The sequence below is a fragment of the Coturnix japonica genome, chromosome 2, assembly GCF_054131305.1.
Source record: "Coturnix japonica strain WE chromosome 2, WE-NBRP24, whole genome shotgun sequence".
NCBI lineage: Eukaryota > Metazoa > Chordata > Aves > Galliformes > Phasianidae > Coturnix > Coturnix japonica.
Genome location: NC_140664.1, coordinates 132520684 through 133674116, shown reverse-complemented (window position 1 = coordinate 133674116; position 1153433 = coordinate 132520684). Strand labels below are relative to the sequence as shown.

Here is a 1153433-nt window from a genome sequence, read left to right as displayed (position 1 = left end):
AGAGTGAGGCTGCTTAAGTCTTGTTACCCTCTGCCTGCAGACACTGGGACAAATGCAAAGGTTAAGTGTTAACATCCTTTGCTGTAAGCATATTTCCTTAATCAGGGTGACTTGGAGATTTGGGAACAATTACAGTTTTAAAAGGTAATGTTGAAATAAGCCATCACTAAAAGTTCTTTATGTAGTTTATATGTCTATTCTGAGAAATGTTGTCAACAACTCATAGCTTGAGGATGTTTGAACTTAGCAGCACACGGTGCCAAATTATATGTTCTCAGGAGGATCACGCCTACATGCAAACAGGCAAGTTGCTATTTGCTCCTGCCATTTTCCCAGAGGAAACGATGGTGCCAGACAAGTGTGAGCAGACCAACCTCATATAGGATGTCTGGCTTTGTGGTTTGAAATTCTGGAAGTAGAAATGACAAGTGTTTCTGCTACACTTTGTGTTATTTCGCAGGGATGCAGAACAGTGACTCTAATGCAGGGGAGTGGGAGATCCCCTTCCCAACTAAATCTCCAGGCACAGATACATGAGAACTTTCTAAATCTGAATCAAGGTTTCAGTGAAATTCCTCATTGTTCCTCATTGCCCTGGATTCCTCAAGCATTTGTACTCAGTCTAAATGTACACGTAGATTTAGCACAGAGCTGAAGAATGGAGGTTGTAACTGATAGGAGGTTGATGATGAAGAGATAAATACTGGAGCTCACAACCATCACTTGGAGACATAAGTAAACTGAAAGAATACAGAAGCTATATATATATATATATATATATATATATATATATATATATATATTCAAGTTGGGATTCTTGCCATCAAAATCATGACAATGAAATCTTTAAAATTGCCTCGAGTTAAACACAGAAAATTCCACCTACTTGCTAAAACCAGGAAATCTGTTGTTATAGCCACTGTTGAGGATCCATTTTAAGCCACATCTCTGAAATCAAGTACTACTGTGCCTCTGTGTTCTGTAACAGCCTTTGTCTTTCTTTCTATTTGTTGTCTGATGGACCAAGATTTCCTGACTTTGAATATCAGCTTTTCTTAATACAAGTTGGTTGCTGAGCAAGAAAACCATCAATTTTAGTTCTTCGTTTATCTTTGTTATACACAATGCAAGAATTTCCTAAATCCTTTCTTCAACCTCTAAGCACAGATCACATGAAACAAAACCTGTAGCTCAATCAAAACTTGCACTTCCTGCTGGATGAATTATCTTACCCTGTCACATAAGTAGATGAAATGGACTCATTTAATGAGCCTGGATAAGAGAGGGATCAAAAGGAAAGAAGAAAAAAGTAAACCCAAACCTCCCAATAACTGAAATACATCAGCTAGGCTGTTATGGTCTTTCTGTAGGAGCTAAGATACAAGAAGTGGACATTGAAAAGGCAGCTGATAACCTGGAGATAAGTGTTATCCAGTCTAAAGTTAAATCAGCAATATAGATTATAATATACAGAGAAAACCAGCTCTATGTGTACAAGCCTGAATGTGTTAAACAGCCTGAACCTGACAGTACAGAGCTCTGAACAAGTTAATTAAACTTCTTTCATGACAGTGTGAAAACACAGCCTGAGACGGTAAAGAAACTAAACACCTCATCATTCAGAGCACCATGAATTTAAAGACCATAAAGCTCTAACCATAAAAATTAGCAGGCTGAATAGCTGCCCTGTTCCTGACATGCAGGTCTCCCACAGGCTGACGTGACAGTTGGGTGCTGCACCAGGCAGGAATCAGATTCAGACTCTGACTGGGGGAGTGTCAAAAAGGGCTCAAGACCTACATGTCTACCTTATATGCTACCCACCACTGGGTTACACTGGCTTTCTAATAGGACACTGAAATATTGCTACTTTCTCACCTTTTTTCCCCCTCAGTTTTCTCATGACCTTGGAAAGGAGAAATATATGTGATATTGCTGACCAACCAGCTGTGAATCACCCTTTGAAAGGTAAAACGATTGCAAAGCTTGATGTGACAATACATAAATTGCTATAAGGCAAAACCACATTTGTTTTAAACCTCGGCTGAAACTGGTTGAGTCAGAACAGAATATTCCTAGGAAGATCCCCAGACCCAAACCCTTTATGACAACCACCCAGCATTCACACAGTTTTTCAAATCACTAAATTGATCATAAAAAATGCAGCGAACTTCTGCCAGACAATAACAAGGGGGGTGGGAGGAGGGCAATAAAACTCACCGGGAGATGCATTTCCCCAGACTTGTTCAGGCTATTCAACACACGGCCGACCCAGTGTACTGTTGTGGGGACCCATCTAGTGAAAGCATGAGGAATTACACCAGATCAGAAAAGGAAAGAAAGGGAATTCGGAGCCAAGGAAGAAAATAATTGAACAATATAATTTAAGTGATGAAACATGTGGCTAGATGAGAGAGGCCACAGATTCCAGCCAACCTACAATCACAATCTGGCATTACTTTGCAACTGTCAAATAATTTGGTTCCATAACGTGGTAGAGCAGAAGGTCACATTTAAGAGAAGGGATAATGTATTTTGTTTTAACTCAAGCTGGTGCGGTGCCGTAAGACATATTTGGGATGTATGCTCAGTATTACTAGCCTGAGTGCTGACAAAAGCAGGAGTTGGTCTTTGTAAAAGCAGAAAGGCTTTATTAAAAATCACTATATGATATTTCACTTTCTCCTTTTTTCCCCCTTTTTAATTTAACACTCATAGTATAAGCCATCATTCCATGTATGTGTCACTTTTCACTTATTCCTCAGCCTACAAGGGCTGGAGGCATTCAGTACAATGAAAGCTGTATCCTCATCTTACAGTCACTTGCTTTTGCTTCTGTTCTTGTGTAGACATTTTAAGTTTCACACAGTTTGTGGGAATTTTCAGAAGGATCCTTGAAAACTGACCCCACGGCACCCCTTGTTAGCATCCAGAATGGTTGGTAAAGAGCCATGCCAGTTCAGAGGCAAGAATGGGATTCTAGTTTATCTCATACTAACATTCTCTCTTCCTTGACAACCCTACAGCAAGAAAATCCAGACATTTAAAATCCCCCTCATGCATAACCTCAGGGCCTGAAAATATTTTCTTTCCATTTTTTCTTGTCTCAGTTACCAGGATACTACTGGGTAATCGATTGTATTTCTCTAACGTGGAATACTTTTGCCGCTCTGCTTAAATGTCTGCAAATTTATCTGAATTTTAAAAAGTTCTGCCTGAAAAGCAGGGCTTTCATATGAGAGTGTCCTCGTGTTCAAAGCACCACTATGTGGTGAACGGAGACTCTCTTAGTGATTCTGGACTATGTAGAAACATAAAGTCACACAGGCTGTACATGCACAGCCACTACTGCCTCCAAAAGAAAGGGAAGTAGCCTTAGTAGTAGTATTAGAACCGGAACACTGGTCCTTAGGAACAGTGATTTTTGAGCCCAGAAACAGGAACAGAAAGCATTGCTCCTTAAGGCCTTCCTCTTCAGCTTGGCACCTTCTCTTTCTCCCTTTTTCTTTGCTGAAATATCCCTTTCTCTTAGAATCATAGAATCACAGAATGGCCTGGGCTGGAAAGGACCTCAAAGATCATCTGGTTTCAACCCCCCTGTGGTGGGCAGGATTGCCAACCACCAGACCAGGCTGCCCAGAGCCACATCCAGCCTGGCCTTGAATGCCTCCAGAGATGGGGCATCCACAGCCTCTCTTGCCCCCTCCCTGCATCTCTTTCTGCTCCTCAGCAGCCCCAGGTACGTAGAAATTGTTGTAGGAAGAAAACAGGATTTATTGCTGCCTGTGGCAACTGGAGTTGAGACATGACTGGAAGAGTAGGTCTGAGGGTCCTGTTACCCTTATGGTGGTGTATCAGAGACATCCAGATGAAGAGGGAGTCACCTCTCCAAGGGGCTCTCCTCTCTTCTATCTGCAGCCTCCACAAAACACTGCTGATCCCTTCCAAACCAGGATCCCCATGATGGATCCCCATCACCACCCCATCTGTCACTCCTCTTTGCACTTCACCCAGCATCTCCTAATTCCTGCTACTCAAAACTGAGATTCCCAGAGACTATTTTGCTTACTGTACATAGCAGTTAGATCCTAAATGGCACTGTCACCAATCCCCTTTTCTACCTTTACAGCTTTCTGTGGCTTCCATTTATTATTCTCACTTCCTTACCCTCTCTGTCCTCAGGTGTTTTATTCCCTGCTGACCACGGGTCTCAACAGAAACAGCAGAGCTTTGTAACACCAGGGGGCATCTCAGAACGTGCACGGGATGTTACATTATTCCCTCATGCACTCCAATGTCTGTTCCGGACAGATTTTGGCAATTATTTACCTTCCATTTTCTTTTTATTTTCCTTAGACTGCATACTTCTTTCAGAGTTTGGTATTTTCAGGCAGTGCAATAACGTCTTCCTCCAGTTACTTGTTCAATTGCCTACTAATAACCCTTCCTCAAATCATTAACACAACAGTCACGCTGTTTGCATCAGCTTTTTAATAGTCCCCAAAATTATTTTAAGATTTTTAATCAAGTAGAATTTCTTTTCCTCTGATAAAATGAATAAATCTACAAGTAACTGCATGGCACTTTGTTGCTGCATAGACCAATTAAGATATTTGTTTTCTAATTTGCTTTCAGGCTTAAGGCATTTACAGAACTTACATTTGAGAAGCATTGCTTTTGATATCCTCTCATAGCAGATGTCTCTGGAAAACCACAAGCCAGAACTGCCTCTAGTAGGTTAGAAATCGGAGTAAATCTGTATAAATGAAGAGAAAAACAGAGCTACAGTGAAGTTATGAATCAGATCCAATAACAACCCATTGCTTTTACGCATCCTTCCTTTTTATACTTTTCTCAATGTAAGGAAAGTAAAAGCCCCCACCCCGAGACCATAGAAAATCAAACATCAGTACTAAAAAAGAAAAGGCTCAGCATGCTGTTGTACAAAATGTATGAGGGTCAAAGCTAAAGTATCTATGGATGAAAGATAGCAGAAGATTATACCAGCAACGAGGCAGTCACCTAAAGACAGAAGCACAGACCAGGCCATATCAGCACTGTCTGAACTCTATCCAGCCCCTGTATCTGTGATATAGGTAAAGGCTTTGTTTCTAATCTTCAGGAGAACTGAACCTTTCTCACATACTCACCTATGAAAACTAAATTTCAGACATTTTCATCAAAATAGGAAGACAGCATGATGCAACAGAGTGAGAACTGAAGGACTCCATTCTGTTTTTCTCCTTGTTCCTGCTCTTTTGGATGACTTGGAACAGCCTCATCTTTCTGTGCTTTAACTTCCACATCTGCAAAAAGAAGATAAGATTGATCTCCTCTGCAAATAAAGCTTTTTCCTCTTCTTATCAGGGTAAAAAAACACAGGTGGAGAGGGATAAATCTAAAATACTTCATTGGGAAGATGCCAATTCAGTTATGAGATTTCGGGGTTATATGTGATTGTTTTCATTCTTACAACTTCGCCAAACAGTCAAAAGTGGAACAGAAATCAGCCAGATTGGCCCAGATGCTGAGCCTGGGAAGGGATGTGAGCAGAGTTGAGCAATGCTGGACAGAACGTTTAGCCAGTTGCCTCCTTCTACAGACTGCAAGGAATGTTTCACATCAGTAAAATGAAATGACAGAGAATTTAACATTGCTCCCAGCTCTAAACAGGAGAAATTCTGAATACCAAAAACAGATGGAATTCTGTCAGCAACTCTTAAAAGCTAAAGCACAACTTTTCCACAGTACATGAGAGACTCTACTGAAAGTATCAGAGGAGGAGTGTAAGAGGTATGGGAAAATAACACAGATAAGGCTGAAAATTGGCATTAGGAAGTTGAATGGACTCAAACAGCACAGCAATGCTACAGTTCTGCAAACTCTCAGTAATGTAATTCCTTGCTGAGCCAAATCAGGACGAGATCCTTAGGTCTGTGAATTCTGCCACACACAGTCACTGTGTGGCTCACGTCACTGCCTTCCTACAGATATTAGGGCCACATCACAGAGAGTCCATTCCACAACTTCCTCCTTCTTTCATTAGCATGGGTTAATGTTGCTGCATTCAGCTGGTTATTAGAACTTGTGTCTCAGGTATGAGACACAAGGGTCTGCAGTTGGATCGTGGAAGGGTTTTTTTTCATCTGTCTCATCTTGAAAAGCAGGGCATTTGGGATACATATGGTCTCTTAACAGCAGTGATGCTGAGAAGGAATCTTGGTTATTTATTGTACTGTTAAGACATTCTATCAATAAACATCAAACAGGAACGCTGCCGTAGTTGCACAGTTACCAATTTAGTTTTAAAAGCACAGATGCTCCATCATAGCTAGTTTAAAGAAATTCCCCAAAGTCTGAGTACGTTGACTTACTTGTTTCATTACAGTTTTCATCAAGAGGAGCCCTGGGCAGCTTGATCTAGTGCTTGGCAACCAGCCCACAGCAGGTGGTTGGAGCTCCATGATCTTTCAGGTCCTTTCCAACCTCAGCCATTCCATGATTCTATGACAACACAGCAAGTTTCACCTTTCTAACTAGAAAACATGAATAATTTTAAGTGCAAGAGACCGAGAAGGACATAGATTCCAAAAGTCTAATTATCATTTCTTCTTACTGTTCTTTCTACTTTAAGCTCGAACGTTAGCCAAAATTCTCTTTAGGCAAGTTCTGCTACTCTAACAAGATGCAACTGGTCTGGTTCACAGAAGGGTGTGAAGCCTGTCATCAACCAAATTTGTTTTCATATACCTTTGTGGAAAAAAAAAACCAAAAACACACAACAAAACTGCTTGCATTTACAGGATCTAATGGCTTAAGAATTTGTTATTCTAGTGGCTTCATCAGCAGCATCTGTGGCTGCCCCAGAACTCTCAGCCATCAGGCATCTTTTAGGCTTAGTGACTTACAAAATTGCACTCAGCATCACTACACATCGAGGCATCATTCTGCAATGCGTTGTGAATCTCAGCTTTCATGCAATCCTTATTATCAGTCACATCTGAATGCCGTAAGAAAGTTTTTCTTATGTAATATCCTGTCTTCATCCCCTAAATCAACACCAGCTAAATCATCTCAGGGGTCTGACTAGCTATGGGAACTTAAGGAATCAGCACAATGAAAGCTAAGCAACTTTACCCTCTGGTACAGTCTGGCAAAAGCTGACATCTAGCCTGAAGTGTCCCCACATAGTCTACATTAGTACTGCAGTCAATAGAGAACTACTCGCTTCAGCTAATGAAGTCAAGAGCCATCTAGCTGCCCAAAAATAGGCAGATATATCCACCTCACAGTGATCTGAATAGCTTGCTGAATCAGCTATGAGCAGGGCTCAGCTTAGTGATAGCTATGATGGTCTGAGATATCAGGCTCCCACATGAGACTGACAGATAATGGCAGTTCTGTGGGGTTTTTTTAGGAGACTTTAATGTTCATGGAACATGAGCTGGAGGCCAGGTAGGAAACCCCACAATACCTTAAATGGTATTATCTGCCTGTGTTTATGTAACTAAATCCCACAGTAGTTCTCTACTGAGCATAAAGAGATCTTAGACATCTGGTTCACACAGAGACACCTACACAGTTAAACCCAAGTTTAGGTGTCTTAATCTGCTAGCTGAATCCACCCCACTACCTGGAGATTTCTTGAGCTGGCAGCTGATTGGCATTATATTAAACATGCCTCAATGGACATTTTTTCCATTTCCATAACTAAACCATTCAGAAGCACGTTTATACTTTTGACCTCCCCGATATACTTGTAGCAGTTTGCAATAATAGCTCAACATAACTCATATTTGGCAGAGCATTACTTTGGGTTAATATTTCTAGCCAGCATTTATATACGAATTCTTGTCTCTTGCTACAAACACATAGAAAGACGAGCAATGAATTAGCATTAACGACTTATTACAGAGCATATTAAACAACTGGGATGGGCAGATTAGTAGGGATTTTAAGAAATGACAAATGTCTCAAATGGAACTAAATGGAAGTAAATGGAACTAAAAAGCAGCAGTTTATTAATGGTTAATAAAATGATAATCCAGGCAGCAAGGAAACTCTTTGCATTAAGAGCTAAAATAACTGCTTGGGTAGATTATTTGGAATTATAGGGTAGGCAAGACCTGGCCAGATTAGGACTACAGTGATAAGAAGCAGATAGCTTATGTGCTGAGGCTGCTTTTACCTGAAGCTGCTTCACACACACCTAAAATCCTCAGGCTAAATTGTGATGAATGAGGATCAAAGCATCACATTAGCCATTATGAAATAGAAATTATGAAAAGCTGGCTGATGGGGACACTAACTACAAGGTGATCTCATTGCATACATTACTTTCATCTTGATCCCTGCTGCCTCCTTGTCATCTGCCAGCTCACCCCCTCCATTCTGTCACTCTTCTCTTACTGAAGCTTCTGAGCTTTTTGGCTCCAGTATTTTAATGCTGTAATTAAAGCTTTTTTTTGGACCAATGCTGCATTTCGTTCTATTTGGACATTATAAAGCACCTTGTTATAAAGTTTGGGGCAGTAATGCACTGAAGAAGAGACCAAGTGAGTCAAGCCTGCTGAATTTCCACTAAAACAAAAAGGCTTTATTTACTAAACTAAAATCTGCCATCCTCAAAATGTCACTCAGCAGCCAGCTATCAGATGGTGCAGGCAGCTCAAGTTGCTGGGTATGCTCAGAAACGCTTCCAGTCCTGACTATGCTGTGCAAGTCATCACTTAGTTCATTCCTAAACCTCACCAGGATTTACAAATCCCAAATGTCTTTCAGTTTCACACCTCAAATGACATGTCAAGTTCTGCACATATAGGGATGAGTGGTGAAGCTATCCCACCACCCTTTCATCGTTGGTTAGATCATTTACTCTGGATCTGAAAGATCTGAGGGTTCAGCCTCTCCATCTGAAATGATACGAACTCTTGCACATTAACTGTCAAGCTGACATTATTTCAGCATAGCTGTGGTTAATTTCTCTCAGCTCTCTCACCGTTCTGCAAGTGGTAATCACTGGGTCAAAAGAACAAGTGTGATAACAAACAATTAGGGCCTGATTTCAGGTTTTTCCCTTCTAAGGAAATAACCCACAACCCCTACAAACTCATTACTTCCCATAGCTTAATTAGTATTTAATTACACATGCAGAGCAGAACAGCTCTCAGAGGAGATCCTGTGAACACACTCTGCTGGGGCACACACACTATGTGCCAGGCTGGTATTTGTATTCCCCAAGGCATGAAAGGAAGTTAATCCCACATGTACCTGACAGCTCCACAGCAAAGAAAATCGAGACATTTAGCCCAAGTGTCTCCTGTCAGCCTAACCTCCGCTTGTTTCTTTTCTCCCATTCAGAGATCTATGATAAACACATCCAGATGCCACTCAAGGACATTTGCAGCCCGTTCAATGTCCTCCTCCCTCTGTGGCACAGTCTTTCCCTCATCCCCAGCTACTCTCCCCTCACAGCTCCGTGACCAAATCAACCTACACGAACCCCCGCCATCTTCTAGGCCCTTTTAGCCCCGCCCGTCATGGCGGCCGCGCCCCAGAGCATCACATGGCAGGGGCGGCCGGGGAGGGAGAAGGAGGAGAAAAAGGAGGAGAAAAAGGAGGAGTTACGTGGAGCCGGCGCCGCTGAGGGCACGGAGTGGGTTGAGGGGCCATGCCGCCACCGCCGCGGTGAGTTGGGGGGGACGGCGGTGTTGAGCCGAGTGGGGATTCGGGCGGTGGGTTACCCGGGTAGGGAGGGGGCGGTGAGGTTAAACCCGACCGACGGGGATGAAGCTCGGGGTTGGGGGCTGCGGGCGCCGGATGGAAGGCGGTGTAGTTTTGTTGTTGTTCCTGTGCTTTTCGGTGCATACGTTGTACCATCGAGGCTCCCTTTCTAAATGCGGGCTGTGTTACGAGGCTGGGATCCAACCCTTCTAGTGAGTTCTCGTGGCATTCTTCTTGTAGCTTGTAAAGGAGGCTGCGGCTGGAGGGAGTGACAGCAAACGACCCTCTGTGGGAGGCAGAAGAAGCCTCTGTCCTTTGGTTGTGCGAGGACGGGGCTCAGCTGCTCGGGCTGTGCTGGATCCCGGCCTGGCTGTTCTCTGCTCATAGGAGCCGAGTTCAGGCTGCTGCCTCTGCCTGTACAGGTGTGCTGAGCCCGGCTGCGGGAGGCCCAGCACCACCCCAGGTGTACAGCAGCCCTGGGAGAAAAGATCTCATGACCTGGCTTTGATGCTGCCCTGTCCATAATCCGTGCTTTATCCGTAGAGTTGCTTTCTGCTTGAAGGCTTGCTGAAATCTCCTAATTCTAGTGCTGCAATTACACAGGATCATCAGCACCGCACTAATACGCTTGTTTGCTCTGGAACATGCGTTGCAGCTTAGGTCAAATCCCTCCTTTCCTTGCTTAGAAAGAGCAGTCTGTAAGTAACATGAGATATTCTAAGTACTTTCTGGTCCGGCATTTGTGGTTGTATTTTGTTTTTCTTTTAGGGATCTCATCTGAGCAGTAACCTGCTCCCAGGTATCTCTGGTTAGATTAAAGCAACCTGTGTGCTCAGGGAAGGACACTAGCAATCCCCCCAGCAGTGTCTCTGCTCTCTGCATTACCTGCAGCTGTGAGTTAGTGCAGCTGGGATCCCCAGACCTGGTTTTAGAGCAGTACAAAGGACCAGGTGTTTCCAGATAAGAGGCTTTTGATTAGCACGCGATTGGCCTCCCTTGGTAAAGCTGTCTCCGCAGCACTGCATGCCTTCTGCATAAGCTTTGAGTCATCCCCGGGTACGATAAGCTCCTGTGGAGTTTTAGGAGCTCTTCTGCAGCAGGGAAGGAAAGTAATAGCGCTGCAGCTCTCGTGAGCCCTCATCTCTCAGCTTTGCAGGGGGAAGCCAGCAGGTTGCCTGACTTGTTATTAAGAGGTTCTCAGGGCAGATCCCAGTGCTTCTGCTTTCTAATGGCTTTGTTGTGGAGGACTCAAATGGATACTTTGTTATGCAAGGAAAAGAGTTCCTGGTAGGTTACTGTGTGTCCGGAGACAGAATGAGTGGCTGTCAACACCCTCCTCCTAGTAACAGTAAATAATAGTATGATGGTATAATGGTATGGCAGTAAATAAAGGTATGATGAGTGTATTAAGCTTTCTGGAAGGATGGGAGCCCCCAAACAGCATGGAAAGGGGAATGAAGGTGAATAATGAGTATGTAGAAAGCAATTACTGTTGAAATAACAGTTTTAATGGCAGACAGTGTGTGTAGAGCAGAGCAAGCTGTGTATTAAATGGATGGGAAGACTAGGAGTATATGAGCAGATGTTTAAAGTGAGGAATTTGGATCTTCAAGTAAGAGAATAGCATACAGCAGGGGCAAAAAGAACAGAGGGCGGATCGGTCTTACTGAAGTTACCTTAGGGTTGCATGAAGGATTGCAACCTTGAAGAGTAGGAGAAGGTCGCAATTCTTTTTTGTAGCAATTCAGCTTATGGACTTGCTAAGCTGTTCCATCTCTCTGGCCAGGCAGCACTGGTATCACTAAGCTTCAGTTATGATTTAATTTGGAGAGATGCTGCTCTGTGTTTTCTGTCTATTAAAGAGCAAAAAATATGCTCGTGTGCTTCAAGTACAGAAATGCCTGTGTTTTGGTGTTTTTTTTTCCTCAAAAAAGTATTACAGAGGTAAAGTCTGTTTCAATCCTCGTTAAAATGAGAAATGCAAATACTCTCCTGATCCTTATATAAGGCTCCAAAACACATGGTGGCTTATGATGATAAATGCATCTGCTGTTGCAGCTACTGTGTTAATGTATGCTATCAGTATGAAGGCTTTGGCTCTTAAACTGGTGTTTAGCAGCATGAGAAAATGCATTTGTTTGGCTCGTGTTGTATCAAAGTTAATAGTGTTTTTCACCCGTGCTCCGGCATGTTTCTCTTGTGAGTTAGTATTGTCTAATAATTAGTGTAAATACTTTGAATGCTGTGAAAATTGCAACAAAGCATCTTCAAATTTCATACTGAAAGCTGTGTGTGAGCAAGGAATAGGTGTGCAGGCTTTAGGTGTTGCTTGCAGGTAGGTACTTGGATGCCTCTACCTGGCATGGGGCAGGTGAACTGCTGTGGTTTTATTTCTTCTGGTGGTAACTGCTGTGTAAGATTCTGCATTTCTGAGAGTGAGCCTTTGCCATGACTGATGAATGATACCTTATTGGCTCTGCTGCAGTGGTATGCGTGCTCTGATCCCTCTTGCCATTGAGCAAGCCAATGAATAGAAAGGACTTCTTTTACTGTGCAAGAGGGAAGGAGTACACACATAGAGAAATACTGCAGAGCTGCTAATGTGAGGTACCTTACCTGCAGTAAATTCTAGTGTCATTCCTATGGCTTTCACTGTGAGATGCAGCATCATTTAAGATGTCTAATTTTAAAAGGACAGGCTCAGTTAATAGACTTGCAGAGGCATGCAAGAAACAAGGTACCTCAGTAAATGATGGCTGTGTGCCATGCTGATTTAAACATAATGGATGTTAAGAGTGCATTCAGATGTCTTGTTTTTAGTTTACATGAAGTTGTTAAAGAATTATCTGGCTAAATGGCTTAGATTTGCTTCTGCAGGCAAGGATTAAATGAGATGCTGTAAACCTCAAAGTTAGCCTGGACTAAAAAAGATCCTTTTCCAGGAAGAACTGAACTCTATCCCATTTTGATATACATCCCCTTATGAATAATTCTTTGGAGGTATTTTGACTATTTTGCTGATTCTTTTAACGTAGCACCAAGAGCAGAGAACTTTACAGGCTCTGCTGATATCTCATGTATGTGTGATGCAGTTTGCTTTCTAGAACTGCATTCTTTACTTTTCTGTTTCTTGGAATACCCAAACTTTGTCGGTTGGCATCTTATCTCTTGCATCAGCAGACACTGAGACTCATTGCATGTGAAACCAGAGGAGTCTGAGTTCTGGGTTATGTGCTGAATGTTCGTGCTATCACTGTACTGGAAATTGGCTCCTAGTGAAGTGGGGAAAATGTGCTGTTGATCCTATTGCAACATCCACGATTTCAACATCAAAATCGTGAGAATGTTTTCACATTAAAATCATTGGCAATAGATAAGTAGAAGTGGCTAATGGGGGGTAGAGAAATGCTACACAACCCTTTCCTCAAAGGAGGCTCTTTGGAAGAGTAGTAAGTGTGTCTGTAAGATCACGTAGAAGGAAATGAAAGGGCAATCTATTTTTTGGCTTAATTTGTAGAATCACAGACACGGGTTGGAAGGGACCTCAAGGATCATGAAGCTCCAGCCCCCCCTGCCTGGCAGGGCCACCAAACTTGTAGAAGTTTCCTTTCCATAGAGCATGAAATCTCTTTGCTAATGATTCATCGCTCTAATCCAGTGGTTCAAGTCCACTTTTTTCTTTTCAGACATGTGCCAATACAAGTTCTGTTTGCTGATGTATTTGAAAAGCCCCTGCCCTACTGTCAAATTCAATACTTAGCATGATAACTTTTAGTTTGGAAGCATAAGTGTTTTTTCATTGATTCTGTCCATAGATACAGTTGTAGCAGCAATGGTAGATGCCTTTTCTGTTACTCTGAACTGTATTTTGTTTAGAAGAGGAAAAACAGGGTGTCTTACCTGCAAGAGTTCAGTAAAACTCATAAATTGGCTTGGAAGAGCAATTACTACTCCACTCAAAGTTTCAATTGTTATTTGTATTATTTAGAATCACCAAGGTTGGAAAAGACCTAAAAGATCATCCAGTCCAACCGTTCACCTATTACTAATTGCTCCAACTAAACCCCGTCCCTCAACACAACATCCAGTCTTTATTTCTGCTTACTGTGACCTTGAAACCTTTGATATGTTTGCCTTAATGCAGCATTCAGGTTTAAAAAGCAAGTATTGAGACAGCAAATTTGAGGATCTCATTAAAATCCATAGCTGAGCAAATATTTCAGCCAGAACATCCTGTGGTTTCATTGCATACCTTAATATATGGTTGTCTTGGCTCACTCCATAAGCTGAGGAGAGGTGCTGGTTTGTATACTTGGGCTTCCTCTCCTGTGTTGATGGCTGGAGACGTGAGTGAGAAAACAGGAGAAGTAAGGAAGAACTGGTATGTGGAGATTACTGCAAACTTCTGTTGTGAAAACAGATCCAAAACAAAAATGATGATGGGTTGTTTGGTCTTCTTGGGAAAGAATTCCCTACCGGAAAACATGAAAGTCCCTTGTTTTGCTGTTCCAGATGGCACAGCTACTGTGGATTCTGTGCTAATGCTTGAAGTAAAAACTTAAGTGACCTTTGTTTCTGGACATCAGAAATGCAAATAAATGTTGAGTTCAGTTAAACCTGTGTTTTTACTATTTCTTTCAGTTTTTCTCTTTGACTTATCAATGGCCAACCATGCAGAACTCACAATGTAATACATTAAAGGTCTTCCTAAGATTATTCCCTCTCTTAACAGCACAGAGAGCTCTAACAGAAATTAAGAAATCCTATTAGTTGAGAATGAGTTAAATATTTTCCTATTTGTCAGCTTTTGTGAGGTTTAAACCATGGTTTGTTTTAACCCTGCTCATGTAACTACTAGGTTTTGTTACAAACAGATAATGTGTATGTGTACTAATATCAGGTATTCCAGCTCCATAAAGGTGTTTGGTGCAGGGTAGAATTATGGAGCTGATTATGGAACCTTTTCCAACTCAGGTTGGGAAAGGCCTCTAAGAACACTTAGTCCTACTGTCAATGTATCCCCACCATGCCCACTAATGGGGTCCCTCAGTGCCACATCTCCAGGGACAGTGATCCCACCACCTCCATGAGAAGACCCCCAAGCTGCAGCAATAGGCACAGCCTTGAGTTGCTGTCTGGTAGCAGCTTCTGGCATATAATTGTAAGTGAATATAGTGCGTGGGGTGCGAACATAGCACTTCTGACATGTTTTTATGTAAGTTTCTGTGTATTGAAAAGGAAAGTCATCTAGGAAAAGAGAACTGAATCAGCCTTGTGTGAGTTGCGGGAAATAGACTTGGAGGTCTGTGAATGAGTCCTTGTAATCTAATGCTGGAGGGCAAGATGAAACCTAACCATTCTCATTAAGTCAGCTTCCCAGAGTTTCTAGTTTTGTAATACTAGGAAATAACTTAATTGCACCAGGCTTGCATTTAGTACAAGTTCAGGTACAGTATTTTGCAGAAATTCTGGTCTGAATTTGTAGAGGTGTTTTAATATATAATTTTTGTATGCAGCTGTTGATTTCAGTACTGAATTCCCCACAAGGGGATGTTTGCTTGGAGAGAACTGCACTGCTGGGATTTAAAGGAAGACTTGTGCAGAATGCACTGTTGAAGGTCAGTGGTTACAGGCTTAAAACTGAGCCCATCAACCCCAGTTTTCACTGCCCCACTCCAGCGTAATTCCATGAGGTCTGTTTTATTGCCAGGATTCCTACCAGCATTTCTGGTGGGAGGGCTGAACAGTTTGTGTTTGTTTCTTAGATTTGGAAAACATTGTGAATGGCTGGAGGGGGGGGAAGAAGTTGCAACCACTTCTGATTAAAAAAGATTCAAGACTCATTTGAACAGATATCGTACCTGCTAAACTTTATTAAGGATGTGGAAACCTTATACAGTTACTACTGGTTTGGATAATGAGGAGTAAAGGAGTTTTTAGAACTGAAATTTGTGTGGAAGCTTAATGATGGCTTTCTCTAGCATGACTGAGATCCAGTCCATTGGTGTTGTAATGAGAGATTCCTTGGAAAGACATTGATTATGCTTTTCTGGGTAGCAGCAGTGAAATGATTGCTGCAAAATTTGTTTTCTTGCATTTGTATTTTTATTCCTGTTCTTTTGAGCTCTGTAGGCATAATATGAAAGGAACAGGTAGGTAGATTTGAGATGCTGAGCAAAGGCACTAAGCAGCTTACTTACGCATAGCTGACCTTGTACGCTCTCTTACAGTGTAGCACTGAGGATCTTTCAACTAATATTTAGATCTTTAATAGGAGAGAGGTGCATTAAAGAAATTATCAGCGTGGTTTTTAACCCTACTTTGTTTTTAAGTTGTAAATAAGAAGGAAGAACTGCATTGCAATACACAGGCACCTTTCCTTGGAGGCAGTACTTGAACATCTGGGATTCCTTAAAAGCTGGTTTTGTAAATGAAAAGCAAGTCCCGTTATTTCAGTTAGAAGAAAGCGTCTATTAGCAAATAAAAGGGAGAAGGTATTTTCAGGGCTACATGAATGGCATGACGTATATTTATATGCCAGGTGGCTGAAAGTAACATCCAGCAGAGCAGCCCTGTAGTGCAGCATACTTGCTAGAGATTCCTTTAATCCCATGCAATTGTCCTTTGGACAATGAGGAGCTTTCCTGGGGGGGGGAAGGACATTGCAGCAGAACAAAACTAACTGTTATATGGTGCTTAGTTACTCAGTGCTGGGATTTTCATAAGCTCGTATTTCTAAGTCCAAATGTACTTGCTGACTGTAATCGCTAACTGGGCTGCTATGTTAATTTTCTTGATGCTCTGTTGTGCTACTGCTTGTAACCAGACCTGGTAGGTTGTTAATGAGAGACAGAATCTCATGAAACTACTTCATTCCAAACTCAAAGTACCGTTGTTTAGGTTTTCAGCAATTCAAGCAGCTATTCTCTCTATGCATCTTTCTTTCATTATGAAGTATAATGAACATTATTGGTATTTTAAGACTTTCTTTTCCTGCTAAGCGTTGATCAAAACTTGTATTTGTTCCAGCAGGATTTATTTTAGATGGTGTGACGTGGATTTCTATAGTTGTGCTGAAATGACTAAACTTGGATCCTAAAGCTTTTAAAGTTGCATTTAGAAGTGATTTACGGTGACTCATTAAAAATAGATCTTTGTATGTCATCTCATTAAAATGAATGTGAGCAATGATGTTATACAGGAGGACAGCTTGTGGCTTATAGCGTATTTCTCTGAGAGTTGCTGGAGCTAGATTAGTCTGGTTTTAGCTCTTCTGTTCTCCCACGCACTGTAACAAAGAGTGCAGCTCTGTTTGGGGTGTCCCTATCCCTGCAGGTAGGAGCAGGCTGCTGTCAGGTCCATGCTGGGTCCTTTCCAGCTGCCCCCAGCCAGGGAGCTTCTGTCCTGATGTCAAGCTGTTGATGCTAATGCTTTTTTGGAAGTGCAATATTGGTAGCCAATATTGGTAATCCACTCAGGTATTTATCCAAGTACTCTGTAGAAAGATGAAAATAATGTTGTTTTACTGGAATACTCCTCTAAAATATGAAGATTTTTGTAGAATTGCAGGGGTTGAAAGGGACCTCAAGAGATCATCAAGTCCATCACCCCTGCAGAAGCAGGTACCCTACAACAGATTACACAGGTAGGCATCCAGATGGGTCTTGAATATCTCTGTAGGAGACTCTACAACCTCTCTGGGCAACTTATTCCGATGCTCCATCACCCTCAGTGAAAAGGAATTCTTATGTTACTGCGGAATTTCCTATGTTCAAGTTCTAGGCCTTCCTAACCTATCAGGTGTCAGCCAATCCTTCCAGCAAGTGTGCTGAGGGTGAACTCTATTCCTTCATCCAGATTGTTAATGAAGATGTTGAAGAAGACTGGACCTGGAACTGACCCCTGGGATACACCACTAGTTACAGGCCTCCAACTAGACTCTGTGCCACTGATGCCAACCCTCTGAGCTCTGCCAGTCAGCCAGTTCTCAGCCCACCCCACCATCCACTCACCTATCCCACATAGTTCTAAGTTTCATAACAAGGATGTTGTGGGAGATGGTATCTAACACCTTGCTGAAGGCAAAGTGCACAACACCTTCTGCTGTCCCTCCCCATCTGCCCAGACACTGATTACATCACAGAAGGCTATCAGCTGGTCAAGAATGATTTCTCCTTGGTGAATTGATGTTGACTACTCCTGATAACCTTTTCTTCCAGTTGCTTGGAGATGGCATCCAGAACAAGTTGCTGGATCACATTTTTGGGGGTGGGAATGAGGCTGACTGGCCTGTACTGTATCTTTTATACATAGCATATACATAACATACAATTATACATCTCTACACTGTCTTGCAGAAGGAAATTTGGGTAGTATAAGTGCCTTTTTCTTTTTAAGTGAAGCTATTCTTGGAAAAACTTCAAGCAGAGTTGAAGGATTTCTCAAATAATTCCAACTGCTGTTTCAAAAATCTTGAGGTTAATCTGATCCTCTGTTTGACCTCTGACAAACATGAGTTTTGGCATGGCTGTGAAATATCTAGTCATACGGTGTGTTTACTAAGTTGCTGAGGTTAATCCAAGCAGATGTGGTGTCTAAGCTGTGGCTGCTCAGAGATCCTGTAGCTGCTTTCTCTCTGTTAGCCAAAATATTGTGAAATATAGTTGGCATTTTCTTCATTAAAAATATTGAAGGCTCATACACTGGGTCACTGTTAGAGCTGCACGGGTTCCTAACAGCAAACTCTTCCAGTCTGTCTAGGGGAACAGAGCGCATCAGTGTTGGGCAAATTGTTAATCAAATGTAAATGCTTGGGGTTGCATGTGTGAACTGAATTTTGTGATGGTGCTGTAAGGAACCTACATGAAGTCAGAGCAATGTGGAAAACAGTGCTGTGCAGTAATCACTGCAGCTGGAGCAATGATTACTGGCAGGTTGGCTCCTGGAGCTTTTCATCTCTGCTATTGATTGACTTTCAGGGAGTTTTACTAAGTTACTTATAACTTTTATACTTGGAGAAGAAATTAATAGTTGACTACATCTGCAAGGAAGTGAGATCTCTGCAGTGGAATCTGTCAGGATTAGAGAGGAATATTTTGCTCTTGGCATTTCTGGCATGATGTCGTGCAAACTCAGTTCTTCCTGAGGCTTTGTCAAAGGGAGAAAACTGTCTGGCAATAAATATGGCAGTCAGAATAGAGAGAGAGAGAAGGGAGGGTCTGAAAGTCAGAATATTTGGTTAGATTTCATTATTTGGGTTAGAAATGTACGGAATGCTATGGATTGCTCTATAGATATATTCTCAGTAGGTACAGGGGGCAGCTTTTAAAAGCATTTGTTTTTCTCCATCTGAGTCACCCCGGTTGCCTCCAAAATGGACCATAACTTCCTGATACAGGAGATGCTGCCACCTCAAACAATTTGTCTGGCTTATGGATTCTCTTCATCTGTTCTGAATGGATTCTGAAGTATCCCAGTGCAAGCAGCTGTAAACCCCATTTATTGCTAGGATGCTGTATGTGTTAATGAGGTCTTGTAAAATACTTCAAGATGTGATCATAGCTCTTTATTATTCCTGTGTTACTGAGGGGGAGGAACTGTCTTCTGTTCGTTGTGAAGGTTGACTCACATTTGTTTTTGGTTTTTGTTTTTTTTTGTAAAAGAATTATTTGAGATCTTCTGGAAACTCTCTTTTGGCAGCTGTGTTGCTTTTCAGTAATAGAGGGGTGAAATGCTTTAGACCCTTTGTGGGGGGAGATTGGAGACACATGTGGCAGTTGTCCCTGTGACTCTGGAGCACCTCAGAGCAGTTATTCTGGCCATGGTATTTTGAAACAAGTGAAGCTTGGTGTGTTGATGAAGGCAGGGATGTGTTGATGGGATTGTACACATAAGAGTGTATGGCTGGAGAGGGTCTCTTGGCTCCTCAGGGCAGGTCACATACAGAACCTCGTGTGTAGTGCTTGAAGAGTTGGTAGAAATGGTTGAAATCCATATGAAGCCAGTTGTGTAAATGCTCAACTACTATGAGGTAAACTACTCAACCCTGATTTTCTATTCTAGACAGTGTTTTATGTTTTCTTCCAATCTGCTTTCAAAGTTAAGTCTCTAACAGAACATTTGGAACTTAGAGGAAATAAATAATGGCTTTGTATTTTCCTGCCAAATGTATTACCAAATGTCTTGGTTGAATAGCAAGCTACTGAAAGGGCTTCGTTTCTGCATTGTGGAGGTTCTGTCACTTATTTTAAATGCAATTTTTCAACCTTTGTGTCCTTTCACAAAGCTGCAAAACGGCAATGGAGGGGAAAGCGAAGCAGTTCTGCCCTGGGAAAGAACACATGGAATAACATCATGCTCAGGTTTGTGCTTGTGTTTGCAAGAGCAATCTGGCAGGTCTCTAAGTGTGATCTTCAGGCTGGTCAGAGGGCCTTCAGGAGATGGAAGGGATGGATGATGGTGATCTTTTCACTCCAGTGATTACTCATTTATCCCTTTTCATTTGAATGTCTGATTTTGGGCACAGCAAACCTTGTGTCTGGATTTGCTTCAACAGCAGCATGAACTCTGAGCTGTAAAACAGATCAGAGAAGTTGAGGAGAAGCTTGTTTCACAATGAATTCTGCTTTGTGTCCAGTACTCCTGCTGTTATCTGTGATAGCAAGGGTGAGATCTGGTTCTCCTGTACAAACCTGAGCATGGATATAGCTTTACTTAACTTTGAAATGAAAAAGTTGTTTCTGCTGCAGGAATTATGTTTCTATGAATTGCTATCTCATTAGAACAGTTCTGTTCCACAGCACAAGTACGTGTGCCACAATGTTGGACTGCACATCTGTGTTACCATAGCAAATGGCAAAACAACTCCTGCAGGTTTTGTGGAGCAGTGTTAGACTTGGACAAGACTTGCTGCAGATGACCTGCTTGTGGCTGTGCAAGAAAAAACTGGCAAATACCCAGATCTCTGAGTGTTAATTGTCTGCAGACTGTCTGGCAAGAAGAGTAACTATAATGCAAAGATATATTTGTGCATCTAATCTTGCTTCTTTGCAACTCCAGTGCTTTTTGAGAGCCTGGATTTGCTTTATTGTGCGGTAATTGACCAGTCTTAGCGCATGCAATAAGGTATTGGAGTCTGGTGATCTGCATCTTTCTAGCTGCTAAACCCATTGTGTTAGCTAGAATTAGGGTTTTTTTGGAATCACTTATGTCCCAGAGCATTTGTTGCCTGACTAATTTCATGGCCTCCTGCTTAAGCAGTGAGATTTATGTGTGGCAGTGTTAGAGCCTGTTTCACAGTGCATGCAATTTGTCCGCATGCACGGAATCAGTGTGAGATTTAAACCCTGTTAAAGAGCTTTAAAAAAGTCTTTGGGTTTAACTGCTGCATAGAGATATATTTTGTCTTACAGAAGTGAAGGAGTTTAACTTGGTAAGAATAACAGGTAAATGGTTTTTGAGGAGGATTTTTTTGCTTCATTCTACATCGTGGAAATGTTCTTTTTCAGAACAGAGATAATGACTTGCTGCAGTCTGTGAAAATGAAGTTTGAATTTTTGGATGCAAGTCACTTTAAGACTTGGAATTATACTGCCAAAATGAGTGGGATCCAGATAGATTTCTTTGGGATCATAATGCCTTCTACCTCTGTTTAGTACTTTTCTCTATTGCAAAGGGAATATTCTGTTTGTACTCGTAACTGTAGTTGAGGTTTGTTCTTTGCCAGCATGACCTGAGGACTTCCCTTAGTTCCCAACATCTTGAGAAGCCTGAGAAATACATTAGCATAAACCCTTGATCCCTCCCCCCATCCCCAGTACTTTGTTTTCTTAATACAAATGTTTTCCTAATTAAATAGGTGGCTAAATGTTTTCTTGACATATTGCTACTATGCTAATAATTCACTGTGTTTAGGTAATGATGAGAGAAATCTAATTCTTGGAGGCTTTTTTTCTTTCTGAAATTTGGGAACCAGGCCTTGTTTAGACAGGAGAGACTCCAAACAGTTTACCTGATTCTCCAGGGCTGTAAATAAAACTTTATCACCAGTTTCACAAGCTTCATTCCAGGGCTTTGCTTACTTGAGTAATTGCCAATATACTTTGGGCAAGTGGTGTTAGTGGTGGGATACCTACAGGAAAACTCTGGTTTGCTTCCTTTCAGCTTCAGGTGGGCATCTCCTCCAGGGAGGATGGAATCTATTCCACAGTCTGCACATGTCTATAGGGAGCCAGTGAATTTCCTTGAAGGTTTTTATTCTTTTGCTATTCTATCAGTGCTTGTTTTCTTTATCAAGAGAGTCTGTAATTGTCACTGGTACTGTGTCTTAGCTAGATTGCACTCTGATTTCTGGGATGCTCGTGATGGTTGGTGTTCTTAAATTTGGAATGAAAGGGGAGTTAACTATTTTGGTTTTTGAGTCTTTGTTCTCTCATTCCATATTTCAAAGTAGGAGCTGAGAGCAAGAACCAATTCTTTGGTATGTACTTAAATAGCGATTTGTTTAAGTGAACGTAGGCAGATGAAGAACATAATGTGGTGGAAGAAAGATAATTACATAACTGCTCTGAGAGAATTAATTGCGTACCCTTAAGTGCAATGTGTCACTTGGCTGTTAGTGATTGTTTGCTTCATGTTTTAAAGCAGTTGTGGCCACATGTGTTGACCAACCGTGGTCATGCTTCTTAACTGGGAAGTGAAGAGGCATTTCATTAAGGTCTGATGTTCATGTTACAAAAATATTTAATGGAAGAGTAATGGCTCGAATGAACTTCATTAATGTATAAATTAATAGGCACTGCTCTCAAAATGTGTTTCTTATTCTCTTTCAGGTAATTGAGAATGGGTCCTCAACGATGCTGAGTGTACAATGGGAAGTGTCACGCTTCGCTATTTCTGTTATGGGTGCCTTTTCACATCAGTGACCTGGACACTTCTGCTCTTTGTTTATTTCAACTTCAGTGAAGAGAACCAGTCCTTCAAGAATGTGCCCGTCAAGGGGCTGGAACCTCAGAAGCCATTTCCAAAAAAATTCTACCCCCGTTTCACTCGGGGGCCAGTTAATGTACCTGAATTGCAACAGAAAGAGAGTAAGTTTAGAAATCCTCTTAGAAATCATGTCCAGGATCCAGTAAAGGGGGAGCGAGACTTCTCTCCTGAAATGGGTGAGTGCTTTTTGGTGTGGGTGACAAAAGAGTACAAGTAGAAAATGAACTTTGTTTGTTAGAAGGATTTCAGGGTAAAACTGAGTAATAAGGTAGTTCTGGTGTTAAATGTAGGTGGTACTAGTGGCTAGTGACAGTGGCTACCTGTCTTTCATGTCTTTCTCCTGTATTGATTAGGCTCAAATACATGAACTTTTACTAGCCACAGAGAAGCTCTGATCTTATGCAGCAATTTAAAGTAGCTTGATAGCAATACATAATGAAGATGACCATTGATGTGGGGAGTATTGTTGGAGTATGAAATTAGCCTAAAAAAAATGTGAGGGGGACAAAACTGTAATGCGAGGTTGACTGAGATGATTGTGATTATGGTCAATTCCTGCTTATTTTGTACCAGCAAAAATCTGCATGTTTCACTGGAACATATTTCATCAATGAGATTGTTTAGGTTTGTGTTCCTAACTAAAATGCTTTCTGTTTTCTGCTGTATTTGAATATGCACTGGCTATTAGCCTGTGAATTTGCTTCAAGTCTGGAGGTACATACTGAGTGTTATAATATTGGTATCTACTGCTTTGGGGGGAATTGTCATAGTACATTCCATAGTCAGGAGCTTAATAGTTAGATCCAGCCAAACTCTTTTTGTCATTACTGTATCGTCTGCTTTAAAAGTTTGGAGACCTTTAACAAGCTTGAGTGTTAGGCTTGTGTGTGTATGTGGAGAAACACCCTCCAAAACAAAAATGGTAATTTGCATTGCCTTGTGGCATTACAAATGTTTATTAATTCATTGCAAAAACCTCAAGAGCCAAGTGGGGTGAAAGCCAGTCCAGAGGTGGCCACTTCTTTCCAACTATTCAGTGCTGGCCAGGAAAGAAATTGGAGCTTTTCAACTGAGAAGTCCCTTGATCTTCAAACAGAGCGACTGGTTTAGTTGGTGAAAGCCAAGGTGATTTATAGTGCCAGGATAAGCTCTACATGAATCATGAGGAGACAGCTGGTACTCTGTTTGAATTAGATCAGTGCTGCAGGAAGGGGCTTCATGCCTCTCTGGGGTAGGGCAATGGTGAACATGCAAAGAAAAGAAAAAGAAGGAAAACCAGGACAACGGAAGGACTGGCATGTGATGGCCAAGCCAAAAACACTGTTCTGGTAGAGTAATGTGTCTTTTCTTTGCTACCTTATGAGATCCATGTAACACTGCTGAAGTCAATCCTGAGCAGGTGTTTCCATGGCAAATCTTCTTTTCCAGGGACTTATATCTACTGTTCGGACTGAAAACACCTTTCAGGTGTTTTGCATGTTGCTCTTAATGAGAATGTTTTAAAAATTATTAGCATTTCTTCTTGTCTGTATTCAGAAGATCAGAATAAAGTAGCTAGTAGTAGACTGGGAGTTGTAGGGGATTGGAATCTGGATATCTGGATGCAGACGTTCCTCTGTAAGGTGGTCTTGCTGTACCCATTAGTAGATTTTGTGTTGAAACAACTGGTAATACACAGCTCTGCTCTGAAGGCCAACCAGGGGTTGTCCTTAAGCTTGAGATTTTTCTTTGCATCTTCTTATGCTCTTTATTCTGTTTTTTTAACCCACTGCACTTTCCCTGTATTTGAGCTCAGTTTGCTTTTGCACAGCCGTCAAAAACTCAGTGTGAGGAATGAGAAGAGTCTGGGAGGTTTGATTTTATTCTGTTTTAGAGAGAAGGCAAAGGAGTGAGAGATTGCTGTCAAAAACAACTGTAGGGAAGATGCAGCAACTTGTGGTGTGCTCTTACCACTTCCTTCTGCTTTTATTATTTTGTAGAAGGATTCATTTGAAGCACCTTAATATTTTGCTTTTCTTCACCCTGGTAAGCATTTGGCTCAGTGAGAGTGGAACCCTGGCACTAAATCAAGGCAGGCACGATGGCATTCAGGATTTCACCTTGGCCTCTGGCAGTGTACTTATTTATACTAACAATTGCTGCCTCTGCTGTGCTCAGCAACAGCTGATGCTTCTGCTAAAATAATCAGCAAAGGAACAGCTCGCTTTATTGCTATTTTATTTGTTGTCAGGGTCTCAAGTGAGAAATAAGAAGTTGCCGGTTCTGTCATAGCTATTTTTATTACTGCAGGCACAAGAGAACTGTATGGAATTGGAGCTGCTACTGTGAGGGCTTTTCTCCCACTGCAGCTGTTTTTTTGGTTATTTTTTTTCCCCTCTCTCAAAAATTCCACTTCTAGACCTGGACAGGTGCTCATTCATTGTGTGAGCTGTCTTTCCTGTCTTTGATGTTGTTTGGTGGTGCTGGGAATGAGAGGCCATTTAGGAGAAGGGAATGTGTCTGTTATGGCAATAAATACAATGAAGTCATCAGTTCAGATGAAAACTTTGTGTTATAACTACACAGATTACTAAATCACTGCTTATCTGAGGGGTAACAAAATCAGTTGAGCAAAAATATGTTCCACAAAACCAGAGAGTAAAGGAATTTCTGAAGAGCATGATTGGCTTTAGGGAAAGCTAAAGTGTACTTTTCAATCCTTGATCATTTCCAGTGGATACTTCAAGTCCTTTTAACTGATCTCAGTGTGTTCCTTTTGCAGGAATGATTTTCAATGAAGAAGATCAGGAGGTACGAGACTTGGGCTATCAGAAGCATGCTTTCAATATGCTCATCAGTAACCGGCTGGGATACCACAGGGAGGTACCTGATACAAGAGATGTGAAGTACGTATGATCATTCAAACACATATCATATTCATTTATTTTATGAGCTGTTTTCGTAGCTCTGCTCTCTGTTACTTTAAGTATACTACAATACTTTTTTCTCCCAACCTTTATTTTTGATGTTACAAGTACTGTAATTATCAGAAGAGATGCTATAATTCTCTTCAGTATCATTGAAAACTGGATGTTAAATGTTCAGGTGCTCAAGTTGATGAGTGTTCTATGGGGAAGGTGCTTTCACCTTATGTAGTGCTTGACATTTGTTGGAAGCCCACAGAGGATAAGTTAGATGAATAACTGGGGAGAAGAGCTTTCTATTTCTGAATTTGTTTGGTAGCTGAGTGGCACTGCTGGATAATCTGTTTTATTATAAAACAGGATTTTTCTTTAATCCACACAGTGCATATGGAAAAAAATCATTGCAGTAACAAAATGATAAGAAAAAACAACACTGAAATGAGGGGGAGAAAAAAGCCTGCTTCTGTTTTTCTAGTGGTTGCTCTGGTGTGGGTCAAGGTACTTGATGAAATCCCTCCCAAGAGCTGAATTCACACCAAGTCAATGAATGCTTCTTTTCTATACAACTGTTTCCATTTATGGTTTTTCTTATTTTTGTTGGATTCCCTCGCACCTGGCATCTTCAAATGGCATTAATCTGTGATAATGTAGCCTACTAGAGGTTATGGATAAAATTTGGAAGTAAAATGAACTTCTGCCTTGAGTGAGATTCAGTGAGGAGTTTAAGATGTCTATATTTAGTTATCTGTGTGTTAGTCAGTTGTCTCTACTGTTATTACATTTAGCAGAGATCCAGCCAGTGTAGTTAATGGAGCATACACAGCTCTTCAGCTAACAAAATGCACTTCTCTGCTTTAGGGTGAGCTGAATGCTGTCTAGACTTCCTTGACAGCATTGACCAGATTTGAGTGTCTTAATCTACAGGCTGGATCCCAGTGTTTGGTTGTCTAAACAAGTATTTAGCACTATTGGAGATACTCTGGAATATCCAATCAGCTCTCCAGTGACTGGGCAATAGATGCATTTGTCATATATGCCATTCTTGTACATACCTGAGCCACCTTACAGTACTAAAAGTACTCTACTAGGTAGTGTTTTGATAGCTGAAATAAGCCTTTAGTATTTACTCTTGTTATGTCTTAAGGATCCGTTATTCTCCTTACCACTACAATCTATCATATTCTGCTTCCTAACAAGTAGCAGTGTTAACTGTAAGTTTGTATTTATATGGAGAGTAACTTATGCTTAACCCTACTGTAGACATTAAATATTGGATATAAACACTCTATGACATTCAAAGAGTGACATAGCCCTTTGGAGATCCCACAGTTAACAAAATAAGCACTATATTTCTGTTGGCAGGTGTAGAGAGAAATCCTACCCTTCTGATCTGCCATTTGCCAGTGTTATCATCTGTTTCTACAACGAAGCACTTTCTGCCCTGCTTCGCACGGTGCACAGTGTCCTGGATCGCACTCCTGCTCACCTTCTTCATGAAATTATTTTGGTGGATGACAACAGTGAACTGGGTGAGAACCTTTTGGAAATACTTTTGTGAGAGCTTATACTTCTCAGTTTTCCTGTATCCTCCTGTGCTTTACTGACTATCTGGCTTAATGTAGAATATTTGAAACTAGTTTTTACTGCTGTCTGTATCTGAAAAGTCCTAGCTGCTACAGATGCAAGATATTCCATTATGCTAGAATGTTATCCACTTTGACACTGGTGCCATTTTCCTGATGAGCTTTGTGTTATGTGGATTTAACCATACAAAAACTGGTTTTGAAGTTAATAATGAGTGGTGTCCAAACTACTCAAGTGCTCAGAGCAGATTATTCAACTCAGAAAATTGCTCGGGCCAATCCTGCCCATGAATGCTTCTGAAAGGTGTTGAATGCAGGGATTACATGCTGAGGACTAACAAATAAGTGGATGTGGCACTATGGAAACAATGTGTTGTTTTGGGTTTTTTTTTATACTTGCTTGGCATTACAGGATGATGGAGTGCTGGGGTCAGAACTCAGCTTTTGCTGGAAGGGCTCTGCATGGCTCTTGCACAGCCTCTTGTGGCCACCCTAGGGGTAGCTATTGCTGGTTCTCCACCGAGTCCATGCCGTGCCCCAGAGGGCACCTTGCAGAGCTGCATTGCTCTTAGAAGATTAGTACTTCAGCATTTTTCTCTTACGCGAGGCAAAAAGCAAAATTAGATGTAATCCAGAGATTTTGGCATCTCAAATGTTGTATGCCAGTTGAGGAATGCATTACTCCAGCAGGACTTGCAAGTAGGATTGTGCAAGTTGCCTGCCTCTATTGAAGTACAAACTTTTATGCATTTTCAAAATGATTTTAAGTGGTTCTTTAGTACGTAGGATCTTTATCTCATATGTTGGTTTCCAAATTAAGGTCTCAGTTGCTCTGTGAGGTTGAGATGCATCTTTTGTAGAATTAAATTCTCTTGTACAGCTGTTTTCTGTCTATGAGGTCAGATCAAATGTTAAGGTATGGAGACAAGGGATCAAATGGTGTTCCTTGCTGGAACAAGCCTTCTGGTGTGCAGAATATTTAAAAACTTCTGTCCTTTTGTTCTTTGGAAGCAATGAGAGCTCTTTGCTACAAGTCTCTAGTGTGAATTGTTATTTTCAAGTTTCATGGTCTTTATATTCATTTCTAAGCTTGCTTCAAAACCCGCTCTTTTGAATACGGTAATGCATTTGGTTAATGCCTGTATTTAGGTAATAATGCCATCACTCTTCTGACCTGTTACCTAATTCAAAGACCAAATTAGATTCAAAGCATTAAAGTTGCTGTTCTTGCCTTTCTGGCTGTGAATGAGTATGTTTTGAAGCTAAAGATGGGAGAAAATGCTATTTTTACAGAGAACTACTAGTCTCATTGGTGAAACAACCAGTATAACACCAATGCATGCAGTATGAGGAGTAAGCAAGTCGCTGAACTGCAACAAGGGGATATGTGAGTCATGGAATACCAGTCCTGTGACTGGAGTGCCATGATGGATGCTGAGCTGTGTGACCTGGTGTGGGGAACCTGCTTTGGCAGGGGGGTTATACTTGATGATCTCTGGAGGTCCCTTCCAACCCCTATGATTCTGTGCTTCTGTAGTTGTAATTCTGTTTATCTGCTGTTGAACCAGCTGAGAAGGTACAGATGATAAAAGATGTCATTGTGCTTTTCAAGTCTCAGTATTTTTTTAAATGTGTAGAATGTAATAATTTAAATCGCTTTCATTACTCTTACTGCAAGTGACACACAACATTAACAGTATAGGAAGAGAAATGTTATTTCCTCATACAGTGATCTTAAACTTATTTTTTTAGCAGTGGTAATTCCTTTTAGCACCGAATCTGTTCTTTCCCATTAACTTGAATGATACTGTAGTAAAGGCTTTGCAAAATAATAGCAATCCAGTCTTTATTCAAGAAAATGCAGCTTAATGTTTAGTCCTGATTTGAACTCTCCCGAAGCATCTGTCCTGTTGTTGATCTTGTATTCTCCTTCTAGATGACTTGAAGAAAGACTTGGTTGAATATGTTAAAACTCAGCTTCCAAAGACAACAAAACTAGTAAGAAATGAGAAGCGGGAAGGCTTGATTCGAGGAAGGATGGTTGGAGCCTCTCATGCTACAGGTATTCTTTCTTGTTTGTCCTTTCTTTGCATACTCTGACCTTATGTTAGTTGGGTGACTTTTCTCTTCCCGTGCCACAGTTTTCTCAGATGTGTTTGATGTGCAGTTGCTTTTACCCCACTGCAGAGGTGTCTGTGTTATGCCAATTTCTAAGCTGCACAACTTAAGCTGGGGAGGGAAGATTTGGTTAACACTGTTTTTAGGTGTGAAGTGTTATATGAAATTGTTCCAGTATGTCAGTGACTCTGTTAAATTACATAACAACAGCTATATGAAGTCTATTGGTTGATGGTGATTGGAAATCTTAATTAATGTTACCTTAACTAATATTAAAAGTATACATCATGATATTGACAGTGTTCTACATTAAGTCTAATGTACTTCCTCCTAGCTTTGCTGAATTACTCCTCAGCTGAGGTTTTTGTTTACTCTTTTAATGACTTAATGAGAAGGAAGTGAGAAAGATTCGTTTCTTGTTTCAATGAAACATTAAGAGTAGATGTAATAAATCCCCTGTTTTTATGGTTTGTAATTAACTTCAGGAAATTTCTGCTGTGTAAGAGAGGAATATAGTTTTCTTTCCAAATCACCCAAACAATGACTTGGCAAATCTGGAAGCAGATTTTAATATCTTTTTACTCTTGTCTAAGTATTGATTTGTGTTTTCTTTCTTCTTTCATTGTATAAACTCATTTTTCATAAGTGAGTAATAAAAAAATGAGTTGATTATTTCACTGACCCATTCTAAATGGTAAAGTAAAAACAGTGCTTGGCTACATATAGTGAGGCAGTGAATAATTTACCTTATTCTTGACTGAAAGATTGGTGTTTGAGGAGTGCCTCCCTCTGCCCTGGATACTGAGTTCTCAGAGTATCTTCAGCATGTTTCATTTGGGGATTATTGCCCCAAAATGACAATCTGCTTCCTACTACAGGAAACTCAAAGCTGCCTTCTAATTCACCATCAAACTGTAATGATTCTCAAAAGCTTTTCTGTTATTGTAGTGAGTGTTAATTAAATTAGGATGAACTGTGTCTGGTCTTTTATGTACGCTGTGCCATTTACCTTAATATATGTCCTTGTTAAACTTTTGTTGCCTGAGAAAGTATAGGCTACTTAACCAAATAATTTTGAATGGTGGATAAAATCTTTTAATTGGTGTTTACTCATTAGCTTTGTAATGGCACAATCCAGAGAGAAAATTGTGCTTACATCTTGTAAACTGTGCTTGGACCCACTTGTGTTAGTGTAATTGTAAGTCATTTTACTGCTCCTCTGAATTTCTGGAGTCTGCTTTTCCCCTCAGCCAAAAATTGCCTGTTGTTAGTAGAAACACACAAACATAACTTGTCTGAGTGGTTTTTATAAAGCTCTTTTCCAGTTCTTCCACGTTAAATTTACATAATGTTATTATATAACATTATGCAGTTAAAGTTCAGATGGTTTCTTAGACTACCTAAACCTTTTAGGAGCCAAATTGTCCTCTCTGACCATGGCAGGTAATCTGATAGGACTGAAGTGTTGGTTGCTCTGATACTGTTGGGTCTGGCTGTGCCATGTCAGGGCATTTGCTCTCCTTTTCAAATGGTCTGGATCCACAATAACTAAGGCTAATGAAATGTGGGGATTTTTTGCATTACTTTATATTCAGGAATTGAAGTGCCGTGATCTGTGTCATGAATCAGTGCAGATTAATTTGTCAGAATGGCTTGGCTTAAAACTCAGATCTTGGTTACAGTGGTAAGTACTGGAGTATGATATGAAGGAAGCTTAAGGTGATTACAGTCAATGGATAAAAGTAGTTTTGTCACGAGGATAGTCCAACTGACCTGGTAACTGTCATCTTTGTTTGTCTCTGTAGTCTCATTCATGCATGGGAGGTGCTCCTCTTCAGGATAAGTCTATCTCCAGACTCTTGAGTTCTGATGTTTCTTTTAAAGTACAGCAGTTCTGCTTGGTCTGAGTGTGATATCTAATGACTATAAAACCCGTAACTGCCCATTTAAGCGATTTATAATACGTATCAGTAGCCAGGATCTACCTTCTGCCCTTGTGACTGGGCTAATCCCAGTGCTGTCTGGCTTGTCAGCCCTTCTGAGTGCAGATGGCATTTCTCTTCTGTTACACAGAGTTGTAAGGATACTGCTGATACTCTGCAGGTACAATGTGCATGCTTGTGTATTTTGCGTTACCTCAAGTCTTTATATTTTGCGTGTTTTGGCCTCTGTAGGAAAAGTGCTGGTATTCCTGGACAGTCACTGCGAGGTGAATGAGATGTGGCTGCAACCTCTGCTGACTCCAATCAAAGAAGACCGCAGGACTGTGGTGTGCCCTGTGATTGACATCATCAGTGCTGACACACTTACCTACAGCTCTTCCCCAGTTGTGCGTGGAGGGTTTAATTGGGGCCTGCACTTTAAGTGGGATCTCGTTCCTTTGTCAGAGCTTGAAGGACCTGAGGGAGCCACTGCTCCAATCAAGTAAGGCTTTTTCTGCATGCTGTGCAGCAGACAGCTCTGTGTAATATATGGGTGATCAGGATGTTATGGAATGTATCTGTATGTGCAGCTTTGGAAGCAGATGCCTGACCTATCAACTATTTCTCTTGATTATGTTGCCCAGTAGCAGTCTTATTTTCTATTACCTATTTCAGTTTTATTTCTGGTATTGAATTGTGTGTTGTCTAAATGCAAGCCTTTTAACTAGTTCAGCAGAAATTGCTTTTCTTGTTTAAAACATTGACCAGCTTTCACTGTTCCATTTTAGATCACCCACTATGGCTGGAGGTCTGTTTGCTATGGACCGTGAGTACTTCAATGAGCTTGGACAGTATGACAGTGGCATGGACATCTGGGGAGGAGAAAATCTGGAAATATCTTTTCGGGTACTCTTACTATTTTGTGTATTGGAGCATGAATCTCAGTGTCTGGCTTCTCTTCCCTCCATACAGTGTATTTAGCACTGGTATAGTTGTTTGCATACACAAACTAGTGCTTTTATTCCTAGGAATTCATTCCTCTGGCACACTAACCTTTAGAATAACTTTCATGTCAAATTTTAATAGGAAAATTAAAAAAGAATTTTGAGCTCAGACTTGGGGTTTTTTTTCTTTGCTTGGCTAAACTTTTCATAATACTAGAAATAAATGGCTGGAGATAGTACTAGACATGCACAGAAAAGAGTGATCATACATTTATGAAAATAGCTTATGTGAACACTAAATGAACTCTGCAGGTAGACTGAAGAATACATGTGTCTGACTGCAGCACAGGTGATATGTAAACTTATATTTCTTTAGCTTGTGGTGCATTTCAAACTCCATTTTGAGGGCATGGGGATGTAAGATTTCTACTTTACTCTTAAATCTCTTATTAAAGAAGTGTCACCTTGCTTGGAAAAAATATGAAGAAAATCAAAACAAGGGATTTGAAAGTGATGCTTCATTGGGATTGCAATGTTTTCTCCTCTTCACTGTCACTACCCTGACAGAAAACAGCTTCTAGTGCTCAATGCTGTGTTCTTATTCTTTGACTAACTTATCAGAAAGCCTGGCATGTAGAGCAACACTGCTGACACTTAATTCTGTCATATTGCATGTAAACCTACTGAAGTATCTCTTAAAGGTGAGGGGGTAGTGAGCCTGGTCAGTATGTGTATGGTAAGCTGTACTCTGCTTTTCTGTGGGCAGATTTGGATGTGTGGGGGTCGACTTCTGATCATTCCCTGTTCCAGAGTAGGACACATTTTCCGTAAAAGACGTCCCTATGGTTCTCCAGGGGGACAGGACACGATGGCTCATAATTCATTAAGGCTAGCACATGTCTGGATGGATGAATATAAGGTAAGAGACATTTCTAGGACATGAAATAGTTATTAGTTGGCTTATGTGTCTGAAGGCTGTCACAATGAATCTCCTGGCCTTACTGATGGGATCTTTCTTCTGTATTCTGATTTCCTAATGTTTATTTTGGTTTGAATTCCTAAACTCTAAGCTTGTGGTTTTGCTTTTGAGTGTTGAAATTTCCCCCCTGTTGCTGCTACTGCTTGAGGGAGATTCAGTGTTATGCCTTTTTAATGAAATAAAAGACGATGTGTAGGTTTCTTGTAACCTCAGCAATTTTTTTGTCTAAATCACTAGCATGTGGGAGCTGGATGCCTTCAGGTAGTTTCTGTGTTGGTGGGATGGCAGTTTTATTGATTGTTTGCTTTTTGTTACAATTAGCAGTCTGATTCTTAGTCTGTCTAGCCCTGTAAGGCCAATCAAGATTGACTTCTAGATTCAAGGACAAGAGTGTTTCTTCCCTGTTTTCAGATCTGGCACTGATGCTTTTAAAAGTAGATCAGGTCTATCGTGTGAAGCCCGCATCTCTTCTGTACTTGAGAGCATTTTGTCTTTTGAGGGCATAGGATTTGCTTTATTGCCAGCTCCAGTGGTCCCTACAATTTCTGTAGAGGACATATTGTCTTAACTTTATATTCCTTAAAGCTTTATCTTTTAAAGCCCATCCTTCATCTTGATACTCTGTCACTTTGAAGAATCTATTAGGAGTCATTAATTTTTATCTTCATTCTCCATCTTTATAATGCATTGGTAGACTTGATCTATCACTTTCTATTTTATTGGTGTCTGGGCACAGTAGTTTGTGATTAATGATGGTTTTCTTTGCAGCTTGGAACTGATTCTTTATTTCCATCTAATACTGCTTTGTCCAAAGAGAACATATATTGCTGATTGTAGCGGTCTGTTATCACACAGTTATGTTCTAACATTTTCCAGCTGTGTGTAATCTAATTCCATAATATTTGCCAGAGACTGTCATTGTGACAGATTTATGGATGGAATGCAAGCTTGGAGATATTTTTGTCTATTGAAGTGATTGTGAGATGAATAGAACAGAGATAAGACAGGACTGTTTTGCAGATATGGACGAATACCAACATGTAATAAATAAAACTATGTAATAGAAGAAAACAACAATGTAAATTTTTGGCTTTGATTGTTGTTAAAAAGATCTGAGTTCATGTATGCAATGGAAATAAAAATATAGGAGATGTAGGATATCAAAATTTGAACTTCAACCCCAAAAGAGACAATTAGAATAGCAGAGCTACTTTTTCTTTGTAAGCAGACCAATTCCTGATAAGGTCTGGCCTATCTCCAAACTTCCTTAGAGGTGTCCAATATTCCCTTCTTTTTAATGTTTCCTTTTCCTCTACTTTTAAAAGAACAGTGATGAGTCAGTCTTGATAAAGGTGATGCAACAAAGGTCTTGATAAGGACAGTTGTGCTATCCGTTGTGAGATGAGTCTGCTGTCTCTATGCCAGAGATGGCATGAAGTAACTCAAAATGTGTTGGCAAAGTCCAGGGGTCTGGTAGAGGTTAATCCAACAGAACATTGCAGCTCAGTGCCCTGAAAGCTGATCTTTAAATCATATCTGGTGAGTTAACTGATGTGCAAATATCATTCTGCTGTGAGCTCTGTAAATCTAGCTGGAATTAAAGACTCTGAGGGAACTTTTCTTCTCCTTTTGGTCATGATATTGGTAAATGCAATTGCCAGAAACGAAACTTGGAGAGCTCTACTAGCAGGAAGAAGTTAAAAATCACTAATCTGTAATTATTCTCCTCCCCTTCCCTCAACTACAGGAGCAGTATTTTGCTTTGAGACCTGAGCTAAGGACAAGGAACTATGGAAATATAACTGATCGTGTAGAACTGAGAAAAAGATTGAACTGCAAGTCATTCAAGTGGTATTTAGATAACATCTATCCTGAGATGCAAGTATCTGGGCCCAATGCCAAAGCTCCACAGCCAGTTTTTATTAATAGAGCGCAAAAACGACCAAAAATAATCCAGCGTGGAAGGGTAAGATAAACTTTCTTAAAAATACAGAGGTTTGTTTCTAGAGAGAGATTTTCTGAAAGATTTTCTCAAATCTGTTGATGTTGAACATAGTTCTTGTTCTGCAACAAACTGCCTTGGTTTGTTCAGTTTGTTTGAATAATCTTTTACTGAATTATTTTGTCTGCATATAGGTTATGGCTAGCAGATTCCTGCCTATCTTAGTAATTGGAAGCATCAGGTAGAGATGATGGAGTGTGCTCCATGAAGTAGTGCAGACTGCAATAAGTAGGTATTGATGCTTCAGGGTTCCAGAGTAATACCCAGTACCAGCGCTGTGTGTGTGTGAGCTCTGGCTCTGATGTCTGTATGAACTAGTTCCACATGCCTACATGGAACAGAGCTATCAGCCAGTGTCACCCACTGCGTGCCATGCTCTTCAGGATATATCACTCAAAACCCCTATTTATTCTCAAAAGCTAGTAGGGCCAGAGATAAATGTTGGTTTGACAGCTGGGAAGAACTGTAATAATCACAGATCCTAATGGTTCTTAGCAGTGTTATCAAATGCTGACCATCATGGCTGGTAAAAACAAGGGGGGAAAATCGTATAAAACTCTTAAGATGGAAACTAAACCACTCCTAGAAGTTTCTGGAGTGTGAGGAAATGTAACTTAGAAGCTTTTATGTAATTTGTTTCAGATGTGTACAGGGAACAGGAGAATCATGGTGTGCTTGGGGAGGCAGTTGATGTGTCTTGGGACATCTGTTTCTTTAGAGAAGAGTATTACTTGGTCTTTGTGCTCTCTAATTGTGGTAGTGTGGTGGAGCAGTTTGTTTTTATTACTGGAAGTGTCTTGGTTTATAAACATCATTGGAATCAATACAAACACCAAGGCATCTATGTCTTCACAATGAAACACAACTTACTAATTAGCCAGCTTGGCCTCCGGTTCAGGACAGCACTTTTTATTTTTACTCTACATCCAGCTCTAGACTGGCTATAATTATTTTAGTGTGTATGGCAGATCTGTTGCTGTGCCACCTCCCATACATGCAGAGTGGGACAAAATCAGATAAAACAGTGTGTTTAAGGAGTGTTTAAACCTTTTCCTTCATACCTCATCTGTTGTTAAAATAGCAACTATGACATTTTAGTTGTGTAAATGCTCTTGAGGACCAATTTGTAAGCAAATGATGTCAGCTGTGTTTAAGACCTTCCTCCTTTCCTCAAAACCTTGGTCCTGTGCCCTCTTCATGCCTGTTCCATGAGGAGATGATGTGGGAGGGGACATTTTTGAAGCTACACTGCAGTAGGATGCAGTTTAGATTTGTTAGTTGATGGGACCATAGGCTTCTAGGGAGAGCAAGAAAGGGAAAGAATCTTGCACTGAGCCAAGTTGTGTCTATTTGCACTTGTACCACTCCAAGGGAAGAATTAATGTAATTAGAAAGCAAAATGGAACTGGAGAATACTGGCTATTTCTCTAAATCTGAAAAACAAAAAGGTATTTTAAAGGGGAGAGAGGGCTTTCTATTGCTTTTCTTTGTGAGCACACTGAGCACTTCTGAAACATTTATGTATGTTCCCCTTGGTACGTGGTGTTTGTTGTTTACCTTGTCCATCAAACTGTTTTCCTTTTGTAGCTGTATCACCTTCAAACCAACAAATGCCTGGTTGCCCAGGGTCACCCGAGTCAGAAAGGAGGCCTGGTAGTGGTTCGCGAGTGTGACTACAATGATCAAAACCAGGTATGATATTTTGAGTAGCGAACCATGTTGATAATGTTTTCCTGCTGGTAAAATGCCCTGATGAAGCATCTTATCAGCAAGCAGGCTGATTCCAGAGTATTGTTAAAAAAAGAAAAATAAAGGCTGGCAGAGGAGACTGCAGAACTTAATGCTCTACCTACTGAATGTTGAATGTTATAATCCCCTGTCTTTGTGGGGTGAATCTCCATATGTGGCTGGAGACTGTCCTCAAGTGGCACCTGAGGGATTCATAATCTGCTGATTGACACTTCAGGATTTGTAGAAGCCCTTCCAGTCAGTTCCTCATACTGAGATTCACGGCAACATTTTCCTGGCCCACTGTTTTTAATACATTCTACTACCCTCGTTCTGCTGCTGTAGTTTGGGATACATTGACAATTTGTTGCTTTTTCTAAATTACCTGGAGTTCTTTCTGTTGAGTGAGTTCTTTGGCTGCTGATGGATTGCTGATCTGGGTCTTAACTGGGAATGGATGTGAACATCCAATATAGAGGCTTCGTGTATTGATATAAAAGCTGCTGTTCCACTTCTTTCTGACAACAGAAATTCAGGACTTGAAATGAGGGGAAAATCACCAGGGTAGAGAGGCACTCATCTAATGCCTTAAAGACTGTTATCCAGCTAAGAACTATATTGAGAGCATTACAGTTTAGAAGCATATGGCACTCAGGACTAAAAACTAAATCCCATTTGAAGAGACAAGTAGTCAAAGACACAAAATAAATGGGATCATAGAACCACCAAGTTTGGAAAAGGCCTCCAAGATATCTAGTCCAACTGTCCACCTACCACCAATATTTCCCCACTGAACCGTGCCCCTCAGTACAACATATACAATAGTATCCACTGTAAGAACAGATAGGTTTCTGTTCTGTTTCCCTTCATTGCTGTGGTGTTTCCAATAGTGTACTGCCAAATAGTTTGAAGAGAAAGCCTATTGTTTTTCCTCCTTATCAAAGCCTTTGTCTGATATTTCTCTCAGAGACAGAAAACTTTGGTTAACCTTTTGATTTTTGAGAGATGAACAATCCAAGCATCAGTTTGTCTGGTTTTTGTTTATCTTGTTTAATGGTGGTAAATTAAGCAACTAATTCTCACAAGGAAAAAAAACAACTGTCTCTGCTGTTGTCTTTTGCAATGATTTTGTTCTCCAAGTATGTTAACCAACACCATGATTTTCTACTATTATACTTTACTAACAATTTGTCAGCTTGATTTCTTTCATATCTTCTGTAAGCTCTTTCTCTAGATACATAAGAACAATGTAAAGAAAGAAGGCATTGTAACAATTTATGTGTAAAACATGACAAGAAACTTGCGGAGTAATGGAAGGTTTTGGCCTTTTCCACTGATATTGCCAAAAAATGGCAAGAACTATATTGTTCTAGAAGTATCTATTCTATCTGTCCCATTTATACCTTTAGCCTTGGTAAGAAAGCCTGTGTTGGGTCTGGAATAAGTTAACTCTTTCTCTTTCCAGGCTACTTTTTACCACGTGAATAGATAGCAGTCTCAGTACTGCAGTTTCTCTACTTGGGAAGACATGTGAAGGTCTTGGAAACAACACTGTCCTTCTTGAGACTCACTGAGCGCAGTACTTTGGGCTGGAAAATGGTCTTCTGTGTATTCAGTAGTTAGAAATAGCTCAAGTAGAAGTAGTGGGAGGGTCTGGTAGAGCTGAGATAAGGGATGAGAAGCCTGAAGTAACAGAAGCTGAGAAGCAGAAATACTGAGTGTGAATTTTGCAAGCAGAAGGCTAACATGGAATTAACGTGGTGTAGTTGAGTGGTTGCATGGAGATGCCAAGGCAGCTGAAGTGAACTCTTCTGCTCAATGTCAGCAGTGTGTGACCTCTTCCCATACAAAACTGGGATGGTGAAGGAGGCCAGAAAGTATCTAAGGGCTTCGAAAGGTCAGACATCTCCATCTGTCTTTCATAATGAAATATAGAAGTAAAAAAGCAAACAAAAACAAGCAAAAAATCCAACCCTAAGTGCTGTGGGTTCTACTGAAAATGTTGTGTCCAAGGTTAATCAGATGGTGATTAGACAGCAAAGGTGCGGAAGTTCTTCGTAATAAATGCCCCAGAGGAGAAGCAGTTACTGACAAACATGTAAGAGGAGCTTCAAAGTCCAGTTATGAAGCGTAAAGGCCAACAGAAGATGTAACCAGTGGTGATGGTTGTGGTCTAGATTGGCTTTCTCATGCATCTAGTGCCTGCTTGTCTTCTGCCTGGCCTAAATGCTTCAAGTTGAGCTCCTTGTCAAAAAAAATCTTCTCATAGTCTGCTGAGTTGTGTGGTTTTTTTTCCTCTTCTCTTTGGTTTCACCTCTTCTCTGCTCATTTCCTTCATTTCAGTAACTTAAGGTTTCTTAACAGCAAACAGAGCCAGGATCAGGGACCTCAGTAACTTAACATCATATTTGGCTTTAAAGTTGTGAATGCTGCTCTTGAGGCTTGAGTTAACTGGTGGGCATCTGTGCTCAGCTGCATGGGGCTTGGGAAGTCACAAGGGCTGTTAACCTCTTGTAGCACTCCATCCATGTAAGCACATGTACTTCTGCCTCTTGAACTGTCTGTAGAAGGATTCACTTTAAGTGCTATAGGTCTTCTGTAGGGTTCTCCTCCCTAAATCTCTGCATCATGGGTCACTCCAGACAAATGTAGCAGTGTGAGCTACCTCTTCCTGCTGAGTTTTCATCAGCCCATTGAAGAACATGATCCCACAGTCCCTCTTCAAATCCTCAGCCACACACAGATATGAAACAGGACCACACATCAGCATTAGCAATACCTTCAGGAAGAGGTTTGGTCTCCTGGATAGCAGTAGCTTGAGGTAACAGTAGCAGAACCCATGCTTTGCTATTCCTGATGACTTTCACAAGTCATTTGGTGCTGCGCTGTCAGCCACTAGCAACATGAGCTGCAGGGCTGCAGGTAGCTGTAACGATACAGTCACTGGGCACAGCTCATCCTCATGCTGAGGTGGCTTCTTGGTGCTCGTCAGCTCCATTTTGTCCTCTAAAAAACTCTGGAATAACGCACTGGTGCCAATGTAAGCAACAGATGGCAGCTGCTGGGAGTGCTGGAATGCCTTTTCTGGCAGCAGAGTTCACAGCCATGATTCTGTCACACAGAAGGCTGGTCCTGTGATAGTTTTTGGCTTGCATTTATTAGAGCGAAGTTTTTCACTGCATTCCTGTAGCCCTAATGCAATTTACAGATGAAATGAACATACATCCACAAAGCTTTTCCAGTTGCCCCCTGTGCCTTTTGCTACACAACACTGCACTCTGAAAGCCGAAGTCCTCCACTTACTGGAGCTTCCTTGGTTGGTTGATTTTTCCCATATTGGCTGTGGGGTTTTGTTTTAGTACAGCTGTACTGACCCAGCCTCTAAGTCTGATATAGATAACTTCTGTAAAGGAAGTGGCTGTATGGGGCCATCTTCCTTGCCCTGTCGTCACTTTGATTCTCAGAAGACTTTCCAGGAAAACCTGAGGTACTTTTTGTCTTTGTGTCCTGCCTGGCTCATGGCACATCTCTCATGGCATGCAGCTCTTGGCCCAGCTGAGGGGATCCAACATCCTCCTCATCCTCAGGGATGGGCTTAGTGCTGGTGCAGTGGCTGAGCTTGGGGAGGGGCTGCATGCTGCTGTCACCCCAACAGGACAGGAGGAATGCATGGATGTGCTTTACTTTTAAATAGGGTCTCACATGGTCCTCTGAGCAGCTCTGCACAGGGTTGTGCTGTGTGGTGTTGGGAAGGTGGTGGAGCACCGCATCTGCTGGTAAAAACAACCCAACAGCAAAGCAGCAGCAAGTGTGCCAAGGCATATCCCTGTTATCCCGTAACTCTGCAGTTAACAACTCATCTATCTCATCTTTCAGGTGTGGGTTTACAATGAAGATCACGAGCTGATTTTAAATAACCTCCTGTGCTTGGATGTGTCAGAAACTCGCTCGTCCGACCCTCCTCGCCTCATGAAGTGCCACGGCTCCGGCGGATCACAGCAGTGGACCTTTGGGGTAAGTACACACGGCATGGTACGTTGGTTTCAGCTCCAGTTTGTCAGTAAAGCAGAGGAGAAGCTGCAGTAAAGAACTCCTGTTTATCTTCTCTAGAAAAACAACCGCCTCTACCAGGTCTCGGTGGGGCAGTGCATGAAGGTGGCAGACCCGCTCAGCCACAAGGGCTACGTGGCCATGGCCATCTGCGATGGCTCCCTTCCTCAGCAGTGGCATTTTGAGAGCTGAGGTGGTGAGCCAAGAGGAGCAAAGCCGGGCTCAGCTTCCCCCGCAGCCACCATCAGTCATCGCAGAGCGCTGCGCTGGGAGCCATTGGCTGCTGCAGCCACCATGAGCACAGGGAGGACCCTTCGGATGGATGCGGTGAGGAGCTCGGGGTGCCCATGGGCAGGAATGGCAGCAGTTCCCTGGGTTAGCCTGGATTATTGGACTGGTTTTCAGTAAGAGAAATTATTAGAGCAACGTAATTTAAATGGTGAGATTTTAAGCTTTGCGGGTGTTTTAAATGACAGGAAGGCGTTCATCTTTCAGTATTCCATGTGCAGTATCTCGGTAATTCACGTTTTTAGTATGGTTTTACTGGACGAATTATTTTACTTTACCTGGAAAGTATTTTTAATTCCCTTTTATCTTCTGGAAATCGTCATTTGTAAATATTTAAGTTCTTTTAATTTACGATTTTAGAACATTTCACGTAGCTGAAATCCATAGCTGCCATTGTCACCTCCTATTTAAAACAAAGTAACTATTACAAAGTCTATTTTGATGACTGGTGAACCTAGCTGCATATAAAATAAAGTATCTGTTTTTTATGACCCTCTCTGGCTGTGCTCCTTGTTGCCATCAGCAGGGCTGGCATTGATGTGGGCCTGCGCCCTCACAGCGTGGCTCTTCCCTCATTCCCACTCTTTTCTTCACAGCTGCATTCTTCCTTCATTCTTCCTTTCATCTCCTGCAGGGTTTGGGGGTTGTGGTGGGATTTGGTTGGTTTCATTGCTTGCTGTGCTTTTAACCCCTGCTTCAGCCCCCAGGGACCTCTTCAGTGCTGCTCTAACCTGGATGCTTCTCCCTTTGCTGTGTTCATCAACCAGAGGCAGCTCTGCCCTTTCACTGGGGTGGGGAAACACTTCCCAGCCACACATGTATCCCAGCACTGGGTTATTTCATGGTGGCAGAACAAGGTGGGAACCACAATACCACTGGAGTGACAACAGCACTCAGCCCTTCCCTGTGAGAGCAGATCACCTGTGACAGCCTGATGGGTCCTTCAGCCAAGGAGAGAGAACTGCAGTAGGATCAGTGCCCTCAGCAGGAGCTGTTTCACAAGGCAGGGTGCAGGTAAGCAGGGGTTGATCACCAACCCCAGCAATGGGCTGTAGCAGATTGATCTCCAGACAAAGCATCATGCTGTAAGTCAGGCACCAGCCACGTTCCTTCCTTCCATGACAGTCCCTGCAGCCAACCGCAGCCGTGGGGACACAGTGACAGCTGGGCCTGGCAGTGGGTCGGGCTGCAGGCTCAAGTACTGTGTTCAGTTTGGGGCACATCAGTACAGAAAGGACATTGAGGTGCTGGAGCAAGTCCAGAGAAGGGCAACAAGGCTTGTAAAGGGCTTGGAGAATATGGTGTATGAGGAGAGGCTGAAGGAACTAGGGCTGTTTAGTCTTGGGGAAAAGGAGACTGAGGGGAGACCTTATTGCTCTCTTCCAGTATCTGAAAGGGGCTTACAGTGAGAGTGGGGTTGGTCTCTTCTCACAGGTGATAGGATGAGGGGAAATGGCCTCAAGTTGCACCAGGGTAGGTTTAGATTGGATATCAGGAATAACTTCTTTACAGAAAGGGTTGTTAAGCACTGGAATGAGCTCCCCAGGAAAGTGGTTGAGTCACTATCCCTGGATGTGTTTAAAAACCATTTGGATGTGGTGCTCAGGGATGTCATTTAGCAGAGGGTTGTTAGTTAGGGTAGTATGGTTGGGTTGTGGTTGGACTGGATGATCTTTAAGGTCTTTTCCAACCTGAGCAATGCTGCAACTCTGTGAGGTGCTGGAGAGGAGTTGTGTGGGGCCAGAAAAGCAGCAACACCCCCAACAGAAACAGGAGGGAACTGATTATAGATGTAAAATATTTTTATTTGTAAATGCTGATCTTCTAAATCTGTTTCCACAAATTCCAAACCCCAGAACACTCTGAATGCTTCAAAAAAAGTCTTGGTTGGTTGGTTGGGTTGTATTTCTTTTTTTTTTTGTGACATTTTTCTTTTCTTTTTTTTTTGCCAACATTAGATACTATTATACAGAACAGGAAAAAAAAAAAAACCAAAAAAAACAAAACAACAAAAAAAACTGTAGGACAAATACTGGTAGGATGTCGGAATATTGTACAAGAGAAGAAAAATATTCAGGAAACAATTTCATACAGCTATTTATCAAGAGAAAAATATATACAATTGATTTATTCTGTAAGATAAAAATACATCATGCCATATACATTACAAGGTCAGAACTGTAGCACTGAATATACCAACAGTTTACAGTCCACTTTCATTGTGCACACAAGGAGAAAAAAAAAAAAAAAAGAAAAAAAAACGAAAAAAAAGAACTTCATTTTCTTTATATTTAGTCTGTGAAGTGTCAGTACCAGAATCCGAAGTACAAAATAAAAAGCTAAACCTGCTTCCAAACGCGGATTAAACCTCTACAAGCCAACACAAAACAGTGTTTTATTTTACTTTTTTTATTTTAAAGAAATGTAAACAAACAAAATAAAACCAATCCATACAAACACATCTTTAAATTACACTTCCCACACCCCCAACTGACAGCGTCCTGCAGCCGCACGCGCTCCGTCTCCGCTCTTTCTCCTTTTCCTGTGCATTCTACGCTGTTTTCATGCTCAGCATCCCCCTCCTCGGGCCTACTTTTGCTGAAGGAAAAACCCCAATGTTCAGCGCCTCCCTCATGATTTCGGGTGGTTTGAGCAGTTATTCACAGTTATCACCAATTTTAAGCACAAAAAACAAACAAACAAACAAAAAAAAACAACAAAAGGAAAAACCTGACTGAAGAAATAGGGATGCAACAATATAATGCAAAGCAAAGGAGTCTACGTTACCCTCAGCGTCTCCAATAGGCAGAGTTGGAACACAGGGCGCGGGCTGGAGGTTTGGATTAAGAAATCTGCAGCGACCACAGTTGGGACTGCTTGAAACGTAAAGGAAAAACCAACAGAACCCTCTGTTGAAATGGAGATTTGGGTTGTTCCGTCACCGTAAGCACATCTGTCTGGTAGCGCGGAGATCATATTGTGACATCCCTATTGATGGTTGATAATGAGCACCCGAACTGCTGCGGAGTCTGATTGATAGCATTTGGTCAATAACTATTTTTTTATACTGTAATTATTTTTTTTTTGTTTTTTTGTTTTTTACTTCCTCAAAATATTTACACTTTTGTACAAAGTAACAGAGTTTGTTAGTTCTGCAGGTAACAGCAGCAGCTTGGCTTTCTTCTAACTCTCTTTTTAAAAATAGCTTCATTCACTTATTCAATAATAAATACAAAAAGGTTCTCTTATTTTACAGAAATCAAAAAACTACAATAAACTGACTCATGGAATCAAGTATTTAAATGTATTTTAGTGCAAGTTATTTTTCCCTTAGCTCTATCCCTAAGGAAGTCGTTTCAGTACATTCCTTGTTCAGTGGTGTCTACTTTTATTTAAAACTTTTTTCTTTAATTAGAGGGCCTGCCCCTTTATCAAATAAGGCTGTGGCCAGCACTTTGGACTTCTCCCTTTCGCTGGTGATTTCAGTCTTACATTCATAAATGCCCACCTGCCCGCCGCAGGTAAGCACCCGGTTCTTTGCCCAAGTTAAACAGTTACTCCTTAGTGAGCTCAAAAACAAAAGTGCTGGACCATTCCGTTAACTCAGTTTAACCTCCGTGTGGCTGGAAAGTCAGCTTCGGATTTTGCCGGCTTGCTTCTGGTGCTTGTTTTGCTTTGTGAGATTGGTTTCTTTTCTTTTGAGATCCTGGAGATGAAATCTGGACTTCCAGAAGTGATTTCTTTATTATTATTATTATTTTTTCCTTTCCCCCTTCAAAAAAGGCAACGATTTTCTGTCGACAAAATCAGAACGTGAATCACTTCTTCCCAGGGACAAGCAACCCTCAAAAGACAGCAAGGAATGCAATTCTAGTTCATCCATTTTCGGCAGTTTACGGCTCCACAGTGACATGGAATCTTGTGCTGGTCATCTTCAAAATCAAACTTATAGTCATAGCAAAGCTGGAAGAAGATTCAGGAGAACTGTTATAAGGCAACGGGATTTTACCACATCCTTCCTTCTACCTACAGTTCAGATGGTAAAATACACCAGTGTTCCTCATAGGAACCGGCAAGAGTTAAAATGAAAATGGGAAGGGCAACATCACCTCCCCACACAGCACAGCTAGACTGCATGGTGCCAGCATCTAGAAATGAACTAGCAACAGTGGGGGAAAGCCAGATGAGATGGCCCTACCTCCTCCCCTTTCTGGATTCTCCTGCTGGAGCTAATGATAATCTTGTGTCCTCTCTCAAAAGTGACCACCTCCGCCACGCAGTTGGGGGCACACGAGTGGTTGATGTACCTGTGAACACAAACAAGGAGCATTTCAAAAAGGTGAGCTTATTGAAAATGCAGCGCTGGGGGCAAATCTGCACCTTCTCCCCAGCTACCGTGAAATGTAAGGAAGGCTGAGTAATGCTAACGAAAAAGATGAGTCCATTTCAGTGAGACAGTCTGCAACGTTCCAGACCACAGAACTCTTGTTCCAAAAGTCACCAAGAAAGCAGAAACGCATGTCCCTGACATGCAGCCCCAGCAGGGGGATGGGGAGAGCTGAGGATGGGACAGAGCTGTCCCCAGAGCCACCCACCTTGCAGGACCTCCCGTCAGGGTAGCATCAATGACGTGGTCGTTGTCAATGCGGAACATGTACACCCCACGGTTCTGAAACACACAGTTGGAAGACAGACCCGTGTAGGTTTTCAATAGTCATCAATGATAGAAACAAGCAGCACTGGGGGTTATCTCCAGAAGTTGTTCTGCCTTCACACCTACATGCTCGCTTGGGAGAGGGACTCACACACTTCATCTAACAGAGGAACGCTGACACCAACCGCACTGTTTTGTGAGGGGACGAGTGGGTCAGCCATGTCTACCTGTCCAAGTGATATTTCTCTCCCATCCAGTACTAATAGCTTGGATTTCTGTACTGCCTCACATCAGGGATATTTACATGCATTAACCATTATGAGACTGTTGAGTTACAGAAAGAAAACTGCTTTTAATTTAAGAAAAGAAGTTCTTGTTAAGAAGTGGAGGTGCTGACATCCCCCTGACAGTTCTCTCTTTGTCCTCCAGGAAACAGCATACATATCACCTGGCTGTGATGCTGTGAGATGTACTGAACATCTGAGCACACGTAACAAACCCTGCAGACATGTCTGGCTGTCCTTTTTAGCCTACTGCTCTTACAGCACTTATAGCACAGCAGCACACATAACTCTAAGGACCCGACTCCTACAGTCATCACAGCCCTGTCTGTCTCTTCCTAACCCCTGAAAGTGGCAGCATTTGTCCATTTGAAGAGCATTTGGAAGGGGAGAGAAACAACAGGGAATAAACACCCCCAGTACCTGAGATTCATAAAGCTTCTCCTTCCTGTTCGCTACCTCATTCCGGATAATCGTTCCAATGTACTCAATGACCATAGTGTGCTTTTCAATGTCTCTAGCAGCATATAAGCCCAGGCCCTACAAAAAAATAGGCTGAGTTAGAAATTCATTATAAAGTGACACTGACACTGCATTCCTCACCATGCCCCCAAAACAGTCCTGCAGAAAGTCATGAGAGAAGTCAACAACCCACAAAGAAAATTGCACAGGAAAACAGCTCATGTGGTAACAGCGCAATGAAGGATGCAGGTTTACAGTAAATACTTCAGTAAAACATACTTGGCTGCTGCCTAGGTAAGAAAGCAGGCTTCTCTTACACCTCTTACACCTTATAACTGACTGTATGAAGATTAAAGATTCACTGAAAATTAAAGTAGGCCTTCCTAGAGCAGAGAAACATATTAGTAACACAACAGCACAGTTAAGTCCAACCTAAAATAAATAATATCAATGCTCATATACAAAAATCACAGAATCATGTATAGAATCACAGAATGGCTTGGACTGGAAGGGACCTCAAGGATTGTGAAGCTCCAACCCACCCACCCCCTTCCGCATGCAGGGCTACCAACCTCCACATTTAATACCAGACCAGGCTGCCCAGAGCCCCATCCAACCTGGCTTTGAACATCTTGCAGGGACGGGGCATCCACAGCCTCTCTGGGCAGCCTGTGCCAGGGCCTCTTGTAAAGAACTTCCCCCTGACATACAACCTAAATCCTCCCTCCCTCAACTTAAAACCATTTCCCCTTGTCCTGCTGTTATCTACCCTTTGAAAGAGTTGATTCCCCTCCTGCTTATAGGCTCCCTTGATGTACTGAGGGCTGCAATGAGGTCACCTCGCAGCCTTCTTGCAGTGCAGTCTGTGGAACAAACCCAGTGACAACAATCCTAAGAACATTCTGCTTTCTGAGTGCAATGAAGTGCTGAAGCTCTCCTGATGGCCTCATTCCTCATTGCTCAGCTTGATTTGCATGTCTCATACTTTCATTGTACATTCACATAATTATTAGTTTTCATGAACCTTTTGAGAAATATAGCAAAAACACCTTGAAATAACGTAATTCATTTTTTTCGAGACAACTGCAGCAAATCATTTTTAAAGATATTTACAACAATTAATAAGATGTCTTGCTTGGGACTCTGCTGTGATTCCCCACATCCGAATCACCAGATCTTGGGAAAAGCTTTGAAGGAATTTTGCGATTGTTTCATTTCATTTCTTAACATAAAACAAATACATCCACTACACATCAACATTAGCGTGGGAAGTGCCAAGAATGAGGACTGACCTGAATGCGAGAGCGAGCCAGGTACACATTGGACTTCCACTCTGTTTTCATTTTCCGGTACTGGGAGGACTTGGAATGGACGAACTGCTTACTGTAAGGCGCGTTCAGCTCCCCTGTGACTGTGCTCTGAAATGACTTCGATGTGCTGGTGCTATTCAAGGTGTGAGGCCTGTAGAAGTTGGGCATGTAACAAGAAAAAATACAAGAAAAACTGAAGATTTCTCTGAAGACAGCCACAACAGCAATGCAAAACTCTTTGAGACATACACACACTTAAAGCCAGCTAGCAGAGACAACACAGCAACTCCTTTGATTTGGGCATGCACATACACAGCCAAGGACGACAGGGTTTGTAAGCAGCAGACGAAAGCACAAATAACCCTAAGCAGCCTATAAACCCTGGGCTGTACTATGTGAAATTAAAACAAAATACCTTAACACAAACCTCTTGACATGGGTACTCATTTTAGGCTCAGCACGGGCACAGCCCGTGGGGTTGATGGCAAGAGGAAGTTCCATTAAGGGGTTTCGGCCATAGCGGAAAGTATAGTTCTCACAGGCCTCAACCCCTGGGAGCTGCAAGAAAACACACACAAAAGAAAAGAAAATACGAGTAATTATGTGTTAATGACAAGTAACCAAATATTCATTTCTCACTTTTTCACTCCGAGGGTGGTGATGCGCTGGAACAGGTTGCCCAAGGTGGTTGTGGATGCCCCATCCCTGGAGGCATTCAAGGCCAGGCTGGATGTGGCTCTGGGCAGCCTGGGCTGGTGGCTGGTGACCCTGCACATGGCAGGGGGTTGAAACCAGATGAGGAGGACTCACCGACTCTGCGATCCTCGCCACCGCAGACACCGTCAAACCAAAGAGGTCCTCGCCCTTCAGATAGCTGGGGAACAGCTGCAGCATTTCTGACTCCTTCCTAACTGAAGCAACGGGTTCCAGGATTTTATCCCACACACCTACACAATCACATGGGAAAGAATTACGAGGATCAAAAAGAAATCTATTGTACTGGTGTTAAAACTAATGCTCAAAGATAGCTGGAACCTGGAATCGATATTGAAAAGGCATTTTGCCATTGGTTGTATAAAAGAGCAAGTCAGTGTTTCCAAAGCAAAATGGAGAATCATTTGGGATGTGCCGTTCTGGCTTGAAAAAATTCCAATCAATGTTTGTGCTGCACCTTTCTTGGGAACAGAGCTGGGAAACCTTCAATTCCATGCCAGTATTACTACACGTTTCTCTTTAGGGAACTGTGGGCTTTCTGAAGTGACAGAAGAGATTCTCCTTAGAAAACCTGCACAAGGTAGAATTAAAGAAGGGCCCTGGAAGCTCATTACAACCACTACGCTGCAATTTCTGAAGTAGATCAGTGTCTGCAAAATCTGACTGACACATTCATCAGACGTGCGGAAAGTATCACTAGTAACAAATAGCAAACCAAAAAGTCATTGCTTCAGCAGATAAAATTTACCTTTTGGCGTCGTGTCGCTAAGAACCAGATCTTCATGGCCTTGCTCCACAACCTTGATGACAAACAACGGGAGCCCATCCTTCTCCTCAATGGAACATAGATAGCGGCAGCGCCTGTTGGCATACCTCATGCTCCAGTACAGCCGGCTGGCCTCGTAGCCCACAGGGAAGAGTGCTTTGGAGGAGTGAAACGCCTGCATCTGCTGCGGGAGCAGCTGACCCACGGCGTGGAAAATCAGGCTCCCCACTCGAAAAGTGTGGTCGCGTTCTCCCCGCTGTACTATGCTGGCGATCTGCCGCACCTCGTCACGCTGCACGTAGACCCTCCTGAAGACTGCAAAGTAACTGAGTTCTTGCTCGTGAGTTCCCTTTGGTTTGTGCATGGGGCAAAGCATGGTCTTGTCTTTAAAAAACATGCATTGTGCTTTAATGGCACAGGTAAAGTGATAAATATTGGTGCACCTTAACCTGTGACAACCGCTGGTGGCACCCATTTTGTGACAGAACATGCATTTCATTTGCAAGCCTCTTCGCAGGGCTAGTTCCACGTTTATTAAGGCACCAGCTTGTGTCTCGTAGACTTCTGTAGACCAAAGAGCACAGTTCAAATGGACCCAAAGGTCTAAATCCAGGTTAAGAAGCCTTGCTGGTCCATCAGTTAACCCATCACCTTCCTCATGACAGAAGCAGCATTTTCTGTAGTCTTTAGGCACTGGGTCTGGTTTAAGGGTCGTGCCCAATTTCTTAAGAAATTCATCTATTTCTTCTTCACAAGGAGGTTTGAATGATCCTTTAGGAATCACAATCTGAATGCTCCACTTCTTCCACTTCATTCCTTTCCATTTCTTACTCGGAGGCCGGCAGTCATCAAGACTGCTGTGTATTGCTTTTAATTTGGGTTTGAGTTTCACCGTTACCTTAAGCTCATCGGGTTTCGCCTCCACCTTGGCTGCTTCAAATGCAGGGGGGAAAATGATTGGAGGTGAAGATGACGGAGACACTTTTTCCTGCAACTGAGGCAGACAGTGGACATCCAAAGTGGAGATGTTGTTGCTGTACTGATGGAATGCTTTAGGCGGCCTCTCCTTCATTGGTGACTGTGGCAAAGATGGAACCGACTCCTGGAAAACCAATAGAGAACTCTCAAGAAAAGAATCCCAAGGCAGTAAGTTGCTCTTGAAAACTTTCACATCAGAGCTGAACTGAAAGAGATACTCAGAATGCCTAAAGCTGCAGTTCAGCAACAGAGAAAGGAGTCACCTTTACCTGTTTTATCATAACTTGTGCTGGGATACAGAGCACTAAAGTCCTTCCGGTCAAGGCACCCTTCAATTCTTAACATGAAACACATAATCCTGCATACAGGCTTCAAATGTAAAACTAATCAAATGCCCTAAGCAATGGAATTGAGAGATTTCAGGTTTTTAGCTGTTCTTTGCAAGCGTAGTTATGACATAAACAACTAAAAATATGGGTCACAGAATTAATTTCAAGAATATGAAATGTGTTATTTGTTAGAAGGGAAAGCTGAGCATTAATTCTATGTATTTCCCCGAAAACAAGACAAGGGAATTCCTGCAGGGCTCTGGATTAACCATAGACCTCCAGGTCTTAACAACTCAGTTATAGCAAACAAGAATTAAACCTGCAGAGATTTGTTAATAAAAAAGAAATAAATAGGAAGGAGAAGAACAGCAGTTTGGAAGTGCTCAATGTGGTTTGTGTAATTAATCTTGAAAGAATAAATGAAAGGATTAAGAGGCTGAACATGACATTTAATTAACTTAATTAAGTATGTGGTGATGCACTTGAGCAAGCATGTGGATGTAAACACATTTATTTTCTCATCCAGTGCTTTTTTTCTTTGATTCTTCTGAACAAGTAGGAAAGATGCATTTGAAGGAAGGCTGCATATCCTACAGTGAACACATGGCCACGTGGGAAGCCATTAACTAGGTAATGCTTGGAGCACGTTACCAACTCTGTACAAGTGCAGGGAAAAATGTAGACTTGAACGACAGCAAGTAGAAACCAAGTTAGTTAAAATAAGTGGTCTTAAAACATCTCTTTTGAGCATCTACTTGAAGGCCTAACTTAGCTTATAGTGGCACCTCAACCAGAGATGTTCTGTCACTCATCTCCGTTAGGTTCTGTAAATACAAAACGTACTCTGCTCTGCTGGTTCAAAATTTCAACGTCTGAATAAAAAACAATTCATTTATAAAGCCTCAAGAACAAAGTAAAGCATCCCCTGCCCATTTCTCCTCATTTAAGGCCTGCCAGCATTTGATACTTACTTTGTTCTCTGAGTTTTTTGCTTGCACAGCTGCTGAATAGAGAACAAAGCAGTTGTTGCTACAGAATACGATGTCCTTCATTTTATCAGACCCATCTTGGGAATCCTGGGGATCAAACACAGAAGATTATCAGAAGTGCATTTTAACGCTGCTCTTCACACACTAATTGTAATGAAGCAAGAAACTGCCCACCTTTTCATTTGTAGAACATTTGTGAAATAACGAGTGCTGCTGTGATATAAATACTCATTTGACAGATCAAACATTAACACCACCTACAGCCTTGTTCTTCAGTACTTCACCACAGAAATTCACTTATCTGCCTTTAACAGAAGTTTAACAATCCAAACAGAGCTCTAATACCATGCACCCATCTGCTCCACAGGCACAGTTGCAAAATAAAAGCCCATTTTCTTTTATCTTTAAGATGAGAAAAGAATGTCTCGTTTCATTCTAGTCAAAGATTGTTTGTCAAGTTTTATCTATTGACCCATCTGCAAAGCATTACTGGGAATTCCATGTTCTTCTGACTACATGAACCCATCCATTTTATATATGAATTCTGACTGTACACCTGTGTTGCATAACCACCTCAATCTTACTCAAAAAAAGAGCTGGTCATGACATGCAAGAAACTCTACTTCCATTGCAGTACCTGTTTCAGGAAAGGCAGGTCTTTGAAGGACTTCCGCACACCACTGCCAAGGACGACTACTTTGCAATGAGAGCACCACCGAGGCCTCAGTGCTGAGCTGTCTGCAATATTCTGACTGTGATCCTTGTAGCCAGCAATACCTGCAAAATAGGTGAGTCTGTTAGATACCAGAACAGATTAAAGCAACCCTATGAGAAATCACAATGCTCTCCAGTGGCTGAGAGGAGAAGAATCCTCCCGGATGGGGAAGGGGAGCAAACTTTAAATTTGATCCTGATGTGGAGATTGTTTAAATCAGGTCAAATCACCTCCATGAACAACAAGGCAACGATAAATTCTTGTATATGAGATAATTAACTAAAACAATGTAGGAATATGTGCTTAAAAACTTGTGTCAACCAGCATGGTAGCAACCTTCTAGAACAACGTATTTAAAAGCAGACTGGAGAAAAATTAATAACACTGTGCAATACTGAAAGAAGTATCTGATGTGACACAGGAAATCAGAGATGGGCCCACGACCCTACTGTTAATATCAGGAGCAGGTTGGCACGTACTGATCACACAAGAAAACTACTGTTCAGAATGAGAATCAGCTATTTAACTTGTGACCAGGAACGTATAAGGTCGACATGGATTAATACTGACTCAATTAAAAGAATTAATGTCTACTTACCATTGCTGTTTGCAGCAAATGGTATATTGGGTTGCTTCAGTCCATAAGACCCTGCAATCCTGGCAGGACCCATGGATCCTGCCTGAGGCCCCTGGAGCAGTAAATGCTGTCGGTACTCAGCAGATGGGTTCACCCTGTGACTGCTGACTGCTGCCATGGAGGATGGGACATCTGGAGCGTTACTGACCTCGTAGCTGTTGGGAATTCGGACGTGCAGCAAATTGGAGAATGCTGCTACAACGTTGCTAATATTCTGAAAACAATAATAAAAACATACCAACCACCATTAGAAGGCTGCAATAGCTGTTTTTATTTTACTATGTAAAGAATATACTGACTTCTGCTGTACCTTATGTATTTAACACAGGTTCATTTCTTACCTCAGCAGCTGTGGGATGTAAAGTAATTGCTACAGAAATAAGGCCAGATTTAGGACCATTCTGGGGTGGTCCAAGCTGGGAGGCAAAGAAGGCAGAACCAGGTAATGCTCCTGAACCAGGTTCTGCCTTTATGTAATTCCTTTTGGCTTCTGAACCTGAAATTAAAATGCAACACACCAGGTTAATCCTACAGTTAGGAGGGAAAAAGTCTCCTTCTAATTTTATAATTGTTCACTCTGCTTCAGTCTCACCTTTCCCAGTACTGCTAGGTAGGATGGGAATGATGGGAGATGGTACAGGTTCTGGGTTCTCCTCCTTCACAACCGACAAGTCTGGATACCTGCTTATTTCCATTCCCACCACACTTTCAGGAGAGGAAGATGGAACAAAGCTGTCAGGAGTGTCCCTGTCCTCACAGTGATCTTGAACCCTGGAACAAAACCCAGAAAAGCTGTTTTGGAAATGGCCAAAAAAACCTCTGTGAACCAGTAATATGAATCTTGACAGTGACCACCGTGCTTCTTGGTACTAGTTATGGAATGTAATTTAGGTGGTAGGCTGCTAAGTCTGGCTAATACTTCAGTGCATAAGATGGGTTACTGGGAAAGATATATAGAGGAGAAGAGAGGAACTTAACAGGATACTGGGTTTAACAACAGCACTAAGTCTCCTTTGTCACTATGCTGCTCTCTCACATGGAATGCTAAGAGTGAACTGGACCGAATGATTCTGCTTTGTTCTCTGAACTGTATGGCCATGCAGAACGGATTTTGTTTCTTCACACCTTCACAGACTCATCTCCTACTGAAAGACTGCAGAATCTGTTCCACATATGTTACTTAAAGATGTCAAAGAAAACCTACCTTAACTCCTCCTGATTGTTGTGAGGTGGTGTTGGAAGGGAAGCAGGAACATCCACAGTTTTAGGGCCCTGAGCCATCGCTCTTGCTAATAAATCATCTTGTGGTCTGAAAGGTAACTGGAACTGCTTTGGTCCCAGAGCTTTGGTAACTAAAATCAGAGAAACACAACAGAACAAAACATCTGTGCAGCTCTTCTTACTGATTTTCAGAGAGCCATAGTAGTGGCTCCAGATACAACCAAGGCATCCAAGGCATTAACAGCAGATGTTAACACTGCTTTCATCCACTTGTAGCTTAGAAATCTGTGATTTATCTCATCGCTTTACAAAAAAAAAAAAAAAAAAAACAAAAAAAGACAACAAATTTGTAGTGGACATCACAAAGTGGATTCTGAACTTATTCATTTCTTAGGAGTGCTTCTAGATCCCAACGTCTTTTCAAAAGGGAAAGAATAAGCTTATCACTTGACATTACGCTGGTATAAAACAAAACTGGGTGATAGTGATTACAAGCTTAAAAAGAGCCTGGGCATAATGCCTGTATAACAGTGAACTATAGGATCCAAGAAACATCACAGTTATCCATTATGTAGTTTGCTACAAAGTTGACCCAGCTATAAGGCAAACAATATGCATTAGCCTTACCATCGTGGCCTCCCAACATACCAGCCTTGCCAGCAAGCTCTTCAGTGGTTGCAAAGCCATTTACCAACTTCTGGCAGGCCACAGGAGGTGGTGTGGGTGGAAGAGAGGCCGGTGGTGTTGGAGGATTGCTCAGATTGTTCTGCTGCAGGAGAGAGAAGAACAGCAAGTTAGCTATGAAGCACAGCGTGAAAACTTGCCATGCTCTACTAGTAGATATTGTAACCCACTCCCTTATTTTAACATCCAGAGGTACCACTGATAAACAGTGACAGTCAATTCTCAAATACGCAACTAAATATGTGGAATAACTTCCTGCTAGAAGAGACACAACATTTTCTTACTATCAAAGATACTACAGGAGAAATAAAGTTTACGCGAGAAGTAAATTTTCCTGATAGAGAAGGTAAAGCTGAATTATTTACATAAAGGCACGAAGAACATTTTTATGGACTTTTTGGGAGCCTCAATAAGTTCCTACAGTTTAAGCAAAGATCTGATCTAAAGACAGAGAGCAGTTCTAAAGGGGCTCTCCATCACAATAAAGGAGTTACACATTTTCCACTAAAAGGGAAGCTGACTCACATTAGCACAGGACAAGCTTTTGCTGAAGTAGTTACCATGGAGAACCTCACTCTGCAAGTTCACACTCATTGCTGTTTCTCATTAGCTTACTTAATTGTCCATACTTTAAACCAAAATTAAGTATAAATTTCAGTATCTTCTCTCATTGCAGTCATGCATACAAAGCTAGAAAGCATTATCCACAGCTATGGTAACATCTGCCAGGTCCCATTCTCAGCCTAGAGTAACTATTCTCAGGCTGGAATAAACACCAAGTACCAGACCTGATTCCCTGTCTGCTCTCTTGCTGCTGTCCCACCATTGCCATCCTGATCTCAGAGGCTGAGTCTTAAATTCTGTGGATTATTTGCTCATCAACAAACACCTTTTTTTTTCCCTCAGAGCTTTTAGTTCGAGCTTAGCGGACAAATGAGAAAAGCCTATTTCCCATTTGATTCACATTAAGAAATACTTAAGTGCTTTCAATGACTTTGCAAAGTACTGGGAATTCAGCCTTTTCTGCTCCATAAAACTGTAATTACAATTTTCACTCTTTAGCATCCACTCGTAAGTGGAACACTTGCACATTTTAACCCATTTACAACAGTTTCTAGAACTGATTTCAACTTTCACAACAGTGAAACAATGTCTGCTTTAACACTGATCGGCCTATCTAATTTAACAACAGAAGATGGTTCTCTTCTGCTTGCAAAGGGCACAAATCTAAACCAACTCGCAGCAATGATGTAATGAACTTTTCTCTCAAGGAGCCCACAGAGGAAATCCAGATTGAAGCTGTACCTTGTATATGAGCTGGGAGTAGTAATCTGAAGCCCCATCAAGGGTAGCGCTACCAAAACTTCCTACAAGTCGATTTCCAGCATTTAGCTGGCCACTGCCATAGGGAAGAAAGTGTGCAAAGCTCACTCCAATTATTGGTTCCATCAAAGGTAGGAGAGAAAGCTGCTACATTGAAAGTAAAGAAAAAAGGTAGAAATTAGTCTAACTATAAAATTGAATAATCACAGACACTCAGTTGTTAGTAGTTTCTACTGCTGTTTTTAAAGGGAGTTTACCCACTATCAGACAACCATCACAAACTCAGGCCCCTCTCCTTTTTCAGGCATCAAAGATTCATAGATCACTTTAGGTTGGAAATGACTTTAAGGACCATCTAGTTCTAACCCCCCAGTCAGACGGCCTTCAGCCCAGGGGAGCCACTGCTCCCAGCTCTGTGGCAGCTCAGCAACAGCAGCAGCCAAAGCAGGCAGGAATTCCATGGTTTTGAGCCTGCTGAACACATGCCACGTCAGTAGATCTTCCAAACTGAAATAAATCCAAGCCTTTACACTTTCTGCTTCTATAGAAGTTACAGCTACACCCTGTACTCAGAATTCAACACCATTATCCATTTGGTTTTCACAATAAGAAACCCATTCTTTTAAAGCATCCCCTTGATGAGCTACCCAGTGTTGTGTTGTGTACGTACTTGTTTGAGATGGATGAACGTATCAGCATTGGGGTATATGGCCTGTTTTTCTTCCTCCTCTTTTTTCCTTTTCTTGGACCGAGGAGCTGCCTTTTCTCCTGTCCTCTGAGTTCGTTTATTTCTCTGTTTCTTGGTTTCGTGTCCCACATCTGCTCTCTGAAGTTGGCTGTTACTACACCTGAATGCACCTTGCAGCTGGTTTCCTGCAGTTTGCTGGCCGTAAAAAAGGAAATGAAGCAGATTTTTTGACTATATTATAATAGACAGTCCATTCTGCACAAGCCCTGACACAAGGACGCTCACAGCTACTCCTGTCATACATTTACCTAAGTTACCTGCTGCTCACAGTTACGTTTATCAGTTTTCATTTATTTTGAATGTATTTACACCTGATTTCAAGGATGTGTTTAGAGTTGGGAGACTAATAGGACAACAGTGTAGACACTAGAGACTATAATAAAATAATTGAAGTATACTAAGTCTCAAGTGTATACTACCTCCATAGAAAGCAATTTTTCAAGTTGTTTTAAAAAGTCTTATAAATTATTAACCCATATAATGCCATTAACACAAAGAATTCATGCCTCCTTCAATTAAAAATAAGCAGAGACAAAAACCAGCCTTTGAGAGCTGGTAACCACTGCAGAACGAAAGCAGGGAGAGGCTCACCATTCCTTCGACTGGACTCTGCTTGTCCGTTAGCTTCTTCTCTCCAGCAGCCTCTTCTTCTGTTCGACAGCCACTCTCTGATTTCTGGTTCAGAAGAGATGAGGACTTTTTGTTTTTAAGCAGGTGCTTGAGCAACTCGTTCCCTGACTCCCCTTTGGCTGCTGGAACACTGGCTGGCTGTGCTGGACTCTGAGCTGAAGAGGGAGGCTGAGATGAGACTTTATCTTCTTCCACCTTAACAGTGCTTTGATTTTCTGTTTTTGGCTCAGTCTGATCTGAGCACTGATCGGATTCTGCCTTTTCTAGTTTAACTTCTTGAATGCCAGCAGGTGTGTCTGGTTTGGCCTTGTCAGTGTCTGTGCTCACATTTGGCTGTTTTGGTGGCAAGCTGCTGCTGGGGAGCTGACACTCCAGCTCTGGAGAAGCCTGGCTCTCTGCTGCATTAGATGTTGATGGACCTGTTACCTCCACTGACTCTTGCTCATCTTGATGACGAGGCAGTTCACTAGGGGTATTAACGGTGGGGGTAGAGGTAGAATCAGAAATGGTTGGAGTTGACGGTGCAGTTATATCCGAATGGGGAGTCGATGGGGCTTTTATTGATTCAGCATCATCATCCTTTTTCTTTTTTCGTGTCCTTTTCTTTTTTCCTTTCTCTTCTGGAATTATGTCAGAATACAGCTGGATGAGGGACTGGCTCGACCCAGGGAAGTTTGCTCCCTGGGGTACACTTGTGTCTGAACCACATGAGGCACCACTGCTTAGTGCTGCAGATGAAGGAACTGTAGATGAAGGTACAGCAGGAGCAAATGGAGGCCTGACCTGGTTCTGTGTAAAGGTGGCCCCAGGAAGACTCCCGTGAGTTTGTTTTACATTATGGAAATTAGAGGATCCACCTGGAACAGCAGATGCATCAGGTCCAAAAGCTGCAGGTCCCACTGGTCTCCTCTCATTGCTTTGCAAGAAATTTGTGGCAGGAGGTGAGTTCACAGGACCCTGTTGCAGCATCTGTCCCATTTGCTGCTGTTGATGCTGTGGAGATTGCTGAAGAGGCCGTGGAGTTTGTATGAAATCACAAGGCAGATCAGAATTGAAGAAAGGGATCTGAGACAAGGATGTTCTGTTATTTAATTCAGACCCCATCATGCCATGCTGTTCCAGTTCCATTCTCTGCTGTAAAGCCCTCTGTCGGTCCACCTCCTGCATAAGCTGAATACGTTGCCGTTCCTGCTGTTCCCGTAAACGCTCCTTTCTTTCCCGCTCTTGGAAACTTTCACTAAAAGGGTTATTGTCATCAAACTCCACCCTTGGTGGTGGTCCTGACTGTGCAGTTGCATTTGGACCAGGCACAGGAGCTGCTGTACCGGCAGTAATTGGCAGCGGTGTCATTGGAGGCTGCATCCTTGCTGGGTTAATGGCAATATGACCTGCAGGGGGATTTGTAGACTGCCATCCAGAAATACTGGGCATTCTGGTAGGGTTGGACTGCCCCGGGATCACCACGGGATGCTGCTGATGCTGGAGCTGTTGTGCCACCATGGGGAAGTTTTGCTGATTCATTGCTGGTGATGTTCCTGCTGGAACCATTGGTGGTTGAGTCTGGACTCCTGGCATTATGGCATGGTGTGCCATTCCACACTGCTGCTGCTGCTGCTGCTGCTTGATTCGATATTCCTCAATTAGTTCCGCGTGTTCTTTCTGTTGCTTTCGAATCTGTAAATTAAAGAAGTCATTACTCATCTTTGACATGCACTGACTGTAAAGTATCATTAAAACATGCATCTCAACAGCAGGAAATGAAGCTCATGTGAAAACAGGACTTCTGTATTGCCTTTTTTTCTCTCCCTTTCTAAGGTTATATATACCAAAATTGCACTGTGCTAGACAACACATAAACCTGAAATCAAAGAGATCCTTGTACAGATCCTATCTTCTATGTAACAATAGCTGGGGACAGGTAAAAGGAAGCTGTGATAGGTGATATTCACATGTCTTCATACATCTTTTTAAAGATACAGCTGAAAAGAAAAAGGTTGCCAGAAAACAGTGTGGCAAAACCCCATTTCCTCATAGGCAGAACCCCAAACATCACACAGCGGAGGAAAATGGCTGCTGCTTGAAAACCTTTTATGTCAGGATGAAAATGAACTGGACTTGGATGCAGGAAGTCCGGTGACTTATTTTTAAGGCAAATGAAAGGATATGATGGAGTCAGCATGATAACAGAAAGAAACCTGGAAAAGATACCTAGCTATGCTGCTCCCTAAGAAACTGAAAGGGCTTGTGATCCATAATAATTACTTGGTTAGTAATGCATGGGCTGTGGAATCTCCCTCTCTCTCTTCCTTTCTCTTTGTTAGATTATGACTTCTGCAGTTCCATTTGCTGTTTGTACTGATGTGAAAGTCCATAACATAATTCAAAATGTTTGAAAGCACTCTCCTGTATCTGGGGCAAGAGAGAAACTACAAAGCTCAGGCCAAGAGAGATACTATAGGACACAATACAGAATGCAGGACAGATGAAGCCCAAAAAGCTATTTAATAGAGTAATTTCAGGTCCAAAATGACTTACGAGTTCTAGTTTGGCACCAATACTGCCAGATAGACTGAGCTACTGCATAAAGCCACCAAGTGGATCCATCTGCACAGCCCAGGGCCCCAGGACTTTTCACTTGATACACTGCCATAACTGTGTCAGCTCTGTTTGATCAAACAAGGAGGCATCCAAACCACTATGCTTGGATATGCAGTGGTGACGAGCCCTGTGACTGTACTTGGAGGTAGATGAGACCTCGCAGGACCAGTAGCTCTGCAGACCAACCTAGTGATTCTCCCTGAGCAGTGGAGAATGATATAGAGCTTATTAGCACAGGCACAGTGCCACACCAAAGCAGTTAAGCTGCCCTTGCCATAGAAACAACACGGTTGTGTCTGCATGGCACAGTGCCTGAGCCAATAACCCCGTCAGACATAAGCTCACATTGCAGAGTCAGCTCCAGTTTCTCTGTGTCTGTGACCAGAAATTCACAGGGATTTGATAGTTTTCTCTATAGATGCATACAGTCTATCCTTTGCAAAACAAACAAAAAACAGAAGCTTGATTCCACAAAAAGAACTGATGATTTAACTGATTTTAAAGAGTGATGAATTGTTTTATGTAGAAAGTCCTTGAAAATATGCTTTAATGAAAACTTATTAAATAATTTCTATCTTGGTGCATATGAAAGTGCTGCTTTTGATCTGGATGACTGGTCTAAATCAGAGCTTTAGCCTGATTTACAAATAGCCTTAATTACAAGGTACTGAAGGGACCTGCCAGCAATACCTGCCAGCATTATCAGCCATTACTCTGACATAACCCCCTGTAAGAGCAGATTGAAGTGTAGATGATGAAGATGGCTGAAGTTAGTATTTTTGTGTTCATTCTACTTGTTCTTCATTGTAGAAGAAAAAAATAATCCTTCTCCTGCATAGGGAAAAGACAAACCAACACATACCCCATCCAACACATGCTCTGCCTTGAGGCAACACAGGAGCAAGAACTTCGGTGTCAGGTATCACTCGGTACTTCACTCCAAGCAGCCTCCTGCCAAGTTCTAACCTCATATTAATAAAAGGTAAGTCTAAAGTGTTTCAGCATTTGGCAGGACTACTTGTTCCCAACTGACAATGAAAAGATTCCCCACCTGTACAGTAAGGAAACACCACACCAGCTCATTTCTAAATGATGACTTGAAGAACACAGCTTTTTGTACCGCTGGCCAAACCATTGATATATCAAAGTAATTGCAGGCTTAACTTTAGTCCCATTTACTATAATTACAGTTACAAGATGCAGCAAGTGAAATTCCAGCTCAATGTAAAGAAAGAAAAAAGAAACCCACACAGTGAAAGTGGTTACACATTGCAACAGGGTCCCAGAGAGGCTGGGAAACCTGTGCCTTTGAAGAATCATCCAAACTTGACTGACATGGCCCTGAGCCATCTGATCTAACCATGAAGTTCTCCATCGATCAGGAGACTTAACTGGATTATCTCCAGATATCCCTTTCCCCTCTGCTATTCCAGGGTATGGTAGCAGATAATATGCTAATGATAAGTACCTAAAAATGAGACAGATGATAAAACCACGCTAACATTAAAAATGTAATGAAGAGAGATTTTTAAGGAATAACATTTAATTGGCTTATTTCCAAGGGGCGCTGATTACATAAAGACAACTGAAAAAGTCAGAGGTAAGAAAGCCAGTCCATCTCGAAACAGAGCCTGATGTGCTTAGACTTTCCTCCTTAGCAGCCTAAAGCTTACACTTCTGTTTCTCACGGCTCTAGGAACTCAGTTATAAATCATTTTGCTAAAGAAATTCTCTTCCCAAACTACAACAACAGCTTCTTGTCATAGATTTCACTGTCATGCATTCTCCTACAACTCCACTGCCATTGGTGATCCACAGTGATGCAGCTACACACAACACACACGACGTATGATACAGAGCAGCTCCTTTCACAGAACCCGCACTGTATTTCAGCATTTTCAATTCATGTCTTAGTAGACCTAAGGAGAAGAGTCACACCAGTACAACAGCTCAGTATTAAGGTGACCAGTTTGGTTTCCCGGTGATTACCTGTTCGAGTTGTTTTTGGACCATACTTTGCTGCTCTGTGACGTGCTTAAGCTGCTCTGCATCCTCTTCTGGGAACTCACGACCAGCTTTCTTGGCCGTACGCTGTTTTGCTGAGAGTGCTTTTTTTGATTTCCTGTGTGCTCCAATTTGCTCCTCCAGGTACTTCTGCTGCATTTGAAGAAGCTGTTGTGTTTCCTGCAGCCATTCCTCATATTGCTTTCTTTGCGAATCATCTAGGAGACAAGGGAAAGAGCATACGATATCACCTCATTGTACTTTTTAGAGATGAAGTTTAAAAGTCACGTCCCCCTCTCATTTTATCAAACTTTTGGTCATGTTCAGCCAAGTCTGACAGATGAGTTGAGATCTCAAGAGATATTAAGGCTCTTGGAATGATGTCTGTGAAGGAGACTTCCTTTACTGAGTAAGTAGTTTTAACTTAGTCCCTACATTTTGAGAGACACTGCCCACTATCTGGTCTGCCTGCCACAGAAAAGGGCACGTGGAAGGACTTGGGTAGAGGGAAAGAGATGAAGGAATAAGGACACAAATTTAAATGAAATATTTAGAGTTAGGGTTCTGGTTAGGCTGCTGTTGGACTTGATGATCTTCAAGGTCTTTTCCAACCTGGGTAATTCTATGATTCTATGGTCTAATTATTTCTGATGCTTGCAGAGGAGTTTGGTACACTTAGAAATAACAACAAAAACAGATTTAAGAAAAAAATAAGAACATCAAAAACGTTCACCATAAATTCAAGAAATGAAAGAAAGACGATATATAGGACTGGAAACAAAGCCAAGTATAAAGCCAAGACCTGCTTTATACTTCAAAATTAAATCCTAATCAACCACTGATTGAAGAGAGCAAGGCAACTGGAAAAGCAAAGCACTAAGGGAGAGTTACAAGTTATTTAACCTATACCAGAAAGTGCAACAAACCAATCCTCAACATCCTCATCACATCACATTCCCCACTTACAGTAACAATCATGTGAGCAAGTGCAGAAAGGCATTCTCCACTAGTAGAGAAAGGCAGGCTCCGCTACAGTGATAGAATAGCAAGTGGATGAAGCACTACTTCCTCCCAGCTGAGACCAACTCCCAGCCACTACTGATCACAGAAACTAGAGTGTGATTCCAAAAGATCACTCATTTCTAATCATAGATGGCATCAGCTTCGCTTCTTTTTAATTAGGCAGACTGATTTGTTTTTAGAAACATCTGAAGATCTGGACTGTGTCACATATATCTGACTAATCCTTTATTATAAATTATAACAGAAGAAATGAAAATACACCTACCCTACCATGAAAGTTACTGCAAGAAAACGAACCAAATAAAACCCCTAAGTTTTTAACATCTTGTTTCCATTGTAAAAACAACTCCTTTTGACCATCAGCACAGCGCCTTCAGCATCAGTGCCTTTTTCCTCCCCACAAACAACCTCGCTCTCATTTAGGCTGTAACCGTGACATTACTCATTTTCCAAATGAGAAATACTGATCTGCTCGGAGCAATCCATCGCTCTCATATATTTTTCTGGAGGCAAAACAATCATGTCCAATAACACACTTCATTGGCACTGAGCCCAGAAAGCGAGACGTAGGGTTTGGTGACAGCATCATTTGTCTTGGGATCACATTGTAGCAATGAACTGGATAATCAGGAACAAGGCATGGAATTTTCCTTTTGTGGAACGTTTGTTTTATCTCGTATGAAGAATAAAGATATCCATACAATGGTATGATTTCAATGCAACCACCTTTTCCTTGTGCTCTGATCCCTACCACATTCCCTTTTTCACAGTCGTTGCGGTAGAAACAGTCATTGAACCTAACAGCTCAACTGAATCGATTCACAGAGCTATCTACAGCCTCAAGGGGCACTAATTCTTTCAGTGATATATGCTGTGAAACTAATCATGTAACCCAAAGGGACAGCTGAGTGGAAATGATGGAGAGTAACTGCAGATGGAAAGTACTGAAATATTAACAAGGTCCAGGTAAGAATAACTACTGCTGAAATGAAGAACAGATTTTCTCAACTGCTCAGAACCGCCACCCTCAAACCTGAGCCAGGATACCGCTGAGTGCCATTTACAACCTCACCAGAAATTAACACAGAAAAAAACTACTAAAGTTTCTCATTGCGCATTTAATATTGCAGCTTCTGTTACTGGAAAAGGTGAAGGTGTCTGCTTCTGTTTCTTGGTCATAAATATCAAGTAAAGCTTTTGTAGTAGCGCTTCTTTGTATGTGGTCTTCCTCTCCCAGCACACGCTGTGTTTTAATACCTGCTAATGATTCTCCTTCTCATCACAAAGACTAGGACTTACAGCTGATCTAAGGCAAGCAGAAGTAAGGAAAGCAACACACTAGAGCTATACATGTATACTATGCAACTGTGGTTCCCAGCCAATCTTGCTTAATTAATGCTTCGAAAGCTTTTATTGGTATTTTTAAAATGACAACGATGCTGCAAAAAACTTCTTGCTTTTTAAATAAAAAATAACCTATCAATAAAGATCCTCACTGAGTTCTGAACACTAGACCTCAATAGAAAACCAGCTGCCCAGAAAGGCGGTGGATGTCCCATGGGGCACCAATGGTCAGGCTGGATGGGGCTCTGAGCACCTGATGGAGCTGTGGGTGTCCCTGTGCACTGCAGGGGAGCTGGATCAGATGGCCTTTAAGGGTCCCTTCCAACTCCAAAGATTTTATGATTCTGTGACCTGATTTTTGAGGTAGCAGCCTGCCAGCAAAACGCAATTACTACTCTCACACAAACACAAATAATACTAATTAACTGTTCCTCCTGGTTCCCCTTTCCATCATGGTGCTTCTCCGAGGACAGTTTTCTACAAAAAGAGTATAATTTATTGTGCATTCATTCATGAACTGGCACTGTAACAATGAAACAATATGATTTTAAAAGGGTTGCTTTTTTTCGTGGGAAATCAGTTTATGGATATTATATTTAGAACTAGAAGATAAAACAGTGAATTGGTTGATGTGTACTTACTGACAAAACCGGGACCGAAATTAGGAGGATTGGGTCTAGAAATCTGAGGTGTCAAACTTCCATCCTAGAAATTTCAGAGAAATATACAGATAAGGAAATTAAATGATGATTCAATTGAAACAAAATCCAGTTATCATTATTTAAGACTTGTTAATTCCGCGTCAACTTGTATTACCTGTGTAATTGCCTGCTGCATGTGATTTTGGCCTTCGCTGGCCTGAGCCCCAGGCACGGGCTGACCCATGAAAGGAAACCTATTGATACACAGACACAAAATGAATCTGAAACATTTAATACTGGTGAGTATCTTAAGGAAGAGAGCATGCTGCTCTCAGTTGAGAAGGAAACATTTTATACTGAAAGGCGACAGAGCATGGATTTAGAACACAAAAAAACCCACCCTATTTTTATGGCACTGAGAAAAATCAAAATAAACCAGTGAACATAAGCTCCCCAGTTGGTATCTGCACAGGTGGAAAACTCCGCTACTGCAGTCACCCAGGTTTGGTTACAATAACATAAAATTATGGAAGCTCCAATAAAGAACTTGGGGTAGAGAATTATCTCACTGTGTTCAAACAGAGCTTACAAACACCTTTAATAAGCCATGTTTTCCACACCTCTATGATTTCCCTCCATATTCATCAGCCCTGAAGATGGCATTCAAGCATTGCCTACCTGTTCATTACCATTGGTGGCATCCCCATGTTGCTCTGAGCCATGACTTTATTGATCCCCTTTAGAGCTACCATTTTTGCTTTCATTATAGGATCAGTAATTGCATCAAAGTCTAGAAAAGAAAGACAGGACAGATGAGTTACATAACTAAATATTGCAAGTTATTAATTGGAACTGACTTATTTATATCTTGTTCATACATAAATCATCAGCAAAACAACCCAGCTCCATCACTATTTCAAATTACTTGTCCTCTTCATTTTGAATTTCATGGCTAATATGTTGTTTCATACACCCCCTAAGGAAAGTTAATCTGGCTGTAACTGTTCTTGTTTTCAGCCATAACACACAAAGAAAAGCAGATTGGGTTGAGAAGGGCTGTAGAATAAATCTGGCCTATGAGCCAAGAGATTCATAAATCCTATTTATAGTTAAAGAATCATGAAGAGCAGTTGTTCCTCAGTTCAACTGGCCAAACCAGCACATCATCACAAACATACTCATAAAACCTCTTCAGTCACTCTGTTATTATTGGTAGGACTACAGACAGAAAAGCACGTGGCATATGCTACATTCAGCATCTGAAAAGACCCATAAGCATGTAAACCACGCTCTCTCCTGCCAACTCTCCTGTTAGTTGGCCCAGTAAAGCTGGACAAATGGGACTGACCGACAGTCCTCACTAGGGAGTATGGAACTCTTGAGGTTGCCATCTATGCATTCCAATCCTCCACCTGCTTCATTTGGTACCATATAATGTTTAACTATTTAATTTTACATAACTAACCAGAACACAGACAGATCACCACATACCAATATTGGGGAAAAACGGCTCTGAACGCTGGCGAATCATGGCTTGCATCTGCCGCTGCTGCTGCTGCTCCTGCCTTTCCTGATCCAAAAGATCCTGCAGAAGAAGTGGCTGTTCCTCTAGCAGTAATGGTCTCTCCCGATTTTGTTGCGGAGCTAATGGCTGAGGGAGCATTATCTGTTGTGGACCAGATATGCCACTTGGGCCAGGACGGCTTGTTACAGCCACAGTTTGATTAGATGCCTGTCCTGTCCCAAAGTTATGATTAGCCGACTGACCCTGAATAAATCCTGGGTTCGGTGACCCTTGAGAAAAATTATGGTTTATTCGTGGAACCATGCTCAAATTGGAATTTAAAGTGTTGTCCAAGATCTGCCCACCAGGTGTCAGTAGTGTTTGAGGAATACCCGACGCGTGGTTCAGTTGAGTTGTTGGCAAAGACTGCGAGGGAGACGCTAACGTCCTTGCCTCGGCGTTATCTGAGCTTTCATTAGCGAGCAAACTTGAGAGGACTGGTGTGGACCCAGAAATACTGCAGGAACTTACTGCCCCCTGAACAGGCACTGGAGCAGATCCCTGAGTATCTGGACTAGGCACAGTTGTTTCTTGACTGGAAACAGCAGTAGTTTTGTCAGGGAATTCTAGCGTAGCAGGCTGCACAGGAGCCTTCTCTCCATCTTTTAACTCTGTTTCAGTAGCCTGTTGAGTACTTGTTGATTCTGCATTTCCATCACTTCTCTCATTTTCATTCTTCTTTTCCTCATGAGTGTTTGGGGAAAGTATTTCTGTTTTAATTTCATTCTCTGTAGTAGATTTCTTTGGCGAAGACAGGGTCTCAGGATGAGCAACAGTTCTATCCCCTTGCTCCTCTTTTGTTTCTTCTGTCTTGCCCTGGATATCCAGCTTGACATCAATGGGGACACTAAGATCTAATTCTTCATTAAACATTCCTTTCTTATCCCCCACATCAAGGTCTGGGTCTGTGTATGCAATTATATCAAATTCCCCAGATCTCAGAAGGTCATCAAGGTGAGGATCATTGGTTTCCAAGTTATCTAAAGTGTCCAGCTCATCCCCTTTTCCATCCTCTGTGTCTAGATTCAAATTTTCAAGATCTTCATCATCCAAATCCTTGACTTCAACCCCATCAAGGTCTTTCACATCCAAATCTTTCACAGCAGGATCATCAGGATCAAGCTTTTCTTCCAATCCATCGCTTGGCTGGTTGGGAATCTGCATATTTGCTGATTCATCACTTGGTGCAGATGAAGGCAAAGATGGTCCTGGGAAAGCATCAGCTACTGGGGGATTGCCTAGAGAACGTATTACAAGTGCGGGTGGGTTGTCAGGGTTGATTTGATCCTGCTGGGGTTGTGACATATGCTCCAATCCTGCAGACATCTGCAACTGGTTAGGCATACCTTGAGAATTATGTCTCAGTGGTTCTGCCTGTCTTGGGCCTGGAAATTCCTGCCTGGGTATAAACCCTGCGTGTCGCTGATGTTGCACTGCTGGATCCATAATGTTTGGTGCAGGATTAAAAGGCAGCCTTGGCCTCCCATCAGGAGCCCTGTGACGCAACTCGATAAATGCCTGACCCAATATATTGTGCTGCTGAACCTGAATTCCCTGTGGAGGAAAATGCTGAGCGATCCCCGATGCACTGTTTATTTGTGGATTGCTCACTGGACGAGGCAAATCAATAGACAGAGATCTTCTCAATTGTGGTGGAACTCCAGCACGTTGCATTGCCTGCTGAGGACTGAGGAAACGTTCCTGGCCTGATGGTGGACCATGGCCACCTCCTGGAAACCCAAATCTAAAATAAAGCATAAAAGATAAATTACCTTTTCTTTTCAGGACAGCATAGCCTGTCATACTTGACTACACAGCTATTCACCAAAATGCTTTACACGATACAGTCATTAAAATATTTAAATAAATATTCTGCTGATTATGCTTATATTTAAATGAGCTTTATGACTACAATAAAATAATTGCTTTGATTATGTTTAATAAACAACCTGTTTTAAATTCCAGACATAATGGATAGAAAACTCTGTGACAGTGAGATCCGAGCACATAAACAACATATTAATTCAATGCAGTGTGTTCAAAAAATAATGTGCAGATTTACTGAAATAAATTCAAAATATTGAGAACATCTATTCCCAAGACTATCATATATGTCAATGTTGGTAATCATTGTAAAAACAGCACAGACAAAAGTCAATATTGAATTATATATTCATTAGAAAGCCAAGCAGAAATATTACATTTATCTATCATTAAGACAGCAAAGCTCAGATCAGACCCTTCTTTGTTAAGAAGTTGCCCTAAACCAGGTGGTGATGGGACCAGTCAGCTCACTGGAACTTCCACAAATGCTGCAGCTTCTCCTTCGTTAATTCATGATAAATTCACCATAAAATACAGCACAGAGTGGTGTTACTCATTATAAAAGACACATTCTAATATTACAAATACTTAAAACTTACTATACATAACCTCAGTACAATCACCAGCTACTGCAGCCCGTTCAGATGATTTTTCCTCTCCAAAAAAACCCAAGCCCTGTATGTAATGATTTATGTAAATTTAGAACTACCACTTTAATCGCCTGGTTGTACAGGACTGAAGACCTTACCTAAGACCGTGAGGTCTCATCCCCATGGTGCTCATATCTCCTGGAAACTGGGGTCTATTGAACTGCCCATCACCAGGAAATGGCCCACGTTGATCCTTTGAGTATACTGCAAACCTTGGCCCACCTGGAGGGACAAGAGAGGATCTAATATTCCCAGGATATGGAGGAGGAGGGCGGTTAAAAATCTGATTTAAGTTGTCTTGCTGCCAGTGCTGGAGAGGAGTTGCATGGGGAGGAGCTGCTGGATCCTGTAAGGCTTTTTCCTGACGAACTGCATTCTTCTTTTGCTGCTGCTGTTGTAGAATAATTTCACGTAATTTCTGCCGCTGTTAAAAAAAAAAATTAAAAAAAAATCACTGTGCTGGACTTTGCAGATGATGTATTTTGAAACACTGCAGTGTTAAGCTTATCCTGCTCAGGGATGTGATTTAGCAGAGGGTTGTTAGAGTTAGGGTACTATGGTTAGGCTGCGGCTGGACTTGATGATCTTCAAGGTCTTTTCCAACCTGGGTAATTCTACGATTCTATGATTATTGGAAGAAATAAATTAAAGGAAAACATTACACTGTCACAATCAAAGCTTGATTTAGGATTGGGATTACACAGTGCAAGATGATGGCAACACCATTTTTACCTCCAGATCTCTTGCTATTAGCATGAAGCTACTTTGCCAACTAACAAAGAAGCAACAAACCCTTTCCTCTATATTATTCTAAACTCGTGTGAGAAATACTGACTATTTTTTTCTGCTAAATCTACTTCCTGTTGCCCCTCCCAAACAGAAGACCAAGCAGCCTCCCACAAGCTGAATGCAATTCTATGTCTCAGAAAGAGCTGCTTGCCAAACATTCATTGTTAAAAGCCTGGAGCAACAGTTTTTGCAGGAGAGCAGTGACCAGCAGCAGAAATAACCTCAGCATGTTTGCTACCATCTGAAAAGTTTGATGTCCAGTCTAAGATCACTGCCTACACCCTCCTTAATCTGTGAACAAGTCACTGACAATCAGTTCTACAACTCATCTACTATAGATCAATTGCCTATATAGAATTAATTGTCCTCTCAAGGTGTTTCTTTCTCATATTGCAGACAAAATCTTCAGTGGCTCCAGCAATGGCCTCGCTTCCATTCTGAATCTTGTCCAAACTCCTTAATAATTACCAATGTTTTTATATTCCACATATGCATTATCCAGAGAACCAAATGAACATAAAGAGTGAACAGAGAGTTCGACATCACACACCTATGTTTAATGTAAAAAAAACCCAACTCTTCAAATATTTAGCAAAAATGGGGGGAATGCTACTTCTGAAATAGGGATGCCATTACTATCAAGTATTACTCTCACCTGTCGTAATTTCTCAGTGTCTGCTTGAGACATATTCATGGTATTCTGCGTATCTGTTACTCCTGTAGTGGGTGCTGGGCCAGCACCTTGTGAAACTTTGGGGAACTGCTGTCCTTGAGAACTCATTGGAGAATTTGCGGATGCACTGAAGTTGCCCTCAGCTCCAGGCCGTGACTGTTCAGCAGCATCGTGGGTTAGTTGACCAGTTCCAAAAGATTCTGGCTGAGGCCTTGGAGTCATCGGTGGTTGATCATAAATATCACGTGCTGGAGCAGAAGGACCGTGGTTAAATGAATCTGTTATTGCAGGTCCTGCTGGTCTGGGAGTTTGAGAACATGGGTCTGACGGCCTGACAAAAGTGCCCTGCAACCTGTTCTGTGATGTCTGCAGGAAAGGATCTCTATTTGGTATTAGTCCTGGTCTTGTCATTGCAGGTCTGTTAAAACTCTCCTGTATTCCTGGTCTTGGAGTTGCTGGTTGCTGAGAATAAGGATCATTCAGAACTGGCCTTGGTGTTCCAGGAGGCTGAGCGTATGGATCAGAATGTCTCTGATTTGTTGGAGACTGAGCAAACAAATCTGCTGGCTGTGCAGGTCTCGGTGTGGGTGGTTGCTGCATATATGGATCAACTGTGGTGGGCCGAGGAGTTCCTGGAGGTTGGGCGTAAGGATCAGCAACCGGCCGAGGAGTACCTGGAGGCTGGGAATAAGGATCCTGAGAAGCTGGCCTTGAAATGGGTCCAGACTGAGAGAAAGACTCACTCTGTTGCCGCACGATCCGGGGTGGATGGGCAAAAGATTCCTTTATTGCTGGATGGGGAGTAAGGGGAGGCTGGCTGTATGGATCATTAGGCTGATTATGGGAGAAGTTATCCACTGGCCTTGGTGTCAGTGGAGGCCTTTCATATGGATCAACAGCAACGCGCCTTGGTGTACCTGGCATTGATGCATAGGGATCTTGTGGGGACTGAGGAGGGCGCATGGGGGTTTTAAAGTGTCCAGGGCTCCCATCAACAGGAGTAGGGGTGGGAGTCAATGGTGGCCGTGCATATGCATCAGAAGAAGTTACTCTCGGTCTCTGAAATGTATCAGTTCTAGGAGCTGGCTTAGTGAACGGATCACTGCTTCCAGCTGCTAAAGGAACTTTCCCTGACTGATCCATAACCATGGGTGACCTTGGGACCCCCAAAGGTTTGGAAAACTGATCTGAGGTCATAACAGGCCTGGGTGTGTCTGGTGGCTTTGCATAGGGATCGCTGCTACTTGGAGATGAAGAACATGAATCCCTGACTGGTGAAGGCCTGCTTCCTGATGGTTCAGTTACCTGAACGGGCCTGGATATAGATGACTGTGGTGCACAGGTATCCAACGGTGCAATGCTACCTCTTCTAACAAAGTTCTGATTACTAGGTGCTGGCCTAGGTGTTCCTACCATTTTAGCATATGGATCCATTGGGGAAGGCGGTCTTGTGTTTGTGGAACCTGGAGAAAACATTTGTTGTGATGACGTTTGAGGAGTCTGAGACTGTGACAGTGAATCATGTACCGGGATGCGGGTTGGAGTAGGGGGTGGGGCTTGTGGTTTGAGGAACACATCATCGGAGGATGCTGAAGTAGGTGTAGCAGGTAGCTGCTGCTTTGCAAATAGATCCTTATGGAATGTTTGCTGTGCAGGAGACATGCTGCCACTGCCAGCCTGAGGTGTTAGGGGGCTCTGGATCCCACTGCTGGGTGTGTCTGAGCCAGACTGGTTCAGAAGCTGTTGAGAACCAAACTGCTGCTGTTGCTGCTGCTGCTGCTGTTGCTGCTGCTCATTTTTCACTTGTTCAAGCTTCTGTGTGGCTTCTATTTTGGCTTGCTGCTTACTTTTTTGACGCATTTGCTGTTTAAAAATCATAAGAAAAAAGGTTATACTTTTACATATATATATATATATGTATACATAAAATCCTTGATGAGTAAAATGAATCAGGAATTAAAACTTCTGAATACACTAAAGATCACTTATGAGTAACTGTAAATTGTAAATGCAACAGGAGCAGAGAGCACAGCTATTCGTTAAGTTCAATTACCTTGACAAGCATTTTGATTGCCTGGGAAGAAAATTTCCCAGGTTGCCTAAAGAGCAGCACGGCTTTCCAACCTTATACTCCAAAGATGTGTACCAACAGATGCAGAACTGATGGAGGTAAATAGGTTCCAAGAGACAAGCGGCCTAACTTGAAGCAGCAAGCTGCACAAGGTTACTGCTATACATGGTATATAAAATCAAACTACTCCACCAGGTAGCCATACAAAGGAAGAATAACTTATTTCCACAGTAGGTTAAGATTTAAGGGTCAAAGCTTTCCAAAATAATTTTTCAGCATTTACAAGCAGGTTCCCTTCTGATAACATCTATTTTCTTCTATAGCGCCAAAGAAAGTTTAAAATTGATTTTATTAAAACAAGATTCCAACAATGCAATAAAAGGCAGGGAGAAAAATGACAAAAAGCCTTAAATGCAACACACCTGTCTGAATTTCCACTCCTGCTCGTGTTCCGATTCCCTCTGTTTTAATGGATCTTTAAAGAGGTCGGAGTCAATACGTGAGCTGGGATCAATGCTATCCTGTTGCTGTTGCCTTTTCATGGAGTCATTTGACATCTGTACTTTATTGATGCGCAAAGCAGCTCTATTATCTCTGGCTTTTTGCTGAAAAGAAAGAAAAAAGACATAGGCAGTTAGTCTCATTTTCTTTTGCTAAGTGTGAAAACTGCATCTGTTATTCTTACAAAACCTAAAATGAAATTACTTGTAAAACTTTTTCTTTTTAAACACACACATGCTTGCGAAAACTACCTTATCATTATTACATTATTATTATTACAATGAAATCCAAGCTGAAAATACTCCATTTTCTTTAGCAATCTTACATTTAAACTGACATACAAAGAGAGAACTAAGGGGTTATTAGCAGTAGAGGTTTTCTATGAGCCTCTGTTCAGGTTCGGTGCTGTGCCAAACAAGCATGAATCTCACCAGTACACCTTTCAAACCACACACTGCGGTGGTCTGAAACCCGAAGATGTGAGTACAGCAGATGATGTCTGGATCAATAAAGACCAATAATGTGAAGAACTTCAATGACAAGAAAAATACAGTCTACTCCATTAAACAGACTCTATAGATCTCAATCTGTGTTAAGTCAGTAGTATAAACATAGGATATGGGCTTCTGCATCAGGAAAAATTGGATGAAAGAACAGCAATTCCTCTTCAATGAAGCATTTCACAGCTATCCTGACACTTTAAAACATCTAATGGAAATTTCAAAGGGTCTGTTTTACTGCCAATCTAGGATGTGACTCCTTTGCTGAATCGAATTTTCATATCTTTTCTACCTTTCTTTTTTAACCTTTTTTTTTTTCTTTCCCCCTTCGATTTTCAAGTGGTGGCTGCCTGATAGAAAAGGCTTAAACTCTTCCCCTCCAACAAAGAAACAAGAAGCGGTAACACAGATGAGAGCAACGACGCAGCAGTAATATTCGTGTCATTTCCTCTCTAAGTGTCAAGACTATGCAAGTAAGGAAAATAAAAAGCCTACAGTGAAAACGTAATAGCACATCTTAGTTTTATTTCTAAAGTAGCCTCCATCCCTCCCCAGCTGAAAGTTCCTCGGTTCAGGCACTCAAGCAGCTTCTTGTGTGCACGATGCTACATAGACCAGAAACAGCTGCAATGTAAAAGTACATGAACTGTAACATCTGTGAGGAAACAACTACTTTGTACCATGCAAATACTCATGCACATGTCTGTGCAACAGCATGTTCCCTTTCTGCAGACAGAGAGGAGATAATTTTTGTAACTACTTCTTGGGCATCCATTAGGAGAATAGGGCTGTATTTTTTCAGAGCAGTGAAGAAGGAGCATTCAGTAACAGCAACAATGGTAAACTGATAATTGCCTGGATAAAAGCCTACCCATTTATGTCAATAGTTTCTTGTAAATGCTATACGGAAGGAACTTTCAAGAAGACTGAACAAAATCTACAGAGTGAAAGTGAGAACAACCATCCAGCTTCTGTTGTGATGAAAGAAAGAAAAGAATCAGGACAGGATGGAGATTAACAGCATATTAAAGGAAAGCACGTTTGCCAACAACAGTTGTCCAGGTCAAGAACAATGTAACTAATACAGGTTTTGAGGTTTGGATGAAGAGAGGCTTTAACAAGAGGTGCCAATAAAGTACAAAGGTCACCAATTCAGTGGAAGTTCTATAGAATCAGGAATCAGCATTCAGGTACTCCAGGCAGCTGCTATAAGTATCTGAGATTGCTTGGCCAAAATGTGAAGAAAGTGAATACTTTTGGTGAGAACAGAGTAGCTTGTGTGATCCACAACATGGAAGGTATCAAAAGTTTCCATTCCAGAGGAAGATAAGAGAGGGGAACAGTAAGGGAACAGCAGAGGAATAAAAGGAAATTAGCAAAATACAGATATGAAGCTCTGCTACCTCTGGAATTTGTAGTTCAACATGGGAAAGACTTCAGCAACTCAAATGGGGCCAAAAGGAAAACACCAGTGAGAGAGGAAGATAAAGAGAGAGGAAGGTCACATAATAATTTGTTATTATCCTTATGAAGAAACTAGTGAGGTCCCGTGCAGAAAGAAACAAGAGCAAGTAAGGCTCGAGGCATGAATCAAATGTAGCAAAGAGGCCGTGAGAACAAATGTTCTCATCTCATTTAGAGCCTTTATCTTGCACAATACTACTGTGTAGTTTATTTCAAGGCTGAAAGCCAAGTGAACTTCCACAATCCATAAACTTATTTAAAAAAAAAAACAAATGAAAATCCCACAGATGAAATACACTTGCTGAAAGCGTGCAAATACAGGAGGAGGTTTTTCTTACCACATAGGGAGCTCTCTCCTGTGAGCTCGCTTTCCTCCACAACTTAGCAATCTGCTTCACTCTTGTAGCCCAATCTGCAATTTAAATAAAAGAAAATGTTAATATGCAAGGCATTAATAAGTTTATTTCATATTATTTCAAATAAAGATGTATACATTTCCACATGCTATATGGCTTTATTTGCTAACTCACCTGGGAATTCTTCCTTCAGATTAGGGAAGTTGATATTTGTATAGAGAACAGGTGCTACTGTCGCCATTTCACCCAATGCTTCTTCTTTTTCCCACTTAAGAGTGCTTCTTTGAGCATTGGACATTGTATCACCTTCACCTTCCAAAGGTGGAGCAGATGGTGCCCATGAGCTGTTTGGATCACTTACCATTGGATTATATGCTGGATTCTTATCCCTGACAAATCAAAAAGAAGTTTTACTTTGTAAAGAGATTTCTCTCAATATACAAAAACAATTAGCACAGTACTTATTCTGCTTGCTATCTAATTAGCCAGCAGACTGCAAGAACATAGTTTTTGTAGTAGTGGTCAATAAGCAATTAGTTAAATGCTAGCAGTATCACAGCACTAATAACACCACTATCATCCAAGTGGTGAATGCTAAGCAATGGTTGTTTTACACTTCCTATTTTAACGTACCTGGTATCAGGATATGGTTGTTGTGTTATTGGAGAGAAAGTGCCCAGGCCACCTCCAGGAGTCAGAGCTGTATGAGGGAGATGAGGGTTAGGGCCAATCAGGCCATTCATAAGTGGCACTCTTGGAAATGCACTCTCTCCTAGAATGAGAATTTTAAATCATTATTTTATAGCATGAATACATTGTAGAGGACAAAATATTTAGCAAAGAAGGCAAGTCTCATCAAATGAAAAACTAATTGCTTTTAAGTTCTACAGAATCACAGAATCGCCAAGGATGAAAGAACATACAATATCATCCAGTCCAACCATCCACCCATCACCAATAGCTGCCACTAAACCATGTCCCTCAACACAACATCCAAACGTTCCTTGAACACCTCCAGGGTTGGTGACTCCTCCACCTCGCTGGGCAGCCCAGTCCAGTACTGACCTTACAATTTTGGGAAGGTTTTGAGGTCAGTTTACTTTGGTTCACTGTAAGCTTGTGTACTTTTCTACCATGTGCTTTCAGTCCTGACAGAGGTTATGATTAACCACTCAAATTAAGCACCTCCTCTTCTGAGACGGCAGCATACCAAAGTAAGCTTCACTATCTATTAACTCTGGAATTTGTAACTTATGAAACAGATAAACCTACTCAAATGAACATCATTGCTGTAATTAAATGTCCAGCCGAGCGATATGAGGGCAGAATATTTTATTTACTTGATAAAAACATTAAGCAAATGTGGCACGGGCAAATTTATTCCAGCAGATGGTCTTTGCAGATGTTCCTACACAGAATGAACACTGACCTGTGAGCCCCTGTCACTAAAGTACAATCATAACCGTGCTCTGAATATTTTCCTAAAAGCACAAACTCAGAAATCAGTATACTCAGTGTTCTCCCATGCCTGAGGTCATTATCTTCTTATTCACACGTGACATAAGCTACACAGGAAAGTTTAGTTGGGATGAAAGTAACCCATCAGACAGCATTTAAGAGAATATGCTGTATCATAGCATACTGTAACTGTGAAGGCCTGGCAAGGAGGAGCCAGGCTCTAATTCAGGCAGGAAGCTGATATGCCTAAATGAGAACAGAGTGTTAATTTTATTTGAAATTGCTGAGACTAGATACAAGCTTTCCCTTTATTGAAGCATTTCTCTCATAGAAACATGTGGATCATTACACACTAACTGAACAAGTTATAAATCCAAAACTTTGTAATTGTGGCAATTCCCATAAGGAGAATGTTAAACAGTCTTACAGAGTTCAAATGCCAAAGTTAGCTCCAAGTACACAAGCAACTGGGAAACTGGTACTGATACCTACGTTATCTTTTGCTTTAAATCACCCCATTATTTGCTTTAAACTGTCTCCTTTCCTATAACTTTTGAAGTCTTCTCTTTTTATGGAAATACAACCAACGAGGAAACCAATCATTTTTCTTCTTATAATTAATTTGCAGGTGAAATCAAATTGACTATCACTTTTTGTAGTACCAGTACTACAGAATGGGCACTCCTTACATGAGCTCAAGGAAAACCTACTAATGGTGACACCTGATGAGAAGAGTGCATCTAATTATGCTCATACACACCACTAATAACCTGCTCTACTGGTAACAACAAGTCAAATTAGTGTGCCTCATGCTTTCAATACAAAAGTAGCAATATGCTGTATCAATTCATAATAATTTTAATAGTAGGAAAGAGAACAAATGGTATATTTCAAAACTTCTGAACCTCCTCTTTACTATTTGGATAGGGTTAGAATGCTAAACTGTGAAGACTCCCTAAATGAAATTAAGAATCACCAATTCACTGTCACACAGACTTTCTCATTACCCTTGAGGAGGTACTCAAAAGTAATGAAGGAGCAAACGCAGAAGAGAACACATGCTTTATTGCAGACAGTTTCAAGAACATGAAAGTGTCAGCTAAAATACAACCTCCAACACATCACACTCATCTAAAATAACTGTCCCTTTAAGTTAGCAACATTTACCTGCACATGAGTCACATGCTGCCTTCCGAGCAGTTTTAGAAAAATATTCCATAAATTATCAACATCAGCTTCCACGAGTTAAGAATAGCAGGAAGTAAGGCATGCCCTACTTTCAGGTCAGTATTTAACAGATGCACAACTCTCCTGACTAAGCTGCTGTTTTTAGAAGTAACAAATGAACATACCCTGACTGTGCAAAGACATAAGCTGTGGTGGAGGTGGAGGCTGTGGCAAAGGAGCTGTCTGTGTGGTTGCTGGACTTAGAACAGCTGTGAACAGATCTTCGACATCTTTTCCTCCCAGCTCTGCAAAAACACTGTGCGTGAGTTGGCTGGCATTGTTTACAAACTGCATCTTGTAGAAGACAGCACAGATTTAGAGCACATACCTGGGATTTTGTACAATTTGCCAAGAATAGCACCTGTGCAAATTAAAAATATGGGATGAGTAATCATTAAAAAAAATGCAATAAAATTAATTCTGCAAGCAAGAAGGTAGCAATACATGGGTAGCAATGTGAGTTCAACAACAGAAAGCGTTTTCCAGAAGACTAGATCGAGAACAACAACAAATTACCATCTGTGACCATTTTGTCTAGTTCTGGACTGAGGATTCCATCCAACTGTTCTTCACTCAGTGGCCGTGAAGTTGGGTTGACATTTGGCTGAGGCAGAGAAGAAGGATCATCAGAGATGGGACCAATATCCAATCCAGCTAAGGAGGGAAGAATATAAAGTCAGACATGCTAAAATCTACTGGTACAGAATAAAAGGCATAAAACATCTTTTCCCTAGGTGTGAGCTATCAACTAAATGAAGACTTCATTAAACATGAAAGGTAAGGAAAAAGGAAATATTCATTAGAGAAAAGTAAATAAATACCCCCAACTATTCACTTCCAGTTTACTGTATTGATTAAGGAATGTTAATTGAATGGAATGTGACTGGAAGAATGGGACAGTTTTGTTGAAATAAGACAACTGAGTTCAGGTACAGCACATTTTGAAGTGCACAGTTCTCAGTAAACAGTTCCACTCTAATTATTTTTCACATTCCATAAAACAATCATGCTAGCAGTCAATGTTTTATTGTGTACCTCAAGCTTCACTTCAAAACATTCTTACATATTATATTAAATTATCTACTGAAGTGTCCTTGAAATGTACTCAGTATCAAACTCTTCACAGTAGTTTCCATTTCAAGAACAACTACTCAATATTCTAGGTTGCAACTAATAATTTGCTAATCCAGACAAAACATAACTTCCTATATAAAATTCATAGCATCCTTAACATGCCAATGTAACTCTCAAAAGAGAAACATCTTTGAAAATAAAACACCACACTTCAGTATTTAAAATATATTTCTGTAATAAACACCAAATAAAAATAAATTTAAAATAATGAAACATGCCATTCTACTTATTGTGAAGCGTGTATTGCATAAACTGATCAACCATCAACAAGTAAAAAAAAAGATATCCGGTGGAAAAAAGATATCAATCTGACTGCTTTATTCATGCTTTAATATATTCACATTGTTAAAGTGCTTGTAATTTACTAAAGATACCACTACGATAAAAACAATACACTACGACTGTAAGTAATATTATACAGTGACAGCAAGAAAACACATGGCTTTGTATCATGAAAAACAAAAACTCAGGAAGGTTTCCAAATACTGGCAGCAAAATTTATGCAGTACTTTAATAAATGCAGCGTGCAGAGGTCACGTTAGACTCAAACAATACAGAAAGAGTGGAAAATGGAAGCATGGATTAGTGACACAGTAAAGGAACGCTAGTTTCTACACATGCAGTTCTCTCAGCTAAAACCACTAGGAAAGGCGACTACTTCTAACCATGGATCATCCATTGTTTAGTTTCTTACCAAATGGGGAGGGTGAGTTCTCAACCTGGAAAGTGCATAAATCAAGACCTACAGGACCCAAACCAGATAAAATGGATGATTATAACATGAAAACAAAAACAAAAGTAAAGAAAAAGCTTCATGCTGAAAAAGCTACGCAGGTATGACAGACAACAGCAGCTATTTTTTATTCTCTCTTAAGCAGCAAAGCAAAGAGACAGGTAAAACAAAATGTTGAAGAGGCTGTGTGATTTTTTTGATGGTGTTTTTTTGTTGTTGTTTTGGTAGAAGCCAACAAAATCATCTCAAACCAAGGTGTTTTCAAAATACGAAAACCATATCTGAAATAACCTATACCCATAGGTATAAAACAACAACCACGTCTACAATGTAGAGAAGAAAAAGAAAGCGAATACCAGAGAGACCTCATAAACCTACATACCCGAATGATCTCCAGACTTTACCAAATCATCAGAAAGGATTCCAAGAATATCATCATCAGTATTTAAGACTTCAGAAAGATCAGCTAAGGGGTCATCGGTGCTACCTGTAAAAGATACAAAATAAAATCAACCAGTTCTCAAATGAGAACTCAATATATCACATACAAAAGCCTATGAAGGCAAAAATCAACCAAAGTGTTTTGGGACAGCTCTCAGCAAGAGAACAGAGATCATAGGATGGCCTGGACTGAAAAGGTCCACAATGCTCATCTAGTTTCACCCTCGTGCTATATGCAGGGTCGCCAACCACCAGAACAGGCTGCCCAGAGCCACATCCAGCCTGGCCTTGAATGCCTGCAGGGATGGGGCATCCACAACCTGTTCCAGTGAGTCACCAGTGAGTCTCTTGGCTGGTGGGCAAAGGATTTACTTTATCTGTCTTTTAAATGAATTTCTGTCTGAAGGCAAATAAATACTAAAGAGAAAAAAGTCTTTATGCAGGAAGCTCCAAGACAGTATCAGTAGCCTTCAGTTCTTCTGCAATATTGGATGCTATGGTGTTTTTCTCCGCAGCATGAGAACTGTTCCTAATAATTCAACTTCTAATTTGAATATAAATACATTGAGTAAGTACCCAGAAAGGACTAAGTTGAAAAAATGTAACCGAACTGTTTAGCATCCATTGTTACAAACTGACTGTGAATAAATTCAGTCTGTAAGTTAAAAGGCTCCTATTAAGGCAATCAGATTCCATAATGACTTTCCAATGAGTTTAGTAGGTGGTTAAAAATCTAACTGCTATCACAACGGAGCTGGTTAAGACTATGAAAATACTAAGGGCCAGTGATAGAGGAGGCTGGACTCCATGATTCATGAGTCTCATACTATACATCTCATATAAAACCTTTTTTTTTTCTTCTTTACCAGCTTTAATTCAGTGAGCGCTAATTATCTTGGAAGCAACTAAATCCCTTTAGTCAGCTGCTTCGGATCACAATCAATAGCTGGTTGACATCTGGTGCCAAATAAATAGCTCAATACTGCTCATTAATTTGACTCTTCAGAATTGAGATGTAAACTAAGACAAGGCTAAAAGGAGAATAAGTTGCTTGTCATGCAGGATCCCTAACAGAGCACTTGGCTACTGCTGATCTCATGATCCTGACTCCTCAATGTATTTATTTTAAGTTTTAAAAGAATAAAAATGCCTGTCCCAGAGCTGCAGCTACCCTAATGTGTTTAATCAAACGCTATCTATCTAGTTGCAAAACATCCCAGAAGCACTGGAATCAGTTGTGCAGACTCCTCTCTTTTGGCCCAGGAAGAATTCCCTTAGCATTCCTTATTTCCAGAACCTTCATAGAATACATCTTGCCAAGAGGTATTTTATTTATTTATCTATTTTTAAATGAGATACAGCCAGGTAAAGAATCCCAAGAGTGACACAGGGAGTCCCCAGAGCACTCAGGATGTACAGATCATCATCTTCATAGTTACCAATGAGCCAGGCAATCTGAGAACTGGTGCTCCCAGCAAGTTAGCCTCTGCACTCTGCTCCAGTGCTTGCTTTCTAATGAATTTAAGGCTTGGTACCATGTAAAATACACCACAGTGGTGTGACATTTGTATTATGGAAGAGATGAGTCTCATAACTGAAGCCCCTTTGCCAGAAAAAAATCAGGGCTTCAAACACAGTAACCAGTAACTAGTAAAGCAGTGAAGAAAAGACTCCACAGACATTCTTCTGGCTGGCTCTGCCAACTGCCATCATGACTGGCCAAAGCTTTGGCTCCCCTTAATAAAGCTCTAAGAATAAATAGTCACAGAATGTCATTGAAATACACTGTAAATTCATTAGGAGGCTGAACACATCACTGTTAACTCCCTAGCAGCCCTGTATACATGCTGAAGTGCAAAGCAGATCCAGTAGCTTCTTCAGATGCTTGAGAGCTCTTCAGAAGATGAACTTTATATATCCCTTATTGCTGGGTTCAATCAATTGGAGTTTCCCAGACAAGAACAACTTCCTTGTGAGAAAGACCTATCCAATTCAGTATGGACTCTCACCGAGTCAGCAATCATCACAACAAACAGCACTGTAGGAAAACAGCACAGTAACAACATGCTCCTACCACCTCCTGGTGCAGTGAACAAAGCAGGTCTGTGTCAAACTGATTAAAATAGCACAGGTGCTCTTTTACTGCTCTCACCACCAGCTCCTCTGCAATGTTCGCCAGAAGGGACAATGTGACTGTTGCTAGCTCAATAATTAGCAAATTTACGAGGGTCTTCATCACTCAAATTGCATCTGGCTCCCCCAGACATGTGGATCCTGTTGTGGAAATGACTGTCTCCCACATAGTCACAGAAAAAGAGTTAAGAAAAATTGCACTGGAACCGATGAATACTGGCAGATGACTTCTCCAACTGCAACAAACAGCTTTGTCTGGACACAGTTTTGGCCTGAAATCCCAACACTGGAGATACCATTGCTGAAAACATTCCTATGGCCAAAAAATACTGTCCTTTAAGCCTCTCATATAAAATGGGAAAGACAGTAGGTCTTCACAACCTATGAACTTCAGTGGTTGCTAGTAGTTTATTTATTTTCCAATAACCACACCCTTATAATTTATTTCTATATAAAAATAAGATGAAAATATGAAGTTTTCCAACTTTGTCTTTCCCCTCTTTAATTTCCTTTTTCTTGGAAAAATGGAACATTACATAAGCATCAAGTCTGCACAGTTTTAACACCTCATACTATCATATTACATGAACATTAACAACTCTAATCAAGCAGTTTGATACGCTGACAAAGACTTCTGAATCTCTGCTGAGGTGAAAAAATGCCTACATAAATACATTTTCTTGCAGAGATGTAACCAATGAAATACAAACTTTGAAACACTTCTTTTTTGGTGGTATCCCCTTAAGGGGATTTTAACCTTGTATTCTCTATTAAACTCAATTTCCAGTGTATAACAATCAATGCTTAATTATAAATATAGCCTTTTGCTTTTCATTTAGCAGAGTTTTGCTATGTAACAATCAGAAATAAATGCTCTCTCTACAAAAGACTGCTGGGTGTTGTAAACTTTAGATGGAAAAAGATGCCAGAATGAACTGGAATAAGTGTGAGAAATTAATCCTCGTAAAGAAGAAACAGTAACAGTTAAATATACAGAATGGTAAAACACCTCCAGCACACAGGATACACTACAAGACATGCAGAAAAAAAAGTAGTGGAGAAGACAGTAAAGTTTGTAATTGTTCCTTTGCATGACACTGTCCTTTCAGTAGTACTTATAACCCACTGGCTATCTGCAGATCTCTCTTCTAAAAGTGATTCTTTAATTAGAGTAGTTTTGTATTCTCTTATAATGGATCTGTAAGTGAATGTTACTGTCAGCCACTTTCAGATTTGTATCAGGTTCCAATTACTCCATCCACTGCTCCTTCTGAAACAACTAGCAGGTTACAACAAACTAACTTCAGCTTTGCATACCTTGAGGGCCCAGTTTTGCCTGAGCTGGAGTGGAGGTTGAGCTAAGAAGAGGGTCAGATGAAGGATCCAGGAAACTGGTGGCCAAATTCGCTTTACATGAGAGTGGAAGTGATTCTTCAGGTAAATTATCAAGGCTCATCTTGTTTTGTCTACTAGTATCTAGTAGATCTTTGCCAAAGAAAGCTTCCTGCAAAGAGGACAAAATGATTCAATGTAGGAAAAACACCGTATATATTGAAAAAGTTGCACAAAGAGCAAAGTTAAAATGAAAACACCAATGGTTTTGGTCTGAGTTCCACACTCTATCCTATATGGCAGTCCTTTTTCCAGGCTAGGAGGTGCAAAAACACTGCTTACCACTTACCTAAAGTAGCTACATAACTACCTTAATTTCACACCTTCACAATTATACAGCAAAACTTCTAAGCCTTTTACATATGCACAGCACAGACACTGTAACAATACAGTGTTATTACAAGCATATAAAAGTGCACGTAGTAATGCATAATATATCTCAAAAAGGTTTTCAGCACTTGAAGTATTTTTCCTCGCACAGAAATGACAGCTGAAAAATACTACTGAACAACTTGATCACGACCAAACAAAATGTTCATGACAAACATACATCAGGAACACTGAAAGGCTGGATTTCAGTTAATACAAAATCATCCAACCAGAGATAGAGGAACAAAAGATTGAACGCTGTTAAACATACATTTCATGTTTGAAATGCTGCGTAACAGCTACCACTCACCTAAACCTCAGCACAATCTGACAACAGTCTAGCAAATTTTCAAGTCAATTTTTATATAACAACTTCTCCTGTTTCCAGGTAGCCTTTAAACTCTCGATTTAGGACATAACGGCAAGAATTAAAGCTATAGACTGATTTTTAGTATCAGTTTTATCCACACTCATAAGGATCAACAAATACTACTTCTTACCTCTTGGGACATCAAATCAGAAATGGTGGGTGGGTAAACGAGCAGGGATCATTGTGGTGAGGAGATGCAGAGCATTTAAAAACACAAATCTATAGATAATGTTTCCTCTGTAAAATCAAGTACTATAATCTGCCAAGAAAAAGTACTATCTAGAGTAAATGTCATGATCAGGCTAAGACTTCTGACATTGGAATGAAAAAACAGTAGTCGGAAAAGAAATATGATTTGTACGACCTATGAGTCAACAAACACCAAGATCTTGTTTGCAAACGTTTATACACACAAAGCACAGCGAAGGTTTTACCTGCAAATAGGCAGGAAAAGTTTCTTCAAGTTTATTCTTCTTTTTCCTGTAACGCTTTTTTATCTTCTCAGTACTCTCAGAAGCTGGAGTAGACTCCTCAACTGGAGTGTCAGGCAACTGTTCTGTCCAGCCTGTAAAAGTAACATTCAGGAACAAATAAACAAAATACTCTTTGTATTTCTCAAAAGGTACAGTGGTAGCAAATCTTGCTACCTATTTGAGGGCCTGAGTTATCTGAATTAATCTGAATATCTCTCTATGTGTCTTCTAAAGGTGACCTTCATCTAGACAGCTGTGAACCTGATCATCTGAGTTCAAGAAGTCAGAACTGTCATCTGCGATAGTAACCACATCATGATCCTATCATACTTTATCACCTGTATGTAAACCTTCAATTTTTCTGTCTCTATGCCAACCCAAAAATGTGGTCATTTGAGAGAAACTATAGGTACCATTCAACCAGCTACCTGGAATTCTACTGAAGCAGCATCTCCAAAATCCACACTGCTGAATTACATGTTGATCACCTTCCTGCTTATAAACCAATCTTTCTCGAATTAGAAGTACAAACAACTTTTTAAAACCTGAAAAATGGCTTGTAGAAATAAAGTACAGATCAATAAAAGGAATCTGTAAAGAATTCCTTCAATTAAGATTTACGCATTTATTCAGCTACCGAATACAAAGCTGCACTGCATTTTTCCCTAATGAACACAGAAGAACAGTGGGCTGATCAATCATTCAGTGCTTTAATTCAACACATCAGTGAAAACACTAGGGGAAGAACTAAACTTTTAAAGTCCTCCACTTCTCCCTTGCAAATGTTAATTACAAGGAGTTAATGATCCTGGGAAGTTATTTAAAAAACTACATCATTTAGTAAAGACTGCCACTCTTTGTACTACTGTCACCTCTTGTACCATATACAGTGAGTAGACTGAGGCTCACCAACACTGTGACCTCTGCCTTGTTCAAGAGAGAGCTTTCACAGCAAAAGGAAGTGGGACATGGCAAGAGTACCAACAGCTTTGTAAGGCTGATGAGGAAGCTCTCAGCAAGCTATGATGATTTAAAACATACGAAGATTTTCTGAGTTATTTTTCTCTTAACAAGCAACTGTGCCTGAGCAAGAAGCTTATCTGTTTAACTGAAGAACATTGCTTTTTAACAGTAAGTATTGTACTTTATTGGGAATGAGTAATTCACTTTTCTACCTTTTTCACTTTTTTAAAAAACTTAAAGGAGAAAACCCCTATGTATGAATTGAGAGTTTTTAATGCAGAATCTTTCAGCAGTACCTAAAACAATTTAGCATCTCATAGCATTCACAAAGCAGGAAAACATATCTCTAACATAACTGAAGAGAAAGCAATCCCTTTTTCTGAACTGGAAATCCAGCTATTACGTTGGGTTGCAATAATAACAGAAACATTTGCTGACTTCATAAGGTTGTTCTACAAAAGCAAAAAAAAAAAGGAAAAAATCTATTAGGTTTTAATACTGACTACAAACTGCAGTAAATGTAGGTCTTCACCGTGTTTTAAACTGAATAGCTCAGTGAACAGGAAAGAATAACAGCAGAAATTGAAGGCCAGAGTCCTCTAAGATAATCTCAGCCAACTTCCAGAAGCAGCTGCCTCTTTCTACTGATAATAGCAAGCTAAACTCTGACTCCAAACTAAATACATTCCACATCTCACCTCAATGATACCTACATGTCATCTATGCCATGTAGTGTGCAAAAACCCAGACGGACAAAATAATTAGTCTAATTACACATAGAAAGCATGAGAATAAGTCCTAGGAGTAACACCTGACTTCTTGTTTGATGCCCAATCCACTGCATATTAGAACACCAGAGGCATCAAAGTGCTCTCACAGTGAGAAAAGAGACCAAACTTAGTAGGATTCTTCAGCCCTGGAAAAGTTGACAACTGAAGAGGGGTAAATATGACACATCTAGAGCATCTTAGAGTATTACAAATTAATACTGTTTGGGTTTTTTTTAGACATAACAAAATCATGAGATTATCTTATGAAACTCTCACATATCAAGTTTTAAATGAACAAAGGCAATTACTTCTTCATACAATACAAATATTGCTGAACTCACTAGCACAGGATTCACAGAGAATAAACAGATGCATACAAAAGATCTAACATATCTGTGTAACGTGCAACATTGCTGCATATTAGAACTCACGATCCAGAAGATAACTCTAGATCCAAACGATGTCTGAAGGAAGGCTTATCATAACTTCTCTCATCCTGCCTCATTTCTCACACTTTCGTCTATCTGCTATTGGTCAAAGCTAGAGCTCTGACACAAAACAGTCCTCTCCATTCATACTGTTCAGCTCTAACAGCCTTCAATTGTTCCAGTTTCTTTGTAAACCATGGGCTCTGCCAAACCTGTATGTGCATAGGAACGAGTATTTTCTGTTCATTAAAAAAATCATCACAACAAACACTAAAACCTGCTTCCTTCACAGCACGTCTCCAGAAAGCACTACACGTTGTAAGTTGCACTAATTTTACTTTACTACGCATGAACAAAAAATTAAAAGCAAATTTCTGCTCTTACCCTCATCTCTGCCAGGCAACTGCTCAGAAACAGATCCAGAAGAATCTTTCCTTGAGAGAGATCTTTTAGTCTTCCCCTGCCCTGTACGACTTCTTTGACGTACCATAAATCCACCAATACCTAAAAAGAAAGCAAAATTTCAATATACTGATTAAAACTGTATTTCACAGCAAGAATGAGAGCCAAGATTATTCTGCAGCTGAAGGGGACAACTGCACCTAGAGATGAACAAATCCTACATACCTGAAGAGCTTTCATTTCTTAATTTTTATGTCTCAGTGGATATATATGTAATTATCAGAAAGGATCAGAATTTTAGGACTTTAATACATCTGCAAGAAGATTAAATCACCAAACCTGGTGACTTTCAGATGCTGGTTCTCTCCTCCTTTGGCAAGCTGATGAATTGCTAAAATTAGTCAATCTACTAAATGAAACCTATTAAAAAACATTAAGGGGTCATAAGAAAATTCAAATTGCTCTGGAGAGCTCACCACTCCAAATGACAGTATTAGAAGGATGTACCACATAATGAAAAGATAATTAACCAACACGATACTGGCTGAAACTCCAGAATCCTTCACTAATGATTGACTGCAGTGCTCCTGGTCCTTTACAGTTGGTCTATAGGTACATACATGCATCAAACTCAGGTTTGTTCAATTTTTCAGGGAAATTGTTGGCTGCAGAAAACTAACAGATGGCTGCTTAACAACTCATGATCCAAAATCACTCTGAGCAAATGAAGCTCTCTTCTCTCGAGGACGCGTCAGTGAAAATAAATGGCTTGTTGAGGTATATTACTTGTAGAGAAAGAGGAGATCTCTGTTAAGAGCTGTGGGTTTGCACCACCATCTCCATATGGTGCCCCCATCATGGAAGGCAAAATGCACGTGGGCCTGACCTGCTGAGACACGGCTCCTGCACAGTGCTGGGGAGGGGAAATGGTGGTAGAAAGCTCTTTAACTACTGACAGAGAAGCAAGTCAAATTGGACCGTGCTGCTTCCTTTCTCTATTCTCCTCCCCTGCTATCTTCATAATCAGAGGATACGGCCATCACAGTAAGGAGGATGGGTGTGTCTGTTGGAAAGAGTATTTGTGACTGCAATGACTACAGACTGCTTATCATCCCACAGCAGTGAGAGGCTGCATAAGCAGCATGACGACAGATACTGAGGCACACTGAGGAGTGTGATGTAGGGGCTCTTAAGAAAGGCAGCTTTTGTCTAAGGACACCTTATTATGTTGGGTTGAGAATGAGACCTAAAAGAAACAGAGCTACTTTCTACGCGGTCACTTAGGTATCTTCTGTCAAGAGACAGCTCAAGAGGTTCTGCATTCAAGACACAAGTTATTCCACAGAACAATTAACAGCTGACGGCACTGATAAATTAAAGTAAATGAATTCCATCCAATAAATGCATTTATTAAAATTAATTGCCTGAAGTTCTCCACAAATGTTTAGCATGTTACTATTATCAGCAACTTCAGAAAGTAAGAAACCAGTGGAAAGTTCTCCAAAATTCAGATACTTCAAGATGCCCATACACTCACAAACTGGCCTCCATTGATGATATAAAAGAAATACATTTTCATAATGGGTTAAGAATCAGTAACAAGTTATAAATCCGAACTACAAACCTGTAATCAACAAGATATTATTGCAGCTGTAGCGCTGTGCAGCAACCTTGGGAAAAGTACTTGGCAAAAAACGATAACATCACCAGTTAGCAAGAGAAGACTTCATAAGTTCACAGTTTTTTCCTACTCTTTTTTTTAATGATAAAGGAAAAAAAAAAGATCTAAACAAGTGACAAAATTCTGTAAATTGTGTGTCCTACCAGGTCTGTATGGTTTTCGCTTTCTTTTCTTAATCCCATCAGCTCCTTCTGCCACTTTGGTATCATCATCCACAGTTTCCCGTTCTGGGCTGGAATCAGATTTCCCATCGCAATCCATAAGATCACCCTCTGTAGAAAAGATGCAATGCTAAGTTCAGCTGGAAAGGGGGAAGGAAGCCATTTTCCCAAGATGCATACATCTCTATGTTTTCTCAGCAATTGTTGAGAATAGCAGCTTTTCCAGGAGGATGATAGATAACCATGCTCTTTCAACCCTTTGTAGAAACCCACCCGACTACGCAAAGACCCACCATATACATTAATATCCTGTGAGGTTATGTCAATGCAACACCAGAGACTAAACGCTATCGTTATTACATGTGACTCTTGAGATTTATCACTTTAGGCACCTCTTTCAATACTCTGTGCTGCATTTTCGAAGCATTTAAGCAATTTCTAACAACACACTGAGGAATATGAATACTTGCAAGATATATTTTGTTTACCTTCCACCTGAGTTATGTTTAGTTGAGTTTGTTTTCATCGAGAAGACAGACTGAAAAAATACAGCCTACAGATGGAAGATAATATATAATGACTCTTAGTTTGGAGGGTTCTTGACTTGAAGCTGTGTGACTGACTGAAAGCAGACTTATTTATGCAGAGGAGTTTGACTTATATAGCTGAAAATTCAACCCAACAGAATTACTCAGCCTTTATGACAAAGATCACAATTTTGAGTTCACATTCTACAGGACTGCAGGCCAGACAACAGATGTAAAGTATAAGAGCACTAAGAAGCTTTTGGTGTTGAGGAGAAACTTGATTAATTCCGTTTCTGGTATCCCTAAAGTGTTATTATAACCATGACCTTACATCTTCATTAAGTCATAAAGCTCTTGAAATATCTAGAGGAAACATACAATAGTCCCCGGAAAAAATATCAAAATACACATTTTCTGCTTTGTATTCATGCATACATTCATAAGAAGGAGAAATGAAGTTCAAGAAATATGCCTTGTAGTCTATTCATCCCTACTACAGGCAGAAGTGGACCATAATACCATGTCAGCTGTGATACAACTACAACTCTTGCTCTTTCAAAGGCTCAGTCACTGACCTGACTTTACAGAATCACAGAATTGTTTAATTGGAAAAGACTTCAAACATCACATATTTCCAACCCCCTGCCATGGGCAGGGAACACCGCCTCACAAGATCAGGCTGTGCAGGGCCCCATCTAACCTAGCACCACCAAGGATGGGGCAGACACTGCTTCTGCAGACAACCTGTTCCAGTGCCTCACCACCCTCATAGTGAAAAAAATCTTACTTGTATCTAATGCAAACCTAGCCTCTTTGAGTTTAAAACCACTGTCCCTTGTCCTGTCATTACTCTCCCTGATATAGTGTTCCCATCCACCTTTCCTGTAGGCCCCTTTATGTTCTTACTTGGGCTGCTCTCCATCCATTTGTCCCCCAGTCTGTACCAACGTTTTGGGATTGCCCTGACCCAAGCACCGCAGCTTGCACTTGGTCTTGTTAAAATTCATGAGGACCATGTGAGCCCACTCCTCAAGCCTGTCCTGGCCCCTCTGGATGGCCCTCCTTCCTTCTACTGAATCAACTGCACCACTCAGCTTGGCGACATCCAGACCATTTGTATTTACCTGGAATTGCTGTACCATGTTGCTTCAATCAAAGCAGCAGCATAGACTTAATCAGCTTGATGCCCACACAAAAACTTCAGCCTTTCAGAGAACAGGCATTGATCCACTCTACTCTGACTAGACATTCCAGGAAACCCAGCCAGCCTGCCATTTACATACAGTTACAGCCACACATGAACAGGCTTTGATTCTCAATACATTAAAAAAGTAATCTATGGAACATGTATATATTTTTTTGTTTGCTATGTTCCAACAAAAGAGAAGAACATAAAAATAAAACCAAAACAAAACCAACAACAAACAAAAAAAACAACACCACAGAAGAGATACAGAACTGAAATCAAAGTCTGTGGAAGTACCACCATACTCTGCTATTACATTTAAGTATCTCAGTATCAAGCTGAAGAGGGTATCTATAAAAGTTAACAAGCAGATAAGAAAGTTATAATAGTTAAATAGAATACAAGTACACCGTTGTAGAAGTAAAGATGATCAACCATTGTGAAAGAACAAGGGGAGTGGTTAATTCTCTGCCTTCAAACCAAAATTGAAAGCATTTTTCCTTTCAGCAACCCACTTGGTAGACTGTATAGACGCATGAGATGAATAAGAGTCTGAGCAATGGTATGATGATATACCAAACACTGTGAATTCCAAAGAAAACAAAAGAAAATCAACTAATTAATTGCTTTAAAGGCTATGAACATCGGGAAGTTATTACTAAAAAAAACCAAAACCTGTAGTCAGTAGCATAAGGTTAAGAATGTGCTAATCAAACAACAGGAACAATACTTATATCAACAAGTTAAGATGGAAACTATGTTGATGGTTGAACTACCCAGTTATCTCAAGCACACACTCTGTATCTAAAAAAAGGCTTCTTATGACATTTAATCTGATTAACAACAAGGCAATGTTGCATAAACAGAGCACTTTAGATTGTGGTGATGTGGGGTGCCCATGTTCCACTCGTAACAGACACCTGCATGACTAATGTAATAACTTTCACACCTGCTGTTTCAGTAAGCCTTTCCTCAGGCCATGGATTAACACCAATCCAACCAACATACTTAACAGGATATACAGCCAGACTGCTGCAAAGAGGATGGGAGAATGGTGTTGCACAACGCTGGCTGCTGTTTCTTCTGCTGAAGAGTGAAGATTTAATGTAAAAAGAAGGTTGCTTACTCCTAGGGGCTTCTTTTCCTTCCCTCAATTCCCACTTTCTGGCTGCTGTGCTCACTTTACTTTGAGGGAAGGAGATGAGACTGAGTACTGCTGGCTCCTGCAACACGAGTCTGCTCAAATATGCAGTCGAAGGAGCTCTTCCAAAGGCTTCTGTGATTTACCAAAATCCCATCCCATACACAGAATGAGGTAGTTGGATGTGTTAGTCCAGACCCCTTCATCCCTTGCAGACTGAGATGCTGTGCAAGCACTGTTATCATTCCTCTTACCTCCAATGTTAAATGGATACTCTACCCTAAAAACTGAAACCATTTGGCAGGTCTCTACGTACACTGTCATCAACCTGAACAAGAGCAACATCTCAGAACTCACTTCCAAACTTAAATTCTGTCTTAAATTCTTCTTTGGAGAAGAGGACAAACAAAAAGTATTTTTCTCCTCTCAGACTCTCAGTTTAGCCCACCACATAAAAGGAAGACTTTGAGTAAAGAGCTATTTCTCTTTCTCCTTAGTTTCAAATATAGGCCTTGCAGGAATCTACTGCTGAGCCAAGGGTACCATTTTTCAAATGGTGTCTGTGCTGTTGAGAGCCTCAAAACGCACTTGTACTCAGTAAATGCATAGTATTCCCTAAAGTAATCTGATGATCAAAGAGGTGATTCCTATTTCCAGTGTTGCCAGCCTCAGTAAAGTGTCTCAAATGGCATGGATGACAAAAACAAAACAACGGTAAGAAAATCCCTGAACTGTTCAACAACGAATCATGATTACTGTCCAAGCAATTCCCACAGATCATTCAGTACAGAACTTACAAATATGAGTGTGACAAATTCTCCTAGGGATGTATGCAATGTATACACGGAGTGCAGCACTCAACACACAAGACAGGCCAAAAGAACATTGCTACCTCTACTGTCATCCATCTCGCCATCTCTTGAGTGTTCTGACTGGGCATCTGGGGGTGTCTGAAGCACAGCCACACTGTTCTGATTTATAATCTTCAATTTAAGCTTTGGTTTCGTCCGTTTTCTTCTAGGTACTGTGACAGTTAGGCTCTGTAACTGAGACATGCCGGATTCTGTCAAGCAGACTCCATCCTGTGTGTATGTCTTCGGTGGGTCTATAAAAGTTAAATGAATCATAACAGCAATATAAAACTCTTTAATTTACAAGTCTTAGATCTTTAGGAACAGCACTTTTAAGAGTTAATAATTCACACGTATGGAACTGATTCATGAGTGAGGAAGTCAGTATAAATAAAACAGAGAGATATGATACTGTCTTACACGTTACAGTTACAGCTTTATAATTCAGACTGATGTCAAATCCAGCAACCATCCATTACAGTGCTACAGAACAACTTACATCCAGAATTCATTAAACAGAACTATTTGATTACGGAAACTGGTGCCTGTAAGGGTATTTGTGTATCCCCGACACAGTAAAATCTGTGCAAGTCTTAGTTCAGGTCCCTGCTGCTTAAGAGCCAAAGCCCTCAGCAGTACAGCTTCATGTTGTAACTCAGCATTAGTCTGGTAGAACTCTTGGTGAATTGGGCAAATCATTAACTCTCTTTTATAGGTAGACAAAAAACAAACTATATTAAGTGAATGGCTCAAGATCTATTTGTAAATGGAGTAGAACTCCAGTCTCCCAAGACCTGCAAGACTTCTACCTTCTGAAGCTGCTGCATGACAACTGAGTCTGATAAATTCTTTACATCATTCCTTAACTTCACAATGTAGGAAGACATTGCTGTCTCAGTCTGCTCTGGCAACTCCAATGGGAAGTTCGGGAACTTTCTGAGAATGTACAGTAATGAAGAGGCTGCAATGATGCTTCTGCTCTTTGATCCCAATTGCATAATGACTGGATAGCACAATTTTGGAAAACACCTGGACATTATAACTTCTGCTCTATTTTCTTATGTAACATCCTGCACCCAGCTGGTTCTGAATGCAACTCTTCATGGATGATTGTTTTCTTAAGTTGAACTAAAAAAGTGCATAAAAAACTATGTATATTTTTTTTTAAGAAATTGGAGGGGATCAGCTTCTCTCAGAACTACACTCAGCAATACCGAGCAGGATAAAATCCTGACATGATGGAAGCCATCTGAACATGATGAACGTGTTAGGGACTATGATTAAAAACGACTTGTCAGTAGGCTTGTCAAGATTGTAAATTCCTAGCATACACTTGGGCGAATACAGTAAAGTTGTGCCCTCCTACAATTTCACCCTTTATGTATTTTTAACTCAGCCAAACTGTGTTATCATTTACTGCTAATATTAAGGCAAGCAACTAAGTCTGCAGAATCAAAGCACAATCTCAGATTATTATTACAGCACGGGTATGGCAAGCAAAAAGAGAAGAAAGAAGATAGAAAAAACAATATAATGAAAAGCATGCTGTGATAATTGGAAGGTTAATGTCATGTGTTATAAAAACAAAAAGGAATTTTTGCCTGATGTAAAAGTATACCCTTACGATATGCTAAATGATCAAAGATTAAGTATTTTCATTCTTTACCTAGTTCTTTTGATTTTGAAATAATCTGAGCTCCAACTGATGAATCACAACAGTCCAAAGAAGGCACTGAAAAATATAAGGAAAATCATTTCAACTTTTAAAAAGCGTGACTTGATTTAAACTGAAGCTATCAAGTATCTGTGATTCTGTGAAGTAGTTTTCCTTCGAAACTATTCTGTTGAACTCCCTAATGAATGCTGTTGGCAACTTTCACTAACACCTTTAAAGAAAGGTTTTTTAATGTCTCAGAAGATGCAACTACAAAACAAGCCTGGCATCAGCTGAAGTTCTCCAATTCACCTGAGCCAAGAAAGGCAGTGGGGAAGCACTGAACATGATGACAAATTATCTCCGCCTACCGGACCCCAGGCAAACAGATGCACTGGATCTAGCGGATTTTAAGGTAACCCCTACACTACTCACGTTGTTCAGGTTTTGTTGAACTACATACTATTGACAGGAGGACATTATGAACAAGTATCATTTGCTGTCTTATGTCCCCAGAAGTGGTAAGTGACTCCAACAGCTTCATACACTGACTTCTAGCTGTATCTATGCTGTCAGATGTCTTATATATGAGAAACAAAGTAAGGCTGATACAGCATCTTAGAGCAGATGAGACATGACTTGCAATGGGTAATTCTTATTCAAAATTAAAATACTGACCAATGGAACACTAGAAGCTCAATTTAAAAACTGTGCCTTGTATGCTTCAGAGAACAAATGATGATCAAAATGTCCTCTGGTGCTAGCATACTACTGCTGCAGGTAGAAATGTTTTTCCCATCTGCCTTAATTACAATAACTGTAATCACGCTTCACTGACCCACAATATGTAGATTAGATTTTTAGTATTAGTAATAACTTTATAGAGATTATGTAGACAGTAAGTACAGGGAAAATTAGAAGCTTTTATCTCACACTGAGAACTAAAACAACAAAAAAAAACCAGTTAGTTTGACATGGTTAGCATTTCTATACATTCAATGTTTATTCACTTTTTTTCCCCCTAGAAATCTTAGCTAGGCTGAGTTTAATTCTTGGACAAACACCCAGTGTTTTACATTTGCATCTACTACACAAGCCCAGACCACAGAGGGAGGAAAGCATGTGGGGAAGGTTCGTGTTTCTCAGACCAGTTACACGTGTGCTTCAATCTCACACAGAAATCTGGGAGACAAAGGCAAGACTAAGAAAAGAACGAGCTTCCAAATAATGTGAACAATATGTTAAATACAAAACAAGGATGTAGTAGATACAAAATATAGAGAATGTTTTTCTGCACCTACATAAGAAATAAGTAAAGAAAGTATGTGGTCAAGAACTGTAGTCCTCTGAAAGTTTTATGGGAGGTGTAACTACAGAAAACTAAGAAATGAAAGGAGCCCGTGAGCATTACTGAAAAAAACTGATATGCAGACACAGAAGGAAAAAGCACAGAAGAAACAAAAGTGAAGATGACATTCTGAAGGAGATACTAAGCTGGAGGGAAGCAAAAAAAAAAAACACTTGGGATGAGCTGCAGGATGGAAGACACTCACAAAACTCTGAACTGGAATAGAAAAAAGCAAATTCTAAGAGACAATCAAAGGCAGAGGAGATATCACCTGATCTTTCTGTTGTTTACAAGTTGTTTTAAGTCAGAGTTAACAACTATTGAACTGGACTCTAAGGAAAGCAATAAGTTCATAAAGATCACTGTGAACAGAAATTTGGTGCCCTAACACAGAAGTCGTACAACATGGAGTCTTCATCCACATCACATTGAACAAATTTAGTGCCGAGACTGAATAGACTTGAAATAGACAAGCTGACAGCAACCCAGGTGAGGACTTCTGAGACCGGCCCAAAGAAGGTGCACAATGTTTGAAGACAGTATTGAGCAAATATCCATAAAAGGAGCTACTTAGAGTGCAGATAAAAGATTAAGTCAATAAAATGGATAATAGATAAAAAGAGTTCCTAGTCAGGCTAAGCTGGTCCAAGTGAAAAAAATACTCCTTAAAGATTGCAACAAAGCAAAGACGGTGCTTTCTGATGAACTCAGATGATGTTCAACCAAAATTATATGGTTATTTTCCAAAGGGTCTAAAACCTGCTGAATGATATGCAGCATCCAGCAGCCTCAGTTAAAAAGAAAACAACAAAACAGTGCACAAAATCCAATCCAATGAGAATAAATCACAGTTCAAAATGAAAGGTGGCTGCAATTTAAAGGCTGCAATGGAAAGGAATGATTCCATGAAAACATGAAATCAGCATAAGGGACAGTACAAAGTGGTCCATGTGGAGACACAACACCTGAGTATTATTAGATGCCTGCATAACTATGAGTGTGATGCAGGGATTTATTTGCAAATACTAAGACATACAAGAATCTGACAGCTGAAATACTATCCATGCCAAATAATTAACATTTAAAATTTTAGCTCCTAATATTATAAGTACAGGATACAGAAGCAATGTAAAGTACACACAGTAAGCCTTATATTACCAAATGAGCTTTAACTAGCTGTTATGTGCATTTGCATTCAGATCTCCTTAGCTGCTCCTACTAAAGAAAACCAGGCAGAGCTGAAGAGATGGAATTTACAGATGGGGTTTCCATAAGAGAAGCCATGATGTACAATGGTAAATGACAGGCAGAAATGATGGGTAGATTGTTTAGACGTCTGGGAGAGAGTATGACTGGGAGTGTGAGAGATGCACATCTCTATCCTGAATGTGCAGGAACTACAGCACAAAGGCAGCTACTACATTGATCAGCTGCCAGTACTTGAATCATGGTAAAGTAAAAAACAATCTTGATAACACTCAAAATTTGAATTAATAATAACTTCTTAATTCATAAGAAAAGTACCAGGAAAGGTGGAGCAGATCTTGGATGTCATTTCACAGCAAACATGGTCCTCCTTGACTAAACTAATCTCTACAATGACCTGCTTAGTAGACAAGGGAGAGGCTGTGGATGTTTCTTACCTGTATCTTAGCTATGTTTTTAGTGCTGTTTCTCATAGCATTCTCTCCCACAAAAAATTGGCTTGTGGCTTGGATAAATGTACTGTTTTGTTGGGTGAAGAACTGGAAGGTTGGAAGGTGCAAAGAGTCCTGGTGAACAGAGCTCAGTTCAATTGGCAGCTGGTCACTAGTAGTGCTCCCCAGGACTCAGTCTTGGTGCCAGTTTTGTTCTACATTTTTATCAGTAATCTAGATGAGTTAACTCTCACAAGCTCACAGATGATATCAAGTTAGGCAGGAATATCAATCCAATTGAGGGCAGGAAGGCTCTGCAGAGGATCTGGATAGGCTGTATCAATGGTCTGAGCCCAACTACATGATATTCAGCAAGGCTAAGTGCCAGGTCCAGCACTTGGGTGATAAAAACCTGATGCAGCAGGATGGCCTTGAACAAGACCAACTGGAAAGCTGCCTGGAAGAGGATGTATGTGTTGTGTTGGTCGACAGCTGGCCAAGAGTGTGCCCAAGTGGCCAAGAAGGCCAATGGCATCATGGCCAGCATCAGAACAGTGTGGCTGGTAGGACTGGAGAAATTACTGTCCCCTTGAACGGAACACTGGTGAGATCATCAAATATTGTGCTCATTTTTGAGCCCCTCACTACAATGATACTGAGTTGCTTCAGCATGTTCAGAGAAGAGCAACAGAGTTGGTGAAGGTACTAGAAAACAAGACTCATGAAGAGTGGCTATTGGAATTGAGTTGTTTAGTGTGAAGAAAAGGAGGCTGAGAGGGGACCACATTGCTCTCTACAACTACCTCAAATGAGGCTGCATTGCTTTTCTCAGGTGGTTAAATGATAACATGTCACAAAACAATCTCAAGTTGAGCCAAGGGAGGCTTGGATTGCATATCGAGGAGAATTTCTTCATGGAAAGAGCAGCCAAGCATTGGAACAGGATGCCCAGGGAAGTGGTTGAGTCCTCATCCCTGGACATATTAAAGAGATATGGGAATGTGACACTAGTGGACATGGCTTAGACATGGGAATCAGCAGATCAGGCTGATGTTCAGATCTGTTGATCCTGAAGGCCTTTTTCAATCTAGATGACTCTATGATTCTGTATTTTAATATGAGACCTTATTAAAAACAACCTGATGAAATACTGATCAAAGACATGTCCTTCAACTAATTAAGACTTACGCCATGCTACTCTGGAACAATTTTTACCATACGTTGGCTGTAGATATTTATGCATGCTCAGAAAGAAAAACTATTTATATTTAATCATATTTCATGAAGATGACTTTAAGATTATCAGATACATATCTGATATTCTTGAGATAGGCAAGAACTCTTGAAGTTCTTGTTTTCTAAAGAGAGAAAAATGGAAGCTCTTTCTCAATGCATACATTCTAGAAGGAATTTACCTACTACCAACAAATACACCTACTTTTTCATCTGCTATGTAGTGATAAGTTAGTAGATTGAGGATCATTTTCTTCTTTTGAAATAAAGTAGTAAAGAAAATTGTAATAATATTTGCAACACATCAATATCCTCTGTAGTAGATCAGATGGAAAGAGAAAGAACTACCCCAATAAAACTACCATATGGTATACTCTAAGAAACGTTACACTGTTAGCATTTGTTTCTCTCATCTTGAAACAAAAAAAAATTACACAATTTTCAAACACATTGTAGAAAAATTAACAAAACACTGAAACATTTAAAATAGAAGTACATGCAACTATTTCTAGAACATGCACCAAATGATATATTTAGACATGCAACTGTGCAAACATACACACGTTAGAGTTATTACACATACTGAGCCAAGACAAAAAAGAAAAAGCAGAGAAACTTGTCTCATAAAACAGCTGAGCAGAAATTGCAAAGAAGGGTGGGGAACTTTCTAACAGGTCTTGCAGGACTGGTTCCTATTTCTCAGAAGATGAACCTACACATCTTCATGGTGGTGTTCAGAAAGGACTACCTCAGTTAAACATCTGATACCCCCTTCTGAAGTTGTTCCACCTCCCAAATTATGAACCTTATAATCATCCAAACAGTAGTTCTGCAAGCTCGTAAGTAAAAAGTAGTATTCCTTATTTGGTTATGCATGTTTTAATTGTCCAAACATTATTACCAAAAGAAACAGAAAACTGTTACATTTACAAGTCCCTTGAGAAAACTTTTTTGTTTTGAATTTGAGAAAGTAGAGCTCACACGTGAAGCAAGTTGTAGAAATACCTAAGTATATGTAATATACTATATATATAATAAGTATATATAATACATACATACTAAGTATATATAATCCTTACTTCTAACAGAGACAATAGTGCAATACTTAGAAGCGTTCCACAACCATACACATATAGTCGATCAACTTACACAAGCAAATGTATAGCTTTCAAAAGCCACATCATTAAGTTACAATTACTGCCACACTGTTATGTGGATGGGAGGTATAAAGGAACTTCAGATCTCTGCTGAACTCTTCTCAGCAGTCCTCTCAAACACAAGCCTTGTGGCGCAGTCAACCCTATATCTCAATCTTACCCCTGGGGTTTTGTTCTTTAATTGACTGCTTGGTTCTTGTTCCCTCCTTCTACCATGTTCTCAAAACCTGATGACACTCTCAATAAAGGGTTAACACGAACACTTTACCATACTATTACTCTGAAAATGTGTAGAGGTGTCAGTGCTCTGTTAAAGCAACAGACTGAAGCAGACACTCCTGTGAACTGACACGCAGAGAAAACAGACCCACGATACTATTCTTGTAGCAAGATCATAAATCATCTAATAGGCCAATCTAATTGCTGACAAGCCACTCACTATAAAATTAACCAGTACCATCCCACAGAACCAGATGGCATAGCTGTGCTCGAAGAGAAAAACCACAGTAACCTCAGCTCCTGAAGTACCAATGCTGTGAAACTGCATACTGCAGACAAGGAAGTCGGTATGTTCCCTGAAGACATGTCCAGAGAAGATGAAAATTCATGAGAAATGTGTATTTTAACTAACAAAAACATGGAGAATCACAAACAGGGAAATATGGAGGTATAATATACATGTGATATTTTTAAATATCACACGTAGGGAACTATAGGTCTTAAATATTGGGAGAGCTGAGGGAGTGGCATTAATAAACTATAGGATTGGAGGGAAAAAATACTTATGTGCACTGTTGTTACAGCTACTGCTGCTTCAGAAGGCTTCAAAGAATTGATATATGGAATTTTTTTCTGCACAGAATTTATTTCAATATTCTTCAATTCAGATCGTTCTTCCTTCCTCCTGACAAAGTGAGATGCATTTATCCCTTTCAGTATCAGATGTTTTTAGTCCTCTGCCCAAATTATCTTCACTAAATCTGTCAAGAATTCTCCCTGATAGGTTGTCTTTGGCTGCAGAGGTGGCTTTACAGTCAATTATGAGAGGCTGAGAAAGAGCTGAGGACGCTTCCATGATGCCCTTAAAATAAAAACAAAGATCTTGCTTCTACAACAAGCCAACTCTCCATCACAGAAAAGAACCACAACCCATTCCCAAACCTATTTATTGCAGTGTGCAGTCCTGCCATTGGTTTCAATTGTCTTCTTACCGTTTGTTGGTGGTATGTATGGCCTACAAATGGTACAGTCAAAACCCATATCAGCTATGTTTTCCACTTCCTCCTCTGAGTTTAAGTTCTGACAGATTGCATGCATCCATCTAGAAATTAAGTGGGGGAAAAAATACAATTTAAAGGAAATATGTGGTGTTTTAGGAGACCTAAATATCAGTATATGGTCCAAGTAAATGTGAAATACTTGTTTAATTTAAATTCTAATAGAGAGAAAGGATGAAATAGGTTCTCCATACACAACATTATTCTATAGTGGTTTGTGTTAAATACTGCATATAGAGTATTATATTACCTATTTCCCTTCACAGGAAGGAAAATTCTATAAAGCAATGTACCAGAAGCAAATATATCTTGGTATTATAATTTCTCCCTATATTTGAAATCATTTTAACTACTCATTTGATACAAAGTAATCTAGATCTAGCCTCACCACAACAGCCTTGTGAGGTAAATTAGTTATATTTTGTTTTTACAGAGGGGGAAGATGAGGCACAATGATTAATTAATTTGCCCAAATATAATACAATCTGTAGTACAACTAGGAATGAAATAACAAAAAGACTTCTGAGATTCAGTCCAGTGTTCTTTACCACAAGACCATTCCTTTCATCTTTAAGCTTTTATACTGGGAGGGGGGGGAAAAAAATAAATAAAAAATGAAATGAGCTTTAACCACAAAAAGCCTGTAGAACAGTAGTGATCCTTACCGATCGCATTGTCTACACTGAATTATAAGCTCTTCATCCCTGTAAGTGCGATAGCAGATTGGGCAGGTAGACAGACTTGCACAGGGAGCACACTGAGTGTAATTATTTTGCCATTCGCATCTTAAACCTGGTGAAGTTGCTCCACAGTGTCTGCACCAAACACACCTGCAGAAAAGACAGAATGATGTTACCTGCAGTTCACAAGACAACTGTTTTGAGGCATTAAAGCTCTCCTAACTTAGAACTGGGTAAATACTTTAATTTCACATCACAAACTAGTTCCATGGAGGAAGCAAGCTTATTTCAGGTCAAAATATTTTATTTGAATAAAGAATTATTATTTAGATTTTGAACATTACTGTATTTTTTTGTATTTTTTAAAGCATTTATAAGTGAGAAGTCCTTTCAATCTGCAAAAACAGGCAGATGGATGTACGTAACAGTTTAACAAGGTCAAAGGAGTGCCTGCTTCCAGTTGCCATTCACCAGCAGACACTTAGCCACACAGATGTCTATTTGGTTTGTATTTCACTCAAATAACATGAATGGTTTTCAGAGGGTTTTATCTTTAGAGCAATCTGGTGTAATGCCAATTAATTGTAGCAGTGAATATAGATCAGGTTTTTTTGTCTAGAGGTTTCAGAATAAATATTGTCCACCTCTACTTATGTGTTTTGTGGTACGAAGAAAGGTTATAAAGAGAAGATAACAACAATTTCCTTAGAATCATAGAATTGCTAAGGTTGGAAAAGACCTTCAAGATCATCAAGTCCAATCACAACCTAATCTAACCATATTGAATTGATAACTGACTGAAACAAAGCAAAAAGATTTTGTTTGTTTTAATTCATTTGACTCAAAAATACAATTCAAGCAATTATTACAGTTATCATTGCAAATATAAAGTGACAAAATGGGACAAAAAAGGCCACCATTTTTGACACCAGAACCAAACACACCATTTGCACTTCCAGCCTCCTTTCGGAACAGTCTGCAGGGGTGGATCTAAGCAGTAAGTGTGGTAACTGATGTCGCAGTCATCACAGAGAAGCAGCCTTCCTGGGTCTGTAGCTTTCCCACAGGCTTCGCATACCGTGCACTCCAGGCACCTCCAGCCCTTACTAAGCACCACTTTAGTAATCTGCAAATGGCAAGGTGAAAATTATTTGAACTGTGCTCTGTGAAGTATAATCAGTGCATAAATTAAGGCCTGGCTATGCAGCACTGGGTGCTCTACCACTCACACTAACAACATCACAAGTAGCCATTTCTCAATTAGACTTTGTGGAGTCCCACTAAGTGAGAAAGGAGCAAACAGAAAGGAACTGCCTGGAGTTGCTGATACTCTTCAGGAATATAAATTCAGGACGTCAGAGAATACAAGCTGTGCTAGGTCTACATGTAGGACAGCATCACCTGACGATAGCCAATGCTGATTTTCCAGTCACCTAAAGCAAATAATTTACTGAGGTCCAGTAATGTAAAAGTAGCATGCAAATGTAAAACCAGAGTAGAGTTGCACGAAAAGTGCATATGATGCTTTGTAAAGTACATTTTAAATAACATTCTATGATGTGTTTGAAGAAATCCCTGTTTTACATACATGTACTTGCACAGTAAGTAGCATATAGCTTATATATTGGAGTAAATAGCTTATTATCTGCTTACTAAGTCAACTCATACCATTCAGATTTAATTTTCACACATTCTCTCCTAGACTAATGAAAGAAAAATGTATTAATTAACCACTCCAACTGCTGTCAATTCTGACAGCCAACAGACAAATTGAATCAACTAAACCTTATGCCCCCAGTAAATGAAGCTGCATTACATTTTTTTTTTCTTTGATTTTAATTTTGCTTGTATTTAGCTTTTAAGCTGATATCTCAAACTGTTATTTTAACCAACTGCTGGATAATCAGTACTATTTATGGTTGTGAAATTACAAAAAGGTTAATTTCTCTTGAGGCAGTGCATACTACAAAATGGCATTTAATTAAAGTCTTTCACAAGTTGCATACAAATAATGGTCACATTAGCTGAAGAATATCTAACAAGTTAATGACTCCCTTAATTACCACAAAACCAAAGGCAGCATAGTGCTATTAAAGTACAATATGAAAACAGTGTAATTAAGTAATCTCTTAAATAACAAAGCACTCACCTTAATACTGACACAGTATGGATGGTAACACTGACCACATTGAGAACAGGCAAGCAACCTGCCCTCAGCACCTTGTCCAAAACTCCCACAAACTACGCACATATCCTGAAATTACAGAAAAGTGTGGATTTTCAACATGTTAGACAGTAAATTCAGAAAATATTCAATTACATTTATTTATTTTTTTTAAATAAAGCACCGTTGAGGCCACACCTCAAGTAGAGTGTGCAGTTTTGGGCTCCTCACAACAAGAAAGATATCAAAGCCCTGAAGCACATCCTGAGAAGGTCAATGAAGCTGGTGAAGAGTCTGGAGCTCAATTCTTAAGAGCAGCAGCTGAGGGAACTGGGATTGTTCAATCTAGAGAAGAGGAGGCTCAAGGGAGACCTTAGTGCCTCTATGACTCTTTGAAAGGAGGTTGGCTCTATGGCTCTACAAAAAGAGGTGGGGGTCGGCCACTACTCCAAGGTAACAGCAATAGAATGAGAGGTGGTGGCCCCAGGTTGCACCAGAGGAGTTTCAGGTTATATATTTCGAAAATGTCATTCTCAGAAGGAGTGGTCAGGCATTGGAACAGGCTGCCCATGGAGGTGGTGAAGTCACCAAGAAAAGTGTGTTCAGTAAAAGGGTACACGTGTCACTGAGGGACATGGTAAGCATGAGGGGATGGGTTGATGGTTGGACTGGATGGTCTGCATGGTCTTTTCCAACCTTAGCGATTCTATGAAACGCAATGAAAGCTTAAGAGTCTAACCTGATGTAGAGTGAACTTGTCGCTGCTGGAGAAGAGGACAACTGTATTATGCATCGAGTTTTCTTCTTCATCTTTGTTAGAGGAAATATCCATAGTCGTAACCTACCAAAACAAACACAGTAATTAGCAAGCACATCACATTTTTTAAGACATGAGACAACATGAAACCTATAAGAATGTTGATTTTTAATGCCAGAGAACACAAAGATATCAGAATGTGCATATGGCCTTCATAGAAAGCTATCTTCATAAGAAATCATTTTACTAATTCACTGCTGGTTTGATCTCAATCTGTGAAGTCTTACTGTAGACTGCCATTCTCCTTTTGACTAAGAATATCATTATTCTCAATTGCCCTTCACTAACTCAGTGTATGCATGTGTATATAGAGCTCCTCAGGAAGAAAAAGAAGAAAAGAAGTCCTAGTGATTTTGGGAGAGTCACAAGAAAACATCAAAGAATGCTTTGTGCTCTGACTTCTATACAAATCTTGCTGTGCCGAATTTGCCACCCATGACTTTGCATTAACAGACTTAGGCTGTTACTCTCCAAGCCAGCAGTGAGTATGAAAGTTTGGGAGACAAAAGTGCAGTTCTATGAAAGGAAACAAACAAACAAACAAAAAAACCCACAACAAAAAGACAGGATAAATGCATGCCAGGGAAACGTAATTTGTTTTACCAGCTGTTCTAGTTTTATACATGTGTGTTACTTTAAAAACCCAATTCAAAACTTACACACCTAGTTCTGTTTAAATAATACTCTAAATATTTCACAAATTCAAACATCACTAGAGACAAATGCAAATACTGCTACGACAGCTACAGGAATCTTTCTGATACACTGCTGCTGAAAATCAGCATGTACTGAGAAACGGCTAAAAAGGGAATATAAGTATGCTGTTAACATGGTTTAAGTACTGTACTGCAGACAGCTCTGCAGCTGTAACTAATTAACCCAAAGAACTCCTGAAACACCTCTCAAGATGTTTAGGGAGAGTTTTTCCCATGCATGTATTTCCACAGATTCCACAAAGCTCTCAGAGTTGCTTACATGTACAAAAGAGCAGAAATGTGAAGAACTGAATTACTCCAGTTCTGATGCTAGTTTAACACTAGACACGAGCCAATGGGAGTTAACCTGTAGCCCCCTTCTCCCCCATTCCCTACATGTAATGATTTCCAAATTCATGTAGTCACTATCCCAATGAGTATGAACAAGTTTAGCAAAGGGGCTGAAAATACTTCTATTTCAACCTCTAATCTGGAAAAGGCTGATCTCTTTGTACTGGTACCTTCATCTACTTTATTCCAAGGCAGCCACATTGCTGCTGCTCTCAACTCTGAATTAGAAAAGCTGCCATTCACTTTAAAAACCACAGGTTGAAATTTCTATAGGAAACTGAGGATAGTGATGGTCACTTTTGTTACAACACTTAAACTCACTGAAGATTCTCTGATTTGTTACAGCTTTTAAGTGTTTGTTCTACAAAACCTGGCTTGTCTTGAAGTACAAAGCTGTGCATTCTAATATCAAAATAACCCACATGATTGATTCAATTTCAATAATAACATCAATTATCTCTTTTATTTTTCAATGGTGAACATCCTGACAGGGATGAGTGCTAACAGGCACATGCACAACCTGGAACATGGAGCAAGGTGACAAAATGTGCCAACAATATTGAGATATTTGGAGAAATAAAAAATGAATGACAACTATAAAGAACTGCACTAAGAACCCCATAAGACTGAGCTCTGAGATATGAAATAGAACATCAAAGCCAACTCAGGAAAACACACCAAAACAACTGAAAGGGACAGCAATTGTATGGAACAATTTTCATACAAGGAACATCAAATAATACTGGGTTTCTCCATATTAGCAGGGAAAAAGTGGAAGGAAAACAAGGATGAAATGGCAGATGCCTATAAAAATGAGTGGCAGGAAGATAATAAAATGCACTCCTCAACCACCTTTTCTCTAAGAGCTCTCAGAAGCAAGCAGCAACGTAAAGCAAGGGAGGTATGCCTGCATTCAACAGGCTCATGAGTTGTAGAACTGAAAGAGGTCAGCATGGTCACTAGCAGTTTTTACAAGTACATACACAAATTTATGCCAAAAATTCCAACAGAAGCTTTGGACAGCTTTGGCAATGACACCAGCAATGACATCACCTTCTGTTCAGCAACTCCCCAGCCCAGGCAGAACAGCAGTATCTCACTGTCTGTGGCTCTTCTGTTCTGTGCCCTTCCCTCACAGTCTGGTTTGGTCGCCAGTGTAGAACAACCTCTGGTCTCACCTGTTCTATTTGTATGAACACAACTTGGTCTCCCCTACTCTGTCGTTCAGTGAATGTTGTACTTATCTGGCATTTTTTCCACTTGAGAAGTAGAAGCCTCACGCCAAGATGCCCAGCAGTTGTCCCTTTAATTGGAAACAGCTGCATAAAATCGCTTCAGGTTTATTTTGCTTTAGTGCTGTAGTTCATAATCATACATATGTAATAATAACCAGATTTCATCATATACCTCTACTTTTTAGTGTTCTTTGGCTTTAAACAGCATTTTAATGACAGAATTATAGTTGGATTAGGTTACTTTACATTCACAGACTACAACATGACTTAAAAATAAGCGTTCTTACCCCTGGAATGACTACAGTCCCAACTCCATTTTTCAGTTTTGATCTGCCTCTGCCACCTCGTCCTGAAAGACCTGCACCGCGCGGCCTCCGCTTCCCTGGGAATCCTGATCCACGGCCCTATTCAACATGAGATAACAAGTTAAATCCAGTCTGCAGTCCTTTTGTTTTGAGGGATTCAAACTTATTCAACACATCTAGGGAAAACGTAAGTAAAACAAAACACCCTATGATTTCAAGTGCATATGGGCACCCTAGGCGACAGTCAACAAATGACTGATTATAATGAAATAACTCTAACTCCTATAATTACTTACACGAATTAATATGATCACCTTTATCACCAGTGAGAAAGCAGACAAACCCAGAAACATTTATTTTCTGTTCAAGAATAATTGGAAATACGGGATTTTTTTTCCCCATAGTTGTGAAATATGCAAAGTAAATATCCTCCATTACATGATTCATTTTTCTTTCTAAACTCTCAGCTCATGTGAATTCTGCATATGGCCTGGACCCTTGATTAGTTGCAATCACAGACACATTTCTTTCACTCTGAATAATCAAGCAAACACTGGAATTTGTTAGGACTCAATCCTACTCCCAAAGAGAAGCGGGAGTTGGCTCCACTGAACTCTTTTAATTCAGCACATACAGAGAGAGCTTTTTATATTAATTATATCAATTAAACTCAAATCAACGTTCCCCATAATAGTAGGCTTCTCCTAGAAAATATCCACTTATTTTTAGACAGCTTCTTTTCCCCTTTATATGCAGAGACATACAGTGCTTGTGTGCTCTTGGAGCATCCACAAAGTGTGTTCAATTACAATTTACTGTAGAAAAGCAAATATGTTTCTTAAATAATAATTACCTCACGCTGCTCCTGTGACTCAGTTTGAATTTCATGATTTTTTTTTTTCTTGTTATTTTCAAAATCAGCTGAATACAAACTGTAAGAGGAACTCCCTAATTGCTTCCAGAAAGAAAATGAATGTCCTGACAATGTCCCTTACCCTGTTCTGGTCAACGTGTCACATACCTTTACAGAACACGTCTATAGAGAGCAAAGGCTCTGAAACGTGACAGCAACTGCGGGATACGTCTAAGCAAACATCTTTCCTACTACAAAATAGGCAACGAGATTACTGATTGACTTTGAGTATGTGAGTAATCTCTGCTTCTAAGACAGCTCAACTCTGTCCACACATTACCTATGAAGGTTCTGTGCATGGATCCAGACATTTGCTGGAAGCTGCTTTTAATGCCAAGACAAAAGATTTACTCGATAAAACAATGCTAATTGAACATAAAGCTGCTTGGGGACAGTGTTGCCAACAGACATGAACAGCTCCTACTGACAGAGATAGGAACTCCATGGATGGAAAGCAGCATGATGGGCTCGATATTACTAACAGCACTTCTCAAATATAACAACTCCCATTGTAAAGAAGGTAATAAAAGTTTACAGTCATATTTAGAAGGACATACTGAAGATAATACTTTTGTCAATATATATCCATAAATGTAACAAGAAACTGATTTATAAGGTAACATAATGCAACACTACTTTAGAAAATGAGAGGAAGGACACTATTGATGGCAGAAGTATTCATATGCAGTAGAAGAGAAGGGATAATGTTGTCTTTACATACATGAAGTTAATACATGTGCACAGACATAACATACAAGCATCAATTTCTTTTTTTAAGACATAAACTCTTCTGACACGATTCTTATCTTTACGTTTCAGATTTCATATCAGTATTGTTATTTTCCCAGAGCTAGTAATAGGAATAAGCACACGCTTGTATCAATGTTAATGCTGAATAGTAAGCTGAAAATTAATGCTTGAAGCAGCAAAAGCTCATGTCAAAATAAAAATAGCATGAGTGTTAAAGTGAAATGAAAATAAATTACTGGTAACCTGCAACTGTTTGTTAGTGTTTCACCACTCAGGGTTGTTGGTTTGGGTTTTTATTTGTCATTAAATTTTTTAAGGTATTTTCAACAATAACTGTCACTGTGGATATGAGCTTTGGTCCATCTAATCAGGTGAGGTAGCTGGGTTTTTTTGGTTCCCCCATAAGCTAAAAAGGCTGTCACTTTGAATCTGCTCTGCAGGGTTTCTCCACAGCAACAGAGTCAAGCTCCAGCTCAGAGCTCTGCTCCTTTCGTTGCCTGGCCTACCTCGCTGCCAGACTTAAGGACATTTTCCTTCTCATGTAACTTATTTTGATGGCTATGCAAAGCTAACCACAGAAAGTGAGCACACAAGAAATAGCTAATATAGACCAGCCTTTGTTCTGTAATAGCAGGCAATGCCATCGTATTGTGCACTCTGGAAAGCACACTTTTTCTTCTAACCTGAAAGCTCCAGAGTTTTAATGGTTTCTAAACGTGTTAAGCAGTACTAGAATGGAAGATTAATTCAATTGTGATAGACAGAATTTCATCAGTAGTCTCTACAGCAGAAAGATAGCAACGGACATAGGAAAATAAATTCAAATTATTTACCACTTTGATGCTCCAAATGGCACTGCCAGGAAGCTGTCTGGATTTAAAAATGTCCCGACCTTCTGAAATGTCTGGGGACCAGGAAGGTGGGCTGACTGTATTATTGGTACTCCAAGCCCCCTAGGATATGGTAGGTGAGAAAATAGATGTATAAAACTTGGCAACAAAAAAAAAAAAAAAAAAAAAAGGAAAAAAAAAGAAAGAAAAAGCAAGCAACAAAAGAAATCTGAAAAGCAAAGCACATGCAGGCATAGGCATTTCTACATTAACTAGTAAATTAGTTCACGCGGAGCAAGAGGAAGGTGGGAGGATTTTAGGCTGTCATTGAATCTTACACTGAAACAAATACAACAAACCTCGAAGTGATGGTTAAGTGCAACAAAATGAGTTTCATAAACCAAACACAATACAAATATAAAGCAATCAATCGTAACAACAGTAAATCACAGCTCTGTGTTGTACCGCGTGAAGCCGAGGAGGCAGTACTGTAAGAGGACAGGATACCTTTTTCTTACCCTTCAAACCCCATTTTAAAGAATAGATGTTTTTATTCCTTACATGTACCTACAGATTCTTCTCAACTAATTAATTATGTTATTATCTCTACTGACACAGTTCCCACCGTGGTGTTATGTTCTGTAACACCTCCCAAGAAATATGGCCAAAAGGATGTGTGAAGGTGTACACAAAATGACGCTGAAGTTCCTCAGACAGACTGAAACCTGAGGAAGACTTTCTTGAGCTCTAAGTAAAGACTGTGGGACAGACACCTTCAGTCTGAATTTACAGCTGGGCATACTTGAAGGGTAATTCATTTCCTGAGTTCTAAGTTTGAGGAATTGATACGTGGGCCATATGAGGTGAATCTCACTCTTCAGCCCACAGCAAGCTCCACCAGACAGAAATGGGATGGCCGGACTCTGATTCTGTTCTGCCAAGAGCTCTGCAGTTTATCAATCCGCCCTATTTCTGCCAAAATGTCTCAGTCCCAGCAAGCACTGGCACACTACTCAGCATCAGCAGATCTGTGGCAATACGGAGATTAAATTTACTGTGCTAGCCTTATTAATTTGTTTCCATATTGAGGGCCTTCTTATTCTAGCAGGATAAAGCTAGAATCTTAGTTACACTTCTCCTGTATTACCCAAACTCATCTTAAGTTGAAGGAGGGGATATTTAGGTTGGATATCAGGGGGAAGTTCTTTAGCAAGATAATGGTGAGGTGCTGGAACAGCTGCCCAGAGAGGCTGTGGATGCTCCATCCCTGGAGGTGTTCAAGGCCAGGTTGGATGGGGCCCTGGGCAGCTTGGTCTAGCAGTAAACATGGAGCCTGGGGGCCCTGCATGAGGTAGGGAGGGTTGGAGCTTAACGACACTTGAGGTCCCTTTCAACCCAAACCATTCTATAATTCTATGATTACATGTAGTAAGTAATTGCTCTTCTAATGTGGCAACTCAAGTAAAATCTGCATGGCAGCACAAAGGAAACGTGTATATCATAGTAACAATGCCTACATCAGCCCCATCAACCCATAAGGGTTGCCAGCAAAGGGTCAAAACCCATCAGCTCAAACACACTGAAGACTCTTCACCGACAGCTGAAATTACCTTCTCTCATTTGGGACACACAAAATTATTTTCTCTTTTAAGAAGATACACTTCTCTAATGATTAAGTATAATGAAAAGATTAAAAAGCAAATAGAATATTAAGTCTGAATATGAAATATTCCCTCTTTCAAAAAACAATGAACTGCATATGAATCATATTGTTAAGAATTAAATTGGAAATTTAATCCAAGTTTTATTGTAGATCAGAAACATTTGAATTCTTGGTCAGATAAACTTAATTAAAAACACACACTTCCACAATACTTTGAACAAATGAATTACATCAAAGAGATTCATTAATTGTATTTTGGCTTTTAATTAATGCCCATTACCACACAACACTGAAGAAAGTCCTATTCACAGCAATAATTATGTGCTCTGACAGAAACAGGAAGTTTCATTCTCCATCATATTCCTGAGTACTCAAAACTGAACAACACAGCTGCAAGTAAATTAGAACCAAAGGAGACACAATGTCATCAAGGGTCAGGAGATCTCACTAAATTACCACTGACTGTGTTCCGCAGCTGAATCCTTCATGAAATACACTGCAAATCCACATATACGGACCTGTACTTTCATTTTAGAATCATAGAATCACCAAGGTTGGAAAAGACCTAAAAGATCATCCAGTCCAACTGTCCACCTATTACTAATAGCTCCCAACATCTGAATGTGATTCTAGGGTTGTGAACAACAGTTTATATGTTCAGAATACAGCCTCCCTCATAAAAACAAAGAAAGAAAAAACAACAGAACAACCCTACAGAAAGAACCAAACCTTCAAACAGACCCTTTCTGAGCTCTTCTGAACACCAACCATTGCAGCAACAGGCTGATGAGTACCATGGGATTGAAGACAATTGAGACAGCTCGAACAAGCAAGCCACCTAATACCTATTCAGTACTTAATACCTCATCAGTATCTTCATGATGAGAAGGAAGACCTTCATTTCATCTAATCTGTATTTCCTACTTGAATGCATTCTAAGAGAATGCATACAGTAAAACAGTCAGTTAAAGCTTATTTCCTACTCAACCTCATCTCACAGATCATTCTTAAGACTCATCTACCAGTCCTTGCTCGACTTGGTATGAATCTGAAAATCACTTATAGGCACAGGGGGGCAACCCATGTACTCCATGGGAAAATACTGCCCAGATACAGCTCTGAGGTCAGCACTGGAACAGCTCTGTGGTGCTGGAACTGCATTCAGGAGACACTGGAAAGACTATTTGTCCCATCATGGAAGAGGGTAACAAGCAGATGAGACACAGCCCATGAAATAAAAATCACAAGAAGCTGCTGAGATGCCACAGTATGTGGACAGAGGACTGTTGTTGGGCTGCTTATGTGCAGCTGGTTTTCCTTTTACTACTGATGTATTTGTAGAAGCCCCTCCTGCTGTTCCTAGCCAGATTTATACATTGCTTTGCATTTCATACTGGAATTGAATAATTATTCAAATACATTAGTGATTTTATAAATAGATTTTGAAGAAAGAGACGATCATTCACCCTAATGCACAGAGCAATAACATAAAGAAAACAAATCCAAATGAGAAACTGTTCATTTGTACAGATCCCTCTATCCCTGGTGAAGGCCAAACTTATCTTACAAAACCAAGGCAAAATACATTCCAAGAGTGCAGAGACCCTTTTCCTGTTCTTTACATGAGGTTCCATAAATCCAATGGTGATCCTTTATTCAGGACAATTTTCACTGATTTCCACAAGGTGCTGGTCTGTGCCTGAACTGAATAATCAATGGGAAGCAAGGAAGCAAACTGGGCCTTAAAACAAAATGTGCACGTGATTTTCTTACCAGAAAATTACTGTTCGCTTCACAGAACTTAAGTTCCAGCTCAATGTGTGTTTAAAGCATGAGTCAAAGATGATCAAAATCAAAGCAAACCTTTAGAGACCTCCATGTATTTTTCGAAGACAGATCATTAACTTTACAAGTAACTTGTCCAGTTCTACTACAGGTGCTGCAAAAATGTCAAGCACCTTTTTATTTTAAAATATTATCTCCAAACTGGTGAAAAAACTATATTAAGTTAGCACCACAGCTTGGACTTTGCATTACTCCTCATTCCTAAGCAGTAGCTCAGCTCACTTCTATCTGCGTTACTCACACCATATACTGAGATGTTCATGGCTATAACTATCTTCCACACAGAACATACAAACTGCTACTACTGTTAAAGCTGTTCTGTTTTCGTTTTTTCAAGATGCATGTCTAGTCTAATACAGCCATTTACAGCTGCGGATCGACCTTCATGCTTTCCTAAATGGGCCTTTTCCAGTGCTCCGTCACTCTTACAGTAAAGAAGTTTTCCTGATGTTTAGATGGGATTTCCATTGTCCCTTGTTGCGTCACTGGGCACCATGAAAGGGGTCTGTCTATACCCACCTGACTCTCATCCTTTAGATACTGATAAGGTCCCCCTCAGTCACCTGTTTGCTCACCTGTATTTCTCCAAGATCTGCCATGCTTACATAGAGAGCAATAAGTAAATAAACGACTCAGAGATACTCAGAAACCTCCCAACTTGAATGTCTTACAGTTTCCTGCCTTTATTATATTTTAGTATTTTCAGAACAAGGAACAACCAATATGACTATATTTTAGAACCCCTTGCTATTATGTGAAAGCACAAAGAAATGTGCAAAGTTAAGAAAAAATATTAAATGATCAGCCTAAAAGTTCCAAAAACTAAACTGAAGAATAGAAAGGAAACACCAATTCATCACACTGACATCCTTTTTGATTAACCATTTCTACCACAACCACACGACTAGAAGAGAGAACAGGATGTAGCAGAAAACTACAGACCTGAGCATTCTTTTCAATGATCAGATTTAATCCTAATCAAACCTACATCAGACAGTATTGGCTCATAGAAGGAAACCACTATATTATTTGCAACACCATTAAAATACTGACCATGGAAAAAAATGGAAGCATGATGAAAGCAGATGTTGCAGATTTTTCTATGCAGTTTAAGACGTTAACACACTTTAAAAGTATTAGGGAAAATATATGAATATACAAAAAAGAGTAAGGACTTAGAAGACATATTGCGTGTATCGGCATTTGTTGCATATGTGTTAAAGATATAAGAAATATTTTATTTTTCTCTAAGCGTAATCCAAAAGAAACTGTAATTCAAACTACAGACTTTTAATTAACTAACATGATATTGTTTTTCTGAAGAAATTAACTGAACACTCACTTGGGAGTATAAATGCATACTGTATTCTGAGCATTATACTGCAATTCTAACTAATATGCGCTTCATAAGTATATAATGAAACGTTCTGCAACGCTTACCTGTCTCGATCTGGGTCTCCCAGGAGAAAACTTCCTTTTGGTGATGGCTGGTTTCCCCATGCCAATTTTTGGAGTGACTGATATGTAAGTTGTTGGGAGAGCACTTCCAGCAGTGGAAGGCAGTGCTGGCGGCTGAACATGCTGTACTTCTCGTGCAGAATGCAAGTCCAGTGAGGAAGACACAGTTGCCTTGCTTATATTAACTGATGGGGGAAGTGAGGGGTAAGTCTCAGCTGGTGATTTTAAGGGTTTGTCCACAGCTGGTGAACTGCTTGAAACACCTTCGCTTACAGAAGCAGGTTCTACTTCTAGAAGAGCTGCTGTTTCTGACTTTTCAAGGGTTTCTCCTTTTTCTACCTCTTTTTGCACTTTTATTATTTCCAGTTGTTGCTCTGCGTGGATACAAACACCTCCTTTGCTTTCAGCCCCTTCTGTTTCTGGCATCACAGTTATGGCCTCAGGTACTGAAGACAGAGACCGAGAGTCTACCGTGGCTGCTTCTGATACCTCAGCACTACCTTGCAGAGGCTGTGTCTCTTCCACTTGTTTGCCTAACTCTTGCTGTGCTACTGCTTGAACACCTTCCACCACTTCCATCATTTTCTCAGTATGACTGTCACCAGATGCTGGTGTCTTCTCAGGAGCCATTTCCACTTGGGCAGAATTAACTTCATTAGAGACTTCTGTTTCCAGTTCTGTGGTCTTTTCTTCTGGTGATATGCCTGTAACTAAGTACAAGTATATTAAATGTTCAGTATGATGATGAACACCATACATAGCGTACTGGTCAACAAGCATAGCTGGTACACATCGCATACAGCCAGCAGTATCAATTTAAGTGAATTTTACATGTACCTTAAAACATATTCTATAAATATCTTTCATTGTATCTTTGTTTGAACAGCGAGAAAATACACTAAAAACATGGAATAGTACAATTTCTTTTTGTCCCCTGTAAATCATAGCAGAGTAATTCACAAATACACCGTTCTCAGGAATAAGCTCAAGCTTTCCCCTTTACATGTTTCCTACAAAAAGGTGCTGAGGCAAAACAAGATTACATTAAGGTACCAGAGGCAGCTTCTCAGCCACTAACAACATACAGAATATATTTCCAAATGCAAATACCAGGAAAGCTCCCACTGCTGTAACAAGTTGACAGATGAATAAAAGTTAGAGTAAGCAACAAGGATCATTGCTTTAAAATAAAAAGAGCATCCAGTAGACCCTAGATTAATTTCTGAGCATGAACAAACATTTCCAAGTAGTCAGCTAAAAGTGGCCCCTCCTTTTTAATTTCTGCTTATTAAAGATATATAAATATGGTATACATTTATGTACTTTAATCATCTCTCTCAACTCTTCCAAAAAGCAAACAGCTGATAAGAGAAACAGGACATATATAAATAAATACATTTCCCATTTCCCTCCTAGTGCTTTTCCAGACTTCAGGAAATCACCTGAAATAAAACCAGTTTACATGGAAATGTCCTGAATATTTCTTTCAGAAGTATTTCTCTAGCTTTCTCTGCAACCAAACTTCTTTCATTCACAACTTCCTTCATGAAGGAGTTGCACGGAGGAGTCTTGTATCCATTCCACAGAGAATCACGTTGCTTGCTCTGAATTTGGCTTCTAATATCTTCTTTTGATGAAGTTTTCATACAATATGTTACTTTCCTCTGCCCTCACGCTCCCAGATTCACACTGCTACACAAACTCCTCAGCCTCTACATTACAAAGTCTAGCATTTCATTATCAGCGCATCCTCCATGATGAAGTTTTCAGCTGTGGCCTCTGTACCTACTACAAGCTACGATACATAGAGTGGTGGCCACAGCTAAACTGGGAGATAATTCTTTCCTTTGGCTCTGCATGTTTCTTCATTTCCCTTAGAGCAATTCTCTTTAAACACTAAGCTAGGCTGGAGACACACTTGAATGTTCTTTACCACTGCAATCAATCAGTAACACATTTGGATGACTTGACCCAGAACCCATTCCATTTGTACTCCCTCTTACGGCTGATGCTCACTGAGTGATTGTAAGATCCATTTCTTCCCAGAACATAAGTGATCACCTACTGCAGCACGCCCTGTCTGGATATGCTTTATCTTTCTTACCATCTGTGACAGATCCAACAGCTGATTCTTGACCAGGGCCATTACCAATGACGAGTTGTTCCTGAAATGCCACATCCTCTCCACCACTTTCCATTTCCATTTCATTTGTACAAGCTTAAGAGTGAAAGAAAATAGTCAAAATCAATATGCTGTTTATTCCATTACTTTGGCATCGTTAGTTTCTGTCACTGCATGGCCTTCTGTCTAAACAGAATGATATTTAACCATATGATTGGAGCTAGGGCACATCAACTCAATGAGAAAGATAGGGAGGATATGCAGTACTCCTAGAAGATGAAGCCGCCTTCTCATTAACACTGAAACTGTTTAATGCATTTCAGACAGTGAAAAAGGGCTGTAAAACAGCTACATACTCCTAATACTGAAAATATAATTCAGGTATTGTCACAGAAGGTCACATTACCTGAGGAACACAAAAGGTCTTTTTATCAAATTCCACTTCCCAATATTCAACAGACCTTGTGGGATGAAGGCTTCACACTTTTTTTTTTGCAAATACTATCATGGCTCATGACAGAGACACGATGTTCCATTCACTATCAGCACACAGAACCCTGCTTTCCAAACCATTTACTGAACTCTGACTACACAATAGTAGATTCCACCACTTCAGAATAAGCACATCTATTCTGCGAGTTCTCCATATTAAAATATGAAACTGCATGGGAAAAGGCACTGGTGAGTGCTGCCTCATTTGGCAGTATTGTTAGAGGGCACAAACAGGAAGCACGTACTTTTTCCTCACATAAAAGCTTTTTCAGTGAAGGAAATGCATTAAAATGCACTAGACAAAGCAAGAGCAGGAGTAACAAAAATATAGTAAGCGCTAGCTGAAGAGGAACTGATCTTTCATGGACATTAGCATGAAAGGGGTAAATGAATACAGCTTTCTGTTCAGGAAGCCAGGAACTACTAGGTGATGCTACTTTTAGCACCTAAGAACTGTTTGGAGACTCTGCTAGCTCTAAAGTGATATTTTAACCTGAAGGAAATGATCATTTAGACTAGCTCCAAAACCCAATTTCAAAGTACAAAAGTGCTCTCCTGGGCATAAACTAAGAGATGACTGCACTGCTATAATCGCTGCAGGATTACTCCTACTACTTGAGATATCAATCCTAGTCTTCTTCTAGGGGTAGAAAAAGTATGCTTGACATTGTTCCTGTAGACCTAAAAGCCATAAAAGAAGTATTACTTAAAACTCCAGCCTTTCAACCAAACCTTTAAATTACTCTAAAGCATCTGCAGTAGAAAACTGAGAGTTTAGATACAATGCAGGCTTCCTCCTAAATCATCTACATACCATCTGAGAGTCCAACAGCTTCTAGTAACCTTTCAGAACAAAACTGATCAGAGTTTGAAGCTGCCACACAGGCTTGTACCCACAGCCCCTGCCTGGAATCATCTCTTTCATCATTTCTTCACTGGTCACCAGAGGTGTACACTTACACAAACTGGATAACATCAAGGATAACGACCTGCTTATGCAAAACTTCAGTCTGAATGCACAAAAAGCCACAGCTCATCTGTAGTCTAACACTTTACCTTTGCATTGAAAAATTACTGGGCTTTCAAAAACAGATAATTCTGCAATGGAGCTACTGATTTAACAGAAGATCAGTGCACAAGCGTTGATCTTTACACATCAGAAATGCACGTGGCAATGCAGTTCATCTGTGACATATTACCTTGCTTCCAAATTAAACTGCAATTGCACTTCTCTTAGGAAATTCAGCTTGCGTGACTAGGTGCTATCCAGCAGAGCACATGGTATGAAATAAAGGAGGGCTTTCAGTTAAGATTTCATTACACAGGTTTTGTGGATAACTCACCACCACTCAGGATCAAGTGATTCAAATTCTCTCTGTGCTTCCTTACTGTCACTGAGTACTTTCAAAAAGTACTTTATAATTTTCATCTTTCTCACCTTCTGTTTGCCTCGTCTATGTAGACAAGAAGCTCTCAGAAGGCAATCACTAATTACATACTGTTCTGAAAAAGGACCCTGATTAAAAGCTGTGCAGTTAAATGCACCCAGCCCTTCAACACATTCCAGTTCCCACTACTGCTTCCTACCTGGACATACTGAAGCAAATACTGTAGAAGACAGCTGAGTGCAGTTGACAGCAGGAGTGACACAGATAAACTGCATATCACCATGAACAACTACCAGAATCTGGCTTATGCCTGGTATATAGGAGCATCCTGAAAGACTTGTCAAATTAGGCCACTTATGAACTGTATAACATGAAAAAAAAAGCTGAAGAAGTTTACAGCTCCAAGTTGTAACAGCTGGAAACAACCATAATAAGGTGCTTGTTTGCTTGTATATCAAATATAGGATCCTGAAGCCAAAGAGCCAGAAAGCACACTGTGAAGAGACAACAGATTACTTGAGAACCCATTGCTTAGTAAGGGAAAGGATGAAGTCTACAGAATCTGAGTGCCTGGTTCACAGAAGCCTTAGTGAAACATCCACTAACGCTTTTGATGTTGGTATTTTGTAAATGTAAGATTGCATTTGATTACCTGCTATGCTGTCAGGTTCAGGAATGAGTTCAGAAGTATCCATTACATCACAAGACTGAGTCTGATCCCCTTCTCCTTGTTTACAAAGAGTACAGATGTAGTCTTTCAGCTGAGACTCCAACTCAATACCTGGAGATCTGTCACATTCTATGTGAATCCACCTGGAGAGATCAATTTAGATTGTTATTTTTGTAATAATAACATAAAATATTCCAGCACTGCTTTCCATTCCTCTGGAGAAATAAAAAATTTGAACCAATACGAGGAAGAATTTGGTAGAAATAAAAATGATTTATCAGACTGTCATATCATTTGAACAAGCACAAACATGAAGACCTACACTGCTGTTAAAGCTGCTAAGACACCACAACACATAAGGCAGTATGACAACGCTGCACAGCAAGGAACAGTGCACTGAATGTGTAATGGTCCACATTCTTAAGGTTTCTCAACAGCTTACTATTAAAATAATAAAAATCATTGCTGGTGTAGAAAAACACACAAAATGTAACAGAGCACAAATACTAGAAAAATTTTACAAGTGACTGTGACTACTAACTGTGTTTGCAAAGCCTTATGCAATGAATAGACATGCAAAAAGTAAAACACTGTGCTTATAAAAGTTAGGATGATGATCCTCCTTGTCTGTTAAAAGCAGTGTAAGTTTCTCTGCACATTCTATTATCTCTCCTTTCTTGTTAACAGCCAATTATGTCTTACTTGCTAAGACCGAAATAAGACTAATTTATCTGTTGCAATTAGGGTGGGAATATCAAGAGGTTACCTAAGATACAACTGCATTGTATCACAAAGTCTGCATCTTTCACAAAAATACATCAGTGTCATCATCTGTGATTCTGTGATTCATCCAGTTCAATACAAGCTTTAGGCATTTTAGTACAGTTTAATGAAAAATATAGGACTCTTACCTTTTGCACATGTGACAGTGTAACATATCTTTCTGGAAGTCTTGGAGGCACAGTTTGTCACAGAAAGGACAAGATAAGTTGTCTTGTTGTTGGTAACAACTGTCACATACCAAACAATTATGGTGCCACTGACAACTTGTTCGTGTTCCACACTCGGCACATACTCTACAGTTCTGAAGATCACAAGAATTTAGTTCATTACGATGTTTCACACTGTGTATTAACTGACATTTTCCTCTTCTGAATTCAATACAGTTTCTATCTTTAATAACACTAATAAATGAACTGTGATCTAATAACAAATTGTGGACACTCCTGCAACTGCAAGAAGAGTTTCCTTGCATTACTGCCTTATCTGAGAGGAATATTTCTTATCTCTGTCTTCCTATAACTACCACCAATTGACTATGAAATTACATTCATCTCGTGTACGGGGATTTACCTTGTTACTTCGAAATTATTGTTATTATTTGTACTTACTCACAAAGTCACTGACTACACAATGTCACCCTGCCCTCCCCAAACCCAAAGGAACTCTGAAGTACAGAATTGCTCGTCCCACAAGCAAGGAGTGGTCGAATATAACCAGTCTCCAAGGATAAATTACATACAATAGTTTGAACAGTTTTCAGTTTACACATAGTTTATTTTATATCATGAGAGCAGCTGTCATTAATCAGAGGTTATTCACTCCTCCTGGATCCTTCTCTTTCCCCTTTCCCTCTGGAGCTACATAACTGGGATTCCTTCAGAAACTGCAAGGTACATTACATGGTAACAGCCATCTGCAATACATCTAGTATAATGTGCATAACAAAATCCAATTCCCTGCAAAGACAATGAATTAATCTGAAACCTTTCAACTTACTTTACATTTCCAACCATTTGTTGGTACAGAGTCCATAACTGGTTGCAGACAGAAAGTGTGGTACCCTTTGTCACATGTATCGCACACCAGCATCTTGTTGTCTTCGCCAGAATGTCTAATAACAGAAATAGTGGTATTTTAAATAAACTACAGAGACAAGCAATAAGAAAAGATCTGCTTGATAAAACGTCTAAGCAGGAAGGTAGATAGCTGGAAGCATGATAGTACATGAACATCACTTACAAATGGCTCTATGAAAGCATGAATTAAGTATACCACGCTTACTGCAGAAAGCACTGAGCCTGTGCAAATAGACTGCTAGCAATGAGTCCATTTCCATTTATACACATGTAGGAAGATTTATTGGCTTTTCTGTACTGAAATCAGTTCAAAATCTAAACACTATTTCTGAAAAAAAAAACCAACCCACTATGCATTTCTATTTGTTCCTACAATCAATCTAAATACATTTTCCCCAAAAAACCCATCCCTGACTAGCAAAGCTTCTATGTCAATTCACATGGATTTTCTTCTACTTTTTCAGTAGAGAGTTTGCCAGTAAATACTGGTACAACAGTTTTAGAGATACATTTTGGAACATGCATAATCATACCTTCACTGCTGGTATTTGCTGTCAAGCTGTATGTGATTAAGGAAAAATCTTTAAAGTAAGGGAATCTGAATGCAGGCAAATAGTGTTCTACTTGTTAACAAAGCACTGCCTGACCAGGTCTATGAGGTAGTAATGGAGTGACCTTTTCCCAGGTTCCCAAATTGTTAAGGGCACTACTTTAAACAAATGTTTCATTTGGTACATTGGATAAAAAATCCTTCTATATAAAAGATGATGAAATCACATGTTTTGGTAGCTCTCAAAAACCTGCCACAATGATGAAAACTGGGAGTATGACGTGTAGGAAATGCAGCTCAGTCTTCTTTAGAAGGCAGACCCCAACACAAGGATTTGACTAGTTAAAATTCATATATCGTGATAGATCTATCAGAGCAAATAATTACATTTTTGGAAGAAAAAATAAAGAATTGGTAATAAAATAGATGTTTTAGGATCAAAGCACATAGAACTGAGAACTTCCTCCCCTCACACCCTTCAAGTCTTACTTACTTGCAGTTCTGGCACACCTTGCAATCAGGACACTGCCAACCTGCTCGTTTTAAAGGTGTAACTTGTATGTCTAGGCACATCCCATGGTAGTGCTGGCCACAGGTCGTACAAAAAAGTTGATCTAAGAGGTCTCCAGGGCTGTCACACACTGCACAATTTGCTTCTTCTTTTGCTACAAACAAATCATTTTTCCCAATTATAATTTAATTTAAAATTATTAACAATTCTATGACCCCAATGAAGCCAAGAAAACCTTTGGTAGTTCTTATGCTTACAAAAATTTGATCATTCTTATAAAATGCAAATTTAATTAATTTACTTAATAACTACTCCTTTCATTTGTTCTTCCAATATATTCAACTAAACTTCTCAGAACAAAAGTACATTCATTGTAAGCCTTAGTAAGTCTTAACAAAAGAAATAGGCTTACTCTATTTCCCCTTACGTAAAACGGGGCTTGAGGACCAATTCTTAGGTGGAATGACTACAAAATAAAACTCCCAGCAGATCTAAAACTACTGTTTATCTGAAATGCTTGCAATGCTCATGCTCTCATTTGACCTAGGGCACGTAGGCATGCCTTGTCCTTCCTGTAAGCATGTGGCCTCCACAAATATATCTCATTGACACCTGTCAAATAGGAGTATAGCAGTTCCACTGCTGGCAATTACAGCTGCATCAAGCACGCTCATCTTAAGCTCAGCTGCTAAAAACAGAGGTAGTCCACCAGAGCTATCTTGTGGAATGACTGAACGTGTCCTGTTGGAGCACTTCAGGTCACGGAGGCTATGCCTGGAAGACCACGAAGTCTCCCTCCTGTGCTCCCAATACTCCCTCTGCTGGTCTCATATACAACCAGGAGGGAAACTTGCACCTGAAGGCAATGTGAGCAGCAGAGGGTGAAGAGGTCTGGGTTAAGAATGAGAGACAAAACTACACTTACATTCCCTTCCCCTCTTCTGTTTGAATAAATAAGATTAAAAGGCAAAAAGAAAACTTCAAAAACATTTGAATGAATTGTATTTCAGAGTTGGAATGGAACAGCACCAAACAAATCTTCCCTTAGAAAGAGTACAGAAAAAGCAGCAAGAATATGGTCCAATACACCTGTGATCAGCAGAGCCAAGTGCCCTGTCTGCAGCGGAGATTCTTTAATCCCATGAAAACCTATGAAGCACAGCATAAGCTGGTTTGCAAACAAGCTTTTAGGATGTACAACAATGGTAATACAAATCATTCTTTTAACATCACCACACAATACATCCTAACAGCCTGTTTCAGGAAATATCAGACTGCCTGGAATCTTCAAAACTACACTCCTATTTCTAAGACATAACTCAAATGCACAGTAAGAATATATTTTTGCAACAAACATGTAGGAAAGCTTTTACAAATAAAATAGACTAAATTTATTTACAGAAACTCAACAAGTCTCAAACATATTACAGTCTCAGTCCTGCATGTCACTAACACTTTGATGCAATGTTAACTGCCAGCAGAGGCTATTAATAAAATCACAAGCTGAAATTAAGCTTACTCAAGCAAATTCAGGCATCTTACAGGATACCCTACTCTTTTGAAGTAGGATGTCAGTTAAGGAAAGGTACTATTGCTAAAAGATGGAATTACTAAATCTTCTGCTGAGGCTAATTGTGGCATTTGAATGAAGTGTACTTACATCTTTCGGGAGCCTGATCAATATGGTCTGGACAAAGGAGGGACAAGTTACTGAAATCCTGAAATGTGCCTGCTCCAGCAGCACAGGGGTAATGGTACATCTGGGTACATTTCTCTTCACAGCATTTGATAGTGGCTCCAAGGTGCTTACAATATGCACATCGCTGAAAAACAAATAACGATCACTCAAAGTCTATTTTTTCTTGCATATTTTTTCAGACAAATCTGTTTCTCTATAAGGACTAAGGCTGGTGGGAAGGAGTGAACATTGAGGAATCATAGAATGGCTTGGGTTGGAAGGGACCTCAAGTCTCATCAAGCTGTAGCCTTCCTGCAGCATGTAGGGCCACCAACCTTCATATCTAATACTAGACCAGGCTGCCCAGGGCCCCATCCAACCTGGCCTTGAGCACCTCATCTTCATGGCTCCTCTCTGGACCCTCTCCAACAGCTCTCTGTCTTTCTTGTATTGGGGGCCCCAGACCTGGACGTAGTACTCCAGATGGAGCATCACAAGGACAGAATAGAGAAGGACAATCGCCTCCCTGTCCCTGCTGTGCAGCCCTCCTCTGATGGAGCCCAGGAAGGCCAAATAGTGGCTGGGACAGTGTCTTCCAGTGGCATTCTCAAATCTTTCCAAGTTAAAACATTCAGCAAAACATACCCTAAATTCCCCCGATGACTCAGATTTTTCTTATCACAGATGAAAAATGCTCTTCTACCTTTAACTGACTTTAGCTCTGTATTCAGTAAGAAAGGCCTAGAGGCTTAACTGAGTAATAAAGGCAGACCAGTTAGAGGTTGTAACTAAAAAAACATATCGCTCTCTATGCTATAATGTAGAACTGTAGACACTGTAATCAGGAATGTGAATTACAATGAAATATTATGTACTATTGAAAACGTACATGACATCATACAAGTATTCCCACAGGGATGATAAGGCATTAAATAGCCCAATACTTTCCTCTCATCTCCTTATTTCAGTGCTACACAAATATCACCAACAGCCTTCAAGAAGTCATGAAGAAGTGTGATTATTACTACAGGCCATAGTCATGTCTGTAAAGAAATGACTTCTCATACAGAACTACCCAATAACCCTCCCGTTCCTTAGTCATGAGGGAACAGTGTCCATCAGCCTGCTTATAAAACATCACCCACACCTTTCAGATTCAGTTAATCAGTCTCTTTGCTTTCTTGGATTCATTAGAGTCCCCAAAGCACCGTAACAAGCTTTTGCACTTTTTCACCAAGGCAACAGTATTTGAAGACTAGAGCAGAGTGCTATAAGGTTTGAAGAAAACTTAGGAAAAAGCAGGTCAGTGGCTCACGGGAAGGCATACATAATGTAAAGCACCAGCTGAGCTCAGGGATGCTCATCTTTCATAATAAACCTACATGCCTTAATAACAGCGCTGGCATGTTTGATTGCTAGCTCAAGCATCTAGTAACATCCAAATCTGAACGTACACCAAAACAAGAAGTTACACACTGCAACTGCCTAATTCTCAGAATACAGAAAATATTTATTACCATAATTCTTCTGTGTTTCAAAGTCTAGCACGAAATTAGGCTTGAAACAGTACAATTACAAGCCCACAAATATCAAAACCAACCCACATGAAAGCACAAATCACAGAGTTGACTGTGTTAACTGCTAAGCTGACATTCTAAAACATCACATCTTTAGCAAAATATCTGCCTGCAGAACAAATCACAGGCAAGGAAAAGAAAGTACTAGTTTATGCCAGACAAATACAACTGCCGTGTAAAAAGATAAACTGTTTATAGATGAAAGTGGGTCACTAAGGATCACTTCTGCCAAGTTCTCTGTGCTACAGTGCTCAGTCTGCAGGCTTGAGTCTGCAGCTCTTCTCATCTCTACCCATCTCTCTAACACCTGGTACAAGCATGACAAAGATGCATGCTGTTATTTGAGTAGCCAAAATGCAGAGCAGAGGGCAGAGGACAAGATAAGCAACCGGCTGCATGGAGTTCTTGAAGCAGGTGAAGAAGCTAATGATAGTAATTACATTCAAAGACTGCCAGCAAAATCAGTGCAACGCAAGAAACTCATCTTAGGAAACCATACAACCACTGAACTCTCACTGAAGATGCTGTACGAGGTACATCATGGAACTCAGCTGTGAAGCCATGAAAATACAGCCCAAAGCCTTCAACTTCACAACAAAGAGTCTGTACCCCACCTTGCATTTGACATTTCTGCATCCTCTTGAGATGGCCCATGTTAAGCCAAGTCTTTATTCTTACAGGCAGGCATTTCCAAAGGTATTACTCAAGAATAAAGATTAGAAACAGGAAACCAGGAGGGGTTCATGTCCATAAAAGGTCCTCCAAGAAAGCTTTCAACAACATTCAAACAATGAACGACATTTGAAGTCTTCACTATATCCCATCATTAATTCCTTATAAATTTATCTGATGGGAGACGAAATTACAGAGAACTGCAAGCACTCAAACAATCAAATGCACTAAAAACTGGAAATAATGAAGATGGATTAAATAGCAATATTAATAACATCTTCAAATGTCACATCTGTTTTGCGCAACTACCAATCAACAATGGTACATAACAGTGTAACATCAGAGCGTGCCTTCTTCTAAATGCTGTACGACTGCATGATGAAATTATTAGAAATGAGCAAAATATAGGATTAATGCAAAGCCTCGAAAAATGTTGATGTTGATTTAAAGAATCATGAAAGATGCTGGAAGATAAATGGAAGCCCAAATTACATTTAATTGAACCCTTCAAACCCATCTGCTAAACTGCACTGGCAATGAAAAGCATTTGGCAGCTAAGTAAAACACACACTTTAAAAACAATGTGGTGTATATCATCTGAAGCAAATAAAAAAGCACAGAATATCAACATTTGCTGTATTTATAAGACATATAAAGCAGTCTGACGAAATAAATGCCCAAAGGGATTTTTTTTGGCAACAGCTGTTGATGAGAAGTTACTTTTCCAGCAATAGAAGCCAACATTTTGCTGAAAATAGGCCCCACACTATGACCCTAGGAGAGCAAGCACGCAGCCAGCTCGACTGCTTGTAAAGACAAAAGCAAGCATGTGAACAGCAAAAGTACCATAATTTGAAAAATATAAAAGCTTTGCTAAATAAAACTCAGTAACAAGTACTACTTTACTACCCTATCACTAAAATATGGTATTAAGATAGTCAGAGATGAAAGGGAGGCATAAATCCTGCTTCTGATAAAATACAGCATGAGCCTTCAATGTGCTGAGCCCAGGAAGGGAGGAAAAGCCAGCATGGAGCCTTCCACTTCACTGGTATGAGCACAAAACACAGTGCTCTGTCAAAGGGGTGGAAGCTGGATCCAAGCATTCTAAGGGCTGAAGCAAGATGGATGCTGTCTGTTCATGGATCAAATCATTTTATCCTACCCATATTCCTGCTGCCTCCTGTTTTCAGTAGCATATTCCAACATTTTGAGCAAGTTAAAATGAAGAAAAGTTGTCTGGTTTTGGCATAATGGAAGACTTGACCCATACATTAGTTTGAAGAAATTACGAGGTCATATTTTATCATTTTATTACTCCATATCATTACTGCCTCAGCAAATGGACAAGTAACAACCCTCAGGATGCAGACACTAAATAAAGGCTAAAATAGGAGCTTGGACTAAAAGCTCACTTGCAACCTGATTAGTACGATAAGGTTAAACATTAGCATTAGGTATTACAAAATGTTTTTCAGCAAAAAAACCAAAATATTTGCATTTACTACAGTTAGTTTTATAAGGGTGAGCTGACAAAACCTGTGCTAACAAGAAGTGTTTTTAATTATAATTAAAACACGTAGCATACTCAAAACTACGCACAAGCCATCTGTTCTTAATGAAACAACGTAAGGTACTACCGCTAAGAAGAAACTTCAAACTTGGCTCCCAAAGTATAAACCGAGAGCTAAGGAGAAGCGGTCATTAACAACTTGTCATTAATTTGACCTCAGCAAAATTCTCAAGCAAACAGAAATTAATAAGATATGTTTTCTGGTAGCTCCAGGCATCACCATTGATGACCATGACCCAGCAAAAAAGCAGATATTGCTTAAAGATACTAACAATCATTAGCACCTTCAGTGTCAAATGGATGAGTTTAAGTACCATCGGGCAATTAGGAGTACAATGCCACCGCAAATGGTAACAGAAATAACCACAATTTAACATTGCTATTAACAAGGAAAGGGTGCATTAAAGCATTACTATAATGCTTACTATATACCCTGACATTCTCTAGAAAAACTGTAATTGTAGAAACCAGCAAGTTTTGCTCTAAAACTGTGAAAAACCACAGACAAGGAGGGATAGCTGCAATCTGGCCAAACTTGACACAAACTGAGAGATGAAAAAAAGCAGTTTCTTAATGCACATTCTTGCTTTCTACAAGATTTAGGGTAAGGTAAATGGTTTGAGTGTGTCTAAACTTCCAGTGCCTAACAACTATTCCCTCAATTCTCATCTAATACCTCTGTGACAAAAGGGCAGGTGAGATTGTTGTTTATTTAGCATGTGAACAATGAGAAGATCAGTAACATTTAACATAGCTTAAACTGTGATAATTAGGCTCCAGCATCAGCAGCTTCAGGGTAAACAAAGCAAAAACAGAAATCCACAGTTTTGGTTAAGACTGTTTTCTGGAAGGCTTGGGAAGCGGACTATCATACCAGTCCCATTTGATTCGTGTGTGTAAGGTCTTAAGAAGTACGTGTAGAAATTTCCTTTTGCTGGAGGAGCACGGTCTGGTCTAAGCCACAAACTGTTGGAGGCTTAACAAAATATAACTGGGGGAAATATTGCGACATACTTGCTGCTTAATGATGGTCTTCTCAAGACATCTGGCACTGGTCATCATCAAAGACACTGAGCTGAAGTCAACTTCCTGCCTGACCCAACACAACTCCTGTAATCCTCAATCATATCCAGGGACATGAAGTGGCATGTGCAATCTATAGGTTATGTCTTTATTACTACAGCTAAGCTGGCATCATTCTATACGCAGAGTTATTTAATAGGAAGTTACTTAACGGCATCACAGATAATTATCTCTTGATAGAGTTGCACCGTGTTTCTGAACGATGAGATGAAGACATCTCAGTACCTAAATCTTGTGCCTATATAAGAAGTGTTTCATTTCCCATTACATTTAACACAAACATGGCAATTTTCTGGAGTACACTTCACTGCAGTTCAGCTGACCAACCAATAGGTGTCTGTTTTCAGACCCCATTGACAATACCCACTAGATCTCCAATGGCTGCAACTGGAATGGAAGCACAGCTCCCAGGAGGGCACGTCCACATAGAGGCTGAAATTCAGATGTCAGCCTTGAGCTGAAGCTTGCCTGAAACATGCTGACAAAAGCTCTCACTTGGTAACACTCGCAATCCACCCCAAGGGTTCCGTCAGCACAGCAATAAGCAATGGGCCATTCAAATCAATAGATATTCTTAATTTAAACAAATAATAAAAAAGAAAAAGTTTTCTCTTGACAAGAATGGAAAACAAGATGTAGAAAAAGTCCACATAAATCTGCTCTCTGGAAAAATACATATGCAGGTACTTCATGTGCTTGTTATAATACAAGCATCCTATGAAATGAAAAGAGTAATTCTTTCTTTTTATTATTATTTAAATAGTCTATATAGCTAAACACTAAAAAACAACAACACGAGACAATAACATCCATCTCTGGAATGAATCAGGCACTCACTGTTCTGCCTGTGATCATACAGCTAAGGTCAGCATAATCAGGCATGTACACAAAGGACATTAATTGCGTGCAGACAACCTGTCTGCTGCCGTATCCTAACTTTGTGTGTTTGATTTGGGAGTCTTAATAACATGTTCTTTTAAGATTTTGTAGATATATTAACTTGGCTTAACATTCACTGTCAGCAAATCCACTACATATACACTCAATGATCCACCTAATTTATAAGGTAAGAGCGGGGATATGGTGACAAGGAACTCTGGATTATGCTCACACACACACACAAATATACAAGAATTTCCTGCTTTTAATACCTCCCTCATTAGTGAGCACCTCCTTAGTATTCCTTCCCCACTGACTGCAATCAGTACCTCATTGTTCATAATTCCTATTTCCTTGGCTGTTTCTAAATTGCACTCTCCAAATGGCACAGAGTCATCGTAAACAAAATCCTACATCTTCAGTTCACTAATTTCTGTAAATTGAGCTCAAATAAAGCAATTAGATGGCATACTTTGAAAATACCAGCTTGAAACATTAATATAATTTCTTTTCTAATCAAAGGTTCACATGTTTCATCTGGCTTGAGCTTTTAGGGTTTTTTTTCCCAGTTTGACTAAACGACTCAATTGAACGTATTCCTCCCATCTTTCACCCCCAGACGCAGTGACCCTTTGTCATTATATATATGTATATTTTTAATTCATTAGCTACCAACAAAAAACCCCCACACAAATAAGCAACTTGCTTTCCTCATCACTCACTCCTATGACAACACCGACATTCCTTGGGCAAACATTTTGAAGCATGGATATAAAACCCTTAAGCCACAGGCCAACATTTTGCAGGTAATTCAGCTGCTGTTCTGGGGATCCAGGAGGTGGGGACAAGAAGAGGCCGCTTGTTTCATTTTGCAGCACGTTGCCTCAGTAGCTTGCAAAGAAAAAAAGCTGCCAAATTTTGTAATGAATTCCACAGAACATTAGGTCTGATGCTTAGCAGAAGCCATAACTGTTAAGCAAATGATATCCTTTTGATGAATGCCCTTATTTGAAAACAACATTGATTCTTCTAACCCTTTAGCAGTGTCCCAAAACAGATGTGCACAACTGCAAATTCTGTTTGCTTTCAGGTTTACGAAGTGTGATGACATTTTTACAATCACGCATGAGTCCTTTTACCCAGGAGTGAAATAAAACACAATAATTCTTCACCATCTGTTTGTTAATTTTGCATTCATTTAACTTTGCATTTTAAACTAATAATCATTTTCTTATAATATAGTTTGTTCCATTGGTAGAAATTACAGCTGTTCAATTAAAAAAGGAATGGTTTGTAACAGTACACGGTTTTTCTCTAAATGCTTCCATTCCTCTTAATTATAGAGATATTAGTGCCATCAAATGGAAAAAAACTGCCAAGAAATAGTGTTATGTTTTATACATCACAGATTCCCTTAGTAAATGTACATATTTACTTCTGTTTCAGTATCAATTCCCACCTGGTCTCTTCTACATTAAAATCCTTCTCCCCACTACAAGGCTCAGCGCAGCTTTTATTGCTGCTGTGCATGACAGGCTTCTTACACTCCTGAAGGAATAAGGCACAAACAATTAGATGATGTCTCCATTCCATTTGTAGCAAACAGTTACATGAAGCGCAGTCCTACATCTTCATAATGCTTTTCCTTAATCTCCAGTGACAAGCCACAGAGTTTTTGATGTTTTTATTCTTATCTGGTTACAGCTAAACTAGAACTACAACAACACCATACAAGCTTTTTCTCACATTTACAGTAAAACAGGGGAAACTCTGTTCCTTTATCAATATAAAACCACACTGAAACCACATGAATAACACATCAGAACCGGTGAAAGGAGATAACCTGGATCAATAAAAGACATGGGTCTGGAGAAAGAATGGGAGCCCATCTCAGATTCCAAGCTTCGCAATGTGGGGTTCTGCTTTTCCTGTTGCTGAGTGCAGCTGAGGCTGCCAGTTCACATCAGTTGCACTTCAGCCCCTGAACACGGCATAAATTCTCTTGTGTTGAGGTTCCTAGGCTTAGCAGTGATCGCCATCCACAAACATACTCTTCAAGAGACACAGTCTGCTTGGTGCGAGTGTTCCATTAACATCAGAGCGGCTGTTCAGATGGCTAAAAGCATACAGATTCAATCACTGTTTTCTAAAGCCAATTTTATTTGATGGCATGGAAATCTTAGCATCAGAGAATCGCTCTCGTTGTGCACAGGGCTATAACAACAACTCTGCCCCAGCACTAGGCTGAGCAGCTCACTAAAAGCACCCATACAGCAACAGAGTTCATCACTCCATGGATTCACTTTAATTAATGAAGTTCAGGGAAAGCTGAAGAACACCAAACAGGTGCACAACAAGACTAAAGAAATGAATACACAGCAAGTCCATCATGCCGGCATGAAATTAAGAGTGGGAGTACAACCATGTGGTGATGCTCAGCTTCTGGTCTTACCAGAGCTTTAACTACTCTGACCTTTCAGTTTCTCAGATGAGTGAGCACTGCTGCCAGGTCCGACCTTTACCGGAGGATTGATCCATCACAATATTTTAAGTCTGACAGAAAGCAAACATTCGGGAGGTGCCTGAGGCGCATTGGGAAGTGATGGATGCACAGCTCTAACAGTCTTCCCAGCAATTCATCATCTATTTCAAGTTATATTAAAAAAGACCTCACCTACTATGGCATTTGGAAAACCTGAAACTCTTCCCCAGTCTATGTAGCAAATCCGTTTACACTGTAGAAAATGAGTATTTTCTTTTCAAAGCTCAGAGAAACGATTGCAACTTAACTGTCTTTTTGTCTCCTTTCTTTACAAGTCTCCATTCACTTTTAAAGGCTGATGATTTGTCAACACATCTTCCTGGAAATACCACACAGATACCAGCTAATATTGCCATAACAACCTGCAGTCACTGAAAGGGAGAAAATCAACAAAGCAGCACGTGTGTGGATATCTGACAGCAACGCATGTAGATACAGATTCACTATGTACTCTGCAGAATCTGCCACTCTGCCCACTTCAACAGGAGGCAATTTAATACAGAAACTTGAATGGAAGAAAACAATATTTTACCAATTAAAAATTGAAACAGAGAAGGCTGTGTGTGTAATAAAAAGCTGCCTAGGCTGCAGACTGAATGCATGTATCCACGTTGTACATGAAGTGAGGCCACGTCACAGCAATCTATTCAAGGGGTAGCAGTTGTTTTACCAATGTTAGATGCTCTAGGAAGCAAGTCTTCGTTTATTTCATAACGGCTGTTTTTCCCCCAGCGCACTGAAGAGAAACGTGGCATCTTTAAAGGAATACATGAAGTAAAAACACACTGCAAAAACACACCTTGTGAGAAGCGCTCATTTGAATTTCATTAGTTCTTCCGATCGATACTACTGAATAGGATTATTAATATTAATTGTGACTGATGCGCGGGTCAGCTACAAGTTCATTAGTGGCAGCTGACCTACCATCACCTGCCTGCTTTTTATTCCCAGCTAAGAGCTGTGAAATGGACAATTACAGAGATGACAATGAACAGTACCGAGCCGTTCACTTACAGAGATGGCTATCAGTAGAAGCTAAGATCATTAGGAAAAAGAGCTTCACTGCAAGCAATGGCTGCACTTATCACCAAGTGTTACAGACTTGCACGTGAAGGACAGTTGGTCCACAATTGGGAACATCACAATTCATAACACGTCCCTCACGTGTGATTTTTTTCCACGTTATTAAAATGAAGAAAGAACAACAAAAAACAACACTCAAGGACACCTGCATTAACGGGACTGCCTTGTACCGCTGCCTGTAATGTACACGCTCAATCTGCAACTCTGGGACATAACTTACACTAATGGAAGTCAATAACAAAATCTTCAGGGAATTCAAAACTATTTTTTGCTAATGCTTTGGTTTTGCAAGCTGCTGAGCACACCAATCTCAGCAGCAGTTTTGAAGCTACTGCTTAAAAAGCAAACTGATGCCAACAGAGCAGGATGTATACTCCTGAGTTTTAAATTAAAACATGCCTGTGTGATTTTCTTGAGGACAGGTGGAAGCCCTAAATGAAGATCCACAGCACAAAACAATCTACAACTAGCAGGAAAAAAGCCATTACTAAGACTCTTTCGATTGGAATAACCAAATACACTTTAGAACTCTCACTTCAGTACTGAGATTGAACTTTGGCTTGTTAGAAGAAGCATGTGACCAATGTCCATGAAAAAGAAATTAAGATATATAATTGAATTATGCATTATTCATAAGGGAAACAGCTACAAAACCAGGATCAGATTCAGTTGTCTAACAGTATATTTATATGTATATATACACACATGTATATACACACATATCTGCTGAAAATATTAATGGGATAAATGGGTTACTCCATACACAGAGGCACTACATGAGGAAGTGCCCAATCTTGACTGAAGAGGATCTGCCTTCGGGGGACTTTCCTTACTCTTTGGAGATCAGGTTCTTTCCTTTTTTAACACATGATATGTAAGGCCCCAAAATAACTTGGTAGGGATAGAAGCTCCTGAAATCAAATGCCCAGCAAGAGTGCTGCCTCAACACAAACTCCAGTGTCATTGCCCCAGTGCTTGGAGTAACATTTAATAAAGGCACTGGGATGAGAGGAGGAGGAGAAGGTGAAGATTTTCTTTGGGCATATTATGGAAGGAGTGTTTTCTACTCAAGTCATGCAAAAAGGAAGAAAAGGCCTTTGTGAAACGCACTTCACCAGTTTGGAACTCACACTAAACAATTTTACTTCAGAGCTTTCAGTAAATTATTTCAGTGAATGTTACTGAATAAAGAAAACCTGCACTGGAAATTCCTTCAGGAACATAAGCCCTTTCATGTTTCGCAGCCAGGCTTTTTGGCTTTCATTTCTGTGCTACTGCTGCTTCTCTCCTGGTGCCCCCAACCCATTTTCACAGCCCTTCCCTCGCATCTGCAATACCTAATTCTGTTCAGCATCAAAACCCCCTCAGAAATTTCTGTGTGATAATCATTTCTCTCCCCTGATACAAGGACCCACATACACAAAATCCAGGGTTCAAGAGAGGTGCGTATTTCTAAGGATTCATCTTGAAAACCCCACAACAGTGAAGACTGTAAGGCTGACCCTGCTATCCTGGTTGCTACAGCAGGACCAACACCAGCACTCCACAGGGAGAACAATGGAATAAGGGAGGTGGCAAAATAAAACACTTCCTTTAGATGAAGCCGTACTGTCTTCAGGAGGATTGTGCACCCTGAGGAATAACAGGGTTTTCCCTCCTTGCTGGCTCTTACCCACCTCTCCAAAGTGACACTGTTTCTTGCTCAGACCTGGTGAACCACAGGGGGAACCAGACAACAAAGTCACAGGAATTGTATTAATGCACTGAAAAAAACCTGTTTATGGACAGGTCTCCCTTGTTCTAAATAAACTTTATTAGATAAACTAAAATGCATTTTCTTTTGCAAAGCTGGTAGGAATGAAGCTTTAGCACGTACTTGGTCTGCACCAAAGAACAAGATACCCTTCCAGTATCACCAATGAGTTATAATGTGCACCAACAATAGCACTGCCCGTGTTGATAAACTCACTATTTCTTTTCCATATATTTGGAAGCAAAAAGGTAGGGAGGAAAACACAGTTGTTACTTCACAGAAGGCACACAACAAAGTAAATCAACAGGAAGACCTCAAAAAGAAATAAAATAAAATAAAATAAAATAAAAAGCAAGAAACCAACCCAAACATGTAGTCAAAACCCAAATCTACACATCCATCTCTTCCTCTGCTTCATCTCAGGAACCAAATACTCCCCCAAATCTTGGCTGGTGAATCAATGCCTTCCCTCCTTTTGTCAACAGAATCAACTCATTAAATACTAGGTAAACATTAGCCATACCCAAATTAGTCTCACATTATCACGTTCTCCTTTTTCTTATCAACAGGACCAAACTATGATGACAAGTTATAAGCTAGAAACTACTAGAAAATGAAAAGTGACATCAACGTGCTTGTTATGATCCCAACCACTCAGCAAGGCCTGAAAGTTCTAAACATCCATCAACATATACTGAGTGTACAGTGTTTAGTTATCAAAACACTCACAACAACTACATCAAAAGCGCAAGGGAAAGAAATGAACTTTTCTGCCTCCGTAAATGGAAAAGTCAAAATGAAAATCTATTTCAGAGTCCATCCTTCAATCAGAGTCGCCTGGAGTTTGTATTACCCCATTCCTTCCCCATGCTGCTGCCTCTCAATCTGTAACCATACCCCTGGGACAGACCATTTTATGTCATAGGAGTCCCCTCCAACTTTAAATACATTGCTCAGGACTGATGCTCGAGCCTGGAGTCTCATTACATTCTGGGGTAGCCATACCTTACATGCTTAACTAATTACAAAGACACATTACAAGCATAGAAGAGTTCTTCATTCACGTTATTCAGTATCAACTATTCCTAGATTTTCTGAAGGGATATAGAAAAATGTGTTTTATTAGGTACAACAAAATGTGGTCTATAAGACAACTGAGGAAACTGACAACTGTCTTCTGAAAGCTGAGCCCAGGAGTTTGTGGATTTGAACGGAGTGTGTTCTGATAGGAAGCAAAATCCTTCACGTGTGAGAACAACACATTTTTCTTAAGTGTTACACTGCAGAAGAAAAAATGGGATGCACAGAATCCCACTGGATAACTTAACAACAATAATAAAAATCTGGCAAAAGTGACTGTAGGGACAAAACCAACTACTAGGCAAAAAGCTGGCTTTATTTTGTATCAAATATATTATACTTTTTTTTCTTGATTCCTAGAACCAGATTATAGAAGAAAACAGGAGAGGGTGATTTTTTCAATAAGTCTTATTCCTTCTTGTCTGCTTCTTCTCACTTCTTCCCCACGCCCTGCTCCTCTATTTTCATGTATGCCTTGCAAAGCAGATGCTACAGGACGGTGTCAGTCGATAAACAACAGCCTGTTCATGGCCCAGATTATTTTAATTCCAAGGGCAGAATACTTCAATCATTGCTCATGAGGCAGTATTAATGAGAACTAAGTTTTAAAATCTTGCTGAAGAGGAAAATATCTGTTCTCATCTGCAGGATCTGCAAAAAGACTGAACACATACTGGTTCCCACAGCAGCTCCTAAACCTCAACAGATTCGCCAAAGCTCTGTTGGCATCGTTTATGGTATACAAGGGTATTCCAGAAGAATTACGCATAGTAAAACAAAAACAACTATGATCATTTTAAGATGCCATGGCTGCTTTGCGGAGCTTGGAAAATACAGTTCTAAATTCATTGGCACGGCATCCCTGGTGGCATTTAACAAGCTGTGAGAACTGCCTGATTCACATTCTCCAAGACACAGATGATCTGACTTTAGGTGACCAAAATGCAAACTGTTCTGGAACAGATTAGGTCACAGAAGACAATTTACGTTACTAAAACATTAGGCACCAAAGCCGTACCTGTAGTCATTATGTCTTTCCTTGAAGTACAAGATATGCCTTTAATGGCAGGAAAATGCCTACAAATCTCTAGAGGAATTCCTGAGGTTAAGGGGTGAGGTTATATTCCAATTATGGGCAAACACTTCAAACATACAAACAAACAACAAACCAATCCAAACCTGTCTGTTTTAACTGGTTTTCAACTTTCTCCTCCATATTTTTTCTTCCTTACAGTTTAGTTTCCTAGGAGTCACGCAAGAACTGAGTCTTAAGCAAAGAACTAAAAAATACTGTAAAAATCAACTGAGAATTTAATGCATCAGCTTTGTTACATTGCTCCAAGTTGGAAGCATCCACAACCAACCTCCTGCCTCTGGTAGCATACATCAAGGGAAACTGCTCTAAATGAAAGTAAAGACTGTGTTACCAAGAGAAAAGGGCTTAAAGGAAAGAAGAGTGTCAAGACAGCAGAGTGGTTTATAGTTTGGAACAAGGCAAGATGCTATTGATTAGCTTGCCTTGATGCAAAGCAACAAGTCCTCCAGTTCTCAGCAGCGATAACGTGCCAAAGAGCCATCAGGAACTCAGCAGGAGCTGAAAACAGCTGCCTCATACACAGAGAAGTTACTGCCCTGATTAAGTAAAAAAAAAAGTAAAATGGATGGCTGGGAGAAGACTAGAGCAATTTTTCAGCTGCCTGGTTGTGAGAGCCTCAGTCCTGAAAAACCACTTGGCTACTGCTGGAAAAATGAAAGCTAAATATGCAAGGAGCGATAGAGGATCTGAGTTAAGAGAAATCTTACAAAATGGAAACAGAATAATATTGTATTTTAGGATGACTCCTTTGGACACTGCATCAGTACTACGTTACCCTTACTCAGTCTATAAGAAGACAGGAACCTCCTCAGTTTCCACCAACATTGTTTTCTTTGACTCTCCTATCCTTGGCAAGCACTCCTAAACTTGTAAACTGTTCTCTGCATCTTATCAGAAGAAAGAGCTGGCTGGGGAAGTTGACATTACCTTGCTTTCTTGTCAAGAGAAACTGTCCAAACATTATCTACTGTGTCCTCCTTAAATTCACTCCTTTAATTGGGCTACTTTCGTATTTAAAAATAAAACCAACAAAAAACCTACCTTATTACATTCTGATTTGCACAACTTCCTTAAACCATTACCACAAATCATTTTCCTCCCTAGACAAGCCATGTAACCCCGATTGCTAAAATCTGCCCGGCCCACCAGGGTCCTTCAAGGCAATTTACTCTAATTTGGTGTACACTGTTGTAGTTTAGAGTGCAAGACACTCGAGACAGAAGCAGAGCTTTCAGCAAGTAGGGGATAATGCAGAGATGTGGGACACTGCAGCATAAAGAAGGGTTATGTCTAGACAACGTAAGGCAGATGAGTAGTAAACTTTATTTTTCCTCAGCAGACTGTAAAGCAACAGCTACCTACTCAATATATGTAAAATGAACAATGAAATTATAAAGTAGTATTTAAAAAGACTTGAAAATACTTCAGAAACCACTCCCACTAAGAGCTGAGCAGACATAAGCCCTAAGGGCCTCTATTTTAAATGGCAATGCCAGTAAGCCCATCCCGTATCATTCATCCAAGCATCAAAAGCCAGAGCCATTAAGAAAATATAACACTGAAGCCAGAAACATAAAGAAAAGCAGAATCCTCTGTTTATCCACATTCTAGTACTGTTTGGTGTTTGTATTTTTTAGCAAGTCCTTTGATTTCTGTTCAGACATTTTCCTTTGCTTTATTTCACATCTCCATTTCAGTATCATCTCTGCATCTTAGAACAAATATCTGTAAGAAAAAACAGCTCTTCATAACATTGGCAGTATGACAACTTCTTTACTATGGTTGTTTTTTTTTTTAATATATTGAGAAGAGCACATATAAACTATAAGCGATGAAGTTAAGTTTTGGATCAAGCAAGTCACAGGAAGTTTTCTCCTCTATATTGTCAATCTTCTCTTTCAAAACTTGAAACAAAATGACTCCAGAGCCCCATGAAAGTGTATCGGAACAGTGGGGGAAGAAGCTGCCATGCCTGGCTGTTCAGACTCTTAACTTAAACACCATTCAAGCTCCATTCAAGGAACTTGAATGAAGGTCTGGCAGCTACACTCGCCACCTGCATCACCAGCTCTTCCTCTGGAGTATGTACGTCCACACGAGCTTTATTAATGCAATTACAAGTTCAGTGAAGCCAAATGGACATCTCAACTGGTAAACAGAGTAATAAGAAACACTGTCATATCCAGTTAGAATGGATTTGCAAACAATAGACATCCTAACAAATGAGAAACATCAATGTAACACACAACTGAAAGACATCCTCAAAGGTAAGAAAAGCAACAAATAGCTCTCTGCAGCTTGCATTACCTGAACCCAAATACTTCACTATCAAGAAAAAGGTTATTGCACGTCAAAAATTAATCTCTATGTGAAGATAGGGAAAAGAAAAAGTACTTTCCAAGCTAAAGGAAGATGTCAGTGCTACAAACCACATGAGAAACCCATGGGATGCCAGAGGGACTTACAAGAAGACAGCAATCCCCAAACAACAACAACATGAAAAGCAAATTCGGTGGTAAGTAGGAGAAATAACATACAGCCTGTTTCTATTTAAATTATTCTTCTGTAAACCCTGAGCACATTCTTGCATCTGCGCTGCCAACAGTGCTCAGAACACTCAAGCAGATACTTTGCTTTTAAAATGCAGTAACATCACACCAGAAAGAAGCTCAAAATGTTAGCGAATGCAAAACGCAAGCAGCTGTAAATGCGAAAAAGTACACTAAGTGAATTGCTATACCTCTCATTCAAACCCTTTGGAAAAGCCTTGCACAAAGAAAAGATCTTCTCTTAAAGTATTTTTTTCTTGCAGCAGAATATGATGAGCACCTTTTACTCCTTTGTGCCTTCTTTAGCTGAGTGACAAGTTACGAAGCACTGAGGACACTGAAAAATGACGACCAAGCACTACAGACACGACAACGCAGTTGCACACAACTCTATGCAGCCCCCACAGTGCTGCTCTGAACTCGGGAACAGAGAACTATAGAGGAGTTTGCAGCTTATTTCTTAAAAAGAAATAGAAGCAAAACCTTCCTTGGAGACAGTGGGATGAAGATGACCCGTTCAATCCAGCTGCTCCTCTACAATCAATCTCCCTTGTGCTCTCACTCTTGCTCTCCCCCTGGGGACTTCATCAGAAGGACAAAACAGAATGACCAAAACAACTGCTTCCTTTGTTGGCTGACTGCTGTGCTGAAGGGAAAAAAAGTTTCTCAACATATTCAGCAAGGACCGAACAGAAAAGGAAATACGTAGGGACTGAAATAATGCTATCAGGATGAAATTCAACAGAGCAAAATCCATGCTTTAACACCATGAGGAGTCTGTCATATGCCAGATAATTATTTAGAAGAAGACCATGGATAAAAATAAGTGGATCACAAAATGACTACAAACCACCACCAGAGCTATTCAAGAAAGAAGGGTAAACAAAACCTACCGTGAGATATAAAAAGGATGGATGGATGGATAGATAGATAGAAACCAAACCTGGTTCTTTCCATTCTTTTAATACATGCACACACATATGAGTGTTTTAACATCTTCAAACTCGTTTAGAACTCAGTTCTATCAGGTTCGTTCAAAGTAGTCTTCAGCATTGAAAGCAGAAGCACGGAAATCAATTATATTATTCAAAGTAAAGCATTTATTCAATACGAGTGCATGTAAAAGCAGATGGCACAAGGAAAACTGTATTATACAGCTCATATTGCAAGACTGATTTAAAACAGCTTTTGACTCCACACAATGGAGAACATTTACTGGCATCTTCCACATTGTTTTGTTATTTTAACATAATGCATCAAGAACTTTAAGAAGCAATTAAAAAATAAGCCTAAGTACGATCGCTGGGAAGACAGCAAAATTATGCAGATTTGCTGATAGTGCAACTGATTAGTAGAGAAGATAAAATTATTCAAATCATCAAAACAGGACTGGGAAAAATACAGCCACAAACGGTAAAAACAATGTGAAATAGGTCTCCTCATCACTCCAACACAGCACCAAAAGGAGACCACCCCTGTCAAAGGTGTCTGCTTCTTCACAAGTCCTTGCCATTCCAAAGTCAAATACTAAGTACCTACCTGGCCTGCTCTGAAAGTAATATCTCCTATTCCTTTCAGAGCAACATCACCATTGACAATAATAACACAGGCTTGGCAGTACACACTAGTTTTCCTGTGTCAAACTTCTAGCTTGAGAATATTTGTATTATATTTGAGTCGGAACGTTTCAGAATACAAACCAGCAAACAAAAGCCTTCCTCCACTGAGCAGGGGGTTTGCTAATTTGAACTCAGCTTTTCTTTTGTCTGTATATTGATCAGCTGTATTCTTTCTACATTCTACTTATCTTAAAAGAGGACTTGCAGTCAGAATTAATGGAATTGCATAGAATCTATCATAAAGCCTCTTTAATAAACTGCAAGAGTAGAATTTATCACAAAAGGTACGTAAAACACTATTATGAACATAAGCTCAGAGACCTTTATGTGGATATTGTTGGCAATACCTTGCGTGTCACTTGCTTCCTGCTTGTTTTTCAGCCCCACCCCACTATCTATTTCCTTACTGCTTCAAGCACTCTCATCATTTTACTCACTTCTGTGCTCCCTGAGACAACAGCTTTGTCCACGTTCACCGATAGCTGCTCTTCACTCTGGCAGACTCCCAGTGACCACTCTGCACAGCGTTGATGAGCCCAGCAATGACCTAATGCATTGGGAGAGAGCGGCTTCAGTTTTACAACTCCATAAAGCATTTCCTGTTAGCACAAAACTTAGTTCTAATAGTACACACTTGCCAGACAAACAGTCTCTCCTCCTGTTCTTGTTGCAATATTTAGTGGCCTTATTACTGTACATTAAATATACCTCAGTTACTATTAAATACTAAACGCGCTGCAACCTTTTGACACATAAACCATCTTTCACTTCATCGTGGTACAATTCCATGCATCTGTTTCTAATTTTCAGATGCCTGACCACAGAATCGTAACAGGGGGTATATACACAATGTCTGTGCGTGAGACACTCATAAGAGATAGATCAGATCCTGGGATTTACTGCAGATAACATTAACCTACATATATACTATTACCTTACGTTTCCCAATGACTGCATTCAGATCTGTACGTTTATGTAGAATGCACTCAAACGATGCTTCAGAATTCTACATTAAGCTTGTTATAGTCCATAACACACCACAGCACAGAAAACTGTGCCAGTACAGATAATAGGGCCAAATGTTTTATTGAGAACTCAGTATCTGCACAAGGGGAATGGGCAGAATTCAACGGGTATATTTTAAAAGAAGTTTCTAATTCAGTCACTAGAAAAACAGCTGCAAATAAAGAAGACTTTTGGAGGAACACTGAGACAGCTTTTTACTACATATAAAACAATGCTTTACGTTCACTGCTGAAATTCGGTATTGCAGTTGGCCAACTTAATCCTTCAGCCACAAAAACAAAACAAAGAAGTTCTGTGAGGGCCTGGGAAGATTCATGCACAGATCAGAATGACAACATAATTTAGATTGATCACCCGCCCCACCCCACCCGCTACAGTATAACAATTTAAAACAAAATATGGGTGTTTTTTTTCCTAATTAAACTTCAAATTCAGCTTCCACACTCACGAAAGGATGACATTTGTATTACTTGCACTGGGTTAAGAAGAACCGTATTTGCATTTTTGAGGTAAAATATGTGAATGGACTCCTGGCATCAAAGCACGAGGGCATAAATGCTTTCCAAAAAAGTAATTCATAACTGACTAAAAAGAGAAGCTCCATTAAAATGAAAGAACAGATGACAAAGCATAAAGGTGGTTTTTTTTTGACAGAAAATCTGCAGATACTGGAAACATGTGAGTGTGTAATACATCTGTTGTTCTTCCAGTATCTCCTCTTTTATATCTTTCCTTCCTTTATTTCAGATTATTTAAGCTCATGCTGCCATCGTGGGGGGTTAAGCTATAGAATTCAGACTTTAAGGATTATATTAAGCTGTGTCTCATTTCTTTTGTTCCTCCCCAAAATACAATCAGGACGCTGAAGGTGTTACCTACTACCTGAATAACTGAAAAGACCTTTGAGTCTGACAATCAACCTGACCAAGTCCCATCGCTAGGACTGTCTGCCTGGTACTTAAAGAGGAAACTACATAGAAATACCATGTAACACTGGCAAAAGTCAGGAAGCAAAATTAAGTATCTGACAAATGGTAGAGCGCAAAAAATCAGCTGAAAAAGCTGAAAAACTTCATTCATTATCAGTATAGCTACTGTACCCACACTGATGGATAAGAAACAAGGAGAGAAAGGCATCTCACCTGTTGGCTCAAATAAGGCTTGAACATCAATGTCATCTGGTAAGCCAACTGAACTGAGTTCATCCCAGAATTTGACAACCTGATCGTCAGAAGCGGTTTGGGTGCTGACACTCGTACATGATGTATTCAATCGAGATCTGTATCAGGGAGCAGAAGAGGAAAAAAAACAAACTTAGAGGTGACCAGAGTGATCTTTGTTCATTTAGCCAGGTACTTATATGTGATCCAAACTTCAGCAAAAATCATTTTATCGTTAGCATAATGACACGTAATCAACATCGCCTAACATCTGACTTTCTCACACATAACACAACATTTTGAGGGTTAACCAAGTCCTCACTTCCAGTTACTTTTCAATAGCCAGAAAAAGCACTTGATGACTTTCCTTCTCCTGGAGGTTGTCCCCTCCAGGGAGGGGAAAGGGGAAGGGAAGGGAAGGGAAGGGAAGGGAAGGGAAGGGAAGGGAAGGGAAGGGAAGGGAAGGGAAGGGAAGGGAAGGGAAGGGAAGGGAAGGGAAGGGAAGGGAAGGGAAGGGAAGGGAAGGGAAGGGAAGGGAAGGGAAGGGAAGGGAAGGGAAGGGAAGGGAAGGGAAGGGAAGGGAAGGGAAGGGAAGGGAACTTGTGGAGAAGAAGAAGAGTATCCCCCCCTTCCCTCTTGCACTACTACGAGTGTTTTTTTAACGTTTTTAATAACTAAATGACATCCTCATGACTCACACTGTGACAGAATCCTCCCCTTCCCCCACCAGCTCCAGCACTGAGGGGCACCAACATCAGGCTGTGCCTTGGAGCACAGGGACTGAACACATCAGCAAAAGGTTTGACCCCAAGCGATGCAGTGTTCTCAATAGTACAGAGGACAAGATCCCATCACTTAACATCCTCCTTAACTCTGCAATTACATCCAGCACAGCAACACACTCCCAGTCCAGCTGAACTTTGTGCTTAGTCTCTTTTCAGGCCACTACTTGACATGCATAAAGAGTGAGGGGGCCAGGATGGGGGGGCTGCTTCTGCGGGCCTACAGAACACCACTTTCTCCCTGCTGCCATTACACAATGCCCATTTTTACACCGTTGACATCATTATTTGACCACACCGAGCCACCTCCAGTCACAGCCGAGCCAGAACGTGAACTCAATGCTTCGGGAGGGTCATTTCTGAAGGGCTGTGACAGACCCAGCCTGAGTTCCACCTTAAGTCGGGCCCCGCCGTCCCTCAACCGGGCCCCGCGGGCTGGCGGCGGCCCCGCACCCGCAGCCAATCCTCGGCCTACAACGCGGCCCCGGCCCGAGCTGCCCCGGCCCTGGCCCCGGGGAGGGAGGGAGGCGGTGTGGGGAAAGGCCCGTGGTGAAATCCACGAGGCCATAAATACCTTAAGGTGAAACGCACTTACTTCTTCTGCCCTCTCTGTTTGCGCGGCGCTGAGTTTTGCTTTGGAGTCCTCTCGCAAGCTCCATCGGTGCTGTCGTTGGCGTCGCTCTTGTTTAAAGGCTGGTTCTTCCATGAGATGACGTACCCAGGAGTTGGGCTGAATTGTTTTAAGTCTCCTTGTCCTAACGAGCTTCGTTCACCACAGTAACAAAAGGCGCAGAGTTGTTCGCTGTGGGAGGGAAGATTGTTATTTGGGAGGGGGAAAACAGCAAAAGCTGTTCGGTCCAAAAATCAACTTCTGTGCCAGTTTAACCCTTTATATCCCAACAGCGGCTCCCGAGTGCTGCCAGAACCCAATATGACAGAAGTCTATTTCCAGCTACTTACATAAAAGAACATTTGCGCTCACGGATTCCAACAAGCAAACAAAACCCACCAGGAAATATCTAAATCATTAATATAACCTTCATGTTCAGTGTGTGACAGTTTGTTACATCCCGCCTGTAAGGGGAGGGAAGGGTGAGCACCGTATCTCATGGCACATATTAGGTAATAAAGGTGGTAGAAAACAGGGTAGAACAGAGTAGGGGAGAATAAACATAATTAAAAGCCACCCTCATTATAAGACCTCAGCATTGCCACCACAAAAAAAAAAAAGGGAAAGCCTTCTGTGCACAGTGCACATGTACCACACATGCACCTTCCTGCAAGCACATAAACAGCGTGCTTACATTGTACACTAAGAGATGAACAAACATGGAAACAACAGAATGGGAACAGTCACAGCCATGACTGCAGTCACACAGAGCACCCTATGCACAAATCCAAGAGCCCTCGCTTCACATTTAAAAACAACACCTTGAAGCTCTACTAGAGGAGATGTCTATTTACAGAGCTGTGACCATTAAGCTCTCCCTGTACCATTTGCAATTACGTTTTAGCATGCATAACATAGCAGCAGCACTGAAATGACAGCTCTGACAGCCCTCCTTGTGTCACATCATATGGAATCTTCTGAAAAATATTTCTATAATAAACATACCCACAAACTTAAAATGTGAACTTCTGCAACTAATGCAGTTTGCATTGGTTTCACGGGAGGCCATTTAACACATTTTTATGCTTAAATGAGCAATTCTGTTTTCTTCATATTTACGCCCTGAAGACCCCAAAAAGATGCCTCAGGGAATCAGGCACTTGGCTGGAGGCCTCGTTTTGACTGGATCCCATTTAAATAGATGTAAGCGCATCTGCAATCTGCAGATTTGGGTTTTGGTCTGTGTTGGCTATGTGGATGGAGAGAGGTAATGTGGGAAGAAGAGGAAATCTTAGAGCTAAGCTCGTGCATAATATTGACTGAATTTTGGAAGGAGAATATAAAGTGCCCATGAAGGCATGGGTGAAGTATGAGCTGCAACAGAAGAATACAATAAAAGAGTTCCAACTCAGCACAGAAGACACCGAGAATCCGAGAAGACCCCTCTGAGCTGATTTTGCACACTCTGAGCCAGGTCCTTTGCCCTCACCATACAACAACACTAGATAAAGAAGAAGAAAGCAAATACAAGTACATGAACTGCTATTATGGTCCCAGTAACACCAGGCAGAGTCTAATGAAGACAACAGTGTATCGTGAGTTCTAAGCCCCAGATGAGGCCCTACGCTTTCACTTACACCATGTAGGCAGCACTGCACTTTCTTTAGGGCACACATACTCCTGTGGACATGAAGCTCAGCAAGGAATATAACAGAGGTCCCATTCCTGGTACTCAAATAACAGCCTGTTATAGTAGAATCATAGAATGACCAAGGTTGGAAAAGACCTAAAAGAACATCCAGTCCAACCATTCACCTATTACCAATAGCTCCCACTAAGCCATGTCCCTCAACACAACGTCCAGTCGTTCCTCGGGAACGTATTGGAGGGGAATGTTCATCTTCGTATTGCTGACTTGAGTCACACATCTCACATGGATCCATCCAAGCTAATGGCAAACATCTGCCACTTTCTGGACATCTTTAGAAAAAGGTACCCAAAGGTAAAATCACAGAATTATCAAGGTTGGAAAAGACCTAGAAGATCATCTAGTCCAACCATTCAATGATGTAAAGAAAATGACAATAACTGTAGCCTGAGAACAGGGGAGAAATGTGTGGTTACAGCTGAAAACTAGGTACGTTTCATTTACAAGCTGGTTTTCAGGGTGGCATAGCGAGCCATAAGTGATATTTGTATGTCAGTGAGTGTAACCTATCAGATCAGCAGCAAAACCTGACCTGACCTCGCAGGCAGAGTCTGTATGAGGGTAAGCAAATCTCTCTGGGCCAGCTGAGACTGGAGAGACTTGTGAGGGGACTTAAGGGATTTAAGCAGGCGGCACAATGGCCTATAAATTACACTAGTTACAAACACAAGATTATCCACGGCGGAATAAATAATTATTCACACATCCTGTTCGGACAGACTGTCGCTACTCACTAACAGACTTGAAGGAACGAAGCTCCTGCAGATGAAGCTGTAGCAAATATGCACTGGTGTTAAGACTTAAAAACTCTTAACTTTAAAGCCGTAGTACCTTCCAAAGGCATGCAGGGGTAAAGCAGACATTTCTGGAGGCTGCCTGGATCACAGCTTTCTGCGGGCGGAGAGAAAAGCAGAGCTGGGAGATTCACAGCTCCACTGTGGAGCAGTGCGGACAGCTGTGCTGCTGTCAGGAATCAGATGGTTTGTGCTGCTGCTGCTCCAGCAAAGCTGTGGATGTGGCTGAAGGAAGCGCACCCAGCAAGGAGGGGGGCTGGGGAATCCTTTGCTAAAGGCTCATGGATGCACGAGTAAAAGAAAGGGGAAGCAGAACGTGGTCAGACAGCTGCCAAGAGGCTGAGAAAGGAGGGGGAAGAGATTATCGAAGTCACACACACACACATAATAAAGGTTCTGATGCTTTCAAGGGAGAATGAACAGAACTGCATCGAGCACCCAGAGAGAGCAGCAAACAGAGCCAGCGTGCTCCCAGCCCAGCAAAAAGCAACAGTGCTCTGCTCCTTGACTTGCCATGCTGCTGCTCTGTCATGCATTACAAAGTGGCCAGTTCCACCACGTGAGCCTTTTTAGGTGTAAGTGCTCAGTAAATATTTTAAGTTCTGTCTGTATGGGCAGAAGGTAGAGTTTTTTATTCATATCATCTGAGGATAGCAGAAAGTACTTACAAATCTACTTTCCATATGTCAATATGCAATTAGAGGATCTAAATCTGTGGTGCAAGAAGAGCTCTCATGTTGAAGATAACAAAATTGAGATACTGGCAACTCTTAAGATCAAACTTGAGATCTGTTATCATAATTAGCATATTTTCAGAACAGCCTAATTCAAAATGGGCTAACAAGCAAGAGATGCTGTGTTACATATCTTTTTATAAGCTTCTGAGGAAAAAAAGAAGCTTAAGCTCACCAGAACCGCACTGAAGACACACTGATGAAGCTCCAAAGGAAAAGTTAAATCCATCATTATCATTAACTTCAATGCAACTCTTCAATTTTCCCAGAACAGATGCTACCTTACACACATAATGTTTAAACTTGTCAGCCCCCATGACAAGAATCTCAGATGCTACAATCCCCCACAGTCCACATCCCAGCAAAAGAAAGGAAAATGCCCTACAGACAGTTAACCCTGGAGGAAAGGAGAACAGTCACCATTTACTTAAGCGATGACATATAGTCATTTAGGACTCATCCTAAAATACAAACTTTCCAGTTCAAAGGACTTTGTTTCGACACAGCGTTGGGCAACGAGTTGCACAATATTAAATTGTAACCAGAGAGGGAGAAACATCTTCTGGCTGGCTTGCAAATACCCCATTAGGGAATTAAGGTAAAACTGATGGTACCCAAAACTTTGTTACCAGCACTAAGGCTGACCATCAGACTTACCAACACTGAGTGCCACTACATCCCCAAGAGCAAGCAGAACCAGAACCGAGATCCTTCTGAGTAGGCAAATGGCACTGGGGTATCCTGTGTCAGTGAGCAGATGTGCAGACTGAATTAAGGAAACATGCCTTGTTTATAAGGTGTCCTGTATCTCACAGATCTACACTTGCATCCGCTTGAGTGTTGTTGTGCTGCAGACAGGAGTGACTTTACATTGGTCTCTGAGTTACTATGACCCCTGATGGGATAAGCAGGAAGAAAGCAAGTGGCCTGTGCTAATCACATCTATAGGTGTGGTGCTTTAAGGTACACACCGCTTCTACTACTAAATGACAAAGGAGAAGGCCTGGAGAAAATCCCTCAGCCTCCTGTTCTGCATAGAAGTGATGCTAAAGATTCCCTTCTTTCAGGGGAACCCCAAAATCCTGCAGAAATGAGCAGAAGCTGTTAACAGCAGGAGAAATATGAACTCATGAATTCAACTCAACAGATCCTCTCCTCTTACATCTCCAATTCCTCCCAGACTACAATGGAACAACAACTATCAAATAATTCTGCCGTGCATATCATCTCTTCAAACATTCTGATTATCAAAAGTAGAGGCTGTCACTGCTTTTGACACAGGAAAACCCAGGGTGTGGCAATTCTGCTATGGTTTGCTAGCCATAACCATGGCCTTCACATGATGGCCACTAACATCACCTTCACAGGTGATCACTGCTGCCATTTACTACAATGACTGCACTAAAGTTTGTCATTTAAGAACTAAAGAGAAAGCAAAGAGGGTATCATTCGATTTTTGCCAACAGTTTCCTTTTAAATGAATTATGTAATCATTTTTGAAACAGCCCAGGAATGCCTTTGGGATGCCTTTTTCACACACACCTTAGCATTTCTGAAAGGTGAAGTGAGAAGACTTATACCTACTTTGCCTGCTATGAGCAAAGTTGTTACAGATTGAAAATGCTTTAGCGTGCATTTTTCACCACTACAAACAAGCTTAACACAGTGAGATTGAATACTTGGGAGCAGAACAGAACTTATCATGGAATGGTTTGAGTTGGACTCGATGACCTTTAAAGTCCCTTCCAACTCCCCTGCAAGGAGCAGGGAGTGGAGAGCTAGAACAGAGCAACGCGTACAGTTTATCAAAGCAGACTGATGAGAACTGGCCTTGAGAATTAGTTTCCCAGCTAACCCCGTTAGTTGTTTTACCATATGCTAAAAGGCAAAATTAAACACTACGGGGGATCTACTATTTACTTAGCCGTGCCAAGTTGAGATAATGCACTCTCTGCCTTCACCCTCATTTTATGCTGTGTTGTTTACAGAGCACATTGTTTTTCTCCTTAGTGAAGACGCAGCATTGTATCACTTCTGATTCAAATCAAGACCTGTAAGCTGCATTTCAACAGAAAAGAGATTCCTGACTTCAAATGATGCCAGTGGTCTGCACCAGTGTGTGCTCTAATACGTGAGATACTCACAGAGCTAAAGTTATTACAGCACTTTGGGAAGCGTGGAATATTGCCTTTTCATCATCTCAATATCGTGTCGGCATCTGAGCTTTGATAATAAAGAAGCTTGAAGGAAAACTACCAATGCAAACTTTGGAGCAATCTCATTACAAGAGACTACATCTCATTATACCCTCATCCCAATGACTTCCCATCGATAGAGCATCGGCAACCCAACACATCGCCCTGTTGAATTAATGATATTGAGGCCTGAGAAACATGAGAAGTACCAAACAGAGATGTTGCAGAGATGCAGAATTTCTCAGATGTGAGCTATATTTAAATGTTTTACATGCAATGTTCTCCTTCCAAAAGGAAACTGAATCACAAGACAACTTGAAATTTGGAATTCATTTGACACTCTATACAGAGGCGGTTTTGAAAGCAGCATTTAACTACGCAGTACAAAAAGAAGGGTGGGGGCAGTTTGTATGAACTTCACAACTTCCACTGAAGGATTTTCAAACTTCTGAGTTTGCAATTAAACAACATTAGACAGTAATTGCTTTCCAATTTCTTCCAACTGGCACAGTTGGAGCTCTGCAGCCATATAATCTACTTAATGATACTCTTGCAATTTGAAAGGAAACATTACCCCCCTCCAGCATTACCAGCAAAACAAGGCTTTTTTTTTCCTGAGTTTTTAAGATTTAAAAAGTACAAATATGTACCACACGTGCCAGCTTCAATCTAAACAAATGCTTAAAGATCAATTAGAACTTCACATGCCATAAATACATGAGGAAGTATCAAAATGCCAGTGCTAACTTAAGTGAATGCTGCTCTGTTCCACGGCCAAAATCTTTCTTCTGTGACCAGCTGAACTGACTCTTGGTCTGGAACAAAAGGTCCCACATAGAATAGAGCTGTCAGCAGACCACAAAGGTGGTACTGCGCACTGCTTTGAGAGGTGTTTTGTGAGTGATAAACACCTCCCTCCTAAAAAAGAAGTAACGTGGTTTGTATCTTCACCGCGCCTTTGCACCCAGGATGTATTATCTGTTCAACACAGAATCCCTCTTCTGGCAGATCAATATATATCATGATGCCAGAAGTGCACTGCCCTTGGAGAGGTGGCAGCACCTTTTAGGAGGTTTCTCATAGGCAGCTTTGTATGAATGTTAAAAAACATCTTATTGCCTGAAAAATGCTGAAATTTAATACATATCAAGTTGGCTTTTTTTTTTTTTTTTTCCCAAGAAAGTGCCATCAGAATTGTTCAGTCACATGAGGGAACAGCAAAGCGTGCTGTGCTGCATAATTCAAGCCTCACATCTATGGACACTTGCTTACAGCAGACATGAAATACAGCAGTGGGGCTATTCAGTCAGAAGGGCGCTGGGTCAGGTTAAAGGTCCATCCACCCAGTATGGCTAGCATTGGAAATATGATAAGCAGATACATGGCTGGTATTAAAGAACAGAGCAAACAGCTGATACTTTCCATGTCCCCAGGTATTTTCAGTTCAGAGCTTCCTAAGTATTCAGTAATTCTCAGTTTCACTTCCGTGAACTTGCCAAGCTTGCTCTTCAGTTCACATAATTTTATTTTATTACTATTTTTTTAATCCACAACATCCTTTGGCAGGGATTTCCATGCCACCCCAGACAACTGTCTTCATCCTGTGTAAAGAATCACCTCCCTTCATCCTGTGTAACGAATCACCTCCCTTCATCCTGTGTCTGGCCCTGAGAGTTTCATTTGACAAATCCTCAGTGTCCTGTATGAAGCAGTCAATACACAGCCACCTTCTTGAGGCCACCTACCATTCCGTAAGCCTGTCCTCCTCCTCCAGTCTCTTTTACAGATGGAATGGTCCCAGCTCATTCACTTGCTTCGCATATGGAAGTTACTCCTTACATCTGATCGACCTTTTTGATGCTGTGACACTCCTCCAGTTTTCCATATTCCTTTTCGGAGGTACAGATATGCTTCCTGTAACCCTACCAAAGTTAACCCAGACTTCTATTTCTGAATGTTTCTGATCTCATCAAGTAGATCACACGTGCTCACACAAAGCTTTGGCACGTCAAAGCTACAAGCCTAGAAACTCTCAGCACTAAGCACACCCCAGTCTCACAGCATCTCTCAGACTCCAGATGCACCATCCTTTCCCCGTGTATGCATAAAGCTTCTGGCAAAGGTTAGAAATGCTCACAGGGACCGTCTCAGCCACAAAAGCTTATGGCTGCTCTGAATCCAGATTTTGTCATTCAAATTGCCTGCACTTGCATTAACCCTCTGTATGCTGCCATGAAGAGCAGCATAGATATGAAGAGGAGAAACTCAGCTGGAATGCACAGCAGCGGAGCAGGAGGGAAGAGGAAACTACGGCTTAAGACTTGAACTGGACACGAAGGGAGGCATGATGAATGAAGGGGCAGGGTGAGACTGAACACTGACTGTGAGAGGGACGTGGAAGGTGATGGGGAAATAGAACAGTCATAGAATGACGTGGGTTGGAAGAGACGTCAAGGATCATGAAGCTCACACCCCCTGCCACAGGCAGAGCTGCCAGGCTCCACGTTTAATACTAGACCAGGCTGCCCAGGGCCCCATCCAACCTGGCCTTGAACACCTCCAGGGATGGGGCATCCACAGCCTCTCTGGGCAGCCTGTGCCAGCAGCTCACCACTCTTGCCGTGAAGAAATTCCCACTGACATCCAACCTCAGTCTTTCCTCCTTCAACTTAAAAACCACTTCCCTTTGTAATAGCACAATAGCACAAATCATACAGAAGCCAAAGGAAGCAGGAAGAGAGCAAGAAAAACAAATACGAAAATGGAGGAACATGTGAGAAGAAATGTCACGTCACAAACAGAAGCGGCGGTAAGGGAAATGCAGATCGGTTGAGAAGCCAAGAAAGAATGCACTAAAGCAGACTGTACACAAACTGATGAGCATAAAGTAGGGTTAGAAATGTAAAGAGAATGGGAATACGGTGATGAATCATCATTATGAAAAGCAGTCTAACAAATAATGCTGGAGGGGAAAAAAAAAAAACAGACAAGTTGACCATTTGGAAGAAATGAGAGCAGACACCGCATGCACTGAACACTGGAACTGAACTGGATGCCAGCCTCCTACCACCATTTGTGGCCAAAATGCAGCCATGTAATCCTCAGACAAAGCAGGCATCCCATCCGCTTCTTCGCTTGGTCTGCATGAGGCTGCCTACCAGGTACTGCTGTCGGTACTTCAGCATGGTCTGACAGACTGCCAGCCATGCAATCCAGCTCACGGGATGCTGCTGTCTACCTGCCATCTCTCAGAGGGAAGAAAATCTGCCCAAGCAGTGAACAGATCTGGCCTGCCAGAGTTAGGCTGGCTGCCCACAAGCAGCAGGACAGCTGTACAGAAACAACAGGGCAGAACCAGGTGGAGAGAGGCAGCTTAGCAGCCCGGCTGAGACAGAAGAACTGCAGAGGAGCCTTTGTCTGTGAGAGGTAAATTGGGCAGAAAGAAGGGCTGCAGAAATGTGGGGAATCTGCTCACAGAGCACAGGAGGCATTTCTGAATAATGTTTCAGTGGTTAGATCATCTCTATATAGATGGACTGTGGAAAACTGTGCAACTTAAAGGCATGGTTATGCATGTCAACAAGGCAAAAGTTCCACACAACAGCATTACAAACATTAAGGCCACAATGTCAATTGTGCAACTCAAGTATGAGGCAGGATTAAAGCTACACGTGAAACCTTTCTTGGCCTCTCTTTGTGCAATGCCCACTTTGTGCTTCAGGGGGACCATTTGGAGAGAAACTGAAACAAGGAGCAGAATCAGAGCTCAGGAAAACGTGATCTACAAAGGAAATGAAAATAGGAAAGTTGGGATTTTTGCTACAACATGCTGGGTAAAAGCCTTTTGCAGAGATGAATGAAGTCGTCTATCTTTCATTATCCCTGGCAGATGGTACAAGAAGTAATGGGATAAACCCAGAAAGAAGAAAATCTGAGTTAGACCTTACAAAAATCTTTTTAACAGTAAAAACACTGGAAGAGTTTGGGGAAGAGCTGGAATGATTATTACTGGGAGAATATTTAAGAGCAATTTACATCGAGTTCTGTTTAGAATGACAGCTGTAGCTGCCTGGATTACTTCCAAAGGCCCCTTTCAGCCCCATGAATCTGAGACAGAACTGCTTTAACAACTATCAGCCCAAAAGCAAAACCTCACAATGATTTCAAGTGCGTTGACTTCAGTCGCCCTGTTTCATTCACTGGATCCACTCTCTGCACACAGAATTCTTACGGAGAAGCATTCAAGTCAAACTACAAACCATGTGAGAGCACGAGTGCACGAAGGAAAACGATTGGTGCTTCAAAATTAGTCTTAACGCTGGTATCTCCTAAAGTAAGTGCTTGACTTTGCAACTTAAACAAATCTTAAACATACTTGATATTAAATGTATTATCTACCTCCCTCCTGCCTAAAGAGATCTAGCTTCTCCTGCCATCGCTGCAGTGCTGTTCAATCTGGATTATCTAATCTTTATGCCACTCCACAATTTCTTTTTCCACTGAGTGCTGCAAGTTTTGTAATGCTCTTTCCTTGGAGATTAAAAAAGAAAGAAAAAGATAAGAAATGAAGATAACGGAGTTCACTGCTGCTTTTTCGCCAGACATTATCTTTGTTCACACAATCAACAGATGTTCATCAACCCCTTCTTTCTGATGGAAGAAAGCAACCCATCTCTCCATCTCCAGCCTCCATATCTGATCTTAGCAGCAGCAACAAAATGAAAATGCTGTGGTTTGACCAACTGCAAAGAGAAGCAGGAAAGCAGAATGGGAGATTAGCAAAATCAGGAATGCTGTATGAAAATCTCAGCTTCAGCTTGGTGATGTTAGGACTGTGCTTTCTTCGTAGTTCCAGCAAAAGGACAAGTTGATGGAAAATGAAACGAATCAGAAAGTGTTTTGTTCTCCTCTGAAACTGTGCTTCCAGGTCATTCTTGTTAGCTTTCGATGCTTGGAGGTGGCAATGTGGGAAATAGAGGAGGAAAGTAGAAGTGGGCTTTGCTGCAAGTCCCAGCCAGCTCCTGGCCGCACTCCCTCTGCTCCTGCAGGCAGAACAGGCCGGGCACTGCCTCCTTCCCAAGGGTCTGGATTGCACTCAGCTCTAAGTCCTAGGCTTCTCACAGGGCTTATGAAAAGAATACGGAACAACCCAAGGCAAAGGCTCCAAGCCCCATGGCACTCCTGATATATAAGTGTTGGCAGCACTATTTCCACCGCTGCCAGGCTCGATAGTTTATCTTCTTTTGACGCTGCTGCCCCTCCCCACTTGCAGTCAATAATTCACTCATTGCTTCTCAGTACACACACACACACACACACACCCCTCACCCTTTGCCACCTGCCCTACCCCTATGGCTCACATGCTATTTATTTCAACCACTTCAGCATGTTGCCTTCTGAGCAGCGCTCCTCAGCCCCTTGTTAAATCCCCACCCCCAGCCACAGAGAACAGCTCTCTCAGAGTCCCATGCACACACAGCCCACCCTACACAGGGCAGAAAGGTAACAAAACTGGAGGCCTTCTCCATCTCCTGTCTCTTGGATATTCTTATTTAGCCTTAGGGAGGATCAGGAGAGTGATACCACATTAGGCAAGCTTTGGGGAATTTCTCAGCTTATGAATATCCCATCCTGGTTCTGATGCATCCTACTGTCTCAAGTTCATTATTTTACTACAGCAAGTTATTTATTTCAAAGGCTTTGTTTTGTGCCACACATCCTACACTTCCCTAACACCTTTCTTTATTTTCACTATCAAAGACAAAAGAACTGTGAGGAGCTGGCACTGCAGCCCAGGGAGCTGTGGGTGCCCCATCCTGAGCCCTGAACTAGCGAGGGGCAGCTCAGCCCACAGCAGGGGGTTGGAACTGGGTGATCTTTGAGTCCCTTCCAACCCAAACCATTCTATAATGCTGTGTAGGTTTCAAGACACAGTGCCAATAAAACCCGGCGTTGTACCTTTTCCCACTGTTATGAAGATATCAACTATTTCTGCAACTAACATGACACCAATTCAGCATCCCAATCCTGACCCAACTTTGGGCAGAGAAACCTGACTCCTTGTTACTGTTGAACATCTTTTTAATACATTCCCTTCAAAAACAAAAGAGATGGGGTATGACCATTGTTAATTGTAACTTAACAGCATTTAACTTTTTAATGCTTTGATCAGCCAAAGCAATAGGTCCACAATATCCTTTCAGTACTGACTAATCAACCTCAGCACTGCCAGCTGGCAGAACAAATAGGTTGAGAACAAATAAGGGCTGGTACAAAACTATGCTGGACTTTTTTTTGTATTTGGCTGACTGCTGTCCAGCTTTTAAGACAAAGTTTATGGGTGAGGAAAGTGCTGTAATCAACTATTCACGATTAACAGCCAGAAAGCAACCTTGACAAGAACAGAAAGCGGATGAAACAGCATTCAGAACAATTTCTGCAAAGGATCCAAAACAGGATGAAATGAAGAATAGGAACAGCTGTTTAGTTCAAGTTGCTCTACTGACTGACCACAATTTAGTATTAGCTTAGGAAAATGCCAGTAAAAGCAGTGTTTTTTTGTGTATTTCCTTCAGGTACATACACCAGGCCTATGTAAGCAGAACTCTCTGTAAGGAGGGAAGTACCTGCTGGAACCTAACAAGTTTGCAGGCATGTAAAATATGAAAGTAATACGTGCAGAAAATGAATTAATTTCTTGTGCATGGGAAACGTGCTGTGTGTCTGACAAGGAGGAATTAAAATGCCTACAGTATTGTCTCCAAGTCTGTCAAAACAGAAACACAACTGTAACTGTCTGCTTACAGACTGGTAACGAACCGCAGCAGCTCTCATACACCAATACTGCTTCAACATTGATCACAGGCAGCATGGTTTAGTTTTCCCTAAATAATATCATTAATTCTAATTCTTTCATTGAATTGAGAGCAGTTTATATTCATAGAATCATAGAATGGCCTGGGTTGAAAAGAACCACAATGCTCATCTAGTTTCAACCCCCTGCTATGTGCAGGGTCGCCAACCAGCAGACCAGGCTGCCCAGAGCCACATCCAGCCTGGCCTTGAATGTCTGCAGGGATGGGGCATCCACAGCCTCCTTGGGCAACCTGTTTCAGTGCATCACCACCCTATGTGTGAAGAACTTCCTCCTCATAGCTAACCTAAACCTCCTACATTGACAAAACCTTGGGGGGAAAAAATATATCAGAAATACTGATTTTCCAGCATTACAAATTCTTAAATAAGGAAAAAAAAACAGCGGAACTGACAAGATGCATATATATAAACAACTGTTTTGTTGTTGTTGCTCCTGAAAATGCAGAAATACAACCTGAAAGTTCAGATATACTATGTGGATTTGCTTATCCACCATCTCTCAGGAGGAACGCTTCAGTAATCACAATGCATCTCAATCTCACTTATATCTGCTTGAATTCAAACAGCTAATGCTGTAATTCGAGTTTATTCATGTAATCTGAGGACAATATTTAAGAAGTGTGCTTTTCACCTCAATCTCCCTGTACGCTAATTAAGCCATTGGTCTCAGATACAGCAGCTGCCAGCACAGGCTGTTATTACTGATGCTTCAGAGCACCAGGAGTGTGCCCTGAGCCTGTGCTCCAAGCACTCTGCACCCCATTGCTCAGATCCTAGCCCTGTTCCACTCACCCACTTCACCTGGTTTCACCCACTCACCTGGTTTTAGCTTCGACACCAACGGAGGCAGTGGAGCTGGCAGACTCCTCGGACACTGAGCGCTGAAGGACTGGTGTTAGCTGCTTGGTGCTGTCCACTTCCACCTGGGCATCCTCTTCTGCAGATTGCTCTTTGACTTCTGTTGGAAAAATGCAGATCATGATTATTTATTTCGACTACTAAAACCAGACCTGCAAGCAGGCAATGCAAGTATCTGTTAATAGACAGATAGATAGAGGCCAGGGAGTGCTGCTCAGAGACAACCTTCAAGGAGGCAGCAGGTTTACATGCATTTCCAGCTGTAGAAGCTGCACTTTCCTTTTCCCTTCACCTCCTTTTCTGCCCTTTCAGCTCAGGACAAATATTGAGGTAACAATTCTAACTTGGGCTATAATATGTTTTTCTCCCAGATTAACTTTAATTTCAATCAGGTCCCCACACAAGTTCATTCCCGGTCACGCTGATTCTATGTTAGTACAGTTGTTAGACAGAAGGAAAAAAAAAGAAAAAAAAAAAAAAAAAAAAAAAAAAGCTGCTACAAGCTTTCATCTTTTAAATAAGAACAATAAAAGAGGAAAATCTTTAGAACATAAAATTGCAACTTTAGGAGAGCATATCTCAGTCTGCAATACTGAAATCATACACCCACCAGAGCAGAGCAAGAAGGGGAAATCTTTCATACAGACAGACTGAAGGAAAATTATTCCTTAACCTGGAGTGAACTCATTTAGGGAGGCGCTGCATTATGTTTAAAGCCCTCAAAGAAGGCATCTGAAAAATACTCCAGATAACCACAATACTGAGGATAAAGTATAAGATCTTCCTGTACAGGACTGGGTGTGCCAGATATCCGAGCTGGTGTAAGCTGGAATTGCTTCATTTATTTCAGTGTAGCTACCCAGTAACATACATCTGAGATGCTTCTAGACATGTGGAACACTCCAAAAGGACTGCCTGTCACAAGGCCATATGGTTCACTTGAAAAGCAGCCCACCAACCTGTCCTGAGGAAAAGGAAAAACAAGCAAAAAAGAGTTTGACAGACATCTGACGCTAAATAAATGCCCAGCTGGGGATACATTCCTTGTAATAGTAAACAGCCCCATTCACAAACATCAACAAAACAAACCAAAAACCTCTCCATCTGAACGAACAGCCCCTACAACCATTGTGTGTCCTGAAGTGCACCAATGTTCCTATAGAGTTCACGATGACCCGCAAGGTTCTGCACCGCTACAACCAAAGCCCTGCACACAGCCAGCGCCACCAAAGGTTGTGGCCTGGCTGTGTTGCCAGCACGAGCACTTCACCCATTTATTTCACATAGTTAAGATCTGAGAAAGGAACTTTGCTGTGCTTTGCACATTCAGGAAACAAAAATCATTTACTGTTCACCATCTTTCATCCCATTACACATGAACACATCGCACTGGAAAGGCAAAGTTCAAGCGTTAAGTCATTCTCAAGAACTCCAGACAGATTGTTTCCCTACTCGCTACATGTGCTCACACCCGTATGGTGCCTTCCTCCTGCTGTTTGCTGCTCCAGCAAAGAAGGGCCCTAAATTACACTAAAAGAGATGAAGAGCATCTCGAGTGCTGCCTCTGTAATAACCAACCTGTGTCTCAATACGCGCCACTTGAAGAGCGAAAATGTGGTGCTCACTGAACTGAGTGAGAATGCTTATGTTAGTTGTGTGTGCCGTACTTGATCTTTGTGAAAGTTTTCCAGTGGAAGATAAAGGATGAACAGACTTAAAAAGCATCATGAGCCAAACTCCTAGGACATGCAGGTCCAGCACTGGCATGGGAAAGGTGCTGCTGATATCCCTATCGCTACTTCGGAGATGTTCCTCCAGCATCTGGCCTGAGACATTATCTGCTTTACAGACTATTTAATGAGCACTCATCAGATTTGGCTAGAGCATCCACCTTTGAAGTTTCTGGGAATGAAGGAACCATGAATAATTAATAAATATGAATTTCATTTGCAGACTCATATAGAAAGCTTTATTTTGCATCCCATTTTCATGACTGCTTCTGTCAAACTTAAGGTCTTGCCCAAGTGCAATGAGGGGGCTGAGAGCTGAAAAAACTCATTATGCAATTCCCAACTGTTTGTAAGTTTATTTCCTCAACAATTATTTTTCATCTTCTTTCTAGAAGAAAACAGTGAATACTCAAAGACAATAACTAACAGCATATAACATTCTCAATAGATTACTAATAGTGGGGTCACCCACTTTTCTAACAAGAGCTGGTATCCTGACTTGCACTGCTTATAGGCAGTGATGCAACAGACACAGGGAAGGTTCCTGAGGCCGGTTTTTGTGAACCCACCTGTGACACTGGTTCCCTTGAAGATTATCACATGAATGCCAGTGGGAAAGAAGAGTCTGGTAATGGCTGAAATGTCATTACATGGCCACAGTTTTCTTTAGGGATGTGGTGAAGCAACAGTGATGAAGCAACACTGACCAGAGTCTAAACTGCCCCTTTTCTGTTTCCCAGTAATCACAAGATGCTATTCTTTAGGTCACTTGGGTAAATCCACAGCAAGATAAGATGTGTGTGCAGACTCTGCTATGGCAAAAGAGCAAAGATACCAGCATAGCCCAAAGTTTTGTTACTGCTGCTGTTGCTTTTGAAGGGAGAGTCTGGGTGTTTTTCACTTAGGAACTATTTTCCAAAGCAAAAACTGAAAAGAAATGCATAAGAAGTTCTGTCATCGCAACAATCTCCTTTGAAATCTTACAAGACACTCCTCAGTATGCAGTACCATGGTGGGAAAAAATAAATAAAAATAAAAGCAAAAGCAGTGGCAATAAACGTAACATAAAAACCCCACTGCTGTTCAGATGCACCGAGTCGGCTGTTCAGCCCATTTACCGGCTGGGACTCTGCTGTCAGACCTACTTCCAAATTGGCAGACAGCAAAGCAAATGGTAGGAGCTTCCAGCGCTCTCAATAAGAACAGAAAGCATTACAGGCTAGAAAGTGCCAGTACCAGCAAGTGCAGCAGGAGCATCGCGGGGGTCTCAGCTGCTGCTTACTGATGTGTCTTCTGCAAAAGGGAAGTTTTTAACTCAGCCACAGTTGTGGTTTCACACAGTTCTGCTGCTGCAGACAAAGCCCAACATGACCAAGTGTTGCATCTGGCCTTCTAGGGCTCCACAAAAATACAAGCAAGAAACAAAATGCTCCACTTCCTAGTGAGTTCCCTTTCCCAACTCACCAACAAAGCAAGTATCCATTCACCAGAGTTCGGGTCACAGAACAGAACCATTGCATCAACATCACCTTCGTAAGGCCCAGCACCTTACAGACTGTCACCTGCAGCACCCACTGAAGTGCAGCAACCTTCCATATACCCTGGCCTTTTATGCACAGGTTTTAACAGCCAAAAATGGGGAAACAAATTGACATGCTGTGGCTAACCAGCCCCACGCCCACCACCAAGACACCACAGAGCCAAACCAGGGTTATTTAAAGACACGCAGAAATGGTTGCTAATAGCTACTGCCTTTACACGTGTCACGGTTTGAACTAAAAATCCACCTGCGTCCGTGACAGGGGGCCGTGGGCCCCGGAGGGGCCCTAGGCCGAAAGGAAAAAAGTTAATTAGGAAAAGAAAACAGCGGCAACGATCTAAGGAGGCACACTTATTTACTAAATACTATATCGAAATACAGGATAACACAATATAATACAATATAATTGAAAATTGAGCTAACGAATCAAGCAAAATAGGAGAGAGAATGAGTCCCGTAACCGAGAGGCCTACTGTAAATCTAGGCGAACGGCTGAAGGCTCCCACACACTCCCCTGAACGCCAGAACTCGAAAGACGTCAGTCTGTTCTGCGACAGAGTTAATATAGAGTCCAGGTCCCGTGACCTATCGTGTTGTTCCCTGGGAGATGTAGTCTTCTTCTGTAAGTTGCAGATTCAGTAAAATTATTCATGCTTAATATGATGTTATGATGTGGAATACCGATAGCAAAAATTACAAAATTATTAAACCATGACAACACGGCCCTCAGTGAGTTTGTAGCCACACGGTTTTCCTGCTGAACACACAACTGTGGGGGAGATGGAAAAAAGCAGAAGGTCAAGTGTGACAGCAGTGACCAAATGCACAAACTCCTTTGGCATAAACAAAGTCTTCATCGTAAGTCGCCACTGCGAAGTTCCATCCCCAAAAGGAAGATTGTTTTTTGGTGTACAGCCATCCAAACCAAGGTATGTCATTATAAACAACGTATCCTGGATAACCAGCTACAAGTGATCAGACACTGCAAGCGATGGAGGTGGTGGTGTTCCATAGCATTCATCTGATTACTTCCCAGGTCTTTTTGAAGCACACCTTTATTTTCATGCCTACTGCATTCAGTAGCAATGAATTCTTTAATGTAAGTACATGCTGAGCGCAAGCACACCTACCTTTATGCTCTGACCATGACCTGATGTCCCCTTATTTTTGTGTTATAAAACAAAATGAATCATCACTCCCTGTTCATTTTCTCCCTGTCACTCATCATTCTGAAGGATCCTATTAAATTCCTCCTCAGTCATATAATTTCAGGTTGAAGTCTTTTACCTTAACTGTTCCCTGCACAGAAGCTATTTTTCCTTTATAATACTTGCTGGCCTTCCCAGTATTTTCCCAATTATAGTTTGTCCTATTAAAGAAGGGGAAGCAGAACTGCATGTAGCATTTAATATGCTGTCATGTCACAGATTTATAAAGCAATGAGAAAAAAAAAGACACCTACAACATTGCTGCTGTTTTCCCCTTATTCCTTTGTCAATAGTTCTTAAAACATGTTTCTTCAACTCACCAAAGTCCTGGCAATCTGAAAAACAACAGTATCACTTTCTCAGATAGCAAAGGATATTTGAGAGACAACTTTTGTTCCTTCAAAATACGTAAGGTTATTTTCCCTTGCACAGTGTTTTACTGACACTGTATCAGTTTTCTGTGGTCCTTCTTCAGCACTTTGCAAATGGGTATTTCTTTTTTATAGAAGAAGACCTTATGGCGGCCTTCCAGGACCTGAAGAGGCCTACGGAAAAGCTGGGGAGAGACTTTTTATAAGGGCAGGTAGCGACAGGATGAGGGGAAATGGTTTTAAAATTGAAGAGGGTGTATTTAGACTGGATATTAGGAAGACCTGAAATCTACTCCGAACAACACTGCTTCCAGTCATTCTATGAGAAGAGTGCATGGCACATAAGATCCATCCTACTCTTTCAATATATTTGACTGGTCACATCTACACCAACTGCTCTACCGTCACTGTGGTGTCTGTATTCATTGCAGGGGAGTTGGACTAGATGGCCTTCAGAGGTCCCTTCCAACTCTAAGGGTTCTATGATTGTATGACTAACAAGACAGCAGCAGTAGCACTGTGCTGCAGGCAAAGAGAAGGCTGCAAGAGCAGGGGCCTTGAAAACTTCAAAAACCTGCTGGTTATGTTTCACAAAGCGTGGCTTCATATGTAATCTGCAACTCCAGCACTGAAGAAAATCAATTTTCAAAGGCTCCATTGCAGAAAGAACCTCCACAGTGACAAACTGAGTGAGATTAGAGTCAATTTTGAAACAAAGAGACTCTACGACGGAACAGTGCCACCAACTCCTGAGGTATCAGTCAGAAGGAAAAAATACTCAAAATGTTCTAAATGGCCCATTTCAAGTGCGGATGATGATAACGTTATAATCAACAGAGACTCATGGTTTAAGGGAACATAGAAAATAACTTCCTGCTGCTTGTGATTTCCTTATTACAAGGAAACTACCAGAGTAAGAAGAGAAATAATAAGATGCTTAGAGTAACAAAGGTCCAATAAAGGCCCTTCAGTTCTGCCACTTCTTCCAGTGTCTGAGCAAGTAGCAGACAGCTACATAGGTAAGAGGGAACTACTTGTTTTTTAATGAGTACACGTATCACTAATGGCCTCCAAACACACTTATGTGTGTTTCTAAGCACAGACTTGTTCCAAATATTTATGGATAAATTCAATCTATAGGTTATGCCCTCAGTGGTGTCAGCTCTTCCCTTCATTAATTTCAGAAGCAATAAGTAGGACATTGATGAGGTCTAGGCAGCTGGATGAAAAGCATGAAGTAGATTTCACAAGGTCGTTGGCATCAACAAGTTGGAGTGTCTTCCATTAATTTACTCAAAGGAGGACTTCCTCAGGTGTCTTTTGCTTTGTCTTAGCTGAAGGCTCTAGTCAGCATGGCTTATGTGGTTACAGCAGATAGGCAAGATATTGCTTTTGGGCTGCTTCAGATTTCATGAGGTTCTGAATTTGCCCAGAGTTCTTAGGTAGCTTCTACATGTCTAACTTTCCTGCACTGAGAAATGCCTGTTTCTGATTCCTGTGTCCTTCGCCCAGGGACAAAAGGAAGCTTTATCTTCCAAAAATTCATATTAAGTCCAACAAGAAAGCAACTGTCCAGGCAACATCCCTGCAGCAGTAGATAAGGTTACTGGGGATGATAATGTAGGCATTGGCAGAATCATCCCAAATGTTTTATGTATTATCGCTTCTGAAATCTCCGAACGCCACAGGGAAGTAAGGGTTTGTTATTAAGTATAATTTATTTTCAGATTTGCTGTATGCGGTACAGATAGTAAATAGAATGCCCAATGGATTTACTATGAGTTTCCCAAGGGACTTAGCAGTTCAAACACTCATCCCACTGCACTTCTTCCTGATCAGTCTGGATCCCAATGTTTTTAAGTGACACAAAGACATGAAGAATTACAGAATCTGTGAAGAGATGGAGGCTTTATAAGTGTTCTCAAAATGGAGAGAGAATAATCAAGGAATTCAGTTCCTGTGAATTTAAATGCAGAACCAAGAAAACATCAAGCAAAGAAATTTGCTGAAACTAATGGAAGATGTCAAAAAAAACCACAAAGCCAAGCATTCATGAATATCAAAGAGCTACAAAGCCTACGGAAGACTTACCAGGACACTTCTTATTTTAGATTAGCAGTTTGTTTTTCAGGGGGCACGACAGACCTAATCACCATAAGTATAATACTGTTATGGAGAGGGGCAGAACAAGATGACATACAGTAAAACACAGTATTCTCCAAACCCACCCTCAGTCAGAACATGAGGCAATAGGCACAAGCTCATGAGTTTCCCTCAAACACAGGGAAGTGCTCTATTTACACCTAACTGTGCAGGTGACAGAGCACTGGAACAGGTTGTTCAGAGTGGCTGTGAAGTCCATCTCATTGGAGATCTTCAGAAGGCACATGGGCATGGCCCTGGGCAACCTGTTCTACGGGGTCTGCTAGAGCAGGGTTAGGATCAGATGGACCACAAGGTGCTTTCAAAACTCAACATGTTTGTGATTTCATGGCTTACAAAAGGATGGGAAGAGGGATGGGTTAGCTCAGTATTCGTTGGATAGAGAAATACCAGTGGGAAAGTCACCAGTGAAAACAATGGTAAAGAAAAATGAAGCAAGAAACAGGCAAATTAAATCTGAAACATTTGGAAAGAGAATGTGAAGCCATAAAATAAATGTCAGTAAGGTAGGAGCCAAGAAATCTACCAGAAAGATAAATCTAGTAGATAAACAAAAAGAATCTACCCTGAGCTTGACAAGAACCTGAAAGTCTAATGATTCAACTTGAGCAGTTTTTGTCTTGTTTGCTTCCTACTAGAAAAAGTTGGAGTAAGCTCCAAGTAGATCATTGGACTTGCATATGTCCTGCTGGAGCAGCAAGTCCAATGGGATGCATTTCAGGGTACTTAATAAGCTGGATGATATCATCTGAAGACCTCTCACAATTATTTTTTCAGTGTTCTGGTAATATGGAAATGTCTCAGCCAACTGGAAGTTGGCAAACATCATCATCATTTTCAAGAAGTCAAGAAAGAAGGCAAGAAAGAAGAGTCCAGTATAATCATAGGCTTGTCTGTCTCACTTTGGTGCCCAGTAAAATTGTGGAGAATGTTACTCTAGGAGTGACTCAAGAACACTTGAAAGACAATGAAGTCAATGGTAACAGCCAACACAACTTCACATGGAGAAAGTCCTTTTTAACCAACTTAGTCTCATTTTATGACAATGTTGCCCACCTGGCCAACTGGAAACCATGTGTAATCTTTCTGAGTACTGTTTCTCACAGCACCCTTACACACAGAACATCTAATGTACAGCTAGATAAAAACATAATGCATTGGGTGAACGGTTGATGGATTGGGCTGAAAGGCTTGTAGTAAATCGGATTACATCATTCTGGAGAGGCCAGCGGGGGTTCTGCAGGGCCCCATTTTAGGGCCATTTGTCTTTCATGTTTTCATGAGTGACTTGGATGCAGGACTTGAAGGTATACTAAGTCTGTGGGCAAATTGAGAGGACCTGTTGACTTCCTTCAGGGAATAGAGGCACTGTAAAGAGATCTTGACAGATAAGAGGGCTGGGCATTCACCAACCACAACTACTGGATAGCAGCTTGTTTCCTTGAATGCAGCTAAAATGGCTGTGCCTCAGAATTGCTGTAGAGTCACTTCAGGAACATTTCTGCAGTTTTTTTTTTTTCTTTTGAACAAAGATTTCTGTCAACATTATGAAAGAAAATGACAACTTCAGTGCTCGTAGTCATTCCCCCCTCCACACATACACCCCTTGAAATGATTCAATACCTAAAATACACCTTTTATTCCAGGTGCGAGTAATTTTAATGCTTTATTAAATTAATGCTTCACAAGAAAAAAAAAAGTCAAGAATGCTTCTTTCTTTTTTTTTTTTTAAACTATTATCTACACAAAAAAACAAACAATGAAAAGAAAACCAGAAATGTGGAGACTTCAAATACATCAGAAGTTGCATATTAAGAGTCTGTACATTCAAGTGATCTTATTCTGAGTTCATAGAATCACCAAGGTTGGAAAAGACCTAATAGATCATCCAGTCCAACCGTTCACCTATTACCAATAGCTCCCACTAAACCGTGACCCTCAACACAACATCCAGTCATTCCTTGAACACCCCCACGGTCAGTGACTCCACCACCTCCCTGGGCAGTCCATTCCAGTGCCTGACCACCCTTACTGATAAGTAATACTTCCTAATGTCCAGCCTGAATCTCCCTTGCCACAGCTTGAAACCATTCCCTCTGGTCCTGTCACTCATGACACTAGAGAAGAGGCCAACCCCCAGCTCAGTACAACCCCCCTTCAGGAAGTGACAGAGAGCAATGAGGTCTCCCCTGAGCCTCCTCTTCTCCAGGCTGAACATTCCCAGCTCCTTCAGCCTCTCCTCATAAGTCCTGTGCTCCAGATTCCTCACCAGCTTTGTTACCCTCATTTGAACACGTTCCAGGGCCTCAATGTCTTTCTTGCAGTAAGGGGCCCAAAACTAGATGCAGTACTCCAGTTGTGGCCTCACCAGAGCTGAGTACTGGGGGATAATCACCTCTTTGCTCCTGCTGGCAACACTGTTTCTCATGCATAATATTCCCAAAATGGAGTTCCATAATATTTCTATGTTATGTTTCAGTTTGTCAACTACTACAACAAATGGTTGGCAAGTCTACTGCTTCCAAAAAAACAGAAATAAAAGACCCTTTTTTAGCCAAAGAAGAAACTCACAAACTGGACCATGAGTACACTTCAAGTATCGCGTGGAGTAACAGCAGCCTTTTCAGTCAATGCAATTAAAACTCCATCAAACCACACTGTGTTCGACTTCTAAAATAACTGTGACTGTGCCCCTATCAAAAGGCTCGGTATCAGAACAGCATTTCAGACCTACATCATCCTGTGAGGCTTCTTTTCTCTTAATAGTTTGTAAAAAGGATCCTGAACTCAGAGCTGAAGTGGTGATGCATCACTTTCAGCAGCACACAGAAAGGAGTTGGTGGCTCTCGGGGATTTCCAGCACAGTGCTCCATTGCTAATATGAGCTGCAGCCCTCTGTGACAGCAGGGATGAGTTTGATGAAGGATAATGGAGAGATTTATCTACAGTCACTCCTGGAGACTTAGAAATAATTCTTGCCTGATTTTCAGGAGAACGTTTCTACCACGTGGGTTGGGAGGAGTTATGAATGGAATACGAACATTTAGAAGTAGCCTTTCTTTACACTGTTGTTTCTCTACAGAGAAATACCTGTTATAACTTATTCAATTTCAACTTTAGTAAGTAGTTCACTATTACAGCAGCTTATTACCAGGGGAAGAAAAACAGCAGAAGAAAATAATGAAACACTCTTGCATTCAGCTTTAATCCAGCCTCTTTCCACAAACCCTTAACAACAATTCAACAGAGGCTGTGACTAAACATTCATGATGCTCCCAAAAGCATGCGATCCTGAGTAAAAAGCTGCCTTAAACCTGATGACAACCCCTAGCAAGTAAGAAGCAAGAGACCAGCATATGCAGACAAAGCTCACTCTCCATCCATTTGACAACTTCAGTCCCCACTTTCATAGCTTTAGCCACTGCAACCATATTGCTCTATGGCCTATACGAAACCTTGCAGCAAACACCTTGCTCTTCTGAAGTCCTCTGCTTGTTCTCCCTACACATCTACACTAAGCACAGATTCTTGTCTTCAGACTTAAAGACTTCACAACTCTACCTCTTTACTTCACAAGTATAACTAACAAGTCCCCTAATTCAGCTGGCACTTCCATCCATCTGCCCTCCTGACCACCAGTTTCTTCTGTTAACGTGTCTGCGCGCTTTCTTCCACTTTGCTCATTATGCATATAGGGCTACCTAATTAAATTTATAATCCCTTATGTCTCAGTGCATTTTTAAGGCTTTTATTTCTGTCAAATCTAAAAACTTCTGCCAACTGGCCCTGGCTTAATCCTTCCTGGCAGAGTTCATCCTTCTACATATCTTCAGTTTCTGGTTAAAAACAGGCAAATGGCTACAGACACGTGCCTGGCAAAGAGATGACAGTTCTTCAGCACAGCTTTTATCTTGTGTGTTAGCTCATCTGTTTGTCTCTTTAGACTCTTAACCTGCCAGAACAGAACTCACAAACTGTTGCAACAACACTCAGTCCAGTACAATGCGATCCCTCTGGTAAATGAAACATTTGGGTACTATCATAACAAATATTTACGAAAGCAAGAATGCTCTTGTTTCCTAAGCAGCAGCAGGAGGCATTAACATGAGGTTATCCTGGCCATATCATCTGCTTAGTTAGCTGAGGATGCAAGTCAGCTAGTAACACTGTATTTCCACAGGTATCCTAAAAAGAGCAGCTTCTGCTTCAGAGGTTTTTAGTTTCATTAGCTACTACCTTAAAACAAACAAACAAAAAGAGGCACCTCCTATAATAAGGAGTGTCCTCATTAGGCTGCTTAAAAGAAATAAGTTCAAAGAGCATTAACTGAGATAGATATAAATAACATATTTCTAAATATCTGCCCGAACGCATGTGTCATACTACCAAATTAAATACTTCCTCCTTGCCAAAGTTCTGTGTAATAAAATGTATTTCCAAGGAAGAAGCAACAACCAGATAGCATCAATGCCGTACTCTCATTACCTGTTTCCACAGTGTTTTCTGTTTCTGCTGCCTCCAAACCATCCATACTGTCTTCATCCTCCACTGCAGTTTTTCCTCTACTCCGAGGCCTGCAAACATAGAAGAGAAAACTGTTTATAAACTGAAAGCACTTTTAATTGCTTTTTTATTATAAGCTTTATCCCCAGTTTAAATAATTTCATTTTGGAGGAATAATTGTCAGCATTACATTGTACGACATTAATCAGTGATTTGGCCTGTAGTTCCACACGCAATAAAATAGACACTAAACCATTCAAAGCACCAAGTACCCTTGGAAGAAATTTCTACCAAATAATACCAATGCTAAAGCAATTCAATCGAAACACGTCTTATTTTTAGTGAAATAAGTATTTTGACACTTAGAATGTTATGAGGGATGGCAGGTGCTACCATCTTAAAAAAAGACGTCAGGACAGCAAATCAAAACTAAAGATACCTGACGGATCCAGCTCCATCTCAACCAAGGTCTAACAGAAAGCAGAGAGCTTTGTGTCACAAGTTTCACCCTTTTTTCCTCCGCTTGGCTTTTCAACAGCGAGCACGGTGGGCTGCCGAGAAGCCCAAGCATCCAGATTCCCAGCTGTTCAGCAGCCCATTTGAAAGGGAGCCAAGAGCTTGGCACTTTGCCTCCCAAATTTTCAGGCTACTTGGCAACCTGCCTGGCATGCTGACAGAAAGCCTGGGAGACCCTGGGAGCTTCTGATTCCAAGTACACAAATTTTGAGCAGTGTGGGGCATCTCAGTGTTTCCAAAGTCCCGGAGCTCCAAGGCAACCATTCACCCAACCAGCCCTCCTTGGATCAGGATGTCACCCAGGCAGCTCCATGAACAGAAACCCCGCTTCGGTTCCTCTTTCACGGAGAATTCTGAAACGTTTGGGTTTAGAAGCTTTGTTGGCTTCTTTTCTTTCTTCTTCTTTTTGAAAGTGATGAAATCATTCTTAAAATCAGCATTTCCTCATTATTTCTTTTTTCCTACTGTTAAAATACCAAGATCTAGCAGTAGCACTACCTCAGAACCAGATCTGCTATATCAGCTAAAAAGCATACACTCTATCGTGCAATGCTTTGCTCTCTGATAGATCAAAGATGACCATCAGCACAGAGCTGGGACAGACCATCACCTTCTGAGCCTACATATGGTGTTCTTCAGCAAAGCAAGGAGGGCCTGCCTGGTACCACCTAACCAGATCCCATCTAAATGAGTTTGGGAGCAGTTTTGTCACTACTGCAAAGAAGGAAAGGAACAACTATAACACAGCTAAAACCACAGGCTGAGAAACCACTAATTGACAAAGGAGTGAAGGGGAAAGTGGAAAACAGGAAGAGATGAAGGATAGACGGATTTTCATCTTCTTGGCACTCATAAAAGTTGTTCGGACAAAGGTGAAAACGTGGGAGTAACCATAACCCTATGCACAGAAAAGAAAACAGCAGCCCCTCCAGTTAAGCATTGTTCTACAAGCCTCCAGTGCAGCATCTTAAAACCAAAGTGTCATATATATTTAAACCAGAACAAACTGCACAGTGCCATCTGAAGAAGTTGCCATACACTGCACCAGTTGTCCACGCCATTATGTTTCTTGTGGTTCTACAAAACATCCCCACATCATCCAGCACCAAATGGATGTGGGAATATGCAGGTAAATATGGCCAATAGCTGCAGGAATGCTCAAAGGCTTCACAGTGTTTCCCAACACATCTCTTCAGGCAAGGGTCTGTGGGCAGAGGAAACGACTGTTCTGAGTTAATCTAATAACGTACACGTGGTTTGGGGTTTTCTATCACAGCTACATTTTGTGTATTAAGCACCTAAGTAGCTCACAAGGCCCTTCCAAGCACTGTGTTTAAACAAGAGCAGTACTCACTCCCTGAACTCCCCGCTGTACTTTGGCGGCCTATTTAACGCTGAGAAAAATCAGAGGTTTTAATTAATTAAACATAATTGCTCCTTTTCAGCAGAAGATACAACCACATCTGGCGTCATCTGCCATCACCAAATCCAACCCCAGCTCCACACAGCAGCACCCAAACCCAACACTGTGTCTCACAGTGGTGTCCCAATGCTCCATGAGACGCCCTGGGCAGCCCATTCCATGCCCACCATCCTCTGTGGCACAGCCTTTCCCTCATCCCCAGCTGCCCTCCCCTCACAGCTCCGTGCCATTCCCTCAGGCCCTGTCGTTGTCCCTCTGCTCCCTGTGAGCAACACATCTCATCACCCAGCCCCCCAGTAACACCCAGCACTTCCCTACAGCAGCCCAGTTCCCAAGCAGCTCATCTCAAATGCCCCTGTAAGGGAAGCCAAATTTCAGTCGCTTTCTTGGTTGGTTGTTTTTTTTTTATTCTACCATATACTTTCTCAAACTGGAAGCAACAAACACGGCATTACTAATTCGATGGAAAAGCAAAAGCAACAGATCCAGTTCCACCTAATTTCAGTGCCGCTGACAAAGCAAGAGCAACATGAACAGGCAGAGCAAGGCCAACATAACGGCATGGAGCAGGCTGCACAACAGGCAGTGGGCTGGGGGCACAGGCCGGACTGTGGCCAAGCTGCCTGCGACCAGCTCTCTTCTTTATCTTTTCCTACAGCAGAGTTCAATTTAGAAGGGATAGAACAAAACAGTATCTTCTGGATCCACATGAAATAACTGAAGCAGCAATGAGCCATAGATGCTTGACACTCCCAGTTTCTGCTCACCCACAAGTTACAGCCAGACGAGTTTTCCTTTAAGTTGCTACCACCAAAATCAGATGGCGATTCGTTCAGACCAGCCTTAGAAGCCACCTTCCTAATCTGCTGGATCCTGCGTCAGTCTTACCACCCTGTTTTCATAGGAACCATCCCACAGCTTCCTCTTCCCTCTCAAATGCCGTAACTTTTAAAATGTTTGGGGGAGGAACTGCCCTCCTTTCCACGTGAAACGCTGAGCGCTGTGAATGTACTAAATATATAAAACGGGGCCAATAACCTTAAAAAGTGGTGTAACATCTGGGATACAGTAACATCCGAAACCAGCACAGATGTCTTGTTAAATGAACATCTGTCCACAGCCTTACCCTGGAAGACGGTAGAGCACTGATTTATAAAGCGGCTCAATTAGTGCTGCAGTCAGCGGGGCTCGCACCAAATTGATGTTCACACGACAGTTTCACAAGTGAAAGCTGTTACCGTCTCCTCGATGATCTTCTTAGCAGGTGTGCAAAAGTGCCCGCTCCTGGGATTTTCCAAAGGCAAGCTGTAATTACAGCTGTAACAGCTCAACGGGGCTCAAGTGCACACTGGAAGCACTACGGTTCAGCTATAAGCCCACGTGAAGGAAATCACAGCAAGAAAGCAAGAATCAGTTCATGGAAATACCTTTACACAAACATAGTTTCCCCCCTCTCTGAATGTTAGTTGTCAATGCAAAGTTACTACTCTTAAGAGTTGAGCAAATTCTCCACATATCTCCTGTATAAAACAAACAATATGGCTCCAGAAGCAAGGCAGTGCCAACTAGCTAGGATTTATTTCAATAGCTCCAAACACTAACAAGCCTAAAATAGGATACTTGCTATTACATCGACTCCAGCTTCAAAGTGATCTCAATTTGGAACTTATTTATGAGGATTTTTTAAACTACACAACCAACATATCAGGTGAAAATGTCTTCTCTGTTCGCTCTTTACACTGTTTTCTTTCTTGAGCTATAAAAAAGAGCTTGGTATTTAGCTTTCATCTATTTACTTCTTACATTAGAGATGCACATACAAAGGGCAGCAGGAACCTGATGTATGGACAAGAGGCGTAACAGAAACATCACAAAGGATGCAAAGGTGAGAAGGCTGAACTTTTGGAAATAGAAGAAGTGAAGGATGTTAGGAAAGAGCTTTTTATGTGACATCCATGGAAACAGACTTACTATCATCTCAATACAGAAGTTACTCAAGCTTCTGTTTAATTATTAAGCGGCCTTAAAAATATACTTGGCATTTCCTATCAGTCTCCTGGTACTATCAAAGAAGAAGTGTGTATCTTAATACTTCCAATGTTATAAAGCATACTAATATTTTCAGAAATCTCCACATGAAAGAAAACTGACACATTTAAAACCAAAGCACTGCAGCTTTGTACACACTGTACACCTCCTTTAATCAGTAACAATATTGAAGATATTCACTCACTTCACATTCCTCATTCATCCGGGCTGTTACATGTTTGGAGCTGAAACTTTTTTCACATCTCTACTTTATACAGTTCACATCTGAAATCATTACAGCCTTTGAGATCAGGGCTGCTTGAGAAAATGCATTAAAAGAGCCTGGATTCCACTGCTGATTCTTAACTAAAGGTTTCCTGTGATCCCCTCTGAAACACAAGTCTGCCAGAGATTTCCTACACAGGGAAATGCAAATAGGAGTCTGGACTGGTCAACTGAACGTTATTTTGCAGAAGGCCGGCAGAGCCAGGAGCCTGGAGTGAAACTCCATCATGTGACAAGGCTGCTCTGGTCAAAGCCAGAGAAGTATTGAACCTAGGACTACTACAGTGCACTTGAGCTTCTGCTTGCCTCTTTCTGATATCATCACACAAGAAGCAGAGTTCGATGCTGACCCATGTCTACAGCTTATCCAGATTCAGAGACGTTTGGAAGAACAGGGTGAGAAACCATGTAAGAGGCTTTCAGGTCCTTCTTTCTCATGTTCAAATTGACTGTTTAAACACCTATGAATTCTGTAACCTAAAATTACTTTTAGACAAATATCTGTCCAAATGACCCAGCAACATTCAGCATCAAGAACCGCTACACATCCTACTGCACCAAAACACGCTACAATGTCAAACACTGCCATTTCTTGACTGGCAACACACACGTTGCACTCACACCAGAACATACGATGCATTTCTCCATGACGACGGCTATGGCAAGTTTAAACTTCACCAATCTTGTGACAGATGTGATGCTGAAGATGTTTACCCACAGCAGGGCCAAGCTCTCGTCTTCACTTAGAATGAAGAACTCTGCACCTGCTTGCTGCTTCCTACGCTGCAGGGCTTTGCCTGCTGCCCCATCCTGAATGACTGTGGCAAAACAACACTATGAACTGCAGCTCCCATATTTGGCTGTTTCAAGATTTCAGGCATAAAATGCAACAGATCTGAGTCACCATGCACAACAAACAGCTGCCAAGTATTTGGAACTTCAGGGAAGTTTTGGTCTCCTCGAACAGATTTCTGTAATTTTAGCTCCATTAATTAAGAGTTGTTTTCAAAAGATTTCCTTTGGAGGCTGCAGTCCGCCTGAGTCTCACTATAAGAACACTGTGAAGGCTCTTTCAAAATGCATTTTGTCTGTTTGCGTTAAACATTCCCACTGGATCTGCAGGAAGTAGGGCTGCAGATGGCGGCTCTTCAGCCTGGAGAAGAGAAGGCTCCTGGGGGACCTTATGGCGGCCATCCAGGCACTGCAGAGGCCTATGGGAAAGCTGGGGAGGGACTTTTTATAAGGGCAGGTAGAGACAGGATGAGGGGAAATGGTTTTAAAATAGAAGAGGGTATATTTAGACTAGATATTAGAAAGAAATTCTTTACTATGATGGTGGTGAGACCCTGAACAGGTTGCCCAATGAGGCTGTGGATGTCCCCTCCCTGGAAGCATTTAAGGCCAGGCTGGATGGGGCTGTGAGCAACCTGGTCTAGTGGGAGGTGTCCTTGCCCATAGGTTGGAACCAAGTGACCTTAAAAGTCCCTTCCAACCAAAACCAGTCTATGATTCCATTACTGCACCACCATCAGTAGCATTCAGACACACACAGCGCATGCATGTAAACGAATACCCAGTACTCACACCAGACAACTATTCTGAACAGTTTTTACTCAGACTCTTATGCTATATATTTTTTTAGAGTCTGCATATAGTGGCCATGAAAAGCTCTGACCACTGCTTTCATTCACTGTTAATTTGAACAGGATACTCCAAAAATGGATACAAATATTGATCTCTCACCTATTATTTCAACCACTGTAAGAGAAACTAAATGCCCTTCGAACATCATCATTCTGAATCTATCAAACTGCATCATCCTGCTCAGAACATCTCATGTTGTTGCCCCAAATGAAGCTCAGCATCTTTTGTCTCTGACTGATTTTAACAACATTTTAAGACTGGGTGCTTCTCCCACCAACTCCTGAAGCTTCATCTGGATCACAGCACGGAAGGCCTGACAGTACCCAAAGTGATAACAGTCTGCTCTTATGCATGATGCCGACTTAAAACACATTAAGCAGAATTGTCTTAATACTATCCAAATTAATTGAGCGAATGTTTGAACAGTAGTTCTTGCATGTTAACTAGTTTGTCATTACCAATTTGAAATGGATTTAGACAGGAAAAAAAACTAACAGAAATGAATGTCATATCACCACATACTTTACCCATCTGTTAGCACCCTTAGTGCTCCTTATAAAGAAATGCATTTTTATTTCAGATAATGTCAACAAGTTATGAAATATTTCTCTTTCAGAAAGACTGCTAAGCCTAGGGAAGCCAAAGGGAAAAAGAACACGAGATCCACTCGCTAATTAAAATTCCATTAAGCCTTATTCAGAAGCCTTGGAAAACCTCAGAATATTAAAAATAAACCTAACACGAAGATGGGTAATGTAATCAGATGGGTGTCAGTGCAAATTTGTAATTCACATGAAATGCTTTAACAAAATTTGTTTTCCAACTAGAAGTAAATCCTGAAAGCCAGATCATGGAAGCTGTTTTTATCCCAGAGTAAATAAAACCCTGGAAATACCATTGTGAAAAATAAACAACAATACAAAGAGCATAGCAAGCGTGCTCCAGAGCACAACCGCTGCTAATACCAGTCCTTACAAATGTTTAAAAGGTTCTGTATAAACAGACATATCAGTCTCTGGGGGCGCAGATAAGGCAGAAACAAAACCGCCTTCTACTTTATTCCATAAATATCATTGAAAAAGATTCATCTGACCCGGAGACCCAAATTTGCCCACTGACAGTTACAGAGTAACCTCAAATAACTGCAACACAGAACTTCTAATCTTCTGTTCAGGGGGCTGCAAAATCATCACCTCACTTGGGACAGCGCTGGTGCCCTGCAATGCTCTCAGAACTTCACACCTTCACCTGTGAGGCCATAGGGACCCACATCAAGCTTTCTTGTGCTTCCCCATGCTAGTAGTCTTCTGCCAATTAAGAAAACATTCACAGTGTTCAAACCACCTACAGCATAAAGGTTATTTTCTAATTTATCTAAGGTGCTCCCTGAGAAAAACGGGGTAAAAAGGTAAAGAAATAAACGAGTGTGTTTTCCAGCACCTGGCGCTAGAGAAGGTCTGTGACCTGCCATCTCCTTCACAGTGCCCAGTATCAGGTGAGATCAGGCTGGGACAGAAGTGGTAGCACAAGAATGATCTACGGCTCTCCCTACGTCACCTGATACAGGTCAGAGTCATAAACAAAATTGTATCTGTGTCATAGGATAGCAGCATGTATCCAGCAAACATTGTTACAGCTACTACTACAATGGAAGTCATCCAAGAGGACCAACTGATATCTGCAGGTCAAGTTCCCCTGAGGCCGCCATCCAAAGGCAGGCAAGGCAAGAAGAAAGCTTGCTCCATTTACCGCACTACACGTCACACGTCCTCCAGTGCTGCAACTTATCTCCTCAGTTTAAACCAGCAAGGAAATGAGGAGCTGAGATAATACAAAATTAGTTACCAACATTTGTGCTCAGCGTGGAGAAAATGCCAAAATACCTGAGATTCGAACATGCTGACATGAAGACACAGGAATAAAAACAAGGTTTATGAACTAGCACAGGAAAACACAGCCAACTTCCACACAGATCAATTACTTCATTTCATTCATTGGAGCTTCAGGAAGCAGTGGGAGGGAAGAGCAGTGATAGGAGACGAGCCAGAGAAGGAGGAGAGGGCAACCAAGCCAATGACAGCTTCCTCTGGTCACACAGGGCAAGCTGTGCTGTCTGAAAGCAGCTGGACATCACAGTCATTCAATTCCCAACTTTTTTGCATCAGCCACCATAAAAATGACCTAAAAAAGTAACCAAAAAATCACTTGTATTTTTGATTGTTTGTATATTTATGTTATTTAATCTTTTCTGAGCACAGACCTTCTGGAATGACAGCTTCCTAGATATTTATACTCTTACTTCAACTTGCCTTTTACGTATACACATATGCTTTTAATTAGCATTTACAGCATGAAAGTTTGATTCTACTCAGCCTCAAAAACTTCCCTAAGCCCTTCAGAAGCACTCCAGATCCACAAAGTAGGCCCAGCAGCAGCTCTGCTTGCAACCACTTGGGCAGATGACATAGCCAAGGGAAGCACATGTGGCCTGGTTTAACTTACAGCACCCCATAGGCACTCGGATTTACCAAAGCACAACTCGGTGTCCTGACAGAACAGGTAGATCACAGCTTGGCCAACATAAGAATCTCAGAGTGTTAGCTCTTTATCTTCATGCACTGAAAATTTTCCTCAAAGTACATTTTGTTTAATCCAAATCCCACCTCTACCTCTCCCCTTCACCCACCCTTATTGTTCCATATACAGTTCACTAACAATATTATTTCCAGAAAGGATTCCACAAGAGGTCCCAATACAACCCAAGAGTTCGCACCTCTGAAGACTGTTCATAAAATGTATAGACGTGGCACTGAGGGACATGGTCAGTGAGTATGGGGGTACGCTGATGGTTGGGCTTCATCTTAGAGGCCTTTCCAACCTTAACAAATCTATGATCAAGATAAAACCACACAGCTGGAAGCCAGACATTCTCTACAGTTCTCCACTTTGCACAACACACCACCAAGGCACACGCTGCAGCCATCACAACACCAAGGGGCTTCCCTCTTCAGACAGTTGTGCCCTCTGGATCCTCCTTACTTCACTGCAGGATTTCACCACTGCACAGTAATCACAGAATCATAAGAATCACTCAGGTTGGAAAAGACCTTAAAGACCATGGAGTCCAACCACAACCCAACCATACTACCCTAACTAACAACCCTCTGCCAAATCACATCCCTAAGCATCACATCCAAATGGTTTTTAAACACATCCAGGGATGGTGACTCAACCACTTCCCTGGGGATCCTATTCCAGTGCTTAACAACCCTTTCTGTAAAGAAGTTTCTCCCAATATCCAGCCTAAACTTACTCTGGCACAACCTGAGGCCATTTCCCCTCATCCTGTCACCAGTGAGAAAAGACCCACCCCACGCTGCTGTAAGCACCTTTCAGGTATTGGAAGAGAGCAATAAGGTCTCCCCTTGGACCTCGTTTTCCCCAGACTGAAGAGCCCCAGTTACTTCAGACTCTCCCTGTACGGCATATTCTCCAAGCCCTTCACCAGCCTTGTTGCCCTTCTTTGGACCCGCTCAAAGGAGCGGGCACTGTGTGCTTCAATAAACTTTGTAGGATAATAAAATATTCTATTGAAAAGATGAGATCAAAACCCGATGACTTTATTGCTTCTTACAACTTTTCCACCGTAAAATTTGACACCGAGTTACTAATTGGCAGGGACAAAATTATGTAGCAATTAGGGCATGACAGCAAAAGCAAACAAGAACTGAAAATGGGTTCGACACTTCTGGTAACAAGCAGGTAATTATCACAGCAGCTTGAAAGGGGCATAATCAACCAAACTGACATCATCCCTCCCACATAATAAAACACAAAATCCCCTCACGTGCAATGTAGCTTACACAGAGCTGGTAAATGCTGCTCGTCTGGTCCCAGTGTCCACAGGGCAGCCGAGGTTACATTTGGGATAGTTTGGCAGTGGGCAGCATTTATTTATTTACTCAGACTGATGGTAGCTCTCACATTTTCACCCATTCTGGAATACTAAGATTATTAACAGAAAACAGTATTTCATGCAAATGCCTTTGTTTCTTCTCCCAGTGTAACTTTGTTTTCAGAGTTCCTAGAATACAGAGAATCTGTGCCTCAAGGTAAAGTTACCATTCCACCACTGCCTGCAAGACAGAATGGGCTGAATGGCTTTACTTCAGAAACAGAAAGTTACTGGTTGTAATTATGGTTAATTCCTACCTACCAGAACTCAGAAACAATTCATTTTTACCTTTTCTTCCCTCACTTACACTGAGGCGTGAACATGATCCGTTGTCCCCAAGCTTCATTATCTCACGGACATTTCCTCTGCCCACCCTAACACACAGCCCGGCCTCAGCACAAATGGCAGTGGTTCCTCACTATGTATTTGAGGTCATTAAACTGCAATCTGTAAAAACCCATTCATTTATCTGCTGTCCACTTTGAACACTATTTTATCACAAGATTCCCACTCTATCAGTGAAGTGTTTCAAGAAGCTGTCAGCCCTGCCTCGACAGCAGCACTGCCAGAGGATGGGGAAGACGGCTTGCTCTGCTTTTTGTGTATTTTATATATTCCCAAGATATGTTCCTTTCCATTTTCTCTCCCGGTGTGTTGACAAATCCATTTACCTCAATACTGTCTGTCAATATCATTAGCTTGCTGTTTCTGCCTCCTTCCAGCTCATTAACAGCAGTAAGGCTGAATCCAACGCTAATCCTACAGGCTGCCATTAACCATTTCCAGCCAGCTTTGCGCTGGGTTTCACTCCTTGTTCCCCGGATACAAGCGATTTCAAACACACTGCAACAGTGGCTCAATTCGCATTGATTTTTCGAGTGAGAATTCCACAAAACATTTACATTGTACCCACACCTATCACTTGGTAAACCATGATGCACGTACCGTAAGTAAAACACACACGTTATTAACATTTATGCCCTTAGCTTTAACGCTAACCAGACAACAGAGTAAGGCAAACAGAAGCTTCTTGAAGCCATTTGAACCAGTTTAAAGCTCAAACTACATACAAAGGTTAAAACTCCATCAAGTCACCTGTTAACTAAGGAAAAAAAAATGACAAACGAGTGAGTTTATCAGTTTAAAGCTACACCATGTGAGTCTACAAGGGAGGCGATGCAGTCCCAGCCCAGCTCCCCAGGCAGGAGCACTGAGAGGTGCCCTGGCAAAGGAACAGAAATGAGCAGCTGCAATAAAAGGTGACTGCTGAAGTCAATGCTGCCAGCAGGAAAGATCTCTGGCACCGTGGCCTTAAATGCCCTGTAAATCTCAAGCTTACTAGAAAATTTCCATTATTACCAACAGATAAGTAAATTGCCAGGAAACAGTTCATCGGATGTTATTTCACAATCAGAAGAAATGAGGTGGGAAACCTTCAGTAACTCAATCACCACTGTTTCTTCCCCAATTCACCTTTCTTTCGTTTGAAGCACAGATCACAGTAGAAATATTGGTCTTCTTCAAGCTTGGGAAAACTATGACAGCACAAAGGAGCCGCAGTGCTCTGAATAGCAGAGAAGGGATGTGTGAGGATGCTTTATTCCTCAGCACTCAAGAGAAGCACCTAAGGCACATAGAAATTTCAGGTGCTGATGTTCCAGCCAGCAAGTCACAAAACAAGCAGGTAAAGTCATCTCGGAGGAACAGAACCTGCCTTTCTTTGCCTGTAGATCCTAGAGTAAAGAAAATGTGGTTGGCTCAGAGCCCCTGAGGGAAACTTGCTCCACCTGAACAGCTGGGAACAGCACTGTGTTGAAGATGGTACTTTGGAGTACAGCTTTGAGAGCATCCAAGGCAAAGAGTGCTTGTGGTGTTGCTCTTCATTTCAACTGCTCTAAACACAGAGGCACACCCAACTTTTATACCTGATCCAATGGCCTCATGTGCTACTTTGCACACGTGTCATTCAACCAAGGTTTCACATCATTAGGAGAAATTAGGAGCATATAAACAGAAGGGGGAACAGCTGTTTAAGAGGGTGGACAGTGATAGGACAAGGGGGAATGGTTTTAAACGGAGACAGGGAGGTTTAGGTTAGATGTGAGGGGGAAGTTTTTCACCCAGAGGGTGGTGACGCACTGGAACAGGTTGCCCAAGGAGGCTGTGGATGCCCCATCCCTGCAGGCATTCAAGGCCAGGCTGGATGTGGCTCTGGGCAGCCTGGTCTGGTGGCTGGTGGCCCTGCACATAGCAGGGGGTTGAGATGAGCATTGTGGTTCTTTTCAACCCAGGCCATTCTATGATTCTATGAAATAATGGGCAAAATACAGTTGCGGACTGATGCATTACTTATGAACACCTTAAACACGAAGCAAAGTTTCTGCTGCTTTTTAATTTAGCAGTTGCTCTGAGGAAATATTGCAACTATGGATGTTCTTAACACAAAAATCCAGGAGTTTTTTGCTATGTGCAAGATACTGATGGCTTAGGAGACACAACAGAAAGCACCAAGTCCAATAGTACTGCAGGACAACTGGTATCTAAGGAAAACATACTCAAAACCAGTTGCCACCACAGCTTTATAACTATGATCTTAGTTCAGCACAGCAAAATGAGTTCCAGTGCTCTCCTGTAACCTTATTGTTAATAACTGCATTAAAGCAAAGGACTAATTCCTGCAGATCTAGGGAAACAGTCAAGCTCTTATTACATGCTTTTAAAAACAAATTCATAAACAAATATAAAAGAAGTACATCTGAAGTCTCAAGTATAATTTTAAAAAATTAATGGAAAAAAAACCTACTTAGAAATTGTCAACTTATTATTTAGGGAGATCTAAGAATACCAAAATATTTTTAATGCAATCATATAAAGTGAAGAATTAAGCCACATTAGAAAACCTTCCCCTACAGCCTTGAGTTGGTTCAGTACTTCTTAGCATGGTTCCATGACAAAAATGCTTTTTTGTGTAGCAGAGACACACAAAAGGGTTCTTAGGGATGCCAAACACTTTCAGAACTCTCCAGTGATGACTCATCCTGTTATGTATACAAAGCTTTCATTAAAAAAATAGCCAGTTGGCATCAGTACAGCTCCTCAGTTAGCAATCTTCAACTTACTGTTATTTCTTGCACAAAGTATTCTAAACACACTGCAACGAAGAATTCTGGTATGCTAATTCTGGGGAGGGAAACGTGCAAATTAACTTGAATGGCTTTTCTCATACAAAGAGCTTCTACTCCACTTCACAAAGTGCTCCAGGATGGAGATGGCCACTACCACCATTTCCAGCTGAACAGAAATTCTTTGTTGCTCCATGTCAGTTCTTTGCCAGCCACACTGATCAATTGGTTTGTCAGAACAAGAAAACTCCGTCTTTCAAGATAAGTCTCAGCGAGTACAACAAAAAGAATCACGTCTTAAAGAAACCCAACAGGAACAACTGCACCTCCACAGTGATGCTGACAACTCAGACAACACTTTCTTCTGGCCATTGCCTTAGAAATCTTGCTTGAATTCCCCCAACAACAAACTTCTGTACTTGGGTATTCTGCTAAACTTCCAGCAACTGCAGTAAGTTAAAAACTTCCATGTAGGTGCAAATAATTGCAAAGTCACGTTCCGGATGGCCACGCACAGCTGTCACAATGTGAAATGAATGGCACCTTGATCAGCTCATCTGCACAAATAGGCACGTGATGACCAGGGAATGATGTACAGAGCTGAATGTGCACCTCAGTGCAATGGAAACGATGGTGGCAATGTTGGAATGGTGCAAAGTTGGTGCCAGGTTGGTCCCATGCATGCTCATGCAAGAACAGAAAGAATATATTATGCAAGTTTGCTAAGACCTACTGAAGCAATACAAGGCTGAAGGTGAGACTTTCGTGGATCACATCATTATCAATGATGAGGAGCGGTGTGACCATTACAGGCCAGAGTCAAAACTGTGGTCCAGACTACAGATCTTCAGGTTAAAATAACATTTACCTGCAGATTTGTTTCACACAGGCAGCTCATTAAGAGCAACCCTCCCACACACTGGTCTTGCCAAATTCAAACGAACAAACAAGGTAAAAGCGATTCCCTTTATCCCCAACCCTTCAGCCACTCACCTCCCCAGCAATTCAGCTCCTACTGCTGATGCTTTTCTAAACATGGCCACACACGCACAAGGAACCAGCCTCAGTGCCAGCTATGCAATTTCTCTTGCCCACTGGAGACACTTCCCAGCGCCTCCAATGTTTTCAGAACAGACACCTTCCCCTGCCACTGCCACATATACAATTTATTTCTCTTTATAAACACCTCTTATCCACAGCAGTTACACGTGCCAAATAACCTGACTTCGGAGCATCAAAAGAAAAAGCAGATTTAAGAACTCGTATGGCATTTTCTACCCTTCATCTTCTTCTACAACGCGTTCATTTGGAAACAACGCTCCTCATCTGCCCAAATTCCAACACCACAAGAACTCATCAGTCTCTCTCCAGTCATTTATGCTGCCCTTAAGTCGAACCAACCCGTGCTAACAATAAGTCTATGCTTTCACAGAATCACAGAATCACAGAATCACAGAATGACCCGGGTTGGAAGGGACCTCAAGGATCATGTAGTTCCAACCCCCCTGCCTAGCAGGGCCACCAAACATACACATTTACTAGATCAGGTTGCCCAGGGCCCTGTCCAACCTGGTCTTGAACACCTCCAAGGACGGGGCATCCACAACCTCACTGGGCAGCCTGTTCCAGGACCTAACCACCCTTCTAGTAAAGAACTTTCCCCTAACATCCAACCTAAATCTTCCCTCCTTCAACTTAAAACCATTTCCCCTAGTCCTGCTATTATCAGCCCTTTCGAAGAGTTTACTCCCCTCCTGGGAGTAAGTTCCCTTCAGGTATTGAAAGGCTGCAATGAGGTCACCTCGCAACCTTCTCTTCTCCAGGCTGAACAAACCCAACTCCCTCAGCCTGTCCTCATAGGGGAGGTGCTCCAGCCCCCTGATCATCTTCCTGTCCCTCCTCTGGACCCTTTCCAAAATCTCCATATCTTTTTTGTACTGAGGGCTCCACACCTGGACACAGTACTCCAGATGGGGCCTCACAAGAGCAGAGTAGAGAGGGACGATCACCTCCCTATCCCTGCTGACCACCCCTCTCCTGATGGAGCCCAGGATCCCATTTGCTTTCCGGGCTGCCAGAGCGCACTGCTGGCTCATGTTAAGTTTCTCATCTATCAGGACCCCTAGGTCTTTTTCAGCCGAGCTGCTCTCAAGGACAACTCCTCCCAGCCTGTACAGGTGCCTGGGGTTCTTCCGGCCCAAGTGCAAAACCTTGCACTTTGCCGTGTTGAACCTCATTAGGTTCACCCGAGCCCAGCTTTCCAGCCTTCCAGCTTTCCATACTTCCTTCCAAAGCTACCTGCCTGATCCCAGATAGAAATTAAGCTTGGGGATTCACACTACCAATCTCTGAGTTTGAAGCACACTGATTTCCACCTCTTACAGAAAATAACCCGAAAGAATCACTCTTCTACTTCCAGACAACACAACAAGGCTTGTTTCAGAAAGCATAGCTAAATCCTATTGATTTTGTTAATTTAGATGTGGGGGTTTTGTTATTTTCTCATTATTTATGTAGTACCATAGGTGGTCATGGCAAATTACCAACATAATTTATGCTGGCTCTCTACTGCAAGATTAGCTTATTAATTAAATGCAACAAAAAAAGACAACAGTTCTTGGGTAGTTAAAAAGCAAGAGGTACAGGAAAACGAGAGACACCCTGTTAACACCAGTATTTCATATTTGTCTTTAGAAGGCTACATCTTCAGCGCAAGCAGACTCCATTTACATACAGTATGTAATCTCCCGTTGAGGTTAGAGAAGGGATTGATAATGGCAGGTGCACTGAATGTAGCATATCTTCAGCAGAGGCTTGAATGAGGCTGGGGTTTGGCTGGGGACAGTCTTAGAAACAGGACAGACGTTTCAAAACATGGAGCAAATGGCAACAGAGGGGCTGACACAAAGCATGGGCTGGGCTCCCTTTAATGAGCAAAAAGGGACACTTCAGTCATATTTTAATGAGTGTTTGCTTGTAACCTGGTCCCCTGGATACTGAAATGCTGGGGCAGCTACCATAGAGCCTCCTTGGCATTTGGTGACAGGCTCAGACTGGCCACTGCTTTACCCTTGAGGGATGGAGAATAAATGAATACTGATGCAGCAGCTCTGGCTGATAACATGGATCTATCACTATACTGAGTTTTGGTCTTTTATGGATCTGTAAATCCACAGACATCAGCATGATCAAGAGCGAAATCTAAACCCACCAACACCCAATTCAATCTGGAAATTAAGCCCATCTATACTAGGTTCATCATCCAGACCCAAACATTATATAAAAGATGAAGAAAACCCTAAGCTATGATTGCTCCAGGCTATAAGCAGTCAAAAAATATACCACCTCAAGGACCACAAGAAAATTTCCTCATATCCTTCTTTTCAAGACCAGTTTTTTGTCACAGCACCTTCAAATACAGCCCCATTCCCCACCACCACGCACAAGTCCTTGCCTTCTTCCACCACTATTCTTTCAGTTCTGGAGTTTCATTGAACTAATCCAGTGCCCTCGTGGTGTTTGTGCACTTAAAATTAGATGGACTGCTGTTCCTACATGTGCATTTTCACGTGCCTTGATAATTAAAATCACAGTTCATGCTGACAAGGTGAACATAAGATCCATGTCAAAAAGGTGAGTGCTGACTCTCCCAGTAAATATTAAATGGTGCTGCAAGGAGCTCAAAAAAAAACCAAGTAAAAGGTGATGGCTCCCCTCAGAACTGCACAGTTAAGCTGTGGTTCTCCACATTCAGTGTGGCCAAGGAGAGGCTGGTTGCATTACAGGCAAATGCTAATGCTTAACAGATTTAACAGGGATGCATCCCTTGACTCCAGAAGTCCCACAGACCTTTCCCAGCCTTCAGTAATTAGTGGTTCGGGGAAGAATCATTACAAAATTTCCTCATTTTTCTTCCTAGGCATCTGCTATTCACCCCTGCAGGAAACATGATGACAGGACATTTAGATCTCTGATCTGGGCCAGCACAGCCATCGTGACAGATCATTTCTGCATGTTATCTTACAGACAGACTCTGAACCAAGAGCTGGCAAGGCAAAGGTCATCGTGCTGCCCAAATTACTTTGGCATCTAAAGACTGATCTTCACCAACACTGATTTTCATTCCCAAGCCTCCTTTGGTTTATAAAAGTTTCACTCCTCTGAAAGATTTGCTCATGATTTCCATTGTCCACAGATTCTAACACAGTGTAACAGACAATCAGTTCTGCACAGTGGGTGACTGAGGGGAAAGAAAAGCAACAGAAATGCCTGAGCATCCTCCCAAACACCTTCATGTTCTGCAGGGAGCTTTGTTCAGACTGTAACAAGCAGGTTATTGTGAGTGCCATTGACACCTTGTCCCTTAGTCAGATGGTCATTAACACTGGGGAAAAAAAACAAACAAAAACCACAAACAAAAACCACAAACAACATGCTTTCGGCGTCAAAAGCCATTGTTTTAAATACAATTCTTGTATTAAAGCAATGCTAAGCTCTCCTGGCAGCTCAGTGGGTTCTCCCAATACACACAGTCCTTTGCACAGCCTCAGAAATAACCAAAATATGTTCCATGTCCCTAAAGAAAGTCGGATGACGTTTTGCTGCAATCAACTAATTGGAAATAAAACCCAATTCCAAGACATCAGCATTCCAACCTTACTCTTTGTAGATAACTGCTTTTTTTTTTGCTGCTTCTAATCAAATACAACAGAAAGCTATTTGTAGGAGTTCATTTTGTTCTCCAACCAACAGTATCAAGTGTTACGGGTAGGTAACAAACAAGCCACCAGATACCAAAGCTCCTAGTTGAATAATATGCAGATTCACGTTCATAATCTTCAGCACTAAAGGTGTGAACTCATCTGAGAAGACAGGGAGACAATCCTTGCATGTGGGGGGATGAGGGAAAGCTCACAAGATGGTTGCCTACAGGATAAGAATCATAGAATCACCCAGGTTGGAAAAGACCTCGAAGATCATCAAGTCCAACCGCAGCCAAGGCAATGTAAGAGGCAATGTATTGCCTGGGGAAGACAAAGGGTTGAGTTTCAAGGCAGGAGTGAGGGGAGGATATTCATAATGTAGTTCTATATTAGACTTATTTTTCCTGAAAATGAAGAATTAAAAACTACACTGCAATGTCCTGTTTACTTTTTCTATACCGTTCTTCTCTCTATGCTTCTTTAGTCATATTTAGGAGCAGCCACTGGGAATTACTCAAAGCAGCAGGTACGGAAGGGACGAGGTGATCGGATTCTCGCTCATACTGATGAGCATTTACTCTCATGATTATTTCATTCCAGTAGAAAACTTTCTATTGACTTCAGTTGTCTTTGAAACAGAATTCTGTACCCCAGAGAATACCCTATCATCCTGATTAATAATTAAATGAATCCATACTGTACTTATTCACTGATAGTTCTCTATTTAGAGGTCCGGAGGCATCAATAATGAAAACTCCTGCATAGTTTCACAAAGCTGCCAGCAGCCAGATGATGAAGATTAGGCTGCCAAAAGAAAAAGCAGCAAACAGAGAGCATTGTTTACATACGAACTGTACCTGTTCATTGCAGGGGTTGGACTGGATGATCTTTAAAGGTCCCTTCCAACACTAAGGATTCTATGATTCTATCAACAACCACAAGAACCCTTGAGCTCCGCTGTACACAGCTACCGCTACATCAAACCATCCTCATCAGCAGCGGTGATGGCAGTGGATGTCACAACGGGAAACAGCAATTTATGGCAACCCACCACACAACAGAAACTCTAATTTTCCGGTAATCAGAAGTCAACTGATTTCAAAATATTCCCAAGAGAGGCAGCAGAAATGCCTAAAATAGCGGCTATTCGTCAATTCAGAGCTGGGATTCCCAAGCTTTCCATGGAAAAGCGACATGACCACCCAGACACACACACAGCTCCCAGCAAGAAAAACAGCTACGTGCATTTCTGAACAATGAAAGAGAAACTGATCCTCTGACAAACTCCTGCTTGTGAAGCTTTAAGAATGTTCATACAAGGCTGCACTCAGGTCCACTCTTCCAGGTTTCAACACCACACTCTTCTTCCAAGAACCAGACTTCAGATTGCCCCGGTTACTGCTGCTGGAGCTCTATAACTGCCTGCACATCATTCTCAAGCCCATCTCTGTCAAGTGGAGAATAAAAATCTCCATTCCCTTCAACAGGGAGAAAACAGAAGATGACACCCCTCCGTATATCCCTTTGCCACTAACCACAAAACCCATATTCTTCCCAAAGCTACCCACTCCTATATACAATTAGCCACCTATGAAAATATTACAAAGCCAAAGTGAAACCTCTCAGATGAGAAAAAAATCTGTCAGAAGTTTAAAAGTGTTGCTACTGCTCAACCCAGCCCTCCTTCATGGGCCAGTTCTGAACACACAGTGCATGACAGCTCCTGCCATGCCTGCAGCTGGTCCTTCTGTACACAATGTAGGGCAAGACTGACACGGCAGTGACAACACCAGGCACACCTACTGCTTGGCCCAGATCAAATAACCTTTGAAACGATTACGAAATACTCTGATGCATCACTATCCTTGACCACCATCTGTATCTTCCTGTTCAACTCATCCGTGCCTTCATTCTCAGGTTCCACAACCACCCAACTCACAAAGGGACTGAAGTAAAGCTCCAACCTTTAGTTCTCCTCCTGGTTCCAGATACTCAGTCCTTGCACAGTCCCACCCAACACAGCCCTTCCTTTCCATGCTCCATGTTTTGCCAGTTGCTTCATTCTTTCACACAGCTCCCCAAGCTTGGAAGAAGCTTTCGAGTTTGGTCAAACTTGAGATCCTTACAAGTTAATTTGATTCAAAAGAGGCAGATTTATTTGGAACTACGAGCATAAACCATAATTCCACATGAGGCTTTCTGAATTCTGGGACAAAACATCACTCTCGTTCCACTTGGCATAATCCCACCTCAAACTGATCCCATACAGAATGACTACTCCAGAACTGCCCACTGCAGTGTTTGCTGTGTTTTCTCTGTGCCATCTGATATTAAGCACCACCAGAAGCAACAAGATAACCCAGACCTGAAGCAGAAGCCTAACTATAGAACATGCCATAATAAGCTGCTCTCACATGCAATTCTTGCTAACAGTCCTACAAAAGCCAGCTACATTGTCTGCAGTTCAGGCATGGAAATTAACAATAAGGACAATGGAATAGGAAAGGGAGACCTGGAGTAACAAGAGCATGGAAGTGCTCGTGTTTAGAGTGAACACACCCAGCTCCATCTACAAGAAAGCACCGCTGAAACTGAATTCCACCCAAGAACTGCGAGTTCTGATGGAAAAACCAAACGAACACAAAAGCAGATTTCTGTTGAGTCTTCATCTTCTGTGAGCATCTCATTAAATACTGTTACTGAAGTATTTACCTCTCAGCATTTGGCAGCTAGGCTGAAAACATGGGCCAAAGCAGCCACTATGAAACCTTTCATTTTCGAGACAGATTACAGAAGTGCTATCAGCACAAACCGCACTTACTGGCTAACATCTCAGCAATGAACACAGCCCCGAGTGATGCTTCCCCAAAGAGAGACAGAACTGTAACCTACTATGGTTATCTTTCAACAGACCCTATGGACGAGTCAGTCAAATACCTCCCATATGTGCAACACTGTTAAATCATAGAATGACCTGGGCTGGAAGGGACCTCAAGGATCATGAAGCTCCAACCCCCTGTCACATGCAGGGCCACCAACCTCCATATCTAACACTAGACCAGGCTGCCCAGGGCCCCATCCAACCTGGCCTTGAACACCTCCAGGGATGGGGCATCCACAGCCTCTCTGGGCAGGCTGTGCCAGCACCTCACTGCTCTCTCTGTAAAGAACTTAAATCTTGGGCCTAACATTGCACCTCAGCTTTGGGATGAGAATAGATCCTAGCAAGACAAGGGATAAAAACTCTACCATAATGCTCTGTCGCCCATTCTGATAAGCACTCATCATCAAGGGTGTTCACTATTTGGCAAACAATCTCTGACGTTCCCTCTGTTAAAGACGCATTTGTTTGCTGAGTACGTTCCATATTAGATGACCAAAGATGTGAACACCCCCAGATGTTCATCTATCCTCAGTACAATCTCCCTATTGCACCTCTTTCTCTGCTGAATTCCTTTGATATGTATTTCCCAGTTCATCTAAGCTATCCGAGGGCACAACGCTGTGACACAGTGAGCACCACAAACCACAGGCAGATGTTGGATCTGTGGCATTGGATCCCAGGACATTGCCCACGAACCAGAAGATGTCAAAAGGATTTTACAGAGGAATCATAGAATGGCTTGGGTTGGAAGGGACTTCAAGGATTATCAAGCTCCAACATCCCTGCTGCAGGCAGGACCACCAACCAAGACCCCATCATCAGAGCCAAGACCCCACCATCAGAAAACTAACCGAGGGCCACTGAGAACTCTTCTTTAATGCTTCTCTTTTAGAACAAATGACATATTAAAGTTTCCAGAAGCTTCAGTAATTACACAAATGGGAAGAATACAAATACAACAGAAAGTATTTCTTTCAGCTCTCCGAGTGCTCGCAGTGTGCTTCAGACTGCACTCCAGAGCCGAATTCCCTTCATCCTGGACTGAGCATTCTATACTAAACTGTGTACCAAATGCACAGTGTTTCCCATCCGGATGTAAAGAAGAGAGAAGCACAGATGCACAGCCATAAGAACTGAGCCTGCTGATGATAGCAGAGTATTTCTAACATTATTTGAAGGAGCTGACTACATTTCAGGTTGGAAAGGCAGGTGCCAAATGGCCCTTAGAACAAAATCAGAAATGAATACATGGCTTGGTTTTGCTTTTCTTCAGCTGTTTATCTTTAAGACATCACTTTCAGGCAACTCCAATGATCAGTCACATGAAGAAAGCTCAAGTGATACAACTCACTTCTACAGGCAAGACATGTAAGGGACAGCAATGCCTCCCTCTCCCCCCCAAAAAATAACCTTTCAAAGAGCAGCTTTGCCAAAACCCTGAGGGAAAAGGAAAAAGAATAAGGATAAAAGTCAGCTGAGCACACGGCCTGACTAAACAAAGGAATAATGACACCAGAATTAATGATCCCTACCAACAAACAAACAAACATGAGGGTCTGGATGTCACATAGGCAGAGCATCGCTCAGTGCCTTGCACAGAACAAATGCAGTGCAAAAGAAGAGCCATAATATAAAACAGTTTGCAAAGACCTGCAAGAGGGGGAAGCAATTAAATACAGATACTCAAGGTCCAAACATATTACTGAGTGAAAGGATATCTACAATAAGGCAGCAAAGGAAGCGCACACCAAATACTTGTAAGTGAAATGTAGAGCAGTCATTAGCAAAATTAGCAGCCAGCACAGATGCAGCTCATCACATTAGCACGAGTAAAACCGAACCTCTTCTCCTACCTCTGTTGTATCACCAATGATCAGTATTGCAGCAAAGAGTCTGAAAGCTGCAGCTTTTCCCATAGCAAAAGTATCTGGCTGTGCAGGAATATCAAACCCAGCCCAGCACCATCACGGTGGGGTACAGAAAAACTTGTACCTGAGCTACAGCTGGGCAGCATCGCTTACTTTGATGCGTGGTATTTTATACAAGCAGAGGATCTCCACACGTGCTTCAGCTCCGCAATGGGAACATCAAACCACAACAGCTTCTCTTCTTCAGAGCAGAAGGAACGAAATCGCTCTCATATTTAATCTTCAGTTCCTTTAAGAACTGGAACTACACCGAACAGAGCTCTTCTGGAGAGTGGTAAGGCTTCTCACTTGTCTATTATGTCATGAATCTGGTTACAGTATTAACTCGCTGGTGAGCACCCAATACTTTGTATCCAGAATCCGATCCGCCATTAGAAATAGTTTCTCAAGAAAAGAAGGAGAAAAAAAAAAACAACCCAAACCAGCCCACACAAATAACTGCTCGCAGCCTTCGAGCAGAACCACGTTTGTTTTGAAGATCAGCTGCTACTAAGTAACCTCGCTGGGAAAAGGGGCCACCACGCTCCTCCATCCTTATCAAAAGACAGAAACAAAATACTTTCCCTTCCCAGCTGGCACAAGTTTGCCAAAGCAGCGGTTACATAAGCCTGGCTGCGCCTTAGACCCATTCTCTCACTTCTCCCACGGCAGCCAGCGAGGCACAACGCTCCGCACATCCATTTTGTGCGGGGGACGGCAACGGGGTTGGGGTCTACGTCCCAAAGAAGAGCTGGGAAAGCGATGCCAACAGCCCAGAGCCTGGGAATGAGGCAGGCTGAGATGGCACTGTGCTCACAACTAGCACGTATGGACCGCTGCGAAACAGCGGGGAGAGATTAATCCCAGCGCTCCGCAATTCACAGCAGGAAATTAAACTGCTTTAAAAAAAAAAGGGGGGTGGGGGGACGAAGAGTTGTGCCATAGCTAATAGAATAAAGTCACCAATTTCAAGGAATACCTGTGTGTACACGCACACGTGTGGGTATGGGTGTGCACAGGAACCCGAGGCCAATGGCCGGGATCAGCCCTGAGCTTTCTGTTGTTGTTTCCCCTCGCTCTCCCCACCCCCCTCTATTTTTACGGCTGGGGACGATCAGTTGGACGCGGAACTTGGCCCTGAGCGCTGGGCTGAGGGCCGGGCTCCCTCCTTCCCTCCCCCGTGTGCCACCCCCGGCACTACGGATCGCCATATATAGCGCGGCGCCTCCTGTCACATTTTGCCCTTTAATACAAAGAAGTTAGCCGCCAGCCGCACTCACCCTCAGCGAATCGGTTGTACGCAACATAACCCGGCCCCTCCGGAATAGCTCACAAATCCCCTTCGGAAAATGGAGGGGCTGACATCGGTGCCCACGCGTGCGATCCGGAGGAAAGCGAAGTTCTTTACATGGTGCCCTCCGCCGAGCGCTCAGCACTCCCGAGGATCAGCCATATTCCCCCCCGGTTCGGCGCTGCCCCAAAGGCTGCGGGTGCGGCTCCGCGGGGCGGCCCTACGCGCTGCCCATGGCGGCAGCGAGCACAGAGAGCGTAGATCGCTTCGGAACTTCGGCTCCGGGATCCTCCCCGAACCAGGCTGGAGCCGGAGGAGGAGGAGGAGAAGGAGGAGGAGGGGAGAGGAGGAGGGGGAGGGGAACGGAGGGGAAGGGGTGGGGAGAAAGGGGAGGAGGAGGGGAGGGGAAAAAAAAAAAGAAAAAAAAAAAAAAAAGAGAGAGAAAAAAAAAAAAAAGCCGAGCGAGAGAAAGTAGATCCGACGCAGCCGGGCGCCTCCAAAGTGCGGCCCGGACTCACCCACAGGAGCGGGGCTGTGCGAACCAGGCGGCGGCGGAGCGCCCCCGTTCGCTTCTCCGTCCCTCCCTTCCCCCACCGAGCGGGCATTCATCCCCATTGAACAAAGCGGCACCGAAAAGTTCCGACACGATCCGCAGAATCACGCTGCGGACACGGAGCGGCCGCTCGGGGCCGTTCGAGGCGAAGCGCCGTTTCCGAGTTACACCTTAAGGTGGTTTTTATTTTTCTCCCCCTTTCAATATTTGTCTGACTTTTTCATCCTTCTCCCAGCCCGGCCTGAAAGCAGAGAAGAACTCGAGAGTGAGGAGTGTCCGGCTGCAGCCGGCCCTTCCTAACCCTCCTCACGGCCCTGCCATCTTTTTCCTTCTGCAGACATCGGAGGAAAACGAGTCAAGAAATCGTTCCGCAGCTCTCCATTGACAGCCACAGGAACCCATGGATCTGCCAATTCCAGCTGTGCCTCCCTCGCCTTTGTTCAGCTTCCCCCACAGCCAGGAGAGCAGTTGTTGGGTCCTGAAGTTTTGGGACAAGTTGGTGAAGCTGCGGCCATCTGCAGGACGTGGGCTGATGTGCTGTTAGGACCTATCTGAGCAACACAAATAACGCTGGGCTGTGCCTAGTTTTTAACCCATCTGAGCTGTTTTGGTTTGGCTCACATTAGGAACTCGCACCATTTCACCTCGGATGGAAACCAACCCAGCAGCAGGAGCTCCTTCCCCCACCCAGCGCTGCCTATCGCTGCATTCCCAATGGGAACGTTCTCCTGGGCCTACAGGAAAGTTTTATCAAAGCAATTCAGCGGAGATTAAGATAAACGTTTTGAAAAGGAAAGCACTCACATGAAAAACCACCTCCGTGTGTTTGCTCTAACACAAGTAACTATTGTCTAAGAGCCACTGTGCCGTGTTTGTACACGGGATCGTATGTAGCTGCGAAGAGCTGTTGAGCTGCCCCTATCAGCACATCTCCAGTGACCACGCACTGCCACAATGCAAGAAGGTTAAGTCAGGACTTGGTTCTGCAGAGCAGCTGTGTCACCCATCCCACATCTCCTTACACAGACACAAGTGCAGCACTCACCTCCCCGCTGACACCACATGCAGAGCTGTTTGTGCTGCTGTACTTTACATCTAGAGGCATTTTCCAACATGTTACGGGCTGTATAAAAGCACATGTTTTAACACACCAGCTAATGGTTTGCTGCCTGACGAGTTAAAGGACGTGAGCACAAACCAGGCGAGACACAGTTTAATGAGAGATGGTTAAAATAATAACAACAAATTACACTCAGGTACTTTTCCCCAGTGTTCTGCAGCCCCAGATACTGGCTAACTGGGATGAAGTCACATTAGCCAGCCTCGTTCTTCCTGAGAGCTCCAAACATGAAGCTGAAGTTTCTCTTATATTAAAGATGTGAGATTTAGTTTGTTCTCAGAACAAAGCAGTCAACAGAATTAGACAAGACCCAACACCAGCCGTGCTGACTACCAGGGCCACACAACCTGCCTTCAATAGGATCACACAACCAGCTACACAACAACGTGGGTTTGGGTTTCCCATCTGGCAGCACTTCTAACTGCAGCTGATCCCACCCCATGCCCCTTTACTCCCAGCCTCCAACCCGCACCAGCTCAGCCTCGCGCTGGGTCACACCACGAGCCAGGTAACAGATTGGCGTGACTGTGGGCTGAGCGGGCAGGAAGCAATAAGGCGGAACACTGGGAAAAGGCAAAGCAATCCCGTCTGCATCAATTCCCTGCCCTGATTCACACGTCTCCACAAGCGTGTGTCACTGCGATGGCAAGGCTGAAACTGCTTCAGCCAACGCTTCTGCCAAGAAAATGTACATGGAAAAATGGGATCAGTCATCTCTCCAAAGACTGACTTCTTTTTTTTTTATTATTATTAAGGAACAGAAGCCATGGATTTAATGATTAAGATAAAAACTTATGTCTATACATATGTCAGGTTGTTTTCTTCCAAACTCAAACTGATTAGCTGAGGATGCAACTCTCTAGAGTTAATCAAGACACGTTTAGCAGGCATGTCTTATCTATTTATTATAGGCCCAATTTACAATATCAAACTATTGGAGAATGATATTTCACAGCAAATTCACACTCTGACATGGTACCAAGTCCAATACATCCCCACCTAAATTTCAAATCCAGTAGGAGAAAAGGGAGATGGACCCCAGAACAGCAGTTCTTTATTTGGTTACAATAGCAAGGTCACACATCTCATTTGGTGCTTCCACGACTTGAGAAGACAATGATGAATAGATTAAGGAACACAAAAACATGTTTGTTTGTTTGTTTGTTAAAGATTTCCTTCTTCTGCTGCCCTGCTATTTCTAGATCTGACATCAACGGGTTTCTAGCAATAATACAATCAAATGGTCATAACGACTTGAGGTTAAGCCATAAGTATCGAGCTAGAAAAAGACAAGCAGAAAAGGAAACTCAAATGCTTCCCTCAACACAGCAATTCTACTGAAAGCTAAAGGCCGTTTACCCCCAGCACTGTTTTATACCTTCATGCTACAAACCAACTTGAACCAAACTCTCCCATGAACACAGTCTCTCTGTTACTTCCACTTTTGAAACAAAGCATAGATTAGATAGTAATGTAACTTCTTTTTTTTACTGCATTTGAGGGGTTCCCAAAGTTGTCAGTTTCTCATATGTACTAAGGCAGATTGAATGGAGACAGATCTCATTTCTAAAGGGTAAAAAAGTGGGGCAGGAAGAGATGCTAAGCTAATATTCTTTCCTCTTCCCTGCTCCATCTTCTCATCAGCACCCACCAGGCCATACTTCACCTAAAGCAGGTGAACAGCACCATGTGCTGCCCAGGAACACATCACATGTTAACTACAGTCAACCTTAACACACTATTATATATTTGATTTGATTTAAAGCCATTACATCTGAGATGTCATTCTAAAATTAGAATGGTAACATAGGTCAAGTAATTGACATTTCTAAGTAGAAAGCAACAATTCAGTCCATCCTTATGGCTTTGACAGACAAGTTTTGACAAAGACTGCTGAGAATCATAGAACTACCCAGGTTGGAAAAGACCTTGAAGATCATCAAGTCCAACCGCAGAGAAGGCTCAAGGTGTTTTTCTCCTGCTGTCTTCCCGTGCTCCAGCCATGGGTCCCTACTCCTGCAGCAACAACAGCAGAATGGCACACAGCTCACAGCCACCACACACTAATGTGAATGTAAGAACAGAACAATAAGTGCATCCTTCTATGGCCAATACCTTCCAAAAGAGCTCCAGCATCATACAGCTTGACACAGCTTGAGCTCATCAAGCATCACTGGATCTTGTCCACAAGTAAATAGTGATTTCAATGGATAAGCAGACCAGATAGGGTCAAAAGCATTTCTGAAGAGCTATTTGAAATAAAAATACAAGTCTCCAAATCTTGTACTATCTCCAGAAACTTCTTCTTGTCTTTCCCCAGAGAACATCTACAAAATACAGGTTATTACACATAACTGTGTAAAAGCAACTGATACAACAGAAATAATGGGCAGGATCATTAAAAGGGGTGGATGTAGAACTGGATAGTGGGATAACTCAGGCTGGAAAAGACCTCCAGGGGTCGTTTCACCCAACCTCCTGCTCAGAGCAGGTCAAACACTGGCAGCTGCCAAAGTGGACTGCAAATATTTTTGATGTTCAATCAGTCGTTTACACAGCTCTGTAATTACACACAGCGCTACAACGTGGTGGTGGGACCTCACTGGAAATAACTTACATCCCAACCAGGGCAAGTTTAGACAGCAGCAATCAGGGCATTCGGGTGTTGTTCAGATGGCCTACATCACATGCACATCTCTTCATCTTCTGTTTCTCATTAGGCTCCAACACAGTGTCTGCTCAGACCTTCTTCAGTCCTTCAGCTCTGTGTTTCAGAGGTGCCTACTTCTCTCTTCTAGCCAAGCACACAGCCAAGCAGAATTCAAGTACCCTTCCTACCATTCATTAGTAAGCTCCTTTAGGATAGTAATATAAATACCATTATTCTTTTCAGCTCTCGAAAGAAAACAGCTGGAAAGCAGAGCATCACAATGCTGCTGAAAAAGAAACTGAGGTGGCGTGACTATAGGAGCTAGAATTCCACCTCTGCCCTGTCCCCAAGGCCCATTACTAATAGCTGCGGTGGAATACACTGCTTGCTCCACATGACAGGGTCACATCCACACAGCTGCCTATTTCCCATGTTCAGTTCATGCTACAACTCAAAACAACCCAAAACAACTCCATCTAACAGCCCTTAAAGCCATGGACAAGAACCAGAGAACAAAAACCTGCCACCATACTTTTCAAAACTGTGATAAACATGGAAAAATCGCCATGGAAGATACAGCCTGAACTTCAACTCAGCATGTTTGTACATGTTCAAGATTGCTATGGTTTGACTTTTTTAAAGCACAGGTAAGTTAGGTAAGTATGGACAAGAAGCACTTGCAGATCACATGAACCTTTGGTCTAAACAAGCTTTTAAAGCAGCATGGTCAAGATAACAACTTAAAAAACAAATTATTTTCGTCTATAAAGACCAAATTTGAAGCAAAAAAGGAAAAAATATGACACACTCATTGAAAAAAACTGAACTGAAAGTATTCCTAAAAGAACATTTATTTACACTGCCAGCAATGTAACCCCTCCCCCCAATAAGTGCATTGGTTAATGAGCCTTGAGATCAAGATTCCTTGCTTGTCTGTAAAGCAGGTATGCAATCAACAGCACCTTCCCTCTTCTGTGCCAACACTGTATACTTATCTGAGAAGACCACACGTAAAATACACAACATACCTGCGTCACTTCTTTCATTATTATTTATTCTTAACCAACAAACACATCTGAAAAACAAATGATTGTATCTCCAAGCTGTACACAGCACATGACAAAGAATATCTTCCCCTCCATTAGAAAAAGAGGCTACAGAATATCCAGCCATGAGCCAGCCCTCGCTGCTGCCGCTCTATGGAAGACCGTAGGGAAATAATTTCTTTAAATAATCTTCCTTACAGATCACTTATTTCCTGAATCCCTTCCCCCTCCCTCTCTCCTGCCTCATTTCTGGGCCCAGTTCTCTCCTAAAGGGTTCTCTCCTAAAGGAAGACACGGGCAGAAAAGAAATAAATTAGAATTCCCGCTGAATCTGTTTCGCACTGGCCTTTGTATAAATCTCTATCAGGATGGCTGATGCAAGGTTAATTATGCAAAATATGAAGCAGGAAAAATAGTGTGTCAGAAGACTGAAGAAGCACTGAAAGCCAGCGTTTCTCAGAGCCCTGTGCCATATACACCCCACCTCCTCTGCTCCCTCTAGATCAATTCTGCTGAGAGCTGTTCTCCCTAAACTTATGTCCCTGTGGACTGGAGAACATTAACTGTGGCACTGTTTGCCCAGGAGGCTGGAAGTAAAACTGATGAGAATTGTGTCAGTTTCATCTAACTCCGACAAAAACACCGGTTATCATTATTCTGGTGGATTAAACACAGCTGGTAACGTTGGCCTCCAAACCAACCAGCACAGGACAGCCTACATCCACATGACCAGAGCCTCAAAACAAAGCAGCCACATGTTAACAGCATCAAAATGATGCACAGCCCACACAGGCTCCTGGCCCTCAGAACAGCTTGGGGAAGTGCTGGCAGCCTGCAGCAACCACAGCAATACGCCAACGATGGCAGCAATGGCGTGTCAGTGACTGCAGGCTTTCCCTCCCGCCATCCACAGCCCACGAAGAACCTGAGCGCTGCACAGGCCAGGGCACCGCTGCTCATCAGCACAACAAGCACAGCTGAGAATTGGCCAAATGTAGAAATTGCCAGATTTGAAGAACAGTTCTTTTGTCCTTATTCTCAATTTTATTTCAATAACCCCCTTTTCAAGCCTTTCTTCACAATGAAAAGCATCTGGTCCATTTCTAAGTCTGACTCGCATGCAGTCCAGTGCGCTGTGGTAAGAAGAAAAAACCAAAACCACCACAATCATTCACTTTTATTAGAAGAAGGGGGAGGGGGAAGAAACAACAAACCAAACAAACAGAAGGGGAAAAAGGCAGGAGCAGAAGCAAACTAAACCATAAGTATCAGAGAACGGAACTGAGGTGTAAAGCACTGAATAGGCCGGGGACAAAAACCACCCAACCACCCAAAGGAGAAGATGGGAACTTCTTCAGCAACTAACAGGAGCTTTCAAAGCTTTTTGTAACTTGAGGGTAAGAGGAGGCCTTCGTCATCCAAATATTGAATAGGAACCCAACTAACTCAATGAACAGCCACACAAGTATCTGAAAAACATTGAGGACAACTGTCTCACAAAGCCGAGGAGGCCAGAAGAGCAGCTCTGTCACACTTAGCTCTATTAGGGCCGGCTCCATTTTAAAAGTCTAAACGTGTACAGAGATTTGGCTGCCAGTGGTAAAGAGAAACAGTCACGGTGCCAAGGAAAGGGAAAAATGAGAGCAGTGGAAGAAGGAGGGGGAAAAAAAAATTATCTTCAATTAAATGGAAGAAGAAAAGCAAATTTCAACCAACTCTTTGAACTTGTTGCTAGAATCTCTCGAGAATGTGATTTAAAGGAGGACTGGCAGTTATTGTACTGGAATACACATAATGGCAAAGTATTCCAACACAGGGGAGAGATAGGAAATGTACTATGAATACGGGCTGCATAAAAAGCAGCCAGTAATAAGGGTCTGAAACTAAAAAGAATCATATTAGGAATGGAAACAAGGGCATTTTAATGAGTACACAGAACGGCATAAACCGTCAGGGATAAAAATCGGAAGAGATAAAAGCACAGCATGCATTATTACCACTGTGCCATATAAAAGGCACACAAAGTTTCAGAAATATTTTAGAAGTAAGAATAAAGACAAAAAAGTCAGTACACCACATTACTGAAGAACAAACGGAGAACAAAATCGAATCAAATGCTGTCCTCTGCATTTCAGCCTTCATAAAACAGGCTTCTCGTAGCTAATAGTAAAAATTGATTTTGTTATTAGGCTAAATAATCAGGGAAATTTCAGTCGGCAGGACCAGAATGAATTCACCCTCTGCTTCAGAAACAAAGAGAATTCATCTCTAAGCCAACACTGATCGTCTTTGATGACAGAGCCCTGGTGACAGCGCCCTATGACGGGTGGGCAGCAATGAACTACAGCATCACAGGGCGTTTATTCGCAAACTATTTTCAGGCAAGGTGGGAGAACGTTACAATGTGGTCCTTCCTTCAGAGTTTGCGTGAAGAAACAGAAGAGCACGTGGCTGAGGTGGGGGTTGTAAACATTTTAGAGGACGAGACCTTATTAAAGAATTATCCTGAGAAATAGAAAAGTGGTTCATATTGGCCAAGTGAAACTTAACAGGATGAGCAAACTTAGTATAGATAAACTTTGTAAGTCAACATTACGATGATGTTATCAGTGAAGGTGAATCTTATCCTGAAATACACCAATGAAGGTTAGGCTTGAACAACGGAGACAACATCCTAACAAATAAATGTTTATTATAAAAACTGTTTTCCTTAACAAACCTGGAAAGTCCCAACTCCGAGCAGTGCAAGCCAAAGCTGCCTTAATCCATGGTAAAGAATATTTATTCTGGAAAATTAGTTACTGAAACTAATTGCCTAAGGGACGGACTGGAACTGCATTCAACAACTACTTTGAAAACAATTTGTCAGAAACTGTACCGGCACATAGCACAGAAGGATGAGCAAGATCAGCCTGAAGTCTTTTCTGGCCATACAGCTTCATTCATGTATGGCAATACAGCACAACTAAATAACAAGATTATTTAAAAGAATTTCATTTTGTTTCTGAGCTGCACACATGGGGAAATGCCTGAACTGATCACATGCTGTATTGATGAGGTCACTTACCAATCAAATGTACCAACCTTTAACATAACATAGCTCCTGTCTATGGAGCCACCACATCACTGGGATGAGAAACCTTTGGCCAAGACCACCCCATAGCAGCAGACAGGAGAAGGCTGGTGCTGTAACCCCAGCAATCCAGGTCCCACAAACCTTGGCACGTTCCAGAAGTCATTTGAGATTAGCTGGGACTTCCAGATGGAACTCTGACACAGCTCTACAGGTTGACAGTGCTTTGCAGGAGGGATTGTCCATTTGGAGCACTTCTACACTAACAAGCATCATTTTACTTTACTGTACCATACAAGCAATTCAACTGCACGTGCTCAGAGGGTAAAATAAACAATTGAAAGTTATTGTCTGTAGTGAAACAGAAGGTAAAAAGCCTTCAGTTTGAGGAGGAATATCCTGTGTGACAATGCTGATAAATACAGCTCTGCAAATTCGTACTTATATACTTTTAATACTCTGGAAGGAGCAACGTGCAGTGTCATTTTATTACAATGCCCACAGATTGAAATATTTTAGGAAAGAGCTACCAGAATATCAGAAATGGCTTACTAACATAAAACACTGCATTTGTAGCATAAATTTAGGGTACATAAATACATGGTTTAGGAATATTTCAGTGGATCAAAGTGATTTAATCGATTGATTTAATCAGTGCCTACAGGTACACGTGCTTGGGGGCAAGCATGGGGTTGATCAGATTCACGGGGTTGATCAGATTCACCTGTTTAAGTGTCACTAAGGACCCTCTCGACAGTATTTCTTCAAAGGACCAGCTAGCATATATAACATGCCTACAGGCCGTGAGAGATTCTTCCAATCTCTTGTATTGAAGAATTTATTGGAGCCAGCCAAAAGAAAACCACCCACACCCTCAAATTACAGACAACCAGGGCTCTGGCTTCGCAGCCACTTGAAGCTGGCAGTGTTAGCACAGGACATAAGCCCTGCCTCTCTGCACCCTGGCTCCTTGCTCTGGCCTCCTCCCTTATGCTATCGCAAACACGTTTCTTTGCCAGGTTCGTTTCAACCCAGATCAATTTCCAATGCAGTTCACCACATGGCTCCACGAACGCCTGGGTCAGCACAAGGGAGAGAACAAACAGCTGGCAGCACAGGGAGGGAGCAGCGCTGCTGCTTTTTGACACCAGAACCAGCTTAAGATTTACAGTGTTTGGAGAAAATAACCACCTGATGCACTCCGGGAACTCACTGCCTGTGTCTCCCCAAGCAATAAATATTGTAGATTTTAAGGTAGTTTTTTTTTCCTACTTTATCCCATTTATTTTGAACTAATGAAAACAGCAGTGCTACTGGAAGGTGTTACTGGATGCAGTTCTTCAAGTGCCCAAACTCATTTCGAACATCCCAGCTTAGAAACTGAGGTACAGCAAGAATGGGAATGTTTAGTGCCACGCTTCTAGTACAAAACAGTGTAAAAAAGAAATTAAACACAAGTTATTCCTTTAGTAAACCAGATTTGCTGCCATAAAACCTGGGTTATCTGTATTTATCCTGACAATAGGAATCATGCTAACTGTATGACTTTATAATCAAATACGCTGAACAGAAAAAAGCTTTCAGTACTTCTTGAAACCATTAGTAGCTTAATTTTCCCACTTCCTGGCATTTTAGTGTACATACGATAACATTTTAACTACTTTTAAACCCACTGCATTAGTGTTTAAATAACACAGGGGTGTAATCCTCTGTGCTAGATAAAGAACAGCTATTTTCCCTGAGTTTTACATGACCCTGCCATTCCTCCAACGCTGCTGTGGGACAGCCAAGCCTACGAGTTAGAAATGTCCATTCCCAATTATCTCACTAAAGAACAACAGCATGAAGTCAGTAGGAGTTGAACACATTAATAAGGGAAGGGGAAAAAAAAAAAGAAAGAATGTCCACAAGCAAAGCCAAAGAAATAGTGATTTATTTTTGAAGCTGGGAAAAGTCGCCTGTGTCACCAAATATAGGATGAAACGATGTCTGGTGGGTGGCTGGATAAGAGGGTGGAAAGCAAGAGATTGGGTCCCTATTCCTACCTCTGCAAAGACATTGCTTATGACCAGCGTGTGCCACACGCTGGTATTTCCCAAATGGTCACGATGCTTGATCTGTCACGATCCTATCGTGATTCTGTCTGATAGCTCTTGGGGGTCCTTTCACGAGAAGCACTACAGCAATTCAATGGGTTATCAAACACAGACGTTAACAAACTAACAGCTGGAATTGAAAACTGTCAAAAAAAAAGCCTCAAAGCAATCTCTGTTGGTAAGCACCGTCTGGTTTAAATGGAGAAAACTATCAGCTAAGGTTATTGAAAAATATCCACGTCCAACAGTGAGCCCAAGCGCACCCTTAATACACAACTGAAGACATCAATTCACATTAATCAACATTTTAACAGCTCTGACAATGCTGCAAAACAATTCTACTGCACCCACCGCTGCCTATCACAGAAGTCCCACCAGGAACTGCAAATCAAAAGATAAATGCTGACATCGTTTACCAGAAGCTCCTGAGCAAAACAGAACCGTGATCTGTTTAAGCCAGGCTCCAATGCAACAGCAACATGTGACAGTACGGCAACTGCCCGGTAACAGGAATTCCTCAGGTGAAGGTGGATGTAAAGCAATGGGGGCAGTGGGAGAAGATGGCTATGAGTTGCATTGGGACCCTACTGCATGCGGCTCGCTGCTGTTCCACAATAGACTAGACAGACCTAACAAAGGCCCGTGTCAGGTCCAGATAACAAAGCCTTATTCCAACACCTCCCCTCTTCACACTGTAAGATCTAACACACACCTTCTGGCTTTTGGTCCAAGCCATTTGTTAAGAGGCAGGTATAGGCAGAAGCACAACCCCCTGTTTGCTTTGGTACTTAAACCCTTATCCACACAACAGTTGTACAAAGCCTACGCATCCAAAGACTTGTCTTTCAATGGTACGTAGCAGTGACTTTCCCCATCTGCAAATATTTCAATTGTGTAAGGCAACATGAATTTGACATTTGCAAACGTTGCATTTTTAAGTGAGAACAGGGCAGGAAAGTAAAGACAAACATCATAGGAAAGATGTGTTCTGAATTAAGGGAACACAACTGAGCTCTAAAGCAAAGAGATCCGACACATCAAGGTTCTTTCGAAATGAGCGTTAGGTATCTTTAAATACTGGCCTACTCTATCGCAAATCCAGCTAAAGTAATGATAAAAATCCTTAAATAATCATTTCCTGGCAATAACACCACGCTTACGTGTCCTCAAAACTATCTGCACGTATGAAATCTATGGCCTTTGAAATCCTACTGCAGCTTACATTGGCCAATGCAAGTAAGCAACAACTACGATGAAAATAACTCAGAGATCCTTGAAAATAAACACCAAAGGTTTTCAACTGACAAATTCCGAGCTTTCTGAAATCATTTTCCTCTTCTGTTTTAAACTACAGGCACATTTGCAAAATGTCGAACAGATGAGCAGCCTGACAGATGCCAAATATAATACTTAAAGTGGACTTGGACGTTGGCTTAAAGGGCAACTTCTCACGATCACAATCAATGAGACTTCTACTACATTTCTGTTGAGAAGATAAACGTTGGTGCTGCTTATACCCTGTATGGATTAACAAAGCTCTAGCACTGAAAATAGACAGCAAAAACACTATTCTGATACATGTTCATGAAGAACCAGCTGTTCACTCAATGGCAGCAGTCAGAACAGAACACGCACTCTTCCCTTGCAACTTCTTCTCTATCACATTCAGGTCCACAGCATGGAAGCTGAGGAGCAATCATCCAAACACAGGAGTTAATTTTCCAGGATCTCAGATCATGAGATAAGAAGGTCCCTAATTATATCCTTTTTCTATGAACAATACCCACAGGATCCAGATTCTCTTCTTTCCTACGTCCTTTTGTATCTTCAGTAATGCAATTCCTTCTGGTTTTTTAATTCTTTTCCTTTATTTTGCTTTGGTAAATGCAATCTTGCCACCTCTTAAATTCATTTGAAAGCTTGTATTTCCACATTATTTTCCTCATTCATTGCTTTGAATAGGGTTCTTTGCGTTCTTCCTTAGGAGCTATGTCAAGAACAACCCACCTGCTCTCAATGCCAAGGCTGCACAAGGCCCTTTCAAGCTCCACCTCTTGTATTTGTACCTCAGCTCTACACAGATAGACTTCAGTCAAAAAGTGAGGAAGAAAATAGGAGTGTTTGCCTTGCACTTGAGGCAGGAAACAAGTCATCTGCGATAACCCTCCTGGTGACAGCGCTACCTTCCTTTAAATACATCCTCCAAGTCTGATACCTTTGAATCATCATTCAGTGATGCTGAGATCGTTGGGTTGCTCCAATTTCTGCATGTTCTTTTGCTCACAGCTTTCTCACAGCTCCCTCAAGCTTTCCCACTACCTTCCTTACATCTACACGCCGTCTTATCTTCCCATTTAAATTAATAAATTGCGCAGGAGCAATATTTGCTTATGCATCTGTACCGTACGTAGTACAATGGTGCCCTGGCCTCTGGGCATGATTACAATATAAATAACAAAAATGAACTGTTCACCTGAGATTAAGCCTCCTGACAATGCTATTGACAAAGCAGCATCCTTCAAATGGTGACAGACAGAAGACTGAAGACTGGTCTTAACATGGAAAAAAACCTGCTATTTGGATAAAACTAGTTTCAAAAGCACTCGGGGCTGATAGCAGCTGGACCCACATACAGCTTTCCATACATAGGATGGAAGTAGGCATAGGCAGGCGTAGCCACAATGGGAAGAAAAAGGATTTCTGATCAGTTCTCATTTTCCACGCAGCTCATCTCATCTCTGGCTCTGACACGACGCTTGGCCTCACGTTCACATCAGCACATATTTTTATAGGAGAATTTCATTTCCTCCTAAAGCAAGTTGACAACACCCCCAGAACCCAACAGAAAGGAGGGAGCTGCCTCTTGTGCACCCACTTTTTGCTCAGGGTCTGTCAGCTCTCGCAGGTCACTTTGCTCTTTGTACAACGCAATAACGTTTCTTCGCTATTCCCATTTTCCATCCTCAAACTTTCTCAATCAAACCAAACGCTCCCAAGTTTCTCGCTTAAGGTTTGGCTTATAGACGTGGAAATCAACCCCGAATCACGCAGAACTAACGATTTCATCTACGTTTGGTGACTCCTTTCAGCTGTGGGCAGACTAAAAGGTGCAGCAGAGGCACATCCAGCCCTCGGTGCGCGTTCTCTGCCCGGCAGAGCGGCGATGGGGTGCGGGGAAGAGACGAGCCTCGGGGTTAAATGCGAGCAGCTGACGTCAGAGCGAGAGCGGCCCTTTAACACAAAGGGAAACCAACTCGCAGTCCCCCCACGACTCCACCAAAACTCTCCGCACGGACTTCCTATTTGGCTCGCGATAGTATCTCTTCGCTAAATAAATAAATAAACGAAGCCCTCAAAACAACCAATAAATAAATAGATAAATAAATAAACAACAACGCGCTCGGTCCGGCTTTGTCCTACTGCCTCCAGCTCCAGCTCCAGCTCCGTCCCCTCACAAACAACCGCAGCCAGGCCCCCCACAAGCGGCTCCCTGAGTGGGGCGGGCGCCGTGCCGTGCCCCGATACCTCACGTATGAGTCCCCCCTATACACACCATAACCCACCCTTCATCCCCGCACCAAGTTGAGCGCTCCGAGCCCTTTGGGGCCGACGGGCACCCGCAAAACCCGTCCTCCGCCCTCCCCCCACGCAGGGGAAGGGCGCTCTGTCACGGGGAGGAGGAGGAGGCGGCCCCCGCTCTCCCCCCCCAGCCCGGGGCCAACGCTTGACAGCTCCCCGAGCGCCGGCAGCCTCCGGGCCGAGGAAACTCTACCTCAACTTTGAGTGTTCGGGAGGAGGGGGGTGCGTGGGGGGTGGGGGGGTGTGAAGGGAAGAACCGTCTTTTCTTCCTCAAAGAGAGGAAGGGGGTGGGATGGGGAAAGCGAAGAGAGAGAGCAGGGAGCGATATTTCATATAGAGAGACGTGGAGCGACGAGCAGGTAGAGGGAATGGCAGCCGGGATCCAGGAGAGCAGAGCAGGGACGGTGCGAAGATAGAGGAGGAAGAGGGGAAGGGAAAGAGAATAACTCCGGAGAAAGAGGCGAAAGGAATAGGGAGAAAAGTGTGCGGGGAAAAAAAACAGGCGGAGGGAGACAAAGGTGAAAAAGGAGGAGGAGAAGAAAGTGCAAAGGGGAGAGGAGGAGAAGAAGAAAAAGAAAGAAAGAAAGAAAGAAAGAAGAGCCCCTCTCAAAATGGCATTAAGCAGCGGGCACGGAGGGGGGCGGCGGGGCTCCGTGACAGCTCTGCCCGGCCCCGGCCCCTCGGCGCCTCGCACACACCAGCGCCCAACTTACTTCTTTCTGGCTCTCTGGAAAGGGGAAGCGCCATCTTTGCGAGGCCGGCCCCTAGGTCTTTTGTCTGTGGCTGCTGCCGCTGCTGCTGGGGGGGGAGCTGCAGGCTCGGGGGGTTGCTGCTGCTGAGGCGGCTCCGCCACCGCCACCACCAGGCTCTTGTCCTCCGTTGACATCCTAGTCAGCAGGACGAGAGAGACACATGGATGATGGTGATGAAGATGAGGATGGTGATGGGGATCCCGATGCTCCTCCTGCTCCCTCGGCTCCTCTCCTCCTCACCTCCGCCTCCTCCACCTCCGCCTCGCATCGCTGGCCTCAGCCGCCGCCGACCAGCGCAGGTAGCAGGGGGAGCAGCATGGGGAGAGAGGAGGAGGAGGGGAGGGAGGAACCGGGGGAGGGGGGGGGGGAAGAGGAGGGGGGGGTGCGAAGAGAAGAGCGCGGAGGCACGAAGGGTCTCGCACACAATAACACCCCGTGCTCGGCTCGGCGGGGTCCGGGGGGAGGCGGCGGTCGAGGCGCTGTCTGCGGGCTTCCCCCTCTCAGAGGCCTCGGGAGCTGCTGGCGGCTCCGGTGCTGCCCGGCTGCGGCGGCCGCCGCTTCATTGTACGCTGCCCCCGCGCCCTCCCCCCGCGTTGAGCCCCCGGGGGCGGAGGAGGAGCAGGCGGCGACGGAGGAGGAGGAGGAGGCGGCGGGGGCTGAAGGCCGAGAGGAGGAAGTTTTGACAGCTCCAGCTGTTGTGTGTGTGTCGAGAGCTGAGTCCGGCCGGGCTGCGCGTCCCCTTCCCAGCCGGGCCGGGAGCAGGAAGTTTAACTTTAGGGAAAGAAGGAGGAGGAGGAAGGGTGAAAAAGGGGGAGGAGGAAGGAGGAGGAGAACGCTCCCCCCACACCCCCCCGTCCTTTTTCTCTCCCCTCCCCGCGGGCTCGTGGGGTGGAGAAGGGATCCCGGCTCTGCCCTGGTGCGTAACCCCCCGCCTTCCCTTCCCTTCCCCCTGTCGGTGCGACGCAGACACAGCGCCCGCCCGCCGCCCTCCCCCTGCCGCGGCCCCACACTGCGCCTGCCCGCCCCGCCCGTCCCAGCGCAGACACCCACCGCCGCGCCACGCTCAGCACAGGGCTGCGGGGAAAGCGCGGAGCGGGGCCGGGACGGAACTGAACGGGATGGGACGGGATGGGATGGGATGGGATGGGACGGGATGGGATGGGATGAGCACCCGGCGCGCCGCGCTCACTCCCCACCCTCAACATTATTCTTTTTTTTATTTGTTGTTCTATGTATTTTCTTTTCCCCGGGGGTTGTGAGCGGGGAGCCTCGACTCCGTGCACGGCCATCCCCAGCACCTCCTTCCATCCCCATCACCCTCTTCCTTCCATCCCCATCACCCTCTTCCTTCCATCCCCATCACCCCCTTCCTTCCGTCCCCGGCACCCCCCTTCCATCCCCCCCCGTCGTCGCTCGGAGGAGCCGCGGCCGCCCCCGGGGAGGGGAGGATGGAGCAGAGTTGAGCGCTGAACGCGGGGGAGACAAAGTCTGGGGAGCTGTGGCCGCTTTCCAACAACTCCGGCTGGAACCGTGGAACAGCTGCGGCCGCTCGGGGCGGCGGGCGGGCTCCCCGGGCAGGGGCCTCGCTGGCTGCCTGCCCGACCGGCCGCGCCGCGCCTCGGGGCGGGGTTAAACCTCATTACACGGGATTTAACGTGGCCCGGAGGCCGGGAGGGACTCCGGCTCCGAAGGGGAGCGGGATGGGAGAGGCGGAGGCGCGGCCGAAACAAAGTCCGGCCCCGGGCTTCCCCCCCGGGCACCGCCCTGAGGGCAGCCCTGGAGGCGCCCGGCATGTTTATCCCCCTCCCCCCGTCCTCCTTCCCCCCGCTGCTAACTCGGGGCCCCCGCTCCGGTCCTTCTTCTTTGCCCCACGAGTGCAGAGAGAGCAAGGCAGAGCGCGGCTGGGTCGTGAGATGGGGCTTTGTGGGCAAGAGAGCCGAGCTCTGAGCCGTAACAACTTCGCCGGACTCCAGAGATGGAGGATAAGGATAAGGGCAGGGCTCTGGGGAGCGCACATAAAGCTGCGAGAGCCCTTGGTTGGGTTTTTCAACCCTTTATAGTCTTGGGTTTGCTCTCTGTGTGAACGCAGGTTGATAGCACAGCTTAAAGTAGCACATGGGTACAGCAGTAAAGGTGGAGATGACTTTAAGGCACTCTTTTGTAGACATAAAACCAAACACACAGCAATCCGGCCCTTACTCTGTGCTTCCTCACCTGAGCTCTCACTTGTCGGCTTCAGGAATAGCAAATGAACAATGACATGATGTGGCAAACACGGCTTTTGCTGGTCTGTTTTCCTGGGAATTGTTTCATAACATAAAGACTTTGTTGGTTTATTCCCTGGGTAATTAAATGAGATCTTTGTGATACTGTCATATATATACATGTGGAGATGAAGGTGGTATCTCGGTCTATACACACATATACATATGAAACCATCCCATTTCTCAGCCGGGCTGTTGCTGCGACTTCCTCAGCCCTATTGCTGTAAATGGGTTAATATCTGCCAGCTGAAAAATAACACACCCTGAGCCCAGCGTTTGTGTGACAAAGTCTTTAAGTTACCACAGGGGCTTCAGATATGGCAGCTTAGATGCTTATGGCCTAATGCACAAGAAAGCGCCTCTGAATTTTGTTAATTGGGGTAAGTTAGGCTAAGATAACCGAGAACATTTAATTCTAAACCAGTCCAGGCTTGGCTGGTTGGGAGCAGGGAGGGAAGGGCCGCAGCCTCAGCACAGCAGGAGCATCGCTGTGGCATTTGCAGGAGTCACCGGGTTCCATCTGCTCTGGGTAACAAAAAAAATGGCCATCCCCTCAAGTGTGTGTGTGTGGATCTGCTGCACATGCGCGGCTCCAGCGAGTTCAGGATGTGTCAGAGCTGCTATGCATGTGCAAATTGATTTGAGCTTGGACACGTGAGCGTGCCGTGGGCTCAGACCGGCTGTTAGGTGTGTGAGGGAGAACTGCCACAGCCCGCAGCTGGATTACGTGCAGCGCAGCCACCACATTCACTTGGTTCATCCATTGCTGCCACATAAACGTTGTTTCGGGCCTTTAGATCAATGCGAGCGACTGAGCTTTGGGCAGCTTTTTTGTTGTTGTTGTTTTGTTTCCCAACAGCAGATGCATGTCTAACAGTGTTGACCTTTTTCTCCATTGTTTCTTCCATTAATTATGTTTCTATGTAGCTGTCACTGTACCCAGTCCTGGTGGAGGCAGGACCCAGCCAGCTGTGGTGTAGCCTGGTCTGGGACCATAGTACCATAAGGGGCTGCTGTCCATTAGTTACACTGCGTTATGTCGTGACATGTCAGGACAAAGCTGGGCAGGTCTGCTCTGAGAGCTGCTGCAATCGAAGGTGTGAAGGACTGAAGGAGCACTGAGAGCAGGAGGGGGGTGGGATTGTAGCGCTGTGTTTGTAGCATTATTTATGGCAGGGGGACGGGCTGGGAGAAGTGATGTCACCACATGTAAATCCACCACATGTAAATCCACCATAGGAGCGCTTTGTTGATTAAGGACGTTTGAACGGCTTTGTCAGGGAAAATGGGAAGTTTATGTCGCTCTACCAGCTCTAATAAATCATCTCTGCCTGGAAAACAGGCATTTTTATAACAAAGGCATCATAGTAAATGAACGCATCCTCTGATTTACTGAATGCAAAGAGATCTTCCAGCTCACTGTAAACTAACTCAGATGAAACTGACGTTTCTTTTCTCTTTTTTCCTTCCTTAAACTTCTAAGGACGGGTAGCTTCAAAACTTCCCACTGCAATTTTACCTCCTTTTCCTCCTGAAATAAGCATTTCTGTGCTCTTCGTATTGTTCCTAAAATATAAGTGAGACCTGGCAGTACTGATTAAACAAGGCATGTCTTCAGTTCTGACTTAAATGCATCTTAAGTTGGCCTTGTGTGCTTCAGTGAGAAACAGTGATGTCTTCATGTGTAATAATAGGAACAGAAGATGGCACATTGCATTGAACCGGGTAGTTAAAGAGGAGGGTCTTGGTTTGGAAATCATTGAAAGAAAGTAACAACTGGTTTGTAAATATGCTTGTTATGGAAATACTAGTCACAATATTACACAGCTAAAGGAGCCTATGTAACAAATAGTGAGAAATAAGATCATTCCTGATTCTATCTGGAAGGGGATCCGGACACCTTTATGTCATTAATTCCAAACTCTGACAGTTGAATGGCTGTTCAGTTGTGCGCTGTAGTCAACATCAGCTCACTGCAATGTACTGCTTGGAGAACCAGGGAGTCTGGTGCCAGATCCACGGGGTGACAGTGGCAAAGTGAGGTGTGTAAAGCCACGTTAAAGTCTAAGCTCCCCATCCCCTGCCTGCTTTGACATGATGAATTTAGCATGTGTGAGAGGCAGCCTTGCCTGCACTGTGATGTATGTGCTATCATCACACCTTTACACCTTAGTCTCGCCAAAGCCTGAGGCTTTTTCATCATATTAAGCTACTTTGACTGGGCTAACGTGACTGAGAAACACAGCTATTTCATCCATTAAGATAGAGCCAAAAATGCTAAGTGCTTAAGACGAGAGCCCCCAGGGCTTGTCTATATATCGAGTTATTACACGTGGAGACTTTTATCTTCATAAGAAAGTCTTCTTTTTGTGCGTGCCAAAGCGTGAGTTTAAAACTGGTGCTTACACTCTAACCCTCGTGCAGGGCTCACTCATTCTCCAACTTCTGGCTTCTTTCAGATTCACTTCTTCCAGACAATTTAAATTGAGTCAAAGAAGGTGCTCATCTCAGGTAGAGTCTGCATGCAAGGAATCACACTTGCCTACGCTGCAGGGGTAGTAACTGAAAGCATGAATAACTTCACTGAAGACCACTGTGTGCTGATGAAAGTTGGTTCTGTGCTTAAATTGTGCAGAAATGGGTGAATTCTCCCTAAACTTGCAATTTCTATGATTTGTTCTTGTAACATAGCGACGGACTGTGCTACGTTATGCGGTATTTTGTTACTTGGAGTTTCTAAATCATCCACAAGTTACTTCAGAACTTCAGTCTGTTCCATCTTTGCTATTTGTCTGGTTGGTGGCAATGCAAGCGTTGCTTACAGCTTCATGAAACTAAAACTTTATAACCATTGATACTCTGGATTTTAGTCTTGACGTATCTGTGGTGGTGGGTGGTCAAGGGGGAAGCTTGTGGGAAATAATACTTGTTGTATGAGTCTGGTTTTTTAATCCAGAAGTGCAGATTGCCAATGGTTTGAGTAAAATCCAATTAGCAGCTGAAAGCAGGACATCCCTTGGGTTGAATGCTGGCAGCATCACAGGTACGTGCAGGCCAGGAAAAGCCCACAGCCAGTAGGAAGCATGCAGGGAAGCAGCACATTGTGTGCACCTGTGAGCAAAGGCACAGAGCGGACCGTTAGTTGAGCCAACCTTGTCCTCCGTCACCAGTTCTGTCAAGAAATAATCTCTGTCCCTTACCAATAAAGGAACCATAATGTGGGGCAGACAGGTACCTGCACCAGGCTGCCCAGGGAGGTTGTGGATGCCCCGTCCTTGGAGGCGTTCAAGACCAGGTTGGACGGGGTCCTGGGCAACCTGATCTAGTAAACGTGTATGTTTGGTGGCCCTGCCAGGCGGGGGGGTTGGAACTACATGATCCTTGAGGTCCCTTCCAACCCGGGTCATTCTGTGATTCTACAGTTGAAATGGGGAAAATGCTGGGAGCCCAATCCTGTTTGCAGCTGTTTACTTTGAGAAAGCTACGTGTCTGTATAGAACCAGCAGAATTTGGCCTTTGATTTTTGAAGTTAATTGCAACCAGTTTATGGGGACATGGTCACCTACATGAGGTAGAGCCAGAATTCACTTATTTACTTCCTTTAATATCTAGTGTTCTAAACTAGCTGCCTACATACCAATATGGAAACAGCAGAATCTCCCCTGTCAAGACTACACCGAGGTTCTAAATTACATGTATAATAAAGACTGTGCGTGCATTTTCTGGCTGAGAACAAAGTTGTTATGTTTCAGCCTCTAGCAAAAATGTTCCCCAAGCCACAGCCCCTCCACAAAAACACACATTTTAATGAAAGTCCTGACACCACCTTAATTACAGCGCAGCAAACATTACCGCCGTAATCCCATTTCCTCCTTAGGCAAGGAGATCATCCCTAGGGGCCTGGCTGCCTTTCTTTACTAGTGACCAGTTTTTCAGAAACTGCCTTTTCCTGAGTGCTTTGGGTTTGGTTTGTTTTTATTATTATTATTTATTTAACCTCTAATGCGCTGCTGTGAGGGAGATGAGTGAGGGAAGTGCTGATGCTCGTCTTCCTGTGTTCCTTGCAGCTCTGGGCAAGGAGAAGTGGAAGATGTCCCCTGTGCAGCCTGGTTTTCAGCATCTCCATATTCAGTCTCCCTTTTTGAAGCCAGAACTTCAGGGTCAGACCCTCATCAATTTCATTCAGACTCTTTCCAGCAGCTCCTAAGCTCACTGGTTTGTATATTCAAGTGTCCAGAAACAGCCCCACTGCTTTCCTGGTCTGCTAAACTTCCATAAAGTCCTTGCTTTGGATCCAGTAATACAAGGGGCAGCTGCTCTGCCAGTGGCAGTCCGAATCCAGGTGGTTAAGGATAGCTGTTAGGGAAAAAAAAGGGCTGTAGGCATGCATGAGCAGCCTGCAGCATGCCCAGCAGTAACACCTTCATTTACAGCAGCCTTGCAGTGTCTCCAGGCTTTCGCAGTGTTTGAGTGGGTAAGTAAAATGTGATTAGTTTCTCAGTAATGTATTGATTCAGCGAGTAGATTTTGTATGTGGACTTGGTTATTGATTGGGCAAATTTGCAAGGGTGTTTGGAGCTTGAGTCTTTTCCTACCAGAAATATGGTGAGATAGACATGAGATAGACACGTACCTATATATATATAGGTCTATAGATAGACACGTCCCTATATATATATATATATATAGTTAAACTACGGGATACCTGTGGTTCTTTTTTTCTCCTGCCTGCCTTAAATTGAAGCAATAAATATGATCAAAAGAGCTTTGTCTAAGCAGTCTGTCCTTACACAATTGATCTGAGAGCCCTAATTAAAGCTATAGAGAAATTAAACCTAAGGTTTCTTGTTCTCTCTGCAACATTGTCAAATACAATACAGTCTTCTATTATGGAACTCATACAATTCTGATGCACAGGGTAAAACTGTGAATGCTTTACCTACAGATGTACCAAGGCCACATATCTGCTGGGAGGACATATTCTGTTCTGTCCTATTTAAGCTCTCACATGGCGTTAATCACCATGGTATCTTACAGCTCTATAAAAATATAGCACACCATATGTGAAAAATCATTAATATCTTTAAGAATGAAGATGCCAGATAAAAATATCCATCAGAAATGTAACGCTGAAGATGTGCATCTATGGCCATACCCATACACACAGCCTGAGTGAAATAAGTGAATGTACTGAGTACCAGAGATGGGGTCAGAGTCTTTCTTTAGGTGATAACACTGGATGCAGTCACTCTATGTATAGAATCTGAATGGTATATTCACTCTTTTCTTTGCTAGCCCATGCTATAGTACAACATAGCAAAGGGAATACGTGCAGGCCACATCCCTGTGCCCTGTGCTGCACCACAGAGGAGTGCCTTCTTTGCAGTGCTCAAGGTCAGCAGCCCAAAGAAAAGAACTTGCTGATAAATTCAAAGGAAGCTTTTGCATTTATTGTCAAACGCTCACGTAGTTATAATCCAAACACGAAGCAAAATGAAGGCCTGTTCTTCAGTTGGGAGGGAACGCAGTAGAGTTGTTATCCCTTCACATGGTAATCTCACACATTTTTGCATGTTTTTCATTTTCCGCTTAGTTTCATCCAGATCTGTTTCCTATTTATACTGGAAGTGTCAACACATAAATAATTTTCTCCCTTGTATCCCTCTCTACTAAATATTTTTTTTCTTGATGGAACAGCAAAAGTAATTATATTTATAAATGGAATGTCTGTTTTGCCTAAGTACCACGGCTAATTCCCTTCTGTGAGAGGGATTGCTATAATTCCTCCAAAAATGTCTTGGCAAAGACCAACCCACCAGTTGGTAACACGGATTCGGCCTTCAGGGACAGAACTCAGGGTTCCCATTCCTTTGGCTGGCAGGCAGGAGGGCACCATAGAAAAGAATGCCCTGGTTTGTCTGAGAGAATGGTGCTGATGTTAAATATGTGCAGTTATTAAGCAGCCTAGCACTGAGGGTTGCTTGCCACCTGTGGGTTTCGCTGTTCAGCACAGGATTATTTTGGCAACTGAAGCATTCTTCATTGTGGATGGCTGTGGGAAGATATTAATCCCGCTCTTTGAGCAAGACGCGCTCACTGATCTAATAGATCTGTTCCACTTCTACTGTATGATGTTATGAATGGAAATCAAACAAGTCCTAAGTAAAAGGATGGGTAATCTCACGTCCTTCTTATCCACTTTCTACATTCCTTTTCAGCTCTTTCCTGCAGACAAGCTGCATTGTCCCTTGCTTTGCAGGAGTAGAATGGAGGGAGATCTGTTGTGAATTCTGCATTGAGGACAGTTCAGTTTTTCATCTCTGGGTGTTCCTTGAGAAAACCTGAATCAGTATCATTGCATGGGGATGGCGGATCCTGGCCATGAATGGTTCACAGCCCGCTCACTGATGGAACAGAGATGGGCCTCACAGAACTTATCTGTGCTGTAGGAGAATAAAAGCATCGTTTTCTTACCAGGTTCTCCAAATCTTCTAAATATTCCTGTACGCTGTTTTCTTTATTCTTACCTCAGTCTGTGCTTTCGGTAGTCGGCACATGCTGGATCCTGAAGCTCAGCAGCTCCTAGGCTGGTATCTTTGACATGCAGCAGTTCCAAGTAGCAGGGTAGGTGCTCTGAACCAGCTAGCAGCATCGTCCCAGTGGTGTGAGCCCACGATCCATCAGGCTGGGTGTGCTCTGGTGCTCTGCCCCAGTGCTCCACGGCCCTGCTGCTGCCTCCAGCTCTGTCTCTCTTTACTGCTCTGAAGCTGTGTGAGTGAGCTGCAGCATCTAAAGTGCAGAGAAACCAAGGTCCCTTTCTCACTTGATGGTACATTTAATCAGAGGCATCTCACAGGATTTGGACTGTAGTATTTCCTCCTCCCTGTATACTCTCGCTAAGTGTTCATGTTTATTCAAGATGTAACTTTATGAGCAGTTTTCCTTTATCTCAGTAATTCATATACGCAGTACAGATTCTGTCTGTCTCCTCAGCTTTTGCATTCAGCTGCTTTGACTGATCTAGCACTGCTGATTTACCAGCCTGTCTGAAGAGAAGGAAGATTGATGTTGGCTCAAGTAAAATACTGAGATGCCTATGGAGTTTTCTTGCCCTAGATTTTTGGATTGCTGTTTATTTAAAACGTAGGCAGAACTCTGACTTTAGATTTTCAGGAATGCTCGCCTTATGTCAGTGTTTCTAACTCTTTGAGTCAAGTCATTGTGGTTAGCCAATCTTGTTTTCTGTCTCTGTGGTAAGGTTTTAAATCCAGAGGGCTAACCTCAATGCTCCCCCAAGAAAGGAGGCTGCGATGACGATGCATTTCCTTCTTTGACCTCTGCCGTTGGGCTTTGCAGAAAGATGGAATCTGTCAAATTAGGCTGAGCGCCAAGGCACCTGCACGAGGATGAAAGGGTCAAACCCTGCTCCTGTAGCAATATATGAAGCCAAAATATGCTGGAATGTTTTTTCAAGCTAATTTATCTTTAAAGACTGCTTTTTACTAGATGTGGACTATGAACTGTAAGATTCATTTGCGCTTGTGAGCGTCACATGGCTCTGTGGCACTTCAGAGGCTATTGGGATCTCTGAATTCTGCATTTCTCTGCATATGTACCTATCTTGACGTTCCTGACTTGTTAATGTTTTGAGGGGATAAATATGATATAAATAAATATGAGCGGTGTCTTGGGACTGGTGCTCTTCAACATCTTCACCAATGACAGACAATGGCATTGAGTGCACCCAAAGCAGGTTTGTAGAGGACACCAAGCTGAACGGTGCAGTCGATACATGAGAAGGAAAGGAAGCCATCCAGAGGGACCTGGGCAGGCTGGAGAAGCGGGCCCATGAGAACCTAATGAGGTTCAATAAGGCCGAGCTCAGAGTGCTGCACTTGGGTCGAGGTAATCCCAGGTATTTATACAAAAGGGAAGATCTCCTTGAGAGCAGCCCCGCAGAGAAGGACCTGGGGGTCCCGGTGGATGAAAAGCTGGATATGAGCCGGCAGTGTGTACTTGCAGCCCTGAAGGTCAGCTGTGTTCTGGGCTGCATTAAGAAAGGGGTGGCCAGTAGGGAGAGGGAGGTGTTTGTCCCCCTCTACACAGGATCCTTTAATTACTTGGCTTAATTACAACTAATTTATTTTAGTGATGGGTTTACCTATATGTAGACTTCTAGGTTTCCATGTTATTCTTCTCTGAGATAATTTTGAGGCATAAAAGACACAGCAAGCCGTGCCTTCTAAACACCCACTTAGAAGTCACAAAGAAATGTTGACCTTTACGGGTAAATTTTCTATACAATATTCCTCAATCAGGCAGTAAATATAACAGCCATGAGAAATATCCTGCATTCCTCACACACACACACACACACAGCAGGGGACTGGGATCCCTCTCAACACCGTTTCAGCTGTGCACTTATGACCTGTACTTCCATAATACCTCTTGGCTGTGATATTAGCGCTGGGCGGACCATCGGGGTACACCTTCTTTTTCATGTCAGCTCTGATAGAAAGATGCAGTTAGTAGACGGCGTCAGGTATTAATGCAGAAGTGACCTTTTAATGTCACGTGCAGGTATATGAAGAAAGAACTGCCGCTGAAAACTTCTGATTAAAGATAAAAGTAGACAGCCTATAAAAACATTAAGATAAAAAGTAAAGCCATGTGCCCTGAGTTTCCCCTGCTATCCCACCTCCTACTCTAAATTGATGTTGTCAGCACTCATGATTTTATCTCCAATCTTGTGATGTTTGATGTTTCACTTACACTCCAGCTACTAGAGTTGTGTAATGAGGTTAGAAGCCCGGCTTTCCTTTTTCTTTAAATTAAAGTCAGTTTCCAGTCCTAATGGTTAGAGTATAAAGCTTGCAAATGTGACCCAGGTGCACCCTAACAGCTCAAAATCCAGGGAGCAAAGTAAAAGATCCCCACGTTTATTATTTCACAGACACACTTATGATTTGAGGGCCAAACTGTAGTTTTTGAACATTTGGAGATGGTGATAGAGCTTAAAAAAGAAAGAAGTATCTGAATAAAGGACCACAATGTGTTGTATTTTCCGGAGAAGCATAGTAGTCATTCTATCCAGAGAGAAAATTCTTCTATTAGACATACGTGTTTTCCTATTTACTTTGGTATGCAGCATACCTGGGTTCAGCCCCAGGGGCTGGAGGGTGTTGTATTTAATAATGCTTATTGCAGCGATGCAGCAAGAAACTAGAAACACTCAGCCTTGCCAGTCCTGAAACAAAGGAGCTCACCAACCAACCAAATGGAAACGTGTAAATGCAATGTCTAAAATGCTTGGGTTGGCTTAGGGAGCTCCAGGAGCACCAAGCACAGGTTTTAATGTACAGATCAGAAATAGATCAGAAATAGCTCGTTTTGTTGTTGTTGTTGTTGTTTTAAACCATGCTCCCAGCAGCAACACCCAGACTTGAAGAAGGCTCAAGGCTTAAGTGGAGCTCTGAGTTAATGGAGACTTGACAGCACGTCATTGAAAATGGGAATTATATCTAGAACTGGGGAGGTATGCGAAGCACTGAGTGCAGACAGAGCACTATATGGGCACGTTGGCCAGAAGTTCTCTGTCTCCTCGGATGGGTGGTCCCAAAGATTCCTCACAGCTTGCTCTAAATTACTGTGTAATTCATTATGGAAGTGAAAAAATTACAGCAAAGTTTTAGCCTTTGTGGTGAGCTGTACTTGCCAATAAAAGCTGGAGGACTCTGAGACTCGGTGTCTACATTAGTGAGTAGAATACACGGGAACGTTGTTTCACCAATATAAACACATATGACAAACCACAATTTAGTAGTATATTAAAATAAGTAGTGTGTAATTCTGAACTAAAGAAGCTCACGTGAACCTATACTGACTGTGACTAATTTCGGTCTTGAATTCAGAAGGAAGCTGAAGAAACCATTTCTGAATCTCAGTCACTTTGGTGAGACCAAAGAGCGTGTATGTTTTGGGGTGAGTTAAGTTTGTTTTGCACCGTGACCCACCTCAGATGTATTGCTTAGATCTTCAATGCGTAAATTCGGGAAGATATCTCCACTCTGTGTTCTTTCTTCCATGTCAGTCTATGGCAGGACTTCTACTGTAGGACAGTGCAGTGCTAATAATGGGAAGTGTATAAACTCACTCACAGCTCTGGGTAGATAAAGCTGTTTTCAAGCCATCAGTTTGACTTCAAAATAATTCCACATGCAAATTAAAATGCTAGAATTGTCATTCTGTGAGTTTATCTCCTCTTCTGCCTCCTAAGTATTAGTTATTGTGGTCCTGACACTCTGTTCTGCCCTCTTCTTCTCTGTCCTCCTCCCCCTCCCCACTGTCACTCCCAACGGCTGGGAAACCTTCCCAGAACAGCAATCCAGTTCATCTCCCAATAAGGGCCATCAGCCAACACATTCTGGGCCTAAATTCATCTCATAAATATTGGTACGGTCTTAAATAAATGCAATCCTTCAGCTAATGTACTAGATTTCAATGGAATTACATGGGGAATTAATTTTCCTCTGCCTGTAGTCTGTAAAACAATAAAATAGGGAAATGCTTAGAGGCTATGGCTTGGATTTCCAAACTGAAAGGCTGGCTCTCCCATGTCACCATTAATGTAGACTGCAGCAAGATACTCCTGATGGACTCATCCTTTGTATGCACTTGTATAACCTGTTGGGCCTCATTGAGGGCACGAGCACCTCAAGTTGGCAGGTCTGTCAACAGTCAGCCAGCAAAGCCGTGCAGTTATTTGTTGCACATAACGGCATCTGTTTCGGGATGCGTGTAATTTCTGCTACATGTGATGACATCCGTTGGGCCGTGTTCGTCTACTTAATAACAACACTTAGCATTTATGTAGCACTTCACAAAGGAACATGCCAAAGCAGTTGCAGGAATTAAGCTGGTGATGTCCATCAGGGTATGTATCCTCGATCTGACATGCACTGGAACATGTAATACTTTGTTAATTCCTATGTGCTTTGTGACTTGTCCTACTACCAAAATGAAAAGCAAAGCATCAGGATATTGTAGCACCTCTGTTCCTCCACCTAGTAGAGTGCAAGGGCACACAAGTAAAGAATCCACGATGAACTTTTCAGCTAGAACTTCACTTACTGATTTATTTTATTCTTCTCTCGTTTCCCATCCTTTTGGCCTGCATGTTAAATCTTGTTCTCTTTCTTTATCATCTGTTTCCCCGTTGCCATGTTCCTCTAGTTCCCATTCATTGCCTTCAGAAGGATCTCTCCATATCGTCCATGATTTCTCTCCCTCACTTCCTCTCCTCATTCTGAGATCTCAGGCAAAACATAGGGAAACACTGCAAGTCGTTCTTTTGTTTTCTGTCCTAATGGAGAAACAGAAAATGTACGGCCAGTTGATAGCAGTAAATCTGTAGCTGAATGTCATTTTGCTGCAAGAAGTATCATAAATATAAGGTATCTATGGGCGCCTTATGTTTATGATCTGAGCAAAGTCTTCCCTAACTGTTAGTATTCTCAGTTCTGTATTTACGTATTGATGACCCCTGTAGGAAAACACAGACAGTCCAGATCTGTGCAGTAATGAAATGACTGAATTTTCGCTGTGAAATATATATATACATATATAGATATATATTTGATCTCTTCCAGAATGGGCAGCATACAAATTGCAGTCATTTGCATGCTGATTGCTATCTTGATACAACGGAATCTGTCCTAGAGCCCTTTGCTGGTGGTTCATGAATCAACCAGGCCTGTTATCACAGTGTTTGAACAGAAGTATTTCCATTTCATATTATTTTCTAGCTGCTTTCTGAAAATAGAAGAAAAGTGAGAAAACAATAGCTGGGACTCCTTATAAAATCTTACAAGATGAGTCCAGGGATATTCACCATTGGTCTTGATGGAGTTTTCACACATCCTTGAAAGGGATTCATTAAGCTGGAAAAGCTGGCTAGAAACCAGTCTTCCTATAATGTCTTCCATAATTTGCTTCAAGGGACACATTTACAGTCACTCAGCCTTTTTTTATAGATCTTGTGCAAGACGAAGGGCTGGGTCACAATTGCAAGACTTTAATGAATAGATGTTTCTTGCATGCCACAACCAAAACAATTTTTCAAGCATCTCAGCACAGTGCAGTATTTCAGTATGGACTTTCCCAAGGATGTGCAATAGGATGATAACTGCAACCTCTGCATTCACAATGGCTGCTTTTTTCCAGCTGCTCCATCTTCGATGCCGATCCATTCAGGTGCAGAAGGAAAACATCCAGCAACCACAGTTTTTACTCCTGGTTTTTCTTGATGGAGCTGAAGATTCCAGTTATTTGCTTTTAACTGTGTTAACCACTGTACAGGTTTGCACGAAAAAAAGATGACAGTGTAAAGACTCCTCCAATTAACAGAACATGATTGAAACTTATCTATTAGGTATAGCCAGATCTCAGAATGATGCTCTGCTTGTCAAAGTGGTGCTAAGATCTGATTAACAAACACAAATTCAGCCAGAAATGTTTTCTCTGAAGGTCGCCCAATTAAGAACAGCTTCCTTCCGAGTTCCCCTTGTCTGTCTGTGCAAACTGGGCACGCTGGCACTGGGCTTTTTATTCTGGACATTTTCCACCTGGTCACAAACATTGGAAGTTCTGTCTTAGCAGGGTAAGCCAAGTAGCTGTTGCACAAAGGAACACTGAATGCATTTCTGTATTGCAACAGAGACAGCCTTGAATCACCATATTGATATACAAAGGATCAGATAGTAAACTTTTTATTAGCAGCCAGGAATTTCTTTTGAAAACGATGCTTTTTCTTTGACATCCCTACATATGTGCTGAAGGATGCTGGTACAGTTTCTTCCTATTAAGGCAGGATATAATGTGTGACTGTGTACCAGAAAAGTGTTACTTTTTTCTTTTTTTTTTTTAGCAGATTTATAATTTTTTAATGTCAGACCACCATAAAGCTTTCAAGCAATAGCTGCTGGCCAAAACTGCATTAAGAAAGTGCACGTTATGCTCCATTTCCCTCTGGGAAGGGAGGTAAACACAGGCAATCTGGACTGGGAGGGCCAGAACGGAGGTAAGGAGGCTCTTGCTGAGTTTCTGCTGGCGGTCCATACTCCCATGTCTTCCCAAGATGGCAATACAAAAGGAGCAGTACAGAATAGCAAAGAAAGGATATTGTATTCTGCTGAATACCAGCTACTCTGGGGACTGGGCAGCACTGTGTGGCCATTGCATCCCGAAAGGGGGAAGGAGACAGTGTCTACAAATGGGGGAACAATATTGATGTCGAATTAACACCGCTGGCAGATGTATGTGGTAGGCAGGGCTGGTGGATGCTGTTCATCAACCGCATGGAAAAGCAATGCACTGTAACACTCTGTGGCATTTTGAAATAGTTGTAAAGTCTGTGCAGCACAACCTGAAACTATTATTATCTGATTAGTCACAGTGCTGCTAATTGCAACAGTCACCTTATACCAAGGAAGCTAGTTTAAGGAACTGAGCTTGGGATAAAGACCACCTAATTTAGGTTCCCATTAGTCACTGCAATAGCTAAAATTAGGTGACTGACTCCAGCAGGACAAGCCAGGTCACTCTTTATACACTTACTCTTCATTTACAAGAGTGAATCAAAAAGCCGTACTGCTTTCTTGGATGGAGGCAGTGTTGGTGGGATTTAACTACTGCTAAATGCTACATTTGCATTTGCTTCTCTCCCTGAAGCTCCAGCCCTTGCCCCAGGGCTGTCCCGTGGGAGCTGCTGTCCTGAGCTTTTGGAAGCTCTGCTTGTTGGTGCCAAACCCAGCCAAGCTCACTCTGCTAAGAAAAATGCAGAGGCACCAGGCTGAGCAGAGCCTGGGTTGCAGGAGCACAGTACCCAAAGGGAGGGTGTAAGGAGGACAGAGTCAGGCTCCTGTCAGTGGTGCCCAGTGCCAGGACAAGGGCAGCAGGCACAAATGAGAGGTTCCCCTGAACACCAGGCAGAATTGCAGTGCTGTGCAGGTGATGCACCCAGGCACAGGGACCCAGAGGCTGTGTGCTCTCCTCCTTGGAGATGTCCAGGAGCTGCCAGGATATGGGGCTGGGCATTCTGCTCTGAGTGGCCCTGATGGGGCAGGGTGGGACCAGAGGCACCCAGAGCTCCTGCTGGCCTCAGCCAGTCAAAGGTCTGTGACTGTGATTCCCTGATTCTTTGGTTCTGTGATGCTGTGACCACCAGGCTGACCAGCAGGTCCCCTTGGGGCTGACAATGACAGCGGTCAGGCAGCACTCCCTTTGACACCACTGAGATGCCTCAATCCAGAGGATCAGGAGCACAGATAACACCGGGCACCTTCCTGAAATACCAGTCAGTGCATGAATTGCTTCTGCCCACAGGCAGCATTGTGTGGCTCGGTGTCAGAAGGAAGCAGGGTCAGGTGTTTCCTTGTGTGCACTGAAGCCGTATTTGCTGCCCGAGATGCTGGCAGGGACATCTGAGGTCGCCCAGTTCAGCCTGCAGACAAACACGATGTCATCGCTGTCAGCGCATGAGTGAACCCCCATTGTAAAAGCAGTTAGTTCTGCTCGCTTTCCTTTCTCTCTCCACTTGTTTTGCTTTCCCATCCTCCTCCAGTGGGGTTTTGTCCAACCTTCCTTTTTCATTTCTCAGCCTATTTGCCTGTTGCCTCTCATGCCTGGCTTTCATCTCCACAGCTTTCCTTCTGATGGGTGGAAGGGAAGATGGAGTCCACCAGATACAGGTTCAATATCTCCCTTTCTGTGCGTGTGAAATACCCAGCTCTTTGTGCTTGATTAGACAATTTGGAGATGCAGGCAAACGATAATCACAAAACATTTAGCTGAAAATCTGAAGTAGCCATTAGGCAGAAAACCCTCCTTAGGACATTAACTTCTTCTTTTATTAAACAATTTATAATTTGGTCACACAGTGCTCGAAGATGCTTACAGCTGAGTTTTAATGTGCGCTGGTTTCACTTAGTGTCACTTTACATTTTTATGGCTTGGAAGATCTGCAAAGCCTTTCACCAGGCAGAGAGAAGTGCCCTGGATCCTCCCGGCTGTCCCAGGGAAGGCTGAGCTCCTGCAGGAGCGCTGATACTCACAGCATCCCTCACCAACAACCCAGCGTCTTTGTGCTCTTCATCTCCATCACGTCAGCCTTGAGACACGATGTGAAGCCAGTTTGGTAAAGGAGGTGGAGTGGAACAGCATGAGCTTGGGAGCAGGACGACGAGAGTAGCGAAATGTTGGCTCACTGTGTGCAGGTGACTGTGGCTAGGAGGAAGTGTGAACATTTGCTGGCTCGCCTGGCACAACAGAGCACTTCAAACAGCCTTCCCTTGTGATACATTTGAGGCAATTTTAGTTGGGATTTCTGTCCAAGAAACATTTTACACTTGTTTTCTTTTTATCAAATTAACATACTGGTCCTTGGGATGCACTCAATGCCTGTTAGACTGCTTCTTCTTCCTGCCCTTCCTCAGTGCTCAGCTCACACCCGCCAGCTATACAACATAAAAACTGGATAGGTGCAATCAGCATTACAAATACTAATCCACAGTGGCACAGAACCAATTTGAATTTGCACATATGCATCAGCAGCACTACCTGTATTGATCCACAGGAACACAGAACGGATTCGCAGATAGGTGCACGCTGCTGAATTGTGAGCAGCCATGTGGAGGTCTCGACTCACAGTCCGCCCCCTGCAGCCAGCTCTGCAGGCCAACACTGTAAGTGGTTCCATCCATATATCTGCACCCTGAGCACACCGACAGCCTCTGCAGACCCCCACCCACCCCAGCTCCCTTCACTGGGTGCAATGTGGGCTCCCAGGGTGGGGGTACAGGATGTGTTCCTCACCTTGAGCGTTAGCAGCTCCTGAGCAGACACCTGAGCACCAGGGTAATGCATCTTCCTGCATATTACTACTTCACTTGGTCACACGCAAGCTCTTTTCTTCACCTCTGTTCCTCCAGATGGATGACTGTTTGGGGACGGAAGGCTTGTTTCCCCTTTAGCTGGACCAAGGCCATCCAACAGAGTGAGCAGCAGGAGGTTTTGAAAGAGAGATACTGCTAGCACTGTTTCCACGTACCCGAAGACTGATCTTTATGCAGCTGAGACTACAAGGGATATCCCTTAAAATAAAGGGCAGCTTATTACCCATCTTCTCCAACTCCTATGGAATGAAACATCCCAAAGTTGAGAGAAGCTGCTGCACAAAGCTTCTTTATAGCTCTCAGTGTGCCTCCTTTGCCGGCTCCAGCTGCCCCTACGCTCTGTTTTTCCTCAGCCTTTTCTTCAATATTTTTTCCAGTTGACTTAGTTATTACAGTGCACGGACCGGAGCGAGGAAAATACCCTGAAGGTGGGAGCTGGCAGAGGGTGGCAATGGAAGCCTTGTTGCCATCCCATTACATCACCTGCGTGGCCATTGGTGGCACTGCGGTGTGGGGAGGCACTGGCCGGCATCCCCGGGCTCACTTCCGTGACACAGAACAGAGCTGGGCCCTGTTTGCTGCCAGCTCCTTTCAGTGCCAGCCTGCTGGCAGAGCTCGGGACCTTTGTAAAAACAGTACAGTACTTTATTTAGCCTCCAGTGAGAAAAAGTCACTTCACAGCTCCGGTTTAGGCACAAGGAGCGAAGAAGCAGATTGGGGAAAAAAATATATATATATATTAATCCCTTGCATAAAAACGTTTCAAATGAAAATCAGTTTGTGTGCCAGATGACCTCGAGGATCTGGAGATTGAGCCGTGCTTTTTATCTCTAAAGAAATGGGTTCGGATCCTGATTAGCCCATAGAGGAAATTCCATTTAATGGTCTAATTTTGGTGAGCTGAAAAGCTGTTCCCTGCCTAGAACCGCCATCTATTATGGCGTGATTGGCAGTCTGTGTTCAAGGCAGAACAAGAACGTCACCTCGGCTCTACTCCTATTACTTCATCCTGCCATCAGCTCTCAGCACCTAACCTCCACTTCCAGAGAGCCTGAGAAAACAGGCAGGATGCACTGTGAAAGAAGAGCTGTGCAGCTGTGCAGGGACAGAGTGGAGCAGGCACATGGCTAAGAGAGACTGTGGAGGTGCCAAGGGGAGACCTGGAGAATGGGACAGGAGGGCCTGGGAAAGCAAGAAGCACATTGATGGAGCAATGTGTCCATGGGGCAAAATGGAAAGGGGGGAGGAAGGGGAAAAATAGGGAATGAGGATGGACAGGGAAAGGATCTCTGTGTGAAAGGTGGGGTTGGGCATAGCCAGAGCTGAAGGCAATGAACCAGAATGAGTGTAACTCCACCTAAATGTCAGGTGCAAGAGGGAGGCTCTCAGGGTTGGCTCCTGGAATGTCTCTCTGCGTATGAAGGTTCTGGTTGGCATAGCCATGTCCCGAGTCATAGAATCATAGAATGGCTGAGGTTGGAAGGGACCTTAAAGATCATGGAGTTCCAACCTCCCTGCCAGGACAGGGATGCCCCCAACAAGATCAGGGCCCAGGGCTCCATCCAACCTGGCCTTGAGCATCACCAGAGATGGGGCACCCACAGCAGTCCTCAGCTTGTGCTCAGTATTATGCATTCAAGGTATCTTACCATGAATTTCCTAAGTCTTTATTCCTTGGAGTGTGAACCACTTCCACAGGGGAGCAGAGGATACGCAGGATTGGTCAGCAGCCTGGTCACTTCTCCACCACGTCTCTGCAGGAAACAAAGAAAACAACTACTCAGCTCCAGCCTAGTCAATGGAGTATCTCCACGCTGTTGGGTTGTATTGCTCTTACCAGCATGAGCATGTTCCTGGTGGCCTGCTGGGTTTTTTCTACAGACATTAAATGAGGAAGGAATTTGAATTTTTGCTGTGACACTGATCAGCCTCATGACCCTGTTTTGTGCAACGCTGTGAGCAGACAGCTAAGAAAATATTATCACTCTAAGGTGGTTGCAGCAGTGGGTGAGAACCTGACGGTGGTGGGAATGAAGGTATTGCTGCTAGGATGGCATTTCAGCTTCCAGCCTTTTCTTAGTCACCTTGGCTGTCACAGCAGTGAATGCGCTCATAAAATAATCTCTGTTTGGGTGGTCTTCCTTGGGACAATAAAATGTGAATTTGGAGTGGCACTGATAATTGGAAAAAAGGCTGTAAAACCAGCATGGTGATGAAGTGCAAAGTATTGTGTTTGGGGAGGAGAAATGCCAGGAGGAGACCTCCTGGCTGGGCAGCAGCATCGCAATGTGGGGTTGGAGCTGCAGGTGGGCTGGAGGCTGAACACAAGTGCAGGGTGGGATGTCCTTTCCTGGCTGCAGTTCTCATCCTGTTGCTTCATCATCTCTTCACACCTGGGGCTTTGGCTTCTTCACACACCCCTCAGCCTTAGCTGGGTGTGTTAGATGGAAGGCGAGAAGAGACCTGCTGTCTGTACTGCTGGCTGTCGGGGAGGGGTTGGCCGGCAACGGCGCTGACTGACCTGGGAGGGGAGAGCCGGCAGCTGGGGGTGGTGATAAGCAGCTGGAGCGGGTGAGAAGAAATAAACTTTTCACCCAGCTCAGCTGCAGCCAGAACAGGATGTGTGGCTGCAACCTAAGACATAGGAGATAATTATTCTACTCCACTTGGCACCGGTAAGGCCTCAGCTGGAATACGGTGTCCAGTTCTGGGCACTGCACTGTAAGAAAAACGTAGACAAACTGGAGAGAATCCAGGAGAGAGACACTGGAAATATCAGAGGCACAGAAAGAACGACCTGGGAGGAAATGTTGAAAGGATTGTTTGTTTAGTCTGGGAACAGCGGAGTCTAAAGAAGTGATGATAAAAATCTTGCAATACGTTCAAGTTTATTGTGAGGAGGAGAGTGACAGATCTCTCCCCACGGCTGCTGCAGGACACGGAAAGAAGGAAGCGGCTTCATTTGCAGCTAAGGAAACTGAGATTAGGAGAAACTTTCTAGACAGGAGGGCAATGCAGTCGAGCTGTGAGGGAATGCACGGCTCTTGTTAAGTTACGTAGTAAGTGCGTCCTACTTCATTAACAAACATTGGAAGGATGGGGTCTTTTTTGTTTGAATGATTATTTGGGGCTAAAGCCTGGGACTGGATTTCTGCATGTCCACAGCACAGTGTATTGCAAGGAATAGCTCTTGGGCTTCGTGCTCACTCTTCTTCAGGATCAGTGCGCACAAAACGCAGCGTCTCGTGACTGATCTTTTATTGCTGCAGTACAAATAGGCCATCATGTAACACAACAGTTTGTATAAAACCCTATGAATACATGAATAACTTTGTCTTACTATTCCATTTTTGCCTGCGCTGTGTTTTTTCCCTTGCAGGTTCGTATCACATATCTCTAATCCCTTCTTTGCAGATTTGCCGTATGTGCAGAGCTAGAGATATATCCACTGATAGCTGTTAATCCTTTGAGTGTTTTTACATTACACAGCATATGTCCAGTGAAAGTTCTGCTGTATGGTTTAAGGACACTCGCCGATTCTCCAGCAATATTGCACCATTCCAGGAAGTTCTCAGGCTGCGAATTGGGTTTTTCTTTAAAAGAGACTCAAAGGACCTCCGAATATTTCCAGAAATTCAGACTGATGTGTGTTGCAAACTCAGGGAAGAAATGGAAGGAGGGTCAGGGAGGTTGGATGTGAAGGGAGGAACACAGCACGATGAGGTCCCGCGCTGCATCTTGGGCTCATCTGTGATGTTGCAGAGGTCAAAATCTATGGCTGTAGCTGGCCAAAACATTTCTTGAGACTTATGACAGAATATGTTTTTTTTCCTTGTGAAATAAAATCTATTCGAGAATATATTTGTTACAGAATGCACTTTCGGTTCTTAGTCTGCGTGGATTTTGAAGTGTAACTTCGGATATGAGTGGTTTGGACTTTCTGCTGTTTGGTTTGGGTTTAGTCGCAAAATGTTAGAGGTGTTTTATTAATTCCCAGTGTATGAACCCAACCTTCATTCCACCTGTACAAGAACACTGACAAAAAACTTGAGGTAGTGAATACGATGTTAGAGCTGTAACGTCATGGAAGGTTTACTAGGATAGAAAGGAAAAATGGGAAAGTAGAAGGAAAGGGGGAACTGCTGTGATTTAGATGTTGAACAGTTGGACTTCAAAGGCCATGTTAGACACCTCAGGCTCCACGTACAGTCAGTGGAGAGGAAAAGTAACTCCAGGGAGATACTTGTCTCCTTTCAGGACAGGAAATGCCTGTTTCTCTGCTACCTGTGTGAGACACCTCGCTATCCAGCTCCCAGATACATGAAGTTGGCTGGGGTGACCCCACATGGCCTGCTGGCTATGGCACTTCCCACTTCTCCAGCTGAAGGCCTCGAGGTGACGGGCTCCAGGGCACCGCCACTTTTCCAAAGCCTCACAGCCAGAGGGGTGGAGGGAAGGAGAGCAGAAGGGAGAACAACACAACGCGTTAGTTGGAGAAAAGGATTTTGCACTGAGGATTATGTAACTTTCAATATATCCTATATGAGGTGTTTAAGGAAAGGGTAGCTGTGGTACTGAGGGACGTGGTTCAGTGGTGGAAGGCAGATGGTTGGACTAGATGATCCATGTGTCTTTTCCAACCTTTATGATTCTATGAATCTCTGTCATCTGATGGTGGCACCAAGGCAAGGCTGCCCGTGTGTGTGCCTGGGCAGGGGAAGCAGAAGGTTGGAGAGTTATGGGTGCACCCTTTGCCCTGCCTCATTCCTACACAAGGACCTGGTTTGCATTTAACTGCACCTAAGCTGTAGGAATCCTCATGGTTTGGGAAGCAAAACCCTTTGGCTCTGTAAGCAGACCAAACCCATCTTCATTTGCTGCATGGCCCCTGATAGCTTTTCCACATTTCACATGGGACTGGGCTCTCAAATGCTTTTTACAAATTTGACCAACTCCCTTCCAGCATCTGGCAGGGCTCATTTTCCCACTGATGCTTCACTTATTCCACATGAGCTCCCCCACCTTTATTTCATCGTAGAACCATTATGGTTGAAAAGAGCACTAACATCATCGAGCCCAACCATCAATTTATTGCGTCCAAGCACCATTTATTTATATTTATGTATTTTTGCTTTTTTTTTCTTTGTTGTTTCTCCCCAGCAGGAGGTGAGCAGAGTGGAAGTGCATCCCATGTAACGTCTGGGAACGGCCTCGCAGGGGTTTGGCACCTCGTGCAGGAATGAGCACATGCAGGTAGAATGCGATGGCTCCCGCTGAGCGAGGCTGTGCTGAATCCTACAGCCCAGCAAAGAGCAGCTGGTTAAGGTGGAATCTGGAAATCAGTCACAAGATAAACAGGTTGCAACGTTAAGCACTCTCCGAGGGAAAAGCAGCATGCAGCATATGTTCTTACTTGGGAAGATATTTAAGAAAGGAGAAAAAAAATATCACAGCCCTTTAATAGACCCTTTACTGGCTCATGCTAGTGGGGCTGTTAATTAATTAAATAACTATATGTGAATGGCGTCCATTGGGAAAGAGCCTCACAGCTTCCAGATGCCAGTTATTGGCCCCATTACAGGCCTAAAACTATTACAGTAAATCATTACATGCTCCAAGATGAACTGGCACACGATTGCTGGGAGGAAGGACGGAGCTATTCTCACTTGTGCCATTTTGTGTCAGTTTTTATCTAGTGAGATTAATTAGGACTTTTAGAAGTGCAAGTCAGAACTATAAAATATTAAAGGATATTCCATCAGTGGGATGGAGACACGCTTAAGCAGAGCTTTTAAAACTTTTGGATGTTGACGGATAGATAGAAATTGGAAGAGATAATGAGCAACATCTGACTTTGATTTATCTTTTTTAGAAGGTCAGATTTATAGTGAGTGGGGCTGCACTGAGCCTCCTCTGTCTGCTGGGGGAGGACTCAGAGGAGGACATTAAAGTTTATCGCTGGAGTCCAGGTGCCAGGTAAGCAAACAGTTTCTTGGGCCAAAACCAATCATTTAAGGCAGTTATTCCAGATACAGAATCAACCAGAAAGTATTAAATAACCCCATAACTTGGCTCTCCTGCTGGGAGGGGAGCTCTTCCTGACATTGGATGGCAGCCTAAAATCTATTATCTGGCCTAGAAAGGGCCTTTTTTCCCCTTTCTTAATTAACAAACTCTACTTTTTTACCCTAAATCACTACCATGGACCCTGCTGTCATTTTAGACAGTGAGGGATAAAACCACAGAGTCACCTACATCACCCCAAGCCTACACTGTGTGCCCTTTGAAAACCTCCATGCCTGCTTGGTCTGTTTCGAATCCAAAATCTGAGCACTGGAGGGGCACTGCAGGGTAGAAAACTGTTCATACAATTTACCCAATAATTAGACACATTAATTCAAGGGCAGACATTCCCTCTGAAAAATGTTCCGAGGCTGGAAGTGATGGTTAAGCAAAGGGTGGAGGGTTTTGCAGGGGATCACTGGGACTGTTGAAGGAGTGGTGCCAAGGGGACCTCCCACCACTGTCGTCCTGCTTTTAGCCCCCATATCAGCCCACACAGGGGCTCAGTGGTTCCAATTGCCTGGAGGACATCCAGAAATGTAAAGATGTGGCACTGAGGGACATGAGTTAGTGGGCACGGTGGTGATGGGTTGATGGTTGGATTAGATGATCGCAGTGGTCTTTTCCAACCTTAAAAACCCTGTGATCTCTCTGCTGCTCCAAGGTGTATGGGGCACTCCATAGATGAAATGCCTGATAGCAGTTTACCCTAAGTAGAAAAATGAGGCATTTGTTGGCTTTGTGGGTTTACAAAAGAAACGGCATCTCTTGGAATCCAACTTCATCAAGCTGCTCCTCCTGAAGAGAAGGTAAGGACGCAGAAACACTCACACGGATACGACCAGGAAGTGACTTGCTGTGTGAGAAATGCATGAGTAAGAGTTTGCTGACTAACCCCTAGTGAAGGGAAGGGATTGATTTATTACCAGAGCATGATAAATTGAGGCACTGCTCTTGCAGGCTGCTCAGTGGAAGCAGATCCATGCAGCCACGTGGCTCTGGTAGGGCCCAGCAGGGCTCAGGACTGGGTGTTTTGGTTGCCAAACTGGCAATAGGGATGGCTCAATAGCAAATGGCTGGAAACTTTTACGTTAGATTTCTCCAGAAGTGCAAAAAAAAAATGTTAATTTGGACCAAAAAAAAAATAATCCAGATTTGGGTGGGAGCCATGGGACTCGGAGCAGTGAAGCCAGAGCAGAAGGACAGACGGCTGCTTTGTCAGCAGGGCAGCACCCAGTGTATGTGCTGGTAGGAAAGCACTGCCTGGTCTGGTCCTCAGTGCAAACAAATGGCTTGCAGGCTCTGGGACTGGAGGTGGGGAGTGTCACTGTGTGTCCAGCACAAACAAAAGGATGAGCTGAGCCAAGAGCAGCTCAGTGCTCATCTCCCATTCCCTGGCTGTAACCGCAGGAGACTCCTCTTGGCTCACACAAGAATGGGAGGGAATATGATCGCCAAGCAAAAATGTTGTTCCTACTTGATAGCTTAACATGACGTAGGCAGCAGCAGCTACGCTTTTGCACTGAGCTTGCTTTTCTGCTCCTTCCCAGCCATCACACTCACTGCTTCATGCCCCACGTTCTGAGTCTTTTGGGACGGAAACAGGAAAAAGGACTCCAGCCATATACGGCGATCGTACGGTAAATGGTGGATTTCAGCTTTCCAGTTGGAGGAATAATGGACTAGTGTTAGGGACCTGGTGCTGTCAGGTATGTGCAGGCAGACACAGCTGGAGAAAAGCTTTGGGCACAGACGCAAAGTCCAGTCTGACTTTGTAAAAGATGTATTCACACCCCTAACTTTAAACACATAAATTTTCCCATTGACCTCCCTGGAACTATTCATGCGTTAAACATATGCATGAGCCTCTCTAGAAAGAGGGAATATAATAAATGAGGCAACCAAAATAGTTAACCAGAAATATTTTCTGTACAATGAAATAGGAAAATTTACAAGGGGTGTGTGCATATGGACTCCCAGTGATTCCTCTCGACAGAAGAGGCCAGATAAAATCTAGGCCACATTGTTAAAGGACAAGGCATTGTTGCTGGTGTATGGAGGGTGTTTCCAGCTACCCATAGCACAGACAAGAGCATAGTTTGCATTCAGTATGTTAATTAAGCAATTTGCTGGAATTCAGCATGTGGAGGATTGGCGGGAGGCAACTTCAACTGGGGTTCTGCAGGCTGAGATCCCTTCTTGATGATCCTGAGTGGTGCCAATAGAGCAGCACGTTCAGCACAGCTTTACTGTGGTGGCTTCCGCACAAAGTCAGCCCTAAATGATGCAGTTATGACCCAATGAAAAGAACTGATAAAAGCAATCAAGATCTACATTATTAAGCTGCCTGTTGCTGATGAGATATCCAGAGCCTGGTGATAAGCACCACTGTTATCATGCAAGGGGGACCTTCTGCAGATCATTAAGACTTCGACTGGTTTTTAACCTGTAAATGTTTGTTTAATATTCACATGGGAAATGTTTCAACTTTTACTGCCTATATCTGTCTCTACACGTTGCGTTAGGTCTGTTTTTCTTGATAGGTTTATCATTTAGCATATGCTGTACCCATTAGCATTTAAATCTATAGGTTGTTTTGGAGTTACTACGGCATATGGTTGTGAATGGTAGCTACACAAACCTTCAGCAAACAAGCAACGTTGTGACCTGTGCTGGTGGGTGGAGGTGAACATGGACTCTACCTATAACATGGACTCTACCTATAGCATTAATGCATTTAGTGGCTGATGCCTGCTTACTTGTACAAAGCTGCCCAGTGCTCTGGCCTTTCGGACCTGTGTTTGCTAAATCATCTTAGAACAGACCTTTAAGCTTTCCTTTTCCATAGCAGAACTTTCAGCAAGCTGCATTCTCAACTTCCTTCTACTTTTCCTTTTGTGCATTAAAAATGGATACTTGATTTGAACGAGGCCATTATCCATAAGACTACAAAAAGCCAACTCCTTACTCAGGGGCACTTAAGGCTTTCAGACAATGCACAGGACTAGGAGGGGGAGATTGCTGCTTCTTTACATCAAGACTACAACCTGATCTCTCTTTTGTGTTCAAATCCCAGCATCACCCTACCCAGGATTATCAGAGTCTTCCTTTGAGCACCAAACCCAAGGAACTAGTGCGACCTGTAGGCAAACAAACCAAGTCTGAAATGAGATGAAGCTCCAGCCCCAATGCCAGCTTGTGCTTGTATTTATTCTGCTTTATGACAGACTTCTTTTGGCACGGGGAGATGCACTGTGCTGAGCTTTGGCACATTGCTTCAGACATGGAGGAAGTCTGAGATGGGAGACCACAGCCTAAGTGTATTTACCTTGCTCTCTGTTTTCATTAGACTTGCTGGAGCTGAAGGGTTCCTCCATTCCCTTTGAATGCCCTGTTTTGTGTGATGATGACTTTGCAAGACGAAATGTCTTCTGTCCTATCCATGTGTTGCTGTCATTCACACTGAGAATCCTGGAGCCTGCATGTTTTAGTCTGGGGATGAATTAGCATTTTAGTTTTAGTACATCCCGTCCCATAATTATACTGAATGGCTTTTGGAAGGAGAGTCTGAAAACCTACCTATTCACAAGAATAATGATTTTGGCCTCAAATAAGAGGACAGGACAGCACTGGCACTGAAATACTGGAAACTCAGCACATTATGAACTTTAGTGCTGGTATTCTGTGATTTCTTATCCGAACAGAAAGCATTTTCATTTGTATTGCTTTCTTTTCCTTGAAGGCAGACTTTGCTCCTGGAGAAAGCAGACTGTGGGATCAAAAGAGATCTGGAGAACCAGCCTCGGTGCTCCGGGTCTGCGAGTTTCCATCTGCAGGCTCTAATTCAGCCGTGCTGTGTATGTAGAAGTGCAAATGTGGAGGGAATAGCTCGAAGTTTCACTTTTGGCTTTCAGATGCTGCAGCATTTTGTTCTCTTTATACCCACAGCTTCTATTTAAATCTCTATCTACCTGTAGCTCTGCTTGCACTTCAGGGCTCCCTCCTGCTTCTCCCATTGTCCTGGATATCTCTGATCGATGGAACAACACCGCTGTGTACCATACAGTCCAACCTAGCATGGATTCAGTCCAGGAGAGGACTGGAGACGGTGTCCTTTCCTCTCCCTTTGCCTCTCACATCCCCTGTGGGTAGGATACAACACAAACTACAACTGACTAGAAAAGGAAGTATTGGGAAATGTGTGTTTCCTATTAGAAATACAAGTAGTGGCAATAAAACTCGAACAAGGAAGAGAAAAAAAAAGCTGTTTTGAAGTCTCAGTGCTTGGTTGTGCTGCCCTGATTTCTTAGCCATCAGCCCTTTGCTGATACTGGTAGGGCTGGGTAAAATGTCCCTGAAGCCGATAGATGTAACCTCATTCAGAGCAGCAAAACCACCTTATTTTCTTCAACGTGAAACCCAGGCATAGGATCTCACCAAAGCAGAGCCATGTGGAGAGCTAAGGAGCTTCAGCAATAGGAGAGAAAGGGATTTACTTTGTACTTCTGGTGCCTGTGGCTCTGCAGGGCTGGCCAGGGAGAATGGGATGAGCAGCAGAGGTTAGGAGTCACCACCACCTGAGAGATGTCTGAAGTTCCCATTTCCACTGCTCAGAGCTTGGAGATGGGGATCTCTGCAACTTCACTGCCTACACAACTTGTTTGTATTGTTGGCACAGGTTACTTGTTAACACCTTCACATGCACTGATTTTCTGCACCCATTTCTTGCATGGTCCAAACGCAGCATAGCTTTGTAATGGCTGTGGGATGACACTTTGAGCCGTGCACTTTGTGAGAAAGGGCTCTTCACTGAATGTAGTGCTGCAGGAGCAGCTGGCAGCCTGACCATACAAAGCACAGGGACTTGCTATTGCATCTTCACTGACCAGTGTCTTCATTTTGGGTCTGCAGAGTAAGAAAGTATGGCTCAAACCTGCTGTAGGTGACAGTGCCCAGCACCATCTACCACCTTCCAGTGGGAGGCACCGGCATGGGCTGCCCAGAGCAGCTTTTCGTAGCAACAGGCTAAAAATCTTGTCTTTCTGATCCTCAGAAGCCAAGATTTCTTCTCTTTCATCCCTCCCCAGAGGGTGAGGAGGTCTTTAGTATGGGCCCAGCTAGATGCATGAGAAACAACCCTGACAAATGGTTTAAATTATAAAGTACAGCAGTGGTGCCAAGTCCTGCGGTACGAGTGCCAAGATTGGGAACATGGCTGCTCCCCAGCGCTTGGCAAGGTGGTGACATCTCGTCACCGCTCTCCGTGAGCGCGAGGCCCACACAGGTACACGGACCAGTTGGATGCAAAGCAGTGTGGGAAAGCAGGAGGACGCCTGCCAAGCTTTCCCCAAGGAAAGGCACAGCCACATATTTTCAGAGGGCTCTGCTCCAATGTGAAATTACTCCTGGTGGCAGACAGAATGCAGCCTCCAAAGCTCCCTACCAGTTACACTGATGTGGCATGTGGGCTCGATCCCAGTTTGCACTGGTAATGAAGGGTGAACGCACAGCTATTCGCTTCCAGTAAAGCATGGTCCTGACACAGAAAGCTGAGAGTGCTTTTGGAGCAAGTGCTGATTGTTGGAAAAGGCACCTGGAACTGCAGGGAAAAAAAGAACAAAAACAAACACAAAGCCATAAAATTAAGAAGTCTGTTTTTACATTTAATTCCTCCTGGGTCCAAAGCAGAAGGGCTTTTTTTACCTTCATTGTAAATAATGCAGCATCTACATAAGCTGAATCCATCACCAGTTTCATCTCTTGCTGGGAAGAACCTGCAAGTCAACTATGGCCAGCTTTCTATTTTAAAGCATTACCATGCCAGACATGTTAGTCGACTGTTCAAGAATCCTTTTGTCTTATTACACATTATCCACAGCTCAGTGCCATTCTGCTGTCTTCTTTCAGAGATGGCCAGTCGATTCATTTTGGAGGCTTCTATGGGGCATCAGAGCTTTCTATCCAGAAGATCACGCAGATGCATTGGACTGGTTAATGCTCCTTTCCTTGTCAAATAGATATTTCCCATTGCTAAAGGCTTCCCAGCTCTTTCCCTTCTTTACACAATGCACAAGTCTTGTGCTGTAGGCGCTGCAAACATTTAACCTGCAGCTTTTATTAAGGTGAGTACTACAGAATGGAGAATCCACTGCAGCTTCCTACATAAGCTGAAGCGCGGTGACGTGGCAGGGCTTTATCCTGAGGTGGGCACTGAGTTTGGCAGCGCGACGCGGCTCATTTCTCTATGAAAATATATTTGGATAACGAGGTTCAAGAGATGATTATTATGGCAGCCACAGAAAAGAAGCAGAATGTCACGTTTCTCTCCAGGACATGGTGTAAGCCTTATGCCCAGCAGCCACCAAACAGTATTGCTTTCTGCCTTTGTCCATTGGTTTCCAGTAAAAATACAACTGTGGGCACGTTTCCACTCGAGAACCTTTACCTTCTGCCATTTCCAGGCTCCATGGAAAATTAAGTGGCTGGTACCAGATACGTAAGTGAAAGGAAACTCCAGTTTTATGAGCAAGTAGAAACTTACACCAAGCAAACTCTTACTTGTATTTTATTTGATTGAAAAAAAGAAGGTTGAATATAAAAATCACTCTTTTTACTTTACAGCTGTCTGCAGAAATCCGGTTTTATTTTAAAAATAAATATAAAACCCGCAGAAGGCCTTAATTTGTTTTTGCTACAGAATTCTCTCATTATAAAAGGATGAGGAAAAAAGGTCCAACTTGTTCCTCTTCATTTTACGCTCGCTGCCTTAATTCAGTGTTGCAAATGAAGCAACGAACAAAATTCTGAGAAATATTAAAAGTTCCTCCAACTACAAAAGCCTCAATAATACAACATCCAGCTGAAGCACAGCGACACTGACATGAAAGGGTTTTCATTTCTAAGAAATACTTGGATAAATTAGAGTTTGAGGGTACACATGTTCTTTTCTCACACTCAATGCACGGTGGTACTTTCGCATGGCAGATCCCAACAACTGGAGCTGCTCAGCCTGGAGCACCAAAAAGCTCTTCCTGCCTGGCAGCAGCACTGCAGGTCGCACAGTGGGCTGGGAACTGGGCAGCACAAAGGTCTGGGTGAAAAAGGAGACTTTGGAAGGGAAAAATCTCCATTAAAAACATGCCAAAAATCATTTGTAACACTCATGGATAACTAAGGTACAAAATTGCTGCTCCACTGGTTCTCTATGGCAGCATCTGTTTTAGACTCCCATCCTAAAGGTTCATTCTTCTAAACAGCACAGTATGGGCAGAGGGTGAGGTCGGAGCACTCCCCGATGGTGTTTTGCCTGCCCCTCCTGCAGGTGCACAGGGATACACGGAGGTCCCACGATCTTGAAATCATTACAATCAGCAGAGAATTAAAGAAACTAAATTCTGTCTGCATTCCAAGTCAAAATAAACATCAAGTTCCCAAATCTCCTGAGCTGAATGCTTTTTAATCAATTAGAACTTTGGCTTCATTTCAATTTAGGCATTTATTTTATAGTGCAATGCAAAATATGAACTACATTGTGAATATTATAAAAGCTTTTTTTTTTTTTCCAGATGGGGATGCCAGAACATTTCCACCGCTGCTCAAAGATATTTCAACAAGCATGATTTTATGAAAGCAGTTCATCTTCAGCAGCGCTGTGCTCTGATAGGAAAGGGAACTGTTGGCTTTATGAAAGTGGAAATGATGCAGCCCTTTCATTTTTACATCTGGAAGTTCTGTAGTTCTACCTGCATCATCTCATTGTTCTTATAAGACATGCAAGCATGTCTGTGTAGTAATTCACGGTGGATGTGCCCACTCCTATTACGGCATTGAATTCTGGTCTGCTTTAGATGGGGTCCTTCAGTTGTATGTTTTTCTTGTCTTTGTGCACTCACACCAGCTCTGAAATGAGTGATGGAAAAGAAAGCATGAGTGAAATGACAAAATTGATAAAATCATCACCACTGCGGAGATGTTACAGAAGGAACTTTCACTCATTATGCCTCACAAGAAAAGGACCGAAGACACAATAAATGATCAGAGGAGGAGGTTTAAGATGAAAAAAACAACCAAAAAACCCCATGGTTTCCCACAGAATAATTAAACTGAATCCGTTGTGAAAGTGATGCAATTCAAAATGAAACGAAGTTAAAAATGGATGAGTACATGAAGGATAGGTTTGTTTACTCGCCATTAACCATGGGTGTTCCACTGAGCTTCCCCAAAGCCCCACTGCTGACAGCCAGGAGCATCCACCAGTGAGAAGTGACTCTCCTGGCAGCTCTCCCACCTGCTCTGCTTTGGGCAGGGTGCTGTGCTGGAAGGACAAAGAGCTGCTCAGCATCTTCGCAGAGATCTGTACACACCATACAGATGCCTGATTCCATATACAGGGGTACGGATATGCACTCCCAGCTCCACATACAGAGGTCTGGATCCAAAAGCCCATCCAGATACAGCTGGGAATTCAGGTGCGTGTTCAGCTTGGAAAGGCAGGCTTCAGGAGGCAGCAAGTTAAAAGGTGAGAGTCTCAACCATAGGCTTTTTTTTAAGGCATCTTTCTTGAAAAGATACTATGCAGAATATTTCTTAAATATGCATTTTGATTAATAATCTGTTCTATCTAAGCTATAAAACGTGTTGTGCAACATGACTGAACGAATATTGCTGTGAGAAATGTTTCCCTTTGTTTGAGTCATTTAAATTTGTAAGCTAATGTAAGTTTTTGTATTAAATAATGTACTGCGTGCAATCTTCTTTCTTGTAAAGCACTTTGAAGCTTTCGAAGGGCACTCTAGGTTAATAAATAATATGGCACTCTTTGCCAGAACTGTAGGGCATTTCCCATAAGTTCTGAATTTTCCTTGCCAAAATTGCAACACGTTGCATGCCAAATCCTGCACACAAATGCTCTGCATGAGGCAAATACATATTGGTAAAGACCAGAGGCATGGCATTCCTGGATTTCTTAAGGAGAACGGAGGCAGGGAAAGAAGTGGGAGGAAATAATGAGGGTGAGGAGGAAAGAAATTTGTCTGTGGATTAAAAAAAAAAAGAACACTACCCAAACCAACCCATAAGCCATACTTCATTATTGTCGGACTGAACCGTTTTGCCGCACGCAGCACAGACTCACAGGTACCCAGAGCTGGGTCTTCAGTTCATCCTTCACTTATGGAAATCAGGCCTCCATTTTTGTCCTAGCTTTAGATTCTTCAAAACCAGCAATTTCTGAAGGTCGAAACACCTGAAATCCTTGTTTCTCTGAGCATATGATAATGCCAGCAGAGAGATGGTGAGATCAGAGAACTATGGTCAGGATTACTACTGACAGGCTGTGAAGACAAATCAGTTGTGGATGCATTTCATGTGCCCTTGGCTACTGGGAATGAACCCAGACCTGTATTTTTGGAAAGAGAACACTTGGCCTTTTCGCAGTCTACCCCACAGATAACTACGCTTCTATTTCCGTCCATTGGAAGAACAGGATTAAAAAGCATAAGACCCAGAAATGAAGTCAGTGCATCTGACTGCATGTTGAAGAGGTTACATTAATTAAGGACACCAGGAGTTTAAAATGATTTCAGTTATCATTTTCTTGATTTAATTTCTTTTTCGTATTAAGCGTGTACAAATAATAGCAACATTCCTCGCTACCTGAGACTGAACATCCATAGTAATTTAAATAAACGTTAAGGCCTTCTGCCCTTCTCTGAGTTAAAGACATCAGTGACAAAAGTTCTTAATCACCCAGCAACAAACAGCTTGTTTAGAAGGTACTAACACCTACCTAGAGCTAATCAGGCCTAAGCACCAAGATTTGCCACAAGTTTCAAAGATGAACCAAAATTAAAACTGAACTCCACATTCTGCAATACTAAATGGACGTTTTGTTACGTGGTTTTTTTTGAGGTGGCAAGAAACGAGTGTAAAACCTTTGCTGTTGCCAGAATTAAATTGCTTGGAGAAAAATATCCTGTGGGTCACCATTTGTTGCCATGATTTACAAAGATAAGGCCGATAGTCTGCATCAATTTCATGCTGAAGTTTTAAAGGAAAGAAGCTTTCTGCAGAGTTTGTAGATTTCTGCATAATGGACTGTGTTGTGGCAACCAGGACTAAGTGATGCTCGCTCACAAGCTTTTCAAGAAAGTTTGCACATTTCTTCAGATTCATCTCCTGTGAGTTAAGACTCTCCCCTCCGTTACTTCTGTCGATCCAATAAAAAGCTGAAATGCTGTCTACAATCAAAAGGCAGAGAGAGGGGTGAGTGCAAAACATGTTTTCTAGAGAATGAAGAGTGAGAAGTAACTGGGTGCTGCTATTACAGTTCACAAGATAAAGCCTTCCCAGGCAGCGCTTCATCATCTCTTCTGTGCTTTGCTCCAATCTGTGCTCAAGAATGGTAACGAGACGAAGCATATCGAAGTGGTAATCTGTATCAATGAACATGACTTCTACTTCCAGTCCCCCTCCTGATTTTGGAATGATGCAGCGGGCTATCAGGTGATAAAGCATTTCAGTTTTTCCTGTTCCTTCTGGACCATGGAATTCAATGACATCTCCTGTTCATAAACAAAGAAACAAGCTGTCACATGTGGGCTCCGAGTCAACTTTCGGCATTTATGGAACCAATATTCACTACTCCACTCATTTGAAAAGGCATTTTTGAAAGCTTTGAAGCCATAATAATTTCGACACTAGTTAGCATCTATCAAGAGAAAATCAAACTGCCAATGAAGGCCTCTGAAGTAAAAAAAACTTCCTACTTCCCTACTGAAATTCCCTGCTAATCCAACACTGCAACCTCATTTTCCTGCATTTCTGGTACTTCAGAATTTACTTTTAAAGCTGGATTGCATCCCAAATCCTTCCTTATCTGTTCTGAATGGCTCTCCCCACTTTTGAGATGAAAGATGACTACACTTCCTATGCCATTAATCTTCACTTTCTCTTCCTGCTCAGAAGTTGCAATATCCAGCTCCACCATGTGCAGCCAGTCACTGCTTTGCTGTGTCACATACATTGCTCTGGTGACACAACAGAACCCTGGTGCAATTATAACACCCAAAGGGAGAAGTCCTAAACACACTGCGTAGGTCATGCCCCCACAGCTCAAGTCTGTTGAAATCTTTTAGAACAATTGTGTAAGGTATCTGTCATTAAGGAGCAAACTGTGTGTTCTAATTACTACTGGCTTCAGCACAAGCTTTCTGCTGCCCCCAATGGCACTGCTGAACCCAGGTCAATGGCTGGCTTAGGCCAACATGCAATATAGATTGTTAGATCTACCTTCACACAACACACGTTCAAAGAATGCAGCAACTCCATGTCCTTTCAGAAGCAGCAGTGGACAAATCTGACTTGCTATTTGTAATGATGCATATTAATCATTATGTGTAGTAAATGCTTGACTTCACGCACCCGAAAATGCTTTATCAAAAGCTCTACTATCTCCTATGGAACTTTACATGAAGGATGTGCCATGCGCAGAACACTGGAGGGGCCTTTTTTGGACAGAATTAACAGGCTCAGTAAAACTTATAAGCTCAATGGGGAGTTTTTGTGGTGCTGGTATACAAATTCTAACAGCAAGACTTAAAGTTTGTTCCATATTGCTAAATGTGATGCACACTCAGGTTGGAGTTTGACCAAAACACTTAAGTTATGCTGATACTCTGAATAGAATAACAGTTTGGGCAATAAGAAAACCTCAGGGGAGCAGGGGATTTCTGTGCCTTCGTGATTACTGAAGGGACTGCCCACAGAAAGAACTGATGCAAAGCAGAACCCATTTATAGCAGTAACTATAAATGTAGGGTTTCCTTCAATTAGAGGCCAGGCTGCTACAGTAAGATAAGGAGGGGAAATTCATCCTTCTGGATCAGAGCGGACGAATGATGACACAGCAGTGCAGGAAGTGTGGCCAGCAGTGTTTTCAAGAAGCCACTGACACTATCTCTCACAATAGGTCATGGAGGAAAGCGAGGGATCAGGACCAGCATCATCCATTAACGTCAAAGCACTCTGAAGGGAGGATCAGTATAGAGGTACTGTTCAAAGGATGGAATGAGCCTGAGAGGCTGAGTAGGAATGGACACTTTAACATGGAAGAAAGAGAATGGGAAATTGTTGTATTAGAATTCGTGTTGCCCGACATTAGCAGTATCAGTAAAGGAATGTTCCATTAGCTTGGCAGAACATGTAAAAGACAAACGTACTGGGTTAAATTAGGCTGGGAAGGTTTGACAGATCAAGGTGAATTATCACAATTATTTGACAAGAAATTCAGGACTGATAAATTGAAGACGTATGTTTTAAGGAGCAACCCAGAACACCCAACCCAACACACCACTGGGCTCCTACAGCTTGAACTACAGACAAAACACAACAGGCCTATGATGGGCAGACTGAACAGCACCACTGCTATGCAGGATAAGCTAAATGACATTGCGTAAACATCAGTATTCATATAATACTGATCTACTTTAGAACAAAATGCCATGCTCCATCCTAGCCATCAGTTCTGTGTTAGAACCAGAAGAGTCCAGAGACTTTTCTGTACTCATTACGTTACTGAATGTTGGTCAGTCTGTTTTGTGAAGTGGGCTATTGGAATACACAGCAATAGCACTGCAGGTCTCGTACCATCCAATACCTTGAAGTTGCTGAGTTAGTAATTTATCATACTGTGTAGAAGCTGTCACTGATATCTGCACTGCTTGTAAGTGGGGTAGAAAGGCATAATATTTATTCCAAATTAATTCTGGGTGTCAAACTACTGCTGCACATCAGAGCTTTATATGGACACCCACACCTTCATGCCAATGGCACGGGAGAAATATGACTGGCTTTAGAGGAAGCTTATTTAAAGCTCGTGTCATTTTTGCTCTATTCCAGAAGAGCTCAGATGATATTATGTAATGATATGTAATTAACACACGTGTGTTCTTAAATATACAATTCCATCATAATTGGAAACAGTGACGGGAATATCACAGCAGTACCTCTATTAACAGCTCCTATTTTATAATATTCTGACACATGTGTTATGAACACTTAACTATGATGTAACCTTTGTATAGTTTATTGAAACTTTATATATATTTATGTTGCTTTGTTTCAAATACCATCAGGGAAGAAAAATTTAGGTCATTGCATAGCTTTCATCTCACCATTTGTTCATGGGCAATGTGTTACAGTATTCCATAAAGACCCACTAAAAATGAAGTTCGTGACAAACAGGCAGATATTCTACAGGGACTGGATAATGAGAATGCACGTGGAAAAACACACATGAACTCATAAATAAATAGACTGCGGTATTAAAAGACAAAGTAAAAATATAATAAAAGGTGAAGTCCATATATATAAAGATCTTTGTTAACATTGTGCAACTCCATTAGTGTCAGCCAAAAAGCATGACCAGCACAGATAATAATTCATGCCATTGGTTAAAAGCAAAAGAGGAGCGCTTTGTAAGTTCAGTGAATGTATCAGCACAGGGAAAAAACAGTGATGAAATCAGAAAGTTCCCATCCATCTCAGAGCGAAGGTTCTGGAAAGGTGTTTGGACAGCCTTGAACAACCCACAGAGCTTTAAGATCAAAGCAGATATGTTATGAATGGAACTATAAAACCCTGCTGACTGAAGCAGCGAGGGCAATTACTGGCCCCCAGGAGAGGCCTCTCATAGGCTGTTCTAGGATATGCCCCATTCAGTCTCGAACATTTGTTTCTTGTATGTGAAGTACAAAAATAGACCGAAATACAGCGTTTTCTAATCCTGCATTTTTAAAAAGAAAAAAAGATTATTTCATCTAAAAAAAACCAAAACCACCCAACAATAAAACTTCAGGAGACATTAGAAGCATACACCATTTTCAGGGTTCTTGTGGGTAAAAAAACAATTCAGAATGGAGAGTATTTAAATCACCTTCTATTCTCTGCTCCATTCACAATGACTTACCAATATTTCCCTGTCCTTTGTCTATGTTATATCACATTTGAAACTTCTGTGGGTAGGAATCATATATTGCTGAACTCTTAATGTAGTCCCAAGTGCTGCAAAACAATTCGCAAATGGTCTCACAGAGACTGCATTTGTAGACTAAGCATCATCCCTCATCCAATTACCTTGATTCTTTTTATTGCTTTTGCTGCTATTTCTTCTGAACCTGCTATAATTTGTGGCAATCCAAATTGCAGACAAGTATGCTGATAACTGCTGCAGCCACACACTTTTCATATTAAGTCTATTCATTCATTCATATAGATAGATAGATAGATACTCAACAACGGTGGTACCTCACAGCATGAGCCTTTCAGTTTGTGATTCGTGTGCCTTTGTTATCAGGTATTCCAAGCTTTGTGTGCTCAGAGCAGCCTTTCCCATTGTAAATCCATGGGATTTCACAATCAGGAAAAGCTGTCCAACGATGTCACAGATCACAGAATCACAGAATGACCCGGGTTGGAAGGGACCTCAAGGATCATGTGGTTCCAACCCCCCTGCCTGGCAGGGCCACCAAACATACACCTTTACTAGATCAGGTTGCCCAGGGCCCCGTCCAACCTGGCCTTGAACACCTCCAAGGACGGGGCATCCACAACCTCCCTGGGCAGCCTGTTCCAGGGCCTAACCACTCTCCTAGTGAAGAACTTCCCCCTAACATCCAACCTAAATCTTCCCTCTTTTAACTTAAAACCATTTCCCCATGTCATGGATAATCAAGGAATTACTGGATGTGCTCCTTTCCATTGAGCTCAGTAATTTCTTTCATTACAACTTTTACATTGATGTTTTTGCATTCTTACCATGACCAGGTGATCCTTCCTCAGCAAACAGATTAGGTTCAAGGTTTTTCAGAGAACTTCTGCCCTCAAGGCGTGCAAGCAGCTTTAACAAAAAGAAGAGACACACTGTTACCTCAAAATAATGGAGTTTGGGAATCTCTTTCATAGGATTCCAACAACAGTCCAAGAACAGGACTGTTCTATTTTAAAACGTTTTCATAAATACATGTGCAAACCCACAGTGTGGAGTACAGCAGCACAAGTTTCCATCCATACAAACACGGGTCCAGTGGCAATAAGGAGCGGATATACATCAAGAGAAATAAAGGAGAAATAGAAAAACAAATGAAAAAGCTGCACAGGCAGACAAACAAGAGGGATTATCACAGAACCACAGAATGGCCTGGGTTGAAAAGGCCCACAGCGCTCATCTGGTTTCAACCCCCTGCTATGTGCAGGGTCACCAACCAGCAGCCCAGGCTGCCCAGAGCCACATCCAGCCTGGCCTTGAATGCCTGCAGGGATGGGGCATCCACAGCCTCCTTGGGCAACCTGCTCCAGTGCGTCACCACCCTCTGAGTGAAAAACTTCCCCCTCACATCTAACCTAAACCTCCCCTGTCTCAGTTTAAAACCATTCCCCTTTGTCCTATCACTATCCAAGTAAACAGCCATTCCCTCTCCTATTTACACGCTCCCTTCAAGTACTGGAAGGCCACAGTGAGGTCTCCCCAGAGCCTTCCCTTCTCCAAGCTAAACAAGCCCAGTTCCCTCAACCTTTCCTCATAGGAGATTACCTCTGGTATAAAGCAGTGCAGGCATTAGACAGAACAAAAGGACAGAAGATTGTGTGTAACAACCATCACCTCCACACTATTGGTTGAAGGGAAACACTACCCATCATTAGACTCCCCAGACAGTCTCACTGCACACTTATATGTAAAGCATGCTTATATTCTTATACGTAAAACACACTATATGTAAAAACATGCATATTTCATTTGAAAAGTTGTGCAGGACTCTCATGGGATGCCACTCCTATTGAGTTAGAGCTTCAAGCAAAACCAAACTTGTTTGGTTTTATTGCATCATTCTCCAAGCCACGAGCACGAAGCTTTAAATGCACTCAGCCTTATCTCACTTTCCTCCCTGCTATATCAAGGAGCTTTTGCTCTGAATTCTCTTAAAAGCTGTTTAAACAGTCGTGCATGTGTTTGCCTTTAATAGCAGAATAAAGCCGCATTTAAATGGCCCTGAATTCACTCGAAGTGGTCAGGATGGGAATCTAAGTGTGACATTTCCATTGACATTTTAGCATTCCCTTCCATTAACAAAACATCAGCGTGTTCACCTTTGTTTGCCCGTCCCCACGTTACCAGGGGAGCTTTGTGACAGTCCCACCGAGGGGCCATGAATGGTTGGGGCCGACCTCGCTAGGGACCTGCAGACCCTCCTGTCACTGTGCCTGTGTTTGCACAGCAAATAGAACACACCAAGAACTCTTGAGAATGTGGAGAACCAGGATGATTCTGTGACCTGGCCAAAGCAAACAACTGGATGGATATATATAAAGAACACAGAGATGCTTAGAGACCCTACGTGTGCATCCAAAATGCAGCGGTGGCCACCCAGAGCCCAGCAGCAGCCCCAGCCCATGGCAGGAGAAGCTCCCCAAGCAGCAGGGCCGGGGCTCTGGCTCCACACACACAGCACTCCAAGTTGTCAGAGACAGGAAACCACCACGGGCTGCTGCTCCTGATGCCCTTCAGCTCCCAGCCCTATTGCACGGCTGGGCTGCAGCACAAGGCCCTAAGGAAACACATCTCTGCAGCCTGCTGCTCCCACATTTATCTCTACACTAACAAATACACTCCCTGCAGGCTTGTTTTTTCATCTGGAAACGAAGAGCCCTTTCTCTTCTCAAACTATCACCTCTTCAGCTTACTGCCACAGCACTAGAAACACACAGCAGAAGCATCTCTATTGTTTAAATACGAATCCGTCACTGTTTAAATGAGTTTATACACTCGTTTTAAATAACTCCAGGTGCTCACTCCAAGCAGTCCTCCTGTAGGTAATTTATGGTAATTTGCTGATGATAGCACACCTGTGTTTTTATCAAACTCCTATTTACTTCCGAGTTCTGAAGCAGAATCTCCAAAGGCACTTGCCTCATTAGCGTCACGCTGTGAGCAATGGGGTTGCTGGCAGAAGGAGCCAACAATTTGCCTTCCCGGCACACGAGGGTTTGTCCACGCTCTGACAGAAGTGACAGCAGCTGAGCTGAGCAGCATTGAGGCAGCAGACAGGGATCCCTCACCTCTGTAGTAGTAGTTAAAGTGCAAGGTTTTGCACTTGGGCAGGAAGAACCCCAGGCACCTGTACAGGCTGGGAGGAGTGATCCTTGAGAGCAGCTCGACAGAGAAGGACCTGGGGGTCCTGATGGACGAGAGACTCAACATGAGCCAGCAGTGCGCTCTGGCAGCTCAGAAAGCAAATGGGATCCTGGGCTCCATCAGGAGAGGGGTGGTCAGCAGGGATAGGGAGGTGATTGTCCCTCTCTACTCTGCTCTTGTGAGGCCCCATCTGTTGTACTGTGTCCAGGTGTGGAGCCCTCAGTACAAAAAAGACATGGAGATTTTGGAAAGGGTCCAGAGGAGGGACAGGAAGATGATCAGGGGGCTGGAGCACCTCCCCTATGAGGACAGGCTGAGGGAGTTGGGTTTGTTCAGCCTGGAGAAGAGAAGGTTGTGGGGTGACCTCATTGCAGCCTTTCAATACCTGAAGGGAACTTACTCCCAGGAGGGGAGTAAACTCTTGGAAAGGGCTGACAATAGCAGGACACGGGGAAATGGTTTTAAGTTGAAAGAGGGAAGATTTAGGTTGGATGTTAGGGGGAAGTTCTTCACTAGGAGAGTGGTTAGGCCCTGGAACAGGCTGCACGGGGAGGTTGTGGATGCCCCGTCCTTGGAGGTGTTCAAGGCCAGGTTGGACGGGGCCCTGGGCAACCTGATCTAGTAAATGTGTATGTTTGGTGGCCCTGCCAGGCAGGGGGGTTGGAACTACATGATCCTTGAGGTCCCTTCCAACCCGGGTCATTCTGTGATACAGGTCTCAACAAAGCCAGGCATAAAGGCAAGTACACATGTAGGCCTTGGCGGAAATATGACTTAATTAAAATGTGAAAGGAATTCAAATGAAATACCTGAGCTCTGCTGAGGGCTGTGAGCGAACCTACGGGCTATTTGTAAGCACACACGTCTATCTCATGCATGAGACAAAGCTTCATTCTCAGCCACCACAAACGTGCAGATGTGGTACAGAGGGATGTGGTCATTGGCACAGTGGGGTGGGCTGGGATCAGACCTGGTGATCTCAGAGTTCCTTTCCAACCTTAACGACTCTGTGATCGTACTGTGAGATTCCACCATCCCAATGGCCATCGGTTCCTGCCTCGCTCAAGTTCGGTCACCTGTGAGTGTTTTAAATGCCAAAAGGCCTTAAGAACAAAAGTCCTTTACAATAAAACAGCGTTTTAACGCACAGTAATCACAATCACTCTTGTTTCAATGCTTTTATGTGCTGCATATTGCAACAGGGTAACGCACAAACCTCTGGGTTATCAACTTGCTGATTACAAGCAAGAATAACAAACACTTCAGGAAAGGAAAAACCCAACAAGCCCCCAAACCGAACTGAAGAATAGGATTCTACCACCCGCACAGCACATCAACCACCACCAGCCCTTCCCCATCTGTTCCACATCTCCCTCACAGCGCCGATCGGGAGCAGGAGAGCGAAGAAAACATAAAGATATTACTGACACAGCCCCGCAGCCCAACGCTCCCCTCAGGCGCTGCCCGCCCCCTCCTGGAGCCGCGCTCCAGGGCAGCGGGGGGAAGGGAAGGAAACGGAAGGGGGAAGGGCGGCGGATGGGGGCGGGCGGGTGCGGCGATACGGCCGGGAATCCACCCCTCCCCTCACGCACCGCCCTCACGGGGCCCAACCCTGCAGCACCGCCCTCAGGGGGCGGCTCAGGGCCGGCAGCTCCGTTCACCCGGGCACAGCGCGCAGCCGCCATCGCCCCCTGGGCACCCCCGGGGGCTGTGAGGGGAGCGGGGGCAGCGCCTCACCTGAGTGCCCGACTCCGCCCTCCGCAGCGCGTCACCCATGGCGGGACGGGGAGGGGGCGCCGCTCCGTCACACGCCGCTCCAGCCCGCCGGGACGCGGCAACGCGTGGCTCCTGGCGGGGCTGTGCGCATGCGTGGTTCGGCCCTTTGGGGGTGGGTGCTGAGCGCCGTGAGGTCGCTGGTTCGAGTCTGCTGCTCCCGAGGGAGCGGTCACTGCTGGGAGGCAGATGTTTGTTTCTTGATATAAAGGGCTGAGCTCGTTACAGGTCGTTGGTTTTCTGTTGAAAGACATGGAGATTTTGGAAAGGGTCCAGAGGAGGGACAGGAAGATGATCAGGGGGCTGGAGCACCTCCCCCATGAGGACAGGCTGAGGGAGTTGGGTTTGTTCAGCCTGGAGAAGAGAAGGTTGCGGGGTGACCTCATTGCAGCCTTTCAATACCTGAAGGGAACTTACTCCCAGGAGGGGAGTTAACTCTTGGAAAGGGCTGATAATAGCAGGACATGGGGAAATGGTTTTAAGTTAAAAGAGGGAAGATTTAGGTTGGATGTTAGGGGGAAGTTCTTCACTAGGAGAGTGGTTAGGCCCTGGAACAGGCTGCCCAGTGAGGTTGTGGATGCCCCGTCCTTGGAGGTGTTCAAGGCCAGGTTGGACGGGGCCCTGGGCAACCTAAAGGTGTATGTTTGGTGGCCCTGCCAGGCAGGGGGGTTGGAACTACATGATCCTTGAGGTCCCTTCCAACCCGGGTCATTCTGTGATTCTGTGATTGAGATGGAGGTTGGCATTAGGTCGGCCTGCAGGGCCTGGGCAGGGCTGGTAGTGCTGGGTGTGGTGCCTGTCAGGGCCCTGAGCTGTGCTGAGCTCTGTGTTCACAACCTTAGCCATCCTTGTGGCTTCTAAAGACCCACTTCCCAGTTTAACAGGGAAACACGAGCAGCACAGAACGCTGTGTGCTGAAGTAGCTGCTGGTTGAGGTGACTCAGGGCAAACTCATCTGCGTGGCGGTCATTAAGTTCCGACGCTGGCAAAATGAGTCCTGCAGAAGCCAGCTATCAATTATGGGTTGTATTTAAAAGGGTCTGGGATGTTTTACATGCATAGCTCTGAGTGAGGTGGCCTCACGTGGCCTGTTGTACTCACAGAATTACAGAATTATCAAGGTTGGAAAAGACCTAGAAGTTCATCTAGTCCAACCATTATCGATACTTCCCAGCTAAACCATATTCCTCAACACCACATCCAGACGTTTCTTGAACACTCCCATGGTCAGTGACTCCACCACCTCCCTGGGCAGTGCATTCCAATGCCTGACTACCCTTTCTGAGAAGTAATATTTCCTAATGTTCAGCCTGAATCTCCCCTGGCGCAGCTTAAAACCATTCCCTCTAATTCTATCATCGATTACACGAGAGAAGAGGCCAACCCCCAGCTCACTACAACTCAAGGGTGGATCTCGATGCCCAGTGAGGCTCTGGTGGTTGGTAGTGGCCCATTGGCCTCAGCGGTGCAGGGGGAAACGTGGAGAACCTGTTTGTGTTTTCCATAGGCTGGGTGCTAGCCAGCAGGGATAACAAGCAATCCCACTCCCTGTATCTGCATATCAAAGGACGGCAGTGATATCATCCCCTTGGGATGAGGGAGGTTATCAGTGATACTGCACGTTCTTACAGATAGGAGAAACCGCTGGTGGAGTTCTTTGTTTCTTCAAAGAAGTGATGTTTGTCAACATAAAAAGAGTCTCTGCTGGAGTGAGATTGAATCTACCGTGAATCAGAAAAACCTAACCTCAAATGGAATGTGTAGGCTTTGTTTTCCCTTTCAACCTTCTTTCAGTCCTAAGTACACTCCCCCTAATTTAAAACACCCTGTTGTTGCCACCTAGTTCAAGGTTTTTAGCTGAATGCCGCTTGCCTCCATGTTGAACCTCATTCCAAACAATACTTTCAGTGTCAGGTCCTCAATCACAGAATCACAGAATGACCTGGGTTGGAAGGGACCTCAAGGATCATGTAGTTCCAACGCCCTGCCTAGCAGGGCCACCAAACATACACCTTTACTAGTTCAGGTTGCCCAGGGCCCCGTCCAACCTGGTCTTCCCCCTAACATCCAACCTAAGTCAATGTCCAGTGTCTCATTAAATTACAGTAAGTAAGTACTATTTTGGGCAGCTGTTGTTGACTTTCTTATTCCCTGGGTGTAGATACATGTAAAATTATCAAAAGCAAAGAATGTGATTAGCTCTCTGGCATATAATTGTTAAGGTTGGAAAAGACTACTAAGGTTACTTAGTCCAACCATCAAGCCATCCCCACCACTAAACCGTGCCCCTCAAGAGGTAAGAAAAACGTGGATGGCTGCATGGGGACACAGCATGAAGTGCAGATTTGGAGGTCAGAAAACCTTAAGTGTTGTGTGCCTGACTGTTGTTACAGTACCATAAAGGTCTGGACGTGTTCCCTGGAAGTATTCAGAAGGTTTCTTAATTAGAAGTGATTGTCCTTGAAGCTGACTGGTGATTGAACCTAACCCGACAGTAGAGCAGACTCATTGTGAGTTATGACAAAGGCACTACTCATTGCATCAACCACGTGATCTTCTTCTATTTTTTTTTAATTATAGCCTCTTTGTTGCCGTTCTCCTCTAATTAAAGCCATTGCACTAATTTTAACATGTTTGAATTCAGAAGCATAAAATACACATAAATGCCAGTTGACTGAAACCCACTCCTACCTCATTGCTAACCACTGTCTGTATCCCAGTAGGGTCCTATGGGAACTCTGCGTGGGTGAACACAGTTTTGGTATTACAATCTAATGCGATATGAAGTATCACAGTTGAGTGGAGATCAAGTGAGAAATATTCCAGAAAGTGAGGCTAAAAACATTGAATTCATCAGAGCAGTAAAAAACCCAGATATTTAATGGCCTGATATGTTTAGTAAACAACAGAAATGTGTAAATCAAATAAGTGGTCATTTTGATGGGCAGACTGCAGTAACTATCTTATGTTACCTTTGCATTCATTTGCTTAATACACTGTGGCTGGCATTCTTAATCTGGAAAATTGATACTTGCTCTGTGCCTTAACAAAGAATCACAGGTTTGCTTTTACATTTATTTATTGGTACAGTTATTTATCATTACTTTTCTTAGCAGATAGAAAGCAAAGTTTTGGCAACTCTACATGTTTCAGCCTTTAACCAACCCCACGCCTCACCCAGATCTTTGTCTACCTGGCATCTCACCAAATTCTATATTATATCTTTTTTCAAGCTTGCTAATATATTTCTCATCCATTTGCCTTTTTTTGTTTTCTATGTGTATAGTGATCTCTGTGTTTACCTTGTTCCTCTAGAGAAAAACATTAACTTAGGTATGCAGGAAGACTCTTTACCATTGGCTTAATCAAGGGTAGATAGGAGTCTACTCTCTGTTCCTGCTTTGTTTTGTTCTGTTTATGTTCTTTTATATTTATCTGCAGCATTCCTGAGCAATAGGGAGCTCCAGGAGTACAGTATCCTACGTGCATCTTACTCTGTTTTTCTACTACAGGCTCCTCCTTAAGACAGAATCCTCCTTAATGCAATATGGCTATAAGTAGATCATTCTATCCAGGGACTCTATGCCCCAGCACTCCTGTTTCTACAGGCAGAAAATTAGTCTTCCTTTGTTTGGCATGTGGGGAGCCTGAGGGTGCCCCTTGAGCCATAGGCACTGTTTATGTAGCAATTCAGCAGCAAGAGCAATGACTTTTCTAATAGCAGAAAGATCAGGCTCTGGGGCTGTGCAGCTCTGTCTGCATAAAGTGCACATTGTGGAGAAAATTCCTCTTTCCCATCTACATTTGGAACATCTTCTACAGTGAGAGGTTTTCCCCTGCACGTGTTTAAGATGTTCACTGTTGAGAGAGAAAATGATGGTGCTAGAGAGGAAGGTATTTAAAGTGGAGTTGCAGCCTTAAGCAGAACGATCTTTTCTTTTTGTATTTGCTCATTTATCCACTCGCCATTACTAATTTCAGCCAACAGAAGGAAACTGGGTTGGGTTCTGGGGAAGGAAGGACTTGCACGACACTGCCCTGGGGCTGTAGAGACCTGAGTCAACTGTTTATAGAAACATTAACATTTTGTTGGTTTTTTTTTAAGACACGAAGTCCTAACCTTAAATTGCCAGTTGGTCTGCAGTACAGAGACAGCCCAGGGAATTAACACCCCATCCTGGAACAAGGCCTGAGGTAAGAGCTAAACAATAGGGAGAAGCACAAAGAAAGCCAGTGCAGTGATGAGAAATGTAGAGTGTGTGAGGATGCTTGCAAAAAAGGTTAAAATACATTGAGTTTTTATATTTAATTAGGTAACAGCTAAATTAGAAACAGGAATTTAAATGTTTCTTCCTTTAAGCAGTATTTTTTTTTCAATCACAGAGATTTTGTTCCAACACGAGCTTCATCATTTTTGGTGTATTGTCACTTAATGTTCCTTGCAAGATTTGTGTGGGTGACATTCAGGCACAAACCAGCTCCAAACGGATCTTCTAGGTTGAAAACTGTTCATATAGTTGAATTAAACTCTCTAGTGAAGTCAGCTGTTGTTTTGCTCATTAACCTCCAGACTCTTGAACACCTTTGCTCCAAATGTGACGAGTTGTCCATCTGAAAACTCACTTAAGCAGAAGAGTCACTCTGAAAGACAAAACAGAAAGGTCTCATTTTTGCATCTGCCTCATTTACTCCTTTGTCTGGTACTGCTCAGTGCCCCAAAGGCTGATGAACTAAAGACCACCTCAGAGTTGTAAGTAAGTCTCAGCTGGTATTAATAACAACAACCATTTTGAAAGTTCTGACTTAAGGTGGATGTTGAATCTGCAGGTGGCAAAGCAAATGATGGAGTGCCTTTCAGGTTACGCACAACCTGTCTGTTGTGTGACTCCTCCAGTTTCATGTAGTTGATTCCTGCCCCACTGTTCCAAGTTCCTCTCAATAACTGAAGTGATCTGTCACTGGGCTTTATTAGATTTTCTGAGAGCAGATGGCTGATTCTTTTTACCTGGAGAGCTGCCACTTTCTGTAGATACATCTCAGTTTTACAGTAGTATAATTTATCCATTTGCGTGACAAATAAGCAGGTTAAATTACAAGGGTGTTATAATTTCAATGACTTCAAAGAAGGTGATAGATTTGCTTTATAACCTGGGGAAAAAATAAAGAAAAAAGAGGAAAGAGTTGAGTCCATTGGTAGATGGGCTGCTGGCCATGAGAAAACAACCCAGGTCGTTACTAGATCCTGGCATCCGCTGTGAAGTTTCAGAGCTGGTTGCTGGATATTCCGCTTTACATTTCAGCTCGCAGAGCTACATCATAAATAAACTTGGTCTGTGCAGCCATTCACATGTACTCATGAGTAGACTTCTTATTTCTGGAGGTTGCCTTTTATCAGCTTGTGCTGCTGAGTTTGAATTCCTCTTTGTTTGTTTGCACCAGGTTGTTCTTTTCCTGCTGCTGCTTCCGTCCTGTTTGAATAATTCTGTGCTGGCTCGCTGTGAAACTGCCAGATACGCCTTATGTAGCAGTCAGCCTCACAGATAAGGACTGGTTTTGTATTGGTGACCTGGCGAGGGATGTTTCTTGCTTATACAAAAGCTGTCTTTATTTGGCACCTGATCTGGGACCCAGTTGAAGTTAGCAATAAATTAAAAACTCACAGAGAGGAGAATGCAATTTATAGAGACAGATGAGTAGTCAGTGGTGACTACATGGGGAGTTTGGTTCTGAGTTCTCTAGCTCTGCCCCCCATCACTGCTCAAACCCCACAGACCAGAATAATACGTATTTTGCCCCAGCCAAACGTATTTGAGACAATGTTCTCCATTTCTACAAGGCTGTTTGATAAAGTATGGATGATCTTTCTAAATCCCGCTCTTGCAAGTTCCCCTTTAGTTAAATGTCGTTGCCCTTACAAACCTCAACTTTTACGAATGTGGCAAAGAAGTCATACAAGTGGTATGGCCTTGCTGGAAAATTAATGCAAATCCTAGGCTTATCAATTGAATTGAATTAGTAGGTTAATTAATTAGCTATGTATGCCACACTGGATGTGCTGCTAAAAGGTACATCCAGGTAGCTGACAGTGAGACCAAGCCGACTGGTACTGCTTAATGAAAGCAAACCAGACCTTGCCCCTGTGGTACAGAGAACTAATGGTACAGTTCAAATGTGCATTTCAAACCATGAGATTAAGCCCAGGAAGAATAAGTGAATAATCCAGGCCATTTTCTTTATTTCATTTTATTTTTTAAGAACTGACTAGGGAATCCCATTTTACCCTTTTTACACAAATTTAGCATTAAAGTTTCTGTTTTCTGTAATCCCTACGGACCTCCTGTCAGCGTGAAATATACATCTATTTCTTTTCTTTTTGATCTTAACACTTGTAAGTAATAAATAATTGATTGCCAAAGGAATTCTGGGAATATATTCAGCCCTAAATTGAGCACTAAACTATTTGCAAATGTGCTTAGGCACCAGCCCAAAAGATACATCAAAAGAATGTCAATTGGATATTGGGAAGCAAAGTGCCATCATGTGTTAGAATTAAGAAGCATAAAATATAAGTAGAGAGATAACAGCTGTCAGAACTGATGGCGACAGTAATAGGAAAAGGTATGTTTTTATAGACGGCTATAAACCTTTGTTTAAGCTAGACCACACTTTCACCTCAGTAATGACTCTCCGGGCCATATTCAGGGGATGCTTCATTTGTTGGCTACTGTCTTGAAAGTGGGGCTTGGTAGCGAGCTTACCCAAGAGATATCTACAGCTTCATCTGAATCACCTTTGAAATAAATCTATTAGAAAAAAACTGGGGTGTATCTGGCTGCCTTTAGTGTGGATGACAGATTCACTGTGGCAGTCTTACTTCACCGTGCCTACAAGCCCCAGCATGAGCTTGGTCACTAATGCCAGCCTGTTTCTTTGGCTGTGCTCGCAATGCAGACAAAATCCCAATACCTGAATGTCTGTTGAACATATTTAGATGTTGTGTGATGTTAGTTTTGACACTGCGACTGAAGCTTGATATGCTTTTTATGGGGCACATACCCTTGGAATTCATTTCCAGACACACAAGAACGCAATGACAGGGAATGACAAGGATGAGTGAACATGGATTTATTTACCAACAGTAAATCATGCTTGACCAACCTGGTTGGTAAATTTATGGTTAGATAACTGGCTAAAAATGAGGGAAGACTGATGGATGTAATATATCTCATCTTTAGTAAAAGTAAAATTTAGTAAAATTTGGAAGCTATTTCCGTGTGACTTAGGTTTCATTCACCTCAGAGATTCTCTTTGTAAAGCAACTTGCAGTAACTCTTAGGAGGCGATTGCACATCTAGAGTGGTGCAAAGAGAGTGTGCTTTGTCCATGTTTGTTTGGCATGCTTGTGGTTCTGCCATGAGGATGGAGGGGCACAGAACAGACTCAAGCAAGAGCTGACTGATCCGTAGTTCTTCTGTCAGAGAATACAGGCTGGTGTGGTAAACAAGTGGTTTACCACCACTTGCTGGTGGTAAACAAGGGTCCTCGGGGGCTCCTTTGGAATGAAAATGGGGAAGGTTTTTTTGTAGATTTTGGAGACATCATCTGTTAGTGATTTCAGTGTGACAAATGTCTTGTGGAAAAAGGTCTTTTGTAGGTCTTGAAGTTAATTGTACTCAAATATCTGATTGACAAAGCTGAAATGAGACGTGAAAAAGAAATGTTCTTGTTGGCTCACTGGTGGATTGAAGTACAAGATTTTGCTCTTTTGGTTTTGAAATTGTGGAGCTCCCCTAGGATGGAAACCTCTTCATACTGTATGTAAAGCTGAATAGACATCTAGGGTTATATTATGTTAGGGCAGCACAAAACAGACCTGCAGCTTGGAAACTTCACCCTGTATTTTGATTTCCTACATTCACTGTATTCAGGCACTAGTGAAAAAAAAATACCACTTTGAGATAAGCAGCGTTTCTCTGTTTTTTAAATGGATTCACTTTGCTTGTGTTCACACCTATTTTAATACTTGATTTTCTGCAAATGACAGTAAGATGCTGATAGGAGTGTTCACTGAGGTGGTATTTTACCCTACCAAAGTGAACCTAATAGTTACTTTGAGAATAACTAAATGAAATACCCAGACTTTTGATCTCTACTCCCTTTTCCCTCTTGCTCTCAGCAAAAAAAAAATAAATCCTGATAAATGAAATTTTTACTAGTGTAGTCCCCAACCACATGGATTAAATGAAAAGGGAGAGCAGAGGCAAAAAAATAGTATTATCTGGGTAATTTTATCTATTATTATAATTAAAAGTGTGTATGAGTAAGTGACCTCCAACTTCTCAAGAAATGAGGTGCCTCTGAGGAATTAAACAAAGTTAGGTAGATGAGGAGTCTTAGGAATAGTGAAAAGGAACACGAATGGGTCAGCAAGGTTGCAAGCAGCTCTGCAAAGGTTTTAATAGACATAAATTAGGGGCCTGGCAAACCAAGAGGAAGCAGCCCTGATAAGCTTGAGTGATTGTGGAAGTAGCTTATAGAGTCAGAGCTCCAACTTTATCTGCAACTTTTAAATTTTCCTCTTTCTCTTGGGATCCTTTACAATCCAAGCTGATTAGCCAACAACTGTGATTTAAATCGTTAATTACAAGCATCTCTGCTGACACATGACTATGCAGTGACTTTTGTATGACTAGATGGACTACTGTACACACAGTGTGTGTTGACCACGGCAGTAGAAATTAACTTTGATTTTCTTTTCTCTGGGTTATCTGCTCCCTTTCTGTTAAACAACAGGTGCATCAGGCCCAACCAGTGTGGAGGTGACTGCTGACATTCTCCAGCTGTGCATTTATCGTCTGCTTCCATTCTTCTTTGATTTTTTTTCCCTCCCTTTTGTAGGATGAAAGTAGTGACAATGTGGGATTCTAAATATACCCGATCAGCTCACAGGTTCTGTAATTGTGCTGGAGGCTGTGTGAAATCTGCAGGCAGCAGCACGCCTGCTTGCAGTTTTGCTTCAGGTGAGAAGCTGTTTAGTGCCTTAAGACAAAGTCAGAGACATAAAGTCCCAAAGGCTGATTCACTGGAGGAAATGCTGGCAGTGTTTGCTTGAAACACGCTCCTTAGCAGGCAGTGTCCCTGCTGGAGAACAGTAATGTTTTCAGTGGTGGATCTCCATTACAATGAATTAGACACCCACAAACAGACAAATTTGTCAAATGAAACACTGCTGAGGGAGAGCAGGGGAAGAACCATCCATCCATCCTCACAGGAGAACCCTAGGAATGTCTGATCCTAGTGAGGCATGTATTTTTTTAGTGCCTCAAGCCTGCTGCTCCCTCATCTCCTACTTCTCCTGGGTAACAGTGATGGGTCGAGAGGTAATGGCATCTCTTCCTTCTATCATATCAACTCAGCATGGTGTCATCTGCAAACTTGCTGTGGGTGCACTTGATCCCACTGTCTGTGCCACTGATAAAGTTGTTAAAGGGTGCTGGTCTCAGACCAGCCGCCACCTGGACATAGAGCCACTGACCACAACCCTCTGGCCATCCAATGAACTCATTATCCAGCCTTCAAATCCACGTCTCCATTATAGAGATAAGGATGTGCTGGACCATGTCAAAAGTCCCACACAAATCCAGGTAAACAACATCAGTTGCCCATTCTCTGTCCATCGATGCCAACACTCCCTCATAGAAAGCCATCAGATTGGTCAGGCTTCTGTGTGGTCTCACATCCCCTCCTTGTCTCGCTCAGCTTTCAGAAGGATCTGTTCCATGATCTTCCCATTGCAGCCATAAGGCTCAATGGCTGATAGTTCCTTAGGTCTTTCTTTTCCCCTTTATTAAAAAGGGGAGTAAATATATACTAAGATAACGAGGTATTTGTTTCTTTCCAGGGAGCTTTGCAGGAAGTACAAAACTTTCACAGCACTTTAAGAGACAGTGTTAAGGGCTCATCATGGTTCTTCTTTTCTAGACCTCAGGTAAGTTCGCATCCCAAAGTGCTGTGGCAGCTGATCTATTTTTTTCTGTTTTTTTTTTTTTTTCTTTTTTTTTTTAAGTTTAGTTTAGTTTAGCTCTTGCGAGAACTACTTGATGTCATAGCAAGTGGTTTGAAACACTGTTTGAGGGTATCCTGAAATTGGCTAAAGTCAGGATTTGCTCATAATGTAAGTGGGAAGGCTCTGGCCTTCTGGCCATAAACTTAGGCACACTTTTTATTTGTCCACTTATTTATGTTAAAATTGCCTTGTGTTAGATAAGTATAGTGCTAAACAAGTTCCCTGTTTACTTTATTTATTCATTTATCATTCCAGGAGGGCTGGCTTTGGGCAGGGAAAGGAGCCATTACTTTGTAAGTACATGTTTACAAAGCGATGACGTAGTGTCTGGGCAGATGTGACTGCTGGGTGATCTTTAAGCTATTGCCCCATCTTCTCTAATTCTGAGCTCCTGAGTTACATTAATCTCATGTTTCATCCCTAAAGCTGTGAAGCAGATACATTTTTTGGATAGTAAGAAATGTTCTACTTTCCTTTGCTTTTCATGCCAATTCCATACCTTTCCTGAGGAAGCTATAGTGACTGGCTGGGTGGAAAAGTAATTGTGGGTCTGCAATAAGTTGATAAGATGGAAAACTTGCTCTATTGTAAAGGGCGCAGCTACTTGATTGCATCTGCCTGTGTTGCCTGTGTGTGATATCCACTTTCTTGTTGTCAGAGCTTGAGATGATTAGTACTGCATCTACACATCACTGCTTGCACCTACTGATAGCCTTTCTTATTTTCAGCTCTGTCATGTGATAGTCTCAGCTACTGTAATGATAGCTGAATTTATGAAGGGAAAAAAAGGAACAACCCATAGCTGAAGCAAGGTGCAGCACCCACATAAGTTCCCAAGAAGTGCTTCATCCTGTGCTGCCCTAAAGAGTTGCTACAAGCCTTAGCTTATCAGAGTGGGAATGCAGGCAGGAGGAGGTTTGGTATGCAAGGACTCACACAACAGTGGAGTGGACATGAATGTCTGCTTCATCTGAGGGTCTGCTTCTAGCATGGGTGAGTACATTTAACTTTGATCTGCTTTGCTTGGGCAATAAGCGGAGTGAAGAGATCCAGAGATGTGCCACCCACTTGGTTAATCACCTGCAGCCCAATCCACGCTGCTGCACTGCCATTGCTGCCAGTCGTTAAGATGCAGAGATCAAGAGCAGTTTGCAAATGTTTGCAGTTTTCTCCAGGTGCAGAACAGGCCTGTTGTTCTCTGGTGTATGTGGAGGTTCTGTGTGAAACCTGTGGGTTTGATGGTGTTTGTTTTCAGGGATGGTGAAGTTGAGATAGAGGAGACTTGAAGTGTGCGGTTTTGGGCTTTATACAGTATTAGCATCAAAACGTTTTGTAATTCATTAGCAAAATTCTCTTACTTACGGAAAAGCCCAACTTTGTTAGTTAATACATGTTACAGCCAAAGAAAAAAGAAGTGGGGTTAAGTGCAGGGAAGTGTTTGTGGAGACACAAGGACTGAGGGAGGAGGAACAGTGAAGAGTATTTGAGAAAATTACATTTAGCTGAATAGCTGAAGATGAAAGCAGTTGGGAAGATGGGTTTTCTCTCATATCTCACGTAGACAAATGTTAAGTTTTGATGTCAGCTGGGCTTGAACAGCTCAGAAAAATGAGGAAGGCATGAATCTTTCTGGTGCTTGAGGTACAGAAGCAAAAATGCATAAATCAGTGGGCAGCTGGCAGCAGAACTACCATAACTCTGAGTGCTCTGCAGTAGGGTGGCAGCTTTTAGATGCATGGCCTGTGAAATGCAAGTAAACATTTCATAATCTGCAGTTTTACTGCAGATGGGAGTTTAGTCCAAGTAGAGATTTTTGGGATACTTAATTCCATCAGCCAGTGCCCCCCCAGATGTATTTATTTAAAGCAGGACTCCTGCTCCAGTTTTTGTGAATCTTTTTGTGGGGTAGCCTTTGTTGGAGGAAACAACCCATTCCTCCCTTGGCAGAAAGAATGTGCTGGTATTTTAATGTTACTGGAGAGAATTAGCCCCTGGCTTTTGTGGAAGGCTGGCTTTCTACCTCCGAGTACTGTGTGCCAGCAGCAGCCTCACGGCCCTTCTGGTGGGTGACTTGTTGCAACCTGAAATGTTCACAAGATTTTCCCCCAAAGCCTTTTTTTAAAAAAAAAACAAAACAAAACAATTCTGCTGCTTGGGAAAGTTGTTTGGAAAGACTTGGAAAGATGTTTGATATAAATACCAGGGATTTTGGAGATGAGGAATGGCACGCTGCTTTTAGTGGTGCTTGGGACTGCCTAATGCCTTGCTCCTAAGGCAAGACTTGGTCCGACCCCATTTTGTATCTCCGTGGTTGATCCTGTCACACGTACTTTGGATCTCCATGATTTTGGACAGCTATGTAAGGCTCCAATAAATGTTTCTGTAAACCCTGATTAGATCAAAATGATGTTTGTGTTGTGTGTGACAGTTCTTGTGGTGACTTGGTGAACTGAAGGCTTTGTTTCCACAGACAGGCTCTCTGGTGTCTCTGGTTTGGCTGATTAACAAATACATTTAGTAACTGGAAAAATATGTTGCTGCTTTGTTGATGTGTTGATTCATTTGATGTATTAAATAACAACAACAACAATAAAACAAACTGATTTGCCTGTTCAAACTAGTCTAGCTGACATAGAGGTAGGCTGGGCAGGAAGATGTCAAGATTGGCTCACATCAGACCATAGCAATCTCGTTTGCTTCATGGTCTCAATGAAGTAATCAGTTCTGAATTACAAACAACTATCCCGGGCCCCAGATGAGGCATCATACAGCATTGCTGTGACAAACAGATCTATCTGTAGTGTTATGGGAAACTTACCAAACCACGAAACTTGAGCGGATCTGAGATTTGATAAAAAAAACTATGTAGGTTGCTCTGAAAATAGTGCCTCTTATTTGCTTCATGGAAGCGACAACAGATGCAAAGAGCACAATAACACTGTTTGATAGATCATATTCTCAGCTACAAAATACTATTTTTCAACATAGGCATTACCATTAACTGTATTTTTTCTCCAGAGATGAACACGAGCCTGCATGCCATGCTCGTACAGATCTGCATGGCTTGTCTTTCATGTTGCTGTCACCACTGCTGAAATGCACCACCCACCACCTCACTTTTCTCACACGCACTGTTTGGTCTTCATAAACTTTCAGCAAGGATTGATGGATGTCAATGGATGCCACTTTGCATGGAGGAATTCAGTGATGCACGTTTGCTTCATGCGCACTTCCATGTCAAACTGCCCCTCTGCTGCCATCTGTTGTAATGGAATATTGATGGAAAGGTTCGGCCTCTACTGTCATACCAGAAACATCCACATGTGATGTGGTGGGCCAACATCATAAAATAGGAGGCGTTACTTTCAGAGCAGCCCTCATACATTGCATAAAAGTTACGTGATTGACATTTTAATGATCCAGACAGTAATAGGAGAAAATATTCCATTCAGTGCACAGAAGACAAAGATGTGCAGTTTCCAAGCTAATGGGTTAGTTGAATCTGCAGATATTTTTAAGGGTGGAAACCAATGGATAGGAGGTTTTGTAGTCGCCTTTGAACTGAAGCGCTTCTTGCAGTGGGGTTGATTTTATATGGTGTGGAGCTGGGCTGTTTGCATTGTGGAGTACCTCTGGAAGAACGTTAATCTGTCATGTGTGCTTGTTCGTTCATCTGAACATCCTGAGTCACCATCTTCAGAACTGGCTGCAATGCATCTGTTGCCAAGAAGATCAAGATTTCTGTGGCCATATGTGCTCCAAGGAAGACAAATTCATTACTCGTTCCTTGTTATGTGCTGTTCTGACTCCCTTCTGTAACAGCTTCAGACAGGTTAAGCCCATAGTCCTTTAGATATCAGCACTTTGGAAGATGCCCGCCATGTTACTTTGTTGTCTGAGGGCAATTCTGACCTTTCCCTGTTATCTTCTTGGTAATTTTCTTTCCACACCTGCTCGGAATTTTTAAATCTTTCAAGCTTCTACCCTTTCTTCAAGCTTGAATGAAGTTGTGCATTGTGCTTAAAAAGCGAGGGTAGCAACTATCGGCAAGGCTCTTTTCCTTTGAATACCACACTGAGAACTCAAACAAGGAATTTGAAAATGAATACTGAAATTAATATAAAAACTATAAGCATACAGTTGACCTTACACTATTTTCATGTTCAATACAGGCAGTCTTCTTCTTTTCCCTCTTAAATTTGCACTTAGTAAATGTATCAGTAGCATTGTTGAGGAAGATAGGGATGGAAGAAGTAGTTCAGACCTTCTCTATGTACTGACTAGACCTGTTGCTTTCCAGGTCTCTTCAGAAGTGATGGGGTAAAACCCCTATGTAGCTTCTTTTTATTTCTAGAATTAGAGATGTGATGTTTGGCAAGTTCAGTGGTGCAGCATCATGAAGTACACAGCATCATAAAGTGTGCAGCATTGAATACCGTGTATTAAAAACAGGTAATGCAGTTATGCTATACATATAAGTTGTATTTGTACATACATATATAGTCAGAGTTTCATCATGTTAATGATAACCAGATTTCAAGGTAGACAAGAGTGTTAAAAGATGTGAAAGTGACTGGAAGGCTGCTTGCTTTGCTTGAGTTTGAAGAAATATTGCTTTCATTAACTATGAACGTTCTATCATAATATTTCTCTTAGAGTAAGAGAAGTAACTAAATAAAAAGGTATTATTAACATAGTTGTCAGAGTTACTGTGGTTGATATTCCCAGCTAAAAGAGGGTCCCAGGTCGTGCTGGATTAGTTTCAAATTTCAGATGGTTATTTATGAAGAGCAGAAGGGTAATTTCTCAGCGGGAGTAAGCTGAAATTGTTAGAACTCAATTTAAAAGGCAAAGAATTGGAGTGGTTTAAAATAAGCTTTGCATAGCCTCTACCTCAAAGACACTGTGGCATTCAGCTGCCATGGTGATGAATATGGTACAAACAGAAAATAGATGAGGTAAAATCCAGAATGTTTTGAGTTGATCTAAATTAACAGTATCCACTCAGGAAAGAGAGGTAGAGAGTCACTTGGGGTCTTAAAGAACACATACATGAATGGTCAGTCCAGAGCGGTTCATACAAAGAGGAGGATAGGAAGGAGTTTCTCATATTGTGGCTGGTGATGCAATCTTAGCGGGAATATTGGGTTTTGATTCTGTTCAACCCTATCACCAAAAAATCAATCAATCAAGCAGAAACAGATGATGTTCTGGAAACATGAGAAGCACAGAAAGATTCTACCTGGGGCATAAAAGCTTCTTTTGAGCAGGTGGTGCTAGAAATGGCAATGTTCCCCCATGTATTTATGAGGCAATTAAAGGATCTCCAGCAAATTTACTTCCCAGGGATTAAATAATACTCCAGTGGTTTTTAGCATGTGATCACCAACACTTGGTGACCTTTCCTAGTGATTATGACAACTACATAGCAGCTGCCCTTAAACTCATCTCATGTTAGAGATGATCAGGGCATTACAGACCTGTCTTTCACATGGTTACTTTTGGAGCTTCTGAAGCGAGTCTTTTTTAACATTGCCATCTTTTTTACTACTTAGAAAACAAGTGAAGACTGCAATCGCGTCTTTGTGACTAAGATGTAAGCACAGTTTTTGGCTTGTCAGATGGAAAGAAATTAGAGGGTGTAGCGTATCTAACTCAAAAACAATCCACAGGATAAGATCTGATAACCCATTTCCACTACTTGCCAAAAATCAAGGTTTAGAGAAATAGCACTGACCAGCCATTTATCTACAGATTGAAACATTACACTTGAAAGTATTTTTTAAAAAGTACATGGCTCAAATTATTTTGGATGGAGAAGGATGGATAGAACAGAAACTTGAGGAGATGTGCCAGCAGTGCTCCCTCACCCTCATATTTCTTGATTAGAGATACTACAGGCCTGTCTGCAAGGAGGAGAATGTTCTTGGGGCCTCTCTGAAGGTTTCCTCAAATAAAATCAGTGATGGAAGAAATCTGCTCACATCATTCCTTGTAACTAGAATTCATCACAAACATACAGCCTGAATGAAAGCTGCCTGGACAATACAAAAAAAAAGAGCTGATTGAAGCTGATGTCTAGAAGGGGGAGAGGTTATGTAAGCAAAGGAAATGTTTTTTGCAGCCTCATTTATTTAAGGCTAGACAAAGGCAATTGGTTTATTTGCTAATTTATTTGGTGGCATCCCTGGACTCTGAGCTTCTGAATCCATTTTGTTATTAAGAACCCATCTCCTCCTGGCAGATTGCACGTGTAACTGAAGCTGGTCTGCCATTCTACTTCTCCAAAATAGCAATGTGAGATATCTAAGTATGACGCCATCAGCTTTTAAGATGCTTAATCTAGAACAGAAGGTGCAGTTCATCTCAGGAGGCTGATTCAAATGCACCAGCATCACTCTTCTCTTCCATACTAACCCTTCATAGCTGAGCTCACACTTGCTGTTTCAGTTATCTACGAAGTTTGACTTTTTCTTCTCTGTTGCTGTTGAAAAAGTCTCACAGGAGTTAAGAGTTATCAAAACTTCAACATCTACTTCTTTGGCTTACCTTCTTTATTGTAAACATACAGTAGCATCAACACTTCAAAATAACAAACTGAAAAAACAGCCCAACCCTCTGCTGCCTACACAGCTCTCCCTTTGAGACCAAAATGAAAGAATGGCAGATACCAGCCACATCATTTAATACATTCCTCAAAGGCATGTGAATACTGCGGTGAAAAGGGGTGTAAACAAAGCAATGTGAAACAGCAGAGCTTTAATCGTGTAACTCATGGTAGGCTCCACAGATATTCAAACTGACACTACCTAACCTTCTTGGATGTTATTTCCTTTCAGTACAGCTTAAACTTGTCAAACTGTTGTTCTTTAAAGGCCACATAGTCCAACTCCATTAAACAGGGACCCCATGGCTCGATCAAGTTGCCCAGGGCCTGATCCAGCCTCACCTTGAAAGTCTCCAGGGATGGGGCATCAACACAACTCCGGGCAGCCTGTTCCAGTGCCTCACCAACCTCACCAACAAGTAAAAGACTTATTCCTTACATCCAACCTAAATCTACCCTCTTTAAGCTTGAAACCATTTCCTCATGTTCCATCACTACAGACCCTTCTCTCCTGTAGCTCCTCTTTACATACTGAAAGTCTGAACTCAGGTCTCCAGGCTGAACAGCCCCAGCTCTCTCAGCCTGTCCTCACAGGCAGGGTGTTCTGTTCCATCCTTTGAATCATTTCTGTGTCTCTCCTCTGATGTACTCCAACAGGTCTATGGCTCTCCTGTACTGAGGACTCCACACCTGGACACAGTACTCCAGGTGAGGGCTCACCAGCACAGAGTGGAATGTATACCCACAATAGTTTCCTGGTTCTCCATGGTCTTGTCTCTATGCTACTTGACTGTGGACAGATATTTTCTTCTGGGTCCAGCTGGAAAAGCTCAAAATATTACAATGATTGATCCAATCCCATCCCTTCCCCTCTGCTAACAAAGCAATTTGAATGCTCCCTAACCCTCTTTAGGCATAATTGACTAGATTAGTGCACAGCACCTACTTAAACTGTTCGAACTATCTCAGCTGATCCTGCTTGAAGTGGGTTAGGAAGCACTACAGCAAACAGCTGGGAGAGCCAGGGGGTAGTAATCAATGCCCCAGGGATGGCAATAAACATCTTGAGAAGAAAAGGGCAGAGCACAAATGTTTCAAACCTCTGCAGCTGTTTGCAAATTGAATTTCTACATGCAGCCTGCAGGCTACGTGTGAACTATCACAGTATCTCCTCTTCCAGATGAAGCTTTCTTCTCAGCCATCGCAGCTGGGGGGTGGGAGTGGAAAGGGAACTTGAGAATGGTAGGAAATATTACAGAAATGTGCCTATGTAGCATATGAGCGTGTATTCTCTAAACATAGCATATTGTGCGACAGCATGTGAGAGGGGGGATTTTGGCCAAGGATGTCAAAGAATTCTTCTTTCTTTTTTTCCCCTCCTTTCCTGTTGGATCCCAAAGCAGTTCCTTTAATGCGTCATTCAGACTTGACTGTCTTGAAGAAGAAGCAGATGATTTCCATCCACCTTGAATCCCCAATCCTTGGGTGCACTTATTAGAGCCTGCCTGTTAAGCTGTCTCAGCACACTGATAAGGGAGCCTTTCCAACACACAAACTGGGCTGGCTTCCACCATGCTCTGTTATCTTCCAAAATTTCTATGGGGACCAGTGTGAGCAAATATGTCGAGTGAATGAGCTCGGTGTGGGGTAAATGGCTGAATAAACCCCACAGGCATCCGCAACACTCTACAGTTATTGCACCAAAGATGGCATTTCTGAGGACCAGGGGATATATTCTCATTGTTTCATATAAAGCCTGTTTCTGTGTGAGCAATACAGCAGTGCTTGGCTGGGAGGGGCTGATAAAAAGCAACACCCCCATGGTTAATAAATGGATCCCTGTGGTTAACACAGGGGTCAAAGCATCTGCAAGGCCTATTTCTGGTGCTGTTACCATGCACTCAAAGTATGACCACGGCTGAGTCACGTATGAGGAATCATAATCGTATATGTAAATAGGATGTCAACAACTTTGCAGGTGATGTTTGTTGCAGCTTATTATTTTTGTTTTCTCAAATGCTTTGAGAGTTGGGTATTAATTCGGTGTATTCTGGGTCTGCTTGTAGCCAGCTCAGGGGATATGCAGATATGCAGGCTGTGCTGCACCCACCTGCACCCAGAGGAACACAATTAGTATTTTCATGATTGAATGGTTAAATGCTGGCGGGGCAAACCCCACCAGCACTCAGACGTGACCTGTGAGGTGAGCCTTGCTCTGAGGGACACCAGCATCTACAGTGTTTGCTGGGGTGTGGTGAACTCTTTCTTTCTCTTATTCTGCTGTGTCCTTTGTGGCCATGGGAGGCTTAGAAGATTATTTCCTTCTCTTACTCTGCTGTGTCCTTTGCGAGGTTTAAAAGAAGTTTTTAACCCAATAAATGTATATTTGGTCATTGTGTACTTGCTCAGTGTCAGTTACCCCTCTGAGGGTTGTGATCAATGGTGCACAATCAACACAAGGAAGAACTCCACTGTCAGAGGGCAGAGCATTGGAACAGGCTGCACAGAGAGGTTATGGGGTCTCCTTCTCTGCAGATATCCAAGGATATCTCTGGAGATATTCCTGCTCAGACTGCAAGATCTCCAGAGGTCCCTTTGCATCCCTACTATTCTGTGATGTCCCAAACAACGCTACAACGCTGCTGACTTAAACACCGTTCAGCAACTTTATTCACTGTGTTCTGAAGCCCATAACAAGGGGATGAGGTAAAGTCCCTCCCTCAGCCATCCTCGCGGGCACACCGCCCCCTCCTAAGATGGCCGCCAAGAGCCCAAGGCGGCCGGTCACGTCACGTAGTGCCGGTGGGCGGCGCATGCGCCTTGTAGGCGGCGCTGCCAGGCGGCTGCATGGTGCCCGCCGCCCCTCCGGCTCCCATGCAGTGAGGCTGGGCCGGGGGGGAGCCGGCTGCGGGCTGTGTGCGGTGTAGGGCCGGCTCCCCAGCATGGCGAGCTACCTGCCGCCCTGCGTGATAGACGGAGGCACCGGGTGAGTGTGGGGAGCGGGGGGGGACCGGCGGTCACAGCCTTTTTGGCGACGTGTGTGTGACGGGGGGGTGGGGGGGTGCTGTGTCCCAACGAGCCCGTTTCTCCTCTTTTCCTTTCTTTGACTTTACAACGATCCAAGGACTTAAATGCTAAACGTGAGAATGACATTTGGAACGTCCGTGAGGAGAAAGATTTATACTTACCCTGCCTGGGCAAGTAACGTACTGTAACTTATTCTATAACCTATGCAGTGTTTAGCCAAACCACGAGTTTTGTTACTTGTCATTGTGAGGAGTGAATCTGAACTGCAGAGGCTGTGCTGGGCGTTTGGCTTTGCAGAGGGATGGATCTTAACTACCTGTCTGTGTCTAGTGAGGACCGCCAGCTTCTGATGGGTCTGTTGGTGCTGCTGTTGTGCCTCAGGAGTGGGAGGTGACCGAGGGAGCTGTGATGGAGATGCTGGAGATGCACTGCACTCTTTTCTTTGGCCCTGCAGTGATGGAAAGCTCTTAGGAAGAGAAAAGACAGTGGTACATGAGTTCAGCTGGTAACTTCGCATGTCAGGCTGTGCTTTAGGGTCAGCAATTTCATTTACTGATGGCAAGAACAGCCCTGCCTTCTGCAGGGAATTGGTTGCACTGTTTTGGTTCAGGTGATGCTTGGAAATTTCTCTTTAAAATTTCCAAATCTGAGCTATTGTATGAAAACCAAAAGGAAAAGAAAGATAACTTAAAAAGGAAGTGATAGGTAACCAGAGCAACCCATTTAGCTGATGGGTTCACCACCTTCTGTAAAAGGATTTTGTATTTTGAAGTTTATTAAGCTGTGACAAAACTTTCACAAGTCTCTTGTGCTGTCTCTGCTTATATGACCTGAAATCAGTTCAGTCTCCTCAGTGGAGAATACTGGAGTCCACAGCTGAAAGCTCTGGGAGTAGAACAGAGAATGGGTTCCATCTTGTATGTAATTCTGCCTGTCTGATATTCCATGGTAATTTCCCATGTATAAATCCCAAAGAGATTTTAAGTATCTGTTCTGCAAGGAACTTTGGTGTTTCAGGAATGTTAATTCACAGAATTGAAGAGCTTTTCTTGGGGAAAGGGGAACTCTAGGTAAGTCCTTTAGAAAAGATATGCTATGAACTGCCAAATCCAGAACGTGCACAAAATATGTCTGTCTGTCCTTTGTAGGAGCTGGAATCTGTGTGTATACAAGTATAGTACCTTGTTTCAGAAAGGGTTCAGACAGCCCACAAGTGGACTTGTTATTTCCATGCCTCCAAGTGATCTTAATAGGTGTGAGACCTATTCGAAAGGGCTGACAATAGCAGGACACGGGGAAATGGTTTTAAGTTGAAAGAGGGAAGATTTAGGTTGGATGTTAGGGGAAAGTTCTTCACTAGGAGAGTGGTTAGGGCCTGGAACAGGCTGCCCAGGGAGGTTGTGGATGCCCCGTCCTTGGAGGTGTTCAAGACCAGGTTGGACGGGGCCCTGGGCAACCTGATCTAGTAAAGGTGTATGTTTGGTGGCCCTGCCAGGCAGGGGGGTTGGAACTACATGATCCTTGAGGTCCCTTCCAACCCGGGTCATTCTGTGATTCCGTGAGACAATGTGGTGTCTCTGCTGATGGGACTTTATCTGAAGTAAATCATCTTGCAGAACAAGAAGATGTAAGATTCTGCTCCAAGCAGCCAGAATTAGCTTGACTCACTGATCCAGTCTCTGGAATTTTCCTCTGTGTGGGTTGAAAACCTTCTTATTGTTAGAATGAATCTACTTTGCGTTGCTGGCTTGGAACAATTCATTCAAATGATTCATGTAAAGGCTTTCAGCTGAAAAACTTGGAAGAGCATAACGGAAACAGAAAGGTGTGTGCAGATGCACTGTGATATATTTTGTGCATGAGAAGAAAAATGCATTTGCAAATGGAACATCCCACTCTGGTTTTGATGCACTAAGTCTTTGTTTTCTCTGAGTGAGGTTTTCCTGGTGATCAGCTTATGTGTTGCTGTCAGTCCTCATGTGCAGAAGGACATGCTATTTTTAGGGCCTTCGCACTACCAGGCCTCTCTGGTGTTGCTGTTCCAAGAGGCTTTAAACTTGGTGGCTGGTTTTATTAATTGGCATTTAGCTGTGGGACATCAGCACTCCACTAAGTGGGTGTGCGGAACGGAGGTGGCTTAAAATACTGCTCTTCATCTTCAGGCATCGAGGAATGCTTCTATTTTTAGGTGTATTTTATTCAAGTGATTTTTATTTTAGTAAGGAAAGCCGACTTTGGCCAAGCGTTACTGATCAGCTTATAAGTAAATACTTGATTTCTGGGTGAAGTGAGCTCTACTTGTCTTAAAGCTTGAAACTTGAGGGGTTGTTGTTGCTTTTGCCATTAAAGTTGGGTGGAACCTTGCAATGCTTTTTCTTGCTATTATATTTCTGATGTGAAATGAGTTGTTCCGTGCAAGTATTATTATCTCTGCTCTTTACACGTGAGACGTGCATAGCTACATTTCTAATTGCTGTTCTGGGTGTAAGGAGGATGGGTTAATGAGCTGTTATTTATAATCACAGGCTTCAGTCTTGGTCCTACCAGTCTCTCCCAAAGCTATGGCTCTAATTTGCAGTTTATTAATGTAGAGGTTGGTGATGCTTCTCTGTACATTGTGCAGACATGGTTTTTTCTATTATTTTATACTGCATTCTTTCTTCATTCCTATTCCTTCACATCCTCCTTCATTCCTAAAGTGCATCTCCACATCTTTATGAGGACTTTGTGTTTGGAGTTTCTCAGGGATATTTGTAATAATGATACTGCTTTTTCTTAAGGCCTTTCAGTGTTCTCAGTAGTTCTGTCTCTTCAGAGCTCGTTTGTGGATCTGACACGTTGCTTCTTGGTTTCCATCTTTAAAACTAAAGAAATTCGGAAATGTTCAAACTTAGAACTGTGGGGCTACATAACAGTTTGGGTTAGAAGGCACCTTAAAGCTTATCCAGTTCCAACCCCTTGGCATTAGCAAGGACAACTCTCCCTTAGGCCCACCCAGCCCTGAGCACATCCAAGGATGGGGCAGGGATGCTCTATGGGCAGCTATGCCATGATCTTTCTACCCTCATCGTGAAGAGTTTATCCTACTGTCTAATCTAAAACTACCCCCATTCAGGTTAAAATCATTCCCCCTTGTCCTATCCTTATGCTCCATCTACTGGAACACGTTCCTACTGATCTTTAATGCCGTCTTCAATATGGTACGTTTTGTAGAGTTTCCAGTAGGTTCCTATCTCGCTGGCAATAAATCTGCTACTTTTAATGAAATTGGAATACTGATTATCTGCACGTTCCCTAAAGCCTTCTCTGTAATTTACAGAACACGAGATGTTGCATTACCATTAGTCTTCTAGGCTGTAGCCCAGGAGAAAGAAACAAATGTGTTTTCAGATCCTTAAATATTCATTGGAAAAGGAGCAGGAGACCAGGTAACCTGCCTAACTATTTACATCCAGACCTTCAAGGTTGATGAATATTCAAGTGCTTTGTATGAAGGCAAACAATGTCTGTAGCAGGTCCTGAAAGTGGGTCACCCAACCACTCTTGTGTACTGCCCTGGATGATGGAGTGCCCAGGAGCTGAGAAGTTCAGGCAATGATAAAATCAGTCAGTAAGATACCAAGTGATCAGCTTCAGATAGTGACAAATCAAATCAGTAAGACACTGAGCTATCAGCTTTTGGTGCCTTTGTAAGTTATCCTAGCAGTGGGTTCTGATTCCAGCTTGAGTGGTGAGGTAACGCCACGATAGACTGATACCCCAAATTGACTCTTTCTGGGTGTTTTGCCTTTGAAACCATGATTGAATTTGAGTCTGACAAGTGTTTGGGGGGTGAAGAGATGGCAAACTGAACTCACCTTTGGGCCACGGCTTAGGTTATGAAGGAAGTTCTGGCTATATTGCAGGAACTTTTAACTTTCAATATAGGGATACACATATAGGAATAATATAAAAAGTATATGTATGTAGTTCTATGCTTATATGTGTGTATAGTGGCTATTTTTTGTTGTCAGTGGCTTTCTGCCTGTCTTGCTGCTTCTCAGCCTTAGACCTAGGACTTCTGAGTCCAAACAGGGTTTCCTTGCCATTATGGGCACACAAGCAAAACCCATTTCAGAGAGACAAATGAAGAATAAGTATCCTGTAATGCATCCCGAGTCCCAGCGTAACGCCTGCTTTGTTGTTTGATGCATTTTAACTATATTCCCATGGTGGGCTTCATTCTAAAATGTGGAGAAACCAAGCAGTAATTATCATGAAAAGAATTCTTGCTAGTAATGGCCTGCTTTACAAATCAGTCTAATTTAATACCCTGATTATGTTTTTGAGAGCCATAGAAAGTATGTATAAACATTCTGGATTATACAGGCATATGCTTTCAGTGTAATGATGATTAAAAATACAACAAACCCTTGCCCTCGAAGCACAGCCCCTGTCTTTTTAGCCTTGGGGAAAAAAATCTCTTAAAAAAGATTCCTTGAAGTCTATTGAAGCTATAGCTTTGAAGAGATGTTGAAAATACAATATTTAAATTCCAAGGTCATTGCTAATTCAGTTTTAATTTCTTTATCCAAGCAAACTGACTCTTAATGAGTATTTTTATACCAAATACTCCATAAAGGGGCACTTTCTGTTTTAGCTGTTAAAGAAGGAGCCACATTCTGTTTTAAGGGTGTCATTTGCAAATATTGATAGTAGGCAGAGATCCTAAATAGGTTGTGATTTTGTGACTGGTCTTTAACAATGTTATGCCTTTGATTTTCATGGAGAAACTGGATGTGATTAATGCTGATTTTCCCCTCACAATCCGATACTACAGTATGACAATATCAGAGAAAAAGTTCAATTCAAAACTATTCAATTATAACTATTCTTTTAAGCTCCTTCTGAATGTATTTGTGTATTTTAGAACCATTCTTTGTAGTCTGGGATGTTAATGATTTATAGTTGTTAAAACCTGAACTAGCTTGGAGCCAGGAAACCTCATGCAGAGATTTCAGGTTTTGTGTGGACTTTTTCTTACCTCCCTGAGTGCCTTGTTTCTTTTCTCTCCTGGTATTTGAGTTGATAAATATAAGTGTATATCTCAGTATTGTGTATTCAGACAAATAGTCAGTGCTTTGTGCCATTTGCTGTGGTGGTTGTTTTTTTCTGTTGGTCAATATTAACCAAATCCACAGCATCCTGTGGCATCTTTGGCTATGGGAGCTTTTGGAAAGGTAAGATCTGCATCTTCCTTTTATCAGTGGAATGTGGCCTAGCCCAGCTTTTGCCATAGCAAGTGAGTAAGAGGAAATAAGAACTGAGTGTCCAGGTTTCAGCATTCTGAAATTCCACTCTGAAAAGCTGAAAGTGCCTGAAAAATAAATAGCATCTAAAATATTTACCACTTCTGAGTTTTCTTCTCAGCAGGTTTACACTTGAAAGCGTAACCTAGAAAATATAGATGTGGTATTGCTTTTTTGGCCTTCAGTGTGAGAAGTGGAGTGGATTTATTTTTGTCCTTAATGTGTGTGTGCACATAATGACCTTGTGATCCTTCTTTCTTTTCCAGGTATACCAAACTTGGCTATGCAGGGAATACGGAACCTCAGTTCATTATTCCATCATGTGAGTAAATGTTTTGTCCCTCCAATTTTTGGGGTACATCACTGTTACTAAGCACTATGACAAGTTGCTTTCCAGCTCCCATCTTGGCCTTCATAGTCTTTTGTCCATCTGGGAAGCAACATTATTTGTGTTAGCATCATTGGCTGGAGTATAGCTCAGCAGAACTCCTTCGCACTCAGCTAGACCCGGTGTTTATTAAATCACCTCTTGGTTGCCATGACAAATGAAGAGGACTTCAATTCTATTTCCTTTTTACATCCATTATTTTTTTTGCTAGGACCCTTGAGTAGACAACGCAACTCACCCCCAGTCTACCTGACACCACGGTTACTGCCTGGGTCATCAGGGAGAGCCTTCCCACCAAATTAAGTACTGAAGTGCAGATGGTGTCTGCCTTGCTTGAGTCTGTCTGAGGCTGCAGGCACTTTAATGGTCAGAAAAGTTGTTCCTGTTAGGTAATGTTTATTCAAGGGTATATTTACCCAGTGAAATGTTTGTACCCATTTAACATGGTTTTGGTGAGCAGATTTCCTCTTTTTGTTTTCCGCATTAAAATTGGTTAATTTAAAATGTTACATGTTTTCCAGTGTTTTTAATTGTAATCTTAGTAGTTGCTCTCAAATGCTATATATGTGTACAGACTGTAGCACTGACTGCCTGTTTAATCCCATAATGGCTTTTATTATTTCATGCTTATCTCCAATTGCAATAAATGCTGCCTTTACTTTTTGGGAACTTCATCAGTTAACTCCTGATTAAAGCATCCATTCTGCCACGTGACTACTTGTAATAGGAGGTATAAAGATAAGGAAATAATAATGGTCATTGGGGCCAAAGAGGTGGAGTGGAACACGATCCTTACCAGCTGTAGGTTCAGAAATGGTTATAGTCTGTAACTATGGTAAGGAGTAATTCAAGCCTATAGCACTTGTAAAAATCTTAACATCTTGTGTTAAAGAAGTGGGATAGCAAGTGTTTCCTATGAATCTTTTATAAACCTTGTTTTATTGAACTGAGATAACGTGTGGAGACTTGAATGTGTTTCCAAAAGAGCTGTTTGCTTGTCAGTAATTTGTGGTCTTGATGTTGCTCAGTGCTTTTGTGGCTGATTCCTGCTATGCATTTTCTATGTTATTGAGGGCCTGATGATGATGTATTAAAAAAACCCAAACAACTCTGCAGATAAATAATCAGTGTTTTACGTTACTTCAGACCCTTTTTATTTATAACTTGCCCCAGATTTGTTTGTTGTTTTTTTTTCCTGCTATCTGCTTGCCTATAGCAGCCATCACCTAATAATTTAAGCGAGAATTGTAGCCTGATAATGGGAGTCATGAGAGTTTCCAAAGATGTCTCTGTAACAGTGCAAATTGATTTATCCCCTCCGTGCTTCCTCCTTCTCACCAATCAGGGTAATCACTCCAGTACTTACTTCTGAAGTACGTAGTTTTTCTTCTCTTGCTCCCTTTTCCTTAATTTTGAGCTGAAATTCAGAAAATAACATCACTTACTGACTTAGAGCATCTGTTGGTGGAACACAGCTCTCATGCAAGTTAAATGACTGCAGTAGTCCGTAACAGAATGCATTTTAAGAGATGCCCTCTGAGCTATCTATTATTTTAACAAGAGGTTGGTGACCAAAATCCTTCCTGAGAGAGCACCAGGAATGAATTTTGTTCTCTTGCCTTGTCAGCAGGTATAATTTCTGCTTTCTGCCAACTGTGACTTCTGTATTCCAGTTTTTATTTCTGGGAAAGACTCCTTAAGGAAATAAATACACGAATTCCTATATATTTAGCGACTTTAATTTCACTTCAGTTTGTTTGGATTTTATTTTAAGGTATTGCAATCCGGGAATCAGCCAAAGTAGGTGACCAGGCTCAGAGGAGGGTAATGAAAGGCGTTGATGATCTGGACTTTTTCATAGGAGATGAAGCCATAGATAAACCTACCTATGCTACAAAGGTAAGAAAATAGTGAGTATTTTTTCTGAAGGCTTCTCAAATTGTCACACTTCTATTGCCATTATGTATTGTTCGATGTCTTTTTAATAGCTACTTAAAAAAACACATTTGCTTTAGAATCACAGAATCACCAAGGTTGGAAAACACCTAAAAAATCATCCAGTCCAACTGTTCACCTATTACCAATAGCTCCCACTAAACCATGTCCCTCAACACAACATCCAGTCATTCCTTGAACACTCCCAGGGTCGGTGACTCTACCACCTCCCTGGGCAGTCCATTCCAATGCCTGACCACCCTTTCTGAGAAGTAATTCTTCCTAATGTCCAGCCTGAATCTCCCTTGTCATAGCTGGAAACCATTCCTTCTGGTCCTATCACTGTCTACATGAGAGAAGAGGCCAAGCCCCAGCTCACTACAACCTCCCTTCAGGAAGTTATAAAGAGCAATGAGGTCTCCCCTGAGCCTCCTCTTCTCCAGGCTGAACGTTCCCAGCTCCTTCAGCCTCTCCTCATAAGGCCTGTGCTCCTCCAGACCCCTCACCAGCTTTGTTACCCTCCTTTGAACACATTCCAGGGCCTCAAGGTCTTTCTTGCAGTGAGGAGCCCAAAACTGGGCACAGTACTCGAGGTGCGGCCTCACCAGAGCTGAGTACTTACTTCTTGTTAGAAAGCAACAATTTTTATTTATTTATTTATTTTTACAATGACATGCTTTTGGTTTGTTGATTTTTTTTTTTTTTTTTACCTTGCTTAAGTGCCCCTTTTACTATTTCTGCCCTTTATTGGGTGTTTGTCCTCTGTAAATATCCGCTGAATCAGTGCAGTTGGTCAGTGTTATTAGCTATTGAAGTAGACACTCATGCTGAATGTTTAAATTCTTGTTAACGATACATGTTTTTAACATGGCACATGAATCGATGAAGGTATCGGATACTTTTGCTTCAGGGATTGTCACAATTGTTTTGTGGAGGGCTGACTTCAGCATGGCTTCCGTATGAATCATATTTTCCATACCCTACTAAGGGACTTATTGTGCTTACAAGATGTTAACAGCCTCTGAATTATGTGGAAAAAATCATATTTTATACATCCTACTGTATTACTTAAATGTCATCTGTGTTGCTAACATTGAACAAAATGTAAACATATTCCTGCCGTAATTTATGCTGAAAAATGTATTGCCTGTATGTTCTTTACTTCTTACAGATTGGAAGACATATTGAAGATAAGTATGATTCACAACTTTATAAATGATTTAACTGATACAAAAAGAGATTAAAATATGGTGCTGCAAGAAAATAAAGCAAGATTAAGAACTGAGTTTGCTCTCTGGCTTGCAGTCCTGCAACCCAGAGTTGCAATGGGAAATACGTGGGAATGTGAGATAACTTGAAACAGTAATTCTGAACTAAAGAGAGAATAGAGGATTTGATGGTGTGACTATGAGATATGAGAGGCTTGAATTCTTGCAGAAGATGTATGGATTTGGGTGCTTTCACTATTCTTGTTTTTGGGTTTGTTTATTCTCATATGATATAGAAGGTTGACACGTTTCCTTGTTTCAGTGGCCTATACGACATGGTATTGTTGAAGACTGGGACCTCATGGAGAGATTCATGGAGCAGGTCATTTTTAAATACCTACGAGCTGAACCTGAGGATCACTATTTTTTAATGGTGAGTTACTGAGACTGAGAAAGAGAAAACATTTTCTAAGAGGAAAACTACACATTATTTAGAGAGTGTTTATGCAAGAGCAGAAGTATATAATACTGTAAGTACAAGCTCCCAATGTGCAAATTCCAAGCTCTGTTAGAGGATTTTTCTCTGAACATGACTTATATTTCTTCATCAAATGGAGAAAAATGAATCTGTTAAACTGTGTTGGAACCAAATTCTGTTCAGTTTGTGATGCAGGCTGCTGACGGGTTGGATTTTGTTTTTGAAAAGCTTCAATTGCTTTGTTGAAACTGAATTCTATTTGAAATTCTTGGCTGATTATGCAGTAGGGGATATTCTTGCTTAGTGGAGCACCATATGTTAGTGGTAAAGGACAAATGTATGAAAAATTTTCTTGAAGATCAAATTAGGTAACTAGTTCTTAACAAGCAGTTTGCAATGGACTGTTTTTATATCCTTTATGTTCATGTTTCCTTCCTTATGTTTGGTTTATCTCCATATTTTTCATTAAGGGAGCTTTTGGTTAGTTCTACTCTGAACATGACTTAGAATTATGGAATTGTCTAGGTTAGGAAAGGTCTTTGAAATCACTTAAGTCATCTACCTGACTTGCCATGTTCCTTAGTGCCTTGTCTGCTCAACTCCAAGTAGGAGGACTCCACAACTTCCATAGGCATCTTATGTTGGAGATGTTGCACAGAGCACCACCCACCCTTTGCTAACTCAAGTTATCTTCCAAGACCTGGCTGGAACTGATTGCAGGGCACATGTACACATCCCCAGCATTTTGTAGTACCAGACAAATATCACAGTGCACTGCACATAGAAGTCTTTTGAAGGCTGACTCCTACTACCTTCACTAATAGTTCTGCCTTCTGTTGCATGCACCAAAAACCTAAAAAGTCAGTGCTGCAGTGGCAGACTTCTATATAGCTTCAAAACCCAGCGCCATTTTGAGGCTAACTGAATGGATGGTGCCAATAGCTTGTTCATTTCTAAATGTTAAATAATTTGCACAAATTGAATAAGAGTGTGTGTAAAAGCAATGGAACGGATGTGACTAATGGTGCTATACACTTGTGTAAAGTGTATTGTGAAGAGACCTTTGCTTACTTGGAATCCTGCAAAATATTTCTGTTTGGTTTTATTAGTATTCATTCCTTTTCCAGGTAGAATTATGTGGGACATAAGGAATCTTCAGAGGTTGTCTGCTCCTAGTATATCTTATTAAGCTTTTCACCTTCATGTTTAAGCACTGAGCAGTGTGTTTTTTTCCCTATGACTGGTCCTTTTGAAATCAGCTGGGCCACTCCAACACATTACTCTCTTATTCTTTCTGAACACTTGAGAGTTGAAATCATGTCACTCCTTGTAGCGGCAATGATACGGTATGATAGAAAACAACATTTCTTGTAACATAATTGTTCCTTTGCTCTGAAAATTTAATTCAAATCAAACATGTTGTGGAAAATAACCTTCTTGCCACTCTCCCCAGATTGTGCGAATTCTTTATTTTTAGAACTGGAGCTTGTGTGAGATTTAGGAATGCATTAAGAACTGTGGAAGTTTGGTTATTACTCTACTGAGCTCATCATTGCATTAACTATTAGGACTCTGAGAGGTTGTTTTTGTTTTTGTTTTTTCCAGACAGAACCTCCCCTGAACACACCTGAAAACAGAGAATATCTTGCAGAAATCATGTTTGAATCATTTAACATACCAGGACTTTACATTGCTGTTCAGGTGATCAAAGTGAATATATACTTCTAAAATACAGTACAGCTGCAGTGTATATTATCTTCCATACGCGTATGTCTGAAATGCTTGAAATGATTGTTTTCTAAGATTGTAAATCAGCACATTCTGCCTAAACACAAACTGTTTCTCATACAGGCAGTGTTGGCCTTAGCTGCCTCTTGGACATCACGACAGGTTGGAGAACGTACTTTGACTGGAATCGTCATTGATAGTGGTGATGGAGTGACCCATGTAATTCCTGTGGTATGTAGGAGGGTGCTTTACTTAAATATTGGTTGCTTAGTCAAATACACGTTTTGCTTTCTATATATTAAAATAAGAACTACTGAAGTAAACAGTGTTTCAAAAACTTTATAGTTTATTGGTTGTTTGGGATTTCTTTCCTCCCTATGGTGGCTTTGCAAAATATTTGCTTATGTGACTTTATTTATGAGATTAATTTTAGCTGTCCAAACTATTGCACTAGGGCATCTTATAAAGGCTGCTTCTATGTAAATTCTTGTCTTGCATTAATGTGATGCTTCAGTTCTGTTCAATATTAATGTATATCACTGTTAAATTTCCTGCATGCCAATGTTACTTCTTGTCATACATATGAGCATTTTTTATCTCTCGTATTTTATTTATGTTACGTAGCTGTTGCCTGTGTTTTCAAAGTTAGTGAACTCTGTGGAAGCAACTGCAGGGTGGTACAAAGGCATGTTCATATACATGGTTCATTTCAAATGGCTTAATTCTGGCAGGATGATAAAAATATACAGTTATCCATGCATACTAACATATATTTTATTGATGACAGTGTACTTCTGAAGCATATCGTATGCTTGAATGATCAGTTATTTCAGGAATGAACATCTGACTCCTTATAATTTCTTGCATTTTGGTATTAATCTGCTTGTACCCGTATTGTTTTCTGCTGGGAAATGCTGGAAAAAGAACATTTACCATATGAAGCTCTGAAGCATGTAAAAAGCAAGAGAAGAAATAACGTTGGTTCAGCAATACGACTGCTTTCAGTCAATATGTCCAGGAAAAAATGCAACAAATAGATTTCTTGTTTTCATTGTACTTGTTAGATATGTCTTCACTTGATTTTTTGTTGTTGTTGCTTGGGCTTTTTAATAACTTTATACTTTTTCCTGTTTGTTTTTCATTTTGAAACAGGAGGTGGGCAGTCTTTCCATATTATTATTTGGTTTTCAACAACATAAACAAAAGAAATATTACATCTGATCAGACTTTTGTCTATATTAATATCTGCAAGACTTTTTTTGTCTGTTGCCTGTGTGTTTCACTGTCTATTAGATCAGCAGTATCTGTTTATAAGTTGTAATGGAGGTTTGCAGGGGGCTGCTTTGCTTGCATGTGGTAACGCTTCACTGTTCCAGTATTTTACTTTCAATTAAAAATGAAAGCAAGCTATCATGCAAACGAATGGTAACTTTGCTGTTGATTCTTGATGTTTTGCACAGTATGACTTTGCCTAAAGATCATCTTCCTGTTGTTTTCCCTCCTCCTCCCACATAGGCAGAAGGCTACGTAATTGGAAGTTGCATCAAACATATTCCTATTGCAGGTAGAGATATCACTTACTTTATTCAACAACTCCTGAGGGAGAGGGAAGTGGGAATTCCTCCTGAACAATCTCTGGAGACAGCAAAAGCCATAAAGGTACGTCCTTCTTTGTCTCGTAATACCTAAATGCTTTGAGCAAATGTTCTTTTTATGCTTTAGCAAGTTGCTTGTGTTCACTTAAAAATGCAAATAGTTACACAAGCTTCTGCTGGCATATCCAATCCAGTGCACTGTAAGGAAAAGGAGGAAGAAAATCGTTACGTTAGACTCCTTGGTAGAGCTGAATATGCTTTGCAGATTGAATTAGCATTTAGAGCTCAAGATTTGTTTAAGATTTGATTTTTTTTATTTAATGCATATGTGATGTCAGTAGGTTGATTTTCATGGATCTGATCTTGAAAAGAGAGTTTGCTATTGAACTTCTCTGTAATCTGGATGAGTCAGTGTGGAATCTTATTGAAGAGTTAAGCGTGTGCGTTGTCTCGAATGGTTGAGGCTTCAATAGTTATTGGGCTGTTCAAGAGATATTTGTACCCAAATCTGTAAGAACGCCTACATGTTTTTATTTTTCTCATTAAAGTATACTGTAATTCAATAATTATTTTGGCATTTTTTTTTATTTCTGAACAGGAGAAATATTGTTATATTTGCCCTGACATAGTGAAAGAATTTGCTAAGTATGATGGAGATCCACGAAAATGGATCAAACAGTATACTGGCATCAATGCCATCAACAAAACCAAGTTTGTTATAGATGTTGGTTATGAAAGGTTCCTTGGACCTGAAATATTCTTTCATCCTGAGGTAAGAGTTAAATGCTAATAGTATTAAGTTACAGAAACTTTACCGTGTAAGTGGAGGGGGAGGGAATTACTGTCACTTTTGATGCAAGTGCGCCATCAAGTGGATGTAAGCTCTGAGTGGGTTTCCTAACTGCAAGCTGTGTGCAGTCTCAGGCAGCACAAGAACAGAGCAAGGTGAGTACAGTGGGTATTTTCTTTTGTTGTTTCTTATGCTATGTTTGTAACCTCTTATTTTCTTTCTTTAAAGGCAACCTAAAGTTCAGAAAAACAAGTTGGAACTTTTAGGTTTTGTATAGTACGCTCTGGTTTAAACCAGTATGCTTTCATACTCTTGTTTTTAGTTATGTTACCAGTCTGGGCTATACTCTACATGGAATTATTCAGTTGATACTGTTTGAAATCTTGACTTTTGTTACTGCTTTCTGTTCATGCCGGTTTATAGATGTTATATTTATCCCTGAGGGAAGTCCATTGAAATCTGTGTTGTTGTAGTAATAAGTAACAGTTCTGGGAGACATTTTTAGTGCCTCGTCTGTCTGATTTTTGGTCGTTCAATTTGAGTGAACTTCAGTATGTTGTGGTATCTTGGGAGAAGGTAGAATCAAATTTCAGTGTTTCAGCATGGCAGAGTGTTTCCTATGCATTATTTTATGCTACATTCAGCTTATTACACGCAACCATGGTCTGTAATAGAGTATAAAAACTTAATCAAGGTCTATATTAGCACTAACGTTTCATTTTGTCTACCTTCTTCATACTGGAAGAGTGTTTGAAAATTTCATTCTTTTGCCTTTTTGCCTAAATTCCAGCTTTAATCTGTTTGTTATCAATTTCTAGGTGTCTAATCTTACATCACCATTAAACCTTTATGCTCTAAGTAGCTTTTCCTCCCCACTGTTTACCCACACGATCTTACAGAGGAGTATTGAATCCCCTGTCAGACTTGGTTTTAATAGTTTATCTTTCTCCAGACCCTATAAAGACTGTGAGGGATATGACAAAGGACAATCTCCCTTTTGTTTTCATTACTTGACATAGTAATGTAATGTAATGTACTTAATAACAACCTGGCTCTGTGTTGAAAACACTGCCTTTCTGGATAAGAAAAACAAAGATGATACATACTGCTCCCAAAAAGAATATCCCTGGACTTCATTAACTCCTAACTTTAAAAGGCTTTGAGTTAGCTTGTTAAAAGCTGTCTTTGGTAAAGCCATCTTACAATCTTATTCTGTTTTCAGTTTATCTCTGTCTGACAAAGCTTACTCTGAAATCACGTCACATGCAGTAGTAGGCTTCTAGTGCATACATTCTAACAGTGAATTTATGGCCAAGGAGGAGAAGCTGAGTTTGCCTGTAGAAAAGAGCATTATATTATTTACTATAATAATATATCATTATATTATTTCCCTTATACAAAGTGGGTTATAGTGTAGAGTACTTGGTCTGCAGGATTAATACGGACTTTTATTTCCTTTTTTTTTTTCTTTTAAAAATACTGTTACAAGCCATCTCTGCCTTTTCCTTTTTTGGAAGGAAACACACATTGTCTGTTTTATTTCATTCCAGTTTGCTAATCCTGATTTTATGGAATCCATTTCGGATGTAGTTGATGAAGTTATACAGAACTGTCCCATTGATGTCCGGCGTCCATTATATAAGGTATGGCCTTTGTGTTCTAATATTAACTGAATTCATTTGTAAGATAATTGTCATCATTATGATGCATTTGTGCATGCTATGATTTCTCCTGCTATGAGAAATGTGAACTTTTGAATGGATATAAAGTTTAAGATAAACCAAGATACAGTTTTTCCAAATGAGGGATACTTGATATTTACTGCTTTTAATTTTAAGCAAAAGATGGGGATTAGCAGTGGCTTGGCATGCAGGTAAGTATTGTTCCCAAGGAACTATTTATATTTGATGTTTGTAACATATATTCTTACACATGGGAGTTCTTGTATTTGGCTGTGGTTTTTCATTAGAATCTTGTCTATGAGAGTTGGTATTACTCAGGATCAATTAAGTTGTAACTAAGTATATCTTAGGGCTGTTTGTATCTATTAACATTTTGTAGCATATTTTAGTTATCTAGATAACATATTCTGTGATCTAGAATGAGACATAGTAACCTAGAGCAAATCCTCAGTGCAGGACAAAAGAGGAAGTGTGCTGCTTAACAAACTTCTATGCAGAGTGACTTTTGCAGTAGATGGCTACAATGGCTTCAAGCTTGGGATTGCTGCAGAAGATTTTTGGAAACTCTTAATGTCTGTCTCTCCTTTGTCCTTTTTATTTTTACAAGACTGAAGTTTCCATAGAGGCAAATACCTTCTTTCCTTGGAGTGCTAGACTTATATTGGATATATGTAGGTGTTTCATCAATCTTCCTCCAGAAAATACCTTAAAATACCCTGTTGCAGGTTATATGTGCTGTGTAGACTTTGAAGCATTGTTCTGTAACCCATCTTCTGATGTCCTATAGTGTCTATCATTCCTGGTATTCCTCTTTCCTATCTTATCAACAGTCCTCTTGTGAGGCTAATTGTATTACCCTATGTTGAGGTTTGGAGTGACAGGACCTTCACTAGACTGTTGCTGTTCAGCCAACTGACAGATGTTGATGATGCTGTTCCTAAAGCCTGTAGCTGTTCAATTCCACATGCAAGCATTCTTCTACAAATTCTACAAGATAAGCTCATGAATTCTTTTACTCATATAATGGTTAGCAGCAATAATTATTCTATGATTCTGTGTACTTTGTTTTTAATTCTGATAATGATTACACCTCAATGTGATTGCTTGGAAACATTGATTTATATTCTTATTCTGTCTTCCCTGTCTGTATCTAATGGAGTTGAGAGATCCAGATTGCTTGGAGTGAGAGTCTTTCTGATAAAATAAGGAAGGATAGGTAAGCTGTTGAGTTTGGAACCAAGGACTTGCACTGAAATTTGAATTAAAAAGGTATAAATATATTTATTTTTTTAAATAAATCAGAAACAACAGAAAGTAGAATTAAATGAAACTGAGTGCTGAGGTGAGGGAGGAGTAACTTTTGGATCTTAACATAGGGCTGAAATAGTCTGGCATCCTGGTTATGTTGCTTATTCCTGTATGCTGAATTCCACTGGACAAGGAAACATTCTGCATGCAGCAGGTAATGTAATCATGCTTCTGTAGGTTTGGTGAGGCTGCTGGAAGTGCATCACATCACCTTTGGTTTTCCTTGAGCAGAATGGTATAGTTAGTTTGTCCAGTTCTGTTTTTTTAGCGTGTTATAACAGAAACATCGAATGGTTTGAATTGAAAGAGACCTGAAAGATCACCTGGTTCCAAGACTTTGCTGGGACACCTCCCACTAGACCTAGTTGCCCAGAAACCCATTCAACCTGGCCTTGAACTCCTTGAAGTATGGGGCATCCAGAGCTCCTCTGGACAGCCTGTGCCAGTGCTTCACCACTCTAGTAGTAAATAATTTGTTATTGAATATAAATTTTACTACCTTTTAGTTTAAAACCAACACTTGTCATTACTTGTCTACAGGAATGTAGAGAGCAGTAGCATGATGTGGAAAAAGAAGGTGATTTTTCCCACTGCTTTTGGGTTACTTTGAGTATATTACTAAGCACAGTGTTATTAATGCACATCTAGCTTGAAATCAGCGTGAAATATCTACTCTGTATATTTGCAAGGAATGATGTGTGGTTTCAGTACTGCTATTTAAAATCTCGCTTTAAGTTGGAAGTGCTCTGTATGACTTCGAAACTTGTCCTGACTTTGTGTCAGTTGGGGTGTATCTTACGACACCTTACCTCAGTGTCAAAAAAGAATAGCCAGACTATTCAGACTATCAGTTGGCTAGTGGATATTGTTATAACAACTTTTGAAAGTGGATGAAGGACTTTTCTAAGTACTAAAAACTGCTTGATATTCTAATAAGTTATGATGTTTCTTTATATTTTTGTAACAGGTTCAGAAATTGTCATTCTTATCCCTCGCTGTTTCATCTTCCTTTTTCACCTCCAGTGTCTCTCCCCAGATACTTCCAGAGTTCTGACAGTAACAGTTGATGAGAACAGTATCAACAGTTCTGAAACCTGTGCCTTCTGCCAGCGGGATGTGACCAACAGCCTCACACTTGCATATCCCCGTGACTGATTTCTTTCAACTCCTCTTCATTCTCTGCTGTGTTTTTTGGCACAAATATATGATTTGAGATAAAAGTGATGACTGACAGAGCATTCAGATGGTTTCAGAAATCTTTCAGAAAGATTCTAATCAACCAGGTCTAAATGTTCAGGGTGGAACAAGTTATCACATCCTTGTCCTCTTATTTTTTTTTTTTTTTAAGCTAGTTTTTAAAGCTGGTTCCATCACATGAGTTGGGACTGTGGTGTAATGGTGAATGTGGACTTCTGTTATAGATGGATTATTTTGCCTTTAATGAATTTTAAGGCTACTGCTTCTTTTCTATTGAGAAGATGACTCTCAGCTGGATGTGCAGCTAATGTGAGCAGTAGAGAACTTAAAAGTGCTGCTGCAATTGATGTTTGCAGTAGGCTTATTGTACTTGTGTTCTCTTAGAAAGTCAAACTCTTGGCTACCCAGCTTGTAATGAACCATCCTTGAATCCTGGAGAGGTTTGAAATGCAAAAGACTAAAGCTATAGCAAATGTCTCCCTAACGCCACTTCTAACTTAAAATACTTCTTAAATAGTGTGAAAGCAGCCTCACATACACCGTGTGGTGTATAGATGGCGCTGTTAGATCACTGTGCAGCTGTGGGCTGCAGGCAGAAATACCATCCAGCTGTTTCCAGCTCATTTGCCTTATCAACTCTTTCCTTACCTCTTTCTCTGAAATTGTAGGTGTCCTCAAGCAGAAGCTAGCAAGGGTTCAACTGACTTTTGTTTAAGTGTGCTTCAGCCAAATGGCAAAGCTTGCTATTAATTGCTAAGTGCAGAGTAGGCAGGCTCTGTGGGTGAGTTAAAGGCTGGAGAGTTTGCCAGGGCATTAGTTCTGCATCCCGTTGGCACTGATGTAAGTCCTGGGGAAAGTAAAGTCATTTCTGCTACTTAAAATTGAAGTCCCAAGTGATTAACATTAAGTGTAGCACAGGAGTGCTGAGAAGAAACCCAGCTCCTTATCCACTACTAATTAGTTTTATAACATTAGTGTGGTAGCTGCTTTAACAACAGCTGAGTTGTGGTTTCTTTTTTGTCTGAGTGCAGATGTGTTTCAGTAGAACAGCAAGGATCATATTTAAACTGATAAAAAATAAACACCGTGAATTTATGAATCTAAGAAACACAAATTGTTTCTTCATGATTAAAGTAAAATTTTATTCCAGAAATAGTCTTATTTAACTAAATCAGCAACTGTAGTTTTTAGGCAAACTTTACTTAAAGAAAGATTTTTGTTACTGTGACTGGGTGGTTTTGTTATGCTTTGTTTTGTGTCATTGTCGCATTGTCCTATACAGGTATGGGATCAGAGATGGTATGGAATGAAATTCAATATCCTATAGTTCATAATGGAAATGAAGGAAATAGATGGGAAGTGAGAAGTTTCCTGCCAGCCCTCCAAGGTGTATGGCATTGACCCTCAGTTTCCTTCCAGAACTAGTTTGCTTTTGTTATTTACTACCTGTGGTTATCTTATTCAAGAGCATGGAAGATCTTCAACCCTCTCTTCTAAGAAGATATATATCCTTTCAAACCAAAGTAGCTTTCAGCCAGTTAGCTATAAAAGCAGAAACAATCTGGAGCTTTTTTCCATCAGGGGGTGTGATCAATGTCAGCTGTAAGACCTGTGCTCTGCCTGGAACTGTTAAACCAGCTGGAGTGTGTTTAAGCAGGTAGATCAGAAGAAGTCTCACTTAAAGGAAGCAGCTGGATACTCAGATCCTAACTCCCTTGATCTCTTTATCTGGGAAGCCAGAGAATTCCCAAGCAGGCTGGAAACCCAACCACCACTAGTAAGCTTTCTCCACAGATGTGTTTAGCCTTCCTTGCTGTTACTATCTTTCTCATTCCAGTGGTTACTGGAGCTATTGTATAACACTCAGTAATTTTAGAGGAGGTATTGGCTGTTCATTTATTTTAATCCTAACAGTTTTTTGCCACCTTCACTGTGTTCTTTCTGAAGGGAGGTTTGTTGCTCAGAGGGTGAGGAAATTGTGTGTGGATTCTGCCTTGCTTGTGAGTGAGGCCTGCCTGTCTTCTGCCTTCCTTATGGAAGATTGACCTGCTGAGTTGTGATTTGTTATCAGCAGTCGTTTGATAAAGATTTCATGCAGATTTGGCCCAGTGCTGACAAGAGCTATTGGGAACAGGGGAACTGTAACTGTGTAGAATCATGTCATAATGGCAGATGGTGGTACCTACTTGTATCCCACCTGCTGTTTAGCCTGACTTTTCCAGCTCTGTTGATGAGATGATGCACATTTTCAACCACTATACTCTAGTGCTTCTATTCTTTTTGATCTGCATTGTACTTAATCTTCTTTTAGCATATAAAATTACTTGAATAATCGTAATTTCAAGGTGTGACCTTCTAGCTTTTATCCCTGGAATGATAAAAGGTTTTCCTAGTGTTACCACTAAATGCAGTTGCATAAGGTGCTCTAAGATGTATTCATACAAGTATCCTCAAGAGTATTCTGAAATCTCTTAGTGGTATCACTGTCCACTTTGTGATGTATACTCAAAGTTTAATTTGCTTTGAATGGAATTATTGCTTTCACTCTCTTTGCCAATTTAGTTATGTCCAGCTAATATTTTCTGATGACAATGTTTAAATTGCTATTTCATCACTCAAGTTGGTGGTTGTCTTTTTTCCCTTTTTTGCCTCCCCGTTAGCAGTTTCCTCTTACAGAGTGTGTTGACCACTTTGAGGCAGGGGAAGATATGCTCTTGTATGTGGAGGGAGCTCTTGTATATAAAGGGGACAAGTTAATTTTAGGACCGACTGTGGTTTCTGGTTCCCACTTTATGTATATGGTTACTTTCCTCATTATTTTTCATGACTCAGATTGTACTTTTCTCAGGACTGTTGTCCTTTTTGGATATGTCTTTGAATCATTGGATTTGCTGGTTACTGCGTTTAGGAGCCTGACTCTTTAGAAATGAGTTCTAGATAACTTCCCAACCTGTGGAGTGGCACAAACAGCAACATAACAAGGCTAGAGCCTTACTTAGCATCAGTGCTAAAACTGCACGTTGTCAACGTCTCTAAGGTTTTTTACAGTGTCATCTGTCTCCTCCAGTGCATGTATAGATACTAACTCACTATTTTAATATAATCCTTTTCTTTTCTGGTGGTATATTCTACACAAAACTATAATTTAAAGAAAAAGGGAGAACATATGGAGCTGTGGACCTCCTGTGGAAACTAAGCGATATTAAGATGGTCTGTGTAGCTTGTCAGCTTCCTAATATGGTTTGTGAAACTCACTTTGAATTTGGATTGAAAGAGTGTGTTTTTATTTTCTCCACAGAATGTGGTGCTCTCAGGAGGATCTACGATGTTCAGGGACTTTGGACGACGGCTGCAAAGGGATTTGAAGAGAGTAGTGGATGCAAGGTTGAGACTTAGTGAGGAACTAAGTGGGGGTCGGATAAAAGTAAGTAAGAATTTCAAGTAGGGTGGTTATGAGAATAGTAGAAAAAATGAAGTTTAAAGCTTTCACCTCGCAAGTGAAAACACAGGGCTGCAGATTGAATAGAGTGTATGTATCTACTATTAAATCTCTTGGTAGCTTTGCAACTTATATTGTATCTTTACAGAAACCTTGAAGTTACTGTGAGCAATTCGTATGGACATTTGTCATGTCTCTTACTAGGAGAGAAGTGATCTCAGCAGTAGACAAGAGGGATTTAACTGTTGTGTCCTTCATTATACTAGTGAGGAATTGTTATATGGTTCAATCTACTAGGAAATATGACGCTCTGTGTAATGGTGAGATAGTGACATGAATGGAGGAGTGAAAATTTCTAGATGCTTTGAATTTATAAGGAAATGTAAACTAATGAGGAACTGTTTTTCTTAGCCCAAGCCAGTTGAAGTTCAAGTGATAACACATCATATGCAGCGTTATGCAGTTTGGTTCGGTGGTTCCATGCTGGCTTCAACAGTAAGTATTCATGAAAACTACTGTGAATCTTTCTTTTCACGTTGTCTACTGGCTATGTTTGTTCTGAGTACCACTTTTAAGCCTTTTTTGGCATCCTGAACTTTGTCACATTCTGCAATTCTATCGCAGTGTTCAGCAAAATTTGAACAGAGCAAGTGGGAGCTTTACTTGAGTGAGGATATCATGATATAACGTAATTCTGAAGTAATATTTATATGATAGCTGTGGGCATAGTCCCTTTATTCATGAAGTTAGCACTTGGGGTTAGTCAGGACTCTGAGTAGAAGATCTAAACAAACCTTCTTTGATGTGAGAGAGTCAAGTGGAGGAAAACGAGCAATTCATGTCTTCAAAGTGAGATTTCTTATTGCTCTTTTTAAAATCAACTCTGTTGTTTGTACAGACTTTCATTGAGTTCTCACATCTTAAAAAAAATAGTTTTATTCTGTTGCAAGAATATAGTACCTTATAATGAAGCTGCAATCTAAAAAAAAAATAAAGCATTATTTTATTTGTCTGTTTTCTGCTTTATGTATTATTATGGTTTTGAGACAGTTTGTTTTATGTTTTCATAGCCGGAGTTCTTCCAAGTATGTCACACGAAAAAAGACTATGAAGAATATGGCCCTAGCATTTGTCGTCATAATCCTGTGTTTGGAGTCATGTCATAATGCTTGTGTAATGGAAACAAAGTCTGTGATTTCTTACTCGTGAAGAAACTCGTGTCAGGCAGAGGAAGGCAACAGGTACTGTAAATACTGAAACAAGGTGTGGCTATCTCTTGGAAGCAATTGGATCACCGCTGTGTGCTACAGCACAGCTTACAGCCCCAAGTCATTTCAGTGAAAGCCATTTCTCTGCAGACTACTTTAAAGCCTATCCTTTCTTCCTAAATGTGAGGTAATTGACAGCGGGTGATTCTCTGTTTAGGAGGTTGTGCAGATACTACTGAAACTGAATCTGGAAGAAGGAGGCAGTGTTTTACTGCTTGTGGGAAGATTTAAACCTTTCCCACTTTTGCCCTAATTCTGCAATCAAATCTTCAGCAATGGAGCACTACATACCACATTGCCTTCAGGGGGGTTGAAATGGTTGCAGGTACCTGCCCTAACAGATTAGATTGCAGGATTGGGACTATACTTTGTAAATGTAGGGGGTTTTTTTTGTTTTTTTCATATCATTTTGTATTTTATGATATCAGTAAGGTGAATTGATGACTAGTTCTAAGCACGAACAGCTATCAATGTCATGGAGTGATGTTACACATTTCCAGGTGTGAGGCATGTACTGGAGTTGTGCTGGTATGTTTTATTTTGGGAAAATAAAAATAAATAGAAGCCATGTATGCTAGCAACTGATTTATTCTTGTTTGAATGGCACAAATTAAGCGATTCACAGTACTGTACGGAGTTTATTATAGCCATTGTTACTTTGTTTTGAATTTTCTGAAACTGTTTTATAGGAGATGTTTTGTTCTGATGTTGCTGAGTGGCAGATGACACACAGGCCTTGCACCAGTGAAATAAACGCTGTTAACATCTTTATGAAAGTCTGTGGTCGTTTTGATTTGCATACTCCTTTCTATTATCTCCCGAGGTTAGCTTTCCATTCGTAGGTCACCGTATGTAAAACTCATCATAGTGAATCTCAAATTGAAAAGCATCTCTGGGGATCTCTGGTCCAGACTCTTGCTGTGGTCAAGGGGCACCCTAAAGTTAGGTCTAGTTGTTTAGAATCAGTAAATTATGGGGCTCTAAATGGAGAATCCTCAGCATCTCTGGGCAACCCTTTCCTGGACTTATATGCATTGCATGGGTACGTGTTCTTGTGATAGAAGAAGCATTGTGTGCCCATAATTTCATCCAGTAGTAGGGTGGGATATTCTTCTTTTTCTTTCCATGCTGATATTTATTTATTCTGTGGCAACAGAGGTTTTGTAAGTTTACTCTTGAAACAGTTTGCGTAGCTCAGTAAGGATTTTGCAATACACATCAATTTATTTTTAAATGGCATGGAAAGAATTAGACCAACCGATATATTAGTTATTAAAGGGGGACTGTATGACTCTAACCTGTTTCTGAATGTGTTGTAACTTAAAGTTCAGCTCAGAGTAGACATGTAGAAGCTTATTTTGCTTTGCTTTATTTTGGGTATAACACAGAAGAGTTCTGACATGTTATCCTATCAGAAACTGAGAGGCTGTTAATGCAGGGAAGAGAGACCATCCTGAGAATAATATGATTCCAAATTACCCTTCAAAATAAAATCAAGAACCATTAGCACTGAGCACTCATCTAGTTTCAAAATGGTGTTGGATTTTGAAGACTGCAGAAGAAGAGTTGGTCACTGCACTGCCAGCTTCTTAGGTTTCTGGTGTATGTGCCAGTATTTCACGAGGAGCCACACTACTCTCTGAAAAGCAAGTTGAAAGTTGCTTCCTTGACCTGTTGCTCTGGGCACTCACCTGAGAAGAAACATGTGCATTGGGTGTGAATGCTTTTGGACAGGAAGGAATTGAACCTGAGACAGACCCAGAGGGGACAGGTATCTCTTCTGCCTCCAGTCACATGCACCAGCACTTACTAGTACTTTTACAAAGTTCAATTTCTTAAGGTGTTTTCTATTAACACTTAAGGCTTTAGGGCAGATTTCTGGAACCTGGTGGATCTGTTGCCCATTCTGCTAAGACGTGTCTGTCTGTATTTGCAGGAGTAGAAAAATAGTGTGTTTGGATGGAAAAATGCCTGTTTTTATCTACTTGAAAGTGGTGAGATGGTGTTGATATGATAGTATTCAGCAGTGTCATTTTGGATGTGACTATGTGAGGTCACATACAACTCTTTAGAGTAAGACAAGTTGACATTTAGAAGTAGCTCAACCAGGTGTTTCATTTGTCGGGATATTTGATTTCATTTGCCGCTGCACCCTGAATGTTCAGAGTTTGAATCTGACACCTGAAGGGTCATTTATCTGTGAGCTGCCACGTGGCCTAAGCTGGGATATCAACAGTATCTGAATTGCTGTGATGCGATGCTGCTGTTGAAGAGGTTGTTGTCCTGCTTGGTCTCTAGAGCAAGGTCTGATGATCACAGAACACTTCTGTGAGATGATGTGACATGCATGGAGACCGAGCACAGGTAAGATGAAATGCAGCGGGAGGTTCAGTCTGATCTGCAGAGTTGTAACTGAGACTTCTGACTTGGAGAATTTATGATACCACACACCTGTTAGGAAACGGGGTTCCCTTATCCGCATCAACCAATTACCAAATGATTTATTTTAGCTTTGATTTAACCTTGATTTGATTTGAGTCAATACTGTAGAAGTGGAAGGTGTTGCTTCCTGCTGACAACCCCAGAGTTTTTCCTTTTTCAGTAGCACTCAAAGCTCTCGTGAACCTGAAGAGTGTTGTGCTTGTGTTCAGTGCGGTACTTATGATTAACTACAATTAGTGAAGTCTTGACACAAACTGCAGTACCAATCTCTGTGTAAATAATTCATTCTTTGTGATGCATGTGTTCTGTTGTGCCAAAAAAAAAGGCATTGGAGATGGAACAAGTGAAAAGCTGACTTGCCAGTCTTGACTGTTGCATCGCTTGGGGAAAGTTGCTTCATTTTTGTAAGCTTTTCTTCTTTTTTGGTCTCTTCCTAAGGGACTACCTCTTAGGCAATCCCATAGCAATTGTCTGCCTTGAACTATCAGAAGGTAGGTACAGTTGTCTGATGTGATCACTTTTGAGGGTAAATAGTCTTACCCTAGTATGTGCACCTAAAGTGAGTCACTGCCTTTGATAGAGCTTTCTCCTCTGTTGGCTATAGAAGGCTATGGGGTCTAGCATAAATGTTGCATCTAATACTCAGCTGTTCAAAGTTAAGAGGAAAAGAATCTCACCCTGGCCTTGGTTTTAATGTCTGGTCCAGTTGGTGAGGGAGCACATTCACTAATGACAAAGGCTGAGAGTTCACTGCACTGTACCCATGAAAACTGGTGACTCCAGAAGGATGTGTGTTGTTTTGCTTCAGCTTGCAAATGACTTGCATGTATTTTACCTTAATGTTCTTGAAAAAACCAACCTCTGTAGTCCTGCTTATACATTCACAACTGTAGTTTAAGTGCCAACCTGTCATTTGTTCCTTAGGCTTCATACTGTTTTCAAGTAACTTCTGTAAGCTGCAGCTTATTCATGTGTGAGGTAAGGGTGTATTAGTGTATTGAATTCGATATGCCTTGAGAAACACTGCGTGTCTAACAGCTGCCATGCTGTGTTGTCACAGCATTCAGCACAGAGCTCCTGGTTGGCCCCGTGGCTTTCCCAAGAGCACCAACGTATCCCGTTGTCATATTGTTCAAGAAAAAATTGTGTTCGCTCTGCCTCCATGCAGTGCAGTTTAGATGATGTTTGTGTCTCGTAGCATTCTCCTGCCAGGCTGATGAAAGGCTCTGGAACCAGCCTAAGAATGTCTGCTGCTTTCAGCTATTGGAAGTGGAGGTCAAGCTAAATTACGATACTTTGGATTTGCTTTTTGGTGGAATTCAGAAGAGGAGGGAGAACTGTCACTTCTCTGGTTTCTCTGCAGCTGTTTCCTTCTAAGTTCTTGTGAATTCAGCCAATGAATATAACTAGATTATATTATTAGTCATTGTTTCTTACCTTGTTTGAGGTTTGCTGCTGCTTTGCTCAGGAGCCTGTCTGTTACTGCCATTGTAGCCATTCTAAAATTAAAGATCTTACTTTTCTCAACAAACGCTGCATCGTGCTACCATGAAGGAATTTCCTCCTTGTTTTATCTTCCTCTGTAATTGGTACAAGGAAGTGACAGTGCTGTAATGAGTGATAATTGACCCTTTGCAAGGGAAACAAAATGAGCTGTTGTAGGCTGGAAAAAACAGAAAGCAATGGGCATTTAGGAGGGTGATGCTCACCAAGTGTCATAACTTGTGATGCCTTTGCAGTCATGGGCATCTCCATTATGCTCTTCAGGTGGTGGCCTATCACATGTATAGTTTATTAGTGAAAAAGGATCGGTGTAGTTTGATTAGAAAGCTACATTTGTGTCAAGCTTCACTTCCGTAGGGTGGCTTGATGTTAGCTGAGTGAGCAAAGGCAGCACCAGCCACTGGTGAAGTAGTAGAAGAACTAGGCATGTCCTGATTCTTGTTTTTTCTCTGGGGCATCTGATTATGTGCTTCAGGAACACTTTGGATTTGTAAAGAGATTCTTGAACACTGCATTGCTTACCTGAGACTAACATCTAGGCTCCGAATTGCGTTTCCTTATAAGCTCTTCCATTCTGGTCCCGTGCACTGTATATGCTCTTAGGCACAAATAAACAGTTTAAACAGATCTCTCTGCTTCCTTGGCTTTTATTTTCCATGACACAGATAAAATGTAGACAATGTAAACATGGAAAATAAGAGATGACCAGATGAACACTCCTTGTTTGCAGCTGGATGTATGATCGGTTGTGTTTTCATTGCATTTTGGACTGGGTCAGCATTTACTGCAGCATAAGTCCTTACAACACCTTTCCAAAGAATAGCTGCAAGTCTGTTTCTCCCCTTTGCTAGGTTGTGGATTGACATGAGTGGCAATTTCTTTCTGTACTTTCAATTTATGCATCCAGCAGGGTACTTTAGAAAACCAACTGTTATTGCAGCAAGCACACAAATGAGAGTTGAAGTTCTAATGTTTCTAGGCTGTGTATTCTGTTGCTCATTAATTGTGTATCTTGTTTAATAGCTTGCATCACTGTCTATGCTTCTGCTTTTACTGTGGCTTGCTTTCAGAATGTTTTACTATGTCTGTTCATCTAGTCATATTGTATGTCTATTATGCATTCAATGATATTGGCTATTAAAGGATTACAGTCAGGATGTAATTATGGCCCTGTGGAATAAAGTTTTCAAATTACTCTGCCACAGTCTATAATTATACTGAATGTGCCCTGATGCCAAAGATTATTAGGAGGATTACAAACTGCTTTTTCATAACATCCATTTCTTGAGTACACACTTTACAATTTGCTGGCTTTAAGGAGTTAGTTACCTTTTATGGGAAATGTTATTACACAATACAATTGAAATATAATGTTTTTGTGTTATAATATGCTTGTAATATGCTCGTTTTCCTCCCTTGCCTGGACTTTATTATGCAGTGACTGATTAAAATGGTTCATATCTGTAGTGTACAACTCTTAAGTTTGAGTATCCAGGAAGTGAAATCAATAAAACCCCCTTGAAGATGACAAGAGACATCTCAGCAAGATATTCTAGACCCTCCATTTCTGTGGAATGGAGATGGGAGCCTACGTGATGACACTAACAGTGGGATTTAAACAACTTATTTCTGTGTATCTGAAAATGTTTTTACCTGAAGACTTATTACCTTTGCAGTCTCAACACTTTTCTAAAGAACTGCAGATGCTTGTAATGAACATGAAATGGATGAGAGTATAACTAAGGTTCATGTCTGTAATAGCAGAACAGCACTGAACTGTTGATTGAATCCCCAAATGGAGATCTTAGGCTTCTTTTTACCAAATTAAAAGTAAACTAAATGTCATTTAATTTTCTCTGAACTTGGATGACTCTCTTCAAGGATAACATAGAGCTTTTTATTAACTTTGAAATGCAACAACTTGCATCCCATGTCTGTTCTGAGTGGCTGTCAAAATGCGTGTAAATTAAACATGCTTAAAACCATTCTCTGGCATTGAGGCCTACTTGCATGGTGCAGAGGCCTACTTGCATGGTGCAGCCTGTTCTTACTGTGAACTCTCCTGGCTTCCTGATAAAGTGAGCACATGCAAACTACCTTTTGGGATGGTTTCTGGATTGTACTAATTCCTGAGCTGTGCTCTGATATATTAGTTGGCTCAGTGATGATGGCTGTGGCCAGAGCGGTGCTGTAGGTCATGCTTATGATTTAACCATGTAGCTGATGGCTCTCCCATGCCCGGGAATGTTTCATGACACCATTTAATTTACCAGCATAAATAAAGCTTGTGTATTTTCAGTGGCAGAGTGGTGCAAAATGTATTAAATAACGGGCTATTTTGTTTTCTTAAGGCTCCAGGTCTTTGTTGTGCTGTTGTGTTATGTGAATCTCTTTTGTGTGTAAGGAGAATACATCTGCCATAATTGGATCTACAATGGAATTAAAAGCAATCACAACATCGATGAACTCTCCAATCTGTTTTGAAAAACCACTGTTATAGTTCTTAAGGTCAGTAATATTTATGTGTGTGAGTTGTATATATGTAAGCACACAAGTCAGTCTATACTCGTAACTTTCCACACTGTCGGGTCATAGGTTCTGCAGCTTTTCATAAGTAATGCTTTATTTTCTTAATTTGTGTCGCTATGAGTTGTCTTACATCCTGTACTTCTATAAGGCTGTATGATTACAGAGATATATCTGGCATCTAATTTGTCTGAGAATCTTTTCTCCTTGATGGTGACACTCAAGAAGGAAAAAGAAACCAACTTGACTTCTTCAGTTCTCTGGGTGACTTGATAGAATTCTATATTGAACCATTTGTTCTGGAGTATTGCCACAAATCAGACCTAACAGCTGGAAATAGCCCGCTATGCACCTTGCATCAACATTAAGGCTCACAAGACTTTTTCCTTGAGTAGAAGTTGCTTTGAAATTGCAGTCAAAATTCGGTTTTCTCCTCTTGTATCTGCATGGTCTACTCCCTGTTTTTTTCCCCTCAGTTTCCTTCTGCCTTGAGTCTAAGAACCTTGTGTTGATGTTTCAGTGAGGTGAGCAAATTTACACAGAGAATAACTATGACAAAAAAGCACTTTTCAGTGGATGGAAAAAGACGTTTTTTGGCAACTCTGCTAGAAACAACCGCCTTTGTTAGTAATTTCTTTGGAAGAAGGAACGCAATTATCGGTATTTGGCAAGATGAGTCTTATGAACCATTGCATTCCCAAATGCGTCAAAATTGATGGAATTGTAAAGTTGCCATGATGGTTTGTATAGCAGCAGAATAACACTGGATGAATTGCCAATACCAGAGAAAGAAAAGTTTTGTGATGGCATAATTTGCTTCAAAACCAAAGGAAAAAGCAAATCCTTCACAGAATAATAATTTAAATCTTCTGTGCTGTGAGTTACAGACTGGCCATGACTACGTGGCCTTAGTAACCAAAGGGAGCCACGAAATTAACTCCCTTTTCCTGGGAGTAACTATAATCATGTAACCGATCAAGAAGTGTCCTTAGTCAGGCTACGTTGGTATGAATATCCAAAAAGGAGGTTATTAAGTATACTGCAGCAAAGCAAGCTCAGTTCTTACTCAAAGGAACTTCATGCTTCTTCCAGTTGTGCTTCGTACCACAGATGCTTTTATAACAGGTCTGCACAAATCTTATAAAAATTGTATCAGAGTAGAATCAGCCACCCTTAAACATACTGGCCTTCCATCTTTAAGCAAATTTATCTCAGAAGCCCAGTGAATTTTCTGCATGGTTCCTAATTTTCTTAAAATCCTTCTTTGGTGATATGTATTACTAAAGCTGTTTCTTCCTCCTAGGTGTATACAAAGGAACAAGCAGCTCATGAATAAATCTGTGTTGGGGTACTGCCCATAGTACTTGCTAATTCATGAGCCATTGTCTCTTCAGAAGCAAGAAGACAAGTATGCTCCAGAGAACACACTTAATTGTTCAGATAGGTGCATTAAACTTTTACACTTGAATAATAAGTCATGTGGAAGTAGATCTGCCTCTTTGTAGCTGCTTTCTGTCTGTTCCAGGCAGGTCAGTATCCCACTGAGATCACTCAAGTCACTTCTGAAGGCATCCAGTGGGTTGGATTCCCAATGCAGCATCAATCCCAAGGAGGAGGAATTTTGGATCAACACAACTGGCAACTAAACTGGGATCAGTGAGTTCAAACAAAAAGCAAATGAAATAAGAAAAGAGAGAAACCTGGTGTACTTTGTTCACACACCTCAAGTGCTGTGATGAAAACAGAGCTGAAGTATCAAAGGTTTCTCTCCTAGCCTAGAATGGAGTTTCCCTGCTTCCACACTAGACTGTCGGTATTCACTTGCTGTGGGCTGTCACTGTATGAGCACGTTGCTCTGAGGACAGGCTTCTAATTCAGTTGTTTACGGATGGATGATTTGCTCTACTAGCCACACTGTGTCTTAATAAAACTGGTATCCTGAGGGTGCAGGGTGTTACAGTAAGAGATCAACAGTGCTGAGCAAGTCATGGGGCTTTTGAGTTCATCACAGGACAATTTTCCCTGTGAATGCACCAGGGGAAGTGCAGTGACTCAGTGTTTGTCTGATTGACAGGAGCAGCACCAACAGCTTAAACACTGGTTATTGCAATCTGTGTTGGTGCTATTCAGGACCTTTTTCATCATTTGGACTATCTGATTTTGTATGTGCCGTAATAATGGCATTTTCTGAAGGCATACCAACACTTTGGGATGTTGGCAGCTTTAACAGACCAATATTTCACGGGTGAAAGTTCTTGAATAGCGTTCATTTGTTTGGTTATTTGTTAGCAGCTTTAGAGCAAAGTTTTTGGAACATCAGCGTACAGGGAGTGAATTATCTCTTTCTTCCTCCATTGGGAAGGATCTTGACATTAGATATGTGTCCCAGTTGGGTGAAATTCTATCATGTGCATCTTCTTTTGGACATTTCTAGGTTTATCTTTGTATTATATTTTCTCCTGTTGACTACTTAAGACAGTTCTAAGCAGAAACATGAGTTTCTCTGCAGGTTTATGACATGCGAGAAGATACAGTGATTTATCACATAGGATCTGTAAGGGAAGTATTTGTGTTGCTCTGTAGTTTTCACTGGGGAGATCGCTAATAGTTCAGATGCTTTTAGAAAGCTGATATATTTTTGTCTATTTGTTGTTATTGTTCTTAACTTGAATAATCATTTAAAAACCTTTTGTTTTCGCAATTCTGATGAAAATATTGTATGAAAGATTTCCCAATTACCATCCATCACCACCATTTTGAACAGTGACTGTTTATCTGTCCCCTCCTACTTTCTGGTCATTTTAAAATCCTTCTTGCAGTGTCAAGCTCCTACTATTACTCTTGTAAATTAAAAGAAATCCAAGCTTCTAACCAGTTTATTGCATGATGTTTTAACTGATGTAAAACTTTTCAGCTGTCATTTGTGGAATCAGAAGGAAACTGGACCAGCAGTTAAACCTGCAAGGAGAACTGCACCAACAGCTCTGCATCCTTCCTGTACTGGGTGCCCCAGGCCTGGGTGTGCAGGACTCCAAGTGGAGCCTTACAAGGGTGGAGCAGAGGGGGACAAATCAGCACCAATTGCTAAATGAAGCTAAGAGTAGAGATATTGATGATGACATCCCATCTGAACGTTTCACAACAGCCATATTGTTTACAAAACATTTTGTCTGTCTTCAGTTTCCTTCTCTTCTCCTCTAACCAGAAGTACCCTGGTCTCTTAGGAGATGTTTGTTACAGATATAATTTCATAGCAGAAGTTCTACACATAGCAATGCAATGCTGTGATTTGCCCAGTAGGACACCTGCTCATTGGGAGATGGGTGTTAGCATCCCTGCGACTGCGTGAATTAAAGTAAACTGGCAGTCAGCGCTTGTTTGTTAGTTATGGGAAGGCAATTAAGATACTAATTAGAGAGAAGATGCATAAATTTGACTGACGTGAGTAGGGAATGCCTGAGGAAGCTGACAATCCATCTCTACAGTGTTGTTCCTCAGGATTTCTAATTAGAGATAGCAATTTGATTCTTTTAATTTTCTTCCACACGCACTCCAAGCAACAAGAAGCCAATTAACTTTCTTATTGCATCTGTACATTATGCACAGAGCGTAGCGATAGAAGATGTTTCTATTTGAATTCTTGGCTTCTGGCCTCTAATAGGAAATCAGATGTTTGCGGTTTATTAGACTGTTAGAGAGTAATAGGAACACACATTTTTATCTTTTATGTCTATCAGAAAGGAAATCCTAGACCTTAATAGCTCTCGAAGTGTTTCGTACCGTGCTTGTGATTTCTCAGCAATTTTATAAACCCTGATAAGAATGCACGTTAATTAAGTTTAGATGAAGGGAACTTCTTTGCAGTTAATCTTTGAAACCCAACAGCTACTTTGCACATATGGCCCTCCTTGGCTAGGAGCAGGTATTTAACCAGGATTTCATCCTAGAGAAAGGAAACATGCAAGCTTAAGTTGGAGCACCATATGTACATACAGAAGGTGAGCTTTAACTAAAATTAAATGGTTTGGTGTACCTTGGGATGACTGATATATTTAACATTTCTACTCCTGAATTTCTTGTCTTTAGGTAGTACTTATTTTGGAGGAAATTCTTTTCTCAGAGGGTGGTGAGGCACTGGCATTGCTGCCCAGAGAAGCCGTGGGTGTCCCATCTCTGGAGGTGCTCAAGGCAAGGTTGGATGGGGCGCTGGGCAGTCTGATCCAATGGGGGGCAACCAGCCCATAGCATGGAGTTGGAACTTGATGATCTGTTTAAGTTTCCTTCCAGCACAACCTATTCTATAATTCTGTAATTCTATGAATGTATGTCCTGGCACTGAAAAGGTGCTTTATTACCTGTATAAAACTGCAGCATTTCAGGTATAATTGAACAATTCCTGATTAACCATGTTATCCTGATGAACCTAGATAGAAAACCAAGAAACACAGGCTGCATTGTGTGGCTTGACATAACAGTATTGAGAGTGCTGGTTGTTGTAATTGCTAATGTTGCCCTACAGCTTATTTGTATTTATAGCTGTCCCCTAACCAGTGGGATGGTGAGAAGCAAACTTTCATACTGTGCATACACTCTACTGCTGCTATTGAATGCTGTCTTATTAGCTAGAGGGAGCTCTTTGTCTAATTTATCTAGTTTTTCAGCCCTGTTTTTCTCATCGTGAAATAGCAATTTCAGTATCATCAGTCTGTCACAACTGTTCTTTTCCGAACTTTAAAATGACATTTAAAGTTATGGCTTTTTGTGTAAGAAACAGATTTTATGCTGATTTGTCTTCTCTGATTTCAAGGGAAAGTTTGGTCGTCTCAGCAAGAGAATCTTTGCTTTTCCCTTGAGAAGGATTCTTGCCACAGGAGGCACTGAGCAGCTGTTGTGTGCTGGCTTCATGTATGGGCATGGATTTTAGACCCAAAGGGTCACTTCCATAGGTGAGTGCTCTAGGATTGACACCAGCCTGGCACACGTGGGAGCTGTCCAGATGGGAAGTTGTTATTAGCAATCAGGGAATGGGAACACCGTGCTCTTCTTTCAGGAACCCAACCTCCTATAAAGGCAAACCTCAGAATCAATGTTGATGAACCAGCTTCAGGAGCTGAAGAAGAGCCTGAAAATATGATGTGCAAAGGCAAAGAACTCAATACCTCTTAGAAAAGATCTTTTCAGTATCTGATGCCAGCAGATCTGTATGCAAGTGGTGTTTTGTAGCCAGAAGCATGCTTGCTTACATGATGGCCTGCTCCCTAATGCCTCGATCCACTGCTGTAGCAACAGCTTTGGTGGACAAAGGAGGGGTGATTGATGCTGCCTGTGTGGACTTCTGTGAGGCCTTTGACATGGTCCTGCACCACATCCTGATCTCTTTTTTTTTTGTTCTGGACAGGATAAAACATCATTTCCATGACCACTAAGATCATTTAGTCCACCCACCAACCTACCACCACCATACTCTCATTGTGGACACAGCTGCCAGGAGCTATGGGCAAACTGGCAGCAGCCAGAGGAAGCTCTGCAATAGGGTTGCAATAGGAATGCTGTGACAGCATTCATCACATCTGCACCTGCTGACTGTATATTTAGGCACTCATTTGCAGGGGACAGGATAGGAATAAAGGATCCTGTAGTCAGCATCAGACACTGCTGAATGTTCTTCTGATCAGGACACAGTTCTGAAACTACACAGCTCACCCACTTCTATCATCAGGGCCAGATGTATCTATCATGAAACATCAGGGTGAAGATGTTTGACCAACCCTGGGGGTATTCAAGGAAAGATGGGATGTTGTGTTGAGGGACATGATTTAATGGGAGCTAATGGTAATAGGTGAACGGTTGGACTGGATGATCTTTTAGGTCTTTTCCAACCTTGGTGATTCTATGATTCTATGAAAAGATAACCTGGAAAGACTGAGAAAAACAGCCTAAAGTTGAAAGGATTGATCAGGAGTGACGATAGTCTTCAAATACACAGAGGAGTTATTTTCCATGTCTCTGGGGAATAGGATGAGAAACATCCTCTTATTTGCAACAGGGAGCATTTAAAATCAGCATTACAAATAAATAAATAAATAAACAAATAAATAAGGAAACACTGAATAGATTTACTGAGAAGAATGTAGAGCTGAGAACATTGGATATATTTATTAACAAATTCTAAACAAATATCTGTCAGAGGAGGTTGGCTTAAATTCCTTCCAGTTTAGTGACTCAAATATGAAGTCACTTCACTACTGTAATATAATTGAATGTCAGTGCATTACGTGCTACACAGATTGTGGCTTTATTTAGAGGGACAGTGCCTGCCCTGCTGCTGAGGTTGCCACCTGACTGGGGTGGTCCTCACTTACAGCCTACTGACCATGGTTACTTTTTCCCAAAGAGCTGCTGATATGGCAGCAAAAAAAAGATAAGTTTTCTGGAACAATGCAAAAGGCTTAAGCTGCTTAGAAAACAAAGGGTAACTCATCTCTAAAAGCAAGCGGTATGAACATATCTGGTAGCATTTTGGCTATTAAAAGGAATCCCATTTGCCATTCTGAAGGTGTAGGCTATCGTGTCACTCAGAAGAAGCTAATGAAGCTGCAGGAGTCCTAGCAAAACCTGCGCGATCAGTGTGGCACATACCTTTTGTGCACAACCTTGGGGCTGAGAGTTTGCAATAGTCACATGAGAAATGCTTAGATACTGGGTTTTCCTGGCAAAGAAAATATAGAGAAATGGAATCTTCAAAGGCATTTATTTGATATAAAGTCATTTAAGCCTTTTGAACTGCTGAAACAGCATGTGTGGTTAGGGCTATCTACTGTAGCTATTATAAATATCAAGCAATACATTACTGTGGCTGTGTTATCTGTGACAAGATTAAGAGCTTTCCTGTCATAGAGAATTTTCCAATAAAGACTTCATTGCCTGTCCCCCACATACAAAATGATAAGTGACCCTGGTATTTTGCAGCTCCACTTTATCAATAAAAATGGTTCTGCTTGGATTGTTTCTGTTTGTCTCCTAATGAAATGACATTCTGTGATGCTCCACTCAATCCTGGAATTGAGAAAGATGTACAAACTCACATCCATGTCCTTAAAGCAGCAGATATGTACCACAGACTGAAATATGCTGTGCTGTGCATTTAATGTTTTACTCATAAAAGGATAAATCACCCATTAGAAATAATTACTGAGGGAAGGGAATAGATTATTTCATGAACCACGTTGCTCGCTGTGAATCACGCCAGCGCTTGCTGAAACAGGAATATGATGATATGGAATTGGAGACATCAGAACTGATTTAGGAAGAGACACTGGCAATGTTAAATCAAAATTACTGCTTATAGAGCAGAACGTATGCTCTGCTGGATATAGACACTCTGTGAACCACATGGGGTCCCATGAATATTAAAATACTCAGTGCCACATGTGAAAATTGCAATGGAAGACTCCAAAATATGCACGTTGACCTCATCTGATGGGAATGGCTGCTGCACCGAAGCCTGCCGTCGTGATCTTTTTATCATGCAATCAACCTTGTAATGAACTCTCTGTGGTAAATTGGGCCCAACGCAACCAGAGCAATTGTGCTTTCTATGTTAGCACAGGAGAGCATACCCAGGATAAATTACCCATTGGCCTCACTGTAGCTCAAGATGATCATGATTGCTGAGGCTGCTTTTGAGGGCTTCTAGTGAACTCAGTGTTGTTTTAAGAATACATTTAGTAATGGAGGGGGCTTGGAAGGTGATGGAAAGAGACTGTGGCCACAGAAGTAGGAGCTTGGAATATCTGAGCTTTCCTGGCCTGGGCCATTAAATGCTGCTGGTGGTGGCTGATGGACACTGCATCCGGGGTTATACCTCTACCAGGATCAGCCCAAGCTATGTCTTAGTCCCCAGACAGGAGGGGAAGAAGGTGGAAAACTGCATGGGAAAGACTGAGGATGGTGTGAACACTGTTTAGTGTGTGGAATTTACTGTCTAAACTGAGGTGTGGAGCAAAGCGAAGAGACAAGAAAAAGAAACAGAGAGCTGTGATGGGAGAACTGACACTATGGAAAGGAGGAGTGATTGATTCCCTCTGCCCAAAGACCTACTAGTTCTTAGCCCATTGGCTGTACTTGTGGCTGTGGACTACTCAAATATCAAGACCACAGACTCAGAAAGTCTATGTCAGCCTGCAGCCATTGATGCCACTGGTTCCAAAAGAGGTGCAGCTGCTTTCATAGGTGACAGAGCTTTCATTGCCCATTGCGATGTCAAGAGTGCTGAATTTATGATGCAACGTGTTTATTTTATTGTGCGGTGTCTACATCTCACCAGCCACATATATTTCAGTCTTTAATGTAGCCATCTCATTGTATTACAGCACACTTGCATATTTACTCACAGTCTCTCTGAATGCAGAACTGCACGGTATCTCATGGCATTTTACTAATTAAATAGATTGTGTGTTTTGCTGGCAGTGCGCTGTGATCATTAACTTCTGAAAGCTTTTTCATTTGTCATTGTCTCATTCCTTGGCATTATGATTACTGCAGTTTTATATGTGATAAGACTTTACAGCAAGTTAGACAGTACATCAGGAATTCCCGCCTGCAGCAATCTGCTGCACGAGATAGAGGTTTAATGGGATTCATGACGTTCATTTACACTCTTTTCATCAGCATATCCTCTCTCCTCTTCACAAACTGTTTTATTTGTGTTGTTCCTTGTCCCATTTGGTCTGAGGGAAGCGTGAGTAGCTCCTTTTTGATTTCCTGCTTTAGCCTTGACTCTGAAACACTCCTTCTTATCAGGAAGCTGAGGCTGTTGGGTGGTGTCGCAAATGGCCTGGGATGCAAATGGCTACAGAGGGGATATGTGCTCCAGTGGTGCTATCAGCAGACCTCTGCCTGTTAGAGTGTGGAAAAAAATACTCCATCCACAGAGCTCCAGCCTGATGGCACCACCCTGACATGGAGTGAAGCGTAAAACCACCCAGATTGGCACTCCTGGCAATGCGTGAGGTTGGTGCTGCTGTTGCCACGCAGTGGTGCTGTGTCCATTTTATACAGCAGGAAAGCTCTGTGCATCAGCCTGAGGGTGTTTATCTCCCCTCGTTTAGGATGTCAATAACACAGAAATCTGCCTTGACTGTACTCCAGTATGAGACGGAAAAAGCATTCATCTTTAGAAAAACAGATGTATAATAGTCCTGATTTCAGAAACTACTGTTGGAATTCAGCTTGTGCTCAATTTAGGGAAAGCAAAACTCTTGGATCATGATGTCTGCATGTGAGCCAGGTGCCCGAGCTCTCATTTCAATCCGTGAAGATCCAGTCAATTGAGCCAGCTCTGTTCAGCTCAGTGAAAATGTAGGGTGAGTTGAATGCTCTCTGGATATCGGTAACTATAAGAACAGTCTCTGGGAAGCTCACAGGCGTGTATGCCCTGCCAGTTCTGCAGGCTTAGTGCACCTGGGTGACCATTCTCATCTGTATTTCCAGTGACAATCCTTCTCCTGTGGCCTGATGAAGTTGTCCTTCTTCCTTCTCCTGCTGGCCACATCACTTGATGATATGATATGATGATATGCCTGCTCATGTAAGGGTGCATTTCAGAGCCCCTCCCAGCACCCCAACCTTTGACATTTTTAATGTTCATTAGGTTCTTTTTCTTTAAGGTAGGGTTCTGCCCTTGTGAGTTAGTTATATTATTTGAATTGATTTTTTTTTCTCAGGCAAAATAAGATTAATCAAATCATATGCCTAATAAAATTGATGAAGAACCAATAAAAGCCCAGTGATGCGCCATCTGGCACGCTGTAGAGGAAAGACAAGAAAACCAAACCACTGCTGAAATCTTAACCTTCTTTATCGCATTAGAAGCTCATTCACACTTCATAATAGCCCAATATTTCATTTCAGCTACTGAGATTAATGCCAAAGAATACATAATCACACAATAATTCTCAGTATCTTTCTATACAGATGCATTGAATGAAGTCATCAAAATAAACAGATCAGCAATTTGTTCCCCCCACCATATTCACTGGCAGTGCATCAGCAATAACCAAGACAGAACCTCTGCAGGAATAGAGGATCTTGCTGTTCAACAAAAGGCAGATGGAAAAAGCAGATTTTCCAGAGCAATAAACTTGTTTAGGAGCAGAACTCTGTCCTGGTGCTGACCGTTCCTCTAGCAATGCAGGATATCATGTAGCGCCACCTGATGTATTGCGAGCTGCTCACAACCCAGGTGACAGGTTCCAGCCATCTGTCACCTCAAGTTCTAATCAGGGTGCTGCTCTACTCATGATGTGTTGGTATAATACATCTGCACAGGGACATGGGTGAGAATTGCATACCGACACAGCCTGCAGATGCATATGCTCTGTGTTTTTATAGGTGTGTGGATATAGACACATATAGCTGTGTGCTGCTGCTGTTTTGGCTTTGGATTAAAACTGTATTGATGTTTATGGTGTAGACATTTCTCTCTTGAAATGCTTGGTTACAAAGCAATCCCTGATACAGATGCCCTGAGGAATGACATGAATTTGGGCCGTTTATTAAACCTCACAATAAATGCCAAGTGTCTTAAAAAGATGACTTACCAGGAGATCTCAGGGGGTAGATTTACTTGAGGTCAAACACTGAGTGCTGTTCAGTGCAATGCATTTGTTGCTGATCTGATCTAGAAGAACAGACCAGCTCACTACTAGCAAGGTTGGAGCAATAACAGGCAATGGTGACTAATGATAAGGGCAGTTATACATCCTGTTGTAAGCTGGAATGATTTAAATAGCAATTCTAATGCAACCAATTGCCAGCATGTGCTTCTGGGAAGTGGAGCTGTGCAGTGCTTACAGGATATGGGACTGCCTCCTGCAAGCCACTGACAGGATGGGAGGTTGTGGTCAATAAACATGGCTCCATGGCTGTGCAATATGACAGTGTGCTGAGAGGTAATGAGAGTTTCTCTAGGTAAGTTATGTTCAATGCAAGCAGAAGTTTTGCAGGAATTACCTGGTGAAATGTTATGCCCTGCGTTGTGGTGCTGTCATACTCACAGATCATAATGTTCCCTTCCGGCACTACAAATCTATCAGCCTAAGAAATACATGACCAAAGGGCAGATGTGGTACAGAGACTGCATTCTTATAAGGAGAAAGCTATTCTGGGTCATCTCCTGGGGAGAGAGGCTGTGTTAGGCTGAGGAGGTAGCAGAGGTGAGAGCTGACCTTTGGCTTGTTCGCAGTGACTGGAATTGCAAATACCTTTTATTTACAAAACTACATCTGCTCCTGCCAGACCCAGGAAGCCTTGCTTCTGCAAAGTTTTGCTATGGCCAGTGCAAGCACCAGATTGCAGAAAGGCTAGATTTAATGCTAGAGTTGTAGTGGAGGAAGGCTATTTGGGGACGTGGGTACCTAGGAGAGTTCTTACGCTTCATGAGGTGTCAAAGTGTCATGCGCTCCTCAGGCAAGGAGAGACTGGAAGACCATTGCTTGGGTTACCCTACTCATATCATATCTACACCTTGCATTTGGTTTGAGACTCACTAAATCACTCTCTGGAGCTGAGCAGAGCTTCTCAGAAAGTTAAGGCTGTTATGCTGTCACATCAACAACTGAGCAGGATTTTTTGAGACAAATAATACCAGAGAATGGTAAGACTGAAAGGTGTAACAGATAAAAAGAGCAATGCAATGGGAATGGAAAATTGTGGTGCAAACTAATTGCAAAGCAGTGGTAAGTGTGAAGCTCCAGTCAAAAAATCAGGCAGGAAAAAGCTTCATTGACAAGGAAAAAAATGCAAAGTACAGTAACAAGTGCAATTACAACTGGAAGTTTTATGAGGAATTATTGCCCTGAGGTAAAGAATCAGAGGCCGTAAGACACAGCCAATAAAGAGGAAAGAAAGTAGGTTGTTATATGAAGAGTTTAAGGTTTAGGAGCAATATCTACAATCATCCTCTAATATCAGTACAGATCTGAGTGCTATTATTCCCCTGGGTAACCTTGAAACACCTCTGGGGCTTCTCAAGCCTACAGAATGAAGCCAGCAGTAGCCTGCTTTGTTGATGACATGATTGCAGGTCCTTCTCCATAACTGAAGAACGTGGGACAGTGAGAAACTCAGAGACAGAAATTTTGAACCTGAAGGCTGAATGAATTTGATGAATACTGAGCTTGTGAAGTGTATTGCTCTGGGCTGTCATGGTGCCCATCACATTGGCACAAGTGAATGAAAAAATAGTAAAAATGAAAAAGGCTGCATTATATAGGCAGGCTGACATTAAAGCTCAGCTTGCCTGGCCTATTGAACTGCTATAGGCAGTGCATACCAGTATTTTTTCAGCTACTAGGCTCATGAAGGCATTAACTAGACTGAATGAAGGTGAGAATAACTATGTGAGATCAGACCAAAAGCTCATTTTGGGCAGAGAATGCTTAAGGTTCAGCTGATCAGTTGTTTAAAGCCAGGAGTGTTTATTCTTTTCATCTCTGTAAATACAACAAAACTTGCTATAAATTGTGCTGGTTGTGTATGGTCAGATTATTTACAGGACTGATAACCACATGGACTGTAATTACATTGCCGTGGGTTATTGGATTGCATATCATGTCTTGCTGAATTTTAATATCGTTTGGTTTAAATGCAAATGCTAAAGTAAGGGATAGTTTTTGCTTTAGGGCTGTGGATTTGTTATTCAAGATGATCATACTATTAACTGTGCAGGGAAGATAAATTGGTTAAAGGAAAAACTTGACATCTTATCAATTTTTTTTCTACGTAGGGGCGTTAGTGGAAAAAAAATGCTTGCTGCAGCAGTTTCCTTTTAGTTTCTTAATCATGTGTTAAGTAAGTCTGTGCTCTGAGATTAATATGGAATTTTAAAGTGCTTAGAGCTGATGAAACTTGAGAAATTGCTTCATGTAGGGCAGATGTTTGCACTAGGCTTCCATGCAAAGAGCTGTGCTGAATAACAATGGAGGAGATCATGGGAGGAACCCAGCTGGACCCCTCGTAATTCTGTGCCGTGCCTGCCATGACTTTGTAAAGAAGCTGCTTCTTCTTGTCCCTGGAGGCAGTGAGATTTGATGATTCAGAAACTTCCGAGACAGCAAACTGGTGAGACTGGAAAATAGGACAGAGAGAAAAATGAAATGAGAAGTAATTCAGAGAAGAAAAAGTTGGCGCAAAGCGTGGATTCAGTGGAGTGATCAAGCACATAAGGAGCAATAGTAATGGGGTTGGAGTAAGACCATGGGTGTTGTTGGAGGAAGCTGTGGGAGAAGAAGGCATCTCCTCTGCTCTCCCCAAGCTGGTGTGCACTGAGCTTTCTGGTTTCCCTGGACAGCCTGTAGCTGGGAAGCACTGATAGATCACATAGAATTCAAGCACAGGTAATAATAGGGGCTATATGGAGAATTTATGAAGAAAATTTAATAACCAAATGTGCACAGTTTGTCTCTGTGACAGTCTGACATTAGAGCAATGTAAACACAGATGAAAGGAAAGAGATGTCATTTAACATAAAAGAATGCTGTGAGTGAGGGCTTTCCAGCCATTTTATTTATTCTTCAAGAAGTCTGCACATCAGTCGAAGTTAAACTCAACCTTTCCTTCACTTCTTCATGCTTGACTGCAACTGAGATACCCTACCTCAGCCTACACCCTATCTCTCCTCCGGGGAAGTAATTTTCGGCTACAGAAGTGACAAAGGGATCTGGAGCATCTCTTATATGAAGAAAGGCTAAGAAACTTAGGTCTGTTCAGCCTGGGATGAAAAAGACTCAGAATGTTTATAGACATCAAAAGGGAGGCAAATGGACGAGGGCAAGCTCTTCTCAGAGGTGTGTAGCGAGCAGACAAGGAATAATGGCCCTAAACTTGAACATAAGAACTTCCAGAGCAAGGCAGCTGATAATCAGCTATCATGAAAGTATCCAGAAGTAGTAATTTCCCACTATTTCTCAGATTGCATTTTAATTATTGGTAGGAAAACAGCCAGCATTGGGTGGTGATGACTGCAGGGGGCTGCGGTGCCCAAAGGCATTCTGCAGTAGGGGGTTAAATGATCTGAGTTTCTGCCAAACTCATCTCCACATATTATAAGTGCCAGTAACTAAGAGACTATTTCAGTTAAGTACTTACACTTTATTTATATATTTCATATAAAATACAGAAATGTACAGGGAAGAAGATTTAAGGATGGGTTAGTACTTCCAGATGATCGACCAATTTCCTTCCTCATGTTGCAGAGTTATTTTCCTGCAGCTGGGTAAGAAATCATCTCTTATGTAGTCATAGTTACATCAGAAAACTCCCCTGTCCATTTCTACCTGTCCTTCTGCTTCCCGTTCCAGGAAAGAATTTTACAAGGGAGTTTATATAACTTTTCTTATGCAAAAGGAACGTTGAGATTTTTGTGTTCCTTGCCTAAGTGCTGATGTGCCTGTTTTATTTTTCTGTCACCAGCCCAAGCAGTCACAGGAACAGTTGAGATTCCCAGCTTCCCTCAATGAAGTATTTCTGAGACTTAGCATCATGACTTGATACTAAATCCTCCTCCCCCCATTCCTTATTATACACCCTCAGAGTTACAGTTCAGCACATTCTTATTTAAATACAGCTCTTATTACTGGTTCTTTACATTCAGAACTCCATCTGCCCATTTCAAGTTAATTTTCATCCTTCCTTCTTCTCCTTTTGGAATATGCTCTTTCTTTCACTGCAGGGCAGTTTTCAGCCAACTCCTAAACCATCCACCCTTCCCAGGACTGTTGGTAGGCTCCTGTGCCAAAGAAGATGGTGCTGCTGCTACCAGAGATGATGCTACCACTGCTTTTCTGGCTATGAGGAGGTTTCCTATAGGACTTCTGTGTTTTTATCACACTTTCTGCATTTGAGAGACCATCCAATCAATTCTTTATTCACTGGATAAACTTCAAATCCTTATCTCTCCAACTTAGAGATAAGAGTGTAGTGCAGGACATTTTCAAAGGCCTTGCAGAAGTCCAGGTTGATGACATCAGTTGACTTATACCCTCCTCACCTTCAGTGGTGTCTACCACACTCAGAAGCAGATGATCTGCGCTCATTAGCTATACAAAAATGTAGAGTTGGTGTCTGATAGATCTGCTCTCCTCCACAAGTGTGAAATATGCATTTCCACTTGGTCAGCCATCTCTGGAATGGTAGCCTCTTTTTCCTTGTCAGAACCATCCATGACCAGTGGGAGCTATAGGAAATATGAGTTTAATCAATACTTCTAGCTTGAGACAGAGAGCAGGAAAGAGTTGAACAGTCATTCATTGGAGAGTTAAGGTAATATGCTGTACATGCGTCGCAATTTAGTCAATATAACCAGCTATTAATGATCTAATTTGTGTATTTCTACAAATTCTTGTATAAATAAAAGGCTAAGTGCAATGTACATCATTAATTATCTTGTTTTGTATTAGTTTATGTAAAGGAGAAGAGGAAAAGCGCTTAATTGAACAACAGCCTTAGTACTAGCATTCTGGGAAGCAGAAAAAGAAGTTCCCAGGAGACTTTGTGCTTTATGCTCAGCTCACTACTTTACCTAACTCCTTATCCTGGTAATAGAGTCCAAAATAAAGTAAAATAATGCTTAATAAAACTTAGCTTGGAAAAGTAATTTTGCTCAGGCTATTGATTTAATTAACTTGAGTCCATTTGTTTAAGTACTATTTTTGTTCTAAACGCATAGCATAGAACCTACAGAAGAGTGTTCTCACTGCAGTTGAGTGCTATATACTAAGGTTATGGAGAAAAAGTAGATTTTCTCTTTGATTGTGCTCTGCTGAAAATCGAAGAACTGGCATACTGAAATAACTAATCGATGACTTCCAGACATGGTTTAAAACTAGGACTGATGTCAGTGCACTAGGAGTCATTTTCCTGCAAGGTTTTGCTGGAACTTGTATTTCTAGAGGGGTGAGTTGGCATCTTTCTTGACGCCGTTACCAGAGAGGAAACAAAAAGGCAATTAGTAGATGGCTGGTGCCATACTTACTGCGTGCAAATATCTCTCAGTGCTGTTGAGAATGGGAATAAATAAAAGGAATGGCTCTTAAATAATTAATAATCATATTAGTTAAATATTTTTTAAGTAAGGAAGCACTGGGACCTGGAAAGCTTTGTTTTTCTTATTTATTAATTTCAAAAGAGCCTAAAGTCGAGCCAAGCAAGATTTTTACTGCTGTAATGAAAATAATCATAAAATCCATAATGTGTCCCCTTCCTCCCCACCATCTCTTTGCGAGCTGTCTAGGATGCACTTGGCCAGTTGCTGCAACACATCGATACTTTTAAATCTAGGCCATCCATTTTGTACTTGGTTGCAATCGGTGAGGTCAAGAAAGCTTTGCTGAATCAGTTTTTTAAGGCTCAATATAAGTAAGAAAATTAAAAGTCCAAACTTTTGAGCTGAGGAATTAATTCAGCAAATTCTTCCTTTAATCACAATCAAACCAGTTTTCTATTAAAACTTTTTCAGCACTTGATTACACATCTTATAGGAGCTACACAAAAAGATTAGGTGTTGGTTGCCTTTTTCTCTTTCCTTTTCCTATGACCCTTAAATCTGTACAACATCCATTAAGTGCAACTAACCACAATTCCTGTATTTAATCTTAAAATGTAATTAAAACAAAGAAGTGTGAAATGAAAAGCAATCAGACAGAAAATATGGACTCCAGTTAGGGCACTTCTTTCATTTCTTTTGAGAATAGTAAATGGGTTGGTGGTATAACTTGGACCGGTACAGTCTAATCAAAGTACTGCTGGAAGAATAAAAGAATTTTTGAGAAGAAAAAAGAGATGCAATCTATAGATCATTCATTGGGGGAAGGGAAGGGAAGGGAAGGGAAGGGAAGGGAAGGGAAGGGAAGGGAAGGGAAGGGAAGGGAAGGGAAGGGAAGGGAAGGGAAGGGAAGGGAAGGGAAGGGAAGGGAAGGGAAGGGAAGGGAAGGGAAGGGAAGGGAAGGGAAGGGAAGGGAAGGGAAGGGAAGGGAAGGGAAAGGAAGGGAAGGGAAGGGAAGGAAAGGGAAGGGAAGGAAAGGGAAAATAAGAGGAAAGAATTCCTAGAATTGCTGCTTTCCAGAATTCTTTTGGCTGTACTTGGAGGCTCTGTGTATGTACAGCTCCCAGCCTAGTGGGAACTTCATCTCTCTTGACTACTTTCATATTACCAGGATGTGAATAATAAATGAACTGTTCATGGCCATGCTGTTTTTATCCTATGATCAGCTCATTTGACTCAAATATTAAGTAATAATAATATGAACATCGGTTACTGACACAGGTAATAAAGCTCGCAATCAGCGTATCAGGAGTGCTTTATCGAGGTGGTCAGGTGCAGCAATAATGGTTCTGCAGGCAAGGCACATGCATAATATTCAATGTTCTCTTTCTCAAGATAACACAGATAGAGGTCCATTTGTCCTCATCTTTGTCCTTTTTTTGCACTGCTTGGGATACAAACTGTTCATGTGAAAAATTATTGTTTTATCAGTGTTATCTACAGTCCCACTGTGGAACAGTGGCTCATAATATTACATAGCTGGTTTTAAAACAGACTCGATCTGTGTTCTCTCAAGAACCTTAAAAGGAAAGGAAAGGCCTCCATCATCTTTGGCAGATTTTGCTCTGTTGGTAAATTAATTTCTGCGTTTGGCATATAACCTCTATCAGGCCTTCAAAAGAAAGGAAGGAAAGAGACATTTCCTGTCAACATTGAGTGATGCAGAGCCCCAGAAGTCACTGTGGGTTGTCAGGCTGAGACACAGGTGGGAGAAACAGACCCACTGTATGAGGATGGGCAGATCTATTTGCAACACTTTTTCTTTCTGGTCCACCATGCTCATACAATTGATCTACCTGAAAGTTATCTCCACCCAGTGTCTGCTCTGACAATGAGTACCACTTGGTCTTCAAAGACCTAAGGTGTTTTTGATGGGGAACATTGAGGCAAAACCCCTACAAAGCCTAATGCCCTCTGACAGCATCAGAGAACCCAAATAGGCTTGTTTGTGGGGATCAAGAGGGAGACTCCCCAGCACCAACCTAAGACCCTCACTGGCATCCATGCAGTGGAGAAGACCTCCATCTTGTTTTCTTAGGTCACCATGTGCCTGTGGAGGGCTGAGAAATGTCTAGGAGCAGAAAAAGTTCTGACTACAAAGCAAGACCTTGCCCCATAGCACCAATTGGAAGAAAATCCTGAAAGGATGACTGGTAGTTACAGCAAGGGTCATGACTTCAGTGCAAAGAGAGGAGAAAAGCAACTGAATACAGGAGCTGAATGGAGAGCAGCTCCACCAAAATAATTCTTCATTGAGAAGACTTGTTGGCCACTGAGTAGAGGAAAAGTTCTGGGTTTGGTCAGGATCTCTGCCTACCCATCTCTCCAGTTGGTTGGCAACATGGGAGAAACACAAATTAGTTGATATTCCACATTCTTCCCACTGCTGGTAATGCTTTCCTCACTTCAGTTTTCCTGCTCTTTTCCTGCATTTTAGACTTGCCCCCTTCATACACTACCAGTGGTTTCACATAATTTCTCCTTTCATGGCTTCTGCCTCTTATCTTCTTTTGAGCCCAAATTGCTTTTCTAAAGCATCACCCAGTGTTCTCTTGCCAGCTTTATTCCTCCTCTTCACAACCAAACCGTGTTTTCCCAGGAGGCCTGGCTCATTGCAGCTCTTTGAATTCAATTAATTGATCTTCATCATCCAGATTGCCGTTGGCAAAGAAACCCAGCACACTGTCTTTGTGTTTTAACTTCTGTTTTATCCTCATTTAATTTGTGCCCTTTGGAGCTTACTGAGCCCTAATTACCTCTGCTACCACCTCACTATATTCAATTACAGCCTTCATCTTGCTGACCTGATGTCTCTGTCCTCATCAAATCTCACCTCTCTGACTTTGCCCATTATTTTTGTGCAAAGTCAATACCCTCCACAGGGACCTCAGCTCTTTTTCTCTCTCATTTTGCTTCATTTTCTTGACTACTTCCATGCACAAAGGACACGCTTGCTTTATGCTCCCCTGCCTTCATCTCTTCTATATATTTGGTGTGTGATAGGATGCTGTAAAGGAGTGATAGAAGCAATAAGACTGTTACCAGAGCCCAGATGGACCCTCAGCAATCAGTGGCTTCAATCAGAACACCTTTGCCTGGTTTGTGAAAACTTGATCTATACAGAAGCACTTAATAGCAAGGGTAAAAGCCACTTCCACCCAGCTCTGAGGAGCATTCAGATGCCTATGACAAGCTATTCAATACAAAAATCTTAAACACTTTCCTGAGTAAAGCTTTTGCACTCCTTTCTGGGTACCTACTCTCTCCTGCTCCTTTCATTCCTTTTCCTATTGACACTTCTCACACTATTCCATTGCAGTGGGGCCATGATCTTTAGGTATTTCTCTTTTAAATAGCCTATTTCCCACCTCCTTTTCTCCCTGACCTGTTTTTTGTTCTGCCCCTTCCCCTTTTCCTTCATACAAGGCAATCTATGTTGACAAAGAGAGCTGTGCACTGACATAGCATTTTCTTCTCTTATGCTTTCATTATTCCTTCTTTCTCTCTTTGTTCTGCTCTGTTTATCCATACTTTTTATTTCCCATTTTGGTGATTTCTGAGTGATCTATTGGTTGTTACTGGGAAGTGGGGATTTTTCACCTCTTTAAAAATGCTATCTGCTCTGCAGAAATGCCACTGGAGATTAATCTCTCACCAAGCTGATTGTCAAGTCAAGCAACAATTATCCATTGCCATCTCAGAACTAAGATCTTTTTCAGGCTTGAAAAGTGGGACCATGATGATCTTAGGAGGTTCAACAAGGCCAGGGGCAAAGTGTTACAGCTGGGTGGAGCAGACCCAGATATGAGTACAGACTGGGAGAAGAACTTCTTGAGAGCAGCCCTTCAGGGGTCCTGGTGGATTGAAAACTTGACATGAACCAGCAGTGGGTGCTTGCAGCCCAAAAAGACAGAGGTATCCTGGGCTGCATTAAAGGAGGGGTGGCAGCAGATCAAGAGAGTGATTATGTGGTTGCTTTTGTGCTTTCCTTGTAAATTACCTTTCTGTGTAGGACACTTTTAATCAACAGAGAACCTTCTGCCTGCACTGCTCTTTGAGATGTTTTATGGCGCATGTGGGTACAGTAATATGACAGCAGAGCTTCAGGTATGCTCAGATTCCCATTTATCCAAAAGCTTTGTGAGAAAGTTAAATATTATGAGGTCATCAAAATATTCTCTTTCTAAGGCTCCCAGAGCAGGCAGTTTGAGCCCAGTCCCTTCCCAGGATGGAAGGAGATGAGTTCTTCAGCCCTGTTGCAATATTTATCCCAGGGCATTCGAGGGGAATGGCAGGGCTTCATATCATAAGGTATTACAGCAGCATTTTTTCTCATACCCAATTCATGTCTCAGCTTTGCTTTAACATACTGACCTTTTAAATCAGGGCACTTATGTTTCAAATTTGTAGTGTGGCTAATGATGTCTGATGAAAAACAGATAATGCGACTTCTTCTATGTTCTCAGAAATGTGTGTAGAAACACACTACGAGGAGCAGAATTTCAGCAGATACTAACAAAGCTCATTTATTTGATGTATTTGTCATATCAACCACCTTCCAATGCTCAGAGCTTTATATGGCCATTTCTCCCTTTACACTATGCATGTGTATTGAAGATGCAGTAGCTTGTAAACTGGAGCTTGGACTGGAGTTCATCGTATTGCAGGATGAATGAAGTACATAAAAATGGGGATGGCCCAGTCATTCTCTACACTGGTGGATGTCAAAGTGTAGGCTTAGTGTCTGTGTTTTTCTGTTGTTGCTGCTGACTGGACCAATATAGAGGCAAACCTGCAATAAATTAGGATTGCTGAAGAATAATTCAATAACTTCCCAGGATCAGATCTTGATGAGACTTTTCTTGTCCTCAGGGAAAGTGAATTCTTATGTTACTGGATAGAGGGCAGTCTGCAGCTCTTAATCTTCCCGAGGGCTTTCTTCCAGGACCACCGGTAATTTTTCCAAGGCTGATGATGTTGAAAATTAATAATTCTCCCCTTTAATTAATTAATGTATTTCAATTGTCTTAGTAGTAGAACTGTAACGAAGAAAAATTTGGATATTGAACCACCATTTCTAGTACGGGATGTATGTAACGTATCGCAGTGGGAACCTTCCCCCAGTGTAATAAGGTGTTTAAATTTGATAGAATGAATATCTACTAACTAAATTCAATCTGCTCAGTAGTCTCCAGGAAGCACTGTGCTGCACGAGACTTTCACAAACTGTTCTACAGGCTCAGCCCCACATTAGCATTTTAATTGCTGACTGATTGCTTTTATGTTGCAAAACTCAGTTCACAACATAATGTAAGTTTCAATTAGTTTTTACTGTGTGATTAATTAGTTCCTATAAAGCATGTTGTGCTGCAACATTTGGAAGGTAATATGCTAGAAATGTTACTGCTTGCATTAAGAACCTAGAATGGCATTGAAAATGTGTGAGTCCTGCCTGTGACAAATACACAACCCCACGTGTTGGCAGCACATATTCTCTCAGATGAGGTTTAGCTGACAGCTGAAAGTAAAATTGTCTCATATTGACATAGCTTCCATGTAAACAACTTGAACTGCCCCATATAGTTTTACAGCTGTGTAGGCTTTGACCAAAGTGGGTGAAGTGGATGCAGGTGTGAAGTTTCCTTCACGAGGCTGCTGAGCTCAGTTTGGTTTCTGCTGTTCCTCCAGGTAAATATCATAGAATCATAGCATCATTAAGGTTGGAAAAACCTCCAAGATTATCCAACCCAATCCCAACCTATCCCCTCCATGCCCACTGACCACATCCCTCAGCGCCTCATCTCCACAGTTTCTCACTAGGAGAGTGGTTAGGCCCTGGAACAGGCTGCCCAGGGAGGTTGTGGATGCCCCGTCCTTGGAGGTGTTCAAGACCAGGTTGGATGGGGCCCTGGGCAACCTGATCTAGTAAATGTGTATGTTTGGTGGCCCTGCCAGGCAGGGGGGTTGGAACTACATGATCCTTGAGGTCCCTTCCAACCCAGGTCATTCTGTGATTCTGTGATTCTGGAACACACCCAAGGATGGCAACTCCACCACCTCCCTGGGCAGCCTGTGCCAATGCATTACTACTCTTGCTGAGAATAGTTTTTTTCCTAATATCCAACCTGAATCTTCCTTTGTGCATCTCAAGGCCGCTATTTCTTGTCCTGTCAAACATGAATCTGACGTATTTAATGACTGGAGGATCACATGTTACTTTTGGAAATGCTGTTTTGTTCACATTGTGATATTGAGGTTTTTAAATTAAACTAATCAAACATGCACTCAGGGAGGGGAATAAATTAACATATGTCATTAAGACTTCCCTGCCCCTACTGTCCTGTAGTCCTCCAAGAGTGTACATTACCATCGAAGGGGTAAATCTCAGAACATAGTTCATATTTTTGACAGAGTTTTAAGTTTTTCAAGACTGATAAAAAAAGAGAAGCGTGTGAAGAAACACAGTTGAGAAATTTCTCCTACTGGCTGCTTTCTTGGGGGATTTTCAAAGGCTTATTTCTTCCATTTTCATAAGAAACCTTGCAGATTTGAAGTCAAACTTTTGTTTCTGTTGGCTGCAGGGACAATTTGCCCAGAGATATACTTTTACAAGCATAAACTGTTACATTTGTCATTTTACAAGAAATCAGGGAAAATACAAACTTTCAGGACTTTCACTCAGACTGTATTATATCACTCAATTTTCTGTCATATGCTCTACACCTGTAGGAGTCAAAGGCACCTGCAGCCATTCAGTTTGACTGGAAATAAGTTCAAGCTGTCTGTTAGCCTTCCTTTTGATTCCTCAGCTTAAGCTTCTTGCTGCTCACACCAGGCTGTGATGCTACTTGTGGTCTGTGCTTGGATTATAGCTGTGTGCTCCCGTTAGACAGTGATAGCTTTGGTTTTGGAATGTAAGTTTCTTCATTTTGCTTAGCTTGAACTGTGCAACCCAATCTTTGTTGCATGATGATGGAATGTCTCTTGGAAGAGTGGATGTAGCGGCCAGTTGTGCAATGCAGCAGGTTGGCAATCAGATGAGATAAATGTGAAGGCTTTGTGTAGGGTGTGGGAGTCAGAAACTCAGGATTTACGGCTACTCTAGCTGCCTGGAAAGTGGAAAAACTTATGAGCTGAACTGACAGAAAAAGGGACTGTGTTTGTTCCATTCAGATCTCTTACTTTTCCTTTCACGAGATGCTAAGAGGTGGTTTCTTTTGATGAATTTACATTCAAGAAGCATGTACTTATACTGAGAATTGTATTCCTTCTTTTACCTTTTCCCAGTATATTCTTTGATACTGGGGAGGATGAAGTGAGAGGACTGCCAATGTTTCTCTTTAACCCCAGCACCATTTTTCTGTGGTAGAACATGGCCATCCTCTGTAATCTGCTCTGAATTTACACTATGCAGCTCCAGATGAGAAGTTGCCTCTTAATAAACTAGAATGAATTGTGACTTATGTGTTGGAAACTTCTTCATCTCTGTAAACCAACGAATGTTTACACTTATTGAATTGGCTGAATTAAGAGTCTTTTAGTTTCAGAGTTTTCCTCCTTCAGTGACTGTATTTAGAGCTGGTCTCAGACTATTTGCAGTGCTGAGAAGGGCAGTGGAAGTGAGACATCTGCTTTTTCATTTATTTATTTATTTTTGGTTCTTAGATGCATGATAAAACAGAAACACAGGTCTTGAACAAGGGCATTTAGGAAGAAGCTGTGGGTGCCCCAACCCTATAGGTACTCGAGGTTAGGCTGGGTGTAATCCTGGGCAGACTGACTTGGTGGGGTGGCAACTATGGTGTGTGGTTGGAAATGGATGATCTTCAAGGCCCCTTTCAATTCAAGGCATTGTATGAATCATCATCGGTGTTCTGACGTAATGGAAAACTTTGGTGTAATGGGTGGCCTAATTGCCATAGGGGTTAGCAGCAAACTCCTCTTCTAGAGGAGCTGGGAGCAGAGAGAACTGCACCTCCAAGGGGACTTTTCATATAGCTGTGTGAGATCCAAGGCAGCATAAAGCAAATGAGTAAGGAAAAACCCATATTTCTTTTTTTGGGGTCAGTCCAGCAACGTGCTTCAAGATACCCAGGTACTCCGTGGCAATGGCAACTCAACTCATGGCAAGACAAAAGGGGGCAGTCGCTCTTCACCCATCAAACTGGCTGATCTCAGCACTATGGCTGACTGATTCATGATCAGTTTATTTATCCATATGTTTTTCTGGTGTTCTCTGCCTCCATTTTTGGACGTGTAAAATGTTCATGTATTTTCAGCATGTGGGAGTTGATGTGTCAGTGGTGCTACTCTGGGTGTTGGTTAAATGCAGAGTAATTTGGTGTGTTTTGCTAAATGTAATTCACCAGAAGCTGTGCAGATTCTCTGGGTAGAGCTACTCTGAACACAATGGCATCTGCAGATAAAAAAGTGACAAATGACGGTATTACTCCTGCTCTGTGATTCATTAGGAAGAGCTCAGAAGAAATTATTCAGTGAAAGACAGAACAGCAACTATAAAACAACAAAACCACCTCCTTTATGTAGCATTAATTTTTTGTTGGTTTTATTTTTTTACTACGAGTCATCCTTGTAAAATATTGTCTTTTAAATGGTTCACCAGACACATCTCAAACACTTTTACGATTATTAGTAAATGGAATTAGAGCACTTTATAGTAGTTTTATTACGTTTGGCACAGCCATAATGGATTACAGGGAGGCTCATGCTGCTGTAGCTTGGGCTGTGCAACCTGGGTTTCTGTCTCTAACTGAATCATTTTGGAGACTCATCACTCTGCTCTGAAATGATCCATGCTTGATCTCAGCTGGAAGTAGGAGAATGGAACTTGGCTACCTAGGTTCATGAAGAAATCCCATTAGGTTTGTGAATGTCTGGCCTTTACAACCTTTTGTTTGTTGTTTTATCCAGAAATTTGAAGGGGATCTGCTGAACTGTTAAGAAGTTAAAAGGCGCACAGAGAGGTTCACTTCAGATATTACTGAGCATCTGCTGTGTGGGGTTTACATGGGATCTTGCTTTCTAAGTTTCTGCGGTTCACAGACTTACTACCACAACTCAGTGACTCTAAAAACTGCTCTAAGCTTCTGATTTCTGTCAATGTTTCTGGAAACATTAGTGAAGGAAATATAGTTTCTTATCCTGGTAGTGGCCTACCCAATAGCATTGATGAGAACTGTAAGAGCTGTCCTACACTTTCTCCAATTCACAGAAGGACTTGTGTGTGTGCTGGATATGTGTTCAAGTTAAGCATAAGTGTAAGTGCTTTGCTGAATGGAAATGGATTAAAATACATGCTTTGGGGCCTTAGTTAATTGTGTGTCATATACTGCTTAATTAGCACTGTACTGGAGACAACTATTAACTTGTGACAAATCAGAACACGCACAGCAGTCCTGAATTGTAACTAAACATGATAATATCACCTTCCTCAAAACCCATGGAAGATGCAGAAAGACATTTGGATCCCCAATTCTTTGTAGTTTGTGATTGCAGTCTCTGAAGCTGGGGTGCTTTTTTCTTAATCAGACCAGTGTGTTTTTCCACTGAAACGGCTTCTTACTTGAGAGGATCCAAGGCATCCCTGCACAGCTGGCAGATGCTTTCTCACATAAGAATATAAAATCTCAGCCACTGGGCATACTTAGGAAGTGTATTTCTTTGGGACTTGGTTCTCTGGAATTTTTACCTTTCTTGTGGTGCTGGGGGGGGGAACCAAGCTGCTGTTCTATCAGAATGCAGATGTGGGTCAGTGTCCAAGCTGAATACAAGCCAAAAGAGAAAGAAGAGTGATATTTGAATAAGTAAGGTGCTGTGATCCAAAGGCTGCACCAGTCAGCTCTCTGAATATGATGCCTGGATGCAACTGCTGATTTGTTATGCCTAACCATGGATGGGGCTTACAGTTTCTCTCCTGTGTTGCTGTCTTCCTTCCATCAGTTTTTCTGCAGGGAAGATCTAATGACCTTTGTTTCTCCTGTATACTGGTGTGATCCTTGCTGAAGAAGGGCCAAACAAAGATTTGAAAGATGCGCTGAGAAGAAGCATGCCAACATTCAGGGTCTTGTTAATGTTTCATTTCTCCTAGTAAGGGGTAGGGTGAAAGGAGAGGCTGACGACCTGAGCAGATTTATCTGTGGTAGAATTGTTGTTTACTTGCAAGAAACATTAAAAAATAAGTCCTGTTCATCTAACGGCTGTGGAAGTGAAGTGTGCAATAAGAGGGGATTTTACTACAGGCTACTTCTTGTTTTGTAGTGCTCCATCCATAAGGTGGTATCTTTCCACACTGAAGCTTATAGGGAAAAATAGGTAGGTTGTTCCAAATGCAGTGTCTTTTATTTATAGTCATGGAACCTACAACAGGTACAAAGAGCATAGTAATGCTATTTAATGAATTCTCAGCCGCTAAATACTATTTTTCAACACAGTCACCACTATTAACTGACTCGCATGGGTGGGCTAATCGGGATGCTCTTATGTTCTGTGGTGTGACAGCAGTGCATGGCTGTCCAGAACATGGCTTGTCTCTCATGTCTGCATTGCCACTGCTGGAATGCATCCCCCACTGTTTGGTCTCCATAAACCTTCATCAGATGTCAATGGGTGCCATTTCTCCCACATGGAGGAATTCAGTCTCACCCCTAATCTTTGTAGGTGATTCCATGTTTGATCCCTTTTCATCAGACTGCTCCTCTGCTGCCATCTGTCATGTGGCAACAAAAGGTAATGGAATATTGGTGGGACCAACATCTACTTCTGATGTTATGGCTCAACATCATAAACAAGAGTTGTTTCTTTTGGAGCAGCCCTCTTATTTAATTTACATAAAAAACAGTGAAAACCTGAAACAACTGAGGAACGTTAAGTAGTGAGGGATTGGGTTTATGTGGGGATCTACATGTTGGTTACAAAATGAGGAGGAAGAGTGCAAATCTGAAATAAATACTATATCAGAAAATTCCAGGGAGCAGTAAAAAAAAAAAAAGTCTTTAAAACAGCAGCAGAACAATAGTCTTATGTTTTCACTTAATTCTGTTTCCCAAGAAATTATCCGGCTTTATGGCATAAAAACGGTGATCCTGCCCAAAGGGGAGATGTGTTTTTAATAATCTTAAATCAGGACTTACTGTTTATTGAACCAGGTAGAACAGATGTTAGAACAGTAACAAAGAAAACAAAGCATCTTTGACAGTCTCCTAAAGTTAAGCAGATGGGAAATAATTGTTAAATGGGAGGTAGTAAATGCATTGCAGTTTTCAAATAGCATTTCTTCATGGGTGGGGGCAAAAATGTTTAAGATTTGGGAAGGGTGTTTGGCTAGAAACTGTGGCATTGGTGAGGAGCTTTTGGGCCATGGAGCTCACTTATGTGCTACATCTCCCCCTCTTTTGCTGCTGAGCATGTACAACACTTGTGCTTGGGCATTAAGTTGAGTGGAGACTGAAAGAAGGTGTGTGGGTAGGGAACAGGGACAGCCCCATTCCCTCCTAATCTCTGCAAAGCTGCCCAGACCCTTTGTCAGAGGAAGTACTGCACCCATTGGTAGGATCACACAAGACAAATGTCAAGCATCTCAATTTAATAAAGGGTTTACTTCAAGCTAAGTAGGAGGAATGTTAATTCAATTATTGTTAAGGAGCTAATGGAGAATCACAAAGCTCCTGGGAGTAGGCAGAAACAAAGAGTAGAGAGTTGTGAATTATTAACTTTTTACCATCAGATAATGAGAGGCATAGTGCAACTGATCCCCTCTATTGCCTGTTCCCTGCTATACTTGACTTTGATTCACATTGTATTATGGAATATTGCAAAGAATGTTTCAAAGGCAAAGAAAGAACGCTGAAGGATGCTCTCACCAAATGAGCTCCATCAGAGACGTGCTCTGTTGTAGTCCACCCATGTGAGATGCTCCCATCTCCTTACTGATCCTGTGGCTCGGTCTCCATTTGTCTCCCTTTGAAATTGCCCTTGGATGTCTTGATGAGCATGTGGATGCTGCTCCCTCCTCACCAGTCAGATGGATTATTTTGTCTCACTTTGCCTGCTGTCAAATGGACCCAACCCCTCATAGCTGTGTGCATCTAGAGGTACCTGAGAACATTTGGGCTCCTCACCACATCCTATCTACCTGCCATGTTTATCAGGAGAGTTGTGTCGACAGAAAACATAAGACTCTTATTTTCAATTGAATTTTTGGCTGTCTGTGCATCCTGATGTTGCCTAAAAGAAGGGTTTGCAGGGCTACTGCCCAGTCTGGCACTGAATTGCTCAGACAGATGGGAAAAGTCAAAGCTGTGAGGCGCTGTTTTGAGGCTGCACGACTTTGACTCTGCTGCCTTCTCTTCTCCTTTGTTCTGATGTTACCAAAAAGCAGAGTTGGGGATTGCACTCACAGCAGATCTCAGGCTGATAACAGCCTGTTGACAAATGGTGTTGAGTAATACAAACCTTGTTTATGTTAGCACAGCTCTGCTATCAGCTGCCAATAGATTTTGGTTTCAGCGTTATCAGGCTGCTACAGAGACCTTAGTGTGAGGTGCAATGTAAATTAAAGACAAATAGATGTATCCAATAATTCATTGCCGTTCCATCTTCTAATTTGGTGTTGGGGGAACACACAATGCTTGGCGTCTGGCCAAACACCCAATTTCGGTATTCTTTGTTTCCTTTTTACCATTCACATGTGGAGATGAATACTGCTTGTGTTGAGTTGCTGTTGTTGCCTTAGGGACAGTCTGCCTGATCTAAAATCTTACCCTTTTATAGAACTGGGTAAAAGGTGTGTCAGCTACAAAGAGCAGAACAGCTCACAGGTGATGTCATGTCCTTTCCTTGCACGTGACTTGATTAATTCTTATTATTTACAGCATGGAGGGAGCTGTAGCACATCACTTCTAGGTAAATATTACAGCACATGACTTCATTTTTAAGGCTGGAGGCTATGACACTGCATTTATTATCAAATTCTTTGCTATTGCAATTTGTTTTCCTGACAGACGTGAATCCCAGTATAGTAAATCTCACAAGGATATTGATAACAGGGAAACAATGTCTGCAGAATAGGAACTTTTCTGTGGGAAGATTAATGCAAGAACTTCCCCTGCTGCTGTTTAATTCTCTTGTTGACTTGATAAGCAAATACCAGGGGTGGACCTCATCTTGTGAATATAAGCTTGTCATCTGCAAAGCTGTGGGGAAGTGGGGGGGGCAATGAGAGCCCTTGGCTCTGGGTATGATGTAACTAGTGTACAGAGATTTTATGGATAAGACAGGATTGTATATGATATATTCTGAATATCTTCATGAACAGATGTCTATATGAAGATGTCCTTAGCCAGTGTTTTACAGCTGATAATATAACATTTAAGCAATGGGTAAAAAAGATATTGGAATAAAGAATTCAATGCAGTAGCAACTTTGGTTTAGTGTGAGCAGCTTCTGTTTCTCCTGATGAATCACACTGGTTCATTTGTATCTTGAACTCAGAGCCAGCTCCTCTTCTGCTCTGTGTGCTGCTTGGAAAGGACTCCTGTTCCCCAGTTCTGTGTTTGTGTTTCACAGATGTCAGCCCATGCTCACTTGCCACATCCCTCAGCGAAGCATCTCCATGTTTCTTGAACACCTCTGGGAACAGAGACTCCACCGCTTCCCTGTTCCAATGCCTCACCACTCCTTCTGAGACTAAACTTTCCTTAATATCCAACCTGAACCACCCCTAGCACAGCTTAAGGCCATCATCTCTTGTCCTGTCAGTGTTATCTGGGAGGAAAGGCTCCTAACTCAGTATAACCTCCTTTCATGCAGCTGTAGGGAGCAGTAAGGTCTTCAGTCATTTCCATGGTTTTACTTCAACATTCTTGCCTGCCTCAGGGTCCTGCATTGTCTCACAGACCTTTTCCTCCAGCAAACTACATCTGGTGTTCCCCATCAGCTGTAACTGCAGGTGTCACCACCTGGCTGCCTGTTAACAGCCTGGGACTGTGGCTCCTAGTACACCAACTGCCCTGCACTGAGGCTCTGCCTTAATTCATCTGAAGGGAAGATGGTCACCAACTCACTGGCCATAGTTTTACCTGTGGTGTTTTTCTTTGTAGCTGTTAATGGGCAGAAATGACACTGTGAAGATGCGTTCAGTTTTGCTCTATTTTTCTGTTCTTATTAAGGGCTCTTCAGAAGCTGGATATTGAATTTTGTTTGCAAGCAGTGCCTGCCTCTTGATCATTCGACTGTCAGATGTGAGGCAGGCACAGGTCACTTGCTTACAAGCTCCTACCTGGGAGCAGTTTGGCATCTTTTCTCCCTGACATTGTGCTATGTACAGGATGCTGAAACAAGGGTTTTATGACTGCTGTCTCTAGGGAAATCCTAAGGAAATTAGATATCTGTCTCATGAGGGTCTTCTACCAGGGAGGAAATACATTTAATTAAAGGCACAAGGCTGGAGTGATGCCATTCTTTTCCCATATGATAAGAAAACAGTGGTTTTGGGTAAACTTTGCAAACTTTTTTCCCCCTCTCCTTTTAATTCATAGGTTTTCATTTAAAGATGGAAATTATCCTAAGAGAACACTTTGAGAACAATTTTCTAGTATAAGGCTGATATTACACACTTTTTGATCAGCCCTGTTGAGTGTTGAATTTGTCAGGTTTCCTCTTGGCACAGTAATGCAGACTTTATAAAGGAAATGTCTTATAACAAGACACAGTGGTTGGTTATTTGGGAGGGAAGAATAAAGGCAAACAGATGCAGTTAGAAATAAAATCACACCATGACGCCTTTTAAGTCCATATTAATATATAATTGAGTAATAAAGTAGCAGTCTAATGTTTTTCATAATGCAGCTTTACATACCCATTACTTAGCCTGTAAATTCACCTGGCTTCTTTAATTTCACTATAGTATAAAACTGGAATTTCATTATTTGAATAGGATGCTCTTTCTGTTGTCTTTTGTCTGAGTCTACCAGGCTGTACTGAAAACCCTCAGGACAATTTCCTAGGATAAAAAAACGTTGATTATATTTCAGCATAAGGACCACAGAAGACTAAATGACATCTTTCAGAGATGTGGATGATGATTTAGAAAAACCCCACAACTTCATAATTTATTCATTTTTATTAAAGAAGAGTGAGTTTATTTTTAATTGAGACAGAGAATTGCTAGGACAATACAGCAAACATCCAGAGATTATACTGATGTGTTTGTGTCACAGATATTCTGGTTTCAGGAATCTGTAATCTACCTATAAGCCTGGGAAGAAAATTATTCACCAACACATTTAGAATGAAAATGAAACAGGTTTCATGATAGTGATCTTTAGGCAAAGCTTCCCTGACACCTGCGGATCTGTCTCATTCTTATTTGTAAGCATTTCTAATAGAACTATCATTCTGAATTTTGTATACTACTAAATACAGGAATAAGCACAATTATACGTTTAAGTTGTGACAATTCACAGAGGACAGAAAAAAATGTGTTATTTGTTTGAGAGGGGTGTTAGCACAGCCTCTGCTGCTGCTTCAAGTGCTCTACACACAGATTGCATTTGGCTTTGGCAAGAAAATCAAATTAAATCTACAAAATGGAGCCCATCAAATAATGCAGGGGCTCCTCCATTATCTGTAAACTGGGTTTTCTACAGATGCTCTGGATGGATGCAACGTTTTCAAAATCTTGGAAGACTTTTTCCCATTTTGAACTGTACCCTACAGAGAAAAAATAGAACTATTAAATGAATAGTTAATTTGTGGACCTAGCATGACATAAACATTGCAAGCAGGGGTAGATTTAAATTTTAACAGGAGTGGAATTTACTCAAAAACCCTGCTGAAAAGTGAAGTTACTTTTGTTAATGCACATCCAGTCAAGTATCTTACCCAAGACAAAGAGTTTAGGAAGGGCCTTGGGCTCAGGGAGCCTGACCTGATCTTCACTCTGAAAAGCAAATTGTGACCTTTTGGGGAGAAATTGGCTTTTTGTTGCCAGATAATTGTCATGGGGAGAAAGTCAGGTCTGGGACAGAAGCTTCACTTTAGGCAATGCTGCAGGAGAAGTTTCCCTTGATACGTTATAGAATCATGAAGGTTGTAAAAGATCACTAAATCCACCAAGACCAACTACCAACCCATCCCACCATTCCTACTGGCCACATCCCTTGGTGCCACATCTCCACTGTTCTGGAGCACCTCCAAGGATAGTGACGGCACCACCTCCCTAGGCAGCCTGTGCCACTGCATCACTGCTCTTTTTGAGAAGAAATTCTTCCTAATATCCAACCTGAACCTTCCATGACCCAGCTTGAGGCCATTTTCTCTTGTCCTACTACTGTTATCTGGGAGAAGAGGTCAACATCCACCTTGCCACAACCTCCTTTCAAGGAGCTGGAAAGAGTACTAAGGTTTCCCTTGGGCCTCTTCTTTTCCAGACTGAACAAGCCCACCTCCCTCAGCAGCTCCCCATCACACTTGTGCTTTTACATCTATTGGTAGATGGCGTGTGTCTAAAAACTTGTTACAAAAACTTCCAGATCAAAGGATCTCTTTGGTCTTGCTTTCTGCTGTGTTACACAGTATGGCAATGAAGAACCTGGTTGGAAGCAAATATTTATTCTTGTTTTCCTTTGAATAGAAGGCATATTTAAATTAGAATTAGCAGCTCCAAATGAGGTTACATTTTCAAAGTCCCAGCTATTTATTTGATTGCAGTAACCTTTTTACATCTGCAAGCATTCTAAATCAAGTTTCTCTACTGCCTGGCCGATAATCAGACGAATGGTTTATTTCCCTTTGAAGCACAAAGTTACAAACAGTTTTTGGAGTTACTCTGGTATGTCCAAGAATTAATAGAGGAAAATAATCTATTTCCAACAATTTCATGTATTGTTTTATCACATGGAAAAGATGTATATATGAGGGCTGTTACGAAAATAATGCCTCCTATTTTCTTATGTTGGTCCATGACATTGGAGGCAGGTGGTGGTGGTGTGGCACTAGGGGTTGATCCTTCTCACTGATACTCCATTGCATTATGTTGCTGTTCAACAGATGGCAGCAGAGGGGCATCTCACATGGAAGCCTGAGGATTCAACCATCTACCATCAACTGAATTGTTCTTTGTTACCATGCTACATGGAGCTTGTATTTCCTTTTCATTACCTCCAATTCAGAAGCTAGCTGTTAGTGCTGGAGAGGGTAAACACTAATAGAGTGTGCTAATAGAGAAAGTCTGCTTGAAGTGACTTGTGTTAACCATTGCCAAATGCAGTACTTCCAATCTTGAGCAGCCCTGTGAAGTTGCAGCAAGTCACAGAACTAATTTTGTATACAGCACTTACAAAGAGATATCAATTAAAGATATTGTGGAGCGAAATAGAGGATTCAACACGCTTATTTCAACAACACAGCTGCAGGTTACAAAATCCACATGTGTATTCCCATAAGCAAGTCAATCATGTACTAATTGGAAAACCATTACATACTAATTAGAAAAGCTCAGGGGAAAATGTTACAAGGAGGTATACAAGTTGTCTATGGTACTTTTGACCTCTGACTTCATTTAAAACATTGCAAAGGAAGAAGGCCTTTTCTTGTTTTCTGAGGAGTTGTGCTCCAGTGGTTTTCTGCACATGCTGTTAGCATTATGTAATGAGAACAAAGCAGTTTTAATTTGACCCAAAGAAACAGGTAATGATTTCCCTGCACTGTATTTTGTATTGGGTATGCACTGCTGGGTGTAGATAAAGTTGTGAAGAGATTTGGACAAGGTTTATTGACATTAGTGAATTTTCATTCTCCTTTGGAATTGTTGTATGGGAAACACTGATTTTCCTGCTTGCTTTTTCATGGGACATTGTTGTAGATATTTTTTTTTCTGATAAGAAAAAGCAGAAGAGCCTAAAACTCAGTGAATGTCATTATCAACTCCTCTGTGCCAAAAAGAAGGAACATGACAGTAATGACAGCATTCCTGCTTGTGTCAGGTTCAGACTATTAATGAGGAGATGCTTCTGACAGTGGGAATGTGATGTTAGGAATGAGAACTATGTTGCTGATGCCAGTGCAATATTTTTAGGCAGATGACAGCAGCCAGATACAAAGCTGCCTAGGAGACAAGGAAATGCAGTTGTCTTCATTTTGACAGATTCATGAATGAGGGTGCATTAACACTGCATCATGCACAGATACTACAAATCAAAAGTTTGATGCTGAAGAAGAAAAATAAGTATATTTTCTGAAATGATCTGATAAGGAGGGGGAAGAGAACTACCATAGTGTTTGAAGTAGATATCAAATGACAAATCTCAGAAGAGGAGGTTATTAATACTTGTAACATGTTGAACGCTGAGAAAGCTCTCTCTGAAGATGACCCTACAGGCTTTGGGAAGAGTGGCTGGAAAGCTGCCTGATGGAAAGAGACATTGGTGTACGAATGGGCAGTCGGCTGAATATGAATGAGCCAGCAGTGTGCCCAGCTGGCCAAGATGGCCAGTGGCATCCTGGCTTATGTAAGCAATGGTGTGCTGAGCAGGACTAGGGAAGTCATCCTGCCACTGTACTCAGCAGTGGGTTCAGTTTTGGGCACCTCAGTACAGAAAGGACATTGTGTTACATATGGGAAAAAGAACGAAGTAATTCTTTTTTTGTGGTGGGATGGAGGAGAAGGAAGATAGTTATGCTTATGGTGAAGCTTTTGATTTCGCAGATATTATTTTCCACTGGACTTAACGTTTTGACTGACTGATCAGTTATCTGACTTTCAGTTTATACTGCAGCCCTGTATGTTTGCTTTTGGTACAACTTAGTTGTATAATGCCATGTTTCTGTTTTCTCACAGTTTGTGAATGTGTTAACAGTGACTTTAACCTACTAAATCAATGGCCACCTTAATCCCCTTTGTAATCAAGTTGAGTTTGATGTCTGCAATGAAGAAATCAGTAGACCACTGATGTCTTGGGAAAGATAAGATATGAAAAAGCAAAACAAGGCATACACAAATCTGAGGGTAAAAACGTGCTGTTTCTTATGAGTAATATGACAACACCTGAGTTGTTCTCTCTGCTGGTCTGCTTCATCTCCAATTCTCAATTTGATGCATTTTCACTTTTTGTTTTGTTGTGTCTTTTTTAAAATTATTATTTTTTTTTTCCCCTTTTGTCTACTATTCAGAGCCTCTGCAGTGTTCTGAGCCTGCCGATGTTTCCTCCTACCTCACAACTTTCTCTTTTTATCTTTCTCTTGCTTCTGGAACGCTTCTTCCTTTCATGCAGCATTCTACAGCTTTTGAATTGTTATCTTCTGTCAGTGATAATTGTGATACTTGTTCTTCCTCAAATCTCATTTTCTAAAGCTCTGATAAAATCCCCTCGGCTCCAAGAAAATCTTTTGAAACTGGCTGATGCTTCTTGTGTTGATATCAGCAGCCCCTAGAAGAATCTTCTAAGCTGTTTTTCCCTAATATTTTATTAATTAAACTGCAAGACCTTCCTGGTCTTCCTGTGTTCTAGCCTATAAGCTGTAAGCATTACTAACATTAACTAATGAGCTCAGTAAGAGTTAGTGGGCTAGCGCTGAGACTGGGGATGGAGAGATGAGTTTCAGAGGTGAGATCCAGGCAGGTTTAAAAAAATACCACAACATAACAACCTACAAGCTCTGTGACCAAGGGAACTGAGGCTCCTTGGGGCTTTTATTGTGTGGCTGCATTATCCTCTCACAGGCTGAGTGCAGGCACTGACTACATATTGCCCTGAATTTCTAAGAGCATTTGTAACAGTCTGCACTCAGAGGGTTTCTCTAACTTTCTAATCAAACTCATGGTCAAAGTTGCTCTGCAACTTCTCTTCAGAAAACTTTTGGGGACTGAGTGCGTTTAAGACTTCAGTTCATCTCTTCAAACTTTCACCAGAACTGCTGGAGAGGTTAAATTGTTAGAAGGGCTCACTAAGGCAGTGACTGCATGACTCCATTTTGTCTCAAACCAACATTTGTGAAATGGTTGCATCAGATTCTATTATCCAAATCTTCTGGAGACTGGTGGTGATTTTACATTCAGGAATGGATGAAGAATAATCTATAAAATTCCCTACTTGTCTTTTAGTGTAAAGTGTCAATATTCAATACACTCTCTGAATTACATGTACACTGCATTTGGGTCTGCGTTAAAACCATCTTTGTTTGTCAGAAGATATGGAAAATAAGGATTATCCTTCTGCATATCGTATGTTATGATAGTTTCACTCTATGCAAACAGTGAGAAATAGAACTTCATAAAGTATTGAAGTAAATACCCTTTTAATAGAAACTTATCTTTGAGTTGTGTTTCCATAGGATTAGCAATAATGACTTTTTTAGTGTATAAAGAACACTTTGATTCTTGGAAATGATTAAAGAGAAAAATCCAGACATATAGGCACCCAGAGAGTACTTAATTATCTTTTTGAAAGAGATTCTGGTTACATGAATAGTGTACCCTCATGACTTCTGTAGTTATTGAACATCTTTGGGTTCATGCTTACCTTGATTTGGGCACCAATTTTTGAACGATGGGACCACAAAAGGGATTTGGAAGAGTTTGTGTTCTGGTAGTGTGGGGTGGAGTGGGTAGCTGTTGTGTGGAGCAGAAAATGAGATACTGATGCTTATCCACCCAAGAATGCTGTCTGTGAAAATGGAAAGGAATGGCTTCTCCATCCCTGGATTTTCAGTATCTAATGGATGTAGGTAGTTGTACAGAATTGAATTTGTCCCCATCCCTTTTGCTGCCTTGCTGCGTGTTGGACTTGAACACTTTTGGCTGATGAAGATGATAATTCACTATCCAGCGTATTTGGGAAGTTGTGATCATATGATGAAATGGTCACTGACAGAAAACAAGAAACATAACTCCAATTTTTACAGAAGAATGTGAAAACATGAAGAACTATAAGTGAATTAGTCTTATCTCTGTGCCTGGTAAGATCATGGAGCAGATCCTCTGAGAAACTTTTCCAAGGCACATGGGAAAAGAGAGGGGGATTGCTAGAAGTGTATTTCTTCTGGAGAATGGGACTTCAGCAGACCTGATAAATGCGCTTTGTGGGCAGCAGTATCTTGAAGTTCCTATAGCAAGGTATTCCTGCTATTCTTAGCTTGCGTTGCTTTCACTAATGAGAGGTTAGTTTCCTTTGCTGGAAGATTTTGTAAGCCTCAAGGGTTTCAGGAATGGGAGGATTTAAATGGAACCTAATGAGGAAAAGTGGGTCTGTCACAACATCAAGATATCACATGAAACACTGAATACCGGCAAATGTCATTTGACCTCTGCTCCGTAGCATACAGTGTCTGTTTCTTCAGACTATGCTGAGGCTGTGATATCTGTGATGAAACAAACTTCTCCAGTAAGAAATAATCTAGGGCTTACTTCTGTGTACAGTCTGATAAGTCTTCCCTTTTTTAGAAGAGCACAGCACACTCAAAGAAAGGATTTTAGTAGTATAGGCAGGGTTCAGGAAACTATTGAGTGTCTCCCTATCTCTGGGCAATAAGCAGATGCACTTTCCCATTACGGTGCTTTGTTGTTGCTACATTATTCTGAAACCTGAAAGAAAAGGCCAGCAAAACTAAGGGTGATATGGAATTTGGTGATTTTTCATGAAGGCAGCTAGATTGCCTCAATCCAGCTGGGAAATAAGAATATTCAAGTGTGCTCTAACCTCGGTTTTACCTCGGTGATTCATAAAATATTTTTTCTTTGCTTTAACGTATTGTGGTGCTGCCATGGCTATTAATTTCTTGAGAAAGCACCCAACTTAGGGATTCTAAGACTAACTTATTAAATTGAGAGGGAATTAGGTGGTTTTTTGGTTTTTTTTTGGTTTTTTTTGATCTCAAATGTGATATTCTAGCCCTAGGTTATAGAGCAGAAATTGAAACTAAATCCTAAAACAAAACAAATAACAGACTATAAATATAAAACCTTCTACAGCACTCAGGAACTCTCTGTACAGGCATTTCTTTTGATAGCTTTGTAAATGGAATCTGGGTTATATTTTATAAGTGCAGTAAAAGAGATTAAGAAATCCTTTTAATAAATCCTCTGTGATTCAGGTGGTGACAGAACTCCTCCTCCATCTTGATGGTCACAAGTCTGTAGGACTGGATGGACTCCATTGTAGGGTGCTGAGGGAGCTGGCAGGGGTGATTGCCAAGCCGCTCTCTGCCATCCATCAGAGTTCCTGGCTATCTGGAAAGATCCCAGCAGACTGAAGGCTTGCTGATGTGATTCCCATCTACAAAAAGGGCTGTAGGGAGGATCCAGGGAACTACAGGCCTTTCAGCCTGATCTCAGTTCAGGGAAAGTTATGGAGCAAATCATCTTGGATGAGATCACGTGGCATGTGTGTCGCATCCAAGGGATCAGGACCTCACAGCACAGGTTCATGAAGGGCAGGTTCTGCTTGACCAACCTCATCTCCTTCTGACTGGGTGACCAGACTGGTAGACGAGGGAAAGGCTGCTGATGTAGTCTCTTTATACCTTATCAAAGTCTTTGACCCTGTCTCTCTCAGTATTCTCCTGGGGAAGCTGTCTGCCCATGGCCTAGAGAGGTATATCCTTCTTTGGGTAAGGAACTGGCTAGGGGGCTGTGCCCAACAGGTAGTGGTTAATGGAGAAGAAGTAGGTTTTTAATTCATGAAACTAATGATGCTCTGCAGTATGGTTCCCCAGAAGTCAGCATAACTATCTTGGAGAATCCCAGAGGAGGGTCTGCTCCATCTATTCAGTGTCAGAAAAACTTAATGCAGGGCTGATACCATTCTTCCTGAGTTTGTGTTTCTGTGTATTTAAGGGTGACCTCATACCATTAAGGTCTAGATGTGTGTGGTCTAGTCACCCACAGCTGAACCCAGAAAGCCTGTGCTCCTCTTGGTCAACAGGTCAGGTGAATTAGATTCTTAGAGATTCTGTTCCAGAATGTTGGATGAAATAGGAATCTCACCTTTATGAAAGAAGGTGGCTACACTTTATGAAAGAAGGTGGCTACTGCACTTCAAGTTTTTCTAGGTGGATATGAGATAGTTTTGTATGAGAACAAAATCCATGATGCTCTGTGTCTTGCAGTGGTGTGCTGATGGGTGACATCAATATCCTTAAATTAGAGTTCACCTGCAGAAGCACATCCTTGGCAGCGGTTCTTGCAAGATAATTTAAAGGGGATGATCAGGGCAGCAAATACCCAGCAAATTAATTTCTGCACAATTGTCCCTTAATGCTCCTCTTCATACAGAATCACAGAATGGCTTGTGAAATCTTTACGATCGTTAATGACTTTATGATCTTGCCTCCCTAGAAGCCCACAGCTAGGCCAATTACTGAAGTGACACCAAAGGGGGTGAGCAGTAAAATGGCGATTTATTGAAGCAAACACACACTTATATAAACTAGGTCTTTAGTGTATGCCTACTACATTGCACGTCACCGAGATTCTTCCAGAAATGGGGAAGGGCCTAACACGTAACATCCCGATAAGTTCCCCGTATTTCATCTAATACAATAGGCTTGGGTTGGAAGGGACTTCAGGATCATGAAGCTCAAACCAGCAAACTTGCATGCTTATATTTGATGTGATGGTTTTGGAATATCTAATTAGAAAAGTTAAAATATACCTAGGATCAAGAAGAGGTGGAAATACGTTCCTGGATTTGGCCCCCATGTGAGGAATTAATTGCAGGAAAGAATCCTTTGCATCAACAGCTGTCTGTTTGCATCTAGGACTGCTGTTTGTTGCCATTCCGAGGTACTTTCAAATTGCTTCACACTGTTGTGTTGATTAAGATGATGTTTTCATTAGTTTCAGCTCACGCATTTTAATCTAAAATTTTAAAGAAAGTGATTTTAGCAGATAATGGAACGTGGGCAGTACGGTGAAGGCTACAGGGAGCTCATTACCCTTTTCTCAATTCATCAGTCATTAATTCCACTTCAAGCTTCCCTGTTGCTATAATGTACATTGTCAGTGACTTCATTTTTAATATTCAACAATGTTCCACTTTCCATCCCTAATATAAAGGTAGAATGCAATTATTGGCAGAACTAGAGTACTTCAAAAAGTTTAAATAAGTGGGAAAAGGCTCCCTGAGGATGGTGTGCTTGAGAGTGTTTGAAACAGCAATACAAATAACCTTGCAAGAGTGAAGGAAAAAGAGAAGAAAGGGAATGATGTTTGAATGATTGCTTTTTCTTATATCAAGAGGTCAGAGAGTGAGTTAGATTGGAAGGGACCTCTGGAGATTTCCAGTCCAGGCCCCTACTTTGAGGAAGGCGAACTTCAGTGTTGCTCAGGACCATGTATAGTTCTTTTTTGACCATCTCCAAGGAGTGAGACAATGCTTGTGGGGAAAAAGACTTTGTATCTGCTGGGATTTTTTTTTTCTTGTGGTGACTAACATCATAGTCCCTGGAGCATCATAGTGGCCGTTTGTTGTGCTAATTCCGGTATGTGTTTGCTGTTCTTCTGTATAAGAGGATCAAGTGGGATACATTACTCCATATGTTGTTTTACAAGGGCCAAACAGAGAGAAAAATATTCACTTCCTTTGACTTTGTGCATTTGATTTTATTTGCTACATGGACTTGCTGCTCACTTGTGTTCAACTGCCTGCCCACCAGAACCCATGGGTACTTATCTTTAGAGATGCTTTCAAGCTGTTTGAACTCTAGGTTATATCTGCAGTGCCAGCCCTTCCCCACTGTTTGTAAGACTTTGTATTTGCTGAACTGTAAATTTTTGCCTGCTCATTTCTCCCACCTGTTGAATCCTCTTAAACAACAGCCTTGCTCTCTAGAGTTTTGGCTTTTTCCCCTTTTGGTATCATTTGTGAAACTGCTGATTGGAATCTTTACTATTGACCAGGTTGTTAATACAACCTTTAAACGCTATTGGCTCCAGTACCAAACCCTGTTGGTTCCCCAGTTGTGCTTTCAAAGACCTACCTCTAACTTCCTCTGCCTAGCAATTAAGATAGTCATCCACTTGCCTTTTAGGCAGTCCATCTGGTCCGCATCTCAATGATTTGTTTATAAGGATACTAAGGGACACACTGACAAAATCTTTGCTAAATCAAGGTGAAAGACATCTACTACCCTTTTCTCGTCCTTCCTTCAATCTTGTAGAAGGTAGTCAGGTTTGTCAGCATGATTTTATTTTTTTTTCTTGGCAAATCTGTTGTAGCTATTCTCAGTCACTCTCTTCTCCTGTCTCTATATGACCTGGTTTCAAGTAGGATATGGTCTTTTTTAGGACTGAGAAGAGTCTGGCCTGTCATTTCCCGAACACTTTTCTTGCAGTTATTGAAAGTTCATGTAACACTTGTGTTTTTCAAGTCATCAGAAACCTCCAAGTTCTTTCAAAATGAGAGGCAAAACACTGATAATGATCTCAGCCAGCACCTTTGGATCTTGCCTGATTTTCGGATGTAGTCACTGACTAGATCTTCTATCATGACTAGTACTTTAAGCAGGGATGTGTGAGGACTGAGAGAAGGCATTGCCAGTAAAGACTGATGCCATGAAAGCACAGAAGTCTTTAGCAGTTTCTAGGTGGATAATCAATATTATCCCTACCTAGATACATTTATACTGGTGTACTCATGACCTTAGAACTACCCTTATAGTGCATACACAAGAACCAAAGAGCACACATGTAAAAGACCTTGCACTCTTGATAACCCTGACTCCTTGAAACACTGCAAATGGGCAACACACATAGCAAGGCAATTTCCCCACAACGAATTGGGCTTAACTGGTTTATGACTGGTCTATGCTTTAAAATGTCACAACCTGGTCAGGTCTAGAATTGAGTCCCACTAGAGAACTGAAATGAAGGCTACTTAAAAGTCAGCACTCAAGGTGATGTGTGCTGAGAAAGGTATGAAAGAGAACTACCAACTATTAGAAAACCTGAAGTATAATCCTGATGCAGTCCTATAATTCACAGAGCAAATTAGGCACTGAAATTCTTATTCCTCATTTCCTTGACAAATGATGCACCTAGAGAAGAAAATAGCTAATATGAATCTTATCTCAAAACTGTGCTTGCAACAGTAATAAGAAATGATGTAAATGTAACTCACTCTAGTTATGGAGAGCTAAAGAGGATGACTTGACTAGAGGAGCAGTATGCAGCCAGTGCAGAACTTTGCTACAAAACAACACTTTAATCACAGGTATCTATAATTTTTTTGCAGTTTAATGACTGTGGTTGTTGTGTGATACTCAAAGTGGCAGAAAAAAAATGTATCTGGCCCTCACTTTTAACCATTATCTATAATTTTATATAAATAAATGAAATTTGGTATGGAAATAAGGTGATAAAATGCTTGCTTACAAGTAATGTGTCCTGGCTGTGCTTAGTGCTGTTGTGCACTGCTTGAGCATGGACTCTTGTAGAAAGTGTATCATACAGAAATCATGGGAAAAGGAAGATTTCATTCTTAGAGAACTATTTTGTTCTTTATTTTCTCTGCCTTTCAAACCCAGTTTGTATTTTCTAAGTAAAATATTACTGAACTGAACAAGCTGTTACTACTCCAGTAACTGGCATAACCTTCCAGTTGTCTTTCATGCAGCTTCAAAGTGTCTCATTCTCTTAGGAGGGAGTAGAGTCTTTCTAAGTATTGCAGTCCTCTGTGGTAATGGGTTGTCTAGCTTGTCAGAGCAGGGATCATCTAGCCCATTACTTTTTAAAGGACAGTTATCTGTCTTTTCACTTGTTTCTCTCAAATTCTGAGGACTCCTAAAAGCTGGGTATCATTATAGGTCTTGTCTTTATCTCTGATTATTGGTTGTGATTGAAAAAGATTCTTACTGGAGCATGATAACTTTGGCTGATGCTGTCCGTTCACTGAGTTCTCACCTTTTTCTTTAAAACTGTGGGATCAGTATCCTGTATGCCTTAGGAACACTTTGTTTTCAGCATTTCTGTTCTTCTGGCATGCTGGGAATTTCTTAATGCCTGTATTCCTCTAGATTTTCTCATGCTTGTATTCAGTCTGTTACTTTTCTTCCCATCACTGCAGCAGACAGTTTTAGTATTTTGTGTTAGTATTTTGATGGACAGAATATGCTTACTGGCTGATTCTCTTATATTTTCAGTGCTGCTTCTTGAGTCATTTGTTTCTTCTTCATTGTACTGGATTGCAGATTTAGTTTAAGCTTCTTAATGTGTTTGTGTGTTTTTACTGTTTGTTCCAGTAAAAGTTCTTGCTCTTGAAAGTGGTTGTGCCATTACTGGTGGCACCCAAGCTGAACCTCCATTGTGATGAAGTACTTCCACATTTGCAAAATCCTCTCTGGAGATTTGTGCTGTTCTTCTTTGGGGGGGGGGGGGATGTTCATAGATTAGTTTCCGTTTTGAACCTCAGAACTCCTGGATATATTAATTCCCTATGTCTTTTATGGGCATATCATTTCCCAATCCCTTCAGTGAAGCCCCTTTGGATGTGTTCTTTAGAAGGTATGTGTACTGTAGCCTTCTACTTTATTTAACTACATATTCTTGTCCCTCTGCATCCAGATGGAATGCTTTGTGTATTTTGTTCCAATGCTCTTGAACTAAGAAGGTCCCTTAAGAATAGTGCTAATGAAATCTTTTCCATGTTTGAAACACACCTCACTGTATTCCTGGTGGTTGCTGTGTTGCTAGCATTGCTTCCTGCTTTCCATTTTTTGCAGGTAACATCAGACACAAGTTTGTTGCATTTGCTTCCTAGTTTTGCTTACAGAAGCTTATAGCTATATATTCTGGAACTTTCTCTATGGATCTGCATAACTGTTTCTTTTGCTACTAAATATACGTGTATCTGAATATGTGTTGACAGTAGTGGTGTTAAATCCACCCCAGTAGATCTTATGGACTTGCTTTATAATAGTTATAACCTGTCAGTTTTTTAATAAGAAAGTCTTTTATGGCCCCATCTTAAGAGGAAAGTGTTCTTAAATTTGTCTCTTAATTTTGTTTCCTTCTTACTGCAGTTCTAAGTATAAGTAATACACAGTGCTCTAGACTTGCATTTACATTTTTGCAGATGTTCTACAATAATTTTTGTGGAATACAGTATGTTCACACAGTGACAAAGTAGACAATACTTCCTTCAGTCAACTGGCTTGTGAAGAACACTTCCGCAGGGATATAATGAAAGCAGTGAGTGAAATTCTGCCTTCCTTGCCCTTAAAACCCATGTGTGCTTGCCTTCAGCATTTTGGTGCATCAGAGCAATGTTTTTCACAACTGCAGATGAGTTTTAAAGGAAATGAAGTCCAGATTCTTAAATGTCTTTGAGATCTCAGTATCTCCAAAAGTGATATCATTTATGTGACTGCCCAGGGCTGCTTCTAGTCCAGAGCTAAATGTTCTTAGAGCAAATATATGTATATATTTTTAACTCTATCTCATGTCCTTTCATGCTCCAGCAACTGAATCATCCCATCTCTCTTCAGCAGCTGATGCTTACACTGAATGCTAAAGTCAATTGATCTGCTGAGGTCAGCCATGTGCAGACAGCTTTCAATTTCAGTTATCCATTCAGGTTTTCTGTAGTGCGGAGCTTCTATTCTCTTTATCGAATATTTCTGTACTGCAGGTCAGTGTGATCATGAGGCTGCTGGAGAGAGGCAAGAATGAGGGAAACAAGGGTACACTGGTGCTGTTGTCAGCCTACACAGTCTGGGATCAGTGTTCAGGAACCAGTAATTTGTATTCTGGGAAAGAACACATGCCTCCATACCAGGAGACCAATGTTTTCTTTAGCTAAGAGTGATTGTCTACAGGTTTATGAGCAAAAATTGAGGTTGGAGGAAATCTTTGATTTGTCCCAGAGGTAGTATAAACAATCATGACCTGGATGGGCATGAAAGCTAGGCAAGGTTGCTCAATGCAAAGATATAGGGCCAGATAGCAACCACTATAACACAGAAAGGACACGGTTTATTGGGGAAATATTGGAGGTATGTGGATGATTGGAACAGATGATCTTGGCAGTCTTTTTCCAACCTTGGTGATTCTATGAGTTGTAAACAATAAGCAGAAGGAGCTAAATGTCGTAATACAGATTGTTGTTTATCATGTTTGTAACAAGGAAAATATATTGTAGATATACTTTGCTTGAAACATTCTGTGAATAGGCTGCTGATGTACTTTTCTAAAGTAGGATGGTCTTTGATTAGATGCTGATCAATGTAAACAGGTTGCTGAGCATTGTCTAGCTGAGTGGCAGGTTAGGTGAGAATGTTCCTGAAATGATATGTTCATGATCTGTAGGAATTGAATAGAACATAGCAAAATAGTAACAATGAATTTCAACTGGGAAGGCTTCAATAAATCTGTAGGTGTTGCCTGGGAGGCAAGTCCAATGGTGTAGGGAATTTAAAATGCTGGTAGTTCCTTGAAGGAGAATATTAATAAGGCTGTCTCATTGTAGAAAAGAGAGAAGAAGTCAGTAAGATATGAGTTTGGCTAAATTATGAGCTTTTTATTGACTTCAAACACAGGAAGAAAGTATGGGGAAAGTAGAAACTAGGTCGGACTGCTAAGAAGGAGAATAAAGGATTGCAAGAGCCCTCAGACCAAATCAAAAAGGCCAACATAGAAAGAAGAAATGGCAAGGTGTGTTTGTTACGATCGGTTAAAATATTGATACTTAATACATAGAAGGTTTGGAAAAACCTGAAGCAACAAATGCTTTATTCTGTTTTGTTCTTTGCTTGCAATCAGATGGGTAGCACTATGAATATCAGTGCCCAAAGCAGTGAGAAGCCGCATTAGAGCAGGAGAGTAATGCAGCAGAGGGAGTTTTCAAATGTTCAGGGATAGCCTAAGATTTAGTCAGTGCAGTTCTGCCAGACCTTAATGTTCTGAGCATGATTGGAGATTAGCACCCATGCACCGGATAGGTATATAATGAGTAATGGTCTAGAGGAAATGACCATAGACTGATCAATATTCTGAGAACAATGTAGCATACTAAGTTTTCATGTTGAAAAGCAGGATATGGTCAGTGAGGTTTTTCAGGGGTCTGCTCTGAGTTTGGTTCTGCCCAGTGTTTTGGTTAGTGATGTGCATAATGGAGAGGATACAGAGATAAGAACCGCTACAAGTACACTAATGCTGATCATAATTTAATATTGACAGAATGGGGATATGGTATAAAAGTGAGAGTATTAATAAGAAGTGACTATATGTTTATGTATGAATGATCATATATGATATAAGATGAAAATTAAACTCTGGACATCTAGAGAGGAGTGAATAGGAGGCAGTGAATCACAAAGGAGACATAAGTGAGTGATGCAAGACTGATAAACCTGTTAGTACACTGAGGGAGTGTAAATGGGAGCACTGCCTGCAATGTACAGCAATTAATCCTTCCACTTAGCAATAGGAAAGCCTTAGAAGTAGAATTGTGTGCAGATTTGAATATTGCCTTTCGAGAAAAGGGGGTAATCATGCTCTAGTTGAGAACAGCTACAATTTTGACCTACAAGATTGAAGGAGCTGCTAAGAAAAGCTCAAGAAGGTTAAGGAATGAATGCTGAAGTGAATGTAAAATCTTCCTTATTTAATTTTTTTTTTCTGTTTTCTGCATATTTTCCCTATTTAAATGAAAAAGAGAATGTCTTCTCCAAAACCATTTTTGAAAATGGAAAAAAGAAAAGATGCTCTACAAGTTAGAAGACTTGCAAGCTGAGCTGTGGAGACTCAACTTCCATCAGCTGATTTAGAAGTAGGTTTCACAGATATGCATCAGAATGCCAGTGGGGCTTCTGCACTAAGCAAGGAGATAGATGGACCAGTCAGTGACCTCTTGGATTTCTTCCAGACTAATCTGCTATGATGTGAGTAAATAAGATTTTTATTTACTAGTTGGAGGCAGTTACCCTTCTGTTTACAAGCCAATATGACCTTAGTATGAAGAACAACATTAGGATGAATAGTAATACTACTCACAGTAGTCATCTGTTGTTGCCCTGTCTTTAATTTTAGACACATTTTCTCTGAAAATAGTGATAATACCACAAAGCATAGCTGACTCGTTATACAGACAACAAGTGAAATTCATAAACAGTATTTAGTACTGAATAGATCTGAAAGAACATCTTGGGCAAGATTTGACTGCAAAAGATGGGTGTTGGCCAGGGTGTTAGAAGAAACGTTTGTCATCTTAGATCTACTGATTGCAGAGGGAGCATAAATGGTTGTTAGATTCTGAATTGGCTTATGTTAAAGAAGAACTTGATATGTTCGATGGCACTAAAACCCTCCATGAGGATTTATATTTCAGTGTTGTTCTCTAAAACATTTGCAGATAGTTCCCTAGAAAGAAATGCTGCTGTAGGTTACCTAATACAGCAGATCTGGAAGCCTTCAAACACCTGCAATTAAACAGCTTACAAGGAAGTGAGGAATAAAGAGAGAAACTCATTCCTAATTGTTTTCATGAGCAACGAATATTTTTTAATATCTGGGATGATATTCTCAGGACTAAAGCATTAAGTTTCAGTGCCTGGTATTGTTACACATCTTGATTTGTGCAAAGAATGTAGCTGTATTTGGTTAAGAATGCAAACTTGAATATAATAGGAATGTGTAATCAAATGTTTTTGTATTTTAATATTTGTTATTACTTGTGGGAAATTATGAATAATGCAACATGTGAGAATACCTTTAACACTGCTGTTAAAGAAAACCAATTTTTAAAAGTCTCTGGATTTAATGCATACAGGGATGGGTTATTCCTTGCAGTCATTATTTTGAAGATTATACCAGCTTATTAGATTTGATTAAAGGATTTTATGCTTGGCTTGCTTGAGAGTTGAGGATTAAGCAATAAGAAGCTTTCTCCTGTGCTTTATCTCTGAGCTTATCATTTTGGTACTGCAGGGCTCTGATTACTTACCGATTTTTGTAAAAACATACAAATTTTGTTCATTTACAGCTTTTTAGATCAGCCTGAACTATTAAGCCTTCTAGGTAATATCCTGGCTGACAAGCTCTATTATGGCTAGGCTATCTCCTGTTGGCCTGACTAATGTATGTCCTTAGTCATTACAGAGCACTGTCTGTAAAGTTTTGCAGCCGTAATAAGGACTTCAGTGAATGTTGGGATTGAACTCTCCTTCCAATTAGCAACTACACCAGATTTCTGGGATCAGAAGTTTTGTTTTTATCTAATACGAAGAGTTTAACATTCTGTAACTCCACCTAGAGATACAGAAAGATCACACCCCAGACTTGGCTGTGTTAACTTTCTGCCATTCTGTGGAACTATTTCCTGTCTACGTTAGCACAAGACCAAGCTTCACCTGATGCTATTTTCTAAAGATCATGTGGAAGAGAAGAGGAAGAATCCTGTTGCTCACTTTGTTGTTACAATGCTTCCCAGGCTAAGGACAAACACATTTCTGCTACATGGGAACCATGGCTGTGAGTGCAGGTATTTGTGTCTCCTTTCTAACACAGTACAGAGGTGGCCAGATGACATGAACAGAGTGAGAATATTACTGTGAATTACTTTACTGAGGAGGGAGAAACATCACTCGCATGGTCCTGTTTTCATTGTATTGTCAATTGTGGCTATAAGAGGTCATCTCCAGGCTAGTGGGTACGCCCAGCTGTTGGGATCCTTTTGGTCCCATGCAAAGTGGTCTTATAGCAGGGATGTCCAGGCAGAAACATTGACATCCCTCGTGGTTAAAACTGCAGCAGTTTCAGTAGAAGCTCTGCTGAAGACATCTTGTCTTCTCAGATACTCTGTCAAATACTGTATCAAATTCAAGGATGTGGGATATGTTCAGTGTTGATCTTCAAAGATGCTGGAAGGTTCTCAGGCAAATATGGATTTTGTCCATGGCAAATGACATCCCCTTCAAGATCAGAGTTTGTGGTTCCTGAACACTTCCTTGTATTTGCCCTTCAGCTCATTTCCAGTGGTGGGATGAGATGAATGGAAGACTTTGGAGTTTAGAATATAAGAAAACCTCTGCTTCTTCAGATTAACCTCCCACAGACAGTTTGCTGACAGAATTAGCCCAGATGGCTGCTCAGTATAATTTTCTGGTACAGTAAGACCCTGCTTACTTACAGATCCCTTGGTATATTCTCTTAAGTGGGTGGTCAGGTGCTAACTTCAGTGTTAAATTAAGTGTACAGAAGCAGATAAATACAGTTGCTGAGCTTTCACAACTGTTAATGCATTTAATTGTTTCTGTCCCATCTGACTTCATGTTCTTACCTCAGTCTTTTTTTCTAGCTTTGACCTCTTTTTTTTTATATCAAAGAGCTGGAGAACAGATCCTGTTCTTTGACTTCTTATTCCCTGACATTAGTTCATAACATATTCAGCCTATTAATTGTGTGTTGCATTGTGCTTGGCTTATCTTTCTTCAAACAACTCTTGCAGAAATTGCAGTTCGTTCTTGCTCCTGGTGTACTGGTACTAATTCTCATTTTAAAATACTTAAATCCAGATTCGGCAGAAAACTGTAGCCCTTCTGGCAGTGCAGAGAAAGCTCTGGGCTGCACAACTAAGGTCATCTTATAATACATGAGGAGTTGCAGGTGATGCAGAGAGATAGGTAATAGTAGTTTACAGGAATACCAGTGAAGAGAACTACAAGTGATCCAAGACTTTTCTGATGCTGTTGATCATGATTTATGCATCTTCCATTGCTTTTCTTGCCTTTCCTTGCTTGTGTTCTTGAACTTGTTCACATATCAGCATTAGTAGTGATATTTTGGACAGGTTAGATGGTACAAGGGTATACATTTCAGGAGGAGCAAAATGTGTTGCTCAGATGTTAGGTGCTCAATTGCCCTTCTGTAAGCATGAGAGAGACCTGAGTAACCTGAGAGAAAGTAGAAGGAATTACAGTGGCTGATAATGTCTGAGTGATGTGCTTTACTGGTATAGCAGTGTGGAGCTGATGATTGAACTTGATATTCTTAGTGGCCTTTGCCAGCATTCATGATTGTATAATTCAAAAACCCTTTCTAGCTGATATACATATTTGCTTTCTTTTTCATTCTTCCTTTATTTTTTTTTTCTTCTGGTATTATTTTAATCAACAAATTTATTAAAATATGAGTTGTATTCAGAGATTAAATGCCTTTTGCCTGAATTAACTTTCTGCAAAACCATTTTATTAGTGATCTTAGACCTTCAATCAAGAGTAATGACAGTAAATCATTAACATATAATCAGCCATTTTAAAAATTAAATCTGTGCCGTGGTGTCTTTTAGTGTTTTATAGCTATTATGTGAGGCCCCTTGGGATGTTCTCATAAAAGATGCCCCATAAATTTTATGTATCCTTGTACTGCATTATGTTTTATTGCAATATTTCAGATTTCAAAAAGCTTCCAGGGCATTTATTTATTTATTTTGAGAGGCCTCTATGCAAACAAAAATACATCAGAATTTGTTTTGGCAATTTCTAGTGAGCACACTCACAGTTTGCAATTGTCATTTCTGTTCTCAGTAACTTATTGCCTTCTGTTGTTTGGAATGGAATAAACTTCTGTCAGAAAGGCGCTAAGGAAGGCAGAGCTGCAAGAATAAGGGGGATCTTTTTTTATATGTATTCCTTCCGTCTCTAATTGCATATCAATTTGTTTATCTTTGCCTGTTTTGCCTTCCCACTGAATATTACTGTGCCTTTCTTCAGTTTAAGAAGACACACAGATCCAAATTAGTGAGATACTGGCACACATTGCCTAGAGAGGTAGCACATGGCCTTATCCCTGGAGACACTGAAGGTCGGGCTGGATAGGGCTCTGAGCACCTGATTGAGCTGCACATTTTTATTGTAGGGAGTTTGGACTAGATGACCTTTAAGGGTCCCTTCCCACTCAAATGATTCTGTGATACAGGGGGATACAGTGGCAAACACTGTGTATGATCTGAATTTCCCCAGTCCCAAATGATTGCCCCCTGAAGAGAAGCAAGGCTATGCTGGAGTGATATCCAGGCTAGGAACATTGTCCCATGCCTTCCCCTGGTAAGAACAAGAAAAGATGCTGATTGCTCCCATGTTCTGAGAGTTTGTAGATCCTAAGGAGGAGAGGAAGAATGGTCTCGTGGATGTTAGCTGGAAACTTAGTTCATGGGATTAATTTCCACATCTGTCAAAAAAAGACCAATATTGAGATAATAGTGGAAGAAAGTGGATTTGCAAATACATTTTGGTAGCTTAATGATGCAAAACCTCTGTGAGCTTTTAGTATGGAGGTACTACAATGTTTTGGGGTGCTTAATGATTTTTAAAAAATTAAAATAAAATGGAAATGGCCATATGGAAGAGTTCCTGGAACAGCCATCTTCTCATGGCAAACATACAGTGCCCAGGGCAGAAGTACCTGAAGGGAAAGGGGCTCTTCAGAAAAGCAATTCTGCTGCTGTCTGTGATCCCTGGATTCCAGAAACAACAGCTGCTCCTGTTGCAAACTCAGCCAGATGGGAATGCAGAAACCTCAAAGAAAGCTTAAAATAGCTTTCTGCAAATGGTGGGAAACAGTTTAGAGGAAGTTTGATGCTGTGAGCACTATTCTGCATGATATCAGCTGCTTCTTAATGTGGAAATGAGTTCGTCACTACCACTCTCATTAAGAATTGAAACTACCCATTGTTGGAATTACTTGGGGGCAGACAGGCAGAGGAGATGCATTCCAGGTCTTTCAGTTTCTCCAAGAGCCACTGTTGCTTCTTCTTTAAAGCTTTACTTGCTGTGATTCCTACTTATCAATTAAGATGCCACCCTATTTTCCAAGATGTAAGATCATGGAGAATTCTCTATGGAAAACACACTTTCAAAAGTGTTTCATGAATTTTTGAGCTCCTGATGTTTCTGAGATCTTGTCACTTGGCTTCAGTTATTTTTCTGGCAGAACTAGAGATATGTGCAGCAGGGGGATTGGAGCTGGATGATCTTTGAGGTCTCTTCCAACCCAATCCATTTCTATAATTCCATGTCCCAGCTAACCCTATCCATCTCAGACCTCACAGTGCCCTCTTAGAAAATTGCTTGAGAATCCATCTCTCAAATGTCACCTTTTCAGTGATTCCCCCTTCCACATCTGTGAAAGATATGATCTAATTCAAAGGATGAATAAAAGTGGGAAAGGATAAATGCTTTTGATATGCACGCACTTGTAATTTTGCTCCTGAATTTTCCCCTCCGCTTCTGGTTCTGCTGTTGTGTTGGGTATGCTGCCTTTTCCAATGCCTCCATAAGCCCATTTACAGTCACGCTATTTGTTCTGCTCGATTCTGTTCATCATTATTTTCCATCCTTGTCAGCAATTTTAATCAGAGTGAAATCAGATTAAAACTATTTAAATATGCTAATACGGTGACAGGCAATTGAATGGCTTCTTATAAATGATTCAAAATCAAACATAGCTTCCTGTGCCTCGCACAGCTGCACCTTATTAACATCGATATTTCTGCTTGTCAAATACATTATATTGCCACTTAGTTTCTTTACAGTCTGACTCACCTTTCTAATTGTCCTAAGGTTATTTCATATACTTCCCAGATTGTATTCCTGTTTCTGACATCCCAAAGATAGCTTTGTAAAATGGCACCACAAATTGCACCTAATTGCTTTTCTTATGCATCATAACCTACCAAGGAAGCAGGTGATTGGCTATGAAAAGTTGAACAATAACTGAAAGACTTAAATTTGGAATCTTTGGTGTCTGTTTTACAACCATCAAGATGGGAGGTTTCAATTCAAACTTTAAAAACTACCGAATAGTAAGATGTAAGGATGCAAGGGAAGCACAGAGCTGCCAAATCTCCCAGTGAGGTATTTCAGCACTATGAAATAGTTACACAGTTCATTTTATTGCCCGTCTCAATTTGGCCTGCTGGAAGTATGACTTCATTTCATGCTCCTGACTAAGCTAATTATGGGAGCAAAACATTGCACATTAGCAATCTCCAGTGGAAGCCTAAATGAAAGAGACAGCCCTGATCCCAACGGAGAAATTGGCCTGTTTTGTAATTCTGGCAGAGTCAGAGGGAGTGGGAATAGATAAGCAGCATGTCTGTTTTGTGCTTGTAGCAGAATTGCTTGTCCTACATGGGATGATGTGGGGGATGTGGAGGTGGCTGAAGAATAGGGTCTGTCAACAGTCTTCTTCAAGGAGGAGGTGCTGTTTTCTAATATGTATGAAGTGAGTTACTGAAGGAAATGTTTGTAACAGGAAAATTGCAAATACTGGAATTTTTGGTGTGTCAAAATTGCAATGTTTAAAGAAAACTAATTTGTCAAATCCCAGAGGAAAAGCTTTGTTTTTTTCCCCAGGTATTAGCACTTCTGAAAAAGTGAAGAGTTCATAATGTTACGTATCATTACCTTTTTGTTACATCTGTATGACCCTTGGTTTACTGTCACACACTATTGTAAACCCATGTGTTAGGTTTGGAAGTGTATATGGAAATCCTTATTTGCAGAGACTTTAATTCAAGCGCATTGTGGTCAGAGTTGGTTAGATCTCAACAGGAGTGTTACAAACATATTTTGCTGAGATATGAATATGATGAACAATTTAAGAGACCATGGAAGATGAACTTTAAAAGGAGAGGCCTGGGAAACATGATCCAAGTCTTCTGAAGACAGGGAGTATGAATTTCACCATCTCTAGGAGATGATCAAGAAGTCACAGAAAGTGAGATGCAGTTTAGGAAGACATACTTTCAGGTTAGGAAAAAGCCATCTTGGAAGAGCTCTAGAGCTTGGAACTAGTTATCTTTAAGGTCTGCTCCAGCCTAAGCCATTCTATGTAATGTGCAGCATTTGTCACTGAATGATTTTGACCTGTGCTTGCCTGAGTGTTTCTTAGGAATGCTCCTTAAGGTGCAGCAGATCCTCAGCTGGAACATAGCCTATAGGTTTATTGGAGTCCCCTGTTCTGATCACTGTATTAAATGAGGTAATTATAAAATAGGCTCACCAGGGTTGAGTCACCATCCTTGGGTATGTTTAAAAACCGCTTGGATGTGGTCCTCAGGGATGTGATTTAGCAAATGGCTGTCAGAGTTAGGGTAGTATGGATTGGTTGTGTTTGGACTTGATGATTTTTAAGGTCTTTTCCAACCTGAGCTATTCTATGATCCATTAACAAATCACAATGACTTATTTGAAATAAAACACTACTTTAAAAAGTAAAACTCTTCTTCCAGTCAATTCCTGATTCTAGGTTCTGGATAAATGAATGTCAGCTGAGTCCTACAATAAATGTGGAAAACATTAGACAAAATAAATAGCATATCTAATCCTTTTCTAAATAGCTTGCCATTTTTCATGTTTCACATAAAAACATGTAATAAAACTGGGGTGACTTGCACCTCCTGAAAAATATGAAGTCCCTCTTTGCTCAAACAAAAATGTCTCTTGTTGTCATATATATCAGATGCCTCCTTGAAGGTGATCTCAGAGAGAGTGACCATCAGCAGCAAGAAGAGCATGTATTGAAGAAACCTTATGATGCTTTGCCTGGTTACATTAATGTTGCATGCAAAAAGAAAAGTTTTTGAAGAGGTAACCCAAATCAATCTCTTACAATGAGCTACAGGCTCAGATGATGAATCATGCTTGTTATGCAGGTATGGGAATAGTCTTGGTGGCATTACTATTACTCATGAAATCAGGAACTTGCTTAGTGTTAATGTGGATATAAAACTGATTAAAAAAATTTAGCCATTTTCCACCCTGGTAAATGCATACATACAGTGGACAAATATATATTGCAGGAATGCAAGATTTTTATCTGGATTAAAAAGCTAACAGTAACAAATCAGTGTGTAGAAACAACAGAGAAATGTAATTAATGTCTCTTGGTGAGCACTTCTTCAAATAAGATACTTCTAACAAAAACAACACCTGCAAGCTAACGGGTAATGTGAAGTGTCGCTGGCTGCTGTAGTTAATGGAGCTCTCAGTACATAAAAGGTTAAAGCCAGGCAGTTTATTTAAAATGTTAAATAGTTCAAGAAGTGAAAACACAAGCTAAACTGATCTTGCTGCTCAGCTTTGCCAAGCCATCTGCAAAGGAAAGATTTCAAAGGGAGATGGTAGGAATCTTCTAGCCTGAGCTGTATATTACCTATCCCAACCCAGGGAAAGACTCTGTTCTAGAGTATGTTTCCTAATGGTTGTCCATACATTCTATGATTGAAAGGGACAGACCTTCAGATATCATAGAATCATTAAAGTTGGAAAAGACCACTAAGATCATCTAGTCCAACCATCAACCCATTACTACCAAGTCTATTCACCACGTCCCTCAGTGCTATTTGCATGTTGTTTCAAACAGCTTTGAATCAATGTGATATTAGAGTTGAGCATGGAAGTGCTTTGATTCCTTTTGTGGATATCAATGATGGTACATATGTTTTCTTTTTCTCTTGTACATCCTAAAGACCAAACTGAAAGGACCAACTATGGAATTCAGCCCTGGTTTAAATCCAGGTCCCTTCAAGGTGCCATTTACTTTATATCTGTTTTTCTGAGATTCAGTTTTATATACTGTACTTTTGGAGGGGACTTACATTTCTATGAATGAGAAGCATTGGTCCAAACAGCATCTCAGTCTTGACTCTAAACTTTAGGATTTATTTATTTTAGTGGAAATAAACAAATGAGAAGTGCTAGGAAGGCTGTAGTTCCAGAGCCATTACTCAGCATCCATAATCATGTCTTTTCCCTGGCACCATTACTAATAGAGTTCAGTGAATCCTTTGGAAGTGTTTTCACCCCTATTACTCAATTCATTTTTCATTTTTATTTCTATTTTACTCTCTTTGTAAAAAAGAAAGTCTGGTTGTAGCGTGATCCATTTAAAAAAACATTTTAATCTGATTAAGCAGCTCAGGGAATTAACACAGTGAAGTGTGAGCAGAAGGAGACTTTTTGTGGGGTGGAGATTTTTTTCAGGTGGGATTTTTAATTTTTTAAAGAAAATGAATGAGATGATAATTCTGGTGAAGAATGTATGAGAACAGAGGATTAAGCGTGTGGTTGAAATGGATTAATAACAGCCAGGCACAACAGCTGTGTGGGGGCTTATCAGCATTGCCTCCCTCCCTGAATGCAGGGAAGGGCTTGGGTGCTGTAACTGTTCAGGTAGGGATGACTCCCCTGTACTCTAATGATTCATTTTCACTGGCTTTTAATTAAACTGTGAGAAACTTCAGAAAGGAAGATAAGGGTAATGTTGTCAAAAGCAATAAAAAACACAGGAGACCAGCCCAGTTTTGATGTCACAAAGACAATCTGAAGCTGATGTCTCATTGACTTTCAAAGGAGAGTAAGACCTGAAGGACGGTAGTTGTTGGCTGAGGGTGTTGCATTTATGTTTCTTTAACTTAGAACATGCTGGCAACTTATAGTAGCCAGAAGAATGCAATCACTGAATGGCTTGGGTTGGAAGGGACCCTAAGTATCATCAAGTTCCAACTCCTTGCCATAGGCAGGGCCACCAGCCTCTGGATTTGGTACTAGACCAGGCTGCCCAGGGCCCCATCCAACCTGGCAGTGAACACCTCCAGAGATGGGGCATCCACAGCCTCTCTGGGCAGCTTGTTCCAGCACCTCATCACTCTCTTGGTAAAGAACTACCCCCTGATATCCAATCTAATCCTCCCTCCTAGAGCCTAAGACCATTCCCCTTGTCTTATCACTATCTACCCTTGTAAGAAGTTGATTCCTCTCTTCTTTATAATCCCCTTTTAAATACTGGAAGGCTGCAGTGAGATCTCCTAACTTCTACGCAGCCTTATCTCAGCCATGCCAAAGAGCAGCTTTTTCTTTGCCACAGTACATTTGCTTCAAGATATTTATGGTATTGAGGCTTCGTGTTAATGTTTTTCACTATTGTTACTTCTGTGTCTGCACTAAAATTCATGCTCTATGACAGAGATGTGGAAAACATGCAGATTAGCTGGAAGGTGATGTTGAGAACCCATCTCAAGGTTGGCTAGAATGTTCCTAGTCCGGTTCAAATGTGAGGTAATTTAGCTTTGTTTCTCCCTCTGTAAGTCAGACTAACTTGTTACTGCCCATGAGTTGCCTGTTCAGAGACAGGAAGTCTAGGAACATGTCTAGGTTCTCAAATCCTCCTGTGAAAACAAGAATCAAGATGAGTTTAGGCATGGCAAAGACAGAAATTAGTAAGTTCCATGTGACAAAGGATAAGGAAAAGAAAGTGGTAGCAAGTTCACAGTTGTATCTGTGGAGCAAGAAGTTGCTTTGAACACAGGGGCAACCTTAATGGAATCAGCGTGGCAGTGCCTTAGGAATTAGTCAGAATGTGGGGATGAAAGCTGGCTGAAGTGAGCATAAAGGACACAGCAGGAAGAGATCATATTGTAGGCAGATTGATGTGGGACCTTGAAAGAAAAATGTGGGAGATTTCTACTTGATATAGTAGAAAAGAATACACAGATTCAGTTGGAGAAATAGTAGAAATGGGATTTATGGACCACTCTGGGAAAGACTGGGGCTTGCTGTGTGTCACTGCAGCCTGCATTTTTTTTTGCCCATACTGAAATATGGATCTGCTAGTAACATAGTGGAGATAGGACAGAGAACGGAGGAGGTGTGTGCAGGGCAGCTGGGATAAGACTGATATAAGTGAGGACAGTGAAAAAGACAGTAAAAGAACCATTAAGATTTCTGAGCCAATTTATTGGCTTTTTTTTTTTAAATAAATCAAATACTGCGAAAGAACAGCCTCCATTTGATGGAGAACTGTGCAAACCAATTATCTTTCCAGAATAGGACTAAAAGCTCATGCAAAGGCAATATAATGTTGAAGCTGATCTGTCATGAGCCATTGAACTTACAGTGAAACATGAAAATGCCATTTTTGGCTGGATTGGATTAGTGAACCAGTTGCATCTATTGGTTAAACTTAAGGTACTGTAAGATAGTTACCACATGTAAAATAATGTGCTGTTATATAAGAGGTAGGTGTAGTTGACACTTATTTTGATAGATAATGGCTTTTAAACCTTTTGTTAAAGCAGAGGGAAGGACTGTGAGTAGGATCAAGATTTCTTATGTGTATATAGTAGCTTCAAAATGATTTAGAGATCACAAAGGAAGCACATTTCTCTTGGTAGGAAGTTCTTCCTGTCCTGCACTGGATTCATTCTCCACTTCTATGCCATCTTAAATAAGACAGAAAACGCATCTGAAGTGAACAGACAGAGCTTGCATTACAACTCCATCACATTTTATCTTGTACTGTCAATTTTGTGTCTGGGAGATGACAGAAGACACACATTTTCAGTCATTTTGTTCAATTGGAGAAGAGTTTTTCAGAAATAATGTTGTTATAATCTGACACTGTTTCCATACTGATGGAGCAAATGCTTTCATCCATTTATTAGGGATGTGTGCCCAGCTCTGTATTCAAATTTGCTGCCTTGGAGGGCTTGTTGTATTGGGCAGGAAAAGCTACCTTAGGTGGGAAGAGAGGCACATCTGTGTGGAATGGGGATCTGTAGTTATCACTTGTGGAATCATGGTTACTGTGTATGGCTCTGAGTCCTTATAGTTCCTACAATTTGCATAATTATTAGCTTTAAAGACCTGGCTTTCTGTCTCCTTAAATTATTAGTGTAGTGAGAATTTGTTGTATGTTTATATTTAACAGTTATGCTTCTGTTCTCCATAGGGACACTTTTCACAGCAGACCATAAAAAGAGCTTTCTCAGTTTTCCTCTTGTTACTGCTTTGTTTCAATGTCAGATTCTTCACTGTAATGTGTGGTTGAGAGCCCTGTAGAATGAAATGTATCAAATTGCAAAGACTGCTTCTACTGGATCAAAGAAGTAATAGAAACAATAGCTTCTCATCCAGACTAAAAGTGAAATTCAGTGCAAATATTGAGTTTCAGTGAATAATTTCTGTGATGCTTGGGAAGGAGGTCTCAGCAAAGCTCCCAAAGTGTGATCATTGCATTTGCCCAATCTTATTGCAATGCAGTTATATGATTGCAATGCAAAACCAGTAGGAAGGAAGTGAGGAAGTATCCAATCTTGTAAGCATAGAGACATGTCCTTATCTTATGTTAAATGAATTGGAAATAAGAGGTGTCTCTTAGCCTGAATTAGAGTACTATTTCCTTCTGCCTTTGTCAAAATACTTTGTTCTCCTCTAACACCACCTCTGTGGAGATGCTCTTTGTGCCAGACTGTTGGGTCTACTTTCTCTTCCCATGAACCACAACCTCTTTTTGGACCACTTCTGTCTATCTCTGCTGACTGACTCAGGGACCCTGGACTCTCTTACAAATATTGAAGTAGACTGAATGCTATCACCCTCTAGCTCTTATAAACTGAGTTACATAACAACACAATTCTGGGGAAACTGCTTTTCTTGTTGCTTTCATCCCCTCCTCAGCATTACTGGAACCTTCAGAAAATCTGCTTTTTGGTATAGAAATTATAAGCACTTATGTGGCACTTAAATTCCAAGAGCAACAATGAAAGTAGTTGTGTTTCAGACACTTGTGATGGTAAGTTCTGCACTTAGCATAGAAATGAGGATGTAGTGATGTGTATCTGTTACTCCTCTGGTAGGAGTGGAGCATGTCAGAGTGTGCTTGGGCAGAAAGAGTTTCAAATCTCAGCCTTTCCTGGTTGTTAACAGCATTTTCTTATCCTTGTCATCCTGTTAGAACGAGGGCAGAATTTATCTCTTTAGGCATTCAGCTTCACAAATATAACCATTTTCTACCTGCAGCCTCTGATGTGAGTTGCTGGAAACTACAGAACCATTGCCAAAATCTTTCTAATCAGTCTTGTACAGAGGAGACAATATAAACAGTTCATTTCCCAGACATGCAGAGTAGTGGAAGTAGTACTTTCTAATTAGAGATGGAATTACCACTCAGGTAGCCAGACAGACATTAAGCCACCTTCTGAGCTGAAGGAAATGGCTCCATGTCACAAAACTGACATAAATCAGCTGGAAATATAAGCCTGGAGAAATGGTTTGGTGGGCTGTTTTTATAAAGAACAGCTCTTAGAGCTTTTCTAAATGGGCTGTATTTACTAGAAATAACATGAAATAGCGGAGGGGTATGCTTTAGACAAACACTAATTATTCAGTTTAGTGCAGGAGTGTTTGCAATAAAGGCAAGACATTCTATGGCAGAGTAATATAAGAGGTAAGGGCTGATGTTATAATTGGGCTATTCTGATGTTACAATCCACAAATACTGAAGGAGGACTGAGAAGGATTTGATATGAAATTTACTTTGGGAAAGAGCTGAACCTGTGAATGTCAAAGCTTAAGGAAAACAATCAAGAGTTTAATTCAAAATGGGAAAAGCTTTTTCATTTAAAGTATGGAGCCCTTTTCATCCTTCTCCCTCTCCTGTTACCTGCCTTCAGCATACTGAAAGATTTAGAAATACAAAGAGGCATTTACTGTAGGTCACATCTCTACCGCTTTGGTAGTAAAAGGTTATTTCTTTCAGAAATGTCACTTCTGTAAGCCACTGCTTCAATGCTTTGTCCTATTCAGAAGTCCCAGTGAAATAAGAATATATCAGTGTAAGGTGTTAAGAACTGGAAGGTGCGTGGAATTGATTCCAGAAATTGGAGAATTAAAATAATCCCTTTGATAAGAAATCTATGTTATTCATGGCCTTAATTCTCTCACCATTACCTGTGGTGAGAAATGCCTCCTGCATGTCTTCCCAATAAAACCAAAGGTGCAGTAAGGAGAACAGTGGTGTGTGAGGGGTTGAAATAGCTCATGGAGACTCCTGAGAGTAGGCAGAGACAGGAAAGAGTTGTTCTGTGTTGTTTTTTTCAGCCCTCACTGGCAGAAATTATCTGCTGGGAAACTGACTAGAGTCATTAGCATTTCAGTTATGTTAGTATGCTTTCTTCATGCATGTAATGACAGCAATTGCCACTGCTCCTCTTAGACTTAGTGGGAGAAAATAGTTATCAAAGGGGGAAAGGAGACCTCAAGGTCAGGTTTATATTTGAGTGCTTCATATTCCAGACATTAGCAGCAACACAAGCTATGGGACCTTCCCCGTGAGCCTCACCTGCCTAAAAATAGATGTCTCTCTGATAGAGAGCATCATGTCCATATGTGTCCTCCACGTAAGTATAGGAAATTTAGACATTTGCCTCAGTCTTGTCACTTCTGTGTGGTTCTTTTAGGATTAACAATCCCTTCTTTACTGATTAAAAGTGATTTTCTCTCTCAAAAAAATGTGGCTTTCCAAATATTGAAGGATTTGATGTCAACAGGACTTCTCCTAGTCTTACTGTCTTGTGTTGGGTGTAGAACTTGCAGTTTTATATCATAGACTGATATTTTACAGCATTTTTGCAGCTGAATAGATTATTTAGGAAAACAATAAGACTCAGGGCTCTATTTTTCTGTTTGGAGCTTTGTCCAGTTTTTCAAATCTATGGAAAGTGGTAACAAATCTTGATATCCTGAAACACGTTCAGTTTTCATATTTCAACAGATAGAAAAATAGCATACAGAGGAGGGAAAAAGTCAGTGCCTTAACCGTGTTGTGTAGACATTAAATTGTTTCCTTTTCTTATATGGCTGCAGGTCATTACCTTTACTGCTAAAAAGGTCATGATGGCCTTTTTTTCCTGATGCAGTTTAAATCTCTTTTTCTGGCCGTACTTCAAACTCTCCTTTCCCTGGTGATTGCTTGTCCCATTCACTGGAAGTAGATACTTTTATCTATATATGTCAGATAGAGGGTAAGGAATTCTTAGGAGAAGCAAATGCCAAACGGAGTATTTGGTAGTTTTTTGTGGACATTTTCATGCTATATCTTTCTCCCATCCTGTTATCTGAGGAGCAGTGGGTATTGCCCTGGAGATCTGGTGCTGTTTATACTTATCCATGTGGAATAGTAGGGCTCAAAACATCGCTGATTTTACCAATGAGAGCTCTGAGAGATGTGCTCTGAGGATAGGGACTTGACATAACATTTCTTTTCCTGTCATCTCTGATGATGCAGATGCACAAACGAGGTTCTAGCTGTTTACTTGCATGTTAATTTTAAGCGTAATTAGTAACAGAAGGGGCGCAGGGAATTAGGGTTTGACAAGTGGTAAAAGACGCATTTGGTAGGAAAACGAAGCAGCATTTGTTTTTAAGCTTCTAAGGCTGCTCCAAATTATGAAGGGGAAAAAAACAACAAAACAAAGTTGAACTACAGGAGAAGTACTTGAAAGCGTGTTCTTTCAAGTACTCCCTCCTCTAATTAAAAAGGCTAATGACTGCAAATATAAAGAATACTGAACACTTGTCCTGTATTTCGTTTTCTAGAAGAACAAGAACAAGCTTGAAATTATCTGTGCTTTCCCCAGGGGAAGATGTGGGACTAAATTACAGAGGAAGAAATGTTATCTATGATCTCTATACTGATTACTTCTCCCTCCTAAAATCCGTGACAGTACCCATCCAGTCAAGTTGGTCAATGGACAGAGAGATTTACATTTTAAAAGGTTTTTAAGACATTTATACTCTTCTTGGAAGCTTTCTCACTTTTATTTGCAGGGTCTTACCTCCTTCATCAGCCATATGGGACCGCTGTGAGGTCTGTCTGATGTATTTTCTTCAAGAGGTCACATCTGGGTACTTTCCTGCATGTGGGAACTATGTCTTTGTCCCAGGGCTTTCTCATATTCTTTTGGTGCTGTTCAGGCACGCAGGGCTATGACACATTGCATATATTTTGTAAAATAAAATCAACACTTAAGAGCTTAACTTTAAAACAAATAAATGTGGAGCTCGACCAGTCTGAATCTACCTGTCCTACTTTGTGTTTGCTTTCTCTTACATCATTAGTTAAGTGTGAACCCATACCAAATTTTGGCAGTTCAGAGAAGTGTGTTTCCCATTGAAGGATGTGCTTGACTGGTGGAGGAGATAAGCCATGAACTCCAAGGAGGAAAGACTGAGGATGTAACCTTCCTCTTCACAAAGCTGTCTACCATCTCACCTCACTGGCCTGTGTGTACAGTGCAGAAAACAGAGAATTTGTGTTGGGATTTAAGACTGGAATTAACTGAAAAAAGGAACCCTGTATTATTTTATTCACCAGCCCCTCCAAGGTTCCTGCTAATGAAATTAATGGCTTTATTCTAGCCCCATGTTGATTGAACAATGAACAGTAGAGTTTTTGTCATCCCTATCTGGCAGCTTCTGGGTTGCGGGAAAAATGGCTTTAAGGACCTCTGCCAATCTACTTCACTCCCAATCTTTTCCTAATTTAAAGAAAGACTTCATGAAAATAATTTTATCTGCTGTTATTTCTAAATGTAGACTGCAAAATAGTGCCAAGGGCATATTCAAAACTGATGGAGAAAGTAAGGGCTGGTGAGAGGAGTAAGGCTTGTGTACAAGCTCTAAGCACCTGCATCAGAGGACAGTATTTAACAGTGGCTCATGCTGTATTGCTCAGGTGAATACAGGTGATATTTTATCCCTTTGTGATGAACTTGGAAGTGGTGAGCAGCAAGATCAGGGTGCATAAAGCAGTGCCTTGCACTTGCAAAGCACTTTAAAGTTTCTCATGTCTGTTCCTGGGAAGACTGCAAGCTGTCAGCTGTGCAACCTCAGTGAAACATGATGGCTTTTCTCCACAGCTTGCCTTTGATTTCTGAGTAACTCTGCAGGGCAAGCACTGGATTTACTATTGGAAGAAAATGCTGCAAGAGTTCAATGGGTTCAGGTGAAGGTTGGGAATTACTGTGCAGCTCATGTATTGGAAGCTAAGAGGTCACAGTTTCTGAAGAATTTAAGCTTTGAATGATTATCTTTTGGCTCAGTACTTTATACATGAAGATTCTCTTCTTGGCATCTGGAGATCCTTGCTGATTTTATGTTATTGAACTGTTTTTCAGCAATGCTGATGAGTGAAGGCATGTGGAGAAGACACAAAGTCACCCATGCTGAAGGTTGTGAGAAACAACTCCATACTCTTATCGCTGGAAATGGCTCCTTCAAACATTTTCTTCTTGGTGCATTTGTACCATTGTGGGAACACTGTGCAGAGCAGCTCTGTGAAGTTTGGTTTCTTGTGTGTTGCTTGGATTATTCCTTGTTGTTCCCCTCACCTGCAACTTGCAGGAAACAGGAAACAAACCAGCACCTTCTGGCTTCGCTGGTCCCTATCTCATGTAGGGGCAGGAGGGACTTGTTCCATTTCTCCTGCACTACAGCTCTGTCATGGAAACTACTGTGGCCATATAGTATCAGTATTCTCTATTGTTATTATTACATATACAAAGAGTTTAACAACAAGGAGTTTGCATTTGTCGGATATCTACTTCTGTATCAGTCTGCAGCCCATGTTTGAGATCTGAGGGTTGCAAATCCTACTGAAGTGTTCTCTTTTTCTTAAATTATTTTTTACTTTTCCCTTAGAAAAACACAATTGTTACCCAATAGCTTGTTATATTCGGCTCTCTTCATTTCTCTGCCATGGAGGAAAATATTTAGAGAAATTCTTTAGGGAAATCTTACTTTTCCTGAGAACCCATTTGCTTTTGTCTGAAATGAAGATGAGGAACCACACTGCTGCAACAGAAACTGGATTAGTTCCCAAGTGCCATTACTATATTTCCTGTTTACTGTGAGAGACCTTCCAAAACATTGACTGAAACAGAAGCAGGATTAATACATATCAAATGCTTATAAGCAAACTATAGTCTGCCAGTGATCTTTATATCTCTTTTTAAAAGCCTGTTACATCTTAGAGCTGCATGCTGGTAGTGCATTCTGTAGCCATTTATTGAGAGAAGTTGTATATGGCATATGGGGGTGGGAGGGGTAGAAGAAATCTACAGCCACCCTTTCCTGAGTTGCTTAAAAGCAAAAAGGTCATTCTGTGCTTTTAATGTACCAGCTTTATTAAAATTAATAGGCATAGGGAGATTTCTTCTTCAGACTGATCTGAAGACAAAAATTTTCTGCGTTCTACCAATTCTGCCAAAGATGGGGTGCAAGGATGCCCACAGCTTCCTCAGAAAGGTTTCCTGAAAGCACAGGGAGGTTCCCCTTGTCATGAATCCAAAAGACATCAGCACAAATCCTGATTCTCATGTGACTGAAATCATGAGTACAAATCTAAGTTTTCCTGCCTTTTTTGTAGAAGTTCATTTTATTCCTCTCTGACAGAATTACAATACCTTTATCAACAATGACTTTCCCATGCATTGTATCCTTTCTTAAGCTATATGTTGGGATCTGTCCTATCCATTTTGGTTCAGAGAATGAAGATGAAGGCTTCAGTTTGGAATGATAGAATATTCTGAGTTGGAAAGGATTTGCAAGGAAAAACACTGAGTTTCTCAAATCCAGAGGATGTTTCTGTATGTATATATATATATTTTAATTGAAGCCCATTCCCTATTCTGCTGTCTGGGCCACCGTGTAAGGATATAATTATTTCCCCCCTCTCTATTTTATAGCAAATATATACATGTGTTTGGCCCACCCCTGGAGGCATTCGAGGCCAGGCTGGATGTGGCTCTGGGCAGCCTGGTGTAGTGGCTGGCGGCCCTGCATATGGTAGGAGGGTTGAAACTAGGTGATCATAATGGTCCTTTTCAACCCAGGCCATTCCATGAGTCTATGAACTGTTTCTCTGCTGGTAAATGCAGCATTGCTTTCAATATTGTTCATTTGCATCTTCTGCATTTTCCTAAGTTATTTACAGCACAAGATTTCTACTTGCATCTAAAAAAAAAGTGATGTTTTCTTCTTTTGTTTGCAGACTGCTCCTTCACTTGGTGAAAACCCAGCAGTCTGCACTACTTCTTTTCTACTACAGCTTTATTTTAAGGGAGGTTTTCTGGTTCTTTGCTGTATGATCCCAACAGTTTTGGCTGATTGTATTTCTGTCTCCTCCAAACACACACAGATGATGTTACAGTGCTGCTGATCAAAGTGATAGGTGCAGTGGAGGATACAGGCTATGTGAGGTTCTGGCTGTTAGAAAGTTACGATGCTCCCTATGGTGAGTGGGCTGACTTTCTGAGCCTGTGTGTATACATTTGTGTGGGAGAGAGGGTTGTCAGTAGATCAGGGTAACAAAGCCTTCTGTTGGTGTCTGCTCTTTAGGGAGGGTATGACTAAAATAGCAGAGTAACTGAGCTGAAATTATGATTTTGGCAGAGTAGGAAACCATTTGAAAGAACCATCTGTTAATGCTAAACACTCAGTAGACCAATGTTAGTGCAGGCTGATCTTTCTAATTACACCTTCCCTTGAGCCCCAGTCTTACTTCTGACAGTGCTGCTGGACCTACACAGCTCACAGCTAATGGTCCTTCATATGAGCTCACAGAGGCTGTGTTATCTACCGATGTCTTGCCTTCCCTGGGGCAGGGTTAATTTGCATTCAAATTTGTGCTTTTTGTGCTGCTGTCTTTCCTTATGCTTAGTAACTTTCCATTATCTCTTATCTAGGTGTAACAAAGAAACCTAAACAATATCTTTTCTTAAGTTGTCTGCTGTCACTGGTAGTGCTCCAGAGTTGGATATAAATCAGGCCTAACAACTTTCATATCTTCACTGCAATATTCCTGGCTACATTAACTTCTGTGTTAGAGGCCTCATCCTTCAAAAAGCATTGCTATATTGGTATGCCTGAGGCCTTAGTGAAAGGCTTGGTGATGAGGGAGGGAGGAGAAACAGCACATCCCACCCAACCTACGTGCTCTTTCCCCTGAAAATACTTGTTTGCTGATACTGGTCATGAGCATAGAGCAACTCCAGACAGGAAACTCAGCATGTGTTATGAAGCAAGAATTCTAAATGAGAGACCACTGCCACCAATCAGCAGTAGCTGTAATAGAAAAATCAAGGAGATACCGCTTTCCTTCCATGACATTAGCAGTGAAGAATGCAAGCATGTGGAGTGTCACTAGTGTCGCTATACAAGTGGGGGTGAAACAGTCTCCTTCATGAATCTGCTCCTACCGTTCCTAGATCACAACCAGCTTCAAACTTCACTTGACCCAGTGGAAGGCTCTTTCCCACTCCTCTCTGTTACTGATGAACACATACACAAATAACCAGGGTAGGGCACTTGTCTGTGTGCCTCCTAGTAGCTTGATTTGGGCTTACTACAAGCACTGGTGTCCCCAGGGCAATGTGGAGAATGATTATGACAGAGAGGTTGCTATCTGATATTGTGCAAGGACTAGGAAGTGTCAGTTAATACCCCAGATGCCTCTTATAAACTAAAACATCAGCATTGGAAATGACATCTCCATGCATCTCCGAACTCATTGATGATAAAGTCATCTAATTACAGCAGACTACCAGAAGAGCATCTCCAGCAGTGCTCTCAGCTCTTATGTCAGATAAATGGTGGGAGTTATGCAATGTGAATTATTTCCAAACTAAAAAAAAAAAAAAGGAAATCGATAATAAAATGAATGGGTAAAAGCGATAGATTAAAAAGCGAGTCCCATAAAAGGGGACTGAGTTCAGTAAAGCTGAACAAGATACTACGGTCTCTTTTTATTTGGCTCCCTGTAATCTTGTAAATTTTAGATCCTGATAGCTCAAAAGCTTTATATAATGAGATCACTTAAGATAATTAGGTATGTGATGCTGATGTACAGGAAATTCCATGAAGCAGTGATGGATGGGGGTACAAGTGGTATTACAGGAGCCTGTAGGACTATGCAAGACTTGCCTCTGGAACCGATCATCAACTCCTGATGGATCTGGAGGTAAAGTCAGAGATATGAAGAGCCCTGGAGGATTGCATCTCGTAGCCCAAGAAACAGTTACCCGTGGTACTCAGTTTGGAGGTAATTCTAACAAAAACTAGAAAAAGTTGCTAAGGATTTTCCCTGCTAAACTTTTTTCAAAGCAGTTGCTTGACAGGAACATTTTCTCGTAGGTTGAATTGTTTTGCTGCTGTTTTGCTGCTCCCTGTGCTGAGGGGCTGGGAATATTTCATGCTTGAGGGCATTTTGATGAGATGTATGGTCACCTTTGGATTTTTGATGTCATTTTCAAAGTAAGGCACAGCAGTTTTGCCTCTGCTGAGGTGCTGGACAATAACAACTCTGTGAAGAATGTGTTTTCTTTTGACTTTTACTACCAGAGGGATGGAAGGGTGCAGAACACTTGCACAAACTTCAGTGCTCTACAAAGGAGAGGTCAGTGAGGTTGGCTTCTTCACACATTTAACACAAGCCTCTGACACAAGTGGCCTTTGGCTTCCTTTGTAGCAGTCTCCATAGGTCATTCAGGGAACCTTCTCTCTCAGCTTTCTACAAATCCTGCTCTGAGCAGCATAGTAAACTAGGACATGGTGAAATCCAGAGACTTTATAGGCACAGGAATTCCCTCATGGCATATGCTGCCTCCTTGCAATTGAATTCCTCCTCTTTGCACCTCTGCTCTTGGCTGCTGCTAATTACCGGTGTCGGTGTGACCCAGTTGGTTGTCAGCCCTCAGAGTTTATCAAAATGCATTGAACGTCAATACCTACACAACTATTTTCTCTTGCTATCAACTTTCATACAAACCAATATACAAGTAAGCTTCTACCCTGGATAATAAATATGGAGAATGGCCAGGTTGGGAAAGTTTGGCCTTAATATTGCTGGCATAATAGTTTGAATTGTGGAAGAGATTAGGCTTCTTTTGTCTTGGTCTCTACATAAGCTCAGTGTGAGTCCTACATTTGAGAGTCATCGGAACAACTTCCATTAAGAGGCTGTTTACAATGAGTACATGTTATAAGGAAGAGAGAAGGATGAACTGAAATACTGATTTTCAGTAATGGAAGAAATTGCTTCTGGGACTTATGGCTGAGAGTGGCTGCTGTGGTTTGCTGCTACAGTAGTAAGTTATTTGTTATGTAAAAATATTCTAAGGCATAAAAAATGCCCTATGAAAAGCAAGGTAAAAAGGTGGTTGAAATTAGAGGTTGAAGCTTCATTTCAGCCATAAAACACTATTCTGTGTGTCTGAGCAGACAAGAAAAAAGTAGTAAAAATAACTGCATTGGGAACACTTTAAGTCTTGGTAAATGTGAGATAATGAGGCTTAAACTTTGTCAGCTAGGATGAAAATAACTTATTTTGTAATTCTTTTTGTGGGCAGCATTGCCTGTAGATGGTTGTCACAGCTGGGTCAGCTCATGGTAGCCTTTCCTCTTAATCTGAAACTAAAAGAATACAAGAAAAATACAGATTCAGGGCTACTGGTGGGAAGCTTCATACAGCTTCAGGACTACTGGTGGGGCTTTGTGATTATCTGTCAGATCAAAGCTGCTAGTTTTGTAGTTTTTTCTTATCTCATATCATGTTGAAACCCATTACCCCACAGGTATGTAACAGATGATCAAAAGCTTTCAAGATTTTTCTGACTACCTGAGCTGGTGTAATAACAGTCACCTTGCTCTATGCTTCTCCTGTATCCTTGAAACTGTAGCATTATCACCATTATTTACATTTTTTGTGTTAAGTGTAGGGAAAGTGTAGGAACTTATTCATTATGTGATAATTTCCAATGAGTTTCTTACAGTGTTTTTCTGGAAATATATGCAAAAGGAAATTCTTCAGAAGATTGAACATAGATGCTATTTATAGATGAAATTTAGGTTAAAAATAGGTCAATGTTTGGAAAATTCTAGCTTTTCAGATGAGCTCTTTTAAATCAGCTCTTATCCCTTGATTAGTAGGGAACAGGAGAAATTGAGAGACAAGGTATTTCATTTTGGATACTGTTGGGAGAATTTATAAACTTCTGCAAAGAAAATACAGAGATTATATCTGAAAGGCATTTGAGTACTCAGGAGTAGAATTTCCCAGCTTCATTGTATATTTCACATCTTTCTTCAAAAAGACTTGAATGCAATTCACTTTTGTTTATTTTCAGACAAAATTAAGTACCTACATAGAAGACACTATGATACATAGACACACTATCTTTTCCTAAATGTGTTTTGCAATGCTACTAGATATATTTTCTTTCTTTTTTTTCACAGTGTTGTTGTGTCACTTGTCTGTTAATCCCATTACATTTTTTTTTATTTGTCAGACAAAGAAACTTTGTAAACATCCATAAAATATTAAAGTAACTCAAATGCAGTGCTGTGCGTGATAGGAAAATTAAAGGCAGACATTCAAAATGTCACTTCTTGCAACTGCTGATATGGGTTTTAAACTTGGATTGTGTATTCCATAACGATCTCTGTGCAGTCTGTAAACTGTCTTAATTTGTCACATCAGTGTCAATGGAAATGAACAGGTCCCCAGATGTCAAAGCCATTTAAAAGACTTTTTCTTGCTGCTACAGTGGCTTAATCTTATGGGTTTTTTTATTAGTGGGAGTAAGTGGATTAATGTAAGCCACACGCTGAATTACACCCTGTGCTCACGTCTTGATCGCATTCTCTCTGAATGTGGTCAGAACAGGGCAGTCATACAGTCATAAAATGGCTTGGAATAGCTGTTTAGGTTGGAAAGGACCTTAAGGATCGTCGAGCTCCAGACTCTGGGAGGGGAGGAAGGATCCTGGGTGTGATGCTGGGACAACCAGTATCCCTTCTGGAAGTGTGTGATTATTTTCTATGAATGGTACTGAAAAGAAAATATTTCTTCCTGAGCACAGCTGACCTGCAGTGTAGTACTTGGAAACAACAAAGGGACAGCTTTAGTGTGCTTATTCTTTCACACAGTGCAGACTTGGTGAAAGGGTCTTGCTTCTCTGTTGGCATGCAGCTGCCTTTGGTGTGATCTGGATTTTCTGTAAACAGACTCTGGAGATAGGTTTTTGCAGAACAGATGAATTCTTAAGGCTCAGCCTTGTCACTGTGTGCCCCCTGGGACTCTGCAGCTCATAACACTGATCGGTGCTAGTGATACCAAGGGAGCAGTAAAGAAAGGAAAAAGAATGAAGCTTTCTATTTCAATTAAGATAATGGTTGGTAGATCAGGGGCTGTAAGTGCTAAGTGTTGTTATTGCCCTAAGTGATCTGCAGAGATTTTGGAGGCTCATTTTCCCCCATTACAGAAGATACAGCTATGAAACTCTCTGAAATAATCATGCATGTTGGGCTGTAGTGATGCTGCCTGCGCTACTCTACTTCTGTGCAGTGGAAAATCCAATTGATTGATTCACTACTACTAAGAAAAAGGAGAATAAATGGTGAAAAGAAATGTGTAAAAGTGGTACAGTCAGGTGTATAAGGGCTGCCTTTACAATACCTACATATCCATTCTGCAAAGGACCTAAGTGCAAGAGCCTTCTTGTCATGGAAGTCAACTATGAGTTGCAAAATGTAAGCAGTATGGTAGAGGTACAGCTGCTGTGGCATGGCACAGGTTTAGCGAGTCAAGGAGGAGCCACATGGACCTACCCTGATGAAAAGCAGATGATAATCTAGATTCTGCATCCTTTTAGGTATAATTAATCATCTTTGTTATGAAATTCAAATCAATTGCAACTTTGTAACAACCAATAACAAAGTTAATAAAGATTTATTCATCTTGCAGAACCTGTGCAGTAGGAAGTGATTCTGTTTTTCCAAGCCCAGATCCTGGTTTATTTGCAATGCTAGCATGACTTTCCAGACTTGGTGGCTGGAAAGCTGTATCACTTCAGTTTCTGAATCAGCATGAATTTTGACCTGTGATTTTTGGCTATATGTAAGCATTCCACTGGTTGTAAAACAAACACCCTCAAGTGAAGCACACAAGAAAAATGTTCAATTTGTGCTGGAATATGCTTAGCACATCCGTAGTCTATAATGTCCTCTAAAAATTCAACATTGCATAAAAAAACTTGGAGGAAAAATTCCTCCTCTCAAAACTATGAAAATTCTTTAAGTTATTCAGTGACTTAATCACTATTCAAAGCCTGAATTTTCAAATTCAGTGAAATCTTCATGTAAGAGGAAATTTCAGTGGTGAGAATTCTCTAAATATGAGAGCTATTATGATGAAGTGTTTGAAGACAGACTTTCCAGTGGTTTCTGAAGTCATCGGAGACAGAAATTACTAATTCCTGGGGAACTTCCCTTTAACCAGACTCTTAGCAGATCATTCAGCAGAACTTCTGATATTACTAAAGCCACTGTGAAACATGTATACGTGCACCGTGATTGTCCTAAAGCACAATAAGAAATGATTGCATTATTACATCTTGGCAAAAATTCTAACAATTTTCCTCCTAACTGGATTCTCATCTTGTCTGGTGATTATCATTTGCTTCCATGGTTGTTCATGTTCACTTACGAGAGTTGCAGCAAAGTTGTGGGGTTTATGTACTGGTTTAGATCACATTATGGTGCTTCCTAGAAAATAAAAAGGCTTTGGACAACAAAGTAAAACATCTGAAACCATTGGTAAATAGTTTGATGTCTTTACCTTTCCTCTAAATGGTTTGGTGATGTTTCTGACTTGAACTTGTGGACATGTGAGAATGTGGGACTTGGCTATTATTTTCCTCTACATTCTCATAAAGGAAAAGATAACATCTGTATGGATTTAAGCTCTTCAAGGGTGCTTCCTAATTGTGTTTTTATGCCTTTAATGTTAAAATAGTGAAAACTTAAAGAAATCTTTCCAAGTTAATTGCTTACAGTACTTCAAAACTGTGTCTGAAAAAAATGAGATTCAGTGTCCTTGGTGTGAATGGTGCTCCTTGTTTCACCTACAAGATGGGCAGATTTTTGTTTTATATGGCAGGTCTCTGGTCAAATCTGTCTGGCAGAAGAAAATATTTTCTGACCATACAGCCCACTGCTGTAGATGCAGTTCTCTGGGGAACACGGAGCGTGATAAATGTTTTTAAAGTGTAATAAAACCAACACTAAGCTCTGGTGTAATGTTTCAATTTTCAGATTGTTCTTAAATCTAAGCTAACTTACCATTATCCTTCGAGTAATATAACAGTTATTACCCCTATTTTACAGATGGAAAAGGCATAAAAAACCCAAACCATTATGTCTGAAATTAGTAGTTTTAGCATTTGTGAAAATTTTATGCCAAATCACAGGTGTGTCTGGAATCTGATATCTATCTTGTTCATTGTGATTTCAAAAATATCTTCAATAGATCTTAAGGGCTGTGACCTCTTTTACACTGTGAAACCATGTAAGAAACATAGTCAGTTTCATTACCAAACATGTTTTTGGATGTGCACAAATATTTGTTTTCTCATCAGATATGTTTACTAAGGCTTACCTTACATGAGGGACTGCTCTTTGTAAACGAAGTGGCTGTTCCTTAAAATATCAGTGTCTAAGTACCGTATTGGCTGTTCTTCATCTGCTTACTTGATCTGTGTTAAAATGAACTTATATGTTTTGAATCCAAATTGTCGTTGTTTTGGTGCTTTCAAGCTTGTGATGAAAACAAAAAAAAAAAAAAAAAAGAAAGCTTTCAGCCATAAATCAAAGCATTAGAAAAAAAATGTCCAAAAACCTGCCCGGCAACTCCTATTGGTGGGTTTACATGCTGTTTTGTTTTGTTTCATTTTTTTTTTCTCTTTAATTTGTTTTTATTTCACTGTAACATCACCATTCTCTGCTACAAGACAGAATTTCCTATCATTACCAGTCTTCTCTTTGTGAAACCCGTGAGAGCCAGGAACTTTACACAGACCGTTTTCCTTCCCCTGACGCAAAGTACTTAATGAGAAACGTAGGGCTGAGAGCACCTAATCTTGAATTGGGCAGGTGGCCTTCAGAAAAGAGGGCAGCATTATGGAAAAACTGCAGTTTTTTGAAACCAGGAGCATTTGCTGGAAATGCGTCTATTTCCTGGAAGGATTATTTTCCTGGAGTATAAAAAGAGAAGCCTATTAACTGTAGATTAGTCAGCAGATAATCTATACTCATACAAACAAAATCTGTTGACGGATGTTTTAATTTTTTCAGTGAAACCTCTAAAAATGGGACAGCTGTAACGTCAGTGTCCCAGCTGAGGTCAGTAACTACAAGTAATTTTGACTTGGCAGACTCCAGGCTAGATGGCAATAAATGTGTTCTTATTTCTCAATTTGTAATGTATTCTTGCATTTGTACTGTCCAAGTTAGAAAGCCTAGCCCTTCTTACAGTATAAAGATGGTAGGCTGCATATATTTTATAGTTCTGATTAATGCTGACTGTAGAGGTTATTCTCATATGTGTAAATGTCTAATATTTTAATGACTATAACTAATTGGTTTATTAGGTGAGCCAGGATTCTCTAAATCTTTCAATTTATTAGGAATTTAAAGTAGAATAATTAGCCTTTTCTGGAGGAGAGCAGTTCTCTCTTTTGGATTCAAAGGAATGCAAATAAACCAAAGTATCAGCAGTTCTTCTGATGCAATTATGGCCTCCAAGAACTTTTAACCCATGTACCTTCTAGTATGAAAAGCAATCCTGCATCTGATAGCAATACGGCAGAGACCGTTCTTGAGAACAAGTTTTCGGGGATGAATATATGATCTATATTGGGCATAATGTTTTGGTTTGTTGTTTTATTTTTTCAGTTGTAAGAAATAGCACAGAACTCACCCATGCATACACTTTTAAAGACATTCAAATTGCAAAATCAATATATTAAAAAGTTAGGAAGTGTCAGTATGAAAGAATAATAGTGTTTTTTGTCCACTTTGAACCTGCGCTCTCATGGTATTGGCTTCAGTAACCTGGAAGTCTAGTTGATATCTTCATTTCCCCAACACTTCTGTGTTTCAACACCAGCAGCTCTCCTGTTGCTTTTTGTGCCCAGAGTTGACGCCTGGCTGCAGAATGAGCAACAGGAGAAAAAGTTGTCTCTATGACCTTGGGTTAGACCCCTCTCATGTAAGTAATACACTCAGGAATTTCTTTTGTATTGCAGTGAATCTTTTGAATTAATGGATGAATTAATGAAGAGTACCAAAATGGATGTCTCAATGGACACATAAAGTTCTTCCAAATCTGAAGTGATTCAAAATCTGAATATAAGAGATCATCTCAGAAAAGAAGGAAAAGAAGAACAATGCAAAATTCTCCATGGAACAGAGAGTCCCAGCATTCCCAAATTAGATTTATTTCAAATTCGGGGCTGTTCAGAATTGCAGACCCTGGAAATTATGAGTCCTCCAACACATGGGCAGCTGTGGTCTCAAAAGTAGTCATTTACCAGACTGGGTGCAAATGATCCAGGCAAACAGTCAGGCCTAAGTGCACGTTCCTCTTGCACTGCTTTATTTCTAGGGAAATTTTCTGAAGACTACAGAAAAAAAAAAAAAAGAGTATGTTTTGATGAATACTATTGGATACTAGTTGGATACTAGCAAATTATTAAGGCAATTTCTTTCAACAAGTTATATTCTTGCGTGAATATTCCTGAGAATGGGTCCTTAGGTTTAAAAATTACTTTCTGCTTTTAGAAAACATTGTGTCTTAGTTGCTGCCTGGGCTTTATACTTTAGCTGATATCCATATAGAAAAACAATTAGAATCAATTTTTAAAAGCAATAAAGCCTGCATTATTAGTTAATTGATTTATTTATTATTCTTTCGGTTCAATACATGCTTAAGCAAACTGTGCTTTCAGCAGAAGGGTATAGCAGAGCTAATCTTCAGGAATAATATAACTCAAAATGGGATCCACCCATAACAATTGCTTTTTAAAAGCAAGGTGTTTCATCTGATCTGTTGCCTAGGGGGGATGGTTACAGACCTTCACGTGCTGTAATCTTAAACTGGATCCAAAAGTCTTTTAATTGTTTGGCCTTAAAAGTCCCTTATTCTCCTGGATTGGAGTCAGTTGAAGTGAGTTTTGCACTTACTGACTACAATGGAAGTCTGTGGGAAATGTGTGCCTTACTCAGGTACTGTAGGCTGAAACCTGAATTTCTGTTCTGCAGTGTTTAGCAAAGGAGCAGATGTGATTCATGAGGATAGCAGTAATACTAAGTGCAGTCTTGTATGACTAGTTTCAAAGGCACAGAATTGTTCCTGATTCAAATGTGATTGCTAGTCAGCAGAATGTATGGTGAATGCTTTTAATGACATATATTTTACAACCTTCTCTCGATTTCTTCACAGCAGATTGCATGAACTCTTTAATAATGGGTGCAGGTGTATTCTTATATGTAAAATAATAGCTCCGTATTCATCATTTCAGTAAAAGCAGATAGCGTTTTCTGTGCAGCTCATTAATCATGAGGAGGGTTGAAAATAGGAATGTGACTTCAGGCTCATCTGATGGCATTTTCTGTGAGTGCATGGGTGTGCTGGGCAGCTGTCTGAGCATGTATACCCATAGCAGTTGTATAAATGGCAATCTCAGAGTATTCGTGAACCGTGACACAGCCCCACATAAAAAGAACTCTGAAAAAGCCCATGAGTTATTAAGGCCAGTTGCCTTTGCATGGGCATTAAGAGGGAAATAAGGCTTTAAGGATAAAAACTCCATGGGAAGAGCAGAGTGTGACAGTTAGATCAGGGCATCAAATGGAAGGTCTAGGTTGTACTGTACAAGTAACCGGAAAATCAGTGGACCAGGATGGCAGCAATATTGACATGAGGTATATGATAGGGATTCTCCTTCATATAAGAGGGAAAAATGAGACTTCACAAGATATCTACTCTGAAATAGTCTGATATATATGAAAAGTAGACTGAAAAAGATGCCTCATCAGACAACCCAAAATACCTGAAACAGCCAGTTGCCTTCATTTCATGGAATTATAGAATGGTTTAGGTTGGAAGGGATTTTAAAGGTCATTGAGCTCCAAACCCCTGCTGTGAGCTGGTTGCCACCCACCAGATGAATATGCCCTTGGCCCTATCCAACCTGGCACTGAATGCCTCCAGGGATGGGGCACCCACTGCTTCTATGGGCAAATTTGGACCAGAAAAAAACTTAGAAAGCACGTAATCCTTTTTGGATGTGGATCAAATCTCTTGTTTCCAATTCTGTGCCCTCCTGTAGTGCGACAGCATTCTTCTCACTGAGATCAGTGATCAGACGATGCAAGACTGTGAAAGACCATGACATCCACTAGATGGAGATGTGACACTGAGGCTCTTCACTCTACACACACGGGGTATTTCTCTTGTAAAGAATTTGATAGGGAAAGAATTGCAGGGGAATTGGACTAGGCAGCTTTCAGATGTCCCTTCCAAATCTAAGGTTTCTATGATTCTAAGAATAGATGGATGACAATGGTGTAAATAACACCCTTTTCTAGTCTGTGCATCAGAAGAGGTGAATTTTTGTGGTTAGTTGCACGTAATGTGAACCCAAGAAAAGCTCTCTTGGAATTCTATCAGGAATCAAACAGGACTTGATCCACTCTCTTTTTGCTCTTGCTTTCATTTGCCCTCGTCCTACTCGCTCTCCTCCATGCTCCAAATCCACCTTCATCTTTGAGGTCATCTTAAATCATTTCACATATATTGGTTTATTAAAAACTCCTGAGCAGCTCTTAGAATGTTACATAAAGAGGGCTATGTCATGTATAGGCATCATATGAGGGCTATCTTCATGTCACATGAAGATTAAAATGGTTTGCTCTATTTGTTTTGAATCTGAAATACAAAGTCTACCAGCTGGAAAACAAAGGGTACACACTTATTAAAGCTGACACCAATGGTGATTTTTGTTTTGATGTAGATGAAGTTTATCTACTGTGCTCTTAGTAGCCTCTATTGATGGCAGTCTATGCCCCCCTCCATACTGTTTATTCTAGGTTTTCAACATCCATACAGTTACTGAGTTTTCCCAATGTGGTCTGGTGGAATGTTTCCCTACTGATGGCAAGGGATTGGTCAAGATGACCTTTGCGCATCCCTTCCACACCAAACCATTCTATGTTTCTATGATTCTATGATTATTCTATAGTTTGCAGTTGCACTCTGCATCCTTTCCTTACTGCCCACTTTGCCAAGTGAAGAATTTTATTAATTCACTACACAGAGATGTGCAATTTGCTAGCCTTAGTTGAGAGATCTGTTAGCCATAGTCACCACTCTTCTGGCTGGTTTTGTGGCCAGGAAGAACACACCTTTATTTTAAGAAATTTGGAAAAATATGTATAATTTTGGTTTAATGGAAGTAGTTTTTTGTATTAGCCTGAGGATGTAAACACTGGTAATTAGTAGGGTGCAGAAATTAATACATGACTAACATAGGAAATTAATGTAAGTCTTGTTTATGTTCTACTGTAATGAACAGTACTTGCATTCTCATCATTGCTATATCACAGTGCGAGCTCTTAAAGAATAAGAGAATTGGGAACGTAGATCAATTTGCAGTCAAAAAACCCAAAATTCTATCTGGAAGAGACCAGTTCAGTAATTAAAGTGTCCTAAAGCGTTTATTCAAAAGGCAGTATTGTTTCCTCAGTATTTATGCCACATGTTATTGCCTTAGCATGACAGCTGTCATTCAGTTTTCAGTGAGATCCTACAACTGAACTTGGTCTTCTGCAATCTCCACCTTCATTTCTGTCTGAATTCTCACTTGGTTGTATCCTCTTTCCTGGATGATACTGCTAGCTCTAGGGAGCAAATACCACTTTATTCTTGGAGCTCCTGGGGTGCTCTATGGAGTCTGCTGGCTAGAAGCAGTTTCAAGTACCATCCTTACAGTGCTCTCACAGGTGTCAATTAAAAATGATCAAAAATATATTGTAGTACACAGCCTGAGAAATCTGACAGCTGTGCTATGAAAAGCAGGAAGATTAGTCTTCTCCCATCGTTATTTAGAAATCCCTATTATCACAGCATTTTTAAAGAATGATGGGAATGGATATAAATAACGTGCATTTTGTACACATTTGAAAATATACAAAGTAGTTAGGGGTTGAAATTACATCTCTAAAATCCCTGTGAACTCTGTTTCACTCTTTCCATCTCAATAACATAAATCTTACTGAAGGGAGCTATTTGCAAACCCAAGCAGGGAATTTCAAGCCTATGTGAGCACCTCCTGCCCATCTTGCTATGAATCAGTACAACAGCAGCATGATGACGTTCTGCATCAAAAATTCTGCAGAAGCCTTATCAAGACCTACTAGGAAATTAAGTCATAAAGCGTTATTCTGAGTGCAAAGGCTGGCCACACGTTTTGAGAGGGAGGTTGTTAATCTCAGCACTGTCACCGAGTGTGGTGCCCTGGGAAAAAATAACAAGTAATATCACCTTGCTTTTGTTTTTGTATCTGTGGCTGGGGAATGCAGCATTTGCTTTTCTTCACGTTGCTTCTGCCATCTTCAACAGATTCCCCAGCAACACAGTGCAATAGATCAAGTTAATAACTGATAGTGCTACTTCGTTTGACTAATGTTTTGCCACACGTATTTTTTGATCCTATACCTTCTGGGGTTCATGTTTTACAGATTACCCTGCAGAGCTTGGCTCCTAAGGCAGAAGAAAAACATTTGTATGGAATATTCACATCAGTTATGAATATTTTAAATCTGACTCTCTGGTATCTTGTTGCAATGCAGCTAGTTTTCCCCTGGAATCTAGGCACTTCATAAAGTGCCTTCTGCAAGTGGAAATACCTGTAAAAATATGCAAAATGATATGCTATTTAGCGCTGTGACTCTGAAATTTTAAGGGGGAGGAAGGAATATTATGTTTTAAACTACAAGGCATGGCTTATTCTGGCTTGTGATGGTCAAGATATCATCATAATCACTTTCAATGGCACTCTTACTAGTGCTGTGTGGTATCTGTATTAGTCAAGGCCATACAGCTGACTTAGCACGATTTGGGTAGAAATCAAGCACATACTTTGTCTCTTATCATAGCATCAGTGCGATGGGTAATTAAATGCTAATCAAACTGTCTCCTAAGGTTCTGGACCATAGCTTACTGCTGCAGACAACGTGATGGATTAAAGCAGTAATTCTGCCTGATAAGATAAAACTCCATGGTATTTTTCTTCATTTTAATTCAAATGATAGCATTTCCTCTTTTTGCTAAGACAGTTCATAATATGGTATGAATGTAGGTAGCCTTAGGAGGAGAGGACATGACAGTAAGCCCAGGGAGAAAGATAAAATGATTGTTAATAGGGCAATAAAATACAGGTAGCACAACAAAGTGGACAAAAATCAATCTCAGAGCTCAATCTCCTCTGTAGAAGAACTGCAGTATTTCCTACTAGTCTCTTTTGAGAGAATCTTTCTCACCTGGAAAGCAAAAGTCCTGAACTTCTGTCTAACAATAAGTGTAAACCATCAGAGTAACTCCGGAGACTTTGTTAGGTGAGAATCTGTTCTGTGATGCCTGGATTGATGGAGATGCCCAGGAAAGTTTGCATTGATTATCCTCTTGCCTTAGCTTGAGCTTGGATTTACAGTTACAGCAAGAGCTGCCAGCCCCAGCTTTTAGACACCTTGGACTGTTCTCTAGAAATACAAATAGAAACACAGAGCTAAACCCTTGAAACTCATTATGTTCAAAAATTGTCTACAGGAGTTAGGGTGAAAGCCACACAGTGTAGGTTAATAATGGAAGAAAGTGAATTATTAAAAATCCAGAACTTTCTGCTCATTTACCCCTACTGCTGAATTTTCTGAAGTTTTTCCTAGACTATATTACACCAGAAATACACTGTTAGACTCTTAAGAGCATTTTAATTTCTACAGGATAAAGAACACAGAGAACATGGTTAGCATAGATTACACCCGGAAATGATGAATTATTAAGGAACTGCTTGATTTTAATACTTCAATACTTCAGCTACTATATTAAGAAATGCTTTGTACAGCACCCTAGAGGGCTGGCATCCTAGATTCGAACTGCCAAGCATAAATAACAGTTCACATTGTCTGGCCAGATAGCATTGGATGCTGACATTGGTGCCGTATGTCAGGCTGGGAAACGGGGCTCTCTTTTGTGGAGGGATGTTGGCTAGGACATTGGCTATGTTAGATTTTACTTCTAGAATGGTGGAATTTGGGATGTGTATTGAAGCATCCCTTATCCAATGCTGTGCTGGCTCTGGGCAGCTTTGTGTGGTGGCTGCAAGTGACTGAGTATTCTCACATTCCTCCTGGCTTTCACCTGTACTGAGAAAGGTTTTATGATGAACCACTGTCTTGTTCCAATAAATTTAGCACTCCTGTCTGAAATCATTCTTTTCCCCCTTCTTTTTCAGTGCTCCTCTGATTCTGCAATATAGTTGACTTTCTGCACTTACACAGCACTGACTGGTCTCTTAATGGACTGTAATAAAACTTGACCCATAGATGATTCTTCTTCCAGAACAGTTATTATATTTTAATGTGGAAGGAAATGCTCTTATAGAAAACAATATTTTTTTTTTCTCAAAATGGGAAGCAAGGAAAATAAATAGAGAGGAGGGATAGAAAGAAAACAAGACTTTTCTTGCTTATTCTGCTCTCCGTGACCTGACAATAATTTATGTGCAATATAAAGTAAAAGAAAAGTTATTAAAAAGTTGCATATTGTCTTCCTCTTGAGGGAATAATAGTTGTAAACTGCAAAACTCAGAGCTAGTTTACTGTTATAAATGGATTGTATATATGAATAGCTTTTGGAGATAAGTAGAGAAACTACTGCTTATGAAGGTGTTTATTTTATATTGCTTTTGCATTCGGAGCAATCATTCTCCACTTGTTTGTGATTTTTATTAAATATGATGCCCACTCATATTTTATGAGAAATGCTGATGCAAAGTAATCTATTTGATTCAGTATCTCAATGCTTAGCTAATGAATAAATATTGCATATGATTAATCTGCTATATTACTGTGCCAAGCATTTTAAAAAAGAGTAGAACCAGAGTGGGCAGCTTCATGCTGGGCAATAAACAGCAAATGAATAGAACTGAAAGGTAGTTGAACATATAGTTCTTGTTTGCCTTGCAGTGTTTTCTTTTAAGACTAAATAATGTTTTCCAATTAATTCTTATATTTTTCTCCTTCAGAACTAAACTGAAATGCCTAACTTCTTGTTAATGCAATTTAAGAATTTGAACTCTGTAATTGGATGGAGCCTGCAGTTTGCTTCCATCACGTGGTTGTGCTTGTTTCTTATTGCTTAATGATATTGTCAAACCCATGGAGTGAATCTCTACTAACAAGCAGGATGTTTCTTGTTCATGATTGAGGGACATAATATTCGTTCATGATGCTGCCATGCAAAGTTTACATGTCTCCACAGGTTCCTTTGAGAATGAGTTCCACAGTTTAATTAAGAATTGTATGAAAATGTAATTTCTATTGATTTTATTAATCTATCTTTCTGATCACTTTATTTCAGGCTATTTCTTGGGCAGTAAGACATACAATTGCAAATAATTATTTGCAGTTTTTCTTATCAGTTCAGTGCCAAGCTATATCCTTTTCTTCCCTTTCTGTAATTCCTATAGTCTATAATTTTGAATGTGTGGTTATGTTTGTTATCTTCCCCTCCACCCCCTGCAAATGCATTATCTTGTATTCATCAGTATTTAAATTCAATCACGATCTTCTAACACTGTCACTCAGCACTGTGAGATCCTTTTGTGAGTCTCTGAAATCAACACAAAACAGACAATTCTGAATAACTCAGTGTTATTTATTCTCATTTCCACACCACTTATAAATATGCTGAGTAGAACAAACTCTGGGACAGATCCTTGAGGGCTTCCCTGGCGACTTTTCTTCACTCTGAATTATCTGCTATACTTGTTTCTTGAATTCTAAGTGCATATTGATTTGTAAGGAGTTTATCTTCTAATATGACTTCCAGTATTCTCTTAAAGCTTTTGGGAAGTGGTTCTATCCAGAACTTTAAAAAATCTTAAGTAGGGTGTATTGACTCAAAATTTTCTTCATTTTTTGCTGCCTTCCAAACCTCTAACAAAAGAGGCATGAACCACATTGGCTCTTCCTCATGGATTTAGTAGACCTGGTCTATATGATAATTTTCCACATTACTTGATGCAGGAGTCAACTCACTGATTCACTGCTCCAGCCTCAGTCACATTTGTCATTAACTGCTGCCATGCTTTGGTGGATCTTTTCTGCCAGCATACCCCCCTTAAAGCACAGCTCTGAGGTGGGAAACTGTCAGCTTTACTCTGATAAAAAACATCAGAGAAACTGCTTCCTTCACGTATCTACTGTTGAACATCCATCTCTTGGGAAGACTGAAGCTTTTAAAAAGGAGCTCTCAGCCAGTTTCACTGATATGCTGTGTGTCTGAGTTCTCATCTATAACTACTGTCTTATCATAGGACCATAGAATGGCTTGTGTTGGATGGGACCTTAAAGACCATCCAGTTCCAACCCCCTGCAATGGACAGGATTGCCACCAGCCAGATCAGGCTGCCCAAGGTCCTGTCCAGCCTGGCCTTGAACACCTCCAGGTGTTCAAGGCTCAGAGCCCCATTCAGCTCATTCTTTCCACTAGTTTGACATCAGTCATGGTCATCATAGAAGTGTTTAAAAGACAGGTCTGTACAAATGGACTTGAGAAGCAACATTCTTTATATCTATAAATACTCATATTAATCATTACATAGCAGGACTTTCATCAGATTGGTCAGAGGCCCTGGAGCAAGCCCTGGAGCCCTTTCCACCTCTCCCATCATGGTCATCACAGCTCTCACAGACAATAACATCCTATTAGCAAGGTCTATCTCCTTCTGTTCCCTAGGTAATGACTGATTGGTGAGCATTTCTGGAGTCCACATCACTAACCCTCTTCTAGAAAGCTAAATGAGCTATCTGAGAGACAGGCAGAAGCTGGAGTTACTTGTCTGTCTCATCCATTAGCACAAGGACCCTTTCTGACTGTCTTTCACTCTTCTCTTAGTTCTTCAAGAATCTTCGTATGAAGTTATGGGTTCTGTAGCTCTATAAATTGTCCTGGCAAGAAATCAATAAAGACTAAATCCTAATAAATTAGGATTCCAAAAGTGATTTTAGAAAAAAAAAACCAAATCTGTCAAGCACTTGGATGTACTTACCTCTAAGCATCTGATCAGTCTTACTGCAGTCAGCTCTCTTTTGCCTTAGCTCCAGGCATGCAAGCAGTCCAAGTAGAGCTGGCTTGATGAAATAAGTTTATTTGCATGATAAACCATGATAAATATGTGCTTTGTTCTTTCCTGAGCACAGCCCTGACTGGAAAAAGATAATGACTTGTTTTGTTTTTTAATTTCTCTGTATGTCATGTTGTCTGCTTAATTTAGGCGTGTCTAAAGAGCATCAGTACAGTCTCCACTCTTGGGCTCTGCCCTGCAAATAAGCATACAGCTGCTGCATGGCTAAGGGGAGCCCAGCAGTCCAGTGTTTCTTAAAGCAATGCAGTCAGCTCTCCTGGGCTGAGCAACAGCAGAGTTCTGCTTGGAGGAAGTTAGTTGAATCCCCCTGAATATCAGCTGTTTGTAATGGAAATGTTGATATCTTATCTGTGGTGACAATAATGGAGGAACCAGGAAAGGAAGATCCTTTATTGGTTTTAAAGTAAAAACAGAGGCACATTCACAACTGTAATCTGTTCAGGACAGGAATTTGGTCCTTGTTATCTGTGGGTCCAAATATAATGTGTTTTTAATTGCCTATTCAATACATCTAGCAATTAAGGCAAAATTATATCTCTTCTTTTGAAAAATGCATGATCTTTACAATTAGAAGTAATTGTCCTCATTAATTGAAAGTGCAGCTTTATTTTCTGTTGATTGTATTTTTATTTATTTTTAAAAGGATTCCAAAGGGTTTTGAAATCCCATTAAAGGGCAAATGTTATCGAGTGCTTTTGCTGCAGCCACAATGAACAAACTGGAGGGCATCAGCTCAGTACTCATGGTGTTTTTTAAGCCCTGTATTGATTCAGCTTAAAGTTAGTGATGTTTCAGTATGCTAAGCTGTGCTGGACTGTAACTAAGCTGTGCTGGAATGTAACTTTGACACTGGACATCTCTTTCTCTGAGCAGTCAGTATCACATCCTTGTCTGTGCACATGGGCCATTGCTGCATTGCGTACATGTGCTGTTTCAAGGCCCCGTGTGCTGCAATTTCTTGAAATCAAATGCACTGCATGAAGAAGGCACCTGGAGACCATGAAAAGTTTTGGGAGGCCCAGAACAAATACTGGACAGAAGTCAGTAAATCTGCAGCTGGATCAGAGTATGGTGCATATGCACTGTGAATGGTACCTCATGTCAGAGATGTAAGAGATTTGTTGACCAAGCAGGTTTTCAGACATTCAGTGCATAAGGAGGCACTTGATCACATGTTGGGAGTGGTCAAATTGGAGGAAGACAGGAAAAATGGTGAGATAAGATGTTGGCCAAAATGCACTTTGTGTGTGGGAATACCAGGCTAGACTTGGCATGTGCTGAACATCTTGGTGTAAAAAGGTTTTTGTGTTGTAAGTTGCATCATGACTTTGATACCAACATCACAACTGCAGTGGAGAAACTGGGGCACCTTCATCATCCAAGCTAATCTGCTTGGAAGTGGTTGCCAGAATCAAACCTCAGTGCATGCAGTCAAGGCTCCCTGCTTTGCACAAGTCTCTCATAGTCCCTGTTCAGCCTTCAGCAGAGCTGGAGCATGGCTCCAGCGTGAAAGAAAGTCTTTCATCTTTTATTTTGTCCATGGCCTTGCAGAAGGAATCAAACGTACATAACCAGGCTTTTCTTCCTAAAACTCTTCACCTTATTCTTCATTTCACCTTTAAATTACTAAGTGCTGTGTTTCACAGAGCAGCTCCAAAGAAAGACACGAGGCAACTGCTTCATTTAACACTGCTTGACAAAGCGATCTCGTATGACCTCCCAGCAGCAGCCTGCTCGCTCACTTTAAGTGCAGTGTAATTGCTGAATTTCTGACTCACCTCTCTGTCTTTCAAGTGCACCTCTATGCCTACATTTTTAGGCACAAATTTAAAATACAGTGCTAAACACTATCTGCTCGTGTTTCCTTATTGCTCTACTGTTCTTGTGAGGATGTCTGTCAATCAAATACTCGATCTTTTCTCCTGAGAAAATAATGCGGGACAATGTTTATTGGTCTGTGAGAATTGAATACTTGAAAACTGCATGCTTCTGGGTTCTTGTTTGAGTGTAATTAGATTTAATGTGACAGTGTTTTGTTTCTTTCTCTCCAGACACAGCAAACATTTGATTTGTGAATATTTTGGGAGTGGCAGTCAGAGTGCAGTTCAGCTTTTGAGTTGTTCAGTGAATCTCTGTCAGGGAACAGTGTATTCATGGCACAATTCTGGAGGATCCAGGCCTGCTGTGGATGGTTGGATGCAGCAATTTTCCATCTGAGATACTGAGATACCAGGTAAAATGCATCTAAGGGCTTACCCCAGAGGGTCTAGAGTGCCTTATGAAAGTCAAATAAAGAAGAACCAGCCTAAGTTATCTTCCATAATCACTGGAAATGCTGAGTGCCTTCCAGCCGAATGCTTCTAAAGAACAGAGCTTGCCTTGTTCTATAAATCTTTTTTGATCTCTTTTTCTTTAACTTTCCCTCCTTGTATAAATATGACTTGGTCCCTAAAGCCAGAAACCAGCTTTGGAAGAAAGTGATTGCATAAGGTGTTGTTTGCATTAAAAATTATTCAAGTAAGATGAGAATTTGGGGTGAAGCTGTTTTGCTACATGCTACGTCTTAAACGATATCTCAGATGAATTTATAGTAGCTCATTCTTATGTTCTATAATTTATATGGATTTTTAATTCTCCTTCAAGAAACATTCTGCCTACAGTGATGTGCATTTTTTACCTTATTTTTTTTCTCCTTCCATTCCCAAGCTGGCAAGTGAGGAGAGGGCATATTTGAGGCATAGGCTAGAAATTACTATGTCTGTATGTAATTTAGCCATGAGAAATACAGTGTGACTCAGTGTAGACACTGCAATGTGGATTGACTGAAGTTACCCAGATAAGTGTTGTGAATATAATATAGAGTATGATTTCTTCTTTCTTCCTAAAATATGCATCCAAAATAAATCAGATGCATCATTTATCTCTCCCTCTGTTAGGACAGTAGCTAAGGGAGTACAGATCAGCTTTACTGTGTTATGTCTATAATACAGATGTCTAAAGCTGGCTGAGATAACACTCTTCACTACCTGTATCTCATTGGAAGGTCCAATGTAATCAATGTTTACAGGATTACATCCAGACATCATCTTATTCTTGTTAGGGCTCTGTCTCCTGTGGTTTTATGTTCAGCAATAGCATCTGACAGTTCCAGAAACTACAGCACAGCTGCTGGTGAAAAAGTTTTCTGTGGAGACTCATTCTCCAGCTTGCAAGTCAGAAGAGAATTCTTGAGTTTTCATTCAGTCTGAACAGCTATAGCTCACTCTTGGGGTGGCAAAAGCACAGATTATTGGGTCTGTGTTCACTTTTGATAGGAGAGCACCATGTGCTGTGGAAACTGGTTTACTTTGTCACTACAACAATGCCCAGAGGCAGCTTTCAGTACTGAAGAACAGCTGTGAACTCATCTCAATAGGAGGATAAGTGGCAGACGTGGCTGGGAAATGACTGGGGAGTTTCCACTTTCAGACTGGCATCACTCCAGTTTTTCTTTACTTGGTGGGACACAGCTGTTAATCTTGAAAAACCATTAAAAAAACTATCTTGTGCTTATTCATGGTTAAAATTGTTTTCAGAGTGAGTTGCTTATTACATATTACTTAACACTTTAGCGTGTGTTTTACAATCCATCCCTGCTTTCAGGTTGGGCAGATGGCATGGAAAGAACAGGAACAGTAGGTCCCAAAAGGGATGGTTGTCAGTGATCACATGGGATCTTAGAAGAAGGACTTGAATAGTCACAGATGTATTTCTTTATGGTACAAACAGCTGCTGAGGTCTACGAGCACTGATGCCTCTTCATGCACTGATGGAAGCTAGGTGCAATGGCAGTGGAAAGTGGTTTTTTTAGGTAAAAGAACTGTAATCTTAGTCTGGGTTTGGCTTTCCTTGCCAAAAGACAGAGAAGACTGTCCTGAATGTGGGAAGCAAATGGAAACAAATGCCAAAAATCAGATTAAATAACAGAACCTTCAAATTCACATCTTACATGCTCAGCAGCTTTCGTTAGTGTTTTCCATCCTTTCATATATCCTTGACAGATAGTGCTACTGTGTCTCACTGCTGTTCTGTGATCTCTTCCCTTACTGGAACAGGCTTATTCTGATCTTTTTAATGATTTCTGAATACATGATTGTAATGATCACAGCATGGTCCAAGGTGAGGAAGTACATCTGAGCTGAATGATCGATGATTTAGCTAATCATGACCTGAATCACGTTAAGCATTTTCAGAAAAGAAACAAACAAAACAGTGTGGTTCCAGACAAAGGTATTTTCTTGGTAGGAATGAAGTGTTTAATCTAGAATTTGACTGTCTTGTTTCATTGGTTTAAGACTGCTCACTATAAAATAATGTGTGGGATAACAACACCAAGACATAAAACGCTTTCTCCTGATACACATTCCACTTTTCTGTCATTTGACAGTGCTGTAAGGCTTTCCAAGCACCATGTTGGAATGAATTAATGTGCAGCTATTCCCTGTGCTCATTATGCTAAATTAGTGTTTTATCCATACTGTGGTTATTTTGTTCACAGAGAACAGGAGCGGGTGGCCACAGAGTTCAGGCAACACTGCAGAGCTGGAAAAAACAAGCAGTTACCAGACATGACCAGTGATGTTTCTTCTTATTAATAAGTCACAATTTCTGTGAGCAGTTTCTTCATAGGGTCGAAGGTGTTTGGGATGAGTTTCTTTGTGGAGGGGTGGAAAAAGTAGCTAAAACTGTATTACCAAAAGGGATGGAAACATCACCGTTCTTGTGACTTTTCCAGAAGGGTCAAGGAGGCTTCCATCCACTTACCACCAATGCTGCCCACTAAACCATGTTCCTAAGTACCACATCTAAACTTTTCTTGAACACCTGCAGGGACAGTGACTCCTTCATAGTGGAATGGCCAAGTGTTAATGGTGGCATGCTGTTAACAATTTACAAATATATACATAAAGAAGACACTTAAGCATTCAGCCTATGCTAACATCAATGAAACTCCAAATGAAATTCCTGAAGGTACTCCTGAAAGCAAAGGTATCAGATTATATGATTGTGATGAGGAGGGACTTGGCCTCTTCTCCCAGGCAATAAACAAGAACTGAGGAAATGGCCACAAGTTGTACCAGAAGAGGTTTAGATTAGATGTAAGAAAGAGGTTTTTCTCTCAGAGAGTGGTCAGGCACTGGAATGGCTGCCCAGGGAGGTGGTGGAGTCACCATCCCTGGCAGTGTTCAAGAGAAGTCTGGATGAGTAGCTACAAGATATGGTTTAGTGGTTTGTTGTAGCTACAGTAATTGGAGGATGGTTGGACTGGATGATCTTGTAGGTCCTTTCTAACCTTGTGATTCTATGATTCTATGTGTTTTATTGCCATTTGAAAACAAAAGCAAATAATTGAGATGTTTATGCTAACAAGTTTATTTCAGAAGGAATAGCACTTACATGCACAGGTCTATGCCCATGCTGACATGCATACATGCAGCTCCATGCATGCACGTGGGGAGAGAGAAATTTTAGAGCAAATTCAGGGAGTAGTTCAGTTTTTTCTGCCACATTAACTCAATGTGGATTAAAGGTGCAATAAAGATGCAAAGACATAACTGAGCGCAACACCCGGTGCAGTCAGAATCGACAGGCTGAGATCTCTGGAATACGTAATGTCTTCCCTTTCTCTTTAGAGTTTTTTGTTGTTTTTTTTTTTTTTTCCCTAAGTAGCAGCGAGCGTAATTTATTGTCCTAGTAAGAAATAAATTGTTTTCTGAGAACAGCATTGGGCTTCTGCCTGCATACTTCATGCAGCTGTGATTATGAAAATAAAAAGGCTTTAGAAAATGAGCCATCCCCAATTGCATTCTTGTTATGAATACATTCATTTCCATTTCCCTGTTTGGTTACAACTACAGAGACATTTTGCGTTCTATTTTAGTTTTTTTATTTCAATTAATGTTTATTTTTTAATCAAAACAAATATGTCACAAGGAAGCTCATCCTTTTAAACGAGGTTCTTTACCCAATGTTTAGGTATCTTTTAATGATTTGTTTTCCTTCTCAGCATTGAGTTTTCCCTCAAAGCTCTCAGATCAAGATCAAGTCTTTGTGGGGAAAATCATCGCTGCTGGATTTCTTTAACAAAAGACACAGTGGGCACACTTAAATCAGGAAGAGCCAAAGTGCTTCAGTTGTGTCTAAGGGTCTTGCTTTCTATGATTTCTTGATAAAACTTCACATAACAGTAGAAATTTCTGAACAAGTGCTGTGCAAGCAGACAAAATGTGAAATGATGCATTAGGGATGTACACTGCTCTGACACACTGCGTGTAATCTATGAAATTCTGATTGTTCTCTGCAACTGCTGCTTTGGAATGTTAGAAACCTATTTAAGCCCCCTCCCCCTTTTTAATCTAACAAATGGGTGGTGCCATTTACCTGTATTCTCTGTAGCTGTTGATGCTTTCTGGTAAGATGTGTGTAATTTACTCCTTATTGCCAAACATGAACTCAAAATGAGGACTTCTACCTAGAAGATATTCATAACAGTGCCCTGAGGTGGGTAATTTAGATCTGAAAATGGGTGTACCTTTGGCTGTTTTACTACTGGATTGGGTATTTTGTGATAGTAACAGATTCAAGAAACTTTTCTCAGGAGGCAGCCAATAAGGAATGTCAGATACATCCTTTTTACTATCCCTTAACTGCTGTGAGTCATGGGACCTTGCAAATCAATTCTTAACAAAAGTAAAACCTTTGCTATGGAATCCAGCTACCGTCCTAATCTGAGTTCTTAACAGGGTTCATGTAAATATTCCATTACCTAGAGGGATGTTCAGAAAAACATGACAAATCAAACTCTCACTCCTGACAACCACAAAGCCATTCATACCTCACTCTGCCTGGACAAATTAGGGCATACAGTAAATGGTCTTTTTGCAAGAGCTTCCCAGAGGCAAGACATCACCACAATAACAACATGGCTTTTCTTCAGTACTCTTGCATCCAGAGAAGTCAACAATGTGGGCATAACAGATTCTTTCAGTGCTTCTTACAGTAAGAACTGAAGAAGCTGTGCCTGTGCCAGGTAAGTAAGCAAATAATTAATTGTCATTTGATGCATTAGGAAAATTGGAACAGATTGAACTTGGGACTTGGGGGATGCTCATAGCTATTCCTGGGTCTGTTCTTCTGAGAAGTAACTATCTTCAAGCTCTTAAACAGAAAACAAATATCCTTTATTTCATTAGGAATGCTCTGTTGTCTCAAGAGTTTTGTTTGGGTTTTTCTATGAATGCCAGAGAGGAAAGCTGTACTGAGAAAGGCGTGAGGAGAATCATGTTCTGCTTAATTATGGTACTTAAAGAATCTGTTCTATTTTTAAGTTGAACATTTCATCACAAATATAAAGAAAATGTGATTACAGGGTGTGTGCTACAGGCATCAGATATTGTACAGTACACAGCCACATTTTTGGGCAACGTTATAAGGAGGGTCCATTCATGTGCCATGTACTGGCTTTTCCTCCTTGGAAATATTCCTTGATGATAAAAGTGTTTAAAAATCCATAACAAGTGGTACATTGGGTTGCTTTGAATTGGAGTGTGGGAAAAAGCAGCGTAAACAATTTTCTATTTCAGAGGCAATTCATACTGAAACATTCTGCTGAAGCATAATTTACACTGCAGAGAGATTGGAACAAATAACGTCTAAGTGCTTTGTTTTAAAATATTGGTGTGGATGAAAATGTATTATTCAAGAGAGCTCCTTGGGATAGTTCTGCAATAGAAAATAACGTATGCAGATGGTCTAACATACATATGTGAGAAACTTGAAGAAGCAGTAGCAAATGAGATCCAGCTGTGATTCCATCAGGTGCTCTACAGGGATGCTTTCTAACTTGTGGAGTTTATTTTCCCTTCCTCTTATTTTCCTTCATTTATTCTTTTCTCTGCCCACATTATTTGACTTTTACATGCATCTTCCTTCTTAGACATCAAGAGTTTGACTGTTATTCAACCTGCTTTCATTATTATTTCTCCTGTTTGATATTACTTACAACTTGAGGAAATGGCCACAAGTTGTATCAGATGAGGTTTAGACTAGATATAAGAAGGAACTTTTACTCTCAGAGAGTGGTCAGGCACTGAAATGACCTGCCCGGGGAGGTGGTGGAGTCACCATCCCTGTCAGTGTTAAGAGGCGTCTGGATAGGGAGTTAGGAGATATGATTTTCTGTAGGTATGGTAAAGGCAGGATGGTTGGACTGGACATTTTAAAGCAAGAATTGATACAGGTGCTACATTATTTCAACTTCTTGGTGTGCATAGCTGTACATTTTACTTCCATCTGTTTAAGCCAAAGAAAATGTACTCCAGTTGACATTTTATATAAAAAAATAACCAGATCAGGTTAAGAGAAGTGTCTTTAATACTAAAAATGTACATTAGTGGCTTTAGCAGGTTTGGAATGAGCTGTAAAAGTGAGTGCTCTTTACACATACCTCAATTTGGTATATTCTGTAGGATCCTTTTGATGTGTGGATGTTATTTGTCTTTGAGCAGTAATCATGATAGCTCACACAGTGGCATTATCTTGTACATCATGCATTTCAGCTCCCTAAATGCATTCTGCTGCAGAAGATGAAATAGAAGATTTTTTTTAAAGTGGAGCAAAAATATGAAAGAATTAGAAGCAACGGGTTATTTTTTTCTTTTTAGAAAGGGGTACTGACAACAATTATGGAAGACCTCATGACAGCGAGATCAAACACTTGGAATCCTCATTGGTTAAAACTTTCATCACGATGAGATAAAAATACCAATTCATTCTTTTAAATATCAGGGCTTAAATTTTCGGAACAACCAGTTATTTCAGGTGCCCCAGTTTATAGTTTTCTATTTTTTTAAACTATACTTATGAATGCTATTTTTGTAGAAAGACCCTTCAGAAATCAAACTTTTTCAATGAGGTTTAAATTGGATGCGCACAACCCCTTCTTATCTGTGAATAATTCAGGTCTAGATGATTCTAATGTAAATGTTTCCCATTTATCCATATCAGAGTCAGTTAATATTAGAGAAACAGTTTGAAATGCTATCAGTTTTCATTAATGTTTTATGTTTATGTGAAAGGAAAGAATACACCATTCATAACATCTAGATTGGACAGGGCATAGAGTGATGGGGGTTAGTCTCATGGTTTATTTTAGCTATGAAGAACAGCTTTCTAGATGTAAGATAGCACTAAAATAGTTTAGTGCTGAGCTTGAGCAATCTCTATGATTTGAGGTTTTTATGAGAAGCTTAGGAATAATCAGTAACAGCTGATCTAGTATTGCAGAGGGGTGACACTGAGAGTTCACAATGCTTTTTCAACCTCATCAACTTCTATTATTCCGTGCATGTATATGTTGTACGTTATGTTGCATATATTCTCATCATGTATATGATTTAAGATATGTAAATTGTATTATTTTATTATGTATTATTTTCTTGTATATATATTTCACACACATATATTGCTCACAGATCAAAGTATGCTGGCAGTGTAGAGGCACGGCCTGCTGGAAGAGTAGTTTCATCTCTGGATTTCTAGTTTTTCGCACTGTGGAAGGAAAAGCTCATCAGGCTAATAACAATGAAGACTGCTGTATTTGCCAGGTAGGCAAGAGTGCAGGAAGTGCAAAGGTTTTGCTGAACAACTCATTCTTCCTTTTTAGATCCAGGAAAAGTCTGCAACGGGGCCACAAGGTGGCAGATGAGCTGCAAAGATTACGGGTTAATAGCTGTAAAATAGAAAATAGACTGTGAATGACAATTTAAAAAGAAAAAAAGGAAAAAAAAGAAAAAAGCATAAATGATTGAGTGTTGTGCTTTTGAGTACTTATGAAAAAAAGACATGTTTCCTGTCCCATAACAAAGTAAATCAAGCATCAGCTGCCTCGACCATCTTATTGCAACAGGTTGGGAATCTAATTGCTTTCAGTTGAAGCTAAATCAACCATGGTCAGTTTTTTTGCAGGCTCCTTGTCTTGGCTGTTGTTTGTCATTTGCTGTGACTGATGTTTCCTCAATATCCAAGCAGAATCTGTTCAAGCATGAATTAATTTTTATTTGATGCTTTGGTACTGTAGAGAAGAACAAGAATTTTCCTTAGACTGGAACATAGTACCTATGATGCATGCTTGTCCTGGAGCCCACGCCTGCCTATTTCTGGTCTGAGAGGTTCATCCTATGTTTGGTAGACACAATTTCCATCTGATGGCTCAACACATTTATTTATTTCTTTTTTCTTTCTCTCTTTTTAGAGTTTGTTCTGCATGACTTGCAATCAAGTTCAACAAATCCTTCTAAACTGCTATTTTTTCTTTCTTGTGTTGGGCTAAATCACAGGCACTGTCTAAACCGCTTCCCAGGCATCAAGCAGACAGCAAACGTCCGCAGCGAGCTCTAGTTCATAGCATCATAGAACACAGAATCATTAAAGTTGGAAAAGACTGCTAAGATCATTTAGTCCAGCCATCAAACCATGTCCACTAAATCATGTCCCCTTGTGCCACATCTCCAGAGTTCTTGAAGAAGTCTAGGAATTGTGACTCCACTATCTGCCCAGGCAGGCTGTTACAATGCATTACCACTCTTTCTGAGAAGAAATCTTTCCTAATCTCTAACTTGAACCTCTCCTGGTGCAACTTAAAGCCATTAAGTCCTGTTTTATCAGCCATTACCTCTCGTCCTATTGAGAAGTTCATGTCATGTTTTTTCAAGCTACACAAGTTAAGCCTCATCTTGCACTTTGAACATATCTAAGGGAAAAGAGGAAGCTTCCAGAATATGTTTTGCTGCTTCAAATTATTGCTCTGGTTTTCAGTGCTATAAAAGCTCCATCCCTTATAGGTCTCCATTGGTACCTGCCTGGTTGGAGTCATCTGTCTGTGCCACACCAGATCAGTTCAGCCTCAGGGAGGCTCAGACTAATAAACCAGAGCATCTGTGGAGCAGGTAACACCTCTGTTATCCTGACCTCTTGAGACAACCAAGTTGAACTCCTTGATTTGCAGGTCCTTATTAACTTGGTTGCTTCAGAGCAGACTTGAGTTTTCTTTCAGTTTCTCAGAGGCTGAGCTGATCCTATTCTTGTAAGATCCATTAAAGGCACAGAATAGCTGTTAGACAGTGACAGTCCCTCACCAGCACTGATTAATCTAATGTGAATGAAGACATGCTGCTTGCTAATGGAAACATTAATAATGGTTCCATTGCTTTTGTAGTTCTAAATAATTGTATTGAATAATTAAAAGACAACTAATTCCTTTTGTTTTGAAAGCATTCCTCTCACTATTCAGCTTGTTTCGTTTTGTTCTTGTTGATTTTCCTGTGTTTGATCTTATATTTGCTATTAGAATATATACTAAATTACTTTTAAAACGTAATACATAAATGAATGTTCTGCCTGTGGCCTTGTGAAAGACATTGTAATTACAGAAGTAAATTTTTTTTGGTCATAAATAATAATAAATAATAAATATTTCAGTCAATATTAATTACATATTCTTGTTTAGAATTGATTTCCATATCTTCTGTTCATTAGTTTTCCTTTTATTACAACAGTATCTCATAAGCTATTGTCATATATTCCAGAAGGGATCTGTTATAGTAGGAGGAGGTGGCTGAAAAAGCATTGCTGTCAATATTTTTTTTTGAAAGGTTTATCCTGTTTCTGTTCTTTTCTTGCTTTATTGTCCTAAGAACAGGATCAGCCAAATTTTCAGAGTACAGAAGAGAAATGTTCACGGTGCTTTTTGGTTTTGATTGTTTATGATGGTTAATCATAATAAATTATTATCATTTAATGATTATTCAGAATTCAACAAAATCAAGGATGCGTTTACTCTGCATGTGTTTCAAAAGGATGTTATGAATTAGTAGCTTATATGTCTCTGCAAATCCAGTTTATTACAGTAAGAGGAGGAAGAGGAAATTTTTATTGTGAAATGCACTTTCCCAGAGGCTTTAAACTAAAAAATGAGAACGATAAATTCCTGTTCCCATTGTGATGTGAGCATCCATAGCTTTGTGTGGTTTTGGAGGAGTCAAAGGCATTCTGTATGTCCTAGATGTGGGCATCAATTCAGTTTAATGGCTCCTTGCCGGACTGGCACAGCAGAGACTGGAAGTGCTGATTTTCTCTAAATACAGCAGTGCTTACAACAATGAGGTAAAATAATTCGATTCAAGTAGTATTTAGCTACTCTTCTCCTTTACACTTTCTGATTTATCATGGTCAGCTATTTCTGTCTTTAATCAGTAGCTTCAACAAAGTCTCTTCGCTCCAAAGCTTACAAAAACTACCTGCTCCTTTTTGATAATCCCTTTTGATATTATTCCTCAAAAATGATCACATTTGGATGAGTCTTTCAGAGAACTGTTTTCTTTGAGCAACAAGGGCATACTTAATAGCTTTATTGACCACATCATTTTGAGTATTTAAAGGTTTAAGCAACAGAGAAACAGAAGTTGAGAACTTACCAGGAGTTTAAGACTTCTGGACATTCTCTGTCACTCAAATTGTGTCACTACTTTTGTCTGACATCCTGAATGAAGTCAACATGCTTCTGGAAAAAACTCCTACTCCAAGACACTGTGCACAGGGATTACTTGCATAGAGGTCTACATCTGACCTCACCACTCTTACCTGTACAGAGACCAGAGGAAATACATATAATTTGTAGAGTGTTATGCTGTTACACTTCTCATCCTAAAATAATTTAAGTTAATCATATTCTTGAGGTGTCTTTTTCTTTTTGCTGACCATAAAGAGATGCGAGGGTGATTAGTTTGACAGGTGATAACTTTTCTGTGGGTGTTTAAAATGAGCTGAAATCCCAACCACGCGGTAACTGTGAGACAAGATGGTAAAACTGTGTATGTGGCAACAGGAGATTTTCAATGTTTTAAAGTCAGATTTTTTTTCTATGAGTCAGTGATGCTATTGTCAGAGCTAAATCAGCATCACAATTATGGTATCAATCTTTTTGCATATTTCTAGTTACAACACTGTGATTAGCTATAATATTATGCCACCATTACAATAATACTGTGATTATGAGTTATTCTGCTGAGATGTACTTATTTGCCTGGTCAGAAAGAGAAGCTATCCCTAAAAGATTAAATCAAAATTGTTATGACTTTGAAGACTAATGAACAGTGGAATGGAGTGGAGACTATGCCAGAAGAAGGGGAGGACTGTGAGAAGGGAACGTGGTTCTTCATCATTTCTTAGTAATTTTGGCAGTAAAAATGCTGAAGATTAGATAATTGCTAAGACTAGGTAAGAATGCATTCCTACAATGACCAACATAGGAATGAAAGCATGAATGCAGAACTCTGTGGAAGGAATGGCATATTACAGCCTCGAAAACTATTACAAGTGGAACTTTAAAGAAAGCAAAGTGAAGGAGATGACAGGTTGGGAATATGTTTACGCTTATTCCAGAAACACGCATGCACAAGACATGTATTCAATAAAGCATAAAACATTTATAAAACAATAAAACATGTATTCACTTAATTTCTCACTTGCCTCAAAACCTGCTATGACTTCCTCCCTTCAGCCATCATCACTACTGGTGGGAATTGAATCCACAAACTTCTTTCTCAAAAGAGCAAACCTTTATTACCTAAGCCAAAAACTACATCTTTTATCTGTAAGAAACCAGTGGATTATTGCAGACTCTGGGGCTAGCTGTTAGATGAAAGCATGATTATACACTGAGCCAGTGTATTATTACACTTTCACTTCCTCTGCTGAAAGGTCTATTATCCTCTCTGTGAACATGATCTAATGTCTGTTGAAGTCAGCGTGAGCTTTTCATCGAGTTTAATCGACTTTGAATTACAATCTAAATGTTAAGTCTCCTTTTACCAGCTAGAATTAAACAGAGTATAAGAAATATGATGAGAAGATCTTTAAATATATCTACCCATTGATCTGTCTCTCTATATATACTATAGCATTTTGATATTTGTCTATCTTCTACATAAACACAGGCTTGAACATACCTAGAATAGCTGTCTGAAGGGGATAATACAATGTGTGCAGGAATCTGGTCTACATTTAATCCAAGGGATTAAAGAGCAATTAGGTACAGCTGATAGAAAGATGAAGAAGCTTTATGGGTGAAAGGAAAAGAGGAAGAGGAGTTCTCAAAAATAACTTTCCCAAAGGAAAACTGATAAGCTATTTCATGCTGTGTATTTTTCCTCTTGCTACGCTGAATAACTTGAGTACCTTAGTTCTGATTAATACATTTTTAATATATTAAGGACACAATTACAGATCTTATTGTGACAGTCAAAGCTTCCATTTGCATGAGCAAAAATCACTCCTGTTGTGATTTTTTGTGGTTTGTTGTGGTTGGTTACCACAAAGAGCCTACACAAATGGAACTGCAGTAGAACAGCTATAGCAATAGATGGATTGGTTTAAATCTGCAGTATAGACAAGTACAGACTATAAATCAGTAAACATTCTCAGTAGACTAGCTATTTCAGATGCAATTATTTATTGTAGTGAAGATTAACATACATTTGATGAGTATATAAAAGGCAACAGAATATAGCAACTGACAGAGCATTACCTGGCATAGAGCTAGGATCAAATTCTCCTTTGTATCAAACTCAGAAATACTGTCACAATTGGAACTTTGCATAGTTTGTCACTGCCAACAGAGAAATCACCTGGCCGGTATTATGCTGCCTGTAAGTGTACTATCATAAATCAGCTACTTATATACTTTTACAGGGAAAAAATGTATTTTAATAATAACACAATGCAGACAACTTTGAGCTATTGTATCCAAAACTCTTTTCAGAGAGTAGTCATTACTTTCAAGGATTTCGGGTCAGGTTTTCTAAATTTCCGTATCTTCTCCTACATCTTCTATTCAGTTGGCATCAATGATTACTATGCATGTTACAGGAAATCATAGTGTTATAGAATCATTAAGGTTGAGAAAGACCATTAAAATCATCTAATTCAACCATCAAGACATTCCCATTATATCAAACAAGCCACGTCCCTCAATGCCATGTCTCCATTATTCTGGAGCACCTCCAGGGACAGTGACTTCACCACCTCCCTGGACAGCCTTTGCCAATTCCTCACCACTCTTTCTGAGAATTTTTCCCTCATTTCCAACCTGATTCAACTTAAAGCCATTACCTTCTGTCCAATACTGTATTAATAGTCTACAAATCACACTTTGATCATTCAAATCTGGAACCTCAAAGCAGAGTTTTAGGCTGAAACATGGGTAACACCAAAGCAGTGAAAGAACACTGGTCTTTTGTGAATAGCATTAAATTTCTTCTACATGGAACCAAGGCTCTGAATTAAAATTTCTCCAGTAACAGTGCAGCATCCCCAGAGAGCTGTTTTTGACAGGAAATGAGGATAAAAGGAAGGGAAATAGAACTTAAAGAAACAGCAATGTTTTGGGTCTTTTTTGACATTACCATTTTTGTGTACTTAGCAAGTGTGATCACACTGTCTTATCCAATTTTCATTTGACCTAATGACCTCAGTTTCCTTAATACCAGTGGAGACAAGTAGGCACTACTAAGGCATGACTCATCTCCTAAAAGCAGACAACAGTCAGATGAAACTCCCAGATGTGCTTATTTCTTTCCAGTGATTATATAGTTCACGTATAAGGGCTCATATTACAGATACATAATGTTAGGAGAGATGAAGCCTCCTATAAAGACACTACACTAAGTGCAGAAGAGTACTTTCTATCTCTCCATCCACCAAACACTAAAGGAGCCAATCAATTACATGTTTCAGTTTTGACCAAGGAATACTTCCGGATATGCTGGTTCAGGTACAAGTCTCAAAATAGCAGTAAAAGCTCTCAGTAATATTATGGGGAAAATACGTAATAATCATTTAATATATCTTACTGTCTTTAGGCTAGTTTCTGATTTCTACTCAGCTGTAGATGATCAGCATTTTACAGCCTGGAAAGTCAATGTCAGCATTGAGACCTATCATAAAAACTTTGAAATATAACTGATGTTAAAGAATGTTTCACTTTATTCATCAATTTTGTCAGTTTATGTGATAGAGAAGGTTAATTTCAGTGTCCTATTAAGTCTTCTGGGTTAAATTAGTTTTTAGTAGCTTAGAGGATTATGTTTCCACATAAACCTTTATTGGCTACAATGTGCTTATCAAGTAGTGTCTGGTTTTCTGGACTTTATTTTGGTCTTGTAAAGTGATTTAATTTTATTAGATTGTTTGATCTTGTCAAAGTGCAGCTGTTAATCTGTGCTTTTCACAGTCTCACAGTCTCGTGCGGGTTGGAAGGGACCTTAGAGATCATCGAGTCCACAAGCTCTTCTTTCTTCTGGAAAATCAGTTCTGTCATTATGACCAAACTGCTGGTCTTAGTAAAAATCATCCTGCCCATTCATATAATAGAAAAACTTCACATACTTTCCAGAATCCCAGATGTTTTCTAGAGGGCTCTCGTTCATTGGACACCTGAATGAAGGTCTTAGTAGGTTTCAGATATTCCTGCTTTAATCACATCTATAAAATGTACAGCTCTCGTGATTTCTCACAACAGACAGTAACTATCATTTTGTTTTTGCTTTTTTTCCCTTTGTATGGGAAAGCGTTGATCACAGCCTGAACCTCTAAATAAACACCTGAGGCAAGCAAAGCAGGAGCGCAGGTGAAAGTAACTCAGCTGTGCTACCAGAAGGGGTGGAGCTTGGCTCCACCTCTCCCAGATCTCATGTAAGGGCTGACTACCACTAAGGCAGGATTTCTTTCTCTGGAGATTGCTCCTTTGTGGAGTTTACTGTGAGCTTTCAACATTGGTGAGCATTTCCCATTTATCATAGATAATCTTTCTATCACAATAGTCTTTTGTATGAAACATCTGTTTAACCTCTGTTTACCTATCGACTGTGTAATTGTAAAACTGTACAGTTAGGTTACGCTTAAATTGCGATTAGTGCAGTAAACTGTGGCAATAACAGGGAGATAACTTCCATTTTGTGTTGCAGTTCTTAAGCAGTTTCTTTTTTGTTTAATCTAGTCGCTCACTTCCTGACTCCCAGAGATTAAGTAGATATTCTTTCTGTCTTTGTTTGTACAAAGACAAAAATAACTCGCTCCAGAAAAACAGGTATTTATTCTTTATAAATAGGAAGCTTGTTTATTTTTCTTAGCTTGCTTGTTGTTCTTTGCTGTGCAATGTAGAAATGTTGCCAATCTATGCAGAAAATCAAGGAATGTGAATCAACAAAGAAGATGAAAAGGAAGCTGTTGTTGGAGTGAGCTGTTCTTTCAGCTTCTGTAACTGGATGTTACAAAAATTCTAGTTGATTTTTACACCACCAAGGGTATAACACAGTTTAATCTAAGCCATTGTATACATACACTACGTATATATGTACGTATGCTAAATGCATATGTAGCTTCTAGGAAGATAGCAATGTTCAAAATATACAAAAGGATTAAAAGATAAAATTGAGAGACGGCTGTCCTGAATAGGATTAGAATCAAAGGGGATAAGGAGGTCATACTGAGGACGCTTTAAAACTGTTCATTACTTCCTTCTTATTGCAGACTTCAAACTACACCCAAAGGGGGCTCTTAGCAGGTAGGAAGTCAATCCATGTGGTCATCAAGTTATAGTTTATTCCTTTGCATTGGCCATGCATTCTGAATCCCCAAAGCGACTGTAACTATGTGGAAGGTTCATAGCAGTTGGAAGCTTTAATTCTGTTAAAATTATGCTGTCATTTCAGCAGCCAGGATGTAAATAGTCAGACTTTCTAGACTGCTCCTCGAATGGTTATGTATGATATCAAAATTCCCTGTGTATATGTGGCTGTTTTGCATTCACTATTTCTGGAAGATCATGTGAAGCAATTTCAGATGAAGTAATGCACTTCAAAATGATAAAAACTACAAATGCCACATTACTGACCACACTTTAATCACTCTTAGTGTTAACACAAGCTTATATGTGAGGCAATGGAGAAATTACAGCCTCAGGGTATCACCTCCCTGCTCCAGGTCCATTTCATATTTATTCCCTGCCTGGAGAACAGCACTACCCAATGAAATAAACCCCTTCTACGTGGCACTGGTTACAAAGACGCACCCTGCACAGCTCAGTGCACATTAACTGAAGTGAAGCACCGGGCTCACAAAATGACAGTGATCCTCTTAAATTGGTTCATTTAGAGTTGTACATACTTGGGGCCACTGTGCACCTGGGACAGCAACTTTTCACTGATTTGGGTTGTTTGCAGCACATGGACTATAATGGTGGGTGAAGGACTGTGGTGTTCAGCTGCAGTATCCTGGCAGAGAAGCTCACACTGCTGGGATACCAGCAAATATATCAACACATACCATCTCTTCCTTTCAGACTAGATCCAAAAGCTGATCTTCAGCCTGTAGGCTCTTGCACCCCTTGTATCACATGCTCTATGTGCTTAAAATGCTCCTCGCAGCTAAGAATTGGCTCTATAGGAAAACACCTGCTCAGTGACATTCCTTCTGCTGCAAATGTATTATCCTTGTCTTCACCAGTTCTTTCCATGCAAAGAGCTGCACAGGATGAGCAGATCTTTGAGCTGAAAATCAGAATAGTGCAAAATATAGGTTAGCAAACTGAAATACTCCACAGTATAGAAACCATATTAAACAGCAGTTGATGATTAGAGCTATTAAAGCCTTATTGTTAATTGGATTGGTACAAATGAAACACATGGACAATTAAAAGGACATCAAACTTGGTGGCTTGCAGTAGGGACAGCAGGCTTTGGCAAAGACAAATTATTCATTAAGGCCATATGATGACGATAAGTAGTAGTCGTTAACACCAAATTTCACTCTAATGGGAGGTTCTATGGTACCTGGCTAATTTCCTTTTTCATCATCTTGTGTTGCTTTAATGGGCTTTTTCTTTCTTGTGTTTTCTTTGGATTTATCACTGTCAGCTGTATACACTCTTGCCTCAACAGTCTCCTTTCAGGTTTCCTGCTTGCCTGCTTTTTTTGTGCAGCCATTTCTTCACCAAGTCACTGACAAACACCAGGGCACTAAACAAGGACACATCAGTCCTTTTTAGCTCAGTGGGAATGCTCCAATGCACATGAGAGCCCCCTACTGCTCTTTATTATCCTACTTGCTTTTCTTTTCTGTTCCACTGAGTTGTTCCTGGGCTTCCCGCAGTCATCCCTCTTACTGACACAGCCATAGATCCACACCTAGAAATACCCATGGTTCTGCACCAAGGCTGCTGCTTTTCTCAATTACCCAGTGTAGATCAAAACTGACTGAGAGTGTAATACCAGCATAAGCAAAATCAGGATCAAAACCTCTGTAAAGAGGTCCTCAGTAGAGTCCCCCAAACACCAAGCTCAAAGAACCCAAGCTATATTTCCTCATTTTTGTATATTTGACTAATCCTTTATACATCATTTAGCAATGAGAAAATCACCCCAATGGTTTTTGTCAAGCATCTGTTGTGCCTGTTTTTATTGCTTAACTACTTTATCCAAACTCCTTGCACATATACTGGCTGCAAGCTTAGCCATGTATTCACTTCACACTGTATGTCTTTATGTGTTGTATTAGAAAATTTTCTCACTCTGCTCATCCTTTTCCCTATAAATACCGCACGTATTTTGGGTAGACCTTCATTAATTCTCTGATGGACAGCAGGCAGACTACTCATTAGTGTTGTGTCTAATTACTTAGAGTCACACTCTCAAGCTTTCCAACCTTTGAGCTGCATGTCTACTGTTACTAAAACCCCCTTTTTAGGCCAGTCCAGCTTTTCTTTAGCCTGTGCATGGATAGAGGAAAACTCAAATGATCTTTTAAGGGCATTGAGGGAAGAGTGAAGAAAGGAAGGAAGCTGCATTTCCTAGATGGGATAGAGGCTTCCAGAGCTGATGGCAAAATTGTTTTAGCTTGAGCTGCCTTTCTTCAGCAGTTCATGCTGTGTTTCATATCCAGAGTTACCAGAACACTGTCTGCATGTAATCCTGGGCAGACCCAATGCAGATAGCATTGTGAACAGACCAGTCCCTTAGAAATGTTTCTGCAATTTATAGGAAATTAGATACTTCTCTGGAAGAATCAGCAGTTGGTTTTATCATATGGACACTCTGTCATGCAGTTGCTGCAGCTGTGTGTGTTGGAGAACTTTAGCCTTTGGTGCCTTTCAGAGGCAAGCCTATACCTGACACCTGTTGTAAAAACAACATTCAGCTCCATACAGACCTTGATTCTACAGCTGATGTTTGAGCAGAAACCTTTTCCCATGAGGAAACTCCCTGTTATTAAGATTTCCCAGGCTGGGCAGGAACAATTGAAGCCAGGTGAGAATATTTGTGATGCAGTGGCTGGTGCTCTGCAGGGATGGAAAAGGCTTTGATAACAGATTTGATAAAGTCTGAGCCAGAGCTTCTCTCAGATGAATGCATTCTGTCAAATCAAAAGAATGATTCTCAACTGTTTGGCTTGAATTTTGGGTAATAGAAATGAGATATTTTTCCTTCTTCCTGCTCACAGTAATCTTTAGTTGTTGAAAAGATGGCTTTTAACAGGGGCAATCAATCTTTGCAATGCTTTAATCATTGTAAACTCTGAAATCTGATGTTTGTAATTACTTGCAATTATTTCTTATTGCTGGTCTTTCTAACCCCAAGAAAATACTGATGTCATTGTGTTCGCTCCTTGTTAGGCAGATGATATCCTGTAAAATTTCTTTAGCAAAATTAATCGCTCCATGTTGTATCGACCTGTTTGGCTCATGTAATTGATTTACCTTTCATTGCTGATTGGCTGATGATGTTCACAGTACAAGCTGATGGATAAATCCTTTCCTTGTGCATAGTACCACAAGAGAAACTGCCTACCAATATCTTTTTCTTTGCAATAGAAGTTTTACTGATACAGAGAGGAGATCTGTCACAATGAATAAAAAGCCAAGGTAATTTTTGGCTGGGAAAACACCTTTTGTAATGGGGAGATATAACTCTTGACACTTAAAAGTGTTTTCTCTTGTCTTCAGAAGACTATTATCCATGGAAAATACTCTTGTCCCTAAATTTCTGTTGTAAATTTAACCGAATCATCTAATACGCTAAACCTGTCACAGAGACTGGATGATGGGCAAAGAATGTAGACTTACACAGGATTTGAAACTTCTCACTTTTCTGTAAAATTAACTTGTTTAATGCCTGCTCTTGAACGTGTCCAAATTAATAATGAGTTATATATTTCATTATGGAAAGAAACAATTGAATTTTTGAGACCTGTGGCTACTGTGTTGTCCTGATCAATCTTGTCCAAGCTATTTAGCTGAAGTAAATGGGATGAGAACCAGGACAGTCACTCAGGGCATACAAAGGCAGCTCTCATTTAATGTAAATACAGCATATGCCAGACCGTCGTGTCTTTAGTCTGTTACTTACTGTAGTACCATATTCATTTGTAGATCATCACAGAATCACCAAGGCCGGAAAAGACCTAAAAGATCATCCAGTCCAACCATCCACCCATCACCAATAGCTCCCACCAAACCACGTCCTTGAACACAATGTCCAGATGTTCCTTGAACACCTCCCAGGGTCGGTGATTCCACCACCTCCCTGGGCAGCCCATTCCAGCGCCTGACCACTCTTTCAGAGAAGTAATATTTCCTAACATCCAGCCTAGATCTCCACTGGTGCAGCTTGAAACCATTCCCTCTAGTCCTATCACCAGTTACACGAGAGAAGAGGCCAAACCCCAGCTCACTACAACCTCCTTTCAGGTAGTTATAGAGAGCAATAAGGTCTCCCCTGAGCTGCCTCTTCTCCAGGCTGAACAATCCCAGCGCCCTCAGCTGCTCCTCATAAGGCCTGTGCTCCAGACCCCTCACCAGCTTTGTTGCCCTTCTTTGAACATGCTCCAGGGTTTCAATGTCTTTCTTGCAGTGAGGGGCCCAAAACTGGACACGGTGCAGCTGTGAAGAGGTGCAGCTTCACCAGAGCTGAGTACAAGGGGGATAATCACCTCCCTTGTTCCTGCTGGCATCACTGTTTGCAATGCAAGTCAGGATGCCTTTGGCCTTCTTGGCCACCTGGGCACACTGCTGGCTCATGTTCAGCCGAGCATCAATTAATACCCACAGATCATTTCCTCTACACAGTCTTCCAGCAGCTCTGCCCTAAGCCTGTAGCATTGCCTGGGGTGGTTGTGGCCAAAGTGCAGGATCTGGCATTTTAAAAGGGGATTTCTAGTCTAGTCTGATGGTGTTTAGCTCCAGTTGTCTTGCGGTACTGCGAAGGAGGGAGTGAATGCCAGGTCCACACAGACATACCCTGATGGTTTTCAGACAGTGGGCCTCTGATTTATAAGAAATATACGTATGAGCTGTAGCTCATAACCATGATTAGAATAATCAGAATTGGATCCTTTGATTCTTTTCTGCAGTTCTATTTTTCTAATCTGCTGCTTCTCTCAGTCAGAAAGTGCAGAAAAATATCAATTTGTCTGTAGAAAACCACATGTTCTTATGTTCTTATTAATCAGTCTCCCATACCTCAATTGCTTCACCTTGAGAATACTTCTGCATATCCCGTCTCTAATTGCTAGGCACAACCTTCAATCACTTTGTGCAGAAAGCTGAAAAATGACTAAGAGTGTCTTTTAATAACTTTGCTAGCATGTTCAGAAATGGGGAGAGTGCTACATTATTGTGTGGAGCAGCTGGTACTCATTCCAACAGGATTTACTGAAAAACATTTTTGCTTCTGGCTTTAGGATGAGTCATAATTGGTCCCAAGAGGATAGCACTCTGGACTAAATGTAATTATGATAAGTATTTTGTAAAATTTAATTATTCTGCCTCTGGGAACTTACAGCCTTTAGAAGAGATCAACTTTTTACCAGATTTATTTTGGACTAGTGATTTCTAAAGGGACAAATAGTGTTTAAGTCTTATCATGAAACAACCTTAAATTAAGTCTCATTAAATAAAATTAATCCAGAGTCATACTCCTTAATCCAAATGACACGGGTGCATGGGCCAAGACCCAGGTCCTCAGTGGTTCTGACATAGTTGTCTGCCATTGGTTTATCATTGAATTATTTGAGTTGGAAGAGGCCTTTAAATGTCATCTAGTCCAGCTCCCCTGCAGTGAACAGGGACACTCACAGCTCCATCAGGAGTTAAGAGCCCCATCCAACCTGACCTTGAGTGTCTCCAGGGGTGGGGAATCCACCACCTCTCTGTGCAACCTGTGCCAGTGCATCATTGGTTTAAGCTGGGGTCTAGTAGTTTGAGCAGCAAAGACAGAAGCAGTCATACAAGGAGGGTAATGGTTTCTTACATGGGAGAAAAGCCCGTATCTTAACTTAGAAGAAATTGGCCATAGTCCACCTATTGTTCAAGTTTATTCACAAACATCTTAAAGGCATCTGTATATTGAGGATTCAGATAATTTCTAGAGCAACTAGACAAGCGAAAGATGTCATGGCTGCTATCAGAGCCAGAAGGCTCATGTATTACTATAAGAACAAATCTTATTCAAAGGGAGGCAACATTCAAATTGCGTTTCCAGCATTGTTGTTGGATGTTTGATCCTACAAAAAAGAATTAATTCTTTTGGTTAATGCTGACTGGAGCAATATATTTATTCATAGTTGTTTTAAGAGAGAGTTCTCAGCGGTAAATCTGGTTTCTGCCTCTAGTCTCAGTGAGAGGTGGTGTAGAAATATTACCAGGAAAAGAAAACCAGTTGTTTGTATATAGTTCAAGAAAAGTCTCTCAAATAAAACCAAACAAAAAAACACCTAAAAGGAGAAACCAGAAATGTTTTTTCCTGATTTCAAATGAGAATTCACTTTTTTTGTCTGAGCTAACATGGTCTAATTGAAAGAAATTCTTTTAGTGTCCCATAAAATAAAATTGTCTTCTTTATTTAAACAGTATAAATACATTTTCATTTGCTAGAGAAAATACATTATAACTCTAGATTATTCTTCTCAGTTTTCTGAGATAGCATTAATAGGGGACCCTGAAGCTAAACAAGTACTTTTGCATACCAAGTGATTTTTCACTACATCCCTGTCATAGGAATGCTTAAAAATAGAAATAGGTTGGTGGGCATGAGTTCCCTCAGTCTGCTGTGAAGTGCAGATCTAAAGACTGTACCACTAATTTCCATCATGCAAAAACTCAGGTACTTATATCAAGTAATAATGCTGTCACCTAGGAAAGCTGTGGAAACCAGACTGGTCCATATATAGCACCAGTACTAGATGGGGTGTTGCACAACAAGCATCTGCTGTCACCTGCTGATGTTTAGATCACCAGAGAGCTGAATAAAAGGATGCATCTCTGCTGTATAGTGATGTCAGCTCCACTTTGGAGACGTAGATGCTGGAAGGGACAGTTTGGAGCCAGATGTAGAAACTGAGTCGCACATGTTCATGGTCATAAATTGCACCAGTGCTGCTAGAGAAGAGCTTTGTGATCTCTGGGAGGGTGCAAATGGAAACACCAGACTGAATCCATGAAGAAGGGAGCTAAGCCTTGCAGGGTCAGCAATCTGGCCTCAGATTTGTGGAAAACAACCTGGTGTGCAGATGCAAAGAATCCCTGCAGTGCCTATAAACTGTAATCTCAGCCTTTCCGCCACCCACTTTTTGAGGAATGCATGTTATAAGAGGGATTTGTGAGTGTTGGCGCATCTTAAAGATAGTTAGCTGATAATATGTGTTTGTAAAGTGAACAAAGTGAGTCACTCACATCTACTTACCAAGATGTGAAGAAAATGTAGCCAGCACATCCAGATGCTCCTGTCATACCATCATAATACCTGATCTTATCTAGAGGTTGGTTGGTGTTTGAAATTTAAATCCATTTCCCTGGATTTCCATTCCTCATTGTTTCCCGTACTCCCAGGTGCTTGAACTGGGAGTGATTCCTAATACAAATCTAAATTTGAAAGTTTGGAGGGTTTTTTTGTTTGTTTGTTTGTTCTTTTAAGTTATTTTGTTGATTCTAATCCCAGATCTTTGGGCAGAACAGGCTTTGTGCCCCTGACTTGGGCAAGGCAGTGTCTTAGAACAAGCTTGGAATACGTTCAGAAGTAGTTAATCATTGAATCTTAGAGTTGTTAGTGACTCATTACCACTGTGGCCTCTAAACCATGTCCTTCAGTGCCACATCTACATGTTGCTTGAACACTTCCAGGAACAATGACTTCATCCGTTCCCTGAGCAGCCTGTTCCAAGAATTTGGAGTGAAGGAAAGAGATAACTTGTAGGATATTACAGCCCAGATGATTATCAGGTTTTGGAAGCAGAACATGCTATCAACTACAGATTGCTTCTATTATCTCCTACATTGCCTTTTCTTGCAACAGGAGAAGACAGCTGTGTGGCAAGGGCAACTACATCATTCAATCTATAGGGTTGGATGAAATTTGTCTGGCAAAAGTACAACTGGATCTTGGCTTCCTCTTTGTATGCCTTGGATGTGTCATTTCATGTTTTTGTTAGGTACATGCCAGTAGGAAATTAACAAAGATCATATGGATTTAATAAATAGATAAATACAAATTCTGTGATTAAGCAGCTTTATTTTAAAAAGTTCATTTTTTTTCTGTCATAGCAGAACCAAGGATTTATTTTCATTCTGAATGGAACTACAGAAAAGTGCTTCTTGCAAGGAGTTTTCTCCAAATCAGATGTGTGTCACATCCCAGTGATGATAGAGGGATGGTCTTCTGTACAAACCCTGTGCTCCAGAGGAGGATGGAGTGTATCACTCTTGAGTTAAATATGAAGTTGTATTCTGCTACAACCATACCAGGGTGATAAGTCTGTTAAGCAGTCTCAGCAACTGGTACTGCTGCCCAACATTACAATACTTTAGCATTCTCCATGCAGAATTATTGATGATAATATTTTCTGCCTCTGTTTCATCGTTGTTTTATCATTCATTTCTACACCAAGCTTTATAAAAGCATGTGGCTAGGAGACTTAGTGAGAATTAAAGAAGCCCTTTCATTGTAAAATAACTGGTGAATTTTGGATGCTGTTGACTGTTTTGTTGTATCTGATATGTAAGATCCAATATACTGTTTCTGATGACATTGATTTATCAAATCAAGAGATGTGTGGTCACTAGCAGAAGCTCCAAAAATTTCTGTGACTGCATATGGAATATTGAAACCAGAAGGAGTTTCTGTCTGTGGTTCTTTTTATCAGATAGTTTTTTTTGTTGAAAGCAGTGATGTGAGGCAAGTAAGATTTTTAAAAGAAAAAATAACATTGCAGAATCCGATGCTCTAGAGATTTCTACTTCTCGGCATTGTGAAATACATCTCCACAAGCCAGCACTTTGCTTGCAGGAGAAGGAACAAATAGGACTGTAAGGATTAATTTTTCTCCTTGACAGTAGTGTGTGCTGCTTTGTGGGCAGGCTTGTAACCCTCCACAACAGCAGTTTTTATTACTTATTTGGCTACTCTGTATAGTAGCTCTATATACTCAGTATAGCTGCCTTCCTTACTGTAAAGTGGATTTTTGTGCTGTGAATGATCTGTGCTGCAAGTGAGAAGCAGCTATGATTGTCACTGCTTCAGAGAAGACACAGCTCAGTGGAGGGCAACCCCAGAGAAATGCTTGGTCTTTCCTACAGCCAAACTAAAAGTATCTGTTTGAATTTTCATACAGTGGCCTCGTGTCTCTTGATTTGAAAATCAATACAATCAGAAACACTCTGGCTGGGCCTGGATGTGAAGCATCAAGCATACCCAAACAGTAATGAATTCAGAGCTACACTGTGTATCGGGGTGAGCAGGGAGGTCATTTATCCACATCTCTGAGTTCACAGGGAGCTGTCAGTAGTGGTGCTGAAGCTCTCAACACGCATCAGCTCTTTACCACTCAGCTGAGAACTAATAAGCTACAGTGATGCTTGCCTGGGTTTAAAGGAAGCAGAATTAAACTAAAACAAAGTGCTGTCCAGAACTGTAGTTTCTCTGTGACCTGAGCCCTTCTGCAATGTACTATCTGCAGAATTGCTTGTATCCAACATTGGTTTGAAGAAACAGCAGTTTTGTCCTCATTGAATTAAAAGAAACACAGAAATGCAGAGTTGAACCTTTGCAAACAGCCAATACAAAAGGTTATAGGAGCATCAGGACATAAGTGGTGAAGGGTCCATTAATCTCAGCAGTGTATCCTGTAGTTCCTCACCAAGTCTCTGGACTTAGTTCCTGTGAAACCCTTTAAGGAAGGGACCAGTGCAAAATACCCTGCATGGCGCTCTCTACAAAAACCCTCTCTGCAATTTCTGGACAAGAAGTTGCAGTGAGGTGGAGGTCAGCCTCTTCTCCCAGGTAGCTCATATGGTTCCATATGAGGGAAACCAAATCTGAAACAAGCCATGTTGAAAGTAATACTGCTGGTTTATTTATTTATTTATTTCCTTGCTGTAGAATCTACTTGCATAGTGCAGCTACCAAGCTTCAGGCTGATAGTGATCCTGATCCATCTGCGACCTTTTTGTTTTGCACCCTTGGCATCCTTCAGTTCCCAAGGAGATTTTAATGAAAGAGAAAATGTTGTCAATAATAATTCAACTGTTTCTTCACCAGGCTGCTTTAGAAGGATCAAATCCTCTGGTTAATGTTCAGTTTGTGTATTTATACCGTCGTCTCATCTGTGATTACAGCAGTGTCAGACAGAAATATAGTTTACCAAAGCATATACAAGAATCTTCTCAGTTTCTTCTACAGCAAACACCAGTAAAAAGAATTTATTGGCTACCTGGCTATGGCATTCCCTGACTTCTCCTTGTTTACTGGTGTCATCAGTGGCACTACATAATCTCCAGGCAAGCATTTTTTCTTGCAGTGTGTAGGGAAAAAAAAAATATATTATTTGTTTTAATTTCTCAAATAATTGCTTCTCAGACTGTTCATCTGACTAATTTTACTTTGGTGTTTTTTAAACAGGTTCTGTGATGCTTCACTATTGCTACTTTTATTGTCTAACGGGTACAGTTTCAGTATTTTCAGTGCTTTCTTAATTCTAATATCTTTTTCTTTGTTGTGTCATCACACAGGTTTTCTTTTATCCTTTCTCAAACTGTTCTAATGCATGATAATCACAGGTGTTGTACTTCCAGTTTGGCATCCTAAGGTAGTCTATATAGTGCATAAAAGGATTTAATTCATTTAGCTGCATGTTTTAACTTCTGAACAAGCTCTCTCATTTTTACTGAAGCCATAGACTGGAGTTTAGCCCTGTGTAGTGGATTTTTGTTGCTCCTGGAAGGAGTGAATCTAAGTGCATTTTAGTCATTGTTAAAACACAGAGCTTCCACTGTGCAAATTTGAATCAGATCCAGTATGTTGCTCAGTATAAATGCACAGTTTGCTTTTCATCTCACCGTTTGCTCCAATGAACTACCGCTGCTAACTGAAAGGGGAATTATATCATGGATTTCAACGAATTCAGTGAAATCATAGTTTTAGCAGATTCACTTAGGAAAGCTGAAGTTCAAACCCATTTATAGCAACCTTCAATAGTTGAGTGAAGGATAGCTTGAGGAATGGGTTATTCTCTGGATTCTGGAATGCAATTATTATTTTCCTAAATTTTAGTTCATGAGCAACTGGTATTCTGCCTTTGCTGGGAATTTATTGTTCAGTCTGGAGAAGAGGGGGTTCAAGGGAGACCTCATTGCTCTCTGTAACTACCTGAAGGGAGGTTGTAGTGAGGTGAGGGTTGGCCTCTTCTCTCATGTAACTGGCAACAGGACTAGAGGGAATGGCTTCATGTTGCACCAGGGGAGATTCAGGTTGTATGTTAGGAAATGCTACCTTTCTGAATGAGCAGTCAGGCACTGGAATGGGCTGCCCAGGGTGTGGTTTTTCCCTTCATTTTTTGGACTTGTTAGAATTAAGAAGAATCTTTAAAGTAAGAAAAAAAAAATGACATCAAATTAACTTCATCCCGCAATAGGAAAAGGTAATATATTAATTCTGTTTACACGTGTCAGATTCCCTGTTCTATTTACGTGGATGTAAGCAACAGATTTTCAAGCATTTTTAGGGGAAAAACAGTTAGGTGACAGGAATTGGAGTAGTTTTACCAGAAGAGTAAGCCATGTTTCTAGTTCATAAATACAAGAGGTGAATCATCACAGACCATTGGCTCTGTGCTATGCTGCTATGAAAATGATTCCAGATGCAGATGAAGTGAATCTAGACTCATGGTTCCTGAACTTCATTTTTGTTATTGCATCATGAAAATGCTCGTGTAAAATGAAAAATTATCAAGGACTAAAGAGATCTCTATGCCATTAAGGCAAAACCCATGGCAAGAGAAAGCTATCATGGAAATAAAGGATGGCAGCTGAGGGAAAAGATTATCTTTCTCCTGTAAGCTATTACTTTTTGTTGGAATAAAAGAAAAGTAGAATTCCACGACTCCAAAACAATACCAAAAATGATGCTGCACAAGAATTTACCTCTGCTCCTCATTCTGATTGTGCAAAGACAAGTTCCCCCAATAGGCCGCACTCCCACTGTTTTTTGATATAAATTAGTGACAGCATCACACTAATTGCAAGAACTCATCTGAATAGAAACCCACGAAGATATTTAATGACACATTATATTTTCTGAGTGTGTTTTTCTAGTGGTTTCTTCATTATTTATCTTGGTAACCAGCTCTCAGCACCGTCAGCCCTTGTTGTAGACTTTGCCACTAAATGGAGCATAAAAGAGAGCCAAAAACAGAAGCAAAACACATATTTAGAAGTCCCACTCTATTTTCCTGGGCTGTCAGATGACAAATATTTGATCAGCTGTGGATCAGTAAATTTATATCCCACTTGCTGAGATCTTTGTTTGGGAACAGAGCCTTAAGAAGTAAGAATATAATTGTGCAAACCTCATTAAGAGTGTTTAAAAGACTTATTTGCAGTCTTTTGTAATTTCATTAGGATTTATCCAAGTCAATTTCATGAGTTCTTTTTCTGTTGCCATAAAGTGTTAGAGAAGATGGCACTGTTCTGTCAAGTCTCATAGCGAGTGACTGCTCTTATGAACTCTGGATGCTACCTACACTGTTGGAAGATTTTCCCTTTTACGGTGAATTGCAATGCTGAAATGAGAAAAAGCAAGTTTGTGCCCTTTATTGGATCATGATGCAGAAAGACAGTTTTAGAGTCAGTTCTTCCACTAGCCTTTCAGCAGAAATATAAGGTTCTGAATGCCTGGCTTTCATCATGAGTTCTGTGGAGTATAGGCTCAATGGGACAGAAATATCACAACAAATAGAAGTTGAGACTGAGTTTTATACCTCGTTCAGACTCTGAACTGCTGTGTTTAGTCTTCCCAAAACAGTACTTTGCTTTCTTTCCTAGGACTGATTTCACCTAACTTTTGGTGTCACTTTCGGTGTTTACCTAACTAGGCGTTAATCAAGGGAGAGAAATAGATGTGCATAGGAAGTGTCTAACCTGGTGTATTTTAAACGTCACCTTAGCTTGAGAAAAGTCACGCTATTCATCATGACATGCTTCACCTGGTGATAAGGAAGGTCTCCAGAATAGGTCAGATCAATCACTTACTATGGATGAAAAGGCACAGATGGAGGAACGCAGTTCCTGGGATGTGACACAGGAGATGCTTGTAGCCTTTAGAAGAAATGAATATGACAGTGCCTTCCAAGTATTTTTAAGCATAAAAAAAGCAATTTCATATGTCATGTGGATGGAACTGGCTGAAGACAAAGAACATGGTGAATGCAAGTCCTCACCTGAACACAGACAGTGAGAATAGTCTAGAAATAGATGCTGGGCATCACAATTTGTGTTTCAGTTTATCTTGATTTCCAACAAACAATCCCCAGAAAAATAAATAAATAAATAAACAAACAAATAAATAAAAGCTTGCTTATTATTGACAGATAACAGGAAAAGACCCATTCCAATAAAAGGATGTGAAAAGATGTGCTGACAGGCATGTGAAACATTCACCTAATTCATAGTATTCCTTATTCCTGCTGAACACCATTTGGACACACAGCAAAGACCAGACTTGAATGTTAATGTGTGCTGGGATAGCTATACTCCAGACAGGGGTTACTTGCTCAGTATGATTTCCTCATGCTCTTGCTAGTGTCAGTGTCTTATAGATAACGTAAATATATGTCCTTAACATACTATTAACTATGCCTATCTCCCCACCAGTATTATATATTCCCATATTTGTGACACAGAGATAGGGAAGACGGGAGAAGTGAATCTAAGTTTGTATGTCGTCTTTGTCAGATGTCAAATGGTTGTCCAATGTTTGGTGGCTGTTTAAGCTTCCAATGGGTATCTGTGAAGGAGAATTGAGTCTACCCACAGATATACTACATCTGTGAAAATGAGGGCAGCATTGAAACTTGTTTAAATTAAACAGGTAGAGTGGAATTAATCTAAGTACCTGAGCCAAAGACAGGATGCACTTTATCTTACTTTATGTCCTTTTGCAGTCAGTTAACAGTCAGTGGCAATTTGAAGGGTGATATATATGATTACTTAGACATCTGCTTTAGAACGGTATAAATTGTAACACTGATTCCTTTGAGCATAAAGACAAAAGTTGAGTGATGTCTTAGTGAATGTGAGCCAGACCCTTTTAAATTGTTTTTTTCCCTGATTATCTTTTTTGTTGTTGTTGTTACTGTTCCTGCTCTGAATATTTCTTCTTGCTGTTTCAAGGGCAGTGGTTGATGCAGTAGAGTAGTGTCAATCTGGCAACAAAACAGCAAACCCAGCAGTATCAGGGCATTAACTTCTAACAGAAAATTGGCAGGCAAATCTGAGGCACGGGACTGTGTGAAAGATGGCTATCACTCTATGTTTTAGGAGCAGCATTGGAGCACAACTTCTGTGGAAATATAAAATAAACATACTTCAAAGTTTAGGGATGAAAACTCAATGTATGTAGCTGCCTGGAATGAGTGGCTTCAGTTTGCTGTGTTCAGCTCTGGAAAGTTGTTGATTATCCAGCTGTAAATACATGACAGAGAGCCAGGCACCCTTGAGAGCACCTCAGAAAATGGCAGCTTCAGTGGCTGCTGGTGTATCATCAGGGCAAAATTGTGCTTGTGAGACCTGTTCCCAAATTAAGGCAAGTAAAATGGAAATAATATCCTAGAAAAAAAGATTACTTCTCAGGAAGTTGTTGTGTTGTAATTAAATGGGCAGAAGATGAAAGAGAATGACCTTTGGGTGCAAGGAAATCAAAGGTGATAGCCAAGATTATTGAGGTGACTCCTGAGATGAGGGGGGAAGGCCTATGGGGTTTCAGTCAGCAAATAGAATTAACAGGCGCCGTGGAGATGGGGAAATTGCGTGGTTGGAGGTATATTTTGGTGGTCTTTGGAGCTGATGCTTGATAGATACCTCTGGCCAGGGGGGAAATGTCTTGTATTGTGATGAGACAGCAGACAGATCAGTGCAGGATAAAGCTAAAGAACCACTTGCAGCATTAACTCCAACTTTAGCAGCTGAAGATAGATCTGGGAGCAGGGCATTAATTACAGGTTTGTGGATCCTGAGGCAACTGAGCCTCAGCTAAGGCCACTTCTGTGGCCTTTCTGTGCATGTCAAGAAAACTGAGAGTTGATTCAGTGCTGATCTGATCCTGCTATTTGGGTGAACTACCCCATAGGAAACGATGGTCCCCACTTAGATTGATAGGGTATTTCTGCTTTTGGGCAAAGAGATTAGTTAAGACTAATTCCAGCAGGGAAATGCCAGTGTATAAACCTGAGACCTGTCATATGGTTTCCAAAGACAATAAAATATTCATAAATATTAATTAAGCCACATCAGTTAATGTGTGGGGAGTACTGGTGTCCACCAGGCTTTAAGGACAAGCCACAGTATTGGGGAGAATGGCAGAACTTAGCTGGAGTCAAGCCAGTTAGGCTCATTCAGAGGACATTTTATTTACCAGTATAGTACCTAGAACTCAGATCAGGTGTACAAGGGAAAAGTTAATGAGCCTGACTATCCTTTTGAGATGGTCTGAAAATACCAGTAAACATTTTTTCTTCTCAATTTGACAAGACTTGTATATTTCCATTGAGATCTCTTATTTTTGCACAAACTCCAGTGAAAATGACCACAGTGAACTTTACTGCACCTTCCAGTAGAACGTGGGAGCAGATCTTTAAAACAGGCAGTCAGACCTACAGGATGGGAATAGGAAAAGAAGCTGCAGAGGAAGATTACTAAGACAGCTACAGGCTGCTCAAGAGTTTCAGAGCTTGTCTGTGGACTCAGGGTACAACTGCATTTTACTCTAACAGACTTCATTAGTACTTAAAGTTTTTTGGGACCATATTGATAAGAAATATGGAAGTGTATCACGAGTCACACTCAAATTTTGTTCTTCCATGGCTTGGTTTCTTTAATTCAGATGAGGGTAGTTAACGTTTTCCTACTCAATAGAGGTCATAATAGATGGCTGTATCAGATTCAGAACGGGGCACTATGAAGTTATCAGCTTCCAACATGACAGAAGGAGTTAGGAGGAGGGTATTTGGAAGCAAAAAGAACATGGCTGTCCTTTTAAAAATGGAATTATATTTTAAAACATTCTTCATGACTTCTCCCCCAGGCTGATGCTGCTATTTTGTATCTCCTAACAGAACTAAAACAGAACTGTTTGCCTTGCTCAACAAAGGGAAGAATTTGCATTTTCTCGTACTTCAGTCAGCTTGAGGTTCTCACTGTGAAGATTTAGAAAGTCTCTTTGGGGGAAGTGAATCAGGGGCTCTGCTACCACAGCGTTCCAGTTACAAATCTGGTTGCAACTTGTGTGTGAGAAACAGCTTTGGGATAGTCCACATTTCTGTTTCTCTTTCTTCATCAAAATCTTTCATAGTGAGATGACATACAGGTTCCTATTTCTGGGATTTATTTTAAGCTCATTGCAGCAGAAAAAGTGACTAATTCTGCCCCATGATATCTGTACTTGTGAGGTGCAGAGGGTGCTCCTATGCAGTCAATGAGGCCAAAGTAGTTGTTTCTAAAGCCATGTGAAGTATGTGCAGAAATTTGTTTACACCAAAAACAGACCCAACCTTGCCACTGAGAGGGTATCTGAGAACACACTCCAGTTTCCAACAGAATTTTGCTTTTCATTCTTACCTCAGTAGATCTGGAGTATGAAGAGTTTGGTTTTGGAACTGAATTCTGAGATCTTTCAGTCATTTGAAAGTATTTCTGCAGCTGAAGGTCCCCTGAGTCTATCACAGTTGTGTTTGATAACTGTTGGAGAGTCATTTGAGTGATGTGCTGCCTAGGAACTCCAGCAGCATATATATAGCCTTTCTCCCCATGCCCAGACCACAACTCCTGTCACAGTGCCCTAACACAGCAGAGCTGGTGCACTGAGTTCCCATCTCTTGCTAATGCTCTTGACAGTGTTAAACACCTGATACTTCCCTCTCCACTCTCTATTCACAGCAGGGGTCTAAAGAACCACAGCTGATCCCCCTGATTTTTTTTTTTAAGTCTCTGCTCTATTTGAACAAATCAAATCCTAGTAAAGAAGCAGTCAAATTCATTTGCAAGTGAGGTGCATATCCAAGCAGAGATATACCCGAGAAGAGTATGAGCAGGAAGGACAAGAAAATAGCCTCCATATGGCCTCGCCAGCTATGCCATGGCCCTTTCTGCTCACAATGAGTTGTGTTCAGCAAGTAAAACCAGATCTCAAATTTATGTGAATCCAATAGGCTAGGCCATAAAATTGGTAGTATGATATGGAGGTGTTACTTAGATGTAATAGGCCATTTAGGAAAAAATAGATATAGATTTTCTGTCTTTTACCTGATCCATTTCCTTTCTCACAAAGGAACAGCTAGGAAGGAAAGTGCTGTGCTTTTGTTTCATAACCATTTCTCTGATGCTTATGGTGATGCTTTAATGGAGATGCTTTGAATTTCTTGCTTTAAATTTCTGTTACCTATTATTTTCATATCCGCTTTCAGTTACAGTTAAATGAAGCACCTATTTAGTAATTCTTACCCAAGGACATGAGAAAACCATAGGAAGATACTTAGTGCTGCTAAGAAGCCTCAGGAGTGTGGTGTGTGTATGTTCATAAACTGTACAAATATTTCTGTGGACAAAATGAGTTTGCACACATGGGTGGGATTTGTGCTCAGAGTTATAGCAGCTAGTTGTGCAGGAATCTTGGCATCTATACTCCAAGATGAGGCAATTTCAGTAAAGTATCAGAAAATGTGGGGCTGGAAAAGATGTGAGCACTTTTTTTAATGCAAAGGATTCAGTGTATGTTACATATCCCTCTGCAGCACCTTGTTTGCTGGGTGCTTAGGCTAACTGCAATTGAAAGCCGAAGCAAAACCCTAGATGAAGCAGTAAAACTCCAGAATTTGCCCCTGAGGGCCCTATATACCATCAGAAAAGATGAGTGATGGGGCTACTTCAGATTTCCTATTACTATGACTTCTTTTCTGTAAATAAAATAAAATAAAATAAAATAAAATGTTGGTTTTACCCAAATAGAGAAGAAAAATAAGATCAATGGGAATCTATCAGTTTCAACATTTCACTCAAAGGAAATAAAATGCCCTAAGCCACCCTGTGTCTTCCTATCACACATGGCCACCCCCTGTAAATCTCAGAAAATGCTTTGAGGGCAGCAAAACATTCTGCTTTGATGTTTTCTGAATGCATTATTTTTCACTGCAAAGTCATCTCATCCTTCAATATTTCCTGAGCCTTTGTGAGGTTATATTAAAAAGCAAAATCATGCCAGAGACAAAAGCAAATGACAATAGCAACAAAACAAGGCACACATCACTAAAAACTTTGTTTGAAATTGTTGTTTCTGTTACATTTTACAGACAAGAAGTCCACTCAGCAGATTACATAGGATTATAGAATGTCTTGGGTTGGAAGGGATGACAGGGATTGTCGTGTTGCAACCCTCCTGCCACAGATGGGGCTGCCAGCCACTAGATCAAGTACTAGATCAGGTTGCCCAGGTTCCCATCCAACCTGGCCTTAAACGCCTCCAGGATGGTGTTCTCCTCTGAGTGCTGAGGAATGTGGGAAGCCTGGGATTTGGAAGGAGGGTTCTGTTGGAGAAATCCCATGCAATCCTTCATTGATCAGCCTCTGGCAAAGGTGTTTTATGTATTATCCTGTTCCTCCCAAGTGCTGCAGGAATGGATAGGCTGCATCTCATGATGAAGCAGTATCTGGTGTGTCTGCCTGTACCTCTTCTCTTACATTAAATTAGGTGCCAGACATGGATATCTTTCCAAGTTTAGAAATAATTGGTTGGGTACAACCAAATGTAATCTATGCAGGGCCAAGAGAATTAACGGTTCGTCAACTCTGTGCTTAATAAGTAACAAAACAGAAAATATGAGACTTCCAAAAAGATTTGTTTCTGTTAATAAAGTCTTTTATTATAAAGTGTAAATCAAACCATTTACGTTTTTCTAATTCATACTGTCTTGGTAAGTATTTATTATCTATCCTGTGGTTTTCACAGAATCTTGCTGTTACTTTGGGGAGACAAATTTAGTAGGTGACTGATTCAGTAGTAATGTAATTAAAACCTCAAACCATACCAGATACAAGTTGCTTCCCTTAGCCATGCACAATGGGGATGACAGTTTTTGCACCCTAACTGGTCTTATAGAGGTTAATCTGTCTCATCCTGCAGTAATCCCAAATTACACAACCTAGATTTAAGAGAGTCCTCAGACAACTCCACCTCATCTAGTTTTTCCACATGAAGTGGAAGATGCATCTTTGTCAGGAGCTCAAACATTGTTCTTCATATATCAAACTGAGCACAGACTTGACCCATGTTGAGAAAGGCTCTTTCCATGGAGGACCCTGGTACCAGTGGCAGCTCTGGACTCTGTTGGGACATTCTTGTACATGGAACCTCTACTGGGCAGAGTGCTGGTGTTGCTGGTATTCAGTTGCTTGCTCTCTCGCTGAAGGAATCTTATCCATCTTGCTGCACATACATGTGCTCTCATGTTCCTTGCATCTGCTAAGGCAATTCTAAAGTTAAAGTATTGTACAAGCACAGAGGTGTATAAATTGCCCCCAGGAATTTTAAAGTATCCAGCCATGTTACTCTCAGATTTATTAAAACTGATTGTTAGCAAGGCCAGGAATTTGCAGGAAAGTAAATGTGCCAACATTTTTAAGGGATAAATAGAAAGAATTGGATCTTTACAACTCCTTCAATGTGACACTGATCTCAGAGGAGATAAAACATTCAGTCTGGGATCTGGCTGATAAAGAATTAAAAGACAGTAATACAATTAATGCTAATCTACCTAGGATTATGGGCAATAGATCTTGTCAAACTAAAGAGGCTAACTGTACTTGATAACTCTACAAGCTGTGATGGCAAGGGAAATACTATCAGTATAATGGATTCAGACTTTCCTAAAACATTTGCCTTAGTTCCATATAGAGAAATAGAAAATCAACATGGGTACGTTAAATTGATTAAAAGCTTCTAATGAGCAGAACCCAAAACATTTCTGTAAACTGAGGATCATTACTAGGCAAGTGAAATGCTAGTGAAGACTGCTGTTTGACACCTCTATCAGTGCTTTGAAAGAAAGCATAAAGATCATTCTGATAAAGATTAGTGATGACAGTAACACTGGGGAGTGATAAATAATGTGAAGTGAGGTGATGGAGTGGTCTGAAAAAGTTTATAAATTCAGCTTAGCCAAGCAGCATGTATTTTACAACAGCAAATATGAAATTGGATACTGAACGGAGAGCAAATGTTGGATGGAAATTATTGCTGGAGAAGCTGATTCCCCAAAAAAACCTGCTCAGGGTGGGTAAAACAGATTCAGTATGGCCCCCTGGTTTGGGGTCTCAGCAGATGAGCTGAGGGGCTCCTTGTTATCAAACTGGGGAATGTCAGATTGGCACAGTAAGATTTTAACAGCTCACACTGTGACTTGTTTTTCTTTTAGAATACATCTACACGTAACTAAAGCTTTTACTTTGCAAAGTACGTAGGACCTGAGTCCTTTTTTCCACTGAGGATATGCTTGAAGGGTTTGCTGAGCTGGCGAACTTCACTACAAGATACTCTTCCATTATCTTGTAGTTGGATTTATTTTTTTTCCTGCTGGTTTTGTAAACTCATTTGGAGTGCAGTGGTTTTCTGTGATTTAATTTATTTTCTCTGTTTGTCTCCAAACTGTGTATATTCACAAAAGGAATTAAATCAGTACTATTTATTTCACAGCCTGTAATGATCCTTTTGGAGGGCAGCCATTACACAGATATTCACAACATACATCTTTTCCTGATAGAGTGCTCTCATGACATAAACACAACAAAACAAGTGTCAGGTTCAGTTCTGCGAACAATTTCATGTAGAAATGCTTTGTTTCCAAGAACATCTCAACAAAGACACTGAAGTATTCATTCAGTTTAATGGAGGTTGGAATGCCTCCTGAGTTCATTCCATCATAAGAGATGTTTCATTATCGATGTCTGGGTAAAAGTGTCATTCAAAGATCAGTGTGCTTGTGTGTGATCTAGCCATGTGTAAAAATCTCAACCAGTTTAATAGGAGAGTTACTGCTGCTCTGAGTTTCAATTAGGACAGGATGTCCCCCGGAATACCCTCAGGCAGTAACCCACTGACTACTGGCCTCCAGATGAAATATAACCCATTAAGTATGATACTCTGTGGTCCGGTTTTTATCCAGCTGGTTGTCTACCCATTCGGACCCTGACATTCTAACTTGACTACAAGAATATGGTGGGAGATGGTATTGAAAACCCTGTTAAAGCTGAGTCAAATGGAATCTATTTCTCTCACCTTGTCCACAAATCCATCTGTTTCACACCCTTTCAGAACAGGGAGAATGGATAGATGTAACCCTTGTAAAACCACGAAGTTTTTAAGCAGGATGTGCTCATGGAGCCTAGGGAGTGATAAGTTTCTGAAAGACACAGCTGTCACTTTCACTCAAAAACTCCTATAACAGAATTTCCTGTATTCATAAATACTGCTGGGCTTCAGTTTTTCTGCAAACAGCACTGACACTCCAGCAAGAGCTGCCCTTATGGCCAACTGACAGGCAGACTAGAAACGAGGGGGAAAAGAAAGCAAAAAGAATCACAAATTAACAAAGTAACTGTTGCCTTTGCTGTCTCCTGCAGCCTTCAAATTAAGACTAGATGCCTCTCTGGAAAGCAGGCTATAGTCAGACACTAATTATTGGAATATGCATGAGAGCAACCAGATGGAACAGAATAACTTCTGTTATGCTAGAGGGTGAGGTGGTCCCTGCTGACCTTAAGATCTATGACTATCTAACAAGAAGACATAAAGAGACAGTCAAGCCATGTGCTGTTGTCAACAGCTTGTTAAAGTGGTATAATTATGGAGGGCAGGAGCTCTCCTTGCTCTCACAAACCTAAATCTCATTACTGCTTTGGCAAAGAACATTCATAAGATTTTCTGTCTACCTAAAAGTGGTTAAGTTTAACAATGAATGCAATTATTTGTGGCTACACTAGTGACAGTTTTTGTCCATACCCCTGAAATTCATGGAAATCCCGAGTTATTGACTCAAGTGGGATTTGGATAAGACCTGATGACTTTCTGCTTCCATTATCAGAGCCTGTAATGACATTTCATTGACCATAGTGAGGATAGTATGAAGCTATGAGGAAAGTGTTTAGTTTTGAATAATCTGTCCTTGATTGATTTCCACTCTATAGGGTAGCAGGCCATAGAGCTACCTTACAAAAATGGCTTCACATTGCAATAAATGAGTGCAACTGTTTTCCCCATACTCTCCTCATCGGTATAAAGGAAGAAGTATGCTCTGAACCAATCTTATTTTGCTCTATGGGTTGATTGATGTTTCAGTCAATAAAAGAGGGTGTTGCATTTCTCACACTTTATTTTTGGACCCGAAGGTAATCTACCTAGGAAAGAGTTGCAGGACTCCCTCATGCATCTCCTTATATTACATTCTGCTTAGAGCAATGGAGGGAGGTGTCTCTTGGACACAGGGATTAGGTTGTATATTTAACAGGCAAGTAGAAGAAGTAGTCAAATCTAGGGAGATTTGGCATAAGCATTGCTAGTATGTCACCCTGTCTTGTTTTTGTATGTGAAGTCAAAGCTCAGAGTATAACTTTTATAGTGCTTAATAGGTTAAAAGATACACAACATTTATAATTGCCTGATAGAAATTCAATAGACACAGTTTAGGTTCAAGGTTATGGGCCTGGGAAATTGGAAACAGCCCACAGCCAGAAATTTGCTCTTGATTGAGGTAGCTTTGAAAAGCCTTCAAGGAGAGAGTGGACCAACTTCTGCAAAGTCTTCAGGTGAAGCAGCCGATCTCAGAGCATTTGCAAGGAATATGTTTGTTGGTTTGTTTTTGCTTTCTTTAATGGGTGCATTGCAAAACACCATGGCCTCTTTCATAGGAAAAAAAAGTCATTAAGCTGTAACCATTCCACGTTGGTAGGATGGTTCACTGTCAGTACTTTCTCTAATCGATCCAGTAGGGAGAGTTATGTTGGTAGTGTGAATATAATTGACCAGCAAAAGATATATAATATTTGCATTTGATGTCTGTACCATGACAGATCTGCCAAACTGCACCTTGCTAAGTCCATTAATATTCAGAAAAGTATTGATAATACCTTTGTTGCAAGAGATTAGTTTGTTTTTTGTCATGTATAATATAGAAGCCAAAAACAAAAGTAGGTAAATTGTCTCACATTACCATGAAAATGCTTTACATATAAATAACAAACAGTGACAGAAATGCACTGAGATTTATTAAATAATATATCTTGGTTTGGAACTTAATGCTTTAATCAATCTGAAATCATGGCATGAATGTAATCCTGCATTTATGGTGGTGGTGAAGAAATAGCTTCACTGCTCCACTACTAATATGTTTTATAGAAGCTGTGATTTGGCTACAGCTCCCAAAATCTTGATTGTACGCTTTTCCTACCCACTATCAGTACATTACCAAGAAGTTTTTTTTTAGTATTTGAATTAAAAATAAAAATACAGCTTGAGCAAACTCTGGAGTAAGCCAGTATATGAATCATTTAAATTATAATGTATATCACTAAAGAAAGAGAGTTTGGAGTGCATATCTGAAATGGATGTAAAATAATGGCACCTTCTTACCCACAGATTTCTGGCTTCCTATTTTTATTTCGATAAGATTGCTTTGTTTTAGTAACAAAGGCTCTTTATTACTGTTGTAGCCAAGACAACTGCACAGCAGAGAGGCAAAAAAATATTGCATTCTTTGCATGGATTACCATTGGAGTATCTTTTCTGTCTCTAAAATGGAATTGAAAATAGTTAAAGATGCAAAATGTGTTCCTTTTTCTGCAAAATTACTTCAAAGTTGCAGCTAAAGTCCTGCCCACACAAAATAATCTATGATCTGAAATGAATTGCTGTTTTTACTTCTGCAGAGTAGGCTTGTCTTGTAGATCACATAAGCCAGAGGCTAATTTTGTGCAGCCCATCAGATTTTGAACAGTCATTTTGTGGTTCTGAGCAAATCCAACAAGCCTATCAGTGACTTGCTAAAATCTCTTTCTGTTCCCCTTTCTACAGAGACAAAAATGTTTTCCCCTCAAAAAAGGAGACACAGAAAGAGAAGGTCTCCTACAGCACCAAGAATTTGGCACTGTGAGCCTGAGACCAGAATCAGAGTTCAGGATCAGTCCCTGATAACCCCCAAAGTAGTGCTTGCTCAAGACCAACATTGGCTGATGGGCTCTGAGCAATACTCAATCTCTGATGTGGGATATGGATATTAAAACATTGCCATCTCATTGCAACTCATTTCAGAAACACTGTAGGCAGTGAGTGTAAACTCAAGGATTTATGAAGGCAACATATAGACTCATGAAGTTTTGCCACTGGCAAAATCTTTAGGCACCAGGCTGTGATGTGGGAAGTGATACATAACAAATTCCAGGAGAAAAGGGAGATGAACAGGAAGAAGGGGAAAAAGAAAGGGAAACATGAATGCAAGCTACCAAATTTTAAACATGCATACTAGCAAGAAACTGGAAGCTCTTGTATTTGCTTGCATGTGAGATGAATGTGATTCTCCACAGCCAGGCCACTTTGCTCAGCAATCCTTGGCCGCTATGGGACTCCAAAGGATAGACCAAAACTATGCAGGGCCATGTAGTATTTTACAGCGAGGATGGTTGGCTTTAAGAAATAAGTTTTCCAGCAGGAATGATATTTAAATTTATCTGGTCTTTTGAATATCATGCTGGATCATGCAAGGACTGTGTAACCTCTCTAGAACTACCACAGGAAGGTTTGTGAAAGTGAAAAGAACTCATGTAGGTCTGTAGGATGGTTTGTGGCCACATTGCCTGCACAATGTCTTTTATGTTTTTCTTTTGTCTCCTTCAAGAGAGTTTGAGACTGGAGTAGCCCGTATGACAATGACTCAATTCCTGAGTCCATTTCATTTGGAAACAACGGAGAAGTAATAAGCACAGAATCCCACATTGGCATTAATGCAAACCCATGTTTTAGAGCAGAAGCTGACATGGTACCAAGTGATGCCTTTTTGAGCCATTGATAAGTGTTATTTTTGGAGACAATGCAGCATACTGACTTTGTGTGAAAAGTGAGAAACAGGGTTGTTTTGTTTTTGTTACATTATTTGGCACAAAAACATCACTTTTTCTTCTCAAATGTTGACTTTTTCCTCTTGCTGCTGCTTTATTTGAGCACATGAAACTAAGTTTATCCAGAGTATGATTCTGACTCAAATTGAGATAAAAGCCACATTTAATCAGGTATCTCTCTCTCTTGTTCCCCAGCCATTCCTTCTCTCCTATTTGAACACATCACCTGCTTCTTTGCTATTTTAATTTTATGCCAACAGTTGACAAGGTTTGTTGTTACTGTCTTGTTTGATTATCATATAGCCATCAAAACTGATTTGGGCTGGCCAGACATTTTCAATGAAGACATCAGAGCTTTAGAAACATCTGTAAGGGTTTAAATTGGCCCTTAAAGCCTTTCATTTTTGCAAAGATTATTATTATTATTATTATTATTATTATTATTATTATTATTATTATTATTTGACAATTTCAGTTTTTCAGTGCCTTCTCTACTTCCATACAAGTTAAACAGTTTGGCTGAAAAAGAGGCATTACGGAAATATTTCTCTGAGACAGATGTTTTCTCTCCTTGTAACCCTGCTGCTGGCAGGAGTGACTGCTGCTTTGAGTGGGCGAGGGTAGCTCCTAGGGAAGTACATATGGTTGGGCTTTAAGCTTTTGATTTTGCAGGATGCTTCAGCATTATGGCTCTCCCTTATAAGGTTTGCCGTAAACAGATTTGCTAGCAAGGTCTCTAAAGCAGGATGTTGGACTTGTCACAAAATCAAAAGCTCCAGTTTGTCTGGGACCATTACTTTTATTGGCTGAACAGTACTAAGAGCTTCGTTAGCATTTACCTTCATATTTTGGAGCAGTACACTGGGACAGGTCCATTAGCAGCTGTAGGAGGAATAATGCTTTTACAATTAGTACCATCCAAATAGGGACTTAGTAAAGAACTTTGTGGCTTCAGGATATTCCTTATTTCAGAATCCAAGATGGGCTGTGCTTCAGAGAGAAATAACCTAATGATACTTCTAGGGATGGTGACTCCACCACCTTCCTGGGCAGCCATTCCAGTGCCTGACCACTCTCTGAGAGAAAAAGTTTTTTTCTTATGTCTTACCTAAACCTCTTCAGGTACAACTTGTGGCCGTTTCCTCGGGTCCTCTTTGTTGCCTGGGAGAAGAGGCCAAGCCCCCTCCTCATCACAGCCTCCCTTCAGGAAGTTGTAGAGAGTAATGTGGTCTCCCCTGAGCCTCCTCTTCTCCAGGCTTTACTGTCATTGACCAGTTCATGAGATGTACTGACAACAGATTTCTGCTCTTCAGTAGATTTACATATCAGAGAACAAAACAGACACTCTGGATCGTGATTTGGATAGTGTAGACCTGCTGGTAGAAGCTGGACTATTGCAGATAATATTCAAATATTTGAAGTTCAGTCTTCAGAGGATATGGGATAATTGAAGACAGAAATTAGAGAAAAAAAAATGTCCAAACATCAGGTAGTAGAAAAAACAAAAAGAAACAGCTTTGGGCTACTAAATGTTGAAATCAGATCTTAATAAATTGGATATTTCTGACCTTGGTGCCCAGTATTCAAACTTTATGAGCCCCAGCGTGTTACCTTAAGAGCTTGCATTGTTCTGGGCACCCTGGTCTGGTGATTGGCAACCCTGCCCATGGCAGGAGAGTTGAAACTAGATGATCATTATGGTCTTTTTCAACCCAGGCCATTCTATGATTCTAGGGTTCTTGACTGGCTTTTGATGCACTTGGAGCAGGCTCAGGAAATGAGAGGGAATGCATATAGATGGAGAGCTACAAAAAGTCTGAGCTAAAAAAAAAAGAAAATTCATGCAGTTTTAAAAAGAACAGAGCTGAAAACCATTACTCTGCAGCAACACTTGAACATCTCGATGTTTCCAGACTTTGCAATGAACTCACTCGCTTCCAGGGGATGTAAAGTGAATAATGTACAACAAACAATTTATTTGACCTGGTGGGTTTGTGTTTTTTTGCTTCTTTCATTTTCTGTGTATATTGATCACAGTATTCAACTCTGCCTTTGGGCTTGTTTGTAAAAAGGAGGGCCCTAATGCTTAGGTACCTCACAAAGGTCTTATGAGTGTAGCTGGCAATCCCCAGCGTCTGATGGTGCAGCCCAGTGCTGCAGGCACTTTCAGAGTTCAATGAACTTTGCTGTTCAAAAAGCCAGGTGGGATTTGTCTTATAAAGCTGTGCAAACAGTCTCACTATAGGACTGCAAAGGCTATTGAGAACAATACATTGGGCTCTGTGAATGTAGCTCCAGTTTGAACAGATTGAAGACTCTAAGCAAATACATTGAGCAGCCTTGGAGTGAGCCATTCATTCCATAAAGTTCTATTGAAGGATAAAAAGTAGTTATCAGAGTGTATGATGAATTATTAATTCTTAATAAACCTACCTAATTTTAAGTATACTCTAGACATAAGAAAGCCACCTAACCTTTAAAAAACAAACCACCATGATATTTTTTTACACTATGGCACATCCATGGAGTGTAGATAATTACCATGTCATGCAATAAACCAGTCCTAAAGAAACCACATCAGATATTTCTGAGAAACAGATCTTTTCTGGGATTTTTGTTCACATTTTGGGTTTCCCTAAGCTGGAAACATCATAGGAAAATCAGGAGCTACAAATAATAATTGTAATAATTTATAAAGAATGATTGCATTTTACAATATTTTCATCTCTGCTTTCATTTCATCAGTTGGAAATAGGTTTATGAGACCTCTTAACTCTAATGTGAGATGCTAGTTATTATATGCCAGCAGAAATGACAGAGATCTACATTTGAGCTTGAATGTCACAAGTTTAACTCCTTTAGACACTCACTCAAGTTAACACTGAATTGGTTAATGCAGTTTGCCCATGAATCCTAACAGCTGGTGAGCCAGGTCTGGTCAACATGTCTATCTCTTTGAGGAAAACTTTGCAGTGAAAGACATCCTGATACTACTTTGCTTAAACAGAGAAAGAAAAAAAGGCCTGCATTAGATAACATGATTTATCCAGGAGTTGTGATGAGGATGCTATTTTTAATGATACCTCAGCTAAAATAAAATGTGCAAAGACTTTAGGAGGTCATCATCTGAAACTCAGAATCACACAAAGACAGAAAAAGAGCAGCATGAAAAATTGATCATAGGGATGCCTGTCTCACATAGATGACATTTTTCAAGGAGGAACACCTTTCATGCTTTCACAGGGAGCTCTACCATTCAAAAAGGCATTTATCTGGCTGGAAAACAGAGTGCTATGAAACTTGCAGCCTGAAACTGGAACCTGAAGAAAGATTTTGCTGCAAGTTTGGAACTTTGAAAACGTTTACTGAAAGCTCTGTGTAAATTTCTACTGTTTCTTGAATGAAGCTTGGCCAGTTTGTGGGTGCTTCTGAGACCTACATGATTGGGAGAAAAGAGTATCCAAGGCCTTGCTTGGGCAAAGAACAGTCTCATTAAGACAGATAACCACCTCTGTACTGTCTCAATTGGGTGCTGAGTGAGCTGATAGCAGACACCTGGCTCAGCAGTTGGAAGACAACTGAGCATGTGCCAAATCTGTGACTTTGAGTCAACCATCTTAATCCATAAATAGTGAGCAGCCCATCTGCCCCTTAAGTTCTTCTGTATGGTAGTTGACTGTGTGATGGGATTTCCCTTTGGTAAAGGAATGCCTTTTGAGGTTGTGTCTGCTCTAAAATCCCTTAAGTGCTGATTCTGGGGGATGCCTTGCAGGTAAAGATTCTTGGTAAGTGATTAATAGTTTGCTTAAGCTTGGCTAGCTTTGCTAAGATTTATGTATTAGATTGATTGTGCCCTTAGATGTAAGCAGTAGACCAAGTCTGGGAGTAGGAGTGGATTCAGCTGCACTTAGGTTCCTTAGGTTCTTCTCTTTGGTTCAGGGAATTTAGAGTGCAAAACCTTGTGATTCATTAAGAGAACTTTCTGGATAAGTGTGTTTGGCTACTTACTATACAGATGATAGGTGACTACTGTATAGACAATCCTCGCCATCCCAAATATTCAGCTTTTGTGAATGATTTCCTTTACAATATGTTTCTGTTTTCTCTGGGTTTTAGTTTGCACTCATAACTGTTTGCTGATTCTAGTAATGTCTTGTGTCAGACTGGAGGTACTGGAACTTGAAGTTTTTTTTGTATCATAAATCAATGCTATCTCAGCAAGAACCTGAACTCTCTTTGTTCTGTAAAGAGAATAAGCACTTTTTGGGCCAGCCTCCTGTTCTGACAGTCAATGAGATTAATGTTTTTGTTTTGCACTCTCCTGCCAGAGTAACTGATGCAGCATAAAACACTGATCTGTAACTCGTCCATTCGTCAACACTTGAACAAAACAGTTTTATGATATGTTCTGTACAACTGGATAAATGACTTAATCTAAATCCAGTAGAATCAGTGAATAGATGATGTTGGGTTTTTTTTGTTGTTGTTTTGTTTTTTTGCTGGACTTTAGGCAGAACCCTGGGAAATGAGGCTTTATTGGAGGGCAAGTGTTTTTGTGTCATTTTTGAAATCTATCCTTTCAAGCAGGATAGATAGTATGAAGGTTATAACAGTCCAAGCATCACCACTCATTGGGGTCCTAACATGGCAATTCATGAATTCTGTATTATTTGTGTAGCAGAACAAGGTATTAACAAGGTATTTTATAGTTTTTCAGTCTCTTAAAATAACTTTCAGAGGTAGATAATGTTACTCTTGCATTTCACAAATGGATTCACAATGCAGATCTATGTTCAGCCCATGCTGCTTGTTGCTCACTAATGTAATTAGCTTTGTAAGTCATAGTTCCCTTATTGTCATACAGAGATAGAAGATTATGTTACAAGTGTGCACTTCATGGAATAAGTAGAGCAAACAAGTGTTCAGCAGTACCCATCACTTGTCTTGGGATCAATTAATTAAAAAAAAATAGAGAAGCAAAAACCTACAAAGCTAATGGAATCCTCTTCAGCCCATAGCAGACTGCATCCTGCTGTAAATTGAAATGATGTGCAGTAGTGACTGTGCCTCTGTATCTGGAGTGACTCTTCTTTGCTGACAATGAAGAACATGTTTTTAATATAAGTTGCAGAGAAATAATGAATTTCCTTTTTACAGCACTTTAAAGTTGATGAGTGCATACTCCAGGACAAAGTCATTCCAAGAACAGGGTGAACTGAATTTAGCACAAGGATAAAGGAGCAGAGGTACACAACACGTTTATTCAAAATATGATGTCTGTAGACCAATTCAGATCTTCATCTGTGCTACAGCATCTTTCTTTATATGAACTGGTGGCTTTTCTCTTTTTGATCTTACCCCAATATTGGAACTACCTCTAACAAAGGGAGAGAAGACCATGTGTCATCAGCAGTTGAGGGACACTGTCTGAACTGGACAAGGTGGCAGAAAACCAGTTCTCCAACATAGGTGGCAGGCAGAGCTCAGCTGACCTGTGATCTGTTGGAACATTTTCCAAACTAACATGACCCTAAGAAACTTTTCCATTCCTACAAGTTAGTGAGGTGAAAAGGCAAAGATACTTGGAGCACTGATCTCTGTTCAGTCAGGCATCAGTTTACTTTTTAATTGAAGCCTAGTATTAGGCTCTTGTTCTTCTTGGAGCATAACTTCAGACTGATAGAAAGTTATAGGTTCTCAAGGGAGTTTCTCTCTTTTAAAAATTTATTCCTCCAGTCTCCGATACTTTGTTTGATATCACGTTCAAGTTTATGTGCTTCCTTACCTGCAGGAGCTTCATATGTGTGCCTTGTAGCAAGACTGGTGTCCTAGTGTTTGGAGCTATTGGGAAAGAAAAGCATAGAGAGAAAAAGACAGAAGTGCCTTACTTTTCCCGGGCACATGTTCAGTGTCAGTGTCATTATCTTACTGCTGCCACCACTAAAGATGATGTGGAGAGGTTACCTGTTTTCAGTTGTACACAGTCCTGGGACCACCTGAGATGTCCAATGGTCCTCAATTCAGTGGTGGAGCTGGAGACAAGACTCCTGTAGATCCTGCATCTTGCCTGAAAAACACATTTGGATTTCCCAGATACCCATTCTTACTTTGCATGGCATCTATGTTTAAGAAACTAATTGTATTCCCATAGAGTAAATCTGGACATCTACAGTGCAGACATTTGTATGAGCTACTCAATAAGCCCATTGAACACAGCATGACTAAATCAATAGCGATTTAGTTAGCATCACTGAGATCTATGGTACAGTTCACCTCATCCTGAAGCATACATCTCAAATAGGTTGCCTGGCTGCCAACCCAGAAATGTCTGTTCCTCTCCAATGACTACAAAGAGAGCCCAATGTGAGATGCTCTGCTGTGATTCTCCTTGTTTTGTTCTTTTTCAGAGGCGAAATGAGATTGATCCATTTCTTATTGTACTGGTCATGTGTGATCATTGATAAAGTTCCTCAAATACAACAGTTTCCGGTATTTACACACAGTACATTTTTTCACTGAGCCTTCACTTTTTGTTGCAATCCAGAGCAGAACAGCTCTGTAGAAAGTGCTTTGCAGATTTCCCTTAGTATATCTGAAGATGTAATTAACTGATATCAGCAATTATATGACTACAGGATTCATAATTGACCTCCTTTAGAATCACTGTGAGATAAATGGATGTGATGTTGCTAAACTGCTCTCTGATTATCCCTTAAAGTCATGAACACTGTTGCAGGTAATGCTTGATATTATGGAGGAACATAAATGCGAAAGTTATTGATGTAAAATTAATTTTATACAGTGACTCAAGCATTTATTTTAGCTCCACTTATTCCTTAATCCCAAGGATAGCAGCAGAATCAGATTCTCACTAATGGAAAATGAGTTTCAGGTTTCTCTAGAGTGATACAAATTGTTTGGTAATGATATTTTGCATAATCACCTGCTTAAATAATTACCAACATCATCCTCCTGCTGATGTTCTCTAACAAACCTAATGATTTCTTAAAAACATTGCACAACCTCTAGCAGGCTCAGACATGTCAAGGCTTTGTGGTCTAACAGTCTGTGAGGTGATGAAATCATGCTTAGCGTGCATGAGACACGCTCTGGTGTCAAAGCCTTGTATTTTGCCAAACAGATTGTGCTGTTGTCCACATGTATCCAATTGATGCTGCCCTGAATCACAGAGCATTTGGCTTGCTCTCTGCATCAAGAAGAGGAAAAAATCATTTTCTCTTTGGTGTTAGGCTGGTGATTAATCTTTTGAATTCTCATTTAGAGATACGCATATATGTATGTATATTATAAACATATATGTATTATATTATAAACACATTTAAATAGAATAGCTATGGTTACTTGATGGCATTGTTGAAAACTTATTTTGCTTTAATTGTGGTGACATTTAAGCCTCCTGAGAGCCAGTGAGTTTTCTACAATGATATCACTGAATGCTCAATGTAGACGGACACGGTGGAATTCAAAATGCTTATAGATGTATGCAGCTCTTTTGCTGATTCAGAGTTGTGTTGACTGGATGGGTTTCTACTACACCTTGTGGGTGCTTAGTTCAGTACAGTCAAGTATATCAAGCTCTTGCCCCATCCCTGGAGGCATTCAAGGTCAAGAAGAACCAAACTCTGAGCAATCTGATCTAGCTGTAGGTGTCCCTTCTCACTGCAGTGGAGTTGGATTAGGTGGTCTTTAAGGGTTCCTTCCAACTCAGTTCTATGGTTCTAAACAGTGAGACCCTCTGCCAGAAGGAGAGAGGACCTCATTTAAGAAAAGGAATAATTTCTGCAAAGAATAATCATTAGACTTGAAAGGTTGCAATTTGGTTTTTGTTTTGCTGATGATATCAGGAAACATAATTCACTTAAAATATCTGTCTCAGAAATTTAAGTCTTAGAAAAGAATGACACAGTTTCACTTTCTGAAAGGTTTTGTTAAACTACAGAGTCAAGTTATCATTGCCAACATAGAAACGGTACAGTTGGAAAAGACCTCTAAGATCATCTAGTCTAATATCATATCTCTAATATGCCCACTGACTGCTTCCCTCGGTGCTACATCTCCTTTGTTCTGGAACACCTCCAGGGATGGTGACTCCACCACTTCACTGGGCAGCCTGCACCACTGCATCACCACTCTTTCTGAAAAGAGCTTTTTCCTAATTTAGTAAAGCAAAGTATTTCATGCTAAAAGCAGGAGGGATGGTGGATGCCTAGGCCTCCTTTTTAAAGACGCATTGGTCTGTGTGCACTGGAGTTAATTTGGACCATTTTCTTCTAGGTTGTAATTTGTTATTGGCTGTCTACTGTCTAATGAAATGTGTTCATGTTGCATCTTTTACTACTTTGCAAGCTTTTCGTGTTAGCCAATTTTCATGCAACATCTCTGAGATTCTGCTTGAGTTGAATGTGGCTTCATCACAGCTGGACAGTCACACAGTTATAGAATCAGCAAGGTGGGAAAACATCACTGGAATCATCTGCTGCAACCATCAACACATCACTACCATGGCCAGTAAATTACTGTCACAGTCTGTCTCACATCCACGAAACCTCGATGTCCTTCAAATACGAAGCTAAAAACTGCTGACTTCAAATAGTTAATCTAATTCTGAATGTGCTTGCAATGTGTACAAATCACTGTTATAATGGCCAGCTGTTTGTTTGGTGAGTCCACATTTCAACCTTCCAGTGATGTTCTTCAAGACAAAAGTTGCTTTGGTATTCTTTGCATCAGGTAGGTCTGAGTGCTGTGACTCTTACTGGAAAGGATTTGCTAGCTAAGAGAGCTTGCATTTGTCAAATAAATACTTGGGGTAACATCCTGTAGTTTGTAGCTTAGCCCAGTGGTTGTGGTGAAATTACAGGTTGTGGAAGAAACAGATGATGGTTCTCTCTGTACTGCAGTCAAAACATCTGAGTGAGGTTTTAATGAGGTGAGATATTGTTACCAGCTCTAGACCCAGTAGCTTGTTGTCTAGTTGTGAGTAGAATAATTTCCAATGTTAAGGATTCATTAAAAAGGCAACTTGCCTTTTGAAAGGAATTACTGTCTGAAGCTCAGCGTCTGGACCACCAAGCCTCTGAGAGGGACATGGAGGGAGGCAGCAAGAAAGGTAGACAGTATGAGGATGGGGTTGACACAGAAGGCATTGAAGTGATAACTTCCGTTTGCTAAAAATAAAAAGCTCTTCTGAGCACAGCAAATATATTATTTCGTTATCTCTTCATCTGGGAAGACATCTGATGGGCTGGTGCAGAAATCACCTGCCTGCATGTTCTTCTGGCATGGGATATGTAGACCTCCCATCTGAGCCCAGACAGGTCTGGAGATTACCAGGAGCAAGGATGTCAGAATTTCACTTACATTTCCCTGGGCGGAAGGCCTGAGATTGTTGGCTGGACTGTACCACCTGAGACTGCTTGATGTATTTTAGTTCTTTTGCTTGGTCATTTTGCAGTTTAGGTTGAGCAATAATTGTTGCAGTAGGTGATTGCGGGGACCCGGTTGTACGGGATAGTTCTCCCTATTGCTCCTATATACATCCTTGCATGAATATGGAGCTATGCTTAAAACAAGGTCAGTATGACCTTGAAGAAGTAGTAAACAAGTTTTGGGGAGTTGATCTAGAAATAGAACAATGGAGGAAAGATTGTTAAGGAAATTGCTGATGTGGCATGTTGCTTGAGACCCCCAATCAGTATATAGGAGATTGTATCAAATAATTGTACAAATAATGATGAAATCTCACTCTTCTTTCCTTACTCTTATAGCACTAGAAAATGCAGTTATTTTTAAGGTGTATTTTTGTGCTCTGCCTCAAGAGTATAGTGTTGACCAGAGGTGAATAATCCTGTATGTCTATTAATATTAAATGAGGCTTTTCATAAATCCTGACTGAATTTCTTACATTACACAATGCCAGCGATTATTATCTTAGTGCTCTGTGAAATTAAAGTAGCAAACAGGAGTTAGCTGATATTAAAGTTGCATACCTACCTAAAAACGGCTTACAAACTCCATTAAAAATTTGCAGGTAATTTAAATGCATGAATTTGCGTTAACTCCATTAAGTGGAGATATTACATTTTTAATGCTGGAAAATACTTGTCTGGCAGCTTAATTAAATATTTGGAACAAACATAAATAGCTGAGATCTAATTTTCAGGTGTTACTCAGTCATATTTGGAGAGGGGTAAATACATCTGCACCAATCTGCCTTTCTAAACAAAGAGGTTGCTGGCTACAAGATGTCACTACAAGATTTATATAACTCTTTGTCTTTCATCTAAAACAAATAACACTCTACAGCTATAATGATGGACATAGTAAGGAAAAAAGTAATCAAGCAGAATTTAGCACTCTGAATTTGTCTAGAAAACAATTACTTCAAATGGATGTGGAAATTGTGTAGTAATTTGATAGTGAGATTAGAAAAGCAGAATTAATCATATACTGAGAAAGGACAGGTGAAGAGCTGGAAGTCATTGACTGCCATGAGTTTAATCCTTGCCAAAGAACACAGTCCTTTCACCAGTTGCTCTGAATAGCAGCACTCATTCTGCTTTTCTACAAGCCTTGAGTCCTGTTTTAATCGCCTCACTGGAGGCTTTACTGTGCTTGTTCTACATTGAGCTTGATGATCTCACTTCAACTACTGCATTCGCTAGAACTGATGCAGTGGTCCTATGCTACTCAGTTCATATCCCATTTCTTGTGTAGACCTCAATGCCTCTGCAGTGGGAAGGCAGCATGCAGATGAGTACTGGGAGTATTTACAGTTTTTATTTGCTTGGCTTGGTTGAAAAATTTTCCAAGGCTAAAGATATCTGTGTTGCTGAATGAACCAGAACCATCTGATTGGAAGGGGAAAAGCAACACCCTGATTGACAATTGCAGTTTACAGTCATTTGCATACTCACTATGGCAGTACTGCATCTTCACTGAGTGCTGGAAACCACAGCATGAGATACAGGAGAATCCCAGCTTGGGGTTCTTCAGTGTCTCTGGGCTGCAAATAGGTGGAACAGGAATGTGTTGCTCCCTAGGCTAAACCTTGCATCACTCCAGCTTGTGCCAGACTGATAGAAACATAGCTGGGCACTGAAGTGTTCAATGAATAGAACTGTTCCCCAAAGCATGGGTATTCGTGACCATAGATTTGTCTGCAGGAATTCATTTTTTCTTTGTGTGCCATTTTCTGAGAGCACTGAAGAGCCTTCCCTGATGGAAACTTCCACAGGAGAACATGTCTCATTTTGACAGCCCTTTCCCTGTGGTATCTATGAAGATGGCTCAGGAGAAGAGGGTAATTGCTGCTATCCAAATCCTGCCATGGCCACATGGATCCACGTGGCACAACCAAGAACGCTGGTAAGGCTGTTCTAATTTATGGTCCTGGGGGACCACTTGTTATCCAAGATATCTTTGGTGATCTAAGCCATCTGCACTAGGCTGGCAGATATTTTGCCGACAATAACAAAGACCTGAATGTTTCAGACAACAGTTTGCACATAAATCTAATAAATCAAAGGATTGTGTGTGTTGTTTGTTTGTTTGTTTTTCCAGAAGTACTGGCCCTTAAAAAAGAGATTTATCTGTATGCTTGTGTCTACAGAGTTTGCCAACACACCTGCTCCCTGTGGCAGCATCCCTGGCCATGCAGTGGCTGTGTGCTTCTCTGTTTTGAAATGGAAAATTATTGCTTGAAAAAGGTCAGTGATCTTGTAAAGAAATGTTTTGTATCATGATGTATAATGGGAGTTTTAGCCAGTTGAAATATCACCTCAATCTCTCCCCACTGTAATTTTGGACTGTCTTGAGCACTCATTTGTTGTCTTGGGAGAGCAAGAGCACAGGGAGGCAGAGGGAATATCCTATAAGACTTTGAGAGCCTGACCTGGTGAACTTGGTCTGCATTCGCACTGTTTTTATTCATGTGAAATGCTTTGCTATATGAAATAAGAATTTCCAAGGGAATGGGACAACCATTTTGTCAGCATCAGAAGTAAGGGAAGATGAAGTAGTCTCACGTTTCCTTGCTACAGTGGCTTGTGTCTCTAACCAGAGGGCAAACTCTCCTGCCAGCAAAGAAGCAGCTGCTATAGAATGTAAAAGCAAGTTGGTATATGTATGTGCACTGAAATGGATCACAACAATGTTTTGGGAAGTGCTCCACTAAATGGACACGTATCTACAACTACAGAAGCAGTCAGTGTGTGTCCATCTTGTATTGGGCTGCTTCCCCAGCCAGACATGCACAAAAATGCGGTGATGTTTTTCTATTTCCATTTCTCTCTTCTAACCCTACCATCAAAATTCAGTGTTTTTAATGCTTCTGGAAGCTTGAACTCCAGAAATCACCAGCATTTGCTGCTGAACTGGCAGAGTCTCGCAGCAGTCCTATGGCACTCTGCAGCCCAGACCACAAAATTAAGAGCTCAAAACATCATCATTCTCTATCATATTTCTACCAGAATTGCTCTGAGTTATGAAGCTCAGCTTTTTTGGGGGGAGCCTATGAAGGATTATAGGCTGAGTTCAGCTTCAGTTCATCCTTCATCAATCAATATTATTAAAAGCAAAAATTTGCCAAAGAAAACTTATTCTGTCAGTGCAGCTCAGATGGGTGGATGAGGGGAGCACTACGTGACCCAAGCCTGTTGGAAAAACCCTAAAAGACATCTGGAAAGGGAATATTGTATCAAATGTCAGAGTGTTCTAATTGACTGGTCTGAGCGTGGAAATCCACAGAACACCGAGAGGCCAAATCCTTGCCCTCAGATAGTTGGCTTGAGGAGAACTTGCAGGTGTCTTCAAAGTATATCTTGTGCATCCCTGTTGTCTGAAAGGATAAGAGTCTAATGCAGCTGCTGAAGTTCAGCTTTGAGTTTGAGAGATATCGATCTGTGCTCAGCTCTACAGGTCAGGGGTTCAAACCTGCTAATGACTTTTGAGGAACTGAATCTTACACATCTATGGCAGAAATCAGGCCCAGAAGTTTAATGCTGCTGGCTTCTCAATGACGTATTGAAAAGAAATACTGGGAGGAAGAGAAACTTTCTGCCTTTGAAAATAGAATCTCTACACCCTGCTGTATCTGAAAATGTGCTTTTGCAGTGGTGAAAATGTCATGTTATCACTATGGCTGATCTCATTGAATTGGACAACCTGTTTAGAGCTGATAGGACCATTTGACACTCCAAGTGTTCATAGTCAGTTATGCAGGACTACAGCAGTGGGGTGAGGGTGTCAGCATTCAGTGCATTTGAGGATTTTTGCTGAGCCAACCAACTCAACAAGACTGCTTTTTTTTTCCTTGGTTGCTTGTGTCTTCATGCTTGTCTATGACAATCTGCCAGGGAAAGGAAAGATACCTATTAGGTAGATTGCTCTGCAAGGAGAAGGCATGAAAACTAGCACATACCTCAGATATGAAGATGTGGCTGGGGAGCTAAGACCACAGATATGGGCAGTACAATGCTATTAACCATGGTCAGTGAGCATGCTGAGGGTAGGTCATCTAGATGGTCTTAGTGGTCATTTCCAATCTTAATGATTCTCTGATTCACTGAACATAATTTGTACTAATACTTTGTGAAGGACTTTACAACATCTTACAGGGCTCCAAAAAATGCTGGAGGATGAACTAAGGAACAGCAGCATAGATTCACCTTCTCATCACCGGGAACACATACAGCATGTTGTGATGTTCGTATAGACACTATGGGAGAGAGCAGCCACAGCCAAGGAAAGCTGGTAGCAGGCAGAAAGTACTTAAGCAATAGATGACCCTGATGTGAGTACCTGCTCATAGAAGAATGAGAAAATTCTGTCCTACTGTAAAACCTCTGGCACAATGCAGAAATAAATAAGTGTTGTACTTTGTGGCACAGCCCTTTAAAGACTGAAAAGGTGTCCTTGCTCTCCTGAGGTTCACTTCAAATAGAGCTCTATGTTCAGCTCATGAAGAAGCCAGCCACCTTGCTCCTTGGTAGCCCTGCTCCCTGAGTGCACCCACACCTTCTGCACAGAGAAGAAAACTTATACTCCCAAGAACTTCATCTGCTTATGAAAACACCCACGCCAAGAAAGAAGAGTTCAGCTTCCAAGAGGGAGTGGAGCATTAAAACAGAATCATAACCTGAGGGAGTCGGTATTATTTTTGTATTGTGAGTAGGATCAGACACCAAAAAGAAATGAAAGAAAAATCTTCTGTCCCCGGAGATCCAGCAGTCTAAACAGACAAGTGAATGAATGATGGGAGAGGAAAGGGATGCCTGGAGAGGTGAAGCAGCAGCAGAAGGTCACAGGGTAGAGTAGTGTGAAAAGAAAAGCTTTCCTAGTTGCAGCCTACCCTTTGTCTATTCACTGGACTTTCCTGACTTAAGATGCTAGTTTCAAAGCCAGGTTAGCAAATATAATTGCACTCCAGTCATGTTTGTTGCTTCCTTATAGCTTACTCAGACCGCCTTATAGGTGCAGCACTTTATGGACCTCTGAAATGGCAGGTATCTGCTGTGAGGATCTCAGTTTAGACTGTTCTTAGCACTACTGAAAAGTAAGGGTAGACAATAAACTAAAGAAGACAGGTGGGAGGATTGTAACATTGAATGTGCTGATATATCAAAGAAGAGGTAATGAAATCCTATGTCTCCAGTACATCCTTCATCCATAAAACAGGGCAGTTCACAGCAAGGGAGGACTGCATATAAATGCAGCTCTTCCTTACTAATATTTTTTGGCTGTCTTCCTTTCTCTCTTGCCTGTACTCTGATGACCGCAAGGCTTTTCCTACAAGACTTTTCCCTTTAATCTCAAATTTGGTGTGTAACCAAGGGAAGAAGGAAGAAGGCTTTTATAGTCTTTAAGGATAAACCAAATATAAGCCAACTGTTCACTTAATTGTCTTTAAAAAAAAATAATACATATATATAAATAAATAAAATGAGGCTGAAACTGTTAGCAAAGGTCTGCTGGTTAGCGGGAATGTCTGTGTGGACAAAAAGACATTGCTAGATGTAAAGCAATAACGATTACAAAGTGAGTAATGTGCTTTGTTCAGGAAGGCTGGAGAATGGTTGTTCTGAGGTACCAAAAGCCAAGAGAATGAAATTAAATTCACAATTGCAGTTTTACAAGTGTATGCTACAATTGTTGGAGGATACACTATTGGCATTTAAATGAAGCAGAAGAAATGGCAAATGCAACCAAATGCCTATAATCTGACTAAGTGCTGCAAGTGTTTTAGAATCAGTGTTGAGGCAGGAAAAAATTGAAGATGTGGAGGTGAGCAAAAAACAGACCTGCCTGGACGCCTACCTGTGTGACATGGTACAGGGAGCCTGCTTTGGCAGGGGGGTTGGACTCAATGATCTCTAGAGGTCCCTTCCAACCCCTACAATTCTGTGATTCTGTGACATAATCTCCATACAAACTGTTCTTCACTGCCCTCTGCTGTGGATATATATTTATGTCAGTAGTGTTTGAGCACTGTCTAACTGATTCTTGGATCTGATAGCTTTGGAAGTAATTGACAATTCTATTACCCCAGGTATGTCACCCAGCAGAATGTGACCTCGATGCTGCCCTCTGAGGATGTTCCAAAAGAGCTGGGAAAAAGCAGTGCATTGGTTGCAGGAAGGTGGGTGTGCAGGTGAAAGAGATTCTCTGTTTTACGTATCTGTCGTGGGGAAGGGATAGTGTGCAAAGTACAGAAAATAAACTGTGGGTCAAGCATGACTTCTACAGTAACTAAGAGGCCTCACATTCCATCAATTCTAAGAAGACTTCTGGTCTTTATTCCAATAACTGAGGCTTACAAGCAGCTTGCTACCATAACTCACTAAATCTTCATAACTCCACAGGTCAGAAACACAGCCCTGCTTATTAGAATTCAATAGATCTCCACCTACTTACACCAAGATTAGGTCTGGTCATTCTGATGGCCTTTGCCATAGATTGTGTGTTAATTTGGATACAGCATTTATCTACGTAGCTTGACAGAGTAAAGTTATCAGTTATCTGAATAATGTAATATGAAAAGGAAATGCAATTTCATTTAGAGATCAACAGGGATAATTTAGTATTCCAAATAGCCTCTTGACAGATACCTGCAAATTAAAGGTTACTTTCTTCCTCCATTTAATAACAGGGCTCTCCTAAATGCATCCATCTTAGTAAAAAATAAATAAATTCAAAATCTAATTTATCAGCTCCCCGCACAGTACTAGGATATTTATAAGCAAGCAACAACCAAATTAGTTCAGCCTTTAGTAAGCCTATAAATATCACTTAAAGGAGTAGACATTGAGACTTCTGTGAGCTCAGATCAGTGAGCTACTATTGAAATCCTCCCCAACCTTCCCTTTAGGTTCTTTGTTCCACAGGCAGCTAGTAAAGACAGTCATCACACTACGCTCATGTTTCTGATTTACAATAGTTTACGGGGCGTGATGGCATGTTTAAAGAACTAGTTCAGGATTTTCACAGCTAAAGGATTATTTTCTTGTGGAAATAGGACCATCCCTTCTGCAATGTGCTGCATAGAACTGCTACAACTACCTGAATGCGGCCTCAGAAAGTGGAGATTTGCTCTCCCTTGCCCTGCCAGTGTCATAACTCATGTCCTCTTAGCCACGCTAGGGAAAACGTTTGCTCCCCAGAGCTCTCCCCCCTTGGCCCACCTTCAGGGCACTGAAAACAACAAAAAGACAAGGAATTGTTTATATTTTGAGCTCAGAGCATCTGTAAAACAACCCAATTGACCACTAGAATCTGAATAGAAGGTCAAAGTGATCTCTGTAGGAGATGCTTGTTACTCACCAGATAGCCAGTGTGCTTAAATAATTAGTTTCTAGGAGAATAACATGCTAATCCATTGTCATTTTTTTTGAGCTATGTGGTTGAGACATACCTTGCTGCATTCAGGAAAATGAGGATGGAAACGCAGTGCTGTTTCCTGCCTATGGCACTTGCTTTTCTCCCCAGCACATAAACTGCTGGATCACTATCAAACAATGTTTCTGCTGCCTTCCAGTTCACAGCTCAAAGCTCAGTTTCAGAGTAGATCCCAGGAAATTCCTACTGAAAGGGACACATACAGTGGGAGACTTAATGCCTACTCAGGTCAGGTACTTCTTTGATTCCCCTGCAAAAAGAGTGAGGCAGTGAGCTTCAGTTTCCACAGAGTTATTCAGTGTTTATCTCCAAAGGGCTATGGCATATGAAGCTTAGTAGTAAGCAACCATCCTCTGGAGCAGACAAAACTAAATACAAATTTAATGCCAATGCCAATGCAGAATTTCCATTTCATGCTAGGAAGACGGGGATGGCTTTTTATGACCTGATCTAATTGCAGAGTGTTCCCAAATTGATAGATCTGATCCAAGCTAGCTGCTGCTGCCCTTGAGAACCGGCAGTCCTTGCTGTCTTCTTGCTGTTTGTTTATTTCCTGGGATCTGATCCTCTGCCCTTCTCTGTCCCCCAGTACTGACTCTGTTTCCTCCTTCCTTTCCCCTTGGGATCCTTTCAGAAGCCATATTGCTAAGCTGGGGTGTGCTGGCTGACACCACCTCCTCAAATTCTCCTGTCTCCCTGTCTACAACATTAATACATCCATTACCCTCCCCTTGTCAGCAGTGAAAATACTTCCCATGCTGGAAAGTCCTTCTGGCTGTTTTTGATAGCTTGTATAGCAGGTGGTAGGGAAGACAGCAATCAAATGAGATTTTTATTTTCAGTTTTTATTGTGCCATCCTTCAGTGTGTTTAGCACAAAGCCCTGTGTGACATCAATCAAGAGCAGCCTCACGCGGGAGCCAGCAGAAGTTTTCTACCCAGTGTGGCTGCCATGTGTCCCTATGGCTGGAACAGCTCCTGGCTGGTATGGGGCAGCTACCCAAGGGTATCTAGGAAGTCTGTGGTAGACCAAGAAATCAATGTCCCTCCAAATGCCAAATCACCATTGTCAGAGACTAGAATGAGAAGGAGCCATACGTACAGGTTGAAGCCTCTCATTGTGGTGCATTTATTCCCACTAAGTGCACTGTGTGTGTGAGAGATTCTATCTTGCTAACTATTCCTCTTTTAATAAATTATTGATAAAGTTTCTCCTTGACAGGTTATAAAGCTAGGGAGCCCTGGGCACTTCTGCTTCTCCTCTAACACATTCTAATTCTTGTATTTATCTGAAGAATATAGGCATGATTTTCCTGATGACTTTGCAGTTTTTTGGAATGTAACTTTCTTCAATAACACAATACTCTGCTTTCTGCAGACAGGAAAACTGCTTTTTCGTATGTTTTTTGGGAGCGTTTATTGGGGGAATACTCTACCAGATACATGGTTGGATTTTTTACTGAAAGATCATGAAGTAATTAATAACTGCAAGCTTACAACTGGCTTTGGTATAAATACTCTGTACTGAAGCATGCAATCGTAGCTGGCTTGTGCTGAATATAATATGACCTGCTAGCCAACCACAGAAATGATCCATTGGCTATGGAAAAAGTCTGGGAGTCAAGGCCATGAGGCTTTATTCAGGAAGCCATCCCTTTGATGGTGTGTGATATAAGAAACCCATTTTTGCACTTCTTGAGTAAGCTAATTCACCCAAAATAGCAGCACCCAATGCTTTTTAAGTCTTGAAAGCATTATGTATAATTAACAGGTGCATGGCAATGCCAGGAAGATTCCACCTATTGCTGCTGGTTTTGTTGTAGTGCCTGGTTCCCAATGGGAGCATGCAGTTGTTCAGCAAGGTGGAAGCAGGTTTCATGGGTGGGTAATGATTGTACAACTGCATACACAGTTATCTGAAAAGCCAAAGAGCTTGGGACCACTCAATTTCCATAAGTGCAGGACCTTCTCAGGATGGTAGGAAGACTTTATTTTAGCAGAGTTTTTCCAAATTCAGACTCAAATGGACCACCTGGGAGCCAGCATGAAAGACATGAGCTTCCAGGAGGATGCCTGGGTGTTTTGCTCCCCAAGTCATATTTGTATATTAAAAAAACACTAAAAACATCAGACAGAATGGCATCTCTGCTGGAAACTGAGAGTCACCTTCTGTCTACTATAAGTTGCCTCAGAGGGGCATTTGTAGCCAAGACCTGACTTATCTCTAACAGTAAAGTAGCCATCTAATTGCCTTCATAGAATGCATTTTACTGTCAGTGACGGCACAGACAGCACTTGTCATCAAAGCTGCAAAGTGGATTCTTTGCAGCACTTGAGTCAAAGAGGCAGGCTTGAGCTGCTCTCCTGGAACCATGCCCACGCACAAGTAATGTCTAGTTTTCAGGGTTTCATTACTGGAAGTTGGTTTGCAGTTTTAAGAAGGTGGGATAACTATCAAACTACAGATTCTTTCTCTAAAATTCTGCATCCATCTACTGTGCCAAAAATGTTCTTAAGTATTTCCTATTAAGACAGTATCCTTTCCTCCCATTTCCATATTTAATTTTGTATTTTTTCTGTTCTGTTTTGCATTACCAGAATCAGGTGGGGCTTTTAGCTTCTCTCTGAAAGCTGCAATGTCAGTTCTGGTTTGTTCTGGATCTTAGCACTTGTATTGTGGAGAAGACTAATTCAAATTCCCCAAGGAAGGAGTGTTGGTAAAAAGCAGGTAGAGACTGGAATTTATTAACTCTTTTTCTGTGAGTGGTTAGAATCATGGAGAACCATAGAATAGTCCCTTAAGATCATCAAGTCTCCCCATTCACCTAACTACTAAGTCCACCACTAAACCATGTCCCTAAGCTGCACATCTACATGTCTCCTAAATATGTCCAGGGTTGCCAACTCCACCATTTCTTTGAGCATTCCATTCCAATGCCTGACTGTGCTTTCAATGAAGATTTTTTTCTTGATATCACGTTCCCTGGCACAACTTGAAGCCACTACATGAGAACACATATACTTTCATTGGAAGCATTTGTTGTTGTCAATAGCAGTGCTTACTGCATAAGATCTTCCAAAGGAGGGCTTTACTTTTGTAAAACACCGGACTTAACTTTTGGCCCTGCAAGTCATCAGATATCATACTCTGGTGCCCATTGTTTTCTTGTAGAAGAGACATATGCAAGCTACCTTTCTTTCTGTCCCCCTCTCCCACTAGACCAGTCCACACTTCAGACTAAGAAACATAATTTTATGTGGCCATGATGTTTTCACTATATTTTTCACTATCAAAAATATAATCTATGTAGGGGAGCTGTTCGGTCATGGCTTGAAGTGGTGACTTAGCACCTGGTGAAGGGGTGTAACTGGCCCAGGGAGCACAGGTAAATTGTTTGCACCTGTACTCCCTATGTGACCAGAAGGGGAGGACCCTGAGGTGGTCTACTTTGGGGTAAAGTCCCTCAATCCCATTTTGATGTTATCTGTCTCCTTTGCAGCCTGGGACCTGCACCTGTAACTTTAAGCCAGCGTGAAGTGGTAGGGAAAATATTTACTATTGGCTAGAATGGATATTTCTAATCCATCTTTAGCATAGGTATGCTTGGTTTACCTTTCTTAATCTTCAATTACAGCAGTTTTTCTGCACACTTCAAAAAGAACTTTAAGATTGAAAATGGTCTAACTGCAGTGCTCTAGGGTAACTTCTGTGATTGCAATTACGTTCCCAGTGTGGTAATCCTTCCATTCAGTTTTTAAGAGTTATAGTTTTCAGTGCTGGGGTCTTTTGAGGTCTTCACTTTTTCTATGATTTATACACACTCTTCAACTGAAATTATTCAGAATGGATCCTCACTTCTATGTTGTTAAGCCAATCTAGACAAAAATAAGTTAGATGGCTTCAGGCTGAGAGGAACTCACACTCATAGTACAGCAAATCTCAAGCAATTTTTCCTGCTCTAGACAACAGAGAACTGAAGTGCAGTGAAGTACAGAAGATGAGGATTCCCTCATTCCTGTGAAAAAAATATCAGTCCTTCTGTATCGCCACTGAAAGTACCTCATCAGAGCAGTCCCTTGTTCACAGTCACTATTTACATGCTGAATTCCACTCTCTCCCTGCCATGTTGTTTATCTTCCAGTCATGTGCAGCTGCCTATTTCAATCTAGCAAGCTTTTTAAAGTTCTGGCTTTCAGAGTTGGATTTTGTGTGGGCTTTTTTTTTCTTGAACATTTTGAATTGGAGATTTCTCAGTCCTGAGTGCATTGATATCCCTGGAGTAGGTTTATACTTGGAACGTGACTATGCTCTTTTTTCTTTGCTCTATTCTCCTGATTGCCTAAGTTTAACACACAATTTTACATCTTTCTCTTTACTAAAATGAGAAATTTAGTGCTCATTTCATGCTTTGTTCGGGGCTCCCAGTCCTCCACACTGGCCTTGCCTCCTTTATTTTTCTTTCTTTTAATAACTAGAGACCTTTCATTACCTTTTATTTATTTCTTTTGACAGAAATAACTCAGTTTAACTCTTGGCATTTCTCATCCTGTTTGACAGCATTACCAGATTGAATCTTCTGCTAACGTTTCTGAGAGGATGGTCCAATTTGGCTTTGTTATTCAGGCTGGATTATAGCAGTCATTTGCTAAAGTCAAATAAACAAGAACCATTTTCTTGTAAGCAGAACTTAATTTGTAATGGTATGATTTAGAGAGAACATCACTGTGTCCTTCTGACATACAATGAACCATCACTTTTTCATGCCTATTGATCCAATTTAATTTCTACAGCAAGCTCCCATCAGACCTCTGGAGCACAGCATGGGAAGGTGACTGTATTCTTGACACGTGTATTTATTTTATTATCCCTCACAACAAGGCACTGCCTCTTGATTCTCTCATTTCCTTGTCTCCCAGCTTAAGTGCAAGCTCTGCTGGGCAGGAGGGACCCAACTCTTATGCATGTGAATAGGATTCAGCTGAGGAGGAGTGCACTCACTGTTGGGCTCTTAAATAATGCCCTGTCTACAGCAAGACAAGATGGCGCTGCTTTGTTCTGGTTTAATCATCAGCTCCTCAATTTTGCAAGTTTTAAAATCATCCAAACTGTTTGCATTTAAGTCTAGCTAATAGTTTTTGTTCATTAATAAAGAAAAGTAGGGTGAAATTTAATATCTAAGATTGCTCCTCCTGTGTTCCAACTCTGCTTGGCTCTGACAGGCAAATGAGAACACATGAAAATAAAATCACCAATGATAACACGTCTCTTAAATGTATGTCATGTGAAGTCAGGAAGATTATTTCCAATTTATCAGTTTAAAGCATGAATAATTTAGCAACATACTGGCACAATAGATATTTATTTATTTTGTGGTACTGTTCTGAGCAGAGAAGAGTTTAAAAGGCACAGAAAACAATCTTTAACCATAAAGGTATAAACAAGAGGTTTACAAACAGTCTTAAAGAATTTAAGAAGAGAGTTTATGCTTCTAATTTCATGTACATGGATATGTCCATTTTTTTCCTGTTGTTCTCCAGCATCCTATGTAGTTCCTATGTACTTACATTGGTTGTCTTGATGTGCCTTATTTTCTTCCACTTTTTGAGCACTGGAATATTCTGGAGTTAGCACTTGAGAAACATGCAGTGGCTGTTTTAATTAAAAATACATTTTCTGCAATGAAGAATTAAATTCCACATCCTTGACTAGCTTTTCTGTAATTGGGCTTGCAGCTTGAGTTCTGGTTTTGTTCATTTTGCAAAGCAAATGAAGATTGTCTCTCGCTGGAATCAGCCTCTGAAAGAAAGTTGGGGGTGGATACAGAGGATAGCAGAGTTAATTTGCTGTAAATAGGATTAGGGAATGTGCTGACATATTTGAATGTTGCGTGATGACAAATTCCTCCAGGCAATTCAGGATCTCTGTTTTCTCTCTGTACTCAGATGACACAGTGTGAAGTGGTACTTGGGCAACTCTGAGATTTAGGAGCCTTTCTGTATCACTTTGCACTGCTTGTGCATGGAGGGACAGAGCAAAATGGAGACGTGTTCAGACACAGCTCCATGTCTGAGTACTGCACATTGCAGTACATGTATCAAAACTTTGAGACAGAGCTGAGTGCGTGCAAATTTAGCTAGAGAAAAAACAGTATAGGTAAAGCTGTCAAGAGATACTGTACTTTAAATACAGAACAAGATGACAAAGCTATGACTGAGCATTTGAATGTTTGCTTTCTGAGTCATATCAGAAGTATTTTTTCAAGGAGCTTTCTCTGTATTGTTCGTATTGCAGTTCATTTTTACTTACTTTTTAATATAAGCTGAACATATTGTTTCTCTGTGAGGTGTTAAGAAGACAAGCATCACTTTTTCAAGCTGGTAAATGAGCTGCCTGCATTCCTCAGTACAGTGCCAGTTTCTACCAGTTGTAGCAGGCTGAGCTAGGAGAATAAATCCAAGCTCTAAACACTGTTATTTCCCAACAGAGGTGCAAAGAGTTTGAAGTGGCAAGGAGATGCAAGAGGCATCCTATTAAACAGGCAATCATAGAATCACTAAAGTTGGAAAAGACCATTAAGATGACATAGTCTGACCACCAACCCATCCCCACCATGCCCCCTCTGTGCCACATCTCTATGCTTCCTGAATAGCTCCAGAGACAATGATTCCACCACTTCCATGCCACCTGCACCTTTAATGCAAGCATATAGAAAGTTCTGGATGGCATTATCTGGCCTGTGTTATGGCAGATGGTTGGAGTCAGACTAGATGTTGATCCTCAGTGTCCATATCAGCTATAAATATCATAACGATAGTAGTATATACTTATGTTACAACCATAATAACTACTTGAAATGATCATTAGGATTACATGATCAGACACATTGGCCAAGGAGAGCCAGGATTAAGGGAAGGCTGCTAATTTATGCGAAGCCACTATAATTTTCTTTTAATTTCATACTTAATTACAACACGGCTCTGTAGTGTGAGGATTCAGGAAGAAAAAGAGCTCTCTTCCAACCTTTCTTGACCTGCCAAAGTGCACAGACCTGTTGCACCAACTCCCAGGAAGAGCTGCCTTGGGTTTGAGAGCCCTTGGAGAAAGGATTTGATCATATCAGAGGAGGGCTGGACTTAGGCTTTCCTGTTGTATGAGTGCTCCAGCTGGCAGGATTCTGAGTTTCAGCCAGCAAACAAAATTTTAGTGGCGTTCAGAGCTGCAATGCCACACTCTGCCATTGAAGTAGGCATCAACACTCACATCCCAGCCAGAAAACAGAAGCAACAGCATTTGTCTGTGCACAGGGGGACTGTGAGGGCAAAGAAGTCTCATACAGACAGATTGCAATGTACTCTGATAGCAGAGCTAAATAAATGAAAGATGTTTCACACAGGCCTGTTAGCTGCAACACTGATCTCCAGAGTGAAGGCTGGTAATTACAACCCTGTATCTTAAATTAAATGGTAAGTTTGTCCAACAAAACAGAAGTCAATTAATTCTTACTTGTTCTCTGTAAGATGCGAGCTGAGCTAATCTGTGTTAAAAGGACAATGCCTTAACTCTCTGCCTTATGTGATTTCCAGTCTCACTGTCTCAGTTTACCTTCAACTCAATTCACATCACTCCATAGCTTGCATCGTTCACTGGCCAAATGTGTAAAAGCTGATTTACTGTTTTGTATGTGGCCCAGTGGCAACTGATTGTCTATCTGAAAATAGAATCACAGCCTTTTGTTTACTATTCTGAGTGTAAAAGTTTCCTGCTTGAATTCCCTCTTTGTTCTTGATGTGATTTCAGGCTCTTTAATTATTTGACACGGTGAATAATTTCTTCTTCACTTCCCAACTCTGTTTTAATTTCTTCTCTTCTAAAAAATTAAAAATAAGTTTATTTGTTCTGCCATTCAGAACAGGCAATCTTCTGGAAGGTTATGGGTGTCTATCTCTCATCTTTCATCCACAGATGAAAACCAGCGGTTGCCAGGAACCCATCCGTGTCCTACTCTAATGACAGCTGTGTTCACAGTGGAACAGTTTCCCATCCTCTGCCTCTGAATTCTCTTCAATACTTGTAAAGCCATCACTTCAATTTGATTTGCTAAAGGCTCATCAGAGGGGGATGGTGCATTTTCCACTTCCATAAGGAGCACGTTGTTGGGCTCCATGTTTTGAGCTTTATCTGCCCCTTCCCATGGCAGCAAGAACCTGGCCCAAGTCTTGAACCCCTTTTTGTCAGTGAGGAGAGCTGTTCCCCTGCTGCTTGCTCAACCCAGGATCATCTTCAGCCCTATATATTCTGTCCCAAGCTGGTGGTGATTTCAATTACATTTCTATGTTTTCCAGTCTCCAGGCCCAAGAATACAGCTGAGAAGTGACACTTCTGTGTTGAGGGTCTTTGGGATGGCTCATTGTTAGCCTAGAAGTCTTGGTTTCTCTCAGACGTTATCTTTCTGTTGAAAATAACAATTTGCTTTGAGAAAGAATTTATTTGCTTCATTTTGAGCATATTGACCCCTAAGAGCAGCTTCTCCTTTTTAGTATGACTGACTGAAACCTACAGAAAATGAATGTGTGCAGCACAGAATGGAGGCTTAAACCAGAGCATTCAAGAGGGAATCTAAACAACAGGAAATCAAATCCCAAATCCAAGTGTTTAGCTACTTAAAGAAATACAGAGAGTTACACCTGTCTAATTTATGCTGTCAAAAACCGTATTGCAAAAGATCCCTGTGCATCAAGTGATTACTTTTCCTTGTGCAGGAAGAGAAGTGGTTAATATCCAGCTTTTTTTTATCACATTCTGGAAATAAAAGATAAAGAGAACATTCCAAACTTGCTTGTGAAAGATGAACCAATGACAAAGATGTAAAATATACCCACTGCCTGCAAGTGCCTTTCATCAAATACTGCCTAATCAATACAGTGAGAAACAAATTCTAGACTGCTGGGGTAAAAATAACACAATTCAAGTTCACTTTGGAAATTGGACTAAAAATAAAGAGTAGATTTCCTTCTGTTATTTTTTATTTATTAATTTACAGGCTGGTTTGGTTAGATGGGGTCCTCTGTGGAAGGTGCATTTAAAAGAAAAATAGTAAAAAATTAATGGGGGCCACAGAAGGAAGTAGAGTGAATTATTTTTTTCCTAATTCCTTCTTTCTTTGAAGCAGAAGCTCCTACCCATGCAGCCATCCCTGGCCTTATTTGAACACACTTGAGAGGAGGTGGAGTCATGAGCTCTCTGGGTGCGGTATCTGGTTTTATTAAATGAATTCCTCCATTAAATGAATTCATGCACAACTAGAAAAGTAATGGCTGTAGTGGGATGAGTAACAATTTTAAATATCAAAAAATACTTTACACAAATATGAATTTGTTTGCTATTTCTTGAGGCATCAGTGTCAAACAATGAAATCTGCACTGTAAGAGTAACTTCATATTTTGACATAATTATATTCCTTCCCTGCCATTGACTAGCCTGAAGGCATTTTAAACTAAATTTTAACTTACTTTGCATTTAAATTAAAGATCACGTTGAAACTTTGACATTTTTATATCTCATATAGATAAGTTTTAGTGCTTGTTACATGTTTATGGAAAAGAGGAGCTATGTGTAAGTAGGAATGATAAAATTATTTGCTCTATCATAACACTATCATTACATTTTGGAGATTTGATTATAGTTACTCCAAAGTTGAATTTTGTCTATATTGTGAGTCTCAGTCAAACCTGAAGTGTCCTGCTTAAACCTTCAAGTGCATTAGGGAATTATGTTGTTCTGGACATGTTCTGCCATATAACAGATATACTAATTCTATATTTTAACTACCAGAATATGTTTACTTCATAAAATTTGGCTTTTTTTTTCATTCCCATTTGACCATGCCACTGACATAAGTCAGTGATATTTTAAGCTTGGTCTTCAGTGTTCTTTTAATTATATTCCTATGTAGTTCTTAACACTGCCTGCTTATTTATCAGTCTCTTATTGTGGTATAGAATAATAGAATCACAGAGTGGCTTAGGTTGAAAGGGACCTTTAAAGATCATCTATTTCCAACTCTCCCATCATGATTAGGGTTGCCACCTACCAGATTTGGCTGCCTAGGGCCCTGTCTAACCTGGCCTTGAATGTCTCCAGGGATGGAGCATCTACAACTTATCTGGGCAGTTTGTTCCACTGCCTCGCTACCCTCTGAGTAAATAATTTTGTCTTAATCTCTTCCCCAGTGATGAATTGTAATAGGATGTTTGTAACTTGACTATGAAAGGTGACATTACAGAGGAGAACAAAGAAGTGAATAATTAATAGAAATGCCACTGAGGTGGTGATGAAGTCTCTCAGAAGTAGAAATGTAAAAGGGACTGTGCAAATTTTGTGCTGCAGTTTTAGTCTAACTGCAGAGTGGAAGGAAGATATATGACTTACAATTTTCTGCAATGAAATTGAGTGGTTAGGTCTGTCCTAAACTCCCAGGGGGAATCACTGAAATAAGTCATTTGATTTCTCAAAGTCATAGCATTGGAGTCTTGAAAAGGCCCTCGAAAGGTCAGCTGGCATATTTACCTTCCAATACAGGACAAACTTCATCTGTCAAACTTGTTCTTGAAGACATCCAGTGCTAATCATTCACATACTCCCCAGAGAGCCCATTCTCCTCCACCACGATGTGCTTGTAAAATGACTAGAAAGCTTTCTTCCTAGCTTACAGTCTCTTGGATATTAGTAAAACGTTTTGAACTTCTGCTTTGAAAGTCACTTTGTAGATTCAGTGAGAAAACAACTTGTCACAACCACAAGACAGAACCATATGGAGATCTACTGGTTTTATTGATGAGATTTAGCAGATGTATTCATGACAAATTATTATGGTTCAGTCCAATACCTGCATCTTGCATCGTGCTGTATCTTATATTGTACTGCACAATTGCAGCTCAGTATCATCTGCCATTTGGCTTTTGTACAAAGACCTGAGATTTAGGTTTATTTATTTTTCCAGAGAAAGGCAAAGTTGACCCTGCTTTTATAATGCAGCAAATAGGGAATAGAATGTGGGTTTGCTTGTAGTGCTGTCAGATTCCTGGGACCCATCGCTCTGCTTCTTAGTCACAGAGCCGGTAATTTGGAAGATGACTGCATCCCAAATTGTCTAAACAGTGAGAAAAGCTGGTTAAAACTTTCGTGGTGTATCCTCATGAGATTAGGGTTGATTGAGACTTGTATTCTTTGGTTTTTATTGCGTAAACATCATACTGAAGCACTGCAACTTTTCTGACATTTTTCACTGTATTGTTATTTCTGCAGAAGTAACGCATTGAATTCAACAGATGCAGAAAATCCAGAAGTTTCAGATATCCCCTAAACTGCATTCTCGGCATACAGAAGAGTCGGGGAAAATATACCTTTCAGTTTGTGCAGATATAGGAGAAAATGATTTCTCTGCTTGGCAAAATAGGGAAAACAAAAAGGAAATAAAATATTGGGTTTTCTCTGTCTATTTACTTAGCAAATTGTGTGCTTCTTGTGTCAAGAACTCTGAGCTTCTTGGCCCTAAAGCATGTCATGCAATGAAAAAATGCTTTAATTGTTCTAGCTTTTTTTTTTTTTCCCCTTTCTTGAATATCATGCAAATAATATTTAATAGAAATAGTAAAAATGTTTTGTATCCATTTGCCACAATCTAAGACACCAAAGACCAAGTCCTAGGAATTTATAAGTGTTTAAAAGGCAGTTACTCTTTGTAATTACTGAAAGATCCTTCGTAAGCATGAACACTGTTGTTCTCCACACTCCAAAAGAAAACACATCTCCATGCTCAGTCACCCTTTATTCTTATCTTTGTACACTCACTATAGAAAACTGAAACCAACAGAACTTTCTGTTATATTTTTACATCAGGAAATGGCCCAAGACAGAAGGATAAAACAGGTATGCAGATGTTGCTACAGCTGGGGCTTCCTTCTTTCCACCTCTATTCCACCTTTCTCTCTGCTTTTGAGAATTTGCATTTGATTTATGCTCTTCTTCTATCTTCCTGTGATTATCCTACCAAACTGAAGATTTTCTTCCTATCCCAACTGTCTTTAAAACAGGCAACTATCCTTCATGGGATGGTTAAGAGGATGAAAGAAATGTGCCTTAGTGGGTGAAAAATTTAGTGGGGAGATCTCATTTCCTTTTTGAATATGTTTAGTATTCATGGAGCAGTCTCATTACCTCCCCGTGAGTTTTCCCCAGAAATAAAGAAGTAAAAATGCCATCCTTTCATTTGGCAGATTGTTTTGTTCCCTGCTGATGAAAGATGTGCATAAAAGGTAATGCTTATTTTATATATATTTATATTATTTTACTATTTTACAAGTATTAACACTAAAAGTTATACATTACACATGTGTTTTAGAGAGAATGGAAATTAATTTAACTCCCCTTAGAAAACTAAGGCCATGTTTTGAAAAGCTGGATTGTTCTGAACTGGAGGATGAGCAACTATATTTGATTCCATTGCCTGCAAGTTTGTAGATGGAGCCACATGTCACGTGCTGTCCTCCAGACAGTTGACTTCTGTCTTCTGCCTACAGCTGTGACAGAATTCCTCTCTCAAGTGGCTCCTGAGCACTACTGGAATATTTCAGAAGTATATTGAGACAGTTCATCCTAGAAAATGTGATTTCACAGTTAGTAAAACATTAGACTTGGTGATAAAAAGGCTTAATACGTGTTGTTTGTTTTTCTGGCAACAGTGATTTCTTTTTATATTGCACTTTTGAAGCCAAGCAAAATGAAGTCTCTACAGGATTTTGAGTGATTTTGTTTTGATTTTCATCTAGAAGATTATTGTTTCATTTTATAAAAAGAAGACCCTATAACTGTTTCTTTGTGTTTTTGACAATAATATGTACAAGCCCTGTACACACTGGGCCCTGGAGATTACCCAAAATATACAACCCAGGAAGACAGCTTCAGAAAAAAAAAAAAGAAGAATGATTTGCCTTTGCCTTTGGCTTCTGAAACTATAAAATAAAGAACGAAGTCTAATAGTTTGGTTAAATACAACCTGTGTCTGCAGTGCCTCAGCTGCGTGCCATGCCCCAGAACCAATGCAACCAAATGAATACTGGGGCATCATGCAAAGCAGCTCCCCATGAATGCATGACCCTTGACAGGGAAAGGAATGGGACCAGCACTTTTGATGGCATTATTCAATTGATATGATTTAGCAGAGGGTTGTTAGAGTTAGGGTACTATGGTTAGGCTGCGGTTGGACTTGATAATCTTCAAGGTCTTTTCCAACCTGGGTAATTCTATGATTCTATGAATTGTGTGACCACTTTTTCAGGCTTGTAGGTAATCAAGCCAGGACTGCTGAAGTTCATGGCATTCATACAAATTCTGCAGTTGGTGATGATTTACATTGATCCAGAGGCTGTGAGTTGTATTTCAGTGGCAGCTATGAGGTCAGTTTAGGTACTGCTGTGAGGAGGGACTTGGGGAGACTCAAGTTCTGCTACCCCCTGTGAAATGTGAGTCAGAGCCTTGGTTTAATTTTTTATTACAGCAGGGAGGTTAAAAGTGATATGCTTCTTTCGGCCCCCTACCTAACAGCAGTAAAGAGGTTGAAGATGCAGGTCCGGATAGTTACTATGTGTGTCCTATGCTTAAAATCAAACATTTTGCTTACCTGGAGAGTGTCAGTTATCTTCTAAGATACTTTGTTTTCCAGTATCTTATTATTTTCCCTGAAAAGTAAGTTCTAACACTAAGAGTGTTATGCGCTGAACCTGCCTGTCACTTCTGTATCTGTGTGGTGGCAGAAGTGACTGTCAAGGGCTGCATGCCTGTTTCTGTTTTAATATGTGACATATGGGATCAAATCAGTTCAAACAGGATTGACCTCAATAAAAGTGATCTAAGGGATGTAACACTGTGAGAGTGAAGGAGACAGGCTTCATAGCAGGATCTCCTGTGATAGGACAAGGGGGAATGGTGACAAACTAGAAGGTGGGATATATAGATTGGATATAAGAATATATATATACACATTTACAGCAAGAATGGCAAGGCTCTGGAATGTGCTGCCCAGAATGGTGGTGGTTGTCCTATCCTTGGTGACATTCAAGGTCAGGCTGGACGGGGCTCTTGATCGAGCTGTAGGTGCCTCTGTTCATCGCAAGGGAGTTGAATCAGATGACCTTTCAAGGTCCCTTCCAACTCAAATGATTGTATTACAATTATACATGGTATAGCAAATAACTGTGGTTGTCTCCATCTCTATTCTTTATCGGTGACTAAGTAAAAGGGAAGTCAGATGCCAGGTCTGGCAGTTCTGCTTCCACTCTGTTCTGCTTCCACTCTGTGTTGCTCTTTTCTCAGCATCTCTAGTTTGAAGTGTTTCTGTTAAGGGTGCAATATCTGCAACAAATTAATTAACAAAATAGTCAAATGAAGTTAAGAAACTTAGATAATTAATTCTTGATCTGAAGATCACAGGGACAATTCATGTATTTTTTGCATTTTCATTTTTATGCTGCAAAAAATAAAGCAAGTTGAGACATTCTGAATGGTGATGAGATGAAGTAAGTGTCAAACTATTTCTATTTGGAGATATGAAATCAAACATATGGAGAGAATTGAGTCCCTCTAACCTGCACGAAGCCTCCAGACAATCAAAAGCATTCCCTGGGTTGCTTGATGCAGGTTTATTATAAAAATAAGGCTGCACTTACTGCTGCTGAGTACCACAAACTTCTGAACATTAAGCTCAGTGGAAATTAAGACAAAACATCCCACAGCTCTGTGCTAAAAAGATGAGCTGCCAAACAGATTCTGTTGCCAGCTGCTGCCTACTTTACTCCTTTTAGGATCTATCACCTGCTTTGAAATTCTTGGTGATTAATGTAGGCCATCCCCAATCCTCAGGCAGAAGTTGTTGCTACTCAATTAATATTAAATACTTTTGGCTTATTAACATAATAATTCTGTTTTTTGCCTAATTGCAATCTTTAAGGGATTCTATGTAGTTTTTTTTTTCCCTCTCTGTTTGGAAGTCCTAAGAGCTCTGAAGTTATTGATCAAATCTTCCCCACAAATCCTAATGGAACCACAAGAGCATGTGATACAGCTCTGATCAGTCTCCATGTTGCTAATGAATGCACTTCAAGAAAATGAAATTTGTTTCAGCTTCATGTTGCTCATACAGATGCTTTGAAAACACATGAAATGAGTACTCCAGATCATTATCATACTTGGGTCTTATCAGGACCCAAGGTACCAACCTAATTTTTTTTACAAGAGCTGCCAGAGTAAACCCATGACTCTCTTCTGAATCAGCACATCAAGTTTGTTGTGCTCTGCAGAAAGGAGAGAACAGCAGAAGATAACAGACAGCACCACAGCTCTGGGAAATGGGGCAATAGAAATAAAGGCAAGTGGTGATCAAAATGTCTGTGTTAAAGCTTGGCCCTGGAACAGAGTGGGTACATCTCCTCTTCAGTTTCTTCTTCTGAAAATTAAGGTACTGTTTACTTCAGGCATTTCTCATTAAACTCAGGAAGACAGTATGTTCTTTTCTGATTCTGGTTGGAGGGGTATGATTGGAAATGGTGGCCTGATATCTGTTAGCAAACAAAGGAAAAGAGGAAAAAGAGAGTTTTGCAGATAGTCTAAGTCTTTGCAAGAGTACTGCTGGAATAGCAAGTGCTCAAAGGGAGTCTTTACATACGTGTTACCTATTTAACAGTGACAAAAGATGAAGCCCCTTGCAGACCAAGTATGGGAGACAGAAGAAACAAAGCTTGCTTACAGGCGACTGAAAAATAAGCCAAGTCTTTTATGCCTAAAGACTGGATATTGACATTTGGCAAACCTAGTGTGGTGCCAATTCATAATCCTCTTGAGGCTTTACAAGATCTCAGCACACATGCTAAGAGCTTGCATTGCCTATGAACATTTTCGTCAACCATCAATGGCACAAGTCTTTATATTTCACACTGCTTTATCTCTAGGGTGCTACGCAGCCAAAATATCCTCAATCATTAGCAGACATTTGGACACTGTGGTAATGAAACCATGTTAGTTGCCAGAGAAAGTGTCAGTAATTGATTGGTGTGATGCACTATGAATTGGATGATAGTTTATTCCTAGGAAAGGCATTTTCATCCATTTTTTTCCCCCGGTGTTTTACATTTGTTCTCAGAACATGGAAATTCTAACAAGGGCAATTTTAGAAATTAAAAATGTATGGCATGAGGCCATTTGATTCTGCCATTAAGGCACTTCACTGCTGTATTCCTGGGCCATAAAGGGAGGACGAGTACTGTGAAAATTAGCAACAAGCTGTACATTGCACAGCTGCACAGAAGGACCCAGAGTGAGCTTAACTTAGGGGCAAAATGGTAGAGCTGGCCAGTAAGAGCTGCCTTATGTAACAGAAATTATAAAAAGCCATTCAGTGTGCGATCAAAAGAGAGAGAAACCTCTGGATATGATGCTTTAAAACTTTTAGGCTATTTTGATGCCGGATCCAAATCACTCAGAAAGCCCAGTGGTAACAAATACACCTCATAGCATGCGTGTTATTTGCTTTCTGTGTTTGCTCCTTTTTTTAGGAGGCTATCAGTCTTTACTTTTCTGGTCCATATTGGCTGGTGTTGATACACGATCTCAAACTGCTTGTGCATATAGCTTTTCAGTAATCCATCACTGTGCAAGAAGGATAGACTTAGAAAAGTCAAGGGCAAGGTTAATCCTGCTGCTGTGATTGTGCAGGTGTGCTCAGCACTTCCCTTGAACTCCTGCTGTCTAACTCTGTATTCAAACACCTGTATGTTAATGTCCTGGCCTGTGAGGAGCAATGGAATTCTACATGAATCCAAATGCTCCTCCACACACATTTGGAGCATTATCATAAAAAGACTTTAATATTAATCCTATAACCTTCAGATGGAGGGCTTTAGTAATGCTAACAGACTAAGCTCAGTGACTTCTCTGTGAGATACATATTATTATGATAGGTGAACTGGAAAATGGGCCAAGACAACATCAATGAATGATTCGTACCTCGAATCATTGGATAGACAACATAGCTGAAATTATTCCAGTTTCTTTCTATGAGCCTCTATGTGGTAAAGTCTTGTTGATTATTGCTTGTTGGTTCTACTTAATGTTATTTTTGTCTCTGAACTTCCACAGCAGCTGAAGTGTTCATTCTTTGACTGATTAAAGGATGGGAGATCAGAGAATAACAAAGGGTAAAAAACTGTTTTGTTTTCTTTAATTTGATTTGTTTTTCAGGAGCATCTTCTTGAGGATTGTGCAGCTCTGAGCCAACTCTTGTCCCAGTTCCAGGACACAGGGTGCAGAGAGCAATGGCTCTCATGTGGCAGAGCAAGCAAACGATGAACCATCATGGAATCAGGACACTGAGAACAACATATGCATCTCAATTTTTATCTTTTATTGGAAACAAAGGTAACCCTACTAGAGGCGCCGGGAGTGCCGCCTCTTGCAGGGTGGAGGAGCGCGTTGGGTGCTGCTGGCCCTCCTCTTGGTGGGACGCCGGGGCCTCCCAGCTGAGCGCTTCCTGCCCCGGCTGCGAGTGGAGGGGCCGTGGCTGGGACCCTGCTCAGAGGGACCAGCTGCCTCAGGATCCGGCTCTGCAGCAGAGCCCCCTCCAGGGGCACTGCTGGAAGAAGTGCCGGGTAGCTCCTCAGTTTCAGAACACGCAGAGCAGCAGGAGGGAGCGGCGCTGGGGGCGATGGTCTCGTAGAGGGCTGCAGGGCCATCCTCCTGCTCCTCAGCAGCACTGGGGTCTTCCAGGCCCAGCAGCCTCCAGGCCTCCTGGCTGCACCGGCTCGCGATGGTTGCGACGAGGCCGTCAATGAGCGGTGCGGTGCTGGGCCCAATGGCGTGTTCTGTGCACTGCACCAGTGTGTCCCTGTCTGGCCCCACCTGGCACAGGAATGCCAGGATCATGCTCTTGAGCCAGTTGATCTTCCACCAGCCCAGCTCCTGGTTGCGGCGTAATTCCTGCTCCAGCCAGGGCAGCACCGGGTCGAGGATGGTTCGTCTCTCCCGGAAAAGTGCTGCCCAGACCTCTGGCAGGAGGCCGCCCACTCTCTCTGGCTCCGCAGCCATGGGCTCAGGTGCAGATGGTGGAGCAGATGCCGCAGTGCCGTTGGGGTCGGTGGTGGTGCCGAAGCTGACGGGCACTGGCACTGCGGGCGGGGAGACGATGCACTCCACGTACTCGTTGTCTCCCCGCACAGAGACCCGGATGGTCTTCATGGCCATCCGGCACAGTGGGCAACTGTCGCTCAGAGTTGCCCACCGATGAATGCAACCGAGGCAGAACATATGGTTGCACGGAATGGCATGTGCAATGTCCCGTCGCACATCGCGGCAAACGGCACATGTCCATGCCTCTTCTGCAGCCATGATCTTCTTGCTGCAGCAGGTTGGGAGAACCGAGGATGTCAAGTTGTTCTCCTCCAATGGAGCTGCAGCAGAGGTGTTACACTCTGCAGGAGAAAGAGAGATCACAATCAACTTGATGTCCCAGGGTGCAAAAGTCCTCAGCAGATCCTCTGCAGGAAGCCCTCCCAAGCCTGTGACTGGGCCGTCATGGCTGCCCTGGGGAACCAAGTTGCCCGCACACTACTCACCTCTGCTGCTGCAGGTGCACTCGGTAGGGCCCTGGCTGCCTGCACTAGACAGGACCAGGGAATCAGACGCGATGCTGCGGGGTCAGGCACTGAGATGCTGCAAGCAGCCCCAGGCACGACCCAGCACAGCACAGCCAAGAACTTGCTCGACCTCGAAGCCTCGCACAGCTGCTCAGCACGGTCCAGGAACGAGCCAGACTGAGCCAAGCTCAGCCAGCACCCCAGTATGAGCAGTGAGGGCTAAGCAGTCACAGTCCGTTGCCTGGTGATGTCACACAGCCCGTTGCTGGGGGGCATCACCATGGGCCATCCGCCCACACAGCACCCACCCATGTTTCAAATATTACCCCCTTTTCCTCGTCCTGATTTGCTGGACCTTCCCCATTGTTCCCATGCTCCTTTTAAGCCCTACATTATTGCACAGGACTTTCTTTTTTCTCTGATTAAACCACCTCTAGTTGTACATGTGTTTAGTCTTTTTCTTCTTCAGTAGTAAACTGAAGTGAAATATTTTCACCTATGGGTAATATAGATATTGGGTTTGGCATTCGGGTATGAGTATGATTCCCGAAGTCGTTTGGGATGGCTGAAGGTGAAATAATACTCACAGTACACACGTAAACATCAACTTTAATGAGAAATTTATATGGAACGGAAGCCATGTAGTCTTTGGCCTTCCCACAAGTACATCTAGGAAAGCTGTGCAGTGTTATGGGAAATCAAAGGAAGCCTTGAGTTAGTTAACAGACTTGGGGAAACCTTGTCTTACCAACTTTAGGAGGAAATAGAGAAAGTGGGGATGACAGGTGGGGGGCTTGGAGGGTGATCACTGCTCTTGTATCTGTTTTGAGACCTGCCAGTGATGGTGTCAGGTGTGGAGAGAAAGGGCCCCTCTTACACTTCTGCATGTCCTCAATTTTAGGCCACACTGGTTGGGCTTCTGGAGCCTTCTCCTGTGCTAGGTTCAGCACTGGCTGAGACACCTATCAAATCAAGAGTAGTGACACCAGGCACTCTCCCGGGGCTTAAGAGTCTCTCGGGGTATTGTCGGGGCTCACAGCACAGTTGCTTGGGCTCATCCCTCACTCTGAGGTGACCACTTTTCACAGACAATCACTGAGGGGAACAAATTCGCACTGAACATAAAAGAAGATCAAGTCTGAGTCCAGCTGAGGAGCCTGGGACACATCCTTGGGGCCTGACGGGATTCATTTGCATCCTCGATGAATTGGAGTATGGAGGTGAAAATCCTTTAGCAGAGTAGAAAATACTCTCTACCAGAATTGAAGAGTAACGGCAGTCAGCATCATAGAATCACAGAATCACTCGGGCTAAAAAGACCTTAATGATCACTGAGTCCAAGATGTCTGCACTGACAAGAAAAGAGAGCACTGCATCCATTTTTAAGATTATTCAGAAGGACAGTGAGCACTACTCCCTCCTCCTGAGTTCTGGCAGTGTGGTTAGTGGATAGTATTGCACAGTTTATCCCTGCAACTGTGTAGTGACTTTATGGTTTTTGTTATATGTATTCCACATGATAACATCATGTATTGCTCAGGGAGTTTAAAAGCTAATGCTGCAGTTCCGTGGGTTGTCAGCAGTTCCGTTTACCCATTTCAGGACGGTTGAAACGTACACCAGCTCCCAGAAGTCTTCACTGTTCCGTTTCTGTATTCCGATTTGTGGGAAAGATGAATCTGACTGGAAGTCATGAGAGTAGCTCTCTTTGCTCCCTGGCTGAAGAGATCAAGAACTTTGGTCTTCAGAAACTCATCTATTCAGCGGATTACTTTCAATCCCTACTAAACTGCATTTTCTATGTTGTAATTTGTAAACTAAGATTGTTTTCCTCCTCAGATGGGCACCACTGTTGTTTCCCCCCTAATTCCCTTTCATTCCCTTTCCTCATTTCCCGTCCTGTTAGGGCTGGTGAGTCTGTGGGCCTGCTGTCCTCATCACAGATAAAGACCTAGAGATCAGACTGTGGCAGAGTGAACATGCTGCAATTGAGCAAGCCACATGAACTGGGAACTAACAAGCGTTCTGCCTGAGAGCATAGATAGGCTCTTATTGAAAACAGCTCTGCCTGCCGGTACTTCGTCAGCCTTCACCCACTGCACGGATCATCCCACTCACGGTGGCTCTGCAGCTCACACCCTGCACATGGCCCAGGAGAATGGTTTAATGGTGCCTCAGTCACACCGGGTGCTGAGAGCGCAGAGTGCACTGGCTCTCGTGTGGCAAAGCAAGCAAACAAAGAACCATCATGAGAAAAGGACACTAAGAACAACATATGCATCTCAGTTTTTATCCTTTATTGGAAACAAGGGTAACCCTGCTAGCGGCGCCGGGAGTGCCGCCTCTTGCAGGGTGGAGGAGCGCGTTGGGTGCTGCTGGCCCTCCTCTTGGTGGGACGCCGGGGCCTCCCAGCGGAGCGCTTCCTGCCCCGGCTGCGAGTGGAGGGGCCGTGGCTGGGGCCCTGCTCAGAGGGACCAGCTGCCTCAGGATCCGGCTCTGCAGCAGATCCCCCTACAGGGGCACTGTTGGAAGAAGTGCCGGGTAGCTCCTCGGTGTCAGCACAAGCAGAGCAGCAGGAGGGAGCAGCGCTGGGGGCGATGGTCTCGTACAGGGCCGCGGGGCCATTCTCCTGCTCCTCAGCAGCACTGGGGTCTTCCAGGCCCAGCAGCCTCCACGCCTCCTGGCTGCACCGGCTCGCGATGGTTGCGACGAGGCCGTCAATGAGCGGTGCGGTGCTGGGCCCAATGGCGTGTTCTGTGCACTGCACCAGTGTGTCCCTGTCTGGCCCCACCTGGCACAGGAATGCCAGGATCATGCTCTTGAGCCAGTTGATCTTCCACCAGCCCAGCTCCTGGTTGCGGCGTAATTCCTGCTCCAGCCAGGGCAGCACCGGGTCGAGGATGGTTCGTCTCTCCCGGAAAAGTGCTGCCCAGACCTCTGGCAGGAGGCCGCCCACTCTCTCTGGCTCCGCAGCCATGGGCTCAGGTGCAGATGGTGGAGCAGATGCCGCAGTGCCGTTGGGGTCGGTGGTGGTGCCGAAGCTGACGGGCACTGGCACTGCGGGCGGGGAGACGATGCACTCCACGTACTCGTTGTCTCCCCGCACAGAGACCCGGATGGTCTTCATGGCCATCCGGCACAGTGGGCAACTGTCGCTCAGAGTTGCCCACCGATGAATGCAACCGAGGCAGAACATATGGTTGCACGGAATGGCATGTGCAATGTCCCGTCGCACATCGCGGCAAACGGCACATGTCCATGCCTCTTCTGCAGCCATGATCTTCTTGCTGCAGCAGGTTGGGAGAACCGAGGATGTCAAGTTGTTCTCCTCCAATGGAGCTGCAGCAGAGGTGTTACACTCTGCAGGAGAAAGAGAGATCACAATCAACTTGATGTCCCAGGGTGCAAAAGTCCTCAGCAGATCCTCTGCAGGAAGCCCTCCCAAGCCTGTGACTGGGCCGTCATGGCTGCCCTGGGGAACCAAGTTGCCCGCACAATACTCACCTCTGCTGCTGCAGGTGCACTCGGTAGGGCCCCGGCTGCCTGCACTAGACAGGGCCAGGGAAACAGATGCGATGCTGCGGGGTCAGGCACTGAGATGCTGCAAGCAGCCCCAGGCACGACCCAGCACAGCACAGCCAAGAACTTGCTCGACCTCGAAGCCTCGCACAGCTGCTCAGCACGGTCCAGGAACGAGCCAGACTGAGCCAAGGTCAGCCAGCACCCCAGTATGAGCAGTGAGGGCTAAGCAGTCACAGTCCGTTGCCTGGTGATGTCACACAGCCCGTTGCTGGGGTGCATCACCATGGGCCATCCGCCCACACAGCACCCACCCATGTTTCAAATATTACCCCCTTTTCCTCGTCCTGATTTGCTGGACCTTCCCCATTGTTCCCATGCTCCTCTTAAGCTCTACATTAATGCACAGGACTTTCTTTTTTCTCTGATTAAACCACCTCTAGTTGTACATGTGTTTAGTCTTTTTCTTCTTCAGTAGTAAACTGAAGTGAAATATTTTCACCTATGGGTAATATAGAGATTGGGTTTGGCATTCAGGTATGAGTATAATTCCCGAAGTCCTTTGTGATTGCTGAAGGTGAAATAGCACTCACAGTACACACATAAACATCAACTTTAATGAGAAATTTATATGGAACGGAAGCCATGTAGTCTTTGGCCTTCCCACAAGTACATCTAGGAAAGCTGTGCAGTGTTATGGGAAATCAAAGGAAGCCTTGAGTTAGTTAACAGACTTGGGGAAACCTTGTCTTACCAACTTTAGGAGGAAATAGAGAAAGTGGGGGTGATGTTTGGGGGTTATGGAGAGAGATCACTGCTCTTGGATCTGTTTTGAGACCTGCCAGCGAGGGTGTCAGGTGTGGAGAGAAAGGGCCCCTCTTACACTTCTGCATGTCCTCAATTTTAGGCCTCACTGGCTGGGTTCTGGAACCTTCTCCTGTGCTAGGTCCAGCACTGGCTGAGACACCTATCAAATCAAGAGAAGTGACACTAGGCACTCTCCCGGAGCTTAAGAGTCTCTGGGGGTATTGTCGGGGCTCACAGCACAGTTGCTTGGGCTCATCCCTCACTCTGAGGTGACCACTTTTCACTGACAATCACTGAGGGGAACAAATTCCCACTCAACATAAAAGAAGATCAAGTCTGAGTCCAGCTGAGGAGCCTGGGACACATCCCTGGGGCCTGACGGGATTCATTCACATCCTCAAGGAATTGGAGTATGGAGGTGAAAAGCCTCTACCAGAGTAGAAAAGTACTCTCTACCAGAATTGAAGAGTAATGGCAGTCAGCATCATAGAATCACAGAATCACTCGGGTTAAAAAGACCTTAATGATCACTGAGTCCAAGATGTCTGCACTGACAAGAAAAGAGAGCACTGCATCCATTTTTAAGATTATTCAGAAGGACAGTGAGCACTACACCCTCCTCCTGAATTCTGGCAGTGTGGTTAGTGGATAGTATTGCACAGTTTATCCCTGCAACTGTGTAGTGACTTTATGGTTTTTGTTATATGTATTCCACATGATAACATCATGTATTGCTCTGGGAGTTTAAAAGCTAATGCTGCAGTTCCATGGGTAGTCGGCAGTTCCGTTTACCCATTTCAGGAGGGTTGAAATGTACATCAGAAGTCTTCTGGTGTCACCAGAAATGCTCCCAGAAGTCTTCACTGTTCCATTTCTGTATTCCGGTTTGCGGGAAAGATAAATCTGACTGGAAGTCAAGAGAGTAGTTCTCTTTGCTCACTGGCTGAAGAGATCAAGAACTTTGGTCTTCAGAAACTCATCTATTCAGCGGATTACTTTCAATCCCTACTAAACTGCATTTTCTATGTTGTAATCTGTAAACTAAGATTGTTTTCCTCCTCAGATGGTCACCACTGTTGTTTCCCCCCTAATTCCCTTTCAATCCCTTTCCCCATTTCCCATCCTGTAAGGGCTGGCGAGTCTGTGGGCCTGCTGTCCTCATCACAGATACAGACCTAGAGATCAGACTGTGGCAGTGTGAACATGCTGCAATTGAGCAAGACATATGAACTGGGAACTAACAAGCGTTCTGCCTGAGAGCATAGATAGGCTCTTATTGAAAACAGCTCTACCTGCCGGTACTTCGTCAGCCTTCACCCACTGCACGGATCATCCCACTCACGGTGGCTCTGCAGCTCACACCCTGCACACGGCCCAGGAGACTGGTTTAATGGTGCCTCACCCTCACCGGGTGCTGAGAGCACTGAGAGCACTGGCTCTCGTGTGGCACAGCAAACAAACGATGAACCATCATGGGAAAAGGACACTAAGAACAACATATGCATCTCAGTTTTTATCCTTTATTGGAAACAAGGGTAACCCTGCTAGCGGCGCCGGGAGTGCCGCCTCTTGCAGGGTGGAGGAGCGTGTTGGGTGCTGCTGGCCCTCCTCTTGGTGGGACGCCGGGGCCTCCCAGCAGAGCACTTTCTGCCCCGGCTGCGAGTGGAGGGGCCGTGGCTGGGGCCCTGCTCAGAGGGACCAGCTGCCTCAGGATCCGGCTCTGCTGATCCCCCTCCAGGGGCACTGTTGGAAGAAGTGCCGGTTAGCTCCTCGGTGTCAGAACACGCGGAGCAGCAGGAGGGAGCGGCGCTGGGGGCGATGGTCTCATAGAGGGCTGCAGGGCCATCCTCCTGCTCCTCAGCAGCACTGGGGTCTTCCAGGCCCAGCAGCCTCCACGCCTCCTGGCTGCACCGGCTCGCAATGGTTGCGACGAGGCCGTCAATGAGCGGTCTGGTGCTGGGCCCAATGGCGTGTTCTGTGCACTGCACCAGTGTGTCCCTGTCTGGCCCCACCTGGCACAGGAATGCCAGGATCATGCTCTTGAGCCAGTTGATCTTCCACCAGCCCAGATCCTGGTTGCGGCGTAATTCCTGCTCCAGCCAGGGCAGCACCGGGTCGAGGATGGTTCGTCTCTCCCGGAAAAGTGCTGCCCAGACCTCTGGCAGGAGGCCGCCCACTCTCTCTGGCTCCGCAGCCACGGGCTCAGGTGCAGATGGTGGAGCAGATGCCGCAGTGCCGCTGGGGTCGGTGGTGGTGCCGAAGCTGACGGGCACTGGCACTGCGGGCGGGGAGACGATGCACTCCACGTACTCGTTGTCTCCCCGCACAAAGACCCGGATGGTCTTCATGGCCATCCGGCACAGTGGGCAACTGTCGCTCAGAGTTGCCCACCGATGAATGCAACCGAGGCAGAACATATGGTTGCACGGAATGGCATGTGCAATGTCCCGTCGCACATCGCGGCAAACGGCACATGTCCATGCCTCTTCTGCAGCCATGATCTTCTTGCTGCAGCAGGTTGGGAGAACTGAGGATGTCAAGTCGCTCTCCCCCAAAGGAGCTGCAGCAGAGGTGTTACACTCTGCAGGAGAAAGAGAGATCACAATCAACTTGATGTCCCGGAGTGGGAAAGTTGTCAGCTGTTCTTCTGCAGGAAACCCTCCCAAGCCTGTGACTGGGCCGTCATGGCTGCCCTGGGGAACGAGGTTGCCTGCACACTACTCACCTCTGCTGCTGCAGGTGCACTCGGTAGGGCCCCGGCTGCCTGCACTAGACAGGGCCAGGGAAACAGATGCGATGCTGCGGGGTCAGGCACTGAGATGCTGCAAGCAGCCCCAGGCACGACCCAGCACAGCACAGCCAAGAACTTGCTCGACCTCGAAGCCTCGCACAGCTGCTCAGCACGGTCCAGGAACGAGCCAGACTGAGCCAAGGTCAGCCAGCACCCCAGTATGAGCAGTGAGGGCTAAGCAGTCACAGTCCGTTGCCTGGTGATGTCACACAGCCCGTTGCTGGGGGGCATCACCATGGGCCATCCGCCCACACAGCACCCACCCATTTTTCAAATATTACCCCCTTTTCCTCGTCCTGATTTGCTGGACCTTCCCCATTGTTCCCTTGCTCCTTTTAAGCTCTTCATTAATGCACAGGACTTTATTTTTCTCTGATTAAACCACCTCTAGCTGTACATGTGTTTATTCTTTTTCTTCTTCAGTAGAAAACTGAAGTGAAATATTTTCACCTATGGGTAATATAGAGATTGGGTTTGGCATTCGGGTATGAGTATGATTCCCGAAGTCCTTTGGGATGGCTGAAGGTGAAATAATACTCACAGTACACACATAAACATCAACTTTAATGAGAAATTTATATGGAACGGAAGCCATGTAGTCTTTGGCCTTCCCACAAGTACATCTAGGAAAGCTGTGCAGTGTTATGGGAAATCAAAGGAAGCCTTGAGTTAGTTAACAGACTTGGGAAACCTTGTCTTACCAACTTTAGGAGGAAATAGAGAAAGTGGGGATGACAGGTGGGGGGCTTGGAGGGTGATCACTGCTCTTGGATCTGTTTTGATACCTGCCAGTGACGGTGTCAGGTGTGGAGAGAAAGGGCCCCTCTTACACTTCTGCATGTCCTCAATTTTAGGCCTCACTGGTTGGGCTTCTGGAGCCTTCTCCTGTGCTAGGTCCAGCACTGGCTGAGACACCTATCAAATCAAGCAAAGTGACACCAGGCACTCTCCCGGGGCTTAATAGTCTCTCGGGGTATTGTCGGGGCTCACAGCACAGTCGCTTGGGCTCATCCCTCACTCTGAGGTGACCACTTTTCACTGACAATCAATGAGGGGAACAAATTCCCACTCAACATAAAAGAAGATCAAGTCTGAGTCCAGCTGAGGAGCCTGGGACACATCCCTGGGGCCTGACGGGATTCATTCGCATCCTCAAGGAATTGGAGTATGGAGGTGAAAAGCCTTTACCAGAGTAGAAAATACTCTCTACCAGAATTGAAGAGTAACGGCAGTCAGCATCATAGAATCACAGAATCACTCGGGCTAAAAAGACCTTAATGATCACTGAGTCCAAGATGTCTGCACTGACAAGAAAAGAGAGCACTGCATCCATTTTTAAGATTATTCAGATGGACAGTGAGCACTACTCCCTCCTCCTGAATTCTGGCAGTGTGGTTAGTGGATAGTATTGCACAGTTTATCCCTGCAACTGTGTAGTGACTTTATGGTTTTTGTTATATGTATTCCACATGATAACATCATGTATTGCTCTGGGAGTTTAAAAGCTAATGCTGCAGTTCCACGGGTTGTTGGCAGTTCCGTTTACCCATTTCAGGAGGGTTGAAATGTACACCAGCTCCCAGAAGTCTTCACTGTTCCGTTTCTGTCTTCCAATTTGTGGGAAAGATAAATCTGACTGGAAGTCATGAGAGTAGCTCTCTTTGCTCACTGGCTGAAGAGAGCAAGAACTTTGGTCTTCAGAAACTCATCTATTTGGCAGATTACTTTCAATCTCTACTAACCTGCATTTTCTATGTTGTAATTTGTAAACTAAGATTGTTTTCCTCCTCAGATGGTCACCACTGTTGTTTCCCCCATAATTCCCTTTCTATCCCTTTCCACATTTTCCATTCCTGTAAGGGCTGGCGAGTCTGTGGGCCCGCTGTCCTCATCACAGATACAGACCTAGAGATCAGACTGTGGCAGTGTGAACATGCTGCAATTGAGCAAGACATATGAACTGGGAACTAACAAGCGTTCTGCCTGAGAGCATAGATAGGCTCTTATTGAAAACAGCTCTACCTGCCGGTACTTCGTCAGCCTTCACCCACTGCACGGATCATCCCACTCACGGTGGCTCTGCAGCTCACACCCTGCACACGGCCCAGGAGACTGGTTTAATGGTGCCTCACCCTCACCGGGTGCTGAGAGCACTGAGAGCACTGGCTCTCGTGTGGCACAGCAAACAAACGATGAACCATCATGGAAAAAGGACACTAAGAACAACATATGCATCTCAGTTTTTATCCTTTATTGGAAACAAGGGTAACCCTGCTAGCGGCGCCGGGAGTGCCGCCTCTTGCAGGGTGGAGGAGCGCGTTGGGTGCTGCTGGCCCTCCTCTTGGTGGGACGCCGGGGCCTCCCAGCAGAGCACTTCCTGCCCCGGCTGTGAGTGGAGGGGCCGTGGCTGGGGCCCTGCTCAGAGGGACCAGCTGCCTCAGGATCCGGCTCTGCTGATCCCCCTACAGGGGCACTGTTGGAAGAAGTGCCGGGTAGCTCCTCGGTGTCAGAACACGCGGAGCAGCAGGAGGGAGCGGCGCTGGGGGCGATGGTCTCATAGAGGGCTGCAGGGCCATCCTCCTGCTCCTCAGCAGCACTGGGGTCTTCCAGGCCCAGCAGCCTCCACGCCTCCTGGCTGCACCGGCTCGCAATGGTTGCGACGAGGCCGTCAATGAGCGGTCTGGTGCTGGGCCCAATGGCGTGTTCTGTGCACTGCACCAGTGTGTCCCTGTCTGGCCCCACCTGGCACAGGAACGCCAGGATCATGCTCTTGAGCCAGTTGATCTTCCACCAGCCCAGCTCCTGGTTGCGGCGTAATTCCTGCTCCAGCCAGGGCAGCACCGGGTCGAGGATGGTTCGTCTCTCCCGGAAAAGTGCTGCCCAGACCTCTGGCAGGAGGCCGCCCACTCTCTCTGGCTCCGCAGCCACGGGCTCAGGTGCAGATGGTGGAGCAGATGCCGCAGTGCCGCTGGGGTCGGTGGTGGTGCCGAAGCTGACGGGCACTGGCACTGCGGGTGGGGAGACGATGCACTCCACGTACTCGTTGTCTCCCCGCACAGAGACCCGGATGGTCTTCATGGCCATCCGGCACAGTGGGCAACTGTCGCTCAGAGTTGCCCACCGATGAATGCAACCGAGGCAGAACATATGGTTGCACGGAATGGCATGTGCAATGTCCCGTCGCACATCACGGCAAACGGCACATGTCCATGCCTCTTCTGCAGCCATGATCTTCTTGCTGCAGCAGGTTGGGAGAACTGAGGATGTCAAGTCGCTCTCCCCCAAAGGAGCTGCAGCAGAGGTGTTACACTCTGCAGGAGAAAGAGAGATCACAATCAACTTGATGTCCCGGAGTGGGAAAGTTGTCAGCAGTTCTTCTGCAGGAAACCCTCCAAAGCCTGTGACTGGGCCGTCATGGCTGCCCTGGGGAACGAGGTTGCCTGCACACTACTCACCTCTGCTGCTGCAGGTGCACTCGGTAGGGCCCCGGCTGCCTGCACTAGACAGGGCCAGGGAAACAGATGCGATGCTGCGGGGTCAGGCACTGAGATGCTGCAAGCAGCCCCAGGCACGACCCAGCACAGCACAGCCAAGAACTTGCTCGACCTCGAAGCCTCGCACAGCTGCTCAGCACGGTCCAGGAACGAGCCAGACTGAGCCAAGGTCAGCCAGCACCCCAGTATGAGCAGTGAGGGCTAAGCAGTCACAGTCCGTTGCCTGGTGATGTCACACAGCCCGTTGCTGGGGGGCATCACCATGGGCCATCCGCCCACACAGCACCCACCCATTTTTCAAATATTACCCCCTTTTCCTCGTCCTGATTTGCTGGACCTTCCCCATTGTTCCCTTGCTCCTTTTAAGCTCTTCATTAATGCACAGGACTTTATTTTTCTCTGATTAAACCACCTCTAGTTGTACATGTGTTTATTCTTTTTCTTCTTCAGTAGAAAACTGAAGTGAAATTTTTTCACCTATGCGTAATATAGAGATTGGGTTTGGCATTCGGGTTTGAGTATGATTCCCGAAGTCCTTTGGGATGGCTGAAGGTGAAATAATACTCACAGTACACACATAAACATCAACTTTAATGAGAAATTTATATGGAACGGAAGCCATGTAGTCTTTGGCCTTCCCACAAGTACATCTAGGAAAGCTGTGCAGTGTTATGGGAAATCAAAGGAAGCCTTGAGTTAGTTAACAGACTTGGGAAACCTTGTCTTACCAACTTTAGGAGGAAATAGAGAAAGTGGGGATGACAGGTGGGGGGCTTGGAGGGTGATCACTGCTCTTGGATCTGTTTTGAGACCTGCCAGTGACGGTGTCAGGTGTGGAGAGAAAGGGCCCCTCTTACACTTCTGCATGTCCTCAATTTTAGGCCTCACTGGCTGGGCTTCTGGAGCCTTCTCCTGTGCTAGGTCCAGCACTGGCTGAGACACCTATCAAATCAAGAGTAGTGACACCAGGCACTCTCCCGGGGCTTAATAGTCTCTCGGGGTATTGTCGGGGCTCACAGCACAGTTGCTTGGGCTCATCCCTCTCTCTGAGGTGACCACTTTTCACTGACAATCAATGAGGGGAACAAATTCCCACTCAACATAAAAGAAGATCAAGTCTGAGTCCAGCTGAGGAGCCTGGGACACATCCCTGGGGCCTGACGGGATTCATTCGCATCCTCGATGAATTGGAGTATGGAGGTGAAAAGCCTTTACCAGAGTAGAAAATACTCTCTACCAGAATTGAAGAGTAACGGCAGTCAGCATCATAGAATCACAGAATCACTCGGGCTAAAAAGACCTTAATGATCACTGAGTCCAAGATGTCTGCACTGACAAGAAAAGAGAGCACTGCATCCATTTTTAAGATTATTCAGAAGGACAGTGAGCACTACTCCCTCCTCCTGAATTCTGGCAGTGTGGTTAGTGGATAGTATTGCACAGTTTATCCCTGCAACTGTGTAGTGACTTTATGGTTTTTGTTATATGTATTCCACATGATAACATCATGTATTGCTCCGGGAGTTTAAAAGCTAAAGCTGCAGTTCCGTGGGTTGTCAGCAGTTCCGTTTACCCATTTCAGGACGGTTGAAACGTACACCAGCTCCCAGAAGTCTTCACTGTTCCGTTTCTGTATTCCGATTTGTGGGAAAGATAAATCTGACTGGAAGTCATGAGAGAAGCTCTCTTTGCTCACTGGCTGAAGAGAGCAAGAACTTTGGTCTTCAGAAACTCATCTATTCAGCGGATTACTTTCAATCCCTACTAAACTGCATTTTCTATGTTGTAATTTGTAAACTAAGATTGTTTTCCTCCTCAGATGGTCACCACTGTTGTTTCCCCCTAATTCCCTTTCTATCCCTTTCCCCATTTCCCACCCTGCTAGGGCTGGCGAGTCTGTGGGCCTGCTGTCCTCATCACAGATACAGACCTAGAGATCAGACTGTGGCAGAGTGAACATGCTGCAATTGAGCAAGCCACATGAACTGGGAACTAACAAGCGTTCTGCCTGAGAGCATAGATAGGCTCTTATTGAAAACAGCTCTGCCTGCCGGTACTTCGTCTGCCTTCACCCACTGCACGGATCATCCCACTCATGGTGGCTCTGCAGCTCACACCCTGCACATGGCCCAGGAGACTGGTTTAATGGTGCCTCAGTCACACCGGGTGCTGAGAGCACTGAGAGCACTGGCTCTCGTGTGGCACAGCAAGCAAACGATGAACCATCATGGGAAAAGGACACTAAGAACAACATATGCATCTCAATTTTTATCCTTTATTGGAAACAAGGGTTACCCTGCTAGCGGCGCCGGGAGGACCGCCTCTTGCAGGGTGGAGGAGCGCATTGGGTGCTGCTGGCCCTCCTCTTGGTGGGACGCCGGGGCCTCCCAGCGGAGCGCTTCCTGCCCCGGCTGCGAGTGGAGGGGCCGTGGCTGGGGCCCTGCTCAGAGGGACCATCTGCCTCGGGATCCGGCTCTGCAGCAGAGCCCCCTTCAGGGGCACTGTTGGAAGAAGCACCATGGAGCTCCTCGGTGTCAGCACACGCAGAGCAGCAGGAGGGAGCGGCATTGGGGGCGATGGTCTCGTAGAGGGCTGCAGGGCCATCCTCCTCCTCCTGAAGAGCACTGGGGTCTTCCAGGCCCAGCAGACTCCAGGCCTCCTGGCTGCACCGGCTCGCGATGATTGCGATGAGGCCGTCAATGAGCGGTGCGGTGCTGGGCCCAATGGCGTGTTCTGTGCACCGCACCAGTGTGTCCCTGTCTGGCCCCACCTGGCACAGGAATGCCAGGATCATGCTCTTGAGCCAGTTGATCTTCCACCAGCCCAGCTCCTGGTTGCGGCGTAATTCCTGCTCCAGCCAGGGCAGCACCGGGTCGAGGATGGTTCGTCTCTCCCGGAAAAGTGCTGCCCAGACCTCTGGCAGGAGGCCGCCCACTCTCTCTGGCTCTGCAGCCATGGGCTCAGGGGACGGTGGTGCAGGTGCTGGAGCAGATGCCGCAGTGCCACTGGGGTCGGTGGTGGTGCCGAAGCTGACGGGCACTGGCACTGCGGGCGGGGAGACAATGCACTCCACATACTCGTTGTCTCCCCGCACAGAGACCCGGATGGTCTTCATGGCCATCCGGCACAGTGGGCAACTGTCGCTCAGAGTTGCCCACCGATGAATGCAACCGAGGCAGAACATATGGTTGCACGGAATGGCATGTGCAATGTCCCGTCGCACATCGCGGCAAACGGCACATGTCCATGCCTCTTCTGCAGCCATGATCTTCTTGCTGCAGCAGGTTGGGAGAACCAAGGATGTCAAGTTGTTCTCCTCCAATGGAGCTGCAGGAGAGGTGTTACACTCTGCAGGAGAAAGAGAGATCACAATCAACTTGATGTCCCGGGGTGCAAAAGTCCTCAGCAGATCCTCTGCAGGAAGCCCTCCCAAGCCTGTGACTGGGCCGTCATGGCTGCCCTGGGGAACCAAGTTGCCCGCACACTACTCACCTCTGCTGCTGCAGGTGCACTCGGTAGGGCCCCGGCTGCCTGCACTAGACAGGACCAGGGAATCAGACGCGATGCTGCGGGGTCAGGCACTGAGATGCTGCAAGCAGCCCCAGGCACGACCCAGCACAGCACAGCCAAGAACTTGCTCGACCTCGAAGCCTCGCACAGCTGCTCAGCACGGTCCAGGAACGAGCCAGACTGAGCCAAGCTCAGCCAGCACCCCAGTATGAGCAGTGAGGGCTAAGCAGTCACAGTCCGTTGCCTGGTGATGTCACACAACCCGTTGCTGCGGGGCATCACCATGGGCCATCCGCCCACACAGCACCCACCCATGTTTCAAATATTACCCCCTTTTCCTCGTCCTGATTTGCTGGACCTTCCCCATTGTTCCCATGCTCCTTTTAAGCTCTACATTAATGCACAGGACTTTCTTTTTTCTCTGATTAAACCACCTCTAGTTGTACATGTGTTTACTCTTTTTCTTCTTGAAAAGTAAACTGAAGTGAAATTTTTTCACCTATGGGTAATATATAGATTGGGTTTAGAATTCGGGTATGAGTATGATTCCCGAAGTCCTTTGTGATTGCTGAAGGTGAAATAGCACTCACAGTACACACATAAACATCAACTTTAATGAGAAATTTATATGGAACGGAAGCCATGTAGTCTTTGGCCTTCCCACAAGTACATCTAGGAAAGCTGTGCAGTGTTATGGGAAATCAATGGAAGCCTTGAGTTAGTTAACAGACTTGGGGAAATCTTGTCTTACCAACTTTAGGAGGAAAGAGAGAAAGTGGAGATGACGGGTGGGGAACATGGAGAGAGATCACTGCTCTTGGATCTGTTTTGAGACCTGCCAGTGATGGTGTCAGGTGTGGAGAGAAAGGGCCCCTCTTACACTTCTTCATGTCCTCAATTTTAGGCCTCACTGGCTGGGCTTCTGGAGCCTTCTCCTGTGCTAGATCCAGCACTGGCTGAGACACCTATCAAATCAAGAGAAGTGACACCAGGCACTCTCGCGGGGCTTAATAGTCTCTCGGGGTATTGTCGGGGCTCACAGCACAGTCGCTTGGGCTCGTCCCTCACTCTGAATTGACCACTTTCCACTGACAATCAATGACTGAATAAATTCCTGCTCATCATAAGAGAAGATCAAGTGTTGAGGCCACCTGAGGAGCCTTGGACGCATCCCTGGCACCTGACGGTATTCATTTGAATCCTCAGTGAATTTGAGTATGGAGGTGACAAGCCTTTACCAGAGTAGAAAAATACACTCCACCAGACTTTAAGAGTAGTGGCAGTCAAGATTATAGAATCATAGAATTGCTCAGTTTGGAAAAGACTTTAAGGATCATAGAGTTCAAGATGTCCGCACTGACAAGAAAAGAGAGCACTGCATCCATTTTTAAGATTATTCAGAAGGAGAGTGAGCACTATTCCCTCCTCCTGAATTCTGGCAGTGTGGTTAGTGGATAGTACTGCACAGTTTATCCCTACAAGCGTGTAGTGACTTTATGGTTTTTGTTATATGTATTCCACATGATAACATCATGTATTGCTCTGGGAGTTTAAAAGCTAATGCTGTAGTTCCGTGGGTCGTCGGCAGCTCCATTTACCGATTTCAGGAGGGTTGAAATGTACACCAGCTCCCAGAAGTCTTCACTGTTCCGTTCCTGTGTTCCAGATTGTGGCAAGGATAAATCTGACTGGAAGTCATGAGAGTAGTTATCTTTGCTCCCTGGCTGAACAGAGCAAGAACTTTGGTCTTCAGAAACTCATCTATTTGGCAGATTACTTTCAATCCCTACTAACCTGCATTTTCTATGTTGTAATTTGTAAACTGAGATTGTTTTCCTTCTCAGATGGTCACCACAGTTGTTTCCCCCCTAATTCCCTTTCATTCCCTTTCCTCATTTCCCGTCCTGTTAGGGCTGGTGAGTCTGTGGGCCTGTTGTCCTCATCACAGATACAGACCTAGAGATCAGACTGTGGCAGTGTGAACAAGGTGCAATTGAGCAAGCTTCATGAACTGGGAACTAACAAGCGTTCTGCCTGAGAGAATAGATAGGCTCTTATTGAAAATAGCTTTGCCTGCCGGTACTTCGTCAGCCTTCACCCACTGCACAGATCAAACCTCTCACGGTGGCTCTGCAGCTCACACCCTGCATACGGCCAGGAGACTGGTTTAATGGTGCCTCACCCACATCGAGTGCTGAGAACCACTGGTTCTCGTGTGGCACAACAAGCAAACGATGAACCATCATGAGAAAAGGACACAGAGAACAACATATGCATCTCAATTTTTATCATTTATTGGAAATAAAGGTAACCCTGCTAGCGGCGCCGGGAGTGCCGCCTCTTGCAGGGTGGAGGAGCGCGTTGGGTGCTGCTGGCCCTCCTCTTGGTGGGACGCCGGGGCCTCCCAGCCGAGCGTTTCCTGCCCCGGCTGCGAGTGGAGGGGCCGTGGCTGGGGCCCTGCTCAGAGGGACCGGCTGCCTCAGGATCCGGCTCTGCAGCAGAGCCCCCTTCAGGGGCACTGTTGGAAGAAGTGCCGTGGAGCTCCTCGGTGTCAGCACAAGCAGAGCAGCAGGAGGGAGCAGCGCTGGGGGCGATGGTCTCGTACAGGGCCGCGGGGCCATTCTCCTGCTCCTCAGCAGCACTGGGGTCTTCCAGGCCCAGCAGCCTCCACGCCTCCTGGCTGCACCGGCTCGCGATGGTTGCGACGAGGCCATCAATGAGCGGTGCGGTGCTGGGCCCAATGGCGTGTTCTGTGCACCGCACCAGTGTGTCCCTGTCTGGCCCCACCTGGCACAGGAATGCCAGGATCATGCTCTTGAGCCAGTTGATCTTCCACCAGCCCAGCTCCTGGTTGCGGCGTAATTCCTGCTCCAGCCAGGGCAGCACCGGGTCGAGGATGGTTCGTCTCTCCCGGAAAAGTGCTGCCCAGACCTCTGGCAGGAGGCCGCCCACTCTCTCTGGCTCCGCAGCCATGGGCTCAGGGGACGGTGGTGCAGATGGTGGAGCAGATGCCGCAGTGCCGCTGGGGTCGGTGGTGGTGCCAAAGCTGACGGGCACTGGCACTGCGGGCGGGGAGACGATGCACTCCACGTACTCGTTGTCTCCCCGCACAGAGACCCGGATGGTCTTCATGGCCATCCGGCACAGTGGGCAACTGTCGCTCAGAGTTGCCCACCGATGAATGCAACCGAGGCAGAACATATGGTTGCACGGAATGGCATGTGCAATGTCCCGTCGCACATCGCGGCAAACGGCACATGTCCATGCCTCTTCTGCAGCCATGATCTTCTTGCTGCAGGCTGGGAGAACCAAAGATGTCAAGTTGTTCTCCTCCAAAGGAGCTGCAGCAGAGGTGTTAAACTCTGCAGGAGAAAGAGAGATCACAATCAACTTGATGTCCTGGGGTTCAAAAGTCCTCAGCAGATCCTCTGCAGGAAGCCCTCCAAAGCCTGTGACTGGGCCGTCATGGCTGCCCTGGGGAACCAAGTTGCCCGCACACTACTCACCTCTGCTGCTGCAGGTGCACTCGGTAGGGCCCCGGCTGCCTGCACTAGACAGGACCAGGGAATCAGACGCGATGCTGCGGGGTCAGGCACTGAGATGCTGCAAGCAGCCCCAGGCACGACCCAGCACAGCACAGCCAAGAACTTGCTCGACCTCGAAGCCTCGCACAGCTGCTCAGCACGGTCCAGGAACGAGCCAGACTGAGCCAAGCTCAGCCAGCACCCCAGTATGAGCAGTGAGGGCTAAGCAGTCACAGTCCATTGCCTGGTGATGTCACACAGCCCGTTGCTGGGGGGCATCGCCATGGGCCATCCGCCCACACAGCACCCACCCATGTTTCAAATATTACCCCCTTTTCCTCGTCCTGATTTGCTGGACCTTCCCCATTGTTCCCATGCTCCTTTCAAGCTCTACATTAATGCACAGGGCTTTCTTTTTTCTCTGATTAAACCACCTCTAGTTGTACATGTGTTTACTCTTTTTCTTCTTCAGTAGTAAACTGAAGTGAAATTTTTTCACCAATGTGTAATATAGAGATTGGGTTTGGCATTAGGGTATGAGTAAGTTTCATGTAGTCCTTTGGGATACTGAAAGTGAAATATCACTTTGGTACATACGTAAGCATCAGTAGTAACAAGAAATTTATACTGAAGAGCTACCCTGTAGGTGTTGGCCTTCTCACAAGTACATCTACGTAAGCTGTGCAGTTTAATGGGAAATGAACTTAACAACCTTGGGGAAACCTTTTCTTAGCAATTTTAGGAGGAAATAGAGAAAGTGGGGATGATGGGTTGTGGCCATGGAGAGAGATCACTACTGTTTGATCTGGCGTCAGACCTGCTATTGCGGCTGTTAGTGTGGAGAGAAAGGGCCCCTCATAGAACTGTGCATGTCTTTAATTATAGGCCCCAGTGATTTTGGAGCCCTCTTTTGTCCTAGTTACAGTGATAAGTGACACCAGGCACTCTCCTGGGGCTTAAGAGTCTCTCAGGGTATTGTCAGGGCTCACAGCACAGTCACTTGGACTCATCCCTCACTCTGAGGTGACCACTTTTCACTGGCAGTCACTGAGGGAACAAATTCCTGTTCATCATAAAAGAACATCAAGTCTGAGGCCACCTGAGGAGCCTTGGACGCATCCCTGGCACCTGATGGGCTTCATTTGAGTCCTCAAGGAGTTGGAGTATGGAGGTGACAAGCCACTCTCTACAAGACTTGAAGAGTAATTGCAGTAAAGATCATAGCATCATAGAATCGCTCAGGTTGGAAAAGACCTTAGAGATCATTGAGTCCAAGATGTTTGCACTGACAAGAAAAGAGAGCACTGCACCCACTTTTTATAACTTCATTAAGAATGTGTGTTGCCATTACCCCCTCCTCCTGACCGCTGGCAGTGTGGTTAGCATCAGCATCAAGAAGGCAGATATCCTCAATATTTAAGTGGTTTATGTGCACCGTGGTCTCCTTCTTCGATCCCCACTCTTGCACAGCATTTGCTGACACACGTGGTCAGAGTGATAAGGGACATTTGTGTTATCAAGAACCAAACACTGAGCCACCGTCTTCAGAAATTATCTCATTTATTTGATGTATTACCTCCAATCCCAAGCAACTTGATGGAAAGGAATCAGCTTCTCTAGAGCCTTTGTATATGTTCCTCAGACTTTGTCCAAGGAAATCATGCTCTGGCAGAACTGTGTTAGCTAAGAAACTTGTGTTACAGTTCTGAATCCAGACATGAAACACATGAAAGCAGCAGGAAGGGTTGTAGTATGACTTCAAATTTGTTAGCACTGCTGAGATGAGCAAGTCATCCTTAGTTAAATAAACTGTTTTCACTCTTCCTGAGCATGAGGTCATGAGAAGTTCAGTGTAATTAACAGTTAGGAGATACGGGGAGTGGAGAAGTACAATGCAATGTTTATTTAAAGAGCCATAAAACTGGTAAAATATAATGTTCCTACCAGAGAGGGAGCTATTAGAATCAGCTTTCTTTAGGAATATTTTTGTAATAAAGTGTTGTGACATCATAAAAATAGCATAAAACTATCCGAATAAAATGGAAGGAGTAGAATTTCAGCAGCCCAGGATCCGCAAGGGAAAGGGGCACCAGGTAATATTTGTAGCTCTTTCCCCATGGGCTTACATGTGTGTGGAAGCTCAAATGCCCAATTATATTACAGTCTGATACTGGCCAGTGGCCGAAACATAAATTTAAGAGTCCCAGTGGGGAGCTATCCCTGCTGCAGTGCCTGTGTGAAGAATGATGTGTGACTGTCTTTATAGTGTGTGTAATGTAGGCCGGCACATCGCTGTGCACCAGTTGATTCTGGCAGTTGCTGAAACTGATGTTGATAATGGTCCTTGGCCTGGATTTCCCTTGTCTCACCACTATACACTGTTCTTCCCTTTTCTTTTCCAAGAACAGAGGGATGGGAGAGGAATAAGAAGGGTCAAAGCCGTGAAATTCAGAGTGGTTGGGTTGGGCCAAAACTGCAGCCAAAATAAACAGGGGGATGCACAGAGCCTCAAGGCTCTTCTGGGGTACTACATTGCCAAATCATCGCATGCCAAAAGTGAGAAACATTTTACCTGAAGGTGGACTCTCAATACTGTACATTTTGGCTCACTGTCAAATAATATTTCCCACTATTATATGAGATTTTGTATTTGCAAAGAAAGTACAAAACTGAAAATAAAACCCCTCTCTCCAAAAACTTAGATTTCACACAGAGCACTTTATTGCTTTGTTGGATGCATTTCTAGCTAAAATTTACATGCCATTTTAAAAACCTAAGAAGTCATTTCCTATGTCCTGAAGTTCCATAATCTTAGAAAGAAAAGGAAAATTATGTAGTTTAAGAAATAGAGTAACCTTGCCACCTGAGAACAGACCTGAAGTCCATCTTCTGTAATATCCTGCCTCTTCTTCATGAGAAGTGCCTCAGAGTAAGACCAGAAACCTTGACAACAGAGACTGATTTGTTTCCCCAGGAAAATCAAAACAAAAATGCAGTGATATCACTCTGTATAGACACAATGCAATTACTCACTGACTGACATGCCAACAGCAATGCAAGGTCTTACTCCCTACCAACCCAGCCCAGCAACCCCTGAGCAGCTGCTCCCAGCCCATCTCGCCACAGCTTTATGGCCTTCTGCATGTTATTACAGGGTATGGAATAATTGTAGGCCTAATTCAGGCCAACCATCCTGGCTCCACTCCACCCACCTCTGCCACACTAAAAAGGCAGCAGCTCTTCCACACTGAGTGGCCTGGCCTGGTTCTGGGTGTGCTTCCATCACTTAGTTACAGCCAAGATATTGGTGTTCTATTAATGTTGTTTTGTCTGAAACCAGGACATCTGTGTAGGGTAGTAGAAGAGCGCAGCTCTAAGGGAAGCATAGGGAAGCTGATAGTGTGGCCGGTGGGATGCAGACATCAAAGCTTTCCAGAGGTCCCTTTTGTAGACTTAGTACCCCAAATCTGAACTTTTGGGGTCAGTCTCAGGACCTGTCTTCCCCACTGGATGACTATTTCCACTCAGACAACAGATTGGTCAGTTATTCAGCTTACAATTCATAAACTAAATCATTCACATCTTGCTGTTTATGTGTAGTCAGCTGCTCTGATCAGGTTGTGGGCCACTATCTAATTGTTTCAAAGCTATTTTGAATCCATATATTTCTGGAAAACTAAACTGGCAGACAAATCATAGCTTTAAAAACCCCAGAAAAAATCCATGCATTACATGAGCATCTTTCATTTGAAGAAATTAATATAATGAATTAATTAAGAAGGAGTCTATTTATGTTCAAAGTGTTTGAAGTCATTCTTTAAAATGGAGCTTAGAGGATATTTCATATCTGTTTTCTTCTTGTTTTTAAGTAACTCAGCCACCTCCAGACCTGATGACACTGGAAATAGCAGTATGAACAGATCTAACAGCTGCTGCTTGGAACTGCTCATTTTCACTCCAATCCTTGAAAAGCAGAAATTTGCTAAACCTGGTTCTTTGTAGATTGAGCTCATGATCACTCCTTTACCTGGAGGCCATGACTGTATGGTGGAAGGTGTGGCTACACAAGAGCATCTCACCTTTTGCTCTGTGTCTGTTCTCACAACACAGTAAATGTTGGGAAATTCAGGATACAAGATACAAGATACAAGGATACAAGATCTTTGTGGTATAATCTAAACTGCTTGAGTCCCTTTGAGGTGCAAGTTCCTTATAATTCCAAGAGGAGGAGATTGCCAGGGGCGGGATAGCTGCCAGAAAAACAGTATATCCCTTAACTCATAAATCTCAAAGCAGTTATTCAGGAAGAAAGTAAGGCATCTTTGTTTTGCTGGGTGTTCAGTACTTGATTCTGCCCTCAGAAACACTTCAGCACGATCCTTCTTTTGGCAGTGAGATTACAGATGTGCTTGAAATTATGTGCATCACTAAACTAGATAACAGTGCTCAGCACCAGCCAAAACTGAGACCCTACACGAACCTGTCTTGGTGGCAGGGAATTCTTAAGTGCAGAGATGTACTGAAAAAGTCTTTGTACAGAGGACTGTTGTGAAGAATCAGAGTGCCCTGATTTTTATTTATATTTTTTGCCTGTACCTTCACAAAAAGAAACAGAGATTGACTTTGAAAACAACACTTGAAAGTTCCCACATCAAATTTACCTCCCTTTGAGGTGCCGCATGAAGGACTCTGTGTAGGCATGTGGCAGATTTGGTGCAAGTGTGTAAGAGGAAATGTAAAGTGAACTTTTTTGGATATAAAATATGTTTACCTTTATTTGTTTCTTCTGTTAGACTTTATCACGCCAGGCAATAACAAAAGCAAAAGTTGAATCTACACTTTAATTTGCATTTGCAAGAGCAGAGGAACAAGGGGCAGAAATGTTTCAAAGCAGAACTATATGGATAGGGGAATTTCTGTACTGAGGGAAATGTCAATGTCTTAAGATTTATTTACTCTTCAAAATGAAACAAGCCTGTGCTTTAAAGTTGTGGTTCTGCTGAGAATTGATTAAAAGTTCTTCTGGAGTTTTTTCGGGTTTTTTTTAATGCTTTCTATGAAAAACAAACATGCAGTTTGGAAATGCTGGTATCATTAAGTACTGATTCACAGGGAAGTACTTCTTTCTGGAAGTTACCATTGGAAAATATAAATTATTCTCGTGTTACCTAAGAAGAGCTTTCCTTCTTTAACTGATTCCTTTGCCAGCCTCCCCATTCTTCCTTTCCTTTGCTGTGCCATTGAGGAAATGAAGTTAATTGAGAACTAATGGCCAGCTCCAGTTGTCACAGTAACAAGCAGTTAATCACTGTGGTAAAACCACTGTCCAGAGGTGTTGGGGGGCAGGACTTGTTTCTGGCTTCCCTCCAGCCACTGTCTCTGTTTTTAAAGGAAACTTCCAGCCCAACAGTCACTATCATAGCTTCATGGATGATGGGCATTTTAAATCTGAGCTCTTATTCCCATTTTATTTTGCTGCCAGTGAGTCAGTGGGAATCTTTCAGTGGGTGTAAATGGGAGTAACTACAGATCCTGGGAGCAAAATGATCTGTGAATTCTTTTTACATACATGTTGAATTTTCAGATCAGGCTAGAGATCGTTCTTAACTAACCGATGAAGAAGCACCTGGTAATTAGGGCAGCTTCACAGCATGGGCTGCAACAGGTGAAGGTTCAGATGGGTCTGTCTGTTAACTTGATTTAAACTCCAGTTTTTGGTTTGACCATATCACTGATAATCAGGTACTTTCCTGGATCAGAGTTTTCTTTCAGTGATGTATTATTTCTTACATTTTCCATTATAAAATAGGACATCTCTTTGCCCCTCTTAGAATGCTATTTTCTGACCTTATAAATGAAAAAAAGAGTTCTTATGACTATGCTTGTAGACAGAGTAGTTGATGTTTTTGCAGTCCTCTCCATACTAGAGAGTTACTTCTCTCTCTCACAGAGAGCTCTGTATTGGTCATGATAACGCACACTGAACTTGTGCTTTCTCCAGAAATCATAACCATTATGGGACAGCTGAATTGTTACTGGAATGATGACAAAAAATTTGAAAGAGTAATTCATTCACAGTTTATTAAAATTAACTCGATGCCTTTTGTAACGTTGGCTGCAGTGCTGATTTCTCTCATGTCCTACTTCTTTTGAAATTTTGTCACTGTATTCTTCAACAACAAGATCAAAAACTCCTGCATAAGGGTTGCCATTCAGGGCAGTGCTATGAAAGGCCTGTTTTCTTGATCAGGACTGTATGGGAATTGTTGAGTCATGGCCTAAACCACTGATTGAGCACCTGGGAGAAAGGATCCTAGCAGCCCTGGGAGCACAGGTGAAGGCAATTTACCTGTGCAATGGAAGAGGTGGAGCCTGGCTGCACCTCTCTTAGACCCCATTTAAGGGCTGACTGTCAGTAGGATAAGATCTTTCTCTGGTGAAGTTTTCCTCTGTGAGTCTTGACTGTTCTGATACAGGTGAGCAAGCTTCCCTTATAGCACCTTTCTGTTATGCTAGGCCTTCAATTGTCATGCATTTATTGTAATGCATTTCCAATTGTATTGAACTGTGCCACAGGGACTTTACTGACCTATGTAAACCATTTTTATCTGTTATACTGCTGGAGGTCTCAAGCTCAGTTGCTAAGCTTAAAACAACTTTATGTTTAGGTTTTTTTGACTGTTTTCAGGACCTGCTTTTCTAACATCTTGAAATGGTTAGGGATATTGGAGATTCTAATCCCAACTCTGTTAAAAAGAATTTCACATGACATGTCCTTTATTCATATACTTAGCTATTGTTTCTTTAGGAAGTGGTGGAGTTACCATCTTAGGAGATGTTCAAGAACACCAGAGATATGGCACTAAGGGACATAGTGGGTATGGTGAGGTGGGTTGATAGTTGGTGTTTTCCAGCCCTTATGGGTTCTATGACTACCAAGAAAATCCCCAAGTTTCTTCAAGGCAGTTGACAAAATAAGCATCTCTTATTTACGATTAGAATTGCTTAAGTAGAATAAGAAATGGAGTCTGTTTTTATTTATAGTTCTTTCTTCTAGTCACAGAGAACAAGTTTGGATTTAACAGAACTCTGCTAAGCCAACAGTACTGCCTTTCCTGTTTTGCAGTTTCATTGGGGTGTGACAGAAGTCTCACATCAGTGCGATTGTTTTCTTCTTCCAGTTTTCCTTGCTCTGAAAGTATTCTTATTTGGATACCTGTGGTCTTTATTTGCTATTGTTATTATTTAAATTGCTTTCCTGATTCATAACAAGGCATACAACTGTGTCTGTGTGTAATGATTTGTAAGCTACTGCCCAGTTTCAGTTAAATTGGTTGAAGATGACAAATAGCAAGCATGAAAAAGTTAGAAAAGATTCTGTGGAAATGGCCACCAAGCTGAAGTCTTTAATTATTCCATGTGAGATCAAGTCTACAATCTGAGCTGTGATGATATTAGGTATCAGAGATCCCAGACTCAAGATATGAAGGAAACAGAGCAGGCCTTTTTAATATTCCAACTCAGTGTAAATCTGTGTCAGGTTCTATGCAAGTCAAATGCACACAAAACTTGGAAGTGAGGCTCCAGTGCTCACAGAAGTACTGCAGTTAATGCATTTCTGGAGCAGAATCGCCACCTCTTCTTGCTTGTCTGTGTAATTGCACGTCTTGATGAAGAAAGCTCATAGTACGAATAGCTTTGGTGTTGTGTTGTTAATCACATTTCAAATATCTGAAACTACAAGACTAAAGAACAAAATGTCTTCATTTCCACATCTATCATTTAATCTCTAATTGGATCTGTCACTGCAGGATTCATTTTCAAAGTGAGTTAAGGGAGAAATTCCTCCAACTTACTAAACTTTCCTAAATATTTTCTCTTTAGTTGCAGTTAGATACACAAGTTACTTAGATGTCTATAGTTTGTGAAAACTTGTCATAAAGTGTCTTTATTGAAGCACTTCAATTTTTAGTGATACTTCCCTGTTTTAGGGATAATATGATGACAACAGAAGGGAAGTTGCCAAAAATGCTTTCTGAGCGGGTAATGAATCGATGGACTAAATATCAGCTGAGGTAATACTGAAGACAAAAGGCTCAATGGACATTTGCCATAAGTAGGTATGTTCTTATATTTGTGGATATTTTGTTTGTACAGCTATCATGTTTCATTGCTAGTATGTCAAAATCAGAGTTCTTCTGAGACAATAAAAAACAACAGTAATGCTCATTGCATCCAAATGATTTGCAGATGGTTCAGTCCTTTTTGCTCTGTTCTCAGAAAATCAATTCCCTGCCTCTTCATCTTAGTTCTGGTTAGCACCAAGACAGTTGTTTGGAAAAACCCTTGCATACCAGGATATTTTATTGCTGAGTGGATTCAGCACCTGCCAGAAATACACAGTATTTCCAGCCCCTAAGTTTTAAATATATACAACCATGCCTAACAAAAGTATGTAGCTCTTCATCTTTGAGAGGAAAGGAATTAGGGAGACAAAATAGGTTACTTGCTTGCAACTTTATGGTTAAAACAAAGTGAGGTGTTCAATTTCTTTGGGTTTTTTTAATAGGAAGAAATATTTTCATGATCATCATGCTTGTGTTGAAATGTTTTGTTTCATTTGAATGGGCTGTAAAAGCCTTCTGGTTTTCTTCTGCTCTTTAAATTTAGATCTACTTCTGAGTGGGAAGTATGGCTTCAAAATGAAACCTCAAAAGCTTCATTTTGAAAGCTGTTAAAAATGAAATGTCTCATGTAAGGAACTCGAGATTATTTGGGAAACATGGAAACAAAACTTCAGTGTTTCTAAAGTCATTTTTTTCTCCCAATAGAAACAGCAAAAAATGGTTCAGCAAATTACACATATACATCTGCAGGGATTTTCACTTTCATATTGCTGTCTTGCACTCCCACTGAAATACCTTCCTTTCATTCAGTTTAGTAATAAGGAAAAAGAAAGTTAGCTCCTTGTTTAAGTAAACAAGCAGATGGGAACAACTCCAACATCATGTGGAGGCTTGGGCAGAGGACTTAAGCAGATATCAGAACTTCACAATTCTTTTCCATTTCTCATGGGACTGACTGAGTTGACAGCTGAAAATATATGCATGAAATCCAAGTCTTATTTCCAGGAATGGGCGGTGTTTATTGCTCACTGATGAAAGTGAAGCTTCACTAAACTGAAAGAAGGGACATTTTATTGTAGGTGCTTGGTTAACTAAAACACAAGTTGTATTATATATTAGATGTCAACTATAAGGCTCATTTTCTATTATTGCCCTTTATATCCAAACATATCTCTATATCTAAACAGTTATGGAATTATATTTTGGAATAAGGGAACACTTGTTCAGAAATGAACATGATGTTTCTATGTGTATAAAATAAATAAACAAATGGCGTGCTTTGCTGCATGTTTCCAGGTCCTCTTGGCTTCAGGGCTACCAAAGTAAACATTCTGATACTTCAGTACCAAGGTGGTCGTGTTAGAACACTGTCTTTAAAGCTGCATTTAACAGTTCTCTTGTTCTTTCTTAATTTTTATTAGCTAATTGATTTTTTTTCAAATCAAAATAGAATAGAAGTAGAGCTCCCCAGAGATTCTGGGGATATGCTGGGAGGATGTTGTGCTCCATCTGCTTGCTTCACTTTGAATTGCATCACCTGTTGTCTAACAGACTGTTAATGGGTGCTGTCACATACAGTTTAGCACACTCATATGTCTACATTATGAGCTTGTAGCCTCAATCTTGCCTTCACTGGAGCTATGGAAATATATCCTTTATAGAGGGCATAGGCATAATGTATGTCTATGCATTTTGAGAGAGCTTTCAGAGGCAGCAGTACTGCTGATCTGCCTCTAGACCAGATCACTTTGCATTTGGAAGATACACATGGCTTAAACAGAATTGGATTCTGTAAAAAGTGAATTAACTGCTTTAAGGATCAGTCCATTCTGAAGAATGTTGTTCTAGCTGTGTTGACTTTCAGGGTGAGTTATTTGCCTTCAATGGAGAGATACTTGTTCACCCTGAATCTTGCTAGTAATTTGCAAGGTGTTAATCTCTGTTACTTAAACACCAAACTAAGCTCTTGCCTTCAGCAATGTTGACTCTGGGAGTTAGTGCAGTTGCTGTGAAGTATATCTAATGGAAATGAAAGGCAAATCTGACCTGGAATCTCATTGATTAAGACGTCATTTCAGAATATTTCATAGTCAGTGCTATGACTTCAAAGCTCAATGTCATCTCAAGTGTCTTGGCATGGATACATGACTTTTATTAGTAGAGGTGCTGCGGAACTGGCATCCAGTAGATGTCATCAGACAAATTACTTCTCCGTTACTTATTGATTACTGTTCTGACTGGCAACAAATACACACTTTTCATTCCATTGGGAAACAGAAAAATGCAATAGCTGACCACTTTAGGTAATTATCCAGTTCTTGAAATGCTTCATCTATGTTCAGATAGATTGGTGGGTGCTGGAAAAGCAATAGATTCTATCTTCTTGGCAGAAGAGTCCAAAAGAACATATTTGTCTTGTATTAGTGATGTTTCCCTGTATTGTAAAAAATACTTTCTTCTTATATCCACTCTAAATCTCCCCTCGTTTAGTTTGAAACCATTTCCTTCTGGCCTATTACAACAGCCCTGCCCAGGAGTGTCTCCTTCTTTCTTTCCCTCAGTTCTACCTTGAGTTGAAACATCCTAGTCTCTGCATAGCTACTGCTCAGCAGCAGCTGAAACACTGCTGTGTTATCAACACTTTTCTGCGGCTCCTGAGCACAAGAGACACAAGGACGACTGGAGAGAATCCAGTGGAGAGCCATGAAAGCAGTTAAGGAATTGGAGTATGTTACATGAGAAAAGGCTGTAAGACCTGGAACTGCTAATCTTGGAGTTGAGGACTCTCAGGAGGATTTTATTAGTGTTGGTACCTGAAGGGAGGGAATGTAGGTGATGAAGCCAGGTAACTCTCAGTGGTCCCCATTGTCAGCACAACAGGCAATAGGCACAGATTGAAATAAGTGAAATACCATTTTAACATTAGGAATCTTTTTATTTTTTTCTTTTTGTTATCATGATGGTGGTCAAGCATTGGAACAGAACAGGGCTGTATGTGAGCGACCCACTTTGCTGAGTAGTTGCATTAAATGAACTCCAGGGGTATCATCCAGCCCCAGTGAGCCTGTACTCTGTGGGGATGTCTCCCTACAATTGTACCCACTGCATTTTCACTGACTTCATCTTTATTCTTCAGAGCCCTACGCAGAAATAATGTAGCAGTTTCCAACTGGTTGATAAGCAGATAAAACAACCCAGTCCATGACTCCCCAGTGCTGATGGCTTCATCAGTGTGATAATATTCAGTTTTTACCATGCATCTTCAGGTAGGGTAAATTGCACAGACATTCTTGTTCTTGTTTAATGGCACTTTCTACAGATAGGCTCCTTGAATTAACATCTTTTCTTTGTTCAACTGTCAAAAACAATTCATTCAACAGAGCGAAGCATATTCGAGGCAAATAATAGCCCAATAATGATATAAACCACGTAGCATCGCATGGCAGGTGAAGCAAAGGGGAAAAAAGATGAAAGAATTAGTAAGTACAAGGATTGGGAATGGATTATTTTTACAAGATAAACACAGAGTGATAAGTATCAGTCTAAAAAGCAAAAGTATGTGCAGCCTGGAAAAAAAAAAGTCTAAAAAAGCAGAACGCAGCCTCTCCTTAAAGCAGAAAAGTAGAAAAACAATTAGAAAATGTCTGGCAAGGGAAGATAAGTCATCTTCAAAGACTACCAACAAATAATACATAATGAATTTGATTCCTTGCTTTGCTCTCTGCATATACAGAGCTGTAGGTTGCGTCAGAGGAGGAACTAGTGAAGTCAAAGGGTTGAAATGAAGCCCTGAAGAGGAACTGAGCACAAATTCTCTATCCTTTACATCCTTTCCTGTCCTGATTAGGAATATAGGATTTTATATCATTGCTAATCACCTGGAAGCAAATCTCAGTAGGACTCCTCTACATAATGTTACATTTAAGCTTGTTTATCTGAAACAGCACAGTGAGTTTCCTTGAATCTTTTTATTTTTTTCCTTTTTATTTTTATTTTTATTTTTATTTTTTTTCCCCATCATATTATTGCAGAAAATGTGTGTAGCATCCAGTTTGTGAGGCAGAAAAGCAGAAGATTCATAAAAATCCATGGAAGAGAATTTCAGATGAGTGCTCCCTGCCTTTAGCAGTCACACTGGCCACTGTTGGTGGTGGTGGTTAGGGCAAGCGTGAAAAGAACAAATCTTATCAGGCTGGTGAAAATCAATGACTGTTTTTCTTAATAGTTTTGTAATAGTATCTTAATAGTAGTGCAAAAATATTATGCCCTTCTTAATCTTTTTTTTTCTTTTTTTTTCCAGACGAATGGAGGTAGTTTTGATCCAAAATCTCCACTTACAGAAAGCAAATAAAAGCTTAATTAACCTAATCTTTTACTTTGGGACAATCTGTAGTCATCTCAGGTGTCAGGAAAGACTTATCTTCCCTATTTTTAAGCCATAGATTTGCTGCTGGGAGGAAACCACAAAGGAAAAATGGTTATTATGTGATAGGGAGGATGTAATGGGGAGGATGTGCTCATGGTGCTTCTAATGGCAGTGCCTTTATATTCCTAATTATTATGTTTTGTCTGTGATGTGGTTACCAAAGAATTTTCTTTTTTAGTGGGAAAGTAGGAAAGGGAGCAGCTGTGCTGTATTACAGAACTGTCCTCCACAGACAGAGGTCTACAATGGAAGTAAGATGACATATGATATTAATTAAGTGCAAAGTTCCATGAAAGAGACTAAGGAGGACCACATATATTGCCTGGTGTGATTATGATGGTGGAGAAATCAGAAAGGTTTAGCTCTTTTTTTATTTTTTTTTTGAAGGGGGAATGTTGTATGAAGAGTTTGCCTCCTCCTGACTTACAGAGCTGTTTAGAATCAAGAAGCCTCAGTTATTTAAATAACCACTGAGCTACACTTTTCTCACAGAAAGAATATATATATATATATATAAATTATGTAAATATATATATATACTTTGTCTAAGACAAAATGCAGTTTGGCTATTAAAGGGCATTTTGACACGATAGCACTGAATGGAGTGTACAAAGCACCTTGATGACTAATTTTCTTTCATTTAAAAAGGGTGCTAAGTGATTTAGAAAATGCTGAAAAGTACCTCTCTTATCTCTCTATTAATATCTTAAAATGTTGACCTATGTGATCCTATAAAAGCAGACAACACAGCTGCAATTCAAATGCTCTGCAGATGGCAAATGATCCAGGATGACTGTCTGCTTCCTACCCCATGGTCACCCCAAGAAGGGGAGAAGGTTCTATAGTCAACCAAAGATATACGCATGAGTAAAGAAATAGAACTGCTTGAAGAGGGAGGATGGCCTTGTCTGACAGCTGGGAAAAGCCTCCTCATACAGAGGTAATCTGGAAAATGTTCCTGCAGGAGGCAGATGCTGAATTCATCTCAGTCATTTAAGTAGGACTGGAATGAAGGAGAAGCAAACTGAATTTTGCTGACAGTAAAACACAATGAAGATAGCTGTGTTCCCCAGTATGCTCTTTTCTTGCCTGAGACACAGCTTGAAAATTTAGTCTATATATTTATTTGCTTAATGTATGGAAGGTCTTTCTGACATTTGAAGACATTCTGATGCTCTAGAGGCTCTCACCATGATGTTCTCACATCCTGCTGTACAAAAACCCCTAGTAGTCCAGACTTTCTTAGAAGAAGAAGTTTTGAGCTCCTTGAAATTTTGGAGATTGGAGAAGTAGGAAAATTTGATTTAAAAAAAAAAAAATGCTCCTTGAATTCTTCAGCACTGGAAAATTCTTTCCTTACTCAGTAGCTGCTTTGGGAGCAGGGATAGGAAATACCCATAACAAGACAGGGCAGGAGGACTGAGAAGAAAGTTTCATTTAGAAAACATTTCCAAGAAGGATGTATCAGCAGCAAAGATGTCATTTTTTCATTGCAACTCTTATTTTCATTTCAATTTCTATTTCTCTCCTTTTCTATTTTTATGAAACTGTAGCATGCAATGAGTGCCCACTAGTGTATCAGGAAATGGGCACCAGGAGCTATTAACATTTACATGTCCTTGAACATGTCAAAGAGTGTTTCCTTGATATATATACATTTTTCTCTTTGATGATCTGGTTTGTAAAACTGGTAACAGTAGACTGGAAGAGAGTGAATGCTTCACTTTCTTTTACATTCCTGCCATTTCTTCTTGTCAGTAGACATAATGTAGTAACCTAAATGCCACAGTTAAAAAGTGCTTCTAAGATCTTTCCAGTCTGCACTTCCAGTTAATGAGTTGGTGTTTGATGGCTGTGTCCTTCAGCTTGCCTTTTCACAGATTCTCAATACTTGTGGCTAAAACATGTCAAAGAATGCAACTATGTTTTTGCTGAATATACCCCAAACACTGCACATCGCTATAAGGTTGTTCCTATCATTTCAGCTGTTTTGAAAACAAAACAAAGCAATGTACACCCCCGAATAATAATAAAGATTTTTAAAAGTCACAAAAAAGCCCCAACACAAATGATTGTTCCTAACTCCAGGGAAATCTTTTAGAAATCTCTTAATTTTCTGCCCAAGGGCATTCTGATTACTGAAGAAGAAAGTTACAGGTACTAATTGTGGTTTGTACAGCACCTGTGTGGGAATAATGAAGCAAAATACAAGTTTGTTAGAATGTCAAGATGCTTAGTGAAAAAGGGCACCATAGACAAGTCTTAAGGTGTTAAGTTCTGTAAACTGGCCATGCAGTTCTGGAAACAGACTGCCGTGAAGTCTCCAGGTAGAATTAAGACCTCCAAAGCATAAGGGATGACAAGCTCCAACCCGCATCAGATTTGAGGACAGCCCCTTTCCCAGAACTGGCTCAAGGCCAGAAAGAAAGAAAGTTGTCTAATCTGACCTTTAGTAGAAGTTTTGACCCCATTACCTCTTAGGCAGCCACATAAGCGGAGCTCTGAAGGGCTTAAATCATAAACAAAAGCAGCAGATAGAAAATTTTCCATTCAGTTCCTACTTCCCAGAAGTCTCTGCAGTGCTGCTTATGCTTTTTCTCTGTATGTGGGTCAGGGACACATTTATCTGCTCCTAAAAAGTCATCTCATACTTTTATCTTCTATCAGATTTACCTGTCCCGCACTTTGCTCTGACTCATGACTGTTAAGTCTTCCAATACACAAAATGTGCCACAGACTTCATTTTCCTGACAAGTTGTGTTATTATTATAGGCGTTATAAAAAACAACTACAGGAAAACAAACAAGCAAAAAAACAGCAGCAACTAGAAGGTAGGCTATATAAGCTGCAGATGGATAGAAAAAGGTAGGCCATATCTCACTTGCTGGTTTCATCAATTGTCCAGGTTCCTCAGCTGTTCTTGCCCTTGGCCCATCAGCTGTCTGTCTTGTCTGCTGGAGGACAGAACTTTGAGAGGCCTCAGTTTGCACAATCTGCTAAATCCTGCAGCCGAGCTCTTTGTTATTAGTAACTATTAGTAGCTAACATCTACCCAACAGCACAGATTTGGCTGTGATATGTGAACAACAGGCCAGGTAATTCCTGATAACCTGGCTATCTCAGCTGCCTTGTGGGTTTAAGAATAACTTCAGCAGCAGTTCTGCACTTTGGAAATGTTCCTGCTTGGTTTTCTTTTTATTCTGGTCACCTTTTGAGCACAGCCTGTCAATGGTCTCTGGAGCTGTGCAGGGCTATTTCTGAGGATATCAAACTCTTCAGTTTGTATGCAAGCAGTCAACTTGCCTGAATCTACAACATACTTTTTTGGCAGATTAAAAAGAATAAAAAGTTGTTGGTTTGGTTTTGTTTGAGAAAACAAAGAAAAAGGCACATGTTCCATAATGGAGCCAAGGTAGGTGCTTAAAATATTGATGCTGTTACAAAAGGGCCATTGACAGAATGATGGTTGGCTTTGTGTGCGTTTGTCATTCCCATTGTTCTCCAATGAGACAAGTGTGTTTATTTATGCCCGGGGGCAGATTGTGTTGTGCAGATAACTGAGCTAAGAATGAATCATGAATGTACTGCATAGGTGAGGAATATGCAGCAACACTCCCCTGGCTGCCTTCAGTTCTGTGTGGGACACAAACTGCTTTGGGTGGGACAAGGAGCTGCTTTTTGATCCCTGTTACATCCAGTCACTTCACGTAGATCTAATCTCACATTGCTTTAGACACCATTGGTATCATCCTCGGCTTCCTTTAAATCAGTAAGAGAAATTGGCACCTACAGATAAGTGCTACTACGCACAGTAAGTAGGCGCCTGATTTTGAAGGAGGCTCAGCAAAGGCTGAGTGCCTTTGGGGCACTAGAGTGGCTCAAGACCTTGAGGTGCAGATAGAGAGCTACATTTAGCCAACTGAATCCATCTTTGGTGGATGGAAGATTCTTGTTTGCTTACTAGAAGATCTTCTAGCTGTTAACACTTATATTTCAACATTTTAATCTGGAACCATTCCCTGGAGATGAAGAGAGAGGTGTACAAATTTATGTCTACTTAAGAAAAACAAGTCTGCTTTGTTTTTCACTTTGATTCTGGAGAAACAACCTTCTGACTTGCCAGGGTCTTATGGGCAACAGGGTATAAACCACTGAGTTTTAGAAGGTGCATTGTTACTGAAGCTACAAAAATAATCTTGGTGACAAGGTGACGTCAGGTTGCCCAGAGAAGCTGTGGATGCCCCATCCCTGGAGCTGTTCAGAGCCATGTTAGAAGGGCCCCTCAGGACCGATAGGAGGGGAAGTCTTGCCTATGGCAGGGGAGCTGGAGCTTGATGGTCTTTAAGGTCCTAAGCTGTTCTACAATTCTTTGACAGTGTTAGTGGTTTGTAGTTTATGAGCCAGTGAAGAACTTAGAAAGATGGTAATAGCAAATTACAGGGGACAGAGAAGTAAGAAAAAAAATGTAACTCTCCCTTAATAGATAGAAGTGTGGGGAAAAGGGTTTTCTGACAATCCTTTTGATAGATTTCATCGAATAAATTGCTGCTGACCTGATACTCCTCTCTGGTGTTTGTCATTGGCGCCAGATGCATCACAGGGTCCCAGTTCACTTGAATAATATTGTTTCCCATATATCCAGCCTGACCTGGTATGCGGGATCTATTTCATTTCCAGGTATAACCTCTAATGGTGGAAAACAGACCTCACAGATACTTTTCATGAGGCCTTTCCTTCTGTCTTGTACCTATAACCTAACAAAAGGCTGCCTTGATTGAAAAATACACTGTTTTTCTGGGAAACAGAAATCTCTTCATTGCAAGCTGGTGATAAGGAATGATTGTGCAGCTGTATTGAAAAGAGACAGAAGCATTCTGCTGTTGCTGTATTAAAATAATGACTGGCATAAGGAAAAGATTTTGAAAAATCAAGCAGGGGAAGCAAAAGTGCATGTGAGTGAGTGTGTGTGTGCTTGTTTCATTAAAGGCTGAGTGAGGATTAATATTATATTCAACTACACTGAATCACTGCAGTTTTCATTTAATGTTTCACCAAATGATTATAACCTTAAAAGTCAAATACATGACAGATGTTCTCAACTACCTCATTGTAAGAAATAATAATACTCAGGTTTGCTAAATAGAAGAAGTGAAACGTGACTAAGCTGGCATTTGTTAAAGTGCCTAGTTTCTGATTTCTCTGTGCTGTTCAGTGATAAGGTGAGTCTGTAATGATTAAGTAGTTCCTAATGTTTTATCATGTTCAGAACTATGGTAGTCAGGGTCAAAGCAAAAGCTTCTTTTGCCATTCTGGGACATGCTGGGCATGGGGTTAGGCTAGATTCACATCAGAATGCTACTGCAAGAACAAAGGAGGATGCAGGAAGAGAGGGGCCAAGTCCTAGAGGACCAGTCTGTCTTCATTGCTGCTGCCATTGGGACTGGGGGAATCGTCTTCTCTAGATCTAGACCCTGTGTGATGTCACCAAGAAACAAATAGGAATTTCACTCAATGATCCTTACAAGTCCCTTCCAATTTGGGATATTCTATGAAAGCTCTGGGAGGTTTAAACCGATGAGATCCTTATTTATTATTGAAAATGTAATATCCTGTTCCTCCTTAAGCATGAGTCAGCATTCAAGTTGCACCAGTGAAAAACATGTCGCTTTCATAAGCAAACATATCTGGGTGTCTAAACCAGCAGGTGTTACCAGCAGGGGAGATGCTTTATGTCATAACTTATTCTTATCTTTTTTTTTTTCCATGTTTTTGCCAAGCAAACTTAAAATAAATGGGAAATGTAGCCATAGGCTGCAAAAAAACGTATGTATCCAGTGCCCTTGGCTACTACATCAGAACACTTGGTTTCTGATTGGAATACTTTTTTATATAGTGATTTTTTTTATTCTTCTTCTCTACACAATTTTTTATTCATTACGAAGACAGAAACTGTTCATCTGAAAAATGATCACGTTTAAATTTATGTTAAGCGTTTCAGTGAAGCGGCAAAGTGCTTTTTGTGCTTCTCCATTGTATGAGACATTTCTTAAAGCCTTTTCTGGTGAATTACTTTTAACCAAATGCCTGGGAAAAAGGAAAAAAATAATTCTAAACAAATCGATCTATGGGCATACCTATTGTGTTTTTGTTTTTCTTTTTTAACACACCTTTCAATTTTTATTTATTTATTTATTTATTTTGCGTTTCTGGTCTGATAAAAGGTACCTTGTCTATGAATATTATTGGCTCTAAAAACCTTCTGTGATATATCTCATATAGTCACAGAGATTAGTGATGGAGTGGGCTACTGGACCATTTAATTCATTCCTCTACCATTATGTGACTATCATCTAGAGTACTTATGGTACTTCACTCTGTTCAACTCCAAATGTTTTGGTAGATGGGGACTTTGGTATTGTTTTCTATTTTTTTTCAATATTGTTTCAGTTCCACATCTACCAGGATGAGGCAGAACTGTCCACCTGGACTAGCATGGTCACAGCACAGATGTTTTTTGGTATAGAGTTGTACATGAGCCAGTGATATGATTAACACAACAAATGACTTCCCCAGCCTGTCCTTACTGCATGGCTTAGGAAAAAAAATTACTCTCAGAAGGAGTAGTAATGCATAGGAACAGGCTGTCAAGGGAGGTGCTGGAGCCACCATCCTAGGAGGTGTTCAAGAACAGGGTAGATATGGCACTGAGGGACATGTTTAGTGGGCATTGTGAGGATGAGCTGCTAGTTGGACTAAAGGATCTAAGTGGTCTTTTCCAACCTTTTCATAATGTCCTTATAGAGTTCCTTTTGGAAAAATCATAGCCTAGTGACATAAACATTTACCTATGTCTACTCTGGAATATTGCTCTTTAAATGCCTCTGGCCTTGGACAGAGAGAGCAGATGCCCATGCAAATACAAAACTGCCTTTCTTGCTCAGGAAGCCTTGTACTGCAAATGGCCAGTTGGAGTCCTGCCTATTGCATTCTGTTGCCAGCATGGATCTCATGTCATCTTTCCTTCTAGTGTTGCTCCAGCTGCAGTCCCTCCACAGGCTAACTTTGCCTGTCAGCTCTATGCATCAACTCCACAATAACCCAGCTGGGCACTTTCCTGCTTTAGCAGTGGCTGCTGTGAGGTGACCCAGGTGTGTCACCAGAGGGCTCCTGGCAACCCCCCCAGACCACTAGCCTCTGCAATTGTCTTTGCAGCTGTACTGTTCCTCTCAGGACACATTAAAAGATGTTTTTCTTGTTTGCCAAACCATGCAATGGAAGAGAGGAGACATGTATGCAAACGATATTGTTGGGAATAAAGGTATGGATGAAAAATTCTAAGTACTGTGAGTTTATGTAAGGGCAAAACCTTGCTGTCCTTGGCTGTAACACAGCAACATGTGATTCTATGAACGTGGCTTCTTTGCTCACTGGGACCTCACATATCAGCTGTGCCAGGCAAAGGGTCTTGACAAGCTGAGAGAGCAGGGGCTGTTCAGAATAGAGAAGACTTCAGGGAGACACAAGAGAGAGCTTTCGGTATCTAAAAGGGAGCTCTAAGAAAGCAGGGTTTGTGTGACAGGACAAGAGGAAACGGCTACAAACTAAAAGATGGGAATTTTTGACTGGACAAAGAGGAAGAAATGGTTTATTACACTAAGGGTGATGAAGCGCTGGAACAGGTTGCCCACAGAAGTGGTGGATGCCTCATCCATGGAGATATTCGAGATCAGTCTAGAAGGGGATCTGAGCACCTGATAGAGCAGTAGGTATCCCTGTTAACTGCAGAGGAGTTGGACTATGTGGCCTTTAAGGGTCCTTGCCAACTCAAGTGCTTTTGTTTCCATGGTCATTACTTGTCGGAGTTACTCCTACAGATCTCTGGATAAAGGACCTTTTGGAAAGTCTGTAAAAACACCTACAGACACATCTTTCCTACCAACATTCATATACTACCCACATTTCAATTCCACCAGTCTTCACAAAGTATCCCATGAATTAGGAGCATTTCCTGCTTGTAAGCTCTTACTGATATTCATGCTATACTCTCTTCTGCTTATTTTCTGCTCTCTACTTTGCCTCCTGCTGCATTTGGCTCTACTGCAGGAATGGGCAGTAGAGCAAAACATCTCAGTGGGATAGACAAGCTAGTGAAGCATTTGTGAGATTCTGTGAAGCCAATGGAAAAATCTCTGAAATGTCTCTCCTGTTTGTGCCCTAGCAGGGGGTGAAGGAAGGACAAAGTGCCTAGATAGTTTCATTTGGGTTGTGATGTGAAAAGCAGCAGTAGAGAAGAGTACCAATACAAGCATTAAAAATTCTGATTGGAAAAAAAAAGAAAGTTTTGCCCTTTGATAAGCTGCTTTAAGCATTGGGGGTTTCATTCTTTAGGATGTCAGTTGGCAGAAGAACTGGTGAAACTGGTTAACAGATAGAGACCTTTTCTGCAGGTCAGTGTGTCATTGAACGCACTGTTTACAGCTTACTAAATACACAGATTATGGAAAGCGGGTGTTGAAAAGAACAGATTCGGGCAAAAACTAGAAAAACTATTTAAAATTCTATTGTTATCAAAGAAAATTTTGGGGAAAAAAATTGCACTGACTTTAAGGTCCCAAAGATTCTTGTTGGGGAATCATAAATCTGTGGGGACTTGGTTTCTTTCAGCCTGGGTTTTCATTTATAACAGTCTGTCTCACATCTTCACTGTCTGAAGAGTTCTTGAGCATAAGCAAGTTGAATATCTGGCTCTGATAGTTAGATGACTTGTTATGAAGCTAAGCTGCCTGATTTTTTGATCTTCCACCTAGTTGCAAAGGGAGATAGGTAAGTGTGAGGGGATGGCTGATGCTCTTTCACGTCTTTTCTTCATCACTGAGTATTTCTCTGTGACCCTGTAGGAACACAGAGAGAATGTTGGGGCTGAGTCCACACCATTTAATTTTTGGCTGACTGGCAGATCTCAGCACAAAATGCATCAAAGTATGGGGAGGCTGACTGAGTGTCTGCCAAGTGTTATTAAAGGAAAAGTTGATGGTAAGTGCTGGCTAAAGATATGTCTTGCTTTACTTTTATGATCAGTCTGCAAAGTGCAACACTCACTCATATTAGTCCAGCAAGTCATGTCTGCTGAAAGATAAGCAAATATATGTGAATTATACCACTGAAATCTACATTTCTGTCTAGATGAATGTTTTTACTTCTGTACCATTTGGAAACTGCAGCCATAAATTCAGGTTCCCAGTATGTTAGGTGCTGCATAATGACAGGGAAATGAAATTAGGGGTGTTGCCAACATGTGTGCTTTCATTTGCAGGGTCTGGTTCACTTTGTTCACTCTTCCATTGGATAATCCTAGCTCTTTCCTAAGCAATCACTGTTTTATTTTTTCTTGGGAGGTCAGCCTTGGCTGCAATCTACTTTGTCTGTTCCGGGTATTATATTTAAATGTAACTGAATAATCTAGTCTTGTGAAGACTGAGCATCTATAGTATTGTCCTAAAAATACTGCAGTCATTGGCCAGGCTTCACAATATAACAATGGAGCAGGAGGTCACCAAGTAGAAAATCAAAGGCAAATTAAGCAATAAGCAAGATTAATAAGAAAAATTATTGGAATAACAACTAAGGAGGATAAAGCTAGCAGGCCTGCCTTTTAAAAGGGGATGTGCAATACAGGTTTTTAGCAAAGACTTGGAGGAAGGAGGAAATATTGAAAAAGTAGAGTTTCCAATCCTGATTGAGGGATGGCTTAAAATTCTACTTCTGTTGCACAGATGCTCTTCAGTGGAGCACAGGACTCCATAACCGTGTCTTGAATTCAGCCTTTTCAACTTGATTCTGAGCAAGGGCATTGACAATATCTTGTTAATTGCAGATTATTTGCAGATCTTCTCTTTTATTCCAGTTTAAGGTCTCTCACAACAACAGAAGCAAAAATAAAATGCCTTGTTACTTTAAAAACAGAAATCATCAGTCTGCTCTCCATAATGCTTCCTTGGAGCACAATATTGCTGTTGTTCATTGGGTAACACAATGAAAGCCAACAATGCACACTGAGATGTAGATCTGTAGTAGAGAAGTTCTGAATGGGGTTTGGGACGTGGGCAGGGAAAAAAATAGATATCAAAATGCTTTCTGAAGCCCTTTGTTGCTGCTATGGAAAAGCATCACAATATCTCTTAATGAAGCAGATGTTCAGATAAACAGATTTTAGGCTACAAGCACTAAAAGAATAGAAACTTCCCCAGGGCTTGAGTTCCAGCTCAGATTCCCTCGTTAACCGGTTGTAATGCGCTGCTTGGCACACTGTAAGCACTAACACATATAGCAGATGGACAATATTTTAGAAATAGTACCATTATAGTTTCTTAAGCGCATTTACCATCTTAGATGTAAATTCTGTCTTTCATTTTGTGATTCCTATTGCTATTTCTCCTTTCACTCTCATGTGGGACTCTATGGCCCTAATGCACTACTATTGTAAAACTGGGAAATCAGTTTACGGAAAGCAGCTGAGTTTTCATTTAATTCTTTTTTACTCTAATTATATGTCAGCAATTGGTAACTGAGACTGTGTCATATCTTCAAAGCCTCACGAGAAAAATTGTTAACATCTGCATTTGGTAACACTAAAATATATTTCTTTTTGGGACTCCTGCACTTTTTTGGATATGTAAATGACAAAATATCCAAGTGAGGCTGAGAAGGCCTTTTGGAGAAGAGGGTGGGCTTGCACTTTCATTATGGAATAAAAAATGTCATATGCCAGCTTGGAGAATCCTGCATCATCTGTGAGTCTCACAGTTCTTAAGGTGGAAGACAAGAGATGACTTTAGAGATGAGGATGAAGAGATGGTGGACATAGCACTTGGATCAGCACAAGGACTGCTGTGTCAATAACAGTGTTTGCACTGGGAACGTTCTGCTCTAGCTTTGTTCCCAGACTCTGGTGACCCTCTGTAAGCAAGAGCCTTGGGTGTGAAGTCCAAGCAGCTTCCAGAGTAGTATCCATCAAGGGATGTCAGCCTGTGATCAACCCTATGTACATCTCTTAGAAATATGCAATTATTCTTAAGCTGACATTGTTGATTTTGAAGTGCCCTGTTTGGCTTGTTCATAGGCAGGAAATGGGCACCTGGAAGCAGAACAGTGACTAAATGGGAAAGATGCACAAATCTCTGTAGAAACAATGTTGGTTCTTTGCAATCTGGAAACAAAATAAGAATCAAATGAGCACAGTAGTATAAAATGAACCAGAAAAGAGGAAAAAACAGACTGCTTAATGGCAGTGGCAGTAACTGCAATACAGCTGTGTGCTGATGTTCTGGGCAGCACAGATGCTGTACATGCTGCTCCTAGTTTCGATTGAGGAGTTGAGTATTTTCCTTGCTATGTAGAAGAGCTATGTGTGATGCGGTGGCCAGGACCCATACAACTTCCAACACCTCCCCAGTGCAGCAGTAATATTGGAAGACACAGGTGCTCTGGCCTCCTCTAACCTGAGTCAAATTAAAAAGTCATATGTTCTTGAGTTATGGGATGCCTGCAGTGAATCCTCTGTGGACAGAGACAACTGGAAACAGAATAAGTCTTCTACATTAGCAATGAACAGGAGTTAAGTGTTAAGCTTCTGAATGTACCAGCGGCAGTGCTGATTACGTGAATATATGTGTGCTTAACTCCAACAGTCCCTGAAGTACAGAGCTGGGTTGATTTTCTTCTTTCACACTGAGCCCCATTCAAACCAGGTATGGCAAAAACTCTGCTTTAATTTCATAGGACATCTGCCCTACAGAACCTGGCATGCTAAATAACCATAAAAGAAAACAAAGCTCACTTTAGTGCTCTACAAGTGAAAGAAAGGGTACATAAATAAAAATGACTTTGTAAGACCTAAGTATTGTCATGGAGGAAGTGAAATAGCTTTCACCATTCTGACTTTTCAAGAAGATCTTCATCTATGGGATGCTTTGCTCTCAATGGAAAGAAAATCTTTTGCTTAGAGTGGAGGCCTTCTGATCTGATGTAGCTATCTATTTTAGAACAATAATTTTCTCCTACTTCTATCCCCGTTGACTAAATAGCCAATGAGTCTAAAGGAAACTTGCAGTAGCTCACTTAGCTATGGATGCCTTTACTTAGCTGAAATCACAGGCAGATTACAGAGAATCTGGGTCAGAGATGGCAAGTACAAAAATAATAAAAAAATGAACAGGCACACTCACCAAATTCTTCTATCAGATGAAAAGCTGGTGCTCTAGCAGCAGTGCACAGCTATTTCTTCCCTTTCATTAAAGTGCTCTTGCATTGCAATTCACTTAGACACTCCTTCACGTTTTGTTTTTTCCCTTAGAAACAGCCTCTGAACTAACTGTTTTCTCTGAATGTCATGCCCTCAGCCTCCACTAAAAGTACACTTTTAAAATCAGAATTGCTCTTGTGTAAACAAAGCTGTTTATTAAGGAAAATTAGGTTAAAACACTAATTTAGTTTGTAAGTAGGGGGGCAGGGAGTCATGGTGTTTAAATGTTGTTCCAAACCTGGCTAACTAAATCCAAATGACTATCAGTTTTCCTACTTGCAAATATACTCTGCTTTTTGCATGGAAACTGATGGTCTTCTGGAGCCCCAGTCATCTCTGTGTCTGTCATTAGCTGTGAGGTTCTGAAGAATGAGTAACCTGTGAAGCAGAATTAAATGTGCTCTCTGGTCACAGCTGTCTTCTAACCGATAACATGGCATAAGTGCAGTATGTGGATTGCTTTCTCTTCTTTGATTACATGTTGGCTAGGGAGCACTGTCTGGAACTCTATGTCAATGACTTATCTGAATGCCTCACTGCAGGGGTGGGGTGTTAGAAGTTGCTGAAGTCTTAAGTTGGAAGAGCAGTAAGTGTGTTCCCTGGCACTAATAACAGACTACTGCAATTCTGTCAGCAGACTTTGTTCATGCACTTTTAACCTTTTCCAGTCATTTATGATAAGCTCAAGAGCCATCAACATGAAAGCTCTCAGGAAAAAAATTCTTAATACTGTGAAACTCAATGTAAGGACAACAGCCTGTAATTTCAGGCTCTGGTACAATATGACATACCTACTGTATTTCACTTTTTGTAAAAATGCTGCAATTTCCTGAAGACAGGAACAATTTGAGAGGCCAGATGAATTATGCCAGTGGCAGGGCAAATTGACTGTAATCTGGGACTCAGTATGTAAGGAGTGAGGTATCCCCCTCAGTTCTGTTCACTTTGGGAATTGGTGTTGCTCCTCAGAGATGTGCTCCTTGTCTTCTGGAGAAGATGGAGACCTGCTTTCTATATGGGCAACTGTGTGCTTTATATGTACTGGTAAGTTGTATTTGATAAGGTGGCATCCGAGTGTAAAGATTTCCTGTTGTTGTGAGTTATATTGTGAGTTATATTAAGTGTTAATACAGTAGTAGTTCTCTTCAAGGTGTAAGAAGAGAAGTCATCTTTTCTTAAAGTTTGTATACATAAAGTTTTGGAAACAAGAAATTGAACTGTAAGATACATCAACAATATCTCTGGTCTACTTCCCCATCATACCTCTCTCCTTCTGGGTTATCTTCTTGCCAACCTTGACTAAAAGGATTGTTTTTGCTTCTGTGCTTCTCCCATGTTGCCCAAAGTAGTGCCAAGGACTAATACAGTGTTAAGATTTTCTCCCCCACTGTCCTTCATCTTCTTTACTCTCAGCTGAAGAAAGGTGCTGCCTTGTTTCTGACATTGCCACACTATTGAATGCTGTAGAAATTTGTGAGTACAGCTTTCTGTCTTATTTGCATTCCTTCTCCATCCTTGCCCAGACTCTTTAATAAATGTTTCTGTTGCGAACTCTGGTGCATTTTTGCTATCAGGTTATTTAGCTTCTTGTTTGCAAGTTGTATATACTCTTTTGAAGATGTTTTGATGGGATCTTAAATCCTACATTGAGAAAAAGTTTAAATGGGCAGTATTTTTCCTGGCTTCATACTAGTTTTCCTCTGTAGATATCACTGAGTGAACATTAAGGCAAAACAAAACAAAAAAACTGGTATGAGGTCTTTTATTTCAGTAGCAGTTCAGTTCACAGCCCTTTGAAACCACAAGTTGTATGGGTTCTCTGCTCATCAGGAACTATCAGTCTGTGTAAGAAAACACGGAACAAATACCTTACTCAGCAGTCCAGTAGTTGTACCAAATATGGACCTAATTACTGTGGTGTCCAAACCACAGACATTTATCAGGAACATTTCAAGAAATGCAGAGATGTGGTGCTGAAGATGTGTGACATGTGCTGTGAGGATGGTGATGCTGGGTTGACAGTTGGGCTAGATGATCCTACTGGTCTTTTCCAACCTTAATGATTCTGTGATTGTACTTCTAAGAAATGCACTGCTGAATGAGCTGAGAATTTATCAGAACACACTGCCTCACCTGCTGATCAACTTTTGTCAAGCCATACATCATAAAGTTGCCCTGATTGTTTGTACAGTCTGTAGCACAGATGGAGACACGACCCATAGCTGAGGACATTAAGCCTCCTATAATGCTAGCAATAATAATAATAACAGGCTTAAAAGAAATCCATGCATTCACAGAGGTGCAGGGATGGACATCTGCTGTAAGCAATTCTTTTATACAAACTACAAGGAAATCCTGTGAAAGCTGTGCTTGTGATTTGTCACTGAGTTCTGTGTCATTGTTTCTGTTTCTCTTACCCAAATATTTTCATCTTCACTTGTTCCCATATTGTTAATCTCTTTATTGTCATCTTTGTTTTTGTGGATACAATTTCTCCACTCAAGTGACTTTCTATTGCAACAAGCATTGTTTCATCACCATATTGTGTTGTACAGCTGCTGTTTTTCCTAGAGCTGCATTTTTGTCTGTAATTTCATGCTTAGTACTTAGCACAAAACCCCATTGTCCTTGCATATAATTTTTGCTCTTTTCTCTTCCTAGCCCTGCTTTGCCCTTGTCTGTGATTGAGCGTCCATAGCCGTGTTTCCTTTTACCTCTCTGTAACTGCACTTCTTGCAATATTCAGCATTTCCCTCCCATTTCAAAGAAAAGTTGCAATGCTGTGTTAATCAGATTCTCAGTTTTCCTACATGCTCTTGCTATCTGGATTCAACTATCTTTTTTCATTTATTATTTTTTTCCTAGTGCTTCAACTACCTCCACCAGCACCTGTTTTCCCCCCTTCTTTCTCTGCTTCCCCTTTATGTCTGTCTAAGGACTTTAAATAGTGGAATCTAAATAATTACTTTGCTACCAAGTGTTCCATTTTCTTTTCTTTCCCCAGACTATAATTCTCCTGCGAATAGTGACTACAGTTAATCACAATTCATTACATGGCTGTCAAAATCCACACCCTTACTCGTCTTGATATATTTAATCAGTGCCCTTGGCTTGTGTGCAGTAATTTGTAGTGGGCTTTAGATTAAACAGTTTTATTTTTCTTAACAGCTTATACATCTTCAAATGCAGTCATTGCAGGAACTTGGGGGAGCTGGATGGAGACACTGAAACAGAGAAAAACAGGAGAAGCAACAGCTCCTGACCATGACTGGAGATGTAGCACCAGTGGTGGCTGAACCAGGACTAGGGAAAGGAGACCACCACCTCCAAGATGTCTCTTGCCTTATGTGGCCAAGCAGTGCTTAGGGATCTTGGTCCAGGCTGCGGCCACAGCAGACAGCTCCAGCATGTGAGAAGGGCAATCCTCTGCAATGTAGTAGAAATACTGAATGATCTTTGGATCTTGACTAACAGAAGGAGAGTTAGTGGAGAAAGGTAAAATCGTTTGCTGTGTTGATTGGTGTATCTAGACAAACTAGCAGAGCTTTTAGGTAAATACACTCTTCTTCCAGACAAAAATAAATGCACTCATTCTCAAAGCTAAATTAAGCTGATGATACTGCTGAAATCACCTCATTGCTATCATCCTTGTCCTGAAGGACATGCACTAAAGCCAATGTGTCCTGCATGCCTCCAGAGCTCACTGAGGGCCTGTTAAAAGAAGACCAAGCTTTGGGTTGGCCCAAGTATATTGCCAAGTTCATCACTACCAACGCAATGCCTTTAGACCATGTGAAGAGCTATATGCCATGAAATGACTCCACTCTGACAGCTTCATCATTCAGCACTTAAGAGAGTTTAAAGCCAACTTTAGTCAGCATTTTACCTGAGAAAATACAGACAGCAACTTTAATTGGTTGAAATGAAAACTTGAATTCGATCATAGAGAATCTGTCATAGAAACCAATATTCTAGTCCTCCATAAAACTGTCTCCTGAACTCTACTCTAGCAGTACCAATGTCCAAGAAACCATGTCAGCATAAACAATGGAAATTAAAAGCCCACACTATATAAAAATGTGCAAGTCAGCGCAGTTAGCTGTACAAACTCAGGAGCTGTTCATAATATATCAAAGGCACTACAATGGGCTGTTAGGTTTTCAGTGCTACCATGGCTGTGGTGATGAGAATCTCAACAGCCTAAAGGAGCTGCTTGCCCAATAAAACCATTCCAAAAAGTCAGCAAAATATGAGACTGACTTAGAAATTTTCTCAGAAACTTGCTTCACAAACCTTTAGCTGAACCCCAGATCACTGAACTTAACAGTAAAAGCAAAATGCCACACAATATGTAGGAGGTGGAGTCATGTTATGCCTGAATTACATGTGAGAACTGTCAACATGTTCCCAATCTTAAAAATCTCCCCATATAACAGCACTTTATCATCCCTGTATTCTACATCTGCTCCTCCCAGAATGTAATTTACTTCACCCACTTCACAGTGCCCTCGTAGAAATTTTATGGATGAAACTAAACACACCCCTGTGAATCAGAAAGGACTTGAACATACAAAGCAAAAGGACAAAACTACTCTAACATTAGTAGAAGAAAGTTTTTTGTAATGCAGTCGCTCTGTTTCCTCTCTCTTAGTCTTGATCCTCAAGAGAAAGCTACAAAATGCTTTCCAAAGATGACAATCAAAAGACATTCCTTAAGATGAGAAAAAAATATCACAGCAACAACAGAGGCAAGCATTTATGGTGTGTTATAATTCTTCCCTTTTATCGCCACACAGCATCTCACTTCTCAGTAAACCATCCATGTTCTATGAACTATAAATTCTCCCTCTCTGTTTTGTAACTCTACCTCGTTCCAGTGGAAGATATTGCTGTGTCACCTTTTGCTTTGTAATATTCTTTCTTCTATCCCAAAGGTACCAAACACTACTATTTTTTTCTAAGTGATTAAGAGAATCTAGTTAAAGTCATGCCTTTGTTCTCAGCTCATACTCACCTTTGAAGTTTGGTGTACTTATTTCTGACCCAGTAAAGAGCTTTTGAGTCTAAAACCTGCCTTTTCTTGCAAAGTAAGTAAGTTGCTGTTGCCTACTTTCTCCCTATGAACTTCGAATACATCCCAAATCAATCTTAAAATTATTATTCAGATTTGATTTTTTTTTTTTTTAATTAACTGGGAGTGAGATAATGTTATTTGTCTTGTTAGAATTTATATGATCTGAAATGTGCAGATCTGTGTCAATAAATCACCTCTGTGATGACCTGGTTGGTTTGCTATAGCAACACAACGATGCTGTTCCTTTGGTAATGCATTAGAGGTCACATAGAACTGACTTAGCATTTACACCTGAAATATCAGTTTTTTAAAACAACTCGTGTCTGTTAAGCTACAAGATATGTATTTGTAGGTCTGGTTCATGCCAAGATTTCCTGGGTATCACTACAAAAGAAAGTATTACTAAGTGGAGCCTAATCCTGCCATCCATTGGCATGAGAATTGCCTAGGGCTGGGCAAAAGACCTTTCTGAAGTGAGTATGTGAATCAGAGGAGCACTGGCTTCCTAATAGCAACTGATCATAGATGGAAAGCCCCAGGTAGCTTTCACAGTCTGATACATCATGGTAAAGAGCAGCTTTGAAATGGGGAAGGTTCTGCCCTTCCATCCATAGAGCCTGGTGCATGATGTGAGTGCAGGAATTTTCATGCTGATGTTTGGGAGATTGAAGTGGTTTGATTGGAAAGCAGCCAACAGGCATGAGCACTCCAACTGAGGAACATCATCTGTGCTACTACTGAAATTGAAGAGGACTAAGTGATTTCTGAATTACTTTTATCATTCCACAAGGATTGCTTTTTATCTTCTTTTTCAGAAGTCTTGTTTTCTTTCAGTCAGTAAAAGTCCATCGGACTATAAATCACTTCCTTACTTCACATTGTTAATAATGACACATTATCTGCTAATTTCTGCATATGCAAATACAATGGGAAGCTCTCAGTGACTGAAATGTCAGAGCAGTGTATCTCCAGATGAACCGAAGCAGGTGGGATGGCAGCTTTATCTATAATATGTAATGTGGGTGATGCTTCATTTGAGGATAATACACACCCAGGTCTATGGGTTAGGTGCAAGCTACCTGACACATTCAGTCCTCCCTTCCTCAGTACTAAAGCAATCCAGCACAGATTTCATATGTATGACCCTGCTGCAAAGTCAAAGTCACCTGCATGCTCTTAAATGGAAAAAATGGTCTGGAGGAAATGTCAGTGCCCAAATGTTGATGATCATTTTAGCATGTGATAGTACTAAGTACTACAAAAAATCCCCCCCCCCCCATCCCAGATGTGTCTTTTTCAAGAGTTTGTGCTAAGGACTTTTGGCTGTATGATGCACAAAGGGATGCTACTGGAGATTACTTACTCATAAAATACATCCACTGCAGTAGCTCAGTAAAGATTGGTTCCACTTGAGTGGAGGCAATCAGCAGCACAACATCACTGCTTAGGAAGTATTGGGGTGGGCAGTGGTGCTATGGAAAATGTTTTGGAGATAGGGGTAGGCCCCACCACAAATGCATCAGTGTGGTTGTGGACATAGTCATCATGTTAGGATAACTAAGAGTGGTGTCAAGAGCAATCTTCCACAGACTGCAGAAATAGTACAGATTTAGCTCTACCACTGCATTCTGTCCAGGGAACTTGAACAGTAATGTGAACCACTTCTAGAATTTTTGAGCAGTTAACTGGAGTTGTTTGGTGAAAGAAGCAGGACAGTAACGGCCTTCAGAGGTGCAACAAACTTATACTAAGCAGCAAGGGGATAAACTGCTCACCCTGTTCCTCGCATGTGGGAAGAAAAGACACAACATTAGATTGTAACAAGAAATTCCTGCTAGTCATTAGGAGAAAGTTTGTCAGGTCACCTAAAATGCACTACAAGGGCCTAGCATCTCCACCTTGCAGGTCATCGTGAAGAAGTTAGGTAGACACATTTCGGTGATGATGATTCAGAGCAGAGTTGACCTTTAAAGGCCCCATCTGCTACAAATGGGTAAGTTCTTGTACTTCTCATACATAATTTAGGAAGCTTGCAGCTGCTGCCTGTATGCTTCCAAAACTGGCAACGTTCATAAGTCCTTGGCAGTGTTTTGTTGTCTTTCTCAGTGGCACCCATGGGTGTATGTGCAGGGAGATCATTTTTGTTTTTTTTCTATCCAAACATCAGAGCCCTCTGTTCGTTTATCCTTGGTGAACCCCGTGTGTTCACTGGTAAACTGAAACACAGTGGGCACTTTTTGAGAAGCTAAACCAGCTGCTTTGCCTCAGATATTGCTTAGCCAAAATTATTTTTCTGTTTAACCATGGGTAAAACTTAATAATAATAATAATCCAGTAATAAATAATAATTTAAAATCCCCTTAAAGTTACAGACCAATAACTGTCCTGACAGTTTTTCAGCATAGCATTTATTTTACCCTGCTCATACCAGCTTGCTTTTCTTTCATTCTTTTTCTCTTTCTTTCTCTTCCTTTTCTCTCCTTCTCTCCTTCATCTGTCTCCCTTCTTTCTTCCATCCTTTATTTCTTTCTTCCTTTCTCCATTTCTCTCTTTCTTTCTTTCTTTCTTTCTTTCTTTCTTTCTTTCTTTCTTTCTTTCTTTCTTTCTTTCTTTCTTTCTTTCTTTCTTTCTTTCTTTCTTTCTTTCTTTCTTTCTTTCTTTCTTTCTTTCTTTCTTTCTTTCTTTCTTTCTTTCTTTCTTTCTTTCTTTCTTTCTTTCTTTCTTTCTTTCTTTCTTCCTTTCCTTTCCTTTCCTTTCCTTTCCTCCCTTCTTTCTTACCCCTAATTTTTTTTATTTTTAAATAAAATATTTAGAGAAATATCATATAGCATCAAATAATTTTTGCTAGTAATGCACAACATTTTTTCGAAGTTGCCTGGACACAAACAAGTTGATGACCTCCTCCTACTGTTTTCTTTGGCCATTTTTGGGTACATATACATATCTAAAAATTCCATTCAAAGACTTGTTAGTAATTTCAAGTTTATGACTGTGCCATATATGTCTTTTCTTATTGATTTCCCCATTCGGAAACTAAGTAATGATGAAGAAAGCTCAGGCCAGGTTCTCACTCTAACAACCTAATGACACTACTTATGCTATGAAGAGCCAATAGGATTTAAATCTGATTAAAGGAATGCTACTCTGCTTTACTGTCAGTCCTAGCAACCCCTTAATATGTTAATCCACTTTTAAGTTGACCTCACTGGTCTGCAAACTTGACCATACTCAGTTGGAGACCAGACAGAGAAATGTTATGGAAACACAATGGTTTACTCTCTGGTTCTGAGCTATTGTAGCAGAAATGCTAAGCCATGGCCCAAAGCAGTGACTGAACACACGGTGGGAAGGCAGGGTCAACCCAGAGGAGCTCAGTTGCATGCAGAGTGTGACTAGAAGGTCTGGAGCCAGGATCCACCCCTTCCCAGACCTCATTTAAGAGTTGGCAGTAGCAGTAAGGGTCTTTCTAAAGAACCCCGCTTAGCAGAGGCTTTCTAAAGGTCAGTAATTTTTTTCCTCTTTAGTTTCTGTGTTTATGGCTGCTGTATTTGTCTTGTTCTCATTTGCAGTAGCCTAGGGTTGTGCTATTCTACTCTCACTGCTGTACTTACCATCGCTTTATGGCGTTATAGCAATGAGAGAAGCTGCTAGAAAATACCTTAAAGTAGTGAGAGCTACCAGTGCTGACTGAAGAGCAGAGCATCCTTGGAAAATCTTAAATGCCTTTCTTAGCCTCCTATGTGTAATATTTTCAGGCTCATTGAGCAGTTGTGAAATAACATATTTGGTTCCAAATTGTTGTCTCAGTTGAAAGTAACCATTTGTTTGTCCAGCTCTGCTTTTCTCATGAGCATTGATATTTGCTCAGCAAGTTCACCAACTGGGTACCTCATTTTCATTATTTCATTTGCAGAGAGCATGAAGCTGGAAGGTCTTAGAATTATTTTGTGAACTGTCAGCTTCTCTGCATCCCAACTTCTTTTTGGAGAAGGCAAATGGGACTTAACATTTTGCAGGGCCAGTTCTGCACACAAGTGGAATAATTTGGCATGAAAAATACAGATGTAGTCAGCAAAATATTTCCCTCTAGGATTAGCAAATGTAACAGGAAAGCAAAGAAAGTTAATGTTTGCCAGAAGGGAAATAAGAAAGCTCCCTGGTATAGGGCTCAATGGAGCAATCAATCTTGAGCACCGAGCTCAGCATGCCCAGAGCCAAACGCCCTATTCCTTCCCCTCAGCAGGAATTTATTAGCTTGAGTCACTTTCCACAGCTTTCTCTCTGCACTCTATTTTCATAGTGCAGAAGTGCTCCTTGGGGGCCAGGCACTCCTAAAGTGTTATTCAAGTAATTGTTGCATTGCTCTTTGAGAAAAGCAAGCAAGCAGCCACACGCATCCATTTTTCCAATCAGAATGGCTGACATACAGGGTCATTCATGTATTTTCCATTGCAGAGGAATGTACCAGGCCTGGTGCTTTGTTGGGGCATCACGCTGGCTGGTACCCTCTGCAGGATTTTGCCCAGGGACTGTGTGGCTGAGTGTGTTCGGGGGCTTTTCACTTCCAGCCATGAAGAGCTGAAACCAGCATTACTGTCTGAGTGCAGATTTTGAGACTGATTCTCTCTCATCCCACTGGGCCACTCAGAAAATGTCTTAATCTTCCTGGACAGCACATCAGAGATAGCAATTACTTTTAACTGTAATCTCTGCTTTTTTTAGGAACTGCTGCAATGATGAACAGGGGAACTGATGGCCTCTGTCTGTGACATGCTGGGATATTGGCTGATAAGACTTGCAGCCATCTCATAGGCTGATATTTGCCTGAGTTGGAAGGGATCACTAAAGGCCGTCTGGTCCAACTCCCATGCAGTGAACATCTGCAGCACAATCAGGCTGCCCAGAGCCTTGTCCAGCCTGGCCTGAATGTCTCCAAGGATGGTGGGTACATCCACCAAATCTTTAGGCAACTTGTTCCAGTGCCTCACCACCCTTACAGCCCGTCTAAATCTCCCCTCTTTTAGTTTAAAGCCTATAATGATACTTCTGTGCATTATATAATGCCTGATAGTATAAGGAACCATATTCCCTACCAAGACCATCAGATCTGACACAAACTATTTCTGAAGGTTCAAGAATTGACATTCTTCTGCTATCAACCAGTGTTTAATAATTAACATGCTATTGGTATTGATTTGGTTTCAGTTTATTTTCTCAAGAGGGATTCCCAAGGCAGTAGCTCACTGACCAGAGGTCAGATCACAGACATCATCAACATCTGTTTGCTGGTGCCACCACTGAATTTTAAACACCCATTACAAAAGAGACCATGACATTGTTTCAAGCAACCACTACTTCATTTGATTAATGCTGTTATTTTTTAAATCTTTGTTAGTATTGAATGCTCTCAGCCTGAGAAATCTTTATTTTGTGGACTTGGTTAAAGATGTTGAAGAACATTTTTCAGAAGGCGAGCACTTTGATATATATTTTACACATAATGATCAAACAAACCCTGTATGAATGCAGTGCTGTTAAGATATCGTTTTATTTCTGGTGTCAGCTTGGAAATGCTGATGAATTGTCTATAAAATATGTGAACAGAGGAGGCAAATTAAACAACAGTCTGGATGAATAATAGTTTTGCATACTTACCAGAGGAAATTGATTATCAGACAGTCCTGATCAATTCATTTTTCCCTACATATTCTTTTCCACTAGAATTAATATATTTCACTTTATTAAAATTTCATGATGTAAGGGAGCTTTTAATACTATGAACCAATAATGCCAATAAGCTGTCAGTACAAACAGTCCAGTCTCGGAGAGATGTTCAGAAACTTCATATGTGGAATGAAATAAGGAAGGTAGGAAAGAAAGAAAGAGAAAGAAAGAAAGAAAGAAAGAAAGAAAGAAAGAAAGAAAGAAAGAAAGAAAGAAAGAAAGAAAGAAAGAAAGAAAGAAAGAAAGAAAGAAAGAAAGAAAGAAAGAAAGAAAGGAAGAAAGGAAGAAAGGAAGAAAGGAAGAAAGGAAGAAAGGAAGAAAGGAAGAAAGGAAGAAAGGAAGAAAGGAAGAAAGGAAGGAAGGAAGGAAGGAAGGAAGGAAGGAAGGAAGGAAGGAAGGAAGGAAGGAAGGAAGGAAGGAAGGAAGGAAGGAAGGAAGGAAGGAAGGAAGGAAGGAAGGAAGGAAGGAAGGAAGGAAGGAAGGAAGGAAGGAAGGAAGGAAGGAAGGAAGGAAGGAAGGAAGGAAGGAAGGAAGGAAGGAAGGAAGGAAGGAAGGAAGGAAGGAAGGAAGGAAGGAAAGGAACAGATAAATGAAAACAAAGATTAAATAAGTAGTAAACTTATCCTATGTCTCTTCCTCGTTGTCTTACTTCCTGATTAGAGTTTTCTTGTTATATCCCTATCTGAAATATTCTCCTTGGTCTTTAAAGCACTGTGAACATGTCAGGTGAACAAAAGTATTCTATCTGGAATATCATAGTGGTTTTTGAGACTGGCTTTGTGAAATTTGTGTCATCTACCCAATGCCTTTACCAGAACTTCATGCTGTGAAATGTGTAGCTCTGTTCCTGGAGTCCACTGAAAGCAGTAATACAGGAACGTCTCATTAGCTCAGGTTTAGTGTAGAGGGGTTTTGCAAAGCCTTGGGCTTCTCAGTGCAAGAATCATGAATGGGGATGGGAGACAGTGTTGTACAGGTGCTTCTGCCGGAGCTGCTGTGCTAAAAGTGGGGACTGACCATTCACAGATAATGACAGAACTGAAACTTGAATTTACCCAGTGCATATTTGGTATTCATGCAGAGCACCTGAGGTGGGAGAAAGCTTGCTGCCTTCTTGTTGGAGAGAGACAACACTACCAAATTTGCACCAAAGCTGGACTATTTTGGCTTGTTGACTGGGTAGGAATCCTGGTCAGACACTTTTGTTTGCCCTGCAGCAATAGCTGTGGTGCAGTGAGAAATCAGAGCAGCAGCTGTGTGCACACCTCATGTGTTTGTATCCCCAGCTGCAGTGATGACTCAGTGGCCAAAGTTCAGTCAATGGACTAACTCTAGACAAGGGGACTGACTGCCCTCCTTGCCCGCCTTTCACCCAAAGCTTTTCATCACTCAGTGTAGAATTCCACCAGCTGGCAATTTTTGACTGTCCCCAGTCCCTACTTGCTGTGCATAAACCAAATTTTATGTCTCAGAACAATTTGTTATATTTCAACATGTTGATTAATATTCTGGATGGAGAATGTAGACTCCATGAGGCAATTCTCACTGAAAAACTGATCAAATTGTACACAGATACAATACTCATTAAAAAGACAGTAGAAACAGGACTTGCAGATGCAGAAAAGATAATAAAGTATGGGGTTTTTTTTTTGTTCTGTTATGTACTTTTCTACTGAAATTGGAGATGTCTCTCTGCAGTTTAAGAAAGCCAATGGATGCATGCCATTCATTTGCTGTAGTGTTCATGTACTACCAGAGGATAAGTAATGTAAGAACCAATCCTTGGAGATTCTCACATGGTCCAGACAGAGATGGTCTTGCCAGAGTGCTTTAACCCAGCCTCCCATCACCACCCAGGCACTGTTCAGATTTGATTCCCATACAAGTGTTACCTTTGGGTATGATTCCAGTGAATTTTTTGCTATCAAACTGTCTGTTGACAAGTTTCTGTGCAAAGGACAGATGCTGAAAATTGAGATATGAAAATACATATCTGAACCCATAAAACCAATTTATACCACAGCAGATTGTCTAACTGAGGAGACAGGCATGTTATACAGTGCTTATGGAAAAACTGGTGTGAGTTTGCAAGTTGTAGTTTTTGCTATTCCACATTCTCCTCTATTATCTCAGAGTTCAGCTTATAATATTGTGTTGTCCTCTAGGAAATACTTTTTGCATCGATCTCAAAAGCAGGAATGTTTTCTTAACCTGCTTTACACCAGTTGTGCGAGAGGGAATAGCAGCAAGGACAAAAGTGATATTCTTGAGTCTTCTGTACAAGTAATTTAAATTCAGTCTGTTTATAGAGGTTAGATACCTGTATTATTCAAATCCCAATGGACTGTAACATCAAGGGTGGAATTGTATTGAGATCCTGCAAACACAGCCTCCATTCTCTTTCCTTAATGCTGTTAACACATTTCACCTTACAATGCAAACACTCAAAAGAAACATAGGAGAGTTTGTATGTTGCTACTTTTTGTGTTGGCCAGTTCTGAAGACAGAGGAGACACCACCACAAGTCTGTGAAATAGCTGTACGAATTACAGGTGAAATTTGAAAGCATCTGAATCTATGTTAACTGATGAGAATCAAGGACCAGCCTGACCCAGAAAAGAATTCTTGCAAGAACTGATGAGCTACACCAAACTCTGAGACAGGTCCCGGCCAGCAAGCCTGCTTTTCTCAGTTGTAACTGCTGCTAGAGGAAGTAACCAGATTACAATTTGATAGCTACATATGGTCCTTACAGTCAGTGAATCGAAACTCGGCACAATTGCTTCTGCTGCCAAGACAAGGGTATTTTTGAAGTAAACTCTGAGTCTCTGACTTAGACTCAATTACAAAAAGAAAAAAGAAAATGATGGCTCAGCCAATGCCCAGCCTGTTAATTTGTTGAAGAGATTATTTCTGCCAAAGTGCGGAAAGAAAAAGAAGCGCTGGGCTTTTCAATCACCACTAATAAGAAAGTGAATGTGATGAAACAAGCTGTATATACAGGAAATTGAATCTCTGGGACAAAACAAGCTAGTTCCCTAGAAAGGGAGCCAAAAAACTGGGAGACAGTGATTATATAACATCCCCAACTTTGGCTACAAGGCTCTCATTAATTTCTGTCTTTGCTTCAGTGTTTTACACTCCATCTACTGTCTATTCATTTCCTTACCATTTTAGCAACAGGACAAGTGGCAATGGACAAACTGGAGCACAGGAAGTTTCCATGAGGAAAAACTTCTTTACTCTGAGGGTGACAGAACATTGGCACAGGCTGCCCAGAGAGGTTGTGTAATCTCCTTTGGAGATACTCAGTACTCACCTGGATGCTTTCCTGCATGACCTACCATAGGGAAATGCTTCAGCAGGGGTTTGGACTGCACCCTTCCAGCACCTACCTCTCTGTGATGTCTGCCCATCAGTTCTGAACTCCAGCTTTCTCAGAGATATTTGGCATCAGGCTATGCTGTGTGTAGCCCAGAGTCTTCTGGTAAATACTAAAGAAATTTAGGAATGGAGGTAACTTCTACTTCCAGGTTTTATCTCAACCCCCTCAGCACCAAGATGCTTTGGTCCATGACAGTGCCCGTAGGTCTGTCTGTAGGCAGGTTATGTCCCTTCTCACTTCTTATGTAAGTCAGTGTAAGTCTTACGTAAGCACTGACTGTAACAGAGAAATTGCTTCCAAATGTTAGCAGCTTACATCAAAAATGCAGAAGTAAATTATTCACAAGGAAAGACACTTTAAACGCAAACAAACTGTTCATTTAAGTTGTTGGTCCACTGTTTACTCCTTGAAGACCATGCTCAGCAAGAGGAAGGAAACCCTTCAAGTTTTGTTTTATGAAGTGTTGCTTAAAATTGACAGATAAATTCTGGAATATGAGAAACTCTTCCAGAGCAGAGCAGTACAGCAATCCATCAAATAAATGTGACTTCTGGGAAATATTTTATTGCACAATGTGCACATATGTGCTTAAGATACAAACCTTCCAAAATGGTTATGTGTTGGCCAGACCTCATCTTCGGAGCATCCCACTTGCTTAACAAGAACTGTGGTTGTCATAACATAGTATTTCTAAAAACAAAATAGTCACAAATAATTTGAAGACTGATCGGTGCTTGATGATCAAAACCCCCTCTACTTGTGCAATAATTATTTTTAATTATAGAGCTTGTCATGTTGAAATGGTTATGATGTCCCTAGCTTTCACTGTCAAAGGCAACTGGAGAGCTTACTTCCTTCAAACCACTGGAAAAAATGGTATAGTGTAAACCTATGGAGAGGAATGAGAACTTAAAAAATAGTAATTTGCCAGTGCTTTGGTGACAGCCTTCTTCTCCCTTTTCAGTGCCATGCCAACAGCTCATAGAGTCTCAAGGAAAGATAAAAGAATCCTTTCAATGAGAGAGAAAAATGAATCACAGTATAAACATAATTCCTCATCTTTGAAGGGCAATTAAACTTCTTTTCCTAGTGAAAGGGAGAGCTTAATAAAGTTATGAGAATTCTAAAACTCATAAAAGCAGTTTTCACATTCCCCCTTCATGGATGAGCTCCCACAAGCCACATGTCTGTGAGCTCATTATCAGCAGCCATTCAGAGAGTAGCAAGTTGCTGAAGTCCACTGTCAGTTCTCTGATACCAAGCTTTTCCCTGATGATCCAAGAATCCTTTTATTTCTTCTCCATCCCAGGAATTTAGACCCAGTAATGACTGTGATCATAAAATGACAAGTAATGTCTTCACATGTCCATCTAATTTCTTCATTTCAGCTCTATAAGTGATCAGGCAAAAAACTGGTAGATGTGATAATACGTTACTTAGACCCTGAACACGAGTGGAAAAGCAAAGCTCAAAGCAATGCAGTGAAGTAAATCTTGAAATGCAGCAGTTATGATGAAGTAAATAGGCTAAAAATAGCTGTTTGAAAGCATGGGAAGTATAGTCTTGGTTCATCCACGAGCAGAATTGCCAGTCTCTGCACAGGTCTTTGAATGTTTGCATTATGCCTAGGGTTTTCTGCATTATTTGGACTTCTTTTCCTAAGTCTGGCTGAAGCAACTTGCCATCAGCTTACTTATTTATAGTTGTTCTACCCTTAAAGTAGTTTGATTTTTGAGGATGAAAATTATCTTCCTTTTTAGTGCTTATACATTTGCATATACAGCAGAAAGGGCAATTAGGTTCCTGGACCTGTAGTGGTGTGCATTGTTGCTGAACTACATGCCTCTCCTGTCCTCTCTGAGTATCTCCATTAGAACTCCCCAGGACACATGCATCATGTAACACATACACATGCACATGTGTATTTTAGAATAGCATTTATCTTTGAATTCTCAGGTGATGGGACTGTGAGTACCACGTTTATTCTCCTGGGCAATTACACGGTACGCTTGTGTAATACATGGATCAACATTGTTTATAGCATGAAAGTCAAAAAGGTTATAACAGCACCAACTGAATGTTAGCAGAACAAGCTTCTGAAAATAATACATGTTTTTCCAATCACAATGGCCATGCATTTAACATTCTCTTCAGACATAAATTCAATAAGCCCTTGGTATTCTGTTTGGGGCCTAAGTATAATATCATTGTGTGATACGCACCGTTTTACTGCTTTCTAATATAACAACTCTCCAGTGTGAAATACGGTTAAAAATCAGCATAAAATACTTATCACTTCAGTACAGTAGTAAGTCAAAATTTATTTCACACCTGAGCTGCCATGAGGGTGTGATTAAATTTTATAGAATGGGAAGGATTTGGGGAGCCATTTGATTGGTCAATATTAGCTCTGAGGCACAGGTATAAATCTTTATGATTAAAGAGGTCAAAATTCATTAGCCTCATATTCCTCCCTCCTATAATGTTTCTATAAATTGATGAGAGTGCCAGTGGGAAGAATATCATGGTATTCATTCCCTATTTTCTCCCCACAGAATACAGATATACTGGAGGATTTAGGTCTACACTTGCTGTATTATGATTGTTAAAAGTCTGACAGCCACATGCTGGCTGTCTTTGGAAGGCTGAAGTGTGCAGGAGCTTACAGGAGCCAGCGTCCTGCAAAAGGTGCTCCCCATTTCCAGCCAAGGCCCAAAACTCTCACTGCTCCTTTCCTGTATCCAAGGCCAAGCCTGAGCAGCCAAGCCACCTGGTGCTGCTTGCAGAGCCAAAATGAGGAAGAAATCCTGGCACAGGCTGACCAGAAGTCCTCAGTATTGCTTCCTTTCTGACTTGAGGCAACCCCCAGGGCTGTATGCTCTGCTCCAGTATCTCTGTAAATCAAAGGCATCTGATTTTGAACTGCTGATCCATTTGTGCTTTTGTCCTTGTTTTCCAGGGCTCAGACATCCGTGTCCAAGGGAGAAGAGAGATTCCTCCAAGCTTGCACATCAAGTGAGTTGGCAGTGCTTATGCACAGGCCCCGATGGAGACATTTGTTTTCCTTTAAACTGCAAATGAAGGAACAAATGATGGCAAGTGATTTGGCACCTTCTGTATCTAAATGAGATTATTTTGACAGTTCCCCTCCTTCAGCATTAGCCATGGAGTCCTGCATTTTTGGCCACTGTAAGTCCCCACTTATGTGGGAATTTTTTTGTGTGTTCTGCAGCTATGCAGCTGCTGATGCTGCTTAACCAAAGGCCAAATCTCTTCCCTAGGTTGAGAGGAAAGGAGATCCCACCCATGAAATGCCTTATTAGCATAGAGTTGGCATCTCCAGGGGTTTAAACCCACTGATGACCTGCGTTGCTGCTAGCAAACTGCCCACCATCTAACTGGCAAAGGGATCTTGTCTGGAGCAGCAATCATGGGCCATGAGAATAAATCTCCAAGGGAATAAAATAGATCTTCAATGGTGTTTAAGCACCAACAATTCAGCTCATCTCCAAGTGATGGTGACAAGGACACGTGGAACTGTTGCATTACAGCAGAAGCTTGACCAGGACTTTTGTCATTCTTCTGGTCTGGCAGCAAAACTGTAAAAATTGTCTACAGACAGTTAATGATGTGTTTAAGTACCTGACTTTCAAACACTATAAATGTTTCTTATCATCCCTCTAAATGTTTTCCTTCAGCCACATTAGACTGCTGTTCCCAGAATAATTATAAATCAGTACTATTTATCAGAAAACAGTCATAGAATCATAGAACTATTTTAGTTGAAAGAGACCCTTTGAGGCCACTCTCTAGTTTGAAACCATTTCCCCCTTTGTTCTATCACCACAGACCCCGCTAGAGTCTGTCCCCTTCCTTACAGCCCCTCTAGATACTGAAAGGCTGCTATCAGCTCTCCCCACAGCCTTCTCTTCTCCAGGCTGCACAGTCCCAGCTCTCAGCCTGTCCTCACAGGAGAGATGTTCCATCCCTTGGATTATTATTGTGGCCTCCTTTATACTTGGAAGTTAGGCAGCTTTATTATAGAAACTCTTCTCAAACTTTAATTACAGCAAGTGCTACTTTGACTACGCATCTTAAAATGTATTAATTTATCTCTTGTAAATTCTCAAATATTGGTTCCAAAAAGGAGTCTGAGAAAACAACAGAAAAAGGAGGTAGTAAAATACCATCAAAATGACAGTTTCCTTTAAAGCAATCAGGGTATGATTTCTGCAGAATCTGAATTAAGATAATAGTAAAACACTATTGAATGGAAAATAGCTTTCTTTACTCAAAGGAAATTAATGAAACTTCCCCAATTTAAACAACTAATCTAGAAGAAAATTCGACCAACACTGGAAGGAAAAAGGACTCATTTCTCATATGAGTGATCAGTGAATTATCCTGTGAAGTAAATATTCTCTACAGCAGATTTTAGAGCCTTTATAACCCAGTGGCCACAAAAAACACAGTGGGCAGGCAAAATCTTGCTGATGGCTTCCCAGGCACTCAGTGCTTCTTGTTTAAATAAGTGAGTCATCAGCAGTCTTAATGGGAGTCAGTGCTGGCCTCATTGCACAGATTTTTTTTTACATCAGCAGGTATTTCCCTCCTTCAAACCATTCCTTCAAAGGAGAGATTTGCTGCTCTTTGTCCAGAGCAGTGTCAAGAACAGCACAGCATTTTCATGTATCCAGGGTTCTTCAGATTGGTTTCATTGAATCATTAAGGTTCAAAAAGACCTCTAGGAGAATCTAGTCCAGCCATCCACCTACCATCACCATGCCCGCTAACCATGTCCCTAAGTACCACATCACACATTTCTTGATCACCTCCAGGGACAATGACTTTACCACCACCCTGGAGGTGGTGCTCAGGTTTGATTTGATTGCTTTTAAAAGAAAACAAAAAAATAACTAAGCTGAAATTAAAGATATTTCCTTTAGAGAATACTATTCCAGGAACAGGTGAGCTTCTTATTTCTAAACTGCACAAAACAGGACACATTTCTTTCTATATGAAGAAAGAAGCCCCTTAGATGGGGATCATACAGTGACACTCCTCTTTTAACACAGATGGCTGAGTTTAGGCTGAGCAGACCAATAAATGTTCTTGTTTGACTTGTGCCCTCTGAATCTGTGGTTGATTCACAGTCTTTAATGCCTTTATACAGCCATCTGGTCACCTGGCCGCTGCCCAGGGACAGCCTGCTCCTACCCTTACCCTTGGACATATGGCTGTAGTGCTGAGCAAAGGGCAGCCTTCGCTGCAGGGCAAAAAGCAGCAGGGGCAGGGAGATGGAAATTCAGAGGAATTCTCCTGTGTTCCTCTCTTCTCAGTCTCTTTGATTTGGCAAGGAATGGGAAGAAAAAATACAGAGAGTGAGTCTGATGTCCTCAGGGACTCTGCCTGATCATGCTGCTCCCAGAGGACTTGCAAGCAGAGGGGACTCAAGGCAGGTGACCCCCTTTAAGCAGTTTATCCTAAGCTCCCTTGAGGGTCTGCAGAGCTCTTTAAGTTATCAACCATTAAGGTTATCTCATTTCAGGCTTCTCCAGCTGAACACATCTGATTCCCAATAGAACAGGGGAGAGTTGGTTCCCATTAGAAATCCCACCTGCAGACATCTACCAGGGAGCAGGTAGGTAGAACCTCCATTTTTCCCACTCGCTTCACCCAGTTACAGCTGCTGTGGGAGCGCAGCCCCTGGGCATCCATCCTGTAAAGCTGGATTTACATTTTGCACAGCCGAGTGGGTGTCATTTTGAGGTCTGGATACCAAAGCATTAATAACACAAGTGCAGTACTCATGGGTGCAGCCCATTTAAAGCAGATGTTGTCTTCTCTCTAACAGCAGTTGCCAAAGAACATCCCCCGGAGACCTCCATTTTTTGTACAGTGTGTCAGAAAAAAACAGGTCTAAAATATACCAGGACACAGATAATGAGCTCCAGGCTTTTATGCTTAGGAATGATTAAAGCAGTAGGGTTATTTGAAAGCAGGAGTAATCTCCAGGGGATAAAAGGCAGCAGGTCCAAACCCACAGGGAATTAAGTCAATATTCTCTGCAAAAGTTGGTCAATTTACTACGATTTGTCACATATGTATAATTCAAAAATTAGTGTGCAGTTATTTCAATAGTGTCTTCTAATGGTTTTTTTGAAGGATTTATTTGCAAAGGCTTGTTGCAATATTTTCTTCATTCTATTTTAACTTTTTATTACAGGTAACAAAAGCTGAGAAAATACTTTGAAAAATGGCTCCTTCTTATTATGCTCATAAACTACCTTTGACTAGACAATAAAGAAAATACAGAAAAGTGTAACTTGCTTCACAGTTCACCACATCTTTGGAAGATTTCTACACCAAAATCAGTCTTTCTAGTTGCAGAATGGGAAAGAAAAACATCTCAAAATGAAGCATCTACAGAGGAGATTTAGGACTGAATTAATAGATTAAAGAGCTCCAGTTTTCTAGAGCTATACAACAATGTATAGCTGTGTTCAAACAATACTCAAATATGAAATTGAGGAAACATTAAGTATTGTTCATCTGTGCCTTCCTCTCTGAGAAATGCAGGGCAATAAATACAGTCTTTGTGGTAAACATGATACTACTCTTTGGAAATTCTTTATGACTTGTATAAGGATTCTGAGACTAGTGATCTTCTCTTTTGTACCAGATAAAATATATGAGCTATAATAAAAGAATTATAAAACACTGATATGAAAAACTGATATGTTGTTTTATGACATTTTTATAGAAAGAAAACTATGGTGATTCACATATCTCTTTTAAGATTATTTGAAAAGAGCCCGTGAGCTTGAAGATAAATAAGGGTTTTCTTGGTACAAAAGACCTGGAGTTCCAAAAACCTCAAGTGTCTCACCAAGACTCATAATGAAACTAAGCTTTAAGGAAACATCCTACTTTGGATTAATTACTGAAAGCAATTAAACTAACAACTGCTTGATTAATGAATCAAGAGGTTAGAAATAAACAGTTTGATTTCATAGAGGAGAGCAAGAAGAGGTGGGTTTCTGCCTTAAGGTTCTCCATGAACTTCTGTTGTCTGTTCCCAAAAGGCTTTGGAGAATGGGAGAGTACTTGACTAAATCTACACCTGACTGATGAGCTGAGAAAGAGTCTTGTGATCTTCTGCAGCTTTAAGATAAAAAGGCACACTCCATTCATTTTGGATCCCCACCCAACTCTCACCAGCAGGTAAGTTACATGGCAACATAAGGCATGGCTTATTGTTCTGTCACCTGAACATGGGATGTCTGATGGTTATCTTTAATGAAGAGTTGCTACATGGCATGTGGATGATTTGTGAAGCCATAAGAGATATTTCTGTGGAAAAATCTCATCCTTCAACACAAAATGTCTGGCCAAAACATGATGAGTTTGCACATGGTGCACTGTGGTTTCCATACATGCCGTGTGCCAGGGCAGTGCCAGTGGCAGTGGGCATGAGGAGGTGAGAGCACTCTCCTTTTTGCAGAGAGTTGCAGACTTCATGCCTAGAAAATAATTGGTCTCAGCAGAGATCTGTCCACACACCCTAAAGCAGCCACAAATGACAAGTGTCTCCCCATGCTGTGAGCAGCCAGTGTTCAGATTATGAGCTGCAAATTGGAGCTCTTGACAGAACACAGCATGTAAAGAGCAAAGAGAAGATCTTTCATCCAAAGAGGGAGGTGAAGAGACATCTTCAATACAGCCCTTCACCACGGCATGTTCAATCAATATTTCCTCAGCACTGAAGCAGTCCCTTTTTCTGTTTCCAGTCTTTCCTTTATGTAAGGTGGATCAGGCCCATCCAGTATTTATGGCAGCTGTTATTTCATATTGATTATTTTTAGTTCTTAATATTCAGCAGCAGAGAACTGTCTGTTGGAGTTCAGTGTGAAATCTGACTAGAGCAGAACTGTGATAATTATTTTATGAATTAATTACAGTTAAGTGGCTGTGAATAAGGGCAATTGTAATTATCTGTATCATACAATGAACTCCTCAAACTGTCATGCACTGGAGCCTCTGTACTTTGTCTCTTGAGAATAAGCTCATTGAAGCTAGCACCTTAATTTGGCTCACAGGCTGTGTTGATTCAGTGCAACACTTCTGTCCTGGGCTTGTGGGTTTTTCTTCTAAAGATCCCATTAGCAACTTTTTCCTCTCCCATATTCTCATCCAGTTGATATGTGAAAAAAGTTTCAAGGTCAGGCAATAACTCTAATAGTCTTTTTGGTAACACCCTTTCTTTCGGCAAAAATCTCATCAAAATGAATCAGGAATGAATGTGGAAGCATCTATCTAATATTGCTTGCTTGTCTTGGGCAACTGTCTGAACCCTACTTAGTTATGTCATATTTCATCTCTGCTGCTCCACTCCTACTTCTGAACCTGTCTAAGGAGAGTATTAAGACTGAAGTCAAACAGTCATGAAATAGTGTAGATGATAAATTCACACATCCCTCCGCCCACGTACTCAGTTTTATGTCCAAGAAACCCTTATGGCACTGTCACTGGTACAATCCAGTGGCGAGAAGGTATTTCTCAATATCCAGCAATATCAGAGGCTGACCAGGATCCCCCTGCACAGCCAATTCTCTAGTGAAAGCTCAGCTTGGGGTGCCTCCAACCTGGTCTGCTCTGCCTGTGGCCTCACACCAATCCTGGGAATTGTTTGCAGCTATTTCAGATTGCCAAAATTATTCCACAGAATTGAACAGCCTGCTTTACTCTTCACATTCCTCATCCTTCTTTAGCCAGTGTTCTTCTGGACAGGATTCCAGATGCACAGAGTTATTTAGGCTCTCCACAGTGTAGAGTGGGGAGGTTTAGGCACTATTCCAGGTCAAATTTGGAGGAAATTACTCTTCCCTTAGCTGGCCTGGCTGTGAAAATCTGTCAGAAAGATATCAAAGTCAGTTCAGCATAGACTGGAGCAGAACTTGCAGTGATTGATCAAAGTGTAATGAAGCTTTTGTGGGTATTCAGAGACACAATGTCTAGCACAGCCAGCGCGGAGTGTGCGTAGTACAGCAAAAATTCTGCTGATCAGGTAGGTACCACTTGGGACATGGGCAGCATTATAGCTCAGCCCTGATCTGAGGTCTGAAGGGTCCCTTTGCTCTTCCCACTTCCAATAGGGATGTCTGCATATTCTGTGTAAGCCCCTGTGATCAGCTCTGGAAGCAAAACTAGTTTTTAAAATCAGAGAAATATGGTTTGTGTGGGAAGAAGAAAAGATCAAAGACTAATTAATTTAGATCTTAGGAATGAACCACAGATCAAGCAAGAAAGAAACCAAGGAAATGGCAGAAAGATCTTTCATGCTGCAGCATTATATCTGGAGAGCTGAAGTACACAACAAAGTCTGCAGTGAGAGCAAGAGGCCCTGAAGCGATGCAATAACAAAGGTGGGAGAAGATGAATATAGTAACACTTCTCTCTAAAAATGGTTACAAAACACTGGATGAAAGCTAGAGAAATGTATGGCCTGCACTGTATGTAATCTCAAGCACACACTTCTTTGCAAATGTAAAAATCAATATAAATGATGAGAAATAGAAAACATTTCCCCCAAATGTAAACACTGAGGAAATTTTCATTACAGTGATAGAAGGTACTGCGTGTTACTTGCTCTTCAGCCCTTGTTCAAAAAGATGTGAGTTAGAAGAACTGTAACTTACTAAAAGAAGTCAGTAATTTAATATTTCCAGCTTCTGGCCATTGTAAAATATTTTGATCAGCTTTCTGACCATCCACAAAGTGAGCAGCTATTGCCCTTCTCACTACAGAGGAAATGAGTTTGTGATATTTCGACTCTGCCCTGGGTAGTTCTAAATAAATAAACCTTGATGACAGAAATGTGTGGGAAAAAGTTAGAGCAAAGGCCAAAACATTCCACTTCAGAAATATATCTAAAAATTCAGTTGGCATCCATGGCAGAAGAGCATCACATCTCCTTTAGAGATAATTAGTTTAATTTGAAAAAGTGTTTATCACGGCTGATCTGGAGACTTATTCAGTCCTTTTTGCTTTCAGCCTTCTGGGGGAAATTAGTCTTTGTTTCAGAGAGAAAACCTGGGAGCTCGATCTGCCAAGATGAGGCTCTGAGAACAGGACCTCTGCTTACCCATCCATTTTGGAGGTGTTTCACTGGAGTGAGTGGAGATGTGAAGATGACATTTTGCATGATCCCTCCCATTCTCATGATCTTGCCAAGTCACATAGGTTGGGGAAGATAACAATACAGTTAGGATAAATGCCCAGCAACACAGTTCTGCTGTCAGCCTCTAAACTGCTGTGCAAGTACTAGTGAATGGTAGTGTCCTGAAGATGCTGAGAAAGAACCTTACAGCCATCTCACTTATCAGTACCACTGGAAAATATTGCAGCAGCTTGGGAAATAAAATGTAGTTGCACTCATTCTTTCATTCTTTCTCATGATTGCTCATGACAACATTCTTTCTACCAAGCAAAGTAAGTGGCAGTACGTAGCCTCCAGAAATGTATTTCAGGCTGCTTGCATGATAAATCGCCTTTCACTGCAAAAGGTGAAGAGCTGACAACCCTGTGCCTATGATTTTTAGCCATGTCTTTTGGAAAGAAAATTTCCTCCCCCTTTTTTGACATTTTTGTTCTGGAAATAAGAAAAGTCTTTTTTTTTTTTTTCTTTTCTTTTTTATTCCTTTCTTGTATTTTGTCCTTAGAGGCTTCCATGATCTTCTATTCTTCTGTGCTTGAAGTTCAAGAGATGTGAGGCTAGAGACATGATTATGATTATTTCCTTAGGACTTCTACTATTCATGAACAACATTAGTCTGTCTTAAGTAATGTATTCAAGATTCTCAGTTCTTTTGTCAGAAATATAAAATACCACGAGTGTTTGAGAAATTGATTCTTATTAACTCTCAACCCTTTCAAAATTCAGTTCAACTGTTGTCCTTTCTAGGACCAAGTGCTGACTACAGCAGCTCATCTTGGGAAGTTGTCAAAGCCACTGAAATAGAATTGCTTAAGAGCAGTTTAAGTGACATCTGTCTCTTCCATATCCTTGAGTCTGAGTTGCTCCCATATCTTACCTTAGATCATCCCTTTCTTCTGGGAACAAATGTAAGATTCTGGATGGTGAACTGATATGGATATGGGAAAGCCATTTAGGCATTTCTTTCTATGAAATAGACTGCATAATACTGAATTCTGCAGTATGAGCTGGGAGAGATCAAGAGAGGAAGAACATGTCTCAAACATGAGACTTTTACTTTCCCATTTCAAGTTTTTATACCTTTCTGTTTAGTAAACCATTTTATACAACAGTCTTTCTTTATGGAGTTGTAAACTGTAAGGCTTTTCCAAGTTGCCCATTTCTATTCAGTCATTTCACCTTCCACTCCACACAGTTGTGCTCAAGGGGCTGAAGAATCAATTCTCATCTTCAGAGATGTTAAAGCAGCTAATGAGATTGATAGGGCTACTTCACCTCCAGATATAGCTGCCCAACTTTTGCTCACTGCTCTGTATATCAAAAATTTCTACCCCTCCTTTAGGAAAAGAAAAATAAAGGCTGAAATTCGTTCTTGACTGATATCCTATAAATATTTGCAGATAAAAACTATTGTGAGATATAACAGGTGGTAGAACAGTTCTTTAAAAAATAATTAATAAGGCATTTTAAGAAAAAAACATCAGAAGTTGTAATTATTTAGGGATTTATGGCTTCTTCTTGTGCCTTTCAGTTACAATAAGTGTTCAAAGTAATGAGAGATTCATGCTGTCAATCTGTACCTCATGACTGACAGATTTTGCAGTCTCTGTTACGAAGGTTCCAATGAACCTTTTGTTCAGCATGAAGGTTTCTCCATATTTTAAAAAGCCAAAGAGAACCTCCCTGCTGCACAGGAGAAAGTCCAGCTTACATCACTATATAGATAACTCAGAGCAGAGTAACCAGCAGAGTAACAGCATGGTCTATGGCCTTGGCCACCTGGACTGATGAAAGAGAGCAGTGGTATGTCACTGTTCCTGGTGCAGTCTAACACTGAAATAAGAGAAGATATGTAGCTAGTTAGAGGATTTTGTACTCTTTCATTGGTGGCAAGAGTTTGATGATGATCCAAACTCCTTTTCCATCCATGACAGTCAGATCATTTTCTGCCGACCTTGTATTATTATGCACTAGATTTCTCCCCTGCCCTTCTCTTCTGCTTGATCCCAGTCTTGGTCATTTCCCTTTGCTCTTTGTGCTAATATCTGTCCAGGCATTTTTTTTATTTTTTATTTTTTTCTATTTTTCTTCCCTTAATCTTTGCCTAATTTATTTACCCATTTACCCCCTTTTCTTTTTTTTTTTTTTTTTTTTTTTTTCACCGGACTCACTCTCTAGCCCCACATTCAAACTACATTGGGAGCAAAGAAGAGAAGTCATGGGAAGAGCATAAAAGACAGAAATGGATTTTTGTTTCCTCATATCCCATTGACATGGGGGAGCTGGGACATGCTGCAAAATCACCTAGGTCTGTCCTGGAGATGAGAAGAGCAAACTCTTTACCATCTCTACTCAAGTGCAATGCAGCAGCCCTAAGATATGAGAGTCTAGAGAACCCTCACTGAAAAATAGAGGCTGGAGAAGGTTTGCTCTCAAGATCAATTAAGTTTTACAGATCTGGTAACTGATAATGTAGGGATTTGTACAATTAACCTTGATATAAAGGTAACTCTTCTGCCATATTTTCAAACAGAAAAAGTGGTACTAAAGCTGCTAAGGAAAGCCTTAAAGGTTACCTGGCATGAGCAAATTTCAGCCTGAGGTAGACACATGGTCATGAGTTTTATTTGGGTAGCCAATGTTCAGTGAAGTTATAAGCAACTGAAAGCAGGTTGTTAGATGGTACCTTAGTAATCATGCCTCACACAAACCTCTTTGCCTGTTTGTGTCAGTTCACCAGGCCAGAATCACAGAATCAGAGAAACTGCAGGCGTTGGAATGGACTAAAGAGGTCATTGAGTCCACCCCCTCTACTAAAGCGGGTACAACCCTACAATGGGTTGCACAAGTAGGCAACCAGATGACTCTTGAGTATATTCATAAAAGGAGACTCCACTACATCTCTGGGCAACCTGTTCCAGTGCTCTGTCAACCTTACAGTAAAGCACTTCTTCTGTATGTTAGTACAGAACTTCCTATGTACAGCTTTTGGGCAAGTACTAATAAAAAAGCTTTGTTTCCAAACTAGGAGTTGCAATACCTTAGCAGAGTCCTCAAATTAAAACCTTGCTCAGCAGATCTCAAAGTCAACTGAATAGGAATTGCTTCAGCTCAGGACAGCACCCTGCTCTAATCTAGATATGTGTGCCCTCACTGATGCAGAAAGCAGAGAAGGGAAAGCAATGGGAAAAGTCTCATCTTGAACATATTTGTTCAGAAAAGCAGTTTCAGTGTACAGCCATGCTAATAAAAAATAAAAAGAGAAGGCAATCACAGCCATTGTCAGAACTTTCACATACTGTTTAGGCTACACCTTTGATCCTACATGAAATCCCCAAAGCTTCGTGCTATCTGAAAATGATGCCCTATCACCTCCGAATGGATTTGGCTTAAAGGATGGATCAGTTTCTGAAGGACACAGAGTGCTTGATGCAGCTATACATAGGAAAACCCATGTGATTTCATAGAAGAGTTATGCTCCACTGGCTTGTTAGAACATGGTAAGTTTTACTGTCAGGGTAAAGGCTTCTGCAATGAAGCTGAGCACTGCACTGGGTAGGATATTCATAAAGCTTTTAACCCAATTCCTTGGTTTCCAATTAAAATAACATCTAAAAGGCAGAGTTATAGAGCCATGAGATATTAGTGCAGTGCTTAAAATTAAGCTAATTCTAGAAGCCATATCTTGATAAAAAATTAATGCTCATCAGAGATTGCAGAAGTCAGATGTGGGTTGTGAGCTTTGTTATTGTTTGTATTAACAATGAGTAAAATAGCAGAGAAATCAAGGTTTTCTGGTTTGTAAATTACACTAAAGAGCAACAAATGATAATGGACTTTGAAATTGGACTCCGAAGCAAAATCAAATAGTGAATGTGATTAAATATAGATAAACAGAGAACGATCAGTCATGGAACAAGAAAACAAAAGAAGCAAATGCAAGAAATGGAAATTTGCTGCTGTGAACTGCCAAGAAAAGAGATTTGTCAAAGAAAAAGAAAATAGATCAGAAGATGTCCTGACTTCAGGCAGCAGCTTCACTAATGAATGCAAACAGGACATTGTCTTCGCTGCTGGGGAATAAAATCATTTGTAAATCAAAGGAAGAGGTAGAACAGTGTTTCTGTACAACATATTCATTATAAAGCCCTTCTCTAGTAACCATCACTATGCCTTTGGAAGAACCTTATTAGTCTTAATATGGCAAAGTAGATATGAACCCTAATATTATACATGTCAAAGATTTGAATGAAGGAGAAATTGTATAAAAATAAGACTTGCTCTTCAGAGCCTGATGAGAAGGGTCATACATGTGAGCATCCTTATAATTAATCAGTAGCATTGTTTCTGAGAAAGAATATACGCAGGTAAGAAGTTTTGCAGGGTTATAAGTACACAACTGTTTCCAAGATATAAAACATTTGTATAGCAAAGTTTTATTTTGTTCATTGCCTTCCCATTGGCTTTTTCAGCAGCTGCATCTCTCTTCATTTCTGACCCTCAATATCCAGGTCTGCTGTATATCCTTTTCCTTTATTGGTGCTGCAGTAGTGCTAAGCTCACTAACACATTTCATACATCCTTTCTTTACAGCACTAGCTGTTCAGCATGAATGTATTGCTCTTTGCTCGTCGATCTTGTGTTCCCCTGACACTATTTTTGACAGGTTTTGAACACGTCACAGATAGGAAGGGAAGAAGGAATAAATCAAACTAAAATCCCAGGCAATGAGCTTTCTTGCTTCTGAAAACTCTTTTTAGTTTATGTTTGATCAAAAAGTATATTTCTTACCCTATTTTTAAGAGTTGCCTATTCTTCCTCCAGGATCATAATTGCTTTGCAGATGGCTTATATCATTAATATGCTATATCTTCATTTTCTAGCCTAGGTAGTAATTGAGCGTTTAGTCATTGTTATACTCACTATTCTGCCAACATTTATTAAAATGAGGCAATTAACTATTGTCTTAAATGGAGTTTAGAGGTAAGGCTCATTAGTTTTAGACTCATTACAATTAAGTGGGATGATAAATGTAAAATTATTTTATTGCAGCTTGGTACAGAAAACTTGTTTTATTATCTAATGTCAGCGTTCACTTTGCAGTGTGATTTTGCACTTCCTCTGGGCCCATTTTATGGAAATCCAAGCTATTACATAGGTGCTGTTATAACTGATAAATCTCAGTCCATTTAAATCCTGATGTTTGACACTGGAGTTATGCTTCCTCTCACCTTCTATAAGGTAAATCTGCCTCAGATGAACTTTATCTGTTGTCTTCTGAAAGCAGACAGACCTTTCAGTCTTCTGAGCAGTTTCCATACCTTTGCTGCTTCACAGGCACTTCCATGTCAGATGCCATTTGGTCAGACTGCTCCTCTGCTGCCATCTGTCACATGGCAATAAAACATTACATCTGACGTCATGGGCTAACATAATAAAATAGAAGGCATTGCTTTCGGAGCAGGGCTTGTAAAACCCTCCAATTGCATTGAGAAAAATTATTCATATTGAGCATTCAGGAAACACTAATGCAATCCCAGGGCTGGTAGACAGAAAGTGTCACTCTTCTACCCAAGACACCTAAATCTGGGCATCTAAATCTAAAGTCAAGGAAAGACAGGATGTTGTGTTGAGGGATATAGTTTTGTGGGAACTATTAGTAATGGGTGAACGGTTGGACTGGATGATCTTTTAGGTCTTTTCCAGCCTTGGTGATTCTATTATACTAAAGTCTGCCACACAAGGTGACATGGACTCATAGGCTGATTTCCACCACACACTCAGCTCAGCTATGAACCTCTTGAATGAAGGGCTTTTCTAATTAAGATTCTTAATGCAGACCAATTTAATGATCATAGAATCATTCAGGTTGAAAAAGACCCTTAAGATCATCTAGTCCAACCACAGATCGTGTAAGTTATGTGTTCAACAAGCTCTAGGAGACAGCTCCTTATGAAATTCGGAAGGATTACTCAGGAGCATAATGTTAAGACACCTTATTAACAGCTTTGCTGAATGAGGGCCTCAAGACCTAAATACACCCAGAAAAGCTTTCATATCATATCAGCTAATATCTCTTATCCGTACACCCAAACATATTCACTCTCACAGAGCATCTTCTATTTGCAGCTTCTGTGTCACAGGAGATGTTAATTACATCATTATCTTGCTTATATTCTTCTTAGGAAATTGAGAACATCTATTAGAACACAGAAGACCTACACCTACAGAGCTTCATAACTCACCTGCTTTCTCTCCCATATTCGCAATGAGATAAAAGCGACAGAGTTGCTAAATGCCTGTTTTAAACCTGCCAGGCTTTCCTCTCAGTTTGTGACAGCTTTGGGATCCCTGGGCTGGCTGTAAAATTGCTCCTGTTGTGGACCTTTCTCCAACCGGTTTATGGATGTTAAACCATACTGTTAAAGTCAAGGGGAGTCTGACCTCTATCTGCAGGATGATCAAGTAGCCTAAGAAATGCCTAAGGAAGTTCTCATCACTGAAATACCGCTGCAGAGAAAGAGGACTCTGATCTGTCACAAATCCATCAGTGAGTCCCCAGGATGTACAGGGAAGACATGTCAGGTCCTCACGAGATGCCAAGGTTAGATGTATTGAGGTATAAGGTTAATCAAGTCAGCTTCTTGAGAGAAGGAACCATGAACTTGCAGAATCCAGTCTCTTTTTTGCATCTCTTCTTGATGCACTAAAACATGTGCAAAATATCTGGGTTTATTTTGAAGTTCATTAGCCAAAAAGAAAAATGGGACACAGAGCAGGGGGAAAGAGGAGAAGATTTCACTCAGTTGAAAGCCAAAGCCTTTGTGAATGGGAAAGTAACAAATAATTCATGTCAAATTAAATAAAATTTTGTCCTTGATCCAAAACAAAATGCTCATGTGAGGGGTCTTTCTAATGCTTGAATGTTTAATAAAAGCAGTCAAATTAAATTAAATCAAATCTGACTTTGAATGAAGGTCTCTTCTTTAAAATAATGTCAAAGCAAGAGGTGAGGAGGCTAGCAAGAAGCCTACAAAATGCAAACAGAATCATAGAATAATTTATCCCAGAAGAGACTTCTGTATCTGCTCGCTTGGGCTTGTGCCTTACAGCATTTCAGGTATCTTCAAGGATGGAAATTTTATATTACTGCTTGATAATCATTGAAATAGACAGTCATGTAGCACTGCTAGATGGGCTTCTGCAGGAGAGGAAATCGTGAGTGAAGACACAATGGATGCATCATCTACCTGCTACTGCTCTGCAGCAAGGTGGCAGTCCAGCATCCAGCATATTTAACATTGGACTGCTCTGTCAATGAGGAATATAAACATATAAAGAAATTCTGACATACTGAGAAGATCAGGTTTCTAACCCAGACACCGCTCACATTTTCAGTAAGGCTGACTGTGAAGTATGCACAGATCGCACCACTACAAGGCCCAGGCATCAGTGGTGGTAGCTCAGTTGTCCTCTTAACAGTCTGTGGGGAGAGATGTGTCACATGGAACAAGGAATAAGGCAAGAAGAGGCTGTGGCCTGAATCTTCAAAGCATTTTAGGCACCTCATATGTGTGGATGCCATGGAAAGGAAGCGATGCTTAATTTCTTTTGAAACTGAGGCCCTAAGAGATTTGTTAAATGCTATATAAACTAGCTGAGTGGAGCACAAACTGAACCTTTTCTCCCATGCCCTGAGTATTTTGAGTGCTGGATCAAGCTCTTGCTCATTGTGCCCATTCCCAACACATGAAGAGGGATGTTGGCTTTGGAAACCTGCAGAAGAATTCATGATTCTTTCACTGCATCATAGAATCACAGAATGGCTTGGGTTGGAAGGGACACTGAAGATCATCTATCTGCAACCCCCATGGGCAGGGCTGCCAACCACTACATCAGGCATCAGATCAGGCTGCCCAGGGGCCCAGCCAACCTGGCCTTGAGCATCTCTAGAGATGGGGCATCCACAACCTCTCTGGGCAGCCTGTGCCAGTGCCTCACTGCCCTCTCTGTGAAAAATTTCCCTCTGACATCTCATCTGTATCTTCCCTCTGTTAGACCTTATAGAATGTCAAATGCAACACAAAGTGAGGCCAAAGACACCAGTTTGGAACTGGCCAGTAACTTATTTGGGAATCAAGTATTTGGACATGATATAAAATTCATATTATAATATGATTTGTATCATATTATCATTATCATATCAGGTCTGTTAAAAAAAAAACAACAAGCACCTTTTGCTTGAGAATCTGTTATTTTAACTCGTTTTCAGTGACGATTTTCATTACATACATAGAATAATTTTTCCTACATGTTCAAATATTTTAGTTAAGTTAGTGCTTTGGTTTTTAAACTACAATGTGCAATCTTTCATACAATTTAAAGTAACAAAAGGAGAAGAAGTAATTGTTGATTAATCAAATTGACTTGACCTTTTCCAGAAAAACATATTTCATAAAGGACCAGCACATTATTTGAAACTATTCTGTGTTAAGGGGAAAACAAATCAAACCATACAAAACTGAACTAAACCAAACAAGCAAAAAGACCACGGAGTTCATGTTTTCTACGTTGTTCCAAATTAAATTTCAAATCTGAGAACACTTTTTGGGGCAGAAATTTGTTTGTTTTCTCAGCTGTTTTCATTACTTGCTTTCTGAGAGAGATGGGGAGGTAGCAAAGTATAATTTAAGAGAGGCTACAGGTAGCTGAAAATCCTGTAACTAAGGTTCCAGGAAAGGTGCTTCGTGCTTTCAGTCAGGCAATACTGCACCCATGTAATCAAAAAGAGACTTTGTGCCTTCTGGGGAACTTCCACAGAGTCAGTTGCTGCCATTCTTTGGCATCAAACCCTCAGAAGTCGGCAGATTCATATTTTCAGCAAGTGATTAAGATCAACACTGAACAATTGATTTCAGCAGTAAAATTCCAGGCAGCAAGTCTCATTCCTTTTGCTTGGGAAGTGAATTTAAATGAATGAAATTCAAAGCCTTCAACTTACAGTGCCACCCAGTCAATGGCCTGTCACTCCTGTCATTCACTCTCAGGTTATTAGTGTTTCTGTGCACACACAGTACACTCTCTGATTTAAACATGGGAAGTGCAGGTTACCTGCCTTCACCCACACGTCCTCTGTTTACCCAGGGAGGACGGTGTTGTGCAGGATGCATTGATTTCCCAGATTAGATGTGACCCTGCCTCCTGTCTCGCTCAGAATAGAGTGCCTGTGATTAGTAGCTATCCGTGAAATGTTCAAAGTGAATCGAGACTTAGCGGTCTCATGGTGCATAATCCCTTCGTGCGGGGGCTGAGATGAGCCAGTGTGACGTAGTTTGTAATTAGGCAGCTTGAATAGCTGAGTGCCTTCAGCTCGCTGGGTAAATCCTGCTTCCTCCAGGGAGCACGCTTTACGCAGGGCAAGATAAAAAAGCAGCAAAGCAAACACACAGCTTCCAGCAAAGCCAGGAAACTGCTATTCACACTGCCTGTGGCCCCTCACTTGGTTTTCTCCCTGCCTATGCGAGAGCCTCTTTCCATTTCCTATGCTGGATAATGTGGATTGATCCCAGAAACTGCGGTTGCTTCCCATATCAGAGATGTGAATATCCCAGACCTTCATTTCACACCTATTTATACCACTGCTGACTCAAGTAACTGTGAAGTAATTCTAGTCCTGATGGTAGCAGATTTAGTAGTTTCACTCTATTTTATATATTAATATTGTAGTACTCTAAAAAGTAGACCAGGGTGCTTTCTCTGGATCAGTAAGATCTATTTCTCGTCTTTTTCTGTTACTCCCTGCTACAGGAAGAATTGGTTCTTATGGCTTCTGACTTAAATCCCTGTTAGAGTACCAGGCGTTGTATTGCTCTGGAGGGGACTGTTTCAGATTGCAAGTTCATTTTAAGTAACTCCATTGTATTTTCATTGTTCATCCTCCAATCCAAGATTATCTTTACCCATCTGTTATTTCTCCTACTGGTTACATGACCTGTGGATCACCCAGATTTTCTTCTAAAATCTCATTCTGATTTGCAGGGGTTTTTGTGTGTGTGTGTGTGTGTGTCCATTCATTACTTATTGCCAGTGTGCATTTTTACCTGAAAGCTGCACTGTACAGCAGAAGGGTTTGTGCACACATCTACAGGTCTGTGTGCTGCTGCTGCCCCATGCCTTGCATGTGCAATTCCTCCATGTCACACATGGGTAGCAGAAGTCTGGAGAAGCTCATGAGCACACACTTTACAGCCCCTAAGGAAGTCCATATATCTGATGCTGCATTTGCAGTGCTTCTTGAACACATTGGTATGCACTGAAAACTGACATTAGAATTTTTCACTGGCTTATTTTTCACTCACTGCTGTAGTTTGCACTCACACTTACCTAACGTTGTCCTTGCAAAAATGCTCTCTGACAGCTGATTGATTTAGAATTGCTGTACTTCTGTACTGCAGAAGGGCTTTGCTTGTACTTGTTCTTGCTAATACATATGGTAGGTGTAAAAGGCACAGAGAGGCAACCTTTGATCAAAAGAAAATGCCCCCCCAAATATAGTTCTGGTCTAACCAAAGCTGTTGAACCTGAAACAAATTAATACAAAGCCATCCCCTGGACTTAAATTACACTGAGATCTAACAAGTTGATCACACAGAATCCCTTCTAGCTTTCAAGTTATTCTTCCTGTCTTTTTTCTTACTGAATAATTACTCAAGAGGGAGAATGAAAATGTGCTATTGATGCTACTGATATGCACTTTGCATTATATGGTGTCTTTAAAGCTTTATTGAGGCCTGTGTCCCATTATTCTGGGAGCCGTTGAGACAGAAGGGAAGTCACTGTTGACCTCAGGGAAATTAGCGTTTAATTTAATAGCATAAAACAGGTGGCTGTGAAAACTTGGAGGCTGATGAAGCCTGAGAGCATGGAGGAAGAGGCTCATAGGAACAGTTCAGACAGGAGAATATATGGAATTTAAATCCCGTCTTTTTTTTTAATTCTAACTCCTCTGCAGTTACTTGTTTAGGCTGCTGCAAAAGCAGAATTAGTCCCAGTTATTTTATACCATATAATATATGTATATATTTGCTAGTTTTCAACTGTTTAAAATTCTTTGTTCTTGTAAACTTGATGGTATTACCTGCTGCTACACCTACCTGGTTGGTCATGAACTGAAGATAGAAGAATAGTGTTTTACTATTTGCAGAGGGCTGCTGCAACCAGAAATTGGAAAGATCCTTTCTCCCCCAACCCTGCTGGGCATGTATAATTGAAAACATTGTCCTAAGGGGCTTAAAACTATGAAGGTTTTCACGGGCCAGCCACAGAGAAGAAAATGTCACTGGATTTGTTTGGTAGATGGTACAAGAATGAAGGCATTTCTATTCTTGGGAACCTTAATTTGCCAATGACAGCAAGAAGAGTAGCCATGATTTCAGCTGAAGAGGATCTAGAGCAGTGGCTGTTCTCTTCTTGCCTAAATCCCCAGAGATCTACCTCAAAAAGCTTTCTGTTGCTTGTGGAAAGGAGAGGAGAGGAGAGGAGAGGAGAGGAGAGGAGAGGAGAGGAGAGGAGAGGAGAGGAGAGGAGAGGAGAGGAGAGGAGAGGAGACGGAGAGGAGAGGAGAGGAGAGGAGAGGAGAGGAGAGGAGAGGAGAGGAGAGGAGAGGAGAGGAGAGGAGAGGAGAGGAGAGGAGAGGAGAGGAGAGGAGAGGAGAGGAGAGGAGAGGAGAGGAGAGGAGAGGAGAGGAGAGGAGAGGAGAGGAGAGGAGAGGAGAGGAGAGGAGAGGAGAGGAGAGGAGAGGAGAGGAGAGGAGAGGAGAGGAGAGGAGAGGAGAGGAGAGGAGAGGAGAGGAGAGGAGAGGAGAGGGAAGGGAAAGGGAAAGGGAAAGGGAAAGGGAAAGGGAAAGGGAAAGGGAAAGGGAAAGGGAAAGGAAGCTCTCAAATCCATTTCCTCTGCAGTTGCCTGTGCCATGCAGAGGCACATGAGTTCTGGCACCCATGTGCAAAGACACATCTGCATAGAAGAAAAGTATCTTTTCTGGAACATTAAACTAAAGGCAAGTTTTTGCCTTTTTTTTTTTTTTTTTTCCCTGAGTAAAATTTACAAGCCATTACCCATCACATCTAGAATATTACTGGACCTGTCGAGAGAAAGGAATCAGTGCAGAAACATCATTCCACTGGAAAATATAAAATGGCAACGAGTTGATCCCTCAACAATAAGTCCAATGCTTAATATAAAATGATGTACAACTAACTTGCATTGAGTTCTATTTGGGCACTCTCTTCTGGGATCCTTGCTTGTGTTTTTCTTACTTGTTTGGAAGAGTACTCATTTAAAAAAGAAAAAAAAGCTCTTTTTTTTTTTCTTCCAGTATGGGCTAGTGAAGAAGCTGAGTGATTCAACTGCTAATGTGATTATGGGAAGAATGTGTTTCATCATTTATGATTCTATGGTGATTATAACTCCCTCTCAGTTACTTTCCATACTATATACTCTGCATTACTAATGAGTGGCTTCAGGCACTTCTCTTCTCTGGAGGACAAAGTTTTGGCTCAATGACCATATCTTCTCTTCTCTCATCTGCTCACTGTCCTTGGTGCTTTGTTCTCTTCTGTCTTCCATTTGATTCCTCCCAAAACATTATTTCATGTTCTCACAGTGAGGAGATTCCTTGGAGGAGTTTCCTGTAAACATCTGCCCTGTGCTCTTTCAGGCCTGATTTCAGCTCCTGGACTGAAATGCAAATTAGCAAACAACTCCAGGCTGCTCCATCTTTCCTTCTTCCAGATTTTCTTGTCGTTGCTCTCCCTTGTTTTTCTCACTCTGACATTCAGATATCTTGCTTGCTCTTTATTAACACTTAGTTTCTCCTTTGATTATATTCTGCATTCCCAGCTGTTGGCTGCCTCACCTTCTTTCACAGCTCTCTTTTCAAAACGTGATCCACTCCTTCAATATCCAAATACATCTGAGGTTAAAAAAAGACCAAAACAGAATCTGTATCGCTTTATTGAAGACAATGAGTTTTTCCTAGGCAAGTGGTACAAGCCGTTATGCATCACACCCAGGACAGTACCTCGTGCTTCCCTAATAATCTTATGATAGCCCTGTTTTCCTTCTTCCTTCAAGTATCTGAAAACGCTGATGGCAGCAATGAATCCCAAGTTTATATTCCTCCAGCCAATTTTCATCACAAAATCATAGTCTACCCTGAGTTACAAGAGATCCATCAGGAACATTGAGTGCAACTCCTGGCTCCACACAGCACTGCTCAACAATCAGCCCAGATGTCTGAGATTGCTATTCAAATGCTCCTTGAACTGTGGCAAGCTCAGTGTCATGACCACTGCCCTGGGGAGACTGTTCCTGTGCCCAGTACCCTCTATCCAATCTGAAACTCCACTGTCACAGCTCCATGCCATTTCCTTGGGTTCTGTTGCTGGTTGCCAGAGAGAGTACATCACAGTCTCCTTAATTCTCCTTACACACAAACTAAACAGGGTATTGACTTTCCAAGGGAGGAGAGATTTGGTGTTGAAAGGATTTCTGTGCATTTGACACTTCCATGAAAATTCAGATGAGGTAGTTGTAGATAAATACTGCCCAAAAGGCATATTATGGGTGACCCAAACAGCTGTAGAAGTTGGATCAGAGGCAAATACATCTTCAGAGTATGGCAGTTTTACAGCAGTAATTTTCCAGGACCTGCTAGACATTACGTCCTATTAAGATGATCTGTTGTAACCACTGTTCCTCCCCTAGGATACTATAGTCATTCCTTATATATTATTTACGCATTGCTCTAGTCTCAGTAAATGTATATGGTAATGCTGAGTGGGTCATTTTGCATCTTGCTATATTCACTCCGTTTTACCTGCTGTGTTAATACACTAGTTTGCAATGGTTTCATCAGAACATCCTTCACAGGTACCACCACACAAGCTGTGGTACATAAAGTTTCTGAGGGATGTGGAGAAAATTGAAATGGAAGAAATTACTTCTTAAATCCCAGGATGTTTGATGCTCAGACTGTAAATCATCTCTGTGTTACACAGCTACATTACTGCTTTGTAAAGTATTTGTATTTGAAAATCAGCTATGGAGGAAGCTGCAGATTCCCTCTGGACCTCATGCCAGTAGGTTACTTTAATCATGCAGCAATTTCATGCTCATATTGAATAAAAAGGGCATGATATCCATTTTTGTTAAAGGCAGTTTCTTTCTAGAGCACAGGAGTCTAACAGTAATAACCTTCAACTCTTAAAGCTGTCAGGGCTCACACTTGCCAATTTTCATGTAGCTGGAGAAGGGATGGCTCCTGTGGCTGGACTTTTCCTCTGGAGAAGAGGAGGCTCAGGGGAGACCTTATCCCTCTCTACAGCTCTCTGGAAGGAGGTAGTGAAGGGGGGGGTGCTGGTCTCTTCTCCCAGGTAGCAGTGATAGAATGAGAGGTAATGGCCTTGTTGTACCAGTGGAAGTTGAGGTTGGATATTAGGGAAAATTTCTTCTCAGAAAGAGAAGTATTGGCACAGCCTGCCCAGGGGAGTGGTGGAGTCACCATTCCTGAAGGTATTCAAGAAACATGGAGGTGTGGCACTGAGGGACATGATCTAGAGTGATCAGAGGCATGGTTGGGATAGATGATGTTAAAGGTCTTTCCAACTTTCTGCATTCTATATGATATCTATATGTTATAGAATCATCTATAGATGATTCTATAACATCACTGTAGAGTAATGCCAGACCAGATGCCAACCTTCTGCAATATTACAAATGGAAGGGAAAGCTGAAGGCTCCTGTGAGCACAATACTTGGAGTGGCTTGGGGTCCCCCATGGGTGGGAATAGCACAGTGCTGAGCTCTCTGCTCTTTCTACAGAACTGTTTCTCTGAGCTAGACAATATCGGTGCAACCTTCCCTCATTTCAAGTGGTATGAAGAATAAATTTCCACTCAGGTAAAGTCTTCTTTTTCAGCTCCAAGACAGAGATAAATGCTGCAGTCTTCTTAAAGAAAAACTGCAGATTTCTTAAAGTACCCTAGCAGATCTCTGGTGTGTCCATTTTTCTAGTAAAGTTTGGACTTTCCTGATATGTCTGTTTATAGCCATGAGCTGGCTAGTTCTGTTCCATACTACAGCTTCTACCAATTTGGCCAGTGCTAGCCACCCTTCCCCTAGATTATAATTTCCTGGCTCTTCTGCCACCATCTTTCAAATTGCTCATCTATTCCTATAGTATTAAAACAGTTTTAAGCAAAAGACCAGGAGTTAGTTGCTTACACATCTTGTACTTTAGTGTGTTCAGATTTCAGCGAGTATCATCCAGTCTCTGTCTTTTGTTACAGTTTTCTATGTCCATGATCTTACATGGCCTAATTTTTTTCATGTTGTTCTTGCTATGCCTTGGTGATTTTATGGCATGCCAAGATTCTTGCAAATTATATGCATTGATTCTGATGAAACATATGAGTTTTTAATTTTTGTTCTGTGTCTTTGCACAAACTCAGCTGCTTAAACTGTTTCTGTTTGTTTGTTTTTGTTTTCCTAATAGCTTTCTGTATCTTGTCCTTTAATCATGCTGGCATTTCTTCCATTTTAAAAGTAAATACACACACACAAAGTACAAAAAAGCTGTATGCAGGTTAGGAATTTAGTACTCAGTCACTGAGGTAGAAAATTAACTAATTCTCTAACCAGAGTGAATTTACAAGGACTATATAAATAAATAAGTTACATATATGGTTTAGTAGAAAGTCTTTCAACTGCATTCAAAGATCCGTGAGAGGAGCTGTTCATCTGTTAATTGATATGAAGTTCTTGAGTGGTTCATCTCAGTGTAGCCCACGCTCGAGTCTCTGTTCCATCTAAGCCCTCCTCAATGGAAGGTGGTCCACTGCATTGTGTAGAGGTTCTGCATGCAGGAAATGGCAATAAGGTCTCCTTTCCTTCTCATGAGTCACTGCATGCACTGAAAAACAGACATTACACTATAGAAAGTAAAACCGATGGAAAAATACACACGCATGGTGGGTCTGTGACTTGATCAGGAAGCTCAGTAAGGTAACAGGTGAACAAGTATAGACACATGATGGTTTGGATGGCTTGTGACTTCTTTCAGATGGTTCTGTCTGGAGCTTCTGCAACACCTCCAAGAAATTCCTGTGGTTTGGATGCCATGAAAGTTTTAAACTAAGGGAGAAAAGAGTTTGAATAGATATGAGGTAGTTGGTAGTCTACCTGTCCACTGTGGAGTGGACACTGTTTTGGGGACTTGACCAATGCTGTGATAGATTCTCAGGATCTGTATTCTAATCTTGCATGACTCCATGTAATGCCACTCAGCCAGCTAACTTAACCATGCTGATCAGAAAGCTGTTGTGATCTTGGACTTCTTAATTTCAGTAGGGAACCAAGGGGAGAAAGGTGTGTAAGGAGCTATAATGCTTGGTTTACATCTGTAACTTTCCTTGTCCCCAAATCTTGTTTCGTATCTGAACTCTAACCCTGCGAATTACACATTCCTTGTTTCTAAAAGATAACAGAACATATTACATGGTTTAACAGTCCTTTTTCTAGAAAATGAATGCCAGGTGCCTCAAAAGTATTTTTAAAAATGGATTCATTTATTCTTTATTTTCTCCAGAAAATATCTAAGCTTGAGATCTCTGGAGGTGATTTTTATGGATGAAATAGGCAAGGAATATTATTCTGTGATCTCAGAACACTCACCTGCTCTCTGGCCCATTTAGTAATTTCACTTTGCACTGCAAAATCCATGCATTAAAGATGAAGGGTGTGTACAGCTCAATGGTGCTGAACCACAAAATTACTAACTCTGTCCTAAAATAGCCATGCTCCACTAAGATAAGACAGTTGAGTGCTTCACCACAAGTAAATTATCATCTGGAAAGTATACCCTTTGCTTAGTAAATCTTGAGAAGAAGTGGGGGCTCTGTAGGTAATAGCTGAGATAACTAATGAATGACAGACAGGGAAGCTTTAGTGCATAATCTCATTGTATGTACGTGGGCTAAAGCTACATCTAAAGGTCTCCACAGGTGCAGGGACATGCTGTGCTGAGGACTCTGAATATACAAATGGTGTAATAGAACATCAGGAATTACTAAGTATTATAAAATCGCTTATGTGGTACTTATCTGAAAGCCTCTTTGAAGTAAGAAGAATGATCCCTTGAGTTGAAATTCACTTCTTTCAGGGCTTACTGCTTACATCCTTAAGTTGCTATAGACCATTGGATTACGTAGTTTTATTTCTGATATATGAAAGACAAAACACCTTCAATGAGCTATTCACGTGGAGTCCAAACAGAGAGCCCAAATGCTGGATAAGCTTTAAACACCTGTGCAGAAGCAGCATGCTTCTCCTACAGTACTGCTGCTGAAAGTCTTTTGAATTAAACATTTGTAGGTCATTAACTCACAGTGTCAGCTTTCAGTCTCCCTCTTTTAATCTTTACTCTTTCTGCTGTGATGACTTTGTGACTATACTGTGATTTTCCCAGAAAGCTAGAATTGAAGACAGTGGGCTTGGTTTCTTAGCAGTAGCAAGAATTACTTTATTCATCTAAATTGCAAATGAATAAGATATGAGGGTTGCTCCAAAAACAGTGCCTCCTATTTTGTGATGTTGACCCACAATGTCAGAGGTAGATGTTGGTGGTATGGTTGTAAAGGCCAAATCTGCTGGCCAGTGTTCCATTACATTTTGTTGTCATGTGGCAGATGGCAGCAGAGGGATAAATAGAATTTTTAAATGATTGTTTTATATTGGTGTGGATGAATAACTTCTTTTGGGGAGGGGAAAGGGAGGGGTGGAAATCCCAATGGAAATTACAGGTTTTCCATCTGTTTGTCCTTGGGCCCTTGTTCACAAAGACCAGAAAATCTGCATAGTGCCATTGGACCCAGAGGAAAGGTGGCAAGAGCTGTTGCTCTTCCTGGCACTGTATTGGCCAAGACAGCAGTGCAAAATCTACCTAGTGTCCTAAGGAACCACTTATCCCAGGTTTACCAATTACCATTCTCGCTGTATAAAGGGAGTAGCTGTGTATTGTTGGGGAGATGTGCTAAGAGACAGGAATGACTGAAATAAATAGCAGCTGAGCCTTCTCCACCTGGTTTTATCTCATTTTCTCTCTTTTCCCTGCTTGCTCTTGGGAGTGGAACTTTGTCAATTATTAGGCATCAACAGGAGACAGAAATCATGAAGGTCTGTCTATCTGCAGCTTTCCCTGTGATCCTTGTTCTCTCTATTTTCTGTGACAAACACTGGCAAATATGTTTTGCTGTTCTTGTCTGTCATGGTCTGATTTCATTCACCAGAATTACAACTACTGCACCTGAAAGCTGCACATGGTAGGTTAAGGTAACTGAAGAATGTTTCAGGTGCCCCAGAATGAGATCTCAAAATAGAAGGTAGCAAATAATTTGTCCAGGAATCTGCAACAAAATATGAATCCCTTTGTTGTAAGATCTGCTCGCACTGTGAAACCAATCAACCTTTTTATTCAGCTTTAAACAAGATATCTTGTGCTTAGAACTTCTGCTCAGGTTCTTTCTTCTTGGTTTTAGATTATGAACATTTTGTTTTTATGGTCTGAATTCATCTAATTTGCCCTTTCACGTGTACTGGGAGATGAACAGTTTAAGCGCAGGAGATGCTGGATCTTACTGCTCTACTAAGCACAGCAGAATCATTGACTGGTTAGTTTTATAGATCATGGTGCTCCAGGTAAGTACCTGTAATATGGAGAGAGGGAAAAGAGAATTCTAGCCCTCATTCCTGAAAAGAAAGATTCTTTTTTTTCTTTAAAGAAATTGAGTAATATAACTTCAAGTTTGTATATTTCATAGATGAAGGAAACTGCGTAAGAAATAACCCTTTAACTTCTTCCTTTGGCCTATGTGTGATGGATGGGAGTAAAGTGTGATAGAGACCCTGCTCCAATAAAGTGTGTAGAGTAAATCAATTTGTTCTAAACCAGAAAGCCTGAGAGTGGATACATACTGAAGAAGCTTAGCTAATATTTCTGCTATAACATGTAGAAGTTGATTGGTCATAAATCAAATTCACTGGAGCTGTAGAAAAACTGCCTGGAAAAACAAATTCTAATGCAGCTTCATGATAGCAAAATTGCATGAGAAACCTCAGGCAGCTCAGCTGTAACTTCTTAAGAAAATTAGATGTCTGTTTTCCCTAGACCTCTCCTGTTCTCCAGAATGAAAGTCACTCTACTTAAGTGATTTCCTTCAGCATGTCTTGTATACATAAAGTGGGTACATATATTTTTACATGGACTGAACAAGGACAATTTACTTCAGTGCTGCTGATGTATGAACAAAGATCTGTTAATGTAGGCATTATTAATGGAAAATTCATCAGCATATTGTACGTGCAGGAGACTTGATGTACTTTAATATAGTTTTGCCTTGCATTTTTCTAAGTACAATACAAACTTACTTTAAGAGACTTTTAATGAATTCATTTTCCCAAATATTTTAATTTAGATGTTGAATAGAATATCATGAGTGTTATGCTCGTTGGAGAAATCAAATTTCTAATCCTTTATCAGATTGTATGTAATGTGCTATATTAATATCTAATACATTAACTGCTGAATGTGTGGTTGAAGCTGTGTTTGTGTATTATTCAGCTCATACTTGTTATTAATGGTGGAAATGTGTATGGTTATAACTGTTGCTTCTCATTAACTGTGACTGTGGCACCATAGCTGCCTCTCCATCCTTTGAGGTCTTATTTGGAATATTCCAAATAACAGCAAAACCCCGGTAACACCATTCTGCTGGGGTGGATGGAGTAAAGATGAAAACATCCAAGCTTACTTTGCTCCCTTCTGACCCTGAGCTCTTGAGTAAGCTGCTGTGAAGTCACTAGGATCTCAGCATAAGCAGAGCTGATTGAACATAGAATGACCACAGGGTGGGAGTCTGGATCTTGATCCAAGAAATACAGTGGAGAAGTACTTGTGGTGGCTTTAGGTGGAATCACTTTAATTCCCACCAGGTTTTTATTTCAAGTTGACACAGCCCCAGAGAGTGGGCTTATTTCTGGCCTTAGAGATAATGCAGCCACATCTCCATGTGCTTCCTCAAACAGCACAGTCTCAGCTGATCCAGTTCTGAAGCTCTGGCACCACAACACCAGTTAAAAAAAGAAAAAAACAAAGGCAACTGCACTCAGAGTGCATTTTTATCTTAGGCATGCATTTTTCAGAAGAGCAGGTATTTGGTTAAGTGTTGGCATTGTAGATTCACTACTTAAAAACTCCCTACTTTTAGAACAGTTTTGATGTCAGCCAAGTAGCTAACTGAATGATACCCTCTGGGAGAACAGATGATGTAGTTAAAAGGAATGAAGATGTCGTATGCGACCCAGTGCACTAATCCTCATATTACTAATACAGAAATCTATAATAGGTGCAGCATTTTGGTTCTCCACATGCACAACTTCCACTGATGCCACTGAGAGGATGCTTACACAAGGGTTGTGGGATCATGCCTGTTGTGATATAAGAATCAGTTGGTAGGAGTTAACAGTAAGGAGAATAGTACACGAAAAGGCCCTACTATAATTTAATGTGTTCAGAATTTTCTTATTTTCATTAGAAAATGGCTAGTCAAAAGCAGATTTCCAGTCCAGAAAGGTTAACTCTTAAATGAAAGGGATTAAGCATATTTCTTTGTAAAAGCCAATGACCAGATTTCCTTTGTAGCCAGGGGAGAAACCAAGGGAGAAAGTCTACTAACTGAAATGCAGAAAATGGATTCATAAATACCTAAAAATTTAAGCCACTCTAGGGTTCCTCAGTTGAATTTTCCTTTTTAAGACCTATTTTTTATTCCTATCCTGAACAAAACATTCAAAACATCTTTTTATGTGTGTAAAGTACATTGTTTTGTTTTCCTGGACCAACCAAGCTGTCTAATCCTTTGAGAAGCGGAAACAGGGAACCCACACAGCATATGGTGATAGTTGGCAGTTCTTAGGGAAAGCTGTCTGGCTCTCCTAAAATACAGACAGCCAAAGCATTTGAGGAGAAGTACTGTGAGTTTGCATTGATATGTTGTGTTATTTCAGATGCTACCATGTTTTTCTTTTTCTCAGAATAAGTCATTAAGACCCAATAGGACAAGATACTTAAACACTTAATATTTAAAATAGTGAGTGTTCTGGAGAGAGTCATTGAAATCACTCAATCCAGTAACCTCTCAGATTGAGTTTATATCAGTATAGCTACTGACAAATAGTCAATAGAATCATAAAATGGCTTGGGACAAATGGGACCTTCAAAGATCATCTAATTCCACCTGCCTGCCATGGACGTGGTTGCCAACCACAAGATCAGGCTGCCCAAGATTCCATTCAATGTGGCCTTGAACACCTCAGGAATGGGGCATCCAAAACTTCTCTGGGTAGCCTGTGCCATTGCCTCTTCATCATCGGAGTGAAGAATACCTTCTTAACATTTAACCTAAACCTCATCTCTTTCAGTTTAAGCCCATTCTCTACCTGTTTAAGAGGTTGATCCCACTCCTGTTCGTAATCTCCTTTCAAGTATTGGAAGATTGTAATGGGGTGTCCCCTTCTCTCCCTCGAACAAAACAATCCCAACTCCCTCACTCTTTCATCATAGAAGAGGTGCTCCAGCCTTCTGATCATTTCTGTGACACTCCTCTGGATCCATTCCAATACAAGGTCTGTGAACAGTGACTGATTTTTCCACTCCACCTGGTCACTGGCTGTCTCCTTGGCTATACCATGGACCTTCCTAACTGTCTTTCTTGCTTAGACAGTGGATTGGAGGCTGTGTAAGCAAGGCTGTTTCCTCCTTTCCTCATAAACAGTCTTCCAAAAACCCCAGAGCCAGGCCCTACATAGTGTGCATGGGGTCAATCTTCTGTAGAAGGAGTGTGACTTAAGCAGAGGTCACGTAGCCCGGTCTGTGCCAAATGGACTAAAGACCAAGGTTTGGTGCCTGACTTGGTTTTTGTATATGGTAAATAGTATATACATAGTTCACAGCATTGTGGTATGTGCTGAAGCTAAATCTTAGACCTCAGAATGTTAATTTTCTTACTGCTCACAAACAATCTTGAGTAGTGTTTCATGTAGCCACTAAGCCTATGGGCTTTTTAGGATCACTGTAAGGAGGTGAGATCTTACATCAGATTTATCTGTACTGTGAAATGTACTTGAACAGGACTGCTTCAGGTAATCTCTTTCAGATACGTGTCTTTAAAAGTTGTGCTGAACTGCGTAACAAAGGCTTCCTGTCAAGTGTATTTACCAGCAGCAGTTGTTCCCAGTCTTGCTGCTGGTCAAATGCCTGCTGAAACATCAAGAAACAAAGGGCTGTGGAGCTTTAATCCAATGGCAAGTATGTCACTCAAAATTGTCAGCATCATCTCTGTAACATCCCTAAGCTACTTGGGAGTAAATACTTTACTGGTAGATAACAAATGCTATCTGAATAGCCTTCCTCCCTTCTCTTCTTCTTCATCATGACCAGACCGGTGATCGCCAACCTGCTGATTTCAGTGTGCAAGTTGTTAACATAGCAGTTAACAGAAGAGCATGGAGCAGGGCAGGAGCTTTGCCTAACAGCATGGGTAAGGTACTTGTGGCTTTTGCTAATCATGTAAGTAGATTTACCATGTGCCTAGTTCTCTCAGTTCTCAGGTAACATGAGTTGTGAGTGCAATTTTAGATGAGCTGAGGGGAAATACATATTTTCATCCAAGTTGAGTGTCTATTCTAACATGAGATGATTGTATCTTGGAGTCCATTGAATGATAGATGAAATTTGCATTGACTAGAAGGGGAACCTCTGTCTACCTCACAAGTATACAATTCCACTGGAGCTACTTACTGCTAGCCAGATGGCTCCCATATTAAGTGTCAGTCTAGCAAACTCATTCATTCTGAGCCTCAGCTTTTAAGTCAAGTCACATGTGAAGAATGAATGTAACTTATATTGAGAATTTAGGATACCTCTCTTTACATGTCTGTAATAACACTGCCTATAAAAGGATGGCTGTTCCATTTCATTATGGTGCTGAATATCTGCTTGGGTATATCTAAATATCTGGTGGGGTATCCCACCCTATAAATCAGCTTAATGCCCTTACTTATCCTAGGGTATGGTGTGGCGATGAGAAAGAATTCAGTTGACCATCTTTCTTCAGCTGTCAGCTGCTTTGGCGCAGTGAAGAGATTTCTGTCCTTTAGCTACTGAATGTCTAAAGTAATCCAGGGACTTGTCACAGGCTTTCTCTATGGCAGCTCTGAGTGAAGTCTTACTACAGAGGGGAGGGAATGGACCTCGCTTTACTCTTTTAGCATGGATGTAATCAGCATCATTACCCAAGGGAATTGAACTGTAAATCTAACGTCAACCTCAAGGTTAGTATCACCTAAAGCACTTCCTGGGATGAAGTATTTTGATTGCTGTTGCGGTACTCTTGATTATATAGTACTGTCAGTACATGAGGGTTACAGACGGGGAATGACCTCCAAGGTGTCCTCTTATGAAGGTGATTTTAAGGATTATGGCACTGTGTTCTGAAAACTCAAAGATGGAAGAACAGCTGAAATGTAGCACTTGGGGCTGAAGTGATAAACAACAGTTTTCTCTGACCATTTTAATCCCAAATTGAAAGAAGAAGGGAGGTCTAGTGAAACAGCAATTTCAGGATGAATTTCAGTCTTAGACCCTTATTCCCTTGCAGTATCACCTTCCTGTCTCCTGCATATTTTGTGTGGAGGGTTTTTTTGCATAGGCAATGAGCTTTTCTTCCACACATGCCCAGAATTATGATTTAACTAGCAGCATCCAGAACTGTGACCAATGCCAGAGTAATCTGAGACATGAATTTCCTTCACTTCATCTCTTTTGCTCTGCCAGCTCTTCTGGATGAATCACCCACTCATTTTGGGTCTCCTTCAGAATTCTTGGGGAGGTCTGAGATCACAGAAATGCCTTTATGTCTGTAGAGGACAGACTCTTCAGCAGGATCCCTTGTGACAGGACAAGGGGAAATGGTTGTAAACTAAAAGGAGAGATTTAGATAGGTTATAAAGAAGAAGTCTGAAGTCATCTTATGAGCTGTGAGACACAGGTACTGGTTGCCCAGAGAGGTGGTGGATGCGGTATAAACCAACATTAATAGCATGAAGGAGGAAGGAATAGCTCTTGCTTTCTCAGGGTTGCTCTGTGGGCTACAGCTTTCTTCATGTAGGTTGGTTTATTTTGCTACTGTGTTTCAATCTCAAACTGCCAAATGACTCAAAATATTCCTATCACCTCCTACATGTGCATTCCCTCCCCCTTCTCTCTTTTTATTTAATCCCTGTCTGAATAACTTGACAGTGAATACTCATGCCTGACTACCTGTGATCGAAACCTTTTCTGTTCTAACTTGAATGAATCAACGCATTACTTTCTAAACTCCCATCAAATCTGAGTACCTGTTAATGTTGGGTGTTCATGACATCAGAATTCTACTGTACTTCCTAAATCCTCAGAATAAATTGACACAGCAGTTCCTTCTAATATGACTGCAATAGCAGCAATGCCCCCAGTAGGATCATTCCAACAGGACAGTTTTTCCTCTTGTTTTATTCCTGTGCAAACCCCCAGGAAAATATTCAGTTAAAATACTTCAAAGCGATGTCTGAGTTTTTTGCAGAGCTCAGTAAGACCTTTCAGGATTAGATTTCTCTAATCTGAAGCCTGGCCCTAATGCATATTTATAAACATGGAGACTTACCATTGTGCAGCCAAACTGTGTATAGTACAATTTGTTTATGATAAGGTTTACACGCACGAGGGCTACTGTTCTTGTAAATAAGCAGCTTGTAAAGGCACTTGCAATAATATGCAGTGCTCTTTTCAAGCCTGCTGGTTCTTTCTTCTACCAAATTCAGTGAGAAATAAACTTCAGCAAGACTTTTGCATAACAATTTTTAGTATAACTGCATGGCTCCTTGTACTGTAGTCAGCTGAGAAACTCACTGTGAGCCTTGAAATCTTGGCCTCCTAGCTCTGATCTCTCTAAAGGAGGTTTAACGCCCTTCAGTTAGGCTGTAAAATGGATAGCGTGAACTTCCGTTAGTTCAATTTCTACTATGTAATTCAAGCTAATAAGCCTAGAAATGTTTTTTGTGGAAAACCAGATAATAGCTTCTCCCTAGATTGCTTTTTGCCATAATCATTTTATTTGGTGGCATCTCATCACGAGGCTGATGGGGCCATGCCTCTTTGCAAACAGATAATGAAATGCTGAAAAAAAAAGAAAAAAAGCCCTGACATATTTTAATTAGGAATAAAGTACATTATGTGCCAACTTGTAATATGTGGAGCAGGAAAGAGATTTGCAGTGTAACACATTTCCTGCTTTCCCTATTGTTATTTTTAGCATAGACACTAATAACCTGTAACACATAATTATCATCCTTGTATGTTATGGGCATGAATGCCACTTAAATCAAGCAGAGCTACGCTGTGACAGGAAGACAAAAAAAATATGGTATTAACTTTCACGACAAAGAATAGTTAAAGCAGTCAGCATGGATGTGTTTGTTTGAATCTTAGGGACGGATTAGGACCGTATATTAATCATATCTGCTCCATATTAGTGAGATTATGTTGGCACTAAATATTGATGAGATTGAATCAAATGAATGTGGTCTTATATTGATGTATTTTTCACCAAAAACACTGTCTTGAGACTAAGCCTCTGTCACCAATTCCTTCTGCCAAAGCAAACTTCCTCTCACAGTCCTCATAGTGGAGAGTGCTGAGCCAAGTCCAATTTCTAGTTTTGCCAAAGATGCCCTGAGAGGTGGGAGCAGCCTTGTAGAATCCTTGGGCCCCTGGGGGCCCATGAGGGGTTTGAACACTTGGCTGCTGGACTTCTAAATGGTCTTCCATCAACTTGTTATCCCATGAAATGCCCAGGGAAAACAAATGCCTTAGAATGGATTTCACAGTGGGAGTAGGAAGGTGTCTGAAACAGCAGAGGAGATGCAGCAGGTGGATGTATTTCTTGAATCCTGCTCTTTCTGCAGTTCAAATGCTTAATGCATTACCTTCTTCTGTTCAAGATTGAGCTGTTCTTTCCTGGGGAAACACAGCAGAGGTCAGTACTGCCTTACAAAGGATTTAATGCAGTAGTGAGAAAGCTTATATGTCACAGATACCCCATGCTGGATAATTTAGCAGCCACAAGTCACCAGCATCACCTCTGAGCACATTAAAACTTCTACCGGCCAAGCAAGCTAGTGGCCTCCTAATTCTCTCTTTCTGAACATGGGTTCCTAAACCAGAAGACACAGATGCTGTGTTCTTTGGTCTATTGGATCTTTAAGCAAAAAGCCAAAGCAGAAGCCAAAACAAGAGCAAATAAGGGGGCCACCCAGACCTTCTTACCCAATAAGAAACCCCCACAGACCCTAGGTTCATCATTACTTTTTTGGCAGAAGATTGCCCCAGATTGGCTGTCTTATATCACAGATAAACCTAGGTCAACCAGATCCTGGTGAAGTGCTTTTAGAAGTTGGTTATTACTGAAAGATGGCAACCATGCTGCCAGCTGAAGACAATTTTGAAGAAATCAGCTTCTGATGCTTTTTTTTTTCTTTTTTTTTCTTCGCATCAGCAAGATGCTGACGTGCCCAGGAAGAGAGATATGTACAAAGATTTCTCCCATGTTTTCCAGGCAGTTATCCTCATTATCTCCTCATAGACAACTTCACGTACGTTGGGAGTTTCACTGTTCAAAATACCTTATGTCTAACATAAGATGAAAATACAAGGAGTGTTGAGGATTCCTCTGGAACTGAGGATCTCAGTTTTCCATTTCAGACTGTGGAGAATAGCACATTTGAGTGTAAATAAATTGAAAATTGCAAGGAGAGAGGTTAGATGTGATGGTGATGAAGTGTTCTATCAAGTGGGCAGGATCAGATGTCAGGCAAATATATGTGTTATAGAAAATGATAAAATTTAGGGAAAACCAGATCAAAATCATGAGGAAAACAGAGGGGAGAGAATTCCAATTTGCCACTTCCAAGAGCTTATTAAAACAAGCCAACTGAACTTCACAAAGAGGGTATCACTTTCTTATCAGTGGAGAATGTAAAGCCACTGCTATTAGACATACAAACAGCACTTATATCTACTTTTTTTTTAAATTTTTTTTTTTTTTTTTAAGAAAAGAGTGCAAATCCAGCAAGATAAACTTCTTGAATTTCAATTTTTCTGCTGACATAGCTATAAGGAGTGGCTAAATCTTCTACTTGTTCTTTTTATTTCTCTATTTGAAGAGCTCCTAGCATCCTAATTTCTGACTACGTGATTTGACCTAAAATCAGACTTCTCTGTAAGCTTAAGTTGCTTCCATGTACTTCAATAAAAATTTACAGCATTAAGATCTTCCCTTTCAGTTGCCACATTCTGTCCAATTCAGTCAAGCTGAGTTCACAGAAGTACTGAACAAAACACGTGAACAGTCACAGGCAACAGCTGAAAATGATTAGTTTTAATGTCTGAACAATTTTTTTTAATATGAAGCATATAAACAAGCAGAAAAATGGCAATTTGTATTTCCTACCCTCTCCATAACTCCAAAGGTCAGGCTGAGAAAGATTTCAATTAGCCATCGGAGGTCAGATTGGGTTGGACTTCATTAAGCTTAGAAGAAGTAATATTGTAATAGGCTGGACTTGGCACTGCAAGTCTCACAATAAATCCATATCAACACCATCATCATCTGTTCGGAATTTGCATCTTGAGGACAAATGAGAAACTACCAAAACACATCCCTTATCTCAGTGTAACACATCTACACTTATATCTGCATTGTGTATATTAATACACTCTCTATGTAATTATATGCATGCATGTTACTGTGCATGTCTCTGTACATAAATATCCCCTAAAACATTTTGAAGGTACTGGCCATTTAAAACCAGGTTGGATGGAGAATTAGGAACCTCAGAGTTATTACACAAGACGTGAAAATAGCCTGAGAAAAAAGGGATGGAGGCTACAGCAAATCCTCACCATGGAAAGGGCTACAGTCCGAAGCCAACCCTTACTAGAGAACGTAAATTGAGGACAGCTGTTACAAACATGCCAGCTGGAACAAATGTTTCATCTGAGGCATGTCCTATTTTGGAGACAAGAAAGCTCAATTCCTAAGATGTTGGTCATTATTACTTCTGTGCTTATGAGGCTTTTTCCTATGATTTCCTTTGCATTTTTCATCTAATAATTGTTGGTTGCGTTGTTTGATGCATGAGGGAATTTGAAGATTTCTTAATAGCCTGGAAAAACATACTATTTTTTGAAGGCTAAAAATCAACTGTGGAGAGAAACTGGAGAAAAAGTAAAAGATAATTTGTAGATAGACTCACGTGACAGCTTTGTTTCAGTAGGATTCACTTTTTCCTCCCCAGTATTTATTTTATTTATAATGAGTTTGATGGATGATTTCTAGAGTTTATTTAAGATGCCAGTTTTTAAGACCTTGGTTTTGCCTGTGGTGCCAAGTGGGTAGGGGTTTCTGTCTATTGGCAGTCAATACTTAAAAACATATAGTCAAAGCAGTTCTGTTATTGATTATAACACTGAAGAAATGTACACGCTAGGTCATTTTTGATAGTCTTTGACCCTGAGACTTATTCTGTCTGTGAATGCTACCCATACTCTTTAGATCACATCTGAAACATGTAGAAATCCTGACCTGTTCTTTATGTTATTTCTTAAAGTATGTTTTATCAGAAACTTTTAATCAAAAGATCATAACTTTGGTGATTTTAGAACAAGAACTAGAATAGTTATTTTGCCCTAAATAAGTACGTACTTCTAATCCTTAACGCTGAGTGTTGTTTCTGCCTCTCAAAGAAGACTTTTACACTCATTACAACTATCTTAATAATGTACCTCCTCATCAGTCTTGCACTGATTAATTCTAAATGTAACATGTCAGCAAGAGCACCCCAGTGGCTTAATCTATTTGACAAGTTAGAAGTATGCATGCGTTGCCATAGAACTACCAATGTGTAGTGTGAGGTTAATATGTAGGGCTTGCCTATAATGCTGCTGTCAATTGTTTTTATTCCTTTTCGTTTTGAATAATTCATCACTAAAAGGATCGACTTAACATCCCCCTCCCCTTCCCAGCAGGCTGTAATTAATAGAGACCACATTTCTTATGGGGTTTTACAACTTTAAGTACACAAGCTACACTTTTTAGTTTAAAAGACTGGACAGCATCCTCTTAATATTAATTAGGTAGTATCCGTATTGCAGGCTTTTTCATCATACTGTGGTGAATTCTTCTGACTTCCTATGGATCATTAGAGTGCAAACAGTATGCTTCCTCTATCTCTTATATGGAGGTGTGGGGAGGGAGAGCCTAGTCAGACTGTGGTTCAAAGCAGCTGTCTGTTCAGTATTGATTCATTTAAGTCAAGAGCATTGTCGTCAAGTTTTCTCTGTTTTCCTATAAGATTTGCAATTTATTTAAAAGTCCATACAGAAGAATTTCTTTCTGTAAATGTTTTGATTAAGACACCAGAGAAGCATTATGCAGGAAGGGAGTAAAGCTCAGAAACAGGTGCTAATGCTTGCACAGCAATGCCATTAATTCATCTGGTAACTGCTACAGCAGTGATTGCTTCATTGGACACCTATGATGCAGGGATAATCTGTTGTCTCAAAAGTTTTCTCTCACTGCTTATGAATTCTCATGAATGTCTGTGCTGTAGACTGCAATGCTTTTTTTTTTTCAATTTATTTTTTTCCAGGCATCTAAAAGTTGTTCCCATACAGCAATGCCATGGAGGCGACTACACCTGGAGAGACAGTACAGCCAGCTAAAACAACAACTACACCAAATCCTAACAAGAAAATACAAACAACAGAAACAAAACCCACAATCATTTAAAGCAACTAAACCAGCTAACTGGTAGTTGACTTGGAGGTTGAGATGCCCTGCTCGGTAGGGCAAGTTACCAGCTTTGTTTTCAGGTTTTGTTCTTTGGGAATACTGCTACAAAAGCACTTTGTCTGATAGGCTTTAGCTGTAGGCTGTCCAGAAGCTAGCAGCTCTGAAGCAGCCCATACTGCCTGAAGATATCACCTTATTGCATTGACATTTTGCGCCTGAAGCATAAACAAAGAGAAGGCTTATTGCAGCCGGAGATTTTTGGAGGCCCACAGTCTGGAGCCAGCCAACACACCTGTTACTGGTTGAGTTAGATCTTCCATAGGAGATTTCTGACCACAGGTGGGAAGCATTGGGATGATATGGTAAGTATAGCTGGAGGGCAGAGGAAGATGGATTCAGGTTCAGCCTGGTGAATCTGAGGGGTGAGATCTGAGGCTGAGGTGAGAATGTGATCACAGCTCCATTATATCAAACTTTAAACCATAACTACAGCACAGCTAAAACCAGGCTTGATGAGGAACATAGGAGCCATGAGGTGCATAGGCTGTTATATCCATTGGACGTATAGTTAAGCCTTGTCTCCACAAACTATGTCTAAACTCTTCTGAGACCAGCTGTGAAATTTCAGACCTACCTATACTGAGAATTGAACTATAGATCACTGTTCTTGAAGGGGGAAGGGAGAACTGTCTAAGCGTTTTATTTCTGTACAAAATTAATACACCTCATTTACTCCTGATTTTTCTTTTGCAGCAGTCATCATTATTCTTCACCCAATGGTCTTGTATTGCAGAGCAGAGCAGTGATGTTAGCTAAGTCTTTAGTGTTTCACTGATGGTTGCCAATATGCATCTCCTGAGTTCTTCCTGTTTTTGTTTTCCTTTTCGAGCCTCAGTGGTAAGCAATAAATTTTTTCTTGCTGCTTTGCAGATGTTGTCTGTGGGGGTGTTAATTATAAGGTAAATTATGTGTAAGTCAACGTAACTTATACCAAAAGTGAGAGGTAAAATACTTAAGAAAAAGTAGATGGGAGAGAGAGTGGATTCCTGGACAATATCTGCAAACATGATGTGATAGTTTGATAATTCAACACCATGTGGTTTCGCAGGCCTGCTACAGTGTTCTCTAGAAATATGTTTTTAGACTTTTTAACTTCTTTTGATCTTGTGATGATCTCAGTGAGGACAGAATATTAACTCAAGGCTTCATCCTGAAGCCTGACCTTAATATTTTTGGCTGGGAAGTCTTAATGTGATGATGTGAAAAGACTAATCAGTCTTACAAAAATTCTTATTTGGTGGACAAATTCTCCTTATCCTTCTCTGATATTCAGGATTCACAGAGACACTGCAGCACTGTGTTGGCTACTTCACCTCTGAATGATGACCACTGAAGAACATGAGAGATGAAGTACAATGGAGAAGTCCAGATAAATGGACTGGAATTCCTGCTACCATTATATATTTTCTTTTCATTTTTATGGATTTTGGTACACCCTCATGGCTGTCAAAGGTGACTTGAGGCTTCAAAATATCTAAGTAGTGATCAGTGCAAGAGTCAAAGCTTTTCTTTAAGCATGCCACCCAACATGTGCTTGGTCAAAATAATGTGCTGTCTTCTGGATTATGGCATCGTTGCAGAAATCCCTCTCCTACCCATTTGCAGAAAGTAGCACCAGTGCTTTAGCCAGATTACCGCTATTCATTCTCAGTACGTGTATACCAGTCTTTCAGCTGCTTTAAACATCGTGCTTCTTCTGCAAAGGTGAGATCTGAATGAAAATTTCCCATTCATTTATTAAATTAATAGTCCTCAAGTTGCCTGAAAAGCATTTTTTTTTGGTTGATCATCCTTATGTTGATAATCTGTATGAATTATGCAAGATTTTTGTAACATCATACATCACAGTGTGATTTAATATCTATCTATATTCTTAAGCTGGAGAGTAATGTGAAGAGATGACTTTGAAAGGTCATTAAGTTTAAATAAATTAGAGTGAGAGCTAGAGTGGTACCGAGGAATAACATTCCTCCATAAGGAGACCTCTAGACTAAGTGAGATGAGTAAATTATTACTTAATAATGTCATTCTTAAAACATTCCTGATAGTTAGGGTATATCCACCTGGGAGTGTTAACGTATCAAGCCAAAAGGCTGCTTACCCAGAAGCTGTATAATGTAAAATAGAGTGTTGTCAGAAGGAGACACAAAACACAGACGTACTATGAAAACTCTCTTAACAGCACTCTGTAGATGAAGTTCATCCTGGGCATGTGCTACCTAGTAATATGAGCACTGGTTTCTTTGCTGGTTGGGTTCATAGGAGATGTGGGCTTTCTGGGTATCCCTTGAGCCCACTGAATTTAAGAGCATGTCAGAGCCACAAACACAAAGTTGTTATTGTTTTCTAACTGAGCATTTCAGTTGTGTTGAAGACTTTTATCAAATCTAGGCCATTGTCTTTGCTCCAGAGGTCCTACAGCTATGGTGCAGCTTGGATCCTAGATGCTATGCTTGGACTTAGGCTACTGCTTCCTCCTGAATTACACTGGCAGACTAAGGTGAGTAGGCAGGGAAAGGTGGGACGATATTGTGGGTAATGTGAGGAGCCCAGCTTCTGTCCCGTTAATTGCTTGCTTAATATGCTCCATGTTGCTGTAGTGTCTTGGGGGAACAATGGGCCAGAGAAAAGAAGAACTGGGAAATGTAACTGAGGAGATGGGCCAGGATTGGTTACCATGAGAACTGTTGTGAGCACTCTAGGAGGGAACAATACCAAATAAGTGTGGATATGTGGCTCTCAGATTCTCACTGGCTCAGCTTCTTTCAGGAATGGGTTTACAGCCTGTGCAGCCTTCAAGGGACTGTGAGGGTGCTGTGAGCTAGCTCTGAATGAGTGAAGTTTGTATTTCGAGAAGGAAGAATAATGTATCACACTGAGCTCTGTGCTGGCAGCATCAGCTTGACGTTTACCTGAAGTTACAGTCAACATGGATGCATCCTGATAGTCTGCTGGGAGAAGACTGATCACGATCAAGGTTTTGGGGGACTTTGGACGCCTCAGATTGGATATTTGGAGAAATACTTGCTCAGAAATAGTAATGAAGCATTGGCACAGGCTACCCAAGTAAATGGCAGAGGCATCGTCCCTGGAGGTGTTCAAGAAGTGTGGAGATGTGGCACTGAGGGGCATGGTCAGTAGGCATGGTGGCTGTGGGTCAACAGATGACCTTAGTTAGTGGTCTTTTCTAATCTTAGTGATTCTGTGATCCCTTCCTATTCCCAAAGCCTGGATTTCCATGTAGCTGGCGCTGTTTAGGGGTGATTTAATGTTTGCTTCATATTACTTATTTTTCTCATCACTATGTTCCTTCACTGCTGGCTGCATCAAGAGGAAAGTGAGCTTGGAGACTGCTTGCTTGTGATATCACTGCAGAGCATGATTGGACAGAACAGAACCAAGAACTGCTGGGGCTATTCCCTCTATCCAGTGTTCTGCTGAGCCTGTATCAGGGCTCCCAGAAGTGCAGCTGCTGCAGGGGATGCTCAGTCTTGTCCAAATGTATATTTCTTTCCATGGGGTGAGAGTCACCTGTGTGCAGTGGTGGGTTTTTACCTGCATTGCTTTAACAGGGACTAAAAGTTGTGAGCCTCCTCTGTGTTGCTGTCATGGGAAGAACTCTAACAATCAAGCCAAACTCTGCATTAACTGTGTCCACTTCAGTGGATTCAAAAAGCTCAGTCAGGCTTCTGGCTATGACTAAATCATCTAATTATAGCCTCCCCATGCTGTGCTTTTTGCATTCGTTCCTGATCCATCTCTGCATTGATTTTTAGAACTGTGTTCCTTAACACTCGTTGGTCTCAATTTTCACATCCTTTTCATCTCCTTTGCTTCTCTCCTCTGCATTCGCTGCATGTTTACTACTCATCTTTGTAAGTATTTTTCTTATGCCACACTTCTAATCGCATTTCTCTGCCCAGGTGACTCTTTGTGTTCTCTGCAACCCTTTGACTTTCATGCGAGTTATACAAAATGGATGTGCCCTTCTGGTTACGTCACAAGTGATGTCAGAAATTGCAGTGGTGTTAAGTATTAGTCTGCCTTGAGAAGCTTCCAATTGCAAATGTCAGAAGGAAACTGGAAGTATTATATCTTTGCCATATTACTGTGAAAGCCTGAGCACCCCTGGAGTTCACAGAGCAGTGATACCAGGCACCAGACAGCCCAAATTTAGATCAAAATAGACTCACAGAAATAACTTATAGGGGTGTATTTCAGAGACGGCCTCGTCTAAGTCTGAAATGGAACTTGGAACTGGTTGGATTTAACGATCAGCAGTAGCGCTGTTTAATGGTGAGATTTGTGACACTGGATGTTTCTCCAAAAGTCTCAATTCTTGGAGAAAGGATAAATCAGTAAAGCTCTTACTTTTATTTTGCAGGCTTCATCTCTGAAGTATGGATCCAAAGAATTAGAAGAACTCTCAACACATCAAAATTCTTTAATTCTATGACATAATTTTGGCTGTTTTATTAATCTTAAGTCGTTATTGTGTGTATTTCCCCGTATCCATTTTGCACAGCGTTAGCTCAGCTCCAAAGACAGATTAGCTCTCTTTACGAAGTGCTCCCAAAAAGTATGACTGAGATTCCTTCTTAATACTCTTCTCAACTCAGCTTATGTATAATCCTTTTCAAAGTGTAAAATGCCAAAGGATGTTTATATGCTGGAGCTTATATGACAGTATATTGTTGTTCCTTCACACTTCACTGAACAGTCTACGAATACTAATCTATAAAATGCTCTTCTCATACGCACTTTAAAACTCTGTGCTGTTTGTGGCATTATCTGTTCTTTTTAGATGGATAAAAGACACTTCTGTGGAGAGATCAGACTTAACAATTTCACATTTGTTTTTCTGCAGTACTTGGTAGCCTTTGCTGAGGCAATGGGCAAATGATGCTGGAACCTATAGGACAGGTATATCCTGCCTGGGCAGAGGTGGGGGCTTCCCCAGGGAAGAAGGGGCACTGATGGCAGAAGATGGTGACTATATCTTTTTATCTCTGAGATCATGTATGTAGGAATGGACAGAACTTACAGTTGAATCAACTTCTCACAGAATTCAAAGGCTTTAACTTCCCCTATGCATTAAGTAGTCTTTTTTCCCCAAGTGTTAATAAGTACCACATGCTCTGAAAGCAAATCTTTTCCCCCTACTAACCCAAATGGAAGCTGAAAGTACAGTGCTGTCTTGGTTTTAGGGCAGAGCGGGGCCTTCTGCATGTGGAACTCTGTGTAGGCATTAAATGGAAAAAGGAGATGGAGCAGGAGGCTTTCCCTGGCACTCTCTTGTCAGAGCATAAGACAAATTGTACCCTACAGTGAAAATAGCTTCTCTGTCTGCTCTGCTAGTCTAGCTGTGGAGGGAAGAGGAGGTTACTGCTCGGGTTGGTTAGTGGGGTGATATCTTTCATATCCTTGTTTGCCTCAGGACAAAACTCAGCTAAACAGCCTGGAGTGAAGCTCCTGTTATTAGTTTGTAACACAATGTGTTTGTTGTGCAAGGATGAGAATGCATAAGCTGGAATAGATAACTACACACAAATACACCTATATATACATATACAGGTGTATATTTCCTTTATTTCCCTGAAGAATTTGGCTTGGAAGACAAGACAGAAGAACAGATTTTTCACCTGTTGCATGCAGTGGTTATAAGGCTTTGCCACGTATCTCTTTGGGCAGTTTTGCTTGCTTATCTCTCATTTTGGAAAGCATTGCACATCCTTGTACAACTGCAAACTGGAACTCTGGGGATGCCTGCATGTCTCAGTGCAGAAACTACTGAGAGGCCCATCAAATATGCAACTTAAAGTCTATAACTTGTTCTATAACAGCTTGGTTAGGAAGATAGAAAAGCCACTGAATGAAGCAGAGCAGTAAACTTCAACTCGTGTCTGGTACAAGAAGTAAAAGCCCCCAGAGGGATCTAAAGCAAGGGGAGCAGACACTGAGAGACCAAGGAGCAGAGAGTGGTCACTACGTTATGAGAAACAATTCAGAAAGGAAGACTGCTCTAAAGAGATGGTTTCTCCCTGGAGGAACCCATTTCTTTTAGCAAACCAGATGTTGAGTATCTGCTCTTCTCAAACTGCATGCCCTGCTACTGAAGGGGGAGCATGTTGACAACACGCTGAGGTTCTGGGGCTTCTCTCCTATATCAGAGCTTGAAGTCTCATGGCTCCAACTAAGTTTATGCTTTAACTACGTGCTCTTCTGCTGTCAGCTTCCATGATGGTCTCTAGTAGCCACACAGTGAGGAGATTTAGCCATTGAAGCATGTAGTGGTGTATGTATCCCTCAGAAAGGGAGGAACACCAAAGTGGTGTTGGCTCTGGTGCATGAGAAGCAACCCAACCACTTGATTCTCTGATGAGCTGCTGTATGGCCCAGGTGCTTCCCTGACAAAAGCAACACCTGGGAAACATTTATCTAAAGGTTTTAAGGTATGTTTTGAAAACATATAACACTGCCTTCAGTGATCTCTTTGGATGGTTGAACTCCTAAGGGGGGAAAAAAACAACCATAAAATATACAGTTTGGTAAGATGAATTGTGCACGATTATAGCTCTTACCCAGAGGTAGGGTTGTTTATAGCTTGTTTTGCTGTTTCTTTGCCTTTACTTTTCCGCACTTTGCAAATGGATTTTCACACAAGTTTTTGTTGCAAGGACAGAGGAGGCAGCTCTCACCCTCATGGGCTGAATGGAGGGAGGGAAGAGAGCCTGCAGACAGCTGGACTTGATGGTCCTTATGTATCCCTTCCAATGAGGGGTACTTTATGGTTCTAGAGGTTCTGGTCATGATTCATGTTGTGGATTCACTTATTATTTTTTACTTAAAATCAATGTTTATCAGCAAAGCAGGGGAGGTTGTACAGCCCCCATTTCTGTCCAGTGTACCTGACGAAGAATTACATAAATTATACTAAGACCTAAATCCCGAGGCTTATGAGTAAATAAACATCTCTCCGTTGCATCACAGCCACCCTTTCATTTCACTAGAGACAGCTGCTTTAACTGCCCCAAGCATTGGAGGAAGAGGAAGGGGGGGGGGGGGGGTGTCAAAAATTAGAAGAAAAAATAAAGAACAGAACCCGACCCAAGCTTGGCGGTTTTTAATGCGGTTTCTCTCGCTGGCGGAAGGGAGGGGGGATTAAAAACGGCGGAGAAGTGAGCGCTCTGCGGCGGGGAAGAGCGGGGTGAGGCCGGGCTGCGGGACAGCGCGTCCCGGGTAGCAGAACCGAACTGAACCGAACCGTGCGGAGCCGTTCCCTCCCTCCCCGCTGCCGCGGCGGCTCCGGAGCTCGGGGGGCGGGCAGACCGGGTTCGCCTCGCCTCTGCTTTGGAGGGCGGGGGAGGAAGCGGAGCCGGCGGCCGTGGGTTGTTTTAGGGTTTGCTTTGGAGCGGGGAAGCCGGGAGCGCAGCCGGAGCGCACAGCCCCGAGTCTGGGGGCGAAGTTCCGCTGCGGGGACAGCCCGTCTCCTCCAACCCCTCCGCGGCACAACTTTCCTGCCCGGCCCCAGCATGAACCAGACGGCTGGGGTGTCCAACAACGTGCGCTGCTCCAGCGGCAAGGGGCCCAAGGTAAGCCCGGCTCCCCTTTATTCCGTCCCTAAACCTGTAGCCGGGAGCGTTTCCCCCAAAGCCGGGGCGGCAGCTCTTTGCTCTCCTCCCCATCCCAGCACTTTGCCAACTTCAGTGCTCCTGCTTGGCACCTGGGTTCGCCCCTTTGGGGTTGTGGCTCGGGAAGGTGATGACCGAGCTTGTAGGGATGCTGAGGCCTCGCGGTCCCAAGCGCTGGAACGCTCCGAACTGGCGTTCCTGCTTCAAACAGGTTAAAATGCTTTAAAGGTAAAGATTAGTGCTGGTGTGCTGTGTGGGATCAGTAGAGCTGCTGTGTTCACTTCTTGCCACTGTTTGTTTGCCTAGCTAGCAGCTGGAAAAAATAAGTAGCTAGGATAAAGCACCTGATAGTGCCCTCAGCTGAATGCAACCAAGATGTAATTGGGTCCTCATACCTGATTCCAATCAAATTTGCACTGTTTTTTGTTTGTTTGATTGTTGGTTTTTTTTCCTGCTACTAACGAACATGGCCCTTACATTTACCTTCATGATGATGCTGTGCTGTTTAATGGGAGTTGTGAGGGTTTGTGCCTTCTCATAGGTATTTTTGCTGATGCTGCTTCTGCAACTTTTCAAAGCGTGTTTTGGTGTTTGTATTTCTGTTTTGCAGGGTATTATTTATTTACTTATTTAACTGTTTACTCCAAGGATCTCAAGAACTGCACTTTGTCATAAGGCATGTTTCTATGCTGGCTAATGGGATGCACCTTAAGGAAATACAGAATTTTTGGTTAGCTGGAAATGGTGCTCTGTTGGCTTCTTTTATTTTATCACTTAACACGGACTTTGTGTTCCGTCTTTTAGGCTTGATATCATGTTGCTGTTTGAAATGCCAGTGCTGCTCACCTGGTTGGCAACTTTGTGTCTAGTCAGTGCGTACCCATTTCCTTCAAGTTTGCAGACTTAGCCACGCAGATTTACCTCTCCTGTGGAACGAATTCAGTCATTGCTCCTTTTATCATCTGATCTTTTAAGGATGAAACCCATTAATCATGCATCTGCATGAGTACTAAAAGATGCTGCTTGATGGGGGCTGTGGAAGTACACAAACAGTTCAGATGAGTCTGCTGAAGCTGTTTACTTAGCTCCATGACTAATCATATATCTCAAGTTAAACCCATTCATGAGCACTTTGCGTAATCAGAGAGCCTGAGATTGGAGGTCCTCCATGGATCTCGCCTGTAATTTCAAAGCTGAGCCTCCTTTTTTTGCACACCTTGGTTTTGTTTGGGTTTTGGGTTGAACAGCAAATGTTATTGAGTGTCAGAAATAATTTGTTTTATCAAGCTGCTAACTTAATGCTTTAATTCACACAGAAGATATGTGGCTGAAATGGTTATATTGTTAACACACGATAATTGAGACGTTTGTCATTGTCTTGGAGGGCATCCTCATGGTATTTTCAGATGCTGTAGGAAATGTATGTTTTCCCATTGGAAATAAACATATTTTTTCAAGTCAGAAGATTGACGTGATTAATGGTTTCAGGTTTTTAATTAAAACATAGAAAGCTCCATGCACAACTGATTCCAGGAAGAGTTCCGAAATGAAACTGTATAAAACAGGGCTGAAAAACAAGCAAAAAACCCCAGTATAGTAGACTAGAAAAGAGACAGAATGAAGGAGTGTTTTGTGACACTGACTTCTGAAGTATGGAAATGCTTTTGAAATGTTTTTCCCCACAGAAAACCAGATATTAAGCAACAGCAAAACACACCAAACTTTTCTGACCCGATCTCCTAACTTCTTAACTCATTGGCCAGTTTTAATCAGAACTGACAGAATAATTGCAATTGCAAACATTGACTTTGTACAAGTGTCATGGAAATCAGTTGCTTAATAGAGAAGAACAACTATTTGATACCTGAGCAGAAGAAGAAGCAGGGGGAAGTCTGCCTTGCCTCCTTTTCTTGTACTTTCACATTAGCTCACTCAGTGCTTGGATCTAAACACACTGAGGACTGTTTAAAGATTGAGAGAAGATGGGAGAAAGGAATGAGTGCAGAATAAACTCCCATAAAAAGTGGAAGATGTTGGTAGGAGAGCAGCAGTGATGTGTGAGAGCTGGGGTATTTATAAGAGGGATTGGGTTGTGCCAGTACTGTGGGTTGGAAATCCATTGTGAGTCAAACACTGTTATTTTCTCTGTTCATGACATAAGGTGGTTTTTTTTTTTTTGATTGCTTTTTCTCTTCTCCCCTCCAAAATACATTGGCACTGCGTGTCATCTGAAGGGCAGTAATTGCCAAGTCACCAGGGCAAGGTCACTCTTCCTGGCTTTGCTGATTTTTCGACTCACTAAGCAATAAGCACTCGGACTCCAACTTCCCTCTGCAAGATTTACAGCTTTGCTCAGATGCAGTGAGCAGTAGAGGCAGTGTTCTAAAAAGAGGGATGCTGTTAAGGTCCTTAAGTAAATAGCTCAACTATAATGCCAAATTGTAGTAATGCATGCCTACTAAAACATATATATATGTGTATATATTTATAGGCATTTCTATGTAACACATTGAACTGTTTTTAACCAAGATCTGTCCCTAAGCCACTCATGATTGCTACTGAGAGATCACAATTTGTTGATTAGAGAGAAATATATTGAGAAATAGCTTGTGTACATATGGCTTCCAATGCTCTTTTTTCCTGCCGATGACTAATCCCATTGCCTTTCCTAAGACAATTTGTGGGAGGAAGGCAAATGGATTCGCCCCAATGCTATAATGAAAAGGTTTGTTGTGGGAATGTTTCTGTCATGTTTGGGTGCCTGGGGTAGTGAGCCTTACATTGCTGAAAGTCTACACAAAACTGGATACTCCTTCTGTGTGGGCTGGGAGGAGGCTTCAACTCTAAGCAAGAAGACTTTTTGGAAAGATGGTTCACTTATATAGGCATAAGAATTTGGGAGTCTCTTCCCATTTGTCTCCTTTTGGTGGGTTTCTTGAAGGAATTAACGAGGGCTATCTCCATATGGGGGCTCAGGCTCTTCAGTACTGCACAGTGCAGTTCCTGGCTCTTGGCTTTCATTCAACAGTGCGAAGCCCCATGACAGCCAATATGAGGCACAGAAGTTGTCTTAAATTTCACTTCTTTTATTAGATTATTTACCAAAGTAGGTGCTGTGGGGAAGAATTTGCTTCATATTGAGACTCTGAATTTCATCCACCCTAAGGGAGGAATGTCTAAAGAAAGCATTGGGTGTCATTTCTTTCATTAGAAAGGAGTAATTTCTGGGTTGGAGCCCATTTGTGTACAGTGAGCAAGGAGGTATCCCAGCGAGCAGGATCTGGTGTCATTTTAAGTGATGCTGGGGATTCAGAGCCTCATGAGCTCCTATCCTTTGGGAAACTGCAGTAGGTAACACGAGACTGGTTGCTCCATAGCAGGAACGCTCCAGTCTGCCCTCCTGGAGGTGGGCCAGTGCCTGTTCTTCAGAGAGGGGAAGGAGATAGAAAGCCTCAATGTCTCCTGGGGACAGAAGGATGCACCATCTCTTTGCTTTGTACAAAAATGCATTTAGCCAACCTGTTGGCGGCTATGCACAATCTGCAGGGTAGGGTTTGAATCCCCCAGCTTCCTGCAGCAGCCTCATCTGTAGATTTGTGCTTGCTGTCTGGCTCTATGCTGCTGCTGCTGATTCCATCTCTTCTGACTTCTCTCTGACTGTATCTTTGAATGAATATATCTGTGGTAGCTGTTTTGTGTGGACCTGTCTTGGACACAGCATGCATCTTCTGTGTCAGGTCTCCTGTTATCCCATCAGATATGGGTGAAGCTTCTTTGGTGTACACCAGTAAACAAGATATGGCCCCAGCATCATGTCAGCAATGAGTACTGAAATACCCTGTGTGTTTGTAATGCTTTCATTTCTCCACCTAAATTGCAGTGATGTTTTGTTATACATTTACATCTTTTCATGGATCTAGGTTTGAATTTATTCCTGATTCAGATCCCAGTGGGTGAATACAAGATGACTGTTTTCTTCTCCCAGCAGGAGTGACAGGAATCACTCAGACTGTATTTTTAAAAGAAACAACATTGTGTTAAAACTTAACAATTAGCCTGTTTTTCCATCATGGCTTTCCTAGCTGTGCCTTAAAGGGTAGATTTTTTGCTATAACAGATGCTAAGCAGTCACTCCTCCTCTCTTGACTTAAAGTATGCCTACACCTTAAGAAAAGCTCGTTGAATCAAAGTATTGAGGTTGGGACATCTGCCTGAATAACTGTAAGTTGATTTTTAATCAGCACCAATGAATGCCTGAGGATAGCAGCAAATCACTTGAATTGAGCTTTTGTTTTGTTTTTAGTTTTGTGGGGTTTTTTTCATTTAAAGGAGAGACAATTGTGCTAATTATCAATTTCAGTATGCAAGAAAGTAGATAGGAAAACAATTCAATGAAGTAATTTAAATTCTTTGTAAAAGTAAAGTATGTGAAATTAAGCTGAACTGGAAGAGCAGATTTTACCCCTGCTTGCACTCCCATTATTTTGAAAAAAGCAATGTTGACCTATAAGAAAAAGAAACTGATGTATTTAGCGTGTCCCTGCTAAAGAGGATATTTGCAAGGAGTTGCCTTGATCTAAAGGGGTGACATAGTGCTCATATAGTTGTGATCAAATGTCAGTAATGCCCTTTAAACATGACATGAAAGAGTTACTTTTTTATAGTAGCTTATTCTTGGAGCTGTTCTTTAGTAAGGCATTACTGCGTCTACACTTGATGAATCTAATCCTCTTTTATGTGAACGATTGCCCCTATGTGAAATTCGTGAATTTCAATTGAACTACTACTTACTTATTTTGGTTTAATTATGGAGATTCGATACCTCTGAAATTATGACAGCAGTAGAGCTGTAGTGTCCTGGCACATCTGGATGCAGAAAGTACTGATAAAGAAGCTATTGTAGTTCCTATGTATTATTGCTGAAGCATAAACAAATTCTTGCACACAGTTTCTATGAGCACAACTATGGAGTATATTTATGAGTTGTCCAATTTAATACTCTATGGGGAATGAAAAGTTGACTTCTGCATCTAACAAGTATTAAAGTAGGACCTGGCATAGCTGCTGGGGTTTTAGAGAATGACCAGTCAGCTGTCTTGAAAATCCAGTCCTACTTAAAGGGGGGTTCCTTAAGAAGTCATATTTTCATCTCAAAACACCAGTCTTTAGAGTAGTCTAATATAGCATTGCATAAGCGTTCCAGCTAAGATCAAGAGTTACTCCTGCTGAGTGCTCTACCCTATGGAGACAGAAACAGTTTTTCCTTCAGAGAGCTTAGAGTTTAAGTTAACAATAGAGGCAAAAATCTGCCAGAAGGGGAGAATCACTTCAATTATACAGACAGAGAATTGAACTGCTGAGTATAACCTACCAAACTTTACAAACTTAGCCTAATAATGATCTTAAATTCAGTGAAAACAGTTAGAGAAGATAGCCTGGCAATGAGTTTCTCTGACATGGAAAAAGAAGGCAAAACTAGCCATTGTCCATTTAAGAGCCAATTAATGCATGTGCTGATGACATCCCACAAGCATATCCCTCCCTACAAGCCCGCTGTAGGTGTTGGCAGGGGAAAAGTGGGGCCATTTTAAAGGGGAGAAATGTGTTGTCTTGGGAAACCTGTAGACTTTTTTGCCATTAGGATTCTAGGAGTTGGTTTGGCTGCTCATAGAGTAGCATTTGTTTTCACGTGGGGTTGAACACGCTTGATGATGCAACATCATCAACACTTCATGAGTTTTTATAGACCCTCCAACTACTTTATCCTTCGTGGGAGGGTTCTCACAAAGCAGCAGCAGAAGGCAAAGCCTGACAGAACAGAGAAATGTGAATTGTAAATCAAGGGGGGAAAAAAAAAAGCCGGGGAACTTCAAGGGAAGTGTTTGAAACTGTTTTTGTCACATTCTCTCTCCTTTTTGTAAACTGTAAGATTTCAGTTGACAGCGTATGGTGGAAGTGCTGAGTTACTGAGAGGTCTTCTGCTTCTGTTGGTGTAAATGGAAAGACTTCAGACGTTTCTGAAACTCTAAAACAATGAATCATTAAGGATTTTATGAGCACTGACTGTGGGAAATTCTTGACTATAACTCATGTTATTTCAGACAATGAAATCTGCTTTCTCTGTGGTTCTCACTGTACCTGATGATTTTGTCAGTAATTCCTGATGTATTCCCTTGAGAGCTTCCTTGAACCATCCTAGAGTCAGCTGTCCTGGAAGGTTTCCATTAACAGAAAATATGGCCAAGGGGATAGTGAAATCAGTAGAAATCTCCAAGAGTTCCTTTGAGGAGGATATGATGGCAAAGGGAGATGACCAGACTGGTTTATAAATTGACTGCTGATCAAAAACCTACTGGCAGAAGTGATGTTTTCCCTGGTTGGCGAGAATGCAATGATGGGAAAGAGTTTCTGCAATGCTTATTATTGCTACTACTTCTCTTGTTTTTGGTTTTGGATTTTTTTGGTGTTGGATAGTAAAAGGAGCAGGGTTGCTTGTAGTGTTGAGCAAGTGTGCACCAGCTAGAGCGTAATTAGCCTAGAACAGCTGTTGTTTTAAGGGTTTGGAGAGACCACGAGAAAGGATCTGGAGAAGGACCATCCTTTCACCAACAAATGCTTGCCAGAAGCATTACAGCAGGGCTGTGCAGAGCTTGAGGGGTTTCCAGCAGTGGTGGGGGGCTTTGTTCTCCATCTCTTCAGTGCCCTCTGGCACAGGCAGCCTCAAGCTCTGAATCTGAATGAGCTCTGGGGGGTCCACGACACCAGAGCTATCCTGCACTGGAATTATTTGTGGGTGCTGCTCTCTGCTCCTGTTTTTCATCTTTAATGAGAGCTGAACACATCATAAAATTTTATTGGGTGTTTATGCTAACAAAATTAACTAACAGTTGGTGTTCTGAAAAAGCAGCCAGAGCTGTGAGTGCTATAACTGGAACCTGCAATGGCTTTTTAACTGGTGTAGGACAGGGCAAATGTGTAAGTGCCGATGTCACATAATTGTAAACCATTTTCTATTAACTTTTTATTGACTAGAATGGATTACTTGAAATTTCAAGCAGAATCTTAGTGTGACATGTGCCAAAACAAAGTCATGCTTTCAGGCGTTTAGATAGCTAGAAATGGTGCTGCTAATTTATAGTACCCAGACCAATGAGCTGGTCATCAATCTAAATTAGTGGATGAACTGGTTTGAATATCAGCCAGTTCTGAGAGAGAAGCATGAATTTACCTAGGTACAGGAAGATCTAATTTGTAATGGTGCAGCCAGAGACAAAGTTTGGTGTAAAGACTTTTGATAGAGCTCAAAGAAATGTCTCAATTTGTGGATTAAACCCTGAGTTCCTCTGGATTGTTGGCCAAATGGTTTTTGTATTGTCATCTTTATTATAGATTCCAGGTGATTTTTGAGGCCAAACACTGCTGTCATCAAGAATACATGTGCCAGGCTGCGTTTAACATTCCTGTTTAGGAATGGTATGAATGTCTACAATGAAATCAAAGCAGCCAGTGCTAACAGCTCCATACCAAGACTGGGACAAATGGTTTATGCCCATGTTTTTATTTATTTATTTATTTATTTATTTATTTATTTATTTTTCCTGTTGGCAAAAAAATCATAGAATCACAGAATGGCTTGTGGTTGGAACGGACCTCAAAGGTCATCCAGTTCCAACCCCCTGCCATGAGCAGAGCTGCCAGAAATATGAATGAACACTTCCTTTGCATGACCTGCCAGCTCTTTGGTGGAGGATAACAACTTTGTGACCCGCTGAGTGGAATTCCCATTCTGTCTGTTCACCTTATGTCATTGTGTTTAAAATCTGAAGAGGAGATTGTTTAAAATTATGAAATGGTGGGGTACTGGGAAACACAACATATACAGCGCTTTCTAGGTGATGTGTCTTCAAGTGGACAGAATGAAATATGCAGCAGGAAGGGCAAGGCTTGTCATCAATGAGAGCCCCAGAGGGAAGTCTGGGGGATAACAAATGTGCCAGGTGCTGGTGTCCTCCTAACTCTGCCTGCGACTTGAAAAGGAGCAGAACATCATTTTGAGGTCACATAGATTACTTATCTGCAGATGGTATCTCAAATTGGAATTCTAGAAGGAAGTATAAATTATGGCAGACAGATGCATGCAGACAGCTGCTAATTTACTACTACTCAGGGCAGCAGATACAGATAATACACTTCCTCATCTCCCCCCCACCTTGATGTATTAGTTTATGCTTTTAGGCTTTTGAGTCTTTTTGGACTTTCCCTTAGTGTCCCAACATCCTTGTACTTGCAGCTTTTTAGTGAAGGTTTTCTTATTCAAGTAAGGTTTTGCCGGATAGTGACCTCACACAGAGCCTTTGCGCTGCTTTAACTGTTCTCTGAAGTCAAAGATCAGATGGCTTTCAAACGAAACACATACAGGAAAAGTCCAGATGCAGAGACACACTTCAGTGTTCTTTCTATTGTGTACTCCCTAGCAGCACTGGTTGCATATTGGGATTCAGTTTTACTAGAGGCTTTGCAGCCAGAAAGCACAATACTGTTTCCTGCATCAAAGAACATCCATTTTAAAATTTATTCACTGGTTTAGAGTTATCTCTCAGACTAAGAACTTTATTCTTAATGTTTTATTCCTCTTCTTCAGCACTGGTTTCTGTATGTGATCCCATTGATTGTCATGAGGCTTATATTGTGGTTGTATCTGGAGCTCAATGAAAGCATGCGCTGTGTTGTCTATCCTCTTGTCTGACCCCCTGTGGCACAACTAGTCTGACAGCAGAGTGGTTGCCAAAGTTTTTCAGTTTCTGGAAGTGTAGACAATGTTATTGTTATGGATCTTCCATGGGGCTCAGGGCTGCCCCTGTATTTCCTCTGTGTGTGCTCTGTATCTCCATATTTTCTTATTTATTCCCATGTTAATCACTTGAGTTATCTTGATAGTCCCAAAGGCTGCAGAATGTCTTCCACTCCTATATTTGGGGTTTATTCTTACTTCCTTCCTGTATCTCCTCTGTACCAACTGGTTTTCATAGCAAAGAGGACACTGAATATTCCACTTTACAAAGAAATTAACTTAGTTTTTGTGAGTAAAGATTGATAGGTTTCCTCTAATTAGTCATAACAATTTGAAGCATTTTCTTCACTGTTTTATGAGTATTGCAGATAAAGGACCTTCACATTGTTAACAGACCTGAATACAGTGCTGATGTTATCTATCCAAATCATGGATGCTGAAGGACTGATTCAGGTTGAAACACAGATATTTTTACTCTGAAAAGGTAATGATTATTTTTGATCACTACAGTGTGAGCTATGGGGAAGGTATTTTGAGCCACAACTCAGAACTTGCACTTAAAATTTGGAGCCATGTGTAGAGCACATAAAAATGTTAGCCAAGAATGGAGAAAGGAAAGAAACTGGTTTGAGACCCTCAAATTCAGGGCAGTGTTTCAAGTATTTGGGTTCCTTTCCTCCCTTCCCCCTTCTCAAGCCAATAGAAAACTTCAGTGCTTTTTTATTACTTTAATGGAAAGTAATCGATGCTGAGCACCATCATAGTATGATGATCAAAATAACTCAGATACAATATTTTTGCAGTCAAATATAGCTTTAAGTCACCTCCAATGGCCTTTCTCAGGTACTCTCCTTCTGCAATAGCCATTCTTTGCAGAGGCTGAGGCAGTCAGATGCACTCAAACACTAAAGTATGATGATTGCATGTAAACGTTTCAAAGCAAGGATATAGATTTATCTTGTATTGTACAAAAGGTATCTGCTGCCCCTTGAGGTGCCTGGAAGCCAGTCTGCATGTGCTTGTCAGTAGTTCCATAGAGTTCAAGTTAAGGTGTTTGCCAAAAAGAAAGGGTTTCTTTGATGATTGGGAATGAGATGTTGCATCATTAAAAAGCAGCTTTGTTCTGATGTGTAAATGAAAAAGAATGTTCATTTTTTTTATAGATGGTTAGCTGTGCTGTAACAGCTCTCCTAAGTATCATTGTAGCAACGTTGCCAAGCAGGAAATTTCATGTATTTTCCAATTTCATTTACTAAAGAAATATAAAAATAAAAATCAAATAATGCTAAAGTTTATATCCGACATTGCTACAGATGTGTTCCATTAAAGGATGGAAAAATACCATCAGAATGATGCAGGGATGTTATTACATGAGTCCTCAGGAACTGCAGTGTTTTGTTCTAACAGTAAGGTTATCTTTGAAGGACAGGGCTCCATTTCTGGATTACAGCACCAATGTTTGTGTGTGTGATTTCAGTTCACATGTAATCTAGGGGCAGGATTTTGCTCTACTGATGCTGCACGAGATGTGACAGGCATCCTTCCAAATGCTGCATGAGGATATGAATTTCCAGCAGGTCTTGTGTTGTGTCTGCCAATTAACGGCAATACATCTTGGAGGCTCTGGGACATCTCAAGTGATTGGGGCTATCTTCACTTAGCTGAATTGGGTTCATCCTACCTAAACTGTGATTATAGTTAACAGCGCACCGTCAGTGTGAGGAAGCCTGCTGTAAGCTCACTGTGGGCCAGTTGCTCTTTCATTTGCTTCTTATATTCCATGAGATCTTTGTTGACTATAACAGGAATTAAGATACCTGGTAGTCACATAAGTACCTCGTATAAGTAACTTTGTCATCTTAGTCTCAAATTGCATCTCACTTGTACTGGTCCACTTTATTATGTGTTGTCTGTATGGATAAAAAAAGATGGAAATAATTATAGTTTTAATTTCTTGCCTGTTATTTTTTAAGGTCCGGGCCGTTTCTTTTGAGTGAGGATGAAGGGTTGAGTACTACAGTGAGATCAACATACTTCACATCACTTTATCTATAATAAGATCTTGGATCAAAATGACTGATTTATTTTCAGAGAATCTGGGTTTTGGAAAAGTTTGGGTTATTTGGATCAGAGTAATTGTGGCTGGGGACTTAGATTGATGTTTATGCTTCAGTCTTGATGTTGCTGAGAGAGCCTGTTTGGAGCAAGAAAGGATGCTTATGTGAATTGGGAAATAGGTTAGATTTTTATTTATTTCTGTTTTTTGAAAGGTTAGACTATCCAAGCCAATCCTTTTGAACCAAGGGAATAAGGGCTGCAAAGAAAGCTGATATCAGTGCACAGAAGATTTATGAATCTCTATGTGGAGCGGAAGGCGGATGTAGATAAAGCAGGCAAAGTTAAATCATTCTTTGCCTGTAATTCTGAGCATGGTATCAATGTTGGTTTCTTTGACTGCAAGGTCCTTTGGGAGCCTTGCACACACACTGCAAACATCAGCTGGTCACCTACATGCCAGGCCATGGCTTATTTTATAAATGTTTCTCTAAGACTCCAGTGTGGGTTTAGTGCCAGTATAGTGACATCTCTCCTTTAATCCTGATGCCATAAACTCACTGGACAATCAAGCACACACATAATGGTAAGGAAAAAACAGACTGTCAGTAGTGCTAACAGCTCTTGTTGTAATAATGATATTATAATAGTGTCCTAACCTGGTTTGTTTGTATTCAGAAATTATTGCTCCAAATTATTCTGACATTTAGGTAAAATAACATTTGGAAGGTTGGTTTTTTTTGGGAAAGATAGCTGTTTTTAATCTCCTCTGCTCAGTAGCTTTGGGTTGTTATAGTGAAGTTTTCTTCTCTAGTTGTGCTTCTTAAAGAAGGCACATTTTTCTGCTTGGAAATAGGTCTATAGAGAAGTGATAGTGTAATTTGTAAAAGTCAGCAGGGAAAATATCCTTTCACGGGGGAAAGTGTGGGCACATGGAAAGTTATTTTAAAAACTCTCCTGGGATTTAGTAAACTGTCTTAGTGGCTTCATCATTGGAACAGGGGATTGGGAGTGAAGGAAGAGGTAGTTATCAGCTGGGATATTTCTGTGGACTTGATTGCTGTCATGCTTCAGCTCCTCAAAATCTCTAATGATATTTTCTTCAGATCACTATTGATCGTTGTTAGAGTGGATTGAGTTGCATTAAGTTAGTGTTAGTCCGGTTTCACAGACAGTGGAGCTGGGAAACAATGTGAATGGGTTTTTGAAGACACTTAGTCATTTACATATAAAAAGACAACATTTTGTGGTCTTCTCACAAGCAATGGCCATTACATGGGATATGGGGTTACATTGTAGGATGTATCTTTTTGTTCCTTTTTTTTTTTTTTTTTTTTTTTCCCCTGAGAATTCCAAGTGCTTCCATAGAATCATTTGTGTTGGATGGAACCGTTAAAGACCATCTGGTCCAGCTCCTCTGCAGTGAATTTGGACACATACAGCTCAATCAGGTGCTCCAAGACCTGTCCAGCCTGACCTTGAGGTGGATGGGTCATCCATCGCCTCTCTGGGCAGCCTGTGCCAGTGCTTCACCACTTCTTCCTTATATCCAGTCTAAATCTCTCCTCTTTCAGTTTGCATCCATTTTTCCTTGTCTGTCACAGCAGACGCTGGTAAAGAGTCTATCCCCTTCTTTCCTACAGACCTTCTTTAGGTACCTAAAGGCTTCTATCTGGTCTCCCCAGAGCCTTCTCATCTCCAAGCTGAACAGCCCCAGTTCTCTCAGCCTGTTCTCTTTCTGGTTTACAGAGAAGGATGTTATGGATGGATGTTATTTTGCCCCTGGAATTATTTTTAGTTTTGCTCAGATAAATGAATGACACTTGTAACTATTATTTTCATGTACTCACAATGGGGGGCCACATGCAGAATGGGAAGATGCAATACCATAGTGCTGAGGTGAGATTTTGAAGGCTCAAGTGCTATCAGCTTCACTGCCTCTAGAAATGAACAAGTTGTATCTTGAATGAGTTATGTGAGTTCAGCAGTACTTAGAAATTTATAAGCACTGGGTCTGGTAGGACTGAGGTACACAAGGCCTTCTACACAGCCAAGGACAACGGGGATCTAGGAAGAAAAATGTTTCTAAATGCCAACCTAAATCACTGAGGGATTGAACCAGAAAAGAGGTTAAGAACATGCCTAAAACACAGATGAGATTCACTTTTTCTTGTTGCTCTTTTTCCAGACGTGCTTTAAAAAATAAGGCACCAGCTTTCTATTTCTCTCTGGGGAAAAAAATATAAATTGATGTGTCCAGAGGAGGAGTGTGCAGTGTGAATCCCAAGTGCATGGCAGTTTCCTCTGCAGCCCTGAGGGAAGGAAAAGTTCAGAATTCAGAACATCTCATTTCTAGACATGTCTAATGTGGGCTGGTGCTGAGCAATTTCAGGAGGTTTTGGGCTGGTTTTCAGCATGTTCCTGCTCAGTAAGTGACAGAATCTTACTTCGAGGTATTTAATTATCAGAAAGGTGCATATAATCTATTGTTTTGGATGTTTCTGATGAATACAGAATACTACCGATTGATCATTATTCTCAAGTTTCCCATTCTCTAAGAGACTTTGTGGCATCTTCTGCTTCCTCTGATCAGATCTCACGGCTTTCTGCGTGCCATGACCACAGTATTTGAAAAATCTCAGTTTGTTCAGTTGGCTTCTGCTGAGCAAAACACCTCCACGATGTGTAATTACTTCATGTTTCCAAGACCCTGATCAAAAGTCACGTAGAATCTCCCTCCTTCACTTTTTCCTTGTGTTTGCTGGAGTAGAGAATTAGAGGACTGTGTGTTCCCCCAACATGCTTGAAGTTATGTTATTTAGTTTGGTGGATTTCTCTGCAGAATGTTTCTTGACACCTTTTCAAAGATGAGCTCACTTCATTGGTCTTGTTTACAGATTAGGTAGGCTGTCTTGAGTGAAGCTTTGAAGTCTCCTCATTCAAGCATAGGTTTTCCTTTACTTGGACTCACATATGCAGTAATAATAATTACAGTGCTCTGTCACTCCTTAAAACGTATTGATCATGAGTTTCTGACATTACTTGGAGGGAAAAAAGGGCATTTGAGGACTTCAGAATACATGCATGCATAATTTTCTGTAAGCTGACATGTATCTTCCTGCTTTCTTATGGCTTGAAATGAATTTTAGATTTTTAGAACGGTGATATAAGCCATTACACAGCCTTGCTGTCTAACCAGTCACAGTGCTTCTGTAAATCCTCCTCTTTCTTCAGATAAAAATCAGAAACAGCAGAGTGAGAAAACCACACTGTTTAGGAATTAATAATATGTTTTATTGAGCCTGAACAAGAAGGTTGCAATGATGTGCCATGGATGTGTATCATCTTTATTTAAACAACATCTGCACTCACGAGTTGATGACCAGCAATAGTTTGCTGCTAGTTTACAGGTTAGAGAATCCACCAGAGAGATGGTGGATGCCCCATCCCTGGAGGCACTCAGGGTCAGGTTGGATAGAGCCTGAATATTCTTTGATTTCAGTTTGGTGAGTACTGATATGCTTTGCATCCTTTTGCGAGAGCTTTGCTTATTTCCAAGATAAGAGTCCATGTCTATCTATCCTTATATTTACTCTCTTTTTAACTCAGATCTTTATTAGTAGTTATATAATGTCCATACATATGGTCTATATGTAACATATGGTCAATGTAGCACTCATTGTTTGCTGTCTTGGTACCAGGGGGATTTGGGTTCCCAACCTGAGATTCCCTCTGTGAGAGACCTGTTTCCAGACAGGCCTTAGCCTCTCAGAGGAGAAGAATTAGGTCATTTATTTAGTAACTTTAGGTAGCTGCATATTGCTTTTCAAAAGTTCACATGAAGTTTATGTGTGTATAAATATACATGTAGTACTTTCATTGTGGAATTCATTTATTCAATGTCTTAAAAATCTCCCTTTTACCAGAGGAAGTGTTTACCTTGTCATCGATTTCATCTTGCCCCTCTCTATTTGAAAAGGCTCGAATTGTGACTTAGAATTGTGGTTATCGCTTGCTTCCATGATTCTATTTCAAAGTTCCTTTCACGGTGCAGTGCAGAAAGGGGGGAAAAAAAGAAGACCTGGATAGATTTTATATGCTAAGGAGACTATGTCAGACAGGCAATTAACTGGCATTGTACAGCTTGTACAAGAAAATCAGGAGATACAAAGATTGGTTTTGGAAAATGTAAGTTATGGGCAGACTGCTGCTGAAGTCTGCTTGATTTGATGCTGGGTCCTGGGCAGTTTTCTTGGTGCAGTCTGAGATGAAGACCTTGCTTCTCTCTGTGCTCAGATTCATGTGGATAGGACAGTTTTGCTCCATGTTGGCAGCCCAGAAGTCTCTAGTAATGGTAGTACTCACCTGGACCATTTTTTGTTTGCCCAAGAATTACTTGTGGCCAAATTCTTTGCTTGTGTCAATGCTTCGGGGATTGGTGGAAATGTGCTTGTGCACACCAGCAGAAATGCTGACGCTGCTCCATCGTAAGCAGGTGGACACTCTCAAATGGAGCTCAATCCCACTTTCAGAGTCATTGAATATATTAGAGAGCTCTGGTCCCAGTACTGACCCCTGAGGGACATCACTCATCAACTGACTTGACCAGTCCTGATTTTTTTCCCTTTAGCAGTGCTCTTGCTCAAAGCACACAGATACACATGGAAAGAACCTATTCCCCCACCATGCACATAAGTCTAACGGAGTAACATAGAGATTTTTCATCCCTTGTGATTTAATTGGATGAGCTGATTAAAACTCAGGCTTTCTTTCTTCCAAATTTTTGTCAAAGTCAGGATCATTTTGTAAACAGAGCTGGCTTCCACAATCTGGCTTTTCCTGATGGAAATCTGTTCCAGTGTAAGTCTTCCGCCAGACCTCAGTGAAGAACATATGGATCCCAAAACTGCTGAGACTAAGGAATGAGGCAGTTGTCTGCTGGTGCACTTAGAATAAGTAAATATATAAGTCCCACCACGGCCAGAGCTGCTGCTTGGGGACTTTGCAGCTCTCCATCCATCTCCTGTTTTAATTCTCAGTCTGTGCAGAGTTCCTTTGTGCTGAACTTCACTTCTGAGAAAACAGATTTAGTACGTATGTAGCTGCACACCTCCCTCTGCAGGAAGGAAAAACACAACAAAAGAAAAAAAAACACACCAAAAAACAGATGCAAGAACCATTATAATAACAGTAAAAGACAAGCTTCTAAATACATATCTCTTAATTGTGTGTGGCAAATTGGATAATGGAAGTGTGTTTTCTTACAGTGACTCTTTCAACAGCAATGCTCGGTTTTGCTCATTCAGTCAACTCTGTTCTTTTATATCATTAGTAGGTCTAATACAGACAATAAAACAGGTTACCATCCCTGGATTTTGACAACCTCTATAACGTATCTCCCAGCATGAGAGGACAGCAGCAAAAATCTTGCTGGGAGGGAGGGAGAGCCATTCCTATGGGGTCTTGGCTGGAGCCTAATGTTAGTGCAATGTTTAGCGGAAATGTCACTGCAACAGTAACAAAGCAAAGATGCTCCTTTCCCAACCCTGGCATTCCAGGTGTGCTTCCCACATAATACAGAATTCATGGTATTTAGGTATTTATGGCACTGTACTCATTAATTCAAATAGAGTCCCAAATAGTAAGCAAATGATTTCAGCTTTCATAGGCTCAAATGCATCAGTCTATTCTTAGCATATTTGTTGTTGGTTTTGATCGAACTGGATTAAGATGTGCATTCATACGTAGTGACAAGTTTGACGCAATTAAAGGTAGGAGGAGAGTTAACTGATTTCCACAGCTATCAAAGTATTTGCTGGTAATTAGCAATCAGAAGCATGAAAAGTGTTTGTTACAGCAGAGATATCTTTAAATAATGACAGTATATTTCCCAAAGCTCACCTTACAGCAATTAAGGCAGAAATACAGAGTTAGAGATGAACCAGAGGAAAAGGTGGCATTGCAGACAAAACGGCAAATATCTTTTGATTAGGTGTCTGTCACAGACTTGCTTTGCATCGCAGTGAGGTTTTCATTGGAAGTGTGCCCTAGATAAACACCCACTGTGGGGAAAGTATCCTCCTGATAGTGCAGAACAGATTTCAGCTGATCTCTGGACGTACATGGCTGCTTGTCTGATGCCCTGTACACATGGGAGCTCTATTTTGGATCTCTGGTGGACTAGGCAAGACAGAGGAAGTCACCTTAAATGTTCTGTGATCTCTTCTAAACTAAGTCCGTTAGTTTAATGCCAACAGAAGAAGGAACTGAATTATCTGGCATGGCCTGAAACCTGTATGCTAGGTAGGGGACTAGGAGTCCTTTGCCATGCCCTCTGCCATTGCAGTACAGCTTGTTGCCTTCCTCTTGTCACAGCACTATTCATATTAATACTTGATAATCTGCCACAGTAGCATTTGGATTGTTAGTGGGATTTAGTTAATTGTCCTTGGTATTCCCAATCTGGGAGGTACAAGCAATGATGTGCTTGTGGAGACGCAGTCTGCCCTTCTTTACCGTTACTTCCTTGTGTAGTCTCTTCTATAATGCCTGATCCTTCTGGAGAGACAGCAGAATTAGGGTACATGACGTCCCTATGCTTAACAGTCTTCACAGTTCTGTTCCCGTAGATTAATGGGCTGCCTTGACTCCAGTAGATTAAATGTGCCTCGGACAATTCTCAGATGCTGAAGCCATCTGGTGTAAATTGCTTGCCACCATATTGCTAACCTCTTGCAAACTCCTCAAAAGCATACATGTTGCTTATTGCCAAGGGACAAGCACCTGTGTTAATTCCCAGTTGACATCCAGGAGCTGACTGGGAGAGTGCTAGCTGGCAGAGGCCCATGATGGCTAACGATTTAACATTATAAAGCTCTCAGCACCATAAATTGTCCTTGATGTTGGTTAGCCTTTTCGCCCTTGGACACATGGCCCTTTCCCCTTTTTTCTTTCAGAAGACAAGTCTCACTCTCAAGCTTAGTGCTCCTGGGTGAGTAAGGGGCAGGGACATGTCAGTGTCTTGGATGCCTTAATGAAGAGAACAATGTTTTCTTACAAGGATGCGCAGATTTTGGATTTCTCTACATGGCTCCAAACTAGGACTGAAACCTCTCCTGAAGTGTTTTGCTTGCCCTTACCAGTCAGTAACTATCTGTTGGCCTCTCCAGAGGACTTAAGACCCTTTCAAAGGGTTGAAAATAAGCACAGACGTCCCAAATGATCTTCATTTGTTGTTCAGTATCTTTTCAAGGTTGTCATTCTGTTAGTTAGATATTGGAAGCACTTGGGCAGAGCTTCTTCCTGATAGACCCGTGAATAGACCCATGATATATTATGTGTCAAAATGGAACTTATAAAGTAAAAAGTCACAAAATAAGAACAATATCATTCCATAACTCTTAGCACCATTAGGCCAGTCAGCATAGGAAGCAGAAGTCACCCAGGAAAGAAAAAGCTTGGTAATTTTTTAGAACACAGGGTGCTAAATTACTTTGCAGCTTCCAGCCATCTGGGGAGAAAAACAAAGTATGTTCGTTCCTGTTTGAACTGATGAATTGTAACTGCAGAAGAGACTGGGTTTTGTATTGCTGGTCTGCATGTTAATTCACATCTCAGAGTTGGTGGCTTCTGTGTTGACAGAGCATAGTTACTATAGTATATGTGTTGGGAACTTCTCTTTTACTGTCTGAGTGGAAACGGTTGCTCAAGGGAATTTTCAGATAGCAAAATCTCTCTCATGGTTTCCTGGGGAAATGAGATGTTAGGTGGCCACAACGCATGTGCGGGCATGAGCTTGCTTCTCCCATTTCTCCCCAGTACGTTTTAAATTCAGCTGGCAAATGTTGACCAGATCTGATGAAAGGCTTAACAAGCTTAATGAAAATTAGTGGTTTCGTTATAGAGACTCTTCTTGTACCTCCGTGATACAAACACTGCAGGTTTGCTCACTGTTCACAGGACAATGGAGGCACTGTTTGAAGGAGGATTTAGGGGAATACTCTACCCAAAAGGGAAGTGTCATATGGAGTTTATACCTGATTAAACAGTGAGGAAATACAGACTTCAGGATCACTGAAGCAAAGAAACAGATATCTAGAACCTGCTGCCTTTCTAGGGCAACAACGTGATGGTGAAAGCATTAGGTCTCCATATCTTCCCTTGCGTTTTTGTACTTTGTTGCTGTAAAGAGTGGTTGTCCCCTTTCCAGTTGAGGAGCAGCTATTGATGTGAGGACTGGCTGTGCCATGATGGGGTTTTGGGCCTGCTGTAACACAGCCTATGACTTGTGCCTTCTGAACCAGCAGATAAAAGGGAAGTCTGTAGTTTTTAGCAGTTCTCATTCAATTTTTGTATGAGAGTTATTTCTAATTGCTGTTGATTTGCTACCTGACACGTGAAACATTCTTTACAGATGTCTGTCTCAGGTTTGGCCTAGGTAGTGCCAGTGCTTGCTTTTGCCGTAGAGCTTCTGATGCTGAACACATTTGCAGGATCTTGTGCATTAGGAAACCAGTCTCGTGACACTGCTGCTTTGTTTATTTCTCTTATTATAAGAAATAAGGCATTTAGTGATGAGCTGTTACTGTGTGTTACTTGTGTTTTTATGATTGCACTGCTGTGCTTTATCACTAACTGGACATTAACAAACAAGGTCGGTAGATCAACAAACAGGTCACTGACAGGGAGCAGGGCCTGAATTACAAACCAACTCTTTGGAGTAACATCAAGTGCAGGGAGAAAGCTTGTAAGAGCTAATCACTCAGGGGAGACTGGCTTCACAGAACTGATAATGGAACAGGGCAGCTGGAGTGTTGGATGGGACACGTCATGGATACTGTTAAATGAAAATTTAACATGGGTTGTGTTTTCACCTCTTTTGGTGGGGCCGTAGCCCAACTCATTGAAGGAAACTGTTCCTGGCCTTAAGCAGAGGTAGCTCAGCCATGACTAACAGCGCCAAGTTAAGAGCTGACAGTGGGGAAGGATGACTCTGGACCAATTCTTCATCTTTTTCTAATACACTGGAAAGATAAGAGGTGTGTCCTGCTATCTTTGCATGGGGCAATATTTCTCTTTCCAATATCTTTTACATCTCATATTTCTGAAGCTCTTCAGAGTATATCTGGGTGCAGGGGAGATGGAATGTGCCAATTAGTCATACATCAAAGAGAAAAAATAATTCCATTGTTGCATAATGCTTTCATCTTCATGTTACTTCTGAAAGGTAGGGAAGTCTCCCTAACCCCTTCTGCAATTGGTAATGGTGGCAGAAGGATGTTATTTGTTCAAGGCAATGGGTATCCGTTGAAAGGGAGATTGGACTGAGGCAATAGGCTTATGGCCAAATCTGTGTAAGACTGTGTTTCACTTGGGATGTTTACTAATGAGTTGTGACTAGCTCCTGAATTGGGTTACTTTCAACCAGGATGGATTCAGAATTTTGATACAGCTTCTACACTAACTTTGGAGTGGTGATGGATAAAGCACAAGGATGGCTAGGAGTTATTTGTGCACTTCATTGATAGTCAAGAATTGAAAATGTAATATATAACCAAACTTTGAGGCTGACTAACCTCAGTAGAATTTTGTGATGAATAATACCCAACTTTCAGACTCACATCTGTCAGCTGTTGTCTTTCACTGTTTGAGTTTCTCATCCAGAATTTTTTTGTAGTTCGTAACTTAAATTTTGCAGGTTTTATATTCACTTTGTTTTCCTCTACATTTCATTCTTTGAAAAAGCATGGGAGCTTTCCTCGATATGATAACCAAGGCTAGATATATTATACCCAGAAAGGTCTTATCAGTTTCCTACAGTGTGTAGCAATTACAATAGTGCTTTTGATTTATGTTATATTCCCTTAGCAACCACACATCCTGTTTGCCACCTTCATTTCAGCTGCATATTGGACTAACAGATTTAGGGATTTTTTAATATTTTTTCCTCACAGTAAAAATCCTTAATCTCCCAAATGAATCCAAATCACTTTCCTGGTCAATGTGCTAAATCTTCTAGTTTTGCATTTCTACTATCTGTTTCCATCTCTTCCATGTCATATAACACCATGCCCAGATCCTGCACATGTGTCTGTGCTTGCTTTGGCAAACATTCATTCCATAGTGCAAAGACAGGTGGAACAAGTCAGAAAGGGATCACAGAATGGCTTTTCTCATGTGAATTTCTCTAAAGGTGTTTCTCCCTGTCCTGATCTATCCATGCCATTGTTAATGTCTGAGGCTCCATTTTGACAAATATTTTGGAAGGTACCATCTCTCCATTAGGAGAGTGATGTGAGCAAGAATCTGTGTGTTAAGATAAACTTGAAATGACTCATCTTCCTGTCACCTGTGATAACCTAGTTGCATGTCATGGATGGGCTGGACCAGGAACCTTTTGTGGGTATGTATTGATGGTGAACACGTGGCCCATCCACACTTCCATTAAATTTAGAGGGAGCCAAACTTCTCAACATCACAGCAGATAGCACCCTTTGAGGTGCAGATTCAAGCATCAGTGGTGCTGAGCACAGGTGTGCATGTATGGATCTTTTTAGAAAGTGGAAACAAGAAATCAATCTTTTAGTGATCAGTGTTTTTTTACTTACCTTTCAAAATTCTTTGGATTGGTTACAATATATGATGCAATATATGGCGCAAGAAGATGCAGTGAAGTCCACAGGTAAGATGTCAAGTTAAAGCTATACTAAGAAAAGGCTGAAATAGGTCTATGCTTTGTAAGAAAACTAAGTTTCTAGTCAGTACCACCACATGGGCACGTGATGTGGTGGAGGTTTACTATGGGTAGAAGAGTTTTAAATTTGACTCTTCCTTCATAAGCGTTACTCCAGCTATCAATGGTGCGTAGCAATCATTGAGACTCACATATTTAGACAAAAAAGAAAATGCATACACTTCCATCTCTGGGGAGTTATGTGCCATCTTTGCCAGAAGCAATGCAGGCTCAATGGCTTGATGATACATTAAATGCCTTTATTGCTTTCCAGTTACAATATTGCAGCATATTTTGTCTGACCTTGAAAAGAATTATGCTTTTATGACCAGAAACAAAACAACCAAAAATCCAGCCACAAAACAGATTTTAAGTTGTAACTTTAAGCCTCTTCACCAACGTGGATTACTGAAATAACATCACCACTGTGCTCTGCTCACTCCACTGACTGCCTATGTAGAGCAGCAAAAGGATTATGCAATTCTCTCAGAGATTGGCTGTCATAAGAAGACCCTAAATCAGGTAAGTTTGATCTAAATTTGGGTTGCTGTGAATGCTTTTTAAGTAGCTCTTTGTACACAATGCCAGGTGTCTCACTCTGAGAAAGAATTAGATCTATTAAAGCTCAGCACCAACTCTCTCATCTTCTTTTTTGGTAGTTACAGCACACATAAATACATTTAGACTTGAAACCCTTAGCAGCGTCTCTTATAATTTGCCTTAATTAGCATTGGACTGAATATGCAAAAGTTAAAGTTTCAGTTTTGCCTTGTTCCATTCTTCCTTTTACTGGAGTAGTTTAAAGGATCAGCTCGTCAGGAAGAGTAAGAGACTCTCTTGTGTTGAGAGTTCTCATAAAGGGCCCTAAGAGCTTCGATAGCACCATTACTGTCTATTGTGTGCCACCAATCTTTAACATACAGACATGGGGTGTATTTAATGCATGAACTCTGTTAACATGATTGGGCATCAGCATGTTTTCCTGCTGAATTGGGCACCTTTAGCCCCTGTCTGCAAGAAAGTCCCACTACTGTATGCTCTCTATCGCTTAATTGATTCCTTTGAAATGGTGGAGGAGCAAAAAAATGTAAAAATACAAAGTAAGACAGGAGACACTGACATTACAAGTGAAAGCCTACTTTGTGCTGTAACAGTTTATATATTCAGAAGACAGCCTAAGGAAAAATCATTTCTATTAATAGTGGAAGAATGGATCTGAAGAGATCTGAATGAGATGCACAGCATTTCAAGAGGTGAAGGAAATAGTGGGTGTTAAAAAAACTGAATCAGGCTGCAAAACAGTGCACAGAAAGGGAACTCTGAAAAAAAGATTGACGAAACGATAGCCACAGTTAAATAGCGATGGGGAAGAAAGCTTTTTCTATGCAAACTACAGCAACTCTTGACTTTAAATTGATTTAAAATTGCAGTGAGATTCAAGGTGCATGGAGGGATATTTGCTTAAAAGTAAAAAAAATTTGTTTTAAAAGTGTAAAAGTGTTGTTTTTTTTTTTTGTTGGTTTTTTTTTTGTTTTTTTTGGCAGCTTCGATACTTAAAATGTTGTTATAAGGGAAAATTTTCCATTTGGAATCATTCTTGACATTGTACATACTTTCTGTGGGACTCAGACTTCCACAGGGAAGACATAACCAGGCAAACTCATCCACTGTGATATCTTGGCAGTCATATCAAAGAACTCCTTCAGCAACCCACACATCTAGCTACCAAAAAGAAAAGGAATACCATTTACCATGATACCATTTAAATGAAGATAAAGCAAAACCTTGTATCAAGTAGACATCTTGTCAACAAAGTGAATCCTTTAAGAATTTTGCTGTTTGTGCCAGTTTTTATTTTTATTTTTTATGCTCCAATACTGTAGGATCAAGAAATGTTAAAATAGGGACGTGGACATATAGTTAAGCTTTAAATGAAGATTAACATTTTGTGTAGTTATCAAAAACGTCCAGTGTGAACACATTGTGCACCAGAAGCATCTTGTTGTTTTTCTGATGCAGTTGCTTGCTTGGGGGCCAAATAATTTCTCCTAACTGAGAAGAAACTCTTCCACAGGAGTTAATTTCTATGGATGAACTGTTCATCAAATGGACTCTCCTCATCACCAGCTGAGGCCCAAGTTCAGGGCATTGTAGGAAATGAGATGCATGCCAACTAGGCTGAGCCATCATAAGATGGATTTCGGTCTGCAGCTTATGATCCTTTCCTTTTTATGTACTTCGGATTCTACAGCACCACTGGTGCTGGTGGAGCATCTCCTGCAGAAGATGCATTTGATACAACACCTTGCAGGATGAATGTGCTAGCCAAGAAGGGATTCTGATTTGGAAAGTAGAAACGGGTTCTGGAAACTTCGTCTTTTAGTAACTTGGTCTGGAATGTTGATCGTGTCCTGGGCTGCATCAAAAGCGGTGTGGTGATGTTATGGTTTAACCCAGTTGGTAGTGAAACATCACACCATCGTTTGCTTACACCTCTGTCCCACCCAGTGGGTTAGGGGAGAGATAAAATAAACAACACAAAAAACTAGTAACAAAGTAGAATTTATGGGTTCAGTTAAAAACTATTTACTAAGCCAGAAAGGGAAGAGGAAAAACAAGATAATGGTCATGATTATATATGTATTTTATACGTATGGAACAGCTTGAGTGGGTCCAGATAAGACCAGAAGGATGCTTGAAGGGCTGGAGCACATCTTCTATGGAGATGTGTGGAGAGGTTGTTTAGTCTGGAGAGGGACTCTTATCAGGAAATGCAGTGACAGGGTAATGGCTTTAAACTAAAAGAGGGTAGATTTAGATCAGACATGGGGAAGAAGTTCTTCACTACATGGGTGAGGAGGCAAAAACTTCTTGCTGTCACCGTGTTGAAATGCGCTGTGTGTCCTTACTGTTTTATTTTTAACCAGCTTCTGACCCATGGCATTTCTTTCTCTGTCTATAAGCCTGTAGAGTTTAATACAAGTATACTGAAGCTGATGTGAGTTTCTTTAAAGGGTTTTGGATTAAAACCATTTCCCCTGTCTGAGGGATTTTCCAATAAAATAGAGTTGCTATATCACTGTCAATCTTACCCACTCTGTTGCCAAGGCACTATATGACTACAGAGACCTCGTTTAATCCCTACAAAACTCCAGATGTATCAAGGGTATCTGTGGTAGTAAACTGAGCAGGGCCAGACCGGGACCTGACAACTGCACGTGGTTGTCCATGCTGTTAGGTTGTAAACACAGCTGCTGGCACAATTTTCATCTGTCACTATTCCCAGAAGTGTTCAGGCACAGCTCCAGCTGTAGCAGAGGCTAAAGACCTTCACAGCGGGTTGTCAGCATATGCTCCCTGTTTTGGAGGAGCAAAGGACTTAAACTGCATGGATGTGATCATGCTGTGTGGCCTCAGGGAAGGTTGATGTGATTGGGACTGACAGGCACAGAAGGAAATGGAAACGAGCTGTTTTGGTGTCCTGTTAATCAGCCTTTTTCCCAACATCACCTTCCTGGTGAGGTCTTAATAGGTGTAGAGTGTCCCTTTCTGAGATCATGATGGGGTCATTCTCCAGATGATCTGTATGGGATATTTAGTGGTGCTTTTAAAATTGATGGTTGTCTTTTTTATTACTTGTGGGCAGTTGGCTAAGAGAAAGATTATATCCTTCACATGTATGCTTTAGAGGAAGAAAGGGAAAGACTACACAGGGTGTTTCAGGATGTGTGAAAAAGCAGAGTTCTTCTTTCCAAGATGTATCAGTAGACGTGCCTAAAATTAAAGATGCTTTAGGTTGTAAAGGAGACTGGAAAATTAGACATTTCAGTTCATTGGATGTATGTTTTTTAAAGTAGTAGATCAAGTTACCATAGTGCATTTTCATTCCTTAAAATAGAGAAGATATGAGCACCTGTTAGTAGGTGGGATGAGAAGTTAATGGAATAGGTCTATTTGAGTCCTTCTACATATATCTTTACTGAGGCATCTCTACTCATTGAGGCAGAGGCCAATGCAGGTAGGGATGGGACTAGGAACTTAAAGGAGATGTCACCAAAGTGACAGGCAGGAGAACAGGTGTCTCCTGAGCTGGCTGTAAGTGATGAAGAGCCAAAAACGAGTAATCAAGAAGAGCTCCTGTCCTCCAAAGTGCCACTTATCTCCATCTCTTTCACTCAGAAATTTATGAACCACCTTACTTCACAAGTATCCATCAATTTCATCTGCTGATAGCTTAATGTATAAAAAATGAAGCAAGAGGGAAATGTTAAGATTAGAAACTGTAAGAAAAGGCTTGGTTCACTTCCCTCACAGAAGGCCAAGCACTTTCACATGGCCAGTTCACTTATCTTTGTCTTCTAGTACAATTTCATAATCTCTGGGCATCTGAGCACCATACCACTTTGTGCTAATGAGCTGTGTTGTGTCTGTGCCTTAAAATGTGACTTCTCAATGCAGGGAACTTCTCTTGCTATTTGGGAAGTAGCTTGTGTGTCAGTGTCACTGTATGATGGAGTCACCCAGAAAAAGAAAGAAAAAGTCCTTCTGGATATAGAAGCCCTAATACACCATTTCATGAGGAACCAAAGTAATACTTCAGTTTTTCTAGAACAAATTAGGTCATTTTCTACCATTACTTCCTCTGGGACATTGTTCAAGAGCTTCAATTCTCTACTGCTTTGAAACATTCTTCTAATTTTCAGCCTCAGTTTGTTCATGGACAATTTATAGCTATTTGTTCTTGTGCCAATGTTGTTCTTTAGCTTAAAAAGCTCTCTTTCTTCCCTTGTTTTATTCTTCGATGTATTTATAGGCAACATATCATATCCCCTATGAATTTTTGTTTTACTAGTCTGAACAAGCCAGGCTTGTCTCTTCCTGTAACAGACTCTGTTTGTGTCATTGTCTTCTTAGTTCTCAGCACCTGATCTTGTCTGAATTTGTTTCACCTGTACTGTGGCCCTAGAAATATTTGATAATAATAGAGACATATCTACGCAAGGTTAAATAAAAGAGAAGTGATCTGCATCAAATCTTCACCAAAAATGGGAAGTGATGCTTGCAGAAGATGAGATGGAAGTATTTCAGAGCTTGTTTCAAGCATAAAAAACCACCATTCTGTACTTTAGGAAGTTTACACATTGCTTTCTCCCATTATCTGCATCAACCCCATGGCATTTTTTGCCTCTTGTGGCTGTTGCTTTCTTTTCCCAGGCACTCTCTCAGGCCACTGGTTTCTTTTTAGTGCATTTGGGGTAGACACAAAGGGAACAATGAAGGAACCTGTGAGTTTAGACACCACATATCTCTTTAGTGGACTATTTCATTATTCTATCCCATCTTCACGCATTGTGAAAGCTTCATTATTTGTTGTTGTAGTCATCGCACTCTGTTTCAGGGCAAGAGCTAAAGATGTAATACAGTATCTCTATTGCATATACATGCACTTATACACTCTCACACTCCTCTCTTTAGAAGATGAAAGGAGACATGGGCATCAGTGATGGAATAGGACTGTAGAAAAGATGAAAAATGTGATGTTTCAGGTGTGGGATGTCACCTTGTTTGGAAGTTAGTTAAGAAGTCATATACAACATTTCATAAAAATTCCCATTATCATCTGTTATTCCTTTCTCTTATTGTGTTCCTGATGCATGCTATCATCGAATGGCTGTTTAGCATCTATTCACATCTCTGTTTCTCATCTGAAAAACTTCTCTATTCTATTGCAAGCAGCTTCTAGTCCTTAGGAGGTCTCTTCATTAGAGATGATCAAAAACATTTTAAATTTAACAACTATCAGGAAATTCATCTTAATCAAAGTAGACACATTTTGAAGGGACAAATTGATTTTCAGCTTTGATGCAATTTTAAGTAGAGGAAAAATGTAAATGAATCATGTCAGCTGTTTCATTTAAACATGAAATATTTCATTTTTACTGTTTTGATTACTTTTGTTTTAGCTGTCACACTGTCAGTCGATTCACTGCTCGTGTTGCCGTTCATAGTGTTATATTTGTATTGAGAGCTTAATTAAAATGCTTTGGTGTGATTAGAACTTTTCTGTAATGAGATGGGCTTTTCTTTTTTCCTTCAGAGTTTGGTGTTGATGAGAAATCGAGTCTGACACTTTTTCAGAGTATCCTGATTCTAGCCATAAACTCATGATGGGTCTCTTTCCGTACTTTATTCATACAGCCATAGAATCTTTAAGGTTGGAAAAGGCCATGGCATGGAAGACTGGAAGAACACTACCCAGCTCTGGGTACTGATAATGTGGATTTAGCTTTCTTTGTCACCCAGTGCTCTGTGAGCAGTTTATTATCTGGAAAGCTGGAGGGCCCTGTATTTCACTGATGGCTATGCATCAAGTGTTTCCCTGGCTCCCAGGCTGTGCTCAGATATCTTTCAAAATTATGGTAAATATTGATTTAGTGCCCTGCTTAAACATGCAGCTCTGGCACAGATTCTTCAGTGAGTGTGACTGTGTCAAACAAGAATTAAATTCACAGCCAGAGTTCACTATAATCGCTGTCTTATTCATCTCGTGCTCGCCTTCTTGCAAAGCGTTGTGCTGTCAAGTGTGGCTCTGAAGTACATAAATGAAATAAATGTATTAAAATGTTAAGATCCTTGACAGTGAAATATACCCAGACCCTGAATGCTGGAAAAGTCACCTTTTAAAAGTGACTCTAAAAACAGTATGTTAGGGCTGCGTCTCCCATCATCTCTTCCTGTTCTCAGGTTGTACGTCCCTTATTTGCTGCTGTGGCTCTTTGAGGAGCTGCTGCTGTGTTGACTGTTTCATCCCATATGACATCAGAAATAAGATGGATATTCCTAGAAGAAATGGTGTTCTTGGGCTTGCCAGTGGAACTTGCCAGTGGAATCATGGTGGCTAGAGGGGATATGGTGGAGCAGTTCTTGGTTTTCTTGGTTCTTTCCTTTTATGATGCTATCTGAAACCTGCATTCACCAGTGGTTTAGTACCAAGCTGCATCTTCTGTTATCTGCCTGGTGAGGTGAAACATGAGTGAAGTGTGTCTGTTTTGTCTGAGACATGATACAAAGCTCTGCATGCAGGAAGCTACTAATGGCTGTGGGGAAAGAAGAGGACATTGGTTTTAATGGTGCCAGTTTAAGGTGCTGATGGATTGGGTGGCAGATTCAGAGAGACAGGTTGGCACTCCTGACAAGATCAGTGATGTGAGAGGTTAATTAATGGTGCATGGCTCGTTTAGAGTTAGGAGGAGCACCAGCTGGGCAGATCATGAGATGGATTTGTTGGAAGGGAATTACAGATGAAACTAAATGCTTTAGTTTGTTCTTGCTGAAATAGTCTTGTCAGGTGTACTTTCCTACACAAGCCTGATTAACTGTACGCTACAGGAATTTGTCTGAATGTAAATAGATGTTTGTACGTATTTACATATGTGCATCCCATTATTGGCACCCTAAAGGTCTTGGAAAAACTAAGAATCTCCTAAGAGAGGATAGCATTGATGGTTCCTCAAAAACCAATACAAAATTGGCTCCTACTGGGCACACTAAATATCAGACTAGGCAGATACTTAATAATGTACTGAACTTTTAGTATGGGTAGAGTCAGTAGGTCTCTGGTGTATCAGATTGCTCAGCTTTTTGCAAGATGGAGGCTGTAGTGACCAAAACTGCTCACAGTTAGTATTGGTATTTTACAGTACTTAGACATGATGATACTTCTCATCTAAGCAATTCGAAAAGGTCATGGTTTTGCCTCATGATAGTAGTGGTAAAGGTCTTTTACTCAAGGTTACCCATCAGACCAGTGGCAGATTTACAAGTAAAGTTCAAGTCTGGTCTCTCACTGATACTGTCCTCACTCTATTTCCTGTGACTGTAAGCTTGTAGTGAGCTGGTGGGGCTTATCAGTCTCTTTCAAGTTTCCAATAGGAACAGGCACAACTTGGTGCTAACTTGACTAGTCATCTTATAAGAAGAGTTGTTTGAGCTGGTTCCAAACCTTTTGCCCATCTGTCAGATGGCTGGGAGCCTTCATTTCTGTTAGAAGAGAAGGACATGCACATGAATCGTTCTTTTAAAAACAAGAATTGGGCTACTGAATTCATCTGGCCAGGACCATGCAAGACTTGCTGGAAAAGTTGTGCTCACTGTGCATGGCCATTAACAGCAGTGTAATTTTTTTTTTCCTAGATGCAAATGATTCTTCCAGAAAGCATTATCAATAATAATATTAATAAACACAAACCCTTGATTTCTTCAATATAGAGCAGAACCTAAAGTTTCAAGCAGGCATTTCATTTCTACAGCTCAAGTAAAGCAGCACTCCTTGAAGCAGGTGTGCAGATACATTCTTAATAGGAGTAGGGAGGCTGTTCTTCATTTCTTTGTTATAAAAGTGAGCAATCTCCAGAACATAGTTTGGTAATCACTCATTAATCACGTATTGGAATTAATGGCATAAAACTGTACAGTAGTAGAAAATATTCAAAATGTATATTGTTCCTCATGGGTTTGTTGACTTCATAATAAATACTAATTTGGCTGAAGACCCACTGAATGATAGGTACAATTGATGTGGTTTCATCTCGAAAGTTCTGGTGCTGCAGGTAACTACGTGTCTTTATAGGTTATCAACTGAAAGGTAAAGAAGTCTGCACACCTACTGCTGACAGTTCTAGGAGCATTTGGAGAAAATACAGACTAAGTTTGCCCTCTACTGGATCGCAAAATTACATCCCTGACTTTATGCCCAGCTAGAGAAGTTATGTGCTTCTTATTCCCAATAACGTCTTATGTTACGTGATGTAACGCATACCCATTTTCACCTCAAGAGTATGTAATTTTCTGTGTCATCTCTCATCAGCCACCTTTGTGTGAACTGTTTTGTGTTAAGAGTTGTTTCTCTTCAAAATGACTGCATGTAGTGCTACCTTTGAATACCTTCTTTTTCTTTGCATGAAAACTTTCTGCAGTGGGAGTAATTTTGAACATTGGGAATAAACTAACAACTGATTGACAGGAGCCATCTGCATGAACAGATCCTCTCCTTTCCCTCTGACAGCTTGTTTCCAGCAAGGGCTGGGGTCTTCAGCAAGCTGTAGTCACAGCCAGGGAATGGCACCCAAGGGGCTGCAGCTACTGCTCTTTCTCTGCCAGTCCTGCTGCCTGTCCTGTATTTACTGAACACTTTAGTGTGGATGGAGCGACTTGCAGCTGAGGCATGAGACTATATTGCATCCTGTTTCTAACTGTGTAGTGGGATTTGGGATCTTATTTGTCTTTTAGCTTTTAAAAGCAGTAGCAAATACATACCTGTAGTGGGCTGTATTTTGGCAACAGCTCTACAGCAGTGATATCCCAGAGTTACGATGTCATACCCAAGAAACCTAATTCTGCCTGCAACGAATCACAAGGTATATGAGGCCAGATGCTCGTCTAAAGTAAATCAGCATAAATTCTCTGACCTGAACAGAGTTGTGCTTGCTCATTCTGGCTGAGGATTTCTCATTCTTAATGTCATTTCTCATTAGTTGCTTTATCCTTTTGGATGGGCTTGTAATGAAAGTTTATTGGCCTCATCATGCCACTTTGAATTTCTGACCTTGTTCGTCACTTTTTGGCCTGCCGGGTTCTGTTTTACTGCCATAAATGTTATGTCAGATGTAAATTAATTATAAAAAGAAAATCAATGGCTGACTGGACAGTGCTCAGTAGATCTTTGTTCTTACCCTATGTCCAGATTTCTTCTGTATTGAAGAAACACCATTCAGCACAGTAGGGCACTGCTGTCACTATCAATGGCAGTCCCAGTGTGTTACAAGCAGCTGATGACAATTTATAGGGTTTTTTTTGCTGCTCTCCTCTGGTCCTTGGAGCACTCAACAGGTGTGTGAACCATGCTGAGAGCTGCTGGAAAAGCTCTGCTATTTTTGCTATGAAGTTGTGTCCATATCATTTTGGAATGTTACATTAAAAAGTCATGAAATCAGAATGAAGCCAGAGAACCCAGTGGTCTGTATTTCCTGTGTGGTAGGAAGCCCTCAACTTGACAAGATGATGAAGCACAGAGCTTACTTTCCTGAGATCTCTCCTCCATACTTATTGGTGAGTGACAGGCTCATGGGCTTACAGATGTAGCAGTGTAAATATCAGGGCAACCATAAAAATTCACTACAAATAACCCCAAAGCATGTTCTGCTTTCTCTTCACCAGTATATGCTACACTATAGGCAGAGTATCTCAGATTCCCAGTGAGTAGGGAAATGACCTTTTCCAGACATATAAAGCTCCTTTCAACAGCAGTATAATTTTCCAGAGCTGGCAGATTGCTTATTTGTCATCATAGTTTTATATATGGCTACCATGAAAGAAGCATGGAGATTGAATATTATCTGCGCTGCCCACCAGTCAGGACTAAATTTGGAGGGCAGGAGGAAGGTGACATATCATGGAGTATCAGGTAATAGAAGTGCAGATATTCCTGGTTGCCTGATTTATTTGTCCATTTATTTCACCATCCATTTTGGAGCTAAAGTCCTTAGTAAAATGGGGCAAGCAACAAATAATCAGTGGTGAAAGGCATATGATAAATTAATGTGCCTATGGGTCTATAGCTCATCTCAGGGGCAAGCACATCCATGGCAGGCAGAAGAGAGTGCAGCTGCTTATTTTTGGGAAGAAAACTTACAACGTTTGAATGCCAGGTAGGCTGGACTAAGAGGATCACTGATGGCTGGAGAACTCACTGATTGCTTTGACCAGCAAAAGTGGACAGCCTCATCAGCCTTTGGTTTCTTAGTCTTCTTAGCAGAAGTAAAAGGTTGGCATTTGCTCCAGTAATTCTCATAAAGTTGTTAGGAGATCCCATGCTGAATGTCTGGAATCCCACATTCCCTGAAATTTCATATTTTGGGAATCTTTGGATCACATTCTGTCCTCTTTCTTAGTAAACATGCAAGAACAGAGTATGTTGGTAAGAGATGAACAGTTGTATTATTGCGGGGGAAATTCTTTTTTTGACAATAGAGTATCAATTTTACTTTTGGCCTGTAACTGATGTTGGGATAAAGCCTGAACACTACCATATTTGATTGTGCATGGCTTGAAAGGCAGTGGAAGCAATGTGGCTTTGTTGTTGGGACAAAGGGAAGGCAGTCCTCTGAATGTTCACTGTGCCTGTTGCATGGGTTTCTGCCCTCAGGACTGCAGAGTCTGGACCAGAATGTATTGATGCTGTGACAAAGAAGAGGAGCATTTCATAGGTGGAGCTTTCTAGCTTTTATGTCAATATCTCTGATTTATAGCTTTCCACGAGTAAGTCCAAGCTATTCTAGCACTGTCAGACCAGTTGCCTTTCTAAGCCAGTCAGAAGGTCCCCTGTAATCATGGTGCCTGATGAATTTTTATGATGCCTTTCTAAGGATAATCCTGAAGTTGAGACTGATTTTTTTCTGACATACAGAGAAGCTGAGATCTGGATCCTCAAAGGTTTTTGGCTTTAATATCAGTGCCATTAGTAAACTAATTTGTCTTAATTGCCCTCAACAGTCTCATTTTGGACCTTGGCCCATAGCTTATGAGCTCCATTTAAGTTCAAGCGCCATTTAAGCTTGCCTATGCTGTGCTTTATGTGTCCATGAACCCAGCCCTGTCTCCTGCTCTCCTGGCATGGACTGCCCACTGTTGTTGCATCCCTGAGTCTGCAGTGTTAGTAGAATATCTCCAGACCAGTCTTCTACTGGAGCACTCAGAATGGATCAGGAAGTGACACACCATTTGTGGTTTTGTTGTGATTTATGACTTGTGGAGGTCACCTATCACCACCCTGGCCCTGTTCAGGTGCTGTGGGACAATGCCCTATTTCCCTCAGCTCCTGGCTTATTCTGCCTTGTGGAGCAGCCCTACTTCAGCTTCTCGCTGGCACTCAGCCTTGTTGAAGTCACTTATCCATTTACAGATGTGTCAAGAACTAACTTATGTCTTGCCTGAGGTCATGGAGTGGTATTAGGAGGCACGAGACGTGTTCATTGAACCATCTTTTTTATGCTGCATTGATTCTTAGTAATTAATAAGATTTACAAACTTGCATATATTACTTAATTGCTTCTCTAATCATAAACATGTCACAGCATTTTAGTTCCTTTCACTTTAGAATCTAGGACGATGCAGTCTGTGGGGCAACATGCAGATGTTGCCTTTGTTATTATGTCCCTTTGTTGTAATATTTATTGAGTAGATAACAACGTGGGGTTCTTTGTTGTTAGCTCAAGCCTGGCAACAGCCCACTAAGCATACTTGTGAAAGAGGAAGCAGAAGAGTGATGGAAAAATTTGGGAAAATGAAAGAAAATATAAAAGATAGCACGATAATTTTCAAAGATAAGTCAATTACAATATCTTGGGAGTAGGTGGGCAGATACTGAAGAGAAGGGGACCTGTCTTATGAGCCCATAGCATGGAAAAGGCCTGGGGTTGTGTAGTGTGCCTCATATATGATATAAAGTCACTTCTGTTTTGTAATGCACATGAAAGGAGAAGAAATGCCTGTGTTCATTTTACTTGCATGAGAGCCTGGCTCTGAATTCAGTTCTCTAGGTATTACAGAGCTAGAGCATTGACTCACTGAGTAGTCTTCCAGTTTTATGTTCATAAACAATAGCCATAGCATTAGAATGCAGCTGTGGGAGTTATAAAGAAGGGGAAATAATTTCTCTTGCATTCCATTGTATCAACTCACATCTAATTTATACATTTCATAGATGCATAGATCAACACAGAAGTCAGATTCATCTGAAAATTGAGTATTCATTGTACAGGCAAGAGCAGACCAAGGAATGCCAGGAAAAAGAAAAAGGGAGTGTCTGAAATACATATTCCGATCCCAAACTTGAAAGAACTCGTCTCACAAGCAACTCTAATTTTGTGTTATTTTACAGAGAAAGAAGTAGTATTAGAAGGATGGCGTAAATAGGCTGGTATCACAGCTGATTAGGGAATAGTTCCATCTCTTGTACCAGAAAGTACTCACTTTTGTTTATATATTTATTTATTTTAGTCAGAGAACATGGCAGTGATTCTAAGAGGGAGCATGGTGTAACAACTGTAATTGCAAATTTCATCCAGCCTTTGGATTTAAATCAATTTTTCCACTCTGACTTTGGCTCGGATTCTTAAGACCTGTTGTCATTTCAGAACTTGTTTTCTCTGCATTTTGTGAAAACAGCAAACACTTGAATTTCAAAGAGACGGGAGAGGAAAAGTGTACCTGCCTGAGGTTAGGGTTTCAAACCACTTCTAACTGCAGCAGCAGATGAAGGAAGATATCTTTTATGCCTCAGTAAAATGATGAGAAAATAAGGTCATTTTCTCCATATGAACTTCCAAGTTCTTCTTCTCCTTGGTTCTCCGACCTGAAAGATGTGTGTGAAGAAGATGTGAGGACCTAGAAGACTTTGGGGCCCTGCTTTTCTGGGTTGGAAGGGCTGAGAAGACACTTTGCCCAAGAGCTGTAAGTTTACAGGAAACACGTCTTTGTGGACATGGACAGGCTTAAGGGCACTGTGTTTGCCCATAGATATGAGTTATGTTTGGGTACTTATGTGTGTGAGCACAAGTCAGCCTTGCAGGTCACAAAACTTATTGCCAAAGGAGCTAGATAAATAGCATAGTAATGTGAAGGCTAAGCAGCAGTTTTCATGATTTCAGTTTTATATTCAAAAATGCAGTGAGATTCAAACATGAATAGAGCCATGGACAGATTGGAAAATATCCAACTCAAGTTTACAGGGATGATGAAGGGACTGGAGCACCTTTCCTATAGGCAGAGGCTGAGAGCTGGGACTGCGCAGCCTGAAGAAGAGGAGGCTCAAGGGGGATGTGGGACCTTACCAACACCTCAAGCATTCAGTGATTCCATATAAGTCCCACTCGTCCTGGTTTAGGCCTCCACATCTTCTACCAGCCTTAATTCCTTTTGCTCTGTGTTTTTCCTGTGAAGTACCAGGGTAATGTCTCCCTAACTCTGCCAGTTCTGTTATATGCTTGAACTCTGTGTCCTATTACAGCAAAGATTTATTAGAATATACCGTTTACATTTTCAATTTGTGATTAATTCATCCCTGGAATCATCAGTTGCACTTCTATAATACGTTTTGTTTGACTTTGTAAGAGGTAATTGAGATGAATTCACATTGTACAGTATCCTGCAGATAATTGTCACAGGAGTCAAAAGCATTTCATATAATCATAAAATCATAGAATCATAGAATGGTTTGCGTCAGAAGGGACCTCAAGGATCATGAAGCTCCAACCCCCCTCCCAAAGCTGCAGCCTCCACATTTAATACTACACCAGGCTGCCCAGGGACCCATCCAACATGGCCTTGAACACCTCCAGGGATGGGGCATCCACAGCCTGTTCCAGCACCTCAGCACTCTCTTGGTAAACTCTCTTTTCTAATATCTAATATGCAAGTGTTCTTCACAGAAGTTTTTCAGAAGTCTGTACAAATACACTTGAAGCAACTGTTAAGAGCAGCATACAGGACTCAGCTTCTCTAGAAAAGAAGTGGCTAAATAAATACATAATCAAATATTTTCAAACTACACAATCTTAAGGTGGAATTTTTGGAGCTTGCTAAGTAAAGGTTTTCATGGCCAGAATTCACTTTCCACAAAAACATTCATGTTTTCTTTTGAGAATATTTGTTCTCTTGCTTGTGTATTTGGTTGTATTTAGAAGGGGGAAAGAGAAAAGTTTTTTGCTGTCTTATAACCATGCATCAGTTGTTCATATCCTTGTTGTTTCTAGTAAAGATTTTTCTTCACAAGTCACATTATTCATTTACCTAAGGAGCCAGATCTATAGGAAAGACTTAATGGGATATGAACTCCCCTGATGCAAAACCAGCTGCATTTCAAAACCAAGTTACTAAGGCAGCATTTTGGCTTACAGAAAATTTCACCATAAAAATATATTCTTTTCTGTGAGCTAAGGTTTTAATCAGCTTTATTTCAAGATGTTTTCCCTTGTAAGATTCATCTTACAAGTGTCAATTATGTGGTCTAATGTAGATGTGCCGTATGCTTTGGATGATGAGTTACTGGAGATACAGAGTAGCCTGTGTTGTGGTCTTTTTATTGCTCAGTCGACTAATGGAGTTAAGTTATATATAAATTTTGTAATTGTATTTTATTATGCCAAAAAAAATAATGCGTAAATATCTTCTTGCCACATCAACAATTGAGCTCTGTTCCTCCCTCAGGAAAAAAAAGAAAAAAGAAAAAAGGGCAACAACCAAGTCTGAAATAGAAAACAAAATAGATAATGAAAACCAATTGCAATCACAAGAGCCTTCATATGGCATGCTAGTCAAGCATCCTGCTTTTCATCACAGCCATGCCACGGCCTTTGCTTTTATTCTGAGCACACAGTTCAAAGTTTTGCTGCCAACAACCTTGGCCAGGATCCCTTGCTCACTGCTGCTTTGAGAAACTGTCTTTACAGTCTTTTTGATGTGGGGGATCAGCAAGCAAATGTGCTTGATAGAGACTGTAGCACTCAAAAAGCTGTTTGAAATAATGCTCCCATGTGTCAGCTGCAAAAGAGTTACCAGGGCAAGGATGTGTGATCAGATCCCGCCATATGCCATCTTCTGCCACCACACGCCAAGCATGAAGTCTTTTCCTCTGAAGGGATGGTTCAAACTGCAGTGCTCATCTGTGCAGGTTGGTCTCCTGGAAGGTGAGTTGAGCTGCCTGGATCATTGTTTCTCTGGGGTAATTACAGAGAGGGTGGGACAGGACATTGAGTGAGACACGTTTTTTTTCTCCTTTCTCTTTCTACAATACTTGGTAAAGTTTGTTATTTCTTTAAACATTACCTAAGTTGACTGACAGCCTACAATGCTCCCACTTACCTTCTCTAGATGAGTTTCTGACAGTTGAAATTCGTGAGACTTGTTACAGTCTGTGAATTTAGCTTGTTGCTTCATATTAGTGCATCTTTGTAAAACAAGGATGTCATATTTTTTTCTTTTTCTTTTAAATCTTTCTAATGGGATTTCCAGTGTTCCTGCTTTATGAGCACTCATTTATTTCAATTATCTCTTTTTTCCTTACTTAGTGTTTCCCTTCAGTTAAACGACTGTGTCTAGACTAGACTCTATAGCATGCATTAGGAAGCAAACTGAGATGTATTCATTTTAGTGTCCAGTAAAATAAAATTTATGACTATATCTTTTAATGAAAATGATGGCTAAGGCAGAAGGCAGGCTTGCACTTTGGTGGTGCTTCCCCAGAGCTGGCAAACTCATCAAGAAAAAAAACCAACCGATAATAGAGTCTCTAAAGCTCCTATTGCTTTCACTATTTAAAGCATTGGTCCCATAGCAGGCAGCACTGAGTCTTTAACTGAAGATAAAGTGATGATGTAAGTTATCATTTGCTTTCAGAGTACCCTGACTTGAAGCTGAAAACTTAGCAAAGCAATTAGATCCTTGACCATGCTGAAATTTTTGGGCATTTGGAGATAAGCTCTTGGTCTGCATCTATCTTACTGTAATACTGGGGGGGAAAAAAAGATTTTTAGATCTTTTTTTATCATTTTAGATCAAGCATTTTAGGAATGTGATAATATACCCCAAGGAGTTCACACATTTACAGACTCAAGTAATAGGAGTTAGGTGATTGGCACAACACAACTGAAAGTCCACTGAATAGTAGAGCAAATATATATATATATTTATATATATATATATATGCATATATATGCATATATATATATATATGCAGATGTGGTAGGAATATCATCCAACAGTAAGAAGCACTACTATTACCCTCAAGGTGAAAAGAACTCAAATTGAGTTGACAGGCTTATATCAACCTCTCATCACATAAAAGGAGTAATGCAATTAGATGCAGTCTTATTTTGTTGAAATATTTTTATCAGGCACAGAGTGTTATGAGGTGATACAGATAATTAGCAGAGAAATTTAATCATCTGTATCACAATGGAAGAAAAACAAATTGGCTCTTTAATCAAAACACAGAATCACCTGGTCTGAAATTAGAATGTTTTAGTATGTCTTCCAGGCTAGTTAGTTTAGCTAGAAATTAATGGGAGTTGGCAAGCATTAAATTATCTACCTAAAAATCCTATACTGGTTCATGAAAGAAATAAAAATATACTGATACTTAAAACATTTCTTTACAAGACTGTAGCATTGAAGATAGTGCCTTTCATAACATATACTAAAGCTAGGATGTCTTCTGAACAATAACCTGTCAATAGGTCATTTAATAAAAAGAATGTTCATTCTTGGGTAAAATGGGAGCTGTACTATTTTTATTATTATTATTATTTTTAACTGATTGTTATGGTTTCATGTTGAAGGAAACTTTATGGTTGGAACCTGGCTGTAGCTGTGAGATTCAACTGCAGAACTTCTATTCATTTTGTAGAATAGAATCATAGAATGCCCTGGGTTGGGAGGAGGAGGGACCTTGAAGATCATCTAGTTCTAACTCCCTTGCCATTGGGGAGGTTTCATTGGGATGAACTTGATCTTTTAATGCTGGGCATTTTCATGCCATTATGTGAGTTTCTCTTTGCTTCCAGGAATTGTGATTTTGGTATCTTTCCAGTTTGGCTGGAATCACTGTCAGCAGTAAACACTTGAGTGAAAGGGCTAATGCTTTTTGCCTCCCCAGTCTAATTTTCATTAAAATATGTAACAGAATGGCAGTGAAATTAAAATTGCTTTAGAGGGTGAAATCCATTGCATAACAAAATTTCACTTTTTAACACAAGTCTGTCAATATTTTCAGTTCATTGTTAATGAGAATTCTTAGTGCATACATTGCTTTTACTAAGCCATACTTTAGTTACCCTTCCATGTATTTGGTATATATGTTTATATTTTAAACTTTGAAGCACCTTCTTGTTCTGGGAGAAATGAGTAGCACAGCATACTCTTAGTTTAGCAGACAGTGTGATCTGTTGCTTGCACAATGAAATTCATGATGTCCAACTGGAAATTCAAAGTGCATTTAATACTGAGAATACTTGCTAAAATCCATTAATATGGTGCGTATCATTTCTACTACAGAACTTGTAGATTTTAAAGTTTTAAACATATTATTTCTATTTAACCACAAGCAGTGCATGCCTGGAAGGCAAGATCTCAGATTGCTTCGTGTTAATGTTTTCCCATTGTTACTAGCATGTCTAATGATTCTGCCTAGACTTTCCTAGCATTCACATATATTTAGATTTCATAGGCCATTTCATTATGAAGAAATTATATTCATTTCCTCCTTCTCTGAATCCCTTGGCAACTTCAACAGTCGATTTCATTCATGAAAAAGTAATTATTTGAATTCTGTATATTTCTAGCTTTTATTCATGGAGTTTAGGAGCTGGAAATGTGAAGAAAGAGAAGCTTCAAAGGGGAATCTATAGTTTTTAGTAGCAGTCCTGGAACCTACTGATCCAGCCTGCAGCTGTCCATGTTGCCTCATGCCCAGGCTGTGCTATGGTGTATACACACTCTTTTATATGCTCACATGCTCCATGTGGGCATGTATGTCCATATGCACTTGTTTGAGTCTCTCTCATTTCCTATATGTTGTATTAATGCCACAGGTGTATTTCATAGAGGTCTGAGGCATGTAGACATTAGACAGCACCAAAGAATGGTATTCAGTTCAAAATCTGAAAAATACTCTTAGGTGCTTCTTCCCAATAAAGTAATAATAAGGGACGTATGGGCCAGCAGCTCTATACATCAACTGGTGCCATGGGTCATACTGTGAGATCTCCCATCTCATACCATTTAATGAAGTGTACTCAAGGTCTTGTCTGTAGTTGAGATGGCAGCATAACAGTATGAAAGCAGTGCTCCATGTGAGCCTGTAAGCTCTGTGGTTTATCATGGACTACGAGAAAACAAGCTAGGGATCTCTGTAGCAATGTTATGGTTTGTTTGCAGCTGAATAATTCACTTGCAGGTAATGGGGAATTGACTGCATTCCAGGTAGCTGTCTGGAGGTGATGCGTCTCAAATCATGTCCCTGGTGAATCTAATAAATTACCCTGCTTTCTAAGAGCTAGATGTCAAAGCTAGTGCACGGTCATTTAGTGTCTGTATAGTATCACAGAATGGAGTTAATACGTACCAACTAAACTGTCCAGCTATACCTTGAGAAAATACATTCTTACTGCTGTAATAGGAACACACTAGTGAGTCTTTTCTCAAATGCAGCATTTTTAAGCTGTGTTATTGCAAAGTCCCCGATGATGTGAAGTTGCTTAGTTCAGCATCTCAGTGAGCGAGGCTGTGCCTCTACAAGGAGATGAGAAGTGAATGGCTGCCACCAGAGAGGTAAAGTGGAGGATATGGGGTGGGGTGGAGATTATCACCATGTGGTACAATTTTGGCAGCAGCACCACAAATCATTTGAAAATTATTTTTTTCCTCAGAATGTCTGAGATAACTTTATTTCCCCATTTTTAGCTATTTCTCTCCTGTTTGGGTTGGCAAAGATGGCTTAAGTACCTTCATGCGGTGAAAAGTAGCAAATGTTAGCTTTTTAGCAGCAGCTGTTCTGTCATTATTCTAATTTCTTGAAGAATTAGGGATTCTCAGAAGTATATATTTTTTATCTTTATTTAACATTATAGCTGCTTTATCTGTCTTGCCAATGTCTTTTCTTCGCAAAAAGGAGTAATCACTACAGCTGTCCTCATGTTTTTTGTTTAAATAAATGGGCAAGGTTCCAGCATAGTTTGAGTACAAGTTATTCAGAATAGACATGTAGCATGGCTTGGTTAGCAGAATGCTCAAAAACGGTCCACATTAGGAAGAAAAGAAGAGGTTTCTTGCTGCAATTCTCTCTCCATTAGTGTACTACCAAATACCAAATTGAACTATTTACTATTCTGTCCCTGGCTTCCCTTAGGGCTGCACAGTGTTACACTCAATCATTTTACTTGGGGTATCAGCAATCCCATTCCTTTTTATGCTTTAATTAGTAGCAAAGCAGGTACTACAGGTGATGCTTCCTTTGGCGATTATCTCCTTTCCTTGGCACTTGGTCTGGATCTGGGCTCTCAGTAACAGACAAACAAATTGGAGCAATTTCTGCAGAGGCACTGAGGTGGTTGGGGTCTGGAGCACTTAGCCCAGAGGAGAGGCTGAGGGAGCCAGATTTGCTCAGCATGAAGAAGAGATGGGTTTGGAGAGACATGAGAGCAGCTTTCCACTCAATTGGGGAAGTTATCAAGCAGGTGGAACCAGATTCTCCCCAATCAGGCCGGGCAGGAAGATGAAAGGCAACAGGCCTATGCTGGAACAATGAAGGTTTAGCTGTATTATAAGCACTGTTTTTCTTTCACTTGAGGACAGACAGCCATTGGAGTGTGTTGCCCAATGAGGCTGTACAGTTGTCATTTCTGGAGGGTTTCAAGATATGACTTGATAAAGCCCTAAACAGCCTGGGCTAACATCAGAGATGGCCCTACCTAAGAAAGAGATTGGGAGGTCCTTCCAGCCTTAGTGAACCTCACAAGCATTTGGGTTGGGTTCCCTCTTAGTGTTTTTATGACAAAACACTTTCACGGAACTTGTTGGTGTCTAAGGAAGAGGGAATATTGGTCATCTGGAATTCTAGGCTAGGTAAGTATTTTCAAGTTCTGCAAAATATGTACTCACGCCAAACTGGTGTGTGGCAGAAAGTGCAAATAGACTTTCCCAGTGCTCAATTGAACTGACTGGCCCCAGAAAATGAATAAATATGCACAGTGCTGTGACCTGAGGTCTGCTGGGATGTAAGGGACAGGAAGAACTGATGGGGCTGTAGTATGACTTTGAATTATCTTAGAAAGCATAGTCTTGAAATTAGGCTGAAGAGAATCCCGAGCACAGACTTGTTGGATGGGCTGACAGTAAGCAGATGGAATTCATAAAAATGGGTTTGACTGAGAAGAAAATATTGACTGCTATAGTTTGAAATTACATAAACTCTTTTATTGGGGAGAAGAAAATGTAACCTTAGTTTAAGAAGAAAAGGTGAAGAGCTGATAGTCTCAGAAAGGACTTTCAGTTCAACAGCTGTTATATTTTTCTGAGGTCTTACATCCTTAAAATACTTCTTTAAATATACTGAATAAAGGAAAGTCTATGCTATGCAGTCAGCTAATATTGTGTGAAATTAATTCTTTCCTTCTATTCAGAACGACTGTTCCCAGACTTGTTTTGGCTAGTGAGAAGGGGAGCCAGCATCAAATACAATGAATAGGTTTTATTTGATAAAATAAATTCTCCCACTCTCTTATCATGGCTTTAAATAAAGTGCTGTCAATAGGATGTAAGCACTATAGCTAGTGTTCCCTTTCAGATAAAGAAAGTCTGCATCAGAGTACTGAAACCTACAAAGAAAAATATTTCTATAAGGCAGGTTTTGTTGTTTTTTTTTTTCCCCGTGTATTGCATTCTGTAATAGAAGTAAGAAAAGTACATTTCCTCAAAATAACCTATAGAAAAGTTGGCACATGAAGAAGGCATTTTGTTCTTGTCAAAGTACCTGAGATACAGAGAAAATTTCTGGATCAGGTAGAAAAAGAAGCCTGAGTTCCCAGGGCTTTTGTCCTGATAGATATCTGAGATAGAAATAGATTGCCAAATATATTGATAAGCACATATGTATATGTAACTGTACACTCATTTAAGATCTTGAGGCTGAGATGCAGATGACTCTGAGCTTAACTCCCCTATGTTTATGTCAAACTAACTCTATTGACGGTACATCAGGTTTAAACCAACAAATGCAGAAGTCGTGAATGCTGACAGTTTTCCTCCAATAGAAAGCTTGACATGTTTAAGAAACATTTTAATTTTATATTGGGGTTCTTTGAAGTAGATTTTTGGCCTTAAATTCAGGATAACCACCAGCAAGCAGTTGAGCTCCTTAAGCCATGTTATTACTGCCTTTGGTTGTAGGGTGACTGGTTATCTTTCTGCATCATTTAAAGTCAAAAATGTTCCCTACAGAAATGTGGAAGAAATCTCAGGTCCTTCCTGCATTAAACACCATGGTTGGTGTTTAATAATAATGAAAAAAATCCCTTAACAACTGGATGGAATCAAAGGTGAAACTAAGCCTTTTGCTTGTAGTTTTGACTTTAAACAAAGTTGTTTTAATCAAGGCAATTGCTGTGGTTTTGCCAACAATGCATAATTTAAATGAAAATGGTCAGGTAAACCCAATAGCTTTGTCATGCCAAAGCTGAGGGGAAAACTTCCAAAAGATGCTATTGCCAGCATTCAATATACGGTAAGTAATTCTATTGGTATATAAAGTAAGGCAAGGGGCAAATGGAACTGCTAACTGTGAAGTGGATAACGAATGTTCTGCATTCATACATAATTAAAACACCTGAGGGTAAAATACAGAGAGGCAACAGGAGCTGCTTGATAAAACAGAAGAACTGGAGAAAACAAGAGACAAGAGTTTAAGAAGCAAAATGAGGAGCTTCCTAATCAAGAGGCACGATGTGTAAGTTGTATGCAATTCTGAAATAAAGATAACAGAGAAGATAATAGAGATTTGCAAGATCAGGGTGACATTTTTGCAGGAGAAGGGTGGATCTTCAGGTTTTCTGTTTCCAATGGATGACCATTGCCCGTGAGAAAACAGTGTTACATACTGTGTAGGACCAGAGTTGAAAGCACTACAGGTAAGCGCAACAAAAGGACTTGTAGAAGTCCCCATGGATAAAAGGGGAGCTTCTACTCCAGCCATTGGCTTGGTTAAACCTTGGATGACAAGTGAGTTTCTGGCTTCAACTTCTTCTGCTTTTTCTTCTTGGTTTTCTTTCTCAGCTATTTAAGCAAATCACTTCCTCTCTTCTCAGAGTTCTCTTCTCTTCTTTGGAACATGCAAGTTCAGAAACAGTTGTGTCCATCCCAAATGAAATTGATGGACATCCTAGTAGTAGATAGTCTGGCCTAGTAGTGGATATGGAGGTTGGCAGCCCTGCCTATGGCAAGAGGTTTGGAACTTGAGGTCCTTTAAGATCCAAGCTATTCTATGACATCTAATTTTCCTGGAGCTGGCAATTATTATTTCTGGACAAATCATACACATGTAATAAAGGAAGAGAGAAAAAGACACAGCTTTTCAGGAAGGAATGTTCCTGACTGAGTAACCTGCTGAGGTGTGAGCCTTTGGGGTGAGTTGAGTAACTTGTCTGTCTCTGGAAAGCCACAATGAGAGGCATATTCCCACATGGGTGGCAGAAAGGGGATGTCTTCCAGTAGCCACAAAGCAGGGCATCTTGAATGGGGGCAAGAGGTCCACACAAAGCTCATATGGGTGAACACTTGGGGGAACACTTGAATAAAGTGGGGAACACTTGAATAAAGGTTGTGGTCAAGGTTTTGCTGCAAACATCAGGGCTATATCCTTCCATGTGCATTTCTTCTCTAAAAGAGTGGTAAGGCATTGGAACAGGCTGCCCTGGGAAGTGATGGAGGTCCTGTCCCTGGAGGTATTAAAGAACCATGGAGATGTGGCACTGAGGGACGTGTTTTAGTGGGAATGGCGCTGACAGGTTGAAGGTCTGACTTAAACATCTTAGTGGTCTTTTCCAGCCTTAATCATTCTGTGATTTCCCCACGATGGGGCTGAGCTCCGGTTCCCCCAGCCCACCACCTGGGATGTGATGGGGCCCACACCGCACTCGGGGGCAGCTCGCCAGGCACGTCCTTGCCCCAAACTATGCCGGGCATATCCCAGGGGCTCCGGGCAGGGGGTGCAGTGGGACCGGGCCGCAGCTTTGGGAACACGGCGTCCTGTCCCCGCTATAACCCGCGGTGTTTCCATTCCCCACCCTCCTTGCATCAGCCGTGGGCTGGCTCTAGCCGATGAACAGTTAATGCTGTGAGAGGCGGCTCCGATCCCCCCCTTTTTTCCCCTCTAGAACCCCATCCCCGGTTCCTGTTGGTAAAAAAAACAAACAAAAAACGCATGCACCCCCCCGAAAGAACAGCAAATCAAACACAACCCCCTCCACCCTTTCCCATCTCCTTCCTTTTATTTATCATTTTCTCCCCTCCCATCTGCGAGAGGGGTCTCACGGGGTGTGGAGGGCTCGGTGGGACCCTCCCCCGCCCACGGGCATGGCCAGAGCGAGGGGCGGGCGTGCGGCTCCCTCCTGCCCACCCCACCGGCACCCACAAGGCAAGAGCTGAGGCTGGGGTGGGGGGGTTGGATCTGAGACTGGCTATCCCCCAATCCTCCCTTCCTTCCCATCTGATAGGAGCTGCTTTATTTATTTTTTTTGGTGGGGGGAACGGGCAAGGAGAAATTTGTGAAAGGGTGTGGAAGGGAAAAAGCACGCCAGCATCCTCCCCCTCTGCTACTCGTAGTTCACTCCACACTAAAAAGCCATTGCAAGTGCACGCTGGTTCTTCGCTGAAGTGATCCAGCCTCTGGATTAAGTAACTCTGGGAGAGCAGCGCACTCACATACACTTCACACACAGCAAAAAATGAAGGAAAAGGCAATGTTTCAAACCGCTAAAATGCAAGGGAACATGATGGTAAGTGGCTGCTGCCGCCGCCTCCAATGACTGTAAGTAACCGGTGGGGTACCTGCTCGTGCTCGGTGCTCACACATCCCCGACACCCTGTGCACGGTCGCTGCGGGGTCCCTGTGTTTACTGGGGGGGGGACCCAGTGTGGGGCCATCTCTGCTCAGTGCCTACTCCTCGAGGAGGGGAATGGGGGGCTCGGGGTGCGGAGGCTGCGGTGATGTTCCTGTTTAGGAGGGGCTGTGGTGCAGAGAGGGCGGTGGGTCGGTCAACTTCAGCAAGTTGATGTCCGTGATTTGTGTTTGGGGACGTGGAAGGTGGGAGGGGGGGGGTGGTTTGCCTCGTGTTTCATTTGGCATTACTATCGGAATTACTATTGGAAACGCTTATCGTGGTGCTGGTTTTTAAGCAACCTACTCGGGATGCTTTTAAATCAGCTCCCTCCCTTAAGGTGGGGGGGGGAAATAATAATAATGACAATAAAATGCCAGCTGCTCTCTCGAAGGAAGTGCTGGTTGCCATCTTGTGCTGATGGAAATGTATTGGTGTGTTTTGCCTGCCTGCTTGACCCTCTGGGGGGTACCAGGGGTGCAGTGTGCTCCATATGCTCTGACAGCTGGGGGTGGGCAGCGGTGTGTCTGCAGGGCACTTTGCTGCCAGAGCTACTTCCTCGATGTGGAGGGGACCTGTTGGTCTCCTGCCCCCTCCCTCTGTTAAGAGAAACCCTTTGATTTTGCCCACTGTTTGAGGGGGTGATGTTAAGGTGTAATACAAATGGTTGTATGTGTCTCTCTCGTGCTTTGGGTTGACGTGTTTAAGAGGCGGCCAAAGTATTCTCCATCCTTTAATTAGGTTCTGTAGTAAAATGCTTCGCTGGCTTTTTGAGGCTGTGTCTCCTTTTCCAAATCCAATAACGCTGTTTTTTCTAGCGGTAGTATTTGAGAGGAAGGTGCAATGCTATGTGACCTGTGAATTCAACTAGGGGAACTGAATGGGAACTTCTGCAAACATTTTTCTAGGAGGACTGCACAGTGTGATTGCATCGTACTTCTTTCCTTATACCTCTTAAACGACTGGAGATATTGCAGTGTTTCTGGTGCTGCAACTTTTGTAACAAGGGGAAACAGAGATCAATATTTGCTTAAGCTGCTGATCCTAGAGGTCGTTGTAGTTGGCGGTGATGATATACAATGCCACTAAGAAGAAATAATTAACCACTTGAGATGGCATTGTGTGTTTAAAGTACAGGATTTGCCTATTTTACATAGGCAGTGTCCTACATAATTGATAAAACTCTCACGCACGTTTCCTTGCTGGTCTCTGAAGTTGGGGCACGGTGAGCAGGCAGGGATTCCCCAGCGCTGCTTCTGTTGGGGTTTTTGGTCAGCAAAATGGATCTGCATCCACACCCTGCTGTGAGATGAGCACAGGCTGGAATGATCGATCTGCATGCAGAGACGTGTGTTGGGGGCTGTCCACAATTCAAAACCCTCTGCCAGAGACCATAGGTTTTTTTTACCTTTGATTCAAATAGGGCAGGATCCATCTGCCAGGCTGCTATATCACAGCTATCTCTTTCATACTGTGTGATACAGGGTGGTCTCCCTGAACTGAGCGCCAGGTTTTCCTTTGTAGAACTCTTTTAAGGGCACTGTCAATGAGATCTGGAGACAAGGAAGCTGTTACACTGACACAGATGATTTCTTTAATTCATGCCTGTGTTTTTATGGGCCACCTAAATCACACAGCTTGTTTCTCTGCCGATCTGGTCTATGGTCGTGACTGGATCTGCAGCTCATTGAAGTAAGACTTAAATGTAGGTGAAGATTTCAACTGCAGAATATTCAGAGAGATTTCATACTTCGAGATAAGAACTAATCCTCAAATCTCAGGTGTGCTTTCAGTGGAAGTTCTAGCAAGTAATGATTGGTACTTTTATTGCTCTTTCTTATTAAGCTTTTTTTTTTTTTTTTTTTTTTTTAATTTAATTAAAGCTGGTATATTTCTTTTTGTCTGTTTATCACTTCGTTACAACTAGTGTTAGAGCCCTGCAACAGTCATGTCTAAGCCTGCTGTTGTCTCTTCTCTTACATACGTGGCAGTCACTGAAGGTAGGGATATGTGTGGAGTCCCAGGGCTTCTCTATGCTGTGCACTGCTCTAATTGCCTACCAGAATATGAGAAATCATTGAAGATTCAAAGCCCACTGTGGTTTTCTTCTTCTTTTTATTTATTTTTTGTTTGTCTGTTTGTTTTCTGGCAGCTTTGCTGTTGCTTAGAATCTTGACGAGCTTCTAACTCTATATTGATTTTCTTCTCTTTAGAAATCTTTCTTAAACTGAGCTGTTTCATTTTTAAAATGATGTGACACTGAGCGATAATGTGGCATGCTGCTCCCTACCTACCCAGTGGGCCCTTTTGAAGTGCAGTGATAGCTCATGGAGTTACTACACCTGTGATTTCTTTATTACGTAATTAGACCAGCAAAAACCAAGCCAGTCTTGTGACACTGAGATAAATGTTTTTATCCTTGTGACAATATTTCATCAGAGTTTTGTTTTGGCTTTTTAAGCAACAACACTTACCTGGAAAGGTGCCTATTTTTGTTTTACTGCACTATTTCCCATTCATCACTTGAGCCAAGGGAATGTTGCTTACTGAAATAATTCACCCTGTTACAATGAGGATTCTCTTAATCCTGCATAAATACAGTATGGAGTGAGTAATACACATTGGTTTCCTACAGTAACAACTAACATATCCCATGAGTTGTTTCACAGTCCCTTCCAAGTTAATATGCAACAAGTATGGTTTGGAGAAAAAAGTGCATCACTTTTGGAGATTAATGTAATGCATTTACGTATGATCCTAACTGGGGGTACAGCTCTGTAATGGATTTTGTTTAAATATTCCTGTTATTCCTCTGTGTATTCTGTTGTAAAGGATGATAATACCAACTGCTCTTGCACTTGTTTTATTCCACTCTTGCCTTTGTCTCTCCCGGGACTGATCTATCATCATTTATCATGCACACAGGATTTTTTTCTTCTTCTTTTTTTAAATGTATTTGCAAGAAAATCCATTAAGTAGAGCTATTTTAAAGACCTTTAACATAGTGTCGCATTCTCCTCTTTATGTACACCAATGCAAAGCCAAAGAATAAAATGGTAGAGCTACAATGAGATAAAGAGGAGCTTCTACCTTTGGATGTAGGCACATTGGTGAGCAGAGAAAATGAGCTCAGTGAAAGTGCATAGGTTTTGTAATGCAGAATTTAGTCTGTTGTATGTGATCGTGCTGTTATGTGGGCATCTTTGTTTGACAGTGAGAGCAGTGAGCACTCTGCTGTAGCCAGGTATCTGGTTAGAAGGATGTGGCTATGAAACTCATTCTGAATTTCAGTCTAGGCAATGTCTGTCCTAACGAGTGGGAGCTACCAAGAGAAACTCTAATGAACGTGACACTTCTTTACTTTGTAGAGGAAAAAAGTTGTGAACAGGACAGAAGAGGCTGTTCTGGATCATTGGGAGGACTTATCTAAATCTGCAGATTCTTCTATGTTTTGTTTGGCTGTTTAAATCCTGACTCTGATAGCTGCAGCTTGGGTGGTTATATAAAAACAAATATAAGCAAGCCCAGTGGTGAGTGTTTTCATGTGGCAACTCTGGGGCATCAGAGACTTCAAGGGTACAAATGGCTCGAAGATGGAGCTACGCTGCCATCCTTCATGTATTCCTTCTGTGTCTTCCTGGAGACGCAATGGTGCTTCCAAACAGAAAATCCAGCTTTCCTCCCACCCTTTTTGTTTATATGGTGCCTCTGCAGTGCATTAAATTCATATTAAAAGCATAAATAAAAGAGATTGATGTTCCATTGTAATTTTCCTTATTTGCTGTATTTTCTCTGGGGTTTATTGCTTGCAGTAATCAGTCACTCCACACTGAAACATACATGGTGTAATGTTTCTCAGCCAAGAATGCAGCTGGCCTACCATGGGGTAAAGAGGCTGCACAGAGATTAATCTTCCTTGAAACTCCCACCTGAAGTAAGTGGTGGAGTTTCTGTTCCATCACAGTCTACCTGCTACTTTGTCCTTCCCTCTACCTCAGATCCTTCTTGATTTGGAAACCAAATGCTGTCCAGATTTTGTGTACTATCCACCAACTGCCTGGTACCTTGGCTGAAAAAGGTGCCTCTGGAGCTGTAAACAAGAGAACTGTAGCAGTTCCCGGGTGGGCTACCATGATTCTAGCTGATGTTTTAAGTCAGGTAGAAACAAAGCTGCTAAACAGCAGCAAGAATTGCAGCAGAAGATCTTTGTGATGCTTTATGAGAGTTAGGTTATGTTTTGAGGTCTGTAGCAGTTTGATATTCTTTCTGGGTCGAGCATAAAGGAGAAAAAACACTCTCTTTTGTTAGGATGATAAATGCAGTTGGGGGCACAGAAACTTCCAAAGAAGTTACTGAGATTCCTGTGTTGTGCCCAGTGGAAAAGCTTTGAGATTCTCTGTGACTGTTTGAATGTCATGTCAGTATCTGATGGAAATTAAGAGTGTTTGCCCATTTTAAGTGGGATGGCAGAGAGCTCCAAGAGGAAATATCCAGTGGGATCTGAATGTAGCCCTTCTAATATGGAGTGTGCCTCGACATACTTACACAGGAAATGAAGGCAGAGAGTCTCAGCTATGGAATGAGTCTGTTAATGCCAGAAGATAATTCACAGCATGTTCCCTTGCACAAAGCATCATTCCTGTATATGCCACAGGTTGAATTTCTTCATGGAACTTTGCGCTCAAGTGGTGTTGGTTAAACTACATAAAGGGGAAGGTCATGCTGAAGAATTGTGCTTAGGCTAACTGGTACTGGAGCTCTAATAGCAACAGGCTATTGAATGTAGCTGACAAAGGCAGAACAAGACACAGAAGCTGGAATTTGAAGTCAGAGCATTTTGGACTAGAAAAATAGAGTGCCCCATTTTTGTAGAGAAGGCGATTAACTGCTGGAACGGTCTCTGTGGGAGTGCAGTAGTTTCTCAGGCTCTTGTGGTTCTTCATTAGAACAAGATGGAAATAGGATTCCTCTGACTAAATGTTGGTTTATTCATTGTAGACATCTACGCCTAATGTAGTCAGCCTAGACACCCTTTATAATTGTATTAGTCAGTAGAGTCTGGGGCATGATTCATCCTGTCTTGGTGTGGTTGTGTCAGATGGACCAGAGGAATTATACTCAAGGGCTGATTTCTCTCCATTGACACTATTAAAGTTGAAGGTACTGGCTGAGCCATAAACATCTACCCTGCTGTTATCTAAGGCTTGAGTCTATTGCTTAAGCATAGTCATAGATACTCCAGAGCATCTCAGATGGCAGTTGGGTCTTTACTGTTATGCAAGATGAGTACTGCTCTGCACCAAGGCTTGCCAAACATCTGCAGTGGGATGTGGGGATACATGAGCTTTATGTTTAGGGCTTTACTCTTTCCAAATCTCAGCATGCTTGTGCAGAAGTGTGTTGGGTCTCCCAGTGCTGCTGTCCATGTAGAGCAGCAGAGGAGCTCCATCTCAGCCATGTGCCATCTTACTGTGGAAATTGCTTGTCCAATGGCTTGCATGTATACAGAGATCCCTTGGAACATTACAGTCTACCTCTGTACCTCTCTAGCTTTAAGAGAACTTAATCCAAATGGTTTAATGTCATCATAAACTCAATACATTCATTTGTTTTTCTACATCTGTGTGTTCTGTTGAACACTGTTGTACTAAACAGTGACTCACGTGAGATTAACAAGCAAAGCCTATTTATTAAATTGTCTTATGTATTGTAAATCCTGTGTAATCCACTAATGCATAATACTGTAATTTAGGAACCTTGGTATTCTCTCCCAGTAGAGCATTGTGTTTATAGTAGATTCCTATGTCCATTTTAAAAGGGCTGCAGTTGGGAGTAAAATAATTAAAAAAAAAAAATGAATTCACAGAATAAATGTAAACCATTAGAGTGTCAATGCTGACAATGCATTGGTAACTGGTTCCCAGCTATAGCGTGTGTATACCTGTAACTGCTGTGGATTTGCTACTGTCTTAAGGATACTGTACTAAGGAAAGTCTGCATTTACCGTGTCCCAGGTGCCCCTGAAGTGGATTATCAAGGTTGTGTTCCATTTCTGCTTTTGCAGTAACTGTTTTGTGGTATCAGTATGGTACTGGAAATTTGTGGGGCACCTGTAATGCTTATGCTGTGCATTGGGAAGAAAATTATGTCTTGCAGGTGGTTTCCAAGAATAGAATGTTTGCTGTAAGAACTGTATGTCCAGAGGTATTTTCTTCATCACTGTCAAATTAAAACCTGGGAACAGGAGCAGTGGAGGGGGATAATTACTATACGTTGTAGTGAATCTGAATTCTGCCCTCAATTGCACATAGGTGGTTCACAATCTGTACATTTTCAAGGAGCGTTAGAAGGATTGCATACTCATTGCACATCCAGCCATCAGTCCAGGATTGTGTCTGTGATAAGGCCTCTGTTGGTGTCCTTATTATCAAGTATGAACTACTTCCACCATAGTAATGGCTTTGGAGGTTGCTCTGAGACACACCTGAAAGTCCAACCAAAGCATGTATGAGAGAACTGGCTGTTTGAGGCAGCAGGATTAGCTGCACTGTCGGCTATTGCATGCCCAAGTGAAGCACTGTCTAGTAAGCTGAGTGCTGGATGCTGTGGAATAGCACTCTGTAATTACAGAGAATGCTGGCTAGAAGATTTTGTCAACTCAGGTGTGTGTGGAGACAGTTAGGCTTGGCATAAATTCCAGCCACACATTAGATTGCCTCATTCTGTAGTCATTATTCAGCACTTGATCAAGCACAACTTTTGCTGAACTTAATGGGTTTACTACCTCTGCTGAACTGAATAAGAAATTTGTCTGAGATTCAAGTGCCTTCAGACCTGAATCTCAACACAAAACCCCATCGTGTCCTGTGTCAGTGGGATTTTCCAATACCTTTTTTAAAGGTTGTAATCTGAAATTTAGAGAGGGGAAATTTGAGAGGGGAAAAAATAACAATCAAAGGCAAAGGGGGGATAAAGGAGCACAGAGTACAGAGGGTGAGCAAAATAGTTATCCCAGAGGATGCTATAGGTTAAGGAAAGCGCTCCGAGGGTTTTTGCTTCATCTCATTTTTATAGTTGCCCCCATATAGTTTTCCCCATCAGATGCTTCACAGGGCATGCTGCATGCCTGCACTTTTGTTTAGGTTTTCACTAATGATGATGAACTGGGAAACATTCTGAAAATGAAACCTTTCTAGTTGTTTATGATTTGGGAGTGATGTTATTAAAGCCAAGGAGAAAAACTGAAATGATAGCTTGGCATGTTTTCTGTAAGTACCGAGTAGTCCTTCTTCAGCATGTGATATAACTAAGGCAAGCTGGAAATAAGCTTATACTGCTCTTTTCTTTTGTCTATGAGGATGTGAAAAATGTGCCTTCTCATCCAGCTTTGAGGGGGCTGAAAGTACCTCTTATGAGTATCTCATTTGTAAAGCAAATTATTGTAATGCAGGAATGTTACTACTCATGAACTCTGAGTTTAATGACTACATTAAAAAAAATACATCTGTGGTCCACGAGAAGGATATGCGAGTTGCTTTGGGAAGAGCAGAAATTAATTGTATTTCATATGAATATGACAGCATCTTTCCTTATCTCACTATTTGTGAGGTTTTTTGTTTATTGATTTTTTTTTGTTCACTTTTGTTTACAGGAAAGGAAAACTCGTGCTATGGTGCCTGATGGTTTTCTTATTCTCCGTGCCTTTATTTGTGAATAAATTTACATTAACCATATACGTTTAGATTTACAATTTGTTAAGAACTCTGTTGAGGAAGGAGGTATTAATTTGGACTTGCACTTTCTTACTTGTTCTCTTACTCAGATTTTTACAGAGGTGCAGGCAGGAGGCTGTTGGTAACATCTGAGGGGGACCAAATAAATGGATTAGAACTGTATCTATACAACAGCAATAAAACAAAAAAGCATATACTCTGGAGGCAGCTTGTTATGTTCCCTGTTCAACCGTGTGCTCGAGCACCTGTTTAACATTAATGGTAAGCATATGCTTAAATGTTTCTGATGACTTGGGAGTTATGAGAAGTCTGTCTTGCACACACAATAGTTGAACAGCCCGTTTTCCATCTGTGTGCAAGCCCAGAGCACAGTGCTAGCTGAGCATTTTCCAGGTTAATTAGATTGGCATAACAAGATCCCTAGTGGACTCTGTGCAGTCATCAGCTCTTCTGCACTCTCCAGTTATCAGGTGCTCTGTTTGAAGCAGCGTTATCTCTTACCAGTAACTGAAACAGAATATAGCACTGTATTTCACTGGCGGGTCCAAATGGTAAAATAATTGAATGGGATTGTGAGTACACCATAAATACCAATTTGGCTCCACATTGCTAATGTGAATATGGTGCATCCTTCAAACGCACTATGTCTACCAAGGACTATTTATTCTATGGAGCCACCAGAAATGGCAGTATGCTTTCATGAATTATGCATGCATTTGTCCCTAAACCTCACCTAACCATGATTTGGAGTGTTTAACTTTGATGCTGGATGTAAGCACAAATTGCAGATATTTTTCATTAAGTGTAATGGCTTTTTGGATTTCTCTGTAATATTAATAAGAGTTTGTCATGCCTGCATCAGCAGTAAAAGAATAATTTCTGACTCAGTACAGGAGAAAATAATCCTGATGCTCCAAAGCCTTGTAAGAAAGCTCAAAATTGTGGGAACTCAAAGGTGCTGTATTCATCTATTCACTAAAGCAAGTGAAATGGGACATAATCCCATTGTGTATACTATTTACCAAATGAAGAGAGGAAAATAACCCCACTCTGTGCCAGGAAGCAGCTTTCCATGGTGTACTCATTGTATTAGCTTCCAGGCCTCTGGATGGGTTAAAATGAGAAGAAAAAGCATGCATTTTTAGGGAGAGATCAAGTACCTGAAGAGGATTGTTACCACTTCTGCTGAATTCAGTGGCACAAAATTATCTTTCCAGTATTTTCAGGGAGTGGCTGCTTTGGTTTCCACTGAAGAGACCCTGTTTTCTCTGAGCAGTTGTTGCTGTACAACCAAATCTCTGTTTTCTGGAGAGTTCTATTGCATCTAATGTTTGTTTTTATGGCTTGTTTGTTTGTTGTTTTTTTTTTCTTTTAACCTTATGAAGCATTGCAAGTTAAGAGTGACATCACAGAAAACATTGAGACAAAGTGGGCTAATCTGCAGGACAGTGAAAAATGGTTGTGGTGTTGTTCTGAGCTCTGTTTCCTGCTATATTAAAGAAGACGTCATAAATTGATGTGACTAAAGAAAAGCAGAGCAATGGGAAGACTGGAAGGCTTTGGGTGATTTGCATTTGGGTATGGGGAAGCTTTCAATCTTCAGTCACAGTTTGAATCTATCCTAAATTGATAGTTATTGATGATTGCTAACATTCATTGTCTGCTTGCTAGTCTTTGCGTGCTGTAGGAGGAGGAGAGCCTGAGCTGCATGAGTAATTGCTGGGAAATAGCTTGCGGCCACACTGCTCAAGTGCTCTCTGGAGGTGACTGATAGAGTCCACATCACACATCACTTGGCAGGAATGCCGTGGTGCCCAAGTGGCCTTGTTACTGGAATTAAAAATTTTTGCGTGTGTTTTATTTCCAGTGCAAAAATACCAGAGGGCAGAATTCCTTCTTTCTGAACAACGTTTTTGTTCTTTGACAAAGATGTGTGTGTGTGTTACACGCAGGAGCTGAAAGTAGGAGGCCAGCTGATAAAGAACTGGAGGAGAGTTCTGGGTTGAGATGCATTTTAAGCGTGCATTGTGTTGTGGGACAGGCTCTGTCTTGAGTGGGCTCTTCATAATTGTTCCTTTTACAGGGAGCTAGCAGCACTGCCTGGAAAGCAGCATGAAAGAGAACTGCCCCATGTGAAACACAGATGCTCAACTCCGCTTGTGTTATAAAGAACAAGTTAAATCTGTAGTCAGGACACGTGCATTCTCTACTTATGGGCAGAGTCCTTATGCAAGGAATGCTGCCATTGGAGAATTCATGCACATGCACATCCAGAACTTGCAATGCATATGAAATGCTGGATTGTGGGGGATGCTGAGTCTGCTGGTTTCTGTCTTCCTAAGAATATCATAGCGTAGCACTTTTGTCATTAGTATAAGCAGGAGAAATGTTGCTTGAGGCTTGTAGGGTCCATCAGATCACAACAAACATACTGTCTCTTCAGTGAAATGTTATTTCTCCTGTGCCTTGTAAATGTGTCACACAATTACATCCACTCAACTGTTTTGTCTCTTATCTTTTCTTCTTTTGGAGCTTTGCACTTTTTCACTTGCTCTCGTATAACTAAACATATGGAGACTTGTAAACAGAAGTATTCAGGTATTACTGGAATACAAATGTAAACGGGAGGGAAAACGTGGTGAAGTTAGATTGAAAATACTGTTATTTACTGATGATGAATAACATTGTTTCCAGCTGTAAATCTGAGGGATGTACTGTGCTGTCAAGCCCAGAAAGCATGAGCTATGATAGAAGTTACGTAATAGGCATCTCTGGTATACTGAGTATGTTCTATACCATAAGCACACACCTATATACCTGGAGGTGTTCAAGAAAAAGGCAGCTGTGGCACTGAGTGGCATGGTTTAGTGGTCATGGTGGTGATGGGTTGATGGTTGGACTAGGTGATCTTAGCAGTTGTTTCCAGCCTTTATGGTTCTGTGATTCTGTACAGGCATAAGACCCAATTTTCTGAGACCATTAAAAGCCAAAATACGCTAGCACATCATGTACATGATGTATGTACATGTATGCAATTCCTTTCCCTGCCAGGTCAACAAAAAAACTATACCGTGGCCAGTCACATATTTTTTTTAAGATATATTCCATAAAAGCAAAGCCAGATAATAAGCTTCTAAAGCTCACGAATGCCCAAGTAGGCAAGATCCTGAAGCAAAAGGCTACCCTATATCAATAACTGACTTACAGAAAATATGAAGAATCCATCAGAAAACTAGTTCTTTATGACAGTTTAAAAAAACCCCAAATGTTGACATGAGATCTTAATAGCTGACATCACTTCTCCAGCATATCAGCTATGAATCATCTCAGCCAGGCCACTTCAACACCCAGGTCTTTGTGTATGGAAAACTGTGATGAATAATGGGAGAATGAGAGTGAGAAGGCAAAAGCGTGCTTAGATCTCATTGGAAAATACCGTCTTCTTCCATAAAGTCTTTCCTTGGGGCTTGTTGCATTCATTTCCTGCCTGCTTAGTAATTCAGTGGTTGTTACCAGCAAGTGTCTGTGTGTTGGGGTAGGTCATGTGTAATATGACAATGGAGGTCACACATCTTGACCTTCCCCACCATGTGATAGCAGGTGAAAGGCATAGCTGGAAGAGATTGTAGCACAGGGACTATCAGAGTTCAATCATAGAATGTCTTAAAACAGTCTCGTGCATCTGCGGGTATCTAATACACTCAGAGCATTACCTGCATTGTTGAAATCTGTGATCTCATCAAGAAATGAAATCAAGCTTGTTTGGCAAGGCCTATTTTCCAGAAACCCATATAGGCTAACCTTAATTATACTCCTATTCTCTAGTTCTTAATTAATTGACTCCCGTGTCAGCTTTACTATTTTTCCATTCTTAGGAGTCTCTCTGAAGGGATGCTAGCAAGTCGTATCAGTTCTGTGGTAAATAGGGCAGTAGTTTTGAAGAGGTTTGTTGTAAATGCTGTTAGTCATGAGAGTTAAGTCCACAGAGGTGAGGAGGAACTGCAGGGATCTGCTTTGTTATATGAGGTAAGACAAGGCACCATCAGCAAAAGAGTCCATTTGGGGTTCTGCAACATCAGTGAAATGATGTGTATGTGTTCGTAAGAGGACAGGAGAGCATGAGGCAGGGAAAATTGATGTTAGTGAAGGTCCTAAGGTGGTGGTATTGTTATAAATTTGGTTTGCAGGCAGTAGGAAAGTATACTGAAGGTGTGAGGGTAGGTAAAAATGATACTGATGATTCAGTAGAGAAACAGCTTTATGATGAGGACAAAGGCACTAACAATTCTCAGCTATAACAAGGGCAGTCTGGAATGAGAAACAAAAGAATACTGATGTGGGTCTGTGTATGTTGTGCTGGAGTGGAAGGATGTGTCATACAATCCAGATGAAAAGCCTATGCCACATTGTTATGATATGGAACAAGTTAAGAAGTTGTTAATGCAAATGTGTCCTGCCATGGGAAAAAAAGCAGGTCTGGAGATTTGACTATAAACCAGAGGAAGGACTAACCTATGGTAATGAAATGCAAAGTGTCTGATCAAAATTCAGCATGTTAATCTGAATAGTAAATCTTTTATATGAATGTGTCACTGGAGCCCCATGGTCTACAAGACTTTCTTCTTGCAGTGTATGTTGCCCTTGATGTCCGTTTTGATTGCAGTGTGGTAACATTTCAGTATTACCACTTCATTTGCCTGCCAGAACTGCATGGAATTAAATGGCTTAAAAAATTTCTTAACTGCTGGGGGCCACAGTGTGTGTAAGACAACTGTGATTTGTTAAAGTGGAAAGTATAAGGCCTTTGCTTGTAATGATGAGAGTGTGATATTTAGGCAGTAAGCACTTTGTCTGATCTGGTCATTAAAAGATAAAAGGAAATTTAAAACAAAAAATATATTTAAAAGCCAATGAGTGTAATGCTTATAACAAGCCATGCTGAGCAGTGGCCATTTTGGCGTCTTCGGCTTCATACAGATGTTGGCTTCCCTTAAGTTCCCATAATATACATGCATACTAGAATAGCGTAAAAACTGGGGTGTTACTTTTCTATGTTGGACTACTTGTCTGTATTTTACATTACATTAAATAATAGAGATGTCATTGATCTACTGAAGATATGGCGTTCAGTAAGAGATTATAGGAGTCTGTAAGTCTGTATAGTGGTAGTTGAACTATGGTTGTGGAACAGGCTCATTCTAAATTACGAAGGACACACAGGATAGCTTCTTCCATTCATGTCTGTGTTTGTGCCTGAATCTGGGTTTTATTATGAATCTAAGCAACATTTGTTACAATTGGTACATAGCAATTATTATTTTTTTCCCCCACTGGATCAAACAGTAATTTATATACTAATAAACTGGTAATATTTTAGTTGATGAGAAAATTCTGACAGTGTAATCTAGATAAAAATTACAGATCAACTATTAAAGCTTCCTGCATTTGTGCCATTAACCTCATAGAAGAATGTAATGATTTCGATAATGCTTTGTTTAGAAAACAAGGAATTAGAGCTCGCCAAAATCAGACATCTAGAAAAAAATCTCTGGCTTGTAAGCTTTGATGGTTGTTTGCTTTTTTGTTGTATAAATAATATGCGGAAAATTAATTATTTCAGTTTTAATAAGATGGTTGATGGGAACTGAAATGTTGTTTACTGGGAAGTTTCAGCAGTCTTTGTTTATGCTGATTGGGAAAGAAAACAAATATTGAATTTATTCTTTTTTTCTGCTAAATGGAGATTTAATTTTCTTTCCTCACCTTAGTTTTGCTTTTTAACACATGGCTTTCCCATTAGTCTACAACCTATCAATACTGTCAGAAATACGTTGTAAATTGAGGTGATTGAAGAAAGCTTACTTAAACACAAGGTATTAATGCTTAATTCATTCTTTGCTGTCACAGCCATTCTGTTGAGCAAGACTGCTCTCTCCACCCACAACTCCTTTAATATCCAGCAGGATATTTTGAGCATAAATTGAGTTATGTTAGGTTATCTGCATAAATAAGGTGAAAAGGATTGAATCTGGAACTGTCTACAGGATAGGGACGTTATATTAAGATGTATTTCATTTCTCTGCCTACAGAAAGAAAAATATCTGCTGTCTGAGATCTACAATGAGTGTGTGTAGCTTGCTTTGTCTTGACACCCTGCTGGATCTGAGATAATTTCAGAGGAGTCATTACAGCTTTCCCTATAAGAATACAACTGCTCCTTTGCAGCTGTGAATATCCTTGTAAAAATGTACTTTCAGAGTCATTCATTGCTGAATACACTGACAAGTACTGAAGTTCTTGGCATCAACTGTGGGATGGTTTCAAATAGACTCTCACGTGGACAAAACTTTCAAACAAGCCTAGCTAGCTGAATGTGGTGTCCAGATCCTACATTGGGTATTGAAATTGACTCCCATTTCAGTTCCACCAACTTCGATCTTAGTACTCTGTGCACTTCATATGCAGTTGTCATTCCATTCAAGAGGCTTAAGTTGGAAGAGACCTTAAAGATCATCAAACTACAGCTCTAAGAAGAAATGTTGCCAAAAGTGAAATTGCAGTACATGGACACTATTCATCCTTGTATGCATGTAGTCAGCCACTGGCAGTGAATCTGGGTCAGGCAGCTGTTTTGAATACCACATTCCCATGACTAGTCTAATATCATAGCAAACCTCATTGTGTAGAAATATCAGAGCTGTTGAAATATCCAGCTGCATTTAGACTCGCACATGATCATAGTCCCACCTCTGTTTGTTCCAAGTACAGTGTATTCTGTACCTGTTTGCCTTGCCAAACTTGCTGAGATTTTTGCTGGCTTTAGACAATCAGCTCCCAGAGAGGTGCTGTCTCTTCAGGCAATATTTACTACATAACAGGTTTGCGTGGTTGGTAGTGTGGGGTGTCCTCTCAGAAGCATTACTTTGTGGTACAAGATCCTAGTGTATCATGGTGACTGACAACGATCTGCAAGAATGGTCCAAACTGACTTGGAAAAGAGCTATGCATGTAATGTTGCCTGGTGGTTTCCTGTTGTTTTTTTGTTTTCTTTTCTTTTTGCTTTGTTTTCCCTTCAAATTTTGTCTTATAAGTCAAATGAAGTGTTTTAGAAGATAGCAGGATGAGCTGAAGCATTAATTCTTTGGAGCTAATTTGCAAAGAACTGTTCATTTATGTGCTTGTTCACTTTTTACAGCATCACTGCTCCTTGCATGTACTGTATGTTTCTATAATATTGTCTAAAATAACTGTGCAAAAACATCAATAACGAAGGTTTTATCTGCAGTCATATCCTGGTTGGTTTTCTTCCTAGAATGGAAGATGTAGTTTTCACCCCACCCTCATTTCCTTCAGGCCTTGACTCACTGCATGTGTACAGTGGGAAGAAAGTCATCTCCTCCTCATAGTTTGTCTCCCCATACCTTTGTGGGGGTATGATGTATGATCTTAACTCTACTGTGATGAACAAGAAATACAGGCAATCTTTGAACTTCCTCAGGAGAGAATTTGGATTTTACGCTGAGGTGTTCCTGTTTCTTATTATTTTTTAGCTCAGCGATATTGCAGCAAGTACTTTGTTATATATTGTTGTAAAATATAGTTGATAAATATTGAATCTAAAGTGCTGGATTTAGCAGCTGGGGGGAAAGTTTCATAGAGTTTGATTGCCAACTTCTATTCAGAATGATGTGCTGAGCCTTTTTTAAAACAAATTGGTGTTTTGTCTCAAAGCTGCAGTAGATAGGAACTATGTCTGGCTAGCCGTGATATCTGCAGTCTTCTGTGTTGTAATGCCAAAAAATCATGGCTATTAGCAAACTGACCCAGATAGGGAGAAGAATGTTTTTGTTCCAAATGAACTGTTCCCTTTTCACCCAGCCTGCTCTGCTGCTGCACAGTAGATATTTGTAGAGCTGTGAATAGGATGGAGTGATCCTGTAAATGACTCTGACTATCACTCTCATAAATGACTCTGCATTTTCTAACCAAATGACCAATGAAGTGAGAGACATTGAACAAGATTTTAAATTATAACAAATGGAATCTCTGCTCTCTAATCAGATTGCTGTATAGGTGGCTATTATTCATTACTAAAAGTTAAAGCAATTAAGCTTCAAGCCATTATAAGGCAGCTTATACCAAAGAATTATTTCATTCAAGAGCTTGGATTTTTTAAAGATTTTTAAAATAATTGTATTACTGGTGGAAGTTCACAGTGTGTTGATCTTTCAAATCTATCTAAAGTTGAAGTTCCGATGCTGATGCCAAAAAGGTAACTGCAGGTGATGCTGTCTTAGACTTGCAGACTTGAACAAACTTAATACTGGGGGCCCGTTTCATGATACAGAAAGGGAAATGTAATATTAGAATTAGGTATTCAATTTCTTTTTTCTTCTTAGCGTGTCTTTCTTTATCTATGTTTTCTATCTCTCTTAGCTGGCTTGCTTATGTTCTTTCTTCTTTCCAAGTACACTTTGCTCCCCACCTTGCTCTCCTGCCAGCCAGGCATAGAGGAAGTATCTACTCTGGATGTTTTGGAGGCTAGAGTTCTCTGAGGGAACACCAATAGCAGATGTGGTATCTCAGTTCAGAATGCAGCTTGTGCGGATGCAGTGTGATGCTGTTTGGAAGAAGAAGTCCTGCTGTTCCTTTGAAAAATATTTCTGCCTGGAATTTACACTGTTGTAGCTAATCTGGTGGGAAAAAACAAAACAACAACATTTAAGCAAACTCTAATTGACATAATTGTATCTATTTTTTCCTATTTGGAAAATGGGCAATTTAATGTCTCTCTGTCACACAGAAGTGCTGTAAGGCTTGCTGAAGAGTTGCTTTTTAGGCATTTGGACATCTTTGAATGACAGGTGCTATAGAAAAGCACTGATTATGCACACTGTTTTACTACTGACTTTCACCATTTTAAGTCCAGCACAGGAGTTACACGAAACTGTCAACACTCTGTTGTTTGCTCACTGTTGTTATCAAGAAGTAATATTTGTATTCACCACGCACACACACACATTATCTTTAGAAATTAGATTAAAGCTACTTAATTCCAAGTAGAATTAACTCGCAGCAGGGCACACTGGGAAGGTGTTTCCACTTCAAGAGGGAATGTTGCTAGAATTCCTCAGCCAACATTAGTTAGAGAAGAGAAGAATAAGACCAAGGCTTGAGTTTAATTATTCTTTGTTGGACGTTTGGAAGTAGAACCAACTCTGAGCTGCCTGTAGAGCGCGGGAGCTGTCCGTGGTGCTGAACGGTGCCGCACTGTGTAGAGACTCTGATGCACCTTCATGCCATTCCCTTATCTCTTAACACTATCATTGGAAAGAAGTGATTATTTCCCTCCCCTCATGAGGAAGATATACATTAGAACATGGACACTATTAGCCATTCAGCAACCAGTTTGAAAACATAGTGCTAATAATCTGCTTTCTGTCATGCTGATGTACTACAGACCAGAGAGAATCTTTAAACAAGACCACCTCATCCTACTTCTTTTTGTTTGGACACTGTCAAAGCTTATTCATCTGGGGGTCCTCAGCAAGGTCTATCTGAATTAACTAATTAGATGTCAGTTGGCTATTTAAGCCAATTCTGAATTCTTGCTCAGAATTAAAGTAGCCTTCATTTAATTTTATTTATTTTACTCATGAAGTGGATTAAACTAAATTAAATTAAAGCTATTTTAATTCCATGTGGGACTGTCCTCCCAGGAATTTAATGTGGCATAATTCATCCATCTACAAAGTAAATTTACATGCAGTTTTTCTGAAAATCTCAGTATAAACGTGTCCTTATCAAGAAAACAGTGTGCTGTTCGGCAATGCACTTGGGAAGTGTGTAAAGTTATAATGAATAAGGACACCAAGTGTTTGCTTGGGGAATTGGCACAGAACTGCAAATGGAATATAAATTCACATTTAGGATTAATTTGTAGTACTCTGCCCTCTTTGCAGATGAAACAGATTCTGTTGAGGTCTCTAAACATTTTCCTGGGAATTTATGACCCCGGATTCTGTTTAGAAGCATGATGATCACAGATACATAAAGTGAGGGTGGAATTTGAGGCCTGATTCCTCAGGGAACACTAGGCATATGCTTAGCTTTAAAAAAAGAGGTAGTTGGATTGACTGGTTGAGAATTGTTCTAAATCAGAGCCAAAACGCTCAGTCTTTTTTGTGACCATTCATATGGCCTCAGGATATGGATATTCAGTAAAAACTTCAATTACCATCTTCCTTAATAATTCAAAAGTCACAATTTTTTCTTCAGAATTAATATTGGTCTAGATGATAGAATCATTCTGTTCATTTTAGTACAGACTGTACCAGGACCTGTTTTCAGAGAGTAGTTTACTGATGACAGGCAGCTGGAGCACTGGGTTTTAAGCCCTTCTTTCAGTTAAAGTTGTTTATCACTTATTATGGCTATTTTAAAACTGTTTTTTAATTGTTTTTATTTGTTTGTTTGTTTTCCCTTTTTAATTTCGTGGGAAAATAGTGGAATATTTTACAGATACTTTATTTATTTATTTATTAAGAACTGTAAGAATTTACCTGGGCACTTAAATCTTTTAATATGAATGAGTATTCTTTTAAAGTCACCTGAATAGTATCAGTGGATAAGCACAGAAAACACCCCCTTTATACCACTAAATGTATTTGAGTATGCTAAGAAATCCTAAAAACTGTAAAATTAATAGCATAATAGTTGATAGTTAATATAGTTATATATATATATGGATATATATAGTTAAAACATAAACTTATTTTAGTATTTCAGTGAGTGAGCAGAAAAAAGCAAATCACAAGAACGTGAAAGGAATGTGATTGTTTTCATTTAAAATGTCCATTTCTTGATTGTAGTTGCAAGTCTACAGTAGATTTCTATAGAAATATATAAAGAACATCTTAGAAAGATGTACATTGTAAAATAAAATAAATTATACAATAAATAATTAAATTTGAAATTCAGTTATGTTATGGCCAGACTTAATTTTTTTCATCTGAGACCAAAGCTTTGAATCTGTATATGTTCAATTGATCAAGTAACGTGCTTCTGGAACTTACTGGACAGTGTGGCATGAGCACTTGTAGGCCACCATAGCAGGTCTTACCCAACAGTGATGCAGTGTATCTTAGGATCTGCATTGGTCCAGCCTCAGGGACTGGGGCTCTGCAACAATTGCTTGTCTTCCAACTCTTACCCTAAAGCAATTATCACATAATTTTTGATTATTGCAACCCTGTGAAAGAGAAGCTAATGACTTCATTTATGCATGAGAGGAGGCTTAGCAGTAATAATGGCAAAGAAGGTGACTTGAGGCATCTCTTTGCTACGTGAGTAGAGCTGAACTGAAGAGGATGTGTGCTTTCTGCTGCGTTATGTGCTGCTTTCTCTTATGGCTACACTGAAACTCAAATACTTTGTCAAGGGAAGCACAGAAATATTGCAGATGAAGAGTCTGAGGCATGGCAGGGAGTGGGGATTTACTGTTGGAAGGGGAAGGCAGTAAGCAGGGTAGTACAGGTGGAGGTAATATAGGGCCTTGAGATGGGACACAGGCATATCTGGGAATAATGTAAATCTATGCTCCTAAATCTAACTCAAGGCCCTGTGTTGTGTAAGGTCAGCTCTTCCCTACAGGCAGGTTCCCTATTTCATTATAAAGTAAATTGATCAAACAGTTGTGCCAGTCCTAGAAAGAAAATTCTACCATGGGATCTATTAAAGCTTTTCCCTTAAACTACTCTGTTTTGTATTTTAGTACTGGACTGTTTAAAATTAATTATCCTCTAATTTGTAGTTGAGACACTTTGTGACTGTAAGCGATAGCATCTCCACAGTGCAGTTAATGTTATGCTTCTTTGTGTACATAAAATGCATTTGTGAAGTATTTTCTTTGATATCAATTGAATTCTAATATATTAAATAAGGATAGTTTCTGTATAGTGCCTAGCAATGTATTCCAGGTGCTTGAAAGCAATTTTAGAGAGGGTGAAAAATTCTCAGCAAATTACACAGGTCTTAGAATATCTGTCTGTATTCTACTACACTATGTTGGACCTACTTTTCAGGTAGTGGTAAGTGTATTTTATTTTATTTTATTTTAGTTTTAGTATAAATCTGTTTGACTCTAAAGACAGCCAAGTTATTTGGATTTTCTGTTTAGCTTTTTAATGCAGGTACAGTTGAAATTCTGATGAAAAACATACCAAAAGGTTTAAAAAAAAAATAAGAGAAAGAGAGGGATATGTTCCTCTTATGTTCTGATAAACAGCTTTTTTATTTTACCATAGTGAGTTTGAGAACAAGAATTACAGGAGGGATTTTTTAGGAGCATTTATTTTTCTGGCGTTAAGTGATTTTTTAATGATTCTTGGTGAAGGATCTCTGTGCTTTTGGGAAATTAGGCTCAGTAAGTGGTAAGTTGTACTGGAGAAAACAAAATATGGGCTGCCCTCAAAGATTTGGTTTATGGAATTAAAGTCTTTAATTAAAAAGGAAGAACTGGCAAAAGATCTTGCATTAATTAGGTTTCAGGAAGCTGAGTGATAAATTAATACTAGAAAATAAATCTTGTATTTGTGCAGTTAATACATTGTTCATCTTATTAACCCATCCAAATGGGGAAAAAATGCATAAACATGGTTACTAGATAGATTTTTACTCTTTTAGATAAAGCCCTGAACTTTGAAATCGTTCCCTGAGATGTTTTTATGCATGTCTTGATTGTTATCCCTCCGTCATTTATGCTATAATGCATTACTGGAAGATCTTGAGTAAATTTAATTTCCTTACCAGCTGCAGTCTTTTCCTTTTGGCAAAGAGTGATTATGTTTGGCTGTGTTTAGAATAAGAATAGAAAAAGCTTTTCACAGGGTTTCTCAGATCTGTAGTGGTGTGTGAAGTAGGAACTGGTAATGGCAGAGACCCTGTGAGATGGGACCTGAAACATCCTGCTGCAGTAGCAGAGCTCTGAGGGAATGAACTTGGTTTTACCAGTATTTGGAATATAAGCCATTCTGTTACTACAGACAACATCACAGAAACTCTAAGAATGAGAGATGCATCTGAAGTGTGTTTTATCAAGTCTCCCTCCAGTGTGATGTGATTAAGAAACCTACAAGCTTTACATATACTCAGTGTTGCATATATAATTTCCAAAGTGTCAGACTCACTGGACATGTTTCAGGGATGATATGGATATGGGGATCTTCTGGTGGTTTTTGTTGTTGTTATTGTTGTTGTTCTTTTTTAAAAGAACAGTTTGCAAATGTAGAATACATCTCCCATAGTTGCAATTTGAAGGGTCTCAATACAAGAACTCCATCACTTTTTCCTTATATTATACCATACTAACACTGGCTGTTCAAACGTGTGCAGTAGAGGGACCTAGGGGTCCACTGGTTGGCAATGAGCCAGCAGTGTGCCCTTGTGGCCAAGAAGGCCAATGGTATCCTGGGATGCATTAAAAAGAGCATGGCCAGCTGGTCATGGGGGATGATCCTCCCCCTCTACTTTGCACTGGTGAGGCCGCATTTAGACTACTACGTCCAGTTCTGAGCTCCTCAATTCACAAAAGACAGGGATCTCCTAAGAGTCCAGTGGAAAGCCGCAAAGATGAGAGCATCTGGAGCATCTCTTGTATGAGGAAAGGCTGAGTAACCTGGGTCTGTTCAGCCTGGGGAAGAGTAGGCTGAGGAGGGATCTGATAAATGTTTATAAATATCTAAAAGGAGGTAGAAGGTAAGCTGATGAGGCCAGGTGGTTCTCAGTGGTGTGTTGCAAGGAACAATGGCCTGAAACATGTACATAGGAAGTATTAACATGCAGAAGAACTTCATTATGGTAAGGATGATGGAGCACTGGAACCAGTTTCCCAGAAAGGTTCTGGTGTCTCCTTCTATAGTTCAAGATATTCAAGACCCATCTGGATGCCTACCTGTGTGACCTATTGCAGGATATCTCCTTTAGCAGGGGAGTTGGACTTGACCTCTTGAGTCCTTCCAACCCTTGCAATTCTGTGATATGTTCTAGTGTTGCTACTAAATCTGTTTTATTAATACTCAGTATGTGTCTGTGTCCCTAGTATGACTGTGTGTAGAGGTGTGGTTTTGCACTAGGAACGTTTATTTCCTTGACCTTGATGTACTTTAAAATGAAACCAAACAACAAAAAACAAACTTAGAAGGCAGAGGAAAAGATAAACGCAGCATGATAACAGCAACAACTCAGCAAGCTTCAGTCTTACCTAAATGAGAATCAGCAGAAATTTAGACTAATTAAATTCCACACTTAATGACAGACTGTATGAGCCTGATTTAGCAGATTCTCTAATGAGACCCTTGGGACTTGGAAAGCAGAAATACAGTACCCTATGAGGTTATGAAGGGATAGCATCCTCACCAAAGTTTACAGAGTTGTTACTGTGAATGAGAGACCAGAGCACCCACAACAGCCAGCCCACATTTCCTAGAGCAAATAAGAGCTGAAAAAGCAGAAGAGAAAGTGCAGCACCCTGACATTGCTCTTGTTGTCATTGTTTGTGTACGTCATGTGAGAGAAGGAAGGCTCTCCAGGGAGCAAAAAGAAGGGAATTTGAGTGTGTTCTAGTATTTATGTGAACAAAATATTATGTATTTATTTATATGTTTACATTTGTATTTCCAAGCTTCGGACATTACTCAGAGAAAGTAATGTTCTCTGCTCAGAGAAAGATGCTTCTGATTTATTTTATTTCACCATCCCAGTACTTACTGTGATTTGCCAGAGATCTGCAACTATTTCCATGTTTTTGGCACTGTACTTCAAAGTGTGTTGCCAAACAAGTTAAAGTCTGATGTGCTTCTGACACTAAATATATGTGTCATTTCTCTTATATAGCATCAGTGTCTAATTTTCAGTATTGTCAAGTGACAGTTGAATATTTTTCGGTATAGTCTGTTTCATATGATTGGACCTCCTGCTGGGGAATAGATGCTGTATCAGTGAAGGCAGATGTCAAAGCAAAGTGTTTTGACAAGTGCTTAGGTCTAACCTCAGCCATTCTGTGGTTCTATGCTTTTTTCCCCTCTTCCTTCCTGGTAAAGGTATAAAGTAGCCTTAAGAGTCAGGCAGCCACTGGGATACTGAAGTGTCCCCATCATTTATCTGCAGATGAGGAGCTATCAGTTGGCACTAGTGTTTTAATTCATAATCTTGAGTAGCCCTGTTGAGTGCAGGTCCAATCATCACAGCAGTGATGGCCAGAGGTGGTGAAATTTCCCTAGTGCAGTGAAAAGTAATGGTTAAGTATTGTTCTCTTATTGTCTGTGTGTTTCTGCTTGTTTTGCATGTGTGGGGGGGAGTGTTCCTTTGTTTAGGACTATGTTAGCATTACTTTTTTCTTTAGGCTCAAGGAATCTGATGTAAAAGGGGATACCTACAACAAAATAAGTGTTATGGTTGACCCAGTAAGGAAGGACGTTTCAATGTGGTAGAATAAGCTGGATAGATTTATATAAGCAAGGACAGGCAAATTCATAAGAGCAATGTTCAGAGGGTGTGCTGGAAGCAGGACTGCTTCAAGCTGCAATTAGTTAGCTAAACCAAGAGGAATGTCCAATAATAAAAAAGATGAAAAAAAGGAAAAGAAAGGTGAGTAAGGCTGAGGATTTCTTTTTTACTACTTCCCTCTTTTGCTCTATGTACTTCGTTCCTTCCAGGGGTCTGATTAAATAATGCTTTGACCTGAAGATGCTGTCCTAGAGTCATTTTAATCAGCTTGCTGTTCAGATAGCCCTTGAGTGAAAGAGCTTAGAGATGTCAAATGCAGTTACTCTTGTTGTGTTGAGTGCTGGAAGATGGAAGGGCGCAAAGAGCCGATGTCAGATCCAAATGTGGTTGAAGCAGGTGGTTCTGTGCAGAATGTGGTGCAGAAATTCTTGCCTGTCATCTCACATATAAATTAGAGAACGATTCCTGGGGTCCCCTGGCACAGGACTCCTGAGGGCATGACACTGTCTTTCTTTAATAAAAGCCTGTCCACAGCAGGGTCAGTGACAACTTATTTCCATATTTTCATTGAACCAGACTTCTCAAACCTTGTACCTGTGTTCATTAAAAGCTGAAGAGTTTGGAGAGAAACACAAATCTGGAGTTTCTTTGCACATCAGAAGTGACTAAAAGGTCATCAGGCTTCCTTTTGTGATTTCAGCAATTCAGGCATCTCTTTCAACTTCATTCCTTTTTAATATGAGTTCTTCCATTATGCTGATTATGTGTTAGAAACAACTTTGAAATGTGCTGTGGGCAAAAGGTCACCAGACTAAACAAGTTTTGAAAATCATTTAAATCCCCCCTGTGAGGAGTTTAGATTTCAATAAATGCATTTCTTCTAACTGGATACAATTAATTTTATGCCATTTAGTGAAACAGAAAGGAAGCTTTCTTAAAGGCATTTTAATTTCTGTGATATTTCTTCTTTGTGGAGATAAATCTGCTTTAAAAATGAGAAAAAATTACTTCATTCTATTCATTAACAGGGAAACTAGGTCACCAAAGAAAGAAATGACCGGAGCACGAGACATATAAATATCTATCAAAACCCAGACCCTAATCCAGGGTCTTCAATTGAGGACTGTACTTTTTTGGGCTCAGTGTTACAGACACTGATGCATGCTCGATTTGAAGACTGAGTGATCTGAAATGAGTTCAGTGGGATTATGAGGTTTGAAGCTAAGCACAGAGGCAAATCTTCTAGCATGTGCTGAGTTATCGTGGTTGTTCCTCCAGACAGGAACAATTTGGTTGAAGAGTGATCTGCCAGGTTAGGCAGCATAGAGGGACTATAGCAAGTACAAACAGCTTTCCTAGGAGTATCTTCTCAATTCACATTTACTTTGTCATCTTTAACTAGTAAACAACAAACATCTCCTTAGAAAATGATAAGAATGAAAGTATCTATCTCCATATAGACATATTCTAGTACCATCAATTATTTGGAGTTAATATGGGAGGATGATGGAGCCAACATGTTCCATACTACAGTATGTGACGTGATAATACAGACAGTTATAGAGATATTAATTTCATCTGGTTTTAGGCATCTAGAATGTGAATGTCTCCATTTGTGTTCGTTATTCTGGGCTTCCTAAGTAGTCAGTGGAATGAAACTGGCACGTTTAGGGCACAGTTCCTCTGACCTATTTTAGATATCTGCATTAGGAAATGAATGCTGCCTCATAGGCTGTTGGCTGTCAAGGGAGCTGAGTAGGGCTAGCTCAGAAGTTTGCAGTACCTACATTTGATCAGATAATTCCCATCCTTAATAAGTATTAATAAGTATTTCCTTTTAAAGTAATCCTTAATAAGTGTTTCATTCTCCAGAGTGATTTGTTTCAGTGTCTTGGTTTTCCTTTATGGATAGCAAGCATTTAGCCCAGGCCTATTGAAATCTTGTGTGGCTGAAAATAAAACAAAGGAAGCAGGTATTTACCAAGTCTCAATTTTAAGTTGGGAAATAGCTCCCCTGTCTTTATTTATGACCTCCTATTTTTCAATACTGAAAGGTGAAACTTTTTTTTACAAGGCCATACCCAAATGATCTGCTGCTTCTTTATTACAGGCCCATCCCAGTGTGTTCCTGTTCTTTTCAATTCATCTCTCCTCCATCCCATGTCCCCGAGGAGCAGTTTGAATGGCTGCACACTAAGCACAGTGTTTTATAGTACAAATGAGTCTAAAATCATCTCCCATGCTCGCACTCTCTGTTGTCATATCTGTATGTTGTTTTGCCTTCCCTTGCTCATCGGTAATGCTAATGTCCAGTGAGAACAGCTCATTAACGAGCAGGAACTGAATCTTATTTTCCCTTTGCTGGGTTTGCTGGTTGAATGAGCTGATACGATTCACTGAGCCACAGAAAGACGTCAAAGTCAACACGGAGCACATAGCAAAGAGCTTGGACAAAGAACCCTTCATTTAGCGTTGGTGTAGTGTTAGATGAGCTTAATGATAGCTTGATGGAGGGAGAAGGGAACTTTCTGGGTAAAGAGACAGTCAGATATGTTTTTACCTGCACTTTTATTTGTTTAATGAGCTACTAGTTGTGCTTGTAAAGCAAAATTAGAAGTGGTGATACATGCAGACTCAGTCCTGGCTATCTCATGCTGTATGCATGGTGAGGAGTAGCGTGGTGTGGAACCTGTGGATACCTTGCAATTTCTTGAGTACTAACAGTACTGGGTAATCGTGCTACCAGAACTTTAGTTTTCTGCATATGAAAGGCAAAATAAACAAAAGATAAATTATACTCTTATTGTGCCATAGCTCTACATTTCAGAATAAATACCTTTTTTTTTTTTTTTTCCCCTGAAATAAAAATTATATTATTTCAGATCAGTGTTCATGCAGTGAGGCAATGTTAGCTTATCTGTAGCCAGATATTTCTTTCTTTTGTAGCTGGCTAATATCCCCAGGTAGCTCAGTACTGAAACGGGTTGGCTTTGAAGCCCAAGTACAGTTTTAAGTGAGATGTGATGCAGTGTGAAAATTGATCTGAATGTCACAGCTTGTAATGAAGAGGATGTAGGTACCTGTTAGTACCTTTAATGCTCTTCTGAGCCTCAGGCATGATGAAGTAATCACTTTGAAAATTATCCGGAGTAGAGGGCCATCTCAAACAATTTGCTGAGCATCAGTTCCTGTGTAGGTGTTCCTGCTAAGCAAATAGCACGTTTAAGCTTCATGCTGATTAAGGAGGTCTTCCTGGACACAAGGAGATATTAAAAATGAGGTTACTCTTTTTTCCCCCCTTGCTAGATTTAACAGATCTTTTGTCTCTGGGGAATAATTTTATAATCAGTTTCATTTGTTAGCAAGTAATGAAATCGTGTTTATTACCAAGTAACCAAGGAGAATGCCCTGGCATCTTAGATGTTTTGTACAGAAAGAACAGGCAGCTCTTACCCAAAACCCACATGGTTTATAGGAGATAGATTTGTAGGGAATGTATCAGGAGTTCACAGTTCTTATTTAAGACAGTCTTAATGCTTGTATTATGCACATAGAGCAGGGCAGTGCACTTCCATAACGGCTCCTGGGACACTTCACTGTGGTTCTGCTTGCTCAGCTGGGAATTGGCTAAAAGGAAAGCAGTGGGGCAGGTGTGAAGTGAAATGGGAAACACAAGATGTGAATGACAGAGGTGATGAAAACTGGAGTGCAGAAAATATCAGCCTGCAATAGGGGAAGATCAGGAAGGACTGCAAATGTTCCTGTGAACAGCCAAAGACTCCTGATTTATTTGCTTCTACAATTGTTTCTGTTTTCTGGGGTGTCTGGAAAACTAAACAGTTTATCCTTATGCTCTTTGTTGGTTAGGAGACAGTGTAAGCACTGTACCATGGATAAACCTGCTCAACTTTTGGATCAGAGGAAAGAGAAACTGTTCTTTCTCAAGGTCGCATTACTGTACTGTACCTGATCCACTTCCTCATCTGATTATGGTAAGAAAATCTCTGCTAGGATTGCAGCTGTCTTACTGGTAAAGCAGTGAATTGCTTCTTTTTCACTAGAGCAGTATTTTTAGCATTTCAGCTTTCACCAGTCCTTGCAGAGATTTTTCTGGAAGCTGATGATGTTGATAATGTTAACAGTGTTTGCTTTGAGTAGTATCATAAGTTGCATCACCTTTAATAGGGACAGCAGACAAAAGAAGGAGCTTGGAAATTAAACCTGTGGGTGTTAAGTGAAATTTAGGCAGTCGCTGGGGTGTCCCCATCAAAAAACAGCAGCATTCTTTTTTAATTTAAACCAACACATGGCATGTTCTGAAGTCCTGCTGACAACAAGTGCCACAACAAATGCAGCAAGATTGGAGCTGATCCTAGGATAACACTGAAACGGAAGAAATCTGAGCCTAATTTCCAGTTTTGACAGCTACTTCCATTGATGTGGAGGACAATTTCTGTCCTGCTGCCTTTGTTTCATTCTAGTGCATCCCAATAGCCAAACACTGTCCCATTCCCCTGCATGAACCATGGTGCTGCTGTGAGATCTGAATTATAAGCTCATGCGCTGTGAGGGAGGGGTCTTAAGCTTGACATTTGGTCACCAGCCTGAAAAGGTTGGAGCACCCCAATTTACACCCTCACTTTGAAGGGAAAAAAACATGACATCATTGTTAGCCTCTATATCCCTGTTCCCATGCAGTCTTCGGGGAATAGAAATGGAGGTTCTTACACATGTCTAAAGTGGAAGTATTTATTGCCTCAAGACTTCACATCAACGCATAGAATAGGATGCATATTGATACTGGCCCATATACAGCTATGCATAAGAAGACTGCTCTGGAAGAAGAGGCAGTTTCTCATTCTTTTCTATAAAATCTCAATACAATCATGAGCTTGGTGAGACCTTGTAGGTATGGCCATGGTAGAAATTATAAATCCTAACAGTGACGTCGGTGTTCAATCCTGCAGTGATTCTCTGACAGCTTAAGTACAAAGCTGTTTTGTGCCAATGGCTGTCAGCACGAAGGCTCAATCTCATTTGGGGTACTGTTTTAAAATGATGGACCCCTAAGCAATAAGAACAACTGCAAGTTTCACTTTAAATCTTTCAAACATTAGGACAAACCTTAGCTTATGTAAGCTGTCACTCCCTCTGCTTCTTGCAAAGCAGGAAGCAATCTGTTAATACTGCTGCTTAACTGTGACCTTGCTCCTCAAAGCAGCTTCTGATAGGTATCTCATGGAAGCCTTTTTTATTCTCTAGAGCGTACAATATAGAAGAGATGTTCAGTGTTAATCTGTACAGATGTTTTCCTGAAGTGTGTTTGGATTTTCATTATCTTTGCATGAAGAAGAGTATCTGGGAAAAAAAGCAGTAGTTGCATCTTGTCTCCTAAGGAAATGGGTCTGCTGGTGTTAAACGTCTTTGCTATTGTGAAAGATACCTTCTAGAAGAGTGCGTTAAGAGAGAAGCAAACATTTAATTTAAACAGTCTTACACTCTCACCTTAAAATCTCTATATAATTTCTCTGGTCAATTTCAAAGATAAGTAAATATATTGTTAATTATGGAAGTCTGGGGTTTGGGTTAGCAGGTACTCACAAGGGTTTGAAACTGAATATGAAAATGACTTTTACAGCTATATTTTGTTCCAAGAGAATGCAAAGCAAAGTCTGTCCTGAGGAGGCTGCCCAGTTTTTTTAGTTTTATTGGTGATTTCTTTTTTAGTGAAGATTGGCCAAATTATGACTGACTTGGTTTTACAGCTGTAAAATAATAGTGCAAATAAAAATGAAGTTGTGACTCTGATCTCCATGACATCTTTTTAGCTTCTATTCCCAGCTTGCCTATCTACATTCCTCCAAATTAGGACTATTGTAAGGGACTATTCATCTGTGCCCCATGCATTCATCAGCCATATCTAATAAAGTACAACTGAGCTACTGTAATAGATTACAAGGCTTATTAGCATACAGATATCTAAGTCCAGCATGCCTGGGGTTTTATAACGAAAATATTCTGAACTTGGTCTGCTGTGGTTCTATGAAGTTACCCTATCCTTCGAGTTACATGTGCTGAATGGAATAATGAGGTCAGTAATCAAGAGCTGAGACTTTGCTGATGGATAATAATCCACTTTCTGGTTATAGCTGACCTCTGTGAAGAGTCAGTGTGAATTGCATTGATTAACAAGATAAGAAACTGCAGCTTGATAGGAACAGTCCACTTATTAGTGTAAAACAATAGATTCTTTGTGAATTGCACAGACTAACAAATTAGACAGCAGGAATAAATTGCTGCTTGGGCATTTTGAGATCTCACAGTAGAAACCCCACTGATATCATAAACGATAAGCTATACTTTGGTCTTTAGTTTGGATATCACTGCCAGCAGTAAGCTATCATAAAAAAAAATAAAATCAAACTCCAGAAAACCATCATAACAATATTGATTTAATCAGATTATGGGCAGTAGGTTCAGCTGAGCTTTTTCCCACTTCACGAGCATCTTTCCCTCCAAGTCTGTGCTTTGGGAAGAAAGTTAGAGACTTCTTGATTCCTCTTTCCCCCTCTCCCATCCCTTGTGTAGAGCTGATTTGTTGACTTATTTAAATACATAGCTGAATATTGGGGTGTTTAAATGTGACATAAATAAGACTACAGACTCTGCTGAGTCAAAAGGGTTGGTCTTGTCCCACCCAATGGGTTTCGTGAGAGGTGAATCCTTTTATCGCTGCAGTTGCCCTTCCTAGTTAGCAGGGGTCACTACAGTGATGGAGTCATCTAAGATTCAGAGGAATAATACAAATCATTTTATTGAGAGCTTTCTAACAACCAACACTCTACTTGGAGGTAAAACTGGAATAGCAATTAATAAGTGTTACAGGTAAGAGTACTTTGACACAGGAGTTATTTCTATGCCATAAGTTCTAAGATGATGGTAGGCAATGATTTCAAAGAGTAAAAAAAAAAAAAAAAGAAGAGAGAAGATATAAAATGGGGAAATAGAGACAGATAGACAGGCGTACAAGTAAACAAACATAGCAAAGCAAAGCAGTTGATCACTCCTCGATCTCAGGGAGTGCTGATCTTTGGTAGTGGTGGGTTGTCCAAGGAGGGATGGTCAGTTGACTACCATGATGAGCACACATGTTCTCTTTGAAGTGACAGCTTCTGGCCTCAGGGATCTCAGCAGGAACTCTTCTGTTCCTGTCTTCCATGTCTTGCAAATTTAAATCAGCAGAGACAAGAGGAAGCAGGGAGATGCCAGCTTGCATCTTACCTTCACAGGGTACCACTGCATCATCTCCTAACCTCCTGTATCAAGCTGAAAATGCTTGCTCCCAGACCGTGTCTTCAGACAGAACACATTCCTGGGCCTTCCCATTCAAAAGCATACAGCTTCTGGTTCTGTCCAAAGGAATGCTTTGAGTGTGAAACTATTGACCAGGTGTTGCTGATTGTCTCATGTTGACTTGAGACAGTGCATTCCTTACCAGTCTCATACAAGGGCTATTTTGCTGGGAGTCAGTGTGATTTACAGTAAGCTTGGCAGCAACATAAATCTATGATTGGTTTGTTATCACAACAGCTTTAGGTTTGTGGAAGATGGGTGGTCTTGAGGAACCTAGCAAAGAAATAGGAGAGCTGAGGGCTGTGGCCACACTTGTTGGGATAAAGCTTGGAGACAGCTGTGGGTGTACCATGGGTTTCCCTGAATGGAGGAAATTGGGATTTTATTTCAGTGATTGAAATAAACTGAATAAGGATGATAAGAAGATCCACGGCATGGGGGCAAGATTGTTTGGAGGAAGGGCCTGGAGCAGGCTGATTTTCCTTCACTTGCCCACTGGTTTTGCCACTGTGTTAGTGACGATTTTGGCCCTTTTGACACCGCCACCAGACACTGGCTTAGCACACTGCAGTTAGTGTATATGCACAGTCTTATTATTATTAACGGAAGGACTGTTAGACAGTGTTCCTCATATTGCTTACTCTTCAATGAGAGATCTGAAGACCACTGAAGCAGAAGTCCTGAGATTTAATATATCACCTGCGCATCAATTAGACTGATCACCTAAATGCCCTTAGGAGAAATTCGAGACTTTTTTATTTCCTAGGTTTAAGCTGAAAGTGAAGCTGTTCCTGAGGAGGCAAATTAACATTTATGTGGGTAGACAGAGGTAGGACAACAGGAAATAGTTTTAAACTAAAGGAGGGAGGGTTTAGAGTAGATTTTAGGGGGAGGGTTTTCAGAGAGGATGGCGAGGCATTAGCACAGGCTGCCCAGAGAGGTTGTGGATGCTCCATCCCTGGAGGTGTTCAAGGCCAGTTTGGATGGGGCCCTGGGCACCCTGAGCTGGTGCTTGGTCTGTAGTAGTTGTCAACCCTGTCTGTGGAAGGGATTGGAACTAGATGATCTTTGACATCCCTTCCAATCCAAGCCATTCTATGATGATTCTGTGATAATGTCTCAGTAATGCCATGTGGGGGTTAAAATGCCAGTGCTGATCATCTCTTTAAACACTTGTGTAATGGAAAGTAATAATTGTGTTGATCATAATGTTTATTTTGCTGGTTTATTCTGTTTCCCACTGTGAGAAGTATATTTAAGATGGCTTTAAACTGTGTTGTTCTGGGGCTTGGAATCAGAATTAATTATGAAGCTCTCTTTTTAATATAACGAAGTGTTGCAAGTTGTGAGATTTGGCTTGCATTGTGCACTGCCTCAGACAAACTGCATGCTTCACAGAGTTAAATAACACAGTTGGGGCTTTTAATTATAAGTAATGGCAAAGTCAGAAACAGAAGCTGCAGAGTAATACACCCTGGGGAGATCTGAGGATCGATGATTGATATGATTATTCATATTCCAGGAGCATCCATGGGTTTTGCTCTGGGAAGAAGGGCTCAGTGTGGTAGACACATTAACATGTTGCACAAGGCATTCCTGACTGACAAGGAAAGGCAAAAGGTGAACGTAACGCACAGATGGAGCAGAAAGTGATGCGATGGGATGTGCCTATTTAAGTTTTTATTACAGTAGCTGTTGGCTCAACAGAGCCCTGTGGATCTCCTGGAAATCTGGCAGCAACAGGGGTGGAAGAGTTCCAGTCATAGCTTATAGAAGGAGTTGAGTTTTTGTGTAGAAACACAGAGAGGTAGCAATGCTCAGAGAGCTATTCCAAGGCAGAAGAGCTGCATAGCTTAAGGTGCTGTTCTTCCAAGTATTGTGAAGAGATGATAAATAACTTCATTCTAGGCAAGAAAAAAATCAGTGTGGGTCTGATGCCACACTTGAAGTTGTGTGTGTGGGGGGGGAGGAGGGTTGTTTTAGTTCTTTTTATAATATTACAGAAAATGCCAGCTCTTGCCTGGAAACTAAGCATACAGTTATAAACCCCAGAGAATACACTGCTGCCAACTGAACCTTGCTGATATTTTCAGATTTCCACAAAATCAATGCATGCAAACCAAACTGAGAGAATTTCACATACTAAGAGATTGTATTAATATTTAATAGTGTGCGTGTCTATCAAAAATATGCTAATCCAGTGCAACTGGATCATGTTAGCATTTAGTACCTTCCGCTGATCACTCAACTCATTATCATTTTGATCACCTGCCTCTCCAATGCTTTGTGCTTGAGGCAGTCATTAACACCCTGTGCAAGGAGGAGTAACCCTCTGCCTCAGCAGAGGAGTTGCAATTTAGTCTCGGTTTGCAGGAGTGAAAATCATTTCACATGCTGGGAAATAATATGAGAGGACTCTGGAGCCCTGAAAGTAAAGAAGCTGTAGGTTAAAGGAGCTTTTTTACCCTGATGGAACAGTTTTGACTGATAAATGGTCTGTGGATGAACAGACTTGAGTTTCTTGTCCTCTAAACCTTTCCTACACTATCTGTGCCCCACTCTGCCATCCCATACAGTGACATATGTAATTCTTGTGACTATGGCATCATTTGATGACTTACTGGGGCCAGTGGTTGCTTGTTTGTAGTAAAGTTTTTGGACGTGGCTGTTCATAGCAAAGCATTTGGATTTCTTGAGCCTTGTGCTCTGCTAAATGCTGATTAGGCATTTGCTGTTGATATCGGTATTGTAGAGGACTTTGCTGTTGTCTGAACTACAATGAGAAACATTTTTTGGTCCGTTTCTCTGGCTTTACTCCTTAGTTATCTCCTCAACCATTTTCCCTGCCCAAGTCTCATCGCTGTCTAGTGTGGTGTATTTTCTACTGCAGCTTATGTTGTTTCCTTTGTGTGGCTGTTTCAGAGCTGGAAACAGACCAGGTCATCTGTTTGTGATGGCTTTCAGTTCTTGGCTTCTTTAATTCAGTAGGATGTCTCCTGGCTTTGGAATTCTTCTAGCTGTTTTTCTGAGTGGTCATTTGTCTGTTAGACTGCAGTTGTCTATTCTGAAGAGACCAAGCAGAGTCCTGACTCTTTGTACTAATAGTGCAAAGGGTAATTGTTGGGGGGGAGGGTTGGACTGTATGGCTTTTGAAGATCCTTTCCAACTCAAGTGATTCTATAATTCTAGGAAATCTGTGTTTCATTAGCCTTCCGGTCTGCATGGGGTGCTCTGTTTTTAGCTCATGTTTGCTGTGGTTTATTCTCTTAGCTTGAAATATGTTGTTTGATTGTGATGTAGTATAAGGCCTCTGCTAACTGTGCTGCCTCCTGTGTTACAAGGATTCAATCCATAACTTGTGCTTCCCAGCAGTGGTTGATTCTCCTTCATGTTGGCTACCATGAGCTTTCTGCTCTTGTTTTTGTGGATCTCTTATCAACATCTTGCATTTGCTTTCTGGCCTCAAAATGGCTTTATTGTCTTTCATCAGCTCCTGCTCACAAGCATTATAGTCTGCTATTACTGCCTTGTCAGGGTTGTATGGATAACGTTGCAGCTGGCTGCTCAGTCCTGTTGGAACAGAATTGGTCGTTGACCTAATAATATACCTGCCAACACTGTGTTCTTGGCAGTTTTTTCCTGTGTACACATTGATAGCCTTTGGATTTGCTGAAGTCACATTGTGGAGCTCCCTTTCATTGGAAATTGCTGCATGTTCAGTGACTGCCTGCATTGCACTCTTTCTTCTCAGAATGGTTGTGGAAGTGGGAAAACAAAATGTTTTCCAGCATATTTTGCATAAAGACTAATTTTCTTTCCTTCTCTATCCTTTACATTCCAGACCCCAGTGCCTGTGTATCTGTTCTGCTTCATGCTTTCTTTTTATCTTGGTTTTCAGTACTTGTTCTGACTTTTGATCTGATAGAAGAATGGTTAAAACAGTAACTTGCTTTTCTGGTTTACAACTCTTCCTCAAAAATCAGCTGCAATTCAAGTATTTCTCCTATATAATAGAATCAAATATCCCAAGCATTTATCCTTTGATTTTAGGCTTCAGTGACTACCGAGTTAGGCGCTGATTGCAGTAAAATCCTAATTATTATGGCCGCTCAACGCTGCGTTGCTCAGCAATAGTTGGTCTGTAACAACCAACTATTCAGTGCTGTTTCCTGGTTCAGTCTAAAGAAAGAAGGGTATTTCTCTGCAGGCTATTTCTTTGCTTTTTCCTTGAAGGTCGGTGCTTACTAGGAAGTCATTAGACTGGGCAGTTTGAGGCACTATTCCTGGCAAGTCTCTCCCAAGAGGGTTTCAATTTTTTCTGCAGTAAAAGATCTCAGAGTTGTTCTGGATAGCTAGCTGTTAATATAGGTTGGTCTTTCTTTTTTACTACACAAGGATTTTATGTAGAAAACTGTGTTTTTTCCAGTTGCCAATCAGAAATTTATCTTATCTATCTGCCTAAGTTTCCTGTAAATGTTCATCTGTCTTGCTGCTCCCTTCTTTGCTGTGTTTCTGATAGGTTTTTTTTTTCTCTTTTTTTTTTTAAAAATTTTATTTTTTATTAACAGAAAGGTCATTAAAACCCCATTTTTTATTACTATTATTATTTTTATAGCTGAACTCACTTTTTAAGGAAAATTGCTTGCAAAAATGCTGTGTGTTATTGAAAGTACAAACAAGCTCATTGCCCTGTACCTTCATGAAATTTCTTTCAAGATCTGTTTTGTTCTCTTCTGGTTTCATAGTTGTTAGGCCGACACTGTAGACAAATGATTCCACAGCGAATGAGAGAATGGAAAACGATATTTAATTTCTAGAATGTGAACTAATTCATTAAGATTGTTATGGATTATTATGTATCTTTGTTTTTTGGATATTCATCTTTCTGTTCTTCTGCTGTAGAATGTCTCACAAGTTTTCACAATGTCACAATTTTGTATTAACCTGAATCTTTAATTCTCCTTTGTCTGCACAGACAGTGGGATAAAGTGTGATACTGATGTATTTATTCTGGGGAATAAGAGTTGAATCCAAAACCAAGATTCAGCTTGTTAAGGATGAAGCTGTCAAGAATGTGTATCTAGAAGAACAGTCCTGGGAACTTTGGCTCAGATAGAGCCTAAAAGTAAGGATGTCTGCATGACTAATATCTTACTGCCACTGTGTGCTAACCAGACTTTCATCAAATCTTACTGAAAAACATATCAGCTCCTTCAGTTAGATGGTAGAGAAATATATAGAGAAAAGATACTTGTTTTTTTCTTTTTTTGACAGGACGTTGTGGTTGGAGTTTTTGCATATATAAAATGTGAGACCCTTCTGAGGGGCCTGAAGGTGTTTCATACCGATATGTAGCTTCCTAGGTAAAGCAAACCACTTTCCCTTTGTTTTTTAAAATACTGGAGTGGAAGAAATTTGGGATTCATTGGCCAAGATATACCACATCAAAAACTTTACAGATGGTTAAAGTATTTAACTTTGGATGGGGAGCCTTGGTTTCTCATTCATGCTTCCAGGCCTTTTTATATATTTTGAATTAAATAGTTATTGGTTATAGCTCTGAGTCCTTCAGACTGACATTGCCTGGCTTGTTTCATCACGTAGAACCAGGTGATAAACCCTGGCTGTCAGATCAAAAAATAAATAAATACAAATATACTTTAGGCCAGGCAAATTTTCAGTTTACCTTGCAATTTTTTTTTTGTTGTTGTGGTAATGAAAACACGTGATAAAATCAGCACCTCAACTTCAAGAGAGCTTTTAGCCAGGAGAAAAATGAATGCAGAAGAAAAGAGTGTAAAAGCAATTTAGGCCCTTCAGCATCTCTCTGAAGTCTCCCATTTTTTAATCCTTATCCATGCCATATATTTAAAAAGCACTCTCTCCACACACACAATCTTACTGAGAATCCTTAATAAGATTGTGGTCACTTTAGCCTGTTGCAGGTAGAAATTGAAGAGAAATCACAAATTCAACATCTTGTAGCTACTGCAAAGGCAGTAGACTAAACTACTTTGTGGTTTATGCATATGTTTACACATGCTAGACTGAAAGACTAATATGAAATTAAACACATATTTGTTTACACCTTGGCTGTCATAGAAAGTCTTGGGTTGGAAGGGACCCCAAGGATCATCAAGTTCCAAACCCCCTGCTGCAAGCAGGACCACCAACCTCCAGATTTGGCTGTACTGTTATTCCATTATGCTTCTCTCCTATCTTTGTTAATTTGGCTGTTGTGGTCTGATGTTGAGGCAATAATTGCCTTCATGCTTTATGTTTAAGAAAGTATGTCTATGCTGCTTAACTTTATGGTAAACTTTCTCCCATTTTTCAGTCACATTCTTGAAGTCATATGTTTATGTGAAGATTTTTAAAGGCATTGTCAGTCTATAATGCTTATTAAGGAGATTGCAAATAGAAATCTTAATCATTTCAAAAGCAAAGAGTGAATAAAAGCAGTAGAAGTGAATACTTTTTAAACCACCTGATTCTTAAGCTAGATGCAGTATTTGGAAAAGTATAGAACTGGACTTAGAGCTCTTCAGAACTTGCAATGCTGGCTTTTTGGTGCATGTCGTTATTTCTTGTTCATTTATGCTTCTGGATGCTACTTAGAAGTAAAATTAATAGTAATATCTTAGCAGATTGGACTGAGTAAAGTAAAAACAAAATACAAGTATGCATACAAAGAGGGAAGAAAAACTCCTATTTGATAATACTTTTGAAATTCTTATCTAGTGTGAAAATCCCCATCTGAGAACTACATAGAAACATAATAAATCTTTAGGAGAGTTCTAAAATGTAATTGCAACAGGCAGTTTGAAATCTATAATAGCTCCTCAAATATCTTCTCATTAACTCCAGGTTATTGTATACTGGACTAGACATATGGTACAGAATTAGCAAAATATAAAGAAGTACAGTTGGGCAGAAAGTGATGCCTTGTCTACATTTTCCCTGATTTACAAGGAAATGTTCACTCATTAAATAAATATTCAGACTGAATCGTATCTTACTACTTACATTCCAATACTAATAACATTCTGCTCTGCTTTAGGCTATGGAGAACTTGGTTAAAGTCTGGATTTAACCCCAGTGAGGGCTGAAAATGTAGCTTTCATGCTCTTTCAGAATGTCTGGTAGGAGTAAAAAGAAGTGATCAAGCCAGACCCATTGTCATCTTGGTGATGGAGAAATTCTGCTCCTTCCAGAAGAGGCCTGCTATTAGAGTGCATATAGCAATACCTATATTGTACCTGTATGTTATGTATGCCTTGCCAAAAAGCCATATGACCTTTAATAAAAATGATGCATTTTGCAATTGAAGTTTGCATGTGCAAACAGGAAACACCTTATTGGCCTTAGTGGGAAATCAGACTCCATGACTTTTATTTAACAGATGCTGTATTTGCCAGGAGCAGCTCTTTCCAGTCTGTGCTCTTTTATGCTTTTTAGACCATCAGAAACTTAAAAGAACTAAACAAGAATTCGGCAGTTAGAAAGCTTGCAATGTAGGGGGATAATATTTCTGCCCTTTCTCTTTTGATTTGTTACTGAGCTACTGTTAGAATTGCCTAAAATTGTTGAGAAACACTGTAAACAAAGCTATCTTTCTTTTTTTCTTTTCTGCTGTATTGTAGTCCAGACGTCCTCTTGTCCTGTTCTCTTTCTGTTCAAGCTTTTCAAATTATATTACAGCTTGAGGGTGGTACGGATCTGTGGGAACAAACAGACCTGTCTGTGTTCCCTGGAGAAAGTAGCTATGGCTCCAAAATAATTTGCACTCATCTGTAGACTACCAGATCATCCAGCAAGACAAACTGGATCTAATTTGGGTTTTGGCACATGCCCACATTTCTGTTAGCATCCATAGCACACATGCAGGCTTTCACTGTTGCTGTGGAAGACAATCTGGACCTGATCTCACTGCGAGCTTGCTGGTATAGCCTTAAATTGTCTGTACTTCTGTACTGAAGTCAGACCAGCAGAGTGAGTTACAGTTGGTGCAATGCTTTATGCAGTTTAGATAGGAGATTTGTTCTGGTTCTGTGGGCCTGCTACCCAAATTTACTGTATTACTGAACAGAGATCTGAGAAGGGAACTGCAGGGTTCTGGAATTCTTCTTCCCTCCGCTCATTAATATTTAGAAGGTAACACTTGTGCAGTTTTAGTTTCAACAAGCATTTATAAACAACAACAAACAAGGTCTATTTAACAGCTTGTATAAAAAAGCGGATTTGCATTAGAATGCATCTAGTTTATACTCCTCTAAAAATAGGGTACATATAACATATTACAATTTGCTGCGGAGGATAATAGCAACTGGCCTTCTGTGAAAGTAGTCCACTCCTTAACCCCGTAGTAGGATTCATAGTGGGTTCATGTAGATGTCAGATTGCTTAGAATCTACTTTATGAAGAGATTTAACAATAAAAGAACTATTATGTAGTAAAGAAATAAAGAAGCAAGAGATACAGAGTCAAAATGTCCCTAACATTATGCCTAGCAATGGGGATTTTCCTTATCTGTTCAAAGTAAGTCATATGATGAACTACAACTCATCACAATCGATGTGTCCTCCAGACTTCTTAAAGTTGCATTTTCTCCTTTCCAGGTCCTTGGAAGGACCAGTGTGCTGCAGAAGGTGAACCTTGATGTGCCCATTTTTCTGTTTTGTTCTTTTCTTTGGAAAGTCAAAAACAAAAACAAAAAACAAAAAACAAACACACACAAACAAACCTCTTTAAAGTTTAGGGTTGAAAGATCAGCGTGTGATGAACCATTTGAAATGTGGTAATTGTATTGCACAGTGTTTTTCTCCAGTGTCAACATCAGTGAGGGAATTAATCATAGTGGCTGATAGGCAATCTAATGAGGCATTTTCTACTCGTGTGCTCAATGTAGTTGAGAAGATAGATACTACACTAATTCTGTGTTAATCTTACATGTCTTGAGTTACGTATTTCTGGGCGAGACACTCAGGTGAATGTGTGGCAATTGTCCGAGGAAAATATCTAAGGTAAGAATCCTTATAGATGAGGGGTCTGGAGCACAAGTCTTGTGAGGAATAATGGCTCAGGGAGCTGGGATTGTTTAGCCTGGAGACGAGGAGGCTCAGGGGAGACCTCATTGCACTTTACAACTTCCTGAAAGGAGGCTGTGATGAGGAGGGGCTTGGCCTCTTCTGCCAGGCAACACACAGGACCTGAGGAAATGGCCACAAGTTGTGTTGGAAGAGGTTTAGACTGGACATAAGAAGGAATTTTTTCTCTCAGAGAGTGGTCAGGCACTGAAATGGCTGCCCAGGGGGGTGGTGGAGTTGCCATCCCTGGCAGTGTTCAAGAAGCATCTGGATAGGAAGCTAACAGATACGGTTTAGTGGTTTTCTGTAGGTATGGTAAAGGGAGGACGGTTGGACTAGATGATCTTGTAGGTCCTTTCCAACCTTGTGATTCTGTGATTCTATGAACGTCTATAGTTAGGATCTTTAACCTTAAAACAGACGTAGAGATGAAAATCGTTGAATTAACTCAGAGCAGGAATGTGTTAAGGTAAAGCTGCTATCATAATGAAGTTAAATGCATGTCATAAAGAAAGTCATTTCTAAATGACTTTGTAATTCTTTGAAAAGCTTTGGAAATATCTACTCCTACATAGGCTAAGGAATGTTTGTCTTGTGGATGCATCCTAGAGGATTTTCCTTGGGCTCATTAAAAAATGCAGTAAGATTATTAAGTGCTGCTGCTATCTAAGTTCAGAGAAACCTATCAGAAATTCATAGGAGACTCTTCTGACTGATCAAATAGACTTGATACTTTCTCTCAGTTTGCAAATACTACAGTCTGTGACTGATGCAGTAGATAAACACAAGGACTCCTAGAAATTATTTTAATGCTCAAAGTATTGATTGAACAGTAATCCAAGTTTCTGTAATGTCAACATGAGTTTACAAAATTATTTCTGATAATGTGCTATTTCAGACTATGGAAATAATCATAGACTTTGTGGCCTAAAATTGATAATTATGATAATCTAATCAGAGCTGCCTTATTGCATGAGTCTATAGGGAAGCAAGCAGAGCTTCTCTGCTATTTGAGAGCAGTACGCAGTTAAGAAGCTCTACTGATCATAATGCTCTGCTCTAAAATAGGGACACGCTTCAGGTCTGCTGGTTGGAAAGATCTGAGCATACTATGAGCCAGGGTTCAGGACACAATTTAAGTAACATGATTAGATGTTGAACCTACCTAAAACAAACGGTAGAGTGATGGTTCACATGCCTGACCAGTGGGCAATTTTAGTTAATTGGTTGATATACCCATAGTTCTTCTCTCCAAATTCCAGTTCTTCAGTTTTCTAATGCACTAGAAGGGGTATGAATTCAGTAGATGCACTAAGAGGGGTATGGATTTCTGACTGATGCCACCAAAACTGTCTCGTCACATTTTTTTTAGACATTCTTTTCTGAACAGCTTCTTGCAACTATTACTTTGAAATTATTTCAAAGCTGTGGTTTAGCTGTACACACAGATCCATTTACGCTGCTTAAGGCAACATATAGTTCTTGCATACTTAAACAGATTTACCTGATGGCCATGTGTCTACAGTGTTCTCTTCCTGCAGGCTGTTTTGTGTAGGATCTGTCATTCAAAACCAGGTCATTTTAGCTATGTGATTATGTGAATATCTTTAGTCATGCGTGCACAACACCTCCCCATTAATTAAGTACTTGTTCCTCCAAAGTGATTAACAAACCAATTTATTCTGATAATTGCCAGAGGATTTGACACCTGACCTGGAGAACTGCTATAAATTTGAGGCAGGATGATCCTTGATATTTCTCTTGTGTCTTGCTGATTAGATATCTTCTCAGTTGTTGACAGTCTGCACAAACAGGGGAACAGTTCTCTTGAAATGGCCTTTCATCAGCAGTGCTGGAGGTGAGGAACAGCAGGAATTCTTTCATAGGGAGGAGAGGATAAGCATTTCCTTTCCAGCATATATCTTGATTGATGATCCATGCAGGTGTCTCTAGCATCCTCAGTCAGCCCCAGCTCTGGAGCTGAGATTGGTTTCCAGCTGCTAGGTTTTATGGTCTTACTTCTGTGCCAGGCTCCTTCTTTTTAATTCTTCTGCAGGATTCTAGGGTCTTTCACTCATATCAACTGGAAATCAAAGTTTCTTGTTTGTTTGTTGGTCTATTTGTTTAAAATAAATGTCTCAATAATGACTTCTTTATTAGTAGGGCATTAGAAGTGTAGATTGGCAGGTAGAGTTCCTTTAGAGTTAAAGCAATGAAACTACCAAAACTCCTTTCCACCTGGAAAACTCTCCTACTAAATGTATTCATGTTGACAGGGAGGATGTGGGTTTCCTCTGTTTCATGGAAGAGTTCAGCAACTCCCCAAAGAATAATTAATAATGACACAGTTAGATGTTCTCCACAGTTTGCTAGTACCGGTTATCTTTCATGGTTAAACAGTCTATTTGCAGGGGCCTAAATTAGATTGCGTTTGATTATGAATTAGTCTTCACTCTTTTTGAGTTCAGTCTTTAAAGGACAAATGAAGAAAATAACTTACAAATGCATTCAGAGATAACTTCATGGATACCAGGACTGTTTTACCCTGGGAGGTGCTCAAGGAGAGGCATTCCCAGCAATGCTGTCTTTGGTAGTCATGATATTGGTTTGCCCCTTGATTTGGCTTCTTCAGGAGGGAGTACTCTGAAATGTACAGATGTACAGACACCAGTTTTCATTTATGATTTTTCTGGTCAGTATTCAGCATCCTAATTTAATGTCTAGAAGGTGAAAAACTTTATGTCTTTCAAAAGGAAGTTTGTGTGACAGAAGTGCCCACTTGGGTGCTGATGAAGGAGATGGAGATCTCATGTATTTTATCATTGTATTTAATCTTAGTAGAATGTAATTTTGAGGCATTTTCAGTTTAGTTTATCTTGCAGATTGTTAGAATATTTGGTAGGATAATACTGCAGTGAGCATTTCATCAGATCTCATCCCATCTGTGGAGTACTGAACATCATTAAGGTTTTTGTCTGTAGAGGTGAAAAACATCCTCAGAATGTTGATGTTTGTTACCTTTTGCTGCTATGTCTATGAACTCACTAGTGCAACTCACCAGAGGATGCAATCACAACAAGTGGTAAATACAGCCTTTTGAGGAACATTGTCTCATTCTGTGAACATTTGATTACAAGATAAATCTACTCAGTCACTTCTGTTATTTTTAAACAGTCCCCTGAATTCAGCAGTTGGCTGAAGAGTTTTTCACATTACCTGTATATAAGAATTGTGGGATTGAGTTACAGATCAATCTAGCCCCAGCTACGAGGTTCTGCAGGGTTTCATCTGCCTTTCTGTGCTTGTGGAAACAAGCAATGTCTTAAACAAGTACATTCATGCCAATTCCATGAAATGGACTATTTATAGGCATAAAGGAAAGCTGGAGGACAATAGTAAATAGGACCAGAGGGAATGGTTTCAAGCTACGGCAGGGGAGATTCAAGCTGGACATTAGGAAGTATTACTACTCAGAAAGATCTTAATGATCCAGAGCCATTTTGGTGAGGGTTTTTTTTTGCAATTTAGAATCATGGAATCACCAAGGTTGGAAAAGACCTACAAGATCAACCAGTCCAACTGTTCACCTATTACCAATAGCTCCTACTAAACCATGTCCCTCAACACAACATCCAGTCATTCCTTGAACACCCCCAGGGTTGGTGACTCCACCACCTCCCTGGGCAGTGCATTCCAGCGCCTGACCACCCTTTCTGAGAAGTAATACTTCCTAATGTCCAGCCTGAATCTCCCCTGCTGAAGCTTGAAACCATTCCCTCTAGTCCTATCACTAATGATACGAGAGAAGAGGCCAACCCCCAGCTCACTACAGCCTCCCTTCAGGAAGTTATAAAGAGCAAGAAAAAGTCTTACTGGAAGTATACTGTAAATTCTTCTTTTTTTTTTTTTTTTCCAATGGTCCCAGTCTTTGTGCTTGACAAGAGCTTGATGATGTCTCATATTTGATTTAAGGTCAGTTTAATATCAAATCCTTATCCTGCAGAGCTTCAATCTATGTTAAAATTCCCTAACTCAGTTTGGCGTATTTTTTTATTCTCACCAAAATTAAATTCTGATCCTTACTTCATTTTATTATTTCTCCAGTTAAAGGTCTGTCTGAGTTCTAATATATGACAGTGTGTATCAGCTAATTCCAAAATGGGGCACAACTGTGATCTGTGATGATCCAGAGAGAAGGATGTTGTAGATGATGCATACGTTTGTTTACTTTGCATTGGAATGTGGGAGTAAAACTGAGCTCCTGTCATAATGAAGTAGATGCTGATTGCATAGCAAGCATAGATCTGTTCAGTCTGCAATGCATGCATCACTTTCCAAGCTGAGTCTTAGAGGTCCATTTATGTAAACTACACTAGCCAACTCCTGATAGAGGAGTATTCATCTCTTTGCTGTTACAGCCAGTTAAATTTTATAAATAAGGGGATGCTATAGAATTTTCCAAATATGTATTAATATCCCGGAGATACAAGTGCTAGTGATAAAAATCACTGCAGCATTACCAGAGAGAATGTTGCTGTCATTTGCAGGCTGGAGGCAAAGCAGAAGAAATGTATTTTTTTCTTTTAGTTTTTCAGTAATGCTTTACCCTCTAAAGAAATCAAGGTGAAATTAAACCCATCATAGCTGTGCTGAAAAACAACATTTACACAGGGAGAATATGAATGAAGTTTGTGAGCAGACACTGTTTTCTGCCTGTAGGAAATGAAATAAAAATACAAACCAGCTGGCTGAGCATTGGTTTGTGTTTTGACAAATCTCACAAACCGAGTATAAAATCACACATCTGCCTTTCTCCTCTCACTCCCATCTCCACCCTCCCACCCCCCAGCTTGTGCATCTTGCCTTTCAAGTATGCATGATTTCTTTCATGCTCTGTGACCCCATAGGATGTGTGTTCTTCAGCTGTAGCCTAAGATTCACAGCTCTCTTCTTTCATCAAGGTGTGATGTGTGGGGACACATCCACATCTGAAAGTATCCACATCTATCTGTCACTGTAGATTTCATTTTTGTTTCTCCACTTGCTTGATTCTGAGTGTAGCAGACGTTGTCAAACAGTATTTTTTCAGTGGCCTGCCAGTGGGTGGTTTACCTTGATGCTTGTCTATGTGTGCACCTGCTTTCGGATATAGACACTCTTCATTGCTTTCCTCATATTAGCTTAATACACTGAAAGAGGATTAAACTAGAAAACAATGTTCTTCCTGTGGGGAAAAAAATTCTAACTGTGGTCTTACCCTGTCCTTTCCATCAACTTTATGGCCAGGACTGCCTCTGTTTGCTTTCCTTTTGCATTCCCCAACAAGTGATTTCACACTTACGTAAAGTTGTAAGTGTTTTTTAAGGATCCTTGCAGTTTTCAAAGCCCTCAGGTCAATTGGTCTGTGCCTAGCAGTTTCAGGAGTGAGTTAATGGGAGAAAATCAAAAGCGATCATGCTCTCAAGTCAGATATGGGATGGAGACCAGATATCTTTGTAACATGAGGATTTGCAGACATTTAAGATGAATTAGTTATTCACATTCATGTGTGTTTGTGGTGACTTTGTGGTGTTTTCATGCATACTACTGGAGTGCTAATGTGTGCAGTTAAGAAACCATACTGGGTTCACTTTAATGCTGGCATATATGAAACTGTGCTAAATCAATGTTGGACAGTGATCTGATTAGATTCAGTTTAGGTGAGACTCAAAGCATTCCCTTTATTTGAACACCATGGTGTCTCTTCTGTTGTTTCTTAAAGCTATAAGTCTCCATTCATTTATCTTAAGGTGTCCAAATGTCTGATTATTCAGAGCTACTCTCTCTCATCATTGCCTTGTCCATCTGTGGCCACATTGCTATAATAGCCACATGAAACAGTCTTAAATATCTTCACAGTATTTTTGTGTGATAGGACAGTATTGATTTTCACTGAGGACCCTGACAGACATAGGGCAGTTCAGAATCGCTCTCATTGGATGTAAACATTTGCAGGGTAGGCACCTTACATTTGGACTGGTCAACCCAGCTGCCTGCTGAGGTCTGTGATGACCTATGATGAGTGTACATACGAAGGCTTACAAAGAGCTCTTCTCTGTATGACATAGGTAATGACATAGGTACTGGAGTATCTCCTAATCTGAAATGGCTATTAATTATAAAAGGAGTCTCTTTAACTAGATCTTAGCTATAAATGTACACTGTAGGTTCTTGGAGGTATGAAAGAAAGCTCTACTCCCTGCAGGTCAAGTACTAGGAAAGTACTGAATTAAAAGTGGACTATGTAGTTGGTTTATAGGAAGAATCCGATGCAAACTGTTGGCTTGAGATCCTTCTGTCATTGCTTTTGTGTGTGTGACACTGCAGAAATCAATGAAGATATGTGTTGAAAATGGGCACTTGTGGTGTACTGAGCTTTATAATTGTGCATTCATCTAAATATTGCAAAAGAAATGTTGAATTATGCAGAAGGAAATCTGTATTTCAGTAGAATGCTTTACAGTAACCTATCCAACCTGTTTGCACAGTAGAGGACGATTTGGAAGTGGAAAATCTTTAGTGTTGCATTGAAATGCAGGACCTCTGTGCCTGCTTGAATGTTTTATTGCATGCTGTTAGTGAAGTTATATGAAGAAGGAAGACTTAACCGTGTTGCTATCTGGAAACTCTGAGGCTGGTGCTTGATATTGATTTAGTCATTCTCTAAAAGAACACTAAAAATTATGCCTGCTGCAGTTGTTATTCTTTCATCGTAAAGCCTTTATTGAGCGGCCTTGGCCTGCAATGCTAATGGATAGAGCACTATTAAGCTCACTCCTCTTGTAGGTCAAATGAAGCCTTATCAAAGTTTAGTAGTTGTTCAATGTTTACTTCCTTAGTGATCATGCTTACAGGTTTCCTGGGTAGGTGAAATGCATGTTGCAACTGCTGAACATGAATAAGGATTTCTGGTATCAGTACTGTGCTATCAGGTACTCTAATGTAAATGCTGTTTTTCTTCCATGTTTTTCAGAGTGTAGAAAAATCGCTCATTAGTGGTTGTAAACCACCAAATTAACAGGTCAGATAATGACATCTTTGTATTTGTGTTATGTGGCATCAATAACAAATGTCTTTTAACAGCTTAAATGTTCTTGAGGGTCTGATCAAAGCTCCATGTCAACAGACCCCACAGTACTCTATTTCCTTAGAGTCAGATATTAATTTAGCTAGATACCCAATTCATCTTGCAGATATTATTGATCTGTTATCACAGGAGCTTTCTTGCTTTGAATGTTTTGTTCTCTATTTTGTCAAAAGCAAGAAGCAGTGATAAAGTGCCCTGAAAGCAGGACTGGATTTGGTTGAAAAATGTACCCATGCAAAAGAGTCCATAGATGAAGATATGGCTGGTATTTCTGTTGATGCTGGCGTCCATGGTCTCATGGTTAATTCATAGGGAAGATGTTAGGTCAAAAAATTTGGATCCTTTTGTTGAAGGAGCTGGTAGGCTTTTAGTGTTAGTGAAAAATGGAATTAGCAACATCTTAAAAGTTTCAGATTCTTAATGTCTTTATTTCCTCTTCGACTTTCGAAGGACATCTTCCTATTTCGCAGCATTTTGTTTCTTACTTACTAGGAAGAGACTGTTTTCAGAGAAATCAGGAGTATGGAATTATAGAATTAATTCCTTAAGTCTATAGATTTATATTTTGTAGTCCATATAGTCTGTTGTTATAAGCATATTGTATAGCATTGAAACACTGGTATTACAGTACATTTATTTAAATGGCCACTTATGAATGAAGGTTGTAACTGTTGAGCACTCTATGTTTATCTGCATATGTGAGTGTGTGTGCTGTGTAGAATCAGCATCTATCTCTTGATAAAATAGCCATAAGCTTTTCCTGTACTTGAAATGCTGTGCATGCACAGGGTTCCAATTTCTGTCATTTTCACTTGTTGTGAATTTTTTTCCTCTGGAACAACTTCTCATAATGTAATCAGGCACCATATGTGAAAAATTGTTGTGACTAAGAGCCTTTAAGAAGTTAGAGAGGTGCTCCTTGTTGTGATGCTTGTAAACCGTACATTTAATATCAATGTGTATCTAAGAGCAAGGAGAAATCTGAGACAGGGAGAAAGAATAAACACTAATAAACTTATGTTAAAACTAGTAAATTGAAATTCTCAAATGAAATTAGTGTCTTAGTTTTCACCACCTTCTGATTGCATTTAGATGTTTTAGTGGACAACTTAATGGCAAGAGTTATTTTGTCTCTGTCATGAGTTTCATTCTGCCTGTGTTTGAGATATGCCACAGAAACATAACAAAGGCATTTGTCTGTTCTTGGAAGTCGATTATGAGCCTTGTAGTCAATGCCATACTTCTTTCAGTGAAGAAGATCACGCACACAGAGGGAAATAAATCTCCTTTATGTTTTCATAGTCTTATAGCTTCATACTTCAGTTGATGAGGTGACCTACTTAGGAAAAAAAAAAAAAAAAGCATAAAGACAGTAAAAGAGAAGTAAAGGACTAAGGAGCAATAACCTACTGTAGATTCATGGAGAGTCACAGCAGAATAAACTGATCACTCTGGTTTCTGGAGATGTGATTCTGCTTGCTTTCTGCTTGGGGCTTCTCACAGCTTTGCTTGCAGAGATCCAATGGAAAGTGCACTGTGTCCAAAATGGCAAATTCCTTTGATTAGCAGGTAATGTGATCAACTGGGCAGAGGGCATAGTGGTTTCAGGAAGGAATTTTACTCATAGTTCTATGACTGATTTTGCTGGATTCTTGTTAGTTCTTTTCTTACTTTCTGAAGGCTGTAAGCTCTTCAGAGCCAAGTTTGGCTTCCATTGCATATTTGTGTGTTGTCTTGCACACCAAGACTCTGATCATTGCTGGAGGTTTCTACTCCAATGGTGCTGAAATAAATAATAAATTCCATTTTTCTTTTATACTTCTAACACCACCTCTGTTGGTATTTCCCTACTTGTGCTCAGGTATTTGACAAAATGATGAGATATTTCAGGAAATAGACACCGTCCTTGCTTACCAGTTATCCTGCTGATGTTAGCACAACTCTACTGGCTGCATTGCTTCCATCAACACTGCTTCCATGCAGCCCTCTTAATACATCAGTTTTCTGCATTGCTTTGCTAAAAGGAAAGTAGTGCAATTCCAGATAGGGAAAGAACAGTGCTCCTTAATACAAGATTGTGGCACTGAACATGTTTAATTCATTGATATATGAGAAGGCCACCAGACTTGGGGATCCTTCTGCCCTTTTGGCATATATTATAGGCAATTGCTTTTTATGTGCATATTTGCTCTTCAAATGGAAGAAATTTGTCTACTGCAGATGGTCAGTTCATTCAGCCTCATTTCTCAGCTTGCATATATAAGGTTGGGCGGGGAAGCTGAGCAATGAAATAGTATTCTGAGCCTCTCTTTTATAGGTCATCAGCAAGAAGCAGGTTTCTGAAAGATTAAAGTGTATTTTATAGCTATAATACGCCATATATTTTACTGCACTAATGAAATGACTGGTGGAGCTTTGAAATATCTGTTATACCCACTTGGTCCAGTCATGACAGACATGTGTGTGAAATGTGTAGAATTCAGAGTGCATCGGGAATGTGAAATACTCCTCTATTGTCTAAATAGGAAAGCTTACTGAGATATCAAGCAACTGCTCATTTAAGCAGCATGGTGTGCTTGTTCATTCTGTACAAATATATTTGAGAAATCACGTTTCTGGTGTAAATAATTTCAGAAATGAACATAATGTCTCATAAATGTTCCACTCCTGTAGCCAGTACCTACCTGGGGTTTATTTTCCAGTTTTGCAAGAATGCCCTTCTTCTTTCACCACCTGGATTTGTACTATCTTTTAGAACTGTGCATAGATTGCCTTTGTTATTAGTGAGTTTTGGATCAAGCCTGAATTCCAGCTTTAGACTGTCACAAACAAGAGTTCAGAAGCCTTGTATCCTGTCTGTGCTTAAATTCCAGCCATGCCATGCCAGTGAGGAAGCAGACAGATGAACTAACAGAGGTGTTACCTGTGTTTTGGAAGGGAGGAATTATATCTAATCCTCTTTGCACAGTGTTGATGTTTCACTTGCCTTGTTGATACCGGGACATGTGTGGGCAGGTATTCATCACCCTGCCCCAGGCTAGCTATGTAGACGCAGAGATTTTCTTTCTGATGGAAGCATTTGTCTTGGCATGGCCAGCCCAGGAGCTTCACTGGGTGTTACAGAAGATGCCAGTTATGACCTATGTGCCTGGAGTTGGTTCAGTGCAAGGGTCGCGCTTGAAACATTGAGCTGAGATAAGCAGGAAACCTGACCTGTGCACCAATTAAAAGCAGTCAATTGACAGCTTCTTCTCCAAGAGTCTACATTCTCTTCCTAATCACAGATCTGAGAAAGCCCATACTTAAAGAACCTGAGTTTTCCTTCCTCCTGCGCGGAAGCAAGTGGCTGGCTGACTGGGTTTCTGTGAAGCTGATCACTTGAAAGCTGTCGAAATTGTATTGAGTGTTTAATGATGTTAGGGCACTGAGAGCCACAGGGAGGCAAATTTGTTAATCATTTTAAATCTAAATAAATAAATAGTCACAGTATATGCACTATTTCTATTCTGGTCTTTATAAATTACCCTTTCTTGCACAACTTGTCTGCAGCAATGAGCAAAGGCACAAAGCATCTCACTTATTTGGTAGGGTGATTTTATGAAATGGATGCAAATCATTCCATGCTTTCTCAACTCTCCAGTAAACCTAGAGACAGGAAAGTATTGAGCAGAGAAGGACTTTGCCAATGTAGTACACATGGTTGAGTAAAGAGCATTGTGTTTAAACACACGTTTTCTTACAAAAAACTGGGTAGCGTGCTGCAGTTCTAGCTTCTTGCTTCCCCTCCCCTCCAGCTGTTAATTATTCTTCTGGTTTAGATCTTAAGGGAGGAATTATTTATCTTTTCCTATTTCTGTTTTGGTGAAAAATTAACAATCTCTTACTAATTGCCTCTGCTAATTAGCTCAACAGGAGCTGTATTCCTGCTCTTCTAGTGGAGCCGCGGAGGGAGAATATGGAGCAGAAATAACACAATCACTTCATTGTCACCTTATTATATGAGCTGCACAGAAACAGAGTAAAAGTGTGATAGATCAATGCAGAAAATGCACTGCTCAGAACCAGCCTGTGGGAGTGCAGGTGCTTTGGGGCATTTGCTGTCCTTCTGTGGAGAAGTTTGGGATGTTTTACAGGAGGCCGTAGTTCAGTGTTTAAACTGCTGTCAGTCTCTCCTGTGTACACTGACTCAAAGCAATTGCGTTCTCTTTGGAATGGAATATTTCAGCGTGAAGGTTTGAATTTGTGCATAGAAAACCAGAATGGTTTAATATGTGACAGGCATTTATTATTTGTCATGAGTGCTTACAGGCATCTGCTGTGCTACCAGTTATTTACAGAAGGAAAATTAGAAACGTTACCCAGCAAGTTACAGTATAATGGAACTGAATGAAATATAAGATTTGAGTGTGCAATAAATAATAAGATTATTTATTGAAAAAAATTAAGTGCTTCTAACACTTATCTAATAGAAAAGATCCTGCAATGACAGACATAATAAATATTCCTTTTCTGTAGTGCTATTTCCAACAAGACATAAATCCTCACTAAATAAGATGACTGAAAGAAAGAATAGAGTTATGGAAACGCGTGACTTATGAGAAAATGATATTAGTTATTCTAATGTAAAAGAATTTCTCACACTTCTAGTGCTGACCTTTTCCCACTGAAATATGTTTATGTCACTTGTTCGTTGTTAATAGTTTCAACTGTTCTGGTCTTTGATTTCACAACTCTTTATCTTGAGTGTGTGTATTGAAGTAACTGAGACCATCTTCTGCAATGCGAAAGACTGATCATTTTTCACGTGTAGATGTAACTGGGACAAATGTCTGTCCTTGGCATCTGGGTGCCTTCCTACCATTAATCTTCACATCCCCCTCTGGGGTAGGTGGAGATTAACGTGAATGCATTTTGTTCCTTAAACTTAAACAGAATCAAAGCAGCTTGCCCAAAATTTAATCCCGGTCAGATTTAAGTTTATTGGAGCCAAAATACGTCACTTGGCTGATAGCATGATTTTACTCATTGTGGAGATGAGAGTCTGTAATCAGGAGTTCCTGTCTGCACAACCGACAGCCAAATCACTTTCCTGCGATCTCGTTGCTGATTCTTTCTATGTGTGTAGGCCAGGCTGGAGCTCTGTATAAGCCAATGCAAGATCAACTCTTGCTTTAAATGAGGCCAAGATGGTATTCTACCTTCTGCTATTTTTACCTTTACAAAAGTCCTCACAGCAGTTCTCTAACTTGGAAGGAAAAAAAAAAATGAGAAAAAAAAGATGTGTGTGTGTGTTGGAGAAGTTTATCTGACGTTTATGACCTTGTTATAGGCAAGTAGGTGAGTCTTGTGCTAATGTTAATTATGGGTAAAGGCATTCATAGAGATATTTAAAAGGTTACCTTTCTCAGAGGAATAATCAGGGCACAGTCTGCAAAGTAACAGAAACTTAAAAATAACTAGTTGAACAATGCATGGTAGGAATGAATAGGCTATACAAAAAAACACATATAAAGTCAAGACTGTCTGCCTATTTCTAACACAATAAAAAAGAGGAATATTGACATATTGGCTCTAATTTTAGATGTCCTAGTAAAAGAATGTTTTGCTACATAGGTTTATGGTTTGCTGCTGTCCCTGTAAAGATTCTGCAGTATATTTTTCTCAATCTCTCTCCCTATTTTTTTTAAACTTTTTATTTTCCTAATGCTGACTGCTATGATACAGGGGCCAAATGACTCCAGTGCATTAGCAGGCTAAGGCCAAAGAAGTGTGTAGTGAAGCATATCATTTGCAGAATGAATTTCTGGCTCTTGCATACCTCTCCATGATGCATTCTCTCGCATTTTATTGCTTTGTTTTCCTTTTCTGTGAAAGCAAGTCAGGAGGTGGATGCAATGGGTAAAGATGCTCATTGAGGGTAGAGCAATCCTCTTAAAATGAAGATCATTCCTTATCTATTTGGGTACAGCCCTGGGAGAGGCATGCTCTGGATCAAGGAGGCAGAGGGTATTGCCTTGTTGAACAGTAACCCAAGGGAGAATACATAGAAGAAGACTGAGACTGTACCTCTCATTCTGTATTGCTATTCTTAGTACTCTCCTGTTCGTAGATTATCTTCACTCCCGCATCAGGTCATCCTTGCTCTTTTTGCTGATTGCAACCCTTTGATTTCTAGATCAAGATGCAGGTAGCCATCATCATTTTCCTTTCATCTGAACACATTCTAGCTGGTACCCAACAGAGAGATTAGAGCTGAATGGGGACTCAGGTTTCAAGACTTCAAGAACTTTGATGCTGCAGTTGGGATAGGTAATCCATCTTTGGGATGTCTGCAAGTCATAGAATAAAATCAGTTTGTGACAAGTGAAACAGTTTTTTTTGTTATTTATTTTAGCTTCTTTATTTTGTCATCCTTCATTGGCATTTCAGAATCATTTCTGTGTTATATTCCGTTTGAAATTCTGCATTTATGTCTTCTAGCCCTAAGTAATAAATCCCCCTCCGTGAATGTTTTTGAACTGGGAATATTGTTTTGAATCAGCCCTTTTTCCATCAGCAGTTTTAACTTCAATGGTTCAGCATTTTCCAAGGGTATCATCAAATACTTCCCAACCAGCTCTCTATGGTATCTAATAAGACTCAGATGAAGGGATGTGCTTTCCAAGCCAAGCACATTTTATGTGCAGACTCTGTGCTTTCACATATTTCACAAATAGAGGGATTTCATAAGTCTCTTTCAACTTCATTATTATCTCTCCTTTTTTTCCCCCCATGTTTGTAAATCGTCATGAGCAAATGACTCTTATGATAAAAGGACGGTAATAAAAAATAGGAGACTCCTCTGTAATGTTTGACTCAGACTCTCCATTTAGATTGCTGTGGCTTTTTTTGAGTCATTATCTATTGTATTTTGGTATCGCTTTGTGTTTTACTGACTATTCAATATATTTCCCACAGAGACTAGTTCTGTATGTTTCCTGTAGTGAAGACTATTCAAAAAGCCTATAATCCTGTAATAGTTTATAGCAAAATCAATCGGTATGCATTGGAAAAACGTTCTCTTCTGCTGCATTAAAGGAAAATGGGTGTACAGAGCTGAGAATTTCTATTTGTAATGAATTTTTTGAAGTTAGAAAACTGTGTGCTTGTGTCATCAAAGGTTCTTTTGTTCTGCTTAAATTTGTTTTTTTTTTCCAACTCTTTTTGAGGAGAGTTTATCACTTTATTTTATCACTTTAGTTCAGCCAGGAAAGTTTTAGGGTTTAAACTTTTATTTTAGAGTGAGATCTTCTGTTCCACCCCTGTATTTTGTGTGGGTTTAGCTCTGCATTTTCTGAGTGCCTGCATGGAAGTAATTAAGTGAGTGATTGTTGTGTAGCTCAGTGTGCGGTACCTGCCTGGTAGCACATCTTTGAGTTAATATTTAAGAACTACTGCAGCACCCTCAAGTGGCGATGCTGATCTGTATTTACAGTTCTTTTCCTAATGCTTTATTTCTGGGTTATGATTCATTTTAATGTTTTGGGCTGATCTGGTCTGATATTATCAGAGCTTGCACTTCTTCAGGTTAAGCTTCTACCGAATCCACTTAATAACATTAGAAACTGCGTAGGAGGCTCAGGAAAGTTTTCCTTGGATTGCCAGATGATTTTGTGTAGAGCATAAAGCATTCGCCATACTTGCAGTAACTCCAGCTTTTCTGTCAGTTGTGCTGGAATAAATAATGCTGAGTGCCTTACAGAAAGAGGAACCAGATGCTATAGGGCTTTTTCTCAGGACTGGCAGGTGTGTATGCCGTTAAGAGGCATCAGCATTACGAACCACACAAATTACTTCAGCGCCACTCACCAACAGTGACATCTATTGTAATGACTTCGGAGATGTGCTCTCTCCCAGACAAGTTTTCCTGGCTTTACTGGGAATTTCTGTTATTTCAGCTTGTTTGGTTGTTTTGTTGTTTTTTTTTTCCCATTAGCTACCTATTTTAAGCAGGCATAGTGCTGTACCAGATGAATGGTGCAGGTCTGGGGCCCATTGCTTCCACAGTTAGCAAGCATCATCTCTCTCCTGATGCTCCTTTTAATTCTGCTGAGATTTCTTAGTGCTCATAGAAAAGAGAGCCATTACCTCCTACAATAAATGGTCGTAGCATGAAGTCTATGCACTCTTGTGCCCCTGGTATGGACTTGCATGAGCAAATCACTTAACTCTGCTGGTCCTCAAAGGTAAAGCATCAACAAGGAGTTTTATTTCAGAAGTTTACTGTGGGTCCTAATGGATGTTGTCTCCACTTTAAGGGCCTTAAGTGAAAACAGATATCAAGATGCTTGCTCTCATGTCCCTTGTAATGGTGTGTGCAGGGCAGAGGGCACAGACAGGTGGCAGTGGAAGTGCTCCCTCCACCCCAGAGCTGCTTTGTGCAGTCTCTGCTAATTCTGTGTCTTAGCAGGATGGCACAGCTCCTTATTTACCACTGCAGTTTCCAGCAGGACTGGTGTGTTTTCTGCATCCAGCTCAGAGAGCAGGCTTGACAACCACTGTAAACAAAGCAGTTTTGCTTTTAGGGAGTTGAAAGTGACCCAGGCTTTTTAAAATTGCATTGATCCCAATGAATTCTCATCCTATTTTGAAGAAAAATTTAATCTAAATTTTAAATAAAATTGTTATTTCTTTTTACCCTCTCTCTGAGATATTTAATGTCGGAAATAGAGATCACTAGTCTGTGATGCCCTGTTCTTTCCTCACCTCATTCTTTTTCTTTCTGGCCTTTCCTTCCCATAGAAGTCTCACCTCATTTAAAGTGTACCATCTAAGCTGTCATGCATGTAACGGACTGCATTGTGTTCACATGAGAAACAAGTCAGCAGAGGGCAGGGTCTGAGAGCAGTGAGTCTCCAAAGGGATATGATAAAGAAATGATGTCTGTTTCTAATCTAAAGTAGATAATAGACACAAATAATGTGTCTATGAAATAAATAGACAATAAATTCACAAATAATGAAATAATGGTTGTGCTCTCATCTTAGAGGCCCACTGTCAGCTTAGAAGTCACATTGTAAAGATATGTTTTTTCTTTTTTTGTTAATACATATAAAGGCACTATCAGTAATGTATAAGAGCCTGTGAGAAATTGCTTTGTAAACTTGCCTTAGGCTGCTCCTAAAATAAGTGAAGTGCCATCAGACCTCTCTCACTGTGGCTGCAGCTCTGAGCTGGGATGTATTGGCAGCCTGCATTGCAACTGACCCACAAACCTACTTTATAACATTTGGGGGCACATGTGAGCCTTGTAAGGTAGAACAACATGTGGCTTCTAACGCCAGTTAAATTAGGTGGCCTGGCTAGGGATTTGCCTGTCTCAATGTGCTTGTGGCAGCATGGTTGCGTATCGCAAAAGGTTTATTGTCAGCAGGAGTGGTAATGCATTTGGAACAGGCTGCCCAGGGAGGTGGCGGGGTCACTGTCCCTGTAGGGGTTCAAGAAAACGATAGTTAGACTGAGAGATGTGGTCTGGAGTGGTTGGTTGACTTACTGATCTTTCCAACCTTAATGACTCTATGATTCTAAGGGGAGATGGAGATTCAAGCAAGATTCCCAGTCGAGTAAGCCACAAGGATGATTCTTGGCCATAGACAGTAAACCTTAGAGGCATTACAGAAAAAGCATTGCTTCTCTACAGCGTCCTGGGAAAAGCAGGCCAAAGATGAAATTGTTGGTTGTTTATTTAGAAATAGGTCTCGATGCGTGTTCTAAAAGTAACACTATTTTGGGAATAAAAGACCAGAAAATTGCAAAGATTTCAGCTCCTTGTGTGTATTTTCTTTCATTTTTAATACAAAGAAAGCACCGAGTTTTTCAAGGTGAGGAAGATGCCTTTGACAGTAAAATCCCAGCTCACTTAAATTTTCATAAGTGCAATATGATGTTGCACACGTTCTAGCCCAAACAGTTTTGTCCCTCTTTGGGGTCTCTGTCCCACTTTCTGGATACATCATCTCTGTTTTTCACCAAATGTTTCCACTTCTGACAAGTTGTTGCCTGCCTTTGTCATCATGTGCTGCTGCTGCTTGTGCTCTGTTCTGAAGGACTCGTATGTGAGCAGATGACACAAGTAGGCCATACTAATTGTTTCAAGGCGTCACCCACTTCCAAAAATACCAAGCAATACCAATATAAGAATTTGTTCCTTTGGATGGAAACTCTCTTTTCTCAGTAAAGGATATTTTCAAGGAGTTTATTATCCCCAGAATTTCATGATGGTTGGACTCATTTGACCTTAATGGTTCTATAATTATCAAGAACCTTAAGTTGCAAGTGAATGATGCTGCTGTTTCTGTCTGCAAGTTGCTGATGGGGCTCCTGTAGGCGAAACAAGTGGACTTCCAACAGAAATTGTTGCTGCCTTAAGTCACAGCATCTTCATTGTTTTGTTGTTATTGTTCAACAGTTGCTTTCAGTTCTGGTGCACTTATAAAATGCAGTGCTGTCTGTGTTTCTGAAGCTTGTTGATGTCATCGCTGCAGAAATCATGATGGGCACAAAGGTTGTTTTATGGAGCTCTGATGTGACATTTTTAGCTGCCTCGTTGCTGCTTGTCTGCTTTGTGGAAAGGAACAAGAGGCTCTGAATACTGCTTTGTTCTTGCATAACTTGAAGAGCATTAGATTTTTATTCAAATGGAGAAGCAAATCAGACTTCTTTCAGACTTATGAAAATATCAGTTGCAGTTCTGCAGGATTGCCTTTGCCACAGTTATGCTCAGATCGTTATGAAGCAGCCTGTATTTTCTCAATTAGCAGAGCACTGAATTGCTTTTGTCATTGCAGTGAAATTACTGAACACCTCTGATGCGAGTTTTCACACCTGCTTTAATTTGGTGCACTTGGCATGCTTTTATGATTCCCTGGCACATGCAAATAAATGTACGTATTGATCCAGGTCCAAATTAGCAAGTACTAAAACACGCATGCTGTTTACTTGTTCTTAGCATTATTTAGCAAGCCAATAAGATCTACCCTGGCTTTACTAACAACTAACAATGAAATGCCCCTAAATTTAGGTACATGCAGAAAATATATGAAGATGAGTGTGAATGTGCAGTGGAATTCTCCAAAGCAGTGTCTTGTATTGATTAGGCCATCATTTATATGACTTCAGTAATTCCAGCGTATTCCAGTATCTTGTGTTACTAAATACCTTTGCAAAGCTGACCTCAGTGTCTGTTTGACATACTTTGGAAGACTGCGGTAAGGAGTTAAATTAATGTACATTTCAAAAGGTATCTATAATGAAAATCTCTCTTTGGGTACTGTCTTGTCCGTTGGTACTACACAACTGTGCTCATAAACCTCTCTTGAATCAGCAAGAATGTAATTTATTCATGTCCTGTTAGCATTCCGCTCTTGTCATTGCGCCTCCCACCTCTTGAAAACCGAATACAGTGTTTGGACAGCCATAGGTAATCCTGTATATTTGCTGTTACCTAATGGCAGTTGACATAAAGAATTACTAAACCTTTAAGAGAGCCTCAGTTGTTTTAGGCTTTGTGTCTTCACTAAGACAGATGAATCAGATGACTGGAATATTTTCATTTACAAAAACATAAGTGAACTTGTAAGGTTTTTATCCTGATCAGTTTATGAAGACAAATGGGTAGGAAAGCACATACAAATAGTGAAGTATCACAAACATCTACCAATGCAAATTAAAGTGAAATTTGAAAAGGGAATATTTATTTTTAAGGTGATTTTGAGGGGCGTTAAACAGCAAATCCAAAAGAGCGTTCCATAATGTCCCTGCTTACAGACCACTTAGCTTCAGATGACTCAGACTCATTAGACACTTTCCTGTTCAGTTCGTATATATCCTGAAGTACCTATGGTGGCAGTTCTGCACATTGAAAACTGCCTTGAGAAGACAGGCTTTTCCCCATATGCAGTTCTGAAGGGTGATAGAAATTGGACTAAATTTAACTAAAGATTTCAAGGTGTGCAGTCCAGAATTTATTCCTAGATACAACTAACATGCTCACAGAATGGGGTTTTCAGTGCTCCTTAGTTTGTACAGTGCTGTATGTGGAGAATATTTCAGCCTCTGAACTTGTGTCAAACTAGAGGAAGAAATTTTATGCTTGATGGGCCAGGATGTAAACATGGGATTGGAGAAGTATTTTGTTACCCTAGTGGTATCTAGCCTTTCTGAGGTGTCTGTCTCCCTCCATATGCTTACTTCTCTGTGTATTCATATTTCTCTCTGAGTTCTTTCCTTTAGCTCTAAGAGTCTAAAACCTGAAATTGTGTCATTACATCCCCAGGGGCTTTTATTCAGTCTATGTTTTTGTTCTTTTCTAACCAGGCAGAAAGCAGTCAATTTAGTGACAGGTAGTCCGAAGAGTCACGGTTCTGCTTAAAGGAAATCTCTATATTATAAAGAAGAGGTCCTTAAATGAAACCTTTTTGTCTTGTCTGTTCCTTTAGAAGTCACTGGCATGTATTTGAAATGCTGAGTAGTTAAATCTCTTCTGTTTCTCTACAATTTGCAATGTTCAAGTGAAAACACAGAATACCCCAAGGTAAAGAAATTCTGTATCTGCCTGCTACTCTTATTTGTAGTGCTGAATTAGAGAGGAATGTTGTCAGCTCCTCTTAACGTGGGCAATTAAGGATGCAGTTCATGAACATAAGGTGGAACAGGAACCTTGTGTATTTCCCTCACATGTGTTGCTGAGGATTATCTCTTGCCTCAAGATAGAGTCCATATGAATTAGCTGACTGAAGTGCCAGGGGATACTTGTGCAAAATGGTTGCTATTTTGATAGGCTTTCAACAGCCTTCTTTGCCTTTCTAACACTGAATTTATTTCCTTTTCTTACTGATAGCCTCTTTGAGAGACAGTATTAATCAAGCAAGCTGGTAGTTGTCATGGCATATCTGATTCAAACATCAAATACTGGCATGTTGCGAAGCAGAGAAGAATGTGTAGGGTGACCAGCAACACTAGCTAAGTCTTGCCTGGTTGCCAACAGCCCTTGGCACCCAGAGAAAAATGTATTTATCTCTAACTTTAGTGCTTAACTTCCTGGCTTGTCTTGAAGACATGGAATTGGGATCTCATCCTAATTTTTCTCAGGCAAAGCTTCAACAGACAGAATTTTAATTAAAAAAAGAAAGAGAATCTTCAGTGCAAATTACTCTTTACGTGTGTTGCAATATTAGGTCTAGTGATGGGCCAGGACCTCACCGTACTGTACAGCTGTTCAAACGCGTGCATCTGAACCTTTTACTTGTGCAAGTCTGCTGCTAGCAAGACCTGTCCTTTGTTCCTGAGCGCTCCCTTCTGTATCTTTTTTTTTCTTCCTTTTCTCTCTCCTGCATAACCTGCAAAATCATAAAAAACTAGGGACGCGAGAGACCTGTTCAGTCATATGGTTTATCCTTTTGCCAACTGGCAGGATAATTCCTTGCAGCACATTTTCTAGTACAGGCTATTTATAAAATGTCCTCAGCATTAGGACTTTCACCCATTTCCTCTGGGAACAGTCGTGCTCACACCACCGGGAAGAACTTGCTGGTATTCGACTTAGTGTTCTTGGTTTAATTCAATTTAGTCTAGTCCTCTAGTAAGACCACAGAGCAAACATTTATCCACCAGGTGCTGGAAGCATCCTCTGGAGAGGCTGATCCTTCTGAAAATCCTCTCATTGTATGGCTCCAATTAACCTTGTAGCACTGCAGCCCATATCTCTTTTTTCCAGACGTGTTGGTGCTTTGCATCTGTGCCAGCTGTGGTCCATTTCTTCTCTTATTCTTTGACTCCAGTGGCCATCATCTCCTTTCTCTCTCAGCCCCCTTGGTGTGTTGCTGTGTCCATGCCTTTTCTTGGTACTTTCACTTTTCTTTCTTTGCTGCTCACCCTGGATCCACCTCTTCACCTGAACAGCCTTTTCTTCCAGCTCTACTCTGTTTTCTTCCCAAAAACTTGAATCCTGTAAGCCATCTTGCCTTTTATTCCCAGTGCTTGAGTATCAATGTTTTCTTGTCCCAGAGAGAAAGCCTTCATCTCCTTATTGAATTATTCTCAAAATGCCCAGAAAACCAGCTTTTCCAGCACTTACCTTTTTCTACTCTGGCAAACTGACTTGCATGTTTGTTTAGTTGTTGGATGTTTTTTTGTTGTTGTTGGTTGTGTTTTTCTTTTTTAGGTCATTTTGTTATGTTTCCTTATAGTTGTAAGGACATGAGGATTAAGTTTTAGAGTAATCTCCATGATGCCAGAAAACTTCACTCTTTTATGTGTCAGGTTCACTTGCTGTCCAGTGCTGATTTCTGCAGAATTCACTCTGAGATGCTACTAGAACAAATAATGATATAAGAAAGTGTGCATACCAAGTCAGCGTACTAATTCCACAGTAAATAATGCCCCTCAGTCTCCAGCAGCCCTACTGTCACTTATCTTGACAAAATTATGTGCTTCCCCCAGCACAAACATTAGATCAAAATGAGCGATCAAGTATATCCTCAGGGACTGCTGTATTGATGTATTTTGTCACAGCAAAGAGACTTTCTGTTCTGGTTTGGTTTGTGTTGGGTTTTAGATGACAACAGACAGCAGATATATAGATGGCATAAGCCTGAGGCGAGCGGAAATTCAGGAGTTGGAAGTGTTTATCTTGGTTAACAATAGTAATAGGTGTTAAAATGTTGCTTCTGTGGTGCCTGAAAGTTGCTATTACAAAAAAGTCAGAGGGATGTTAAACTTGTGTTAATAAATACCATTTAACTGTACTAATAACTGTGGTCATTTTAAGAACAGATAATAATTTGGAGCTTCCTTGAGAGATATGAAAAGATAAGTAAACCCTTGTAACATTCCTTTAAAAGTTAATTAAAGGATAATCTCATATTTTTAAATAATAAAAACTGTACTTAAACTATTGGAAAATTGAATTTCTGTTAATAATTTCCTGCTAAGCAGCTGCTCTTGCCAAATTAGCCAGAAATACACTTAGTTCTTTGTGCAGCAAATTTGCTGTTATTTAAATGACAAGTTCAGGGTTTAAGCAAACATAAATCACTTATTCAAAACAGAAGAATGGAACACGAAATAACTGCTCACAAGCATTGAATTCCCTGACAGACATTTAACAAATATATATCCAAGAGATGTATGGCTGAATTGCTTCTTTGCCAGTGCCGTGATATGTCTTGTCCAAAAAGAAATCTTTTATGTCTAGTTTTAAAGGCAGGAAGGGTTTGGGTTTGACCTACAGTAACATTGCTGAAATGTGGGGATGCTTTTTGTTTATACAGGGTGGGAAAACAAAGTGTCATTTTTATCTGTGTGCTTTAGAGATGTCAGTAAAACAGTTATTTTGCCACTGCCAGGAAAATATCTTAAGTTAACACACTTTATTTTGATGGAAATGTCACTAGTTAGGAATGAAACCTCCTTGCAGAACTCTGAATACTGAATTAAATATACAACTATGAGGCACTTGAGAACACTGTTGGTTTTGAAATGCCTTGATTTCTATCTTGGGAACAGATTTCTATCTGTTTGCAGGAGCTAGGGAAATGATTTTCTTACATCTGAGATCCTTGTTTAAAGACCTGAATCTTACATGTGCATTTCTGAATTACTTCACTTCTTTAAACGTGTCTCATTAGGCAAGTTGCTTTGTGCTCAAATCTCACCTTTTGCTGTAAGGAAGCCACAGTTATTAATATAATGATAATTTATTGCCGTTTACCATTCTATCTCCGTGCTTTTTCGTTGTTTGCTTTCTTTTTAGCATCATCCTGCTTGCCATGCTTTGCCGGTGCGCACACTGTATGACAATGTCTGATCACATAACTATGGTGTTGTAGAGGTCTCTGGGCTCCAGGTTTTGCACAGGTGAACAGCAAATTAACCATGGAATTGCAAGCAAAGGGCTTCCAGCACAGAGCTGTGACTCAGGAGCACTGGGCTGTGTCCTCCCCCAAGAGGTGGACAGATACCACAGTACATGCTCATAGGGGATGAGCTGCATCCTGAGATAGCTTGTGCACAGGCAGGTTCCAGAGTCCCTAATGAAATCATCCGGTCCCCTATGACTCAGAGTAATCCTCCTGCTTTCAATAATGTCTCTGGCAGACTGGTTCTGGCGGATCCTATTGCAGGGAGTTGGTTATTCAAGATATTTCTGCATCTCGCTGCCCACTCGGCCCTTCTGCATGGGGTCACTTTCACTGTAGCAGGGCTACAGAAACGTGGGATGCAGTTTCCAGTGGGAACCTGACGACGCCACAACTTTGCTTCTGCTGTCCGTAGTCTGTCATGGGGAAGAGAGCTGGAATCGGGAAGACCTTTAAATAGCTGTGATTATTTATTTCAGGGCAAATGAATCACAGCCCAGAGCTGCATGATCAGGACTTTTGGTGGATGAGGACCATTTGGATGGTTGTTTTTCACCGAGCTTTTGAAGTATTTGACAACGCAGTTCAATGCTCCCTTAGTACAATTTTTCCATGAGCTGTGTATACACATACATGCACAATATGTGTGTGCATGACTAGACAAATCTGATTATGTGAAATCTTGAATCTTACAAATTAAAAGCACAAGCAGAGTGTGTTTGGAACTAAACTGATCCTTCCTGATTCCAGCAGAATGTTTTCCTTTCTTTCTGTGCTTTCTGTGAGACCTTTTAATTCAGACATTTAATCTTCATTGTTTTTCTGCCTGGTGCTTAAGTGCCTTTTTGTGGTTTTCTTTGATTAGTCCTTTGTGTCCTAGTTTTCCTTAAAGTTAAAAATACATTATTTCTTTTAACTTGTTTTTCTTACTCCTTTGTGGTTTTGGGTGTTTTTTTTCTTTCTCAGTTAAGCTGCCACCAATTTTAAATAGTCATAAAGCCACCGTTAATGCAGCTCAAGATGAAACTTAGTGGAAATTACTGTCTGTATTTGTGTTAGTGAGTAGTCAGTTTGTAGCAGAAACAAAACTTAAGAGAGGGCCAAGTGGAAAGTTACCTCTGTTGTGATGCATGTTGCTATGACACAGAAGCTAGAACTTCTCTGAAGAGCATTGTGCGTTCATCTCTTTCTTTTTTTTAATTAAATGTCAGGATCTCAGTTCTGAAGATCAAAATGATTCTTCCTTTCAAGTTCCATCGGAAAGGAGACAGAGCATTTGTTTGTGTTTTCTCCCTGTGAGATAAGGTTCCCTTTTCATCTAAATGTTAAGACTTTTCATCCCCGACTTTGAAGATGCAAATAAAAAGTAGCAGATGAAACCATTTGGATGTAAGGAAATTTTTGATCAGACAGTTGTTGAAATCATTGGGAGGGAGGGGGGGTAGCTACACTTCAGAATATAGTACATATGATCTACTTGGTTGTGGTTTGATTTTAAGATGGAAGAGACTGAATATTTCAAAGATGATGTTTTTTTAGCAACTAAAACTTTAAGTAAGGATAGTGTAAGAAACATCTTAGCCCATTAAGTCTCCTTGCTGAAGTATAATCAAGTGTGTGAGCTGTTCATGTCAACTCAATGGATGGGAATGGTCAAGATCTGGCTTATGCAAGATGTGCTTCCCATAAGAGGAAGGGAATATCGCTGGCAAATCCAGAGGTCAAAGAAGAGGGTTTTGCTGTGGGAGCAAAAGAGGGGACAGCAACTCTGCCACTTCCCACTTTCCTTTCAACCTAAGCATCTGTTGCTATGGAAACCTCGGAGCCTAATGCTGGAGCAACAAGGATGGTCTCCCTGTGTCCCTGTGATGCCCGAGATGAGTGGCTGGACACCCCCAGCCCACTCCCGCTGCCCACTCGAGCCCATGCCCATTTTCTCCTGCGGGATCGTTGATGAGCAGCCGCTGCTCCCCGCCTTGAGTGTGCATAGATCGGGGCAAAAGGGATGGCGGTGGGGCCGGGAGGTGCTGCGGGCAGACCCCCGCCCTGTCCCAGCCCTACCCAGCCCGGTGCCGGGACCGCTTGTTTATCTCGAGCCGCTCCTACCGGGAGCCACTTTGGGCAGATATCCACAGAGGGGCGCTGAAGCACGTTTTAATGCAGCAATAACAAAAAAAAAAAAAAAAAAAAAAAAAGAATTAATACAAAAATAGTAGGAGATAAGATTTACCGGATTTTAATTTATTTATTCATATTTTTTTAAAGCGGCAATAATAACGTAAAAATAAATCCGTAGCTTCCTATTACCCATCATCGTGCAGAGGCAGGAGAAAGAGGGAGATGAAGGGACCGATGGCAGAGACCTGTGGGCACGGCTTCGGGGCGGACCTGGGCAGGGGAGGGCACAGGGGTTGCTTCGCCCTCCTTTCCCCTGCCCCCTTCCTTGCGAGTGGCTCCCTCCAGCTTCTGCTCTCTCCTCCCCACCCTTTTCCCTCCCCACCTTTCCTTTTCTCCCACAATCAGGTGTGTCTGTTGTGTTTTTTTTTTTTCCTTTTTGCTCCCCCTCCCCCCCTCTTTTTTTTTTTTAAGTTGTTTCCCCGGGAAAGAAAAAAAAAAAGAAATAACAAAAAAAGAGGAAGAATAAAAAGCAGGTGCTGAAAAGGAGCTGACTGTAGAAGAGACCTCCCTCCCCAGAAGAGCAACGTGCTTTGAATGAGGCTTCCCAGCCTCTTCCACTCGTCTCACACACGCTGTCACTCTGCCTCTCGCTTTGCACACTGTTGGTATGCGACCTCGGAGGCGACTGCTCTGCCGCCTGAGCCTGGGGAGCCGCTGACAGCCAGCCATTGAGCCAACCCCCCCCACCCCCCCTTCCACCCCCCGATGGGTTTTTTTCCCTCCTTTTGCAAACACACACGCACACCCCCAAAGCATATTTAACGCTGATCCACTCAGGCGCCATTATCGGGGTTACGTCTCGGAGTGTTTTGGTTTTCTCTCTCTCTTTTCTTTCTTTTCTTTCTTTTTTTTCCTATCACTGGATGGTGCAGCATTCCCGTGGCCTGTGGTGTTTCAGCTCGACTGCGTTTTCTTATTTGTTTCTCTCCTCTCCCCCCGGCGCTTCCCCTCTCTCGATCCCCTCCAATCTCCCTGGGCACCGAGGAGGAGCCCTCGCTCTCTCTGCCACTGATGTGGGACTGAGCCTCCCCCGCTTGTAGCATGCTGTAGCAAAAAAAGAAGAGAGGAGGGGGAAAAGAAGAGAAAGAGGGAGAAGCGGCTCTCTTTCCCTCCCTCCCCCTCGCTTCCCGCGGATTGACTTCATGGCTTCACTATACCAACGCTTCAGTGGGAAGATCAACACCTCTCGCTCCTTCCCCGTCCCCCCAGAAGCCAGTCACCTCCTGGGCGCCCAGTGCAGCGAGGAGGACGGCTCTGCTGGCAAGATCCCGCGTCCATTGCAACAGGAAGGCAGCCGGCCCCGCTTCCAGTACCAGCCGCGAAGTGACTGCGAGGAGGAGGATGTAAGCACCAAGTCGCTCGCGTTCGGCTCCGTTCGGTTTCGGGTGTCCCCATCGGGTGTGTGTGTGTGTATCCCTTTAGGTTTGCTAATGTGTCCTCTGTCCCAAGCCGGTCTTTGTTCTTTTCTTCTTCCCCTGAAGTGCTGGGGATGGAACGGGAAGGGGCCAGTGCAGAGCGGGGCTCGCCCTCCCTGTGCTGCCCCGTTCCTTCTTGTGCGAAGTGGGGCTGGGGGCCACGAGGTCAGCACATTTGAAAGCAATGAGAGTGAATTCCAACCATCTCCTTCCCAGCAAGCTGATGCTTCTCTTCTTTCCTTTCCTTTTTTTATTTTATTTTTATTTTTAGCGCTTATTCCATTTTTTACCCTTTATCACTCTCCCAGGACAGAAGTCTTTACCTCGTTCCTCCCTCCCTCCTTTCCCATCCGACTACCCCCGCCTCCAGTAGCCTGGCTGCAGGGAAACTTTTTAACCCCTTTGTAGCCATATTTGGAGCTCTCCCCTTTCCCTCCCCGCTGCCCCCGCGTGAGCTCCTGCAGGAAGAAGCAAACTTCGGCTGCACACTTTCTGCTCCCGCACTGCCTGAAGAGCAAAGAATTCAAAGGGTGCATCTGCATATCGCCTTAGTAACAAGTGACTCATTCAGGCCACTGCTGTGCCTGATGGAGTTAAACTTGCTTGGGTCGTTTGCGCCTAGTTCTCCCCTGAGGGTAAAGGGGATTTGGGGAGCGGGGAAGTGCGGGCTGCCAGTCACTGCAGGTGGCTCCTGGAAGCTGCTGTAGCTCTTGTGGTGGTCGGTTTGCAGAAGGTGTTTGTGGTGTTTTGCCACTGTGGAAGCACACAGAAGGGGATGCAGATGTCCACAGTTGGGAAGGATGTTCGTGTCGATTATAGATTGTTCTTGCTTGAGTGGGACTTTGTGGCAAGGTCCAGTTTTGGCTCTCTGAGCGTTTCCAGGAAAGGCACTGCCTCAAGCTGAGGTAACACTCCTGGCTCACTGGGAGGAGAGAATTTTGCTTGCAGGGAAACTTCCAAGGTCTGTTCATTAAGTCTCTGACCACTTTCCCCACCCCTTCATTAACACTTTTGTGCTCTGAAAGGCAAGTGCACTTTTCCTAGAGAAAAGGCAAGTTGGCCTTAACCACACAAGGATGATTGCTGCTCTGATAGCACTGGCAGTAATAAGAAAATGAATTCATTTTTCCTTGCGAGTCACTGACCAGTGACAGTCTTGGAACTTCTATTCCATGACCCTGGCTGTGTGAAACCTATCTCACTGTCAGGGCACGGGAACCCACCTTGGCCCTTCCCAGCGTGGCAGGAGACATGGGGCCCTTCCTGACAATGAGCTGGGCTCTAGATGTCGCTGCGAGCCAGCTGAGTGTTGCCACCAGGGCTGGGCTCAGACACATTTTCCTCATTATTTGACTGTTTTAATTTTGCTTTCCTGAGTTTGGAGACAGCAGATGTCTGGAGCTGCATCTCTGATCCCCAGAAGCACTGAGCCGAGAAGGAAAGGATGCAGTTTAGCATGTGCGAGTGATTTCTGCTGACAGTCTCACAAATAATATTTAGAACAATAGTATTAAACTACTAGAGGAATAAAAGGGGAATTTATTTTCCTTGGTTTTTTTTCCTCTATTTTTTCTTTTATCTTCTTTTCATTTTTTTTTTTTTTTTTTCCTCAGGGGTTTGGAGGTGAGTGGAGAGCACTGTTGTGTAATATGATCTGTACAGGGATAAGTGCTTGTCTAGAACTTCCCTACAATTGAATGCAAAAGGCATAGCCAGAAACAGATTTGGGACAACTTGTAAACAGATGTGGGAAACTCTCGTGGATTGCATTTAAAGGGGGCAGCGTGTCTGAGAAAGTTCAGTAGATCAGTTTGGACAGTTCAAAAGTACTCCTGTCCAGCAGAATCTGGCCATCTTAGGCTTGGGTGTTCTTTGGGGTTGGAAGGATGCAGAGGGGACAAAGTGGATGGACGTGGCCTTAGCTGTGCAGTAGGAACGGGGTTCGCAGTAGGAAAACGAAGGCAGGGGGCGGTGGCGCTGTCCTTGGTGCTGAATCCAACTGCAGTAGCAATAGCGGAGCTCTAAACTCGACCTGTCCTAACGCAATGGAGCTGTCCGTGGTCCTGAACCTGATACTGATGACACCTGCGTGGTCACGGCAGAGAGAAGGGTTTTCTCTCCTGCTCCCTGTGGCAGCAGGCAGGATTCTCTTCTTTCCTTGAAGAAACCGATTAATGTAAACACTGAACATGAAATCTCCAAGGGAAAGGGAAATATGACGCAGGTACCAGGGAAGGACTGTGGGAGAAGTGCAAAGAGGCAGTCACTTTGTGCAGGGTACCAGGAGCACGTGATGTTGCTTATCATGGGAGAGGATTTAACAAGATGGCACAGGATTTTTCTATGGTGGTTGAACTTCAGATTTCAGTTTTACACAGAGATAATAATGGCACACTTGTATTATTGTTCATCCTTAAAGATTGTTCTAGTAGAAGAGCTCAGAGCTTAGAAATAAAGTTTTGTTTCTTGACCACAGTTGAAAATACCAAAACAAACCAGAGAATTAGACTGTTCTGTTCTTAACAGTGTTGTGTGATTAATAATCAGAAGATGACTGAGATTGTTTTATGTGTTACTAATGACAACTTTCCATACTGAGATCTGTGTGCAGCATTCAGTACTCTGTATTTAAGCACAGACAAAAACCTTAATGCAGTGCAAAAGACAGAAGCTTGCCTTTGAAGGTCACAGTATTGTTAGTAAGCATTTTGTCTACTGAAAATACTGCTAGTGGAAAAATACAAGACAAAACCTGCATGTAGTTAAAGAGGAAACAGTAATTATACATACAAGATAATTGTAATAATACAATAAAATATAAGATAAATACCTATATAATATAATGTTAGTATGACGTATGCTAACTTCACTTTACAGCCACCATTAAGATAGGCATGGAATCGTAGTTTTTGTAATTTGAAAGTATTGCAGTGTATAAGCCACAGCATTCTTTAGTATTTTCACTAAGTTGTACAGTATTTCAATTCATAGTATGCATGTGAGAAAAAAATATAGAGTGGACCTAACATATAAACAAAAACTGTGTTAAGAATTGTGCTTTTTAAAGGTTAAGCATTAGTCTGATCAGAAAACTAGGTTATCAGTGGTGAACTACATAGGCCCTATATGAATAACTCCACCCCCCAAAAACAAACAAACAAACAAACAAAATCCAACAACAAGAAACATTTCCTGGTTGGCTTTGTGGCAGTATTGGTACTGAAGTTAATTACTGCAACAATGGTAGACAAATTTATGATGATATTTTAATTTTGTTTAGCTATAGATTTACTTTTTCACTGCCTTTATTTAGGTATGAGGAATGTCTCTGAAAACTATGTAAAACCTACTATGGCGGTATAGTACCAGAATATTAAGCATTTTGGTAATATTATTCCCCTTTTAAATCGATTAGCTTAATGCAAGCCACGTTGTATTGTGAAGGGATTTTATCCTGGAAGTTGATTTGAGATTTTGTTCCCATAAAATAGAGCTTTTTCATTTCTTTTCCAAGCTTATTCTTCTTTGGCAACACAGTGATTAATGAGTTTAATTTTTGCAGGCAACTGCCAGGAGGTGCTGAGTAAGATGTATCATGCTGATTGTGTATAACTCTGCTCCTTTTAATTATTGGGATGATAACAATGCATTAATCAAGTACGTATGAAATTCAGCACTTTTCTCTCACACAGAATATTGATCTATTTTATATGGCGCCGACTATAAAATGATGATTATGAAAGTTCTTTTTAAATTAAATTTAGTATGATAAGTTATGTGTTAAGAATATGAAACTCTTCACTGGAACATAAAACTTTTCTATATAAAAACCCATATGCTGCATTCTTACAGGTCAATTACTTAGTCAAAACTCCTACTGGATTTAATGGGAGATTTAACCATAAATAAAAACAGTTGAAGCTGCTGCACGAAGCATTAGTGTGGATATGCTTTCCATTACTCAGTTTTGAATAATTCTTAATTTCATGCATTTGCTGGAAGCTATATTTGATCATATATTACACTTTACTAACTTTCAGATTAGTTTTTCAGAGTGATTCACATGGAGAAGTTTTTCCATTCAGATATAAACAGTGATAATTTTGAAATGCTTCAGTAAAACTGTGTTTCCTGCTAGCATAAATTAAGGATTAAGCATATCAAATACCAGTTGTTAATAGAATGAGTCTGAGAGAGTGAGTATCACAGCTATTAGTGTAAAAAATTGTAACTTGGTATGTCAGACCTGCTGATGCATGTAATTGAAAGTGTTAATTTTCCATTCATTATTTGTCTAATATGAAGAGGTATTGCTTTCTGAAAATGCATGTCAAGGGCAGTGCTTCAGAAAGTCTGAGTGCTGAGTAGCAGACAAGTGGCATTTTTGTCTTTTCCCAAAGAGATGACATTTGGTTTAATGGAAAGCTTGACTGGACTGCAGGAATCATACCATTATACTAACATAGTTTGAATGCTACGCATAAGTCTTGTCTACAGATGTGAGCTATTGTGTTCATTTACAGAAACCACTGTTGTTCAAGTCTGTTAGAGTCTCTTGTCCTGCCTCTCCTTGATGATTTTTTTTCCTTTTTTTTTTTTTTTTTTAATTTTTTTTAATGCTAAACTCAATTATCCAGCAGCCAGTAAGATTTAAAGGGCTAGGACTTGTCTTTTCAAAGGAAATGGAATTGGGCCCTTCTGGAGTTTTTAAACTCATCTATTGAAATTGATAAAAACTACAACCTACTCCCCCAGAGAGGAATTGTTATAAGCCTTAAAATAAATGTATATATGGGCTTTTTTTGCTTGTTTGTGTGTGTTTTTTAATTTGCATGGAAGCTTGTCATGTATTTTCAGTCATTAGTAACAGATACTGATTTGGAGGTGATATGATATTTATATTTTGCAGTTTAGCTGTATTTATAATTAAACCATCTTATTTCTTACTAGTTTTAAATTAGGCTCTATTCCTGCAAGCTTTGCTAGCCATGATGACAAAGATGATGCATGCGCTAAAAAGAAATTGTCAGACAGAATGTATTTTTAAGTATTCATGAATAATTGTGTGAACAGATTGAATCATCTATCTGATAGTAGTGAACTGTGCAGTAAGTTGGGACGCTGCATTTAGAGTACAGAGCTCACGTTATTTCTCTTGAGCTCAGAGTCAGGAAAGCTTGTGTGTTTTTCCAAAGGGCTTTCCAAGATATGGGGTGAAAAGAGCAAAAATGTGTGCTGCTCTCCATTCCTCTGTACGTTTTCTTTTCAGAAAAGGCAAGAACAGTTGTAGTTCTTAAAGTATCCCAGCTTTGAAAGTGCTCTTTGGGAGTCAGAAGATTGTGTACCTTTAAATGAAAACATTTAAATTCGTGTGGGATAATAATTTTATGCTTGTGATCTTTCAAAGAATTCTTCCTTGAAGAGTCAGTAACTTCAAATTGATTTTACTGGGATTTTTGCCTCATTAATGGAATGATTCCCAGGACGTTTCAGTACGTGCATTTTCATTCCATGACCAAGGGGTGGCAGTGTCTCTTGACTACACTGTTCCTATAGAGCTCTTGTCATCTCTTTGCTTTTATAGTACAGTACCAACCAATCACTTCCTTACATAGTCATACCTACACGGTAGAGTTATTTTAAATTCCTCATTGGTTTCTTTAGGTTTGATTGACTTGCTGAAAAATCAGCAGCTCTCTCTTTCACCATCAGGGACCAATCCTTGTGAGCAATGCTTTCTGAGCAAAGCTCAGGAAAAAAGTGATTTAGCAAAGATCCTGAATTGAAGTAGCAATTTGGCAGTGATTTAGCAGTGGTCCCAAGTTGAAGTATAGGGGAAAGAAGGGAGAAACAAATCTTTTTTTCCTAGGGAAATGCCTGGCTCTTTTCTCCTAAAGGATAATGAAAAACAGCCTTCTCTGAAAGCCTCTCACATTTTTATTCGGCTGTGTATTTGTGTACATTATCCACAGTACATGTGGACTGTATAGGTTTGTAAATCCTGTTTCTTTTAAAACAGGCTCAAGCTGAAATCCAAATATAGATATTAGATATGGAGCTCTTCACAACTTTTCCACCTGCAGAGGATTTAGAAACTTTCATTTCCTCAATTCACTGTTTATTTCCCATCATTTTAGCACTTCAGGCTCAAGGTCTTCCATACTTTGGTTTGTTAAAATAGCACTTGAATGTCTTACCAAAGATGACAGCAAAGAGTAACATAGTTTTGAAGTTCTGGGGAACTTCAGAAGTAGATCCAGACTGAGGTGAGAGAAGGGAGATGCTCCTACATGTTGCAAGTAGTCATTTTAAGCAAAGACAATTAAGTATGTGTGGTAGTGTGAAAAAGGCTGATACTGTGATTCTGTGCTGAGAAATCTTAACGAATTTCCTTTGAGCATGCTTTTCAGTTGCTTAGCACTTGCATAGTGTAAATTATTTCCCTCTAAATGGGGTGCTTGCTAGTGTAGCTCTGCTATTAGTAGACTATTCCACCAAGTGTTGTCTCTTTTAAAATTGGACTTAACATTATTATCTTCACTTTGCAGATGGAAAGTCTGAGACTTAGTTGACACATTGCCTGTGAGACAGTGTATCTCAGCTCAATAGCAGTGAGAGCTTGTTGTGGTTCAGCCCTGTGAGCCGTTACAATTTCTGGTCCTGGGCTTCAGGGTCTTTAAGACCAGAAGTAGTTTCAGTTATCACTAAAGTTGTTCTTACAGGTGTCACACTAATTGTAAAGTCTTGCACATCCAAGTCTGTTTTGTGTCTAGCCATCAGTAGGAGTTTTCATGAGACATTTCACATCTCTGATATTTTCCTCTATCTGTTTTAGGTTTTGGATGCTTTCTTTGACAGAAAAAAGATTTAAAGAATCCAAAAGGAAGGATGGGAGTATCTTAATACTTTCATTATGTAATATTTGGGCAGGGGCACGAGAGTGTTTTCTTCTATATTTGTCAAAATCATGAGCTCCAGCATTTCTAGTAGATTTCATTCTAGGCAGACGTCAAAAGCAAATGCAAATTTCTTTCCAAGCTTGCTATCTTGGACATGCAGAGGCATGTGAAATAGGAAAGCTGCAATGAGAAATGCCCAGTAACCTTAGTTCTAGTTATGCCACAGTTATTAATTTTATTGTGTTTATGACAAAAGTATGTCTGTGTTCGTTACTTTTCATTGAAATGAGCTCCAATTCTCCAGGAAAGAAAGTAGCTGTAGTATTTTAGTCAGAGGAGAAATAGAACCCACAGCACCTGAGCAATTACAGATGTTATTGCAGTCTCCAAGCTGTAGATCTGAAGACACTTGGTGAGTGAAGCCAGCAGCAGGTTTATGCAGGATCCCTATGCCTGCTGCTTTCTTCCCATTCTGGCAGAGAGGTAATAATACCCAGCATCTGGGCAGCAGCGGGAAGCCCATTACTGCCTGTTTGCCCTTCTCAAGGGTATAACCAGCGGTTTGCAGAGCCCAGCCATGTAGAACGTGTGTCTGTAGAGATGAACTCAAGTGTTCTGCAGCTCCTCTTGCTACTGTGGAGTGAAGAAGGACCTATATCTTTAAGGCCAGCTTCCAGAGAAAGAAATAGTGTGGAATGTTGTTAATAGCAAAACAGACATTGGTATCTGTGCCTGTGTAGGGTAGACAAGCAATCTGGTAGTGACTTTTTAGTAGGATGGTATGGGATGTGGTTCTAGGGTCTGTAGCTCTTCTCACTTACTCCCAAGTCTCCCTGGTGACTTAACAACAACAGAAGCTGCAAGCACAGCTCAGCATTTCCTCTCTTCTCTACCCCAGCTCTCACATGTCCTGTTAATCATCACGGAAGCAGAACTCAGGTCTTTTTGCACTGCCAGGAAGCTGTGAGCCAGTTCTTCCCTATCTATCAGGTGTCTGCTGGCAACTTTATCTCTTTCCTGGTGCCTAAAGATGATCTCCTTGCACAAGCTCAGATGACTCCTCTCCAGCTGCTTTGCAGTGACCTGCCTTCTGGCACTGCAAAATGCAAGTCTCATTTGATGCTCGTCTCTCCTGGGCTCCTCCTGGGGCAGGCGAGTCAAGTTATCTCATATTCCAGAGGAAACATAGGGAGCCTTGAGCAGAGAGGAAAGAGGATATTGACATCTGCTTTAAACAGTGCTTGACCCCTTGCGTAAGAAAGTGATTGACTTAAGGAAAAGTTTATTGCATACACAGGTCTTAGATTTGCACAGATTGTTCATGGGATTATGTTTCATGTGACTGTAGAATCCTTCATTTGTTTGTCATTTATTGCTAAATCCTTCCTCATGTTTCTGGGTAATCCATATAAAATGTGGCTTGTCTTTGGTTTTGTTTTTCCTATTTCTTTTAGATGCTGGAAAAAGAAAGGTAATATTTAAAAGACCAAATATCTATCACAATGCTGATAGAATTACTGTAGAAATCAACAATGCTGTTGCCATAGATACATAAACGATTTATAGTGAAGCACACATTTCCACTTTTACTAGTCTTGCTGCTAGGCATAATGAATGCAAGTAGTTTATTGACATAGATAATCTCTTTGTTTTATATGATTTTATTTTATTTTAGCGTTTGCAGTTCCAGATACTGAGGGGGTATCTGTAGAGAACACTGGAGTTATTGCAGTTTCACAATGGTTGCCTCTAATAAAGTGGGGATGCTGAAGCAGCTGCTTCCTTCTACTGTGAACTGCAGCACAAACAGCACTTGTCAAAACACATACAGTGATTTATTGCAAACAGGTCTAATTAATAAGGACTGACATAACCAATGTTTTGGATCACAGACACACAATCTATTTTGCTTGCCTTGTTTGCAGTCTGTGTTTGAGTTCTGCATACTTAGAAGAGACTCATTTAAGGAGATTTCACTGATTTCTGAGTACGTTCCTATACTTTCTGTTTGAGGTGGCAGGGATTTGAGTTAGATCATTGGAATGGCCATTAGGGAGATCTTGCCGTTCTTAGGTCTGCCTGCTGAATGAATTTCAGCTGGTTATTTATCCCTGTGGGGCAGGATCTGCATCTGTTGGATACCATAAAGAAATCAAGGTCATGACTTCATTCATGTCTTCATTGTGATAGTACAGAATTAAATAATTTCTGCTTCTGGCCTAAAGCTTTGGGCTGAAAAGAACCCACAGTAACATGAAATTATTATAAATTAGCAGTGTGGTCATTAATTCTGACGGTGGCAACATTTGTGGGAGCATTGCTAATAAACAATCCAGGCCTGATTTTGCTTGTTTGTGGTGGGCTAGAGGTCTCTCTCATTATAATGTTTCACAACCAGTGCCAGAAGCTGATAATCACTATAATGCACGTTTTTCTTTTAGCTAAGAAAAGCTAATAAGCATCTGTAGTTTTGAAAATGTCAGATTGAGCCAAAGTGCATGCAATTAGATACGGATAATGTGGCAGATAATAAGAAGATACATGATATTGGATGAGCAGTTATCATACTATTGTGCTTTGGCTGTTAAACTGCTGTGTGTCATATAAAAGAAACCGGTTGTTGGTTGAGGGAAAACATGTCAGAGATGGAAATGTAAGCTAATGTGATGAAGTGACAAGGTTAGCCCCAGGGGAGTATCAACATGCACGTTAGGCTCTTGATAGATAGAAGGGTTGTCTGGGTTAAAAGTCATGTCCATAGGGTGGTGGGAAAGGCTGCTCAGGAAAACAAGTATGGAAAGGAAGATGGGTAGAAGGAAGTTATTTATAGTAGCCATCTCTAAGGTTTTGTTATTTCAGTTGTCAAAGACTCTCTGTCTTGTGTGTCTATTCCATCTCTTGTAGCCTGTTAGAACTTTTTTTGGGCAAGGAATTTATCTCAGAAACAGATACTGCAGCAATACACTGATGAAGAGTCTGAATGTGAATTTTCAGGCAGTGTCCTCTGTTTAATTTGCCACTGGGGGAAGCAGTGAAGCAGACTCCAAAAGCAAGAGGAAAGAGCAAAAGGATGAAAACCAGACAAGGGACGAGGGAGGGAAAGGAGAAAAAAGAAAGCGATGATGCACAGATCTGGTTTACAGCTCTGGATAAGGAACTACCCTGTATGGACTTGTATTACAGGGTTGTACAGAAGTGTGAGGTTAGGCATGAGGTTGATAAATACATTTGGAAAGGACCCAGAGAGAATCTCTTTATGTCCTCAGGCCTTCAGATATGGATGGGAGCTTCCCATGCTATCACCGTCTGGTGCAGTCTGCATTGCTATACTGTGTGACATGATTGTAGATGTGTCTTTTCAGATCATGTTTTCATCTTTCCTGACCCTTCACCATTAAGTATGGCTTCTCCACTGTAATTGAAAAACACATTTTCTATACCCTTTACCCCTTTGCATTCAGTTATTCTGAATAGACATTTTCTCTGTCTGGGTCTATCAATGTCGGTTTGCAAGAATGGAGTTTATGGCATGAGACTGGATCAGGTTTTTGTTAAGAATGGTTATGGAAAGAAAGATTCACTGTCAATAAGCATTTGAGCTCAGGATGGGTTGAAATTCTCTTCCTGTGAATGGTGAAGGAAAGTTGCTCAGCACATTCACAGGATGCAAACTCAGAGGTTGCGTAAGTGTGGCCAAAAGGACTGTTTCTGTGGGTATTGTTTTGTTATTGCAACTGAGTCAGTGGCAAATGATCTGCTTCCCAATAAGCTGTTCCTCTTCATTTGGAAGGACAAGCCTGGTTTTAGAGTAGGGGGAGAGGGGAAGAAATCATCCCCTGTGTCTTTTGTTGGATTATGAAGGACTTCAGTCTTCCACAGACACCAGATGCTTATAGAGGTTGTCCAACTTCGTATGGCTCTCTCCTCTTTGGAGAAGCAAGAAAGAAATTCCCCCTGGCACTAGAGAGAAAAACAGAAGGTTAAGAGAAAGGTTAAAACCAGTTTAATCTCACCCTGTAAATCTATATGTGAAATCCCTTGAGTAACAACCGTGTTCCTGTCTGTGCTATGCTGAAGCTCTTCTGAAACTGGGCTTCTGGCAGATTGCACAACACAAGTGGAGTGGAAAGATACGTGAGAATGCCACAGTCAGCTTTTTAAGTGTGCAGCTTAGTATGAAATGCGTAGAGCAGCAGTGTGAATCAGAGGCTTGAATTTGCTCTGAAAGTTCCACAAAAGGCTCCTGTTTTGCTAAAGACAGATTGTGCCAGTCCAACCCAAAAAGCTGTAATTTAATTTGAAAGTAGTGCTACGCATTCCTTTCACTTGGTTTTGATTGGTGACGAGCTATAAAATTTCTCTGTGGTCACCAGAGTTCAACAGATGAGAATTTCCTAACTCTGCAACATGATTAAAAGCACTCCAAATGCACATTATTAGCAAGGCTTCTGTGAGATGACTCAATCAATGGGTGCCTTTATGAAAGCTGAGCATTGTAGGAATGTGAGATGGCTGAGATAGAAATGAACAGCAGGGAAGAATAATGAAATACAAGGCTTTGTGTTTAAAGTAACCAAACAAATGATAGCACACGTGTAAGAGAGATTTTCCCAGTTTGCCACAATGCCACACAGATGAATTGTTAGAAGTATTGAAGTCCCTAGTAGTGATAATGAGAGCCACGTGGCTGATTTTGACAGCAGCCTACTCTCTGTTTTTCTTTATCCCACTCTGCCTGGGACAGCACTGGAAAAGAATAAAAGCAGATCAGTTTTATGCATACTGTCTGTATCTCTTCCAGAAAACTCATCTCCTCTAGCACTGCTATATCATAAAGCAAAAGCTGAACCCACTGTCATCAAATGCTTGTGAGTGATGAACCGTTGCAGGACCATTGTGTTCTGTTCAAGGCATTTCTGCAAACAGAAGAGGAATGATTGATAGACTCACTGCAAAATAAATGTTGGGCATTAGGAACTGCCTTTCCTTTTCCCTTCTTCTCCTTTTCATACAATCTGGCCATGACTTTCCAGACAGGCAATGTTGCTACTTCTATTTTATTTTTCTCTGCTCCAATTGCTTACATGAATAATAGGCAGAGGCTTACTTAGTCACCTTAGTAATGGGCTACTAGATTTCTGGAAACTCAGCCTTTTGACATCTGTTTGGATGCTCAAAGTTATGAAGATACAATGAGGAAACGTGGCTTCTACTTTTAGTTGAATTGTTGATTCTTGGCTGACAGTTTGTTGCTAAACCTTCTGAAAAAAACTTAGAATAAATCCTGCCATACTTACTGCTTACTTTGCTTTTGTTCCCTATGGGACTTGGAGCACATCAGCAAGGTACGGCCTTATGGCAGTGACATAATCTTCAAAGAATACAAGTGGAAATGACTTTGCTTGCTAAGAGGCAGAGTTGCTAGCTTTGTTTTTTGTTGTTGTGCTTGTTTGTTTTTAATTAAAGTATCCTGTTATCAAAGCAGAAGATTGGGATTTTCTATGACTTGGTCTCTCCCCTTTGCTGCTAATAGTGGAAATGAAGAACCTCTCCATTCCGAGGATATCTATCTAGGAGAAACTTTGATTGTCAAACCCAAGTATTTCCAGCATTTTTCTTGCTCAGCTTCAATAATCGCTGCTTCTCATTTATTCAGGTCAATGGGCCCTTTGCCAGAGGGAAAGTACAGTTTTTTAAGATGAAGGATAGTGTTGGAATAAGAACAGATGGCTGTAATCTGGCCATAAATTCATTCAGACTGGAAATTATGAGATTTCTAAGATCTTGAGCATTGAAGTATTGGAAGAGCCTTCCAGTAAGACTAGGCAAAGATAAGTCATATTTGGCTTTAAGATGGATCTCAGTGACTCATGATATGCTTGTTTTTGGAAGCAGAAAAAAACATGCTATCCTGTTACAATAAAATCCACTGTATTTTTCCATGGATCCTTCCATGGAGAGATCCTTTCCACCATTTGGGTGACAGGAACTTCAGTTTCTGTCATGCAGACTAAATATCTTTTAGGATAACCTTCTGAAGGATCAAAGGAAATTACACAGGATACTTGTGAAAAAATATTGCAGTAAAATGTGTTATCCAGGGCTGATTCTATCCTTTGAACACATTTTTAATGTTACTTGGTCAAACTTGGTCAAACTTCAAGAGCCTTTGAACTTCTGCATCAGGTGTACCAGGTATATTTATGGACTTATAGCTTCCTCCCCAGCATGCCAGTGGTTATCTTTCTCTCGTTGTTAATTTGTACATTCTTGTTCCTCTGAGGTGCTTTGCTCTAGCTTTTCTATGCAGTCTACCAGAGTCCTTCTCGTGGCAGCCTAGTCCATGGTAACTTCATCTGTCTCAGTATTGAAGGCAGAAGCCTCTATAGGGTTCTCCTCTGTCTTGACCTCAGTGAGAACAGGAGAGATAAGTGAGCTGGAAAGGAAACTGAGGGGAATGGAAGCAAGCACGTCCACGTGGCTCAGTAGGAATAGCTCTGAGATGTAAGGCTCTGCTCCTCAGCAGCTGGTAGGCCTAAAAAATGGACAACAAGTGGTACCATGCACATCAGGCTATTTCCATTAGCTTCTTACCCCAATGCTGATAATTTCAAGGTCACGGTGTGCTCAAATTTTTGACAATGAAGTGATGACAATGGCTGACTTTTAAGCAACCCTGACCTTCATTGCATCTGGCCCTGAGCTCTTTTTAAACTTGACCATTGACATAGACTTGCTTAAAACAAATGCAGCCACTTTTTCAAATAAAATGATGAGGGTCGTAGGTGTGAAGATATTTAGTGTAACAAGTCTACTACAGCAAATTTCTTGCCAATTATTCCAGCACTGATAGAAGACAAGGGACTGCTCCCTTCCTGGGCCATGCAGGAGGGAAACAGCAAAAGCGGTTCTTTCAGAAATGACTGAAGAGGGGGAGGTGGTGATGCTGTATCCATTCAGTTAGAGGCCAGAAATGCAGATGACACCTTCCTGTAAGGTGAAGATGTGGTTTGGGTGTGCAGGACAGTGGGTGTATTGTCGTGGGAATGGGTGATATCCAGTTGTCTCAGCCCAGCAGCAAAAGAAAAGTGTGCTGCAAGTAAGAAAGGTTGTGGATGCCCCCTCTCTGGAAGTGTTCAAAAGCCAGTCTGTATGGGGCTTTGAGCAGCCTTGTTTAGTGAGAGGTATCCTTGCCCATAGCAGGGGGGTTGGAACAAGATCATCTCTATGATCCCTTCCAGTCCAAATCAATCTATGGTAAGTCAGCAAACACACGGGCCAGGAATTAGACAGCTGGCTTCTATTGCTGTATGACATTAGTTTTTTAGAAGCTTTTAAAGGTGCTGGACAGATTTTCCAGAAGATTTTGATTATGCAATAAAAGCCATCTAATGTTGTTTCTACTCTGCTGTAGAGATGGAGCATTCTTATTATACCCTATAATCTTACTTCTGCTTTCTATTCTTGATGGTTTTTCTAAGCCGTGGGCTAAAAGACATTGTGATACAAATGATTCACCCAACAAAATGTACGAACTGTGAAGCCCTGAAATTCCTGCCTTTTTAGTACTTCTCAAGACAGTAAACCAAGAGCAAGCAGAACAGCTTATACTGCTTGGAAGTGCTAATATATGTCAAACACTCAGGATTTCCATGGTTATTTGAGCTGGAATTTCACATGCCACCAAACACAGAGTAGCTCTGAATCAGTGCCTCCCCAGGGCCGTGTCTTCCCAAGGGAAGATCTTGCCTCACATCAAGAACATGTGGACCAGGTCTAATGCAGAACTTTGGGTGAAGAACTAACATTGCTGCAAGTGCTGTGTTGCACTGGTGCAGTGCCAGCTGTTATCTGCTGCTCATTCATATTAGTCAGAACTAATTTATCTACTGATTACTCACATGGCTGTAAATTTTCAGTCACTGGTATAGGTGGTTCAGAGCTCCTTTGGATATCTCTGCTTGCTATTATAAGTACATTAGAGAAATCATCACCATATCAGGCCCTCAAAAATGCAGGTAATGGCAGCCTTAAGTCAATGGTGGATACTCTCATTCAGTTCTCTCTTATACTCATTATTCCAATTTTCCTCTGTGCCTTGTGTTAATCTTTAATTAAATAATTCCATGTCATTGCTGTTTCTTTGCCCAGGACCCCTTTTTCTCATGTTTACATGGAGTTGATGAAAAACTCTTTAGTATAACATTTCTCCTTGTTTTTAGTGTGTGACTCTAGGCTTTAATCTGTGCACTGTCTTAAGATGCTGTTTCATTTCCTCATGGGTTCTTTTTTAGTGTTCACTGTCACAGATTTTGGATGTGTCTCATATCCTAGTGAATTTGTTTCCACAGGGCAGCTGCAGAACACGAGGAAGGGTGTATTGCTGTTCTGTAGACAGAAAATTGAGGAACATACATTAATGTATACAGAATACCTTGATGGGTAGACTGTTTTCATGGGAGCCCATGGCACAAATCTTTTACCTTAGTCACAGTGCTGATCCTCAGCATTTCTACGGATATCCAAAGTCCTGAAGGTGGCCATTTGGAAAGCAAGTAATGCTGTAGTTGTCACTTAGCAGAACTCAGCATCACAGAATCTGGTTGTATGAGAGGGAAATCACTGCGTGTTCAGGGTGTCAGTCCACTTACTTCATCATTAATCTGTCCTTTCTCTTTATCTCAGTGCTTCGTTTACTGCATGCTTTTTCATTTCGGCTTTGCATGTCAGTGTGGGCACTGCAGGATACCTTTCTTTGTCTTTCTGATTCCCTCGTGAGTCAGAGGTCTTTGGAGTTGGAGATACCTGTGTGCTTAAAGACAATACTGGGTAAGTCAAGGTCACATTAGACCTTGTGAGTTCTATGTAGACCTGAATATTGTGCCACGCTTGGTTTTAAAGCAAGATCTGTGGGAAGAAGTAGTGCTTTCTGTTGTTGTAACTACTAGATTCTGCGGGTGGACAGATATCAAGCGCATGAGCCCTTTAGATTTGAACCCTTTTCTCTCACTTCAGTTGACTTAGGTTGTGCAGGAGCAAGCATCATTATCTCTCTTATGTTCTAATTGTCTAGTAAAGCAACACCACCTTAAAAAAAACAAGTGGAAAATCACTGTGTGACAGCAGGTGTAGTCCCTCAGTCATTTATTGCTGGATTAGAAGCAAGAGAATATTACTACAGATCACTGGATTAAAGGGAAAATTAAAAGAGAATATATTTTTTTAATTCTCTCTTGGAATCATTCATAATTGGGAAATAGGTTCTTTTCTTGTCTGTTGTTTCATAGTTATATGATAACCTTGGAAATACCTTGGAAATAAAATGACTTGGGAATCCTGAATTCTTTTCTGATGGCAAAGTAGTGTGGTAACTTCTATCCGACTCATTAGGAAATTACACCAACTATCTCACTAGGAAATTAGATGAACTGACTCTGACCCATCTTCACTGTATTCTCCCTGTTTATGTGCATATGCCTGTCTCTGTATCATGTTTTAATTTATTATTTTTGGTAGAACATTTGTTTCTGTTGATGCTCTCACTGGACTCGGCACAGAGAGGATGTGGTTGGTGCTGGGATAGTTCGATAAACTCAAGCTATTTTCCAAATGAAATGTATTTTTTCTTATTTTTCTTAAGCAATTTAATTTCTGTTCTCATAAAACTGGAAAGACTTTATGGAGATTCAAGGATGAAATTCCAGGAGTCTCAGCAGTAGAAAGCAAACAATTGAGCTGAAAGAAACAGTATCCCCCAAAACATAAAGCACAGCTGTTTTTTTCATAATCATACTAGTTCTCGTGCATGCTCTGCTATAACTTTATATTACTTTGGTTGTTATTGCAGACATTTTATTTCTACTGTAGTATTTCAGAAGATGCCTGCATTTTGTGTTTTCACCAGGTATATTCCTGAGAAAGGCTAATTGAAATCTGTCCCCAGTTCATCTTGCTGCTCTGTAGGATATCGTGTCTGAGTTACTTTAGGTAGAGCTTCAGAGCTGATGTAAACTTAGAGGATTTTCTGGCTTCTAATAGAACAGAACATCCGTAGGGTTTTAGAACAGCTCCTGGAGGAGTCAACAGGGAGACGTGTTCATTGGTGCTTAATGGAAAACCATAGTCCTCCTGCTAAGAGAGAAATGCAACACCACAGGATTTCTTCTTTTTTTACTGCTTTATGACCAAAAAAATTCCCAGAGGCAAATGAAACTTCATGTACCTGGAAAGGGGTAGTTTTCCTGTGTTCTGAAGAAAATTAAATGAAACAAAGGCAGATTTATGAATGAATACCAAAGAAAATATTTCCATGTGTACTCAAAGATATAAATGTCTTTTGGGAGAAGTATTTTCATGGACTTGGCTATGAGACTGAAGTGTGGTCTGTCCTCATGAATGTTTCCTAAGGGTGAGGTTCCTGAGGCAACTGAGAAGTCTTAATTGAATAAAAAGTTCACTTTCAGTTTGAGGCCTGTAGATATCTTGTAGTTGGCATTCAGGAACAGTAAGGGATGGAATGAAGGTCAAACAGGGCAGAATTTGGCATTGTGTTGTATGCTTAAATGAATAGTTTTGAACTACGTGAAGAAATAAAGTTGATCTATTTGCTATTTGCTATACTTAACATTCACTGAATCTGATCCTGCTTCATTGAATGAAACTGCAGTTTGGAGTGTGGTTTCTGAACCAGCCAAGAATGTTTTATTCTGAAAGTTCCCCCAGACATCCTCAGGTCATTTTTCAGAAGAACAGGAGTTTGCTGCATTACCTCGGAAGTGCATATTTAATGTAGACAACAGCAGCTTGCTTGCTTGCCTGATGTATCTGAACTACCTTACATTTGCCATGGGCGTAATATGCATAAAGTTCTTGCAAATATGCCTCAGTGACAGAGAATACATCCAGGTGTTTAAGTTATGCAGTGGTTAATCACTCTGCTTCAATTTTTCATGTGTATTGGTCTACATTTGTCTTCAGTTTTCAAGCACTGATTTCTTCTAGGAAGCTGGAAAAATTTCTATCATTCAAAATATATGGTAGGGGAAGAAACTTGTGCTTTGTAAGTACAGCTCTGTGCTAATGCCCCTTCCATTTTATTCACTTCTTTACCTGTCTTTGCCTTTTAATATCACAAAAGCCTTTTCTTGCTTCTACAAGGGCTTATAATGGAATTATTGCAGCTGTGAAGATTGAATAGCAACTCCTGTAGGTGCAGTCGTGTCTAATAAAAGGCTATTTTGACTGACTGCCTATTAGGAGTTTAGTTGTGGCAGCTCCAGCCTCACTGTGGGCTCCTTATGGCTGTCAGATACAGAAGTCTGTGTTTGCTTGGCTGACCTTGCTGAACCTGCTGCTGGGACTGAACTGCTTGAGGGACCTGAACTTGCTAAAACAAAGATAGTGTGTGCTGCAGTTTTCTATAACTGGCTATGAAGATATATGCAATGTTGCTTTATTTATTTCTGGCAGATCTGTATCTCTTGTCATTGAATTAAAGTTAATTCTTGATGCCTAGGAGTCAGCAAATTGCCTGTTTATTGTCTGTGGGAATGATCTGAATGGATGTTCTGTGCAGTGATATTACTGAAGTTTAAATAAACAAGCGTGTCTGTTGTAACAGGAAGCAAAGGTTTTAGAACGAATTGTTCTTTAAAGCCATGATAAAACACGTTACAAATAATAACAATGGTTTACTGACACTTAAGTCTGGTTACATGAGGGAAGTGAGACCAGCAGGGCTTTGGCATTTAGGTATCTCTGTGGAGGTGGCCTGGCTACGTGCACTTTGGGCAGCAAAATAGTGGACTGGTGGCTTGTGTGTGCAGATCCCAAATGAAATTTAAAAATAAAAGAAAGAAAAAGGAAGTGAAGGGTGAGTAAGGAAAGGAACTGTCAGTTCTCTTCCCAAAAATACTCTGTAGGTATATGATGAATCTCAACAGCACGCTGAAAGAAAAGAAAGCAGATGCAAAACACAGTAGTGGTGGCAAAAGGACAAAGAGAATAGACTGGAAATGTGGGCAGATAAACTTTCAGTAGGAACAACTGCTAATGCAGACAGAGGGGCAGATGTATTTGGAGAGTAGGAATGCACGTGATAAAATAACATGGAGAAATTTGAGATTGCTTAAGTTGAAATTTATGGATTCTTGACAGTAGCAAAAGGAGGTGATTTGCAGAGAACTGATGCTTAACCAAGATGGCCCCCAGCTATTCCATCTCCATACAGTTTTCATTGTTTACTTAGATGTTTTCTAAATGGGTGTACTTAAGCCTACATAGCATAGTCCTAAGTTTACTCCACTGGGCACAGTGGTTTTCTATTAAGTTCTTAACACAGTTGAAGTGATGAGAAGCGAGTTTAAACCAAGGAGGATATCTTCAATCCTTCCATAACAGGGTTTTCTTCACAACACATTCTCATGTTTGTCCAGTTTCACTTCAAATTATGTAAACCATGAGCATCCCTAAAGTAGCTTTTTTCATAACTCGAATCTCAATGAGTCCTTCCGTTCATAGATCAAACCCTTCTGCCTGCCTCTGGGAGCTGCGTGCACTGATTTGGGATGGGCTATGGGCTGTGGAGCAAAAATTGTTCATGACTAGCCACAGGGGTTGAGCGTGATGAAAACAGTGGATTGCAGCTTAAAACAAACCAGCTGGCCGTGTGCACTGTAATCTTTATCTGTAGGCATTATCAAGTCCCATTCTGTGAGAGAGCCACAGGGTAGATCAGTTTCAGTGGAGCCCAGATTGTAGCTGGTGCATTTAAGACACTATTAATGGAATTAAATGTTGTCTGTGGTTTGATGTTATTCGGCTGTTGTTCTCAACTGCTGATTTCCAGACCAATTTACATAGAAAGGAACTTACTCCTTTTAAGGATTTGAGTCGGTGGAAATCCCCACAGAAGAATTGGACCCAATGTTGATCAGATGGTGGTAGTGGGGCACAGGGCTTGTTTTGCAGCTTCAACACTGCATACCTGTTTTTTCATCTGGTGCAGTCCTGCACAGAAAACTGAAGAACAGACAGACTGGATCAGACCAAAGGTCAAAGTAGTTTAGTTTTCCATCTCTTTGACAATTGTCAATAGTGGTTACCTAGAGGAAGAATATTATATGAGAGCAAAGTCCCTGTGTAGCTCCCTTGGCATGTCCCTCTGGCAGCCTGCGGCTGAGAGCGTTACTGTGCCCAAGGTTGTGTCACTAGAATGTTTATATAAAAACATATAAATATCCTGGGGCAATGAGCTTTACAGTTTAGCTGTCTACTGTTGGTAAGGAAAAGAAAGAAGCAGAGGCTTTTTATAAGAAGAGGAGGAAATAGTCATTGCTTTGCCATTCCTGCACACCCAAGCCCTGATATTCCACTTCACTGCCCCTCTCACCCTACAATAAAGCCATCACTCGAAGCCATGAACTAGTTGGCCTGTATTCCCTTGCTTTCTGAGACATAAGTGGGATAATTCTTACTTTTATGGAGCACAGTGGGGTAGTTCCCCTTATGTCCTATCCCAGTTTATCAAGGAGCAGGCTTTGCCCCTGCAATTTAAACTTAAGCAAAACTGGGAGAATCTGTGGCTGAAGGAGGCTTACTTTGTGTCCAATCAGAGCAATACCAATAATACTGTAATATTCAAAGCAAGAAGTGTATTATTACATGTATTATACCAGTGAGAAGAAACCTTTGCTATTTTGTGCTGGAGTAGAAAGGGAAACCACTCACAGGGGAAAGGCCTTAAATTAAACGAAGAGAGATTGAGATTAGATGTTAGGAAGATATTCTTCACTTGGAGGGCAGTGAGGCATTGGCACAGGCTGCTCAGAAAGGTTGCAGATGCCCCATCTATACAGGTGTTGATTTGGTGGGGGCAACCCTGTCTGTGGCAAGGGGTTGAAACTTGATGATCTTTAAGGTTTTCTACTACCTAAGCCAGTCTGTGATTCTTCTGAGTAACACACACTGAATGGGTTTCAATCTGTTAAAGACGTTATACGCATTTCAGGAAAGAGAGGGGAAGATAAAAGAGGAGGAAGACACCCAGAGAAAGAGAGAGTAAGCAAAGGAGAAATGAATAGATCTGTGTCATTGCTTTGTATCTGAATGGCTTTGCTACCAAGCCGGCATGCTTGTGCATTGCAATGCATTTTTCAGGCTATGTGGTGATTTAAAACCATGTCTGGTATCAGAGGCTGGAATGAAAGGAAAAAGCTGTCTGCCTTCTGCCCTGAAATTCACTCCTTTCCTTGGCTGTATGCCACTAAAACACAATTAAAATAGCATGAACAGGATGTGTCAGAGGAATGAAGATCATAGTGTTCCATCAGACATTCTGGTTGTGCCCTCCGGAGACCCTGGGACAGAAGGTAATCCCTGTGCATGGCTTATATCCCTTGGGTACTGATATACAGGTAAAAGGCCTTACAAGCACAGCCAGGAATTTATGACAGGAGCAGATGAGGAGGCAAAAACAAGAATAGAAAGCAAACGACAGAACTGGCGATAAGACAGTTGCAAGTAAACTCTCTGTTCACGTTTCCCCCTCTTTTTTCAGTACTCTAGAACAAACATCAGGGCTCAGCATTGTCAGCAGCTCAGGAACGTGCTCTGTGTCTCCAAGCCATTCAGTTTGTCTTCTGTAAATCAGCGATGTGATGATCCTTGAAGAAGCAGACGCCTTTATTCAAGACAGCACTGCTGTCTGCTGTAGCAGATTACATGAACAGCCGAGGTTTGGCAGCCTCTGACAACTGCAAATTCAGGGCCTGTATTACTGTCTGCATGGGCTGTTTTAGCCCTGTTACTGTACAATTTGGGTCCTAACATTTTAGGAGATTGGTGCAATGCATAAAGTATTTTAGAAGATTGCTTTTTGAGTTGCATGTTGTTCACGTTTCATTATTCACAAGGCGTTTAATGGTGACAGAGCCCATCTCCCTGGCTAGGCAGGATGATTTGTGCTACTGCTCTGGCATCTTTATGTAGAAAGCTACATGACTCAGCTGCCCAAGCTTATGTTAAAGACTTCTTGGATGGCATCATGCTCTGACTTCTCCCCACTGCCCTGTGCTTGTAGTAATGTATACCCCACATCCACTAATTCTCTGGCAGATGTTACTTGATGACATCTCTTCAGCTCCATAGCAGATCTGAGCCCCTTCAGTGTCACGTTGACTTATTTTGAGAGCGTAGGTGCCCACATCTTCCTTAAATATGTGTCTGTCATTGTAACACACTGATTTTAGCATGTTCTTGGAACAGCACATGTAAGAGCTTTGCCGTGTTAGGGTAAGCAAGAGCAGCCTGCAATACTGTGAATAGCAGTGAGAGCCAGAAAAGCTTTTTTAAGGACACTGTCAGCTTGAAAATCACACTCTTGTCTGAGAATTGTATCTGTTCTAATTAGCGGTAACCCTGTGACTGTGAGAAAGTAGCAAGGCATAAAACATCTATTAGATTGATGATTGTGCTTCAAGCTCTGTTATTCTTACTGCTTAATTTGTGGTGTTCTTTGTTTGTTTATCTTGTGTGTGTGTGTGCCTGCTTTGTGTTCACCTCATTGATTAGGATGGCCATGCTCTAGCCATCAGGGTACATTCTTTACCTTAGACTATCCATAGCTATCCTTGGAGCTACAGCAGGAAGACTCATGCTGCTGTGGTGGATGTGGGTCTCCATGGGTGTCTCCTTTTCTCACTGAATCCTCTGGGGGCAGAGAAGTAGTCTGGCTGACTTGTGTGGGAGAGCTGAGGAGTGAGGAGGCATTGCTGGGCTATAGTGCTTTTCTCTCCCTATCTCATGTGCTAAGGTGGGGGGAGGATGGCTAGGAGTCTTTTATTTCTGTCATGGCAGTGAGGGGGAAATATTAATGATGAGTTAGCTTTCAGTTCTGGTGCTGAGCTGGAAGCAGAAGGGATTTGTGGCGCAAGGTAAAACTTACCTTTCCTTTTTTTTTTCTTGTTTTTTTTTTTTTTTTCCTCCCTTTTTCCTTGGCTAGTTTTCCCTTTAATTGTATGTAATCATGTGGCCATGCATGTATGATGTGCGTCCTGGTCAGGGAGGTGATGACAGAATTTGGCCATTATGCCATTTTAGAATCTTTATTAAACCTTTCTAGCCTTCACCATCTTCATCGCCCTCCTTGTCCCAGCCCAGTACTCTGTGGGTCACAGGGAACCTGTATTCAAAAGTTCTCTACAACTTGGCATTCACCTCCTCCTCCCCAGTGCAGATCCCAGACAGTAACCAGCACGGCATGGCATTGGTAGCAAATTGCTTCAAACATTGCTGTTGAATAAAAGGTCTGAAAAAAGCCTTATGCCAAGGATCATGTACAAACCTTGATTTCACAGTCTTCCCATTATCTGGGTTACATTTCTGACTGTGCCAGTGTGACAGTTTTCAGAGCAATGTTGATGATGGAGCTTATACAAGAGAATGAACGAAATCTAGAGCTTGTTATTGAGTGGTCTTTTGCTTGCATTCGTTGTTGCAGTGTATGTTTCAGTAGGCGAAAAACCAAATGTGTGCATAGATGGCAGTAGTGGCATTTAGTCAGCAGAGGGCAGGGTATGCTGAGTAGAAATTCTTTCAGTTCAGAGAAATAAGGCTCAGGAAGGAGTTACAGAAGCTGGGAAGGAAGAATTCTAAAGGTGTCGGCCTATCAATTTTTTCTGTTCTATACATTTATGAGCTTTTCAGCTTTGAGGACCACGTTTCAAGTTTAATAAATCAATTTTTTGAGAATCATTGCAGGCCATATTTTCTCTATTTGGAAACATTAAAATAACAGCAGAGTTCAATGAAGTAAGATTGCAATACAGGAAGAGCTGTGGGAGATATTATTCTGAGCTTAGGTCAGGAAAAGGACAAAAACTTGGAGGAATAAGTCACAATTACTGAGAATATGAAAAAATTGACTTTTTCATCCTGTCCTGGTTAAATACAAGGCAGAAAAGTTGGGGAGAGTGTGAAGTCTGTTGGCTGCCTTTTACCTGAATGGTAGAGCTTTTATACTTTTCAAAGTGTATGTGAAACATTACTGAGTTCTTGGTCTCCTCTTCAGCCAGATATAATGGAGCCCTTCCTATGTAACAGACTGAAGGTACTACTGATTCTCTCAAGCAAATCACTTCAGTACAGTTGGTGGTAGCATTCATGGAACTTACGAGAAATCCAGACTGTCACCATGTAGCACATCTTACTGTTCCTCTGTTCACACACCACATATGTGGGGATAAAGAAGTTAACCTCAAATTCCAGCTAACACTTCTGACCACTATCAATGCTCTTGTCCTGCACATCTTGTCATTTATTATAGATAAGGGCTCTGTCAATTTATTTATTTTGCTATATGTGACTCTCTAATCAGTGAGACTCTTACACAGATCTGCTTCTGGTTTTGCTGTTCATGTCCACGCTCTTTCAGAGCAATATAAGCAGGGAAAAGCCAAAATAAAACCAAAACTTTTTTAGAACCCAAATTTGCCAAAAAGTTGGTTTCAGAAGTTGTGGGTTTGTTAGACATGTTCAGATTAATGCGCTTTGCAGTGCAGTGAATATTAAAGGAACTGTCAAGAAGGAAAGTCTGTGTATGGGATAAATTAGAGCTCTCCAGGGATTAAAAAGATGTGGGATTTTTTTTTTTAAGTAGCTAGCCTACTATTGAAAAATAATGAGTAGTTTCCATAGCAACTTCCCTTTCACATTGTGCACCCATACAGTAGCAACATAAAAAAGGAACAGTATCAAAGAAGGAATAAAACTGAGCTGTGCTATTTGGATTTTAAAAAAATATTCCTCCATCCTAAATTATCTGCTTAGAATGCAAAGATTGATAATCGCTGAGGATATCTATATATATTCAGGATAAATGATGATAAGATTTTTCATCCAAATACTTGGGAAAAGGAAGCAAAGTAAGAAGTATTGCTCAGAAGAGGACTGGAAAAGGTTTTTCCTTTCCATGCTGTAGCTTGAGCAAAAGCAAGAGCATCTTAAACTACCAGCATCTTCTCATCGTCCTGTACTGCTAATTGAGTTCAGGATAATAAAGGGACTGCTGCTGTTATTTCCTAAATGCGTGTCATGATGTTTCACAGTCTGGCCATCATTTGACCTTGCAGAATAGGACCACATGAAGATCAAGCTCTCCTGGCTGTAAGTCCTTAAAATTAAGATTAGACTTCTCCAAGCAAGGCTGGACTCGCACAGAGGAATCAAGCAGAGAAGACAATCTCAAAACAGAAAGTCCAGCCAACAACTTTGAGAGAGTCTTATTGTTGTTGTTGATTATCAGTTGAATCCAGAATTCCCAACAGCCATTGAAGGAACTGAAACTGAGGAAACTTTGCTTAAGTTAACATGCTTAACTATAGCAAGCTCAGCTCTCACCGTGTATTCTCTTCAAGAACTTTCCTCCAAATGACCTGACTCCACAATCTAGAAAGAGAACCATGATTTTTCTTTTCAAACGTATGTATTTTAGTGAAAAAGTGAAAGGAGGATTTTAAATACTAAGAGCAGAAGGGATTATATAAATACAAAAATACTAAGTCAGGATGGGTGAAAAGTGAATCTATGAGTCTGTGTACAAACATGTCCATGTGATCTGAATCCTTCAGTAAGAAATAGGAAGTTATAGTAGGTCTGGACTTGTTGGGAACCTTAATTAGAATCTACACGAGGGACGAGTACCTGTGTTTCAAGAAGACCATTCCGTGCAGTGAAGAGAATCCAGAAAAAAAACAGTGGTGTTGGATAAAGGAAGGAAAAATATGCCTTGCTGACAAGGTGTCTGAGTTTGATATGTTTCGTGAGGTAAAGAGCTGACAGCTCTATTGGGTCATTCTGATCTGCTTGAAAATGGGGTAAGCAGTGTCTTGGTGATATTTTCCATCTGTTTTTCTTATTCCTTGTATAAGACTTTTCATATGGTTTTAGTCTTACTAATTATGAAAACAAAATCTGACAAAAACAGAGAGGTTCTGCCTGTAACTCCATGAAGGCAAATTAATATGTAGGACCAACAGTCACCCTAACCTTTTCATTAACACCATACAACACTTCTGGTTGTACTCAGAATTGCAACAGATTTCTTGATAAAATACTTTTTAAATGCCAAATGCTAATTTTTTCATGGGAATATGCTTTCCTATGGCTCTGTGTTGTTCCAGAAAAATGACGGCTTTTGATAATACTGAATAAAACGATAATATATTGTTTTTCCTGTGGTATTTTAGTGCATACAACATTTAATGCAATATGGATTTTTAAGGTCATTTCATTAGTAATGAACTCAACAGGGTTCTTTTTTGTGTGCCTGGCTACACTGCCATAGTTTTTAAAACAAGCTCCTGAGGGAACTTGTTGGGAGTTCACTGTAGGGTTCCTTGAACTCTAAAAGTCTATTTCCTCTACTGACTTTAGAAAAGCAATCTTACATGACTGCTTGGATGAGTGCTGTGATGTGATAACTTGGAAAAGATTCCAGCTCATTTTGTTTCTGTGAAGATCTTAAATGCATTTCCCCTTCATCAGCTCTCCATCCCACACCACTTACTTTTCAATTAATAATTTTTTCTCCAAGTCCTTGCTCTTTGGGGAACATATTTATATTTCCTCAGGAATCCTCTTCTGCTTTTTACAGCTGCTTGGATTATTTTACATACTTCCCATGTGGATTGTGAAAACCTCTAGTTACTATTGAAAGGCTAAGCATTCACTGGAGAGTTGTTCTAAGCCATGTCTGCAGGCCTGATCCTGGCCCGTATGAATCAGCATGGGATTTTGCCAGTAAGGCCGTGGAGAAGATGCATCCCAGCCATGTGGGTGCAGCCTGCTGTGGTTTTACAGATGAAGGCAGGGCAGTGCCTGACCTGTTGTCCTGGCAGGAATTTTCTCTCTTTGGAGTTGCTCAAATTCATATGACTTACGCTGGACTAGAACTGTTGACATGAGATCATCCTGTGCAAAGCTGGTACCAATTCAGTGTACTCTCTCAGGGTGCCTTTATCATGCTTTTCATATCTGCTATTGCTCTGAACAGACGCTTGCTTTCCCAAACTCTTCTAAAGCCACCATAGCACTGACATGGTTAAATAACTGAATTATTTTAGTTACCTTCAGTGCTAGAAAGCACATTCTGGGGTTGTTTGAACTTCACGCCAAGACATATTGCTGACCGCTGGCGGTGTGTCTTCCTCAAAGGATGCCTTCCATCCTTGCTTGCTTCTCTGCAGAGAGAAGAAAGGCTTTGAAAGTTCCTTCTTCCTCATCAGAGTAATGAGCACTTAAAAAAAAAAAGTCAGCTCAGTAGCTCAGAATTTTGCTGGATTCTGTGTAATTAATTAAGATTTTTTTTTTAAAGCATTGGTTGCTCTGCCGGTGTGTGTATCTAGGTTGTGCCAGTTTCCAGGATTCCCCTCCACCCCCATCCCCGCCCCTCGCCCCGGTTCCTCGCACAGACGTGAGCAGCTGCAGCAATGGAAGACTTCTTTGTAGAGGAGGCAGCTCCAGTGGAACAGGTAGGCGGGCTGGGGTGGGTGCTCACGCTCTGCTGTGCTGTGATGGTCAGCGATATCTAAAGCCAATAGCTTAAGACTCCAACCAGCATGCAAACTCTTTCTACTTTTGAATGAGCAAGGCTGCTGGTGCCTTTGGAAGACACACCAGGTGTAGCTCAGAGCAGCCTCTAAAGATGGATAAAGATGGCGTAGCATCTGCAAGGAGAAGGTTAAAAACTACCCCGTATTTGCTCACCGAGCAGGTGTTGCTGTCAGCAGAGAGCTCTCTTCCAGAGAGGAGGGAATTCAGCGGGAATGAAGCTGAGCAGAGCAGGTCTGAGGTCTTGTGGGGAGCAGGGAAGGAGCAGAGCAGGCTGGAGGCTTGCCGATCCGGCCTGGTCGTGATGGGTTTTCACTGCTCCCTGCTCAGGTGGATTCGTCGGCATTGCTTCTCTGTCTTTTCTGTTCCATGTGACGTTGAAGTTGGATAACTGACATCACTGAATTAAGACCAAATTTGCCCCTTTTCCCCTGTGCTGCATCTTCTTCCTATGTGACTTTTTGGTTTTGCCTTTTTGCATGTTGGTTACTTTTCAGTTATTTACGCCTCCTGCCTCAGCCATACCCTAAACAAGCATAGTTCTGGATGAGCATGAACCTTGGACAAAATGACTTACTTTGATCATTGAGTGGGGAAGAGATCTGGAGCTAGTTAATGCTATGGAGTTTGACCAAAAGAACACAGAACAGTATTGATATCTCAGGATCATTGGACCAAACCTGGTTTATGAACCATTTTCTTTGTTAGGACAAATGACAACTGCAGAAGTTGTTTTTTTTTTTTTTTAATACTTCTGTTTTCCACCTCACTGACGCTGTGGCATTTGAAGTGAAATTATATGTTAGAACTGATTTAAATTTCCTAAGGTATAATACTGTACAAATTGAGGTTTCCAAAGTGGAAAATAATGTGTAAATTCAAATTATTCAAACCTATTTTTTGAATAATAGATGAAGTTTAGAATTATTCTCTTTTACCTGCTCAGGAATGTGTGCTGTGTTTTGCTGCTGTTTGAGTAACTCCTAACAAAGCTGTGCTACATTAGCAGTATCAGAATTGACTGCACTTTTTCAGTGATCCTAACTCAGAGATAGCATGCAAGAAATAACAGCTGAGAGCTGGGAGCAAATAACTGCCAATGGATAAACCTGTGAGCACAAGAGAAACCTGTTCAGCAAATGGGAGCTGGTGAGGCCAATGTTGCCAGTGATGCTCAAGTGTGATGGGGCAGTGCAAGGCCTGCTTGCTGAATCGGGACAGGGTGTTCATGGGAAGTTACACCCAAAAATATATTCCTTATATGGCCAGTGGCTGGATCTAGGATTGATCAATTCAGGGACTCACTGAGCTCTACTGAATGGATGGGTAGTTATTTGTCTGCTGGGCTTTTTGTTCATAATGTTGAAAGGAGAATAGCCCTTCCTTACTTCCTGAGGATACATATAGATAAATACCAAATAAATCTAATGGGACCACAGCCAAATTAAAGGGATGTAAAGAGTTGGGTCATGTTCACTTTATGCCTGACATGGTGTTTTGAATCCAATGATGATATCTGTGTCTCTGATTAGAGAAGATGTAGAATTTAAGTCTGTTAAATAGCTTCAGGAAACAAACAAACAAACAAACAAACAAACATTCAGAACATTTACCTGGTAATATTTTGAAGTGAAAGTTCAAAATGTTGCCAAGTCACATCATGTTTCATGACTCTTCTTTGAAATGAAAACAGACTGTTTCTGAACTGATTTGGTGAGTACACCTTATTTGCACATGGTGATTTCTCTTTATAGATAACTGAAAATAGCTGCCCAAAGAGTGAGGAGTTATTGTCCTGGGTTAAAATAAAGTAGGCACATCAGTACTAAGTTACCAGTTCTTTAAGCATATTTCTTTGAATGGTTGAGTTATAAGCTCATAATTCATTTTGTATGGGCAGTTTGCTTGTTCTGGATAGCTCATTTTTATTTGCATTGGTGCAGATGTTTGGCTACCAAGCAGAACAGGACTCCAGCTTAATGTTAGTGCTGGTCTGGAATTTATGACTTTGAGAATGCCCTGCTTAATTGCTTGTTTCCCCTGGGAGTGGTGAGCCAGAGTGTAAAGAGCACTCTTAAGCTCCTACAAAGGATCCTGTTCAGCCATTTCTTTTAGAAGTAATTCTGAAAGGAGTGCTTCCTGTCTTTGTATTGGTGAAATTCTGAACAGGGATATTTTCTGTATTTGTTTGTTTGTTTGAAGGGAAAGTTCTTACTTGCAGTGATAAATGTTACTATAGATTTCCTTATGCTTGCAGTCTTTTTACAAATGCTGATGCTTGAATATGAGGAGGAGAGAGAGTGCACTATAACTACATAATTGTTATGTAAGCATTTTGGATAATGGAAGAAGGAATACAATTAAAGCTTGCAAAACTGATAATTGCAAGCACTCTTGAAGAGGACAGGCTTAGAACTTCAGATGTTGGTGATAAATTTGAGTGACAGTGTGAAATCAATAAGATAAAATTCAATAAGAACAAATACTAAATATTGTAGTTAGGAAGGAAAGCCGTATGACACAGGGACAAAAAGGGAAATAATTGGCTAAGCAGCTCTCTGCAGAAAAGGGTTTTTATGGCTTATACATATAGTGGATGACAAGTTAAATATAAATCCAAAATGCATGCAGTTGCAGAAATAGTCAAGCTCACACCAGGATCTATTGATAGATATGTGGCATTCAAGTTATAGGAAGTAATTATTCTGCTCTAGTTGGTATTGGAGAAGCTTGGAGTTGCCTATCAGCTTTAACACTTGGAGGGAAGTATATGGAAAATAGAAGGAATGAACTCAGAAGGATATGAGAAGGGAAAAAAAGAGGAAATGGAGAGAGAAATAATTGAAACAGTCTTAGTTGTGTAAAAGTTTCTTATTTTTAATGATGAACGTTTCCTATGGGAAATCTTAATTTGCAACAAAGAGAGAGAAAGTTCCTAATAATGGATCGCATCTTTTCTGAAGGGAAGAATTCAGAACAGAGTTGACAAGCATCTGTCAGTGGTAACTGGGAAACAGTCTGTGGGAAGGGACTTGGAAGTCCCCTGGGCTTTCTTAGCAGTATGTTTCTGTCAGTTTTATGAAAAGTAGATGCTATGTACTGGGGAAAGAAATGAGGAACAGTGTTGTGTGCATTGGAAAAGTTTGGGGCTGTCACGGAAGAAGGGTGCAGAAACAAGACTTACGTATGCAGAACTGGTAAGGTCATGTGGAGTCAGTCACAGAGCATGTGAATTATCACAACATCATAGAATAACTTGGGTTGGAAGAGACTGCAGAGATCACCAAGTTCCAACCCCCTGCCATGGGCAGGGCTGTCACCCACCAGCTTAGGCTACCCATTGCCCCATCCAACCTGGCCTTGGGCACTTCCAGGGATGGGGCTTCCACACCTCTCTGGACACCTTATGCCAGTGCCTCTAAGTAAGGAATTTCTTTCTAACACTTAGCCTACGTTTAAATTATACAAGCGAATGAACCTACATTGATCAACATCATTCTCTATCATAAAATAACACACTGTTCCTACCCTAAAATTGCCTACTGAAAGGTTTGCTTTCAGAGGTAATAGTTATTTTAAAGTTTTCCCAGTTTTTTGCTAAAAAAAAGATTATTTCACTGTGTTTTATGTTGAGATGGGGATGAAGGAGTAGGAAGACGAGTCAGAGAAATCTTTCAGGGAACTCCAGTGATTCCTTCACTGGAAACAGTCCTGTTTTACTGTTAGTCTAGCAGATTAAAAACTAAACAGAAAATGTTTTCCTCATTAGTTCCAGTAAATGGAATTAAAGAGATCACGGAATTATAGAATGGCCTGGGTTGAAATGGACCTCAAACATCATCAAGTTTCAACCCCCTGCCATGGGCAGGGTCACCAAGCAGTGGACCAGGCTGCCCAGAGCCACATCCAGCCTTGTATGCCTCCAGAGATCTATAACTCTTGTGTAGTAGATAAAGAATTTTTCCAGTGTTTCAGTGTCTAGCAAAATCCTAAAATAAAACTAAATAAATGAGGATGCTGCTGATTTAATATTCTTGGATTTATAAGTCTAGTGATAGTTTCCACGGTTATATTGCAAGATATAAAAAGTCTGAGTGCTTTCTGCTGGAAAGGCAGGTTTTCACAGCTTAAGCATTATCTAACAGTGCAAACAGGCATTTTAATAAACACATGAATGTGTCATGCATATTTGGATCCTCCTAGAGAAATTCTGAGTTACCTATTGATTGCTGTGGCAATCCAGAACTCTAGTACAAAGCATTAATTGGGTTAAAATCATTAGAATATAACTAACATTATTCTCCTGCAGGAATAAATAAGTAAATACATGAATAAATCTACCAAAAACCTGCCTTCTGGAACAGTACATCAGACTGAGTTTCTGCAATAAAGAGGAAATAGAGATTGCTGTACTATGGTACTGTTAGAGCTGATTCAATGAGCTCAGTTCAATTAAAGGAAATGCATGCAGTTAACTTGGCCCTTTCATCTATTTTCAAACTGCTTGCAGATCGACCTTGTCTGCAATATATTCATCTTTGTAGTCTGAGTACAAAAAGATTCAGCATCTAGGTCCTCTACGAGATTTGATCACAGTGTATTTTATCTCAGTGGCTGAGTAATTAAACATTTTTAAAAATATATATTGGCTACTTAACAGGTATTTTTCTGGTTTGGCTGTTTTGATACCTAATCTTGAAATTCAGGATTCAGAAGCATACTTCTAGATAGTCCTCTAAATGCCTTTGTAGCCTCTAGCAGTTTCATGAGCCAGAGTTCTCCATGCATTTAGTAATTCTAAATGAAATTTTCTTCTATAAATACCTTTGAATTCATGGAACCTGTTAGGCAATCTCATTTTATCAGATATTGCATAGTTATGGCACTGGAAGACAGAGTGAACAAGCATTCCCTGCCAACCTTCTCCTTTCTACACATTGTAATAGACCCCTGCCCTATTGTTCCTTTCTAGGCTGAAGAGTCTGAGTTCATATATCTGTTTCTCATATGGAAGGCAATCTCCAACTTCAGTCACCCCCTCTTGCCTTTTCTTCATTCATGCTGTTTGTATGTCCTTTTAGAGACAGGAGGCAGCAAGGGATCTGCACACCATCTTCAAGTTGTGGATAACTCAAAGAAATACATAGTGGTAATTTTGTTTTTTCTGTATTATTCACTGTTTCTTTCTTAAGCGTTTCTCAGCATTTGATTTACATCTTTGACTGCTTCTAAGCACTAAGCTTGTATTTTCTTAGATCCATATACCTCAGGCCTGAGTGCCAGTCACACCAAATCCATTGTTGTCCATTGTAAACTATAGAATTGTTTCTCTTTAGTGCATCACTTTCCATGATTAGTCCCTTGACAGCTGTTTCTTTACTCAATCACCCATGAGGGTTTGGTTTTAAGATATTGCTGTTGTTCCCTTCCAATCCCATTTACAGTCCTTATCTTGTTGGTCCTTCTGCCTTTACTTGTTATTAGAGCCAGTTATTGGCATTAATCCTAGTTCCACTGGTAGATACATTCACAGGGATGTCACTGCAAGAGACACAGACCCTGTGCTTTACATGCTAAATTCCCTTCTCGTGCAGTCACTCACACAATGGCTTGCTTTGATGCTTTCTAGTCTTGTTTTCCTTCCTCATGGTACGATTTGAAATAAATCATAAAACAAGTATTTTGAGGTTCTTCTTATGGTTCTTCCAGTTTCAACACCAGACCTTGGGCAGTAACTCCATTTGAGAAATTTAGTCTCTTTGTGGAGATAATTTGTCAGTGGCTTAAAAATTGGACGTGGTAGATTTATGATTCTGGCAAACTAATGATCCCTTTTTCCAGTGCTTTGTCAAAGCCTGGAGTGCTGCCCATCAGCCAGTCCAAGCACTGGTGTCTTTAGGGGAACGTGTTTCTAGTAATAGATGTTGTTTTCGTCATTAAATTATTGCATTGAAACTTGACACAACCATTCTGATTGCAGCACATCCATTATATTTTATATGTTCATGCCATTGGTGCCACTGTAATCGTTTCCTGTATTTGGTTGCAGTGAAAAAAATAAGATAGCCAAAGAGCAATGTATATATTTGCATAGATTGCTGAAAAAGTTGTCAGATAAAATACTGCTGTGTTTTTATGCTCTGAGCATGACTTGGATTGCAGAGTTCCACCGGCTGATATGGTTGAATGAGTTTTTGCCTTGATGAGTCAAAATAAAGATGTGTGTGAGTGGTTGTTCAGAGAACTCACAAGGTGAAAGGAATATGAAAGTTAATGGCTCTAGAAAAAGCTATAAAGATGGGAGAGAGTATATGCTTTCAGAGGCTGGAACTGATTCACGCTTGTTTGTGTTGCATCTGTGATGTGATGCAAACACAGATTTATTTCTGGATGGGAATAAATTAAAGAAATTCCCTTTTGTTTAACAGCACCTTTATTTTTCAGTCACACAGTAACCTAACAGATATCTCGGTCCTCTTTTCTATGTATTTAATGTGCATTGTGTTTTCAGCGTCCCTCACTAAACCTTCCTGTAACTCTCTATAATGCCTTACATTGATTTAAAATGCTCTAAGAGAAATTTCTTAGAAGCACAGCAGCCATTCACATGTCTAATACTCTTTGAAAGTCTGCACAAACAGTAGTAGGTTTTGCCCCTCATGATCCCACAACGAAAAAAACCCTGATGGTTCTGTGCCTGTTTCTGGGTTTGTTCCACTGTGCTTTGGGAGTAGCACAGTGTTGCTCCAGAGGGAAACGTGAAACCAAATTCCTTCTGGCTGCAAAGGTAAGGTTCATTTCCTCCTTTGAGCATTCATGCCCCATATTGTGCTTTATCTGCTAGGACATTGATTTGGGAGCATGTGACACTACTTGTTTCTGAGTTAGTAGGATAGTATTGTAGTGGGTAAGAAGTTACAGTGTAATGATGTTACAGAGATATAATGTTATTAGTAGCAAGATGATCAGCTTCATTTCCTTTTACCTTATTTACTTATTTTGCTGTATATTCAAGTTGGAGCTGCTAAAAATGTTGTTTGATATTCTCCCCAAATAATACATTTCACATTTGATGTTTTAAATATTTTCCAAATAATCTGACATACACTGCACCGTGTCAGTTAATGCCAGTAAAAGCAGCTTCTATAGTGTAGTTAATACCTGTGCTTTCCTGTCATATCCCAGCCAGCTTTTTTGCTAGGCAGATTTTCTTGTCATCCTTTGCTGTGTCTGATGAATGTGTTGCAAATATTTTTGTCAGTTACTTTCAGGCTGTACATTTATTTAGTTATTAAATGGTGTCCCAGCATACACTTGTTGAGTAGATTGGGAGAGCCCTCTAGCATAAGACTCAGCTTAAAATGCAACAAAAACTTTTTTTGGCAGTGTAGCTAAGAGAGCTTTCCATTAAGAGAGCAGACACCAAGTCCTTACAGAAGGCATGTGGAATAGGAAGTCAGTAGGAAGGATAAGAAAGCTGGGAGGGAAAGGTGTTAAGTCCCCCATCTCACCTTGCGATGCAAATGACATTTCATGGTGATGCAGTAAACACGGAAGTGGTTGTGCCATTTATTTAGTTTTTCTTCCAAGCAAGTGAGGGATGTAGGAATGTTTGAGGCACAAAACATGTTTCTGCATGGCGGGAGGCTGTAGGAGGATATGCCTCAGCAGCAGCACGGACACCTGCTGTAATCAAATCCAGGCATCTGACATCAGCACTCCCCACTGTTTTGTGCTGTCCTTGATGTGACACTTCTTCTCTTTCATGTCTCAAGGCAATCCTAAGAACTGGTGCTTATTAATATTCCTCAAACCAAAGATTTCCTTTGAAGAGATTTTGTCTTGAAGAGATAGGAAGACTAACACAGTCATCAAACGCTTCTCCTGCAGTCATCTCCTTGCCAGTGACCTCTCCTGTCTGTTCTCAAGAAAGACTTTGTGTCCTCCATCAGCCTTGCCCATAGCATATGGTCAGTTGAATCTCATATCAGTGTGTGTGGACTGGGCTGGTATTTGGGTGCCTGAACAGCAAATAATTCACTCAGGAAAAAGTAAGATCAGATGGAGAGGTGTTTCAGGAGATAAAATATGCTGTGTAGGCATATCTTAAGGAGATACGATTCATGTGGTCAAAATTCATATGGGAATGAAGTTAAGGTTAGGCACACAACAAATGCTGACCTGATTTGTTTACTCATGGTATGTTTTTCAGCTTTTGGATGCCTGTATATCGTTTCAGAAAACATCTGATTCTTATTAAATAGCAGAGAACAAGCAAGCTTTTGAGCTAGGTAGGTATGTCTATTTCTGTAGGGTTCATACCTTTTGCTTGCAAGGGTTGTCATTGTAGGCATCAAGACAGACTTTGTGTGTAGTTTTAAAAGTGTACGTTTATTTATTCATTCAGCCTTGCAGAATTGTCATAGAAATTTATCAACTCAGCCACAAAGACTAATCTTCTGGCTTTAGCAGGATGGAAATACTAATGACATTTTACTCGTCCATCAAAAATAATTACTTATCCTGGCTGAGCGGGCAGTGGAATTTGTAAGAGTCAATTAAATACCTACATTTAGGAGAGTTTATATCATGTTCTCATTGTAAGGCACTTTGATTCCTACCAGGGCCATATAAATTAACTTCTTCAGTGCTTTCCAAGAAACCTTGATGGGGCAGAACTGAGATTCATTGGCACTTTTTCTTTGCTGTTAAGAGTGGCTTACGCGGAGAAGCAGATGTTAGAAGATATCTACAGTAGCAAAATGATTTCTCTCAAATGCACTAGTGGTAAATACATAACAGTAATTGTTGTGTAATAATAAATGAAGTGACACACACAAAAATAAAAAGCATCAGTATTAGCTCAAGGTTTTTTTACAAGGCTTTTAGCCAGTAAGGAACCACACATCAAACTGAGACCTTCTGAGAGAGAGGACAGTGCTGTAGATCAGTGTAAAACCAATACAGAGTTGCTTGCAAAGAGGTTTGGTTCCTGGAGAAACTGGGCTTATCAGATGTGCACATCATGGTCATCCCTGATGTCCTGCAGAGGCCAGCCTTGGGAAAGATGGTGACAGTACCTGTGCTTTGAGCACTCACATTGCCTATCCCCTGGGGAGAGCTGAAGAGGAGGCACCACACTGTTCTGAGCACTACAGTGGTTGGAGGACTTCTTATGCAGTCTTATCATTGTCAGGGCTGTGAGAAGAGAAGTGCTGGATTACAAAATAGTTCATATTCCCCATGAATGATTCACCAGGTAAGAAGCTGATTATCCAAATCCACATGAGTCTTCCTTAAGGTTGCTGCAAGTCAGCTGGTGATGTTTCTGAGAAACAGGGGACCTGTGGTCTTCACCTGCAGGGATGCTACATCAGATAGATGCACTTGTGCTTTCATTTTTGATGGAGAAATATTCTTGAAGCTATTTTCTGCAGTGTTAGCATCAAAAAGACTTCTTCCGAATAGCGATTCTCCTCTGCTGCAAAGCCCCATATTCTCCAGGCAGGTAGTTCCAGGTCTAATTTCTGACAAAGAGGAGATTAGCTCAGGATTTATGTAAAGAAGTCCTGGGTGTAGAATAAATTGAATAGCTCAATTTATTCTGACATAATTCACAATCGGAGTGACTGTCCCTTAAATGTCACAGGGACATGGGTCATCGTGGAATTATTACAGGTTTGAGTCACACACTTAAATAGAAACATGGAAATGTGAAATCAAAGAGTTGTCAACCCATCAGGCACATCACCTCACTTGTACTGAATATACCCTAGGACCCATTGAGAGCAGAGTCTATTGTCTGGACCGATACTCCTCTCTCTTAAATCAGTTCAGTGTGAATTTTATCAGCCAAATATAAATGGTAAAAGGCTCTGATGACATAAATACATTCAAATTTTCTTTTTTTTTTTTTTTTTTTTTTCTTTTAAATATGCTTAGGCAAAGCATTGGCTGGAATATTCCTGAATAGTTAAAGAAAATGAAATGACCACTAACAAAAAAGAACATGACAGGAAGATTTCAGACTGTGTTCTGACATATTTTATAGTCAGTACTGAAACAGTATGCATAAAAAGAGGAAACAATAAACCATTTCCTTTTATAACACTAAAAAGCTTCCATCCATACTAAAACTATTAAAACTATAGACCACCCACCAACCAATTAAGCCTACAGTAACATAATGACCATTCAGCACCATTAAGCTCTCAGAATTAGGCAACAAATTTGCTCAGGCAGCCTTAAGCAATCATACATACATAACCTCAAACTAGTTCATAAATCAAAGCTACACAAAATCATTATCCCCTTGCATGTCTTTCTGCATAGGATTTCTGTTCTCCTTCCAACAATTGTTCACATTGAGTGCTCTTCCTGATCACCTGCTGGAAGGGGATTCAGTTGAGATGGACAAGGAGAGGGAGGAAGTTCTGAGCTTTGAAGGCATGATCTGCTAAGGATTTCTTCCTGTAAGGAGGGACTTACAGCTTGAATGCCTCTCCTTAGTGTAAGTGAGGAGATATGCTCCTGGAGAATATCTCTGGACAACTACTAGTAAAATCTCTTAAGAGTAGATTTTATCCTTGTGCACAGCTTCTGTGTGGTTCTTGTTTTTTTAGTAACTGTTGGTCAGTGTAATACACTTTGTTTATTGGTGCCTTTGTTTCCACCCTGTAAAGTGTAAGTAATATTGTCTCCCTCCATCAGAGGGATAGTAAACAAGTTGCAAACTACAAGGCAGTCAAATACCAAAGAACTAGAACGAAATAACTGCCTTAAATTATAGGGCATACCAGATCATGACCTGTGTGTTACAGTCTCTACCCACAGGCCATTCTGCAGAGAACCTGGGTTCATCTGTCACGTTCACCATAAAATGCATCACGTTTATTGTTTCACCCATGAGCAGGTACAAGGTGAAGCCTGCAAGAGAGTGCTTCATATTGAGCTCGTCTTAAAGTTTTTCTATGTCTGAAAGCCTGGAAGTTGCCTTGTGTTTTCTACAGTTATATGATGCCATTCTCTCATTTGAGCATGGTTATCAGGATGGGACTTGCTGGGTCTTCCCAGCCCATCAGACTGGCACTGAAGTTCCCACCATGGGAGATGGGATTGTTGGTCAGATAAGCTACTGGAAGACAAGTCATGGCCTGCACAATTGTCCTTACCAACAGGTTTTTCATTCTTCATAAAGCCAGCATTTATTTCTAAGCCTTTCCTAGAGCAAATATCACTAGAGGTTGTATGTCAGTATATGGAAGGCAAGGTGACAGTAAATTAGAATTTTCTCAGGAAAATGCCTGAAAATTTCCAAATAGCTCTGTTGAGACTGTGAAATAAGCTTCTAAAACTTGAACTGCTTTCTATTTGAATCTGAGACGCTAAGACAAAGAGCTCATCTTTGAAGGTTACATTTAAAGAATGAAAGCAACAAAGAAATATAGATGGAATTGATAGATGAAATTGAGTTGGGGACCAAGTCAGCATGCATGACGAGATGAAAGAGCTGTAAAAAAAACAGTCAGAAAGTTATCTATCTGTAGCAGGCAGGGTAGCTGACATCAAAAGTGGAAATATTTAGAGATGTACGTATCAGACTCTGTATGAATATTTATCTGTATTATTCATGGTTTCAAAAATGTGCTGGGAAAAACAGGAGGCTGTGTTTGTGGTATAAGACTGAGGGCCAAGTGCTTGCTGTACATACAGTAGTGTTTCCTGAACTCTATTAGGGAAACAAAATTCGTTTCAAAGTATTTCTCCTCACAATTACCAGCTTGTAATCATGATGATGGTTGGTGTAGAGAAAAGTGGCATCTCCCAATGATGAATTCAAATGCAAAAGCAGGTACCTGTACAACCAAACACTCTATTCCCAGAAGTCACAATTCCTGTAAACTCTTTATAGCAGTTTTTTCAAATCAGACAAAATGTAGCAGCTGAAGATTGGCAGTGTATAAGGTCAGTCAAAAAGTACATTACTCACCCAAGCTGGGTTTGAGTCTCCGGCAAATCTATTTAGACTGTAGTGGTGTGTGAAAAAACCCCCATCCGGTCAGGTTTGCAGTACAAACCCAAATTGAGTTTGTCACTGTTTTAAATTCACCAGACACTGGTGGAAAATTGATGGAAAAATAAAAAAAAGAAATGGCAGAATCAGTTTAGTTTCCTGTCATCTATCCCGTGCAGACAACCTTGCATGAATACGATACATCAGCAAGCTCTTGTCAGTATAATCGGGGATGGCACACTGGCATAAAGGAAAAGGTGTTCAGATATTAATAATTTCAGTCTGGACTTCAATTCTTGGGAATATAAGGTCTGATCACACCTGTGGACCTCTCTGTTGGCCTTCCTGCCCTTTGCCTTGTAGATACATTGTGCATTCTTTCAAAGTGAGAAGCTCTAATTGAGACAAATTTTATAAGTAATAAGACTATGTACAAATGAGGTAACTTAGAATAGATGCTCTTGAATAGCAACTGCTGGGTTCATTTCAGTCTTCATTCTGCTAAGCTCAGACCTACCTTTCTTCTTCTGTCCTCCTTCTATAAGCCAGTTAAAATTGCATATGTTGCATAGGATGTAGAGTTCAAAGAACTGGAATTACAGATACTTTTAGGTGAGAAATGATTAAGTTTAAGTCAGGCTTCAGCTGCTCTCTCTCAGATTTATGCTCAAGCCTTGTGTATTGGAAGTAAATAGAGAAGCAGAAAGTGTACAGTCTGTGTTTGTGCAGCTGTAACAGAAATGCTCAGTCAGGGCTTGAAGCAGTGATCGAGCACCTGGTGGGAAGGCAGGGCCTGGGGAGCTCAGCTGCTTGCAGTGCACCTGAGTGACTGGAAGGGGTGGAGCCAGGATCCCCTGCCAGACCTCATTTAAGGGTTGGCAATGGAAGCAAGGCTGTGTTGCTGGAGATTCCTGCGTACCTGAGTCCTTGTGAAGGTGAGCAGCTTCCTTCCTTTGTTTCTGTGTTCGTAGCTGTTGCATTTGAGCAAGTCTTTTGCTTGTTGGACCTTACTACTTAGCAACTATTGCTGAGCTTTTCCTTGTGTTATAGCAGTAGAGGGTTTCTTCTGAGAGGTTTAGTGGCAGTAGATGCATTAAGAATTAAAGATGTGAAGTCTCATGGACGATCAGGCTTGGAATAAGCAGTAGTAATGCCAGTGTACCACGCAAACTGGAGCAGTGCCTGGGGTCACGCCTGTCTCATGGAATGAGTGACTTACATAAGGAAGCCCGTGTGATTACAAACAGGTGTCATATCACTTTTTCTATTAAACTGATCAAATGGGTTGAAATCCCCAGCGACTCTGTTATTAAGGTTCATACTGTGGGCTGCATGGTGGAATTGACTGGAATCTCAGGGGAAGGGGAGCTCTGCATAGGAAATGAACTCTGGCCATTTTAATTTTCTCTTCTTCATTAATAATTGCCTCAGTGTATTTTATACATGTGCCACATAAAATAATTACAGGTGTTCCATCCCCCTCCCCTTTTTTATGCTGTTACCTACAACCATTTAGCATGAAAAATGAAGCTTGGTTATTTACTCCTTGAACTGATAGTTATTTTTGTGTGTTTAAGGATTTATTGCTGGTCTGATTAATATACTGTGGAGGAAAAGCAGTCTTGAAAGCATGGCAATATGTGAGCTTTCCAAGCAAGAGCACTGAAATAAAAATGTTGTTTCCTGCAGTGTTACTGAAAGGAGGCTATAGCAAGGTGGGGGTTGGCCCCTTCTCCCAAATACTAGTGATAGGTTGAGAGATAATGGCTTTACATTGCACTAGGCAAGGTTCATGTTGGATATTAGGAAAAACGTCTACTCAAAAGGAGTGGTGAGGCATTGGAACAGGTTGCCCAAGGAGGTGGTGGAGTCAGCATCCTTGGAGATCTTCAAGAAGAGGGTGCATGTGGTACTGGGGAATGTTGTTACTGGGTGTGCTGGGGCTGGGTTGATGGTTGGGCTGGATGATCCTAGAGGTCTTGTCCAGCCTTATTGATTCTGTGACTGGGGAGCATGAATGGAATTAATCCATTTTTGTGGTTCACATTTATTGCAGACTCCTCCTTTGAACTGTTTTCAGGTTGATTTTGCATAGATGAGTCATGTTTTGTTGTTTTTCATGTTTTTTACAGTGAAATTTGAATTTCTATTCAGGGATGGTTTCTTTATTCTAAGTGTAATGTTGGTGCAGTACTGTGAAAGCGACCATGTTGAGAGTTTGGAATGAGTTCTTCACGTTTGAAATAGCAGCATTCATCTTTTTGTGTCCAATGACATCCCTGATCTCGGTTCCCTTGTAATTAAGATATTCAAACTCAGCTACAAATAGAATATTGTATTTTTTTAGCACTGCAGCAGACTGACTGCAATCCTTCTGCAGGTGTGCTGCAGTAAGCCATGAAATGCAGGTGCCACAGCAGCATATGGGAGGGCCGGGCCCAAATTCCTCCAGCTGCCTGGCATTCAGGCTAAACTGCTGCTGGTTTGATCAAAAGAACAGGTTGGCAATAATACATGACTGTATTGACAAGCAGCCCTTCACAACAGCCACAGGAACTGAATAGAGAGGCAGGTTCACAGTAGGCATTTCTGTGGTTACAGATATACATGCACCCAGCAAACTGCTAGCAATGTCTGGGAAAACCATGCAAAATGATGATTTTCTGATACTTCTTAGTATGGGGAACAAGTTGCATATAGTTCAGCTCTTGGAGGTTGGGCTGTTTCAAAAAGCAGTTTAGAAAGGCATGAAGAAAGGAGAGGAAACTGAGTTGAGGTACAGAATAACTTGTGTTTAAACACTAAATTAAATTTAAACACTCAACCACTTGGTTTAGTGGGAGCTATTGGTAATAGGTGAACGGTTGGACTGGATTATCGTTTAGGTCTTTTCCAACCTTGGTGATTCTATGATTCTATGTATCAGGTAAGTGCTCTAAAAGACCTTAAGAAAAGGTACTATACTCATGTTTGCTAAGCCTGGATGCAAGGCAGTCTTGTGTTGAGACAATGGAGGTTTGCTGCTTTTTTTCCCCAGTCTTTGGCTGGATGAGTTAACTGTCCTTTGTAGGAGGACATGTGAAGAGTGTTAGAGAATGATCAGCACTCTCAGTTTGTGGCTGATGAAACGTGTGTAGGTCACAGGCAATATTTCATCCAGCATTTATCATAGTCTCAACAGGGACAGAAGTCATTCTTTATTTCTCCCTATGTATTTAAGGAAGGTACAAGGATAAAGCTGAAGAATGTTATAGTGTATTTGTGCTCCTAGTTGATTTATATACTATTAATAATTGTCAGGAACAAATATGAAACGCAAAATATTGGTAAAAAAATCTTATAGGAGATATTTCTGGAAGAGGTGTATCATTGTTACCTGGTACATTTAGCATACTGTGAAGCAGTCTGTTAGTAACAGAAGCTTTTTCAGATCAGAAATGTTTTACTCTATCTGTAAATTAAACCTAAAATCGTCTCTGGCATTCTTTTCTTTCAAGCTGCAGGCTACAATATTGACTAACCTTGGAGAAAATGAGGGGTTTTTTATGACATTTTAAAGAAATAAAACTGATGCTGATTGTGGAATGCTCCCTTTTAACAGTTACATTTATAAGAATAAAGATGCATAACACAGCTTAGATCTTTGCATGATGCAAATTTGGATTCAGTTGAAACACATTTCATTTCAGAAATTGTGTTATGTTCTGAAAAGTTAAATATGAGCTTGAAAATGTGGCAATAAATTAAGTCCTTTCATTCTTTCCCTGGTAAACTTTAACAAATAAAATTGAATATCTTCGAAGGACAAATGATTGAGAGCGCTGAAAACAGCCTCTGTGGATTTGGGTCATGCACTCAATCATTTCTTCTGAACTTAAGCATAGCTGTGGGAAACAACCTTAGTTCTTTATACATTAAAGCCTGGGTCTTAACACTGTGCTTTTGTTGCAATTTGGTACTGAGATATAAATTGCTAAACAGGAATCTCCATAAAGCCCCATTATAAAAGGGCCTTCTGTTATTATCACTGATTGATTTGCTGATTTACTGCATGTTCACCATTGATCAGGTGAAATTCTCAGCTTGCTAAGAGTATTAAATGTTGCTTTTTATGTAAATAAGCACACAAACACTGATGCTGTGTCTATCCCAAGTCTAGTGTGAGCTTGGCATAACCTGCAATTGTAATATCTCTGTAATTTTAAATCTCATTAAGGAAGTTACTCATTTCTGAGAGTGGGCTTTCATGCGATTGAAATCCACAGTATTTAAGCTAATTGTGTTAAACCTGTGCTTTGGTTATGCTGAATACTATCCATGATTTACTATCTCTATTTCAGTACTTAAAAGGAAGATGCTTGGTTGTCTTCAGTGTGCACGGATGAGTTTTTAGATTCCTATTTCCAAAAATAAACAAAACTATAAAGCAAATGGAGGGGAAAAAAAAACAACCCAAAACATTTATATTTTGGTGCCTTGGGACTTTTTTTTTTACTAAAACTATTGAGTCTGTGAGATATTTACAGACCAAATCTGCTTTACATATTAGGGAATATGTAGGCTGAAGTGTCCAAAAGAGGCTCTGAGGTACTGAGGTTGCAATCTCCATTGGTGGAACAAGTCATAGAAAATATTATTTCATGGCTTCTTCAAAGAGGAGTGTTTCCTCCTTAATTGCATTTTCTTCTTTCAAGGGCAGGCGCAGATTAAAGAAGGATTTTCTAAGGTTTCTCGGTGCTATTGATCAAAATAAATGCAGGCGTTGGCATTTTTTCCCCATCTGCAACTAGTCAGAAAAATATACCCATCAAAATGGAGACTCTTCGGTCACAGTGATGTGTTTATTTCTATTCAAGTCTTGTCATCGTATCTCATTCTTTCTGTTAGAAACTAAGTGGTGAAAGCTAAAGGAAAGGGAGGGGAGGAAAAGAGTTTTCTTTGTTCAGACTTGCATTAGAATAAAAAACTTGCAAGCTTATTTTGGTTTAGGCAAGGTGAATGGTTTATGCCTCTAAAATATGAATGGTGATTTACAAAAGAGATTTTGATTTGTTTGATTACTGGGGTTGTGGCACTCATTGTAGAGGACGCCTCTAGACCATTTTTTGGTAACACTTAAAGGTGTTGAAATTGTTGCAGCACTGATATAAGCCAGTGCATCTGCTTTATGATTAGGCTGTGAGCCCAATAAAAAGAACCTGTATCTAAACACAGATTATGGCAGGTACTTAATTTAGAGAGCCATGTTTCACGTTTTGAAGCTCTGTGATGAGGGAATATGTTTCATAAAAGTCCTGGTGTAGAATCTCATAGAATATTCATAGTTAGAAGGGACCTATAAGGACTGTGGAGTCATTATTCCAAGTAAGAATTCCTACTGGAAGAGAAACAAACACCAGGTAAAACAGTGTCAAGCCACATCGGTTTCCACTTCAGATAAGATGGCTTTGAAACTCATCCAACAGATATTTATATGGGTAAAACTGTGATAGAAGTACTGTGCAATAGGCTCATCTTCATGCGTTGCACACCTTTCAGCTCAGTTAGCCTGCCTCTGTCTGATGAAATAATTACATTGAGAGCATGATGATGCACCGTTTTAATCCTGCCATTGCTGATAGCTTATTATTTTGTCTACTTCAACTTAAAAAGGTGCAAAGAATGTGAAATTAAAATGCACAAACCTCCACTTGCACCAGCAGAAGGTCTGACTTACCAGATATCCTGTGGTAGCATGACTGGAATATCTGAATAGGAAGAACAAGTGTGTCCTGTAGGCAAAAAAAATGAATGCTCGGCTTCATCCTGTGCAGATGGCCTTTTTTAAGCATGGAGTGCTTTTTCTTTGTGTGTAGCAGAGGAATCAGGGCTATCCCCGAGCAGCTGCTGAGAGCAGGATGTGTCTTCCCCTGCTCCATATCTGGTCTTATGCTTGGTGTTCTGAATACTGGACTTCTCAGCATTTGTTCTGCTTTCCCTTGGTCACTCTGCCATACTGCAGCATGACATACAGAGCTCTGCAAAACTCTTCTTCCACTGTGTCCGCAAATGTCAAGCTTTGGAAATTGTCTTGTCTACCAGAATGGATTTAGTCCATTTGAATTGTAACCATAGAATCACAGGGTTTGTCCTTTGGTTATCTGCAGATGTTTATAGAGCAGAGCAGACTTGGCTGACGGAACAGATAATGCATGGGCATGCTAATTTAATAAAGTAGTCAGAGTTATTGCCCACTTATCTAAATTCTCAAAATGCAGCCCCTTAATCCCTTCAACCAACAGTCTGTTGTATTATTCCTCATCAGCAAGGAAACTGGCTTTCTGGATGGAGGTAGGAACATTCAAGATGCAATCCACTATGTAAATTAATCTTCAATAACAAAAGATAAGAATTATGATTGAAATGTGTCACATTAACATGTGGATTGTTCTGAAAGTAATGCCTTTTATTTATTTCCATTTTTGTATCTCTTCTATCTTTTCCTAGTTTCTCTTTGCTTCTCCAGCACTGCTGTGCTTACTATGGGCTTAGTCTTCCTTTGTACCTGCTGCACTCCTCTGCTGTTCTTGTGCCTTTTATCTCCTTTGTTTCATCTGTACCCAGAAACCAATGTTCCCTCACTCCATTTTTTCCAAATCACAGATTCCCATGTTCCATGGTGGCTTCCCCAGGGAGCATCACAGTCATTCTGGTGTTCAAGTCATCAGCGCTTGTATACACTGAAAAATAAAGGGTTAGTAAACTAATGCAGCGTGAATCTAAAGGATGCCAGATTATAGGTTATGCAATGAATTTAATTAAAATGGCAGCAGAGAGCTGGGGAAGCAGAGGTTCAATTTCTTATCCCAACTGGCAGTTATTTTACTTCCCTAGCTATCATTAAAGAGAGGAAAAGGCTAAGCCCTAGAGACATCCCTGACTGTCAGTGCAAATATCCTCATGAAAGTTCAGTAAAATCTTCAGTGCATGGATAGGACTTATACCTTCTAAGCAGTGCTCTTGACAGTCTTTAATCCTGTTGACTTTAGGCATTCTCCAGATGTTCTTTTTACACTCCTGTAGAAATGTCTGAAAAGTAGGACAGGAGATTTTCCATTAAAAATGGTGTGTAAGCATCAAATCCATTTCACAGAGCACAGATGCAAATGGTCCTGGAAGTATACAGAGGATTTATTTGAAGATAAGAGGAAATGCTCTAGATCCAATTATATTTATATACATATATGAGAAATAACCTTGAAGTCAACTTCAATGGATGGGGCGAAAGATGTACGCTCTTTTTATACAAAGCTGTTATAAACAAGCCCCTCCCTCCCTCCTCCTGATAACCAGGTACATATTTGCTGGATTTGCTGTGAGAGTTTTAGCCCTGTGTGCATCCTTGTGTACCCACCTGTGTCTGAGCATTTTCCCCTGCCTGTGACTCAGAAGCCACACTTAGGTAATTATAGAGAAGCTATGGCTCTGTGAACCGCTTCCCAATCACATAAGACTTAAAGAGATGTGGAGAGCTTCTTCATCAGTTGAAGAGATGTTTCCAGCTCTGATATTCAAGTTCATTAGTTAGCTCTGTTCTAGTGAATCTGACACAACAGCCCCCTCCTGTTCCTGTTTAGAAGTGTATTATTATTAAAAGAAACTCTGCTCCCCACCTCAGGAAAGGTGGAGCAGCACAAATGTCGTTGCCATGATATAAGGAACAGCATCCCATTAGTGAAGTGGTAACTCTCTGTTGGAAAGGAGGAAACACACTGTCCTTTGCAGTAATTTCAGCATCGTTATATAGAGTGTGCCAGGCATTTTCCAGATGTGAAGGATTTAGTTTTCACTTTCAAAAGCTACCCACATGCTTCTAACAAAACATCCCAGCTCATAGTGTGGCGGGTTGGAGAATGTTTCCTGCTGGTTGAAGACCACAGAATCAGAACCTCTTTGCTGTGTCACAGCCTCAGGTCCTTAACTTGGTCTGCTCACAGTTAATCTTGAAAGCCCAAAAGAAACTAACATTGGTGTTCATCAGGGCTAAGATTGAAAAGAAGTAGCTGTTATTTCAGTTACCCACTCTTAAGGATCTGCCAACTCAATTGAACTGTAGGGGAAAATAATCTCCTACCAAGCCTCTTATTTGTACTGTCTATTTTGATTCACTTCCTTTTCAGATGTTAGACACTTAGCTTAATTCTTTTGGCGTGTGAATTGAATTTTCTTCAAAGAAAAAGTACTGAAGTTACTAATTACATTAGGAGTATTTTACATATCTGAGAGGTTTGGTAAAAATCAGTATCATTTAACAATTACTCTTTCTCATATATAGCCAATGTATTTCACATATAGCCCAGAACTAGACAGCTACTTTTCTCAATTACATTAAGCATATAATTAAACTGAATGGAAATAATAGTTTTATAAAATACTTTGGTTAAATTTCTGGCCCTTCAGTATGTATAAAAAAAAATATTTTAGCAAGTGGAAGCTATTTGACTGCTTTTGAGTGATGTGTTTCTTCTTGAGCTCCATGGTCTTGTTTCGTGGTATGTACAAAAGCACTACTCTGAAGGTCATGGCTGCACTTTCATATATTGTTTTGTCAGCAATTTCTTCTGTGTTATTTTTCAAACTTAGAGCTCTGAAACAAACCAAGGCAATGTATGCTGTTTGACCTACTCGAGATGGAATATATTTTTGAGACATGATTGCTGATTTAGGAGATGCCGGCATCTTATATATTCCTGTCCTGGTTTCTGCTGAGATAATTTTCTGCACACTGGCTGCTACAGCACTGTGTTTGTAGAGCAGCAATAAGGCAGAACTCACTGAAGTTAGTCTGGACCCTATTAGTTACCAGAGGTTTGAGTTTGCTGTCTCTTCCATGCAGGTTGTGCTTCTCAGTCTGGAAGTCTTACACTTACACCAAGAAATAAGGTGCTGCTCAGGAGAAGAAAATAATATACAGGCAGCAGGCACTGACATTAGGCCTGTAAACATAAATCAACCTCTTTGCTGGGAAATGTACATTTTCTTCCATTTTTTGTTTAAGTGTTTACTTTTCCTAACGCTATTACTAGAAAGAAATAGGTATCTTTCTATTCATGACTCTACTTGATCTTGAAACCTTTGATAAAGCCAAAAAAGCAAGGCACAGATAAGAACAAGTGGTTTCTGAAATAAGGTCAGGTTCTGAGGCTCAATGGGAGTTAGTGAAGGTCCGTTTTTCAGAAGTAATAAACTCTGTTAAAGCAGTGGAGTACCCAATTAAAAAACACTACTTTCCAAAAAGCATAGTAACTGACTATGCTGTTTCTTCCAGGAATATATGATGACTGAATCTGCAATTGTAAAGGATGCTCAGAGAGGCTGTTGGTGCCCTGTCCTTGGTGGTGTTCAAGGCCAGGTTGGATGGGGCCTTGGGCAGCTTGGTCTAGTATTAGATATGCAGGTTGGCAGCCCTGCCTGCTATAGGGGATTTGGAGCTTGCTGATCCTTGAGGTCCCTTCCAACCCAAGCCATTCTGTGATGTGCTGGAAGACACTCAAAGTTTGTGACTCATGTATCTGCAAATGATGCAGTGGCATGTCTTGGGCGCATCTCCAGGCAAAGCAGAGAGATGGCAGAAATGTCATTTCAACCAGATAAAATGTGTGTCATCAACAAATGTTTCAAGAAAACAGCATCTGACTAGAGAGTTACCAAGAGTCTGGTTAAAATAACAGAACAGAATAATAAACTCATTGTTCTGTGAGATCTGTAGATACTTTTCCTTACAGTCCTTCAATAGGCCAGTCATGTCAGTCAGGGCAGATTATCTTTGACTGCTGGGATTACCAAATTGCCTAATTCTGACACAGACAGTATTTATAGATACCCAGATATTTAAGAAAGCTTATTTTCCTCAATTTTGTGACAAAAAAATAGCAAGGAATTTTGTTGTTTGCTCTTCTGTGAGGATTAGGAAAGAGGACTAGTTTTGAAAGAAGAGGATGTTTGACAGCTATACCTCTCTGAAAGCTCCCTATCAGCAAACTGTAATCTGACAGATTCTGAGATTATTTACTGTAAAACACATAGCATTGCTTGGCAGATGAGTTACTTGCTTCAGGTGATATTTTGGAAATCACTTACAAAGCACTTTATATAATAATTCTTCTGTAACTCATATAAGTAAAACAATACAGATGATGCACAAAATGCGAGCACTACAATGTGTAATACAAACCCCAAACCAATGCACCAGACAATAACACAACAGCACACCTTGCTGTTGCCTCAGTCAGTGAATTCTGCCATTGACTTCTGGAATCAGCTTCACAGTGAAGGCAGACAACAAATTTGAGAGAAGTAGTTTGGATTTTATCTCACCTTGGCAAAGAACATTTGTCCACAGCTCCAAGAGCACTGGAAAATAATAAAGCAAATAAATAGCAAACAAGTCTTTTTATTTTTTTTAACTATTTTATACTTGCACTAGGAATGTCATAAGATATTTAAATGGTCTCAGTGAATAGAAAAAGACATCGGGAAAACAAGCTCTTTATAAAAGACATCACAGATCCTTCTGGTACCTTGTGGTTTGTTGCATTGCACCATTGCCTGTGCTTTGGCAACTGAAAAAAGCCTGAAGGATGGGGTCTGAGCTGTAAGACCCCTAATGTAAGCCAGCCAGCTGAGCTCCTGTGGGTAGTGAAAGGAGTCAATGAAAAGAGTGAAGTCAAGATAGTTCAGATCATACTGAGATGCTTAATCAGTTGAACTGTGCCCAAAACTCAATTAGCTGCACTGACTGCATCTGCATGGTCTGCAGTGGGACCTCAGAGATGTGGCTCATGTGACCCCACTAAAGCATCAGTCTGCCAGCCCAATCCCACCCTACATTCTGTGTAATATTAGGTTTTTTTTGTTTGTTTGTTTTAATTTCTAGCACTTCATTGGACTTGGCATTCAGAGTTCTTTCTAGTGTTGGAGGTTGTTGTAGTGGAAGCAGTGAGTTTTGACAGAAAATAGGGTATTTGGTTAAAAAAAAGGAAAAACTGGAAGATGTTTGGGTATTGTTTGGTAATTATACTTTCTGTTTTCAAGTAAAAATCAAAAAGAAAACAGTTAATGAGTGACTGTCCCAGTTGAGGGTTTATTTAAGGTTCATAGCTGAGAATCTATTGATGACATCAGAAGAGATCCTGTTCTTCCCTCTGCTGCTCTGTTGTTCCACAGCCATCTATGTATATACCCATGTTTCAGCTTAGTTTTGTCACAGTGGGTAGTTCGGCTTGCCTTGCATCTGTTTTTCTAGCTATACAAATATGGAGATGATGGAATTACCAACTACAGTGCAGCGTGGCCCTACGAAGTGGTAACTGGTTTTCTGCTGTGCCCTGCACCATCTGCTCCCTCTCTTGCATGTTCAGCTCAACCTGGGGAGAATTGAATGAGTAGCAAGATGCTTTTCAAGCCATGGTTAATAAATTAAAAAATAAATAGGGAAGAATGAATCTGCCTTTCTGACATCCTTTCTACTTTTAATTTAACATCATTGAACCACATTCCCCTCTCATTTTTACTGACACCTTCAGCAATCTGCTAAAAGACTACATCTAGTGGCAATTAAGGAAAGTTGTGAGGGAATACAGTGGGCTCTGGACTTAACAAGCAATTGTCAAGAATGACATAAGAGTGAAAGACATGCTCAGAATCCATAGTTTGTTTCCCTTTTTAAGAAGGGGTTCAAATAACTCTTGAAATTTGAGCTGCAGAAGGCATTTCCTCTATCTTTAGGAGGTCAATTCATTCTTTACCCCATTGTTTTCCTCTATTTCTCTGCATTGATTTTTATTTACTTATGTATGTATTTTTGAATGGTAGTACTTAATGGCAAGGAAATATTGGTGGTAGGTGGAAGGTTGAACTAGATGATTTTGGTGATCTTTTCCAACCTTGGTGATATTTCTATAGATGTTTATGATAGCTAGTTCATGGGCTCTGCCTCCAGAATGGGCTATTACCAAAATTGTCAGGGTTGGTAATTATCCCTTCCGTAAGTAATTACATTATTTTTGGGGGGGACAAGTGAGTAGCTTGTCTACTAAATAATAGAATCTTTGTCTCTTAAAGAATGTAATGAGCAAGGAAGTTGTCATGGAGTATCTGACAAATGCAGCGGCTAATGAACAAACCTCTCCTGTACTTTGCATGTGGAAGGTAATGTTGGTTCTTCACCCTGCTGCTCTACTGTATGAGTTAAAGTTGATAACATGACCTCCCCTGTGGTCAAGCCATCCACTTGAGCTTGTTGAAGAATGCTTTCTTATATGAAAAGCATTCATTAACTCAGGTGAAGTTTTCAGGTCTGGCTTTTGCTGTTCAGGTCTCCAGTGTAGGTCTGTATGGTCTTTGATTTCTTTTATGTATGTTCCTAAGTACTCAGACTAAAAGTCGGAGTGGTGCTTGAGCTGTGCCAGTCTAGAAACGCATCCTATTGCTCCAAATGCAGATTCTTGATAAGAGAAGGAAAAAAGTCAACTATAAATTTAACTATAAGGTATGAAATGCGCCGCTTATTTTTATTAATCACTGCACAGTGCTATTTTTTCATATGTATCCGAAAAAAAATCGGAATTCAGTTTTACTCCCAACTTCTGTAAACCCACTGTGGAGTTATGAAGGAAAGGTGAAACTGAACCAAACCCTTGTCTTGGAATGTTTTGCTATTATCCACTCAGGGAAAAAGCTAACAGAACAGGTGGTACATAACACCATATAGTACCTTTATTATGTTGTAGCAGCAGAACAGATTTGATCTTTCCCTCCAGGGCAACTCTACCATCTCACCACAGCTGAACGGGTTGGATCACAGCAGGATGTGGTGCATTGTGATTGCCACTGCTGTGATTCTAGAGATATTCTGGAGAGTCCGTCTGCACGTCTGAGATTTCTTGATGTTTCCTGTTCTTCAACAAATTGGACTAATTGGCTTCTATTTACATAAGAACAAAGGAAGTTCAGGAACTCTGTTTCATTGTTTTACATATTGACAACAAGCTGCTGAATGTAAACTGCTTTATAGTACAGGGGATTTCAGAGTATATATATTATATATATACTTCTATATATGTAGAAGTGGGTTCTGATCAACCTTTATGTGGTTTTTTTGTTTGTTTGTTTGTTGTTTTTTTTTACTTTGTTTGGCTTTTTATAAAATTATTTTCTACATAGGAGAAAAGAAAAAACAAGATTATCTTTATACAGTGCAGCAAAGATAGCTGCGGACGGCATTACTGTGCCTACATGGAAACGTCAGTAGAGCTCTCACTGGACTTCATTCCTGCGATGTTATTAATTAGTAATGCCTGGTTTTTTTTCCCCTTTGCTTCATCTATTATTATTATTGAGAGCATATTTAGAGACGGAAATACCAAAACTTGATTCTTTAGACAGCATTCATAGATATTAAGGACAGGACAGTCTCAAACTTTACTTGAAATTGGCTCTTGTTGTGAAAGACTGCACAAAACTATATGTTACTTTAATAGAGCCACGTTTCATAATGCAACACAATTTAACAGATTTAAATTGTACAACAAAGAACATCCAATTTTCAAAGAACAGTACAAAAACAAACTACCTTTGGAAGAATGTGTGCAGAGCAATGAGAATAGAACAGATGGGGAAGCATTTACATAGGAAATGGCAGGCAATTTCATTTTTTCTATTGGCATGCTAATTAATGATCTTTCCAAAGAAGGAATTCTGTACAAATCTCCTAAAGGAAGATTAATAGGAAGGTCAGAACTATGTGGAAACTTGAATGCACAAATATTGCAAAATCTTCTGTCAGATTAATAACTTTTTTCAAAGAGAAACTTGAAGCACTTAGTAAATATTATTTGAAATGCAGATACAAGATAGAAGGGTGATGCTCTGGAATTTCAAGTTGCTAAACCTAAATTCCTGAATTGCTCTGGATCCTGCAGCAGAGGTTTGTCTAAAGCTATTGCTTGAGGTGGGTGTTGAAAAGCAGGAGGGAACTCGGCTTTGTCATTTTCTCCTCTTTCCCAAGTTAATGGATGTTTGTGAAGGTTTACACAGTTTAGGTGAGAGGCAGTGATTCAAATACTTTGGTTTAAGTGATGTAAACATTTGAAATAACAGTTTTTCTATAGATTAGAATAACTGTAACAGTTGTAATACTTGATGTAACTAAAACCCATGTAATGCCACTGGATCTGCTGCAGTCAGGGCCATGGTGTGAGTAACAAGTTTGCTCAGGACTGTTATTCTGGGAAGAGTTTGATTTGTAATGACTGTAGGAAATCTTTGTGCTCACTGAGCACCCAAACTGCTGACTGTTAAAGTGAACAAGGAACTGTTTGTTCAGAGAAGGTATTTGATCCTTGCTTTGGATCTGTTCCACTTGTGAGTAGTTTAGAGTTCATGGGCTCTGTCTATCCTACGGAACTTCTTTGTCTGCTGTCCAAAGCCAGGGGTGCTGCTTTGCCTTTCCTTCTTTTCTTCTTACATTCCCAACCTTTTGTAGCCACCTTTGTTGTGTTTGTGGGATGTGAGGCACAGTCCTTTCTTCCTTGATCAGAGCACAAATATGAATGAAGTCGCATCTTAATATTTGTATTTGCTGGTTTATCATTTATGGACTCTCAGGTATGTAGCAGGGAGGTGAGAGAGATGGGTTCCCTTCTCTACTGCAATTAGTTTGTTAAACATCTGGCTCAAATTGAATAGCTTGAATAGAGAAGACATGAAGATAAATCCCTGTTACCAGTGCAGCCAGGGAGGGAACAGGTAGTAGCTTTCCATCATCCTAAGATGAAGAAATTAAATTTATCTGCTTAGCTATCTGTGCCACTGTAAGCCCAGTGTCTAGATCCCTACACAACATCTAGATCACAAAATCATAGAATGATTAATGTTGGAGAAGTTCACTAAGATAATCATGTCCAGCCATCAACCCATCACAGCCATGCTTGCTAACCATGTCCCCTGGTGCCACATCTACCCTTCCTATGGAGATCCAGCCACGACAGTCAGTATAGATGAGAAGCAATGCTGTAAACTCCTATTTTAGGGTAAATTAAGTTATTTTGCAGATTCTCTTGTTATTTGCTGTTCTAACTAAGGCTCTTCTGCATAAGAAATTTTTGTGACGACTTAGCAGTATTTAGTGGGAAGCCAAGGACATGAATTCATGTCCAGAAATTACCTTTGCAGCAGCAGGGTGAAGTTCCACTCTGCAGGTAAACCTTAGGGAAACAAAAAAGGCACAGAGATGGTAGTAAAAGCCTAACAAAAATATTATTGCTGGAAGTAGCAGTTGATAATACAGTAAAGTCTACTAATCAGTATTCATACCTTGTCAGATGGAAAAATCCTCATCTCAACATCTAATAAAAAAGGAAATTCAGGTGGAAAGAAATTACTATGATGATTTTGCTGTGTATTTTCAGTAATACATGAGTTTCATTAAGAAAGTGTAACTTAGAGGCCTTGACAAGCAAACAGGATTAAGAAAAGTAAACATGCACTGAAGAAAAGAACAACAGAGCTAGAAATACAAGGCAAGTGTTGAAAAACACTTTTAACACTGAAGCTGTAGAAGAGGTTGTTGTATAATGTATTTGTGTGAAAAGTTGCAAATTCTATGGACTAGTTTATTGTTATTATTTCTAATACAGAGGTAAGGGTGGCTGTTAGCTTGGCCAAGGATGCATCTAATTTAATAGAAAATGAGACACTAGCAATAAAATAAATCATGCTATTTAATTACAGTCACGGCCTCTAGGAATTGCTTCATTATTATTTGGTATTGTAAGAGATTTTATTATATCTACTGGAACAATTGTGTTGTACTCTGTTAAAACCATCAAGCATTGGAACTGGAAAATATCTGTTAGATTACTGTGTATCCATTGATGCACAATATCTTGTCCAGTTCTGTCCATGTCTCTTCTGTACTAAAGATTCCACATCTGGATGCAAAAGTGTAATTGAATATCTCACTTTTGCAAGGAGATATTCCTTTCACTCAAAGATTTAATAAGTCTCCTGGTTTAGATATGTCCCTCTCTGATCATTACAAGAGGCAGCACCGTTAATATCAGCTTATCAGGCTTTGCTGTCCTGTTACACTGTTCCTTCTTTTATTTTTACCAAAACTGTTATATTATCAGTGATTCTGAAGAAATATGGAGATTTTCTGGCCTGATATTCCTCCTGACCGTCCTTATTTTCAAGAGACTGTATATTTTATTTTTCAGCTTAGTGTATCAGCAAGCCTTTTATTTCCTCCTCGCTAGAAGGGGAAACACATTTACTTTTGATGGCTATCAGCAGGCTTCAGCAACAGCAGCTGATGAATGCAGCCATCCCTTGGAAGTCTTCCATACTCTTTGTTTCCAAATCTAGAGCTTGCCTTGCACCCTGCCACTGCCCTGGGCTGAGCTGAAGAGATTGCTGTACCTCACTATAGGCTTCATAAAGCTACTTTGCTATAAGGGAAATGGTGACAATGCAGCCACCTGCAAATCTCTGGTGTTGAGCCCTTCTAGGGTTGGTGTCATTGTATTTACCTGGCACTGTCTGATGTTACCTCCAGGTGTCAGAGGCTTGTGTGGGTCAGATTTTTCTGCGGATATTCTGCATACTGTTTAATTTGCTTAACGTGTCTTCAAGTACTTGAAGGTTTTGATGGAGGCAGCAGGAAGAAGGCAAAGGAGAAATGATGGAAGTTAAGAGATAGGATTTGCCATTTCCTACTCTAAACAGGGGGGAAGATTGTGTTCTATTCTGGGAGCTACTCTCACCCAGATAACAACATTTCTTTCTGTCTGTCCTCACTTTGTCAGGGCTGGGTATCTTTCCTCTTGGCACCTCTCTTTGCCTTTCAGCAGCCTCCCCCTCCTGTAGCCTCTGCTTGTTCATATCCTCACCAGGCTGCTTTATCACTGTTTCCTTGAGATTCTCTGTTTCTTTCTTCTCTTGCCTTCAATCTTAGAGATGCACTCTAAGAGGATCTTTCTTATTCTGTATCTTTCAGCTCCAGGCTTGCTTTTCTATCCCTCCTCATAAATTTATCCTCTCCTTGTCTGAATTATCTGTACCCCTTGATGTGAGTTATTTTTGCCAAATATGGCTCTATGTATGCATGTATTGTATGTATGCACTCACTCTGACATGTGTCTTGACACTTTTTCAGTGCTAGAAGCACTGATTTATGGCCTTGCTGTGGAGACTCTGAACCTACTGAATGAGGCTATCTTGATCTAGGCCTTTATTTCTTGGTGCTTTAATTCTTCAAGTGAGCTTTATTTTGGCGTTTACCTCCCACTACTTTAATTACTGGAGTGAAAAATGCTGTCAAAATATTCAGTTCAGTGAAAATCAGACACTTGGCTGTCCAGCTAACACAACAAAATTCTCCAAGTGACATTTGTGAGATAAAAGTCCATTGGATGCTGCCCCCTGTTCAGAATGGCCTGCACAGATGTAAATGCCCAAGATGGGGTTCAGACCAACTGGCTTCTATCGTGAAGCAGAAAAGCAATTATGACAAATGCTTGTTCCAGAAGAGTGGCTGCACAGATGTGAGAAGTGAACTGAAAAAGAGGCATGATGTCGTGCTCTGTCTCAGCAATGAGATACTCTTTCACAAGGTGTGCACTGAGAGCTTCTTGCGCCTAATTCCCAGCTTTCCTTGACTCTGTATTGTCAAATGTGAGAGTGGCATTGGCCTCAGGTTCCTTCATAGTGGTCTGCATCCAATGGGGAGGATGATTACACTTGTGGTGTCACTGGCAGTGATTCAGCTTTGTGTCCTTTCCACTTGACACAGTGCCTTATTGCTACAAACTCATCCAGAGGAATTTCATGCAGCAAATACCAGCGCTGATGAATATGTCCCTGCTGAGAAACTCATTGGCACAGTCACCGCTTTGACATTCTGTCACTGTGACTTAAGGGAACAGGAACAGACTTGCTTCTCTATCATTTCATAGATTTTAAAAGGCCGCACAGGAGCAAGGAATCCTGCAGTAACTCAAATGGAAAGACAACAAATCTGTTTGCACTGTAAGCCTGCAGGCCTTATTCAGTTCACAACAATTAAGAGGGAAAAAATATCAGCTTTACTATTTTATTTTATTTTTTTTAAAGAAAAATCATTTGATTGTATGACCTGTACTGTTTTTCATAGCTTGGTATTGTAAGGATGTATAAGCAAAGAACAGTATTACAGAGATGCATTTAAATAGGAACTGGAAGTTTAATTTGAGAAAATGATATGAACTATGAAGTTGTCTGTGTGATATCATATATAGCAGACCTTTATGTTCAATCCAGCTGCCTTTATGTGGGGGCAAAGTCTGACCTTCTGGCTGTGTTACTACCTTTCATGTAGATGATGTTCCAGTGACAGCTGGTAGTTTGGGATGCCTTTATTCATACATTCAATATGGAAAGAAGTCTGATGTTCAGTTAACTCAGTGAAGATTGGTTCCTTGTATGACTGCTTGTGCTGGACCTTTGGACTTTGGTATGATCAGGTTTACTGACTGTTTCAAGACATGTAGCCTTATTGCATGTTCCTGGAGGTTTTTTATGGAGGGGTTACATATAGCACTGAGGGATACGGTTAGTGGGCATGATATGAGGATGGGTGGGTGGTTGGACATAATGACCTTTCTGTTCTTATTCCAACCTTATTGATTCTATGATTCTATGTATTTTAATAGATTTTAATGTAGTCTTTTTAATACTTCTTTTTTCTGCATCCCTTTAAGCACCAACAATACCACCGGGAATCATCAGGAAGCCTGCAGGCATCTAGAATACGGGTTGTAATGCTGCTAAACACTGCATTTACTGGTACATATAATGCATTACTTAAGCTCATAAAGAGACATCTGCCAAATCTGCAGATAACAACACTGAAAAAAATGTTCCCTCTTTCATTGTGTGTCTGACGGAGCAGTGGGAGCCCAGCTTTTCACTACTGGAATCTGCCATGCTCCTTCTTTTTCTGCAAGATGAATATTCAAATTGTGAAAATCTCCTTTTATATATGTGTGTGTGTATTTAAATATACTTTTCCAATGGTAGGTAAGAAGGGGAAAGTTGTCCTTTTCCTATAATAAAACTGACTCTCATCAGGCTTTGTGACCAATGCCCATCTAAATTGTTGCAAAAATTATCATAGGAATTACCTGATCCAAATGCCATAGACTAATACTCCATCTGGTCCAGAGCTGTTTCCAGGAGTGATTTACACCAGATGTTCTGAGGGAGTAGTAAGCTATTAAACATTTAGATAGTGCCATGAATACCCTCACCAACTACTAACTTGGTTGCTGGGCAGTTGTTAGGAGGTGTAGTGACAGAGAGAGCCTGCCATCATCTCTGCTCTTCTAGTAACTAGAGAAAAGAAATTCACTTCCCCAGGGAGTATCAGTATCTGTTACATCCAGCCCTAGACACATTCATTGCTCCTCCTGAGCTCACATGTGCATGTGCATCCAGATGCATGCATAAACCCTGTTGTCTTTAGTGCAAAAAAAACCAAGAAGTGCAGTGGGTTTTGTCAGAGGTGAAATACTGCTCAGGAGACTTGTGGAGATAGAATTAGCTTTAATCAATCTAATAGAGATGGAAACCTAATCTAGTCATCCCAGGCTCTGTTCATAACCGAAGGAACAATACCAGCACTTGTTGGTCATGACTCTTGACTGGTACAGATCATGAATCTTCTGGCAAGATTTAAATGCCTAGTGTGAGGTGCAGTAACTCTGCTGACTTGCTCTCCATTAACTGCAAAAAGAAATCCAGGAAGAGTATCTTATTTTAAGACCTCTACAAGGCAGACACCTGCATTTTGCAAAAAGAGTTCAATTTCTGGTGATTAAGCTAATATTTTTCACTATGAATAGTGAGTTTAAAGAATTAAGATCTGAAATAGTTAAGGCACTTGGGAGTGTATTTTTGTCTGCCCCTCTTCTTAGTCTCCCTTATCACCTGGGCAATAATTACACTGAACAGAGCAAAGATGATTATAGGAGTGGGATAAGAAGCTTCTTACTTCAAACTGGCAGCTAAAAGTTATCCATCTTCATAATGACTAAAATATGTTATGTAGATGGCCATGGTATGAGCTGATTGCATCACTAATGGCTGGTCACACATTATGCCCTCTGGATTAACATTAACTAATCACCTTGGTGGAGATTTCAGATAAAAACTCATTGAACAGAGACAGGGACTGTTTTCCTAGTAGGGTTTGTCCTTTAAATGAGGTGGGAGCACCCTGAGGGAATGTTTGCACAACATCTGGTTGTACCTGTCATTTTCTGCCTTCAGGTCTAGTGTCTTTTCAAGTCACTAGATCTGTTTTTGTCCTAATTGCTTTATATTTCTGCGTTTTTTCCAATTCATTTTTTGGTTATTTCAAGCACCTCTCATTTTCATTAGGGTAGAAAATAGCTTGTTGTGTATTTTCTTTAAACCTGCTATGCTGATTTTATAAACCTTTGTCTCCTGCTGTCACAGAGTAATTTACTTTATCTGGTTAAGCTACTCTGATGAAAGTAATACCAAGACAAAAGCCCATTACCATTCCTAACGCTCTATATCTTCGCAGGACGTATACAGAGAAGCAGAGAACTGCAAGGCACAGTGTTACATCACAAATCAATGTCAGAGAACAACAGAAAGTGGAAAGAAAACAAAAAGCAGCACACTATAAACACTACATAGAAATGTACAACAAATGAACTCTAAGATCTGAGAATTCATATTACACCGTGGATGGAAAGTTAATTGATAGAGTGTGAAATCAGGTATTGGTTTAATGCCTTTCCTCTGAAGGATGTAGCAACACTTTTTATTTGTCTGAAGAGTAATGCACAATGCATGGATATGGTCAAAGTATTTGTTTGAGTTAATATAAATGCAAATACCAGCAAACATCAAACATACCTTATTTCCTCTTGCGGATGATCTTCAGTATGTTCTTATTGCTGTAGTGTGGCTCCTTCTGAGTGCTCTTTTTGCTTGCAAAGCACTGATTCTCACCCAGTAATATTTGGTGTTTCCAAGAAGTGGGTTCAGCAGTTGCTTGTTGCTCACAGTGAGGGGCTGGTGGTTAACACTAGTGGAGGGAACTGCTTATGTTCCATAATCTTACCAATGCCATTGTTTGCACAGCCATGCCATGAGCCAGATCAGTATGCTGGTAAGTGAACTCACCTACCTCTAAAATAACTTGATAAAAAAGATGGATTTTCTACTCTGTGTCACAGCATGACTGTGTTGACTTAACCAAGGAGGTAACACATTGCAGCATGCTTCACATTTGAAGAAGTGACATCAATAGCAGTGTCTGTTTTTGTCTGTTAGTATTGTTCAACTGAAGTGACTGTGGGTGCATGTTCAGCCAGTTTTGTGGCTCACACAAGCACCATCCCAGTTGTAGGAGCAGGTATAAGAAGAGAAGGAGATTTAAAACAAAAGCCCAATATGGCTTTTTGATACTAACATTCTCTGTCTTTCTCCCTTTCTTAATCTGGCTGTTTCTTACATAGTGATGGTCATGTAGGAAAAATTCTATAGTTTAGTGAAGACAGGAATTTGACTCTTGTTCTAATGAGGTTTATTTTGAGATCAGAGTTTATGGACATGAGGGAGTGATGTGGTAAACAATAGCTGGGCTCTGCTCTGACCTCCTCCAGTTCACTCACCCTGGTGGCGATACCTTGAAAATGTCAATGCTTTTACACCTAGGGAAAAGATGTCAGAGTAATGAGTATAGTGAATGAACTACTCTATTTATGAATTAGGATTAGGTTAAAAATGTGCCAAAATCCACATTGTAATCTGCTGAAATGTGGAAAGACCATAAAAACCACTTGAGATAAGACCATAGATTGGTGTAGAAGCATTTTGAAGTAAATATATGTAATTCAGAAGTAATTTTTTTTCCTGGCTTCTAACCAAAACAGTGAAGAAAGCCACAAGATGTTTACATTGACCTTGGCCTAGACATGCAGTGTTATTTACATTCCCTGAGCAAGCCAAGCAAAAGGGATGTCCTGAGCAATTGCACTCATAACAGTACGTAATGCCAGAAGTTTCTCTCAGTCTTTTGAGAGTAAACATAGGGCAGATTCTTCTTGTTCTTGGAGAAAACAGTTTAACAATTTCAGGTATGATTGCATTTTTCTTTTGTTGTTTTTTTTTTTTCTTCAATGTTGCTGGGGTCTAGTATGACACTTTAGTGTTAAGTGGTGCATAAACAAGATAGGGAAGAAGCTAAAAGCACTGAGATACTGACCCAGCTCTTCCTCAGTATCCATGCGTAAACATTGAGCTGTCAGTCCTGTTCTCTTTAGAGACAGCTACATGCAGAAGTCATACAACTATAACCTTAACTGCACCTGCAGTTAGTGCATTTGTTCCTATGCCGTCACTTGCCCGTATTTAGCTTAACAGCAGGCATTTGATGCCTCAGTAGTTATGACCACATGACATCAAGAAGAATTTCTAGGTATTCTTTAAACGTAGCTAACTATGAACAAACTGAACAGTAAGCTGACAATATTTCAAACTAGGGAGTTTGGAATATTCATAACTATTTTTGCAATGGCAGGCAGATTAACTGTGTTGTCAAAATACCTAAAAGGTAGGTCTGAAAACTTGAAGTTTGGAGTAGCATTAGATAATTCAGAAGCTGATTCATAAGGGGAGAAATGTGATTCTTACAGGAAGCATAAGGAGATACAGTTTGTTATTTTCCATAAAACTGAGACATGACTCACTTTTATTCTTCATTAAACAGATCAGATTCTGTTAACAAGAATGCTCCTGATGTAACAACATTAGGACTTTGACATCAGTGTGAAAGCAAAATGGTCACAGATATCTAGGAGAAATTTTCAGAGATAACAAACAGTACTGAGCTGCTCTTATGTCTACCAATCTTGGTATGTGCATTTGAAGTGAAGCTGTATGTTTGGGGAAGCATCTCATGGCTGCTAGGAAGCATTGGTCAGATTCTGAGTTTACTGGTAAATGCATGTCTCCTAATGATTCTGCTGTACAGTATAAGTATTGAGATGCTGCTCAAGTAGAAGCCTGCTGCTTCAGACCTGCAGCACTTAGGTGTAGATTTTTTTTCTTGATGAGAAAGAGGCCAAGTTTGATAGAGGCTGCACCAGTACTGGCCAGCAGTATCAAATGTGCCCTTATATGCAGTGTAATTCGATCAAGAGTACACCACTCAGTATTTTCAGAAAGGAAGATAAAATTTCTGCAGTGCTGCAACATGAAGATAAAGATCTAAACACCAAGTATTTAGGGAAGCACAGTGTGACATGGAAAGTGATAGAATGCACATGAGGATATACTGGTAAGCCTTTCTTTGTGTGCATCAATGTGTACCAAGTATTTGAAGCAAAACCATTTTAGAATGTTGTATGTCTTCCTTCTGCACACCCAAGTTGGTGCGCTACCTGACTTTTGATTCGAGGTGACACTCATGAAGAGGGTCCCTTTGCGGAGCCACATCTGCAGAGATGTCTCAATGCAATGAGTCAATGCAGAGGTCAACTTTGAAGTTACAACAGCCAAGACATGTTACTTTCTCAAGGACTTGATATGTATATTTCTATTTTTATATCGTAATAGTGAGACACGTTTCGCAGTTTGTTTACTTTTTCTTTTCCTGAAATTAGGAAATTATAGTAGGGAACACAAAACTAGTGGTATGAATAATAATACAAAGCGGCTCCTTTCTTTCAGCAGCCTTGTAAGTGTGAGCTGTGATCAAATTTTTCCGTGGTTGGGATCTGTCATTCTCTCACATCTTCCTTTTCCTTAGAAGAATTAGTTCAAACCTTTGTACCATCCATTGATTTCCAAAATAAAAATCTAGCATCTTTGAGTCTGCTAACTTGCATAATTTTATTTTCTAAGGGAGAAAGGGTTAAAAACCATTTGTGTAGAATGGCTGATGTGCACATTCACATAACTATATGAGCATTATATTGTTAGGAAACTACAAAAATAAATTAGAAAGCACCACATGTTTCTCAGCACCATTACATCGGAGCATATTGCTGACAGCTTAGTAATAACCTGTGATTGCAGACAGTTTTGTAATATCATATAATTTCCATATATTTTAAATAGCTTTCTTCTTTTTTTTCTTAAATATAAGATTAAAACAATCCTTTTTGTAAAGACTCATCATGACAGTGCTTTAAAGTGCCACGGCTGTCAGCTTACGAGTCTTCTTAAAGTTGGATGGCTGACATAATAGCATCTCTTTTTTCACTGACCTAAATCAAGTATTGGATGGATCAAGCCTTCTCCCTCTATGATCTCAAAGGAGGGATTTTAGTTTTTTTTTAATGTCATGTTCGGCTATTGGTTACTTTATGCTGAGCTGTGAACTGTGTGGTTATTGGAAGCAGCATTAAAAGCCAGGGAGTGCCTCTGTTTTCAAGACTATCCATCACTCTACTGATTTTAGGCACCCGACTGGTTATAGAAATACTTACAACTACATAGGATACATATTTGATCTACAGACAGCAGAGATGAACAAATCCAAATTGTCCAGAGTGAAGAGATTTAAAAAATTATGGAGGGTGAGTGAAAAATATGTATTAGTCTATTAAACAGATTGCTATGGGGAAACATAAATTACAAGCAGATAATACCGGTGTTTGTGGGCAAGCTGTCCTGCTGCATGCATGTTATCTGGTCAGACTTGTCAGTACAGCTTTGATTGTATTTTTATGGCTTTGCAGATGAGTTTCATCTTTGCATATTTATTTCTAGAGATGTTAAGCATTCAGGTTAATGTGACTTCTGAGAAAAGTTCCAGAGAATTTGAAACAACAACACTCATATATTAAAAAGCCTCGGGGAAGCTCAGATCTCCTCAGTAGCATTAAAAAATGCCATTTAGAGATGGGTGAAAAAAGGTAAAAGAAAATGGTAGGGGAAAAAAAGCCCTTGTCCCCTGAAGTTGTAATTTAACTGAGATAAATTGTGAAGCTGAGCTGTATAGAATGTGCTTAAAGTCTGTGTTCAGTTGAAGTCTGGTATTATGGTCAAATGAATAAAAATAGTATTAGAAAGGTGTATTTACTTTTTGAACAGCTGCATGTCTTGCAGGTTAGAAATAAGACCTCAGAGAAATGAAACAATCATTCTTTACCAAACATATAGTTAATGTTGCGCAACAAGTGAAGCGGACATCCCTCTGGTGTCTCACAAGCAGTTCTTTGAAGGCTTTCTTGACAAGTTTGGAGTCAGTTCTTCTCGCTGATAATTAAGCAGCAAATACCTTTCATTTCAGCGGGCTTCAACAAATTTCCTTGGATGCTTTCAGAATATGGGACTCTGGTATCAGCTGATGAAGTTGCATATGTAGTCTTGCATTTAGTAGTTAAAGAGTGGGAGTTATCCACAATGTTAAATTCTGATGACTTGCTTCCTGGTAGTATCGATTTGAATATTTAAAAGCAGCTTTTATATGAGGTTCCATCAATGATGAGAAGGCGATGATCTCTGTGGTGTGCAGCAATTTGTAGTCTGCACGTAGAGCAGTGGAGGTTTTCCGCATTTTAAGGACTACCTTGAAATAGAAGTAATGTCTCTATTTATGGTTTTGTTTATTGACAAACGTTATTGCCTGAGTGAAGATTATATTTTAATCATCGTGCAAGTTTCATTTGTGCAACCAGGCAGTTTCCTTAGAAATTAAAACATATCCATTAAGCATAAGGAGGAATTATATCATATGAAGTGACACGAGATAATTACCACAGGGCATGGTTCTTACATGAGCTCAGGAAGCTGTTTAGTATTAAGGGGCAAAATGTCCTTCTTGGATAGAAAGATTTTATTTGCATATAGTTGTGTGTTTTATTGTGCAGCTGAATGCTTTGTCCTTTACCTCCTATTTGTAACAGCTATTAAACTGCAGGCTATTAAGCATCCTTTAATTGACACATTTTCTGCTCCTCTCCCTAAAGCACTTTCCCCTATTCCATCAATGCGGTACCTGATATTTCAGGGTAATATAGTTCAAAATTAAGTTTCTGCGGAAGCAAATGTTAGTTCTAAATGCTGCTGTTTCTTTTTCCTGCTTCAAGTTATTCTGGGTAGAAATATGTCAAAATGTGGAGAGGGCTTTTATGGTTGGGATTAAAATAAAGGCTAGACCTTTTTTATTTTTATTGTGCAGCATGTGCATTTATAATAAGCCATAATATATTTATGCAAGATATTATATGTCTATGATATGGTGCACACTCCCTTCTTCCACTTAACTCTTGGCATTAACTTGCTCAATATTTATGGATATATCGAAATGATGATACACTGTACTTCTCATTAACATCCCTTGCAACAGCTCTCTGTAGTTCTTGCCATCCTTCAGAATACAGTCATAAAATGAAGAGATTAACAGATAATTAAATTAAATCCTTAATTATTTGGGGATGATGAAGTCACTCTGTGATTACAAAAAGGTGTACAGAGCCTTTTTCACAGGCAGTACAAATTGAAACCAGTGGAGCTATGATGATTTATGTCTACTCAAGGATCTGAATCTTGCTGTTAATTACCTACTCCCCTTTTGAAAACGTATTCATAAAAATTGGATGTACAAGGCCTTCAAGATATTTTTTGCAATATTATATACATTCAAAGATAGCACTGCTTGAGAAGTATTGGTCAGTCTTCACACAGCATGGAATGTCCTTCAGCTGGAGTCAGGGAAATGTAGTTGTTTCTCCAGAAATCTTTGATCACCATGAGAAGCCTTGTTGTTTTCAGTTAATTTTTACACTGACGTATATTGCTGACTGATAGTTCTGAAGCGTTCAATAGGTATCCACCCCTGCTGGTGGAGTGGCTGGGAGCAAAACCCTTCTGAACGTACATCTGACTCAGCTAATTAAGGGCAGAAAGCCAAATGTATTGGTAAAATGAAGAATAATGAATGTTAGGGTCGAAATCAGCAGTGACAATAAACAATCCTTCTGTACTCAATTGTGAGTTCATTTACCTAAAATAAATAAATTCCCCTATAGTCATTATGAAAAGGATTACTGATTATAATATGTAGTGGGCATGCTGTGTTACCATGAAAGTTGAAGGATATTGTATTTAACTTATGCACTGAGAAGTCTTGATTGCTCATTAGAAGTGTTTGTTAATGATAGAGCTGTTTGGCTAATGCTTGTGCCATATTCCAAGGGATTGCTGTGCCAAATTTTGCTAGTTACAAAGTCCTAAAGCAACTGTCAGGATAACATGGAAATTGATATGAAAATATATACTGGCTCCTTTAGAGACACTGAGCCCCTGGTGGAAACCTTGAAATGTTTAGAGCACACGTTTACTTACATCACATTGTGATCCATCTTATCTGTAAGTATTTAAGCTCCATTTCTGTATGGATTTTTGGCCTAATAGATTGTGATGGTTATAAAAACCTGCTATGCTCTTTCATCTCAAGTGTTTGAAGGGGATGTTTGGAGTAAATACGCCTTTTAAAAATCCCTATAATTTACTCTGAAAAGTACTTACGGTTGTGAGCTGAAGCAATTCTCACTTGTCAGGAGCATCTCCTCAAACTATCACTATTTCCATCAGGAAATGTTACTTCTCTGATTCATAATTGGTGTATTCTTGCCTGAAAATTGGTATGAAAAGCACTGATTCTGAAGAAATTTGTCTCATTGCTTCTTAAAAGCATTTCTTCATAAACACTGTTTTAGGCAGTTTGTGTTAGTATCCACAGAAGCTGGAAGATAAAAATGCTGTTTTAAATAGCTTTTAAAATACAGTGTTTATTGCCTTACTGTGCCTTCCCCAGCCCCGAAAGCATCAAGGCTGACATGCTTTTAGCCAATTAACAGAGTGCCTATCCAGTCTTGTAATACTGACTTTTAGATAAAAATGCTGTCACCCTTGCTTAAGTGGCAGTGACCTGCGTTTTCATTGCTGAGGAACAGGATCCGAATGCAAGCTCCAGCTGATGTGGCCCCATGCATTCCATTTGTTCTCCACAGTGTCCCTATTAGAGTGCAATATGGTCAACCATAAACTTCTTTTGGAGAGTGGTGTTGCTTCCTTGCATTTCCTTCTTGATGCTTCTGGGCTATACTTTGTCAAAATAGACCGTAGGGGCTCTGTCTATTGTGTCCTTGAGGACATGTGCAAATGGTAAAAGCTGATGGTAGAAAACTTGAGTGGGCTGAGATGGATTTAGGAAGGAAGCACACGACTCAGGGTTTCTTGATGGCTTCTCTATTGCTGCCTATAATAGCTTTTAAAAGACTAACAGGCACCCAAGTCCATCCATTAGCCTCCACCCCCTCCAGGTCTAAGGGTGTATTTCTTCTGCAGAAGGCACAAACTGGGAGAAGAGTGGGAAGGAGGGAAGAGGCTGAATGTCTTCAGTTGACCCTCAGAGTGGGTGGGGAGCAAGCCCATGGGCACCTGCTAGAACACAGCCGGAGAAGCCCTCCTGTGGCTTGAGCAGCGATGACCTGCCCGATGCCGATCTGGTTAGTGCTGGCAGGTAGGAATGGTGGGCTGAGAGGTGCAAGGATGACAGAGACTCGCACAAATTCAAGTTACAAAGATGGGAACTGGCCAAGAGAACCTGTTTATTCTTGGCACAGGGAAATAGAGGGGTCAGGATTTCTGGGATTGTGGGCTTCCCTTTGCTTTCTTCTCTATTCCTGTTTTTTGGCTTTGTGATTAGTCAGTGGAGGAAAGGAAGTGAAAGGAGATATTTGATGCAGCAGCTTCCAACTCTACTGCTTCTGCTGGAACCAATTCCCATCACTGGAAATCCTTCATCCTCAGGTGAGCAACCACCCAGGAGGAGCAACAGTGCTTTATATGGCTCCTGGTCCCTCTATCTGAGAATGGATTTACCTAGGGACACCCTTGTGTCCCTTTCAAGACACCTGCCCTGTGCCTGGGTAGGTCCCTCCAGACCCACGGGTTGTGCTTAGAGCCACTACAAGGATTCACCTGGAAAGTGCTCAAACAGATGAACAAGGAAACTGTTAGATGACAATCAGCTGCATGCAAATGTGGATCGGTCATTTATTGCTTTCTGTTTTATGACGCTGAAAATATCCAATTGTTCTTTTTGGGGAGATCATTGACACTTCTGCTTGGTGTGTGTGTAACGTACATTGCTGCTTAGAATGATTGAGGATAACTACAAACAAAAGTGGATTAATCTAAAATAATAACAGAAAACTTAGGTTGTGTTCTTGGTATTGACAGCACTGCAGAGGTCTTCCCTGGAAAGACAGATGTTAAGATCCTTAGGCAGGTTTTAGTTTTTTGAGTTTTGTCTTTTGTGTTGGAAAAACAATGAAACTCTAAATCTTTAGAGGTGTAGATTATAGGTATTGTTTTATATTGCCCCTTTCCTAATGTTTACAGTGCTACCTATTACTCACAACTATTAATACCAGCTGTTTTGATTCCAAATAGGAACTATTTAATTCATTACATATGTAAGTGATCTATCATTGCTCATTCCCTAGGGTCAGAATGAGGCTCCCAGGTGTGGTAAAGCTGTTAAGTGTAAGGTAGGTTGTAGACTTCATTCATTCTTCCAAGTCTCATTGACCAGGATTTAAATTGCTCAGTTTAATTGTTCAGACTGAGGTTTGTAAAGCAGTCTGAAAGTGTGTCCTGTGGTATCCTTGGCTTAAAAGGTAGGATGAATGAAATTGTAAACATTCTTTACAAAGCTGCTTCTGCTTTTATGTTAGGATTTTGCAAGCCAATATGGCTTTGAAAGAAAACCTAAACTACTGAAACTTAACATGGACAGTGCTGGATTCTCAGGGTGGTCTTCTGGTGGGCTCTGTACTCACTTCAGTCACCAGTCCTGTGTATGGTCCCGTGAAAGAAGGGAAACATCCTTAGAGGGAAAGGGCACCTTGGAATGTTTTGGCTGTCTTATTAAGTTCAGGTCTTTAGAGTTGTAAGATAATATAGGAGAGGCTACTTGTTTATTAACTTTGAGTTTTGGCTTGAGTTACAGCCCTACCAGGGATGACATCAGAACCTCTTTTAGCACAGGGTCAGCATTTTTAAAATAGAATTTTATAGAAGAAATAATGCTCTCAAAATACCGCACTCCACTTCATGTACTTGAGCAACAAAAAGCTGAAGTGGAGGAATCAGCGAGGAAATGAAAATGGGCATTCAAAACTTTTTCAACAGTCTCCACACTTTCATACATCACTTTCTATCTGTGATTTCCATTTCATGATAAAACGTGCTGCGTACCTGTTGTGAAGTCGGTCTTGCTGATGTTGTGCTAATGGCTGTTTGTAGCTCAGCCTCCTTTTCCTCTTTCTGTAAGTACCTATACGGACAATATCAACATGTGTTTAGTTACTAGGGACTGAGCTTCTCACCACTAGTAAAACAATGACAGGAAGTCAGTACTTGGCCTTTGATTCATTTAGAAGCAAAACAGGATGATCTTGATAGAATCTTGGGGTTCATTAAGTTGAAGGACTCATAAGCCACTACTGGAAAACAGGAGCTTGGGGAGCTCAAGAGAGTAAGATCTCAAATCAGATCTTACATTTTACCTTTCGATGAAAGCAGCAAAAAGGGGGAAATTTGAACATTTTTTATCTTCCCAAAAGTAGTTAGTGGTGAGAAACTGAAATGTAATTTATGTAGGTTGCTTCAAAAGTAATGCCTCCTACTTATTTCTATGGAAATGACAATAGCTATAAAGAGCACAATAACACAGTTTGATGGAGTATGTTCTCAGCTATTGAACGCTATTTTTAACATAGTCACCACCATTACCTGTTCATTTTTGCCAGAGATGAGCACGAGCCTGTGTTTGTAAATTCTGCACTAGCAGAAGTGACATAATCTCTGTCTCCACTGCTGAAATGCACCAACCACCACCTCACTGTGCTCATATTTGCTGTTTGGTCTCCATAAAAATTCAGCAGGTGTTGATGAATGTTAGAGCCACTGCACTTAGAGCAGTGTGGAGATCCCAGGGTTCTCTTGGGATAGCTGGGCCCAGGATGTGATGTGATTCTTTAATGGCTGCAACATCCTCAAAATTTTGAGCAAGGAGCAGTTTTTTCCATTTTTCAACCAGTGGCATCTCTATCAAGAAACACACAGGTAAACATACATACACAGGCACTCCTATTCAGCTCCATTAGAACCTGACTTCTCCAGGTGAAAGGCAAGCATTTATTACTCAAGGACTCATACATCTTTCATGTGAGAAATAGTTTATGAAAGCAAGGAAACATGAGCCTGCTCCAGCTTGGCACCTGAGGAACTCCACACTTGGTTAACCTTGCATATACTCTGTGCTAAACTGAATATCTAACCTGAAAGTTTTATAAGATATACTCATTCTAACTAATACATATAATTTAATGACAAATAACACGTTCAGTGGGCACTTGCCTATAATCATAGGGTTTTTTTTTATTATTTTAAGAACTCTTGAGATTGTACCAGGGACTTCTCTTGACCCTGCATCCTTACAGGGTAAAGGTGGCTTCTCCTCTGCCCAGCAACAGCACTGGAGGATGGGAAGGTGAGAGTATCCTTGAAGTGTGGTGCAGAATATCTGTTTGGTGGATAATTGCTGCATTTAGAGAGGGTACAGAATTAATGGTAGTGTCCTTGTGGCAAAACTAAATAAATAAAAATACACATATTAGAGAAATAGTGCAAATAGCTCAGAATCCATCTGCAAATGCAGAAGTTTGCGTAATTACACAAATTTGGTCAGTAAAAGCCATAAAAATAGTAATTTCTGGTGACAGCAAACAAAATTGGCAACTCTTTCAGTACTTAAGGAATTTGTTTATGAGAACTCTGGATCTTACTGAACTCTGAGGACTTTCTCCCTTTGCTCTTAATTGTTTTGCTAATTATTCTGGGACAAGACAATTTTTAGCTTTTGCTTACGGGTTTATATCTTCAGGGAGGATGACCACCTATTGCCCACCGCTCCTATGATGAAAATCAAAGTGGTCTCCAGACTAGGCTGAGGCCATCATATGATGGAAGACCTGTCAGGAAGATGGTTACTTCCCTCCTCTCCAGTGCATTTTGGGCAGTTATACCACAGGTCGATAAACAGAAAAATTATGTTTTCATCTCACTAGCAGAGCAACTCCTGGATCCACTCTGTCCTTGCCCCAGACACGCCATTGTCCTATTTATGGCAATTCTTCTCCTGTTACTATTTCCTTTTATTACTATTGGCTTCTAAATAAATCATGTGTGAGGCAAGAGGGAAAAACATTTTAGTGTGTTGACTCTGTTCTGCTCTAATACCTGCAAGGAAGAAGAGAGTCTCTTGTACTCTTCTGAAGTCAGTATTAATTTTTGCGTTCTCGATCACTGATAAAAGGAAATGCCCTTCCTATTTTCTGCCCAGAGGAAAGGACAACAACTGGAGGTGAGTGATGCCAGCAGGCACCCCTTGTGTGGGTAGAAAGTCCAAGAGGGCATTTTGGTACGAGGGAGGTGAATGGAGAATATGTAGTGCACATTTGGGGACTTAATTCAGTCAGCCTCAGAGACTGAGGGGGAAGAAGGGCAGAAAAAAGTTCGTTGTTGATATGTTGACAGTCTCATCTGTCTGGGAAGGCTATTTTTGCTATCTAAATTTCTCTGTCATGCAAAGCATCCATTTGTTCTGAATGTCTCTATTGAGTTAACGTACGGGAATAGCTGAGCTAAAATAAGAATACTAAAGCTTCAACCCATAGATACCATAGGTACACAGATTTATCCCAAGGTGTTATTCACATCTTGACTTTGGCCTTATCCAAAGCTGATCCCTCATGAGTGAAGAAGCTTTAGACTTGGTTGGCCCTTTGGGAATATGGACAGACTCCTACCTGGAAGGTCAGCACTATGGTAGCATTTATGATGATCTGATATGAAGCTGGGATTTGAGCTATACAAAATACAGTAATGTGCATTTCTGGCAAGTCATTCTGTTATGCTGTTTTTGCTTCCCCATAATGCTTAGAGCAAGCTGTTGTTGGACTACAGGAGTGAAAAAGGTTTATGGCTGTTTCCTGCATTTCACTGCATTTATTGCCTCTGTGGAACTTTTTCTGAAAGCTGGGAATCTTTTAAGTAATAACTTGATTGACAATGAGTAGATGGTTTATTTCTCCCCTCAAAAGTATCTGTAGTTTCAAGCTGTGTATAGACAATGGTTAGGGAGAAAGGTCCTTCTCTTATTGAAGAGCAGTCCCTCTTGGGGCTACAAGGAGACTGTTGGGTGGCTGTGACTAAGAACTATGCTAGTGTGGAATGAAGTTTTTTGGCACTTCGTTATTTGCAGAGGTACTGCAAAGAGATGTGACACAGAGATATCAATGCTTGGCTTCAGTTGTGTTCCCTGTCAGCTCTGCCAGAATCAGTTGTTTGCTCAGAGAATGCAGTAGTTATGATATATATTATTTATTATAAAGTCTTCTTATTTTTAAAGCACAGAAGTAATAAAGTGAAGCTGAGATGGTTTCTGAAAGACATGTGGATGTCTCCCCTCAAATCACAGGATTTGTGATGAGTCATAAATTCTTTATGGATTCTTCTTCAACAACTTTGTACATCTAAAATATGAACTAGATTTTGTGGATTTATAACTAATTGGTTTAGTCATTTTGCTATTACACAAGCTGATGTGCAAAAACATTAGGTACTATGTATGACAAAGGTCTTTGCATTCCAAAGGCATTATGGTTGCCTCAGAATGTATGTTTTTAGTTTATAGGTATATCTGTTTTCACCATTTCAGATTACGGGCATGATTTTACAGCAGAGTTGCACATAAAGCATCCGTTAAGCACATCTGTGGTTCCCTGTAGGTTCAGAGCCTACGTAGTCTGCTTTATAATCCTGTGTATAGCACTACTGTGGGCGATGACCTAAGTTAGATCTCAGTATCTGGGTACCAGGTACAACGTAGACAGAAGCTGTGCCTGTGTGGACCACCACCCAAAGAGAGGTCATCACTATCCTTTTGGCACAGTCAGCCCTTTGCTTCAAGATCACTCAGACCAGCTCTCAGCTTCTATGGCAAACCTTCATAGGATCATAGAATGGCTTAGGTTGGAAGGGATCTTAAAGGACACTGAGATCTGCCTCCCTGCTATGGGCAAGGTTGCTAACTACCAGGTCAGGCTGCCCAGGGCCAGATCAGACTTGGCCTTGAATACCTCCAGGGATGGGGTAACTGCAATCTCTCTGAGCAAACATGTTCCATTGTCTCATGTCTGTGTATAAACCTTTCTGCTTAGGTAGGTGGTGGAGAGATGTCCAAAAGCTGCCTTGGCATGGGCGTAGGCACTCAGCTCTGAGTGGTCCTGGTGGGGCAGGGTGGGAGCAGATGGACCCAGAGATGTCTTCTGACCTCAGACATTCTGTAATTCAATGGTTTGGTGACTTTGTAATCTGGTATTTTGTTTCTCCTTATAAGCAGTCTAAAAGCACTGATCTATTCTGATCTCTAGCTTCGGAACTGTATTTGAGTAGCCAGAGGCAGGTCCTGGGGGTTTTGCAGAGAGGGAAATGCTGTGGACTTCATTATTAAAAGCTCTCAAGCTCTTCCTTTCATCACTGGGACTACGGGGCTCTGAGTCTGCTCCTGCCTCCCTGTCACTGAGCACTCAGAGGAATACCATTCACTGCTGGCTCCTCACCATGATTGCTGCAGGGCTGGCTGCACCCCATGAAAGATGTGCTTGCATTGGTGAGGCCACACCTCAAGTACTGTGTTTGATGTTGGACCCTTCATTACAGGAAAGTTATTAAGGCTCTGGAGCATGTCCAGAGAAGGGCAACAAAACTGTGAAGGGTCTGAAGCACAAGTCTGATGGGAAGCAGCAGAGGGGGAACTGGGGTTGTTCAGTCTGGAGAAGAGGAGGCTGAGGGGGGAGATCTCATCACTCTACAACTCTCTGAAATGAGGCTATGAAAAGGTTGAGAGTGGCCTGTGCTCCCAGGTAACAGTGATAGGATGAGAGGTAATGGCCTGAAGTTATACCCAGGGAGATTTGGGTTGGATATTAGGAAAAATCTCTAATATGAAAGATGCAGGTGATACAGTGGCAAAGGCTGCCCGGGGAGGTGATGGAGTCACCCTTCCCTGGAGGTATTCCAGAGCTGTGGATATGTGGCACTGAGGGATGTTGGTCAGTGAGCAATACTGGGGATGGGTTGGTGGCTGGACTAGATGATCTTAGAGGTCTTTTCCAACCTTAATGATTCAGTGATACTCTGCAGTGTTCAGACTGCACCCATGATCCTTCCTCAGCCCCTCTGCACTTCATTTCTTATCACCCCCCTGCATGCCAGCACAAGGTGAAAATGACTCTGCATTCCTACTCTGTGATAAAATGTTTCTAAGAGTATTTTGAAGAGATCTCCTTACCCTTTCCTCTATCTGCATCAAACTGAGAAATCATATTTGCCTTGCCCTGTCAGTTTAGCTGTCTGCTCAGAATGCATTTGTTTCTTTCAGTGCTCTTTCAGAGGGAAATGATCAAAGGATTGGAACAATTAGTGTTTGAAAGAACGTTCAAATATGTATGAAATGCTTTGATTTAATGATGAGTAATGTAGGGACAGGTTGATGGCAGTCTACGTATTTATGAAAGTAGTAAACATAAGGAAAAAGGGAAAATATTTGTCATAATGAGACAGGGTTTAATTTACATTTAAGGAATTAAATTTTAAATGGCAAAACGTGTGCTGAATATAAAGCAAAGCTTCCTGCTTGTAAAATCTCTTCAGTGACAGAATAGTTTCCAGGGGATGCAGCTAAATCCCTTTGCCATTATATGAAAATTTCCAACTGACCTAGAGGAAACACTGAAGTATTGATTTAGGAGATCAGTCTTGCATTAGTAAAGAGGCAGTCTGAATGATTTGATTGTTTGGGGTTGTTTTCCACCATTAACTCACAGGATCCAGTGGGTTTTTGAATTTCTCAGGATCTGGGGAGGGTAAACAATATGAGATGTGGTTTCTAATTTTTGTGCTATGCAGTGAGGATGAACAGCAGCCGCTGCAGTGAGCGCGTGCCTTTGTAAGGCTATTATTGCATCTCATCTAATTGCTCTGCAGGTTATATTATATTTTAGCTCAATGGGGGGAAAAAGCAATAGTTTCTTGTCTCCTGTTTGCACCAGTGATGCTTGAATGGAGAAGGGCTAATGCTTTGCTAGAAGGACTGGTATCCATGCAGTGCTCTGATACAGATCCAGAGTAGGTGATCTGTTCATATTACCTACAGCAATGATGATAGCTCAGCCCTTTTATGAGATTTAGAAATTTCACAGGACACCACAGTAGTGGTTATTAACTGTCAAACAGCCCTCAGAAGAGGGCAAGCATTTAATCTTGCAGGCCTGATTCATCAGTAAAACTGTGGAGCTCTCCCAGAATTAGATGAGTTCTAAGCTGTGTCAAAAGAGGGATGGAAGCAGGTCAGGGAGGTGATTGTCCTCATCTGCTCTGCCCCATCTGGGGTGCAGTGTCCAAGTCCAGGGCCCCCAGCGCATGGAGGTGTTGGAGTTGGTCCAGAGGGAGGGACATGAAGATTCTCAGAGAGCTGTAGCATCTCTCCTATGGAGATGGGCTGCGGGAGCTGGGCTTGTTCAGCTTGGAGAAGGTTCTGGGGATTCCTGACAGCCTTCTAGTACTTGATGGTAGCTCATAAGCAGGAGGGAAATCACCTTTTTACAAGAGCAGATAGTGATAGGACAGTGGAGAATGGTTTAAAACTGAAGCAGGGTAAATTTGGGCTAGATGCTGGGGAGTTTTTTCATTAAGAGTGTGATGAGACATTGGCACAGGCTGCCATGGAGGCTGTGGATGCCCTATCCCTCAAGACCAGGCTGGATGGAGCCCTGGGCTGTCTGTTAGCAGGAGTTTGCAAATGGGTGATCTTTGAGGTTCCTCCCAACCCAAGCCATTCTATGTTGCTATGATTCTGTCTGCCTCACAGCCCACGTGATTCTTTGTGATGCTTCTCTGGGTCTGTGCAGGTCAGAACATCACCAGGGCAGAGCTCCTGCAACCCATCACACAGGGGGAGCTGGCACAGCAACTCGCAAGAACTCAAGGTCAGGCACACAGAATATTCTGGGGCAGCACTGTACCTCCTGGGGAGATGTGCCATAGAGGAAACAAAGGGGGGACAATACCTGTGCCAGGGTTTTCAGCAACTACTTCTATTTTGTGGTATTTAAGTATGTCTAATATTAAAGTTAGTGCAGTGGTAGAGTTCTGTGTTGATTCTAGATGGGAAATTGGAACCAAGAGATTCAAAGTAAGATTTTTTTCCAAAGAGGCTCAATGTTACAACACTAAATACCATTTCACTTTAAACCTTCAGTGCTCAGTAAAAGACAATACAGAGGTGACGTGGCAGATTCGTGTGTGGTAGTAACACATTCTAAATGAGCACATGGCTATGTGGACAACGAGTAATAAAGAAAATAAACGTAGGAGGAAGAGAATTTGTTAAAATCCAAACTGAATTATTGCTTAAGAGAGCAGAAGCAGATAGCTAACCCAACTTTGTGTTCCTTGCATTATCTTTCCATAAGTAATATGTGTAGGACTATAGAAAGACTTAAGATTACATGATAAGACTGCACTTAGCTCAGTCTTCCTGCCATTCATCAGCATTACTTGGGATTTAGGTCAGACATCTAAGGATTCATCTCCTAACTAGCAGATAGGTTTTCATTGAATTTTTAAGTCTCATAGGTCTCTTTTTCCCTCATCTCTGAAGTGCCTGGTGAGAGGCTTTTTCATTTATAAGCTCCTGGTATGCTCAGATAATTTTCTTACATGGCTCGACATTGTATCAAAGTCCATTATTTACTTACCAGCCATAATCTCTCCACTGGGCTTCTTGCAAGGGAAGTCAGATGAAGTACCAGCCTGCCTGGGACTCAGCCCAGCACTGGCTGAAGAATGCTTTGTGCAGAAGAGCTTCACAAAATCCCCTCATTTGTGAGCCCACTGCTCACAGAAGGACTCTTATCCTCACAAAGTCAACACGTGGCAAGAGAAATGGAAGAAAAGGCCAAGAAATTGTATCTTTGTAAAACAAATAGCAGTTTGACATAGGTAGTTCTTGCTGTACAGCAAGATTCAAAGGAATTCAGAAGCAGATTCCTCACATCTTTGTATTCTGTGCTTTTACATACACATAGGTGTGCAGAGCCCAAGTATGCCACAGTCATGGCTCTGTGTGTGGGCACGTACATGTGCAGTAGTCATTCTCAGGAAGAAGAGCTATCTCTCTTTACCAAAGGGTGTTTAGAGAGAACTTTGAACACTGTCAAGATAAAGCCATTCCAGGACTACAAACTTAGGGAAGGTGAACCTCTCTTAACTTAAATGAACTCTGCATAGGTTGGAAAAACCTCTCTTCAATACTGTAGAAGTTTTGAAGTGGAAATGTGCACGTTGTGAAGAAGTGATTGAAGTATGGAAACCACCTGCCCATGAGAAGGCTGTAAAAGATACCCACCTGTACTGATCAGTGCAGCTGTATAATAGGAGCTCTTGCTCTATGCCTCTTTCTCTTCACACTGTGTGCTTCCCAGCCCCAGTATCAATGCACAGCTGGTGTGCTGTAGCAGCATGAAGTCATCTATCAAATTCAGTGCCACAAGATGGCCCAGAAATGTGCAGGGCCCAGGGATACAGACCTAGGACAGCTAAGATTGACAGAGTGAGATGACAAAAAGCTTCATAACCCAGGGACACAAGTCTTGCAATGAACAGAGATCTGATCCCAAGAAGTGCTGTCTGAGTTTCACGAGTACAGTAGAATTCATGAGTAGCTTCACAAGGAAGCGTAGCTGATCCAGGTGAAGGTTGCCTCTGCTTTTCACTTACAGGAAAGAATAATAATTGTTCTGGTTTTACAAAGCTCTTCATAGTAGGGTTGAGCCCCTGCACTCCATTTGCTCCTTCCTCCATACACACAAAGTGCTTATGAAATATCACTCTAAAGCATCAAGATTCTGCTTGAGTTCTAAGGCTGCACGTCCTAGAGAGGTACAAGCCCACTCTTATCACTAGGGTCAAAAAGGACCAGTTGTTCTCCATCATGATCTTGAGTCAGGTTCCAGGGAAGTCTAAACAGGATGAAAGGATAACGGGAAATTGCTTTGGTTTCTAGGTGCTGGGGTAGAAGATGAGATAGCATTTGCGTAAGGGTGTTATTAAGCACTCACGTGGTAGATGTATACTTTTTCTGCAGGGAAGAAATAACTATTATGATTGTTATTATTTATAGTCCTCATTCTTCAATCATTTTCATAAAAGAGCTGCTGTGTATGTATGAAATGGAAGGCATGCTGTACTGTCTGCACAGGGAGCTTGACGACAAGATTAGTTGGATGTCCTATAACTTGTGAATTTTGAATGTCCTATAAATATTTTACAACTCCTTCTTCAGTTACAGTCTCACTGAAATCCACATTGAGGCTTCATTTTTCTGACAGCTGCCTTCAGAGTTGCAATTCTGCCTAGTTTTGCTCTTGCAAAACTTAATAATTAAGAAAAGTAGGTAGTTGCTACTTTGAGTTTTGAACTGTATTGCAGGCAACGTTGCTTGCTTGCATGGTCTTATAATTTCAGACTTTTATTTGCAGACCAGTGGAATGTAGGTTCCTTTAAGAGCACTTACAATATTGTTAGGGATTGCTTGCATCAGGCACGTATTCTGAGGCTGATGGACAGTCTGGAGTGTGCAATAATTTCATACAAAAGCTTCCTGTTCTCTTCCCTGAGGTATGTTGTGTTGTGAACTTCTGGCTTTGTGGGATGAAGGTGAGAAGGAGTGTCCCTGCTAAGGGAAAGAGCAAGGTCTTCCTTTGTCACTGATGTTTTGAGGTTTAACTTGCAAATTGATTCTAATTTGTAAAATAAAAAATAAATATTTATAATAATGTTTTAATACCCCACGATCATTCTTAGCAGATAATCTCTACGGTGGAGGGAGAAGTGTTCAGATACAGCAGTATGGGGTTGCATTTGTGCATAGATCAATGGCAGTGAAACATACTTGAATAATCTCTGCCTCAAAGCAAAATTTGACTTTCCTAATGACCTCAGTTTTTCTTGTTGGGTGACCAAACTGTTAAGATTATTTCAGGAGATCCTGCACATTCTCTGTTGAATGGCTGTGTGTAGTGGGGGTATTTTTTCTATAAGAACTTGAAGGAAATCAGAATTTCAGGACCTGTGGCTAAAGAAATTTCTCAAACAGCTGTTGGTACCGATGGGAATAGACCATCTGCCTTGCTCTTATTTCCACTAGGGTGGCTGATAGATGTGTGACAATTCACTCTAGTGAGCAGTAATTCTAATAATAGCAGGACTAATGAGAATGATAGAAATACAGTAGCTTTTTTCCCTTAAAAAACAACAGCAAAAAACCCTCTAGGATGTATCATAATTTTCTGACTTGCTTACATACAATATTTATACCTACTGATATTACCGAATATCCATAAAAACTAGTTGAAAAACCCCAAAAAAACAAAAACCAGAGTTGATCTATCCTGCTGTTAGCATTCTGCCTTTCTTTTTACAAACCTAGAGTCTTCCACTGCCTTCCAAATCTTGCACATGTCATAAAAATAAAAGCCCTCAGCTGAAATATTTTAAGAGTTACTCTATCCAGGACTTGTTTCCTGCACTTCCTAATAAGTACCAAGCAATTACTTTGTGGTTATGTAATTTGTAAAATTGATCTGCTAACTAAAAGTCTGATTCACCGACAAAGAAAAAGTGAAGGCAAATTAAATGTCTACTGTAAAGGTTAAGTGCATATTTTATTTGCAACAGAGTATTATGGATCTTCCTAACGCAGTTTTGTGTATCTGAGCGGCCCTGTGAAAATGAAGTTTCTTTAAAAGCTGTATTTCTGTCGCTGATGAAATTTCTGAAACCTCATCACTCTCTACAACTCTCTGAAAGGAGGTTGTGGTGAGGTGGGGTTAGGCCTCTGCTCCCAGATAACAGTGCTAGGATGAGAGGGAATGGCCTCAAGTTGCACCAAGGGTATGTTCATGTTGAATATTTGGAACAATTTGCTCCATGAAAGAGTGGCAGTGCACTGGCACTGCCCAGGGAGGTTGTAGAGTCACCATTCCTGGAGTGTTCAGAACTGTGGAGATGTGGCAATGATGTACGTGGTTTAGTCAGCATGGTGGGGTTAGTTGATAGTTGAACTAGATGACCTTAGAGGTCTTTTTCAACCGTACTGATTCTATGAGTCTATGATCATTGTGCTCATCCTTGATAATTTCTTTTTGTATGGTTGTCAGCTCTTATCTGTGTTCTCTACCAGGCTGTCTATTTCCATAGAACTCATGGCAGCTCTACGTTTGTTTAACTTCTTTGTCAGATTTTGTTAAATGAAGCCACAGGCTCAAAAGGGAGCAAGGCAAGACAGACACGTGTGCAGAGCAGTCATGTTTGCTTTGTTTCCTTTGAAAAACAGAATCAGATTGGAAAGAACTGCCTAGTGAGGAATTCTTTGAGTCCCATTTCCTATGTTTTTGAGAATGTGATGGTGCTCTGCGGGGTCCACAGTCAAAGCAAGAGAAGTGATGGTAGAGTTTTGTTAATAGCTTATAAATTGTTCATGTTCACTGCAGCAGGGAGGGTGGTAGATATGTCAGATTAAAAAATAAAAAATAAAAAAAAAAATAGAGCAATGCCTGTTATCTGAATAGTGAAAAACCATAGTATGAGATAAGGCTGGAAAAAGCACAAAGCATTCATTTTCTCATTCTACGCATTCTGCTTCCTGGTGGTCACATCCAGAGACTGCGCAGATCTTTCTGTGCTCAGTGCTCCATCCTTTGCCAGAAGCAGAGCTGATTCAAACTATGAATGCTCAGAGCAGGTGGGACAGAATCAGTTTGTGCCGTGCTTCATCACAGCAGAAATTGTGCTCTGATTTGTGTACATCAAATACCACTTCTTGAAGACCGCAGGTTGGAAGAGGAATCATAAATCTCTAATCATAGAATCACATAATGGCTTGGATTGGAAGGGATCTTAAAAATCACCTATTTCCATCTGCCTGCCATGGGCTGATTGTCCCCTACTGGATCAGGCTGCCCAGGGTCCCATCCAACCTGGCCTTGAGCGTCTCTAGGGATGGGGCATCCTGTGCCTTTGCCTAACTGGACGTAGAGTAAAAAGTGTCCTCCTAATCTTTGCTGTCGAAAGAAAACGTTCTCCAATTAAACTTGGATGAATAGAAAGATTCAGACCCCATTTTGAGCAGCTTTCAACCTGTGAGCCTGCAGCATTAAATTAAGGAGAACAGAATCTTTTCTGGTGCAAGAGGAATTGATGTTTAAGCATCCTGTCTCTTAATGGGTGATTAGTATATGCCTTTCCTCATTACTTCATCAAGAAACTTGCTCTCAGTCAAATGGCAAGCATTGAGAAATGTTTTAATTGATCCAAAATTATTTTGCTTTAATTAGTCAGCTGTAATCTTAAGGAAAAGAAGAAGTTGTGGATAATGGCAATATCTCCTGATGAAATATTGGTGTTCAGTGGTGATTACATAAAAGTTCAGCAGTGCGATGCGGTACTGTAGGCTTGTGGGAAGATGTGTGCCACACATCTCCACTTTGTCTTTGCTGTACACTGGCTGGATGCTCATCACTTAAACACAAATGCCAAAATTCTGCCCCTGTTCACATCTTGGGTTATGCTTTCTTCAAGAGTTAACAACTATGTAAATGCAAGTAAGGGCATTTCATGTATGTTTTTAGAGTATGTGTGTCCTCCACTGTAAGGCTAAAACCATGTAACTACAGTTGCCCACCTCATTGCCCTCCATTTACATTGATGGCTTGATATGTCTGTCATTCAGCTGCTAACTGTTGCAGAACAACTTTTCCTTGGAGGTTTCCTGGCAACATCTAGAAACCACAGAAATGATGCTATGAATTGTGGCCACTGAATCTTAGTTTATCCAGTGGTAATGCAGTGATGGGTTTCAGTGTGGAAGTGAAAGCCAACTCTAAAAGTCAGTGTATACAGCCAACTCTGTGAATGCATGAAATGCTTTGTTTGTGTATTTGCAAACTCAGGCATGCGGTTTCTCATTATTTCATTAGTAATAATGGACCAAAAATATGTACAGTCATGAATCGATGAATCATTGAGAATTGATGTGTTCTGTAACTTCATGAAAACTTTTGTATCTGAGCATGAAATATGATATCTACTACAGTGATGATTACAATACGATCTTCAGATCTCCCATGTTATGCTAATCTATGTGTTTCCTTATCTAGTGCTAAATAACATGTAAATCAAAAGTAATATTATTTTTCTTTGCCTGAGTGCAGTTACCAATAAAATACCGTCTGTCCTGTCAATGAGTCCAAAAAAAAAGTTGCCCCAAAATGTTGCCCAGCAGATTTTCTGTAGTTGTAATTTGCACAGTGCATCCTGTTGTTTTTTTTCTCTGCCTAAATCAGGCAGCTGTACAACAATTACTGTCAGCATAAAATGAGCAAGCTTGCAAATTTTCTTCAAAGTCATCCACTTTATCCTTCAAAATTACTGAAATATTACGTTGATAATATATACAATTATTCAGATAATTTATAAATTTACTTTGAGACAACTTAAGTGCACTTTGTGTTTTCCATCTGGATGAGGCCTAATGCATGGGAATGTGAATTATTCATAAGTCTGTTGGCTCTAGGAGTCTTTATATAGCTTTTGTTTGCTAATGCATTTTGTAGGCTATTTTGTGCACTAACCCATTATATAGATAATGCCAGCAGTAAAATAAATGCTAAATTATATATTCAGTAGTTCTACATTAAGAGCTAGTATGCTTCGCCTCATCGTTTTTCCTCTGTTTTACTTCACAAATCTAAAGACAATTGAAACTGTGAAGCTATCATATAACACATCGAAAATACACTGCTGCTGAGTGATTGCTCTATATGTTGATATGGAATTGGTACTGTTGACAAATTTATTAAAGCAATGAAAGCCTAAATACCTAACCTAGAAGCTTCAATATATTACCCAAATTACATTTTGGGCTTCTGAAATCTGTGATATGAACAAACGGAATTTATAGTCATCAGCTAAACAAAACAACTGATAATAATCTTGAGTGCTTGTGTGTGAATGTGGCCTTTAGCTAAACTGATTCCTTGAATCCCCTTCCACTGAAAAACTAGAAAACAGGAAAAAAAAGGAGAGCAACCTCCCTGCTTTTCCATCAGAAATTACAGGGTCTGAAGGGTTACAAACATCTGTGTCTTCTTATCACAAGAGGTTATGGATGAAAGTATTGCAAAGTCTTTCATTACCTACTTAATTTCATCCATATGGTACCTTGAAGCTGCTGATAGGATCGTAATTCAGATTTACTGTGTTTGTTAGGAATGCAAAAGGTAATTCCTGATGGGAAGAGCCTGCCCATTGCTCTGTTGATGTGTTGTTCTCCAACTGTGGGTTTGCACATCTAGGTTGGGCTTATCTTTACCCTCAAAGGTCAGCATTCAAAGGAACTTTGCTATCCTGTCTGTGCCCGTGAGACATGGACTTACACCCTGTGGTAGTCTCCTTGTACACTCAGCAGTGTCACCTCTATCCCAGGGATATACAACAGACCCTTGTGGGTTTGAACACCTAGGGACCACGGCATCCTTTGGTTTAATAAAAATTCCTACTATGAACACGTGGCTACTGTGGTAAATACGTGTCCCCCGGGTATGTTGATAAGCCTTTTCTTCTTTCTTTCTTTTTTTTTTTTTTTTTTTTTTTTTTTTTTTTTTTATTTTGAGCTGGAAACTGATATTTCAGCAGAGATAGCAAAGAAACAGTAACCCTTGAAGATAAGTACAAGGCACAAAAATACCAGAGATAACAGCTGAGGGAGGAGGGAAACTACATTTACTACATTTTGAGTTAGCGTGGTTAGATTTTACTCAGAAATTGAGATTGTAAGATTAAATTTTACTTAGAAATCAAAATTATAAATTTAGCCTATTGTCTTGGATGTTGTTTGGATCCTTAGGTCTTGCTTTTCTTTGCCTTACAACTAACTGTATGACTTGTAGTGCTAGGATTGAATGGTATCTTTATCACTGATAGGCACTGGAGGGGTTTGATATGTGGGAGTTTCCTTTTGCATGTGTAGGAGTTGAACCATATGGGAAAACAGTCTGCCTTTGCGAGTTTGTACAGGCTATGCTCAGTTGAACATCTGAGTGTTGCAGTGCATATTTTTCCATGTTCATATAAACCACCTGTGTTCTTACTTCCTTTGCGCCGTTCAAGAGGATTTATTAAACTTCTCTCATTTCTCCCTTCTGGATTCACACACCTTTCACTCTGGTATAACCCCAAAAGGTTCATAGCATTATAGTATTCTTAGTGTATGCTGGTTACCTGTGAATTTTGCTTTTAAGTAGTGGAAAAATACAGTGCACGTGAAAATGTTTCATGAGCAGCATATTGAGGAGCTCTGCAGTGAGTGACATGGGTGTCCTTGTGGCTGACAGGTTGGCCATGAACCAGCAGTGTGCCCCCACTGCCAAAAAGGCCAGTGGCATTCTGGGGTGCATTAAAAAGAGCATGGCTAGCAGGTCGAGGGAGGTGATCCTCCCCCTCTACTCTGCCCTGATAAGGCCTCATCTGGAGTACTGTGTCCAGTTCTGGGCTCCCCAGTACAAAAAAGACAGGGACCTCATAGAAAGAGTCCCCCAGAGGGCCACAAAGATGGTGAAGGGACTGGAGCATCTCCCCTATGAAGAAAGGCTGAGTGAACTGGGTCTGTTTAGCCCTGAGAAAAGAAGACTGAGAGGGGACCTGATCCAGATCTATAAATATCTGAGGTGTGGGGGGAAAAAGGTCCCTTCCAACCCCTATAATTCTGTGATATGTGTTCAGGGGATTACATGTACCTGAACAAACTGCAACAGATTGTTTCTTCTTTACCTTTAAAGTTTCAGGGCTTTTCTGAATTTCCAGAAGATCCATTGGTTAAAAGTAATTGGGGTGTAGTTGTTCCTCTGTCTTGAATTAACTGTGTGGATGGATGAGCAGCTTTGGAGGGAATCCAGGCCTTCATAAACTTTTTGAATTAGGATATAGGCACTTAATATACCATGATTCAATTAATCCTTAATATAATAGGAAACCTTGTTAATTGATCTTTATTAATAGTCTACAATACATTCATTTCAAACTGCAGTAGATCACGCAAATACGGATCTCTGCTTTAATAAAAACGATCTTTTTACACTAATGAAGACTTAACATGAGATATTCCTAAACTGGAATTGTCTGTTTGCATCACTTGCAGTCTGATGTTACTTTGTACTCCTTTTTTCTTTTTTTTACTTTATTTTTGCAGGGAAATATATGCCAAGAGCTACATGTTAATATGTTGAGGTTGAATAGAGTGTGGAGATACCGGGGTTGGAAGAAGAAGGAGAATAATGTAGTTTAGGTCCAGGGGCCCTCAGAATAGAATCATGCTGCGAGTCCTAATAAAGATTCTATGCGTTGATAACAAGAAGGGGTCAGCATTGTATCTCATGGAAAAACTTTTTCCCTTCTGTTCTCATTTGGTCTATTTTGAGATTATTATGGATGTGGATGTGTAAATAGGAGTATGAAGTTGTCTAAGGTGCTCTTGGAGATGTAGGACAGTTGATGTACCCAGACCTGCTGCAAAGGTGCTGCAAGTTGGATAAAAGACTTAATTTACTTGGCTGTACTCAGTTAACTGCTGTCCTTTAATGGTAACAATTATTGTGTACTAGTCCTAATCACATAATAGGTTTGAAAAGTCATTTATCATAGGCCAGGATGTGGATTAGAGTGTTGGACCTTTTCAGAAGTCTTCTGGTTTATATTTTGCTTTGCTGGATTCTTGATTAAATAGGCTAATCCAAAATAAGATGCTTTACAATATCAGCTGCAACAATCCATTTGCTTTTAGAATTAAAATTTCAGGTACGTCAGTTGTAGAATGACAGAAGTGGGCAAATGATGGAGAGGGCTGTGCAGCTCTGAAAAGTCAGGTCCAGTGGACAATGTGTGGTTAGCAAAGCATTTTTTGTAGGTATTTATCCTTGCTACAAGAAGTAAGGTGATCATGTCCTTGCCCCCATGAATCACTCAACAGAGCCTACACCAAGTCAATTTTTCTTCTCCCACACGCCTTCTACATTAAAAACTATGTGGATTGTTTTTTTTTCTCCTCATTTGCTGCTTCTTTCTTTTCTGATTTCCTTCCAGGGAAAACAATTTACATAAGCCAAAAGTTGTGAATTTTAACTCTCCAATTGATTTTAAAGCATAGTACAGCAGGCTGACCTTTCAAAAGAACAAATCTAATCTTTTTAGAAGTGCTATCCCATCAATATTTAAATTGAAGGATCATCCAAATACAGTATGCGGTCATTGTTAAGGAGATTAGACCAATTTGTATGGTTGGTTCTAGAATCCTCTAATTTGATGAAAACTTGAAGACAGCATGAAGAGAGAATATTAATGAGGCAATCGTAAGATTTGATCTGCAACAATAATTTAATTAGTTTTTATTTTAACAGGGTAATTAGAAAAAGTAATTCACATTTTACTGATTTCATTTCCTATGGTCCATACAAGGACATAAAAATTATTCATAAAATGTCTATGTGGAATACTAATTTAGGTATATCTTCTTAAATGTCATACTTAAATTTTGTGTTTGTCATTATGGTTCATCTATTGCTGTACTCTACAACTCAGATTTCTGATATATACTTCCCAGTGACATTTATGCCAATGGTACATCAAAATCCTCTAGATGGCTTTGAAAATTACCAATATATTTTCAGTGTGCTGTGGCAATACTGCTGAATTTATCCTTACACCACCCTTCAGAGACAGGTAAGTATACTTTAAATATATCTTATTGAAGATAAACCCTGAAGAACAGAAACAGGGGAGACATAACGGGCCTAATCCTATTGACATAATTTGGCAATGGAAGCATAATTTTGAGCCAAAACTATTAAGAATTCATCAGGAAAGAAAGTACTCTGATAACATATTTATCTTTTACTATTAAGGAAGAAGTGTTTAAAAGACCTTATAGTTTTGTTTTTTGTGTGTGAGGGAGCAGAGCATTTTCATATATTCTGAAGTGGAAACCAAAATATGTATCTGTAATTGCCATTATAATGCCTCAAGGGAGAAGAAGCTCCTGAGCTGCATATTCCCTTCTTTTCCTTGACAGAATTACGTGATGCTGTGTTCTTTTCTCTCTTGGACCAAGCAGCACACTTGGCTTCAAAATAAATCACCTGGCTATTGTGGGGATAGTTCAAGGCACCCATAGATAAAGCAGCCTATCTGCCATTAGGCAAACTAGCTGGTCTTTATATTATGTTAATCTTTTGGTATTAAAATTCATATCTGCTTCAAAAGAGGAGATAACTCTTGACAACATTTTCACTGTGTTGAAAACACAGTTTCTCATTAAAACAATGTTGGTTAATTATCCAACAAATCCATCCAGCTTGGATTCTTCTGTCTTTTATAGTTGGTCTTTCCCCTCTGTTCACCACTTGTGAGACCTCATATGAAGTACTGTGTTTAGTTTGGAGGTCCTTGTAAAAGGAAGATGTCAAAGCAATGGAGCGAATCCAGAGGAGGCCACAAAGATGGTGACAAGAGTTGTATGAGTAGAGGTAGGAGGAGATGGCTTTGTTCAGCATAGGGAAGTATCAGACTCAATACTGCTTTGTGGTGCACCAGTGAAAGGGTAGCAGGCAAAGGGTATGGCTTCAGTAATGCATAACTGAGACCAGACATTCATAAGTAGCATCAGAGTTAAGCAAACATAGGATACGGTCATCTTTCAGTGCTGTGGAAAACCTATTATTATATCATCTTTCCAGAATGGCCTAGAGTGTGCTTAGTTATTTTTCTAGGACAGTGAGATGAAACACCCTCTCTCAGATTCCTTCACAGTGATTTTCTATGATTTTTCTGTGATGTATAGGATAAAACTTTAAGTCTGTGTCTTGTCTCAGCTGCAGTCTCTTGTCTGACCTTGGATACATCAGTTAATTTGAGCTCTGTCCAATTCTCCCTTTCCAAAAGGGAAATTATTATTAGTGTTTTGTATTAGAAGAAGTACAGTGAAGGTATAACCTATTAATGCTTTTAATGCTCTGGCATATTATATTAATGATAAAGAAATGTCCTGGCCCTGCAGAATTTATAACCTAAAAAGGTCAGACAAAAAATGTGAGAGGAAACGTCAGTATCTCTGTGCTGCAGCCAATGTTTCCAAGTTAACAGGGCTAACAGTGCATCTTCTCTTCTCCCGACCAGCCACAACTGTGTTCACATTGAATTCTATCTCAAAAGGGTTTTTTTGTTTTTAACGCTGCTCAGGCACTGCTATTAATAATCCATATGTTGCTTGTTTTTATGGTTTCCTGTATTGCTTGGAATTCATTTGTGCTTGTTGATTTCATGATCTTTGGACCAGAAATGCCAGCAGCTGCCAGTCAGCTTGGTCCAACACTCACGTTCCAAGCAGGTTTCCTTCAGCCAGCCGTGAGATCTGCATCAGTCCTGCGTCTCTTTAATAAGTAAAACTGATCTCTGTAGCTTTGCTCTGTTTTGTAGAACTTACTGAGGCCTGAGGCAAGCCATACTGGATAACTTATTTATTTAAAAAAAAATGCATTCATCCAAGAAAAGACATGAAAGGGCTAAATTACTATGGGAAGCACTTCCTCATGGGGTGGGAGCTATTGCCTCCATGCTCAGTAATGGTACACACAGCCGGTGACTCACCAGATGATTACTGGGTTGGAACAGGTTGTCATGAGCTGATGCGTGATGCCACCAGCAGGACATTGTCTCTTAGCAACCACCCAGAGATGCCGTCTTCACATTTAACCCTTCCAAATTTCCTCAAATGCCAGGACACCACCAGGATGTGTTTGCACAGCAGCTTCTGTTGCGGTTTAATCAATACTTCTCTTTGAACAATGTGGGGCAAGTTAGAGAGCTCCGTCGGATTGACTAGCCTAAAGGAGATAGATCAATCTGTGGCGCTAACGTGATGGCATGCAACTTTCTCCTCTCACCTTCCTGTTTCTTCTCCCAGTGCCATTTAGAGGTGAACTGCTTTGCTTTTGTTAAAGTTTATCTTCAATTGCACTGCTCTGCAGGTCCTCCATATCATGATATCCAAAGCAAATTTTTAAGTATCAGCCTGTTTAAATATGATGGGGAAGATTGAGTAGAAATCTGGACTTTAGTTCACTTTATTGTGTGTTGGCAGATAAGTGATTGATCTCCATGAGCCGGCAGCTTCCCTCCAGTTCCTGGTCCCCATTCTCTCCCAACAAGAACCTGAAAGGAGAATGCAGTGGTGAGGTGTTGGTCTGTTTTCTCAGTTACAGAATGTGAGGCAATGGCCTCAGGTTTTACCAGGGGAGGTTTAGGTTGAGCACTGGGAGGAATTTCTTCATCGGGAGAGTAGTGAAGCATTTGAATAGACTGCTCAGATTGATGGTGGTGTCTCCATGCCTGGAGCTAGTTACAAGACATATGGACATGGTGATAAGGGATGTGGTTTAGAGATGGACTCTGTAGCACAGTCTGTGTTCATTAAAGAAGTTCCAGACTCTGCACAGATTTGTGTAATATCACAAATTTTTCAATGCCTATTAGGTAGAAGCTTGAGACTTTTATGCTAATGGCACTGAAACTTAACACTGAGGTGATCCAACAGAGCAGCCAGAGGAGGTTTTTGTAAACCCTTTGTGCAATGTCTCTGTTTCTTTGCCAGTAAAAATCAACCTCTGCTTGAAACTTCACCTAACTCATTTAGAAATAGCAGGAAAAGAGAAAATCAATCTATAGCAAGCAGTATCACATTAAAAGGATCTAATTAGGAATGGCTTCTTTTCTATTGCACTGGTAACAGTAAGTTTTAAGATTGACATAATGACAAAACCCAGTATGTTATAACTAAGTGAATTTTTAAAGCAGGTGTTTTAACTACCAGATCAATAACTTCACACACCACATAATTAAATTGTACAGAAATTCTCAATAAACATTAATGTCAGAAAAGTGGTACTCTATTTTGTAGTAAATTAGGTCATTTTAATCTGCATGAGCTTCTAAAAGTTGGGCAGATATTAATGGGGAGTGGAAATTCCTCTTTACATATCACACAGAGGACAGTGTTGTCTCCTTGTCTTCTTACCTGTCTTCAGCTGGTGTTGGAAGGAACAGTTTTCTATGTTTGTGTACCAAACTTTCCCTTTATATGCCGTTTGGATTTCCATGTTTCTTTCTTTTAAGGATTGTAGTTGAAGAAATACGGGAAAAATCCCAAACCATTCAATGTAACTCCCAGTATTTTCAAATCATTTTCATAATTTCTTCAGAAATAAGCCACTCTTTTACTAATGAGAGATGGGCTAAATTTTAATTTTTTGTCCAGAGTTAACAGTCTTCAAACCAACTTTGGTTTTACAAAAGTGAAACACCCACTAATGGGTGTTATTCAGCCACTGCATGATTTAATACCTGGGATAATCCATCATGGCTTGGACGCAGCTAAGATGCAATAACGTGCTGCATATCCATTACATCAAATGACCCAAAGTATAATTTGCCATTGGCAAAATTATTTTTTCTAAATGTGCACAGCTAATCTGCACTCACGTATTTTGCTCACTGAGGGAGCAGCATATCTAATGTGTAATCTTTTTGTAATGAGCCTATTACTGGTTTCTAGGTATAGCTCCACCAGGCATATCTGTGGGCACTTTTGTTTGTACTCTCATTAAAAATCATCTTAGTAAGATTAGCTGCTGTTTGGCAATTTGCATGTCTAGATCTATTTGTTTTTAGCGAGAGCAGGAGATAATTAACGTACTTTGTTCAGCAACTTTCAGCCAGGAAACTAAAGGGGCTGAAGATAAAATCAGTTCTGTTTTTTTCCTTCATCCAGCAAAGAGTTTCAAAAAGTGTAGAAAAAAGATTCAAGGTTACGCAACAAAAGAATTTCTGTAGCTTGGAACTTGCAGATAAGAAACAGTGTGCTGCACATAATACTTCTGAGATTTGAATTAAAACTGCCTGAGATATTGGATGCAGAGATGAGCACTGTTCAGCAAAAGGAGTTCATCACTGGTAACAGAATTTGAATTATGCTTTACTAGATTTCCTGCATATGTCAAAAATAAGTAATTGCCAATTACCCTGCTCAAAAGAGCTGGTGGGATACAATCATTTCACTTCAGAATAAGTGCAGATCTGCAGAGCTGAGGAGAGAGCTCTGCAGAGGAAAAGCTTCAAGGAATAGTTTCTGATAAATCAAGATAACTTCAACTACAGCAAAGAATAATTTTAGCTTGGTCCTAGCATGCAGATGTTCAATGGGTCTTAATAACCTGCAGCGATGTATCTTTAGCGATGGGTTAATCCAACAATACACTTGCTGAACAAAGCACTACCATTAACTCGTAGTTCAGGAAAGAAACTGATCCACAGAGACTGTTTGCTTAGAATAATTGTGAAAAAACACAAATGAATCTGGGTCTCTTAAGCTTATCCTCCTGTCCACTGGAGCTTTCTCTGGATAATTAGAAGAGAACAAATTAGAAAATACAGTTCCTTATGTTGTGGGCTTTTTTCCCCCTTTCTGTCTGCATGAGTAAAGATTGTTGAAATGTTATGGGAGCCACTATAATTAATGGTTAGGTCAGAGTTCAGAGCCAATGCTCCAAATTTCTGTTCAGAGTTTTCCTGTTATCTTATTCTAGGCAGATCTATTGTTAGCTTCCCCAGGAACTGAAATGGAAATAATTAAAAGGAGTTGTGGTGATATGAGACATTCTTGCTGGTTTTGATTGCTCTGGGATCTTTGCAAGAATGATAAAGAAATGCCGGCTATTTAAGTGCAGCAATCTTTGCAATATATAAAAAGGTATATCTAGAAGCTGTGTACCAAGTTTAAAAAAAAATAATAGAAAAAGATCCAAACCATATCATAAATCTTAATTGCTTATGCTTGCCTATGAATGCATTCACCTTACACAATGCTCGGTGTGACTCAACTCCTTCTGGCACTGGTAGAACTAAGCTTATCTTCAATAGTAAGGAATTTGAGGTTTTGCAAATTTCAGTGTATGTGTTTATGTGAGAAATGTATTTGATTCTGTAAACAGATTTCTGTGAGTCAGACTTGATTGCAGATCTGAAGTGTTGGAAGTTCCCATTTCCTCAATCCTCAGTGCCTACATACAAATTCCCAAGATGTGAGCACTACAAATGAGGCCAAAAATAATTGTGTGTGGGGCAGCCAGAGAATTCTCCAGGCACAATGAAAGCAGCCCAATTGTCTTCCACGTTAGCAGACAACTGGAAGTGGAGGGAGGAGTAGAGGAAAAGGTCTTAAGCTAAAGAAGGGCAGATTTAGATTGGATGTAAGGGAGAAGTTTTTTGCAATGATTGTGGTGATGTACTGGCAGAGGTTGCCCAGAGAGGTGGATGCCTCATTCCTGGAGACACTCAAAGGTAGGCTGGATGGGGCTCTGAGCACCTGTTGGAGCTGTAGGTGTCCCTGTTCATTGCAGGGAAGTTGGACCAGGTGACCATTAAGGGTCCCTTCCAACTCAATTCTATGATTCTGTAATTCTATGACTGAGAGCACAGGGAGGATAAGAGGTGTCTGTGCACTGCTCGAGTATGTAGGCTGCATATCCTGAAGTCCCAGCAGACTACTTGATATTGGTGGTCCAAAGTGATGGACTGAAATTGCTGAAAGCAGCACTGCAGGTGATGATTTTCTCTCTTCAAATTAAACAGGCCTTGGATCACAATTTAAATTAATCTGTGAGTTTTGGCCTCACCCCTTCAAGATATTTAGCTGATCTGGTAGTTCTGGCAGCCAGAATCCAATGGAGTGCAGGGATTGTTTGCCTACCAATTAAGGAGAGAAGCTGTATTGAAGCAGTCATCTCCCAAAATCTTATTGCTGACTTAGTTTGGTTGAATCCTAAATTTAGAGGTAGAGAATGGAGGGGGAAGAGGCCGATAAATGTCTATGAAAATCCTAAAATGTTTGAGGTAGTTGCTGTGATGCGTGATCTGCTTTGAGATTTGATGGTGTTGGATATGGCTTAGTGTCTGCAGGGTGATCTGGAGCCTGACCCTGTCCCTGGGGCTTCCTCTGTCAGTTAAAGAGCCTCATGGTGTACAGTGAAGTCAGTGGGATGTTTATGGTGTTGGTAGTATTGTGGCCATCTTAAGAAAGCAAGGTTAGGAAAAAATAAAAGGATTTTTCAGATGAAACAGAGAATAAATCAGATAAAATCCTCATTCTGTTTGTTTATTATTATTATTATTCTTTAAGTAAATAAGATTCTCATGGCCTGCTGACCAGCTTGCCTGGAGGCTCAGTATCTTATGAGCTAAGCTGACCTCTACAAGAGAAGCCTGTCCCTTCCCCTTGCATGGGATGCTCTATAGGATTCAGCTATGGAGTGAAGAGCTGGCTCACAACTCTGCCTTCCACAGGGAAACAGCTGCTGCATTTTAATTTCTGTCTGAAAAGTAGGTTAGAAGGTTCTGCTGTCCCCCTGGAGCTTCATCCCTGGCTGAGCAGATTACAGCTCTCTAGGAAAGCACTCCAGCAGTCTGGCATTGTTGGTCCTTCTTCCCCGCCAAGCCTGTTTGCTGCTCTCCTATGAGGAGGTGAGGAGGGTGAACTGCAGTGAGCTGATACTGCACTGAGGAGCTCAGAAACATTTGGTCCTCATCTTCTGTGCCTTTAAACAACCGGTCCATCACCTTCATGAGACATCTGTCAGTACTAGGAGACAGCTACAATGAGGATGCTGTTGTGCTGCCAATCTGGTCTGTAAGAACAGAGTAGTCTATTTAGGTCTGAATGTATTTGCAGTGGAAAAACAAATGAGAAAAGCTCAAAACTGCCTTAAAGGCAGCCATGTCAGTTTGTGTGGGATTTCCCTCTCTGAATTATAAATTCCAGCAAAATGTCTGTGTGTGTATTTGTCCCAGTCACTCCAGCTCTCCTTATAGAAGAGAAAATGGTGTGGTTGCTGATGGCTGCTGACTCATGTTCCTCCAGGCGTCCCATTGACTGTATTGGCAGAGAGCTATTGACTTTAGAGCTGCACAGGGAGCTCAGGTGTAGATGGCTTCAGTCAGGTGAGTCCCTCTCTTTTTAAGGATCGTTGCCATCATCCTGCACTGTGCCAAGAAAAAAATCCATGTCTAATATTGTGCTTTCTTTACCAAACAAACAGTGACAGAAGCCTAATCCCCTCCATCCCTCGGTTATTTCCCAAATATCATCCTGAGGACAGTGTGCTTGGAAGGGCTTTTTGGAAGTCCGCCATTGCCTCTTCAGCTTTTTGGTGATGTCTGTGCAGAGAAATAGTAAAGCATTTTGTGGCTTGACCCCAGCTTCCCCTTCTCATCTTATTTGGCTCAATTGCTCTGCCAAATACTAGTGGTTTGTGGGTTTGGCCCTCTCTGCCACCTCCTTAAAATAAGCTGTGAATTGATTTTTCCAATCCTTTACTCTCAGTGTTCTCTCCGTCCTTCCTCATTTTTGGGGCAAGACTGTGTAACTCATTTCTCCCAGCCTTCTCTCAATCTCCAGTGTTCTTTTTAATAGATGGACATTACTTTGGCCATGCCCTGCTGCTTTGGAGCTGCAATTCAAAGACTCATACTAAAATGTACATTCTCAACAGTCTCTCACCTTCATTTCTTCTCCACTCTTGGAGTGATACCAGCCAGCCTGAGTGATTTATTGCATTTTAATTTACTGAACTGTTCTTTCACCTCTCTTTTCCATACATCTGATTTGCAAGCACCTCTGTTTCATTGTCTGTAAAATGTCACCTTGGGATGGTTATTTCCCCTTCACCTTCCAAAGGTAAATGAAATCTGTTTAGCTTCGCTGCCCTATGACTGAATCATTTAGCTTTTCATTCTCTTTGATTGTTCCTTTTCCATCATCATGGTACTGCTAACAAACATTCCTCTGGGCTTCCTACGTCCAATGCAGCAGGAACTGGATAACTGTTCATCTTTGTAGCTCTGGTTAATTCATGCTCACCTCTCCAACAGCCGCTCTTCAGCAGTAATTTGCAGTAGACCTGTAAAGTACAAGCATGCATAGAGAATTTTTTCCTTACATCCAACCTGAATCTCTCCTGATGCAACTTGAGGCCATCCTATTTTTAGTTACATGGGAGAAGAGACCAGCCCTCACTTTGCCGCAACTTCACATAGTTATAGAGAGTAGTCAGTCCCCCCTGGCCTCCTCCAGACTAAATAATCCCAGTTCCCTCAGCCCCTCCTCATAAGACTTGTGTTCCAGACCCCTCACCAGCTTACTTGATGTTCTCTGAACATACTCCAACAGGATGTGTGGAAAAGACACAAAGCTGCACCAGGGAATATTCAGACTGGGCATCAGCAAGGATTTCTTTAGTGTGAGGGTGATCAAATGCTTGGGACAGGCTTCCTAGAGAGGTGACTGATGCCCCATGCCTGCTGTTGTTCAAGAGGCATTTGGTTAATGCTCTTATTGGTATGCTTGAACTTCAGGCAGTTGGACTAGATGATCTTTGAAGGCCCCTTCCAACTATCCTATCAAGACATACTCCATCCCCTATAGTTGAAGTCTTTAAACCACTCAAAGAGGAAGGAAATCACTGTTGGCACTGCAGAGCTTTCTATCCACTGGGTAATGGTGGAGGACTCTGATCTTCCTCACCCATCAACTCTGGCTTTGTTTTTTTTTTTCCCCCTCTATTTACCTAGACAAGTGAAAGGATTATAACAAGAGCACTATTTCTGCTGCTTCTAGCAGAATCTGACTTCAAGGTTAATCTGTTTAAAATGTGGCTGCTAGGACTTGTTGACACAGTCACCTCTAATTACAGAAGGCAATGCTTGTGTAATACTGAGCTTTCTGTAATTCTTTTCTCTCTTTTCCTTTGCTATTTTTTGCTTATTCTTGTTCTACGTTATGTTCTTGGCATTAAAAATCTCTGCTCTATTTTTTTTCATTTTTCTTCCTGTCTTTTTTTCTATTTTTGCTGAATTAAAAACTTAGTAGACACAGGATAAATTCTGATCTGTTAGACATTAGGAAACACTTAGGAAACACTTCTTTTCAGAGAGGGTAATTAAGTATTGGAATAGGCTTTCCAGGGAGGTGGTTGAATCGCCATCCCTGGATGTATTTAAGAGCCGTTTGGATGTGGTGCTCAAGGATATGATTTAGCAGAGGGTTGTTAGAGTTAGGGTACTATGGTTAGGCTGCGGTTGGACTTGATGATCTTCAAGGTCTTTTCCAACCTGGGTAGTTCTATGATTCTATGGTTTGGTTTGTACTCAGATTTAGACATCAAGCGTGACTATGTTGTGCAAAGCAGCACTTTTTATTAGATCACTTAGTGGGATTTACAGCACCTGGCTGTTCAAACGCAAAGCAACTAGACAAAATTTGTCCTCCAACAGGTTGGTAAGGATGTTCACCTTCTTATAGCATACATACCCTTGGGATGGGGAGTGGTTTTGTGTGGCCAGTTCAAAACTCAACATCAGGACTGTGGCCTTGTCTAAACACACATTTTACGTCTAGGAGCATTGGCAAAACAACACTCTTTATGTAGAAGCAGTGATCTTAACAGAAAAAGATACCTTCTACATGTCATACATGGTAATACGCACCTTATAACATTACATTGCCTCTGTATTGACAGAACTGCATCTGCACTAGATAGATGCTATGGCAGAATATTTATTTCGGTGTGGCATCCTACTCCAGCCTACCATAAACTACATTTGCGTAAACACTGCACTTAGGTCATGCCAGCAACATTAAATCCTGCTGGTGGAGCTGTCTTGACTTGAGGTGAGTAAAATAATGTCATAAAGCTGGCAAAACACCATGCTATGATGATAAAAGACGATTTCAGGGAACTGGGATTGTTTTAGTTTGGATTAGAAGAGGCTGAGGGGAGACCTTATCACCATCTACACCTCTCTGAAAGGAGGTTGTGGTGAGATGGGGGTTGGCCTCTGTTCCCATGTAACAGTGATAGAAGGGGGAATGGCCTCAAGTTGTACTGCTCTGGGAGATGGCATAGTCGTGATTGGAGATGTGGTCCTCAAGGATGTGGTCAGTGGGCATGGTTGGGTTGTACTTGGGCTTTATGATCTTGGATGTCTTTTCCAACCTTAATGGTTCTATGATTTTGTAATTCTCTGGAGTTAGTTCGTTCACTCTGGTGCCAGTTTGTGCACTCTGGTGCCAGTGTGCATGTCCATGAGGCAGTGTTACTCCAGCTGCTTTTCTGTTGCTCTCAGCAATAGAAAGTGGGCAATGAAGACAGCTACAAAGCAGGGACTGCTGCATCTATAGGAAAGAGTATTTCACTGTGAGGGTGGAGAGACACTGGAACGGGTTGCCCAACAACGTTGTGGATGTCTTCTCCCTGGTCGCACTCAAGACCTGCGTGGATGGGGCTGTGGGTAACCTGCTATAGTGGGAGGTGTCCCTGCATTTAGGGAGGAGGGTTGAAACCAGATGATACTAATGGAAGTGTCAAACCTAAGCTTACACAGAATATCTTCCACAGAGTGGTGATTAATTCAAACAGTTCCTCCTGGTTTATTCTCTGATGCCTCTTCTGCTAAATGCCATAGTCCAAATGAGTAAACAATAAATAGAGCAAGGCCAATTGCTGCACCTCCTAAAAACTTGCAATGGAGAATTAAGCTCTAGTGGTGGAGATGATTGGAAGTAATTAAAACAAGTTGAACATCTTGATAGGTAGAAAAATGGGAACCTTTCTGTCAATGAATAGTCTCAATTGGCAAATACTTGAAGATGACTTTCAGCCTCTACTTTTTCATCTGGGAGGATCTTGAGCTGCAAAATGAGCTTTGTGATTGCTGACCCTCAGTAAGTATCTCAGCTAATCTTCATTTGGAATATCTAGAGGATCAGGAGACAACTGACTCTAACCCAAGCTGTCCTCAGGTGCATTTTGCAAAAGGCTCTCAGCAGAGAATGCTCACAAAGACCTCAGTAATCTTTCCAACCTCATCAGTTCTTGCACAGGAGTCTATTAAAAATGAAAGAGCCCTGGTAAAATTAATGCAAAACACAGTTGGGAAGGAAATGAAAACTTTTCCAACACACTTAAGGCTGCTGCAAGCATCCCTCACTTCCCTATTCCAAAAGAGATGCAACAGTCCTTTTAAGTATATTTGAAGGAGAAAAGCAAAACTGTTTTCTACTTGTTTTCTCCTGTTTGTTAGTAACATAAAATGCAAATTGGATGAGGACAACTTATATTGTCCTCGCTTATGATTTTTCTTCTTCCGATAAGATGTGCTCAGTATTTTAACAGCACCATCTGTCACAGTAGCAAGAGCCAAGTTGCAATATTGATCTTGTCACTTTGGGGAACGCTATGATATTTAGGATTATAAATACCATTTTTCTTTCCTTCGTTCATATGTTTAGTTTGTATGTGGAACCCAAACTCAAGAAACTACTTATATCCCCTCACAGGACAAGTACTTACGTAGAATCCATAAGAGAGGTTTTGTTGGGATCTGAAGATCGTTTGTATTATTAACTGTTGCACCTTAATAATGTGAATATCTTAATTGGCTTATGCAATTGATGTAGTGACAACTATAGTCTCTATGAAGCAAAGATAATAGCTTCCAGTGCCCATAAGTCATTACTGGGTACAACATTTCTCTCTTAAAGAGAGAGATGATTATGCTGATGAGATTTTAAATGAAGAGCACTCAAGCTGATGTTACAAAGAAAACAGGTGCTGCATTTCTTGCTATTTTACATGTAAAACAGTGGGTCCCTGGGAGTTAAAAGGCTCTGACCACTTAGCATCAGCTGGATGTTGTTTTAAATCTGCATTTAGGCAGCCTTGGAAAACAGAAGATGCTCCGTGTGGCTCATTTTTGCTTCATATTCTCTTTAGAGACCCAACAGTTGGGACTGGGTAGGAGGGGTCACGAACATGGAAAGTTTTTGGTGTGTTGCACTGTTTCATTTAAACAAAGACTTTCAGTGGCCAATTCCTGGTGGAGAAAATAGATTTCTCCCATTAATGCAGAAATGTCTGTACTGTTCTTTCCCTGTTTGCATTTCTGGATGCGGGTGTATCTTTCAGTGCAGCTGGCAAGTCTGATGCTTTTAGGTGGTCACTCTAAGCAAAGATATTGGATAGGTGGATGGAGTAGTGAAGTTTTTCAAGGGGTAATGATATTTTCCAGGAATTACAGGGTTGAATATTTCTATCTGTAGTCCACTGTTGGACATGATTGATACTTCAATGATACGGCAACATTTTATTTTTTTTTTCCCTCTACTTTATAATCCTCTTTCTTTGGTTTGGATATTAGACAAGTTTCATAACCGTTAAAGTAAGATTTCACTTGGGATTTATAGTGTTTAAGTGTCAGAATGGAAAGACTTTAATACTGTTTCTTCTATTAGGAATTCTACTGCTGCTGCATGTGTGTCTATCCTCTGCATGCAATTTTACTCACACCTCCAAGGCTGCACATGGAGCCTATAAGAACTGTGTTTTACAGATTGTCAGCGGTTGGCATTAAGTATCTCCTCTGAAAAAAAAAATAGAGCTTTTACACAAAACATCAAGAGCTTGTAGCAGAATAATCTATTATAATCCTATTCTTCATTTCTGAAAGGCTTTGCAAATTGATCTCACCTCAGATATTGCCACACTATATTCAAGGCTTTGTCTTGTTCTTTTATTTGTTTCATTTCCTTTAACTTCCAGAGATTTACAGAGCGAGTATTTTTACTGGGGAAAAAATAAAATCCAGTAAATAGGTTTTGGGTACTGAACAATGAGAACTGGATAATCCATTCTCTGCCTCCTCATTTTGCTGCCTGATTGCTCAATCCATTGCTCGCAGTATTTCATCCAAGTGCTGCCTGGTGGGCAGGAGAGCCAGGTTTGCAGCCATGTAGAAATACATACAGATGGTACATTTTGCTTCTTAGAGAGATTGTTTTATGTAGATTTACAAGCAGTCTTTAGTAAGAACCAGACAACAACTACAAAAGATGTTATTTATGTGTGATATAGATATAGTCAGGGGCAAGGCCAGCTGCCAATATCTTCATAGTGATCATAGTGTTCCTTTGGATACTAAAGGTGATTTTTATGTTGGTGTGTTCTGGCAGGGGTTAAGCATTTACAGGAAGCACAGTCAGGCAGTGCCCAACCTGACTTCGGAGAGCCTGGAATCTGCTCTCTGTTGTCCTCAGCATCATAGTGGATGGCAGCGCTATTCAAACTCTGCTTTTGCATAGGGAAGCAGTGACAGTGAGGATGACAATTGACATTGCAATGGCAATTGCAGATCTAGTCTCCTTTACTGATGCCCCTCTGACTCCCACTCATTGCAGGTGGGAAAGGAAGCAGCAAAATACATTTCTCTGTTAGTTTGTGCTTATATGCTCCTCTGTCTTTTGGTGCTGGCAGGCAGCTGTACCATCATTACCAGCCAGCACAGTGTGTCATGAGATTTGTTTGTGTAGCAAGCTCACATCCTTGGTGTCTTTCCAGGGGCAGAAAGTGGAGGAAGTAATGGGCTCTCCAGGTGGGTAGGAGCTGAACTGCTGGGGAAAAAGTGGACTGGAAGGATGAGGTGGCCTGAGGATGCTTGGGGATAAGGTTCAGCAGAGAGCCATGGCAGGAAGAGAGCAGTGAGGAGATGATGAAAGGCTGTAGCTGGTGGATGGGGAGAGAATGATTTGTAGATAAAGGAGCAGAGTAATAAAGGGAAGGGATTACACGAATCTCTGTGATCAAATAAAAGCTTCTGTGTGCTTGTTTCACCAAGAGGTACATCTCTTCCCTAGGCTGGATAGTACAACTTGCTCTTGAGAAGAGATCTCTAAAGCAAACATTGGTATTTTCACTCTTTGGATGATCAAATAGAAGAGCTACATTGAGTTACATGGTGTCTGATTAAAACCAAATACTCCCAAATACCTAAGCTGACAACTGTTTCCAAATAAGATCTGTATGGCTGTATGCAGCCTATGCAAGCAGGGCTGTATGTGAGGAAAAAGAAGGAGAGGAGATGGAAGGAGCAGCAGAGATCCCAAACAGAAGCATTTGCTCCAAGAAGAGCAAAGAAACTTGTTATCTAAGTGCATAGTAATTAAGCAGCAGATTTAATCTGAGGCTCATGGGCCTGTGAAAGAAACCAGATGTATTATAGTTAAAGCATTTATATTTGTAAATAAACGCTGCAAATTCAGAAATCCAATAGAACTTTAAAAAAAAAATACTGTTTTTGAGATGGGGATAGATGCAGCATGGTAGATATTTCTTAATCAGCACACTGGGAATGTGAGGAAGAGTCTGTGGGGTCTGGCTTGCAGTGTGATAACTGCATCCTCTGCCTGGGCAAGAGGGTCCAAGGAGTGGCACAAGCCCAAGGCAGACACATTTTGGGTCTGAAATCCAAAGCTTAGGGCTGCAGAGCTTTTGGTTGTAGAGGCAGCTTTCTGTAAGGGACGTTTGGCAGGCAACCTATGCAATCAAAGCTTCAGAGAAAACAAGAATGGAAAGTATCTCCAAAGGTCATCTAGTTCATTCTTTTGTCCAAAGGCGAAGTTTAATTATACCCATGCAGTTCCTGAGAGAGGTTACATCTTCTCTGCCTCAATAAATTAGACAATCCAAGTTCTTTTTTTTCCCTCAGATATGATGTATTTTTGGAAATCTGTGAGCCTTGCCTGGACTCCCTCCAATTGACTCACACCCGAGGCTGTGTACCCTACACATGACCTCCCCGGTTCCAGAGAGAATCTGAGGATGGCTGGTGGTAGTGAATGTCCCTGCTAACTCCACAGATGTATTGAGTTTTTCCTATTGATTTGGAGAGAGCATCTGCAGAGATCAGTCTAATGTCGTGAAGAGCTCTTTAGTTTGTGGTATGGACCTCCTTCGCCGACTTGTTTCAGGGTAAAAATGAGAGCCCAAGGCAGGAGGGTTGGAGTTGAATGATCTTTGAGGTCTCTTCCAACCCCAAGCCATTCTATGATTCTATATTTCTATGAAATAATACAAGCCTAAATTTGTAATCTTGTAGAAACTGCCTCAGTGTAAAAACAGTTCAGAGAGCACTGAAAGTTAGCGTGAAGCTTTTGATAAATGGTGAAGACTTCTTATAAGGAATTGTTCATTGCAGCTGTCTGTGTTAGGTCAGGTCTCATTTAGCATCTTTGTCTAATGATTCTGATGAGGCAGTAAACAGTCTGTTAATGAATTTGTGTGTGAAGCTATAAAGGGAGGAATTGTGAGTAACAGGCAGGAAAGCAAAGAATACAGAGAGACATGGAGGTGATGAACAGTCACAAATAATGGAGTTAATTTAATCTCTGAATATTACACATTAATACATTTGAGTGAAGTAGAGGAAAAGGATATGCTTATAAAAATCTGATGAAAAAAGACAGTCAGAAGCCAGTTACAAGGAAAATAGGTTTGCAGTGGGATATTGGTCCCTGAAAGCAGAGCACTACTCTGGGCTCTTCAGGAAGACATTAAACACAAGTGGGACATGGCAATTTCTCCTCTCTGTTGGTTGCTGATGACCTGCATGCTTTAATATTTGAGTATAGGAGATGAAGGGGGAACTGCTTAGTGAGACAGGATTCAAAGAGCTTGGTTGGATGTGCTGCTTAACCCAAGGGATGGAGCTGCATACAGATACAGGTTTCAACTGAGAAAAAAAGGGCAAAATTATTAAAAACTTCAGTTAAGAATGGGGAAAATGGAGCCATCAATTGAGCATTTGAGTTGATCCCTTGTGATGGATAGTATAGCCTGGGGCTTAGAGAGGTCTACACAGTATATGGGAAATATACACCAGGGAAAAGCTGAATTGTTGGAAAGATGGCCCAGGAGATAAGAGGTGTCATCATCATCCTTATTTTCATTTATTTTAGCTCCCCCTCATATCACTCTGACAAGAATAGCGCAGAAGGAAGCTTGACATAAATGACAACTTGGCCTTATGAGTCTGTTGAGAGCAGGTTCCCTCCTGCATGTCAGCCTTTCAGTCCCTTCTGCAAACAGACAAGTACAGCGATCAGACACGTCATCTGCTTAGAGATTTGGATGTAAAGACTCACAGGTTTTTATTTCAGATCATTTCCTCTCATCCCCTTTATGAGCATCCCAATGTGCTGGAGGCCTGAATAATTAAAGTTACCTATGTAAACAGCAATATATTCAAAAACATTTTCTTCAATGAATGTGTGCTTTTATATGTATAAAGAGAGTGAGGGAATCTGTGATTATTGCTTTCCTTTTAAAAAGTGTTCAGGTCTTTTATCCAATGCAGTTTGTCATGGCTTTGTTGTGAGGGGGGAAAAAAAGCATAAAAAAATAAATAAATCTTTGAGATAAGAAAATGGTGTTCAAAACTTAAGCTGGGCTAGGCAACCAGTAACTGGAACACAGATAAACAGGAACAATGTCCTTAAGTATCACAGAAACAGCATAGCAAGGCAGAGGTGAAGTAGGCGTTAAGAGGCACGAGTAAGGGATGATAGATGAGGCTGTCATCGCAAAGAGCTGCATGAGGTCTTTGCCATTGGTATTAAGAGAAAAAGCTGAAGGTCACATCAGAGACTAGGAATATATTTTCCCAGGGGTAGTACAGAATGCTAAGATGTTTTATCATTATGCCAGAGCAGATAGTTTGGCAATTAGGAGTTGTTAGAAGTTGACAATGAACCGGGTCCAAACGAGTTTCATCTCAGCACTCAGATAGAAGCAACAAGTGGAGATTAAAGCTTTGGCAGAGGTTTCCTGATCCATCTCCAAGGATGGAGTGGTTCAAGAGGACCAGAGAAAGAGGGACTAATGCAGTTTCTGTGTACAAGCAATGCTTGAGAAAAGGATTCAGTGTTAATGCAATTCATTGACAACAATATAACTGATAAGGAAGAAATATGTTTTGTTTCTGCCAGCAATCTTCTGCCAGAAGATTGTTTGCTTGGACTCAGGAAAAGGGAATTCTTAGCTTGTAAATTTACTTGAGTTTCTGAGACATGTTATTGCACTGGGAGACAAATGTCAAGCAAAGTCTATAATTTATCTGGCTTTCCTGAAAGCATAGTGTGCAAAATATTGATCTACTTAATAAACACACATTATCACATGAAAATTATCAAAAAATAGCTAGGAAGAATAAACAGCATCAGTAACGTTGCCAGGAGATAAAAGTAAACTGAGAGTAAGTGTTCATTAAACAGTATCTACCAGCATTTGGTGGGCTCTTACAAATCCTTATGCAATGTGTGCCTTGTTTTGAGTATTGGACTTAAAAATATTGTAGAGGTAAAGGGGAATAATCTTGTCCATTATGTGCTTCATGTTGCAGGTCAGGTTTTGTAAGGGATAGGACTGTGAAAAACATTTCAACACAATGCATTATAAGCTTTAATCTGTGCAAAATATTATGTCTTTCATTGGCAGAAGTTGCCTTTGAGACTCCATATTCAAGGAGCTCAGCTGTGTCTGTGGCAATTATTGGTCTCATAAGAAGTAAGGATGGCAAACCACATTGTTTCAAGCAGTACTGGACATGATATGACAGAATATTGAGCAGAAGTTGAAGAATATGATGTAGTAGTTCCAGTTTCTCTCAGTGCTGATCTCCTTCCCAAAGGAGGGCTCCCATGCTCATTTGGAGGTGAAACAACAGCAATGTGCAGCAGCCTGTCCTGTCCTAGATGTGATTCTGCTTGTTTCCTTTTCTTTCTAACTGTTAGAGGTGTTGCTTCAACCCTGCTTTCCTGCTTTTGGAACTAAGACCATGACAATGCCTGGATCTGTTTTACAGTGCAAAGGAAGCCTGCTTTGCATGCATGCCTCCATTGCAATTCTTTGTGTTGTTACTCTACTGTGTCAAAGCAACCCTCTTGCACTCACTCTCCAGACATGCAAATAGGAATTGCAAGTGCTAAGCCTTCAGGGATCTGCATTTGTGATAATCTCCTCCTCCCGTGTAATCCTCATAGCTGAAGTGCTGCTAATGTGTTTGCAATTCGTCTGTTTTAGTATTTAACTAGTAATTATTAGTGGCATACTCTTTGGGGTGATCAGCCCAAAGCTGCCGAGGAAGAGTGTGACCTTGGGTTTTTTTTATGGACAATGGAAATTAGTTGATAATGGACAACAGTAATTGGTTGGATGACAGTGCACCTCTGGCACTGCATCACCACAATAGATCAGTGAGGCCAGGAGCTTAGCAGGATTCAGAGAAAAGGGAATTAACAAAATGCAAACAAGATGTTGAAATGAATGAAAAATGGGATAGAGGATAATACAGAAGGTAATTATAATGTAATTATATAAATATAATTATATAAGTAAGCACTGCAGCTTTGGGAATGCTGCATTCAGAGCTGTGCTTAGAGATGCTAGATGAGTATATTCTGAGGCTTGAATGATTCTAACACAGAGAAATCTGTAACTACTGGTGTTATTTTTGTAATGAGACCACAGAGAGAACATCAGAGCAAGACATGGGACTCCTCAGGTGTCAGCCTCTGGGTCAGATCTAGCCCATGGAGCCCAGTTTCCTGCCAAGAATCCAATCCCCACTTCTCTGCACCCTCCTCATATTCCCAGTGTTTGTTTGAGTTCCAATCAAACACCATGACGTTGTTATCACTCATGGAGCCATTCTTGGGAAGAATCTGAAAACTTGCATCAAAACCAAGCATATTGCTATTGCTCTGAATAGCAGTAGCACATTTAAAGGATACTCAAACTCTACAGTTTAAGTCAAATGTTAAGTATTAGTATGAAGACAAAAGCAAAGCATCCTTCCTGTTTTCTTATGCTTTCTGAACATTAATTCACCCTCTTGTACTTTCTGGTCAGGTATAGTCCATACTGCTGTGTTTACATGAACAAAAAGCATTCACTGTCATCATGGTAACATTAGGAGTACTTTAAAAATAATAATAATAGTAAATTGTTGCAAAAATATTAATGTCTCTTAACATTAGGAAGTGTGTGCTTTGAAGCTGATTGGTGAACATTTACTCTGTGGCTGATTCAGGCTGTCATTACTATAAGCTGTGCTCTGTTCATCCTGATGCAATGCAATGCGTTCTGTGTTTTTATCTTGCCTTTTGGTAAAGACATCCGTCATTCAGAACTGCCTTCACCAGTAAAATGGCTGCACGTGCAGGATCCCTGTTAGGCAATCTTATTTTCCTATTTGTCAGATGAATGCAGCCAAATCAGTTAGTGCTACTGGATCATGGGTAACGATAGAAAAAAATAAGGATGTAAGAAGAGGTAAAAAGAGCCCACAACAATTTTACATGTTGAAAAGCAGCTCGATTTTATTTTTGGCCAGGGGCTTCTTCAAGTGGAGGGAGAAAATGAATAATTTCATTATCCTCTGTTAAATGGATATCGTATTGTTTTTCTTTACAGTTTCTCCAATGAAAGCTGCATGACCAAAATCTTGTTCAATTTTTGCTGTGTTTTATTTTTAATATGAGATTTTAAAGTGGGTAATATATCTGTGATTTTTTTTTCCCATTCCATGGTTTTATTGCTGGGACAATATTGTTTCTGTTACGGCTTGTGAGCAGTGCTTTGTATATGTTCTTAAATAGATCTGATGCATGAAATGTTTCCATGCTTCCTCAGGCTTTGAAGTCATTACAGCTAAGTATTGCCAAGTTGGCTAAATGTCTGGGTGGATGAGTTGCTGTACTGTCAAACCTGAATGTTCAAGAAGTAATAATCCGTGCAAAAAGAAAAGTTAAAAGTGTACAGACATATATTTTTTAAAGGAATATATTTTCTGGCCTCTTTATTTCTCTTCTGGGTCCTGAGGTTTTGGTTAACATAGTCAGGTTTTTCCCTTGCTTCAAGAAGGACAGAAACTGATGGTTTATGGCTCACTGTGGGAGGAGGTTTGGGAATTCATTATTATTTCCTTAAGATTGTTGCTAAGACAAATGCAAGGGAAGATGAGCGGTGAGACAGAGGTGTCTGGTTGGGTCTCTGATACGGGGTGAAAGGTCTTCCAGGTGAATGGAGGCTCCATTGCCTGTGGGCTACCTTAGATGTTATTGGAGTGCTTCTTAAAAGTTTAGGATCTTGCTGCCCTGAACACTGGCTGTGCTATTACTGTATGAGGATGGAGTCATAGCTTTATTCTCTCCTTTCCTTCACCCATCTGGAGGAGTCATATCTTCTAACAACCTGTCCAAACATGCACGTAAGGCCTATCCTTTTTGTTATGGATGTTTTCACTCTTAGGTTTGCAAAAGTATTTTGGACCTGAGTGAAGGGTCAATAGTTCAAGATAATCCTGGAAAAGACTGGCTGGTGCTATGCTTTAGCTGATGGCTCACTTGTCATTAGGGGATGATGTGGTCTGGGAGGAGCTGCCCTACCTCATCCAAACACTGTATATGTTTCCACAGTGGGTAAATTAATTGTTGCTTGAATACCTTGTAAATACTGGCAGACATTTGTTGTTCCTCTGAGGTGAAGAGTGAAATGGAAATTGATGCTAATAATCAATGTAATTATAAAAAATGCTGCTGGAAAGACTCCAAATCTGTAAGGGAAAAGTGGCGTTTTTAAGAGCTGTGATGTGGGTTGAATGAAAGATGTGTGTCCAGAGAAGGGCAACAGAGCTATGAGGAGTCTGGAGCACAAGTCTGATGGAGAGCAGCTGAGGGAGCTGGGGTTGTTCAGTCTGGAGAAGAGGAGGCTCAGGGGAAACCTCAATGCTCTCTACAACTGCCTGAGAGGAGGTTGTGTTGAGGTGGTGGTTGGTCTCTGCTCCCAGCTAACAGCAATAGATGAGAAGAAACAGCCTTAAGCTGCACCAGGGGAGATTCGTGTTGGATATAAGGAAAAATACCTTCTGTGAGTTGAAAATATCTTTAAAGAACTACTGCAAAATTAAGGAACTATTTTGAAGTTGTAGGCAAGTTTGATGCATCGTGATCATGTTATTGGTAGCAGTCCCTTGCTCATTCAACTTTATTAGTGCAGAATCAATACTTTCATTTAATATTTTCTGAATCATTGTCGTCTTCAGTGGTACTTAATTGAATAAAACATAAGATTCACTTGAAATAGCTGCAGATACAAAGTACCGCATTTCTCAGAGGAAGAATGTTTTCATTTTGTTTAACCCAAAGCATCAGTTTATTTCCAAACATAATTGATACTGGCTTGCAAAGCATTCCTAGAGTACGCTAAATGGAATAGCCATCACAACAATATTAGATTTATGGAAGATGAGTGTAAATAGTGCAGTATTAGCTGTAATGGATTCTGGACTGTAAATATGCCATGATGTCCCACTGTGGATGGATCAGGATTCTCATTCATTAATGGCAGTTCAAATGTGCATTGCTCAAAAGGAATAAAACTCTGTGTTTTACATTGTGCTCTGATTCTTTATGCAAACTACAGCTGTACATTTTTATAATGCTGAGCTGCATGGTCAAATACAGACAAGAGTTAACCGCAGGTCCTGGGCCCAGTAAGGCTATTAGTGGCCAGAACCACAGGTAGATACACAGTGAGGTTCAGTGGAAGGTGAGTCAAACTTTAGCCAGAAAACCTCAATAATTGCAAAGATGCTGTTGAGGAATAAAGAGCCACGTGCTGGGCGAATGGCAGGCAGAATATTCTTATTGAGACTGTAAATTATTTTCAGCAAGGTACATTCTGTTGGAAGCATCTCCAGCCCAAAGCAAGGGAGAACCTTGGGTTGTTCAGCTCCTGGAGGCTGCTGAAATACAAACACGTGATAGATAAATAAATACATATACACACATAAAGAAGAGATTATTTTTCTTACGATGTCATTCCAATGAATTCCCAGAATGCTGACTATATTGATTGTATGTCCATGTGTCATGGGATTATTTCATGAATAGATGTTTTCCAGTTCAGTTTCAGCTCACAAGAATGGATTTTCATTTATATTGCCTGCATTGCACTTCTCTGACTGTGGAAGGAGGTTTTAAAATTGATGTGCCTTGCACTTTCAGCCACTTACAGTGCCACTTACATCCACTTTATGGAAGCAGGGTAATGTCAAGGAGCTTTAGTGCCTGGCAGAAGAAGATGCATAGGTCTGTGCCAGGATGGAAGTTGTACCAGTCTTTTAAACTAATGAAGTGTCTTTGATTACAGACATTTAAGCCTCATTTACAGTGTAAAATCAGATGAACATACTTACAATCTTTGTTTCTTGAAAAAAGCTTCCTCCCAGGTAAATCAACTGCCCCTTCCTCATGGAAGGAAAGTCACAGCGAGGAAGGGTTCTGGTAGCTAGGATAGGCTCTTTCAGCAAAAAGCCTTTGTGTTTCAGGATATATTCTACCATCTGTGTTTGTCTCCATTTCTGTTAAATCTAACAAGGCGTACTCTTAATAGGGATAAAATTAAATCTCTAAAAAGGTAGATTTAACATTAACTACTTGGAATACTGTAATAGCGTTGCTAAAAATTATGGCTGTCGTAAGAAAATTATAGTGCAGAGTTTATTTCTATCATTACCACAAGGGTAAGCCAGCAGTCTCATGTCAAAAAGGTAACTACTGCACTATGACCATGTTGTTCTGCTGTTGATACAACTGAAGTGAAATCAGTTTCAAGAGAATATTGAATTAAAGCTTTCTTTCTAGACCATAACTGACTACATTGCTACTGGTGTAATTTTCAGTCACATACAGCCCCGTTCCTGGCATCTATATAGGGAATAAGCTCTGCTGAAAGTAGATTAATTTGTTTTGGAATGGTTGCCTCTTGACTTCACTTCTGGACACAATTAATAGCTTGGTTAGGATTTTCCTATTAGCTTGACTTTTCTTTGACTACTGAAAGGGCCAGAGCAATCAGGCAAAGTATTACTGAGGCATCCTGTCCATTAAAGCTTTTTACAATCACCTCCCTTTCCTGCAGCTCAGATTTACTGGCAAACATGAATGTGTGTACTTTTCCCATCAATCTATTATGCTTTCTTCTCATATTTCTCCTTTCGGAGAAGCTGTTACTTGTTCTGATATCACCAAACTACAACATGAGGTGAAATTGCTGGTTAACCCAGCAATTCAGTGCTTTGGATTACTTTATAAGGCAGATGGAATTGATTTTTTTTCCGCTGGCCAACTTCTATTTCCACTATTCTGGGCTCTTTAAGTGTAAGTCTGAAATGTCCTTTTCAGCAGCCACTTCCTACAGCAACAGAAGTCTTGATCTGTGGAGGAGAACAAGAGAAATGGAAAGACTGCTGATTCAGTGAATAAATACAGGCCTTAAGCTGCCTTATTATCTCTAGAAAATGCACCCAAAAGACAGTCTTTGGGTAATATTTGCAATAAAGTGCCAGTAGTGTTCTCAGGTATGATCAAATCTGTCCTCATCTTATTTAAAAAGTCTGATCTGCTCTACAGAGCGTGCAGTGATGGGTGTTGCATCTTCTCTTTTGCAGTATGAGTTCCTGTCTGGCAGTGAGACTTCATAGGGCTCTCCTCATTCAATCACAGTTGTGAATATTTCGCAGGTAGAGCTAAATGCAGACCCAGAGCTTTCCATTAGATACTGGTTGTAGCAATGTCTGTACACAGCCAAGCACATGATGTGATGATGGGTCAATGGTTGGGCTTGATGATCTCAGTGGCCTTTTCTAACCTTTATGATTCTATGACTTGCTATTGCTTACTTCTGCTGACATTTAGGCAACAGGCTTTTAATTCCTTTTGCATCTCTTGCAACTAGGCAGTAGGTTGGATTAATAGAAGACTTTGCTGATGCCTTTAAGCTAGAGTGAACTCAGTTTTTGTATCTTTGTTTGGCATTGTTATTGTACTGCAGCATATTTAGGTACTTGCTTGTACCACTTGCAAAGGCAATATGTCTGATTCATATTTAAATAAATATGGGGGACATATATATGCGTAATTACAGAGATCTGTGAGTTATGCAAAGGAGATGTGCATTAATTATTTGTGACAGGTATAGGGTCTTGGCTGTGATACTTTCTCACTGTCAAGCTCAGATTTCATACTTGCATGGATTCTTAAGAAATATATATCTTTAAAACGTGCATTCCTGCATTGCTTTTTTCTAGCTCTAGCCCAATAAATCTATAAGCACATGAAATACAATCAGGGCAGTGTATAAATGCTTGTAGCCATCACAGTTCCCACCAGCAAATGAGGGCACTGGAAGCCATCCAGCTACAGTGAGCATTTCTGAGAGGGAGCAGATACACACTCAAGTGAAAATACTACTGCAAGTGCCACATCTTGTGTCTTTAACCCTCTTGATGCTGTTCAGGAACATCTGTGGAATGCTACCATGAGCTGTTGGAGCAGGTCAAGAGGAGGGCCATAGGAACGTTCAGAGGGCTGGAGCACCTCTCCTATGGAGATAGGCTGGGAGCTGGGCTTGTTTAGCTTAGAGAAGGTCTTGGGGAGACCTCATTGTGGCCTTCCAGTACTTGGAGGGAGCTAGTAAGCAGGAGTGGGAATGACTTTTTACACAGTCTGATAGCAATAGGACAAGGGGGACTGGCTTTACAGTAAAAGCAGGGTTGTTTAGGTTAGATGTTAGGAAAAAAATCTTTACCGAAGGAGCAGCAAGACCCTGGCACTGCTGCCCAGAGAAGCTGTGGATGCCCCACGCCTAGAGATGATGAGCACTGATTTGTGTAGGGCCCCAGACTCTGATCTGGTGGGTGGCAACCAGTCCACAGTAGGGGAATGAAGCTCAGTGATCTTTAAGGTCCCTTCCAGCCAAAGCCTTTCTATGAAGCTATGAAATACAACACTTGTAAAATGAATGTACGTTATATGCATCCATCTACTTAACAGCATCAGTGTTTTACAGAATTCCATTACAGAAAGAATACAGATCATGTTGTAGGCTCACGTATTTTTTTTTTCCTTCTTTTTGTTTAAAGTGCTGGAAAAGTAAATGAAAAATAACAACCATTGCAAAGAAAATTGTGCTTCATAAAGCAAATGTTTAAAAAGCCACTTGCTCCAGCTGTGGCTTTTATGTACAAGGATCTCTCAGGCAATTGTATGTGCTTACATTAGATGTCTTTCACAACATTTACGTTTAAACCAGTCATCATCTTATATGCAGATCATTTATACACCCTATAAATCGCTGTTGTAGCTAAAAATATAGACAGGGCTCTCCCTTTTCCAAGCAGTAGGTTACTAAATAGAATAATACGTTTGGAGATGTGGATTGTCTGTTTGTGGGTAACTTGGGAGAGATGTTTTTTTTCCCCTCTGTTTTCTCTTCTCTAGTGGTCTCTTTTTCATTTCATTGTGTCACTGAGGTTGGAAAAGACCACTGGGATCATCTAGCTCAACCATTAACCCATCACCACCATGCCCATTGATGATGTTCCTCAGTGCCACATCTACCAGTTTCCTGACTTGAATGTTTTAGTTATGAAATATAGACAGTGGCTATTTGAGAAAATTAAGTAATATATAAATATATTAATAGGGAGCAAAGAAACAAACTCTTCCACCCCCTTCCAAATCAACAGCCAGAAAGCACCTGTGCTGAAGCAATGAGGGTGGGACTCACCTATATGCAAAAAATAAAGGAGCTGGGGAAATGGGAAATCAATCCCTGACATCATGGGGAGCAAAAATAGTAAGCCAAACAGTGAGGAGGAAAACTCTGAAAAACCAATTTGGAGACGATTCACAGCTGGTACACAAGCTGGGTCCTCAGAAGTCCCCTGCACAGATAAACAAGCGAGGAAGAGGCATCTGTTGTGTTACAGCTGCCAAGGTCACACCAGCAAGAAGAGAGAGAGGGCAAGGGAAAAGCCAGCAGTACTGTCTGTACTCCTCGCAGCAGTAACCCAGTGCCAAACTGCTATGGCACTGCTAATAATGTGCATTTGAAGGTGTGATGGTGTATTAAAATATATGCGCCGGCTCAAAACTAACTCCACAGATGATCAGAAATAATGTTATTGAAAAACTGAAGTAGGAAAGTCTGACACTCGGTACGCCCGCTTGATCTTTGGGATAAGCAAAGCAAAGAGGAGACATAGTACAGAAGTGAGTAGGGCAGAGGCACTGGTCGTGCTCCCCAGTGATCCTCTCCAATTTAGGCAGGGAAATGCCATGCAAAATAGCTCTAAGCTGCACACAAGTGAGCTGGCTTCTTCACAGCTTGCCTCCTAGCACTGTCTCATGAACTGAGAGATACTGGAACTTGCTGCAGCAGCAAGAAACAGAAACTGTGGAGCAGATAAACCTGTTATAACCAATTTAAACCACACTTCCATGCCCAAGTTAAAAAATAAATGCACCTTAGAGAAGCTTCTCTAATGCACAGAAAGAGGCAACACTACAGGACTGTTCCATAGACCCATAAGTCATTCTTGCCATGCCCCTTGTCTCTGTGTCCTCTGCTGTCAGCAGAGGAAGAGTGTCTCAGATAACCAGTTTTCAAGCTTGTAGAAACATTTCTAAGTGCACTCCATATTCATTGATGTGCCTAATTGGTGGCCTTGACTAGATAAACTGGTTTTGATCTGTTAAAGGAAAATGCTACATCAATTGCTTTCTTAATGATCTTGGTAATGGGCAATGGAAATGTGATGTATTTTTGTCTGTGACAATGTTCAAAGTCTGTTATTGCATATAGCACACTCAGAAAACCTTTGAAACCTTGGAAGCCATCTGAGTGGATCCCTAAGCCACTCAGTGGAGCCTCTAAAGATTCAACTGGACATAAAGACTCACTTGTCACCCTCCCTTGGTTGAACAAACATGTTGGAGACAACAGGAGAGGGGCGGCAGAGCAAGACTGGTGCAAGATAAAGTTAATTAATGCATATCCTCATCAACAAACTGTGCTTTCAAAACAGAATTAAATTCTCCCTCTCCAGAGCTTATTCAGGCAAACACAGAGCAGAGACTTCCAGAATGAACAGTCAGTATATCTTGCTGCTTTTTAGAGAGGATGTGAGGGAATGGCTTTAAGCTGTGGCAGAAAAGATTCAAGTTGGATATTAGGAAACATTTCTTTTCAGGAGTGGGGATGCAGTGGCACAGGCTGCCCAGAGAGATGGTAGAGTCACCATCCCTGAGGATGTTCCAGAACTGTGGAGATGTGGCTCTGAGGGACGTGGTCAGTAGGCTAATGGTTGGACTAGATGATCTTACAGGTCTTTTCCAACCTTAACGATTCTGAGATGGCCTCTAAAAGCATGAAATCCTAAACAGAGTTTTTTTAACCATGCAACCCTTCTGGTTTTACTATGATCTCCAGTAGGATCTGTAGGGGATATGCCATTGCTTTTCTGGTTGGTGATATTTTGTCACTCGGACTGCAAATAGTGAGTTGGTCACCAGCGTGGCTTGACATATCTGCGGAACCATAGTAATGCTACGGGCAGCTTGCCTTGCACAGACTCATCCCTCTCATTCCCCACTTTTTGACATCCTCTAGAAAAGTTGGAGCAGTGGGAGAATAAGGTAGCTGCAAACATATCAAGACTTGGAGATTAATTGGATTTCCTTGTCCGTGCTCTTAAGAAGAGATAGAATCATAGAATCATTTAATTTGGAAGAGATCTTTAGAGTTCATCAAGTCCAACTCCCCTGCAACAAGCAGGGACACCTACAGCTCCATCAGGTGCTCAGAGCCCCATCCAGCCTGACCTTGAGTATCTCCGGGCTGCCCAACCCCAGCTGTTCTTGCAGGAGAATTGTTCCATCCCTTGGATCATTTTTGTGACCCACCTCTGGATTCGCTCCAACAGGTCCATGTTTCTCATGTACTGTGGACTCCACATCTGGGTACAGACCAGGTGAGGTCTTACAGTGCAGAAGAAAAGGGGAGGGTCACTTAACCAGCTGACCACGCTTCTTTGGACGCAGCTCATGATACAGTTGGATTTCATGGATCCCATGGGCCTTTTTTTCCAGACAGTTATTGCAGGAGCTGTCAGAAGGCCGGGTCCCTATCCTTATATCTCCCTACTGGAAAGCAGCACTGCTTTCTACTGAGCACAGCTCACCTTGTATTCTGTGAATTTGTTTTGATCCGAGCTACATCCATCACCTTTCAAATGTCTGAACATTAAAATCCATGCCTACAACATTTTTACATGCTCCTCTCACCTTCTCCCCGTGGGTGTCTTTGCTGGCAGTCTGTCTCTCTTACTGAGTTGTAGCACTAACATCTGCTACCTCCAAAACACTGTATCCTGAAAACTATAGCTTTTAGGACTTCTTTTCCTTTGTAACCTACCTGGGAGTATGTTTTTACATTGCTGCAGGCTGCCAGAGTACTTTCTTGGGCCATGTGTCCTCCCTGAGCTGAAAGCAAACCAATGGGAAGTGGTCTGTGCTGAGTGTGGAGCTCAGAGGGACTGAATGCACAAAGGCAGACCATCTGGTGTGTTCTGCTGGAGGCAACACATTACAGCACCCCAGGTACTAATGGGTTAGCTCCACTAAAAAGTTCAGATATGTAGTTCTTCGCCTGGGACCTGGTCTTCATCTGGAGAGGGGAGAACATTAGCAGGCTGTAGGAAAGTGTAGTTAATCAAGTAGGATTCATTTCTACCCATTCTGCCCACTGGCTTCGACTTCCTTGATGTTGTAATGAAGGGGGGATTAATAGCCTGGTGTGATATAGCCAGAACCCTAGGTTTCAAAGAAGCAGAAGGGCTCTGCATCCAATAACTCTACCTGCTGCTATTGCCAGCTTATTAATGTCCTTGCTCAGTCTCAACTCTCTCCAACTGATGTGTGCAGCTGGCGGGCTCCCTGCAAGCACAGGCTGCTCTTGGATCTGCCCTCTGTAACACATAGAGGCTGAGAATGCTCTGCACCAACTCCTATCACTGCTCCTGCAAAGGGCTGCTCTGCATTCACAGTTAGCAGAAACATCCACCTGTGGATCAAAGACAGCCTAAGTAAACTGATCTGCACCATTTCGGGGCAAAAATAACAAACTGTTGCTTTCCCTAGCATACTTTGCTGTAATGGGTGATCAGACACAATCCATACTGTGTTTTAGCTACCAAGAGTGCATGGGTGCTCATAGCAATGACTTTAAAAGGTTCAGTTCAGTTTGTCTTTAAGAACCAATGCAGCATTATGTTCCATTTGTAATGTACAAGGCTCGAAACAGTCTTGGAGCATGAGAGGGCATAATGGTTGTGGTAGTGATGGTGATAAAGATGGCCTCCAAGAATTCCTAGCACTTACTTCTGTTCCTGCTGGTCTCAGGAGAAAGAGAACTGGTTATTCCATCTGTCAAAGGTTCCTCTTCTGGTGGGAGGGAAATGTTTGTCCTTCCACAGCACTGGAGCAGCTGACTGATGTTGAACGGGGATGCCATTTGGGTATCTGTGGATGGCATTTGGAACACAGAATCAGTAAAGCTGGAAAAGACCACTATAAGGTCATCCAGTCCAACCACAGTCCCATCCCCACCATGTCTGCTAACAGTGTCCCTTAGTGCCACATCTCTACAGTTCTTAAACACCTCCAGAGAGGATGACTGCACCAACTCCCTGGGCAGCCTGTGCCAGTACCTCACCAATCTTTCCGAGAAGAAATTGTCCTAATATCCAGCTTTCATTAACAGGCATGGCGTAATCTGCTCACACATCAGCAGAGTGAGGCCATGCAGTGTGACCTCCACGCTGTGGTAGGGTACCAACTTTATTGCTTGGCTGAATCTTATGAAAGACTAATTTTCCCCTATTACAGGGCGAGAAATCTGCCAACCCCAGCAGATGACTCATGGCCATCTAAAGGGATGAGACCCCCTGTACAGGCAGGGAAGGCAGAGAGGTACCACCATGTAGAGAGACCAGTGAGCTTCAGTAACACTGGAATAACTGTGCCAAAATACTCTGACGTGCAGTGGGAACACTCAGTCGTAATGCACCTATGTATTGAGGTTAAGCCATATGCATTTGTATAGCTAACTGCTGGACTAATTAGCACAGTTAACTTCCTATGTGCTTAACAATAAGGAAAAAAAAAAAAACCTATAATGTAGGTCTGGCCATTTCCAGAGGTAGTAAAAACCGTATTGCTGACTGCAAAAGAATTCAATATGTATGGAGAGGGTGTGCAAGGGTTAACAGAGGATAACAGACACAAAGAGATATACATCTTTTCAGTGAAAGTGAAGTTTATGTTCAGTAATTGCCAGTGTAAGTACTGAGGGCCAGGGACACAGAGAGTGATTCATGCAATGAGATCCATAGATTTCCAGGACATACAGGGAGGAAGTGCAAAACCCAACCAGCCTTGTCTTGTTTGAATTCCTCTTGGGAAGAAAGACAGCAAAACTGAAGGGAGACTCCTTTGCTGCCCACAGGAGGTGGGAAAACAGACTAAGGCAAGTGAAAAACTCAAACTGATCTACTTGTACAGCCCTTGAAAGCAATTCTGTTCATATGATTGGGGAAAACTACCTGAGTGGGAGTAACCTCACTATAAACATATTGTGACTAAAACTATTGGGACTAAAGAGAACCCAGTAAGAGGTTGACACAAGCTGTTAGATTTAAGTGTGAATTACTGCTTCTTGCTGGAGAGGTGCTATTCACTCCTCTAATGAGCTGTTCCTGGATGCAGGAATGGGACCTGGATGGCAGCTGGGACCAGGTGAGGTTGTCCAGTTTCCTACCAGCACAATTAAATATTGCAGGCTTTTTGTGTTGTGGTTTCTATGTGATGGTGGAAACAAAGGAATACTTTGTGGTGGCTGGAAGCTGAGCTCTAGCAAAGCTCAGCTGAGCATCAAATTCACCCTGAGTGTAAGGAGTGATGGTATCCAGCAGAGCCATGGATTGCATCCAGTGGAGTTCATGGTTAATGCAACCTGGTAGCATTACCAGCAATGTAACATTACGGGTCAAATGAAGTGTAATCGCTTGCTGGATAAATACCCTGATATTCTTTAGCTGGTGATTTGCAGACTCAGCACAGATCCCAGTATCACTCCTGAGAGGACACTGAGTTTTGTCCTAGAGCACAAGGGTGTGTGGGGGTGGTAAGCAGCACCGTGGCAACATCAGGATGCCTGATGTGGAGGTGAGCATGGGACTGCATCAATCCTTGGCCCATTTACAGCATCCTTCACATCACCCCAAGTTTTAACATGGGCAGAGGCTATCAGAGAGCAATACCTTATGTATGACAGCCAAGGCGGGAGGGCTGGGAAGGTCTGTTTGTGAGCAGAGCTCTGCTACGCTGGGGAGAGAGCTCACCCACGGGTGACAGCGGCACTAAGAGTCGTGCAAAGTGACCCCATCCCATTAGGGACGCAGAGAGGACCGGGGGGGTGGGGCAGAGGGGGGTGCTTAGAGCATCTCCGCTCTCAGCATCCCATCGGTGGCAACTCACGTTCCCGAAGCATCCTCCAGACCCAACCGGGACCGGCACATTGAGCGGGGGCGGCGGGGCATGCGCAGCGGCGGGGGCTGCCGGTGGGGAGGTGCGGATCGCGGAGCGCTGCTCTGCCTCCCGGCTGCCCGTCTCCGGTTGCCAAGCAGTTATCATTGTTTCTGTGACGATTGCAGAGGCTGTTGCTAATTGAAGGAGCCCCCACAGCATCCTTCTCTCTCTCTCTCTGCTCTTGGCTTTGATTTTAGAGGCTCAAGAGGGAAGCCAGCCAGGCTAGAGATTTTTTTTAAATTTTATTTTCTATTTTTATTTTTGCATATATATTTATATATATATATATATATATATATATATATATATATATATACGTTTGTTTTTTATTTTACCGGGGGTGGGAGATTTCTCAGTGATGGACTAGTTACTCATCCCTCCAGTCTTTGTGTGTATGTGTGCGTGCGCGTGTATGTCTGAGCACACGCAGACCAGCTCACACTCACACACACACACACATTCAAATCCTGTTTGCCACTGCGGTGGGCACAAATAGGTGAGCATGACTACAGCCAAGGAGCAAAATGCATCAGGGAAACAAGCCCAGCAGCAGGATCAGGTAACGCTTCTTTTCCTTGGTTTCAAACAGATGCGTGTTGTGTAGCTCGGTGTTTCTTGTGTGATCTTTCAGTTTGATTTTATGTTGGTGTGCGTTCCTAACATCATTGGCAACTGAGTCACCAGTCAGTGGCAGGAGGAAAGTGCTGTGCATTTGGGCTCAAGGTCTGCTGTCGGTGTGTGTGGAGGCTGGGGAGGATGGTGGGGGGAGGACAGGATGGGAGGTGAACTGTGCTATTTTTATCTGACTGTACCTCTTCCACCGGGCTGCAGGGCTTTGCTCTGTATCTCGGTCCCTACGTGCATGTGTGGGGCAGAGTGCTGGGATAGAGGCCCCTTCTTGCTGCAGGAGGGTTACGGTCACTCTGCAGGCAAAGGGAACAGTGTAAAAGTGGGGTTTGTCTCCTGACTTTGTGCAGTACTTGCAGGGATTTTTGGCGTTACCTCGGAGGGATGCTCCTGGGTACGGCATGTGCTGTCAGTGCTGGAGGGCCACGAGGAGGTACAGCTCCTATGGACCTGATGGAAAACTGCAGTGCTTACACCGTATCTGAACTAGTCCTTTTTTCTGGCTTATATTGGGTGCCCTTTGTGATTCTATAGGGGTGCACAAGTTAAAGACTTAATTTCCTCTGCCATGCCTGTTTGTTTGGGGTTGCATTATTATTTTTTTGTGAGCATTTCTATTTAATGGCACTTAACCCAGACAGGATGAAGTCTAAACTTGCCCTGTCAAAACAAGAAAAAAAACAGCAGGGAAAAAAGAAGTGACACATCCTCAGCTGTAAATGGCAGATACGGTTAGAGGTGGTAACACAAGGGACAGCAAAGGTGCATTGGAGTCCCAGTGTCCCCACTCTGCATGTGAGAGCACGGAGCATCCGTGTCTCCCCATCGTCCTTCCCCAAACACTGAAAGTTCTCTGCTCTCATCTTTGGTTAGGACAGCACGGGAGGATAATTTAAACAGGAGGATAATTTAATCTCTCGGGGCTCAAATTAATTCTTAAAATAGTTCCTCCTGACTTCATGGGCCAAGAGCCTCGCACATCAGTTATATATGTATGTGGTTTTTGGACCTGATCTTCTTAGGGAAATAACAAAAGGAAAAGCGTGGGAATTCCTAGGGCACCCTCACAGCACAAGCAGCATCATAAATTCTCCATTGGCATGGTGACATTTCACTAATGGCCAAGGCAGGCTTGAGGGCTCTGTTGAAACAAGAGGAAAACAACTTTGGTACAGAGAGTGAAGAAACAGTGGCTCTAACTGATCTTACCTCTGCTGAGCCCCACTGCTACTGGAATACTGATCTCTGTGTGCTGCTCCTTGCAGTCAGTCTGGCTGTGTTTCAGGGAGGATGGGGTGCATAGCAGCCTTTGCTGAACAAAGAGGGCTTCTGCAAACCATGTAGAAGTGTCAGGTTTGGTAACTCAAGGAGCACAGGTTGGTCGCCCTTTATAAAGGAGCCCAGCTTTTATTGCAAGTGGTGTTACCTGCCAAATGCCATTTTTATGCTGGTTTGCCACTGCTTTGCTGCTTCATGCTTCCTCTGTGAAGTTAAAATGCCCAGAAAGGGTCTCTAATATTACGCAGAATGTTGACTGGATGATTTTATAAGTGATTGAGTCGCAATTATACCCATATGGTATTCTTAAATAGTCTGAAAGTACATACTCTCTCAGCTCTGCTCCAGCATGAACATGAAATAGAGCTATCAGGCATATATAAATATCAGTGATATTGATGAATATTAATGTTTGGGTCTACAAGCGACTTTGCACTTTGCTCGTTCCTATATATCTTTCTTCCCTTTCTAAGTATGTTGTTAGTAAAATGGCTTTTACAGTGGGATGTTGAATCTAATCTGTGTCCATTGATTTCTGTGCACTTTTATCTTCTAACACCAAGCGCAGATCTAAACCTCTATTCTATTTGAAACAGTTCATAACTAAAAAAAGGCTCTATCCAAATTCTATTTTCAGCTGAAAATTGCCTTCTGTATTTCAAGGATTACCAAGGCTCTTTTCTTGCATAAGAATGGTCAAGAAACTGAAAAATGTCTCTGGGATAAAACTGAACACAAAGTGCTGGTCTGTAGAGGACTGAGGCTTCAGAAGCAGCTGCTGCTGTCATAGAGAGATTGTGACCATCCCTTTTCAGTGTCCCTCGCTGTGACATCCTTGGGATACAGAAGCAGGCAAATAGCAAGTTGGTTGTGTCCTACCATGTTAACCCAAGCATTAACTGGGTGCAAAAGATGCTGTAGGAACAGGGTGGGGAATGTTTAAAGAACATCTGCAGAAGTGCTGTGGGCATAAGTTAAACATTTAATTCAGAGCAATGCGTTTGTGCAGAAATGAAGGCTCTGCCCTGAGATTTGCAAACATAGCAATGGAAGATTATTAGGATACAGATGTAAGCAGTGCACTGTCTAAGTTGCCTGAAGCCAAGGAATAAACATCCTTTGCTTCCCCTTTGTTAGATTAAAGCATTTCTGTAGTTTCCTCTTGATAAGCAACACTGCCCACCTGCAAGCCAGTTAAACTATCTGGAATTTTAATCATTTGTCTCCGTGCCTCTCAATTTCATGGTGCTGAACTTCAAGTCTTTTGGGCATCACGAGCAGAAAACATCCTGTAAGATGTGTAATCAGGTCTCCTGCAGTCATATTGGGATTGTCTGCTCAAGATGTAAGTTGGGTACAACCACCTCTGTATGCTTTGATGTCTTTGCCACAGCTGAGGTTTTCTTGTTCAAATGGTTGGAGATGGATGCAGTGCATTGTGTAGTGATTACATTTGGCTTTCTGCTCTATCAAGTGCTCTGAAGTCCCTAGAAAACCCTGAAGGCACTAATAGTCTTGGCATCATGCTGGAGAGGACTGATGAATCTTGGTCTCAGTTTTGGGAGCTGCTAGCTGGCCTTCTTTCAATGGTGTATTCACCTTTTATAAAACACATTCAAGAAATGATTGGTTAACAACACTCATAATAAAATACTGTTCCCATTTCTTTTCCTACACAGAACTGTCATAGACTTGGAGGGAGCAATATCCTGCGCCAGAATATGCTCATGTCCTAGACTACATTGTTGATGATTGTTTGCATGCAGCTCTGTGCAGAAGGCCAGATATTAAGTAAGGAGCCAAAATAGCTCAATGACTGCCTGTTATTGAAGTGGGCTCTGCGGAGAAGTAACATCAGATCAATAGAAGAGTTCTGGCTATTAACTGTCATTAAGATAATCAATTTTGAACTTTGAACAGAACAGGTGAAAATCCAAATGATCAGTGTTTTCAAATGGGGAGAGAACACATTTGCCTTGGAAAACGTAGGCCAGGCTCAGGGATAAGAGGACGGAGAGATGAATATTTCATGCTCCTAATGTTCTCCTGCCACTCTGTACTTCACAGAAATAGCCTGTAGTACGTTGCATAGTGAGTACAGTTGAAGTATCCAATATGCTATGCTAAAACCTGCGCAAATAGGACAAGAAGTGCACATTGTGCAGGCTTTTTCCATAGATAGATAGTTATAATTTAGGTCATTCTGGAATTGTGGTAGCGAAGGGAGTCCATCCCTGTGTGTGCTGTTCTCTTCTTTCAAGGTCATAAATAGCTCCATCTGTTGGGATCTAAGTCCATTTCATTCCCAGAGTAGATTAAACTCAAATATACATTTATGCTTCCATTAGGAAGTTGTGTGGAACCGTGAGGGTGAGAGAAGTGCTATTGAGGCCTGAAAGCTTGTATTATACAGATCTTCAAGGGGGAGTTATTTCAAGCCATTTCTAGACCAGTGTGGATGTCAGTTATTGATTGAGCAGCGCCTTCTCATTTAGCCTCATCCAAAAGGAAGCCAGTGAGGCATGACTTAGGTCATTTCAGATCTGATTTTTTCATCTGATGTCTGACCAACATCTGGGTGCCCAGTATCGTGGTTAATTCAGGCTTTATTGGAAGGTTGCAATAATCCCGATTATCTGTGAATTTAAAGCCTCCTTACATCACGTGAAATCAGCTCCAAAGAGTGCAGGATCTCTCCACTTTGTAAGCAGGCTGTACAGGCGTAGGTTCAAGTGTATATTATAACTGAATTTTATCTGTTGAAATAGGGAAGGGACTTTACCCTTCCATTTTTTAGTAGCATCTCCAGCATATGCTAGATCAAAAAGAGCCGATGGTGAATCCTCTGTGTTTTAAGGGTTTGAGATATTGCATTCTAAGTTTGTGTTCAGAAGCAAACCAAGCCCCAGAAGCACTACAAGAGAGCTCTGATTTATGATGCCATTAACTGGCATAGTCACAGTCCCTACTGCAGCACCCCAGTGGCATAAAATCCATGGAGAATAATTGAGGAGCGCTGTGACATACCTCTGTGCTACCTGGATTCAACAGTGGGCAGGAAGGAGCTTGGCCTGGGGCTGTTGAACAGGTGGGAGTGAATCTCCCAGGAGATAAGCTAATTTAGCATATTATCTCAGTGACTTGTGATAGCAAAATTCCTGCATTCTTGGCTAGAATTGAAAGCTGTCATGTTCCAAAGGTGAGTCCCTGCTCATGAGAATCAGTCTTTCTTGCTGATTTGCTGCAGTATTCTGGCTTTGACTATTATAGCTGTGTAGAAATCACAGAGCAGTGTCTTGCAGAAGGTGTCTGGCAAAGAGAAAAGAAAGAGGAGAAACTGAACTTGTGACTTGCATGGAAAACCAAGTTGTTGGTCTTTGTTTGTTTTAATGGAAGTGTTTAGCGTTAGCTGTTGAAGTGCATAATTTTTTTAAGACCTAATTTTGTTGATATGAAACAACACTATTGTTTCCTGATAACAATTCCGTAAATTACGTACCTTATTGTAGACTCAACAGAGGTTTTCTTCAGGAAGTTTTAGAGATCATTTGTATTTCATTCCATTAATGATATCTGCTCTGTTTCTCAAGAGATTAAATTTCTGTAATTGTGCTCCAGAGAACACTGTATTCAAGAACATGAAATTGCATCACATTGGCAGTCTTTTCAAGCCAATAATTTTCTATGATGAACACAGGCAGCTGAGAAATGGGGAGAAGGAAGGGACATGTTTGGCATAATGGTAGCATCTCAGAAGGAGAAGCCTGGAAGAGCTTCAGTATTGAAATGGAAATTCTTCTGGAAGGCTTCGGATGTGTCAGCGTTGCATTGTGGCTGTTGAACTATAGGTGTGATGAGCAAAGGATTGAAGCATTCCATTGCATGCTTGAGATTGTGTAGACTTTGAACTGTAGCTACAGCTTGACCAATCAAGCGGAGACTGCCCATAGGATGTGCTCAGCCACTTGTCCTTGCGTCAGTACTGGTGGAGTGCTGCTCCCTCCATTCCTGAAATAGACATGTCCCTGTTTATTGCAGGGGAGTTGAACTAGATGACCTTTAAGGGTCTCTACCAAATTAAACAATTCTGTGGTTCTGTGATATCTGATGTTGCAGTCTTTCTCATTAAGTCTTTCTTTTGCTGATGGGTCAAGACAGAAGAATTTGTCTCTGAAGTTGTTTCATTTATCTAGAGCTTAGGAGGCTGGGATTGAACTCAACAAGAAAAAACTTCTATTTTTTTCCAACTCTTACTGTAGACCATCCCATGCTTCAGTTCAGTTGTGGACCATTATCAGTGCTATTCTTTGCTACAGTCATTTCATTTTTACTTGCTTTCAGTTTTCATGCCTTTAGTACAGTTTCCTTATGACTTTATAATACATTACATTGTCATGAATTGTGGTCACTTTGGATGATGTGAGAAAAGGGTAGTTTTTATTAGATGATATAGACTACAATCGTATTTATTATTTATGTACTTAATTCTGTATGGTTTGTATTCCAGTCATTTTGGTCCCTTCTATTTTTCTTCCCTTTTTTTTTTCATACTGTCTTTTGTCCTTCCATCTTCCTTCCCTGATTGTAAAGTGAGATCTAAGTAGGTGAAGTAGATATGAAGAAGGGTGAATGCTGGCAGCAGCACAACAGGAAAGCTGAGCTTCTTCTACAAAGGGCCTCTTCAAATATGGAGAAGCACAGATTGCAAAAGTGAGAGAAGGGAGGGGAGCACTTTCAGCAAGGTTTCAAAGCCTCTTTAGAGCATAACTTTGGAGAGGGAACTACATTTAAAAGTGATCATGAACAGAAGGTAGAATTAATATAAATTTCTGATTAAAGAACCAAGACTGAATAGGGTTATCAGGTGGCTGTGAGGGATGGTACAGCGATCAGAACACAGGATTTAGTGTTTGTTGTGCTGCAGACTTCCTTTATGGCTCTGAGAAGGTGTGTTAGACTTAGGGCCATGGTGACAGTCAGCAGCTTCTGACTGTTGTTACCTTACATTGAAAGGAGAAGCACAGTCTCCTGATATGAGGTTCTGAGATACTGTGGTAGCTCAGGCTGCGCAAGTGAGTACTTGAGATGTTAGAGAGATGTGATAGAAAGGATAGCAACAACAGCAGAGCAGGAAGGTCCTGGGCAGCAGCGAGTGAGGAGTCCTGGCTCCACTCCTTCTGGTCACTCAGGTGCACTGCATGTAACTGAGCTCCCCTGGGTTGGCCCTGCCTTCCCACCAGGTGCTCAATCACTGCTTCAAGCCCTGACTTAGCATTTCTGCTGCAGATGCTCTCCTTAACGTTTAGAGAGAGTATGGTAAGAGTTAGAAGTCTTGAAAGTAAAACTCATTCTGAAGCATCAGATATGAGTAAGAATTTCAGCAGGAAGAGATCAAGACTAAAGATAAATCCTAGCAGGACTTGAATGGTTATAAGCAGACTTGCAAATGAAAGAGAGAAAATATAAAGAATTTTGGGATTGCATCTGATTCTAATATTTTGGGAACCTGAAGCAATTCTCGACTTGGAGGTAAGATACAGATCTTTCAGCTCTCTCTTATATAATACAGAAAGACCTTTTCTGAGAAGGAGTAATTTGATTTCTTTTTTTTCTTCAGTAGGAATATTGTGGGCTGATCAGGATTCCATAGAGATGAAATGGGAAAGTGAGTAAAAGGATAATGATAAGCCAGAGATGTGTGTGGTTGAGAATAAGAACAAAACCTCTCAGAAAAGGAAGGCGGATGGGCGAGAGAAGCAGGCTGCAGTTCAGGGTCTGTGGGCTGATGGAACATCTCTTTCTGTAAGTCAGGCTGACGCTATGAGTCAAGGCTGAAGCCTACAAACTATGAGTGAAGCCCAGAACCTGTTACTTGAAGGCACAATGTGTTTGACTAAAGTTGTGGATGTTGTGGAGAGAGCTGTTGGGAGGGTTTATAACAATTAGTGGCGCATCTCACAGGGACGTGATGGCAGCAGCAGTGAAGCAGGAGGAAAATTAGAGTAGGTCATGTTTGTAGGGTTAGGTTGATGGTCCTCGGTACACCAATCATGTTGGACATACTACTTAATAGGGTAGTAACTGAAGCCTCTGCCTTCCATTTCATCACATGGGAATGTGTGGTGGGAAGGAAGCAGGAGCTGGTTTTGTCAGAAGAGAAGAACCCTGAAGAAACAAGACTTCTTGCACAGGAAAAGGGCTCTACTTTCCTCATCCTCCCTCATATAACCCATCCTTGGATGTCCTTATAGCACTGCTGTGGTAAAGCTTTTTTGATATAGAACCTCTGGTTGTGTGTGCTGGATGATGTATGGCATCGGTCTAGCAGTGCAGTTGGAAACTGCAGACAGAGCATTTCTCAGAGTGGAATTTGTCCTAGCCTACTGAGTAACAGCTGGTCACAGGTGCATAACAAGGACTCAGTTTTGAGATCTTCTCTTGTTCAACACCCCTGAATCATGGCCATGTCTCCAGGGAGAGGCTGGAGAGAAAAGGAGGCAATCTCTGTGTCTCAGGACTCAACTGTTGGTTGTTGTATTGTGTTTTGTTTTTCATTAACCCTTCTGTTTACCTCCTTACCTTTGTCAGCCAGAAAAGCAAATGACTGTTGTTTTTGTTATTTATAAAACTAACAGAGACAGAACTAAGAATGAATTTCATCTAAAGGCTGACAGTGCCTTGATGAAAGTGGCTTGTATTACTGCTGAACTGCTGCTGAGCTTGAAATTGGAGAGATAATAAGCCTTCAACAGAAGCAATTAGTCTGCAGTTTTTGACTCCATTACCTTCACTTGTTTGTAGCAGATATTTAAGGCTTAGTTGTAGTATAATATTTTCAGAAGTGAATCCACAACATAGACATTAACTTATTGCTAATTTAGCTTGTCAAAGATACCATAATAAACATGTAATTGGCAATGTATACATTGGCATATTATTTGGTGTATGTTTTGGGTCTTTAATTTAGCTTAATTACACACCAACCAACCTCTCAGCTCTTTTCATGCAGAGTTTAAGGGGGTTGTTATTTCATCTTCATATAGCTGTAAAATTTAATGCACGTTACATTAAGTTGTAACCAGCCTTGAGTACACTGACAACCTCGCACTTTGATCTTTCCGTTTTCTGACAAGATGCAAACAGGTGTTTTTTTTTTTTAATGCATATGCAGCATTTTTTGACTCCTTGTAGAGAGAAACTTAAGGACTTAGAGAGGGAAAACATGTGGCCAAATAACCCATATTAAAATGAGAGAAGGAAGAGACCGGTAATAATTTACTAGCTGTGTAAAACTAACTGCAGTGTAGATGACGTAACTTGAGGGAGGTAGTAAGCAAAAAACTTCAGGTTTGAAGGAAGGAGGATTTAGGCTCGATGTTGGGGGAAGTTCTTTACCAAGAGAGTGGTGAGGTGCTGGCACAGCTGCCCAGAGAGGTTGTGGATGCACCGTCCCTGGAGGTGTTCAAGGCCAGGTTGGATGGGGCCATGGGCAGCCTGGGCTGGTATTAAATGTTGAAGGGTGGCGGCCCTGCATGTGACAGAGGATTGGAGCTTGATAATCCTTGAGGTCCCTTCCAACCCAAGCCATTCTATGATTCTGTGTTATGGGAAATTTATATTTAACCATGTTTCTGCTACTGAACCAATCCTGACACTTCTTAGTTTAGTAGAATCTAAGAATAGTCACAGCCTTCTTTTTCATATTTTAATGTCCCAGTATGTCTAATGCAAAAGGTCATTTACAAACATTGCTGAGAATGCCGATCTATTGAATGTAATGACTTTTTGACATTAATCTTGGTGAAATTAGTCTGTGAAGCATTCAGTTACATTGAATTGAATTATTTTCTGTGTTCTGGCCCTTGTAAAGTGTAATACATGGCTTTACATGGATTATATTGATGCTTGACATTGCTGTTGCAAATCATGTTATGATTACATTTTATTCTCGCACTCGAACAGGGCAGGTAAATCAAAAGACAGTTTGAAAATGTAAGGATCGGGAAAATTTAAGGAGTTACTTTTTATGTAGCTAAGAAAATTTACCTTTCTACCTGCAACATCTTTGAGATTTTAAGGATGATACTAAGTGAAGAGACTGCCTTTTTCTTTATGCTGCGGTTGCTGGTTTCATCCTGTTCTCAGACCCCCTAACATTGATGTAGCAGTGAATCTAAGCGTGTTCTTCTTCTCTTTTGGTCTATACCTCTGTCTGTGCTTCTCCCTCCACCTTATATACTTGGCAAGGGGAGGAGACCAACCAAAAAGGAACAGCATTTATTAGGCAGACTGGTCTCCAGTCCAAGCACAGCTCTGTTGTTTTGTCCCTGGTGTTTTATGCAGAGAAGGGCTACCAAAATTGTTAAGGATGGGCATATCCCTTAGGTACACTGCCCAGTATCCTGTAGCAAATTGAGGATTTAACCCTGCAAATGCAAACAAGTTGTAACTAGCAGTTTTATTCCAAGCAACCTATTCTATTTTCATGTGGCTTTTATCATAGAAAGAACTGAATATTTTACGTGTCTCTTCTCTGCATTTTTCTCACATGGCTGGGAAAAATACTTCCTAAGGAAATCAAATTTCTCTTACAGAAATGCACTTTGAGCTTAGGACCACAACATAAATCAGGCCACATTTGCTCTGTGGTTCAAGGTTGCAGGTCTCTTCATCAGTTGCTTCAGAAGATTTATCGGAGCATCTGTTAACTCACATCCTCTTGTATGTGGCAAAATACTGTTCACATGAGTCTGCTCCTGACCTGGAGGTGGGACATGACTGGAATGCTCATGGAGACCAGGACTGTACGTCTCCTGCCACTATGATGGTTGGTATTTTTCTTAGGCATTTCTGTAGGTTCCTAGACATTCCTGTAGTTTCTTTTGAATTTAAGGACTTTGGCCAGTTAGCGTCTGGTTGGGTCCATAAATAAATAGTTGTACTGTGTCTCATGCCAGAAGAGAGCAGTTTTTCAGTAGCCTATTGTGAGTTCCAGAAAGACTGCAGTGATCGATAGCCTGAGCCCAGTTGTTCAAGTGGACAAGGCATTTCTGTTTGTTAGAGGTGTTTGAAATTACGATGTGTTGGTTTTTTTGCTGTAAAACACAGTCCATCCACGAAGAGCTATTTCCACTAAAACTCCTAACTCTTAATATTCTGGGAGACTTCTCAAATCTTCACACTGAAGATGGCTGGACCATAAATGTAAATTTGCTTAAAAAAATTAAATGGTTACATTAACAAGTTGGAGTATTTGCATCAACCCGGGTAGTCAAAAAGGATGTAAATTCATGTATGAGAGGATGAAGAATTACCAAGGAAAGCTCATTGTTCTAAACATTGTTTTCTGCAGCCAGAATATGCTTCCTTACTTTTTTTTTTCCTGTTCTTGTGGGTTTAAGTACCTGAAAATTGAAACGTTTTGTTCTGATTTATGACGCAAGTAGAGATATTTTCAGTTCCCAATTAATATCCCAAAAGCTGTGGGGTTGGAAAGCCCTTCCTCATTTTGCTTTACTGAAGAAAAGAGAACTTGGCTGACTCCTACTTCTGTAGTAATACATTCTGGAAATACTGTTTTTGGCACACAAAGATAGAAAGTATTTAACTCAATAGTCCGTGTAAAATACACCTGAGAAATAACATGTACTTGAGGCTAAAAATATGATCTAAATAGAGCCTAGTGGGATGCTGGATGTTCAGGCTACTTCGAGTCCTCTCATTGAAACTAGAGCTTGTTTCTCTGTGTATTTGTTCCCCAATCAGCTTCTTTGTCATCTTCCTCTTGACCTGTATGAAAAAGTTTGAGTAATAACTCTTTTTCCAACTAAGATGCTGCAGCACCATCAACTGTAACACACAAGTTCTGTTTAGTGCTGCAGAGAAAAATGGATGTGCTGGAGGTCTTGGGAAGCACTTAGAGAGAGTAAGGAAGCTGCATGAGTGTGTTCTTTCTCTGGGGAGTCCCTATGTAGGTAACAATAATAAGCATTCAAATGATGTTTCATATCAAGTTTCATTCTGCTCTATCCAGGTTCTTAGATTGTTGGTCACAAATACTTAGAGGCCGCCAGAAGCATGCCCTCTAGTATATGTATTTTTCTTTGACTTGCCCATTTCTTGAGTAAAAGCTTTTTGTCAGTCAAGGGGAAATTGTTTTCGTGTGGAAAAAGGAATTAATTTCCTTTGAGCCATTCACAACATGCTCTGTGCTTTTACATGTGGTTGGCTGCTCGTCAGGTGTAATGCATAACTTTTACTTAGTTTTATTGCTGCAACTGATGATAAAACAAGAGATGACAGTTGCTGTAAGGAGGCTGAATTTAGGTGACATTTGGATATTTATACTTCATTACTTCCCATTGACTTGACAGTTTCCATAGAGTTTATTTCCATCCTGTAAGCCGTCAATTACCAAATGAAGATTAGTCCGTGGCTTCAAGCCAGAAGACTGTTGAACAGCTTTGTTAATATTTTTTATCATCATGGATGTTACAACTAACTCAAGAATAAATCAACCAAGTGGAAACCTAAGTTTGCCTGGAAAAAGCTTGGCAGTGACGTACTCATTTGCTCTAATTGTCCTTGCAAATATTATCCGTCGCTACGTTCCATTTTCTTTCATGTCTGGCAAGGGAAAAGAGAATACACAAAAATGCATATTAAGCCACACTATTAGTTTAAACCAACAGACCAGTAATGCAGCATTTGCTATCACATACACCGCCACAGGGGCAGATGGATGTGGATGGCACTGAAGTCTCCTCTGTTTGAGCGCTGCACAAGCTGCAGAGCCTTGTTTTTATAGCTGAGGCCTGGCAGGAGGTGACCAGTTAACACGAAAAGCCAGGAAGGAAATCAAATAGCTGTGGGAGATGCTGAAATTAACAGATGAGAAGAGGTTGCTTGCAGAATTTTGATTCTACACAATAAATTATTGCTGGCAAATTGAACTGCTGCCTACTGCTCGGTGATATCAGAGAACTGGAAATAATGCCTATTTTGGCCAGGCAATCATCTTCTGTCTTCTATTGACAATCAAGTAAAAACCCAGTGAGGAAAAAAAAAAGACTAATTAATCATTACTTCATGTAACCTTTACCAGCACGGTACAATCCTGACATTTCAGCAGTCATTTAACTTAGGCCTGTTTCTTTCAAAATGCAAGGGGGAAAAAAACCACCTGTGGAAATACTTGGGGATGTTTCCGGGGAGCCTAATAGACGTCGGTGTACAAGTCCAGCCAAAAATGACACTCTCAAATGTTGTAGCATTCTGTTTACCACACAGTAGTAAATAACACCCTGAGGGGAAACTGTTGAGTCGTGATAAATTGTTGAGCATTCAAGAGCAGTTGCTGGTTTCACTGGGGACTGCAGCGTGCTGAAAGCTCAGTGCTCTTGAAAATCCATCCAATTATGGAGGTGCTTATGCATGGCCTTTGAAGGTTTGCTTTTCTTGTGTATTAAGGAGCGTTCTTAAACGCTTTCTGCGCTTGCTAGCCATTTATTTTCCCTCTTTTATTCTGAAAAAAGCTGAAAAAGGTAGCAAAATAGAAAGAAACACATTTGAAATGCTGTGTGGGCCACTGGTGGCATTTGATTTCAGGAATCCAAGGGAGGTCTGCTGGTTAGTATTAAGAATGCAGAGGCTGCAGTTGCTCAGGCTTTAGAGAGCGATGCAATCCTGTTGAGTTTCATCTTGTTTGTTTCTTTTATTTTTTTGGAGCCATGTTACAAAAATGGAACTAAATCACCACCTTAATCATAGAATATTTGTATTTTTTTATGTTTTAATTTGAATGTGACAGGTACTGCATGCCCTCAGGACAGAATATGTTTCTAAAATATTTATTAATGCTATTAAATGTAAAGAAAAATAAATATAGACTTATACTGTTTAAACAAAGCTCCCTTACAGAAAGATGCATGCTGCTAAACTATTTCTTTCATTTCATCTCGTAAGTAGTAGTCACAAAATAATGCTTTGTGTTTTCGTTGTGGTTTATGTCTTCAAATTGCTTTTTGAAATATTCCTCCTGGTATCTCAGTGATGTAGGTAAACTGCATTCCCCACACTTGACAGAAAGGGGAGCTTAATAAGAGCATGAAATGACTTGCTCAGGGCTTAATCGCTCTTGTGTTTCAACCTCCAAGAGCATGCAATGCAGTGTTGTTCTCTGTTGGGATTATTGGTCAGGTTCAGCCTGGCTCCAGGCAGTTTGTTACAAGGAGTAGATATGTTCTACGTTGCTCGGTCATTTTAAACTGTTAACAGCCTTTCATTCATTCATTCTGTTGCTCATTTTTCTGCTCTTTTGAATAAGATCAGATGCCATTGGGTCTCCAAAGGCCCAGAGGTTTGATAACTGTTGAAAGAAAGTGCTCCTAAAATACATTCCAGTAATTGTGAATGTAAGCCACCATGGACATCATCAAATGAATCCTTCTGTATGTTGGCACTCATTAAACTGTGAACCTGAGAGCAAGAAATAACTACCTTAAGGCTATGGTGCTTCCAGAGAGATGCTGGGTAGTGTTTCTCTTCTTTGAGAGCCATTATTTTCCAACTTCCATTGAACTCCTGATGGTCAAAGGAATAATTGACTTGGGAAAGAAAAAGCAGACTCGTACAGTGTTCTTGAAAAATGTCTCATCTCTAGAGTAAAGAACAGTTCACTTCCTCTGCAGATGTTTTAAAACTTGATGTGTTTATTTGCTCCTGGAGCAAAAAGAACTTCCTGACATGTGCTGATTTGTGTCAAAAGGATAAAAGAGGAAAAATCAGTACAAAGAAAAAATAATCACCATCCTCTGTTTCCTAGAGTTCTTTCTGGCAATTCTGCATCTGAAACTGAAGACTGTTTCTATCCTGAAATGCTTCAGGAAGACTTTACTATCCCTTATGGCTCTAGCAGTATACGACCCTTGGTTGACTGCAATAAACTGTATTTTCAAGAAATACTTTCCAGTTGAGTAAGGTAGTGTTTCATCTCTAATGATTCCAAATGACTCTCTTTCATTGGTTTTACAGTCGAATTCTAAATGGATTTGTATTACCTGCACTCATGTATTTTTGGTTATCTTAGACTACTTTGTAAAGGTTCACAAGTATGGAACAGCGCCTAAAATGTTTCTTCTATTTCATTAGATTCATTAGATCTGTGTATTATCAAGCAATGCATACAACCATGCACATGTAAATGTACATACAGACCCACCCAAAAGATACCTTTCCTGTCCAAAGAAACAACTAAGTAATATGTTGGTTAAATAACAAGAGACATGAGAAGATAGCCCGACCATCTAATCTAAGAGCTTTCAGTAAAGCAGTTCATAGTATTGCAGGTTATTTGTTTATATTGATGGGTGAACTATCAGTAAGTGTGATTTTTTTTTTATTCGAATAACAGTGAGTTTACTATCTAGGGCTCCAGTTGTTGAAGGTATCAGAAGATACCATCTCTGAAAGAGAAAGATGGTCTGGTGGCAGAAGAGGTTAAAATGCTGTCTCCCTTGTGTGTTCCTATGGATACAGGAATGCTTAGCTTCACTAGTTCTTATATGTGCTCCCTCCCCCCTGCTCCCCCCTAAAGTTTAGCTGCTCAGTAGAATTCTTTTCACCATGCAGAGATGCTGTGGAAATTAAGTGATGAGTATTTGAGGCACTCACACACTGTAGTGATGAGCTCCATAGGAACTGCTATGAGAAAACTTACAACTGCCTTTAAAGCAGGTTGGGATTTTGTGCTGCCAATAAAGCCATGCACACAGTGGGGAGGATCAAGTGAAATATTGAAGAAGCCTCATTATGTGTGAGCAGCAGCCACTTGGTGCAGTGAATGAGGCAGCTGAAAGCATGTAGGGTGTGTGATTAGACTCTGGCACAACGCATATGCACGAGGGTCTGAATTATATAGCTCATGGACACCGAGCCTTAAATCTGACGTTTCCCAACCTAATGCTTGTATGTGAACTTTAACCATTGTTTAAGGTAGATTTTGTCTGTTATTGCTGAATAAGGGTGAGATTTTCAAAAGCATTTGGCTCTATCCTGCCTGCGTTGCTGGCAGAGATGACAGGGCTGTGTAGATGACTTTAGTGGGAGCAGAGCTGGGCCAGCGCTGAGTGCTTTTCAAGTCACAAACTGTTGCAAATTGTCTGAGAAAATAGACTTGGAAAAATGCAGTACTTAATACTTGAACTGTGTGAAGTTCTTGTCATACCTCCAGGCTGTTAGCTTTATTAAGAGCAGCCTTGTATGTGATATGCTAAAATTAGGACTTGGCAGTGTTTTATTGTTGTTGTTTTTTTGGTAGTGCATAACATGAGTATGCAGGATTTTTCTTATTAACCTTGAATGCAGAATTTCATTGACCTGATTCTGAACATCAAAAACCTTGAGGTAACCTACAGAGGTATCTCTCTGACATGCATTGAATGGCATTTAAATTACAGAGAGTTGATTTTTTTTTGTTTGATACTACTGTAAGCATCGGAGATCAAAACCTTTTTGTGTCTTATCAGACACTGCCATGAAGATCTGGCAATTTAAATTGAAGAGTGGGACTCTTTAAGGGGAAGAACGTACACATACAAAGAGAATCTCTTTGCCCATTTTTGCATTCAGGAGCAAAGTTCTACACACAGCTCAAGAAGGTCAGCAGAACAGTGGCATAAAAGGGGGCCTGCATTGCTTATAGGCTGCAGTGGTTCTGGTGCTACAATGCAGACAGGAATTTGAACTGAGTTCATTATTCCTCCTCTCTTAATATTGCATCTGTTTGTGCTGTATAAGTACTGAACTCTCTTGTTAAATTTTGTTTTGAATTGCTTTTCTGTATTGTTTCAGTTTTTTATTGTGGTCATTATTGAAAAATCAATCTCAAAACACTGATGGGATGGTAGGAGTCCCTGTAAGATTTTAAATGCCAGATGTGTATGAGAATGAGTCCTTGTTATTCCTAACACTAATTCATAACAAGAATGTGTCACTAAATCACTAATGCTTTGCCCTAAATTCATTCTTAGGCGTATCAGGGTTTTCACATGAAGTGCAATCATGTAAGCCCATCTGTGAGAGATTAGTCAAATTCTGCAAGTTTCATTGCTTGAAAGCTCACTTCTTTATCTACCATCTTCAAGGTTTATTTGTACAAGGTTTCTGTTGCTGAAAGAGTGTGACCAAATCCCATGTGATGCTACACAGCTGTGGTTTTTGTGGCATCTGTGAGATTGCTGTTTGTTCTTCTGTAATAAAAAATGCTAATATATCAACCAGTTATACCTGCTAAATCAGTTAAATTGGAGTATCATCCCAGTATATTTCGGAAACACATGAAAATGAGATTTCACCAGAAATTGAATTATGGTGTGCACTACAAAGCTCCATTTAATACTGACGTTAATGACTAACTTATCTGCATATTCAGTTTCCTCTGAGGCTTTAGTTGTTTTTCTAGGGCTGGATGGAGAACCTATTCTCCAGCTGAATAGGAACGGCATCCATCATGACTGTGGTAGGACAGCTCCTGGGAGAAATGTACAGAAAAAGCTTGTGGCAACAGTAGGAAGCATCCAGGTTTCTTCAGCTCTTGAGCCCTTCTATTTCTGCACATTAGTCCACTGAGAGAACTAGACCCTCTGCCTCTTAGTGGATTACCTATTCATGTGCACGGCCCGTTGTTCCTTGCACAAGTGAACTAAAACACAGATGCTATCTACTTGCACAGATGCTTGCATTCAACTTAAAAATGTCTGTTAGCAAGGAAATGTGGGCTTAGTTTTGCTTGAAGTATGCCTAAATTCTAGCAGCTATTTCTGAAGTCTCAAATTACACATCTGCTCCTACTACATGTACTACTGTCAGGCCTATTTGTAGTCGCATTGCTTTCATGTGTTGTCTTCCTCAAACACTTATCTGAGAGTAAATTTAGGAGATGTTCTCTCTGTGTCCACAGAGGCAATATCTACTCCTGAGAAAAAGGAGATAAACTCTTGATTTCTGCAAACTGTATGTCTGCAGTTATTGTATATATCTCCCTATTGGCAAATGTACAGGAATGAGTGCCTTTGGAAGCAGTTTTCTGCAACCATCACGAGTCTTTCCCTGGATAGTTCTAAGGAAATACTTCTCAGCCTCCCATTTTTAGCTTAGGTATATCAAAGACATAACTGATGTCTTTTGGTAATCAGACTTCTGGCTGTGCTTGATGACTATTTTTAGTATGTAGGTAATTAGAAGACAGGGCCTATGGACACAGATAAATAGAAACTTTTGTGAGATTGTTCTAGTAGGAACTTGACTGGAGACTGAATAGCTCTGATAACTAATAATTCTATAAATTCTTCCTTATTTCTGAGAGCTGTAGTTTGCTTCTGTTGAAAGGTAACACTTATGTCAGAAATGTTAACTAAGACAAAGCTTGAAGTTAGGCCAAAATGACATTGCTCATGAGCAGTCATTATCTCAAGTTATTCATTGTCCTTGCAAATTTCAGACATGATTTTTTTCCCGAGCATTACGAATGACATTTAATTATTTAAACCTATCTACCTAGAGCTGTTTTCATGCCTTTCATTGTCCAATATGCTTGCAGAGGGTTGACAGCTGATATATACAGAGGAGTTAAGACCTGCATGTTTCTGGAGTGCCAAAGAGAAACAAGCAGGATATTCATTGACATTTAAAATAATCTGTGACATCTGTGATTTGGGAACAAGAATCCTACTGTTATCCCTTTCATTTCTTCCTAGTCTCTTGCAGTGCTTTCTAATATATGATGTTATTTGCCTTCCATGCAGTCATGCAGATCGCAATACTTGAGCAACATCTAGTTTCTTAGCATGCTGTTTCAGCTAGAAATCTTTTAAAGATTTTCTATGATTTGTCTTTCCTGTCTTCTGTATTTCTCAACTATGCTGTTTTGTGTCATGTTCTGTGTATGTCATCCTAGCTAATAATTAGATATATTTCAGAATGACTTAAAATTTAAAGGTAAGCTATTTGGCAAAATATGTTAGACACATTTTCAACTTCCATAGAAATGGAAAGAAAGCTGCTCGATATTTACAGAAAATGTTTTGTCTACCTGAAATAATTATTGATAGGTTTTCTTTCTATATTCAAGTTTCTGGTACACAGAGTGATTTTATCCTTTATATTTGTCAGAGCAAAATATCACACATATGATCTGAGATGTATTAGTTCAAGACAGTGCAGGCCAAATTGGCTAAGTGATCGTGAGCTAACAAAAACCATGAGGTATTTCGTCTAGTCCCCTGGAAAGAAGAATCTTTTTATGCTTTGTAAGGATGAAAGTGATTCTGCTCTAATTTCAAATACCAACATTTCAGAACTATTTTTAATTCATGAACGCAACAGGAGATAAAGTAAATAGTGCAGTCGTGTAGTCAAGAGTCATTTAGATTAACAGACTGGACCATGACTAACACCAGAACAAAGCTATTTGCAAGATTAGCTCATGCTTAAAGCTATACATTTTGTAAAGTATGTACATTTGGGATGTAGGACGGAGTCTTTGCATATTTGTACCAATAGCTGTTAAGTGAATTGGAAAAATAATCCTGGGCTTGATTTGAAAGGATCTGTCCAGTCATACTTCTTGTCCATGTCTTCACCTTTCTGCTCACCTCTGCCAGTAACTGTGGAGTCCGGTAAGAGATTTCATATAAGTGTGACAGACTGGGCAGTGAATTCAAAACTACTGAGTCCAAATATGAAAATGAGTGGATACATAGAAAACAAAAAGTTCAAATTTAATTCTTCCTCACAGGGAAAAGACAGAACGAACTTGGCAGTTGTGTTGTGTAGTTGGCTTTAGTGACAGGAATACTGCAACTTGGAAAGCAGGCTCTCAGTCTTGGGTGCTGGTAGTAATTCCCCAGAGAATAGCATCTGTTGGCACAAATGGAGCGTGAAGCTGAAAGATTTTCTGTCTGAGATACATCAGTAAGAAGACTCATGCAGTAAGAGCTCAACAGCTTTGTAAATCTCAGCCTGAAAGAACACAATTTGCTTGAAGGGCGCCAGACAGGATAGTGCCTTCCAACTGGAATTGCGTGTATGTGCTGTTTTTGTCTGTTTGGTAATGTATTAACTTAAGTAATGACTTTCATTCCAGTGAAGGTCTGAATAGGGAAACGGCTTTGGAGCCTGACAAATTAAGAATCCCCAAACAGATAACAGCCACTTGAGCTTCTCAAGGGTAGCATTTAACTTTAATTCACATAATTTTGTTTCTTTCTCATCAATCTACCTCTCAGATTTTTTATAGGGCTTGTTGTTAGAGTTTTTACTTTCTATTTTTGCCATAGGCACTTGAATACTCCTTGTTTCAATGCTTTTTTTTTTAAAGTCAATTACAGCATTCTGTTTTTTTTAATACCAAGTTTTGTTGAGCATTGCTTCTGTCATCCGCATGACAAAGTTACAACTTGTGGCCAAGTTTTACTGCCAAAAGGAGGGTGACTGACCTTCAAATGAGTATGCAAAGGTCAGCATTCCGTTCTCTTTGCTTCTAGAGATTCAGGACTTCCTGGAAGCCCGCAGTCAGCAAGTCAGTAATCTCTCATCAGGAGAGTTCATGGCCTCAGACCATTTTCATGTAGCTGGCAGCAGCCAGGCTGGGAGTTTGTGCTCATGCAACACTGAATGGTCTTCACAGTGACTCTGCATGGCAGAAATATGCCTCAGGGCAAAAGACTATTTCAAATGGCGCTGATCCTCCTCTATGATTCGTGTATACCCACATATCTATATACCCAGAGAAATGTGGCTGCCAAAGTGTAATTTAGAGTCATATGTGGTACCGGGGAGGATCTGTGTTTCTGTTGATTTCTGTAGAGCACCCAAGATACTCTCGTCCTACACAGATGTGCGTATTAATATGCAATATGAAAACACTGAAATATTGCTCAAAGGCCAGAAACAATTTGAGCTGTATTGTGCTCTGCGTGAATAAAAATAATAGTAAACCACAGTCCCAGCTCCCAAAGGGCTGTTGTCTGAAAGGCAATATGAGCAGATGGAAGAGATGGCAGAAGCAGGAGGTTCTGAGGGAAAAGAGGGGCGAGAAGCTACTGATAAGTGCAAGCACAACAAAGACTAATGCCAGGTGTAGAATAATTCCAATTAAAAACATAATTTCCATCAACAATGAATACTGTTATCAGAATGAATTGCTACCCTCAAGCCTGGTAGAGTGAGAATACATGTTCTCTGTATGCATGGCAATACTTCTGATCTCTGCCAAACACAGTTAAAGAACTCCCAGCTACTTCAGTGTCATCAGGAAGATCAATTTTCCAAGATTTGTTAAAAATATACATGATTTAAGTTGTAGACCAAAGCATTTACTAAGCATAAAGCTCCCCCATGCCCTCCTTTTCACCCATATCTTTTGGACTTCTTTCCACTTCTAGTTGCATAAACATATTAATTATGTATCTGTAATGAATAAAGTATAAGTTGTTATTGAGGTTACGACTTCCTCAAACTTTTATATTACTGGTTGTGTGATATTTATGGACAAATACTGCACACCTGACTTGTGCATGTGGATCCATTAAATTTAGAAGAAGTATATTTCAGTTAAGAATTACCCAGGTAATAATGACAGATCAGACCATAAGATTCAGCTGGATATTGGTCTTTCAGTGCTACAATACCCATTAAAAATGTTTTGTTTTCTGCGACTCTCCTTTGTGTATGAAATGCCAAAGTGAGAACCATAAAATTCGCAGCAGCAAAGCTTTAAAATCCCACAGCCCTTTTGGGATAGCAGGGTCTGCATTCTTACATATGAGATTTCCCTGTTGTCTACAACCTGAAGGAAATAATCTACTGCAGGAAAGGCAAAACATATTTTAAATGGTCACATAAACTCAGTGTAAAAGACCATTTATTTTCTGCATAGGTACATCAATATTTGCATTTTCTTTGTTGTTTTAATGTATAAAACACCAGGAATTCCAGGCTTTCATTCCTTTTTGGATAGCTGCAGGAAGTCTACTTTGGATCCCTTCATCGCAGCTGCAGTGAGTCCAGGCTATTGACACTATCCCCAGATCTTCCTTTACTGAGAATTGCAATTAGACATTGAAAGACATTATAATGCATGTCACGATGCAGAGCGTAGCGTTTTCATGGGCTGTCTATTTTATTCACGGCCACCTTGCAGCAGAAGCATCAAGCAGAAGATGAGAAAGGATAACGGAAAGGGAAGAAACCATTTTAAGCCTTTATTTATCAGAAGGAAGCATAAATAAAATGTAGAGGTAAAAATTAAAATCTCAGTGAAAAGCCAGGATTGCGTGCGTGTGAAGCATCTATATACAAACATGTATATGCCTTACATGCAGCATTATAGAAATATTAGATATAATTCCCTACTGCCTTATATGCAGGGTTGTGGGTTTTTTTTTTCTGCATAGAGGGTTTTGCTAATGCTATTTAAACTTGTTCTCAGGACTCTGCTATATCTTTTATGCAGTCGAGACATCTATTTTAAATATTCTTCTGCTTCTTTCTTTCTTGTTTAACGCTTCCGTACTGGTGTGAGGGCCCTTTGTGAGCTCTTCTTCAATTGAAGAGGTCTTGCCATGGTGCTGTGGGTTTCTGTTGCTGAGGTGTTGGCACCAGGCAAGGGGCTGTGCTTAGGTGTATGTGAGGATGATATCATGCATCTCTCCTGCTGTTTCTTTCCCCCCAGCACATAGAATATGAGTCCTTTTTTCTTCCTTGTTTGCGGTGCTCATAGTTGTAACTGCTGTTGTTTTATTCTTCCACAAAAGAACTGTGATTATCCAAAGCCATCTCTCACTAAATCCATTTTCATTTGTCACTGCCAGCTGCTGAATTACCTCTTGATCAAGCAAATCAGCCTTAGGAAGGATCAAATTTCATCCCAGTTTACTGACAGCAAACAAGAGCACACCTGATAACCTTATATGACAGTACTGTTCACCTTAATATACAAAGATAAATACACACAGGCTCCCTTCCCAGGAAGCAGATTAATAAGGACACATCTCTGACCTGAGACTAGTCCTTACCTTTCATTATGAAATCAGAACCAAAATGATCCAGAGGGCCTAAGAATCTAAATGTAGTGAAATACTCTTTTGATGAGCCTACAGTATCTACTTTTGTTGAAGTAAATGGTCTTATTAAATTATTTGAAGTATTAGTTCAATTTAATAGATTTAAACTAGTGCGTGCAGGGCCAGGATTTCTTATTGAATCCTATCTGCTCTCTAAGGGATAGCTCTTTATTCTGAAATGTTCTGCTATCAAAGAGTTCCACTTGTTCTGTGTTTCTGGTGGTTGTCTGTGGGGCACATATGCACCTCTCTGAGGTTAAAAGTGTTAGTGACACCTGGAAATAGGGTACCCACTCAGCAAGAGCATCGCTCTGATCCTCAATATAGAACCTAAGGTTCACTTTGTTGCTTTGTGCAGTTTGATTTTACCTGACTGGAGTTTGAAAGTACTAACAGAATTTTGTCAGTGTCCTATTTCAAGGAAATCTTATTAATCACTTTCAGTCATGCTGCATAGAGTTTCCTGCTGCGTATTGTTGCTGAGGAAGGAAATTCCAGCCTGATATTTTCATTAATGACTGCAGAAAGTTGGACCAGCACTTCTTCCAAATGCTGAATCAAGAAAGTTTGTAATGTGAACTACATCGTAAGAGAAAAAGTTTTGCCATGGACAGTTCTGTCTTCATTAAGGATTATACTACATGAAAACAGCAGCTAAAGCTGTTACCTGCAGAGAGGAGTAGCCTTAATAAAGCACTGCAGGGATTTTTAGCTGCTTCCTAATACACTGAAAACTCATGAAAATATAAGGAGTCAAGTGCTTGATGTATTTTGGTGTTTTTAATACAGGTTAATGAATGTGAGCATCCACTTCGGTGCATGTTCTGTCTATTTCCATACATCAGTGTCCTCATGCTTTCTTATGTAAGAATAATGCGTTCTTATAAAGCAAAATCCCCAAACTTCTTGTGAAGGATTGCATAGGGGAAAAAAAATTAGGCTCAACTTTGAATCTTGGTGATGTTTTGATGTTTTTCTGTGTTTGTGTTTGTGTGCATTCTTGTGTACACCATAGTCAATGATCCAAGTTATTGTCTAATAATTCTCATTAGTGGTTTGGTAGTGATGGATTGATGATTGGACTAGATGGTCTTTTCCAATCTTAGTGAATTCTATGATTTTTTAAGTCACACCTCCATTAAATTCATCTAGAAGATGAGAATCCTCAAAATCTTCTCAAAACGTAATTCAGAATTAGATTCTTACAGTTACTGCACATCGCTAACTAGCCTTTCGACTCATCTAATTTACAGGCAGGATCAGGATTTTGCTTCTGCTTATAGACAGCTGTGTATTTGCAGACTCCTGATTCATTCTTCATATTGATACGTGACAGGAGCTGGTAGTTGAAATGTATTTCAAATCCATCATATTCTAAGTATAGAGCTTAATGCAGTGTCATATCATGATTCAGAATAGAGGCAGGTGAGTCAGAATTGAGGAGAAATAGCTAAATTATTTTGACTGCTCCTGAAGGCATTTCTGTCAGAAGGAGATACTGGGAAAGAATTTGAATATTGCATCATAAGGGCACAATTTAAGTCAGTGAAAGAAAATGGCATGTGGCTGTGGAGACTATTTACGCTCTGGACTGGATGGATGATAAGAAGCCTGCAGAACAGATAAGAGCCAGACCTGGTATGCTTCAAAATAATATTTAGAGAAATACAAACTGAAACATCTCAGATCTTAGAGAATGAAGAATTTAATAAGAAGTAGTTAGGGAGGAATATTGAAAGGGAAAAGAATTAGAAAATCCTCTCTGAAGAAAGATATAACTCGCTTATAGGAATTCTTGCTGATTTTTAAGGTTCTTTAGTATATGTAAATTAGCTGTTCAATGTGAAATTGTTTCTGTATCCTCAGCATTTGCAGTACCACATAACCTGCTATAGTACTTTTAAATACTTGGTAATATATACGTACTGAAAGTTGTCTCATTTTTAATTTCCTCTAGATAAATGACTTGCTTAGCTTGTTGAAGCAATACTGTTCTATTGAGCTCTGACTGAAGCCTCCATGAATGATGTATAAGGTCTCATTTAATTGGTTTTTTTGGTCTTCCCATTGTCTACTGAACTTACTTCACTTCCTGAGTGAATTTAATGAACTTGCTGTCTGTAGGGAACATTGATATTAATGGTGCTGTAATGTTCAAAGGCCCTGGGCAGGGTTGGTGCAGGATGCTGTGCAAACATACTGATTTGATCACAGGCCCAACTTCATTTTGCCAGTCTTGTTACTTTAGTTTCTCACTTGCAGCAAATTCAGTGGGGAAAAAAAAAACTTCATTTGAAACCACACTGTGATAGCATAATTGCTGCTCAGCAGCAGCAGGAGCATTGGAATAGGGCCTGCAGAGTAGGATTCAGGGGACCGAATAATTGGGGCCATTAAAAACATTATGTCAGGTCTGTCTATGTCCTCAATGGGAAATCATGCGGAAATAATGGCAATGGGTCCTTCTATATTGGCCTCAACAGCTCAGCTACCTTGAGTGGAGATGGAAGGTTTACTTTTTACTCATCACCTGGCTTACCCCTATACTACTGCATGGATCACCATGTTGTGTGGTAAAGGGACAGGGAAAAAAGTACCTTCCTAAAATGATGAAGTTATGTAATAAAACAACACAGATACAGAGATTATTCTTCCAGTACTAACTGTATGAAAATCAAACTGTTCCTGTTCTTGTTTCCAGTGTTATCACTATTAGTGTAACTCTGGTGAAACCACTTAATGACCCTGGACCTTCTCCCACTTTTTACCTCTAAGAAGTCCATACTTTTAGTTCATGAGAGCACTGCAGATTAAACTTTGCCGAGTGTCAAAACGTATTGAAATGACTGGGTGAAAGCAGACTATCAGTGCAGGGCATTGTAAAATTATCTCATCTTTAAGCAACTCATCTTGAGAAATAAAAGATAGGTTGCTGATGGGTTTTGTCTTTTGATTGCCATATTGCAACAAAGACTAGCTAAGCAGCCTTCCTGCTCTGATGGGCTGTGAGCATTTCAATTTGTATCTGCACGCATTTGCAAGAGACTTTCTGCTTGAGCAGAAGGAAACTGGTATGAGGAAAAAGGTTTTTCTGTGTTGTCATAATGGAGCCCCTACAATTCCTCCAACTCTGCTTTTTAGCTCTGAAATGCATCCTGTGATTGCTGTAACTGCAGAGAACGCACCTTGTGTATGTTTCTGCTTTTCTCCTTCAAGTGTGTGATGAAATACTGCCTGTTATTCACCTATCTACCCAATCTGTTTCCTCGTTCAGGCTAAGTGCTTTCAGTGTGCCCCACAGCTCGATATTTAACAGTCATGGCAGATTTATGTCTCCTTTTTCATTTCTGGCTGACACACTTCTGTTTGTTTCTTGTTTTGATTTTATAGAGGTAGATGAGGTCAATGGGAAAAAACATTTTGTACCGATTTCAGTCGCATCATTTTTTCTTATTTGAGGTCATATTATGACTTTTAAGCCTTTTAGATTTAGGAAGGAATATTAGCAGCCATCAGTGAGGTGCAAGGATGAGGTTTACGCATATTTCTTGACTTAGGAGGGGGTGCAGCTCAGTGTTCCCCTGCCCCTCCCTTCTCTGTCTGATCGTGATACTGTGTCTCCATATTCAGTTTTGGTTCTACCGAAATCCAGTGCTTTCCATAACTATACAGGCTTAGGGGTGGCCAAAACAGAAACGCTGTGTTTTGGAATCTGAATGAGATGAAGCCTGTGAGATAATGTGCCATCAACGCTCTATGAAGGACCTTCCCTTTCTCAGAGATCTCTGACCAGGGAGCCATTCCTATTTACATGGAGGCAGTGTGGCTCTCCCGGGAGCTATTTATTGATGCTGTCTTTCAGCTGCTGTTATATCTTTTATTTGAGAAAACTTGTCTCAGTTCTCAGTTCTGAATGGGTGAAGTATACCCAAATCACTGTTTTCATGATATTCTGCTTCCAGGAAGTGGGAGGCTAAGAAATAAGTCCTGGTGCTTCTCTGGCTAGATCAGTAGAGTCAGTCTCTGGCCTGAAGAATCATAGAATGACCTGGGTTGGAAGGGACCTCAAGGATCATGAAGTTCCAACCCCCCTGCGATATGTGACAAGAGAGGAGGCAAATCAGAATGATGGATCCAGCAAAGCAGGAACTGAGGCAAGAAAATCTCTGATTCCTGGTCAATAATTACAGCCTTTTCCAAGGTGCAAAGTAGTGACTTCTACTTTCTGTGATCTTTCTCTAAACCAGATACAACCACAAATCTCCAAGCTTGCTCTTGTTGCTCTGTGAGATTCTCATTCTAACCTGGAGGCAGCTCCTATGCAATGTGCCCAGGATTGCCTGGGATGTGTATCTCAAAATCTTGTTTCTCTATGGCCATGGTATTCCTTGACTGAAGGGTCTGCAGTCTTCAGCTGCAGCTGGAGAGCCCACTGGTTAGCTGACCTCCTCTGAAAGTGTGGCAGATCCAATCACCACAATACAGTGCAGCTTATCAATAGCCAAAGGACTCATCCAGCAGTGGGGGATGGATTGCAAGAAGGGCTGCAGAACTGCATAAATCTAGCTGCAGGGAAGCATGACATGCAAACAGAAGTATGGCCTCACACTGAGTATACTAAATGTGACTGATCTGATAAATCCTTTGACTACAAATGAACAATGCTGAAGTCTGTTTGGGTGGAACCTCTTGCAGGTTTATGAGAGTTTTGAATGGCTTCCTGGAGATCTTGCACGGCTCTTTATAGCTCCACAGTACAAAAAGATGTTTCTAGGGCAAAAAAAAGCTGTATGATAAACTAAAAATTTATTTGCATAACCTTGATATGTGTATGTGAGAATTAGCTTTCACATCTGGCAAATAAAATACTGTGTAAACTTTCTGTGACCAAAAGATGTCATTAACATAAAATGAGTTGTAATTAATCTTACTTAACTGCTAATTACCTGTAAAATCTGATTAAAGAGAAAACTAAATTTGCCTGCAGTAATTAGTGTACTGATATGAAGGCTATGTCCATGTAAATACGTCTAGCACTCCCTGCTAATTTATCACCAATGATATTTACAAACCTTTTTTTTTTTTTTCCTTTCTGCAAAGGTTACAGAGAATGAAGGGCAAAATTAGAATAATGAATTTTTGTTTATTAACACAGCAACAGAACAGATCTTGTATAGATACTTCATAGATTCCAATATGATGATATTATCAGTGAAGCATAGCATTTCAAACATATTAGCATAGAAATAGGTTTGTTTCCTATTACTTCAAGTAGTTCTGCTTGTACTGGTTTGTCATTCAGCTGTCAATAGAAACACAACAAACATTCAGTGTGAATTGGCCCCCAAGAAGAGACCTGAGATTCTGCTATTCATTGGCAAATGCATTTTGAAACATTCACATAATGAAATCCTCAGAGCAAATGCACTTTAATAGCTTACAGGTTCTGTAAAGCAACATAAAATCACAGCTAGACATACAGGGTGAATTTTGAGTAGGGATAGCAGCAAGTATATACCCACTTACTAATGTGATGGAAAGGAGTAAGAGGTGTAACTCTATGTTCTGTCAGGTAGTAAGTCCTTTTCTCTCTTTTAGCACAAATTCATTAGCTGTCGTCCATCGGATTGTTTTAAGAATATTTCTATACCAGGAAAACTTTGTGCCACATTCAATCTACAGAGTATTCCGCATAGAAAGCACACACCTCAAATCTCTGCACCACACAATGAGCTACCTTTGAAAATGCCCCACGCTTGTGATGTATCACTGCATCTGCTCTGATCAAGTGTAACCTGCCTCCAAAACCTTCACGCAGCAAGATGCTTTTCTATGGAAATAGTCACGTCTTTGATTAAACCACCTCCATGCTGCACATAAGTACGATGCTAAAATACATCTACAGGCTTCGTGCTATTGCCCCATAAGGGAATCTATACAGAAAATAACTCCATCTTTATGTTCCTCTGGAGGAATAACACATCCTGATCCTCTCCCTTAAGTCCTCTAAACAGTTCTCTCAAACCTCACCAAACTGATTGTCAGAAGCTGGAGGCAATCAGGTTTTACAAAACAACAAATGCAAAAGATGCTAAAATATCTCTAAAGCCATCACAGAAAACTGTTCTTGACAACCAAATCACCAGTGAGTTTTACACATGGGAGCCTTGGAGCGTCATATGCTTTCTCTAATGCACCAACCACCCTCTTGGAGTTAAGGAAGTGAAAGCAAACAGTGATTTTGGACCAGAATAATTCTGTTTTGTTAATTGGAAATGAGCAGAAAATGTAGTCATCAGAGGACAGCGCTTCTTGCAGGGAACTGCTTTATCTCTGTTTGGCTGAGCCTTGTTCTCAAGTGAGATGTGCAAAACTTCTCGAGGGAGGAAGTTTGGGTTAAAATGCACAGCTTTGCTGGATATTATAAATACAGGCACAACTGAATCATTTGTAATATTGCATTACAGTTTTTCCAAAGCCTTGCTTTTCTTTATAAATCCTTTCTATTCTGCCTCCTGTCCAACCGATAAGGAAATGAGCGTTATCACCTCTCCCCTTGGTTACCCTTCCCAATGCCCTTCTCTCAAGTTCTTCAGCTGATTAACATGACTAAACAAAGCTTGGAACAACATGTCCCAGTCTGTACTGGCTTTTAAGAATTTTTTTTAATTTAAGAAATTCTTCTGTCTATTCTTCTCTAACTTTTACTTGCACCTGAAACAGAAACTCTTAAAAAAAATTGCATCTCTTTTTTAGGCACTCTACAGATTGGGGTAATTATGAAGAGCCAAAATATTGGTATTCCCTTTGCCAAATAGGTTAGAATGCATCACAGAATGGGTCATCACAGATGTTATCACAGAGTTATGCTGGAAAGGACTTCAAAGATCATCCAATTCCAGCCCCTGCTCCCCAGCAGATCAGGCTGCCTAGAGCCCCATCCAACCTGGCCTTGAGCACCTCCAGGAATGGGGCATCCACAGCTTCTCTGGGCAAGTGAGAGGCCTACTCAGATACTTGCCTTTTCAAAGGGCAGATATTGTTTTTCCATTGTTTTTTTCATTGTTGTTTTTCCTGAATCAATGCTTGTTTATGCGCCAATGATGTTAATCTAACCTATAGCTTCCCTGCAAATAGGACTCGAGTTATTTGCATTTTTCATGCCTGGTGCCGGTTTCTTGTTGCTCACAACCATAGCCTGAATTTTAGCTGGTTCTCCTTAAGATTTTATGGCAACTGGCTGTGATAAAAATACTTAAAAGATCCCCCAGGACATGAACAGAACTTACTGCATCTTCCCGAATGCCAGCAACTCACCTTGCCAACAGCAGCTGAGCTTTTCATGTCTGGAACAAAGTCCTGCTGACACTGTCCCTTTCACTAACATCTTGTCAACATTTTTGAAACAGGCAGCTTTCGCTTCCTTTCTTTTTCTGAATACTTTACATGACTGATTTCAGAAGCTAGTGAGCAAGGCTTCAGAGAACACGTGCCTTCATTACAAACTGGCCATCCCAGTGAGCAACGAAGCTTCCTCTGCAGCCCAGCATAGATCATGTCCTTTCCTGTGCCCTGCTGCTGAAGGTTGGGATGTCATACAGAAGCAGGGTGATGCTTGGAAATGTATGTGCGAAATGCACTCATAAAGCTTTATCTGCTACAAAATGTGGTGCACGAGGTTGATAATGCAGATTGACAACACTGCCTGTCATTTGGAGGTGAGCACCGTGATGCCAAAGCAGCTGGAATGCAGCAGAACTGTCATTTAGAGGTGAAGCTATTAGGGCGAGGGTTGGAAGGAGGCAGATATGAGAGCAAGGTAGTGCTGCTGTTCTTTACCATCTTGAATAATCAGTAAATAAAGTTTTTAGAATCAAAGGAAAAAAACAAACAAAAACAAAAACAAAACAACAACAACAACAAAAAGTGTCTCATCTTATGGAATAACCTGGACCTGGAAGTTTTTAGATTGGAAAAGTATTTTCCAATCTAAAAACTTCAAATATTCAAACTGACTGAAACTGTTAGGTAAAATTACCTGCAGCTGTTGCAGAGGCTGCTCCGCAGTAAAAGAACAGGAGAAAGTATGCCTTCCTTCTGATGTTCAGTATCAAAGAGCTGGTAAATTATTTGACCAGATGAAGAGATCTTTGGTTATTGGGTGCTGGCTAAAGGCATTTAACAGTGCTGTCTTTATTCAGTGGACATGTGGGGTTCTTGGCATCAGGAAGGAGAGGGTTGCTTGGGATTTGGCTCCTAGTGTTGGGATTTAGCTCTGATTACCAAGGCTGATTCTTCTTTTATGTAAGAGACAAAAGCAGCCAATGATTCAGTCTATTAAGGACGAACTGTATCAAACTGACTGGTGATTCTGTGCTGGAAATCTGCAATGGGCTACTGCTTAGAATAAAAAACAAACCTGATAACATCATTGATTCAGGGCTATCCAGTCCACATCTTTAACATTCAGAAAAAAAAAGAAAAAAAAAAAAGAAAAGAAAAAAAAAAAAGGAGGCTTAACTGCTAAATTAAGCAATACAGGCTGAACTTCTCTGCAGCAAACAGATGATCTTCAAAACAAAGAAAAGGGAAGGGGAAAGGCAAGAGGAGGGAAGGGAAGGGAAAGGGAAAGGGAAAGGGAAAGGGAAAGGGAAAGGGAAAGGGAAAGGGAAAGGGAAAGGGAAAGGGAAAGGGAAAGGGAAAGAAGTGGAAGGGTGGGGAAAGAAAAGTACTAAATCCTGTAGACTTCTGAGAAAAAGGCAGAACAATTTTCATTGCTGTTGCAATAGAAGGAGGTGCGAGGGTCTGAGACAAGCTTGCTTGTCTTTCAGTGCTCGTGCCCAAGTGTCTATTTCACTCCTAATTCTAAGCTTCTCATCTGCTGTTCCTTTGAATCATATATTCTGTGGGACAATCATTTGCTTGAACCATCCGTCAAAAATAAATGGTATAGCAAGAGAACCTGGCAAGATAAGTTGAGCAAATGCTGGCAAAAACGATGAGCATCCTCACAGATCCTAAGGATAAGGCTGGTGGAACCAGTGCAGCAGTGTGCTCCATTGGTGCCAGCTGGTTCCCTTCCCTGCAGGAGCCAGAGCCCCAATAGCACTGACTCATTTTCACTGATGGAGGTCTGTTCGGAATAGCATGGAAGTGTGTTTCTTTTAGCTGTTTTAAGTCTGTAAAGGAGGTGTGGTCAATGACAAGTCAGGGTGAATGACTGGTTTCCTAATTCAGATCATGTCTCGTGTTGGGTTTCACATCAACAGGCTGCTGAATACAGGCTGCTTGGCTGTTGCCAGATTTTTCTTTCCTTTGAAGCGCACAGATAATGTTAAAAATGGAGGAAACATCTGAAGGGAAATGTTAATAATATTCAGATTCTTTGCTGATGTAAACCAGCTCAGACTTCAGTGGAGATGCTCTGAGATACCCCAGGCAAGAGCCAGAGCCAGGAAGGATGGCAGTTCTCTTGGTGTGCTGTTACACTGTTCCTATTTAGCTGGGATTATCAAATTGCAACTTCATTAGTTGCTAATTTCCTTTTGGCATTTTGAAAATACCAGATGAAGTGTTTTTCTTCCACTGAGGACTATATGCTCTCTTATTTTCCCATGCTGTCCAGATGCATCTGCAGCATACAGGAAGGCTGTAGGACTGGAGATCTGGTCCTGCTCCTTCCTTTCCCCTGACAGTGACATCCACAGTGCTGCACAAATGATCATTACTGTATTTCTACAGCAGTTCCAAGACAAAAATGGGAACTGGTTCTACCCTTGGAGTTGGGAAGAAGTTAATAGCTTTGAGCCTAATCTAAAACACTGCAGTCCGTCTTGGCTTGTGTGTTGTATACCTTTAAAAAGAGTCAAGTTCAGAATCATTTTGGAAACTTTACAGGCTTGTGCCTGTGTTTGCTCCATGTAAGAGTGCAGGAGCCAAGGAAAAGCTGCATTATTTTTGCTCCACAGCTTATGATTTAAAGGTATTTGGATTGTCATTAGCAAAGGTTTTCTGCTGTCCTCTATATCATTATTCCAACAGCAGCTTCATAAACTGATGCTCATTAGACTGACGCTTATTGCAGAGTCAGTTATCAAAGATAATAGCTAAAACAGCATTTTAGATGCTTCTTTGTGATGCCTTGAATGTAGATAATCTGAAATACTGCATCTACCTACCCTCCCAGTCATACACCTACTGCTGAATAGATAAAGTTAAATGGAAATCTATTTGAAATAAAAATCCAGAAAAAATACACTTATTTTATCTTTGGACCAGTACTTGTATAGAGGCTGTTTCATAAATGTATTGTCTCATAAAGACAACTTTGGTTGTTGGAGCTGAAATAAGATTAAATGAATCAGGTACTGCAGTACGTCTGTTCAGTCAGGGCGCTTTGCTCTCAGTTTGTATTACAGTCTTCAGACTAATGAAGTAGGGTCAATCACACGCATTTTTGCTGGAACCACTTTGCTGTTAATCGTGTCATAGCTACAGTTGGGTCAATAAATGTTGCCCTTGTCCATTGCCTTTTGCTGTGACAGAAGATAAGAGTTTTTCATCACATGGAACAGGTGTAGAGTCTGTACAGATCAATGTTTATTTTCTTCCATGCAGAAACTGTACATAGTTCCTGTTTCTTGCAGAAATACCACTGGTTGCAATATCCAAACGTGCCTCACTGCTGAAATGGCTGAGTTAGCAATGGGCAGCTGATACTTAGCTCTGCAATAGTCCTGGGAATCATTCAGCTTTCATAGATCCCCTTTTAAATTCAATGTATTCAGCAACTTCTGAAAACAACATATTATCCGCAATTATGCTGTTTCAGCTTGTGGCTCACTGATGGATGAGAACGGCAGGAGAAACATTTCAGTACGTAATAGATGCAATGTGTTGATTAGGTATTGCAGTGATTTCATTGAGGCGTGTGTTGAGTATGTAATTTACTAACAACAGAAAGGCTGAGAATGGGAAGGAGGATGGGAGAGAAAACTGTTAGCTGTAGTGTTGCACCTCCTGGTTGATGTTTCAAGGGACATCAGACAATGTAGAGCCATCTGCTTTTATAGTCACCTCAGATGCTCTAGAGAGGAGGTTTAACCAGGTTGAAAAGAGTGACCTTGGGCTAGATTGGGAAAAGGCAGATGAGGTGAAAAGGAGAGGAGTAAGGAGGTGCCCTATCTCAAATGGAATGGAGAAGGAGCAACCTGCACAAAAGTCTTGGGTAAAACAGAGCTCATCACCAAGTTTTTCTGTGTTTAAACTTTTTTTTGTTTGTTACTTTCTTTGTTTTCTTAGTCTTTAAGTTTGTTCCTTCTGTTAAGATTTGATAATCTGCGACCAACCCCATCACTTACACTAACATTGGGTTGCAGCCTTTGGAAAGGAAAATGTGATGCTGCCAAACCCAGCTGGGATGAGTGCGGAGCCTGCTGTGAGATGTCCTCAGCAGAGAGGGACCATCTGGATCTTTTTCCCAAATACAAGAAATGAGGAGAGTCTCACCAATTTGGAGACACTATGGAAGGCCCAAAGTTGTGCCACACATTTTATTTGTGATTGTGAGTGAGGAGAAATATTCTGCCTGATAAAACATTTCTCTCTCCCTCTCTATATTTACCTTTTGAAGTTATAATCTCTTTCTTGGATCTAATTGGAAAAAAATAGAAAAACAAAAACCAAGAATCAAAACCAATGAATATTCTGGTTAAAAAAATAAATAAATTAAAATATAGTGCCTAGAAGAGCAAGCTGCACAGAAATTAGGTTATTTGCCATTCTCCCACCTCCCCAAGGAACATGCCTGTTGGAAGAAACCGCGGGAGACGAGTCTCATGCTACCATGATCAACAGGTCTCATTTATTAGGTGTAACAGCATCTCATTTATACAGTCAGTAATAAGCTCATGCATATTGCAAAAGTAAAGCTCAGGATTGGTGGGTTACATATTACTTCATCTGACCTTTGTGGTTAGCCTTACAGTTACTTTTTCTTCGCAGCTATGTCTATACATTGCTACACATCTTGTTTTTCCCTTAGGCCGTCCTTGCCTCTAGCTACATATTCTGTCTTTAGCTATATATCCTGTCTTTCACATCCTGATTTCTCCTCAGCTGCTGCCTCCAGTCAGGTACCTTCTCTTACAATTTAACTAATGGAATTTCATCATGTCCTTTCTCACGAAGCCATTCTGCATAAACACTCTCCACACTTCCCCCGTTTTCTTTTTGAACAACTAAGGAGGCATTGTATTTTGAGTCAACCATTCTCACTAGTGCATTTTGCAAGCATTTAAAGAGGCAGGGAACTATTAATATGATGGCCATCAGTACTAGGCCAATTGTGATCAAGTGCTGTAGCAGAGAAGTGAGCCAGGGGCCTAAACCTAAGCCTCTAAGCCAGTCGTCAAGACCAAAGCCGGAATTTACTTGCAAATGGTTGGTTAACGTGTGCAGTGTTTGTAGCTGCTTATGTATAGATACTGAGTGGTCTGACAAATTCATGCAGCACATGCCTTCGAACTCCTCACACCCATGCCCCTGTGCTAATAACAGGAAATCAATTGCTGCTCTATTCTGGAGTGTAGCGTGCCTTACTGAATCCACATCCATCAGTAGTTGAGATAATGCCTCTGAGGTGGCATTCGTTTGTTTTGCTAGCCAGCAGCCCAAACCGTTTAGCATGGCTAATGCTTTAGTAGCGGCAACATTAGCTGATAAAATAGAGGCAAATATTCTTCCTGTTGTAGACCAAATTTGTACCCCATCTTTACAGTCTGGGGTAAAGGCATGAGTCACCCTTTTCACCCTGGAGTGCTGTCTGTGAATCTGGAGGATCATGGAAGTATTAGGAGTAAGCAGTGTTAAACGGCCTAATGTACATGGTCCTCCTACTATCTTAGAGGGGACTCCTGCCCAAGCCCGATCTCCACATATCAAGAACACTCCATAGGGCAGTGTTATAGGGCTGTTAGATGAGACAGATATACTGGTGCTTGTATAGTTACACCATACTGATTGATTTCTATATATGAGCAGGCTAGAATTTACACTTCTTGGTTTGATGCTTGATCTGTCAGGTCCAACTCGATAAATGCCGGTCCAATTAAAATATATGCACCAATCAGCCTTTACCGATCCTAGAATTTCCAACTCTTGTGGTTCTAGGGGGGCTATGGGAAAATGGGGTATGTACGCGTCCCAATTGTCCGCGTAGCCCTTTGTATCATTTGATTGACAAGGCAGGACACTTTCTGGACATGGAGGAGCGTCCAAGGGTATGCCTACCAAGCAGGTGGAAAAAGGGTTGCCAGGAGATGATAATGCTAAGCATATGGCATCTTGGCCCGTCTTATTAGCTAGCGTAACCCAGATATTTTCCTTAGGTTGCAGAGGGGCCCAAAATGCACCACAGCATCGCAGCCAAACCAGTACTACCAGGGCTGCTCTCAGGCCCCAAAAGCTATGATTCCAAGGCCACATTGGTAATTTATGATGCATGACGTCCCAGTAGCTTGGGCTCTCTTAACCCAATGCCTAAGGTTCCAGCAATGCCTGGCCAAGGATCCTTGTTCTAGCCCCTCAGTTTCTGCGTTCTGCGACTACCAGTTATTCCGACACTCTCTGCACCACAAAGCGTTCGGTTCGTAAAAAACTGATTGTGGGTACCAGCCCAATTTCCCACAACAGCCACAACAGAGCAATATTTGGGCCCTACAGCCCAACACCCGCGAATGGATGGAATTGGTCCTCGTAGAGCTATTAGTGCTCTCACCAGTTTGGTATATGGATCATAGAATATCTCTGTCACTGTTGACAAAACATGCCGAAGGAAGGTCTGGTAAGGCTCCTCCAGCAGCCGGCGACACTCTTCCACATTCACCGAGCTGAAGACACTCATCCACGTTCACCGTGTTCTCCAGGATGCGGTGGCCTCACTGGCTTCGTCCAGCGAGCAGGAATCCACTCAGAACCTGTAGGGGTCGAAACACAAAGGTAGCCTCGCCCTAAATAAAGCGCTCTTGCAGGGCCCTTCCATTCTCCAGTTTTCAAGCATCTATACCTAACCCACATTTCTTCCTTGAGATGCTTTTCTGATTCTGGGCTCTGTAACCTATGTTTCTCGGCTGCAGGACAGTTTGAGGTTCCCATTATGCATAAATGATTCAACACAAACAACGCTTTAGAAAGCCTCTCCTGTACATCCTGAGTCTCCAAAAATTTCTTAAGGTAAGATTTCAAGGTACCATTTGCTCGTTCAACTATTGCTTGTCCCCGCGGGTTGTGCGGAATGCCTGTAATGTGCCTAACACCCCATTGCTGTAAGAACCGCTGAACCTTTTGGCCCATGTAGGCAGGATCGTTGTCTGTTTTTAGCTGTTTGCGCACTCCCATTACTGCAAAACATGCTGTGAGGTGTTGGGTTACATGGATGCCCCTTTCCCCAGCCTGAGCAGTTGCCCAGATAAAATTGCTGTAGGTGTCAATGGTAACATGCACATATTTTAACCTACCCAGACTGGGTTCATGCGTAACATCCATTTGCCATATTTCATTAACTGATAGACCTCTGGGGTTAACTCCAATCCCCAGACCCACCCCACCGTTGTGATTTGCACAGACTGGGCAGCTCCTAACAATGGCAGAAGCGTCTGTATGAGAGATCCGAAATTGCCTTTGCAGTCCTCTGGCATTCTGATGGAAGGTAGCATGGGCTTCCCTTGCCAGAGTAAACTGTGACATTGGTACTGCAAACGATACCAGTCGATCTGCCCTCTGATTGCCTTCCCCTAAACCAGTGCTTAACTTATGACTCCTAATATGGATAATAGAGTAAGGCTCTGTTCTGTTCCTGAGGGCTCGTTTGAGTTGTAAAAATAACTCATATAATCGCTTGTTTTGAACCTCCTTAACAACTGCATCCTCAATTCTTGAAGTCACTCCTACTACATAGAGGGAATCTGAGACCACATTCAAAGGCTCAACGATATTAGAAACGGCCTACACTACAGCAAGAAGTTCTAGCGTTTGTAAGCTGTCTTCAGGGACCACCTCCAGCGTGTGTTGCTGCCACACTCCCTCCTTCTCCCAAACGATGGCTGCCTTGCGTGTCTTTTTCCCAGCGTCAGTATAAGCGGTTATGGCTTCCGAGATGGGTTTGTCCCTTCGCAAAGGCATGCCTATCCAGCTCCATTCACCGATCCATTGCAGTGCTCATGGGACAAGTGGACCTGTTTCTACTTTAGCTCCTGAGGCTAAGAGTGCTTCGGCTAGGTCTGGCGAATTTAGCAGGTACCAGTCAAGTGTTGCTTTTTCCATGGGCTCCATCTGGTCGTTGACAGCCCTTAGATCATGCAGTAGACGATACTTTCCGGATTTCTTTTTGATTACGAATATTGGGGTGTTCCAAGGACTAGTGGATAGTTTTAGGTGTCCTTGGGCAAATTGCTCCTGCACGAGCTGATGTGCTTGCTGAAGACTTTCCCATTTTAGCGGCCATTGCTTAACCATGACTGGGTTCTCTGTAGTCCATACAAGTGGTAGTGGGAAAGTCCAAGCAATGGCCATTACACTGAAGGGTGCTTATTGGTAAGGACAAGACCCAGTTGGGCCAGCACGTCCCTACCGATAAGGCAGGATACCATAGGTGGGAGCAATGTAAGCGAAAAAACTGCTGTGTCTCTCCTGCCGTCTATTTCTACTGTGAGCATGGGGGTTCGGCTTGCCAGTGTCATTCCTCCAACCCCTGACACCGTGGTAGTTGAAGATTGAAGCGGCCAGCCGGATGACCATTCCCCTGGGGTGATAATAGACGTGTCTGCGCCTGTATCCAACAATCGTGTCAGAGTAATGCTCTGATCACGGTAACGTAGAGTACATAATCTTTTTGGGTGTGTTGATAAATTGAGGGTGAGTAGGGTTAACTCCCCAGTTGAGCCGAACCCTCCTTGTTTTCTTGATTCCTGCTTAAGGGGAGCCATCCCTTTCGTTAACTGTGGCAGTGGTACTAGTTGAGCCAAACGCTGTCCTTTAAGTATCTTTACAGGTGGGTAAGGTGTGTGTACCATGATCATAATTTCCCCCTGGTAGTCCACATCTATTACTCCGGGCAAAACAAATAGTCCCATCATGCTGGCAGATGATCTGCCCACTAACAATCCTCCGGTTGCTTGACCGTTAATCATGACAGGGCCAATTAGTCCGGTAGGGATTCGATGAGGCTGGTTGGTCAAAATAGTAACATCTTCTGAGGCTGCCACGTCCCAGCCGAGGCTCCCGCTGGTGGCAGGTTGGGGCTGTCGCTGTTGGGGTTTGCTGTTACTGCAGCTGCCATTTGTGTGTGAGCGCGGCTGCTGCTCGCGCTGCTTCTCGCGTTTCCCGACTTTCTACGGCATGCAGCGGCGTTATGGGTATTGGATTGACACTTGCCGCACCAAACCCCAGTCGCTTGGCATTTGCGGCGGATGTGTCCGGTATTTCCACAACGGAAGCATTTCATGCGGGAGCTGTTCTGCGAGCGGGGACTTATAGAGACTGCAGCTTGGAGGGGTGCAAGGGCTGCTAAAACCTGGGATTGCGCTGATCTTGATTGTTCCTGAAATGCCTTTGCCTGTTCACGCAAACCGTCGCCAATCTTTTGCAAAGCGCTCACTAAAAAGGCCTGGGCTCCAGTTGGAACTGAGGCAGCTTTCTCTAGTAACTCGGGAACTGACCAATCCCCAGGCAGTGTATTGACAATAGATCGGGTTGAGGAGTTGCCATTTTGGAGCACACATTGCTTAATCAGCGCCCCTTGCATGTATTCTGGAACGCTAGCCTTCTTGATGGCATTCACAACCTTATCTATAAAATCACCTAGCAACTCCTCACGCCCCTGTTTTATTCCCATATAAATAGGCGTTCCTCCCGGGACTTTTATCTTATCCATAGCTCTCCTGGCTATATTCATAGTTTCTCGCAAAACATCAGGATCAGAAATTGCTTGAGCCTCTATTCGAGTCCACGCCCCAAGACCCATCAATTGTTCTAAGGTTATACCCGCCAAGGGATCTCCTGGTCCCCTTTGTACTGCTACGGAAGCCATAGCCTCCTGATGCCAATGGGCATTAAACATTATTAATTGATGAGGGGTGTAAATCAGTTTCGCTATACTTCTAATATCCGTTGGGAGAAGGACATGTGCATTAAAAAGATATTCTAGTATTTGCCTGGCTGGCTCACTAGTCACACCGTATGTCCCTACTGTAGCCCGTAGCTGTGACAGCATCTTCCAGTCCAAAGGTCGAATTTCAGCTAGGACCCCTCCCTGCGGGTTGGGGGTATAGATGACACGGAATGCAAGATTCTCCGTTGCCGTCTGTACTAACTCATTATCACCGTCCTCCATCCCGTGCCTTGCCAGCATGGTCCACAGCTCGCGTCTCTCTCTTGCGACAGCCTCCGCAAGATCAGACTCAGCCCCAGGGATCGGATCTGACCTGTGCGGAGCCGACGGCTCCGGAACAGAGGAGATCCCCGTGGGCTCCTTTGCTGGGTCAGCCTGTATTCCACAAGGGGGTGCGGAGGGCGCTGAGGCCGCACCCGACAAGGCAACTGAGGAAAAAACGGGGGGGTTCGGGGTGCTAGTGCCCCATGCCAACCCATAATCCTGATTCTGTTTTTGCGCAACTTGAGCCCCCTGAGCCGCCCTTTTTTCTGCCTGACTCATCAATAACTCATTATGCACTGCTTTCCACAACTTACTCATCTTTTTTGCTGACTTATCGTCCTCCAAAACTAACTCCCACAGCTTGTCCCCATACCGTCGCCACTCCTCTAATGTATGCACTGTGTGGGGGTTAGCAAAGAAACCGCACGAGACTGCATGGCTCAACAAAGCAGGGAGATCCTTCTCCAAGTCTATAGCTTTAAACTGCCTCCACCTAAGAAAAGCGGTAAACAAATCATATGCTGCTTGCCTATCCATGCTTACTTACATCAACGCCATTGCAGCCCTCCAAGCTTCGGCAGCATGTATCGGTCGAGCCCACCGCTGTGGTCACCCGAGACGTGGAGCACCTAAGCGCGGCTCTTTCGTCATCCGTCTAGCTGCGGGACCCGAACCCAACGCGGTCTTCGTTCGTGGCAGCTCTTTTCCCCTGGCAGGTATCACGTCGGGGTCACCATTTGTTGGAAGAAACCACGGGAGACGAGTCTCATGCTATCATGATCAACAGGTCTCGTTTATTAGGTGTAACAGCATCTCATTTATACAGTCAGTAATAAGCTTATGCATATTGCAAAAGTAAAGCTCAGGATTGGTGGGTTACATATTACTTCATCTGACCTTTGTGGTTAGTCTTATAGTTACTTTTTCTTCGCAGCTGTGTCTACACTTTGCTACACATCTTGTTTTTCCCTTAGGCCGTCCTTGCCTCTAGCTACATATTCTGTCTTTAGCTACATATCCTGTCTTTCACATCCTGATTTCTCCTCAGCTGCTGCCTCCAGCCAGGTACCTTCTCTTACAATTTAACTAATGGAATTTCATCATGTCCTTTCTCACAAAGCCATTCTGCATAAACACTCTCCACACATGCCAACCATTCAGCAGCTGGGTGCCCTGGTCTGAGTTCTTCTCAGTCTTTCTTATTACAGCTGTATAAACAACTAAATATTAATTGGACTAGGAAAGTAGATTGACCATGTGAAGAAAAAATGGACTCACCTGGCAACACATGGGCCAAGTTCAGCTCTCAGCTCTGAACCTGCTAAAGTCAATTTTCCTGACCTGCCTCTGAGTTGGTGGCCTTAGTCACCAGATATGTTTTATCTCTATTGCTGTTGCTCGATGTTTCTCTTGCATTCAGACCTAGTAAATATAAAACAATATTTCCGACTGTTTCATCAAATTTAGCGTGTTCCCAGCAGAAGGGTCAGTTTCGGTGCCTTCATAGTGTCACATTTAATATATATTTATATATTTTTGAATATTTTCTGTGTAAGGATGTATTTCTTCAAGTGAACTCTTGGCTGTATTTTCTTTTTCCCAGATGAGCCTTGAAAGCTGAAGCATGAAAACAGAGATGCCTGCTACCTTATTCTGCTTTTTTCTTTCTCTTTCCCAGTGGGAAGATGGCCAGCTACCTTTTACATGTTGCTAGCTTCTTTTTTTAGCCCAAGACGCAGCATACACTGTTTCTTTGTACATCTGGGCATCCAGTCACCAGGATGCTGAGCTCCCAACCCCTGTATTTTGTCATCTCACACAGCGCAAATAGGCCAAAGAGAAATGTGGAGTAATGGAAATGTTGTATCTTGTTCAGAAAGCAAACTAGAAAGACCGGATGTCCAAAAATGACCACAGGGAGATCTTCATGGACATATGTTCAGGAAGGATCAAAGCTCTCTTTATTTTAAGCATAGAGATTTTTCATATACCAAATCATTGTTGTGAAATAGCTTTTTACTTATATTCAGGCTTAACTGTGCTTCGCATTCCCAATTGAGTGGAAACTGAATTTAAAACGTGGCTCAAAGAAAACTCTTGTCTAATATTTGTAACTTTTACTTGTTTGCAGCTTTTAATTTGATACATTTTGGTCTCAGCAATGTTAATATCTGTGATAGCCAGAACTCCATTCTGGCAGTTTTCTTCTCACAGTTCCCTCAACATTTCTGTAACTAAGTGTAAATTAATTATGGGACAAAATGTAGCAGTGATGCTTTGTATTGAGACAGCATGTCCTGATAACTGGGCTTAATTGTTCTCTGCTTCCTGTGTATCTTCTTTGAGCTTGGCAGGGCTGGCAACAGAAGAACTGCTTTTGCCTGCTGCTGTTGCTGCCTGCTGCTGCACATCTTAAATCTAGAGCAGATAAGACACAAGGGAGATCTTAGTTATGAAAAAGCCATGAGATTCACAGTAATCTTCCAAGAGAACTTGGGTTTGTGTTGTCATTGCTTTTAACAATGTCATAACGAGCATGTTCTGTATCTGTCAGTATTGCCACAACTTGGTGTGCTGTTAAATTCAGCTGGGTAGCAGCAGTTGCCGAAAATTGTTAAATTAATAAAACGTGAAAGTTTTTGTTACTGTTTTGTTTTCCTTTCTTATTACATGAAATGATTTAACAGTCAAGTCACGTAGACTTTTTCTTTGAGCTGTTTTAATGAGTAAACCTGCAGAAGCAAATGTGTAACTGGGGCATCTGTTACAGGAGGATGGAAATGTTGGCAGGGAGGTCCGTGCCATGCAAGAAGGAATTTCTGGTGGAGGGGAATCTGTTTCCTAATTAAGACTGGTTTCGTAGCAGCTCCCCAGTGCCAGCCCCACGGTTGACTGTTGTCAGTGTAGATATAGCAACGAGCAGTGAAGCAAACTGTATTAATGGGGGATCTGTTTTGATTTTGTCACTCCTGTTGGTCTTTTGCATTCAGAGAGTGTGACTTTGCTAGCAGCACAATGTTAAGGACAAAGACTCCAAATCATAGAGACACAGATGTCTTCAGTTGGAAGGGACCCTAAAGATCACCCAGTTCCAACCCCAGATCAGGCTGCCCAGGGCCCTATCCAACCTGGCCTTAAGCACCTCCAGAGATGTAGCACCCACAGCTTCTCTGGGTAACTTGACTCACTGACCTCTGAGTAAAGAAATTCTTCCTAACACATGTTGTAAATCTTCCCTCTTTTAGTTTAAAGCCATTCCTCCTTTACCTGTTGCTATCAGATCACATAAAAAGGCAGTCTCCCTTCTGCTTATAAGGTCACTTCAAGTAATGTAAGGCCTCAAAAAGCTCTCAGACATGTCTCTTCCCTCTGGCCATATATCTGGTTGACTAGTAGTTGGGAAAATCTATTGAATGTGTATGTGATATCTGGTAACCCTTCAGCTTCTGGGTCATTAGCAGACAAGACAGGCTTGGCGACTACACGTTCTTCTAGTAGGCCTGCTGCACTTGCTGGCACTGTCTTATGAATCTGGTAGGCTTTTTTCTTCATGAGCATGAAGAGATACAGGTGACCAATGCTGTGCACTGGAGGGGCTGCACACCACAGGCTGAGCCCTTCCTTCATTGGAGCCAGCAGGAATGTGATGTTTCTCCTATTAGTGCCTATACCCTAAGCCTCCTTCAAGCACAGTGAGTGTGGGACTATCAGCAACCCACACAGACATGGGGAGGACAAGTCCTTAAGACTGACCTAAAGCAAAGCTTAGCCTGATTTAAAGATGCAGTCGAACACCAGATCAGATGAATAACATTGTACAACTTTTTTTTTTTACTTTCTTCTATTTTTTTTCCTTTGGACATGGTCTGCTCCTGTATAGTGTTCCTTACAGCAGCAATCCTTGCTGATCAATCTTACTTAGCAGGGGGAAGTAGGACTCAAGTACCAGCATTTCATGCAGTCCCGTGGGGCTGAACTGATGCAGGCTATGTTGTTATGCCATTTCAAAAGACAGATAAAGTAGGGAATTAATTCTAATATTGATTCCAAATTAGCCATGTTAGATTAAATGGTTTGTTCAATACTGCGCGATTTTTAAGATGTATTCAACAGTACATTAATTATAATCCCCATTTAAACAAGAGAATCCAAATATTTTGTGTAAGTAAATAAATGGATTCTGAAACATTATTCTACTAAGTAGGCTTGGTGCACTTCTGGGTATTTGCTTTTAAGAAAGAACATAAGGATGACCTTATGAGGGCAGGCAGAGGATCTGCTGGTCCAGTGCCTTATCTTGGACAGTGTTCAGTACCAGATATCTGCGGAATGCTATAAAAAAGGGCAAATGCTCAGCTGTCTTTTCTCAGATCACCCTCTATTTTTCCAGCTGTATATCGAGAAGGGTTACCAAAGATGGATGTCTCAGGGTGTAACTGCATATACTGTCACTGAAATCAATGCTATTGCAATAGATTGGCATTACTGAAGCAAATGCAAAGTCCAGCTTTTAGCTTCCACCAAGGCAGTGTCATTGAATCCTGTACTGGCTACAGAAAGAATAAACCAGAAGAGGTGATTGTATTGCGTTATACCTCAGCAAGGCCATGGGCACCTTTAACAGGAGTCAAAATATAATAAAAGCCAGGAGTGCAGTAGTATGTCAGCAATAAAAATCACACATCAGGATTATGAAGATGAATTATACGGCAGTTTGCTGCTTCTTTGAGCCTGAAGATTTCTCTGGGGAATTCAAGCTTTAAGCATAAAAATTTTCTGGCTGATAGAGCTGCTCACATTGTTGACATGACTTACTCGTGTTTTCCCCTGAACTGATATATTTAAATAACATCTAAGGTTTGTGTCCTGTATCCCTATCAGTTCTGCTATCAGTTCTGATACTGCTTAAACCACAGGAAATGAAAGGAGATGAGTATCTCTTTGCTGAAAAGACTGGCTCTGACTGCAGAATTTCTGAGGGTAGCCTGTATCTCAAGACTGTTACTGTCTGCGTTCAGTAGATGGGCTTCACAGTCCCAAATTCTCTCATTGGTGTTGAGAAATGCATTGCTAGGCTGAGATATGCTCACAAAGATGCCATTTTTCAGCTAAGATGGGAGTAAAATTTCATATTTCCACCAGTCCTGTGTGGTCTGTTTCTGACCTGTTCCCTGTTGTTTGTGTTCCTGACCCTTTGTATTCAGATCCAGACCGTGTACAGCTACTACAAACACTGCAGCCTTCTGTCCTACAGACAAGGACATTGTGTATCTTCCAGCATTTCCACAAGTTTCAAGTGAGATCTGGCAACAGATGTTCAGGGGCTCACCAGGCCTCCTCCTGCAAAACATGAGAGGGAGAAGGAGCTGTCAGGCACAGAGTTTATCACAGATTCTATGATTCCTAATGGGAAAGTGTCAGAAGTGTGCTCTAGAGAAGGCTGACATGCAGCAAGGCAGTGAAAACAGACAGTCATACGGGATAGCTCTGTTACAGAGGGATGTCTGAATCCTAGTGCACAGCACAGCTTTTCCCATACCTGTATTTTGCTATTTTGTTAGCAGATTCCTGCATGAAATCCCAGCCTGTGGCTGTGGATCATTGGGAATGCTCTGTGCATACTCACTAGGCTTCGAAATCCTCATGCATAAAGAAAGACTCACAGTCAGGACAAGCTATGGTGTTTGAGCAACAGCTTTCTTATTGAATTTCTTTCATGTCCAGAGCTGAGAAATGTTGCACTTTAAATTATGTTTTATTGATGTTTGTGTGCTTTTTTTCTTCCCCTCTTGCTTTTTCCACATGGGAAAATTTGTGCTGTTTCATTTATGTTAATCAATTAATAAAATGGAATATTTTGCATCTGGACAGAGTGACAGATCTCATATCTATATGCATAAAGGCACTGACAACAAATTCCCACTCTACTACTAAAACACATCTGTTCTGTGTTAGACTTCCAGTCTACTGGTGTTGTGGGATTATTATTTTCTATATTACATCTACCAGGACATCTTACACTGTATGCTATGGAATAGGTGACCTAGGGAAGTGGTGGAGTCACCATCCCTGAAGGTTTTCAATTAAAGCATAAATGTGGCATTCGGTGTCATTGTTTTGAGTGGCCACAGGCATGGTTTGATGATTGAATTAGATGATCTTAGTGGTCTTTCCGACCTTCATGACTATGTGATGCTGTAATTTTATTTTAAAGGAATTTTTTGTTTCATTGCTGTTAAATAGGAACAAAGCATACATAATTTCTGTTAGTCATTTATTCAGCATTAGGAGTGTGTGTGTATATATGTATGTATATATATATCATTTTGCATCTTTGGGAGTTAGGAGTTTCTGTGGGGGGGTCTTAGTGTTTGGCATGGTCAGATCCTCTCCTAAAATTATCTGCTCAGGACTTCTGCTGCACAGTACACTAACTGACAGAGAAACACGCTGCATTTGGTAGTTAAACTGAAATAGCCTTCATTTTCACTGATAAAAGCTGTTGGAATAATGAAATATTGTGCATTTAATTAGGAAAAAAATGGAAAATGAGTTCAGAGAATATGTCATTTTCTTATATATGACAGCAATGTGCCGTGCATGGCAGTCTGGAATTTATATGCAACTATCTTGTGCAATTAGCCATCTTATTTACAGTCAAATGACTGGTTTTAGTAGAATTTCTGTGCAATGGCAATTACATCTATGGAATGAGTAGATTGATCTTATCTGCATATGCCAGGTGGATGCTTCCACAGACACTATGCATCTCAGCTCCTTATGCTCTAGATGTGTGTGACTTGCTGAATCTAATAAGTCCAGGAGATGGAAAGTCTCTGCTTTCTTCAAATGAAAAACTGATGTAATATAACTTAACCTTATTTACCAAAGCAGTATTACCTTTCCCTATGCCATCTACTAACATGGCAATTCTGAGCAGGCAGAATGCATCGTTGTGTGTTGAGAATATTGGATGCAGCCATCCTTCCTCTTGCTAAAAACACCGTAACTTAGAAGAGAAAGTCCTACAGGAGCAGGCCATGACATACAGAATGATTGAATTATTCCATCAGATGAAGGGGATAATAGATCATGCCAGGATTAAACTTTTTTGGTTTTTTTCTTAGTTTTTCTGAGGTAGTATGTGCTTCCAGAAGCTCCTCTCTTTTAAAAGGAATATGGTACAGAATTCTTCCTTTGAGCACCAACTGTGATTGTTTGTTGCATGAGATGCTGGTTCATAAATTCAGGTAACAGCTGAAGAATGTGAAGAACCATGTTTTGCACTGCATTCAGTGCACACAACCTTAATACATGTGTGACTATGCATAAGTGAGGTCAGCATTATAATTGTGAATGGCAAAAGTATCTTGCAGACATGTTCATCTACATCCTCCCTGCAGCGCATATATGAATGTAGGAATACATAGCAGGGCTGGATGCACACCTGAGCACCTGAGAATATACTTCTTCAGAGTCCTTCTCATTTTTAAGGATGAACATGTCCATGGTATAGTGGGGAAAAGCCTCTGCATCTTCAAAAAGAGAGAGAGAGAAAGAAAAAGAAGATGGAACATGAGAGAAATACTCCCATTCATTACTTGTGTCCATTTAGAAATTGCCTGTAAATTACCATCAGAGTCAAGCTCCATGCAAATACAATATGTCTCTGGTGTATATACAGTTATTCCTGTACAGTTCTTAATCCATAGAATCATAGAATGGCTTGAGTTGGAAGGCACCTCAAGGATCATGAAGCTCCAACACCCCTGCCACATGCAGGGCCGCCTACTTCCACATTTAATACCAGCCCAGGCTGCCCAGGGCCCCATCCAACCTGGCCTTGAACACCTCCAGGGACGAGGCATCCACAACCTCTCTGGGCAGCCTTTTCCAGCACCTCACCACTCTCTTGGTAAAGAACTTCCCCCAATATCCAACCTAAATTTTCCTTCCCTCAGCTTAAAACCAAATCTCCTCATCCTGCCATTATCTACCCTTGTAAAGTGTTGGCTCCCCTCCTGTTTGTAGGCTCCCTTTATGTACTGGAAGGCTGCAATGAGGTCACCCTGCAGCCTTCTCTGCTTCAGGCTGAATAAGCCCAGCTCCCTCAGTTTGTTTTCATAGGGGAGGTGCTCCAGCCCTCAATCATCTTTGTGGCTCTCCTTTGGGCCACATGATCATTCATATTTTTTTGCACTCAATGCCCTATTCTATTCAGTTCCTTGGTATGACAGCTTCAGAGATTAAGCCAAGGTTGTGTAGTGAAATGAAACTCTGTCTTGAAGATTTGTTGTGATGTTGAGAAGGGCATTGTGAATGTTACATTAAGTGTGCTGAATTATAAGCAGATTTGGACATTCATCTGTCTGAGTGTTGATTCTGAATTTGTAAAGAAAGGGTAGCAATTCTCAGTTTCTTTAAATATATATATATATTAGGTAGACAAGTTCCTTAAGTGAACAAAGCTCTGACGTTTTGGAGAGACGAATACAATAGACTGTGTCCATACTGCAAGGAGTTGCTGAGAAGTAAAAAAGTGTGAAATTTATACGGGATGAAATTAATTAGTGAAAGAGCTGCACTGTCCATACCCACAGTGTGAAATAAACTCGGCAGAATAAATAAGGTCGTAGGCAAAACAATGCTGTGGCATGATGTGGCATCCAAATGCTTACAGCCTAAAGAGGCATTGTAAATCTTGGCTTTTTCTAATTCCTAAGAACTCATCTTGCAACCTCAGTTGTTTGGTGCATATTTTTAAAGGTATTTAATGGTATTAAAACATCCCAAACTGGGCTGGCATTTTTAGAGGCCAAATTCATTAGCACTCGTCTGTTACAAACATTGCATATTCAAATGATTCATATGGTACTTTGGAGAATCAGCTGGTGATGGGTGTTTGGTTGAACATGTGGAGGTCTGTGATTTGTAGTGAAGGACAGACTAGCCGTGGATCTGAGCAGATGGTGGTCATTACTTTTGCCAACATGTAACTGTGTTTAATTATGATGGAAATGCTGAGGCAGATTATTTTCCTGAGCTGTTTACATATATCTTCATCACAAAGTTAGTAAGTATGCAAGGAAGCACTGCATACAAAATATCAGAACAGCAGTGAGTTCATTTTAATCATTGCTGTATGACCCATTGTCTACTATTTGGATGTTCAAGGTCTCATGTACGTTTCTAGATAGATCCTTCACTTGGGAGCAATGGACTGTGTTCTTCTCAGCGTGCACTGGTCTGTTACTGCAATTCAATTTGATGCAAACTGCATTTTTCCTTGAATTCATGATGCAACAGAGTAAACTCTGGCTGCACATAATAAATATGTCTGCACACCTTAAACCACAAATACAGCTGGCCATTTTATGCCACATTATATGGAATTATCTGTAATGCAATATGATTCCATTTTAGAGGCCGCACTGTTTTATGTTCATATGCTCTCACTGGGTCATATTTTCAATTTTATGGATTATGTTATTATTGTTTGGCTAATGACACTAAAAACTCTTTCTTTCTCTTGTCCTCATAATGCGTCTTCAGTAATAGTGTGGTCTTTTGACTGTGAATTTGTGGCTGTGGAATAATTTTTAGCAATTAAACACATTATTGATTAAAGAGTTCCTTCTGTTCCATAATTCATCCCATTACACAGGGAACAAAAAACAGCTGCAAAGAGGGCAAAATGAAGAGAAGACAAGCTGTGCAAGATTCTTCCGCCCCAACCCCAAATTTCACAGCTAACCTTCAGCCTCAGCAGCATCATGCAACCCATAATGAAGTGCTCCAGTAGAAAACCACATAGCACGTTCAGAAATAGTTCATAAAATGAATGCTGCTGGAAGCAGGGCTGATATTTCCTACCTGTTTTGGGGCGTATATGTCCCAAAGAATTTTTACATGGTCTTTTACAAATGTAAAAGCAGTGAAACTAAACTTCTTCCCTCAATAACAAATTCTTTTATCTATTGCCACATGGCTTGTTTGGCTCCGCACTGTTGCTGGACCACCACTGAAACCCAGCTTCTACCTGCCTGCTGGTGTCTATGGTACCTACCAACGTTGTAGGCATCATTCTATGGTTTTCAGATGTTTTTTAGTTATTTGCATGTCTTCTGGATTAGTAAGTCTAAGCTTGTGTATATCAACAACTTACTTTCCATACATGTTTGTTGGTAATAGGGGCCTCTGCTTCATCCATCACAAAGGCTTTTTGATGTTGGTTCTTGGGCATCTTCAGATGATGCAGTTCCTCTATACTTAGGGAATTTCACTTGTTTGAAATTAGGACCTGAGGCACTTTTAGTTCAGAGTGGATGCAGAGTACTACAATACTCAATAGGTCATAGTGAGATACATGTTGCTGGGAAAGAGGAGCAGACCAGGCACATCTGTGTAGAATTCTCTAAAGTCTCTTGCATGGAAGAGGAGAATGAGATGCATAGAGGTGGTGGGAGCCACGATGTCCTGCTGAGAGCACCATGAGAGTTGAGAAAATTTTCCTTTCACTCTTTAATTGCACATCCAATTATAGAACTGTGTGTCTGAAGTACCACTGAATGAGTTATTTTAATGTATGAAGTTCTCTAAAAATGTAAGAGCTCCAAACGCTTCCATTGTAGTGTATTTTAGTGAAATAGGTGTTTGAACTACCAGCTCCTAATCAAGCTAGTAGTAAAATGGTATTGTAATTTACTGCAAGTCAAAAGTACTTGGGGCATCTTCTATTTTGCTGTACTGAGCATCTGGGGAACTGTTGATCACAGCCTGAGCCTCTGATGAACCACCTTTGGCAAGCAATGAGTCAGCTGCAGGAGCACAGGTGAAGGTAATTCAGCTGTGCTACCAGAAGGGGTGGAGCTTGGCTCCACCTCTCCCAGATCTCATTTAAGGGCTGACCACTACTAAGGCAGGATCTCTTTCTCTGGTGATTGCTCCTGTGTGGATTTTATGGCAAGCCTTCAACATTGGTGAGCATTTCCTATTTATCACTGATTATCTTTCTATCACGATCACCTTTTGTACAAAACATCTGATTCAACCTCTGCTTACCTGTCAACTGTACACTGTGTTTTTCTAAGAGTTATGTTTGTCTTAGCTGTAGCTGTGATATACTGCATTCTGTTAGGTCTTACCACAGTTTCCACTTCCTTTATTAAACTAAATTAACAAAATTTACTTAGAGCTAACAAAGATTGTTTCTGTTCTTTGAGGCTTTGTCTGCAACTGACCTTCACTTAAGCATTTTGTGCTTTATAAATATTTCAGGTGAGCCATGAATCAGGATTAATGCATTAGGTGACTACCAAATCATTAGTAGTGCAGGATGTAATAAAGTTGCTGCCAGGGCTTTATTAAACAGGGCATGTTAGTCATTAAGATAAAGTGCTGGTGTTTGTAAATGTTAGAGCATTTACTCATTTCCTCTGGGTGTCTCATCTTAAGCAGGTGGCAAGCATCGTAATATTCTATAGTATTAAGACACAGAAAAAGCCCATTGTGGCTTTAAAAAATGAATAGTTGGAAAAGCACTGTGTTACCAAAGAGTTTAAACTTTATGTAGATGTGTGTTCTGGTTGATGGCTTGGCCTTATAAACTACCCTGTGCTTTATAATTGTCTTTAGCTGAAGTAGACATTTTTGTTTGCATTACTCATTTCCGTAAGCAGTAACGAACATGTGATTTAAATAAGCAATTTATAAGTATCTGAGTTTTATACCTTATTTCACAGTGATTTATTTCTGTGTAGAATGTGCTTTTACTACAAGTGACATTTCAACAGCATACTACAGTCTCTGCAGTCCTTGAACTCTTTCCAAGCAGTGAGCCTGCTGGGGTTTAAGCCAGTTTGGAAATCTATCTGTTGGGTTGATGGATTACAGTCCCTGTAGTGAGCAGTCAACCTCCACAAAGGTTCATGGCATCTTCACCTTTAAGCATCTAATTTATGTAGAAATGCCAATAAATTATTTAGAAGAATGTGCTTGCAGATATCAGCAGTTCTGGAGCAAGTAAAAATACTGTGACTTTGAAAATCATTGAAAATGTTGGCAGATCTTCAACAGTTCTGGATAGGTTCTGGGTATTCAGTATCTGAGAAGTAAAAAGCTTGTTTCTCTTTTTTTTTTAATCTTCAAGATTTTCTTGTCATCTCTTTAAGAATTTAATGTATTGTTCTTGGAATAATGTCCACAGTTATTCTGGAAAAGAATTGTGAGAGAACAGTTTGTGTTCAGTATGATGTGGACATGAATAGTTTCTTCCTTTCTCCCTGAATCTTTAAGAATTTGCTTCAGTTCTCTTTCACTTCAGACCAGGTTGCCCCCTGCAACCCCCCTTCCCTAATGCTCCTGGACTGAACTCAAGACTTTCCCTTGGGATTGGTTTGCTTTGCTTGTAGCAATGTCAAAGCCGTGTCTTGCTGTGGCATGGGTGACCACGTCCCATTACCTGGACTGGGCCATGTTCAGTTACTTACTGTAGGCCCATCTGTATAGGCTAAGTGAGGATTATAGTTAGCACAGCATGCAGCATGTATGACAACATAGAAGCTTGCCCTGGAAGCCTATGTAATCCTGATTGTTATAATCAAGCTCTTTTTGTGTCATGCTTGGACAGTCTCTATCACAGGGAGGTCATAGTTTTAATGGAAAGCTTTAGCAACCACTGTTGAGACTCCTGAAAAACTGAAAATCTAGCTACTAGCACACTGGTTGACACTCCTGGTCAATTCTCCGTTATTTATTATGTATATATTGTTGTGGATATCTATTGCCTGTATCTCTTCCACATCCCATTCAGTGTCAGTACCATCATATTTAGAAGGTGTAGCCTTCCTTCTGGTAATTGCCAATTTATCCAATCATTCCCTTACCTCTCGGAGTGCATACTGGGCTATCCCTTTCAGCTCAATCTCAATACTGTTCTGTCAATCTGATGTTTGTAGACCATGATGTGTTACAGCATGATCCAAAGGGGTCTTGTTAGTTGAGCTGCTTGTTGAAATATTTAAGCCTCCTGGTGAGCCTCTACAGTGAAAGCAATATATGTTTTTCTTACAGAATCGCTGTGTATTTAAGAGGGCTGTATGTCAAATATAGGTATGTAATGTGATTTTGAAATAAGAAAAGTGTGGTATGAAGAATGTGACGAAAAAGGCAGTCTGCATGAAGATCTGTATTCCAACCTTAATTTTTAATCACTATCCCAGCCCATTAGAGAAGTGAAAACACAATACGGTCAATTGATAAAAGGAATGTTTTTTTCCAGGCATGTTAATTTCATTGTTTTGAAGTAACACTTGTTACTGTAGAGAAAGTTATTAGATTGTATATGTATGAAGTAATACCCCTAAAAGAAGTTAGATGAATAACCCATAATAAATCACAGGCCACACAGTTAATATCAAGATTAATTATATACTGTCTTGTTAAGTCATTATATAACAGATAGCAATGCTGAAATCTAATTTTTCACTAAAAGCTGATGAATTCTGATACAGTTCTTTAACTATTTATAAGCACCCTTGAGATGCAAGCTAAAACAAATTACATCCATTTGCCTTTTATAATGGAGTGGTTAAACTTACAGCATTGATCATAGCAAAACTTAGTTTCTGTTTTTCTGTTTCAACCTTGTAAGCACCCCTTTGTTTTTCATCTTCTGAAGCTGTAGCAGGATGGGGTTGGTTTTATTTTCTTCCATTTTGCACTCCTGGTAGTCTTCTCTTGTCACAGTTGCATGGTAACATCATTTTTACCTGATTTATGAAGATGACTGAAAAGCAGGAAAGCACTGGCTATATTCAGCTGTATTGACAAAGTGTTATGAGATGCCTGATGTGTTGTTGGTGTCAAATATAATTTAGACTCTTGAGTCACCAGAATAATATTCTATCTTGAGTCACCCCATAATATTCTATCTCTGTCCTGATTACAGATCAGATCTGTTTCAAAACCATGACACTCTTCAGTTGGGCTCAGCTCCTTGCATTGTGAGCAGTGCTGGGTGATAAGAGGTGATGCAGGGGCTTGTGCATAGGGCAGAGATACTCCATAAGGAAAAGGATGCCCCTGTAATGGGTACTTGTGTTGTGTCTTGGGTCTTTCCCTGCAGGTCTAGTGTTTATTTTGGTAAATCATACACCAGACTATCTAGGGAATGCTTAAGCTCTGCATCCTGCAGAGGACCATGGAGCATAAACATAAGTTTAAATGGTTCCCCAAATATAGAAAGTTAACTCATTAAATGCTTTCCTAAGTTCATCTGCACTGAGAAGTCATGAAGGGTGCATGAGGCCAAAGGAAACCATTGCCCACCCCCAGCATTTTTTCCCTATGGATGGAGGAGAGCATCCTATCAGAAAGGAGGCAGGAAAGCCATAAAGCAGTAGTGTGCATTAACTGCCAGTACTGTTTCTTAATTGGTACTGAAAGGATTTAGTGAGGTAATAGATACAGTTACTGGTTTGAGGAGCTGCTTTTGTTATGTCCTATTAAACCTGTGTTCAGGTAAAGAAAGCAACAGCACACCAAGGCACACTGTGCAGTTAATGTAAGAGAAGCGGACAAGCAGAAACATTTATAATAGTCATGCTTGACTTTTTTGGGAATTACTGACTTTTCTTCACATTTTCTTAATGCTCTCAGTGTCTATTTTTTTAAACTCCCTGCAGCCCACATGCATGGCACTTAGAATTTCTAAAGACCTGTGTGCACCGTTCCTGCAACACTGAGCTCATAGCTTAAATGTTGTATAAGAGGAGGTGCATGCCATCTAGTCTTAGGTAAATGCCATCCCTAATGGACATGAAAAGCATTTTTCTAGGGACTGAATTCAAGTGCAGTCCCATTATTGGGCAGGTCAAGCATTGCCCCTCCTGATCCTTGTCCTGCCTGTGACATCAGTCTTTGCTCAATCAGGGTCTTGAATTTTTACATGCATGGAAGACTTTATTTGTATAAAGTGTTCTCAAACATTACTGTCATCTGGGCTTTCCCATGCACAAGAGATGCATCTTTTCTTTCAGGAATTTCAATTCTTAATACAAATGGGAAATCAATTACATTGTAATGGTGAGGCATGTAAAGCATGGAGGGCTTTGGGCAGTCCATGTGAATGCAAGTGCAGAGGTTTAGTGGACTTGTCTGGGTTCAGAAACCTTGCTGTCAAAGGATGAGGATTATGTCAAGACATCTTTTATTCCCATGGGGAATAATGACTTCCTGCCTAGATGGCTCATGTCCTCATTCCCCATGAAAAGTTACAGTACAGAGTTAAAGTACCTCCCGTAATTTCACATAGATATTTGATACAAACCTCAAGCTGTCTTTTCCATCTGTGCCAGACACTATTTTGTTGTTCCAGAAGATGACTGTGTGGTACAGTCTGTTACGTGGGGGCTTGTTAAGACCTTGGAAGATTGATTATTTTACACTTTATATCTTCAGCCTGCAAAGGGGATGTGCTGTGTGACTGCATAGCTCATGCCAAGCACATTGTCTCAAGTGGCACTTGTTTCTGGACTCCCAGCAGTGCTGGAATTATGTTGCCAGACCACAGGGAAAAAGTAGGACTCCGCTTATTCCTTGCATATATATATGATAATATTTTGACTTTATAAAATATTGCTATGTAGAGAAAAGCAATGTCTTCTGTAATTCTAGGACAACAAAAAACACTTCGGGCACTAAATCACAGCCTTAAGATATTTTGTGCTAACAAGGAGTCATAGAACACATAGCTTTTCTCTCTTCCATTCTCCTCCTACTGAAAAGTAAATGAGGGCATGTCTGCTTCACAGTCACTGCCACAAGTCCTGGTTTTCAATGAGCTCATTTGGGTCCCAGGAGCGTGAGGGCAGGTATTGCAGCACTTGATCTATGCTTCAGATGCAGCGTGGTTCAAGGTGTCCAGTGAGATAACCAGGGATGCAAGGGACCCAGGCAGATGTATCAGATGCATCCCCCTGCCAGCTACTGTGATGAAATGCTGGCAGGAGAGTGCATGGCAGAGGGGTGTGCTTTCAGCTTTGAAGGTGTAATTTTCCACTGTGAGCTGAAATGGGGGGAAATGAAAGAAAAGGGGGAGAAAAGAGAAGGGAGGGAAAGGAATAAGGGGGAAAGAAGGGAATGCAAGTGAGGAGAAGGCCACTGGCTTTTACTTCTGCAGTTCCTCTGCTGCTTTTGCACTTCTGATCAGGCCTGTTTTTTCATTAATTATTCACAGCAGCCATAGTCCCTCACCATATGGGAGCAGGCAGCTGAAGCACTGATCTCCCACTGCAGCTCCCACTGCTTCTGCCCCTGGAAGGGGATGCAGCCGTGCCCTTGGCTGTGTGTTCCATCAGGGGAGCCAAAGTCTAGCTCCACTCAGCTCACTAAAGGACAAGTTTGGTTCTCATTTTCCTTTGAAATTAATCCTAATGAATAAAAGAGAAGTGGCTTCTTGTGCAAAGCTAAGTAGGAGAGCCTGTAGGGGGAAATATTTTAGTACCAAATTATTTTTATTTTTATTTATTTATTTTTATGTGAAGTAATGAGCTTTGATATTGTATTTTATCCTGGCAACTGAAAGGCTAACTCCTGGCATTCCTTTCATTAGTAGCTCAGACCTGCTGTGAGCATGTGTGCTACGTATCAGGCTGATCTGACAAAGAGCCTGTAGTTATACTGCTTTATTTGCCAACAGGTAGAGGTTGGCTGGAGAGACAGAGAAAATCTCTGTTAAAGGACAGACAAGGCAGAGCAGGACTGGGTCAGCAATGTGGGGGGCACTGGAGGAGAGAAAAAATGCCAGCAGCAAAACAGCTATGTCCTCTATTCCTCCAGGCAGTATTTGCTAATAGTTGAGTATTTGTCTCACCATTAATTAACTGAGGTTCTTTATATCAACAGTAATCTGCTATCTACAGATGCAGGTGGCAATGGACCAGAGGAAGTGCTGCTAAATGCGCAGTTATTTATGTCAATGAAGGGGAAGGAAAATGCTCATATGACCTGCCTGTCCTCCTGCTGCTGCTGCTTGATGGCAGCCAGCACAACAACCAATGTATGGAGCATGGATCAGCTGCCACATCCCTTTGTCACTTCTTTGACACAGAACTTTTCACAGCATCTCGGTGTCCTTGGTGCCAGCTTTCTGTTCCTGAAATGGGTGACAGCAAATGTTACATGAGAAAAGGATGAGGTCTGTGACATGATCATTTTGGGAAACACTGTATGGTGCTGTGTGACATGGTGAATGTGTTCTTGCTGTAACTGAGTATGAAGGTCACTATGCTGCTGGTGTCTTCTTTAGGTATAGTGGGTTCTCTGTGTTTAGTCATTGTAAGGGGAAGAAGAGTTCATAATCTGCAAGTCAAAGAAAGGGTGATCAAGAGCCCATATGTGTGATTCCCCTGGAGGCATTCAGAGCCAAGTTGGATGGGGCCCTGGGTTGCCTGATCTGGTGGGTGGTGTCCCTGCCTATGGCTGAGGGTTGGAGCTCTATGATCTTTGAGGTCTTTCATCCCAAGCCATTCTATGATAATTTGTAAGACCCATTTTCCAGCAGTACCGTTATGGAGGCAATAACATGGAGTCAGAGGGTCTGTTGATCAGTATTAGTGTGAACTTGAAACTTGGATTGAGATCTTTTGTGCAGATGTGAGTCCAGCTGTACCAAGGCCATCCTAATGTTTTGCTGAATAGGAAACTGGGAGTTCAAAAGCCAAATCCTTCTTTTTCTGAGTGTATAAAAGTGTATAAAAGTGTGTGCCACTGGAGGTAGAGGGATCATGACCTGATGAGTGTGTGGGGAGCCAACAAATAGGGTTTTTAACCATAATGACTTTATATTGTACTACAGAAAACGTTGGGCTATGCAGGCCAGTAGGAAGGAGAGTCCTGCTTTTAATTAGGATTCAGTGTTACCTTTCACTGATCATAGCTTTTTTTGTAATCATAAAATGTGAGAAATGAAATGCACCTTGCTGATATTTGTGTGCTCACCGTAGTGGCAATACAAACACAGTGTAGTTTTAAATCAAATTCTTTTGTTGCTTTTGTTAATTGGAGTTTGATGGTTTTCCCCAGTGCCAGAGTTTAATTTGCAGCAGACAAAATTTCTTTAAATTGATTTTTAAAAATGCACTTACATACAGTACATTAACTTTGTCATTCCCTTATGGTACATGTCAGAGAAAATGATGCAACTTTAGATACTGAAGAGATACATATAGAGAGACTGTATTAATTGGTACAGTTCCCATTCTTCTCTGGACGTATTTTTTTCAGGCAGTGTGATCCTGCCTATGTTAATGTTCGTCTCTCTTTAAAAATACCACTGCCTCAGCCCCCAAGATTTGTTTTCTCTCCCTGCTACATATCTAATCATTTCTAAATTCCATTATTAGTGATGGAAGTTTTCTCCGTCTCTGTGTTCAAAGATAAAGAAAGCAATGTGACTCATGTCCTTGGGAGCATTTCTTTGCCTGACTCCTGTGTAAAGCCACAGAGAATTAAGGATCTGAACACCACTGAGGACATTAGCCAGTGCAGGGTGTAATAAGGGGCTGGTGAGGTGCAGAGAATAATCTCCTTGCTTCTTGGGCACTCACCTTTTCCCTTACCTCTTTCTGAAACACTTCTGTGTGGATGTCCTGAAAATGCCACTCAGAGGTCATTGTGCTTGTTTGTGTGTTCAGTGCTGTTAAGGTGCTAGCATAGATTGTGGAAGGTGATTGAAAATCATCAAGCTAATGCAATTGCTTTGCTGCTGGGTGGCAGTGACCCTTGAGCGATGGATCTGGGTGAAAAATATTGTTACCTATCTGTTGGTTTTAGGTATTTGGAATTCGACAAAGGAGGATGTAACTCCTCTAATAAAAGAGAAGGGAGAATTGGCTTCAATAGGTATGGAGAAGACCGAGGTGCCTCAACCTGGGGTGAAGGATTTGCCCCAGCGAATTCATTGCTAATATAGGGTTACATGGGAAATAAAGTTGGCACTTTGCTCTACCAAGAAAAAAAAATGACTTGCTATTTGTTGGTTGTGTTTACTGCCACCCAGAAAGTTTTGAAAATGAAAATGACTACTAAGTTTTTTTTTGTAATGGGCTGTGAGAACCCTGGTAAAAATAGAAATCAATTAAAAGAAACCAAGACTCACGAAGCTTTGGAGGGTTTGGTGTCACTTTGCCTGACAGCAGCCCCCAGTGCTGAGCCAGTCCACTGGCATTTTGTGCTGAAAGTCCAAGTACCCTTGAAGAGCTGTAATCCATCAAACTGCAGTTTTCCTAAGCAAGTACTGGACAAGAACCAGGGTGAATCATGGCCTCTTTTAAAAAGCCTTCCTGGCCATCGAATCAGGATACGTGTGAAGTGGATTCTGATTTGAGACTACTTGAGTTATGCCTGAGCATTTAGGAAGGATGATATGATACAGTCATCTTGCACAGTGGATAAGATGGTTTGGCTTGAAACAAAAGTTCTGTTAAGGAAGTCTAAAAATAATCTGAATTCTAGCACTGAGAATAAATCTGGATTTGGCAGCTTATATGTGTCCTATGCTGTATTTTAATTTTAATAGGATATTCAGACACATGAGGAATGCGGCATCGTAATGTGATTAATTTATGCTATATGGAAAAGATGAAAGGACTCCAGTGTGCTACTGAAAATGTTACCAGCCTCAATAAGGATATGCTCTGGTTTAAAACAGGAAGGAATGTTTATTTCTTGTGAGATATCACTGACTTATTTAAGGGAGATATGTAGTTACACATATATATGCTGGACTTGACTTTTATGTATAACGTATATCTCAGTAGGACAGATATATGTCATCTTCTTTGCTAAAGTTTGAGTGTTTTAGTGTGTGCCCATCAGATTTTATCGTCAGCTGCCTGTGAGTTTGGACATTATTCTTTCTTCAGTAAGTAAAAGAATTTTGCATCTCTCCAGGGAAGCTTGGGTGATTTTCATTGCTTTTGAAGAATTCTTATTATGGGCTTTTGATCATATGGTTTTTTCCCCCAGAAGAGTTCTGAGGTGTCACTTCATACCGTCCATCCACCACCACTTTGGGACTTGGGAGGTTGGTCCTATATCTCACATGCTTTGACCAAACACTCCCACGTCTGCTGGGCTTTTGGGAACCATCACCTTGGAGGACTTGTGTTGGTCAGGGACCTCATCTAAAATCTACCATTCTCCAGAAGTGCAAGTGATGATGAAGGGATGGTGTTTTGAACTTCTAAAAAGCAGATGATTTATTTAAACCTCTGCTTAAAGACAGCAGGTGGTATGAACAATTGCACTGAGGGTACTTCTTTCTGGGTGTTTTTTTTTTCTTTTGGTTGATGTTTGGGGCTTTTTTTTTTTTTTTAAATTTATTTATTTACACATATATGCATGAAGCTTTGATTGTTAATCACATGTTTTGGACAACCTTGGCCAATCTACCCTTCCATTGTCCCTGGCTATTGTAATTCATGCATGCATCTGTATTGTAGGTATCACTGGTTTGCTTCCAAATAATCTTGCAAGGTAGTTTTTACTTTCTTAGTACACAGAGCTTTTTCTACATCTTGGGTTTGATGGACACCTCAGGAGAGCACAAAATGAAATGATAAACCCATTTTCTTCCCCCCTGCTGTACCCATTGCTTTGGTGTTCCACTCCCAGCTGCCCTCACAGCTTGACAACCACCAAACTCTGCTGTCTTCATGGCCAATTCTCTCATTGTTCCTAAACAAATTACTTAAGAATTAAATTTTTTTCACTTCATATTTTCTCTCCTGAAGCATTTACAAACAAATTATTTACAAAGTGGATTATAGGAAAATATATATATATATATATATATATATATATATATGTCTAGGATTTAGTAAAATATAATCTTAACCAATTTCTTATGCTGTTTTTCTGCCCAGGGAGATTAAACACCTCACCACTTCCCTTATCACAAATTCTTTCTTGGTATTCAGAGTCACGCAATGAATGTTATATTCTGTTTTTCTGAAATAAAGTTTCTCTAAAAACTGTAGTTGTCTCATGGCATCTGATACCCATATGACATTGACAGCTTAATTTAATATTTCAGTGGTCTTTTCTAACCTTAGTAATTCTATGATTCTGTGGCTTGTTTGGAACTGGGAGGAGTAACAGAGGTGTAAGGGAGGAGTTTCTCAAAGCTTTCGAATCCTTAGACAGGTTTATTTTTCTATTTCTTGAGACTGAAATTCTTCAAGAAACAAGGTGGAAAAGTGGCATCCTGGCAGGCCTTAGCAACATCATCTTTTGCAGATGTTCTTTGTTTGGGAATGAGCTGTTTCAAGGTTTGTGTGTATGTTGGGCTGGGTTGGATGGAGCCAGATGTTCAGTGCTTTATAGTGGCAAAACTTGGAGCTAAGCTCTGTGGCACACAGGGGTCCTTGTATCAGTGATACAGTCTGCAGCATTTGGGCTTGCCAAGTCTTTTCATGGATCTGATGGAAACACAGATTCTTACAAAATAGAATCCTAAATAACAAACCAAATTGTGCTGCTGCTGTAGCAGGTATTTAGCCCTAGCAAATAGTTTGGTTCAGTTTTAGTAGAAGAATGTATGTACTTATATCAAACACTGAATTGAAGTCAATGAAAAGCTGTTGATTTTTATCAAGTCTGTTACTATTGGGAATAAATCTTTAATTATGCTTTGAATTACAGTAGCAGCTATGTGCCCCTGTGAGCGCTTGCAGTCCCACTGTGCCAGGAGCTGTAAAAAGATCTAGGACATGGATGAATGAATTAAGCTGAGTGTGGGAGAAAGATGATTAATAAGAACGCATCAAAGCAGGACCATCACAGTTCTTGAGTAAATGCATCTCAAATCACATATGTTGTGTGCCATACATGCATGTAGCCATAGCCTTCTCCTTTTTCCTGGGCTTGATATGGAAGATGGCCATGTAACTCACCTAGCAAAAGAGCTCCTGGCAGGGTTTCAGGAGTGTGAGGGAGTTGGCTTGTTCAGCATGGAGAAGTCTCTGAGGAGACAACGTTAGGGCTTTCCAGTGCTTGAAGGGAGCCCATAAGCAGGAGGGGGAATGACTTTTCCCCTTGTCTAGACAAAGCAAAAATAGTTTTAAGCTAAAAGGGGGAAACATTAGATTAGATGTTAGGTGCTGGCACAAGCTGCCTGGACTGCTATGGATGCCTCATCCCTGGAGGTGCTCAAAGCTGGGGCCCTGAGCAGCCTGATCCTGTGGGTGGCAGCCAGTCAACAACATGGGTTTGGAACTGGGTGATCTTTAAGGTCCCTTCCAACCCAAACCATTCTATGATTCAGAGTTCACATTCCTAGTTTCTAACTTATTTTGGAAGTCCTTTTCTCTCTGTCCCTAAGTACTAGGGAAAATTGAGAATACCTAGAATGTTAATTTTCTGCTTATTTATGCATGGTAAGGTGCAAAGAGAGTGTTGCAATGTGGTTACTATACTTGGGTATGAAAGTTATGTGAGATGCCAGTTCAAAATTGAAAGATGCTAAATTAATCTTCCAGTGCTGTTAGGTTTGGAGGGAATCCAAAATCATTTCATCACAGTGCTCGTAAAAATGATGGGAAGTTATTAAATATCCATTTCTACAGAGACAGCACAGCTAGGAATTCCAGATATTACCATATTTAGATCTTTTTACAATTTTTTTTTTTTCTAAATTTAAAAGTAGCTAGTAGTATTATGGTATTCTCTGAGTTCTTTAGTGATTGAGGTCTGCGCTCTGCCAGGTAGGGTACCTAAAAATGATACCTGCCCATGAAGACCCTCCATCCTAAATTCAAGGCAGGAGAGCAGCAGAGGATCCAGACATGGAGGAATGTGAGATAAGGTAGTGTGTTATCAATCAGCAATACAACAGTGATAGCAGGAAACCTCCCCCTGTAACCACTCCTATGCTAACAGTTTGCTGCCATTATCACTGCAATACCAGTTTGTTTCTGCAATGCAAGGTTAATAACCTATGGAGCTGAGCTAACGGCTCTTCATCTTATTTGTAGTATTATTCAGCAGTCATAATCTGCAGCAGTTCTGTGTTATGATGAGCTAATTAATGACAAGATTTATTTTTACACTGAAGGTCATGGGAGTTATTGTTAGAGACAACGGTGTTTATTCTGGGCTGTTCTTGGAAACCTGGGGGCTGGCTTGCCACGTGTTGCACTCACCATGCTGTGCCATCAAGGAAAAGTTATAATTCAGAACAGGGGAGCACAAATAGTAGGTAGAGCACACGTTCCTGAATTAAATGCGTGCCTATGAGCTTCCTAGATTTCTTTGTTTTGTGTGTTTGAGTGTAGTGTTTTGGGTTGCACTTCGATTAGTTATTTAAAGTAGAGAATAAAATCTAAAGTTCAAGAAGCAGGGCTTGCAACAGTGCTTACAAGAATGGTAGGTATGGAAGGCATGCAAAAGGTTTTCTACAAACCCCATCCAGCCTCCCCCAAAGCCCATGAAGTTCTTGGCAGGCTTTTGTTTCATACAATTACTTTTTGCTTTATTTTCTTTTATTGTATCCTTTCTGATTTACACTGGCATAACTGAGAGCTCAGTCTCCTGTCTGCATGTCTTGCAATTCCACTGGGATTTCCAGCAGATGTAGATCCATTTAAGTATTCTAAATGGTCTGTAGGTGACCAGATAGCACATACTCTCAGTTACTTTCCTTAAAGCACTGAAGTGACAACCAGGGGCCATGGGCAGCCTGGTCTACTATTACATATGGAGGTTGGTGGCCCTGCATGTAGCGGGGGGGACTGGAGCTTGATGATCCTTGAGATCCCTTCCAACTGAATCCATCCTGAGATTCTTTGATTCTACTATGTGTTCAGTGTCCTTCTCTCATTGAACAGTATTGACATAGCTGTTGAAAACAAAGATCAACGTTGTGACTGAATTCTTGTCTCAAAAAGCTATTTTGTTATTGTAATATTGCCACCACACAAGCAGACTTTTGGCAGGCTTTAAATAATGATGCCAGAAATAATTTTGTTGACAGCATCTTGGATCAGAGTACATCCTGCCTTCATCCCTCTGTCAGTGCAGTGATTATTTCACAGGGAGGAAAATATGTCACCTCGAATCCATATTTTAGAGTCTTAAAAAAACTGTATATGTCTGGATTTATGGCTTCAAAGTCAGCTTCACAGGTGGGTAGTGTTGTTTTTCAATCATAAATGAAGATGAGAGTGATAACATTTACAGTTCATAATACGTAGCATCAATGGAAGGTGCTTATTTTAAAAGCTGTGGTAACATCTGTTTTACTTCCCTAATCCAGAAGCAATTAAGGTTTTATGTAAGAGATAGAAGGGGGCGGAAACAGAAGAGTGCAAAAGGAGGAAAAAGGGGCTGACAGGCTCTCTTGCTTGCAGAGGTCATGTAGCTTTGTGTGAGTTCTTCCTAAGAATCAGAGGGCAGGTGATTGACATACATCAGATTAAATGGAAGTATTGATGCATTGAAAGCTTGCAGACGTTCCTGAATGGGGAAACTTTGTGGTTTGTAGACCTGGGTGTGCAGATCTAATTCAAACCCATGAAGTCCTTCTGTCAACTTGAAAACTTATATTTGGGGATCTGGTTAGTATCTTTCAAGGGAGTGTTCCCCTCAGTTCGGTAGAGCTGCCTGCACTTCCCTCTGTATGTCCTTCAGACACAGACAGGGTTTGCAGTGGCTGTACAGAAGCACTGTGGTTTTTCAGCTTCTTTTCCCCATTTCTCCCAGCATCCTATTGGGTTACCCCATGCCCTGCTGTGGAAAGAAGACTATTTCTGCCCCTTTCTAACAATACCTAGATTTTTTTTTTCCTGGGTTTATTTGCACTCCCTGAAATGGAGTCCAAAATGCTTTCCCAGTGAAGGTGTTCTGTTCTAAGATGAAATGAATTAATATTTGTCAAGGTACGTAGCATGAAGATGCTATAAAAATGCAAGTATTTATATTCTGTTTGCTTGGTGGTAAAATTATGTTTCTCAAGGACCCTGACCTACTTTTCAGATTTCTCTATAAATTTGTTCCTTCTAATTACTTTGCATTTCAAATTAAAAAAGCCAAGTACAGCTGAGAAGAAAGCAAGGAGGGAAGAGGTTGCTAAAAAACAGTTGAAAATAAGCTCTCTGGATCACAGAAACCCTCACTCTATTACAAGGCTTTTTGTGTTCCTTGGGGAGGAGGAGCAAAAAAGGCTTTGAATAGGTACCAGGAGGTCTATGTTAGAATCACCATACCTCATAATTTAGGAAATGAAGCAAAAACCCTAAATTAGTGTCACAGTTCAGCCTGGTTCAGCCATGAGGAGTGGGTGAAGGGACCCACGGCTGCATCAGCATACTGATGACATACCATAAAACCGTGATGTTTAGAGAGATGAGCATGGAGGGTGAGCATTTGTCTGTGCTCTAAGGTCTGATCTCTGTAGGGATTTCAGCCTTCCAGGAAAATGGAAAGCATGAATGTTTCATACTGTATGTGCTTCAGTACATGAATTAGTTCACATTTAGTGTGCAATGATAAGAGAAAATCCAGCAAAAGATGCGAGTAAATAGAACGGATGTGCTAGACATGGCACCAGTCTTCATGTCCTTAGACCTGCCAGCATAGGAATGAAGAAGTGGTTTGAGTGGATGTGATGTTTTCTCAGAAGGCAAAAAAGGTCACTATGGAGATATCCTCATTGATTTTTATCTCCATACGTGCCCCTGTAAATAATTTATCTCCCTGTATTCCTCTCTAGTATCTTATTTTAAAAGACATCTGAAAGTTACTGGAAGAACTTCATTCAGACTGAATGAGGGTAGGTAGGAAAGTAGCCTTTGATAAGCATGATCAATGTGGGCAGGCAGTGCCTGAGCATCCTGTGGGTACAGTGCACTTATTTATCATATCATATGATTTAGAAGGAATTATATTGATGCCACAGCATACTATATCATGAACTGTACTTGGCTTACCTGCTTGCCCAACCGTGACCTCGTGCTGTGGTTGTGCAGGAATACTTTGCTCTTCACTTTCTGCAGTTTGTTTCCTTCTTTCAGTGCTTTTCTAAACATTTGCTTTCCTTTTAATATTTCTAGGAGCTGGTGGGGAGTAATCCTCCACAAAGAAACTGGAAAGGAATTGCAATTGCCTTGCTTGTCATTCTCGTTATCTGCTCCCTGATTGTCACCTCTGTTATACTCCTGACACCAGGTATTTATCACCTTTAACTCATTTTTGTTCTGTTTTCTTCTATAATTTTACACTTCCAAGAGTAAAAGGACTGCAAAGTCAACATCAAAGGAATCATCCTTGGAGTTCTTTAGCTTGATGAGATACTGAGTTCATTCTGTTTGTAAGCAGATTGGTTCAGAGTCTTACATTTTTATTCAAAGATCAAGACCACTGCTGAGCTGAAGGTACCGGCACAAGAAACTCGGTTCCCTAAGCACAGATTACAAGTATTGTTTTAGAGGTAGAGGACACCTGAGACATTGATGTGGGGTACTCAGTTAGGACATGGCGCTTCCTGGAGTCCATGCCCACGTGGAGCTGCAACCACCACTTCAGCACATACCCAGGAGCATTTGCCATGGCATTGAATACCTATTTGTAGGCACCTAAATCTATTCACTTTCACTATACTGATTTTCATATCAGACCATGGTGTTTCAGCTCTACAAAGCAATTCCAGATAGGTATATGCTAGGTAACTCTTAATTCCAGCAGGTCATTAATAACTTCCCTACAAGAGATTCTTTAAGTTAATCTTGTTGCGGAGCTTCAGCAAAGTTCTGTACATGGAATCTTTATAAATTGCTTCTCTTGCAGTAGCTGCTGAGGTTGTAGGTTTGAATCTTAATGTGATGTCGTTATGATTATTGATTATTATGTGTTTATGCAGCTCTTGAAATTTCTATGACTTCTTAAGCAGAAGAAATAATGTGCTTTTGCTACTCCTGAGAAGCCTGTGATCTGAATTTGAAAGGACTAATGAAAGAGATAAAAAAACACAGAACATGGTGTTGGAAAGGGTTAGGAGCTACAAAGCACAGAATAAGGTTGAAGGCCACCTGTAGAGGGGTGTATAGGAGAAGAAAAGGATCTCCTCATTAGATGAGTACATGTAAGCACAGATTGAATAGAGGAAAGATGACAAGGGAGAAATGAAACCATGGGAAATGGAAGAGATCAAGGTGGTGAAGAGAAAGGAACTGCAAGGCAGAAATTTCTAGGAGCTCGTGGCATGTGAACTGACATGTAGTTCTGGCCCATCTTCCCTGACATCGTTCTTATCCAGTAGTCCTGCTGTAAAATCAATTGGAGAGAGCAACAAATAGGGAAACACAGGACTTCACATAAGTAACTGGAAAATGAGTGAAACAATCACTGAGAGGTCCTTTTGGTGATTTAATGATATGCCCTGTTCAGTTTATTTCATGCTATCCAGAATTTGTTCATGTAAATGCAAGCAACACGTGGTCACACCAGAATAATTAAATTAATTAAGGCTAAATGTAATTAACAATCATTCTTTAAATTGCTTTTGCTTTGGTTCAGATTAACACTTTTGGATTGTACAGTTCATCTCTGAGGCATTTTCACATGTGGCCTGTGGTCTGCATTCACATTGGGCGACACTTACTTGCTGTGATAAATGGTCCATTAGGTACCCATTAGTTATGGAAATGTTATGTCCTACTTTATGGAAGTTTAATCCCTGGCTTTTCAAAAATGAATGCTGAAGCACAGATTCCTAAACCCTTATCTGTGGGCTTCACGATGCTCTCAGTGGTTCTCACTGCGTGGATGAGAGTGCAGGTACTGCTTCCATAAAGAGCAGGATCCCATGTAGGTGGATACATGGGGAAGAGCATAAATACCCTAACTACAGCCTGAGTCATGAGTCATTCCTTCCTCGTGACCACCTGTAATAAGAATGTCTATAAAGACAGTCAGAATAGTATCTAATGAGGATTTTGTAGCTCTGCTTTCAGTTCTGGACTCTGCCATAGTCCTCATTTAGAAATCTTCCTTCTCCATACAGGAAAACTCTGGTTTTACATATATGTATTTATATATGTATCCGTTAATGACTTACTATAACTATAGATACTACAGTGGTGATACAGAAAAGTTGTACTGAGCACTGAGACTGCATTGTTAATGTTCTCTTAGGAAAAAAAAGTAACTGAGTTATTATGATTACCTTCTATTTTAGATGAACTGGGAATGTGAAGTGCATGCAGTCAGAATTAAGTAAGAGTTATGTGTATTTATGTGTTCCTGGTATGCAGTTATACAAAGACATTTTGTGTTTCTATGTGTACATATGCATGTATACAATTATTTGTATAATATTTGGAATTGGTTTATCCCTTGCTGGTGTTTCTGAACTGTCCCCTGCATTCAAATACAAAACTCTGAGCTCAGTACTACTTCTGTTTCTGTTATGGATTCAGACTGCTTCATGATGAGGCTCTGCCGAGGGTAAAATCTGATAGCTTAGGTTGCTGCTGTGGCTTGGCAGCAGTTGAGATCAGTCTTCTTTGGGCCACTGGCCCTGGAGCTTGTTACAAGGACATGTGATGGCACAGGGTAAGAAGAGGCTCATTTCACAGGCATTACTAAGTGAGACATTGAAACTGGCTTGGCAAATGGCACAAGCACTGATAGTGCTGACTGTGGAGAGCACTTCCCAGTAAGGTAGGAGAGGGGAATACAAAGGAGCCTGTCCAAAAGGTAGATGCAGATTCTGCATCTCCTGCCTTCAAATAGTTCATTGGATGGAGAAATGTTTATCTTTTGATTTCCAGAAAATAAAATGATGGATATTTTAACTTTGAGCTAAGGAGGGGGTAGGACAAGGAAGTAAGAAGACATAGTAGATGTGTGGATGTTCACTGGGAGCTGCTGCCAACAGTGAGTGTGACGTTAGAAAAAAATCCTCTTTTCTGCATCTCTCAAGTGGAGTGGTGCTGCTTGGCGTGGGCAGAGTGAAATTCTTGAGGATACTTCACACTTACATGTTTTTTCTGATGATAATATTGGAGTCTAATCTAACACTGCTGTGCTAGGACAAATATAATTTGCATTTAATCTCTGCATTTCTTGCTTGTACCTATCTTGGCCTTCTCTCTGGCTGGGAAACCATTGTTATTTTATCATGTTTTACAGTGCAACACCAACACGTGCCATGCAGAGATGCTCTAAAACATGCTGAGCATCATTCAGTGCATGCAGAGGATAATTTGGAGCAGGTCTGGGATACAGACTTGCAGTCCATGCTCAGACAGAGTGGTTAGCTGGATCACCAACTTGTATCAGTGTATCATCAGGATGGCCAGAGCAGCCTCATGCAAAAGCAAGAGTGAGTGCTAGAGTGGGGAGCAGACAAGGCTTGTTTAAGCAGAGCAGATGCTGATTAAGATATTTAATGATTGAGGAGGAATTCTTTTGTAAAATCAATTCAAACCTTCCAACTGTGGTTTCAGATTCAGAAAGGCTGAAATCCCTACTGGTTGGGGTTTCTGGGATGCAGGATGCTCACCCTGCTTCAGGATTATCTTATAAACTCGAAACAGCGCCCTTTGCATTCAGTTGACATTGTGCATAAAATGGGTGTGCAGTATTGCTAGCTAATTCTGAGGATTCTTAGGATTATAAAATCCTAATGGAACTTTAAGAGTTTTATGATTTGTATATCTTCTGATATTCTAGAACAGTATTCTTAAAAGGAGCAGTAACTGATGAAGGCTTGCATTTAATAATGCAATTGCCTATGCCAAAGGAATGTGGTTGTGAGTCCTGCCATTCTACCCACCTAAGAAAAATATGAGGCTATTCATGCAAGTGATAAAAGACTGGGATGGAGACTGGGACTGGGATAGAGAACAGTGTGTCCCCATTCCCTCAGGTGGCATTTGGAAAGCAGCACCTGAACCAGCTGTGTACCCTGACATCCTGCTTCACCCTTGTGTGGTATTCATGGGTGCCCTATGATAGAACCTTGTGCTGTGGCAGAAACTAATTGCAACATTTTCCTGGAATTCCTCTGACCTATAGTTTTCATAAAATTATGTGGAAGAACCTGTTATAATGCTGTTTCATTATAGGGATTTGGCAGTGGACTTGTACTGACTATTATTAATATGTCTTATTACACTGCAAGCCAAATTAAGCAGTGTGATAGAATCCTTAATCATACTTAAAAGAAAGAAAAAGAACACTGAAGTATCTCTTTTAATTTGGTAAAAATGATTGATATTGACACACCTTTCAGTGGAACAGAGCATTGTTCGGAGGTAATTTTTAGTGGTCTCTGTTAGCTCAGAGATGCTCCATACACAGACAACTAAGGTTTCTGTTTGTGAACTATTAAATGGTTCTTTTCTATATTAAAAATGTGAAGGGGTTTATGAGTGACAGCTTAACATGGACCATTTCTGAATGGAATATCATATGGCGTTACTCACTATAATTTCAGATACATTTCAAAGTAGAAGTAATAACTGTTTTTGAATGTGTTACAGTTGAAGATAACAGCTTGTCTCAGAAGAAGAAGATAACAGTGGAAGATCTTTTCAGTGCTGATTTCAAAATTCATGACCCAGAGGCTAAATGGATAAATGGTGAGTGAGACACAAATAATTCTCTGTTTTGTTCTTTGGTCTCTTTTATTATCTCTCCTTTATTTACCCCATTTTCTTCTTTGCTCCTGGAATTACAGAATTACATTGTTTAAGGTTAGAAGGGGCCTCAGTAGTTTTGTCTTACCTTCTGCTTAAGGGAGATAGCTAAAATAGGTTGTCCAGAAATTCAGTCCTCAAATTCCTATTAGTTTTCCTCCTGATTTATAGATACACATATGCAAAAACTAGTGCTCTGTTATTGCTAAAGGACTCATAGCTATGCATCGAAAGCTACAGCCTTTGTCCCTAAGTGCTCCCAGGATTCAATAGGTGATGGTTAGAAGAAGTGGTTGAAGTCATTATTTCACCATAAACAAATCATTTTCTTCCTATTCCCTCATCAAAACATTTTTTTCCAGCAGAGAGGTGAAGTGTTGCTAAGCAACTGGAAAACAGTGGCCCAGCAGCAGCCGGGCTGGTGCTTGCACACACACCATGTGCTCTTTTTGTCTTATGCTGCTGTGTGTTTTCTAGTCAGAGGAAAACCAAATAATGCTGGAATTAATACACATAGCGTTTGCTGGAATTGAACTGTTTAGGGGATGAAAAATCCAGCTCCTGCTGGAAATTGCTGCAGTCTGAAGAAGCTTTGACAAGAATGAAATGATCCATGGCATGCCATTCATGTGGCTTCCAGTCCAGCTCCTTTTATCTCTGAACTTATTAGCCTTTCTTCTGAATTTAATAAGGGAACGGGATCAGTTCCTTCCTTGTGTTTGGCTTTCCTTGTGTACTGCGCCCATTGGGAGCACTTATAATACCTATACCAAAAAGAGCGCTAAAGTGTTGTGTTGAATGAGCACGTTTCCCAGTCACCCTCATCACAGCTGTGTCCAACTTCTCCAACCCGTTAAGCTAGGCAGGAAGGCCATAGCAGACAGTACACATCTTCACAAACACCTGAGAGAGCAGGAGCTCTCTTTTAGGCTGCAGACTGTGGGGGAATTGTGTTCACTAAAGCCACTCTTAGGGAAGACTGATAAAGGAGATATTAGTTGTGCTGCAGCTCACAGTCATTTATTTATCATCTTTTTTTTTTTTAGCACTGAGATACCTGATGGTCCTAATAATGGAAGAGGTGCTTTTATTGAGATGTTTGATGCTTTTTAATTATTTGAGAGGCTATGAGGGGTTTATAATGAATGAAACTTTTACAGGAACAGAGAGAATGGAACACTGCCATGGAGCTGTGTGTAACCTCCCCTCTCTGATGCATGTGTTTTGTTGATAAACGGTCTTTTTTCCCACAAAACTGCTGTCTTCTGTCCAAAAATAGTACTTTGAATGCTTTTCAAGTTATATTCACATATTGATGTCATATGCACTTTCATTAGAAGTCCAATGCCAGCATGTATTTAACTCTGTTTCCCTTCTCTCCTGCACTCTTAACTCCACTGAGTTTTGTCTGCCCTGATGTTACTAAAATATTGTTTCCATATAAGAGAATATAAAGCTCTATTGTGCAAAAGTGCACAGTAGATATTTTTGAAGGACTTGTGTTGTTGCTTTGCTACTAATGCCACTGATACTGTTTTTTAATATAGCTAGAGAATTTATTTGTAAGCCCATAGATATTCCATATCCAAAAATCTGTGTTTAAAGACAAGACTGAAATCTGCAGTCATTCATCCAAGGACCTGTGGCCAATTTTCTTGTCTGCTTAACAGCTGCTTTTCACAGTTCACTCTAGCTGGCTAAGTGGTGAAATCTTGATTAAGGTTTCTGATAAGCCAGGTGAAAGAGCAGTAGCCTGATTCCTAAGTACACTTTTCCACTGGTCTCATATTCTCAGTTTAAGTGCAAATGAAAGAACAACTGAAAGCACCTACAGCAGACTTGTAAAACTCCATACAGCAAGAGGGCTGAAATGGCCTAGCAGAAAAATTGCCTATTTAAGTGCCACAAAATGAGTGATTCTAGCAACATTTTGTGGAGAATCTGAAACAAAAGTAGTAGATACTTGTGGTCTATACTTTTGTTCCTTCTCCTTCAATGACTTGACATTGCACAATACATCTATCACTCAGATCTGTGAAATTCAGTTCTCTCAACTCTTCAAATCTGTTTCCTTCCGTTCCCAGAAAAGTGTTTATTTACAGGATGACACATTAAATTGTTCTGAAGACTTACTGAAATTGATGGGATGTGCTGATGTTTAAACATTTTTTGATCCCTGGTGGGAAAGTGCAAATAATGTGTGTCAGATCAATAAGCACTTTTATTCCATTGATTTCAAAAGAGCTAGAAAAAAGAGAGAACTGATCTCAAAGCTGACATAACTCTATTTCCAATGCGGTATTGATTATTGCAATTAATAGAATCATTTAATCTTAGAGTGATTCAGGCTGGAATGGATATTAAGGGTCATCAGGTTCCAAACCCGGTGCTACGGGAGCTTGGAATTCATTGGGTACATCCAATTGATTGGGTGCAGCCTGCCATCTTTACTTGTATTTCCGTCCTTACTGTTGGCGTTCTACAAGTCAGAGCGTATGTTGTGGTGACTGTTGTCAGGATTTGGGGCTGTACTTTGTTGACTGGAGGATCCAACCAGGAGTGTATCTTTTTTGTGCTAGACGCTGGCTCAGCATGGTGAGGTAGTCCTTGCAGAGAGGATGCAGACAAACAACATAAGGGATGATATGAAAGGCATGGTATATTGGTCACCAAGGGGCATGGGACACTGAAGGATACCCTGAGGCATCTGAAAAGCAAACCCTGCTGTCTTTGATCCTTGCCCAGTTGCTGCAGCTGCAAAACTGGGAAAATATTATTCTAATCTGAAGAAGAGCAGTGGGTTATTTAGCAAGAGGTTCTATATGGCATTTTTTGAAGTGCTGGAATGGCTGTGTGCCTGGCTCATGTCTGAGAATGGCAACTGGGCTTTTGCTTCAGTCCTCCTAAAAATGCACTAAGAACTAAATATAGTAGAGCCATTCTTTTTATCTTTGTTACTGAGGCACATGTGTTTTACTGCATGTTTTCCTAATAGTATTATAGGCTCTCAAAGCTCTCTTTAAGTCTAATATTTAATTTAATGACCTAGAACTAATAAGTGCTATTTACCATGCTGAAAAAAAAAAAGAAAGTCTTGCAGTAACTGAGGTAATTTATTTCAGTTTACCTTTAATAATAATGCTCAAATCAACAGTACATGGAGAGCCCAAATGCCCCCAAGTCTATTCTGTGCAGTGTGCATTCATCCCACTGTATTGGTAAAAGCATTGGTGCATTTCAAATGGTGCAGATGCATGTGGAGTAAATGAATTATTTATAGTTTGCTTTGCATAGACATTAAGAACTTTACAAGTGCTAATATTTTTCATTGTGAAAAAGGGTTGTGCTAAGATGCTGCTTTGACAGCCCTGAAGACTAAAATAGCATGTTTAGAGCTGTAACATGGTTAGCTGGAGTGTAGGCTTCTCCAGGTTGCTCCTCTGTCATCTTGACCAGTTCTGAGTGACCAAACTCAGAGCTTTTTCCTTAGCAAGGTTATAGTGGAGTGGAAGGAAAGCTCATCTTCCCTTTGGCCACCAGGTGAACAATTTCCAGTCCTGTGTGGTGGTTGTAGGTGCTCTTGAACACGGGTGCTGCAGGTTGGGGGCATGTTCTCACCCCAGCTAATCTTGTGATAAATCAACGTGAACTGCTCACTGTTTAGGGTAAGTTTGAAGGAAGCATAAAAAAAGCTGGGTTACTCTATTGGAATACTTGCTTCATTGCCCATTTTGCCCAACAGAGATACTGCTTACTTTAAATTAGTTTTAATGGTGTGTTGAAATGGTTTGAGAGAATGGGTTTGCTGAACTTAATGGTTCAAAGAAAACTTAACACACTTCCAACTCTGGTGTGCCAAACATCATATCCTACCTCTTAGCAATTTGTTTTTGTGATATTTGTGTGAGTGTTCTGTTTTTTTGTTCATTCTGGAAATATTTTCTGAGATATACTAGAAGCTGTCTGGAGCACAGCACAGTGGTTTGTGGCGTTGAAGGTTTCAGTAATCTTTGAGCCCCGCAACACAGAGAACCCATACAGGTGACCTTGTTCTGAGGCAGATACATGACAGTGAAGAAAAATACCATGTAGACCAGAGGAAAGCCTGGGGGAAATACTGAAGGAGGTTTTTGTGGTCTAGCACTTCTTAGCTCACCCTTGCATGGAGGTTTAGTCAAGAATGACTTTCAAAAACACTTTTTCTTTGATCTGTGAGCGTATGAAGCAGTTAAGTAGGCACACAGTGACCTTTGAGGTTGTTAGGGTGCTAGTAGAAGTTTCCATGTGCTTTAAAGATTGCTGATTGCTATTTGTAATCTGCATGTCCTCACAAAGTGACATCCTATGTTGCTAAAGCAGAACAGATAAAGACTCGTGTTCTGTCAAGACTACTCCAGTGGAAGAGTGAAACAGTCTAAGTATCTTGAACTGTAGTTTTGATTTTACAGCCCATTCTGGATCATAATCTTCAGGGTTTTCAATAGTTACTCTACTCTGAGAGCAGTGAAAGAGTTTGCCTTGCTCCGTGCATTGCTGCTGCTAGGTACTTGCCTAAGTTTAGCGGTGACAGTAACCTATTTGCTAAAGACAAGAAACCCTGGAATTAATGGCTTTTTAACATACTATTATGGGCCGTGAAGGAGAGCATTTCTGCCATGTAGCTATTTTGTTCATTGCTGCTAGAGAGAATGAAATGAGAAATCAATTTAGCTCTCTTAAAAATTAATACAGACTGCAGGAACAAGCTGGGAAGCAGCTCTGTACTTGGCTTTAGAATGGTGGCTGTGCCCAGCTTCTCTGAAGCACTGGGGTGCTGTGGGACACGTGTGGCTGGCAGGCTGAGAAAATCATCCTTGAGCAACTGGACTTGGAGGGAGAAATATATTGGGGAAAGTCCTGATTGTGAAAAATATTGCATGCTATAAAAGCAGAGGTAACACAGTAATGGTCAATTTGATTTATGCTTGTTGTTGTGTAGCTTGATGTCTTCAGGTGGTCAAGATTTTCAGGTAGATATACATATTTATTTAGGAGTCTCCATGGGTAAACAGTTCGCACAACCGTTCCCCTGAGTGTCATTGATTTTCATCACCAGCATCTCTGAGCCAAAAGTCCTCTTGAAGTACCAAAATGTGGCTTTACCTAATGAAAACCTAAACACCCATGTGCAAACTCATCAAATCATGCAATCACAGAATGGGTTGGAAGCAGCCTTAAAGATCATCCAGTTCCAACCCCCTGCCATGGACGGGTTGCCACACCAGATCAGGCTGCCCAGGACCCTATCCAACTTGGCTCTGAGCACCTCCGGGGATGGGGGAACTCAGTTTCTCTGGGCAGCCAGTAAAAGATATGTAAAAAAAAAAAAACATATTATTTTTTAAATAGAAAAAATTAAAGTGACCTCAGATGTTCAGCATAATATCTTTGTGTTTGTTATGGCTGTGCATCACACCAGGTTGAGTGAAGAGGCCAACAAAGGGACAGGACTGGTGACGTGAAGGTCGCCTTTGAAGGGTGAGATGAAAGGGAGCAAGTGATGGAGAAAGTTTGGCTGCAGCGAGGATGAAGGAGAACCCCATGTATATGGGGATGATTATGTGGGTGTGTAAGGAGGAGCAGAGACTGGGGTTGTGGAAATGATGAGAAGAGCCTTATGCCTTAGTGGCCTAAGACAAATAGCTGTGAAAGGCATTCATTTGCTTGGGTAACTTTATAGGGAACTATTAAAGAGGAAAAGATGGATGCAGGAGATGTTCTTGGCTTCACTTTTCCTTCTTGTCAGAGCTCTGCTAACGCCCACTCTACATAACTGCCTAATTCTGCTTTCATTGATATAATTTTTCAAAGAGTAGGAGAAATAGATTTCCCCTCAAGCAATATAACACTCACTCTCTCACATGTTGGATCAGCAAACACTTCCTAGACTTTTTATATCCATTTGCAAAAAGAGATTCCAGTTTTCCATTCATGCCCAGCTCCACTCTAATTAGTGCTTCCCTCTCAAAATACCTCAGCAGCAAGGCGGTGCCTCCTGCCACTGTGGTGTCTGCCAAGCAAGAAGCATCTGTGGGGAATAATTTGATGCTGTAACAGGTGTGAAAACCAAAAACCAGGAGCATTTGGATTCTGGTTTGTGTTAAATGTGTTTGCAGATTTGAGGTAGAAATCCACGGAGATTGAGTAGAAGCCACCCCTGTTGTTGTGATTTATGCTGCACCAGGGCTTTGCACGGCTGGTGGCAGATAGGAATATGCAAACTTCAGTGCTTCCTGCAGCTGGACCCAGTTCACAGGGGGGGAAATTTGATTTAAAAGTGAAAATAAAAATAAAAAGAACAGCAGGACGGGGAATAAGGAAGAAACATCATTCTTCCATGGGGAGCTGCTGCTCCCATAGGGGAATGAAGTCCCATCTTCTAAAGAAGATGCAGCTCACATCAGTGTTTCTGTGGCTAAATGAAAAGATATGCATGTGCCACCTTTGCTTGTGTGCTAACAGTTTGAGACAAATTAAAGAGGGATCTGGTTTTTCATTGTATTCAGAATGGTTTGAAATCAGAACTCACTGCTGAAGGGGACATGCTGGTTTGGCAGGGATTTAATTGGATTAGGTGTTTTTTCTGGTTTGTGTTAGTTAAAATTCCAGGTGAAGAGCCGCAGGTCCAGTCTGACACTGATAAATGTGCTTCTATGGCTTATACCTGTAAAGCGGGCACCAAACTCCCAATTGTCTCCAACCCCTGATGAAGGGAAACTGCTGTGATGGCAATTTCCTTCAACAAGTCTGTGGTCGAGAAGAATGGTCATAACTGTGGTGGTTGGTTTTGTAGCAAATTAAAGGTGCTTTTTCCTGTGACATGTAGGGTTTTCCTAGCGATTGTGCTGATGTATGAACATTGTTTTGGGATAGGAGCATTGAGGAGATGAGCATCGAGGGAAGAAATGAGTTGCATCGTGACAGGATAACCACAAGAGAAAAGGGGCTGATAAGGAGAGCCCTTCATTGTGTTTGAGCCTTCTGTTAAGCAGTTGATCCTGATAACAGTGAACAGCTTGGATCTTCAGCACTGATTTCCAGAGATCTGGAATCTACCCTAGAGTCCATCTTCAGAGCCCTGTATTCTGTAGGAGACAAAATGGTTCCTTTTTTTTTGCTTTCTCGTGGCAGCTTTTCATTTTTTTGCATTGCCCTTTGTGTCTGATTCCTTGTCGCAGGTATTGACTTAATATATAGTACATTATCCTGACTTGGGGTCTTTCCATGAGCACACCCCACTGCTTTTAGATACTTGTTGAACATGGAGTAGTTACAAAGGATAATTAGGGTAGTATGTGTTCTTCCACTTGCCCCCTTTTAATGAGCATGAAATAAATATATACCCTAAAACAGTAATTTCACAAATTAGAGATGGGAAATACTGTATTTCTGTTGATTAAATTTGTATCGGATATTTGTAATAGAAATTTCAACATGGAAAGATTTACTTTTCTAAGAAAGGAAGCCTCTAGTGAGTTTGGATCTCGTGACTGTATTAAGCTGTTGACTATATAAGAAGCAATACTATTTTTATTCTTAGAAGAAGTAGGACCAGGCTTATATGTATAATTCATTAAAAGAAATATAGAGTGAAATAATTATCATTGATCAGGGGAATAGAATTATGCTTTAAAATTTAGATATACAAATCTCACATCAGTGAAAATTCAGTCGAGAACGGGAGAGACCAAAGTTTTGCCCAACCCCAAATCCTGTTTCTGTCAGTGGCAATAAATGTATGCACAGGGATGTGAGAGTGCAGCACGATTTATGCACTGTTTAGCTCAGGGGAGTATCAGATCCTTTTTAATTATTATTATTATTTAATAAGCCCAAAATATATTTCTCTTTCAATTCACTTTCAAGTGTCCTCCAGTTCCTCCTGCATCCCTGTATGCTTCATCAAGGGGTTTCTCAGGCCTTGAACCTGCTGCATGATGAACTGTCTCCTTTTCCTCACTTAGGAGTTTGTTTCCATTTGCTTTGCTTGCTGGCCCTTAGATCACTATTCTGGATCATCCTTATTGTTTCTTGAATGCTTTCCGTCTCTAATGCACTCTGATAGAGTGTGGGTAGGAGCGATGCACAACACTTGTTCCTTGGTGAGAACGGGAATAAGAATGAGAATAATGTGGAACAGGAAATCCAGTGTATCAATACTGTGATTCATGTTGGGCTACCTGTGGGAGCTGGGCCAGTCACAGAGGGCAAACGAGTTTGAGATGTCAATGGAAAGCCATATACAAAGCTGATACTAATTTAATTTCCTCATTGGCAATTCATTTTAAACCAGTTCATTTGGATGTTTAATTGCAAACTGCTACTCCTCGTAACTGTTCCCTTGACCTAAGTGTCTGTTCTGCTTCAGGTGCTGCTCCTTGCTAGATTCACAGCCAACATCATACCCAAATGTTCATTAACAACTCTTTGCATCTTCAGAAAGCATTTCCATCAGCTCTGTAATGCAGTGCCCTCTTGTGACCAGCACAGGGTAACCAAGCTGGGCAGGTCATTGGGTTTAGAGTCTATCCTTGATTTTCAGAGGTCTTGAGTCAGAATGATGGCTACAGATCTGCCACACACCTTCTGCTCTTGGACTTAGGAGCCCAAAATAAGGAGGTGTAAATGGGATCTGTATGTGTAGTGAATATGCTTGTTAAGACACAAAGATCTCATTCAGTTGGTATTGAAATTTCAGAACACTGAACACAGTAATAGTAACAGGAAGAAAAAAGACATCAGCTCTATGTGTTCTTTCTGTTATGGCCTCTAACAAGTGTAATTGGGCTGGGGGAGAGAGAAGAACCCAAGGAAATGCATGGAGGAGTTAAGAAAGCAAGCTGTGAGGTCATGTTCTAATGAAAATTTATTCATGGATTCTTCATTTATCTTAATGTCAAATGGCTTATTCCATTCACGTGTAACACACAGGATTATATGCTGTGAAGGCAACCTTAATGAGGCAGCTAAGAGTCATTGCTGTTGGCCAAGAAGGGAGGGATTGCCATGTGATGCTGCTGCAGCTCTAAAGGATGCTTGGAGCAAAGGTGCCATCAAGGAGGTGATGACAGCTGTCATATGAGCTGGCAGCCACAGTGGCAGTTGCTCTTGATGTCTTATTCTCCAGATAAACTCTGTGCTTGTGTATCACCCATTCGGGACACTACACAAGCTGGGATGTTCTGTTGTGTGCTACCCGTTGTCTGCACTTTGTTTTGCTGATTAGACACATAGTGAGATTACTATGGGGTGCTCTATAACCTATATAATCTGTAACTATGGGGTGCAGGTAGAAGTGTTCTCTGACTGTTTTTTTGGAAACTTGTTGTTAGGAGTTAAGTTGCCTCTGATCTGTGCTGGTTTATGGCACTGGGATGCCTGGTTTAGTGAACATGGTTGTGGTGATGGGTAGATGGTTGAGCTGGATGATCTTAGTGGTCTTTTCCATCCTTAACGATTCTATGATTCTTTGAAAGTTGGAAGTTTCTGGCAGGAGATTGAAGGAATGGGTGTAATCTGGCATCTCCAGCTATCAGGACATGGAAACCTGAGGTCATCCTCATTTATCCTTCTGTAACTTTTACAGTATGAGCACAACTGAACTGAAACTGAAGATGGCATGGAAAGACTTTTCTGTCTTGCAATAGGATAAAGTCAGCTCAGGGTGCTGCTGGGTCCCTGCTCTGAGGGCAGGCAGCAACAAGCTGCACATTTTTTGCTATTTTTGGTAGGATTTTACAGCATTTATTTTATTTTTATTTATTTTTGAGAGACAGGGATAATTTGCTCTTGCTGGAGTCAAAATGCATTTCCTATAGAGGATTTCTCATTCTTTTTTTTTTCTTAATGTCAGTCATTCTCTCCTTTTTCTATGCATGCATTATGGAAACTGGGAAGAGACGCTTTTTGAAGTTGAAATGCATTCTGTTTCTCATATGGACTTCAGCTTTTCATGTCTTTGCCACTGAGCTGTGATCTGTGCCTACAGACTTCCCAGACTGGGGCCCTTTGAAGTGAAGTTCAGTTTCACAAATGAGAGGAGCTGCAGAATTGTAACTGGTTTAACATTTGGGACTGGAGTTTCAAAGATGTGCACAGACTGGGCCTACAGTTTGGTTCCTCAACCCTCTCTCAGTGATAGTGAATAAGCTTCCCTTGAGTTGAGATCATGCAATATTTGGGATTAGATGGGAAGAAAGAAAAAGAGAGAAACATATTGGTGTTATGAATCTTTATAGTCTTAAGTTTTCCCAAGGCTCAGCCTTCTTTGAGCTTTTGACAAGTGATTTACAAGCCTGCTAGAGATGCACCTTGATTTGGGAATTTATCTGAGCTATAATTGTGTTTTGTTTTATTGGCTTTACTGCTAAAGCACTGTGTTGGTGCACCAACTACAGCTGTATTGAAGTGATGAGCAATTAAAACCATTTCTTGTATAATAAAACACATTCTTTCATGTTTTACTTAATGTACCACTGTGGTATGTTACACAGCATTTAGCTAAATTATGGTAAATCATCTATTTCAAGTTTCTATTTCTATTTCTCACATTAAAAAATAAATAAATTAATAAAAATGCTGGAAACAGTAAAAGAATAATGATCCATAATACCAGGAAGATAAAAACGGGGTTTCAGTTGTCTCCTGGAATTAAAGGCTGTAGTGATGTTGTTAGAGGCAAGCTGTTCTCCATCCCCTGTTGCACCCTTACATCATCATCACAATGTATAACAGACTGTAACTTATTTCTGCACTGAGGTTTAGCAAGGCTGAACAAAAAGGAGCTGCTGGTGGAGGGCAGGTGTATGGAAGACATAAAGCAGGCTGGTTGCAGAGGGCTGTGCTATGTTGCAAGTGCCATAGCACTCTCATTCTCTTTGGGAAGCAGCTCAGTACAGAAATGGGCTTGCTTTGTGCTTGGGGGAGTGGATTTTGATCCAGTTATGAGTACTATGATTAATAACAAATAGAGGCACTGCAGTGTATCTTGAAGGAATTTTCCATATTTTCACATAGAAAACACTACTTTTCCAGGAGACCCGAAGCCTCCCACAGTTCACCTTTCATACCAGATACTCACGTGGAGTGTGTGGATGTCTATGCTCCGCGTATAAGCCTTTTGCTTTGCCTGGCACTTGTAGGCTGTTTCATCCCCTTGTGGGTGAGTTTGTGGGTGGGAATGTGGCAGTCCCAGCAGCAAACACCCACCTCTGCCTTGATTGCTTCTGGGTGCCTGTTTTTGTTGTGATGCTGTTCCCATGGTGACCTTCTGAATTTCTACAGCAACTGGTAGCCACCCTCAGTCCTATTGTGTGCTTCCTTCCTGTTACCTCACGCTATCTGCTCCGTGCTGGGTAGTTGTGCCCCATCAATCCCTGCCTGGAAGCAAATAGTCACTGCTGAGCAATATCCCTGCATGGGAAATCCCTGCCCTGAGTTATTAAAAACCCCACAACATCCTTTTTGTTTTGAGAAGAGGCAGGGTAAAAACAGTGGGCTCTTCTCTCATTTCCAGCTGCAGCAGCTGGCCTCATCAGGTGGAATAGGATGCAGTGTTTCCACTTGCAAAGTTCTTAGGATTCTTTCAGGTTTTCCAACCCCACTAAAAAGGATTGCAAAGTCTCTTGCTACAGCAGCAGAGGTGAGAAATGACTTACAGCACATGGTCCGCTCTGGGCAGTCCCATGACGGTGACAGCCATGTGGATGGCCAATGCAATGCTGCCTTACCTCTGCCCTCTGGACCCGGTGTAATTTGTTTGCCAGCCCTACTGGTCACACCGCTATCTAGAGGCTAATCTATCTGAAATGACTCAGAATAATTGTAAGATTTAGGTTTCCCTTATTCACCAATCTCCCTTCATCTTAGAGGCTGAGGACAATAATTCCCCAATGCCGACTTTCATCAGCCTGAGACACGCTCGGTTATCTTTCATATCTGAACCTACAGCACTCAAGAACAATTGAGAAGTTGCCTTTTCCTCTAAATCTGTGGCTCTGAATGACTAGAGCTCTCCTAACAACCCTGATATTGCCTTCTACCTTTCATCGACTGATCCTTCTAAATCGCTGCATGTGATTTTTTTTATTCATTTTTGCCCTGTTTTTCCTTCTCCAGTAAACTGATAGAAAATTACAGTTTCTTTAGGTATTTTATGGAATTAAATACTTATCCCCCTTATCTTTTATCAGTGCTTTCTGTGTTCTCTGACACATCATGAAAGTTATCCTCAAGAGCATGCCTACCATTCTTTTACCTTACAAACCAGTCTCTCTCCTCTAATAACATGTGTTTGCAGTCTATTGCAGAAGCTTTACAGCCATATATACTTGAGCAATGCAGATCTGTAGCTAGATGTAATTCCTTCAACTTCCTTGCATCTGCTAATGGTTAAACTCATTCTTTTGGAGGTACTATTGTCCCTGACCTTCTGGTCCACTGTGATGAGTCGTCTGTCTGGTGCCCAGTTTGGACCATGTGAATAGGAGACCTCTTGGATCAGCAAAGTAATCCTACAGCCCAGCATTGGATTTCTAAACATGGCACTAGCTGATGCTACATTGGACTTGAGCCTTTAGTCATCCATAGATTCTGTCATTAACATATGCTGTGATTTTGTGATAATAGAAGCACTGATTTACAAGTGATAAATAATTTTTCTGCCCACTTTCTTCAATATCTGCCAGTTTATCAGTGAATTTTTGTCCATGAATTTTGATATTCTTTTTATGTTATGGGAAATGGTTAATAACTTTCTTGCTCTCTTGTTCCAGTGTTTAGGTGGGTGTTAGGGTCACCTTGGCTTATTGAGCTGACAACTTGAGGGCCATCCATGATGGCCTTGTGATCTTTCTCCTTTATCACAGCTGGTACTTCCATGTCTGGCAGTGTAGCAGCACCAGTGTGCAGGCTCCCAGAGCCTCTCTGCTTTTCTGGATGGTAAAACCCTGGGAAGGGATGAAGAGCTTTTCATGCCTGGAAAAGCAAAAGCAGCCTTCAAAATTGGGGACCTAATACATTCTTCCCTTAAAAAAAAGGTCACTTTTGCATGTGTGACTACATGTCTGTGTCTACATTCTGGATTCTACCAGGCAAACAGGTTCCTGGAAGTTAAGACTGGAGGGGGAGCCAGTGGCATGACCTCTGCTGTTGAAGAAATCAATTATCTAATGGAATAAATGGCTTTATGCCTGAAATTTAAGATTTTCCACATCATTTACACTGAACACCAGGCCCAAAGAAAGGCAGGTATAAAAAAAGAGATGCATTGATGACCTTTATCAGATTGCTGGACAGCTATAAATCAGGCTGCAAATACTCATCAGCTTGCTGGACAGAATTCATTACTGACAGAGATTACTGCGTTGCTTTGTGTCTTTGACTGAGTTATGTCCCATATAAACAAATGCTTCTTCAATGGAACGAATCATACGTTTCAAAACAGAAGCCCAAGAATATTATTCATTGATATTAAGATAAGAAAGTGCAACTTACAGACCAGCTAAACCTTTCAGTGTTTTGCTTGGAGTATAAAGCAGAGCAATTTGTTCCTCTTTTAAGCAGAACAATTTTTCTATTCATTAATTCAGACACTGCATTGATGGCTCGTATTGAATATAACAGTGATATTTACTGCCCCAACAAATCAGCGCTGCTTCATTTGTTCTTCCTTATTCGTATCAGAAGTATTTGCAGCAGATTAGTGTCTGATTTTAAGATCATTACACTTCAAGAAATAACAAAAAGGCCTTTCACTGCCTGATTCCAACTATACAGTAACTTCTGTGTAATGATCTTGAAGTTTCATACTTCAAGGAAGCGTTACTTTTTGCAGTATCACTAAGCATGAGCTTAGGGAGGAAGTGTAGTAACGTAAGTGGGAGCAGTAATATAATTTCCATCAGGTCAAGTGATACTCAGGAAAAAAATCACCAGGTATTATCAGGCCACAGATTCATTGGCTTAATAAGATGCTTCTCTTTTCTCTTAAACTTAGAGCTGAGGGCAAACAATCATGGCCAGGTTTTCCTGTAATTAAGAGGTATTCTGGTGGTGTTACAATTACCCAGATGCTTTACTGGCTGTATTTAAAATGAGCTTTTTTTTCTACCTAGAATTTAGAATGTGATTGGAAAACAACTGCTGTTGCTGACATAAGATGATAATTAAAGTGGTAGTCTTTCTCAGAATGCTTGATAATGAGCTTAGTTAATCCATTTTTAAGGATACCTGAGAATACAAATTTGGACTATATGCTTTCTGCTCTTAACAAATGATGCTTCAGCCTCAATGGCCTTAGAATATATATTAATGGGAAATGTGTGTAGAGTGTATTAATATATTTTATTGTAATACTGCAAAACTTGTTGGCACATGAGTTTTTCTAAAGGACCTGGCACAGAAGCTGGAAGCTGAAGTTGCAAATAAGCAGTGCTGGATCAGACCCCAGACATCCTCTGTGCTGGTGTCTGGCTGGGGACACAAGCAGGTGCTTGGCGAAGGATTTTAAGAGTGTATTTCTCATGGTGATAATTTGGAATGTGCTTCTGCTCACCAGAGATTTCTCATTCAAGGACTTTCCAGAAAGTGTCTCCCCTCAAGGCCTATAGTCTTTTCAGGTGTTGAACCTGCCACTGGGTGGCATCATTTAATGCCCCTTAATATTTATTTTGGAAGAGGCAGGGAATTAGCACTCCCTACTTATGTTCTCCATGCTTTTAACTTCTTGGACACACATTCTGGTTCTTCAGTCAGTACATTTACAGGTTGAAAGATCTTAGTTTAGTTGTAAATCATATGAAGCAATATTTTGAAGTTCTGAATAGGATCAGGAAAGCTAATGAAAACGCCATATCCTTGGACAATACCACATAACTAAGGACAACATTTTAATGCCATCATATCCAAGCAGGAACTTTCTTCATTACTCTGGTCTCAAATACAAGTCTTAACCTACCTCTGCTGTTTTCATTCAGGACTAAAGGTGTTGACAAAATTTATGCCATAATTAAAAGAAAGAGATGCTTTGAGAACTTTGCCTATGTCTCTGAAGGTCTACTACATTCATTCAAAGTCTCTAACAGGTTGTTATCCATATTGCAGCTTGGCCCCAAAGAATCTGCTTCTCCTTATTCTCAAAATAGGCTTTTTTTCCTTTTGTTGTGGTGGTGTTGGTGGTAAACCAGTGATGTGTAGGAGGTGTCTGTTTTGTTATGAAGAAGTACAGTACAGAAAGTTTACATCTGCACATGCAATGTAATTTAATGGAGATGGGTTATGACTGTGGTCATCACAAGTTTGAAAGTAAAAGTCTGATGTATGGATAAGGAAGGAACATGCTACCTTTGACTCATCCCTGGTCAGCCCATGGGTTATATTTAATCACTGTCTGTCCTTACCACTTGTGGGATGCACCATGACATTACCTTGATGGAGTCGCAGTGAGGGTGCGCACTGAGGAATGGTTCCCCTGACTGAAGCCAGAGGCAGAAGTTTGGTAGGACCCATCTGTTCTCCATGTTGGTTTAGCTAGGTTGCTAAAAAAGCCGTAACCCTACTCCTGTGTCAAGAAGAGCTGCTGAATCCTTTCATGGCAACATGCTTGGGACTTCAGTTTTATCTTATATCTGTGGGGCAGTGCATTCAAGCAGTTATCAGACCTGAATTTCAGTTTATGACATCTGACAAGATCACAGCCCTCTATTGTTGTAATGTTTTTTCACCCTGAACCTTTGACCTACCACCCAACCTTCATTTGGGGTCTCTTTCATACGCCTATCCCAGCCTTTCTGTAGTAGATTTTGAGCTCTCAGAGCTGGAGACTGCCTGAGCTGCTCCTGCTGCAGGATTCTCGTCCTTGTTCAGACATCCTGAGTGCTGGGGTTGTCCCAAAGTACGACGAGAGCATGGTGATTTGTCATGTTGCATGTGAAAATAGCCATTTCTGTCCATGTTTCTCCTTCTGGTATTAGGACAAGCAGCAGAGTCAGAAGATCTGTACAGTACTAGCTCCAGAAATATGCTGAGTCAAAATGTGTGTTGCCTTTAGCTGTCAGGGACTTTCTAGGCATCTGACCGAATGAACGCCCATGGATATTAAGGATCGTGGAAGCCGTTCAGTGCAAGAATATTTTCTGATTTTGTTTTTCAACACTAACAATATGACATTACAACTAGCAGTTTGATGGGTACCCTGGATGCCGCCTTAATGTTAAAGCAATGGCTGAATTAGGAAAGCTGTGCTCTTTACAGAAAGGCTCCTAGAAGTCCTTTTGAATCAAGTGCGTTGTTGGGTTTTACATAAACAGACAATTTCAAACTTCCTTAATGATATTTTCTTTTTCTCCTTGCAGATCATGAATTCATTTATAGAAACCAGAATGGCACAGTGATTCTGAGGAATGTTGAAACTAACAATTCAACGGTATTAATAGAAAACAAAAAAATTGTAAGTATTTTCTATAATGAGCATAAGTTCAGTTTTCTTGCAGTTGGATCAGAGAAACAGAGAACGACTTGCGTTTCAACCCTGTGTTGTCAAAGAGAAACCATATGCTGGTAATGCTGTGAGCTAAGCGGCAGCTGATAATTTGAAATTCAGCTCCTGCTTTCATTATTATACTGCAAACTCAGTTTCTTTCATACGAAAGGAAGTATCATATAGGTGTTTGAAGTTAGTCTTGCACATCACATATAATTGGAAGGTACATAATTCTAGTCTTTGCACGCTGAATAGTGAAAAACAGTTGATAATACTATGTACCGTCTATTGGTAGCATTCTCCATGTTACTTCATGTAAATGCTTATGTTTTTAATTTGTGGATTTACTGATTTTTCTTGCAAAATGGTTGTAACGTCATTTCAGCCATCTTAATGAATAGTGGTGATGAGTGGAAATGGCTTGCATAAGAGAGAGACCCCAAGAAATTATTGGGGGGAGAAGTTAGTAGGCTGCTATGAAAATGAATGGAAATAAAACAAATTCACAGCTAAAACAGTGAGTTGTTTAGGAAGTATCATTTTTTGTTAGCAGATGAAGTCAGCTTTGTTTTAGAATATTAAACATCAGAGTGTTCTCAAAATTTCCTTAAAAAACTGATTTTACTGAGGTTAAATATTCTTATGTTATTTGCAGCCGTGAGGTATAAATCACTGTTGTCCTGGTAAAATTGCATCACTTCCCTCAGATTTTAGTCAGCGTAAGGGTTTATTCATTGTTTGGTTTGGTTTTGATGGAATATCATTTCAAAAGTCCAGAAGTAGAAAATAGCCAACAGACTATTAATGAGCCAAGGTCTCTAGAAAACAGTCTTGGAAACCACAGACTTGAATTAGTCTCAAAGCATAGAAGTAAATCAAGAGAAATTTAAAACTGGATTCTGGGTTGGCTTTATTTTGCAGTAAACCTGAGTATGTGACTCACATAGAGTAGACTTATATATATATTATAGACTTATTATAGAGCATAGGCTAAAGTACAGTTTTGTTTTGTTTTAACGAGACAAGGAATTCATCACCGAATTATTACTGCAGCACTCAACCTTAAACTTCACATGCTGCCATTTAACTTGTACTCTTTGCTACATCAAAGCAAAGCAAGCAAAGAGAATATAACCCCTTTCTTCTGCTGTTCTGTTCTTTTTCTCTTTCTTTTTTTTGTCAACCTAGCAGACCATCACTTGAAGTGTTGGTCCTCTCTGCCTTTGGTATTGTCCCACCTCATTCCTCCTCCACTCTGCTGATGCTGGGGAGGTCTCTTTTCATGGGGTGCTGTACATTCCCCTAAAGTCCCACTTCCCCCTTCCATTCTGCTACCAGAGGATATCTCAGTGAGTTGAAATCAGTTTATTAGGTGAGGGGACAGGATTTAAGAGCTTTAAAGGACAATGGATGAGGGGTGTATTCGCAGCACTTCTCTTTGGTGCCATGTGTATTGGCACTGTATGTTGTGAAGCACACTGGAAAGGAGAAAGGATGTTTACACTACACAAATCTTAAGTGCAGCAAGAAGAATTCCTGACAAGTCTGAGATATTCTGGTATCTGTTCTCATTAGCAAGACTTGCAGTGCAGCATTTTACAGAGTTCATATCAGAGTGCACAAGGAAAGCTGAATCACCACATCATACCGAGAACTTTTTTGCCTGGAGAAGATGGCTTTGTGATTCTTCAGTACTGTCTTAACTGGGATAGGCAGTGGTGTCTTCTTACTATTAATTTGTTCTGACAGGTATTTACTGCTTGCAACCTCCAGCACCACTGCAGGAAATGAGGAAATTAAGTTGTTTACCACGTTTTTTCCTCTACCTGCTGTCCACCAACCTCTGTGCAATGGATTTGGAAGGAAAACTTTCCTGAGGTGGCTGCCTGGTCTGCATCACAGTGTGGTTATCTTTTATGGAAACATACATTTGCCTGCATAATTATATTTATTTGTCTATTTATTTAAGAGAGATGAAAGGTTATTTTTCAAGATGCTTAGTCTGGCAGTAACCTTCATCTATATAAGGACTGCTTTAAAATTGAGAATAAAAAGCAATTTCAATGTCTGGTTTATTTTCTAGGTCTCCTTAAAGGCTGTTCGATATGAAGTGTCACCTGACCGAGAATATGCACTTTTTGCTTTTGATGTTGAACCAGTAAGTAAAAAGATGTAATTTCAGATCACAAAGCCACTGGTAGCCTCTGTTCTTTTAATTTATTTCTTTTTCTTTTCCTGATTATTTTTTTTTTCTCCAAGTCTGTGCTGGTAAGATGGTATTTTCAATTAATTGCTTCCAATGAAACAAAGAATGGAAACCTCTCACTTGGATATCCTGAAAGCATGTCACACTGCCATCTAGTAGAGGAGAAAGGTATAAATTACAGCATAGAGGAAATGCTGTCACTGACAGAGCTTTATAGGCTTTGGGAGGAGAGTTGTAAGGACACGTCTTTGCTACAAGGATTTCTGTTCCTCTTCTGTGTAATTTTTTTTTCAGTCACACTATAAATTTCTTCCCAAGAACAAAAAGCAACTGTCAGTGTCTCCCACAACTGAAATAATACATTAATTATGGTGTCACCGTTCCCAGTGCTGCAGTTAGAGCTGAGCTATCACTTCGGTTATAAATCCTTTTCTTCAGAGGTTTTGGTATAAATCATTTGTAAGAAATCACCATTGCGTTACTTCTGAGTTTCAGATGAGGGTAATTCTTTTCTACCAAACTTCAAAAGAGAAAAGTATAATGAGTCATTTTTACATAACTGAAGCACCAGGCGCAAGTGAAGCAGTTCTGAGGCATTGAATAATATTTATTTTCCTTTAAAATTCTGCTGGTGTAAAAATAATATGAATGATGGCTATGCTGTATCACTTGGATAAACTGAAAGCCCCATACATTCTGTTTCCATAATTTAAGAATGCACCAATTCGTCAAAACGAAAATAATTCATTCACTAGCAACTGCGAGTCCTTTTCCATGCCATAAATCTGGTTGGAGCTGCTAACCAAAGGAAATTTGTGGGTCCTTGGGGTAGTAGAGTTTGTCACCCTGTTGCTCATCTGATTTCTCTGCTGTCATCATTGGGGTTATTCCTGACTCACAGTAGTGTAATAGTTGGGAGAACCATACCCATACTAGGAAAAGGTCAAATGAAACTGTATTGTAAACTTCAAGAATAAGTCATAGACCTTTCCTTGGGAAAGGAAAGCCCAAGGTGGGAAGGGGAACTTTGGGAAGCAGATTTCCCCTTTAAGATCCATGCTTATGAAGAAGTGTACTAATAGATAGTTAGTAAGCCATATTGAGTGGTTCTTCGTATTCATTAAAGTTAGGATAACTGCTAAGTTATTTACTCATCTCTCTTCTCTCTTGGTATGCAGACTATGGCTATATAATCATGATCAAGCTTTTCACATTTTCTATATTTCAAAATGTGTTCTTGGCCAAAATTCAAATTAGGCTGTTTTCAGCAGCACAAGAAATTGATAAGCAAAGCCTTGGGGCAGTTGTCCTTGTTGCAAAGTCAGAAGGAAATTTCAGGATATATGTTGTCAAAGGACGTTTCTTTGAAGTTTAATTCTACAAATACGTTCAAAAAGAAACTCCTTGAGCCTATTGTGTAATTTATTTTTTATTAATGATGTCTGAAAATACAGCTTTATTTTTCTTCAGTTACAAGACTGATTTGCTACCTTTTGTATGCTTGTGAGTATAAGTTTGCCAGACTTTTAGCTGGGATAGAGTTAGTTTTCATAGAGGCTTGTATGATGTTACCTTTCGGATTTGTGATAGAAGTTGTGGTGGTAGGATACTGTCATTTTTACGTGGTACACTTAAGCCGCATCTACATGTATGCGTGATATCTTAGTATACATAATACATAGGTTGCTGTTTATTTCCATGGAAACTGCAATAGCTGCAAAGAATACAATAACACTGACAGAGCAAATTCTCAGCTACAAAACGCTCCTTTTCAACATAGTCACCACCGTTAGCAAATTCATGTTGATGAGCTGATCAAGATGCTGTTCGTTTTGTGTTGGGATGGCTGTTCATGGCTGACTGGAACGTGGCTTGTCTTTCACACTGCTGTTACCACTACTGAAATGCACCACTCACCGCCTCGCTGTGCTTTTGCTGCCATACCATCAGCATCTGCCTGTGACATCATGGGCCAACATCATAAAATAGAAAGCATTACTTTCAGAGTGGGCCTTGTATGAGGAGGTTGCTTGGCAGATAGCTGTGGGGCTGCTGTGGGTGCATTGTGGCCAGACAAGCTGCTCATCTCGTTTTTCCATTGCTTCTATTTCTGGAACTTCAGTCTTTCAGGCAGCAGTATTCTGCCTAAGCCTTGTGCTAATAGGGAGCTTTTCCCACCCTGACCACAGGTTTGTTTTGAAAGGTCATAGGAAAGATGCCAGGCTTCTTTGTCTTTGAAACAAGACAAATCTTTGTCTTGTTCTTGTTTCCTTACACTAAAACAAGCTGCAGCCTGCAAATGAAGCTACAGGGTGAAGTTTTGGGAAAGAACTGGGGAATAAATTCATCCGTGGTGAAACTGATTTCAAATTGTCATTCACTAAAATGCATAGGGGGGCTGTGCCCACATTGCTCAGTAATTCCATGTAAGTAAATTAAGACTGAGCCATAGCATCCTAGCAGAGTGGGCCATAGCTGTACCATCTGGAACCTGGTGCCAGAAGAAAACCACCAGCCATGGACCCAAGTAGATTTCTGTGGTAGTGCAACCCGTGTGTTGCGTAATGGTGATAAAAATAGCAGAAATAAGTAAATGAGAAGAAAAGTGATTTTCTTGAGTGACACAGTGAGACTTTAAATAGAGAATAATTAATTGACTTTGTTATGAATAGCTGTCGTCATAGTGCAGGAGAGGGATTAAAGTGGCCCACATTCTTCTTAAAGCTGTTCATTCTTCTTTTCCGATTTACCAGTCTGTGTGTGAACTAGTTAAGAGCAATTACGTACAAGAAATGTGGCTTAATCTGGCTGATTAATGCGCACCAAATTGTTAAGTCTTCAGAACAACAGCAATTAGGGCTTCAAGACTTTCATAGCTGATACAACAGACGCTATTGCCTATTTTCAAGTTAAAGGAATGCATTTTTGTAATGCTGGAGGCTGCAAAGAATTAATCATCATTATAATTAAAGAGGGTGCAACTACATTTTTTTTAGAATAGCTTCTGTGATGAGCTTCGTATTTCCTTCCATCCCGCGTATTGTTGTGGGCATCATGATGACTTACAAGTGATTGGCGGTGTTGCTTTTTGGTTGGTGCTTTAGGCAGAGATTCATTGTAGTTCCAGAGCCAGAGGCAAGTATCCTGCTGAGGATTTAAGACACAACTGAATTTTGCTTTGTTAAAGAGGTCTCTGCTTGGATGGAGAATTTGGATGGGTTTTGGAAGAACAGCTAAGAGAGGGCAGAGAGCTGAGAGAGGTGGCACCAAGGAGACCTCGTAAGACCTATCCCAAACCCTAGATTTTGTACTGAGTAAATGAAGGAACAAAACAAGTTATTTTTCAAATGTAGCATATTATTATAGTTGTCATACTTTTTAGTATTAGTCCAAATGTGGTTGTCACTCCAATTATAGTCTCATCATTGCTTTAATTAAGCATGTAAAAATTAAAATTATATGATACTTTTTATTTCCAAAACACCATTAGGTATAAATATTAATGACTGCTCCAAACATCATTTTGAGTTAGGTGAGCACTATTATTATGATAAATATGCCTCTGAAAATTAGATACTGTCATCGTTATCATCAGTAATACTAATATTTTAGCTCTGAAAATTTATTACTTAATTGAAACATTTACCAGTGCTAGAAATAGAGCTGTTTACACCTGTTTACCTTCTGTGGCAATGAATATAATTTATATTTATTCTCCATTCCAACCCAACATCATTTTCAGAAACAGCAAAAGGGTGCAGTGTTTGCACTAGGTAAAGTCAGCACAGATAGAACAGTTCCATAAAATCAAGATGGTCGTGTCAAGATGGTCGTGTTAGCAGTTTGTAGCATTTTTGATAACTGCATAAACTAGTAGAATTTCTGGAGATTTTTGATCAGAAAAGCTTATAATTTTGTACTCCTTTTTTTTTTTTTTTTCTTCCTATATACATGCAGAGTTGAATCTTGTTGCTCATAAACCAAAAGGCTCTTTCTCAATTGCAAAGCTGCACAATATATGGGCAGTGCTGAACATTATCAAAGGCTGGTGGCTAAATCTAGTTTCCCAAGTTATTGACATTTCCAAGCCTAATGCACTGTAACCCTGTTTACTCATGAGAATGTTAGCCATTAGTAACATAAACTCCGTTATGCTGTTCTTAACTTAAAGGAGAAAAAAACAACAGTCCTCAGAATGTAAAACTTCTGTTAGTTAAAATGTTCTTCTGTAGTTCAGTCTGTGCGTATGTATTCTTGTGCACATCTTCAGGCAAAGTATCTTTCCTTGATTCACTGGAGGGCTGTAGTCAATAGGTTCTTTGTGAATTAGTGGAACTACATGGACTCAATGATTTGCTAAACCTGGAGTCTTTTCATAAAATTGACGTCTTCAACTGATCCCTGTAGAATAAATATTACTAATACCTTTCAGATATTGTTTAATATTAAAATTAAATGCTCACAACTTCTGAAATCATGCCATTTTTATGAGTATGCCACTGTGGAGTTTACACCTGGTGATTCTAGGGAGCCAGAGCCAAAAGGGCAATTGTAGGGTCCAACACATGGGGAGGAATAACATGTACCTGTATGGGCTAGGGGCTGATCTGCTGGAAAGGAGCTCTGTGAAGAAGGGTGTGTGTGTTCTGGTGGGCAGCATTGTGCTCCTTGTGAATTGCCCTTCTCTGGAGATACCCAAGACCTGTCTGGACACTTTCCTGTGCGACCTATTGCATGGAACTGCTTTAACAGGGGTTGGACTGGGTGATCTCCAGAGGTCCTTTCCAACCCCTGCAGCACTGTGATTCTGTTCTGTTTCGAGTCACATTACTTCAGAAACCAAGATCAGTACAGCAAATATCCTTGTTTAACAATGGGCTTTTTATCCTGTTTGTAGTGACAAAGATAAGAAGTGCTTCAGCCCCATTTACATAACAAAAGCTAAGAGTTCTGTGTCCAGAAGTATTGTATTAACAAGAAAGTCTCAAGAACACAGCTGAGGTTAATTTTCTGGGTGATGGTTTACTTTGGATTTGAAGCTGAAGCAGCAGCTATTTGAGAAAATTTGGAAGTATTTGTTAATGGAGAGTGTTGTGATTTCTTTTAATTATGAATATGTTCTTCTTAAAATAGCTTTTGTGAAAGACTCCGTATCTTTTCAAATCTCAAACTACCATGAATAAGTTCCCTCAACTGTCATTTTCAATGTGGGCTGAATAGCAACGAGATAAACAAAGGACAATTTTCAGAGGCATTGGAGGAGGTTGACTGAAGATCATTTCTCCATTTCCATTTACTTTTCTGTACTGTCAGACCTGGATGAGTGCAGCTCACTCAAAACACCAGTGCTGTGAAATCACCTTGGATTAAATAAACCACAGCTGGAAATAAACAAAATCTGAGCAACTGGGACATTTTCCAAGGGATGCATCTGTGTTCAGGTAGCAATATCCCTGTCAGACATACTGATGTATCAGGTTCTTCTGTTGCGTGTTGCTATCAGCATTTGGTTCAGCCTAATTAGTATTTTATTGTCTTCTGTTGCAGAAAGAGATAGGGAGGTTTGCCACACAGGTCTGGAGGGATTTATGCATTTATTAGAGAATTGTGCAAACAGTGTCTGCTCAGGTGTCCTCATTTGTGCCTTTGACTGCTGAGCCACTGCAATCAGAAATCTTTTGTTTTTCTCTGCTGCACATGCTTCAGAAATTATAAATTCTCACCATGGGAGGGTTGGATACCCATAGTAATTGAGTAAACAGATCATCAAGTGGTGCGAATGTTTGGTCTGACTGCTCACCAGTGATCACTCTGTGCAATTTCTCATACATAGTGTGCGTGGAATAGAAAGTTTTGGATGCAGGCACAGAAGGATGGAATGCCGATTAGTGAGAGGTTTAATCTTGTATCTCCTTCCAGGAGAAACCACAGAGTAACCAACATTTCATGTTAGTAGTGGTCAGCACCAGTTTTGGACACAGAGGGCAAGAAAAGTGGTCGAGCTTATATCCTATTAGTTCTGGAGGAGTCTTTCAGTTCATTTCAAATCCCTACAAAGCTCCAGCAGAAAATGTGTTCCTTTGTGTGGCCTAAATGGTTCTTTGCTCTTAAAAACAATCCTTTTCCTTTGACGTGGTGTAGTCTAATGCAAGAGAAGAAATCCAGCTAAAATAAGGAGGAAGAGAGGGCCTGAGCAGTCCTACATGAATTGGAGGAACATTTTGGTAGCTGAGTTCCTTGCACACTGGGGCTGAAAGGAGTTAAGAACTTGTCATTGTAAAAAGAAAAATGAGTGGATGGAGGCTTCCTGTACTTATCTGGGGAAAGAATGTTTTCACTCCTTGAATGAAAGGACTGGGTTCTCTTTGCAGCATCCTCAGGAGATACCATAGGATTGGAATCGTCTCAGTTTTGAAGGTAGAAAGTGGGGATTTGCGTTTATCAGAAGTAGCCTCTATGGTTTCTTGTGGTCTTGTAGTCCTTTCAAACAACAAAACTGTTTAGGGATTTTTAGCTATGTTGTTCACCCCTATCAGAGAATTATTTTCAGCAGAAATGTGGTGTATATGAAATGATCATCTTAATACTTTCATAAAATATGATGTAATGTTTTTGTCATAAATGACAGACGAAGCTCTGCCCAACAGGTACAATCCCCAGCCTCCACATTCCAGTTCTGCTAATACATGCTTCCTGTTTAGCAGTGGTTTCAGTAAAAATGCATAGAATATTGGTTTCTTTCTGAGTCTCTATTCTAGCTAGTGTTGTTTAACGTCATTATAACAACAAAATACTGACTGCAAGGAATGGAGAACGTTAAAACCTGAGTGTGATGGCTTCAGCTGTTCCGTGGATTGATGATTGGACACATTTTAGTAGTGTTTCCAGCTTTAATGATGCTGTGATTCTGTGATCATGCCATCGGAGCTTTAACTATTCCCTACTAGAAAAAAGGGATTAAACTACTGCTTCTCTTCTAATATAAATGCATGGAGTTAGGACTGACTTTTAAGCCTCGTGATTTATGGTGGCAGACTTCAGTACAAATTGCACAGATGTGACTGAGTACAAAATGATAACTCAAACTAAGTCCTGCTCGTATAGCAGAGGCCAACAAACTGTATCCTACATTTATTCAGACACAGATATGTATCAGTGAACTGGAAAGCAAATGCAGTGTTCCAGGGAAGAGGAGAAAAATAAGAAAAGTCTGAAGTAATTATCCTGTCATGCAAGAGTACATGGATATGTAATGTGTTGGTATCAGCTATCAGTAGTCTTCCTCTGTAAATATTTCCTTTAGTAAATGAGATTTTCATCAAACAGAGAAGGGAAAATCAAATAAATAAATAAATAAATAAAGGAAAACAACATGATTGAAAAAAAAACAACAACAACCTTTTTCTATGTTGGAACAACAACTTTTTTCTATGCTGGAACAATCTTACATTTTTCCTTCTAGTTCATATTCTGAGTGTGTAGATGATCTGACTTGAACAGACAGACTAGCAGGGAATAATGCTCTAACAAAATTCACAAAGCACCTTAAAAGTAGCCTGAAATTTATTTTTGAATGAAGCACAGGTAAGTGTACGAGGTCTCCTAGATAGTCAAACTCAGACAGACAGCAGATATATCACTGCCGTTTTCTTTCTTGTGTTTGTATTGGATACCATCTGAATGAAAGATGGGGGAACCTTCCATGCTTTATCAGAAATGAAATAGATACAGCTACATAAAACTTACTGAAAAAATAGATCTTAAAAAAGAGCTGGGTTCCTTGCAACATCTAGGAGCTTTAGAATTATAGACGGGTGAGTTCCTATTTGTAGCCTAATTTTGCTTCCTAAGTTTTAAGGGATGAATCCAACTTACGCTGCATTGTGATAATTACAGATAGATGTTTTAAAACATTAAGGAAGGAGATTTGTTAAGAATAGGATACAAAATGGGAAAATGGCATCAGAATTCAAAAAACAGAAAGAATTTAATTCTGATATCTGTGCAGGTGCATAGGAAGCAGTCGTGGCCTGCAGGAGTTTATGATCGGTTCCTTCTGATTTCTGATCTCTCTAATTGATTTATTTTAAATCAATGGAATAGGAAGAAAATATATTTAGTGCCCTCTTCTGGAAAACCAGATCTTGCTATGCATGGCACCCCAATGAAGTCTCTGTACTCAGAAATGCAAAATCTCCTGATGGAGATGTTTTCTTTTTTAGCTGTTACATGCCTCAATCCAGCTCTGTGTTTACGCTGAACAAGTGCCTTTTATCTCTTTAACTGCCTGCAGAACTCTGTTTTTTATTGGAGCTATGTTAAAACCAATCATTACCATTCCTCCTTGGGCAGCTAACGACCCAGATTTGGAACAGGGAATTTCTATGCATTTTTCTTCTACTACCTCCATGAAAGAAAAAAAAAATAGAGAAAATGAAGAAGAAGAAGAAGAAATGCATTTTCCTAGAAAAGGAAATTAATTCTAGAGTTTTTGAGTCTTTAAAATCAAGAATCCTCACATTTTTGTGTGCAGGTGTGGAAAAGTACCAGTACGGTGATGCTGGTTGAGGCATTGATGTGAAGAGATGCACAGCACGCAAGGAAATGGGGATGCTCTATACTGCTTTCCACCTGATTTCCTTTCCCCTCGCTTTCTGAAGGGATACCCATCATCACCACCATCCATTGACCCCTCTGAAGATGTCTGCAGATGCCAAGGTTGACACACAGAATACCCTGCTGTAGAGGTCTCTTTCGCAATTCCAGTTTATTTGCCTTATCTCAGAAAACAGAAATATTGCCTATGGTGAATTAAACCCACGCATGCATCCAGATACAGCTCACAGTCTTCTGATCTCATATGAAACTGGAAAATGAATCTTTCACTGAAAAGAGAGAGCTTTTTTGGACCAAGGTTCCTGGCACATACCTCAGTGCTTTCATTCTCCTTTCTCAACCACTTCAGTGCTCTTTCCCTTCTGCTCTCTGATGAAGTTTGAAGGTCACATCTTCTTTGTCTTGGATTTCTTTCTTTGCATCTTCTAAGACTGCCCCAAGCTGATTAATGTCATAAAAGCTTTCAGTGAAAGTGCTAAATTCTTTGCAGTAGTCGCCCTCACAACTGCCAGAGTAAGAAAGAAATTTTGATATGCTAGGAGAAGTTTTTAATAAAAGAACTTCTGGTGCTCTATAACTAAATTGAATTATTTAAAAGTGAAAAATATCAATTAGATATATTAAATATTGAGCCCATTTTCCTGGCTTGGTTCTCATGTAATTGCTACAAAGATGCATAGTTTGGATTGTAAACACCACAGAGAGAAGGATTTAGTGTCTCCCAACATTCAGCCTGCCCAACTCAAGAAATGTTTCATTTACAGAAGACAGCATCTAATGTTTCCTTATAAGCACTGATTTATCCTACCATCCTTCAGCCCCCCAACTTGTACCTCCAAAGTCAATAAAAATGAGAGTCAATGACATAAATATAGATGTGAACAACACAAACTCCCCAGCTGCATTAGCATCCCTGGGCTGCCTTTGGAAGTAGTTTTCTGTGGGATGTAGGCCTGAGGCTAAATGAACATCAGAGGATGATTGGTGCAAAAACAGGAAGAATGACTAGAAAACTCAATGGCAGAGACAGCCCTCAAGGAAGTCAGCCGCTCCAAGCTGCCAGGAGCTTGAGGAAGTGTTATAGGGAAGGACGACCACATCTATGCTAGCTACAGTCTTCTTTCTGACCCTGCACTCAGCTACTTTCAAAGACAGCAAATTGGATAGACCCTAGGTCTAACCTAGTTCAGACCAGTATTATGACCAGTGATATTTCAAGAGAAGCACAGTTGCATGTTTGTGGGGCAATGTACAGACTTGAAGGTTTTATGTCTAGCCAGTTTTTGAAAACTGTTGTCTCCTAAAATGTATATGTGGTTGTAGGCTACTTTTGTACCTCTATATTTATTAGTTAATAAGTATTTTCCTTAGATAGAAGTATTACATAGTATGTCATAATCACAGCGTTAACTTTGTTCTCAATTTTATTCTCGTTTTCAAGTTTCTGAGCAGCATTTCAAAATAAGCAAGTTGCCATGTTTGGAGAATGTTCATCCAGTATTTCACTAAGACCATTGTAAGCAGGAGGGGAACCTGGGTGCTTCTACTGTGTTATGTGAATATCAATAGAAGTTTTTAAAAAGATCAAAAACAAAATGAATTCATTATTCACAGCTCCCACTCATAGCTCTTAAAAATTGATTGGAAATGCTCCCTGATGCCTTAAAGCAGAGCAGCAATGAGTGCACAAGTGATGGTGCAAAAACACTACGGAGTGTTTTGTAGCTGCCATTTTATTTACCAGTAGAAAATGGAGCAGTCATCCTTTAAACCAGGGACTGCAAGTGGCTGCTTGTGCTGCTGGTGCCAGTAAAGCACTGTGAGGGACAGGTGGCTCGGGAGCAAAAGGAGGTTTTTGTAATTGCTTGGCAGGGCAGAGCTGTATTAGAGTGCAGCAGCAGTTGGCAGATTGGATTAACATTCTCCTAAGGGCGAGATCTGGCACATGAGCTGTATGTTAATACCTGCAGCCTAAGTTGATTCTGGAGCTGCATTTGTAACAAAAAGAGCATCCACTTTACTTCCACCATGTCACAGAGGGATAAATACTAAAGCTGGCATCAAAATTCCCTTTTGGCACCATCAGCAGAATAAGGCTCTCATACATGTAATTCAGATGGATATCTTTTAATCAAGAATGATTATTATGAAATAACAGAGATAATCAGTTTGTAGAGTGTGAAGTAGCAGCATTAACCTACAGCACTGCAATCCATCCATTTCTGTAGTGGATGCAGCCATCATATTTTATTTGTGATTATCTTGCACACTAGAGATGATACTGTTTGTGAAGGAGTAATTCTTTGGGTTAGCTGGTTCAGAGAGCTTTGGGCCAGGAGATGGAAAATTAGCTAATCCCAGCACACACACCCCACTCATCCGTGGGAGAGATTTTACATGTTAACTGCACATGTCGCCTGCAGAACATAACACTATTACAAATGGCTTGAGTTTGGGTGACAAATGCTTCTGAAAAACTATACCCTGTGGCATGAATACGCCATTCCTTCCTGATGTCACCTTGATGTGAGATCAATTCTGCTCCAGGGAAGCCTCTCCGGCATGGGTGGCAGGAGGGCTGGCCATCCAGAGTACTGCAGAGCTGCTCCAATCATCCTGCACACAGCAAGGACAGGCTTAGAGCCTTAGGCTCCTTCAGACACATGTTGAAATGATTTAATCTGCAGCCTCAGAGAAAACTGAATGAATCACTGAAAGATTTAAAAAAATAAAGCCATGCAAAGGTTTTTCCTGATGATCTCTCGTATTCTCTCTCTCCTTATCCATTATATAGACGGTGTCATTCTTCCAAAGCAACTGCTAAAATTTCTTCCTAGTTCTGGAGATACTTAATTGCTGTTTCTTGATTTTATATGCCATTGGGTAGCAGTGGAGCAGTGCCTTGTTCACAGTGATGTAGCAGTGATTAAACTTTGACTGCTCAGTTCTTCTTGAGACATTGGTTGCTAGGTGTTGGCAGTATCATCTTATACAAACATAAATAAGCTGCTGCATTGAGATCCTCCCAACAGAAAGGATTTCCATTTTTCACCACTATAATGCATGCATTTGCCAGGTATTGATCTTGACACTTTTAGTTCCTGTGGAAGAGAGACAATTACAGCAAAGGCAACCACCTGCCAAATGCTCTGTATGCCTGTTGACCCCAGAGACCCATTCCTCTAACTGCCCTTCCTTGCTAGACCTATTTCCCCTATCTGTGCTCTTACCCAAGTTCCTCAGACCTCCCTGGTGTGGCACAATGCTGACAGTGAGTGTTTCCTACAGCTGTGACCACGCTGCATGTGGGGCTGATCATCTGGATGGAGTGTAGGGGAGGGGTAAGAGCATCCTAAAGCAGGTGTTAGGAACAGCTGTGGGTTGTTTGGCTAGAGGCTGAACTGATGCACAGGAAACACTTGAGGATAGCATTTCATTATGGCATTCCTAACTTATTAGAGGCACAAATTGAAATGGGCAGTGCTCCTTGGAAGACTGTATCAACAGGCTGGCACACAGCTTGAGACTGTGTTAGACGTCTTGGGTAGGGATCAAGTATAAAGGAATAATACAGTCTGATACAACATAAAAGAGTTTGCTGTTTCAGACAAAACCAAGGTAGGTCAGTATCATGGAGAATTCAGAAGGTGAGAACATTGAAAAGACCTCAAATTATATGGCTTTATTGTGTTGTTTGGTTCTGGCAAATAATCAAGCCTAGGGTACAAAATACAGGTGTGGATTTATATTTTTTTTCATTACAGTGACACAAAAGGAATAGATACTGTGGCTTTTCAGAGACTAATTCAAAGTTGGTTACTGTGGAGTGCATATTAACAGTTAAATAGTGGCAATATCTTAATAAAATAGTTGAGCTGGGTAAAATACTGATGACCAATTTGTCTCCACCAGGAGTAAAAAAGAATAAAAAAGCTGTTACCTACCTGCCCACAAGCTGTGACTCAACCAGAGACAGCCAGTCCTTTGTGCTCTGAATCACAACTACATGGGAGAATCAAGAAGAAATGTAATTTCACCTGAACATAGTCCTGAAAGATTATAACTTGAACAAATCCTTGCCGGGAAGTTGGTGCTCAGCTGTAGGGCTTGGTTTTGCTTTTCAGCCATTTGGGGGGCAAGTCCAGCCTATTAGTTGAAATGGAAGATTTTTCAACACAACAGATGGGTACATCTGTTTTCAGGTTGCACAGACCCAACAAAGCCAGGAGCATCGTGAAGGATTTTTATGAAGGCAAATAATGACTCACTAAGCGCAAATTTAATATTAATTTCCATCCAAATGACAGAGACTTCTCAGAACACATACAGTGACCTGCTTCGATTCTCCATGGAGTGCCATAAAGAAATATAGTATAAATATTAAGGGACAAATGCTAAACGTGCTTTCACCTGTATAGCTTGCATCACAGCGTGAGTTGCAGGTTTATAGGGTTCCAGGGCAGTTTAAAAAGGTGTAGTAAGCAGTTGTTTTGCACATTTGGGATTATTCATCTGGACTGATTTCAATATGTGCATTTGGGGGATTTCCTGCTCATAGCACAAGTAGGAAAACAGCCTTCATAATTACTTACAGCAAATGTCTTTTGAGAGACACCTTGTAGGAAACTCTTCTAATGGATCTGGTGGTTCCCATTTCAGCAGCCACTTATGCTGTATTTTTACTGTCTTGCTGCTGTGCATGAAAGGGAATTGATTATAAGGACAATTTGGGTCACTTTAGCATCCTGAGGGGATCTATTACTTGGAGATATACTTTATTGTTGCAGAATAAAAAGAGTTTCCTCTTACCCGCATAACTACTGAGGGTTTTATGATTAATTATGTTAAAATGCCTTCTTGCTCTCCTCACACTTCAGGCAACTGCTGTACAGTATTATTATCTATGACTACAGATCATTTTTATTTAAGGGTGCTGTGATGGCGTTTTAGATGTAATAGTTGATTTCAAAATGTGAAGAAAACACAAAGTTCAGCACATTTGATGTTAATCCTTTGAACATTACAATATGCTTTATATTTCTAGCCTGCTCTGTGACCGTTCCCTTTAAAAATCTTAATTATATTATATTTTGTGAATGTTCTAGGTAATAATTTGAGCTAAGTAATACTGGGGCATGAAAGACCACTTGGCTCTGTGGAATCATTTAGAAAAAGGATGGAAAGAATGTTTTGTTTCTGTATTTATCACATAACTAATAATCATAAGATCAGCACAGCCAGCCCCCCCTGAGCTTTACCTCAGATCAGCCAACTGTTGAACATGCTGAGAAAGAAGACCCTACATTCATTGTTTTGATAGAGCAGCCTGCTGGAAGATGGAAGAGTTTGGCTGATATGGGGAGTTTTCATCTAAGTCCTCCCTTCTTTGCTTCTAACCATCTTGGTGAGCAGCCCTTTTCATGCCTGCACATGCCTCTTGTTTGCACTGATTCAGCACCTTGTCATACAGACATAAAGAAAAGCCTTTCAATGAATGCAGATCGTTGTTGCTAGCAGAGCATCAGCCCACAGCGTATGACAGAAACCAGCACAAAACATGGAAGTGCAAACTAAACTCTTCCTCTTTTTCTGTTGCTGGTGGTATGTCCTCTTTAGACAGCATATCCTTTTCATATGATGGAAATGGTTTCATAGTTTATTTCTAAAAAAGAAATAAAAAATCCTATATTTCCACCTAAAAGCTTACCCAAATGCTTTATGAGTTGCTCAGGCTGTGCCAGGTTGGAAATGATGATGAAAATGCCAAACTCGTAAAAAGAAATTAATGAAGGTAAAGACCCTGTGTCTAGATTGTGCCATATGACAAAGCAGGTGAGATGTGAGGGGTAACAAGGGCCCTGTCTGTCTTTTTGGGCTAACGTCAAGTGCTGCTGCAGTCAACTGGGGATATGAACAAGAGCTATTAATTGCAATGTAAATGAATAGTCACAGTGAATGAAACTAAATCCATTGTATTTGAAACAACTTCCAGTTTCTGTAGAGTAAGCTCTGCTGGACTAGAGTCTGTATCCTTGGAGAGCATAGAAGGGATTTCAAGGAGACATTACCATCCACATGATAATTTGCTCTGATGTGCAACAGAAATACATCTTCTGGTTTATTTCTGTGGCTTGCAGGGCCCTCAATTTATGTGTTATTTTGGAATTTAGTGGTGTGGAAAAAGAGAACTTCACTCTACTGTTGTACGTGCTGCAACATTTGCATTCCCACTGTCATATGGTCAGGTCCAGGTTTCTTTTGCTGATAGGGTAGAATGAGGTCAGTGCTTTCGTATATAATCAGTCCTGCATTTTTCTGCATTTGAGAGTGGAAAACAGACAGAGCCATCTCTCAGACCTCAGTAAAAACATGCACATGTTGCAGCAGGTAAGGTAGACTTAAAGTAGGCAAGATCTGTGCTGTGACCTGAGCTGAGATACCCAGTGGGAGAGTGCTTCTGGCATCGTGGTTTTAGTATAATGACTTCTACAGCACTCACTGATCACCGCTGGCATAGAAGTTTTTGTGACCCAGTTTTTATGATACCTAGGGCCCTTTAGAGCAGTCTCAAACCTATTCTGACTTATGCTGGCAGGATAACTTGGCACAGAGGGTCCTCAGAGCAAAACATTGCCAAAAACTGCAGCCTTTGAGTGTGCCCCTCTACTGAGAGGAGCAAGCTGAGTGCTTATGGTAGTGCTAAGATAGTTAAATCAGTGTGGTGAACTCATACCACACCCCTTGGATAGACAGGAAGAATGGAAAGAGTTAACACCACTATTATTGTTGATTAAACCTCAGAACGAGAGAGGCTATATGAAATAAATAGTTCCTCCTGGTTCCCTGTCTGCATAGAGAGGTTGCTTACAGTTTGTTTTCCAAAGGTATTTCAAATAACTGGGATGAGAAGGACTTTGGAACTGAATGGGCTGATGTCCTTAAGAACTCAAAGGATGATAAACATTGGATCATGAAGCCTTTGCTCACACAAGTCACTGTTGTTTACATGAGCAAACCTACCAACTTCAAAGATTTATTCAAGGAAGGACTGCTCCTGTGAATGAACCACTTTGAGCACTACAAGGTATAAGGACAGCTAATGGGAGGTGTTTTAGAGTCTGGCCGAAGACCCTAGAGAGGAATGACAAATTACATTCAGAAAATAAAGATATTCCTTGAGATTTCTGCAACTCTTTTTTTTGCTCTGCTCCCAAATCTTCTCAAAGAAGGAAAAACAAACAAAAACCAGAAAAAAATGTAATTAATCTTTTACCGTGGTCTCCACTGATGGCTCTGAGACAGCTTTAAGCCCTCCAGCATAGCTGTGGGGACTCTATACCACAAGTGGGAACATCAGCAGATGGCTTTCTTACAAATTCCCTGGTTGTTTCCTTTCCCTCCAGCCTGCCACATTTCTCCATCCTGTTCTGAAGCTTTCTGTTCATACTTATTTTGGAGGCTGACTTCTGCATCTCCCTGCCCAGCTCACTTTTTGTATATTTATACTGTATTCTTCATCCTACTGCCAGGCCTACCTGTGTGACGTGGTGTAGGGAGCCTGCTTTGGCAGGGGGGTTGGACTCGATGATCTCTAGAGGTCCCTTCCAACCCCTACAATTCTGTGATTCTGTGATATTTGAAGACAAATGTTGCTCAGTATTTATTGGCAATGTACTACTGAACGTCAGTGAATGCAAATCTATTTCCTCATGCCTATAAAACTATTTGAAACTTGGCAAAAATGCTTGCAGATCATATCTGTATTCATCATATGACCCTGTATGGCTGTCATAGAGTCACTAGGGTTGGAAAAGACCACTAAGATTGTGTAGTCCAATTGTTGACTTCTCACCATTATGCCCATTAAACCAAGTCCCTCTAGATCATGTTTTCTTGTTCTATGGACAAATCTACTCCTTCAGTGCATTCTCTTTAAGGAATTATAGCACATTTAGAATTTCAACAAGGCTGAAATGAAACCTGAGGCCACAGGCTTCAGTGAGGTCTCCATTTTCAGCATTATAAGCTTCAAGAGCTGTTTGATGTGATTAGCTGTAGATGAGATAATGGTAATTTATTTGATGCTACCTGCAACAGGTGAATCTGAAAAGGACGTGTGCAGAAATCAATCTTATCTTGCAGTGAATTCATTTGTGCCCCTAGATCTTCCCTGATAACAACATGTCAGAGACTGACCTTGTTAGGGGTGACCTTATGTATCAGCATGCCTGAAAAAAAGGGATTTGATTTTGGATGAAACTTGATCCTTGTAAGGAAATGAATGAATTGCAGAGATGGAGTCACATCAGTCTGGTGTCAGCCTCTCTTGTCAATTCTACAGTCTGTGGTAGATTTTTATGTATCTTTCTATTTTATTTTCCAGGATGGGTTATGCAGTGATGTAAAGATTTAAATCATAACAAAGAACTTGGTTTTCATATCTACAGAATGAGATATCAGGTGTTTCTCTGACTCTCTGTTAAGCCCCCAGAAATAGATGCCACTGTGCAATGCGAGTTTTGGGAAGTCCTGCATACTTGTTTGCTATGCAGTGTGCCTGGGACGGTCATTGCTGAGGCTTGCAGCACCATCCAGGACATCTGATGGTTTCTTGGCATAAATAAAATAAATAAATAGATAAAATTAAATAAGTAAAATTCACTTCACTAGAGAAAAAATATTTTAGTAATTCTTAAAGCACCGACCTTGACTCGGACATTATTATTTGCTACTTATTAAATAAGTAATAAGCTCTCCCTACTGAGATGGCCTGCCATACAAAATGATGAGCTCCTCCCCTAGGTCCAGAGAGTGTAAATGGATGTGAAGATGCAACTTAGCAGGTCATATAAACGTGAGGTCAGTTCTGTGTCCAAAGTCAATAAGCTTTAATTTGCTGGCTGACTCTGGTCCTACAACCTGCTCGGAGATCACCCACTGTCACTCCCCATTTTATTAATGCGAGAATAAAGAAGAGAAATACGCATTATGTCCCTGTTGTGTTTAGTTATAATGAGAGATTGTCTCCAGCTGACCAAGGTGTCCTCATTAATGACTGTTCTATATTTAGCCTGCACGGAGAGCATGTGCCCCCAGTTCAATCAAAGACCCAGTAGTCATGGTAACGACACTGAGCATCTGGATGTGTACCATTTGCCAAACTGTAATGAAGTGCAAGACAAAAAGAACACACAGCAGTATTAGGTGAATGAATGCACTGTTCTTTTCTACTACAGATTTTGAATAACTGCTCCCTAGCCATAAATGATGGGTTTCGTTTATTTATTTTCAGGAAAAAAGAGCCCCGTTAATAGAGCTGACAATTACTAATCTATTTTTTTCTCTTCTGTTTCTTAATTTCATTTTGTAGATGTATCGGCATTCATATACGGCGCATTATGTCCTCAGCAGAATTCCTCATGGGTAAGCAATTATTCGGTGTTTTCATATTAAAATTCATCCATTAAGAATTCTGTGAAATCATGCCCAGTGGTTTCTCAATAACAGCCCTTTGCAGAGGTTTGTCATTCAGCTGCAGCATCCGCTGTGCTATATGTTGTACAGAAGATGACATAGTCTGGAAGCAGAAATACTCATCTGCCCTACATGAATTTCGCACTCTGGTTTTCAAGGTTTTGGTCAGAACATAGATGTGTTGGCATCTGACTTGGGAACCATGGTTGGCCACTCACCAGTGCACTATTGGAGGATCTATCCAAGGGTGTCAGTGCCTTAAATTTAGCCACAACTGTGGCTTCACCCTTCAGTTTTAGATCTTTCAGCAGTTTCCCTGTACACAGACATTCTCTCTAGCATCCCAGAAGAGAGCAGATAGAGCCACTGTGCGTTTACAGGATCCCACTACATTCAAAGTTACACTGAAGTCACAAGCCTTTGGGTTTTTAAGTAATCATTTCGGACTGGACCCAGTAGTGATCCCTGGGGTACTCCACGCATTTCTGGCCTATAACTAGACTTTGTGCCACTGACCACTACTCTGGGCTGGGCGGTTCAGCCAGTTTTTGATCCACGTCACTGTTTGTTCATCCAGCCCACACTTCATTGTCTTCTCACTGTGGGTCTTACAGGGCACAGTGTCAAAGGCCTTACTGAAGTCAAGGAAGATAATAGCCACAGCTCCCTTCTCATCCACCAAGCTGATCATTTTGTTATAGAAACCAATCAGGTTGGTTGATTATGACTAACATAGGTATCAACTAGCTTGAGGAGATCCTTCTTTATCATTGATTAGAGGCAGTTTTTTAAATCCCTCTTAATCAGCTCTATCTCCATGACACTGTAGATAACCCTCAGCTCCATTCTCATCTCTCTGCAGCTCACCTCTTATTTGTCTAGAGTTTATCCCATAATTCCTATCTGATTATCCCTTAAAATATACCTCTTTGGTTTGTGTGTTATTTTCATGTCCTGATTATTTAAGGAATAACCCAATTGGTTAGGAATGGGATTCCATCATATCAACACACAGGCAAATGGACAAATCTTAGATATATTTCAGGATTCTGCAAGAAGAGAAAGGGCAGGTGTAATGAGTGGAGATGATGTAGCAGGTGGTGAACTGCATCAGCTGACTGGGAAGTAGAGCCTCTGTTGGATGAAGGAATGAAAATGTCTTCATTGCATATTTCATATTTAATAGAGGGACATTGTCTGATGGATGGGTGGGACTGAAGAGGTCAGGACCCAATGCAGTGACAAAGCACAAAGTGCAGTTCAGTTTGATGCCTCAGGTTCTTCAGTGACAACAAAATTCATAATCCAGGCAGCATCCTTGACCTTCTCCTGCCAATAACAAAAGGTGTATCTCAACTGAGGCTAACTATTAAGGAGGTGAATTAATCTTATCTTAAACATCACTTTTAAAATCACCTGACATTAATCTGTAAGCCCAAGTTGCTTTTTAAAGGGAAATTTCTAATTCTTCCACTTTCTCTCCTGATTCAGGCTGTGTCTGAGTGTTCTGTAAGCCAATTTGACTACATCCTCAGCTCATATGTGGATATAAAGGATGTGGGACTGTAATATTTTCCCATAGGAGATGCCATGTAAGGGAACTCTCCATATAAGGAGTAGCACAGTTTAGCACTTTGCAAGACAACTGGTATATGCCAGTGACATACACGCTGAGGATCTTACCTGAAAGATGAAAAGTAGTCTGGGGTAGAAGAGAGAGCAAATAAACCTGCAGGGATTCTGTGTGGATTTGATGAAGTACTGGCTCAGGTTGCCCAGGGAAGTAGTGAAGTCATAATGCTTAGGTGTTCTGGAGATGCTCAAGAAACATGGAGATGTGGCTCTGAGGGACATGGTTAGTGGGCATGGTGGGGATGGGTTGATGTTTGGACTTGATGATCTTGGAGGTCTTTTCCAACTTAACGATTCTATGATTCTATTATATATGTTCTTTTTGTTGGCTTTTGTTGTTGTAATCCTAGCCTTCTTTCGAATGCATAGATTCAGGTTAGCAACCTGTACACTTTGTGCTTCTGGATTTGTTTGTTTGTTTATTGTGGCCTGAAGTTTTCATATTTCCCGGAGAAAACAAGCTAAGATCTGCACTCCCATTTTGCTGGGCAGAGGACTCGGGGCACAAAGAGGAGTTTCAAGTTTAGTTCTGCTTCCCTGCGTGGCACCGGTTTTCCTCCTGCTGCTCACTCAAAAAAGTGATGCTGGCCCCGGGTGCCATCTAGTGGAACAAGGCTCTTCTCTCTCCTTTCATCCTCCCTTGCACAGGCGATATGTACCATCCCCTCTGTTCCTCTCTATCTTAGATACCCGCTGATAACTGTTTACAGTTGTCTGCTTGATAAATCCTTTTGCAAAGCTCCTCTCATAACCCCAAACTTGCCACAGCTTGATCTGGCACTAAGGGTTCTAGGCAAGAGCTAACTTTGTATCCCACAGGGTACCTGTGTCTTTAACTTCAAGTTTCAGCCAGAAGTAATACAGTTTTAGAAAAGGGAAATAAACAAAGCAACAAACAGACTGAAAAAGCCATCTGTGTTGTGTTTGCTTTTCTCAACACAAAGACCAGCATAAAACTTGTGCATTTCCTCAGACCTCCTAGCTCTCAGCTCTTTCTGAATGAGCCATTACCCACTGAGCACAGCTGAGTGGCAGGGATTAGAACTGACCCCTCGAATGCAGTCTCAGTACAGTGTTAGCACATCCAGACAGTGCACACCAATGGTAGCTTGCATATCTGCTTATCGGGATCAAAGAGACTTTAGCAGTTACTCCCACACCTCATTGATTTTATATGGGGAGGAGGAAATTGTAAACATCTTCTGCAAAGGATTAGTAGAATCATAGGCTCCATTAAGGTTGGAAAAGACCACTAAGATCATCTAGTCCAACTATCAACCCATCAGCACAAAGATTTGCACTCCTTTCCAAATTTGTGTAGCATTATCAGGAGAATGAGTACATCACAGGAGCAATTGCAGTTTGGTTCAGCTCTTCCTACATACACTTCAGAGCATTGCAAATTATTGCTCCCCACACTGAATTCCCATTAACTTCAAGAGAATTCCCATGGGTGCAGTATGAAATGTACATTGGAAGTCACCCAAGCTGTAACAGGAGGAAGAACTCAGCCCATTCTCAAAGTAATGGCTGTAGATTTCTGCAGAGTTCCCACTAATGTTCCTGTCCAACCTTTTATGTATACTATATCCAGGTAAGACATTAAGGCCCATTAAAGAAAGTTTAATTAGAATTTGTATATACTCTACCTCTAAGCTCTTTGAAAGACAGCCAAGTTTTCCTCACTCTTATATGCTCTTATTTTCCTATTAACAAGAAAAGGTAGAAAACCCTTTCATAGAACTGGCCACACTGGAGACAACTTCCAGTATAACCAAGTCTTTTCTGTTTTGTTCTATAATGCCCCTTCTTTTTAGCAATCAAATATCATTGCACAGCAAGAATCTTCCTGTGCTTCTGTGTCTCCATCTGCGAAGCTAAGAGAGAAATATTGCTTACCCCACAGTGGTGATATGCAATAATTACTGTAGAAGTGCTGCACGATTTCACTCTTCTTAACATTTATAAACTTGCACTAGAGCCCACATTTTATTTTAAGAGAAGAAAGCACAGTAATTAATAGAGTCTGTGTTCAGCTAATTAAATTTTACTATATGAGGTGCATATTCTTCCCCTAACAATGACATAGAGAGGTTGAAACTAGCTCTTACAAGAGATAAGCTAATTTTTTTAAAATAAGTAGCAAACAAATGTGTTGTGCAGTTTGTGAATCATCTGCTAATGTTGCATCTCCTCCTTACTCCCTCTTTCCCAATTACTAGTCCATTGTTTGTATCATTTTGTGAAGTGCTCTCTATAGCAAATCCAGGAACCTCTGCTTCATAGTGTGGTGATTCTTGTGCCAGACTATAATTAACAGCATACTCATGATCAGATATGCTTATCCCATTGATTTTGACAACAGAGGACTGGACAAGTTATCTTGGTATTTTGATTGTGGAGCCTGACCTTAAATCCTCTGGAGCAAATAGGAATCTTTGAGTTTACTGGAATTTGGCTCAAGTTCTGATGTATCAGTTGGGTTCCTTGCTTTTTTAATCATCTGAATTAAACACTAAGGGGCAGTGCTTGAACAACAGTTAAAATACATGTGTTTCTTGCTTGGAAATTCACTTTGTACCTTTTTAATAAAAAAAGTTCCAGCATTTCATTAAAGACTTTAATTGAACATCACTCACTTCTAAGCGGTGGCAGGTCAAGAGCAGCTCAGCCTTGGAAGGCTGTCGTAGTCTGTGCCAGTGGGAGGAAAATCACTTCAGCAGCTCAGCACCATGTCATTTCCAATGGGGGTTTGCCATTTGTACGCCCATGTTGGTCACTGCTCAGCATTTTTAATTTGAAATGTACCTCCTCTGTGTAGGCAAAGCAGTTCTTTACCACAAGCTTCTCTTTTCTAGAGTTAGTTGTGATGTGGGTGGACACCTTGGAAACCATACATAAAAAGGAGCAGTCCCCTGATGGGAGGATTTGATATTAAGAATGAGATATTAAGAATGGCTGGAGAAGCTGAAGGAAAATAACCTAAAATCTTGAGTAATTAATGGTTAGGTGCATGTGTTAGCAGTTAGGCAGAGAAAAGCCCAGCAACCAATATCCAGATATTACAGAAAAGGTCAACAGTTTATTGTTTATTGGGAAACCATAAAAAAGGAATAAAGAAGAAGGATTTGAAGCAAAGTCTGCCACAGTATTTATCCGAGGCAGCATTCTCTGAAAATGGAAGTAGGATTCCTATTAAATTCTATTCTTAAATAAATTGCGTAGGGTCACTCAATACAGAAACCAGGCTTCGCTAGTGAGAAACTCAATTGGATTTGGAAATGTTTGGAATGTAATAATGTCATAATTTTAAGAACATTGTTACCAATATCTAAGGGCAATTTCCATTCTTTGCGTACTCAAATAAGCCTAGAGATTTTGATGAGTGGTTTACTGTTTTCCAGCATGGATTAGATTGGATTGGATTAGATCTTCACTGGAAATACAAGCCAATGCCTTAAGTTTACTTAATTCCCAGAGGAAGTTTGTGGCTCCTTTTATGACATGTGATTGATTTTTTAAAGTGATGTTAGTGCTGTACAATATTTCACAGGTCTAGTACTAAAAATTACATACATGGGTGCTTTACAAACAATGGCAGACTATAATCTGACAGATCTCTCAGCTCCCATTCTCTGCTGTATCTGACTACTTTGCTTAATCAGAGCCAAATATGTTTTAGATTCCCTTGCTTTTAGTCTTTTATGCTCTAATTCCATGGAATTCATTCATCTTGGGCAAAGCGCTGGGTGAGCTAAGCTGCTTTCAAGACTTGTTAAAAGATTAGATGTGGATCTGTGTTTGAAATTAGTTGATTCAGATTGCTTCTACTGCTTCTTCCAACTTCTGCTCACTGAAAAATGCTGTAAAGAAGATACAAATATCTGTGCCTACACGCATTACATCTTTAATAGTGGATAAACCTACATGAATGGAAGAGCTTTTTCCATCTGTTAAGGCACTTTTGTTTGAATTCCAGGATGATTCCTTTTGTTGCCTCTTCTGATAGTTTAATTTCTTGATTATCTGTTCTGGGAAGACTGATTCCCATTTGTATTACGTTTTCCTCTTGCTGAGAGTCTCTAAGACTGTGTATCTCCTGGGAAGCAATTTTCTTAATGACACCTGTCTCCTTTTTTCCTTGGTGAATACTGAGGTAAACAAGTCATTGAATTGTTTAAGAATGTCTTTTTGCTCCATGAGAAATGGTATTGTTGCTTCTTGGAAGTCTTCCTTTCTTTAGGAAGAGGCTGGAGAATCTGTGGTTCTTTGTTCATTTATGAACACGTGTTCTACTCCCTTTAATTTCTTTTTGCAAATATCCTTCAGTCATCTTCTTTTTTAATTCACCAACAATTCTTAAATATGAAGTTTGCAGTTCTTTATAACCAATCCATATTTCTTCTTTACATGGTGTTTTTTCTTTTCCTCTCCACAGAGAAGAAGAAACCTATTTAAGCTGTTGTCTGGCTTTATGCTATTAAAAGTAGATGTGAAGACACCAAGTTCTAGTGCTGAGACAGATAGTTAGGATAGATAGCTGTTGTTTTTTTAATAGCTAATCATGAAAACATCTTACAGTGAGATGAGCTGATATGCTTAGTGCTGTTGTCTTTCAAGATATTCAGTGATGGTTTGATGACAATAATCGGAGGAGTATTCCTGCCTTCCCTGTTTTTTCTTCAACTTATTTTCATATGACAGTGCCGTCTTAAAATGCTTTCGTTATTTTCCAAAGTTATGTCACAGTTAACCAGAAGGGTTCAAAGTTTTTCTCAGGAACTCACTCCAGCTCGCATGTATTTAGACATATGGGAGTGCTGTTTGGTGGAAATCATGGCATTTTTGTACATACCTGCAGGATTTGCGAAGAAATTCCATGCAAATGCTGTTGTTCTGTAATGGAAATCAAACTAAAACGTTATTCAAGCAGACCCAAGGAAGAACAACCATACCACAGCCCAGATTTTGAGTGATTTTTTTCACTTTCATTCTTCTTCAGTCTGGTACTGTAGAATATTTTTATTGAAGAATTCTTGAAATCAAAGGAGCTTCTGACTGGGTTGGTGGGAAACATTATTTTGCTTTAAGCTGCATTTGAAGCCATTGTTATAGAACCATTTGTCATGTTTGTGCTCAGAGCAAGATTCAGTGCTGGAAAATGGTCTTTAGAACAGGAAAAAGAGGGGAACACACAGCTAAAAGAATGCAATTTCTTTAAAACTAGTACTTCATTAATCACAGTATTTATTAATGTCAAAAAAAAGGCAAGATGATATGACTGTTTGGCTTGTTTTATTCTACACAGATGTTTTGATCAGAATTACAAGGAAAATAAAAAGACCTGGTAGATGGCATGCTAATTACATTTAGGAACATTTCTTATTCAGACTTTTTTAGTAATGAGTACTCATTTAAAGAAATGAGTAAATTTCTTTGTTTACTAGCTCAATAATCTTTTGTGAACATTGTGCTGAAATCATTCCTGTGCCTGGAACAGCTTAACAGCCTCTGTTCCAGACAATGTCATCTGAATGTGGAAGAGTTTATACAACACCCACTCCATCCTCTGTCTGGCCTAAAACAACATTACTTTTCCCTTCTTTCCCAGGCTTTAAAATCAATCATCTTAAGAGATGAAATAAATAAGAGCAACCCTTTAACAAACCCTTGCCTTGCCATTTCTTAGGCTGGAAAAATAATAAGAGTGCTTTTCCACGAGGAGACACTGAAAGTGGTGTAATGATGCAGTGAATTTCATGTAAACCTGTAATAGTAGATATACAGGCTGCCTTCAGAACATCCCATTTCCAAGCCAGCATCCTGTACAAATGAGCTCACAGGGGAAGGCTTGGGTCCTAACAAGGCCTAACGATGGGAGTCTCTGAGAAGCATTGGCTCTTTGGAGTGGTTGAGTTGCCCTGTAATATTGATTGACTCAAGAAAATATATATAGAATTTTAAGCAGAAAGTTTTGGAGGAAGGCTGTAGCTATGAAAAGCCATCACTTTTCAGCAATAATATAGCTCCTAGAAGGACATGGCTGGCTAGGCCATTGTGAGACATGTATGCAGTACCTGGGCGATGGGCAAGTGCTCCTGACTTTTTGGTGCGCATTTGGTCTGAGAACCTTCAGGCTTCTTCTTTAACGAGGAGAACTGCAGGTTCTGAATAGGATGAGATAACCTGAGGTGCATTTGATAGCTGCTCTCCAAATGTGTATTTCAGTTTGTGGATCATGAAGAGCTTGCTTGGGGAGAGTGGTAATAGGTTGTGGCCATCGCACTGTAGAGGCTCTGTAGGCAAGTACTCCTTCTGCTACAGGTGATGTGGTACATTCATAAAGGAGTTGTTTGGGGCTGCCATGGAGGGATTTAATGTTTATGCACCCATGTACCCCATTTAAGCATGTAAAAATCTACTATTACATGGCAGAGTTTGCTAGTAGGTGAGCTGAATTGTATGCCATTCTCAGGCTTGCTGAGAGTCTGGTCTCGCCTGGTCACTGCTAATACAGTGTACACGCTGATCCAGTTTCTCTGAAGCCTTCTAGATCATGGCTACCAAAGAGGGATGTCTTCTCAGGCCCATTGCTGTAATGTTCAAGTTTTCTGCAAGTAGTGAATAGTGGTTCTCTTGTGAAGAGGATTCTCGTCTTTCTAAGAGAAGAGAACTAGAAGAGCATGTCCAATTCTCAGGAGCATTTCTGGAGGAAACTAGGATCTTAAACTGCTTTTGTTATCCCATTATGGAAAAGAATAGTGCAGAGTATGAGGATAGTTTCCTAGCTAAGACCTCCCTGCACTGGTCTACATCATTACTTTGGCATTCCTGCTCTTACACATTCAGTGGCTAAGAGCATTCAATGTAGAGGAAGTTTATTGTAGCTCAATTTGTATATCAGGCACCTTCACACAATATGCAATTCCATCAGTCAGCCTTTCTATCTGCACATTTATCAAATGACAAATAAACAAGATTAGGCTACAAGAGAAATTTCCCATCTATTCTGAGCAGAGTAAGAACTAATTCAGCAGAAGCAGTGATATTTTTTCCTCAGAGAAAGGGAAAATGTCTTTGCTTTTCATTGCTTTCAAAAAGCAGCAGAGCTTTTTCCTGGTAGACCAGATTTTTACCTTCTGCCTTGTCTTTCACCTTATCAACCACCAAAGCTGGTTTATGCAGCTTTTCTCATTGCATTAAAGCCATCCTCTTCTAAAACATGGTGCAGTGAGCATCGTGATGGGACTTGTCTGGGCTCTGGTCTGAATTACAGAATGTAATTGGTATGCCTGTCGCTAAGCTCCACCAGGGTTATTTGAAGCATTACAGGTTTCACTTCTTACAATTTGTCTAATCTGTTTGTTTGGTGATGATATTTCCCTCTCCATTTATTTTATTTATAGTGTCTTGCTCCTCTCCTTTTTATAGGTGAAAACAAGCAAACAAACCACCAACAAATAGATAATTCATTTGTCAAATAGTAAATGACAGTTTTTCTCCCATGAGAGGTTTTTATTTGATTCGCTAGTTTTCTCTCTCCTGCATTCGGATGTTACTGTCTGTTGGGTTAATCAAAGTAGCTAACCAAAGAAACTGAGTCTTAACAGGAACAGCTGACTTGAACTTTAAGTAGCTGATGCATACAAACCTGAAAAGATACAGAAGTTGTAGGGCTGTTCCTCTTGTGGGAACGGGACTTTTCTGGCTGTTATTAGTAGGAGTTCAGTATGACAATCACTTATCTTACAGAACTGACTTTAAGCTGCCCACAAATACTTACAACTGAAAATCATCAGAAGAAAAGGCATAATTATATCCCACCAGCATCAGTGCTGAGTGATGCTTTGCCAGTAGAGCCAGAAGCCATCTGGGTGATGCACGTTGACTTGAAGGGTCAATGCCTCAACAAACCACTCATCTCTCCACATCTACATCAGACCTGTAATCAGGAACACTTCATTGTTCAATCAGCTCCAAGGGCCTCTTTGCAGAGGCAATATGGGTTATGGTTTATAACCACTCTCTAGCAGCAGTGCAGAAGTTGCTATTGCAACCAGATCTGTTATGGAAACAGACTCTGTATACATTGGAATCCTATCTCATTTAGGGTTTACCCTGATTGTAGTTGCCTTTCTACAGAAGCATACAAGAAAAACACTTTGCACATTTGAAAGACTGTAAAATGCATTCCTAACTTCTTCTGTTGCTGGTGCCATTGGACATGTATCCATGGTGTGGTGGGAAGGTGCAGCCATGGGAGATCTCATCTGAATAGGCAGAGCTGGAACATAGCCATGGCATTGCACTGCTCATAGTCCAAGCAACAAAAAGAATTTCATTACTGTCTAATTAATGCTTTCAGTTCTGTTCTGTTTTGAAAATTTGGTCTGGAAAACATTGCCTTTATCTAAGTAACAAATGCTGCAGAGCAGCCTTTTGCTTAGAGGCTAGGCAAGCTTTGGCTCTTTTCTCTGTTTTTGGGCAATGTTGGCCTCAGATTGCCTTGTTAATTCCTGTCTGTAGACAGATAATTCTCTTACTTTTTAAAGCCATTTGAGTTCTGCTAATGAGACATGCTGTATACTGACTTTTTAGTGCATTTGTTTGCTGAACATTACAATGTGCAGCTATAGTAATGTGCCTTCAGAATATAAAATTATATAAAGTTATTTGTATTATATGAAATTATTTTTTAATAATTATTTTACTGAGTATAAATACCATCAATACACTGGAAGAGTTTTGCTTTCTGTGATATGATGAAGTGACATTATGCTACTCTGACATTTACAGGAAAAAAACGAAACAACCCTCCTTTTTCTATAATGCATTTGCTGCATCTCTCTGATGTTCAGCTACAAAATAAAGGTAATTGATGAAAGAACAAGAAAAGTATTTTATTTTCTAAAAGATAGAAATTTTAGGTATTAGCAAGAGATATTGCCTTCAAAGCCAGACTGCATATCACTTGTAAATCTGCAAAACATGCTTGCCATCATGTACAAAGTAAAACTATTAGGCAGGAAAACTGTGAGATGCTGAAAAGAAATTGTATTTTTCTTGTGGCATTATGTTTCAAATACATAATTATTGTTTACTCTTATCAGATATCATCAATGTATGCAATTACTGTGTTTACCATCCCTTGACTAATTCTTAAGGTTTAGGGAAGTCAGTGGTAAAACTAATGTTTTCAGCATCATATTAATAGAAAACATAGCTTGTCAGGTAAAAGTGCTTGGTACTGGTGTAGTTCTTATCATATGATAAGATATATGCTGAATTTGGGCACTAAATGGTCAACGATTGTTTGAAAGATGCCTAATGGAGCATGGTGGATTTCCACAGGAGAGTGTGCATACGCTTGCACGAGGACATTTCTGAAGCTGAAATTTTGTTTTTCTCTTTTGCAGGGATCCCCAGAATTTGTACCCCCCTGAGGTCAGCGATGCAAAGCTTCAGTATGCTGGTTGGGGTCCAAAAGGGCAACAGCTGGTAAGAGAAAGAACAAGCGTGTGAATGAATTTAGAGACTATAGTGTTATTGAGTTGAAGAGAATAATCAGCTCATGACTAGATTCCTGAAACCCATGTAGTAGCTACTGATATCTTTATGGAGTTGTCTTATCATGTAAATTTATGAAATTGCCAAATGTATAAATGTACAGCAAAGTAATTGTGTCTAAAAGTGCAAATAAAGAAGATGTTATGAAAGTCCTTTGAGAGGAAGCACTTTCTTCTATTGTTGGGCACAGGACAGATTTATAATAGAACATATGGACTAGTGAGTATATCGTTGCTTCACAAGGATGTCACTAGATGTGCAAACTTGGCACTGGGAATATTTCAAATCTAGAACAGATGTGCTCTTAATTTGCACTGTAGTTGTCTGCAGAATAGGCTGAAGTAGAAGCGTGTAACAGAAATGCTTAGTCATGGCTTGAACCAGTGATTGAGCGCCTGGTTAAAGGCTGGGCCAACCCAGGGAGCTCAGCTAAAGCAGTGCACCTGAGTGACCAGAAGGGGTGGATCCTGGCTTCACCCCTTCCCAGAACTCATATAAGGGTTGGCAGTGGAGGTGAGGTTATCTTGCTGGTGGACCTTGTGTACTTGAGGCTTTCCAAAGGTAAGCAGCATCTGACCTTTATTTTTGTGCCTGTGGATGTTGTTTTGATCAATTCCTCACTTGCTTCAGCATACAACCTCGCTACTCAGCTATCGTTGCTGTGCTTTCCATTGCAGTGTTGAAGGAAGTTTCCAGAGCATGCCTTTTTTAAAACAAACAACAACAACAAAAAACACCCACAAATTTTTAGGGATCTTCTGTATTTCATGAAGCCTGGTGTAGTAGTCCTGAAATCTCCAGTTTTTTTTCCTCTTGGCTACTGCTATCTTTGGATTTGCCCATTTTTTACAGCTGGCTACATTCCTGTGCTTCATTTCCTGGTGTAGATCCAACAGGAGGTATTTGGTCATACCAGGTAATTTCTGTTTTTCTGATACGGAATTTTACTACCCCCTTGCCTCCAGAAATGTAAAAAATAAATAGGAGCTTTAGAGTAGCTAAGAAAGTGTAGTATCATTCTTCTCTCCATAGTGTTTTTTTCAGGCATTTCTTTTTTGTGCCTTTAACTACATTATTTTAAAAGTTTGTGACTTAAGAAACTACAGTCATCACTGCAAGTCTCTCAGTCATGTTGGAAGGAAAAGAACAGATGCAGGATCAAGAAGGTTTCTCCCTTTCTCCATCAAGAGAACAAGGTTGGAGGGAGTTATTGAGCTCAGATCTCATAGGAATAGAGAGGAGGCAATTTTTGCATCTCTGTGAAATTGACTTATGATAAGCTTATTTTTCATCATCTTACACACATACATACCTGAGTTTTGTCCTCTAATATGTGCTATCTTAAATTCCTTCATCTGCTGCCCAAAAAGTTCCCGTTGAGTACTTTGTACCACCTCACAAGAGACTGGGGTCTGATACTGACCAAACTCCCATAGTCACTTGTCAACACCAGCATGTTCATATCTATAGGCTTCTGGTTACTGATAATGTATGATCAACTGATAACGTATGATGATAAGCATCCAGTGACTACCTTTAGGACATAGCCAAGAAGGGAAAAAGAAAAAGAGCATTTCATTTTTAACTGTTTTCTTTCTCTAAGTCTAACAAACTGAGTTTCACAACATAAGCATACGCATAATGTAACAAAAGCTTTATCTGCTAATGGAAGGATAATCTTTAGCTGCTTTACTGGTTTTTCTCAAGTTCACAAGGACAGCTCCATTTTTTTTTTCATTTTTTAGTGTACTTTTGCTGTAAACTTACATGCTTCAGTGCCCTTAGTCACAGCACAATACTGATTCATGTTCATGTTAGTTCTACCAAGCTGAGTGGATATTCTTAACTTTTGTCTTAGAAAGAAGATTTAACTTTTTTCATGCCAAAGATAAGACAACCAATCTACTTACTCCATTGCCTCTGCTACCAAAGGAATCTTTCTATACAGAAAGAAAATATATCCAAATGGATTAATTACATGTCCCTACCTATAGCAGAGGGATTGGAACTAGATGATCTCAAAGGTCCCTTCCAGCCCAAATCATTCTATGATTCTATATATACAATATTGTCTATATAGTTCAGAAAAATAAAGCTTTTCAACTCCCAGATTCATCTTCTTCTACTGAAATAATTGATACCACTTTCCACCAATTTTTATTAAAAATATGGTAATATCTTAATTCTCTAATACATAAAGTTTGGTAAATATCCCTTCTTTGGGCTACATGGCAGTCTTAGTAATCTGAAGCATTCCTATGAATCTTGAAAATACTGTGCAACTGTGGATTTCTTCTGGGTGTTTCTGTTTGAGGCTTCTAAATATGTAAATCTGTTGGCCTTTAATTCAGTAATATTCCTTATTCCTGCCTTGTTAATCAGGATGGGGAAGAGACCCTAACTGGTAGTTTTAAGTGTTACCATGTTAACACATGTGCCTCTTGATCTTTTCCTCATCGGTCATTCACCTTGAAATAAAACTATGAGTGCAGTTTATAAAATAAGGAGGCTTTTACATGCACCAACAGTCTACTCACAGCTGCTTATCACCAGAGAATTGCCAAAGAAGCTTTTCTTTAAAAAAAAAAAAAATTCTGCAAGCTTTACAGATGCAATAAAGAGAATATAAATACTCTGTCTTCTGTATTTTGTGACCAACTGAGTTACTCAATATAATTCCAGGTGAAGTTAGTTGCTCCTTCTGTGAGGATGACATAGAGCGCTAGTGCAAAGAAAAGCAGCACTCTTTTCAAGTTTGGTGTAATTGTTTGCTGGATTGTATTGTAAGAGAAGGAGAGAGAGTTCCCAATGTGTTATTTCCATCTGTGTTGATTCCCTCAGTCAGAACAAACAAGTTAAGTCCCAGGAAAGGTGGGAGCAAGGGTTGAATGGGTTTACATCACCTTGAAGATACCCCTCTGTTCAGGAAACAGAATACTTTCCCATCAAAATCTTCCTGCTTTACCAGTGCAAAGGAGAGGAAGGCTGGGAGAGTTTAGCCCTGCAGCTTTTTATTTCCATTATTTCATCTTTCCAAGGAGAACTTTTGGTCACCATGTCTGTCCTTGTTCTTGCTTGCTTGCCTAATGATTCATAAAAAGAGATTTGCAACAGAAGAATCTGAATAATTTGCATTCTTTTCAGTTTAGAATAAACAGCAGACCATTCCCAGGAGCAATTTTCTATTTATCTTGTTTTCTTTTGTCTTTACTCATTAAATTATATGCCAATTTTTGGATTATGAATTCATCAGAGCGTGGTTCTTCTCAATAGCCTGCAGAATGCCACACATTCTGACAGATCTACATAAATAGCAGCAGATATTGGATCTGAGAAAATCAATGTCAGGAAATCAAAGTGCAGAGAAGCCCTCACTTCTGGCACCTCAAAAAATTGCTTCTGTTTTTCTCAGCTTTCAGCCCATGTCTTAAAGTCTGACAAAGCTGATGCAAGGATCATGCCTTTACCTGTACTAACCTGAGTATGGAAGAGGAGCCACCTACTTCTCTTAGTATGGCTGTTATTAATGATTTGCTTCTTCTCTTTTGTCCTACCAAGTGAAACATCAATTATGACTTTGCAGAGTGAAAAGCACAGTTAAATTTGAGTAACAGTGCAATATATTTACTTTCTGTGCATGAAATTGTCTATTCAAAGTATTGGAACAAAATTCATTGATTCGAGGGTACAATCAACAGTCCAGAATTCTCAGTATGCAATGGCATCAATCCCATGACCTTCATCATGTTCCTGGGTGATTTTCAGCTAATATGCTGTATTTCTCTCAAGCAGCATCAAAGCGTGATACTTTGCAGCAATATAAGGATCTTGATGTCACAATAGGACTGCAAAAAAACTTTATGCTCCTCATTTACCCTGTTCCATGTATGCTTTTCTTGGATTTCTTTTCTTTTTCTTGACATTTGTGACCCAACAGAAATATACTTTTCTCCTTATGGAGTGTCAATCCTGCCACCATTATAAATAAATTAATAAAGATAAAGAGCTTTTGTTAATTGATCTTAGTGGATTATTTTAATGCTTTCATGCTTTATAGCTCTGAGTTTTTAGAATGAGTTTCTGCCTACGTGCAGAGGGATCGCACAAGGTTTGCATACTGTATTTCCCTCAGTACTGTCTGTGCAAATCAGAGTTGCTATCAGCCCAAACTCAGTTCAGAATGTGTGAGAAAGACAGACTTAAGCTTCTCTATTTATCAACCCCCCTCACCAAAAATAAAACCACCAGAAACAAAACCAAAACAGAGTGCAGAAATTTCCTTCTCTGTTTGCCTAAAGGCAGGGAATGCTTCAGGAGCAAGATGCTCTATTGCATGTCTGTAGCTAAAGTGTGCAAAGAATCCCAAAACCCTGAGGTTTTCAGGATGCTTTTGTCTAAGTTACTCCAAAATGAGCATGTCTAGGTTCAAAATGTTTGCCTCAAGGACACACTGGGAGTGTACATAGGCACTGTTATAAGGAAGGCACAAGCAGTAGGACTACTCTAATAATGCACAGTGAGTGTTTACCTGCATTGCCAGCACTAAAGTACTACTCGTGGGAGTGGTTATACACCAGTTGTCAGAGGCAGAAGACTTTCTGCTGTGATGTTATTTTCCCTTCTATATTTCGCTGTAACAGTCTGATGGATACAAATGATGAGTGACACATTAGCAGCACTCTCTCATATCCTAGTATTTATCCTTCAGCAAAGAAAAACATGTTTGAGGTTCTCCTGGCTGTTCAGTCTTTTTCAGTGGTCTTTCTATACTACCTGAGATGTGCAGGAAGAGAATCATAATTGCATTTAATTGCTGGATTTTTTTTTGCACACCCTTGCATTTATTGCCGACCCAGAGAGTGGTCAAAATGGGTTCCTCTGGCATTCAAAGCCAATAAATCTTACAGTGTCAGCTCCCCTGAAGCAGGAGCTACCTTTTATTCTTGCAGATTACACAGCAATCAAGTGTATAATCTGTTCTAAAGTAGTAAAAGTTATGTACCACAAGTCTTTCAGCCTCTGCCATGTTAGAGCTTTGCCAGGTGCCCTCAAATAGTGAATGCTAATGCTGGTAAATAGCTTGTTGTTACAGGTATTGCTGTCAAAAAAGCACAGTGCAATTTAGAGAAATACTTGGGTTCATCTGTATATAATAAATTTGAATGGTGGGTCCTGCCATACAGGGTCACAACCAATCAACACTGCTTTTTGTAAATAAATAAGGTCAGCACCTAGCGCAATATCATGCTAACTGGGATATCTAGATGCAAAATGCTGGTTAAGTGATGACACCTGGAACTGAAGGGGCGTGACTCCTTTAATTAGCAAGTCATTCCTTGCATGAATTCATGCCGACATAGTGCCAGGCATAATGCCAGCACAGACCACAAGTGAGGAGGATTTCCACAGGAGGTACTGAGACATTTGTTGTTCAGATCCAGTTGGGCCTTTGAACTGCTGAGCATATAATTGTTGTGGGTCTATTTGTTTCCACTGTTATCAAATAGACTTTTATATTGTTGTTTTTAAGCTGCGCTTCTCTCACTTTTTATTTTTACAATGGCATCTGAATCAATATTTAACTGCAGTCTGCTATATGTAATAATTCTGGCTTGGTAATCTTAGTTGCGAGGAAGAAAACGTTCCTTCCATTCTAATCCCTGTGTACACCCAATTCACAGTTAGAATACAGCTTTATGCGTAGCTCCTGCATTCTGGGAAAAAGCAAGAGTTTCAGAATAACCTTTGCTTCATCCCTTTTCCCAGTGTCAGAATCTTTATGAGAACTACAGTGAGATATATATACTAAATATGGGGACAGGCTGCTGTAGTTTGAAATTCCCTTTTTTTCCTTTATAATCAGTGGACACCACTGAAAAGGTGTTGTGTTAGTTTGGTTGAGAAAAATCTACTTCTCTTCCATCTAAATGTGAGAGCCATACGGTGGCTTAGTACTGAGGGCGTTTCCCCTGGAGGCTGTCACTGCCATAGACTTCTTCCATGACTTCATAGCCATTACTGTGTTTTCTGTTTTAATTTCAGTATGCAGATGACGATATATAGTTCTCCCTCCAGTGGACATGCAGGATTAAAACATTAATTATTGTGGGCACACACATACACACAGTATACACGTGGTATATAGCTTACAAAAATGCATATACTGATGGATCTGCTATACTAACTTAGAGTATTTTCCTTATTTTTTTTTTAAATCCCGGAGCAATTCACCATCTTGATGCACTGTAGTACAAGTTCTGAGTTCTATTATGTTACTGTGGTCCTTTGTATCCTACCACAGTTTCAATAGAGCACATGATTTCTGATAGTAGAGCATGTTAGCACGGGGTCAGTTCCACTGAAAACAGTTCCTTCCTGAAATGTTGATATTCCTTTACTTTGCTTGAGTCAGTGCACTGGTGTTTCTGGCATCCTGCTAGCTGTGATTTGTAGATGCAGTCCACTGAAGTTATATGTTTCCTTTCATTCTATAAAGAAGCAGTCATAAGTCACAGTATGTCTAAATGCTATGCCTTAAGACAGCACAAGCAGTCTCTTAGTTTGTGCTGCTTAGTCTACTTGTACTGTGGAGCAGCTCACCTTTGCTTGCACTGGTGATCTCACCTTCCCCAGACATTTGTCTGAGCCATGAAAATGCCTCTAGAACAATTCCATTAGGCCTTCTAGTACATTCTGCTCAGCTCCTGGAATAAATGCTGGTGGTTTTTATACCATACTAAACATTGTATGAAAGAGGCATATTGCACTGCATTGCTGACTGTGTAAGGACATTGTGTTCCTGGAGGAACCCAGTTGCAAGTTTTCTTTATGCTAACAAGTAATCCATGTGCTCTCCTTAGCCAGATATTCATTTTATAACTCAGCAAAATAGTTAGAATGATACACTGTATCATCTCATATTAAATAATCTAATTTATAGTGATGCCCTACATAACCATCAGTGGTATTAGGTTACAGAATACAAGATGATCCATCAAGGAGAACTTAAAAGCAGAATCAGAGTTCCATACTAAATAGTACATTTACTGATATATGCTTTAATACAAAAAGGCAGTCATAAATTAAAATAACCCCATTAGAATCCAGGGCAAAGAATTCCAAGCGGACATGGTTCTCTTTGTCAGTGCGAAATAAATGTTCTTTCTTCCCCGAAGAACAGAAAATAGGACAGCATATTTTTCTTAAAACATCTATTTTAAAATCTTCCCAGCCATAGTAATTGCTTATTTGGCCAGACTCTTGCAGATTCTGTGTAATTAGAATCCCTACATGTTATGGACTAGCCTGCTCTCAGAATATAAATGGAAATTGGCTGTGTTTGTAATGATGCAAAGTCAAAAATGTGAAGAGGCTTGTAGAAACCTGAGAAGAACATTAATGTAGTTAAGAACTTAAGCTTAAAGAACTGAGACAAAAATCTGTACCGAGTTTAAAAGGAAAAAATGAAATGTGTTTCCCGATCATAGAATTCAGTCATTGCTCCCATTGTTTGATGAATGGGACTTCATCTAGCATGCCAGTTTAGAGTAGGTCTAGGGACTATAAGAACTACAGGATCTTACAAACTCTTCTGCTTTCCAAATGATACCTTAATATCGCTAGCAGAAAAGGTCTACAGAATCTACTGAATGCTGTTCCCAGGGTCCTTCAGTGACTTTAAACCCTTGTGCAAACTGATACATTTCCTGGTTGTCTTTGGGATGCCAGGGATCTAGTCACTGCGTGGGGAAATAAAATGAAGACATAAGGAATGGAAAAACAACCCTCTGGCTTCTTGCTAGTTGTGGGCAATTAGAGCAAAATTAGGGCCTTAATGCTTATTTTACAAGGGACTTTTGCACAGTTTACAGGTGATAATTCTCTGCACTTCCTTTGCTAAATGTATAATCAAAGCAAGTGTGTGCAGCGGTGTTCTGTTGCAGTAATTCTCGTGGATTTCCTTTGCAAAACTGATTGTGTTTCCTTTCTTTACACAAGTCCCCATTCGGTCACTCTGTTATGCTGCTTATATCAGATATGGAGCCTTTGATCTCTGAGTAAAAAAATACTGCTTTTGAAATGTCTATGAACTGGCACTGTCCTTATGGGCATCAATCTGTACTACTGTATTCTCTGGTCATAGTGATCCTCAAGGCTGTTTTCAGTTTCTCTATCTTGAAAGCCTTCCTGCAGAGTATTTCTAATATTGGGATAGTCCTCACTTCACTCTATTATAAAGTGCCACATTTGGCCTTTTCTAGGAAGAAAATAAGTAAGGTAAATTTTACCCTTGTCCAAAGAAAACGTTATCTGTGTGCTGCATACCTTCAGAAAGCATGTCCTCTAAATCCTTGCCCTGGGAATAAGTTATCTTCTTACTCTGAATTACAGCAAAGCTTGTATGAAAAATTAAACCTGTAGACTTTTCTGTCAATAATTTATCAAAATTTCTTTCTCTGCAATATGTTGATTAAATGGAATGGTTTAATTCATTTATCATCAATCTTAATGATGACAATTTGGCTTTGTGAAGAAAGAATCAACTTAAAAACTTACTTTCGCTTCTCCATCATAATTTCTGGACGTCTCTTTCCAAACCCACGAAATTGAACTCTGTGATGCAGGAGAACAAAAATGCTTTGACTCACTACTTATATCCCAATTGCTGTCAAGCTTTTTCAAAAACAGCTGGTATAGAACTCTAATTAAAATACTGTTATTACATAAATTGACTGGGGAGGGATAGTTCATGCTTTTATTACTCTTTTTTTTAGAAGAACTGATGAGTTGGTGTAATTGTACCGTATGTTTTAAGAACAACACTTGTGAAAAATGAGCTTTGATGTTCAACTAGCTTCCATTTATGCATGTTTTCATATTCAGATAATCATTATTCGCTGAATAATGCATAATCAATCAACAACAAGCTTTAGAAACTGTTTTTGCATTGATGATGCATTTTTCTGCTTTAGTTGATGTAAGAATTACCATTGCAAAATGCCAAGACCTTTTCAGTACAGTGTTTGTCAGATTTCCATGATATCCCAAACTGAGATCACAATTATCATATCTGCTTCAAGATGCTGCATGGGCACAGATGGGCATGCTAATTCTGTATAGTAAGGACATGTTTTAGCTTGGGCAAAACAGCAAGGGAATCTTTCTCTTGACAGTTTCTCATTTTCACACTCCTCAGCTTCCAGATGTCATGTGGCATTGTAAAACAAAACTGGTTTGAGAGGGGCCATCTTCAAAATATTTGAATGGAATTAGATGAAGTGTAGAAACTGTGCCGTAGGAGTCTTCATGTACACTTGGCTGAAGAAATAGTTGATGTAAAGGAGTAGGAACCTTAAATAGTACCTAAATTGGTTTCAGGTGGTTGAATCTCCATTTATATACTGAGGAATATTGTGGTTAGGAATGGCCAACCTTACAGAAATCTGGATCTACCTCAAGTGATCGCCTTCATTTACTCACATAGATTCTTATTGGGCATGTTTGGAGAAATCAGTGCCTGCTGGTTAAGAAATGATGTGACTGGCATTTAAGTAGAGGAAAACATGTGAAGGAGAAACAGTGGGACTTGGACATGGTTAGGATTGTGAGTAACAGAGAGCTAATGGACCATATGTTGAGTAGATGAAGGTACCTGATATTTTCTTTTGGCAGTTTAGAATCAGTAGAAGCAGTAGATACCTAAACTGCATGGACTGCTTTGATTGACTTATTCGGACATGGAAGCAACCTGAAAGCCACAAAAGCTGCTGGAGAGTGAGAAGTCCATGGAGTTAGGCAGTTCTTCATTGGTATCTAGGACAGTCTGGCTCATGCCTTTGGAGCCACATGCTTACAGATGATGACAGGTCACACCCAAGATGAGGCAGGGTGATGCCAACCTACATGCATTGGCAAATACATAGAGCAAGTTACATGAAGAACCATTTCTCTTTGTTATTTCAGCAAAAGGAATTTTATAGTAGCTGTGGCTCTGCCCGTGCAGAAGGAAATATTATGAGCTCAGTATTATGTTGAAGCTGACTGTGGCTCTGCAAGTAATTTGATTGGGATGACGTGCAGTTCATTACAGGACAAGGAGCACTTGGGATCCTTTGTCTTTCAGTCTTCACAGGCTTATAATAGTCTACCTGATGTAAAATGATAATTATAGTAAGGATGATCTTATGGTTCTTGCATTGGAATAGAATTCAAGCTGCCCAAGTGTGACTCATGGTTTTGCTGGTGCACTTACGTGACACTGAAAACTGCATTTGTCTTCATACACATAAGTTCCTAGAGCAGTTCAGATGAATAGTATTAAATATATGTGGGCTCTAGATGCTTTTCCAGGAGAGTCATTCTATATGATACTACAAGATGTTTTAGACACTCTGAGGGCCTTAAAATGGCTCTGGTTACCTGTGAGTCAGTTGAGTCTTGTCTTCAGTGTTCCTGCTTCTCTTTTGTGTGTTTTTTTTCACATGTTGAACAAAGCCTATTGTGTCCATTCTAGGCTTACCAGTCTACAAAGATATGCTATCAGGGTAGGGATGATTGTTTTCTGTGCATTTGTTTAGCATCTAGAACAGTAAAGTCCATGGATAATTACTTTTACACAGATAACTTCACTGATTCTGCAAAATTAAATGTGTTTCTGAGAGGCAGAGTTCTAAAATGAATCTGCTATTTCATTTATTCCACCAGAATACTCCCTCAGGTAAACTGGCTTGCCAGCTTATTTGAAGACTTCTGTAAATGGAAAAAACCAAGTGCTAAAAAAAAAAACCACCACAATAAAAATGAAATAAGGCTTTAACGTTAAAAAAAAAAAAAGTGGAGTGCATTAGATTAGATGAGGAGAAAGTAGTATGTTGATTTAAAGCTGTGTTCCACTGTTAATTGAGCCTTCTGTTTTGAGACTGTTGCTCTTTCAGGCAACAATGATATTTGGGCTTATTTGGTATTTAATACTAGTTCAAGCCTTTTGTGCCTGTCTATACATGAAGGTTAGGTTTTATTTACCAAGCTCTCAAGGCTAAATAGGCAAACTTTTTCATGTTAACTACTCTCCTGTGGGATGACCTTGCAGTGGGAAGGCTGTAGGTTGTATTCATCCTTCTGCAATGCGTGATTAAGGTAATAAGCATCCAGACATTAACTCTATATTTGGAAATGCTAAATCTTAAAGATGTCATTCATTTAGCTGGCAAAGAAAACATGAACTCGGATTTTTTCCTGAAAGCTGGAAAATAAATCAAAGCATGAAAAGCGCAGATAAACATGTGTTAATTTTATTTTCTTTGAGGTTCTCTCACCTCTTTGGCTGTAAGGGGGAGTGAAATAACCATAAAGGGAGATATTACATTACAGAACAGTCAGCCTTTAAATAGTAGCAAATGAAGTTTGAAATGGATCAGTCAGTGTTGTGATGGATCTTGTATGTTTTAAGATGATTGAGTTTATTTTGCATTAGTTTAGTAAACATCTATTTTACTGGATAAATACCTAAACTTTGACTAAAAGATCTCTTTCTGTCTTAGGCATGTGGCCCAACCAGCATTGTATTTTTTATTTTCTCTAATGTTAGTTTTGTCAAATGGCTTGCAGTAATCAGTTCTAATACAAATTGTGATCAAGCATAAATTTCTTCCTGGCCCACATGAGCTAGTGATGTGTTGATACCTGAGGCTGAGGGCATAGTGGTTTATGCTGAAAATGCTAGGTGATATCCTGAACACCTTAAAGGCAACAGCAAAATCCTTGTGAGTTTTATTATCCTGGGAGTAAGCAAGTTTGTTTGGTTTTTTTTAGAAGACTTTATCTAAGTCCCTCTGGGAACTCTAGTTATCTTTGTTAGGAAATATTTCATTTTTGAACCCTATTATAACATCCAGAAGGAAGAGATCCAAGTCTTCCATTACACCCCAGAGTGTCACACTAATTCTGAATTCAATAGGAGAAAATCTTTTTATCCATTTTCAAACAGCTTTCTTTTAGGTTTTGTTGGTTTCTGTGATACTTGGAAAAGAAAAATTAAAGGCTAAAAATATTTTTCCTCTTTTCTGTCTCATGTTTTTATCTTCTATAGCTCTGTGACTTCCTTGTTTATTTTGCAGGGTTAACAATTTTGCTTTCTTCAATCAATACATATAAATGTTTGTCGTCTTCTTACTTCTTCCAAGTACCTTATTTTTCAGAGGCTGTGAAATATAATAACCAAAGTGGGCACGGTGCTCAAGGTGGGGATATTGCCCTGACGTTGCCCAGCTTTATTTCCCATGCCATTAGTTGCGCTCAGTGCTGGATGTAATGTGCTGTCCATCAGCAAAGGCGTAGACATTGCAAGGATCTTGGGACTAAAATCATCCTCAAATACACACACCAAAAGAGAAGGCACTGGGAATTTGTGTATGCTCTTTATCTTCTGTGCAGAGAGACACACAAAACTGAGCTTGACCCCTTCTGTTGCCATTTTATATTATTTAAGATTGCTACATAAAGCAAGCATAAAGTAATGTAGAAGTGATGTCTGTAGGTTTTTAAACTGTTTCCTTACACAGATTTATTATTCTGTGATTAGCTCAAAGGATTCTGATTTTTTGTTAGGAAGCACTACTTTAATGTCACAATGTGGAAACAGTAGAAAATATTATAAAGAGGTTAAAAAAAACCACTCTAGTATCTCTGTAGACCAGAAGGTGAAGTAATCCAAAGACATCTCTTTTTGATGAATAAGAGAATTTCAAAAGCTTTTTCTTAATTTATAAGATACGTTACATAGAAATCTTCCTTCTGCTGCTTCAGTTATTTTTTATCTTGATTATGCTTGACATTTTTAGGGTACAAGGCACTGTAGTTAGGAGGATAATTTTAAATTCTCTATGAGGTGCTGCAGTTTGGCTCTGAATTACATGGAAGATGGTTTGAAGTCAGAGCACTTTATTATTTTCCATTGCAGCTACCAGATACCCTATGCAGCCTGACTAGTGCAATGACACTTTGAAAGACAAAGCAGTGAAGACAGAAAACATTGCAGTGCTTTACAAAGCACGGGGCAGAAGCAGGTTGTCATTCTGCCTTATTTATTTTTCCTGTAGACTCATTTTAAATTTAAGACAGTACAAAATATTGCAAAACCTTCACTTGCTGGGAGAAGCTGGGCAAGAAATGGGTTGCATCACTTGAATAACTCCACCTGACTGTGCACCTGTTGCATGAGAGATTGCCCAAACAGCTATCACACATGTTGATGTAGAGATTTGGAATTGTCTTGCAGTCTGGGGATAGCATCCTTTAGGGCATTGTGCATTGCTGAGAACAGGTCCCAGTCTGACCAGTCTTCCCTTTTACCAACAAATGCCACCAATGGCTTGTGGACAATCCAGGTTGTCTCTTGTGCAAACTGAAGATGTACAACAGGGAGTGCAGAGCCTTGGCTGTGGCAAGAGGAGCTGCAGAGCCGAATGGCCTCTCATCTGGCTTCTCTGCTTACTAAAAATGAATGAATCTTCTACAATGTATTTTTTACTCTCAAAAACATATTAATGGACCCTTGTTAGTTTAAAAGCCTTTGTAGACTAGAAGGGGGAAAAGCAAGTTCTAGTTCCAGTCATACTTTTTATCTGTAAGCAAACTCACAGTAACAACTGCTAAAACTACATTAGTACCTGTACTTTTTTTTTCTGGAATCTTTCCAGCACATCTTTACATGAAATACACAGCACAGTAGGATGTGAAACATAGGCTGAAAGCAGGTACTTTTTCTCAGTTCTATCCTTTCATGAGGGCAGTGTGAGAAATTGCATTCTTGTTTTGTGCTGTAGATACCTAACATTTGTTCCAGTAGCTCCAACCTTATATAAACTCATCTGTAAATGTCTGCTGAACTCTGTTAAACAGTTTTGTCTTTCAGTCTATATAGATTTCCCAGTACTCTGTTCAGTACATCTTTGCAGCCCGAGTTATTTTCCAAATAAGTCTAGGCTGTGGTTCACTTTGAGGGGAAAAGGGAGAGGATCTCTGTTTCACTGCTGACACTTAAACATCTAACCAGATGATGCCATAGACGTATCTATCTATCTATCTATATGTATATATTTAAATGGCTGGCTAAAGTTTGGCTCACTCATCATCTCTTAAATACCTAAATGAACAGTCTGATTCCCAAAAATGATCTGGTAGCAGTAAATCTATTGGAAACATGTAAGAAACGTTTTCCAGTAACCAGTTTAGTCACCATCAACTCCATGGCCCGAAGCACTTCAAAATCTGGAGAGGCAACGTTCCTCATTTCATGCCATCTCACTGCACTCTTCAATTTCTGAAGTGAAGACAGGACCAAGAAAAACAAAGCTTATATTGGAGGACCAGGGCTTCAGTTTGCTGTAAATTAGCATCTTTCCAGTGGTTGATGACTTTAGAAGCAAGCTGTGAAAATCTTTTTTTAGGATGAAAATGCTATGGAAATGTGATATGTGAGCTGTCTTTACTACCAATTATTGTAAAAGTAAAATGCAGCATCTTAAAATGGAGCCACTGCTTAATGCTCTTCTCCTTTTCTTTTTTCCTTTCAAATCAGATTTTTATCTTTGAGAATAACATCTATTACTGTGCCCATGTGGGGAAACAAGCCATTCGAGTGGTCTCCACGGGAAAAGAAGGTGTTATTTTCAACGGGCTCAGCGACTGGCTATATGAAGGTAGGACACAGTCTCTAGGGTGGCAGTTAGCTATGATTTTTGTACACTCTCAATCAGCAGAACCGTCTGGAATTAAATGTTCAGTGCTGCATTTCTGGGAACTGGTGAACGTTTGCTAAAAAATCACTATTCTAACAATTGTCTGAAGTTCTGGACTGGAAATAACGTGATGTCAGAATTCTGTTCGGTTGTTTTTTTTCAGGCTGATTTTCTTTCCCTTGGTCCAGAAGTAATAAATCACAAAGTCTTAATGAACAGAGCTGCTTTGTTATTTAGTGGCACCTGCAATCACTCAGAGATGTGACACTTTTCAAATGACTGGAAAGGACAGAAACATGGAGGGGAAGCTGCTTCTATTTTAAGGGAAGAAGCTAGGAAACAATTTTTCTTGATTGGTTGTTTGCCACAGCTCTAGGTGTACTCTAGAAGCTACTCAGCTCTTGACAGATAACAATTTTTCCCAAAGCAGACAGGTTCTCACGGTAATTGGCTTCTTTCCCTTGAAAATGGGCCTGGTGGGGCAGAGGGTCATCTCTGGAAGGGACCAGAGAGGAAGATGTGTGAGAAGCACTGAGGTGCCTCGGTTTGTTGGGTGAAGAGCAGAGCAGGCTGAGGGGAGGCATCATGGTGGCTGCAGCTCTTCACAGGGAGGGGAGGGACAACAACAGGGCCTGAGGGATTATCATGGAGCTGTCAGGGGAGGGCAGATGGGGGTGAGAGAAAGGCTGTGCCCCAGGGGGTGGTTGGCATGGAATGAGCTGCCCAGGGCAGTGGGCACAGCCCGGAGTGCCAGAGCTCATGGAGTGTTGGGACACCGCTGTGAGATACAGGGTTGGGTTTGGGTGCTGCTGTGTGGAGCTGGTGTTGGACTTAACGATCTTTATGGATCCCTTTTGACTTGGAATATTCTGTGATTCTATGATCAGTGCACAAACTCATCAAACACAATGGTGGAAATCTGATACCCATTTATATTGCTTTTGGTATTTAAATTCACATTTATATCATACTACAGAATATTTACAAGTCAATGTTCCCCTTGCGAAGCCCTTTGTAACCAGAGGAGTGGCTAAGAATTTGCAAAATGCTATTTTTCTTTAATTTCTATTTATGATTTTGAAGTTATGGGCAGTCTGGTTTGACTCTGTAGGTCAAGTGTGCATGTTGGTACCCATCTTTTGCTGTAAAACATCATGCGGTACACAAGGTCTTCTGATATAGCCTTGTACACAGCAGTATGCTGACAGGAGAAGTTTGTCACACTGGTGAACTCCAAGCCCATGGTGACACTTGTGTTTTGCTGATGTGTGTTTTTATTCAATTACTGCATTGCTCAGGCAATTTCTTGGCTGACATTGACTTTCAGGTTCGTCCTTTATAATGAACTTACTCGTTAACTGTATATTAATATGCTGAGATGATAAAGGAACCAGATACGGTCTGGATATACCAAGCTAGGTTCTGTAACCTCTCTAAGTATTGTGTATGCAATAAGACCTCTGATCCTGTTGTTCACTTGGAGTATGTTTTAAAAGAAATCTTTGAAATCTGATTGTAACATTCCTTTAGAAATGTCACTTTGAGCCCAAGTACATAGAGCTGATGTTGGTATGAAAACTTCCTTTACTTATCAAGCAACAAAGAGAAGGAATCCTGGAAAATATGAAATATATGTTTTCGAGTGATGGAGTGCAGGACTTCACTCAAATCCAAAGGTGTATTGTGGAAGCTGAGTGCCTTCCCTTGCTCTGCATCACTTGGACGTGAAGCTGGATCAGTGCTGTGTGAACAAGCTGTGGGGATGCAGGATCAGATAGGTTTGCAGCATCCTGGTGTCAGCTCACTGAATGCATGGATGGATGGAGAAAGATCCCAGAAGGAACTGGGTATGGCATAGTGGTGAGTAGGTAAGGAGTCTGTGAGAGTTCAGACATCATTGTTAGAAAGGCTGAAGCATTACCCTGCCAAACTCAGCTGAGTGGAATTTCTTTAAATCTGAGCTAGGTTCAAAATTTACCATCCCAGGGCTACTTTTCACCTTCCTCCATTCCTACTGATGTTTGGGGATGTCTCCTCTATCCCCTTAGTAGAGCTGGGATGCTCAAACCTACGTTTGTTTGCACCACTGCTGTCTCAGTGCACTCCTGGGGTGAATGCTGAGCATATGTAGGGATCTTGTTCCATCTGTGCAGACACCTCCAGCAGACAGTCTGTGAAGAACCACTGAAACGAGATCACAGCAAGTTGGGCATGTTACTCTGTGAGCAAGTGCTCTTTTTGTTGCTGAAGTTCACCACTGCCAGCAATGGCAGCTGAGCCTCCCTAGAGCACCTGGCAGGTTCATGACCTGCTTATCACCTTTCCTGAGTATGTTACAGAAATGAAAGTATTGGTATTTTCAGTCTGAAGAAGCCACTTACAGTATTTTTACTGTCATCCTTAAAAGCGTATCGCCAACACCCCTACTCCCCCATTTTGTAAAGCTGCCTGCACCGTGGACAGATTGCAGCCCCAAAACTGCTGCCTTTAGGGTGACTCCTGGTGGCTGAGATGAATGGTGAGCACAGAGGGAACACTCCTCTTCTTAACGCTGTTGCTGCTGTCACGACAGAATAGATGCTCTGTGCTATTAATCACAATTAATCACAGGCTTTTACCAGATCTGGAAGTAAAGCAGAACTAGAGGAGGTTTAACAGGCTTTTTTTTTTTTTTTGCCCTGTAAAAATGCAGGAGTTTGTTTCAATTCAAGTTAAGCTCTGCTTTTGTAAATCTGCCAAAGGGGAAAAAAAAATTCCTCATGGTATTTATGCTGATCTGTAGACTTTTGATAATATAGTGGAAAACATTTTGAATCAATCAGAGTTTAATCTACTTAGTGTATTTAGCTGGAAGGCTATAGATTGATACATAGATTTCTGAGACATGAAAGCATAGATTAAACATGGCTTTTATTACTAACATAAGCGCTGACAGTGTTTGCATGTAGACTGACTTAACACTTTCAGAGTTATGCCTGATAAATGCCTATGCTAAAATACTGTGAGATCCCGTAAGGGAGCTTAAAGTGCAGTGGCTGAAACCAGCTCAGCATTTAAATGGATACCATGAGCAAAGAGGGTTTTTCACTTGGGGAGGGCAGGGCTGAATCCTGCCTGACCCTGTTTCAGGCTCCCTGTACATGGCTCTGCTGAGCAGGGCAAGGACCTTCCCTGGTTGCTCTGCTCTGAAGTCCTGGTTTGACCTCTTTTCTGCAAGTCTGCATTCACAGACATGACTCTGATGTTGCATTCTGCTGTGTGGAAGTCGCAGGGGAGTGGAGCACCAGGCATGCTCCATGTGTTCCTTCCATGAGTGGGAGGGGAAAGGTGGATTTTTACCCACAGATGAGCTGATCGTATCCACAGACTGTGAAACAGAGGGTGGTGTTTATTTCTTGTGACCTCAGGTATAAAAGCAGTACCATATAAGCCATTTTGCAACCTAATCTGCAGGATGTGTTTTGGTTTAGGGTCTTTGCTTGCAAAAGGAAGAGTTGCACATGAGTTAATCCCTCGCCTCATGTCCTTGTCAGAGTGGATGGTAAGGGTTTGTTCTGCAAGTCCCTAAAGATCATCTCAAAGCAAAGACCCTTTTCCAGACCAATGCTGACCTGGTAGCTGTGACATCTCATCTGGTCCTTTCCTCAACCTCACGCAGGAGGAGCGCATCTGAAAGGCTCACGTGGTGCTCATTTAAAACTCTTATGCAATATGAGTTATACATATCTGACATTTAAAATTGATACTCTGCTCTGTTGAGCTTAATGCACAGTGGTGTTGTTCTGCTTTATTTTTGGCTGGGGAGCAAGAGGAGGAGCAAGAAGAGACTCTTCTCCAGCTCTGACTCGCATGTCTTATTAATCTTCATTCTGCCCGCGTCTTGCTTTATCACCATCAGATCCTCTTAAATGACTTTGTAGTGACACCTGGTGGGGGAGGCCAGGATGTCATCATCATTAGGACAATGAAACTGCAGAATTTTTTTGCTGCAAGATCCTAGTAAAAGACTTCCAATTTCCCCTCCCGTGCACTTCCCTGAAACTCCCCTTGAGCTTATGGGAATGACGGAGCCAAAGCTTCTGGCTGATTCACTCTAATAGTGCTTCTGTTCCTTTCCTAGGCTTTGCAAAGAGAGGAAAGCAAATGCAGTAATAAAGAAGAATCTTTTTCATAATTTAATCAGGATCTCAGAGAAGTCAGAGCGTATATTTAAAATGTGTATGGCTGGTCTCAGAGGTGCAGTGCCTGGTAACAGCTGCCAAAACAAACAGCATTTCTCTTGAGCGGTATCTTTTATGCTTATAGTATTTCAAGCAACTGAAGTAGATATATTTCTTATGGTTAAAAGCGTTAATCCTGGAAGCAGTCTTAACACTGGGTGAATGCAAGGTACATCTGCTGAAGCATTGCCCTCTGCCTAATTTATCTGTGTGCTTGATTCTTCTTTGTATAATTTGAGAACTCTAAACCTTTAATGCTTGGAAACAGTAACTTTGATGACTGGACAAATTGGGAAAGGACATTTATATTTAGGCAGAATGCGAATAAGTACAAAAATTCCTGTTTGACAGTCAAAAGGGCCAGCCTGGATAGGACTGTTAAAGAAGCAGATGACTGCTCAGGGAAGTGGTGGAATCACTGTCCCTGGAGGTTTATGAGAAACATGTAGCTGTGGTGCTTAAGGATATGGTTTGATGGATATGGTGGTGACGATTCATAATTGAGCTGGATGATCTTAATGGTCTTCTTAAACCTCCATGATTCTGTGACTCCTCTTGGACAATGCACGTGAAGAGACTATGGGCAGTGAATGGCAATTCTCATCTGTTTATTTTTAAGAAATAACATATTTTCAGTCAAGTAAAGTTTTCCATGGAAGTGGGTAAATATGCAGCTCTGCATATTTTCCACTGAGGAGAAAATGGGCAAGGATAACAAAGAACACTTAGAGATGTCTTCATAGTGCACCCTAAGTCCAAAAAACATTGACTTTTCCTTGGGAACATGCATAATATTTAGGGCTTATGAGGAAGCCAAGTGGATTTTTTACTGTCATTTCTGTGCCTCTTCAGGCAGGGTAGAAAACCAAGTGTATTATTTCAATGACATTATGGCTATATTAAAGTGGAAAGTTTCTTATGATTTGCATGTTGTGCATTGCCTATTAAATGCATGCAGCTGTTGCACTTTGGCCATGCAGTTCCCAGCTAGCCATTCTTTAGCTTTAACATTGAAAATGTTGGTGACTTTCTTTTAACATACATTTATTTGCATGCTGATTTTTACTAAATGTGCAGAAAATCCATTTCTGTCGCAGGCAAATAAAAACAAAGAGCAGCTTTTAACCTCAGACATGTGCTTGAAATAAACGTAAATAATCCTGCTGCAAGGAAGGTCAGCTGTAGCAATATTTTTGCCATATCTATGTTTATAAAGAAGAAAAAAGCCTTAAATTTCAGCTGGCCATACAGTGAAAGGTGTGGTAGAAGTTCCATTATCTTCTGATATTGGTGGAGGTTCCCTTTCATGTGGATTGCATCACTGGGGATGGGCTCCTGGCCCTTCTCAGTTGGTTAAGGTCAGAGAAAATTGAACCGTTTACAATGCACATTGAGAACACCTGCCTAGAAGTCAGCATGCTCCTGAAAACTTTTAAATGTGCTGCTCTCTGGACGGGCTTCAAAATCCATTGCTGCACTGCAATAAGCCTTGCCAGCTCTAGCCCAGGCTTTAACCTTCCCTTTCTGCAGAAGGTTGTGTAGAAGGGGGTTGCCAGCCAAACCCAACACCTGTCATCCTCTAATTTTTGGATCACCATCATTCTGGCTTCAGGATGGCTTTTGGAAGGAAAACAGAATATTATTTACTGAGGTCAGTGATCTCCTTGATGCAGTGGAAGGAAGCCAGGTGGCTGTCCTGATTTCGCCAGTCAGTCGGTAGCTGCCAATGCTCCAAGTCCAGGGTGTTCAGGGAGTGAGATTGTTGGTGTTTGCACTGAAGAAGCACATGCTTTCCCTTCTCAGATGCCCTATTTAAAATGCTGCTTCTTCAGGAAGAGCTTTGAGCCCACAGACTTCTCTTGGCACCGTGCTCATGTATTGTGTGCTTTATTGAGAGAAATATTGAGAGCCCATAAAGTCTGTCATTAAGCTGAACATAGACCTTCCCTTCAACAAACCCCAGTTGGCATCTATGGGTGCTAGAATCTTGGAGGCATTATCTTGGTGTGAGCTCACCTCAAGCCAGTAAGGGAAAAGAGAATTCTCCTTTCTAGAATGAGTTGCCTGGCTACTGTCAGAGTGGAGATTTCCAATAAATCAGATCCACTTTCATAATATTTCAGGTGGCTTCTTCCAGTTCCATGCAGTGCCTTACAATTCATTCTTTGTTGTTCTGATTCTTTTTGTCTTTTTGTTGTTGCTGTTGTTTATTTTAGTTAGGCTTTTATTATTGGATGGTTTTCATACGTACATAGCAGAAATAAAGTGTTATAGGCTGTGGTTGCCAGTATTTTTATCTTAAACACTCTTTTGAGCTGCAACAGGTCTGCTTGTGTGTGATTAAAGCGAACATGAAATTAATATGAATGTCTTCCTGAAATAGATTTGCAATCTATATGGAACATGTGAGAGCAATTCTGTTACTGTAGTTTCAATCCACAGTGTAAGTCTTCTGATCTCTGCAGATATAGCTGAGATTTGAAGCTTCCCACAAAATTTAACTCAACTGTTGTAGTAGAATATCCTTTCTGTTGCTGCTTTGCCAAGCACATTATTCACCTTATATGAGGAAAAAAGCTGCCCAGTTTGCAGTGAAATTAAACCTAATGAGCTACTGCCCTGCTCGAGTATGTGAATAAAAATGAAAAACTGACAACTGAAATATGTAGATTTGTATGAAAGTAGCACCTGGTATTTACAGATATATACTTACAGATACCTACCAGATTCTGCATCACTGAGTCAAATGGGACTAAAACATGTATTGGGTTGTACAACACAACTGTTAGGAGTTTCTACTTGTACATGAGTTCCTACTTGTACATGAGTTCTGTTTATATGCATCAAAGCCATTTAGAGTAGCCTTAGGAGAAATACTTTGTCCCCATTTTCAGATTATACTTGCATTTTGAGCAACTAATTTATAAACTAGCAATTTAAATATTGCAGAATATGTTTCGACGTATGCTATGCTAGTCTGAAGTCTGGATTAATTACATGGAAGCTCACAGTAGTGATGCTGACCTTCACTAGGGCAGTGCTGCAATATTCATGCTCTGTGACCACTATCAGAGTTGCAAAGAAAATACCTTAAATTGTCATTATTCCCAGAAAAAAAGAGTGTGAATGTTACACAGAACTTAAGAGCTCTCCCAATTTTGAGAGCTTGTTTTTTCTCCATTTAGTCTTACCAGTGGTTTGATACGATAAAACACACAATGCATTTAGGGGTTCAGGTTACAGTGGCAGAATTGACTTTGGTTGTTGTGACCAACATAACAGCCTTTAGAATGCTGTAGAAGATTAAAGGAAATTGGGATAATTTGCACACAAAAAAATGTTGCATGTAAATGTTAGGGAAAAGATATTTGATAGGGCATGGTACCCAGGGGCACTGTAGGAATCTCTGTTCTGGAGAATATAAGAGTGAGTTAGGCACAATTCTACCATCATTAGCATGTTGAGATAAAGATCAGTTGTAATTCCATGCATGGGAGATCAGGAAATGACTTTGGGTTTCTGCTAGACCCACAATAATATGTATGTATGTATTTATTTATTTATTGGAGTTTTGATGGCTTTTTATGATCTCTATGCAGTTAAACATAGTGGCTCTTACATTATAGAATCAATGTGAAAGCTTTTGGAACATCTCTTCATATGATACAGAATACCTGTGTCTGTATACAGTAGGGTAAATATACATAACCACTGCATTTACAACAGAGGTGTAAAGGGTAAAGGGTAGAGCTCTTTATCATGGCAAATTTACATTCATTTCATTCATTCCCTAAGGGAAATAGGTGGTTTTCTTCTTCTGATAGTCTCTACTATTTTTGTTTTGTTTAAAAACTTATCTTAAAGAAAACAACCCATCTAAGCTGACCAGGGAGGTGGTGGAGTCACCATCCCTGGAGGTGTTAAGAAACATTTATATATGGCACTGAAGGATGTGGTCAGTGGTGGGGTGATGTTGGATTGATGATTGGCCTGGATGATCTTAGAGGTCTTTTCCACCCTTAATGGTTCTATGATTCTTTAAGTACTGCATTCACAAAGTGATTAAAATTACAGAAATAAGTACAAACAAAATTGAAAGATTGCTTTAGAAGTTTTATCAGTACATGATTCCATCAATTTGACCTAAAAAGTAAATTTCTGTATTTATTTTTCCTCTTGACACACTTGAACCACCGTGGTAGAAGAATTCTTGCTTATGGAAATTCTGGGGCCAGTGGAAAACCTGTAAGAAGTTTAAATAGCTCTCTTTTTATCTCACTGATCTTTGGCCTGAATAAAGAGTATGTGCCAGCAGAAAATATATATATATAAAAAGCAAAAATAAATGTATCTAAATTAGAAGTGAAAGCCACATGAAAAGGATGAAAACTCTGCTGAGAAATGTGAGCCTCACAAGAGGTTTGACCTATCCATTGTTGCATAAATGTAGCAAAATCCAAAGAATATCAGAAATAATGACAGCAGTTGGTCATCTGCTCGTAATTCCCATACGTCAGCTCTTCTAATGGGGAAATGAAATCCATGAAATGAAGCATGTTTTAAAACAACTGCAAGACCTGCTCCTAATGTGAGTTGTAAGCAGTCACAGGTTGGAGAGGGTCTGTGAGCAGGGAGGCAGCAACCCGAGGATAAAAAGGGTGAAGTCCTGTGTGGCAGCTTGCACTGAGCAGTTTTCGTTGTGTTCAGATTAAGCCCTATGGTGACTGTGGTGTTCATACCGGTCACCAGTGGAGGTAGTCATACCTGCATTAGGAGAACTGAAAAATAAGGGCACATCCTTATAATGACTGGCATACCTGCAGTTACAAGAAGTTAAAGCATCCAGGGATTATATCGTGCTCAATTCTATTAGTTTATGTCACTGGAAATTACTACCACATGGCCTTGTTTCTGCATCAGTTGTTTTGCAGTCTTCAGTGGACACGAGTCTAAAGGGGAAAGTATGCCACAGAGTAATCATGATTAGTAAGAGGAAATGAGGAAGAAAAATTGTAAAAATCCTCTTACAACTCTTAAATGGGAAAGTAACAAAATACAAGTGGACAGGTACACCTTGCCTGGTGTGTGCTGGTGTTAGGTAGCCACCTGCAGACACTGTAGGACTTACAGAACTGTAGGGCTTGGAAGGGACCTCTAGAGATAATCAAACCCAACCCCACCTGCTAGATCAGGTTCCATACAGTAGCACAGGAAGACTCCTAGAATCATTGAGACTGAAAAATACATGAAGATCATCAAGTCCAACCATCAGCCCATAAACACAGTGCCCACCAAACCACTATTCTTGGTGCCAAGTGACCCAGCTTTCAGCCAACTCATGCTGCCATCTTGGCCAGCTGTTGTTTGCATGCCAGGCAGTTTTGCTGAGACTTTTTTATACCTGAAAATTACTGTATATTTCCTGTGTCCCATTCCCCAACCATTAGAAACTTCAAGAACATGAAGTTTTTACCCGTCAAATGTACATAAGAAAAGTTTAGTCTGCTGTGTTGAGTGACATCAAACAAAGCAGCCCCACGTACTGCTGCTAAGAGCTAAATATTGTAATTTATTTACAATTATTTCAAGTGTTTCTTATAAAGGAATACTTTGGCTGTCAGTTCTGAAGAACTCTCACTTTTAAAAGATTTCTGAGGTTTTAATGAGAGTGGAGGCACTGTGTAGTTCTGAAATGACTTGAAATGCTGCGATTTCATCCATCACATTTTCTGTGGCATAACTAGGACTCCTTGGTTGTTGCACAGCTGGGTGTAAGTTACCCCACAAAAACATCCTCTTTTTGGCTCACCTGGTGCTGATTACAGAGCAAAGAGCAACCACTGCCAATCAGTGTACTTGAATTCCAGTCTACTAACAAAAAAAATTTCCCTTAATTCATATAGAGAACATGCGGGTCAAAAGAGCGGATGTGAAATTCAAGCATTTCAATCTCATTTAGTATGCACAGCACTCTAACTTACAGTTTAGATTCTAGGAAAACCATAAGATTAAGCAGAAATTTATACCTCTAACCATGTTCCTTAAACTTTTCTGAGTATTACTCCAAGATTTCTCTTGTTTGTTGTTTTTTTTTAGTGTTTCTACTTCATTTTATAGCATTGCATTTTCAAGTATAACTATTTAAGCCTTTAATTTGCAATGCTTGGGAACAGAGAACGACACCTTTCTGCTGGGATCTGCTGGTAGTTACATTCCAGTCAGAGAGGTATCAACAATTTTTAACCTTTAATAAAAGGTTTATGTCATACTCCAGGTTTAGTCTACCCATGTACAGATCTTAAAATGAAAGAGTAGGAAACAGACATTTAAAATGATGACTGTAAGTTTACTTCTCTCTGTGGCTTATAGAGGTATTGCACGGTATAGCTGTTAAATCTATAAGATTCACAGAATTATTACAGAATTATCAAGGTTGGAAGAGACCTAGAAGATCATCTAGTCCAATCATTACCAGTACTTCCCGGATTGCTTTTCTTATGCATTTGTAATCCCTTTCAAGGCTGAATATTTTACAGTTCTTTATTTCTAAGTAAATACTCCTATTTCTTTGTGCTTCTTGCATTATTCTTATGCAAACTTTTTATCAGTTGAGCTTTTTTTTTTTCTTTTCTGATAACAAGAACAATAAAGATTGGAGATGGGAGGATCTGTCGCACTGGGAAGGAGTTAATACAGAAGGGCATGGGAACATGTGTTGATAAAAAGGAGTAAGTGCAGAGTGGGCATCCAAACTTCATTATAAAGAAGAGAGCCATACAATATTGCATTAGCTAAAAGAAAAGCCCTTATGTAACAGGGCTTAATCTCCTTGGAAATGTTTCAAAGTTTATTTGAAAAATAAACCCAACAATACTCTATTAAATTTATAGAGGAAATGGAAAGCAGAAACTCAGAGGACTATAATTGTCACCTACAAAAACATCATTAGAGGGAGTAAGATGTAATGAAGGAGGAAATCGGGCAAGACTCATCTCCATAGCCCATCACAGGAAGGTGGAAGTTACATTGCCTCCATGTGGTGTGGCCATCCAGAGCTTTCACATTGATGAATATGACTCTTAATCTCTTACAGAGAACTTTTTAGAGCACGCTGGAGAGATGCGTCATAATTTGTTTTAAATCTGAATTCTTCCAGTTCTCCCTAAAGCAGGATTTGGAATTCGTGAAAGTGTGTCAGCTTGTTCTTACCCCCCCACCCAACTTTTAATCATAATTCTCCCTGGCACAACAACTGGTCGCTGTTGATGTTATTAGGATCCAAGGGCATGATTTCACAGCCTGAGTCGGATGAGCTTTTCACAATCCCTGCCTGGATCAGATTAGTGTTGACCCTGAGCTGACATGCAGGCGGGGAGAGCCAGGGCATAGAATCTTAGGGTCATTAAGAAAAGACCACTGAGATCATCAAGTCCAGCTGTAAGCCCAACCCCACTGTGCCCACTGACCACATCCCTCAGTGCCACATCTCCACAGTTCTGGAACACCTCCATGGATGGTGACTCCACCACCTCCCTGGGCAACCTGTGCCAGCGCCTTATCTCTCTTTTTGAGAAGAAATTTTCCCTAATATCTAACCCAGGATGTCCAAGTATGACCACCCTGACACGTGTCTTTTCCAGAGGTTCTGCAAGATCTTTTTCTTCTATTTTGGTGCCATGTGACCCTTTCTTTCATTTCTAAGGTGTTCAACGTGTTTGTTCAGATGTTGGTGTAGCAAAGTGCTTATAAGCACAGCTCTTCTTTGCACACACACTCCTGTAGCTGAAGTACAAGGATAAAATGAAATAAGCATTGCGGAGAACACTCAGCTGTATTTCTTGGTACGTCTAATTACGACCTTCACAGAGGCAATTATTCTGTCATGATCTTAATGCCTTTTACAATCATCAATTAATAAAACTTCTCATTATATCCTGGTAGAACTCAAGTTATTATCATCTTTCTAGAATCAGGCAAACTGAGGCACAGTAATTGACCTGATTTTAGATGAGCTCAGAGAAATTAGGACACGAAGCTGAGGTGAGAGCCTCACCTTGGGCCTTAGATGTCAAATGAAAGGCATGGTGTAGCTATCACAAAAACCCAGATCTGACTGTTCTCTGCGTGGTCCTATGCAGGTCTGGTGACAAGGTGGAGTTGAAGAGAAGCATCTGGAGGGCGGGGGGGTGGGAAAATCATCAGCAGGGAGGCCAGGTAAACCCAGAGGATTTCAGCAGGGGAAGGAGGCTTTCCAACCCAGAGGGCACCCTTACAAACAGGAGGACAAATGCCTGTTATTTAAGCTGCCCCAGCTCTGCTGAATTATTTCTTCTGTTTTACACCATAGAGGGGATGACAGGCTCTCACCTGACTCGCAAATCACCCCAAATATAGGAAAAAATCACTTTAGGCCTTCCCTTTCTACTCATATGACTCACAAGCATTTGCCTCCTACATTAGTTTTGCTTTCCTTTGACATTGAGTCATTGCCTTGTATTTGATTTAATGACAATAGCAGGGAGAAAAAAAATCAGCATCAGTTGCTACTGAATCAAAGTAGATCAAAAGCAATTTTTTTAAAGGCTTTCAAGATAGGCAGATTAAAGATCTGAGGAAGTGGTCAGAAACAGAACTGAAGAAAAACAGCTCCTATAAGCAAAACATTATGTTTTCTTACTATTGTGCTTCTAAAATTGAAGGCAACAGTCTGAAAACTGACAATGGAATAAATCTTAATAGGAAGTATCTGGAGATCATTGTATTTATTGCATTTGTTTTGATTTTCCAGTCTCTACCTTAGACTGTGTGCACAGAGATGACTTAAAAGATTCAATACGTCATTAGAAAAATTAAAGTTCACTTGATTATTGAACTGACCCATCCTACCATACAGGATATTATGTATTGTTCTGGAGTATCACAAGCAGGCTTGAAACCTTGGGAACAGGACAGGATGGAGAGCTGTGTTCTGAAGTGCTTCATGGCTGTACTGTACTGCAGAGACTTGGCACAAAGCTGCTGCAGGGTTTTCAAGGGTCTGTAAATCCCCATGATTTAGTGCCTCTTGCCCAGATTGTATCAGGGGTGACAACCTGAAGGAATCCGTTTCCAATTCAGTGAGCACCAAAATGATGCAAGAAAGAAAAATAATCCTGAAAATGAGAAGAAGAGAGAACTTTCATGGTGTTGTTCTGGTTCCATTACCAGAGAGCTTGTGGTGCCAGATGAGTGGTGGGAGTCATTTGACAGAAAGGCAGACATAATAGCAATCTTATTCTGGTGTGAGCTACCACTTGGAAGTGTTGTAGTACATGATCTACTCATTACAGAAGCCCAGGATTATCTTTAATGAGGAGATTATGCAGCACAACACTTCTGACTGGCATCTCAGCCTGAAAGGAAGCTTCAGGAAGTGTGGAGAGTGCATGGAATAGAAGAAGCAATACCTGTGGGCTTCTAACTTGGAGAATATACCCAGGCCTATAGGGGAATTTGAGAATGGGGAGAGGTGGGAAATTAGAGTCAGTGTGAACTGAAGGAGGCCGCCAGGTAGTATTTCAACACTGAGTTCTCAGAAGGTGCATTGCAGATCTCCCCCAGCCCTGACCCAGCAACTATTTCTGGGAGAGAACAGCAGTGGCAATGTGATAGTTGGTTGATTGCTCAAGCCCAAGTACTACCCCCAGTTAAGCATCTTAGGGTTAAACCAGCCAACAAACCAACCAACCTTTCTGTTCCCATCCAAGATCTGATGATCTCCTGAATGAACTATTTGCTTAGACAGAACAGACATTACAAATGCAAGCAAACAGAAGATCACAAAGGATTTGGCTTTGATTCCAACAAAGTAACATTCCTCAGGCATCTACAGATTGCTCCTGGCCATTTCAGTGCTTGGATTGACTTGGACTCCTCCTCTTGCAGAAAGTATTTGCAGAAAGCATTTGAAAGCACAACTGAGAAAGGTTTGGAGGAGAAACTAGCCCTTTGCCTACAGCATAGCAAGCAAAATATGCCTGAGGAGTCACTTCTGTACAACTTAACCTCATCTTATGTTTTTAGTTTGCTGAATGGAAGCAGCATGCTCTGTGCTGGCCTCTTGAAAAGGGAAAGAAAGAATAAAGCAGTTGTTTGGCTGCACAGTTTTCCTGAGTAAGTGCCTATTTTTGGTTTCAATTGGAAAATAATGAATCATGTTGTGAAATCACAGGTATAAACTGAGTGAATTTGGCTCCTCTGAACACATAAATCCTTAGCGGGCAAGCACAGCACTGCAACATTTCTTCAAATTACAATGGAAAAAAAGAACTGAATCCTGAGTATATATCACTAAATATTTATACCACCTATCGTTTTGGGCTTAAAATTGCACTGAACCAACTCTCTGAGTACCCAGGGCACAGATAGATAATTTACAGGTAATTAGATGGTTGTTTTCATTGCAGTATATCATGGTCTCTTTTCCACTTAGGAAACGGAGATCTGCAAAATAGAAACCAAACTTCCTGTTAGCACTCTTCCAAGAAGTGCTCTTCAAACTGAAAAATAATTGTCTGTCCTGTGATATAAGCATGCTTTGATTATTTTCATGTATTAGTAGAGTACTGATAAGCCTCATGAAGGTGAAACCTCCCATCTGATGTGCTGGTAACGTAACTGAAATGTACACTCACAGACTGGAGCTCGTAATCTGCAGGAGGTGGAGGGCATGATCGCTCTGAGAGTGCCCAAGGAGTAAATCACAGCTTCAGTCTGTGATGGATATTCCCATAGGAATTCCCACAGGCTTCTCCCTGTCCCCATGAGAGTGGGTCAGTGTTCCCACCTTTGGGAATGCCGTAGCCATGAGTCATCAGTGAAAGGGAAACTATACCAAACCCAAATGGCTGCAAGGAGTAGTCACATATTGGTCTGCTGTGATCTCAGCACAGCAGCATTGCTAACATTGTGGATGTCACAGTCGAAATATACTGGCAAAGCAGCTTCTATAATGAGTCATTTTTATGTGGGAACTGTCCTTGATACTAAATAGGAAGTGTTTAAGGGTAGAGGTGGCTGTGAAGGGCTTTGGAAATGAAGATTAGTCTATGTTAGATATCACGAGCTCTTAGGTAGATAAAAACAGAACCTCTACCCTGCCAATGCAACAGATAAAGAGAGAAAGGGGGGAGGGTATTTTTTTCCTAAGCCACCCTTAATCAGCAAAAAACAGCAGACAAAATTATCTTTGGTAGATAGCGATTTGTGGGGTTTGGGTTACATTTATTATCCAGTAGCTTATAAGCTTTCTTATAATATCTGGTATTTGTCTGCCACATTATAAGGAACAATATGAGCTAGATGTGATGCATATCATTTGTAACTCTGTGCATGTCATTTGTATGGTAATGGGGGAATTTCCCTTCGTCCCAAGTGATTTCTGCAGAATTCTACATGCTGGCTCTCACTATACTTAGTGTAAATTAAAATGCACATTCATGATCTTTGAACAAAGCAGGCAGGGATAATTAGTGATTTGATACTATTCTGTACAAAGCAGTTCAAAGTAATACTTATAATTTGCAGTTAATTAATCAGGTTGGGTTGTTTTTTTCCCTTAAAATTCTTAATTGCCTTTCTATGGTATTCATTTTAATAACTTATTTTCTACTAGTTTTAGATCGAATTATGCAGGCAGTTTGTTTTCACTGTTGCGGTTCTTAGGCATAGCTGCGTATGTGTATTTCTCTGTGCATTTTGGTATATATTTTTCTCAGAAAATTTATATACCAGTATGGATGTCAAAATTAATAATGTGAAAATAATGAGATCATTGTATAGCTATGAGAGGCAGGATACAACAGGCAATAGAACAAAATCAAATCAATACAGTAAAATGGAAATAAATATACTTAAACCTCTGTAATTTCACTGCCGGTATGAACAGTTAACCTCATCTGGTTTTTAATTCACTATCCAATTACAACTCTCATTAGAAGACTAATTATTGTAGCTTTAAAGTAAAACTGGCAGCCGTTAGAGACACCAACCTTAGACTCTCTAAGGAAATTAAATCTTTCATACATTTAAAAATAAAAAGGTTAGTAAATATGGAAATATGTGGGCATAGTGCCTATAATAGGAAATATGGTAGAATAGCTTTGAAATTTCATAGTATATGTTTAATACATTTATCTCCATTGGAAAATCCCAGTTTCAATGAGCAAGGCAACTGCCTTGTTTATCACCATAGACTTGATCACTGAGCCCAGCACAGTGGATGAGAGGAGCTGGACACCATTGCACCACTTGGCTGTCCTACACATTGGACTTAATAGTGGGGTCCTGTTTTTCTTCTAAGAAACTTCTACAAAACCATCCTGTAGGGTTGCTGTAGACTCTACTCTGCTGGTGCAGCAGTGCTGGTTGTACAGGGTGGTTGGCTCTTGGTCCACAAAGCTCATACCTGAAGGTGTGATCATAGGAAGGATCAAGAAAGGCCACCAGGCAGTGTGCTGTGAGTAGGACATCCCTCAACACTTTTGACATCCCTCAATGCTTTTGGCCAACTGATATAAAGGGTTGTTAAGTGGTCATTTCAGGAATATGCTTTGGTGCAAACTGATTTATTATTTACCAGAATTTCTGTGCATTCTGCATACACAAAACCTAGATTTTTGTTTACTTTCTCAGTCACCTATGGGAGTTTCTGGGCTGCAGGTATTGCTCACAGAGGCTCAGTGCCCTCTCCCCAGGCTGCAGGCTGGGACCATCACCTGTGCCCACAGCAGCTTTAACCATTTTATGTGTATTGGCTGGGCTTAATAGTTGATCTGCAGCTGCCTAAAGAGAAGTGGACTAATTCCAAGAGGTCCAAGGGAAGCCAATATGTAAGCTTTTCTTGATAGGTTTGGAATTACTACATGGTAGTTGAATGGGTTTAGAATCACTGCATAGTAGTCTTCAGTTCAGAATAACCAAGAAAAAGTTGTATTTCTCATTGCAGAGATGAAAGAGCTCTCAACGAGCTGACACTGTCAAGCAGGTATATTTGTTTCTTCTATTTGCTTACCTGATTCAATAGTGGTGATCCCCCAAGACTTGTATGTAGGAGGAACAGAACTTACAGTAAGTTCACAGAATGATTTTGTTAATGCCTTTTCCTTACGTAGAAGAGGGTCACACTGTATCTCAGCCTCCCTGCCCCATTCTTTTATTTCCTTTTTATTTTCCTTTCTTTCCTTAGTCTTTTTACTGCTTGCCACATGCACAACACCATCACACAACAGTGCACCCAAGTGATTTCTGATTTTCACAGCATCATGAGGTGCCAGGAAAGGCTTTGGAGATGGGGGCTGCATGGGCTAGGAGAGCTCACACTGCCAGGATTCCTGCATACACACATTGAGTGCGGTCAAAACCAACCTGTTCTTGCCCTCATAAAGCCTGCACAACCACAGACAGTTTCACTGGTTATTGAACAACCCATGTTTTCTGCAGTTTCTGCTACATTACTATTGGAGATGGCTACATACACTGTTTTAGCAAGGGATGATAAAAATAAGCACACAGTCTTTATTCAGTTGTGTATCAATTATTTTGTGTGGTTTCACAACTGAAGGTGTTGGGATTCGTGCATAGTAAATGAAAAGGATTTATCACCATCTGGTTCTCACTGTTGAATAGTATTTTTGGTGTTTCCTGCTTGCACATGCAAATGCCACCAATGATAAACAGAGTCAGACCACTCTGATCCATCTGTGGTATAACTTTATTATATGCCATTACCTTTATTAATAATAAATGTTTCTGTTATTTAATAAGAGTGTTTTTTTACTGAAATAATGCTATAAGCTAATTTTGCTTCCGTTTTTATCCTGCTCTCATTTTGATTATTCTTGGGTAATTCTATTGATCTCAGTAGTTCCTCTAATTATACAGCACAGTAAAATCAGATTCATCCTCTGAGTCACTGTTCAGCTGAATCTTTCAGTTAGTGAGTTCCTGAATCACTGTTCAGGTGGAAACCTCTGGGAACCTTGCCATAGCAGGGCAACATAAACTCTGAGTGGGTTTTTAATGGCTTTTCAGTGTCAGTGGCAGTTTACGCTGGGTAAAAAAACTGAAGATAGACTAAATTCTTTTCATGTGGTACAGTTCCTATTTCATACCATAGAGCCTTATTTTGCAGTATTAACAGGTTCATTAGCACTCATGTTAGGTGACTGGCAGGTGCTGCTCAGAGTGAATAAATCATGCAGTTAATTCACATGAAAGATGACTTGTGCAGGTGCTGATATAGGCATTCATGAGGCTGAAGAATCAAGTTCTTTAATAGCAATGTCAGGCTATTCAGTCTTCCTTTCTAGCGTGTTTCTTTATGAAATGTTAAAAGAGATTGCTTTGGGACACTTGTGTTCTTGAACTAATGCAATCATCTAATGAATTTTTGATAGTCAAATTCAGAGGGTTTTGTGATCACTAACTTTCTTGATATGTCTGTAGCTATTGAAATTGATCCCTTGTGTCAGTGTTGGCTGTCCATCTTCCTGCTGTCATAAGCCCACAGATTAGCTGGTAAGAATATGTTACTTTTAATTTAAAGGGAAGGTGCAGTGAAAGCAGCTTGAGCAGGTTTGAATAGAGTCATATAATGAAAGCCTTGATTTGTCTCACTGCATTGCACAGATAAGCAAATTGTATTTCCAGCCATAGCAGCCTGCTAAGTGGCAGGGAGAAAAAAAATAAGCCTTGGCAATAAGGGGCCCCACTGCATCACCTCAATTGGGCAACATGAATTCTGTCTTGTCAGTGCCTTTAGCAGCTGAGAAGCTACGATGTGACCTTGCTGTGGACATCTTCCCACAGCAATGAGCTGCAGTGAAAATAACCCAGAACGCAAAAGTTACTACAGGTTTTACTACAGCTTTAGTGCCTCTAACTAACAAGCTTTCGTGGAGGGCTGACAAAGACTGTGGAGTTACGCCTAGACCAAGTGATGGAAACATTCATCATTATCTTGCTTTAATGACATACTGCAGTCTACCACTGTGGAGAGGTTTTTGAGACGCATTTGCTCTTTGGAATGAGTGTTAGGAATATCTGGCTATGTGATCTCTAAGTAATGTTTCTACTTCCTTAATTCAGTCCCCATTTTCATTTTCACTGGGCAACCTGATGAATTACAGATTTCCCTGTTTTGATGAAGTGTCTGCATGCCAGTGTGGCCAGAATGGATCAGGAGAGTTTTACAGTGTCTGGGACTCACTGACACCAGAAACAGTACTAATAGTTAGGAGCATTTGTGAGCAGGAATCCTTCATGCTTTTGAAAGCAAACAGCTGAGGGCTGCTAATGATGGCATCAATTGTGTGCATCTATATTGTTTAGTGGGTTAGATTTTGACTTTTTGACTTTTCAACAAATCCATTCATATAAATGAGGAGGACTTAAAACTTTCATGATTTCTTAGTTATTGCAGCCGGACCTTCTTCATGCACTCTGGTAGGAGCTGTGGAGCACTACCAAAGACAGAGCCAGATCTGTAATCAATACCTCTCGTGTTTTGTAACACTCAGACAGCAAAGAAGATCTGGCAACTTCTTGTCAATAACATTGTTAACAACACCACAGTGCCCTGACTCATATAGCAACTACAGGACTTTTTGGTGAAGGAAAAACAACAAATTAGAAGAATCAGTGGTCTGGAGAAAAAAAAAACAATGCAAAGCAGCAGCATGAAACTGGTGCTTTTGGTGTGGTTGAGAAGAGCAGCCTCAGAAAGCCTCTTCAGTCTGTCAGCAGCCCGCTGCCCTGAGCTGGTCTTAATCCCATCCAACCTGGAATTGAGCACCTGCAGGGATGGGGCATCCATAGCTCCGCTCAGTAAAATATTTCATCCTAACACCTAATCTGAATCTCCGCTCTTTTAGTTTAAAGCTATTCCCCCTCGTCCTATAACTTCTATACAGTGTAATATGTCAATCCCTTTCCTGTTCATAAGTTCCCTTCAAGTACTGGGAGGCCGCAATGAGGTTTCTCCAGAGCCCTCTTTTCTCCAAGCTAAACAAGCTCAGTTCTCTCAACCTTTCTCCATAGGATAAGTGCTCCAGCCCTTTGATCATCTTCATGGCCCTCCTCTGAATCCACTCCAGCAGCTCGACATCCTCCCTGTTCAGGAGGGGATTGCTGGTGGATGGGGCTGTGCCAAGAAGCTGGGATTAGAGTGATCAGAATTTGGCCAAGCTGTGTCAGGCAGAGCTTTCTCTGCTGTAGTCACCCTGGCTCTACTGGGTGGTGTTTGCTGTTCATCCCTGTGTCATTCCTTCAGAGCCTCAGAAAGCATCTGAAGGTGCTTTCTTCTGAGCACAGTAGTTTGTGAACCATGGCCAATTTGTCTTTGGGTTTGGTGAGGTTGACGTGTTTGTCAAGCTCTAGTCTGGCTCTAAATGCACAGCATCTCTGGGACCCACGTAGGAGAATTGGTTAGACTGGAGCTCATTGTCCTGGAGGGTCATATGGCGTTGTCCTCAGTGCCCAACTTAAGAAATGAGTTTCTCTTCAGGCCTCATCTTCCATACACAGAGGCAGAAAGCGCAGCCCAAACCCTCAGAACTCCCTGTGCTCCATCTTCCAAGTGCACAGCTGAGGGCTCTGCATGTCTTCTAGATTCCTTTCTGTTTTCTTAGAAATGAAAGGCCAATAATACTTGTTCCACACTTCATCTGCAGCACAGCAAGTCCTTGGAGGCAGATAGCATCTTACATTGGGATGCTGCCTAACGAACCAGGGGAAAACGCTGGCATCTCACCACGATGTTCTTCTGAAAGGAACATGGGGCTGCAAGGCTGCATGAGCAGAAAACAACATGTGTTCAAGCAATTAAACTGCATGACTAAGGGGAAACTAATGACACTCACAGCCCACACCTTCCCTATGCATGGGCTCCTGTCCCTGAGATGAGGGGCTGCCACGTTCTCTCAGCTGCTAAACACATGGGAGCACCTCGACTGTGTGATGCTGCTGCCATCAGGTGGTGACTGCTTTTGGATCAAGGATTTTGTGTTTAAAATATGTTCTTTAAAGCATGTCTTCAAATCCCTCACAGGCAAGTAGTATTTTATTCTTCATAAGCTTGCTGTCTGTCACAGAAGAAGAGGCAGTATGTTTTGAGGAGGAATTAGGAGTCGTTGGGGTGAGCACTGCACTCAGTTTTCCTTAAGGATCTCCTTTACGATGGTGCAAACACCTTGAGAACGTTTATTGTTGGCATACAGGAATAATGGGATCAGGCTGAGAATGGAGTGCTCTCTCTTTTTTCTCGTGCATCTATTTATTTTTTTAGGGTCTCTACCTTTTTCCAAGTGCTATAGAATTCTTTAGTGATCCTGAAAAATGATTTTTGCACCTGACTCAATTATGCAGCACGAAAAGAGGATTCGTCCCATTGAAATCAGGAGTACTGCAGGGATACTGCTGACATAAGCACAAAAATATGTCAATGTAGGAAAATTTAGATTGGATATAGAGCTAATGTAAAGCAGAATAATATAAGAAAGAGATTTTCATACATTTAACTATTTTTATTCTCATTTTATACCCGTTAATGAAAGTAAACATAGAGCTACAGGGGGGCTATAAGGCAGAAGGAACATAGTCTTTAGCAGGGTCTGCTGTGATAGGACATTGGGAAATGGTTTCAAACTGAAAGGAGAGAGATTTGCATTGGATATAAGGAAAATGTTTTTTAAGTGTGATGAAGAACTGGAGCAGATTGCGCAGAGAGACGGTGGATGCCCCATCCTTAGAGACATTCAAGGTCAGGCTGGACAGGGCTCTGAGCACCTGATGGAGCTGTGGGTGTCCCTGTTCATTGCAGGGAGTCAGACCAGATGACCTTTAAGGTTCCCTTCCAACTCATACAATTCTGTGATTCCTTGATTCTACATTACATTACACCAACTGAGAGAAAATTTACCTTGCATTTGTATGAAAGATGGCACAGTGGTCCTTGAAAGCATCCTTGAAACATGTCAAGGCCAATATGAGCAAAGCGTTTTCCCTAACTAGGCAAAACTACCTGCTTTCGAACTATACAATAGTAATCGATTTGGCATGTGGTTGGTGATTCGAGATGATCTAGTAATTGATTTTAAAATAGATGCTAGCTGTCAAATAAGCATTTGTATTTATTTGATGTTTCACTGGGAATCCTTGGGGTTTTGCTATCTCAGAAGTCTTTTTGTTCTCATTTCCTAGACCCCCTTTTGCTTCTCTGATCTCTCTTCCTCTTATCTTCTTTTGATGCTTCCTACTGACAAATTCCTTTGAGCTTTCTTCCCCAATATAAGCCTTGGCCTTTATGTTAGACTTTAATTTCATTTTGCTTAAGATTCCTTTTTATTAACAGTTTTTTAAATAAGACTAAAATGCCATCAGCACACCAAATACTTAACAGTCTGAGCGTCATCTAAAAATTGCACAAACAAAACCATTGATTCTGCTTCCTGGAATCACTGTGCTTTAAAGCATCAGCATTAAGTTACAGACAAAGGTACGTTCCCTCTGTAAGACAAAACCTTGTTTAGTTCTTCAATTAAAAGTTAAAATACTGTGGAATTAGTGGGTCTGTTGATATCAAACTAGATACACTTGAATGTGTTTGTGTCTGCATGTGTGTGTGCATTTGCTTGCAGGAGAATCAAGCCATTTTCCATCTTTTTTGCCACAAAGACAATGTACAACATTAAGAATATTGTTTTCATTCCTGAAAAAAATGCAGTGTCTGGAATGAGAAGCAGATTTTAATTGTTAGAAAGAAATTGATTTATTTCATAAGTGAAATGTCTTAAATGCCTCTACCCTTCTTTTGACCTCTAGAAATGAAGAAAGTCTCTGTTTTCCAGGTGCAGTTAAAAAACCATTCTGCATAGTCTCCAAGGACACCTCCTCAGTAACTGAGGTTTCTTTCTGGAAGTTAGTGACACTGCAGTTTTTAGCCACAGCTCGTTTGTCTAACACACACCAGAGGACTGGGCTGGCCAAGCATCCTTGCCTTTTGCAAAACTCTGTTCCATTTAGCTCCTGCTTGAAAACTGCAAATCATTCATAATGTCTTTGTATATTAGAAGAACCTCCTGTTATGCCAGTGGATTTCCCACTCAGCCGTTAGTAAAAGCTTCACGGCAAGCCAGAACTTAACCATATTAAACAGAATGTCATTAATCAATAGTGTGACTCAGGACTGACAGAGAATGCGGAAATAGATTTATAGAAATGCTTGGAAAAAAAGCACTTATTGGCCCCTGTGACAATAGCATTGATGTGCACTTATTAACATAGAGCTCAGCTTGCTGAGAGCTCTGCACAAGCCTGAGAAGCAGATTCATCGTGGAAATATCTGCAGAGATATCACAATTGCATCCTATGTTATGCAACAGTAAAACCAACTATTTGGATTTCCAAATGTCGCTCACAAAACAGGTTTTATCCCGTATCTGCTGATCACCACTGAGGTTCCAGAAATAAAACCCTGATGCTCATGGCCCTTCTTTGAGAAATGTATTACTTGAAGCAACACACAAGTCTTTATATTTATTGGTATTACAAGAACTGTTGACATCAAATCTTCAAGCAGGCAGATGCTTCCTTTTATACACTTGCCGGGCTAGTTGTGGCTAACAAACTTACAGGAATATGCATTCAATTGCTGATCCATCCAGGGCTTGACAATAAGTTTGTAGAATCATAGGATCACCAAGATTGGAAAAGACCTGCAGGATTGTCTAGTCCAACTGTACAACATCTAATTGCTTCTTGAACACCTCCCTAGGCAGCCCATTCCAGTGCCTGACCACTCATTCAGAGATGAAACTTTTCCTAATATCCAACCTGAATCTCCCGTGGTGTAATTATTATTACCACAAACTTGTAACTGGGAGGTTACAAGGAATATATGGAGTATGTGGAGGGGACTTTGAAGGAGAACCTTGTTTCTTACAGGTGTAAAGTGGGAGCTGAAGTGACATTAGAAAGATCCAGATGTACTGTATGCAGCTGATTTTCACATTGTGTGGCAAATACAGGTGCAAAGAAGTGTCCTCAAACTACTGCAAATCAATCTACTTTTGGCTGAAACTTCCTGGCATAAGTACCTTTGGTATTTCAAAACAATGCTCTCTAGTTTACTAAACCAACTGATCTCTTGAATCTCAGGGTCCTAGCTTTCTTTCAAAGCAAAGGTTCATACACACAATTAAATCTGATTAACAAAGGATCACAAAACCTTTTATTTTGGCACTGAAACCTTTATTGGCATGTGACCTTCAGCAGAACTGCTTCCTTAAGTCTGAGGTCCCTGAGTAAAAGTTAGGTGAATTAAGTCATTCTTAATGTTAAAATACCAAAGATTCTTCTGCCATCCATTTTTCCCCTTCATTTCTGCTTTTAGTTGTGTCTTTAATGATGTATTAATAAAAAGTCAAGAGCAGCATCTTTTAAATAATAGGTGGGACAATGCAGCAAAACAAATCTGCCAGAGATATGCTTTCCCACATGATACTTGCAACTTCTAGACATCTTCATGATGCCTCTCATAGATATCCCCATTATATATGGTTAATTAATTTGTTATTTGTAGAAGCATAGCTCTTGAGAGTGATTTTCCCTTGCACTCTTCCTAACGTTACCTTGAGCACTGTCTCAAGACTAATGCAAGTCTGGATTAACAAAGGTTGCTCCATTTTATCTCCGGCATGTCTCATTGCCCATCTGTTCTCCAAGGATAGATCCAAGATTTTTTCCTTTAAAATACACTGTCTGGTGAATTTCTACTCTTCAGACTGCATGGGCATTTTGGTTGCAGCAAAGAGTAATCATAGGTTGTTATATTAACATGGTGGGTCTAAACTCTAAAGATCCTCATTCATTTTTTGAATAACCACAATAACAAGAGAGGGTGAAGCTGCTTGAATTTGTGTAGTTGAGTACCAGTGGTGAAAGTTCAGAAACGCTCTGAAGCCTATTTAATTCTTCATTCTCACATTAAAGTCATAGCACCTGTCTTCTTGCCCATCAATCTGTAGAGCATATGCAAGCCCTTCTGCTCCAGTTCAGATAGAAATGACTCATATGGTATTAAGCCTCTTAATGAAAATTAATTATATTATTGCCTTTTGCAAAATGGTAGATATAGAAAGCCAAGTTAGTGTCTTCCTCGTGTTGGTAGCTGAAGACACTTTGGGCAGAGCAAATTTATAGCTTTTCTGGCTATCTGTAAGTTGAAGTAATCTTTGCAATGAAGCGTATTAAATGATAAGAGAAAGTATTAGCGATTAAAAGGACTTTGAATTGATGTTTAATGAGAATTAGGTTCTGCCAGTCTTCAAAATAATTTCTTAGGATTGCAATCATCAAATGATCATAGAATCATTGAATGGCATGGGTTGGAAGGGACCTGAAGGATCATCAGGTTCCTATTGCCATACCATGTGCAGGGGTTGCCAACCACTAGATCAAGTAGTAGCTCCAATTGTCCAGGGCTCCATCCAAGCTGGCCTTGAACACCTCCAAGGATGGGGCATCTGCAGCCCCTCTGGACAGCCTGTGCCAGCACCTCACCACTCTCTCAGTGAAAAACATCCCCTGACATCCACTTCCCCTTGTCCTATCACTATCTACATGTGTAAAAAGTTGAGTTTACTCCTGTTTATAATCTCTCTTTAAACACTGAAAGGCTACAATGAGCTCTCCCCTCAGCCTTCTCCTTTCCAGGCTGAACAAGCCTAATTCCTTCAGCCTGCCTCCTGGGAGAGATGCTTCAGCCCTCTGATCATCTTCATGGCTCTCTTCTGAACCTGATCCAACAGTTCTGCATCTTTCCTGTGCTGGTGGCCCAGGCCTGGACACAGTACTCCAGCTGGTGCCTTACCAGAGCAGAGTAGAGGAGAACAATCCCCTCCCCTTCCCTGCTGCCACCCCTATTCTGATGCTGCCCAGGACACCATTGACCTTCAGGGTTCCAGGCGCACACTGCTGGCTCATGTTAAGGTTTTCATCAACCAGGACCTCTCAGCCCCTCTCAGCAGGACTACACTCAGTATGACTTTGTGAACTCTTTATGGAGAATTAAATCAGTATTCAGGTTCCCAAGGGAACCCAGCTTTTGCTACCATCAAATTCCTTATGTTCATATACATGAGCACAGGACACAGGGCAGGAACTGCCACGCTTTTTATTCTATCACGAGTATGTGTTCTAATATGAATAATTTGATGCTTCTTGAGCAACGTAATTATGCTTAATAACTGATATATTCAGAGTAATTGTTATCAGTTGTGTTCATTTGTGTATACGGCATAATTTAATGAGCATTTTTAATTGATATTCCTGTGACATTCTCCCTGTGCTGTGATTAGACTGGGATTTTCGTATCTACATGGTTTTCATTTATTGCTATCTGGTAATTCACACCTAATAGTCTTTTTTTTTTTTTTCTCTTTTCCCTTTTTTTTTTCTTTTTTAAATTAGAGGAGATCTTGAAGACTCATATTGCTCATTGGTGGTCTCCTGATGGCACCAGGTTAGCATATGCAACAATTAATGCTTCCAGAGTCCCCACCATGGAGATCCCAGTATACACGGGCAGCCTTTACCCTACTGTTAAAACCTACCATTATCCAAAGGTAAGGGAAAATAAAACAAGCAGTTCTCTTGTTTTATTAAAAACAAACAAGCAGCAAGCTCATATTGTTTTTATTTCTTCTTGGTAAACTCAGATAGGAGGCAGTGTAATTGGACATATTCATAAGCAGTGAAAACAAACAGATCTAAAGAAAAATCAGCTGCTCCCCAGTGAATTAAGTCTGTATTTTTCTTTAGCTGTATTATTAAAATTTTCAATTTTCTGATCTAAGTATTAGTCACTCCTAATGTAATGAAAATAAAACGTTTCAGTTCTTGCTTTGTGCCTCCAATTGTGCTTCTGTTCTAAATAGGAGCTGACAATATCTAAAAGCCTACAGCAATCCTTAAAACATTTTGGCTCGTTATTTCTAAGAGAAGAAACAAGAAAGAAAATTTGGTGTTTGGATTCCTCTACAGTTTCCAGGATGTGTACTCTGCAGCACTGTTGTTTCTTCTGTCATTTCTTGCTTTGCGTACTGAATTCCTCAGAACTCAGAGATGGGTCCAAACTGAACCATAATCAAACAGGAGAGATACATATATGCAGGTTTTATGTAGGTTTCCTACAATAAAGGATGTATTGTATTGTAAATGCATTATTATAAACATATTACAACATTTACCATTATCATGATAGTCTGTTTTATTAAAGTATGTATATATATATATATGTTTTTAGTTACCATGTAAAACAGCATCTGATACAGAAGTCAGAGGTGTGCTGCGTAGAATTTCACCTTTGTTTTGCCTTTCCACACCTCTGTGGTAAACCACCTTAGTTGTGCCTTCCCTATGAATGGCTGTGGTACCCATCCATAACCTTAACCAGGAGAGCACATTTTAAAGTCCATCATAAATCAAAACCATTCTGTGTTGTATTAGATATAGCAATTATTCTATTTTTACTTCATTTTATTTTGAAATCTAGGCTGGAATGGAAAATCCAACTATTTCTTTACATGTGATTGGTCTGAATGGACCTACCCACGATCTAGAGATGATTCCCCCAGATGATCATAGACTGAGGTATGTGCTTTCTCATACTGGGATGCCCAATCTGGTTCTGTTAGGGTTTATATAAGACCCTGACTTTTTTGAGTTCATTTTACAGTTACTTTTTCTGCCATTACTATCAAGTTTCACTTGGTGGGTAAATCTAGTTAAAAGTTTTCATATACATTTCTTCTTCCATGTGTTTTTATTGAGCGCTGTTCATTTTTCAGTCAGAATGCTTGTGACCCAGTCTAACTCCAGAGTGGGCTTATTTTTAGAGCACTGAGCAGGATGTTGCAAAATCCATAACAACATTTTCATTTCACATCTAGTCATTGACATTCAGTAGGGATAGTTGTCTGTGTACTGTATGGAACACCATGAAGCGGAAACAAGGCAGATCTCTAATACAGAAATCATGAGATCACTGCTTTGTGAGTCAAGCATGGGAATGAAATCAGGACATTCTGCAAATTCATTGCCCTGTCTTCATTAAAAAAAAAAAAAAAATAGAAAGGAAAGCTCTTTGCTGCTTTTAGGGTAAGTATATTTGAGAAGTTGGCCTGCAGTTTAGCCAAGCACTTAGCCACCGATTTCTATTCAAGCAAGTGCTCCGATCTGTTTGCATTCAACAAGAGCTGGAAATTTGGCTTGGACTTCAGCCTACATCCAAAAGTGGTTCTACGTTTATAGGTCTGTGAGCACTTGAAAGGTGCATCACATTGTTCCAGCCAGCTGTTGGTAAAGAAATATCTTTAGGCAATGCATGGCGTACCTCCCTGCAAAGCTTAGGGATTTCTGGATTACAGCAGCTTTGCCATACACTTGAAATAGCTTTACAGCATGACATCCTGCAAAAGAATTCTGCTTCTACATTCTGCTTCTACATCTGGTACCTGCAGCGACCCCTCTGCACAGCTCCACGATGCTTTCTGTGCGTGTCAGACTTGATGCAACAAGGTTTTCATTGCCAGCACATCACTTACTCAAGTAGCAGCATCCGATCACAAATATCTGATTGCTAAATTAGGCTGCTGGATGGGCAGCCCCATTGCTAACAGATATATAGGTGTAGCATAGAGCTAATGGAACAGGCCAACTGTGAGGGCAGGGAAAGGTGCCCTTATTATGCATGATCATAGATAGAATCATAGAGTCATTAAGTTTGAGAAGGACCTCTAAAATCATCTAGTCCAGTCATCAGCCCACCCCTACCACACCTACTGACCATATTTGTCCTTCTGTGCCACATCTGCATGTTTCCTGAACATCTCCTGGGATGGTGACTCCACCACCTCCCTGGGCTGCTGGTGCCAATGCCTCACTGCTCTTTCTGAGCATGAATTTTTCCTAATATCCAACTTGAACTTCCTCTGGTGCAATTTAAGGCCATTACCTCTAGTTCTGTAAATTAGAGGTACATAAGGCCTCTGCCTGGTTGTTGTGCACACACTGTGTAGTCATCTGACAAGAGGATGAGAGGATGCTAAACCAGTGCAATCACTTATGCTGGAAGTTACCTTTCTTCCCGTTAGGAAAATTAGTGTCAATCTCAGAACAGGTTTCCACTGAATCACTCTGAATGGCTCCAATTCAAATCCAATTATGCAACAGCAGATGTATGACCTGCGAACAGATCAAATGGGCAGAGCTGTGTTTGCCTTTCAAACCAACAGCTTCAGGTCTGCAGGCTGCAATCCCAGCTCACGGTACCCAAATCACAATGTCAGAACTGCACCTCCTGGACAACATCATTTAATTGCAGTAATAAGTTGAGACTGCAGGCTCCACATGTCACTAATAAATTTGTGCTATGTGGCTATGGGTGGCTGTAATTTATTGGCTTTCAATCAGTATTGTAAAACAGTGCAAAATATGTCATCATTAATTACCATTTTTAAATTCCATCGAAAACATGGTGATTTTCATCCCTGGAGCACATTACTAGTGCTGCTGGAGCAAGAGGAGTACGTTTTCATTATGCATATGTTTTCCAAGATGAGATTAATGCGATAATGTTTAATGAAGAGACACGACGGGTGCACTGTACAGACAGTTACAGAAAAGAGTATCAGAAATTCAGGGGAGAATGATGGTCATAAGGATCTGGAGCATTTCAGTGTGCCCAGCGTGTTCACACAGATGACACATGGAGAGCAGCGAGTCTGGGTGCTCTTCGTATCTGTATCCAAGTGTTTTAATACAGTCAATACAAGTGAAAATTAAGAGGAGAAACTCCATTTGTTTTGCTTTAGAATTAAAGGAAGTCGGAAATTTTCTGCAGAATTGGAGCATTTGTCAGGAAAAAAAATAAGTTATGATAGGGAGATTATTTGAAAGCAATAGAATGTCGTTTCAGAATCATTTTCCTCTTAAAAATCTTTCATTCTGAGCATTTTTGCCAGATTTTTTGCAATTCCATGCTTCGCTGTGAGAAGAAGAAAGTGAATGAAAGGGGAAAAATTTGCAGAAAACAGAAAACAAACAACCAACAACAACAACAAAAGGTTTACTATTTAATGTCTAAATGGCACTTTAATTTAATTTCAATGAAAGGCACTGGACCCATAACAGTGAACTGCTACATCAGTGTATTTCTTACATCACATTGGCATCTCAGATGGCAAATGAAGCACTCCCCTGAGTGCCGAAGTCATAAGAAATACATTCTCCTTCCTCAGCTCCCATAAAATCCAGACTGGGTCAGACAGCGCCTGGAAAATGCCCCACTCCCCTCCATTGGCTGCCCAACCAGTGCAGCTCTCAAAGTGCAGATGTTTACAATTAGCTGAGATGAATCACACCTTATTGTCTCGTTTTCCTCTGCAAAATGGGAGACATAAAATTTAGTTGTCCTACAAAAGAGATGTAGGAGAAGTAAATTAAAGACTCTGAGACTAGAATAATAAGTACTCTACGAGTACGTGCCATTGTCTGCTTGCTGGGTGTCTGCAGGCTTCACAGAGGCTGCAGACAGAAATTGGGTCTCCATGCCTATCTCTGGGGCAAAAGAAAAGATATATATGTGATTTAAAATAATAATTAAAAGTTCCTGAGCAAGAGCCATGGCTCCTGTTTTCAAGCAATGACAAGGATATCGAAATTTAATATATATCTTTCAAACTTTAAATTGGATTTATGGGGAAAAAAAAAATGCTCCGAGCCACAAATGTACTGAATTCAGCTTCCTTTTCAGGGTGACTGAATTTGCTCAGTTCATTGTGAAGGGGAAGAAGAGGTGGTTTTACAGTTTAATTTTGCTTCGGTGCCTTTTTTTTCCTTCTTAGAGCCTATGCTCTCTCACTGATAGAGCGTAAAATTACGATTTTATTTCAAGCGCTGAATTTTCAGACTGCTGTTTTCTCACCTGGAAGTATCCTTCCTCCCAGTGTGGTGGATGCTGTTGTTGAGGCCTTTTGTTATTTATCCCCAGCCAAATTCAGGCACTAAATGTTACAGAAAACTACAAAATCAATTCCCAACTTGTTATTTTGCTAGAGAAGCGTGTCTTTGTTGCTGTTGCCCTTTTTCTTCAGTAAATGCAGGAGTGCTTGCCAGTACGCAGAGTACTCTCCAGTGACACAGCACATTAATTCCAAAGGGAACAACAATTCCTTATACATATTTTATAGCAAACAAATGAACTAATAAATTTTTATAGACTGTGTGCTGTGAGAAGTTGTATTATAACTTAAGGGTGTCTTTGGCCCGCACCTCCTCTTGGTGTATTAGAGAATTACTGGCTTTGTCAGCCCAGCAAGAGCTTTACCTTGAGACTGCAGTGCAGAGGTGGACATCTGTGAGCACCTCTTGGAAAGTGACCATCATTTATTTGTGATCCTGGATTTTCAAGCCCGGTCCAACCTACATGGGTTGCATCAGTCAATATTACATATTGCTGCATTTTGCTGTGTTTTCTTGGGCAAGATATTGCTTACAGGACTGTGCAGCCCACAGCAGTGATTCACTGTGGGTTTTACTAGAGCCTGAATATGTCCAACAGCAGAGAATGGCGTAGGGAGTGTGGCAACGACATTTTTGATGACGTAAAATGTCACATCTCTACTGACTTCTTTTTGACAACCCATTGTTACTGCTATGCTGAAATCCAGCACCTCTCTAAAACACATCCTTCCTGCTGCTGTCCTTCTGATTCAACACGTGTGGATCAGGGACATCCAGAGATGGTTAACTCTTCATAAGCATAAGGAGCCATTGGTGGTGATGGGTTTGAGAATGGCAATTGTTTGCAATTTCTTTTCCACCGGTGCATAAATTTGTAGCTCCAGACATTTCTGTCCTTCTTGGAAGACTGAATAGCTTGAAAGGTTCTTTATCTCTGCCTGTGGGTCTTTGTAAATGACTTTCAGAAATGTAAGATAAAACACCTGCACAACCCTAAAAATGTCATTGTTAGGGGTTGAAATCTATACATAAAGAAGCCCAGAGACATCTAGACTCACTGTTTTAATAACCAAAAACACCTCTGCGTTTTCAGGGACTATTACATCACCATGGTAAAGTGGGCTACCAGCACCAAGGTGGCAGTGAACTGGCTGAACAGGGCCCAGAATTTCTCCATCCTGACACTGTGCGATGCAACCACAGGCGTCTGCACCAAGGTAGGGAGAAGAGCCTGGAGGTCCTTGGCCACCTACACCTGGGGAGAGAGTGTTCCAGCCATCTCACTTGGGGACATGTCCACTGGAGCATATTTATTTAGGCAGAGAATATAAATGATGATATTAATATGTTATAAATTATGTAATTAATTGTAGTTAATTAATGCCTTCAGTGGATATACTAATGAAAATGTATGCATAATTAGCAGACACTATCTTTTAAACCAACATGAATATTTCTGTAGTAGGAAGGAGAGATATGCAGTAGAGTGTATCTGTCTCTATGCTTAGATATTCTATGCATTGAGCACAGTACAGAGTCTTTTCTTTACAACCTTTGTTTCAACCTTTATTACTAACAAATTCTATTTCTTTGGGGAATAATGTGACTTTGTTCTTCTGCACAGCTTTTCAGGTTCAATCCAACTGCACTTTGCACTGATAAGCAACATGTAATACATGCCAGGAATGCTATTTAATGATCTTGTTTTGTTTTAGAAACATGAAGATGAAAGTGAAGGCTGGCTGCACAGACAGGTAATAGTGATCTTCTCTTTGTGGTCAAACTTTTGGCCATTTTTTTTTCCTTTATTTTTTGTTTTTCTCCCAAAGAACAAAGACAGATTTCTAGAAATAAGAAAGATGCCATGGTTTCTGTTATATAAAACAATTCCCCAGTAATAAGAAAGCATGATGTGCCTCACGTGTCACCTTCTCTAGTGAGCACAGAGTTCTCAGTCTAAGATTTACTGGGGTTTGAGACAGAAATCAGATGTTGATGGTTATCTGCCCATTCATGGAGCAGCCTCAGAGGTAGTCCTTCAGATCCTGCTCTGAGACTGACGGTGAGACTCAAGGACTGTAGTGGTTGTTTTCTGGTCTTCCAGACTGGAAAGAAGTCTAATGTTGAAAACAGCGTTTAATTAAAAGAGCTGATGTCCATTTCCAATCAAAATCATGCAGATAGGATATTAAGTCACTGAAGCTAAATTTGACAAAATTATCTTTTACTCTGCAGCTGTTAGCAGATGTAAGAAAGGTAAAAAAATAAAAATAAAAAATAAAGATATTAAATTGTCTGTGGGGCAGCTGAAGGCTTACATGAATCCCAGAATGAGGAAAAACTGTCTGGTTAAGTATAATATCCTGTTTTAACAGACATTCATTTCACATAATCCACCTGACGCTCTCACTTTTGTCTCATATGACTGCTTCGTGTTGCTATGTGCTGCCACCATCCAAATGAAATAACACTAAGATGAAAGTAAATCCCTATAAATTCACTAAGTATGTACATATATAGTGAATTTAAAGCCCCAAAAGATTTTTTATTTAGGGATATTTTCTTTTTCAGATTTTTTTTAACACCTGCTTATAGATTTATATGCTGTAGATTTTCAGCATGTAAATCTCTAGCTCATGTATAATACTTCCCCAGCAGGCAGTTTATGAAGGGATCTCAGATTTCATTAAGCTGTTCTTTAGAGAGAAGTTGCTGATATGAACTCAGACACAACAAAGAACTGTTTTTCATGGAATAGGTGAATGTCAGACATGGGAGTATGTCACAAAAAGATCTTGCACTGCATTTTCAGATTTAAAATATATCCCATTTTTGTAGCGGCTTGCTTAAAAGGTTCAAGAACCTGTAGAAACAGCAATACATCAGTTCACAGCAAGAGCAATGTTTTTTTCTGTTCCTACGTCTGTCCTCCAGCATTGCTCTATGTCTGATCCAGATTAAAATTGATTTTACAGAGGAAATAGATTTTGTGCTCCAAGCGTTTCAAGTAATCTTTTGCTGTATTCAGGTATAGAGTGAAAATACTGCCAAAGTATTCTTTGTGTTTACGCCACCTGTGTTAGCTTAAATAGATAACGAAATCTTCAAAGACAAGTCATGAGAAAAATAAACTGACCATATTTTGTATATTTTTTTAATTTAAAAAAAAAAAAAAAAGTATTTCAAAGAGTTATTTTATTTAATAAATCTGAGAAGATTTTTAATCCTTTTCTTGCTATTCAGTGGGACCTCTATTCTCCTGAAGCCCAGAGCAGTGTATTAGAACTTGTGCTTTACACTGCTGTGCTTCGTTACCCATTTACCTATTAAACATACAAGCATTAATAGATGGTGTTTTGTCCTGAATATCTATTAAAATAATTGCCAATTTCTAACCAACCTGTTCCAAAGAATTAGTTTGTATTACTGCAAACATCGTATACCTAGTCTGAGGTCAAAAAAGTATGTTTATTATAACCAATTGTGTCAGGCATTTCATTACTGAACTAAGATAACTCTTGTTACGGATGCTTTTGATATTATTCTTCAAAAGCTTTCTTAGTGTCTGAAGAAATACAGAGCTTTTTCACCTATGTTTCTGACAACAAAATGACTTAAAATTCCAGTTTTGACTGAGCATATGATTACTAGAATAACTGAATTTTCTGTATTTACCTTTTACTCTATGACACAGTAATCTAAAAAAAATTGGAAGGTTATTTTCATGCCATGGGTGTCAGTGTATGAGAATAATGTGAGAATGATGTGAAAATGTCAGCTGTTAGTGCAATTCCCCCAACCTCTTTAAGAAGATGAATCACACATTTGACAGCCTCTGAAGGAGACCAGAAGTGTGACTCAGCTCAGGAAGAAGAGTCCTTGGTTGATATATTTCAATATACGTGTGAGCCAAGGACCCAATTCAGTCCTGTAGTCTACATTGTGGTCATAGAGTCAGTGGGCCTTGAGTGTGATTCAGCCCACCCTGAAGAAGACATCAGCGTGTTCCATTGGCCAAACCATCTGAGAATTAGCCAAAACATAAATCAAAGAATATAGATGTTTACATCATTCCTTCAAATACTGCTTTGCAGTACTCCGGGCACATCATTTAAAAACTGTACAGTAACTTTACCTTTTACTTAAAGTTCACCTTCCTAGATCTTCCTAGAACAGATGCAAACTTCACAGTTGGCTGGGGGAGAGAAAAACTGTGAAATAACAGAAGATACTAAAAATGGGCATGAGCAAATCTCCAAGGATAATGTAGTTGACTTTTTGTCAGCTGTGTGAAATACTGGGACTTTTGACTTAGGGCACATAACTCACAAATTTGATTTCTATTTCCTTTTTCGCAGTAACTGTTTGTTAACTCCATGAAACTTAATAATCTGTACATGGAAGGTCATAGTAAATGATCCTCTTTTCCATTATGGGCTTCAGTGCATGAATGAATTTTATTCAAGCCCCAAAACATTGGAGAGTTCTCTTCAACATAGGCCAATAACAATATTGTTGTCACTGTATGGCTAAACAACAGGATTAATTACTCGAAGTGCAATGAGAAACGCACACATTCTTCTAGAAAATGTCTGTAATTCCTTGTCAGATGATATGGCCAAGATTTTCAAACCTTTTGATGAAAAAGAATGGGTACAAGTCCACCAAAGATATATAGGGATTATGAAAGATTTTACTGCTTTTATTTATATCCTTCAGATTCTCTGCTGAGTGTAAAAACCAAACTGGCCCTGTTTCATACCTTTGCTTAGATATACAAATTCTCTGAAACGACAGTTTCAGCTGTAGAAAGTTTTGTTTGTATTTCTGTAAAGAAGCCACTTCTAGTTAGCAATTATGATGGTCATATAAAGACAAGGAGACAGCAAAGGAGAATTTTCTACAGCACCTGGTGTAGATAAACATTACTGGCATTTAAACTGGATTATTTACTTCATTGTGATGGTGAGCTGAATAAATTTAATTATAAATCAGGGTGCAGTTCCAACTTCACACAAAGCTGAGGGTTTTGACAGTGATGTCAGTGTAATCAAGAGATTGACACAAAATAGTTTGTAGACATATAACTTTTGAAAGTGCCTGTGTGGACTGGCTGGCCTCCCCTGAGCACCTTTGGGCTCCATTTTGCTTTGCAGTCTTCCTGTCCTCCTAGTGTTTCAGGTTGTTAAGATGAAGTAGAAGACTTCTGAGAAAGGGAAAAGCCATCAGTGGAGTGATGGCAGAGGACTGGGTTATTCAGATTAACTGCTTTCCTTTTCAAAACTTGAAAGTGAACCAGAAAAACTCCTTAAATAAGTGACATTCACAATCAGTAACACACAGCAGAGCAAAACTTAAGCCAGATTTCAAAGAGTCCCTCCAAAAGCACATTAAGCACTGTACTCTGAAGGAGCAGGAAGCAGGGAGGATATTGCATGGAGAAGCACAGATGGACGAGCTGGGAAATGCTTCCTGCAGAGCTGCAGTGTGGTGGTGTTTGACCTACACAAATCATATCAACTGCAGCTCAAGGCAAGCTCCATTCCTGATAGCCCCCAGCTTGCCATCCAGGATAAGTCACCATCTCTGTCACAACCTTAAACAAGGTTTTGTCTGCACTAATGAGTTGCCTTTCCAACAAGAACAGTAGATTTGCCCATGTTGTTTTTCAAGGAGTTTTCTTCTGTCATTCAAGACATTTGGAGATAATGTTGTTTCATATTTCAAGTTTCTGTACAGTGTCAGAAACAAATGATGCCATTATTTCATTCAGCGAGCTGTAAATGGGAATATTTTAAAATATAATGAAATCCTTAGTGTAAGAAAATAAGAAAAGCAAGCAGTTTGAACACCAAGCACAGTGTTGCTAAAACCAAGAAATAGTGGAAAATAATTAATCAGTGAAGAGATGGTAGCAAATTAATACACAGAAAGAACTTTATGAAAAATAAAAATACTTATTTTTGCCAGGTGCATTTGCATCAGCATTAAGTCTCCCTGTGTAGCGAAGTTCTGTTTCAGTGCAGAGCTAAAGCAGAAAGCTGAGGTTTGGTAAACATTGGGCCCAGAAAAGGCTCAACATTAACATCCCTGTTACCACAAAGGGGCCATAAAGATGAGTCAGTGCAGGCAGGGCTCAACTGGTCCCCAGGAAAGGTTCAGCAGAGGTTCAGCTCATGTGTTATGAGCTATATTCATCATTCTATTTTCTGTATTCATCTCATCTATTCAACATGCAAAGAAGCTTCAACCAGCCCATTCCCTTCACACAGAGCTACTGTGCCACACCGTATGGGCCATCCTTCTGCCCTCCCTTGTAATCTGCTGTTCAGATATCTCTTGCACTGAAGATGTCCCACATGCCTTGGAGTTCCTCTATGAAAAGGAAAACAAATATATTTCCAGGAACTGCTCACTTGCCATATGTGTGCTCTGAGTTGCTCGCACCAAGTCCCTTCTGTCTCAGGTTGAATATTTCAGTCACCCGGTAAAAGTCAATCACCACCTTCACCTGGGAGCTCTGTGTCAAAGGCAGTTTGGCAAGAATACCCTTCCCCTCATAAATACTTCAGCGAAATAAATAATCGTCAGTGAGCAGGAAAAGGCAACATCTGCTGTAGTGTGCTGTTAGTTGTGTTTCCTCGAAGACAGGAATAGATCAGTTCTTCCAGCAGAGTAAACAAGGTTTGACATACTTGTGCCAACGAGCTTCACATCATTTCTGAAGGCTTTACTCCAGCTGCTGAGAGCAGTCAGCTGTATGTATACGCTTTGGGCTCTGCAAATGGAAGTTGACTTTACACCCAAGGGTCCTTCCTTCCTGCTCATCTCCCTGTCTTCCCCCAGCTGAAAGGTGTCAGCTTCCCAAGAGCACAGACACAGTAGTTTCTAAAACATTCTTCAGTTCTCAGCAGGTTTATTTCGCTTGCCTTGGGTTGCTGTTAAAGGGCACTCTCTGCTTCCCTCTAAATTAATTTCACAGGGTTTAGTAGCATGGATCAATTTAATGGTAACATAATCCTTAATTTTGCTGTTTACAGAATGAAGAGCCGATTTTTTCCAGGGATGGTCGGAGGTTTTTCTTTGTGCGAGCCAGTCCCCAGGGAGGACGTGGGAAGTTCTACCATGTTGCCATGTCATCATCACAGGTGAATGGCTCTCTGCTACACCTGCAGCAGAAAGCAATGAAAGCAGTGTCTGTGCTCATATCAGAGGGATCAGGTGGTGCAAGAGTAGAATGTTGGACTTGTGCATAAAGGAGAGCGTTCAGTGATTGCACATAAAACAATACCAATTTCTGACTGAGATACTTAGGATAAAAATGTTTACCAACTTTCTCTTTTCAAACAGTATCACTGCTTTACTTTGCTTTGTTTTGTTTTCTAATGCCTTCTTAGTGTAAATAAGTAAATCCCTTCACTGCCATAAAGGATTAATCTGAAACCTGTGGACATGACGGATTAGAGGAAGGGATATGAAGCAGTTCTATACTGAATTTATCCTGTTATCTTTAGAAGAGTTATTTTGACTATGCATTATTTATATTTATTTGGGGAGCTGGTAGAAATTGCAGGTGCTTGGTAACCCTGGACAGGTAGCAGAGTTTAAGCAGCTTCCTTCATCAGAACAGAAACATAAAGAGAAGCTTTGCTTAGGTAGCTTCTTTTAAGAAGAAAAACATTGAATTCTCTTTTATTTCTGGCAGCCGAACAGCAGCAGCGATAACTTGGAGTCCATCACATCTGGCGATTGGGATGTGACAAAGATATTGGCCTATGATGAAAAGAGGCATAAAATGTAAGTAAATTTTGGTGTGACAAATCAGTCATCCCATGCTTAGCAGCGGGCTGTTGGCTTAGTTACAGTGAAGTGTGTGCATCTGAAATGTCCAAGCACAGGAGATGAAGACAGCAGCCTCTGGCTCTGCTTTGGCTTAATCTCCTGCACCTTTGCAAAGAGTTTGTCTTAGATTTATTTTCTCTGTCCACTTCAAACCTTTCTGTGACTATAAAATGCAGGATAATTTTCTATAGAGGAGTGATTTGTCCTACAGCAACTTCAGGTGTTAAGCTCTGAAAGAAGGAGGAGTATTTTCATTGACCTACCCAATTTTAGAGAAGTCCTTTATTGACCTTCAGATACATCTGTGCATTATAGGAACAGTGTTTGGTTAGAACACACACACACACACACACACACACACACACCCCAAAAAACACCTTGTCAGTTATGCTTGTAAAAGAAATTCTGTGTTATTTTATTATGCGGAAAGAAAATATTTCAAAGTTTTTTTTGGACTCAAAATGCCTCATAGAATCCTTTGCATGCAGAGCCTTAGTTAGATAGAAGATTGACTTCTTGGTTTCTTTAGGTCATTGAAACATCTGAATAATGACTCTGTAATATGATGAACTTTGAATGATCATTAAGAGCACAGCATAAGGCTCCTTCAAGGTGTTGGTTGCCCTCAATTACTAGTAGCTCCAATATGAAAAAATGGTCATTATGACTTGGCAGAGCAGAGTAACAAACTCGCAGCAAAGCTCTTACCTGTTTTTCACAGTCCACTCAAGTGGAAAATACTATGTGCAAATTATGCAATCAAAATATACATTGAAGCAAATGCAGCTTATTGGAAAAAGATCAGCAGGGCTGAATGTGCTATTTGATGTGTTTCCCACATGGGCACAGTATTTGCTCCTGTGATGTTTCAGTATTTACATGAAGCGTATTTGGAGCATCATTCTGGACCCTGCATGCTGACCACCTCCAGCAGCATCGGCACATTCAAGGTGAACAGAAACTGCCTCACTGTCCCTGCAGTACAGTTTGTTCGGTATTTAACCAGAAAAATAAAAAGCCTTGACCACAATCTCAGCACAAAAATTGGGCAACAAAGCACTCTTCATTCATACTGTGTCCTTTCTGAAGATTCGATTCTCTTTTTCAAAGAAGATATTTCAGTGCGTTTCGCATCAGATTCTGGTTAGCTCGCTGGGAAAAGAATAAAAACAGAGTAAAAACTAGTTCCAGATAATAAGAAAATTTGCTCAAAGGTAATTTTGCACTGTAGACCTTGATAAGAAAATGGAAAGGTTGTTACCTTTATCCCTTGATCCTTTTTTGATTCACCGGCATCAACAGTCCATGACCTACATTTTGCCTTTGTGTGACCAAATGACTCTGTGAATGAAGATGTTATATATGATGCTTGTAAACACACCTACTAATTCAAATGTCTTTTTGTTGTTTTGTTTGTTTGTTTTAAAGTTATTTCCTCAGCACAGAAGATTTGCCAAGAAGGCGGCATTTATACAGGTCTGTAGTTTGTTAACTTCACATCCAGAGCATGAGTCACAACATAAGAGACTGCAATAGAAACTCTCACTTATCTGATTGTCTTTAGCGGCATTGCCGCACCTTGCAGCGTATCAGCGGAACAGAGCAGCGTAATGGTAGTGAACTCAACGACAAACATCTGGAAATGTCTGAAATTCAGCAATTTTCTCATTTTCTTGAAAATTTAAGATTAGTCTGAAGATTGATAACCTGTTGTAAAACTTTCCAACAGAACTGCTTAACACTTGAAAGAATCCAGAATTACAGAAACCACAAATAGGAATCGTTTCTATTCTTCCAGACTGCAGTTTTCATTAGAGTTTAATAGCACCTCACCTGTTCAGGAAATTGAAAAGAAGAAGCAAAATGCAATGTTTATACATATGTTTGTGGGTTCTTTTTGTTTCATTTTGAGGTTTTTTTTGCAATTCTAGATGACATTAGTGTCCTCAAATACCAGTACAATGAGCAGAAGGTTAGTTTATGGCCAGCTATAGGTAGTATAGCTATCAAGAAGTATTGCAGAAATAGATAATAAAAGAGAGGAAAATCAAATTCAGATTATAACCATTTGGGAATCGTTATTTCCTTTTATTTTTCTTCTCAATGTTTGTAATCAAGGGCAGAACTGATGATGGCATTGACTGATAAGGGACTCTCAGTACATTTGTCCATTCTGACATGATTTCATAATTGTTTGTTTGTTTTTTCCTCAATGGGAAAGAGACTGGAGCAAACCACATTATCTGCAGTTCAATTCAATCATGTTTTCCTTCTATAACCTCTATGCCTGTTTGCTGCATTCCACACTTTTCTGAGTGCAGTTCAGCTCAGTGTTTATTTTCTTAAAGAAAAAAGGTGAAAAAAAAAAAAAAAAAAAGCCATATCAACTGTTAATTTCTAATGGAAGATGCAATAGGAAGTCAACTGAGTCCAGGTGCTATGGCTCAAGAAACCTCCCTCACTTCATTTCCCATACTGGTAATGAGGAAAGAGGGAAAGAGATGCACAAAATGTGAACATCCTCAACCTTACATTTATTACCCACTGACATTGGCCTTGCTTTAAGCATCTGATTTTCTCTGCTGGGTAGTTTGATTCTCTCTTGTCCTTGTCCAAAGGAGTCAGCTCAGAAGCATTCTTGGCCTACATTCGTTATCCAAGGTCCGCTGGAGAAAAGGCAACTTGTATCAAATGACAGTCTGGTTTTGACAGGGGGTTTTTGTTTCCTCTTTTGGATCTGATTTAATAGATTGCAAGCAGAATGATTTGAAAGCCAGAAACATGATCTCAGCCTAAACAAGATCCCCAGAGCATCTCAGTTGAATCTTCGGTGGCCCTAAACAAGTTGTCAGCTTCATCTCTTTCTACCTTGAAAAGGGAGTAAAATCAGTCCCCTGCCTCACAGGAATACTGGAAAGAAGCATTGTGAGGCTGAAAAATGCCATAGCAGTGCAAAGCTGTATTTAATAATATTTGCTAATGATCTATAATTCCTTCTTCAACCAACAGTAGGCTCCCAAAAAATCTTTCTGAGCATATGAACAGGCCACATTACCTTCATCAAAAACAGACTCTGTAAAGCAGTGTTTTTCTTTCCACTTGGACATTACAACAGCAACTATTTAAATTCCCGAAAATACCCTCAGCCCCAAAGGCAGCTGCTAGCAAATCAAACCAGTGAGGCAACTAGTAAGAAACTTCAAGAAGGCAGTTCCAGGTCTTTATTGCCTGCTATAAAATGAGTTGGTGTAAAAACACTACTCCTTTTTTTTCATGCTTTCATTGACTAAATTATAGCTTCCTCTTGTGGAATTGCAACAATGATCCTGCATACCCACCTGACCTTGCAAAGATAGACATCGGTATCCGTTTATATACTGTCCATTCAAGCAAAAAGAAAAAGAAAAAAAGCCATTACTGCTATTTAAACTCAGCCAAATGGAAATACTTTGTCTCTTGCTAATGTTGGGCACATTATATTTATGTTCTTGTTCTGTAGTAAAGTGAGATTCAAATAATGTTGCTTCCAGATAACATTTGCTCAGTGACCTTCACAGAATTATATTAACTTTTTTTTTTTCAGTGCAAGCACAAATGGGAACTTCAACAGGCAATGTCTGTCTTGTGATCTGATTGAAAACTGTACATATTTCAGTGCATCATTCAGTCACAACCTGGAATACTTCCTATTGACATGTGAAGGTACGTGGGAATTAGTTTTGTGGTTGTTATGCCTATGGATAGCATTTAGACACAGATATTTTCAGATGGACCTGTGGGTAGTTTTGAAAGACTGACACTGAGTACCTGGATGACTTTACTTTTGAAGCTTTACTCTTAATATTTGTTTTTCTTTTATGTGTTTTATTTTGCTGTTGTTTTTAAACGATAAGGCAGATGTGTGAAACCTGTTTCTACGCACATCTTCCTATTGAAGTCAGAGGTAAGTACCTTCAGCCAGTCCAAGCATCCTTAAGTTAAAATAAGACAAGAGGAGATAAAACACTAGAAAATTCGTGAGAGAGAAACCAGTGAGGTGGGATCAACCGTGGGCGACTGAGAATGAGTTCCTGACACGTTAACTCTAAAACATGCTTTACACCAAAAAATATAGATGGACTGTATTTTGTGAGACGTTTATAGGTAGACTAAAAGCACTTGGTGATACAGTGTAATGAAGTAGCATTGTTGGTACAATGGCCTAATTAACCTAATAGACCACCTGCAGATCTGTGAATCTATAGGTATGGCAGCCATATGTGGAGAATTGCCATTTCCCACTAAATATTCAGTGCTGCAGTGAATGTTACTGTGTTTATGAAGTTTATCTCTTGACAACAAAAGACATGTATATTTTTCTTCTTGTTTTTATTTCAGGAAAATTGCCATTAGTGTCCATTTTCTTTCACCAAAATAATTGTTTTGCTGTAATCAGAAGCACCTGTGAATAACAGCATTAAGTTTCTAAAGGGTCTTATCAACTGTTGCAAGGGGATGTGTTCGTATTGCTTTATATCTCATTTACAAAAGCCATGTAGTGATACCTAAAGACATTAATGGGTTTTATTAGTATGTACATTAATCCAGGTACACAAGATAATGTTTTTCCACAATGAACTGTGGACTGGATCCTCAGCTGCTGCAAACAGTACCTCCATTATCAGGTTATTAGAGTTATATCTGTTTACATCTACTGAATGTATTTTGTCTGAATGTTAATTATGTGAGGCTAAATTGTCAAACTCTACTCTCAGTGCAATGCCAATACCACATAGTTTGTACTGTGGGGCTACTGTCAATGCCTCCGTTCAGATAACTTTGCAAAATATGATTATATGAGAAAATAGATCCTGAAAACTTCCATTTTCAGTGATATTATAGAAGTACCAATCCATTAAATTAGGTGGAGTCATTACTTCCTTACATAACTGGAAGTGGGAGCTTTGTCAAGTTCTTACTTTCAAGCAGTTTATAGGAGTGTTTCTTCTTGACACATTTCATGCAGGATTGGTTCAGCATCAGGTAGCTGCTGCATACACATCTGCAACAAAGTTAACCACTCTTGGTTCCTATTGTAGCTCATGTGGGTATAGTGGAAATGCTAAGTCATGTCCTGAGGCAGTGATTGAGCGCCTGGTGGGAAGGCAAGGCCACCCAAGGGAGCTCAGCTGCATGCAATACACCTGAGTGACCAGAAGGAGTGGAGCCAGGATCCACCCCTTCCCAGACCTCATTGAGGGATTGGCAGTGCAGGCAAGGGTATCTTTCTGGAGATCTCCACCTTCCTGAGGCCTTCTGAGGGTAAGCAGGTTTTTTTCTTTTGTTTCTGTGTCCATGGCAGTTTCACCTGGGCTTGTTCTCAATTGCTGAAGCCTGGGAATTTGTTATCCTGCTATCATTGCTGTGCTTTCCATCATATTGCAGCAAGTCTGATGAGGGAAATCATCACTTTTGTCTGAAAGGTTGATTTATCAAAAATAACTATTCCATATTTTTACTCTGACCAGGAAATCAAATTTTCTCATTTGTCTAAATGAAGATTTCATGGGTAAATATTTATATGAAGTTTTCCATGTCTTGAAAACAATTCCTGGGCTAATTTAGAGTCTTAACCTCCTCCATACATCAGTTTCACTCTGTCTTGCTTTAATAACTCACTTTGTGATCTTAAGTTAAAAGCTTCAAGGCATTTAGGGATGCAGACACAACTCTGGCTCACATTAAACTCTTTAAAATAGATAGTAAGTTTTGTGAGATTTGATTGATCAACATGTTTATAAAGTATTTTATGATGTTTAAATGAAGGGCACTGGAAAGGGAAAAAAGATATTCAAAGGCAAAATAAGCTAAAGCACAAGAAAGGTCTGGCACTGCTAATGTAACCCCAAGGTCAGAAATTCTACTCGCTATTTCAGTACCTTGGGTGCAGCATATAGTTTTCTCATTTTTGCTGTCCAGCAGTGCTACCTGGTGCAGACCGAAGTGGGAAAAGTATGCCATAATGAAAGGTAACCTCTCTTCCAGGAAAACAGTGTAATGCTTACTGTCAGTAGGCAACCCTTATTGCAATCACTCAGTCCCAGAAGGCTAGTTACCTTGTTTTTCATCTGATTTTATATGCTCATAATTGAATTACTGTAGCAGGAGCTAAGGAAACATGATGCTTTGCAGACTACTCTTACATTATCTCCTCTAGACACTGTCAGAAAAGCAATATGTGCTGGAGCAAGGTCACTCCTACTGTCCTTTTCATCATAAAATATGGGCTTGTCCTTCTCTCTCCTGTTATGAACTAGCACAGCCTCTGCCAATGAGACTCTGAGATAAGCAGGAGAAAAATTTTGATGGAAGGGTTTTGCCACTTCATACTTAAATTTTATTGAGGATGGGGTTTTCTCATCTGGAATATAATGTAAAATTCAATTACGTAGAGAAAAAGGTAAGAATTTGCAACTTTCAGCTGTGGCAAGCAATGTATTCCTGTTTATTTGATGAGGTTTGGGCATATAAAGTGCAAAGCTGAATGACACCAAGCCAGTAATGCACTGAAGCCCATTTTTTTGGTGATAGCCCCTTCTTCTTTGCAAGAATGAAGCTTTACCGAGGGCTGTAATCAGCTCTGCATTGTTTTAGTGTTTCCATTTTAAATTGGTGCTCTTCATCTTCAGTAGCTCCTTCCCTCACTCCCCACCACTATTAAAACTTCAGTGTTAATGCTGCATTCATGAGGGAAGAAAGGATGTGCAGGCACTTTTGTTGCAAGCTGTCTTGTACCCTAACACTCTGTGGAGCAGATTTTAACTTCAACACACAGAACTAACAATGTTTTTTCTGGATCTTGGAGTTCAAGTCCCTGCTATTGCATGCAGGCAGCTGGATCCTCACTATAATTAGAGCATCATGAGGTTCCTGATTAAGGGTTAATGCCTGCTAGCTTTGAGACAAAAGGAATGGTGAGGAAGACCTCTGGCACATGCATACATTACTGCAATTAATGCCATTTAATATGTGATGAAAATGAAAGGGGTGTGTGTTGATCATGGAGTACCTACCAGCCTGCTAATTAAAGTTCTCCATAATCATGCATTTTCAGGAAGGGCATAATCATTTTTAGGTGTGACACAAAGAAAATTAGTAGTTATGCAGAAGGGAGAGGACTATAATGAGGACTTAGGGGAAACTATTGCTTCATGGTCTGCTGATACACAGGTGCCTTTGCCACTGTGCTGTGTATTATCTTTTTATAGACAAATTCAGGAAAAAAAAAGAAAAGTAACAGGGCATCTAAGAACAGAGAACACTATTTTCTTCCTACAGGTGTCACATCCCTTCTGTTTATCCAAAAATAGTATAAGTGCTCTAATTCAAGACACTTCTGCATTGTTGTAGTCTGTCAAGCTCTTTGAAGATTTTCTCTGCTGGAACCTGTGTTTGCCTGGCAGTCTCTGCTGCCAGTGTTGTGCAGGTCAGCTGGTGCTGGAGTTGTTTCTGTCTTTGAAGAAAGGATGACAGGCTCTCCTAAATAATATTCTAATATTAACCACTTACTTTGAAGGCCCTCTCCAGCAGTATCAGTAGTGTGGCTTAGATGCTGTAGATCAAGGATCACGGGTAGAAGAAGTATTTCTACCTTTCTGAGCAGGCAATTTTGCAACTGTAGACCAAAATGATATGTTGTACCTGAGCTTGATAATGCTTGATAATATGGCCACAAGACAAATGGGAAAGGGATTTATCAGAGGATAGGTTTGCTTTTTCCAGGTATGTCCTTTGAGCTAGCAGCCACAGCACCAGTAGTACTGAAACCACACTTCTTGTCCTACAGTGCTGAAGGACGCCTGTATGCTTTATCACACATAAAATGGGATTTATAACTCATTGGTTCTTCCAGATAACATCCTTGTTCAGTCCTGCACACAAAGAAGAAAGCGGACAAAAGAGTGGAATAGGAAGATGTTGCAATCAAAGGATCTCCTTTGAGAGAGTGTTTCATACTACTGAGGAAGTAATACGACCAATTTAGCAATAATCTGAGTCCATCAGTGTCCATCAGTGGAAGGTGCATAATTACTCTCTGCAGGATTTTTGCAATAACATACACATCAGGGACGTATCTGCCCAGTCCCTACAATAAGAGGTTGGCTCATGCCTTCAGGCAAGAGGATAATGAGCCTTTTTCCACATCTTTCTCAATTCCTTCATTTAATCAGACCTTTTAACCTGTGCTATATGGGCCAGACCCACCATCACTTGAATTCAGTGGAAAAACAGGAGGTGAGAATATTTTATAGTAATTATGGTCAAACAGATGACAAGAGAACCATACACCAGTATGGGAAGTCTACCATTCCACAAGGCAAGTTCATAAAGCAGTATTTTGGTTACAAAAACAAGCCATGTTGCTAATGTGTGATCTTGCGTGTCACATAGAATCTGACCTATCATGCTCTCATCAATAATGTTTATTAAATAATACTTGAGTGAAGAGTTAACAAGGTTTGGTTGCACAGTTTCACATCTAGTTGACAGCACTGTGCATGTTCATCTCAGCAGCGATTCAGTAACTGGTCTGTAATTACATCACAGGCCTTAATTATCAGGGGCCCAACTCTCCCAGGTGCTGACTGCTCTTAAATCCCACAGCAAAAGCTGAGGACACCATATAGCGCAGAGAAACTCCTTCACACATTGCAGGATGGGTCTCCAACAAGAGCAGCCTTCTTGGCCACCTCATCACTCAGTGCCTTTGGAGGCAAGTGTAGTATTCAGTGATTTCTTCTTTAGAGAGAAGGAGACAAAGCTCCTGTTTGACATCCCCAAATAACCAACAATAAATGTGCAGAGTGGAAATGCCTCCATTCATTGCCCCCTTAAGCTTAGCCTGCTGCTTGGCAAAATTTGTGAAGTATGTGGGTTGACTGTCAACCAACAATGTCATAAAACTGCTCATCGTGGTAATGATAAAGCATCTGTGAAGCACTGTTTGCTGGAATTCAAGTAAAAGCTTTCTAAGTGCCGTTGATCCTGCTAAGGAGGCCGGCACTTGGCATTTCAAGTGACCTTTGGCAAGAATTGTAATAACCAATGTCATTGAGGCAGTCTAAAGAGACTTAATTAGATGCTGAAATAACTACTAATGCTGAGACAGGACTTTTATTAACTGAGTCAAGAGCCTATGGATAGAGAAGCACATTCGGTTTAAACAAATACGAAAGGTTGATACTCAGATTTTCCTAATGGAGCGTGAACCAGCTGCCAGCACACTTCAGCACAGCCATCTTCTAACAGCCAATTTTAGGAGCAATAACTCCCAGGCTCTGAGGGAGATGGCTCCCACCTGCATCCCTGACTTATCGTGCCTCTCTGTGCCCCAACTTGTCTTGCTGTGAAATTCAATGACCCTTTATAAGTGCCTTGTAGTAATTTTTATCAGTAAATCATAGAGGACCATAACACTTTATGTCCTCCAAGTCTGGAAGTGAAAATCAATGCTACTCCTGAAAGAGGCCTCTCCATGCTCTATCCATGGATCAGTTGAGATGTGGTTGGCTAGCTCTGGATTGCTTGGTTAGGGGTGGAAAGCCCATGTTAGATGTGCTGTTAGGAGATGTGGAATATAGTTATGCTTTTCTGGGTATGACCCAAGTATGGGTTTCCCACCCAGTAATCATTCAGTGAGCACATTGGCCATGCCTGTGAGGCAATCCCAGCTGCGGCTCACATAGTATGTCACTGGGTGACTGTTATCTGCTGTGACCAGAGTGGTTTCCCATGCAGCGATGATTACAGTGATGCTTGACTTTTTGTATACCCAGTAGCAGGAGGTTGTAATTAGTGCTTCAAGGCAAAATGTGACCTCTTGGAACTTTTCCTGAGGGTTATGAAGCCTAAATTAGTTTCTGCTGTTTGAAAGCATGCACAGACTTAATCTATGGGCCCTATTTATATTATAATTACTATATAATTCTCATTTGCATTCACTTGACTCCCTTTCTCACTTAGCTGCTAAGGTTGGCTCTGGTGTCTCAGTGCCTTTGTGTGTGGGGCAGGGGTCAGGAGTCCCAGGGGTGAGACACAGCGGGGGATTCTCTCCCTCTCTTGCATTGAACGGTATTAATGCATCAGGCTGGCATGAAAATTCCCTTCTACACATCCAGGAGCAAGAGGTTTTAGTCTGGGAAAAGAGAGGATACTGTTAACAGTTTAGAATTTAAAGAACTTCTTTTCTGTTGGCTCTTAACAACCTTGATATTAGTTTGAGGTAAATTTAAATGGTATCTTTTCTGGATCATCTTACATCTTCCTTATGAGTTGAATCATAGAATCATAGAATGGTTTGTGTTGGAAAGCACCTTTAAGATCATATAGCTCCAACCTCGCTGCTATAGGCTGGGAATATGATATAATATTGCATTGCTAAACATCTTTGAAGCTGTGTACTCAGTGACAGGGAGCAAGTGAAAAGAAATATGTATGAACAAAAAATGAACAGGCAACATCTGTAATATCTATTGCATGGGGGAAAAAAAATGGGAGTGAAACTCCTTTGCCCTTTAAAATCATTTCGTTCTGAAAAGCATGACTTCTTCCTTGCTTTTTCACTTTGATCCTGTTTAGATGTTGACTCTTGCTGTTAAGTGTGAGCTGTCTGATGTTGCCCAGAAGCAGGTGATCAAACACCTGCTTACAGTCAGGGTTCCTGTCATTTGGTCACTCCATACAATACCAGTTTTATTTGAATTCCACTCATAGGAGATGGATGTCCATGACAAGAGGCTTCCTCTATATGCTGAGAATAGTGGAGCTTCACAAATCAGGCAGTGGCCTCCTGCATGCTGAAACCAGGGTGTACGTGCATCATTTCCAGCTATATGAGCAACCCTGGTTGAACTCATTACTCTGTAGTGGATTGTACAGATGTTACCATCCTGCAAGATTTAAAGCTTCCTCTAAGGAAAACTGCTTCTTTCTCCCCACTGGCCAGCTGGACCAGCTGTAGGGTTTATTGCTGCTTTTGTCTCCTGTTTGCATCATTCTTAGGGCTTTATTAATGCATTCAGTACAATCGAGGATATATTAAAACTTGAGAACTCATGGAAAGAAAACAACTTAATAACAGGACAATGAGAAGCAATGTTGTTTCTGTTCTTGTAAAGTGTTAAGATGAAAGATTAACTATTACTTAACTACCTAGGATGCCATTATGTATGCAAGAAAAAAAAAATACATAAAAAGGATAAATTAAGGTTATTTGAATCACACTGTACAATATTAAAAATATGCAAATAAAATACAAAGTGAGGTTTGTGGATTGAAAGCAGTGCTAAGAATATATTTTTGCTCAAGATGCAGTTGTGAGGAGATACCCTTTTCCCTTGGATATATCACTGTCTCTGTTAGAGCAGCTGGGAGGACTGGCAGGGACAGTGGGGCTCTTCCTGCCCTTCTACTGCTCTGCCAGGGATGCGGCTCTGAGAGATGTGGTGAGGACATGGTTCACAGTCTCTCCACTGCACTGCCATTTGTATACTTGTTAATCACAGAACCTCAAGATCACAGGTAAATTCAGATTAGAAGGCACCTGAGGAGATTTTGGCCCAATCTCCTGCTCAAAGCAGTGTTAGAACAGAAGCCAGAACTGTATGTTCAGGGCATTACCCAGTTTGATCTTGGAAGCCTCCAAGGATATAGAGTGCACAGCCTTCCAGGGCAGCCTGAGATAGCCAGAGGCTGTCCAAGGTGGATGGGTAATACAGATAGTATTCTTCTGCGTATGTTATTTCTCCCACAGATGAACTTTTGGGATGGATCAAGCCAAAGGACAAAGTACCTGGCAGTTTTGCTGTATAAGGACTGGTTAAGACATCCTCTACAGCAGGGAGCAGAGTCCTGGTCATTTGTGTTTTGGAAGGATGAACTGAAAGTGAAATACTCTTACACGAAAGGATAAGAGGAAAAGAGAATTTGTACTATGAAAGGGAGCTAAAATAATCTAGTTTATCCAATGGAATGAGAATATTAGGGAGACATGACTGTTATGACTGCAGAGGGAATACTTGTGATTAGTAGAAAACAGCTTTTGGGCACAAAACCACAGAGGTGTTAACTGGAGTGACAGTCAACAGAGCCTGAGTTAAAGGGTAGCTTCTCTCTTGGAAGACTAAAGTACCAGCAGCGATTGCATCAAGGAAAATATAGCTATATTTAGAGGGCATTTATCAGTATTTTTATAACATGCTATTGCCCAAAGAAGCAATGGAGAGCTTTCTCAGTCCTGTATCCTTCTGTGTCCCAGCGGTCACAAGAGGGACAATGTAATGGAGCAGGTTGGATGGGTTGGTGTCTATTCCATATCCTGTCTGTAGGCATCTCAAAATCCCATGGATCTGACCCTGGTCCTGACCACATTTCACTCTCAAGCAATCTTTTCAGAAACTCATCAGAACTATTTTGTGCAGTATAATTAACCTCTTGCTCACTTGCCCTCTAGACACAGCTAACTGAAACTATCTCAGCAGAACCAGCCTTATTTCTGCTGTACACAAAGCACACATGAAATCTATCACCAGAAGTGACAGAGCAGACACAAGCGGTACCTTCCATGCAGTTTGTGCCGTTCTGCATGTTTCCTGACAATAAGACTGTATTGATTGTTTTACAAGACGAGTTACATTTGAGGAAGTAAAGATTAGATTAAAAGATGAAATGCCTTGAGGAGGGAGAATAGCAGCACAAATCTGTTTGATGTTTGTGTCAATAAGGTTGCCAAAGCAAACAGCACGAACATCTGTCTGTAGCATAAGCTGGAAAATACTGTAGATGGGAAAATATTTTAATTATAAGCAGTGGCTCAATGAATTCCCCATGTCTTTATTTATTAGGATGATATTATCACCCCAACATATGAACTTTATGCAGCACACATAAATAATTCATGGATTAGCAAATAAAGAGATCTGGAATCTGTACACAGAGATGGCTGTTGCCAATTATCTCACTCGTGCAGAGCCAGACCCTCTCAGCTCCCATTGCTTGCAGCTGCTCTTTTAAATCATTCATCAGTGCTTAAGAGATACACTGGTGGTGCTGGCAGAGAGCATTTGAATTTTCATTGTTTACACACTGTGAATTTAGCTTCTGGTCTGAAATTATCTTCCACATTGAAGCCTTTGAGAATATGAATGAGGAGAATAAGACAATTCATCTTTTTTTTCCCCCACTTTCTAAACACTTAAATAATTTATATATATATATATATATATATTGCAATTTTACATAATATTCTTTTTATAATTACTGCTAGCTATTTAGACCATGAAAATATCAGAAATACTTTGGAATATTCTCTTAAAAGTATTGCAGAACAAACGTCAGGTGAATATTTTGTTCCAAGTTGTAAGGTTTTCAGTTTCTGCAAATCTGTACCTGGTTACCTAAATATCTACAGAGCTGCTTCTTTCTGATAGTGTTCAAGCAGAACTCTCTTGAAAATAATAGTGAGAACTACTTAAAAATAGATGATGAGCCACAGGCAATGCTTTTTCTTGTCAAATTACTGAGGCACAGACTTTCTGTGCACTTTCAGAAAGCAGTAGTACCTCCTTGATAATATATTTGCTCTTGTCATTACAGTGATATGGCTTAATTTACTTCAAGCATAGATAATGATAGTAACATTTTTTTCTAGCATAGATAATGACAATAAGATTTTTAAAGTCAAGGCAGCAAAATTTTTAGTTGAAAATATTGTAAATTCCTGTAACTAGAGCCTTGTGCAACTGAAGAGTGAGCAAAGCCTCAAAATGGTGGTAAGGTAACATTTTGCTATAGAAAGGGAAAGGGGAACTTCACAGAAACCAAGACAAAGGGTAACTGTACATTTAAAAGTGCAGGGAAAAGGGGAATTACAGACACTTAGTCAAAAGAAAACCAGAGAAGAGGGCAATAAAGATAAGAAGAAACTGTCCAGAGACCTCTGACAAGAAGAAGGATTAGATACCCCCGGGCAAGACGATGCTTACGTGGGAGAATGGTACCAGCAGATAACACCAAGAAGAAAACAGAAGAAGAATTTCACCCAAAAACAACGGCAAGGGTCGCGGGGAATGGGGTCAGGGGGAATGAGGGAATGGGGTTGCGGGGAACGGGGCCATAGGGAATGTAATGAATATGTAATCAAACTGAGGAGGAGACTATTGATTATGTATTAGCTTAACCTATATCTGTAACACATTTTTCTCTTTACGGTGTGCAAGTTTGGTGGAGCTATCCCCCTTGCACCCGGCGCTGCGCAACGCTGGAATAAACATACCTGCTTTATAACCCATCTCTGGATTATAGAGTTTGATTCCGCAAGTCAATTTGGCACCCCAGATGGGACCCTCTCTGTTCGGCTGCAGGACCAGCTGAGAAGGGGGACGCCTTTGGCGCGCCCCGAGATTTCTCGGAAGGACTCCCCTCCCTCATCTGATCACTGCAGGAGCAGACAAGAACCATCTATCGGCGGACCAGGTATGTGAAATGGGGGACCCGTAAGTCGTGAGGAGACGTCCTACGCAGGGCACAGTGGAGTCGGCGTGCTCCCCCCCTAGGGACGTGAGCTCACAGGTTAGGTTAGGTTGCCGGCTGGGTTAGGAGGACTCCCTAGGGAGTGCCTACAAAGGGGCCAGTAAGTCGTACGCATGGTAAAAGAGCTATTGCTCACATTCAGGTGATTGCTAATTGGGCAGAGCTTGTCTGCTCTCTGGTACAGGGTGATTTGGGTAATCCTGGGATAATTGGTATCGTACAGCGCTGTTTATATAGGTGACCTAAGTCAACAACTAGCACCGGTGTTCTTAACATCTTTGGTTAAGCTTAACAAATGATATATTGTAATTCTGTTTGAATTGTCGTGTGAGTGTGGTGTGAGTGAGACGCAGCACAGCTGCGGGGCGAGTGCGGAGTCCCGACCCGCGGTTCCGTCCTCCCGCGAGGGAAACGGCCAGGGACGGACGAAGCGAAAGTTGTCTCCAATACTTGTTTATCTATGTTTTAATACGTGTTTATTTTGTATTATTAATTACCGATTGTTGTAAAGTATGTGGTCATAAGTCATAACAATGCTGTTGTGTCAGAAGTGGTTTTACTTATAAAAGAATACAGTGGTTTATATTAAGTTACGATGGGAAAATCACAGAGCAAAGAGGTCCCTGCGTGCTCACCCCTGGGGTGTATACTGGCACATTGGCGAGATATCGCTGGGGAACCAGGAGGAACCCTGAGCCGAAAAAAAAAAAAAAAATCCTGATTAAATATTGTAATCAGTGGTGGTTGATGTATAAGCTAGAGGACAGGGACAATGAACATATAGAGGGATGTCTGTGTGGAATGAGTATCAAGCCATTTATGTGATACTGTGTTCTGCCTGCGAAGAGGTGTAAGGGAGGTGGGTCAGTCAGTGCTGGCTCTGTGGCGAGAGGTTTATAACTGAACGATATGGATTGCTAAGGGAAAGTTATAAGGTAGTAAGGGTGTTTATGGAAACTGAAGAACTGTGTTGCTTGATTTGTGGGTTTTGAAGGGAATGGGACAAACTGTTTTGCTGGTATAAGAAAGTGTAGTTGTTAATGGCATACGGAAGTATAGTTGAGGGTATGTGGAAGTGTAACTGAGGGTACAAATAGTGGAATAGTGTACAGAGGAAAAAGGGTTAAAGAGAAAGTGAGTTTATCTGTGCTGGCATGAGAACAACCCCCCCGCACCATTCCCCTGCAATCAGAACTCTCAGAGTGGGAGAGGGAGCCAGGGTCAGAGACTGCTGCTGTAAACTGCAAAGGGGGAGGTGGAGAGGACAGGGCATTGGAAGTGAGAATAGCCTTCATGTGCAGAGATGTGGGAAATCTGAAATCTGGGCAGCACTGGAAGGCTCTGGAGAGGAGGTGAAATGTAGTGATTAGAGTTTGGAAAGCGAAAAAGTTTGGAAAGGACACAGATTGAGGAAGGCAAAGATAAAAACAGGGATGTCAGGTCTGAAGAGAGGAGTACAATAAGAAGAAAACAAACAAACAACAACAACAACAGAAAACAAAACAAACACCTGATTGAGAATCAGAGATGTTCAGGAAACTGAAAATAATAACAGCTGTTACTGTTGTGGTGCTAGAGTAGGGCCATAGGACCCAGAGATCCCCCACGAGGAAAGGGGGGGAGGGAGGCTTGAAGAGCCCAGGGAGGGCTCTGCCCCGCGGGAATGAAAGCAGTGTGCAAACTGCAATGGGACACTGGTAGAGAAATCCGACCAAGCTGAGTGAGAAGGAATTGTCTCTGATTGCAGAACTGAACAATGAGAACTTGGGAAGTTAACCCTAGCAGATACACCGATGAAACTGCAGCTAAGGAAGCAGGATAAAGTAGTTCATTTTCTGATGGATATGGGAGCTTCTTACTACCCATAGTTGGTTTTGTAACATTAGTAGGTGCTACTGCCCAACAAGAAAAGGCTTACCTTTGGAATTAATTAAATATAAGCTAAGGAAACAAGTAGGAATACAGGAATTCTTGTACCTGTCAGGTTACCCTGGCAAGAAATTTAATAAAACTGGAGCTAAGGGTCAAACAATATTGGCTGATTAAGAATTGTAAGTCTGACTATTAACACAAACTGGGAAAAACAATGTTATACCCTCAGGAGCCACAGCAATCTCAAATAAGACACACTTAGGGGTGTGGGCATCAGGGCCAAAAATTAAGCCCTAAATACAAGTTAAAAGCAAGAGCTCACCCACTCAGGGTAAAGTGGTGCCCTTTGAGGATATGTGACTGTAGAAGGACAAAAGAAATAATAGATAATTTTTTGAGTTTGAATTACTAATTGAATGGGAATCCAAGTACAAAACTCCAATTTTGCCAATTTGCTAAATTTTCGGATAGCAAGTGCTTTAGTTTGGTAGAAGACATGAGGACAAGTAATGGAATTGTTGAATGGATACACTCAGTGATGGAAAATCCATGCACTTTATCAACCAAGTTAAGGAATGAATAGGTGGAGTTTACCTTCTGGATTTGAGGGATGTCTCTTCTGCCTGGTTTGGCTAAAGGAAGCCTAAGGTTATTTGCCTTTGAATAGGAAAACCCTAATAGAGGGAGAAGAGACTCAGTTAACCTGGACAGTGTTACCCAGGGTTGTGAGAATAGCTTAATGATCTTTGAGAACTGGTCAACTCATGAGCCTGAGACCTGGGATCCTCCATCCTAGGGTGGAACTTTACTGGAGCATGTGGATGCCACAGCAACAAAAGGACTGTGTACAATAGACTGAGAGTTTGCTGAGTTTCTTGGTTTACAGAAAGCACAAATAACTCAGAAATTACAGCTGGACTTTGGACCTTAAGGACTGCCAAGAAAGAAGCCATCTGCTAAGCCCCTGAGCTGCAAACTGTCAAGGAACTCCATACGTTCCCAGGAATGACAGGAGGATGCTGACCATGGATACACAGCTACGGACTGATGGTAAACCTCAAACAGCTTGAAGTGAGTAAGGGATGGTGCCTGAGGGCAGTGGCTGCACTAGTGCTCAATATTCAAGAAGCCTATAAATCCACACTGGGCCAAAGGACACCAGTTTTAATATCTCATACAGTGTTTACTGTATTGGAGGCAAAAGGGGGACATTAGTTCATTGGCTCTCACCCCAAAGATTCCTGAAATACCAGGCCATCCTGGTAGAGCAAGGTGATGTAGAAATAATTGTGACTAATATTGTCAACCCAGTATCTTTCCTTAGCGGAACTCCCGGAGAACCAGTATTACATGACTGCTTTGAATCAACTGAAGCTGCACATTCCAGCCGGTCAGTCGAACCTGAAGGACGAACCCTTAGAAGATGCAGAAGACACCTGGTTTATCAGCAACTGCAGTTTTATGAGACAAGGAGACTGTAAGGCAGGACATGCAGTAACTGCTACTGACCAGGTAATCGAAGCACAACCACCAGCTGTGAGGACTTCCCCTCAGAAGGCTGAAATAACTGCCTTGACAAGAGCTTTAATCATATGGACAGATGCTAAATATGTGCCACACGCTCATAGTACCATCTGAAAAGAGCAAGGATTGCTCACACACAAGAAAAACAGCCTGATTTAAATCTACCAATGGTTATTATATGTTGTAAAAGACATCAGAAATGTAACACTGTACAGGAAACAGAAAATAAGATGATAGATCAGGTGGCAGAACAGGCAGTTGAAGAGGGCTTCAATTCCAGACGGTAAACTTAAAATCTCTGAAGCCAAGTCAAAACCTGTAAAATATTCTAAAGAGAACAGGAGTCCAATTAATGATTTAGAAAGGAAGAGAGCAAGCTGACAGATGTGTGCATGCCCAAATGGACACATTATTATGCCCTTTAGTATTTTATGGAAATTGGTTATAAGGGAAGATAAGAGAATATATTGAGCAAACCAACACTACAAAGTACAGTCCCAGTACCAGGAACAGGGCACAAGTGGGCTTCATGGGAGAGGGCCTTCCAGGGCAACAACGGCAAATTGAGTTCACAGAACTCCCAAGAAAAGGGGGGTACCACTGTATGAAAATTTCTGTAACCTTAGAAACAATTGAGGATGCTGCTGCAGATGCTTGATGGACAATCCAAAAGGAGATATCCTGTTTATCCAAAGATGCATTGCAACATGGAGTAGGCAGGGATAACACCGATTGGGGAATAGTTTTCTTTGGATCATGGGATAAACTTACTAGTTGCCAAATTTAGGATGACTAAAACAGCTTTTCTTAGCCTGCATCACCTTGCTACTCTTGGTGTGTTTTACTTGTGTTGTTATAAGATTTCTTTTGTGTCTGTACCAAGGTACTGGAAGGGAATACAAGGTTTGGAAGAGACATGTAACATTTTGCTATAGAAAGGGAAAGGGGAACTTCACAGAAACCAAGACAAAGGGTAACTGTACATTTAAAAGTGCAGGGAAAAGGGGAATTACAGACACTTAGTCAAAAGAAAACCAGAGAAGAGGGCAATAAAGATAAGAAGAAACTGTCCAGAGACCTCTGACAAGAAGAAGGATTAGATACCCCCGGGCAAGACGATGCTTACGTGGGAGAATGGTACCAGCAGATAACACCAAGAAGAAAACAGAAGAAGAATTTCACCCAAAAACAACGGCAAGGGTCGCGGGGAATGGGGTCAGGGGGAATGAGGGAATGGGGTTGCGGGGAACGGGGCCATAGGGAATGTAATGAATATGTAATCAAACTGAGGAGGAGACTATTGATTATGTATTAGCTTAACCTATATCTGTAACACATTTTTCTCTTTACGGTGTGCAAGTTTGGTGGAGCTATCCCCCTTGCACCCGGCGCTGCGCAACGCTGGAATAAACATACCTGCTTTATAACCCATCTCTGGATTATAGAGTTTGATTCCGCAAGTCACAACATTATTAGGCAGGAGGATGTACCAGGCTCAGGGTCCCATCCAGATCTGGAAGGGCTGAGCAGTGAGGAGTGGTGGGGCAAGGGTGGCCTTGTGCCACTGCTGTCAGCTCTCTGTGAGCAAATTAGGTTTCACTCGCACAGCTGCAAATGACAGTGGCTGGCATTTAGCAGATGGCATCTGTAATAGGCCTGTCACACCATTATAGCTTTTAAAAATGAGGTATGGAAGGCAGCTAAGGAGTATACACTTTCTAATGTTAGGAGTTTTGTTCTTTTGCTGTTGGGTGTTATGCACTCAGTGTACACGTGCTGTAAGACTCTTGGTGTACATACTACGGCATGTAACTGGGATGTTGTACTTGAAAAATTGGCATTAAAATGGGTAGTTTACACCAGTCCCTAAAGACAAAAGCAAAAGGGAGGGGGGGGGGGTGATTTCTTAAAGACTTTCAAACCATTCACAAGCAAAATGTATTGATTAACTGGAATGTCATCATTGGCAATATTTCATACTGAGACTGATCTTTCACACTATCCTGCATTCTGTACATTTCTGTCTTTATCACTTTTCCTCATTTGTTGAAAAGGATAAATTGAGAAACTCAGAATTCTACTTTTTCAAGAATATTGATGCATAATTCAAGATGTTTTCTTTGATATTGACTCAAACTGAGTGTCTTTGTATGAGACTTCAATTTAAAATATCTGTTTGGGGAGATGAGGTAGTGAGAGATGACCAAACGCAATATGTAATACATGGGTTTGGTAAACTGCATATTGGCTTTTTTCTTTATTAGTTTCTGATTGTTTTCCCACTGCTAGCACAGGGAAAAGAAAGGAAAAATATATTAGAAAATAAAATGATGATACGTGTTGCATTTCTCTCTGTATCCCTTTCTTGTTTTTAGGCATTTTTCTGTTAAATAAAGGACTGCTCTACCTCTGATTGAAATAACTTGGGAGGAATTCTTTTATTTTCATTGATGATTTTATCATGCCCATGATGAATTGTTTATTAGGTTGGTTGCATTTCCAACAGGCTGGCTTCTGAGAATGCAATAAAAAAGCAGGGATTTATATTTATATATAAATACGGTCAGCATGTCAATGTGTATCAGTAGCAGAAAGGTAAATTCAGCTAAACCTCAGTAGTAAAGTACTATTTTTCTCTGTGATTTATACTGACTTGGCTTCATATGAGAAGATGGTGCAGATATAAACGAATCTGACTGTTAGAGAAGACGTTTCTCAGTGGCTAGGAAACCAGTGTCAGACCTGCTGCATCAGTCAGCTTAACAGTAAATAAAATTTGATCTGTCTCTTTTCTGTATAGGTAAAGTCTACATTAAACACTTTCTGAAGCCATATTCCACTCAATGGGATATAGTTACTGGGCAGCACTAGGAAAGCTATTGGCCTTACACCACCCTGAAGCCTTTCTTGCTGTCAGCAACTTATACCACTTAGCAAACTAGTGTGGGTGGCTCACGTTAACTCACTTTTGTTGCCACTTACAGAGGACTGGGGTTGCATTCTCGGACTGTGAGAGGTTTCTGTTGGCAAGAAGTACCCAGATGGCTGGTGCACATGAATAGCGATCATGGTTTGTAGGCTGAATGACTCAAGGCATCTTAAAGAGGTCTGAATCCCAAAGAGTATCAATTTTATCAATCTCAGACGAGCTTCATTTTGAAAACTCTTAAGTTTGAAGTGTAAAAGGGCCTTTTTTGATTTTTTTTCCAGTGTAGAAGTAAATCTGGTGTTTAATTCTTAAAAAAAAAAAAAAAAAAAAAAAAGTTTACAAAACAGCAACAGTTATCCATGGCATATAAAGCATAAATGCTTTGTGCCGTGATGTTTGTGTGTCATTAGAATAATTTAAAAAGCAAGTGATTTAATTGTGTTTGTGCTAATTATAATGTTTACAAATTAGGAAAAGATGCATTTAGTTGTCTATTGGGAAAAAGCTTTGAAACCTCGTGTGTCCTCAAGTCTACAGCGCTGTCATTTATTCATAGATTCTTTCTAATACCTGGATAATTTGCTTTTTAGATTACTCTTGCATGGAAAGCAATCCTCGGGAGGCTGCAGCTCCATGGAATTCAAAACCAGGTTCACGTGGGTATGTGCGTGCATCGGTAGCTATTTAACCGCCTTGTTTCCTTCTTCTTTTCAAGGTCCCCGGGTTCCGATGGTGACTGTTCACAGCACAACCGATGCACAGAGTAAGACTGGATTTATGCCTTGCATTTCTGCAGTGAAATGTAGGCAGGCAGGACGGTGGGGTCTAGCTGCTCTTTGGTAAATTCAAGAAAAGAGGGAGTGAGGGCACTGCCTAAAGGCAAATCTTCTCAGGGTCCCAGAACCTGAGTTCCAGCTGTGGGCTCTCCCATGTCCCAGACTACTGTTAAAATTCTCCATTTGGGTTCCCGTGGATGTAGATGCGTCTCTGAAATCCTTCTGTACACAATTTTGCTTTAAGAATATTGCTCTTGGGGTTATGAGAATGGTGATTTGCAAATGTCATTTGTTATCAGCTTTCTCAAAAAATGCAGTTCAGATTTCTCATAGAATGACCTGTATTGTAAAGGACTACAGTGCTCATCTGGTTTCAACCCCCCTGCTATGTGCAGGGTCGCCAACCACCAGACCAGGCTGCCCAGAGCCACATCCATCCTGGCCTTGAATGCCTGCAGGGATGGGGCATCCACAGCCTCCTGGGGCAACCTGTTCCAGTGCGTCACCACCCTCTGTGTGAAAAACTTCCTCCTAATCTCTAACCTAAACTTCTCATCTCAGTTTAAAACCATTCCTCCTTATCCTATCACTATCCACCCTTGTGAACATCTGTTCCCCACCCCCATTTATACGCTTCCTTCAAGTACTGGAAGGCCGCAATGAGGTCTCCCCAGAGCCTTCTCATTTCCAGTCTAAACAAGCCCAGTTCCCTCAACCTTTCTTCATAGGAGAGGTGCTCCAGCCTGCTCCATCTTAGTGGCTTTCCTCTGGACCTGCTTTTTCTCCCCTCTTTTTGTCCATTTTTTACCCCAGGTCAGCATGGCAGGGACACCTGTATGTATTCCTTTCTGTTTCGTATGAGCCTCAGTGGCCTCGTAGCAGGAAATGAGTCAGTCTCACCTGAAACCAACATTCATCTGCTCCTGTTGTTTTGATGGGAGACCCTTTCCTACCATTTTAATGTAACATTTAGCGCAGCTTTAACCTGCTTTTAGGGCCTTCAGGCATTGCTGTACTACAAATAATAAGCACCTGCTTTATTCCTTCAGCTCTGTGTGGGGCTGGTTTGGTTTATTAGCCGTCAGTTTAGCTTAGCTAAACTGCAGTGCCCTGCTGCTGTGTCTTCAAAGGAGCAGAGCATAACACAGTGTTTCACCCCCAAACCACATGGAGTTTTTTGTCTATCTGCTGCCACGTTGCTTACATGGTAACCAGCACTGGTATTTCATTTCTTTATACCTCTGTTTCCTCTCTGGTCTGAAATTTCCAGGTAAAAGCCTGGAGTGTCTTTATACCCAGAGCCACCCAAGCACAGCCAAGTGCAGAGGGATTATTATTTTAACAGGTTTTATCCCTTGTGAAACTGCTTCTGCTATAAATAGTGAAAGTTGGCATGCGTAGTTGTCCTGGTCGACAAAGATACAAGAACTGCTTGTGTTATTTTAAGTCACAGCAGACAGCAAATAGCAACTAGCAGACGTTTTAATCTCTCTGCGCCAGTGGCTGCTCATATCTCCGTCTTTGCACAGGGTAGTAGCAGTGGGAGTTTAGAGCTCTGTCTTGCATCTATGCAAGCTCCTTGCTTATGTCTGACACATTACCTGGCCTTGTGAGCCATTTAGAAGTCATTCATGAAGTATTGTTTGGCCATCATTAATTTTTTCTTCCTCTTTCTCTGTTAGAGGATGCAAGTGATTGCTTTTAAGATAGAGGGACATTCCAAATACAGTGCTTTCATTTTACAGTAGACACGGAGATGGTTGAATCTAACAGCACATATGGGACAATGCTCTCATGAACCACATTGCAGGCTCCTGTGTAGTTTTACAAAGTACTTTTAGGAGATTAAAATGATGGGTGTTATATAAAATGAACAACAGCAACAAAAAAAGATAATGAAAGTCTTGAAAAAGGAACACAAGACATACTGAAATTAGTGTGGTTTCGATGGGTACATATGAGTAGCGTGTATTACATAGAAAGCTTGATCTAGTTGTGAACTGAACACGGCACCTGCTGAAATTTGTGATTTTCTGCATATAATTAGCATTTCCCTTGCTTCCCTTTTTCCCTCATTCTTCTTCTTAAGAAAAAAAGGGCAACTGACAGTTGCACGTTACTGAATTTGCTCATTTAATATGAGCGTATTACTCTATAGAGGGAGTTTGCCTCTGTATGCTGCAATAATCTGATAATCGTGAGTCGCTCAGAATATTATAGCGTGCTTACATTTAATTAAGCAGTGACCATTTGTACTCCATAGACTCAATCTCCCTGTGGTCCTAAAGCAGAAAAGAAAGTCCTTTAGGAGATATGCCAATCTTTTTATTTCCTTCATAGTCTTCTTGGCTTTCTGAGGATGCAATTATATGAACAAATAAAATGGCTTGACTAAATTCCCCTACGTGGCAGGCCCCTTTCTGCTGATAAAGCTACTTGTGTGTGCCGTAATTAAATGAGAATCTTAATATTTAACTAAACGTAATAGGCTGTTGCTTTGACAGTTTCGAAGGGAATGCGATTTCAATAGGGATGAGACAGGCTTTTCAGAAGCAGGGTAAATAGTCTTGGAACCAATTGGGTCTTGCTGAAAGATGTGGGAGGGTCGTCTGATTGTGGTGTGCCTGCCTTTTCAACAGAGGTGGGCAATGACAGCATGATTATCAGCTAAATATTACTGGAGGAGTTAGGATTACACATCTGTTTATTGGTGTGTCTCTAAAGGGAAGGTACAGTCAGCTAAACTCATATTTTGGTGCAAAGCCCTCTCTTGGTCCACAATGCAGAAGTGATGCTCTGAGTCCCCCTGGTTCAAACCCAGCCTGACCCCATGGGGACAAGCACTGCAGCATTTTCCCAGGATTGAAATCCAAAGCCAGGATCTCTCCATCTTTGAATCCCTCCCTATGTGGCTCGGGATCCTCATCATCACACATGGAAATGTTCCCTCACGATGAGCCCTTTCCTTACCAACTAAGGACTTGTTTTTTGTGTTGCTAGAGGTGGTCATTTTTTCTAAGAGGTCCTCAGGTATGAGCTATAAAGGTTAATTCCTTTATGAGACTTAAAGGAAGAAGGAAGGAATCCTCTATCCCCATCCCAGACAGTTCTTGGATAAGAGAAACAAGAAAAATAAACAGTTGCTGAAACATACCTTGCAAACTGGTAGTGCTCCCAAACCTGGTGTTGCATGCTTGTGTGGTCTCTCTCCCCATGGTTTTCATTTCAGTTGACTTTCTCATGAGTAGCACCACAACCTTGTCCTGAAGCACTCTAAATTCTCCTCCCTTTCCCCATTTGTTATACATGGCTGCAGGCTTGAGGGCCTCTTCATTTGACCCCTGGGTTTGCTTGTAGACATCTGTCTGGGGCTCATAGCCACATCTCAACACAGATGGTCCCATTCCCATAAGGAAACCTGCGTTAAAGATATTAAGGTGGCTATAAAATGTTAACGTGCATTTTCACAAAGAAAACTGGAAGTTTTTGTGATCTTACCCTTCTTTTTTCAGAAATGTTTGATCTGGAGGTAAATGAAAATGTGCAGCTGGCAGTAAATGACAGGCAAATGCCTAAAGTAGAATACATGGAAATCAAGATTGATGATTACAGTAAGTAGCACTTTTCCTGTATCTTATTTTTCTTTTTAACTACTATTGCTGTGGAATGATACAGTCGTCTTGCCCAGACTGGCAGGAGGAAAAATTACTTTGGTCTCAATTTACTCACACAGTTAGCAAAGCACTCTCTTAGATGTGCTTCATGAGGAAATTATTACTGAGGTAAGATTGGATGAGAATGCAGCTAAAGAAAAGCAAAATGATAGGATTGGGTGGTGTTGAAATTTTTCTTTGCAGAGGAAAATCCACTCTGAGAATTGATAGTGTGGTGCTCCCACTGTTCAGGGCATTTGCCATAGCTCAAGTGGTTTATTATCTAAGATGGGTGTGAAGTGGGATAGTGTATGTGCTTGCTGGCAACAGCTGGGACTGCCTTTGATATTGTATGATATTGAACCATGACGAATGAACCTGACTGCCCCTTGGAGTCATTCAGGAGTCTTTGAGAAAGCCATATCATATTTACTCAGGGTTATGATTTAGTATAGGGTTTTTAGAGTTAGGGTTCTGGTTAGGCTGTGGTTGGACTTGATGATGTTCAAGGTCTTTTCCAACCTGGGTAATTCTATGATTCTATGATATAGCTGCACCTGGAACAACCTAATAAGCATTTGCTCTTGTTGTAAGCAGATAGAATACATGGAAAATCCCAGTGTTGTGAAGTTGCTCGCCAGAGCCCTAATTTGTGTGTATGGCGGTAACTCTAAAAACAAGCACAGAACCTGGATTCAAATGGCCCATTTTGATTTTGACATTTCCCATGGCAAAAAGAAGCACACCTCTCAGACAGGGCATAAAAAATGAAGGCAGGGAGGTGTGACTGATGGCAGGTTACTAATTTCAACCATTGCCAGGTGTTAAAAAGAACGTGTATGAAGCAAAGGCTGAAAGGCATTTAAAAAGGATAATAATGGCTCCCAAATGTTCTGCTTGCCACATTGGTATTAGGAGTGCATAAAATAACACTTCTAAGCCTCACAGGCAGAAGGAGACTCAAAAAGATGATACCTGTCCCCTCCATCAGCCAACCCATAGTGGTATTGTCAGCTGATGGTGAATAACTCTGATTGACACTGTGTCTTACCTGTGGGTATCACTGACACTGGATTCTACTCGTTTAACCACATGTATGTCATAAATACAAGTGGGTTGTTTGCATGTCCTCCCTGTGTCTCCGTGGCCTTGGGCTGAACGGCCCTGGGAACACTGCAAGTGGTGCTTATTTATATTTAAAGTCAAGTGATGGCCTTTTGGGCTGTCCCTGGGCCATTGATCCAATTTGTAGTCCATTAGCATTCAGATGGAATAACTAATTAGGCGGAGTGTCAGACAATGATTGCAAAGCAATCCACTTAAACCGAGCAGCTAATGTGTACATTAATCTATTGAAAATGCTCCTAATACCGATTTAATTGCTGGGCCTTTGCTAATCTGGATTGTAGTTAACGTTTTAAATATAAATGTACTCTTGTTGATGTGGAAGGCATATGGAAGTGTTCAGTTGTCAATAGGAGACCATCCAAAGTATTTTAAGGAGCTGTGGTGAGTCTCCATACAGTGGGGACCTTGGGCATTTCCCACTTTGTTTGGTTTGGAACCAGCCATACCATGCAGCCATCAGCAGGGTTACCTGCTGTTTTAGAGTACCACTTGGGCCCCTTACAAATCAGGATTAAGGCAGATGTTTCTCTACTGGTCTTCACACCACTACAGCAGAAAAGATCCCATTCTCCCCTCAACACATCACACTTACTTAATGGGGTCTTAAATTATCGTCCTCCTTGCTTCTTTCCTCCCTCCTCTGCTGCCCTGAAGTATTGATTTCTGTCTGTGTCACTCATACAGCTGCCAAAAAGGAAAATTATAGCTATTGCCAGATGTTAATTGAATGCTGTAAAAGTGATGCATGACTGAACAGCGCACTCTCTTCTCTCAATTTACATTTCTTGTCACCACAGCTACTATCATAGGGTCTTTTCATTGACAACAGCTGTGCTCCTAAGGTGTTATTTACCAGCACATCTGATGAAATGCTTTGTTGTTCCTGTTCATAAGTAGCCAAAACAACAGAAATATGTACTGTCATCATGTTGGTTTTCCTACACTAAAGACAAACTGTCATTTGCTGTTTTCTTGCCTAGAATTACCAATGCAGATCCTAAAGCCAGCGACGTTTTCAGACATGACGCACTATCCCTTGCTTTTAGTTGTGTAAGTTTGCACTCCTCTTTTGTTTCTCTTCACATTATGGAAGTGTGGAAGTTTCAACAGTGGCCAAAGCCTTTCCTTTCTCATATGAGAGTTGGACACAGGTTCCTTCTCTCATACGTTTGGACTAAGGGTTTCAATTACTTCCCAGGAGGGTGCCCTAGTAAAATCCTACAGCATACATTGTAGGATTTTTTTTTATTTTATTTATTTTTATTATTTTTTTTTGCAGTTGTTGCAAATATACTCACAATTCACTTATTTAGGGATCAGAAACATGGGGAGAAAGAAAAGATGGACACTGACTTTCTATTGGTGTTAAGGTGCACACTTGGTTCAGTGAAAAACAGGGCCCTAACCCTGTGCCACTGAGCAGAATGTGCTAAGTGCTTCTTTGAGAAGGGCTGGGAGTGGCTGGTCTGGTCAAGCAGGGGATCCAGCATCAGGGATCTCAGCTCTCCATAGTTTACAAAAGTATTTCAGCAAACCTCAGGTAAAAGAGAGGCTTGTTTCCATCCTATAGAAACTATGGAGCTATGTCTGCTGAGATGCCATAGGAAGGGGAGCATCCTGCTTTCCTTCTTAGTGCATTTTGAAGATCTCCACAATTTTAGCATTTATATTTGGCAGGTAGAATTTCCTCCTGGAGGGCATAGCAGATGGGTATCTCTTTATGCAACATTTAGTAATAATAATATGCAGAACTGTGTTTTTTCTGGAAATTTGGGAAGAATCCAGAGGAGGGAATTGGCTGACCTTGGAGACACCTTCCTGGCCCGCTGCATCCTGCTGTATCACTTGCTCCCTGCCAGGGGATGCCCTGCAGCAGAGAAGCCTCATGTAGGAGTGAAAGAGGTAGCTGAGTGCCTGAACACCACGCTGTACTTCCTTCCATGAAGGACAAAAGCACTGCAATAAGCACACCATTACATCACAGAATTACTGCAGAGAAAATGTACTTCATTAGACAAGTGCTTGAGGAAGATTGGTACTCATCAAGCTAACAGCACTTGATTAGGCTGCCTCTAAAGCTGAATGTGCCTGGGTCTCGCCTGAATAAATGCAAACGACTCAAGTCACATGCACCTTAAAAGCCTGCAATGAGTTGTCTGATGTTCCCAAGAACCTCCCAGAAAGGACAAGAATTGGGTGGTAGTGCCTGCAGCTCTACAGTAATCCCAGCCCAAAATATTGCTTCTCATTGTCATCACCTCTTGTTTTTTTCTGGGCTGTCTTGGAGAAGTGGGCTCAGTACTTCTCGAGGCAGTGCACTTGTGCAGGCTCTGAGCAGGTTGTGAAGGGAAGCTTTCCCACACGTTTCTATGCTCTTAGTTTTCCCACTTCTAGAAGTGCTTATGCCCTCTGCATTTGCTTCAATGGGAAGTGATAGATTAGAGTGAGAGATGGTGGAAAAATAGATACGGGTGTTAATAAGGAAAAATCCGCTGACTTCTGCGTCACATCACTTGCCATTACCACAGCAAGCCCATGGCCCTGGGAAGAGTTTTGGGCTCTCATTTAGTGATGTTGCCTTTGCTTCTTGAAGCACTGTACCTTCTTCCTGATGCCTGTTTATGTTTCAGGGATGGGACGCCAGGCAACCAGATTGTAACGGAGAGGTTTGAGGTGACGTGGGAGAGTGTGATGGTCAGCTTGCACAACGCCATCGTGCTGAAGTTCGACGGCCGCGGGAGTGGCTTCCAAGGCACTAAACTATTGCACGAGGTTAAGAGGAGGCTGGGCTTTTTGGAAGAGAAGGACCAGCTGGAAGCTGTCCGGTGAATGACACTGTTCTTGAAGAACGTCTTGAAGAACTTAAAACTAAAAGAGGGGAGGTTTCGATTAGATGTTAGGAGGAAATTCTTTACTCAGAAGGTGGGGAGGCAGTGGCGCAGGCTGCCCAGAGAGATTGTGGATGCCCCACCCCTGGAGGTGCTCCACACCAGGTTGGATGGGACTTTGGGCAACCTGATATGATAAGAGTGCCCCTTCTCAGGTTAGGGGCTTGGAACTATGTGGTCTTTAAGATACCTCCAAGCCAAGCCATTCTATGATTCTGTGAACTTAATTAATTACTAATAATTACTCCAAGGCTGGCATTAGTCCCGCTTCCTTCAGCAGTATGTAGAGTAGACCAGGAAGGAAAAACAATGTAATCCCATGGCTGTGATCAAGTGATGGCATGTGAGAGGGGGAGCTCGTGCCAGCCAGCACAGATGGAGGAGAACAAACTTAAAGAGCTAAATTAGAGCACACTTATCTGTGTCACATGTTCAAAGCCTGTTTATTTTTAGCTCTGTGCAGTCATACAGCTGCAAACAAGTAAACTGGAATTTCAGCTCCTGGATTAATTTTTTTTTTTTGCTGGACCCACAGTGGGAGAAAATGTAAAAATCTAAATATCAACTCCTGTCATATTGTTAGATTGACTCTGAACACAATCACACTAAAAACACCACCAGTGTAGCATAATAGCAGCAGCTTTACTGTTCCTTTCAGAAATAGGGCTCCGCTGTGTTGAAGGGAAAAGTGTTTTTAATTCACAGTTTCTCCCCTCATATTGCAGGACAATGCTGAAAGAGCATTACATCGATAAAATGCGAGTTGGTGTGTTTGGGAAGGTAACTTTTTTCTCTTTTTCCTCTGCACTGTTTTGGTTGGCTGATGAGGTTAAGCAGCTGAGCTAAATCCTGATTACGTTAATAGTGGTTTTTGTTATTATTTATTTTTGAGATGGGCTGCTTCTTGCTTGGAGATGCTGCTGATGAAAGTTTTCGTTTTATCAATACATTCATCAGTGTGTGTAAATTAAACTTCTGAGTGCAGAAAGTGACAATTTGCTGTTAATTACTTCTTCCCCTTGCAAACTTTCATTGTCCTTGCATCCCTTAAGGCCTGTGGGTGTGTAGGTGGATCTACCTCATATTGTACAAGTGTTCAACAACAATACTGATTTCTGAAGCTGACTCACACCCCAGCGTGTGCCCAACTGGGAAACAGCAATTGCAAAGTACACACAGTTTGAAATGAGCATGGGACTGCGAGTAGAAACTGTTTGTTGTGGGAGATACAGGCTTAGAGTGAGCGATGAGAGCTGCACATACAGCAGCATCTCTGTGGGGAACTGTTGACAGACTGACAGCAGACACTGAAATTATGATGTCTGTTTTAAATAGTTGGAATTTTGGAGAGGTAGCGTATCTGAGCAGACCTACAGCCATGCTTTGGGTTAAGAAGAGGCAGGCTATGGGGCACACAACCTTTCTGATTCAGGAGAGTGCAGTGGGTACAGAGCTCATCCTCAGCCATGGCCATGGAGATGCCCCTTGTTCCCTGCTTCTCCAGGACAAGGTGCTGAGGGCTCTGTAAGAGCCAAGAGGCTCCTGCAAGGTCTCAAGTGCCCTGTTGTGTACCCATGTCACTGCATGATTGCTGATGTCCCTGTCCTGTTCGTATTCTAGGACTATGGTGGGTACCTGAGCACTTACATGCTTCCAGCTGGCGAAGAAAACCAGGTGTTTGCATGTGGAGCTGCTCTTTCGCCACTGACAGACTTCAAACTCTATGGTAAACACCATCCCAGAGCCCACAGGCCTTCTCTCTAACCACAGATGAAGTGTTTACCCAGTGTTCTTCTCTTTCTTTCCCAATATCCTGCTAGTTTTACATCATGAGTTTTCTCAGGACTAGCTATAAAAACTATAAACTACTTTTACCATTCAACTTCTACCACCAACCTGTACCGCTGTATTGAACATTATTCCTTCTTGCCTGACCCATCCCTCCATGGGAGCTGAAATGCAGTGCCCATCCTGGGCTGGTGATCCCCCTGGTATCCTCCTGTTGCACACAGTGGTCCTTCCTCTCAGGGTCAGCACTACTTCCCTTTGCACTGTCAGTGAAATCAGAAGCACTGCAGTTATCCCTGAGAGCAACAGGAGCTTGTAGTTGATGGAATCAGACCCTTATGAAGGGGTCAAACATGACACTCCTCCTTTTGTATCTCAGTTACAATAAGTAAATAAAAAATAGTTCTGCTAGTAATAGACACAATGATGATGAAAGCCTGTGATATAGTACATATCCTGATTATATGTTCTAAAACTTTTAGAAATAAATCTATTGAAGCTTCAGTAGAAAATAAGCACTTTTTTAGCATCTGCAGTATTTGACTTAGAAGTGCCAGTGTACTCAAATATGACTGAGAGGCATGTTTTCTTTATTTCTTTTCAAGCTTCAGCATTTTCTGAAAGATACTTGGGCTTGCATGGGATTGACAACAGAGTGTATGAGGTAAGTGCATGGACACTTCATTCCTTTCCACCTCCCTACCTTGGGTAAATACGGATATTTCAGTTTAACATATTGAAAGAACTGAGGCTTAGAAACTCAGATGTACCCGTGTAGTCACAGCCTCCATCCAAGTTCATCCCAATGGTCTTATCACTTTGATAACCTCTAAGACATAAAATTGGACCCATTTTCTTGAAGCAGATCGCTTTCTGAGCCCTGCAGTGGAAGCTTTTTCATGGTTATCTAGATTCTGAGTTCATTGTCTCTCAGATTTTGCACAGAAGATCCCTAGTTCATGGCAAATTCTTTTTGTTCTTTTAGGACTTTGAAGACAGTAAGTAGCAGTGAAAGCAAGCAAAAAATATTGAAATAAGAAATTTAATAGAAATTAGAACTTTGAGTTGTCACTTGCTCTTTGTGACTTGAAAAGTTGACCTTATCAGAGAGCAGACTTGGGCCTCTTCAGGGTTCTTCTTGGTTGAGTGACATGGGATAAAGCCCTGAAGGGAAGTGGAACCAAAAAAGCTGGTTTATGCTCAAAGATCACCTCCTCCAAGTTCAGGAGCGATGATGCATCCTAACAAAAGGAAGTCAGGCAAAAGTGCCAGGAGGCATGGATGGATGAACAGGGAGATCCGGGCCAAAAGGGGAAACACAGCTCCCATGTTTAAAAAGAGAAAAACAAGACATGGGGAGCTACAAGCCAGTCAGCCTCACCTCTGTGCCCAGCAAGATCACGGAGCAGATCCTACTGGAAACTATTTTAATGCACTCAGAAAACACAGAGTTGACAGGGAACAGCCAGCATGACTTCACTAAAGGCAAATGGTGCCTGACAGATTTGCTCCCTTCCTGCAGTGTGGTCATAGAATTGGTGGAAAAAGGAAGAGCAACTGACACGATCTGCCTGACTTGTACAAAGCATTTGACATTGTTTTCCATTACATCAGTGTTTTGAGCAACCCATTCTAGTGGGAAATGTCTCTGCCCATGACAGGAAAGTGGTACTGTATGGACTTCAAGGTGCTTTCCAAACCAAACCATTCTATGATCCTATGACTTGGGATTATCTGCTAGGAACAGCCCTTGAGCTCGTTGGAGAGTATTGCACTCCTCCAAGCACAGCTCCTAAGTGATACAGAGCTCCTGCAATCTGCAGCTGGACCACAGTTTGCTTAAGGAGTAAGAATTGTTCCTATCCTGTGAACCATCCATGAAGTTTATGAAAGTCATATCAGTAAAGACCAGGTGTAGATCCCAAAAAGTCTGTATTGTCTCATGGCAAGGTGCAACCAAAGAAGCATCAATCAAGGAGTAACATAAGGGAGAATAGAGTGCAAGGTACACACATACACTGTCAGAGAACTTAGGTATCATGGCTAAGGATGAGAGAACTCATTAAATTTAAGTATATCAGGATAACCAGAGTCAGCTCTTGCAAAATTTGTACACACTTGCTATGTCCATACAGAGTGTAGTATTTGCAGTCACTCCAACTAATCTGTCCCTTGTGCATCTGGGAGTTGGCTGGAGGCTAAAGCATTCGCAGCAGTGAATACTCGAGAACCTCCTTTCATCCATGTAACCTCATCAGTGCCAACTTTGAAACCACACCAAAGTTCACTGAACCAGCAGCTCACTGAACCCATTTTAGCACGCGCAGTTAGGTGTCTTTTTGTCAGTGCATTTTATTCACTTTAGAATGTTCGCTTTGACTTTTTCCACACGTTCTGCAGTTGAGTCTTTTGCTGAACATTAAAGTATTAAAATAGATGAGGGTCTCTGACCTCTTCCTGCAGCTGGGGCAGAGCGTGGAAGGTGAAGTGGGGGTGTGTTTTACCTCTAGAATGATTCAAGTGGCTGAGAGAATATGCTGTGCTGGCGTCTGCTTGTTATCCGTCTGAGGGAGCATCAAATGGAATTAAGTGCTTCTATTCCCCCCATATGAATTGCTAATTTCTCGAAAGAGTTTTAATCTTATTGCAACCTTTACCTTCACAGATCACCAGATTAGCACACAGAGTCTCATTACTGAAGGAACAGACATTTTTGATCATTCATGCTACTGCTGACGGTAAGTTAGACATTCACTTGAGTTTGTGATGTATTTGAGAAGGCTTTTATTTTTCTTAATTAAATTTGCCTCTTTAATGATTGTAATCTGTTTCTACAGAAAAAATCCATTTTCAGCATACTGCGGACCTTATCACACACCTAATTAGGGCAAAGGCTAATTACAGCTTGCAGGTACAGTATGTGCTTCCTTTTCTCATATTTGAACTGTTATTTCCCAGTCTGAACTCAAACTACTATTATGAAACATGCTTCGAAAAGCCACTTGCAAATACAGCCTGGCAATAGAAACAGAATCAGCTTATAATGTGTTTCCATGTATTCACGTGCTAACTGGATATCGCTGTTTTGTTTTGGACAGTTGTTGGGACAGTTATTGAATTACAGTAAATTAGATTCTGCAAGGAGTATCTCTAAGGAGTTGATGGCTGCTATCTTTCAGTGGGAACAGCAGGCTGAAATTAGGATGAATTGCAGATACAAAGGGCTCTAAATTAAATCAGCTGGAAAAGTTAGGGGGAGAAGTGTTTCTCAAATCTGACATCCCTGAGTGACACACACTGGTCTAGGAAGTCCCTCTTTCTGCTGAGTTACAACTCTGATTTGCTGAACTGCCCATATCTGTGCCAGTGATGCTGCAGCTTCCAAAAGAAGCCCAACCACAGACAATGGGGATGGTCCCCGTCCTCTGCCACCTGCTGAGCCGCAGCCAGGAGAGTGCCAGCAGTCAGAGCTACCATGGTGGAGACTGAAGCTTGCAATACAGATGGTTTTATTGCCATGCCTAAGCCCTGCTAACACTTCATCTACTGAATACCAGCTCCCTCTGGCTGCATTTCTGCAGAGTTTCACATGAGCTCCATCAGGTTCCAAAGGCAGTAGGATGGAGTACAGACACTGGAGCTGTGATAGGAGCCTGGAAGGGATTTGATGGGCGCTAAGAGGACTAAGGGATCAGTACACATTCCCAGTGAAGAAGTGCTGGTGCTTTGGAGCTTGAAGGCAGCCATGGGGTTGGTACTCCTTAAGGATTTGTTGAGTAATGAGTGGAGGGATCAAGGATTTACACTGTGAATCAAGGCACTCATAGCAGCAGTGGGACCCCTCAATCTTACCTGTAAGGATTCATGCCAAGAGGTGCATTGCCTTCCACTCAGAGCCCTGCTATAGACAAACAGTGATGACTCTTGCTTTCCTTCAGTGTGTGCAGAAGTTACTGATTTCTTACTGGTTGGTTTGATTCTGTTTTGCTTGTTCAGAACGAAATTAAATGAAATGCCCACCTACAAAAATGTTCCTTTTGGTTCAAGTGTGCTCTCAGTGCACTAAATTAACCTGGGCCTTGTGGCATCCATGGGAAGACACAGGGTGCCCAGGGGGCTGAGTGCTCATTTCCAACACTTTCAGCTTTTCACTGTGTATTTCCTTGCTTTACAGATTTACCCTGATGAAAGCCATTATTTCAGCAACCCAGCTTTAGAGCAGCATTTGTACAACTCCATTGTCAACTTCTTTGCATCGTGTTTCCAAGTTCAGGACAAACTCCCAATAGCTCCACTGAAAGAGGAGGAGGACGATGATTAACCCTGTGTGTCTGTGCTAAGCACAGGGCAGATCCCTCTAACAATATGCAACCGGGTCATTTTCCTGAAGAAAGAGATGTTAATGTTGTTAGCATGTATTTAAAGAAAACTGAAAGCAGCTCCTCTGCTTTACTTGACAGCAACTCCTTCCTAGATGGAAGAACATTAAGCGTGGTGAACTCAGCAGAAACTGCTGTCTGAAATTAACTCATCACAACCAACATCTTCCTTTTATTTTATCCTTTTTTTCCCCCTTTTTCTCTCTTTTTTTCTTTGCCACAAAGTGACTTATGGTGTGAAAGTGGCGAGGCTTGAAGGAACACCCTATGAAACCGCTTTGAGGACTGGAAGATGTGATGTCCCTTTACAGTCAAGCAATCAAGCAGCAGCCCTGAAATCCATCATTCATATTATGTTCCTGTAGTTAACATCACACTTTGTCAAAAAAAAAAGAAAAGAATCAAATACACAGAAAAGATTATAGCAGTTATTTTAAAGGACACTGATTCATGCATATTTGCCTGCTCTTTCTGATCAGGAGGTTTGCCATTGCTGCAGGACATACGAATGCAGTCGCTATAGTTACGCTGGTGTTTACCTTCCTGTAATTATTTCTTAATTTTGTATAGCTTTTACTCCTGTTTTCATTTGGTCTCATGTTTACCTTATTAGCTTCTCAGCTTGTTCCGGATGAGGAGGAACAATATGAGGAATTAACCAACCCTATTTAGACGTTAGAGTTCTAGAAGGGCAGTGAGGGTCAGGGTAACCAGCCATTAAAAAATCCTGTGTTCCTGGCACAGCCTTTACTCACAAGATTGAGCATTTTCTTTGGCAGGATTGAAAAATACACACATAGAAAGCCCAGATCAGCTTAACATTGTGACACGTTTCCAATATTAAACAAAATTTGTGATGGTCATAACTTTTCTTTTGTTTTTCTTTTCTTAATTTCTGGTTGGCAGCCTGTTGGGAGAAGGATTAGATTAGGTTTTGGCAGCAGGAATTCGTGGCAGACACTTTGTACATCATCTCATGGAGCCATTTAAACAGAACCATTTAAACAGAACAGGACATGGTTTAGGTGATAATAGGTGAACGGTTGGACTGGATGATCTTTTAGGTCTTTTCCAACCTTGGTGATTCTATGACTCTATGATTCTAACCACTATGCTCAGATTTATTGCACATGCTGTCTGTGGCTTAGTTTTATTCCAGGTCAATGATTAGCGTTAGGTTATCTCTTCTGCTTGCATGAGCTTCGCCAGTCATACCAGATTTAAAGCAAAATAAATAAATAAAAAAGAAAGGATTTTTAAAAAGCCATTTTTTGCTTTAAAATATCATTTCTACATTGCAACTTTTTAAACTTCTTGTGAAATTATTGCAACTCTCAGAAAGAAAATCAATGCTCATTCATTGCCGTTTTCCCACCCGATAAGAACTTTGGCTACCGTCTCTCCTTGTAAAATACTCTGACCAAATGTACAGCCAGTATTAATACTGTATATTTCATTTTGTTGTATATAAAGGAATGTAAGTCAGTTATTTGTCAGGTCCCCAAGCCAATATTAGTCTTGTGTTCAGCATGCATGCGATAACACTTCTTTGCTGATCAGGACTCTTTAGAAGTACTAGCTTGGAAATATAACAATTAATGTAATTTCTTTTCTTGTTTTGACAGCTTGAATGTCAATGCCAGTTTCTACTTTTTACATAGTACTATGGGTAAGCTCACATCCTGGCAGCAATGATGATGTTTCCATTGTGTTCTTTAGTGTGTCTTTTTTTATTACCATTATTTTAAGCTTTGAATGTTGGTTGTACTTTGACCATCATAAAAAGAAATATATATATATACGGATAAACCACAGAAGTTACTTAGTTTGGTTTGATTATCCTCTTTAATTTACAGTGCATCAACATTGTGTGAACAAGAACTGTGGTATAAACCTGCTGTATCCGGCAAAATGCCAAATAGACAATAAGAATGCTGCGTGTCCAGATTTTGCTACACTGAACAGGCTCAGAGGCCTCAAGTGAATTTGACTTGAGAAATGTAAAAATCTGCTCTGCCCACAATCTTTTGTAGAAAGAACTTTAGGATGTGGCATGGTAGTGTTTGTTCATTCATGGAATAAAACATTATTTTACCACCCTGGTTGCTACTTCTGTTATTTAAAGTACTTATAATCAACGTTGAAGGGTTGGAAGTGCTGTTCCTGGTTGAACTGAACTCAAACTCCAGATGTGGGTTGGCTAAGTGAAAACAAACCTGTTAGCTGATACCAACACATCAATAAACTACAGCAGACGTTTTAATCTGTGTTGCCAGCAAAGCCAGAAACAGGAAGCTTTAGTAGAGGCACAGGGCAAGCAGATTGCACTAGTTCATAATAACTGTGCTAATATTTGGCTTTATTACCTAAATGTAACTAATATTTTTTTAATTGACCAAACAAATCAAGCTCATACCTTCATCTGGCATTTCTGGATGCCATAATGTTCAACTGTAGCATCCCAAAGCAGGATAGAGCTAATGAGCAGTGCCCTTCTAATTCAGGAGGAAACCACAGAGGGAAAAATGAGCCATTGCTGGCAGCTAATTAACAGAGCTAGGCAGTCAGCCATGATTGTAATTGTCAGTGGGTTCAGGCATGGAGCAAACAAACCCATCCGAGTTCTGTTCATAAACTCATGCCAAGAGAAGGCTACATCTGAATTTTGGGAAGGAAGAGCATGAGTGAAGGAGAAAGGACCAGTGGAGGCTGCTGTTAGCAATGGGGAGAAATGGGCATCTAATGTGGGAATCCAAGGGAAAGATACTGGTGCTGGAACCCACAGGGGCTGTGCTGGTACCAGAAGAGGTGCTCTCATAAGGCTTTTGCTTTCTGGTCAGCACATCAGTGGAAGTCACTGGATGAGTGTCCAAGGGCACATAAGGGGCATCCCCTGGGATACTGGGGAAACAATATAAAAAGAAGCTTGATCAGCACTCCCAATTAGTCATATCTAGATTCAATTCTTTATTTTGATAGAAAATTCATGCTTGGCCTGCACTCTTTGCTTGTCTCTTAGTCCTTGTAGCACCAAGCACCACAGAGGGCTGGACCTGGTCAGCGAAGTTCCCCAGCTAACAGAAAACAGAGACTTCTTCCTTAGAAACAGTTAGATGGCTTCTGGGTGTGCTCCCAGGTGCTGCTCTAACCTGCTCAGGTGACCCCCCAGAGGTGACTTTTGACCACTCTAACACCCTTTCCCTTTTTTTGCTGCTGTGATTCTCATAGGTGCATTACTTGCAAGGCTATTGGGATAGGGGAAATTTTTCTCACTCACTGCAGTGGCAGATTTCAGGCAATTCATTGTACAGCAGCACAACAGAGACAGAACCTCAGCTTAAACTCCTCCAAAGTGATCTGCAGCCTCTGGTTCTATGAGTAAAGAGAGGGAAAAAAGCATTCTGAATGCAAAGGGAACAAGCACAAGGGTGAGAAGTGAGAGATGGCACCTCCCCTTACCCAAGAAGGCAGGGAAAGCAAGCAGAGGAAATATTAAAGAGAAATGATCTTTAGAGAAATTAAGCAAGCCCACTGTTTTCTACCAAATCCCTTTGTGCAGCTGTGACCACAGCATGCACACATGTAGTCTGTATTTATTGTACTTCCACAGAGACAGGAAAGCTGAGGAGTAGGATGCCATCTGCTGCTTCAAGCAGTTATTTCCTTGCTTCCCATCCCTTCCCAGCGTGCGGCCTGTGCTGATGGGGGGATATCTGGAATGCGTCTGGATCATCTGCAAAGCAAAAACATTCTCATGCGTGAAACAAAATGTGCCTGGATAATAGAAAGCCAAGCACAGAGTTTAATCTCACAAGTGACAAAGAAAAGCTTGTACACTGAATGAGGCATCCTGGAGAAGGTGGTTGGTATATACCCCTAGAACCCTTTGAAAGCAAGATTGGGTTTATTATTCTTTCCAGCTTAACTCTTGCTACTAATTCTGCATCCTCCATTATCAAGGAAATAAGGGACATCATCTCCACCTCTGAAATGTTCTCAGCTTGTCTTTATAAAATCGATGTAGTGAGGAGCAATTCAAAACACACTGCCAGCTCCTGGGGATTGGAACTTGTGAGTAAGCTCTACTAAGACCAGTAATAGACACTGGTCCTACCCAGCCACACAATGGAAGTGAACTGGGGGGAACCATGCGCCATCAACACTGGCACTCTGGCAGCACTAGGTATCAAGCTGGGCTCACTGCACTATCTAATCCATAATTTATTGGGCTTCATAAATATCAAAACATACCGCAGCTGTTAGTACTTCAGTGCAAATCCCACAAATATTGCTTCAATTATTCAGGAGCTCATCGCAGGAACCAGTCAGCTGCTTTCCAAGGTGCAGTTTCAGGAGGTATCCATTACTCGAGAGCTGCAGCAGCGCAGTTGCTACCTGCGTCCATGGGAGCACCAAAAGCAAGAGGAAAAATTGCTTCCCTCTCCAAAACAGCCCAAATCCCCTATGCACAGAGCTTGGTGCAGCACTAATTCCCACTCCTGGACCTCCTTGGGAGGGGTCTCTACTGCAGTGTCCACTCCAAGGAGCTGCAACCAATCCCATTCTTAATGTAATGGCCTTAAGTTGCACCAGAGGAGGTTCAGATTGGATATTAGGAAGAATTTCTTCTCAGAAAGTGTAGCAATATATTGACACAGGATGCCCAGGGAGGTGGTGGAGTCACTGTCCCTGGAAGCATTCAAGAAAGGGGTACATGTTGCACAGAGTGATGTACTCTAGAGTGGTCACAGGCATGGGTTGGATTAGATGATCTTATTGCTCTTTCCAAACGTAATGATTCTATGACCTACTAGACCATCTTCATTTACTCCATTGCTTCAGGCCTGGGAACCTGCTATCCTGTAGGTGTTTAACCACGGTCAGAGCTGTCCAAAGGCATCCCTGGCCCCCAAAGTCCCTCTCTTTCTCTAAATAGATGACAGCTTCCTGGCCCCATGAATTTTGCAAAGCAGAGCAAAACAAAAGGAAACAAAAAAGCTTTACATGTTCCATTTCTATTAGAGCTCTGCAGCAGGCGGAAGGGCAGCCCAGCAGGGAAGGACACCTGCTGCCAGACAGGGCTCCTGCAAGAGAGCAGCATGAAATTTTCATGCAAATTTCCCACCAGGGCCTCTTGAATAAAGCTCCAGATTTCCCTGCCCTTAATGAATAAAACACTTGGCCTCGTTAGCGGAATCTCCAGTATGAGGGCAGCGAGCGTCACCTCAGCGAGCTGCTGAGTTGACCAAAGAAATGACATTACCAAGGATGAACATTGCTCTTAAGCGTGTGCTGAGGGAAGACATGCAAAATGCCTTAGCTCAAAATATCACACACAGCAACACGATGTGGGAATATCTGAGATATAAGTGGTGCTCAGGCACGAACTGAAGAAGGATTCTTTTCTCCTTTATTAAGCTAACAAACTATTAGTGAACCAGTGAAGCTTGTCAACCTGTTGTAGATTTTTGCTCAGTGTTTCCCAAGCCTTTTGGGAACAGGGCTCTGGAAATGATCTCTTGATACAGCTGTCTTAAATCCAGTACCACAGGTCTACCTGGATGTGCTGTATGTTGGTCTCCAGTTCTCATTTCCAGTGACTGACTCACCTACCCACAAAACAGGACAAGAGGATATTCATGGTGGGAATAGTCACTGCTCACATCTGCACAGTCAAACCATCGATACTGAGATGCTTAAACTCTTTCTCCAAGGATGGCATTTTACAAACCTTTTGAGCATGTTACTGTAGAGGACAATTTATGTGGTTGTGGGCGCCCCTCCATAGACCAAAGAGCATTCTGGATCAGCCCCACATATTCCCAAAGGCTACAGCAGTGGTATTGTGCCCCAGTGAGCTGCAGGAGAGACCACTTAATAAGCACCCAATGCATGGAAATACCCTGAGCAAGGCTTCCTGATGCAGTGCTGCACACTGCAGTGTTCAATATGCGAGGACCTCTGTGTGGAACAGAAGCAAGGGTACATCACTGGAAAGAAAACTGGTCACACCTCTGCTCTTTCCTTTACCTTGGTATAATAAACCCGCCTGCCACATCTCCTCAGTACTGACAACCTGCCCAAACATCAGCAGTACTTTTGGTGGCACCTGCCCCATGCACTCCCTGCCACATCACTCAGATCTCACAGTTCTGAGCTGGGGATTCTCAGCACTGCCTTCACTGCAAACATTCAGTAAATTCAGTGTGTACGCGTTGGGTCTAGCTGTGATCGAGGAAACATAAACATGGAAGGCTTGCTGCTAGAAATACAGTGTCCTTCCTAAAATACAGACAAGCAATTCCCAGGCTTTCAGTCAGTAGATGAACATATGGAGGTTGCCAGCTTTTATATCGCATCACTTTCTCACTCTGCAGAGTTATATAAACAGCAGCTTTTCTCCATATACCCCTGGCAGCTTCACTGCAACAATATAGGGAGAGAGGTAGAAGAGGCGAGCACTTGCCTGTCCTCAGCCCAGCACCTCCCTGCACACAGCCAGCTGGAGCACATGAGCACTCAGCTCCTTAAAGCATTGCAAAACCATCCATTACTGTTGCATTATGTTTGTTTAACAGGTCGGTTGTTCTGGGTTATGTGGGTACGTGTCCCTGCTGCTGGGATGAGCTGCATTCAGCAACTCCAGTCTCAAAGGGCTGCGGTTGTTTGCTTTGTTAGCACACTGTTTCCTAATGCAAATGTTGTCTTCAGGAGTAGGAGAAATAGAAGAGGAAAAAAAAAATAAACATGTATTTGGGCACAGTTCTTGCATTCAAATAAACACTAGGCTAAGATCCACAGTAACTTGGTCCTGTTGGGTCATGGCCCAGAATTTCACGGTCCAGAAGTTTATGGTTCAGAAGAGGAAATGAGTCAAGTTGTATAAGAACAAAGTCCCTCAGATGGCTGATGAAGCCCCCAGGAGCAGTTAAATTGGGAACTGGGATATTTAGCTGTGTACAGAGGCTGTTGAGAAGAGTGGTGAATATTGGCTTTGCCTTTTATGTGTTGTTTCACCCCTGGAATTGTTCCCTGTGGGATCTTTCTGCTCCTGAAACTCTGAGCAGCTCATGCCTCCATTCTTACAGACAGGAGATCCCAAAATGTTGCATGGGGAGGGGAGGAAAGGAGAGGAAAGGAGAGGAGAGGAGAGGAGAGGAGAGGAGAGGAGAGGAGAGGAGAGGAGAGGAGAGGAGAGGAGAGGAGAGGAGAGGAGAGGAGAGGAGAGGAGAGGAGAGGAGAGGAGAGGAGAGGAGAGGAGAGGAGAGGAGAGGAGAGGAGAGGAGAGGAGAGGAGAGGAGAGGAGAGGAGAGGAGAGGAGAGGAGAGGAGAGGAGAGGAGAGGAGAGGAGAGGAGGAGAAAGGATGTGGAGCTGTGGTCACCCAGAAACCAACAGCCCCCCTGAGAATTAGAACAGAATTTCTTAGCTGGCTCAACAAAGTCATAAATTAAAAGTCCACAGAGAAAGACAATTAGACATTATTTCAGCTGTGAGGCCACTGACTCTTTGCAGCCTCAGTGTTTGAAGACAGCACCATGGATGAGATGCCTGTGGGCAACTCTCTGGGGAGCCCATATCAGGCTTCAGCAGCCTGCTCCTTCCTGGAGGATGAGATCAGCTTTGTCACATTCATGGCTAAACCAAAATGCCTTCTGAACAAAACTGGATAAAACTGATCACAGGGTCATTCATGCTCTTTGCTTTTTCCACACTGTTAATTTTTCTCATTTGCATGAGAGCTTCAAGGTGAACCTGTGCTTGGAACAAATCTCAGCCTGTGACATTGAGACAGGAGCTGACAGCCACAGCTGGGTCTTCTCTTTGCAACACCGCAGGCATTTTATGTTTGCATCTCTATTTGCAAGTGACGTGGGACATGTTCCATGTGTGCCCCGAGACCTCTCTTTGATGAAAACCAGCACGGTGAGTGGAGATCAGAAGGATCGTCAATTCAAAAACTTATTCCTGATCTGGGCTAGTGAGGATATGGAAGAGAAACCAAGCAGTTGTCTCTATCCTTCTGAATCATTCCCAGCCTTGCATGGCCATACTGGCTACCCGTGTCTTGCAATCCTTTATGGCACAAGAATGTATCTCCAATGGCTTTGGTGCTGTGGCTTTGAGTTTCATGCCAGCAATGCCCCTATGCAAAACTCAGTGCTGGCAGTCCCCAGTTCCGACCATCACACATAGGTGGATGTGGATACAGATGGATGTGGAAGGACTTCAGATTGATGAAGACTTCAGAGAAGGAAGCAAGAAGAAAAAAGTCCTTTATGAAGGACCCAACATTTTGATTGCTCCAGCCAGCAGAATGTGGTTTGTTTGTTTCTGGTTTCTCAGCAAGGCTAAGCAACTCATGGAGCTTAAGACAGTAAACACCACACAGGCAGTCAGTCTGCTTTGAGCCACTCTGCTTCACACAAAGGTCAGATCTAATATAAGTATGGAGAAGGGACTGTCAACATCCAAGCTGGAACTTTGAGGATGCTCACAGGTTGCCCCATCTCTCTGGTCTGGGACTGGATTTGTTTGAATGTTACCTGGAAAACCTCATCAGCACCACATTTCAAACTGGCCCTTCATGGCATAGCAGGCAGCTGGAGGAATGCCATGCAAATATCCTCCAGATCTCACAGTTGCAATAGGATTCCAATAGGATTACAACTAGGTCTGCAATCTCAGCCCAAACTCCCCCACCCCACAAAGATCACAGCAGTGCTCAGTCTCTAGCTGCCGTACCAATGTCTTCTTATTCTTCTGGCTACATCTTTTACAGTTCCATTACTGAATGAAGGGCGTTTGCAATATAAATGAAAGAAGAAAGCCAAAGCCCATGTATTATCCTGCCTTGCGCACTTATGGAATGAAAGCATTATTACAGTAGAGAGAAAGTAAGCTGTGATGCTGAGTCTTTGTCTCACTGAGGATTTGCAGAGTAGTAACTAAGAGAAGCACTTTCTATGTTAGAGGGCTTCTGCTGCTGCAGAGGAAGTGAAAACCTTTCTACTTATTTTAATCAGACTTTGATGGATCGAACTAATTGGTTACAAGAGCACTTCAGCAACTTCCTGGTGCAGATTTCCTGTTAAGTGCAGGGTAACCCCATTTTGTTCATTGCAGTCAGTGCTGAGAGAGGTAGAGAGGCGCATGGACCTGGCCGTGGGGTTGGACCTTAGTGGTCTTTCCAACCTCTAATAGGTCTTTGATTCTGTGATTCTAAATACTGCAGTGATATCTTTGTGCATAAATAAAGATAAGACTGGGCTGACAAAAAGGTGGATGAGTCCTGAGTCTGGACACATTCAACTGCAAAGCTCTTAACATGCATTAAGGAGGCAAATGGACTGGTGATGCTGAGTGTGCCACTGCATGTACACATGCTGGCCAATACATGTGATTTTAAAGGCTGAATTCCTGATTTGTTTATACCTAAGGTTGGCTCTCTTTGAGTTACTACTTAAATTACAGTCTTGCTCTGAAAGAGAATATATCTCCCTCTCAACACCGGCAACAAAAAATGTTGCTATTCACAACTCATTGGAGGTGCTAGGAGAAAGCAAGCTCTGCCCGTAAATAAGATGCCTCAATAATTAATTGCCAGCACAGAGAGTACAATAGAAAATCTCCAGAAATAAGTTATGGCAGACACAATTTCATACTAACAGCGTATGAATAGCTTTAAAAAGCCAACAAAAGCAGACCCTTGAGTTTTGGAGAGAGCTAAAACACCACCAATCAACCTGTCTCTGCTTTCTCAATGGGAGATCTCAGCCTATTTGACATCAGATGAGGCAGCATGTAGCCTAGAAAGGAACCTCCAGCAGCATTCAGTGGCTGGCAAAGGGGTAAAAAGGATGAAGGGATGTGAGCAGGGGCTTGGAGAAAGGGAGTAGAGTAGATGGAGGTAGCAGTGGGTGATGGGTGGGTGGATGGACAGATGGATATGTGGATGGATGGATGGATGGATGGATGGATGGATGGATGGATGGATGGATGGATGGACGGACTGGTGAATAACTGGATGGGTGGTTGAACTGGATATGGTCCATGGGTGCTGCATGTGAAGATGAGGTTCGAAAGTCAAACCTGCTTTCTTCTGATTCATGGGTGGCTATCAGGGACATCTCAAGGTAGAGCTTTCTTTAATCAGCAGTTATATTGGGAATGTTTGAGCTGTGTCAGGATGCAGCTCTCTGTGGCCGCATACTGATAGCTCCAGGACAGCAGACGATACATCTCTATCAGAGTGCTCTTTTGGCCCTTAAAGCATGATGGGATCCAGACAAGAACAACTTCAGCTTTATTGCAAACCACCCAGGTTTGCATCCTGTCATTGCAGTTCTGCTTTCCTATATCTCCATGCTAAGGCTAAGAGCATCCATGTGGAGTGGAATTGCTTTTATGCTTTCCTCTTCCTAGGGTGTTTAATGCTCTCTGCCATGCGGCATAACCAAGGGCACAGCAACACACCACCACCTCCAGCCTGACACCATTCAGACAGGCAGAAGGACCTTCATGAGGCCTACAGAGAGCAACCATCCAATGGCAATCGCTGCTTTTTAGGAAAGGATTAGGGCTTGATGATTGAAAAGCTCCCACAATGGAGCTGGTGGATGCTGGCAGTCTGAACTCCTTGATTAGCTTCAGTTTATCTTTATGGAGCCTTTGGATGATGTTGTCACAGCATTGAACTCTCGCTAGGTGCTGAATCACAAAGTGTAGATAGGAAGAGACCATTGCATCAGGCTCAGAGTCAGCTTCTGTCAGCTGAGCCTTGCAGAATAAACACCCCCAACCAAATCTACTGTGTTTTCCTGATGAGTGAAACAATCCAAAAGCCATAAAAAGACTTTGGGACAAGAGCTGCAACACCAAGCTGAAAGGTTTTGCCCTCAGCAGCTTTGCGGAGCTAGTAGTCTCCTCCTCCTATAGATTGATGTGCCTTCAGTCCCATCCCTTCAAGGTCACGTAAAGTTTTTTAAGATGCACTTGCCAAGTGTTGGGCAGACTTGAAAAAGAGCACTTCTCCAGGGCCCAGCACTCAGTAACCTTCAGCCTGTCTTCGTGTCTGAACCCCTGCCTCGATCCTATTACCATTGCTCACCGGGGAAAGCAGGCAGGTTTGAAGGAAGCCAAGTCTTCCAGCTTGTCAGCTCTGAAATATGCAGCCTGAGGCTGCCCAGCCTCTCACTATTTCTCTTTCAGCATGTGGGCTGAGGCTGCCAGCAGCTCTCCCCCTCTTTGCTGTTCAGATGGATTTCTCCTTTAACCACTGCTGTTACAGTAGGAGAGCTGCATGCAGCCCAGGATACCGGCAGCCTTTAGCCTTACAAAACACAGCCCCGAGGGTGGAGGGACTTCAGGAGGGCACAGGGAGCATGTCTCAGTGAAGGGGAGGGGAAGGAAGAGTGGGGAGAGAGGGGAAAAGAGGGAGAAGGGGGGAGGAAGATGGAGAGGATGGGGGGAGAGACATTAGGGGGTTACAAGTTGAAAGCAAGTGCTTGCATAGAGTTGTGTTCCGAGATGTCCAATGTAGCACAGCTGAGGAGTTACACATGGGAGGTCTCTTTTTGTCATTTCTTTTTCTCAGCGAACAGAGATGTGACATTAGCTTTTACCTTAAAGTGCCATCACTCAGGTTTTAAAGAGGAAGGCACTGGTGAGGCAGTACCTCAGATACAGTGCTCAGATATTTGGAGCCCACAGTGGAAGACGGATACACACTTGCTTGAGAACACGAGGCAACAGCCTCAGGTTGCACCAGGGGATGTTTAGTTTGGCTGTCGGGAAGAATTTCTCCATGGAGAGGGCGGTCATGCATTGGAATGGGCTGCCGATGAAGTGTTCATCGTGTTGGGTCTTAGAGCGGCGGCAGATGGCAGCAAAGGCCGCGAGGAGCGGAGCCGAGTGCTGATAGGGATAAGACCCTCTGCAAACGGCATCTTTCAGTTTATCCCGCAGGGTGCATCAACACAACGTGCTTTTGCATTTCTTTATGGTTGTACCCCATTCCTTGCAGATATCAGCACTTTGACAGTTGCAGAAGAGCTGTTTCAAGATTAGGCAATAGCCCTTGCTGGCTGCAGCATCGCACAGCCCAAGTTGCTATATCTCCATTTAGATATACCAGATACCAAAGTTTGCTGCTGCGAAACTGGGCTTGGGAAGAGCTCGGTGTGGGTCAGTGAGGTGGGTTGCAGCCCTCCTGTTGTTTGTATAGAGGACCTGGAGCTCAGCACCCTCTTGCATGCCCATGGTTAGTAGCCCTAGAGACATCACTCAGAACAGCTTGTCACTGTAAGCCACTTCAGTGCGATGATTAATGACTACCTAATTATTACAAGGACTATATCATCTCTAGACAACACCCCTATTTCTAAAGACCACATGAGCCAATTCCTGTCTTTTTGCAAGCAAGATCAGAGGGAGAAAATTATAAATTAACTGTGTTCAAAGTGTTTGAGGACGGGTTGGATGTGATCCTGAGCAACCTGATCTAATGAGCAGCAACTCAGCCCATGGTGTGGGGGTTGGGTCTGGATGGGATTTAAAGTCCCTTCCAACCCAAACCTTTCTATGATTCTATGAATTTCAGTGCGTTCTTCCTCACACTTTATTAAACTGATACTATAAGATGGAAGCAGTGCCTTAACATTCTCAACAACTTCCATGGCATATTTGATGCTGCCATATTCTAGAATAGGTTTGTTACTCATTCAGTTCACTCTGGTAGAGGAGGATCGAGATAAGAACAAAACCTTGGGATACCATGGGCAATTTCCCCTTGCTCCCTTCTTGTATCATGTTCTGACTTGCTGCCTCAGAACCTGATCATGCATTGTGGTCTTCAGTGCTGATTTCTGAACATTCTCACTGCTCCCCTAAGAGGAACCTCAAGCTTTGGAGCTGAGCACACTGCAGCTCCTCATCTCCATCTCCCCCTCTGACACAGGAATTTGAATCAATCACACTGGAAGAGGAAAGTCAAATTACTGCAGTTCATATTAATAGGCTGCTTATTAAACAGAGGAAAGCCTTTTCACAGAAACCTATGCAGACACACACATCTGCAATTATCTTTTTAAATTCTAAATCAAAGCAAATTAGCAGGGTAGTGCTGAGCAGTAAACATGATTTGATTAGGCATTTCATACCCAGGATACAACAGTTGGTTTTTTTTTTCTGAAGAACTCAATTACAGCAGTGAATCGTGCTTTCTCCATGCTATGAAGAGCTCACAGTGACAGCTCCATGCTCAGGGTCAAAAACCCAAAGCTCTCCTTTCTCTTGGCACGAGATACCTAGAAAGCATAGCAGCATTCATATTCTTAACTGCAGTGCCAGTCCCTCACCTTGTAGGAATTACACAGAGTTCATAGTCATAGAAACACAGAATGACTTGTGCTGGAAGGGACCTTATGGCTTCAAATGGAGTTGTAGGAGCTGTATCACAGAATCCAGGCTAGTTGGGGTTGGCTGAACCTCTGGGTTCCTCTGTTTCACCAGGGCCACCCATTTCAAGGCATCAGGACCACGGCCAGTTCCACCATACAACTGGGGAACACAAGACGGGAGACAAGGTTGTGTCTTTCAAAGACTTGGCATATGATTGTCTGAGTAGCTTGTTAAATACACAGTGATATATCAATATTTAATGCCTGTTAGCATTAAATATAAATAACTGCATTCCTAGAGCAGGAACACTTGTGTCCAACAAGCATCTGGCATATCTAATGTTGTGACGGTATATGTGGAAGCAATAAATCTCTGTTAATGAGCGTGTTTGTAACCAGCTTGCATCTCACCATTGATCCCAATGCAAAGCAGGAAGCGAGCACCAGGAACGCAGCATTCTGCCAGGCTGCAAGGCCCAAAGACATCAGCAAACAAAACAATGTAGCATGAGCAGCTGCTCCAAAGCAAGGCTCTGCTGCTTGGTCTGGTCCCACCAAGAGCTTTGTTTCGTATCGTCTTAAAGGAAAGTCCTTTTGTATCCATTGATGACATGGTCTTGAGCAGTCACAGGCATGGGTTGATTGTCGGACTAGATGTTCTTATTGGCCTTTCCAACCTGTGATTCCACGTTGCCTTTATAGTTGGGGACACTTCTGTAGGAACATCTCTCTTCTTCCATGTCCACGGAACTAACAATGCTCACCCTCATGTGATGAGTCCCAGGATCCTGAATTAGCACCATGGTGTGTGAAGCCTCCTCTGTGAGGCTCTCTGCCCCATTCTGTCATCACCCCCTGCTTTCACAAGGGTCTGGCAGTGACTGGTGCAGGAGGAGATGCATATCAAATTGCTGCAAGCAATAAATAACACCAAAGCCCCTGGAACATGAGCTACCTGGTAATTTATTGCCATATTCAACACAGAGAGGTAAAGCCTTTGTTTTACCAAGCACAGCAGCTCCTGAAATCTATGGCTTTACTGCTTTTGAATTTGACAAAAAGATCAGCCTAGGATATTCGGGGTTTGGGTAAGCTGCAAGTATCCTGCAACACTTCTGCAGTAATCCAGCAGTGCTGCTGTAGAGCTGGGAACTCGAATTCCCTTTCCATTTCACCCCCACACCCCATGACTAAACACAGTGGTATAAAATGTTTTGCTCCAACTTTGTTTCCCCAATTAGTTTCATTCCAATTAGTACACTATTTGGTATGTTAATAATTCATTTTGCCTTCCTACTCATAAAGCCCTGATCTAGTTTCAACAACATTGACAGTTTCTTGCAAAATGCTTCAATTTAAATGGAATAATTTAATAATCTGTCAGCTCCCAGAAGCTCCTAGCCTTTCCAAATCCCCACATCATCTTTGGAGAGAGGGCATATTTTCATTCACTGCCTGGAAGAATGAGCATGAAACCTCTTGCTTGGGGTTATCCTGGCATCTTGTGATTAGCACTGGAACAAGAACAGCAGCCCTGTGCCTCCACCAGGCATTCAAATGCTCCATTATTGAGCTTTTCCATCACTGGTCATCTTCATCATTGGGTTACTCCATTGTTGAGACTGCTGTACTGCTGGGCTTTTCCATCATTGGGCTGACAATGGACTCGGTCCTCATCGTCATCACAAAACATGCTGGGACGTTTGCTGCATTAACTCATCCTCATCTGCCAACCAACAGAGCTTGGTGTTTCATTTAGCCCTAATATACTTGAGCTCTTATAAAGTCTTGTTGTGTTGTGCTGTTTTCTTCTATTTAATTTCTGCCTCCAAGACTGACAGATATACTACTTTTTAATAAGCAAACTTTATTTTATTGTCTACTACAGGGAAGGAGAAATAGAGCTTGCAATAGAAACCTCTCATCATGGCTGATCAGGAGATGAAGTCATACCAGCTGCTGCTGATTGAGGTGCTCTGTGCTGCAGACACACTGGGACTCACTGTGAGATGCCCCAACAGGCTGCACAGAAACTCCGTGTGACTTGCTTGGGAGCAAAGTGCTTTATTTCCTATCTCAAGCCATGATACGACCCTGCACTCACCTGAGGCATGGAAAAACTGAAAACCACAGGCAGAAATGACAGCTGTTGTTCACGATGCAAACACCACCTGCAAGAGTTACTGATCAGAGGCAGCAGGCACAATATTTATTCATGGAATGGCTTAGGTTGGAAGAGACCTTAAAGATCATCCAGTTCCAACTCCCTGCTATGGGCACAGTTGCCTCACTACTCTTTATGTAAACTACTTCATCCTAATATCAAACCTAAATCTCTTCTCTTTTAGTTTAAAACCATTCTCCCTTGTCCTATCAGACCAAGTAAGAAGTCATTCTCCCTCAAGCCTGTAAGCTCTAAGCACTATACTAGTTATAATGAAGTCTCCCTGGAGCCTTCTCTCCTCCAGGCTGAAGAAGCCCAACTCCCTCAACCTCTGTTCATAGAAGAGGTGCTCCAGCCATCCTCATGGCCTCCTCCAGATTCACTCCACCAGCTCCTTAAGTCTGAGGAAATATCCTTTGCAGACACATGGAAAGCTACTGTCTGAGTACATTCTCTGTAAGTTAGAATTCCCTTGGCAGAGCTGAGTGTTTCCCAAGGGCTCAAACAATCTCTCTCTCCCAGGCTTTCTCCAGGGAAAGCTTCTACATCCCACTGAGAAGTTCCTCAAGCATGCCTTTCCCTAGAGATAGGTCCACTGCATTTCCAAAAGATACTGAAACAGTCTCATAAGGAATAGGGAATGGGACTTTCCCCTAATCTGTTTGCTTAGAGATGGCATAACCTGCTCCTCATCAAACCACAGGGACAGAGATCACATTCCGAAGATGTGACTTCCAAGAGACTGCATAGACAGCAAGCTAAGGATGCTGGCATCAGGTGCATGACGACCATCAGAACACAATGGATTGGGTAGATGCTTTTTGTGTCTGAACTGTTAATCCATGATCTGTAAATGTCATCACAGTAACACTAAGGCTCAGACAACTGGAAAGTATTTTTTCTTCAATGAAATCAGATTCTGAAGACTAAGAAAAAAAGAAGTGCCTATATCCTACATTGCTCCTGCAGGATGAATTGTAGCCAGTACAATCAATTTGGAAATAGTCTCACTTGGTCTCACAGCCCTGCAGATAGAGACAGCATGTACAACATCATTATTCACACATCTGCATTCAATTTCACAAAGATGTGCTCCTCTTAAGCACTAAAGTCACGTGTAGAAGTTTGTTCTCTGTGCAGTCAACCTGTAAGTTATCACTATCCTTGTTTCTTTTACAGCCATTCCTCAGCTCTGTTGCTCTGATGTTTACTTAACTCCTCCTGCAGGCAGCACAGGACAGGAAGAAGAAAGCCAAAGGGAATGGGCTTTGACTAGCTGTCAAGACATGAACTTTGAATTTAGCTAACCCGTGTTTTAGTTCCTGCCTCACCACACCCACGGCACACTTCTCTCTGAATTCACATCCACAAAAAGGGTAACTCTTACCAAACATACATTAGTTTCACCTCCTAGCACCCTATAAAGCAACATGATTTCTGAACATAAAATAAGTAAACATCAACAGACCCGTCCTCTTATCTGCTCTTCTGCCTTGAGGTAGGATAACTAAATAAACTGCTCTTAGAAGATATTTGATGCATTTTTAATAGTGTGGCTGCATAAAGATTAAAGTTCCACAACCTTGCTAAACACATCCATCTTGATGCTCGTCTGCTCCACTCAGATGTTTTACACATCTTGAGCTGCGCAACTAATATTTTATTCAAGAGCAGCTCATCCTGGGTTGAAACTATCAAGAGCTGTGATAGGTGGCATGAAATGCTTCTGTAAAAATATCAGTGGTAAAAGGGAAAGGAAAAAGAAAGTGTGCAGCTCAACATGGCAAAGGACTTAGAGATGAAAGACACAAAGAAGGACAAGGTACCCAGAACCCTTTTACTCAACTGAATCTGCACAGACACCAAATGAGCACAATACTGTCTCCCATACTATCAGCATAGACAAAGTGTGAGAAGTAGGCAGATAAAGTAAGTGGAAAACTCGTTGGACCACTGGACTCAAAGTGCTGCAATGGAGCAATAGGAAGCAGCAGCCAGCAATGAGCATCCTTCCCAGGGATCAACCTTAAGGCCGATACAGACAACTGTTTATCAAATGGATGGTGGCAAAACACAGAAATAGGGTGCCCACAGAAATCATGGAATCTCCATCCTTTGAGGTACTGGAACCCTGACTGCAGAGGTGGCTCCCAACCACAATTTCACTACTCTGTTCTACAGTTCTTCTTTACAACTAATGGCAATGAAAGCTGCAAGGTTATGAGTGGAACCAAGTCTTCCTAACTTCTGCTAAGTCTTTTACTAGTGGAATATCTCTGCTATCATAATGACATTTCAAATTTATTTATTTCCAAATAACTAAAACATCAGGACAGGTTTTCTACCACAAAATTTATATGTGAATGTAATGTTTCTTTAGACAACTGATTAACAAAGTCAAAGCTTTTTTTCTTATTTTCCCCTGAGAAATACAAGAGTCCGGATCAAATAGGACACTAAAGTACCATGACCTTCCACTAAAGCAAAGCAGGCTCATAACAGCAATCCAGTATCAGAAAACTTCATCAAACCCTTTCCCTACCACTAATCACACACACACAGTAACATCTGTGCAAGCCAGTTGGCTCTGGACAGCTCCTGTGGTTCTTGAAAGACTATTTCTTGGCAGGTTCTGTTTTCTACTCTAATTGAAAGGTTAATCAAATCAGTCATACTTGTATGTTGGCTAAATAAACACACTGTCTCCACTGATGATGAAACAGATGCGTTACCACTCATGTTTCCCACAGGGTTCATTTGTTCCATGATTGCATTTGCTTTTCTTCAAGCAATGCAGTATCTGACAGCATTTTGGATAGTTCTCATACAAAGGAAATTTACCTTTCAGATGCTATTGCATTCACACGTCTCTTAACTAGAATAGTCTTTGGCAAAGGTGTTATGTACCCTCAGCACTGCTTGGTTATGGAAAACGTGGAGGCTAATCCTAACAAAGGTGAGAACCACTACCAGGAGCTAAAGGAATAACTGAGTCTAACAGCCAAGACAGAAACTTCTAACACATTCAAATCTGGATTCTTTCTACCTCTCCTCCCCTCCATAAAAAGCTTCGTTCTCCAAGGGCTGCCTTAGTAGGTCTTGCTATCTTCCAGACCTTGGTGGTATGAAATCCTGTCTTGTGTTTGATTCCATGCACGGTTAAATGGTGACACCTACTCTACACGCGCTGCTGTTTGAAATCAGGCCCTACACTTCATAAGGCAATCCATCATCTGTAAGATATACACAAGATATACTGAATCCTTGGTAAGTAGGAAGTATTTATTTGAGGTAAGAAGCTTTTGCGTATCACAGCATTTTTAAAAGTTCAAAAGCTACAACAGCTGTTTTCTAAAGGAAAAGGCACTAAGAAACCTTCTGCATGCTGGTAACTAGTATAATGAATAAAGCCTTAAGCCATACAGAGAGTAGCACAGATTTGCTTTGGTTCACTATTTCACATTCAGAAACGTATCTGAATTAAAAAAAAAACCATACCATTTTCTCCATTAAGAGATGTGCTCTTTTCACAGGTCTTTACGTCAGGTTTTAGAGCTATGCTCCCCCCCCACTGACAGGGAAGGGAGGACATACCAAGTAGGTCTGTCTGCCTGAACAACTTAAAGCCATTAAGAAAACCCATTAACCAAAAAATAACTCCTTTTACTATTATTATTTTTTACTATTGCTTCTAAGCAATAAATGGCATTTGGGGAAAAGTGCTATTTTCTCCCATCCCATATCATACTTTTAGTCTCTGAAGTCACTTATTTTGTTCAGCCCAGAGAGGAGGTGGCTGAATTTTGTCAGCCTTACCAAAGGTCAGGCTGGCAGAAATTGCTCTTATCACCATGTAACTCCTCACTACTTAGAAAACAAATGGTGAATACAAGGATAAATCACAGTAGCTGAGGAACCCAGAGCCAGCACTAACAGGCAAGAAGCACAGTACTGACCTCTATGGGACTTCACTCATCTTGAAATTTACTCTGTGTTCTTACAGCTTGAATTTGTCATTTGCTTAAGCATCTTGTTGAACTGAGGCATAGGGGGAAAAAAAGGCAACAGAAATAGCGGTCAAATATCAGGTGGATTTAAATTCTAAGCCATAGCACAAACGAGATTTGAAATTAATAACTTCTCTGCAGTCAGCTTTGCAGAAGCTAAAAATAGCTGCTTACCTCCCTTTAAGGCAACAGTAAAAAACCTTCCCTGTATTACAGTTCTGCATAGAAATACAAAGTATTAGAAGAAACAGCGTGATAAGCAATTGTTTTAAGTAAGCTTTATCTCCTAAGTCTTGGATTGTTCTTAGAATGGCTCACAAGCTGCTACGACACACCCAGCACTATGCAGACAAGTGAATATCTGCACTATCCCACTAGAGTTTAATGGGCTTGCTGATCAAATAAATGTTTTTAGGACAATTTCCTTCTACCAGAATCAGAACTAAAAAACATCAGATTTATTTAGAACTGTGTGTGAGTCAGGAAGAACAACTGAATATACATTTTTAATATTTATTTAGTAAAACTCACTATACAAACAAAGCTTATCACAACAGCACACTATGTGGGGTTATAGTTTCTCCTTCCTTCAAGCTTTTCTTTTTCAGTAAAAACTCATCTATAAATTTTTAACAATTTCCCCTTTAAAGCATTGGGTTTTTTATATATTAAAACATACCTGATAAAAATAAGATCAAAATAAGTTTACATTGCTTGGAAAAAGATTTGAGTAATTTACTCTTACCAGAGTGCCACTGTTGCACAGTATTCAAAAAAATGAACCACCACTAAAATATAGAGTAAAACATTTAAAAGTACATTTATTTAAAATGTGGGCAAAATATCAATATAAAAGAAAATAGAGTATAAGAAATAAAAATAAAGTACAAAACATTTTCATCTTCAACATCCATAATTTAATAGACAGCAAGCCCTTTTATTTTTACACCCAAATTACACTTTTGGCTGAAGTACCATCATTAACGTTAAAATGTTTAAAAACTGGCTAACTGTGATACCTAAAGGGGGATCTTTTAAAACGGGAGTATAATACAAAACATAGTAAATTATGTTTCCTCATAATAAAATTACACATCCTAAAAATGATGCAGTTTATTTTTGCTTCCCTGCTTTAAACTGCTCTTCATCCCTAGGCAAACAGCTGGAAAACAGCATCCACAGGAAGTTTTAGTTACTTTGTACAATGGCTGAATAGTTAGATTTAATGCTCCATGGGCTCCGAAGCACTAAGGCAGTTTACTATTCCTTCAAGTAAATTTATATGTATGTGTGTTAAGAAAGAACAACTTTTAAGAAATGACTGTAAAACAGAACTTTGACAAGTATAAAACACACCCATAAAGATACAGTACCCTTTACCTGGTCCTATAATGCATTTATCAAACAAAGGTTATAATCTTCCTTACTAAAACCTAATTGTCAACTACAAATTACCCATGCAGATACTTTCCTTACTGACACTTATTTTCCATGGTTGCATAATATTCTACTATTGATGCTTTCTGAGAACCCTGCACCCCATCTCCACTAAGGTATTTTCTATCAAAAAGTAACCCCAGTTGGAGTTTAAACTAGGTTTCTGGGTGTTAAGCTGTGCTCTTATCAAGTAAACACTGCACAGCCTATAAAAACTTAGAACTTAGTTAGTCCCTAATTAAGAAAAACTTTTGTTTTCCTTAGGCAGCTGATAGCCCGCACACAAAAAAGGATATGATTCATAATCCAGTGTTTGAGTAAGTACTCCAGTCAGGACAAATTCAGCATTGTGGACATCTGGAAATATCAAAAACATGCATACAGTTAAACTCTTACAAAGACGCTTCTTCCGCAGGCTCATCAGGAGGAGCCATTCAGTACCTTTCTGCTCTTCATGCAAAGGCAAAAGGGAATATGGCCCCATCACTACCAGCACCCTACTTTTAGCCACACACTTTATACTACAGATAATACCTTCAGAACATATGGTTTACTGATAAACATGGCATGTCTTTAGGCTCTAAACTGAAAAATCTCCAATCTTTAATTTGACAATCATGCATCACACAGGACTGCAGCCCCACGTTCAATATTACTCTTGCAGAGATTTGTGATGACCTGGCTACAAAATATGCATATTAGAAATACCTAGGAATCAACTGGCTCAGACTTCTCCGTGACCTGCGGGACTGACCACATACCCCTCTACTACCATCTGACATCTTCAACAGGCATCTGTACTTGCATTGATTTTTACTATTATTATTTTACATCTTTATTGTTCAAATCACAACGATACCTTTATACATACCTATGCCTCTAGCAAAATATTCTCTACACAGGTGAAGGTCATTTTCACAGGAAATCAAGATTATCTCCGGCAAACTCTAAAGGAAAGAAAGCAACTGTAAGCTCAGAACAACACGATAAGATATTACCAGTAAATTTTAGAAGGCAACACTGTACACACTTTATTCTGTTTATGCTCCATGAGTTTTCGAAACGAAGGTTGTTTAGATAACACTTTTCCTCCTGCGCATTCCACAATAGCTTTCATGGTAGAAAGACTGGGACAAATTCCAGGTGTAATGTAAAAATACTTTCCCTACAAAGAGAAAAAAAATGAGCAACAAGAAATGTTATTTTGTTAACTTATGTTTGCAATATATTCGTGCTTCTTTATGGATGAACTTTAATGCAATCATTGGCTGCCCGTAAACAGCTTACAGTGGCCTAAAGCAACAAATCCAACAGCTAATGAGTTGTCTTTAATTACTGCTCATTTGCTTTCCCTAGAGGGGCAAACCTGTAATTTTTTTAAAATTTTAATAGCTTAAATATTCCTCTTCCAACACCTTCCAAATAACAACCAGAAAACCTTATATTACCACTTCTTAAAGGAAAAAACCCAAATAACTGCAATTTGTTTAGAACAACGCTGCTTGCTTCGTCAAGTACAAGCATGCCCAGGGGGTTCCTAAAACCTGAGTAACTTTTAATTAAAGCTTTCGTTTTTTAAATAAATATAACTATACATTAATTACATATATTACTTCCTGGTAAAAATCATCCAGCAACTTGATTGGGTCTGATACAGATGAACAGATCACCAAGTAGATCAAGTTTGTTTATCAGCTAGGACTGCAAAACTGATTGAAATGTACTATTCAGATTTAATAATGCTTACTCGGTACAGGTTGTAAAAATACACTTTTTAGGTAGTTTGTCTCTTTGAAAAGCTCCAAGTGTTTTAAATGTTGTTCTCAAAACTGCCTACCTTGAACAGTGGAGCTACTTGTGCTCTCTTCAGGGACTCCTCCAAACTGAAGCAGAAAAGCACCTCAGCTTCAGCATCCCTCAGCACGAAGTTCTGCTCGTCTGAAAGAGTAACAAATACAGGAAAGACTGCAACACCATCATAACTTAACATCTAACCCAATGAGAAAACATTAGTGGCTGAGTGACTCTAAATGCTAAAACAGTAATTTTAATGTGATTATAATACCCCTTTATTAGGATGACCCGCAATTATTTGGAGAATAAAACAGCTCCACACTTCCTTATCTAGCAACATACACTGTTACACAGACTCCTCCACTTGCCCAAAACTGTCTTCAAGCCCTCATACAGCCCTAAAAGAAAAACCTTTCCATCTACTTCCCCCCTTTATCCTGTTATTCAGCTGATTGTTTTTAATTGTCTTTCTTAAGTTTGGGATGGTATTTCAATCTTACCTTCACCACTCTACAAAGCCATGTTAAGCATATTTCAAAATCACATTTAATTCAACACAATCGAGTTCAAAGAGCAAAAACAATTTAATATTAAGAAAAAACTGGTCTTCCCAGGGACAGCTTTGACAACCTGCAATTCTTTGCCACATTCTCCATCATTATGTTATGTACAGAAGGCAACCCACAAATGAACTACATTTCAGTAGACAAGTACTACATCAAAACAGTCATCCTTTTAAATCCCCAGACCTTATTTATCCTCTAATAGCTTTCAAATGGACTGATTTCTCAGTTCTCTGACACTGAATCCAGAAAGTTGCTGTCTTCAGATTAATACAAATGTTTGCTAATTTACTGGTTAATTATTCACAGATTTAATCTTTGTGATCGAGGTAGCAATGTTACATGCTTGCTCCTTCCAACCAAATTACATGAAAAGCATTAAACAATAATAAAACAAATAATCAGCCTTTAAGGTCTTCAGATTCAGCATCCTTTTCAAACTGTTTTGTTATTTACAGATGTCAGTCCTGTGACAGCTTTAATCATACCAACATAACCTTCTACCTTAACCGAAATACAAACAATTTACTAGTCTAACAGATTTAAACTTAGCACGTAATCCTCTGTGAGTTCTGAACTACAATGGTCAGACTTGCTATAAACTTAAAAACCTCAGCATTCAAAATGGAAACCTACAGAGAATCTTCAAGAGACATTAAAACTCAAAATCTCACAAAGAAAGGGTTTTTAAAGCATGAAGGCCATCTTCACACACTAAAATCAAACAACCTTAGGTTTATAATAAGAACTGATTGCAGCTTAGCTTACCAATAAACTTCTGGCATTTGAAACACTCTTCTAACCACTCTGGAGTTACGATGTGCTTGACTACAGATATTGCAGTCAGGAACTTGACAGTGCGGGTCACTTTACTGGCAATTAGGTGGGTGCATTTCTGGGCAGATTCTGCTACTTCACCCCCAAGAATATACAGTTTCTGAAAGTTGTAAAAGAAATACAAATCAGAATGGAACAGTTGTTACCAATTGGAAAGAACAGAATATGGAATCATAACATTGCCATCAAACAAAACTAAGGTCTTCATGAAACAGTAAATGTAAGAGGTTTCTGTATTGTTGGAATTCATTTACTAAGGGTGATTAATGAACAGAATTTACAGCTATGGAAGATCCAGCTATTCTCAGACATTAATTACATCTATCTAAAATGAGAGCTATGTGCTGCTGCTTTACTTTTTATACAAAATAAATAATCAACAGATACAAGTTAATTTTGTGGGGTTTTTTTACAGGCTGAAAATGTAATGATTTTGCTCTTTTCCTCTACAAAATGTATGACATTCACTGCAGTTTTGGTAAACCTACCTTTGCTACTCTTATTCATAGAGGACAACATTTCCTTGCATGAAAGCCACATATATTTTACATGCATCTGTTTCTTATATATTTTAGATGATACTGAATAACTATCACTTTTTTTACTAAGTCTGAATTACCAAACCCAAACTACCTCATCAGAGTTGACATCTTAGCTAAGATACACATGATTTTTAAGCATTAAAATTGATCATAAGAGGGTGATTTTATTACATCAGACATCAGATGTTAACAAAGCAAGAAGGCTCACTGCATGCATTAGAAGCCCTGAAATATGTCTGGCATCCCTCTGTACTGCTCTGATAGTAACAAACAAGTTAGACAGGGACAATGTTTTAAGCTTTTCCTTACTGTGCTGGCTTGTTTTGACAGCTTGCATCAAGATGATACAAAAAAGTATTATCCAATACACTGCATCTCTCTACTGCTAAACTCCTCTGAGATATGCAAAAACACACTGTGAATACTAAAGTTGTACACACTGAAATGTACAAGCTGTTGTTTTCATCCATAATATATATTCACCTCAAACACTGTATACCTGTGAGTACCTTACAAGATTTGCATTCTGATCTTCAAGGAGCCATTTGGGCATATAGGAAAAAAAAGATAATCTCCAGTTCAAGAAGATGGGAGGTATCTTGCCTCAGGAAGGTATTCAAACACTGACACTTTTAATGTTATTATCCCTGCAACATTTGGTTTCAACATCACAAGCCTTGAGGCCAAAAATTTATTTGATGTATTTGTGAGCCATAGCTCTAATGAAAATTCTTCATATAGTCAACTTGGTATCAGCATGACAGAATGGGGAGATGGCAATGGAACTTGAGCTAGATAAACTTAAAAATTATTTATGTTTCAAAGTTCTATCAAGCTTCAAATAAAAATACCATAATGGAAAAAAACCTCAAAATTCCAACTACATGATCATACCTAAAGTATTTTTCAAGAAGAAAATAGGTTATTTGGGGTATGCTTAAGTGACATGTACTTCTAAGAAACAGAGAATCAAACTAGTCTTCATTTGCTTTGGCTTATCTGGAGCAGGTGAAAGCAACAAGATGTTTCACGCCCTACTGGGGTCAGCAGTTAAAAAAAAAAACAAATCACCACCTCTGTGTCTCAAATTTCAGCCAACGTGTGACAAATCACAAATGAAAAACTATTTTTGAACTAATACTTAGTGATTGTTAAAGTTCAAGGAATGATTGGATTTTTACATCATTCAGTTTTGGGAGCTATTTAAGAAAGATCTGAACAAAACATGGGAACATATGATCTCAAGTGTGCCATTAGTTCTCCAATCAGCTTCCTCTGAAGCATGTGAGATTATATGAGAAGTAGTCTGGGTCCTATCTAGTACAGTAATCACTACCTTCCTCACCAAAGTTTGGTTGTGAAGTTTGCTGATTTAAAACAAACGATAGAAAAACAACAACAAAAACACCACAAAACATGAAAGGGCCTCGACTTTTAAAACAACCATAGTGAAGAAGAAGGTAGCAGAAAGGCATGAAGTAAACTAAAGCAGGAAAATTATCAAACAAAACTGATTTCACATAAATCTACATTCTGATTTCACTTGCAGTATCAGTTTTTATTCAAAAAAAAGCAGGCTAATCAAGTCTTAGAAAACAAGAACACAAATGCTTCTACATAGTTTACAAGAGGTAAATGCAAAAGTCACCTTAATGTACTGTTGAACTTGCATAGGTTCAAATCCTGTGAAGAGCACCATTGGCGTCAACTCTGGTGTAAGCTTTTTAGTAGGCGGTGGTAGGTCTTCAATCCTACAAAACACATGAAATACAGCTCAATGTAAGTCTGGGTGCAACGTCGTCTTACTTTAAAAACAGACAAGCACACTCCTGCAAATTTTAGGAATGAAAATACAAAGATGAATGAGAATCAGGCAGGATCATTCTTCTAGATAAAAAAAATTGTTATGCTGAGAACAGAGCATTTTCTCCTGATTCTGTTCTCTCCCACTTCTCTTCCTATTCTGCTCTTTAGTTATTATTCTATTTCAGCCTGTTGAATAGCTGGCAATATGCAAAAAAAATGCTACTAGTTATTTCAATTAGCAGGGCATGGCATGGAACCAGAATGCTGAGCAGTTCACAGTTACATGGTACAGTAAGTGAAGGACTATTGGCACTGATTGTTCTTACCTGGCTCTTTTGGAAGATGGCTGAAGACTGGATTCATTTTGCTTTGGTTTCAAAGGCAACCTCACACCCTGAAAAAAGACCATCTGTATGTTTACACCTGAACTGAGCAGGGAGCCCAACTTCTATTCTGAAACAGGAGAACTGTACAGCAGCATTCTGAGATCATACTTCAAACACAGAAATGATAAAGACATGCTAGAGAAGGCATTAAACACACAAACTCCTTAAAAGAAAATTAAGATTCCTAATGGACTATAATACCAATTCACAGGGGACTGCAAGTGTAAGACTGTTTTGAAGCTAAAGTCACAGTAAGAGACACAGAAATAGTGGCTACTTTTAAAGCTGAAATGTAGTAAGTCAACAAATTATACTAATACTTTAAATTGGATCTGGGTACTAATTAAGTTATTACAATTATTAAGCACCTGTCTTTAGGAGAGTATACAGATGGACTGAGGTATGCAAAAGGCTAGATCAAAGCATTTTTGTGTAATATAAAATGTTATTGTGTTAGATATTGACTCCAAAATACAAAGCCTCTTCTAAAGGTCTTATGTAAAAGCAAAGAGTTAAGAACTAGGCCACGATATTTCCAAAGTAATTTTGTATAATACGCTGCAGTTTCTTAGTTCCACAAAAGATTATTCTTAAGATTTATGCTAACAGACAACTAAAAGCAAGTGCCACCAAGACAGTTTGTGTGGGTTCTTCAGGCAGGTCTCCTCACACTAAATGCACACGTGCTCAGATGTTAAAAACACTAAACAGCAAACTAACAAAAAAAGCTGTATAACTCAACATACCATTAGAAGTTCTGGTGATACCTTTAATGGGACTCTCCAAGCATCTACAAAATGAAGAACACCACAGAAGTGCACAATTATTTATGGTAAGGATAAAGATGCTTCTCTTGATTAAACAGGTTTATATAAACAAATGCTACAGATCATAGAATTCTGGGACACTTACCCAGCAGGTTTAGAACTAGATGTTGACTAGGAGAAAGTGGATCTTGAAGACTGAACACTGTGTATCGACTGTGCTGTATCTGCCGTAAAGCTTCAAAATTTCCCAGCAGTATGTCACAAAGCCACTGTGCATTTACACATGGTATTCTCCATTCTTTGGCTTTCTCATACTTCAAGCCACTGGGTCTTATCATTCAGAGATGAAGAAAAAAGGTTTTAATAAAACAGATACATAGCATTTATACTTATAGACTTAAATATCAGTATTTCTTTGTTGGCCAGTTATCTATTTTAATAATAAAGCAGGCAAAAATACTTTTGCTCTACATGTTAAAACAAGCAATATCAATTAGCAGAGAACTTCTGCCTCCCAAACACAGTTTTCCCTCCTCCAGCACTTAAAAACAATTATTCCACCCTCCCCTCCCAACCCCAACGTAATTTACTTACTGACAACAGTTAAGATCACTTGCAAAATAATCGAAAACAGCACACAAGAAATGACTTTCCTTTTGCCAGTTTTTAAGCCAAATTTAAAATAGAAGCACACAGCAATTATCTTCAAGAAGCACCATCAATAAGTTTAATGCTTTCCAATCACGAAAATAATTAAACATTTTTAGATGTGATCAGTACTTCACAATTAGAAACACATTAAGTGGTAAGAAGCAACTGAGGATGTGAGCACTTTGGAGATAAACCACTTACTCTTTACAGATGAGAACTGTGTTGCTGCGACATAGATAGCCTGTGTATTTGGCACCTGCTAGGTACGCCATCAGTTTGAGGTCATCTCTGTCACTATCAACAAATCCTGTCACAGAGATTATCTACATACAGACAGAAAGACAGAAATAAATGAAAGTAGAAGGTACTTATGAAACATCCCTGTTGAAATTATTTCTATTTTAATAACTTTTAAAACGTATTAATGAAACATACATCTTAACTATGGTATGCAGGCACTTAAATACGGCTTGTAGCATACATAATATACAATTAAAAACCAATCTGTTTATACATATAAATTACAGGCTTCTTACCTTTGTTATCATTAGATAATAACCAAATATAACTTTTTACCCACTTTCCTTACACTTAGTCGTATCAAGTTTTCATTTTTTGCCATTCTTTCTTTATACTTAAGAAATTGCCAATTTTGTTTTAAAAGCAGCATAAAATGTTAGATGCACTGTCTCTGAAGACGTAAGAGGTTTGGATTCCTGTCATGTCGTTATGAATAATTCACATTACCTTTGTACCTTTCCTCCTTCTAAGAGAAGCCTCAAACATTGGTGTTAAATATTTAGCTCTCAGAGTTCAGCAAGATGTGCAGAGCACTCTGGATCATACGGTAGTATACCCCCTATCAACATAAGACTAAGATTATGATAAATTTTTACTGATATGACAAAAGAAACGTGCATTTTGCTTTGACTAAGCACTTTCTAGCTACAATTTAATAAAGCTCGTGTAATGTAGCAAGCATTCTTTAGAGGTAAGCTTTTCCTTCTTACATGCTGAGAGCATGGCTTTCCTCCTGGTGGAAACGCCACTGGAAAATGAAGGGCTCGATGAGGTGGCACCATCTTCTTCTTCTTCAAGATTGAGTTCAGCCAGTGTGCAGTAATACACCTCTTCCTTTCTCTAAGTGCCTATGAAGATATGCATAAACAAAAGTTGAAATACATCTTCATTTCATTTCAGACTTTTTCTACAATATAAATCTTCTATTTCAGTGACTGTTTTTCTGAGCATTTTCATGACCCTGTTTCTCACAGAACCTTACTTAGTGTTCTCTGCAATAAACTACCACATGCATTATTAAAGCTTGTCATGTTACAAATAAGAAATGATTTTGAGGGGTGGGGGGGGGGGGCGTGGAATTAAATAAAAGAGTGTATCATGGCAAGGGAGACTTTTATTTTACACTTAAAGCATTAAGTACATACTGAAAACGCCCCACCTTTTCATTAAGGGAATAAAAGCAGGCATTTCAGGCTGTCCAGAGAGGCTGTGGATGCTCCATCCCCAGAGGCATTCAGGGCCAGGTTAGATAGGATTCTGGGCAGCCTGATCTAGTGGGTGGCAACCCTACCCACAGCACAAGGGCTGGAATCTGATGATATTTAAAGTCCCTTGCAACCCACGCTATGCAATGACTTAGTAATACATGTTACTAATTTGCTTACCTGAGCATACATGTTACTGACTTGACTTTCACACAGAAGGTGTGTACATCTGCTTGTAAGCGTAGGGTCCACAGTCCCACCATGCGTTTGAATGATCTGGGGAAACAACAAAACAAGAAGTTACCAAACAGTTTTAAAGTTATGCTAAGAAACAAACAGTCTGAAATGAGGTCTAGTGTTTAGGAGATTGAAATATTTCACTGAATATTTCACTGAATCCCTCCTCCCCCCAAAAGGCTTGTTATCTAGTTTCAGAGCTTCCAGGGGGAAAAAAAAAAAAGGAAAAAACAAAATTAAATATGTACCTTTTCAATGAACTTTAAAAAGTTTAACTTTATAAGATGAAAAAAAAATATATGTAAACAAAAATAATCTCATTTTTTATTTTTGCAATATAACTATTAAGCAATTTTTTCACGAACTATTCAATTCTATCTCAGCAATAAACACAAGTGCTGTTAAAAACGTCAACAGCTTACTTGATTATGCAAAATTGTTGGGAAAATTCAATTATAAAATCCATCAGAAGTTTCTGAAGAACATCAAAGTCCTCTCATTTAGGAAAGGATACAATCAGATTTTTCTGAAAAATAGAAGTTGGCAAAAAATAGAAACACTATTCCTTTATCTTATTCACCGAGGTGGATACCTCATAGCCTACTAAGTGCCAAAATTATATGCAAAAAAAATTATTCAATTAAGTCAGAGTGCAATACTATATTACATTTGCACTATATTACATTAACTGCACTACAGTTGTCTAATTAAAAGCATAAACAGCTGGGAAACAGTTAATGCTCTAAATTAGCTAACGCTGTGAGTAAAAACCCAATTCAGTCAAACTCCACATGTAAAGCATTTATTACTTTTTTTGGTCTGCTGTAGTAGAATGATATTCATTTAAGTTAGAACATAAACATTAAACAAAATGATATCTAAATAAAAGTGCACAGAGCCAAAATATTTCCAGTTATTCCTTTAAGGATTCAGTTACTATGAGAGCAAGGTTATGACAGTTCTTTGGAAATACAGTAGAATCTTACCCGTTTCCAGGTTGCTAACAGCTGTTTATCAGACATCTGTTCTGGGTAATCAGCAATTGCAAAGACACAACCCAGCAGGAAATAATCTTCTGGAACTGGAATAGTTTGGCACATAAAAGAAGAGACAATTAAATACTTAGAAGTCTGCAGAGTTCATCTCAGAACACATTCACTACATTAATCTTCACTATTACCAAGTTAGAAACTGAATTCAACTCTGAAGTAAAGTCTTGTAGAAAAAGCAGGATGCAAAAATGAATGCTGAGAGGAATATACAGATCATCTATGATCAAAACAATTAAAGAGCTTTCAGTTCCATTGGCATGAACAGAATTCAAAGCCAGATGTAACAATTTTTTATATGATGCTGACTCCCCATTAGTTTGGAGCCAGCATTTCCAAAATTTAAGCTACCTTTCCAGTTGTTACCCTCTTTGAAAGCTTCTCCATTCCCCTCTTTCAACTGAAGGACATTACAGTATGCACAGGCCAATGTTGCTCTCACAGCATAATTTATATACTTCATGCCACAGATACTTCTATACTTCATTGCATAGATTTGAATATAAGAAGTTTTCAGGACTCTCATGCTTTTCAGGTTTCTGGACATTGTTATAATTTAAATGTCAGCATGACAATTATTAAAACAGGTCCTGAGCCATGAACAGAGTTTAAGTATTACATTGCCATATTGCAAACACAGAGCTGTTTTTAGTTGTTGTTTCAATATTCTAACCCAAATACCATCATGCCATTAACCATTTCTTTCCAGAACCAGAAGGTAATGTTACTAACTCTCTACTGACGGATCATGTCCAAAGAGTGGCTGCTGCTGCAGTTGTGTCTGCTGCTGCTGATGGTGCTGCTGCTGCTGGGCTACAGCTTGATGCTGTAGTGCTTGAGATGTCTGAGTTAAGTGCTGCGTTGCCTGATTCTGCATTTGCTGTTGCTGATGCTGTTGGTGTAATCTCTGTAAGTGCTGCTGTTGTAACTGTTGCTGCTGAATTTGTTGCTGCTGATGCTGTAGCTGCTGTTGCTGGAGGTTCTGTTGCTGGAGCTGCTGTAACTGTTGCTGCTGTAGCTGCTGCTGCTGCAACTGATGAAGTTGCTGTTGCAAAGCATGCTGCTGTTGGAACTGAAGCTGCTGCTGAGGACGGTGGAGCTGCTGTTGAGCATGTAACTGCTGCTGAGGAAACTGAAGCTGCTGCTGTGCAAACTGGTGCTGCTGATGAACTTGTTGCTGTTGCGAAAATTGATGAGTCTGTTGCTGCTGGAAAGACTGCTGGGATATCTGGGGTTGCTGCTGCTGCTGCAACTGCATAAGTTGCTGAGGTTGAAGATGTAAAAGAGGATGGTGCTGTTGCTGCTGTGCTTGATGTGTCTGCTGCAATAAATGTGTCTCTGGTGTTAGTTTCACTTGACTAAACAGCACCGCGTTTGGATGTCCCTGTTGACTATGATTTACTTGCTGTTCTAAACTTTTTGTAGGTGCTGAAAGTGATTGTAATATCTAGAAAACAAAGATTAGTTTTGTGATCTTTTTGTTGTCATTCAGTTTGTAAAGTATATAAACAACTACTGGGAAAAAGCTCTCTTAACAGAATCTTATACTTAAATACATACTAAGCTCAAGAAATAACCTTAAGTGCTAATAGTTTTCCTAAAGTAAAAAGATTTACACGCAGAGAAATGGATATTCTTGATAATATGCATTATGATGGTTAATTAGGTATCAGTAATTATACTCATCAGCTCGACCAACTGTAATACTCGATTTACAATCCCTTTGGCCCATTAAGTTCAAAGTTGAGCTCCATAGATTTTCTTTCACTTCAAAATCATTAATAAAGCTGCCATTAATTAGTGCTGTTTGAAACATGGGAGTTTAATGCAAGCCTTTGTTCTCTTGATCCAACGCAAATATATTCAGCTACATTTTAAAAGATGTGTCCCAAAATACATAAGAAAAACATGGATTTTCTCAGCACTAATAGCTTTTGAGAGAAAAAAAGATATTTAGTTGATACAAAGTACTGAAGTAATCTGGAATTTCATTTTTAGATCTATAACTAACAGAGCAGAAACAAGTTAGCAAGAGGAAAGGTTAACAATGAGAAATCTGGGCAAATTCCTACTAAAGTCAGCTATTAAAAACCAGAAGGCAGGTTCTGAGTATCGCCAGAGAAGGAGGAAGCTTGTTCCTGCATTCTGCCACCCCTACAGTAAAGAAATCCTGGAGGGAGACTTAACCTAGATGGAGGATAATTTAACCAAGCCAAAGGGAAGTTCTATGCCAGCGGGTCAGATTAAGAGAGATAGGTAGATACCAGAGGGATCTGCCTTCCATGAGGCAGTTTCACAACTCTCAAAAGCAAAGACTTCCTCCAAGTACTGGAGCTAGCACCTTAACTCATACAGCATCCAAGCATGGTACCTGAAAACAGCTCCAGTACATCACAGTCCTTGCACAGAACAAGGGCTAACTGAATCACATCACCAACTGCCTTGCGTCTGTGTAAGCATTACTTATGCAAAAACACTCTGATGTGAGGCCACTAAAGAGTATTTTATATAGTACAATGACCGTGCTGTAGACAACACTGTAATTAGACATGAAAGCACTGACCACCCTATCAAAATTTTGGCTACTCTGCTCATTACTTACCCAGAAATCTCACTCCTTCAACAGTTCAAGGCACAAAGAGGAGGAATTTCACTTTTACAAGGAAGCCAGCACTTCCTTCTCATACAGGCAACAAAGAACCAATGTTTCTGAGTGCCTCCACCTCCTGTGTTTCCTTTGAGTACCACCTATAATGTTGTACATTATCCAGGGCCTTTGAAATTTTGACTTTCAGACCAACATCTCAATATTAATTCAGCAGAATAATTAAAGTTATGCCTATCATTTAGCAGCACCTGCTTTTCCCACATTCTCTTTCCATAAACAGGATTTCGACGCTGCAGGTTATTTCAGTGCATGCTCACACAATTTTTATTCTCCTCTAAAAATAATTGCAGCTTTTGTGTCGAATTTATTTCGACTACGAGTGTCAAAAGAAGTCGTAAATTAGGACTTTATCATAATCCTGACTATGCTGCCTAACAACTTAATGATGCCCAGCAGAACAGAACAGAATAGAACTGGACCTATTATAAGAACAATCAATTTTACACTTTTACATGTTTATACCACTAATAATTCCTTGCACTGAATAAGAAGCTTGAAGAAGCTTCAAATTAATTAACCTTTTATTTTCCCCAATGCTGATATACTGGGAAACTCTAAACCAAGCCATAGTTAAACACAGCTTTACTCAACTCTTTTTCCCCATGCATTCTTACTTCCATGAACCTGCTAGGAATGAAGATAATTATTATATTATAGGGAAGTTACTAATGTGGCAACAACTTCTAAGTGGCACATTTAATCTCTTGTACTACTGGAGAATAAAAGGAAACTTAAGTTCTTGGAAATATTAGTTCCTAATAACAGGTCCAATATCTTATAAACAAAAAATCCAACACTTACATGCGCTACATTTGATGGTCTATTAATCTGCTGAATATCAGCACTATTAGTAATATTCCTCAACGTCCGCACTGCTGGACTCCACGCAGACATCATCTCCTGTCGGTCAGAACTTTGGGCACCTTGTACCGAAGACATTAAATTGCCTCTCATATCTGGAGGCAAGATATTACCTGGCACAGGTGGGACATTGGCACACAAATTAATTAACCCAGAGTCTTTTCCTTGAGGCAACCTACGCTTTGCTGTGGATGTTTGTGGAACTTCAGCTGGTGTCCAATTCAAATTCCTCTCCTGCTTTTCCGGAGAAGAATCTGAAGAATCATCAAACATCAGTTCCCCTTTTGCCTTATCAGCAGTAGTAGATTTTGGTGAAAAAGCTTGGTCACCCAAAGGTGATCCTTCTCGAGAAGATGCCGGGCTTGATAACTTTTCATCAGTACTAGCTTCATTTTGAGAATCTTGCTCTTCATTTTCAGCTTCTTCCTCTTCTTCTTCCTCCTCCTCCTCTTCTTCCTCGTATATAATTAAACGAGGATGATACGGAGTCTCTTCTTTTTTAGCTTTATCAGCTATAGAATCCAATACCCACTCCGGTGTCACAATTTTAATGCTGTCATGCTTACAAGCACACTCATATTTCTCCTAGGAAAAAATAAAAGGACAAAAACATTTCATTGAAAGACAAATAAAAACCCCACAACCAAGAAAAAACCCAATAGTTACTTTTGGTGGGGATGGGATAGGGTACAGAAAGGCAGATCACAAGAGATTGTCCCTTATCTTTAAAGTAACTTTTCTGTCCATTTATTAACTAAATACATTTCAATGAAAGCTTACAATACTGACAAAGTAGAATGTTTTATTCCTCCCTATGATTTCACCACTTAACTTTCCTAACTAAGCAGATGTGCACATAGAATGTATTTTCTGTGTGTTCAAATGTCCTCTCTGATAGGAACTCCTCACAAATATCCAAACAGTGAAAAAAGCTTTTAGTATGAGATTAGAAATTAATTTCAGAATCTAATATTTTAAAATGATTAAACTGGGATTTTCTTCATATGTCAGACAACGTGAATTAACAATCAGTGCATACAGAGGAAATTAATTCCATCTAATGATTCTCTAGACTTATTTCCTACAATGAAACTGTCATTCATACCCAATAAAGAGATTACAGATGAAATAGTTTATTTGCAGATAGAAGGTTTTGTTTTTTTGTGTGTGGTGAACATTATTAAGAACCTTTCTTTATCATCTCATGTCTAAACAAAGCAGTCATTCAAGCTTTCATGAGCGTCAAAACTATTCAATACAAAGTGCTGCAGTTTCCCTTGTAGTGGTATGTCACAGCAGCAGGCCTGGATGGGTTTGAAATAATCATAATACCTTTGCTTCCATTCATAGCAGAAGCAAATCATAGAATCACCAAGATTGGAAAAGACCTAAAAGATCATCCAGTCCAACCATTCACCTATTACCAATAGCTCCCACTAAACCACGTCCCTCAACACAACATCCAGTCATTCCTTGAATACCCCCAAAGCAAAGATATGAAATGCCAGCGTGCTTTCTTCTGTTCAAGTGGTAAGTTCAAGGCAGTGCCCTTATTCTAAAATTGCCTATGACTTCAGGTAACACTTAAATGCATACCACTGTCCATTACAAATTCAATTTTAGTTACTAATGCCCTTCAAACAAGCATTCCATATTGCTGTGATGGAAAAGACAACTAAGATGGCATACAGTACAGCCTTTTAGTACCCACAGAAGAAAAAAAAATAAATAAATCAGACTTCAACAAAATAACAGAAGTGACTGTTTACATGCATGGACAGTTATAGGACAAGGGGGAATGATTTTAAACTGACACAGCAAAGGTTTAGAATAGATATTAGAAGGAAGTTTTTCACACAGAGGGTGGTGATGCACTGGAACAGGTTTTGCCCAAGGAGGTTGTGGATGCCCCATCCCTGCAGGCATTCAAGGCCAGGCTGGATGTGGCTCTGGGCAGCCTGGGCTGGTGGTTGGCAACCCTGCACATAACAGGGGTTGAAACTGTATGATCATTGTGGTCCTTTTCAACCCTGGGCACTCTGCGATACTAAGAAAATATGGCTCTTCTAAAAGCTTTAAGTGAATTAGAGGAAAAAAAAAACAAGCATTACCCACACTGTATAAGCAATTTTCCCTTCTCCCAGCATCGCCCCGTGATTTATTCTAAAGCACTTTCCTACATATTGCATGTTAAGGTTTTAAAGTCATCTCAATAGCTACATGTTGTTCCTCCTCAGTTAGTTTATATTAACTTTGAAATACTAAAAGGGTTGTTGGTGGACCAATAAAACATTAAATTTGTATAAAATTTAACTTGACAAAGCTTTATATATTAATGTAAGGAGATATTATATAGATCTTTAGAGTTGCTCACAAATAACTAGACCACATAGCCTCTCTCACTGATCTGAGTTTAAAAAGTGATGATGAAAATGTTCTCACGTTATTAAAGGATAAAATATAATGCAGAAAATTACAGTAAAAGCTTCTTTCATTCACTACATTAACCAGAAAAATCTACACACCCATTTTTGTTAAGCGAGCCTCAATTTCTTCTAAGTATTTTTCATCTCTGAACAAGTGCACTACGTCAATTACAAGTGTTACTTCTTCAGAAAGATGATTATCTGAACACTTCAGGGGAACTATTAGAACCAAAGCCATCAAGGTACAGAAGGCTATTCTGATGGGCTCAGTGCTGCTTTGAGTTACCTAATCTTTCTGATTCAGTTTCTCCAGCTGCATAAAGACAACATTTCATGTCCTACATGGGAGTGATTTAAAGCATAACTACTTTGTCAATCAGAAATGCAGCACACAGCTTAGTCCTCTTTAAAAGGAAAGTGTTGAAGTCTCTTAGAGTTGTATTTAATAGAAAATAAGAAATCTTTTCCTCCTTCCATACTGTTCTCCTTTCAGGGCATAACATCTAAGGGTATTTTCCTTAATTTTTCTAACTTGTATCCATTTTTTATTCCCCTCCACTGTTTCTAGCTACAGATATACAAATCATCATCACTAATGATTATATGTCAAATTAGATTAGGACAAACAAAATAAAGAATAATACGATTTATTCAACCAGAGACACAAATGACAGTATGAAATTGGACATATTTTGAATTAATGAGGCTTAAAACCATGCAGAAAATAAAGACCAACAGATTAACTGCAGTGCATAACCGTTGAATTTAGCTGCTTAAGTGTAACAAACAAGCTGAAGGATCTTAACTTCAGGGAGAAGTGAAATCTGTCATTATTCAGAAGCAAACAAGAGCAACAAGAGGAAGAACTGTACATGCAATAAACTCTTACCCCCTTTGGCTCAGGCACAATCAAGTGAGTACACTTCTTATTCAGGTTCAGCTGGCAATTCCCACCATAAAAAGTAATCAAAGCCCACAGCGTATTTCGGTCTTCAGATGAAACCTAAGGAGGTAAAGAAGCCTTTTAGCTCTGTGCAACCAGCTGCCCTCTTTGTGAGGAATGTCAGTACAGTTCTAGCCAGATTTTTAAATGAGGATGGCAAATGTATCACCTATTACCTTTAAATACAAAAGTAGCAAGAAAATTACAGAGGAAAGGAGGTGATGGAGAAAGACACAATAGGAAAAGTCATTAACAATCATTTTAGCCCATACAGGGGAGGAAGTTCTTTACTTCTTTAACACAGAACACTAGTATATCTCCTTTCACAGTAGGTAAACATCAGAGATCAAGCAAACAGGATTTATTTATTATATTCAGTGAATTTTTTAAGCTTATTAACAAGTAGATCAAACTAACAGCCTACATAAATAAAGGTTCATTTCTTATGCTGATGTCCAGCTCTGTGTGTTTGAGCCATTTACCTGGGTATGAACACAACCTACTGAAGCCACTTCTGCATCAATTTACTCACTGGCATCCTTATTAAGCTTCCAGTGCAAAGCATGTATATCAAGTTGTCTGAATATTTTGCGCTAATGCCTAAGCAGAAAAATAGGAACAAAGATTTTATACTGTACTGTTCGTTTTAGAGTCACCACACTGCTGAATACAAGATATATTAATGACTGAACATTCAGTTTTGAGTGCTCATGCCTTCATTTTCAGTGGAAAACTATTTCCAGGTGAAAAACCTTTTTAAGATCTTAATTCATCTAAAACACACGCACAAAAGAAGTCAAGTTACAACTGGAAAACTGCATCTCCATTGAAAAGTGAAGCATCACACGCACTCTGTACACTGAAACATGGTTCACCTCTTACCTGAGAGAGACAGGCAGTAACTCCAAAAAACGTCTGACACGATTCTGGAGAGAAGCCATTCACGCTGGACAGCAGGTGTCAAGGATGTAAATAAATGAGTTTTCTGAGAGACACTAAAAGGAAATACTCGAGGGGAGTAAACTCTTTGAAAGGGCTGACAATAGCAGGACACGGGGAAATGGTTTTAAGTTGAAAGAGGGAAGATTTAGGTTGGATGTTAGGGGGAAGTTCTTCACTAGGAGAGTGGTTGGGCCCTGGAACAGGCTGCCCAGGGAGGTTGTGGCTGCCCCGTCCTTGGAGGTGTTCAAGACCAGGTTGGACGGGGCCCTGGGCAACCTGATCTAGTAAAGGTGTATGTTTGGTGGCCCTGCCAGGCAGGGGGGTTGGAACTACATGATCCTTGAGGTCCCTTCCAACCCGGGTCATTCTGTGATTCTGTGAAATAAAACAATGTGCATAGTACTCTCATGCTTTGTTTGTAAAAGCATGTGATTTGTGTTCAATTCAAGTTGCAGAAAGTAGCAGAAAGAAGAAAAATAGGAAGAAAGGCATGAACTGGATAGGGACATCTTTAACATTATGACCAATTATGGTAATACTACAAACATTCCCAGAACATCTCCCTCAATTCTATGCTAAGATGCTAAGCACAAGAAGTAAAGCACATAGGAGCTGAGTCTTTATCAGAGCTTTCTTCCATTACCATTGACTGCTCATCTTCCATACTTAGAAGTGAGAATCCAAGGAAAGTTTTGTTAGAGTCAGCAACAGACAAAACAGGATGAATATGGTATGTAATAAATACCATAAAATGGGGTTTTTTTGGCTGAAGGCACCTTTTGGAACCTATCCTGCCCTTTCAAATTCGCAAGTACACAACAGGTGTTGAGCAACAAGCTTATAAACTCATATATTGAGAAAAATAAATCAAACTAAGTACTACAGAGAGGATCTAAAAACAGAAGCAGACAGGTTGGTATAAGCACGCATCAGACTTTCTTCAGCTATTTTTTCCATACCAAGGTACAAAATAGGATGGAAAGTTATCCAGGCAACAGATTGAGGGAAAAAAATATCTAGGCACTACTGTGAACGACAAAGAAAACATCACACTAGGATGTAAAAACAGAAACACAGACTGGAATTAATGTGAAGTTTTCCACCATACTTTCAACACTCAACAAGATCTCTGACAGCAATGCGTGTTTGTTTTCGGATGCATCAAAGAGATGGATAAAAGTAACAGTATGCAAAAACTTCTTACAGAGCAAGTAAGTATGACATATGAGAGGAAACTGAAAGAAGCAGAACTGATGGGCTTAAGAAGTTAAGGCTACATCTTCAAGTCCATAAAATGCCGCCAAATGAAAAGAGAAGTCATTTGTTCTCCCTGGTCAGAACGGCTCAAATAAAATCAACATGGGGTTACGAAGCAGGAGGTAATGAAGTTAAACTCCAGCAGTACACTGCATCACTGCTGTAAGGTGAATGGGGGAGACCACGAATTAAGATTCCACTGGGGGCAGGATTTGTGAAATAGGAGAGATAATGGCTTGACAGAAGCGACATGGAAAAACTAGATGGGCCAGCTGATTTTACGACCTCCCTGCCTCTTCTACACTTTTATATGGTTTTAAAGTACATACATAATTCTTTGGAAAAACAGGGTACAAAAACAAATGTACAGTGCTTTACAGAGCAAGTAAATACCAAGACTTTTGTCATCAAACAAAATGATTTTCCCCATGCTGCCGACAAGAAGCACAGCAATAGTGATAGAGATCTGAGATGGAAAAGAGACAACACACAGAAAACCAACAACAAAGCCTAGGATACATTAAAACTTAAGAGCAGATTTCTTGCCATTATCCAGAGTACTCCAAGAAATACAAGTACAAAGAGCATCCTAAATTTCACAGCATTGCTCAGTACTTCATCTAAGGCAGAGATTCAGTACTGCTTCCCTTTGCTTTGCCATCTGCTCCTGTCACACAGAGCAGCAGCAGTTCAATACGAAACTTCTAAGTGTCCATCAGTTTGACCCCAATTTGCACTCTCTAAAGAACGGGAGTGAAATTACACTGTCTTAAAAGTTTACAGCAGCAGAACAACATTCTAAGCAGGCCTGGATAAAACAAGAGAGTGATTGTGACAGAGCCCACATCTCTTTTCCTCAGCAACAAACATTCAGAAATGCTCTGACTCCCTTTCATCATATAAACAAGACCACAATAAAACAAAACCCTTCATCACTACTGCATTATCAAGAGAAGTAAGAAAGAAATCACCAGCCCTCTTTCTATCGTATCATTACTGTGGCTTCTCACACACAGAACTCTCATCTTCTTCAGCTTTGTCTTCAGGAAGGCTGCTTCCAGTTTCCTTTTTCTGCTCCTTCCCTTTAACTGCAGGATAGTCAGATTTTGTTGCCATTAGTCAGCAGTGAACAGAACACTTTGTTTCCTCAAGTCCCCTCTGGTGGAAACAACTTTCAGAGCAGAATGTTAAAATGTATTCATAAGGAAAGGGGGAAAATTACTGTGTTTATTCTGCATTAATTTTTTTGATACAGTCAATGCCTATCTACCAAAACTGCAATGTAAACATAAAATACTTAAGGCTCTTCCTAGATCCATTTAACAGTCAAAAGACGCTTTTAGGACTTGCTTCTCTAGTAAATTCAGTATATTGAATATTTCAACACAAATATAAATAAATAAAGGGGAAAAAAAGTTGAATCTCAAAGCCTTGACTAAAAACAACTCCAAACCAATCAACTGGGGGCAAAAAAAGTTAAGTTTCCTATTAACTACAACATTTTTTCCTTACTGAGGTACCTAAAGCCCTAATGAAAGGCCGGATGCCATAGCAGTAGAAGTCATAAAGAGACTGAAACAGAACAACGTTAAGACTTAACAACCCATTTTAGTGAGCTCTGAATAGAATCCAAAAACACCAGGTTCTAAGGGCTAGAAAGAATAAACATAAATGTCCAAGTATACGTTTATTGCAGACAGGTGTACAAAGCTTTCTTCCACGCCACTCAAGAATACGATCCTCCTGAGACCTGCAGTTTCATTTGGCCGCTCTTATACAACTACAATAAAGACTTCCTAAGCAATTGCCATTCAGGTCCACATTCCCACACTTTTTGGTACAATTTAGTTATAGACTGCACTACTTCATTTTATCTGTTGATTTCTCTTCTGGGTTGGTAATAAAATCAGCACGTAAAAGCATCCTTTTGAAAACATACGGTTTCAGATAGAAAACCTATTGTCTAATAGTGCAGCTTCTCTATGAGAGAGAACACCAGCGCTATAATGCCTGATTACGCAATCTTTAAAGTATAACTAATTCCAACTTATTTCATACTTTCTTTCTTCCAACCAGCCCTACATACTACATCGGTGTGACATAAACTTCCTTCCTGATAACAATAGGCTGAAAAACAAAATATTTCTGGTACAAAAATACCAAAACAAAACCCAACATATCAGCCTAGATCACATAACAGCAAGTGATTTATAGTTTGAATATAAAAGTATTTGGGGTTTTGCCATGTCATGTTTGGTGCATCGTTTACCTTTCGAAATGAAGTCATTAAAGGAAAACTCTCCCTAGGTCAGAAGATAGTCCAGGACTACAGCATATGTTTAATGCTAACTCACGAATTCTATTTGACATGTCCATTATGATGATCAAAACAGCATTAAGTACCTCAATATATCATTTCTTTAATTCTCTTTTCTTTCTACAGCTCACTCCCTGAGTTGAATTCTCCTGATTGAGAATACGCAAACATCTCAGACACACAGATAGATGCAAGGGCATCTGTTTTGAAATACGAGATATAACATTTGAATTCTGTATCACTGAATTCTGTATCACATTAAGACCTGAAATTCCTAATATGAACACCTGGACTCCGGCTTCTACCACCTCTTGTTTTCCATTATCAACACTACCACCTGCTACCCTTCCAAAATGAGATCTCATGCCTGACAGCCTTCCTCCCTAGTCCTGCTGTTCACCGCAATCATCTGCTGGTATCTGCACTGAAATGCGCTGCCCTGCTTCAGCTTTTGCATAAATATAATGCCTGTTATGAATGGGCTGTGAAAAAAAACATATTACAGGATGATATTCATGCATTAACAGCCATTGCCGTCATTCGTAGGATCCAAAGAAAAACTGAGGAAAACAAATAATGAAACAGTAATAAATAATAAAACAGAATACACCATCCACGTGCAAGAATACGTGCTCCACATGAGTTGAGAAAAATAAATCCAGCCCACATAAACCACAGCCGTCTGCAAATGACACAGTCAAGCTACACAATAACAGCAGTGTTATCATTATGAGTTAACAAAGCACTATTTCTAAGAGTATGGATGTACTGCATGTTTATTTCTTACTTAACTTTGGCTCTTGAAAAGGCCATAAAAATAGGCCATTCCACAGACCCAACAACTGGCCCCTTACGGCATTCCAGCATCTCTCCCAGATCCTCAGTTAATGACCAACATCAAGCTAAAACGTTTGAGCTATTTGATAACAAACTTCCTACAATTGCTTATTAAGTGCTTATCCAAAATAGCCAAAGGGAGAGGGAAAGTAAAGCAAGACAAAGCAGCTCTAAACACACTACGATCTTAACAAGAAAAATATATCCTATTATTTCAAAAAAGTAAGACATACATACATGTAACAATCTTCATTCATTCAGTGCAATCTATTTTAAGATGTTTCCTATAATATTCCATCCAATTTTAACTTAAAGGATACGGAAGGAGAGCTCCACAGCGAACAGACAGGATCACCCAGGAAGGCTGAAAGACAAAAACCATGAGATAAAAAAACCAAACTCATACTGTGTGAGTAAAATGCGAGTTAGTGACCAACTTCACAGTGTATCTGGTTTCAATATCCATCTCTCAGCTTTAAAGTCTGAGTGTTTCACAGACCCTTACACAGAAAGGCATTTATATACACATAGTAATACAGGCTGCTAAGCACACAGGTGACAGACCCTAACCATTGGTATGCAGCAACAGAATGGCTCAAAGAGAGAGAAGGAAATAGAGAATAGAGGCTGTGTAGGACAGTGGTCCTGATACAATCTATAGGGGAGAAGAAGGAACGAGTACCATCCTATTGAACATGACTTTTTTACCTCCCCACAGTTTCCTCTGCCCCAGTATACACACACACACAGTAACTTTTTATGCCTTATTCATGCTATTATCTCTCATTTAGCAAAAGGCAGAAGTTTTGTACTTTTTTAATTCCACTGTTTACAAAAAAAGAAATAAAAATTGGGAGTTTTCTCTTAAAATTTTTCCCTTCCTCATTCTCCATCCCTTTTCTACCTTTGCCTCCAAGCCTCATTCCCTTAACACTAAGTCTAATCTTCTCAACTACAGAACATGTTGCTTAGTTGGACCTAGAAGCATCGCAGCATCACTGAAAGGCCTGCTGCAAACGGCAGAAAGTTTAGTCAGTAGTGCTTAAAAAGAACACTGAATTATTTAAGTGAAAGGCAGCCAATAGCAAGAAACACTGCTAGGACAATGATACCCTTCCATCCCATAAGAATGGTTGCAGTCTTCTTGTATCTCAAGACTGAAATGATGTCACAAAACACTTCATGAATGAGATAAATTAAAAACAAGAACTAAGCTCCCATCTAGAACCATAAGGCCTCGTGCTAAGCACCCTTAATTTTGTGAGTCTGTGAATTCATACTTCTCCACTGCCAGGTGAACTCTCATGCTTTAAGTCATCAAAACTAAGTACTGTTGCCTGCAACCATATAGAAAGAATAATCCAAACTTATGCACCTGAAAGTACTGGCAGAGAAATAATAATGGGTTTTCTTTCCTCATTGCTCATGAATTGCAGAACAACAGACTCATATTTTTAAACATGAAGCCTGGAAGCTTTAGCAGGAAAAATGAACCCGAATTGCAAGAGAGTAACAAAGTTACTTAAAGAACGCAGCATCCCACAGATGAATGAGGAATTTCAGAAAGGGACATACACACACAAAAGAAAACTCATCAACAGATCACCAGATACAGAATAACAGTAAGAAAAGAGAAAACAGAACTGTAAAAGTCTACAATTCAGGGGGGAAAACAAAGATCATGAAATGAGAATAAAAGAAATGCAAAGGTGTGTTTCATTCAGACACCATCTAAACACTGGTATTTTCTGTCACCATAACCCAGCAGCTGTGTCAAACAATATAGTGGAGGAGTCACCCACCTTTACCACAGGGAGATCAAAAACTTCACGAGATTCTCCAACCTCTGGATGGTCTCCGTCTTCTGAAATAATATGTGAGGCCAGGGCATTGTAAGAGACTTCCTTTGCTTTCCCAGCTTTCAGAAGTTGAATAACCTAAACCCAAAAGAGAAGGGGGAAGAAGTGAAAAATTATTATTACCTTTCAATGGAAAAGAACAGTAAGAAAAGAACTGCAGCACATCAAGGGAATGAGTTCAACCTTCTCTCTTGGTTGCCCTGTATAAATGGATAGCACTCTGGTGTTGTTTTTTTTTGGCATTTAAATCCTGATTTCCCAAGGTTTGCAACTCTGCTGCATTTTGATGATTCAAGTTGAAGTTTTACTTCCAGAATATTTCAGGCTGGGGCAAAAATTCTGAATGTTTCAATGTTTTTCCAAGATGTACAGTCCTCAATAACGGTTTTTTTCTCAGGCAGACTAAGAAACTCTCTCTCCTCAGCATTTCATTTTCCATACGTTAGCTTCAGAAGCCTTTGGATACACTTAGCGCAAAGAAAAGCAACCTAACTCAGCGTGTAGCTTTGAAAGCTACAGAAAAGAAGGTGGAAAAAAGGAAACACAAAAAACATTTGGATATGGGAAGGCCCTACAAGCAAAGGAAGTCGCAACCACTGTCTTGAGAAGTAGAGGTTCTAATGAAGAGCTGCTGTACTGAGAATTGATGGAGGACTAAAAGTGATTTTGATAAAACAAGGGAAAAACATAAAATAAAAAGGAGAAGGACACATGCCCTCTAAGTTAATCCTTTAAAGAGGTGATGCAGAATCATAGAATCATAGAATCACCAAGGTTGGAAAAGACCTAAAAGATCATCCAGTCCAACCGTTCACCAATTACCAATAGCTCCCACTAAACCATGTGCCTCAACACAACATCCAGTCTTTCCTTTAACACCCCCAGGGTTGGTGACTCCACCACCTCCCTGGGCAGTCCATTCCAGTGCCTGACCACCTTTCTGAGAAGTGATGCTTCCTAATGTCCAGCTTGAATCTCCCCAGCCATAGCTTGAAACCATTCCCTCTGGTCCTACCACTAATGATATGAGAGAAGAGGCCAACCCCCAGCTCACAACAACCTCCCTTAAGGAAGCTATAGAGAGCAATAAGGTCTCCCCTGAGCCTCTTCTTCTCCAGGCTGAACATTCCCAGCTCCTTCAGCCTCTCCTCATAAGTCCTGTGCTCCAGACCCCTCACCAGCTTTGTTACCCTCCTCTGAACACGTTCCAGGGCCTCAATGTCTTTCTTGCAGTGAGGGGCCCAAAACTGGACGCAGTACTCGAGGTGCGGCCTCACCAGAGCTGAGTACAGGGGAACAATCACCTCTCTGCTCCTGCTGGCAAGAAATTCTTCATTCCACTGCCTAACTTCCAACTGCTTATTTACAGGAAGGCTAAAGAAAGGAGAAACTATAATCAAAGCCAAACATCCAAACCTGACAGCACGAAGAAAAAAGTTACAACTCATAAAGTAAGAAGCTCTACAGTTTAGGTTTAACATTTAGGAATGCAATAAAAGCATCTAAAATACAAATAATAATAGCTGACATCCAGACATCACCTCCCCCAAGGTGAGAACAGCCAAGTGCACATCCCAATGGAATGCATTCAAATTGAGTGCCAGCAGCCTAATTCTCCCTCATTTGCCAGAGAACAGTCAGGCACGATTCCAGACTTTTGTTTCCCTTCTACTTTACGCTGCATATGTTTTAACAGGTAGTGGGTACGCAGCTACCACCTGACTATACGATGTTTCCATTCTAAGTCTTGGGTTTGTTTTGATTAGCATGAGTGAGCAACCCATAGGCTTGTTTCAGTATTTATTAAAGTAATTGGCTTGCAGTGAAAACACTTGGAAATAAGCTAATCTAAGTGTGCTCATGCCCAAAGGATGAAGAAATAAACTGCTTTTCAAATTCAACCGAGCATCCATTGGTACATAAAGCATCTACGTGAAGCTTTATGAAGTTTTAGAAGAAGAGTATCTGAAACTCAGGAAATCCAAGCACAAATAGATGAGCACTTTGTATACTTGATCCAGAGCCTTGTAAGAATGACACTGAGGAATATGATTTAGCCGGGAAGTATTGGGAATGGTTGGACTAGATGATCTTCTAGGTCTTTTCCAACCTTGATAATTCTGTGATTCTGCTGCGAAGGATAAAACTTTATGTGAAAATAAAACTTGCCCAAGTGGTTGCTGGTTTATTCCTTCTTTGGCTGATCAACACAAATGTCAACACAGACCTAACGGTGTGATTTTGGGGGTGTTATTCATACAGTAACAGGCATCTTGCTGTGTTCTGCACTCATGCTGTTGTGACTATAGGATTTGAAACAGCGCACTTGTTATCCCCAGACTGTTAACAAATAGTTTAAAGGATTTGGGGGCTAATGTTCCCTCTGGGGGTTCTGACTTCAAGGCTGCAGTTCACACGTAACCTACAGAGCCCATCACACAGGTCAGCGCTGCTCCCTATGCCCACAAGGTTCAGCGCACAGCCTACAGCAACCTGTACGGAACAAAGACTCAACTCCAGCACCTGGCAAAGGAACCAAGACTTTCATTTCAACGCGAACCGCGCCAGGAGCCCAATACACACACACACATACACACACATAGGCATGGGGTTGGGCCAGGCGTCCTCATTCCCAGGCCCCGCTGCCCTCAGCCTCTCCTGAACACAGAGGTCGATCACCGGGCCCGCTCCCCACAACCAGGGTCACCCTCCAGCCCTATTTCTCACAGGAAATCCCTTCTCCAGCCCCTCCTCCGCTCTCAGGCTGCACGGGGCCTGCGCGCCGCAACCACCGGCTCCCATGGCGGGCGGGCGGTGAAGCAGCGCTGGTTACCACGAGCAGCCCCTGTGAGGACACGGCCCCGCTCCCCCCCTTCCCACCCCTCCGCCTTTCTACGCTGTCGGGGCAGCGTTTGCTCCCCATGATCCCACCCTGCCCCCCCCAACCATCACCACACAGCGGGGAGGTGTGGGGACGAGCGCGGCGGGAAGGAGCCCAAGTGGCGGCGGCAGTAGGCGGATACCTTGGGCTCGATGTCTCCCACCGTGAAGAACTTGACGTCTTTAAACATCTCCTCCGGGACTTTCAGCTCTTCTTCGTCCGCCGACATGGTGCCGGCTCCTTTTTACCGGTGTTTCCTTATTTACCGGCCTCGCTTCCCCCCCCCCGCCGCCCTCCCAGCAGAACCGCGGGGCCCGGGTTGTCCCGTCCCCTCCCCCGCCGTGCCGCCGAACCGCGCGAGCAAGGCGCGCGCTGCGGGACGCACCATCCCACTGCGGGACGCGGGGGTGATACGAGAGGTGTAGGTAGAGCCGTCGGTACCAAGCGGCTCCCCACACCAAGCTACCACCTCCACTGTAGCCTAAAAACTCCTTCTGCTGCTCAGCGGCCGCTAACTCCGCTCCTCGCCTTGTCTCCGATCGGAATTAAGGAGAAGCAGCCGAGCTCGGCTCCCCCCACACACGCGGAATGCAATGGTTCCTCCCGAAACGACAGAGGCGGGCAGCGGGGATACCCGGAGCCGCCCATTAGCGAGCAGGCGCGGCGAAGGGGGAAGGGACGGGAGCGGGGCGCTCAACGGCACCGCCCCTTCCACAGCGCGGAGCCCGCCCGGACACCTCAGCCCCGCCCCGGTAGGCGGGCAGCTCCCGCTCACCTCAGGGGCTGATGTGGAGAGATTAGATGTGAGATGAGAGGAGGTTCGGCTGTTGCCCAGTTCTCGCTTTGCTAGAATCACACAGAATCACACATAGAATGACCCGGGTTGGAAGGGACCTCAAGGATCAAGTAGTTCCAACGCCCCTGCCTGGCAGGGCCACCAAACATACACATTTACTAGATCAGGTTGCCCAAGAGACCTCATAGATCCCCATAGATCCCATCGATCCCCATAGAGACCCAATAGAGACCCCATAGATCCCCATAGACCCCATAGATCTCCATAGAGACCCCATCGATCAGGTTGCCCAGGGCCCCGTCCAACCTGGCCTTGACCACCACCAAGGACGGAGCATCCACAACCTCCCTGGGCAGCCTGTTCCAGGCCCTAACCACTCTCCTAGTGAAGAACTTCACCCTAACATCCAACCTAAATCTTCCCTCTTTTAACTTAAAACCATTTCCCCGTGTCCTGCTATTGTCAGCCCTTTCCAAGGGTTTACTCCCCTCCTGGTAAAAGTTCCCTTCAGGTATTGAAAGGCTGCAATGAGGTCAATGAAGTTTCCCATTCAAGAAGATCTTACCCTTTGCTTGTGGGTTTTATTCTATTAGCTCCCTGACTACAATTTCATATCTCCGTGCAAACTAAGGTGCAAAATCATTACGCTTCTATACAATACGCTTCTTTTGTAGTACAGAAAAAAAAAAATGTAGAAATAACTATCTGGTCTTACATCTCAGTCTGTCTCCTCCATGCAATAATTCCTATTCTCATCTCCCTTTTTATCTTCCTTAGTAACGGACTCCTGTTATTCTCATTTTCTTATGCCCCAAGTATTTCTTTGAAGAACACCTTCCTGCTTTCTGCCTTTAAATAAAGATACCATCCAGGCCCCCCAAATCCGGCCCTTGCCGTCTTTGTCATGTAATTTTCACTCTTTCTAACTCCATTTTTGATCCATTTTGACTTCTTCCCACTAAATTAGAATTACTTTGACCAAATAATCCCTTCACCTAGAGAGAAATATCTTTTCTTGTTCTTTTTGATCTATCATCTATCATTAAAACCATTGCTTCTTGAATTTTCTTTCCATTTGGATTTCAGTGCCTCCCTAATCATCTGCATCTTCTTTCCTTGCGTAAATATCGCTGGTTTTAGCTTTTTGTTTCATGTTTTTCTCTGAATTATTTTTTCTTCATGATGTCATTCATTACTTGGCTTCATTTTCCTTCTCAGTGTGATTGCTAAATTGCCCCTTTTCACACGACTGCTTTCTTTATATCTAATTTTATATGCCACTGCATCTTTCCCATTCTGCACAATGCAAACCAAAGTGATTCCTCCTCTTGATTTCTCTCCGCAGCCTATTTTCTTTGTTACTATAATGAGTTCCCCTGGTGTTCCTATCCTTTGGATTCACCATATCCACATTATTTTTAGCTCTTCATATGATCAGATTGCAAACATTTCCAATCAGGCACTGCACCAATACCAGCAAAGAAGCATAAGGCAAACAAACAGTATTCTGAATGTTTTTTAAGAATAAAATCCTTTCCTAAAGCTTCAGCTCCAACTGTGCTATTGAAGCATCAGGTTGTGTCACTTTAGATCTTCTGTTTGATTAGTTGAACAAACTATGTAAAAGAAAGACATTCAGGTCTTTCCTTTTCTTCCTGAATGAGTTAAAAGGAACTTTTCCTCTGAGGCATAGATAGGTATGGACATTGGATGCCTGCATCCTCTGTATGTTCTATTTTAGATACCTGAAAGTTTTAGGGGCTGATAAGAAGTAGTTCAAGAAATCTCAGCATTGGACTCCTGGTCTCATAGAACATAGAATATTATAATATTATCAGCAGTTATGTGAATCTAAGTAGAAGCATCCACAGCTTCTCTGGGCAGCTGTACCAGGGCCTCCCCACCCTCTATGTAAAGAATTTCTTCCTAACATCTAACCTGTATCTCCCCTCTTTATGCTTAAACCCCTTGTCCTATCACTATATTCCCAAGTAAAGAGTCTTTCTCCAACTTTCTTTCAGGCCTCCTTTAAGTACTGGAAGGCTGTAATGCCTTAGAGATTATTAGAAAATATTAGTGATTATTAGAAATTAGATTATTAGAATATTAGATTATTAGATTATAATTCCATTGGAGTAACCACTCATGGGGACCAATAATGCCATGATAAGAGCTGTAGACTGATGATTCTTTTGCAACAAGTGTTGTTTGCACATAGGGAAAGCCTACCAATAGAACAAGGTTTGTGCTGACAATTAGTCTTTGCTTTCATAAGCGCCTTATTTGTGTGCACAAACAATGATAGGAGAAAATTTATATGCACCTACAGTATCATATTTAAGCGTAATTACTTGTGAAAAAGCTACATTATGAATTTTTTCCCTCGCAGTTAATTACATTTGGAGCTCAGATTAAATTCTATATTTGTTTTACTCCAGTGAGCAAAAGTTTTTCCCAGCCCTGTGTTAATAATACATGCTCACTTGGTACCAGTTGGTTTATACCTTTACTATAGCACTGCATGAATGGGTAGGGGAGGAGAGTGCTCTAGTTAACACATGCAACATAAGGGCATTTGTTCAATCAGAAGTGAGACGGTATTAAAAGAGAGACATGCCTTTCTATTGCCTGGCAAGGAAACTATCTGGCATATTAGTCCATGGGGAAAGGTGAATGAGATGTAGCATGTCACATTGCAAAGATAAAGGGGAAAAAAAAATAGCCCTAAGCTGCAGCTGAGTGTGCCTTTATCAAAGCATTGCACTGCTGGCAGGGTGGGATGCAGTGTAATTGCACCGGTTACACTTGTCTAAAGTCGCTGTTCTCAGATCAAAACGATCTGTGGGAATTTTCATCTCCCCCTCCCACCGTAACACAGCATCACACAACACAGGGCGTGCTTGAGGCCTGCAATATCACTTCAGTTGAATTGAACTGCTTCAGAATTTCCCCAGGCCCAGTCACTTATTTCATAGAATCACAGTATCACCAAGTTTGGAAAAGACCTAAAAAATCATCCAGTCCAACCATTCACCTATTACCAATAGCTCCCACTAAACCATGCCCCTCAACACAACATCCAGGCTTTCCTTGAACAACCCCAGGGTCGGTGACTCCACCACCTCCCTGGGCAGTGCATTCCAGTGCCTGACCACCCTAAGAAGTAATACTTCCTATTTATGCCTCTGCTCTTCTTCTGACACAGTCAGTGGGCATGGCGGGGATGGGTTGATGGGTTGGTCTAGATGATCTTAGAGGCCTTTTACAGCCTTAATGATTCTATGACTGTGTGATATTTTCTGTGGAAGGAACCTGATTTTCATTACTTATTTTCAAAAGAAATGAACATTTCTGAAGAATATGTTCTGATGGCCTTCTGCTGGCATTTAAAGATGGAATAAAACCATGCATTCATATAGCCCTGAGGTTGGAAGAAGAGACGGCAGATCTTCTCATCAGCTCTTCTTATTAATTAAATTTAATTAAATTTTATCCTTAATTTTTATCCAAAATAGCCTTTGTGTGAACTGAGTATCCTGAAGTAGTTAAAGTGGAACTTCCCAAAAGAGAATCACGAGAATCTTGATACAAAGACATTGAGATGAAGAATCCATTGCTGTTCTTAGCTGATCCTGACATATTCTCATCAGTGTTGGTCAGTTTAAGTCTATAACACTGCAGCAGACACGGGTTTAATGTTTAAAGAAGCCACCGCAAACTTCTCGGGGTTTATTTAGAGCTTTCTGAGTTCCCTGTATAAATTAGAGAAGCCTCAGGGACCCAAAACTTGCCAAGTCTGAATTCTCAGTCTTGCAAATGGCAGAAACTGTGACATGAGGCAGAAGGCACCAAAGCTGTAATGATCTTCCTCGGGGTGTCAATTACATTTGCTGTTTGCCTTACGGTACATGTAGGTGATTACAGTGTGAAGGCCAGGATACGTTTGTTTAATGTATCCTTGAACTCTATTACATTTTCCACTCATCTTGCTAAAGCCTTATCTTCAATTACACTCCTTTCCATACGCCCCAAGCTCTTCTTTGTTACAAGACCGACCTGACCCTGTTGTATCCAAAATGTCAGTAAATTAAATCAAATTTTTATACTTTTCAACTCCAACACTTATCTCATGATGCACATAACAAACAGTTAATGAGATCTGCATTTTATTAGACACACTACTGGCGCTTACTGATGTTTAACTATTAGACTGAACCATTTTGCTGCTCACAGATTATTTTTCTCTGTGGATGGAAAGCTGTCAGTTGATTTCACTTATCCTGAATGTGTAGTATAGTCTTTTCCTTAGCACTGCTTATGATCCTATTGAGGAATTTGGATAGATTTCTGTTCTTTTTCACCTAAATGGGAAGGGATTTTTCCATAGTTCCATTTCTCTGCAGTGTAATCTTTTTGCCTCCTGTTCTTTGTGACAATTTTCCCGATCTTTGTCTCAGAGTCAAGAAGTATATCCTTAAATCCTGCTTATTTTTGTGCGAATAAAGCTCTCATATGAAATTAAACACCATCTTCAATGAGTGCGTGTTGTGAGATATGGCCATATAAAGAGGGACAATGGACATGTTACAATGGCTAACACTTGTCCTGGTTTTGGATAGGACAGACTAGTTTTGGCTAGGAGTAGTAGCTGGTGTGGTGCTGTGTTTTAGATTTAGGATGAGACCAATTTAGATCGCACACCCATATTTCAGTTCTTGCTGAGCTCCATCACAAGGTACACCCTCCCCAGAAGAGCTCTCCCTTGTTTTGGGTGTGGAGTCATGCTCACAAACAACCCAGTTGGGAAATATCAGTGGGTTACATTCCCCTCATTGGTTTTGTGTGCATTTTTCTGTTCTGCTTCAGTGCAAAGAAAGGAATATAGGAAAGTGAATGTAACTCGCTTTACGCTAAGCTGACAAGAGTAGAAGTATACATGTAATTACTTGCTGCATCTCAATTTGCACAGGGTGATTTCTCCTAATAGGCCAACTTAATTGCCTATGGGATGTGCCTCAGAGACTGTTTGGTCTTGCATTGGTACAGCACAAACTCAACTGCGTCTCTCCTGATTCTGAAAGGGTGAAGGATAGGAGTTTTGAGATTTTCTATGTGGTACAGAGGATTTAGATAGCTGGGATTTATACATTTTAGCTTTATTAACTCATTTTAAAATAATAATTCTTCCTGAAATCAATGGAGGAGGTACTGCCAGATCCATGGGTCACTTAAGGCAATTACTTCTTCACCTATCTCACCAATGCTCACAGAAAACAGCTGCCAGAAATTTGGAGAATGAATGCTAGGCACCTTCATAGCTAACTCTATCCATGCAAGCCAAAGCTTTGCACTAACCCTCGCCTGTCCAGCTGATATTTATCAATCATTGTTTGCAAGAAGCATCTTAATTAATTCTTTGTGGTTCTTCACAACCCATGATGATCTTTTGTACCACTTTGTATTAATTTGATGCTGTAATGCAGTGTTTAATGGGGCATGCCTCTCACTGGGCAGCAGGGATACTCTAAGGCAAGGACACTGGGATTTATGGATCCTTAGAATCTCAGCTATCATAAAAGCAGGAAAGCTGCAAGAAAGCCTTATGGAGATGGAGAACGTGACCCATGGCAGAGACCATTTGTCTCTGTGACTCTTCCCTACTGTGTACCAAGCCATGACTCCACTACAGACTGCCACCAAGACTGGCTGTGCTGCAGAAGGGACAGTGGCAAAAGGACAGAGCTATGGTGGCTGGAGGTCAGCCCAGGCAGGAGGGATGGGGAGTACACGTGTGTGTGGGCAGCTCTGCAAGGCTGAGGCAGAGCTGGAAGCCAAGGCTGAACGATGGGAGCTGTCACATGTGAGTGTTGGGTAGAGGGCTTTAAAACATCAACATCTTAATTGTTTTCATTTTTTTTTTCCTATCCAATTAGTGGTTGTGATTACAAAATGTCATTTATAACCTACATGCCAAGTCAGTTGCTAGTAGTGATGTTTAAAAGCTGACCATGTTAACTATTCTCGTGCTCAATATGGTGTTAAATAAAGGAGAAGCATAAGAGTACGGTGAAGCGAAGAGAGAAGTTTGTGGGGGAGGAAGGACACTGGCTCTGAGGAGGTATCAGGGCAGATGAGGAGTCCCTTTATAAGTAAGTAAAGTCTTTACACAGTAAGACTTATTTGTTTTCGAATAAGGCTCATCTTCTTAAATAATCTGTGAACCATCTTTTGTGAAGATGGATAACACCTTCATTAACGAAGACACCCATGAAACGTGATTGTACAAGACTCTGAAAGCACTTAGTGACATCAGAATGGAAGATTTGGACTCAACTTGCTTTGAAATTCTATAGGGAAGTCACATCTTTGGCTCCTTTAGTAGCTGAGATCAGACCCACTGTTGAAACCTGCTGACTCAGACCAGCAGACATCCACAAAAATACCAGCTATTTTGTAATAAAACACATTGCCAGACAATTAAGAAGGATCTGACAGCATTTTGCTGTCAAAGCAGTCAATACTGGCTGTCAAAAGTAACCGTGTTGCCGTTAAAAATCCTTGCAAAGGAAAAAATATATACAAACACATCTATACAATTGCTTCCATCATGTGAGTTCAGAGAACTTTACAGCTGTAACAGTAAGACACTGCTGAAGTAGAAGGAACCACTTGGGGTCCTCTAAAAACAGTGGTCTTCTCGAATAGCTGGAAAGGTTTGTTGCCATTTGCCTGTGATAGTTGTAGTGAAAAATCAGGAGGAGGAAAGCATTCCACAATGGGAAGGAAGCAGCACGTGAATATGAACCTGAGACACCCATCAGCAATACCCAGGCTGAGAAATGTGAACCACCAATGCTTTCCATGCCATGTAAGTGAGAGGGATGTGGCTGCGGCTGCTCAGAGGAGAAGGGGAGAGGGCAAAAATCAATGGCAAATAAATAAATCAGGCTATCAGGGTGGAAAAAGAGAAAAGAATCACCCACTGAATATATTATTTGATGGCTGACATTTGTGGTTTCATTTTTGGACACACATCCAATTTGTTACGGTAACAGAATCAGTCCTGAATCACAGAATCATAGAGTGGCTTGGGATTGAGAGGACCTCAAAGATCATCAAGCTCCAACCCCCCTGCTGCATGCAGGGCCACCAGCCTCTACATTTAATACCAGACCAGGCTGCCCAGGGTCCCATCCAACCTGGCTTTGAACACCTCCAGCGACGGGGCATCCTCTGGGCCACCTGTGCCATCACCTCACCACTCTCTCTGTAAAGAACTTCATCCTGATATCCAACCTAAATCTTCCCTCCTTCAGCTAAAAACCATTTCCCCTTGTCCTGCCATTATCTACCCTTGTAAAAAGTTGACTCCCCTCCTGTAGGAAGCAGAAAGGTAACCTGGAAAACAGCGCACGACAGGAAAAGCCATGACTCAGGCTAACACTGTCACAGCCTTTCTATAGCTTCACACCTATGCAAATTATCTGCCAAAATGCATAACGCTCAGGATAAACAAATCTCTTCCACAACTTGGCATAAGGAAAAAAGCCTGAACTGCAATGATAATTGAGTTCTAGAGACCCATCTATTCCCTGTCATCATACCATCTGTCAGCCTGGCAGAGCCCTGAGAGTTTGCATTGGCAGCTTTGATTGCCAGAGCTCATGTAATAACTTGGAGTCACCTAGACTTCACACACGATTTCTTATTATTCTCCTATAGACCTGCTATTCTAGAAGATTGATAGACCCACAGGATACTGTGCTCTCCTAGAAGCAAAATACGCTTTGACATTTTTAAACTTAAAAATATCATCAGAAATACGGATAATTTTTGACAGTAATCTGCAACCTGCAGAGACTAACTCCATCAGAGACAGGAGAGAGGCACAGCTCCCAGGGACTGACCACAGGTAAGGGATATTACAGATGCAGGTATATATACGTGTTAAGTATTTGCAAGCAACAGAGAAACGCATGAGGGCTGTGGATGCCTTATGAGGGCAGCACCCCCTGAGGCAGGCCCCGAGTTATTGCATCGCTGTCACAACTGCTCACTGCAAAGTACCTTTGACTTAAAGCCAACCTGACACCGAGCAACTCTGCAGATTCCCCTGATATTACACAGATGATTAATGTTGTCCCTGAAGGTACGAAAGGAGGGATAAAATATTTACATTTCATTTATTTACACAAAGTACAACCCTAACGGTGGCAGTGAATGATGCCGGAGCTGCCCATAAGACTTTCTGAAGTTCTGCTCCATCTTTCACTATGAATACAGATTATTTTCTTTCCCTAAGCCAAAAACTAAGGATCAATTATATGAATTATATATATTAAAATAAGGGGAAGTTCTTTATAGAGAGAGTGGTGAGGTGCTGGCACAGGCTGCCCAGGGAGGCTGTGGATGCCCCGGCCCTGGAGGTGTTCAAGGCCAGGTTGGATGGGGCCTTGGGCAGCCTGGTCTGGTATTAGATATAGAGGTTGGTGGCCCTGCATGTGGCAGGGGGATTGGTGATCCTTGAGGTCCCTTCTGGCCCAGGGCGTTCTATGATTCCATGATTCTATGAATTCCAACAGGAGTTAAGTCACATTAGTTAGAAGGTCAGTAAACACTCCTAACTACAGCAGAGAGAGCTACCCAGAACAACCAGCCTCTCGGCAATTAAAATAGTAATACATCCTCCTCTTGCTCCCCAAAACTGCCTTCCTACAACTACAGGGCACTGAAATCCAAACCAAGCCAGAAGTGAGGCATCACAAGTCTAACACAACACATGCCTGAAGATCTTAGTTTTGGAAAGACTAGAGTGATAATCAGAAGTGTGGATGGGCTGCGAGGGTGCGAGAACAGCCTCGCGTTTGGGGTATATTACATTTGGAAAGTTATGCCTTTACAGGAAAAGGAGTGGGCGGTGTGCAAGTGTGTTCAGAAAGCATGTCTGGATGTAAAATGAGCAAGCTGGAACTGAGGAACATTGAATGGAATTTAATTGGTAACTACCTGAGGTTTACAAATCGTGCTGACAGACTGCATACTTACTGAGCAGCCTGGCTGGGAACTGAGCAAAGCTTTCAGCGCTGGTGTATACATGAAGTGAGTACATGTATTCCTTTAAAGCTCAGCCCAGCAGCATCACCTCCCCTATAGCCTTAAGTTCTCCTTTATTCATCAGGTTTGCTCAGAAATTCATTTTTTCTGCCTGTTTTTAGTGCAGAGGTTCAAGGGATCTGTATACAGGCTGACGGTAAAAGTCTATTCATCCCATCCCTACAGGAGGGAGCTAGTTGGACATTCACATAGGAATGGGCTCTGCAGTGAATATGCCTGGGGTTCCCAGTCAGCCTACAACTATCAGCACATTGGGATTTTATGAATTGGAAGGTACCCAGCAGGTGGTACAAGGTGCTGCACTTGGATCAGGGCAATCCAAGATATGAGTACAGACTGGGAAATGAACTCCTGGAGAGCAGCTCTGCAGACAAGGACTGGAGGGCAAGAGGACATGAGCCAGCAATGTGCTTTTGCAGGCCAAAAGGGCTGCATCAATAGAGGGGTAGCCAGCAGTGGGGGGATTGTCCCCCTTTACTCTGCCCTTATAAGGCACCATCTGGAGTTCTGCATACAGCCCTGGGGCCCTCAGCGCAAGAAGGATGTGTAGTGGGTCCAGAGGAGGGTTACAAAGATGATTGCCGGGCTGGAACACTGTTCCTATGATCAAAGTTTGGGAGTGTTGGAATTGTTTTGCTTGGGGTTCAAGAAAGGTTCAAGAAAGACCTCACTGCAACCTTCCAGTACTTGAAAGGAGCTTACAAGCAGGAGGGGGACCAAATTTTGTGCAAGTAGATAGCATAAGGTCAAGGGGAATGGACTTAAACTGAAAGAGGGGAAGTTTAGGTTAGCACTGTGCCAGTGAGTGAACTGGCATGGGTTGCCCAAAGAACCACTGGAGAGCACTCAGTCCAACTCCCATTAAAGAAAGGCCCTATTCAGATTTCAAACAGGTACTCACAGTCTTGTCCAGATGGATTTTGAATATAACCAAGGATGGGGATCTCGCAGCCTCTCTGGACTCATTTCAAATCTTGACTGCTGTCCAGGAGAACATTTATGTCCTAATTTCTCATTGGGATATCTAATCTTTCAACTCACATCCAGTGCATCCTGTCCCATCTCTATGTATCTCCAAGAAGCGTCTGTCTTCCCCTTCTCTATACCCTCACATGAGGCAGCTGGAGACAGCACTAAGATTCTTCCCTTTACCTCCTCTTTTTAGAGTGGAAAAACTCTGCTATCCCCCTCTTATATACCAGATACCAGTCCACTCACCATCATGATGACTTACCACTGGATTTCTTCCATTATGTCAGCACTTTTTACAGAGGAAACCCAAATTGAACACGATATTCCAAGAAATGCTGAACAGCAGGAATAATTACATCCCCTGACCTGTGGGCTGTACTCTTCTCCATAGCACCTTTGCCCAGCAACACAGGAGGCTACCCAAGCCCTGCTTGCTACCAGGTTAATCCCCAGTATGAACAGCTCTACAGGGTTCTTCCATCCCAGGTGAGGAATTCTTCACTTCCATAGAAATTCTATACAGACAGAAATGCATGTGCATTTATCTCCAGTTTCTGTTTGCAGTCAATACTCAACCAACCCATTCAACTCCAGAATCTGTGAATTATGGGCTTTATATATGTATGTATACGTGATTCTCCAGGGAGGACCAACACTACAAAAACCTCTCAGTGCCAGCAGTTGCTGAGTGTTCTGATCAGTTGAATGATAGTCAAGGACATCTGGCACCTTGCAAACCCAGATTCTGAAATCAGGAGGCTTTTATGAAAGCATACGAACCTCATCTGGCCTTTGAATCATTAAATACAGAAATTAGCCCTTCCAAATTGGCAGTATTCATGAGTACGAAAGACAAAATAACCACCTCTCCCCCAAGAAGATGGCAGTATACTTGTGAAATCATCTTACAAGCCCTAAGGCTAAATCCCTTCTAACAACTAAACCAGACCAGCTCCTGTTTCTTGGCTCTGAGGACAAATGTCACAGCACAGCATGAACCTGTATGGGCAGATGCCCTTTCCACTAACACAAGGTGACCGTCTTCAGATCGCTCACTGGGCTCAGGGCTTCCCCGCACTGTGTTCCCAACCCCATTAAGGGGCTGTCTGTGAGGCTGCCCCTAAACACACAGCACAGCACGCACCGGGTACTCCTCACAGCATCACCTCTATTTGTGTTTTCTCTCCCGACTCTCTGAAAGTGCAGTTCACCAGCAAGTGCCATCGCCCCCATTTCCTGACACGGGTGTAATTCCCTCTTCCCATAGAGCTGTCCTGCCAATGCAAGCAGCAGGTGCTTTGTGTTGGCATATGCTCTTGTCCCAGCCACGTGCCCATGCCCGGTGACAGCAGCTCCTACCTGGAAGCCCTTCGAAGCCCTCAGTGGGGCAGTCCGGAGCGGCACTGTGCCCACGCAGGCACAGCCCTGCCGAGAGCTGCCCAGGCTGGAGCCTGCATGGAGCCGGTGCGCAGGAAACCTGCTCGGTGCATCTCTATTCTGCTTTCTGTTCCAAGGCCCAGAATCCCATTTCTCATCTCAAGCAGGTGAAATGCCCATGCAGTAGTCAATAACAATAGCAAAGAGAGAGATTACCGCTAAGAAAGGGCTCGCCGATTGCTAACAAGTTAGGAAACGCCACAGCAGAAGTTCTCAAAGAAATAATCCCTCGACACAGACAAGCAGAACCACCAGCCGGTTTGTTTCGTACAGATTACATAGAAGCCGTAACATTGCCATGACATTCCCCAGCAGATTTGCAGAAGGACCCGGGTTCAATGCAACACGCACGCTAACTTTCTCCCTTTGCTATCCACCCTACGCCCCACCGCGGGGAATAACCCACCCCCAGCGGCCCCGGCGGGGACAAAGCCGCATCCCGCATCGCGCATCCCTGCTCGGCTACCCGCACCGCCCGGCTCCGGTGGCGGCGAGGCGATACCGGCGCCGTGCCATGACTAAGCACCCGGCTCGGGGCACTCACCTGCCCGCCGCCGGCTCCTCCGCCGCCGCCCCGATCCTCTCCGCGCTGCTCCGCGCCGCCCCGATCCGCTCCGCCGGGGGGAGCCGCGGAGCCGCCGCGCCCGCGGAGCCGCCGCTGCCGCCACCGGGGCGGGCGTGGGGCCGGGGGGCTGCCGTCAGCCTGCGGCTGCTGACGTACGGCTGTTCCTCCCGGGGATGAAGACCCCGGCGAAGGGCAGCGCGGAGCGGCGAGGGGCGGCCGGGGGCTCTGCGCGCTCGCGGTAGCACCGAGCACCGAGGAGTCCCGGTGCCCAGCGCGGTGGCATGGACCGCCAGCTCAACATCAGCTGCCTCGGCGGCGCGACGCTGGATGCCAGTAACCGGAGTGGGTCATCCGGCGGGCTGGAGGGTGGCAGGGCACAGCTCTCCGTCTTCAGCGTGCTCGTCCTCACCCTCCTGGCCATGCTGGTGGTGGCCACTTTCCTATGGAACGGCTTGGTCCTGGCCACCATCTTCCGTGTGCGCACGTTTCATCGGGTGCCCCACAACTTGGTGGCATCCATGGCCATCTCTGACGTGATGGTGGCGGCCCTCGTCATGCCCCTGAGTTTGGTGCACGAGTTGTCAGGGCGGCGGTGGCGGCTGGGTCGATCTCTGTGTCAGGTGTGGATCTCTTTCGATGTCCTGTGCTGCACTGCCAGCATCTGGAACGTCACTGCCATCGCCCTCGACCGCTACTGGTCCATCACCCGGCACCTGGAGTACACACTGCGCACCCGACGCCGAATCTCCAACATCATGATCGCGCTCACCTGGATGCTCTCTGCCTTCATCTCCCTGGCCCCGCTGCTCTTTGGCTGGGGAGAGACTTACTCAGAGGACAGTGAGGAGTGCCAGGTAAGCCATGAGCCTTCCTACACCATCTTCTCCACCTTCGGGGCCTTCTACCTGCCCCTGTGTGTGGTGCTGTTTGTCTACTGGAAGATCTACAAGGCGGCCAAGTTTCGCATTGGTTCTCGGAAGAGCAACTCCATCACCCCCGTCTCACCAGAAGCCCTGGAGGTAGGTCACCTGCCTTGTCTTTTGCTCTAGGGAACTCTTGGGAGTAACAGGGCTGAGCTGCACCCAGGGTGTGAAAGAATTGGGATCCCAACCCAGCTGGGAGGATCAGCTGGTGAGCAAATGGGATTTGAGGAGGGACTGGGTTTACCCATGCAAAACATGTTTGCAAATCCTTCCTGGGTTGTGTCAGTTGATCCTGAGAATGGTGATTGTGCACTGTAAAGGTCTCTTGAGGGGAAGTCTTGCATTGGAGAATACAAGACTTGTGTGTATGGCATGTGGTTGTGTGCCTCTTTTACTGATCTGATCGTAAACTGGGAAATAATCTTGTGATATGTGAGCAGTTCTATGCACACATATGTCCCTATTGTCTCAGGTCATCCACAAAAGGGTCACAGCCCCAGCCTCACTCCAACCTGAGCATGACGTAGATGGCTTGCATTTCCCTGTGCCTTGGCTGCATACCCACTGTGCAGGATTAGCCGGCCGAGACGCATACAGTGTTGACTTGTGTTTGTCTTTGGCAGATAAAGGAAGCTGCCCAGCATCCACAGATGGTCTTCACTGTCCGGCACGCCACGGTTACGTTCCAGACAGACGGAGACACGTGGAGAGAGCAGAAGGAGAGGAGAGCTGCCCTCATGGTGGGCATCCTCATTGGAGTCTTCGTGCTCTGCTGGATCCCTTTCTTCATCACGGAGCTCATCAGCCCACTCTGCTCCTGCAACATCCCACCCATTTGGAAGAGTATATTTCTATGGCTAGGCTATTCCAATTCCTTTTTTAATCCCCTCATTTACACTGCTTTCAACAAAAACTACAACAATGCCTTCCGGAACCTATTCTTTAGACAGCACTGACAAGCTTTCTCTGCCCCAGGAGGTTATTCTCAGCTCTCAGTGGAACCTGATAAACTCCTGAGGAAGCTGACAACCACAAACACGGTGGTGATGCCAAGGATGTGTCCCCATGGGTACATCCCAGCAATGGTCCCTGTTCCTATGCAGTTGCTATTATTCATGAAGCAGCATGCGAGGGTTTCTCTGTCCAGCAGCAAAGAATTCTGCCTCCGGTGCCCCACTGCTTTCCTCCTCCCTTCACAGTGATGCTCTTGGGACACTGGGGTGACAGTAATGGTGCAGTGATGGCTTCTGGGAAAGGTTCCTATTTGAAACTCTGGTGTGGCCCACTGCTGGTCTCCTGGAGCATTAATCAGCTTTGTCCCACATGCAAAGCTGGGAGCCCTCAGTGTCAGGGCAGTTGGTGACTATGGATGAAACTCAATGTTCCTGGGTTGGTTGAACAGACTGTCATAGCTTTCACTGGTAGAGATTGTTTAGTGTTTGTATTTGAGAGAGAATCTCCTCGTTAAAGGGTTAAAAGCAGAGTCCCAAGTACAAAGCCCTTTTTCACATCAACAACAGATTGTGCTATTTGCTATTCTGTTCCATGTAGCAGGTTTTTAAAAAATATATATTTACTGTGAAAGCTTAATGCATGGTACACACTGGAATGAGAAATAATGCATGGGAAATCCACCTGTCTCATTGCTTAACTGATAAGCATCTGCTTCAGACTTTTACTTTCCAAAACCCCAGGCATTCCTGGGCTGTGAATGTTTAAACTTTGTGTCCGTGTTTGCCATTCTAAATCACAGATGTGATTTTGAGCAGATGTGGGGCAGGTTTCCTGTCATTGCAGGGGATACAGGGAGGGCATTTCAGATTTCCCATCAACGTGGAGCTGTGTATTGGTATTTATGAGCGTGACTCAGGTTCACTTGAGTCAAAGCAAAGATCCCATTGAATTTCCATGGGCACTGGACTGCAGACACAAGGCAGTTAATGATGGGCACCGTTTCATTCTGGAAGCAGAACCAACCCATAGATGTGCTCTGCTGTGAGGCCCAAACTTATTCTTTTGCCCCTCTACAGATATTCTGCCTGGTGGCTGTTGCTCTGTGGTTCCCCCGCCGTCCCTTGTTGCCCACATCGTTGTTGACATTTTACTCCTAGAGATAGAATTATGCACTTTGTACTGTGCTGCTGAAAGACTGACAGGCCTCAGCATTGTTTTTAACCATCACTTCTTTAGGGGCAGCCACTGAAATCAGATTGGAACTGGAATGACATGATTCGGTATCAGATCTTTCAAGAAGAAGAGATAAAAGGGAAAAATGTCCATAAACCATGGGAGAGTCTCCTGGTGATGGACAGGATTAGTTCTTATCCTCAGTGGATCACGAGACATCAGAAGTGAAAATTGTCACTGGTCCCTTAAACCAGTCAAAAATCCTGTTAGAATTGTTTTTAAAGACAAAAAAAAAGCCCTTTTTCTTTTCATGTCTTGAGACAGAAACAAATGGAAGCAGAGCTCAAGGTGCTACCAAGCCTTGTAGCCCTTGCAGGGCTAAATATCCATCAGGAATGACACAGATGCAGCTGATCCGCCTCCAGGCAAGAGAAGAGATAAGGTGGCCCCTGAGATCTTTTTCAACACTACTTTATAATAGTCTGTTCAAAATATTAGGTAAAGCCTTACCCTCATTGAAGGCAGCGGACGACTTCTCGGTCTTGTAAAACCATAGCTTTAATGTTAATTAAATCAAGAAGATGGGCAGAATGGGAACAATCTTCTAATTCCCTGAAACAGTCTCTGCTCCTCACTAAGCAGAGGGACCAACCTCCCCACAGCTAGTAAAAGGCTATTTCATTTCTTTATTACATGAGGCAGTGATCTCTCTGGTGTATCAGAAAATTGTGATAAACTCTTGAGCTGCTTTTGTTGTGAAGGTATAAAAGTTCCACTGCTTTCTCTGGACAGCTCATCACCAGCACAGAGTTGTACTTTTGGGGAACTTAAGTGCTTTTGTTGTGTGAAGGGCTGTTCATCCAGAAATGAGCTGGAAAAATACCTCCTTATCCAGCCATATTCAACTGAGGTAGTGGGAGCTACACGGTCATTTTCAGCAAAGCCTGTAAGCAGAAGATGGACTATTTGCTTTGTCTGAACAACACTCCTCTGAAATACAATCCACACACTTCTAAAACTATCACATAGAATTGAGTTGGAAGTGACCCTTAAAGGCCATTTAATCCAACTCCCTGCAGTAAGCAAAGATACCTACAGCTCCATCAGGTGCTCAATCCAGCCTGACATTGAATGCCTCCAGGGATGGGGCATCCTCTGCTTCTGTGTGCAACCTGTGCCAGTGCTTCACCACCCTTACTGTAAAAAAAACTTCTTCCTTGTATCCAATCTAAACCTCTTCTCTATTTGTTTGAAACCATTTCCCATCATCCTATCACAACAGACCCTGCTAAAGAGTCTGTCCCTTTCTTTCTTATAGCCCCCCTTTAGACACTGACAGGTCACTCTCAGGTCCCCCCTGAGCCTTCTCCATTCTGCACAGCCCCAGCTCACTCAGCCTGTCCCTGTAGGTGAGGTGTTCCATCCCTTAGGCCATTTTTGTGGCCCACCTGTGGATACATCCCAACAGGTCCATGTCTCTCCTGTGCTGAGGACTCCATATCTGGACACAGTACTCCAAGTGAAGCATGTCAATTCTTCCTTAGGTCTGAAACACAAGAAATAGCTTTTGAGCTAAATACTGTTGGGTAAAAATGTCTCCAAATACATGATGTTAAATGATCAGATGTCTGTGTCACTGGTATGTTCCTGCTTATGTCACTTCTTTAATTGTTTGGCCACCATGGCAACAATTTCAGCACAGAAGGACAAACTGTTTGGGAAGTTGGACGTTATCCCACTGTTTTAACAAAAAACCATCATGTTTATAGCACCTCATGTCTGGGCTGTGTCTGTCCCCATTTTAATTTGCTACTGGATGAGTAATCTTTGTCATTCTTGCAGTGGGATTCTTGCACATTCAGCTTTGTACCCCATGTAAGTAGACAACACTGAGATCAATGGGAAAGACTCTTACCTCTGTTCCAGCTTGGTGTCTGGGATGAAGCTCTCCTTTGTTATATCCTGTGTTTATTCATACTATAAGCGGCAATGAGGAGACTGAAGAGAATTAAAAGATGACGCTAAATATTTCTAAGTTGTCCATAGTTGCGGGTAGTCCAATGTCCTGGCGCAAACTGCATCCACATCTATGTGACAACCCACAGCCCATATAATCCTTACTGATCTTCTGCAAATAGCAGCTTCCAACTCAGCTTCCTGAGTCTCATTCCTCTGATTCTGTACGTAATTAGAGGCTCCATTATGGGCCAATTCCTACAGCTTGAGGCTTAAGACCATTGGCTTTTCTTCTAAATACCATCCCCACAATGTAATGTGATAACACAGGAAAAAAATATCAGTATTTCAGAGACTGTGCTGAAGATTTACATCAAAAAATGTGGCTGTGATCAGAGCATGTGAAGGAGCATAAAGAAACCTTGACTTCTGATCCCAGCTCTGAGGCTTTTCACAAAAAGCAATTCAGATACATGCACTGAACAGGCTCCCAGAGACCCAGCCCTTGTTTAAAGACATCTATAACCCCAGCTTCAAAGGATGTGTCTTGTACCTTCTTGTTCCCGTTTATTAAACAGAGTCAGCGATGTGAAGAGATCCACCTTGGTGAGGGTTTGTGAGGATTAATTAGTAAATGTTTATCACGTAGCTGGATGTGGAACGCTCTGCTTTGAATACCAAGCTGCATTAAAAATTGGGCTCCTATTGAATTTCTCAGAAGAACTTTATTACCCATCGTTATTGACTTTCCTATGCAATTTTAATAGCTGTATAATACTTGCAGAAAAGATTGAACTCACCTACTACACCTCCGATTAATTCATTTCCCTCTCAGTGCCCTGACAGCTTGACAAACATCTGCATGGAGCTGCTGGATGCAGCGGCCATGCAGTGCTGTGTGCTGCCTGCTCAATGTGATGCTGGTCAAGGTCCAGGGAGCAGTGGCTCTCCAGGTAGCACGCTGCCCCACTTCTGGGTATTTTAGGGAAAGGACATAAAAGAACTCCCTTGAATTACATGGTGGTTGGCTGAGCATCTTCCTGCTGTGCTCCCCAATGAAGGCAGGGCACTCAGGTGATGTTGGGATGTGCACCGATCCCACACAGCCATGTGACTTCACTTTCCATTAACTCACCTGGATTTTTCCCATAGATTACCTCTGAGAGCTGCAGCCTTTAAACTGGCTCTGACAGCTCAAACTGGTGGGTTCGTGGAAGTAAAGCTGCAGACAATTAAGGCAATGTCAGCTGACAAAGGTAATTAATGACTGTTAGTTCCCGCAGTCGCTGCGGTGAGGTGCAACTGACAAAGTGTCAAAGGGATTGTTGTAAAGTAGTGATTTAGGATGCTTTGTGCATGAGGGGCATGTCAACCTTCTTCCCCTTGTATCTAGTGTACCCACAGAGCAGACAGCAAACACACAGGGATCGTAACGTGGGTGCCACGAATGCTCCATGTGGTAAAACACTCCTGGCAAAATCCATGTCCCCATTGCAATATGCTGAACATCACCAACCTGCCAGAATGGGCCTTGACTTTAAGGGAGGTGGCCAAAGAGCTGTTTAAATTGCTGCTAGTTTCTCTAACACCTGAGCATAGAGGACTGGATGAGAGCTGAAGTTGTGCTAGTGCTTTAAAAGGGCGCATGGAGCCAAGTGTTCCTAAGGCTAATACTGTTACTGATTTACAGCTGGAAATTGATCCTTGGAATAGCTGATAAAGCACTCGATGAATAAGAAATTACAAGGAAATAAATATAATTAAAATAAATCACATCGATGTCTTTTTTGACTGCAACATGTGGTTCACTGCAAATGGTGATATTAAGTATTCATCCCTTGGTAATGAACCTGGCTTGGTGACACTCAATATTTCCACGAAAAAGAGAAGAAGAAATCAATGTGTGGTTCAAACAGCCCAATATTTGCTAATTGCTCATAGATTGGAAGAAGGTGTAAATATGACCACACTTGTACAGGAAAATGAGGGTGCAAGTAGGTCGGGGCAGTACGGAAGGTGCTGAACAGGTTGGTCCATTCAGAATATGTTGGTGTATTTACTGCCTGTTCATGGCCTGCATCCAAGAGCTGCAATTTCAGTTCATTGGATCTCACTGCTTCTCCTGCATGCAACCAGAATCAGCCATGCAGCCTCAATGCAACTTCTCATGCTGGGCAAGTCCAAAGTTTCCCCTAACCACCTCAAAAGCAAAACAGATGGGGCCTTTCTCCACATCCCCCTGGCACCACTGTAGTTCCTCAGCCTAACCAGCACCTCCATCAGTGGAGAAGCACCTCTGCAATGCCCACGTGAGGCTGGGAGCAGCTCCAAGAGGTTTGCTCTGGAAATGAAGGGAGACATTCCTCCACCTACTGCACCCTTGACTACAGGATAACAGTGCCCCAGCCTCTTTGTTGGAGATGGAATGTTTACTGCTTCATCTGGGCATTACGTCCTGCCCAGTCTCTAAGCTGGCTGTGAAAGGTGGAAATCTCTTTGTTATCAAAGTAACTTGCTGGTCAGAGGGATGGGAAGGGAAAGAAGAAGGGAAGCTCTGAACATCAGCATGCCCTTCACACATGCACCGTCTGGAACAAACAGAGCCATTTCCAACCCAGAAGAGCCTGCAGCACATAGACTTTCATGAAAATGAATGTAATCACCCCACAATGCCCTCATTGAGCCTTCTACCCTGCCCTATAGATTCCCAGTGCTCCTGCCAGCCAGTCTTAAAGGGGAAAAGCAGAGCCCTACACCAAGCTGATGGTCACGTCGTGCCACGCTTTAGATGCAGACCTGCTTTCAAAGGTGGGGAGGACAGTTTTGATGCAATGCCAGTTTCATATCTTCCAGTGAGCACAGAGCATATGGAGCCCCTCACACGGTGTCAGGAGGTGCAGGGCTGTGATTTTTCTCTCTCCTCAGCTGCTCACCCACTGCCAATGACTGCAGGTGCATTAAGGAAGGGTGCTCAGTGCTTGGGGTGAATATTAAACAGACAGGAGGAGAGCAGCAGATGTGAAGTGCAAGGCAGCGCTGGCACAGGGGATTGCTGGATATCTAGAATGGGAGTGGAGAAGGAAACTGCAAGTTTTGTGGTGTGAAATGATTCAGGTTTTTGGAGGGTTTTTAAGAGGAGGCAGAGGCAGCACACAGCCACACTGCTCTGCTTCACACAGTTCGACAGCACAGACCTTGGCCTTAAGGGGAATTCATAGCATGTTACCGTGGCTGAATCCTTTGGGCTACTTCATGTGGCGTTAATAGTGGCCAACCAAAAGGAAAGTCAGCGCTATTTCTCATTGAAGTGAACATTTATGCCTCCAGACAAGGTTATAAACAGCATAAACCCTTGAAATTCCTTCAGAGACCCCAGCATGGTTGGTATTTGAATGCAGAACACAGCAAATAAGTCTTGAACAAAACCTATTTGACAGCAGATCCACCGCTGCTCCTCAGACGAGCTCTCACCCTCTGTGCTGTCACTGTATTTCCACCTGTCTCCAAGGCAGCAGTTACCCACCTGCAGGGAGCCTGCTTCTTCCAGGAACAAAGTGAAATGTCTCATCCACACCTTACCTAGCACTGCTGTTGTTGCTGTTGGCATTTGGTTCTTTTGGGGCATCCTCAGAGAGAGGTTCACACCCCCCTTGGTAGTGTATAGGGATGACATGGCAAGATTTTGGAAGTGGGGGACTGCCCCAGATCAGAGACAGCTCCAGATGCTTCAAAAGGGACCCAGTGCTGGGCAGAACTGAGCCATGGAGGGGCAGGCTGTCCCCCTGCACCCAGGGGCATCACACAAAGCAGATCTCTATGTGCAGCCATAGAGGAGCCCATAGTGCAGCAGCTGGGGGAGCTGCCACCCATGGAGACGCACAGAGCAGTTTGGGCAGGATGGGCCCCATAGTACAGCCCTATATTGGAGCAGAGCAGTTCCTCTGCACCCAGCTCAGCTCAGTGAGGTCAGGAGCTGAGTGCTCTCAGATCTGCTGGAGGTGGCAGCGCAGGGCAAGGAGAGACTGATTAGTTTTAATTTCCTCCCAAGGAGCAATATCCCTTTTGTTGTTCCCAGACGTGATCCTTGGAGACGACGAGATATTCAGGCTTCTTTTATCTGAAGGGTAATGAAGCACCCCAATAATCCGATGACCCACGCCTCAGCACTGAGAGTGGAAGCAAAGTGCACTCTGACCTTTAGCAAGTATGCTGTAGCTGTGTGGGATGCTGAGAAATGAGCAGTGTGTACAAGGTGTTTAGCACTTGGATGCTTGGCTTTGTGCAAATACTTTCATCTCTATAACTCCTAAAGCAGCTCTCTGAACCAAGTCAGACCCACTGGCCTCCTCCGACCAAGCAAATAGCACTGCATGCCTGAATACACCCAGGAAAAGCATCCTTTCTGGGCACACTGATCAGCCCATGAGCACTGGAAAACATCACCCTGAGTGCATTATTTTCCTACAAACCATACGCTGCACACACTGACACACACTTTGTTTTATTCTGTTTTGCTTTCTCCTGTCTAGGAAGACTCTTTGTGCAAACATATGAAGGACAAAAAGTCCCTCTCAGTATAAAACGCCTCTCTCTGATCAAGGATAAAAGGAAAGGCAAGCTAAAGAGAAGCTGATTTTCACTCAGGAAGATTCTGTTAGCTTGTTGCATTTATCTGTTGCATAAACTGATGTGATTTCAAAAAGAAAACATTTCATGAACTTATTCCAGAGGTGATTAGCAAAAAGTTTTGGCAACTGCTGTGATCACTTAGAACAAAATGCTCTTCATGATGCACAAAGGGCTGATGCCGTAGATAGGCCGCTATACACAGCTCAGAAACAAGAGCAGAAGGTGAAGACCACAGCCATCACCGAGAGGTATTTTCTGGAGCATCTTGTTGCCCAACTCTCCATTCAAAAGGAGTCGGGCACTGCTAAAAATAGAAGTTTCTGCCATGAATATGAAAGAAGCCTCCAGACACCAGCTCACATTTAAACATTAAATATAAAGACTTCTATAGGGAGGTGAGATTAATTTCACCCGGGGTACAAATTAATTTAAAAATCAGAGAAGAACAGAAAATGAATTTACTTTTTCTTTCTCTTTGATGACTGGACAAATCTGGGAGTCTGGTAGAGTTTCTCCCCTACTCTCTTCTATCTTTCGGTTCTTTTCTCACATATTGAAAAAGGAGAGATGCAGAATGTCAGTTTTGGCTTTTCTTTCTCTGAGGCCACTCAGACTTCCAAAGAAACTCATCCTCCTCCAATGGGCCACGTCTCCAATTCATGCAGCTGGCAACATCTGTCACCACAGTTGTGTTGTGGAAGTAATAGGACAGCAGCCACTACTGGAATGTTCAGTGATGTTAACAAAATTCAGATGCTCACTTCTGCAGCAATGTTACAGAGCTGAAATTAGGAGCTCATGACCTTCCAGTTGTTTTGGTAATTAACTTCTTATTATAACATCAATCATCTTGCACAGTCAAGGTATAAACCCCAGCAGACCATGATTTCTGGCATTACACTCAACCTCTTTAAAATGTGGATGCAGCATTTCTCACTGCTCAATCCACTGAAGCTGAGGCCTGAGCTGTTTTTTAAGGAGTGAATATATATGTGTATACATATATACTCTATCCTCTCTGTTCCACCTTAGCTTTCACAATTCAGAGGGATTCTGGACAAGACTTCCATTGATCCTCCTTCAATGGGACAATACAGTAAAGGTCCCTGTTTACTATCTGCAGATTCACTGTTCTTTGTAGTAGTCCATATACTCTCAAATATTTTAGAATTTAGAAAATTTAATTTAATTTAATTTAGAAAATTGTAGAATCACTGAATGGTCTGGGTCAGAATGGACCCGTACTGTAACCTGCAGAATTCACTCTCATTTGGCTCATCACTACTAAAATTGGTTTGTTTTAATCTAATCCTGTTAAAAATACCCGAATGAAGGTTTTGTTTGTGGTTGTGTTTGTTTGTTTTTTTTTAAAGTCTTCAGTGTTAGACTAACAGGACTGAAAATCTTGTAGGGACAAGCAAGTCATTCTGACTGCAAAATGACAGATAACTTTATTTATTCACATTCATACCCTCTACTGCAATTAAATCTATTGTTCCAGTGTCTGATTGCGTGTGGGAACAAGGGATAGTTCTTGTACTCTGACTTCCAGTATTCTTGGAATTAATGAAAACTATTACTTTTTTTAATAAAGGAAAAATGTTTATTGTCTCCTTTTTGTTACTGCCTTCGGGGATCATCTGGAGAATTCCTGCAGCTACATGTCTCACAAGTACTTAAAGGAGAAAAAGATACAAAAGCCTCTTTTTCCCTTTCTTTTCATTTCTTCAGGAAAAAAAATTGCACAAGTTACGTGGAAGCCGTTTGGTGGTGTGCAGGTGCATTATGTGGATGTCAAACTCGCCACAGGGAAGCTAATGAAGAGAGAGGAATTCTGCCTACAACTTAAACATCTCTTCCAGTTGGTCATTTGATTGGCACTCTTTGTAAAAGCCAAACTTCACGTGTCTTGGGTCTTGTGGCACCTCAGTGCTGGCTGCTGGAAAGGAGTGATAACTCTGATAGCCAGGAAGAACACCAAGCACATCCTGGGCATGAGAAAGCACTCTGTAAAGTGAGATTTAGGCAATATGAAACATTTGTTTAAAAACTGTTAGAGCATTAATGATGTTTGGGTTGGTTTTGTTTGGTTATTTTTTGGCTGAGTGGGAGTACAGAAGGACTTTCTCATTTAGCCAGAGATCCTGGTGGTCAAATGCTTTCCTGGAGCAAGTTTGCTAAGGCTGCGTGGAATGGAAGGTTTAGTAGAACTCTATAACTGAACAATGGGAAGGGAAAGCAACTGTTTTTTAACAGGTGACACAACAGGTCTTTGGCTACTGGCCATTCTTTGTAAGTGAGAACTTAAATGTCCAAAGGCAAAAACGCTGATGCTTTTTCAAGTGATGGCTCCTGTGGTTTCAACAGGAAATCATTCGTTTGCCGCAGAGTAAATACAAGATTGGCAACTGCAGGTCTTACACACATTGTTGAGTTTGGAGGCAACGCAGCTGGCTGAAGTTCCAAGAACCTGCAGTCAAAAGTGTTCATCCTGAAAATACCCAAGAGCTTACTCCTTTCTGCCCTCCATAGACAGGCAAATAAGGCTCACATGTAACGTTGATTTCCTGTCAATTCTTCTATTGACACCAAGGCTCACATGAACCCTTTTTTTCTGTTCCATCCCTCATCCTTCTCAAAGACCTGTCATTTCTGTTGCAGTGAGCCCCGAAGAAGACAGAAGACAGGGTGGATCTTGCCTTTAATCTGAGTATATTCACCGTCTCATTTACTCTTTCACTACTTGTTGTACGATCCTTTCTGCAAAAGGGCTGTGATGCCAGCTGGGGCATCTTGGTGCTTCTATGATGCAGGTACAAAAGGATTTACAGGAGGTGCAAGCTGAGAAGAGAGTAGGAGGGTGGAAACCTGTTGTGCTCAGAAACTTCTTTACCTTTTTTGTTGTGTTTTTTTTTCTCCTACTCCACAGGCTGTTCTGGGGTCATTGCTCTGCATGTTGTTCTGTGTATTCTTTTTGAACCTACTTATCTGAAATGCCTTCAAAAGTAGAAAAAGAAGAGTGAGCTGGAATAGAAAAGGGATCTGTGAAGGTTGCCAAGGACTCGTTCTGGAGGCATGATTCAATGAGAACACGTGGGAGTTGGTCTGTGTCCATCCAAGCAGACTCAGGGACAGTGGGCAAATGCCAGTTTATGGGATGAAGATCTCCATGGGCGGATGGCCTGGTGTGGTCACTCACTCACCCACCCACCCACAGACAGGTGGCCCTGCCATATGATCACAGCACATGATAGAAAACCAGTGAGATCCTTGATGCGGTGTTGTACTGGTCTTCCTTGAAATCAGCTCCTGGCTGCAAACCCCAAAAGGCTCCGACACAAGAAGATGAGAAATTGTAGTCAGAGCTGTCGGAATGGTTCACTGGTTTCTGAGGCTAAATGAATAGAAACAAAAATGTAAGCAGTGGTAGCGGGAACACTAGGAAATTGCTGTGAGCCCACTTATTAGATTTTCAAATAACAACAAAGCAAATACAGAATTTGGATGGATTTGAACAGTTATGCTTTTATTTGCAAAGCATCCTAAAGGGGAAGCACTTACTTTGATAAATTTCTTGAATTTCTGCAAAATCTCTAAACTTCTATAGATGTTCTCCTGTGAACAGTCTGATGATAGGGATCCTTCTCAATAGGAACCATAATAAAGTAGTATCATGTAAGAAAAATCCAAGGTTTGTTAGGATAGTTAATGGTGGAAAGAGATAACCAAGCACTTTACCCTTACATGAAGCAAATATTTGTTTTTTCTAAGATTCAGATCATGACAAGTATAAGGGCTGAGGACAGTGAAGGAGGGGAAAGGTTGAATCCTCTAGAAATTATAGTAAGAGGGGAACTTGTGAATTGACCTCAGTACTCACTTAGAGACCAAAGACTGTTTCTCCAGCTTCAGATTGAGTTTGGATTTGAGCTCCCTTAAATACCAGTGGCTTTAATGCTTGCTCTTCCTCATGCTTAAAATTTGCAGCCCTGAAGACTGAATCAATGAGGTGCTCACATTAACATTAACGCAGCCTTGGACTCCTAGCCTGCTAATCAAAATAAACCCGCAATAAAACACTTGCTTGATACCACAGTGAGACATGACAGGCTGCAAAAGGGCTCACAGGGTCTTACCTACCCCAGAAATGTAATGCCAGGGCACAGAGCAGACCCTCAGTGATCCACAAACTGTTCATTATCTTAGTGCAAATGTTACAGAGGTGATCAGTCCTAACCTAAACCTCAAATGTCAGAATTTAGATTGCTGCTACCATTTGGATCTGATTAAGAAAATGATCTAAAAATAATTAAAATAAAAACCCTAAAAAGTCTGAGAGAGCTTCTTGCTGAGTAGGAGCCAAGGAGATTTGTTTACAGCTCTCTCTCCACTTAGACCAATTAATCACTGTTCCTTGGCTACTCTTCCCATAAATCACCCCAAAGGATGCCTGTCGGGCTGCATTAAGTTGCACCTCTGCGACAGTCAGCCACTGTCTAGATTACAGATGGAAACTGGCATGTTAGCTCAATAGTTGACTTAGAAAAATAGAAACCATCCACGAGTGTAACAGGGACCACTATTTTTCCCCTGTAATTACCTTCTGATACTTGGATGGAATCTATGGATGTACCAGAGAAGCTCCTGGAGCTCCATAGTGCTGGGCTATGCAAGGAGAGTCTGGAAGGCTGGTAGAAGTTGTTGCTCTGTCAGAGGAGAGATGAAGATGGTAAGTATCTCCCATTCATTGCTTATTAGATAAATTACAAATGCTTTTAAAAGAAAACATAAGCCAAGCTTGAAATTTTATATGGGAGCAAGAAAGTAATTGATCTGAAATAACTCACTTTGTTTAAAGGAGAAATAAAGTTAAGATGAATGTGTGCTATATTCCCAAAGCTTCCTTGAAGAAGCATGAACTTTACAGATACACAGGGCTACCTGGAAACATCCAGCAGTAATCGCATCATTATCATACAGAAAATTGGTCCAGGTGGAGACCTTTAATTACCTTTAGAAATAATTAAGTGCCTAGAAAATTATTTCATGGCATTTTCAGATGCATTTTTCCCTATTTTTAAGGCATGAAATGATCTTGCAGCTCTTAGCTTGCACCTAAGAAGCACTGATGAAAACTGACACATCGCATATTGAAAAGTCTCGCATTTTCACTTTATCTCTGCAAAAGGATCACTTACTTCAGTTAAGCAATGAGTTATTTTTTCAACAATATTTCTATGACTCTTTTCCTGTTCCATTGTGAACTGGTATTAGCAAGAAAGGAGCTCTTCCATCAGGAGATCCATCAACTCGAGCACTGCCTGCGCTACCCCTCTGAGTTCAACAGGTGAGCTGTGCTTTACTTCCAAATCAGTGAATTTGCTTTTTGGAATCCATTTGGATTTCAAAACCCATCTCAGAAAAACCATAGGCTGAATGATATTCCTGAGTATTGTTTAGTTGTCTTTTCCTTGAAGTAATAGTTATTAATGAAAAACATTTCTTCTTTCTCAAATAGCACGGTCAAAAACTAACAGCAATAGGCAACAATGTAAGATGTAGAATGTTGCTAGTTGGACTAGAATTATAACACCAAGATATTTATGTAACACCAAGACTACTCATGTAAGCCAGCTAGCGGTAGACTGCTAGCCTGGATCACCCAAAGATGGGCAGCTGAGTTGACACCGTGTAGAGAGAGAGGCTCCTGAGCACACAACCAGGCTCACTAACAGTTCTCATCAATACTGGTGCAAACCTCATTTTTTTCCTTTTTTATCTGACCTTTCTGACTACCACTGAAGTTCTCTAGGTAAATGGCAAAGCCCTTTGAAGAAGCCAGAAGTGCATTAATTAGGGCTGGCTGTCCTCAGAGGGAAAGGTCTGCAGAGGACAGAAAGGAACTGACTGCAAATATGAAAGAGGGGAAATTGGCTTCCAAATTACTCTCCCCTGGAACATAAGTTTGCTGTTGATACGAAGCACAGTGCCTTGAAGGAATTCATGCATCTCAGTTTGACCACAGATATACAGCAGGGAACATGCACCCTGTGACTTTGGTATTGCCTTTAGGACAGGCATGGTGGCAGAGAAACCAGCAGGATAAATGTCACAGCTCTCCTCCTCCCTTCTTCTCCTCCAGGCTCCTCTGCATCTTCTGACCCAACTTGCCCACCTCACCTGTGTTCATGGACCAGTCTGCTCAGGATGTGACCAGTGGTTGAGATGTGATAAAATCCAGTATGTGTCCATTATTGCCATCTCACATCGGCAATTCCAGGAGCATAAAAGTTACTGAGATTTTATCAGATTTATGTGAAAATATAAAATATAAAATGAGTAAACAAGTCAATTTTAACATATGTCCAAACAATACAAACCAGAGCAGAGCGCTGGGGTCTCCAGTCCAAACCCCAGTGTAGGCAGAGGCAGAAGAGGCCCTTCAGAGAAATCTGCTGCCTTTAAGATGTCTGGTATTTCTCAGCTGCACTCTGCTTTTACATAACAGACTTTTTCACATCAGCAGTCAAATTTGTTATCTGAGCAGGGAGAGAAGCAGTTCTCCTTTCTCATTATCCTAAAGGTTTGTCTGTTTAAAGATAAGTTTATTATGCCTCCTTTTGCAATGAGAAATGCGTGTAGTACAACAGCACAAAGCAATTGGCAGAGTGCAGATCTGCTCCCAGAACAAGGCTCCAGCATGTCCCCATGCACCCCTTCCAGGAGGAAAACATCTCCTGCATGGGATGCTTTCACATGAGGCCACACAACACACACTGTATCTTAAGAACATACTGAAACTGGCAGCATTCAGATCCTGTTTGCCTAGAGAACAGAATGGGCAGCCTTTCTCTGCAAGCTGATTCCCTACAGGGTACACCAGGATGAGCAGCTCTGCACAGCAGGAGGGCAAAAGAATGGCCAGTTTGACTGGGAACAGTCTCACAAAGGTTGTGCTCCTTCATGCTTGGTTTCCTGGCTCCACTGGTTGGGAAATCTCCATTCTTCAGCAAGCTATGACTTTTCATCCTGGCTTGCTCGTGTATCTTCAGTTCTTTGCACGCAAGTCTTGGTCTGGTGGAACATATGGATGTTTACTGTGGACATCCCTGTTCATCGCAGGGTGTTGGACTAGGTGAACCTTAAGGGTCCCTTCCAACTCAAACCATTCTGTGGTTCTGTAACAGTACCGTTTTCTTTAAGTGTTGTGGGTTTTTTGGTACTCAAGTTCCAATGTACAGAGTAGAAAGGGCCAGTATTGCTCACACCCTTCCTGCCTGTTGCATGAGAAGGAGCCATGGCACTATAGGATGCACTGCTTGAGACCATCTCCCTGGGGCACAGAATTGCCCACAGCACTTGCAGCAGCCCCTCAGGCAAATGCCATCAGTTCTCACAGTGCAGTCTGGAGAAGTTGGATGTCAAAGTATCACCCTGCATGTTTCACCCAGCTTGTCCTCAAATCCCACTCCTTTCTTGAGGGCTGTAATTTCTTGTCCAGCACTGTTCATAGCAGCAGCTGTCTCACAACAGAAAAGGATTGTAATCCTCTGTAGTAAGGAGTGTGTGGGTTTTCACATGCTGTAGCCACTTTGTTCACAGTCTGCAGGCAATCTGAAATAAGCAACTGAAGATACCGAGGCAGGATGTGCCTATTGTGAAAGGCTTTTACAAAAGAAAACTCCTTTGGATCACGTTTGCTGGGGGGTGTTTCATGGTACTGAATATCCATCATTTAAACCAAGTGCATTTTAAATAACACTTTTTTAAGCCTGCAAATAATCCTGCCAGTTCAGAAACTCATCTCTTCTAAATTGCTCTTTTAGCACATAGATATTTGCTAAATCCTTTTTTTAACAGGAGGGCTGCCTTGATAACCATGGAAAGTACATAAGCCTCAGAACAAGATATAAAGTAATGCCCATTACTGCTTCTATACAGCATTCACCAGTTGAAGTAGAAGATCGTCACGGCAAGTAGAATGAGCTCCCATGTTAGTGACATGTATGAATAATAAAATGAAGCTACAGGTATTCGTGTCTAGTGCTCTGCAGATGGATCTCTGTCTGAACCACGGGATTCCAAACTGAAACAACCTCAGGAGAATGAAGGATTCATTAAAAGGAGCAAAAATTAATCGTGGAAAGCAAGCCAAATTTCAAGCTTATAGTCAATTAAGAGGTGGATGGTGTTTTCAGCTGTGAATGTGTGTGTCTGGTTGCAAGAAACAAGCCCAAGGGAGACAAGCAGGTATATGTAGTCTTTCAAAATGGACAGAAATACATATGAACTGAAAAGGGTTGAAAATACTCATTACAGCTGAAATCAATCAAAGCAGAAACAGTCTCATTAGTTAAAACAAGAAGGTTGGTTTCTCATGCTCAGGTCCCCACTTGAGGATTTTACCTACTGTATCTATGACTCTCCAGGTGTCACTGTTATCTCTCTATCAGAACTTCTATTTGCATTCTTCTCAGCTGATTCTGTCAGGTGTATCTGTGCCGCTTTTTCATGTTGAAACACTTATTCAATCCTCTCCAAAGCATTCAAATCCTACACATCAAAGCACCCAACAGGCAAATATAGTTACTTCCAGCTAGCGCTGATATTACCAGAATTTGTAGTAGGCTCAGATATGTAGAAAAGGTAGAAGACATTTTCAATGAATAAATTGAGAGGGATCGAGATGCTTTATATTTATTTGAAATTCAATAGGCATGCCATGTAATGCTTTCTCTGTGAGCTCCCCAAATGTGCCAGGAACAATGCACAGACTGAGAGCCATCATCTCCGAGTGCCACAGGCTTTGTTCTGCTCCAAAGGCAGATTCCCCTCGTCCTCCAGATTCATTTCCATTTGCAATGCTTAAGTCCTAGCGCAGAAAACCAAAAATGAACCTGTTAAAGCCTCCAGGGAGCCGTATGTTTGTGTCAGAGGATAAGAATCGTAAAAAGAGACTTTTCCTTTGTTTGCTGCCATCTGTTTCTCCTCAGTGCCATTTTTCTTGGCTGAACCGCTGGGGTAGAACTTGTATTGAACAAAGTGGTATTTGTGTTGGTTATGGGAGCATCTCCCAGTTCCAGAAGGAAATATCTCTTGGGCCACCCACTGAAGATCCTTGATTCACTATCTTGCCAACTGGTCACCTTGTTTGTGGTGGTGGTGCTTCGGTTCCATCTGCGGCTGAGCTCAGCAGTGATATATAAGACTGAGGCACAACGTTGCCATCAAAACATCTGATAACAAATTATAAGATTGTTCTGCCAAACACTGGCTAAGCTGCCCAGATGGAAACCAGACATGGAGAGGTGGTGTTTCAACGTCCTACATTAGTTTCTTCCGCTTACTGTCCTTGTTTCTCAGACTGAAGGACTCATTTTAATTTTTAATTAATTTATCCTTGGTAGTCTTCTGTTTACAGTAGCCTTTTTTGCTTGCCAATTTTTACACTGTTTCTGCAGTTAACTGAACAGCCTCCCTTATTTTTTTCCCCCATAATCACTAATTTCCCTGTCATTGCAGATGGAATTTATGACTTTTTCTAAGACTCAATAATATCACGAGCCAGCTGAGGATTGCTTTTGTCCTCATGCATATTAAACCCAGCTGTATGGGATCTCCCTACCCATTGCTTTGTTGAGAAAGTCAAAGAAAGTGGAAAGAAACTCATCTTGCTGCGTTTCCATCAAAGTCTGTGAGGCCATATGTTGACTGAATAGGAATGGGGAGAGGCTGCAGGAAACCTGACCTAATTTCTGCTTGCCAGAGGTCCTTTCTCACTCAAAGTTGGGCTCTTTCATACTTAAGGTCTTCTTCAGCTCCTTGGAACTGCTGTAAATGCCGTGTCTGTATCACTTACCCATCAATCCCACTGCATTGCCAAACCTCTGGCTCACACCAAGAGCTTTCTGATGATGAATTTTCAAATTTTGTGCTGCCTTTCACATCTGTCATCAACTTTCAGGTCAGCCAATATCTCACTGCATTCCCTTGTGTCATGGGAAATTTCCTATAGGAGGCTGTGGGCTATTCTTCTGAGCTGCTTCCCTGTTCCAAGATGAGAGATTTGCAGATGGGCTCCTCTGCATGCAGATGTGCTGTCTGACTGTTCAGTGTCTGCAGGGAAACTGACACCTCTTGACAGAGATCTGGTTTTATCTCCTTTGGCACAGTTTCTGAGCTTTAAATCTTCTTGCCACATTCAGGTCTGTGACCCTTTCCATTTTGTGCTCTGCCTTGACTAGCTTACAATTCTCCTCAACAAAAAAAGCCAGCTAACTCTGCTGTCTTTCCCATAACCTCTTTTTGTTTTAGCAATATATGAATTAAGAGGTCCTTCAAGGAATTCCAGCTGCACAGCAAAAGGAAAGACACAGCCATCCATCCCTGCTGCCGCTGTGGTTGTGCAGAGGAATATCAAGAGCACTTTTTTGCTGGTAACCAAAGCAAACCAGCAACCATGAAGATTTTCATTGCATCCTGTTCAGCCAACCCTTGGCCTCAAACCCTGGTCTCGATGCCCGTGGGGTTGGAGTGCACATTAAGGCTTTCTTTGCTACCTACACTGCTTACTGTCACCCACTCATGTTCCTTCCAATACCATGCTCTGCAAATCTCCTCCCAGACTGCTGGCATTCCTGAGTAATCTCACATTTGTTTTTATGAGTACAAGCTCCTGCTTAATTGTCTGTAACATTGCCTCACATTAAAGGTGCTGATTAAACCTCTAACTCCCGATACAGTTTATTCCATCTCATAAAAAGTCCTTCTCAAGCAAGTGGGAACCACTGCCACAGCCAGAGACCTCAGTGTTCCTCCAGTGGGAAGCCAGCCTTCCACCATCCCTATCACAACCTCCCTGGGCTTATCGCTGTACTTGGCAGCCCTCCTGCACTGAGCCACTTCAGCTACTTTGAGACAAGGGAAAAATAACAACTGCATGAGCAGAAATGGGAAAGGGACATATTTAGGGTGAAGCTGCATTATTTTCTTGCGCAGCTTAAATAATAGCTGTAGAAACACTGACTTCCCATGGCAATTCTTTGGATATTAGACAGTCCCGCAAGAAAATATCTGATTAAAAAATAATAACACTTAAGCTTAGTTCTGACTGCTTTTCTTGTGAGAAAAATCATGAATATGTGAGTAAAGTTCCCAAATGAATATGCAGCAATTCCTCTCAACAAGTACCTGCTACAAAAGAGGCAATATTTGCCACACTCTGCCATCATTGCACAGGTAACAGTCAGGGCTTGGTTTCATGCCTACAACTCAGTTCTCAATAGCATCTACAAGAATACAGGTTATGCACGGCTAATGTATTTTTTGCAGATTTAGGGGGTTTATATACTTATAGAACCATAGAATACCCCGAGTTGGAAGGGACCCACAAAGATCACTGAGTCCAACTCCTGGCTCCATACAGTACCACCCAAAACTCAAACCTTATGAGAGAGTTGGCCAAGCGCTTCTTGAATTCTGGCAGCAACATTCAGATACAGTTATCACCATTCACGACTACCCTGAGTAATCAAATAGCAGTGACTTAAAAATAATGAGATTTAAAAGCAAAAGCAGCGGCACATGAAGACTTTGAATTAAGGACCATCAGTTCATTCAGCAGATGGTTCATGATGGGCCGCTTCTCCCAGTGTCACACTGTACACAAGTACAGCAGTTCATAAAGCTACAACAAGCGCACAACAAGGAATTTATATCATTATTGATTGCAGCCAGTTCATCTTTTTAAACTTCAATCTGCATTTGGCAGATTCTAAAGCTCTGGGGCTTTAGAGACTCTGAGTGTTATGCATAGAAAGGGCAGATCTGGATGCTGGCTGTGGCCTCCTTAAACAAACAGTGAATTCTGCATCTTATTTAGAGAGGTGTTTACTGAGAGCCAAACATTTTGTAGCTCCATCAGAGAGCACACAATGTGTTCAGTTGTGCAGGAAATGCATTCAGCTGAAATACATGCAGCTCTTCGTACAAATTTCATCAGGATGAGTATTTTTCAACCACTAAAATTCCTTACAATATGTTTTAATAAAATTAAAAGCATATTGCAATGATGCCATTGTGTGCCATACTCCATACAGATGTAAGCAGAGAACAGCGTTGCTCAGCAGCACAAGGCCTTGCAGATTGTCAGTGTCTTCAGAGCATCACCTGCCATGGTCCTCCATCCTCCTGAATGGCACTGAGTCACTTCCTGACCCAAGCACCTTGTGAAAGTCTATCAGAAGACATATATATATATATATATATATATATATATATATATATCTTTAAATAAATATCTTTATTTTTTTAGAAAGAGCCTTCTCTTTTTTCATTACGAGAAGGAAGTGAGAAACCCTCAAGTTTTTGTGATTCCAGAGCATAAGATGTGATTTAATATTAGAAGTATGGCTTTATTGTGGAACTCATAATCAAAAGGGGAACTAACTTTTTACATGGCCTAAAAGTGACATGACAAGGAGAAATGGCTTTAAACTAAAAGAGGGGAGATCTAGGTTATATATTAGGAAGAAATTCTTTACTGAGAGGGCAGTGAGACCCAAGCACAGGCTGCCCAGAGAGGTGTGGATGCCCCATCCCCAGAGGTACTCAAAGCCAGGTCGGATGGGGCCTTAGGCAGCCTGATTTGGTGTTTGACAGCCCTGCCAAACATTCTTGAATACCTCCAGAAACAGGGACTCTATGACCTCCCTGGGCAGCTGTGCCACTGCATCACCACTCTTTCTGAGAAGAAACATGTCCTAACATCCAAGCTGAATTATATTTATCCAGCGGCCAACTCTGCACAAGGAAAAGGCTGTGAAAACCCTTATAATTCTAAACTGGAAGAAATGAGGAATCTCACTGCAGAGCAAATCATTTTGTCCCCTTCTGAATTTAACTTCTTAATGATGCAGATGGTCCCAGATCTATGCCATGACACAGCTCCTAAAGAAAAGATAAAAAGTGAGAAGAAAAAAGCCCTAATCATCTGTGCATCATTCTGTTAATCCCAGCCCACGTCTTGCTCCAAGTATGGAAGAGTAGATCTCTGCTTAAAAAGCAGCTCCTGTCACTAATTTGCACTGACATCTAATGGCTGCTGTAAATAATTATACCTTCTAGCACCCACCTGGCTTTGGATGCAGGGTTAGGGTTTGAGTTACAATTGTTATCAGTCGTTCCTAAGACTGTCTCATTCCTTAACCGATGTTTAGGCCTGATAACTATTGCCCAGCAGCACCAGGGATCATATTTGGTCAGTGTCTTCACTGTGTGAAGAAAACAGAAGAGGCATCATGGGTGTGAATGCTCGGTGGCTGTACAGTACGTGCTTTAGCAGACAGTACTGGCACCGCTATGTAGGAATGTATAACTAATGCTCTTCTGGAAATGATCTCATGAGGCAGAAACCATGAAGCCAGGAACAGATGGGAAACAACCTTTCACTCATGGCTGCGTTTTGTGACTGCAAATATTCTAACTAAGAATTCAAAGAACAAAGAAACTGCAGAAGCAGAAATACGCCTGACATGGTAACTCCACTCCTTATGTGGGAACATTCAGCCCTTCCCAGAAATGCATTTATTTTTACTGATTACCTGTTGTTTGGAGTTTTTTTCCTGTATTTTTCTAAGTGTTTAATTGCGAGAAAATAATAACAGAGCAGTTAATGGGATGGGCTCAGTGAATGCTTCAGTGTATCATTAAATATCTTCAAGGAAATCCTGCATGCGTATACATTTCAAGCTGGGTTTTTGTAACTCCAGCACCCCACTGCTGGCAGCCCAAGGGCTGAGAGGAAGAGGAGTTTCTCATTGGGAAGCAGAAGGTTTTTTCCGTCCCACGTCTCATTAGGCTCAGTCTAAAAAGAAAAGGATGAAAGGGAATTCATCACAGGCAGGACAGGCGATGTAAAGGTGGGTGGAAGGACTGACAAGCAAACAGAGAAGAGATTCTGGAGAAATGAGGAATAAGAAATAAACACGTCAAGAGGACGGGGGGAAAGAGTTATGGTTTAGGTAAGTTTGTGGAAAGAGGGTAGGCATGTTTTATTGCACAATATTTCCATCAGGGGAAACAACTTTTGCAGTCAGATTAGTTCCTCTCCCACCTTGTGGCTTTTTCATTTGCAGAACAAGAGACAAAATGAAAAGCACGAGCTTCACAGCTTTGAATTTTCCCCTACAGACATGCAATCAGTATGCTCAGCTACCACAGCCGCTCATGCAGCTGATGCCCAGCCACAAATCCAGGGCTGGAGATTGCCTTTGCATTGGTCCCTCTCCACCCACCGCTTGAATGGCTCAAAAGCATTTTGGATGAGGTATAAAGCTCATGGTCATAGGGCTGGAGCTGAGCGAAAGGATCATTCTGCTGGTGAATATCAGACTTTAAATTGCAATTTCTAACAGCTTTCAGCCAAGAGTGCTGGTTCTGCCCATGGTGCAGTGAACCCCAAGACAGCTTTGCAATGTTTGAGATGGGAGAAACTCACATAGATATACCTGGACCATGGCAGCTCTGCACCACCTGTCTCTGGTCTCTAAGCCCAAGAGCAGCTGGAAAGTGGGAATGGAGACGCTACAGACCATCATGGTAGTGGAAGATCACCATTCCAGCATGCAGGAGCATGTTGCTCATGCAAACCTGGAGATGAAAAGGCCATTTCATTCCATTTCATTCCATTTCATTCCATTTCATCTGAACTCCAGATCACTAAGCTGCCTGGACTGTGAGAGGAGATTAAGGCTCATCTTCTGGCTTGTCTCTGAGTGATTTTAGACTAACAGGGGGAAAATAACGGTAAATGAATCTGAGAATGTGGGTTAAGTAATCAGGTAATGCATCTAATGGGGATAAAAATGACTGAGACTGAAAGGATTGGTTATGTTTGGGTTTCTTTTTTTTCATTTACTCTTTATTAAAAATATGAAGATAAAAGACCTGCAATACCTTTGAAAACTAAGCATGACTGAAGTGCAAGAGGGATATGAATTACCCAGGACTTATCCCCTTAAGAGCTTAAGCAGAGAGCAGCATCCACACTTCCTCAGTCCACTGAGCACTTCCCTGTGCCCTGCAGACATCCTTACAGGATCCTTATTGCTGCTGGCCCTTCTAAACCACATAGGAAGAGTGAGGTGCTGCGCTGTGGGTCTGCACCAGTAACTCTTCAGAAAGATGAGTCAGAAACCAGCATCATCCTTTTCGATATCTCTACTCTCTAATACTTGTTTTCAGCTTGTTTGCCGGGTGTTTGAAGTCCCTGGCAGCAGATCCCTGGAGCAACTCAGTTCTGCTGCATCAGTGGGTTTTGTTCTTTCACGGATAATGACCAAACCTGCTTCACTGGAAGGAAAGGCAAACTGGACATCTGAGAGGCTCAGTCCTACCCATATATTTGACTTATTACCTCACCTCAGCATCCAAGTCTTTCAAGCTGCAATATCAGATAAACATAGATTGCTCTAAAAGTAATGCCTCTTATTTGTTTGCTTGGAAACATGGTGTCATCCAGCCCCTCAGCTGCCATCTGTCTCACAGCAACAAAATATAATGGAATATTGACAGGAAGGTTCAGCCACTACTGCTCTACCTCCAACATTCACCTCTGATGCTGTGGGCCTTGAGATGTAGACCCCAGGAGGCTTTCTGCCAAGGGCACATCCAAAATATGCCTATGACATGGAGTTGAAAGCAGATGATATTTGAGATTCCTTCCAACACAAGCCACTCTGTGATTTAATGCTTTTCCCCACTATTTTGACTGCTGCACTTAATGATCTGTCTCCCCTTTCCTTTTCATCTAGTTTCCAGATAAGAGAAAGCTGCATGAAAGTTAATTTCTTCTACGAATGCTTAAGAGCAATAAAGGGAGGCTGTGTCTTCGTTGCTATGAGCACACCATGTGCCAAACAATGACTTTTTTCCTCTGTTTACTGTGGAGAATCACATCTTGCTTTGCTATTTTATTTGGCACGGTAAGCAACAACAAAAAAAAGTAGAAATACAAGATATTTTGTAAGATCTTTAATTCATATTTTGAGGAACAGCTTGAAATGCTACATCTGAAAATCTAAGAAGTTAATAGGTTTTTGGTTGTGAGAAGCAAATCACTAATGCCTGAGTGAGCTTAGAAGCAGGGGAAAACGTACCTTTGATGTGGGATGGTGTCTGCAACAAGAGGAAAGGCAAAATGTAACCTGTTACTTGAATACAAGAACGTGATTGCTTTCAGCTTTGCACTGGTTTAGTATGGTGTGAATTCACCAACTTTAATATAGTAACCATTGATTTGTTCTAGTGAAAGAAAGCGGAGAAGCTAACTCCATCTGTTACCCCTAAGCAAGGCTCTTTATGGCTCTATAACAAAGATTTCACTTCACTGCAACTACAAATGAGAGTTGTGCAGACCGTGAGCAGCGGTGCTTCTGGCACCAAGGGAGATGGAAAACCTCTACCAAGCTGTGGCAAAGCTCCAACATATATTCCTCGTGGTTTTTGCAGTGGCACTAAGACAATGTCCAAGCCAGACTCTGAGCTCTGTTTTTGCCTTAAGCCCGTGGGCTATGCTGGCAGCTCTCAGGCCACAGCTCATAGGCACCGACTGCACCGAACTGATTCACTGCCAATCTGTCAGTAATAGGGTTACAGTTATGAAGGCACACCTCTGTGCTTCAGCCTCCATGTCCAGCCAGCCCTTCCTGACAGCTGCTTTCAGTTTTAGTTTGCCTTTGTGCAATCTGGAGCTCGTAAAACAGTCTCAGTAGCTCTAGAATCATAGAATCACAGAATCAGAATATTCCGAATTGGAAGAAACCCATAAGGATCCTGGAGTCCAACTCCTGGCTCCAGATGGGATCTCCCAAAAACCAGATCATGTTTCTGAGAGCATTCAGATGCTTCATGAATTCAAACAAGCCTGGTTCCATGACCAGTGCCCTAGGGAGGCTGTTCCAGTGTCCCCATTCAAACAAATCAGTAATGCCACAGACTGACATCCTCCACTGACCTTCCTTCATGAGCTTCCCAGTGAGCAGCAGCTGTGCTCAGGAGAGCCTGTTAGCTTCCCATCACCCTTAATTGACCCAAAAATGAGTCAGACCTGTAAAGTCTGGGCACAGTCAGGACATCTCTGAGGATCTCCAGCTAAAGCTGTGTTGTCACAAATAGCTGCAATACTCACACTAATTCCCAGGTAAAGAGCAGGATCACAGCATGCCTCTGGGCTGCAGTGAAGAGGAGGCTGAGAAGGCAGAAGATGCCTGCAGGCCTGTGCTGCTGCAGCTGCTGTGATGATGCCAGGTACAATACCAAAAATAAAGCCTGGCCATGCCTTCATGGCAGTCCCTGCTGGAAGCTGGCAGCCCACGATTGCACCCCCTGCAGCCCCATCAGCAGCACTCTGCCTGTGGGCAGCAGAGGCAAAGTGGCTCTCCCATGGATGTGGTTTTCCTAAGCCTGCATAAAATACATCCCTGTAGAAATGCTGACAGTCAACACGCTTTGCAGGTGTGATACTCCATGAGTCCAACCCAATAGGGAGCAGGCATAACCTTAGAGCTAAGCCACATTAGGGATGGTTTAGGCAGTTCATCATATCAAAAGTGCTACGTGAGTTGGGGTAAATGAGATGGCTTGTTTGGCCTCTAATGAAAAGCAGAAAATAATTCCAACTGGAGCAGCTGTAAACTATTCTGCTGTCCAGTAAGCTCTGGAATGTTCTCTGTGGGACATGAATAACACTGCAAATGATGAAGTGGTACATGGCTGCTGTGAAGGGGAAGAATACATGTAGACTTCTTGCAAAACAAGAGCTCAAGGTGATCCTGAATGCAGAGCCTAAACACAAGGAATAACTTAGGACTTGCAGAAAGGTAGGAATGAGAAACCTCTTCTCTCACTTTCATGCTTAATTGGACTGTGCTGGCACATCCCTGGAGGTTAAGCTAATGTTAGCGAACAGGTCACTGCAGATCTATCAACGGGTGCTGACGTCTTAGGAATGTAACTGTGTAGAAACATCATAAGAAAGGAGAAAATAGGCTTGTTCTCAATCACATTATTTTTCAGTTACTTCTTACCCAAAGTTGCAACTCATTCCACTGCACTGACAGCTTTTTACCAGTGCTCAATAGCCACATTGCAGCTGGAATGGTCTTGGGTGGTTACAGATGGCCTCAGCTCTGTAGGATTGTTGGGTTTCACCCAGGAGAAGGTCAGTGCAGTGCCATAGGAGCAGTAAAGAGAACTGAGGTCAATGAAGAACAGGTTCTCTCATTGTGTGGGAAGAAGCCTTATGAACACTCTGTCCTTTGAAGCAAGTGTTTTCAGGACATTGGTTATGCTATAGAAAACGACCCTGTTTTTTAAACCCAGATACATTGCTCATGGAGAGGGCAATCTGTGAAGCACCGATGTAGTCTTTCTGTTCTGTATCTGCAGAGGAATTTTGTAGGACACTGCCTGGAAAGATCAAGCCTAGAGTCAGTCCCCCTCCTCCTCCTGCCCTCTCTGCCTTGCAGGAAGATGCCCTCATCCTCCTAATCCTCATCCTTGAGTGGAAGAAAAATCTATCAAGTCATGACCTCACAGAAACTGGGTTTCCCATTGAAATGCTTACATTTACTCATTTAAACCAACAATTCCTAAATATTTATATCGTTATTCTGGAATGCTCTGTGCCTATGAACATTCCTGTGAATTAAGTCACTGTATTTTGAATACCAAAAAATATCCATGCAAAGCTGTTAAGAAAAAGGCAGTAACATCACCCACTTTATAACCATGCACATATGTTCATTTCATTGCCTCTGCGGCATTTTCATAGCTTTAGAATTAGCATGGAAAGGGAACAAGATCAATAGAAATAGGAAAAGGAAATCCGTCTCCAAATTCAGGGTACTCTGATTTCTGGTCCCTCAGCAAGAAGAGCTGATCCTTTGCTCCTTTGGGAAGAAATCAGAAAGCAAAATAAAGTTGCACTTATTAATTTTTTCATTGGCAACATCACCTACAATGGACCGTGATTTTAAAACTAGGCGATGTATATTGAGGAACGTATCATCATTTGCGTGCCATCCCTTATAAGCGATACTTGTTTGGAATATCCAAATTGCAGTGAAATAAAGGCCAGGGTCCTATCAAAGGCACATAACAAAACCTTTAGCTCATCAATGCTTTTAATTTCCTACATGTATGCCATGTCTTGATATTTTAATACGGGAAAGAAATCCACTCTCAAAACAATTTTTCAGTATTGATGGCACTGCAGGCATGGCTTTGTTGAACTGGCTCCTGCCTGGGAATATTCAGTGCCCTTTTAAGAATTAATTGGATGGATTTTTTCCTCTCACACCTTAGCAGCCTTGGGATCAATGGAATCACAAAGGTGAAAGGCAAAACTTCAAGATAATACAGAATTTTTCAGTACCTTTATTGTGAGCAAAGGCATACTGGCCACTAAGCTCTCATTCCAAAATTCATAGTGTATGAGTTTGCTGAGTAGCAAGGTAAAGAATATTGATTTTGTTACTTATCTGTGATCATCAGCACTGCAAGTTGCAGTGGAAAAAAAATACTGAATGCAGGATGGAATTTAGTATCCAAAATTACCTTCTTTCTTTTGAAAAATGGAGACGGCCTCTCACACTACCCTTCCTACAGCTACAGCTACTCCGGGTGGGACTGAACGTTGATTTGGAAGATCATATGAAGGCTGAAATATAATCCTGTTATGCTTAGGGGAAAATCTTGAGCTGAGTATAAATAAGAAAGAGATGAAAGCCCATCCAGGCATAGCAAAGAAACCTGGGCCCGAGCATGCCTTTTTCCACTCCCCATGGGCCAAAATCCTCTCCCAGTAGGTGTGGGGAGAAGGGTCGGCTCTCTCCTCCCTATATGACTCTTCTGTTTAATTTAACAGTGTTCTTTACTCATCCCTCTGTGCATATTTTTATGCTCTTTCCTGCTGCATGAATTGCTAAGTGATGCTGAGTTTACCAGCCCAGGCATTCAGTGGTGAGACACACCCCATACTACCAGTGGTTTGGCATCAGCCATCACTGTCACTTTATCCTATGCTCCTTTTTTTCCAGACCATTTCTGCTGTTTTGAACACCAGATCCCACAGATTCCAAGCAGGAGGTCCCATGAGTGGCGTGAAAATTGTCATCTACTCAGAAAACTGAGCATTTACTCTTCACCAGTGCTAAAGATAACACTGTCTGAGGACATACTGACAAGGCCTGGGGTAGTGCAGATGACCAGAGAGAGCTTGTAGACAGTGTTTTCACTGTACTTGCCCATAAAATCATAACCCTGTGGCACCAGATCCACCAGGTTCATCTGACAGCCCTTCCCAGAGCACGTTCCCTTTCCAATAGTCCACTTTTCTTCAAAATTGCAGGGAAACTTCCTATTAAAATCTTCCTGAAATCCAGACATTGACCCTAAACCACTCTGCCCTCAGCCCTGTGCTCCTTCACTCTTGGTGAACTCAACCCAATTCCTCTAAAAACATGGAGTGTTCCCAAGAATCTAACCAAGCACTGGCGAATCCTTCACTAGGACGGATGTGTTTTCTAGTAATAGCAGTAACTATCCCTAAAATCCCATGAAAGTTTGATTGCAGTTTGCCAGAAATATGTAGAAATAGAAGAGGAGCTATTTCAAGGCATAAAGCCAGGCTGCTGTTGTGCTCAAAGAACCAGTTATCTTCTGCAAATATCTTATCAAAGCTCCCAACAAGACTGCTGTATTAGGGATATTTCTACAAGATATAGGAAAGGAAGACTTCAGGTGTACAAGTACAAGCCAGCCTTAGAAAAATAGGGCAATTGGTAAAGAATTACCACTAAATAGCCCACTGCTATTTAGGTTTTACTTAAATAGAGAAATAGACACTGAACACAGCGACACTCCTGACTGCGTGTCCACAAGTCTCCCCAAGATCAAGCTTCCCAACCTAGTAAAATTATGTGTCCCTCTCTCACATGGACACACACACAAATGCAGTCCCACTCATCAACCAGCATGTGATGGGTAAATGCAGAAAACAGGCTACCAAGCAGAGTGCAAACACAATCTAAAACCTAACACTCATAAACAACATGCACAAAGCTTTCTTCAGTTCAAATAAAGCAAAGGAGACTTCTTTGAAGGTGCTGTAGATGTGACATGACAGTTCTTTCCATGCAGACAGAGTGAAATCTCAGTGCACGTAAGGCTCCAGGCTCACTAAAATATGTGTTGAGTATAGTCAAACTTTGCTGTCTTTTTATGTTTGTTTGTTTGCTTTCAGATTCTTCCTCATTTCCACTTTCTTAGGATCTAAGAGCAAGGTAAACTCATAACCCTGAGATGCTGCAACCCATCCAGGACAGAAAGGGCTCCCCATGAAGCCCAGCCATACCTAGAGCAGGCAGCTCTTACTGTCACATCACTTGAGGAGCATCCCCAAGCTTTGCATCCCAAACGTGGTTTTCTTGGAACTTTGGACTTCACATGTTCCCTTCAAACTGCACTATCATCTGCCCCAGGGAACATCATACCAAGCATTTTTATGCCCACAAAAAGGAAAGAGGGAAAGAAACATCATTTCAATTAAATAAATAAATAGATGAGTAACAAAAGCAACTGATAAGAACAGCAAAAAAGAAATGTATCCGTTGAGTAGGCATGGTTTAGATCTTAAGTAGAACATCCTATATTCTAACCCAGGGCACTTCAAAATCAGTGGAACTTTATTCATTGGTAAGTGTTGTACCCCAAACTTGTGCTTCTTGGCTCAGTTCTGCTGCCCTGAAGTCAATGTTAAACTTTCCACCCAGCTCTGGTGGGAGCTGTGTTGGGTCATGGTGACTTCTGTAAACAGTTCCTCTCACAGATGGTAAAACCAAGAGCTGAAATCTTGCTGTGTGAGTCTTGTAGATGTCTGAAAAATATAATGACTGTTTACAGTTTCCTGCAGTTGGTGGCAGGAGGAAAATAAATACAGGACCGAGTAATGACATTCTGCTTTGCTGTTCTGCCACTTGGATGCATTCCAGTCCCCAAAGAAGGGGAGAAATCAGAAAACGAGGGCTCCAGAGCAGAGCCCTGCAATGCCCGTAGCTCACTTCTGCTTCAAAATTTGCCTCCGTTTGTTTTGTGAGATTTCCACCCACTCCCCAATTATTTCTCATCTTATTCACAGCTGCTCACCATTCTGGTAATTCCTTCTGCGAGGAGAAAAATGAAAGATATGAATTATAAAAACGCCTTGACTTTGTGTCTGAATTTACCCACATGGATCGCCCTTTGGCACTGCTGCATGGCTTAGTGATCCTCTGCAATGAAACCTCGTGGCGCCGGAGCAGTGGATAATAAAGGGAGACATCCCCTTTCCTGTGAATTTGCACATTTCTTGGCTGGCGATACCTTTCAAGCACTTTCTGATTTTCCAGCACCAAGGTGATGGCCTCTCTGGGAGGCAGAAAGCAGTTAACGCTGGTGCTAATTACGATGGGGCTGACAGAGGCTGACACATCCACTGTTCCAGGAGGGCTGTGGGGTTCCTGCTGAGTAGTGGGAGCGGTGCTGCACTCTGTGCCTCCACAGGGCCATGACACTGGAGAATGTGAAGACGAGGATGCCAGACCTCCTAATTATACACCAGGAACCTGAGAAACTGGAGCTTCACAAGAGTTGGTTAAAAATAATGCCCTGAGGTTGTGAAGTCAGGCAGCATAAAAAGGAATGGTGAAATGGACTATGTGAAGGTGGGATAGAGGAGGCCTTCTGCTTGGCCTCTCATAGATAGGGTCAAGCAGACATCCTCATCAGTGACTCATGCAATTTTGAGCCCTCTAAAGTTTTTATTTTTTTCTCTCCTTTTTTCATTTCCTTCTTCCTTTCCTTTTTCTTCTTCTTCTTTTTTTTTTTTTCCCCTTCTACTTCTTTTCTCTTTCTGTTTCTTTTTCTTCCTCTCTCTTCTTCTCTTCCTCTGTCAGTTGAGCCCTCAATCAGTTTTGCACTCAGTGTAAAGTCAGTTCTGTCTAAAATAGTCCCAATATGATCCAGACAGCCAGTTATCCTTCAACCACAAGGATGGCTACTTTCCAATGGGAAAACAAACATCTATGTTAAGTTCAGACCTTCACTCAGCTCTGCAGCAGACAGGCCAAGATAAGGCAAGCAAAGCATCCCTGGAACTGGAACTTACTGCAGATAAACCTGAGATCTCCTACACAGAAATGAACTTCAGTGCATTGAATTGTTTTGGTTTTTTTTTTTCTGTTGTTTTTGAAAATCATCTGCCATGTGATAGGACAAGGGGGAATGGTTTTAAACTGAGACAGGGGAGGTTTAGCTTAGAGATTAGGAGGAAGTTTTTCACCCAGAGGGTGGTAATGCACTGGAACAGGTTGCCCAAGGAGGCTGTGGATGCCCCATCCCTGCAGGCATTCAAGGCCAGGCTGGATGTGGCTCTGGGCAGCCTGGTCTGGTGGTTGGTGACCCTGCATGCAGCAGAGAGTTGGAACTGGATGATCATTGTAGTCCTTTTCAACCCAGGACGTTCTATGGTTCTATAATTCTATATAACTCAAACATAGAACAAATCCGAATAAGTCAGTTTTGATAAATGATTATCATAGAATCATAGAATTCTTTGAGTTGAAAGGGACCTTTAAAGGTCATCTAGTCCAATTTCTCTGCAATGAACAGGGACACCTACAGCCTGACTGGACGTTATTCACATTGTTTTTCTCCTAGAATCAAAACCTAGCGTCGTACTCAGAAGAAAACAATTCTGTCCCAGATGAAACTAAGACACTTTTCCTGAGCTCTGCTTTTTGTTGCAGTTGCTCAGCCTGCACCTTTCAGCCCACAGATGCAGCACATTGTGGATGACTGGATCCTTTATTTAAAGAAAGGGAAGAAAAGTTCCATATTCACAGTGGTGAATCCTTCCTGTGCCCACCTTGCTTTCCACCTGGCATGGCTGACCACTTTGCAGACTGGTGGCATCACAGATGCCAAAATTTACTTGCAGGAAAGGCACTTTGATTAGCACAGCACATCCCCAAATGAAAAAGCACTGCTATCATATATCTGCCTCCTGGTCTTATCAGTGTCTGCAGCACCAAGCCAAAGTGAAGTATTAGGAGGTAAATCACCTTCATGCGTTCCTCACAGGCACTTAGGAAGAGAAAGCAATTTTAGGGAGAATCACACAGAGTTCCTCAGTGAGGAAGTTCTATTATCTCACCCTGTGCTCTCTCTCTGTCCAACAATATTAAACTAAATAAGCAACAGACAGGGAGAGAAAACCAGAAAGAAGTGGTACTTTCAAATGGCAGAGGAGCACAGTTCTCTGCTTCGGTCCTGCAGCTTGTGATGCATTCATTATCTCTATAGCAATGCAGTTGATGCCCCCACTGAAATGACAGCACAACGCATCTTCTCAGCCAGTCACTGGGTTTTCTGAAGACAATTCCACACAGTTTAGCATCTTTCACCCCTTGAAGATACATACAGACAGCTGCCAAAGCTCTCCTACTTAGCACTTGGGGACATGGCTGGTGATGGGTCAGAGTTGGACTAGATTATCTTAGTGGTCTTTTCCAACCTCAGTGGTTCTATGATTCCATGATCCTCGTAGGTTTTGGATTGTTACACAATCTCTGATATCCTCCCAGCAGCCTACATTTTGTCAACACTTGAAGGATCACAGAATTTGCCCATTTCTCCAATGAGTTTCCAGAGACAGATTTGAAAGTGCATAAAAGGGATGAAGGAGAAAATAAAGCTTTCTCTTTTATTTTGAGGCTGAGCTTCTGAACCGTGCAGGACAGGCAGCAGCTTACTGAGCAGGAGCTGTGCAAAGATGCAAACATCTCCTGGAGCGTTGGGTGCTGCCTTCAATATTCGTGTGCCATGAAGTGGCTTGAAATACCTCAGTGATGGGTAAACAGAGCAGTGTGCACACCAGCTGTGCCCAAAACTTTATGGAGAGGAACTGGTAAAGCACTAGCAGGAAAACCACACAAAACTGTTCCAAAATGTAGGGCTGTCCAAAACCAGCAACAATTTTCAAGAGCAACTTGGAATACCAGAGGAACAACAATCAGCTCTCCTTGACTCTGGCAGAGCAAAAAGCTGGCAAAAGCAATGCTACAGGGCAATGCACACTGAAGGGGAACCTTTGCCTTTAGATGACTTTGGGCTTGGATGCCAGAAGTTCATATGCCAATGAACCATTTTCACTGCAGCACAAAAGATCGTGTATTCCCTTGAAATTCCTTCAAGCCCCATGATCCACATCTGTATATGGCACACGCAGCCCCTACATTAAATATGTCTGTGCCTGTGTTCTTTCCAGAGAGGAATCACTCCTCCCCATAGCAGAAGGTCTTTGAGGACACAAAATTAAGGCCATTTTCAAAGGACTGGGCCACTACTTGGTGGAGAAATACTGATAGTGCAGCATGGATGACAGTGGAGATCCACAACTCTTGGGCTGGTTTTGCTCTTTATAGAGATTATAGAGATTGCACTCCTTCTAGATGTGTTGTCCAAGTTATGCCACATCCTGTGTCTGTACATAGTAAAGATCAGTCACTGGCATGGGACAGACTTCAGAGATACAGTGTGCCCTGACCATGCAGTAGAAGGAAGCAGTCCCAACTCAGAGCCATGAGATGCTGGAGTGAGTAGGGTAGAATAGGGCCTGGCAATAACTGCCATTATGCATGAAAGGACAGCAGACAAAAAACTATAATATCAGCTCTCCATTCAGAGCAAAAGGTTGAATGGTGGAAAGTAAAGGAAAGCATTTCAAAAGAAGCAAAATAATAACTTGAAGAAATTACACGAGGTTGCCATTGGCTTGGGGGTAGCAGAGGCTAAGAACTGACAGTTTCATGGTGGAAATTGTTTAGGAAATGGCCAAGGGAACACACTTCATTGTTCAAATGTCAAACTGCTCGCATCTGGAGAGGAGAGCGTGCATTTATCAGCTGCAGTAATACACGTCCCACAAAGGAGAAGAGCAGAGAAACCAGAAATTTTATCATAGATCTGTTGTGACTCAGACATCTCTGGTGCTCAGGCAGAAGTAACTACACAGGAGAGGAAGATTCATATTACATTTCCTAGAACAGAGGAGTGATGGGCAAATGCTAAGCAGGATATAAGTCCTGACAGGAGAGAAAACAATGCTTTCCCCAACCATTAGGTGAAAAAGCAAAAACATTGTACGCGATCTCAGCACAGCAATAATCAAGAAATGCACCCAGAGTAACAGACAGCAATTGAACTGGGGCAGCCACGATTAAACTGCAGAATTCAATCTAAGAGTGCTGGGGAGTACAGCAGGAATAGTTCATGTTGTAGGCAGCTAGAGATTGGGATGGATTTGCAAGGAAAAATCCTACTGAACACAATTTTTCTCCAAAAGAAAATCTACAGATTTGTGGGTAGGAAATGAACACATCTGGGGAAACAGAAGGAAGATATGTGCTTGTTCATGAATAAAAATGTGTGTTGCAATATATCCAGAGAAAAGAGGAAAAGGAGCAGCCTGACTGTAACATTTCTGCTTTTATCAGGATTGGATCCAGTTCTGGTGAGGTGACCATGAGAAAAATCAGCAATCCAGACTGACCAAGCCACCTGCAGCTGTTTCCAGGCGTGTTTCCTTGTAGATTCAATGCAGAAGCTGATCCTGACATGCACTTCACAAAGGCAAATTCCCAGTCTGCAGGTAGGAACTGCAGTCCAAAAATCAAAACTGGAAGCCAAATGCAGGGCTGTTAATGAATTCTTCACAATCCCCATCCAGTGACTTGACATGGAAAACACTATTCCTCTTACAAGTGGGCTTTCAGGTAGCTCCAGCAATCCACCAGTCAGGAAAGCAAGCGGTGACCCAAGGCTGAGGCTGCATCCCCCATCACATAGACTACAGGACTTTATGGCTGAGATGCTTTGTTTTACCTTTGAGTGATGAATGGACCCATCCCTGTTCTGCTTCTTCAGATCTACCACATCCAGACTGCTTCGCATATATGGAATAAAACCTCAGAACGGCAGCCTAGGTCAATAATTAGGATGAGAAATTCAGGCTAGCAGCTGTGAGTTAACTGTGAAGAACTGCCAAAGCATTTTGTCCCACTAGGTGTCTGAGCAATAGAATGGCAGATGAAATTCTGTATAAATAAGCATAAAGAAAAGTAGGAAAATAATTCTAATTTTGCTTCGAGATGGGCTGTTAGATATTACCAGTTGGGTATAAAAGCTTCTGTTCATCATAGATGGTTATATGAAAATATTAGGTTACTGCAAATAGAATTGCAACTGGAACTATTGCAACTTAGCTTTTCTTTGTCATTTGCCACCACTCAGCTCTCTGAAGGAGGTTCCTTCGCACTGGGTAACACTGACAAGGCACAGCCAATTCTGTAACGTACACATATACACATACATGCAATGGTACAGAAAGGCTTGCTAGACCTGTACAGCTCAACACTGGTCTTGTTTAAGCCAGAGACTACAATAACAAGTGCTACTCTGCTTGCAGAAGGCAATTTTTTGTTTGCATCCCAAAAACCAAGGCACGTGAAGTTTACAATTCAGCCCACACGAAAAGGCAGTAAGTCTCCCCCTGCTACTTTCAGAAGCTACTTGCATATTCTATGCACTGCTCTGATTACAGATCAGCCTTTTTCACATGCATGCAGATATTGTCATCTCTTGGCTGTTAAAACCTCTAGGTCAATGGGGAAAATGTCAATGAGTCAACAAATGAATTTTAACTATGCATCCTACAGATGAAGAATAGAGGAATTTGGCAGGTCCTGAGCAGGAATGAAGATTCAGAGAGGAAAATGACAGCAAAGCATTTGAGATGAATACAGTTTTGTATATATGGCCATCCAAGACACAATCAGCTTAAGCAGTTCCTTGATTAGGACTGTATAATTGAATCATAGCATTGTTTGAGTTGGAAGACACCTTGAAAGACCACCTAGTCCAGCTCCTCTGCAATGAACAGGGACACTACAGCTCTATCAGATGCTCAGAGCCCTGTCCAGCCTGACCTTGAGCATCTCCAGGGACAGGGCATCCACCTGGGCAACCTGTGCCAGTGTTTCACTGCCATTAACATAAAAGACTATTTTCTTACATTCAATCTAAATCTCCCCTCTCTAGTTTAAAACCATTTCCCTTCACTGCAGACCCTGATCAAAGTCTGCCTCCTTCTTTCTTACAGCTCCCCCTTAGATACTGAAAGGTTGCCCTCAGGTCTCCCCAGAGCCTTCCTATCTCCAGGCTGCACAGCCCAGCTCTCTCAGCCTGTCCTTGTAAGAGAGGTGTTCCATCCTTAGGGTCATTTTCACAGCCCTCCTCTGGATGCGCTCCAACAGGTCTATGCATCTCAAATTATCAGCTGGTGAAGACTACGCGATACAGTTATAGGTAGGCTGATGATTTGGTAGCAGGATTCACACTAGAAAATCTCTCAAGCATAATTCCCAGAACACAGTCATCCCAATTGCCTCAACACATGCACCACTGGGGATTTCCTCATGCTGGAAAGGAATCCCATAGGAACTGTGTTGTATCTGCCACACTGTGGAGCCATTGGTCTTTATGAGAAAGGTTGGGTTGGCCAAGGCATTTATATCCAAAAATCAAGTCATATACTTCACGTTTCCCTTTAAAACAGGCAAGCGCTGCTTATGTCAATCTCTCAAAGAAACTAGGCATGGAGCAAAGAGAGTCAAAGCTTACACGGAGAATGAATGGTGCAGCAAGAAAGAGCTCTTAGCCTTCTTATCACACATGACCTTCCCTGGATATAGAGTGAAAGATGACCTGTCCAACTCATGGCAGGGACATGCAGATCCTACCACTTAAATACAGCATTCCAGTAAAACAGAAATAATATTTTCCTGAGGGGTAAAACGGGGTGGTGGTACAGCCAGGTACACGAAGTTCTAGGAAACTGTGCATTGGGAACAGCCAAGTTAATAAGAAAGGCCATTTTTAAGACACCAAAAAAATTCCTCTGCTCCTTTGTAAATGGAATTTGATGTGTCCTCGGTCTGTCAGTGCAAGCTAATCCCTCGGCTCATTTGTAAAGAAAATAGTGATATAAATGGATAAAGCTCTCAAGGTAGCTGCTAACAATCGTGTTCCAAGCCAATTTTCTGCTTCACTAATACTCTGAAGCTAATCAGCATTTTTCTAAAGGATCTCTGTTGCAGCATATAATTCATGATTTTTCAGCCCCCAAAATACTGAACTGGAAATATTAATGCTGGTTGCACCCCCTGTTGCTTATTTACCCTTCCCAATTAAAACACATCTCACAGAAGAATACCTGCTGGCTGCAGCCCCCGAAATGAAGTGACCTTCTCCTGGCTCAGTGCTTCCCTGGCACCAAGGTGGAAAGCATCAACGTGTGAGGCAAGGAGCAGCAGGAGGAGGGATGGTGCCAGGCGGATGCTGGCACAGCATGGAGCACAGGGAAGCAGACGGCGAGCCGGGCAGGTAGAGGCTTCATGGAGCCCCTGATATCGAGACCATTGAGAGATCTGAGCTCTTTTCAACTAGAATAAGGACTGTGGTCTGCAGGTGGCACCAAGGGGGACACGCAGGTGACGTGCTTACCCTTCAGGGCACGTCCGGCATGGGGCTTTGAGAAATTGCATTTCTATTAAGCTTCATCATGCAGATTAAAAACTGCATTGCCCTCCACAGCCGTCTTTGGAACGATTGGTACTAAATTAATCAGCTCTCGCTTTCCTAATAATGAGATATGCTTCAGGAGGAGACTACAATTCTGGTGGCTGTTCATCTATTTTATCCTTGGCATCCTGCCTAGGTCCTGTTTTAATATTATAGAATCATAGAGTTGTCTGAATTGGAAAGGTTCCTTAATGTCACCTAGTCCAATTCCCTGCAGTGAGCAGGGACACTTTCAGCTCCATCAGGTGCTCAGAGCCCCATCCGGCCTGATCTTGGGTGCCTATAGGGACAGAGCATCCACCTCCTCTCTGGGCAAACATAATTTGGGTCCTGAGTGCTTGCCACTCATCATTTTGCAGATTTCTTCAGAATACTCTTCTACCAGCATTTCAGATCGGGATGACGTTCCTGATGAGATCCACATAAAAGAGATACTAGAAAGTGAACATAGATGAAAAAAAAATAATATAGCTTTTCTGCACTGGCCTTGACTGAGTGCTCCTTTCATTCCACATTCATACAACTCTTTGATAGACCCTTCTGTCCTCACGTTTTTCAGAAAGGATTTATCATTAATTTTGATGCCTTTCACAAGCCCTTCAATCACTTTTTACCCTGCTCTCTTTCACTTTCCAACTAGCACATTTTCATGTATATCTTTATATTTTCTTTCCCATTCTACTGTAATTTGAGCTCCTTCTGTGATGCCTCCTTGCTTCCAGTAGATTCAGCCACTACGTCCAGAGTACCCATTCACATCTGAATCTTTCTAAAGGTGCTACCCTGGACGGATCCCTGCCAGCCAAGGTAGGGTCCATAATATGTGCCACCACATAAAGGATGCTGGACAAAGTCTTTGGGATGCCCAACATAAGTTGTCTCTGAAAACACATCTGCTTTAATTTCTAAAGGGGTTCTAAGTCTCAAGGAATGCCAGAACTGAGCCACAAAGACTATAGAAATAGGAGATTCGGACACAAAAAGCTGGAGATGCCAGGTTTTGCTTTTCTGAGATGTTGATAACTTTTAGTTGATTTTTGAGAGTTCCTTCATAAACACAGAATATAAACACTTTCATTTTTGGCCAGTATCTCCATAACAGAAAGCATTTAGCCCATTTCTGTGCTAACTGCAGGATTATTGTTTATTTGGACTCATCATGAATGCACCAACTCCACATTTTTGATACTGACTTTTAAAGAAATGCCAAGTACACTGTACTGCAAAAGCAAAATCAGGTAGGATATTCCCAGCTACATCTTAAGAACTCTGCAAGGAGAAGAGGCTACCAAAAGTTAATGCTTTTCTACATCTGTGAGTTCCTCTGATGTTGTGATGATGTGGGCTTTGATACTATAGGAACCAGGAAAGAATGGGCTCTCAGAGCTATACAATGAACAAGATGTGAAAGAAATATTGAAATCTGCAGTTAAATCCATTTAAGGACAAGACTAGTGAAGACAAGTGAAGCATTTTCTATTGACATCTTTACGTTAGCAAAAAAATTCATATTTCCCTAGGATCTTTTCAAGAATATCTGTTCATTTTTTTAGCTTTAATTCCATTCTTATCTGAATGAGATGTACTTTCAGACAGTAAAATAAAAGGCGGCATCAATGATGGCATCCTTCAAAATGCCCTTTTCACTGCAGCCACTTGAAACAAAGCGTTCTCAAGTTTTGCTGAGAGATCGTGAAACATTTGCAAGTTCTGTGAGCAGCAAAAAGAACTGATCCTAATTTATGCATTTTTAATATATAGCAGCATGCTTTGCTTGGTGGAGCAGAGAAGTATCAATTCATATATAAGTCAAATTACTGCCTTCTCAGCAAGATACACTTTGTGCAGAGAAAGAACTGCAATATCACCATTTCCATACCAGAAAGCAGGGGAGGGACCTTCTATAGCGGCAGGTAGAGACTAGATGAGGGGAAATGGCTTTAAACTGGAAGAGGGTAGATTTAGACTAGATATTAGGGAGAAACTTTACTGTGAGGGTGATGATACTCTGACACAGGTTGCCCAGAGAGGCTGTAAATGTCCCCTCCCTGGAAGCATTCAAGGCCAGGCTGGATGGAGCTGTGAGCAACCTGGTCCAGTGGGAGGTGTCCCTGCCTGTAGCAGGATGGCTGGAATCAGATGATCTTAGAGGTCTGTTCCAACCCAAGCCATTCCATGATTCTACATTTTTTCTTACTTTGAGGTGATACCTAGAAATGAATTGATTATTTGAATTTCTGTGGCATAGAACGGCTGTCATCTCAGATAAGAGATCCTCTTGTGGTTGGACTTGACGATCCTCAAGGTCTTTTCCAACCTGGGTAATTCTATGATTCTATGATAAGGTCTTTTGTCCTATTTTTTAATTCATAGAGCAGACAAATTCTCAAAATTCCAAGGAGAAATTACCAAACAAAATTAATCTCACCAAATAAACCAAGAACCATTTTTGCCCTTCTGAAACAAAACAAAGATACATCTTTGACCCAAACTGCCCTACAAACCCTGCGTATCCCACTTTGCAGAGACATGAAAGAGCCTTCCCACACCGTGAGGATCCTACCTCAGTATCATAGCAACCTTGCTTTCAGATCGCTTTAATAAACTAATCTATCTCAAAAGCATTTGGCACTGGTCCTGCGGGAACGTTGTGGGAACATTACAGTTTGATAATTATAAACTTCCTATTCATTTCCAGGTTAAATGCATTTGTGGTCATTTTATACCCATTTGTTCTCCTGCCAACATTGCCTGCAGTGGAGAGCTGGAAGGCCAGAAATCTCCAGGACACCTGCAGAGTAACTGCTGTTGCTTTCCCACCTGTGCTTCAGCCAGAGCACATCAAAATCAACATGTGCCACCAGAAACTTCACACTAAGTTCCAGATGCAACGTGCTGCTGGTCCACTCATAGTGCAAATCAAAAACCTTCTGGGAGGTTTTCAGGGGATATTCAGCTGAATAAATGTACAGAAGGATTTCAGCCATTCTATACAAGCACCTGGTGCCATCTTTTGTGAAATTCAACTGGTGCAGATTCACATGAAAGATCCACCGCTCTCTGGAGGCCAGGCACTGCCAAAACCTCTAGACTTCTCTGATAGGGTCCTGAATCCCACCTGGATGTCCACCAGTGTGAGACAAAGAACTTTCCAGGGTTTGTTGATTCAGTCTTTGTTGACTGTGATGGGAGTTCAGCCACTGTGCTCACAAAGTGCTGACACGTAGACACTTGAATATCGGCATCTTAATTAGTGACCCAAGACCCATCTCATCTTGCAGTGACTGAACAACCACTATTTTCCTGAACAAACAGTCACTGCACCAATACAATCCACTATCTCCTCAAATTCCTCTGCAAAGGAAAATGACATCAGTGGGATAATCCTACATTAAACTGGAGTTAAGGAATCATAAAGGAAAAGCTGGAGGCAGTTCTGGATGACCACTGTAAATTACTGCTGAGGTGCAACCAGGACGGTTTCTGTTGGAGCAGTGCAATGCTTGGATGAGCAACAGGATCCACCTGATCAGTAGAAACAGACCTGAATACACTCCTTTCTCAAAGAGGTATCACGTATTTGGAGCACTGTTCAAATATCTCAGCATGCTAAAAGAGAAAGAGGCAAAACAAAATGTAAAGAATCAACACCCATTTCTTTCTTGCTTCTTCCAAGGAAGAAGATCCAGAGACATAGGAGCATCTCTAAATTTGTTGTGGTTACATAGGGTTATTGGAAATCAATGCTGAAAATGTCAGACTTTAAGAAATAACTCCTTATGGCTGGATTTTGTATGTTCTCCTCAAATGAAAGCATCATTTTCACATCACACAGCTGGAAGGACCCACTACCCTGAGTTCCACATGCCCATCCAGGAATAATAAAGGTTGGAAAAGACTACTGAGATCATCATGTCCAACTACTGACCCACTGCTAACCACATCCCTCAGTACCACATCTACCCTTACCCTGAAAACCTGCATTTAATGGGAGAACAGGAAATGCAAAAGGAAGAGGAAAGGAGGATTGAAACAGCACTCTTATGCTTGACCTTAAAAACAGGTGAGATTTCAGATCAGATTTGGAACAAGAGTATAATGGTGATAAATGATAAAATAACCATTATGAAAATTTCAAAGTAAGATCAGAGGCATAATTGGCTTTATAGGTGTGCAGTGGAGCTCATCCATATTGGCTTCAAAAAAGTATTTGATTAAACACTATCAGCTCAGATGAGGAGAGCAGAAGCCGGATGAACTGCAGAGGGGGTGTGGAAATGGAAACACATAGTACTGCAAGGGTGAGGATCAGGCTGGAGGGAAATTACTAATAGATTTCCTCAGTAATCAGTCTTGAGAAAAACATTTTTATTAATTACTTGGGCGCAGAAAGTGTCTGACAAAATCTGCTAATGGCATAATTTAGAGGCAGCGTCAGTATGGAGGCGGAGTGAGATAACAGCAGAAGTAGCACATGATTCTGAGGGCTGTTACATGAGGAAATAGAAGAAATTCACTGGTACAAAATGCAGCATAATTTATTCAGGAACTAAATATCCACACAGCCTTGTGATATAAACATATGGCTTATCACCTGGAAATGACTGAGAAATTCCAGGTGATGGGACAATGATCAGTGTAATGCAGATGGGAAAATTACAGACATGGTTTTAGTGCCAGGATGAGGCAATTCCTTGGATTGGGAAAGGTCTCTGTGGCACAGGTAGTAAACATAGTCATTAGTATTCTTCATCTCCAAGTTGCCCCAGCTGTAATGGCAAATGGTCAAGTAAAAGGCCAGCTCAGCCAGAGGGGATCACTGAAGCTAACTAGGATAACTGGAGAAGCTGGGAGGCATTCATCATAAGGAAACGGAAGGAGATTGGCTTGATCGGCCTGGAAAAGCAGGGGCTGCTGGTATAGCTACCTGTATGTGCACAAGTGTAAAATAGGTGGGAAAGAGGAAAGGTGAGTAACTGGCCAGGGCATGTTGGCTGGAGAATGAACAGGCACAAACCATCACGAATTATTATCTGGAGTACAAAAGTTTCTATTTATGAAGAGTATCAGTAAGCAGAAGCCTACCTCCTTTCATGAGGGATCTCATCACACTTAGGGAAAGCACAACATGCCTTTCCTCATGACCAAAATAAGCGAGCATCAAGACATTAGGAGGTCCTCTCTGGAACTCTGCTACAGAAAATGGAACTCTGCAACACCTATGGGACCAGTCTGTGCCATGAATGGTAGTTTACAATCCTGTTATCTCACTCCCTAGGAGAAGGTCAGGTGAGTGCAGAACAGGCTGCCCAGGGCAGAGGGCACAGCTCTGAGCTGCCAGAGTTCAAAGAGTTTGGACAACTCTCCGATCATGTAGTCTGATTTTTGGATGGTGGAGAGCAAAGAGCAGGACTTTATAATCCTTATGAATCCCTTCCAACTTGGGATATTCTACAATTTTACAAGGGCTGGAGAAGAAAAAAGGAACCAAGTCAGAATAGAGCAGAGGAAGGAAAGGAAATAAGGACCCTGGGGGCTGCTATCTTATTTATTAGGCCTTGGTAGCTCACCTGAGAGTATGAAGGCTCCCCAGGCATGCTGAGATGAGCAGCTGCTGCCTCCTTCCCTGAGGGAACACTGAAGTAATAGGGTGTTCAGAGGATGCAATGCTGTGCCAGAGGCAAGCAAAGGGAACATGTCATTATCATGCCTACAGAGGCTGGGGCATCCCCAGGAGACAGCAACAGTAATGGTGTTTTATAGTAAGTTGATAACTATTCATGCCAGGAGGACAAGTCATTCTTAGTGGTCTTATTTGCTAAGTCACTGGATAGTAACACAACAATTTTCACAGCTGGTGCAAAAAGGTCACTTCTGTCTTCTAATACAAGTAAATGGAGTAAATGAAGAATTAAATGCACCCATTAACAACACACACACCTCAGTCTCAGGTAGGTGGTGGGCACTACGTGCAGATGAAGAGGTCTGCAAGGTATCTATCTTCACCATCAATGCTTTCCCACGTGGATATTATGTGATTGTGGTCCAACGACTGTGTCCTCATCTTCCCAAAAGCATAGAAACAAGGAGATGGGTGACCAAACGCGTTTCACCTCATTACACAGCAGCACCCTGTAACCACATTCAGCAAGAAAACTGCTCTGAGGAGTGTGCAAAGACAGCAGAAATGCATTGGCCATTGTGTGACTGGCTGGGGTGGGATGTGCATGAGGCTTTAAAGCTGTTTGCAGTGAAGTAGAGGGGAATCTTGTATGCTTTGAGCTTTCATGAGGTCTGGGTGGAAGAGGAATGAGCACAAACAGTCAAAATCTCTTCCCCTAAGCACTGGAAGCAGAGAAAATTCTTGGAGTATTATAGCACCAAAGGGACACCTTTTTGACTTGAAAGGTGTCAAAAAAGGTGAGGTGTTCTCACCAAAGGTGAGAACATTGTTTCCTACAAAAAGGCTTTTGAGTTATGAGTAGTTACAAGTAGTACAAATACTGGGAAATTCCTGAACCCTTTTGTGGCTGGATGCTGCCAAGGCACATAGGGTGTGCATGGCTCCTTTTGCCAGAACCGGTCTAAAACACCTCCTCATCAGGCTGCTTTTGGAAAGATCCACTAAGGACAGAATCCTAGCTGTCACCAGATACCCTGGAGCTGGATACTGAGCACTCTAATCCAAAGTCCTACATCCTGGTCCTGCCTGGAGCCCATCCCCATTGAGTAAGAACTGCTCCTTTCTGCTTCACCTCCTCCAGATCTTGGTGAGCAGCTTCATCTGCTGTTGGACCAAGAAGGAAGTTCTCAAAAGGAGTCCAGTCTGTGTAACTTCATCTGCAGTTTTTTTACCTTCTGACTAGGAAAGTCCTCCCCCAGCCAAGGCAGGTCTTAGTGTAGGACTATCTCTTCTAGGTATACAATTGATATCTGGGGGAATATTAACACACGGGGAAAGAAGAGAGCCAAGTTGTATGAATCATAGAATCATTAAGACTGGAAAAGACCACTAAGATCATCTAGTTGAACTACAAACCCATCCCCACCATACCCATTTTTGGCCTTTGGAAGCAGCGAGACTGCTTCTAATTACGTTCTTTGCAATACAAAGCAAAGCATCATTAGGATTACCAATAATCACATACAGGAAAAAAAAGGACTTACCCAACTGGTGATGAGGGTCCCTGGCTATAGAACACTCCATCTCAGGAAGTGATCCTCACCCAGGAGAAGTTGTCTGTCTCTCTGAAGGCAAACCCTTGAGTGAGCCCAGGAAGGGGAGGACACTGTGTCCCCTCCTTCCAGTCAAGTGGAAGAATTGCTTGCACCTGTGCTTCCTGGGCCAGCCACCAGGTGTTCAATCATCAATTCAGCTCATGAGATAGCAGTTCCCCTGCACTTACTAAGCTATGTCACCCTGTACGACATCCACCTTCTTGAACACCTGCAGTGATGATGATTCCACCACCTCCCTGTGCAACCTGTGCCAATGCATTACCACTCTTTCTGAGAAGGATTTCTTTCCTGATATCCAACCTGTGCCTTCCCTGTTGCAACTTAAGGCCATTACCTCTCATACTTTCTTGTCTGTGTGGAACTCAGGAGCCAAACCTAACTCTCAAGAAAGGACACAAACAATTCTTCTGTCAGAATCTCTTTCCTTGGGAAAAACAAGACCAAAACCACACGTACAAATTGCACTCACAGACTTGCCGAAATACACTGAAACTAATCAACATTCTGCTTCCTATGCTGTAAACTGGGCAGGAGTATATTAAGCAAGTGAAAAAATATACACGCTGTTTGGATGTGGTGCCACATGCTCCATCAGATATAATTAAGGCTCCCATTCATCATCTCTCCTATGACTAGTTCTATACATTAAGTTCCATTTTAATTTAATTACCTTTAATATAGCATTTCTTCGTTCAAAATGAGTAGCTCCTAGTAATGGTGCTTTCAGGGGAATGCAGTTGGTACTTCTAGGGGGGTGTGCGCTGGCAATCGGTTTTGCATAAGCAGGGAGAAATCCCAGTATCCCAGTTCCCAGTACCATAGGGAACGTAATGAAGTTTGGACGGTTCTGAGAAATCAGAAGGGAACTGGGGGCTTAAAACAGGTTTTACAAAAGAAAACAGGAAACTTAAGCTTGTTTTTGTTTTGGGCTGCAAGTGGGAGATTCACTGGTGAGCCAAAGCTTTGTAAAGTAATTAATCCCCCACATTAATTTTATTGGAGTGCCACACAGCAGTACCCTACCTGATGGTCCCATCCAACCCTGAATCCCAAGTCAATTGTTTTGACCCAGCTGTAATTGTCTGGAGTGATGGGAGTAAGTCCCGACAGCTCATGTCCTTGCACAGAAAACACAAGGAGCAAGTCATGGCAAGAGAGATAACAGTAAACCCAAGAAACGTCACCTAGCTGAAAGGCCAACCTTGCTCATTGTTTTTTCTTCTGTAGGAATAGAAATCATTTCAGGTTTTATAAATACCATTAAATTTTGATCTAAAGATGTACATGGATGAGACAAGCGGACTGGAAGAAAAATAGCTAAAGATACTGTTCTCAGAAGCTTTAACCCCGAGCAATTTTTGTTCTGAATTCTAAAATTCAATATCGATGGATGTCAGTGGGTTCCATTTTTTCTGCATAGAGGAATTCAGTGGCACTCCTTTGCACACCTGCGCCAGACAGCATTGTGTCAGACTGCTCCTCTGCTGCCATCTGTCACACAGCAACAAAATGAAATAGAATATTGGTGGGAAGGCTCAGACTCTACTGCCATACTACCAACATCTACCTTCTACATTGTGGGCCAACATCATAAAATAGGAGGCATTACTTTCGGAGCAACTATCATATTTGGGGCATCTCCTCCTTAGACACTCACGCAGCTGACTTGTCAGAAAATATGATGTTTGCCACTCCCCATCAAATAACTTCTGTAAGTTTTTATCTTAGTAGTCAAAACTTAAGTCATACCAATCTTATAATGCTTTTGAAATCCACTTATACTGTAGTTAAAGAAGAGATATGGCTGAGAAAGGCTATCCTCTCCTTCCCACCTCCTTTTCAGAAGCAGGTGTGGCTCTACCTTGATACAATTGTCAGTGTTTTATAATGCTCTTGAGGCTCTGTTAACCTTAGAGAAGGGAGCTGATGGCACAATCCCTTGTGCATTCACCATCCGGGCTATTCAGGTGGAGATGAGTTCACGCAAACACTTTGCATGAGTTTACAAAGCCAGAGCTGCTGTTACCTACTGAAATAACTGCAGAGAGCAATGATCCATGCAAGGAGCAGCAGAAAATCATTCCTGACCCCATGCATTGCTCAAACCCCCAGCTTAGCATCACCCAGCTGTGCACTTCACCAGCACGCTGTGAAGCCACATTGCTGGCATTTGGAGTACAGAATCTCAGCGAGTTATTGATATTTCCTTGAATATTATACAACTGCTTGACAACGTAATCCATCACGAGAGTGAAGGCAGATAATTTCCTGGGAGCACATTGAATTCCTTTATTCTGTTCCCTTTCTGGTTAAGCCCACTTGCTGGTCCCATTGTGCTGCTGCCTGTTCTTTGAATTGCCATTTATAAATCGCTCTGTGTACAACTAACTCTTGCGTAAAAGGCTTCAACAATAGCAGCATACAGTCAAATGCACATAATTGCTTTGACAAAAGAAACAGAAATCACATCAAGGCGCATAAACCGTGGTCCCTGTGTACTGCAGTTTAAAATAGATGATGCCCTATGGCTGATAATGTACTTCCGCTATAATCATTATGAGTCTTCTAAATAAGAAGCCAATTATTGCTCTAACAAGGCGCTCATTAGTAGTCTGGACAGAGATCATACAGATGGTACGGAACAGCTGGAAGTGGCAAAGGGAATCAGAGAAGAGATGTGAGAAAGGTGCAGGTATAAGAGGAACTGCAGCCCTCTGCGTGGAGCTGGCCACTGTGTGCTGCAGCTGATGGGATGATTGATTCCTGCTGCTACAGGATTTCAAGCCAGTCCTGCCCATATCAGCTCTGTAAGTCACTGTGTCTTGAGTGCTGTCATTGCTAAGAGCCTGGGTGCCACCATCACCAAACTCCAGCCCAGGGAAGGAGCAGTCAGTTGGGTGGGATAGGACGTGCTCTCTGCAGCGTGGCACATGCAGGGAGCTCAGGGAGAGCACTTCTAAACTCAGAGCTTTCCTCTATTGCTCTTATCCAGGCTGGGAGCACAAGGTTTGACCCAGAAGCTCTGTGGAAAGGGCTTTTGTGCTAGAGATGGACGTGGTTCCTCCTGTGCATTTTGCTCCCTGAATTCTGTGCTGATGCAGGAGGTAACTAACGCTGCCCAATGGCACAGCTCACCAAGCTTTGCCTTTGAGTCTGCTGTTCAATCCTGTCTGCATTTGGAAAATGTAGCTGTGGAGGGAAAGAAAAAACACTGGTATCTCTGGTATTGTGAATGCTGGTAGTGAGGAAGAGCCTGGCTTCCAGCAGGTTTCTGCACCACAGCCACAGGTGCTGGTATTTCTATTACCACAAGCCCAGCTCCAAGGACTGAGGATTGACCTGCTGCAGGATTTGCCTCCTTCCTAAAGGCAAGTCTCACAAGCAGCTTTGTAGTTTAAGTACTTATTTACCTCCCCCATTAATTAGGCTCCTACAAGTTTGGTAAGCCATGTGCAGTGCCTGGGGCAAAGAACAGGGATGTTCCCACCACTGCCAGCCACGGTGCCCAGCCCACCTGTATGATTTTGCTTTGATTAACTGCAACATCTTAAGCACTTCTGGGTATGGGTTTTTTGTTTCATTTGGTTGGATGTTAGTTTGTTGTTTGTTTAAATCATAGGGTGTTGTGCCAGCATCTGTAGCCAGCACCAACATTTTCTCTTTAGTGCCTACCTAGTTCAATAGAGCAGGTCCAGCTTTGTTTGTATTTCATTGACACAAAAAGCAGAATATGTTGCTGTAGAGACAGCTATGATTTGCATCTTAATTAACCAATGACAGATGCCCTACTGATAACAGCAATCTTTAGCTATGGATCCCCCATTGGCTTTAAGGTTACAACATTCCCACATGTTAGGAGGTGCTTCTGAAGTCAGAATTTTAGCAGGTGATCAGCAGAGCGTTATGTCTTAATGTTTTTGTTGTGCCAAAAGCCTTGCTGGGTTTTTATCTCCAGATGAAAACTGATCTGTGCAGGGGTACGTTTCCCTATCACAGTCCTAAGGAAAAGTAAGGGAATTACATAAAACCTGGGCATGATGCTGACAGTGCATCACCAAGACACTCAACAGGGCTCCAATGGCTGTAAATTCAAGCACTTGCAGAACAGTGGATGTCTACTTTGGTTTTCCAGCCCTGGGTGCTCTTGCCCAGTCGTTCAACATAAAGACTTTGATCCACCTTTTCTACACTAAAGAGACTTCAGGGTGGCCAGGGAGTGACGATGGGAAATACAGCAAACTTGGTAAAAGATAAAACTAGGTCTGAACCCACTCTCATTCAGTGACCATGTGTTGGTCTTGGGGGGTCCATGGTCTGGACACTTAACCAGATGGAGCAGATCCTTACAAATGGGGCGTATAGTTTATCTCTGTAGATAATGCTCCACCTCACCTGGTTTACAGCATCAATTAAACACTTTGGAACGTGCAGACCTTCAAAGCAGGGAGTGACTCGGCCATGAGCATGGCATAGAATTACCTTCCCTCAAGGTAAGGATGAGCTTCTCCAGGAGAGCTATAGAGGAGGTAGTTGTAGGAGCACCAGAGCTTCCAGAGTCTGGCTCCTTTTAGCTTTGTGCCACAGTTGATTTGTTGGTGTAAGAGATAATGTGAGCTTAAATCAAAACTTTTTGCACTTCAGTGGGTTTTATTCGCATCTTGGTGGCATTTAAAGGGCTTTTTGCCATGTGACTGCAGGCACTTGATATGATCTCAGCACACTTTGTACTCTTACCTTGGCACAGGTCCACAATGCATTTTTCTCCTCTCTGGCAATCAGTTTTCCCCACATTCAGAAGAAATCGGTTATCTGCAACTCTTTTTCATCTGCAGAGCTTCCTGAAACAGGGCCAAGGCTCAGGAGGAGTGGGGATAGGCAGCACCTATGTGCAGTATGGGAAACTGATACAGACCAGTTGCATCCAATTATTTATAGGATTTCAGTCCAAATGGATATGTCTCTGCTGGCACATTCTGTCATTATTGGAGGCAGGGCTCTGTCCCACAGAACACAGCAACTCCTACATTGTGGATGCAGCCAAGCAGATAGTGGGACTGGGGAAAAATGAAGCTGCAGCTGATAACAAAAAAATCCCTATTAACTCCTATTGCTGCTCCACTGCAGCACTTCCCCATCTCTATGGCAGAAAAGAGAGGATGTTTCTTGTTCTACCAAGTGAAACTGTAGTTAGCAGTCAGGTCAGGTGCCTCCCAGGAGGATCACTTAGCCCTCGCGCTCCTATGAGCTCGATGGCATGCTGAGAAGCTTCCACACTTGAAGGGCAGGAAGCCTGTGCCTGAGTACACCAAAAAGTTAATTGGGAAGAGCAGCAGTGGAAAAGGCTTGACCTTTTCCTGAATCTCAGCCCAGTGCTGAGTCGCAGAGGTCATCCAATTAACGGGGAAAATGATGCTGGAAGAGAACTTTCTGCCTTGAAGGAATGATTGTGAGTTGTTAGCAGGGCCCCATCACAGTGTATTTGGTTTCAGGGTGAGATCTTTCACTCAATGGGAAAGCAGTACTTTGCTCTCGGACATGGATGGCCACCACCAGCAGTGAGCTGGCTCCTGGGGCTCCATAAGCATTGCCAGAGGTTGGCTGTGTCCCCATAGCCTACTGCAATGATGCTTCTGATTCCTGAGGCTCTAACTGCCAGTAAAGCTGAACTTTATTCCAAGGGAAACAGACAGGTAGGGCGGAGATTTTCAGACCCAGCAACTATTAGCTAAGAGAGAAGACCACTTCTGTATCTCAGACTCCTGCTGCGTCCAAATTCTAACAGGTTTTCTGCTCTACACGAGCATTTGATTTAAAAGGAAACTCATCCATCAGCTCTTCATAGAGTACTCCCCACGTTACTCCCTCAGGCTCCAGCAGGACTGAGCCAATGGGACTCCATTTTGTGCTGGTTCAATGTGCTTTGTCTCCCAGCGTATCTAGCAGGATGTTTCCCATTTTGCAGGCTAACAAAGATTTTCCTCATATCTTTTCTGATGGATGAAAGAAGCAATCACTGCTCGGTATCTCAGCACACCAGCTAACAGTGCATTTGTTTTACACAGACAAATTCAGCTCCTTTCTGCTTCAAAACACTCAGAAATCATGTTAATCTGGAAGAAGGTGGTGTATTTTTACAAGTTATATATTAAAAGCAATTGTAACAGGATACTGATGTTTCATTCATGTTGATGTTTTTAGTGTATAGTATAAGAATGTATAGATAACCTGATCCCCAGCACTGGGAATGCCTGTGTTTGAGTATGATATCCCATATTTGTCCTCCATCCACCAGCCATGAGAAGTGAAGGGGTGAATCACAGCTCACTTCCATCTTCTACTAACCTATACAACTGGCCATGTTAAAGCTGACACTATAAAAGCAGTCAGGATGGATCTAACTACATTTTCTCCATCAGAATAGTCAGAGGTCCAAAAGAAAGAAGCTGGATAATGCATAAAGTCAACCAAGTGAACAGGGCAGCCAATGTGTCAGATGTCACCACCAGCCATCCCATGCGACACATCTCCAGTGATACAGCAAAGAAGCACAGGGTGAGATCCTCCATGGCCCATTGGTGCCAATTGATGGCACCCAAAGGAGTACCAAAAAAGGTGGATAGGAAGAAGTATATTCTAATAGGTGGAAACAAGTGCTGAGAAGTAAATGGATGGCTGTCTAAAGGATCAAGGGAAAAACAAGCAGCTGGACTCTTGTGTCATAGCTGGCTATTAAGGAGCAGGAATGTAACTTGAATGATGCTTATCAGAGTGCTTTCTCCAGAGAGACCTGTTTGTTAGTCTCACGCCAGTTTTGTTTATTGAGGCCATAAAGTGACCACAGTGTATTTCCACCAATACATGTGGAAATAAAAAGCAAATGGGGATTACCAGAACAGTATGAGAGGGAAATGCCAGATTTAGTAAAACATCTATTTAGCAAGATTAAAATCATTAAAAAAAATAATCTCGCTTTTTAAATGCTATTGATCACCGTTATTTGCTTTGAGAAGAGGCATAAGCAGGTGTTCCTGAGAGATTTACTCCTGGTGGCAAGAATTATGGCTGTTTCTTTAGCAGAAACATGTGAGCCCCGTGTGATGGTGGTCTCCAATTTAAAACGGGAGAGATACGTGTAAAAGCAGTGTAATTAAAACTGACATTTTTTGCTCAGCTGCTAACGGTGTTCACAGGGATGAAAAATGACATTAGTTCCACCCTGGGCAGAGATGCTGCTCATTGTAAGAGGTCTGGGCAGAGCATTAAGTGGTAATGAACTGGCCTACAGCTCTGGTTTAGGGATGCTGGATTACATTGGCAGAGCCAGTGCAATGCCTGGCACCAGCAATGACAGAGAGGTGCCAGCCCTCGTTAGAGCTGCCATGGGCAAATGGACATTGTGAGTGAGACGTGATGAGAAAAACTCTGTGTTTGGTGACAAAAAGAGGCATCCAGTCCCTCAGCTCCCTAGGGAAGAGGAGGTGGAGTTGTGTTGGAGAAGAGCATGGAAGATGGGAAGCTCTGGAAATTCGAGGATGTCAAAGTGTGACACCAGATGTGGTGGCTTCTCTGGATATCAGGAATATTTCCACAATGTTTTCCATCCCTCAGTCTACATTTACCACTGAGGAGCCTTTCTGGGGGATGCAGGGATGAGATATGAATCAGTCCTGCTGGCCAACACGGCCACAGCATCTCTCAGTGTCCCATAAGGGAGTCCAAAACATCAGCAGCAGCTACACTGGGTGCTCATTTGAACACAGAAGCACAAGAACTTGTGTGAAAGTTTGTATTTGTGTGGCTGAAAGCAGGCTGACATGACTCCAGCCCAATGCCATCTATTGAACAGTCAGGTCATCGTTACCTCTCCTCTAACCTCTGCATGAGATTTGTGGCTGCTAGCCATCCCTTGTTGTATAATTATTTCCTTTTCTTCGCATGAAATGAGATACTGAGTTTAAGTTACACTTATATGGTAGTCAGCTCCATTAATTATACCCAAGAAACCAGTGTGGGCAAAACCATGAGGAGAGAAACAGCATAAATACAGTCTGCAGCAGCACATGGCTTGTAAAAGTCATGTTTTCTAATCTTTAAAAATAAGATAGAAGTGTTTTAAAATAAGTGCTCAGCAGAAGATTGATCAAAACAACTTTAATTAGAGACATGAGACTATTTACACTGGCTGTTGCTTCTCTAATTTAGCTTTAATTTTCATGCTTGAAGGCAAACAAGCAAGCCAAAACTCAAGTGGCTTAGGGGAAACTTGTGCTTTTAATGAAAGCATCTCTCACCCTGTGCAGGAAAATAGCAGGGGAAGTGACCAGAAAAGAGCAATCCAGAAGCTGACATTTCTGGAATAGCTTCAGGTTTGTTGACGCGATATGTCCCTTGTTCTGTGAAGCAGTAGCTGACCATTGCTCCAGGACAGTGACCTCGTGCCTAGGATAACCCCTCCCTGGAGATGCTTGGATGTTATTTGTGGTATTTCCTCCTGCAAAGAGGGTTGTGTGGCAGGATAGATGCAGTGAGAGCCAAGTGAGCCCCTAATCCTTCAGAATAAGTGATGTACAAAGTAATTGCTCTGTGTATCTGACTGCTGAAAACTAAATGGAAAAAGCAGAAAATAGCAACAGAACCCAACTCTACTATTTATAGTTAGATGGCATTGATGGCCGTTCTTTCACCATTCACTCCAAAATAGTCAGGAGATGACAAGGCAGACCCCCTAGGCTGGGTAACAGGGCTTGCTATGATAGCAATGGTCTACACTTACAGCTTCTGTGATTGATTTCACGTTTGTGCCAGAGGTTAATCAACTCCAGCAGGTGTTGATTCCTATGTATCTTGCACCGTCATAGAAATTATGGCTTAATCCTCACCAGTGAACTGAAGCGTGCCATAACTGTGTTCCGCAGGTGCTTCGGTTGTTATCAGTGCAGCAGGACGTGGATGCAAAAGGGCGATGGTAACTAGCAAAGGAGTTGTCTTAAAGGTCAAACAGCAGAGCTGCATTTATTGATGTAGGTTGAATAGCAAGGCAGATGGTTCCCTGAACAGTGTGGGACGGGAGAAAGGTAAGAGAAAACCTAATGAATGATATGTGAGCTATCCATCTGAAGCAAGTTAATGGAGGAGAAGGAACACAACTATGCAGAAACAGGAGATGTGTCAAAGCTAGGGCAGATGGACAGGGGCCATAGGTTCCAGGGGAATCCAGACCCTTGAAGCTACTGAAATGAGGCAAAGCCTTAAAAATGCACCTGAAATATCTGAGCACCTCTATGGGGATGCAGTGACTGTCCTGTGAAGGACAGCATCCCTGACTGCTTGCCCTGCATACAATAGCCTTTGTGCATGAGCTAAACTTCTCACTTCCAGCAATAAAATTCAGTTAATACAATAGTTCAGACCAAAAAGTAGATTAATACTTAAACATTACAGTATTTATCAGATGGGCTGTAAAAAAAGGGAATTAGAAGTTAACTTATGTGGTAAGATTGGTGCAAATAATTCTCTTGACTCAGCTGCTCCATGAAGTAGGATGGAGAGAAGAGCTTCCAGTGCAATAATATGACTAGAGTGGTAAGAGACCAGTACGAAAGTCTCATAAACCTCTGAAGGAGAACAAAAAACACTGTCCTCTAAGAAAGCTGGAGCAGACATAAATCTCTCTGCTAAAACCCTATTAGACCTAGCTTGATTGATGACTGGTGTGAAGCACAAAGTACAGAAGCATGGTGAGTTGAACTTTGGGTAGAGGGAAAATGGAAAGCACAAATCACTACAAAGGAGCTGCTTCATGACTGAGCAGCAGCAGCTAGGAGCATCCAGATATTGGCTGGATGGTCACACTCAGAGTTGTTTGTAGTCAATGGCTTTGCTCTCATGAAACCCTACTTGGAGTACTGTTTCCAGTTCTGAGGCCCCTGACACAAGAAGGACATGGAGCTGTTGGAGCAGGTCCAGAGAAGGGCCACAAAGATGATCAGAACACTATAGTACCTTCCCTATGGGAAAGGCTGAGAGAGCTGGGGCTCTCTTTGTCTTCAGAGAAAACTCTAGGGGGACCTCTTAGTGGCCTTCCAGTACCTGAAGAGGGGCTACAGAAGAGCTGGGGAGGGACTTTTTATAAGGGCATGTAGTGAGAGGATAAAGGTAAATGGCTTAAAACTGGAAGAAGGTAGATTTAGACTAGATATTAAGAAGACATTATTCACTGTGAGGGTGGTGAGACACTGAAAATGTTGTCCAGAGAGGATGTGCCCTTCCTGGAGGCATTCAAAGCCAGGCTGGATAGGGCTTTGAGCAGTCTGGTCTGGAATGAGGCATTCCTGCCTGTAGCAGGAGGGTTGGAACCAAATGATCTTAAAGATCCTTTCTAACCCAAATCATTCTATGATTCAATGAGAATGAAAGCCAGGGATATGAAAATGTACAGCTTGGATGTGCTTCACCATCCACACGAGCATGGACACTTTCTGGAGATGGCTGGCATGGAGGTGACATTCCAACCAGCTCATAAATATTTCCATGATCATCAGTGGAAATGTCTTGGCATCAAGTTCAAGAGGTCACATGTGTCTGTTTCCAAGGAAGGACCAAGAGAACAAATAGTTCTTTAACACAGCCCAAATCTAAAACATTCTTATTTTCCTGTTGCAAGAAAGACGCACTTTATTGCTTTGATCTCAGTAATGCTTTGAACCTGGAGGGCAAAACTGGAGAACCTATGTCTACTGTATACAATAAAAATGATGGAGAGAATTTCAGAGTGATATAAAGCAGGAAAGGAAAGCAGAAATGCAGTGCTACATGAGCATGAATTTGGCACAAGTGAGCAGAGAGGGACTAATAAAATGGGGCCTGGAAAACAACACCTTATTAAGAACACAACCTGGAGCCAGAAAAAGTCTTTATCAATGAAATAACTTCTTTCAAGCTTTATCTGTAACAAACCTGTATTGCCCTACACCGTTATCAAGTCTATACACTCATTTTTCATTTTCCTCCATATTCCATAATCTTTTAGTTTCTAATGATGAAAAATATACATATTTAACTTCTAATTTTTGGTTGCCTTTCGGTAAAGATAAATTTCAAATTTGAAAGAAAAAAAAATAATGTTTTGAAAGCATTTTTTAAAACATATTGATATGGTATGACAAGTAGTTGGGCTCACTGCAGTCAAACCACCATGATTATCAAGAGTGCTTGCAAAGTACTGGCTCATGACTCGCCATTAAAAGAATAAAGCAAACATCATAACAGCTTATTGCAAACATGTCAGCCTTTCCCTGGGCAGGCATCCATCTCTCTATGCTCCTATGTCCTGCATCCTGCTCCCCAGCTGGACACCCTGCTGGCCAAGGGAAAGGGACCCAAAGACAGACCAGGTGTGGCTGCAATTGCATGGTGGGGCTGAGGGTCACAGGGGTGCAGGTACTTGAGCAGTTTCCTCTTTGCATAGCAGCTGTTCACCCGATCAAGCTGTAGATGTCCCTGTTCAGGGCAGGGGAGTTAAACTAGGCAGCCTACAAAAGTGCCTTCCAACTCAAATGGTTTCTATGATTTTATGATTTGTGCCCTTGGATGTTTTCAGTTTATCAGTTTGTTTTTAAGATACATGCCTGGATGTGCATCTTCAGCTCAAAGCAGGTATAAACCAGGGCAGGGGTTTATCCACAGCTTGGTGCTGAGGTGCAACATATCCTCATGCTTTTTGGGGCTCTGCTTTGACACCCCATTGAACAACCAGGTCCAACAGTATCCCCAAATTCTTTTGTAAACGCCCTCTCCTACCTTCCTTTGTCTCTTTAATGGTCTCCCAGATATTTATTCTAGCCCCTTGGAGGTCCATTTTCGTTTTAATTTCCCTATGGTTCTCGAAGGGAAATATGTGCGTCCATTCTTGTTACTTTTACAAGATCACAGATATCTGATTTTGCAGTAGAATGAGAAGAGCACAGGGTTATGACCCTAAACGTGCAGACTGTGACCTGGACCAGAAGTATCTCCTGAGTGCCACCTTCTGGTACTTGAAGAGCGCTTACAAACAGGAAGGGGACCAACATTTTACACAGTCTGATAGTGATAAGATAAGGGAGAATGGCTTTAAACTAAAAGAGGTGAAGTTTAGGTTAGGTGTTGGGAAGAAATGCTTTACTCAAAGGGTGGTGAGGGACTGACACTGCTGCACAGAGAGCTGTAGGTTCCCCATCCCTGGATGGGGGCTCAAGGCCAGGCTGGATGGGGCCCTGGGCAGCCTGAAGGTCCCCTCCAAGTAAGCCATTCTATGACTGATTCTGTGATTAAGCTTGGTGGGTCTGAGACATTTTCTCTCTGGAGATGATTAAGCCCCAGGGAACTAAGATAATTCAAAAGAAAATACGATCTGTTATGTCTGATGTGTTGCTTCTAATTTAATTTTAATGATGCAGATGAGAAAAGTGATGCCTGCGTGTCTGCTTTATAATTGCAGCATATTCTGTCTCTGAGGCTTAATGTCATTTTATGGAGGATCTGTTGATTACCTGTTGTATCAATTGCAATGCAACTTCAGACTATTTGGTAGATGTTCTTGAAATTAGATATTACATCATAACTTCCACCTCAAACAAACATTATGTAAAGCCTAGTCTATCAGTTTTGTTGTGAAAAGCAGCAGCTTTGACTACTGTAGCTAAGGCTGAATTACAGATCAGAATTACAGATGTTAAGGAAATCATAGAATGGCCTGGGTTGAAAAAGGCCACACTGATAACCCGGTTTCAACCCCCCTGCTATGGTCAGGGCTGCCAACCACCAGACCAGGCTGCCCAGAGCCACATCCAGCCTGGCCTTGAATGCCTGCAGGGATGGGGCATCCACAGCCTCCTTGAACAACCTGTTCCAGTGCATCACCACCCTCTGTGTGAAAAACTTCCTTCTATTCTCTAACCTAAACCTCCTGTCTCAGTTTAAAACCATTCCCCCTTGTCCTATCACTGTCCACCTTTGTAAACAGCCATTCCCCTTCCTGTTTATGTGCTCCCTTCGAATACTAATATTAGAGCTACAGAAGAAAGAAAGCAACATGTAAGAAGCCAGTATTCAAGCTCCCAAGCTGAGCTTCTTGGCAGTCAGGTGTTCACCTTGAAATAAAATGGGAGCAGATGTTCTTCATCATCTGAAATAGTCACTCATCACTTCTCCAGCCAGTACTCTGCCATACAAAACATTGGTGTCAGCAGTCTGGAAAGCATCCTTGTAGAACACTACATAGTTGTTGTGACGGACACCAAGTTTAATAGGAGTCAGCAATGCTCCCTTATAGCAGATAGTGCACATTGCACACTGTGCTGCATTAGCAAGAGTGCAGCCAGCACTCCCAGCCTTCCCCACCTTCCCCAGCCAACCAAACTGGAACAACAGACATGCTCGAATGACAAAGTCCAAAGCAACAGTTGTGAAGTCCATAGAGCTACAGAAGCGTAAGAGAAATCCATACTCCACACTTTCATCCTCTGTGTACAGGAAATAATTTCACAGCAATTTGATAACAGTAGAAAAAAAAAAACCTTTGCAGGTTCAATTTCTTGCTGTTTAGTTCACACCGACATTTTAAGCTATTAGCACTGTAATAAATAAATAACACTTTCTTATTTAGCAGCCTTATTAAACTCTGGAGACTGACTTAAGCCCTTAGTTTCTTACATTATTAAGCTCGTCGTTCATTATTAGATCAGTGTGATTTTGCTGTAGCTCTGAGCTAAAGACTAAATGCCAGAACTGGCATTTACATAACATAAAGACAGCATAGGCCAATGGAAAACTGTGGGAGTCCTGAATAAGAGGCAGAAGGTGTCCATACCAACAGCCAGCATTTCTTTTGTGTTCTGCAGGTTCTGGCACATAGATGCAGTTGCCACCAAATGCCCATTTGCCCACATTCCAGCTGCAGTGGGGCTGCAGGGCTGCACATCTCACTTCACCTTCTTGCATTTTTAATCTCTATTTCTTCCAGTTTCTACCCCCATAAAAACTCTAAATTCTCAAAAGGATTCTGCAAAAATAAAATCCCCACTGTGAAAAAGCAAAGTTTATGTAACACAGCATTTGCTCCTACAGATCTACACCTTTGATCCTTGTCACCTGCACTTCATTTCTTTACCAAAACAGGAGTCTCAGATTTGATGTTCATAGGGATATTCCTCCATTCTTTTCCTAAACTGTTTTTCTTTACCTTTTATCATGATCAAAGAGCAAACTTCATAGCTTCTGATCAAACATGGACTGAATTTGTGTCTCTCATCTTCCTCTTTAATTATCTGACCATTAATGAAATATGTCTAATATGCTCCTGATGGGATTATCAGCTGCTTCACCCTCCCGTTTGGTCCTTCTGGTCATGGTATCATCTTTCTCTTTAATTCCTCTAATGAACTAAGAAAAAAAAAGTATGTGAATAAATTAATGTGCTAGGAAAGGATTCACATACCGCTTTAGAACTCAAAGTTCTGCTGAGCATATATGGCAGTGAATTACTGCCATATATTCATATTGCCTGAACAAGCGCTCAAACACCAAAACTGCCTTTCATTCAGCATGGCTTCACCAGGGGAAGGTCATGCTTAACTAATCTTGTGGCCTTCTATGATGGAGTGACGGCGTTGGTGGATGAAGGGAAGGCGACCGATGTCATTTACCTGGACCTGAGCAAGGCCTTTGACATGGTCCCCCATCACATCCTCATCTCCAAATTGGAGGGAGGTGGATTTGATGGGTGGACAACTAGATGGATAAGCAATTGGTTGAAAGGCCGCAGACAGAGGGTGGTGGTCAATGGCTCTATGTCCAGGTGGAGGCCGGTAACGAGCGGCGTCCCTCAAGGGTCTGTCTTGGGACCGGTGCTCTTTAACATCTTTATTAATGACATCGATGAGGGAATGGAGTGCACCCTCAGCAAGTTTGCTGATGACACCAAGCTGAGTGGTGCAGTCGATACGGTGGAGGGAACAGATGCCATTCAGAGGGACCTTGACAGGCTGGAAAGCTGGGCTCGGGTGAACCTAATGAGGTTCAACACGGCAAAGTGCAAGGTTTTGCACTTGGGCAGGAAGAACCCCAGGCACCTGTACAGGCTGGGAGGAGTTGTCCTTGAGAGCAGCTCGGCTGAAAAAGACCTAGGGGTCCTGATAGATGAGAAACTTAACATGAGCCAGCAGTGCGCTCTGGCAGCCCGGAAAGCAAATGGGATCCTGGGCTCCATCAGGAGAGGGGTGGTCAGCAGGGATAGGGAGGTGATCGTCCCTCTCTACTCTGCTCTTGTGAGGCCCCATCTGTTGTACTGTGTCCAGGTGTGGAGCCCTCAGTACAAAAAAGATATGGAGATTTTGGAAAGGGTCCAGAGGAGGGACAGGAAGATGATCAGGGGGCTGGAGCACCTCCCCTATGAGGACAGGCTGAGGGAGTTGGGTTTGTTCAGCCTGGAGAAGAGAAGGTTGCGAGGTGACCTCATTGCAGCCTTTCAATACCTGAAGGGAACTTACTCCTAGGAGGGGAGTAAACTCTTCGAAAGGGCTGATAATAGCAGGACTAGGGGAAATGGTTTTAAGTTGAAGGAGGGAAGATTTAGGTTGGATGTTAGGGGAAAGTTCTTTACTAGAAGGGTGGTTAGGTCCTGGAACAGGCTGCCCAGTGAGGTTGTGGATGCCCCGTCCTTGGAGGTGTTCAAGACCAGGTTGGACGGGGCCCTGGGCAACCTGATCTAGTAAATGTGTATGTTTGGTGGCCCTGCTAGGCAGGGGGGTTGGAACTACATGATCCTTGAGGTCCCTTCCAACCCGGGTAATTCTGTGTGTGATTCAGTGGCTCATCCACAGTCACACTGACTTTTCCTGGCAGAAAGTCCCAATTGCAACACCTGGAGGTTGAGTTCCTGTTTATGAGCAGCACTTCATTCATAGCTCAGTAGAATTCTATGGGCCTTCACTCAAACCTCCATACTATAGTACTAACAGTGGTGAAGTAATGGTTTGTTTGGATCCAGGACCTCTTTCATCAGCACTCATGTTCAGCACCATTAGTTCAGCACCAAATCAACCCCCCAGAGGTGTCTTTGGGGTTTTCTCTATTTTATTCCTATATTTGTCTGAAAATTAGCAAGGATGTACTAGGAGAAGGTGTGAGCCAGGTTCTCTTCTCCCTTTTGCTGTATCAGGGGGATTTGGGCAGAGAACAGACCAATACAAAGTTGAGATGTTCTTCAGGATAATGTCTTTAAGTACAAAAGCAAAGCTGCGTATGGAGAAATACTCTTTGTTTCAACAAGATGGTTGCTAAAGGAGTTTCTCAGGTTTAAAACCACATCCCAAGAACACCAGGCATTTTCCTAACACCCAAATGACCTATGTTCAAATCAGTCACTCATCTCAATATGTACAACAGCAGTGTCCCCGTAGCTGTGACCTCAAGGTTGCTGTATTATATCTACCTACTCCAGAGCTTTTTTGCTCTTCACCATCTTTTCACTTGCTCTGTACTTAATGTGCCTCATCATGAAGGGTTTAAAAAGTCCTTGGTTTCATTCTGATGCTGAACTGCTTGACCCTCTTTGTGAAACCTAATACTTCTTTTCCAGCTCTCTCTGTAAAAACCAGGAGCAGTTAAAAGCACATGCATGCAGCTTATTGGAATTACTACAGCTAAGGCAGTTTGCTTTGAAATGAAGGCATCATCCTCTATCTGTCGGCCATACCACCCTTTCCTCTTTCAATATCAGCCCACTGGATACTGAACAGGTAATATGAGGTATGGAACTCTGCTTTGATCTGCTTCTCTTCAGCAGAAATTAACAGCAAAAGGAATGTGTTTCACCATCAGACAAAGATGAGTGTTCAGCAAATATGAGCTCCTAAAATACATCCAGAGTGTTGTCTTTACTTGGAATAATTTTGGCTGTATGAATGAGAGGTTTAACCCTGAACTTCTATCCATATGTACAGTCAGTGTCTTTAGCAATTCCAATGGATTTTAAAACGTAGCATTGGAGGTCTATTTAGAGCCATGACAAAGGATTGAACATGTCAAAATCTTAGTACTTAAAAACTGAGAGATCAGGAATTGCATGGACCAAAGTTCCCAACTGCATCCTTATGGATTTCACATGGGTAAGTGCGTGCTGAGATACTTCATAACCCAACACCGGAGATGCTCTGGGTACTCCAAGCTTCATGGGTGCACCATATCAGCTCAGAGGCTCCTAACCCAGGTGGTTCCATGGCAACTTCAGGACCTTTAATTCCTCCAGCAGTCAGTGTCAGAGGCAGATATTCCCAGAGAGGAGGAACACTGGTAGTTTAGCTGTGCCCCCCTGTTTTGCTGATTGGCCACACACCTCTGTACATGTCATGGTTACCTTTGCCTTTCTGTGAGGTAGAATGTGCCATGGGGCTGCAGTGGTGGGTTTCTTAGAATCATAGAATCGCTCAGGTTGAAAAAGACCTCAACGATCATAACGTCCAACCAGAACCTACCCATACCACCCTAACCAGCAACCTTCTGCTATCTCATGTCCCTGAGCACCACATCCAAATGGTTTTTAAGCACATCCAGCGATGGTTACTCAACCATTTCCCTGGAGAGCCTATTCCAGTGCTTAACAACCCTTTCTGTAAAGAAGCGTTTGCCAGCAATGGGAAGTACGAGCTCACATCTCCTAGTCCTGCACAGATTAGCAATCAGCATACAAAATATAAGCACAGTTGTAAGCCAGAATGCATTGAGAGGAAGTTTTGTGTTGTGGGTTGCACCATCAGCCATCATCACGCATACTGATATGTGGTGGAAAGAAATCAGGAAGTATTCTGATGAGGAGTGAGGAGGCTTTAGCTGGTCTTAAGAAGGGTTAGAGCCACCCTTGGCCACCAACCACATCATGAAGCCAGTGTTGGAGGCAAAGGATGGAGGTGTGAGGCTGGAGCTGGGTTGATCATTCCTGTTGATAGGCCCATCACTAGAGGGAGACCAAGACCTACCCAATTCCTGGCAGCTGTTCACATCACTTCTCATTGGAATCAAGGAAATATAATATTTAATGTAGCATTTTGTTCTTTATTTGCAAAAATAAAAGAAAGAAAAAAATCAGTTATGTTTGGGGTCTAGTTCGGGGAAATAATTTGATGTATTTGCTACCATCATGTAGGATAGTCTCTGTGGGTGGTACATCACATCCTCACGATCTTCTCCCAGTGTAATGCCATGGACCTGGTTCAAACTCTTAGCAAGCATTATCATTCATCTCCCTTTATTATACGGCTAGGAGAGGATTTTTTCTGATCTCTGAGGAGAAATATTTACATCTGAATTACAGCTATTCGGTTTCAGATACCAGCTGAGGTTTTGCCACTCAGAAATCTATCGTTGCTATGCTTTTATGCTTTAAACAAAGTGAAAATGAAAATGTTGTATGTTAGGCTTGGAGTTTTGCTCTGTTTCTTGTGATGGCCAAGCTAGGATTTGCTCTGAAGGTTCATTTTGCTTTTTCCCTTGGTGTTCCAGTGTTGTGCAGGAGAGGACACCAGACAGTGTCTGTGTCAGGGCTGCTCCCCATCACACACCCCACTGTCACACCCAAAGGAGAGGTGCATGCAAAAACTACTTGCAGTGCAAGTCCAATATGTCATAGCAGGATAGTCATACCTGTACAGCAGGTGACACAAGCTCAGTGCTTCATGATCAACATGTAAGTGAAGGATCTCAGACAAAATCTCATAGCCACATATCCAGCCTCCTTTTCTAAGAGACATGCTGCTTTCATAAGAGAAAAGACAGGCTAGTTTGAAACCTCTTCCCATTCTAACATTGAGATGCTTTGGTGGCTGAAATTTCTTACCAAAAACTCCAACCTTCTTCATCTTATTTCTGGTGCACTTGTGTTTTCTGGCTCCTTCCTGGAGGATGTACATGAACTGAAGTCTGTTTGCAGCTGGTGTTTGTTCATGGCCAACCCGCCACGTCACTTCTCAGGGAGCAGCTGCTGCAGAAATATTTACATTGCAACGTGATGAGGCTCATAAAACACTGCTAGTGTAAATACAATCAGATTTACAAAATGGTGCATGTCTGACAACTACAGAGGGCTGCAATCGATGGAGACGGTGACAGCCACCATTCATCATTTGATGAAAGGGAACAGCCTGTGCCTTCCGTCCAGCCCTTGTTCTTATGCAGCCAGTGGGATGCTCATCCTGCTGGGATGCAGCCAAGGCTGCAAGGGATGGAGCCAGGCTGAGCTGGAGAGAAACCACCTTGATGTAGTCAGGGGAAACAGCAGAGACTGGGGATTAGGAAAGCTCTGCCTTGTCCTTATCTCCATCTCAGTGCTGATCACTAGTGAAGAAAGTTATCACTTTTTTAACTTTTGCATCAAATTTCAGTGCTGCAGCTGGCCTCTGCTTCTGTGTTCCCCAAAGTCCATCCTGCCATACATCTATATCAAACCACTCCTCTAGAGCAGCAACACCTCCTGAGAGTAAACCCAGCCACTCTGGTCTACTGGACTTGGAAAGCTGATTTTAAGGCTGCTTGTGTCATGTATATTGCCACTCACACAGCTTCAGCCCTCTGTAGGATTTCCTCCCACACAAGACCACAGAGCTACTGAACATTTGTGCCCATCACTTAGTATTACCATAGAATCATAGAATTAACCAGGCTGGAAAAGACCTCAAAGATCATCAAGTCCAACGACAGCCACAGTACCCCAACTCTAACAACCCTCTGCTAAACCATGTCTCTGAGCACCACATCCAACCCACCACTTCTTCATACTTTGGCCATTCTGTCCCTTTTCACCGGTGCTGCTGATGTTATCTATCAGATGAGACTTACAGATTCACCTGGCAGGTAGAGTGAGCCTTAAGACTTGTACACATACCCTGCATGAGTGCAATTGTCTCCTCTACATCGAGAAAACCAACACAACACTACTCTTTATGTGAATAAAAATGAGCTTTAGCCTGTTAATCAATTCACCATGCAGAGTCATTAGGGCAGGTTTTTAAAGCAAAGACTAGAGAATTAAGAGCCAGAATAGAACAGAATAGAAGAGTGAGGACAGAGAATTAATTCCTTGCTCAGTGTTTTTTAAATGCTCCCTACAAATCACACTCTTTCCAGGTCCCATCAAAATGTAATCAGCAGTTAATCTAGTCACAAGACAACTTCATCAGCCAAAGCAACTTGCAATGGATTCATTTAACCACAGTATTAGTCGACCAAAACAAAGCTTTGTTACAGGTTAATCTCCCCAGCTCCAGAAGGAGTCACAGAAATGACAAACTATCTCCTTCCAGCTTCAGCAAGGCTGGGAAAATACTCTCAGTCCATGAAAGATGCGGTGTTACACCAGCTGTCTGGTCCAGCCACCTGCCCTGCTCTTTGGCCATGCCCTGTGCTGAACAGCACTACTGAAAGAAGAACAAAGAGCACTGGAAAGACTCTTGTTCTAATATAATATATTTATATATTGTAAATATAAATATATTTAAAATAGCCTCTATAATAGCCACTATTAGGCACCCTGTCAAGGGATGAAGCAGTGTAAGTGTCCATTCTCTACATCCCATGGGAGGAGATCTGACTTCAGAGCCATGCACAGGTCATGGTCATCCTGAAGATCAAAGACATTGAGCACTGACATTTCCAGGACAAACACCTATTGGTTTTGGGCTTCAGCATAGCATTAGGACCAACCCAAAATACAGCTGGGAAAGGAAAAAAAACAGGATTTTGCTGGAGGTGACCACCACTAAGTGGTCACATGCCATCATAAAATTCATTGGTTTTGGTTCTGCAGCTCCAGGCTCCTTGCCTGACCATAGTCCCATGTGTCTAACATCAACCTGTAGCCTTGGATTAGAGGCAGCAGGGTTTGAAAACAAAGCCTAGTGATGAAGTAGCTCTTCCACAAGGTGGCTGATGTCTCAAAGACTTGCAGTATTCTTTGGAGAAGCAGAGGAATGGAAAGGCAAGAGGGAAATGGAAATGAATGTAAAGGAACCTGTTGTTTTGTGCTGCCCTTGAGGGAAGGTCTTAGCATTACAAGTGGGAGATGTGGCCATTGCAGCAGCAAGGGATAAGGAAGCAGAAGGGGGCACAGCATCTTCCCATGTGCTTCAGGTCTGTGGGCAGGCCAGGATTCATCCCGGCATGGTGAGCCACAGGCTCTCCTGGGTGACAACACTGCATTCCTTCTGCACCACAGCTGCGAATATTGCATGTCAAAGCTGTCATCACCTTGTCATCACTGATGGTGCTCTGAGCAAGGCACATGCTGGGTAAGAGCACTGTTACTTAGCAACTTCAGCTGGCTCTGCAAATGAAGTGGTGTGGAGGGTTCTTCTGCATGGAGAGGAGGGCAGCATTTGTAAGCAGTCTCCGGCTCTGTTTTACCTAACCATTTGCTAAAGCTGTTTCTTTGTATTTGCTCATCTGTATATCAGTTCTTCTTAATGTGAAGCCACAAGCTGCTGGCAAATTCTATCAACTCAGTAAATGCAGCAGCAAGAACTACAAAGTCTATGTGTTTGACAAAGGTTCTGAGGTACTTTGATAATGATATGTGTAAATAACAAAAGAAAATTAATTGCACTCTGTGCATTTTGTGTGTGAATACGTAGATACCTGTGCAGCAAGCTCCAGAACCTGACACAGGACCCTACTCAAGGTGCACAGCTCTGAGCATCACCCCAAAGATAAGCACGTTTGGCTTTCTATAAAACCAGGCAGATTGCTCCTTATCATAAAACAATATACAGAGAGGCAACACCCCATGTGATATGTTCCATACTCTGCTCTGCTCATCAATCATCAAGACGTTGCACAACTGCTACTTCCTTTATCAGACACATTGCAGAAGGAATTGGTTAGAGATGTTGTGGAAAGCCCCATTCTGCTGATGATAGATGTTCCCACTTCTGACACACCTTCTATGATGGAGTGATGGCATTGGTGGACAGAGGAAGGGCAGATGATGTTGTCTACCTGGACTTGTGCAAGGCCTTTGATATGATCCCGCACCACATACTTATCTCTAAATTGGAGGAATATGGACTTGAAGGCTGAATTACTAGGCAGACAAAGAATTGGTTGGGTGGTTGTAGGCAGAAGGCTGTGGTCAATGCTTCGTGTCCAGGTAGAGGTCAGTGATGAGTGGTAACCCACAGCAGGGGTGCTGGAATTAGATGGTCTTTAAGGTCCCCTCAACATGCATCATTCTGCAGTTCCCAGGGGCTTTAGGTGCTCAGGGAGCATGACGCAAGGGAGCTCCTGGTGAAGAAACTTCTTCCCTAAGACTGCAGAAGACACTCAGGTGAGAGGGAAGGCAGAGAGGTCTGAATCAGTGGTATGTGGAGAAAAAGGGCTCATCCCGTGCAAAAGCTGTGAGCTGTTGAACTACAAGAGCAGACAGAAGGGTATGAGAAGGTTGTTATTTGTGCAGCAGGTTATTAAGCTGTGGTTGGCCACAGGACAAGGTGGGTACCAGACATTCCCAAGGGCAAGCAGACACAAATGTGGCAGAAGAGTCCCATATAGGTCATTTGATATAAAGTCACTCCTTCAGCTTAGGAAGGTTCAGAGTCATAGCAAAGTGTATTTTGGGAAATGTCATCACTTATCCTGCTCTCTCAGGCATTTGCTGTTGGCCAGCATTAGAGATAAGATACAGGGCTGGGTGATGCTTTGCTTAGCAGTCATCCTCCTGTTCTCACATCAGGACAGTGAGGTTTGAAATGAAACAGTAAACAGCTTTAGAAGATACCAAAAAGCTCAACCTAAATACTGAGGAGGACAGTCAGACTCATAGTATTGGATCTGGACACCTGAATTCCTTCTGTGTATCACTTGAAACACTTGTATTACCTACTGATCCACTAATGGCTTCATGAATTCTCTCCAGTTTTCAGGAATCCATCTTCTCCAGGATCCAGGCCATTGTCTTGTCAGCATGATGTACATTCTTCAACACCATAATAACAGATTTTCTTTAGCTGCCTTTTCAATTATGTTCCAAATACAGAGCGATTAAGGTCATGCTCTATAGATAATATGTCTAGGCTATCACCATGCCAACAATCACTCTGTTATCTAGATACGTTTCATTAATAACTTTTATTTTCTTCTCAATTTATGATTGCTCTGTGACTCTATTATAAATATATTCATCAGTCTTGGGCAAAGGCATATAAAGCCCGAAAATTAGCTAATAACCCCTAATTGAAAAGATTAAAACTGATGTGAACCCAGAGCACAGATACCCTTAAAGGAAGGAAGCCCTCAGACTAAATCAGAACCGATGACAGTTCCATAGTTCCATTTCCACTAAACTGCACAACTGCTTTTTCTTGGGGAAGGTGACTGGACACTCAGGCAAACTACCCAAGGATGGGGTCATTTCTGGGTGGTTTTATGAGGAGTGAGAAGCAATTTCTCCACCTGTTTCTGCAGCTTGCATTGAGGGGCTGGAGCTACATGATCTTTAAGGTCCCCTCCAACATAAACCATTCTATGATTCTGTGCAAACACTTCTCCACAAAGAAAGGCAAAACACTTCAGGCTCAGCAAAACAGCACTGCATTTCACATCCCTGGAGGTATTCAAGGCCAGGCTGGATGTGGCTCTGGGCAGCTTGGTCTGGTGGTTCCCTGCACATAGCAGCAGGGTTTAAACTAGATGAGTATTGTGGTCCTTTTCAATCCAGGCCATTATATGATTCTATGAATTTCAGGCAGCCTCAGCGACAGTCACTGGATCCATGCAGAACATGAGAAACTAGTGATGTAGCTTGAAGTGAGAAGCATGGCGGATGGTTTTTGTTAGTTCCACTGAGCTGTAATCCCCCACCACACTCTTCCCCTTGTACCTAGGAGTTCACATCTCGTCTTCCCTTCTTTCCATAACAAATCCCATTATTATTTGGTGTACAAAGCAAAAAAACTGCATCATGCTTTTGGAGATGCCTACACTATATCCTCACAGCTGTCAAATCCACTATCTGCAAAGCAGGTTCTATTTTTACCCCATGAATTCAAGGAAATAGCTTACCCTAGTTAGGGTTTCCAAGAACACAGCCATAATATTTCAAATATGCGTACTCTCATCATGACAAGTCTGTCAGTCACTCTGCCTTAAGAGCAACTTTATTTTGCCCACATTAGCTGCGCTGTGATCAGACATCAGGAACCCCAGGATGGCAGATGCTGCATGAAGAAGCAGTGAAAACCCAATTCCTGGACATCCAGGGCCTGACATATCAGACAGCCTGCACTGTGACTATTTTGCCATTGCCAAGTGCTATTAATTTCCCATACATCTCTCTGTGTGCACAGCCTTCTGTATTTGTGTTCCTGAGAAGAATCCGAGCTCCAGCACCCATCAGTGCACTCTGCTTTGCAGTAGTTAGAGTGCAGTCACGGCTGTGAGACCGCTAGAGAAGACTCTCCTTGAGAGAGCCAGGGTTCAGTGCACTCCGTGCATTGCCTGGGTCACACGTGGAAATCCTGCATTGCTTTCCATGCACAAATATTGGTGCAAGATCTGAAGAAACAAAGTGCCACAGTTTGCAAATGAGACGCTGACAGGAAGGAGGGAGGAGGCTGATAGGAGTAATAGTGTGCTCTTATTCTTTCCACAGAGATCCAGTTTGTCACGTAATAACACAGCCAGTAGCTTTATCTACCTCATGCAGCTGGCAGGCAGAGTATGTGTAGCAACATTACCCCCTACAGTTCAGCAGTATGTTCCCACTTTCTTTAGCTTTGGGTACAGCTCTGAGTTTTACTGTAAGCTACCAAGTGAGCTTCTTATTTTACCTCGAGTCTATGAAACGTCTGATAAATGTGGTAAGGAAGCAAAAGGAAGGGGTAAGTCAGAAGCCTGTAAAAGCTAATTACAGCAAATAAAATCCTGCAAAAACACGACGTGTCAAAGTAGCCCAAGCGACTTTCCATTTGCACTTTCTCCTTATTTAAAGGCTTTTGTTAGAGTTAGCAAAATAGGCTTGACACAAGGAGTAATACTGGCTGTATTTGTGTTCAGCAGGGGAAGACTCTACAGATAGACCAGGGCGCTGTGTGACCATCACAGTTGCATATTTTGCCTACCATGCAAACTGCAGCTCACACAAATAGCACAAAACTTCTCTTACCAATAGGTGAGAGATTTCCTCAGCCAAGAGAGCAGCCCTACAGAGAAGAACTTGGGGGTCCTGGTGGATGAGAAGCTGGGAAAGACTGCTGAGCAGGATCCATTGTGACAGCACAAGGAGAAATGGTTTCAAACTAAAAGAGAGGAGATTTTGATTGGATATAAGAAGTATTTTGCAACAAAAGAGCTGGAACATGTTGCCCACAGAGGCGGTGGATGACCCGTCCTGCTTCCTGTTTTCTGTTGTCCTGTATGTCGCAAGAACTATACCCCCATTGCTGATCTGTTACTGCTTGTGGGTTTACTTCCTTGCACAGTACCTATGCAAAGGACAGGCTCGATCCCAGCCTGGTGGAGATTTCACATGGAATGTTAATAGGATCAGGAACATGCCTACGCAAAGATCAAACTTAAGCCTCTTACATCAGCACCTCGAGGCAAAATGGCGTGAGGCACTTCATGAACTCAGCTCAGTTCTGTACAGATGCAGTGATGTCAACAACAATAGAAAACAACAGAAAAAGAGAGATCTGTTGCCTGCTGTTTTGAATTGATAGGAGATATTGCACAGATCACCAGAAAGCATTAACAATTCATCACATCTAAAATGTGCTACCGTTCTTTCTGAATCTACCTAAGAAGAAGAACAAAAGGCTTTTCTTCCTCAAAACAAATGTGAAATGCTATCTAGCGTTGGCTCTTTGCTACTGCAGTCTCACAGAACTGTTTCTGAATGAAGCAAAATGCACCCTGGACAGCCTGGGCTCCAGAAAGGAGAGGCTATCCAGTTCTAAGGTTCACACTGCTGGGTTCCCATCCACAGAGGAGGATTGTAGGGGTGATATAGTCCAAGAAGAGAGGATGGGGAATGGAAAGCTGCAGCCAGCTGCTGACCCACACTCCTGCACTGGGGTGGCTGGGCTTTCCGAGCAGTTTGACACAGCACAAGAATGTCTGTAGCTAGAATATATGTATTGATTTTCATTTATTTAATCGATGTCTTCAAATATTGAATTATATCAAATGCTAGTCTTAGCAATATTTATGTATTTATCGAGCGATAAATATCTGGATTTAAAGCTCATGGGTCAGAATGACGATGGATTGAAGGTCCTCTAGGTTTCAAATCAATTCTGAATATTATCCTGTATGTTAAAAAAAGATAAACTCTTGCGAGTAAGCATTTGGGTTTTCCATTCTGATGGCTGAGTTAACTAAAAATCAGATTCTGCCTCCAAAGCCCCCCTTGCAGCAGAACTCCTATACAAGGCTGTTTCTTCACTAGCAGTTTTTCCATCCATCAGCCATCTCAGCACAGACAGAAACATCTTTAAATTGCCATCAGCCTTGCCTAAGATGGATCAAAACATCTCAGCCTCCCCTGCATGATGTGCCCGCGAAATTGGCTGCAGGCAGCACACAGCCGTCTTGTCCTTGCAGGCAGAGGGAGCTGAGGGAGGGAGGCAGAAGCAGACCCTGTTCTGACTGCTCACACACTGATTTTGATTCCCAAGGCCAAATGTTCTGTTAATAACTCTGTATCACTCACCTCTGCTTGTTGTGCATATGACTGGCACTGCCATATGCATACAGCAGGGCTTGTAAGGGGCTCGTAGGGTTTGTGGAACTGAGACCATTGGCTCAAGCTTGGCTATAAGCATTTTCTGTATGTTTTTAATGTGCCCTGTGGAAGCACATTTACTTTTATTCAGACCAATCCAAGTAAAGGTTTGGAAACACACTAACACAAAGGCTGAATATCAGCACGTGCCATTGACACTGACCATGTTGCTGTCATGGAAATTACTAGGTACTTGGAACTTTATTCAAATCATAGAATCATAGAATGGATTGGGTTGGAAAGGACCTCAAGAACCACCAAGTTTTAACCCCCTGTCACAGGGAGGGCCACCAACCGCCAGATCTGGTACTAGATCAGGCTGCCCAGGGCCCCATCCAACTTGGCCTTCAGTGCCTGGAAAATGATTGTCTGAATGTGGTTAACGAATACAGACTATGTTCTAACAAACTTCTTGGAAGCCAAATGAAGCACTCATCTGGCTATCACATGGCGTGTGACTGCCCACCAGGGCTGCAGGCTCCTTGGGTAGGAAGGCAAAGAAAATGCCTTGAGAACTAACACAGGCTTCACCGGCTGCCTTGGGTGTCACTTTGATAGGCACAAAATGATCCTGCAGGGCAGCACTGTGGCCTTACCTCTAATTCTGAGGCTTTATAGTGTCACTGAAAAAATCCTTTTGAAGTACAGGTTTGTGCATCTTCTCGGGGCAGCGAGGCAGTGAAATTGACCATCTGTGCTGAACAGCAGTGTCTTAGAGATCTTTCCCTTTTACAAAAAGAAGTGCATCCATTACAAGCAAGATGAACAATGAATGCACGACTGTTGGCCCACGTGCACTCCTCATCAGGCTGCAGATGCCTGCTGGTTGCATGTCCTCACCTGGCTGACTGACCCAGTGCCACCTCTCAGTGCCCAACATCTCTCCCTCCTGTTCTGAACATCCTTGGCAGCCCCTTTCTGTCCTCCCTGTGAACCAGCCCCAGCTCCTTCTCCAAGCAGGGGACACCTACCAGGAACATGCTCAGCATGGACACACATAGGGATATTTCTTCCACTGAGCTGTTACCCAGCTCATGCAAACCCTATGGTCAGATATGGCAAGGGATGCTGCTGAGGATGCGGGTTCCACCTGTCCCATGCAGCTGCAGTGATAAACTTTAGGGACATGGTTAGTAGGCATGGTGGTGGGTCAATGGTTAGACCTGATGATCTCAATGGTATATTCCAACCTCAATGATTCTATGATTCTATGATTTGCACCAGTCCTTCTCTACTTTAGATACATCAGTTAAATATACTGTGTCCTCAGTAAGTGTAGGGATGGCCACGGTGGTCCAGGAAGAGCCTTGACCTACCACAACAGACCCTGCTAAAGAGTCTGTCCCCTTCTTTCTTATAGACCCCTTTTAGATTCTGTGTCTTCAAGGAACAACCTCAAACGTCTGTGAAAAGTGGCCCTGATCTTAAGAGCAATAGCTTGACTTTGGGATAAGTTTTCAAACAACCTTAAATCCTCCCTTGATAACAAGGTGAAATCCCAGCCCTAAAACACTTGAGGCTGATGGATGTTGCTTGAAACTGGTTCCCATCCCTCCAGTCTCTTAGATTAGGGTCTCAGGTACCTCACCCACAGCATCTGTAAGGAAAAAGGGAAAATAGAAGGCAGCACTTCTCTATTAGGAAGCCATTTCTTCTTGCTGCTTTTTTACTATTAAACACTTTTTCTCCTTACGGCTACCGAGTCTATAAGGGTTCAGAGGCAGAGGCTACCTCTGTGGCTGGTAGCTCACATTCTTCTGTTCTTTGGGTGCAGTTAAAAAACAAAAAATCCTGTCAGTAGCAAAACCTCAGGAGGCAGCTATTTACTACAAGAGAATGAGTCACCTTGTTTACTCTACACGCTGGGATCTGAAAGACAAGGAGCCATAAAGGTCACGGAGGAGTTGTCTCTGTGCCACTTATTTTGTCTGTGCCTCTGACAAAGGCAAAGCCATCTGCAGTACAAGCAATGAGGCAGTGATAACCAAAAGATTTCAAAGGGGGCATATGAGGAGTGCCAAACACTCTCGATAAAACCAGAGCAAACAAGAGGAGTCGTGCAGCTCTTTGTGTAACCTTTACTCTGCTGCTAAGTGCACCAGTTTATAGTAATTATGGAAAAGCCACTGATTGTATTATGAATGTAATGACATTAGCAGGACTGTCACTGTGTTTGTAGCAACAGTTGTGAAATTAATTTTTTTCTTCATTAAGGAGATCCTTATTTGCATGATTAAAATGTCAGCCCAGATAAATGCATGTGCCAGGGAATGAATCACTGAGCAAAAATGCCACCTGCCAAGCCCAGAGAATAGGACAAATGAGCAGGCGGCACAGAGCAGCTTCCAGCTCCCAGCGGGAGCAGCGACGGCTATGGGAGCACTGGGGTGAGGATACTGAGCCTGGATGAGGATGCTGAGATGGGGTGAGGACGTTGAGCTGGGGCAAGGATTCTGAGACAGGGTGAGGATATTGAGCTGGAGTTTGTTATTCAAAATGTTGGATTGTGACACGGCGAAACATTCCGATTTTGTTTGACACTTTGCTTTGTGCTACTTTAAATTGCTAAGAGCTGAAATGGGAACTCATCCAGGAAAAAAAACAAACACTTCACTCTGGAAAGGCAGAAAGAAAACACTTGGGCCTCGCTGCAAGGCTGTGTCCTGGAGGAGCCCAACACAACACTTGCCCAAGCTAGTGAAATTCTGCTTGGTAAACAGCACTTTCTGGAACACAGCTCATCTGACAGCTTCCTTTTCTTCCTGAGCACATCCCTTATGCCAGCATAAAACCTTTCTCTTCACCTTTGCCAGTGCAGAACAGTCTTATCAATACTACTCCATACTACATTTGCTTTAAAAGAGAATATGCTCTTAAGGTATTTCTGCGCTGAGATTTTTTCCCATGACTCCAGTTAATCAAGTCTCTGTACATCAGAAAAGCACTAAGTATATTTGTAATATAGTATTAGCTGAGCTAGCCAAGCCATCTGAAACAGATGCTTCTTAAGATTACAAAACCACATTGGCTATTTTTGTAAAAATTAGGAAAGAATCAGGAACATCCTTTTCTCAATGCTAAGTTGCCCTTGTGAGTTTATTAATAAACTGATGTGTATTTTACTGCAAACATGGGAAGGAGCAAAACCAAGGCAGAGGGCTCCAACCAGGGGACACAGACCACAGAAGGTAACTCAGCTCTTCACAGAAGTGTTTTAAAATAGTTAGGGTCAACAAACTAAAGTAATAGGTAATGACCTGAAGTTGCATCTGAAGAGGCTCCATTTGGTTATAAGGAAAAAATTCTTCTCTGGAAGAGTGGTAATGTATTAGAATGGCTGCCAAAGGCTATAGTAATGCTGAGGGAAATGGGTAGCGGGCATGGTGGGGATAGGCTGATAGTTGGAGTAAATAAACTTAGAGATCTTTTTCAGACTTAATGATCTAGTGATTGTATGGGTCTATACTGTGTTCCTTCCACCAGAAAGCCTGCCTCTGGGCAGAGGTAGTCTGGTTGTTCCCCAAGGTGTACATAAGGCTCCCAGGTTACTCCTCAAAGAACAAGCGTGATGGGACATAGCCAAACACACAGCACAGCTGGGGAGCAATGGGATAAATCCAAGGGCAGGGATGAGGCAGGCTGTGATCACAAGGATGACAGCAGCTGAGTGGTGAGGAAGCCATTGGTTTGTTGGCCGTGGTCTTGAACACAATAAGACAATTCAGAGGTTGATCCAACACTCCATTTCCAAGATAATACAGGAACTCCTTTAGCTTTTATATGAGCTTTGGTGTGCAAAGAGAACAGAAAATAAAAAGCAGCCATAAACCCAAGATTAGCATGGCTTTACCCAGCGCCTTTTACCACAGCTGTTGTCCCTGCTTCCTGTGGGAAGAGGATGGTGAAGATTCCATACATGCAGCTCTCATCCAGCTGCACAGACCATATGTGGCTCTATCCAGCACACATATGGGACAGAAGAATTCTCAGCCACCTCATCCAAGTCATTCACCTTGGGCACGGTGTGGGCATGGGGGGAGAGAACAAGTTGAATGGAAGGTATGTACTATTATCATACCTGCTGGGCTCAGAACATCATCACAGGGCTGGAGTTCCTGAGTCCAAAGAAAAGCTGCTGAGAACAGAATATGGTTCCTCAGTTCACATCCTTGAGCTCTGCCCATGCCAACATGCCTTGTGATTCTGCTGGGTTCCCAACGCATGGGCAGGAGATGTAGGCAGAAGCTCACATTTCTCCTCAGCTCTCAGTTTCTGGGAGCTGCGGACATAATTCCATCTTTCCTTTCCATCCCTGCCCTTCAGGCATCCCCAGCCCCATTCCAACCTGCAGGATCCTGGGTGCACCCTCACTGACCACCACTTAATTTTGCCCCAAATGCAGTTTGTAACTGTATTTCAGTACATGCTGCTTGATGTTATCTGCTGCTGCTGTCAGACAAAAACCGATGCAAGCCAACAAATCCTTATTACTTATTGGCTTTCAGCTCACTTCAAATCAATTTTTATTACAGTGAGGTGGACATATGCTTAATTCTTGCATCCTTCTTGACAGCAGGGAAATGGGATTTATTATTATCATTACTATCATTATACTACTATTAGTAGTATTTATGCTGAAAAGCTTTGCAGCAATTGTGCAAAGGAAAGAAGAGTGGTTGAGTGTGACAAGAGCTAACGGCCTCAAGTTGCTTCAGGGGGTCCAGGCTGGATATTAGGAACAATTTATTCTCTCAAAGAGGGGTGATGCAGTGTCACAGGCTGCCAAGGGAGGTGGTGGAGTCCCCAACCCTGGAGGTACTCCAGAACCATGGTGATGTGGCACTGAGGGATGTGGTTTAGGGGTATGGTGGGGATGGGTCAATGGTAGGACTGGGTGATCTTAGTGGTCTTTTCCAACTTCGTGATTCTATGATTCTAAGTGAGATTATAAGAAATAAAGTAGCAATGTAAAAGAAAAGCTCTCAATCACTGGCTGTACTGCCTGATCTATGGAACCATGCAGGTAAAGGCATAACTAAAACATCCCTTAATTGCAGAGTATCACCACTACCAGCCCTCTGTCTTTGGGAGGGTGGGCCCAAGCAGGGAGTTTATCTGCAGAACCACACTGAGATTAATAGGAATTCATGAAGCAAGAGCAGCACCTCTCCCCTACTGCCCTACCATTATCCACATCCCTCATTTCTCTGGGGTCTGGCAAAGGCTTTTCCTGCATTTTAAGCTGTGAACTTTGCAATGATAAACCTCTTTCCCCACTGTTGCCACAGCACAAGGCACATAGGCGTATTCTCTAAAATCAGCTATGTGAGGGGAAAAAATAGCTGCAATAATGTAAAATCTTCCCTTGACCTTGTTTCATAGTTGGATCAACATCTAATTGCTGAATGTTGCACATTTCCCTGAAGACAAAACAAATATAAAGAAAAGCCACTAGGTTCTGAAAACTGGCAATGCTATCTGCCATCTGCAGAAATTCTTCGGGGCCTTCAGTTAATAATAATGGCAGACAATACCTTTTTTTCCTCATTTTCTCTCCTCTTACATGACGGAAAATCTTCTCCTCTTGGAATGGGTGTCCCCATCAATCTGACTGAGGAATGTTTTCCTGGGGCCCTGCTATTGTGAAACTTTTAATCTTTCCAGTGTGTTGGAGGTAAAAGTCAACAACGTCTTGAAATTGAAGACTGGAATTATTGTCTGCAGTCCCACAAATCATCCTCCTGTTATTTGGGCTAGAAAAGGTGCTCACGGTGCTTGAGCTACAAACAGCTGGACAACACTCAGTTGTAGAGGAATAAAACACTCCTGATTTTGGACTCCTTAGATGCATTGATCTGGAAGTGTAATGTAAGGCCATCTGCCTGGCCAGCATCACATAGGAGGAAGGGCAAGTTTAAAGGCATGACTTTTTGGTTTTGTGCTTTAAGAACAGATTGGAAGCACCTTCTTGTCCTTTTTTGTTTATTTGACTGTGAATTTCAAAGGTTTTAGACTTAGATCATTCTAGGAAAACCACCAACGCAACATGACAGTAGCCCCCACGCTCCATTTTGATGCTGATTTAGCACACAGCATTCTCAGCCCTGCAGCAGAGTTTGCTGATATTCATTGCATTACACCAGGGGTAGCTACTTTCTAAGTGATTTGCTTTTCTTTTTTAATTTATGCCTCTAATTTGCTATCTAAATGAAAGTTTCTCCCTAGAGTATTTCTTTTCCACAGTCAAAGGCCAATATTTGGGGGCAATTGTTTCCAAGCCAAGTGGCTAAAGTCAGGTTGATAGTGTTATAATTATGTGAGTTTGCATTATGCATACTTGATTCCCTCTGTGTCTTCCTCTAGACTGTGGCAGATGATGGTAATGGAGAATAGGTTGCTGTATTAGATCCTAAAATCTCAGTTTCCTGTTCTGGAAACTTGAAAGTCTCAAATATTCCCCTCTGCTAAATGCACATGCTCTGGGGAACTGCTCCCTTGCCCATGTACTAATGAGTACTTCCTATCATTAGACCCAGGAATCATTTCTGAGTAATCATAACTGGTTATAAAGCAATTAAAAGGGAAAAAGCTCTTAAGAAGAGTGCTGATAGTGTTTGGGAGCAGATCCTGCTTTCTATCTGCCCCTGGCAGGGGACTCATAGGGCCACACATTAGTCCAGGCCAGGCCAGAAAGGGTTTTGGGCAGCATGCTCTGGTGGCAGGTAGCCTTGCTTATGACAGGGGTTGGCACTGGATGGGCTTTGAGGTCCCATCCAGCCAAACCATTTTGTGACTCTCTTCATACTATGCACTTAGCTGGAGAGCACTCTGTGAGCCCCAACTCCCAGCTGCTCTCCCTAGGAATCCGCATGTGCCTCTGTACAAGGAACATGGTTCTGCATTTGAACAGGCCACATGACATGATTCATCCCTGCTCACTGACCTACATAGTCACTTGTACCAGTGTGGGATGGGAACAAAGCACTGATGCTCCTGGTTCACAGCACTGCCTGCTTGCCCAGCTCCAACTATCTTACTGTAAGGTGACAGTTTCACTTACTCTCTGTTTGTTGCCCTGTGCATTGCTGGCTGCTTTTAAATTGATGTACTAACTGCACTCCATTTTCATGGCTGATCTTAAGCCATTCCCCAAACTGAAGTGTTCTCTATAATCCTTGCTCTGAAGATGCCTTTGAATGAGTCACACAGCTGTAGCTGTGCCAGAGCGGTGACATGCATGCAAGTCATGGTGCTTAGCAGCTCAGTAGGGTTGCACTAGCAAATGTTACGCCAAGGAATCCAACACTGGGGCACAGACTCTGATCCTCCTTTCCACACCTGAGATCCTTTCTCTGAGCCTTTTTCCATCTCTATGGCACAGAATGACATCTCCAGCCCTACCAGGTCCACCCATGGGACTGCTCTCACCCTCACACCATAGCAGTATCATGAGGCTGAGTGCCACTTGTCTGTAGACATCACATTTCCTCTCCAAAGATCCACTTCCTCAGCAGTTTTCACTTCTCCATCAACTTTTTGCACAACTTACTTTTTCCTAAAGCCAGCACAGGATTGTTCCCTGCCTTTTAACCCCTTCCTTCTCCTGCCAAATGGATATATGAAAAGTTTGTGGTTTAACATATGAGCAATAAGCTCTCATAAGGCAGGAACACCTTGTTCAGAGGCGGCTCACAGTAGAAGTTTGTTAGAGAAAAGTGAGTGTTGCTCATCTCCGTGCAACTGAGGATATATTGCTTTATGTGAGGAGGTTTTATCTGCAATGTGTTGCATTCCTTGGAGCCTTTACCTTTAGGGAAAGCCTCAGGAATGACTCCTTAATGCCTAGTTTTGTTATGAAAATGAACTTTAGCTATCTTATGAATTGTTTATCTTAAGGCTGCACACTCACATTGATTATAAGAGTCTGTGTTATTCAAAAGAGTGCAGAATCTCCAGTGAGCAGATGGATATTGGAGAGATATGAGGGGCATTCTGCTTTTCAGATTCTGTTCCACTCATGTGCTCATTTCTTATATGAAGAAGAACAAGAGTGTAATTGTATCGCAGCCCATTATTGTGATACAGAAGAAGCAATTACTCCATGTGTACAAAAAGATCATTAAATATTTCCACTGGTAACCACAAATCACATTCTAAGTATATTGCAGGCATATTTTCATTACATTCCCCACAAGGAATGCAGCTAACAATTAATTCCAGAACCAGCAAGAGGAAACTGAAGCAGAGGATAATTTTTCATCCTCAAAAACAGGCTGAGATTTAAAACAGAGAGACAAAAAGTAGCTGGGGCCGGACCAGCTGCTGGCTGGTGGGGCAATGTACGCAGACATGGGGAACTGAGGGTTTGGAGTCAGTCAGGTGGAAGGTGGGACTGTATTAGGAGAGCACTTAGGAGGTTTATAAAAGAAGGTTATCAGTGGGCATTTATCATTCTTGCACCCTGTAGCAGTGCCCAATTAGTAGCAAGGTACAAGACATATGTCTGTGCCACAGCCATAGCCCAGAATGGGAAAATGCTGAATTCTTACTCCTTTGAAGTGTTAAGTAAGAGAAGCAGAACAGCTTTGCAATCACTAACAGATTACCAAGCACGGAGCTGTAGGCAGCTCTGAGACTGGCACAGAACAGTGTTTCAGGGCTCTGGAGGTTCTTCATTCTTTCATCATGAACCACAGGAGCACCAGAGCTATCAGGTTAGCTTCACTCATAACTGAAGCCTTCAGACTTAGCAGCTAAACAAACACTTCACGTTCCACTGTGGAATGTTTCTGGCTGCTTTGCAAGTACAGTCAGAAGTACAAAGCACAAGGCCTTTCTCAACTCTTCCAAGCTATGTAGTTACTCCAGCTAAAAGATTACCAGGAGGCTGTTTCAAGGAGTTCACCTTCCTTGTTTTTGTGTAGGTAGACATTCAGCACCTACAGAGAGAGGTGCTGGTACAAACTGCCTAGAGAAGCTGTGGATGCCCCATCCCTTGAGGTGCTCAAGGGCAGGGTGGTGGATGGGGCCCTGGGCAGCCTGATCTAATTCAGTGAGTGACAACTCTGCCCATGGCAGGGTGTTGGAACTGGATGATCGTTGAGGTCCCTTCCAACCCAAACCATTTTATGATTCTAAGTATCTGTGACCACAGCCTTCCAGTCACATAATACATACACCAAATAGAGGCAAAGCTTTACTGGATTGCTTCCTGAAGGAATCATCAGCTGGAAGGCAGCCACTCTGATGGCAAAGCTTGCCATCAATGGGACATTTCTTTGGTGACTTTTACAACTTGGAGGTGAAAAGCTGTGCATCATGCTCTGACTTTCACACCTTCATCTACTGGAAAGTGTTCTCATTCCCACATAATCTATTTTTAACATCACTGTAATTAATTGCTGTACTTTCTCCCACCTTCTCTGAACTCTTCTATCAGTAATTCCAATTATCTGCTGAAGTGAAATTCCATCAGAATTAACATAATAAAGCCATTTAGCAAAGCAGAGAACACCGTGCCCATCTGTAGTACCTCTAATTCTTCCATTTTGGGGAGACTTCTTTAAAGTTAGAGCCATGTAATGAGATCCACTTCAGATTAACACTGGTGTAAGAGTGGAACTGGATTTTAAACTTAATGCCTCAGGGTCCTTCTTTCTGGATCTCTGTAGCTATTCTCTCCCTCTCCTGCAATTCTCAAACTGGAAGATATGACAAGAGTAAACTACAAAGCCAAAAAGGGAGTTCCCTTCTGCCAGCATTTACTGCCAACACAGGCAAACATTGGGTAATCCCTCTGACTCTGGATGTTCTGCCGTATCTCTGCTGGGAAAACAGACAAGTCAGCGTCTGTGTCGAACAATTTCTGATGAAACAAAAAAGAAAATTAAACAAAAAACTTTGCAAAGCACTTCTGATAACAGATGTTGTAAAGAAAAGGTTAGTGGGTCAACAGATGAAAACGTGGGATCCTTTCTAGCACAGCATTTTCCAGCCTCCTACTCAGTCTACTTTTAAAACTAAATAACATTCAACTCCAGGGAACATTCTCACTCTATTGTAGATCTTGGAAAATACATATTTCCTACTGCTTGTCATTTTTCCCTTTGAATTTCCACCTTTTTCTCCTTCCTGTTGTTCATATTCTCAAATAACATTTACCTGACTATTAAATATTGTTGGTTTTTGACTGTGGGACAGCCTGGGACACCCACTGTCTATGATTTTAATCTCATGACACTACTCACGGTTTTCAGAGAAGGCGGGCGTCATGCAGATTGCAGAACACAGCCAGCCCAGACCAAGCAGAGGTCTCAGTTTGCCCTCCCAGATGTCTTCCTAACTTCAGGCAACTCGAGGTTTAGCAATAGTATGAGCAGAAATGTCTTCACATGCAATAGGTTTCCTTCCAGTAATTCGATCTATCCCTTTCTCCATCCTTGAAAACAACATACTGTTGTTGGTTGCAGAGGTCAGAAGGGAATTAGAAGAAGGGAACTAGACGTTCTTTTGTGTGTGTTACATAAGTAGAGTCTCATCGAC

The 1153433-nt window shown here is 41.2% G+C and overlaps 15 protein-coding genes and 3 long non-coding RNA genes across 67 annotated transcripts; 5 read left to right on the top strand and 13 right to left on the bottom strand.

The window, feature by feature from the left end:
- Positions 1-9619: 9619 nt before the first annotated feature.
- Positions 9620-41718, top strand: GALNT11 (polypeptide N-acetylgalactosaminyltransferase 11). Its single transcript, XM_015852861.3, has 12 exons — positions 9620-9687; positions 22554-22886; positions 25472-25595; positions 26976-27142; positions 29133-29258; positions 31489-31738; positions 32025-32142; positions 32947-33099; positions 34907-35125; positions 36749-36853; positions 40766-40903; positions 41000-41718. The coding sequence occupies exons 2-12, from the start codon at positions 22592-22594 to the stop codon at positions 41129-41131; spliced, it is 1827 nt and encodes a 608-aa protein (XP_015708347.1). The 5' UTR covers positions 9620-9687; positions 22554-22591; the 3' UTR covers positions 41132-41718.
- Positions 41719-43011: 1293 nt separating this feature from the next.
- KMT2C (lysine methyltransferase 2C) lies at positions 43012-209551 on the bottom strand. Of its 24 annotated transcripts, XM_015852848.3 has the most exons (61): positions 209424-209551; positions 209145-209318; positions 170539-170627; positions 159003-159141; positions 145862-146068; positions 144467-144603; positions 142736-142845; positions 124775-124937; positions 123097-123268; positions 121974-122088; positions 121106-121278; positions 120177-120337; positions 117627-117740; positions 115505-116232; positions 110560-110679; positions 108046-108162; positions 105400-105501; positions 104646-104750; positions 103441-103622; positions 102482-102646; positions 101751-101860; positions 95177-95242; positions 93552-93764; positions 89788-89916; positions 87946-88065; positions 85362-85492; positions 84114-84300; positions 80605-80709; positions 80184-80231; positions 78872-79009; positions 78684-78716; positions 78481-78600; positions 76304-76442; positions 75845-76059; positions 75653-75726; positions 73272-73454; positions 70761-72641; positions 69415-69740; positions 66770-68586; positions 65957-66068; positions 65454-65532; positions 65279-65342; positions 62256-62488; positions 57630-59342; positions 56961-57173; positions 56273-56437; positions 54911-55052; positions 54267-54414; positions 53655-53833; positions 53404-53558; positions 53024-53276; positions 52348-52487; positions 51693-51797; positions 49397-50516; positions 48745-48881; positions 48350-48492; positions 47917-48085; positions 46586-46702; positions 45823-45896; positions 45426-45534; positions 43012-45190 (listed from the first exon to the last, which is right to left on the bottom strand). In XM_015852848.3, exons 2-61 carry the CDS (start codon positions 209315-209317, stop codon positions 45098-45100), a joined length of 14970 nt encoding a protein of 4989 aa, XP_015708334.2. In that variant the 5' UTR covers position 209318; positions 209424-209551; the 3' UTR covers positions 43012-45097. The 24 variants fall into 24 exon arrangements, 23 of the variants coding, with proteins under 23 accessions (XP_015708334.2, XP_085395094.1, XP_015708337.2 ...); XM_085538968.1 differs by lacking the exon at positions 110560-110679; XM_015852851.3 differs by having other exon boundaries at positions 48362-48492; positions 209145-209452.
- LOC107308764 (uncharacterized) lies at positions 209226-242292 on the top strand. Of its 14 annotated transcripts, none has more exons than XR_014943186.1 (5): positions 209226-209482; positions 232558-232650; positions 233270-233373; positions 239368-239582; positions 241026-242209. XR_014943186.1 is itself a non-coding variant. In XM_085538983.1 (5 exons), the coding sequence occupies exons 1-2, from the start codon at positions 209344-209346 to the stop codon at positions 232591-232593; spliced, it is 789 nt and encodes a 262-aa protein (XP_085395109.1). In that variant the 5' UTR covers positions 209226-209343; the 3' UTR covers positions 232594-232650; positions 233270-233373; positions 235011-235100; positions 241026-242292. The 14 variants fall into 14 exon arrangements, 9 of the variants coding, with proteins under 9 accessions (XP_085395109.1, XP_085395115.1, XP_085395114.1 ...); XM_085538983.1 differs by lacking the exon at positions 239368-239582 and adding an exon at positions 235011-235100 and having other exon boundaries at positions 209226-210099; positions 232561-232650; positions 241026-242292; XM_085538989.1 differs by lacking the exon at positions 239368-239582 and adding an exon at positions 235011-235100 and having other exon boundaries at positions 232561-232650.
- Positions 242293-243038: 746 nt separating this feature from the next.
- Positions 243039-252497, bottom strand: XRCC2 (X-ray repair cross complementing 2). Its single transcript, XM_015852860.3, has 3 exons — positions 252386-252497; positions 248275-248356; positions 243039-244022 (listed from the first exon to the last, which is right to left on the bottom strand). The coding sequence occupies exons 1-3, from the start codon at positions 252422-252424 to the stop codon at positions 243307-243309; spliced, it is 837 nt and encodes a 278-aa protein (XP_015708346.2). The 5' UTR covers positions 252425-252497; the 3' UTR covers positions 243039-243306.
- Positions 252498-271916: 19419 nt separating this feature from the next.
- Positions 271917-295196, top strand: ACTR3B (actin related protein 3B). Its single transcript, XM_015852847.3, has 12 exons — positions 271917-272080; positions 277676-277731; positions 279572-279696; positions 281263-281373; positions 283024-283119; positions 283270-283377; positions 284662-284805; positions 285340-285513; positions 287082-287174; positions 293017-293142; positions 293569-293652; positions 294228-295196. Exons 1-12 carry the CDS (start codon positions 272037-272039, stop codon positions 294321-294323), a joined length of 1257 nt encoding a protein of 418 aa, XP_015708333.1. The 5' UTR covers positions 271917-272036; the 3' UTR covers positions 294324-295196.
- A 138507-nt stretch (positions 295197-433703) lies between these two features.
- Positions 433704-450582, bottom strand: LOC146762170 (uncharacterized). Its single transcript, XR_014943184.1, has 3 exons — positions 450378-450582; positions 433864-433966; positions 433704-433740 (listed from the first exon to the last, which is right to left on the bottom strand). It is a non-coding gene; the product is annotated as an uncharacterized LOC146762170 (long non-coding RNA).
- Positions 450583-462288: 11706 nt separating this feature from the next.
- Positions 462289-463245, bottom strand: LOC146762169 (uncharacterized). The gene has a single exon (XM_085538964.1). It carries the CDS (start codon positions 463243-463245, stop codon positions 462289-462291), a length of 957 nt encoding a protein of 318 aa, XP_085395090.1.
- A 2568-nt stretch (positions 463246-465813) lies between these two features.
- LOC146762168 (uncharacterized) lies at positions 465814-466770 on the bottom strand. Its single transcript, XM_085540895.1, has one exon. It carries the CDS (start codon positions 466768-466770, stop codon positions 465814-465816), a length of 957 nt encoding a protein of 318 aa, XP_085397021.1.
- Positions 466771-469312: 2542 nt separating this feature from the next.
- LOC146762167 (uncharacterized) lies at positions 469313-470450 on the bottom strand. The gene has a single exon (XM_085540894.1). It carries the CDS (start codon positions 470315-470317, stop codon positions 469364-469366), a length of 954 nt encoding a protein of 317 aa, XP_085397020.1. The 5' UTR covers positions 470318-470450; the 3' UTR covers positions 469313-469363.
- Positions 470451-472884: 2434 nt separating this feature from the next.
- Positions 472885-473838, bottom strand: LOC146762166 (uncharacterized). Its single transcript, XM_085540893.1, has one exon. It carries the CDS (start codon positions 473836-473838, stop codon positions 472885-472887), a length of 954 nt encoding a protein of 317 aa, XP_085397019.1.
- A 2565-nt stretch (positions 473839-476403) lies between these two features.
- On the bottom strand, positions 476404-477369 carry LOC146762165 (uncharacterized). Its single transcript, XM_085540892.1, has one exon. The coding sequence runs from the start codon at positions 477367-477369 to the stop codon at positions 476404-476406; it is 966 nt and encodes a 321-aa protein (XP_085397018.1).
- A 2561-nt stretch (positions 477370-479930) lies between these two features.
- LOC107308742 (uncharacterized) lies at positions 479931-480969 on the bottom strand. The gene has a single exon (XM_015852819.3). The coding sequence runs from the start codon at positions 480894-480896 to the stop codon at positions 479931-479933; it is 966 nt and encodes a 321-aa protein (XP_015708305.2). The 5' UTR covers positions 480897-480969.
- Positions 480970-567709: 86740 nt separating this feature from the next.
- On the top strand, positions 567710-1010551 carry DPP6 (dipeptidyl peptidase like 6). Of its 5 annotated transcripts, none has more exons than XM_015852842.3 (26): positions 567710-568041; positions 866486-866600; positions 870920-871018; positions 887467-887561; positions 889678-889752; positions 907787-907839; positions 918939-919020; positions 933668-933788; positions 960554-960708; positions 961638-961735; positions 966201-966324; positions 966823-966861; positions 972148-972255; positions 972813-972904; positions 974378-974425; positions 976533-976651; positions 994558-994605; positions 998131-998229; positions 1000380-1000449; positions 1002030-1002224; positions 1003013-1003067; positions 1003908-1004013; positions 1004681-1004739; positions 1006741-1006813; positions 1006913-1006986; positions 1008250-1010551. In XM_015852842.3, the coding sequence occupies exons 1-26, from the start codon at positions 567982-567984 to the stop codon at positions 1008394-1008396; spliced, it is 2409 nt and encodes an 802-aa protein (XP_015708328.1). In that variant the 5' UTR covers positions 567710-567981; the 3' UTR covers positions 1008397-1010551. The 5 variants fall into 5 exon arrangements, with proteins under 5 accessions (XP_015708328.1, XP_015708331.1, XP_015708327.1 ...); XM_015852845.3 differs by lacking the exon at positions 567710-568041 and adding an exon at positions 613895-614260; XM_015852841.3 differs by lacking the exon at positions 567710-568041 and adding an exon at positions 679529-680581.
- LOC107308758 (uncharacterized) lies at positions 791555-797832 on the bottom strand. The gene is made up of 2 exons (XR_001552898.3): positions 797709-797832; positions 791555-791701 (listed from the first exon to the last, which is right to left on the bottom strand). It is a non-coding gene; the product is annotated as an uncharacterized LOC107308758 (long non-coding RNA).
- LOC146762164 (endogenous retrovirus group K member 8 Gag polyprotein-like) lies at positions 838430-841160 on the bottom strand. Its single transcript, XM_085538963.1, has one exon. The coding sequence runs from the start codon at positions 840909-840911 to the stop codon at positions 839175-839177; it is 1737 nt and encodes a 578-aa protein (XP_085395089.1). The 5' UTR covers positions 840912-841160; the 3' UTR covers positions 838430-839174.
- An 18268-nt stretch (positions 1010552-1028819) lies between the features above and the next one.
- PAXIP1 (PAX interacting protein 1) lies at positions 1028820-1056926 on the bottom strand. Of its 3 annotated transcripts, none has more exons than XM_085538960.1 (21): positions 1056731-1056926; positions 1053651-1053785; positions 1052169-1052212; positions 1047378-1047441; positions 1046442-1046555; positions 1043067-1043711; positions 1040330-1041044; positions 1039535-1039629; positions 1038492-1038587; positions 1037817-1037954; positions 1037008-1037129; positions 1036301-1036485; positions 1036135-1036178; positions 1035329-1035396; positions 1034845-1034947; positions 1032586-1032754; positions 1031298-1031398; positions 1030491-1030625; positions 1030332-1030407; positions 1029758-1029817; positions 1028820-1029308 (listed from the first exon to the last, which is right to left on the bottom strand). In XM_085538960.1, the coding sequence occupies exons 1-21, from the start codon at positions 1056815-1056817 to the stop codon at positions 1029292-1029294; spliced, it is 3213 nt and encodes a 1070-aa protein (XP_085395086.1). In that variant the 5' UTR covers positions 1056818-1056926; the 3' UTR covers positions 1028820-1029291. The 3 variants fall into 3 exon arrangements, 2 of the variants coding, with proteins under 2 accessions (XP_085395086.1, XP_085395087.1); XM_085538961.1 differs by having other exon boundaries at positions 1040330-1040918; XR_014943183.1 differs by lacking the exons at positions 1028820-1029308; positions 1029758-1029817; positions 1030332-1030407; ... (2 more) ...; positions 1032586-1032754; positions 1034845-1034947 and adding an exon at positions 1038971-1039074 and having other exon boundaries at positions 1035365-1035396.
- A 12665-nt stretch (positions 1056927-1069591) lies between these two features.
- Positions 1069592-1081501, top strand: HTR5A (5-hydroxytryptamine receptor 5A). Its single transcript, XM_015852808.3, has 2 exons — positions 1069592-1070491; positions 1071019-1081501. The coding sequence occupies exons 1-2, from the start codon at positions 1069754-1069756 to the stop codon at positions 1071349-1071351; spliced, it is 1071 nt and encodes a 356-aa protein (XP_015708294.2). The 5' UTR covers positions 1069592-1069753; the 3' UTR covers positions 1071352-1081501.
- On the bottom strand, positions 1073064-1141406 carry LOC107308814 (uncharacterized). 8 transcript variants are annotated; one of them, XR_014943179.1, is made up of 5 exons: positions 1141272-1141406; positions 1134957-1135100; positions 1083708-1083813; positions 1082988-1083103; positions 1078961-1082501 (listed from the first exon to the last, which is right to left on the bottom strand). It is a non-coding gene; the product is annotated as an uncharacterized LOC107308814 (long non-coding RNA). The 8 variants fall into 8 exon arrangements; XR_014943178.1 differs by having other exon boundaries at positions 1083708-1087979; positions 1141272-1141400; XR_014943181.1 differs by adding an exon at positions 1073064-1073466 and having other exon boundaries at positions 1073971-1087979; positions 1141272-1141400.
- Between the last annotated feature and the right edge of the window lie 12027 nt (positions 1141407-1153433).

Bases quoted from the DNA above. Each gene is read 5' to 3' on its own strand.
- LOC146762168 (XM_085540895.1), bottom strand. From the start codon at position 466,770: ATGGCTGCAGAAGAGGCATGGACATGTGCCGTTTGCCGCGATGTGCGA.
- HTR5A (XM_015852808.3), top strand. From the start codon at position 1,069,754: ATGGACCGCCAGCTCAACATCAGCTGCCTCGGCGGCGCGACGCTGGAT. The intron at 1,070,492-1,071,018 runs GTAGGTCACCTG...TGTCTTTGGCAG, and splicing joins TCTCACCAGAAGCCCTGGAG to ATAAAGGAAGCTGCCCAGCA.
- LOC146762165 (XM_085540892.1), bottom strand. From the start codon at position 477,369: ATGGCTGCAGAAGAGGCATGGACATGTGCCGTTTGCCGCGATGTGCGA.
- ACTR3B (XM_015852847.3), top strand. From the start codon at position 272,037: ATGGCGAGCTACCTGCCGCCCTGCGTGATAGACGGAGGCACCGG. The intron at 285,514-287,081 runs GTAAGAGTTAAA...ATTTCATTCCAG, and splicing joins AAATATTCTTTCATCCTGAG to TTTGCTAATCCTGATTTTAT. The intron at 293,143-293,568 runs GTAAGTAAGAAT...TGTTTTTCTTAG, and splicing joins TAAGTGGGGGTCGGATAAAA to CCCAAGCCAGTTGAAGTTCA.
- LOC107308742 (XM_015852819.3), bottom strand. From the start codon at position 480,896: ATGGCTGCAGAAGAGGCATGGACATGTGCCGTTTGCCGCGATGTGCGA.
- LOC146762164 (XM_085538963.1), bottom strand. From the start codon at position 840,911: ATGGATAGGCAAGCAGCATATGATTTGTTTACCGCTTTTCTTAGGTGG.
- XRCC2 (XM_015852860.3), bottom strand. From the start codon at position 252,424: ATGGGTGACGCGCTGCGGAGGGCGGAGTCGGGCACTCAG. The intron at 248,357-252,385 runs GTGAGGCGCTGC...TTTTTGTTAAAG, and splicing joins GGGCGGAGTCGGGCACTCAG to CTGCTTGCACGCCTTGAGGG. The intron at 244,023-248,274 runs GTAAGAATGCAA...GTTTATGAACAG, and splicing joins GGAAGGATCACCTGGTCATG to GAGATGTCATTGAATTCCAT.
- KMT2C (XM_015852848.3), bottom strand. From the start codon at position 209,317: ATGTCAACGGAGGACAAGAGCCTGGTGGTGGCGGTGGCGGAGCCGCCT. The intron at 117,741-120,176 runs GTAATCAAATGC...TTCACTCTTAAG, and splicing joins TGAACCTGACAGCATAGCAG to CTTGTACAAATGAAATGGAA. The intron at 59,343-62,255 runs GTAATCACCGGG...TTTAATTTACAG, and splicing joins TCCAAAAACAACTCGAACAG to ATTCGAAAGCAACAGAAAGA.
- LOC146762169 (XM_085538964.1), bottom strand. From the start codon at position 463,245: ATGGCTGCAGAAGAGGCATGGACATGTGCCGTTTGCCGCGATGTGCGA.
- GALNT11 (XM_015852861.3), top strand. From the start codon at position 22,592: ATGGGAAGTGTCACGCTTCGCTATTTCTGTTATGGGTGCCTTTTCACA. The intron at 29,259-31,488 runs GTATTCTTTCTT...TGGCCTCTGTAG, and splicing joins TGGAGCCTCTCATGCTACAG to GAAAAGTGCTGGTATTCCTG. The intron at 32,143-32,946 runs GTACTCTTACTA...TTCTGTGGGCAG, and splicing joins ATCTGGAAATATCTTTTCGG to ATTTGGATGTGTGGGGGTCG.
- LOC146762166 (XM_085540893.1), bottom strand. From the start codon at position 473,838: ATGGCTGCAGAAGAGGCATGGACATGTGCCGTTTGCCGTGATGTGCGA.
- LOC107308764 (XM_085538980.1), top strand. From the start codon at position 209,344: ATGGATGATGGTGATGAAGATGAGGATGGTGATGGGGATCCCGATGCT. The intron at 210,100-232,560 runs GTGCGTAACCCC...TCTCCCCAGCAG, and splicing joins GGGATCCCGGCTCTGCCCTG to GAGGTGAGCAGAGTGGAAGT.
- PAXIP1 (XM_085538960.1), bottom strand. From the start codon at position 1,056,817: ATGTCGGCGGACGAAGAAGAGCTGAAAGTCCCGGAGGAGATGTTTAAA. The intron at 1,038,588-1,039,534 runs GTAAGATTCTAC...TTGTTTCCCCAG, and splicing joins TGTTAGCAACCTGGAAACGG to ATCATTCAAACGCATGGTGG. The intron at 1,037,130-1,037,816 runs GTAAGAAGGAAA...GTCTGTATGTAG, and splicing joins GAAAGCCATGCTCTCAGCAT to ATAATCTCTGTGACAGGATT.
- DPP6 (XM_015852841.3), top strand. From the start codon at position 680,381: ATGGCTTCACTATACCAACGCTTCAGTGGGAAGATCAACACCTCTCGC. The intron at 680,582-866,485 runs GTAAGCACCAAG...TAATATTTCTAG, and splicing joins GTGACTGCGAGGAGGAGGAT to GAGCTGGTGGGGAGTAATCC. The intron at 1,004,014-1,004,680 runs GTAAACACCATC...TTTCTTTTCAAG, and splicing joins GACAGACTTCAAACTCTATG to CTTCAGCATTTTCTGAAAGA.
- LOC146762167 (XM_085540894.1), bottom strand. From the start codon at position 470,317: ATGGCTGCAGAAGAGGCATGGACATGTGCCGTTTGCCGCGATGTGCGA.